This window comes from Pelodiscus sinensis, chromosome 29 (assembly GCF_052426305.1).
Source record: "Pelodiscus sinensis isolate ZL-2025 chromosome 29, ASM5242630v1, whole genome shotgun sequence".
NCBI classification, from domain to species: domain Eukaryota; kingdom Metazoa; phylum Chordata; order Testudines; family Trionychidae; genus Pelodiscus; species Pelodiscus sinensis.
Window position 1 is genome coordinate 9,641,305 of NC_143080.1, and position 1,153,059 is coordinate 10,794,363.

The 1,153,059-nt window shown below is 47.0% G+C and overlaps 6 protein-coding genes and 1 long non-coding RNA gene across 43 annotated transcripts; 2 read left to right on the top strand and 5 right to left on the bottom strand.

Annotated features, from left to right (window-relative positions):
* Positions 1 to 32,075: 32,075 nt before the first annotated feature.
* ACE (angiotensin I converting enzyme) lies at positions 32,076 to 89,036 on the bottom strand. Its single transcript, XM_075911171.2, has 25 exons — positions 88,513 to 89,036; positions 72,330 to 72,497; positions 64,875 to 64,968; positions 63,851 to 63,994; positions 62,743 to 62,934; positions 59,777 to 59,874; positions 58,225 to 58,397; positions 56,306 to 56,529; positions 53,545 to 53,689; positions 52,583 to 52,681; positions 48,796 to 48,918; positions 46,596 to 46,807; positions 45,846 to 45,982; positions 44,648 to 44,806; positions 43,417 to 43,504; positions 42,263 to 42,406; positions 41,255 to 41,446; positions 40,240 to 40,337; positions 38,822 to 38,994; positions 37,996 to 38,219; positions 37,370 to 37,514; positions 36,712 to 36,810; positions 36,098 to 36,220; positions 33,658 to 33,845; positions 32,076 to 33,142 (listed from the first exon to the last, which is right to left on the bottom strand). Exons 1-25 carry the CDS (start codon positions 88,723 to 88,725, stop codon positions 32,946 to 32,948), a joined length of 3,852 nt encoding a protein of 1,283 aa, XP_075767286.2. The 5' UTR covers positions 88,726 to 89,036; the 3' UTR covers positions 32,076 to 32,945.
* Positions 89,037 to 146,224: 57,188 nt separating this feature from the next.
* CYB561 (cytochrome b561) lies at positions 146,225 to 172,429 on the top strand. 5 transcript variants are annotated; one of them, XM_075911633.2, is made up of 7 exons: positions 146,230 to 146,381; positions 164,441 to 164,633; positions 165,776 to 166,021; positions 167,361 to 167,459; positions 167,769 to 167,872; positions 168,216 to 168,373; positions 169,727 to 172,429. In XM_075911633.2, exons 3-7 carry the CDS (start codon positions 165,817 to 165,819, stop codon positions 169,920 to 169,922), a joined length of 762 nt encoding a protein of 253 aa, XP_075767748.1. In that variant the 5' UTR covers positions 146,230 to 146,381; positions 164,441 to 164,633; positions 165,776 to 165,816; the 3' UTR covers positions 169,923 to 172,429. The 5 variants fall into 5 exon arrangements, with proteins under 5 accessions (XP_075767747.1, XP_075767748.1, XP_075767749.1 ...); XM_075911634.2 differs by having other exon boundaries at positions 164,441 to 164,629; XM_075911632.2 differs by lacking the exon at positions 164,441 to 164,633 and having other exon boundaries at positions 146,225 to 146,381.
* Positions 172,430 to 175,017: 2,588 nt separating this feature from the next.
* Positions 175,018 to 877,557, bottom strand: TANC2 (tetratricopeptide repeat, ankyrin repeat and coiled-coil containing 2). Of its 17 annotated transcripts, XM_089774006.1 has the most exons (31): positions 877,155 to 877,556; positions 842,693 to 842,747; positions 782,069 to 782,123; positions 777,173 to 777,236; positions 694,498 to 694,597; positions 521,330 to 521,401; positions 500,403 to 500,582; positions 414,102 to 414,212; positions 369,470 to 369,618; positions 360,206 to 360,392; positions 338,789 to 339,052; positions 313,635 to 313,760; positions 292,588 to 292,869; positions 289,289 to 289,422; positions 273,831 to 274,062; positions 267,264 to 267,430; positions 264,057 to 264,664; positions 227,786 to 227,894; positions 217,621 to 217,743; positions 216,689 to 216,925; positions 211,889 to 212,074; positions 209,396 to 209,489; positions 201,298 to 201,431; positions 199,652 to 199,775; positions 190,216 to 190,391; positions 189,812 to 189,944; positions 189,274 to 189,303; positions 188,304 to 188,395; positions 186,994 to 187,140; positions 183,328 to 183,428; positions 175,018 to 181,401 (listed from the first exon to the last, which is right to left on the bottom strand). In XM_089774006.1, exons 5-31 carry the CDS (start codon positions 694,562 to 694,564, stop codon positions 179,460 to 179,462), a joined length of 6,207 nt encoding a protein of 2,068 aa, XP_089630132.1. In that variant the 5' UTR covers positions 694,565 to 694,597; positions 777,173 to 777,236; positions 782,069 to 782,123; positions 842,693 to 842,747; positions 877,155 to 877,556; the 3' UTR covers positions 175,018 to 179,459. The 17 variants fall into 17 exon arrangements, with proteins under 17 accessions (XP_089630132.1, XP_089630136.1, XP_089630135.1 ...); XM_089774010.1 differs by lacking the exon at positions 782,069 to 782,123 and having other exon boundaries at positions 500,514 to 500,582; XM_089774009.1 differs by lacking the exon at positions 782,069 to 782,123 and having other exon boundaries at positions 175,018 to 181,398.
* LOC149521307 (uncharacterized) lies at positions 563,449 to 566,194 on the bottom strand. Its single transcript, XM_089773975.1, has one exon. The coding sequence runs from the start codon at positions 566,188 to 566,190 to the stop codon at positions 563,449 to 563,451; it is 2,742 nt and encodes a 913-aa protein (XP_089630101.1). The 5' UTR covers positions 566,191 to 566,194.
* A 23,035-nt stretch (positions 877,558 to 900,592) lies between the features above and the next one.
* Positions 900,593 to 915,117, bottom strand: LOC142820999 (uncharacterized). Its single transcript, XR_012898049.2, has 3 exons — positions 914,984 to 915,117; positions 905,529 to 905,621; positions 900,593 to 902,752 (listed from the first exon to the last, which is right to left on the bottom strand). It is a non-coding gene; the product is annotated as an uncharacterized LOC142820999 (long non-coding RNA).
* Positions 915,118 to 920,376: 5,259 nt separating this feature from the next.
* MARCHF10 (membrane associated ring-CH-type finger 10) lies at positions 920,377 to 1,034,402 on the top strand. Of its 16 annotated transcripts, XR_012898013.2 has the most exons (13): positions 922,774 to 922,959; positions 923,039 to 923,127; positions 933,569 to 933,674; positions 943,313 to 943,468; positions 967,274 to 967,409; positions 984,554 to 984,703; positions 991,117 to 992,494; positions 998,925 to 999,091; positions 1,001,259 to 1,001,368; positions 1,006,998 to 1,007,111; positions 1,016,707 to 1,016,789; positions 1,019,389 to 1,019,422; positions 1,033,347 to 1,034,402. XR_012898013.2 is itself a non-coding variant. In XM_089773924.1 (12 exons), exons 4-12 carry the CDS (start codon positions 933,588 to 933,590, stop codon positions 1,033,428 to 1,033,430), a joined length of 2,382 nt encoding a protein of 793 aa, XP_089630050.1. In that variant the 5' UTR covers positions 920,377 to 920,482; positions 923,039 to 923,127; positions 928,189 to 928,288; positions 933,569 to 933,587; the 3' UTR covers positions 1,033,431 to 1,034,402. The 16 variants fall into 16 exon arrangements, 15 of the variants coding, with proteins under 15 accessions (XP_089630050.1, XP_089630048.1, XP_075767419.2 ...); XM_089773924.1 differs by lacking the exons at positions 922,774 to 922,959; positions 1,016,707 to 1,016,789; positions 1,019,389 to 1,019,422 and adding exons at positions 920,377 to 920,482; positions 928,189 to 928,288; XM_089773923.1 differs by lacking the exons at positions 1,016,707 to 1,016,789; positions 1,019,389 to 1,019,422 and adding an exon at positions 928,189 to 928,288.
* A 16,175-nt stretch (positions 1,034,403 to 1,050,577) lies between these two features.
* Positions 1,050,578 to 1,135,994, bottom strand: MRC2 (mannose receptor C-type 2). 2 transcript variants are annotated; one of them, XM_075911591.2, is made up of 30 exons: positions 1,135,526 to 1,135,994; positions 1,102,098 to 1,102,505; positions 1,100,765 to 1,100,938; positions 1,098,744 to 1,098,908; positions 1,097,343 to 1,097,456; positions 1,094,806 to 1,094,949; positions 1,087,544 to 1,087,732; positions 1,086,459 to 1,086,613; positions 1,085,442 to 1,085,552; positions 1,077,949 to 1,078,064; positions 1,077,371 to 1,077,519; positions 1,076,381 to 1,076,598; positions 1,074,860 to 1,075,002; positions 1,072,726 to 1,072,828; positions 1,071,138 to 1,071,276; positions 1,069,680 to 1,069,715; positions 1,068,248 to 1,068,408; positions 1,067,531 to 1,067,598; positions 1,066,355 to 1,066,455; positions 1,065,089 to 1,065,231; positions 1,063,933 to 1,064,047; positions 1,063,537 to 1,063,700; positions 1,061,858 to 1,061,966; positions 1,060,521 to 1,060,756; positions 1,060,272 to 1,060,440; positions 1,059,504 to 1,059,653; positions 1,058,798 to 1,058,917; positions 1,057,792 to 1,057,971; positions 1,056,763 to 1,056,789; positions 1,050,578 to 1,056,173 (listed from the first exon to the last, which is right to left on the bottom strand). In XM_075911591.2, exons 1-30 carry the CDS (start codon positions 1,135,626 to 1,135,628, stop codon positions 1,055,953 to 1,055,955), a joined length of 4,431 nt encoding a protein of 1,476 aa, XP_075767706.1. In that variant the 5' UTR covers positions 1,135,629 to 1,135,994; the 3' UTR covers positions 1,050,578 to 1,055,952. The 2 variants fall into 2 exon arrangements, with proteins under 2 accessions (XP_075767706.1, XP_075767705.1); XM_075911590.2 differs by having other exon boundaries at positions 1,065,089 to 1,065,234; positions 1,135,526 to 1,135,993.
* Between the last annotated feature and the right edge of the window lie 17,065 nt (positions 1,135,995 to 1,153,059).

The following is a 1,153,059-nucleotide window of genomic DNA, read 5'->3' on the forward strand; positions in this document are numbered from 1 at the left end:
CATGGGGGGGTCCCTGGAGGGTGGGGCGAGACCCAGTATGGAGAAGGGGCTGCTCTGTGGGGAAGGCGGAGCCCCCCTGTGCCAGGCACTGCATTACCTGCCCTCCCCCATCATCACAGTCCCTGCCCCCCCTCACCCTGGCCAGTGGTTCTCTAGGAGGGGGGGGTGGCTGGCACAGAGCTGCTTTCACTGCAGGTCAGCCAGTCTCAGCACAGAAATACCCCCCCCCCCCGGCTCTGGATGTGCCAGAGATCTCTCCCCTCTCCCCCAAGAAGCCCACAGTGCTGGTCTCCTCCACAGTGACCTTCCTGGAGATGCCCCCCCAGAAGTGCACAGGACCATGGCCCCCGAGGGGGTCTGGCTTTCAATATGCACCATTTTCCATGCGTGACATTGGACTAAGAGGATCACAGGCCGCGGCCAGCAGCCTTGGTGTGGTGCGGGGGGGTCCAAGGAGCGGGCCCGCAGCACCGCCCCAGCAGGCACCGAGGGAAACAGACAAAGCCCTTCTCGCCAGCCTCAGGTGACAGCTCCTGCTACAAAGCAGCGACCAGGGAGCGGGGCCTGCCCATTGTGCGGCGGGAACCCGAGCCCGAGGAACGGAAGGAGATTGCAAAGCCGGTTTCAGAGGGTGGTTGCAGCTTTCATCTGTGGCGCCCGTGAAATCTGACCCCGCCCCTCCCCCGCGCAGAAAACTTTTCCATTGTTGAAAACTCATTTTCTCCCGTCCCCTTTCCGGTCCTGATTCACTGTGATTTATTGCGGAGGCGTAGCTCTGTGTGACATGGCTGCAGGCTTCCTAGTCTGAGTAGAAGCAGGGCAGCTGAGAGTCAGGACTTCTGGGATCTGTTTCAGCCCTGATGGGCTGGGAGACCGGAGGTGAATGTATCCGTGCCTCAGTTTCCCCATCTGCAAAACAGGGATAATAGTCACCAGTGTTTACAAAGGCATTTTGAGATTCCCAGCTGGAAGGTGAGTCATGAGACTGTTCAGTGTTCCTGTGTATGAATAGGGTCAGTAGACAGCATAGTGAAGACAGACTGAGTTTGTTGTCTCCCAGATTTTTTTTAAGGTCTTCTTTTTCTGCCAGCCAATGCTGGATAGTTAAAAATGAACCCAACCAACACGTGTTAGCTGTTATGACTGTGTTAGCACCGAGTGGCCACAATCAAACGTCATGGCCCCATTAGATTCTTAGATTCCAGTCTGGAAGGGACTGCTGTGATCAGCTAGCCCGGTGGCCTGGATAACAGGCCAGGGGATTTCTGTCAGTTAATTCCTGCCTCAGGTCAAACAGCTTGTGGTTGAACAAAAATGGATTTTTTTTTACCTGAGAACTCAAGAACATCCAAGCTGGGTCAGACCAAAGGTCCATCTAGCCCAGTGTCCTGTCTTCTGACAGTGGCCAATGCCAGGTGCCCCAAAGGGAGTGAACAGAACAGGGAATAATCAAGGGATCCCTCCCCTGGCAAACAGAGGCTAGGGACACCATTCCTACCCATCCTGATTGTGAGGGGGTCATTCACCACCGTAGCAGGGGTCCATCATCTGTCCCCGGAATCAGTCTATTCCGCCCGCACGGGCCTCCGCTCACGTGGCATTTCCCCTCTGGAATCCTCCGATCACGTCATTCTCTTCGCCACACTGCCCTCCGGCAGTGCCCAAGTCACTCGCTCTGAGCCCCCCTTCCGGGGGTTGGTGTCTTTCCAGCAGGCCTTGCCACAGGCCTAGCAGGCTGGCCGGTTGGCTGTCCAAGCGCCCTGGCCCAGCCTAGCTCTCTAGCCCTGCCCTAGCTCCAGGGAGCATCCTGCTCCCTCGGCAGCCAGGCTCACACTGCCTTTGCTGAAGCAGCCCTTCCCTTTTATAGCTCCCAGCTGGGCCTTAATTGGCCAACGCCGCCCAGCTGGGCTGAACTCCCCGGGCCTGCTCCAGGCTGGGGTTTGGCTCCTAAAGGGCCAGTACAGGGCAGCTGCCCTGCTACACTGATTAATAGCCATTGATGGACCCGTCCCCCATGTATTTATCTAGTTCTTTTTTGAATCCTGTTATTGTCTTGGCTTTCACAATATCCTCTGGCAAGGAGTTCCACAGGTTGGCTGTGTACTATGTGAAGAAATGCTTCCTTGTGTTTGTTTTAAACTTGCTGCCAATTAACTTCATTTGGTGACTCCTTCTTCTTGTGTTATGGGAAAGGTAATCAAGCCAGGATTTAAAGATTTCCAGTGTTGGAGATTCTACCTCAACCCTGATAAATTGTTCCATGTTTATTTACCCTTCGTACTGAGAATGCATGCCTTATTGCTAGCCTGAATTCATCTACCTTCAGCTTGCAGCCATTGGAGCTTGCTCTGCTTTTGCTAGATTATAAAAGGCCCCTAACTATCAAATGTATGATCCCAATATAGGTACTTCCAGAGGGATCAAGTCACCACTTAGGGTGACTTTCTCTTTGAGAAGCTAAATAGATGGAGTTCCTTGGGCAGGTTTTCCAACTCTTGAATCATTCTTGTGGTTCTGCTCTGAGCCCTCTCCAATTCTTCAACATCCATCTTGAAGCACAAACAATCACAACTGAGTACTGGGAACTTTACATACATTTAATGAAAAACCAGTTCCTGGCCAGAGGTTACAGCCTAAGGCTCCGATTCAGGAACGCAGTCAAACTCATGTCAAATTTCATCCCTGCTCCGGAAAGCCATGCTTAAATAAGTTCCATGGCCTTCCATGGGAATTCAGCATGTACGTGAAGTTAAACTTATTCTTAAATGGTGTCCAAATAGGGAATTGTGGCTAACGGGCTTGGTCCTGTTCCCATTCAAATCAATGGGAAAAATATCCCATTAACTTCAATTTTGGAGGACCATAAGTAACCGTTTTTCTAGATCTCCTTTTCCTGTCACGTGTTTTCGTTTTCTTTCTTTCTTTCTTTCTTTCTTTCTTTCTTTCTTTCTTTCTTTCTTTCTTTCTTTCTTTCTTTCTTTCTTTCTTTCTTTCTTTCTTTCTTTCTTTCTTTCTTTCTTCTGCTACTTCTCCACATCCTTCTGGAGAGGGAGAGCATAAGGAGGAACCAGTCTGATTTCCTGTGTAAACAAAATCGGAGAGGGGGGGCTTATCAGTGATCTCTTCCTATCTCTCTAGTAAATGAATAAAAAGCTATGTGTGTGGCTGTGAAAGCCAGTGCAAGCCAAGCACTGTTTAGTTTGGAAGGGATGTTAACAAAAGGGGTGGGGGGTCTTCTGTATCCACATAATAGAGGCCGGATGTCGAATATTTACATTTTGCCGGGAGTTATAGGCCACACTGAATATGGGATATGTGTTACCATATTTACGGCAGCTGTGATAGTCACTGAACAAGGCAATGCGCGGGAGGTGTATTGAGCTGTGATTACATGTATTTAAATAATAAGACCTAGATTTTTAAAGGCATTTCAGTGTCCCTTTGCTCAGCATTGTAGCAGCTGATGGATTTAGGAGCCTAAGACCCATTTTCGAAAGTGCCTTATGACAAGATATTCACTATGGCCCAGATCCTCAAAGGGATTTAGGGGCCCAACTTCCCTTAATTTCAATTAGGACCCTGAATACCTCTGAGGGTCTGAATCTCTGCCCCTTTTAAACTGTTGGCCGTTCAGGCTGATTCACACCCAGGCCACGTCTAGACTGGCATGATTTTCCGGAAATGCTTTTAACAGAAAAGTTTTCCGTTAAAAGCATTTTCGGAACAGAGCATCTAGATTGGCCCGGATGCTTTTCCACAAAAGCACTTTTTGCAGAAAAGTGTCCATGGCCAATCTAGATGCGCTTTTGCGCAAAAAAGCCCCAATCGCCATTTTCACGATCGGGGCTTTTTTGTGCAAAACAAATCTGAGCTGTCTACACTGGCTCTTTTGCGCAAAAGTTTTGTGCAAAAGCGACTTTTGCCCGAACAGGAGCAGCATAGTATTTCCGCAAGAAGCACTGATTTCAGACAGTAGGAAGTCAGTGCTTTTGCGGAAATTCAAGTGGCCAGTGTAGACAGCTGGCAAGTTTTTCCGGAAAAGCAGCTGATTTTCTGGAAAAACTGGCCAGTCTAGACACAGCCCCAGTGAAACTATGCTGACAGGGGTGTGATTTCTGTTACTGACAGTTACACTAGTACAATCCAAGGGATTGGTTCAAAGGTGTCTTGTTCTGGCAGAGCCTGTTTTGCTTCCCATACAGGAATGTCTTCCAGTATAACCCGTGTGATGGTCCACACTATGCAGGTGGTACCACGTTAACTATACGGGGCTATTTAATGCAGCACAGATCTGGGAGAAGCCCGGAGGATTCTCAGGCATTTCACACTAGGGTGCTCCTTTGAGATGTACAGGAAGGAAACAGATTTCCCCTCCCGCAAATGCTCGCCAGGATCTGGGACGTGTATCAATGATCACCCGCCGCACGTGGGAACCAGCCAGGTGGCTGATGCCAACTTTCCGAGCTCCACGAGCCTCCAGTCATTTCACGCCCCTCGTCCCCAGCTTCTGAGCTGACAAGTTTCCAGTGCAGGCATCGCTCCAGCAGGCCAAGGCCTTTGCGAGGAAGGCAGCTCCGCGGACGTAATCAGTGGGAAGAACTTCCCCGGCGGTGTTTTATCAGCCGCCTCTATTAGAGTCGAGTTTGGCCGCTCGCCCGGCTTGCAGACCCAACTGGCTCGCATGGGTTTTCCTGCCTTTCCCCCCCACCAGCTGTGTTTGGACAGTTGTGTGCAAGCAAACTCAAGTGGATCGACAGCCCTAAAGGCTGCAGGCCCCGCAACCTTCCCTCCCCCAGAAAACACTCACGTCCCACCGCCCCACGCTGTCCCAACAGACCTCGCTCCTGGGTTGGAGAGGTGAGTTCAGGTGCCAGCAACCCGGGTGGGTTACTTGGGGGGTGGTCCTTGGTAATAGACACAAGTGCCTGTAGAGTCAGGCAGCCCATTCCTCTTGAAAGTCAGCAGGAGTTGAACACATGTAGATAAATAATTTTGACTGCTCAGCCTCTTCCTCAGTCTAGCAGCTAGGGCAGTTGGGGGCTCACTCCGCGGCTAAGGTACCTGCCTTCAAAGCCATAGGGAAAGGGATCAAACCCCGTCCACAACCAATATCAACCTGGTACCCTTGGGACAGAGGAAAGACAAGGGGGGCCCTGAATATAAGGAACTTGGGGGGCTCCTCCAGGGCACAGTAGATAAGGGTTGGGGGGGCACACTCCCTAAGGCAGATGAGGGATTGTGGGGAAGGAGTCCCGGGGGGGGGGAGGATAGGGCCCTGTGGCATCCTTACCCGTGTCTGACAGCCGTGCACAAGAACTGCCTGCTGAAGGGCATCTAGTTGCTCTGTCACAACTGAATAAATTTTGAGCCCTCTCCACTGGGTAACACCCACCCTGCTGCTGCTTCCTCTGGAGAGGATTTAGTTAACTTAAAAAGATGTCTGCTAGAGCTATTAGCAGGACACTGAATCTGCGGAAGAGCCAAGTAAGGATGCCATTGGGGACCCCAGGTATGGACTGGCACAGTTTGTGAATGTGTGACGTTAGTTCACAGAACCTCAGTTTACAATTTGCTTTAAAGCTATTTCATTAGTGTGTTGCTGAGGATCATAAGAACGGCCACACTGGGTCAGACCAAAGGTCCATCCAGCTCAGGATCCCTGTCTGCCAACAGTGGCCAACACTAGAGGGAGTGAATGGAACAGGTGATGATCAAGCGATCTCTCTCCTGCCATCCATCTCCACCCTCTGACAAGCAGAGGCTGGGGACACCATTCCTTACCCATCCTGGCTAATAGCCATTAACAGGTGTCGCCAAACCATGACGAGCCCCGCTCGCCAGCCGTGCTGTCCGGCGATCTGCGCGTGCACAGATTGCCGAAACCCGGCTCTTCCGGGTTATAATCTACTCGCCATGGGCAAGTAGATTGCATTATTTGTCAAGCCCTGGCCATTAATGGACTTAACCTCCATGAATTTAGCTAGCTCTTTTTAAAACCCTGTTATAGTCCTAGCCTTCACAACCTCCTCTGGCAAGGAGTTCCACAGGTTGACTGTGAGGTGTGTGAAGAAAAACTTCCTTTTATTCGTTTTAAACCTGCTGCCCATCAAATCACATACAATCACATCTCTAAAAAATCATCAACCCCTCTGGTCAGGCACATGGGTACCAGTTTAAGAGACACTCCCTAACTCTTTAGGGTGGCCCTGCCTCTGTTATACTCCTCACCTGTGAATCCTCAGCATTAGCTGGAGAAACCCAGTCAGCTGATGATCCCCAGGATCTCTCTGCCAGGCTCTTCCCCAGAAAAGGGCTGGATACAGCTCAGCCTTCCAGGGCTTTGAACGGGCAGACTCAGCTGCATCCTCAGGAGTTTCTGAAGTCTGCTGGGAGTTAGGCTGAGACCAATCAAGTCATGTCATGTTGGCCACCACCCAGCTGCCTGTGGCTTTTGGTCACCGCTCACCTAGGTCTGGATTTGAAAGGGCATTTTCTTTCCTCCCACTGTTGAAGTTTGGCTTTCTCGGGCTGAAGATCATTTTCAAAGTGCTTTTAAAAATTGGGCCCTTTCTACTTTTTTTTTTTAAACTCTCCTTTATGACAAAGTCATGACAGTGGATGTGTTGATTTAAAGACTGTTTTTTGCTTAGCCTATTAACCCAGGTCTCTCCTGGCTTTTCTGGGGAACTGTCAGGAGGCCCCACAGATGTTTATGAGAGGCACTTGATCTCAGCTTGTGCTGAGCTTTTAACAAAGACCTCTTTACTCCAGAATGTTCAGGAGTTGTAGGAGTGAAATAAGTGTTATCTAGAGTTGGTTGGATTTTTCTGTCACAATCTTCTGACAATGCAATGCAAATTTTTTGAGCAATGCACGTTTTTTCACAGGAAATTTTCTTATTTTAATTCCAAGTCGATCCAAAACAAAAAGAATTTTTTTTCCTTTGTCCCCCTTTCTTCGCCTTTTTCACAGGCACAAAACAATCATAATGAAGTCTTAGCTCACAACAGCACTTTGTATTGGTAGATCTCTATGCGCTTGACAAAAAGGTCAGTATAATTAGCCTCATTTTACATATGGGGAAACTGAGGCACAGAGCAATGTGACTTGCCTAAGGTTGTCGAGCAGGCCTGTGGCAAACCCCAGACCAGTGCTCCAGCCATTAGACCTTAAGAAAGGGACAAAATTCAACTTTTCATTTCGATAAAGACGTTAGAAATGCCCTAGATCAGTGGTCTCCAACCTTTGTAACCACAAGATCACTTTTTCAGTGTAAGTGCAATTTAAGATCTACCTCAAACCCAACGACCCTTGCCTGGCTTCTTTCCCTTCCCTCCCCTTCTTTGAGTCCTCACTCCAGCTCCACCCCTTCTCTGAGGCCTCACCCTGCTCACTCCATCTGCCTTCCTCCCTGAACCTCATTCACTGTCACCAGGCTGGGGTAAGGGTGCAGGCTCTGGTCTTGGGCCAAGGGCTTCAGAGTGTGGGAGGAACTCTGGGCTTAGCCCAGGGCAGGGGGCTGGCACTTGATAGCTTCCAGGCCAAACCAGTCAGGATCACCTGTCAGAGGCTCTAAGATCTCCCGGTAGATCCCGATCGACTGGTTGGTGACCACTGCCCTAGACAAATTATGGGGAAACACAGTTGCTTTTAATTTTGTTTTAAAACACCCATTTCCAGCCATCCACAACAAACACACAACCTCCCACCCCCCCTTCTCTCAGCTGCTGCCCTTGCTTGCGCTTGACACTTCCAACATCATAATTTCATGAGCTCTCCAGTTGCGCTAGGATTTTCCAGGGCAGAGGAAACTGAAATTGCTAATGTAAAAAATAAGCAGGAAAAAAAAATCTTTACAAAAACCCAAACAAATCATCGGCCTCTTGGGGCATCTGCTCCAGCCTAGACATATGAAAAAAGCCTCTTTTTTAATATCTTCCCAAGTTGCTTTTAAATGAGCCCTCTAATTGCCCCGGGGTGTTTTTAGTGCAGTGTTATGGCTCCCCTGGGGACCGTACCGAGCCTGAGTCTGCTGCCACTTACACCAGGCCAAGCAGGAGTAATTCCATTGAAGCTGGGGGAGTCAGTCGGTGGAGTGGGGGCAGAGGGATTAAATAAAAGCCGGAGAGTTAGGCAGCCTGTTTCCGTTTGAGCCTCCTCCGTGGCTGAAGCAGGCTCCCATGAGCCCAGCGACTGCAGCTCTCGGCTGGGTGACTTATTGGTGTCTCTGGCCCGTCACCGGCACTCGGCGCAGCCTGTCAGGTGGTATGATGGAGGATGCCATCTCCCTGGAATAGTCTCCCAGCAGATGAACTCATCCTTCAAAGCCAGGAGCCCATCTGTCAGCAGGGAGCCGTGCAGAGGGGCTGACACTAGACTGGAGCACTGAGGACGGGCGCAAGAAAACAGCGCTTGCGGGATACAGGCCCAGCGGGGCAAAGGGGAGGGTTCCGGTCTCTATATTAGGGGAAGCGTGGCCACATGGTTAGAGCAGGAGATTTGGTGCCAGGACTCTTGGGTTCTCTTTCCATCTCTAGGAGCAGGCTCTGGTCCACCAGTGCAGCACCACCTGGCAATTAGGACTCCTGGCTTCTCATCTCTGCTCTGGGAAGTGTGGCCAGAACTAGGAGGCAGGAATCCTGGGTTCGCTTTGCACCTTTCAAGGGAAGGTGGCCTAGTGGTTAGAGAAGGGGGCCCCAGATCTCAAGGTTCAGGGGTGGGCTTTTGGGACCGATCCTGCAACACTTCCTCAGAAGAGCAACAGTGCTGTGATCAGTAGCGATGCCACGCTGGGCCAAGCTCAAGAGCCGTAGTAGCAGATCTTTGGCAAGTCAGCTCGCCTCCCGGCTCCCTCGTCTGCACCACGGGGAGGAGGCTACAGCCCCACCGAGATCTCGCTCGCTGGAAAGCACCGAGGCTGGATTCCCACGTGGGTCTGGAGTTATTAAATGGGGGGAGGTTGGTTCCTAGTCCAAGGCCATGAGCCCTTCATAGCTCGTCAGTAGCGACATGCCTAGGTGCAGAGAGCAGGTGCATGCCTGACCCCATTGCCCCGAGTTCTTGCTCGCAGCCCAGCAAGGGCTCGGCTCAGCTGGGGTCACTAGCGCGGCCACGCAAAGGACAAGCCGGGAAGCGTCAGCCCCTCCTCCAGGCTCACCGGGGCAGCTGCTAGTGCAGGTATGGGGGGGGCCCTCCAGCCAGACCCACGCCCCCTGCCCCCTCCTGGCCCACACAAGGCCGCCTCAGCTCACACCCCCTTGTGGCACAGCTTGGTGCTGCAGCCCCCCGATTCCTTTGGCTTCTCAAAACCCCTCGCTCACACCCCAGGCTGCTTAAGTCAGCCCCTCCCCCGGGGTACCGCCTTGGCCCCTCTTTCTCCCCCTCACTCCTTGGTCTCTCTTCCTCGCCTTGGCCCCGAGTCTCCTTCATGGGGCCAGGCCTGCCAGGCATTTTCCAGCCCTGTTTCTCAGGGCACCTCTTCCCCCATCCCCCGTCGGCAGGCCAGCTGTCTGAGGGGCCTGGCCCCCTTTTGCCTCCCCAGCTCGGGGGAAGCTTCTCTTTTATCTCCCCCTCTGGCCTGACTGAGCCACCTGACCTGCCGGGCACGGGACGGTGATTATTCTCCCCACTGGGGGAGAGAGTGAGTGTGTCACAGGTGGGGCAGGAGGAGGGGGGCCATGTTCCCCAAAGGACACCGACCGAGCCTGAGTCCTTCCCCTCCCCCACGCAGGGCTAGCAAAGCTGTTCGCCTTAGGCCCTCCCCGCCAATACAGGGCTGGTCGAGCCCCCTCCCCACACGACACTGGGGCTGGTGTACTGCTCACGGCGCCCTGCCTGCCTCCCGCCCAAACTCTGCCTTCCCTCCCATGCACGCCAGCCTTGGGCAACGGGGCTGTTTAGCTCGTTTGCTCTCCTACCTCACCCGCTTTTGCCAAAACAGTCGGGACAGGCCTTTAAAAAGGGGACTGTCCCAGCCAAAACAGGTTGTAAGGTCACCCTAGGCTGGAGCCATTATCCCTCACAGGAACCAGCCCCCCTGTGACCCGCCCACCACCCCAGGGTGCCATGAGGGTCCCTTCTTTCCTGGAGCTGTCTCCTGCCCATAAGGGAGGCCATATTGGAAAACATAATCCCAACTCTCTGTACAGAATGATGGGGACTAAATGAGCTGGTACCACTCGCGAGAGATCGTGGAGAGGACTTTGAAACCTTCCACCCAGTGTGCAGCAGCCGTCAAAAACACAAACAGGGTGTTAGGACTCATTAAAAAGGAGCTAGAGGATAAGACAGAGACCATCTTATTGCCTCTGTATAAATCCATGGGACGCCCACAGCTTGAATCCTGCATGCAGATGTGGTCGTCTCCTTTCTAAAAAGATCTCTTGGCATCGGAAAAGGTTCAGAAAAGGGCAACTCGATGATGAGGGGTTTGGAGCGGCTGCCGTATGAGGAGAGATTAACGAGACGGGGACTTTTCAGCTTAGAAAAGAGGCGACTAAGGGAGGCTATGACAACGGTCTATAAAACCATGACGGGTGTGGAGAAAGTGAAGAAGGAAAAGTTATTTACTTGTGCCCCTAATATAAGAACTAGGGGTCAGCAGATGAAATTAAGAGGGAGCAGGTTTAAAACAAACAAAAGGAAGTTTTTCTTCACTCAGCGCACAGTCAACCTGTGGAACTCCTTGCCAGAGGATGCGGTGAAGACCAGGCCTTTAATAGGGTTCAAAAAAGAACTAGATGCATGGAGGCTAGGTCCATCAATGGCTATTAGACAAGATGGGCAGAGACGGTGTCCCTGGCCTCTGTCAGAGGCTGGGAATGGGTGACAGGGAGAGATCCCTGGAGGATTCCCTGTTCTGTTCCCTCCCTCGGGGGCACCTGGCCTTGGCCACTGTGGGCAGATGGGACCCTGGGCTGGGTGGACCTTTGGTCTGACCCAGTGTGGCCGTTCTTCTGTTCTTATGCCGCAGCTCACAGAGACCACGCAGGGCCCCCCCAGGCCCTCCCTGTCGCCTGATCCCGAATCACTGGCTCCATTGTCTTGCGCGGCTTTGGCCCTCAGCATTGGGGGCTCAACCCCTTGCAGGCGGGTGGAGATCAGCTGCCTCTTAGGGCGCGTTTCTGCCCAGCTGGCGCCTGCTCCTGACGTGCAGGCTCTCCCCGGCCCGAGGCAGCTATTTCTTGGGCAAGGAGGCTCAGCTGCAGCCCTCAGTGGCAGAGTCTCGTTCCAATCAGCTGGCCCGCTTGGGGCCCTGCTTTGGTGGCCGTCACCCTTCTGTGTCCCCTGCCCTGCACGTTGGCAGGCTGCTGTCCCCACAGGGCAGTTTGGCTTGTGCCGAAAGAGCCCAGCTGGCCCTTTTTGACCAGACTCACCTCCGGGGCTAACCAAAAGAAAGACCCCAGCTGCGGGGAGATGGCTGTTAACCCCCTGCCTGCCAGGAGCAGGGCTCACCAATGTTTCTATTTTGCATAAGTGAGACCCTCCCTCTTAGACCCGTTCACGGCTCCCGCCGGCCACGGTGCCACTGACTCGTTCTCGGCCTGCCCAGGAAAAGCTGGGGTGGGGGAGGGAATCCGTACAGCCCAGCCACTGTCCCTGGACCAGGCAGGCCGTCAAGTGGCAAGATCTGCTGTGGGTGGAAGGTGTGTCCGGACCCACGTCAGTTGCAGGCCACGGGGGGCAGGAGCACATGGCCCGTCCTGCAGGGGCGGAGCATCTCTCGGAGATGATCCCGGCGCGAACGGCCTCCAGCAGCTGCCATGTGGCGCTTTCCATGGTTAGGAAGACAGGCTAGTCAGAATCAGATCCCCTCCCGGGGACATGAAGGAGAACCATGCTCGAAGAGTGGGACTCTATTTTGAACCCTCTGGCTCTGAATTTTCAGCCTTCCAAGCACTTTCCAGTCCCACATGAATTAAGCCACCCAACATCCCTGTGAAGCATTTTTCTGGTGGAGAAACTGAGGCACGGAGCAATGCGTTGGCTTCCCAGGGCTGGGAACAGAGGCCACAAATCCCGCCTCCTGCTCCAGCTACATTCCTGCCACAGCCCATGAAACGCTCCGCGGTGAAGGAAACACAAGCGGCAGCGTTATCTTTACCCGGCATGTTGACACGTCCCATGGCTGTTGCAGTAACGCCTAGAGGCCCAGGGGGCCCTGCCAAAGGATATGGCATGCGCCTCCCACAGGGGGGCTTTTCCAGGGCCCAGCAGGCGGGTGGGTGCGTGCCGGGACCATCCCATTTCACTCCACACGAAGCCGGGAGGAAAGCCAATGGCCCAGGCTGGGGAAAGGTCGCATCAGGGGCTTCGCGGCACGCTTCTCTGTCGAGCAGTAAACACGGAATCGCTTTGGACTCCAGAGCAACTGTCTCTTTCTTCCCTGCCACTTACAAGGCCGTGGCGCAGACAGCTCTTAGCAGCACAAATGAGAGTTCAGGGGCAGGCATTCCAGAGCCGCACGCCCATAGCTACGCCGTGACTCCACGCCTCCTGGCACGGGGCTCAGCTGACTCCTCGTGCGTCCCCAGCTTGTGCCGTGCTGCCCGCGATAGGCAGGGTCAGGGCCACAGGAGTATTTAGCGGACTAGCAGCTCTCTAGACCTGACTCCAGTACACACAGATGTTTGTAGCAAGGACAAGAGCCCGGATTCTGAGCGTGTGTTGCGTCAGTGGGATTTACATTGTCCGGATTTACACTGGCGGGAGTGAATTAGCCACACACACCCCCTCCCATACACACACACACACACACACACACACTTCCCTTTCACTCACTCTTCTCTCACACGCCCGTCTCTCTCAGGCACACGTCACACACATGAGCTTTGTCTATGTAACCCACATACCTGCTGGGTGTGGCGTATTGTGGCACTTAAGACCACTCACAGAGGCTGTGTCTAGACTGGCAAGTTTTTCCACAAAATCATCTGATTTTGCGGAAAAACTTGCCAGCTGTCTACACTGGCCGCTTGAATTTCCAGAAAAGCACTGACGATCTCATGTAAAATCATCAGTGCTTTTCCAGAAATACTATGCTGCTCCATTCGGGCAAAAGTCTTTTTCCGAAAGACTTTTGCGCAAAAGGGCCCTGTGGCGGGGTCCTCCCCGCCCCGTTCCCTTCTCCCCGAGATTACAGCAGTGGCAACAGGCCCGGAGGCCTAGTCCACGGTCACAGCAGGCCCCGAGGCATAGTCCCTCTCCCTCTCCACCGGACCCCAACCCAGGACCCTAATGGTGGTGGGTGGTTCCCACCACTGGCTCAGCAGGGTGGGGGGGGGGGGTCCTCCCCAAAACGCGCTGAGCCCACTGGGGTTTTCCCTGCCCCTTGCCCTGGGTTGCTTCCTACCCCAGCCTTGTGGCCGACGGAGGTCCCATCTGGCGATACTGGGCTGGCGGCGGCAACGTCAGCTGGTCCCATCTCTGGGGCAGCAGCGCAGGGGGTGTCCACTGCAGCGGGGCGGGCAGGCGGCCCCCCGGAGTCGGCGTTGGGGGCATGCTCGCCCCGGGGATGGTAGCAGCAATAGCGGCGGTCCCTCCGGCTCTGAATCCGGCGGCGGGCCTGCAGCTTGGGCCAGAGCTCCTACCTCCCCGGCGGTCTGCCCCAACTGAGCAGCCCGGCAGCCTTTTATAGTGAGGCTGCACTTCGAGCATGCCCAGTAGGGCTGTGGGGGAGGGGCACGCTCTACCCAATAAACGGGCTCCTCTCCCTCCTGCTCAGTGCGGGGCAGGTTAGCCCCGTCACAGGCCCGTGTAGACAGCACAGTAGTGTTTTCCACAAAAAAGCCCCGATGGCGAAAATGGTGATTGTGGCTTTTTGGCGGAAAACCGCGTCTAGATTGGCCACGGATGCTTTTCCGCAAAAAGTGCTTTTGCGGAAAAGCATCCTGCCAATCTAGACGTGATTTTTCCGAAAATGCTTTTAATGGAAAACTTTTCCGTTAAAAGCATTTCTGGAAAATCATGCCAGTGTAGACGTAGCCAGAGAGAGAATCATAGAACCCTGGAGAGGTCATCAAATCCAGTCCCCTGCCCCAAGGTAGCACCAAGCACCAGCTAGATCATCCCTGGTAGGTGTCTGTCCAACCTGCTCTTCAATATCTCCAGTGATGGAGGTTCCACAACCTCCCTGACAGCAAGGCGGTTTCCTAATGTCCAGCCTAAACCTCCCTTGCTGAAATGTAGAGTCATAGGATCCCAGGGCTGGCAGAGACCTCAGGAGTCATCAAGTCCAGCCCCCTGCTCAATGCAGGACCAACCCCAACTCAATCAACCCAGCCAGGGCTTTGTCAAGCTGGGACTTAAGGGATGGAGACTCCACTACTTCCCTAGGGAACCTCTCCCAGTGCTTCACCCCCCTCCTAGGGAAATGTAAGCCCATTGCTTCTTGTCCAAGCCTCAGCAGTTACATTGAGAGCGGACGAATCTCTGCTACAGTCTTAGCTGAGAGCCGGCTCTGTCAAGGCTCCTGTACTAAGCTCTAGAGGTCCCTGGTTCAGGGCTGCGTGTCGGGTGTTACTGGCACTGGCATTCCCAGCTTGTGTTGCTCATGAGTGCTTAGCGCTTCCCATCCCCCCACGACGAAAGCATTGCTGTGGCCAGCAAACAGCGCTTTAAGCAAATCTCACTCGTGGGGGGCAAAAGCTTTCGTCTGCAAGCGGGCAAACAGCTTTTCCCCGGCCTGCCTCTTAGCCACGCAGCAGTGTCGGCGCAGCCCTGGGCCTAAAAGCTGGGTGAGGGGGCTTGGTTAGATCCCAGCTTCCCTTCTGTCCCTCTGCTAAGTCATATCCAGGGGGTCCCTGGATCCATTCACAGCACAGGCAGCTGGGAGAGATGAGTGGGGACCTCTGCTGGCCGTGGGGAGAGTTACACCCCGTGACTCACCTACCCACTCCCAAACAGCTGGGGGGGGGGGTGTCGCATCCCCTCTCCTGTCCCCACATACCTATGGGAGTGCAGCTGCCCCGGCTCTGCTGGAAAAGCCCCCTTGTCCCATGAATGCGGCGTGTTCCTGGGGCCCCTTGCAAGCCACCCTTCCTTGTGCTGACGGACTCTTGTCCTGCCCCCCCCTTTTCCACTCAAGCGCTGCTCTGCCTGGCTTGGCAGTGAGGGGAACGCATGGGCGGTTAGTGCCAGCACTGCCCCCCCAGGGCCAGTGGGAGGAGGGGAATTCGCCCCCCTTGTGTTGGGGCAGCACCTCGCCAGAGGAGGCTGCGCGAGTGCAAATTGGCTCATGGAGCCACGAGCTAGAATCCTTCCCGCCTCTCTTCTCCACGCGGCGACCCCCGCCAGCAGTAAGTCCCATGCCAGAGACAGGAGGCAAAGCCCCAGGGACCCTGCTTAGGATCAAATCTGCCCCCCCGCTCCGGGTTCTCCGGTTCGCTCTGCACTTGGCTTCAGCCTCCCACGTGTGCTGCCCGCCCGGGTATCAGTGTCACTCAGGAATTTGATCACCGAGGAACGCGCGCCAGGGAACTGACTGATGAGAAAGGACATGAGGCAGCTGCTCAGGGCGGCGACGGAGCTGTCTGGAGCAGCGGCATGGCATTGCTCCGTGCACTGGGCTGTCGCCTGGCGTGCGGCGTTGTGTTGCACGATACTGCACTGTTCTGGTGCAGCGTTGCACGTGGGGCACGGTGGCCTTAAACGGGGCTTTGCCCTGGGAAACCGCCTGGTGAGGTAACACGGATGGAGCTTGGTTTAGATCCCAGCTTCCCTTCTGTTCCTCTGCTAAGTCATATCCGGGGGGGGGGGGGCCCTGATCCTAGCCCCATGGTGCCCTGGGTTCATTAACAGCACAGGCGCCTTCCTGGGTCGCTGTGTGACTAGCCCTGAGGAGCGGCTGGTCTTGCCCGGGGCCAGCAGCCTTTTTCCATGAGCTCCCTGTCCCTGTGGGAGGGAAAATGTGAGGAATGTAGCACGGCTCAGCCCTGTGCCGCCTCTCCCCCCCCCCCCGCCCGCCCGCCTGCCCGCCCTCTGCTCCTGCCTCAGCCAGGGGACCAGGGCCAGCCTCTCACCAGCCTAATACTAGAACACCCAAACCGGGGCAAACGGGCTGGGCCCTGGCTGGCCTCAGGGCTGGGACTGCAACGAACTCAGCCAGGGCTTTGCTCTCTGCCACAGGGGCAGAGGTGGATGGGCCTGGATTAGGGGTGGCAGGCCTGGGGGAGGGATTTGAGTAGCCCCCTACCCGCGCCGGACCCTCGCTAGCCAGTGCTGTGCCATTGGTGACCCTGGCTCCAGGAGAAGAGGACTCCTTAGAGTTTGAGCACGACGGCCTCCTCTGGGTGCAGAGGCCAAAGGCAGAGAAATGAGAGAAAATCCGGCTGGAAGGGACCTTGGGGAGTCATGAAGTCCAGCTCTACCCCCCCCCCCCCGGGAGGGGGGTTTCACAGCCCCCCTGGGGAGCCAGTTCCAGAGCTTAACCGCTGGGGGAGTTAGGAAGCTTTTCCTAATATCTAACCGAAATCTCCCTTGCGGCAGATTAAGCCCGTTCCTGTCAGCGGGCATGGAGATTAATTGATCTCAGGCCTCTTTCGAACAGCCCTTCACAGAGCGGCAGGCTGCTGTCACCTCCCCCACAGCCCCCCTTTCGCCAGAGGCCGGCTCCTAACTCTTTGAGGCTCTAGGTCGCTCTCCTGTGGGCACGCCCCAGTTTGTCCACATCCGCCTGGCACCCAGACCTGGACGCACCTCCAGCGGGGCCCCACTCGCAGGGCTAAGAAAAAATACTGGGCCCCCGGAAAAGGTGGGCGGCTGGCTATGGGCCATCCCAGAAGGGGCAAGGCCTGGGGAGATGGGGGAACTGGAGGCACACCTCTTCCCGCCAGCCCTTCTGCGCTGCCCCATCCGCCTGGCCATGGGCGCTGGCAGTGAGTTAAAAGGGCCCAGAGCTAGCGCAGCTGTGGTAGTAGCAGCTGGAAGCCCTGGGCCCTTTTAAGTGGCCCGGTCCTGGTCCGTGTTCCCTCTACATTTTTCCATCCATGCGTGGAATAAATGTTAGTTGCACCAAGGCAAATGCAGATGTGCACCACGAGTAGCCATGCTGTGGGCGCTCTGCAGATCAGATGGGCTGCACCGGAGTCGCGCCTGGGTGGCCACCTAAGGGCTCACAGGGGACACTGGTCCTGGGGCAGCTGCCCCTGTTCCCCCCTCCATTGGTAGTCCTGTTCCCCCCCCCCCCAGTTGGTGGCCCTGCTCACCAGTGCCACATAGAGCAGGCCCGTGAGTTCCCACGTCTTACCCCAACACGCCTGGCTGGCGTAGAAGGACAGCACGCCCAGCCGGCCCTTCCTGGCAGCTACCCCACCAGGCTGACTCCTGTTCAATTTGGGATCCGCTCTGAGCCCTTTTCAGCGGCACAGCCACCTGGCCAGGCAGTGCACTTTGCTTTTTGCCTTGCCTGGGCTGGATTTCCTCTTGGGCTTTCCTGGGGAGGAGCCATCTCACTGGAGCAGGGTGGGGAGAAGCACAAATCCCCCCTCTTCCTGCACAGAGAGCTGGGCTAGGAGCCATGGCTGAACCGGGCCACGGTACCACGCTCCTGTCATCGCCCACGGGAGCTGGCTGCGCTCAGCAGCGCCCTGAAGATCCTCTGTCATCCCCCTGCTGCCAGCCGGAGTCCTCCCTAAGGCAGACGTAACAACAGGCCAATGCATGGGCGGCAGGTGAAGGCCCAGATGGGGAAGGAAAGCTGAAGCCCTGCCCCTTCCACCCAAAGCCCTGCCCCTTTCCCAGACCACGCCCCTTCAACAACCTTCCCACCCAGCTAAGCCCCGCCCAACTCCAGCTGAGGACTGGGACTGCCATAGGGCATGGTCCTAGTCTTCCCATGCCGCCAGGGAGACGCACAGTGAGGCCCCAGCCCCGCCCCCGGTGGCTGAGCAGTGTAAGCCGTGAGAAGGCAATGACTTCCCTTGCCTACATCACTCACTGCCCATGGGCGCCACGTGACGGGCCCTGCAACATCAGGGTACCCCATAAACACCCAGCCTTCCCTACCCCTTCCTCCATAATCCCTGCTGCAAATTCCTCTCCCAGAGCGACAACACCCCCCCTGGGGAGAGGTAAAATCACTCCCCACAGAGAAGGAGAAGTGAGCCACGCCTATGAGCCCTTCGGGGCGTCCTTTGAGCCTGTCCCTGAGCCAGCACCAGCGTTCCCTGTAAGCTGAGCGCTTGGGCAGCCACCCAGGAGAGATTTAAATGCTGCCCAGATGATTAGCAGAGCACCCACCGTCGGCAGCCTGTGTTTCTTCTGGTGGTGCACATCCATACATGCCTCGGTGCACAGAATAAAATTTATTCTGCGCATGGATGGAAAAATTCAAGGGACCATTAGCCCCCGGATCCAAACAGATCCTTCTCCCTGCGCAGTTAGAACCAGGGCCTTCCGCAGCAAAGCCCTTTCCCAAGCCATATAACTGTGGCATCGGCTCGCACACCTGCTACCGCATCTGCTTTCCTGGCTCCGTCTGTGGGGATTCAGGCTGATAGCTGCAGCCACTTTATCCAGGCGGCCGACTGTGTCCTCCAAGGGATTGTGGGTTTCTTGGGGGAATGTAGCTGCTGAACAAAGCCGCCCGAGTTGCAGCCTTCCCAGGCTCTGCTCCTCCCGTGGCCCTCTCCCTCCACCCCTGCTCTCAGACCTAGGTCAGTACTTGGCCTTGATGGGCTCCCAGGCACAACTGGATCGCCTGGTTTAGGCCACCGTGCAAGAGGCAGATCCTTCCCAATACTGAGTCGCCCCCCTGCCAGCAGCAACCCGGCCCCGGCCCAGCCCTCCTCTCCTTTGGCTGGAAACAAAATGAAAAATACAGCTCCAGGCTGCCTGCCTGCATTGCAAGTGCCCGGGCCATGCGGCTTAACATGTGGCGCGTCATGTCTCCGTGCGTGGCTGCATTGCATGCGGGGCACAGTCGTAGCGCTGTTCAGCCTGTGACCTTGCCCTGTGATGTAACCCCGATGGCATCACTTTGCTGCAATCATCCATCTCGCATTGAAATGGCCATATGGCGGCACCCCTACAGCACCGTTAATCAGCAGACTCCTGAAAATAATTGTCTGCTTAATCCCCAGGCTTCCCATTCAGCCGCCTGGTCGTCAGACTCACGTTCTTTCAGGAGACAGAGGGCTGGAGGACTGGGCTGTGTCACCATCAGAAAAGGGATTGGAGTTATTGGGGTGCAGAAACCTGGATGGGTGGCAGATTGCCAGGTAGGCAATTCCCTCCAATCCTGTTGTCAGATTCTCTGCATCCATTTCCCTGAGATTGTGGTCCACAGCCTGTCAGATCAGGCAAGGAGTTGAAATGTACATGAGCTATGTCTGCAATATAGCTGTGGGAGGAATTTTTTGGTTCCCTGGCACTTTAAGAGAAAGATAATTGGGTTGGTTTGAACCAAAAAAGCAACATTTTAGCAAGTAAAAAAAAAAAAACATTTTAAGTCAAACAAACTGTTTTGTTTTGATTTCAAACTTTTAAAAACCCCTTTTAGATTTTATGTTTTAAATTAAAATTGAAGGAAATTTTGAAACAAAATCACATTTTGAACAAAAAAAATGCAGATTTACAGAATTTATACCAGGGGAAGGGGAAGTTTGACGTGAGTAATTCAGTGACACCAACTTGAATTCACAAAACTTTCTGCCAAAATAAAAAATCTTGTCCAAAATCCACTCCTCTCTCCCAGTTCTAATTGCCAACATTTATGAGTTCATTATGAATCTTGCTCTATTTGGTGGTTTCCATAAAGCTGCAGTGCCTGGAGTCCTGTGATTTCACGAGAATCTCAGTTTTCATTTAAGAGAGAGAGATTTTAGCTCAGCAGGTAGCCCAGAAAAGCTTGTCAATGGGACCCAAATGCTCAAAGGCCAGAAAGCAAATAAAAATAACCCACCAGTTATTCTTTTTTTTTTTTTTTTTTTTTAAATCACGATTTTTAAACCACTTTTGTAAGGCTCGGATGCTTTGGGTTGGCCATTCAACAAGAATCTTGCTCATAAGCTAGATACTGTGGAAGGACTGAACCAGACCATGCAGCTTGCTCTGCTGTTTTACCACCTCCCTTGATTTGATTGCAAGTCTTGCGATATTTGCTGTTCTTAAATTCCCAGCTCCTGGAGTCCCGTGATTATACTTGCTTTTGTTGTTGTTGTTGTTATTAAATACAATTTTCTAAGTTCCCCTTGGTGGCAGAGAAAGCTACAACGGGGATTGTACAGAAAGTCGCAGCAGGGACCAACTCTCTGAAGACAGTCAAACGTGCCTCAGCTTCAAGGTTTTCGTTAAGACTAGCTAAGCCCTCCCTCCCCTTATACAAAACCCCTTCAGCATGCGACCAGAGTGTCACTGAGGCAGGAACCTTGCGCTAGGCTGCAGTCGCTTATCTCATTGGTGCGATAGGTTCTGTCTATCTTTTAAGCTCCACCCCTTCCATTTTTATCTACATTTTCCATGTTAAGCTCCACCCCCTTCCATTTTTATCTACATTTTCCATGTTAAGCTCCACCCCCTTCCATTTTTACATTTTCACAGTGGCAAGAAATGATCATAGAATCATGGAATCCGAGGGCTGAAAGAGACTTCAGGATGGCGATTGAGTCCAGCCTCCGGGCATCAGGCAATAATGATTTAATGACAGCGGATGCTGAGATTCAACACGTCCAAGCTTTATAGCTGTTAAAATACAAGTTGTCAGCATCACACTCTCAATCTCTAGTGGACGCCCGTCTCTCAAACGGAGTCTCACGCAGCACCTTGCTAACGTTGCCTCGCTGTTAATGTTGATGAGCGATGGAAATATTTTCCCTCCTGTTTGTGCCTGTGCGGTGAAACTGATGTTTGCTGAGATTTACCAGTGAAAAGCGAAAGTTTGTAAGTAGAGCCCTTTGCAAATCCCGCGAGAGCCGCTTTGCATCCATGAGTAGCTGCATTCCCCCACGTGGATGCAGATTTCCGCAGATCCTTTTTGCGGATGCAGGTAGGAACACAAATTCTGTATCTAGAGCCCTGAACATTTGCAGATACCTGCTTTACAGCCGCGGGTCCCTGCCGCCGTGGATGCGGCTATCTGTGGACCATTTCTGCAGTTGCAGATGCATATTTCAGTTTCAGATCCAGGCAGGAAGCTATTTCTAAGCCTCATTCCACCTCTCTGGTGCCTCCTTGGAAAGGATGGGCGCTGCTCTCATCCCATCCACCCTTCCCTGGACAGTAGCGTTACTGTAGACGGGTTTCAGAGTCCACGCCAGCAGCCTGCCAGGGTGTAATGTACCCAAATGAATTAAAACAACCCTTCCTCAGCCACAAGGGGCAGGGCCCTGCAGGCCCACACAGTGTGAGGAAGCAGCAGTCCTTGGAAGGAGAGGCAGACGCTTAGCCCCTGTGCATCCAAATAACTGGTTCGGGTGGCCCAAGTTCTTAAGCAGTCTCCCCAGTATGGTACCTCAGCTCCCTAGAGAACAGGGAGCCTGTGTGTTCTAGTCCTGCCTGCTCTGGGTGTCACCTCTCACTGGCTGGGCTCCTCCCCCTTTTGCAGTCCCATCTTCCCCAAGCTTGTCAAGACTCACAGGTGTGTCAGGCTGGGGCTACATGTGATCAGAGGAGCACTCTTCTCCTGCCTGGCCAACGTGGGGAACTGCCCCAGCATGCATTGCTTTGTTAACTCTGGCCCCTAACAATGTCCATTCCTTTTAAAGCCAACAAGCTCCTTCCTGGCCAGTGTGGGGAACTGCCCCAGCATGCATTGATTTGTTAACTCTGGCCCCTAATGATGTCCCTTCCTTTTAGAGCCAACCAGCTCCTGCCTGGCCAGCATGGGGAACTGCCAAGTATACATTGCTTTGTTAACACTGACCCCCAACGATGTCCCTTCCTTTTAGAGCCAACAAGCTCCTGTCTGGCCAGCGTGGGGAACTGCCCAGTATACATTGCCTTGTTAACTCTGGCCCCTAACAATGGCTATTCCTGTTAGAGCCAACAAGCTGTTTACTGCTATAGCGCCCACTATGACATCCCATTGTAACAGCTTTTCCTTTGGTCACCCTATTTTTATAAGAAAGGGAAGAAAGAGCCCCTAGAAGTAGAGCAAGGAGCATTTGCACGTGTTTTGATTTCCATAAAAATGGGTTGCTCTTGCTTTGGCTAATGCCACATGTTTTACCCAAACCTATCAGAGACAGCTGAGAGTTTGGACCAGGATTCCAGCTGCACAGGTCACAGAAGGGGGCAAATACTGACTCCAGCTTGGAAACCTGGGCAATAAATGTTCAAAGCTCATTTCCCTTTAAAGCCTGGTGTTCTCTTTAAGGACTGAGATCTCACAAACTACCCCAGGCTGCCAATAAGTGCATCATCTTAGTGTCTGTGCATCCAAACACCACTATAGGAGAAATCAAACATTTCTAGCACTGGAGGGTTCTAGCCCTTACACTTGACCCCAGCCTAAGGTGAAATCTGGCACCTTGCTTTGGGGACTCAGGGAGGAACATTTTTGGTGTTTCACCAATTTTTTTCCATCCAGGTGCAGAATAAATTTTGTCATGGGCATCATGTACACCGAAGCATAGGTGGATGTGCACCACCAGTAGAAACACATGCTACTGGCTGAGGACATTGTGCTACTCAGCTGGGCTGCATTTGAATCTCCCCTGGGAGACTGCCCAAGTGCTCAGCTTACAGGGAACCCTGGCTGTGTAGCTGGAATGTCGGAAGTTGGAGTGGATAACAGCAGCTTGTCAGATGGTCTATCCCACATCCTAGCACAGAGCTATCACTCTTACCCCAAATGTGTGGCATAGGGCGTTGTCTTGCAGAGAGATGCGGGATTTAATGCAAGTTTGGCAGCCGGGATTCCTCAGCTCCATTCCCAACTCTGCCACAGCCTCGCTTTGGGGGAGGTGTGGCAGGCCTGTGCCTCAGTTTCCCTATCTGGAAGGGGCTTGATCCTTGGAAGGAAGATGCTCCGGCAACTCCCATCAGCTAACTCTGGAGGCTGTTTGAGGTCTTGACTGTTTAAGGCTGCAATAATCCCTGGTTCGGGATTAGTTTTGCACCTAATCACCAGAGAGTAAACACTGGTCTTGTTTCCAGAGGCAGGAGAAGAAATGGGGGGGGGGGAGCCTTAGTGTGGCTGATGCAGAGATAAAGGGGGGACGGAGGGGGAAGAATGACCGGGAGACATGCAGCTGACTGCTGACTCCAGTGCCCTTCTTGCTCTTACATAAACACATGGCAGCTGGGTAGCTGTAAACCTCAGGCAGAGCAGAGAGCTTGGATCAGCTAACCGGGGTACCACTTCCCTCCCTCCGCCTGGCCCACGCCTGGCAAGCGGAATTTTCCACTGGCTCCGAATGAGCACAGGCCCCCCACTACCGCCCATCCTCCCATCCTTCGCGCGGCTCCAAGCCTTTCGGACAGAGCAGCCTTCCGTCGGCCAACTCAGGCGCGTGGAAGTGGAACCGTTTCACAAGAAAGTGTCGCTGCCTCTGACGTTTTCTCGGGGAACGCGTCCGCACGAATCGCAGGGATTTTCTGGTCTTGATAAGGCAAAAATAGACCATTGACTAATTGGAATGGAAGAGATGCAAGTCAAACCCAGATAAAGCGATGTCAAATAAAGCAACGAAGCCTCTCGCCTTATGCTGAAAACAAAGCAATGAGATTTGTTTGGCGCTTTTCTCAGGAAAACGTCCAATACGATGTGTTATTGCTGAGGTCTGTGGGCCCCTGGGGATGTGCAGACCATGTCTAAGAGGGGCACAAAAGGGTGATGTTAGCATAGAATAATGTTTTGCAATCTGTGAGCCACTGCCCCGTGGGGGTCGGCAGAACACAGCTAAGATTTCCCAAAGGGGTCCAGCCTTCACCCGGCCATTTGAATTGTTTTAGGAGTCCACAAATGAAAACTGTTGAAAAGCATGTAATATAACTGGGAAATGTACCTTGCATTGCGTAGGTCTTTGACTCAAATGAGTTTTGTTTTTCTTCACTGAAATCGTTGCTCTGGGGTGGGGCCGGGGAGGAGGGCATCGAGATGCAGGCTTCCCTGGGAACAGAGGACAAACCCCAGCCCTCTCTCACTGTAGCAGCTTGGGAGCAAGTGAGAAGCGCCTCTCCATGGCTGCTGCGGTGGGCATAGCAGGGGGAGGGGTGCATGTCCCCCAGCTGGGGGGACAGACTGACACTCAGACAAATAGACACACAAACAAATGCTCTGAAATATATACAGGTTGAACTTCTCTCGTCCAGAACTCTCTGGTCCGAAAACATCCGTCGTCCAGAAAGATTTGAGTTAGCCGGATGTCCACTTTTCATGGGTGTGGCCAAGTTTCCCACGGTTCCATAAAGTTTGTTTACAGCCTCCAGTCCTGCCTTTCATTGTTCTGTACTGTTGTTCAGCTCTCATTTACCCCTAACAGCCCAGTAAGCAGCAGAAGTCTTGGTAATGCTGCTAGACAATATTGACTACCCATGGTCCAGAAAATTCCCTCGTTCAGAACTGTTGTTCCCAAGGGTTCTGGACTCGAGAGGTTCAACCTGTAGGAGATAGCTGTCCCTTTCTCCACCTTTGCTCTCTGCTGTCCCAATGGGGTTATATCTGCACTGGTCCCCATCTCCGGCTCCCTGTGGTCATTCTACAGTATAACTGTCCCTCCTACCAGACCCCTCCCTTTCCATTTTAAGAGAAACAATCACATTCCAGGCACATCCCATTGTCCTGGCACAAGCAAACCTGGACCTTGCTTTTAGTTATGATAAGAGGACACTGCATACTGAATTTGGTGGTCCTAGCTCTTAATGTTTAGGAGGAGTTCTTGGACAGACAGACTCACAGACAGACACACACACACACACACACATTTCTACAATATATAGCAAGAAGATATGTACTTAGGGTTCTAATTTAGGTTTTAACCAATGACCATCAATAAAACTCTCCTGATACAACTAAAATCACATAAAAAGAAACAAGTGTCTATTGCAGGGGTCGGCAACCTTTTCAAACCAAAGAGCCAAACGACATCACAATTCCGCACAAGTGCTCAACGAAGAGCCTGTATAAGAATGCCCATGGGCCTGACTGAAAATATCCAACTTAATATGACTAATAGCATCAATGAAACATTGTACTCAAGGACTTTATTTCATGGGACTTCTGCTGCTGCATCTTTTCACTCATTTCTTTGACGTTTACATCATAACTGGTCAAATGGAGCTTCATGCACCCATTCAAGCTGTCTTCTGTCAGTCTTGAGTGCAAATTACCTTTGATGTGATTCAAGTAAGGGCGAGTCTGCTCACACGTATAGATGCAGCCAAACAATGAAAGTGTGGCCAAGCTAACATTCTGCACGGGGTGGTATGTGACGGGAAGTTCTCTCCAAGTTGGCAGAATCAGATTATCATCATGCTCTAATTTCTCCACGTCAGCCCATTTGTGCAACTTTGCCAATTGTGCCTGTTGTCGAGCAAGGCGTTCCAAATCAGAATTCAGCGTGATGAATTTTTCCACCCAGACATCCAACTCCTTGAAATCCGCTATTTCCATTTCCAGCTTGCTGACTGAGATGGCTGGAATGACGGTCAAATCCAGTTCTTCAAGGGATGCTTTATATGGATGAATCAGAAACGTAAACAGAGCGCTGTGTTTGCAAAAGCCAACAAAGCGAGACTTGAATGCCATCAGGAGCTCAGAAACAAACCCAGCAAGCTGCTGCAAATCAAGACTGTTACTAGGATTCTCTCTCCGATACGAATCATGAAACATTCGTCATCTTTCAAACCGTGCCAGTCTGACTATCTCGATATCTCTGATGAAGACTGTCAAGTTTGACTCAAATCCAAACCCTGCCTGCTGCAGAGTGAGGACTGTATTTTTCTTGCCCTTGTAGCTTAAGGTTCAACTCATTCAAATGACCGGAAAGGTCAACAAGATAGTACAACTTGAGCAACCAGTCACAGTTTGAATGCTCAGTGTGTGTGACACCCTTCATATCCAAAAATAACTTAATCTCAATGCAGGCGACAAAGCAAGACAAAACTTGGCCTCAAGATAATCAGCGAACATGGTGCATTAGTAGATCAGGGTATTCGGTATTTCTTTCTCGTTTACAAAGTTCATTGCCATTTTAGGGATGTCTTTGCCCCTTCTTTGATTTTTCTTTGGTAATATCGCAATCATTTCTTCGTGTGCAGCATTCCCACAAATATATCACCCCAGAATACATCATTGATTAACGTCACGTGTCGGTTGCCTTGTCCAAAGCAAATGAAAAATAAGTAGCTGTACTCAGATTTTGCATTGGTTTCTTATTGACGTGTTGGGTCATTTTCACTGCTCTGTCATGAACTGGTTTTGCCGATAATGACATGTCTTGAATTTTCTGTAAGATGCTGTGTGACGGCGCGTTGGGGGTTCCCCGTCTCCTGCACCCCGAAATGGCACAAACAGACTGCACCAGCCAGTGGAATTGAGGGTGGTTTATTGCTCCTCCAGCACAGCGCAGCACAGATGTAATCTGGTTACAGGGACTGGGCTAGGATGCCTCAGGCCCCCTTGAGATGGGGGAGACTGGGCCCCTAAACTCCCGCCCCTTCCCCTAGGCTCTCCTCCATGCCCTCCGACAGCCAGCCACCAACTCACTAACTTCCAGCCCTGCCCCCCAGCCAGGGCAGCATCCACCTTCCTTTGTTCCTCTCCATGGGGGGTGTCTGGCCACTGGTTCAACAAGTTTGGCACTACCTTGGCCTAGTGAGGTTTTCCCTGCTGGGTCTTGCTCCAGACAGCAGGGGTCACCACAGCCCAGCAAGTACCCCCACTACGTCACATGCTGTCCTTGTGAAACTCATCAAATAATTCATGACCAATATTTGACAAGTATCTTAGCATGAAGCAATGGGCTTAAACTGCAGCAAGGGAGGTTTAGGTTGGACATTAGGAAAAAGTTCCTACCTGTCAGGGTGGTTAAACACTGGAATCAATTGCCCAGGGAGGTTGTGGAATCTCCATCTCTGGAGATATTTAAGAGTAGGTTAGATAAATATCTAGCAGGGATGGTCTAGACAGTATTTGGTCCTGCCATGAGGGCAGGGGACTGGACTCGATGACCTCTCGAGGTCCCTTCCAGTCCTAGTATTCTATGATCTTTTCATGTAATCCCCATGCTCCCTCTTTTTTTTGACCATGCCATCAGGCTATTTTGTCCAGTTTACATTTTTCACAGCAGCTCCTTATAGGCTTTTTTGCATGTGTCACCCTCGAGGTATTTTGTAGCAAATGCTACATGTTGTGTCATGAAATTCATTTTTTTTTGTTTGTTTCTTTGAGAACAGTCTCTCACTACAAATAAGAGACCCACAAGTGCATACATGTCCCTCCACTTCTTTTGAAAATTTTCGTACTCGTCTTCTCTTTTTCTCTTTGTCATATTTACTGTTAGGGTATGTCTAGACTGCGGGGGGGGGGGAGGGTTCGGGATACCAGTATCCCAAAAAAACTCCGCCACATCTAGGGAATGCGTTTGCTCTTCTGCTTTTTTTCGCAGAAGAGCAAACACACTGTTTCAGAAGCCCTGTCTTCCTCGTTCCACAAGGAAGAAGAGATCTTCTGAAAGAGGAGGGTTTTTTTCCCCAAAAATTTGGCCCAGTGTAGATGGGCCAAATTTCAGAAAAGCCTCTTCCCCCCCCCCAAAAAAAGGCGGAAAAAGGTACTCAAATTGCGGTGCGCATGTTGCGTACCTTTTTCTGAAAAAAGTTGTAGTCTAGACATAGCCTTAGGGGGTTACAGAGTTCACCAGCACATATAATGATGGAAAGATTTCTTGACCAAGCAAATAAAAAGAGAATATGCACAATCCCCAATGAGCGGCAAGGACGGATGGTTATTAAAATGAATAGTTAAAGGTGAAACAGACAAAAAAATCCCTTCCTGACATGAGGAATTACGTATCTTTAAATTTTTGAATGAATTTTTCATTTCTCATTTTAAAAGTTGTGTGTGTTTTGCGACAAAAGAGCCCTGTTTGGTTCTGTTCTGAGCCATATTTAAGCTTAGAGCAGTAGGTTGCAGACCCCCTGGTCTATTGGCTAAGAACTGGGACTGTTTTCATGTACAAGGATTTGTCTATGCTGCCTACAGCTACACTGCCGTTTTTTTGCGGAAGAGGCTATGCAAATTGCACTCTCATTTGCATATCTTCCGCTGATCCTTTTTGCGGAAGAGGTTTTGCTGCTAAAAAGCCCTGCGCAGACGGGGCCATTTGTCGGGAAAAAACCCTTTTTTGCAAGATCCCTTAATCCTCAAAAATCGAGGTTTACAGGATCTTGCGACAAAGGGGTTTTTCCCGACAAATGGCCCCGTCTACGCAGGGTTTTTATTGGCAAAACCTTTTCCGCAAAAAGAATCGGCGGAAATATGCTAATGAGAACACTATTTGCATAGCCTCTTCCGCAAAAAAACGGCAGTGTAGCTGTAGCCTGAGCAGCCAGCGATGCACCCAGGGAAGCCAACAGCTTCTGCAGGATGCTGGGCAGGGTGGGTGGGGCTGAGGCACTCCCACAACAACTTAAAGGGCCGGGATCCCCAGTCCCCTTTGAATTGCCCAGCTCTGGGGCAACTGCCCCCTTTGCCCCTCCCCCCGTTGGCAGGTTTGACTGCCCAGTATGGGGCTGTGATTGCTAAAGCGCATTCAGGCGTGGCACGTTCATTGGGTTGTGCAGAGCCTGCCGGTGCACCCCCACGGTTCCCTGTGAGTTTTAACGTGGGGCAGTTTGCAAAGCACCCTCGGGACCCGTGCAAGGAGATTTCATCTTGCCATAGAAAGCGAGAAATTCCCACCGCTCTGCCCCCCGTAGGTTTTGGGAAGCTACAGAAAACTCAACAATTGCTAAACAGAAACCCCACAAAAGAAACCTCCCCATAGCCCGTGCTCTCTATTCTCTTGCAACGGGCCGACCTTAGCAAAATGGCACGCCCAGGCTCCAACCGGGCCCTTGTCAGCATGTCTCCTTGGCGGGCCATTCCGACCCGAGTGTCTGAATGAAGCATCGACATTTCAGCGGGCGTGGAAATGCCATAAAAAAAATCAGAAATTTCTGTGTCTCGTTCAAACGCAGAATCAGCCCAAATTTCCCCGTCAGAATTCCCCCCACCCTGGAAATCCCATTGCCTGACCAGCTGGACATCAAAACTGGCTGACCAGGCTGCCTTTTCAGCTCCAGCTAATTGGCCTAGGTCGGGGGAGGAGGGGGATAATTTTTGATGCAGGGGCATTCCAAGAATTTGGTAAGTGGCCCATGATATCAATGGAAGAGATGTGGGGTCTGGGATGGGGGTCTGGGTGCTGAGGGGGGCTCGGGGTAGCGGACTGGGGTGCAGGAAGGGGTGTGGGGTCTGGAAGGGAGTTCGGGTGCAGAGGTTTGCATTGCAACCTAGGGCAGGCAGTGGGGAGGCAGGGTCTGGGAGGAGGTATGCGTGTAGGAGCAGGGACGCCGTGGGTTTGGCTTGTGACCCGGGGCAGGCAGGCAGTGGGGGTGCAGGAGTGGGGTGGATGCAGGAGCAGGCTCTGGCTGGGAGGCGCTCAGTAGCCCAGAGGGATCCTCAGGCAGGACCCTTGCCTTCCTCACCCCCCGCCCTCATGCCACCCAAAGTGGCAGGTTTCCAGCCAATGGGCAGCCCACAAACACCCGCCCCCAGGTGTGCACATGCCCCCCGTAGCAAGGGTGGACTTCCGGAGGGGGGGGGGGGAACAGCAGCCGTGCACACCGGGACACAACTTGCTTTTTGACCCGTTCCCTGGGCTACCAGGGACTGAGGGGAAAGTCCTTGAGTTCCACGCACGCCCCTCGCTCGTGGCTGGCGAAGGGAGGGGGGGCGCCCGGGCGCCCTCCCGAAACTCTGCCCTTGCCTGGCAGCTGGCTGCGTCGAGCAGTGTGCAGGGGCGCAGCGGGCAGGGAGTCTGTCTGAGGCTCTCGCTGGGCCCTGTCTAGGGGGTTCAGGGGCCTGTGAACCCCTTTCCCCCAAGGGAACTAGGGCTGCCGGCCTATCCGCTTATGCCTACATCGAGCATATGCTGTATCTCTGAGAAGCAAGAAACTCTATTCTATTGGCTGGCGGAGTCACATCTTGCTGTGGATGGGGATGCAGGGTTGGGGGTCCCCGACGCACCGTCACACTGACATCAGCACAAAATGGGTGGAGGGACTCCTGTGTCTGTCGCCCCCTCTTGCCGTGGTGGGAGTGACCGTCCAGCCCGCCGGGCAGTGTGAACAGGGCCCGCTTCATTAACACCGGTGCAAGCAGAACACGAGCAAAGGGGAATGTTCCATCCGTTACATTGGGTAGAAGCCTTCCGCACACACTGCCAATGTGCAACGGTGTGTGTGTGTGTGTGTGTGCCGTGCAACATGCAACATTGTGTGTGTGTGTGTGTGCGCGTGCGCATGTGCAACATGCAACAGTGTGTGTGTGCACGCGGGACATGCAACAGTGTGTGTGTGTGTCTGTGTGCACGTGCAACATGCAACAGTGTGTGAGTGCACGCGGGACATGCAACAGTGTGTGTGTGCCTGTGTGCACATGCAACAGAGTGTGTGTGCCTGTGTGTGTGTGTCTTTTCTGTGTTCTGCAAAGTGCAGTGTCAACTTCTAACTACCCAATAATGGGAGAGAGCTGTAGGAATGGGACTGGATTCTGGGGCCATACATTGAAAGAGTCAAACTGGAAATCAGTCTGAAGGCAGAGCTGGAAAACCACACAAAAAACCAAGGCCCCGCTTCAGCAAAGCACGAAGGCGCACACTTCACTTTAAGCACAAGAGGTCCCATTGACGACAGGGAGAACGTGTGAATTTAAGCACATTGCTGAATCCATGTCAAAAGGTCGAACCCATTCACTTCTGAGCAGTAAAACAATCAGCACATGGAAGGTTTGATGTGGCATCTCCCAGAAGTCAGCTTGGTCCACAGGGAAATGGGGATCGTTTGATGGGTTAGAGGCGGTTGACTTTGTTTCCTCATTAAAAAGACTTGGACTTTTCAGTTTAGAAAAGAGGAGACTAAGGGGGATATGATCGAGGTCTATAAAATCATGACTGGTGTGGAAAAAGTGAATAAGGAAAAATTATTTCCTTATTCCCACAATATAAGAACTAGGGGTCACTAAATGAAATGAATAGGCATCAGGTTTAAAACAAACAAAAGGAAGTTTTTCGTGACTCAGCACGCAGTCAATCTGTGGAACTTCTTGCCAGAGGATGTTGTGAAGACTGGGACTTTAATAGGTTTTGAAAAAGAGCTAGATAGATTCATGGAGGTTAAGTCCATCAATGGCTATTAGCCAGAGTGGGCAGGAATGGTGTCCCTAGCCTCTGTTTGCCTGGAAGTGGGTGACAGGGGAGGGATCACGTGAGGATTACCTGGTGTGTTCCCTTCCTCTGGGGCACCTGGCATTGGCCACTGTGGGCAGACAGGACACAGGGCTAGATGGATCTTTGGTTTAACCCAGTGTGGCTGTTCTTATGTTTCTAACCAGCTTTTTGGCCCTGTAGTGTCTAGAGATAAGAGTATTGAAAACTGTAATAAAGTTACACTTTAAATGGGCAGGGGTTTCCCAGTGCTGCTGGCAGACTGAAAGGCTCTGCAGGGAAGCATGTGCTCAGAAGCAGTTTGCAGAGAGCCAGCCACATGGGAGGCAGGGTAACAATAGAGAGAGACATGCCTATCTCATTGAGTCCAGTCAGCTACCCTCCAAGCAGGACCAAGTACCATCCCTGACAGATTTGCCCCAGGTCCCTAAATTGCCCCCTCAAAAACTGAACTCACAAACCTGGGATTAGCAGGCTAATACTCAAACCACTGAGCTATCCCTCTTCCCTTGTTTCCTTTGGGAGCAGCCAGTTTTCTCTCTCTGGTTTTGTGGCTGCATCTCAGGCTTCCAGAGGCTAAGAAATCCAGTCCTGTGCTATTGCAGGCATAAGCCGATTCACGTTTCAATCTGGCCTCTGTGCGGGCGCATGCTCTGGGTCTGACCGAAGCCTCCATCTTGCCCCCACTCGAAGAAAACAACAAAGACGTTTTAGTGGGGGGAAAACAGGATGGTTTTTATTTTTCATCTGTGCGTGCCTGGGGGCCGGGCTTGCCCTAAGGAGGGACGGCCCCTTTCCCACAAAAAGCTTCCCACGGCTAACATGAAGCCCTTGTGGTGTTCCCAACGGCGCAGCGGAGCTGCAGAAATCAGAGAGCGCTAGAACTGGAAGGGACCTCAAGAGGTCATCAGATGCCATCCCCCGGCCTCCCAGCTCCCAGGCACAGTGGATGGGATGCAAACCAGCCCCCCTGCCCAATTAATTAAACCTTTTCCAATCACTAGGGAATTGAACAATGTTACTTTGATTCAAACTGGCCAATCCGCACCGGGGTGGATAAGAAACAAACCCCACGGTCCCACTCCTCATCTCGGGGGTCTGGGAATTCAGACATTGGCAAATAAATAATTATTCTCTGCTCTGGCTCTTGCATAGTCAAAAAGTTTTGACCTGATTGGAAGGAAGAGTCCTATGCATCCGACTGCACTCCTGCCTCAGCGACACACGAGGCTCGCGAGCATGTCCCCGACACACACAGGCCCAGATGCGTGCGGGCACACGCTTATTAGGCCCATGTGCAAACATTCTCATGCATACACACACGGCCCATCCATACACGCACAGAGACACGTGGCCCATGCATGCATACACCTTGCACTCACACATCGCCATGTACACACTCATGCACACAGACACACGTGGCCTGTATATGCATACACTTGGCACTCACATCTCCCATGCATACACACACACACACACACCCCATGCATACACACACACACACACACACACACACACACACACTCCCCCGTGGCCCATGCGAGCACCCACAGCAAAGGAAAGGAGTGAGATGCAGCATTATTTCAGTTCCATTTCTGAGCTGGATTTGTGAGCCCTTCTCCTGGAGGAGTGGAATTTGACTCCGAGGACGATCGAGACAAGGAGCAGGAGAACGCCGAGGAACAGCAGGACCCACTGGCCTGCGACGGCTTGGCTGCTATCCAGCGACATCCCCAGGAAACTGGCTCTGGCACTGGCACTAGACGGCGCTTGACCTGCGTGAAAGCAAGAAGAAAACGGGGGCTGGTAGAGCAGGCCGAGCTGCTGCGGGCCAATGGAGCCCTCTGGACCCAGGGCCAGGGAAACCTCTTCCACAGCGGGCGGGCCCTTGGCAGGGCTCGAACGTTTGACCACAGGCCCCTGGCTCGTGGGGAAGCATCTGTGGCGAACGGTTTGCTGGGGCCGGTGTCCGCCCCACGGTGTCCTGCCAGCACCTTGCGATGCCTTGTGCTGGGCGAGCCAGCGTTCGCTGGCCTTGGCTGCTGCATCCCCCCTCCCCCGGTCTAAGACATTGCCGGGGGGTGGGGAGCCCTTCACAAACCCAGCAGCCTCCGTTGGATCCTTTCCAACCCCGCCCATGCATGGCTCTGGTCTTCAGGGGCGAGCATCATCCCGGGGATGACAGGCAGCCCTGGAGACTGTATCCCAGCAACGCACAGAAGCTCCACCCCCAGGACCCCGTTCGCCCGGTGGTTGGGACCGGCTAGGGACCCCGTGGGGGCTGGCATACCCGCATAGGGCGTCCAGTTGTACTCGGGCCAGCCCAGGCTCTCCCCGGTCTTGGTGTTCTCAGCAGCCAGCCAGTCCGTCAGCGGCTTGAAGTAGGTCATCAGGGCGTCGGCCGACATGTTGGGCTGCCCGGTGATGAGCTGCATGGCCTCCGGCCAGGGCTTGCTGAAGCCCAGCTTCATGGCGTTCCTGCGGGCGGGAGCGAGCGGCTGCAGACACACGCGCACCCGCTGCCTTTGCGGACGGCCCCGGCCTCCCAGCCCCGGGCCTGTCCCCTGCGGGCTGGCGACGCGGCTCGGCAGGGGCGGTGACTGCAGCATAGGTCGGCTTATCCCGGCTGGCTTTGGGTACCAAAGGCAGGGAAGCCGCAGCCTCAGGGACAAGCCGCCCAATGGAGGACCCCGGATTCGGGGGCACCGCAGCAGCTGCACCACCCGTGGAGTCCAGGTGAGTGGGGGAGCGTCACCCTGTGCCGACACCCCTGCACTCAGCACCCCTCCCCAAAAGGGCGACGCCGTCACCTGCCTGCAAGGCCAGCAGGGTACGGACGCGGAGGGCTGAGGCTGAGCCCTGGGCTGCAGCCGGGAGGGGGTGGAGAGGGAGGTAGGACTGGGCAGGGATGACACAGGGCACTCTACTCTCTTGCGATCTGTGCAGCAGTGAAAGGGTTAAGCTTTGCGGGGGGGGGGGGGCCTTAATCAGCCTTAATCCATGCAGGAACCGAGGTGCCACCTTGTGGCAGCTTCTTGTATTGCACCAGCTCGCTCTAGCGCAGGGGTCCCCAAACTTTTTCTGCCACCCCCTCCCCCAGCAGTTACGGAAACTCCCCCCAGCCCTGGGAGCTGCAGCTGGGAGCCAGCCAGGGCCGGGAGCGGAGCCACAGGCAAAAGCCAGGGGAGCCGGGACTGGAGCCATGGTTGGGGCAGGAAGAGGGGGCCCAGGCCCCTGGGTGGGGGGGCTGGCCCAGACCCCGCTGCGCCTCCTTGGACATTCCCTCCTGCCCCCTCGGAGGGTGCGCCCCACAGGCTGGAGACCTCTCTGTCCGCGGAAAGGCCAAGCCCCTTCCCACAGACCCGGCCACCTCCCTTCAAATAGCGACGGATACCGATGGCTCGAGTGCTTCCGTTGAGAGGACGAGGGGACCGCAGCTGCTCTCCCCAACACCGTCACCTGGCAGGGAAGGGCGCAGGCCCCGGCATTTCTGCCTGGAGCCCCCCGGGACTCCAGAGCGGCGTTAGAGCCAACCGTGCCCCCGGCAGGGCGGGGGGAGGAGAGTGCAGGGGGACTGGAGACCAGCCTGCTCACTGCGCGGCACGAGGCTCCCAAAGCACCTGACAGTCACTAGCGCGGCCCTCGGAGAAGCCGCTGGGGCTGCCGACGGGAGACAGGAGGGTTAATGGACTCTCCCGTTTGGGGAGCTGGGACCAATTCTGGCCCCCTCCCCCGTTACAGAAAGGATGCGGACGCATTGGAGAGGGCCCAGCGGACGGCAATGAAAATGATTCGGGGGCTGGAGCACGTGACCTACGAGGAGAGGCTGAGGGATTTGGGCTTGTTTAGTCTGCGGAAGAGAAGAGTGAGGGGGGATTTGAGAGCAGCCTGCAACCACCTGAAGGGAGGGTCCAAAGAGGATGGCGAGAGGCTGTTCTCAGTGGTGGCAGGTGGCAGAACAAGGAGCAATGGTCCCAAGTTGCAGTGGGGGAGGTCTTGGTTGGAGATTAGGAAGAACCATTGCTTGTTTTGTTTAAAAACAAGGTGCCAGTACTAGGGTTGCCAAATGGTTTCAAGAAAAAATGTGATAAAAATTTGTCATGGGGAAAGAAAAAAAAAAAAAAAAGTGCCGGGGAGTAACCAGGGAGACGTGGGAGGTCGGGGCCAAAATCCAATTGCGGCCCCTTTGATTTCTGCATGTCCCGAGCGGGCTTCCATCTGGCGCAGCGCTCGCGCTCCCCAGGCCGGCTGGGGGCTGTGCTGGGGGAAAGCGGCTCCCAAAAGAAGGTACCGTCCCAAGAAAAGCACTGGGAAGAACTATTTCCCTGGGGGGGGGAGGGGAAGCTCTGCGATGGGTTCCCTAGGGAGGGGGTGGAACCCCCCATCTCTAGAGGTTTTTAAGTCTCAGCTTGACAAAGCCCTGGCTGGGATGATTGAGTTGGGGTTGGTCCTGCCTTGGGCAGGGGGCTGGACTCGGTGACTCCTGAGGTCTCTGCCAGCCCTGGGGTTCTGAGAGTTTAACGGAAGGCAGGCGCCCCGCCACGCTCCCTCCCACCACCCCAGAGTTCAGAGGCTGCCAAAGTCCCGGGTCAAAGGAGAGATGGGACATGGCGCTAGGGACGGGAAAAGCTCATCCGGAGAATAACTCATCTGCCAGGCCTCCTGCCCTTCTTACTCCCAGCACCAGGCTCCGGAGGACCCCAGGCGCCTCTCCCCGATGTCCCACTCACCCCAGCAGGGCTCCGGCTTCCTTGGACTGGTAGATGTCACACTTGTGCAGGGGCCCGGTGTGGCCGGCCGCTTTGCAGAGGGCCTGATGGAACTGGAACTGGATCACAAAACTGACAAAGTACCTGGAGTGGGGAATGGAGGGAAGGCGACATTCTCGGGCCTGTCTGGACACCCAGGCGTGGAGAGCCGCTGCCGCTGTCAGGCCCACGACGACAGGCTACCGTTGGGACGGGCCCGCAAGGCCGGGGTTAGCTCCCCTGTCTGACGCCCGGCACCACGGAGCTGCAAATCGTTCCAAGCGCTCAGAGCGGCAGGTTAGCTCCGGCGGAAACGACCACGCGGTGAGCTTCGTGTGGCGGCATCACGGCTGCTGCCCGCAGCTCCCTGGTCTTCCCAGAGGCCTCGCCCCCCAAGCAGCAGGCACATCCGGCCCTGCTCCCGAGCTGCCGTGATCGGCTAGCCGACAGCACACACGGGCTCCATGGTTGGCACCACCGCCCGGCCCACCCACGCCCGTCTGTTGCCCCGCCCCTCGGTCTCTCTTCCCATCGCGGCCCTTGTCCCAGGCTGGGGCCCACGGCGCACACGGGTAACCCCGGCCCGGCCTGCCTACCTGACATAGGGAACGTTGGCTGGGATGTGAAACTTCGCCCCAGGATCAAAGTCGTCTTCCGACCTGGGCACGGGCGGGCACAGGCCTTGGTACTTCAGCCTGCAGCCGGCAGGGGAGAGTAGTGGTTAGGGACCCGCAGCTGGCATGGCCCCACGGCAGGTTTTTAAGTCGCGATGGATGGCAGAACAAGGAGCAATGGGCTCAAGTTGTGGTGGGAGAGATCCAGGTTGGATATCAGGAAAAACTATTTCTCTAGGAGGGTGGTGAAGCACTGGAATGGGTTACCTAGGGAAGTAGTGGAGTCTCCATCCCTAGAGGTGTTTAAGTCTCGGCTTGACAAAGCCCTGACTGGGTTGATTTACTTGGGATTGGTCCTGCCTTGGGCAGGGGGCTGGACTTGATGACTCCTGAGGTCTCTTCCAGCTCTATGAGTCTATGATTCTATGCCCTTGGGCAGGGGTGGGGGTGTAGCAATTAGCAGAGACCTTGTCAAGGGCAGGGAGGGGCCGGTGGGTCAGAGGGCTCGCAAGGGGAGCACGCTACAGGGAGACGGAAGGGCTGGCTGCGGGGGGGTGAAATCCCCAGACTGGACCGGGGCTGGACACCCTGGGGTGCAGTCCGACGCGCCTCCAGCGCCAGGCAGGAACATCTGACTGACCTGAGGTTCCACCACTGCTGGTTATATTCCTCCTCCTTAATGCGCCCGTCAAACACCTTCCAGCGCCACTGGTCCATCAGGTACCCGAAGGGCAGGAAGGCGATCTTGTCCAGGGCGATGCTCAGCAGGTAGTTAATGTCACTCTCTGCGAAGGAGGGGGAGGGGACGGGAGGTGAACAAAGACGCCTGGCTAGCCCCATTCCCTGTAGGCTGTGCGCAAGGGCGGCCACCCAGGAGAGAGTCAAGCACCACCCCAGCTGGTTAGCAGTGCACCCACAGCTGGCAGCATGGGGTGGTGCGCACTCCACACATGCCTCAGTGCATGCAACAAAATTCATTCCGCACATGGATGGGAAAAGTTCGAGGGAACACGGGGGCCCTCCAGCACTGGAAGGCGGGTAGGACACGGCCCCAGAGTTGTACTATCCACACCCCTTTCTTGCCACGCCCACTGGCCACCAGCCCATCCACATCACTGGCCACTGACAGGCCTCAGGAGGTTCCAAGTGCTGACAGCAGGCAGGCATCCCACAGGAATGTACACTGGATCCCGCCCCAACGCTATCTCCATCGCCAGCGGGCCCCTCGCTAGCAGCAGGGAGCGGCCCAGGCCCTGGCCAGCTCACCACTGTTGTCCTCCACCTGGTCCAGCAGGTTGATGCTGTGCAGGTGCTTGGGGGTGGAGACCGACAGGGCCATGACGTCGCCGATGGCCTCGTGGAAGCCGGGGTTGGCCCCGTCGCGGAAGGAGATGGGCTGGTCCTTGTACTGCAGGAAGTACTGCACGTGGCCCATCTCGTGGTGCACCGTGATCAGGTCGTCCATGTTCACCACCGTGCACTGCTTGATCCTGGAACGCAGTGGGGAGTTAAGGGGGGCAGGGAGAGAAAGACGGGCGGGCGGGCAGCCCACGCTCCCAGGCAGGCCCATGGCCGTGAGTCTCAGAGCTCGGGTCAGTTAACTCAGGCTCACACGGTGGGGCTAAAAACAGCAGGGTAGGTTGGGGGCTGGGCCCTGACACCAGGCAATACGGGAGGGTCGCGGAGCCTCAGCTGCTATTTCCAGCCCCCCAGCAGGAGGCCCTGGGCCGGGGCAGGCTGGCTGGCCAGGCAGACGTAGCCGCCGGGACGCAGGCCTGGCACCCCGGGGCAGAGGCGGCTCCGTGGGATATACCCTGCCTGCTGCCCTGGGCTGGTGCTCAAAACACTGGGCCGCGTCTTGCCCCAGCCTCCCTGCCACTGGGCTTGGCAAACCCCCCACACGAAAGCAGTGGGCACGTGGGCCTGCAGCCAGCCTGGGGCTCGCTGGGCTGGGTGTCCCAGGGTGGGGGACCAGCTCGGGGGCAGGACGGACTGTCCCTCTACGAAGGCCCCTCTGCTCTCTCCCAGCACTGGCAGTGCCGCAGGGCCCGGGGCCAGCCTGGGGGACGGCCCAGCCCGCTCCCGGAAGCACCTGAAGTCCTTGCGGTTGTAGAAGTCCCAGGCGGAGGCGTGGCACACCACCTCCCGCCCGTCCGACGGCTTCTCCAGCATGGACCTGGCCCAGAACTCGGGCGGCATGGGGATCAGGCCCAGCGAGGTGAAGAACTTATCCGACTGCTCGAACATCTTCTGCGGGGTCCAGCCCTGTGCAGCCAGCAGAGAGCACATGGGAGCCGGCGGCAGGAAGCCAGGCGCAGTGACACGGCAGCGCCTCTCAACTCTGAAACCCAGGGCACGAGCCGGCTCCCATCAGGGCCAGGCCACATTCTCACTGGTTGCAGCGGGCGCAGGGGGAGGAGCAGGGGAAGGAGTCCCGCTCTGGCGCTGTCCTGAGACAGCAACAACAGAGGTGAAGGAAGGACTCCGAGCGCATCCCCTCTGGGAACCAGCTGAGCTGCCTCACTCAGGGGGGTGAAAATCCAGCTCCGGCGACCTAGTGCAGCCTAGTGCGACCTAGTGAACCTTGGTGTGGGCAGCGCGAGGTCGAAGGAAGAATTCGTCCACCCGCCCAATTACGACCTCGGGGGCGGGGCTAACTACAGGAAGCAGGGGGGCTAACTATGGCCTTGGGGGTGGAGCTAACTATGCCAAGAGGAGGGACTAACTGTGCCGAGGGGAGGAGCTAACTGCGCCGAGGGGAGTCTCTCCCATCACTGCAGCGGGGGGCTACACTGAGGCACAGCAGCTGGGCTGCTGGAGTGTCTCAAGCATAGACAAGCCAGGATCTGGCTCCTTAGCCCAGGGGCAAAGAGGGAGAAATGCTAACAGAGGCCCCCTCCAGGGCCGGGAGGGGAGATTCAGGGATTAGCTCCTGGGCGGGGGACAGCCTGGGGAGCACTCAGAATCAGGCGGCTCTGGGCCAGCTCTAAGCAGGGGGGCTCTGACCGGCTCCCTGGCCCCCGCAGCAACACAAAACACAAACCTCCCTGCTTATTCCCCACAAGACTGGTCCCTGCAGGACCCCTCTGGCCTGTTTCCCCCGCCCCCAATCCGGACGAATGCTGCTCTGACCGGACCCAGTTCATGTTACACCCCCGGAGGAGCGGGGGGGGGGGAGCGATTTGACCCACGGCTGGGCATGGCGGAGCAGGGCACAAGGGGAAGGAGATTCAGCCCCTTTTCAGCCCAGGGTGGAGCTAACAGGACCCACCTGGCCTGGATCCCAAGCGGTGCCAGCAGCGGCACCGAGCACGTCCCTGTAAGGGGCTGGCTGGATTCTCTGCCGTTTTACCGCAGAGCGTCTCACGGGCTGCTGGCTGCATGAGGGCCTGGGGCCCCGGGCCCAGGGGTTGCCGGTTACTGTGTTTCTCAGGGGGCGGGGAGTCGGCATCTCCTGGAGAGCAAAGGGGTTCCCGAGGGGAGAGTCTCGGGGACTGTGGCGGCACTGACCTGTTTCTGCATGGCCGGGGTGGCATCCACTTTAGAGGCAGAAGGGAAGGGCATCACCAGGTCAAAAATGTTGGACCAGGACTGGGCCCACATGTTGCCTAGAGCCCGCAGGGGGTGGGGGCAGGAAGGGGAGGACAAAGGGAGAGCAGAACAAAACCGAAGTTAATCCCAGCCAGAAATGCCCCTTATGTCCTCAAATGCTCCCCGTTCTCAGGGTAACACGTGACAGAAGGAGTCCCCGTTTAGCCCTGATAGCCCTGACATAACCCAGCGTAACTCAGCTGCCAGCAGGGAGAGGAAGGATTGCCCAATGGTTAGAGCGTGAGCCTAGGATTTTCCAGACCTGGGTTCCAGTCTCCACTCTGGCTCTGATTTGCTGGGTGCACTCGGGCAAACCTCTTGCGTTCAGGGGCTCCTGCCTTCCCTGAGTTTCTACGGAGGTTTGGAGCTTACCTGCCTCAGTTTCCCCTCTGTACAAGGGGCAATGACCCCTCCTTCATATCAAAGCTCAGGAGGAGCCGTGATGGAGCCAGAGAGGTATCACAGAAAGGGAGTGGCCCTGGCTTTGAAACCTGGCTTCAGCTTGGGCCCAAGGGTACAGCGAGGCAGAGATCCCTGAGTATGTAGAGCTGCAGGGCGCGAGGCAGAGATCCTGCCTGGGTAGCCGGGACTCAGGGTAGATCCGGCACTCAGGGTAGATCCAGCTGGCTACAGGTCTCACCATTAAGTGCCTAACGTTTGGTGCCCAGAGCTGGACTTTCCAAAGAGCTCCAGGCAATTTCCCGTACACAGCACCCAATGTGCTGGGCTTTTCACAAGGCCGGACCTCCCCAGGCCAGGAAGTGTGGTCCCTGTTCACGAGCCCTCATTTTCACAGGACAGGGGCCCTTCCCCTGACTAGCACCGTCACCCCCACATTAACAGCCTGATTGCCAGCCCCGGGCCCAGCCGTAACACCCGCTGAGAGCATCCCACGGGAAACACAAGGGCCCCGCCGGGCCTGGCAGGGCCTTACCGAGCAGGTGGGCCGGGATGGGGCCCTTCAGGTTGACGTGCTCCGGGCCGTACTTGTTGTGGAGGGCGCGGCGCACGTAGGCGTGCAGGTTGAGGTACAGGGGCTGCAGCTGCTGGTAGATCCTCTCCAGGTCTGCTTCGAAGGTGGCCGTCTCGTAGAGGGATCTCCAGAAGGCCCCGTTGTCCGTGTGGCCTGCCCAGATGTGGGAGAGCGGGGAGGGTTGTTGGCACCCTGCCTCCCCTCCCTCGGTGCCCAGTAGCTGCACTGCCCCGGCCCAGGGACGTCCCGCCCTGCCCTGCCCCGCCCCCTTGTGCTGGGGGCGGAAGTGTGGGCCAACGGTGGCTGACTGGACCTCAGTTCTGCACCATCGTGCCTGGCTCCAGGCGGCCTCCTTTGTCCACTCAGCCAGCTCCCCTCACGTTGGGCTACCCCAGGACCTTACTGGCAGCTGCTGCTTTTTAGCCCATTTCCCTTCAGCCAAGTGTCCACAGCACCCCGAGGGGTTCACCTGGGGCTGCCGGGAGATTCGCCAGGCGCCTAAGGACACTCGAGGCCTGAATTCCCACTGGGCAAGCTGCTAACGGGCAGCTGCCTGAGTAGGCAGGGATTGAGCCCACGACCCTGTGCTCCTGATGCTCTCTCCCCTAGTCCACTCAAGGACCGCATACCACCTCCCACCTTCAACAGGTCTCTTCTCTTGCCTTCCTAATAAAGGGGTGGGTAGGACTTGAACCCACCACCCTGTGCACCCCAGGCTAATGCCCTACCCCTAAGCCTAAGCCACACTAGAACCCACAGAGTAAAAGGGAGGTCATGTCTCGAGCTCAGGGTTGGGCGCAGGAAGCTGAGGCCCATGAGAGATCTGCAGGGTAGGGGCGGGGCCAGGGGCGTGTCGACAGGGCGGGGCTAGGAGTGTAGCAGGATGGGGGCACAGCTGGGGTAAGGCTGTTTTAGGAAGTCGGGGCCCCCCTCCCCTTTGGGAAGGCCGCTCCATAGAGGGAACCTGACCATTGAGCCTGGCTGCCTTGTTGCTCAGCTCCACGTATCTCTTGAATTTGCTCCGGATTTTCTTCCCGGAGGCGTCCCGCCAGCCCTTCCAGAAGAAGAGGAGCTCGTCGTAGTCCCGCGACTTGGCCAGGGTGTCGGTGAGGTCTAAAGGGAGAGGAAACGATCAGGGGCTCCCTGCCGCGCCACGTAACATCGTGGCCCACGGGCGCCCCGGAGCGCGCTGCTGAACCCGTGGCCCCAGCTGCTGCTTCTCCCACCCACAGACCAGCCACCACTGAGCGGTTCCCATTGCTCGGCCTTCCTTCACCTGCCCAGGCTTTCTTAAAGCTCTGCTGCAACAGGCCCTGCTTGCTCGCCTGGCAGCGCCAACTTCCGTGACCCCGCTCGCTCGCTCACCCGCCCGGCAGCGCCAACTCCCGTGGCCCCGCTCGCTCGCTCGCTCGCCCGGCAGCGCTGACTCCCGCTCACTCGCTCGCTCGCCCGGCAGCGCTGACTCCCACGGCCCTGCTCACTTGCTTGCCCAGCACCACCAACTCCCATGGCCCCTCTCTCTTGCCCGGCGGCGCTGACTCCCGCGTGCCTGCTCACTCGTTTGGCAGCACCCATTCCCATGTCCTTGCTTGCTCGCCCAGCGGTACCGACTCCCACCTCCCCGCACGCTCACCCAGCAGGTCTGCTGCACCCTGCCATAGCTTGGACTCTGCTTTTCCCTCTAAGTCACCTTCTCCCAGAGCCCTCCTGGGAGAACCCTTGTGGGTCCCAATGTTCTCTACTGCCCCTGACGTAACCAGGCCTCCATATTTCCTGTGCTCTGGGGCGGGAGCGCCTCCTGCTGGGGACATCCAGTCCTAGCGAGCAGCGAAGCGCGCCTGATAAGGCACTGCTTCTAGACCGGGTTTGCTACTTGGCTCCTGTGGGTTCTACCCCCTCACAGCTGAGCTCAAACGACACCAGAGTTACGTGGGCATTTGGGCACCGTCACACACTTGCTGCTCAGTTTGCTGCACGCACGCGCGCACACACACACACACACACACACACACACACACACACACACACACACACAGATCTCAGCCACAATTGCGGAGCCGCTGTAGAGAACTCCTGGCGGTGCTGAGCACCGGCTGTTCGCTGGAGGCTGGGCTACATCTCACCTGGATCCAGGGAGTAGCATTTGTCCTGCCCCTTGCAGACCTTGGCTATGCTGTACGCGGTCTCCATGTCCGAGAGGAGGTTGTTGTACTGGGAAAGAAATCGTATCCACTTAGGTGCCTGCTCGCTGCTCTGCGCCCGGAGACAGGACAACGCCACCGCCTGTCCCATCCCCCTTTGCCGCCCTTCCACCCAGATCTCCAAGCGCTCTACAGACAAGAGTGAATTCACAGTTCCCGGGGAGGTGGTGGGGGGAGGCACAGAGAGAGGAGACTGGCCCACGCTCTATCCACGAGCCAGTGGCAGCCCCAGGGCCCTGAATCCCAAGCCCACAGGATGCAAATCCCTCTCCAGGGAGTTCCGTCTCTCCTGTAAGGGAGGCTGGAGCCTGGCGATTCGGAGTCCCAGCCCATCCTCCTCCCCGGCCCGCGCACACAAACACCCTCCATCTCTTCCAGCCCGAGGGAGACCATGGGAAACCAAGGGGTTTAATCATGGCACGCCCAGCACAGCTACGAACGGAGCCATTGAAAAATGAGCCATAGGTCAGGAGCCTCATGCTCCCATTCACTGTATAGGCTGAGCTCCCATGTTAGACTCCATCTCCCATGATGCACCAGGGCTTCCTTCCCCTTTTGCCAAGGGAGGTATTGCATCATGGGAAATTGAGTCCAACTGGGGAACCCGAGCATGGAGGCGTGAGGCAACAGAACTACAATTCCCACAAGGCACCACAGCAGCAGGTCTAAATTGAACAGTACTGATTCCATCCAACAGAGGGCAGTGGTGTGCAGGCAACACCTCCCTCCCCCTTGGTCTGCCCCAATAGCACAGACCACAAAAGATCCCTCTTAAAAACGGGCCAGTCACACTGGGAGTCGGGAGGAGCATTTCGATTGGGAGGAACTTCGTAAACTCTCTTTATTGTCACTAGGAATAATCCATGTTCTAATGGGGACGTTTGCCGCCTGCCCAAAGCCACTGGGAACCCACCATCCCATCCCTCCTGTGAAGTTGCATAGAAGATTGCAGGGCCCAGCATGCAATGCTCCAGCTGCATTTGAAGATCCATGCCACGCTGCACGCTGGGTCACGTGGCCTTTGGTTGGTGAACCCCGTGGGCCAGGGATGGTGCCTTCCTGCGTGGTTAGCACCCAGCGTGTGGTCTCAGACACAGGAGGACCAGGGCCTTCTCGGTGGTATCACAGAACTCTTTGCCCGCCCACATCTCACCTCCTTCAGCTCCTCCTCCGGCAGGGCGGCTCTCTCAATGTCGCTCAGTTTCTTCAGGATGCGCTTGACGCTCTGGTCCTGGAAGTCAGAGTAGTCGAACTGCCGGGCCTGCACGCCATGCTTCAGGGTGTGGGCCGACATCTCCAGGTTCTTCTCCAGCTGCAGGACCATGGGAGGACAGGGAAGGAATCACCTGGTTGAGGTCCCCCGTCAGGGGCAGATGACTGTTTTGCGGGGCTCAGGGCAGCATAACTTTGCGGGGCCCCCCTTTGCCACGGCGCATGCGCAGAGCCCGGGGCGGCCACCCCGCTCGCCCTGCCCTGTATCCACCCCTGTCCCCAGTGTTCCCTCTCACATTTTCTATCTTTGAGCAGGCTGAATTTTTTTTATATGCACCACCAATATTGAAGTAGTGTGTGGATGTACACCACCAATCACACACACACACGCGCACACACGCACGCACACACACGCACGCACTCTGCCTCTGTCGCTCTCTGTCTCTCTTATCTTAAGCCATTAACATCTATATGCAAACTGTTTGAAATGTAATCACGCAAACGTCCTCCCAGCGTATGCGCGCACGCACACGCACGCACACACACACACACACGCACACGCACACACACACAGGCTTTCCCGTCCTCCCTCCAAGCCAGCCTAACAGAGAGGATTGCAGAGAGTCAGACATCCCAAACAACCTGCCCTGACTCCACTCCACTTCACAGATGCCAGCTCTCAATCACTCCCTCTTCCCCCCACCTACCGCATGCAGTCAGCCCCTTTGCCTGCCCTTTCCCAGCCCAGGAGGATTGAAGAGACGGCTGGGTTTCTGCCTCTGCCCTACCCCCCCCTCTCTCCTCCAGCAGATGGGACTTTCCCCCAAGCCAATTAATTACATTCAGCCGCGCAGCTTAGGGGGAACTTTGGTGATCCCCCTCTGGGCACGTGATGGGCAGCCAGGGCGTGCGCTCACTGCAGGCTGCCCACAGACCTAGCTCGAGGTCTAAAGTACCAATCTAACAGTTCATTTAGGGATGCCAGGAGAAAAGCACCTCCCAGCGTACAAATGCTACCCTCTGGCTACCAGATGTGTCCCCCCCGGCAGCCACCCTGGTTTTCTGCACTCCCCTGCAATGGACTTTGGGTACAGCCTGCTTGGCTTTGCTGTCAGCATCACTGGCTGGGGGTCTCATACCATGATCTGCTTGTTGTGGTCGGTGATGTTGGTGTTGTACACCCAGGATGCCTCAGTGTAGGCGTTCCACACCACTTCAGCTGTGCTGTTGTACTCTGCCAAGAAGTCTCTGGCTTGTGCTTCATCGGCTATTTTATCTAGAAAGGCAGAAAGCCCAATGGGTAAAGCAGTCACACGAGTCCTTCCCCTGGTGCAAGCAGAACCTCCTCGGAAAATCCATGACTGAGCCTTTGCCGGCACCACAGTCTCTCCAGGAGCCTGAGCTGGCTCCCCTTCCAGCCCTGGTGCCCCCTGAGAAAGATGTGACAGGAGAAGCCAATAGGTAAGTGGCCGGTGAAACATCGACCGTTCTTCATCGGGGCTGGAGGAGGAGTACCGGTAACTGGGAGGAGCCTGGCATTCTAGACTCAACCAGCCAGCCAATCAGCAGGCAGCACAGAAAACCTCAGGGATTGTCTGTTCCCGAGGGAGCGCAGGAATTCTTATGCCGGAAGAGACCATTGGTCAATCCAGGTGTGGCTCAGCTGTGTGGCCATCGGGGAAGGCGCAGTGCCCTGAGACGCACGAGCGTGTGCGGCTATCCGGAGCCCCGCCGGGGCATGGTGCTGTGCTGTCTGGGACAAACCCACTGCACTGCCCTCTGGCAGAGACTTCACCCCTCGCCCATGTGCGTTCTGAGGAACCATGCCACGTGGCATCCGCCGGGGGACACCTCCCCCGCCTCCCCGAGACCCAGCGCTGAAGCGTTACCGATGCCGTCGGGGTAGCCCTCGGGGACAGGCGGGCGCCACTCGAAGTCCGGCCAGCCCAGAGTCTCATTGGTTTTGCGGTTCTCACTCTGAAGCCATTCGGTCACGGGGCTGAAGTACTCCAGGAGGGCCCCAGCGTCCATCTTCTCCGTGCCAGTCAAATTGAAGAGGATTTCTTGCCATGGCTTGGAAGAGCCGGCTTGCAGCACCTCCCTGCAGAGACCCGGGAAAGCAAATGCCAGCAAGAGGCAATCAGGTGGACGGCCCCGAGCACAACGTGTGGAGTTCTGCGCATCAAGACACGGCGTGACGCCGGCAGAGCGGGTGCCAGCGCCATTGAACGCTCACACACACACACACACACACACACACAGCTAGAATCCGCCTGGCACACCTGTGTGTTAGTACTAACGTCGATATGAGCATTAGAATAAAAACGTCTCGACTGTATTGAACGCTCGTGTGTTGCGGCGTGCATTAACGTCTCTGATGCTGTCGGTACCCAGAGTGTCATATCTGAGCAGTTATATTATGAGCCTCTGTGACAGTGGAACTCAGACGGAGAGAGACATTCATTACAAGTGCTGTATGCCCACCCCAGTCGGAAAAGTCCGTCATCGCCAGATTCTTTTGTCCTCTTTAACGTCCCACAATGCTTTGCTGTTCTGCCATTATAGGATGGAAGAGACCTCAGGAGTCGCCGAATCCAGCCCCCTGCCCAAAGCAGGACCGAACTCAACTCAATCATCCCAGCCAGGGCTTGGTCAAGCTGGGACCTAAACTTCTAGGGATGGAGACTCCACCCCCTCCCTAGGGAACCCATCCCAGGGCTTCACCACCCTCCTAGGGAAATAGTTTTTCCTAATATCCAACCTAGACCTTCCCCACTGCAACATGAGCCCATTGCTCCTTGTTCTGCCACCACTGAGAACAGCCTCTCTCCATCCTCTTTGGAACCCCCCTTGAGGTAGCTGAAGGCTGCTCTCACCACGTGAGCCAGGGACTCTGCTTCTCAGGCAGCCACGCTACCTCTGGCGCGAAAGGCGAACCCTCTCCAGCCGGTGTGAGACTGAGCTCCCCGGCCCTCCAGCCACACCGAGCCGCCTCATGAACCCACGCACTGGTCCCAAAGAGCAGCCACGCTGGCTCAGACCCGTGGTTCCTGTGGCCCAGGGCCCTGCCTTTGGACGCACGGGCGGCCACTTATCTTGGCCCGTGGTGCCCAGCACGAGGCATATTCCTGGCCCGGGGCTGAGCTCAACAAAGTCAGGTCTCTGCCCAGCCCCACCTGCCACCTCCATGTGTGTCCCCCTGTTCCTGCCTGCTGCCCCATGCACTCTCCCCCCAGGTGTCCATCAGCCCCTCCTGCTGCCCCCGGGCAATTTAATACTCCCTGGGGGCCCTGGTGGCAGCAGCAGCAGTGCAGCGGAGCTAAAGCGTCTTCCCGCCGCTCGCTCCCAGCCGGTCGTACATCCCTCTGGGCCAGGCAGGGGGCTCGTCTGCCAGCAACATGGAGACACCCCCGGGCTGCAGGGACGTGCACGCTGGCAGCCAAGAGGAGTGAGGGGCGGGAAGCCCCACGGCGCTCCCGGTGGTGTTTGAAATCGGGACCGGGAATGTATGTGGGGCTGGCAGGCAGCAGCGTGCGGAGACCCCCTGGGAAGTGAGGCTCCCCCCCGCCTCGCCTCATGCATCCCACTCCTTTGAAAGCCTGCACCTCCCTTCTGGCCCCCCATCCTGTCCCACTCCAGCCCCCAAACTTCCTCATAGAGCCCGGCACTCGCACCCCCTCCTGCATCTCTGCCCCGGTAAGAGCCTGCACCCACACTCCACCGCAGAGTCTGCCCCCCTCATTCCTCCTGCCCCCAAGGCCCCAATTCCCTCCAAGAGCCTGCACCCACCCTTGCTGCACCCCAATACCCCAGGTTCCTCCCAGAGCCTGCACCCCTCCCCGATCGAAACACCCTCCCAGATTCTTAGGCAGGTGGGGGAGGGGATTTGAGCGGGGGAGGGGTGCGGGCTCTGGATGTTCTGGGCACCACCAACATGTCTGCAAACCAGTTGCTTCAGAGGGAACAAGTGAGAGAGGCCGGGGGGGCATGAAGAACATCCCCCTCCCCCGGCCTTCCGGGCGCCCTGGTGGCCTCTCCCAAGCCCCCTGCTCGGGCCGGGCCCCTCCCCCTGCCTTCGGCGGCCCTCACCTGAGTTTGGCTCCGGCTTCTTTGGACATGTAGATGTCGCAGGTGTGCAGGGGGCCGGTGTGGTTGGCGGCTTGGCACAGGGCCTTGTGGAACTGGAACTGCAGGATAAAGCTCACAAAGTACCTGGGAAGAAAGCAAGGGCCACAGCCGCAGGCTCAGGGCTGGGTGATGGGAGCAAGGAGACAGCCGCCGATCTCCCCTGTGGGGACGTGCCCCCCCCCCGACCTTTTGTCCCCCCCGTCTCTTTGCCCCTCCCCCCGCTGTATATGTTCGGCGTATCCCTGGATGTGTTCTCGGGCCCGGCCATAATGTGCCCAGAGTCGGAGCTGGGTTTCTGTGCTGACAGAGGGGAAGGGAGGAGGGGAGCAGACGGAAGCACCAGCTGCATTTCACCTGCTCTCCCTGCACATCTGTCTGGTCTCCTGTCACTGCAATCCTGCCCCACAGCGCCCCCTGTCACTGCACAGCTGGGTCCTCAGGCTGCACCGTGCTCCAACCCTGCCCCACAGCGCCCCCTGTCACTGCACAGCTGGGTCCTCAGGCCGCACCGTGCTCCAATCCTGCCCCACAGCGCCCCCTGTCACTGCACAGCTGGGTCCTCAGGCCGCACCGTGCTCCAATCCTGCCCCACAGCGCCCCCTGTCACTGCACAGCTGGGTCCTCAGGCCGCACCGTGCTCCAATCCTGCCCCACAGCGCCCCCTGTCACTGCACAGCTGGGTCCTCAGGCCGCACCGTGCTCCAATCCTGCCCCACAGCGCCCCCTGTCACTGCACAGCTGGGTCCTCAGGCCGCACCTTGCTCCAATCCTGCCCCACAGCGCCCCCTGTCACTGCACAGCTGGGTCCCCAGGCCGCACCGTGCTCCAATCCTGCCCCACAGCGCCCCCTGTGACTGCACAGCTGGGTCCCCAGGCCGCACCGTGCTCCAATCCTGCCCCACAGCGCCCCCTGTGACTGCACAGCTGGGTCCTCAGGCCGCACCTTGCTCCAATCCTGCCCCACAGCGCCCCCTGTGACTGCACAGCTGGGTCCTCAGGCCGCACCTTGCTCCAATCCTGCCCCACAGCGCCCCCTGTCACTGCACAGCTGGGTCCCCAGGCCGCACCGTGCTCCAATCCTGCCCCACAGCGCCCCCTGTCACTGCACAGCTGGGTCCTCAGGCCGCACCGTGCTCCAACCCTGCCCCACAGCGCCCCCTGTGACTGCACAGCTGGGTCCTCAGGCCGCACCGTGCTCCAACCCTGCCCCACAGCGCCCCCTGTCACTGCACAGCTGGGTCCCCACGCCGCACCGTGCTCCAACCCTGCCCCACAGCGCCCCCTGTCACTGCACAGCTGGGTCCCCACGCCGCACCGTGCTCCAACCCTGCCCCACAGCGCCCCCTGTCACTGCACAGCTGGGTCCCCACGCCGCACCGTGCTCCAACCCTGCCCCACAGCGCCCCCTGTCACTGCACAGCTGGGTCCCCACGCCGCACCGTGCTCCAATCCTGCCCCACAGCGCCCCCTGTCACTGCACAGCTGGGTCCCCACGCCGCACCGTGCTCCAACCCTGCCCCACAGCGCCCCCTGTCACTGCACAGCTGGGTCCCCACGCCGCACCGTGCTCCAATCCTGCCCCACAGCGCCCCCTGTCACTGCACAGCTGGGTCCCCACGCCGCACCGTGCTCCAATCCTGCCCCACAGCGCCCCCTGTCACTGCACAGCTGGGTCCTCAGGCCGCACCGTGCTCCAATCCTGCCCCACAGCGCCCCCTGTCACTGCACAGCTGGGTTCCCACGCCGCACCGTGCTCCAATCCTGCCCCACAGCGCCCCCTGTCACTGCACAGCTGGGTCCTCAGGCCGCACCGTGCTCCAACCCTGCCCCACAGCGCCCCCTGTCACTGCACAGCTGGGTCCCCAGGCCGCACCGTGCTCCAATCCTGCCCCACAGCGCCCCCTGTCACTGCACAGCTGGGTCCTCAGGCCGCACCGTGCTCCAACCCTGCCCCACAGCGCCCCCTGTGACTGCACAGCTGGGTCCTCAGGCCGCACCGTGCTCCAATCCTGCCCCACAGCGCCCCCTGTCACTGCACAGCTGGGTCCCCACGCCGCACCGTGCTCCAACCCTGCCCCACAGCGCCCCCTGTCACTGCACAGCTGGGTCCCCACGCCGCACCGTGTTCCAACCCTGCCCCACAGCGCCCCCTGTCACTGCACAGCTGGGTCCCCACGCCGCACCGTGCTCCAACCCTGCCCCACAGCGCCCCCTGTCACTGCACAGCTGGGTCCCCACGCCGCACCGTGCTCCAATCCTGCCCCACAGCGCCCCCTGTCACTGCACAGCTGGGTCCCCACGCCGCACCGTGCTCCAACCCTGCCCCACAGCGCCCCCTGTCACTGCACAGCTGGGTCCCCACGCCGCACCGTGCTCCAACCCTGCCCCACAGCGCCCCCTGTCACTGCACAGCTGGGTCCTCAGGCCGCACCGTGCTCCAATCCTGCCCCACAGCGCCCCCTGTCACTGCACAGCTGGGTCCCCACGCCGCACCGTGCTCCAATCCTGCCCCACAGCGCCCCCTGTCACTGCACAGGTGGGTCCTCAGGCCGCACCGTGCTCCAATCCTGCCCCACAGCGCCCCCTGTCACTGCACAGCTGGGTCCCCACGCCGCACCGTGCTCCAATCCTGCCCCACAGCGCCCCCTGTCACTGCACAGCTGGGTTCCCACGCCGCACCGTGCTCCAATCCTGCCCCACAGCGCCCCCTGTCACTGCACAGCTGGGTCCTCAGGCCGCACCGTGCTCCAATCCTGCCCCACAGCGCCCCCTGTCACTGCACAGCTGGGTCCTCAGGCCGCACCGTGCTCCAACCCTGCCCCACAGCGCCCCCTGTCACTGCACAGCTGGGTCCCCACGCCGCACCGTGCTCCAACCCTGCCCCACAGCGCCCCCTGTCACTGCACAGCTGGGTCCCCACGCCGCACCGTGCTCCAACCCTGCCCCACAGCGCCCCCTGTCACTGCACAGCTGGGTCCCCACGCCGCACCGTGCTCCAATCCTGCTCCACAGCGCCCCCTGTCACTGCACAGCTGGGTCCCCACGCCGCACCGTGCTCCAATCCTGCCCCACAGCGCCCCCTGTCACTGCACAGCTGGGTCCCCACGCCGCACCGTGCTCCAATCCTGCCCCACAGCGCCCCCTGTCACTGCACAGCTGGGTCCCCAGGCCGCACCGTGCTCCAATCCTGCCCCACAGCGCCCCCTGTCACTGCACAGCTGGGTCCCCACGCCGCACCGTGCTCCAATCCTGCCCCACAGCGCTCCCTGTCACTGCACAGCTGGGTCCCCACACCTCTGCTGGTGACTGTGCTCTGCCATTACAAACATGGAACACCTTCAGGTTTCCTGGGCTCTTTACAAAAATCTCCAGGAGCTGTCACTAATTTTAAGGCTTTTAATTCTCACTAGGGCCCAGCCACATACACCTTAGCTAGTACACGGCAGGTTCACCCCTTATTATCCAGAGTGGGGCCCACCCAGCGTAGCCAGCGGGTCTCTCTCCTGGCCTGCAGAACTCCCGGCTGGAAAGGCAGCAAGGTACGCTGAGCTCTGCGCATACCCCTCGCTGTGGACCTGGGAGACCCTGCCTGATCCAGACAGCTCCCCAGAGCCACTCCCCGGGGCTTATGTGACACAGATAAACGTGCCCCACAGAACTTGACTTGAGCCTTGTCAAATTCAGGCCAGCGGACTGGCCCAACACGCCGCCCCGCACCAGTGGTCCAAGTCACAGACAGCTCCAGTACCTGATGTAGGGGGTGTTGCCAGGGATGTGAAACTTTGCACCAGGGTCGAAGTTGGTTTCGTTCCTTGCAATGGGAGGACAGATGCCCTGATATTTTGTTCTGTAAAACACAGGGTTTGGGTGGACGGACAAAATGAACGGCATTAGCAGGAGCATGAAAGAATCAGACAGAAGAGCCACACTTGGTGCATGAAGAGCAAATAGGGAGCAAGAAGGAAGAGGGGTGATGAGCAACCCTGAATGTGTCTGGGGCTTAATTCAAGATACTGCTGTACATCTAACCCCCCCCCCCCCCCCCGCCCACAAAGATACCCAACCATCCACATATCCATCCGCTTGCCCACACACACACCCATCCACCCGCCGGCCCACATACGTACCCATCCATCCAAGCATCTTCACCCAAACATACGCATGCAAGTATCCACATGTACACCTCCCTCCTCCATCTACCTACAGCTGTACCTGTCCGCCCATTCCACTACCAGAGTACTGGCCTGGTCCCAAGGCTAGGAACATGCTCCCTTGTGAGAGATCAGGTCTCTCCCCTCTCAGCAACATTACGGGAGATGCCTTTGTCACAAGGCTTCTCCCCTTCTGGTTCCATCAGCTGTACTGGCTGCTCAAAGGTATCTGACCCACCCACATCAAGGACAGATTTGGGTCTGGTGCTTGGTCAGTTTCTCCAGCCACAGCCCCAGTTCTCCAGGGTAAAATGCTAGTGACCCTGCTTCGGTTCACGTCAGCCCACTCTGGGACCGAGGGTGAACTAATCCAGCCCCCCCCCCAAGCGCTCGCCAGCTGTTTGCACGGTGCATCTGCCAAGCCAGAAGTAGCACACCACTCTTCACGCTTCCCACACGCATGTTCGCACATGCACACGCACACGTGTGGGAAGACACGGACCCGCCCACATTCATGGGCCCATGCACCCGTCTGCCTTCCCCCCAGCGAGCCCAGTACCTCAGATACCACCAGTCGTAGTTGTAGCGGCTGGGAGGGGTGCGGCCGCTGAAGACATTCCAGCGCCACTGGTCGATGAGGTAACCGAAGGGGAGGAAGGCGATCTTCTCCAGGGCCATTTTCAGCAGGTAGTTGATGTCACTCTCTGCAAGAATCAGAGCCGGAGGGAAGTGGGGCAGGAACCTGGGGGCTGCAGACATTAGCCCCAGGTCCCTGCAGGTGGGAGGTACGTGCAGGTAGCTCCTGGGCTGGGAGGAGTGGGGACTGAAATGGCCTCGTGACACAGGTGCAGGGCTTTTTCCCCCACCAAAAAACCCCGCATATTTGGACCCACGCGGGGGATAGAAGAAGTCTTCTGTCAGCCCGGGGGGTCTCCACCAGGGCACAGGCTGGCTTCGGAAGTCGGCAGGTCCCCGAGGGTACGTCTACACAGCAGCGTTATTCCGACACCGCACAGTGCGTGTCTACACTACACGCCGTTATTTCGAAATGGTGCCGAGTGGGAGGGCATCTTACTCCGATGCTATAGCCCTCGTCTCACGAGGAGTACAGGACGTCGGAGGGAGAGGGCTCTTCCCTCGACTTCCTGCTGTGCCGACAGCCGCACAAGGCTATTTCGACTTCAGCGACGCAACTGAGCCGAGCCGCTTCATTCGCCTTTAGCCCTGCTGTGTCGACGTGCCGGGAGAGACGTAAACAGACTGACCTACGTGGCAGGCACATGCCAGGCTAGAGACTCGGGCTGGCGGGTGCAGAAGCAGCCAAAGCAGGACACTGGGGACTTTCAGGGAACTTTCTACTGTTTTGATTGGACTCTCTCATCCCTGAGACTGGCTGATGGCTCCAACCTTCCCTCAGTCCTTTCTCTCCACACCCACCCTCTTCCCCCTCCCCTTTTCCCTCCAGTTCGCGGATCCTCTCCTACCAAGCCCACCCAACAAATGCAGAAGTAACGCCATTTGCTGCCACCATGGTTCCCTCGGTGGGCGAGTTCTACCCCTTCCCCCCGGCTCTGCCTGGCCCGTTTGGGTCACCAGCTCTTCAGGGCAGAGGCTCTCGGCTACTCTGTCCAGCATCGCTAGCCCAGCAGGCCCCATTATTGGCTGCTCGGACGCTATCCAGCTGTGCCGGGCTCAGAATCGCCAGCACAAATCGCATCCCAGGAATGTTCCTTCCTCTGCAGAGCAGCTGCCTACAGGGGCGACACTCTGGGGGGAAGGAGAAGGGCTTGCTTCAAGCCTGAGTCCTGGTTCCCCACTGGCCTGCGATGGAGCACCCTGAGGTGCTACTGTAGGAGTCCATCAGAGGCGCCGATACTGGCATCCCGATGTCTGGGCAGGGGGCCAGTTGGCTCCCTGCGCTTCCCGGAGCTTGCAACGCCAGGGGCTGCTTTGGGGCCCCTTTCAGAACGGGGCATCTGGCTCTGCACATGGTTTGGGACCCTCCCGCCCCCGGCTGGGGCAGCCCCACGAACCCTGCTTGGCATCAGAGTAAGCGAGGTCTGAGCGTTCCCGGGGCCGTGCCAGGCTTAAGGACAAACCCAGAATCCTTATTGTGGGGAAACGTCTCCTCGCGCCCCTGGGCTGAGCACACCAACCCCCACGGGAGCCAGAGGGCTCAGGCCCGGGGGCAGTTTTCCCTGGGTAAGGGCTGCCTAGGTCCCAGCGTTTGACCCACAGCGCACAGGGCCCGGACTAGACTCTCAGGCTCCGAGATCACAGGCAGCGAGGCCCCAGCGACCAACCCCCCACACAGCAAATCATCCGTGCTCATCAGAAGAACTTAATTGCCGGTGACCTTTGCTGGACCTAATCGCACCAGCTCTCCCACTCCTCCGCCTCCTCCCCGCAAAGACACTCCCTTCGCTGGGCAGCCTGGAGCTGCCTGGCTTATTGAACTGAGCTGTTTGTCCTGCTGGCCCCTCAGTGAGCAACTGCCAGGACTGCAGGGTGGGGGAGGGCCAGGCGAGCCCTGAATCTCCCCCCAACAGGCTGGAGTGGGATGGGGATGGGGATGGGGGCAGGAAAGGAGCATTCTTTGGAAGGGAAAGAGAACAGCTGCCCTGGAGGATGCCAGCCGGGTTCCTTAGATTCATGGCCCCTCCCTGCTGCACACATCTCTGGACTGCCAGGCCCAGATCCTCATCTGGTGTCAATGGAGTCAGGCCAAATGGCACCCGCTGAGGCTCTAGGCTATTACTTTTGGGTGCAGCCAGGGGAGGCAACATGAGCTAATTGTTAGCAGGAGGGGCCTGTCAGTCAGAACTGCCGGGGAGTCCTGTAAGCTCTGCCACAGACTTGCTGGGTGTCCTCGGTCACATCACTTATCCCCTCTACCCCCTTCATTTTTCCTTTTGTCAAAGGGCGGCAAAGGTGCTCATGCACCTCTGGGATGTGTGTGGAGATCTCTCCATTTAAGAATGCTGCACAAGTGCTGGGGTGGATGGAAAGAAAGGCACCGGTCTAGGATGTATGTGCTGCACCAGCCCGGAAAGCAGGAAATGAAGGTGGTTCGAAGCTCTCGGAGGCAAAAGGGGAAAATCCCACCAGAGCTACCTCTGGGCTCGGACACTCACACAGACCAGCCCACGTGCGACAGGCTTAGTGCACAAGAGCTGGCACGACAGGGCAGCTGGGAGCCCAGCCCCCTGCAGCCTAAAGACACCTGTGCATGAACGGGAGCTCTCTGCTCATGCTGCTGCCCCTGCCCGCCCTGCCCTCTCCCTGCCGCCTGCCCAGGGTATCCAGGTCCCCGCTAGTACCTGTGTCCTGGGTCACGTGGTTGAGGAGCTGAATCTTCTGGAGGTGGCCGGGGGTGGAGACCGACAGGCTCAGGACGTCGCCGATGGCCTCGTGGAAGCCGGGGTTGGCCCCGCTGCGGAAGGAGACCGGCTGGTCCTTGTACTGCAGGTAGTACTCGACGTGCCCCATCTCGTGGTGCACCGTGAAGAGCTGCTCCATGGTGACCGTGGTGCACTGCTTGATCCTGCAGGGCAAAGGGCAGAGTCCTGGCTGCAGGCACCCTTTGGAAAGGGCCTGAGCCGCCTGTCCCCACACACTCCCAGGATACACCCCGGGAGGGAGGGAGCCGGCTTTCCCAGCAGGGAGAGTCACCAACCTACACAGCCCCCACGCCCGCTGGGAATGCTGGCCTACGGAGGATGGAGAATACTCCATTGCTCTCCCGCACCCCCAGGGACCCTAGGGTGCTGGGAGGGGGGGGGGGTCACTGCAATGTGGAACCCAGGAGGGTGATGTGGGTGGAAAGGGGAGAACCTGGGTTTCTAAGCCAGATGGGAACACGACCTTCGTTGGCAGCTGCTGCGAAGGTGGCAGCTATGGGACAGCCCGGAGCGTAGGCACAGGACAGGGAGTTCTGCTGGGATGGGAACACGGGAGCCATGCAGACAGAAGCCCCCCCACCCCATAACTGCATCTGTTCTGGGGGCATTGCTGTCATGGTTATGTGGCTAGGAGATGTGGGGGGGGCCACTCATGGGGGTGTCCACCATGGTTATGTGGCTAGGAGATGTGTCACCCATGGGGGTTGCTGTCATGGTTACGTGGCTAGAAGGTGCAGGTGGGGGGTTATTCATGGGGGTTGCTGTCATGGTTACGTGGCTAGGAGGTGCAGGTGGGGGGTTATTCATGGGGGTTGCTGTCATGGTTATGTGGCTAGGAGCTGCAGGCAGTGGTTACTCATGGGGGTTGCTGTCATGGTTACGTGGCTAGGAGGTCTAAGTCGGGGGTTATTCATGGGGGTTGCTGTCATGGTTACGTGGCTAGGAGGTCTAAGTCGGGGGTTATTCATGAGGGTTGCTGTCATGGTTACGTGGCTAGGAGGTCTAAGGCGGGGGTTACTCATGGGGGTTGCTGTCATGGTTACGTGGCTAGGAGGTCTAAGTCGGGGGTTATTCATGAGGGTTGCTGTCATGGTTACGTGGCTAGGAGGTCTAAGGCGGGGGTTACTCATGGGGGTTGCTGTCATGGGTACATGGCTAGGAGGTCTAAGTCGGGGGTTATTCATGGGGGTTGCTGTCATGGGTACATGGCTAGGAGCCGCAGGTGTGGGGGTCACTAATGGGGGTTGTTGGCACGGTTACGTGGCTAGGAGGTACAGGGGGTCACACTCCTGACGGATGTAGCTATGCCAGTATGCGCTGACCAGGACTAACTCCTACCTCGGGAGCTGCTAGGAGGAGAGCACCCTGGGGCAGGACTGGGAAACTGAGGCCAGGCGTCCCCTGGCGGGTGGCATACCCAGCTCCCTCCCCCTACCAGATTCCTTGCAGAGCTGCACTATGGGTGGCAGGTGAAGGCCCAGCTGCGGAAGGGAAGCCCCAGCCCCACCTCTTCTGCCTGAGGCCCCGCCCCTGGACTCAAGCCCCGCCCACCCCTAGCCCCATCCTTCCTAGCCACCTGGAGGCCCGGGGTTGCCGTGCTGTGGCCTGGCTCCAGCCCTCCCTAGCAGCCAGGGAGCAGGGCTGCCACGCTGCAGCCCCAGCCCTCCCTGGTGGCTGGGATGCACATGCAATTTTGGGAAGGCTGTGCCTTCCTTTGCCCGCATTACCGGCCGCCCATGGAGCTAACGTGGCTCTTGTGCCCCTCCCCCAGCTGCGTGGGGGCTCAAATGGCCCCCTAGCTTCTCTCGCTGAGGGGCCTGGCCTCCCGCCTCCCGCACCTGAAGTCCTTGCGGTTGTAGAAGTCCCAGGCGGAGGCGTGGCACACCACCTCCCGCCCGTCCGACGGCTTCTCCAGCATGGACTTCTCCCAGAACTCGGGCGGCATGGGCATCAGGCCCAGCGAGGTGAAGAACTCCTCGGAGACCCGGAACATGTGCGTGGCGTTCCAGTTCTGGGCGGGCATGGCCAAGGAAGCAGCGTTACACGCGCTAGGAGGAGGCTGCCCGGGGGCCGGAGCTGGGGCTCTCCGGGACAGTCACCCTGCACCCGCCTCAGCAGCGGGAGGGTCTCCTGCTTCTCTTCCCCCCTTTCTCCGTTTTCTCGCTTGTTCCTCTGGCTTGGGCCATATTCCTCCCTGGGTCCGATCCCCGGAACGGCCCCACAGCTGCCCCCAGCAGGAGTTTGACCCAGTCTGTGCCCTCGCCGTGCACCGGACGTGACGTTCCCTCGCCTGGATCTGGCCTCAGAGTCTGGGCGGGCAGCCAATGAGGCCTGATCCTTGGCAGCCTTTTATCAGCCCCTCCCCAGAAGAGGAGATTTGCCCTGGGCTCCGCCACTGGGAACGGGTCACTGCTGGGCTTCTGGGAGCAGTGACCGCAGGAGGAAAGGCCCCCGGGGCACTGGCTTCCCGGGGCAGAGCCGCCAGGAAGGAGCCGCTGGCCGCTGATCGCCAGCCCCAGAGCACAGGCCCATTGCTCAGGGCGGCCCAGTGATAAACCGCGGCCGTGTCCTCAGACCCCTCCCCCGCCCCGCGCAGAACTGTTCCTCCCAGGGCCCGGCGAGGGCTGACAGCTCCCTTGGGGGTTGGGATCCCGCAGCCTTTGCCTCACTGCCTCCGCGGGCCAAGGGAGAGATTCCTTGCACCGCCCCTAACTGCACACTCCCCTTCCCCGCTTGCGCCTGCTTTCTCCTGGCCTTGGTCACTCCCCTGAGCCTTGGGCCAGGCTTACGGCTGGGCAAACGGGCCCATGCCCAGGGCGCTGTAGCCAGAGGGCGAGGGGCAACTGGGCGTGGGTGTTGCTGGCAAAGGGGGTGCAGGGCACTGGGCGGGGGGGCAGTGGAGCAGGGCTGGGGGCAGGTGGGAGGACAGTGCAAGGGTTGGGAGGAAGGGGGCGCTGCGCAGAGGTCGGGCAAAGGGGCACAGTGCAGGCACAAAGCAAGCACAGCCTGGGGGTGCCGGGTTGGGGGAGCCCATGGGTGCCCGGGACAATGGGGGGTGCTCTGCCCACAGCGGTCAGGGGCCACGCTGGATATGAAAAGACCAGCTCGGCTGCAGGGCGCCCTCCAGCCTGTGCGATGCAGGCCCTCGGCGATCACAGTGCTCCCTTCTGGCCTTGGAGTCGCTTGGAGGCCGCCGGGGAGTTGGCACGAGGCCGTCTAGGGAGCAAAACGCACCAGGCCTGGCCCGGCAACCCCGCGAGCAACGTGGCTCGTCCTCACTCCGGGCAGCAGGGGGGCCTCCTCCAGCCTGCCTGCCTCTACCTCCAGCCCCCGGCCAGGCCTTGGGGGCGACTGGCTAAGCCGCGGCCGCGAGGGGCAGCCAGGCCTTACTTGCTGCACCATGGTGCTGGTGACATCCAGGTTGGGCTTGTCCGGGAAGGGGACCATCATGTCGTAGATGTTGTTCCACTGCTGGGCCCACATGTTGCCTGGCGAGGGAACAGAACTGTTTAGGGGTTTGCTGCGGTAGCAGCCGGGCCAGGCCCTGGGAAGCAGAACAGAGCGGAGAGCGCACAGGGCCCCTCCGCACACTCACGGGCTGGGTGTGGCTGAAGCCAGCGGCCCAGAACAAGATAGCTGCCTGCACGGGCTGGGCGTGGCTGGAGTCAGCAGACCAGAACAAGATGGCTGCCTGCGTGGGCTGGGCGTGGCTGGAGCCAGCGGCCCAGAACAAGATGGCTGCCTGCGTGGGCTGGGCGTGGCTGGAGCCAGCGGCCCAGAACAAGATGGCTACCTGCACGGGCTGGGCGTGGCTGGAGTCAGCAGACCAGAACAAGATGGCTGCCTGCGTGGGCTGGGCGTGGCTGGAGCCAGCGGCCCAGAACAAGATGGCTGCCTGCGTGGGCTGGGCGTGGCTGGAGCCAGCGGCCCAGAACAAGATGGCTGCCTGCGTGGGCTGGGCTGGGCGTGGCTGGAGCCAGCGGCCCAGAACAAGATGGCTGCCTGCGTGGGCTGGGCGTGGCTGGAGCCAGCGGCCCAGAACAAGATGGCTGCCTGCGTGGGCTGGGCGTGGCTGGAGCCAGCAGACCAGAGCAAGGTGGTTGCCTGCGGGGGCTGGGCGTCGCTAGAGCCAGCAGACCAGAGCAAGGTGGCTGCCTGTGGGGGCTAGGCCCGGGGAAAGCGTGCTTGGGAGAGCAGCAGGAGCCCTTGGGATGGGACGTCTCCCTCAGGTTCCTCTCGCGTTGCCGCTCCTTTCGGCTTCGCTGCGGCAACCCGAGGGAGGGGAGGTTTCCTTCCTTGTCTCTGGGCAATGAAAAGGCAGGGGCTCAGCAGGGTGAGCCCCTGGTGGGCCGCTGCTGCTAAACGTACCTGGGCCTCCGAGGTACGGGGACTGCAGCTCCCATTGGCCGCGTGACAGCGTTTCTGGGTAACGGGAGCTGCGATCCCCCCGTCCCTGCGGAGGTGCAGGCAAATACGGCTGTTTGGGGACCCGCCAGGATGGACCAAAGCTGTTTGCCCAATCTGCTCTTGCAGCCGGACGAGGAAGCGCCGTCCAATGGTCAGAGCACGGCACAGGGAGTCTGGCTGGCCTGGGGTTGTGGCCTGCCCTGCCATGGACTCTCTGGGTGATCGCAGGCAAATCGCTTCCCGAGCCGTGTCAGGCCATCCCGGGTGTGCGGGTTCCTAGCGCCAGTGGGGGCGGGTGGAGATGGGCAGGGTGGCATGGTTGGCTTCCATCCTCTGAGCCAAGAGCTTTCCAATGGCCGGGCTTCCCGCCCCCGCCCCCCCTTTGGCCAGGCTGGGGTCATTCACTGCATCTGTGCAAGCCCGAGTGCAGAGCGGGGCTCCATGCATTTCCCCTCCCCCAGCCAATCGCATGGCCCGCAGCCAACACCCCAGCCGTGCAATTAGCACAATCAGGTGGGAGGGGGAATCTGCCCAGCGCGAAACAGCTGGGAATCCTTCCTCCGGCTGCAGCCCCAGTGCTGCCCGGTCAGACCCGGGGCTGGGGTTTGCGTGGGACGTCCCCCTGCTGTTTTCCTCTCTTGGGGGAGGCCTGGAACGGCTGTGAGCAGCTGCTCCCGGCTGATAACAAGCCGAGCACCGTGTGCTCCCCGCACGGCAGCTGCACCGCTCCTGTGGCCTGATTGCCACCAACACCAGGGAGTGGCCTGCAGCACCATCGGAGAAAACGAGGCCCCTTTAGCTCAGGCAGGGGAGGCGCCTGCCTATAGATCCAGAGGCCCTGAGGTCAATTCCGGCTGGTATCAACTCCCTCAGGGCAGGGCCAGGCCACCCTTACAATGTATGGAACCCCCCATCCTGCCCCCCGCCTTCTGCTGCAGCTCGGAGCTTCCCCTGTGCCCCTCCATCCCCACGTGGCTCTGGCTCGGGCTTGGGGCTTTCTGGAGGGTCGGCACGGAGTTGAGCCTACCCCTACCCCAGTGTGGCAGGAGGGAGCCCTCAGCTCAGCGCTGGCTGACCAACCCGTGGGTGGGGAGAGGGCAGCCCTGCTGCCGGCCAAGGGAGCAGCGCCGGGGTAGGGACTAGGGTTGCCAGATGGTTGAAACAAAAATACCGAACCCCCCCTTCCCCCCAAAAAAAAACACTGGGAAAAATTCTGTTGGGGAAAGGGGGCGGGGGGACCAAAGTTGTTGAGCAAAAAAAAAAAAAAACCAGCATGTCCCTTTAAGAGTGAGTGCAGGGATAGGAACAGGGGAGCAGTTGAGCACTAAGACCCCAGGGGAAGCCTAGGTCTTTTGGCTGTAGCCATTTTGTGCCAGCAGCTTTGGGGAAGCAGGTAAGCATGGGGGCTAGGGTTGGGGGGCTCAGGGGCCAGGTGCTGAGTGTTTGTAGGGTTGCCAGCTGCCCAGCATTTTCACCTCCTGGCTGGGGAAAAATTCAGAAAATACCGGCCATGTCCGGTGTCCAGAATTCTTTACATTTTTTTACTGGACAGGAGGTGAAAATACCGGACTGTCTGGGTGATACCGGACACCTGGCAGCCCTAGCAGGGGCTGGGCCAGACAGGGGCCTGTGGATGCGGTCAGCGCTATCCGGAGGTGCACCCGCACATGCACCTGGAGAGGGGCACCCCACGCTTTTCAGGCGGCCTACGCAGCTGCATGTGCTGCATACGCCTACGGATGGCCCTGTCCCAGGTGCAGCCTTCTTTGCACATGCAGTATCCAGAGTAGGACAAGCAGGCCTTCCCCACATCCTGCCTCCCCCTCCCCAAACACGTCTCGCTCCCCGCCCCCCCTCGCGTCTGCCCTGTTCCCTTAGCACACCGTCAGCCCCCCCAGATCTGCAGAGCCTCCCGAGACAGCTACTGCCCTCGCCTTTGGCCCACTTACCCAGTAAGTGAGCAGGGATGGGGCCCTGGAGGTTGATGAACTTGGGGCCGTAGCGTTCATACAGCTTCCTCCGGACGAAGGCATGCAGGTTCAGGTAGAGGGGCTCCAGCTGGTGGTACAGCTGCTCCAGATCGTCCTCGAAAGTGGGCGAGTCGTACCAGGAGCGCCAGTAAGCGCCGGTGTCCTTGAAACCTGGCAACGGAGAGCACGGCGCCCGCCGCGGTGAACTGCTGAGTCGGACCCAGGGACCGCCCCTCCTGGCCTTTCTACCCAGAATTATCCCGGGGGAGCAGGGATGCCTGCTGACCCAATGGGTAGAGACGCCCAGCCCTCCAGGTGAGATGCAAGGCTGGGGGCATGGGGGAAATCCTCAGCTGGTGCAGAGCCAGCACTGCATCCCTGCTCAGCCCCCATGTCCTACTGATCAGGGGCGTGGCCAGAGGGGAAAGGGGGCGTGGCCAGAGGGGAAGGGGGCGTGGCCATGACCCTGCTTGGCTGTGTTAGCACCATCCTCAAGTTCCCTTTGCTGTACACTCTCCAGCTCTGCTCCGAGCAGAGCCTGGCCAGACCCCAGGATCTCGCGCAGTGGGCCAGAGTCTGAGGTCACTTCTCTTTCCCTCGCTAGTCTTGTGCCACCCCGCAAATGTCTAGCGGAGCAGGAGGGCAGCAGGAATGAAGGAACGGAGCCCCGGCAAGCGCCCCAGGGCCGAGCGGTCGCCGTGCGGAAACGGACCGGGGGCCCACCGAGGCCGGCATCCTGCCGCCTGTGCCACCTGGTGTCAGCTGTGGCGTGGGAAGGGGCAACTCAGCGCTCTCCTCGCTTTCAGCAGCAGGGTGCCAGGGGCGCCGGTTGTGCACCCGGGCGAGAGGCGCCGCCCCTCAACGCATTCCCTGCAATGCAGCACCGCGGATGGGGGGGCGTGCAGGGAGGAGAAGTTCCTGACCCCCGATAGTGATCAGCTCATGCCCTGAAGCATGAGGGTGCTTGTCCCTCACTGGCGTGGCTACATTGGGGCTGCTTTGGGAAGCTTTTCCACACACAGCCCCGTCGCGACTGGGACACCTGCAATAGCAGGGGACCCGACTCGAGGCTCCAGGCCCCTCTTACCGTCCATCCTGTAGGCCTCGTTGCTCAGCGCCACAAACGCCTTGTACTTGGGCCTCAGGGGGTTCCCGGCGGCGCTGTGCCAGCCCTCCCAGGCGTAGAGCAGCTTTTGGTAGCTGCGGGAGGTGGCCATGATGTCGGTTATCTCTGAAGCGGGAAAGGGAAACACGTCAGAGGGCCAAGCCAGCTCTCACGGGGGGAGCGTCTTTCCACCCACAGCCGATCTCCCCAGCGTCCTACGGCTGGCAGGTCCCTGGCTGCTCAGGCACAGGGGGGAGGGGAAAGGGGGGAAGAACCCCCGTCAGGACCAAGCAGAGACGGGCCTGAGCTTAGAGCCCCACGCTCACGTGTCGGGGTGCCAGAAAGTCTCCCGGCTTCACAATGAGCCACAGCCCAGCCCCCGGGAATGGGGGGAGGGGTCTGCAGGCCGACCTCCAATGGCCCCTTTGACTGTGGCATGCTGAACAAACCCGCCAGATCCACACAGCCCCCCACATCGGGGGCGCTGGACGTCTGGAAGCGGAGCAGGAGCAGGCCGCTGTGGAGGGCGCCGAGGTTGGGATGCAGCCAGGTGTGTCGGCTCTAACACCCGCCAGGAGCAGCCCGACGCTCCCTTTCTCCTCCCTCACCCCATCTCCGGTGGGGCGCCACCTTCCAGCTCCCCCCCCAGCAGCTGGTCCCCCAAGGTGCGTTTGGGGCTCTCTAGTTAGACCTTGTCCTGCCCAGTGCCTGAGACGTCAATGGCCCACAACATACCCAGCCACCTGTGCACCCTGCAGCAAAGGGGGGCGATTCTGCCCTGCCCGCCTGGACCGAGGAGTCTGAGCCTCCACCGGGACGACGGGGCCAGCGAGCGGGAGGCAGCGCCGCCTCGAGGAAGGGCCTGAACCTGGGAGGCTCCCACTGGCTGCAGCGGAGCCCCATGCAGGTTCAAACCCCCTTCCTGAGCAAGGGGCCCCGAAGCTCAGAAAGCGACTGAGTCCCGGGCCGAGGGCTCCTACCCCGGTGGGACGGGACGGCGCCGTACCTGGATCCAGAGCCCAGCAGCTGGCGGTCTGGTTGGGAGGACACACCTTGGCAGTGGAATAGATGTTGTCCATCTCGCTCAGGATGGTGTTGTACTGGGGGGAGGAGGCAAAAGCGGATGTCAGGGGTGGAAGACGGCGGAACTGGGGCGTCCGTCGACACGCGGGTGGTCTGGTCAGAGTCAGCCACGAGGGGAGGAGGGAGGGTAGCGACAGCCCCCCTGCGGCTGTCAGCGGGGTACGCGGTTCTGGGAGCGCGTCCCTTCCGAAGGGAGGTTGTGTATGCTTGTACTGTGGTGCTGGTGGACTGGAGGGGGGCACCGTGCAGGAGGCCGTGGTGGTTAGGGATGTTAAATATCGGTTAACTGAACAGCCGATTAACCGCATGAATTCTTATCGGTTACTCGACTATTCTAGTGCGCTCCGGCCCCATCCCGAGTAGCCCCCTGCCATCCCACGCTGCTGCCTCTGTATCAGAGGCAGCAGCACGGGTGCCAGGTGGGAGCTGGTCTGCGAGGGGAGCCAGTTTAAAAACAAGCTTCCTGCACAGACCGGCTGCCTGTTGCCTCACACTGCTGCCTCTGATACTGAGGCAGCAGCGTGGGGTGGCAGCAGCCCCTGTCCAGGGAAGGGAGGGCTAAGCTCCTGGACCCAGCCCGAACCAGAACTGAGACAGACTGCTGGCCAGTCTGCTAAAAAATAAACTTGCAATGGTGTGTGTGTGTGTGGGGGGGGGTGACGTAGTGGGGGGTACCTTGCTGGTTGCTATGCTGGGCAGTGGGCGGTGGGTGACTCCCACTGGCTGCTGTCTGTAGTACGGCCCAGCAGGACAGGGGATGAGTCACTAGGCAAGGGTCTCTCAACCTGTCCGACCAGCTACCCCCCAGGGAGAGAAACAAAGGAAGGTGGAAAGCCGCCCCTGGCTGGGGGGCAGGGCTGGAAGAGAGATAGTTTCTGTCTGGGAGCATGGAGGAGACAGCCTAGGGAAAGGGGCTGGAATTTGGGGGCCCAGTCTCCCCCATCTCAAAGGGGGCTGAGGCATCCTAGGCCTGCCCTGGAACCAGATGACATCTGTGCTGTGCTGTATCCTGGAGAAGCAATAAACTCCCTCTATTCTACTGGCTGGTGGAGTCTGTCCGTGCCATTACGGGGGTGCAGGAGACGGGAAAACCCCAACGCGCCGTCACAGGGGGGAATGTGTGTATCTGTAGCATTAACTGGTTTTGCTTATTGGCTACTCGACTACACTATTGCATCCCTAGTGGTGGTGGGGAAAAAAACTGTACGTGCAGGTAGATTTGTCAGTGAGTTTGTGAGGGTGAACAGGAACGCAGGTGGGGGTGTCTGTGTGTGTGTATGTGAGTTTAATGTGTGTGTGGGGGGGAGGTTGGGCAGGCATGTGGTTTGGGGGGGATGGGAGCACATGACTTGGCAGAAAGGGGGCATGAAGGGGGCGTGTACGTTTGTGTGAGCACATTGTTATTGCACCTTAAAATAAGGGGCAAACGGGGGCGCCGACCTGGCTGGTTAGAAGGTGCCAGGCCACGTGTCCCTCAGCCTGCCTGGGCAAAACCCGGGTCAGCGCTCCACGGCGAGGGATGGTGATGCAGGAGGTTTCAGAGGACACAGAATTAGCTGCGTCAGCGTAACGCGCAGTGACCCTGGGCTCCTGACTCAGCAATCCTGCCCCGACAACCGGCCGCCATGGCGAGCCTAGGTCAGGCCGCAAACGAGGGCCGCCCACCACTAACCCTAGCCCCCCTCCCCCGGCACACACAGCTCTTCGCTAGCGCACCCGCGTCCCGATCAACAGCAACAACCCTCCTCGCCCACTTTTCACACCCACTCCCCATCTTCACAGATGCCTCTCCAGCACCCCGAGGACCCTGCCTCACACCGCTCTGCCAACGCACCTGTGTGGACACTCGCCCGTGGGCCAAGGAAAACCCCACGCCCCATAGTCCCTATCTCTCTTTGAGCAGGGAACCATTTGGCAGGCTGGCCAGTCTAGCTATTGCCTGGGACCGTGGCCCACGTAGCTACGCCCAGTGAACCCCCCCACCGTAGGGCTGACTTTAGCGGCACTCAGATGTCCAGGAACTGGATTGACCAGGAAGCTACGGGAGTTGCGTTCAGCAAGCAGGGGTCCATGCAGTCTAAGGATGAGACACTGAGTCCGAAAAGTTGGTCTGTATTCCTGGCCCTGCCAAGTTGTAGGTGACTGGCTCTTTAGAGCAGGGGGTGTCTCTCACCATGTGGACGTGCAACGCCTGGCACACTGATGGGACCCTGATCCCGGCTGGTCCTTCCTGCTGCTGCTGCTAAGGCCTGAGACCATTAAAGATCCCACAATGGTTTTTACAGGAGTAGAACTGTTAGTCTCATTGCTCTGGCCACATTCCAGTTTGGGAAATCCCACCCTGCTTGCTAAAATTCTCCTTAAGCTTTCAGTGGACTGGTCCTCATGGCGTCTGATCCTAAAGCACTGGGTGGTATCAGCTGCTGTGTCCCACCCCAGAGGGGGTTGCATTCCGGTGGTGGGTAAAATGATTTTCACTAGCCATGAAGCACTTGGCAGGACAGGCATGCTCTGCGAAGACACCATCTGAAAGTCCTTTGAAAAGAAGCTCTTCCGATAGCCTAGAGTGCGGCTATTTATAACATCATTCCCTCTTCGGCAGCAGCTGGCTCGGTTTCGTTAACGAGTGAAGATCAAAGTTTGGGGAGACGTTCACATTGGTTGTGGTCACTGCCAGCAATAGAAAATAGCAACGGGGCATTTTCTGCATCCCGCAAGCGACTGCAATTCCTAGAAGAGGAACTTGCCCGGGTTTGGCCCTTCCTTCAGCTGAGTGCAGACGGGCGGTGGGAAACCTTTGCATTCACTACAAGCCTTATCAGCTGGGAACCAATAAATACCGCCAGTCTGCAGGAAGGAGATGTCAACAGCTGTTGCCTCTGTTCCTCTTGCGGAATGTCTGAGGCTGCGGCTTCTCTCGCAGGGAGAGCTGTCGTGACTCTCAGGACTCCCGGCCTTCGGCTGGCGCACGGCTGCGGCACTAGCTCCGGTCTGTGGGATCACCGAGTCACTTCTACGCAGGATCGCTTCCTGGCGCTTCCCAATGCCCTCTGCAAACCGGACCCAGGTTCTTTGGGGAAGCTCAGCTCCCAGTCAGGCACCTAACCAAGCGGGCAGATTTTCAGCTCTCTGGGGGCACGTGGAGCTCTCCTCTAAACCACCCATGGTGGGCAGGGAGCCCATGAAAATCAGGCCCTGAGCTCCTTGGAAAATGTTGCCCGTTTGCAGAGGAAACCCATCCTGGGCCGTCACCAAAATGCGACTGTCTCTAGGGAGGGATGAAAGCAGCCGCAGCAGCGCACCACAGGGCATTTAAGAAGGGGACATTTTGCGGGTGTGAAACACTCTCACCAGTGCAAATAATTTCACTATGGCCCAAGCGAGCGTGTAAGGCTCTCCCCTGTCCCCGTGGGTGCGGGTTTTGGCTTTAAACCACTTTGCACCTGTGGGGCAGAGGAGGCTCAAATCCTTCCCATTCCTACCTGACAAGCCCCTGCGCAGTGCCCACCCCTCCCCCCCACTCCCGTCTGCCTCCCGTTCGGCCGTGCGTGGCGCTTGGCAGGGCAGGCAGCACTCCGTGTGAGCTGGCTCTGCCTGGCACGGGGAGAAGGGGGTGCCCTGGAGGTCGGGTCTCTCCTTAAATAGCCGGGGGCGACTCCGGATTCCACTTGTCTGCCTGGGTTGTGTTCTCCCCCTGCAGCAGTGAATGAACGGGTGCGGGCAGAGCGAGGGGATTAGCTGGGGTAACAGGGTAACAGGACCCTTTGGGGCCAGCCCTGGCTAGTAAACGCTTTTGCCAGGGCGTCGCTCCGTGGCAAGGGCTCCGCGGGGCAGCCACTCGCCCTGCCTCCAGTGTCAGAGCCCCGCGCTGCTCCCTTCACAGCCTCCCCCCAGCTCCACTACCCCCGGGGGCTCTTCCCCCTCCACAGCCCCGGCGCACCCAGCACCTGTGGACAGGCGGGAGGCAGCGCTCTTCTCGCCAAGTCATCGCTGACTAATTCCACCCGGAGCCCCCTCGCCCCTGCTGCCTGGGTGTGCCCCTCGCCGCGGCGTGGCAGACGTGGTCTGACGCCTGGCCTGGGAACCCGCCGAGCGCCTGAGGGTCCGATTCCCCAGTGCCGCCCACCTCGCGCCGCCGCTTACACCAAGGCAAAGGGCTGCCCGGTCAGCGCTGCGCCCTTGTGCGGCCACGCTGAGCCTCTGCGCGAACCCAAGGCCCAAGCGGCGGGGCCCGTGGGCTCGGGCCGGTGTTTCGGCAGCCCCTGAGGGAAGGGAGCGGCTGTTGTAGCTGCTCCAGCCTGGTCTCCCCCACTTGGCTGCCTGCCTTGCCAGCCAAGGGCAGGAGCAGCCATTTCAATAGAAGCCCCAGGAAAGGTGCAAGCTGAGGTAGAGGCCCCTTCTGGTGTGGCCACAGGGGCGCCATTTCAGGAAACAACCTTGGGGGACGAGGGGAAGGTGCATCAGCACCTCGACCATTAGCTGTAGTTCTCGGATACCCCAAAGGGGCATGCATAGACCTCAGGGAAGTCCAGGAGGGGGAGCTGCCCGCCTTGTCCCATAGCAAATTAAGGTCCCATTCAGCATCTGGACCAGGGTGAGCAATAATTTTTGCAAGGAGGGGCCACTTAATGAATTTTGGTACGTGGTCACAGGCTGGCTCCACCCCCTGGGAGGGGCGGGGCTTGGTGTGGACAGGGCGGGGCCTGGTGTGGACAGGGCGGGGCTGGGGACTAACTTCCCCCTAGAGTTGTCTGGGGCCAGAGGCTTTGCTTTAAAAACACAGCAAAGAGCTCGTAGCTCCCAGCCCTGCATTGCCTGGCAGCTGCCCGGGGTGGCTGCGGCTATTGAAATGGCTCGCAGCTCCGGCGCCTGCCGGGAGAACACCGTGACTGGGAGCCACGAGTCATTTAAATAGGGTCCTGCTGCCTGAGCCACCACGTGGAAATTCAGTGGCAGGGGCAGCAGGATATAAGCAGAAAGCGGCCAGATGCCGTCTGCGGGCCGGATCAAAGTGTTAGGAGGCCGGATCCGGCCCCCAGGCCACATCTTGCCCAGCCCTGGTCTGGATACTGCAGCTTTGTAAGAGAGTCAGGATGGCCCTGCTCTGCCACAGCCCTGCACAGCCTTAGGCAAGTCACTTAACTTCTCAGTGGGGAGAAGAGCCCTGCTCCCAGGGGGGCTGTGAGGCTGCCCCCACTAATGACAGTGACTGGCTCAGATGCGGTAGGTCTGCGGGGCAGAGAAGTACAGCAGGGGCCCTGCCTTCCTTGCCATGAGGCCTTAAAACTGGTTCTCAGGTGGGGGTCGCATCTCCCCTCTCCCCATCTACTCCCTGGCCCCACAGGCGGTCCTGGGCTGGTGCCACAAATGGCCATTCTCGGCTGGCTGAGCGGGGCTGGGGAGAAGGCCACGGAAAGCCGGCTGGTGCTGCAGGCCGGGACGCTGGGCCTGCGCCTCGTGGGGGTGCAGAATTCCAGACCCTAAATCAACCTTTCCTCTCCGGCCCCCTACTAAGCTCGAAGCCCAGGGCAGAGCCTGCTTGGGGGTGCCTTAAAGGGGCCTGACTCCCAGGCTCCACCGAGCACCTGCCCCCTGCAAACCAGGCCCCTTTAAGGCGGATCTCGGCTTGGGACCCTAGTGACTTTGGAAAACCTGGGCCTGGAGCCCGGCCTCCCTCTGGTCTTCCCAGTGTCTCGCGGCTCCCCGGCACTGGGATGCGTTGGTGTATTTCGGGCGCGCCTGGTTCTCCGCACACGCTTCCCTTGCAATGTCGGCTCCTTGCGAGCCGCTTCTCAGTCACGGCTGCCTCTGTGGCTCCTCAGGCGCTAACACGCCGCCTGGTCCAGAAGCATCTCTCGGCCTCTCTGGTCCGCTCACGCTCCCCCTGCCCCCAGAGCCAGTCCTCCATTTTAACATCAGCCTCCCTCCAGCTGCTGTGACACCCCTGGTCCTCGCTCCTAGAAAACGCCCCTCTGTCCCCCCCCCCCCCCACTGCTCTTGGATCGTCCCGTCACATCTGCTTTGGCCCAATTCTTATCGCACGGGGGGGGGGGGGGGGGTGTCCTGATGGCATCACACAAGCAGCCACTGACTTTAAAGGGCAACCACGGCGACGGGCGAAAAGGGCGTCTGCATGTTTCAAGGGTCGGGGCCTGACTGGCCGGCCAGCCCTGCTTGATTAACAAGCCCAGCTGCAAGAGGGCGGTTGGCTGACTCCCCGGCCTGGTCCCGAGGTGGAGACCCCTCTGGCCAGGGACACGCTGCGTCCGGGTCCCTTTGCAAGTTCGTTCCTGGCATTCCAAGCCGAGTATTGAGGAACGGGCCTGCCAGGAACCAGGGCTGGTGTTTGATCCTCCCCGGGCGGGAGAAACAGGCCCCCGCTGGCTATAAATAGCGACTATTTCCTAGCCGCGTGGGCTGGACAAGGGAGCTCAGCAGAACCCCCGACCTGCCAGGCCTGGACTCGGAGACCCGGCTCCCACCTGCCTGAGTTGTGCTACGGGGCAATGCGGGGACACCGAGTCCCTGGAGCACAAGTCCAGGAGAGCCGGGTCTCCTTCCCCTCCCCGCTCCACCCTGGCTGTAGGGGATCATGGCAGCCCTCCGGAGTGGCACCGCTCCCCTGCCTCTGCCCAAATTCTAACTGCTAAATGGGGTGCCCCCTCCCCGCCCCTCTGAGTGGCCCAGTCGCCCGCGGCCCCGGCCGACACCCGGCACACCTGAGCCTGACTCCCCAGCCACCAGGCTCCATGCACAAACAGAAAGATGGATTTTCAGCTGACCTGCGATGTCCCAAGAGCCTGCCGGAGACACCGCCCGCCCTGCCCCAAGAACCTGCCCAACCGCCCCCCCCCACACCCCCCCCCCGATCCTTTCTTGCTCTTTCCCCAAAGCTCAGTGACTTAGAGCCACGGGCGGTGGGGTAAGTAGGGCTGGGGCAGGCAAGCCCCCAAACCCTGCCCCAGTCCTGCCCCAGCTGCCCAAGCCCTGCCCCCCAGGATCACAGAGCGGGGCAGTGTGCAGCCCCAGCCTCCCCCGCCCCAGTAGGTGTTCTGGGGCAGAGCGTGGCCGTGGCCGTGGCCAGGCTGGCAGTTTGGCAAGGCAATGCCTTCCTCCGCCTAGCATACCCGCCGCCCACGTCAGGGGCGTGTCTGCATTCAGCCACACCCACGGCCGACTCGGTTTCATTGCCCTGTAGACCTTGAGGCTCAGCTCTGGGACCCTCCCACCTCACAGGGTCCTAGCGCCTGGGCTCCAGCCCAGACATCTACACTTAAAAAGCCCCACGCCCGCTGGTGTCTAAGCGCAGCGTGGACAGACCGTAGCATCACTGGGGGTCGCCTCCCCACCCGCTCAGACCAACCCCGCACGACGCTACCTGCTGCCGCTTGTCCAGGGGCAGGTTGGAAGGCCCCAGGGTCTGGATGGAGCCAATGATCTTCTTCAGCTGAGTGTCTGTGAAATTCTTCCAGATGGAGCCATAGAGTTCCTTGGCTTTCTTCCCCCAGGCCTCCGTGAAGTTCTGCTCCTCCAGGGAGGCCAAGATCTGGAAGGCAGGAGAAAAGACTCTTCTATGACAGCTATTCCCTTTCCCTGGATCACCACTTAGCCATCGCCCCTGGGGGCCGCCAGTCCTGCAGTCTCTGTACCCCGTCCGGGTGGGGCGCTAGGGAACGGGGCCCCGCCCCAGTGTGGGACACAGACTGGCAGACCTACACAGCTCCTACAAGACATCCAGCCCAGCAGCAAGACAGGCCCTCTATGCCCCCCTGCCTTGCCGCCACGCCTGTAAAATGAAGACAATGAGACACACCTGGCAACGTACAAGTGAGCCGTGGTGCAGCAGCATCAGAAGACAGCATGCACCGGCCAGGGCCCACCCCACCGTGCCCTAGTCATTTGCACTAGTGCACGGGAAGTGCTAAGAGCGTGTGAATTGTTACCACTTCGATTTGATGGCATTTTATACCCCTGGGGGACCAGTGTTCCCTGGAAGCTGAGCACGTGGGCGGCCACCCAGCTGATGAGCAGAGCACCCACGGCAGCTCACAGTGGACAGCATGTGTTTCTATTGGTGGTGCACACCTGCACATGCCCCCGTGCACATAACAAAATGTATTCCGCCCAAGGATGGAAAAACTTCAGGGAGAAGCCTGCCGGGGCTCCTATTCTCTCTTACACCACAGCCCCTTCACACCAGGCTGGCTGCGGGGAGCTTGGAGTCAGGGATGGCGACGTACTCCCACTTTACAGACAGTGAGAGCAGTGTCAAAGGCCTCAGGATAAGCGAGAACCGGGCCCATTCTGCACAGGTGTCTATGGGTGCGTGGGTGGGGGAGGAGGGGAACGCAGCATCAGCCACGCGTGGAGCTCACATCCATGGACGTGGTCAAAGCACAGGGCTGAATTCAGAGCTGAACCCCCAGCACGACGTTTGGAAATGTCTGAACCAGAATTCTGGGCAGTTGTGGAGACAATGAAAGGGGGAAGCATGAAGTTTGGAACCGGGTTCAGGTTCCAGCTGCCCAGGGTGTTGAAAGCCGGGGTCTGTGCAGACGGAGGGCAGGGAGGGGCAGCCGTCCACACTCAGCAAGGAGTGTCCACAGGTCCTCTCAAGCAGGATTGCTTTGTTCCCAGTTAGCAGCCGCCCCCCCCCATTATCCTGGGTTCCTGCAGCTCCCCCCGTTCATTCACTTGCTGCATCCCACTCACGTCTGGCCGCTGACCGCCTGGGCACCTTGCACAGACACGGCGGGTAACCCTGGCACCGCAGCCGTGCAGGTGAAAACCTCCCCCGGCCAGCGGCCCAGCAGCTCATGAGGAAGTCACCGTGTACCGACTGTGCTTCCCAGGCACGCTGGCTGGGGAGAGGCCACATAGGAATATCAGAGGTCAGGGTGTCCCTAAGCGGAGACACGTTTCCAGCCAAAGCGGAACTCGCTCCGAGCCCCACTCCCTGCCTGGAGATTCTCCAGCTGGCAAACAAACGCCAGGGAGGGCAGCCTGCGAGCTGCATGGAACCAGCAGGTGGATTATGAAGTGGCTCGGGGGTGTATCTGCAACAGCTGAGGCTGAATAAACCACACGCTTCCAGGGGGAATGTACGGGTCACACGAGGGCGAGGCTCCATTTATAAGTGGGCTATAAATGATTAATGGGAAATTATGAGACGTTTTCATACATGGCTAGAGTCCAACAAGTCAAACTTTTGCTGCTAACTGTCTCTGGCGGCTTCTACTCGTGCTTAAAATCATCAGGACACATACAGCTCATGCCCATAGAATCACGGGGCTGGGCGAGCTCTCAGGAGTCATTGAGTCCAACTCCCTGCCCAAAGCAGGAGCAGCCCCAATGAAATCATCCCAACCAGGGATAATATAATATATGGAGATTTACCATCTCATAGAACTGGAAGGGACCTTGAGAGGTCATTGAGTTCAGTCCCCTGTCCTCTCAGCAGGGCCAAGTACCAAGGATGTTACATTGTGATGAATCAGCTAATCGAGAAGTCGATGGAATTTCCATCGGCTACGCGATCTGTCGATAAGGAGGCACTCGCTATCCGGCTGCGCCTCTCTCTTTGAAATGTACAAGAGCCGTCCGCAGCTCCTGTATATTTCAAAGGGAGAGACCCAGCCGGTTCCTGCTGTCTCTTTCCCTGTGAAACGTACAAGAACCACAGGTGTGATAGAGGCAGCAAGCAGAGGGCAGGGAAGTGACTAGCCAAGTTCCTACTCAACTATCCAAGAAGCAGTTGCTCAACAGGTAGTCGACTGGTCACTTGCATCTCTATCATCAAGCCAGGACTTAAAATCCCCTAGGGATGAAGATTCCACCCCCTCTCCTAGGGAACCCATCCCAGAGCACAACCTCTTCCTTACATCGTCCATCTGTCCTGCGCTGCTAATCAGCAGGACATGCCATGCGCCCTCCAGGAGGGATCTTTCAAAGTGCAGCGCCTCAGCCCCGCTCCTACTGCCCTCCAGGAGCGCCAAGTTAGAGCCAGGCTGACAACTTTGGAAAAACCCCACCTTTGGTTCCAAGATGGCTGCATATTGTCCATGCTTGCGATTCTATCCCAAATCACCCAATATTTGGTGGTTTTCTGAAAGCACCAACTCCTGGAGTCATGGGATGATGCTAGAATTGTGGCTTTCATTTCATTTTTTTTAAACGAGCTTCTAGCCCTACTGGCTGCAGAGAAACACTTGAAACGAAGGCAAGTGACCCCTAAAAGCCAATGGGCGGTAAAGAAAAAAAGAACCCTAATGTTTATTTTTTTAAACTCTTGCTTTTGAACCCCATCTCCTGAATTTTGAAGCCTGATTTTGGAATGGCTAAAATTGCTACTAGTGAGACTTTTAATTTAGCCTAAGAAAAACAACCAGCACCACCAAAACCCCCAACCTCCAATGGAGAGAGCGGAGTGTGCGCATTTCACTTTGGAACAGGCTGCAGTAAATGTCTCCGCACGCCAGGAGAGCTCCGGGAAGTTGAAAGGCAGGGTGCACTGAAAACAAAAGGCAGCCGCCTTTCCTGGTTACATCTCCCCTCTAGCCATTTGTCTACCAGAGGTATTTCCAACCTGTCCATCACTCGTCTGGGCACCAGGAGCATCAGATGTATCAGGCAAAAATCCGTGGCATATAAAAAGATTCACGGACGTCAGCGCCACATGGATCTTTACAGTGTGTGTTGTCAGAGCAACACGCAGCCAGCAAACTCCCATTTGTATTCAGGAGCCAGCGTGGTCTAGAGCAGTGGTCACCAACCAGTCGATCGGGATCTACCGGGAGATCTTGGAACCTCTGACCGGTGATCCTGAGAGGTTTGGCCAGGAGGCTGTCAAGTGCCAGCACTTCATCTGCCCCTCTCAGCACTGCCATGCTGCTCCTGCCCTCTGCCTTGGAGGCACCCCTCATTCCTGGGAGCCTCCTGCTTGCTATGCGGGGCACAGGAAGAAGAGGAAGGGGGGTGCTGATGCCAGGGTGCCCCTCCCACCACTTTGTACCCCCTCTCCACAGAGCAGAGGGGGGCAGGGATGGAGAGAGTTTGCTGGCTGCTTTTGGGAGTGGTGCAGGGCCAGGGTAGGGGTGAGCCTGCCTTAGCCCCCTGCACCACCACCCAGAAGCCACCTGTGGTAAGTGGTGCCCAGCTGGAGACAACATTCTGAACCCTGGCCCCAGTCCCAAACCCCTGCCCCCAGCCTGATAAAAGTGAGCGAGGATGGGGGAGGGAGGGAGGACAGAGTGAGCAGGGGCGGGGCCTCAGAGAAAGGGCAGGAAGGAGGCGGGATCAAGGTGTTTGGGTGTCAGGTAGATCCTGGATTGCACTTAAATTCAAAACGTGATCTCGTGCTCAAAAAAGGCTGGGGACCACTGGTCTAGAGACCAGTGCATGGGCCCAGGAGACCTAGGTTCTAGTCCCATCTCTAGGGCTGACCAGCCAGGGGGCCTTGGGCAAGTCTTTTTGCCATCGTGTGCCTCGGTTTCCCCATCTCTAAAAGAAGAACAACGACACTGGCCTCTGGTAACGCATGATGGAAAGTGCTAGCTTAGAGCTTGGTATTAATGACAATAGTATTATTACTGAAGGGGGGGGATGTAACAGGTTGACAGGGGAGGGATCACGTGAGGATTCCCTGTTGTGTTCCCTCCCTCAGGGGCACCTGGCATTGGCCACTGTCGGCCGACAGGACACTGGGCCGGATGGACCTTTGTTCTGGCCCAGTCTGGCCGTTCTTATGTAGTGATGCAGGCACCTGCCTGCCGGGCAGTCCCACTCTGAGGTCACCCGGCCCCTCTCAAGTGGCAACGGCCTGCGAGTCTCTGGCTTCAATGGGGGAAGAGACCCGTAGATCCTTGCAAAGCCGGCATGAGCCCGGGAGGATTTTCGATGCTGCAAACGCGCCTGTCAGAGTCGCTTCACGCAGGGGGCCTGACGACGAGCAGAACGACACCCCTTTCGCCTCCATGAGCCTGGCTGCCAAAGCCGGCGCTTGGCGCGAGCTTCACACCCATGTGCCAAGCAAGGCAGTGGCCAGCCCCTCCCCTGGTCCCTTGCCTGGCGGTGTGGTGGGAGGGTCCAGCTGGCGCTGGAGTAGCTGCCAGGGGACAGGAGTCAGGGGGGGGGGGGGCTGGCAGCAGGATGGAAAGGAGCCGTCAGAATGGGCCGATTCCCACTCTTAGGGACAGGTCTGAGTCGGGCCTTTGGCTTGGGAGCTTCTGGGGGGCGGACGTGGCTTTGTATTCCTGTCGCTCCACGGGGCGCTAGTCACGACTCATTTCCCCCTTCCCTGGCCCTGCCCCGAGCCCAGCGAGGCCGCGGTTTGGCCCGGGAAGAGGAACGCGTCCTAGGAGCGCCAGCCCTGAAAGCACCAGGTTGTTCTGGGCCCGGGTAGAGAATCCGGAGCCTTTCGCCTTGGGTCCTGCAGGGCACATCCAGCCGGTGGCGCTACCCCTCGCGGCAGAGACTTGCGGGCGCATCTCCTTCGACCCTTTGGCGGCATCACGCACCGGCGGGCAGGGGCGGCCCATGAGGCTAGGCAAACTAGGCAGTTGCCTAGGGCACCGCCGGCCCGGATGCCCGACGATGACGTCATGGGGCGCCTCGTGATTACGTCACGGCCATTGACAGCTGTGCAGGCGGGGGCACCGATCGTGCCTTCTACCTCAGGCGCCAGCTGCTGCAGCCGGCCTCAAGCCACCCCTGCCCACAGGCAGCGTCAGCCTGTCAATACAGGCAAACTAGGCGGTCGCCTAGGGCGCCAAGAGAAACGGCCGTTGAGGGCTTTGGAGGCGGGGGCACCGATTGCGCGTTTCGCGTTGGGTGCCAGTTGCCGGCAGCTCGTCTAGGGCCGCTCCTGCCCGCAGGCAGGTGCCCACCTCCCTCGTACTGCTCTGGCACTGGGTGGTCCCTGGGCAGGCGATCCCAGGGGCTGGATGGGCCTCGGAGACAGGGAAGGGGCGAGCAGCGACGGGCAGCTCGCCCTGTTGGTGCCCTCGCTGCAGGAGAAAGAGAAGACTTTCGGTGCCAGCCTGACACGTTCCCCGGCGTCACGCCCACCTCAACGCCGACCGCGTCCGCCCTTCACGTTCCGGAGTCTCCCTGCTTTCACTTCTGGGGAGAGCCCCGTTCCGATCCCCTCGCCCTGCTCCGCCATCCGCAGAGGGGTCTCCTGCGTGCTCGGCGGCTGCAGGCAGAGAGGCAGAAATGGGGCGAGGCGAGCGGCTGCCTTTTATTTCTTGGCCAGATTCCTCTTCCCAGCGACCTGACACCGGGCCTAGGGAAGGTGCCCGGTGGAGAACAATCAAGGCCGTGTTATTGGCAGGCCTGAGCCACTCAGCAGCTCTTGGAACAGATGCAACCCGGAGCGTTCCCTGCTCAAAGCTGAGCTCTCAAAGCAGTGATGGGAGAAGCGGGGGGGTCTTTGCAGGGACTGAACCTGGCAGCTCACGCTCGAAAATCCGGGCCTGGCTGAGGTAAAGCAGCACGTTTGCTCATTAGAATCCGTACCAGGCTCAGAAAACCTCTCACCGGGTGCAGCTACGCAGAGAGCAACAAATGGGTTGTTTAAAAAACGGGAGGAGAATTTTGGAAGAGGTCTCAGGTCTTTTTACTTCCTCGAGTCCAGGGCCCTAAGGGACCACTGTGGTCACGTGGCCAGGCCTGCAGCAGGACACAGAACTGCCACTCAAGCACGTGGGCGGACCTTTTAAACCACATCTGACCTTGACTGACCAGTCGCCAGGCATGGAGCCTGCGCCGTGACCCTCGGTCAATGGTGCTAATGGGCAATTGCGAGGAATTCGCCGTCCGGTCTGTCGCGAGGGTCTCAGGGCCTGACTCGCTGACTTCACCTTGGTCTGAGTCAGGAGTCTGGGTTTTAGCCCAGTCAACGCCGGAGGCGCTTCACCCACAAGCGTAGCTGAGCAGAACGACCACGGTCACGGGCTGTCAAGGCGAAGGGTCTGAAAGGCGAAGCCGCTTCCTGGTGGCTGTGCTTGCGTTTGGTGGGGCCTGGGTATCTTGCTGGATGGGGCTGCTGACTTCACGGAGGCCCAAAGCTGACACCGTCGCGGCAGAGGAAGGTCCTGGCGCTAAAGGCCTGTTCTCTGTGCAGTCTCTGAGTTTCACTGATTGCTCGTTAGCAGCCGGCACAGGAACGGGGAGGGAACGGATGCTGCAGCACCCCAGGACTCCCTGCCGCCATCCCAAGCACCGGGTTCTTGGCTGCCGTCCCGTGTGCCGGGGCTCTGCTGCCAGCCCCCCTCGCTGGGGTCCTGGGTAGAGCCCCACGTGCCAGGGGGTAGCAGAACCCCGGGCCTGGGGCTTTGCTCTCAGCCTCAGCGGGGGTGGGGATGGACTGGGGGGGGAAGGGAGCTCCGCATCTCCCCTTTTAAAACACTCCCCTGCCTTGGCTGTTGCTGACGCCTCCTCCCAGGAGGCTGGGTGGTTCCTCCGAGGGACTCCTCACCTCCCGGCCAGCAGAGACGGGCGGGTGCGGCCGAGCCCAGGCAGGCGGAACTGCGCTTTGTGTCTGCCCCTTTGGAGCCGCACATCCAACTGGGGAACCCCGATTTCCTCCTCCCCTTCCCGACGACCGATCCCCGAGCAGAAAGGCGACCAAGCGGCTCAGGGGACCCACCACATAGCAAGGAGCTGACCCTGAGGGTGAAAGCTTAGGGCTACCAGGTGCCTTAAAAAAAAATACCGGACACACTTGATCTCAGATGGGGGGGGGGGAGTTGGGGGCAGCGGGGCTGGTCGGGGGGGGGGGCTGGGGGGGGGAGATTGGGGGCAGCGGGGCTGGTCGGGGGAGATGGGGGGAGGGGGGGAGACTGGCCGGCGGGAAGCGGGGCTGGGCGGGGGCGCGGGGCGGGGGCAGCGGGGCTGGCCGGGGGAGATGGGGGGGGGAGACTGGCCGGCGGGAAGCAGGGCTGGCCGGGGAGGGAACTGGCCAGCGGGAAGCAGGACTGGCTGGGAGAGAGTCGGGGGGAGCAGAGCTGGCTGGGGGAGATCAGGAGGACGACGGGGGGAGAACCAGCAGGCGGGAAGCCCCCCCATCACAGCTGCCTTTTGAAACGACCTGTTGAAACGACCTGTTACTCATCGCTGGCCTGGTTCAAAGTCTCACCAGCCCAGCCCCAGCGCTCAAGCCAAGAGTCTCGCAGCCCTGCCTGTGGCGAACGAAGCAAGGAGGGTAAAGGGGAGAGCGCCAGGCAGGGCGCTGCCCCTATGGACTGTCTGAGTCGCAGCTCTGCAGGCGTGGGGAAGTGGGTCCTTCTCCCAGCACAAGCCCTGCTCCTTCAGGTGGGACGCATGGGCCTTCCCAGCCGCGCTCCCTTAATCACAGAGGGCTAGTGCGGGAGGTACAGGCACTCCCTGCTGTCCCGACCCCCCCCCCCAATCTTTGCAGGACACCCCGCCCAGGAAGCTCTCAGAAAATAACTGCTCTTCCTCATGGGCTGTCCCTTGTAGTGGGGTGAGGGGGGCTCTAGTGTCACTAGCAACTGGGGTTCTACAGCTGTGAGTTTCCAAGAACGTCCATGGTGTCCCCGGGCACACATCTTGCACGAATGGCGGCACGATCCCCATCCCCAGGCAACCCCAAAGAGTTTCTGCTCAGCAGGTTTCCTGGGGATGGAGGGGCAAGAGCAGCTTCAGTGGAAATTATTTTTTTTATTATTATATGGAGCTATACCCATGTCAGAGTCAGAGCTGGAAGGGACCTTACAGGTCAAGTTCAGTCCCCTGCCCTCACAGCAGGACCAAGCACCATCCCTGACCCACGTGCCCCAGATCCCTAAATGGCCCCCTCAAGGATTGAACTCACAACCCCAGGTTTACCTAAGCCAATGCTCAAACCACTGAGCTATCCCTCCCCCTCACTGGCAACACTGGAGAAGAGCTGTCATTTAGCCAGAGCCCACAGACATGCAGATTAGATAGACAGATATGTATGGGGAGGGATGGATGGATGGATAGGGTGTATGAGGGTAGATAGATAGATAGATAGATAGATAGATAGATAGGGTGTATGAGGGTAGATAGATAGATAGATAGATAGATAGATAGGGTGTATGAGGGTAGATAGATAGATAGATCGGGTGTATGAGGGTAGATAGATAGATAGATAGATCGGGTGTATGAGGGTAGATAGATAGATAGATAGATAGATAGATAGATCGGGTGTATGAGGGTAGATAGATAGATAGATAGATAGATAAGGTGTATGAGGGTAGATAGATAGATAGATAAGGTGTATGAGGGTAGATAGATAGATAGATAGATAGATAAGGTGTATGAGGGTAGATAGATAGATAGATAGATAGATAGATAAGGTGTATGAGGGTAGATAGACAGGCTTAACACTGCTTTGTTACTGGGGAGTTGCTATTCAGTGCTGAAGACTGATTTTCTTGCTTTCTTGTAAAAAACGTATTATAGGATTTGCTTTGGAAAAATATATACACTGATCTGGGGCCCTGGATACGCTATTTGAAACAACACGTTAACCTGTTTGTCAGGCCAGATCTTACCAGCCTTCTCACTGGCTGCCCTCTGCATAGCTGATTTTGCATCAATGTCGCCGATTTGCTAATTACCAGGAAGAAAGGTAGGGGGGAGAATCTAAAGTGCTCTATTCCCCTCCCCCCACCCTGCCCAGACCACTATCAGCCAGGCCAATAGCACATGGGGTTAGACTCTCCCCTGCCCTGCTGCCATTTACATCTTTGCAAGTGGGGGGTCAAGTGGGGGGGGGGGGGAATGGCACTTTGCCGTGGTGCCAGGATAACGCAAGGCGGGGAGGGGAGGGAACCCAGCCCGGGGTGCACATATCAAAGCAGGAGGCACCACGCTCTCCCCAGGCCTGGGCCCATGGCTTTGTGGGGAAGGGGGGCATGAAAAATCCAACCAACGGACACACCTGTGAAGCTCTCGTGGCTGCTCCTCCATCAGTATTTCTGGCCCACTGATTGCTGGGTGGGGACTGCGGAAAGCAGATGCAGCTGGGAGACCCGCCTAACTCACTCCTGGGCGGCGCACGAGGCTGCCGTTGCGGCCCTTTCCAGCTCTGCCACTGCCTGCTGGGTGGCCTTGGGCAAAGCCCTTAGCCTCCCAGCCCTTGTCTTGGCTCCACTGTAAGCTCTTGCAGGCCGGCTCTGCCTCTTGCTTTTCATCCAGCACCGTGGGGCCCTGGCTCAGTCACAGCCTGTGGGGAATACCGTAATGCCCCGGCACTCAGGGAGCCCTTCCCACCCCGGCTGGGAACCTTCATACCACAGCAGTCTCGCCGCGTAGCTACGGCCTGTCCCACGTACCGATGGGGGTGGGGGGGCAAAGGGGAGAGGTGCCCTGGGGCCCTCTGCGCCAGGCCCCTTAAATCGCCGCCGGAGCGTCACGCCCCTCGCTTTGGGCGGCTCCGAGGGCTGGCTGCCCACCCCAGCCCCTTCCTCCTGAGGCCCCGCCCCTTCCAGGGACACAGCTGGGCCCCCCAGGCCGGCAGAGACCATTGGCCCCTCCCACTGGAGATTTTGCATCATCCCTCATGGCCCCTTTGCGCTGCTGTTCGGTGCAAACCTAGCTCCCCCGCCTGCCCCTTTAAGCCCCGTCGGCCCGCCCCCGTCCTGCACGTGGACGCAGACCACGGCTCAGCTCCATCCACAGACCCGGGCCAGAGTCCCTCCCCCCTGCGACGCTTCCAGGCCATGGGAGCAGCTTTAAACCCCAAGCCACTGCTGAGATGGCTGCCCTGGCAGACTAGCCCGGCCACAGCAGCCCACCTATTGGCTATTTTTGGTGTGGTTCCTCCCCCCAAGAGCCGCAGGGCCCTTCCAGTCTCCGGGAAGCATGCAGGGTCGGCCGCAGGCCAAGCTCCCTCGCCTCTTCTGTGTTGCATCTTTGGCGTGTGGGCAGCGGGGAACAGGGTCCTATTCATCCATCAGCCCCTGCCCGCTGCTGCCCTACACGTCTCTGCCCAAGCTGCCCCCCCCCCCGGCTAACGCTTTCCTGGCCAGGTCCCCCACGGGGGTAAATCAAACAGCAGCGCTCCCGGCGGGGTGTGCTGGAGAGGAGCCAGCTGTTGTCGGTGTTCCTGTTGTGCTGCGGGCAGGCACCAGTCGTGCGGAAACCCGGAGGGCGGGGGCAGAGGCCACTTGCTGCGAGCTGGGAGAAGGAAAGCGACGGGACAGTCTGGCGCGTCCGCTTCCGCGAGGCAGTTCAGACCCCAGAGGGAGCCGTGGGCTCTGGCAGGCTGGGGAGAGCCCCACTCGATGTGCCCCTCCCTTCTGCTGGCATGGCTGATAAGAAAAGGCACCTGCACGGCTCCGCCTTGTGTCACGGCTCCACGACAAGGGCTGTGGGGGGCGGGGGAACCCCCGCCTCCGTGTGAGAGAGCTGGCACCCCTCCCCACCACGCCCCCTGCCAGCCCCCTGGGCTAACCACTAGCCCACATGCCAAGAGCCTGCAAAGCCGTGTGGTGCCTGGTACACACGGATCTGAAACCATTGGGGCTCAGCTCGCCTGCCGGGTGGATGCCGCTGACATTCTCCCCCTCCGTGCATGAGATCGTGGGCCGAGGTCTTGACTGAGTCTCGTCCCCTTGTGCCTGACATCCCAGGGAGCCAGCGGGGCAGCCCCTCGGGAGGGCTCCCACCGGCTTAGGTCAGACCAGCCCTGGGGCGGCTCTCATATACACTGGGTGCAGAGCGAGCGCGCAGCTGCCCCCAGGATTAAGGGAGAGAGAAAAGTAACCGAGGGGCATCTTTGACCTCCCAGCTGGTCCAGGCTGGGCGTGATTTGGCTGGATCCAAGGTTTCTGACCCCGCCTTTCCTTTCGGCAGCTTGATTTCTCCACTGTATTGTGCATTTCCCCTGCAGAAGTAGCAGTGCCCAATGGTGAGAGCAGGGGAAAGCAAGTCACTTTCCCTTTCGTGTGCTATTTAAAGGGGCACGAGTGCTGTGGGCAGCGGGGTTTGGGAGCCTCGCGGGTGATAGATAGCTTCTTATTAGAAGCACTGCAGTGAGAGCATTTCACAGCTGCCGCTGGGCAGCTGTCAAGCAGTGGCATGACGTCCCTTGCACTGCCCCCAGCCCTGTCGGACTCGGAGAACGCCAATGGAGGAGGGATGTTAAATATCGGTTAATTGAACAGTCAATTAACCTCATTAATTCTTATCAGTTACTCAACTCTTCTATAGGCCCCAGGGGTGGGGCCGGCAGCCAGTGCGCTCCAACCCCCCTCCCAAGGAGCCCCCTCCCACTCTGCACTGCTGCCTCTGTATCAGAGGCAGCAGCGTGGGGTGCCAGGTGGGAGCTGGTCCGCGAGGGGAGCCAGTTTAAAAACTCTGATACAGAGGCAGCAACGCGGGGTGGCAGCAGCCCCCGTCTGGGGCGGGGGAGGGCGTAGGGCTGAGCCCCTGGCGCACGCCAGAACTGAGCCAGGCTGCCTGCCTGCCTGGCCCCTAATGCACTTGAAATGCAGAGCTGCAGTGTGGATAGGCTCCGGATCTGGCACAAGCCAGGACTGAGCCGGGCTGCTGGCCAACCTGCTGGCAGGAGCCGGGGGGGAACAACGTGTGTAGTCTAGGAGCATTATCCAATAAGCTTTTGCTTCTCGGTTCATCGACTCCACTATTCCACCCCTACAACGGCGTGCAGGATGGTCTCTGCGTGAAGAACTGCCCGTGGTCTCTTGATCGCTCTGGCAGGGCTGTACGTGGCCAAGCCACATCCCCAGCCGGGGACTTGGTCTGGTGATAGAGCTGACTCTGGACAGTCCCCTCTGACATACAGGAGGCCCCCGACTTGCGACGGGATTGGTTCCGGGGGAAGCGTCGCAAATCGGGGGCGTCGTAACTCGAACCCTCATTTACGATTGGCACCGTTGTAAATGGGGGCCAAGGATGCAAGTCGGGGAGTTTTGGGGGGTTACAAAAATGGTTGTAAGTGCGTGGGGGGGGGGTCGGAACTCGAGTGTTTGCAACTCAGGGGCCTCCTGTACAAACAGCTGCCTCACCCGCATGGAGACGAGACAGTCTATGCTTTGGCAGAGACGCAGATCTCTCCTGGCGGGAGAGGATCGCTGCCCGCCCCGGGCCAGCTGGAGAAGCCCTTCAGCCAGAGGACTGGAATCTGTGTGCCATGGTGGCTCTGGAAACACCCCCGGGCAGGCACTCCCTGCCATCTGCAACACCACACAGGAGACAGAGTGGCTCCCAGAGCCGGCCCCAGCACTGGCCTTATCAGCGCACAGCAGAGCCGGAAGAATTGCTCCCCACGTCTTGGTTACATCACACCTGATGCTCCAGCTCAGAACGTTTGCTTTTCTGCAACAATCGACTTGCGCTTGTGATGCGCCGTGCTCATTCCCACGCAGGCGTTTCCCGTTTCACACGGTGTGCAACTGACCGTTCCTTCCGAAGCGGAGATCTTGGCATTTGTCCATATTGAATTTCATTCTAGTTACTTCAGACCTTTTCTCCAGTTTGTCCAGACCATTTTGAATTTTAATCCTCCCCTCCCAAACATTTGCCCCCCCTTCCAGCTTGGTCTCAACCGCAGACTTCACAAGAGTACTCTCCATGCTGTTATCTAAATCACTGATGAAGATATTGAACAGAACCAGACTCAGAACTGATCCCTGCAGAACCCTCTTGATAAGTCCTTCCAGGATCACTGTGAACCACGGATAGCTACTCTCAGGGCTTGGCTATCCAACCCGCTATGCACACACATTACGTAAGAACATACAAATGGCCATACAGAGTCAAACCAAAGGTCCATCTAGCCCAGAGTCCTGTCTGCTGACAAAAGCGACGAGGAGTCCTGTGGCACCTTATAGACTAACTGAAGTGTAGGAGCATAAGCTTTCGTGGGCAAAGACCCACTTCGTCAGATGCATGTCTTTGCCCACGAAAGCTTATGCTCCTACACTTCAGTTAGTCTATAAGGTGCCACAGGACTCCTCGTCGCTTTTGCAGATTCAGACTAACACGGCTACCCCTCTGATACTGTCTGCTGACAGTGGCCCATGCTAGATGCCCCAGAGGGAGTGAACAGAACAGGGAATCTTCAAGCAATCCCTCTCCTGTCACCCATTCCCAGCCTCTGACAGATTTTATCTAGTTCTTTCTTGAACCCTGTTACAGTTCTGGTCTTCACAACCTCCTCTGGAAAGGAGTTCCACAGGTTGACCGTGCGCTACATGAAGAAAAATTTCCTTTTGTTTATTTTAAACTTGCTACATGAGATTACTATATGGTGACCCCTAGTTCTTATGTTATTATTGTAATTTTATCTAGGTCAGAGGTGGGGAACCGTTTTTCGGTCAGGGGCCAATGACCTATAGAAAAAATCAGTCAGGGGCCACACACATGTGAAAAGCAAAAAAACCCAACCCAAACCAAAACACGTCACTGACCTGGCCCCCAACTAAGAAGCAAGGAAAAAAGTTGCATCTGATGAAGTGGGTCTTTGCCCACAAAAGCTTATGCTCCAATAAATCTGTTAGTCTATAAGGTGTCACAAGACTCCTCGTTTAAGGAAAAAAAAGAGACACTCGCCTCACTCACAACTTGGGGGTGCCGGGGTTCCCCTTGTGCCAAGGCTCATGGCTTCCCCCAGGGCTGGATTAACTCTTCTGGAGGCCTGGGGCTAGAAGATTTTGTGGGGACCTCTTGGGCTCTATGATGGGACCAAAATGAGGGATTCAGTGTGGTGGAGGGGGCTGCTCAGAAGCTGGCTGGGTGTGAGGGTGCAGGGGCTGGGTGGGAGGTAGGGTGCAGGAGTGGATTGGGGGTGAGGGGGCTGGGTGGGAGGTTGGGTCTGGGTGGGGGATGGGGTCGCTTACCTAGCACAGCTCCCGTTTAGCTCCAGGGGGACACAGGTGGCTCCGTGCAGCCCTGCGCTTGCAGGCACTACCCCTGGCTGCTCCCATTGGCCACAATTCCCAGCCAATGGGAGCCACTGGGGCAGAGCCTGCAGGCAAGGGCAGGGACAGAGCTTCCTTGCACTGCCCTCCCCCCAGTTGCCTCCTCCCCCCCACCCCATGCTAGGCAAAGCTAGCCACACAGGGGCTTTCCTCCTGCAGCAGGGAGCCAGCATTTGCACTCCAGCTCTGGTGTGTGCCAAGTCCTGGAGATTCGCTGAGCCGCCAGCTCGCCCAGCCATGGGAGGAAGCCCCGAGCCTTGTCGTGGGCCAGATCAAGACCCGCAGGGCCTGGATCCAGCCCGTGGGCCAGAGGTTCCCCATCCCTGCTAGGCTGTATGTTCCTAGCTGGTTTACGAGACGGTCACGCGTGTCAGTACCAAACAGCCTTACTCAAGTCAAGACATCCACACATGCCGCTTGCCAGAGACTCCACGAGCACATGTATAACCTGGTCAAATATTGGAATAAATTGCCAAGGGAGGTGGTGGAATCTCCCTCTCTGGAGATATTTAAGAACGGTTAGATAGACATCTGTCAGGGATGGTGTAGACGGAGCTTGATCCTGCCTTGAGGGCGGGGGGCTGGACTCGATGACCTCTTGAGGTCCCTTCCAGTCCTATTATTCTATGATTCTATGATAACCGTTGACAGGAACAGAGTGACTGTACATGCAGGTCTCACCACCCGCACACTCACACTTAGATACACCACGATGGCCCGATCTATACGCTGCACACACACGTCCATCTGCACACGCATAGGTGCACACACACACACCTACATACACCACTAGCATTAGATTCTTCATCAACGTGCCTGGTGCAACCCAAGAGAAGCTGGAGGGACCACAGAAAGGTGGGCACCCTCGTGCCAAGTTCCAAGGTGTGCCCGTAGCCGCCCTTCCCAACACACCAGCCCACACGTTCAGGCATGCCATGGTACTCACGGGGACACCTGCATGCTAGACATGCCGGATCCTCAGCTGCCCAGCACACCCTCTCCTGCTGGGCAATGGGCCACCCCCAGGCACAGCGAGGGGCTTGGCACACGGGGCGCGGGAGCAGAAAGGAAACTTTTGTCTGCGGCAGACGCCAGGTGCAGGCTAGAGCAGCCTGAGGGCTTCTTGTGGCAGCCAGGAGTCCCCAGGGGACCCCACCCCCGGGGCAGCCAGGGGGGCAGATCCCCCTGCAGGGAGACACCTGGGGCCGGGGAGCCAGGGCAAGTCTCCTGAGCAGCCAGGCAGGGACACGCGGCTCCAGCGAGGGAAAGGGCTGCACCAGAGCGAGGGAAGAGCCGGGCGCTGCTCCCTGCCGCCCATCCCCGCCTCCTCCAGCCGCTCGCTCCGTCTAGTTTCCAGCCCCTCCCCCCCAAACCCGGCGGCTCGAGTCAGCGGTTTCACCCCCCCCACACACACACACCCTCCGCGGCAGCGTCTGCGCCCCCCGATCAGCTCCTAGGGGGGCTCCCCCCGGGCCAGCCCCAGGCAGGAGGGGCGCAGTCAGCTGGAGCCGGGCCGGGAGAGGGGGCCGGGTGGGGGTCCCCAGTGGCCGGTGGGGGGGTCCCAGCCCTACAGGCACCTGTCCCCCCGGGGGGGGGGCTGCCGCGGGGTGCCCCGGCCGGGCTCACCTGGCGCTGGGAGTTGGCCTGGGTGAGGTTGGTGTTGTAGTCCCAGCTGGCGGCCACGCTGCGGAACAGGACGCGCTCGGCGGAGCTGTTGTAGCCCTGCGCGAAGAGGGCAGCCCCGGGCTCGTCCGCGCTGGGGCTGGGGGGCAGCAGCCCGGCCTCCAAGGCGACGGCGGGGCCGAGGCAGAGCAGCAGCAGCCGCAGCGCCGGGGGCATCCTGGCAGGCTCCGAGCGCGTCTCCCGCCGGGCTCTGCCCCGAGAACCTGGCCGGGAGCCACCCGCCGCGGCCGCGGCTTATAAGCGCTGCCCAGACCCTGCCCACCGAGCCGGCCTCGCCCCGCGGCTCAGCGGCTCCATGTGGCTGGGGCGCGGGGAAGGACCCGGCGGCGGGGCCAAAGTCCTTCCGTGCGCCAAGCGGGGCGCACCGGGGTGGAGAGAGGGAGGCCGCCGTGGGCAGGGGCACCTGCTGGGCTGGGCGCCATGCGCTCCGCTCGGTCTCCAAGGGCAAGCCAGGCCTGCCCCCTCTCGCTCCCCATGTGGAGTCCAGCGTCTCCCCTGCCCCCTCCCACAGCTGCTCGGAGCTGCGGGGATCCCCAGCGGCCTGTTTGCCATCCCAGCAGGCACGTGGGGAGTCCCCCGCTGCAGCCTTTGCGGGCTGGTCTCACCCTGGAGAGCTGCAAACCCAGGGCTCCCACGGAATCCCACTGCTGCCAGCAAGAGACGCAACAGTCCCCAGCCAGAGGCTTCCCCACCCGGCCGGGGGAGTGGCTTTTTCCTGTGGATCCTCCAGGCTTGGCTAACCCCCTTTCCCTTCTCAGAGCGCTGAATGGAAGCGGAGTCTTGGCTGGATCCCAGCGAGGAGGGAGGAGAATGACGGGGAATATGGAAAAGCCTAGCCTGCCCGATCAGGCATGGGTGGGTTTCCCTAGCCAGGTAAGGCGCAGGTCGCCCTGGCAGGAAGGGGCTCACAAGCAGGAGCAGGGACCCCTTGGCTGAACCGTCTTTGAAATGGGCTGCAAGTTCTGCCGGGTCCCCCCACCCCGAGTTCTTCCCAGCTGCCCCTAGAGCAGCTGTGGCCAGGTGTGTTTCTGTCACTGGCCGGGCCTGGGCCTTGCCCATGCAGTGCTCGCTTAGGATCGCTGCGCCGTTCCACCCCGGCAGCTCTTTTGTTCCCACGTCTCCGCGCGCTGACAGCTGGCCGCGGTCACCTTGGCACCAGGCCGCCGACCACCAGCCACATCACACATCCTGGATTCGTCACGGGCCTTCCCCCGCGGGACAAAGGCTGCACAGCTGGGGAGAATGTAGCAACATAAGAACGGCCAGACCAAAGGTCCTTCTAGCCCAGTATCCTGTCTGCCAACAGTGGCCAACACTGGGTGCCCCAGGGGCAGGGAACACAACAGGTAATCCTCACGTGATCCCTCCCCTGTCACCCATTTCCAGACAAACATAGGCTAGGGACTCCATTCCTACCCATCCTGGCAAATAGCCATTGATGGACCTAACCTCCATGAATCTATCTAGCTTTTTTTTAACCCAGTTAAAGTCCTAGTCTTCACAACATCCTCTGGCAAGGAGTTCCACAGGTTAACTGTGTGTGCATACCCACACCCAGGAGCCAGGCTGTATCCAGCTTACCGCCCCCTCCACTGGCAGCAGGACATGGCCAGCACCCGTCTACACAGCCACCTCCTTCCACCCTGAAATGGGAACCAGGCTAGAGGTCCCTGTGCCGGGGCGGCTGGCTCTTTAAGGGGCTTCCCCTCCTGTGACACTATTGGCTCGCCTTCCAGTTGGGGAAGATGAAGAGGGTCACGGCACTGAGGGAGTCAGGCCGTGAATCTGCAGCTCAGTCAGGGAGGGCCTCCGGGGACTTGAAATAAGTAGGAGCAGGGAAGGAGAGGGGGGAGAAAAAGAAAAAAAAGGAGGGGGGGTGAGACACAGCATCACACGCCCCTTCCTTTTTCCTTTTTTTCTTTTTCTCCACCTCCTCCTTCCCCTCTCCTATTTATTTCGAGCTTTCATATCCCCTACTCATAACTCCAGTCATCTGAAGAAGTGGGCCATGCCCACGAAAGCTCATGATCCCATCCACATGTTCTGTTAGACTAAAAAGTGCTGCCAGACCATTTGTTGTTCTTGTCACCTGATTGGAAGATGCTCCACGAAAACAGGGTAGCAGATTATTGGCCTGCGCAGAGAATTAATGGCAAAGAAAAGAACATTTACATTGAGCCAAATGTTGGAAACGTGCTACCCCGCGTCTGTAGCAATCGTAGCTACTTTGAAGGCCCCTGTTGCCATAGTATCTGAGTGCCTCGCACACGGGAATGTGTTGGCCCCCTAGGAAGCAGAGCAGTTCTTCCCATTTGACAGATCAAGACTGAGGCAAGGGAGATTAAGTGACTTGCCTAAGGTCACACAAGCAGCAAGAGAACCCACATCTCCCCCAGTCTTATGCTGATACCCTACCTGTGAATGGATCCGCCCTCCACTACCAATCAGGCTGGCAGAATTGCCCGATCTAGCTCATTCTCCCAAGCTGGCTATGAAAGGGTTAACCTTGCTGCTTCCTCTTGAGTCAAGAGTTTGATGGGGTCTCCGGTTACCCCCCTTGATCACACCCAAGCCAGCCGCACAATGTTATGTGGGTATCCATAAGCCACCCACAGAGCTGTGAAAAGTCCTCTCATGGCAGACTGAGCTCTGGGTGGGTCAGTAGCACTAGGGGGGAATGACCGAAGCCCCTAGACCAGTGGTCACTAACCAGTCGATCGGGATCTACCGGGAGATCTTGGAGCCTCTGACAGATGATCCTGACTGGTTTGGCCAAGAGGCTATCAAGTGCCAGCACTTCAGCTGCCCCTCTCCCCACTGCTGCTCATCTCCTGCCCTTCGCCTTGGAGCTGCGCCTCCCCCTGGGAAGGCTTCTGCTTTCTGTGCAGGGCAGGGGAAGGGAGAGGAGAGGTGCTGATGTCAAGGTGCCCCCTTCTACTCTGTATCCTTTCTCCATAAAGCTAGGGGGCATAACAGGACTTGGAATGGAGTTTGCTGGCTGCTTTAGGGAGTGGTCCAGATCCAGGGCAGGGGTGAGCCTGCCTTAGCCCCACTGCATCACCAAGCAGAAGCCACCTTGAGTCGGAGCCCACATCCCAAACTCCTACCCCAATCATGAACCCCCTCCTATACCCCAAGCCCCTGCCCTAGCCCCGAGCAGCCCTGCATCCAAACACCCTCCCAGAGAGTGCACCTAGAACACCCTCCCGCACCCCAACTGCCTGCCCCAAGCTCAGCTCAGAGCCCCTCCTGCATTCCAGATCCCTCGATCCAAGGCCAGAGCCTGCAGCCCGACCCACTGCCCCAGCCTGGTGAAATTGAGTGAGGATGGACAAGAGAGGGAGGCCGGAGTGAGCAGGGGCGGGGCCTCAGAGAAGGGGTGGGAGGGAGGTGGCGCCAGGGTATTCATACTTGAGGTAGATCTCGGATTGCACTTAAATTCAAAAAGTGATCTTGTGCTTGAAAAGGCTGGAGACCCCTGCCCCAGGCTTTGTAGGCTCGGGGCAGTCTGCCAGGGGTGGGGCACTAGGCAAAGCCAAGGGAAGGGCTGTGAGGTGCGGAGGGAGTTAGGCGCCTTCCGCCCATGGATTTTCAATGCTGGGAGGCTTAATGAAATCGGACCGATTGGCTCCGTCTTGGGCAGGCTAGCGGGCAGGTTGCAGAGCTCATGAGATCTCCTGTGCGGTGCCACCTGGGACGAACCTCCCGCCACTTGCTCACCTGCGACAGCTTCCTCGACAAAGGCGGCGCCACTATGGTTATCCACTCCGCCCCCTGCCTAACCCGGGTGGAGGACGTCACTGCTTCTTGCCGCCAGCCCGTAACTTCTGCCAGCCATCGGGCAGGACAGCCAGGCTGGGCCTAACGGCCGGTGATGGGGACTCCACCAGCCCCCTAGTAGCAGCCCCTGCCTAGACTTAGGTTTTTCACTTGCCCTGGGGCATGTGCTGGCCCTGGCAACAAGCAGGTTGTTGTTTATCTACAGGGCTGCATGTCCTGGCAGAAGCCAAGGACGCGGCGTGGGAGAGCCTGATGTTCCGGTTAGGACAGGCGAGTGGGACCTTGGATGAGACCGGACACCGGCTCCTGCCAGGCCTCTGTACCATGGGACAGTCTTCTCCCTGCATCCTGGGCATTCTAGTGGGTAGTGGTGCAAGTGGGCCGGCACACGGTACCGGCCAGTTATTTTGGGCAAGTTATTTTTAGCCGGTACCGAGTACTGGAAAGACCCCCCCGCCCCCAGCTTTTCTCCTGAGCTGCTGTATCTCTGTGTACGGCTGAGGTCTGGGGGTGGGGCTGGGAGCACCATGGCCACCGGCATTCTGCTCCTTTCCCCCTGCCAGCCCCTCCCCCTGTCAGCCCCTCCTCTCTTCCACAGAGCTGCCACATCTGTGTACCGCAGCCGTAGGCAGCCGAGGCCTGTCGACGAGCCACGTGAGGCCTCCTCTCATCTCCGAGGGCCACAGGATCATCCCAACCAAGACGGTCTCCCGGGACGGGGCAGTTTTGCTCCCCGCGCTTGCGAGCCTAGAACTTGCAGGGGGCCGACTGAACCGTAGCAGCGCTGGGATTGGCTGCGGAGGGGGCGTGTGACTCTGGTAGACAATATTGGGTGCAAGCCACTTGCTCCTTGCTTCACGTGCCCTGGCTTTACCTGCCTGTCTCTTTAGTAACACCTGTGGGGGGGGGAACAACGTGGACAGAAACCAGCCACGGGCCACGTGTAGAACCCAGATGGGCCGCAAGTGGCCCGTGGGCCGCAGGTTGCCCATTACTGACGTATAGGGCTGGGGGGGAGGGGCGGGACTGGCAGCAGTTCTGCTCCTTTCTCCATTGGGAGGGGGAGCAGGATGCCATATTGCCCCTGCCCCTCCCACCCAGGCAATGTGGGATGAGGATGGAAGGGGAAGGGAGGGGAGGGGAAAAGCCTGGAGGTCCCAGGCTGGGGGCAGGTGGAGTCATGTTGGGGGGTCATATCCCCCCTGGCTGGTGTTCCTCCCCCTCTGGTGCTGGTAAGAACTGTGGTTTTCTTGCACCACGGACTGTGAGGCGCCACGGGGCCGAGTTTGCAAAGGGCCTTGAACGCCTCCAAGACTTGGTGCTGTGGACGTTTAGTGCAGCTCCCGGTGCAGCCTCTGGATGGCACCGGCACTTAGCCGTGCTGAGACACAGCTGCGGCTCCCGGGCAAGGCAGGCAGGCCTAGGGCAGCCCTGAAGTCCTGCTTTGCCTCGCCCGGCTGGTCCATTCCCTCCCATCACGGGGAGTCTTCCTTCCCCGCAAGGCTGCTGTGTCCGCTCAGCTTCTCCCCACTGCCAGTGGCTCCCTGCGGATCCATGGGGGCTGCTGGGGGCTGGCGGGCGGAGATGGCCCTCAAAGCGCTGCCTTCTCCGTGAGGGGATGAAGGTGGCGTTGTCCCAGGCGCTGGAGGAGATGCGCCGCAGGAGGCAGAGCTGGCCCACCAGCAGGGGGCGCTCTTCCCTATGGGTCCATACAAAGCCCATGGCGCTGCTGCTCGTGGAGTCCCGCCCACTCATGCGCCAGGAGGTGCCTGGGAGGCGTTTCCCAAGAGTGGAGGTGTTAACCGTGGGGTCCTACCCAAATTCTGTCCCCAGGAATCATGCGCTGCCTCCCAGAATCCCCCCCATGCCCTCAACAGGTTCAGCTTGGGGAAGGGGAGGGGGGCAACATCCGACGCTCGCCTCTGCCCTGCCTGGGAAGGGCTCTAGCCTAGAGGTAGGTGCATGCGGTGCTTGCAGCAATACATCACGGGACCTGAAATATGCTAGAGCAGGGGGTCTCAGACTTACTGCTCGACCCCAGCCTGAGCCTGCCCACATGGAGCCAAAGGCAAACTCTGAGCCCCCCTGCCCTGGGGCTGAGGCCCAGCCAGTCTAAGCCAGCCTCGGGAGACCCGCCGGTGGGGAGGGGCAAAGAGGGCAATTGCCCCAGGGCCTGGTGATTCAAAGGGGCCCAGGGCTCCCACCGCAGCTACTGCAGTAGTGGCAGCAGCCTGCGCCCCTTTCGATTGCCTCTGGAGCGCAGCGCCACGCTCCCCGCCTCCCTGAGGGCTGGAGGGGACCCAGTTCCTGGCAGCGCCGCCTGGCCTCTTCCACCCAAGACTCTCCCCCTTCCGGGGCACGCAGCCCCCCCACCTGGGGCCTGCTGCGACTGCCGGGAGCCCTGGCAACCCCATTAAAACAGGGTCCTGACCCCCGTTGGGATCCTGGCCCACAGAGCCACGGTGCTGAAGAAACGTCTGAGGTGGAGTAGTAGGAAGGGCACAGAACCCTCTCTCCTGGGCCTGACTGCGGTGCCGGGTGGCGGCCCATCCAGGGGACGCAGAAGACAGGAGCTTCCCAGGGCTGGGCGGAAGGAGTTGGTGGATTTGCCGTTTGGACCCAAGTGCCAAGACCCTGCTGTGCCCAGCAGATGGCAACGCTCAGAGCAGGCTCCTGCATCCCCGCTGGGGCCCTGTGCGCGCCTGGGAAAGCGGAAGCTCCCTGAGAAAGTCCCAGAGGCGGGAGACGCCTTTGGAAGCTGTAATTAATGAGGTAGGATTTGGGAGAGCTTGGGAGTGTTCTGGAAGCAGGGTTCTCTGGGGCCTTTAATCCAGGCTGGAGACGGGCCAGCTGAGGGGCGAGCCGCGCTCGTCGTCGTTTCCAGCCACGTCATGCTGTGGAACGCCACCAAAAGGCCAGGCCTGAATTCCGCGTCCGTTCTCAGCTGCTCTGGTGTCGGTCATTCCACGGACCCCAGGGCAGGACGCCGGCTGAGTGGGGTCTGGGTACACCCAGGCGTGGTGACATTTCCTGGGGGCTGCGAGCCCCGGGAAGCCCCTGGAGGCATCCATGGGAGTCAGACACTTTGGGAGGATACGGGCCCAAAGCCCTCTCTTGTTAAATTACAGCTTCCCCACAGGGCATTGCCAGAGCCGCGTCCAAGGCAACCTGAGCTTCTATGGTGTCTCTGCTAGCAAAGTGCCAGTCAGGGTGGAGCTCTCAGGGCCAGGGGCCTCTCTGCTTTCCGCAGCTTCACCTGGGACCTGGAAGAGACTCACTGAAATGCCATGAAACTGGGTTCCCAGTTCCCCTAGTCAAAAACAAGAAGCGGGTGAATCACTGGAGGAAGCTAGTTCCCGTTTGGTGTCCTGCCCAACTAAGGGGGGAGGGTAGGTCCATCACTGATGATTAACCAGGATGGGCAGAGATGCAAAACCATACTCGGAAGCTGGGAATAGGCAGCAGGGGATGGCTCACTTGATGATTGCCTGTTCGGTTCATTCCCTCCGAAGCGCCTGGCACTGGCCACTGTGGGCAGAGAGAACACTGGGCTAGATGGACCTTTGGCCTGACCCCGCGTGGCCGTTCTGTTCTTAAGACATCAGAGCTCCATTTGGAGAAATTTGCGAGATCCAAGCGCTGAGCTGCCTGAGGTTTGCCTGTCGCTGGTCTTAATGCTCAGACAGATACTTATGTGGATTGCGCATTGCTCTGTTCCCATGTCTGTTTATGCAGCATGGCAAAGTAAAGCCAAGCGGAGAGGGTGACACACATACAAGGATAATGCATCTGCATCAGGCAGACAATAGGGCAGACACAGATGGGATACTAGCGGTGTCTAAAGAGCGCTCAGCAGCACTAGCACTTGAGCGGAAGGGAGCCGTGCTGTAGCAGCACTCTTAATGGATCTTTTATCCTCTGTACCCAGTTGGGAAAGCGTCAGGGATTATTCATTCCTGCAAATCCAGACGGTGACAATTGGCTGGCTGGGTTTTGTGCCCATGCTGAATGTATCCTGAATTCCGCAGCTAGTCCCCCCTCCCAGCCCCCCACTGCAACCCCACGCCTTTGGGAGGAAGCTGATGTGCTGCCTCTCACCTTCCATTGAGAGTCTCAAAGCGTTGGGCAGAGATTAATGAATTACGCCAATTAATGGTCCCGGGATGTAGCTGATGTTCAGCTCCTCAGCAGTTCCCAGGCCTGGGTCAATGTCGTACAAGGTTGCATTGGGTGCAGGGCTGAATTCTGACGGGGGGTACCTGAGCCCCGCTGGACGGGACAGGACGGTGATGGCTTGGCTAGGCCGGGACTTAGCACAGTCCCCTCATCTGTCATAGGTGTCCCATAGGTAAGTCCCGCAGGTGCCTCTACACGGCATTGTGAGCCTGCAGGTGGCCTGTGGACTCAGTGAAACCTGCCCTGTGCTTGAGCATCCTCCCTGCATTGCAAGCCTGGGCCTATGGCCGCCACCCCTGAGTTTCACAGCTCTGCTGACGCGTCTGTAACTGCCCCGCGCAGACCTTCTGACTTGACATGCATCCACATTGCCCAGTGCCAGGGGGACCGACTGGCTAAGTAGCAGTTCTGCAGAAAAGGACCTGGGGATTACAGTGGATGAGAAGCTGGAGATGAGTCAACAGTGTGCCCTTGTAGCCAAGAAGGCTAATGGCATATTAGGGTGCATTAAGAGGAGCATTGTCAGCAGATCCAGAGAAGTGATTGGTCCCCTTTATTGGGCTCTGGTGAGGCCACATCTAGAGTATTGTGTCCAGTTCTGGGCCCCCCGCTACAGAAAGGATGTGGACGCATTGGAGAGGGTCCAGAGGAGAGCAACCAAAATGATGAGGGGGCTGGAGCACATGACCTACGAGGAGAGACTGAGGGATTTGGGTTTGTTTAGTCTGCAGAAGAGAAGAGTGAGGGGGGATTTGATAGCAGCCTTCAACTACCTGAAGGGGGGTTCCAAAGAGGATGGAGAGAGGCTGTTCTCAGTGATGGCAGAACAAGGAGCAATGGTCTCAAGTTACAGTAGGGGAGGTCTAGGTTGGATATTAGGAAAAATTATTTCCCTAGGAGGGTGGGGAAGCCCTGGGATGGGTTCCCTGGGGAGGGGGTGGAATCTCCATCCCTAGAGGTTTAAGTCCCGGCTTGACAAAGCCCTGGCTGGGATGATTGAGTTGGGGTTGGTCCTGCTTTGGGCAGGGGGCTGGACTCGATGACTCCTGAGGTCTCTTCCAGCCCTGGGATTCTATGATTCTGTGTTTCTAAGCCTGAGCCACATGCACACGGGCAGGGCCGGCCCGAGCCATTCGTGCGCCCCAGGTCCCAGGAGTGCAGCGCCGCCCCCGGGAATGCGACGTATGCACGGCCCCGCCCACGGGCGCACGGTGTCCCCCGCCCCTGGGTGCCCAGCACATGCGCAGCCCTGCCCCGCCCTGGGCACGTGGCACATGCGTGGCCCAACCCCCAGGTGCCGCCACCCTGGGAGTGCGGAGCATGCACAGTGCCGCCCCCGCCTGGCCCAGCAGCCCCGCATGGTGCCCCCTACAATGGGGCACCGCGGGATGTATCCCGGTCAGCCCGTAGCTTGGGCCGACTCTGCAGATGTGAGCTGCGACCCGCACCTCTAGCAGGATCCTAGGACTCTGGCAGTCCGGAGTCAGACTGATTTAAGTGTGGCCAGGAAGGGGCTTCAGGTGCCGACCTGCAGCATCGACAGACCCTCCGGGCATCGCTGCTCAGTAGCTGGAAGGTTACGCCCCAGGGTGGCTATTTCTTTTTGCCATAACACCTAAAAAGAGCCATGTGACCACAGCAGCCCTAGCTAGCTGGCCGGGCCCATGCCCAGAGAGCAAGACGGGCAACTTGCCCGAGCTCCAGACATCCTGCTCTTTCTAGTGTCACGTACGTGTGTCTACCCACTCTGGGAATGACATCTCCCCTCTGCTGCGCAGACATTGCCTGAGCTTCCGTGCCTCAGTTTTCCACCCACAAAGCAGAGCCGGTTGGACGGCTCGTGAGGATAAATGCACTGAAGATTGTCAGATGCTCTGGCAAAAGGGGCCAGGTAAGCACCTTTGATCTCTGCTTCCCTCTAAGCGATCAGAGATAAATTGCAGTGTTCGCCGGCCTTCTCATTTCATGACCTAGAGACCCCCTGTTCCACTAAAGAACTATCTGGCTCTAATGAAAAAGACCCCTCGGCGTGCTGGGCCGTAACAGCGAGTGAGTTAGGATGCTGGCATGAGAGCTGGTCCCCATCTGTGGGATCGCTGAATGAATCCCTTCCCTGCAAGAGAGATGCTGAACTGCTGCTGCAAATGGACACAAAGAAGCTGCCTCATATCGCAGTGACCCTCAGATCAAGACCTAATGAGATAAATGCACAAGTGATGTCAGGGCAAAGGGGTCGTCAGGTGTCTAACTCCCAGAGTAGGTGCCTAAATACCTTCAGTGCTTCTGTGTCCCCCGAAGAGATGAGCGCAGCAAGGGAAGGGGACTTGCCACGTGGTGAGTTGCTTGCAGGGGCAGAAAAAGAACCCCAGTGCCACGCGCTAACCACTAGATGCCACTCCCTTGAGCACCATGTGAAAGACCCATCCATGGGCTCCCCCAATGGCAGGCTGAGAACTTGCACGGATGGCGCCTTCCGAGGACGTGCTCAGAGCAGCTTATCCAGAGAGAGGCTCTTCCCATTGCCTTCTCTTCTCCTTTCCTCTTCGCTGCTACCAGAGCCCTCAACCAGGGGGCCTCAGTCCAGCTGCCTGGTCCCTGGAACAGCTTCGAGCTGCCCTCCTCTCCCGGCTAAGGGGGTCATGTCCCCACCTGCCAGAGCCGCGGGTGCCGAGGCCGCCGGGGTTCTGCTGTAGCTGCGCTCTGGGCCAAAGAGGCGCGAGGGGCCGGCGGTATTAAAGGACGTGAAAAATGTGTTGCCACGGAGACAGATGAGAGGCCGCTCCTTGGAGAGCCAGCCGGCAAGACAGAGAGAGGTAGCTGTGAGGTCCGTGTGTGCACCCACACGCAGGTGTGTTTACACTCCACACACACAGTTACACACTAGTGCAAACAGAGCCCCAGGAAGTCACGCAGAGGTGTGCACAGAGGTCCGTGTTTGCACGCACATGTGCCTGCCTTTGTGAGTGTGCACGCACACGCCCTGCCCTGACACAGGGCTAACCCCGAAGCCAGCGCGCACACAGAGATTCATTCCCCCGGTTCACACACTCGGCACTGTGTGCTGCACATTTGCTGGCTATTGTAGTCATTTACTGGGTCAAGCGGCATTTTGCAGATTGCTGCTGTGCTGTGGTGAAGCAGGGACGGAATATATTATTTCACCCCCTTACGGTTACGCTTTTGCTTTTGATTAATATCAAAATATGTCCCTGGTGCAGCCAATTTAGCCTGGTCACCTAGGGAGAGGGATAAGATCTATCACTCCCAAGTATAACGGGAAATGTAAAAGAATAACAAACCTCCTCACACACATATACCCACCCTCTCTCTCTCTCTCACACACACATGCGCACACACACACACACAAGCACCCATATGCAAACACTCACACACATGCATATACCCACTCTCTCTCTCACTCATGCACACAAGCACACACATGCATGCATGCACACATACACACACAGAAACACACACACATGTATGCGCACACACAAAAACACACACAAGCACATACATGCACACACGCACACATACGCACACACACATAAACATAAACACACATGCACGCACGTATGAACACATACACACACCCAAACGCACACGTGCACGCACGCACACATACACACACACACAAACACAATGCACAAATTCATTCTGAGACTTCTTGAAGTACACAAAGGTCTAGGCCAGACCATGCATGGCCCCTGAGATCCCCACTACCATCCTCTCCAGTGGCCAGGAGCTCAGCTTTCAGATGGAAAGTCCAGTCGAAAAGGGCACCTGACGTTGTCCAGCCCGATCCACTGACCGGACACCCTATGCCTGGTTACTGTGTTTGCAGGAGGTGTGGAGATGCAGAGGGTAGGAGGCAGAGCCTTGGAGAGAAGGGATGGGGTAGGGCAGGCCTTGGGGGAAGAGGTAGGACTGGGGAGGTTCTGGAACTCTTGGTGCTGTGTCCATTTTTTAAATATTACCAAGTTGCCAACCCTGTCACCATCCTCTTCCTCATCGTCATCATCAAGCATGTTTTTTACGGTAGCGCCTAAGTTACCGGCACAGTACAAACACATGGTGCTAGCAGGCAACACAGCCACAGCCTCTGTGAATCCTAGGGCAGGAGGATGAGGCGGGCGGGGGGGGTTGTGTCCTTGTGCGCCCAGGGAGGGCTCTCTCCCTGCTTACTGTCGTGCTGCTGAACCCACAGGACATCGGGAGGTGACTGTTGCCATGTTTGAGGTGCAGGAAAGCCGGAGCGGGGAGAAGGCTCATGGGCCCGGATGTCTGGAGAGGAGACTCGAAGGCGTCTGATCGTGGGAACCTGGGTGTTGTTTAGATAATCCTGTGTTTAAAGCACTTGGTGGAACCCTGGGGAAAGGAGCGTGTGTGTGTGTGTGTGTGTGTGTGTGTGTGTGTGTGTTGTTCTGCCAGGGAATTACTACGGCAACCTCAGGAAGCGTGACACTCTGCACACCCTGGCCCATTGTTTTCCAGGGGGGACTGACTGTGTGGGAGTGGAGAGGAGGCTGCCTGCTCTTTTTCAGAGTAAGATTGTTTCACGCTGGCTCCAACGTGAAAACCTTGGGCCCTGTGGAACGACGGGGACTTTGGCCATTAGCACCAATAAAGCCAGGATTTCCACCCTTGATATCTGTTTCCTTTGGGACCCCCTTTCCTGGTCCCAACACCTAAAGTAGGGCTACTTGACTTTGGAAGCCCTGGGGGCCACAAAGATACTCAAGGGTCATGGGCTGCAGCTTAAGTGTGGTCGCATATATATGCAAATATATGCAAATAGCTTCTTTCACACCGACGGGCATGAATACAAAGATTAAGGCAAGACTACCCAACACACAGCCCCATTTAAGTCAGTGATAGAAATGTAGCCGTGTTAGTCTGGTGCAACTGAAACAAAATACAGGACTATGTAGCACTTTAAAGACTAACAAGATGGTTTATTAGGTGATGAGCTTTCGTGGGCCAGACCCACTTCCTCAGATCAAATGGTGGAAGAAAATTGTCACAACCATATATACCAAAGGGATACAATTAAAAAAAATGAACACATATGAAAAGGACAAATCACATTTCAGAACAGAAGGAGGATGTGGGGGGAGGTAAATGTCTGTGAGCTAATGATATTAGAGGTGATAATTGGGAAAGCTATCTTTGTAATGGGTAAGATAATCAGATTCTTTATTCAGACCTAGGTGTAAAGTATCGAATTTAAGCATGAATGACAGTTCAGAGGATTCTCTTTCAAGTGCAGTCTTAAAAGGCTTTTGAAGCAGGATGCAGGTAATTAAGTCGCTGAGACAGTTATCCTTTCTGGTTGAAATGGCAAGAAACTGTTTTTTCTTTGTGATCCTGTCTAATATCTGTTTTGTGGGCATTGATCCTTTGGCGAAGTGTCTGAGACGTTTGTCCAATGTACATAGCTGACGGACACTTTCGGCACATGATAGCATAAATTATATTTCTGGATGCGCAGGAATATGTGTTCTTGATCTTATAACTCACTTGGTTAGGCCCAATAATGGTATCAGCAGATTGAATATGTGGACAAAGCTGGCAACGGGGTTTGTTGCAAGGGAAGGTTCCAGGGTTGGTATTAGTGTGGCATGTCCTGTGGTTGTTGGTAAGAATCATCTTGAGGTTAGGTGGTTGTCTATAGGAGACTATGGGTCTGTCTCCCAGAGCCTCTTGGAGTTTAGTGTCCTTTTCATATGTGTTCTTTTTTTTTTTAATTGTATCCTTTGGTATATATGGTTGTGACAATTTTCTTCCACTATTTGATCTGAGGAAGTGGGTCTGGCCCACGAAAGCTCATCACCTAATAAACCATCTTGTTAGTCTTTAAAGTGCTACATAGTCCTGTTTTTTGTTTCACCATTTAAGTCAGTTCTGCTGATATTAATAAAATTCAATATTCACTCGATTTCCACCCATATGACAGCAATTAATGAGCAATGACAGTCCGGGAGTTTAACTACTAAAATGCATCTCAACAGACGACCCTTATAGTGACTTTTTTTGTTCTGTCTCCCACCTGCGGGCTGTGTGTTGAGCCCCCCGGTCAGTAGACCTGACCTTAAGCAATCGCCTGGGAGCTCCATTGCTGCCGTTTGTGTCTGTGAAGAGCCTGGTGACCCGGAAGGGGCCTGGAAAACCACCAGACTCGGCGTGGAACATGCATCCCAGGGCCCACCATGTGCCAGGCCATCGAGCTGGGGAATACAATTTCCCAGCCGCCAGCTGAGTCGTCGAGTGGGCACGTTTTTAGTACCGCAGAGGGAAAACCCTCTCTGATTGGCAGATTTCCCCACTGGTTTGCCCATCCGTCAGGGAAGAGCAGCCAATCACAGCTGCTGCAGAAGTTGGCAGCGCTCTTTCCCCGCCCTTCAGGAGCTCCCACCATTTTCATGGGCGGGGGGAGTGTAGAGGGGAGGAGAAAGTGCCCAGCTGCTCAGAGAAGGGCTGTGAACATGGGGGTGGCTTCCCTTTGTCTTGCCCAGCTTCCTTCCCTCCACCCTTCAGGCCTGGGAAAGGGGAGGGAACCATTCTGCATTCCCACCCTCTGGCCCAGCAAGGGGGTGAAGGATCCACACCAGAGCAGAAATGAGACGAGGAGCAGAACAGCTGTCAGGCAGAACTGATGCTGGCACGGGGGGGGGGGGGGTAATGAATTGCTGGGCATAAGTGGGGGTGATGCGGGACCCCCCCCCCCGTTGCAGGATGGACCACTCCAGTCCACCTGAATCTCGTTCACAGCCTCCCCGGGGCCTGATAGAGGACAGGTCGGGAGGAGGAGGCTGCAGAGACTCTCCGATGGGAGAAGGGCGTGGGCCTGGCAGCCAGAGCCCGAGCGCCAGTGGGGAAGGGCTGGGGGTGGTGACTTTGGGAAGACCAGGTGGGTTCAGAGCTGCGTGTGCGAGCGACGACGGCAGAGAGGAGCGAGCCATTTTGGGGTGCGGAGGGGGACGATCGTCGGGGGCCTGGAGGATTGTTTGGAGCTGTTAAACCAGCCCCACGCAGGAACACAGGGTGAGGGGGTGAGGCAGGAGAATGGCTATGAAGCATTCTGAAGCTGGACCGGAAGAGGGCACACCAAGGGGTGCCGCAGTGGGAGGTGGCTGACCCTGTTACACACACACACTCCCCACCCACATGCACTTGGATCAGGTCACTTGAGGCAGGGCGCATTTGCCCACCGGCATCTCACACGCCACGAGTGAAAGTCTCCCCTAAGCACTGGGCCTAGAGGAGGGCACTGACCTGAGTCACAGAGTGTGAATTGAGGTCTCTGTTTTTCTAACAGCCACTATTATTATATCTGTGCCATTCGCAACCCTGGCTCCTAAACAAGTCTGCACGCTCCTCTGTAGCCAGCAGGCAAGCCCCTGGTTGCTCCCTGGTGTCCTCCATGATGACATTTCTGGCTATCAGCAAATAACTTGCCAATACACAAAGCAGTCCATTCCCTCACTGTCCGACATCACACACAACGTTTGCCAGCTAGGAGCAACAGCGAAAGAACAAATATCCAGTCCGTGGGCGAGGAGGTGAGCGTGTGTGTCTCTGTGTGTGCGTATGTGTGTGTCTGGGGCTACCTCTACACTGCAGGATTCTTGCGCAAGAAGCTTTTTGGCAAAAGAGATCTTCTGCAAAAACGTCTTGCACAAGAACACGTCCACGCTGCAAAAGCGCACTGGAAAAGCGATGCGCTTTTGCGCAAGAAAGCGTCCAGACTGCATGGGCGCTCTCTCGAAAGGACATTCTGATTGCTGTTTACAGAATGGCCACCAGGACACCTGTGCTTTTTTCGATTGCCTCTTTTTGCGCAAACCGCCCCCCTCCCGTTCCCCGTCCACACGCACATTTTTGCACGAGAAGGGGGAATATTTATACTGCAAAAACCCCTCTTCTGTCAATTCACTGTACATTTTCAGCGTGACTTGGAGGAAGAGCAGCCCAGAGGGACGGGCTGCAGAGAGGAGGGAGCTCTCTGCTGACATCTCTTGGTGAACATGGGGAAGTGATGGAATGGGCTGGGTCTCATTTGCATTTCAGGGATGTGATCTTTTGGGCCATTTTGCTTCAAATACCGTTAAGTTTTGAGGTTGGAGGCAGGGTAAAGCTATTACCCCTGGTGGGAAAGGAAAGAACCAAGCTATTGCTCCAAATATGCTTGAGGCAGGGGGCTCACCCTGACCATGCTCACAGTCAAGCACAGTTGTGTAAGGGAGCCTGGCACATGCCAAAGGAGAGAGAAAAGAGTTCCTGGGTTATTGCTTTGAGTCCCTTGTGGCAGTAAGGATGCTGATGCAGGTCCCTACTGCTGACCCTTTTCTGAAGATGTGGCTCAAGATAGTGGATGGTCCTGAGACAGTCCGTGGTGCTGAGGTCAACAGGGCTGAAGCTGCAGCAGCTTACCTGAGTTTCCCAGATGCCGCTCCCAAGGATTTCAGTGCAAGGTGCATTAGTGGGCTATATCTACACTCGTGGCTTCTTGTGCAAGTATGGCTGTTCTTGTGCAAGAATCCGCAGAGCATCCACACTGCCCGCCCACTCTTGTGCAAGGAAATTTACAGTATGATGTGGTAAGAGAGGGCTTCTTGAACAAGAGATACGCTCTTTTTTAACAGGTGTAAGCCCTCTTGCGCAGGAGCTCTTGCGCAAGACGGCAGTGTGGATATGTCATGATTATGAGGGTTAGCCAGCAGCCTGGGGATTAAGGGGTTAACTACACCTAGCCAGGTGGAGTGACCAATAGGAATGTAGGTGGGACTTTTCAAACTGGGACAAAGGAATTTGGTTTTTTTTTTCTTTGTCCTTTTGTCTCTCTGAGAGAGCTCTCTGCAGCTACAGAGAGGGACAAGCATGTCTCTCTCTCTCTCCAAGACATCATTCTTCAGTTTCTGTAAGTAGGGTAAAGTTTAGGTAGTTTCGTTAGGTTTTATTGTGTTATGGATTGGGTATGGGATCTGATGTCTGGCACTGCTTAAAAGATGTTTTGGCTTTTCTTTGTAACTAAGTTCTAGGCCCATGGAGTTTCTCCATGAGTATACTTTGTTACCTTCCTCTCTAGTCATTATACTTGCAACCAGAATATTGTTGTAATAATAAAAGTTCTTTCTTTTCTTTTATTAACCTGGCAGTGGTTAATGGTGTGCCCTGATTTTTGTTTTAGGGGGAAGATTTCCCAAATGGTCTTTCCCCTGGTTTCTTTAGCAACATTTGGGTGGTGGCAGCGGAAGTTTTATTCCCAAGATCTAGGTTTTTAAGAACTTGGGGGAAGTTTTATACCAAAGCCTGGTAGATAAGGCTTTGGGGTACACTTGCTGGCCCCCACTTCTGCATTTATCATGCCAGAGTGGGGAAGGAGCCATGACAGGATACTCGGCAGGGATTTCTTGCGCAAGTAAGCCCTACAGCTAAAATGGCAATCAGAGCTTTCTTGCGCAAGAGAGCCTCCACACTACCATGTGCACTCTTGCGCAAAAGCACATCTCACACATGGCAGTGTAGATGTTTTCTTGCACAAGATTTCTTGCACAAGAACCCTTGCGCAAGGTGTTCTTGCACAAGAAGCCACTAGTGTAGCCGTGCAATGTTTCTCAACCAGTGGTATGAGAGAAGTCTGGGGGGTACATCGACATAATTGAAATTCTGAGAAAACTGAATTTTTGTTGTAAGTTTTACAGTGCTTTATTATTTTGTACCTTTTACACTCAAAAATTTCATTGCCCACCCAACTATGATTAAGTTGTTTTACGAATATGTTGCAATGGTAGAAAAAAATGTTGTGTGTCTGAAAACTGTAGATACTGGGGGTACTTATAATTTTTTAAGGGGGTACTTTATAAAAAAAGGTTGCAAAACACTGCACTAGTGTCCTGGGAGCCAAAACTCAGCTGTGGATGAGAGGGTACCCACTGGGTACTTAGCACCTGCAAGCCTGGTCCTGAGCATTTCTGCCAAAGGAAGCGATGACGCTTCCCAGCTTTGCAAAGAGCGTTGTGATCCTTGGATGAAAAAGGGTTAATCCTGCTTGCCATTGTGGTGCTGCAGTTCTGCTCGTCAGGGCTGGGCTGGTTAACGATTTAGTTCTTCCCCAACACTGGGCAGGGCAGAGGTTTCCTCGCACACAGAGGCTAAGCAATAGCCCAGGGTGGGGCTGCCCAGTGTGGTTTTCTCATAGGCAGCCTGGAAGGAAGGACCCAAAGAGACTCTGGGCTTGATTCTCCTCTCACGTTCCCCCGTGCAATGGGGTTGCACCAGTGACAGGCGGCGGGCAGGCAGACGCACTGAATCTCGCTGAGCGTGATACAGACAGTGACAGTGACGTGTTGCCGTTTGTGTTGTGGGCCGACGATCCACAGGGCTGCCGGCATTGGGGTGTTAGTGTCAGGGTTACCCCACGCTGGCCCTGCTGCCAGAGCTTGCCTCACCCCCGTTCAGGAGCTGGCAGAGGTACATACATCTCCCACCTGTGCCCTTTGGAAGGAAAGGCGGGTGACATGATAGAAAGTACGTGGAGGCATTGGAGAGGGTCCAATGGAGGGCGACCAAATTGATGAGGGGGCTGGAGCACATGGCCTATAATGAGAGGCTGAGGGATTTGGGCTTGTTTAGTCTGCAGAAGAGAAGAGTGAGGGGGGGATTTGAGAGCAGCCTTCAGCTCCCTGAAGGGGGTTCCCAAGAGGATGGAGAGAGGCTGTTCTCAGTGGGGGCAGGTAGCAGAACAAGGAGCAATGGTCTCAAGTTGCAGTGGGGGAGGTCTAGGTTGGATATTAGGAAAAATTATTTCCCTAGGAGGGTGGGGAAGCCCTGGGATGGGTTCCCTAGGGAGGGGGTGGAATCTCCATCCCTAGAGGTTTTTCAGTCCCAGCTTGACAAAGCCCTGGCTGGGATGATTGAGTTGGGGTTGGTCCTGCTTTGGGCAGGGGGCTGGACTTGGTGCCTCCTGAGGTCTCTTCCAGTTCTGGGATTCTGGGATTCTATGAAAGTCAGCAGCGGAGAGGGGAATGTCGCTGCTTGGTCAAAGAATAGAAAGCCCCCTTATCCCAAATGCAGCCAATGCCTGGCGGGATTGCAGGGCTTTGGCCACTAGCGATAACCCAGCTTGAACAATTGATTGCGGCTGAATAAGGAATCCATAAGGCACAACCACTGACGCCGAGTAAAATGAGTCTTATGGGCGGACAGGAGTGACGGAGCCGCATCCTCACGAGTCTTCCCTTCGTGTGCCCTGTTGGGCTGGGTTTCAGAGGTGCTGAGTATCCCCATTAAGAGCTGCAGTCCCCTGTAGACGTGGGTGCCCAGTGCCCCTGAAACTTAAATTGGCCCAAAAACTGAAGCAAACACATGCTGGAAAATACTGACCATGCGCCATGTGGCCGTGACGTCAGGCACTGGTACAAATGGGGGGGAGGGGAGAGAGGGCAAGGCTGGAATAGCACGGAGATGCCAGGGTGGAGCTGGCAGGGAAGAAAGGCAGGCTTGGCAGAGCAGGCAGGCTGTAGCCAAGGAGAGAGGTGCAATGGCACAGCACAAGTTTGCAAAATAGACGCTGGGCTCCAGCCAGGTTTTGTTCCCCTCACTTTCCGCTTGCACTTTTTATTCATTGTTTTGCAAAGAACTCCCTGGGCTGGGCTCCCCACGGCCCTGCCCCGTTCCTCTGTGAGCACCCAGGCAGAGTGAGCGGAAAACACGAGCAGGCTCACTTTGCACGGGTGTCAGTGACGAGCACGGGGGCAGGAGAATGGAAGAGCAGGTCCCCAGTGTCTATAACCTTTTACACCCACCTGCCTCTGCTTCAGCCAGGACTCATAGAATCATAGAATCACAGAGCTGGAAGAAACCTCAGGAGGTCATCAAGTCCCGCCCCCTGCTCACGGCAGGACCAATCCCAACTAAATCAACCCAGCCAGGGCTTTATCAAGCTGGGACTTAAACACCTCTAGGGATGGAGATTCCACCCCCTCCCTAGGGAACCCGTCCCAGTGCTTCACCACCCTCCTAGGGAAATAGTTTTTCCTAATATCCAACTTAGACCTCCCCCACTGCAACTTGGGACCATTGCTCCTTGTTCTGCCATCCATCACTACTGAGAACAGCCTCTCTCCAGCCTCTTTGGAACCTCCCTTCAGGTAGTTGAAGGCTGCTCTCAAATCCCCCCTCACTCTTCTCTTCTGCAGACTAAACAGACCCAACTCCCTCAGCCTCTCCTCATAGGTCATGTGCTCCAGCCCCCTCATCATTTTGGTCACCCTCCGCTGGACCATCTCCAATGCATCCACATCCTTTCTATAGTGGGCAGGGGGCCTAGAACTGGACACAATACTCCAGATGTGGCCTCACCAGAGCCGAATAAAGGGGAATAATGACATCTCTGGATCTGCTGGAAATGCTCCTCCTAGTGCACCCTAATATGCCATTAGCCCTCTTGGCTACCAGGGCACACTATTGACTCATATCCAGCTTCTCATCCACTGTAACCCCCAGGTCCTTTTCTGCAGAACTGCTCCTTAGCCAGTCAGTCCCCAGCTTGTAACAATGCTTGGGATTCTTCCGTCCCAAGGGCAGGATTCTACACTTGTCCTTGTTGAACCTCATCAGATTTCTTTTGGCCCAATCCTCTAATCTGTCCAGATCACTCTGGACCCTATCCTTGCCTCGAGCGTATCTGCCTCTCCCCCTAGCTTAGTGTATTCTGCAAACTTGCTGAGGGTGCAATCCATCCCCTCATCCAGGTCATTAATAAAGATGTTGAACAAAATCGGTCCCAGAACTGAACCTTGGGGCACTCCGATAGAAACCGACTGCCAACCTGACATCGAGCCATTGGTCACTACCCGTTGGGCCCGACAGTTTAGCCGGCTTTCTATCCATCTTACTGTCCATTTATCCAATCCATACTCCCTTAACTTGCTGGCAAGAATATTGTGGGAGACAGTATCAAAAGCTTTGCTAAAGTCAAGGTATATCACATCCACTGACTTTCCCACGTCCACAGAGCCAGTTACCTGAAGCTAATCAGATTGGTCAGGCATAGAAGCTAATCAGATTGGTCAGGCACGACTTGCCCTTGGTGAATCCATGTTGGCTATTCCTGATCACCAGGGCTCGCCAAACGGCGGCGAGCCCCACTTGCCAGCCATGGGATTTTGTGCAGTTCTGCGCATGCACAGATCGCTCTGCACCGGCTTTTCCGGGTTGTAATCCACTCGTCACAGGCGAGTAGATTATATCATTTGTCGAGCCCTGCTGATCACTTTCCCCTCTTCCAAGTGCTTCAAAATGGATTCCTTGAGGATCCCCTTCATAATTTTTCTGGGGACTGAGAGTTCTCTGTAGTTCCCTGGATTGTCCTTCCCTTTTTTAAAGATGGGCACTACATTTGTGCAGTGTTTCCTGTAAGTTGTGCTTGGGTGGCCACCCAGGGGAGATTCACATGCCACTCAGCTGATTAGCAGAGCACCCACAGGTGGCAGCGTGTGATTCTAGTGGTGCACATCCACATATGCCTTGGTGTATGTAACAACATTTATTCTGCATGTGGAAGGAACACTGGTCAGGACTCACGGCACCAACTCTTCCCTGTATCAGAGTCTGGGGCTTTGCTCTCCTTTCCCTGCAAAGGCACCGCATGGGACTGTGCCAGCATCTGCCGCTCCCTAGCATGACGTTAATTGGGTTCAGCGACCAGAAAACAGAGGACACGTAAGAGCTGCTCCCTGCACGTCCGGGGGCAGGAAGCTGCCCAGTCTCCTTTCATCACCCGCCCGGGCAGAGCTTCATGGGCTTTGCCGTGAATCCGACCGACAGGGCTAAGCAGAGCAGGCAGCCGTGCTGGCTGCGGGTCCCTCCCCTTCCCCATGGACAGCCACAGGGACGCGAGGCTTAGAAGAACGCGGCAGGGCCAGGAGGGAGCATGTCAGAAGGAATCAACCTGACGCCTCTTATCGACTCGCCCCCAGCCAGGCAGCAGTGCCAGGGCGCCAGGAAGCTTGGGGCGGGAAGGGGAATCAGGCGGCAGGATGCGGGGCCACGTGCGGGCTCGGCTCGGCACCTTGCAGGGTGGCTTTGGTAGCCTGGCTTGGCCATGGTTGCTGGAAGGGGTCCAAGGTGCGGCCCTGTCCCAAAGACCCCACTGCTGCCCCCTCTCAGTACCGCAGCTCATGGACAGGTGGGCCACACAGACTGCCCCCCCCGCCTGGGGGGGTGCCTGCAAGTCAGGCCAGGTGCAGCCTGGGCACAGCTGGCATGGCCGGATCCCAGGCAGTACGTGGGCTGTGGGCAAAGAGCTCTCAGCAGCGGTGTGGGAACATTTCTAAGAGTGGGGGGTGCTCACCCCCCCTTACCACTATCCTCGCCCCACAGCCGAGCCTGGGAGCAAAGCCCTGGGGTGCAGGGCCAGCAGCTGGGAACTAGGGTATGGCACAGGCAGCAGAGTCCTGGGCGCATGGGGCAGCAGCTGGGACCCAGGGTGTGGAGCTGGCAGCAAAGCAGGGGAGGCAGTCGGGACCCTGAGTTATAGGCCGGGAGCCTGGGGGGGGGGGTGCTGCAGCACCCCTTACGCCCCTAGTTCTCTCACCTATGGCATTGAGGATCCTGGGCTGCGGCTCCGGGACCCTCCGGCAGCACCAGGGCCAGGGAGCAATTGGACAAGGAAAAGAAAATCTGTTTCTGGAAGGGACCTGTCAGGACCGTGGTGAATGGCTCCACGGTGCCCTGGCGAAGGGGAGCCTGGTGGCAAGATTGCAAGGGGGGACTGAAGATACCTGAGTCCAATTCCCTCGTCTGCCTCGGTGACCGGGGCACCTCGTTTCCGGGCAGGTTCCAACTCATTTCAGTGCCTACGGGTATTTTCAAAAGGGCCAAAGCCGGTTCGCTGCCCAATGGGCGTGAAGTGCCCGGGCAGCTCTGCCAATCCCACCCGGTGCCCATCGGCGCCTCTTGGGGCCCACACACCATTCCGTGGCTGTCTAGCCCAGAGCCTCAAGGCCACGACGCTCCCGCCTTCCCCCCGTTTGAATGGACTTTGAAACCAACGGAAGCCAAGCCGCCATGACAAGACACTTCCTCGCTTGCCCGGGGGGTAGGCCGAGGGCGTTCGGCTCCTGTGGGAACAGGGACCGGATCAGCTGCACAAGGGCCCTGCACGCTGGGGACGCGCTTTGGCGCGGAGCGCGCAGCTGAGTCATTCTCCCCTCGGCCCCTCGGTTTTCCCTGCCTGGACCACGGAGCGGATGACCCTCACACCCCCCACCGGCGCCTTGAGCGGGACGCTCAGAGACAGGGGCAGCTGTTACCACATTGATGTGCCCAAGTCCCGATCGTTTCCAGAGGAAGCTGGCGCTCACATCCCCCACGAGCTGGGCAGAGCCCCCCTCCCACGGTGCTCTGGTGGCACCGAGCAGTGACCCAGGTAAGAGACAGGGTGAAATGCCTCATTTTCCCTGGACTTGTTCCCACTGCCTCTGACCCTTTCCGGGGACACCAGCCCGTCCCCCCTGAGGGCAGTGGTTTCACTGTTCGGTCACAACGCCCCCCTCAGGACCTGGTCAAATCGGCGCCGGCTAGAGCGTTTTCCTCTCTCCGGACCCCGGTTTGAAACGAACCCTGTTTCTTTGCCTAGGAATGCAATCGATTACCCGGCCGCCTAATTCGCGAAGCTGCTTTCCCAGATGTTGGGATCTTGCTGGAAGGAGGAAAAAAGTCTATTCCTAATTTTTCATAAAAGCAGCCCTTTCCTGATCCTTTTAGCCCCCTGCCCACTCGCCCTTTCAGTGTTAATATTAGACCTGGGATTACTACAATGATTAGGGAACATGAGACTGACGTGCTGTACCCAGTGCAAGCAACACCCGTGAATTAAACAAATTCATCTGAGCATTCTGGCCGAAGCGTAGGACGAAGAAACAAACACACAATGCGGCCGCTGCTGTGCTGTCTCTCTAGGGCCGCGTGACGCCAATGTTCAAAGCGCTTCCTTCCCCGTTGCTGCTTTTACAGCCAGAGCCCGACTTTGTATGGGGAAGGGAGGTGTGAGTGTCCCATGGGGAGCGATGCTCCATGGGGATACAGGCTCTCTGGCACAGTCACACCTGGCCTGGCTTAGCCCACCAAGCCCACTACATGGCCATCTTTCAGCCCTGGGGCCCCAGCCCTGCCAGCAGGAGCGGGCGTGAGAATTGGGGCTGGCTGGCGAAGCGAAGCAGAGTCCTGACAGACAGGGCGCAGGGACGGGTTCTCCCTCGTCTCACAGCTGCTAAAGCCAGTGCCACTCTTCGTAGGCTTGGCTGCAAGCGCGCAGGGCTGCCGGGCTGCCAGCTGTGTCCCTGGGGGGCAGAGGCTGGCAAGGCCTAGGGGCCAGGGCATGGGAGGTGGGGGAAGGTAAGACTGGGGAAAGCCAGCCCACCAGCCCTGCCCTGACCCCGCCCCTTCTGCTAGGCCCCGCCCCTCCTGCACCACAGGCAGTCCCAGCCTCCCAGCCCCAGAGCATGCGGAGGGCAGGCGTTGGGGGCAGCAACGCTGCAGCCCAGTTTGCCTACAGCAGGTGTGCTGGGGGCAGAGTGTGGGTGGGGCCAAGCTTGGCGGGTTGGGAAGGCAGAGCCTTTCCCCGCCTTGCGTACCCTCCTCCCCTGGCCCAGGGCCTCCTGGTTGGAGCTTGTGCCATCAGCTGGCGCAGGGCCAGGACACTGTTCTGAGGGTGTAACCGATCTGGGACCAGCTCACCCCTTCGGGCGGGATGCCCCTACTGCAAAGCAGATGGTGTGTGCTAGGTTCAGGCCCGGGCCAGGAATCTCGTCTCCAGGGCTTCCTGGTTCCCATCTCCCTCCCCGTGCCGACTAGCATCTCTCGATTAGGGCTGTCAGAGTAAGCCTAGGCTTTTCGGTTAGTTGAGTCGACTACTCACATCCCCCCAACTTGCTGTCTCTAGATCAGAGGCAGCTTAAAAGCCGGTTCCCCGCAGCACCGTCTCTGCAGGGCGGGATGGGAGGGGACAGGGGAAACAGAGGCACAGCGGTCTGGACCTGGTGTGAGCCGGGACTGCTTCAGTCCTGGCTCTCACCAGATCCTGCCCTGCACCTCTGCCTTTTAAATGTAGCGAGAGCCAGGCGGCTCTTCCTACATTTAAAAGGCAGAGCCGCAGTGGTCCGGACCCACCTACCCCCGCTGCGGCTCGACAGTTTGAATATAGGAGCCAAGCTGCCTCCACGCCCAGCTTCTACTGCATTGAAATGGCAGAGCCACAGCTACTTAACATCCTCACGCTCGACCCGTCCTTGGTGTTTCACGAGCTGCGCCCACGTGCTGGCAGGAGTGTCCCAGCAGGGCTGAAAAGCCGCCGTCGCCAGATCGGCACTCGGAACAGCAGGCCGTGAAATTGCCAGCCCGTTCCATGGCCGGGGTCTCAGGACAGCCCCAGTTAGTTACACTGGCTTTCTGTGACTTCCCAGAAATAGCAGGCGTGGTAATTTGGTGCCAGCTTCTCTCCACTGAGGGAGAAATAAAATCTCATTAAAATACAGATTGAATTCCTTCTTTAAGAGCCATCGCTCACGACAGAGCTGCTTCCTGGGTGCCGTCTGTAGCTTAATGGGACAAGCTGGATTCCAGCTGGGGGGTTAGGGGCCGCAGGAGCAGAACTAATCTCAATCCTAGATGGGCGGGGAGGGGGTCTGGCCTCGCGTGAGTCAGGGGTCTCTGTGGCACGTGCCTCGTCTTGCTTCGGCGCGATTCTACTCCGGTGCATCCATCAGCGCGGCACCTGGGCCCCTCCCCATCTCCTCCAGGATGCCGCCTGCCGGGGGGAGAGGAACATGAGCGGGGCACAGAACCCAGCGCAGGGTGGGCATTGAGCAGAGCTGCCCCCTGAGCCAGGGTTCCCCAGGGGGTGGGGCCGCATCAGAGCCCCTCCCGCTCTAGGGATGTGGACAGCCAGCGGGGACAGGAGGTGGGTGCCCCTTTTGAGAGGGCAGCGGAAGCCAAGATGGGAGGGGATCAGCGGTGCCTTGACCTAAAAAGAAATGCTCTTCCCACCTCCAGCGATCGCTCCCCTCCATGTGCCAGACCAGCCACTGGCCCCGCCTGTCCTACCCTCCTGTAACCCCTCCCCTCCTGTACTCTCTTCGCCCAGCTGCAGCCCTGTGTACGCTGCTGTGTGCACCTGAGCGTGGGCCATCTAGGACTCCGGGTGCTGGCCAGACGCTGGGGCCGTTGTACTTGTGAACGTGCGAGGCAGGTGGCAGCAGGGTGGTGCGTACAGCCTGGTGTGCACAATGGCTTTGCACAGGGCGAGGAAGGTGCGTCCTTCGACCTCCCCTCCTGTGGCTTTAGGCAGATCCCCCTGGATCCACGTGGGTTTTGGTTCCATGGGGCTGTGAAACGGGCCCTTCCGCTCAATCCTGTGCCTCCGGACGTCCCTGGGTGAGTCCGGCTCTAGGTGCTGGCCTCCCCGGCTCCCCCCATCCAGAGGTGGCCGTGCGATGGAGGCAGAGCAGCACATGTTCATCTGATGGTGCCCTCGCTGTGGCAGAAGGCGGAGGACTGGAGGGTCTGCCAGGCGCCTTGTGTCGAAATGGAGGTGACCTGCTGCCAGTCTGATGCACCCTGCATGGGGCAGTCTGGCCCCCAAGTCAGAGTCTGCCTGGGGGACCCTGAAACTGGGATGGATCGGGTCCCATCTGGCCTTATTCCACCCCCTCCTGGCTCTCTCTCGAGCATATCACGCCCGCCTGCCTGCTGCGAGGGAGGTGTTGGTACCTGGGTGAGGGAGGAACTGGGAAGGATTTGGAACGGCCAGCATTGCCAGGCAGGCACATGGGCTGTGTCTAGACTGCATCCCTTTTCCGTAAAAGGGATGCAAATTAGACACATCGCAATTGCAAATAAAGCGGGGATTTAAATCCCCCCCACTTCATTTGCATAAACATGGCTGCCGCTTTTTTTAAGAGTAATAAGGGATCTTTCAGAAAAGGCTTTATTTTCCGAAAGATCCACGTCTAGACTGGCGCTTTTTTCCGGCAAAGCTCCGAGCCGGAAAAAAGCGGCAGCCATGTTTATGCAAATGAAGCGGGGGGAGGGGGGTTTAAATCCCCGCTTCATTTGCAATTGCGATGTGTCTAATTTGCATCCCTTTTACGGAAAAGGGATGCAGTCTAGCCACAGCCATGGAGGGCAGTCTGCCCTGTGCCAGCTGTGTGTTGCCCTTTGCTTTTCCATATACAAGGGCATAAGAGCATAAGAACAGCCAGACAGGGTCAGACCAAAGGTCCATCTAGCCCAGGATCCTGTCTGCCAACAGAGGCCAATGCCAGGTGCCCTAGAGGAAAGGAACAGAACAGGGAGTCAGCAAGTGATCCACCCTGCCACCCATTCCCAGCTTCTGACAAAGAAACACCATTCCTACCCATCCTGACTAATAAGTATTGGTGAACCTCTCCTCCAAGAATGTATCTAGTTCTTTTTTTAACCCTGTTAAAGTTCTGGTCTTCACAACATCCTCCGGCAAGGAGTTCCACAGGTTGACTGTGTGTGGCATGAAGAAAAATGTATCCTCTTCCATAGTGTGGTAAATCAATGCTATCACCAAAGCCCCCTGGGGTTTGGGCCAGTATTAGGAACAGAACCCAGGCATCGTGATGGCCAGTGCCCTGCCTGCCAATCAGGGTTGTCTCAATACAATGCTTATTGGTGCCCACTCCCACCTCTTCCTTTGTCACAGACTCTGGGAAGCACCAAGATCTGGCCGAGAGCTGGGTTACCTGCAGGTCACAGATATTAGAGCATGTTACACTGCAATTAAAACACCTGAACTGGCCTGGCCCAGCCAGCTCGGGCTGGAGGGACTGTTTAATTGCGGTGGTGTAGACCAGTGGTTCTCACCTAACAGTACATGTACCAGAGGGGTACTCAGGGGCCTTCCAGGGGTACATCAATCCCCAGATGGTTGCCTAGTTTTACAACAGGCCACATAAAGAGCAATAGGGAAGTCAAAGCAAATTAAAATGTCAGACAGCAGTGCTCTAAATACGACACGCTGAAACGTACGGACGCTATTTGTGTTCCAATTGATTTATTCTATAATTGTATGGTGGAAATAAGACATCAGCAGCTTGTCCGCCCTCGCCTGCTGTGGCACGGCTCTGTGCTTATAGCTGATGGTGAAAACAAATCGTTTGTTCGTGAGGGGAAACTCGGGGTTGCACAAGACACATCAGACTCCTGGAGGGGATCCAGGGGGCAGAATCCCTGGGGCAGATGTTTGGGACCCTCCCACCTTGCAGAGTTCAACTGCCCCCCCCCCATCCCCCGGTTTCAGCTGCTGTTGCAGAGGCTCGTGGCCTGAGCTCAAGTCAGCGAGCCCGGCCGGCGGTGGGTTTTGAATGGCAGGGCAGACAGAGGCCACGGTAATGGAACGTCTCCATCTCCTTCTGTTGCTGGGGGCAGAGAGGCCTTTCGGCTGCGGCTGAGATAGGGTTGCCAGGTATTGACCCGGACAATCCAGTATTTTCACCTCCTGTCCGGTAAAATAATTCGGAAAATACCAGACACCGAAAATGTCCAGTATTTTCCGATTTTTCCCCCAGACAGGGGGCGAAAACACCGTGTGCTTACTTGGTTCCCCAGGGGAGCTCTCTGGCCTGGAGCAGGGAGACAAGATGGCGGATGGCCTGTTAGGGCTGAAAAGCCTCAAAGTCATTTCTTAAAGGGGCCATGCTTGTTTTTTTTTTTTTTTTTAATGTTGGGGTTTTTTTTGCTTAATAAGTCTCAGGGTCCTTTGTTTTTTTGCTCAACAACTTTGATCTCCCCCCCTTTTCCCCAGTGGGTTTTGGGGGGGCTGTTTGGTATTTTTGATTAAACCATCTGGCAACCCTAGAGATGACTCATATATGCGGCGTATTGCCTCCCCTCACATCCTCCCTGCTCCCTTCCCGAGGGGAGACCTCACAGTCCCAAGCTGCAGCCACTTCCCTCATGGCTCTGTCTGTGAGGCCCCTTCCAGCCTCTGGCTGCTTTCCGGCCCAGCCGGCTTGCAGCGGTGTGGTGAGGAGACAGTCTCTGTTCCACGCCCGGCCCGGGGTACAGGGCTTCGGGGCCATGGGAGGTGCAAGGTCTGAGGCTCCCTTGGCGCTGCTGATTTCCACTGGGCATTTAAGGGTTGAGGTGCTGCAGGGTGCTGCCAGTGGGGGAAGGGAGCATGAGGGGAGGGGCTATGCTATGGGGGCGTCCCTGGCCTCTTGTGGCCCAGTGCCCCCCTCGTGCCCAGCTGGAGCAGCCTCTAAACGAGAGGGGGCAGAGCCTGAGCGACGGGAGCCAAGAGCCGGCTCTGAGCACAGGCCGGGGCGGTGGGAATGTGGTTTCCCCGCCCACCTCGGTGGGCTCTCGGCAGTACAGACGGTGCCCTCTGCTGGCGAGGGCTGCAGCGGAGCCCGGCCCTGCAGCACAGCTGGGCAAAGCCGAGCCAGGGGCCGAGCTGCGTCAGACTCCATGGCTCCCCAGCGTGGCTGTGCCCAGGTGCCCGGCGAAGGGCTGAGAATCGTTTTTCCTTTTCCAGAGTTCTGTGAAATGAAGCCGCTCCAATGGGGGGGAGGGGCGAGGCCTATTCGGAGGCTCCCTTCCAAGCCAAGTCTTCGCCCCAGCCTGCCCATCACCAGCCGGCTGAGCCGGGATTGGATCCCACCGTCTGCCTGAGCCGTTCTTCCGTCCAGGTACAGCTCCAGTGGACCCCACCTGCCCCGGGCTCAGGCCTTTCCCTACGCAGAGAGCAACTGCACAGCCCCAGACGGAGCAACCTTTGCATCTAGGAGCAGCCACCCAAGTGGGGACCAGAATGGTGTCTCCTCTGCACATCCTCTATCCATTGAGAGGCAGACGCCTCCTTTTAAAGGGGCGGTTCTCAGAGCCCAAGTCACTGGATGCTCCATCCCCAGCAAGAGCCACGGTCCTGCTACATCATACGATCCCACGGGGCTCGCTCTGCGTGTCACTCTGAACCCACGGCGGGGCGCTCTTTTGGGTCGGACCATCCCTGGCTCTTGCGGTTTGTTACCAGCCGGCGGGTAAGTTCTCAGCGGTTTTAGAATTAGATCTGTGTGGTGCCCGGGGCCTGGATCTACCCCCAAGGCTCAGGGCTCCCCTCCGGCATTGGGGAGCCTGAACTGGCACTCCAACCCCGCCCCCCGCCCCGCCACAGGGCTGGAGCACACACAATCTACTAGCCTGGGCCCTCCTAGACTCTGGTGTGTGGAGAGGGTTTTTCTGCTTCTCAGTCGGGGGCCATGTCAGTGAGGGTTGGTTTTTGGTTTTTTGCTTCTCGCTTGTGTGCAGCCCCCAACTGATTTTTCTGTGGGTCAGCAGCCCCCGACCCAAAAAAGGTCTCTCGCCCCCTCCCCCCCCGCTCTAGGCCATGCCACGACTCCTGTTAGCAGAGGAAACTCAACTGATCGCTGCCCTTATTGTACTGCTAATTTGCATGCAACAAACTCATTGGTTGTAAGAGCGAGCACACGGATGTGGGTTACTTGGCCCGGCTGCCACCCGACACAACTCGCCTCGCATAACCCCTCCCAACACAACTCTACTCAACACCCTGCGCTACCGAACCCAGACCCAAACAGCGCCTCCTGCAGCACGTACCATGCGTCCACCACCCGCCCAAATCAACACGACTCTCCTGGGACAAAACAACCCCCCACAAATCCACACAATTCTCCCAGCCCTACACACACTAGTCACCCACCTTCACTCATACTGAGCACGAAAACCTAGCGGTGGGTCATCACCAGGTTCAGTCATAGCTGGGATTTGCAATCTGCCGTCGTCCAGTTTTTAAGCTCTCGTCCGTTTGGGGCATTGCTGTGTAACTTTATAAACTGTACCCATGTGCCAGTCGGGGCTTTCAGGTACTAGTTGGTTATAATGTGAACAGTGGCAAGAAATGATCCCGCCCACAAACGATCTTATCTTTGGGGGAAGGGCGTGTAGAAAAGTGGTCATCAAGGGCTTAACTGGATTACTCAGAGTATTAGGGGTTGGAGATACGCTCTACCCCTCCAATACATCCCGTTTGTCAGTGGGTGTCCCCCCCCCCCTCCTGTTGTGACGCACTTTGAGAAAGCAGCAAGTTCCTGGCCAGCAGTCCTATGAGTCAGTGAATTTTACCAAGCGGGCCCTTTACACAAAGGGGATTTCCTTGGCACAGGGAAATTCCAAGCTATTCCCTGCAATCTCCAGTCCCCTGGGAACCCTGGTGCTGAACAGGTGGCGGGAGCAGCCGGGGAGGTGGAGCTAGCATCGGGAGAGCCTGCCAAACCGTGGCTCGGCACCCGCCGGCTTTCCCTGCGCCTGCTGCTCACTTGGCTGGCTCTGTGCGCGGCAGGCAGCGTGCGGCGGGGGCGGCGCTGGGTGGTTTGGCAGCTCATCGTTGTGACGCACTAACCTCGCGGAGGGCTTGTGCGCTGTCTGTCGGCACTAGGAGGCCCGGTGGTGAACAGCGAGGGAGCTGGCTTTCCTAGGCTGTCACAGCCACGGTCGATACGAGTTGTGCATAGAACAGTGGCCTTAGAAAACGCTCCTGTACCCTCAGGAGAGACGGAGACTGAACCGTTCCTTCTGGGAGCCCGCCCTGGCCTCTACACATCACTTGAGCGATGTACAGGGCACCACCGCCAGACTGGGGAAATTCCCCCCAGAGCAGACACGGCCCATCGACCAACACCCATCGCCCTCAGTGAGGTCCTGGGGACATGTTGGGGTAAGTGAGTGAATCCCCGTAATGCTGCACAGCAGCATTTCTGGCTTGTAGCCTGCACGAGAGTTGGCCAATCAAGTGGGGACAGCCACCTGCTTCCTGAAAGACCTGCGGTGAGTGCATCCCTCTTGCGCAAAAGTCTATGCAAATGAAGCACGGATTAGCGTATTGCCACGCTTCATTTACATAATTAATTAGAGGCTGTTTTTGCGCAAGAAACTTTTGCACAAAAAGGAGCCATTTACACAGCTCCCTTTTGCGCAAAAACTCCCTCTTGAGCAAGAGCCGTTCTTCCTCAGAGCTGTGTAGATGGTTCCTTCTTGTGCAAAAGCCTCTGGCGCAAAAACGGTCCCTAATTAATTATGCAAATGAAGCCTGGCAATATGCTAATCTGTGCTTCATTTGCATAGGCATTTATGCAAGCGGACGCAATGTAGACGTAGCCAGAGGTTAAAACAGTGTATGGCTCTGTAGGGCTGAAAAATGAAATTGCCCTTTTAATGAATTATATCTACCAATGTGACCTGGCCCCTGTGGAGACAAGACCCCCTCTTATCACTGAAACTTCGTTTTAAAGTGTTCATACATTGGAACTAGCGTGACTCCAGATTGTGACTGACTGCCTTAACTCTGTTTACACTTAGGGGTGTGTTTGGGGTGCGTCTGTCCCATGTAAATGTGTGTGGGGGGAAAGACAGGGGAGGTGGCCATGCCTGATGCCAGCCCGTCTAGGGCCATGTCTACACTAGGCGATTATTTCAAATTTACTAAATTCGACTTCTGGGCACCTGATTTTACAAATTCAAACTTGCGTGTCCTTACTACAGGGAAGAATTGGATGCAGTCTGAGGACTCTCTAGCACCCTTAGCTTGAAATAAGCTACGTAATTAGTGCTACGCAAATTGCGTAGCTTATTTCCATTCTATTTCGAAACAGCTTATTGCATAATTTGGCACTGTCTACACAGCACCGAAGTTTGAAATAACTCACTATTCCAAAATTCCCCGCAACATTACTGGAACGTCGGAATAAGCCACCCATAGAATTGTGTGTGTGTGTGTGTGTAGGCTGGTAATTATAACCCATCCATAGAATTGTGTGTGTGTGTGTGTGTGTGTGTGTGTGTGTATGTAGGCTGGTAGTTATAACCCATCCATAGAATTGTGTGTGTGTGTAGGCTGGTAGTTATAACCCATCCATAGAATTGTGTGTGTGTGTGTAGGCTGGTAATTATAACCCATCCATAGAATTGTGTGTGTGTGTGTGCATGTGTGTGTGTATGTAGGCTGGTAGTTATAACCCATCCATAGAATTGTGTGTGTGTGTGTAGGCTGGTAATTATAACCCATCCATAGAATTGTGTGTGTGTGTGTGTGTGTGTGTGTGTGTGTGTGTGTGTGTGTGCGTGTGTGTTTATGTAGGCTGGTAGTTATAACCCATGCATAGAATTGTGTGTGTGTGTGTGTGTGTGTAGGCTGGTAGTTATAACCCATCCATAGAATTGTGTGTGTGTGTGTGTGTGTGTGTGTGTGTAATAACCCATCCATAGAATTGAGTGTGTGTGTGTGTGTAGGCTGGTAGTAATAACCCATCCATAGAATTGTGTGTGTGTGTGGTAGATAATTGTAGTAGCTAGGGACAAGAAATGACTTCTGCTTTCACGATAAACGTGGCATTGCTGCCTTATCCCCTGAACAAGATTCTGCTACTTCTGTTTCTCGAAGTGCCACAGTACCTCTCAAACAGTGGCCGGCGAGCTCTGTGCTCAGAGTCAGGCCTGAGAGACCCAAGCTGCCGCTCCGCTCCGTGAATTGTCTCATTACGCGAAGAGGCTGCCAATTACTAACAGGAATCGCTGACTTATCACCTGAACTGCACGCTCAGCTGTTGCTGTGGGCTGAAGGCAGCAAAAACATTCCTTATCCTAGGGAACTTTTTCTATCCTCTCCTTTTCTTCCCCTGCAGCTCCTTTGAGCAAGCACCTGTCGCCGGCCACTGTTTACCTCACGCTCCTTGGTGGGTTCATCGTCCAGGGGAAGCAGAGGGCGCGTCCAGATCTAACACGGAGATCGCGGTGCTGTGGAGCGTGCCTTTGCCTCGCCTTCGCATCCCGTACCGCACGCTGGTGCGGGAATCCTGTGGTGCACATGGAATACTGCCCCGAGGCCCTTTCGGCAGGCTTGTGTGGGCCCACACGGCGGCTAGACACAGATGCCGCTTTGCATTTCTCCGGCGCCTCGGCTGGGACATGCCTCCCATGCGGGGCTGAGCTCATTCACCAAGCCTGGGAGACACAGAGGCCTGCTTCCTCCATCCGGCCTCTCATTTACCCCCTGCATCAGACACGAGGCAAAAGCATCCTCTGAACAGGGCAGTGGGCGTTGCAGGGTTCTTAGCCAATCCGTTCCTCCTTTCCAAGGCTGCAGGCGCTGATGGCCGCGCGCGGCTGTGTGTAAACACCAGATGCTGCACCATTCCGGAGACAGTGGTTTGGGCCGTAAAAGCCCTCCCGAGCCATTGCTGTCGAGGCCGGCCAAGTGGAAGCTGCAATCATAAATCCCGGTGTCAGATGCCTGACGCTGAGCCCATGCGGCTGGAGCTGGGTTTGTGCGCGGAGGCCTGTACGAAACGTCCTCTCTCTCTTCGGGCTTTTTCCTGCCGCGCCTGCCTGTGGTACCCGCGTACTTGCATGGAAAAAATCACCAGTGGCAGGGGAGTCCCTGTGGGCCCATCTGCTCTGCAATTAAGTGCCGTGGTGGCCTATGTCAGCTGCCTCAGGCTCGTGGGGCTCCGGCTATGGGGCTCTTTAACTGTGAGGTGGATGCTCAGGCTGGAGCCAGGACTCTGGGCCCATCCCCCCTCCCAGGGTCCCAGCTCCCAGCTTTCAACCCCTGGCTGCACAGACGCACTGCAATAAAGAGCCCTGACTCTAACTGGGGGCGGGGGAGAGAGAGCAGTGGCCAGCGGTGGGTGTTTAATTGTAGGGTAGGCAGAACTATTGTCCCTTTGCTTCAAGACGCCGGGGTCTGGTAGATTCCCTGGGAAGCCCGTTTTGCCCGGTGCCAATGATGCTAGTAACCTCCGAGGCTTGGGGGAGGCGTCCGGTGCAGCCTTCCTAGCCCCTGCAGCTGCCGTCATACGTGTGGGTCGCCGATAATGGGGGCGGGGGCCTGAAGCTGCAATGTTCAAAGCCCGATGTGGCGCGCAGGTCAGGAGCAGCAGATCCCGCCAGTGGGATTGGCCCTGCGGAAAGCCAACTCCCTTTGCCAAGTTTGAAGCAGGGCTTGGGGGTTCCTGGATCTCCCCCTCCCCCCCAGTAAGGGGTTGTCTGGTCCCCGCTTCTGTCTCAGCGCCGGGACTGTGCATTCAGGCAGCGTGGACAGATTCCCTTGTCCAGGGCCATGTGTTTCTAACTGATGGGTCACAACCCTGGGGGGAGTCACAGAGGCAATCAGGGTGGGGGTGGAGCATGAACTGAAAGTTTTATTGCAATCTCAAGCAAAGAAAACCTCCCGCTCTCGCCTCCCGCACACCCCAGCGCTTCAAGGTCACGTCTTCTCCATCAGCACCCGTGCCGATCCGTGAATATTGGCTGGGCGCAGTGGGTTTTACTCCTGTAGTTAATGGAAGGAGGCTGGGAATGTGTTTGCCTTTAAATAAGGGGGTGACCCAAACAACGTGAGCTTAGGTCAGGCATGTCCAAAGTCCGGCCCGCGGGCCAATTGCGGCCCGTGTTCCGGTTTAATACGGCCCCACAGGTAATTTGGCAATATCTATCTTTTATGGCCCCCAACGAATCCATATGTATTGAGATGAATACATTGTAAAATCTCAGTTAATGTCAGTTGGTCTAAATCAGTTATAAATATATTTGGACACAACATGTATACTTGGTGTTATGTTCCTGTTCATATTTTTTTTAACTTAAAAGTTGACAGACAACCTTTATTACCAATAATATGTCATGTACTTTACAATGTTCCTGACATATATTTCAGCTTCCTGGATTTTTTTTTCATCTGGCCTTCAGATATGAAAGGCAGAGTGATTTAACACCTGTTTAGATTTGCCATCCATGTGACGAAATGAAAAGTATGCCGTTTGCAATAAACTTTGCATAAAATAGTTAATTTGCGTTTAATTTTAATGGTTCAAAGAATGTCAGGCAAAATGGTCGGCCCTCACGCATATTCACTTCATCAAATCTGGCCCTCTTTGAAAAAAGTTTGGACACCCCTGGCTTAGGTAATCTCGGTCGTCAAAACGTCCCCTTGAGAAGTCATGCCATGCCATGGCAGCCTGTGGGCAGAACACCTCCCAAGATGCAGCTGCTGAATTCAGGGTGGTGTGGCACCGGCCGGGGGCGGGGCAGAGGAGCCCAGCAGAAGCAAAGCTACAAAACTTCAGGCTTCAAGCCCCATAAAGAGAGAGCCGGGCAACAGAAACAAACTCACGCAGAACGTGTGGGTCTGTGTTGCTGCTGGCAGGAATCCCAGCCATGAGGAGATGGCTGCTGGCCAAGCTGGCTGCTGCTTTGCCTTGGCCTGAAACAAGTTTTCTGTTCCCTCACCCTGGCCTGTGCTTCCGGTGACGGGAGTCGGCCAGATTTTGCACTGTGCCGGGAGTTTGGCTGAGCGTTATTGGATCCTGGGCCCGTTTAGTGGGAGGGTGGTTTCGAGTGTATTCGGGTCTGCATACGGGCATGGTGAATCCCAGCAGGCGCTTCTGCTGAATAACCAAGCCATAGGGGAGTTGGCTTACGTGGCAGAGTGCTCGCTTAGACATTTATCAGGGATAATAGATGGTGTGTGGTCCTGTCCTGAGGGCAGGGGACTGGACTCGATGACCTCTCAAGGTCCCTTCCAGTTTTAGGATTCTGTGATTCCATGTGTTCATAGAGCTGGAGGGGGTGGAAGGGACATGTCGAGAGCAGAGACACGCAGAGGGCAATAATTGGGGGAAAAACTCAGCCCCCCTGATTCCCGGTGGGACAGCTCCAGCAGCGCTGATGGGGACAGGAGTGGCAGAGGATGGAAGGTGCTGGAGTCTTTGCTGCCCAGCTCTGCATATGGACCCTTGCAGAAGCAGGCTGCAGTGCAGGGGTTCGCAAAGTGAGCTCTGCAGACCACTAGTGGTCCTCGACCGTCTTGCACGTGGCTCAGGGATCTGCCCCTCTCCACAGCAGGAAGCCTGCACTGGCGCTCCAGCCCTACGCCCCTCAAAAAGGTTGGGGCGCCAGTGCCAGTTGCCGGCTGAAGGACAGGCCTTGCGGACCGGATCCAGCTTGGCTACGTCTACACTGTGTGTTTTTTGCGAAAGAGAACATCCAAATGGAGTGCTCATTTGCATATCTCACACTCTCATTTGCATATCGTCTTCCGATCCTTTTTGCGGAAGAGTTTTTTATGATAAAAAGCCCCGTGTAGATGGAGCCATTTGTCAGAAAAAAAAAACCCTTTTGCGCAAGAGCCTGTAAACCTCATTTTTTGAGGAATAAGGGCTCTTGCGCAAAAGGGTTGGGGTTTTTGAAAAACGGCCCCATCTACACGGGGCTTCTTATCGCAAAAACCTCTTCCACAAAAAGGATCAGAAAAGATATGCAAATGAGAGTGTGAGATATGCAAATGAGCACTCCATTTGGATTTTCTCTTCCGCAGAAAACACACAGTGTGGACGTAGCTCTTGTGAGAAAATGGCAGCACAGGAAACCACTCACTGGAGGCTTTCCCTGCTGCTCCCATTGGCCAGAATCACAGCCAATGGGAGCAGCGTGGGGCAATGCCTGGAAGTAGTGGAGAGCGTGGAGCCAGGTATGTGCCCCCCCCATCCCTCTCATGCCCAGTCCCTGCATCCCCCTTGCCGTCACACACCTGACCACCAAAACCCTGCATCTCCACCCCTCTCCTGCACTCTACCTTCCTCCCTGGCTCCCCCCCAGCCCACTCTTGTACTCTACCTCCTGGCCAGACCCCCCCAACCTCAGCCCATTCTGTCATCATGGCGGTTGGCTGGTGCGTTGAGCAGGTGGGCCGTGAGCCAAAAAGTCTGGGAACCACTGAGCTAGAGTTATAAACTCGTCTCCCAAGAACTACTCTGAGTGCGTCGTCAGACTGTTGCTGCGAGGAGACCTGCAGGAGCGCTGAGAGGCCGCACTGGAGGTCAGGACATTGTACAATCCCAGCTGCTGCGTCAAACTGCTAAGGCCCAGGGTTTCCAAGGTATTTAGGCACCTAACTCTCAGTGCGTTTCGGGCTCAATGGGAAAGGAAGCAGAATTAGAGAGGGGCAAAGCGATCATAAGAACATAGGAATGGTCATACGGGGTCAGACCAATGGTCCATCTAGCCCAGTATCCTGTCCGCCAACAGTGGCCAATGTTGGGAGGGAACACAACAGGTAATCATCATGTGATCCCTCTCCTGTCATCCATCTCCAGACAAACGGAGGCAAGGGACACCATTCCTACCCATCCTGGGTATTCGCTATTGATGTACCTAACCTCCATTAATCTAGCTAGCTCTTTTTTGACCTTGTTAAAGTCCTAGTCTTCACCATATCCTCTGGCAGGGAGTTCCACAGGTTGCGCTGAGTGAAGAAAAACTTCCTTTTGTTTGTTTTAAATCTGCTGTCTGTTAATTTCATTTGGTGATCCCTAGTTCTTATATTGTGGGACTAAGTAAATATTTCCTTAGTCACTTTTTCCACACCAGTCATGATTGGATAGACCTCTATCATAGTCTCCTCTTTTCTAAACTGAAAAGTCCAAGTCTTTTAATCGCTCTTCATAGGGGACCCATTCCAAACCCCTCATCATTTTTGTTGCCCTTTCCTGAACTTTTTCCAGCCAAGAGATCTTTTTTCAGATGAGGCGACCACATCTGCACATAGTATTCAAGATGTGGGCGCACCACGGTTTTATATAAAGGCAAAAAGATATTCTCTGTCTTATTCTCTATCCCTTTTTTAATGATTCCTAGCATTCTGTTTGCTTTTTTGACTGCTGCTGTACACCAGGGGATATTTTCAGAGAACTTTCCACAATGACTCCAAGATCTCTCTCAAGTAGTTGTAGCTAAATGAGTCCCCATCATCTTGTGCGTATGGTTGGGATTGTTTTTTCCAATGTGCATTACTTTGCATTTATCAGCATTACATTTCATTTGCCATTTTGTTGCCCAATCGCTTAGACCAAAGATTGGTAGCAGGAACAGCACTCGAAACTCCCGCATCCTTATCTAGTGTTCTACCCACAGCCTCTCTGAGGCCTGCAGTGACAGCAAACTTCTGCAATAGCTAAACCCAGGTGGGACAGGTTAGTTAAAGCTGAGTGGGGAATCTTCCAAAGGCTATCAGCTTTATGAGCCTATAAAAGGTGACAAAGTTCGTTCTGGTATTTTCCATTTACAAAAAAATAATCACCTCCCAGGCTAATCAGCGTGACTGGTGCTAAAGCAATAATCATCTGTTCGAAAGCCCTGGGCACATGAGGGTGGTTGCCTAGCCGAGATTAAAGCCTCCTTAAATGGCACTTCAGTCCTGTTTTGCAACAGATTAAATATCGCATTAGCCGTGTGTATCTTATCTCTGACCCTTCCCGCAGAGGCTGAGACACATGCTGGAATCGATAATTGCCAGCAAGGTTCAAAAACACTTTCTAGTCATTCAAACGCAGCCTCCTGGGCAAAGCAGAAAATTTCCTGGATTTCCCCATTTCTCTTATGGGACATCCTCATTAGACAGCAGTCTTGTCAGGGCAATCATGGTGTTCTTAATGGGCCGAGCTGCATGGGAAGCTAAAGTTGACATGTCCCAGTAGAGAAGAGGTTAACTGAGCATGCCCCAGGCTTCCGGGATAACAGCTACTGTGGGCCAATCTGGCAATGAGAAGGAGCATGCGTTAAGACGCAGGACTCCAGTCCTGGCGTTTATTGGTGGCTCTGCCACCTAATCCCTGCACTGCCTTGGTACAGTCACTTCTCCTTTCCATGAAAGAGGGCGGGGGAAATGCCTGCTGGGGGACTGAGAGAATCCCATTGTTGTCTGTGGCTGAAAAGGCTGAAAAACGAGTTATCACTCTCTTCAAGAGGGAACAGCCAGCCTTGTGTCTGCACCGGGAGTTAGATCTGGCTGCAGTGCCCCGGCCAGAAATGGGCAAGGCTTTTCCTACCGTTGGAAGACAGGCCCCTGGGCCGGAAGGACCGTTAGCCTGGCCTTGTGTGGCTGTTGTCACATCGCTCCTAGTCACGGGAGCAGATCGCGCAAAGCCAATGACACCTACGCTCTCTCAGGCTCCCCTCCGTCACTCTCAAAGCATAGGTATCCATCCCTCCTCGACAGACAGAGAAACAGAGAGGTCACTTCCCCGGCAAATCTCCCAAGCTCTAAGCGGGTACCCCGTAACCTGGGCCACAACCCCGTCCATCAGAACATGGGAGACACGACTTGTTAACATGACTGGGCCGTGTCCAGTCGCCTCTGCGTGGCCGGTGTGCATTGTGACACTTCTGGACAGTAATAGATCTGAAAAAAATCCACTGACTTTCCTCTGATCTGCCTGAGAGCATGTGGGGGAACCTCCAGTCCCCCTGGGGTCACAACCAATGTTCCCTCTAATTTTTTTCATCTGCATGTGGAATCAATTTTGTTCAACGCACCAAGACATGTGCAGAGGCGCACCACCAGTAGAAACACATGCTGCCATCTGTGGGCTCTGTGCTAATCGGGGGGGGGCAGCATCTCTTTCCTGGGCAGCCACCCGAGCGCTCAGCTTACAGGGAACATTGGTCACAACAACCACTGCCCGGCAGTAAAAGAATACAACCCAGCAGGGCCAACCCATCCCAGGGCAAGACTAGTCAGTGCTGGCAGCCTAAGCGGATGGGGCTGATTTATGGGGAGACGTGGGTTCCGGCCTTGTCTGGATTTCTGACACCAGACTCTGCCTCCTGCAGCAAACTCCGAATATACCAGCCCTGTCATGTGAAATCAGGCATATGTGCCAATTCTGCACTGGGGCCAGGGAGAGGGGCCCGTTCTGCATTCGGCCTTCGTCCATGTGGCTGGTGAGGATCTCTGGAGCCAAGATAGAACGTCCCACCGGCTCTCATTGCCATGTGTTTTGGGTTAGGACTCAGAGGCCGAGGCCAAGTTTCTCAAAGGTTTCCTAACTTCCTAAATCCATGGGTGGATCTGGGCCCGCGTGTTTAATGGCGTCTCGCCTGTCCTGATGCGAGCGGCTCCATTGCCATCCAACGAGCTGATGGGCGTCGCGTCAGCCCCACTGCCCATCTGCCGCTCTCAGTGCCTGCTGCCGGGGGCTGGCTGGCCGTCAGCTCTGTCTGTCTGGCGCACCTGTCTCTGCAGAAGTGGGTGCAGAGGCTCCGGGGGAGGAGAAGCTGCCTGACGGTTTATAACCTGGCAGTAAATGCAGAGCTTGATGAGGGATTTTCTTACACTAATGTCACGTTACTGGATCTTGAGGGGAGCAGCCAGATCACTGATGCACCCACAGGTGGGGGTGTTGGCCCCAAAAATGGTATAGAAGGGGGCCATGTGAGGTATTGAATAGAAGATCACTGTCTGCTAATCCTATGTACGCAGTTCATGTGTTTGTATAATGTCTGTGTGTGCAATTATTAGCATGTACTTGTATGGATACTGAAGATTTCCCTGCATGGGGTTGAGCATTGGGCAGGGCAGGGCCTGTGGACATGCTAATTAGCGAGGCCCTGTGGGACAATGGCTCTCAATGGGCCAAGGACACACCTAAAGAATGGGGGCTGTCACCTGACAGCTGCCAGCAGGGAACACAGAGATTGGCCTCTGGCCAGGTGACCTGCTACAGCCAAGAAGGAACCAGGAAGGAGGGATAAATAGGCCATGTGGTCGACGCCATCTTGTTCTCAGCTCAGCACTTCATCCCAGAGGCAGCAGTGCAGGGATCGAAGAGCCGGAAAGACCTGTGAACCCATCCTGATTCTAGGATGTGCAACAAAGACTTTTAAACCAGCAGCTGTAACATCTCTGCTAGAGCCTGCATCGAGAACTGGGAGATTCGGTGCATGTAATGTACTATTCTTTAACAAGCTTACTCTCATGCTTTTCTTTCTTGTGATAATAAACCTTTAGATATAGATTCTAAAGGATTGGCCCAGCGTGATTTGGCCGGCTGGCTCAGGCTCGGGCTGCGGGGCGATAAAATTGCAGTGGTGAGGCCTGGAGCACAAAAGTCTGAACCGCAATTTTAAAGCCCCACAGCCCTTGCCAGCTGACCCAGGGCCTGAGTCTTGGTGCCATGGTTTTTTTTTATTGCAGTGTAGACATACCCTAGGCCCATGCTGGAGCTCGGTCTACACGCGCCATCTCCTCGGTCCCCCATCCGACCTTGCTCCTGCTTTTCCCTTCTGAAGGCCCCCGAGCAGCTGATGTGCTTGAGGGTGGTTTGCTTGGGTCAGTGATCTGAACTGGGACTCTGCTTGAGTTTTCATGAAATTTCTGCACAGCTTACTGGGTCCGGTTCAAGAGGAGGGTTTTCCCCTTCTTCCTCCACCCACTTTGAACTTCTCATCGTGATCAGCCCAGCTACCGCAGTAGTCCAACCTAATGCACCTTCTTCCACAGCATGAAGGCGTCCTCTCAGTGCAAGTGGTTTGGTTCGGAGCACTCAGGTGCCAGGGTCCTGACCCGTGTTCCCTGGAAGCTGAGGGCTTAGGCAGCCACCCAGGAGAGATTCAGGTGCCGCCTCGCTGATTGGCAGAGCGCCCACAGTGCCAACAGCCGGCAGCTTGTATTTCTATTGGTGGTGCACATCTGCATGTGTTGGTGCACAAAACAACATTTATTCTGCACATGGATGGAACTTATAGAGGGCCCATCCTGACCAATGTTCCCTCTAATGTTTCCATCCATGTGTGGAATAAATTTTGTTGTGTGCACTGCTGTGCTGGCTGTGGGCACTCTGCTAATCAGCTGGGTGGCATTTGACTCTCTCCTGGATGGCCACCCACATGCTCCGCTTACAGGGATCACTGGTCCTGATCCTGTTGCAGCCCCAGTGCTTTCCGAGTTTGCCTCCCAGAATCAGCTCCAGCTCAGCTTTGGAAGACTGACTAGCGAGAGGCTCACCCTGAATTGATTCATCACCTGTCAGGGAAGTGCAGCGAGAATTTCATTACCGCTTGGCGGAGAGTCATCAAGAGCCTTGGCAGATTTAATAAACTCATTACGCCCACGGCAGCCACTTGAGTTAAAGAGCTATTTGCAAGTCCCTCTGTAGTGCTAGTTGCGAAGCCATCGCTAGTTCAGGCTCCCTGTGCTGCGGAATCTGTTACTAACAAGTAACAATTCGGAGTTAATGCGCCTTTGCCTCGAAGGCTCAATCCATGTGCCCTTTGTCCTGCAGACGCGGGTACTGCCAAATGCTGCACTCAGAGGCAAACACAGCTCCAAGGACTGGCCCTAAAAACACATTGTCGAGAGCACGTCAATTTTTTTTTAAAATTACGTTTTGGGACAAAATTGCTGCATCTCATTATTATTATTTGTCTTACAGCCGTGGCGACAGTTCCCATTGGAAAGACGTGCCACATTGTGTTTGAGACTTTACTTACCAGTGAAAGCAGATTTTTAAAAGGCTCCGTTCCCATTTAGGTTCCCAAACATGCGCCAGGTTTTGAAAAGGGCTTAGTCCCCAATGTGCACAACGCTTTGGACAGTCCATCGACTTCTTTTGGGAACTGCTCACTTTGAAAATCGGCACTGAGAGCCAGTCCCTGGTCACAGAATCACAGAACCCCAGAACTGGACAGCACCTCGAGAGGCCATCATGACCAGCCCTCTGCCCTCATGGCAGGACCAAGCACCATCTAGATCAGTGTTTCTCAAGCAGTGGTATGAGTCCTCTTAGGGGCACTCGAGAGAAGTCGGGGGGTAGGTCAATACAACTGAAATTTGCAGAAAACTGATTTCTGGTTTTAAGTTTTACAGCGATTTATTATTTTTGTACTTTTTACACACAAAAATTTAATTGCCCACCCAGCTACAATTAAGTTGTTTAAACAAATGTGTTGCAATAGTCTGGGCTTGACAAATAATGCAATCTACTCGCCCGTGGCGAGTAGAAGGCAACCCAGAAGAGCGGGTTCAGGCGATCTGCGCATGCGCAGAACGATCTGCACATGCGCAGATCGCTGGACAGCATGGCTGGTGAGCGGGGCTCGCCGCAGTTTGGCGAGCCCTGGCAATGGTAGAAAAAAAATTGTGTGTCTGAAAACTGTAGGCACTGGAGATACTTATAATTTCTTTTTTTAAAGGGGTACTTTATAAAAAAAAAAGGTTGAGAAACACTGGTCAAGATCATTCCTGATAAATTGACGAAGAGTCCTGTAGCACCTTAGGGTATGTCTACACTGCCACCCTAGTTCGAACTAGGGTGGCTAATGTAGGCATTCAATCTTGCAAATGAAGCCTGGGATTTAAATATCCCGGGCTTTATTTGCATGTTCCTGGGGGCCGTCATTTTTAAATGCCCCGTAGTTCGAACTCCCTGCCCGTGGCTACACGCGGCACGGACTAGGTAGTTCGAATGAAAGCTCCTAATTCGAACTACCGTTACTCCTCATTGCATTCGGGATCTCGCCTTGGACTGACACCAAGGGATTAGAGTTGTGCTAACGGTAACCCATCTCCTGGGTGCAGGCTGGATTAATGGGGGGGCTAGTCGGGCAGCTGCCCGGGGCGCCAACCTATGGGTGGCGCCTGATGGCAGCTGTAAGGGGCGCCATGCATCCAGGGCTGGGAACCGCACAGCGCCCCTTAGAGCTGCCATCAGGTGCCGTGCACCCGATTGTAGCTGAAGGGAGCGCAGTGCGCCGGGGGGGCGGGGCTGCGCATGTGCCATGTGCCGGGGGGCGGAGCTGTGCTTGCGTCACGTGCCCGCTGCCCGGGGCACAGGAAGTCTCGAGCTGGCCCTGCCTGGGTGGGACAACCAGCAGCTCCTGCAGCCCAGCCCAGAACAGCCACGCAATGGTGCCAGCTTTCCAAGAACTTGCCCTGATTCGGAGCTGGACGAGTTGGATCCAGCTTCTGAATGCGTATTTGTGGAATCCTGGCTCATCCCGTTTCAAGCAGCCCGACTTTGTCACCTTCGCTCCTTATCCGAGCTAGAAGGAGACGGCCCTTCTCACAACACTGGCTCTGCCACGGGCTCCTGTTGCGCTTGAACAAACAGCTCACTTCCCTGAGAGCGCGAGCCACCTCTGAAGGGAGTCCCGGGATCTCTCAGCGGCGCCGGAAGGGGCAGAAGCAGCGTCTGGATGGAGTGCTCCTCCACCCCGCACCCTCGGACCATGCAGCACTGTCATAATCAAGCCCCAGATGTGTGCAGCTGTTACACCTCTTACCTCTGGCAGCCCGATCTCTGGCATTGCCATTCCAAAGGGGCAGCTACCAACCCGCCCTCAGGTGAACACAGTGCCCCAGAGGGTGGGAGACCCTGGTGCAAGAGGACTGACCCGCCCCTGTGTAAATACCAAGAGAGAAGAATTTCCTGGGGGTGAGGGATTGGACGTAAAGTCGAAGGGGTGTAGAGTCAGCCCCAGCAAAAGCTTCCAGACTGGGAGATTTCTTGGGCTGCAGAATAGGGAGATTAGACGTAAGCAAAGCCCTGGGGACAGGCCGGCAGGGACCCACATGGGACGCACCTGCTGGCGATCTTCCCCTTCCTTTGACCATTTTGGCTTCATTGTGGGAGAGCAGCGCAGCCAACCGTTTATGGAGCCCTCTCACCAAACACGGCCAGCAGCCCCCATCGAATTCCAAACACTAGAGACCAGGCAGGTTGAGCTGTGTCCGAGGGGGTGACCACTAGTGGCATGTGGATCTCTGCCTTCGTGGCTCTCCTGACTCACGTGCTGGGGGGAGGGATGAACGGCACCTGGGAGGGACTAGTGAATGCTAGTTTCCCGTAAGCCAAAAGTAGACAATGGAATAAACCTTTGAAGGAGAGAAATCCGCTCCCTGCATGTGCTGTGACCATACAGACTCTACGGGAAAGAATTCATGGACACAAATCAGATATCCAAAAAGGCAACGCACAAAAACCTGTTGGAGAACACTTGAATCTACCTGGATGCTCATTAATGTTTCTCCAAGTTGCTGTTTTGTTTCAGGCCAATTCCACAAGCCAAATACATAGAGAAGGGTTGGAAATTAACTTCATTCACAAGTTTAATTCTTATGCAAATGGTATGAGTAAAGACATCAGCTGTCTCGCACATTACCTTCCACATCCTATCACTTAACCTACCAACCAAACAATGGAGGTGCTAATTGTTTTTATCAGCCTGTTGTAACTATTTGAACCATCCACTCACTGTCTCTCTCTTTTTATTGAAGCAAAATGCAGGACAATGTAGCACTTTAAAGACTAACAAGATGGTTTATTAGGTGATGAGCTTTCATGGGCCAGACCCACTTCCTCAGATCAAATAGTGGAAGAAAATAGTCACAACCATATATACCAAAGGATAAAATTTAAAAAAACGAACACATATGAAAAGGACAAATCACATTTCAGAACAGGTAAGTGTCTGTGAATTGATGATAATAGAGGTGGGGAGAGTGGGATGTTTGTGAGCTAATGGTATTAGAGGTGATAATTGGGGATTTAAAAATGGCGACCGATTGGCAACATGCAAATCAAGCGCGGGATATTTAAATCCCGGGCTTCCTTTGCAAGTTCGAATGCCTACATTAGCCTCCCTAGTTCGAACTAGGGGGCTAGGCTAGACATACCCACTGAGAATAAAAGCACAGGCCCACAAGGGAGAATCTCTGTTAGTGGTTTGACAGGTGGGCAGGGAAGTCTATGAAACGCAGCCTGAGATGTCAGATGCTAGGAGCTCTTTGCCGTACTGGGCAGTGATGCTCTCCCAGCGGTTCCATGGGCCTGCCTCTGTAGCAACAGGGACGTCACTTAGGCCCAGCTCCAAAGTATTTAGGTGCCTAAAGGGTGTTGATTTAGGTAGGAGTCAGGCACCTAAATGCCTTGCAAGAGCCGAGCCTCAGGCTTCAGACAGTGGGGGGGAGGAGAGGTGTCCCTCTCTCTTCTGCAGCTCACAGTGGTCCTGGTCTGAGAGCTGGTTCCTTACCCAGCAATACAGCTCAGCCTCCTGGAAAAATCCTCTCCCGCCCCCAGCTCCCAGCCTATTAAACCATCCCTGCCCTTCGAACCCGGGTAGATGTTTGCTCAGCAACATTGCTTTTTGTATCAATTGCTTCTTTACACTGTATGGTGGCTTTTATCTTGCTGATTAGTACTAAGGATATGATTCCCAATAATCTGTCTATTAATGAGTCCCTATCTTGAGATGTGGGCAGATGGCAGGTTACACTCTGGACCTTAATTGCATTCCTGCTAGCGGTGTTGTTTGTCCTGAGCTTCTAGGGAAGAAGAGGGATTTGCATGATGTTCTAGTTGTCCAGCTTCCTCTTGCTTTAGGGCCCTAACTCTCTAACACAGGAATAAACTCTGGCTCCTAGCTAGTGATAAAGTTTGGTGAGTGGCATTTTTCAACCAAGGTTCGTCTGCCGACAGGGTTGATATGGCGACAGCTAAATTGCTTTTGCAACAGGTAGCGTTAAAGTGAGAAGAACATAAGAAGGGCCCTACGGGGTCAGACCAACGGTCCAGCCAGCCCAGTGTCCTGTCTGCCCTCAGTGGCCGATGCCAGATGCCCCAGAGGGAAGGAACACAACAGGGAATCCTCACAGGATCCCTCCCGTCACCCCAGACAAACAGAGGCGAGGGATACCTAGTGTGGACTAGGGATGTTAGATATTGGGTAACTGAATAGTCATGTAACTGCATGGAATCTTAGCGGTTACACGACTATTCGATAGGCCCTGGGGGTGGGGCCGGCAGCCTGTATCAGAGGCAGCAGCATAGGGTGCCAGGCGGGAGCTGGTCTGTGAGGGGAGCCAGTTTAAAAACCAGCTCCCCGTACAGACTGGCTGCCTGTCAACCTGTGCTGCTGCCTCTGATACAGCATAGGGTGGCAGCAGCCCCTGTGCGTAGTCTGAGCTCCCCAGCGACAGAGGCTGCTCACCGTGGACAGAGGCTACTCCATGGGATGTGGAGCAGCCTCTGTCCACGGGGAGCTCAGGCCTGCCATGGACAGAGGCTGCTTTGTGACAGCTTCCCCTGCCTCCCCGCCCCCGTCTCTAACAGAGGTAGCAGCATATGGGGGACAAGGTGGCACCACAGAGCTGGTGCTGCAAGGAGCCAGCTCCCCCCAGCACCTGCTCCAGCTCCCCCCTTGCTGCCTCTGATACAGAGGCAGCGGGGGGTGGGGGAGTAGGGGGAGACGCGTGTAGTTGACAAGAGTAATGATAAGCCCAGGCTTATGAGTTAATTGTATAGTTGACTACATGTTGACATAGTGTGGACATACTTATATCCTAATAAAGGTGTTTATATATACATACATTTGAGAGAGTCAGTCTGTCGGTCTGTCTGTCTGTCCATGAGTCTGTTTGTTCAAGAACTCCTCCTAAACGGTAAGAGGTAGGGCCACCCAATGTGGTATGCAGCTTCCTCTTATCATAACTGGAAGCAAGGTCAGGGTTAGGTTGTGCTAGGACAATGTGTGTGTGTGTGTTGGTCTTTAATTCAATTCAAGTTTTTCTTCAATTGAATCATCACTGGAGGGGTTTGGGATGCAGGCTGCCCGGGGACAGAGGACAACTCCAGCCCTCTCTCACCATGGCCGTGTCCAGACTCAGGGGTTTTTTCGGGAAAAGTAGCCTTTTCCTGAAAAAACTTCCCCTGCGTCCAGACTCAAGCCGCGTTCTTTCGAAATTATTTCGAAAGAACGCGGCTTTTCTTTCGATGGCGGTAAACCTCGTTTCACGAGGAAGAATGCCTTCCTTCAAAAGTTCCTCTTTCGAAGGAAGGCGTTCTTCAATGTAAAGAGGCCGTCTTCGAAAGAGAGCATCCAGACTCGCTGGGTGCTCTCTTTCGAAAAAGCGGATTTCTCTTTCGAAAGATCCACCTGCAGTCTAGACGCGATCTTTCGAAAGATGCTCTTTCGAAAGATGCTTTCAAAAGAGCATCTTTCGAAAGAAGCCTGCAGTCTAGACATAGCCCATGGCAAGTTGGGGCCAGGTGAGGATTGCCTCTCCATGGCTGCTGCAGCTCCAGTGGACACAGCTGGGAGAGGGATGGATGTGCCTCCAGGTTCATCTGCCTCCTGCACTCCCCAGCTAGAGTGAGGAATGCAGGGATCTGTGCACTTTCCCCTCACTTCCTAACAAAGGGGAACAGCTGGCAATGTTCCCGTACAAATTGCCCTCCCTAACGAGCACTTGGGGGTGGGGGCGTAGCGAAGGAGTTATGCACCCAAAAGCAAAGGCAAATTTTGTGCCCCCTCCCCCACTGTCGATACCATGTGGCGGGGCCCCAAACCTGGTGCATGGCTGAGCCCAACCCTGGGAAGGAAGAAGGGCGCATGTACCAAGTCTTCCCCCACCCCCTCCAGTTTGGGGTCGGGCCCCTGCATGCATTAATTCGCCGGCGGAGATGGAGGAGGCTTCAGCTGGTGGCAGCATGCAGAGGAGGAGCAGGCAAGCCGAGGGACGATGGGGGAGTGGAGGGAGACTAAATTGGCACCCCCTTGGCATGGCACCCAGGGGCAACTCCCCCCCCCCCTCGCTACGCCACTGCCTGGGGGATGGGAGGATCAGGGCTGGGGTAGTCACCTGCCTGGTGATTCCATCTCTTTTCTGTAAGGTTTTATGTATCCCTGTACATATTGGAGCCGGGGGAAGGGGAGAACTTCAGCTCTTCCCACCCCCACAGAACTAAACCCGGACCTTGCTTTAAATTATGATAAGAGGAAGCTGCATATCAAATTTGGTAGCCCTACCTCTTACCGTTTAGAAGGAATTCTTAAACAAGCAGACTCACAGACAGACTTGCTCACTCACTCACAAACAAACTCTCTCTCTTTCTCTTTCAAAAAATGTGTACACACACACACACACACACACACACACACACTAGCAAATGTATCCGGCATTTGTTTAGGTTCTTAACTTTTTTTACATAAAAGGAAACTGAACCTGTTTTATTGAAATCATTCTATTTTTCAAAAATACAGTATTATTTTTATGAAGTTAATTTTTACTTTGGATTTGTTAAAAAGGGGGATGTTAACATTTTTCTGTTTACTTTTTTTGCTAATTTTTTAAAAATGGGAAGTCCATCAAGTGTATTTTTAATTCATCCTATAAACTCTTACTATTTGCTTTTTTTTAAAACCAAAAAGCACTCTAGTCAATTTGGTTTCCAATAGCATTTTCTTCTAGTTTTCAAACCTTTAGCATTGATTTAGCTGTGCCAAAATAGAGCACTACTCCAAATTTCTCCATTTCCTCTCTTTTCTGTAAGGTTTATTGAGAAACAATCCTTAATCCTATTATTCTGGCTCATTTTAGTTCAGTCTCTTTCAACATTCGCTCAGTTATGTCAGGTGTGAGGACTGTACTTTATGGCTATGCCTAGACTACATCCCTTTTTCATAAAAGGGATGTAAATTAGACGTATCACAATTGCTAATGAAGCGGGCATTTAAATCTCTCCTGCTTCATTAGCATAAAAATGGCTGCCGCTTTTTTTCGGCACGGAGCTTTGCCGGAGAAAAGCACCAGTCTAGAAGCTGATCTTGCAGAAAATAAAGCCTTTTCCGAAAGATCCCTTATCCCTCTATGAAATTATCTATGAAATAAGATAACCCCTGAATGCACAAACCACTGAACTACTCCTCATCAAAGGGAGACACACAGAGCGAGAACTTATCTGAGTGAATTTAACACTCTGGTCGAGTCCTGCAAATCTTCACATGTTTACTTCATACCCATGTAGATTGGATGCATATACAAATTTTGTGTCCATGCCAGAGGTGAAAGCAAACGGGTGCACGCTGATGCACAGTCCCTACAAGAGCTAGCAGGGACCCGGGTTGCAATAGGACAGTACCTGTCAGAAATTTTGTTACTTTCACAGCTGGTGCATGCAGAACTCTGCACTGAGGATCCGCATTGCTTAAACTATGTCAGTTGTTAAACCAGTGGAGTCATCATGATACAGAATCTGTACAGAGCATCTCCAGCCCCCGATACAGAAACATGCCACACATTCACCTCTGGGAAGAGACACTGAGTGCCCAGTTTTATCACACCACGATGAATTATCACCAACGGAACTTTGCTATTACTTGGATCAGCAATTGTGTAGGAAAAAAGTACAGTTATCTTGCACGGGTTACTATCCTGCACCTTGCTCGTTAGTCATGTGCTTGGTGGCCATAAAACATTGCCACTTTGGTTTGGTAGCATTTGACATTCACGTTGCTCTCAGTTTTCACACGTGTAAATGGCCATACATGGTGCATGGCAGAAGTGAATCAGGCCCTGAGCTGGTTTCTGTCTCTGGGCTCTCTCGCTGGGAGCTGTGTTCGAAAACTTTGTAACAAGGGTTGAAAAGTGTAAAAACCAAGTTGGTGTTTTGAATGTGATTCCGGATTGTTACTTTAAAGGGCTGTTGTGGGAGGAAGGAAGGTCTGATTGGTCAGGGTGCTTGTCAATGTTACCTTTCATTTTTTCCATGAATGTGCGGAATAAATTTTGTTAGATGCACGGTGGGGTGATCTCAGCTCTGTGCCTTGGCTGGGGGGAGACCAGGTGAGGTGGCCTATCAAGAAGCCCCAGAGAGGTGGTGAGAAGCCCCAGAGAGGAAGGAGGCAAGTGTCAGTGGCTTTGTCAGCACACCGGGACGCCCCACAAGAGATCTTCTGTGACTGCCCCCCGTCCCAGTGTCAAGTTTTGATTGCATTCGCCTTACGTAGCACTTGAGATCAGCTGGCAGGATGTGCAGGAGACTGCACGTAAAGACACCAGGGTTGGAAACAACAGCTCATCCTGCACCCTGCCAGCTGCCCCTTTGAAGCACCTCACAGGCACTCACCGACAAAGGCCCCAGCTGGCCATGAGCTACCAATACCCAGAGCAGAGCGCAGCGCGAGCGAGGCAGCGTGGAGGCTGGAAGGCGGGTCTCCTCGCCCCGTCGATCACTCTGTTGTGCCTTACAAACACTCACCACGCTGCAGTCACCCGGAACGGTGGGGAGCCGAGAAAGCCAAGGTCTCTGGCACCTCCCCGTGATGGCAGGGGTGATTCTAGCCTCTTGCTCTTCATCCCCTTCTCATCCCGCATCCTGCAGGGAGAAGAGCCTGCTGCTTCACCCCAGTGGGGGGCTGGGGTTTGCTGGGCTCGCTCTGACACCTAGTGGCCTGCAGCCCTAAGGACACACGCACGAGGACGTCTCACAGAGACGGAGCGTGGGCACCAGTGGGAGTGGCTGGGTTTTTCTGCTCCCAGTTGCGGATGTTAAGGGCCAGATTTTCAAGCGCTCAACGGCCCCTATCCCAGCTCTATACTCAGGGGCGGCAGGTATCATAGGCAGGGGAAGGCTTTGCCTTCCCAAACCGCCAGGCATGGCTCTGCCCATTTCCGCTCCAGAACACCTACTGTTGCTGCCCCCAAGGCCCACCCTCCTGGGCTGGGGGTGGCCAGGGCCGCGCATCGCCCCAGCTCCCTGTGGTGCTGGGGGGCGGGGCCTGGGCAGAAGGGGTGGGACCTTGCTGCTCCTGGGGTCACTGTCTCGGGCCACTGCAGTGCTTCTACCCTAGTTGTGCAGGAAAATGGAGGTGTAAAGGAACTGGGACAAGGGGGTCTCTCCCACCGTGCCTTCCCACGGAGCAACGTGTGGGCTCTTCTGTCAGCAGAGTTTGGATTTTGTTCAGCAGGCAGCTGCTTTGTACCCTGGCTGGACAAGGGCAATGGGTTCAAACTATCCAAGGCGTTCCAGGAAAGGCCTTATTCGGCGCATCGTTGTAGGAGGATTTGGAACGCTGCAGGCCTGGCCTTGCAGGTTATTGCTGGGTATGTGGAGACTTTGGTAAATGTGATGCCATGCAGGGCAGTGCACTAGAATCCAGATCTGGATTTCTTCCTGCCACTGCCTTGCTGCATGAACACCCAAAACCACTAATCCAGACTGACCGATGACGTAGTTTACCTCCCGCTCCCCCAGTTTCCAACAGCTTCCCGTCTTTCCCCGGCTTTTACTTACTGTAATCTCAAACACACACCTGCTCTCACCATCCCTCATCTACAGATGTGCACCAAATCCATCTGAAACTACTCATAGAATAGCCTAGATTGTTATGACACCATTTACAAACCAGGCCCAAGCTTTGGACGGGTAACAAATGTCCCCTGGTTTTGTTATGCTATGGATAGTTTATTCAAAGGGAACGTGTATGTAACCCATGCACCTACTGGGTGTGGTTCACTGTCCCATGTAATGGTGCTTGCCCCACTTACAGAGAGAAAGAATGAGTTTCCTCTACAGTCTTAGCCCATGTTCACTCTATTTTTTGCATCCACATGCGGAATCAATTTTGTTGTGTGCACCAAGACATGTGTGGATGTGCACCACCTGTCGAAAAATAAACTGCTGGCTGTGGGCACACTACTAATTAGAAGGGTGGCTTTTGAATCTCTCTGGGGCAGCCACCCAAGTGCTCAGCTTACAGGGAACACTGGACTTAGCTGACAGCCAGCTGGCTTTTAGTTCAAGAGGTAGAGGCTCATGCACTAAGCTACAGAGGTCCCACATTTGGTTCCACTGGTCAGTGTTACAGTTAGGCTATGTCTACACTGGCATGATTTTCCGAAAATGCTTTTAACGGAAAAGTTTTCAGTTAAAAGCATTTTCGGAAAATCACATCTAGATTGGCAGGATGCTTTTCCGCAAAAGCACTTTTTTCAGAAAAGCATCCGTGGCCAATCTAGACGTGGTTTTCCACAAAAAAGCCCCGATCGCCATTTTCGGGATCGGGGCTTTTTTGTGGAAAACACTACTGTGCTGTTTACACTGGCCTTTTGCGCAAAAGTCTTTCGGAAAAAGTCTTTTGCCCAAACGGGAGCAGCATAGTATTTCTGGAAAATCACTGATGATCCTACATGAGATCGTCAGTGCTTTTCCGGAAATTCAAGCGGCCAGTGTAGACAGCTGGCAAGTTTTTCCGCAAAATCAGATGATTTTGTGGAAAAACTTGCCAGTCTAGACACAGCCTTAGATTCTAGGCAGCAGGATGATCTTCCCAAGGGGATGGAATGTTTTGGCTTTTATAAATTGCCTAGGGAGGTTGTCGAATCCCCATCTCTGGAGATATTTAAGAGCAGGTTAGATAAATGTCTATCAGGGATGGTCTGGACCAGTGGTTCTCAACCTTTTTTTAACTCATGGCCTCCTTCTGAGCCTCGTTTACCTCTGTGTCCCCCCTCATAGCTGCTGTTAGTTGGAAAAAAAGGTCCATAATTTACCAAATATTCTGTTTTTTCCATGTGGCCCCCTAGAGGTAGGGCGTGGCCCCTGGGGAGCCATATGGCCCACGGTTGAGAACCACTGGTCTAGACAGTACTGGGTCCTGCCACGAGGGAAGGAGACTGGACCTGATGACATTTCGAGGTCCCTTCCAGTTCTAGTGTTCTAGGCTTAGTTACATTCTGAGGACAAGAGAGTGAGAATTGATAGGGGCAGGTCTCCATTTTGATCACCAGGGGGCAGCAGATCTTCAGAAATAGCAGCTGGCCCTGCCCTTGGGTCCTCAACTTCCAGTGTAAACAGACACTACAAAGTGAACTCATGTATCAAATAGCAGTTGTAAATGAGAGCAACTCCAGCGTTTCCACCCAGGCTGGACTGAGCCGAGTAGCTCTGCCAGCAGAGCTTTCCTCATTTGTTGCATTGTGGTCATTTGTAGAGTCCTAGCCGAGATGAGCACACACAGACAGTCCTTTCTCCAAAGCACCTAGGCTGTGTCTACATTGGCACCCCTTTCCGGAAAAGGGATGCTAATGAGACACTTCGGAATTGCAAATTCCGCGGGGGATTTAAATATCCCCCGCGGCATTTGCATGAACATGGCTGCCGCTTTTTTCCGGCTCGGGGTTTTGCCGGAGAAAAGCGCCAGTCTAGACGGGATCTTGCGGAAAATAAGCCCTTTTCCGGAAGATCCCTTATTCCTACTTTCGAGCGCCAGTCTAGACGGGATCTTGCGGAAAATAAGCCCTTTTCCGGAAGATCCCTTATTCCTACTTGAAAGTAGGAATAAGGGATCTTGCGGAAAAGGGCTTATTTTCCGCAAGATCCCGTCTAGACTGGCGCTTTTCTCCGGCAAAACCCTGAGCCGGAAAAAAGCGGCAGCCATGTTCATGCAAATGCCATGGGGGATATTTAAATCCCCCGTGGCATTTGCAATTCCGAAGTGTCTCATTAGCATCCCTTTTACGGAAAAGGGTGCCAGTGTAGACACAGCCCTAGAGTCTAAACAGGCAAAAGGAGGGAGGGGAATGGATTTGAGCAAGATCTCGCAGTGGCTCAGTGGTAAAGCAGGAAATAGAAGCCATAATCCAGTCCGGAGTCCTACCTGTGAGCCCACGCAGCACCTGACCCCATCATTTAAATACTGGACCCAGGCACGTGGTTGCCTAGAGAAGGTTCTGACTAAGGAAACCGTTTCAGGGACACTTCCCCGTCTCTTCTCTGCGTTCCTTTGAGGCTCGTGCAGAGGCTGTTGCTTTCTGTGAGATTTGATTTGGTTGCGGTGAGCTTTTCCCCTGCTCTCTGTGCTCTGATCCCTTGCCAGAAACAACTCTTGGCCAATCGCTTCAGGGATAGCACAATGGGAAATCAATTTGAACAAAGGAACACATTTAAAAAGGGTTAATGGCCCTGCCGTTCGAGCGCAGGATCTTAGCCGGATACGCACATAGACCTTTGCAGTACAGCTTATTATTGGAAGGGCTAAGGCAGATACCTGAGCAGTTGATAGAGCTGAGGGTGGGTGGCCGGCATCCTGGTGGATTTATTCTCAGCTGGAAAAGGGGAAATGGGCCTATATCTACAGAGGTACTTAGATGCCTAAGTCTCAGGTGCCCAAGTGCCAGTTTTGATTCCAGTGATCTGCCAAACCCTGTAGGGGTCTAAATTCACTCAGCACCTACATTTTCAGGGTAGAATTTCCCACAGAACCCATGTTCTTGCTTCCAGGCATGCACACCATCCAGAAACCTATGTCCTGCTTAAGGCCCTAAGCAATTCACAGCCTGGTGTTGGTGGATGGATTGTGGGCACAGATCTAGTAGGTGGGCACTGAACATGGCACCCAGTCTGGGAGGTATGCATGGTGGAACAGACATTTGGAATGAAGAGTGGAGAGGAAAGGCTCTCTGTAGCCTCCTGGTTAGGTCTCCAACCTGGGACTCTGGGAGAGGCCACTCCATATATCCATATATTCAGTCACTCCATATATCCACAGTAAGGGAGCTCTGTGATACTCTGGGAGTTCACCAGACCAGTAAGGGGTTCCATCAACTGCCCTGAATTTCTCGGTGCTTTCCTGTATAGCTGTGGCTTAGAACCCTGTCACGTATATGCCTGCTCATAGCACTGTGGCCTGAGCTGACTTCCACCAGCTTGATTACTTCTTGTAGGGTGACACCATCAGCCCTTCCAGGCCTAAGGCTCTCCAAAGCTGTCTTCCTGGCAGTGTCCAGTTCCTCTCACTAGACTCGCTCAGAGGTTATTAGTTGGCTGCCTCTAAGCAAAGCATACAGCAGCCTGTTGTTCATTTAGCTGAGGATGTCACCTTTCGGTTTCATGCAGAACAGAGGTGGATGTGTAATCAAACAAGAATGATTGCTAATAAGAGAGATTTAAGTGATAAGAACACAGGACACAGGTAAAGCTAGAAGTAAAACAAAACACACGTTCTAGTGACTAGAAGCAAACTTCAGCAAGTTACGCTCTTTGTCTAAGTAGGTTTCTCACCTAAAGTCAGTTTCACCAACTCCTGATTTTCAGGCCAAGAGAATCCACTTTTCGGGAGCCCAAAGGGGGCTGCTCTCCCTTTGTCCCTTAGGTCAGTGTTTCTCAAACTGTGCTCTGCGGCGCCCCAGGGCTCCGTGAGACATCTCCAGGGGCTCCGCAGGGCTGACAAACTGGAAACATCGATAGGTACAACACACACAATCAGTGGACCGCTGGGGCTCCGCGTAAATTTTTACACATGTAAAGGGCCCCGGAGCTCAAAAAGTTTGAGAACTGCTGCCTTAGGTGAGGGATGCCACATGGCTTTTTCCTTTGGTTATATTGGTTACACACTCCCCTGCCCCGCCCCTTTCTGCTTTCACACTCTAGCCCCTCCCCCTACAGGTGCACACCCCACCCCTAGAACGTTACATATTCCCCAGCCCCGCCCCCTTCCTGCTTTCACACTCTAGCCCCTCCCCCTACACGTGCACCACCCCACCCCTAGAACGTTACATATTCCCCAGCCCCGCCCACTTCCTGCTTTCACACTCTAGCCCCTCCCCCTACAGGTGCACACCCCACCCCTAGAACGTTACATATTCCCCAGCCCCGCCCCCTTCCTACTTTCACACTCTAGCCCCTCCCCCTACAGGTGCACACCCCACCCCTAGAACGTTACATATTCCCCAGCCCCGCCCCCTTCCTGCTTTCACACTCTAGCCCCTCCCCCTACACGTGCACCACCCCACCCCTAGAACGTTACATATTCCCCAGCCCCGCCCCCTTCCTGCTTTCACACTCCAGCCCCTCCCCCTACAGGTGCACACCCCCACCCCTAGAACGTTACATATTCCCCAGCCCCGCCCCCTTCCTGCTTTCACACTCTAGCCCCTCCCCGTACAGGTGCACCCCCCCCCCAGAACGTTACACAATTCCCAGCCCCGCCCCCGCGCCCGTTGGCGTCACGGCCGGTACCTGCCCCCTCCCCGGCCGGCAGCCAGTCAGCGTGCCCGTTGCCGGGGCAACGCCGCGGCCCGGAGCGCGCCCGGCCCCTCCCGCCGGAGCCGCTCCCCGGGCACCGGCAGCAGGAAGGGCCGGGCCTGTCCGGCGGCGCCGACCCAGCCAGCGGCTCCTCGGGCCGCCCCCCCGCAGGTAGGAGCCCGGGCCCGGAGTGCGGGGCGCGCTGGGCTCTGACACTGCGCCCGTCGCCGCGGCGTCTGGGCGGCAGGGGCCGGGTGTGGGCGGAGATCCCGAGTGGCGCCCCCTCTGGGGTGGGGACTCCCCCTCCCCCCAGACTCGGTGCCTCTGAGCCCCAGATCCCCCCTCCCCCCGGACTCGGTGCCTCCGAGCCCCAGATCCCCCCTCCCCCCGGACTCGGTGCCTCTGAGCCCCAGATCCCCCCTCCCCCCGGACTCGGTGCCTCCGAGCCCCAGATCCCCCCTCCCCCCGGACTCGGTGCCTCCGAGCCCCAGATCCCCCCTCCCCCCGGACTCGGTGCCTCCGAGCCCCAGATCCCCCCTCCCCCCGGACTCGGTGCCTCTGAGCCCCAGATCCCCCCTCCCCCCGGACTCGGTGCCTCTGAGCCCCAGATCCCCCCTCCCCCCGGACTCGGTGCCTCTGAGCCCCAGATCCCCCCTCCCCCCGGACTCGGTGCCTCTGAGCCCCAGATCCCCCCTCTCCCCGGACTCGGTGCCTCTGAGCCCCAGATCCCCCCTCCCCCCGGACTCGGTGCCTCTGAGCCCCAAAGCCCCAGATCCCCCCTCCCCCCAGAATCGGTGCCTCTGAGCCCCAGATCCCCCTCCCCCCAGAATCGGTGCCTCTGAGCCCCAAAGCCCCAGATCCCTCCCCCCAGAATCGGTGCCTCTGAGCCCCAAAGCCCCAGATCCCGTCCCCCCCAGAATCGATGCCTCTGAGCCCAAAGGTCCTGATCCTCCCTTCATGCCCCTCCCCCCATGTCTCTGCGCCCCAGCAGAGCTCTCGGGGTGTTCCTGCTGCATCTCACCTGCTGAGCCTCAGCTTCTCAGGTCTACGTCCCACCTCTCCACACAGCACGCTGCATGCTCAGGCCCCATTGCCTGGGCCAAGGGGTGGCTCTCCCTGTGCCCTGGCTCTGAAGCGGTTTGTTTGCCTGGCATGGGGCTGGCACGTTGTGCTGGCAGAGCGCGCTGATCCATGCTGGCAGCATGCAGCGCTCTCGGGAATCCAGCTTTTCCTACACTGCACCCCGATTGACTCTCACTAGCTCTCAGTGGCTGGCACCGTCCCATGGCAGGCAGCCCTGAGGGGAAGCTTGGTTCTGGAAAGAGCAAATACCTGTGTGGTTTGTTTGACCCCCCAAGGGCTCAGGATGGGGTCTCCTGTGTAGGGGGGTAGCTGGAATGTCCATAATTAGGCCTCTAGGGGGCCAGGTGATTCCAGCTGGCATGCCCAGAAATGCTCCCACCCAAGAGAGGCGCATAGGCAGTCCCGACCCCATGTTTGCATTAGTGGGGGGGAGTGAATTCAGCTGCGTTAAGGCCGAAGCCACCGGTGGGGTGCAGTTCAGTGCCTGCTCCCAGCACACCTCACCTGGACAGGGCCACGGGAAAGAGCTCACCTCGGGGAGCTGGGTGAGACTCAGCCTTTCGTGGCCATCCCGGTGAAGCTGGGTTCTGCGCCTAGGCCCTATGGGATTGCAGTGCACCTCTTGTTCTGGTTTGGGGTTGAATGGGCTTCTCTTGGGAAGGCGGAGAACAGTGAGGACAGTGTTTTGGCAGAGAGGATCCACTCACTTGCCTTTCTCAAAGCCTGGTTGACTTTGTTGGGGCTGATCCTGCATCAAGCAGGCGGTTGGACTTCCTGAGGTCACTTTCAACCTAATCCATGACTCCGCTGTGCTTTTGCTGTCCTGTTACCTCCCAGTCCTCCCTCACTCCTGAGCGTATCTGGCTTTCTAAGTGCCAATCCTAAGCCAAAGAAAAAGTATTAGCAGAACAGATTGGTCTCTCAGTTAATTGATGCCAGGCCCTTTCTCCCTGCCGTATTTCCTCCTCAGCAGATGGACCTTTTTGTCAGTCAGTGCTGAAACAGTGTGATGGCTGAGAGGTGCATTTAGCCATGAGGTGGGACAAAAAGGCAGCGACCCTCAGAGAGGACCTTAAGCCAGGTTCTACTTGCCCTGCCCTTTGGCTGTGTCTATACTGGGCCACTTATTCCGGAAAATCAGCCGCTTTTCCGGAATAAGCTGCGAGCTGTCTACACTGGCCCTTGAATTTCCGGAAAAGCAACGATGCTCTACTGTACAAAATCAGCCGCTATTCCGGAAAAACTATTCTGCTCCTGCTCGGGCATAAGTCCTTATTCCGGAACACTGTTCTGGAAAAGGGCCAGTGTAGACAGCCCAGTAGTCTTTTCCGGAAAAGCGCATCTACATTGGCCACAGACGCTTTTCCGGAAAAAGGGCTTTTCCGGAAAAGCAGACTGCCAATGTAGACGCTCCTTTTCCGGAAATACTGAAAACGGAATAGTATTCCGTATTAATCAGTTCCGGAAATTCATGCCAGTGTAGACGTAGCCTTTGTGTTCTCCAATCCAGCTGCCTTACGCTTGCATTTGTTGCCAAGAATGTCGTTGTTACAGCACCAGCACTTGAAGAAATTGAAGAGGAGAACATTTTCCCCAGGGGGACTGGACTGTTTCTCTTTTTTTCCTGTTAAGATTCTACAAGCCTGTAGCAATTGCCCCACATCTGTTTACTTAGCCAACTTGAAATAACTTCCTTTTCTTTTAACCTGCCCTTGGGTTTGGTTGGGGGGTTATTGACACTTGGTTCTTGAAGAGATTCAGATCTGACACACATGTTTTTGATGCAAGAGAAATACCCAGGCAACAGTAATGACAAATTAGATCTAAGGGCAAGAGTGAGCAGCAAGTTAGACAGAACTTTGCAATGGGATGTGTAATCCTGGACTGCAGAGAGGAAGGATGGCCCAGTGGTTAAGGCACTAGTCTAAGACCCTGCTTGGTTACTTCTTCTGTGACCATGGTCATGTCATTGAGTCTCTCCATGACTCAGTTTCCCATCTGTAAGATGAATGTAGGAGCATTTCATCTGTAAGATGAATATAAGAGGATTAACTGCATTAAAAATGGTAAGATCTCATATGCTGTGGTAATGGGGGCCAGATAAATTCCTAAAACAGACATTGCATTTCCAGAGCAGGGAGATAAGAGTTCTTTGCAAGGAGCACCCACCTAGAATATTGCATTCCATTTTGGGCACTGAGTTACCAGAACATTATTGACACTGGAGGGAGTTCAGAGAACAAACAATTGACTTGACCCAGAGGATTTGATTTATAAGGAAATGTTAAGCCAAGGGCTTGAATTCCCAGGGCTTAGTATCCACAATCAGGACTTAATTTCCAGGAGAGCTGGTTCCACTTTTGCTTGCTTAGCTGTCAGATCTGTAAACATGTCCAGCAGCTGCCACTGTGACGCTTACATCTAGATTTTCACAACAGTTCAGCACCCAGCATGCATCTGATCTCTGAGCTCTCGCGAAAAGCTAGCCCTACAAATTCTAGCTGGGTGTTTTATAGTTTGATCAGTGATGACGAAGGAAGGATATAACACTCTGCAAATATTTGCAGACTGTTTAGGCCAAGAAGGAAGGGAATTGGTTTGTGTAGTAACCTGAGGTTTACCTAGAAGTAATGGGATGAAATAATGGAAAAGCTAGGCTGAATATTGGGATATAATCTCCAGTGTGAGAACTTTATTTAACTGTCCAACAGTGAGTAATGGAAAGGGTAAAACCCCATTACTGGGGACTGGACAAGGGTAGCAAATGCCAGACTGGATAGTTAGCTAGGGTTTTTCCACCTCTAGCCTGAATTTGTTAAATCACCAGCTGTAAAAACTCTTTTAGGGAGGCTGCATTGTTTGTTGTCAGTTGCTTTATTTCAAAGCCCCAGTGGGGTGTGAGTCTCCCCTGTTTCCTGGGCCTTTGGAGGGATTGCTTCAGTGCCTACATTATAGGAAGTAGAGGTGGCACTGAAGTGTTATGCCCCCTGCGTGCAGTGCCCAGGAGAACACAGATCTTTACAAGTGCTGGTTGCTTTACCCTTTCCTACAGTTGCCCTGCGAGGCGGAGGGGGTTAACTGCTTCTGGACCTCCATTTCCCAGCAAGCAGCAGGGATGTTAATTAGGCATCTTGCCTCAGGTTGTTACCAGGTTAGCTGAGGATGATTGTCAGGAGGTGATTAACTTAGCCTGAAATATCAGGTGCAGCTGAGAGCACTGGGTGAACAGCTTTCACTTGGCGGCTGACACGGAGCTGCAGAGAGGCTGCTTTCCCTGCTGTTGGAGACTGAAGGGTGTGGACGGACTTCCCCAGGAGCCCATGTGAGTCTTAGTCTGACTAGCTTAATGTGGAGGCGGTAGGCTTTAATTTTGGGAGTACCCTGACCAGCACCACTGATCAGCCCCCGTAGCAGGGCGCTTGCTGGATTCTTGCTACTGAGTGTTAGTGAGGTGGGACTTGTGTATTTTCCAGCAGAAGTTTATTATTTATTGGGGGCTGGGGGTGCATATGCCTGTTAGACCGTGGGTGGGAAGTAGCAGTTCTAGGGATGTGTCTTGTTTTTCTTTTTGCAGTTCTGATCCTCTCCTATTTCTCTTCTCCTTTCATGCCTTATGCTTCCCTGGGAGCTGCTGGAGATAGTCAGTGGAGGCAAAAGGGGTGGGGAACTGGGATGAGGGGTCCTTGGCTTGGACTGCACAGCTGGCAAAGAGGGTGAGGAAAGCTGAGGGAAATACGAGGCGCTGCAGTGCGCGGTCTCACATTGTGTGTTTCCATTGCTGATTAGGTGAGGGGAGGGAGAGTGACTCTCTTGATGCCATGAAGCAATAATTAAGGATAAGATTATGTCATGGATTTGTGACATTTTCCGCTTTGGCCCTGGGGCAGTGGGGCTGGAGCTGTTGCCAGCAGGGACTTGAGAGCCCCCAGGTATCTGCAGTGGGCTCTTCTCCCCTCCCTCCTGGGGCTCAGTCCTCCTGTCAGCTCCCTTTATTTTTAGTAGAAGTCACAGGCAGGTCACAGACTTCTGTGAATTTTTGTTTATTTTCCACAGCCTCTCCGAGACTTCCAGTAAAAATAATGGTAATGACAAAATCTTAACCTTAGTAACAAGATTTGTGAAGGTGTTTTCCCCTCCTCAATAGAAAATGGCCCCTGTGTGGTACCAGTTAGAGGGGACCCCGAACAGAAGGAGACACGGGTCTCTGTTCTCTCATACTATCAAGTTAGTCTTCATGCGAACTGTTCTGCTGCCTTGGCCCTGCCTCGTGTTACTTTTTTCCAGGCCCAAAGAGCAGCCATGAAGTTAAGTCAGAGTAACCTTTATTTTAGATTAAGAGAACAAAAATAACGTCAGCGTCAGAGCAGAGGATGAGGGTTTCCTTCCTCTGTGGCAGTCTGCCCTGAACACACAATAGCTGCCGTTCTCTGGCAACCAGGAATCCCTTAGAAGGTAAGACCCAGATTTCCAAGTATACAGCACCCACAGCTGGGACCAGGGCCTAAAAGGGCTCAGCTCTCAATGATACTGGCAGGGTGTTAGCAGCCAGCATGCTGAGGAGTCCTGTAAATGTAGCTACTCAGAATGGTACCTAGATAGGAGCTGAGATTTCTGGAAAATCTGGTGGTTAAAGGGGCAGTGTACAACCTATCAAGTCAAAACAGTTACAGCCGGATTCACTTCCAGACTGACTCCTTTTCACAGCGTTGCCGTGTGATTGTGGCTAGTTCCTGAACCAGCTGCACATGAGGCCTCTAAAGCTCATCTTACAAGCAGAGCGATGCAGGATTAAAGTCTGGTGGAGTTCTTCCTCCAGGCATCCGTAGGAGGTGTCAGGTCCCACACTGTGTGCTTTGCTGCTTCCCTAGTGCCTCTTTCTGTCTGCATCCATCTGTTTGCCTGCCTTGAACCTTTCTATGTTCCTGGGAGAGGGAGGCAGGTTGTAGCCAGGGCCATCTGTGTTCCATCGTGCTGGGGGGAATTTCTCTTGTCCCCACCACCATGTCCTGCTTTTTCCCAGCATGGCACCCACCCTCTGCTGGAGGCACCTGGATTCCACATTCTGTGCCCTAGAAATAGCTGCTGATGCCAGTTCTGGTGTCGGCTGCACTGGGGGTGAAGTCAGAGCCTGGCAGACGCCTTGTGTGGGGTGGGGGTTGGAGAGATGGCAGTTCAAGTGGTGTTTGTTCATGGCTTTCCAAGGCTTTTTGTTTCTCTTTGTGGGATGGGGGGGCTGACAACCCCCCAGCCATTGGTCCAGAGGAGGCTTAATTTAGGGCTAGGAATTTTGGGATCACCTGTGAGTAGGGATGTAACTATTTAACCAGTAAGCATCCCCCTTATTAGATGATGCTTATCAGTAACTGGTTAGCCATCAGTGTGCACAGGCAGGGGGCCGCTCCAGACTGGTCTGCCGCTCCACAGGGGATCCCAGTTAAGTGGTTAACTGGGACTTAACATCCCTACCTATTGGATGAGGGGGCTGCATCTCTTTTCTTTTCCCCCTTCTCTCTTGGGCAGGGGCAGGATTTCCCCTGATGAAGAACTCTCATCCCAGCCCTGCAGGTGCCTTGATGTGGCTGCTCTGTATTCACGAGGAAAGTGCTGTTCTCGGGTTTGTGAGTGTCTCATGTGCCTCCTGCCTCCATCATCCAAAGGCAGGCGCATCTGTTCTCTCCCATGACCCAGTCCTTTAATATTCCCAAAGGGACAGTGCCTGCTGCTCTCCTTGAGACTTTTTGGTTGCTGATGTTCCTTCCAGAGCCTCTTCTGCCCTCGGGCTGCAAGTGCCACACGCACACAGCTGGCATTTGCAGTGCAGTCTAATAGAATAAGCCAGTTGTCTTAATCCACTTATCGGTTATGATCCAATAAAGCCTGCAGCTCTGGCTGGGAGTGAAGTGTGTGTGTGCTTAATAAATCTCCCCTGTTTCAACTGCCCTCTTTAATCTGCCTCTGTCACTTGCATAGAAACCGCAAGGAGGAATTAAGGGAGCTGCCTGCTGCTCCCCGACCCTTTCAGACTGAGCGACTTTGAAGCCTCAAACCCCAGTGCTGGGAGCTAGGGCATAGTTAGATTTTCTCCAAAAGACGTTTGTGTGACATGAAAAGAAAGGCCACTCGTGCGGAGACACCGACACCTTGTCCTGTCTGCCTTCAGTAATGGGGAATACTTACCTACCTGGCAAGGAAACTAACTGCCGAAAATTGCTTTGTGCGTCTTTAGGCCTTTCCTTGTGCATGTGAAACTGGCCACACAAAGGAAAGGCAGCACAGTGTGAGCTGTCAACCCCCAGCAGCAACCTTCTCCCCCACCTGTGCTAGGGCTGCTGCTCAGACCCTGCCGAGAGTCCGGTTGGACTGTAAGGAGGGGTTCTGTCCCAATGGGGTTACAATGATTCTCCTTATCCGCTGAGGATAGGACAAGCAGCAATGGGCTTAAGTTTCAGCAAGGGAGGTTTTGGTTGGACTTTAGGAAAAACTTCCAAGGGATAAGGGATCTTTCAGAAAAGGCTTTATTTTCCGCAAGATCTGCGTCTAGACTGGCGCTTTTTTCCAGCAAAGCTCCGTACTGGAAAAAAGTGGCAGCCATTTTTATGCTAATGAAGCGGGGGAGATTTAAATCTCCGCTTCATTAGCAATTGCGATACGTCTAATTTGCATCCCTTTTACGAAAAAGGGATGCAGTCTAGACATAGCCAGGGTGTTTAAACGCTGGAATAAATTGCCTAGGGAGGTTGTGGAATCTCCATCTTGGAATGTTTTTAAGAACAGGTTAGACAAACATCTGTCAGGGATGGTCTAGATGGTGCTTGGTCCTGCCGTAAGTGTAGGGGACTCTCACCTCTCTGTCTTTACTGCCTTGTTTGATTTTTTTTTTTTTTTTTTTTTTTTAAATGGAGTTCTTGAGAGGAGTCAACTAGGTTTGAAACAAACTTAGCTGCAGCCTTAGCTGGAATTGAAGCTCTGTTTGTGGAAGCATGATGCCCCTCTCTAGAGTCAGCAGCAGGGGTAAACGGGGACCTTCACCTTTCTCTCTGGAATTAAGACCCTTTGCAAATGGCTTATCCAGCAAATAGGATTCCTGATTTTCACAGAGATGTGGTAAAGCAGCTGGTACAGAGGCAGCATGTAGCGTTCACATGCTTATCCATTCATTTGCGTAGCCTTTAGCAATGAGGCTGCAATATTGGAGTCTAATTAAAGTGACCTTGTGCAGTCTCCATTATCTTATCGGTAGCACAGGGAGATTGATAGTTGCCAGTCCCCGAGGCCGGGCTGGGTCAATAAAAACTGTTGCAATGTGTGCAAAAACATTAATAACAGCTGGGGGAAGACTGAATGAATGGTCTTCTCGCTCACAACCCCCTGCTCCTTCACCCAGCGATCTGGATACACGTGGGGGTGGAGTAAGCTTCCAGCAGAGCCATTCCCCTGGGATAAGTTCCATATGGATCCTGCTGGTATGTTCTTCCCCCTCTGGCTTTTTTTAAAAAAAGTTGAAATTCTACAATGGGGTTAGGGTGGGGGTGAGGGAAAGGGTCTATGAGATAATGATATTAGAGGTGATAACCGTCATTGGACCTAACCATGTCAGTTACAAGATCAAGAACACATGTTCCTGTTCATCCAGAAATATAATTTATGCCATCATGTGCCAAAAGTGTCCGTCTGCTATGTATACAAACTTTTCAGACACTTCGCCAAAGAATCAATGCACACACAATAGGCATCAGACCGTTTGACAAAGAAAAAACGGTTTCTTGCCATTTCAGCCAGACTGGTCATTGTCTCAATGACCTCACTACGTACATCCTGCTTCAAAGAGACTTTAACACCAGACTACAAAGGGAAGCCTCAGAACTGTTATTCATGCTTAAATTTAACACTATGAATGGGCCTTAACAGAGATGCTAATTATCTTACCCATTACAAAGATAGCTTCCCCAATTATCACCCCTAATATTATCTCATAGACACTAACCTCCCCCCTCACCCCTCCTCTGTTCTAAAATCTGATTTGTCAATTTTATATGTGTTCACTTTTTTTGATTGTATCTCTGGTATATATGGTCATGCCAATTTTCTTCCACAATTTGATCTGAGGAAGTGGGTCTGGCCCAGGAAAACTCATCACCTAATAAACCATCTTGTTAGTCTTTAACGTGCTGCATAGTCCTGTCTTTTCTAACTGTCAGGGTGGTTAAACACTGGAATAAATTGCCTAGGGAGGTTGTGGAATCTCCATCTGTGGAGATATTTAAGAGTAGGTTAGATAAATGTCTATCAGGGATGGTCTAGACTGTACTTGGTCCTGCCATAGAATCATAGAATCATAGAATAATAGGACTGGAAGGGACCTCGAGAGGTCATCGAGTCCAGCCCCCCGCCCTCAAGGCAGGACTAAGCTCCGTCTACACCATCCCTGACAGATGTCTATCTAACCTGTTCTTAAATATCTCCAGAGAGGGAGATTCCACCACCTCCCTTGGCAATTTATTCCAATATTTGACCACCCTGACAGTTAGGAATTTTTTCCTAATGTCCAATCTAAACCTCCCCTGCTGCACTTTAAGCCCATTACTCCTTGTCCTGTCCTCAGAAACCAAGAGGAACAAATTTTCGCCTTCCTCCTTGTGACACCCTTTTAGATATTTGAAAACCGCTATCATGTCCCCCCTTAATCTTCTTTTTTCCAAACTAAACAAGCCCAGTTCATGAAGCCTGGCTTCATAGGTCATGTTCTCTAGACCTTTAATCATTCTTGTCGCTCTTCTCTGTACCCTTTCCAATTTCTCCACATCTTTCTTGAAATGTGGCGCCCAGAACTGGACACAGTACTCCAGCTGAGGCCTAACTAGTGCAGAGTAGAGCGGCAGAATGACTTCACGAGTTTTGCTTACAACACACCTGTTGATACAACCTAGAATCATATTTGCTTTTTTTGCAACAGCATCACACTGTTGACTCATATTCAACTTGTGGTCCACTATGACCCCTAGATCCCTTTCCGCCATGCTCCTTCCTAGACAGTCGCTTCCCATCTTGTATGTATGGAACTGATTGTTCCTTCCTAAGTGGAGCACTTTGCATTTCTCTTTATTAAACCTCATCCTGTTTACCTCTGACCATTTCTCTAACTTGCTAAGGTCATTTTGAATTATGTCCCTATCCTCCAAAGAAGTCGCAACCCCACCCAGTTTGGTATCATCTGCAAACTTAATAAGAGTACTCTCTATCCCAATATCTACATCATTGATGAAGATATTGAATAGTACGGGTCCCAAAACAGACCCTTGAGGAACTCCACTTGTTATCCCTTTCCAGCAGGATTTAGAACCGTTAACAACAACTCTCTGACTACGGTTATCCAGCCAATTATGCACCCACCTTATCGTGGCCCTATCTAAGTTATATTTGCCTAGTTTATCAATAAGAATATCATGCGAGACCGTATCAAATGCCTTACTAAAGTCTAGGTATATGACATCCACCGCTTCTCCCTTATCCACAAGGCTCGTTATCTTATCAAAGAAAGCTATCAGATTAGTTTGGCATGACTTGTTCTTCACAAACCCATGCTGGCTATTCCCTATCACTTTATTACTTTCCAAGTGTTTGCATACGATTTCCTTAATTACCTGCTCCATTATCTTCCCTGGGACAGACGTTAAACTGACCGGTCTATAATTTCCTGGGTTGTTCTTATTCCCCTTTTTATAGATGGGCACAATATTTGCCCTTTTCCAGTCTTCTGGAATCTCCCCTGTCTGCCATGATTTTTCAAAGATCATAGCTAAAGGCTCAGATACCTCCTCTATCAGCTCCTTGAGTATCCTGGGATGCATTTCATCAGGACCTGGTGACACGAGGGCAGGGGACCTCAATGACCTCTCGAGGTCCTTCCAGTCCTGGTATTCTTGTTTTCAAGAAATGTAGAATCATAGACCACAGACTCCTAAGCTACTTTAAGGTGTCCTGCAGACTTGTAAAACTAGCACATCTTAGCCCCTCCTTCCTGCATTTTTATTCATAAGCTCGAAGAGAGAGAAGTTTTCCTGCTTTTTCAACTCCCAATCAGTTACTCAATTTTGACTGAATTAGTCCAAAGAAGAAATTATTTTTTGATAACTGCTGAAGAGTCTATTGCTATTGCTGTCAAAAGCTGGGCTAGCCCTTCAATAAACTCTGGTTCCAGGGTTTAGCATGTGATTTCCAGTAAGTTTGTGGTTTTGACTCTCTTTAGAACGTCATCAGCAAACACATACTGCTTGAGTGGTCACCTCTAGCTCTGATCTCTGTTATGGTTGTCACGGGTGATTAGTAGAGGCCCAGCAGCATCTTCTTCAGCACTTAGGTATCTACCCTGGCACTTTTGAGTTGAGAATATTGGCAACCAAATGAGGCGGAGTAAGTACTTAATCCACCTGCTTGTTGACTGACTGCAGCTTAACTTTGTTGTTGGGTTGTCTTCTCGAATGTCTTCTGAAGTTCTCTCCAAATTCCTGCAGCATCAGCTATGCTGCAGCAATCTTTGTGCAATTTGTCAAAGGCTAAGGCAATAGGTTTCAGTACGTTCAGCATGTCTCCAGGACTTCTCCTTCGTCCAGCAATGATTACTTTGGCTTTTTATCACAATTGTCTTCAGTAAGTGTTGTCAAAATAGCCCAATTCTTAATACATTGCTCAGAACAGCCAGCCCCTGAATTCCATCATCCACATGGGGAGAGAATTAGTTTGTCTGAGTGCCCCTCTCAAGCAAAGTAGAGTTGTACTTACATCTTTGACTACAAGAGGCATCAGATGAGAACTGCACCCAGGTTAAAAGTTTCAGCTTCCTTTCGTTATCTTCTAGATTTCTTCTCCTCCTTGCTGCATGTGCAGGATTGTGATACTTGACACTTGTTCAGTATGTTTATAGCTGTTTCAGTTAATACTTTTAAATAGTCTGCTCTATGGGCATTTCCTGGCATATTGTTTCTGTGAGGGAATACAATATGGGGTTGGCTGTCACACATGCACTGTGTACACTGCTCCACCCATCAAGACTCATATTAATGAATTTCCTGTCAGTGTTTTTTACACACTCTTCTATTTCCTTCTCGCTCACTGTACCCAGGATCCTTCTAGCAAAGTTGGCGCAGCCTGTAGCCTGCTCATACTGATTAGGGTTGCCAGATAGTTTCACAAAAAATACCGAATGTATACTGAAAGTTGTTGAGCACCAAAAAAAAAGTCACTGCGCCTTTTAAATCTCCCTACTCCCCCTGCCTCCATCAGATGCGCAGGGGAAGATTGTCCCCTGCGGCCTTCTGTCTGAGACAAACATTAAAATACCGGGCCAATACCAGACACCTGGCAACCCTAATACTGATTGAACCACGTCAATGTTCTGAGCACAATGACACACGATGGAGAATGCGTTGATTAAGTGAACTGAGAAGTCTCTTAGCCTATGGACTCTTGCTGGAATTGCTTGTCTTGATTCCAAACTCAGTTATGCATGTATTGAATGAAGTTTTGTTTTTTTAATAGCAGTAATTTTCTGTCTGACGTGTAGTTGCAGCAGCGTTGGAAGGACCACAGGTGACTCTGAAGTTGTATGCCTTGCAGATGGTGGATGTTCATAGCTCCTAATCTGTAAAGTGGACACTGAAGTGGTAAAAAAGTCACACTCATTCACAGAGTGTTATTCAGTGCATCACTTAAAAAAAAAATAGAGTATAAATGAAATATTCCTCCTATTGCTACTGTTTGTACTGCTGTTTCAATGAAAAAAATGATTCTAAAACTTTTTAATAGGGAAAATAATGATTTAAATTATTAAAACCTTTATCTGTGGCAGCATTCCATATGACTTATGGGGAAAATATTTTAAGTGTTAAAATTAAGTTTATTGGGCATTTTTTAATCTAAGGTGTTTGATTACACTGAGCAAGAGTCAGTTCAGAAATGTAGCATTAATAGTACAGATGTAACTGATAAGTACTCCCACAATAAGCTAACATGACATTTACAGTTTGAAATTCATAAGTAAATTTTCCACTCAGAACACGTTTTACGACTTGGGGCCACAACAGCCCTGCCTACAACAATCAAAGCTGTCAAGGGTGGTGGGGAAATGAGTTTACTAAGCAGCTGATCCAGATAGTTCAGACATGTCCATGTCATCATCAAATTCAGAATCCTGTGAAGAGTATTTTTTTTCATATGTCAGTTCATTCACGAAGCATTGGGCTTAAATTGCAGTAAGGGAGGGCTAGGTTGAACGTTAGGAAAAACTTCCTATCACTCAGGGTGGTTAAACACTGGAACAAATTGCCTAGGGGGGTTGTGGAATCTCCATCATTGGAGATATTTAAGAGCAGATTAGGCAGACAGCTGTTAGGGAGGGTGTAGGTGGTGCTTGTCCTGCTGTGAGGGCAGGGGACTGGAGTAGATGATCTCTTAGAATCATAGAACTGGAAGGGTCTTTGTTCTGACAACATGCCTTGGATCTCTTCTTTACACAGTTTACATTTGGCCCATGTTCCTTTTTTCCACCCAGAAGAACAAGATTTTCTTGAAAAATTCCCAAAGAGGATTTTATTTATAACCTGCAGCTATGAGAAGTTCCCCAGTGTAGGAGAGAGAAAGAGGCTGAAGCATGGGGCTGGTGCTTGAACCAAAGTAAGCAAGAGATATACAATGAGTAACAGACAGGCCATGTCAAAAGCAAATGTTTGCGGGCAAGACAGTGTGTCTCTGCACCGGAACTGCGAGCACTGATAAAAGTACATGAAATATGTACAAACATACCATCAGGACAGTACAGGACACCCAGCTGAGTACATGATAAAATAGTTTGAAACAACAAGAGTGAAAGCAGAACAATGAGCAGTGACTGCTTTGGAGGAAAGTCCAAGGGGAGGTACCACACATGTTATTAATGCATAAGATGCTACGTATGGTGGGTATCATAGATTGTTCATTTCTGTCTGTAAATGTTTGGGTACCTCACTTAATTCTTTGGCCGGCCTAGGGGGCGATAGTGAACTCCATACTATCGATTGAGCCATGCCTATTGTCCCGGGTACAAATATGTAGGGGCTCAGAGACTATCTGGCTACCGACAATAAACCTGACTCGGGTGCCTTCGTATCTTATCTGAGTCTGTGGCCTTTAGAGGCTCTTGTGAAGTCTATTGTGTTAGCTACCTGCGCAGAGTTGGCAGGATATACTGAGGGAGCATATGAAAACGCACACAGCCGAATGTTCAGGAGCAGGAGATGTGTCAGGGTGCCACACTAGTGAATCCTAAATTTACTGTATCGCTGTCCTGAACTGCTACATTGGTGACCACGACGTGACTTGGAAAGTAAGCGAGCGGTCCGCTGTAAGAATCGCCATCTAACATGGCAGAAAGCCACGAGTTTGGGAACCCCCTAATCCTCTCCCCTGAAAATCCCCGTGAGGTTGAGGAAGCATGGACCCACTGGTTTGCCAGTGAAGGGGGTTCATTTGAATTTAAAAAAGAAAGTGTGGGAACATGGACAGGCATTTGTAAAGCAATGGTAGAAACTGAAGCTCTAAAGAATACCGTAATTTAGCGAATGTATCCCACACCCGAATATACCCTGTAGTTTTTTCTATTTAAGTAAAAAAAATCTTGTATCCCCCAAGCACAAATATAACCCACGGGCTATACAAGACTTTTCTGTGCCAGGGGTATATTTGCTGGGGGGTATATTTACGGTGCAGCGGGGAGCGGGGATTAGCCACTCACCGCCCCAGGTTCCAGTACAGCCTCCAGCCTCTGGGGGAGAGGGAAAGGGGGGTGCAGGGTTTGTAAAAATGAATATAAGAGCAGGGTATATTCGCTAAATTACGGTAGTAATACAAGTAAAAGAGCTAGAACTTTGCAATTGATGTCTATGGCCGTAAGATGGCTTAAACAGCATTCCACTAGACTAGCTTCCCAGCTAAATGAAAAAATAGAGAAATAGAGGAAGCAACACAGGCTGTCGAGCATTGGAAGGTTCGGGCTCTGCTGGCAGGGCAACAGGCAGGCCAGACATGTGATTGCTCGAACAAGTAAAGCAGGAAAATATAACATCAGAAAAAGCAGTTCAGAAAAGGGCAACAAAAATGATGAGGGGTTTGGAACGGGTCCCATATGAAGAGAGATTAAAAAGACTTGGACTTTTCAGGTTAGAAAAGAGGAGACTAAGGGGGATATGATCGAGATCTATAAAATCATGACGGGTGTGGAAAAAGTGAATAAGGAAAAGTTATTTACTTATTCCCGCAATAAAAGACCCAGGGGTCACCAAATGAAATGAATAGGCAGCAGGTTTAAAACAAACAAAAGGAAATTTTTCTTCACTCAGTGCAGTCAACCTGTGGAACTCCTTGCCAGAGGATGTGGTGAAGGCTAGAACTTTAACAGGGTTCAAAAAAGAGCTAGATAGATTCATGGAGGTTAGGTCCACCAATGGCTATTAGCCAGGATAGGTAGGAATGGTGTCCCTAGCCTCTGTTTCTCTGGAAGTGGATGACAAGGGAGGGATCACGTGAAGATTGATTACCTGTTGTGATCCCTCTCTCTGGGGCATCTGGTATTGGTCACCGTGGGCAGACAGGACACTGGGCTAGATGGACCGTTATTCTGACCGAGTATGGCCATTCTTAAGCTGTTAAAAACCTGGAAAGCACCATCCCCTGTTGTTAAACACCAGATTGCAAGCACTTGTACAGTGCCTGAAGAATGGGAAGAAAAATGGACAAAGGTGGCCCTGGCAAATTTAAGATGAGACGGCATCCACTGCTTTGGAACCACAGTCGGATGAGGGGCAAGCCCAACGGGACAAAGCTTAGCATCTCCATTCGACCCTTGTTTAGGGTCTGAAGGGTACAAAGCAAATAAGAGTAAAAATGGCTATTAAAACCAAACGGGGCGCATGGGTGCGAAGATGCAGAAAGAGACCCCTCCTGGAAAGGAGAAGTAGTAAAGTACATCCTTAAAACAAATATTGCAAAAGTTTGGGCATAGCTCATGGTCTGAAGAAGCTTAGCTCATGTTTATACCATGCAGACCTTAAAAACAAATTGGCGAAATATTTACTGGTTTACAAGCCCTTAACCTCAATCAAGAGAGCTACTGCCTCAGTCTGGCTGTTCTAAAAAAAACCCTGTAAGGAGGTGTTTTTAAAAAAATAGCTGACTGCCGAAATGAACATTTGGATTTACCCAAGAAAAGGAAGCAGGAGGGGTGGGGGCTCGTTAAAGAGCCCACCCTGCTTGCTAAATTAGTAGTGGAAGAAGCCTGTGTCCATGGAAAGGGGCCATTCAGCAGGGAAAGCAGGATGTGGCCCAGATAAGCAGGCAAGTTTGGATCCCTAAGGACACAGTGGCAAAAACAAGGGAAAGCAGTGAGTACAGGCACTGGAAATTTAAATTCTTGGAACAATACTTAAAACGGTGATATCTAAGCTTTTCCTTTGAAGGAAAAATGAAGTGACTTAAGTGAGAAGTTAACTCGGCGGAGTCTGGAAGTAATTGGGCAATTAAAGTGTTGTAAAAATGCTAAAAAGGAAAAGTGGTATAAAAAAAATTCTAAGCCTTTCCAAAGAAGAAATGAACCTCTTCCAAAGGAATGTCTGTAAATAATCTAGCAAAGTGACAATCTAATAATCATTTAAGATGCATCCATCGTTCTGGGTACAAATATGTAGCGGCTCGGAGGCCATCTGGCTACCGACACCTATGAACGTGCTTCATTCAACAATAAACCTGACTCGGGTGCCTTCGTATCTTATCTGAGTCTGTGGTCTTCGGGGGCTCTCATGAAGTCTATTTTGTTAGCTACCTGTTCGGAGCTGGCACGATATACTAAGAAAGCATACAAAGGTGCACACCGCTGAATGGTTATCATTGCTGACGGAGCAGGAGACCTGTCAAAACACCACACCAGTGAGTCCTGAATTGATTGTATTGCTGTCCTGAACTACTACGCTCCCCACATCAGATCCCTGATGTTGAAATCGAAACGAAACACAAGACTCCGAAGGCACAACATTCTTCATCCCATTGTGTCAATGTTGCTCCTTTCTGGGTGCGTGTGTGGCTGCTTCTCCCTTGTTACATAACTCCCCAGGCTAACATCAGAAAGAGAACTAGCAGCAATCCAAGATGGCTGCTCACGTAACCCACATGCCTGTTGTGCTGCAGTATTTTATGTCTGCAGATGGAGCAAGGCAGTTGAGAAACAAAGGGTTTTCTCTCTCTTTGTGTATCTGTGTACACATGCGAAGAGGCAGAGTAAGGCTACTTACTTGAAGTGCAAGACCCGTCCAATCAAGGGCTGGTAGGCAGCGGGCCCGTCAGCGATTCTCCGTGATCCAGAGAGGAGTTCTGGGGTGGGTGGAGTCATAACTATTTGAGAACTGAGCCACGCAGACCTCAGGTTGGGAGAAGCTATCAACTAGGAGGATGTGACCACCCAGGCAGGCTCAGTGGCTGAACCTGAGATACACGACGGTATCTCTTGGTGTCCGAGGCCAGGTCCCAGTGCCCGGTGATGACTTTTCCTATTTCTACCACCCCTGGGCGCATCTTAGGAGCAAGCCTTTAATACAGAATATGATCTGTTGTGTCATGTTCATAACCCTTGACCTCCAAAGTTAGATATTTCCAGCCTGACTCCTCCTTTATATAGAAAATCAGCTTTTTCCTCTAAATCTTGGCTAGAGGTCCATGGTCCCAGTGTTCATTTTTATTCACGTTTTGCGTGATTATAATGTGTATTGTATCAAAATGGATTAAACTGAACCGATTGATTAAAAAAACCAAGAAATGTGGTGTTTAAATAACCACAAAAATCCAATATTCTCTTTTTCCCCCCCCCCTCCAAAAATGATTGTTTTATGCACCCTGGATTGGCTTAAATCTCCTCAGGTTACAGTTTTTATGTTTTGAAGCCTTTAGGATTCAGGTTTTCAAGCTTTTTCTCTGCATTTGTGTGCTATCAACTTGCTTTGTAAAAGAAAGCTGGGAGTCTCACCCCGAGACCAGGAGCTGGGCTTTAAGAAAATCACCAAATTGCCACCCCTGTGAGACCAATTCATGTTACGCTTTATAAGCCCAGTTGTATGAATGTTTCCCTGCAGTCCTACCTCAGAGTCCAGTCATGGCCCGGGACCCTGTCATAGCCAGCTGCTGTACAAACAGAACCAAAGAGTCCATGATATAAATAAGACAGACATGAGGCATCAGCTGGAGAGAAGGCACGAGCAAGCCCAGTGAGGACAAAAGGGAGCGATTGCTTGACGAGAGAAGGCTCTGGGCAGGATACAGCGGTGGGTAAGGAAAGGAAAGTTAGTTCAATTTCATAATCCTTAGCCGTGACTGTTACCACAGCTGGGCTGAGTCATGTAGCCAGACCTGCTGCACCAGGTGAGCATGTGAGCGATCAATTGATCCTCTTAACACCCCAAGCTAATCTGGCCTGGTTCTAGGCAAACCAGGAAGCTTTTGTGCATCTCCTGGCAGATCAGGGCTGGAGCAGGGTTGGCCAATGAGGGCTGATACTGAAAGCAGCTGCTAAGCTGGTCAAGAGAGACTCTTCTGCCAAGCCTGCCTGTCCTGTTCCTGGCCGCCTCCCTTCTCTCTCCAAAAGGAAAACCAGTGGTGGGGGATCCTGGCCAGGCATACGGTAAGAGCACAAGGAAACCCCCTGGCCTTGAGTCACTGAGCCTGGACAACTGATTCAGGCTTGTGCAGACGGGGCTGCCGCAGGGATAAAATGGCAGCGCAGATGTTCTGTTGTTATGTTTAGCCCAGCAGCCCAGGCCGGGTTTGGTTCCTGGTCAGAGAACGTGGCCTCGACGTTGTGAAAACCTACAAAGTCAGTTCTGCCCCAGTTCTGTGATGGGACAGAACCGGCCTGGGCCTTGGCACCGTGGGTTTGTCTTTGCAGTGTGGACATCACAGCCAGCCTGCCTCCCCCTGGGGCTGCGTCCTTCCCGTTAAATGTCGTACAAGGCCATCCACTCCAAGAGCTGGTGCTGCCTGTTGCCATGCCAACAATGCAGGGATGTGGCTGCGCATCGCTAGGCCCAGCTCGGAGCAGGACTGGCATTGCAAAGCTCAGTGGGTGAAGGCCTGGACCCAGGGCCTCTGGGCTGGCCAGCTCTGTGGGCACTGCTGGGGCTGTGAGCGGGTCGGGATTAGGGGTCCGAGGTCCTGCCTGAAGCAGTCGCAAGCTGCTCTGGGGAGACTTGTCTCTGAGTCCAGGTGGGCTGGGAACGAGGGATGGGCCTAGATAGCAGGTTTCTGATCCTGCCCCCTCTCGAAATGCAAATGGGCGCCAAGTCCAGGCTGGTTGAGCGGAGCCCGCAGCCCTGGAGAAGTGGCGTGAGCGATGTGTCTGGTGCCTGTGGGCAGCCCGGTGCTCCCAGCTGCTGGCGTTCTGCAGGCTCATCTCCGTCTCCATCTTCTTGCAGCCTGAGCTTCCATCCCAGGACGGCCACTGGCTCCACCCAGCATGGACGACAGTCTCTCCAGGCCTCCAACCCCAGCAGGGCTCTCCTGTTACCTGGCCATCTCTCAGCTCTTGGGTCTGACCGTGGTCGCCATGACAGGAGCCTGGATGGGCCAGTACCGGGGCGGGATTGCTTGGGAAAACTTGCTGCAGTTCAACGTCCACCCGCTCTGCATGGTCATTGGCATGGTCTTCCTCCAAGGGGACGGTAAGCGGGGCTCCGGATGCTGAGGTGCCGGAGGGCTAAGAGGAGAATGCGACCTGCCTCCACCAGGCTTCTCAGCCCCCTGCCACAGGCGCCTCCGGCTCCTTTGCTGGAAAGCCTGCGTGTGCCAAGCTTGAAACGTGGAGTTACTCCTGGTTCCCACGGCCTCTGGCTTTTGGCCTTCCCTTGCCCAGCTGTGGTTCGGCAGCAGCAGGGCTGTGGGGCTAAGAAGGGAACTGGGGCCAGGAGCAGCTGCCCGGCCCGGCCAAGGACAAAGCTGGCCCCCAGTGTTAGCAGCGGGGCCTGCAGCTGTGGTAACAGGTGCACCGATCCTGGCAGCACTGGGTCTGGACAGGTTCTTCTGGGGTGCTGGACTAGGGTGCTACCAGACAGGGCTGGGCAAACGGGCCCATGCCCAGAGGGCGAGGGGCAACTGGGCTTGGGTGTTGCTGGGCAAAGGGGGTGCAGGGCACTGGGCGGGGGGCAGTGCGGCAGGGCTGGGGGCACAGGTGGGAGCACAGTGCAGGGGCTGGGCGCTGTGCAGAGGTCGGGCAAAGGGGCACAGTGCAGGAGTTAGTGGTAAAGCAAGCACAGCTTGGGGGTGCCGTGGTTGGGGAGCCCGTGGGTGCCAGGGGAAATGGGTGGTGCTCAGGGCCGGCCCGAGCCATTCATGCACCTCAGGAGCGCAGCCCCACCTGGTCCGGCAGCCCCGGGCGGCGCCTCCTACAATGGGACGCCCGGGCGGTAGCCCAGTCAGCCCGTAGCTTGGCCCGGCTCTGGTGGTGCTCTGCCCACAGGGGCCGGGGCACCATTTTCCCTAAAGCCAGTCCTGCTGCCAGATCCCCCAGCCCCCTCTCTGGGGCCGGTGCTGTGACTCCGTTGGCGAGGTCTCTGCTCTCAGCGCTGTGGCTCGCGGAGCACTTCGGACTCGGGGCTGGAGGCCAACCTCATTCCCCGCCCTGTCACACGCTGATGTGATTGTGCAGAGCCGGGGGCGGTAATTGTCTCCCAGATGGCCGCTTGGGCTGCGTCTGGTCAGAGCCGGGCTGGGGAACGTGCATCAGCAGGTGCCCCCGGCCGGTCCCCGTGGCGCAATGAAAAGATGAATCCCAACAAATTCAATCTGGACACGGCAGCGGGGAGAGCAAGTGCTTACGCTCCCGCAGCACGAGCCAGCCGCCTCCTCCAGCGGCTCCGAGACATTCGTTGCTCGGCTCTCCCCGGCTTCCTGTGATGGGTGTAGCTTGCCTGGTCCGGCCGGTGCCCTTGGCTGGGGGCTGCAGAGCCGAGGAGGCTGGTCCCTGCCCGCCCACGCGCCCTCATGCCCCTTTCTCTCCGCCAGCTCTCCTGGTTTACCGGGTCTTCAGGAACGAGAGCAAGCGCTCTGCCAAGATCCTGCACGGGCTGCTCCACGCCTTCGCGCTGGTCATCGCCCTCGTGGGTGAGTCTCCGCGGAAGGTGGTCTGGCAGGACCGTCCCGGCTGCGTTGCCTGGAGGGGTCCCAGAGCTCAGCGGTTCCCGCATGGGGAAGCTTTTCTTGCTCCCCAGGCTCGGGGCCCGTGGCTGGGGCTCCGCTGCCCATGCTGGGGGCGGGGGATGTCATGCGACTGCGCCGATAACGAATTAGGCCAGTGACGTACCCACAGCTGACGGGGCCGTATCCTGCAACTGGCCTCGTTAGTCCTGAGGGAGGCGAGGGGCACATGGATAATGCACGGGGGCCCTTCTCTAACCAGAACCCCTTCCGCAGGTGTGATCGCCGTGTTCGATTACCACAGGAAGCAGGGCTTTGCGGACATGTACAGCCTGCACAGCTGGTGCGGGATCACCGCCTTCAGCCTCTACTTCCTCCAGGTGAGGAGGGGGAGGAGGTGAGCTCCATCCTGCCTCGCAGGGGGACCCGTTTGGGCCTGACTGGCAGCGCGCTCCAGTGGTTAGAGCAGAGGCTGAGGGGCAGGGCTCCTTGTTCAGTCATTGGGCACGTCACTCCCTGGTGGATTTGTTTTGAATCCCCTGGGCTGCCGGCAGGAGCTGGTGCCGGTGTCAGCCTGCGGCAGGGCGAGGCTGGACTGGCCCATGATCCCCGGGCCTTGTGTGGTTTGCTCTGCTACCCGAGGCCTGCTGTACTAGCACCTAATTCCAGTGGAGAACCCGGGGGAAGGTGCCCTCAGCCCCTCTGCACTTCTCCCCCCTCCAGTGGCTCTTGGGCTTCAGCTTCTTCCTGTTCCCTGGAGCATCCTTCTCGCTCCGCAGCAAGTACAAAGCCCAGCACGTCTTCTTCGGCGCCTTCCTCCTCGTCCTCTCCATCGCCGCCTGCCTGCTGGGCATCCTGGAGCTGCTGCTCTTCAGCATCAGGCAAGTGACAGACGCGTCAGGGCCGTGGCCCCTGCCTGTGGGAATTCACAACCCCCCCATGAGCTTGGAAAATGAACCCTGGGCACGTGCCGCTCTGGACCCAGACTTCAATCCACCCTCAGCGTTCGGGCCCTCACACCTCAAAGCCTTGGGGGGGGGGGGGGGTCCAGCCCCTGCCTGGTTCAGCCCCTTAGAGGCCATTTGCGGCAGATACACAGAGGAGACTGGCCAGCGCCAGCAGAGCCTGACTGGGGGGAGACCCACCGGCCCCTACTGACGGGAGCTACGTAAGAGCGGCCGGACTGGGTCAGATCAACGGTCCATCCAGCCCGGTGTCCTGTCTGCCGACAGCGGCCAATGCCAGATGCCCCAGAGGGAGGGATCACAACAGGGAATCCTCACGTGATCCTTCCCGTCTCCCACTTCCCGAGAAACAGAGGCGAGGGACACCATTCCTACCAGCCTGGCTAACAGCCACTGATGGGCTTAACCTCCCTGAATCTATCCAGCTCTTCTTGGACCCTGCAGCTGGAAGCCGACACGCGACAAGCGGCCGTCAGAAAATGCAGCTTGAAGTGTTCCAGGGTTGTTTGACGGACAGAACTGCCCTGGTCTCCTTTCTGCAGGCTGGCGCCAGGGGCCCCGGTTGCAATGTCTCTCTCTTGCCTGGGTTTAGTTTTCCTGGTTGGGATTCTCAGCCTGACTTGGAACAAAGCGATTTCCAAACGTTGCTGATTCCCCCAGACAGAAAACTCTGTTAGACCTTCTCTAGCCAGTGAGCTGAGCCCAGATTCTCTTCTCAGCTGGCATCCGCCAGCCCGTGGCAAAGCTGAGCCCAGATTCTCTTCTCAGCTGGCATCCGCTAGCCCGTGGCAAAGCTGGGGCTGTTTCCTGGTTTGCTCCCCCTCACAGGTGCAGGCTGGGTGGGGTCAGATCTCTGTTACCAGCAGCCCCGGAATGGTTGGGAGCTGCAAGAGCCCTTCAAAGCCCTTCTCACTGCAGGCCCCACCCCCCCAGCTCACCCCTCTGAGCTGGACCCAGCTGTAGGAAACCCTGCTGCAGTCCGGCTCCATGTGGCTCTGCTGCTCCCCCCATGCACACGCTGCCGCTGGGGTGGGAGCCGCCCGTGAGGACAGGCCCTGGCCATCTCACACCAGAGGGTGCCAGGAATTCCTGGCCCTGGCCCCTAGGATGTGCAGGAGAGAGGGAAACGCTCCCGTAAGTGGCTGGGGGCAGCCCGGTTGCTGTAGTGGGGGGAGGGTGGTACAGGGCAGCGCGGCCATTTTCCTCCTCTGCAAGTTGCCCGAGGGAGGGAACCTCTGTCCTCAGCGCCGCCCCTCTCTGCTCCTGCAGGACCACCTACAGCTCCTTCGTGCCTGAAGGGATCCTGGCCAACGTCCTGGGCCTGCTGCTCGTCGCCTTCGGGCTGGTGATCGGCTACATCCTGACGCGGGAGGAGTGGAAGCGGCCGCCCGCAGCTGAGGAGCTGGCCTTGTCCATGGACTTTAAGACCCTCACCAATGGGGAGAGCCCTAGCAGCAGCCAGTGACGGCTCCCTGAGCTGGGGCCCTGCCCACAATGGCAGGACTCAGCTCCCTCCTGCATGTACTAGCCCCACCGTGTCGCCGTTCCTGGTGTGTTGCTGTCGCTGTTACCTCTCTGCCGGGGGCCGGGGGCCAGCAGCTCGCTCAGCCCCGTCCTGGCACTCGGGGTTGTCATATTGTCCCCGGGCCCTTCTGCCAGGCCCCTCCGGCACAGGGCCAGGCTCGGTTTGGGGGTGCTCTGTGCAAGAGCCAGATGCGGGGCGTTCCCCTGGCGCTGGGGCTGGCCGGGGGGTGGGCCCTTCTCCACACCCTGCGGCCTGGCTCCCTCCACCACCAGGAGGGACGTGTTTCCACGTCCCAGCGTGCCTGGCCAGTGCGGGTCGTGCGTTTCCGCGTCCCAGCGTGCCTGGCCAGTGCGGGTCGTGCGCCGCACAAGCAGATCCCGTGTGGCTGAAGGCGGGTGCCTGGTGCCTGGTGGCTTCTTCCCCCCTCGTGCTTGTGACTGCAAAGCGGAGTGCTCAGCCACAGCCGGCCTGCGGCGCTTCGTGCCACGCGGCTGGACCCGCTCTCTAGGCCCGTGGCTGCCAACCCCGGAGCCCCTTTCCCTCTGGCCAATGCCGAAGCAGGGGTGGCTCCGGCCCTGGGCTGTGCAATGGTCGATGGGTGTTTGTCTAGCCCGCGGGGCGGTTAGACACAGGCCGGAGCCGTCCTGGGCCGATCCCGGCCGGCGCGTACACGTGCTGCTGCCCGCCCCGGTGGGATGACCCCTGCCCGCCCCTCCGCCCAGCCTCTGGTTTCCAAGGGAACCCCTCTCCCCCACCGCCTGGCAGCGCCGCGTGCCCGGCGGGGCAGAAATGCAGGTGGGGGCAGTGAATTGTGTTCCGGTCCCTCCCCCCCGCGGGGAGCCCGGCTCCCGTCTGCACCAGTGACCCTGCCTCCAGCTGCTCTTCCTGGCTGCCCCGCAGGTCGGTCCGTCCACCCGCCCGTGCTGGCTCTTCTGTGGGGCGCTGCTGCCGCTGGGCTGCAGGGGCTGAAAGGCTTTGCAGACGCCTCCTGTGGCAGCAGCACAACCCCCCCCCCCCCCCCGCCTGTGGGCCTGTCCAGTGAACACTCCCTGCCTAGCCCCACCCCTGCCTGCAACCGTGGGAGGAGGCCAGAGCAGACACCATGGCCCCGGGGGGCGGAGGAGCAAAGGAGCCGCAGCCTCGTTTCCTTTAGGCTGCCTGGAGCCTGCTAGCAAACCCCTGGAGCCCCCCTCCTGGTCCCACAGGGGCAGAGCGCACCCCACGGGCTGGCGAGGGGCGAGGGAAATCATCGCTCTGCTAGAGCTCCCCTTGCCCCATTGCAGGCCCTGTGGCAAACCGCCCTGCGAGGAGCATTGCTGCTGTGGCAGGGGCCGGGCAGACTCACCCCAAGCCCAAACTACGGCTGAGAAATCCAGGGGAGGGTTTGCTTGACAATACGAACCCAGGCACGTGTGGCCCCAGCAGGAGCAAGCGGGGGGGGGGGGGGGGGGAGGGACAGTTCCAGCCTTTCCCAGCCCCGCTGGTGGCGTAGGGGAGAAGGGGAGGGCAGACAGCAGGCAGCCCTGGTGGGGGTGGGGGTGGGGGCTAGGGCAGGTGCATGGCCCCAGCCTTCCCCAGAGCATGGGGCCGGCAGGTTCCCAGCCCCAGAGTGCAGGCTGTCTCCCTGCCCCCATCCTCCCCAATCCCAGGAGGGCGGGTGGCCCAGCCTCACAGCCCGGCCTTGGCAGGTTGAAGCCGACAGCCCCGGCAGGCCCAGAGGCTGAACAGTTTGTGACAGGGCCCGGCCTGGGGCCTGATGTTTAATTCTGCACTTTCTGCAAGGGGGTCGGGCCCATGCTGCTCCCTTGTGACCCCCCTTCGCTCATTTTACTTCTGCCAGGAGGGACGTCAAGGGCCGTTTGGAACGTCTGTAATGAGGGAAAGGTGGATGCAGCTTTGTCTAGCAATGCCAGAGGGTGTCGTCCCCCCCCCCAGGTTTTAAGCCTCGCTCTACGGCCGCCTTCCCTACATTAGAGCAGGGTGCACAGGATCCTGTCCAAGTTGGTGCAAAACTGTGAGCTGCGTGGATTGAAATCCCCTGCACCTGACAGGATTTCAACCTGTTGCCGGCCATGGGACAGCCCAGTGCACGGTGTCCTTACAGACAAATGCCCAACGCTGTAGTTTGTTCAAAACAGCAACCCTCTGCTAGCACCGGGGGGGGGGGCCCTCCCAGAGGCGCGTGCACCTCAAACTGCCAATAGACAAGCCTGTCACACACGCACGTCCCAGGCAAGCAGCGCGAATCTGCAGCCGAGTCTTGCCCTGCCAAAACCTTTCCTGCGCCAAAGGCAGGCACCTGACTCGCCCGTGGCTGAGCAATGCCCGGCTGGGTCTGTTTGGGGGGGGAGGCAAAGCCCTGTCAATGACCTGCTGACCTACCGGTCTGTGTGTAAGCTGTTGGCCTGTACTGTGCTGCACCTGAGTCAATAAATGGTGGGAACGAGCCTGGGCCACATGTTCTAGTTTTGCCAGGTGGGCAGAGCATCCTCGGGCCATCAGCCGGCCTAGCACGGCACGTGCTGTGCATGCACCCAGCAAGGGCTGCGCACCGGGGGTGGGGTGGGGAGCACTGCTGAGACACTGGATGCGACTATGTAGATTAGGGCCCCCGGTGCTTGGGTGTGAGTTTGGGCTCCAGTTTCGTTGGAGGCAGATTTTGAAAGGCCGCGAGGTGGCTGAACAGGGGCACACACCAGCTAGCTCCTGTTTACCACGCTGCCCCATGGAACGTGCTGGCCAGCACAGCACGCGCTAGAACTGGGCCCCGGGCTCAACCATGTCAGGGCCATACCGCCATGGGCGCTTGGCTAAGGGAGGGTGGGGCTGTTTGGTGCATATTGGCAGGTGATGCATTGTCCTTGAGTACCCTGCTCTGATTTGAGCTAACGTGCTGCTCCCGGAGAGCCGAGCAGGGGGCAGTCTGACGGCGGTTTGCTAAAGAGCAGTCAGTGCAGCCAGGCGCACCGTACCAGCCAAGGCGCTACACCCTGAGGCCGCAGGTGTCAAACTGGGTTATGCATCGTTCCCCCCGGTATAATGCACCCCATGATCGGGTGGCTTGGCAGGGCTGTGGGAAGCAGGCGTGGCCAACAGCAACCCCACAGTGTGGCTGACAGGCTTCGGCTGGGGCTCATTTGGTGAATGCCAACCCCCATAATGCCTCGGCCACCCCATTTTTCTCTTCGAGGCATGTTATTTATCACCAGCTCAAGGCGCTGGAACATGCCTTTTCCTCGTGGGGGCGCCTTGGTCGTGCTACAAGCAGACGAGAGGCAGCCTATGTGCTCCACAGACAAGCTGCTCTGTGGGGGAGAAAATTCTCCCAGGCAGCAGGCGGGTCCGGGCAGCGGACTGCTTAGGACAAGCCTGGTCCAGTCTCTTGCATCCCACACGAATGACAAGAGGGGGCAGACTCGCCCCAGCCCATCCACACAGGCTCCAGCAGTGAAACACCCAGTGTTGTACGGCTGGGCTAAGTCACCAGCCAATGCTCTTAATTTCAGGCTGCAGTGTGAGGAAAACACCAGGCCAGACTCTCTTTCCAAGTGTTAACCATTTATAAATAAGTACATTTTTTTCATACGTACAGGTCATTGTACAGATTAGAATCTGTATACATTGGGAGAAAAATGCATTCGTTTGAACTTTTCACATCTATCTCACAGCTCACATGTACAGACAAGAAAACTCTGCTCAAGCAAATACAGCAAAGGAAAAAAAATAGTTTTCTTTCCTTATACATCAGAGGCTGAGGGCCTCCACGGAGTGCAGGAGTTGCCTTCCCCCTACACAATATCACAACTGTGTCGTGTTCAATATATCAGTAGCGAGAACAGAACATGCATTGAGTAATATACTGTACAGAGAAAGTCCTTTACATCAGAATTATAGAAAAGCTAAAGGAAAATTAAGTGTCTTAAAGATCTTCCCAGCAAGTGTCTTGAAGGAGAGCAACTAGTACTATTTCTTTAGTACAAATCATCCACATGTATAGACTGTACATCTTTGTACTAATTCAAATCCTCTTGCATGTGGACCAGTCAGAACAGACGAACATGCTGTAATGCGAAGGAAAAGAAAAGGCTGGACAGACACGACACCATCACATTGGAATCTCTAGGTTACTGATGGATTGGCCAAAAGGACGTGCGCACGGAGCGTGGCTCCTAGTTTGGCAGGGCCCAGCAAGGCAGCCTGCGGCGAAAGTGCCCTACCGCTATAGCCATGGTGGCCAACCCGCTAGCCACATGGGGAGATTTGGCCGGTTGAGTGTGGCTAGTCACTACAGCAGTAGCCACACGGGTGGCTACTGCTTCAGAACTGGTTGGCCACCACAGCGCTAGGGGCTTGAAGCTTTCCCACCAACCCATAACAACCCTCTGTTCCAGCAATGGCCAATCCCCATCTCCTTTGTAACTGACCAGGGAGCCTGAAAGGGCAGGGCCAAGCTCCATTCCAGGCTGTTACCTGCTAAGTGGCATGAGCACAGCTGACTAGGAGGTAGAACTGAAAGGATACAGTGTATTGATCTGGTGTCCAGTCCCTCGATTGCGTTAGTTTTGTGGTCTCATGGGTGTGGTGTATTCCTCAGGAAGGTTCCAGTGTGATTCAGTGGTTGTCAGGCGTTGCACACAAATGACTCTTGCTAAATAATTCAGCCCTTAGTGGTTTATATTAGAAAAAGAGTTTGATTGAGTACAAGTCCATCAATTATTCAAGTAATTCTGAAAAAAGCAGATCCACCGTCGCCATTGTGCTTGTGTCCACATGCATTCCCACCCCCTTTTCCTTTGAGCAGCCAGAAGGGAGGAAAGGCATTTTGCTATGGAGGCCGCTGCAACATTGCACAGTAAATACAGTCGCTGGCACCCTCAGCCCTTGTTTAAAGATCAGTAATTGTGGTAGATGAATTGTCTGGAATGTCCAAAGGAAAAAATAACGACCACAGCCAAAGCGCTTGCAATTGATCAGTAAAGACCCACCTTAGCAATTAAGGTAAAACACTCACAGGCGTGCTGGGTGCTCTAAATAAGGCATAGCTGGCACTTCGGTTGTAGCTAGACTGCGTCTAGGTCACCCTGACTAGACCCTAATCCAGGGGTGGGGAACCTCCGGCCTCAGCACTGGGGAGCCCGCGCTGGCAATCCAGACCCCTCCGCCACCCGCCCAGAGCACACAAAAGCTACTAGCCTGGGCCCCACTAGACTCTGGTGTGTGAGGGGGATGTTGGGAGGGTCTTCCTCCTTCTCAGTCAGGGGCTTCTCTCTTTACTTCTCAATTGTGTGCAGCCCCGACTGAGTTTTCTGTGGGTCAGCGGCCCCCGACACAAAAATGGTTCACCGCCCTGCCCTAATCTTTGGACGAGGGGCCCGAGTCACTGGTTCTTGGCAGCCACCCTTCCCAGGACTTACCGCATCCAAGTGATGGTTTAGGTACATGCACAAACACGTCTACAGAAAGAAAATTCTAGGACCAGTCTTCAAGTCACCCTGCTCTAAGTTACTGGGCACGTGATTCCAGCAGACCAGGTCAGCCAGCAACTGGCCCAGGCTACCCCTACACAAGAGCAGCTTTCTGCACCCTGCAAGCAAAGGGGGTAAAGCTCTGGCCCTCCAAGTCTATTCTTTCTCCGACATGGGTTCCCAGGGCCTCACTCCTTGAACCCTTCCCTCCACTAAGCGCCATCCCTTCCCGTGCTGTTCCTAAACTGGCCGGTAGCAAGCACTTGGGAGCCCCGCACAAAGGTCGCGCGCTCTCCTGGGCTTGGGAAGCAAATGGTGACTCCTGCGCTTCACAACTGGGAAAGACATTTGCGCTCAGGGCGCTCTCCAGATGATTTTGAGCAGTCACAGTGACATCTAGTGGCTAGTTTAGTTGCAACGACTTCAGGAGTAGCCCACATTCCAAGGCATCAAGATGCTGTTTAATGTGGTGCACCTGACGGCTCCTACTCCCAATGGCAGTCTCTAATGCTTGAGGGGCAATGCTGGTAGTCTTAATGATTCCAACAGGAAAAAGGTACCGTATCGAGTCTACTTCGTCTGGACATCCTGAACCAGCTGGGGATACTGCCCTGCTGTCCTCAGCAGACAAGCTTCCAAGAGATGCAGCTAAGCTTAAGGAGTGAAGTGAAATTTCACTCTTGTGCTCTACTGAGTTGCCTTTAGACAGGGTCCTCTACAGCCCAGACACAATGTGACTGCAAATACAAACTGCTCTCCATTTTGTCCATGCCAGATACATTGCAGACACAAAAGATCGCTGCAATCAATATTGATTCTCAATTGAGAAGTGTGTTCCTTACCGATCCAGTAACGAAAAACTCACAAATATGCTTCAAGTGTCCTAAGAAAATTGCTGGGGAAGTGCTTTAAAAATCACTGCAAATATTTTTGTATTTAAAAATTACTCAATCTTTTGATGCTTATATACAACAGTTAGTTCTTGTGCTATAAATGTGATGATTCATTGCTTCATTTCTTTTTTCTTTTCTTTTTTTTTTAAAAATACACTGAGACAAGAGCTGTTATGCTATTTTTCTAATGAAGACGCTACTCACGCTTGAATATCCAGTATTTATCATAGTAACAAATTCAAACAGTAAAGTGCACCCATTTACAGAGAGAACAGATGGTAAACCATTAGTGCAAGAATCCTGTGAAAATGTAACACACGATATTGTGGCAAAAAAAACCCTGCACGCTACAGTATCTAAGCGTTGTTTCACTTTTGTATTAGTGTTAAAGTGTGAGCTGCTTTTTTTTCTCCTTAAAATATCTTCATAAACCCAAAGTTGTACATGTAAGTGCTTTTAGGGGACATTTCTAAAGTACAGTACTGGAATCACATGGCAGTGAATAGCAAAGCAAAGCACAGTCAGAGAAATTACAATGGCATTATTTTCAACAAGGATCGTTAGGATTCTCGTAGCAATCAGATGGGAGATGACTGACTGGTGGCAGCAGCATGTCTCACTTTACTGTATATGAAAAAGGGATGGGGTGAAATTTGATTACTTTTTCTTTTCAGAAGAAATGACGGAAGCTAGAAAGCCATTGGTTTGTTCAGGAAAGGCGGGGTTTGGAACAAAAACATGACGCTATTAAAAAAAAGATGAGTGGACACAATCTAGCTAGCTTGGTGCACTATAGGCAGATTCAAACAATCAGGTGCTCCTTATAAGGAATAACACGCTTAAAAAAAAAGGGAGAGAGAAACAATACTGGTCAGTATCCTTTTTATGACAGAAACAGTGCATGCAGCTTCCTTTCCTCGTGGCCCAGTTAAACGTGTCAGGAAGGAGGCCTAGGTAACTAAGAAAGCCACTGCTTTTATAACCTGTGTAGAGATCCCTGTAATAAAACAAAGGGAGAAAACTCTGAGATGCACCTTCTCGCCCGGGCGGAAGAGGGGGGCGGGACACAACCCTCCAGTATAAATACTGGCTGGAAGCAATATAAAAGTGTCCCACAAATATCCGAGTGGAAGAAACACAATCCCCAGAGAACACAGAGGCAAAACCAAGAGAGCTTTCCATCTGTCCGTGAGACACACGCCTGACCTGTCCCAAGCATGGTGCCTCTCAGTTTGGTCTAAGTAGTGAAATTACAACAAATGGCGCTGATCCACTTTACAACTTCACACAAGTGAAAAGCTAATTGAAACCGGGTTTGCTAAGAGTTTTAGGGCTGGATCCTCAACTGGTTTAAAATTGTAGTGATGCTAAAGAGCTGAGGAGGGTGCCCTCAATTTGGTTCGATGCATGTTTCCTTCTATGACTAGATTCATGTAGCCCTTTGGAAACAGCGTTAATTCTTTCTTAGGACCGATTCCCTTTTTAAGAGTTGATATGAGATTCACTATTGGGCAGCAGGCACTGTTTTGCTTTAAAACAAGCTACAATATTAATGCTCTTCCCATCCACCTGGCTGTTTGCGCTCAGTTACTGAAAAGGCAGATTAAAAACATAACCAACGCGAAATGAAAAATATGCAGAGAAAGCTCCTTCTATACAAACAACATTCCAGAAAAGGCCTGGAAAGTTCTGTAAAAATGTTTTTTGGAAATGTCCCCTTCTTTTCACACACTTGGTTGCATCTGATTTAAAAGAACGAAAGAAACCAGAATCAAACAAAAACATTTTCCTGAAATAGATCACATAAATTAATTATAAATATCTCTCTCTTAACTACAGGTCCTTAAAGAGCAAAACATTGTCTCTAACATTTACAGGCATGGAACACAGCAACCGCTTTCCAAAATCCCAGGAACAAATCTTGCAGCTCTAAGAAACACCCATTTACTCATTAATCCCTTGGAGGCGGGTGGCCCCTCACTCCAGCACACAGCTTCCAAAGAGCAAACACAAAGGAAACGGCCCGGCGAGCCGGTGTTTTCAGAAGGACTTCACTAATGTGACTCCTTGGACACTTTCTTTCTGGCTTGGAAACCTCCACGTCACGTTTGCATCATGATAAAAAAAAAAGATTTAAGGTTTCTTCCTCCATTACGGTTTTCCTATTCAAATATTCCTCGCAAGCAAAATGAAAACCCTTTCAACTGTCCTGGTGAAAACGGGGCGGTGTGTGTCAGACGCACTCATCGGCTGGAGAGGTGCAGAAAAACGTGGTTAATTCTGCTCACAAAATGCACAAGAAGTTGCTAGCCAATTCCTGTGGCCGATTAAAATTCGCAAAAGGGGACGGAGTTTGATTTCTTGCTAAATATTTTGAAAATGCCTCAGAGTAAATCGATACTGTGGCATTTGGACCGCAGCTGTCAACGCAGTAAAGCAGCGCATGGTCCTCGCGCATTGCAACAGGCTACGTTATTGAAAACAAACAACAAATCTAATTGAGATGAAAATGCTCTAAAACCAGCTCAAGCAGGATGGTTATTATGCATAGCTCCTTGTTATTAAAAGCAAATAACGCCCCACTTGGTGCAGATAACGAGCTCTTTTTGGACAAGAGACACCTGGGGAGAGGGAGGCGCAGGTTGTTTAGAGGAACACTGGACAATGCACATTTTGAAAAGGCGGCCAATTCCAACCAGTTTCCACTAGGAATTTTCCTCGTCATTTCCCATGAGAGCTCCTTTAGAACCAAAGAAAGCCAATCAGATTGCAATGTGCACTCTTGCAAAGAGCTGGTTACCTCCCACTGCACAGGGCACCTATCGGGGAGAACCCACTCCACGTGCTAACATCTCTCGATCGACAGCTGAAGCCTGTGAGGGAACTCAGTCCGAATTGGGCCAACGGTACTGGCTTGTTCGTGGTTGGCTTCCCCGTCGGCTGGGTACCCAAGGGTTCTGAGCGCGTGCATGGCTGTTTGATCACCACACAGAAATTACTGGAGAAACTTGCTCATGTAGCTACCAAAGAGAAATAATAGTAATAATAAAACTAGAGGTGGGACTCAAGCCTGGAAACGTGTGCTGAAAACAGAAGGGTCTCACTCCAACAACTGTCTTTTACACATTAGACTCCACAAACGGTCTCTTTGGTTTGATAGGGGATGTCTGCCCTTGTCTAGAGTCCCTGGAGAGCTGCCTGTACAGGTTGTCCTGGTAGGCCTGTGCAACAGGCAGTGTCCTAGCCACCTTAACATCTGGATATGAGGAGGGCTGGCTGACTCTTTCCAAGAGGTCTCCCCGGGACCCATTGGCTAGCATCCCATGGGGGCTGTAATAGTCTTCCTCTAGCAAATGGCCATTCTGTGCATTGTTGGTTTTGTTATAAAAGGCAATGTTGCTGATTGAAGAAGGTGGGCTAAACGATTCTGGCTGGGGGAGGTTGCCAGGAGATGTAGGACTAATAACAGTGTCCACTGAAGACACAGCCCAGGTCCGGGTCTGTTGGTGGAGATGGGGGTACTGCTGAGTCCGAGCAGTTTTATCTATAATTCCCATGAACGGCGTGGTCCGGGAACGGGCTGGTTCACTGGGGTAACTCCCCTGAGGTGGAGAGACTGGAGAAAGTTCATCACATGCTCTGTCATAAGCTGGCTTGAGAGGGATCTCCATTTGCTGAATTGAAGCCGAAGGGCGGAAGGTTTGCGTCAGGTTGGAGGTGGAGGAGATGCTATTGCTAGAAGGAGAGAATCGGAGGCCAACGCTTTGAGAATGAAGCAGCGGCCTTGGAGTTGGCGGGTGAGGCTTTATTTCGTTGGGGTTGATCGTAATGGGCCGTCGGATTAGGTGAGACACATCAGGAGAACCAAGCTGGCTGGAGGGAAGGGAAGAACGTTCCAGATCGAGCTTTGAGTGACAGACCGGATAATAGGAAGCTGACTGACTGCGCCCAATCTGAGGGGTCTGACTGTATCTCATTCCACCCCTGTATGCTGAGGAAGGCCGCTGAGGAAGATCTTCTTTCGTGAGTCCTCCGTGCTGGCAGATGGCTCCCGCACTGAGGCTGGCTTGGACATGCTGCACTGGTCTACCGTCGCCTATTATGCCGCTAATTGAACCCTGGTAGACCAGCCGACTCTGGCCAACTCCCATTTCCCCTGATGCAGACTGGTATTTGCTGGCCATCGAATGGGCGACTTGGCTGTACGCGCCAGTTGGAATCACAGTACTGGAATGCACCGCAGAGCTCGGCTGGTTGCTCCTCACAATCTGCGCCTTGGCTGGCTGTAGCCGGAGCCCTTGCTGGGGGACTGCAACAGGAAGCCGGGGGATCTGGAAGGACCGCTGTGTCATTTTTGATAACGGCGACTTGGGCCTCCCCGGGAGTTGACTAACGCTAGGTTCCTGCTGGTAGCGCACTGGGGAGCCAGACTGGGACCTATAGACACTTATGCTTTCGGCAGGAGGGCTGGCTCGGTACTGAGGCCCTCTACGGAGAGGTGAAGGTGGCGGACTCTGATATTCTTTGCCTTGCCCTCCAACGGGAGGTGGACTGAAGCGGTAAGAGGAGCCCTGGTGAGCAGGGGGAGTGTGCGGCGGACTAGGTCTGTAATGAGAGTTCTGGTGCGTTGGAGAGAGCGCAGGAGAGGTGGACTGGTACCCTTGTCTTGTGGGGGAACCCACAGAACTATTGGACCTGAAATCAAAACCTTGGTGGGACCCAAGAGGGGAGCCAGAAATGTAGGCTGAATCCCGGTGAGCGGGGGAAGGGGGTGGGCTCTGAATGATGGGGAGCCCTTGGCTCGGCCGCGACTCTGTCTGTAAGCCGATGGAAACGTTTTCTACATCCTGCTCAAGATACTCCTCTTCAAAGAGATCTTGCACAGAGTACAGTTCTTCCTGCTGGGCTTCAGGCTCCGGCTCTGCCGGGGGCTGCTGCTGCTGCTGCTGCATCTGTCTGCATTCTTCCTCCACTCTCATCAGCAGCCGCTGGATCTCACGATTGTTCGGACACAGCTTGATGGCCTCGTTCAGATCCTCCAGGGCTGCTGAAAACTGCCTGCTTGACAAGGGGACAGACACGAGAAGTGAAGTTACTCTGGAGTGGAAGGAAGCCTTTGGGGGAGTCTAGGGAGCGGAAGCAGCTTGTCTTGGCTTAGGAAGAGGCTGTGATCTCTCCTGTAAGTGCCTCTGGCGGGTTACTTTACACCACCCAAAGGAAGCCGCTGCTAGTCATTCTGGGGCGGAGGGAGACATGGGACTGGGGCAGCACAACCCAGCCCAGGAATTATCCTTTCACGGGGAAAGTGCTTTGCGTGTTCATTACCCCTCAAAGCACCCGGGCGCTTTGTCAGCCCACTGTCCCCTTTCTGAAGCACGGAGGTCGCCACTGGAGGAAGCAAGAGCAACTCGGTCCACATTGACGGAGCTGCAGCTGCTCATGCCAGCGGCCCAGGTCATATCCTGGCAGGGGCGTCTCTAGAATTCCCACAGGCCATGCCTCAGACAAGGCTGCCTCTCGGACTTTGCTGGGTCCTGGGTTTGTCTCCTCGGGATGATGGGAACAAGGCAGGGAGAGGTCCCAAGAGTCGCAAGCTCGCAAGGCCCCGTGGAAGCTGCTCGTTGGGTCTGACGCTGTAAAGGCGAGCCTAGGAGGAGTGAGGGGAGGGGGTACTCAGGGGAGGTGGGTTGTCATTTACAGGGACACTGTTAGCGTTTGAACCAAATTGGATCTATTTGAACACGACTGTGATCTGGCGGTGAACAGCCTCCAGAGTCAACGTGTGACTTTTTATCAAATGCTCCAGTTCACTGCTCCATCATAGAGACACAACCCTCCCCCCCATGCCTCCCAACACTAGTCAGCCCTGTGGTAAGACCCTCTCCAAAGCAGGGGAGGGCAGGGAAGAGACCTGAGCTCCCCAGACCTATGCTGACCTCAACGGTGATGCTGGCGCACAAACAAGGAAGGAACCCAAAAGAGCCATGCCGAGCCTGTTTCACGAGAGACGGGGCAATACGGGGAGGACTAACCCCTCTGCAAAAAGGCAGGGGAGGGATAATGCGCTGGAGCCTGCGGGCAGGAAGGCTACAAAATGTCAGTCTGGTTCAACTCGCAGGGCTCGGCTCTGGAGGAGAACGTCGGGGGTTGGCTCCCTCCGAAGACGGGAGCTCCCTGCCGTGCAGTGGCGGTGAAGCGTCGTCTTTGGGACGAGCGGTTAGGCGGCAGCGTCTTCTCCTCCGCTCTCAGATTTACACAAATGGACATTAAATGGCCTCCAGCTAGAGGGGAGGCTCCGCGCTGCCAGGCAGGCCAAAGTGGCGCTGCACGGCCCTGACTGGCGCAGTGACAATGTGCTCAAATGCAAACCCTTCCGCCAGCTCGGGGTGGGCACTGAGGGAGACGGAACGAGGGAGCCCTCAGAGCTGCATCTGACATAGGGGGAGAATTCCCAACATCGCACCTCTCAGCAGAGCTTCCCCTCGTGCCCAGCACGGAGCAAGAGCCACTGCTGAAGGCACCAGCGCCTGGCATTTGCCCACAAAGTCACTGCAGCAGCTGTAGCCAACTTTTTGCCCTGAAGAAGAATGCTTTAGGATGGACAGATTCATAGATTCCTAGGCCAGAAGGGACCATCCACAGGCCTTAGCAAGTCTATGAATAAGTCTCTGCTTCAAGTCCAACCCTTCAGTCGTGATCGGAAGCTTTCCAGGGATGGCAGGTGCTGAGCGTATTCCAACAACTTCAACTACAACGAACGTCTCAAAGGTTCACTTTAACGTGCTGCAGAGGGATTACGAAATACGAGAGGATGTTGATTTTGGGGCCTTTTCCAGGCGCCCTAATCAATGTTCCTTTGCGATTTGCTCGTACGGGAATACTCGTGTAGTTTTGCCCAGTCAGTTCCTACACCACTGTGCCCAGGCTTGCGGAGAATAGCCCCTCTCACTTCTCTCTCTCTCTCTCTCTCTCTCTCTCTCGCCTCACCTGCTGCTGCGTTTGGCCCTTGCTCTTGCATAGTAAGCTTCATAAGATTTCGGTTTCAGCTCCAGTGCTTTAGTGGCAAATTCCTCCGCCATTCCAAAATCCTGTCATTACAATAGGTGTGCAGATAAGTAATTGAATAGATAGAAATAAATAAATAAATAAAAATATATACAACTTGGGAACAACAAAAAATTATCTGGACAAGGTTTTTGCATGAAGAGTTGGAAAACCTGGTGGTACTTTTAACATGGATCAGACAGCATTGATCGCAAGAGAGCTACAACGGTGTCCGCAAGAGTCAAACCCATTTCATAATGTTAGACACTGTATGGCACCCACACTAACGCACAGGGACATTTTCTCTCATTCTACCTCTCCTTTCTCTACCGCTTGGATCCCAATCCGGCGCATGCAGTCCCTGCCCAGGAACCTACATCTGCTCTCACAGAGACAGGCAGGTCATCTCCGGAAAGGTTTTCCACAGTTGAAACCATTAGGAAGCCCTTCCCCCATCCTTCCACTGCCACGGTGACTTGTCTCTGACACACACGCTGACCCTCGGGCTTGTGAATAAAACTTCTTTGAGAGGAACGGGATATTGGTGCCTACATAGCTGTGGGCATCAGCGTATAGGGAGCACTGTGGGACCCATTCCACAGTTCACTCTCTCATGCCCCTCTTTTTGTCTCTTTGAGGGTACGACTACACTGCATGCTTAATTCGGAATAAGCTATTCCAGAGGAAATGCTCCGACATAGCTTATTTTGAAATAGTGCGTCGATACTACAGGGAAGCCTTAAAATGAGTCTGAGGCAGGCTCCCCTAATGTGGAGGTGCTACCTCGATTCAGAGCCCCATGATACACTGGGGAGTAATTGCTTTGAATGGCCCTGGGGAGGAGCTATTTCGAAATAGCAGCAGTGGCGCGTCTACGCTCCCACTATTTCGAAACAACTATTCCGGAAGAGACGGTCTTCCTCATGGAATGAGGTTTACAGAAGTCGGAATAAGCCATCAACTAGTTTGAAATTATTTCAAAATAACGGAATTGCTGGGTAGCCGCTCGCCCTGTTATTTCGGAATAAGGGCTGTTACGCCGAAATAACGCTGCAGTGTAGACGCACCCCTAGAAAACTTGGGATGAAGGGGAAGGGTGTGGAACAGAAGGTAGATCAGTGAAAATGCTTATGTAGGGCACTGCCATGAACAGCATATTAGTGGCTGTAATTCCCTTCGCTCGATCTCGCGCCAATAGGCCTGGCCACTGAGCTCAGATGTGAGCACCCAAGGGGGCCCACTCCCCATTGGGATGGCTTTGGCACAGCCCCTGCTTGGCCCTCATGCCTGGCAGTGGCTTTGAGCTGTACCAGTCAGCTGCTCTGGGATGCACTGGTTAAAACAATTCTGTTTTGCTTTAAAAAACAAGCCAGGCACACCCTGCTCGCCTGCACATGGAGTTTAGTGCACATTGCCGTCACGAAGGAGGGTCACTTGGAAACGCTTTTGGTCTCCTATACACGGGGAAGGATTTCTGCGACCCACGGCTGTGTGCTACTTCCCCACTCAATACAGCGTTCCCAAGGAAGGATGCACTGTCAACAGGACTTTCATTTTGACTGGGTTTGGCTCCTGCACTGCCAATCACAACGCACCAACCAGTCATCAAACTAGGGATGTTAACTGTCAGTTAACTGAATAGTCGATTAACCTTGTGAATGCTTCTCGGTTACTCGACTATTCTAGAGTCCCTAGGGCTGGGGCTGGCAGCCAATGAGCTCTGGGCCCATTCCCAAGGAGCCCTCTGGTACTCTGCGCTGCTGCAGTGTGGGGTACTAGGCGGGAGCTGGTCCACGAGAGGAGCCAGTTTAAAAACCTGCTCCCCTCACAGACCAACTGCCTGTGGACCTGTGCTGCTGCCTCTGTATCAGAGGCAGCAGTGCAGGGTGGCAGAAGCCCCTGTCTGAGCTACTAAACCCTGTGCAAGCTGGAACTCAGCCAGGCTGGCTGCCCGCATGGCTCCTAATACACATTAAATGCAGAGCCGCAGCAGGGGTAGGTCTGAGACCTGGTACAAGCCAGGGCCGAGCCAAGCTGCTGACCGGCCTGCTAAAAAATTTACTGGAGGGGGTAGGAAATGCGTGTAGTCTATAGCATTAACCTATAAGCTTTTTCTTATTGGTTAATCAACTAGACTTACATCCCTAATTCAAACAGAAGTTAGACAATTTGTATTTTATGAAAGCCATGTCTTCAGAAGAGAAAGCTGTTCAGGGAAGCTCACTGCATTTCAGTTCTATTCTCAGATACTTGCGGCCTTTTGTTCAAGTATCTTTTGTTTGATTTAAAACAGATCAGCTGTTCCTTGAACGTCTCAAGGCTTCTCATTAAGCAGATTTCTGTGGCCAAATACACAAAAATTGCTCAGAGTGGCTCTGCATGGGCTGATTTTAGTTTGCATCTGCAATTCCAGGCACTCAGCTAAGTCACTTATCTGAGGGTGCAATCTATGATTTAGACATTCATGTGAGCGAACTTTTGGGTGGCATTACATGCCCCTGCCATTTTGTGCCAAAAAAAAAAAAAAAAAAAGAGGCACTTTTAAGGCTTGGCTGAACATTTGGCCCTGAAAGGGCAGGCTTAGCAGAAAGTTGGCTTGTTTAAAGATGAGTTGAACATCTCTGTAGTGTTCTCTGATCATTGTGTTGTTTGCTAGCCAGCATTAAGATCCCTACCCACATCACCTTCATCTCTCTCCTTCAATAGCTTCAAGCAGGGCTACTGAACACGTGGCCTGTTTGTTTGCGGCCCGCGGTGGGGTTTGGGTTTCCGCGGGGCTCAACATATGGCCCGCGGGTGGGAGCCGAAACAAAAATGTAGTCAATATAATGGTCGTCTGTTGATATGCAACCATATGTTGAGGACCTCGGCATGTGCCGTGAGTATTATTGTGGCCCCAAGAGTTTCCAAAATTAAGTAGCTCTGGCTTAAAGAAAAGAAGGCAAAGTCCCTTCCCTTGCAATATAATCCTGGCCAACACTTGGATCTGATGCGGACTTTTCTCAAGTCTGTGGAAACTGGTCAGGTTGTGGAGATGTGTGGCTTTCAGAATCCACAGAAGGGGAGAGGTGGCAGGTGTCTCTTTTGGAAGAACAGAGAAACTCTGGAAGGTTATCCCTATGTACAGCTCAATTAGAGCAGGAGGAAGAACAGGGGCATGGTGTTCTGGGAGGAGGGAGAGTGTTTCTGGAGTGTTTCATGGCCTTGGGGAAGTGGGAGCTCTCTAAGCGTACGTTCCCCAATTTCAAATTCATTAGTATTCAAATGATCACATCTACCGACTCCATCCCTCACCACTGCCCTGGATCTCAGAGAAATCCTATCCTCTGTCTCCACCCTCACGTTCCTACTGTCAACAGGAGGGAGTCATAAAAAATTCAGAAAGCGCTAAACACGGCAATGAATTTTTAATAGTTCGAAATGAATCTTAAATCTCTACTTCACTTCTTCCGAATTGTAAATGCCAGTGCTCTGTGAAGGACAACCAGGTTACAAAGAGGAGAGATTTCAGAGGCCGTAGCAGAACTATGGGAGAGACACACTGTGTTATGCGCAGGCAGGAAGCTGGCAGCTTGCTCTAAAGGCACTTGAAGTGGGAGTGGAACTTACGTTCATTTTCCTTCGACAGCGGGAGAGGTTGAGGAGCAGAGACACTTTCAGCTCGCGGAAGGTTTTCAGGTCTTCTCCAAACCCTTCTCTGGGGAATTTCTTCAAGGCGTACTGGTAGCGCTGGGCGGCTTCCTTCACTTTACCTTTCTAATAGAAGGGGGAGAGGTCAAAATGCACCACTTGGTTGCGTTAAAAGCGGCAGCTGCGTGTTAACTGCTGAAAGGCAGCCCAGTGTCCATGTGGACAAGGGAATCCCGCTTAGGAGCCGATCTCCCCCCGGAAAGAGGAGCCAGCACGCATGATCACGGAAGCAGTTTCTAAAATGGGGACATGCTCTGCAAGAGCTGCTCTCCCAGCAAGCAGTGCTCTCCTGCGGCACCACAGGCCAGAGGAGGAATGCGCTGGCAAAAAGGATCCATGTGAGAGCGAAATTGAGTTTGGCTGCCACTGCCCTGGCTACGCCACCAGTCTTAGGTGTAGCCCTTCACTCAGGCCTGCAGCACCACATGGAAGCACGAATCACACAGCTTTCCAAAAGCATTACAGACGCTGTTGCACTGTGGCTGGAAAGCTGCTTCCCAGCCAACCTCTCCTTGGGACGGCAACTGCATCGATTTCTGAATTTCCTGGGCTAAGCAAGCAGGCCATCCTCTTTTGAAAACTCCTGGGAACTGTTAGAATCGAAGCACGTTTTGCAGGTGCAATGCTGTGCTCCTTGTGGGAGATGCAGCCTCAGATTAGCCCGTCATGGGCAAATAGAACTCTGGGCCCTTATCTTCGGCACAGGTGAGGCCACATCTGGAGGACTGCATCCAGTTCTGGGCCCCCCACAACAGAAAGGATTCTAAACACAGCCAACCCATGTCCTGACAATTTGCTTTTATTACATGGACATTTTTTCACCGTGTTTTCCCGTGACACCCGAATTGTCTTGTCTCCAGACTCTGCTTTGTAACAATGACCCTGCCGTGCAATTACATCAGTGCTATCAAATCCCTGGAACATGCTTGGGTTGCGGAGGTTTTAAAAGGGAAAACCAATGAAGTCTCATTTTGAATCCGCACAACACAGTCATATTTTGCGGAGTTTCAGCCCAGTTTAAATTTAGCAGTCGGAAGAAGGTAAAACTCTTCAGCGCTGCAAGAAATCCCGTAAGCATTCTTTCTGACAGAAGTTTTGCTATCTTGGATTAAGGGATCAAGTGTCCCCTTGCAAACAGACACCTGAAGAAGAACAAGCCCTCCCACAAAGTAACTCTGTAGCTCCCACATTCTCATCCCTTTGAAAAAATCTCTGCTCCCCCCTCTCACCTTATAGAACATGTCCCCCTCCTCCATCAGCTTGCTCAACAGGATGATCATGATGTCTGGCTTGGAAGTGGCCATCGCCCATGTTGCGGGACCTGTAGTATACAGGATGCATGATGGGTAAAAACTTATACAATGCAAGGGTGGTAGGAAGCTAGGTGGAAAAAATATCCTGGGGTTGGAATTTCTGCTGGAGAGAACAACTTGGCGTGGCCAAAGAGCAGATTGCTCCAAATGATAGGGCCGGCAGGTTACCTTGCATGTCTTAGCACCGTCTTCACCACAGTCTCTCCTTGGTATGCATTTAAAAAATAGCCCAGTCTTTCTGAGTGACCACAAGAGGGCAGTACTGTTCCAGAACAAGTTAGAAAAAGGTGCAGTTGAAAAAATCATGTTTAAAGAGGAAATCAAAGTGGTTACATAAAAAAGCACTTTAAGTAAAAATATTATAGAAATGTAACAGAACTGATCCATAATTCAGCCACCTAGATATTAGGCTGAGGGGTTGATTTAAAACTTCACATGCTGTGAAATATTAAAGAACAGAAATTTCAATAAACCGGAGAATAACACGGCATCTTTTAGGCAGAGCCCTCGATGAAGCAGTTCCTCCGCAGATCAAGTGATTCCTCGCAGGCAGAGACTGCACCAAGGCGGGGTCTCACTGACCTCAGTGAATGGAGAGTCAATTGACAGATCAAGGTCTAATACAGCTAGGGAGCAGTGGCAAAAATCTTAGCAGAGTGCATTAGTCTGGGTGAAGAATGAGTCAACCATCTTTTACAAGTGTAGTGTTCAGGTTAGGGTCTGAGTTCAAGTTATTCTCTGCAACAGTCATTAAAAAATATTTTAAGGAGAGGAAAATTAAATGATTAGAATTAAGGGGGAATGCGTGCAGGCAAAATCAACCAGGAGAAAGCAAAGCTGACAAAGCCATCAGATCAAGCCTGATGCTGAGAGCAGTGAAATATACCTCGAGGACGACTTGGTAACGTCTGACAACCTTCAAAGAAAGGAGAAAACAAAAAGTTGTGGGGGGCGGGGGGATGGATGAAGGTGAAAAAAAACAAAAACAAAAACAAAGAAAGGAAAAAGCAGCAGTGAGAGGCAGGCAGCGAAGAAGCCAATGCACCAGCAAAATCCCCTCCACGGGCAGGTAACGTGAGCGGCTGGGGAGCAGCGCAGTTAACGCTAGAATCTGAAAGCATATACAGAGCACGTGAAAGCAGCAGCTCACAGCAATGCATGAAGACGGCGCTCTAGAGAATGCGCCTAGCCTGATAGAAAAGCATCACTGTAGGAAAGGCCTCGCCAAAGAGACAGCGGCTCACTGCCTGAGGTTGCTAAGTCGCCCGGCAGTAAAAACACAGTTTACCAGACCGAACATGGCCGTCAGAACTCAAGAGCTGCCCTCCGCATTAACACTCACACCAAAGTTACGTTTCCGTTGCAGGAAGCCTGACCCACTCCCCAAACGTCCAGCACAAAGGGGGTTGCCCCCTTCTCCCTACCTATCTTTGCTCCTTTTTTCAGAAGAGTGACCACGACGGACGTGTTGCGGCATCCCACGGCCCTGTCAAGGGGCCGCATCCCACTGTAGTCCACATGCTCAATCATGGCGCCGTGGTCCACCAGAAACTGAACCTGCAATGACAAATGCCAGAGTCATAACTGCCCTGGTCCAGACCACCGGGACAGAATCCGATGCACCGGGTATGGAGCTCAGTTCTGGTCCATCCCGGGGCGCATCACCACGGTATCCCAGATAAAGCGACTCTCATGTTGCTCGAGTCTGCAAGTCAGGGGTGCTACGTGAATGCCGGCAACGTGCTTGTGATTAGCAAGGAGACGAGGGAGACGTTTGGTATTTCTGCTCATTTCTTCCTTGCTCTGCAATTATTGCCACGGCACTTACCACTTCTGCATCACCATAAAAAGCCGCCAGGTCCAGGGGGGTGCGGCCGTTTTTGTCAGCATGGTCAGTGGCGGCTCCATTCTCCACCAGGGAACGCACCACAGCAAGGTGGCCCTTCAGACAAGCCCAGCTCAAGGCAGTCAGCCCTTCTTTGTCCATCAGGGAAATGGACGCACCTGAAAGAGGAAGTGCAAGTCCAGGTAAGAGTTCTTTCTCGCTTGTGCAGCATAGGGAGTATGTCTAGACTACATGCCTCTGCCAACAGAGGCATGTAAAATAGGCTACCCGACACAGTCAATGACGCGGGGATTTAAATATCCTCGACTTCATTAAAATAAAAATGGCCACTATGCTGTGCCAGCTCAGCTTATTGTTGGCCCAGCGCGGCAGTCAAGACGTGGATCGGTCGACAGGGGACGCCTTTGTTGACCACTCCCTTATTCCTCGTGAAATGAAGTTTACAGGAGTGGGTGACAAAGGCTTCCCCTGTTGACCGATCCATGTCTTGACTACTGTGCTGTGCTGACAATCAGCTGAGCCGGCACAGCGCGGCGGCCGTTTTTATCTTGATGAGGCTGGGGATATTTAAATCCCTGCTTCATTGACTATGTTGGGTAGCCTATTTTACAAGCCTCTGTCGGCAGAGGCATGTAGTCTAGACCTACCCAGGGTGTGTAAATACTCAATACCACGTAATCACCCTTAGCATGGCCACACAGCACCTCTGGTTATTTGCAGAGAGACAGGTAAATATTAGCTGCTTCCCCCATTTTACCAGCCTGACGACCCCTGTTTTTCTGGTGAAGCAGTTAGCTGCCATGCTCAAGGTCCCAGAAGCCATCGGTGGCAGAGTCAGGAGAAGAACTCAAGGGCTACGTCTAGACGGGCATGATTTTCCGAAAATGCTTTTAACGGAAAACTTTTCCGTTAAAAGCATTTTCGGAAAAGCGTGTCTAGATTGGCAGGATGCTTTTCTGGAAAAGTACTTTTTGCAGAAAAGCGTCCGTGGCCAATCTAGACACGCTTTTCCGCAAAAAAGCCCTGATCGCCATTTTTGTGATCGGGGCTTTTTTGCGGAAAACACTACTGTGCTGTCTACACTGACCCTTTTGCGCAAAAGTCTTTTGGAAAAAGACTTTTGCCCGAACGGGAGCAGCATAGTATTTCTGGAAAAGCACTGATGATTTTACATGAGATCGTTAGTGCTTTTCCGGAAATTCAAGCGGCCAGTGTAGACAGCTGGCAAGTTTTTCCGGAAAAGCTGCTGATTTTCCGGAAAAACTTACCAGTCTAGACACAGCCAAGGAGAATTCTTCCTTTGGTCACTGGACTAACGCTGCCTGTGACGATCAACCAATCAAACCTGCTTTACACCCCGTCAGCACAATTAAAGGGGAACCCAATGGTGGTGTCAGCACGGCCCCCACCCACGAGTACTGAAGAAACGAACGACGTACAACTTCTTGAGGTCCCAAGTGATTGTGGGCCAAACCCTGAGAGGCCCAGGAAAGACTTGTGCCTGGCAGTGATGGGAGGGGTAAGCAGAGCAGCTGCTCACTGGAACCTGCTTCGGCACAGCAGCTGCAGCGCCCATGCAACCGCTGCAGCGGTGCCGCAACCAACACACTGGCTCCAATGCGTGTGCAAAGCTCACCAGCTGCACATGAACGGCCAGTCTCAGAAGACACAGGCCAAGCCGCTTGCCGACTGGGCAAGCCCTGGCTCGGGGCGTGGCATTTCCACAGGGGCGAAAGCAAACAACTGCAATAACGAAAGCAGAGTCCCCTGCTCTGGCCAGGGGCTGCAGGGGGGTAATGGACCCTGAAATCCCCACCGAACGGCAAACTCGAACAGTTGTTCCTCACTGAGCACCAGCAGCATCTACCACACAGTGAAGGACTCAGCCCCTGCCTCAAAGAGCTGGATAAATGCCGGGAAAGAGCTTTATTTTATAGCAGCAAACGTGGCGTCGGCCCTACTGAGACATTCTAGTGACGTGGGGCTAGACCGGGGAGGGGAGGGGGGCGGGAATAATCTTTGATAGGGAGCCACTGCGAGATTTTGGGAAGTGGTCAAGGGCTGCATTTTTCTGTGGAGGGGGTGCAGAGTCTGGGATGGAGGTTGAGTGCAGAAGGGAACTTGGGGCACAGGACTGGAGGGCAGGGGAGTGTGGGGTCTGGGAGGGAGTTGGGGTAAAGAGGGGGTAATAACCTGGGGTGGGGGTAGGGTCCTGGAGGAGGTGCAGGTCAGGATTTGGCCTGCGGGAAGAATGTTGGAGGGGGCAGAGGGTTTGCATAATGACCTGGGGCAGGGGATGGGGGCGCAGGAGAGGATTCTAGCTGGAGGAGGGGTGTAAGAGGGGCTGTAGGGGCTGGGAGGCAGTTGGGGTATGGGAGGGGATGGCATGCAGAGTCCTGGAGGGGGTGCAGGAGAGGTTTCTGGCCTGCAGGAAGAGGGGCTGCAGGGTCTGGGAGGGAGCTGGAGGAAGGGGATGGGGCGCAGGGTCCAGGAGAGGGTTCTGGCCTGCGGGAGGGGTCTAAGAGGGGCTGCAGGATCTGGGAGAGAGGTGGGGTACGGGAGGGGATGGGATGCTAGAGGCAGGCTCTGGCCAGGGGGCACTTACCTAAGCAGCTCCTGGCCCACAGCGCACTCAGACAGGCTTCCCTGCCTGCCAGCAGCCCCAGACTGTTCAAAGCAGCTGGTCAGTCTGGAGCAGCTGTTCCATGTGTCTCTCTGTACACTGGGGGAGGCTTTGTGTACTGCCCCGCTCCCCAGCAAAATCTTTCAGCTCCCATTGGCCGGTTTCTGAGGGTGGGGGCAGAGTGAGAAGCTCCCCCCCCCCCCCCCCGCAGAGAGCCACAGGGAGCAGCCAGCCGCTTTGAGCTGCGCTGCTCTGTGCCGTGCAGGGCCAGGTCACAAGCCCATGGACCGTATCATGCGGGCTAGACTCACCAAGCATTTACAGTCACTTGTAACCTAATGCAAGGTCATGGCAACTGAAACCTACCAGAGAGGCGCTGGAGCATGTTTGTCCCCACTTAGCTCTGGAGGTTTTTCTGCCAAACTCCTGAATAGCTGGTCAGATTTGAGATCCCTCCCCACAGACATCAAGAAGCCCATTCTCTCCCTCTTCGGAGCCACATGGACAGGGTCTTGAATAAAATGCAAAGGCATCCTGCAATAATCAGCCATAGTGGCTCTGTCTACACAGGAAAACCAGGTGCTTTTCCAGTTGAGTTAGCTTAATTTTATCAACCCAACCGCTCACCCTCCGCAGCGCTCACATAGTCACAGTTTAACACCTTGGAGACCCTCTGGGCCGGTGCTGCTGTAATTATGAAATTAAACTAACTCAACTGAGCTCACTTGATATTTACCTGGCAAAGAGACACGGACGAGAGAAAAAGGAAATGCATCGACCTCCCAAGAGAGATGCATGCTAGATAAACGGTAACATTTCTATTGAAAAATACGTCAGTACATGAGATAAGTAAGAGGGGCTCTAATTCAACTCTCAGCCAAACAGGCCAAGGATCAGCTCTAAGATCACCAGGCCTGGCAGAGTGACATGCAGGAACAGAGAACCGAAGGGTTACACACTATCTGTACACAGGAAGGAACCAAAGGGGCAGCTACAAACCAAAATGCCCAGGCAGGTGTGTGCCTCTGCCGAGGAAGGAGAGGTGGGTGATTTCCATAGCTTAGAACTCAGTGCTATGAAACAGAGAACATAAGAATATAAGAACGGTCACACTGGGTCAGACCAAAGGTCCATCTAGCCCAGTGTCCTGTCTGCCCACAGTGGCCAATGACAGGTACCCCAGAGGGAAAGAACAGAACAGGAAATCATCACGTGATCCCCCCGACACCCATTCCCAGCTTCAGAAAAACCGAGACTAGGGACACCCTTTTCTACCCAATCTGGCTAATAAGCCATTAAGGCCTTTTCTTTATGAATTTATCTTGTTCTTTTTTGAACCCTGTTAAAGTCCTGGTCTTCACAACATCCTCTGGCAAGGAGTTCCACAGGTTGATTGGGCACTGCATGACAAAGTACTTCCTTTTGCTTGTTTTAAACCTGCTACCTATTAATTTCTTTTGGTGACTTCTAGTTCTTATGGGATCAAGTAAACAACTTTTCTTTACTCACTTTCTCCACACCAGTCATGATTTTATAGACATCTATCATATCGCCCCTCAATCTCCTCTTTTCTAAGCTGAAAAGTCCCAGTCTTTTTAATCTCTCTTCACATGGCAGCTGCTCCAAACCCCTAATTATTTTTGTTGCCCTTTTCTGAATCTTTTCCAATGCCAATATATTTTTTGTGAGATGAGACAACCACATCTGTACGCAGTATTCAAGATGTGGGTGCACCATGGATTTACACTGAAGCAATAAGGTATTCTATTTCTAAGGGTGCGTCTAGACAGCACCCTTCAGTCGGAATAAACTATGCAATTTGCGCTACGCAACTCTGAACAAACTCAAAGGAAATTGTGTAGCCTATTCCGACTCTAAATTGAAATAGCTTATTTTGAAATTTGCGCTGTCTATACAACACCAAATTTCAAAATAAGGCACTATTCTGACAAACCTCTTAGCCTTCCTGGAACAGAGCAGAATAGTGCACTCACTATTTCAGGAAATAGCGGGTGCTTTTAAAGACGTGGCGTTGCTATTTCAGGATACTTCCGGTATTCCGAAAGAGCAATGCAGTTTGGCCTTCTCCCTATTTTATTTCCCTTTTTAATGATTCCTAGCATTCTGTTTGCTTTTCTGACTGCTGCTGCACACTGAGGCTATGTCTAGACTATGGCCATCCTGGAAAAACTCTGCTGTGTCCAGGGAACACGTTTGCTCTTCCGAAATTTTTTTCTGAAGAGCAGACGTGCTCATTTGGAAGCCCTGTATTCCTCATTTTATTAGGATGATGGGCTTCTCTGAAAGTGGAGGTTTTCCCAAAATTTGGTCTAGTCTAGACTGGGCCAAATTTCGGAAAAACCTCTTCTGAAAAAAGAATCAGAAAAAGGTCACAACTTGCGGCAGTCTAGACGTAGCCTGAGTGGATGTTTTCAGAGAACTATCCTCGACTCCAAGATCTCTCTCTTGACTGGTAATAGCTAATTTAGTCCCCATCATTTTGTATGAATTGAGCAGTGTTTCTTAAACTTTTTAAGACCGAGGAACACCAAAGAATAATTTTTTTTTATGGGGAACACCAATGATTTTTTTGGTTGAGAAAAAAAAAGAAGATCCCCGGGAAAAGTTGTTGAGCCAAAAAAAATAAATAAAACCAACCCATGAAAAACCAAAAAAAAAAAAACCCGAAAACAAAAAACACCACAATAAAAAAATGGAGGCTTGTCCCTTTGCAGGCGGTCATTTTGAATTCAGTTCTCTCCGTGGCACACCTGCGACTGCCTCACAGCACACCGGTTAAAAAATGCTGGTATAGCATTAGAACAAATAAAACTTGCACCCTTGGAAAAACAGTTATTATGAGGGATAGATTTTTGCAAATGGCTTTTAAACTAGTGTAGTATAACAGTTGTCTCTGCATTGCCAGACAGAGATCATGCCACTACCTGATTTGAAAGTGAAATTGAAACACACAACTTCTCCATGCTAATCCAAGCTGTAGTTTACCATGTGACCCCAAAGGCCTTGCCTCTGGAATCTTGGCATCAGTGGGACCCATGTGGATCAAAGCCAAGTTTTTCCAGATCTGGGTCTGCCAGCACTTCAGAGCTGAGGGAATGGAAGAGAAAGTTTATTCTGTTGGCTGGTAACTCTCTTACCATCCTGACACTTTACTGTCCCCTGAAGAGATGGGAAAACAAAAGCTGATCTACAAGTGAAAGATACATGGATGATTCAAGGTCCGGCCAGGAAGACACAGCGTTTAGAGATCTTTTGTGCCTGCTGAGACTATTCCAACAGCTGTTTGTATATAAAGGAAGCGGCTTCATTTCTATGCTAATGGTCCTCCAATGTACTGTGTTGGAAAGTAGAGATTGCCGGTAGCATAGGGATGGTGTCCCTAGCCTGTGTCTCTGGAGGTGGGTGACAGGGAAGGGATCATGTGAGGACTCCCTGTTCTGTTCCCTCCCTCTGGGGCATCTGGCACTGGCCACTGTCGGCAGACAGGACACTGGGCTAGATGGACCGTTGGTCTGACCCCATAGGGCTGTTCTTTTGTTCTAATTCTAAGCAAAGATCAGCCCAAACCACTGAGTTCTTCCTTCCCTCTAACTACCCTTTGCACCACGCATTATAAGATTGGTGACTGAAAGACGCAAGATGCGCTGTGTCTGCTGAAAAGTGTAACCTATGTCCGATATTTCAGATATCTCAAAAGAGATCTCAAAACTGAACGCTCATGTCTCTGTGTACCGCAGTTCCAGCCCACCATCCGACAGAATTTCAACCAGTGGCAGCCAGAGAATGTCAATGTAACATCCACATGCCCAGCAATTCTGGATAGTATTAAGAGCAGCAGGTAATTCTGGAAAGGGGAATTTCAAACTGATTGATGACAGTAACTCTGTTAATAAAAAGTGTTTGCAAATGTTGGCTCTTCTAATCAAGTTCAGTTAAATAAGATTTGCTTTGCAACATACTAATTACCATTTATGGTTTCTGATTCGCAGTTTGATTTTAATGAAATGTTAACAGAATTGTCAAAGCCATTTGAATTAAAATACACCGTCGAGTGTTGTATTTTACCTGAGCTTGGTTTAGGTTTTCAGCTGTATGTTTTATGCTCGTGAAAGCTAATTAAGCTATTGTACTGCAGAGTGAATGGACTTATGAACTCTTATGTAGCAACTCTTATGAACATTGATTTTCATGTTTTCAACCTCTCTACCTCGCCAGGGTCATGAAGCTCAGGGGCACATTATACATGGACTGGACTTTTCTGACCACTTTATATCCAGGAACAGATTAGCTGATTTGGCTCTTGCATATTTGCCTTGCTATGGAAAGCGTTCCCTCCCCTGCTCACCCAGGTTTAAACAATGTGCATCTCTCTCCTGTCTGGTAAATAATACTGATTTTAAGATGGAGAAAAGTGAAGGTCAGAGTTTTAACAGGGACAAAAAGAAAAACGTGATTAATATGAAAAATCTCACGAGCCCACATTTAACATGGCTCATTTCACTATGCAAGTCATAGCACTGAACAAGGGAGAGCCCTCTCAGAATGGACATGATGGGCAATGGAGAACTTGCACTCAAATATCTGGGAACCCTTCCATGCAAAATAATATTTTAAATGGCTCCGTCAATAATTCTATTCAAGAGTCTTGCAATTAATATTGTGGCCAGCTCCCATAACAGCCTCAGGCAGGCTCCCTGCCCCCGCTCAGCACTCAGAAAAGCCGGCTGCGGGGCCATGTGCGTTTTGTGATCGCTGCGAGCCCAGGGGAGGGGAAAGAGGCTTCTCATGCTGCTCCCATCCCCAGAAAAATCTTACAGCTCCCATTGTTGGTTTTCTCTCTACACCCTATCCCCTCCCAGACCCCGTATCCCAGTCCCCTGCCCCAGGTCACAACCCCAAACTCTGCACCCCCTCCTGGATCCCTACCCCAGGTCACAACCCTCTCCCAGCTTCTGTACCACCTCCTACAACCCTCCTCCAAGTCAGAATCGTCTCCTGCACCCACACCCTCTCATGGACCCTGCACTCCCTCCTGCACCCATAGCCCTTGCCCCAGGTCACAACCCCCTCCTTCACCCAAACTCCCTCCTTCCAACCTCCCCCCCCCCACACACTCCCAATTCCTTACTCCAAGCTCCTTTCTGCTCCCAGCCTCCTCCCCAGACTCCACACCACCTCCATTAGTATCACGGAAGAGTGTGGCCCTTGACTACTTCCCAAATTCTTGGTGTGGCTCCTCAACAAAATTATTACCCACCCTGAGAAAGACACAGCTATTTATGTCAATAGGGAAAATATTCCTCCCCAAATCACTTTTGGTTTAGAAATCAGATCTGAAAAGAAAAAATATCAGGACAGAAACTGGAGGAAAATTAAAAACGTCTGAGGCCTTTCTCCAGTGCTGGAGATTTTCCCTGCTCTGTGCCACAAGTGTGGATACAGCTTCCCTGTCAGTGTGTCATGTGGCTATGCCCATCCGACCCACCACTGCAAGGGCAGGCAAGTGTAGACAAGGTCTAAATCCTTGTCCGTGCTAGGAATTTCCCAGGTGCTCACACTGATGTGAGCAGGAGGAGCAGCTAAAATAGGGCAGAAATGGTTCAATTTCAATCGTTAAACCGTGTCCCAAACTATGTTCAAAACGGTTTCATCGCCATGATTGAGTCTCAAGATTTGGTCTTGCCAACACCTGCATTTACATGGTTTCCAGCTGTAGGTTAGCCGCATCCATTGTTGACACTCGTTATTATCAAGAAGTAAGTTTCCATTCCCCGCTCGAGTCGCACAACTCTCCCCCCCAAATTTGCGCAAATGGAATTCAGCCAGGGGAAAAAATTCCCTGCTTTAAGTTGCTTCGCTGTAAGTCTATGTTTTTTGGAACGTTTCACGGATTTATAGTGAGGACGGCTTGTAAAACTTGATGGCTAAAGTTTTCACTGTGTGGAGCTCATTAAGCGGCGAGGAAGTGGGTCTTTGCCCACGAAAGCTTATGCTCCTACACTTCAGTTAGTCTCTAAGGTGCCACAGGACTCCTCGCCGCTTTTGCAGATTCAGACTAACACGGCTACCCCTCTGATACTTGGAGCTCATTAAGGCTCTCAAATGAGCAAATGGCATTGAGGCTATATACATCCAAAACAAAACCAAAATTAACAGCCAAGACTAAGACCGGGACTACTCCAGCCTTATTTCCCTAAAATTACAAGCCATCACTTCCAACAGTGAAGATCCACTGATGGTAGCAACTTTGGGAGCCCTAGTGTAGATAGTGCCCCCAACCCGCAGCATCCCCTAGACTTGCTTCCAGCAGGCTTAGATGACACGATGGGTAAAATTCCAGCTCCCAATCTGCATTAACTTGCCAACCACTGTTACCTAAGGCGGAAGTGGACTGTTAGTAACAACAGTGAAGAACTTTAGGAACAACAGTCCAATGCAGAGACCCTCCAATTAAACTGGGCAGGACAACTCTGCCGTACCACAATGCATGCCATTTGACTAGAGGGTCACTCTACATCAGCTGCACTAACTCTTACTTTTTTAAATGTGAGCTTCAATGTCTTCAATGTACATTGGGGGAGGAAATTGGAGGAGTCCTGTGACTGCCAAACCCCGTTAGCACTTACGCTTTATCTCACCTTCGCCACCAGACAACAGACTATCAGGAGCCCCCATGATGTCATCAGACCAAATGATTGTTTCATTTATGCTGGCCAGTTTCACACACAAGCAGCTCGGCGCTGGCCTCTAACTCAGCCTCGGCTAAGATCTAACCTTGTGTCAGTAAGAATTCCACAGTGTCTAGATGTCCCTCTGAAGCAGCCATCATCAAAGGAGTCCGACCCTGCTTGTCGGCCATGTTTACATCGGCACCGTGGGTAAGTAAGAGATCCACAATCTGCAGACACATAAAACAAGGATACGGTTCATAAAAAGAGGGTCTGCTGGGATGAGATGACAGCTGAGATAAAACACAGCAGCCCCCGTTCCTTGGAACCTCTCACCTGACACAGAGGAAGAAATGACTTTTTTAGCTGTATGTTTTTTCCTGCTAACTACAGACTCATGAGTGTCCGGTACCTAACCCATTGCGTAGGCTTTATAGAATACTAGATCTGGAAGGGACCTTGAGAGGTCATAAAGTCCAGTCCCCTGCCCTCACAGCAGGACTAAGCACCTTCTAAACCATCCCTGATAGATGTCTGTCCAACCTGCTCTTAGATATCTCCAGAGATGGAGATTCTACAACCCCCCTAGGCAATTTACTCCAGTGTTTAACCACTCTGACAGTTAGGAAGTTTTTTCCTAATGTCCAACCTAAACCTCCCTTGCTGCAATTTAAGCCCATTGATTCTTGTCCTATCCTCAGAACACAAGGAAAACAATTTTTCTCCCTCCTCCTTGTGACACTCTTTTAGATACTTAAAAACTGCTATCATATCCCCCTCTCAGTCTTCTCTTTTCTAAACTAAACAAGCCCAATTCTTTCAGTATTCATTCACAGGTCATGTTTTCTAGACCTTTAATCATTTTTGTTGCTCTCCTCTGGACCTTCTCCAATTTCTCCACATCATTCTTGAAATGTGGTGCTCAGAACTGGACACAATACTCCACCTGGGGCCTAATCAGTGCAGAGCAGAGCGGAAGAATGACTTATTGTGTCTTGATCACAACGCTATCTGCCACCATCTTTTAAAGTGAGGTGTGAAAGGGTGTTGTATTGGATTGATCACTTAGAAGATATTATTGTTCTTAATCTAAACAAATGGAAATGCACCAAAATAACATGGTCCTAGCTGCATAAGAAAGAGTATAAAAATAACCACACAACAATCCAAATAATAATAGCTTAGTTTACATCAGCAGTTTCTGTCTTGCAGGTAGTGAGCAGAGAATGCACTGGGACAGCTACTGGTTCTTTTAAGACAGCCTTTCATTCTAACTCAGGTTACACTTTGATGCTCAAAGCCTTTTCTATTTAATCTTAAGTGTGAGAGTATCATACTTAAGAGAAACCACTCACATAGCATTCTGTTATTAGGGTGTGTCTACACTGCACTTTTATTTCAAAATAACGGACAGTTTATTCCAAAATCTGTAAACCTCATTCTACGAGGAAGAAGGCCTATTCTGAATGAGCTATTTCACAATAAGACGTGTGTAGATGCTCCACTGCTGCTATTTTGAAATAGTCCCTCACCAGGGCCATTCTAAGTTATTGTTCCCCAATGCCTCCTGGGGCTCTAAATCGAGATAACACGCCTGCATTAGGGAAGCCTGCTTTGGACTCATTTTGAGGCTTCCCTGCCGTGTAGATGTGCTATTTCGAAGTGAGTGTGCAGTGTAGACATAGCCTTACATATGACACACACACCTGCAACCCCAGTTAAATGAGAGGATGCTGCAGTCAACTCATTTACCTGCCAGTGCCCTTGTCTCACGGCACTGAACAACGGCACCACCCCACGCCGATTTGCTTGGGCCACGGCTGCGCCTTGCTCCAGAAGCAGACGACACACTTCCAGCTTGCCCCGTCCTGCAGCAGCTGTCAGAGCTGAAAGGGGGAGAAGAAGAGGGAGAGTGAGGGCCTTTTGAAACAGTGTAGTCAGTATCTGCTCTGCTGCCTTCAGGGATCAGAAAATAAAACGTGCTTTATGTGAAACGGATTTTCTTTCAATGTCACCGAGCAAAAGGAGTGGCTCAGCTGGCTTGAACATTATAGTAAACTAAATCATGATAAAAAATTCAAGAAAAACAAATGAAGAACCAGGAATAAAAAGCCAAGTTCACCAAAAACTCAGAGCCAGCAAAATTTGGTTGTTCTCATTCATGGCAACGTGTAAGGAGCTATTACCATGGTGATGATTTCTGTCAATAATTTCAAATCTCTGTCCTCCCTCCAAACATCTGCATTACGTTTTCCCCTGCCTCACCAGCTCTCCTTTAAAGTCTCACGATGAGCAGAACTAAGAACACAGTCCTGCTAGAATGACCCTGAAAGTTGCAGTTACTATATTTGGGGCCTAGATACTACATATCAACCCTCAAAGACAGGATTAAAAACAAACAAACAAAAAAAACAGAGAGACTATGATACTTTGCTTGTTCTAATTGTTACTAGTCATTTATATTTTGTTGTCAAAAGTTAGTTCTTTCTGTAAAAAGACTTGATAACATCCCGGAAAAAGAGCACTGGATGACAAAGACCTTTTCCCTGGTCCTCAAGTCGCAATGGAGCAGAAAACCCCACCCCCAGCTATGATAATCACCAAATAATCTACCGGCTTGTGTAACTATGAAGTTCAAGGCAGTGTCATTTGAAACCTTAAACATTTTCCCTTATGCCTTCTGCAGTTTTTCTGCTGCACAGTACAGCGTACAAGCCAGGAATTCTAAAACCAAATACATCATTGCATGGCTAGAACACACAAAATGGGTACATGCTTTCTTCCCTTTAAAGGCCTTCCACAAAAATTTAAAGTTGCATTTGTCTCATTTCACTAGGGAATCTGAATATGTGGGTTTCTTGAAGACAGAGAGAGAGATGTAGTGATTAAAAGATTATTGCCAGATAGCTGGAAGTTAGCAGAACTTGTGCTATTCACATAGGGTTGCCGGGTGTCCAGTTTTGAACCAGACAGTCCAGTATTTGAGCTTTCTGTTCGGGAAACAAATTGAAAAAATTTAAATGAGAAAATATCAATGTCCGGTATTTTCTAAATCAGCTGTCATGTAGATTGTGCTGTAATGTCAAGTGTGTCTGGTATTTTTGTTGAAACCATCTGGCAACCTTATTTCACATGGAAGAATTTTTTTAATTATCCCATTTTAGAGTGTAAGATTTTGAAACCCCATCAGGGAAACTACTGGAACACAATCCATACGATCAAGCAATATTCAATTTAAATGCTAATTCTGCCCTTTGTTTCCGGGCCAGGGCAGATCCCACCTGCAAATGCCTTTTTATGCAAAACCAAAATTATCTTTAATTTTCAATATTTCAAGTCCCCTGGTAACATGAAAGTCCCCCTCCCTGGCAAAATGTGCATTGTAAACTCTGACAACATGGCTTGGTTAGAAAAGAAACACAGAATCTGAAAATAGATCTAAGTGTAGGACTTGTCTTTTACTTGTCTTCAGTATTAATTTTAGACTTTTCAGCTCCTCCCTCTCCTCCTCAACTCCATGTGTATCTCAGCACAGCTTCACTGGCTCAGTGGTTTGCTCCTTTCAGTAGGAGTTTGAGCAGAAGGTGGGAGCCTATTTCTAACTGATGCCGCTTGTTTCTTCTTCTTTGAAGTTCATTTCTGTAGGATGGCTGATTTAGAGGTGTTGATGTGTTTTTAGCTGAAACTCTGTTAATATATTCAACTTCTCTCTGTTCCCAAGTGTAGTTCATTATCTTCTCTTGGGCTTGAGGGACATCAAGAGTTAAAACAGAAAAAAACTCTAAATGCCACAAACAGAACTGACTGTAAAACCTGTAATCATATAATTAAATCATAGAATACTAGAACTGGAAGGGATCTTATAAGAGGTCATTGAGTCCAGTCCCCTGCCCTCACAGCAGGACCAAGCACTGTCTAGATCATCCCTGATAGGTGTCTGTCTAGACTGCGCTTAAATATCGCCAGTGATGGAGATTCCACAACCTCCCTAGGCAATTTATTCCAGTGTTTAACCACCCTGACAATTAGGAAGTTTTTCCTAATGTCTAACCTAAACCTCCCTTGCTGCAATTTAAGCCCATTGCTCCTTGTCCTATCCTCAGAGGCCAAGGAGAACAATTTTTCTCTCTCCTCCTTGTAACACCCTTTTAGATACTTGGAAAACGCTATCATGTCCCCTTCTCAGTCTTCTCTTTTCTAAACTAAACAAGCCCAATTATTTCAGGTCACGTTCTCTAGACCTTTAATCATTTTTGTTGCTCTTCTCTGGACCTTCTCCAATTTCTCCTCATCATTCTTGAAATGCGGTGCCCAGAATTGGACAAAATACTCCAATTGAGGCCTAATCAATGCAGAGTGAAGCGAAAGAACAATTTCTTGGGTCTTGCTCCCAACACTCCCGTTAATGCATTCCAGAATCATGTTTGCTTTCTTTGCAACAGTGTCACACTGTTGACTCATGTTTAACTTGTGCACGATGACTCCTAAACCTCTTTCAGCAGTACTACTTCCTGGACAATCGCTTCTCATTCTGTATGTGTGTAAGTGGAGCACTTGCATTTGTTCTTATTAAATATCATCCTATTTACCCGTATCCATGTGGTTTTGTATGTAAGTTACAAATGTAGAAGACAGGGACTGTGTCTAGGGGTCACAGCAAGGAGGACTCAAAGCTTCAGGGTTTTACTCCTGGATTTTGCCTTCAATTCACGATGTGACATCTCTAACCTTAAGTCTTATGGAAAATACCATAACTGTCAATTACGTAACGTGCATCACTTTTGCATTCCCAGTGAGCTCAGTAACAATCTACCTTTAAATTCAACTGAGCTGTTTGCAAGGAAAAAGTCAACTTCTCTATCTGGAGAAAGAATCACCCTTTTAATGTGTTTTCGATCTTCTGTGTTGTACAATCATTTATTTCATACTCAGTACCAGGAGGATACATTTTGATGCATTTATCATCACTGTATTTGCACCTTCATCTCTGGCTGCATTATTACTGTTGACACAGACATTATCTGCTCGCTTTTGATATTAGTCTTGTATCAGAGGTAAATATTTCATCTGGAACTGGCTTTATTGCACTGTCACCATTACCTAGGTTATGATGTAGCTTGGCATGACAATTCAGATGACGGTAGGATAATCTCATTAATACAGGCAGTCAATTCTATTCCAGACAAGATCAGAGAGACAAGCAACAGGTATTGAAACAGAACAGTAGAGAATATGGAGTTTCAAAGCTGACTAGCAATTTTAGGTTCTGGCGTCACTTTCTGCTACACTTCTCTTTATTTTTCATCTAGAATTGCAAAGGAGCTTTTGGAAAATAAAACCAGACCAAGTAAAATGGAGTCTCACGAGCCACACAACAATCACATTCACTTGCAAAACGGGTAAAAAGTAGATACTGAGATTTTGTCAATTTACAATATTGCTGGCTGCTCATTTTTCCATCTTCCCCAAGGGCAATTTTAATCAGCTATTGGGTATTCCTTAACGATGACTTTTCTATCTGAGTGCAATTTAGCATGTGACTCGATGCCATTCCAAGCTATCTTGATGTACTCTAAGAGCTCTCCACAAACAGATAAAAATGTCTAATAGTCATGGCCATGCAAAAACTGGTTGTGTGAAGGGAACTTTTTGCCAGGAGCAGTAAGACACAGAAGGAATAAGGCAAATGCTGGAAGTCTCTTTTAGGTCGTGTCTACACTGCCCCATAACTCGAAATAAGCTACGCAATTTGAGCTATGCAAACTGTGGGTCTTATTTCAGTGCTATTTTGAAATAGCTTATTTCGTCATTTGGCACTGTCTACACAGCACCAAATTTTGAAATAAAGTGCTATTCCGAAACATCCCTTACTACTCGTAGAATGAGATTTATAGGGACGTCGGAATAGCGAGCCCAAAATAATGAGCTTGCTGTGAAGACACAGGATAGCTATTTCGGGATACTCCGGCATCCCGAAATAGCGTTGCAGAGTAGACGTACCCTCTGGGAATAGTGAAGGAAAGTTGCATGGGATGTATGGAAATGGGACCTGTTTGAGTAGAACTTGAAATGGCTGGAACCTGTCAGGAAAAGGTGCATGGATGCAGAGCCTCTAGGCGGCAGATGTTTGCACAGTGTCAGGGATATGAGAAAGCTGTCTGGATGTGACGGGAGACTGCACCGCAAAAGGGGAGAGAGTTAGACCCTAGTCCAGAAAATCTGTGTGGCTTAGTATCAGAAATCATCAGATTTATCCAGAAAGCAGTGAGCTATCTTAACTGGTATCCAATGACATCATGTAGTGTCTGATGCTGCTTACAAAGATGAATGGAACAGAGGGACATTTTAGTGTTTTTTGACCAAGCCTTGAAAATATTTTGGATTACCATCCTCGATGCCACAGTTTGTCTTCCAATCAGTAGCATAACATGTTATTTAGGCCTTATTTCTAAAGGAAAAGAGAAGAATCATAGAACCATAAAGCTGGAAGAGACCTCAGAAGGTCATCAAGTCCAGCCCCCTGCTCTAGGCAGGACCAATTCCAACTAAATCAACCCAGCCAGGGCTTTGTCAAGCCGAGACTTAAACACCTCTAGGGATGGAGACTCCACTACTTCCCTAGGTAACCCATTCCAGTGCTTTCCCACCCTCCTAGTGAAATAGTTTTTCCTAATAGCCAACTTAGACCTCTCCCACCACAACTTGAGACCATTGCTCCTTGTTCTGCCATTCATCACTACTAAGAACAGCCTTTCCCCAGCCTCTTTGGAACCTCCCTTCAGGAAGTTGAAGGCTGCTATCAAATCCCCCCTCACTCATCACTTCTGCAGACTAAACAGACCCAATTCCCTCAGCCTCTCCTCGTAGGTCATATGCTCCAGCCCCCTAATCATTTTGGTTGCCCTCTGCTAGACCCTCTCCAATACGTCCACATCCTTTTTGTAGTGGGGGGCCCAGAACTGGACACAATACTCCAGATGTGGCCTCACCAGAGCCGAATAAAGGGGAATAATCACGTCACTGGATCTGCTGGCAATGCTCCTCTTAATGCAATCTAATATGCCATTAGCCTTCTTGGCTACAAGGGCACACTGTTGATTCGTATCCAGCTTCTCATCCCCTGTAACCCCCAGGTCCCTTTCTGTACAACTACTACTTAGCTGGTTGGTCCCCAGCCTGTAACAATGCTTAGGACTGTTCCGTCCCAAGTGCAGGACTCTGCACTTGTCCTTGTTGAACCTCATCAGATTTCTTGTGGCCCAATCCTCCAATTTGTCTAAGTCACTCTGGACCCTATCTCTGCCCTCAAGCGTATCTACCTCTCCCCCTAGCTTAGTGTCATCCGCAAACTTGCTGAGGGTGCAATGCATCCCCTCATCCTGGTCATTAATAAAGATATTGAACAAAACCGGTCCTAGAACTGAACTTTGGAGCACTCCGATAGAAACCGACCGCCATCCTGACACCGAGCCATTGATCACTACCCACTGGGCCCGGCCTTCTATCCAGCTTTCTATCCATCTTACCGTCCATTTATCCAATCCACATTCCCTTAACTTGCTGGCAAGAATATTGTGGGAGACCGTATCAAAAGCTTTGTTAAAGTCAAGGTATATCGCATCCACTGACTTTCCCATGTCCACAGAGCCAGTTACCTCATCATAGAAGCTAATCAGATTGGTCAGGCACAACTTGTTCTTTGTGAATCCATGCTGACTATTCCTAATCACTTTCCTCTCTTCCAAGTGCCTCAAAATGGATTCCTTGAGGATCCCTTCCATGATTTTTCCAGGAACCGAGGTCAGACTGACCGGCCTATAGTTCCCTGGATTGTCCTTCTTCTCTTTTTTAAAGATGGGCACTACATTTGCCTTTTTCCAATCATCTGGGATCTCTCCCGATCTCCACGACTTTTCAAAGATAATGGCCAAAGGCTCCTCAATGACATTTGCCAACTCCCTCAGTACCCTCCGATGCATTAAGTCCGGACCCATGGATTTGTGTATGTTTAGCTTTTCTAAATAGTTCCTAACCTGTTCTTTACCCACCATGGGCTGTCCATCTTCATCCCATCTTGCGTCACTTAGCGCACTAGTCTGGGAGCCGATCTTGTCCATGAATACAGAGGCAAAGAAAGCATTGAGTACTTCAGCTTTCCCCACATCATCTGTCACTAGGTTACCTCCTTCATCCAGTAGGGGCCGCACACCCTCTCTGATCACCTTCTTCTTGTTAACATGCCTGTAGAAACCTTTCTTGTTATCCTTCACATCCTTTGCCAGTTGCAATTCCAATTGCGCTTTCGCTTTCCTGATCACCCCCCGGCATTCTCGAGCTATTAGATACACTAATAGCTAAGATATGTTAGAAATACTACCTCTGCACTGGGCAGCATACTGAACAAGAGCTCATCTGGAAAAATGATCAAAAGCTTCAGAGGGGGAGCCAAGTTAGTCTGTAACAGGAAAAACTTAAAAAACAACAAATAGTCTAGTAGCACCTTAAAGACTAACAAACATGTACATGGTATCATGAGCTTTCGAGGGCACAACCCAGTTCTTCAGATGACAGGAGTGTTAGAAGTCCAGATCCAAGAATTCTTGGACACTTCTGTCATCTGAAGAAGTGGGTTGTGCCCACCATCTACATATTTTGTTAGTGTTTAAGGTGCTACTAGACTATTGTTATATGATTGTAACAAATACTTTCTCAGTGTTCAGGGACAATATATAGGTAGCTATACACTCTATTCCTTTTCCTTCTCTCTCTAAAGTAACATTTACTAGTAGAAAAATTCAGTTAATATTATCATGACATCTTTCTTCGGTATTTAGGTTGCCTCTGATGATTCTGGGAGCTGCACCTTGCACCCTTTCCTGCTGTTACCCCACACCATTCTCGTTAACGCTTTCTATGCCAATTTTCATTTCCTTTTTTGTTCTTTACCAGCTGAGTATGTGCAGGGGAGGTTCTTCCTGGTAGGTTCAAATTTTGCTGTTGCCGTGGACATGAAAACTCTCAGAGGGTCGGTTACATGAGTACACATTCCAAACTATAAATCAGTTTGAGATGTATCCAAGCATACGTTCTGTTTACCAAAAACAATTTAACTGCACACAAAACTACACACCATCCAGTGTTTGCATCAGGGAGCGGCTTCCCAGACAGGAATATCCCGGTGGCAATGCCAGTGGTTTAAACTGAGCATAGACACTGCTGGTTCATCCAAGTTAAAAGCCAATGGGTCCATTTTGCAGATCTCTATTTGACGCAGCACAAATGCACATATAAAGTACATGGATTAAAATGCTGCCTTTTTCTAGTAGACACTGGGAAGGTGACACTTATAGATTTGCATCCATGATTGCCAGATGGACCACTCTCCCTCAAAGTACGTTTGTTTATTTGCCAGGCATGTTTCAAATACAATAAAGCAATTATCATCATGCAGAAAATCAAATGCGAATTTACTATTCAGGAGTTTAAGCTGCAGCGTTGAGTTACTTTGGGGTGGGCAAACATTCTCTTTGCAGCTTTGCCAAATATCAATGGAGAAAAGAATTCTGTGCTCATCTAGCTCAATACAGCAGCAGACCTCCCAGAAGAGACTGCTGGTCTGACTTTTAGAAGTCCTGCCCGCCTGACTATTTCAGGGGCTCAGCGACCCCAAAAATGAGGCCATGCGCTTTTTGGAAAAATAATAAAGCAGGTTGGCATTCGCCGGGAAGTTCCAATAAAAGCATAGATCGCCCTCAGTAACTCTTGACATGCGCAGGTCTAAAATGTATAGCAGATATTAATGGAATCCACAAACACGAAGGAGAGAAACTGCAGCAACTATTGAAATTACCTGTCTCTCCCCACAGGCTGTCAAAGCTGTTGATCTGTGCTCGCTCCACTTCCTCTTCATCTTTTTCTGGAAGATCGAGCAGGTAGGAGACAATCTAAACCAAAGAGACATGTCAGCTCATGAACCTCAGCATGTTATCTATAAACTGCTGACATCTTAACATAAGCCCTTCTGAATAAACACACGAAAATGAACAAAGTCTCGTCCTGGCACCTCAGTGTAGGTAAATATTCTTCCCGAGATCAGCAACTGAGCCCGCTGCCCTGTACAAGGGAAAAAACAAGTCTCTTGAGACGACTGCACATGAGGAGTCTTTATAGCGGTGCTACGTAACAACTCAGAAGCGGTGTATGTTTTGTATACAGAGCATACTATGCAGGCAGGGAATGTTCCACAGCTCCTGAGTTACCCAGAGCGATGGCTACCAGGGAAGAAATAGCGCTGTGGTGACTTTCATTGTTAGGTCTTGAAGGTGAGTGAACACGAACAACATTATCGAGGGGGACAAGTGATGTGAGTTTCCTATGGTTAAAAAGTGAGTCAAATGACTGTAGACCAGAACTCCAGTCTCCTGATTGTCTTGCGTTTCAGCCACTGGTCTGAGCTGCCTGTAGACACGGCCCCTTCCTAGCATGAATGACAGTTAATCAAACTGCTAGAAAGGTACCAACTTGGTTTCTCTGGCCAGTGTAGACTCACTGTCAGATAGGGATGCAAATATTATTTAAAACATTAACCAAAGTCACTAGGGTCTCTTGAGGGGAGGGTTCAATGTGGCTGGGGCAGTGATTCCTCCAGCCAGCCGGCTCAGAATGGCCCAGTTTACAGTCTCTCTGGCTGGCCCAGCGTGGCTGGGGCTGGAGTCTCTCCAGCAAGTGCAGGGCTGGAGCTGCTCTGGCTGGCCAGCCTGGGCTACGGTTCCTTTGGCCGGCCATCCCGGTGTGGGACGAAGGCCACTCCAGCCGGCGTGCAGGAGGCTAACGGTTCAGGTCAGGTAACAGTAAATCTAACACTAACCGGTTAACCTTTTATGCTTCTTTTACAAATAACTGAATTAATTTCCTCCAAGGGCAAATTTTTGAAACTGGCTCAAATCTCCACGTTGCTTGATAAGATGATACGAGAAAGCAAGAGATCAAGGAGACGACAGAGATAGAGACTAGAGATGGCTGGAGGTGCATTTTGTCATCCTAGGTGGGGGACGCTTACCAAGAGCGACGCTAAAAGCAAGGCTGGGGTAGCTGCACCCGTTGTACTTAGCACAGCAACCCGACAGCAGAGCCTGGCATACTATCCCTCTCTTGAACACAGCGCGCAAGGGGTTTTCAGTTACAATTGCCATTTCTAAGCTGCCTGCTGTGGCTGTCCATTACTGAAAAGCAACGGCACGAACAACATGGGCCCTGGGGAGCCTGAAGTCACAGACCAAACTAATTATCAATCCGCTTCAGTACTTGTTTAACCACTAAAATGGGTAATGCTTACTATGTCAGCCAACCGCTTAGTCAGTTGAAGTAACGTTCACCATACTTTATCATAATTGCAAATGATATACATTTTAATTATTGCATAATTATTAATTATAACACTGCTTCTCCTGGCTTTCCAGCCCTCTTTCAGAGCGCAGACTACACATCTTCAGCTTGTTTTGAAAGTACCCTGCCCATTTATAGCACTACATACACAGTACATTCAGAAACCACTTTTTAAAAAATTACAAATATATCAGGAAACTTCTGGGGACGTTTCCCATTCAAATACTAATCTGGGCTGTTTGGAATCACGTGACCAAGTTCTCTTGCTTCAAAGGCACATCTGTTCCTAAGTAATTCAACTTGTGTTCACATAGTGTGATTTACCCAGCCCCCTTTGATTAATTCCTCTGATCTGATCACACTACTTATGTTTTCATGGATTGAAGTTTCATGATTAATGAAATTAATGAGTGTGGTTTTATTTAAACAGAAACATTTTTTTCAGCCAAATATTACGTCCCAACTGAAAAATAAACAGTATTTTACATATCATCATCTCTGCGCATACAACCAACAACTGCCTGATCTCAGAGTCCCCTACTTTCACTGGGGAATTGGCGTAAACAGTACAATTAATCAGGGGCTCTTTACAAGTCCTCTGGTTGGAAGCCTGCACTCATTTTACCCAGGCCTCCAAGGTTGCCAAGAAATCAGTGGATCCTGCTGACTTGGGGGTAGGGGTGGGAGGAAGTTACTGGCTCCACCTCCTCCAATAGTGGATGAGCTGCGGCCCATAGGCTGCACGTGGCTCCTCAGAGTAAGCCGCTGGCGGGCTGCCAGACAGGTTGTCTGCCTTGCATCCACAATTCCCAGCCAATGGGAGCTGCGGGAAGTGGCAGGACGCAGGTTGCTCACCACTGTCTTAGGCCCTCTGTGCTCAGCCTCGTGATCAGGGAACGCAGCTAACCTATTATTTCGGTCACCCCCCGAGATCCAGAACCGTGTCGTAACGTCTTACCTCCGTGTAGCCCATGCTGGCTGCTGCAATCAGGGCCTGCTGTATGGCATGGCTCTTCTTAAACACGCCCTGCTGTTGCCCAGCCATTGTCCAGTCGCACTGAATCAAGAACTTCACTACCTCCAGGTGACCTCTGAGTGCCGCATGAACCAGGGCACACTGCCCGTTTTTGTCCAAATGATCCACCTTTAAGGGGAGCGGAAAGACAAACTAAAATCAAACCAAACTCCTGTCTGAAGAGCCCTGGCTTTCTCCGTGTTTCCAGCCCTGGTTTTGTAACAATGCCACATGTGCAGGATGTACATTCTCCGCATGCTTCTAAATAACCACCCATCCACAACCGGTCAAAGTTCATTCCCAAAGAAACAGTGCCCTGAGGACAGACAGCCTCTTGGCCACAGCTGGTTTCTTTGGGTCGGTCGCCGCTTGGCAGCTGCAGTTTTCTTCACACTGAAAGCGCCCTGGCTTTTTATTCCCGCCAAAGCACATTTCCACTGGGTTCGTAAGCACACTGCCTGCCGCTCCTTTTGCCCGGAAATTCTGCCCATTGACTCTGTCTCAGGGCAAAGAGTCAGTGAGTCGAAAGAGAAACAAGAACATCCTAACCCTACCAGTTCACAAATCTTCAGAATGAGCAAAAATACCTCATTACAAGCCCAGCCTAAAGGTTCGTCCACCCGTTTTATGCAGCTTTGCTTTAGTCTGCCTCACCAGAAGGGGGCAGCAGAGAAACATTAATTAAAGCAGAAATTTCAGGTCCTGGTGTTACAATCTGCTATCCTACTAGGGGTACATCTAGACTCTGTTTTATTTTCGAAAGAGGATATCTTCTTCGCTTTTTCTAAAGCAGGTCTTTTGAAAGTGAAAGCAGTCTGGACATGGCTTTTTTTTAGAAAAAAAGCCCCTTTTTCAAAAAACCACTCTTCCTTAAAAAAGGAGATTTACACGGTTTTTCGAAAAAGTTTTTTTTTCCCCAAAAAACCCCGGCGTCCAGACTACATTCACTTTCGAAAGACCCGCTTTCGAAAAAGCAATCGGAAGAAGGAATTTGCATATCCATGGAATTTGCATATCCTCTTTTGAAAATAAAACATAGTCTAGACATGCCCTAGGAATTGGGAGGGCTGCTTTCTATGTGTTTGTGCACAATGTCAGCTTTGCTTTTTAGGTCCCATCATTACACAAGTCATATTAGTAGCATAGGAAAACATTTCAACTAAACCATCTTGTTAGTCTTTAAAGTGCTACATAGTCCTGTCTTTTATTTCAACTGGATTCCTTCTACCCATTAACCACTTCACTGCTGAGTAGCATATCACTTTGTTCAGGAAATACATAGAAGCACTGCTATTTTATGTACCCACGACACAATCTAAACACAAAACAGCTGCTACTAGAACGCTGCATATAGTCTTGCAGGACTGGCAGGGGATCCTCATGAAAGCTAGTTTCTTTTTTTTCCATTTGGGATGCAGATTTTTTAAAACCACATTCAGGGCCCTGGGTTTCCCTCCCACTCCCCCTGCACATTGCACAGAGGAGATAATGGGACTCCATTGGAGGTTTATTAATACTACTTATCGGTCAGTGTTAGGGAATCATCCAGCTGATTTTTTTAAGCCTATTTTTTTCCTTTCTGTTGTTCTGACAACTCAGAAAGACCTAAAAGGGTCCCTTAGTCATCCGGACATTCATACTAAAGCCACACATGCTTTTCCTTGGCCTTCAAAACTGAGGAAAATATTTACAGAAACCACAAATTGTTTCCAGGAGGCTGCCATTTCATTTCTGAGAGACATTTTTCTAGTCAACAAAATGTTTGAAACTAGACTCATTACACACAATTAACCCTTGAAGCGCTCACCACAAAGCTAAACAAAGGGTATTCGCACTGGACAACTATTACCGACGTGTTCAGAGAATATTTCCAAATGCTTCATTGGGTGTTGCAAAACAATGTTGCTATTTAACACTGTGGAGGTTCAAGGACTCGTAGAGAAATGACTTCAGCAAGCCATTAGCAAGGCAGAATTCCACTGTTCCAACATCTGGCCTGAATTCCCAAACGCTAATTACAAACCCTGCAGATCTGTTATGCCTTTTGTGCCAATAACATGATTCAAAGCAGCACATTCTCAAAGAAAAGCAGGTCTAGCCGGCATCGCAGATTCACCTTTGAGCAACTACAAACAGGATTCTGATCTTTTTTCTCACAAGAACAAACAATGGCAATCACACATGCACACTGGGAGAAATGGAAAATGTGAGACTTGCCAATTAAGGCGTGCACAGTGCTATTTTTAGTACAATGCTTGAAATACCATGGAAATAGGTACCTTAGATAGAAAAGAGAGAGAGAGAGAGAGAGAGAGATTAAGACAGGATCCCAAATCCCATTGAATTCAGTGGAATTTGGGATTCTAACTCTCTTAGGGTATGTCTACGCTAGCCCCCTAGTTCGAACTAGGGAGGCTAATGTAGGCATTCAGAATTGCAAATCAAACCCGGGATTTAAATATCCCGCACTTGATTTGCATGTTCCCGTCCGGTCGCCATTTTTTGAAATTTACAAGCCTGGACTAACTGCCCATGTCTACACACAGCAGGGAAACGGGCATTCGAAATAAAGCCCCTAAATTGAACTACCTGTTAAACCTCCTTGCACTGCTCTAAACCTTGCAGGAGGTTTAACAGGTAGTTCGATTTAGGGGCTTTATTTAGAACGCCCGTTTCCCTGCCGCGTGTAGACACGGGCAGTTAGTCCGGGCTTGTAAATTTCAAAAAATGGCGACCGGACGGGAACATGCAAATCAAGCGTGGGATATTTAAATCCCGGGCTTGATTTGCAATTCCGAATGCCTACATTAGCTTCCCTAGTTCGAACTAGGGGGCTAGTGTAGACATACTCTTAGACTCTTGGAAATCTCAGCCTAAACAGACAGGTAAGACAGCTAGTATGTGTTGGTAGGAGAGAAATCCTCATAGGCACAAATGGGAGTTAGGCCAGGTCTACACTAGGGGGCAAAGTCAAACTAGCTCCAGCTATGTGAGTAGCTTCCCGCAGATCCCCCTGGCTGAAAATTGCGAACTGGAGCCAATGAGAGCTGTGTGGCTCCGTGGCTATAGACTTGGTAGGTAAACAACAGTAGGTACCTACCCCTAGTGGGTTTTCCAAAGTGGGCCCGCAGAACAACTGGAGAAACACTGCTCTAAACCAGTGGTTCTCAACCTATTTCCCAATGTGACATCCTCAGGGCCATACCAGTAGGGTGTGTGTATGTATGTATGTACGTTTATATATATATCTACACACACACACACACACACACACACACACACACCCTACTGCAGTGGTCCCCAACGCAGGGATTTCTGTGAGCCCGCTGAAACATCTGGGCTGGCCCCGTCCCCGGCGCGTGACACATGCATGGTGCCGGCTCCAAGCGCGGGACGCATGGGCAGCCCCTCCCCTGGGCGCGCGGCACATGCGCAGGGCCAGCCCAGGGCGCATAGGCGGCCCCAGCCCCGGCCCCAGGGCACATGTGCAGTGCCAGCCTGGGGCGCATGGCTCGTGGGCGGCCCCGGGCGCACGGCCCATGCGCGGTGCCGGCCCGGGGTGCGTTGCCGGCCCCTGCCCCGGGGGCGCGGCACATGCGCAGTGCTGACCCCGGGCGCATGGCTCGTGGGTGGCCCCGCCCCCGTGTGCCTGGCACGTGAGTGGCTCTGCCTCCGGGCACCCGGCAGCCACGCAATATTGGGGACCACTGCCCTACTGGTATGGCCCTGAAGATGTCACATGGGCCATATCTGGTAGTTAGTGGGCCACAAGCTGAGAACCACTGCTCTAGATAGAGACATAAGAGGGCAGAGCTGGCATCTCGGCAGATATTTTAAATTGCTGGTGCTGCACTTGTGGTTTACAAGAACCCAGGGTTTGACATACCCGATCATATCAGAGACTCCCCACATTAAAGCAATAATCAGTCCCTCCAGAAGGCGGAGAAACCTCACCACGACACAAATAGGCTACATCTACACTGCACAGTTATTTCGGAATAAGCTATTCTGGAATAGTTATGCTGAAATAGCTTATTTTGAAATAGCACATCTACACTGCAGGGAAGCGTCCAAACTAGTCTGAGTCAGGCTTCCCTAATGTAAACATACTAACTCGATTTAGAGCCCCAGGAGTAATAACTTACAATGGCCCTGGTAAGGGGCTATTTCGAAATAGCAGCAGTGGAGCATCTACACATGCCTTATTTCGAAACAGCTATTTCAGAAAAGACATTATTCTTCGTAGAATGAGGTTTACAGAAGTCGGAATAAGGTATCCGTTATTTCGAAATAATGGAATTGCTGGGTAGACGCATAGTGTCCAGTACTACGTGTGGTCCAGCAAACTCAGCTTCTAATGAGTTCACATGAGATGTCCAATCCCTTGCAGGATTGAGCATTTAATAAGGAAGGCTAACCGCAGGCTTGGTAAGAAAGATGCTAGAGTGCTGAAACTTCTATAGAATGAAAGCACATGGTAACTGTAGGGGTTGGTTTTCACTGTACAGAAAATATTGCAAGAGAGTTGACATGACAGTCCGTTTGTATCATGTAGCCTATTTTCATGTGCAAAAGGAAAGGGTGATGTTAAGAAATATTATATGGCAAAGGAAAAAGCAAAGAGTGGATCAATTTCTTTTCTAAGGTCTGCTATCTACTCTACATGCTACCTGCTTTCTCCTCCATGTAACGATGCAATTCCTGGCAAGTCAGAGTGCCATCAGATAAATACAGTCTCATTACCTGAGCCCGCTTCTTGCACAGCAGCATAACAATGCTCAGATATCCAGCCGCAGCAGCATAACCAAGAGGAGTCAGGCCACTTTCCGAAGCGGCATCGACGTTGGCTCCAAACTCCAGCAACAAAGCCACCATCTCTGCGTAACCAAGGTGAGACTGGACACATAAAATGGGGGCATTGTTCAGAACTTCCGTCCGGTAGTTCACGTTTGCACCTCCCAAAATTAGCAAACGACTGACCTACAGGGCAAAAGAGAAACACGTCACCACAATGTTTCACAAAAAGACAAGCCCCAATATGCTTTTATCTTAGGTGGAAGGCGAATGGTCAAATCTCTTTGATTTTCAGATTAGGCTTTGTTCTTGTTATTTGGCGTGGTGCTGGAGCAGGCTGGCTTTAGCCAGACTGCCAAACTTAGGGCCAAAGGGAGCCTCACCTGGGGAAAGACAGCGGGTAGTTTTGTAACTGATCATCCATCAAACAGGGGCCTTGCGAACCTCACTGGTCATTCAATTGGAGTTTTCTTCCCTGCTCCCTGCTTGGCTGTGCTCTCTCTACACTGGGCTGTAGCGCGGAAGAGAGAGCAGGTCCCTGACAGGGGCTATGTCTACACTGCTGGTTTTTTTCGGAAAAAGGTACGCAAATCGCAAACTGTAATTTTTCCGATTCTTGCTCTTAAGACATGGAATAGCTAGCTCCACTGTGTAGACGTAGCCTTAGAAACCAAGGTACCAGTTCAGCAAGTTACTTACATATCTGTGTAATTCAATGTGTGTGGAGACCCATGGACTTCAGTGAGACTACTCACACGCTTAACGTTACACACGAGTGAAGGACTTTGCTAAACTGGAGCCTTGGGAAATCTTTTGTACTTGGGATCACTGCAGACAGAAAGCACTGACCCAGCTCGCCTGGTGTCTTTTCTCGACAGTACCTTTATGTTAGGGGTGTAGAGGTTTCGTAGAGATGCCAATGCCATTGAAAGTCCCTCTGTGCTGTAGGAGATCCAAAGCCCTTGCAAGATAGACGAGGACACCCCTACTTTTTTACTCAGCCCCTAAGGAAAGAGATTGATCCATTTAGTTTTCGTACTCAAACTATTTGCTTTATGCTACACAGATGGAATTACTACATGTAATAGAAAATATTCATTAGCAAAAGAATTTCACAGATCACAGCCCGTAGAATCAGTATCCTGCGAACAGTAAAAAGCCAGCTAGCTGAGAATAACTTCAAGCATTTATAATAATCACACTCACTTACAAATGCAGCCTTTAGCCACAGAACGTTGGCAATACAAAAACCTTCTTTTAAAAAAACCACTAAGACGTGGCGGGGACAGATCCTCATTTGGTGTGAAACGTCCCAGGAATGAGCGGCTGACGACAAAATCATGCAGCTATAGCTCACTGGGAAAGGCTCGCATTCCCGCCGCAATGCAGCTTTCTTTAATGGAGAATGAGAATGCTAACCAAAGTACTCTTCCCTGCCCGCTCAGAATCATCTCTACAGACTAAGGTTACCATGAGGCCATCTGCATGTTAGACCTCTGCTGAGAATCAATAAACATGTAGCCCCACGAAAGAACTGCCAAGTTATCACTGACTGGTAGAACTGATTAAAGGATTCTAGTCATTCAGAGAGCTAACTCAACTTGTACTACAAACTCCATCACAGCAAGCCACATCAAAGGAAGTTTTCTCCAAAGAGATAAGACATTTTCCTATCTAATATTAGATTACCTCCAGCCTTCTTATAAGGTTAACAGAGTTATTTTATGCTTACTAGATACCAAATATTACAGTGGTTTTCAACAGCACTAAATTATAGTCACGTAATACACAAGTGAGCTTGCTTTGCTGATACGAGAATGATAATTTCTTCATAACAAACAGATTTTGATCAGTGGCCTGCTGATAGGCAGAAGAAGAAAAAAACCTTCTATATTGCTTTACAAATTATTTCTATTGTTGTCTCCATGGCATTGTACAGATGTCTTTAAGGATGTTAACTTTTATTACATTATTGTCCCTATTACCAAGGTGTTCAGCTGTATTCATCTCCTGGACCAGATGCTGTGCTCCATTTAGGACTAAATCAAGACATGCCTCTCGCCTTGTGAGTCCTAAGACAAGCTGCTCCAAGAAGCAGTCATCTCATGGGCTACGTCTATACTCCATCCCTCTTCTGCAAGAGGAAATGCAAATGAGTGCTCATTTGCATATGTCACGCTCTCATTTGCATTTCCTCTGTGGATTCCTTTTGCACACAAACCTCTTGCGTAAAAGGGATCCGAAGAGGAAATGCAAATGAGAGCGCGACATATGCAAATGAGCGCTCCATTTGCATTTCCTCTTGCGGAAGAAGCTTGTACTATAGACGTAGCCTAGGTGTCTGGAAACTTTCTCTCTGCATCCCGTCATGAGGGGACGTGTACCCAGTCAACTAAGGGAATGGCTGAAATCAGCCATTTGCATTGGATTTTCTGTTTTTGTAGCTTGTCTAATCTGCCCGAGCATTTCACAACCACCATCCTGGTCAGTGGATCAGTAACATAGCCCTATGGCTATACGCTTACTATTCAAGCTCGGGATTTCTATCCATAGAGATTCTGTGGTGCAGTTTGATCCATTTAAGATTTTTACTTTTTTTGACTCTGAGCTTATAGAAGAAAACTGTGTGTGTATTTGGGGGTAGGAATCTATCACCTCAGGATTTCTGGCAATTATCAGTCCTTGCTTTTTATATATCATACTACAAAACAATGACATGTCAACATTGATTTCAGTTCCTAATGGGAGAACTATATAATTGGGACTATTTAGAAGCAGCAATTTAAGAGAAATACTAAACACGCTAACTATATTATTACATTAATAAATAAGCTTCTAGAAGAGGGGCGAGCAAGAGGTGGCTAGCAGGCTGGATCCGGCCCGCCAAGCCACTGGATGTGACCCGTGGCTGCCTCATCGGCACCCTTACTACTGAGCAGCTCAGGCTGTGTTACACAGCTGGCTGCTAATTGCTCTGCAAGCTGGGGAGGGACGGGAGAATTTGCATGCTGTCTCTGCCCTCAGCAAAATCCCTCAGCTTCCATTGGCCATTTTCTGGCCAATAGGAGCTGAGAAATTTTGCTGCAGGCAGGAGCAGAGCGAACCTCCTTGCTTTCTCACTGTACTAGAGCAGACCCTCATAGAGCAGTCCTCCCAGCACACAGGCACAGAGCCTGTCTGAGATTCCCACAGAGCTGCTGGCTGGGAACTGCCTAGGAAAGTGCCTCCCAGCCACAGCCTGCCTTTGGCACCCTTCCTCTCCTGCAACTACCTGCTCCAGGTCATAAGAACATAAGAACGGCCGTACTGGGTCAGACCAAAGGTCCATGTAGCCCAGTATCCTGTCTACCGACAGTGGCCAGCACCAGGTGCCCCAGAGAGGGTGGACCGAAGACAATGATCAAGCGATTTGTCTCCTGCCATCCCTCTCCAGCTTCTGACAAACAGAGGCCAAGGACACCATTTTATCCCCTGGCTAATAGCCTTTTATGGACCTAACCTCCATGAATTTATCCAGCTTCTCTTTAAACTCTATTATAGTCCTAGCCTTCACAGCCTCCTCTGGCAAGGAGTTCCACAGGTTGACTACACGCTGTTTGAAGAAGAACTTTCTTTTATTAGTTTTAAACCTGATACCCATTAATTTCATTTGTGTCCTCTAGTTCTTCTATTATGGGAACTAATAAATAACTTTTCTTTAGCAGCCCTCTCCACACTACCACTCATGATTTTATAGACCTCTATCATATCCCCTCTCAGTCTCCTCTTTTCTAAACTGAAAAGTCCCAGTCGCTTTAACCTCTCCTCATATGGGACCCGTTCCAAACCCCTAATCATTTTAGTTGCCCTTTTCTGAACCCTTTCCAAGGCCAAAATATCTTTTATGAGGTGAGGAGACCACCTCTGTACACCGTATTCAAGATGTGGGCGTACCATAGTTTTATACAGGGGCAGTAAGATATTCTGGGTCTTATTTTCTATCCCTTTCCTAATAATTCCTAGCATCCTATTTGCTTTTTTGACCGCCGCTGCACTCTGTGAGGAAGTTTTCAGAGAACTGTCCACGATAACTCCAAGATCTCTTTCCTGATTTGTCGTAGCCAAATTAGCCCCCATCATACTGTACGTATAGTTGGGGTTATTTTTCCCGATGTGCATTACTTTACACTTATCCACATTAAATTTCATTTGCCATTTTGTTGCCCAATCACTGAGTTTGGTGAGATCTTCTTGGAGTCCCTCACAGTCTGCTTCTGTCTTGACTATCCTAAACAGTTTGGTATCATCTGCAAACTTTACTGCCTCACTGCTTACCCCTTTCTCCAGATCATTTATGAATAAGTTGAAAAGGATTGGTCCCAGGACTTATCCTTGGGGTACACCACTAGTTACCCCTCTCCAATCTGAAAATTTACCATTTATTCCTACCCTTTGTTTCCTGTCTTTTAACCAGTTCTCAATCCAAGAAAGGACCTTCCCTCTTATCCCATGGCCATGTAATTTACACAAGAGCCTTTGGTGAGGGACCTTGTCAAAGGCTTTCTGAAAATCCAAGTATACTATATCTACTGGATCCCCCTTGTCCTCATGTTTGTTAACCCCTTCAAAGAACTCTAACAGATTAGTAAGACAGGATTTCCCTTTACAGAAACCATGTTGACTTTTGTCCAACAAATTATGTTCTTCTACATGCTTCACAATTTTATTCTTTACTATTGTTTCGACTAATTTGCCCGGTACTGAAGTTAGACTTACCGGTCTGTAATTGCCAGGATCGCCTCTCGAGCCCTTTTTAAATATTGGTGTCACATTGGCTACCTTCCAGTCATTAGGTACGGAAGCCGATTTAAAGGATAGGTTATAAACCACAGATAATAGCTCAGCAATTTCCCAAAGCCTCTGTATCCCCTTTCCCCATCTCCTCAAGGTCATAACTCCCTCCCAGACCCTGAACCGCCTTTTTTACTCCTCCCCGAGGCTAGAATCCTCTCCTGCACCCATATCCCGTCCTGGACCCTGCACCCCAAGCCTCTGCTCCATATCATAATCTCCTTCTTCATACAAACTCTCTCTCAGGCCCCACAGCCCCTCCTGCACTCCAACCCTCTATCCCAAGTTCCCTCCTGCACTCCACTCACCGTCCCAGACCCCGGACCCTCTCCAGAGAAGTGCAGCTCTTGACAACTTACCAAAATCTTTGAGTTGCCCCCTATTAATAATTATTGCCCACCCCTGTTCTAGAATCCCTGTCACTTATGAGAAGAGAAAGCTTATATGCACCTTTCAAAATAGCCACCTGAAGATAAAATACTATAGCAAGCCTGGTTAGGAAACTGTCCCGAAACAAGTATCCTTGATTATGCAAGACAGTCTGATCAACCGAAGAGGGCGTTTGTTTTAGATAAAATAAATAGTATTGTGTCCAGTTCTGGGCACCACATTTCAAGAAAGATATGGAGAAACTGGAGAAGGTCCAGAGAAGTTCCACAAAAATGATTAAAGGTCTAGAAAACAGGAGCTATGAGGGAAGGCTGAAGGAACTGGGCTTGTTTAGTTTGGAAAGGAGAAGACTGAAGGGACATGATAGTGGTTTTCAGGTATCTAAAAGGGTGTCACAGAGAGGAGGGGGGAAATTGTTCTCCTTGGCCTCTGAGGATAGGACAATAAACAATGGGCTTAAACTGCAGCAAGGGAGGTTTAGGCTGGACATTAGGGCTACGTCTAGACTGCGAGGATCTATTGGAAAAAGATGCGGAGCACATTTTGCGTATTTTTTTCCAATACTTTTGTTGGAAGAGGCTTTTCCGAAATTTGACCTGTCTAGACTAGGCCAAATTTTGGAAAAAATCCTCTTTCGAAAGCCCCTTTCTTCCTTGTGAAATGAGGAATACAGGGGCTCTGAAAGAACGCGTTTATTCTTCTGGGGGGAAAAAAAAAGTGGAAGAGCAAACGTGTTCCCTGGATGCGGTGAAGGTTTTCAGGATACCAGAGGTATTCCAAACCCGCCCCCCGCAGTCTAGTCGTACCCTAGGAAAACTTCCTAACTGTCAGGGTGGTTAAATACTGGAATAAATTGGCTAGGGAAGTTGTGGAGTCTCCCTCACTGGAAGATATTTCAGAGCAGGTTAGACAGACACCTGTCAGGGATGAAATACATTCAACACAAAAAGAGTTCAGCAGAAGAAACCAAATTGTATTTCTCCTCAATTCATAGCAAGTGTCTGAGTCTTCCCTCTTCTTTTCAAGGCCTCAGTTGTAAAGTCTGTCAGCCACAAAGAATCCTACTTTCAGACAAGCTTACACTACTGAAGTAAGAGGAATGGGTTTAACCTCATTAGCAAGTTCATACACAGGAACAGGACTAGTAAAGCCTGATTTTGTGCAGCTTTTCCTTCAGGCAATGCCAACAAAGTACAGTTTTGGTATCAGGACCGCTGAGCAATGTTTCCTGTAAGCTGAGTGTTTGGGTTGCCACCCAGGAGAGATTCAAATGCTGCCCAATTAATTAGCAGCCAGCAACATGTGTTTCTACCGGTGGTGCACATAACAAAATTTATTCCGCACATGAATGGAAAAAAATTAGAGGGAACATTGCTGCTGAGCTAGTTCAGTTCTCCCTAAGCAGCTCTGCTAATGTGCCTCAATTCTCACCAGCTATAGTTTGAGCTGTTTCAGGCCAGGCTCATTCTTTGCCAAAGCATCTCAATCCTAACCTCTTACATCCCCGGGCAATTTCAAAACCAAATCATACTAGAGCTTATGGTGACTCTTTGATACAGAAAAATATCCACCAGAGAGCAGATGGAAATCAAATTATTTTTTTGTGACCCATGAAAAGATTAGAACTGAAATGCAGATGGAAAGGGCCTCTGCTCTAAGATATTTTGCCAGCTACGTTCAATATGATTATCTTTTGCATGCTGTTTCAATGCAACTTTTCGTTCTACTAGCAGGAGTAATGCGTTTTCATTGCCTGTGATTTTAATCAGTCTCTTAATTGAGGGAGAAGGGATGTTCATTTCTGCATCACTAACATTTTAGGCAGGAGAGTTCTTTCTGAAATTAAGGATGTCCCATTGCTTGATGTTTAAAACATACGTTACCTGGAAGTTTAGATTTGCTGGTGTTATTTTTGTAAGTTTCTCTTGATGCCTTTTCATTGTATGCCATGGTTTCCATGCTAGCGCCTATCTGTTAAGATCCCTTCTTAATGTTTTAAATCCATTTCCCAAGATGTTTATACTTTATTTTTAAAAAAACTGCACAAGTGTATTTGTGCTCATAAAAGTGAGGAGGCTAAGGCTACGTCTAGATTGCAAAGAGAAGTCAGAAAAAGATGCTTTTTTTTCGGAAGAGGGTTTTCTGAAATTTGGCCCGTCTACACGGGGCCAAATTTCAGAAAAACCTCCCCTTTCAGAATATCCCTTTTTCCTCATACAATGAGGGATACAGGGATGCTGAAAGAACGCATCCACTTTTTCAGAAACTGTTCCTTGGATGCGGCATAGCTTTTCTGGGATACTGGAGCTATCTCGGAAAAGCTCTGCAGTGTAAACATAGCCTAAAAAGACACTTGCTTGAGCCATGGTGCAAACAGGCGGTATGTCAGTATTCTTGCACAAATCTGTGAAAAAACCTCTATGTGATTGTTATTCAGTGATTTTGTGTATCACACGCTGAAATTCGAGACCTGGGACTCAAACAGAGACTTGAATGATAGGATCCTTTGGGGATGTGACAGGAATTAGTATTCGGACACACACAGTTTTTACCTTTTAGTTTATTTCCCAAAATACCATCTGTAAATAACCTTCAGCACCCCCAGTCTTAACGAGGGTATTGCAGATGGGTGGCATGTAATGGAAGCTAAGCCTCCCCTGACCTCGTGCCATGGGTGGGAGGACAGGCGGCCGTGGCAAATCATCGCAAGAGCCCACGGGGTCCCGGCCAGTTTGGGTCTCCTGGAAAAATCTCCTCCAGCTCCAGGGACAGGGCTGCTTGTCTGCTCTTGGGGTAGCAGTGGAAGGGGGTGAAGGGAGTGAGCGGGGGAGGGAAGGTCTTGAGGGAAGAGGCAGGGTGGGGGCAGAGCTGTAGGGTAAGAGGTTGGATGGGGGGCCCATGAGTATGGCTGGGGATGGAACAGGGAAGAGGCTCCAGGCTCAGAGCTCTGGAAAGGGCTGAATTCACCCCCAAATTCCAGCCTTGGGGGGAGGCTGAGAGCAGTGAGCAGGGGTTACTTGGCCAGAAAAGGCAGGGCTTCGGCTGGGAGAGGCAGAGGAGGGGCTAGCCTCCCCAAGGGGAAGCTTCCCCTGTTCCCATGATTTTGTACCCAATTCTCCTTACACAGCAGTGGAAAAGGACACTTCAATGGGATTATGCTGGCGTAAGACCAGCGTCAACTTAGAATCAGGGCCTTTGTGTTTCAACACAGCAGCTCTTCCAACACAAAACCGCTACGCTGACTTTATGATCTGCCATGCATCCCACTTGGCAGAAGGCTCATGCCATATTTAGAAGACAATGATTTCATCAGACGGCCGGGCAGAGTGAGATGCCATGATGGAGAAAGTATTTCCTCACAAACGTACAGTATCTACTATAACAAGAATTGAATACAGACACAAGATACTTCTTTTTCTCCTTGAAATGTTTCGGTTTGAAAGTCTCTTTCAAGAAACAGTGATGCTATGGTTCAGTTTGGTACAAATCACAAGCAGATCCTCTTAAACAACACCTACTGGAAATAGAGGAATAAAACCAAAACTGTTTAAGAAACACCAAAGGCTAATCTTTTACAGTGCTTTTCACACACACACACACACACACCCCGCCTCAAAACTTTGTAGTACTTCTCTCTAGACTGATGTTACACTGATCTGTCACTGAGGCAAATCCTTCTTACTAAAATCATACAAAAAGGACTTTTGCCAAGTAATTAGAAACAGAAAGCGATACTGACATCTTTCATATGTAAATAGACACTTTCAGGATGGTAAATATTTTTTAATTAAAGTTGGAATCTATTGGCAACGCATTCATTAATGAAAAGCGAGGTTTTGAAATCCTGCCATTTTCTTCATTATAAAATGTAAAATGACAAAGACTAGGATCCAAATTCAGCTTTGGCCTTGTCATCAACAGGAACTGGCCCCATTAATATCAGGGCTGAATCTTGCACTCCTTAAATGTGCTAACCTCTGAAAACGATATGCTGATTGGGATTCCTCAAACTGACCCAGTATATCTCCCGACATACTGCAGGCCTGCAGGGTCATTAATGCGGTGGATGCAATTAAATAAAGAGCTCTAGCAGGATGTTTATAAGGCTGGATGAGATACAGAAGCCACCCTGTTGCTCTCAAAATATTGGCAAACTGGGTGCCTACGTTTAAGTACCCGAATTTTCAGAAGTGCTAAGTACCCCCAGGTCCCATTAATTTTAAAAAATGATTGATTCTCGCTGTGTCAGTTACAGGGACCAAACCTAGTCATACGCTGGTCAGTGAACATTCTTCGGGTCTGAAGATGTGACTCAGTTTGTGGGTGATACTGTTCCTAAGCTCGAACTTGAATCTTAGCTAGCGACCGCTTGGCTACTTTGTGTGCAGGGTAGAAGCGGATCAGTCAGGAGCAACGACCAGATATTTTTTAAGCTCAGTTCTGGGAAAATGTACATTATCGCAGCTTTGGATCATAAACAGACAATACTTGGCTCTATACATTGTTCTTAATCTGTACCTCTCAAAGCACTTTACAAAAGGAGGGAACTCATCCTCATCACACTCAAGGCCCTGGTCTACGCAAGGGCGCTATTTCGAAATAACCCCCCTTAGGCTCTCTTAGGGAGCATCCACACTACTGAGCCTATTATTTTGAAATAAGGGGCTGCTTTCTTTCGCAATCTGTACTCCTGCTTTCCTCGGGGAATAATGCTAATGTCAAAATAGTTATTTCGAAATAGCGGTAATGTGGACACCCCGGTGAGGCTATTTCAAAATAACTACTCACCAAAGTCATTTGAACTAATTACTCCCCAGTGCTTCTTAGGGTGCTAAGTCGAGGTAACACATCCACATTAACAGAGCCTGCTTCAGACGAATTTCAAGGCTTCTCCTTAGTGCTATTTTGATTTTGTAAAATTGGGAGTTTTATCAGGAGTAAAATCTCCATCCCTAGAGATTTTTAAGTCCTGGCTTGACAAAGCCCTGGCTGGGATGATTTAGTTGGGTTGGTCCTGCTTTGAGCAGAGGGCTGGACTCAATAACCTCCTGAGGTCTCTTCCAGCCCTAGGATTCTATGATTCCATGAGTTTTTAAGTCAAATTTGGTTATTTTGAAATAATTTCCTAGCACAGACATGCCCCAGGAGACTGAGTCAGACAGAAGAAGAAATTTGTCCAAAGCTGGTGGCAGAGGCAGAAATAAAACCCAGGACTCTTGACAGCCTGTCCACTGCCCTGTCCATTTATGGTACCGTCAATCTGAACATTAGGAAAGTTTCAGGAGGAGCTGTGGGGGGCTGAAATAAAAACCCATGTAACAAGGACGACATTGCGTACTGTGAACAGAATTCCATCCCTTGTCTCTGGCAAAATGTTAAGGTCAATGAAAACTGTAATGTCATTTATATGTAAGTCAGGAGCAGAAGTACTTGGCAAGGAGCATTTTAATCTGTTGTCCAGTGTCCGGCAGTTTAACAAAACAAGACATGATGTCTGATTCTGATTTTTCCACCCTTAGAATCAAAGGAGATTTCCTCAACTTTCTGGTCTTTTAGAATTCCACGTGTCCTCTCCTCAAGAGCTAACTTTCTTCATGTGTTTTGGAAGCCTGAAGCAAAACCCCTTCTTACAGCCACACTGTAACAAGAACAGAGGGGACTGCCGTATGACTGTAGCTGTGTTGGTGCCAGGAAAGCATGTTTCTCTCACCAGCAGAACTTGTGCCTTAAAAGATACCACCTCCCCCACTGTGTCTCTAAAAACGAGTATCAGCATTGTCTGTTAGGGGAGAGGACAGTGGGAGCCTTTCCCTGACTTCTGATTACCTTAAAGATGTGTGCTTTGAGAATGTGATGTCCCAGCTCAATAGTCTGTTGTCGGTTTAGCTTCCCATCCTGACGAGAAAACCAGAAGGCAAGCAGCGTGTGGCCACTCCTAGGAACAAGGATAAAGAAAAAGTTAGTATTCTAAAAATGTCACTTCATTTTTAAATTCCAACTTGGTCTTCCTTTAGGTGGATGTCATTCAGCATCGCCCATCTAGATGTATCTTGAGGTAAAACAATATTACAAGTGGTTTTCAACTTCCCTGTTAAAATTTACAACAACAACAACGATGGTTTATCAAGGGAGAAGCTAATTAACTGTAGTTCGTGAACTTTTTTCAGTTGTAGTGATCTGTATATGAAGAGAGGTTAAAACGACTGGGACTTTTCAGTTTAGAAAAGAGGAGACTGAGAGGGGATATGATAGAGGTATATAAAATCATGAGTGGTAGTGTGGAGAGGGCGAATAAAGAAAAGTTATTTATTAGTTCCCATAATAGAAGAACTAGAGGACACCAAATGAAGTTAATCGGTAGCAGGTTTAAAACTAATAAAAGAAAGTTCTTCCTCACACAGCATATAGTCAACCCGTGGAACTCCTTGCCAGAGGAGGCTGTGAAAGCTAGGACTATAACAGAGTTTAAAGAGAAGCTAGATAATTTCATGGAGGTTAGATCTATAAAAGGCTATTAGCCAGGGGATAGAAATGGTGTCCTTAGCCTCTGTTTGTCAGAGGCTGGAGAAGGATGGTAGGAGACAAATCGCTTAATCATTGTCTTCGGTCCACCCTCTCTGGGGCACCTGGTGCTGGCCACTGTCGGTAGACAGGATACTGGGCTACATGGACCTTTGGTCTGACCCAGCACGGCCGTTCTTATGTTATCTTAGGTGTAATTTGTAACCATAACGCACACACATTTCCAGCTGAAAATGTTGGTATTTGAAATTGACAATGATTTAAGATTTAGGACCCGGTTCTCTCCTGCTTTGAGTCCGCTAGTCATTTAACACCCATGCAAAGCAGGTATAACGCACTACCCGACCAGAATGGAGATATTTTAAATTCACTTTGAATTGGTGAAAGTGACAGCACAAGATGTAAAAGGATCAGGCTCCAGAGAACATCTGATACTTGAACTTGCATGGCCTGAGCACAGTGTCTCCTGGGAAAAGAATTGTTTCTGCCAGATGCACTTCTCCTGAAAGCAACACCCCTCTCTCATTTCACATTTAAATATTCTGGATTTTAAAAGGAAAACCAACCAACCAACAGATCTTGCCTGGAACACTTTGAGATGCAGAGTTACGAAAAGCAGGGCCAGGATTAATGTCTGAGCAGCCCAGATACAGAGACCTCCCAGGCTGTTTGAGAGCCAGCTCGGCGAGATTCTACATTGCTCAAATAGATTAGAAAAAGAAATAAGACCGTTAGAACTGCTTTCTTTGTCATACTGTACAGTAAAAACCCATGTGAAAGGAGAGAATTGACTTTAACATCTCCTTGACGCTACAGATAAGGAACAAAGGCATGTGTGTTGCATTATTTTGATTTTCTAAAACCTTGGAAGCCTGAGGCACTTTTTAACCAATTTCTTTTCTGGAACTAATGTAGCTGCTCACCCCCCATCCTTAACAAGATTCAACTTGTAGTTTTTATAGGGTATTTCAGGACAGAGAACACCACTATCCCATTAGTACCTTATCAAATGGAAAAACAAATACACCAGTGGTTAGAATGATCTAAATGTAACTAAGTAATCTAGACTAGAGGATCTATGTTTCCACAGTGCTAGGGCTTATCAGCACATCTAACTCCAAAGAATGATCGTCCTTTGAGACAAAGCTTTCCAAAAAGGAAATCACGACCCGTCCTTTTGTTAAAGCGTAACACGAAAAGCGAAGGGTTTGTAAACTCATGGCCATGCGTGCAGCAAGCATCTTATACAAGCCCTGCCAATGAACCTTGATTCTGACTGGCAATACAGAGACGGATGATTTCGTTGCCAGACTGAAGAAAGGTTTTAGAATATGGACACATGGACATTAGATTAGGGGTGCAGCAACAATTTTTATGTGAGGGGAGAGGCTGAGAGCCATTGAACCAAACTGTAAACCCTGTATATACTGAAAACCCCTTCAACCAGGGGCTATGGCAGCTCCTAGCACCAATGCACTAGCAGAGCAAGGTGAGCAGCAAAACACAATTGGACTCAAAGCCTTTTTTTCACGTATCAAAGGCCCGAACACTAAACGTATGCAGAATTCTACTGAACCTCCCCCAAAACGCAATGAATGTAAAGGTACAACATCAACCGAAATCTCACACTGCCCTCCAAAATGTTTGTACCGACTGCTGTTACAAATAACCCTATAGATGATTAGAACTGAAAAAGATTCCAGAGAAAATATATTTAATCCTGTTTATTCCGTTTATGTATTTTGTTTATTTGGCAGCATTTTGCTTATGAGTCAGTTTCACCACTGTCCATGTGTACCCGTGTAGGTTAATCAGCACACTTCCTGTTCGTGTGAGTCTTTCAAACAGCAGTGATGGGCAGAAAATCAGGTGCAAAATACTGAAAAGCCATGAAAAATGGCAGCGTGTGCTGATGAGATTGTAGCACTTAAAGCCCATTTAAGCTTTTTTTTTTTTTTTTTTTTTTAAATGGAGTAGATTTTCAGACAGCGGTTTCCCTTTAAAGAAGATAATCTTGCAAATGTAATGCTCTCAGGAGCGGCGGTGTTCTGAAATACACTGACAAAAGCTGCAAAGCACGATCATTACTGAAGATTAACCTACAGAAACGCCCATGCAGAGACAGAGGAAAGAAAACGGATTCAAAGGAAACAGAGACCCTGTGATGTACTGCTTGAGTTTTGTAGGATGTAGCAGCTACGTACGCAGCACAGCAAATGCTTAGATTTTATCCATACCATTTCAGAGGACTATGAAAACACACAACCTGCTTACCACACCAAGTACATCTATTGGCTAACCTGATTACACTGTTTATCTGTTCTACATTTACCTCCATCATATAGTTGGAGGTTTGAGTCCACTCAGCCGTGGTCTACACTAGGGAGTTATTTCAAAATAATAAGTGGAGCGTTCACACTACCAAGCGGGCTGGTTATTTTGAAATCTGTACTCCTGCTTTCCTTGGGGAATAACGTTAATTTTAAAATTATTATTTCGAAAGAGCGTCAGGTGTGGACAATCCGGTGCTGCTAATTCGAAATTATTGGCCTCCAGAGGCCTCTGACAGCTGCACTTGTGGCTGCTCTGGCCATACCTGCCAGCTCTACTGCTCCTCTTCTGCAGAGCTTAAAACACAGGCTGCAGGAGAAGGGCTTGTGGCACATGGCCAACCTGGCAAGTCCCGTGTCACACTGCAGAGGCCGACGGAGCCATGGCAGGACCCAACGCTCCCTCTGAGCCCACCAAGGCTGCCATCACTCCTGCCACTGGACGCAGCTCTGGCCTGGTGTGGAGATCCTGGACCTCATCCAGGTCTGTGAGGAAGAGACCAATCTCCAGGAACTCCACACCAGAAAAAGGAATGCCGACATGTACAGCTGGATGGTCACCAGCCTGGCCGACAAAGGCCACATCTGGATACTCAATCAAGTCCGGATGAAGATTCAAGAGCTCTGGCGGGCCTACAACAAGGCCAGGGAGCAGAGTGGATGCTCTGGGGCAGCACTACACACGTGCTGCTACCACAAACAAGCTCAATGTGAGGCTGGTCACCTTCCCACCCCCATTATTGAGGCCAGCCAGGACATGCCTGGCATCAGCCTCCATGAGGGCATGGTGGCAGATAAGGAGGAGACGACGGCCAGCCAGGTGACCATCCCACCAGCCAAGACCTGCTCCTCATCCTGGTGCCAGTCCCCCTCCCAGGATGTCTCCCGGGCTTTGGAAGGCACTTCAGGTGAGTTCTATAACTTTCCTTATTTGCACATAAAGGCAGGCGATGGCTGCAAGGGGCTGCACATTCCTCGCACAGCCTACTCAGAGGTGATCACACAACAACTTGTGCACACGGAGTGTCAGTCCGGAGCACTCAGCCCCATGATGTTCTCACACGGGAACCCCTCAATCCTTCACACGAGGTTCCTGGAGATGCCTGCTTTACTCTGGCCTCCGTGGTGGGACATCTTCTTACGCCCCCTGTGGTTTCCCCTCCTAGCCCCCCCTCCCCCCACGGGGTCTTCTGGGGCCCAGAACACATGGTGGTGAGACCTCTCAGGCAGCTAAAACCTCCCCCAAGCTACCTGGTCCAGGTGCCAGTCCCAGCCCCATTCCTAACCCTCCCTCCCTCTTCCTTCCCTTTCCCTCAATCCTGGTTCTTTCTCCAGACCCTCCCCTGTTGCATATCCCCCAAAGAAACAGTCTTGGGATTTTTTCCACAAAAAAGGTGTTTTTATTTTCTCTGCAGGGGGGGAGGTGAGAAGGGAGAGCAGGAGAAGGGAGGGGTGGGGAAGGATAGGCATACAGAGGGAATGCAGGGGCCCCTTGTGGAGAGGCACAGCGGAGAGTCTTTAAGATGATCTTGGCTGAAACTCTCCCTCCTCACATCCCTGATGAGCACAACCCCTTCATGTGCTCGCCAAATGGCACTGGTGTCCAGCTGCTTGTATGTCCTGGTCAGCCAGTCAACCTGTGCCCCCACCCTGGAAGGAAAGTCTCTTCCTTGCTCTCACAGAGGTTGTGGAGCACACAGCTGGTCGCCATCATGAAGGGGATGTTACACTTGCTGAGGTCCAGGCGGGTGAGGAGACTCCTGAATCTCCCCTTTAATCAGCCAAATGCACATTCGGCCACCATGTGGCACTTGCTCAGCCTGGCACTGAAGTGCTCCCTGGAGGGGCCCAGGCTGCCTGTGTAGGACTTCATGAGCCAGGGGAGCAAGGGGTAGGTTGCATCACGAAGGATGCAGATGGGCGGTCAGGGAAAAAAGTACCAGCGTGCATCTTTGGGAACAAGCATGAGTTCTGGAAGATGAGAGCGTCTGCACCTTCTCCAACCAGCTGACTTTGATGTTGGTGTAGCACCCTTGTGATCCACGAGGACCTGCAGCAGTATGGAGAAATACCTCTTCCTGTTGCTGTAGCCTGAGGCATGGTTGTCGGGAGCCAATATGGGGATATGAGTGCCATCTATAGCCCCGCACCCCGCAGTTGGGAAAGCCCATGGCAGCAAAGCCATCAGCTAAGCTGTCCACATTCCCCAGAGTGACGGCCCTCTGCAGCAGCACGTGGTTGATGGCCTTGGCTACTTGCAGGAGCAAAGCCCCGACTGTGGATTTCCCCACACCCAACTGGTTCCTGACAAAGCGGTAGCTGTCCGGTGTGGCAAGCTTCCACAGGGTGACGGCGACTTGCTTCTGCACAGGGATTGTGGGTATCCTTGTCGCCTGAGGGCAGGGGAAAGCCACTTGCAGAGCTCGAGGAAGGTGGCCTTCCACATGCAGAAATTCTGGAGCCACTGCTAGTCATCCCATCGCTGCAGGACAATGTGGTCCTACCAGTCCAAGCTAGTCTCCCTCTGTCAGAAGCAGCATCTGTTTGGCATCCTGTGAGGGAGTAGGCAGTGGAGGAGTGGCATGTGAGATGTGGCCGTAGAGAGGAGTCGCTGAAAGAATGCGTCGCAGCTTGCCTGACCAAGCAGCCACAGGAAGTGTTCACCCTCCTGGTGCCCTCCCCGGAGTGCTTCTGGGGACTCTAAACCTGAGGCCGGCGTCAATCAGCGTGGACGTGCTATTTTGAAATAATTCTGATGAATTTCAATGCTCCCGCATAGCGGGGACACACTCTTTCGATTTTATTTCAGGAGTTATTTCAATGTTATTTATTTTGAAATTATTTCCTAGTGTAGACATGCCCACAGAGACCGCGGCTGCTGGGGTTCCTTGGGAAAGATGTCTGGTCTTTATGCACTGGACTGGAAATCAGGAACTCTGGACCTTAACTCTGGGCTCTGACACAGACTCCATACATGAGCCTGGTAGCTTCATGTGTCAGCCTCAAATTTCCCATCTGTGACACAAAGCTAATAACGCTCCCACTTGCCTGCTGTACAGAAATGACTGAAGAACAGTAGGAAAATCTTTGGAAAGAGCTTTGAACACAAAGCTCTCTCTGCTAGTGGTCATAGAATCATAGACTCCTAGGGCTGGAAGAGACCTCAGGAGTCATCGAGTCCAGGGCCCTGCCCAAAGCAGGACTAATCCCATTTAAATCAACCCAGCCAGGGCTTTGTCAAGCCGGGACTTGAAAACCTCTAGGGATGGAGATTCGACCACTTATCTAGGTAATCCATTCAAGTGCTTCACCACCCTCCTAGGGAAAGAGTTTTTCCTAATATACAACCTAGACCTCCTCCATTGCAATTTGAGACCATTGCTCCATGTTCTGCCATCCGTCACCACTGAGAACAGTCTCCCTCCATCCTCTTTGGAACCTCCCTTCAGGAAGCTGAAGGCTGCTCTCAAATCCCCCCTCACTCTTCTGTAGACTAAACAAGCCCAAAACCCTCAGCCTCTCCTCATAGGTCAGCCCCCTCCGCTGGTCCCTCTCTAATGCGTCCACACCCTTTCTGTAATGGGGGGCCTAGAATTAGATGCAATACTCCAGAATATTCATGGCAGTATCCAGGCACCTCTAAAGTGGGCTAGTTGCATGTAACAAAAGCCAGGGTACAATTCTTAACCCATGCTGCCCAAGGTACCAGTTAGTTCCTTATTGCTTTCCAGCTGTGGCTGGTAGAAAGTACGAGTGTGTGTAGTATAGCTGTATGCATGGTTCTGGCTGGTATGAATAAGACATGCATGCATTTCAGAATAAAGTATAGGACTCATGAGCAACACACGTTACCTTTGCAGTATTTCTTATACCCCAAAGCCCTGGCATTGGGCTTGTTGATAAATACCTGTAGTCCCTTGTTCTGTCAGTGGTAATTGCACACTAAACCCGACTCTAACAGCAATGTCTCTTTTAAAACCACAGCAGAGAATGACAGTAATGATTGCTACAACAGGGAGCCCAGTGAAATGATTTGCTTTGAATTCACCAAAGTAGGGCTTTATCCTTAGTGGTTTTCTATTTTTAATGTAAGATTTTTTGTGTGAACAATTAATAGCGCTGCTAGGCCTGTCATCCAAGCTTTTGTTCACTCTCCTTGGTGGTACGTGTCACCACATGCTAATGCTGCGGAGTTTATCACAGAATACTCCCATACTGAGAATGCATAGTCTAGAGAATATGGCCTTAGCTCTGCAAGCTCCGGTACAGTGTGCAGAATGCACAGCTGCTGCTAGGGCTAATACAAGTAAGGGTTACATGCAGACACTGGAAAAACTAAGTGTGATGCATAGATCTCCTGACTGACCAAAGTAACACCTGTTTGCCTCTTCCCTTACTGACCAAAATGCAGGATATGAAAGGACTGGAGCACGGGCAGAGAAAAGGAAATCCTTATCTGTATTCCACTGCATGTACTCATGTGCTCCAAGTGCCGGAGACTGGAGAATTCCTGCAATTGATGTCTATCAGTCTATGCCTACACCCTGATCTCCTCATGCTCCGTTAAAAGGTGGTATGGACTGACCTCTTCTCCAGTTCCTTTTGTGCCATCAGTCCAGATATAACCAAAGCAAAGGGGTAGGAGAAAATGTACCTGGATATAGATAGGAAACACCTTACTAACACTGGAGTTCTTTGAGGTGTAAGTCACTTCACTTTCTTTGAATACTGGTCCCTAAGGGTGCGACTACACAGCAGGGCTTAACTCGAAATAAGCTATGCAAATAGAGCTGCATCAATTGCATAGCTTATTTCAAAATTGGGAGTGTCTACACACCACTTATTTCGAAATAGAGCACTCTTCCTCTGACTTCCCTGACTCCTCGAACAATGAGGGTTACAGGAGTTGGAGCAAGGAAGTCCTCCAGCTTGACAGTATTTCGACATTATTATGAAATAACTGCCTGCTGTGTAGACGCGGGCTAAGTTATTTCAAAATGTTGCTGTGTAGACATACCCTAAGTGTATTTCATTATGGGTGACTGACAAGAACACTGTGACAAGAAGAGGGGGCGAGGATGCAGGTAGGATGGCTGCTTGTAGAACCTCTATCCCAAAAGATGTGTCAGTGGAGGATACTTGGACCAAGATATGATGTCTCGTGGATGTCTGGATGGAGCTCCATGTTGCTCCCTTGCACATCCGAAGCAGGGATACGATGTGAAGTGAGGCTACTGCAGTTCCTTGTGCTCTTGTAGAGTGATCTCATGTGGGAAAGCAGATGTGCCAACTGAAACAAAACAGGATATAGCGAGAGATCCACTTGGAGAGTATCTGGGAGGAAATAGCTTGCCCGCAGGCTGATTCTGTTAATGCAACAACCTACATGACTTTCTGATCTGTTTTGTTCTCTTCAGGTGAAATACCAATGCTCACCACACATTCGGCTCTTCACTGGGCGCATGGAGCTTTGGGAAGAATGCAGGCAAGTGGATAATTTGATTTTTGTGAAATCAGGGGTGAATTTTGGGTGGAATCATAGAGAGATTTTCTCTTTATGGAATAGTGGGTTTGGTTGGTACGCCATGAGGGCCCAAGGGTGGACATCCTTCACTGACAGTGAGACATCAAACCTGTAGCTATGAGATGGAAGGAGCCACATGATCTAAATTGAAGTCCTAGTGATGGGTTGGCTTTGTTACTGGTGGAAAGGTTCTGATACCTAAGGACAGAGTGGCTGTCCTTTGGGAAGTGACATGCACTGACTGTCGCCAAGTGGACTCATGGCAAGCTAAGGGAAAGACCCATCATCTTGAGGATAAGTAATTGAAGATACCAGGACTACATGCTGTTTCTGGAGACAGATGAATGCTGGCCCCTGATAGAGAATGCTTCTGCGATCCATAATTACATGGTGTGGTGCTCTGTCCCCCCGCTAGTGGTTCCTAACCCACCCAGAGATTAATGCTAGGGTCTTAATTAAGAGACTGATGCACTGTTAAGAGGTCCCAGGTTTAATCCTGCCAATTGATGACCGGAAGCTTGTCAGTGTTACATTTCCACTTGGCAAGACATTTTCTGGTGGACTCCTTGCTGCTATCATTAATAACTGCTTAGTTCCAGGATCCAGAGGTCCCCAAAGCATGAGGTACCGCCAGTTCCAAGGCAGGTGTCCAGGTTTGGGTGGATAAAAGCCTGGTTCTAGATAGCTCTAAATCTCTGGCATGGACTGGTCTCCCCATCTCTGCTCTGGTACTTCTAATTCCCCCAATGATATGAAAGTTGGATCTGGCTCAGTGGATGGTGTCATCAGTTTTGCTGAAGGAAAACCATAAGAGATGGGATGGAGGATGGACTTCTTTAAATCTCCTGGGGTGTATCTACACAGCAGGGCTTAACTCAAAAAAAGCCATGCAAATTGAGCTACATCAATTGTATAGCTTATTTCGAAATCGAGAGCAACTAAACAGCACTTATTTTGAAATAGGGCACTCTTCCTCCGACTTCCTTTACTCCTTGTACAATGAGGGTTACAGGAGTCGGAGAAAGAAGCCCTCCAGCTTGACAATATTTTAACATTATTTTCAAATAATGCTGGTTATTTCGAAATCATGTTGCTGTGTAGAAGTACCCCTGGTTCTGACAAAAGGGAAGACTCCAATTCAGGAGAACAAAGACATCCTCTAAAGTGGTGAATATCTCCATTCTTCCCAGGGTGCACAGGATTCTGTCTGCTTCTCCCTTCAGAGCTGATGTGGAAATGTTCTTGGCTGGTGAATCCATCTAGGGTCTGTGGCGATACTGCTGGTAAATTAGACTGTTCTTCATTGGTACCAGTGGTTCTCAGTCCTTTGACCTGGATGATAACACAGATCCCCTTTGCTGCTGCTGCAGAGTCTTGCTCTTTTGTGCCCTTTGTCATGGACCTGGGGCTAAGGATGTGCACATGCCTATGGCACAAAGCTTGGTCTGATTTGGAGAACAGAGTTAGGGAGGAATTTGTCCTCTTTGGCATGGACTTGATCCACTGTTGTGGAATACACATGGAGACCACAACTGGAAGAAACAAGGAGATATGAGGCACATGTTTGAGCTCCTCAGGCTATTAAGGTTCTTAACATCATGCTCCTCTCTCAAGTCTCCCTCCTGCCAGCAGGCGGGCGTGGCTTGGCTGTTGCGTAGTAGCATTCTTATTAATTCAGGACTGGGCTCCCTATCCTGCTCCTAATTATACTATATGAGGGGTCCTGCGGCACTTTAAAGACTAACAAATGTATTTCAGGAAAAGCTCGAGGGCTGGAGCCCACTCTCTCCACACTGCTCTGGACAGGGTCAAGCCCTGTGTGCACTGTTTTTCCGCAGAAAGCAGGTCTTTCCTTGGATCATTTAATCCAAGATTATGCCATCACCAAGTAGCACTGAATGGAGACTGTCACATTTAACTCTCTCAGGACAGCGTGGCTCAAGGTCTGATCCGGGGAGAAGAAACACGGTGCTCCCAGGGTTAGATATTTATAATATAAGGGAGATGGGAAGTGGCAAAGGAGAAAGTAAAGGAGATCGGAAATAGACAAAACAGGGGATATCCTGGCAAGGGACAAGTGCAGGGCAGAAACATTTGACCCAAAGGAAACACAATTAAATGGCTGGAATAAGTCTTCCTAAATGCTTTGCTTATGGTCCCCACCTTTATGGCACTTGACACTCTGACAGTCCACTCCAATGACAATGAAAACTCACAATCCTGTATTGGGTGTAACATGTCTGGTGTATTTTGCCCAATGTACTTGAGGTATTATTGCTAAATACACATTTGAATCCCTATTTATTTTGGTCGTCTGGTATTTTCCTTTGACTTCTTGATATTATATCAGTGCTTCATGAGAGATAAGGTATGGCAGGACTTCTGTATGGGACTGCTACTAACCACATTTCATCCTTTTGTTTTTAGTCTTGTCTTCTATTTTCGGCAGTAAGTTAAGCTGGTCTTGAAGAGTTTACATTGGAATTTCTGCATGCCTTAAAATGTTTGAATCTGTTTAACAGTGACACCTGTTGGCTGAGAAGAAAAATAGCAGAAGTGGAAAGGGGGGTTATTTCATTGTTATATAGGTGTGCAAACTGGAGAAATTACAGAAATTGCCAGGGCAAATGTAAAGGGGCCTTTATTTAAATGAGAATGAGGTCTGTATACACAGAGCAGAACATAACTTAAGGGGAAAGATAAGAATTAGATTCCTCTAGAAATGCTAAAATAAACACTTCTACAAATATTCATTACAAATAATAAGCATCAATTATGCATTTAGGCCCAGTAACTTTTGTGTAACTGATCTTGCTTGGAGCTTTGAAGGGTTTACAAATCAGTAGGAGGAATGCTCAGTGCCATGTTGTCTTATTTGCGCCATCTGATAGGGATGAGCTGGGATTGCGTCAAACATTCCTCGTCACAGTTCCATTTCAAGAGGAGGAGGGGAAACCCCTTTGAATTCCCATTATAATGATTTACCATAAGAGAAAACTACATATGAAAAAACATATCAGCTCGGGGTAGGTTGCCTCTCCAGACCCTGACCTTTGGTGACCAGAGTTCAAATACAGATTGAGGGCACCAATGAACATGAACTGGGGGTACGTCTACACTACAGCGCTAATTCGAACTAACTTAGTTTGAATTAGTTAATTCGAACTAAGCTAATTCGAACTAACGCGTCTAGAACTAAAAACTAGTTTGAATTAGCGTTTTGCTAATTCGAACTAGCGCGTCCACATTAAGTGGACCCTGAACTGGGCTTAAGGATGGCCAGAAGCAGTGCCGGCAGGGCATCAGAGGAGGGCTTAGAGCGTGGAGATGCTGTCTCAGGCTAGCCTAGGGCTGTGCTTAAAGGGTCCCGACCCACACCCCGGACAGACAGTTCTCAGGGGTGCCCCGCTTGAAAACCAGTCCTGGCTTGGAGTGCCCTGAGTGCCCATACTGGGCACATCACAGCACTCGGCCATCAGCCCGGCTGCACTTGCCACAGGCTGCCATCTGGGGAGAGGGGGCAAGTGGGGGGCTGCAGGAGAGCTTCCATCCCCAGAAGCCCGCAGAGCCAGCCCAGTCCTCCCCATCGGGGGCTCGTGCCCCATTCCTCCCTCACTTCCTTCCACTTACTCTTCCCTAGCCCCTCTTCTTGATATACAAAATAAAGATAACGTGTCTCACAAAATGGAATCTGTCTTTATTGAACAAAACTGGGGGAGACTGGGAAAAGGAGGTGGGAGAGGGGAAGAGAGAGGCTGGGAGAGGGGAGGGCAACTAAAATGATCAGGGGTTGGGAACAGGTCCCATATGAAGAGAGGCTAAAGAGACTGGGACTTTTCAGCTTAGAAAAGAGGAGACGGAGGGGGGGATAGAGGTCTCTAAAAGCAGGAGTTGGGTGGAGATGGTGCATACAGAAAAGTTCTTCCTTAGTTCCCATAAAGAAGGACTAGAGGACACCAAAGGAAAGGAATGGGTAGCAGGCTTCAAACTAGTAACAGAAAGTTGTTCTTCACAAAGCAAAGAGTCAACCTGTGGAACTCCTTGCTGCAGGAGGCTGTGAAGGCTACAACTAGAACAGAGTTTAAAGGGAAGTGAGATCAAGTCATGGAGGTTGGGTCCATGGAGTGGTATTAGCCAGGGGGTAGGAGTGGTGTCCCTGCCCAAGGTTTGTGGAAGGCTGGAGAGGGATGGCACGAGACAAATGGCTTGGTCACTATCTTCGGTCCATCCCCTCCAGGGTCCCTAGGGTTGGCCGCTGTCGGCAGACAGGTTACTGGGCTAGATGGACCTTTGGTCTGACCCAGGACGGCCATTGTAAGCTCAGGGCTCAGGGTCGGGGGTCTCAGTGGACCCCCTTGATTCTCTTGCACACCTGCTCCTGGGTGGCCAGGCTGGCAGCTCTCCTGCCCAAGCCGGCCACTTTCCTGTGCCTAGTGCGGAGATCGTGGACGAGGTCCACGATGTCCGCACTAGTCCAGGCGGGTGCCCGCCTCTTGCGGTCCCGGGCAAGCTCCCGGGAGCCGCCAGCCTGGTCCCGGGAAGAGGGGGAGGGCTGGGGGGCATCGGGTGGGTGGCTCGATCCGTGCCAGGTGCAGGGTCTGCTGGCTGGGTGCTGGCAGACTTGCACCTGGCACGGGCACCGTAGCCAGCCCATGCCCCTTTAAGGGGTCCGGGGCCGGGAGGGGGCCACCAGGGAAACCTGGGAAGGGCTAGCCTCCCACTAGTTCGAATTAAGGGGCTACACACCCCTTAATTCGAACTAGCTAGTTCGAACTAGGCTTAATCCTCGTGGAATGAGGATTATCTAGTTCGAACTAAGCGCTCCGAATTAAATTCGAACTAACGGAGCGCTAGTGTAGCGCCTATGAAAGTTAGTTCGAACTAACTTTGTAGTGTAGACATACCCTGGGTGTTTCTAGTTTAATCCCCAGAAAACAAAGAAGCATCACATAATTAATCCTGGGTGAGGCCCAAAAGTGAAAAGCGACGAGCACCGAATGTCAGAGCAGTGAATAGCACAATTCACATGCTCTTAGAAATCTGGGGTATGTCTACACTAGACACCCTAGTTCGGACTAGGGTGGCTAATGTAGTCATTTGAACTTGCAAATGATGCCCGGGATTTAAATATCCCGGGCTTCATTTGCATGTTCCCGGGCATCGCCATTTTTAAATGCCCGTAGTTCGAACTACCTGCCGGCAGCTGCACGCGGCACAGGCTAGGTAGTTTGAACTAAAGCTTCTAATTTGAACTACTGTTACTTCTCCTGCAATGAGGAGTAACGGTAGTTCGAATAAGGAGCTTCAGTTCGAACTACCTAGTGTAGCCGCGGGCAGGTAGTTCGAACTACGGGCATTTAAAAATGGTGGCGTCCTGGAACATGCAAATGAAGCCCGGGATATTTAAATCCCGGGCTTCATTTGCAAGTTCGAATGACTACATTAGCCACCCTAGTCCGAACTAGGGTGGCTAGTGTAGACATACCCTTGGTCTTCAAGCACATACACTCCAGGGATGTGATTGGTTAACCTTGGCGGGTGATGCTTACTGGTTACAGTTAACTTGGTGGGTGGGAGCAACTCCCCGCCTGCTGCGGGCAGGGGGCTGCTCTAGCCCGGCAGGACCAACCATGGACAGGGGTGCTCCAGCCCAGCCAGAGCAGCCCCCGCCTGCAGTGTGCCCTGCCCGACTGGAGCGCCTCACCCGCGTTGCTCCAGCCCAGCTAGAGAAGCCCATGCCTGTGGTGAGCCTGGCCTGGCTGGAGCATCACAAACAGGGGTGCTCCAGACTGGCCAAAGCAGCTCTATCTTGTGGCGGGGGAAAGACGGGGGAGCTAGCTCCTGCCCACCCCCATTTAATCGGTTAATTGGTTAACTAGGAATTTACACCCCATTTACATCCCTACTATTCCACTGTTCATTACCAAATATAAAAAGCAAACCAAGGTGATAATTTTGATCTACAAAGTCCTGGATATCTTAAAGATATCCACTCCGGTTATTCACTTTCCAGGCAGTTAAAATTCACTAACAAATTCTAGTTAGTACTGCCATGCTGGTCACAGTGTTTTCAGAATGAGGGAGAAAATTTATCTGCTGGTCCAAAAAAGCATAGATTTGGGAGATAGGATGCTTTTTTTTTGTTTATACTCTTTTGAGACAGAATCATAGAGGATTAGGGTTGGAAGTCATATGATCCAACCCCCTGCTCTAAGCAAATCCAGCCCTACCTAAAATCATGTCGGTCAGGGCTTTGTCAAGCCTGGCCTTAAAAATGTCTCCTATGGAACCCATTCCAGGGCTTCATCACCCTCCTAGTAAAATAGTTTTTCATAGAACCATAGGGTTAGACGAGACCTCAGGAGTCACTGAGTCGAACCCCCTGCCCAAAGCAGGATCAACCCGAACTAAATAATTCCAGCCAGGGCCTTGTCTAGCCTGGCCTTAAAGACTTCTAGGGATGGAGATTCCACCACCTCCCTAGGAAACCTAGTGCTTCACCGCTGTCCTAGGGAAATACTTCTTCCTAATATCCAACCTAGACATCTCCCACTGCAACTTGAGATCATTGCTAATATCTAAAGGCAGACCTAAACTACGTGGAATGGTCGAAAGTGGATAAGCAAATTCTGCGGGCATTTGCGTATCTTCTTCTGATCGCACTTTCGAAAGCAGAGCTTTTGAAAGTGAAAGTAGTTTAAACGTGGCTCGAAAGAAGTGAAAGAAGTTTAGATGTGGCTCGAAAGTGGTTTATGCGGCTTTTTGACAAAGGGGAGGTTTGCTAGAAAACGCTGGGTCTAAACTACTTTCACTTTTGAAAGCTCTGCTTTCGAAAGTGTGATCGGAAGAAGATATGCAAATTCCCGCTGAATTTGCATATCCTCTTTCGACGGTTCCACGTAGTCTAGATGAGCCCTAACTTAGACCATTTTTCCTAATATCTAACCTAGATCTCCTCTACTTCAAATTGAGACTGTTGTTCCTTTTTCTGCTATCAGCCACCACTGAGAACAGTCTGGCTCCATCCTCTTTGGAAGCCCCCTTCAGGTAGGTGAAGGCTGCTATCAAATTCCCCCTCACTCTTCTCTTCTGGAGACTAAATAAGCCCAAATCCCTCAGCCTCTCCTCGTAAGTCATGCATCCAAACCTGCTAATCATTTTCATTACCCTTTACTTGACTCTCTCCAAGTTTCCCACATCCTTTCTGTAGCGGAGCCCCCAAAACTGGATGCAATACTTTTCACCAGTGCTGAATAGAGGGGAATAATCTTGATCTGTTGGCAATGCTCCTAATAATGCAGCCCAATATGCCATTACGCAGCAAACCAGGTTTATTCAGCTATTTCTTGAACACATTGTCTGGACGGGGTGAGTCTCTCTTGTGGGTGGGGGAGACACTCCCCCCGCCCCCAATTGATTTGACAACCTCATTATGTTATGTGACAACACAAAAGAATTCTAGGAAGAACAGCTTTCTTCTAACACTGACCATCACTCAAGTAAGGAAATCTGTTTTATCCCTAAAGCAACTTCTCCCTCTCTTTTTCCCTGCTTTAGTAGAAATCGTCTGTCTACTATATTCTGTGCCCACTCACTTATCCTCACATTCAGAATTCCAGTTCTGTGATTTTTCAGTAATTCGAAATGTGCCCAAAGGTTATGATGGATGATGAAGATACAAAGCTAATGGGCCCGATTCTCTTTAAAACAAAGACACCTTTCCATCACTCTGGCAAAGTAAAGGGGATTCCAGATAGGTGTAAATTACATTTACTCTCGCTTTAAGGCACTGGTACCCCGAGTCCCCTTTACACAACTCTAGCAGTGTAAGTGAGAATCAGACACAATAGATTTTCTGCTCTATGTATTGTAAAATTCCAGGCTCTCTGATTTATAATCAAGTCCCCTTTCTTGTAGCTAATTTGATGACAATATACAAAAATCTGACAACTGAACTGGGCCCAGTCAATCCCAGGAGACTCGTGTTCATATTTGATTCAGAGCTGCAGAGCGCAAACAGTTCTTTCTGTTCCAGCAAAGACAAGTGTCTTTTCTACTAGCCTTCTTTGAAAAAAAGTCTCTCTTAAAAGGAACTCTGCCAAGTCAATATGCAAAAATGTCTCCTGAAAAAACCAAAAATGCTCTAAAGCCAATGTCCTGCCTAACAAACACAGCACAAAGGTTCGTAACTCATAGCATGCATTTTGGAAAAAATCAGCTGATAACTGAAGTTCATTGATTGAATTTTGCACCAATGATTTATCTCATATATCAGTTAGGAAGTGGAGCTTTGCTGTGTAAGTGTATGGTAAATGTGAGTGAGGGTGGGGAGGTGTGCATCTATCTGGTAATGGGGACTTTGTGCTGATTTGTATGTGGGGAGAATGAGGGGTGTCTACTGTGGTGAAGAACTATTTGTTTGGAGTTATTGTGTGTGTTAGTTGCATTGTGTCACAGGGGTCATCCTACTGAGTTATGATGGTGGTGAACAAAAGGCAGTTGTGTTGACTTGTGTTTGGGGAGGTTGTGCTTTGGGATTTTGTGTTGTACATTTTATAAAGTCAAAGTGGTTGAGAACTTAAAAGTCCATGTTCCCCAGAGTTTGTACATAGGGCGTCCCCTTGGCTAGAGGCACAACCACCTCTTTGTTCCCTTGCACAGCTGTTACTCCCACCTTCTGATCAGCTGCCACATTCCAACTACCACAGAACCTTGGGTACAGAACACTCCATCTGGTTCTTGCAGTCAGCAGGAAGGAGGTGGGCAAATGTGTGTGCGGGGCTGGGAGAGTGGTGCTGATTTGTGTGGGGGTTGTTCTGGGCTGGGAGATTTGCAATTTGTGCAGGTGGTGACTGACGGGTGGATGCTGTAGGGAGGTGCTGTGTGTGTTTGGGGATATTGTGTGCGCTGGTTGTTGTGTTAGGTGGGTGGTTTTGAAGAACTGTGGCAGCTGGGCCAAGTAATCCACCATCTGTGCAGTCTCCCTCACATAACCAATGAAATTGTTGCATGTAAATTAGCCATAGCCTAAGGGTATGGATTGACAATGCAGGACTTTAGGCATGGCATAGGTACAACCCTTGCTATGGCTGTACAATTCGTGGGTGTAATCTGTACATTAAAATGGTTAAAAACTGTATTGCTACCAACCACAAAGTCCTGTGATGGTTTAACTGAGTGATATTCTGCACAAGGACAACTTGTAGCTGTCCCATCACCTCAAACTGACTAAGCCGACATTGTAGGTTTCAGAACAATCATCCTTGGAATGTTATCATAGAGATTAACTGTGTGAACAAATACTGTGTGAGTCTGTTAAACTTAATGCAAGAAATAACACAGGCAAAACAGATATACCTAAACATGCAATATTGCACACTATAGAATAAAACACTGATCAGCTTAGGTTGTAAAGCAGGAGAATTCACAGCCGTAATTATATCCTATCTAATGTCACTACAGATGCTATGGATGTATTAATATCCTACATTTTTTTGGACTCTGTCTCTTTTGAAGCTAGATACTTCCGTAATACCCTGAAGCAGTAAAGTCTGAAGGCGAGAAAAACGGGTTTATCGATTATGCCATGCAGAGATGAACAAAGATAACCTCAACCACAGGAGTCACCTAGAAATCTAAAAGTAACTGAATATCCAGGAGAAGTGTGACAAGATTGCAAATGTCTTTGGAAAAGATAGGCACAGTCCTTAACTCTGGGGCAAGGTACCTACCGTGTCGTGTTCTATAGTTACTTTCCTCAGCCAACTAAAATCAGATCCCCTTATTGCCTTATCTAGACTGTCAGTCAGTCATAGGAACATAAGAACGGCCATACTGGGTCAGACCAAAGGTCCATCTAGCCCAGTATCCTGTCTGCCGACAGTGGCCAATACCAGATGCCCCCAAGGGAGGGAACACAACAGGTAATCTTCACGTGATCCCTCTCCTGTCCTCCATTTCCAGACAAATAGATGCTAGGGACACCATTCCTACCCATCCTGGCTAAAAGCCATTGATGCACCTAACTTCCATGAATCTATCTAGCTTCTTTTTGAACATTGTTAAAGTGCTATGATTATTATAATGATTTTGTTGTGTTGCAGTAGAGTCTAGGAATCCTAATCGTACACCAGGACCACACTGTGCTAGATATTAAACAAATCACCAAAAGTTAGTCCTTGAGACAAGGGATAGATGGGATCATTACGATAATCCACTTGGATCATCTGCACAATCTACACCAGTGAACTTCCCCCAGTGATTTCTGTATCAAGTTTAATTTGTGGTTTAACCCTGGAGCAGGTCTTTTAGAAGGACATCCAGGCTTACCTGCAAGCCTGAACCAAGGCCCTGTCTCAGCCGAACAGATATGTCACACCCTGGATACAAGTCACATGACAGCACATAACATCTATAGACTGGTGCTATAATAGCCCAGTCTGCTTTCACTATAACTCGGTGGCTTGACATGTATACTGAGCAGGAGAAATGGTGAAACAGAAAACTGTGGAATCCCATACAAGAGAGCGCAAGATGTGACTTAGTAAATGCTCAATGTCACACTCTGGGATTTCTTTTAGAGACCGGAATGGAATAATTCCGACGTAGCCTGGTCTATCTCTGCAAGGGTCTGCAGTCAAATCAGCAAAATCTGAATCAGAGAATCACAGAATACTAGAACTAGAAGACCTTGAGAGATCATCAAGTCTAGACCCCTGCACTCACGGCAGGACCAAGCACGGTCTATATTATCCCCGGCAGATGTCCTAATGTCCAACCTAAACCTCCCTTGCTGAAGTTTAAGCCCATTACTTCTTGTCCTATCATCAGAGGCCAAGTAGAACAATTTTCCTCACTTCTCCTGGTGACACGCTTTAAGATACCTGAAAACTTCTAACATGTCCCCACCCAGTCTTCTCTTTTCCAAACTAAACAAGCCCAATTCTTTTAGCCTTGCCTCATAGTTCATCTTGTGAGCAAAGATTTCCAGCAAGGTCATTTGACCCGTGTCTCTTGCGAGGAGGTGAACAACTACCATTAAAACCACCAAAGACTAATCCACATATAGGCTAAAATCTAGGTCAAATACAGAGACAGTATCAAAGAAATTTGACTCTCAAAGGCTATGTCTACACTGTGTTTGTTTTCTGGAAAAATCGCAAGTTGAGTACCTTATTCTGCTTGTTTTTTCGGAAGAGGCTTTTCTGACATTTTGCCCATCTACACGGGGCCAAATGTGGGGAAAACCTCCTCTTTCGGAAGATCCCTTATTCCTCATAAAATGAGCAATAGAAGGATGCCAAAAGAATGCGCCTACTTTTTTGGAAACTGTTCAGAAAAAGCGGACATGTTCCCTGGAAGCAGCAGAGTTTTTCTGGGATACCTCTGGTATCTCAGAAAAACTCTGCAGTCTAGACATACCCAAATTGTCCTGGAACCATATACTCCATCTTATTCAGAAAGGGAAGGAAAAGTAGTTAGCTAAATCTTCACACATTAAGAGATGTTTTACTGTGTATCTGTCTAATGACCCTCTCATTTGGTGAAAGTTGGCACCCTAATCTCCTTTAACAGGATTTGACAATCTCTACCGATGACATGATTCATAATAGAAAGTTACCAAGTTTCTTCTGTTTCTGCTGATTAAATCTATCAAAGTCATTTCATTATTAAAACATGCTGCTAATGATTCAGTTGTAATAATCAAATTTCTCAAGGTTTCTCTTTTAACCGTCTGTTTGCACCAGCAACATTGTGCCTGTATTTTACTACATAGTTCAAAGTACTTGCTTCAGATTATATTTATTATTTGGCTATCTCAGAAAAAACGGAACATCTCTAGTATACTCAGGATATTGTAGATAAATTCTCATCAAGAACTCATTCAAGTGAACTTCTGTAATGTACAGAAGCAGCCAAGGAAGGGAAGCATCATGGAGGGAACTGGGAAATCTCTGGACATCCAATAGACCTAAAGGCAACAAAAGTTATTAACTATGTTAAAAAAGGATTTACAGCCCCTGTTTTAATATGAGTTTTGACACGGTGAATCTCTGATAGCAAAGAAGAAATCCTTATGTCCTAGATTAATTTATAAGCATTTCAGCGGACTCACTGGCTAAGAATACATTACTGGTTAAGAATACATTACTTTGTATTTTAAGTAAATAAGTGTCGCCCTAAGAGAGTATGAAATCTCAGGAGTATTAAGAAATATATGTGATAGGTAAGTTAAGACAGGCAGAGTAAATAACCCTTCTCTAAATTAAGCACTCCAATGATCTTGGATTTAAAATAGATTTAAGCACCTTAACCTGCTGTTTGTTGTGCCTGATTCCTCACAGCACACCTGTTCTTCTTTGATCCCATGTAAAGTACAGAAGACAAAGATTCTGCTTTGAAAGTATTTGCATAAGGGTAAATTGTTGCAGAAGGTCGTAGGAGAATCAGGCCTTTTATTAAAGATAATTTTGGTCATTGTAGGTTTTTAGATTTGAGGCATGGTCATAACAAGGATGCTTTAAGAGGCATTTTTATGTATCACATTTTTGTTCTCTTTGATAAATTTGTGTTAAGATGCAGCTTTTTCCTGTGGCCAACAATACAAAATGGATCTTTTCAGTGTGCATTTTCAGTACTCAGATATGAAAATTATACCACATACAGAGGTGTTTAGTTCAGAGACTAAAGAATTATTTGATGGTAACTGAACTCAAGATACAGAGACACATGGTTATGCTTTTGTTCTTCAATGGTTTTGGAGGAGGAGTCTCCCTCTACAGAGACTCCACACACTTGCTCATTCCAATGTTGCTTGTCCCTTACTGTGATCAAGGTTTATTCAAGCAAATACACTCAGTAAAAGTAAAACTCAGGGTATGTCTACACTACCAAGTTTCGTTGCTAAAAACTGCTTTTTGGCAACAGAACAGTGAGATGTGACTTTTGCTGGGATAACACTAAGTTTCAATGACAAAAAACTTCTACCCCATGAAAGACTTTTTTCTTCCCCCCTTCCCTTACTGTCTTCAAAGAGCCAGTGTAGACACTGCTGTTTGTTTTGCTGAGCCGAACTGGCTTCTGCCAGTATCCCACAATGCCTACTCTGATGGCTCCACTCAGTGTTTCCGATCTCTGCTGCCCTGCAGACATGTGCCCCTCCCGGCATGTGCTGCTCCCTTTGCGGAACAAAAAGCAAATTATTGGAGTGCTCCTGTTCTTCCCTGCACTAGGAACATAGCCGCAGGCATGTAGCCGCGTCTCGGGAAGGGGCAGGCTGCTATGCTGCTTTGACATTTCTCAGCAGGGAGACCTCACAGATGATGCACTCATGATGCTCCCAGCAGCTGAAGAGGCTTGGGAGAACTCAAAGAGAACCAACAGATATGATTAGCTCTGTCTTCCCACAGCAATGCACTGTGGGATACACATCCCCACAGGCATCACTCACGCTGTCAATGATGGTGCCTCCAGAGTGGACAGGACTGTTGTGTAGATACAGATTTTGTTGTTATAGTAACTGAGTTAGGTCACTAGGGGTCAACCCATCCAGTTTGGGCTGGTTCTAGTTAGTTCTGTGTTATGAAATAAAAGAACACTTGCAACTGCTCAAGCTCTCTGTATTTCCAGTGATTTCTTTCAGAATTGTGGAACTCCAAACGATATAACAAAGATGTGTCGACAGTGGGAGCAAGTGTCTACACTAACAATTTCTGTTTTGGTGTTTTTTGCATGTCAATGTTAGTTTTGTCAACCAAACTTTGTTGTGTAGACACACCCAAAGTCCCAAAAATCTGCCCTAAGGCAAGGCTGGATGTGACAAGGGATTCTTCACAACATCCCTTTTTTAAATGAGTATTTAGGATGTGGCACAGGGGCATGAATTTGCAGCTGTCCCGATCTGAACTGACTCCAGGCAGAGTTCCCTGAATCAGCTTTCTCAAACTGCTTCCGCTCTCTTATACGAATCAGTTACTTGATGTTCCTTCCCTGTGTCGGATGTCTCTGGTCACCTCAATTAGCAAGCCTGCTCCTGGTTTCAAGTCTCCTGTAAGCAGCTCCCTGACACCCTCTGCTCTCTCACGCCAATTGCCTGATCAGTAAAACTAGCTGGAGTCAGTTATAATTCAGGACACAATAAAAAGCCCCAAACAGTTTTAGAATAACAAGAACATCTTGGAGACCGGTTGGCAGAGAACGTGGGTCAGGACAGAAGCCTGTTCTAAGCAAGACAGGAATTCAAAGGACTTACGAAAGCCCTGGTTCATCAGATATTTTGATATTAATGGATCTACTTCTGTACTTAACGTTAAGCACATGCTTAAATATTTTGCTGGACCAGGCCAGAGGGAGGAGGCTTGAGAGAAAACAGGGATGGTGTTGAAATGAGAAGCAGCAAATGAGAGGTGTACTTGAGATCATTAAAACAGGACCGTTACCATACACAAAATACACAAACAGCACCGGATCCATCAGTGTCTGGGCTGCAACTAACACAAGCCAGTTACAGTGAGCTACTTCATTCATGGTCAAGTCTTTTTGTGGTGGCAGCTATTATTCCAGCTCTCCAGGACATCAGTCACAGTGTAGAATCAGCCTGGGTGTTGATCCCCATCTTCTGTTCAGACTGACACCCTTTGTGTTCAAACATGCATTTCAGCACTTCATTAAAGAATAGACCAGCACCTGAGACCAAGTCAAACCATCATCTTTCTTCTGGCACATTTACCATCAATCCCACAAGTGTATCTAGTGCAACGCTTTCACTCTCTCTAATTATTATTACAATACCAACTTATCCTGCCCTCAACAGGCCCTGTCACATTTGCTACCCTGTTTAGCAGCATTTTTTTTTACTGTGTCTTGATTCTACATTTCTGAATGAAATTAAACAGAGTGACTCAAGTAACAGTAACATTTCTTTATGACTGTCCCTACTAGAGATGTAATAGGGTAGTCGATTAACCGATTAGCAAAAGTTTATAGGTTAATGCTATAGTCTACACGCATCGTGCGCCCCCCCCCCCTTGCCAGTAAACTTTTTAGCAGCCTGGCTCAGTCCTGGCTTGCACCGGATCCGGGACCTACCCCCGCTGTAGCTCTGCATTTAAAGTGTATTAGGAGCCAGGCAGGCAGCCTGGCTCAGTTCCGTCTTGTACTAGATCTGGGAGCTCAGACCCACTGCCCCAGACAGTGGCTGCTACCACCCCATGCTGCTGCCTGTGTATCAGAGGTAGCAGTGCAGGGCAACAGGCAGCCAGTCTGCGAGGGGTGCTGGTTTTTAAACCCTCTGATACGGAGGCAGCAGCATGGAGTGGCAAGAGGCTCCTTGGGAGTGGGACTGCAGTCCACCCCCGGGGACGACAGAATAGTCGAGTAACCACTAAGAAGTCATTAGTTTAACCGACTATTCATTACTGATATTTAACATCCCTAGGCCGCAAGGTTACTTGCACAAGGTAATGGCTCTCCGATGTTCATTTTGTTAAGCTGTGATAAATTCCCTCACTATTTTCATAGCAATTACACTGAAAGTAGTGGAGTTCATGACCTCTATTTATTCCAGGCACTCCACAAAACCTGACAGCACTATTCCCAATGACAGCAGCACACAAAACTGACTATGCTTCAATACAGGTAACATTTGTCAGTTTCATTAACTAAAAGACTGATAATGAACTGTCATATTTTGCAACCGAAGAACCTGGAGTTTATCATAATGAAGAAATGGGATTTTGCAATGAAAATATCTCAGATGATTACCTCGGTTACTGCAGGAGTACATCAGTGCCCCAAACGACCACTATTGTCCTTTGTCCCCACTTGGACCGACATTTTATCTGAGCAAAGTTGGTGTAATATGCTAGCATTCGGATTGCACAGCATTTTCTACCCACCTACTCTGGCTGTGTGCAGGTAAAAATGACTGCAGAGTGCTTGCTAGGGGAGAATCTGGCCTCATGTCTTTTTATCTGTGATGTACAGCATCCCTTCAGGCACTGTGAAATGACTATGCACAACACCATATCCCTGGGGTCTGCGTCCTAGTGAGCTGAGTGCCTTGGAGAACATGCGTCATTAGGCAGTGCTCAGAACAGATGAGTGCAGAAAGGGTTGGGCTAAAAGAAAATCCCAGAGATTTGATTTCCTGAGCTAAATCTGTGATTAATGTATTTGATTTCTTGTCTCAATGTGCTTTAACAAATGAGGTGGCAGCCACAAACCACAAAAAGAATAATGATGACAGGGAGTGGTACATTTTCTCTGTATCGATCAAAAAATAATTGGGGGTTCAAACAGAATGCGATATTGAGCATGGAGAGAGGGATGCATTGGAGAACTAATTTTCTTACTAGCAAATAGATAATTGGGGTGTGAAACAGAAATTGGGGTATTAAGCTAGGAAGGAGAGACCATTTTATAGATGAAAACAGAAAATGTCACAGCATGTAGCCCAGTAGTGGCCAGATTTTCCGAAGTGCTCAGTTCACATTTAGCTTCCTAAAGAAATGGCACTCAGCACCAAATTCAGCACTTAAATGGGAGCTTTTGGGTGTGAACTTTTAAAAAATCTGGATGTGTGTATATGTGTGAGAGAGAACGAAAATGTGTATATATGTATAGTATGTACATGTGTTATTTATACACACAAACATGCATGTGCACAAGGGATTTAAAAATTATTATTCAAACAAGAATTTTTCGCTTCCTCAAACTGAAATGGCATTTCTCCTTCCCTGAATAAAATCCATCAAACACACAAACAAAACCAAGGTTTGTCCCCATCTTTTATCAGAAATCTCTATCCCACCAGCTAATTATAAAGAAGAATATATTATTTAGAGACTTCAGGTGCTCTCAGGTTACTGAAATGCTATCAACAATTAAACTTATCTTCCCAATGACAAATCGAGAAATGCAATTTGAAGCTAAAATCAGACAATTAACAAAAGCCGATGTGTAACACAAGAAAGCAGCAGGATATTAAGAAGTTTGCAGTACTGAGATGTAACTGAATTTGTACACAAATCATTTACACTATCTTCTCTTTCTTGTCTCCAAACTTTCCACATCAGTTTCCTTTCCATTCTCAGAGAGACTAGGCTTTATATCAAAAACACAAACGTCATATTTTTGCTAATTTGCACAATCACACAAGTTTGCTGGGTAATATATAAAAATAGATACTTTCTGAACTGTGATTATCTAAGAGCTCCATCTGCAGCATGATTGTGTTGAGATGAAAGGAGAGAAAAAAGAAAGTAAGATACTTACACTGCATGATATTATAAGGTAATTCCCCCGGAAACCATAGCAACGCAACATACCATTTTTAAGTTTCAGGTATTCAGTTTAGATTGCTACTGCACACTGATTCTTGCAAGATGTTATTACCATGCTACCTTTACTTGAAGTTTTTAAGGCTGATATTAACTGACTTGATTCTGCAAAGGTGAAATAAAGACACTTGTATCTCTCATTAATTTTATAGAGCTATCCTGGAGCATTAGCCAGAAGTCTCCTATTAATTAATATTAATGGACAGAAGCTCTTTGCCTAATTCTCTGTGTACTGAAGGGAAAATTTACTGCAAAAGATTTATTCCTCTGCATTGTGTTCAAAATAAGTCTCCAGTGGCCTTATTTTCAAAGATACTGAGTGCCCATAGCCCCTTTTATCTTCAAATGCATAGCACCTCTGGGAACAGGACTGCAGAGGGCCTTAAGAGGATAGAAACGCATCCCTATTTAGTGAAAATGTACCGTGTACAGCGGGCCATTTCCCCTAAAAAATTTCAAATGAACAACATTCTGCTCCCTCGGATTAGTACCTGTCTTCTGTATTTCTTATTTAAGAAGGTGACATGAAAGTGCTTGTTCCTCCAGTGGACTTGCCACACACCTTTATAATTTTCAGTGTGGTGCAGCGTCTTTGTCAGGGGGATATTGGCTCATTTAGCTATGCCACTGCCTTGTTAATGTAGCTACAGAGCATTTCTCATGATTCGTATTCATGGGCCAGAATTAATGAATACAAATGCAGCTGAGATTTCCTACCTCTGCTTTGCCTATGCAACATAATAATTACTGGAAGGAGATAACGCTTCTGATCATACATCAATTCACTCCCTTCTGCGGATCACACTTTGCAGGCGCAAAGCTGTGACCTCTGTAATTTTCACTATTTAAATCTGAACAGATATACTATGAGAGCATTTATGAGGAGATGAAAGCAAGGCCAGGCTGATGTGCAGGCAAACCAGACATGGGCACAAAGCCTAAAGGCATGTGTGGGATGGCGTGGGGGAGGAGGGAAGGATTTTAGTTTAGTTTAACCGATGTATGAGCAGAAATAATGTCACTCACTTGAGTGAATGGTATTGGGACCCAGCACGTGTCATGATAGAGGGGCAGCTGGGCCAACTTTTAGTCCCGTTGTGACCCTATGTGCCAGGCTGCAACACCGCTCACTCAGGTGAGTGAAGTTCCTTCAATATCTGGACAAATTGCATCAGAGGCAGTTTTTACATCGGGGGTGGGCAATAATTTTTGGCTGGGGGCCACTTTGAAAACGTTTTTGAAGTGGCCCCGGGCTGCCTGTGAAGAGGCGGGACCTAAACTGAAAGGGGCGGGGCCAGGATGCTTCTGGGCTTCTCCATGCACAGGCCATGATTTGTCTGGGGGTGGGGGAGCCCCTTTGCCCCCACCCTTTCCCACTAGGTACTCATGCCCCCAGGCCAATCAGGGACTGGGGGTGGGGGAGTGGTGCAAAGCTTCCTTCACCCTGGCCCCGCCCTGTGTGAATGTACGGCACTTTGCAGGGGGGGAAGGGGAGGAAACTTCGCACAGTCCTCCCACCCCCAGGCCAATCAAGGCTTGGGAGCAGGGGATCTCATGACGTCTCCTCCTGCCCTGCGAGGAGCACGTGGCGCTTCAAATCACTGTGTGCTCCTAATTGGCCTGGGTGGCAGGGGAGCAGCAGGGCCTCTGTGGGCCAGATCCACCCACTTAGCGGGGCAGATCTGGCACATGGAGGCCCTTTTGCCCACCCTTGTTTTACACACAGCTGAAGCTCTCTTTGTGGTTCCCAACAGAGCCAAGAAGATAGGGGCTGCTGCTTAAGGAAACCACTTCCTAGAAGTGAACAGGCTGGAATGGGAATTTATTGCCATGGCATATAGTGAAATGTATTTCCCCATCTCCTATCTGTGGATCAGCTGTTATTCATATCTGAAGCCAGAGGCCCAGAAGTATATGTTTGCTTTGGGCCCAGCAATAGGCTAATCCAGTCCTGGGTGAAGGCCCAAATGCTCCCTTACCCTAAAAAAGGAATCTCTCTTACCCTGCATCTGACGAAGTGGGTCTTTGCCCATGAAAGCTTACGCTCCAATACACCTGTAACTCTATAAGGTGCTACAGGACTCCTTGTCGCTAAAAAAGGAAGTGACTCACCTTGTGCTGTAACAACGATTCTTCAAGCTGACAGTCCCTGTGGGTGTTCCACGGTAAGTGTCGGGTCACCCCAGTGCCGCAGAGCAGAGTATTTCTATAGCAGTAGCTGGCTGGGCTGCACATGTACTCCAGGGGCCTTGTGCTGTTCATGCCCTTTGTTTCATGCGCTCGGCCCAACCCCTCCTCAGTTCCTCATGGACGCTTGAGCATCTGAGAGAGGAAACGATAAACTCTCCGAAGTAGAGGGGTGGAAGGTGGGTAGCGGCGCACCCACGGGGACACACATCTCGAAGAACCATTGTTACTGCACAAGGTAACTTCCTTTTCTTCTTCAAGTGATGTCCCTGTGGGTGCTCCACTGTAGGTGACTTCACAGCAGTGGTCCACTGGAGCAAGAATGGTGGGCTTCGGAGTCACCTTTTATTAACTGGAAGGCACTGCGGTGACTACTGCAGCATCGCTGGAAAGGTGCTGGAAGATGGCATAATGTTTCATAAAAGTATGGTCCGAGGACCATGTAACTGCACAGCAAATGTCTCAGAGCGGAACCCTCGCAGGAAAGCCATGGATGTAGCTACTCCCCTAGGGGAGCGTGCCCAAGTTGAGCAAGATGAGGCTTATGACGTAGAGTGCAGCACCGTGTGATACAGGAGACGGTGATGTTAGCTATGAGTTGTGATGAAAGTGCATTGCCCTTATAGCGCTCTGTAGTTGTGACAAAGATGCTGTGAATTATGGAAGGGTCTTGTGAGGTCAATATAAAAGGAAAGGGCCCCCCTGAGCTCTAAAGTGTGGAGGAGCACTTCCTGTGCTGATGGTTTTGGGTAGAAAGTAGGTGTATGATTGGCTCATTGATATGGAAGTCTGAACACACCTTTGGTAAAAAAGATGGATGGAGGGGTGTAATATAATATTGTCCTTGGTAAAAAAAAAAAAAAAATGTACGGTGGTGATGCTGTGAGGGCTGCTAGGTCACTGACCTTGCGGGCAGATGTTATTCTTAAAAGGAAAGCCACTTTGGAGGTCATTAGAGACAACGAACATGTCACTAAGGGTTCAAATGGACGCTGAAATAATGTGTCCAACACCAACTCCAAACTCCACAATGGTGATGGAGGTCTACAATGTGGGATTAGGTTTTGGAGGCCCTTAAGAAAATGTCTAGTGACGGGGTGTCTGAACACAGAATGCCCATCCACCAAGGGATGAAATGCATTAGTGGACTTGAAGGGAAGGGAAAGGTAAGTTTTAGATCAAGGTTGTAGTCCAGGATCACGTGGAGTGAGGCTGCATGGGGGTCAGCAGACTTCTGCATGCTCCATTGTGAATATCTCATCAGTTTATACAGGTAAGTACCCCGTCTGGTTCTGAGTCTGCTGTGCAAGAGAACATGTTTTACCTTTTCTGAGCAGAACATTTCTGAGTCCTAAAAGCATCGAGAAGCTGTCAGATGCAACATTTGGGGATGGGGATGAAGCACGGTTCTCCCATTCTGGGTGCGTAGGTCTGGACAGCAGGGAAGGGGACAGGGAGGTTGAAGAGACATCTGAGAGAGATAGGGAAACCAGGTCTGTCTGGACCAGGAGAAGCTATGAGAATTACTAGGGCATAGTCTATTTTGATCTTGTCGAAGACTCTTGGAAGAAGTGGGCTCAGGGGAAAGGCATAAAACAGGTGAGCCTTCCAAGATATCAGGAAAGTGTCCCCTAGAAAACCATGTCCTGGACCTGCTCTGGAACAATACTCCGGACATTTGGCGTTGGTGTGAGTGGTGACAAGATCAATCTGGGGATACCTCCCGTTTTGAAATACGGTCCTGAGTACCTGTTGATCTATTTTCCATTAGTGGTTTATATTGAAAACCCTGCTTACAGTGCTGCCGCGGTGTTGTTGATTCCTGGCAGGTATGACACATCAGGGTTATTCTGTTAGCAATGCAACAGTTCCAGAAACGCAGTGCTTCGATGCATAACGAACGGGATTGAGCCCCACGTTGGTGGTTGATGGAGTACATAGTTGTTATGTTGTCTGTCAGTAACCTGACAGAAGAATTGGCTATGGTGACTGGAAGTGTTTGCATGCATTGGCAACAGCACGGAGCTTTAACAGATTTATGTGCAGAGATGTTTTGTGGTCACACCGCTGACCCTGGGTAAAAAGACCGTCAAGGTGAGTTCCCCATCCAATCATGGAGGTGACGGTTGTGATCTGGGCTGATGGTTGCTCGCGGTGGAATGGAACCCATCAAAGGATTGGACGGGATGGTCCATCATTATGATGTGGGGTGGGGGAGAGACTTGTTTGCAAACATGATGTTTCGAAGGAACACAGACCAACGCTAGCCAGTGCTGAAGGCAGCAGAGGTGTAGGCGAGCATGCTGCACTACATATGTCAGTGCTGAGGTAGTAAGCATGTTGGAGCTGCCATTGTCAGGCCTTCAGATCCACAGACTTAGTGGAATGGGTGGTCATGGTGCCGGAAGTGCCCGGTTTGTCACCGGTGCCGATTCAGGATGAAGAGGCCGGTAAGGAGCACGTTGGAGATCCTCTCTTCTTCATTACTTTCAGTGCGGGCGAACTGGCTCATCTTTCCTCTGGCCTAGGAAGCTCCATACGAGAGCCAGAGTCCCCAGTGTCAGGAGGTTGAAGAGCCTTGTCAAAGAGGAGCATGTGGAGCCGCATCTCCCTGTCGCAACGAGCCCGGGCAGTGAGTTTGGTGCAGTGAGGGCATTTTTGAGGGATTTGCGCCTCACCAAGACATCTAATGCATGAAGAGTGCCATCCGATGTGGGCACAGCTGTTGCACTTTTTAAAACCTGGTGATCCTAGCATGTTGAGGGTCCAGGTTAAGTGTCTTCATGTGTTTTCAGGGTTTTTTTTGAGACCGCAGCTGGTTGGGCTTTGCGACTCCATTAATTTATACGATATCTTTCTTCTTCTTCTTTTTTTGGCATTAATGAAAGAACTCCTATTGACTAAGATAAATACTAATTATTAACTGTACCCATTATAAAATTAACACTAACTAACTAAGTACGTCTCTCTGAGGTAAAAGCTCGGAGGAGCGAGATGAGTTTTGTCTGCAGGCAAGGGCAGCAACGAAGGAACTGAGGAGGGGTCAGGCTGCGCACATGAGGCAAAGGGCACAAACAGCGCAAGGCACCTGGAGCCCAACCCGCTACTGCTACAGGAAAACTCCGATCTGCGGCGCTGGGGCGACCTGACACCTGCGGTGGAGCACCCACGGGGACATCACTCAAAGAAGAACTGTTCAGATATTAGAGCAGCAGATAATGCCTAAGGAGACCTGGATTTTACATTTGATTCCTGATGTTTTATCCACATCATAAGAACATAAGAATGGACATACTGGGTCAGACTCAGGGTCCATTTAGCCCAGTATCCTGTCTGCTGACAGTGGCCAATGCCAGGTGCTTCAGAGGGAGGGAACACAACAGGGAATCCTCACATGATCCCTCACGTGATCACTTCAACGTTCTATGCCTCGGTTTCCCCATATACAACAGAGATAACAACACCCTCCTTTCTAATTATGTGAAACACTTTGGCTGTGTCTACACTGGGCCACTTATTCCGGAAAATCAGCCGCTTTTCCGGAATAAGCTGCGAGCTGTCTACACTGGCCCTTGAATTTCCGGAAAAGCAACGATGCTCTACTGTACAAAATCAGCCGCTATTCTGGAAAAACTATTCTGCTCCCGCTCGGGCATAAGTCCTTATTCCGGAACACTGTTCCAGAAAAGGGCCAGTGTAGACAGCCCAGTAGTCTTTTCCGGAAAAAAGCCCTGATCGCGAAAATGGCGATCGGGGCTCTTTTCCGGAAAAGCGCGTCTACATTGGCCACAGACGCTTTTCCGGAAAAAGGGCTTTTCTGGAAAAGCAGCCTGCCAATGTAGACGCTCCTTTTCCGGAAAAACTGAAAACGGAATAGTATTCCGTTTTAAGCATTTCCAGAAATTCATGCCAGTGTAGACACAGCCTTTGAAATCCTTGCACAAAAGGTTCTAAAATAAACGTCTATTTAAAAAATGCCATAGAATTATAGCAAGATTGAAGTCAAGCAGTGCAGAGGTAATAAGAAATGCACAGCGATAAGTTTGACCTCCCACCTTTGTGTGTGACCCTTAAAAATGGGCCCCCTGTATACAGTTTTGTATCATATGTCAAATAATACAATTGGATAAGTGCTACACTGACAGTCTGCAGAAGTCATTACTGGTTACAGTGCTAGTTAAAATATCAGGCTAGAGCTTTTCTTGTGTCCTATTATTAAACAGTCAGCACTGAGGGGCTCCGTTGTAGGAGCCTCTAGAATCACAGTATTTCCTTTCTATGCCAATTAGCCTTTGCGTTGCTTAGAAAACTCACGCGGCGCATTCAAGGAAGGCGGCGGCGAGTAAGTCAACAGGCTAAAACAAAAACCTAGAGGGCAGGTGGTTTGTTGCTTTACTGCATGTAGCTAGAAGAGCCGCTGTTCAATTTGAGACAATACTTGGCTTTGTTTGTTTGTTTGTTTTTCCTTTTCTGTACTGCTGAGAGGATGGGACAATGGATGTTCCAGTCTCATTAATGGAAGGAAAAAGACCAACCCAGCTGCTGACCCAGGGTCCATTATCTCAATTTCCTCCATAACATCCTCCAAATCTGTTCACTTCTCTCAGGGAAAGTCAATTAAGAGCTGTTTCACATGGTCACACTTCAGTTTCAAAGCTAGTCTCCAGAGAGAATCAGCAACCACTCTCTCTACAGTATCTTGGCAAAGTCAACAAGCCTAGGGTTAGCTGCTTGTTCCTGAAACTCAGCACTAGGGAGCTGAACGGTGCTTCACACCCTTTTCAGTTCCTGTTTTAATAGGGAAAAAACAAGCAAAATGCAAGCAAGTTCTTACAACTTGTCCCATTGTTAGTCAAAGCAGTGGTCAGCTGGCTCCTGCTAATGTAGTGAAAATACATCTTTTTTTTCATCTGAATCGTTGAGGAGGGCTTACAAGGCTCTGAGTTCAACATTCATGTCAGCTGTACTCTGACATCCCACGATAGTTAATTCCCAAGGACCTTGACGACTTATACATACCCTATTTTATTACCTGCCCTCTCCACTGACGACTAATACATACCCTATTTTATTACCTGCCAGGGATATAAGAACCTTTCCCAGACCTGAAGCAAAGTGCTGTGTAGCTCAGAAGCCTGTCTGTTTCATCAGCAGAAGCTGATCCAAGAAAACACATCACCTCACCCACGTTTTCTATCAGGATACCATATCTAGCATGGGATGCAATTAGCACACATAATGCCTTAGCACAGGCATGGACAATAACTTTTGATGGGGGCGGGGGCCACTTCAGAAATATTTGAAGTGGCCACGGGCTGCCCTGGAAGGGGCGGGGCTTCAGGCAGAAGGAGTGGAGCCAGGACAATTCCGTGCTTCCCCACCCATAGACTCTGATCGGCCTAGAGGTGAGGGAGCGTGCAAAGTCTTTGCCCCCCCCCCCAGAGAGAACCGCCAGCTGATCTGAACAGCTGGGGGTTCCCTCTAGGTACCCGTATCCCTGGCAGTGGGAGGCAGAAGTGATGTGCGCTCCTGGCAGGGCGGAAGGAGACTTTGTGCGCTTCCCCCCGCCCCCAGGCCCAGATTGGCCTGGAGGGGCGGGGGGGAGTGGCAGGGCCTCCATAGGCTGGATCAACTTGCTTGGTGGGCCGGATCTGGCCCGCGGAGGCCTTTTTGCCCACCCTTGCCTTAGCGGACTTTAGTAGTCCTTCGGTAGGAGCCAGCGCTACTGTTTCTGTCCCGTCCATCAGAGCGCTTCATCTTCGTTTTGTCTCTGGCAAAAAAAACCTGGAAGTGCGAGAAGCCTGGCTCACTCTGGTGTAGGATTTCATATTTACAAATGTCCTCCTGCCACCCTGCAGTGCTTTATCTGTTTAAAATGGTAAATGTGGGATTAAAGTGATGCCTGAAAACCCAGAGAAATGAACTCTGAGTATTACAGCATGTCTGAGCACGGAATAGCCGGTTCGGAGGTGCGGGAAGGTTGGATCAGCAGCCAATGGGTTTCATCTCACTATACGAGTAAGGATGAACTCAAGGTCAGGGAAAGTCCAATAACTAAAATTATCAACATCATTAGAGTCCAGGGATTCAGCCCGCCAGATGACATGTGCACATTGTGATGCCTGTGCAAAACATTCACGCTGGGCATAAAGGTCATGAAACAGCATGAAACCTGAACCTCAGCACAAACTGTTTGCCACCTTCGGAGTGAACCATAGCTGATGTACAATTTCATGCCAAAACCATGGGAAATGTCTGGCAGTGCATGGTTTCAATGCAAAGCCCGGCAAAAGAGCCGTTGTGACTGAGTTCTGCTGTGAGTTTGTGAGTTCATTCAAACTTGCAGCCGAAAGAAATATTCAAGAGGCATAAAACCATGTGGACCAAACCCAAGGAGAATCCAAACTGCTCAGATTTCCACAGCTTTACATAGCTGCCTATTTTCTAGAGCACCTACATAGTGTAAAAGAATAGTAGTCTAATCCACCAGATAAATCAAAATGCTCTGGTTAACTTTTATTTGGGTAGAGAAGGAAGAAAATACATTTGAATTTCATGCAAAATGTATGCTATGACTAAATTAACCACCACAAGTACCAAAGCTTGCACCTAAACCCACACTTTTGCCCGATCCGTGATAAAATAGTAAAATGACAGTTCTGCAAGAGCATTAGAGATTCACATCTGATGATGAAATTGTGTACATACACTCACAAATTACTATGGTCAGAAAGCAGCTGGGCTGAGCGAAAGTGGCTATTAGGGAGAATGTTTTCAGGACAGTAGGTTAGGATTAAAAATAAATGAGATACATGCATTTCAATGGCTTGGCAAATAGCAACCAAGGACGGTGAAAGCCAGGGTGGGAAAAGCAGTGCGTGGTGAGAAGTAGCTAATGTCTCTGAGGAAGCTATAATAGGTAAATAACTAACACTGATACAAAAATAACTCTGGTGAGGTGGAAAATGCACTGCCAGGGTTAAGCCACAGGAGAGCTGTGCAGAATTCTAATAAAGCAGACAGGGTTTCCACTTGGAGCAGCTGCATGTTGTTTTTCCTACTAAATTCTGTTTACCACAAAGCTCCATACCAGAGGTGGTAAATATATTCTTTACCTTGACGATGCTAAGAGCAACAACTTGCCTTAATGAGGTGAGTGGCTATCACTTCGGCTGACTATTCCGTTTCAGCACAGACTATATACTGGCTGTAGGTTCAAGGAGATGCATTGCAGGAGCTCAGAATATGAGTGACTTTCAACTGCTTATATACTCGGTTTAGGGAATGGACTAATAAAAGTGAAACTAGAAATGCTGGGATGAGCAACAAAAATGATGAAGACAACACCTGTGCCCAATCTGGAATTGAAAGATAGGAGATATCTTTTAATAGTGTAGTACAGGGCTACTCAACTTTGGAATCCCTGGGGGCCACAATAATACTCACAGCACATGTCAAGAGCCGCAACTTAAGTATGGTTGCATATATATATATATATATATATGCATATATATATGCAAATAGCTTCTTTCACACTGATGGGATATATACAAAGATTAAGTGTTAAGCCGCAGCGCCGGACCCAAACATGGCCAGTGTGAGCCAGTGAGAACCTCTCAAGCTCTGCCCATAAGGCTAAACAGCCAGCACTTCCCACAATGCCCCACTGCTCTCAGTACCTCCTCCTTGGGGGCTAAAAATGCCCAGACCCAGAGCCGGCCGAAGCTACGGGCTGACTGGGCTACCGCCCGGGGCACCCCATTGTAGGTGAGGGCGGGGCCACGCATGCGCTGCACTTCCGGGGGCAGTGCCACGCTCCCGATGTCCAGGTGCACGAAAGTCTCGGGCAAGCCCTGCCCAGACCCTGTATCCATCTATTCCCGCCAGCCCATCCGCTTGCGGCTTTCAATGCTCACCATGCCTGGGAGACACCTCTCCCTTGTGCAGCATGTTCCCAGTGGAGGCCATCTCCAAAGGATGTCACCCGTGGGCAGCATGTTGAGCCCACATAAACCCAAACCTTACCGTGGGCTGCAAACCAATGGGCCGTGGGCTATGTGTTGAGTAGCCCTGGTGTAGTATTATTCAATGCTATCAATGCATTTACATAGCCATCCATATGCAATCCCATGAAATCTGATTATGAGGATCAGCCAACATGCAATGCTGGAGAGATTTTTATGGCAACTACTTACCGAGGGTCACAGAGAAACTTGGTCTTTTCTCCTTCTTCTCGCCAAATAAGCCATTCTCGAAAAGACGGGTGAACAAACATTCGTGTCATGTCTCTGCGCTTGATAAGAAACATGGAGAGGTTCTCCATCCTCTGCTGAAAGTCATCCCATTCCAGTGTGCCCTCAATGCTACCAGCATTAATGGCCTGAAAAATATGTTCATCTGTTAATGGATGCAGAGATGCCACTGCCACATTCAAGAGAGGCATAACCCGATCAAAGGAAGATTGTGTTGGGAACTTCATATTGCATTGCAATAGGTAAACCTCTGAGAGCGAGACTGGGACTACTTTATAGCTGGAGCTCTTTAGTACCAGGTAGCCCTTCTCTATCAGATCAAAAGTGAGCTTTAAGTATAGATAGGACCCTTGGCTCAAGGTCTTGAGGTGAGAACTGAGTTTGCCAAATGTAGTGTTGTCCATTTTGCCATTAAGGGAGATGTTGTTCTGGATCTCAGAGCTGCTGTGTATTCGATGAAGGATGTATGCCTGGAGGTCCTGATCTATGGCTTCATTTTCTTCCAGTCTATCCAAAAAAATCCTATGGAAGGGCAACAACTTAATTATTTCCTAGGTAGAAAAGAAAAGAAATTATTCGTGTTGGAAGTGAGTATTCTTAATAAAAATAAACATTTGTATTTCAGCAGCACCCAGAGGTGCTGGGCAAACACCTTCAATGACACAGCCCATGCCCCCCAGACCTTGCAATCTAAGAAGCAACAGTAGTGGGTTTCTCTGTGAAACTAAGTGGCTACAATAAAATGGAGGAGGATTTTTCCTTGCAGAGAAAAGGGGCTAGGGTATTCACAACAAGCAGTACCCTTTGAATCCACAATTCCACCTCCACCAGCTATTGGACATGCCATCAGCTTTCTTCTATGTTATGCAGGTGCCCAGGTTAGGGAATGACTCGTGGACAGCCAATAGTGCACAGTGAACGCCATACCGACATACTATCTATGCCACTGATTTGCTCAGAGCCAGTAGTAGGTTCTCTCTTTTCTTAGCCGAAGGACTGGTTCTTAAAGTGCATTGAGTGGGATTGCACATCTACTATATATCACAAAGACACTGTGGGCTGGCATGTCTGATCTGGTAAGTTTAGTTCACACTGCTCATGCAGTACAAAATGAATGTAAATCAGATGGCAGTGTCCTCTAGAGCAGTGTTTCTCAACCTTTTTTTAATAAAGTATCCCCTAAAAAAAATTATAAGTACCCCCCAGTACCTATAGTTTTAATAAACAATTTTTTTTCTACTGTTGCAACACATTTGTTTAAACAACTTAATCGTAGCCGGGCAGGCGATGAAATTTTTGGGTGTAAAAGGACAAAAATAATAAAATGCTGTAAAACTTAAAACAAAAATTCAGTTTTCTCCAAATTTCAGTTGTGTTGACGTACTCCCCGGATGTCTCTTGAGTACCCCTAAGGGTACCTGTACCACTGGTTGAGAAACACTAGTCGAGAGAATTTGACTTTCTGCCAGTATAGTGCCAGGGTAAGCAATTCTGTTGCTTCTGCTGAAAATCCCACCCTGTGCCAAGGGAATGAGCCGATCCGTTAGGTGTACTGTGGTGGGGTGGGTACTGGGGGTGAATCTGGCATAAAGTCTGGGAGATGTTCATGTCAGCATGGTTTATGAAAGTTGCCCTTTGGAGCTGTGACTTGCACTGGAGCAGAGTAACTGAGAATCAAGGAGCAAATACAGTTTGGGCACAGAGGAGAATCAAATCTTACAATTTTTTTAAAAAATTAGGGCTACCAAAGACCTAATCAATTAAATAACTGAGAGGTTAAAACACCAGGCATGCGATTTAAAATATCTCACCGAAACAAATATTTACAGAATTCTTCCTTTCCAAAACAAAAGATTTGAATTACCCTAAAATAAAGGGGAAGTAAGAAAGTGTGGCACTGAAACAGAAAGACTGTGCAGCCAGCCATGGTAACAAATATGAAACTTGCTAGTGAGAACTGCAAGTCCCTGGAATTCTTGATTTACAATAAAGGGATCTGGCTAGCAGAAATAGATCGACTGGTATTTTCCTGTCCATTTTCACTACACTAGAGAAAAATACAGTACAGGTTCTGAACAGCAAAGATGTTTGTTAATTCATTGGAGAATGTTTACATATATTGTCTAAATTTCCTTCTGTGCATTCATTGAGTTGTGAGTCCAAAAGTCACTAGTATTATAACGTAAGTTAGCAATAGAAATTGAGCTGAAGTTGATATAACCTAAGATAAAAATATTCACTCAAAAACCTCAAACTGCCTAAAATCAAATGCTCTAATGGAGATAAAGAGCTTCTTGGACCTATGTTCCAACTCTTTCAGATTGTTTCAAATAAACACACAGACTATGATTCTGTCTGCCATGATTATATTCTTATACTGATGGGTCGTAAGTTATTAATGAAATCCCTCCCCCTGCTTCTTCCCGTTTAAGGGCGAATATACAGAGCAAAGCTCCCATTTCTTGACAGCCCAGCCTCACAGTCTTTGGGCCTGGGCTTCTAAACACTCAGCTGGGGTATGTCTACACTGCACGACTATTTTGGGATACCCGAGGTATCCTGAAATAGCTACCCCACATCTTAACAAGCTGCCCATTATTTTGAAATATTTTTCAAAATAATGGGCACGCTATTTCTGCATCCCTGTAACCCTTGTTCCATAAGGCTTAAGGATGTCTCAAAATAGCATGTTATTTCAAAATTTGGTACTGTGTAGATGCGCCAAATTTCAAAATAAGCTATTTTGAAATAGAATTGAATTAAGATACGCAATTTGCATAGCACAAATTGCGTATCTTATTCCGAGTTGAGGGTACCGTGTAGACACATCCCTGGGGAGTAACCCTCTCTTCTATGAATAGTCTTGCTGAAGTTAATGGAACTACTTGCTGAATAAGGATCACTGATATGAGTAAAAGTACAGGATCAGACTCTTGCACTGTATTAGTTTCCAGAGAAAAAGTCTGGGGGACATAAACCAATGTGACTCTATTACAAAAAGACTGGTGCACAAGAGGGCTAAAATGAGATAACTTCCAAAAAATCAATAATTAAATCAATATGACACTGGTTAAGATTTTTAATAAGAAAACCCATTACGACAAAACTCCTGCGTTTGTGTGTTTAATAGGACACGCAGTCTTTATATACCTGTAGACTTGTCCTGACGGTGACTATCAACTTTAGCCAGGATGGGAATTTTCCAATCATTTTGCTCAAGAATGATACTATAGTGTCCCCGTAATCTGGTTTGTGAAATTCAGCTTCATTTAAACCATCAATTAATATGATGTAATCTTCATCTGGAATCTTCCTCTCTGGGATTATAAGAAAGAGAAAAGGTTTCAGGCTACAGCATGGCTACAGCAACGGTACTCACCTCATTGTTTTAAATGGAAGATAAAATAAGATATGCAGAGAGGAGAAGAGATAAAATATCCGCACTCCTCGTTTGCATAAAGTGCCCAGTTGATTTACAATATCTGTACAATTGTGACAACTGTTCATTAAAATTATTAAGGCTATTAGACAAATTATCTTCTCCCCAAATTATAATACATTTGAGAAATGTGAATCAAGATCTCTCAGTAAATTTTGACATGAACTCTATTATACGTACTTTCATGGGTGATATCCTGTTGGCCAGGAATGGCAATCTGCGGCCAACGGGAGCTGCGATGGCTGGTACCTGGGGCCGTGTAGGTAAATTTAGTGTCGGTGGCCTGCCCAGAGCTAACCCTGGTGAACCGCTGCTGTGTTTTGCCCACCCCTGCTTAGCTCTCCGCCTGAAACCTCCTTGCTGTATCTTCCCTTCTCAGGGTCCCATATGAAGCAAACCAAATGGTTCACAGACAGCAAACAAGTTAAACAAAAATATGAAGAAAAAGGAAGAAAGGAAAACGTAGCTTCAGCTTTGGTCAGGATGTTGGCCTCTCTTACTTCAGAGGGCCATGGCAGTATCCCAAGCCCCTTTGGAGTCGCCTGGGTCTCCAGTCCAAGGGTACGTCTAGACTACAGGCTTTTGTCGACAGAGGTTTTGTCGACTGTATCTGTCGACAAAACTTCTGTCGACAAAGAGCGTCTAGACACATTCAGTTCTGTCGACAAAGCAAGTTGCTTTGTCGACAAAACCCTGTAGTCTAGACGCAACCCTACATGCAATAACACCTTCTGTCGACAGAACTCTGTCGACAAAAGGCGTTATGCCTTGTAAAATGAGGTTTACCAGCGTCGACAAAACTGCTGAGTTCTGTCGACATTATGTCGACAGAACTCAGCAGTAGTGTAGACGCAGGTATAGTTTTGTCGACAAAAGTCCTCTTTTGTCAATAAAACTCTGTAGTCTAGACACACCCTAAACCTCAGCCTCATTCCCCTTCTTAGCTCAAGGGATTCATGTCTTCTGCCGGCAAGAGCAGGGGATCCGCTGGCTCTCAGCCTCTCTGGAAGCTGCAAAGCACAACAGCCCACCCACACTCCAGAGTTGCCTCTAGGGCTGTGTCTAGACTACATGCCTCTGTCGTCAGAGGCATGTAGATTAGACACATAGGCAAAGGCAAATGAAGCCGTGATTTAAATGATCGCGACTTCATTTACATTTACATGGCTGCCGCTCTGAGCCGACAAACAGCTGATCAGCTGTTTGTCCGCTCAGCGCGCTAGTCTGGACGCTCCCCTGCCGACATCAAAGCCCTTTGTCGGCAGCCCCGTTATTCCTCATGGGATGAGGTTTACCGGGGCTGCCGACAAAGGGCTTTGATGTCGGCAGGGGAGCGTCCAGACTAGCGCGCTGAGCGGACAAACAGCTGATCAGTTGTTTGTCGGCTCAGCGCGGCAGCCATGTAAATTTAAATGAAGCCGCGATCATTTAAATCGCGGCTTCATTTGCCTTTGCCAAAACAACAAATCTACATGGCTCCGTCGACGGAGCCATGTAGTTTAGACGTACGCTAGGTGAGCAGAGCTTCTTCTTTTTATCTCCTCTCCAGGCCTGGGATCACTGCCGCCCAGAGCACTTCCTTAACCTGCTTCCATGCTGGTGTAGCATCACAAGGGGATGTCTGTGTCAAGTTGTTCTTTGCACCAGCCAAGGTAACTTCTGGAATCACAGACGTTGGAGACTTAGGACTTGTCTACACTTAAAATTTAGAGGTGACACAGCTTTAGTGCTTAGGGGCATGAACTCACAGCCTCAAGCCCCACGGATACGTCAGTGCAACTCTGCTGTGGACATAGCTAGACTACAAGGAGAATTGTTCCATCGCTCTAGCTACCGCCAGTCAGGGTGGCAGACTATGTCTAGTGATGGAAAAGTCCCGTCCACTCCTGTCCTATGAGTCTATTCTACAGCACTATAATAGCAGCTACAGGGTGGACCTGGTCTCTCACACACATCCTTTCCATCACTGACTCTTTTTAATGAGAATGCCACACCTATAAATCACACAATTTTTGTTTACTCCCAGCCAATGCATTCCACTGTCTGTGATGTTCACAGGAGTCAAAGAAAGTTGGGTACCCAAATATCACAGACATTCAAATGGCTTTGAAAACCCTACCCATTACAGCTCACTCTTGGAGCAAGAGAGACAGTCTTCCTACCACCAATTCCAACTGCTGGTGTTTCCTTTGGTGGCCACTTAAGACACATTTCACTGTATAATTTTGTCTAGTGAGACTATCAAACAATTCTGACCAGGAACATATTTAGGGCACTACTGTACATGTACAAAAGGTGTTGCATTTGTCCTCCAAAAGTAGACCCTGACTGCAGGACAAGACATCTTCAAACCATTAGCACATCAGATAGCAGCTCAGATTACTTTTTGTACTATAGTGCATTAAAGACAGCCAGTTTCTGTGGTCATCTTGCCACAGCTGACATTGGTAGACAAGAAACAGGCAGGCAAAGACGGTGTAATAGAGGTGGGACACAGGTGCTAAAAAGAAACCGTTGTATTTCCTGGCTTCAATTTTCAAACCTGCTTCAGAGCTACAAAATAACCACGGCACACAACAGTTTCCACTGACTTGTGGCTATTTCAAGAGCTGTGAACTGAGGGTACGGGTTATGACCATGGATCAGCTCAGTATGGGGCCACTTGAATGAGACAACTGAGGTATCCTCTTTGAAAATGGGGGCACACTAATTTTCTCTCCTCCAAAGGGAATGGACCTTCTTATACACCACAAAAGAAGAGAAGCATTAAATTTCTAACACTGTTGAGACTTGCATCAGCTCCTTATAAATCATTCTTTTTATTCTTAGCAGTAAATTAAATGGAAGTTTATATTTAATGAGCAGCCTTTTAAAAAATTGCTCCTTTTAATTAGATTATTTGCTGTTTTTAACACTTGATCGCCCATGTGAAATTGGTATCATGGCAGATAAAAATAAATGGCCCAAGATCAGTTCATTTCAGAGCAGGGCTGGGCAACAATTTTTTACTGGGGGCCACTTTTACTGGGGGCCACACCGGAAGGGGGGGAAAGCAGGACACTTTTCTGCTTCCCTACTCACAGACCAGGACTGGTCTAGTGGTGGGGAAGCGCATGAAGTTCCCCATAGGTGCCCATGCCCCTGCTGGTGGGAGGAGACTTCGCATGCTCCCCCTTCCCCCAGGCCCTGACTGGCCTGGAGGCGGGGGAGTGCACGAAGTCTCCTCCCATTCTGCCAGGAGCACATGGCACTTCTAAGCATCATGCACTTCTTGCAGGGTGGGGGCAGAGTTAGGGTTGCCAGGTGTCTGGTTTTGAACCAGACAGTCCAGTATTTGAGCTTTCTGTTTGGGAAACAAATTGAGAAAGTAGAAATGTCCGGCATTTTCTATATAAGACTAGCCAATTAGCCCGACGGGATTTTCAGGTCTCTCCTCCACGTTGGTTTTCTCTCCTAAGCCTCCAGTCTCTCACTCCGTCCGTCTCTCTCTCTCTCTTTCTCTCTCTCTCCTCCTCCTACTACCTCATCCTCTCTCTCTCTCAGCTCTCCTCCACCTCCTGCCTCTCTCTCCGTCTCTCTTTCTCTTCTCCTCCCCCTCCTGCCTCTCACTCGGGGGACCGCGGAGTCCAAATGGTCACTTGCACCACCTGCTCCCATGCAGCGGCCTGGCTGAGCGGTGCAGAAGTCAGCTGAGCGCCACGGCGGGAGGTGAAGGGGGGCAGTGACGTTCACAGCCAGGGGGCGGGGCCTGGAGCCGCTGTCATGCCACACGTCACTGCCCCCCCCTTCGCCTCCCATCGTGGCGCTCGGCTGACTTCTGCGCCGTTTAGCTGCGCTGCCGCGGGGCAGCATGCAGCTGTTTGGGCTTCCCCGTGGCGACCTGGCTGAGCGGCGCAGAAGTTAGCTAAGCGCCACGGCAGGAGGGGAAGGGGGGCGGGGCGGTGACGTACATGGGCAGGCCCTGCCCCCTGGTCATATACGTCACCACCCCTCTCCCCTTCCCCTCCCACTGTGGCCCTCGGCTGACTTCTGCATCGCTCAGCCGGGCTGCTGCGGGGGGAGCAAGCAACTGTTTGGGACCCGCACTCCCCATGCAGCACAGGCCGCCCAGAGGGAACAGCCAGCATTTCAGGCAATGGCGCCACCCAGAGGGAACAGCCAGCATTTCAGGCAATGGCGCCACCCAGAGGGAACAGCCAGCATTTCGGCGTTACAGACAGACATTGGGCTACTATATATATGATGTAATGTAGATTGGGATGTAATGTCAAGTGTGTTCGGTATTTTTGTTGAAACCATCTGGCAACCCTAGGCAGAGTGGAGGAAACTTTGTGCACTTCTCTCCACCCACAGGCCCTGATTGGCCTGGGGACGGGGGAACAGCAGGGCCTCCATGGGCCAGATCAACCCGCCATGTAGTTTAGACACATCCTGAGAGTCACACCCAAAACTCCCACCCCCAGCTGGACACCAGTGCAACGCCCAGGGAACTGAGGCAGTACATACATACACATACACACACACACACAGTTACAACAGAGCAGCACAGGACAGTAGGAAATAGGAATCACATACAACATAACAAGCGAACAGAGCGAACACAATCCCCACTACGTCACAACTGCTCTATGTTATGTCAGCTGGAGTGGCCTCCAAGGCGCCATTATAACAGCTGTAGATTACTTCTCTTCCTGACAGTCACATCTCCAACATGCCATTCATGCCAGGGGCGCTTGCCAAAGGTGGAGAGAATTCAGATTTTTCCCCAAGCCAGGGGAAATCAACAGCTGGACTGGTAAGCCAGCTTTATAGTCCTTTGTGTCCTCTAGTTTATAGGTACCACAGTCAGTACAAGAAAACTGCGAAATACGCCTGCAGTGCTGCTGCTATCACTTTGATCCATCTATTGCATTAGGGGTGAAACATACAATCCTGGTGAATGATTTCCGCAGCCAATAACACACAACTTAGTACAGGTCGAACCTCCCTTGTCCGGCACCCTCGGGACCCGAGAGCTCTAGAACCACAGAATTTGCTGGACAAGGGGAGGTCCAGGCTCCCGACCCGGGGGTAGGGTTCTGCTCCCAGCTGGGGCTGCACTTCACGCTGCTTGCCCCATTGTGTCCGGCCCATCCTTCCTACACACTGCACCAGCCCTAGATGGGGAAATCTCACTGCCTCCAGCCCCAGCTGGGGTGTGCCCTACATAGCGCCGGGCCAGGCTGCATGCCTAGGTGCTGACCTCACTGACTTCAGCCTTGGCTGGGACTGCCCTCCTGGCGGCCAGCTCTGCTGCCTCCAGCCCTGACCGGGGCTGCACCCCCAACATTGCACCAGCCCCAACCGTGGCTGCGCTCCCCACCTTGCCCTCCCCCAGCGGTGCTCCCTACCTCGCCAAACCTGGCTGGGGCTGCGTTTCTGAACCTGGCCAGGTGGGGATCTCTGGTCCAGAAATATCCGTGGTTGCCGGACCAGATAGTCCCAGATTTTAAAGGTTCAAGCTGTATTTGTATAAACACAGTTCCGAGAGGGACAGAGTTCTGATCTCTAGCCACACTTGAAGAGAGTCTCCGACTATGATGGTCAAAGGTCTTGCAGTTAGTCACTTGATTAAGAAAAACTAATCACATCTTACTTGTATACGAAAGAAAGAGGGAGTGAGTACAACTGACACGGTATGCGAGAAAATGTAAACCTCTGGAAGGGTTTTTGCAGTATCTCCAGAGTCAGTAATTAGGATATGGTCTGTTACCCAGTTGCCCAAAGCAGCAGTAAGTTATCTACTGACTTGTCAGCATTTCTGTTTGGAGGCTGAGAATTCCCAAGAGCAGATTAAATAATGAATTTCGGAGGGGTAATTGAGTGGAGGAAGAAGCTAGTGACCTAACAAATGAATGCAAATACACTATTCCAAGCAGCACTGTGCAAGGCAAATGTTGTCAGGATTCATTTTCAGATCTTTTGGTCCAAATTTTGAATAAAACCAAACGTGTTGAGGATCAAGTGTTCTCTAACAATAGCATCCCCTCCATGGCCTGGGAAAACACAACTGAAGGACAGGGTTGGAAGAGGAGTTACCACCAAAACAAGAGTCTTTTGGGTATTCTCAGCCTCCTGAAGTACTACTTGCTCTTCTGCAGCTCTTGAATTGTCCTGGTGCAGTAGGGAGTCGCACATGGAATCCGTCCACTCTTTCACTTGGTGGCCCACGCCCAAAGAAAAGCTAAGTTAAAACTTCTTAGGCTGATCGGAGTTAAAAAACGTCTCATTCATGGTACCTTTATGAAGATTTTCCAAGGGTTCTAGGACTCCCCTCCGGAAGGAGGCCATGGGATCCTGGACACAAGATCTCAAGCTGAGCATACTCTGTAAATGTGGTTCCCGCAGTAGTTGTTCTCTGTAGGCGACAAACTGTGGCGAGCGGCAGAGCAACGCTGCCACATTGTGTACAAATTCGGGCACTAGACAGGTGTAGGCATTATCAGCCTGGCAGTAGTGATAAGCAACAACCTATCACAGGGAAAAGAACAAAAATATATCTACATCAGACAACAGTCAGACAGATGTTAAAGTAGCAGCATTTCTGTGAATGTCACTTACTCCCTCAGGCCAGGACTTTACAAGACCCTGTACTAAAAACCTCCGACATTGATCCAGATGAATCTGATATAAAAGCAGGTACTGATCTTTAAAAATTATTAGATCTGCCACTTGTGGAACAAGTGAATTAAAGTGCAGCCATTCGCAAAAACAGGTAGTGACAACAACTAATTGATCTGGCTGACACACTGTTTGGTATACTGCATAAATAGACTTGTGCTTCACTTAAAAAAACAACAAGGAGTTCAGTGGCACTTCAAAGACTAACAAATTTATTAGGGAATTACAGGGTAAGCTTTCGTTTCAGGGCTCCATGTCAGCAATAAGCTGTGATTGTTTTTTGCTACCAGATTATTTGTTGTTTTTTTAATTTTATTTGGTGTTTTTAAAACATTATAAGCAGGGAAACATATGTACGGTACGCAGTGTTACATTCAAAAGTGACATTCACCTCTGCAAAACCTGCAAATTATAGATTGTTCTGAACAAAAGGGCTGCCAGATTGACTGTACCTTCCATATTCTTTTTCATAAAGGTCCTCCTGCAAAGAACTAACTAAAGAAAAATCTCCCATTCCCCATGACGTCCCCAAGTTCCAGCTCTTTGGTCTCACTGCTGCCAATCTTCTCAAACAAACAGTAGTGCAACCAGATCCTCCTTCCCCTTTCCATTAATTCTCCATTCCTCCAGGGTCAGATTAAAAATTCCTTCCTCCTTGAACTGATTTAGTTGGGATTGATCCTGCCTTGGACAGGATGCTGGACTTAACCTCCTGAGGTCTATTCCAGCTCTATGATTCTAACTGCGTGACTCTCTATGGAATTGTGAGACACTTTATATTATTGTTAATACTAATATTAAAAAATTGGAATGAAGATACACCACGCAAGGTATCAATGAAAATGATTTACTAGGTATAGTAATCTTGTTTATGTTTGTATCACCTTTGGATTGTGAATATATCTGTACTTCCATACTTGTGCTGTGTTTCAGGAGACATCCTGAGATATACTGCCATCAGCACTGTTTGATGGCCTATCAAGGAACATCAGCTGAACTATGGACCCACTGAAAGGAGCCGGGAATACATTTTATGAGTCAGCAAGGCATGTAGGAGTAGGCTGGTGGACAGAGAACTCTCAGGCTTTTCCATATCATGTGCTGTGGAGCTTGTGTTTGGGACACAGGTAGTACAAACCATGTGGCAAAAGGAACACAAAAGGCAGCTGCATCATCTCCATTTTGTCTTCAATCCTGCTTCTTACCTTTGAAGCAACTTTTCTACAAATGAACAAAGGATTGAACAACCAACCCATCCTCGCTTAAGATGTGTTGCAGAGGGACTTCCAAGTCAGCAAACTCACCAATACTGCTAGGAACCTGAAATATGGACTTTATAGTCTCTGTATGCTTTAGCATTTAACAACTCTCTTCTTGTTTTTTTTCCTTTCTAACAAACCTTTGGTTTTACATGTCAAAGGACTGGCTGACAGAGTGGCATTTTGGGTGAGATCTAGACTGATTCTGACCTGGTAATATGACTGTCTCTTTGGGGTCAAAAAAATATTTTGTATAGTGAGAAGAATTCTTGAACAATTTCTCACTTTTCTGGGCCTTTGTGCTAACTGGGAGGCTGAAAAAGGGAATGTAATAAAGGGGGCTGGGTGTTTTCTTTGTCTAGCTTCTTGGTAACCAGTGTGGGGGATCAGGAGCACAGTATGTGAGCCTAACTTCAGCAATAACCATCTGGTTAGGGAGGATTTGCTCTCTTTTTTCAGCCTGTCCTGATCTTTGCATATTCAGGGAGGGCTCCACTAGGCAACTATGCAAACTGCTTCATTTCTGTAGAGGGCAACTCTGGTCCCTCCACCCTCTCTCTTTCTCTACCACATCTGGCCACTGGAAGGTAAGTCTCCTCTTCCTTCCATTTCCAGTCATCTTGGTCAGCCTTTCCATAGCACACTTCTCCATACACTCTACTTATTTTAAAAATTCATTAACAACGTCCCTTTCCTGTAGTTCTTCATTTTAAATCTATTTATTTTATTCTACAGTGGATTTGGGGGCCCATTTTGTATAAAAGTCATGATATAGTGAGGTGAAGTTGTACTGAAATTCAGAATACAAGGCGCAGTTTTGATCATGGGGGTTAGGAGGGAGAAGCAGATGGAAATTTGAAAAGCTGATTTCTTCCCTATTCATCATGTAATGACCTTGACCCCAGTCATGGCCTATGCTGCTCCACTAGTGCAAAGTGTTCTTAATCCCAAAGGAGCTAGTCTCTTGGGATCTACAGGCTGATCCTTGGGGCCACATGAGCCTCTACTCAATATTGCTCATGGCTGCTTGTTGAGGGTTGGTATGATTTGGGCTTTAATGCCTCTGAACTGCCATATTGAGCCCTTGGTTGGCAACAGCCAGCTGGACAACTGAGATGTCTCAGTTCTGAGATGCTGTCAGGTGGGAACATTCATTTTCACCTGTACCAAGGAGATATGACTTTGTAAGGCATCATTTTTCTGATCCAAACTGTGCTTTAAGCCTTGGCATCAGGAAGTGAAAAGGGGGCTTTAACCACTACTATGGTGCATCTATACTGCACCAACTCAAAACAAGATATGCAGCTTGAAATACATAAATTGTGTATCTTATTTCAATTTTATTTCAAAATACAGCCGGTCCCCGAGTTAGGAATGCGCAATCCGTGCTTACGAACAGCGCGGCCACATTTTAAAAGCATGTATTCCAACTTACGAACAAATCAAGTTAACAACAGGTGTTTGGATCTTAACCCGTTTGTAAGTCAGGGACTACCTGTAGCTTACTTTGTAATTTGGCGCTAACCCGTTATTCTGAAACGTCAATTACTCCTCATGGAATGAGGTTTACAGGGACATCAGAAAAGTAAGCCAGTTATCTTTCAAAATAACGGGCTTGCTGTGAAGATGTGGGATACTCTGGTATCCTGAAACAGCGTTGCAGTATGGATGTAGCCCAAGAGATTTTTCACTTTACTTCTGTTCTTGTTTTTGGTGAATGTCACATCAATGCTGAAGGAAGCACTGAGAGTTCTCTGCAGAAGTTCAGTTTAGCCAGATTCAAATGCTTTCTTTCCAGCACCTTCTACACATTATGCTAAATCTCTAAATATAGATTACACAGAAGAGAAGAAAAGAATAAGCAAGCAATGCAAGTGAGTTTGGAATAAAAGATTCCATTAAAATGTATTTATATTATTTTCTTGAGGATGGAGCAAGTAATTACTATGTGAACTTTTTAAAATCAAAGTCAAGTCATTTCGTGTAAAATATGAAGGAGTCAAGACATTACACTCTTTACATTAAAGAGCAAATATCAATGGCTTTTCTTTGTAAAGACAGTTTCAAAGTAATTTAAACTTGTTTCATACATATTTTACTTCAGATGATTCCTCATGCTGGTGCAAGGGATCATGAAACCAATCAGCCATGACATACCATCTGTACAGTTCTGTGTACAGTAGAATTAGGGCTCTTAAGCAATTTGCAAGTTTCTATTTTGAAATTTGGAAAAAAACAGAAAATATTTCCGAGTGACTCGGTTCAAAATTTTGTGGATCCTGAAAGAGAGAGACCTCTCTCTCTCGCTCCTTCTCTGTAGCTCAGAAGTATGAACTCAGAGCTCTTCCTTCTACCTCTCATAGGGTATGTCTAGACTCAAGTTGTGGTGGGAGAGGTCCAGGTTGGATATTAGGAAAAACTATTTCACTAGGAGGGTTGGGAAGCACTGAAATGGGTTACCTAGGGAAGTGGTGGCGTCTCCATCCCTAGAGGTGTTTAAGTCTCGGCTTGACAAAGCCCTGGCCGGGTTGATTTAGTTGGGATTGGTCCTGCCTAGAGCAGGGGGCTGGACTTGTTGATCTTCTGAGGTCTCTTCCAGCTCTATGGTTCTATGATTCTACATGCCTCTACTGACAGAGGTGTATAAAATAGGCTACCCGACATAGTTAATGAAGCAGGGATTTAAATATCCCCGGTTTCATTAAAATAAAAATGGCCGCCGTGCTGTGCCGGCTCAGCTGATCGTCAGCACAGTGCATGAGTTAAGATGCGGATTGGTCGACAGAGGAAGCCTTTGTCAACCACTCCTGTAAGCCTCGTTTCACGAGGCATAAGGGAGCAGTCGACAGAGGCTTCCCCTGTCGACTGATCCTCGTCTTGACTCGCATGCTGTGTTGATGATCCGCTGAGCTGGCACAGTGCGGCGGCCATTTTTATTTTAATGAAGCCGGGGATATTTAAATCCCTGCTTCACTGACTATGTCGGGTAGTCTAATTTACATGCCTCTGTCGGCAGAGGCATGTAGTCTAGACATACCCATAGTGCTCAAAGTAGCTAAAACAAAGTGCTAAAACTCCTCATAGTGCACAGGTTGAATCTCTGTGGTCCGGGACTCTTTGGGCCAGCGACATCTGTGGACCAGAGAGCCCCAGGCGCAGAGGTTGCCAGTGGCTGCCAGCCCTCATGGCCAGTGGCCTGGGAGCATGGAGCTCAGCCAGTGTGCTGGTGAATTGGAGCAGGGAGTCCCGCCGGCCGGGGTGCAGCATCCCAGTGGCCAGAGTGAGGCCGGTGGCTGGAGAGAAGCCCCACTGGCTGGGGGTAGGGAGCCCTGCTGTCTGGAATGAGGCCAGCAGCTGTAAAGAAGCCCCACCAGCGGGGGTGTGGAGCCCTTCTGCGTGGTGGTGCAGAGCCTTGTTCGCTGGAGAGAAGTCTTGCCAGCTGGGCTCGAAGCCCTGCCATCCGGCAGCTGGCAGCTCTGCTGGCCAGAGTGAGGCTGGTAGCCAGAGAGAAGCCTCACCAGCCAGGGACAGGGATCCCCGCCTGGGGACAGCAGAGCCCCGAAGGTGGGTTGGGGGATACGCACTGGCCGGGCCTGCAGCCAGTAGGGGAACCCCGGGATAGGGTGAAGCCTGACCTCCCCTAGTCCGGCAAACTCTCTTGTTCAGGACCAGTCAGATACCAATGATGCCGGACCAGGGAGGTTCAACCTGGACTTGTAATTTAGTTTGTGCACCCCTTGAAAAGAGATTTTAGTAAGGATCATTTCATCAAATCAACCTGGCTCTTCAACTTGGCTGTATAACAAAGAAACATGGAGATCACAATTTTTGTAGCTTTTTTTTTAACACATTACAAGGCTGAAAAAAATACCTGATCTGTAGAAGCTAGAAAACTGACTCCAGTAGCCAAATGCCAATAGGAAAGGTGCTACCATTTCTGAAGTGGGGTAAAGGAGTGACTCATTTCTCAGTTAGTGACAGATGCTTTGTGCATCGTCTTTCTGGCTACCAAGAGTGCATGGTTTGGGCCTCCAATTAACATATTGCCATTGAATCTTACCCAGACTAATCACATTGCTCTAGGCTTGTAAGTGTCACAAAAATGAAGGTCTTCTGCTCTATTTTCCTATTCTGGCCTCTCAAACATCTTTGCTTTCCTCCCTAATCCTCTGCAATTGCTCTATTACGGATGTATGCAACTAGTCGAATAGTCAACTACGTAGTCGAGTAACTACTTGACTAGTTGCTCCTTCCCCATGCTGTATCAGAGGCACCATGGGGGGGGGGGGAGGCAGGAGCCGGTGCTGGGGGGAAGCCGGCTCCCCCCTGCACTCGTGGAAACGGGGTGAGCAGGGAAGATGGAGGTGCAGCAGAGAAACAGCGTGAGCAGGGACCGAAGCACTCACCGCTAACACGGGGTCCTGACTGCTGCGCTTCTCCCATTGATATGTACAAGAGATGCCGGCGGCTCTTGTACATTTCAAAGGGAGAGGTGCCACGGAATAGCGAGCGCCCCCTTATCGACAGATCGAGTAGTCAATGGAAATTCCATCAATTACTTGATTAGCTGATTAATAGAAATTTAACATGCCTACTCTCTATTGCGGCCCAACCTTTGTCAGTGTCTTTTTTAAGTCAACCTCAAACAAACACCACCACTCATCCTTTCAACATGCCATTCTTTTCCCTCTTCAATCATCCTTTTCCGGGTGTTTAGGTTTCAGCAGGAACATTCAATCCTGATCACTCAAGAGGAGACACAGATCTGTATTTCCCCCTGCAAAGAATGGGGTTTCCGAGCTCTGTATATATGTATATTACATGCACTACACCGCCAGGGTCAAGCCACTGATCTGATCAGACCTATACAGCATAGTGTAATAATTAAGTTTTACTTCACTTGAATTGGGTTTTGCATCTGATTAAATATGGTGGAGGGATTACAAAAGATTAGAAGAAGAAAGGAAGATTTCCTGGGATAGGTGGAATTTAAGGAAGCATTTGACAAAGGAAAGAGGATGGTTAGTAGACAAAAACAGGAAGATGATTCCAAACATATCAGGCAACAAGAGTAAAGGAACGAAGCTGAGAGAGGAAAGAGATGAATGCAACAATAAGGAGAAACAGGTTAGGAAGGTGCATATAGAGCAGGAAAGATGAGACCAGTAATGTACATAAGGGAAGATTATGAAGCACCTCGGAGGTGACAAGAAGTGAAAAAGGAGGCTGGGAAGTTAGGAGCATTAGTAGATAATGGTCACCAAGAGTAAAAGAAGAAAGAAGAGCTGGACCGAACAAACCTCCAAAGAGGAGTATGAAGAGAAGAAAGGAAGAGTTAGGGGATGTCGCATTTAAAAGCCATGTTTATGTAATAGGATGGGTAAATTTTAAGCAGTTCCTGGGCACTTTGTGTGAGATGTAACATCTTCTACTCAGGACAGAATTCTTTTGACATTGTGCCAATAGGCACGAATTTGTCTGTTTAATTTTGTAAAGAGCCTTAATTAACATGAGGAGGCTGTTCTGTCTTAGGTCTTCTTATACAGCAAAAAGATGTCAATATGGTGGGCCTGTCACCTCTGACACTCTCAGAAAAATGTTCAAATCCCTACAGGGCGTCCCTGCTTTTAGTACAAGGCTACAAACCTGGGTTTTAATCGCATCTTAGTATCTAACAGGATTTCTCTCTTTTTCAATCATATAAAATGGCTTGGAAGTAAACACAGGGTAATCCATTTATCTGCCAAAAGACCATTGGCCAAGTAATATTTTAGTGTTAATAATGGAAATCAGCATCACTGCATTTTAGTATTTCCTGACTGTGCATGTCTGTGAGGAAGCTGTTTACAGGGAAGGCTCTTTCATTACCTCTGCACAGCTGAGAATGCTCGGACATGCCTGCTGAAACACATCATTTACATGTGTTACGAGGCCTCAGGTCTCAGCAGCAGCAGATTTTCTTTCCATCCCTGCATCGGATGGCAATATTCCCATTCTCTTCAGGTGCCCCAGCAATCATAAACAGCTCTTATCTGTGGAGACGGACCCTTCAAGTCAACACTAATGCTGTGGCCAAGTGTATTAACACTATGGGGAAAGAAGGAACTGAAACCCAGTTCTATGTAGTGCCCCTTGGGCTGGTGCGAAGGGCTAGCCGGCTTAGTGATGTGTACAAAAGATGGGTTGGCCTATGAAAGGGAGACATGATTGGTTTCATTTTCCTGGTCCACTTTCTAAAGCTATGGTAACCTCTCTATAGAGCAAGGGCTTTCAACCGTTTTTGTTTTTTCATTTTCGAATGGTGGTGTGGCCCCCTTTGAAAATTTAACCTGTGGTCTGCAGATCCCTGCCACAGACTGAAAACAGACTGAACTACAAACACTGTAGCTCAGCATGTCATTTGATGCACTGGAGAAAGGACATTAAACTATGCTAATGACCCCACTTCTGGGTTTTGATGTCACGTACATCTGATTTATCAGAAAAACGGAATGCCTTTTCTGGGCTGTGAAATGTTATTTTCATAGTCACCCTTCACTAGCCCCTGTGGACTTCATGTGGCAAACAGGGTTGCCAACCCACAGAAATTTCATTTATGGACAAAATGGGAAACATTTATGGACAGACAAATTTTTTAACAGACATAATTTTTATGCTATATTAAGATGACATAAATGGCCAAAAGTGAAAAAAATCACAAGAACAATATGCTATTTCATTTAGTTAGTCATGGTCCTGGATCACATGATTCACATTATGTCACCTCAACCATTGAGCTAAATAAACAATTAAAACATCCGATTTCCGCTGCTCTGCAGTAAAATGGCTGAAGCAGCACAGAAGAAATTTAATTGCTATAGAATAATTGCTGTTTTTTGAAATTTTATTGCACTTTTACGAAATTTACGGACACCTACATTTTTTTACGGACTTCACGGACATGCTCAATTTTGGCTAATTTTTTATGGACTGTCTGTAAATTTACTGACGGTTGGCAACCCTGGTGGCAAACGACTGACAGAGGCCATGCACGTCCTATTCAGACTTTTGCAAAGCATTTGCTAGGAAAGCTGCATTGCCACTTCTCACTGAATTTTGGAAAATTGCTAAATATTAGTGTGATGGCTTGGTTATTGGGTGATTGTTGGTACAGGCCCCTTTTTGCCCAGCGGGTGTTAGAAGAAAAAAATACATACACAAAGCAAGGGAGGGTGTGTGGGGGGGGAGAATCTGCTGCACCAGCTTCTCCCTGGGGCCCGGCAGCCTGGGGCAGCAGGGGCTGCATGGTCTGCCTGCTCTCTGCTCCTTAGAAGTGGCCTCAGGCAGTGGCTGGCTGGCATGCTGGTGTGGTGGAAGCCATGCTGCCGGCCAGAGACTGCTCCCTGGGGCTGGAGTGCTTGCTGCCTCCTTGCAGTCACTCATGAGTATAACTGTCCCTGCTATCACGGGAGACCCTCTCTCTTTCTGTCTGCTGATAAATTCCAGGCACATCCCATTGTCCTGGTGCAACCAAACCCTGACTTTGCTTTAAGTTACGATAATAGGAAACTGCCTACCAAATTTGGTGGTCCTAGCTCTTACCATTTAAGAGGAGTTCTTGAACGGATGGAGTCACAAATGGATGGACACACAGACAGACGCACAGACTTTCTTAAATATATAGCAGATAAAACACAATCCCACATAATTTTCTAGGGATGGGGGAGTGTTCCTCCCCAAGTGTCAGAAAGCAGAACTGCTGGGTGTGTTCAGGTCCATGGAAGGTGGGAAGGAGACTGAGGAGGAAGCAGACAGGAGGGATGAGAAAAGGATTGGGAAGGTGGGGGACACATGGAGGACAAGAGGCTATGGAGAAGCACAAAGGGGACAGAACTGGCCCAGGATCAGAAAAGAGCAAGAGACTGAGAGGCGTATAGGACGAAGAGGGATGGGATGGAGTGGCAGCTCCATTGTCCTCCAGGAGCTTGGCGCAAGTAAATGGAATCCCTCAACCGGTAGCCAATGGTGAAGCTCCCATTTTTGTTTGTACAAAGTTGAATTTTGAGCCTGAAACAGTCATGGGAGTGGGCGGCATCCACCCAAAGGCTCAAAATCAGAAGGCTGATGAAGGAAAATATGTCTTTTTAAAAGGTCATGATGTTTCTAAGCTTGTCTCATGATTCTGAGCAGTCTGTTCCATGCTTTTGGAATGCCTATACAGAATCTTCTGTCTCTTTCTCTGCTAGCCTCATCTGTCTTTTCTTCCCACCTCCCAACATTTCACATCGCAGGAGGGTGGGGGAAGGAAGCAGCGAACAGGCAGCACTCTGAACTTCATTACCGAGACAGGCCTTGGGGTCTGACAAACCTCTCGAGAGAAAGGTCCCCTGCAGTTCACTGCTCTGAAGCCACCACTGGCTGTCAATGCCAGGCTGGTGAGGTGAAGGGGGAAAGAAGTAAGAAATGTTCTGATTTCCATGGAGGGGAGACATTTAATGCTACATTTAAAGAAAAGTAGGAAATTAATTCACAGAAATCTTTGTTGGGAGCTAAGGTTGCAACACACCTAACAAGCTTCTCTAAACTGCCACAGCAAGGTAATAGAAGTGGAGCAGTTTAACCTAGGAATGTTAGATATCGGGTAACGAAATAGTCATGTAACTGCAAGAATTCTTATCGGTTAAACGACTATTTGATAGTCCCCAGGGGCGGAACTGGCAGCCAGTGTATTCCAGCCCCAATCCTGGGGAGCCCCCTGCCACCCGCGCTGCTGCCTCTGTATCAGAGGGTATGTCTACACTACCCCGCTAGTTCGAACTAGCGGGGTAATGTATGCATACCGCACTTGCTAATGAAGCCCGGGATTTGAATTTCCCGGGCTTCATTAGCATAAGCGGGGAGCCGCCATTTTTAAATCCCCGCTGCTTCGAACCCCGTGCAGCGCGGCTACACGGGGCTCGAACTAGGTAGTTCGGACTAGGTTCCTATTCCGAACTACCGTTACTCCTCGTGAAACGAGGTGTACCGGTAGTTCGGAATAGGCACCCTAGTCCGAACTACCTAGTTCGAGCCCCGTGTAGCCGTGCTGCACGGGGTTCGAAGCAGCGGGGATTTAAAAATGGCGGCTCCCCGCTTATGCTAATGAAGCCCGGGAAATTCAAATCCCGGGCTTCATTAGCAAGTGCGGTATACATACATTACCCTCCTAGTTCGAACTAGGAGGGTAGTGTAGACATACCCAGAGGCAGCAGCGTGACATGGCAGGAGGGAGCTGGTCCCCTCATAGACCAGCTGCCTGTCACCCTGCACTGCTGTCTCTGACACAGAGGCAGTAGCGTGGGGTGGCAGCAACCCCTATCTGTGGAGGTCTGAGCTCCTTGCAGAGAGAGGCTGCTGTGGCGGGGGAGGAGGCAGGGAGATGCTGCCACAAAGGGAAGGGGAGGCTGCCATGGACAGGGGCTGCTACTGGGGTCCAGCCTCTGTCTGTGGCAGGTCCAGGCTCGCTGTGGACAGAGGCTGCTTCGCGGCAGAAGCCTCTCCCCCTCCCCACTGCTGCCTCTGATATTGGCAGCAATGCAGGAGGGGGGCAGGTAGCATCACGGAGCTTGTGCTGGAGGAACTGGCTTTAAGCCAGCTCCCCACGGCACCAGCTCTTGCTCTCCCCCTTGCTGCCTCTGATACAGAGGCAGTGCTGGGGGGAGGGGGATGTGTGGAGTCAGCAAGATTAACTTGCCTAGGCTTATCGGTTAATGGTATATTGGACTACATGCTGGCATCCCTAGTTTAACCCTCTATGTCACCATCCAAAGGAAGACAAAACCACAAACCACACACCCCAATCTTCCCTATTGTGGAAGAGATGTCAGCCTTCTAGCACTCTGTTTTCTAAAATATCTTTCCAAACACACCAAACACTGATAACTAATGGTGTGTAGGGGGCCACCGAATGCAATACTCCTAGAGAGGGTGTAACATGGATACCCCATGGCATTACATTTTCAGAATTGTTGTCCATGAACATTCCAGAGAGGTGATCTCACTGTTTCCTCTTGCAAAGACTTAGGTGAATTCAGTGAGCCTGTTTCAGAGAGGTTTTTAGAGCCAAACAAATACCTTTTGTAGTTTGCTATTTCTAATACTCTTTACACGTGGCTTTAGATCTTTGTTTCTCCTTAATTATTTCAGGGAATCACTGTAACCCTCAAAAGGAGCAACCTCTCCCTCCATGGTACTGTAGTCATTCCTATGCCAAAGTCTCAATTTTATGATCAAAGCATGGGATTGATGAATCAAAGACGTCAGTGGCAGTCTTGCCAGAACGCAAGGGGAAACAAGTTTATGCCCATTGCTTCTGATCATTTTTGTTTTTGATAACAGCATTGTAATGGGTGGAGTTAATTTCAAGTAACTTCTGTGTAAGTGCTGAGGGGAAAGAAGCCCTCAGAAGGCAATAACTCATTTTCTTCTGCAGTTTTCCATGGGAGATATTAGATCTGCTTGCTAGTTGTCTAAATTGGCTTATTTCTAAGGATTTTTCTTCTCCCTGATGACTGCTGAACTATAAATCATGAAAGACTTCAAGCCGTTCCCTCAGAGTACGGTAAAAAGCTGCTCCCTAATAGTATGGCAAAGCAATAAACTACAGGCTTACACAGACCTCTCACTGACAGCTTTTATTATTAATTTAACACTGAATGTGCTAAGCATTGGTACAAAGCCAAAGATAAAGGCAGCTGCTGCCCCAAAAAGTTCACAGTCTGAAAACAGCCATAGAGAAGACAGTGCACAGTGGCCTAGAGGAGGGAATCACAGACCTATTGCTTCTATTATTATAAACTCACAGTCTGTGAGCTCCAGGGGAGAAGTCGATTTGGAGAAGGGATTTGGAGGAGGTGAAGCTGTTGGCATATTTCAACTTCTGATATTTGTAGCCTACATCCACAATGACTTCAACCTTTACTCTTTACTCATGGACTTCCATAATGGGCAGGGGATTTTTCTTTATTGTTCTGTACACTGAAAACACCCTTCACACCCACCACCAGCAAAGAGACTAGGACTGGGGCTATTTAATCTCTCATCTCTTCTGTATATCTTTAAAAATTACTCAGTATAATGATACATACATAGTATATCACCAGAATTGTTTCATAAAAGATTTTCAAAGTTTTCCATGAAGCATGAGCTGGCTGCTGCCAAGATATAAAGGTTAACTAATCAATCTAAGCACTGGTCACTTCAGAGAGGACACAGGATGCTAGGGAATCCAGTGGTAGTTTTGGAATTAATCCATGTTTACAATAGTCAAGATAAGATTTATTGTCAGATTGCAAACTGATTGGGTGTTAAAAGTCCTTCCAAATGGGGCTATGGCCAATGTACTGCAGGTCAGAGTTTTGGGCATAAAACCATGACTTGTTTCCCTTTCTCCCTAATTGATCAGAAATGAAAAGTCACAGTCTTTGGATGTGAAAGGGGATGTCCCACACTGGTTGAAACAAAGCCACACCCTTTAGCTTTGGCTTTTTTTAAAGTTATGTTCTTTTTAAGGAAAGGAGCAGATTGGAGCTAAAAATATCCACATTTGTCAGATACACATCCAGCAGGGCTATAAAAAAAGGGATAGAGAATAAGACAGAGAATATCTTATTGCCTCTATATAAAACCATGGTACGCCCACATCTTGAATACTGAGTACAGATGTGGTTGTCTCAAATCAAAAAAGATATATGGGCATTGGAAAAGATTCAGAAAAGGGCAACAAACATGATGAGGGGTTTGGAACGGGTCCCATATGAAGAGAAACTAAAAAGACTTGGACTTTTAAGCTTAGAAAAGAGGAGACTAAGGGGGAATATGATAGTGGTCTAAAATCATGGACTGGTGTGGAAAAAGTGAATAAGGAAACGTTATTTACTTGTTCCCACAATATAAGAACTAGGGATCACCAAATGAAATTAATAAGCAGCAGGTTTAAAACAAACAAAAGGAATTTTTTCTTCACTCCACGCACAGTGAATCTGTGGAACTCCTTGCCAGAGGATGTTGTGAACACTAGAACTTTAACAGGTCAAAAAAGACCTAGATAGTTTCATGGAGGTTAGGTCTATCAATGGCTATTAGCCAGGATGGGTAGGACTAGAGTCCATAACCTCTGTTTGTTTGGAAATGGATGACAGGAGAGGGATCATGTGATGATTACCTGTTGTGTTCCCTCTCTCTGGAGCATCTGGTATTGGCCACTGTCGGCAGACAGGACACTGGGCTAAATAAACCTTTGGTCTGACCCAGTATGGCCATTCTTCTGTTCTTATTTGGGAACTCAGTCTTTTGATAAATGTGATATTTTAGGGAGAGATAGCACTCACTTACTAGCCATTTTGACGGAGTACGATATGTAAAATGTACAAGGAATGTACTGGCTAACGTGTACTGAACAATGCAGAGCTGGCAGTTGCATTCCTTTCCTAGGGTATGTCTACACTACCACCCTAGTTTGAACTAGGGTGGTTAATGCAGGCATTCGAAGTTGCAAATGAAGCCCGGGATTTAAATATCCCGGGCTTCATTTGCATCTTGCCGGGCGCCGCCATTTTTAAAGCCCCGGTAGTTCGGTCTCCGTGCCCGCGGCTACATGCGGCACAGAGTAGGTAGTTCGGATTAGGCTCTCTAATCCGAACTACTGGTACATCTCGTTCCTAATCTGTTCCTCGCTCCTAATTAGAGAGCCTAATCCGAACTACCTACTCCGTGCCACGTGTAGCCGTGGGCACGGAGTCCGAACTACCGGGGCTTTAAAAATGGCGGTGCCCGGTAAGATGCAAATGAAGCCTGGGATATTTAAATTCCGGGCTTCATTTGCAACTTCGAATGCCTACATTAACCACTCTAGTTCGAACTAGGGTGGTAGTGTAGACATACCCCAAGAGCCATACGTGGAAGAAGAGAACACTTGTTAAAAGTTCTAATATTTATTTATTTAGAAACTCATCACATACTCTTTGCCGTGCCATCTGGGTGCTACATAAAACAAATCTCAGGCAAAAGTATACCTGATACAAAAGCCAAGCAAAAGAAGTGTTGGCACTCATTTAGCACTAATTCTTTGCTGGACATTTTCCTCCCAAGCACTGGAGCAGGAAATAGGAAAGCCCAAACTGTGTGTATCCTTGAAAAATTGTAATAGCAGTAAAGTGCCTCAGATTTCTTAGCAGTACTGTGCCACTTTCACATATCACCAAAGCAAGTCTGTATCTTAAACTGTCAACCTATGGTAACGTGATATATAATCCTTTCCAGTTAATATAGCAATTGATTTGCAAATCACTTCATAAAAGAGTTATGATATCTTTATGTAGACTTTTCCCAAAAAGATGCAAGTGTCCCACAAAGCAGAACCATTTGCATATTACATCTTTATCCAATAGGTCATGCAACCCAAGCAATTATCTCTTATACAAGCAAGCACTAGACTCCTACTAAACAGTATCATCTGGAATTCACTCCCTTCTTCAAGAAAGAGGAATAATTACTGTGGTAACCATTTTGTATCATGGCATACTTTACAGCCTTCAATATGGTGTCTGGTGGCTGTGAAAGATGAACCCTTAGAATACACAATGAACTCTTGATGTGAAGGGAATTTTATTGTGAACAGAAATAGCTTTTCTGGGGTAATAAAACGGCTCTAGAAGGTCTTCCCCATACTCTCTCTCGTAAGTATTTGCACACTTACTATCTTCTGTCAATACACACATTATGTGATGTTTACTAAGACCATTTCAGTAATTAAACAGGACACATTCCCACACAAGGTCATCAAGACAGGGTTTCAATACCTGTGCGGCGAGTCTCCGCATGACCTCTTCTTGGCGTCTGCGCATTTCAGGTGTTCCAGGGCAGCTTCCACTTGTGATTGACGAGTGAGCAGAAGGTGGCTGGTTTAGGGATAGCTCTCTATTTGCATCCACATCTGTACGAAACAAAGAGGATAACAGATGACTACAGGCCAAGGATGGCTGAGATGTTACAAAGTACATGACAAGGTATCTTCTAACAATCCATTTGAGCAGTTAATACATCTTCTGTAAGTAGTCTAAGACATTGAGTATTACAGGGGTGCACGCAGGGGAAAATCTCCAGAACAAATTTCTACCAGATCTAACAGGGAAAAAACAGCAGAGATAAAGGATTAATCTCATCTTACTCATTTTCTTCATGGTAACATTAATTAATAAATGAACACAGGATTTAGTGCAATTGACACAGTGGTTTTTACCCATGAAAGCTTATGCCCAAATAAATCTATCAGGGTGTGTACACAGCACAGTTATTTCAAATTACTGACATTATTTCAAAATAACCATGTGAGTGTCTACCCAACAATTCCACCATATTTCAAAATATTGGGCGGCTTATTTAGAAATCTGTAACCCTCATTTCACGAGGAATAATGCCTATTCCGAAATAGCTATTTTGAAATAGTTGTAGCATAGACATTCCACTGCTGCTATTTTGAAATAGCTCCTCCCAAGGGCCATTCGAACTAATTACACTCCAGTGCCTCCTGGGGCTCTAAATCGAGGTAGCACGTCCACATTAGGGAAGCCTGCCTCAGACTCATTTTGTGGCTTCCCTGTACTGCAGATCTGCTATTTTGAAATAAGCTATTTCGGAAAAAAAAAATCCGAAATAGTTTATTTCGAACTAAGCATGCCGTGTAGACGTACCCTTGGTCTTTTAGGTGCCACAGGACTCCTCATAATTTTTGAAGAAATAGAGAAGTCAGAAGAGCATGAGGATATTGAGATGGATCTGCAAAAAAGTACAGGCTGCCCCTGACTTGTGACGCGATCAGCTCCGGGGATAGCGTTGCAAGTCGGGGGCGTCCTAACTCGAGACCACATTTACGACAGGCAACATACGCCATCAAAAATGCAGAGCTGAGGACGTAAGTTGGGGGATTTCGGCCCCTTCCACACTTACGGAAAAGATCATAAGTGAGGGGGTCAGAAATCGGGCCTCCTGTAATGATTTATACTGGAATCATTTTTAAAGCGTAACTAAATCTCAGTCTCATTTTAATCAGATTTGCTTGCCTGGGTAGGGAGACGCAGGATATATGGCATGTTTTTATTGTTAATTCTTTCAAACTACATTACTTTGCAACTGGAAGTTAATTTCATTTTTTTTTTTTACTAAAAATTTTACTTATCATAGCATAACCATTGATCCCAATGTGTTAAGAAGATTCTAACAGCAACAGCCTCTTCAAACATAGACTCTACTAGCACAGAATTTTCCTAAATGTACCCTTGACTATGGCTTGAAATCACAACTCAAACTATGATTCATTTGTGTGCTGGTAGAAACAATAAGAATGGTAGCCACTGTCTACCTACTTAATGCACACATTTGATTAACAAATTCATTTTTTGCACATATGAATGTATCAGCAACTCTATCTGCTTGAGTTATGAAAAAAAATGTATGGGGGTTACATTTACTTTCAGCTCACTAACATCAATAATATACTTCTTATAGGATTTGGGGGTCGCGCGATCAACACTTTAGGTATTAAAAATATTAATATGGTTTATTTTTGAATGTGTGTAAACAAAGACAGATACATGGCTTTTTTCAGGATAAATGTGCTATTTCATATCATGAGGAGCTGAGAGTTCCTTAGCAAACAAACAACCCCAGCCATAATTTCTAATTTGTTCATTGGGGCTCTATCCAATTTACTGCTACTTCAAGGAAGTGCTGGAGTAAGAACTGAAAGGCTCTGTGTTTGACTGGGACAAGGGTCTCTTTGCTGTGCTTTGCATTTGAAATTTATAGAACATTTGCCTATTCAGAGCTGCAAGTCTCTACTGCGTGTGCAGTTTTTAGTTTGAAAACATTTAAACTGTAGCTTCTTTAATCTCCCTCACAATCTCTCTAAATAGACGGAGAGACACACCCAGCAGGTGTGTTGCAGGCGTTTAGTTAAAATACATAAACAAACCCTGCTTTTCATTACATGTGGTCCATTGAGGTCTGTCAGGTGGTACTGCTCAGAATTTAAAAAACCAACATTCTGTCTCATTTCATATTTTTACGCGGATGGGAATATTCCATTCTAGCAAATGGCATTTGTCCAGCAAGAAGTTTATCTATAGTTTCAGTAGGACAGAGTGTTTCTGCATTTGTGTTTCGCTCTTTTAAGTGCCCTCTGGGTGCCATTAAGTTGCTGCTGCCTTCCACCTGCAAGGTGGCTGCGTTTCAGTGGTGGGTGAAGTGATTTCTGTTGCTGTGCAGGAGGAAAAGCAGGGTCAGTTCAAACCTATGGGAGGTACTAGTATGTGCACCCCGTTGTCAGGCACAAGATGCAGTGTATGACCCATGCCAAACCCTATACCAGAATAGATGGTGAGAGATCAATCATAGAGGAAGGAATTGGTAATGTTATAGAATCACAGAATCCCAGGGCTGGCAGAGACCTCAGGAGTCATCAAGTTTAGCCCCCTGCCCAAGGCAGGACCAATCCCAACTAAATCAACCCAGCCAGGGATTTGTCAAGCCAGGCCTTAAAAACCTCTAGGGATGGAGATTCTACTCCCTCCCTAGGGAACCCATCCCAGGGCTTCATCCTCCTCCTAGGGAAATGGTTTTTCCTAATACCCAACCTAGACCTCCCCCACTGCAACTTGAGCCCATTGCTCCTTGTTCTGCCATCTGTCACTACTGAGAACAGCCTCTCTCCATCCTCTTTGGCACCTCCCTTCAGGAAGTTGAAGGCTGCTATCAAATGTGTCCAGAACAAATGTGTGTGGCGGTAACAAGTTAGGGGAATGAAGGTTTGCCATTAAGGAGGCCAATGGGAGAAGCCAGGATATGTCCAAGCCATGGGGCAACAGAAGAAAAGACTGATTCCCGAGGGGGTCTCAGTTGGCATGAACCAATTCATGCTCCACATTGTTCGGGTCTGGCACATGAACAATAAAGTTTAATGGGGGCTCCATGAGGGCAGATTTGGCAAGAAGCTCTGGTCTATTGGGGGATGGGAAGAAGTTGTAATGGGATCCTTATGGGTGAAAGGTGCTAAGCATAAACCTATGAGATTCCCACATTTCAGGGCTCGCACTGTACTTACGTTTTGGGGAGGCATGTGGACTATCGGAAGCAATCTGTCTCATCCGGGTGCCATGGCAGCTGAGAGCAACCAGTCTAGAGATAATGGCAGTTTTACCAAACCCGATGTTCCCAACAATCACCACGCCTCTGTTCACACTGGCATTGGCGCTCTGCAACTGTGCATCTATCTCATGGAACACCCAATCCCGTCCAACGAACACAGACTCCGTGGTGATACTTGGCACCTCAAAGAGCAGTGGTTTCAGGGAGATGTCTGGAGGTCTATAAGGTGCAAAGCGTACTGTAAAGAAGAAACACAGGGAAAGAACATACAAGTTAGGACTGGATGGCAACACAGCTATAGTTATGAAATCACTTATAATTAATTAGAAGGCTAGCACGCTCACACCACTGGGCTTGCATTTATTCCTCAGCAACTTATTACAGATAAGACCCTGTCAACAAGAGCAAAAAGGTGTGTTTTTCAGTTGTTAGCTCAACTCCACAGAAAACCTCTTCACCCTCATGTGCATATAAGCCAGATAATCTGAGCCTGTCCTCTTGTACAGTGCAAAACCAAAACTGTCTTAAAGCAGTTAAACTGTGTTCACATGAATAGCAAAAAGGGGGGTTCATTCAGCTAAATGAAGTTCTTTGAGCCATTTCACATGGACAAAACACAACAAAATGTTTTGTTCTTCACGAAGAAAAATTCTAATGAAATCTCATGCAGAAAATGTGAATTCAGATAACTCCATTGTTCCCCATGAAAATGTTTTCTTCTTACTGTTCAGATCAGCTCCTGTATACAGATGTTACCAGCAGGCATTTGGAAAGGCTGCAATACCTCTTACTGGTGAAGCCAAAAGTTAGCAGAGCAGCTCATTGCTAGCGAATGCCAGGAAAGCCATTCTGCCACAGCTCTCTGCATGTGTTTTGTATATGGCACATCTGCCTACAGAACGATTTTGATAACATTCAGCATTTTTAACTGGCACTATCTTTACAATAATTTTGGGGGTAAGAAAAATAACCAAAATACCACAAAATAATGTTTTTCTGTCACTATATTAATATCAAATAATCCATAAAATACAAGGCATAAATCCTAATGTTTTATATTAACAGAAAAGAACAATTACCATCTCTCTCTCTCTCTCTCTCTCAATACTAACATTATACACACTTGTATCAATCAACAGATCAGCACATCTGACGGTTGCACTTTCCTAGTATTTGGGACAGTAATCTGCTCTAACATTGCCAAGGTTGCTATTAAGGTTTGATGAAGTTGGGTTATTTTTTACTATCTTGTGGCATGTCTACACTGGGGAGTTATTTCGAAATAACTCCCCTGATTTTGAAATAGCAAGGCGAGCGTCCACACTACCAAGCCTGTTATTTCGAAATAATAACTCCTGCTTTGGAAGAGGAATAAGCTTATTTAAAAAAAACTATTTCAAGAGTTATTATATTGAAATAACCTGGTAATGTAGACTTAGCCTTGGAGATGAACCTGAAAGTCTTATTGAGAGCTGGCACATGTCAACTGATAATACTGGACACAGTATAAAGGTGGCAAGGAATGCAGGAGACATTTCCCTTAATTTCTGATTTAAAGCTTTGGGTAGAAAAGGTGGGTTGTGATGTGAATTCTCTGTCATGAAATCTAGTATATATTTGTGTTAACTTCCTAGTTTTAATCGAGGGTTGGTGCCTCATCAGTGTTCTCTCTAATTTTTTTCCATCCACGTGTGGAATAAATGTTGTTATGTGCACTGATGCATGTGTGAATGTGCACCACCAATACAAACATATGCTGGCAGCTGCGGGCGCTCTGCTAATCAGCTGGGCAGGATTTAGAACATTATTAGGTGGCCGCCCACTCGCTCAGCTTACAGGGAACACTGGTCGCCATGGTCCCAGAAGGGAGACAGGAAGAAGTGGAAGTGCACCTGGCTGGAAATTAGAGGGAGAAACAGAGCTTCTGAAGCCACTCCTGGCTGCATCAGCTTTCCTGAAGGAAATGAGAGGCTGCCATGTCACTCAGTTCTTTATTTCTATAACATTTATCTCTATTTAAAGGTTACTGAGTAAGTAGTCAAACAGCAAATCACCATATTTTGTGTTAACCACAAACCTTGTCAGCTAGAGAGAACCTCCAAAAAAACCTGTGTTGTCACTCTTTCCTGAAACACAAGGGCTTCTGAAAATGGAGACAGCAAGGAGGAGCAGCAGCATCTGCCAGAAGGTTTGTTTACCATGCTCACCTTTCCTCTAGGTTCCCTGTCCCTGCCAGTGTGAAACCTACCTCCTCACCTTCAAACTTGCCAATAGATAACATCAGCAAAGCAAAACAAGTGACAAATCGATGAAATATCAAATACCGGTTTCTTGGTGATTCATACCATGATTTACAGATTGTCACAGTTTGTAAAGTATAAAACTTATTTTAAAGATCTCTTCTTACTGTGAGAATTACATAAAAAACCAACATCCCCCCTACCTAGGTCATCGGTAACAAGGTTTTCACACTAGCTCTTCAGAGCCCTGGTTCAGAACACTGCCAATTTTGCTACAACTTAAATTGCTAGGCTCTGTATAAAGCAGCCATTACAAAAGGACTCAATGCATATTTTCTCTTCATTTTTTATTAACAAACTACACCTTCTCCATTAAGAGAGATACCGAGGGATGTTTGCTTATTCATTGAATTCTGAACATTTAAATGTTTGCTTGCTGGTAATACAAGACTTATAGGGGAGCAGCACAAACCACTGTCTGCAGATTTACTGCATAGCTCCCTTGCTGTGGTTACAGCAGGATGCTGAAAGCCCATTTTTTCCACAAAGGGAATAAACTGTCACAATTTGCTTTTAAATGCACAAGATGCTCAGTTCAGTTCTCTAGGGGGAAAAAAAAATTAAAACATGTCTGTAGAGACACAGGCCCAAGGGTGACTGTTCTCATTTTAAAGAGCTAACATTAAAATCATTAGGCTTTACAATTAACTTGCCTTGACAATTTTATGTGTGGGTCACTCCCACTGGGTACATGATGTAACGCGGCAAGAGGGCACGGAATAAGCGCACTGGGCTTGGGCAGCACGTTACTAACCTTGCTCATTATGTACCCACCCACCTCCCAGCCCAAACTTGTCCCCGGATTCTCTATTCACTCCATAACTGTTAAACTTGTAACTCGAACTTGCTTTCAAACATGCGCTTCATAAAATTGGTCAATCTGTTACCTTTAATGATCGGAGAGACAGCCTCCTTCAAACCAAGCCCTGCTGCCCTTGAAAATACAAAATCTATACTGGAAATTTTGCTGCTGACGTGGAAGGCTTAGAATGTACCTTGACAGTTGCAGAGGATCTGATGCAGCTATAAGCTCCTCTACACCAGTGACTTTTACTGCACTTCTGTCTGGAGACTTCTTGGCCAAGGGTAGAGAGAGGGCAGCCCACCCTCAAACACCAAGAATTTACGGGCCATTGTGTTTGTTTTGTTGCTTCCCAACAGAGCAAGCAATGAATACAGAAATGTGAGTATCCACAATACAGCGTAAATAGATGGCTTTAATAAATTGGAACAATAAAACAGAAAACGCGGTACCTCAGGTATTATGCCATTAACAGAAAAGCATAGAGATGTTATTTTTTCTATGCTTACCAAAATAAATCTACCCCCCCCAGAACTGTAAAAGATTGAACTTATCTAGCTCACTCTCTTGCCTGACAATAAGCATAAAAATTCTAAACTTTATGTGCTTTGTATCCCTAACATTTTAGAGCGTATTTTTGCAACCATGAAGATTTTCTAAGCCCAGTATATGATTCGATTTAGAATAATACTGTAGAAAAGCAGACATTTAAACAACAAACACTGCCTTTTCAAAGAGCTCACAACACACACAGAATAAAACTGAATCCAGCCAGGCAATAAGATTTATGTCTCACTTTTACGCAGACCTCAGCAGACTTTAAATAGCAAACCAATGGCACTAAATGTAAGTAGCTCAAACTGCTAAGAAGCTGTAGATAGGAGGAAAAGGAATGTGGTATCTGATCCAATTAACTCAAGATATGAAGATTAGTCTCCTGTACTTTGGGTTCTTGAAAATGACCTCCACACCTTATACCCATTTTCCTCTGAGCCCTAATTTCAACTGTAGACTCAATGAGGCAGTGAAGGGTACAGAGGTGGGCTGGCAAGTCATTTTTCTCCCTAAACCATTTGTACTCAGAATTCCTCAGAATATTTAAGACCTTTGTTTTAAGACAAACAAAAGGAATTATAATTTTACACAGGAGAATATAGCAATAGTTAAAGGGCAAGTCTCTTTTTGTTGAAACTTAGCAGGGTGGAAAGATACAGAGACTGACATCTGTTATATCAGGGGTGGGCAAGAGACTGCCAGCAGGTTAGATCAGGCCTGCCAAACCACGGGGCCCGGCCTGCGGCCATCTTGCTAGAACCCTTAAGTAGAGAGCAGCTCATATTTTTTAAAGAGCCAGCTGGGGAGGGAGAAGGGAGTCTTTGCACGCTGCCCCCGCCTGCTCTCCCAGCAAAATTTCTCAGCTCCCATTGGCCAATTTCTGGCCAATAGGATCTGAGAAATTATGCTGGGGGTAGGCACAGTGTGGGAAGCCTCCCCCGCCATGCCCGGAGCGGAGCCATGTGGAGCAGCGAGTAGCCTGCAGCAGACAGTCTATCTCAGGTTTCTGCAGGGCTGCTGGCTGGGAGCTGCCTAGGTAAGCACTTCCCAGCCAGAGCCTGCCTCTGGCACCCCACTCCCCCTCACCCCTCTGACTACCTGCCCCAGGCCAGCACCCATACCCTCTGTAGTACCCCTTTTGCCCCTTCTCCCGGGTCACAACTCCCTCCCAGACCCTGTACCCTCTCCTACACCCTTCCCTCAGGCCAGAATCCTCTCCTGCACCCATAACCCATACCTGACCCTGAACCCCATTTCCTTGCTCGAAGTCACCACTCACTCTCGGCACCCCCTTCATCCAGGTCACAACTCCCTCTCAGACCTTACACCCCCTGCTAGAGACCCTGCCCCAGGCCAGAATCCACTCCTGCACCCATACCCCCTCCTGGACCATACACCCCAAGCCCCTCCCCCAGATCACAGCTCCCTCCTTCACTCAAACTCCCTCTCAGACCCCTCCCCCCTGTACCCCAGTCCCCAATCCCAAGCTCCCTTCTGCACCCAACCTCCGTCCCAGACCCTGCACCCCCTCCACAGAAGTGCAGCCCTTGACCACTTGCCAAAATCTTGTAGTGGCCCCTCCCATTCAAAATTATTGTCCACCCCTGTGCTAGATCCTCTCCTATAGGATGGTCTGCATGGAAATCAGCATTTGCTTGTACTCTGCTTGATGCTAATCAGTGCCAGGGTCCTGACTTTGACTAGAATCACTCCCCCATGAAAGATTGCGCCTCATGTCTGGATTCAGCTCATAGTTACATTTTATTCAGATCTAGAACAAGATCTAAACCAATAAACACTGGTTTCTAGACTGTTTAGAGGCACAGTCCAAATTTGGCCTTATTTATATTCAGGACAACATACACAGGAAGCACAGACCTAGAATGCACAATAATTGTATTCATACTTCATATTGAAAAAATTCCACCAGTGTAGTTAATACCATGTGTACAAGAGCTGCAGTTTGGAATGCTTCAAATAAACCTGCACAAATTTTGATCGACGCATACGCTGGCACTGACCTTCTTTGCATCTTCACAGGTTATTGCTAAAATGATCTCTTAAGTAAAACATTTCATAACGTGGCCACAAAGGCAGCAGGTAATTCTTCCTCCCCTCCCCCCTCAGAAAGGTTAGTCACACAGCATGACTCATGCTGCTGTAATCTTCATCTTCACACTACAGAATTATAACTCCAGTGGGGGAGGTTTTTAAAGATATATATGGTAAGCATCTAACTCCCAGTGAAAGCACCATTTGCATCTTTGAAAATATCCCAATCTGTGTTAAAATAAAGCGTTGTAAAAACTTTATAATGATTTCAGATTATGCAAATGTGTTAATAAATCCAAGAGCTGAGACTGCCTCTTTTATATCACACACACCATATTTATTAACACCTGTTTGATACTTATTTAACTGTGCTTTTTACATTTTGGTACCAATTCAAAACAAACATTTATATCTTCCCGTAAGGATGCCAAAATCCTCTCACTGAAGATTTCTCCAGAGGCATTGTATTAGGTTAATGACACCTTAATCCCCAACAAACCCACTTTAAACCACCACTACAAAATGTAACAGTGATGCAAATGTACTGTGTGGTCCAATCATAATACCTGGTACTGGGCTCTTATTCAGTTTACCTACAATAAAACAAGTGGCGTGACCATCAGTTGTCTGGACTCTGCTGTAAACTTCATTTATCAGATAAAAATCTTGCTTCCTTGGAAAATAATTTCCTGACCTTTAAGGGAGGGATATTATCATTTTATTATTATTATCACCACTTAGCAATGAATAATATTGCATTATTAGCTGGGGGAATCATCTTATTACTTAATTACACATGTATTATTATAACAGTAACAGCATGACTCCTCTGCTTTCTTCTACAATAATCTGAGTAGTTCGATCAGAGGCTAATCCGGGACAGGGATAGCACTACTTATTTACTGTATCAAACATTTAGGGTACATTTCAACTACGCTGTATTTTCGAAAGAGGACATGCAAATTTCCGCGGGAATTTGCATATCTTCTTCCAATTTCACTTTCGAAAGCGGAGCTTTTTAAAGTGAAAGTAGTCTGGACGTGTTTTTTTCTGGAAAAAGCCCTTTTTCGAAAAAAATCACTTAAAGTTCATTTTTTAAGGAAGAGCGGTTTTTTAGAAAAAGGGGTTTTTTCCCTGAAAAAAAATGCTTCCAGACTACTTTCACTTTCAAAAGCTCCGCTTTCCAAAGTGAGAGTGGAAGAAGATATGCAAATTCCCGCGGAAAAATACAGCGTAGTCTAGAGATAGCCTTACATTCTCTTTTTGTTATAGTGTTTTTAAATTTATAGTGGAAACCAATCACATGGAAACCAAGTTGCACTAAAATTGTCTTAAAAACATGACTTATTAAAGCAAGTCTGCATTCAAAAGGACAGTACTATTTTAAAGCCAAATTCCTTGTGTACACCCATCTAACTCCTATGCTCACACTTCTGCTATAAATGATGGGAGAGTTTGTCTTTTATGTATTACTCTTTATACAAAGAAAAAACCTGAAAATCCTGGATTTTTTGACTGCGACATGGAACGTAAAGATTGCTAAAAAATAAATCTTGGGGGAAAAAAAGTAAATTAATAATCCCAGACAAATCAAAGCTGTGACGGATTCCTTCTCTCCCTCCCCCCATGCTTTATGAACTGGACTCATGGACATGAATATACATATCTCAAAAGTGTTTTGAGCGAATCATTTTGTGTAACCCATCAATCTTCATGTCACGATCCACTGATTCTCTTTATCTTACACTGTTGTATGTATCATTAGTGTGTATAAAATTAGACACAGGGAGTGGGGAATAATTTGTGAGTTTCAAATGTATGAATGAGAGACATGGAGGGTGTTACCCTCAACTGTTAAATTATCTCTTTTGTCCTTCAGCCTGAGCAGTGGTTGGTAGGGAGGGACCTCAATCCTTTAACAAAAAGAATAGGAGAGGAGAGGTCTGAGTCTTTTGGCTGGGCTGCACCTGAAGAAAGGAACCTGGGACCCCAGGGTGAGGAGGAGAGCCCTGGTTTAGAGTGGCAGCTGGAAGAGAGGTTTTCGGGTGAGTTTTATTAAGTTGGTATTGAGGTTTCAATGTGACCTCACCGCCTCACAAAAGCCTTATGTATAATTAAATCACACAGCAAGCTGTAAAAAGATTGGAGCCGCTCAGTTTGACAGTTTGTTTGCCAAGATGCAAATGAAAATGGCCACGTGAACCTTATATGCCTGTATTGCATATTTTAAGGAAAAACATGAAGAGGTGCAGAGGAGGGCAGTTAGGGAAGCAGACTGAGGTAGAACTGGGGAGAATGTCTTAGAGGCAGAATCTATACTTCATTCGCATAAACTGTCTCCAGTTAAGATTGTTTTGTTTGTTTGAAAGGTTGTGGCTTCCAGATGCCTCAGCAATAGCCATTACACCAAATGCACACATAAATAACTGAACAGCAGCTTAGGTCAATAGGAAAAAAGCCCTTTGTAGCATTTCTTTAGATGCTTCCTCAAATGCTTCCCCTCCTATCTGGGAAAAGTAATAGCAATTCAGCCCCATGCAGATCTACTGTTAGCTCTTGAGGGCAAAGTATGATAGTGATAATGGTACGAACAAAGCCTTCTGCTGGGAAATGAAGTAAGAAAGTTAAATTAACTTTAAATAGTACATCAAATTACAACAGTACTGAATTTAATTACACCGAGCATTTTTTACGGTTATCCTACTGCTCGTAAACCCCTACAGCACGTCACTGACAATCCACAACCTATCTTGGAAAATGATCCCTCACTCTCATAGACCGTGGGTGACAGTCCAATCCTCCTCTACACGCAGCCTCCCAACCTTAAGCAAATACTTACCAGCGGCCTCACACCATACCTCGGACACACTCATCCAGGAACCTACCCCTACAACAAACTCCGTCGATACAAGCAACACCATCACAGGACCTAACTACATATGCCACAACATCAGGGGCTCATCTACCTGCACATCCTCTACTGTGATCCATGCCATCAACTACCAGCAATGCCCCTCTGCCATGTATAATGGCCAAACTGGACAGTCTCTATGCCAAATGGACACAAGTCAGACAACAGGAACGGTAACACATAAACCTGTAGAGGAACATTTTAACCTCTTCAATAATGGATTTAAAAGTAGCCATACTCCTATAAAGGAATTTTATCACCCACTTACAGAGGGAGACTGCTGAACTGGAATTCATTTACAAGTTTGACACTATCAATTTGGTCTTGAATAAAAATATTAATTGGTTAACACATTACATAGGCAATTTTCTCTGCCTTTGATATTTAAATGTACACATCAAAAGCTATGAAAGGGACACATCCACCCTGGCTCAATTTGCTTCATTAACACTGGTCTTACAGTTGAAAGGTAACTGCTTTTGCTGTTATATATACCCTGGATTTGTATTTTCCAACTCATCTGATGAAGTGGGTTTACCAACAAAAGTTTGTGATATAATAGATTTGTTAGTCTCTAAGGGTAGAGCTACACTGAGCTTATTTTGAAATAAACTATTCCAGAATAGTTATTCTGAAATAGCTTATTTTGAAATAGCACATTTTGAAATAGCACATCTATACTACAGGGAAGCCTCAAAATTAGTCTGAGGCAGGCTTCCCTTATGTAGATGTGCTATCTTGATTTAGAGCCCCAGGAGGCACAGGGGAGGAATAACTTTGAATGGCCCTGGTGGTGGGCGATTTCAAAATAGCAGAAGTGGAGCATCTACACATGCCTTATTTCGGAATAGGCGATATTCCTCGTGGAATGACGTTTACGGATTTTGGAATAAGCTGTCCATTATTTCAAATTTATTCCGAAATAACAGACTAGCTGTGCAGACACTTGCACTGTTATTTCGAAATAATGCTAGTTATCTTGAAATAACGGTGCAGTCTAGAGGCATCCTAAGGTGCCACATGACTGCTCGTTGTTTCTATCATTATATGATCACTTTCATGCAAGTTGCCTTCCACTTTCAAATTTTCAACCAGCTCGTCCTTAAAATTAAAACTAGAACTATATTCTTACACAGGGAACAAGTTGTGAGTAAGGACAGTTCCTACCACTGTTATGGAATCTACATTAAAATGTTTTTTATATGAGACAATGTTAAAGACCAAAACCTCCCTATAGAGGTAGATCCTGAAACAGGACTTTTCAACAGAGCACACAGCAATAGGATTTTGGGAGCTCTATGCACTGTTCACCTCCTTAGAATAAAACTTTCACCTTAACTGCTTCAGGAACATTACACTTTTTAACCCCTTTCATGTCTTTGAAAAAACTCTTCTCATAGTAGGAACACTTGTATGACACTTGTTATATTCAGGAGTGCTGACTAGGGGTTAACTAATGTCTCCTGTACCTAGCCAGGTATCTGGTGGTCAGCCAATAACAATGCAGGTCGGAATTTCAAACTGGAAGCGTTTTTTTTTCCTTTTTCTTCTTTGTTTGAAATTCAGAGCAGTTTCTTCCAAGTACTGAGGGAGATTGTTTTCCTTGTTTGGGGATGTGGAAATAATGTCTGAGCTTGTTAAGTGGTTTTTTCCCTTTTGTAACTAAGCTTTTAGCCCAGGACTTTCCCTGAGTATCTGTATCAATTGGTGGCTCTTTCCATCTAGCCACTTTAATATGCTTGCAACTGTAGTTTTGTTTTGATAATAAAGGATTGTTTTCTTTTGTAATTAACCAGGATTGGTTGATCATTGTGTCCTTAGGGCTCAGTGCCTAGTTACAAGGGCAATGTCCATTGTTGTCTGTGGATCCCCTCTGTTTTTCCCCACTCCAAGCAAAATGAAGGTTGGGGCAGGGGGAGAGTTTTACCTTAGGGAAGAGATTTCCCAAGTGATCTCTTCCCTGGTTTGCTTGGAATTACTTGGGTGTGGCAGCAGATTCCCCAAAATCTGGGTATCAGGATTTGGGGGGGGGGGGGGAGGGGGTTTGTACCAGAGCCTGTAGAGGTAAGGTTTTGGAGTGCTCTTGCGGGACCCCACTTCTGCATTCGTCGTGCCAGAGTGGGGAACAGCCTTGAGAGCACTAAATATGGACCCTGTGCTCACCAGTTCTCTTGAAAACAGTGAACATGTCTTTTCAAGGCTATAGCTATAAGCACACATGGAGGTTTATTATATTAAGGGGCAAGTAAAGTTACTGACTAATTACTCAGCTCTTTGACTGAGTAAACTGACTAAGGTGGTAAGACTGTCAAATACAAAGTCAATACATGTAAATAAAATATTCTAGAGATATACCTGATGAGACAATTAAAAAAAATTTTTTTTTTGCATTCAGGCAGCAATGCTGTTATGAAATAAAAGTTTCCATTTGGAAAGCATTAGAACAAGCTCTAAACTTTGCCAAGTTGCAGAGATTTATTATTTCTTCCCGTATATATATATATATATAACGGAATAAAAACACACTGTCACACTTTTTCCAAAGGCTGCAATGGGGCCTTTCCAAGTAGCAAACCAGAAATCTAACAAAGACAGTGAATGGTCACAAGACTCTAGTGCAGGGGTTCTCAAAGTGGTCCGCGAAACCACTCTGAGAAACCTGCTGACTGGCCGCTCTGGTGTGTTTATTCACCGGCTCTGCAGCCATGGAGCCTCATGGTTCCCATTGGCTCCGGTTTGCTGTTTGCAACCAAGGGGAGCGGCATGAGCCAGGCCGCTGCTTCCCGCAGTCCCCTGTGGCAGCAAATGGCAAACCTGAGGAGCTAGTAAATAAACACACTGGAGTGGCCAGTTAGTAGGTTTCTCAAAGTCGTTTCGCAGACTTTGAGAAACCCTGCTCTAGTGTATTAAAGACAAAGAATGACTAAATAGATGTTCTGTTTATTTACTAGGTGGTCCAGGAGGCTACTACAATAATTTTAGCCATTAGAGACCTAGGCTCAAATTGTGACTTTCTATCACAAGCAAGAACAGGTGATGTCAGGATGAGCAGCAATGGGCATTTGTCTACATTACCAAACAACCCTGGACTGGACGGGAGATGGAATAATGGAGAGCACCATAAAGCAGACCAAGAAAGCTCCTGGGGGTGGGAATCTCATCTATTTCTTTCCTGAACACTCCCCATACAGGTAAAACGTCCTAGATTATTTGAAAAGATGGTTGCAAAACTCAAAGTTTCTTATGGTTAATTCTCCACCACAAGCCTCACATCTTCCAAATCAAGGATACATTACTTGGATCATCTCCAACAGTCACAGCTACTGTGATATGCCATGAGGAGAGGTGGGATTTCATGCAGGCAGATGCCAAGACATTAAGGCTTCATACGTGAAAACCAACATCTTCAGTTCTACTTGGAAGAATACAATTGGCAGCCATCACAGTTCCTGGAGTCCTCAGATACACCACTTGTAAAGAAGGTGTTTTCTAGCATAAGTTGTCATGTTGACTTGAAGTGTAGCCGTATGGAGGAGAACCCATTGCGGTAAAATCCAACCTTGAGTTGACAAAGTCATATATCAGCTAAAAGAAATGTTATACCTTCCTAGCCAGATGTGGATGGTTAAATATGTTTTTAGGGTACGTCTACACTGCAAGCTTATTTCAAGATAAGCTATCCCATAAGAAATACTCCAAAATAGCTTATTTCGACCTAGCACGTCTACACTGCAGGGAAGCCTCAAAATTAGTCGGAGGAGGCTTCCCGTGTGTAGACATGCTATCTCAAGATAGAGCCCCAGGAGGCACTGGGGAGGAATAACTTAGAATGGCGTTGGGGAGGGACTATTTCGAAATAGCAGCAGTGGAGCGTCTACACACGCCTTATTTCAAAATAGCTATTTCAGAACAGGCTTTATTTCTCGTAGAATGAGGTTTACAGATTTCAGAATAAGCCGTGCGTTATTTTGAAATTATTTCAAAATAAAGCAATGGCTGTGTAGATACTCGCATTGTTATTTTGAAATAACCCTAGTTATCTTGAAATAACGGTACAGTGTAGACACACCCTTAGCATCTGCAGCCTATCTGACTGTCATAGCAGCTAGGATCCAATACAACCCCAGACTTGCAAACACATATCACAAATGAGAGATACCACTGTTCTCTCCAGCCTACTGATATCACTTCATGTTTTATACGTGCTAGCTCTCATGCGTGCCCAATCTCTTCTGAACACTGGGCCATGTGTTCAACAGCTCTGGTGAGATCAGGGGAGACAGAGTTAAACAGATCAAGAAGATCTGAAACATCTAAGTACTCAGAGTTGTCTCTCCACAACTTTGTCTATAATCTGTATAGTGATGTCAAATATTTAATCCTCAGCAGTTACATTGCAAAAGATACTGTACATCTAACTATACTTGTTCACAAGAGTTCAAGATTCAAGCTCAACCTTGAACACCCAAAGATCAAAGACAAAACTAAAACTTCTAAAAGGATACAGTATCTTCCATGGGACAACGTACCACCGAACTGACTAGCAGAATGTCATTAGTCACAGGCATTGCAATCTGTAGCTAGTTTTGATCATCTCAAACAAATTTACATGCCACAGTACAAACCAGCTGGTGAAAGGAAGCTGGAGAAAAGGTGTTAAAATGGCCAACGATAACAGAGATGGGCAAGAAGATAAACAACGACAAAGACATCTTGACTCCTATAGAAAATTCAACATCCAAGCAACAAATTCTAATGCAGAAGGCTCCAGCATTAAAATGTGTTACTTGTGTCTTGATGTAAATATGAATGTTCAGATGCCCCCTAGAGAATTGAATAGTCCAAATACAGCTAATTAAAGCAGCAACATCTGGTCAAAATGAGACAACTTTCCTGCACTCACCTACTAAATCTAAAAATAAAGTTTTTTTTCCCCTGTGGAGTGATGATAAATTTACAGACAATGGCTAATCCTGTCACATGCCCAGAACTCCCCTGTCTGCGTTACTATACAAACAGCAATATGATAGTGCTCACAGATCACATCTGTAAGCCTCATGAAAGCTGTGGTCATTGGGAAAGAGACGGATGGGCATATTTATATCTCAACAGCATAGAGTATACAGGTCTTTTTACTTAGGTAAATACATTTTCCTTTTGAGCATATAACTATTATATTTTGGTTTTAATTGATCTCACGCATTACCTTGTTTGGAATGGAGACTAGGAGACTAGTAGATCTTTTTCAAAGGCGTTAAAGGGAATTGGACACCAAATGGGAATACACTTTGCTGCATAAGGCACAGCATTGTAGGACGACATTTAATTGTCTAAATTTCTTAAGCATTGACTGTTTGACATTTGAAATAAATTCTGCATATACAGGCAGTCCCCGGGTTACATGGATCCGACTTACATCGGATCCCTACTTACAAACGAGGTGAGGCAACCCCGCACTAGTTGCTTCCCCCCAGCAGACCAGGGAGACGCGAAGCTAGCGCCCTCCTCCCCAGCAGATGAGGGAGACACAGAGCGGCTTTTCTCAGCAGACACCTCAGCTTGAGAATAAAGGGACTGAGGGAAGTGAGGTGTGGGAGAATAAAACTGAGCTCTGGAGAAATGTTTGGCTAGAGTTTCCCCTACAATATGTACCAGTTCCAACTTACATACAAATTCAACTTAAGAACAAACCTACAGTCCCTATCTTGTACGTAACCTGGGGACTGCCTGTAGTTGCTTTTTAAATGTAAAATAATAGTTATGATGACAGTAGTGGTTTATTGGTGTTCTATGGCCAAAAAAGTGAAGGTCATGGAAGGGAATCAGGGGGCATCTTTTCAACCAAATAGCTGGGCCAGTGTGCTAGGCAGCTTCACTGCTGTCCGAAACGCCTCATTCTGATGGATAATCCAGAATTGCATTAACCACATAGATTGCCTTCAATTCAAGATTACACTCTCACTTTCCAACTGTCGGGAATTATATACGGCCAATGCTGATAATCATGGGTAGTCTCTTCTGAGAATGCCTCAATTCACCCCAGGGACCAAAGACATGAGGGGCCCACACCTAGAAATTATGGCTTTCAAAACTAACATTAATAAAAACAAGGAAGGTTGACTACTGACAGCCATCCAGGCGTTTGTACACTATCTGCTGCTGATTTTTAGTTAATTTGTCAGCTGTTTTTGAGATAGAGTATTATTTTCTTAACAGAACAGGTTGCTATCCATCCCCCACTCATTTTATGATGGTTTTCTTTCCTTCCCCTTCCAGCATTTTACTAATCAGACATGAATTCCAAACTTTTACCCCAAATCCCTCCTCAGTGCCTAGTAGAAGTGTTTACCTGAGACCTCTCTATGAATCCTGTACCTATCAGGCAGAAACGCCTGACAAAGGCTACGTCTAGACTGCAGGCTCCTTTCGGAAGAACCTTTTTTCAGAAGAGATCTTCAGAAAAAAACTTATTCTGAAAGAGAGCGTCCACACACAAACGTGCATTGAAAAAAAGATCTGCTTTTTTTGAAAGATAGCGTCCACACTGAATGGACGCTATCTGGCATGTAAGCTATGATTACTATGGACGGAGTGGTCACCACGGTACCTGTGCTTTTTCCTCTTTCCTCTCCTTTTGAAAGAACTCCCTCTTTCCGTCCACACATGCCTTTTTCCAAAAGAGCTCCTCATAGATAGAAGCTTATCAACACTGGAAAAACCCCTCTGTTCTTTCAATTTACTTTCAGAAGAACGCAATTGCAGTGTGGATGTAACTCAGGTTTTGTCGGAAAAACAGCGGTTTTTCTGACAAAACTCTGTAGTATAGACATACCCTAAGAGAAGAACAAATTACGTGAAACCTTTCCCCTATAACTGGATGTAGTCTCAATGGTCTATTTACAGTATGCAACGTCGGTAAATACCTTGCCAGAAAGAAAATATTTAGTGCCACAGCCATTTGGACATCAGTGCTGAGGCTATGTTCTTTGTTTCATTAGTCACCAAAGTTATATTTGTACCAAATGCTAGAATATTAATTCCATGTGGTCCAAAGGAAAAGGCCCCAAATATTTCATTTTACTGTGCTGACTAAATTGAATCCGGTAGTGTTCTCACACCATTCCTCAGAACGAACTGGTTTGTACATTCTATTAAATTGATGCCTGGTCTATTTTAAACGACACTATAAGGCTAAAGCTGCATGTCTTCAGAGAAGAAAAGAGCACGGAGACGTTGCTAATACGGCTTTCAAAAACATTTAAAAATAATGTAAAGGGTCACCGACTAGTAATCAATGATACATGCCAGATACAGATTTAACCTTCTCAGTTCTTGATATTGGCTGATGAGCCTCTCAAAAGCCCCTATTAACATTTACAGTAAAACTCCAATAGTCCGGCATCCAATTGTATGGCACTCCTGATTGTCCGGCATCAAAATGGCAAGAGCTTAGTGAGTAAGCTTTGGCAAAAAAACGAGTCACAAGGCAACAGTGGCAGCAGCTGAACCGAGCGAAAAGGGTAAAAAAGGGTTAAAAAAACTAAAACATCACAGTATACTGTATACAGCATGTACAATAAAAAGGGTTAAGAACACTTTATATACAGTATATAATGTATACAGTATATATATAACCAGCTTATAGTACCTCCTGATAGTCCGGCATATCCGATAATCTGGCACCACCTCGGTCCCAAAGGTTCCGGATTATCGGAAGTCTACTGTATTTGCTAATTCTCAGCAGACAGCCCCCTCCAAGCACATCCAAGCAAATTACAGGACTATGGGAGTTATCAAGAGTCAGACACAAACGACTGTGCCACTGTCCACATCACAGAAGGACTTCAATGAATTCCCAACTGCAACCTTTGCATTCTAACTTTTGCAAGAGGACAATGATCCTTCATCTCTAGAGCCTATTAATAGCAAAGGAGAAGTATGGGGAATGAGAAAGTAGGGAAAAACAGATTAGGGCATTGAGACCAGGGAGACAGTATCATGGTCCTTCTGTTTTAGACTAATTCATTGGTGGACAGATGTTTGGGGAGGGCTCTGAAGGAAAAGGACAAAAATCTGAATAGTTAGCAGGCCACAGTGTGTGTGCACAATTTGGAGGGCTCTGGTTACTTGCTTGGCTTACTGAAATTCACAAAATGAATTAACAACTTGCATTTTTTATACCTGACAAGTTGTTAACCCTTCCCTAGTTTTTCTATTGACTGTTAATGAAGAATTTTACAGGATTCAGTCCCATGGTAATATCCTGAACTTGAGAGACAACTTGCTGAAGTAAATGTAAACAATATTTCTTTGGAAAGAAATAGGGGGGCAGATATAGCATCAACCTTTAGTTCTAAATGAGAGACTGACAACATTCTCTGGAGGATTCTCTGCATCTCGGGGTCTTTGAACCATCGTTACAAGGACTTCAATATCTGAGATATAGATGAGAGGATTATTCTAGCAGTGGGTGGGTGAGATTCTGTGGCCTGCGTTGTGCAGGGGGTCAGACTAGATGATCAAAAAGGTCCCTTCTGACCTTAAAGTCTATGAGTCTATGAGAACATATAAGGTTTGCAAACTTCGCCGATAGAGCCCTACAAACACATTTCAATCCTGATCTGAAACATGCTTATTATTCCAGTCCTGGGTCCCTCCAAAGCAGAACAAGTCAATCATACCAAAGTTAGGCTGATTAAATAATATGGACAAATGCACAAAAACTGCTCAGCTGAGAGTCAATCATTTATTTCACTTCTGAGCCTAACCTACAGGAGACACACTTCTATACTGTGCAGATCACTCTCCCCTATAAAAACTGAATTCTTAGCTGTAATTTAATTTTGTTGACATGCCCAGTAGGAAATTATTTGGCTTGCAAACTCCTTTCTCTTCAAAGAGCTACGCTGGCAGTAAGCATCTACAGTTCATTATTAGTATTAAGCTAGTTTCCATGTTAGTACCAGCAGCTAAAACACACAGATATCTTGCTGTCCAATATAAAGTCCCTACGGTACTAAGCCACATAACCAGAGTATTGCAAATATCAGGAGAGCAACACCTGGACAAGAGTGATTTTATACTTATTAAAACTGAAATGTAGCTCTGAAGAACACAATAATGTCAACTGTCATCTCCTACCTGATGTTAACAGCAGCATGCAAAGGTTGGCACATTAAACACTGGAGAATCGTGACCCTATCTTTTTTATTCCAATAAGCTTGCAAGCGCTTCAGAGAATTCTCCTGTTTTCTGTGAAGAACCTAGCATACATTTAGCAGTGTATCAATATCTATTTTTATTGATCACATCCTTGGAGATGACTGAACAATTTTTTATCAAGTTTTCAGAAAAATCAACGAAACATGGAAAACATACAAGCACATGAAAATGAGGAATTTGAATGGAAATTATTGGATTTAACAATAGGTGCTGTGGCAGTGCCTCTGAAGCTTTTGATGTATTAATCATGGTTAGGGTTGCCAGGTGTCTGGTGTGGTATTTTTGCCTCTTGTCTGGTAAAAAAATTCAGAAAATACTGGACACCTAAAATGTCCAGTATTTTCTGATTTTTTCCTGTCCAGGAGGCAAAAATCCCGGGTGCTTACTGGTTCCACAGCAAAGCTGTCCGGACTGGAGCAGGGAGACAAGATGGCTGATGGCCGCCAGCAGCCTGTTATGGCCAAAAAGCCTCAAACACATTTCTTAAAGGGGCCACACAGTTTTTTTTTTTTTATGCTTTGGCCCCCCCCTTTTTTTCCCCTCAACGGAATTTTTTGCTAGGTGTTCTTTTTTGGGGGACAGAAAGGAGGGGGGGGTTCAGTATTTTTGGTTAAATCATTTGGTTAATCATAGTATCCATACTTTAGTACTCTAAAGCAAGAGTTGCAGCACTCAGGAATTCTCCAGCCAATCCTTTTTCCCAAAAATATTTCCTAGAAGAGGACAACAAGAATTTTGTACATAGTAAATTACCATTGATTTTCCTTTATTTGGGATGGAAACATAATGGCAAATCTGGGAATGTTTTAATACTCAGTATTTAGTTCTCCAACAGACTTCTGCTTCAGGGTACCTTGTAACTATTACCTTGCAGGGGTTAAGCTATATTAAACTAAACTAGCCTTAAATTCCCCTGGCTCATGACAGTAAAATGAAAAGAGCACTTAGTATTCAGTTTAACACCTGCCACTTATACAAAATATTTTACCTACTTTTAGCCTTTAGTTTTAAGCTGGAGAAGAAATGCACTTCCCCTTTTCAAACAGGTTAGTTTAACAGACAAAATGAACAGACAGGAAAAATCCCTTGTTTAATTAGGCTTGCCAGATGCTTTCAACAAAAATCCTAAACATGGCAAACTTGGTTGGGGAGGGGCGAAGGTGCTGCACCATTAAAAAGCCCCACGCTCCTCACTCCCCTACCCTTGCCAGACGTGGCAGGGGAAAACTGTCCGTTTTTTTTAACTGGACGGGGGACCAGAATACCAAACTGTCCGGGCGAAAACTGGACACCTGGCAACCCTATGTTTAATGTCCACCTTTCGATGAAAAATTAAATTTTGGGCATGAGGAGTTAGTGGGTTAAACAGCAGTCATAATCCTTGGCTCTCAGAGCAGAAGCTGCTACTTGCTCCACTAGAGACTGGAACCATCTCTACAAATCCCCAAGATGTGTCATATTAAGATTGGGCCCAAGTTTAGGATTTCCAATTGGCACACCAGCTCAAAGACCTGCTCACTAGAACAGGCCAGTTCTATGCTGTTACACAGAAACATTTGGAACTTTTTAACTCTCAGAAACAATCAATCAGATATTCTAGGGAAAAAAGAGGCTTCCAAATAGTGGTATTATCTATAGTGCTTTCCCTCCCTCCCCTTTTCTTGGGTTAGCATGTCATTACAATTAGAACCAGAAAGAGACAAAAATATGGAGCGGTGCTGCTATTCACATGGAGGCCTAACTGCAAAAGAAAAGAAACTATGTGGTGCTGCATGCTTTTTAAAAAGTGTGTCTGGAAAACAATTTGATTCTGTTCCTACAATAAAGTTGAATGTTTTGGATGCAATCACTTCAAATTATGAAGGCTTGGCAAGCTGCTCAGTTTGAACATATGGAAATTCTGTCTGTCAAAGTTTGCTTTCTTCGCTTGCTGCCTGCCAATACATTTTTATAACTATCACCAGCCAATGTGATTTCAGTACAAACTGTGATCCGAGATGACACAAAATGACTTTTCTCTTTCAGTCAAGGGTTGTGTATTTTGTACAAATCCCCATCAGAATTAAAACTGGCCAAGCCTGCAGTGCCATAGGATTGCTACACAAGAAACCAGTCTTGCATGGACTGATGAACACATTCCAGACGACCTTACTTGAGACAGTAGGTCAGCTCCTCAAAGTAAAAATAAGCACATCACCCAGCGGAGAAGAGGAAAGACTTATGGACTCTTAATAAGCACCATGTGCCTTGCAGATACACAAACATAGGATGGCCCTGTGGCAAACCAACAGCAGAAAGCTGTCCCACACAGCTGAAACCAACAACCCATGACTCAAGCATCTTTTCAGCATATGCTCATTCAGATACTATGATTACACTATGTCTGAGGGCACAAAAAATAGTTAAAAAGACCACAACCCAAACTTTGAACCACAAGCAGTAACTGCTGAAACGCAAATGAACTGAAGTCTAATAAAATGGAAAATAATAGGTGTAAGAGGTTGCAATGCTGAACACATATGCATAACCTGCCAGCACATAGTTCTGTATATAGCACATTTACTTCTAATCAAACAGGACAGCTAAAGGAACTAGAAAGGATACTTCAGCAATACTCTATCTAGCTCCCTTTGCACTGCTGGATGGCCAAGCTACCGACAAACAATCGGTACTTGATTTCCATCACAGAAGTATGAATAAAGACATTGGCTGGCTAGCACACTACCTTCCACATCCTAATGACTTAACCAACTAAACAATGGGTACTTAGAGAAGGTGCACACTGTTCTTATCAGCTTCTTGTAACTTGAACACTCTAATTCACTTTTTATCCTCCCTTCCTTTCCCCCACTCCCTTCCCTTATTTATTCTTGGATCTGAACTTTAAAGGCTCCAGTCACCTGAAGAAATGGGTTGCACGAAAGCTCATGATCCCATCTACATGTTTTGTTAGTCTTTAAGGTGCTGCAAGACTATTTGTTGTTTTTTAAGTTTTTCCAGTTACAGAGTAACTCAGCTATCCCTCTGAAGTAGCAGTACTTGAGTATATTGCTACACCTTCTCTCAAGATTTCTTTCCCAGGAAGTCCCATATAAAGTCACAGCCATGTGGCCATTACCGATGGTATGAGGCAGCACAAAAATCCTTCAGCTGATCCTTACCTCTTAGGTCTTGTTGCATGCGGGCCCCTGCCATGCTCTGCCGAGGCATTCGAAGGGACGTACGTAGGGGAGTATGTCTCTGCTCATCCAGGTAAGCGAGATCCTCTAAGTGGGCTGAGCTAGTGGCTGCCAAGAAAAAGCAAATAATTATCAGACCTGACTCCAAGTCCTGGCATTCATATGCAGCTGAGATGAAGTAAATCTGTATGTTATGTGATATTATAGATGATGACTTTTGACCTTGAAGTGTCATAGATCCTATGGTGGACAAAAATGTAAATGTAAAATATTAGAGAAGCTGTATTCACATTGCTTAGACCTATATGAACAATGTATGTTTCCTTCCAGTTCTTTGGTTTCTTAAAGGTTGAAGTTACTAGAAATTTGAATAGATCATGCATGAAATGAAAGTTTGGAAAACACAGGGTGCAGTAATTGCACACAGCTAGAAACAATGAGGTGTTTTGGTAACACTTCTCTCATGCCTCAAAGACATTTGTACTAGTTTGGTTTCCTGCTGATGGTCAGAAACGATAAGAGGAATAGAAATGGAGATGCTTATAGATGCTTTTCCAATTGAAAGGATTATTTAATTGCTTGTACAAAAACTTCAGCAGATACAGTCAAAGACTCCAGCTATATAACTGGGATTTTAACAATGTATTTTAAGTGAATATTAACAGATCTCTTCTTCAATTATGTTAGATCTCCCTTATTTGGGCATTACCATCCATATATTCAGACAGTTAAAATTGCTTATAGAAAATTTAAATGTTCAGGCAAAAAGGATAAAGAGAAACAAGTCTCAGTTCTAAAGAAGATAACGTCACTAAAACAACATTATTTGTCCATGGCAGAAATTAGTTTGCATTATAACAATAGATTAAATCTGTGATGTCCAACACACCAGCCACTAGTGGCTATTTGGCCAGCTGAGTGTGGCTAGTTCACTATAGTAGTAGCCACTATATTGGCTACTTCTTCAGAACTGGTTGGGCACTACGGGATTAAATAGTCTACTTTTTTTGCACTCAGTTGAAGGTAGGTGACTCCACTGTATGTAAATATGTGGGTGCTAGAAAACATATCCCTACCCTTGTGGAAAGTAGTGATAGAGATGCAGCTGTGTTAGTCTGGTCTAGATGAAACAAAAGACTAGACTAACAACACCGTCCCTCAAGGAAAAGTCTGGGGAGTCTAGGGATCATCTCAGTCCTGATGTCTGTTTGGTTTGACTGAGTGGGCTAACCTCCCTCCTGATGATTAGACTCTGTTTCTTTGGCAATGTGATAATGTAACGTGCTGAGCTTGCCCTTCTGGCAGAAGGGGACTGTGCTGCGGTTCTGTTCTCGTTATGCTAGAATGAATGTAGTTTTTAATCATATGCACACATAGCATCTCATTTCCTGCACCATGCAGAGCAATGTATCTATGGTAACTTTAACACACATTGGCTTTTCCACTGTACAGTGAGCACGGGTCTTTCAAATGCAGCATTTATCAGTGCTTCAGTTTGGCTTTTAAATGTAATTTACTCATTGTTTAACATGAAGCACTTTCTGCAGAGATGGTTACCTGCAACCAACTGAAAAGTAGGACAAATAGAGCAATGTATGTAAGTAACAAACAATGAGACTGGATCACACTGCTATGAAGAAATTAGCCCATTTTGCTTGACAACCAATAAAGCGGGGCTTTAAAAGCGTGATGTGGTTACAAGACACTGAAAACACTTACAGTACATTTCATCTGGTCATGGGATAAATGGAGTAGCAAAGAATTTTCCTGGAAAAAGCCAGATCCCAAAATAGTTCTGTTCTTTGTAACAATAGAAACCAGAGCACACTTGTTTTTGATTACCAAGAAAAGCACTGGGAGGGATTACATTTAAAAATAATCCTGTTGGCTACACATTTCATTTGTTTCTCATTGTTAACCAATGAGTATGATCTGAAATTCATTTTTGGATAAACAAAAACAAGAGCTGACATGTCGCATAGTGAAAAGCTCAGAGCAGTTTGAAACAAAACTTCTGAGGAAAACAATTGTGGGATGGCATCCAGGAAAAGAGCTCTCACATTTTATTATCAAGTGCCCAGGACAGCATTCAAACACTCAACATGTTTTTTCCCCTGGAGTCTTTTCCCAGCTTTTTGCACCAAGATGTTACATTAGGGGAAGAAGAGTGATACTGGAATTGATGCCTTTTTGCTGAATGTTTACTGCAGACCAATCCAAATGGTTACAGTCTCACTTAAATGGTATTACAAGGCAGTTCCTTGATATCATCACACACTTTAAAACAGCTGGAGCATGTGGGTGGCATTTCAGCAAGAGGTGGAGCTATGTGAGATTATCCATCGTGTGTATTCCAAACGAGAGGGTCAGTTTTAAGGTTGCCAATTTTAATTGAACATATTCCCAGAGGTTTCATCACATGACATAATCTTTAATTAAAGATGAATCCTTAATTCCTGGAGACGCCAGGACAATTGTGGAGGATTGGCAATCCTTGTTTTGAACCATTTAGGGCTAGTCTGTACTCTCAGGGGGCATCTACACTGCACCCGTAGGTCGAAATAAGATATACAATTGAGCTACACAAATTGTGTATCTTATTTCAATCTAATTGTGAAATAGCTTATTCCGAAATGTGGCGCTGTCTAAACAGTGCCAAATTTTGAAATAAACCGCTATTCTGAAACGTCCCTTAACCCTCACGGAAAGAGGGTTACAGGGATGTTGGAACAGTGAGCCCGTTATTTCGAAATCTATTTTGAAATAATGGGCTGGTTCAAAAGATGTGGAATACCATTTTGGGATACTGGAGGTATCCTGAAATAGCACTACTGTCTAGCTGTACCCTCTAGGCTCTGGTGGTAAAGCTGTATTAGAAGAGACCTCTACTGGAGATGCTGCACAAACTAGGAGAAAGAACTCCTGCTGGTATAGTTAAACCAACTTGCTGAACATCACCAACTATTCTAACAAAAGGCTCTTTAGTAGATAAGAGCTACATCTACACGAGGGGTTTATACCCCTAGCCAACCAGCCTTTTTTCGCAAAATGCTGTACTGCAGACCTGGCCTCCGTTGTGGAGGTATATCCTCCTCTGCACTACAGGGGGCTCTCTAGCCCAAAAAGGTGTTTGTGCCACTATATCGTGACAAAGGCCTCTCTTACCTGGACCATAACCAACCCACTGACACTACTCCTGTGAAGATAAGCATTTGCATACTTTCTATTAATTACATATAAATGGAAATTACATTGCTTGCTATTCAGGATTTTGAATATTTAGTCTGACGTATTCAATGTGTTTATTATTTTAGTTGCTTAGCATCATGATGGTCTCAGTTGGAGAAGTAGCTGATAAACAAAATTATTACAGTCGAGCATTTTTATTCACTTAATATTAAGTGAATAAAAGTGCTATTTTTAATGTAATGTAATTAATTAAATAAACGTCTCCTCCATAGAGTTCCTGCATGGGCCTGTGCAAGTTCTTTCTGTCAACTGGACAAGTAAATGGACCCAGCTCAGCAGTGTGTTGAACGCAAGACTATTTCCCTTCTCGTCATCTTAGCACCCCAAAAACGGACATTAAATGAAATTAAATTGAAAGGTGGCAAATTCAGAATTTAGGAAGAAATACTTTTTCATACAGTGCATAGGTAGAATGCGTAGCTCATTACAATTGCATTGTGATCAAGAATTTAGAAAGTTTCAAAGACTAGATGCTATAGCTAATGTTGAAAGGGATGTCAAAACTCCTGCTATGGAGCTTAAATTCATCTCTCACTATTAGGCATAAGGATGAGACTGCCAAGGACGGAATGCAGATTAGTCCATATCTGCCTACTGCGGTGTTTCTTGCATCTTTCCCTGACACATCTGCTGATGGCCATGGTCAGAGACAGAGGCTATGTCTACACTATACTGATCTATCGGAAAAAGGTACACAAATAGTTTTTTCAGCTAGGCCAAATTTCAGAAAACCAAATTTCAGAAAAGCCTCCTCTTTTGGAAGAGCCCTTGTCCCTCATGAGAGGAGGAAGACAGGGCTTCAAAAAAACCGTGTCTGCTCTTCCGCAAAAAAATGTGGATGAGCAGACGTGTTTCCTGGATGTGGTGGAGTTTTCCCAGGATGCTGGAGGTATCCCAGAAAAAACTTATTGTGTAGACATAGCCAGAAACATGATGAGATGGCCATTCTAGATAGTCCTGTACTAAAGCCCTTCTTTAAACTTACCTATTTTTCTATAATTTCATTCTTGGAAGTGGCTGAATCATTTTCACTGTCACTTTCCAAAATATTTGAGGCAAAGAGCTAGCACGTACCATTTCAATCTGACTTTGACAAAGTTATAAGCAACTAAAAAAGGGAACTATTGTTTTCATGGTGAATATAAAATTTAGACAAAAGATAACCGGGGGGGGGGGGGGGGGGGAGGGAGGGAGAGAAAAAAGAGATGAAACAAAAAAGAAAATGTGATTTTGAATAAGTTTTTCTTAAATTCTGAAATATGCTCTTCATCCTTCGTGCTCCTCCATTCTTATAGTTGACCAAAATCAAACCTTTGCTGCCAGAAAGAAGAGGAATAGTTGTTGAGGTACTGTAATTAGAAAGAATTGAATTTACAATGAATGAAAGTTATTCACATTAAAAACCACTGAAATCTGCTCAAAATCCCTTAAAAACATGGGGCCTGATTCTCAGTTTCCTTATAGACTCTTTACACCACTCTGCAAGTGCAAAGTGGCCATTATGTGTGATAGTACATGCAATTAAAACTCACTTTACAGCCATGTAAATGAACACTGAAAAGGGACCTCTGTGCAAATGCTAAAAGCCCCTTAATCTGCAAATAAAATGTTTTTCCAACTTGTTTGCTCTGCAAGATGTAAGAAAAAAAAACAGACAAAATTTAATAGAATTTTAGTCTTTAAAGTATGCTATACAACCAAACAAGAAACTCATCCCTCAGAGCTCTTTAGAAAGTTTAACAAAGAAATATTCAAGCAAAGGAGATTGGTTATTTAAAAGTTTGAATGCTTCCTCCCTTTCAGATTTGTAAATTATACTTCAGGAGTTTATGCAGATCACATAATTAGGATAAGGATGATTATCCTTTCCAGGCATAGCTTTTACTTCAAAGGGAGCTATTAATGTTTTACACAGACAGCTCAATGGTTCTCCTGCACTGAAGAATTTAAGAAATACACAAACTTATTAGCTAAAAGAACTACTGTTTTTGTGACAGCGACATAGCAGATTTTGTGTGGAATTCCATTAAATCCTTTAGCACACTCATCTTTTCATTACCTGGTTTAAAAACGGCTCCTGTTTCTTAAGAAAATGGGCAGCTCTGAACATTATACAAGCAGAAGTGCAGACCCATATTATAGTAGAGTTGTTTATGAGCTTCATTGCTAACACTCTTACACTCTCACACACGACTGACAACAGCTGCTGCATAGCAAACATTTCTTAAATTCAATCCCCCTGTCTAAACTGCACAAATCTCATTTTAATTCTTCCAAGCACACACAGCCATCAAGGATGGCCACAAACATGAGTTTCCTTGGCAATGTAAATGGTTTATATAACCCTTTCACTGCCAGGCCAAATTGATAGACATTTCTTTTTAGTTCTATATATTCTCTCAGTTAAAAGACAAAACTGAATGAGTTCCTTTCGATTACTCATCCACCAAAACCAATGGGGAAAAACCTTGTTATGAAAACTGACATTAGTGCTCAAACAGATATCAGTCTTATGATGTTAGTAAATCCTTTTATCCTTCAGTCGAAGGGAAGATATGCTTATACAAGCTAAACTTGCAATCGAGACAGTAAGGACAATGAACTATAGTTGGGCCTCCCTTGTCCGGCCCTCTTGGGACCTGACTGGTCCCGAACAAGGGAATTTGCGGAATGAGGGGAGGCCCCTCCCAACATGGCCCGTGCTGCCCCCGACTAGGACTCCAGCTGAGCCCTGCTACTGCCTGCTCGGCCATGGCTCCCCAGGCTGGAGCTCCTGGGCTGCTGGTACTCCGTGGCTTCTAGGGCTGCCAGGGATCTGAGGCTGCCGTGGCTTCTGCGGCTGCTGGGACCGAGGCTCCATGGCTGTTGAGACTCTGTGGCCACTGCCAGCCCTCCGGTACCGCCCAGCAGCAGGGTCCAGAACTCTCTGCTGCGCCCCCTTCCCTCAACATGGGGCTCCTGGCTGAATCACGTCCTCTCTCCCCCACGGCCCGACCTCCTTATACCTGGACTCTGGCCAGGAACATCCATGGTCCTGCTGGACTACAGATGTTGCCAGAGCAGAGAGTCCAAGCTAAGGAAGGTATAACCTGTACTGAAGTGTACAGTTGTTGCATCCCTAGCTGTTTGGCCAAGCATCCTCTGAGGAGTAACAATTTTATGTTGTTAAGGTTTTATTTTATTAAGTATATTGGTATCAATTATTAGGAATTTTAGGTGTTAAATTGGTATTTTTCAGAGGCACACTTTTCTACATCTGTTTTTGTCAACAGTCCAGGTACAATGGTTTTGCCAGTAAGTGGCAGTTGGCATGAAAGGGTAAAAACATTTCTTTAAAATGGTGGTTGAAAATGCTTCTTCATCAATTGTGTCTTAATATTTAGTACTTGAGAATAGTTAGAATCTTTTTTTCCTTTTTCTTCTGAAGGAAGGAATAACTTTATTAACTTACAATCAGCTTTTTTTGGATTAATTTCAAATGACTGGAGAGATGTTTTATGTGATCTCTCAGATACCGGAGAATCTCTCAGCCACATTACACTTACCTCTACTCCAAACCCACATATTACAAGCAACAGAAAGGATTTGGAGAAGGAAGCTAAATTCACAGGCCTGAGGAACAAATTGTTGTTTGTCACTCAGGTAAGGGCAATGCAGGATTCTTGGAGGGCATCTTGCACCATGGCCTTTCGGCTCAGTCCGCATTACAATAGTTGATAGCTGCTGAGAAGGTTTCCAAGATGGATTCTTGGAAACCATTACAGGTCATGGAAGTTTGCCACTTTGTGATGACCCGTGTTATGGGAAGACACTTTTTAAATGGAGCTCTGAAAACCCTTTTAAATAGCCCTATCCTAAAGAATGAAGTGTAATGTGTGGGTTTCGCTTAAATGGCATGTAAGTCTGACACACACCAGTCATTCCCACCCAGGACCTGCGGCTAACAGTACCATATACAACACCGTAGTCAGTAATTTCCTATGAATATAGAAAAAAATCATCAATTCGGTCTGTTCCAAAAGAGTGGCTGGAAAGGGACAAAGAAGACCTGATTGTGATGATGTCTCTCAGGGCACGTCTCCACCGCAACTATGCCAGCTGACTCGGACTAGGGGACTGTTTAACTGCACTATGGATGTTTCTCTCCACCATGCAGGGTCCTAGAGCCCAGGCCCAAATAGCTACAGCACAATTAAACAGCCGCTCAGCTTGAGTCAGCTGTCACGGGCTAGACACAGGGATTTTAGCTGCAGTATAAACATGTCCTTAGTGTGTTGGTAACAGGGACTGGACAGAGGTATTTTGCTGGTCACTGCCATAGACAGCTGGGTTCTTCATTCAGCTCTTGATGTGCATCATGTGGCAATCATCAATCATGTTGCCAGATCGCTTTCAGAATCAGCATATAAAGTGCATACTATAAAGTGTATCATGCTTCTGTGATGGCTGTTCACCGCCCAGTGTTACAACAAAGCCTGCTGCAGATCTGAGAGGCGACAGGACCAGAACGCTGCCCAGAAAGCGACACCATGGGGGTTAGATAAGCTGGAGGGCCGGGATAGGGTCCAGAGTGACCTAGTCAGATTAGAGGTTGGGCCAAAAGAAATCTGATGAGGTTCAACAAGGACAAGTGCAGAGTCCTGCACTTGGGATGGAAGAATCTCAAGTATTGTTACAGGCTGGGGATCGACTGGCTAAGTAGCAGTTCTGCAGAAAAGGATCTGAGGATTACAGTGGATGAGAAGCTGGATATGAGTCAACAGTGTGTCCTTGTAGCCAAGAAGGCTAATGACATATTAGGTTGCATTAGGAGGAGCATTGCCAGCAGATCCAGACAAGTGATTATTCCCCTTTCTTGGCTCTGGTGAGGCCACATCTGGAGTATTGTGTCCAGTTCTGGGCCCCCCACTATAGAAAGGATGTGGACGCACTGGAGAGGGTCCAGCGAAGGGGAACCAAAATGATGAGGGGGCTGGAGCACATGACCTGCGAGGAGAGGCTGAGGGATTTGGGCTTGTTTAGTCTGCAGAAGAGAAGAGTGAGGAGGGATTTGAGAGCAGCCTTTAACTTCCTGAAGGGAGGTTCCAAAGAGGATGGAGAGAGGCTGTTCACAGTAGTGACGGATGACAGAACAAGGAGCAATGGGCTCAAGTTACAGTGGGGGAGGCCTAAGCTGGATATTAGGAATAACTATTTCACTAGGAGAGTGGTAAAGCACTGGAATGGGTTACCTCGGGAGGGGGTGGAATCTCCATCCCTAGAGGTTTTTAAGTCTCAGCTTGATAAAGCCCTGGCTGGGTTGATTTAGTTGGGATTGGTCCTGCCTAGAGGAGGGGAGTGGATTTGACGGCCTCCTGAGGTCTCTTCAGCTCTATGATTCTATGATTCCAAACTGGTAGCTACCTTGATTCAGACACTGAATGTAGTTACCCTCCCCCTTTAGCCTCGTATACACAGCTTCTAGAAATGGTGGGCATGCCTCAGCTACATAAACCAGGAACATCTGCACCTCCCTCTTCTCCCAAGGCCTCTGAATGTGGATTTACCACCCAGTTACACTAGCAATAAACTGAACCCAGCATACAAGCAACAGTATATACATCTTATATGCCCCAGTGGATTATTTCCCATGTCAATAAAATCACACTTTCCCCATTATACACCAATGAACTGAGGCATTTTTTCTAAATCAGACAGCTAAAATAGATGTAAGGAGAAAGAAACCATCAGAATTTTATACTAGAAATGTGTTCTAGTTCTTAAACTATGAAAATGTGGGGAAAAAAATTTCTTTGAACTGCAAACCTCATTCCACCCAACAGGATTCAGTGACCATGAGATAAAACACTAACACTGCCAAATCCCTTCCCGATAATAGCAATAGCTGCATATAGGAACCACTATTCATTTTCTGCAAATGCAAATAAAGGTTGGGGGGGGCGGGCACTTCAGCTTTAACGTGGCATTTGAAAAAAAAAATCCCCATTGTTCCATAGCCTACATTTTCCTTTTCATTCAAATCAACAAAGAACCAGAAATAAAAGAAGGGCATTAAAATTGCATAGGACATGGAGGAGAAAAGCAAGATAACTAAGGGTATAAGTCCGTCAAACACTTTTTCAACTCAGTATGCTTAGAAAAATTGTTATCCATACAAATGTTATAAGTTTCAACAGCATCCGAAATAATAAATGCAACTGTTTTCATTCTAGCAAACCACCTATACAAACAATAGTGCTTTTCTTTCAAACTGATTTAAAATCCAAAACTGTTTTTTCAAAATGGATCACATACTTTATTTTGAATGTAATCCAATTTTGCACAAAACAATTTAACTCAAGCGCATGATCACTTCACATAAAACACATTTATGTTAAAGCAAAACATGCCACTTACATGGCCAAGAGTCTGTTATGCATAAATCCAGCATATTACTGTATTACTAAAATGCTGGTTGACAGAGGAAAATATCTGGAAGTGCTGGCTAAAGGCCAGAGAGATGTCAATGTTCATTCCACAGAGAGGATACATCCATTGTCTATCAAAGACATCTGCACACTTATGGTCCTTTAGAGCATCCCTTGCTGTTCCTGGATTCTCAGGTATCTAGTGACACATAGCACCTTTGTTTCCTCTTTCCAAAGCTAAGTCTGGTTTTGTTCTTAGTCTAAACTTCCCATTAATGGATGAAAAACAGCGAAGAGTTGATGTATGAAAAGTTAAAAAAAAAAGTGAAAATGTAGACTAGTGTAAAACTGCACTGCCCAAAACAAATGATTTTCTATAGAAGATCAATTCAATACTCACGTGAACTGCACAGCGGGGTGATGAGTTAAGATGTAACGGTGGCATAAATGGATTAAATTACTATTGCCTGTCTTCCATTTAAACCATCCATTTAAACTATCTCTCTACAGGTAGTTTGGGGAAAAGGTATCGGGGAAGGCTAAAGAAAAGTTTTTTCCATGGATAACTGGATAGTACCGTGATAGAGATTTAAAACAGTACCCAGTTCCTAGTTGTGTTAACTCCTTTACATCCAAAGTCCTCTTCAGTGTACAGTACTTAAAAACAAGACTCTGGAAATATTCTTGTGTCATTATTTCATCATTCCTAAATGATGCAAGTGGCTCTTTCATTTTGCTTATTGGTATGTGGTAATAAAAGCCAGAACACCAACATCAGACGCCAATCTGTGACAAAGCAGCCAGACATGAAACATGTCTTCAAAGTTCCTTGTCAAATCTGTGAAGGCGGTGTTCAGTAATCAAAACAATCATATGTTAGTGCTACAAGCTTTTTATCTGCTTCTAGTGATGGTAGCAAGAGTGAAGCCTTCTGCTGAATCCTACTCGGTCCTGTTGTTATGATGTGGTGTTCAGTTTTTGGGACAGGTACTTGTAGAGGTTAGGCTAGATGGTTTATTTTGTGTATTTCACTATGAATTGACAATTATTTTAGTTGTTATTCCAGCATGTATTCTGTGAAAAGAAACTTTTGTTGAGCATGAAGTTGACACCAACATTAATAACAGCTCCCAGACATGGGCAGAAGGGATAGTAAGGAACATTTAGTCTTTGAGCTACCAGCTGATAAATCAAGGTAGAACAACATTTAGGAAACAGGACTATGTAGCACTTTAAAGACTAACAAGATGGTTTATTAGGTGATGAGCTTTCGTGGGCCAGACCCACTTCCTCAGATCAAGTAGTGGAAGAAAATTGTCACAATCACATATACCAAAGGATACAATTAAAAAAAATGAACACATATGAAAAGGACAAATCAAATTTCAGAACAGAAGGGGTATGGGGAGGGGAAGGTAAATGTATGTGAGCTAATGATATTAGAGGTGATAATTGGGGAATCTATCTTTGTAATGGGTAAGGTAATTATATTCTTTATTCAAACTCAAGCGTAAAGTGTCGAATTTAAGCATGAATGAGAGTTCAGAGGATTCTCTTTCAAGTGCAGTTTTAAAAGATCCTTGAAGCAGGATGCAGGTAATTAAGTCGTTGAGACAATGTCCGTTCTGGTTGAAATGGCAAGAAACTGTTTTTTCTTTGTAATCCTGTCTAATACATGCAGTCCCCGGGTTACGTACAAGATAGGGACTGTAGGTTTGTTCTTAAGTTGAATTTGTATGTAAGTCGGAACTGGTGTCCAGATTCAGCCGCTGGTAAAACTGACCAGCGGCTGACTACAGGAAGCCCGAGGCAGAATTGCTCTGCCCTGGGCTTCCTGGAATCAGCCGCTGATCAGTTTCAACAGCGGCTGAATCTGGACACCTGGACAGAGCAGCTGGGGTGCTGTTGGGTAGGTCCCCGCAGCGCCGCACCTCAGCGCTGCGAGGACCAACACGGCAGCACCCCAGCTGCTCTACCCCTGGTGTCACCAAGTCAGCTGCTGTTGAAACTGATCAGCGGCTGATTCCAGGAAGCCCGGGGCAGAGCAACTCTGCCTTGGGCTTCATGTAGTCAGCCGCTGGTCAGTTTCAGCAGCGGCTGACTTGGGGACGCCTGGGGCAGAGCAGCTGGGGTGCTGCCGGGTTGGTGCAGTAGCGCCCCTCCTCAGTGCTACTGGACCAACCCAGAAGCACCCCAGCTGCTCTGCCCCAGGCGTCCTGATTCAGCCGCTGCTGAAACTGACCAGCAGCAGCTGAATCAGGACGCCTGGGGCAGAGCAGCTGGGGTGCTGCTGGGTTGGTCCAGTAACGCCGAGGAGCGGCGCTGCGGGACCAACCGGGCAGTGCCCCAGCTGCTCTACCCCAGGCGTCGCGAGAAAAGCCTGGTCTGTTGGGGGCGGGGGGCACGGTCCCACCCGCATCCTCCGCGGCTTTGCTCCGTGTCTCCCTGGTCTGCTGGGGGGGCTCCCCCAGCTGACGCCGAGCAGCTTTTCTCGCCCCGGAGGACGCGGGCGGCGGGACCGGGGAGCGTCTGGGCGGTCCCGCCGCCTGCGTCCTCCGGGGTGAGAAAAGCCCCGTTCGTAACTACGGATCCGACATAAGTCGGATCAGCGTAAGTTGGGGACTGCCTGTATCTGTTTTGTGGGCATTGATCCTTTGGCGAAGCGTCTGAGACGTTTGTCCAATGTACATAGCAGATGGACACTTTCGGCACATGATAGCATAAATTATATTTCTGGATGCGCAGGAATGTGTGTTCTTGATCTTATAACTCACTTGGTTAGGTCCAATAATGGTATCAGCAGAGTGAATATGTGGACAAAGCTGGCAACAGGGTTTGTTGCAAGGGAAGGTACCAGGGTTGGTATTAGTGTGGTATGTTCTCTGGTTGTTGGTAAGAACAGGATACGAAACTCCAAGAGGCTGTGGGAGACAGACCCATAGTCTCTTAAAGACAACCACCTAACCTCAAGATGATTCCCCCCCTCATCTTCCTTCTGTTCTGAAATGTGATTTGTCCTTTTCATATGTGTTCATTTTTTTTTAATTGTATCCTTTGCTATATATGGTTGTGACAATTTTCTTCTGCTATTTGATCTGAGGAAGTAGGTCTGGTCCACGAAAGCTCATCACCTATTAAACCATCTTGTTAGTCTTTAAAGTGCTACATAGTCCTGTTTTTTGATTCAGCTTCACCAGACCAACACGGCTACATTTCTATCACTATTCAACATTTAGGAAAACATTCAGATTCTAGTAAATGGCTATCAGATGCGTAATGAGACCATTCAAACTTGTGTTACATGTGTTTGGTATTATTTTATATTTTAGGGGCAGTGGGTGCTTGCAACAGTAATCTAATAACTGTTTTGATCTTTTTTTTTTTTACTCTAAAGCTATGCTAGTTTTCAGCTATTTGTTAAATGTTGATAATAAATGGACTGAAAATACTTCCTTTGATTAACAAATTAAAACAATTTATCTCATTCTGCATTTGAATACATGGCTGTAGTCATGTTAATATTAAAACCTCTGCAGTATTAGGATTTTGGCTGCCAGTGATTTCTAGTGTCACTTTGATTCAGCTTTGGATTTTACTGATGATTTAAAGACCTTTTAGACTTCAACAGACTTGCTGAAGAGGTGACTGTGGGTCCCGTCATTTCTAAAAGTTTATATACTTATGCGGACGCGTGTCTCTCCCAAATATTATCCGGCTTCTTCTTTTGTTTTTGGCCACTCATCGTCCTTTAGCATCGCATCTCTTTCCTGTTTGCAACACTGCATACTTTGCATTCTTTCCCTTTGGGTTCCATGATTTTTTTTTCTTCTGACAGGAATCTTCAATGCAGCGCACAATTCTTGATGAAACCATAAATATTTCTACGTTTTGAAGTGCTCTGAACAGGAAAATTCAATCTTTTTTCACTCATGTTACTTTTTTGGCACAATTAGGTTCAAATCTTTTTTGTTTGGCGAAGTATGAGGTTGTGAGTCACAGAATAAAAGATAGTTTTTGTTCATTCTGATTGAGAGCTAGATACACAAATACTGGTAAGATTGTTATGGCCAACCACAGCATCACAATGAATTCAGAAGGATTTATTTTAAGCATCTTCCTAATGCAAGTTCATGGGATTGTGCAGTCTCAGTCCCTCAGTTAATTTTTATCCTGTTCACCTTAAAACCTGGCAGCCTTAACATCTAGTTTGCCTACCTGTTGTTGAATGGGAGGTGGGAGTCTCATCTGACTCAGTCGGATCAATATGATACTATTAACATTCCTGTCCCAAAAAGCATCACCTTGTTCTTTGCAAAGTGACTAGCCTAGGGGGATCCTGGTTAATGACTAGGGCTTATATCAAATATAGTAATACAAAGAATAGTAATAAAACCATAACAATATTATTCATACATAGAATCATAGAGTTATAAGGGACCACAAGAGCAATCCATTCTAATCCCCTGCCAAGATAGGGTATGTCTACAGTACAGCGCTAATTCGAACTAACTTAGTTCGAATTAGTTCATTCAAATTAAGCTAATTCGAACTAACTCATCTAGAACTAAAAACTAGTTCGAATTAGCGTTTTGCTAATTCGAACTAGCGCGTCCACACTGATTGGACGCAGGGGCGCATTTAAGGGCAGCTGAAACCGGTTCCGGCAGGGCATCAGGTCAGTAGTTGCGTTGTGTGGCTGCTGTCTGAGGCTATCTGAGGCTCGTGCTTAAAGGGACCCCCCCGGACAGCCGGTTCTCAGCTTTTCCTGCTTGCTTGCCAACCTCGCCGAGGGACAGCAAAGCGTTGGTCTCTGTGCCCGTCTGTGTCGGTGCTTCCCTTCGGGGCCACCGCCGCAGGTGGCAACATGGAGCCAGAGCTCGCCCTGCACCTTCTGGTGCACTTTCTGGACTTGCTGCTGCAAGCCTGCCAGCAATGGCTTGAGGCTCCCTGGATCCTTTCCAGCTTCTCTACCACCTCCTTTCTAGGGATGGGAACGACTAGTCGACTATACGATAAGCAATGCTTATTGGACAGTTGACGCACTAGTGAACTAGTCGCTCCCCCGCTTGCTGCCTCTATAAAAAAGAGGCATCAAGGGGGGGAACAGGAGGGAGTGCTTCAAAGTGGCAGCAAATTTAATTTGCCTTTTTTTTACCACAGCATCACCTGGCTGATTCATGTTGAGGTTGTGCTCTCCTAGATCCTTCTCAGTAGTGCTGTTGCAAAGTTAATTTTTTCTCCATTTGGTAGTTGAGTGTTTGGTTTTAATTCCCCAAGTGCAGCGCCTTAACATTTGTCTTTGCTGAATTTAATTTTGCTGTCTACAACCCAGTATCAAGATCCCTCTGATTTTTGCTCTATCCTCTAAGGTGTTGCCAATAAATATGCTACAGATATTGCAGAACCACCATCTATTAGATGCCTGATTGTGGGTGTGAGAATTGTCCCTCAAACTTACCCAGAAACATTGAAATTCTAATTCTTAAGCCTAAGTCCCTCATGGTTTCACCTATCTTTCCTGTACGACTCACGAGCAGAGTTATAGATATATTGGAGTTGAACTGGACCCAATTTTGAAAGTTTAAAAAAAAAGGAAGCCAGATTCTTGTAATGCTGCAGTGAAGTCCAAAGTCTGCAGAGCACAGAGGGTCTGTCTGGAAAAGTACAACTGAAGTAAACACAGTGTGTTTCCTTTAACTTTATATTTATCTTTCTAACCTCTGTATTTTTCTTCCGTTAGGGATGACTGACAAGAGATCTGAAAAGTGTTCAAAGTTTCTATCGTGCTCACTTCTGTCTCAGCTGATCTCAAGATTATTTCTGGGAATTTTTTCTGCAAGACTAGACCATCATTCTTTGTTGCCTGTGTGATAGTCCAGAAAATGGCTGCTGGGTTCCTTAGAGAAGAGTATGCAAGAAAAAGAACAGTGAACGTATTCCCACTTTAAGAACCCACTTTATTGGTGATCAGTCAAACACTGAATCTATCATCTAATTGCTTTTGCTCTGAAAAGCATTTTCTAGGGCTCAGTCACCTGGTAAAATGTCTCTTTTTAGCTCTCTATGTTGCCAATCTTTCATTGTCAGAAAGATTTTCTATTTTTAAAGGTCCCTGCTCTTACATCACATTTTAAAACCTTTCAGAAGGAGAAGATGCAAGGTGCCTAGCCAAACTTAGGGAAGTAACACTAGCAATCCTTGGGCTTGGGAGAGCACAGCAGCTATGCCCACCATGCTCCTTACTTGGGGTACATCACCTCAAAGTGGATGATGGGAGGCAAGGCCATGGACGGAGGGTATAGGCTGTAGTCTCTTCTTTACCCGCCTGAGGGCAGTAATACCTTTCCAATATCAGCTGTTGGGTTTAGAGTAGGGGTGATTATATAGTATTGGCGACCTACAATGTATGGGAGGTCAGAGTAGATGACCTGGGGGTCCCTTCTGGCTTTGCATTCTATGACTCTCCCCAGCACCAATAAGCTTGAATTGCATACCCATCCGGGTAGTGGCTAGATGGAAAAACTTAGCCTGTAGATTTCAAATTGCCAAAAGGGAAATGCAAAAGCTACTGCTTCAAACTGCATCTGTATTCCTTGTGCCCACAGGAAAGTCATTTGTATGTGCTCACACAAACACCGGCCATATCTTTAAAAATACACCTTTCACTGTTTAAAGAATTCAGAATTAATATTTCCTATATATTTTCATTTATGCTTATTTTATCCTTTGCAAAGGAGGAGAATGGGTCTTGAATTTGTCTGGAGGGTTTTTTTTAATTATTTTTATCGTGGATTTGTGCTTTTAACAGGCATCACTCAGCTATATACATGGCCGAAATAATACAAGATCTGGGATTTCATCTCATGCATGGTAGAGATATGGAAGAGAAAAACCCAGTTGTCAGATTTTTTTTACAACTTCAATGCAAGTTACCTGAGGCGATGAGCCTGAAAAGTACTACAGACTATAAAATAAAATGGATTATGTGCATAAATGGATGGGATGGGATAGGAAGAAAACATGTTTGAATGCACAGCTTTCAATTCTTCGGAACAATAAACTAGCAAACTAATAGGATTTCTATGGTTCTGAATTGTTAATCTATGCACAAAATATTTTTCAGAGGCCGAGGGACAATTTTAATAGTGGTCGATCTCAGATCATAACCTTTCCTTTGGTCAAAAATGGCAGACCTTTCATTTCCTACAATATAATGGAACTCATGCAATCTTTCCAAACAGGTGAAATAGTCTGCATGGTGACGGAGGAAAGGTCGCACATTTTTAGCAGTCCTCCCAAAACTGTAATTTGCTTGGGGACCAATGAGTAGAAGAGAAATGGAAATGTGCTTGTTTGATGGCTATTGGCATCTCTTTATGAAAAGGTCTTGGTCACAGTAAAATGACTATATTGTATCAGAGGAATAGGTCTGGTCCACACACAGATTTTGCACCAGCATAAATAGGGCTCTGATTTTTTGAACTCAGCACCCTCTCTTTTTGTGTGCTGCTGCTGTGAGGACTCTGCCTCAGTTTCCTTCAGCCTGTTAACAATCATTTGGCTTGTACCAAGTGACTTCCTCTTAGGACTCCTTTATCAAGAAGTCTCCTCTTTCAGGTGAATAGAGTCTGACATACAAGGAGTGCAGTGACTTTAGAGAAGGATCCATAATCCTAGGCCCCCACAGAGTCCTTGCCCCTTTGTACCAAGGGATTTGACTATTCTTTTTGTTGGGGTTGGCAGAAGGATCCTAGACCCACCCACTCTCCTGGGTTCTAGCTGAGGGATCCCATGTTAAGCAGCTCCGCACAATCTCTTGCTTCCTATATCACTTCTCCTGAAGGCCTTTTCCTGATTCATGTTCTCTGATTCTCCCTGTCTGGGGGTATGTCTACACTCCTGTTTTTCTGGAAAAACTACATTTACGTCCACACTGAGGTTTTTCCGACAGCGGTAAGCCCTTTTCCAAAATCTGTACTCCTGCTTTCCTTGGGCAATAATGCTTATTTTGGAACAGTTTTTTCGAAACAGCATTAGTGTGGATGCTCCGCTGCTGCTATTTCAAAATAACTACTCTCCAGAGTCATTTGAAGTATTTACTCCCCAGTGCTTCTTTGGGGTTCACAATAACCGAGCCTGCCATGGAAAAATTTTGAGGCTCCCTCATTGTGGGGACACGCTATTTCATTTTTGTTATTTTGGGAGTTATTATTTCAAATTTAGTTATTTTGAAATAATTTCCTAGTGTAGACATACCCTAAGAAAGGGGCAAGCTAAAGTGCCATGACACTAAAAGTGATTCTTACAGTAGACATCTGCAATGCATCTGTTTATCCAAAGAGGCTACTGAGCCAATTTTATTCCAAGTTCTGCTTAGGGAATAAGAGAAACTGAAGAGATTATTAAGAGAGGCCCACTATTCTTTATCTGCCAAAATATGATTGGGTTTGAGGGTTATTTTGGTTTCTGGGGAAAGACCTACACTGAGACCTCTTCTAAACTTAGCTCTCTGTTTATAATGTAACTTAATTGATGAAATATTGGATTTCTCATAATTTATTATACATTTAAACATTCTCTCAGAAGATAAAATAAATACATCTAGAGACATTTTTCAAGCAAGAGAAGAACCCCAAATCCGCCACGGCATCAAAGGACACCTACTGGAAAACTCTGTCAGGGCCTTTTAGAAAAAGAATTTTTAAGTGCACAAGCAGGATTGGGAAATTTGAAAATACAGCCAAAAGGCTTCAGAAAACTGCAAAGAGACTGGGAGTTCTGCAGAGGGAAAAGAAACCTGTGATCATGACTCAAAAAATGCAAAAAGCTCCATTAGTCTGCAAGAAAGAAGCGGAATGATGAGACAAAGGGTAATTTAATGAGGAAATCTGAAAAAGATTCCCCGAAGGATTTTGGGGATGAGAAATATCTTCTCCCATGTCAAAATAGGTTGGGTTTCTTTCTGCATTTATAAAGGCAGCTTGAAAACGGCCCTGTGCACTTTTTTTAGGCACTAAATTGGACTTTTAACTCTGCAAAGACTTGAGAAAATTCAGAGTGGACAGGTTTGATTGGCTGGCATGATGAACTGCTCTAATTCATCTCAAAGGACATGAAAGCTGAAGCATAATCTACTTGTCACTGTAAATGTTCAATACTGTTTTTAAGAAGAAAAAAATCAGCTAATTTGGTGGCAAATTTTGGATATTCTACCCTTTATAAAGCAAAATGTTAATATACAAATATTACATTCATGTGTTACATTCTTTCTTCAAACCCAGGAAAATGACACTAAGGAAGAGGAGATAATAGCACTCAGAAGTTGCTGGAATGGCACTGAAGGATCACAGCTCAGCTGAAACAACAATAATAAATCATCGTCAAAACTGTCCCACAGATGTCTCCATACTGCAAAAAAACAAAACAAAAAAAAATCCCATAACAGCAAATCTCAGAGCCCAGGTCTACAGACTGATTCATGCCATGAGAAGCACTGGTACTCCACCCAGGCTAAAGCCGGGTCTGAGGCCTGACTCCTTTGCCAGGTTCCAGAGACCCAGCTGGAGCAGGACTGCCTGTCTACTGGTAATTTTAGTACCCTAGCACAGGGCTGGGCAAAATGGCCTCCATGGGCCGCATCCAGCCTGCCAAGCGGGTTGATCCTGCCCATGGAGGCCCTGCCGCTCCCCTGCCTCCAGGCCAATTAGGGCCTGGGGGCAGGGGAAAGTGCAAGAAGTTCTCGCCACCCTTCAAGGAGTGCGTGGTGCTTAGAAGTGCCACATGCTCCTGGCAGGGCGGGAGGAGGCTTCACACGCTGCCCCACCCCCAAACCCTGATTGGTCTGAGGGCAGAAGGGGGAGCGTGCAAAGTCTCCTCCCACCGCCAGGTAGGGTTTTCTACCAGACAGTCCGGTATTTGCACCGTCTGTCCGGTAGAAAAATTCAGAAAATACCGGACATGTGCAATGTCTGGTGTTTTGTGAATTCCCGGCTGGACGCTGGACGGAAGCCTGGCAGGGGCAGCAGAGCGACTGGGAGGCGGAGCGCGATTGGCTTTGGGAGCCCTGTGGTCGCGTGCAAAAGCCGAGTGGAGCGGGGCAGGGGCTGGGACTCCCAGCCATCTGTCCCTCCCCCCCCCCCCGGCTTTTGCAGGGACCAGAGGCTCCCAGCGCCAATTGCGGCCCCGCCTCCCAGCTGGGAGCCTCTGGTTGCGAGCAGAAGCCAGATGGGGGGTGTGGCTCCCAGCCCTGCCCCGCCCCTGTCCCCCACCTGGCTTCTGCTGGCAAGTAAAGGGAGTGCCTGCTGGGGGCGCGGCCAGAAGAACTCCGACTGCGGCCAGTGGCTGCACCCCCCTACTCCCCCGAGCTGCTTCCTGCCCCCCTTCTTCCCCTCCAGCCCCACGGCCCCGATCCCCCCCCCAGCTCTGCTTCCTACCCCCCCTTCCTCTCCTCCAGCCCCACGGCCCCTGATCCTCCCCCAGCTCTGCTGCCCACCCCCTCTTCCTGCTGGACAGCCCTGCAGCCCCCGGACACCCTTCCCCGCCAGCTCTGCTTCCTGCCCCCCTTCTTCCGGGCCCCCCTTTCCTGCCGGCCAGCCCCCGGAGGCCCCCCGCCAGCTCTGCTTCCCCCCCCTTCCTCCGGACCCCCCATCCTCCCCTCCAGCCCCCGATCTCCCCCCAGCTCTGCTTCCTGATCCCTCTTCCTGCCGGCCAGCCCCGCAGCCCCCGGACACCCCCCCATCAGCTCTGCTTCCCACCCACCCCTTCTCCCATCTAGCCCCATGGCCCCTCCCCCCCAGCTCTGCTACCCGCCCCCCTCCCGGCCGGTCCTCCCTCCCGCCCCCCTGACAAGTGTGTCCGTTTTTTTACTAGGGTCTACCTGGCAACCCTACTGCCAGGGGCATGGGTGCCTAGGGGAAACCTCTGGGGGAGGGGGGGGCAAAGACTTCACACACTCCTCCACCCCCAGACCAATCATGGTCTGTGGGTGGGAAAGCAGGGAAGTATCCTGGCCCCGCCTCTTCCGCTTGAGGCTCAGCCCCTTCCAGTGTGGCCCAGGGCCACTTAAAACATTTCTGAAATGGCCCCCGGTAAAAAATTATTGCTCACCTCTGCCCTAGCCTGAGCTCCATGAACCCGAGTCTTGACCCAGGTTCTGCACACTTGTTGTCGCCTATGTTCTTTTGCAGTCTTGACATGTTCCCAGATGCTCTCCAGTGCATTCTGGTTTCAGTGATTTCTTGTTTATCTTCCCTTATTTTTTATTTGCTTATCAGTTTCCCTTTTAAAGCAAACAGTACCCTTTAATTATAAAGCCATATCCATTTAGATTGGGGATGTTATTTTTATTAACCAACAGTAGATGAAGAAACCATTTTTTGTCAATAAACTGAATCAAACCCCAATCGCTTTAGTGTCCTTCGCTCAACGAGATGACAAATATTTCTCCCTTTCCTTTCACTGCTCAACCTGGCTTGTTCTGCCTATTAATTATTTCTTAATGGTTACTGCATAGCAAAGCAGCAGCGCCCTTCACAGCTGCTTCTGTCTTACTGCCATAAAACTGCTTGTCAATGTTTATACTCCGTGCAGCGAGGCACCCATAATTGGTCACCATATATGCTCCTAGTGAGCTCATGTGAAAGAAGCCCTCTAAGTATTCCCACAACTGGACCTTTGAAAAAAATGTATATTATATGTACAATAACCCATTTATTTGAGTGATCTGCTAAAACACTGAATGTACAGCTCTACTGCATGTAACACTTTGAGCAGTGAATTATACACAGGAGCCTTCAGTGGTCTAGGTGATTATTTTTTATTCAAGTTTCCCTTCAGTAATTGTTTGAATAAGTAGCATTTCTGATCAAATACAAAGATGAGGTATACAAAGTACTGAAAGACGAGGGCGATGTTTTATTAAGAGAATTACTTTGCTTTCCTGAGTTGTTCCTTTTCATTTTGTGCTTTCCTGGCAGCATGAAGGATTCATTAAATGATGATAAATGCTGCTTGAAAACAAATGAAATCAGAGAATGCTTTCATGCAGAGTTTTGTAGACATGCAAAGGGAACTTTTTGAAAATATATTGTAACACCTCCTGAGACAAGGATTGCCACACACAATGCTCCTAGAACTACAGTGAAGTGCTTGCTTACAACATAAATCCAAAGCTTGTTCAAAGAAGACAAAAGGTGCCTGCTTTAGTTATTTAGGGAATCTAATGCTGAAATACTGTATTTAGGGTTGCCAGATGCTTTAACCAAAAATACCGAACACTCCCCTTCCCCCCAAAAAAACAAAAAACGAGGAAAAAACTCTGTTGAGGGAAAAAAAGGGGGGAGACCAAAGTTATTGAGAAGAGGGGAAAAAAAGGACCCCAAGAGTTATTAAGCAAATAAATAATTAAATAAATAATTAAATACATCAACAAAATAAAACAGCATGGCCCCTTTAAGTGTAAGCAGAGTCAGAATAGGGATAGGAAGAGAAGAGGTTGAGCACTAAGACCCAGGGAAGGCATTGCTTCCCCTTGTTCAGGTCTTTAGCTTTTTGCTGGTGGCCATCTTGTTTTCTTGGTCGAGCCAGAAGGGATCTTCCCTGTGGAACCAGATAAGCAGGGGGTCCAGGAGCAAGGGTGCGGGAGTCTGGGGGGTGGCGCAGGAGGGGGGGCAGTTGCTGAGTGTGTCGTAGGGTTGCCAGGTGTCCAGTATTTTCGCCTCCTGGCAGGGAACCCCCCCCCCCCCCAGAAAATACCAGACTTCTTAGGTGCCCGGTATTTTCTGAATATTTTGTACTGGACAGGAGGCGAAAATACCGGACTGTTTGGGTCAATACCGGACACCTGGCAACCCTAACAAATGCCTCCTCGCTTGGGCCAAAACTTTGAAAGGTCTCCATCCTCCAGCACAGCACTCCACCATCTCTGTGCATCTAGAGCAGAGAGAATACATATACACCCGCAGCAGACACAATTTTCTACACTGTGGGTCCCAGTGGCACCCCCCCCCCCAAGTCTGGCACCTGAGGCCATCTCAGTTCGCCTCATGGTAAGGCCAGGCCTGCAATCCTGGATCAAGGCCCGTTGTGCTAGGCACTTCTATGTACAAACAATGGCAACATGAAGGAGGAACTCAGGGAAGCAATGGGAGAACAAAATGCTTTTTAACTATCCTAGGTGATTCTTAATTGAAATGATCCCTGCCCACAACTCCACCAAGTAGGCCACGTACGCCATGGTATGACCTGTAGCCAAAGTAAATCATGCAACAGAGATGTTTAGATTTTATACGAACTAACCAATTTTTCTTTTTCTTTTCCTGAAGTGGGGAGATTTCGCATGTGAGAGATTAAACTTTTCCATGACAAACTTAGTTGTTAACCAGTCTCTAGTCATGTTCTTGCCACCCTGATGTACTCTGATATCCAACTTTAATTCCCAATTGGGCAGCAAGTTCTTTTGGCTGTAAGTAAACGGTGCTAGGTCATACCACACAACATTCACTGCCTCCATGTGTTAGCTGCTATAAATTCTTATGTCCACAGCTGCTTTTAATCTGTAGCATCCATTATACTCCACTACAAAGGAGTTTTAGGCCATAAATATTAGTCAGTTATACAGTACAGCCTGCATTGGCATGACATGTGGTTTTGATGCATGGTATCCCAGGTTCTATGCACTGCATGAGTCCCTCACTGACATTTTGCAAGCCATTTGAAAAATCCTGCAGGGATCACAAGACTGACAAAATATATATGTTTGCCACTTCAACACAAAACCTGTATGTATTGCATTGCCAATGGGTTTCCAACTCCAACATCTTTTCACTAGGATATGGCACAACATCCAGCAAATGAGGCGGAAAACTTATAAAAAAGCTTTTAAATTAGGTTAATATATTTTAAACAGTATCCTTTCTTTCCTTCATGTGTGTCAATGAGACAATTCTAAGGGGCTGAGAGGTTATTAAATGCCATTAAAATATTTTGTGACACCATTTAGGTATCTTTCTAACATAGATCTTTAAGAAAACAGAGATGATTCTGGTCTCTAATTTTCAATATTAAGACTCAGACATGCTTCAGCAGCACCCATATGTTCCAGGAAACATTAACAGGCAACATAAATATCCATGTATTGTGGGGTGAAATCCTGTGTAATTGTTTTACCAGTTAACCAATTAAATGGAGCTGCTCAAGCCCAGACTGCGTCGGCCTGAAGCAGCCCACTGCCTCAGGCAAACGCTGCTCCACGAGGCTCGAGCAGACCCCTGCCCCAGGCGAGCGGGGAGTTGCCCCAGCCCCCAGTGATTAACCGGCGCAGGTAAGCATCACTCATTAAGGGTGATGCTTACTGGTTAACAGGTCAAACTTTTACATCCCTACTGTATTGTTCAATGGTGTTTCATAGATTTTCAGGCTGAAATGACCCTCTTCATCCAGTCTCAACCTCTCCTGCACACTACAGTTCATTGCATTTTACCCCAGCGAAAAATCCAACCAGGAAAGCTAGGATAGTTATTTGTAGATGGAAACATTTATGGCAAGATGCTTGCTTCCCAAAATAGGACTGTAATGCACATGTTTATTAAATGCACAAAGTTGTGAAAACTGAAATTAGAAATGAAATGTAACTTGTTGTTTTTAATGAAGGTAATTAACCATTTAGGAAGTTTGATAAGTAATGTAAATCCATCAACACCAGAGAATTTAAGCTGTAGATGTTGGATGTTTTCTCAAAAGTTCTGTTCTGTTAGCCTTGAGTGAATCCATTTATGCACTAGGGAAAAATCACTGGACTATCCTGAACAGGAGAGGTCAGACTAGATGGTTGTCCCTTTATCTTTGAAATTTAAAGAAAACTATTAAGACATGCAATTTGTGTCCTAATTCTAATTTCTAATGGATACTTACACATCTTGCTGTATGCTCACTCCCACTGCAGCCAATATAGAGGAGAGACTAACATTTTCTAAAATGTATTCTTATATTATAATGCTTTGCTTTTTAAGTGCCAGCCCACATCTTTCCCAGCCTCCTATATAGAATTATGAATGACAGAAAAGACTCTCAATATTATTATTGATTATTAATTTGGAGTTGAAAAGTTACACCTTTTATGCATTATTTTAGAATGGAGGCCCATGTTAGTAATGGGATGCCACATAATCAAAAATAATAACTAGCCAGTTTTAAAGCAGGTATTTTTAAATTCTTTCAAATCATCTGATGGCTATGAACTTCCAGATTTTGGAAGCCAAGATTGATGGAAACTGTGTGGGAAACGTACTCCTTCTTTGGAGGTTTTCCCTTTACACATGATAGTTCAAACAGAAATGGAATGTTGTCACACCCAACAGCAGTTTCCTGATGTGGACAGGAAACTTCTCTTTGCACAAACACATTGTACGAAAACAGAAAATGAGAAGACTGTGTTGGTGGCTTATTTTAATCTGATTTAACAGTAAATAAATTGTTTCTTACCTGCTACTGAATTTGGCCGTGGCATAAGGTAAAGTGGAATAGACTGCACAGATTGCGATAAAACCGTTTCTAGGTTCCTTTCTGGGATCTTGTTTAAACTGTAGGTGGAGGCTGTCATATTTTCATCTACGCGATATAAACAGGAGTCCATGCTGGATTTCTGAGACTGCCATGGTTTCAGGTTTCCTCCAGATCCTAATTCTTTGCTGCTCTCCCCTCCATATTTAGTGCGCTCCATGTTTTCAGAATAGCTTGTCAAAGTAGCTTGAAGGAACAAATTAAAAAGATATGAATAACAAAGAAAGAAGTAGCTGCATACATAACAATATAAGATGATATGTACAATAAAAAATAAAATAAAGCTGATCATGTTTCCCAGCATTCTCACATAAATCAGAGATTATGGAACCTAGAGAAGCTGTCCTACTTACTGCTTTGAAACGTTTTGTTATTAAGTTTTGGCTGACATTACTAAAAGGCATTTGCAGTTAGCAATAGTATTAAAATGCTACATATAACAGTATTTGTTCAAATACACAATCTCACAGATTTACAGTAAAGGCAATTAATAATGAAAACAAAGTCAGTTTTGGTCTCACTGTCTCCATTTTCTTATAATATGCAACAAATCATAAACTGTATCAGTTTAAAGTTTATAAATATTTTTGTGATAATCAACTACAGAATATAATAAATGACAGTAGCATATTTGTTCTAGAAAATCAACTTGGAATAACACATCTGATTTTGAACAGAAATTATGAAGCTTCGAATGTAATAAAAAAATTCCCCTTTTTACCATTACAATCCTGGTGCTACACTGTTGGGGTTTATTTCATGGTCCCCCTCCTTTTTTTCTTTATGTCATGTCAAATTTAGGAATTACTTCCACTATGATACTGCCAATGCAATACTTTTCATCAACCCTTTCCTTTAAAAAAAAAAAAAAACAAAACCACACTTTGGTCAATATCAAGTGAATGGGACAAATTTAGATCTGATATAAATGCATGCTACTCCACTTACATAAGTGGAGAGGGAGGCATTTGCTTACACCAGGTCTAAACTGGCCCCAAACTGCTAACCTACTAATTGAGAAGCAGAGAAATTTCAGCCAAAATACATCACACTTTTCAACTCACCCTCCATCCTGCTTGTGCTGCCAGGAAACTAGATGTAGAAACTGATTGTGAACTTTCATTTGCCTCAAATGTATTCTAGGTCTACAAATATAACTAGTATATATTTCTAAACCATTCCTCCATTGAAATTCTAATGCTTTCATTTTCATTTAACCACTGTAATTAACTCTCCAACCTAATGTGTCTAAAATTCAACAAGCTATTTCCACATATCTTAGGACAACACAACATGAATTAATTACTCTCTGTTTACAGTGCAAGGATCACACATCTGTTTTCCAAAATAGTCTAATACAGTGGTCCCCAACACGGGGCATTTGCGTGCGCCCGCCAAGTGCTCAGGGCTGGCTGGCCCCGGGCACGTGGCGCATGCACGGTGCCGGAGCCGGCCCCGGGCGCATGGCGCACGGTGAGCGCCGTGGATAGGCTGCCCGCGCTCTGGGCGCGCGGCACATGGGGGGAGCGCTGGCCCTGGGCGCGCGGTGCTTGGGGGAGCGCCGGGCATGCAGCACTTGGGGAGGGAACGCCGGCCCCGACCTCGGGCGCGCGGTGCTTGGGGGAGCGCCGGGAGCATGGCGCTTGGGGGAGGGAACGCCGGCCCTGACCTCGGGTGCACGGTGCTTGGGGGCGGGCACTGGCTCCGGGTGTGCGGCCCTTGGAGGGGGCACTGGCCCCGGGCATGCGGCTATGGGGGGGCCCTACCCCCGGGTGCGCAAGTGTCCCTGGCGCCCGGCGGGTGAACGGCCACGCCTCCTGGTGCCCGGCAACCTCAAATGTTTGGGGACCACTGGTCTAATATAATGCTCTGTCTTCTGAAATAAGCCTTTCGCCTTGCATTCAAACAAAGAACCATTTCTAAAGCAAGAGATATGTACAGCCATAATGGCTTGGATTTGGTGTGGTCTCGTTAACAACCACAAGAGTGTTTTAATTTTTTTTTATAATGGTAAAAACAAACACAAAATTACTCCAAACAAGCATATGCTTTGTGGCTAAAACTCTTCCTTTGCCAAGTTTCAACTTAAAGCTCAGTTCATAAAGAGAACAGTTCACCTCACAAAATAGGATTTTAAGGAATTTTCCCACACAATTTGAACCACAGCATCCCAAATAATAGCATTTTGAGCATCCATTAGTTTCAGTGGAAGTACCCATGGATTAATCTGGCCCATTGTGTCTGCTGACATTTAATATTTGTAGTGAGATAATATGAAAACCAGGGCTTTATATTTTCATATATAAAGTCACAAGCTTCCTAATAAGGGGGAAAAAGACAACTGAAGGAATGCATAGGGAAGCTATTGTACTCTGAACAAGACAAGAGAGATGCCATCCCAGCAGTTACTGTGCCTGTTAGTTCACAAGAACTATTTGTGATTTGATTTTAGGTATTTCACTGATTTTTGAGAGTTTCTAGTGTTCTAAAACCAAAAGGAAACGTGCAAATGTAACTGCCACTGGGCAGATCTGAACCTGGGACCTCTAGAGCTTAGTATATGAGCCTCTACAACTTGAGCTATAAAGCCAGCAGGCTGTCAGCTTGCACTACAGACCTCCCTTGTTTTTATATCTCACTTTAAGTGGTCTAAGTGCCATTACATGAGCCAACAAACTACAATCAGAGTATGTCTATGCTACAGAGTTTTGTCGGGAAAACAGACATTTTTCCAACAAAACTTGAGGAATGTCCACACTGCAATTGCTTTCTTCCGCAAGAAAATCAAAAAATCAGAGGGGGTTTTCTGGCATTGGTAATCCTCATTCTATGAGGAAGAAGCCTTTTTGCGAAAGCTCTTTCGGAAAAAGGTGTGTGTGGACGGGGAAGAGGGAGTTCTTTTGGAAGAAGAGGAAAGAGGAAAAAGCACAGGTGCTCTGGTGGCCATTCCGTCCATAGCAATCACAGCTTACATGTGAGAGAGTGTCCATTCAGTCTGGACACTCTCTTTCGAAAAAGCAGATCACTTTTTCTATGTACTTTTGCAGTGTGGACGCTTCTCTTTCGAAAAAAGCTGCTTCTGAAAGCAGCCTGAAGTGACGACATAGCCTAGGTGCGTGGATTGCACAAGAAGACCATCTCATACATCTACAAGTGCAAAGAGGAGTTCAGTGCACCATGACATAGTAGAATGCCATTATTCTGCAGATTCCACTTGTCTTTGAACAGAAGAAGGACACAACAGCTGATCGTCTTTTTAACAAGGAGAGATTGAAGTCCTTTTACAAATAAACATACTGCAAAACGAGTGTACAAAATCCAAGAAAAATGCCAACCTGGTTTAAAGAACCACTGGATTATTTCAGAAGGAAACTGGAACTACTAAAAAGGTGTGGCCATGCAGTTTAAGCACAGGACAGCGTCAGAAACAGTTGAGTTCTAATCAAAGGTCTTTACTGGGATCCTTGGGCAAATCACTTTACTACTCAGTGCCTTTAGTATTTCCCTCTGTAAAATGGGATCAATACTTCCTTATCTCAGAGGTGCTGCAAGGATTAATGTTTGTAACACATTTTGAAATTTGAAACAACTACAAGAGAGCTGGCATTTATATATACATTATCTGTCAGGAAAACAATTTTATATGCTAAAATATGGGAAAATGAGATGAAGAAACAGGTGTTTTAACAGATCCCTTCTCCTAAACACTGCTTAATTATTGGGAAACATGTTTTCAAATGTCTTTTCTAGAATCTCCATCTCATAGTCTTAGTTTGTATTGTTAAGAAACACTGTGCTACATATTTGTGTAAAAATTAATTTGTGCCAAAGATGTATCTCAATGTATTTCCAATCAATCTTTGCAGAAACATCATCAATAAAAAGAAATAATCTCCAAATAGCACAAATTGTGGACTACAAAACATCTTTACAGAGAGGAACTTTAGCAATAATCTCGCTTTAAATGTGCCAGCAACAGAAAATGAAAAATAAATTCTGAAGGTCCCCTTCCTAACTGCTAATATGTATTTACTTGAAATGTAGTTTTTACTGATTTAAAATTAAGCTGTTTTTATGTGTAAATTCATCATTCACTCAGGTATTTGGGATTGTTCCCTGTGGGTTAATTTACCTTCTGAATGACCTTGGATGATCTAAGTACTACTATGCAGCCTAGAATCAGTTGCTCTGTGGCTTCAATCTATTCTGGGATCTGTTTTAAACCAAAACTGTTTTAATTTTATTTAAAAGGATAAAAAAAAACCTGCTAAAACTCAGCATTCTGAATTAGCATGCAGTGCAAGTCCCTGAGAAGAACTAAAACGTAAGTAATGGCACAATGAATGAGTTGTGCCTATTGCAGGCAATCAGAGCTATAAAATTACCACTTCTCAATAATCATTTTAGAGAACATGGGTCTGTCTACATTAAATGAGTCTGTCTCAATGTAATATTACATGGAGAAAAGTTAATAAAACTTGTATATGCAGGAAGGACAATGACTTCTTAATTATTTAGGTTTCAGGATATATTAAGGCAGTGTTTCTCAACCAGTAGTATGGGTACTTGAGAGAAGTCTGGGGGGTATTTCAACACAACTGAAATTTGGAGAAAATTGAATTTTTGTTGTAAGTTTTACAGTGCTTTATTATTTTTGTACTTTTTATACCCAAAAATTACATCACCTGCCCAGCTACGATTAAGTTGTTTAAACAAATGTGTTGCAATGGTAGAAAAAAAATTGTGTGTGTCTGAAAACTGTAGGTACTAGAGGTACTTCTAATTTTATTTTTTTTAAAGGGGGTACTTACAATTTTTTTTTAAAAAGGGATACTTTATAAAAAAAAAAAAAAGGTTGAGAAACACTGTATTAAGGCACTAGCTGAATACGTACAACCAAAAAGAGAAGCATTTGTGCCAACTCTTCCCCCAAAGCTGCCGAATTCAGTCTAAAATCTCATATGGGCAGGGCTTCTGAGCAAGGTCCTTCCAGGACAGATTCTATGTTTCGATGGTGTGTGTGTTTGAGCACGTACCCCCATGATCTCTTTACAGTCGTCCCTGCTGCAAATTAATTGTACTTTGTAGGAGTAATCTCCATATGCAGTTGTGTGGGGACTGGGTACCCAATGTTAGGCTTGATGTAATGCAGGCCCACTAAAGCTCTGCCTTTGCATCATTAAAATGCAAATATGTCCATGCTAAAAATACCAGGCCTGAATTTGGCCCAAGGTATTTATTTTTCTGTTTTGGGGAAAAGATACCTGGAAGCAGTTTGAAGAGGAACTGTACTACAGCAAACACAGAATGACAAAATGATCTTTATTTGTAGATCTTTATTTTTCTGCCAAATATTTTATACATATGTACACGGATATATAAATCCTGTAATAAAAGCATCTGATTATAGTTTAAATTATCCTCCAAATTATGCAAACAATTTTCCCTTGATAACATTACTTTGGTTAGATTCAATGAATCATAAACAAAGTAGTTAGTGTAAATCCCTAGAGATTTAGTTGCTCTGTAAGTCTGAACTGTGAATTCTATAACTCTAATAGTGGCAATAGCCAGTGAGTAGGAAGTCCTAATAATGAAGAATCTGCTTTCTCGAGGGACACATTTTTATATTAAATTGCCTGTGTTCGACATTTGATGGTGGCAGGAACAGCCATGTGTTCTAGGACCTACAAACTGGAAAATGGGATAATGGAGGAGCAGTGAATTTCACAAATATAACCAGAGAATTTACACCGCAAACGCCTTAGGACTGGAATCTTGTATTAAAAAATGTCTGTACAGAGCTGAGCAAACCGATGCTTTATGCCAAATCTATGTGCTTTGCTATACTGCTCGTAACTGCTGCTCTGGCCACTTGACAGCACTTCCCTTCAATAGCCAGGAAAAGAACTCAGGAATCCCGAGTTCTGGCATTCTATTGCTGTCTAGCATACAATTATGTGAACCACTCAGAAAATGTGTATCAATTTGCTTCTAATGCTGCTGCACATAGAAGACAACAGTAATGCCCGGAGCTCAACTGAGAAAGGTTTCAGCTAAGCATATACAGATGAAGGTTACAAATTCTGCTGGTGATCCACGCGAGTCCTTAGGGTTGCATACGATATAACTAGAAGATTTACTCAGAGTTGCTTGGGTCCTCAACTCAAATAAAGTTTGCTTTTCTTCATTTAAATCGTTGTTCTGGGGTGAGGTTAGGGAGGAGGGGTTCGGGATGCAGCCCTCTCTCACTATAGCAGCTTGGGGCCATGTGAGAATTGCCTGACCATGGCCTGGGCACCGCCAGGAGACTGGTGTATGTCCCCTGATGAGGGAAATGCAGTCAGACACACAGACAGACTCTCTCAAATACATAGTAGATAGCTGTCCCTTTCTCTATTCCTGCCCCCTTCTGGCCCAATGGGATTACAGCTGTCCGGGTCCCCATCTCTGGCCTCTTGCAGCCCACCTGTGCTCATTCTACAGTAGATGTCCCTCTTCCAGACCCCTCCCTTCCTATTTTATGCGCAATAATTGAATTCCAGGCACATCCAATTGTCCTGACACAACCAAACTCTGACCTTGCTTTAAGTTATGATAAGAGGAAGCGGTATACCTCTATTTAGTAGGATTTCTTGAATAAATGGACTCACAGACGGACGGACAGACAGGCAGATGCACATTTCTAAAATATAGAGTAAGACTTCTATTTTTCAGGTTTTCTTTTTTAAAAACGCAACAAGACACTGTCTTATTTAATTCAGACCCTAAATTAAAATCCATTAAAATCTGTCACTTATGGCCTGACATGCAACAAACCCGTTCAATACTTTGGTCATTCATAACACATTTCAATTGTGTGTCATCCATTGACAAGTTTGAATGGTGAGGAATTTAATGGCTTTAATAAGTAGCCTGTGGTGTCAGTACCATTGGAAACAATGGAAAATTAGACACACTTTCCAGGTCTACCCTAGGCTAAGATCTTGCCTAGAAGATTTCAGTCTCAATGTAGTTTAGAAACTTCAGAGCACAAGGAACTAGAAGCTTAACATGCAAAGTGGCATTCAAATACTATGGTGAGCATTACCAGCACTGGCTATAATAATGAAACTTACGCTGCTTCCTGAAAATGAAAAACTATTGTTGTTTTTTAAAGAAAAAGTGAACTCTCTCAAGGTACCTAAGCCTATGCGCTGCATTTCAATTTATGTTAAAACCATAGAGCCTAGGAGACCAAACCTATTTTAACATGTAAGTTGGTAGATGTGATCAAGTAAAATTTGCCTTGTGTCATGCTACAGTTTTAAAACATGTTCACTTGCACATTATGTCTGAGTTTAAGCAAGCCTTCAGTGGATCAGCCACAAAAGGATCCATTTAAGGGCATCAGTGTCACTGTCTCATGTGAACAAGGCTGCCGCATACAGAAGTTGGTAGATAGAATGTATGGCTGTACCCATGGGACAGGGGCAGTGTTGGGCAGCTACATGATGCACCCAGAGAAAGTGTTCTTCAGAACAGTAATGGCTTCCACAGCAATGCCACATAGAGCATTGTGAAGTGCTCACAGGACAGGACGTGCAAAGACTTCTCTCTGCTAAGCAAAGCCAAAGTTTAAACCAACATTAGTTAAGAGAGGGACTTAAAAGTTCCCATAAACTCTCTGTGTGTGTAATTTCCCCTAAAACAAGTGATGTAATGGTCATGTTGTTAAAATGAAATAAAATGGCTGTGGCTAATACAAAGAAGAAATCCCGTATGTGACAGCAAGTCCATGAGAGAGAGACAAGCAAACCAATTTCAGTTTCAAGTCGCAAGGCAAACTTATAAGCGGCAGGAAGTAAATAAAGGATTTTGAAATACAGGCAGTCCCCGACTTACGCGGATCCGACTTACGTCGGATCCGCACTTACGAACGGGGCTTTCTCGCCCCGGAAGTCGGGGCGAGAAAGCCCCGTTCGTAAGCTGCTCCGGTGCCCCTGGTCTGCTGGAGACCGTCTCCAGCAGACCAGGGGCACCGGGCGGGTTCCCGCGCTTCTGAGGCTTTGCCAGAGCAAAGCCTCAGAGGCGCGGGGAACCGCCGCTGCTGCCGCTTCAATCTGGGTGCCTGTGGTCTGCTGGGGACCGTCCCCAGCAGACCACAGGCTCCCGGACTGAAGCCGCAGCCGCGGCGGGGTCCCTCCCTCTGAGGCTTTGCCAGAGCAAAGCCTCAGAGGCTCTGCTCCCCGTGTCCCTGGTCTGCTGGGGGGGGGGGGGGGGTGCAGCTAGTGTGCTCCCCCCCCCCCAGCAGACCAGGCTTTTGTTTTGGACTCTGGGGCAGAGCAGCTGGGGCGCTGCCGATTGGTCCTGCAGCGCCCGCTCTGGGCACTACTGGACCAACCTGGCAGCACCCCAGCTGCTCTGCCCCAGGTCCTGATTCAGCCGCTGCTGGTCAGTTTCAGCAGCGGCTGAATCAGGACGCCTGGGGCAGAGCAGATGGGGTGCTGCTAGGTTGGTCCAGTAGCACCCAGGAGCGGCGCTACTGGAGCAACCCAGCAGCACCCAAGCTGCTCTGCCCCAGGCGTCCCCAAGTCAGCTTCTGCTGAAACTGACCAGCGCTGACTACAGGAAGCCCCAGGCAGAGTTGCTCTGCCCCGGGCTTCCTGGAATCAGCTGCTGATCAGTTTCAGCAGCAGCTGACTTGGGGACGCCTGGGGTTCTTAAGTTGATTCTGTATGTAAGTCAGAACTGGCGGTCAGTTTCAGCAGTGTCTGAATCTGGACGCCAGTTCCGACTTACATACAGATTCAACTTAAGAACAAACCTACAGTCCCTATCTTGTACGTAACCCGGGGACTGCCTGTATTACAAATACCTTCACAGTGGCATCATCATGACCCTTTACTTTGTCTGCTCTAAATTTTAAATTTACAAATGAATCAGTAGGTGAGCAGAAAACTTTTTATGCATCAAAGGCAGCAGGGATTCATGCTTGATATTGAGACTGGAAATATAAGGCCTGGCTAAAATAGCACTACTGCATGAAAGACACACCCATGCTTATATCCTAGATTACTTGCTGCAAATGTCATGGTAATGGCATAAAATAGTCCTTACTTTCTACTTGCATTTGTCTCATGAAAAAGCAAATACATAGGTTAAGCATTTTTTTATGTCTATTATATATTTTGAACAAATCTAGTACAAAAAGCCCAAACTTCAAGCAGGAGTCAGTGCTAATGGCAATTAAAGGGAATCTCTGGCAGAGTACAGCAAGTGAACAGGTAAGCCTGCATTCTGATGCCAATTAACCCCCCAGAGAAAGCTGGCTGAGGTAAACAGATAATCAGGCTGGTGGGCTGGCTGGGATATGGACCCAATTAGGAAGAAAGCGCTGGGGTGAAAGGGGAACAGGGCTAGTTGAGTCCAGTCACACAAAGGCTTCAGAGAAGGGAGACCTCTATTCCCCTCAGGTTCTGAAGAGAGGGCCAAAAGTACAGAAGATACTGTAAATAGACTGTTGCAAGGGTCTATGGTGGTATTAATGGGGAGAACTCAAAATAAACGGCACTGTGAAAGCACAACTAGGGCATGTCTATACTAGGAAATTATTTTGAAATAAATCCCAAAATAGCTATTTTGTAATAGCATGTCCACACTAAAGGGAAGCCTCAAAATAAGTCCAAGGAATTCTCCCTTAAAATGGGTGTGCTACCTCAACTTAGAGCCCCAGAAAATACTGGGGAGTAATTACTTTTAATGACTCTGGGGAGTAGTTATTTCAAAATAACAGCAGTGGTAACTATTTCAAAATAAGCATTATTCCTCGAGAAAAGCAGGAGTTATTATTCTGAAATAACCAACCTGTTATTTTGAAACAATGGGCTTGGTAGTGTGTACACTGCGCTTCTAATTTCAAAATAAGGGGAGTTATTTCAAAATAAATCAAGGGTTAATGCAGTACACACGATTTTTGCAGGGCAAGAAGGTAAAAGCAAAAATGTGCCTGGTTAGAGAAAAATTAAAATTAAATACCATATAAAATTAAAAAGCCTATGATTTAAACGTGTCCTTAATAAATACAAAATCTGAACCAAGGGCTGTATCAGAGCTAAATCTTCAGTACAGTAATTCACCATCAAATTATCCAGGGCACAGAGTTTGTTGCATTTGAAGAGGTGTGTTTGTGTCATGCACTACACGTCTACTCTCTGTCGACTTCACACCCTCTATTTATTATGGGTGGATGGGAATGTTGGACTCTAGCAAAGGGGCAGCCACCCTTTTAGAAGGATGACCACAGCTACAAGGGTCATTTAGACTAATATCATTCCACTGTGATTTAACCACATCACTCCCCTGATTTAATTTCTGCACCAGAGGAATTACTTACCCCTGTACCATCAATAATCCTCCTAATTTCTTCCTCTTTCAGAAATGTCAACCCCGAAATGTTCAACAATCGTGAGTCACATCCATTAAAATAATGAGTCTGTCTAACATTTCACAAGATTTTAAATAAATGTGACTAATTTTTATTTGCCAATTTGGTTTGGGACCTTCAGGGTTCAAGTGTTTCTTTGCAACCAGGAATGCTAGAAATTCAATTAAAGCTGAGTTGCCCATTTAATCACGTCCCTACCACTGGGACGTTAAGGAAAACATCAAACACTGCAATATTCAGGATAAAAACATCATTGCTGGCAGCATTGCTTCTGCCCAATCCACTCAATTTACTGCTTCATTCATAACCCTTTCCCCACTCATCTTTGTTCCTTCTATCATGCTTGTGCCTAGAATAATCTCCCCATGCTAACATGCTACCTGACCTATCCCTCTTCCTTGAATTCTACTCTTCATGCATTCTTCTTCCCTTCTCCTTATTAAAATAATCCTTCCAATTTCACTATGTTGATGTGTTGACACATTTGTTTTATTAATGACCCGATTCTGCCAGCCTTACTCATGATGAGTAATACCTCACTCCATAAGCAGTCCTGCTGACTACACACGAAGCAGGGCATTACTCAATGTTAGGAAGAGGCAGACACTGGCTCTTAGACTACAAACCCTTTGTAGGCTCTTCATCTATGTTTGGAAGCATTTTGTAACTGGACAGTATTATAGACATATTTTTCTTAATAAACGTTTTCGTTTTATAGTAGATTAATTGTTTAGGATGTTCACCTCTTGATAGTTCCCCCAAACGATGCCATACACACAAATTAAACACAGTTTTCTTTCCAGTCAATCTGTGCTTTTTAATTTAATAGAGAAAGAAATGAGTATCTTCAAGGGTGTGTCTAGACTACAGAGTTTTTTCAAAAAAAGTGGTCTTTTTTTGAAAAAAACTTCACCTGCATCTAGAATGCCATCACGTTCTTTCGAAATTAAATCAAAAGAACGCAACTTTTTTTCGAAATCGGTAAACTTACTTTTACCAGGGAGAATGCCTTTTTTCGAAAGAGCTCTTTCGAAAAAAGGCATTATTGTACACAAACAGGGCTTTTTCGAAAGAGAGCGTCCAGATTGGCTGGGTGCTCTCTTTCGAAGAAGTGGATCGCTTTTTCGAAACTCTTGTGTCTGTCTAGACGATCTCTTTCAAAAGAGATTTGTAGTCTAGATCTACCCCAAGTGATATGTGTTGTATTTAAGTCGATAGTAAATCCATTCGACCCTTTACATCTCCCCGTTTCCTTCATCGAGGTGCTCAAATTGATGGCACATTTACATAAGAACATAAGAACGGCCATACTGGGTCAGACCAAAGGTCCTTCGAGCCCAGTATCCTGTCTACCGACAGTGGCCAGCACCAGGTGCCCCAGAGAGGGTGGACCGAAGACAAAACAAGCGATTTGTCTCCTGCCATCCCTCTCCAGCCTCTGACAAACAAAGGCCAAGGACATCTTTTTATCCCCTGGCTAATAGCCTTTTATGGACCTAACCTCCATGAAATTATCTAGCTTCTCTTTAAACTCTATTATCGTCCTAGCCTTCACAGGCTCCTCTGGCAAGGAGTTCCACAGGTTGATTACATGATGTGTGAAGAACTTTCTTTTATTAGTTTTAAACCTGCTACCCATTTACCCATTAATTTACCCATTAATTTGATTAAAAGGATCTAGACTGTGCAGTGGTAGGAAATTTACTGACCATTAACAAACAGTAATCACAAAGCAAGAATTAAAGCATTTTTAGGGCTAGGACTACAAACACATTTAATATCTTTTGAGTGCCTCTTTAGTCCTTAAGGTATTTAATTATTTCCAAACAAAGCCAACTTTTTATACTGTCAGCATTATCTAACTTGATGCAGACTCTTTAGAAGAATTCATTAACATGCAACTAGATATAAAGAAGTCAGAGGACACAACGAAGCAAGCATGAAAACTGTTACATCAGAGTAACTTTTGGAGCAAGGGCCCTTCGCTTAGGCTATGTCTAGACTCCATAGAATTTTTGAAAAAGGATATCACTTTCAAAAGAGAATCTTTCGAAAGTGAAAGTAGTCTGGACGTGTTTTTTTCCTCCGAAAAATACTCCTTTTTAAAAAAAAAAAAACGCTCTTCCTTAAAAAATGAGGTTTATGCAGTTTTTTTTTCAAAAAAGGGTTTTTTCCAGAAAAAAAGCACGTCCAGACTACTTTCACTTTCGAAAGATCATCTTTTGAAAGTGAGATTGGAAGAAGATATGCAAATTCCTGCAGAATTTACATATCCTTTTTTAAACCTTCCCCCTCCCCGCCCCCGCCGTTCAAACATGCCCTTAGTGTTTAAGCTGATTGTTTAGACAGCACAGTCACAAAGGTTACTTCTCCCAGAAAGAGACAAAACACAAAACAACAGTTTTAAAAAATATTTAAGGAAACAGTGAGTTTGTACAATGCAATGTCCCTAGAAGACTACTACCAATTTGATAGGCTTTGCATGCCATTAAAGATGTTTTACATTTTATTTTGTAGTCTTGCATACTGTTTCATTGTAGTTAAGGTGTTAGTAGATGAACTTGCTGGAATGTGATGTACAAGGTTTCAAAAGCACATGATTCTGTTACCAGTAGCAGTCTTTGAAAATTAACATCTGACTGCTTTTATACTGTGAGAGCCAGAAAAACCGCTGGGAACTAGTCAGAGGTTAAAATCAGGTCAACATTTTCACCAGCTACTCTGTCACTTAATGAAAAGGGTTTAGTGGTTCACAGGAGAAAAAGATTACCTGTTCCTCTCACTGGTTTCTGCATTCCCTCCCATCATTCTGACCCCGATTCTCTCTTTTCTCTGCAACTTCATTGTTGTGTACTAGGTTTTGATGCTACTATAAAAAAATGCAACTGAAGGAAAACTGGGCATTGGATGGTAAGAGAAAGAAAGAAAGAAATCTTTCTCTGGAATTTTTCCTACAACTGCAGGACACAGTTATCTCTGGGTATGTCTACACTGTGGAGTTTTTTCGGGAAAATGAGTTTTTCTGAAAAAATTTCACTTATGTCCACACTGCAATTGCGTTCTTTTGAAAAAAAATAAAAAGAACAGAGGGGTTTTTCTGACATTGATAAACCTCTTTCTATGATGAAGAAGCCTTTTTACTGTATAGACGTTCTTTTTCAGAAGACTTTTTTCAGAAGATCTCTTCTGGAAAAGCTTCTTCCGAAAGAAGCCTTCAATCAAGATACAGTCTCTATCAGCTGTGGCTGTACTTAATGATGGTGAAAAATATATGTTTTGTTGTGCTCGTTCAAAGAAGGGGCACACGATTTTGCCATCCCAGTAAACCTTGTTGCACAAGGGTTAAGGGATGGCTCGAAATAGCGTGCAATTTCAAAATTTGGTGCTGTGTAGACACGCCAAATTTCAAAAGACGCTATTTCAAAATAGATGTGAAATAAAATACACAATTTGCATAGCATAAATTACGTATCTTTTTTTGAGTTGAGGGTGCAGTGTAGACGAATCCTAAATGAACATCTTATGCCCACTGAGCCCCTGAATAAATTGTATTGCTGGCATTAGAGTAAGTTACTTTGAACATATCTCCAGTGAATACAAGGTTCAGTCTGTTTAGTTTTTCAGTGTAATGAACCTTCTTTAAACTCAGAATCCTCCAAGCTCCAGCCCTCTGCTCATTTTCAAGACATATCCATTCCTCTAAATATCAGTTTTGAAAATGGAGCTCCCTCACCTTTTCATGTAGATAAGTAATGGTGGTAAGACTTGTAATAATTTCACTGTCAGTTGGAATGTTCCAGTCTCGTCGTATTTTGTATGAAGGGAAAGAATTCCTTTATCAGCAACCATATATATTTGAAACATGCCAAAAGAGCTACTGAGCTAGGAACATCCCATTTGATTTTACGTAGAAATTCTTTTTCCTCCAACTGTGTCTTTGCAGATGTTGAGTTGAAATAAAACATACATTTGTACTGTAAGTTCTTCTACATAAACAGGTACCAATATGCAGGTGGCACTGATGAAATAATTACTAAAAATAAGCTAGACCAGGGGTTCCCAACTTTTTTGAGCATCCAGACCTCTTTTCAATCTAGTAAAATTTCACGGAGAGAAAAAAAAAGAAAAGGAAAAGAAAAGCAAGGAAAGAAAAAGAAAAGTAAGGATCAGACTCTCAATCCTTATTTTTAAACTTTCCACGGATGCCCTGCAGTACTATCACAGACCACCAGGGATCCATGGACTACAGGTTGGGAGCCACTGTGCTAGACAGATACACACAATTATACAAACCTGTGTTAAATCCACCCTGGCTCTTCACTGAGATAAGTCTTGCCAACGGTGGAGCTAACGAAAACGAGACAGACTTTTGGGGGCACAAAGGGGAGCTTGCTCTCCTAAAGGTTCAGAAAAGTCACATGTATGTGCTACCCAGAGTCAGTCATAGGATATATAAACTCTGCAGCCCAAAGTACTATCCCATTGTTAACATTGTCCTTTCCATAACCAAACACTAGGGCTAGAGGCACTGAATATCAATTATTTCCTTTTAAAGCAGAAAGAGGATTTAAGTGAAAATAGCAGCAGCCTCATAGGAAGGCTCAGGCCTTGTCTACACTGGGAAGGTTTGGGGACAAACGTGCTGTCAACATGCAGAAAATCACCAAAAGCAAAAATTGGTCAAACCCGTTTTTCTGCTTCCTATTGTCCACATTTCACGGCCGCATTGCTAGCACACTAATGACACAAAAGAGCAAAGCATTATGGGGAAGCATCCCACAGTGCAGTGTTGTGGGAAGGCAGAGCTGATCCCTGTACTTCATGGGATTCCTTCCTAACTCTGAGCTCCCCGTGCTGAGGAATGTCAAAGCAGCATAGCAGTCTCTCCAGCCCTCCTTGATTCAGTCTGCCTGCTGCTGGTTTTTTAGTGCAGGGCAGAACAGAAGCATTTTAGTGATTCGTTCTTTGTTCCCCAAATGGAGCAGCTCACTTAGCTGTCAGATACTTCCCGGAGTTTTGAAAGGGGAGGGGCACATGCCTGCAGGGCAGCAAAGATCACAAGACACTGATCACAGCCATTGGGGCAGGCATTGTGGGATATTGGCGGAAGCCAGGTCTCCGGACAAAATAAACCACAGAGTCCACACTGGCTCTTTGTCTACAATAAAGAGAGGGGAAAAGACAAAAGACTCTCAAGAAGTGTAGGCTTTTGTGGACAAAACTTGGTGTTTTCTCTAACACAAGTTTCATTGTAGTGGGTGTGCTCTGTTTTGTCAACAAAAGGCAGTTTGTGGCAACAAAATGTGCCAGTGTAGACAAGGCCTCAGGCTGTTGTAGGGAGGAAAAGAGGCTGGCTTATGAAACCAGAACATCTCTGCCCCCAGGCAATTCTCATAATCCCTCTAAAATGTGAGACACAACACTGCTAGGCTAGGAATATTAATTCAACTCTGATGACTTGAGGAAGCTCTGTACAACTTAAATTCTGGCATATATTATGAAGTTATTATGCATTTATTACTATGGAAATTGCTATTTAACAAAAGTCTGTCTTTATATATTCACCATTGCTAACAAGCCTTTAAATATTTGGTACCAGGGACAACGGCAGGTCATTAGAACTCAATCACGGTCTATTTAGGTAGAAATAACTGAATGACAATGAGTAGGCTGCTGTCTAGAAGTTACTTCCTCCTACTTATCTCCAGGGTGGGGTAAGTGGAGAGCGTGCCCATGAAAGCTCATGATACCATCTACATGTTTTGTTAGTCTGTAAAATACTACCAGACCAGTTTTTGTTTTTTAAGTTTATCCTGTAGAGACTAACTCGGCTACCCCCTGAAGCTTCTAATCCAGTGGTCTCCAACCTTTTTACACCCAAGATCACTTTTTAAGTCTCAGAACAGGCGAAGATCTACTGCCCCGCCCCTTCCTTGAAGCCCCACCTACATTACATGAGGAAATCTAATGTAAATGTACTGCGCAGGTGCGCAGTTCAGAGAGGGCTCAGGAGCTACTCTTAGAGCCCCTGAGATCTACCGGTAGCTCGCGATCTACTGGTTGGTGACCACAGTTCTAATCAATGCACAGTCTGGCTCTCCCAGCCTGGATCTGATTGGGGTCTCATGGCTTTCTCTGTGAGGTGCTTCTTCAGTCAGAGCTTTCATCCCTCTCAGGTTCAGGTGGGAAAAAGTGAGACAGACAGCACTTGGTGGAGATACCCCTTCCCAAAGCACTGCTGGTGGCATAACTGACTAAGGAGGAACAAGGGGGCGGGAGCACATGACCTATGAGGAGAGGCTGAGGGATTTGGGCTTGTTTAGTCTACAGAAGAGTGAGAGGGGATTTGATAACAGCCTTCAACTTCCTCAAGGGAGATTCCAAAGAGCAGGGCCGGCTTTAGGAAGTGCAGGGCCCAGCTCGAACAGTTTTGTCGATTTACTTTTTAAATAGCAAAAATGGAGTCTTTGTTAAGAAAGTGTCAGTTCTGTGGTCAAATTCCAGTCCTTAGTAATTTCAGCACCAATGATTTCACTAGGTAATATGGTACCTCACCACCATTGCCTCCTTTGCACTGCCCTTCAACACATATTGCCTGCATGTTGAGTCCAAGGTCAGTCTACACAAGATTTTATCAATGATTTTTGCTCAAGCGATCACTGAGGCAAGACAAGGACTCTCGATTGATTCTAGTTAGCTCTGCCTTTAAACACTGGATGTAAAGTGTCAGATATAATTGAGGACTCCCAAATAGACTCTACACCACCAGAAATAAAACCTGTTTCCATCTTCTGTGACTTTCAGTTAGATGTGACACACTATCCTCTGCTTAGTGTTCAAGTTATGGTAGACTCTAAGCCAGGTCATATTAAGTTCAGGTCTTTTACCTTTTAATCATATAATATGGATTACAACATTTCATTCCCTCAGCTCCAAGTCTTAAGTGAATTTCAACCCAAAAGAGCCAAAATTGAGCACCTTGACACAGCAAGTATGTCTACTGATCTCTGTGGCAAAGTAGGTATGTCTAAATAAATAAGGTCTGATCATGAAGCCTTTTCCTACAGTTGATTAACAGATGGCAGTAGATAGCTCATTCAGACCACTGGCTGATAATAATCAGTCACCCCGACCAGTTATTAACCATAGTCATGGACTTACCCTACTCTCCATTGTCTCTATGATTCTCTGATGATCTGTGACAAAAAAGGAGGGTGGAAAGGAAAACTGAAGGGAGAGACCTCTCTAAATTCACCAATCAAAGAGCAGTATTGCCAACCCCAAAATCACAAGGAACACCTACACAAAGTTATGAGAATGGTCTACAAATCATAGGATATTTTAAAAATAAAACATGTTTATTGGCCTTTTGTTTCTTGAGTATTTAGGGTTCATGTTTTAAAGCTTTCCTCCTTAGCTGAAGGCCCAGTAGTATAGAGAACTTTTTTTAAATGAAAGCTGAGATTCCTACATAATCAATTGACTCCACACCTTTAGAAAAACACCAAATGTTTTGAGACTCGTGGTAAAACAATGGAGGAATTCTTGTGAGCCCATGCTTTGCACAAAGTATAAATAAATTAAAAAAAACCAATATCTTCTCCACTAAACATCCTAATGAGATACTGCAAATGGTAAACTGAATTCAACAGCTCCTGATATGAACAGGTATCAACCTAATTTTTCATATTTGAGATGGGTTACCAGGAATCATACATGACAATATGAAATCTTTCCATTCTCAAGTCAGCATATTCACAAAGCACCTATAATTTTGATCCATGCATTTACTGGGTAGTGAAAGAGAAAGGAGGGGAATTAGTGTAGATAAATGTTCAAATTAAAAAAAAAAATCTGAAGGAATTAGGACTGGGCTCCTACAGCTCACGTTCAGGAATGACTAGGACACTTATGACCAGATTTTCAAAGGTGTGTAAATCAGATACATATCTTTGAAGATCTGAGTTGGCAACTGTCTCTTTAGGAGCTTAATTACCTTTGAAAATCTGAGCTTAGTCATTTTCAAAAATGACTTTAGTCACTCAAGTGCCTTTGAAAATTGTAACCGGGGGCCTAAAGAGACTAAAATAGACAAAAGGCAGGAGATATGGTATTCCTTTTAAAGACATGACACATCTATTTTTAGCTAAATTTTATATTATTTTTCTCCCAGGGTCAACTGACCCCTCCGGCACCCTCACTATACCACTGCTCCCCCTTCTGCAGATCTATCATCTTACACATGTGCAAGATCCGAGAGAGCCGTCCCATGAATCTGCAGTTAGTGTCTGTGGCGCCTGCTTCTGGGTGGTGTCTCAATGCTGCCACATTCACCTCTAAAGGCTTCCCAATGCAGGCTCTTGCTGCTGACCCCCAAGGCATCCACATGTCCAGTCTCCTTTCAATGGGCCCACTGATCTTGGCTCTGGCTTCCATCCCCTCTCCAACCCCCATCAGAACTACTGTGCCCTCCTGGCTTAGGAAAAGAATAAACAGGAGAATTGGAAATTAACCTGCCCAGTCTCATGTCCCCTAGGCAGGGAATGAGCCATCTACATTAGGCCCCAGCTGGAGTATCATGTCCAGTTCTGGGCACCACATTTCAGGAAACATGGAGAAAATGGAGAAAGTCCAGAGAAGTTCAACACAAATGAGGAAAGATCTAGAGAACATGAGATATGAGGAAAGGCTGAAGAATTTGGCCTTGTTTACCTTGGAAAAGAGAAGACCAAAGAAGGACATGAAAGCACTTTCAAGTATCTAAAAAAGTATCATAAGGAGGAGGAAGAAAAATTGTTCTGCTTGGTCTCTGAGGTTAGGATGAGAAGCAATGGGCTAAAATTGCAGATATTTAAGACCATGTTAGACAGACACCTGTCAAGGATGAGCTAGGGCAACTCAACTTTGGAAGCACCAGGGGCCACACTGATACTTACAGAACATGCTGAGGGCCTCAACTTAAGTGTGGTTGCATATGCAAGCAAATATATACAAATAGCTTCCCTCACACTGACAAGCATGAACACAAAGATTAAGGCAGGACTACACAACACACAGGCCCCATTTAAGTCAGTTCTGATGATATTAATAAAATGCAATATTTACCCGATTTCTACCTGATTTTCTTTTTATGAGCAATGACAGTCCAAGAATTTAACTACTAAAACACATATCAACAGAGGATCGTTACACTGACTACTTTTTTGTTTTGGCTCCCACTCGCCGGCCATGTGTTGATCCCCACATAAACCCAAACTACACTGTGGGGTGCAAACAAACTGGCCGGGGGCAGCATACCACATTATTAATAAATATTTTATAAACTTTTACCTTTTCTCTCTGCTGCCATGTCTCTTCTCCTTGCTCCATCATCTCCCCTGGTGCCTGCTGCCCCCCAACTCCTCACCCTCCTCTGCTGTCCTGACTCCTGCCCTTCTCACTGCCCTCAGCGCTCCTGCAACCTGCCCCCCTCCATCAGCCTTTCTCTCCCCCTTGTGCCCACTCCTCCAGTAGCTCCACTCTGATCAAGTGAGCTACCCCTCCTCATCCCCTCTTCTAACACCTCCCTCTACACACCTGCCCTGCCTCTCTCCTCTGGTGCTAGTCCTTCCCCTGCAGATGTCTGCCCTTCTGCTTCACCCCAGTAGCCCCTGGCACCTGCACCTTCCCTTAGACCTACACCCTCCTGGTGCTCCCCATCCCCTCACTGCCCCTACCCCCTTTGCCCTCTTTTTCCCTGATGCCCATCCCCTCACCATTCTCCTCACACCTCTGTGCCCTCACACATGACTATCTCATGCCCACCCCTTCTTTCAAGCCTTCTCCTAGCACCTTCCCCTCTAGCCCCCAATGCCCTTCCCCTCTCCTCTCCTCTCCCAGCATCACCCAGTCCCCCCTCCCACTGACACCTCCCCTTCTGCCCTTTTCCTTGTTGTCTGTACTTGGCCCCTTGGCATTTGTCTCCCCTTCGGCCTGTCTCTTGGTACCTTCCCCTTTCTTCCTCCTCCCCCTCCGCACAAGCCTCTTCCTCTCCCCTCCTCTCCATACAAGCCCCTTCCACTCCCTCCCCGTCCAAGCCCCTGCCTCCGCTACCCCTCCCCTACCTTCTGCAGGGCCGGACTGCGAACCACGTGCACCGTGGTGGCAGTGTGGTACTTTTCAGTTTTAAAATCCAGGGCATGACCTTACGTCACGCCCGGGCGTCTCCCCGCCCACCTGCGAACGGCGCGCACGGCAGCAGCAGCAGCTGGCAGTGTGCGCAGGTAAAGGCGGGGGGGAGCCAAGCAAGCCAACTTCTGGGTGCAGTGGCACCTGAGGTCTCTTCCAGCCCTGGGATTCTCTGATTCTATAAGGACAACAGACACTGTTTTTAAATCCTGGAATTCTCCCAATCCTATTCTCAAAGGTGGGGGATGGGTCCCCCAGGACGAGGAAAACTAAGTTATACCAACTGAGTAAAATAAGACACTAACAAGCTATATGCAATTATATTGTCAGAGATGAAGACTATAGAAGGCTAAGCTTCAGAGAATTCTGACTCACATCATTTAGTGTTAAGAAGGAACTGGAGAGTGTCAGTCTGCACATCCCCATATACCCTTGGTGCTGAACAGAAGGAGATCCAGGGTGCAGGCAAAGAACCACGGACACTACTTGCAAGTCATAGGCATATACATATCTGCATGAGGAATTCCCATAGGAATCCGCACTCGAAAAAGAAACAATCCTTCCCGCCCGTTTAGATGGTATAAATGTGAATAATGCTAACATGTCTTGTTTAATAGCAAAAAGACATATATATAAAGACACTTCCAAAAAACTACTCTCAAGCAGCACCTGCTAGACAAATATGCAGAATCATCTCCTAGGTTAGTGCTGGAGCAGGGGAGAGAGAAAGGAAGAACATTACTCACCTATAATACCACTATCTCTACTTTCCAGAGTGGACGTAGGGCTGGTAACAGCCCCATAGTTGCAATCCTTGGCTGTAACATTTGTACTGACGGGAGGCAGGGTGGAGCAGGGACTACTGGCTGGTGGTGAGGCAGTGCTGCTGGTCAGCGTGGAGCAGGGACTTATCCGCTGTGTTACTGCTGAGGTCTGAAAAACCAAACCAGGAACACATCACTCATCACACTCAATTACCGTGAAAAAAATGTATCGATAGCTCACACTGGGGAATGTGCCCCGTACAATAAAGAACAACATATGCTGTACTGCAAAAATTGAAACTACCATGTTAATTTCTTTCTGCCCTGAAAAAATGAAAGATCCTAACCCTGAATTCAACAGGAAACCTGGTGAAGTTTGCACAACCTGAAATTTACTACAATGTAATTTTACTGTTTATATCAAAGTTTGTCAGGAAATTTGTAACATTGTGTTTCCAGTTTGTAATATGCTGTGATTAAGACTAAAAAAAAAAAAAAGTTACCTGGAAGGAATGCTGAGGTAAAACTTTTGCTTTTCCACACGATCAAAGAAATTCCTGGTGACAATTATAATGCATGATCTCACCTTTACTCAATGCTTATGGCAAGAAATAACACAAGCAGGAAATCTATGCCATTTCCAGCTGGCCAGAAATCTCAGCTGGATTGCAATTTTTGTTATGTGAATGTTTCTTCCATTCAAGAAAAATAACAATGCTATTACACAGGAAGAGGAAGTGCCAAGTCCCAAATGTAAATGAAATAAATTCTTTCCCTAGACGAAATACTTTCAACACAAGAGGCAGACTTCTCAGAATTTACAGTAGTGAAATGTTGGCTTTGCAAGGCAAAAATAAGGCAGTATGTAAAAGGCTGCATGTTACAAGTTATTTATGAAAGAATCAATAAGAAATGGTACAAATGAATGCCACTAAAGTTAATCCATTTAATACTATGCACAGAGATCACCTAGTTGTGATGAAGAGGAAATTTTCTGCCAGGTTACATATTGCAAAAGTGAGCTACATGCTTTCTTGACAAAGAAAGATCTCTTTTTCTCAAAATAAAAATTTACTCTGTCCCATCTCGTTTTAGATTGTCTGTACATAAATCAAGACATATTGCGCAGAATTATTGAGACTTGGGACAGAGCTCATTGACCATAATCAAGTTAATGTGGTCACAGCTACCAAATGTAAAGACTTATTAAATATTTAATAGTGCCAGCATAAAACCATGAACATACAACTTTATGATTTCTTGAAACAAATGCAACTGTAGCTAGCATATTTTCCACAATAAATGAAAAATCCAACTTTCAGATCTGTTCAGATCTTAACATTGATATTGATAAACACTGAACATTTTGCAAAATAAACAAACTTAATAGACTGAGCATCACTAAAGTGAGGTTTCATATTTCAAGTGCTAGTGGTGCTCATGGGCATTGTAGTCCATATGAGGCAGCTAGAATTTGTGTTACAGGACATAATTCTGCACCGAGACTCTCACATGCATCTCCCATCAACCTTGCTATGAATGTGTGCACCAATAAGCATCTATTTCCTGCGTCTATAAAACTTGCCTGCTCAAATCTGTTGGTCACAGGTGATGATAGCAGCAAACCCATGCCATTTGGGTTGTAGATTAGCCTTCAATCCTTGTCCGCAAGGTAAAGTTCCTGTATTATATCCACTAAGTCACTGAGCTCTCATTTAGCTTTTAGACACAAAGGAACATTTAGTTCCAGCTCAGAATAAGCCAACTGCACTCAGCAGTTCAGCACCGTCGATAGCCTCTGAACAGACTGATTCTCTCAAACCATGTCACTACAATAAGGGAAAGTGACTTCATTTCCTAATAGCTTACTAAGCAGTGCAGAAACGGTTACTTCTCTGCAATTGTCTCTGCTTTCTAATTGAAACATTTAGCCCCCTTGTACTAAAACATCTTGCTTTTAGGTAAAAATATTATTGGTGTGGAGGAAATCTCAATAGGAATTAACTTTAACGAACATTTGCTTATTTTACAATGGATACTTTTATAATAGATATAGAAAACTGTCCCTAACTTTCTAAAAATATCATTGATCACTGGGTAGAACTAAACATTGAAGCACAGTGCTTGCAAACTACAGAAGGCCTCTGAAGTCTAACTTTTTCTTTTCAAGCATGATATACTTGAAGCTTGAAAAAATGATTGAGACTGACTTTTATAAGTAGGACCTTGGAAAGATTCATTGTCTTCTAAATTAGAAGGCAGATCCCATGTGTAGCTAGAAGGGAGCTATCCAATTTGTCACAGAAATCCCACTGTGGCTTGTGAAAATGCTTGCTCACTCAGAAGGCAATCACCAGACATTTGATGAAAAATGGAGCACCGGGCACAAGAGGTGGGATTGCATAACTAAAAAGCATGAGGACCGATTCACCATTTCATTACTCTAATTCTATGCTCGTATAACTTCAATGATTTCATCAAAATCATATACCACCATAGAGCTGGAGTAATGCAGAGGATAATCAGGTAGATGGTGTTCATTCAGACAGACCCCCAGAAGCATGCTTTTATAATCATTCATGGAGACTGCTATGTAGTGGAAAGGAGGACTCTCCAGGCACTTCTAACCAGTTTATCACAAAAGGTAGTGGGGAGGTTCTCTGTTAGAAAATGTTGATTCATGGAAACAGAGACCACCCCCATCCTAGAAAAGCCTACAGGACACTCAACAGGGATATGAGAGCATGGCAGAGCAGAGACATGAACTTGGGTCCCCCACGCCCTAGTTGACTTTCCCCACCATTAGGATATTGGATATTCCAGTGTCTGTCTTGCTGGTTTTCTGGAAAAACTTTAAAAGGACTGTTTTCAAGTCCTTGTGAAAAAGGAGCGTTTCTGAAATCTTGACACATTTTGCAGAATGAGAACACCATCTCCCATACAGCTTTGCTTATGAATCACCTTATGATCTTCTGATTCCTTATAAAAGTAGTCGTTCACGGACGTTTATTAAATGTTTGCATTCTGTTGTTAGTCCTTTATCTTTTTAGGCTGCCACCCTCAAATTATCTTTTGAAGCATTAGGCACAACCCACTATGGCTCCCCTACTCTCCCTCTAAAAGGCACATGCACATTGTACTACAGAACCATGTAACTGGAAAGAACCTTGAGAGTTCATCAAGTCTAGTGTCCTCATGCCAGGACCAAATACCATATAGACTATCCCTGAGTGGTATTTGTCTAACATTTTCTCAAAATATGAGCTGTAGTTGGATATAATACTCCAAATGTTGCAAACTAAATACTTTACACTCTGGAAATAACAGTACTTGACTAATGTGTCAATTTTATTTATGTCTAAGGCCACTGGTCTTAAAATATTTAGTCTCCTAGAAACTACAGATTTAAGGTCTGGTCTACACTAGGACCATAGTCCGAAATTAGCCTCTAAGGTCAATTTCGCAAGCAATGTCTCCACACTACTAAGTCTGTTGTTCCAGAATAAGGGGCTATGGAATTCTAACTCAGTAGTCCCACTTTTCATGAGGAATAACGCTATTCCCGAACTATTAAGTCCGAAATAACTTTAGTTTGAACGCTCCAGGTGCCTCTAATTCGAACTAATTGGCTCCTGGAAGGCCTTCCGCAGCTCCCCAGAATGCTTCCTGGGGCTCTGAGTCTGAGGTAATTGGTCCACATTAACGGAGCCTGCCTTGGACTACATTTAATTCTTCCCCGTATTGAGGGCACTTTGAATTTGTAAAACTGGGTGCCCAGAAGATGAATTCAGTAAATTTGAAATAATCTCCTAGTGTAGACATGGCCTAAATCTCAGCAAGACTGAGATAGGTTATAAGAAGCACGTACACTCCATACCATAGTTTCCTATACTACCTTTCTGGATTACATTTTTAAAAACTAAGTGTATTTATTTTATGCCAATAGAAGACAGGCATTGCAAGTAGTCTATTTAAACTAATATCCTATCTCTAACAGTGATCAATAAAAGATGCTTCTAATCAAATCACCTAAGTGATTATGTAGCAACATGCTCACAAAGATAATTTTTTTTCTAACTGATATAGCTAACTGCTGAGCACAAAGATTTCTTTTACTTTCTCAATCCTAGTAAATTTATTCACATAAATGTTAAATCTTTGAGATCTATGGCTTTCTTTGCCTTAATATCCTGTGACAATGAGTTCCACATGTTAAATTATCCATTGTGAAGAAACATATTTTCCTGTAGTATCTTTTAATGGACCAACTGCTGCTGTGAGAAAGACAAGCTTTCAAGCTTATAGAGATCTGGGAAACATATTCAGTGTCACATCGAAACACAAGGTGGAACAGATTGTTAAGCATAAGTTGTTAATGCATATTCAATTGTAAGTGTCCAGTTAACACCCCTCCAGTCTCTGGGGGATGGGATATGCTATTGGGTTACAGATTGCTGTCATGAATCATAAACTCGGTGTCTCTATTCAGTTCATTATTATTACTATCTAAAAAAAGGTCTCAATTTAAGATCCCAGAATTATCTTTTGAAAGTGTGGTGCACATTTCCTTTGCATATGAGGAGTGATCACTTTGTGAAAGGTATTCACCCACAGGTGATAAAGGTACTTTACTCTTTTATTGATTCTCTGGGTTCACCCTCATCAATGTTATTGGGACATCTGGAGCACTGAATGAGGACTCTACCTCTTACTCGTCTGCTCTCTAAATGTTACTTTTCTTTTCAAGCTTTTCTCAAAAGGAAATACTTCCACACCTCAAAATATTTTAATTACTCTTCTCAGGATCTTTTTTGTTTCTGATAAATCCTTTTTGACATGAATGAATAAATCTGAATAATTTGATCTACTTAGATACATCTATTGCCCCTAGTCACACAATACCTGTATGTTAGCATTCAAGGGTAGGGCACAAAATGATTTTATACGACCTAATATCTGGCTCATGTTTTGGATCACTGTTCCATGTGACATTTTCTTTGAACTGTCCACAATATTGCTGTAGTGGGGCAGAGTAGCCACCCACTGACCTGGAGGAGGAGGAACCCCCGGCAGCCATGTTCGGCACAGCCTGACCCCCAGAAATCTGACAGGAAATCAGGAAGCAGGACCAGAACTATAAAAGCCCAACATGAGGGCTCAGTCAGGGCCCAGCCTGTGAAAGAACCAGAGGCCTGCTCAATGCTCCCTGCCTGGGAGGCTCAGGCTTGTCCCGGGCCTCTGACCACACCCGACCCAGAGGCCGGCTCTGCGCTCCCCGTCTGGGAGGCTGAGACTTGGCTTGGACTGTCAACCGCGACTAACCCAGAGGTCCAGTCTGGCTACCTGCCCTAGCCTGCACCCCGGAACTGGGAGAGATCGCTGCAGCTGCCAAGGCCTGAGGCTTGCTCTGGAACCCCTACTGTGCCTGACCCGGAGGACCAGCCTGGACGTCTGCACCAGCCTGCACCAGAGGACTGGTTGAGACCCCTGGACCTGCAAGCGGCTGAGGACTGGCCCAGACCACCTGGACCCCAGCTGGACGAGACCACCCGGAGCTCCTCGAATGACCAGCCAGAAACCCAGGTACTGGCTGAAGAGACTGAAGGATTTGGGTTGTAGTCTACAGAAGCGAAGAGTGAGGGGGGATTTGATAGCAGCTTTCAACTTCCTGAACAGAGGTTCCAAAGAGGATGGAGAAAGGCTGTTCACAGTAGTGATGGATAGCAGAACAAGGAGCAATGGTCTCAAGTGACAGTGGGAGAGGTCTAGGTTAGATATTAGGAAAACAACTATTTCACTAGGAGGGTGGTGAAGCACTAGAATGGGTTCCCGAGGGAGATGGTAGAATCTCCATCCCTAGAGGTTTTTAAGTCTTAACTTGACAAAGCCCTGGTTGGGTTGATTTAGTTGGGATTGGTCCTGCCTTGGGCAGGGGGCTGGACTTGATGACCTCCTGAGGTCTCTTCCAGCTCTATGATTCTACAAGGAATAGAAATGTTTCCTTGAAATGTGCAATACCTTGCCCTTACCTACAGTACTTTCTCTAGAGCATATGGCATTGGCCACAGTCGACAGACAGGATACTGGGTTAGATGGACTTTTGGCCTGACCCAGTGTGGCCGTTCTTATGCTCTTACTTGAATTGCATCTGCTACCATGTTTTTCAAGTGAATAGATGTGTTAGGGACTTTCTGAGTTCCAAATGGTTTTCTCTGTCCCTAATTAGATTAAATAAACAAAGTTTATGGGTGACACAATATTATCTCATCTTTAGGATCTTGCAGAATGAAAAGAGATATACAAATGTCAAGTGCATTAATTTGGTATATTTTCTCCAAAGTATAGGGTTTCTATGCCACTTTTTCAACTGTTATTTCCAGCAAATGTTTGCTGAAATTCTAACCATATAACTAAAAAAACCCTACTCAAACACCTTCATGTATAGGACCACATTTATATTTACAAGCAAATTAAAATGCAGCAAAATAATGGTACTTTCAGTTTTCCTCATCTGATTATCACATCACACTTGCATGAAGTGCTACAGCTTTTACCAGATAATATTCTTATTGATTCTTTGATTTATGTCATTACTACAGCCAGTTTGCAACAAAATGGTTGATTAATGGAAATATTCAAACTTAAAATATGCTACTTTGCATATGTAAGATTTTTGTATTGATAGACAAATATATGATGAATATATTTCTGTATGTCAATTTTAAATACAGTATACATCTCCATTTATAAGACAATTATGTGTTTTCAATGTTGCTACATTCACTGGTATATTTTTACTAAATCATGTGAAAAAGTAAACTTTCCCACACTGCTTTCGTATTCCTTTGGGCTTTACCGGAGGCAATAAAGCAAAAGAGAGGTTGTGAAGAGCAGGAGAAAAAGGCTTCACATTTCTCATCAAGGAAAACATGATCAGCTAAGGCACAGCATATAAAAAGCTGCAACTTCTTAGCAATTTGGATAAGAAAATGTGTCCCTTACTACAATCAAAATCAAGCACTTGAGTGGAAATGCAATGTGGTAGATTTATAGATTGGAACCGTTTTAGTGAAAGCAGCTCTATTCCTTATCTCCATTTTATTTCAACATTGGTGAGATCACAGATAATTATATTCTCACTTCAGAGGGTAAAGCATGGTCAGACTAGCAAGCAGCCACCTAGCCCTACCTTTTTACACAGACACACTTTCACTGCTCAGGCCACAAACTAATGAATTGAAATCTAGAGCAAGCCTTTCTTTTTTACAATTCAGATACATAATGGTAGTTAAAATTTCAATCAGATGCCAACATCTCTACAAATTAATCGTTGCAAACCCCAGTCACATCCCTACATTCTGATTTACACTGAAGAATTAACTCTCAGAAGGCTAGTTTAGTGGAATAATGGCAGCGGTGTGACAGGTGCTACTGTACCGAAAGTACTCCACTTTGTCGCTCAGGGATGTGAAAAATGCTCTCTTCTGCACAACACAGTTATCACGACAAAGCCTCTGAGTGGACAGCACTAGGTTGGGGAGAGTGGCACTGCTCACAAAAATGAAAAAATACAATAAATTTAACTTGGTGAATTAAGGTAACTGGGGAAATGAAGAGCCTGGGTTTTCTCTATCTTCACTAAGCACGTGTATGGTGTTCAAAGGGCCTCAAACTTTTCCAAGCAAACATTGGAGCAAAGCTCAAGATATCAATCTGCTTCCGAGTGCAACTGTCACTGCTGCCTCTGTAAAGATATTTTCTTTTACTTGTTCTTAAAAGGCGTACTTTCAGAAAAGATGGGTTTTTAATTAAAAAAAGCCTACAACCAAAGGAACCATTTATAGTGGGAATCTCTATTCTGCTTTGAAGTATTCAATTCAAATAAGTGCCTGTTAAAAATACACTTTCTAGCACAATGTATTATACAGTGCATTTCAAAGGCAGACAACAAAATTTACACAAAAAACTATGCGAAATCATAAAAATCTTAATAAACATGTTGCAGAATAACCATTTTACAAAACCCCATTTCCTTTGCTCCAAAGAGAAGAGCGTATTAGTCCTTTGTCTTACTGGTGCCACGGGCTACTGAAAAATACTCACAGAAGTCTATGAAAACAGAGTCAGCCCTCCACTCCTACACCAAATTCTCCATTTCTCCCGCAGACATGGGTGACTGGTGCCTGCAGGGCAAGAGGGTGCAGGGAGGGCCACCCCACCTAGCAGTTACAATTTTGGCAGAGCCACACCTCCCGGGTGCTAGCACAAGTCACATGGAGGCCAATTTCTTCACTCCCTTCTGGTGAGGGAATATAAAATCCGTCCTCTCGCAAGGTTCTATAGCTGCCTCTCTTCTTTGGACAGCCAGAACTCTGGCTACTAACTTTACCTCATTTACCTACCGCTTTCCATTGCTTCAGCTTTTCCCCCACCTGATGCAGTCAACCTCTCTTGCTGTGGCACCTACACTACTCACCTATCTGCAAGTAATAGCCTCCTATAATGCCGTACCAAAGTTCAGGATGAGTTAAATTGAATAGTGATTTTCACTGCTAAAAATGATAAGAGTATGTTTTTACAAATTCTGCTCAGGCAGCAGTGTAAGATCAAAGAGCAAAGAAGAGTGCTGAAAAATTCAGCCTGAACAAGATGAGCCTACCGGAATAACCTGTGGGCAGAGGCTGTTTCGCAGCAACCTCCTCTGTCCACACTGCACTGCTGCCTCTATCAGCCCAGTGGGGGTGGGGGAGCAGGCAGGACCATGGAGACTGTGCTTGGCGGGGAGAGGGAGAACCAATTTTTAAGCCAGTTCTCCCCATCACTGACTCCTGCTTCCTGGACACTTGCTGCCTCTGATACAGAGGCAGTGGGGGTGGGGGAGGAGGAATTGCAAGTAGCCGACGCAAGTAGCTGACTCAACTACTTGACTCCTTGCTTACATCCTTAGCATAGAATACAAATAATTTTGATCACTACTATCTAATATGATAAGAAAGGATATTATCCCTTGGGAAGTTTGCAGCTCAAGCAGGAAAATGGCAGAAACTATTACAAATGATATCAGCTGATCCCATAAATATGTATCGCTAATGTGTAATTATGACCCGCAGTTTAATAATGTGGCATTATTGTCTTGTTCCTCTTTGAAAATCATTCCATCTCTACCACACACACAGCTGTAATTTGCTATAACACAACCAAGCCAATTATTGTTGTACACTTGTAATGCTGAAGGAGATCTCATACCTGATTCTCATCCTGTACCTCCATGCTGTACTGGGGCCCCGACTGTACCTCTGTGACTTTCTCTCCAAGGAGGAAGCCCAGGCGAGTCATGAGTGTGTTTGCTGCCTCATCTACGGATGGAGGGGGTCCCAGCTCTTGCTCAGCTTCACCTGAACAACAAGAAAAACATAATTTATGATGGAAACTCTGAAAACCCACTGTTTTAATTGGTAAAATATAGCCAAATTTTCACACAACTCCAAAGTACAGGTTTTCAGGTCACACACATCATCTCGGTTTCACTCAATACTATTTGTTGGGCATTCATTGATTTAAATGGTCACTAGACATTTCTTTTAATACTACCCTTTACTCCTCCTCTCTAGGCTTATTAGCTGTTATGTGCGACATCTCATTTTAAACAAGATGTAGAGAGTTTGCCCTCTTCTCCTGAAGTTCATGACAAAGGCCTGTAGGAATAACCAAGAGAAGGGACTTTGCTAAAACCCAATTCTGAAACCAGGCTCCTCTCTCACATGCAAAACCAAAAGTGTCACCTCCATGTCACTTGCAAAAAACTCCCACGTATACATGAACCATATGATCTTCTGTTAGCAATGCACTTTTAGTAGCATCTGCACCAGTAGACTCACAATGTTAAGCAGTTGAAATTCATTATTTCACAACACAAAGGGTCTTGTGTAAAGATCTTCCACTGAAAATGCCCTCCCTTCCAGTCACCAAAGAGCTATGATGAATGGAGGGCTGTGTCTGAAGCAGAAGCAGTGTGATTCCATCTGCAGAGAGGGTGTGAACCCAGCTCTGTGTGTCACAGTACAATGGGGATTTCCCATCACACAGCCTAGGTACTCATGTGCTGCCTTCACTGATGAAAAAAGTCTGTCTTTAAACCCCGGGGGTAACTAACACATGACATGCGAGTTATCCTGAAGTAAAAACACAGTGAAAAACCAGGCATTTCAGTTTCACAAGCTAAACACAGTGGCTAAGTCTACACTGGCATGATTTTCCGGAAATGCTTTTAAAGGAAAAGCTTTCTGTTAAAAGCATTTTCAGAAAAGAGCATCTAGATTGGCACGGATGCTTTTCCGCAAAAGCACTTTTTGCGGAAAAGCGTCCGTGCTAATCTAGACACGCTTTTGCGCAAAAAAGCCCCGATCACCATTTTAGCCATCGGGGCTTTTTTGCGCAAAACAGTACTGTGCTGTCTACACTGGCCCTCTTGATTTACGCAAGAGGGCTTTTGCCCGAATGGGAGCAGCACAGTATTTCCGCAAGAACACTGACGATCTTACATGAGATCATCAGAGTTCTTGCGGAAATTCAAGCGGCCAGTGTAGACAGATGATTTTGCAGAAAAACTTGCCAGTCTAGACACAGCCAGTGAGGTCAACTTCTGGAGGGGGTATAGGATTGCTTACCTCAACAGTAAAACTAAACTGCCTGGTCTTAGTTGTGAGTGTACCTCTGAAAGATCATGCATGTATACTTCCAGGGGTAAATATGCATTGTACTGGAGTCTGGTTCGGGGTCTAAAAGTGCAAACGACCACCTCAGTTAATTTCACTCATTGAAGTGGTGTGTTGGGTATCAGTAGCAAAGTCTAGGGTATTAAGCTCTTTATAGATCAAACCAGTGCACCTTGAATTGCACTTGAAAGCAGTGGGAAACCAGTGCAGCTCACTACACACAGGTATAACATTTTCATGCCACTATGCAAGCAGATTGCTGTACTGGACTCCCTGAATGAAACAGGATTGAAATGTATCAGACTGAAGTGTACTATTCTGATTAGCTAGTTTCAGCAGTACCCCGAGTACACTAGTACTTTGTAGAGTTTGTGGCAGAACAGCTGGTTTAATCAGTTTCAAAGAGAAAATTGCTCGCTATACAGTCAGAGCAGCTTGCTTATTTGAGTCTGTCGGTTTAAACTTGCACACACTCTTCTGTTCAATATTGACTTTAAGAAGCCTGCAAGCCATATAAAATTGTCATGTACCTCTCAAATAAACAAACCGGTGACCTTAGTCTAGGTCACAGCACCCTGAACCTCATTATATGGAGGATAACAGATGGCTGCACACTGATTACATCACTGTAATTCACTTGAAAAGTTCTGCTGATGTCTCAAGACATGAAAAAGCACAATACGAGCCATTTATAAATAGCAGCCGAGACCTGAGCGTGTCAAATTTACCACATAGTCACCAAGTGTTACTTTATTATCACTTTTGAAAGCACAAAAAACTTGGAACTGAAACAAGATAGCATGGTATCAGGTTATTCTGCCTTTGGGGTTCATGGATTTTCAAAAAAGTTTGAAGGATCTAATTAATTTGATATCCCAGAAGAGACAAACCAGCTCCTGGACATTTATACAAGAGTAACAAAAAACAATCTGTAACTTCCCTATCACACAGGACAGTAAAATATAATGCCCATTCAATGAAAGAGCATAACCATTTTATTCACAATCATTATTTTTCTATCCATTGATAGGATGGACCAAATTTAGTAAGCAGTAACAAGATCTCTAGATCAGCTATATTCATGCAAAGCCAATGAAGTCAATGGGAATCCATGGCTACTGTTTAGACTGCATTGCTTTATGGGATACCGGAGGTATCCTGTAATAGGTTTTTTTTTTCTTCACTTCCCCTTTGCCCTCCCCCTCCCCTTAATGGAGTGTGTGCTGTGATTGGCAGGTGGAAACTGTTGGCTTCTAGGGGATTTTAATTCAAATTAAAATTTGAATTCTAGAAGCCTCTGCTGATTGGCTGAGCCTTGGTAGGGGGAGGGACTTTCAGGCACTCCAGGGCTTTATAAGGCAGTGGGCAAGCAACCAAGGAGCTTGCGAACAGGTGAGTGCTAACAGGGAGTTTAGAGAGGGAGTTAGGAAGGGGGTGAGGTTCGCTTGCCTTTCTTTTTAAATTCCTTCTCCAGGACAGCAGCGATGGATGGCGATAGGTCTGCTGTTGTTACCTGCACGGAGTGTGCTATGTTTGTCTTCCTCCCGGAAGAAAGAACAGATTTCATCTGCACTAAGTGCAAGCTAGTCGCCATTTTGGAAGAAAAAATTAGAGGACTGGAGGTCCAAGTCTCGACCCTATGCTCGATCAGAGAGGATGAAGACTTCCTCGATAGAAAGCAGTGTTTAATCCTTCAAGTACAGCAGGCGGAAGAGCCAGAGAGGGCAGTACGGGACCAGGAAGAGAACTGGCAGCATGTAACTTCTAGAAGGGGAAAAAGGCCAGCATGGGAATCCCCCAATGCTTTAGAGGTAAGTAATTGCTTTGAGGCTCTCTCCACAGGCTCTGCAGTGCTGAATGCTTTGGAAGGGACCTCACAAGGAAGAAACCGGAAGGGAATACCATCTACTGGAAGGCATGGGATGCGTAGTCCTAGGGATGGAGGTTCCACGGCCACTACCCCCAAAAGAAAACGACGGGTGATGGTGGTCGGGGACTCCCTCCTAAGAGGGACTGAGCCATCCATCTGCTGTCTGGACCTGGAATCTCGAGAGGTGTGCTGCTTACCAGGAGCTCGCATTCAGGATGTTACTGGGAGGCTTACCAAACTGATCAAACCTTCGGATCGCTACCCCTTCCTGCTTCTCCATTTGGGAACTAACGATACAGCCAAGAATGACCTTGAGCGGGTTACTGCAGATTATGTAGCACTGCAAAGAAGGATCCAAGAATTCGGAGTGCAAGTGGTGTTCTCGTCCATCCTCCCTGTTGAAGGGAAAGGACTGGGCAGGGATTGTCGAACTGAGGAAGTAAATACATGGTTGCGCAGGTGGTGTCGATGAGAGGGCTGTGGTTTCTTCAACCATGGGACTCTGTTCCAGGCACAAGGATTGTTAGGAAGAGATGCGATCCACCTAAGCAAGAGAAGATGGAGCATCTTCGCGGGCAGGCTTGCAAACCTAGCGAGGAGGGCTTTAAACTAGGTTCGTTGGGGGATAGTGACCAAAACCCTGAGGGGAGTGGGGAAGTCGGATACCGGGAAGCCGTGCGCAGCTTGACTTTCTGCTCACAAACAGGGAGGAACTAATAGGGGAAGTAGAGGTGGGTGACAACCTGGGAAGCAGTGATCATCAGATGGTAGATTTCAGGATCCTGACCAAAGGAAGAAAAGAGAGTAGTAAAATATACACCTTGGACTTCAAAAAAGCAGATTTTGACTCCCTCAGAGATCTGATGGGCAGAATCCCCTGGGATGCTAACATGAAGGGGAAAGGAGTCCAGGATAGCTGGCAGTATTTTAAAGAAGCCTTATTGAAGGTACAGAAAGAAACCATTCCGATGCGTAGCAAAGGAGGCAAACATGGTAGGAAACCGGATTGGCTTACGGGGGAAATCCTTGGTGAACTTAAGCACAAAAAGGAAGCTTACAAAAAGTGGAAACTTAGGATTTTGATACAATCTCCCACAATATTCTTGCCAGCAAGTGAAGGGAATGTGGATTGGATAAATGGACAGTAAGATGGATAGAAAGATGGCTAGAAGGCAGAGCCCAGCGGGTAGTGATCAATGGCTCGATGTCAGGATGGCGGTCGGTTTCTAGCAGAGTGCCCCAAAGTTCGGTTCTAGGTCCGGTTTTGTTCAATATCTTTATTAATGACCTGGATGAGGGGATGGATTGAACCCTCAGCAAGTTTGCGGATGACACTAAGCTAGGGGGAGAGGTAGATAAGCTAGAGGGCTGAGATAGGGTCCAGAGTGACTTAGACAAATTGGAGGATTGGGCCACAAGAAATCTGATGAGATTCAACAAGGACAAGTGCAGAGTCCTTCACTGGGGACGGAAGAATCCCAAGTATAGTTACAAGCTGGGGACCAACCAGCTAAGTAGCAGTTCTGCAGAAAAAGACCTGGGGGTTACAGTGGATGAGAAGCTGGATATGAGTCAACAGTGTGCCCTTGTAGCCAAGAAGGCTAATGGCATATTAGGTTGCATTAAGAGGAGCATTGCCAGCAGATCCAGAGATGTCATTATTCCCCTTTATTTGGCCTTGGTGAGGCCACATCTGGAGTATTGTGTCCAGTTCTGGGCCCCCCACTACAAAAAGGATGTGGGCGCATTGGAGAGGGTCCAGTGAAGGGCAACCAAAATGATTAGGGGGCTGGAGCACATGACCTATGAAAGAGGCTGAGGGATTTGGGTTTGTTTAGTCTGCAGAAGAGAAGAGTGAAGGGGGATCTCATAGCAGCCTTCAACTTCCTGAAGGGAGGTTCCAAAGAGGATGGAGAGAGGCTGTTCTCAGTGGTGACAGGTGGCAGAACAAGGAGCAATGGGCTCAAGTTGTGGTGGGAGAGGTCCAGGTTGGATATTAGGAAAAACTATTTCACTAGGAGGGTAGTGAAGCACTGGAATGGGTTACCTAGGGAAGTAGTGGAGTCTCCATCCCTAGAGGTGTTTAAGTCTCTGCTTGACAAAGCCCTGGCTGGGTTGATTTAGTTGGGATTGGTCCTGCCTAGAGCAGGGTGCTGGACTTGATGACATTCTGAGGTCTCTTCCAACTCTATGATTCTAATTCTAATAGCGATGCTGTGTTCAAGGACCACGTCCGCTTTTTCGAATTTTTTTTGAAAGAACAGAACGTGCTCTTTCACCATCCCCGTGAACCTTGTTCTATGAGGAATGAGGGATGGCTCAAAAGAACACTTCCTTTCATAATTTGGTGCCATGTAGATGCACTAAATTTTGAAAGAGCCTTTTTCAAAAGTAAATTGAAAAAAGATACACAATTTGCGTACCACAAATTGCATTTCTTTTTCCAATTTAACAGTGCAGTCTAGACGTAGCCCATGTGTGAGAGATCAGAATTTGGCTCAGAGATTGTGTGTCATATCAACTCACAGATTTCTACCTAATCTTTAAAGTAATACTATAGAGTTAGACAAAACCAAACCATCTCTCAGTAACTTAGTCTATGTCTACACAGCAGTGCTATTTTGTGATACTAAACATATTCCTCATCTTTTGAGTGCACCTGTTATTTTGAAATATACCGGGCTTGCCATTCTGACATCTCTGTAAACCTCATTCCATGAGGAGTAAGGGACATTTCAGAATAGTGATTTATTTCAGAGTGCTGGGTAGACAGTGCCAAATTTCGAAATAAGCTATGCAATTTGCGTAGCACAGATGCATAGTTTATGTTGAGCTCTGGGTGCAATGAAGACACACCCTTAGAAGGGAGTTGGAAGAGGGAGGTCTAGAAGATTATGTAATTTTTTGTCCCATATGCCATGGAGTATGTGTTCAAAAAGAGACAAACTAGAAAGAGATTCCCATCTCACTGTGTGGTTGGAAGGGGGTGTAAATTATGACACCATGCTAAAAAGGTAAACTTAATTTTTCCCCCAAATGCAGTACACTAGGCAATGTACTTGAGCAGTCTCAGTCTCTCCCCTAACACCAGCACTCTTTATAGACTCTGCCCTTTACATTTTGTGAATCAATTTTAGAGCAGCAGAGTATTTTGCAGATGGGTTTTCCTGTGTTTTTTGGAGTCATGGCCTCCAAAAAGTGCAATAAATCCAACTACAAAAAGCAACCATTAGCTGTGATCTGACAATGAAAATGTTATATTAACAATGGTGTCTGTGTCCTGCCATCGGACAAGCATAGTGTAGAAAGTGAATGGATGTGGAACAGTATATATGGTCTGGAAATGAAAAGACATTTGCAAAGACATGAACGGGAAGATGGGAATGAGCCGTGAACTTTCCGCACGCCGTTCTAGGAAGGCTGAAGAGAGGAGATGCTTTTTAGTCTCCTTGCCTCCTTTTATTTTCATCACTTTTTGAACCTTCCATCAATCCCCAATTTTCCAAAAACTCCAGGCACACACCCACCCACCTTAAAGTGGTAACCTGGCTTCTAAGTCACCAATGGTCCATCACCATTCTGTTTCTGTGATACTAGGAGACTCAGCCAGCATAACTTAGGTCTTTCAGGGCAGGGGGCTGGCGGTGTAGGGGTGCAGGAGGCAGGGCAGAGGGTAGGGCTGGAGGAATCAGGCCAGGGTGGTGGGAGGTATAGAGGAGCTCAGGGCAGGGCTGTGGGTGCATGAGTAAGGACAGGGGGTAGATGCTCAGGGCAGGAGGCTGAAAGTATGGAGGGGGCTCACTCCCCCTCCCGATGGGGAGGATGACACTACAGCCAAGCCCAACCTTGGCTGCCAGCTCCTCTGGGGGAGGGGCTGCCTCGCCTGGTTCCGGCCGCTGACGGGGCTCCTTGGGGGGAAAGGATGGCTGGGGGGCTGGAGCTGCGTGTCCCAGTCCTGGCTGCTGGAGGGGTTCTTCAGGGTGAGGGGAAGCCAGGGGGCCATTTGTAATTGAGAAGCTACCATAACAAATGCATTTATTTATTTCACAAACCTTTCTAGTATGATGGTAAAAATAATTTAATTTTTCCCTCACTCAAAGAAAAAAGGCAAAACTGGGCTGTGATAGTATTATGATTCAATATCTCAAAAATAGCTAAGATTTTTGTGCTCAACTGCCAATTCTGAAGAAAGGAGCTATTATTCAATATATAAAAATATAACCAAAAATGATCTTTCGGGAATAAAGAGCATTTATCTGAAAACAATGGAAAAATATATATGGTACAAGCAAAAAAATAGTTAATAACATGATGAAAAATGCCATCTGCCATTTCTATTTTGAAAAGCAAGGTTACTCATTTAGTACAGTCCTAGGGTTAAAAATTACATATCTAGCTCTAGAAGAATATGAGCTTCTAAAGCAGGACTAAACTATGGAAGCCTGGGGGCCACAACGATACCACAGGATATAATGAGGGCCACAACTTAAGTGTGGTTGCATGTACTTGGAAACATATATGCAAATATATGGAAATAGCTTCTTTCACACTAATAGGTATGAATACAAAGATTACAGCAAGACTATGCAACACGCAAGCCCCATGTAAGCCAGTTCTGCTGATATTAATAAAATGCAATATTTACCCAATTTCCACCCATATGACAGCACTTTTAAAGAGGAATTTAACTACTAAAATGCATATCAACCCAAACAGCACAGTAAACCCAAACTGCACTGCTGGCTGCAAACAAACAGGCCGCATGTGACCCAAGGGCCACGTGTTGAGTAGCCCTGTTCTAAAGAATGTCTCCAAACACTAGCACTGGTAAGTGTACTACAGGAATATTCACATAGTGAATTTCAAGCTACTCTTTCTTTTCTGCTATAGAAGCAGATTTTGCCCAGAAACATGAGAGCAGTAGATTTACTGAGTGGTTAGGGTTCAACTACTAGACCTAGAGATCTAGCCAGAAGTCTTCTGCAGTCTGTGGACATCGATTAGCTTTTCTGTGCCTTGGTTCCCCATGGAAGTATCTTAAATAGAAAGTTTCTGCATCTTTATAGAAGTAGGAGAAAGTGTTTTCTTCCTCCTTAAAAGTTACTAACTGAAGCAAAAGTAAAAAGGCCAGGGGTTGAGGAACAATTCTAAGCTTAGGAATTTCCATGCCCTGAGACAAAAGGTTCATCTAATTTGGTATACCATCTCTGAAGACAGTCAATTCTAGATGCTTCAAAAAAAGGAGTAACATCATCCACGTGTACATAATGTCTCGTACTGTGCAATACTCATTAAGCTCTGGGATGATTTTTCTTATTTCTGCTAGTTATTAGTACGTGCTCTAAGTCGGATGACTAATATCCCACTAGAGTTGTCCTAGCTTACATTGCTGCAGCTTCTATTAATATTTGCACAACAACTTAATCTTTCTTAAATTATTACTAAATTGTTTGTCTCCAAAATATTGTGTACTAATGTTTTGCCTAGATTAATAACTAAAGGTGGCATAAAATGACATTTCCTTTTATCCTCTTTGAATATGTTACCTTTCAATTTCAAAAATTAAAATGACTCAGACGTGGGGTCTTCCAGCTAGTGGATAAGGGCTCAGCACTGAGAGAGATTGCTATTGGTGTCTGTACTGCCAGCCCAAAGGCTTTGCTATTGATCAGGGTTTCTCAAAGTGGTCCCCAAAACCACCCTGAGAAACCTGCCAACTGGCCGCTCCAGTGTGTGTGTTTGTTTGTTTATTGGCTTCGCAGTCATGGAGCCTCACGGCTCCTATTGACTCCAGTTCGCCATTTGTCAAGGCTCCTTCCCATAGCTCCCCTTGGCTGCAAATAGTGAACTGGAGCAATTGGGAGCCATGAAGCTCCGTGGCTGCGGAGCTGCTAAATAAACACACCGGAGCGGCCTGTTAGCAGGTTCCTTGGAATGGTTTCACAGACCACTTTGAGAAACACTGCTATGGATGTAGGTGGGAGACTTGACATATGAAGCTGAGTTGCGGAGGGCTCTTATCTCTCACTGTGACAGTAAGACAAAAAAGCAGTCATGGAGCACTTTAAAGACTAACAAAATAGTTTATTAGGTGATGAGCTTTTGTGGGGCAGTAGGGTCGCCAGGTGTCCGGTATTGACCCAGACAGTCTGGTATTTTTGCCTCCTGTCTGGTAAAAAAATTCAGAAAATACCAGACACCTGAAATGTCCGGTATTTTCAGTTTTTTCCTGGCCAGGTGGCGAAAATCCTGGATACCTGGCAACCCTACAACACACTTGGCAACTGGGCCCAGCCCTCGTCCCCCCGGACTCCAGCCCTGGCCCCCCTGCTTACCTGGTTCTTCAGGGAAGCTCCCTTGTGGCTCGACCAAAAGAAAAAGGTGGCCACTGGCAAAAAACCTCAAGACCTGAGCAAGGGGAAGCAATGCCTTCCCTCGGTCTTAGTGCTCAACCTCTTCCTATCCCTAGTCTGACTGCATGCAATTAAAGGAGCCATACTGTTTTAATGCTGTTTTTATTTTTTTTAGCTTAATAACTCTTGGGGTCCTTTTTTTTTGCTCAACAACTTTGGTCTCCCTCCCTCTTCCCCTCCCAAACAGAATTTTTCCCCCGGTGTTTTTTTTGGGGGGGAGGGGAAGGGGTGTTCTGTATTTTTGTTGAAACCATCTGGCAACCCTATGGGGCAGACTCACTTCTTCAGATCAGTAAGAGTCATTAAGAATCCTCGCCGACTTGCAATCAGTCCCTCAAAGGGGAGGACTGTGGCTGGAGAGAGAAGAAAATTGTGCTAACTAGTATACTTAAGAAAAAAAAAAAAGGCAGGGAAAGGAAAACTAGCATTCCTGATTTTGTGCTGGAAGAACTTGACAACAATCTTTGGGATTCTCTGATACTGAATGTTCCCTTGTTACCATAATATTATAGTCAATTAGATGAGACCAGGCAGTATTCAAGAAGTTACAAAAGAAGCTTAGCCCAACTCTCACAGGATTGATGAACAAGAAAGACACATAAGAGGTTCTGGCTTTTGTCCTTAATCTCCAGAAGTGACAAGTATCTGTGCTCTGTACAACTCACACTGCTTTATGTAAGAGAAATAAACAACAGCTTTAACACAGATGTAAAACAGGTTGTTCCCGTGTAGATTAAAATACCACTCATGTTTAGACTAGCTGGTGTTTTACTGGCCAGGTCAGAAGACTCTTGGAAGAAATAAATCAGAGCACTGACGTCTTAACTTTGCTGAATCCACAGATGGAATTCAGGAGCAGAAAAAATAAAGTAATTTCAGAATACAGCATGGTACTAACATCCAGTTGTCTAGCATAGCAACATAAGGGCTCTGAGTGAAAGCCTTGCAGTACTAGCTACATAGACTTCTGTAGTCACAAGTGTCAAATTCTATCTTGCAGCTGCTCCTCTGCCTACCGAATTAAGTCATTGGGGTTGCACAGCTGGATCTGAGGGGGCAACAGCAACTAAGAAACCCTGTGAATGAAAAACAGATCTGCCCCCTCCCCCAAGTCTCTGCATCTGGTCACACTCCCTGTTTTGTTGCAGCAACATGGCAGTGCTCCTCCTAGCCACCTGCCAACAAGAGGGTTAGACATAGAGGAGAATGCAGCACCATGGCTATCCTCACTGGTTGGCTTTGAAAGCTTCAGAGAGCCTATGTGTTATTGAGAGGCTTATGGGGAAATTCTTAAAGCCCCTCATCCCCGAGTCAAGTAATTATGTGGGAACCTCAGTTTTCTTTAAAAAAAAGTAAGATTCTAGGGCTCATAGTGGTGGACAGGTGACTCCAATCTCCTCCCCATCGAGCCATCAAGCATTAATCTGGGAGGAGGAAGAAAGGAAATACTGGAAAGCTGGTGAAACATCTGCTGCTGTGTGGGAGGGATGCTGGGGTAGACTGAAGGCAGAGGTAAAGACGTGTCCAGGGAGTAAGAGAAGGTTAATTGGCTCAAGCATCTGGAAAACCTGAAAGTCAATTAGCTGGGGAGAGTCTGGGCTGCCTGAGTGAGGAAAAGGTCAATCGGATGGGATTGGTTATAGCAAAGAGGAACTGCTGGGTTTAGAGAAGCAATTTATTGATGGGGGTACCTAGAGGGCAGATGGATTGAATGGCAACTGCCGCAAGGTTCCATAGGACAGACTCTGGGGGAGCAGGCTCTGGGAAATGGAGGAAAAGGGAGCAGAAGCACAGGGAAGAGGCACATTTCAAAAGCATCAAAGCAACTTCGGAAACTTAAGCCCCATTAACTTAGGTACTTAGGAGTCAAAGCCCCATTCACTTAGAAGCCTAAGTCATCTGAAGTTGGCTGTGCCCACGAAAGCTCATGATGCCACCTACATGTTTTGTTAGTCTATAAAGTGCTACCAGACTATTCGTTTTTTTTTCAGTTTTTCCAGTTACAGACTAACACAGCTCCCCCTCTGAAGCTCTTGAAAATTGGTTAGGCTCCTTAGAAGTGTAGGTGATTTTGATGATTTTACCCTTTGGAGTTACACAAATACTGAAAAGGGAATCTATTTTTACACACTCGCCAACTTTCCCATTACTTTAAAACACAGAATATATATCACACAACTCAAGTGCAGCAGTATAATCCAGTATAACTCATCATCAGCAAGCCAACCAACTCGAAAGCCCACATCCCCTCTCCCTCCTCTTGCAGCAATTCATCCTATTTAAAATGTCTGGGGGAAAAAAAGATGAGCTTAGCAGCGTGTCCCAAAGGTCACTAGACTCAGGCTGAGAATTTACAGCCATAGACCCCTCCTGGAAAATGTCATGCCTGCAGCCTGTATACATTTGTAATGGTACCGGCATGACTTCAACTAAAGTGCCTTTGCTGATTTCAGCTGCGGCAGTATGACACAGGTGGAAAGGTGGTCTCTCAGGTCGGCAGGTCTTAAGACACATCAAACCCATCATCTTTACCCAGAAACCCACAGATCAGCGGGGATCATGGAATTCTGGCAGGAATTCTACTTTACTCTGCAGGGGAAAATACATTCTGCAACGGTTTCAGTTGCTGGATGGTTGCAAGGTCAAGCACTCAGAAATCTGAAAATGACAGAAATAAGGATGCCTGTGAAAACTTGTATCAGCCTCCTTGTGTATCTGTATTATGGCAGTTTTTTAAATTATATGATCACATCTTTTATTTAAGATACACCAAGATCCAACAAGCAGAAAGACCTCTGGAGAATCTCAGCTAGATCCTCAGGCAAAGTCCTCCTATTTTGTTACCTTGATTTTTGTTCCTGTCAGCTTCATCTCATTACGGATCCTTAATGTTCACCTGACTTGCTGTCAGCCTTGGGATCCTAAGTGATTTATCTAGGTCCACAGAAGCTCATGCAGACTTTAGACTTTGGGAGTAGGCATGAAGGGGCCCTCAATAACATGGGGAAAGAGAGGAAACCAGCTTTGCAGGCCCTCTTCTTGTAATCAAATGTGGACCTTGCCATGCCAGTTTGCAGCAGTTTCATCAGGAAAGAGCAGAACTTTCAGACCACCTCAAATCTCGTCAAAGGGCCATTTATTAACGGATGTGCGACATCTGTAGCTGCAGTGGCATGCAGGATCCTCTCACTGGTCTTAAGTGCAAAGGCTGGATGTATACAGACCCTGGCCATTCAAAGTCAGTTCATAAAGGACCCCTCCAGCAACTGGAAGGGGCAAGGCTAGAGCCAGAGAGGAAGGGATGAGGCTTAAGGCTCTTCCATCCATGTTGGTGTAACCAACTGGCACATCCCTTCCTGGTGCAGTGCAGCAGCTGCCTGGCAGAGCGCCTGGCACTGACGAGGACCTGCCTCACACCCAGGTTTGGCTTCCAGGGTCAGCGGCCAGACAACTTGGAGCCCTACCTCCCTGCAGGCATGTTTGGCCCCTGTCCCTGAAGTGGAGCCTGAGCAGGGAATGAGCTGCTGCCCCTCCCCCCGCTAGGCTTTCTCCTAGGCAGCTGGCAATGCTGGAGAGAGCAGCAACTAGGAGCAGCACTATCCTGGTCCATGGCCAGGCCTGAGGCAAGGAGGCAACTGGGAAGCCAGCACAGTGGGAGGACAGAGTCCCCACCCCTCTATAGGTTACACAGGGTGAGGGGAAAGTGCAGGACCCCGAGCCTGGGGGCAAGGAAGAGACATGTGGGGAGGTCAGATGTCCTCTCCTTTAGTTGGTGCCACCCCAAGGAAGCAAGGCCTACAGAGCAACTGAGCTCTCTGGTACTTCCCTTGACCCCAGCTTAGAGGGTCTGAAGAATGATCTGCAGAGATGTTGTCAGAAACCAGTCTCTTCTACCTGATCTTAGCATGGGTGTACCTTGGCCAAGAGGCTGATGTTTCAGAACATCAGACAGTATAAAAAAACTCTGCAATTAATGCAATAAAATGGTACACAAATACAATTTAATTTTAACAACAAGATGATACTGCTTTAGACACTTTTGCTAACGGAAGGGAGAAGGTGGTGAACTGTGAAAAATTAGCCGCAATATTCAAGAGCCATAATTACAATGTTTTCTGAAGTCTGGTTTGGTGGATTTTTTTTCCTGTATGCAGAAGGAACTCAGACAAGAACAATCTATCTTAGCTGTTTACTCATGAAGCCAATGGGCTTTAAAAAGATAGGAAAACAAAAAGCATGAAAAGAATACCACATGGGAGAAACCAGAAAACATGCCATTTTTTTGCTTCATCAACTATGCTATCATTTCACTGTTTGCATTTAATTCATTTAGGATATTATATAGAAAAATTAAAAGTTAGGTTCCTGGAGTAAAGCTCTTTTTAGGTTTTCTAGCAACCATCAATCTAAATTAGTATTTCAATCCACTGTGATCTCGTTACAAAGCTTTTCATGAGACACCTATTATGCGAAATGGAGTTAATTACTGCATTGGTTCAAAGTAACACCACCAATTAAACTAGTAACTGCAGACACTCCCCAAGTTTAGGCATTTACTGATGTTATTCGGGATGGGTACAAATGGTGTTGGATTTTCATTACATTAAAAACTGCTGAAAAGCAAAAGAGGTTATTTTTGTAACCTACACTTTGTACATCAGATCATTTCAAAAGAAGTCACTGTTAATACAAATTTATCCAACATAACTAGGGGTGTTTAGCTGTCTCCGTGGCTCATCCTTCTGCAGCATATAAACCAGAATGATAGGATGGAATATTCAACTAGAAGTAGCATGGCTCCAAAAGCACAACAGCAGGGCATCCTTCCTATCAAAACGAAAAAATGTTAAGAGAAATGCTGACAGAAAAAGAGATCTAATTTCCCAAAGCCCTCCATTTACTGTTTGCTGGGGAGAGAGGAACAAGTGCCCGGGGGGGGGGGGGGGGGGGGGGCGTTCCTCTCTCTGATGTGCAAAGTGTTCATGATCAGCAACAACCCACATTTAGGATAATAAATTTAACAATACAGTTTAGCATCCAAATATTTGGGTACATCACTCATGAAAAGTTACAGAGGGTGGATTTTAGAAAGCAAATATAGCAATGAGTGTAGATTGTCCCTCAGTAATTGAATATTTAAGGTAGATTAGACCAGTGGTCCCCAACCTTTTTGTGACCAATAGCACACTCATGTTTTCAGAAGAGTGTGGCGGGCGCCAACAAAAAAAAGGCGTCAAATGTGAAACTGAAGGCTATTTTCATATTAAATGTGAATTGGGTAAATTTGATAGAAACTTAATTTAATTGGATAATTTTTATTTTAATTATATTGTAATTCATTTTTAAACAAAATTCTGCATTAATAAAAAGGGGGGATGTCCAAATGTTGAGCAAAATAGCACCCTTCCTGCCCCCGAAAAAATCATGGCACCTTTAAATTTCTCACTCCCTTCCACATGGCAGGGGAAGAATGTCCTAACTGGCTTTCTAGCTGAGAAACTGAAAATACCAGATATTTTACTGGGGGGGGAGGAGGGGTTAGGCCAGGGGTTTGGATTGTGCCTCAGGGCAGGGGATTGGGGTGCAGGGTCTGGAGGGAGGAGAGTTCTGTGGGTGAAGATATCGGAGTGGGAGTAGCTGGGGGGCTGGACACTTACCAGCGAGATGTGCTACTCTCCTGTTTCTCCCACAAGACCTGCCTGGCCATGTGCTTGGGGATTGGTAGGTTCCCGCAGCTGCCATTGTCCAGGTCCGGCCAATGGGCTTGTGAGGGGGGGCAGAAGTGGTTATGAGGGACCCTCCTCTGCCGGCTTGCAGCTCCTGCACCACAAAGGGCCCCGCCGCAGCTGTTTTACGTTGGGGGAGAGGGGAGGAGGCTGTTGCTGCCTCGCAGGCGGACCCGACCAGCGTGGGATTTGCTCCGGCTACTGAAGCGCCTGCGCAGGCTGCCTACTGTGGTGGGGGCAGGGATCAAGCCTCCAAAGCACCGTGTCGGGCTCCCTCGCGGGCCCCAGGTTGCCGACCCTGCTCTAAGCAGGGGTGAATGTGAGTTGTTTTAAAACGCCGGCGCGGGCGCATATAAATGCCCCCGTGGGTGCCATGGCACCCGTGGGCACCATGTTGGGGACCACGGGATTAGACTGTTTACCAAGGGACATCAGAGAAGTCCCAGCCTGTAGCAGTGCATGGGATTCTTCTGTCCTAAGTTCACTTCTCCTTGTTGAAGCTCATCAGATTTCTTTTGGCCCAATCCTCCAATTTGTCCAGTCATCTGTCCAAGTTTCTACTTCTTGTCAGCTTCCTTTTTGTCTTTAAGTTTACTGAAGATTTCTCTGTTAAGCTAAGCTAGCTGCCTGTCATATTCGTTAATCCTTCTACACATTGGGATGGTCTGTTCTTGTTCTCTCAGAAAGGCTTCTTTAAAATACTGCCAGCTCTCTTGGACTCCTTTCCCCCTCATGTTAGCCCCACAAGGGATCCTACCCATCAATTCCCCAACAAAGTCAAAGTCCTCTTTTCTGAAATTCAAAGTCGTATTCTGCTCCTCTCCTTTCTTCCTTTTATCAGAATCAAGAACTCAACCATCTCTGGGTCACTGCTGCCCAGGCTGCCACCTATATCTACTTCTTCTACTAATTCCCTCTTGTTTGTGAGCAACAGATAGAAAGGAGCATGGCCCCTAGATGCTTCTTCCGGTATTTGCACCAGGAAGTTGTCATCAGCACTTTCCAAAAACTTTCTGGATTGTCTGTGCAGTACTGTAATGCTCTTCCTGCAGATGTCAGGGTGACTGAAGTCTCCCATGAGAACCTGGGCCTGGGATTTGGAAACTTCTGTTAGTTATCCAAAGAATGCCTCGTCTACCTGATTCTCCTGGTCTTGTGGTCTATAGCAGACACTCACCTTTCTTGTTGCTCTCGCCTTTAATCTTCACCTAAAGACTCTGAAAAAAGCTTTTCTCTAGGTTCATACTGCTCTTTTACATACATAAGGTGCAACTCCCCCATCTTTTCTCCTCTACTTGTCCTTCCTGAACAATTTATACCCATCCATGACAATGCCAGGACTTAGAATTCTTCCCACATAGCATTGCGGGCACAAGTCCAGGGAAAAGCAAAGTCTCCCCTGTGTCTTGCAAATTCATCTTCCAGAGAGCCACGCAGGTAGGTGGCAACATCTTGGTTGGCAGGAGTCCTGGCAATTCTTTTCCTGATGACATCATGCCTAGCACTCTCTGAGATGTTCTTTACATGGAAGCCAGGCACATCAGACAACAGAATGCGTAAGTGATCACTGCAACTTTGCACAGAGCGTCCATTTGAGGGACACTGGCACCGCCTTACCTATGTAAGATGTGCATCAGTTCATTGCCAGTCCTCTGAGGAAGAAACATCCACTTCTTCACTAACTGCCTTATAGAATCAACTTCCTGAAGGGAGGTTCCAAAGAGGATGGAGAGAGGCTGTTCTCAGTAGTGACGGATGGCAGAACAAGGAGCAATGGGCTCAAGTTGCAGTGGGGGAGGTCTAGGTTGCATATTAGGAAAAACTATTTCCCTAGGAGGATAGTGAAGTATTGGAATGGGTCACCTAGGGTATGTCTACACTACCACCCTAGTTCGAACTAGGGTGGTTAATGTAGGCAACCGAAGTTGCAAATAAAGCCCGGGATTTGAATTTCCCGGGCTTCATTTGCATCTTGCCGGGCGCCGCCATTTTTAAATCCCCGCTAGTTCGGACTCCGTGCCCGCGGCTACACGCGGCACATAGTAGGTAGTTTGGATTAGGCTTCCTATTCCGAACTACCGGTACACCTCGTTCCACGAGGAATAACAGTAGTTCGGAATAGGAAGCCTAATCCGAACTACCTACTCCGTGCTGTGTGTAGCCGTGGGCACGGAGTCCGAACTAGCGGGGATTTAAAAATAGCGGCACCCGGGAAGATGCAAATGAAGCCCGTGAAATTCAAATCCCGGGCTTCATTTGCAACTTCGGTTGCCTACATTAACCACCCTAGTTCGAACTAGGGTGGTAGTGTAGACATACCCCTAGGGAGGAGGTGGAATCTCCATCTCTAGAGGTTTTAAAGTCTCGGCTTGACAAAGCCCTGGCTGGGTTGATTTAGTTGGGATTGGTCCTGCTTGGGCAGGGGGCTGGACTTGATGACCTCCTCAGGTCTCGTCCAGCCCTATGATTCTATGATTCTATAATTCTAATCCTAGAACTGGAAGGGACCTCGACAGGTCACTGAGTCTAGTCACCTGCCGTCATGGCAGGACCAAGCACCATCTAGATCATACCTGACAGGTGTCTGTCTAACCTGCTCTTAAATAACTCCAGTGATGGAGATTCCACAACTCCCCTAGGCAATTTATTCCAGTGTTTAACCACTCTGACAGGTAGGAAGTTTTTCCTACTGTCCAACCTAAATCTCCCTTGCTGCAATCTAAGCCCATTGCTTCTTGTCCTATCATCAAAGGCCAAGGAGAACAATTTTTTCCCTCCAGCTTCTAACACCCTTTTAGATACTTGAAAACAGCTTTCATGTCCCCCCTTAGTATTCTCTTTTCTAAACTAAACAAGCCCAATTGTTTCAGTCTTCCCTTAGAGCTCATGTTTTCTAGATCTTTAATAATTTGCATCTGACGAAGTGGGTCTTTACCCACAAAAGCTGATGCTCTAATGAATCTCCTCGTCGCTTTTGCAGATTCAGACTAACACAACTACCACTCTGATACTTAATAATTTTTCTTGCTCTTCTCTGGACCTTCTCCAATTTCTCCATATCTTTCTTGAAATGTGGTGTCCAGAACTGGACACAATACTCCCAACTGAGGCCTAATTAGTGCAGAGTAAAACGGAAGAATGACTTATCGGGTCTTGCTCACAACACACCTGTTAATGCATCCCACAATCATGTTTGCTTTTTTTGCAGCAGCGTCACACTGTTGACCCATATTTAGCTTGTGGTCCACTATGACCCCTATATCCCTTTCTGCAGCACTCCTTCCTAGACAATCACTTCCCATTCCGTATGTGTAAAACAGATTGTTCCTTCCTAAGTGGAGTACTTTGCATTTGTCCTTAATAAACTTCATCCTATTTACCTCAGACCACTTCTCCAGTTTGTCCAGATCATTTTGAATTATGACCCTATCCTCCAAAGCAGTTCCAACTCCTCCCAGCTTGGTATCATCTGCAAACTTAATAAGCATCCTCTCTATGCCAACAGCTAAATCACTGATGAAGAAATTGAACAGAACTGGTCCCAAAACAAACCCCTGTTGAGCCTCACTTATTATGCCTTTCCAGCATGACTGCAAACCATTAACCTTGCCTTACAGTAGCCCCATCTAGGTTGTATTTCCATAGTTTATTGATAAGAAGGTCATGTGAGACCATTTCAAATGCTTTACTGAAGTTTAAGTATACCACATCCACTGCTTCTCCCTTATCCATAAGACTTGTTATCCTATCAAAGAAAGCTATCAGATTGGTTTGACATGATTTGTTCTTTACAAATCCATGCTGGCTGTTACCTATCACCTTTTCTTCTTCCAGATAATGCCACTGTCGGCCTTGTTAAGAGGTACCTTCACCACAGCAGAGATGGATGGTTTCTTGCCTATTTACTTCAGAAACTTAGCCCAGCTTCCTGTCCTGGCTGCAGGAAGATAGCACAGCATCATTTTGTCTGCCTGGCCCTTGCATAATGTTCCTGCTGTTCTTAGCTCCAATATGGATTCCCCCTGCTTCTCTTCTCTCTGGTGATAGCTACCTGCCTGTCCTCATCTGCCTCAAGTGGCCATGTAGAATCCTGTCATGATCTCTTGTCTATGGTGGTTACAAAGCTGCAGCCCTCCTCTCTGACTTCCTCTCTCTGATTCCTTGGTGGTCATCTCCATTCTTCCTTGAGTATGAGGTACTGGTATTTCCTGAATCTGGCTGTCTTAAAATGCCTCAGCATCTCTGATTCTTATAGCACTTACTCAAAATCAAGCAGCAACATATTGAGTCTGCTAAGAGTCTGCTATCCTACAGCTATTCTACATTTGTGACCGATGCTGAATGCAGATTCCACTCCTATTTCCAGATAAATTCTTGGAATATGAAAATGAATACAATAATATTTAGAAAAGATTTTCCCCACTAGAGACTGTGGCCCCAGCCCTCTAAACATGATATTTCAAGGGCCTGACTTTACTACAGTGAAGAACTCCACTGACTTTCATTCTGGGACAATCAGCAAGATGAAATATCTATTTATCTCATTGTGTAGTTTAATGTATGTTACATACAGCTCTGGCAAATTCATTATTTACAAAATAACCATTTGCTAATGAAACTATATCCAACCCAATACTGTCACTGCAAACTAATGATTCATTAGAGCTGACTGAAATTTTAGGTTTTGGTTGCAAAATGGCTTTTTTCAAATACCTTTTTATCCTGTAAAAATATTCACATTTTAAAAAGTTTGTTTTTCATAAAAAGTCAAATGCTTTTATACTTTATTGAAAACATTTTTCACTTTTCTTTGTTATCAGGACATAGCTTTTAAGGAAGAGAAAAAAATGATAATGATAAAAAATCATAGAAAGCATTTTTTAAAAGCCATGATAACACATCAGTGCTAGCTTAAATCTAGCTACTACAGGTACTAGTAGCAGGATGACACAGTGCCGAGCACAGGAACAACCAAAATATAGACCCAGTGTCTCTGTGGAGCTTAAACTAATTAGACTAGACCACACTGCCATGTTCTCACTACCCTAGATACCCACACCTGCTAGATTAAAGCCATCACGTGGCAATCACACCCTAATTTATGATGCCAGAGTACCTTAACAGGTGAAGGGGATGCTATTTGGGGGGAGGAGGAGATAGGGGAATTCATGAGAGAACCAATAAATATTTGCGTGAGCCACATATTATCTTTCACAAAACTAACCTCCCTTGAAATGTCTGACACTTGACAGCACTGCACAAAGATACCTCATATTTAGGCAGAATACACAGGGATTTGAGCCATCAACAGAACCCTCCCAAGAAATGTCTGACATTCAAGAAATGTCCAAAATTTAGAGCATTCACTATGTAAAATTCACACAGATGGTTGATGTTGAATCCCACGCTGTGATCTTAAGTAAATACAGAATCATTTTTGCAGCCTCCACACACCCTCAGCTAAAAAATTCTTGAAAGCCATTTATATTATATTGACAAGCTTAATAATGAACTACCTGTTTTCAAAGAGTTTCTAGTTCTAGGCTTGCTAGTCTGGTACCATACATGAAAGCAAATAACGCAATTCTGATTCCCTCGAATGACATGAGTAACTCCACGCTATTCCCTAAATAACACACATTTATTAATTTTCTCTTTTTTAAAGAACATAAAATGTACCGTCTTTCTAACACATAGTACAGTCTAAAAATCCTTTCTCTTAGCCTTATAGTCCTATATTAAAATTTGACCCACAGATTACAGCACTATTTACTTTGAAACCAAATGAGGATAATGATTTCTGATTAAGTTTTATGATTTAGTGTGAGGTTACAGTGTATCATTTCAGATGCAGAATAATGGCTAAAAAAGAGAGCAATGCTTACATTGCAACCTCATACCATAGAACAATTATTATTCCTTTAATGGTAAAATTCTTGCTTCTGAAGAAAGACTAAAACAAAATTTGAAATGTGAATCAATTAAAGTCTAACCTTGATGAATCAGGATATTGGTTTACGTCATGACATTCATCGTATATTTTTACTTTTGAAACACTGAATACTTAATTGAGTTATTGTAAATGGGAAAATTCTGGTTATTTCAGAAAATACAAAATAGCTGTTTCCTACCAGTGAACACACAAGTGACAGAAATAAATCTGAAAACTACATTGTCAGTAGTTCTGATTTCAGATGATGTTATTTGCTGGATTTCTGCACCAAGAATGGACCTGCATTCTTAATACATAAATCTTCTTTATTCTATTCTCTGTGTATTTGAGACATGACATCAAACAACATCTAATTCTGGTTTTGGCGCTGCACATTCCCAATCGTTTCAGTATTAATGGAATGCATTTTATTAATTTTGTTTCTGGCCAGCAGAATTTTTAAATTTTAACCCAATAATGTCATTAATTGAGTTGCTTACATGGCTTTGCATACTCTTACTGGAACATATTCTTTGGCTGTTCATCATTCTCAATGAAAATATTGTGTCAACATCACAATAGTGTAATTTGTGTGTAAAAGGCTTTAAGTGTCTAAACATGATAGAGGGCAATGGTGAATCAAACCCACTAACTTAAATTTTACACAAACAGACCAGGTACATTTCTAGAGCTTACCAACATCAAGCTCTGAAGACAATCCAAATATTTATGTAATGATCCTGGAGGCTGACTTTTGGTATGGGATTTGGGAGAGTTCTACAACTGGCAAGAGGAGATATTACCCCTGGTCTACACTAGGGCCTTAGCCCCCCAACGTCAATTTTATAAGCGATGTGTCCACACTACCAATCCCGTTATTCCGGAATAAGGGGCTGTGGAATTCAAACTCTGTAGTCTGACTTTTCATGAGGAATCACGCTATTCCCAAACTTGTAAGTCTGAAATCATGTTAGTGTGGATGCTCTGGTGCCACTAATTCAAACTAATTGGCCTCCGGGAGGCCTCCCATAGCTTCCTAGTGTGCTTCCTGGAGCTCTGAGTCTGACGTAGTGCGTCCACATTAACGGAGCCTGCCTTGGACTACATTCGATTCTTCCCCATAGTGAGGCCAGGGAACTTTGAATTTGTAAAATCGGGTGCCCAGAAGTCGAATTTAGTAAATTTGAAATAATCTCCTAGTGTAGACATGACCTAAATGACTTAAAAGCATAAAGACAAAAATCCTAAATCCAGCACTTAGTTTGAAAAGCAGAGCAGGAGTTCTACAGAGCAGAATGGAAGGAATTCTGTCTGACAGGACATGGGACTACTTTGTAACTTAAATTGCTTTGCTATCCATGGCTCATAGACATGCCAATCTAAAGGGGAGAATAGCCAGTGGATTCTCTGGCCCTACCCTCTTCCCTCACCTAAAGCCCCTCCATGGCTGGGCTGAAGGGGTCCTAGTATCCTATCCTATTTTCCAACCTCAAATCCCATACAGGATACACACCGGTTCCACTGCAATCAAGTCCCTCTCTTGTTGGGGGCTTGTATGAGCTATAAGACCATAGAGATGTTAGTTCAATAAAACACATTACTTAACCCACCTTTTCTCTCTCGTATTCTAGGACCAACATTGCTACAACAACACTGCAAAAATGGCTCTCACAAAGTTGTGTGCAATCAGCACGCACCTCCCTTTACATGTCCTTGCTTTAAGTGCATGTCACTTTAGTAATAACAGTAGGAAAAAAACTGCCAGCAGAATCTGGCAATCCTGTGTGTGGGCCATAGTAAACAAAATGTCAGAACCCCAATGGGTTGCAGCCGCAGACTGCCCACCACTGCACTAGACTGATGTTCCCCTCCAGTGTTCCTTCTTACACTGCCGCTGAAAGACAGTGAAGAAGTTGTTCAAAAACCTGAAAACAGATCAGATTGTTGATGTTATCACAAAAATCAACATCCACTGTGCTTTATGCTCAGTATTCAAAACGTTTAAACAGTTCTGGGGCTAGATTATCAAGAAAAATTAACTACCAATTAGGCACCAAGTATCACAAATGGGAGCAGCTGGCTGCTGTGCGCTTTTGAAACACAGGTCCTTTATGTAGATTCCTAAAATGGCAGCTGAACTCTTTGGAAAATCTTCTACATGTTGGATGAAGGCAGAGGTGGAGGAAGCCAAAGGACCTACTGGAACAGACTAGCTGATGTAAATCAGAACCATATGGTCTCCTATAGAGCATCACACTGAAGATTAAATTTGGGTCTATTCGCCCATCTTTGAACACACAACATCTCATCAGTATTAACGAGAGTTACACATGTTGATGGAAGAATTGACTATTTATAATGTAAGATAGGTTGGAGGATGTTATGTTAAATTGCTTTCAACACTCAGTGCTTCGTGGGGCTCCCAATCAAAGAAAGAACCCTCACTTTAAAATTAAATTGTTTGCTAAAAACCAAGCAGTAAGATTACCTTAAACAGTGCTTCACATATTAATTGTGCTATATTAGACTTGTCTCACGTAAGCCACCCCAAACACTTTTTAATTTCAACAATTGTTCTCCAAAATCTCTCCCACTCCCTCCTCTTTAAAGTTTCTCACATGTCAGGAATCTGATGCAAGTCTCACGATTGCATATTTTATAGCTCAGTTATGCATCACTATTACTGAGAACTGTGGAAAAAAATGAGCCCAGTAATACCTGATTTAGCTCAATGCTCTAGCAGCTCTAGTGGGAAGTTACAGCTGTTGACCAAATTTAATTCTGATGGTGCACTCTGCCACATGAAACAGAAACAAGACTAGAGGAAAGTCAGCTGGGTTCTATTTTCAGCTCTGCAACTGACCTACTGTGTGAGACAATGGGCAAATAACTACCTCTGTACTCATTTTCCCACATATATCATGATTCTTAACCTTCTTAGTAAAGAGCTTTGAGATCTATTCTTTGGCTGGGTGAGCTTGAAGGTGACCGTGGCTAATTTCTCTATGAACTTCTGTGGATATGGAAGCTTTGAGTGTATGTGATCACTAGGTCTGCTGCAGTTGGATGAGTTCAGTTAAACACTGACTGGACTGTTGCACATTAAAAAGGGAAGGGTAAGGCATTTTTGCTAATCAGAAAGGGCAAGGATCAGACACACAAATGTTGCTGAATTTTTTTAAGGAGGTATAAATATTTTGGTGTGAAAGGGCTAAACTGAAGGAACGATGGAAGACTAATGGTTTGCTGGCATGAAATCAGAACATTATAACCTGAGTATCCTTCCTAAATGCAGATGATCTTTTCACTGAAAGAGGATTGTTGATTGCATCTGTTGTGGGGCTGTGTTGGGGACTACAGCAGGCAGTATACATAAAGGCTACGTCTACACTGGCCCCTTTTCCAAAAGGGGCATGCTAATTTTCAACTTCAGAATAGGGAAATACGTGGGGGATTTAAATATCCCCCGCGGGATTTAAATAAAGATGTCCGCCGCTTTTTTCCGGCTTGGGGAAAAGCCGGAAAAAAGCGTTTAGACTGGCCCGATCCTCCGGAATAAAGCCCTATTCTGGAGGATCTCTTATTCCTACTTCAAAGGTCACCTTCAAGCTCATTCCTTTGAAGTAGGAATAAGAGATCCTCCGGAATAGGGCTTTATTCCGGAGGATCGGGCCAGTCTAAACGCTTTTTTCCGGCTTTTCCCCAAGCCGGAAAAAAGCGTCGGACATCTTTATTTAAATCCCGCGGGGGATATTTAAATCCCCCACGGATTTCCCTATTCTGAAGTTGAAAATTAGCATGCCCCTTTTGGAAAAGGGGCCAGTGTAGACGTAGCCAAAGGGGATTACCACACTCAACAGTTCCCCAAAGCATGTTTTGATGTTCTGTGGAGACAGAAAGGGAAATTGTCTTGGCCTGTAATACAATTTCAGCTTTGGTTTGGAAAAAAAATTCTTTTTCTTAGATAAATTAGCCAGATTTCCACCTGCAGTTTGGGGGGAGGGGACGGACCTCAAATTGCAGCAAGAATTGTGTATTCTTTTGCTAGATGCAGAATGTCCTCCCTGTTGGTGACAAGGTATACAGAGGGTCAAAAGGCTGGGCTACTTATCATCCTCTTTGCCTTCCTCTTATTCCGAATGGGAAAACTAACTCTCTTCATTAAATTACCTGATCAGAGTATCTGCATTTTCCCGCCACACACCCTAGCCCTGTACAGGTGAACAAAGGTTGATGCAGGTCTTTGTGCATGAGTCTGATCACTGGGAACACAAATCCATGAATCAGCCTTGTTTTCAGTTCAGACTATCTACTCATATGTTTAATGTACACTTTTACACAGTTAACAGTTAAAGGCCAGATTTTGCTCAGCCCAGAGTGGCAGCAACATTAGACGGAATCCTTCCTCCTTGTACATCTATGTAGCACTCAGCTAGAATTCCAGCAAAAGATGCACCAAGTGATTGTATAGCAAAAGATGACCCCTAAGAGTAAATGGAAGCAAGGGCAAACATGTTGAGCCAAATCCTTAGCTAATAAACAACAGGCATAAACTCCTGTAATAAAAATGGAACTGTGTCACTTTACATCTGCAGCGGCTGTGGCTCATACAATTATGTGAGTTAATGATGCAAGACATTGAATTGCATAAGGAAGACAAATAGGCAGAATTTTTACTCCACCTGATAATACACAGACAAGTTTACAGATCTAATGAAATTACAGATCAACACACAGAATAGATTCCTACTACAGAAATGTGTACACCTTGGATAATCAACTCTTAAAACATGCTGTTATTGAAATAAACACCTTAGGGTACGTCTACACTACAACGTTAATTTGAACTAACTTAGTTCGAAGTAGTTAATTTGAACTAAGCTAATTCGAACTAACGGATCCAGACTAAAAAACTAGTTGGAATTAGCGTTTTGCTAATTCAAACTAGCATGTCCACACAGAGTGGACCCTGAACAGAGGTTAAGGATGGCCGGAAGCACTGCCGGCAGGGCATCAGATGAGGACTTAGAGCGTGGAGCTGTTGTCTCAGGCTAGCCGAGGGCTGTGCTTAAAGGGACCCGACCCCCACCCCGGACAGACAGTTCTCAGGGTTCCCCGCTTGCAAAGCAGTCCTGGCTTGGAGTGCCCTGAGTGCCCACACTAGGCACATCACTACACTCGGCCATCAGACCGGCTGCACTTGCCACAGGCTGCTATCCAGGGGGAGGGGGCAATCGGGGGGCTGCAGGAGAACTTCCACCCCGAGAAGCCCGCAGAGCCAGCCCAGTCCTCCCCATCAGGGGCTCGTACCCCATTCCTCCCTCACCTCCTTCCACTTACCCTTCCCTAGCCCCCCTTCCTGATGTACAAAATAAAGAAAACGTGTGTTCAAAAATAGAAACTCTCTTTATTGAACAAAACTGGGGGAGACTGGGAAAAGGAGGTAGGAGAGGGGAAGAGAGAGGCTGGGAGAGGGGAGGGCAACTAAAATGATCAGGGGTTGGGAACAGGTCCCATATGAAGAGAGGCTAAAGAGACTGGGACTTTTCAGCGCTTAGAGAAGAGGAGACGGCGGGGGGATATGATAGAGGTCTATAAAAGCAAGAGTGGTGTGAAGAGGGTGCATCAAGAAAAGTTCTTCATTAGTTCCCATAATAGAAGGACTAGAGGACACCAAAGGAAAGGAATGGGTAGCAGGCTTCAAACTAGTAACAGAAAGTTCTTCTTCACAAAGCAAAGAGTCAACCTGTGGAACTCCTTGCTGCAGGAGGCTGTGAAGGCTAGAACTAGAACAGAGTTTAAAGAGAAGTGAGATAAATTCATGGAGGTTGGGTCCATGGAGTGGTATTAGCCAGGGGGTAGGAGTGGTGTCCCTGCCCAAAGTTTGTGGAAGGCTGGAGAGGGATGGCACGAGACAAATGGCTTGGTCACTGTCTTCGGTCCATCCCCTCCAGGGTCCCTAGGGTTGGCTGCTGTCAGCAGACAGGATACTGGGCTAGATGGACTTTTGATCTGACCCAGGATGGCCATTGTAAGCTCAGGGCTCAGGGTCGGGGGTCTCAGTGGACCCCCTTGATTCTCTTGCACACCTGCTCCTGGGTGGCCAGGCTGGCAGCTCTCCTGCCCAAGCCGGCCACTTTCCTGTGCCTAGTGCGGAGATCGTGGACGAGGTCCACGATGTCCGCACTAGCCCAGGCGGGTGCCCGCCTCTTGCGGTCCCGGGTAAGCTCCCGGGAGCCGCCAGCCTGGTCCCGGGAAGAGGGGGAGGGCTGGGGGGCATCGGGTGGGTGGCTCGATCCGTGCCAGGTGCAGGGTCTGCTGGCTGGGTGCTGGCAGGCTTGCACCTAGCATGGGCACTGTAGCCAGCCCGCGCCCCTTTAAGGGGTCCGGGGCCGGAAGGGGGGCAGTAGAGTTTCCTTGGTATTGGCCAGAGTGGCCACCAGGGAAACCTGGGGAGGGCTAGCCTCCCACTAGTTCGAATTAAGGGGCTACACACCCCTTAATTCCAACTAGCTAGTTGGAACTAGGCTTAATCCTCGTGGAATGAGGATTACCTAGTTTGAACTAAGCGCTCCGCTAGTTCGAATTAAATTCGAACTAACGGCGCGCTAGTGTAGCGCCTATGAAAGTTAGTTCGAACTAACATCCGTTAGTTCGAACTAACTTTGTAGTGTAGACATACCCTTAGAGACAAAACCAATTATATCCATATTTGAAAATCATCACCATCTATAATTATACTTGCTAGAATATATATTATAAGAGCCATTATTCTTTATGTTTCAGACCATAAGATTGTAGTCAAGAAAAAAAAATACCTTCCATCCTGCACAATTGTCCAGGTGCATGATGGGTTATTTGCCTTCCTTTAAAGAATCCAGCCTAGGTCACAGTCAGAAACTGTCTAATGGTCTACAAGAATCATCACAAAATCATTTTAAACCACTAAAGCATTTGATGTACACAAATGTAACAAAGTAAAAGTTCTGAAACCAAAATATCTCTATTTTAAATCTTGAAAATATGGTTTATACACCTCCTGAAGTGTAATGATGCAAGCGGTATCTCTGTAATAGTTGTTTAGATTTTTATTCAATAATGCCATATTCATTTTATCATAAGCATCATATTTGTGAAGTGGAACAATACAGATATAATGCAATAGCCCAATATGGTCATCTTTAAATTCTTTTGTTTTTCTAATACGTCTAATAAGTCCGCCAAACACATTCTTCCTTCAACTTCAGCAAACATGAATGAATGAATGAAGCACATAGCCATATACTTCACAGTATGTGCATACATTATAGTATTCATCATGAGTAAATGATGGATCACAAAGCTTATTACAGGCAGTCCCCGGGTTACGTACAAGATAGGGACTGTAGGTTTGTTCTTAAGTTGAATTTGTATGTAAGTCGGAACTGGCGTCCAGATTCAGCCGCTGCTGAAACTGACCAGCGGCTGACTATAGGAAGCCGGAGGCAGAGTTGTTCTGCCCTGGGCTTCCTGGAATCAGCCGCTGATCAGTTTCAAGAGAGGCTGATTTTGGACGCCTGGGACAGAGCAGCTGGGGCGCTGCCGGGTAGGTCCCTGCAGCGCCGCACCTCAGCGCTGCGGAGACCAACCTGGCAGGACTCCAGCTGCTCTACCCTAGGTGTCCCCAAGTCAGCCGCTGCTGAAACTGATCAGCGGCTGATTCCAAGAAGCCTGGGGCAGAACAACTCTGCCTCCGGCTTCCTGTAGTCAGCCGCTGGTCAGTTTCAGCAGCGGCTGACTTGGGGACTCCTGGGGCAGAGCAGCTGGGGTGCTGCCAGGTTGGTCCAGTAGTGCCGAGGAGCAGCGCTGTGGGACCAACCCGGCAGTGCCCCAGCTGCTCTACCCCAGGCATTGTCGGTGAGAAAAGCGGGTGGCGGGAGACGAGGAGACCAGGGAGACGCGGGTGGCAGGACCGCTGAGATGCACCACGGTCCCGCCCGCATCCTCCGCGGCTTTGCTCCATGTCTCCCTGGTCTGCTGGGGGGGGCTCCCCCCCAGCACACCAGGGAGACACGGAGCAAAGCCGCGGAGGACGCGGCCAGCGGGATAGCCCAGATGCGCCGCGGCTGTCCCACGGCCGGCGTCCTCCGAGGCTTTGCTCCCCGTCTCCCTGGTCTGCTGGGAGCCCCCCCCCCCCCAGCAGACCAGGGAGACGGGGAGCAAAGCCTAGGAGGACGCCGGCAGCGGGACAGCCGCGGCGCATCTGGGCTGTCCCACTGCCCGAGTACTCCGCGCCTTTGCTCCGCGTCTCCCTGGTCTGCTGGGGGGGGGGCTTCCCCCCTCAGCAGACCAGGGAGACACAGAGCAGCTTTTCTCGCCCCGGAGGACGCGGTCGGCGGGACCGCGGCGCATCTGGGCGTCCCACCGCTCCCGTACTCCAGGGTGAGAAAAGCCCCATTTGTAACTGCGGATCCGACTTAAGTCGGATCCGCATAACTCGGGGACTGGCTGTACTCTGCTCCCACCCCCTACTGGCAGATCCGGCTCCTGGCAGCTCCAGGCAGGCTGAGGGGGCAGGAGATGCCTGTCAGAAGTCCCACAATGTCTGACTGGACACATGGGAATCAGGTGCGCATGCTGGAAGGTACGGCGGTATTGTGGCTGGAGGCAATGGGGATTAACGAAGTTTTCTGGTTAACAGCATGCTGCATAACAAAGCTTCCACTGTGTAAATAGATGGAAAAATACTAACAATCCCTGAAACTTCGTCTTGTCAAAACCCTGAAATGTTATGACTTTTTCTAAGGAAGGATCTTGCTTTCAAGTAAGATTTAGACTAACAGGCTCTAGGTTGGCAAAGGCCAAACACATAGCAGATATAATATACTACACTTAGTATTTGGAATAGGAGGACAGCTTCTTGAAAGCGCCACACTGAGTTGTCAGGGAAGTGCACAGGTGATGACTATGTTGGTAACCGTGCACAGTCACTTCTCATCGGGGAGCAAACAGTATGCCAAGAATAGAAGAGGATACAGTGGAACCACACACGCACGCAAAGCACAATATGTGTTTTCAGATCTATACAGCTGGACAGTTAACAAAATAGAGATACAGTCAAACTGTTCCAGACACAAACAGCTGCAGAGGAGAGAACTGTTGCACTAGGATGGATTGTGAAGCTGGACAAAAGGTCAGGGCCAAAATGAGTGAAGAGAGTACAGTAAAAAAGCAGAGAGCGAAGGGAAGCGTTTGTGTGGTGATCTGACACAAACCCATTGAATGTTTTAAGAGGGCAATTTTTAAACTGGGCCTGGAAACTGATAAGGAGCCAGTGGAGGCTTTTGAAGATGGGGTGATACAGTCATGCTTCCTAGCAGGTTGTAACAAAATTCAGCCTCAAATACAGGGCTGTGCAAAATTCCACAACTTGCCTGTGGACACTAGTCCTGCAGTGCTCATTGATCAATAATGGAGAACCACGGCCAGTAGAGGCTGTGGGGTTGGGGCCTGTAGATGAGGGACAGCACAAGCAGTGCCTGCCAGCTGCTTTGGGAGTGCTGAGGGGCTAGGGTAGGAGTAAGCCTGCCTTAACCCTGCTGCTCCAGTGTTGGCTGTCCCACTGCGGGCGGGGCTTGAACCCACCAACCACCCTGTGCTCCCCAGGCAAATACCATATCCTGTAGGCCACTCCCGAATCCTCCCGACTTTCAGCAGGTCCCTTATCCTGTGCTGGCTGTCTGGTCACTCCTAGGGTGAGTGGGTGGGACTTGGGCTGCCCAGGGAGAGTGGGAGGGGGACTCCAACCCATGACCCTGTGCTCCCCAGCAAATGCACCATCCCCTAAGCCATTCCAGAACCCACCCCACCTCCCTTCAGAAGGCACCTTATCCTGCTTTCTTAATGCAAGAGCCAGGTCCATCTCTGGGGCAACTGGTATTGGCTGCCAGGCTGCTGTCTGGGTGGGGAGTCAGGGGGTACTCGAATCCACCACCCTGTGCTCCAGATGTTGAGGCCCTATCCCCTAGACCACTACAGCACCCAACCCACCTCTTTATCTTCAGCTGCAGACCTGTATCCTGCTTTCCAAATGGTGAGAGCCAATGCCATCCCTGGGGCAGACCACATTGGCTGTTTGGCTGCTTCCAGGGTGGGTAGAGTGGGGACAGGACTCGAACCCACCACTTGTGGTCCCCAGGCGCATGCTGTAGCAACTAGCCACTCCAGAACCCGCCCTACCTTCAGCTGGTCCCTTGTTCTGCTTTCCAAATGCGGGATTCAGGTCTATCCCTGGGGCAGCTGGTGTTGGTTGCCTGAGTGGGTGGAGGAATGTGTGCTCCAGAGACTGATGCCCTATCCCCTAGTCCATTCCAGAACTATCCTACCTCCAGCGGGTCTCTTATGCAGCCTTCCTAATACAGGAGCCAGGCCCATCCCTGAGGCAGGCTGTGTTGGCTGTCCAGGCCACTCCCCAAGTAGGCAGAGAGGAGTCGGGACTCAAACCCTCCATCCCATGCTCCCCCGGTGAATGCCCTATCCCCCAGTCCATCTAAAAATGACACATTGCCAATGGAAAAAGATCAGAAAAGGGCAACAAATATTATTAGGGGTGTGGAATGGCTGCCTTATGAGGAAAGATCAATAAGACTGGGGCTTTTCAGCTTGGAAAAAGGAATGACTAAGAGGGGTTACTATAGAGATCTATAAAATCAAGACTGGTATGGAGAAAGTGAATAAAGAAGAGTTTACTCCTTCCCATAACACAAGAACTAGGGGTCACCAAATGAAATTAATAGATAGCAGGTTTAAAACAAACACAAGGAAGTACTTCTTCACATAATACACAGTAAACCTGTGGGGAATTCCTTGCTAGAGGATGTCATGAAGGCCAAGATTATAACAGGGTTCAAAAAAGAGCTAGATAAATCTATTGGCTACAATGGGCAGGGATGGTGTCTCCCTAGCCTCTGTTTGTCAGGCCTGCAAATGGGTGATGTGGGATGAATCGCTTAATAATTATCTGTTCTATTCATTCTCTCTGGGGCACCTGGCATTGGACACTGCCAGAAGACAAGATACTGGGCTAGATGGACCTTTGATCCTACCCAGTGTGGCTGTTCTTATGATATGATGTAGCTCCAATCTTTTCCTATCCCTCTGTGATACTCGTCACCTCTGTCCTCTGGCTAAATTTGATCAGGCAATCTGCAGGCCTGAATGGTTCTTCTCCTAGGAAAGCTGGTGGCCTCATTCCTCACTCACTTCTGCAGTGTTTTCAAACTAGTATTTTGTTATTAACAATGAGGTTTCCTAAAGAGAGGCAGAGATAAACGTACCCATATAGACTTAATTACAGCCATAACCTTCTGGGTCAACAGTTCTGCAAAAGATCATTAAGAGAAAGATCTTTATGCTTTCCAGAGTGCTTAGTCTGCACCGTACTTTAAAGCACACCCCACTTTTTTTAAAAACACATTTAATTGCCAATATATCTTCATAGAAAATGGTAGAAAAACCTTTAATTATTAATAGGATATTGAAGCAGAAATGTCAGGACATCTGCTTAATAAAAACTAGATGGTCTGTCAGCAGTAATATGCCACCACGTATTAGGATAACAAAAGTAAGGGTACGTCTACACTGCATCCCTAGTTCAGACTAGGGATACAAATGGAGACAACCAAAGTAGTTAATGAAGCGGGGATTTAAATATCCCACTCTTCATTAACATGATCGCGCCGGCGCGCTAGTTCGAATCACAGCTGATTCGAACCAGGAAGTGCGCGCCGGGATGCGTTAGTTCGGACTAAAGCCCTTAGTCCGAACTAACGTTATTCCTCAAAAAATGACCCCATTCGAACTAGTGCGCCGGCGAGATCATGTTAATGAAACGCGGGATATTTAAATCCCCGCTTCATTAACTACTTCGGTCGTCTCCATTTACATCCCTAGTCTGAACTAGGGATGCAGTGTAGACGAACCCATAGACATTAACCACACAAAATAGGGAAGGTGATATCGAACTAATGATATGCTTTGTGAGGTTATGAGTCTAACTTGGTTTTTTACTAATATATTCTTACAATATATGAACAGATATGTTACATGTGACTGACTAATTTCTATTTAATTTTTCTCATATTTCACCATTCCAAAAATTAGATATTCAGTACAACCCACCTGTTTAATTCATGTGTGGGTAGCTGTATTTTGGAGACTTGGACTTAGGACTAATTGAGGAATGATATGCAGGTTGAAAGGCAGAAGAGAAAGTCATGGATAAATGTGAGGGGGTGGACTGGCTCCTTTCAGGCCCCCTGCTGGAAGCCTTGCAGTCCTACCCCACCTCAGAAAAGGAGCACGGAAGGTGGGTCTTCCTAAAGAGGCTGCAGAAAAGTAGCCAATGACAGTGCAGCAGATCCAGTTAAAAGAAGCTGCAGGGCCTGAGCAGATTAGTTCTTGGCTGGAACCAGAAGAGAGAGGAAGACTTGGAAGGCTGTGAAACTCGCCAGGTGAGGAGGCCTGGGACAGACCCTCCGGAAGCCAGGACTGGACAGAGAACGTCAGCCCTGGGGTCAGAGTGAAGTGGAAGGGGCCTCATAGGAAGTGGCTCAGGAACACCAGTAACTATTGCTACTTATAGGTTGCGTGCGATTGCTATTTATAGGTTGCTTGGTCAGGACCCAGAATAGTGGGCAGCTCCAGGTCCCCCCTTCACCCCAGCCCATTGGCTCAGTGGCCACAGCACTGAGAAGTGGGCAAGTTTCATTCAGAAGTCCAAGGTTGGGGCGCCAGTGTCATCTTCCCCCTGCGATGGGGGAAGCCCCGAACTTCACTGGATCTGACTTGCAGGGAAGAAGTGGAGCCAGAAGCAGCTACGCACACTGCTGCTCCCTCTCCCCCAGCTGGGGGAACAGCAGCACATGGCCACACTGCCTGGAGGCTTTCCTCACTCCTGCTGGCTGGCTGGCTGGCGGGCGGGCGGGCGGGAGAGACACCACATCCCCATTCTCCTTGCATTGCTCCACCATTGAGACCCCACACCCTCAGCCTGCTCCTCCTGCTGCCCTCCCTTCCCGGCTCCTGTCCAGACACCCTCCCACCTCAACCTGCTCCTGCACCCTCCCTGCTGGTCAGACACCCTCCTCCCTAGCCAGACACTCTATCCACCCCCCTTGTGCTCCTGCATCCTCCTGCTGGCCTGACACCCTACCCTCAGCCTTCTCTTGCACCCTCTCTCGCATCCAGGACCTTGTACCCTAACCCGCTCCAACACCCCATCTCCCGCCCAGATTATGCACCCCCTATCTCACTCATTGGCAACCCTGTCCTGCACATTGAACCCCTCATTTTTGTCCGCACCCCAGAGCCTATGGGGAGGGGTTCACAAAATCCACTAACCCTGGAACGCTAGAAAAGTTAATCTGATGTATGGGAAGCCCTGAACCTCAATCCTTCCTAACCCTCCCCCCACCATGGAGTTGGACCGCCAGGGGAGTGAGGTGTCTCAACTGGGGGGCCACATCAGTGAGGGTTGGGGGTTTTGAAAGAGGGGTTTTTTTTGGCTTCTCACTTCTCACTGATTTTTCTGTGGGTCAGTGGCCCCTGACCGACAAAAGATTCCCTACCCCTGCCTTAAATAAAGACAAATGTTGAAACCTTCTGTGCTGGACATAAATTAATATTCTATTTTATTTAAAAATGAAGTTTGGTAAACCAATATGAGAAAGTTAAAGTGCTTGTTTAATTTTGATTAATATTTTCTTATTTACTGGTTAAATTAAGCAAGGGTATGTCTACACTGCCACCCTAGTTCGAACTAGGGGGCTAAGGTAGGCATTCGAACTTGCAAATGAAGCTCGGGATTTAAATATCCCGGGCTTTATTTGCATGTTCCCAGGCGCCGCCATTTTTAAATGCCCCGTAGTTCGAACTCCCTGCCCGCGGCTACATGGACTAGGCAGTTCGAATTAAAGCTCCTAATTCGAACTACCATTACTCCAGGTTTGCTTGTATTTCTTTTGCTGCATTGCTTGTATTTCTTTTGTTTTATTGCATTTTTAAAGAAAAATTGAAGAATTTGTTTTGAAAACCTAACCTGAGATCCAGATATGAAGAATTATATGAACTTTATATATTGAAAATTAAGAGGCAGAGCAGGCAGAAATCTTAGTTCTAATGTTTCTTTAAATTAAAGAGAAGAAAAAATTATCTCATAGTAGGTTCAACATGAACAAAACAGTGATGGTGCATTGCCTTTCACTGTTAATGGAAGAAATACCCATTGGGATATCTAATTCAGTTATAAATCTGAACAGATGACTTTGATCTTACTGTGAGGCAAGCAAGTCATCCACTGACCAAGCATTTAAGATTTGTGTCCCAAAATTTCTGAAGAATGAATTAAATTAAAAGATAATGCTATAACATGGTTAGCCTTTGAAAGGCAATGACAAGATAATAAATCATGCCAAATGCAACTGAAAACACTGATCTAGCACAAAAGGCAAGACCTTGAAAGCACTATCCATCTCAGACATCTAATAGGTTTCCTGAGCATTTACAAATAAAAGAGGGAGCATGTTTTAGATGCAAAGATCAAAACAAAAAGTAATCTAAAGACTGAAGTCCTTAAAAACACCAGGTGGAACCAAGTGATCAGCACTCCATACACCAAATAAACAAAGCTACATCTAAATGTCAGTTTTAGGGAGACACAATCAAAACAAATAACTTCTACTTTCCATCATTAGCTGTTGAGTCACAAATGCCAAAGTCAATATCAAAATAATTCATACTTGAACAACAGAGGCCTGAAGATAAAATCTTGCTGGGGCTGTGCAAGGTGGGGAAGAGGAGAAATGCTGGCTGTCCACTGGGTCCCTTTAGTGATCCTGCCTGTGCAGCACAGAATGGCTTAGGAAGGTTGAGGCAACGCTTTTGAGTTCACCGATGATTTGACCGAGATTATCACACAAACCCAGCTATCAGTTGATGAGCGTAGCATACAAATGGCATTCTGGCAAGGCAGAGGACTGGTTATACTGAGTGTATCCTGCCTATGGAGATACTGGCAAGAAGGTAAAGTTAAATCCTCTTGCTACAAAAAATGCATATTTTTTTTCTCTCTCTCTCTCTCTCTCTCACTCACACTCACACTCACACACAGAAAAATCTTCTTGCTACAAAAAATGCACACACACATACAAACAAAACAAACAAGGCAATATTTAACTCTAAATTAATAACATTATCATAAATGTGATACTACCATTTGGGGGAATATTTGCTTTCCAAAAATTCTGAACAACTCACTCACTGTCATACTTTTGATTGGATAATTTTGAAATATTGTGATATCGCTTTTTACAAACTGGACCAAATTCCACTCTCACTTATAATGCTAACTTCAGAGTAGTAGCCATGTTAGTCTGTATCTGCACAAACAATGACAAGTCCTATGGCACCTAAATGATCACAGGATTTTATTTGGGAATTAGCTTTATGGTCAAAAACCCATGTCAGATGCATCTAAGAAAGTGGGGTTTTGCCCACAAAAGCTTATGCCCAGGTAAATCTGTTAAGTCTTTAAGGTGCCACAGGACTCCTCAATGTTAACTTTGCTACTTCTTAAAGAAGGTAAATATATAGGACAGAATGCTCAGATTATAAAATCTTTAAATAGACAGTGAACGTTTGTAGCCAGACATGAACCCCAGCTTGGTTTCCGCCTCTCCCCCCCCCCCCCCCCCAGAGAGCAAGAGAAAGGTAGTCAGCCTTTGATGCTCTGGGAACGCAGGTGTGCTGCCTGTCCCTGACTACCATAAACAGAAACCAGACAGTAAATGGGCTAGCTGACGACCTGGGGCCTCCCGTCGCCCTGATGGCTAGTATCAGTAATTGACACGCCTGCACTGTCCCAGGAGAGGAATCTTCGCCCATCACATACCAGAGGTGCCCATTGTCTGCATCTTCCCAGGTGTGAATTATGCTTTGCACCCTTCATGGGAAACTTAGTGTTCAAAGCCATTTTTCCTTTGAAAATGGGACCTTGGACCAGGAAGAAGCCTACGTGACCCAAGGGGTATAAAAAGGGGTTTAGTAGCTCACCCCATTTGAGCTCCAATCATCTACACCTGCTGGCAGGTATTGATTGTCTCCCGAGGCCTGTGGGACGCCCAACCTCGCCCTACTTCTTTCCGAGGGATTGAGAGAAAGACACTGGCCACGCCAAGTCTGGAACGCAGGGGTGAGAATATATACCTGCTAGGTGTCTATTTTGCATGCATTTAATAAGAGCTCAGAGAACCAAAAGGGTTTCATGGTACCTGTAAGTGACTTCTTAGTGTAATTTCTGTCCTGTCCTTTGTAGTGGCTGTGTTATCTGTAACACAGTAGTAGCATTTAACAGCTAAGTTTACCTTGTAACAATAAAATAGTAACTGTTTAAGCTTTAACCTGACTCCATCAGTTGCTGTAACAGAAGCAAGCACAATTTTAAAAAAGAACTTCAGCCGGTCATAAGGGAGAGCTTGGGCGTTTTGGATCGTGTCACTCCCAGGTGACAGATCCGTTGGGGCGTCTCTCAGTCTTCCCTAGACTGCCCGCTGTGAAGGGATCCAGTATTCTAGCAGCTAAAATCTGAGGTGTAATAAGCTCTCCCTGTAAACTTCTTGGAGCACCCGTCAACCTTCTCCAGGTTGCCCGCTGCGAAGGGACCCCGGTCTCAGCAGTTGAAGTCTCGGGTGTATAACACACACACACACACACACACACACACCACTCACTGCCCTGACCATTGACTGACAACGTTTTCGCTACAACAGCCCAATTCCTCCCCTACTAATAGAAACACATCTTCCTTCAGGGGTTCCTTATTACCACTTCCCCCCTTGCTCCTTTCAAAAATTTAACATTCTACAATGATCCATAATGCAACATACCAGAAGAAATACTTCATGATACAAGCACAAAAAGCAAACCACATGACAACAGTTACTCAGGAAACCACTTCCTAGTAATGTGCCGAAACTGCCTGATGTTTAAAAATAAACATTTTAAGCATGGAACAAAATTCCATCTCTAGGCACCACAAATCAAAATGAGTATCTGTATATGCAGAGTAGGCAATGTTCTCCTTTCATCTCTATTTACCATTTTAAACCTCCTTTTAAGTGAAATATTAATTAGATTACCTGTTGCAGATCACATTACAAATTATTTCTACCCCTACTCAAATGTCTCTATCATATTTCTTAATTTTCTTAATCTTTTTCTTTACTCTTCAGGGTTATCTATGTTTTAGCAGCATCTGGTAGAGTCCTTCAGAGAACAAAGGCATATTAGAGGATGGCTAAAACAGGTCAAATATTAATAAATGGTTTTAAATGCCTTTGAAAGTATATTGTGCATGAAAACTGCTTGTATTCTTATGGGGGCTGAGCTATCTCTTAAATGTACCTTTCTGTACCACCCCCTATAACTCTGGCTTTGGTCAATCATTTTCACTATATATTCTAACCATCCCCGAGATGATGTACCAACTTTCATATCTCAAAAAAGGGAGGACATGTCAAAATTAAGGTTGCCACAACTAGGGTTGCTAGATACTTTCACAAAAAATCCCGAACATGGCGGGGGAAAAAATTGGTCAAAGAAAAAAATGGGGGGGGGAGACCAAAGTTGTTGAGCAAAAAACCCACCAAAACCCAAAAATACCAGGAGCCTTTAAATCCCCGCACTCCAGCTCCCCCCACTCTTGGGGGTTTGTGGCTATGTGTAAGGCTGCTACACTGAGGGTACGTCTACAATAGCCCCCTAGTTCGAACTAGGGAGGCTAATGAGGGTGACCAAAATTGCAAATGAAACGCGGGATTTTTGGAAACTGACTAGCCTGGAATAACTGCCCGTGTCTACATGAGGCAGAGAAGCGCAATTCTGAGATAAACCCCTTAGTTCGAATTAACAGTTAAACCTCAGCCCGGAATAACTGCCCGCGTCTACACGCGGCAGAGAAGTACGATTCCGAGATAAGCCTCATGGAATGAGGTTTAACTATTAATTCGAACTAAGGGGTTTATCTCGGAATCGCGCTTCTCTGCCGCATGTAGACGTGGGCAGTTATTCCGGGCTGAGGTTTAACTGTTGGGGTTTATCTTGGAATCACGCTTCTCTGCTGCATGTAGACGCGGGCAGTTATTCCGGGCTAGTCAGTTTCCAAAATGGCGACCGCCCAGGAACATGCTAATGAAGCACGGGATATTTAAATCTCGCGCTTCATTTGCAAGTTTGGTCACCCTCATTAGCCTCCCTAGTTTGAACTAGGGGGCTAGTGTAGACGTACCCTAAGCTCCAGAGGTCCCAGGTTCAAATCTGCCTGGTGACAGATACACCTGCATTATGACATATACACTCCCATATGATATAGGGCAGGGGTTCCCAAACTTTTTGACACAAGCTTTTGGAGGACCGGTAACATTCATTTGCATATTTGCATATTCATTAAGCAAATATGAATATGCAAATAAGTTGTTTCTGGTCCTCCCAAAGCCCCCAGTGCCAGCTTTAGCAAAGCTTTTGATATGGTCACCCACAATATTCTTTCCAGCAAGTTAAGGGAATATGGATTGGATAAATGGACTGTAAGATGGATAGAAAGCTGGCTAGACCAGGACTTCTCAAACTTTTTACTTTAGTTGGGACCCGGTTTTTTTTCAGTACTGTTTTTTGCAGCCCAAAAATATAAACGCATAAAAAAACGAATGAAAAATGAATAAATTTTCACTGTTTCACCCGGCTGCATCCTCCGCCCAGCCCGGGTCAGGAGTTGGGGGACCTGGCGCCGCATGGGCACTCCAGGAGGTGGGAGCAGGAGCAGACTGAGGGTAGAGTATCTGGCTAGGAGGGAGGGTGGTAAGAGGGGGCTTGGGTAGGAGTTGGACCTCCCTGGTCTGGCACCCTCTGGACCTGACTGGTCCCAGATGAGGAATTTTTTGGACCAGGGGAGGTCATTTCAGGGCTTCTGGTTCCCCCCCTCCCCACTAGGCTTCTTTGTACCTCCCTCCCCTGCAACCCAACTGAGCTGCCCACCACTGCTGGTTCCCTGCACCTCCCCCAAAACCATCCCTCACAATTCAAGGGAGTGCAGCATCAGTTCCCTGCAGCCCCTTACAGCCCAGCTGAGCTGCCCTTCTGTTCCCTATGCCTTCCCCCATCCACCTTAGCCCAGTTGAGCCCCGCACTGGTTCCCTGCATGCCTCCCCCACCGGGCCGCAGCCCATAGTTTGGGAATCGCTGATATAGGGCAAGACTCAGAACAGTTTGCAAACTGCCTCTGGACTTCTGCAACCCCGCTCCTGCTTGGAGATAAGGGGCATCTCTCTCATTGACCTGCTCCCAGCCCTGTCAGTCTTTGTGTAGACTTCCGCCTCTCTAGAACTCCTTAACTTTCCACTTAAACATTTTGCAAAGCACTTTCTCCAGCCATCAACTCCTTCACAAGGTTTTATCTCTCAGGTTCTCTACTCCAGCCAAGCTTTTTCCAGAACCAATGAAAGGTCCTGCCCGCTTCCTAATCTCTTACTACAGTGAGCTCATCTTCCATCTTTCCCAGTATTCCTTGCGATAGCCTTTAATCTCGGCTACCCCTGAAATGCAATCTCAGAAGTCCTTGCTTCTTTAAGAGAATCAGAGTTGAACTGAACCATAAGCTTGCCTTAAAGGGCCCAGAACACTGACTTACAGTTTCAAGGATTTGCCTGTGGTTTTCTGAGGGGCAGAACTAATAAGGAGGAATAAAATATCCAATATTAGCCTTACTCAGTGTGTGCCTGAGAGGGGGGAAGAATGAGGTCTAGCTAGTTGAAACTCAGTCCGCATAAGAACTGTGGTGATCCTGGTTGACAAAGGCAGGCAGCCATAGGGTCTGAGCAGGATAATATCTGTCCCATAACTTAGACTGTGTGTGTTCATCTCTTGTTGTACAGGGTTGAACTATATGGAATATTGTTAGATGATCAGGTTTCTGCCAGATACAGGATGGCTTTTTATCATTTATACGCCATCAGGAGTCTGTCACTGTTACTTACAATTGCAGACATTGTGACGGTCAGCCATGCCTTTGTCAGCTCAAGATTACATCATTATAACATGCTTGATGTACAGCTACCTCGTATAAAACCTGAAACTGAGTCTGGTGCGGGGTTCAGATGTCTGTTTCTTATATGGGAGTGTCATGCAGTGAGTCTATTTACTGGTATTCCATGATCTGCACTAGTTGATCACAGGTTTTCAGGTGAGATTTCAAACGGTATTTTTGACTTCGAAATTTCTACATGTCTGCTGACCTTCTTACCAGGAAGACATCATCTCTGAGCTTCAAAGCTTGTGCTGGAGACAGTTTAGATGGATTGCAGACACCAGCATTGAGTCATAGTGACAGGGCTTTTTGATTATTTTAAGTTCTGTCAAGGGCACCTAGAATGAAGGAACTGGTGCTCCTTTTACTTGGTATAAATCTACAGACAAAATAAAACACACCAGCTCACCCTGTTATTACATATGTATACCTCTATGCCAATGCCAGGCTCTGTGATTTTTATGTTCCTAACTGCAAACTAATATCTACTTTAATACAGGTATTTTCTAAGAGTCTATATTTGGGGCTTTCCACCCTCAATTCCTATGTTCCCAGCACACAGAAATTTAGGGTTGCCAAGTGTCTGGTTTTGAACTGGACAGCAAAGTATTGAGCTTTCTGTTAGGGAAACAAATTGAGAAAATAGAAATGTCCGGTATTTTCTAAATAAGATGTAATGTAGATTATGATGTAATGTCAAGTGTGTTCGGTATTTTTGTTGAAACCATCTGGCAACCCTATGAGAAATTTCACTAGAGCATGGGACAGAACAGAATCAGAAAGTTTACAAATGCTTTAGAGGGCTTTTCAGTTCCTCTCCTGCAGTACTGTATTTGTTAGGCATATAATAGAGTGGGCTAATTACAACGCCCCAGTACAAGCAAGGGTTCTATTCTATCAAGAAGAAACTCAGGGAGAATGAAGAGTTTTTACAAATTTATTGGGCAAGAGCTCCAGCCTTCAGGTAACTGCTGCTTTTATAGCAGGAACTCTGGATCCAGATAGTTAAAGCATAACCCAGTTCTACCACAAAAGAAAAGAGCAAATACCCAGGAAGTACTGTTTGCATGTACATACTTCGCTTTAATGTTCTAAGACATGGGGGGTGGGAGAGGGAGAAAACAGTGAATCACACTATACCAACTCCCTATTCTCTGGGAATGGCTGCCTCAGTCTCAGAAGTCCTTCCTCAATAGATTGTTCTATTCCTAGTCATAAGGATTTTTCATATTGACTGCAAATAAACCTAAGGAACTACTCATTTCAAGTCTGCATAGCCATTCAAACTCTGCATTCTCTGGGATCCAGGGAAATGCAGTTCTTCTGCTAAAGGAGCTGCTGGATGCCAAATGTGCAACCAAGCAGCAGGGGGTCAGGGACCCCTGACGGATACTGTATCTTGACATGTGGATTTACACACAAAACATCTTTTGGGCCTCCCATAATCTACTTGCTCTGTCTTTACCCCAAACCAGAGCCTCCCATCGACCTCCCCAGAGGCTTGCCTTTGTTGTTTGTTTATAGTTGAAGTACACTTTACTGTTGTTGAGGTGCTGAGAACTGTCCCACGTTTGTAACATTAATCCACACTATCAATGAGCTACAGAAGCAGAACAGAGGGCAAAACAGACTCTACTGTCAAAGCAGTATTTCTTGACTGTTTCCTGCTAGGCCTCTGTGAGAATCTGCATCTTCCAAAGGTTGTGTAATATTAAATTTGAGAAATTGGGGGGGGGGGAGGGGGGAGGAGAGAGTAGTCCTTAATTTTTAGACAGTTCAATTACAGTTCTTTATAAATATTGCCATGACAGTATTTTTTCCAGTTGGGATGATCAGAGTAGAAGATACAAGTTTCACAGAAGGGGCACAAGTTATATCAGTAAAATCCTGTTTGTAATACATGACTGAAACGTTTAGAAAGAATGATTATATTTCACGGGAAATACAGTCTCAAAGAAGGCATTCTCTGAGCATACGGATCCATATGCTAAACATCTTTCTCTTGAGAATTTTATTCTGTTTCAAACATACTGCAGTAAAGAAAGTTGCTCTGTGCAATATAAGGCTTTTCACCAAATCATTCTTTTGCTTTTAAACACGGCTTAGTCAATGGACTTTGATACTGATTCAAGGATTGGCACCTTCTCTACCATGACATGATTCTAAAGACAAGATTCCATGGTCACATACTATTTGGAAGCATTTGATATCATTTTACTCTGTCATAAGAATATGTCAATTATGTGACTGTAATTTATAAACTAACAGACCACCCAGAAGAGAAAACAGTAGAATTCAGCAAAGGTCTGAATACAAATACTTCCTGCTCCTTTAAGCTGTGATCTGCAGCCTACTGTAACTGTAACATCTCTGACATAGTTTTTGGAGCTATCTTCTCAACCTTAATGAGGTTGCCAAGCAACCAGTCCAAGTTCAGAAGAATCTTGGAAATGAAACTGAGTCCTCAGCAGCTATATAAAGATTTAACGGAATTCACACATCTGTATGCAGTCAGTGCTTGAATACATTTACCAAAGGAACTGACCAAGACATCAGGAAAATACAGCTTTCATTCAGGGAAATAAAAATACTTCAGTTAACCTGAGTACGACAGAGGCCTCTAACAAGATGCATACACTTGGAGTTCTTACATTCTGCAGTGAACATACATTAATGGCAACCTCTGAAATAAATGTGATGCTGTTAATAGCAGATATACAAGAATTTGTGCTTATGTATGAAATTATTTAATAATGGAACACACGAGAAGTATGTTTTATACTGGCATTGCTGAAGATACGTGAATAACAAAAATCAGCCTCAAGCTAGTATGTCTGCTTGATCAGCTGTTATTCACTTAAATTCAATGCTATAGACACTTTTTTGTATTTTTAGGGGGAAATGTGCACACAACCACGAGTGACAAATAAAGTACAGATTATCAATCAGAGACTGCCACCCAGCCAAATGGACACATTCTTAAAACTAGGTTGGCGAAGAGCCAACCAATCATTCAGAAAAAAGGTGGCACAATGAATATGAAACTGCTGTGCTGGAAGGGTCTGTCCTCCCTCTTCTAAGGCAGAGGTTTTGCATGCATGCTTACCAGGGCAGTATGCATCAACGTCCAGTTTCTGTGCTGAAGTGAGCGTTGGTGAGCCAAGCTCAGACTCTGGGATTCGAGGGCTCTCAACAAACTTTGCCTTCCTCAGGGGGGCTAAGGAGAAGGAGGGGGAAGAAAGAAAGAGAGGTCAAAAGTAAGGGAAACAGCAGGCAACAGATGGAAGCACTTAACTAAACGACACACTGTGTCAGACTCATATCAAGTTACCCCTTTTCTTTGTGCCAGAAAAAAAATTATCTGCATTCCTCACAAAAGAGATGGGCTTGTTCAAAAACTACAACAAACTGCAAAGTCTTACTTTAAAGTGCATAAGCAATGAGGCACAGTTCTTGGTTGTCCAAACACTGGCTCTCTCTCTCTCCTCTAAAATTAATCTTTTTATGAGGAACAAATGAATTTGGATTAAACAACTACAGAAAGACTAAGATCACAAAGGAAAACAGAGCCTATATATTTAAAGTAATTTAAATAAGAACGGTTAGATAATTATAATGCTTCCTTTGAGCAAAAAACTTCAACTTTAAAATATCATTGTCACACAGTGTCTTCTGCTCTGGATATTCAGTATTAAATATAAGTTAACTGACTACAAAGCTTAAGAAGGAAATTGATCACCTCACTTCTTAGCTGTAAAAGCCCAGGAGGTTCTTCAAGAGAATTAAAAGAAAAAAAGAGGCTAAGATACAACCAATGCTGATATAGTAAAGAAACACTGACTTCTACGGTAATGTGACTGTAGGTAGAAATTTGAGCTGCAAGCATTGAGCAAGACATTAAGCTCTAGGACATTTGTGTGTAATGAAATTCAATTTATAAAAACACTTTCAAGACTGAAATTCTTGCCAGCCATGGCAAAGAAATCTAGGAAAATAGTTAATATATGCAGAAAATATTTTATAAATATTTCATATTGTATAAAGTTATACAATGTGGAAACAAAATGGAACTGTTATGAAACAGAACGGAACTTTCCCATATGCACTGAAGTATGAGAGTAATCTGAAAAATTACTTTAAAAATAATCTCATGGGTCACCAGGAAAAACATCTCTCAGAAATTCAAAATACCATCAATTTACAAGTTAAAAGATTGTTTATACCTTTTAAACAAATTTTAAATCTGGGAATTAAAAGTCAAGTTGGGTTCTTTCCTTGTCATGCACATCACCCATATTACAGGTTCTATAGGTCACATTATATCTTCAATGGCAGTTATGAATCCCATTGTTGCTAATACATATAACTGTAGGCTTAACTGACTTGTCACGTGACTGTAAATTAATTAATGGTTCTGCTGATGCAAAAAAAGGAATACAATCCAGCTCACTTTCTCTAGCTGAGCTGTTTCTACAGTACTAATAGAAATAAAAGAGATAAACTGCATTAGTCACAAAAGCAAAGAGCTATGAGATTGGATACATGCAGGGGACCAAATTCTGCGCTCTCCTACTTTGCTGTAAATGCTGAGCAACTCCAGTGACATCAGTACAATTACTCAGAATTTACACTGGTGTAACTGAGAATAGTGTGTGTTCCAGGGGAGTTGATCTGATGACTAAGAAGGTGCCATTTCTATAGTGTCACTTTTCTGAAAACAACCACACATTAGGTGATACTGAATATATGTACTACAGTCATTCTGGGCTGTTAAGAGTATGCTGTGCAACACAGCCCACACCATGAGCTATGAACGTTTAAAATTCCAGTTTATTAGTATGGAAATGATAAAAATGTCTTCAGTTAGCCAAATGCTTGAAAAAAAACCCAGCCAGCAATACATACAATATTCCCAGAATTCTGATACGGTGATAGAAGAGAGATTTTGAGAAAATGGTAACTATAAGGAGAATATTATTGTAACATTCAGAACAACCCAGATAATCATCCCACACCAACAATTTTACTAAAATTACAGTTGTAGTTGTACTTTTACAAAGGCATGTACTGAAAATGTAGATTTAATCCTACCGAGAAGAGTCAAGGGGTATGTCTACACTACCCTCCTAGTTCGAACTAGGAGGGTAGTGATGTAGGCATACCGCACTTGCAAATGAAGCCCGGGATTTGAATTTCCCGGGCTTCATTTGCAAGTGCGGTATGCCTACATTACCCCGCTAGTTCGAACTAGGGGGCTAGTGTAGACATACCCCAAGAATGTTATTCTTCCTATTCACTAAGATTTTGTATGGCATGCAACACATCTTTAGATGAGATAAAGAATATAAGCATCATCTTGACACTGTTTAAGTAAACACTGGAAGGATTTTATTAATACAGCTTATAAATAGGTAATAGCTTGTCTGCCTCCTTGTAATAGTTCCTGGCTAACCTATTTTAGAGCCATGAGTTATATAAAACTACATTTCCATGACACTGAATCAACAGGAGTTATTACAGTATTACATATATAGCATCCTCATATGAAGACAAATAATGTACCTCAACTGCACATTTATCAAGGAATTTAGGTAGCACCATAACTCATAAGATTGAGTCTTACATGATTAGTTTGTGTCATAAGGACCACAACATGGAATAGCTGATTTAGTTCCTGTACATTTGTGGGAGGCAGAAGTAAAATATACAAATCACATGCATTCTTTTTCTCCATCATTCACTGGGTACTCCTTACCAGCCTTACATCTGCTTTCTGTAGCTCAGAGGTCCTTTTTCTTTTATTAATATATTTATTTAGAGTTTAGTTTTACATACATTCCACAAAAACAGAAGCACATGTAAAAGTGTGTGATGACCTTGATATGCAATTTTTTTAAAAAGTTTTGCCTTCTTCCCAAGTCTAACATTCTGATCTGCTTCGTTTTAACTTCCCAATCTTCAGGTGCTTACTTATTCCCAGTTCTGCCTTCCTGTTTTTCCCTTTGATATTTCCATACCCCCTGCTCCTTGTTTCCCTCCCCCTCTTTGTTTCCTTCCGTCCCCCTTCCTTTTCCCCTATTTATTTTGGGTCTGCACATCCTAAACTCAAAACTCCGGTCAGCTGAAGAAGTGGATTGTTCCCACAAAAGCTCATGATGCCATCTACATGCTTTGTTAGTCTATAAAGTGCTACCAGACCATTTGTTGTTTTTGAAGTTTACTCTGCTTCTTGTCCATTTTTCATCTTCCCCGCTTCCTCATTTAGGAGAAAGCCGGGAAAACATATTAGTACATGTATTAGTCAATGCCTGTTCTGAACAACACTTATGCATATATATGCCACTGACTTCAATGGGATTTAAGCACTGTAGTGCCCATCTTTAAAAAAGGTTAGAAGGACAATCCAGGGAACTACAGATTGCTCAGCAAATTGCTCAGCAAATTGCTCAGCCATTGATCTCCCAAAAAATCATGGAGCGGATCCTCAAGGAATCCATTTTGAAGCAGTTGGAAGACAGGAAAGTTATCAGGAATTGTCAACATGGATTCACCAAGGGCAAGTCATGCCTGACCAACCTGATTGCCTTGTATGACACTATGTGGTCTAGAGGAAGGCAGTGGGACATGATTTACCTTGACTTTAGCAAAGCTTTTGATACATTCTCCCACAGTATCCTTGCCAGCTAGTGAAGGAAGTATGGATTGGATAAATGGACTGTAAGGTGGATAGAAATCTGTCTAGATTGTTGGGCTCAATGGGTAATGATGAATAGCATGATGTCTTGTTGGCAGTCAGTTTCAAGCGTAGTGCCCCAAGGATTGGTTCTAGTGCCGATTTTGTTCAACATCTTCATAAATAACCTGGATGAGGGGACGGATTGCATCCTCAGCAAGTTCACAGCTAGGGGAAGAGGTAGATATGTTGGCAGGTAGGGATAGGATCCAGAGTTACCTAGACAAATTGAAGGACTGGGCCAAAATAAATCTGATGGGGTTCAACAAGGACAAGTGCAGAGTCCTGCACTTGGGATGGAAGAATCCCAAGCACTGCTACAGGCTGGGGACAGACTGTCTAAGCAGTATTCAGCAGAAAAGGACCTGGGGGTTACAGTGGATGAGAAGCTGGAGATGCACCCTTGTAGCCAAGAAGGCTAATGGCATATTAGGGTGCATTAAGAGGAGCATTGCCAGCACAGAATCATAGAATACAAGAATTGGAAGGGATCTCCAGAGGTCATCATGTCCAGTCCCCTGCCCTCATGGCAGGACCAAGCAACATCTAAATCAGTGTTCTCAGTCCAGCAAACAGCAGATCTAAAGAAGTGATTATTCCCCTTCATTCAGCACTGGCGAGGCCACATCTGGAGTACTATGTCCAATTCTGGGCCCCCCATTAAAGAAAGGATGTGAACGCATTGGTGAAAGTCCAGTGGAAGGCAAAACAAAACAAAACAAAAAAAACGATTAGGGAGCTGGAGCACATGACCTACGAAGAGAGGCTGAAGGATATGGGCTTGTTTATTCTACCGAAGAGTGAGGGTAGATTTGATAGCAGCTTTTAACTACCTGAAGGGAAGTTCCAAAAGGACAGAGAGAGAGGCTATTCTCGTAATGGCAGATGGCTGAATGAGGAGCAAAGGTGGGTATCAAGTTGGATCTAAGTTGGATATCAAGAAAAACTAATTCAGTTGGGGGGTGGGGAAGCACTGGAATGTGTTTCTTAGGGAGATGATGTAATCTCCATCCCTAGAGGTTTTTAAGCCCCAGCTTGACAAAGCCCTGGCTGGGATGATTGAGTTGGGGTTGGTCCTGCTTTGGGCAGGGGGTTGGACTCGATGACTTCCTGAGGTCTCTCCCAGCCCTAGGATTCTATGATTCTAAGTGTTGTCAGAAAAAAGGAATTCTTTCCTGAATCAGGGCCCAATGAAGTACATTTTAAAATACGTTCCATGCAGCATACACAACTGTTTGCATTTTGTCCTGTTCTTGACACCTTATGTTTATCATAACTAGTACAAGTCCCTATATTGCTAGCAACAGCTGTGTGGATACCATGGATTAAATATATATATAAAATCATGTGAAGCAAACAAAGGGAGAAAGGTGAACCATTATAATGACTATATCTCTCTTGCTTATTTTGAAATGAACTTGGTGAAAATTGCTGGACTGAAAACAATGCAGCCTGAAGGCCTTTATTTGTCTGAAAAAAAAAAAAAAAAAAAAAAAGCATAGCAGATGTGTATGTTTCTCTCCCTTCCCACTCAGGAGCATTCTGCCACAGTACTTCAGCCTTGTCCTGGAGATACTACTAATGGAGAAAAGAGAGCTGTACGGTCTCTGATTTTACTCAATTCAATGCTGATTTTACTGATGTGAATCTCAGTAAGGAAACAGACTGAGAACACGAAGTGCTGTCAGATCACTTTAGGTCACTGCTACCCTGGATTGGATTTGTTTCAGTGACAATAAATGAAAGGCTTTTTACTCCATTCCCAGTTCCCTGAGCCATCTGGTTTCTATGATTCACTTTTTGTAGGGAAGAAAATATTAGTCATAACTTTGTATAATGTACACACCAAATATAATGTTCAGTCAGAAAAACTGTAATATGTATGAAATAGGCAGCCACAATCAGACAGATAAATATGAAAGTTCTGGAGTCATTTTAAATTCAATTTCTTCAGCTCCACATCTTGAAACTTTTTTGATTTTAAAACTACATGTAACCTGCCTATACCTCAAGGTGCTGAACAGTAAACAGGGAGAAGAAAAGAAGGGACATGGGAGGATGAAAGGGTGCCGCAGATGGAAGACTACCTGAACTGAACTCTTTCATTACAAACATGTGAAATACCATAACAGACCAAACTTGTGCAAGGTAGCCCCTGAGGGGATGCAGTAAAATTCTCTCTGACATGCAGACAACATAACTTATACCAGGACATAAGAATTTGGTCAAGCACCTGTTCTGAACCCTAGCTCTCTGCCATGACCTAAGTGCCCTCTGCTATTCTTAGTGTAGTTAAGTTGAGTCTTTCATCACAAGTATGTTCCTTCATGTACAACTTAACAGACATGTACTTGCCTCTAGGCACCCTTTATTGGAAAAGTTAGTGCCTTTCGTGCAGATATAGTTACAGCTGTAAAGACATCTCTGCCCAAAATGAAGTAGCCAACTGTAAAGAACTTTCTTTAACAACTTTCAATGACTTCCAAGTTTTAAAAAAATTGCTTCTGAAAGATTATGTCCTAGCCTTGAAAATCCTTGCTAACTTAATTCAGCTTTAAGGAACATTACAAGGGATTATTTTCTCTAAAGGAGTCACACAGTCTTTAATGAGCTCCTGTTCATTTCTTAGCTAATGTTACACACTTGGGATACTAATTTCTCTCCTTTTCCATTTGATACCTAGTACTGGTGTATTGTAATATGTTGGGTAAGAGAAAAAATGCAATAACACTAATTAAAAATTATCTATTGTTGTTATAGCATGGATAAAAATAACACGCTTATGTCACTGACCACATAAACTTGCTTAAAGTTTGTATACATACAATCACAAGTAATTCTTTGATGCTTGCCTATGGTTTTAAACAATAAAATGTGTACATATAGTAAAAAAGAAAAGATTTCGCATACTTAAAGAAATCATAAAATCTTCAGTGAAATCTGAATGGAGCACTTCTGCTTAAAAAGGTTTAAAAAAGAAAGCACCCAAATAGTCCAGCTTAAAAATTAACCTAGTAGGACAAGGGAACACAGCAGGAAAAAGAACAATTTCGTAATAATGAGAATAATTTGCTACTGTAAATTCCTAACACTATAGCACTAAAAACCAGAGAAGAGCGAGTTACTCACGTTGTGCAGTAATGGAGGTTCTTCTAGATGGTTGTCCATAAGGGTGCTCCATTTTAGGTGTCTGGCGCATTGCTGCGTTTCTAGTTGGAGAATTTAGGTAGCAGTGATCTTGGTAGGCTGCGCATGTGGGGAGGCTGGAACATACCAGTGTGGTAACTCAGCATGTGCAGTCAACCGTCCCTTCAGTTCTTTCTCTGCCCCAGAAGCAGAGGGGAGGAAGGGCAGGTGGTGGAGTACCCACAGGGGCAACCATCTTGAAGAACCTACATTACTGCACAAGATAAGTACTCTTTCTTCCTCTTCAAGGAGTGTCCCTGTGGGTGATCCATCTTAGGTGACTATGAAGCAGTACTCGTGCTCGGAGGAGGGAGCTTTGGTTGATCACTAGTATGCACAGTAGCTAATACTATCTGGCCAAACCAAATGTCATGAGATAAGTATGTTTCAAGAACATAGTGCTTTGTAAAGGTATGAACGTGGCAGAGAACCACGTAGCAGATCTGCAAATGTCCATGAGAGGTAAGCTGTTGACTTCACCATTGCTCCTGCAGAATGGACACATAGCTTTAGCAGAGGGTAGTGCCTGAAAATACAGTAAGCCAGTCTAATATAGTCCCCCTGGACAGTCTCTGTTTGGAAACTGGCAGGCCCATGGATCTTTCCAGAGTTGACACAAATAATCTTGGGCTATGTCTACATTGCAGGCTTCTTGCGCAAGAAAACTTTCGCGCAAGAGTTTTTGCGGAAAAACTTTGTGCGCAAGAGCACGTCCACGCCTCAAAGCGCATTGCAAAAGTGATGTGCTTTTGCGCAAGAGAGCACCCACACTGCATGGACACTCTTGTGCAAGAAAGCTCTGAGCACCTGTGCTTTTTTCCTATAGGGGTTTCTTGCACAAGAAAGCCCTCTAGAGCATCCACACTTGCCTTTCTGCACAATAGCTGTAGTGCAAAAGGGAGTTATGCTTTGTAGAAGGAGGTTTACCTACACCAGCAAAAGCCCTCTGTTCTGCCATTTTACTGCTGATTTACTTGTGCAAAAGAGCATTTGATTCTCCACAGGTTTTTTCACAAAAACTTTGCAGTATAGATGTAGCCTTGGTGATTTGCATTAAATCGCTTCCTCTGGCCTCCTCCGTCCTTCCTTCAGCTCAGAAAACAGAATCCATTTTGGGAGGCGCTGATCAGACATCCAGACCACGTGACCAGTCCAGCAAAGTTGTTGGTAAATGATGATAGTTTCAGTGCTGGTCATATTCAACTCTTCCAGGACACTAGTGTTTGTGTGCCTGTCCTCCCAAGGGATATTTAGGATTCTCCTCAGGCAGCATTGATAGAACAGGCAGCGAGTGGGTCAAAGGGCTTGGGGGTGAGTGCCCTAAGTATTAAATTGAGATCCCAAGGTGGAGTTGGGCTCCTTGTGGGTAAGTGTTCTGAATTCCATTTAAAAAGCGTTTAGTGATAGGGTGGGTAAAAACAGATTTGATGAAATGCAGTTGGGAGATGAAATGCAGTTGGGAGATGAAATGCAGTTACTTAGGTAACTCATTAGGGAGACCTCTAGCATGTCAATCACCCTCTTGTAAAGTTCCTGAAACGACTTAAAGTCGTCTCCTGATGTGGGTGGACGAGGCATTATAGTGTCATCAAATGATGAGGATGAAATATGGGTGGGAGATGGCAAGGAAGCAGAAATCTCCTCCTCACTTGAAGCCAACTCCTCCTCCTCTGGAATGCAGACTTGTCGAGGGAACGCAGAGATGGAGCCTGAGATGTACCAGAGGGCAGCAGCTGTGGCTGTTGTTGTTGCTGCTGCATGCTATATATAAAGCCCAGGAATCTCAACGGGGCCCGTTGGTGGGCAGTGGTACAGGAGGAGGCAGCCACTGAGGTGGTTGCCATTTAGGAGGTTGTCGGGATTGCTTGGAGGTATGAGCACCCACTACAGGTTCTTCGTCTTCGTCACTGGAGAGCAGTGGTGCCGAGCTTGCTGGCATGGAGAGGCTAAGTCTGGCCAAGGTCAGTGTACCAAAGAGTGAGGTTGCCGGTGCCAAGGTGACTCGCAGCTTCTCTGAAGTCAAAAAAGGCTGTAGTGCCATAACTGTCAGTGCCAAAGGTGGTGTGATGGTCGGTGGCAGCGGGATCTGTGGTGCTGTCGGTGCCACGTGGTTATGTTTCTTTACTGCCGGGGGCGGCATGGACATGATCAATGCTAAAGAGGGGCCTGGTTTCTTCAGTGCCAGTGGCGAGTCGGATGGCTTTGGTGGTGCTGACTTAGATTTAGACTTGCTTGGTGCATTGGAGTTAGTCTTAGGGAGGTCCTTAGATTCTGGGGACCCATGGGTACCTGACAGTCCCTGCACCTCTGTCTCCAGTGCCTTACCTGCAGCATTATATGAGGTGATGTCTGTTTCTTTGAAGGGGATTCACCTCTAGCTGCCGAATGGGCTCACTTCCTGGACAGCTGGTCTGAGGCAGAGTCCTTGGTGCCAAAGCCTAAAGGGGCAGCTTTGTCAGACATTGCCACTGGGGCCAGTTGTCTCGGTGGTGCTGAATACTCAGGGTCCAATGCTAGATGGTATTTTCTAGTAATAGCAACATCAGTTGAAGTTCTCTAACCTTTCTCGTGCATGTCGTAAGTTGTTAGCAGTGCTGGCACTGGGAGGTAGCGTGAGCTTACTCTAGGCACCGAATGTATGCGAATGTCCATTGGACATTGGAATTGAAAGCTGACAATACAGGCAGTGCTTAAAACCTGGGGAACCAGGCATCCCAGGAAGAAAAAAATGGCCAAATAGGGGCCTCAACAGGAGAAAAGGAAAAACAATTTTTTTAAACTAACTACAACTATTTAATGCCTAACAGCAATAACTATAAAAGCTATCAACACTAACCAACGAGATTTACAAAACTATTGGGAGGGCAGCTCTCGGTTCTGACGGAAGCTGGTGGTGGCAGAGAAGGAACTAAAGGCTGTACATGCAGAGTAGCTGCACCGGCACATGCCAGCTGCCCCATATATGCAGCCTACCAAGGGCACTGCTATCTAAATTCTCTGACTAGAGGTGCAGCAATGCCTTAGACACCTAAGGTGGAGCACCCAAAGGGCCACTCCTGAAAGAGGAACCAGCTAACGCAGCTGCAAATGTGAGCAATCAAGTACAAAAATCATTCTCTTAAGAGCCAGTTATTATAGTGGCTACAATATAACCAGTGTTTATATGATAGTTCCCAAAAAATATGTTAGAATTCTATCAATTACAGCCTGTAAAACCTACTAAAATGAGTAAGCTGAAGGAACCAGTCCTAAGCAAAATCAAACAAATAGTAATAGTTGTTCCTGGGAATTATTTGTTGTGTCTGTACTGTTAGTTTTCATGGATAGCCATAAACATGAACTTTGAAGACTCACCCACAATATCACTGTATAAAGTCACAGCAGAAGTATGTCAATATCCTTAAATGAACTCCATGCGGACCAAACCACAAAAATACTGCTTTACAAATGTACCAAAGAACCACGTGTTGAGAACAACATGAAAACAGCAATCCCTGGACTTTTGTTGGGTTTTACAGCGAACCGTATCATTACTTAAGATCTAATAATATAATATAATTTGTTTACTAGAAAGATGTAATCTTCATAATTACTCCATCAAACACTAAATGTTATTTTTAAATCGTGTCTATTGATAGTACCGTTGTTGCCTATCATTATCATTTGAACCACATGTTAATCACTGCCAGTTTTTGACATTTTTGATCAGGAATGAGAGTGACAGTGTTTTAATTTGGACATCAGAAAGGTGATATATCACACTCTCTGATAACTTTACCGAGCTTTATAAGCCAGACTTTATATTTTTGGTTCAGAATCTCTGATATCATCCCTTTAACTGAGGGAAAGCAGAAATAATTCTAGGACTGCTTCTGGTAGCAATACAGATAACACAGCTTTGTACAACAAACAGCAATGAAGCAGTTTCAGATTCACTATTCTGTTATTACTACTATGGAACAAAACAAATCAACAGTCGTATTATGCACATATGAAGTGCTATGAAAGGGGCTTCATAGAAAATTTTGTGTGAAGAAAACAAAATACAAACTTAGTGCCCTCTTGACACAATTGATCTCTCAACTCTGTTAATAGCCCAGAAAATAGCTTTGCCAAACATAACATCTTCTCAGTACCCATGTATTCAAACTGGAAGATCTATATTTAAGAGAAGAGTTAGATATAAAGACTTAAAATTGCTATTTCCTTTAATACTAAGTTGGAAATCGAAACATTTTTAACAACTTGTTGCTTCACAGATTTTGTTTGGATCCTCAAAGGATCTTTTTTTACCCAAAATGTGCCTCTTCTATACTTAGTTTATTAATGATCATTGTAGTCTAAATTTTTGAGCAGGTCTGTTATGGCCTGCTTCTGCTTCTCCAAATGCGGAGTGTTCGTCAATAACTTCAATGAGAGCAGCCAGAAGCTTACAAACGGTATTGAGTGAGATAACGTTTAAAACACCTTAGCACTTCTAGCCCTCTGATGTTTCAATTGCTAGAGCCTCACACTTTGAAATTATTTCCATAACAATGGCTTGCTCCATTGCAGTTAGACATCAAAGAAAGATTTCTGCTCGTTTTAATTTGAAGTTGCAAGATATTTTTGTTAAATACAATAAAAAAAATGCACCAAGGCTCATTTTATTGGGATGGGGGGAATGCACTAAACAAAGCTACAGTCTGAACCTCTTTGGTCCAGGACTTTCTGGTCCGGCAACATCCAAAGTCTGGGAAGCCCACGGATGTTGCTGGATGAGAGAGTCCCAGCCACAGAGGTTGCAGGTTGGGAATGGAGCCGATCTGGCAGTGGGAAGCCCATGGGGCCAGTGGCCTGAAACAGAGCCCAGCCAGCGGGCTGGCAGCTGAATCCTGCAGGCCGGGGGTAGGGAGTGCCACACTTGACAGCTGGCTGGCAGCAGGGAGCCCCATGCAGGCAGCGGAGCTCCACCAGTTGGGGGCAAGGAACCCCATCTCGGCAGCTGGAGCCGACTGGTGGCCAGGAAAAACCAAGCCCAGCAGACAGGACAGGGGCTACATGCTGGCCAGGGCCGGGAGGTAGGAGGGAAGCCTCAGAGAGCCCAGAAGCCTGATCTCCCCTAGGCTAGCAAACTCTTCTTTGGGATTTCTCAGGTCCTGAGGGTGCCAGACCAGGAACATCCTACCTGTGCTATTTCAGTTTGGGTTTTATTTGTATTTATCCATCTGATTTTATTCCCTCACATTCCAGCTGGCTGACAAGATTAAACATCTCCTGACAGCCTCTACTATACAAATCTACAACCATTAAAACAGCTTTTCCTGTTTACCCGTCTCTGACAATTATTTGATCAGGTAATAATTTTTCATTCATGCTTGGTACAATCCTTATAACTGTAAAATTTGGCCAAGAGAACTGATATTTGCAGTAACCCATTACGGCAAGGTGGCAGACTCTAAGGCTATGTCCACACGGTATCCCGGAAAAATTCCGCCGCATCCAGGGAATGCCTCTGCTCTTCTGAATTTTTTTTCAGAAGAGCAGATGCGCTGTTTTGGAAGCCCTGTATTCCTCTTTTTATGAGGAGTAAGGTCTCTTCCAAAAGGAGAGGTTTTTCCAATATTTGGCCCAGTGTAGATGGGCAAAATGTCAGAAGCCACTTCCGAAAAAAGAATCGAAAAAATAAACAAACACAGCAGCACAGCCAGTTAGCAGCTTCACTGCATTAGCAAGAATTTAGAGGAGAAATTTCAAGGATTAATTATCTGGAGGTGCACACAGTTCCCACCCCAAACAAGATATAGGTCTCTATGTTGAAGGAGGAAAGAGTAACTTTATCATCTAATGTGTTAGTTGTGTGTGGATTTGTACTCTTAAAAATGTAGTTAGAATTTATATATATATAAACATTTAGGAAAATACTGTAAAAACAAACAGTAGTAAAAATATGTTAGAACATGCAAAAAAACCAGAGCCAGTGTGATTACTAGAGCTCTTTAAGAGCATAAAGATCCATGGTATTACAAATGAAAACCCCTCTGAAGATTAGAAGCTGTCAACCCAAATTTATAGTATTTTTCTAAGGCACAGACTGGGGATCTCTGTTCTTTAAGCATGTGAGTTATTTCTGAAGATCTGCTCATTGAATCACAAAGACAAGGATAAAATGAATGGAATGGAATGGTATGGTCTGTGACAGCCACCCATTCATTTTCACTGCTGTGCTATCAACACATTCCAATCAGGCATAGAAAACATTTAGAAATTAAGGTGCCACTGAGGGTTCATCCTGTATTTTTGTGAACTGAATGCTAGGATCTATATTGTTTGTGAGTGCTTAATTCCAGGATTCCAATCTAATATAAAATAAAATTTGAACAAAACCATAAGAAATTATCTTTTCTTTTAGAGCAATCGCATTTTCTTTGTCTCCTATTATTAGCATCTATTGCGGCTTAGCATGAGGTAATTATTATCTGTGCAGCTCACTAATTCCATTGCATTTGCTATTTATGTCATTATATCTCTGTCATGTAGTTTATGACTGAGCTAGCGTTTAATTAGGAAAGTTTTTCATCAGAATAAAGGAAAGGCTGTGATTAAAGGGCACTGTAATGGATTAGTGCAGGACTTACAAATTCAGTTTCAGCTCTCTAACTCAATGTTTAGTTTTGGTTCAAAGGAGAATTAAAGCTGAATTACTTTCTTGTGGTGTTTTGCGTAAGGTGTGCTGTGCATCTGCTTCCCACCGATATGAACATATCCTGTACATTTTGTATGTATATATCCAAGGCATTTGATATGGCCTTGCATGACCTTATCAATAAACTAGGCAAATACAACATAGATGGGGCTACTATAAGGTGGGTGCATAACTGGCTGGATAACCATTCTTAGAAAGTAGTTATTAATAGTTCACAATCACGCTGGAAGGGCATAATAAATGGGGTTCCACGTAGGTCTGTTCTGGGACCAGTTCTGTTCAATATCTTCATCAACAATTTAGATAGTGGCATAGACAGTATGCTTAATAAGTTTACAGATGATACCAAGCTAGGCAGGGTTGCAACTGCTTTGGAGGAAAGGGTCATACTTCAAAACAATCTGGACAAACCAGAGAAATGGTCTGAAGTAAATAGGATGAAGTTTAATAAGGACAAACACCAAGTGCTCCACTTAGGAAGGAACAATCCATTTCACACATACAGAAAGGGAAGTCTAGGAAGGAGTACTGCAGAAAGGGATCTAGGGGTCATAGTGGACCACAAGTTAAATATGAGTCAACAGTGTGACACTGTTGCAAAAAAAAGCAAACATGATTCTGGGCTGCATTAACAGGAGTGTTGTGAACAAGCCACGAGAAGTCATTCTTCCATTCTACTATGCACCGATTAGGCCACAACTGAAGTACGGAATCCAGTTCTGGACACCACATTTCAAGAAAGATGTGCATAAATTGGAGATGGTCCAGATAAGAAAAATGATTAAAGGTCTGGAAAACATGATCTATGAGGGAAGACTGAAATAATTGGGCTTGCTTAGTTTAGAAAAGAGAAGGCTGAGAGGGGACATGATAGCAGTTTTCAGCTATCTAAAAAGGTGTCACAGGGAGGACGGGTGAAAAACTGTCCCATCATCACAGGCCAAGGAGAACAAGAAGCAATGGGCTTAAACTGCAGCAAGGGAGGTTTAGATTGGACATTAGGAAAAACTTCCTAACTGTCAGGGTGGTTAAACACAATTGCCTAGGGAGGTTGTGGAATCTCCATCACTGGAGATATTGAAGAGCAGGTTAGACAGACATCCATCAGGGATGGTGTTTGATCCTGCCATGAGGGCAGGGGACTGGACTTGATGATCTTTCGAGGTCCCTTCCAGTTCTATGATTCTATAGATGCACACCCGTACGAACAAAAATGGACCTGAAGACAAGGAAAAATACAGGAAGAAATACTGAATTCATTTCCAGACTATATTGATAAAATAGAGAATTTGGGATCTTTAACAATCTGTTTTGCATCAATTATTTATTTCAGGAAAATAAAATAAACTATTATGCTCCATCTTCATATGCAGTCAGTTGCTAATCAATTTATTTCAGATGCTCCCATGACCAGAAGAATGCCACAATATTTAGGTTCAGAAGTTCATGTCTGCTTAAAAATGGTTTTGTTTCAATTGGAATTAAAAAACAACAGAATAGGATCATTTCCATTCCCTTTCCCAAAGTCCTTAATATACAAGTTAGCATGAGAGTTGGAATCCTCACATCCAACCAGAGACAAAATAAAATATAAGCCATCATGTGCCACCCTAGAAATCTTTTAAACAGATGCACACAATTCATATAACCATTGGTCACACACACACTTGAATTGCCTGGATCAATTAACCCCAAGGAAGCTTAGTTCAAAGTATCCTTGAGTGATCCATACTTTCTGGCTGCATTATGTATAAAAGAACTGCTGAATTTCTACTGTGTTTTGGCTCATCCAAAGTCACAAGAGGAAGAACCAAAGCTTAAAATCTGCATCTTTCTGAATGATGTCAAGGTATTGTTATTTCCCACTAGAGGGAAATAATACCACTGTACATGCTAGGAATATCCCTTAACAGCTATCTATCTTTAATTGCCCACTAACTTTTTATATAAACCTTTCAGATACGCTTGAGCTGCATTTCAAAACAGCTCAAGATTAGACTCAGATGGGAAAAACCAGAGTATGAGCTTAAAATGGAAACTTGGTAAATCCACTTTTTGAAGATAGCCACTGTGGCAATTCTGCATTGTGCTTTTTGCACATCATATATTCTCCATCTTTCAGTTAACAATGAAACTAGCCCTGCCAGAGGCTCATTCATGTGTTGGACGCTGCCCAATGACTATGTAATGCTGAGCAGCCTTTCTTGATGTTCCCTAGTGGTAAAATGTTTTAAGTGCTGCAGCGTTATTGATCCACAGAACTCCTGAAATAAATAACTATCAGTTTCAAAAGTAGCTGGATCACACCCAATAAAGCTGTGGCTATAGCTTTCAGTCGCCTCTGAAGTCTCAAATGAGTCTACACTGCTGAAGTCAAAGCCATATAAATACTACAATACAGAACACATGGTTGTGACTTCTATGGCACTAATATGATTTAAATAATAAATAAGAATAATAATTTATAGAAGGGATTTTTGCATGATTAAAACCATGATTAAAATGGGAAAATATTTGTAAAGGTCAATAAATAATTTTTCTTAGAGCACCTATTACAAGAAAGAGACATGCCAATGCTTCTTTTTTTAAGAAGATTTTCTTGTGCAACAGCAATGGATTGTTACTAGCGAGCATGAAAGCATTCTTCAGTTGTTTGTAAATGCAAAACATCAGTGGGTACCTAAAAATTTATTAAGTGAACCTGCCTCCTTTTGTAACAAATGTAATCACATTTTCAATCCTGACAAGACAAAATTTTGCATGGAAGTTGATTTCAACCAAAATAATATAGGTTGAAGGTACAGATAGCAATATACAGAAAAAAATAATACTTTCAATGCTGCTCAACATAGAATCACATTAGTTCAATACATAAAGAGCTATATGACTTGTTTATCTTTGGCTGTACCTCATTCCCTTCAACCACTGCACCTCTAAAAATCCCCTACAAAACAAAAGAAAAGGGAGGCACAAATTAAAATAAGCCACAACAGTAACATGTTATATAAAAATCCTGAATGACAGAGAAAAGTAAAAGCAATGTGTCTCTCAGAAAAGCAATTTATTAAATCAAATTATAATCATCCCACTTAGAGACATGATTACAATCTCCTTCAAATCATAACAAACTGATCAAAATCTCTTCCTCTATAAACAGGCAGCACTAATTAATTTCCAAGGCAGAAAGTGACTCAGTCAATTTGAAGAAGGTTTGTAAGTATGAGAACGGCTACTAAACAAGAAAAAAGGTAACTAAGTACAGCAAAATGTATATAGCACATGTGTAAAACAAGTGTTTAATAATTATTATTTTAACCTTTCTAAAAAATGGTTTACATCAAATGTGTGCTCAGGAAGAAAAGGACTCCTCCTAAAAATCCTAATCTATATCTTCCTGTACTTCCAATAGGAATAATAGCTCCATTCCAATTTTGCTTACAACAATAAGGCTATTTACAGTTAATTATAGCAAATTAAATGACAAGTCTGATGCTTAATTACTACTACTGGAACCAATAGGCAGAAAACTGATCCTCCCGTTGATCAGGATAACTGCCTTTAGTTTAGATAATACAAGATTGGGAATCCCACCAGGAACGTATTGAACAGCTGTTGTCTATAATACTCTGGCAAGCCTTTGAGAAGAAAGATGTTGTAACAAAGGCCCCAGGAAAAACTCCTGGTTTCAACATGCACACGTTCATTTTCAATGTGGATTGCCAGAAGGTCTCCAATATATACGATGGAACAGATTTTGAGAAGTGAAGCTAATTAAAACAAATTTATGCAAGTGAAGATATGTTGTTGTGATCTTCCCTTCAAAATTACTACATTTCTTTAATGCTTGACTGCCTAAAGGTATGGTGAAAATTCTTCAGAAAAAGTCACAGGAACCGATTTCCAAGATCATTCCATTCTAAAATCCATGTTTTCAGCTCTGGATAAAGCTTTTCAAAAACCATCTCTTTTGGCAGACACTTCTCACAATTGGTTGCAACCCAGAAGCAATTGTGTGTGGGGAGGGCAGAGGGTGAGAGGAGAGTCAACACTGTCAACTGAGTGATCTAGTTTTGACAATAAGTAATTTGCCAGTTGATATTTTTCACAAATTTTCATCCTTGTAAGATTACTTTCAAAACTCCAGAGGTAGCATATGATAGGCTCTGTTGAAGAAGGACTTGTGTCACACAGGATATACTGGACTTCCAAGTTATAAGCAAAACTCTCTGAAAATGGATGAGTACCTTCCTAACTCTTGAGAAGAGTCCTGGAGGCCAGGGCTGTGGTGAGGTGCACTTCCAGTTCTTGTCCCCCAACAGTTTCGCTGGCATTATTTAATGTTAAATTTCAGTTGGATGAGTGGGAGACATCACATAATGTGAGTGCTGAGTAGGATGCATCTTGTTGCAGCCCCGTTGCGTACCATACAATAATCCCTATTTTCAGCAATTCAAGAAGTTACAAATACTGCACAGGCACGGAAAGTAAAAATAAATAAAGGTTGTTATGTTGTGTCTGTCGCTCAATGGTGTGGATTTGATATGGACTTTTCATACTGTTGAGCAATGTAATTATACCGATGTAAGTTCATAGTGTAGACTTGGCTTAAGAGGAGAAACAGAAGTATCCAAATTAACAGGGCTTGACAATCCGCGGTGAAATCTACTCGCCAGCCCCGCACTGTGCATGCGCCAGACCCGCATTGCACATGCGTGTGCTGCCAGTGATTTGTCGAGCCCTGCAAATTAAAGTACAGCATACTGATTCTGTGTGTATTAATTAACCTTACCACAACAAACCAAAACTTGTAGGTATGATCTGAGCTGGACTTTGGATTCCATGGCTGAATCTAGACAGAAAAAGAACTAATTGTGGGAATGCCAAATTCCATAGCAACAAAACCTACAGAGTCCTAATCTATTTTTAATAGAGCTCCTAAATTCTGTACCTAAACAAACAATGTAACAATTTAAAAGGCCCAAATTAAACTGTAAAAGACACTCTTAATATCCGAAGTTCAAACTAAACTAAGCAGATGAAATACATGTAGACACACATATGTGTGCACGCGCGTGCGCACACACACACACACGGAAATAGAGTCTTTCCACCATAGCTTTTGTCTCAAAGTAAGATCAAATCATTTCGCAGAGGAAGAGATTAGCTGATGGGGAAAAATGTAGTTTACACGACAGAGTTTGTTTTCCTAAGTACTTAATCTTCACATAAGAACTTAAGAGCGGCCATAATGGGTCAGACGAAAGGTTCATCTAGCCCAGTGTCCTGCCTTCCAACAGTAGCCAATGCCAGATATCTGTGACGGCGTAAACAGAACAGGTTATCACCAAGTGATCCCTCTCCCAGTCTTTTTAATCTCTCTTCATATGAGACCCATTCCAAACCCCTTGTGATTTTTGTTGCCCTTTTCTGAACTTTTTCCAATGCCAATATATCTTTATAGAGATGAGGTGAGTGACCACATCTGTACGCAGTATTCAAGAATGGGCGTACCATGGATTTACAGAGAGGTAACAAAATATTCTCTGTTTCATTCTCTGCCACTGCAGAGAACTATCCACAATGACTCCAAGATCTCTCTCTTGAGTGGTTATAGCTAAATTAGTCCCACCTTGAGCATACAAACTTTGTATCTTGTTACTCTTGCTGATATTCTAGAACAGTATCATTTGTTTTCAGGTCCTCTGGTATAACCTACATGGGTAGAAATATTGTTTATATGTTCTTGGTGAAACCTTTTCCCCACTGTTTCTCCAGACTGCTAGTCTGTACTGTCAGCTCTTGGTGGGCAAAACTGGGAGGCAAATCATGATCTTAGATGCATATATACAAATGCGAGAAGTATGGGAAATAAGCAGGAAGAACTGGAAGTGCTAATAATAAGTACAATTATGACACTGTTGGCATCACAGAAACTTGATGGGATAATACACGATTGGAATGTTTGTATACAAGGGTACAGCTTGCTCAGGAAGAATAGACGGGGAAAAAAGGGCGGAGGTGTTGCCTTATACATTAAAAATGAACACACTTGAAGTGAGGTGGAGATGGACATAGGAGATGGAATTGTTGAGAGTCGCTGGGTTAGGCTAAAAGGGGTTAAAAACAAGGGTGATGTCATGCTAGGAGTCTACTACAGGCCACCTACCCAGATGGAAGAAGTGGATGAGGCTTTTTTTAAACAACTAACAAAATCATCCAAAGCCCAAGATTTGGTGGTGATGGGGACCTCAACTATCTAGATATATGTTGGGAAAATAACACTGCAGGGCACAGACTATCCAATAAGTTCTTGGACTGCATTGGAGACAACTTTTTATTTCAGAAGGTTGAAAAAGCTACTGGGGGAAAGCTGTTCTAGATTTGATCCTAACAAACAGGATGGAACTGGTTGAGAATTTGAAAGTGGAAGGCAGTTTGGGTGAAAGTGATCATGAAATCACAGAGTTCACAATTCTAAGGAAGGGTAGAAGGGAGAACAGCAAAATAGAGACAATGGATTTTAGGAAGGCGGATTTTGATACGGTCTCACATGATATTCTTATCAATAAACTAGGTAAATACAACTTAGATGGGGCTACTATAAGGTGGGTGCATAATTGGCTGGATAACAGTACTCAGAGAGTAGTTATTAATGATTCACAATCCTGCTGGAAAGGCATAACAAATGGGATTCCGCAGGGGTCTGTTCCGGGACCGGCTCTGTTCAATATCTTCATCAACGATTTAGATATTGGTATAGAAAGTACGCTTATTAAATTTGCAGATGATATCAAGCTGGGAGGGATTGGGACTAATCTGGAGCATAGGGTCATAATTCAAAATGACCTGGACAAGTTGGAGAAATGGTCTGAGGTAAATAGGATGAAGTTTAATAAAGACAAATGCAAAGTGCTCCACTTAGGAAGGAACAATCAGCTTCATACATGCAGAATGGAAAGCGACTGTCTGGGAATGAGTACGGCAGAAAGGGATCCAGGGGTTATAATGGACCACAAGTTGAATATGAGTCAGCAGTGTGATGCTGTTGCAAAGAAAGCAAACATGATTCTGGAATACATTAACAGGTGTGTCGTGAGCAAGACACGAGAAGTCATTCTTCCGCTCTACTCTGCGCTGGTTAGGCCTCAGTTGGAGTATTGTGTCCAGTTCTGGGCACCGCATTTCAAGAAAGATGTGGAGAAATTGGAGAGGGTCCAGAGAAGAGCAACGAGAATGATTAAAGGTCTAGAGAACATGACCTATGAGGAAAGACTGAAGGAATTGAGTTTGTTTAGTTTAGAAAAGAGAAGATTGAGGGGGGACATGATAGCAGTTTTCAGATATCTAAAAGGGTGTCATCAGGAGGAGGGAGAAAACTTGTTCATCTTGGCCTCTGGGGATAGAACAAGAAGCAATGGGCTTAAACTGCAGCAAGGGAGGTTTAGGTTGGACATTAGGAAAAAGTTCCTAACTGTCAGGGTAGTCAAACACTAGAATAAATTGTCCAGGGAGGTTGTGGAATCTCCATCTCTGGAGATATTTAAGAGTAGCTTAGATAAATGTCTATCAGGGATGGTCTAGACAGTATTTGGTCCTGCCATGAGGGCAGGGGACTGGACTCGATGACCTTTCGCGGTCCTTTCCAGCCCTAGTATTCTATGATTCTATAACAGTAAAATAAATGATATTGTCTGTTTAAGGTGCCTTTGAAGCTCTTTGATTGGTTATAACTGAGGGCAAATAGCTCTTCAATACCCTGTGTGTTCTCTTGAATATATAGCCAACTGGAGCACAAGTTTTAAATCTTTAAAAAAACAGATCCTAGAGGATTTTTCAATTTAAGATTGTACTAGAATGAAAATACTTGGCTGGCAAACCAAAAGGTACTAAGGGGTTGAAAGCATGGAGAGAAGAGAACAAATGACTATAAATAACAAGACAGGTGAAGAGAACACGCCACACACATTTTAAACATAAATGATGTCTCTGAGATGAAATAGAAAAGAAACTAGCATTAATAGCTGATGAGGAGTGATTTACTCTGTCCACAGGTTAGAACTAGCCTGCATATCCCTGGTCTTCAGCTATGCATTAGCTTTAATGCCAAAGTGAGAAGAGCTCCCTATATTTCATAATAGATATAGCCAGATACTAGCCAAAAAGGGACACTTCATAGACCACCATAATCTAAATCCTACAACACATGAGATTTCTCAAGTGAAATATTTATTATGTGAAGAGGTAGTAGCACAAGCACATATATCCCTTCTTATCATCTTCCGGAATTAAAAACAAGCAAGATGAAACTAAAGACAGTGTATAGTTTACAGCCTTCATTACTAGTTTAAAGGTCTCTTGCTCTAATAGTGCTTCATTGGTTCATTTGTACAGAAGAAAAGCTAAAATCTGTTTACTCTCTTAGCTATGAATATCTCTAATAAGGTCTTGAGAGACGGGCAAAGCCAGTGGTGGTATCATGCTCTCTGTCTCAGGAGATAAGTGGCCAAGATGAGCATTTCCAAGTGAAATAACTGTGGAGCACATTTCCACGAAGGTAGAGGTACCGCACATATATTCAGCTTAGCTACCCAGCAAACTGAAAAGTGCAAACAATAAAAAATGAGGTTAGCAACCAACCTTGACCTTTGTCCTTCCCCTACACAGACTGGATAATGTCCTCACAATACACACCTACATTTCTATTCAGCCTGTTTTTCTGAAATCTGAGTCTCCATTATGATTGTTAATTCAGCCTGCACTCTGATGCAGCACTAATTGCATTTCTGTTGTTATTAGGCTGTCGCAGTTAGAGAAATAAATTTGTCAGTACAGTGGCACCTGATTAAGTAAACTGTCCTGTAGACTGGAAGCAAAATTTGTACAAAGAGATTAAGATAGGACTCACTCTGCATTATTATGTGCCAAATAAATGGAACAGGACTATTCGGTCGTCCATGAAAAAACAATAGGATATACCTGTGTGAATTCTTTTCATGGTAACATCCCTTCCTAGCTGTCTAAATCTGCTCCCACTGAAGTGAACGGGAATTTAACCATTGACTTCAGCGAAAGCAGAGTTAGGCCAATGCTGAATGTATTAGAAAATCCCACTGAGAACGTACAGTATATACCATCCTTATATGTACTTATTCCCAGACAAAATCTAAGTTGAGTTAAAGTGAGAATACATATACATAATTTAGAATAAAAACATTACAGGGTAGTCATTATTTCAGAAATAAGCAAAAAATCAGGAACGATTTAGTGATTCTACGCAATAAAGACAAACAGTTGGGAGCATAACTAATTTTGTTACTTTGTGCATAATACCTAGCACAATTCATTTTCTGATGATTTACAAAATAAAGAATCGAAGAGCATTGAGGTTGGAAGAACTCGGTACATTAAGCTTAATATTATTTGTAACAGGAAACACGCCCACTTTCAGCAGCAGTCTCTCTCAGAACATGGAGCATGTGAGCATTTTAAAGCAATCAGCTAAGGAAGTGTCAAACCCTTTTCAGTCATAAGAAACTGACAATTCAAATAAGACAGAGGGTATGTCTACACTACCCCGCTAGTTCGAACTAGCGGGGTAGTGTAGACATACCCAGAAAGTGAAGTTAGAACTGATTTATAAGCTAACGACTTCTGCCACTGCTGTATATTTGGTTAAAGTGTTCAAAGAGCCTACAGTAATTGTGAAACACCAGAAAAATTAGAATAGCTTTAAAATGAACAATCTGCATAATATATTTGGGACTTGAAGTGCAATATCACATGGTAAAGGAAAAAAATGTGTCTAGAAATTTCACCTGGGCAAGGTAATTTTGAATTGAATTAACTTAACATTTCTAATCATCACAAAACTACGTTTGTAAATCTGAACTTCAGGGGTCAATAACATACATATACATCCATGTACTCTCCTGCTTTTAAAAAAATTGGTTTCATTTTTCAATAAAACACATCAAAACTGTATTATATTACTTAAATATGCAGTGTGTACAGATGGTACTTTACAATGTCATTTCCAAGGAGTATCCAAATATTGTTGTTTTTCCCTATAAAAGATGGCATTAGCACTTTGATACTAATTAGACAAATGTGAGCAATTTCTACTCTTGTAAAAGTCACTCTAGCAGCAAAATCACTGGTATTTCTCAGGTGAGCAAAGCCATCATCGATTGTGGCACGAATGGCAGACAATAGGGAAATTCATTCTTCGATAGAAAGAAACTGGGCAATCTGGTCTCTTTTCTTAAGCTATGCTTATACTCCAGCCCATGTCAGTGAAACTTCTGTTGCTCAGGGGTGTGACTATTCCACCCCTTTGAGTGATACAAGTTACACTGATATAAGCACTTGTGTGCACAGAGCTATGTCAGTAAGAAAGCTTCTCGTTGACAACACAGCTTCCTCTCCTGCTGACATAGTTTCTGCTGATCTTGGAAGCTGTTTCTTATGTCAGCCGGAGAGCTCTCTCCAGTCACCATAAATCGTCTTCACTTGATGTGACACTGCAGTGCTGCACATACAGATATACCCTTAAAGAACTGTGTATTCTTGCAATATAGCAATTAGCAATCGGGAAGGGAGAGAACAGGAGAGAGCAGGACAGGAGGAGCACATCTATAAAAAGGGAATAAGGACAACCCAGGGAATTACAGACCAGTCAGCTTAACCTCTTTATCAGGAAAGATAATGGAGCAATTAAGGAATCCATTTGCAAACGTCTAGAATGTTATAAGGTAATAAGAAATAGCATGGATTTGTCAAGAACAAATCATATCAAACCAACCTGAGAACTTTCTTTGACAGGGTAACAAGCCTTATAGTTAGGAGAGGGAAGTTGTAGATGTGGCATACCTAGACTTCAGTAAGGTTTTTGATACAGTCTCGAGGGACAATCTCATTAATAAAACAGGGAAATACAACCTAGATGGAGCTACTATAAGGGTGCATAACTGGTTGGATAACTGTTCCCAGAGTGTACTATGGATCACAGTGATGCTAGAAGGGCATGAATGAGTGCAGTTCTGCAGGGAGTTAGTTCTGGGTCTGGTTCTGTTTAACATTTCATCAATGATATAGACATTGGCACAAAGAATACACTTATAAAGTTTGTGGCTGATGCCAAGCGGGGAGGGTTTGCGAGTACTTTGGAGGCTAGAATTGTAATTCAAAATCATCTGGACAACTGGAGAAATGGTCTCAGGTAAGTAGGAGGAAATTCAATAAGGAAAAATGCAAAGTACTCCGCTTAGAAAGGAACAATCAAACAAAATATTGCAGACATACAAAATGGTAAATGAATAGCCTGGGAAGGAGTTTTGCAGAAAGGGATCTGGAGGTCATATTGGACCACAAACTAAATATGAGTCAACAGCATGACAATGTTGCAAAAAAGGTAAATGTCATTCTGGAGTGTTGTAAGTAAGAAACAAGAAGTAATTTTCCCCCTCTATTCTGCACTGGTTAGACCTAAACTCTAGTACTGTAAAAAAACCAACAAATGGTCCGGTAGCACTTTATAGACTAATAAAACATGTAGATGGTATCATGAGCTTTCGTGGGCACAGCTCACTTCTTCAGATGACCAGAGTTATGAGTTTAGGATTTGTACAATTCAAATAAATAGGAGAGGGGAAGGGGAGGGAAGAAAAAGAAAGGGGGGTGGGAGACAAAGAGCATCTCTGTCTCCCATCCCCCTCCCCTCCCTTCCCTTCCCTTCCTTTTCTTCCCTCCCTCCTGTCCTTCCCCTCTCCTATTTATTTTGGGTGTACACATCCTAAACTCATAACTCCGGTCATCTGAAGAAGTGGGCTGTGCCCATGAAAGCTCATGATACCATCTACATGTTTTGTTAGTCTACAAAGTGCTACCAGACCATTTGTTGTTTTTTTCTGTAACAGACTAACTCAGCTACCCCCTGGAGCTCTAGTACTGTGTTCGCCTGCTGGCCACAGAGCAGATCCTGTTGTGAGCTTGATGCCAGTCTCTAAACAGTTAAACAAAGATCACATAACTCAAAATTTGGCTGGCTTTGCCTTTAAAGAAACAAAGAAACTAAACAAACAAAAATTCAAATCCAGTGACTGAAAGAACACCCCTGACTTGGCCCTAAGGTACTGAGCTAGCACTGAGGAGCACCTCCCATCTCCTAGTCTCACTGCCCTGGGCTTGGAGAAGAAACAAGCAAGTCTTACTAACTGGCCTGTTGGCTCCTGATTGGTCAGTGTCATCTCCTGGACCTTGAAGCATCTAGATGACTTAAGTTTTATTGGTGGTGGCCTGATCTGAATTGCGCTTCCTGAAGAGGGAGAGGGAGGGCAAGCACTTTCAGCAGGGGTCTGATGGGGTCTATCACTTCTACCCATCATAGAAATTTTGAAGTGGGACCTTGCTGTAAACAGGCAAGAGAAAGTTATATCTGATGTGTATGTTTAAAAATACCAAGCATTTTAGCTGAAGAAATGCTTGGCTCACTAAAACAGAGACACCAGCCGAAGTTAGTTCAATAAAAGTTATTACCTCATCCACTTTGTCTCCCTGAAACACACATACACACACACACACACTAAAATCCACACCACTGTCTTCCAACATGTGTTATAGAAAAACTAATTTAGAAATATTCTAGAGTTTCAAAAAACATTATTGATTCAAATTTTCACACCTTTATGCCCATACAACTACACAGACTTTGTAACATGAATCCATTTGTACAGGTCACAGAAAGTGTAAGAGAATTTAAAACTAAACATTTTGGAAATCTCTAAAATTACTGGAGTTGTGAACTGGGATAATGAGTTATAGATAGGAGTAGCAAAATCAGTTTCAATGTCTTTTTACAATATATACATGTCCACAGCAAGCATTGCAGAAGTAAAACATATAGTGATAGTGTATTGTATATCATTAATTATATGTAAATGTGTCTGTTCGGTTACTATAAGCTCAGAGGACAATGCTCCCAATTAAATTAATAAGACAAGTGAATTTTTCCATGTGTACATCCTCTATTTGGAAGACGCTACATTACATAGTAACAATAATTCTATCAAAGTAATGATTAGTCTTTTAAATGATGTAGTACTTTGATGGTGAGTTTCCCTTTTACCAAGTACAACACAAAGAGATGTATAATACTGGTGGTGAGACAACAGACCACCACAACAAAGACTATTTCTCTGCTGTAATTAAGAACATGCAGCTGGCCTGTGCCAGCTGACTCAGGCTTATGGGGCTGTTTTATTTCAGTGTAGACTTCTGGACTAGGGCTGAATCTCAAGCTCTCAGGCTTCCCATGTTGCAGAGTCATAGAGCCTAGGCTCCTGCTGAAATTCCAGAGCCTACATTGCAATAAAACAGCCCTGCCACCCAAGCCCTATGAGCCCAATTCAGCTCCAGCCGGGGGTGTCTAGTTGTGGTGTAGGTATAAACAAGAGTCTAATCTGCTACACAGTGATCAAACATGCACATAAATGGACTAAAAAAGAGAGAATAAAGCAGTAGAGATCCTCTATTAGATACCTTTGTGATGAGACCAATCTCAGTGCAACCTGCAACAGCTGCTAGAGACCAGTAACAAACTGCTAGGAAACTGGGTCCACTTGAAATTAGGAAGTCATTTGAAAGACATTCATTTGACAATGTTGACCTAGATTGCCGTCCACATCTAATCAGATGTTTCCATGTCTGTAAGGCACAAAATGCTAAATACAGTATGTGGAATGGCACTGAGGCAGACATCACAAGCCCCTGCCAATCTCACACAGCTCTGACAGGAACCAGTGTCCAGAAATCATATCAGAGGCAATGAGGGAGCTTACAAGGAGAATATTAGCAAATTGTCATAAAGGGCATTCATTGTGCTGTGTCACTTTTCATCTTTCTGAAACATTTCATCACTCTGAGTAGCTGGATTTTTTTTTAAATAGCAAACTACTTCTCAAAATAAGAGTTAAAGTGGCAAATACTGTGATATGCTGGATACAGGAGAAAATGCTGATGTTGGGGCATGCTAATTCTTACAAAAATCAAAATATTGGTATAAATTAGCTAGGATAATATACTTATTATTACTCAGTAAAATATCTTTACTTGGAGGCAGGAAAGGTTTTGCTCTTTATTCTCCTTTCATCTAGTTGTGTGATGTCCATTCTGTGCTGATTCAGAGAAATGCAAAATGCAGCATATGCACATATAAATATTTCAAGGCAATAAGAAATAACAATATTTCCACAATAATACACCTACAAATATCTAGTTTATTAAACCATTAATATTAATGTTGAAATAAGAAAGCATCTGGTAAAGAAACATGCATGTACAGTGGTTGCCATGAAAAAAAAATCAGGATTTACCACATCTTGGCACCAGATAATATTTAATGAGACAACATTTAGAATAGGAATTAAATATGGTACCTCAGATTCCATGGTGTGATAACGACAGGTAAATGTCGGTTTCTGACAAAATGTGTGGGCATGAACATAAATAAATTATATCCTGGGTCAAATATCTTTGATGTAATTCCATTCACATTAGTGTGACTATATCATATTACATCTGACCCTTTATATGTGTTTTACACACATCACACCACACACACGGTACGTCTACTCTACAGCAGAAGATCAAAGCGGCCACTATTGATTTTTCAGGGTTTGAATTAGCAGTCTAGTGAAGATAGCCAATTGGAAGTGAGAGGGGCACTCCTGTCGATGTCAGTAACCCTTCTTCCATGAGGAGTAAGGGATGTTGAAGGAAGAGTTCTTCCTTCAACTTCCTGCTGTGTATACAGCACCATAAACCAAGTTAAACTTTGGGCAGTGGGCTGGACTTGATTACCTCCTAAGGTCTCTTCCAGCCCTATGATTCTATTATAAGCTACTTCGACTTCAGCTATAGAATTAACGTAGCTGAAGTTGCATATCTTAATTCGACTTTGCCCTGTAGTGTAGATGTACCCTTAAATAGGCTGAAAGGTCAAGCACTCAAAAGGTAGGCAATAATGGAAGAATAATGGTTGTCAGTGCAAACTTTATTTTACCCCCTTGTGTGTCCAATCTTATGCCCTGAATGAGGGAGGAATCCCATGAAAACAACATATGATTATGTAAATTAAAATGTTTTGTAGTGTATAAGCACAAAGGGCTAACATTCCACAAGGAACAGGAAACCTGACATTTCCTAATTTCAGAGAGCTTGACTTTACGATCTTAACATTCTTTCAGTGAAATGTTTAATTTTCCAAGGAATTTTTCTTAAAAGGAAAAACAAATTCTTTTAAGTGAGACTAACTCCCGCCCCACCTCCAAATCAAGCATCTGTAGCAGGGTTTATATATATATATATATATATATTCTAAATATCCTGCACAGGAGTACAGATTTCTATCACTACATTAGCTAGCGGCAGGAGAAGAATGCTATCCTAGAGGCCATGCTGAGTCCAGGGGATGAGTTCTGTTGGAAGTCTGTCTTGGGTGCGTTTCCCCCATCTTTCTCTTTTCCCATGTAGTTTTCCTAGAGGGCGGGGAGAGCATAGTGGAATGCTGGGGCTATATAGCTAGGGGAAGCCCGGCCTGGTTCTCTCCCCATTCCCCAAATCTACAGCTGGCCATGGCAGCTCCTAGGCATTTCTAGTCCAGTGTGTGCTGCGGCTGTGGCAGCCATGGTGCAAACCCTGCTCTTTAGAATGCTTGTGTTCAGTTATTCTTTTGGCACGATGACAACATTTTTTCCTGATGACTGCAAATCACAAGAGGATAATGACCAGTTCTGGTTTATCACTCAGCTAAACCTGAGCAGACTTACATGGAACAAAGAAAAGGCGCGTCTGCAGCTACAGGATAGCGATAGTCTATTTTTTTCACAAGTTCCAAATTTCATGGTCAAAGTATAGTCAAGGTCTAAGCTCCAAATAAATTTAATGAAACAGCATCTGTCAGTCTGGATTTGGCTTGTGGTCCACTTATGGACTACCCTCCCCCAGGATTTTCTCCCTCCAAATTTCAAAGGCTTATTGCAAACAACAGAGGTTTGCATCATTACAGCTTCTTCAAAAAATTCAAAGAAATCTTTTATAATGGAAAGTTCTAGGCATCCTTTAAATAATTTAAAATCAAATGCACAACTACAAAGTGGTGAATAATTGTCTAGGAGATAGTACTGCTGAAAAAGATCTGTGGATTAGAGTATATCACAAATTAAATACGAGTTGTCAGTGCAATGCAGCTGCATACAATTCTGGGGTGTATTTACAGGTGTGCAGTATGTAAGATACAGGAGGTAAATGTTCCACTCCACTGAGCACTAGAGTACCATGTCCAGTTCTGGACTCCACAATTCAGGAAAGATGCAGACAACTTGAAAAGAGTCAAGAAGACAGCTGCAAATATGATGAAAAGTTTAGAAAACCTGACCTATGAAGAAAGGTTGACAGAACTGGGAATGTTTCACCCTGAAACAAGCAGACCAAGGGGGAACCTGATAACAATTTTCCAATATTAATTCCTCCTGAGGAAACTCAGAGCCAAAAAAAATCTGTGCACAATATTTTAAAATTCTGAACATTTTGTCAATAAATACATGGGGAGGCTCCAGCATGGCAGCAGGGAGCACAGGCTACTGCAGCCCCCAGCCTCCACTGGAACTTGAAAGGGAGACTGCACCTGATCCAAGCACAGCACAAGGGCTGGGCCTGCCCCCAAAATCACACTGAGGCACTGCCTTCCACACCATATGCATCAGGAGGGAGTAGGCAGGCTCAGCCCAGCATTCCTGAAAATGGTAATTCTATAGCCCCTAAGGGGGTTGTGGAAGGAGGGAGGAAATGCCTGTTAATATTTAGTATGAAGTAGATACAAATCAGGGTATATTGTTCTTTTTAATATCCTGGGTCATATAGTACAATACACACCCATAGAAAGTTATCATTGTGCTTCTTCACATAAGTTCTTCTTGTTCCCATAATATAAAAACTAGAGGACACCAAATGAAATTAATGGGCAGCAGGTTTAAAACTAATAAAAGAAAGTTCTTCTTCACACAGCGCACAGTCAACCTGTGGAACTCCTTGCCAGAGGAGGCTGTGAAGGCTAGGACTATAACAGAGTTTAAAAAAGAGCTAGATAAATTCATGGAGGTTAGATCCATAAAAGGCTATTAGCCAGGGGGTAAGGAATGGTGCCCCTAGCCTCTGTTTTTCAAAGGCAGGAGAAGGATGGCAGGAGACAAATCGCTTGATCATTGTCTTCGGTCCACCACCTCTGGGGCACCTGGCACTGGCCACTGTTGGCAGATAGGATACTGGGCTAGATGGACCTTTGGTCTGACCCAGTATGGCCGTTCTTATGTTCTTAATATAACTAGACCAGGATTAGGCAAAATATGGCCCACCAAACCCCTGGCCTGTCCCATGACCCAGAGGGAGCCTCAGGCCGGCTCCCTGCCTGCCATGTCCCTACACACCACTCCAAGGGGCTGGCTGTGGGGGCCATATGCTCCCTGCACACTGCACACCCCTGGGGGGGCTTTGTGCAGTGCCCCCACCCCCAGTACAATCTCACAGCTCCCTTTGGATGGAAAGCAGACAATGAGAGCTGTCTGGGCCGTGCCTGCAACACAGGCAGCATGAGGAGGGCCTCCCCAAAGGGGCGCATGGTGCATACAGAGCACATGGTTTTCACAGCTGGCTGCTTTGAGCAGCGTGCAGGGGCATGGCAGACAGGGAGCCTGCCTCGGGGTCCTGCTGGGCTTCTGGCCAGGATTCACCTAAGGTAAGCATCTCTCAACCACAACCTGCACCTGCATCCTCCCCGCCCGGCACTCCAACTCCATGCCCCAAGTCACAAACCAAGCCCTTTGCACTCTTTTCCCAGGTCATAATCTCCTCCCAGACCCACTCCTGCACCCCAGTCTCCTACCCTGTGCTCCCTTATGCACCCAACCTCCATCCCAGACCCCACACTCCTCCGTTAATATCATAGACGAGTACAGTCTTTGACTACTCACCAAATTCTTAAGAGTGGCCTCCCCATCAAAAATTAATGCCCATCCCTGAATTAGACATTTCTAGGAAGCAAAACAATGTGTGTCCTTGAAGGCTATGCATTGAGTATAACCCCAAAATACAAGCATATGCAATAAAGATACAGAAAACCCACATCAATGTTATACTGTAAGCAAGAGAAAAAATGCAACACATTACCAGAACATTTAGCACATCACATATAAGGTGGTAATACTATGAGTTGTGTGAGAACAAAGTTTCCTAAATGACTTGAGGCAAATGGATACTAATCACAGTGAAGATTAAACATGTAGTTGCAATGGTAATTGCCAGTTGGGGGGACATATAATTCCCAGCACCCTGATACAGAGAGACGAGAAAAAGAAATCAGGAGCAAGGACTAAAATCAGGGTCAAACTCTAATATGGAAGAAGAGGAGACAAAGAAAACGAATGAAGCAGTTTGACTTGAAACAATCATTTACACAATATAGCTGTATTATGAAATCCTCTTCCCCTCATGAAGGAACAGAGCAATGAAGCATTTTTAAGAGGTCACTCCAGGAGCATGAGGAGGAGTGACGTATCAGAAGAGAGAATTGATGGCATGGTATAACAACATTCCATGCTAAGTCTCACACCTCCACTTTCTTGTATTTGAGAAAGTACTTCAATTGTGTCCAGGAAATATAACAAACTAAACACAAACTGTAATCTTTACATACTGATATTATGCATCAATACCTTGCTAGAACAGAGTAAATGAAGACATATGTTCAGACTTAAACCACTAAAAACTAAGGAACTGTAATATTTACTTGTTACCTGAATTACAGATTTAGTATCTTTGGTATTCTTTTTCTTAGTATTATTATTAAAAAAAAAACAGATCTGAAAAATAAATCTGGTATCAATCTTTTTCAGGGATTCTCTAGGATTCTGTTATTCCATTTGCTGGGATTTTGAACAGCTACACAGTATATAAGCAAAATCCTGGCAAAGAGTTGACTCCGAAGGCTCTAAAGGACTGTCAGACTGTTAATCTTACTATGCAAACACCCATAAAAATCATGAGGGATTTTGTACTAATCTCTGTTATGGGGCCCTATTCTGTCAATATGCTGGGCAAAAATGTCTACATATGAGAGAAGAGTAGCATCTTTAGTTGGAAAAACATTTTGAAATAATGTATTAAAATTGTAAAATATTTTAAATCAAACTCGGCATTTACATTTTTCCTTTTTTAAATTATAAAGTTTCACTCACATTGTGGTTTACAGGCTTGCTAAATAGAACATTACTTCTAAAATAAACTGAAATGTTATGAGTTTGGTACATGTTTATTATTAAAGAAAAATCGAGTTGATTTAAGTAATTAGCTGAAAAAATGTCTGGTTTTACAAATGGAGTGGTCCATTTCAGAATGCTGAAAATTTAGACAAGTAATTTATGAACCCCTCCAAAATGGAGAAGAATACAAGCATGCTAAAACATCTGCTGTGGTTCTAAACATTTTCACTATCTGTTGATTTACACATCTGGTGAATCAAATCAGGAGATACATTAAAATAGATAAAAACATTAGAAATCAAACTGTAAAAAATGGCACCATACAAAAATAACCAACAGAATTATGTAAATGAAAAATTATTCATCTCAGCAACCTGCATTCTTGGAAACAACATGAAATTAAATAACAGCAGTTCAACTCAGGAATAGGGCCTACTGCGAAAATGTGGGTGCCAAAGCTCAGAAAAAAATATTTTTTTAAAAATGGGAGATCATAGTTCAAGTCTCTTTATTTGGTAAAAAAGCAAGTTTATAATTTATATTCAATCTCAGGATAATTATGGCTTACAATATAGCAGAAAAATTAAATGGAAAATAAATTAGTCCCAATGGAAATTATGTATTTTTAGAAAATAAAATCTAATGAGACACTTTTCAGAAAATCCAATTCTTGTAATTATGTAGTTTAGAAAACAAGAGAGATTGGGCCTCTAATCCTATCTCCACTCCCACATGTCACTTGCAAAATGGGAATATTTAAACAATTTTAAAAAGAAAAACAATTTAAAATGTTATTTAAAACATCCATGTTACATTTGTGTGACAAATGCCTAAAACGACATTACAGATTTTAACCAAGACCCACCCCCCATAAATTGTATGTCATATCATGTCCCAGAATGACATTTCTTTGTATTTTTATATTTAAAACATATTCAGTAAATACAGCTATCTTTTGCCAGTGGCACTGACTTAAAATTCCCATTTTACTCATGAGAAGCACATTCATTAGTAAAATCACAAAATATATGTAGTTGAAGCTTCCACAATCCACATACAAACATCAGATTTTGAAGGATTTTGCAATGTACTATTTTGCTATCATGGTCTGATTAAGGTAAGTGTTATGACCTTCAATGGTTGTACTATTTTTTTAAACACAGTTACTTATAACTCTTCTGCATAATAAATATACATATTAAAACAGTGGATTTTTTTCATTGCAATACATATTATGTAAGAAGTACTGCATATTTTTTCAAGGAAAAAGAAACCACATTATGTAAGTTTCATAACAGGCAACCAAAGGAATAATAATTAAAACAGAACACATCTGATTTATTATCAGAGCAGTGTTCTAATGGCTTCTCTGTATAATACAAGTGTCAGCATCCCTTACTCTGCATTGATTTTTCTATAGAGTTTAAATTAGGCATGAAAAGGCTTATATAATTTTAATTCAGAGTCCATGCAAGACACAGAATTGTCCACTGCACATACTCACAGTGTTTCGGTTTTCCTCTCCATCAGTCGGTAGCATGCAATCTTTGTATCATTAAGTCAAAATGCCTGTTAATTCATAGGTAATGTTGCCATGAGAGCAGCACTTCAGTAAAAATCCTCCTCTAGCCCACACCTCACACTTTTCCTAGAGCTAGCTCCATATTTCTGCTCAGAGCGTCAGTGTGATGTTACAGGTGACACCTCCTGCAGCTGATGTCAAGCTTGGTCGCAAAAGCACCACAGCAACCTCCCTACGGCACTTGCAGTCCCTAACAAACATCACTTTTGCATCTTCTGGGTCCCCAAGGGAGCTGATTCAAGGATGATTTCAGAAAAGCTTACACAGACCCTGAGCTCTCTCTTCATTAAGTCTCTCAGCATTAAACAGCTTTTCTTTCCAGAATACCGCAGCATATGTAGACTGCATCCCTCCTTTGGGGAAAAAACGAAGTATTTTTACACAATCTCTCTCTGTGGCGCAGTTAAATTTGCCTTTTTGGTACAGCACATTGCTGAAGGAACAGGTAACTAATGGCGCAGTATACCAGAGTGAATGATTCACTATGTTCTCCTTAACATTCAGGAGTAACACCAAAGGCTAGCAATGCAGCCCAGGTCCAGAGCTGATGAATGGTGCAGTGCTGCTGTTGTCATGGCAACTAAGAGGAAAAAAGCAACACCATATAAGGAGTTGTGACATGGATTCCGGGAACAATTTCTACTAAAACGCTGTGAGCCCTTCAATGCTTTAAAGCGGCAGCATCCACTCTCACAAGCTTGTGTAGAGTTTGCATTGTTTATATTTGAGCAGTCATAACAAATAGTCACATACACAATCACATCAACCGAGGAAACATTTGTATTGGGAATACTACACCAAAGCACAATGCAAGTGAATGTGCTTTTGCTCTTATTTCTAAGGTTCTGCTTGAGACGGTTAAGCAAAACATGTGACAGCATTTGGGCTAGAACCTGGGTTCCTGTCAGTCAAGAACCGCAGGGAAGGATGCGACCCTCAGGAAATGATGGAGCTTCATGCAAAGTAGCCTTTACAAAAGCAGGAACTGGAATAACCAAACTGCAGCACCATCAGCTGGCTGACTGACAGAGCAACAGTGGTAATGGTTAGAGATAACAGCCACTCCTTCCAGAGACAGAAAAGATCCCGAGGACAACCTGTAAATCAGTCACTGCTGTGCAATGAAGGCTGGCAGCACTATAAAGTACCCCGAGGCAGGTTCCAATCAGACATGGACACTGCAGCAAAAGCCAAGCCATATGTACAGTTATATAATAAACCGTATACTGGAAAAAAAGGTTACACTCCATATGGACACTAGTAATGCAACAGTAAAAAAATTCCTTTCACACTTCTACATGTCCCCTAATATGTAAACACCATAACCACAAAGAAACAAGCAAATATGAAAATTGTACCTCTTTAAACACTATTCTGCTTGTGCATGGGCGACGAGTGGGTGGAACAGTGCCTCTATAATTATAAAATCTTCAAGTGTTTCTATTATTAACTCTGTTGTATTTTATTGACCACTAATTTGCGAGCTCTCATTCTCCCACAGTAGGGCTTGAGATGAGACACTAGCCTATGAGGAAACAGCATCTTAAACTTGTTCCAGCATGTTTGGGGAATTTCTGTTTCCTTGTTCCATACACTAACACACCACCTCATTCCTCTCACCCTAAATAGCCAGAGGAATGATCAGTTTTTCAAAATATCAAACTCAAAAGTGTTTGTGGTCCCTCAGGTGTTCCACTATGAGGCTGTTTTCCTGCATCTGGGGATATAGGGAAGTCATTGCTGAGGTAGGCTCTCAACAGCATCTGGATATTGCCCATTATATAAACAGTTCCGTCTTTCTCTGCTTCTCCAGTTCAGCTCTCTGGCCTCAAGATGCTGTAAAGAAGGAATTTTAGAAAGCGTTTTGTTTTTTTGGTTGTTGTTGGTAAGGGTGTAACCGCTGAAATTTTCAGCAATTACACGCTTACACATGGGGGTGGGGGAAGAGGTGGCTCTGCGGAAGCTGGAGGTTATGGGGAACTGGCCCCTCATTCTGTGTGCTGCTGCCTCTATATCAGCAGCTGCAAAAGTGGGGAGAGGGGCAGGCAGGAGCCGATGCTTGTAGGAAGCCTGCTTAAAAGCCAGCTCTCCACGTGCACTGGCTCCTGCCTGCTCCCCACACGCTGGGAGGGGGTCCTTATGTGTAACCACAAAGGTTAACAGATGAGCCCAGGCTCATCCATTAACTATTACTCACGTATGCTGACACATCCCTCCTTCACAGTCTTCATGCCCCGTAACCTGTTTGTATGGGGTACACAGTGCTGTCACTTGATCACAAGGCAAGTAACCATACATTTTGCACTCTCAGCAATTAATTGCATAGCACCCACTCTGATTACTTTGCTGCTCATCTTCTCTCTCCATCATTAGACTGGAGATAGAAGATCACTTAGATGGTTTTGTGTGCTAGATTAGGTTAAATCTATTTTATTATTTGGGATGAGGATTTAACTACTTAGGCTAGTCAATTTACAATTAAATGTAGACATCTACTGCACCTCTATGCTGATCTGCGACTTAGTATGAGTGCAGGAACATACAGACTATCTGTTGTCTTCTGACTTGGCCTGGGGTCTCTTCTTCTTCCAGTTTCTGACAAGCAGTCTCTTTTAAGGGTTAACCCACTTCACAGATGGCAGAGGTACTCTAGGCCATGATTAAAGAGCATCAGTAGAACTGTGTACAGAAGATGGCACAAGTCTTCTCTGCACTTTAAGGTCATGAGAAATTCTTGAAGAAGATCTGAGAGAATTCAGATAGTGCTACTCATTCATAGGGGTGAGTATATTGATTTGTTGTTGAATTCCTCTATACATGAAATTTAGTTCCTCATCTGTAAATTTGTGGCTACCTGGAAGATTTACAGCCCTGAAACTGATCCAATTTCAGCCAAGAAATTGACAAGCCTCAGGCTAACTGAGCTCTGACTCCTGAGGGATACAGAAACCCTGCAGCAAAATATGCCTCTTTAATACAGACATAGATCCACTTAGCCAGGATACATAGAAAAAATATGTCACTGGCAAACAGCAACAATTACCATGGTAAGGAACTTGAAGATGACTCAAAACACCAATAAAAAGCATCAGGGCAAAGATGAGTAATGGTCACAATTTGGTTACATGAAAAAGTTCACATCTGTCTTCTCTAAGGTTATCTATACTACTCCCTCTTGCACAAAAAATATGCAGATGAGGCAAAGCGTGGAATATTGCCATGCCTCATTTGCATAATTAATGTGGCTCCGTTTTTGCACAAGAGGCTTTTGTGCAAAAAGGAGCCATCTACAGAGCTCCTTTTTGCACAAAACCCTCCTCTTGCGCAAGAGCCAGTCTTCCTCCTTTTTTCAGGAAGAACAGCTCATGCGAGGGGGGGGGGTGTTTGTGCAAAAACGGACCCACATTAATTATGCAAATGAGGCATGGCAATATTCCACGCTTCGCCTCATCTGCATATTTTTTATGCAAGAGCAGGCAGTGTAGCCATAGCCTAAAGGTGTTTGGAGAGAGCCATCTTTAAGATCAGTGCAAATGAGAAAACTATCTGCTTCCCCACTGCTTTGATACTTTTCGTGATTTCTCACTTGAATTCCATGCAGGCTATGAAAATCTTGACATTTGGGCATTCTCCTAACCTTTACTGGACAGAAGACTGGTATTTTGGCATTTTTCTGTATCAGCTTTGCTGTTGAAACACATCACAGGTGCTGCAGAGCTGCCATTAACACCTTATTTTTTTCTTGGATCTGATAAGATGAAGAAAGGGAAGAAATACTTCACAGATGGAGTTAGTTTAAATTATTTGTGATACCTGCTTTAGTCAACAGTCAGCACCTACTGATGGTTTGTGATTTCATGGGCTAGATCGTTTAATTCCTTCCCCTTTGGGACAGAAGGCTCATTTGCCTCCCAATGGCTTGAGTAAGCAGAACTATGTGAAACAGATCTGAATCTGGACCAGCTGCTAGAAAAATCGCATTTACCAGAGGAACCCCATGATACGTCACAGACTGGCTACTTCTGCAACTCCTCCTATTACAATGAAGTATGGAGGGAGAGGAAACCCTGACCAAAAAAGCCCAATCCCACCAGGCATCCTATTAAAGGACCTCACTGTAATGGTTTGGGATGCCTGGGATGACAACTGAGGAACTGAGATACCACTGTGTCATTCTATTCTGCCACCCTGGGCCTGCCTTAAACTCTGCTTGCTGAACCAGACAATAAGGCCTGCTCTAGCAAAGCACATAGGAAGGGCCACCCTCAGGTACAGAAAATACAGAAACTCTGGAAAGACACACTGCTTAAGGGATTTACAATAGTATCCAGATGTTCATCTCCCTCTTGGAGTACAAAGTTCATCTTCTTCTTCAGTGTGAAGTAAAGTGGTTCCAGGTTGCCTCTGAGTTTGAAATTACATAAACTGAGTTATATTATAAACCAAACATATATTTATTAACTATGAAAAGGTGTATTTGAGTGGTCAAAGAGGTAGCATACAGAACAAAGCAGATTATGATGAAAATAATACAAAGAACTCAATCTAAGGTAGATTCATTAAAACTGGCTACAAATAACAATTTATCACCCTAGATACTAGTTAGGAAGAGTCTACCATAGGCCAGATATATTTTTAGTCTGGGTTCAGCAGTTCATCTTGACCCTCAATTACAACCTTTAGTTTCTAGATATTTTCACGTATCTCATTGTAGCGGGAAGGCAGAGATAAGGTAAGCTGAAGACAATCATTATTTTCCTCCCATGCCTTATAAAGAATTTCCATAGGGTGGGAAACCTTTGTTCCATTTCTCCAAGACCTTTGTGGAACATTTCATCAGACCAAGGAGTTGGCTAACATGGGGTGACCAAATCTACTGAATCCATCATGTATGAGTGAGTACCAATATGGAATGTCCCCAGCAAAGCCAAGCTTATTCATAATCTATTGTACTAGCTGATGGGCCATCAACCCCTGGCTTTTGCATTGTTGTACCTGATGGTGTCAGCAGTGGGGGTTACACAAAGCTACAAATACGAAAAACAGATACACTTCTAACTTCATCTACATGTACAAACAAAAGGGCTAATCATATTTAGTAAATCATAACCTTTCCAATGACATCTTACATGAGCCATCTTGCATAAATCATACATCATTTATATACCACTTTTTCACAAAGCATATGGAATATCATGTCACACTCATCACAATTAATCCAGAGATTCCACAAAGATTACCACCGTGCCTTGTTTGAAGGCCCAGAACTTGAAGAAGAAAAGATCTTTCCAGAGTGGGAAAGATCTGCACCATGTTGGAGGCACAATCTTCCTGACTTTCTATGCTCTGAAAAGACACATGATCATCAGACGGCCCAGAAGGAATATCTGGTCTAATAATATCAGGAGAATTTGGAGCTCTAAGTGACACTAAGCTCTGAGGGTGGTCCAAGGAGCAGAATTATCTTCAGATACTCATGTAGGGAAGAGCGCACTAACTGTGGATCCAAGAAGTTTCAAGCAAATGCAGAATTTGTGTCCCCTGCAGATTTCTTTCCTTCCCCACAGAACTGACTTTCTGACAAGCAATTAACAGGAAGCTGAAAAAGCAGCCATGTGCCCCTCCCCAGAAGCATGGACACACCATTTTGAAGGAAATCTTTGGGTGGCGGAAGGGGCTAAGGATGTCCCAATCCATGGTTCCTATCCTGCAATGGGCTCAGCTGCTAGTAAAGGTTTTGGCTTATTGGATCATTTTGAAGTGTTCTCTACTGAAAACCAAAAATTTCTGTTTGTTCTTTTCAAATATACAGTAAACACATATTAAAACCTGGAAATATTCTAATGGACTGTCATAGGATGAGGTCACATTTCATGTAGATTTAACTCTTAATTTTGGCCTGTAACTGATTTTGTATCAAGTCAAGGGAATTACGGAATTTATAATTCAGGTTCCATTGATGTTACAGAAGTGAGAACAAGGCCTTCTGGGGAAGCAAAGCTATATAGAGGCAAACTACTTTTCTCAATAAATGGAGATAAGACCTACTATCGATGGGCCTCTGCAGTGACCAAAGTTTGGGCATGATCTCTGGTGAGTGCCCAACTCAGAAACAGCTGACAAGGTGCCTGAAAGGGGCTGTGCTAAGGAATGTCTGGCAAGGAGGCCTTAGAGGTCAGCCAGTCTGGGAAGCAGTTCTAAAGAAATGGTAAAGAGACTGTATGAGGTGGCAGTGGGTAGCTGCTTCATACCTGAGGGCCTCTGGGCCAAAGCAGATGGGCAATATTTGTCCATTATCCAATATACTGATTTTTCCCCCAAAATTTTAAAGACTTTCAACTAATTAAGTACCCAGGTCAAGTATTTTAAGTACCTGACTAATTTCATGGTTCAATCATATCTATGTCAGTATTTTTATCCGTGAAAATCAATGAACCAACCTCAACTATATTATTACATGAGACCCTCATTTGTTTTGGAGAAGGTAGTTTTTAGCTTGCTAGCCTCACCTTTCTTTACAATAGCTTACAAAGATTCTAAGGCTTTGTCTATACTACAGTTTTGCCAGCAAAAGACAGCTTTTGCTGACAAAACAAAGGAGACATACACACTACAATACTACTTTTGTCAGGAAAACTCTCCTATTCTGCTGATGAAATAAGACCATCTTGACAAGAGGCATAAAGCTTTTTTCATCTAAGTTAAAGCTACAGAGCATCAGTGTAGATGCTGCTGGTGGTTATTACAATAACTGGCATGCCCCGATATCCTACATTGCCCATTGGGACTGCTCACGGTTTTGAGCTCAGGCCAGGTCTATACTTGACCTGGAAGGTCGGCTTAAGGTACGCAACTCCCGCTATGTAAATAAGGGTTTGTCTACACTACAGCACTAATTCGAACTAACTTAGTTAATTCGAACTAAGCTAATTTGAATTAGTGCATCTAGACTTAAAAACTAGTTCGAATTAGCGTTTTGCTAATTCGAACTAGCATGTCCACACTGAGTGGACCCTGAACTGAGGTTAAGGCTGGCCGGAAGCAGTGCCGGCAGGGCATCAGATTAGGACTTAAGAGTGTGGAGCTGCTGCCTCAGGCTAGCTGAGGGCTGTGCTTAAAGGGACCCGACCCCCACCCCGGACAGACAGTTCTCAGGGGTTCCCCGCTTGCAAAGCAGTCCTGGCTTGGAGTGCCCTGAGTGCCCACACTCGGCACATCACAGCACTCGGCCATCAGCCCGGCTGCACTTGCCACAGGCTGCCATCCAGAGGGGGGGAGGGGTCAATCAAGGGGCTTCAGGAGAGCTTCCACCCCGAGAATCCCACAGAGCCACCTCAGTCCTCCCCATCGGGGGCTCGTACCCCATTCCTCCCTCACCTCCTTCCACTGACCCCTCCCTAGCCCCCCTTCCTGATGTACAAAATAAAGGACACGTGTGTTCAAAAATAGAAACTCTCTTTATTGAACAAAACTCGGGGAGACTGGGAAAAGGAGGTGGGAGAGGGAAAGAGAGAAGGTGGGAGAGGAGAGGGCAACTAAAATGATCAGGGGTTTGGAACAGGTCCCATATGAAGAGAGGCTAAAGAGACTGGGACTTTTCAGCTTAGAAAAGAGGAGACTGAGGGGGATATGATAGAGGTCTATAAAATCATGAGTGGTGTGGAGAGGGTGCATAAAGAAAAGTTCTTCATTAGTTCCCATAATAGAAGGATTAGAGGACACCAAATGAAATGAATGGGTAGCAGGCTTCAAACTAATAACAGAAAGTTCTTCTTCACAAAGCAAATAATCAACCTGTGGAACTCCTTACTGCAGGAGGCTGTGAAGGCTAGAACTAGAACAGAGTTTAAAGGGAAGTGAGATCAAGTCATGGAGGTTGGGTCCATGGAGTGGTATTAGCCAGGGGGTAGAAATGGTGTCCCTGGCCTCCGTTTGTGGAAGACTGGAGATGGATGGCACGAGACAAATGGCTTGGTCAGTGTCTTCGGTCCATCCCCTCCAAGGTCCCTAGTGTTGGCCACTGTCGGCAGACAGCCTACTGGGCTAGATGGACCTTTGGTCTGACCTAGTACGGACATTTTAAGCTCAGGGCTCAGGGGCGGGGGTCTCAGTGGACCACCTTGATTTTCATGCAAACCTGCTCCCGGGTGGCCAGGCTGGCAGCTATCCTGCCCTAGACGGCCACTTTCCTGTGCCTAGTGCGGAGGTCGTGGATGAGGTCCACGATCTCCGCACTAGACCAGGCGGACGCCTGCCTCTTGCGGACCCAGGCAGGCTCCCGCGAGCCGCCAGCCTGGTCCTGGGAAGAGGCAGAGGGCTGGGTGGCAGCGGGTGGCTGCCTCGAGCCGTGCCAGGTGCAGGGTCTTCTGGCTGGCTGCTGGCAGGCTTGCACCTGGCACGGGCACTGTAGCCAGCCCGTGCCCCTTTAAAGCTCAGGGGCCGGGAGGGGGGCAGACGAGTTTCCCTGGTGGTGCCCAGAGTGGCCACCAGGGAAAGCTGGGGAGGGCTAGCCTCCCACTAGTTCGAATTAAGTGGCTACACAGCCCTTAATTCGAACTAGTTAATTCCAACTAGGTGTTAGTCCTCGTAAAATGAGGTTTACCTAGTTCGAATTAAGCGCTCCGCTAGTTCGAATTAAGTTCGAACTAGCGGAGCGCTAGTGTAGCGCCTATCAAAGTTAATTAGTTAGCTGTTAATTAGTTAGTTGGCTGTTAGTTCGAATTAACTTTGTAGTGTAGACATACCCTAACATAGCTGTAGTTGACATAAAAACATAAGAATGGCCATACAGAGTCAGACCAACAGTCCATCTAGCCCTGTTTCCTGTCTAATTAGCTATTACGACTCAAGAGAGAGATCATGGAGTCATGGATAGTTCTCTGAAAACATCCACACAGTATGCAGCGGCAGTCAAAAAAGCAAACAGAATGTTAGGAAATCGTTTAAAAAGGGATTGAGAATAAGACAGAGAAAATCTTATAGCCTCTGTATAAATCTGCCACCAAGCTTGGCATTATCTTCCCATCAGGAAGTCAAAGGGAAGAAATGCTCCTGTAGGCTTCCCTTACTCCTCACGACTGTGAGCTGCACTGTATACAGCTATGCAGACATGCACTCCTCCGTGTTCAAAGCTCTGGGAAGTTCTGACAACACAGTTCTCACTAAGGTGCATGCCTGCGCCGCTGCACACAAAAAATTCTCCGCCCACCCATCTACTTTGTAGAGCTGCGCAGCAGCAGTCACCTTCCTGCTGGTGAGGAGGTGTGCGTGTGGGGGGTCGCTGGGGAGACGGCTGAAGTGGCACGGTGTTGGAGCCACTGGGAGAGTGTGTCTGAGAGTGCAGTGCGGGGGGTTGGGGCTAGGACCTGCCACATGGTGACCGAGGCCGTGTCCTACTGCTTGGAGGGGGTGGGGCCTGCTCCAGTGACCAGGTCCTGCAAAGTTGTAGTGGTGGGGGGGGGCTGCTTCAGTGGCCAGGGCCGGGACCTGTCATGTGTTAGGGGGTGTCAGGATGTGCTCAGGGTACTGGGCCCAGCTTAGGAGGAGGGAGATTGCTTGGGGGGGAGGGAAGGGACCTTTTTGGGGAAACGGGGCTGGCTTAGGGGGCTGGGGGCCTGCTTGGGGAGCCAGCTAGGGGGGGCTGGCATCCTGTTTGACAGGATTTGCTGGCTCAGGGGGCCTACTCGGGGGGCTAGGGCAAATCAAGAGCCTGCTTGGGGGGCTGGGGCCGCTCTGGCAGCTGGGGCCACGCACACAGGCTACACAGGGAGCAGCACTCCCCGAGAGGGGGCAATGTCTCACCTTCTTCCCAAGAGGTGGGGGGGCTGCTACCCTGGGAGAGTCCCTTAGGGTATGTCTACACTTGCCCCCTAGTTCGAACTAGGGAGGTTAATGTAGGCATTCGAAGTTGCAAATGAAGCCCGGGATTTAAATATCCCGGGCTTTATTTGCATTTTCTCGTCCTGGCGCTATTTTTAAATCCCCCTAGTCCAAACTAACTGCCCGCGGCTACATGCAGCAGTCAAACGTTTACTCAAACTAAGTCTTTAGTTCGAGTTAACTGTTACACCTCATTCCATGAGGTTACAACTCATTGCACGTCATTCCACGAGGTGTAACAGTTAACTCGAACTAAGGAATTAGTTCGAGTTAACATTTGACTGCTGCGTGTAGCCGCGGGCAGTTAGTTCGGACTAGGGGGATTTAAAAAAGGCGCCCAGATGGGAAGATGCAAATAAAGCCTGGGATATTTAAATCCCGGGCTTCATTTGCAACTTCGAATGCCTATATTAGCCTCCCTAGTTCGAACTAGGGGGCTAGTGTAGACATACCCGTGGAGACCAGCACCACTGGTGGGTGCCACAGTGGCACCCTTCCGAACAAGTGCACGTGACCTCATTGTTGGCACATAAGGCAGCTCACTCTGCCCAGGGATGGAAGATCTTGGAGGGAATACTGTCTGACAGCTGAGCATGAGGGTTTGCACCAACAGCAAACAGCAAATCATTAATTCAGAAGCCTCCTCTCTACCCCACACCAGGAATGCAGGAGCAGGAAGACTCCAGCTGCAGGGGGGAGGAAGGAGGAGGCTCCGCTGAGCTGAACAGAGCCAGGGAGGGAGGTGGTGGATGAGAGACAGAGGAAGGGTCCTGCTCCCTCTGCCTCAGAGCTGTTTGCTTCTGGCTGCTGTCCAAACTTAAATGGACCAACAGCTAACACACCCTCTTCCGCAAAACGCAGGCTGTCTCTCGTACACACTCCCCCAACCTGCACTGGTTTCTAGCTCTCCCCCCTGCACACGCACACACTTTCACACACTCTCCTCCCTCCTCCCCACACTTCAATTGAAAAGCAGCTGGAAATCTACTAGGATGCCCAGGGACCAATGGGTTTGCCTGCACCACGCGGCACTGTGCCTAGCCCATGAGCAGTGCGCTGCCAAGTTCACAGCAGTGAAAAATGTGGCATGGACTAGGGATGTGAACGACTAGTCAACAATCCAATAAGCAAATGCTTAGTGGACAGTCAGTAACAGAGGGGTAGCCGTGTTAGTCTGATCTTGGTAAAACAAAAAAAGTAGACCCATTTCTTCTGCCCCACAAAAGCTCATCAACTAATAAACCATCTTGTTAGTCTTTAAAGTGCTACATGACTGCTTATTTTGTTTTAGTAGATAGTCGACAGACTAGTCGACTAGTCACTTCCCCTCTCCCCTTGCTGTCTCTATCAGATAGAGGCAGCGGGGGGGGGGGGAGGGCGGGGAGGAGGGAGGGAGTGCTTCAAAGCAGCAGCAACGCGAGGAGCCTGGGGTCAGTTGGTGACTCAGTGTCCCCAGATGACTCCAGGCTCCATTCAGCAGTGCCGCTTTGAAATGCTGAGGGGAGCATAGGGCCAGTGGGGGACTGCTTGAGTTTCTCGCTGGTCCCATGCTCCTCGCAGCGCTTTCGCTTTTGAACTGTAGCAACAGACCCAGGGCTGTTGTTACATTTCAAAGGCAGAGGCGCCGTCATCGACTAATCGAATATTCGATGCAAATTCATAGTGATCAATGGCTCGATGTCAGGTTGACGGTCGGTTTCTAGCGGAGTGCCCCAAGGATCGGTTCTAGGACAGGTTTTGTTCAACTTCTTTATTAATGACCTGGATGAGGAGATGGATTGCACCCTCAGCAAGTTTGCAGATGACACTAAGCTAGGGGAAGAGATAGATATGCTGGAGGGCAGGGATAGGGACCAGAGTGACCTAGACAGATTAGAGGATTGGGCCTAAAGAAATCCAATGAGGTTCAGCAAGGACAAGTGCAGAGTTCTGCACTTGGGACAGAAGAATCCCAAGCATTGTTACAGGCTGGGGAGTGACTGGCTAAGTAGCAGTTCTGCAGACTGGGATTACAGTGGGTGAGAAGCCGGATATGAGTCAACCGTGTGCCCTTGTAGCCAAGAAGGGTGCATTAGGGTGCATTAGGCGAATCATTGCCAGAAGGTCTAGAGGAGTGATTATTCCCCTTTATTCGACTCTGGTGAGGCCACAATTTGAGTATTGCGTCCAGTTCTGCCCCCCCCCCCCCCCTCACTACAGAAAGGATGTGGACGCATTGGAGAGGGTCCAGTGAAGGGCAACCAAAATGATTAGGGGGCTGGAGCACATGACCTATGAAAGAGGCTGAGGGATTTGGGTTTGTTTAGTCTGCAGAAGAGAAGAGTGAAGGGGGATCTCATAGCAGCCTTCAACTTCCTGAAGGGAGGTTCCAAAGAGGATGGAGAGAGGCTGTTCACAGTAGTGACAGGTGGCAGAACAAGGAGCAATGGTCTCAAGTTACAGTGGGGAAGTCTAGGTTGGAAATTAGGAAAAACTATTTCCCTAGGAGGGTGGGGAAGCACTGGGATGGGTTACCTAGGGAGAGGGTGGAATCTCAATCCCTAGAGGTTTTTAAGTCTCAGACTGACAGAGCCCTGGCTGGGTTGATTTAGTTGGGATTGGTCCTGCCTTGGGCAGGGGGCTGGACTTGATGACTCCTGAGGTCTCTTCCATGATTCTATGACTATACAATTAGACAATTAATCAAAATTTAACATCCCTAGTATGGACTATGAAATCTCGTCTCTCCATGAAATGTAGCTACAGTGGCAGAGTTGCAATATTATCACCCTTACTTCTGTGCTCCCCTCAGAGCTAGATGTTGGGAGAGCGGAGGCTGCTGGAGTGTCCAGCTTTGAAGGCAGTACCACTAATAGTAGAAAGGCAGAAATAAGGAGCGGTTGTCACTTTTGTGGGAGGTTGGGCTGGCCTTATGGCTGGGTACTGTTGGCAACTGCCCAGGATACCAGTCAGGAGAATACCATGATCACAGCCCCCTTGCAATTCCCACACACGACACACAAAGTCAGACTTTAACCCAGAGCACTAGGTCCAGAGCTGGGGAGGAGCAGGACAGGGGGTGCCCTGACCGGAGGCTCTTGCTGCTACTCCTGGCTGGGCTGGGGAGGAATGAGACTCTCTTTTGCAGCTTGGCTGCTCCCAGGGGTGGGTCAGACCCATCCCAAGGAACCTCTCCTGGCTTCAGAGAGCTCTGTGGATGCTGGCTGGGAATCCAGCTCTGAAGGCAGTGCCACTGCCAACAGCAATCTAGGGGTAAGGGTGGTAATATTGCCACCCCGCCACAATAGCTTTGCAATCCTCCCACAGCCCACTTTGGGGTTGAGATCCCTACAATTACAATACTGTGAAATTTCAGATTTAAATATATGAAGCTGTGAAATTTAAGATTTTTAAAATCTTATGACTCTGAAATTTACCAAAAAGGACTATGAATTTGGTAGGGCCCTTCCCATGAGGCATTGCAAACCCTTCCCAAAGCACCCTGAAGCCTGTTACACAGTGGGATAGCTACCCACAGTGCACTGTTCTCTGTGTCATTCAAAAGCTGCTAGCGTGGATGCACTCTGACAACACAAGAAAGCATAGTGTGTATATGCAACATCAGTTTAATTAAAAGTTTAGTTAAAGAATCATAACTTTCATCAGTAAAACTCTGTAGTGTGTATAGTCTACATTGTCAGTCTTAAATTACTGCAATAGCATGCTATTTTTTTCAAAATATATATTGAAAAAGATATTGTGCCTGAGTACAAGGCAAATATCAAATGTTAACAATTCTAGCCTGACAGGCAACATTTTGCCAAAGTTATATGCAACCAGCAATGGACCTGAATGAAAAGTATTAAACTTAACAGATATTGTTCATACACTGTAACTGGTGTATATTAGACTAGGGAAACCTCACTAAAATAAATGAATTTACTTAATTGTAACAGATTAAAATCTGGTCAATAAACCAATTTGTAACTTTTTCACTGTTGACAGTATGGCTGAATAGGGCAAATCATATCATAGCAAGGTCTTTATAAAATAAATAAATACAAACAGCTTTGTGTCAGACAGTGCTAGATAAGAATGACTTGCCACTCACCATCAGTATAAAACAAGAGAATGAAAAATTATTCAATAGAAGAAGGCACAAATAGCTTATGTAATAAATGGGCAATGTACAAACAAAACAAATAGGCTGCAAAAGGCTTCAGTGACATGTGATGCTAGACAGGTCAAACCAATCAATTTCATGTATCAGACCTTGTTCTTACAATTATGATTTATCCTCCCATATTCTGCCTCACCTGTACATGGAAATATGCAATTATCCCATGCAAAAAGCCCATTTCAGAATATAACTAGTATTTTCATCAGTACTGTCTCAGTCTCACAGGACAGCTTCCTGCCATTTGATTTAGTAATTATAGCTAATTAGAAAATATAACATTCTTTAGAAAATGGGGCAATACTAATTGTCTATTCATTATTACATCATATGACGCACAGAAATGCCAGGAACATGAAAGTGTTAATATAAATGGCTATATTCCTTACAGCACTTGTGAAATGCATTGACAGAGACAATGAATACATTCCTAAAAGATGGTAAACGTTTCAAATGCACATTGATTTTCAGTCAGATTTAGGATCCTAAGTCCTTACATTCCTAAGTCACTTGAGTGTTTCTAAAAATGTTACCTATAGGCCTTCAACAAACTGGTAAGTTTGTAGTCTCTGAGTTGAATTAAAACAATATAACAAAAATTATTAGCTATCCTATATTCAATAGGCAGATTCTAGCAGCTAATGTTCAGCCACATTTCCCAGGCTATTTGTCTCATGCCTTTTCTCAGAAGTCAAAGAACTTTAGAAATCAGAGTTGGAGAAAGCCTACTAAGCCACTTAAATCATTTTGTCTCCCATTGTAGGTACTGTCGCTGTGTTACATTTAGTAGCACAGTCTCCAGTCTCATATTTATTCCTTAAAGCACACACTTCAAAATACAGTTTTTCACAGTTAAGACAAAGTGATCTGTGGTTCCATCTGGAAAATCTGACCTTATCTTTCCCCGCACCTGATTTAGTCTCAGTTATAATTTTAATTTTTAGGGGGGATGAACTAACAATATACAATAGGGATGAGTACAAGGAGCCTTACCAAAGTCCATTTTTATTCATTTCTTTACCCAGGTAAATGTTCTTTGAATTAATTAGTAATTTGTATGAGTGCGGTACCTAACTAATAAGTAAAATCTAAGTACAGACCTCAGAGTTTAGCCTCATGGCGGAAGAGAGAGCATACTGGGTTTATTGTTTAACTGAGAGTCATGCATTGGATGTTTGTTAAAAATTACAGTGAGGGGAACATTGATTAGAAATAAATGCAGCTTTAGATTCCAGACTGTATGATCTTCTAAATAGATATATACGCAAGAATATGTCAGGGTTAGACCACAGGATCAGGAGTCAGCATTCGTAGGCTCTTTTCTGGCTATGATTTGCTGTGACAACTTGGCCCTGGCACAAATTCTGACTCAATTCACCTATCTCTAAAATAGGAACAACATGACCTTCTCATGGTGGCTATTAGGCCCAATTAAATCATTCTGGTAGGGTTACCAGATGGTTTAAAAAAATACCGGAAACACTTGTTCTCAGATCCCGGGGGGGGGGGGGGGGGGGAGGAGGCAGCGGGAACCAGAGCTGGCTGGGAGGGGGTTGGAGGGAACGGAGCTGGCCAGGGGAGATCGGGGGGGGGGGGGGGGGAAGAGGGAGAACTGGCCAGAGGGAAGCAGGCCTGGGTGGGAGAGGGTCAGGGGGAGCAAGGCTGGCTGGAGGAGATCGGGAGCAGGGGGACCAGCTGGCAAGAAGCAGGGTTGACTGGGAGGGGATTGGGGGGAGCGAGGCTGGCCGGGAGGGAGTGGGGGAATAAGGGGGTAACCAGCCGGCAGGGAACGGGGCTGGCCCGGACACACGCAGATCCCAGGGTGCTGCCCGTCCCACGCACGGTCCCGGCGGGGCACATGGGAGAGACCAGCCCCGGGGATTCCATCCCGCCCCAGTCCTATCTACATAGTTGTGTATTGCCTGTCTGGTAGACACGCCCACACACTGTGAGGTGTGTCTATCAGCCAGGCAGTACGCAACTACATACTGATACTCATGATAATAATAAAAGCTTAATTAGAAAATACCGGACATTTATATATCTGGTATTTTCTCAATTTGTTTCCCAGACAGAAAGCTCAAATACCAGCCTGTCCAGTTCAAAACCGGACACCTGGCAACCCTATGTTCAGGTAAAAATGAGATACTTGTATGGAAGATCATTCAGAGATGCAACATTTTATACAGGTTGAACCTCTAAATTCTGGGACTCTCTGGTTCAGCAACATTCGTGATCCTTCTGGACCACAAATGTTGCTGGACCAGAAAGCCCTGGCTGGCCAGAGTCAGAAATGCAGTACAGCCCAGGCCAGGCTGGTTGTGGGGAATGCAGCCTAGCAAGGCTGCCAGTGGAGAGCACAGCCTAGGCTGGGGCTGGAGGCAGTGGGGCTGGCAGCCAGGAATGCAGCCCAGGCCAGAGCTGTGTGGGACGCAGCCCTGGCTGAAGCTGGCAGCAGAGAGAGCAGTCCCAGCTGCGGCTGGAGGCAGTGGGGCCAGCCCTAATCCGGGCTGGCACAGTGGGGGCCTGGAAATAGCAGGGCCAGCAGCAGGGAGTACAGCCCCAGCAGGGCCTGGAGCAGAACCCAGTGGCAGGGCTTGTACCCAGGAGCAGGGCAGACAGCTGGGCAGGGAGCCTTAACCTCCCCTGGTCCAGCACACTCAGTGATTTGGGAGCAATCAGGTCTCGAGGGTGCTGGACTAGGGAGGTCCCATCTGAACATAACATCTACACATACTGTATATATTTACTTCATTCTTACCCACTATTTTTGGAATAACATTTTTCTTTTTAAAAACAAACGATTTCTTATTATTTTTCCATATAGAATCCTCAAATGATGTAAAAATGCATAGCAGTAACAGACGTTTAAAATTCAACTCTCACTTAGTAGACTATTTTTCAGAAAATGGTCAGGATTCCTAAACAGATTTCTTTCAGAGGTACAATCCTGAAGGACTTCTTGGAAATGAACTGAACATTGCAAATACTGTAGTATTGTAAGAAAAGGGAATAAAGATACTGTTTCCTTTTCAACACAGACACACTACAACTCTTTTAGCAATTTCAGGACTCACTTGCACATAAGCAGCACTAAGGTTTATGTATTCAAAGCACAGCTATGCAGTATACATAATAAAAACATCAGCAACTGTATTACTGAAGATTTCTCAAGATCTTTCCTGAACAAAAAACCATTTCAAGTATGTGCTTATGCAAACATCAGTCTCAATAATCAAAGCTCAGAAAACCAGGATGATGAGAGCAATACAAGAATCTGGACAGATTAGTTAGATTAGACATTAAAGGACAAACAATCACTTTTGAATTTTGCCACAAAAGGAATGAAACAAAGGGAAAACCCTGCACAGATGAATTTGGGACGGGTCAAATTAGGTGTTGAGCCTGAGAACAGTCACATCACTCCTCTCTCAAACACACAGGATACTCCCTGACATAAGCTATGAATGTTTTTAGGTTATGTAACTGCTTGGTAAATATAAAGGGAAATACATATGAAAACTCATATGGATCCCATCAGCTGTCCCACTCTTGTGACATCCATGAAGAGAGGATTTTTGACCCAAGAACAGGCACAGAGTCCATAGTAATGAGGCTTCTGATGGATTGATTGGAAATTCTTGACACTAATACTGTTACTTAGTTTTAATTGCCAAGGTAACACACACAAATAATTTACCCCTTTCTAAGGCTTCACTGGAGTCTTTCAGTTTGACTTCAGAGAGTTTGGGTCATGCCCTAGTAGAGAACTATACATGGTCAGAATAATTACACGGGTAATTGTTTAGGTCTCAACTAGGACTAATTACCATGCAACCACTATGTAGCTACTGCATTATACCTGAATATATTCCGATTACCACAGTAACTTAAATATTGTTAAATTGGAAAGGTCTATGGTTCCATGATGAGAATAGTGTTTTGGGGTCCAGAGACCCAACTTAAATAATTTTTAATACAACAGCCATGAAGTTAATTCACATAGCTCAGTAACTGCTTAAAAATTACAACCTACTTGTTGTAGGTATATTATATATGTAATATACTTACCAACACCTAACAAATTTTTCTCATAATTATTATAAGATGTTAAATAATGGTTAGTATATAAATGAATTACTGTAAGTATCAGACTTTACTAAGCTTGTTTTTAAAATCATCATGTCCCCCACCCTGATGTATTTTTCCTATGCCCTTCCTGGTGCCTGTCCAGTCACCTGGCATGGTCCCTTAGCATATGTTCTAATCCTTTATACTAAACTATCTGTTTGATCTAGAACTTAGCTGTGATACTCTTAGTAGCCTCCCCAGACTAGACAAGGAGCTTTGTCTAGCATAAAAACTTCTCTGTCACCAACAGAAGTTGGTCCAGTGAAAGATATTACTTGAGCCACCTGGGACTGAGATGGCTACAATGCTGCCTGTATGTTTTTATGACAGTTGTTCTCTGTGTGCTAAAGGTATTTAAAATATGCTCCTTTCATAGATAAAGTAAAAGAATTCCAGGTACAGCTGAGGTGTATATAGAGAGGTAAGCATTAGCAGTTATTCCTGTACATTCATGCCATGCTATTGCCTTTTTCTCACAACCCCCTTCATAAAACATTCTCCTTATTTGGATACTGCTCACCTATCTGTACTCCACCCACAGCAGACTATTTCTGTGATTTACGTCTCCCTCTTTTCCCACCCTCACCAATCTACTGCAGACTCTGAGTTACTTGGCAAAGGAACTGGCTTCAATCCAGTCTTTTACAGAAACAGCAAAAACACCCTCAAGTGCTTTTCTCAAGGACAGTTTTGAACTTTGAGGAATCTTCTTTACCAAAAAGAAAAAAGTCTCCAGTCCATTTCCAGTGTAAATATTGGTATTAGACATGTTAGTGTCAATCTGATAAAACTCTAATCTACAAATTGTATATCTAATCTAATCTTTATATTTACAAAGTATATAAATATAAAATGTAAAGCAATCTAAGAACTAGATAGGCTGTTGAACTAAAACACAGCTTTTTCAGTTACAGAAATCTGCATTACAAATCCTTCTTTAGACATGAAAATTGATTTGGTGGTCTCATTCCTAATTCACATCTCACAAAACCTACCTTTTGTCACAAATGACACTCTAGTTAATGAGGGCCCAAAACTGAAATCACAGCTGAGTGCTTTCAGTCACAATTGCAATTCAATGGCTAGTTTGTTTTATGAAGCCTGAAAAATACTTACCAGCACAAGTGCTGTACTTGTAGCAGACAGCATTAGAAATGCTTCACTTTCATCATTCCCAAATTCACATAATTAAAGCACAGAAATGAGCAAGAGATTATCTGCTACAGTAACTACAAAATGGCACATGTGCACGCACACACCCCTGCACACACGCTTATACAAAGCTCTGTGCATGTATGTTGGGCGGTTGTGTTTGTGGTGTTCGCTACTATCATCTCCCTTCCCTTAATATCCTTCTACTTGTCTCTGTCCTTAGGTTTGCTCTGTCTACATCAGAAAGTTTTACTGGTTATACAAGTATATTTATACTATACTTGTATATACTATATTTATACTACTGCAAGGTACTCAGGACTGAGAATCACCTTGTCAAACCCAGCCTCCAGAATGAGGAGTCTTGTTTAATACAAACAAATTATTCCTCAAACATGACCAGTACAAGTAACTGGGGCTATGTCTAGACTGCCCACTCTTGCACAAAAAATATGCAAATGAGGCAAAGCGTGGACTATCGCTATGCCTCATTTGCATAATTAATTAGGCCCTGTTTTTGTGCAAACCCTCCCTCTTGAGCAAGAGCTGTTCTTCCTGGGGGGAAAAAAGAACAGCTCTTGCGCAAGAGGGGGGTTTTGCGCAAAAATAAAGCCTAATTAATTATGCAAATGAGGTGCAGTGATATTCCACACTTTGCCTCATTTGCATATTTCTTGCACAAAACAGCACAGTGTAGACTTGGTGTTAAGTCCTTTCAGTCACTTAAGAACTATTCTCTTGTGTATGCCACCACTGTATTTTCCAGGCCGGAATAGGTGCACCCCAGTCCCTAGCCCCTTGGAATTGTTCCTGTGTGACAGCCAACCTCTGACACTGACTATTAAGAGAAATCTCAGCTGATCTGCCCCCAGTGGAGCAGTATATTCCAGTTAAGTAGTTTTACCTTAAATCACCTCTTCTGTTAAATCACATAGTACTTGCAAGCACTTATAAGACAACTAAAGTAGGTTTATTCACATGGAATAGAGAGTTAACTAGTAACAAGAGTGTGTGGTGGAAACAAATGGTTACAATAAAAAAGCAAAATCATGAAATATGATCCTAGCTCTACATGTATTAATAGTTCAGTCCTGGGGCAATTCTGCAATTTTACTATGGCTCCAAATGCAACAACTGCAGAATTCCCCCTAGGATAACAGTTACTCTTTCCGATCTAATAATGTTGGGGTTCCCCATCCCCAAGTTCAGTCTATTATAGACCTGGCTGATTTCTTAGGAACAAGGATCCAAATTTTTATGAGAACTCCGCTCCTTCAGATGTCTTCTCAGTGAAAGGATACATACAATCTTTCTCCCTTCTGTCATATAGTGAATCAGGTCTTTTGCCCTTAGTCACAGACAGGCCAATCTCTGTCTTTTGTAATCTTCCTTTTTTATCTCCAAGTGATTTAGACTGTTTGCAATTGTCTTTGATGGTTTTCAGTTAATAGTCTTGCGATGGAGGAAGGGTAGACAACTGAGCCTTACATTACACCACCAGTTAATGTGGACAGGCTGGAATCCCCGGAAGCCTGAATTGGGCATCATCTAAATATCTTGTCCCTTGGTGACTAACTTTAAGTTCAAGTCCATAAAGCATGCTTACAATACAAATACATTATTCCTCAAACTTTACTAGTACAAACATCTCTGAGTGTGAATCTTGGCAAGTTACATGACATGTATTTAGTGTAGAGAGTTTGTCTGGTCTGAGATGAGTTGTAACAAGGAACAGGATCCGTTGCTAAGGATCTTTGCCACAAATTGCCATGTCGACATTTATTCTGGTATACAAGTTGTTTTAGTGACATAAGCTGCACTAAAAAAAGGCCCTCAGATCTGGCTGTCAACCTAAAAATGTTGAGAAGCATTCATATGGTACCAACATGTACTTAATTATTTTTTCTAGTTTGAGAGCCACAGATGGGGTAATGGCTCTATTCTTCCCCCTCGGCCCCTGAACTCTCTGGCTGACTCCCGGGTCAGGTCCTCTGGGATTTGATAGCACAGGCAGAAGTTTGTGGGGGAAACTGGCAGGATCAACATTAATTTGCATCAATATTTTTCCATGGTTTGAAACAGAATGATTTCCCCTCCCACAAACCAACCAACCAACCCACTCACCCACCCATCATATAGAATTCCAATCCCAAGAGATTTCTGCAGAGTCAGAGGGAACAAGGATGGTGCCACTTAAGATCAATTCCTATCCCCTACTCTGATTTAGAGCCCTTTTAAAAAGAATTGTTCTTCTACTTTCTTTCCCTTCATGGCACAAACAGGAGGGGACGCTCTTGCCCCCAGACTCCCCATCCTGGCGAAGAGATACAAGGCTCAGTTAGGTAATTATAAAGTAAGGTAATTATAAAGTAATAAATATACTGATAAATGTGCAGGTCACGCTATACATTTGTGCTGCTGCTTTAGCACATTCTGAAAAATGCTATTCATTTCATTTCCCTTTAGTTAATATTTTTCTTTGTGAAAACTGACGAGATGAAGTCATGAGAACAGAAATCTTTAAAATAGACCACATAAGGTTTGGCAAGCTGCAGTGCCAGGTTCTTCAAGCTGCCAAGGCAATAAACTCAAGTCTACCTGTCGAGAGCACATGCTCCAGGAAATCAGCACTATTTCAATTTTTGTATTAGCCGCTGCCTGGAATTAACAAACAAAGACTGGCAAAGTTGTTCAAATTGTGCATTGTGTTTTTTGAAGAATACTGAAGTTATCGAACACTGCATTGCAGGGACATAATGTGCTATGGTGCGGGGAGGCACATGTCTCCCCAATCTTGGTTTCCCTCCTTCTGCCTCCCTCTGAATTTTGTCTTCCACTCCTACCCCATCCCCTCACCTTTGCAGGACCCAATATAAGCGCATATCACATTCTATATGCTGATACAACTACCCTTGCATTGGACTTTTCTGAAACGATGCCTCTGCTGCAATGCTTTCTTCCAAGCTTCATCCACAACACTTGAAAAACATAAAAAAATCCAACCCAGAGGTCTTTTGCCAGACCAGCACAGCCATCACCTGCTTCAAAAGTTACACCTCGAGATACTAAAAAACGTTTACGGTACTGTCACCTAAACACTGATCAAAACAGTAGAATCAAAATCACTGAGGCTACGTCTACACTGGCAGCTTCTTGCGGAACAGCCATTCTTCCGCAAAAACTTGCTGGCTGTCTACCCTGCACGAGCGTTCTTCCAGAAGTAAATTTACAGTATAGTGCTGTAAAACAGGGCTTCTTCTGGAAGAGTTATTCCTCTCCCCAGGAGGAATAAGCCCTCTTGCGCAAGAGCTCTTCCAGAAGAGGGCAGTGTAGACTGGCAACATGAATTTCTTGCACAAGAAGCCCCGATGGTTAAAATGGCAATCAGAGCCAGGAGCCACAGCAGACCAGACAGAGAGTACTGAGTAGTCAGGACCCCCGGAGCAGTCAGGACAGCAGACCTGTCGCTGGTGTCATCTGAGGCCAGGGAGGCAACAACAGGTGAGTGTCAGCACTGTCCCCTTATGTGGGGGAAGGGAAGGAGAGGGGAAAGAAACCAGGGACTGCGTGTGTGGGCCTTGCTGTCCATGGATCATGCAGCAACCTGTGCATGTGCGAGCATGTGCCATGCCACCCCTGAGCATGCGGCCCCAGCTGGCTGCCACATAGGGGCCTTACCCTCTTAGCCAAATGCGTGTGTGAAGAGGCATGACATTCTCCTGACTCCGGGGTGGGACACAGCAGGACGCCCTCCCTCCGCAAGGCCACTCTACACAGAGGCAGGGGACATCTCACTCCCACCCCACCCACACTATATATAGCACAGGGGCATGGGTGCAGTCTCGGGGCAGCTCCCAATCCCAGGGATAGCAAGACATTACGAACATGGCCTCTGTGCAAGCACATGAGCTCTCATGGTGCAGGGAACAGTCATCCTCACCTTGCGGGGGAGAGGGGGGCTGGGCTTCACCCACTGTGTCTCCAGGGATAACTGACCACTTCTCTTGTTTCTCCACAGCTGTACCAGCTGTGCATGCAGGGTACAACACACCACCCGGGACATGCTCCCGCACCCGAGGGCTCCGCAGGACCACCCGTGCAGTGGAGGGGGTACCAACAGCAGCACTTGGGGGCACTGCAAGCCCTGCACGGCACCCTCCAGCACTGAGTGCAAGAAGACCTGTAGCTCCAGCGGGAGCAGCTTGCTCAGGGCCGTGCCATCTGCCAGACCCTGCAGACCCTGGTGCGGAACATACTGCCTCCTGCCGCTCCAGCGGCTGCTGCTTCCCCAGCTACCGCTCCTCCTCCCACTCCTTCTTCCCCTCCCACTTCTCCCTCCATCCCCTCCCCATCCCCCTGGGGACACTGAGGCCCCTGCACCCGCGGTGCTGAGAAACAGTTGGCCCAGTGAGACCCCTAACCCTGAGCCCTGAACTTCCCCTCCCCCTTGTTCCCCTTGCTTCCCCCTTCCAGCTCCCTCCTCCCAGATTTCCCCCTCCCTTCTCTTGGCTCCTTTCCCCAGTCTCACCAGAGTTTCATTCCCCCCTTCCCATTCCCACAGTGTTGTTAAATAAAGAGTGTTTGTGTTCATGAAAAGACGTGTATTTTATCTGACATCAGGAAGGGGAGTTACGGAGGGGTAAGAGGAAGGACGTGAGGGAGGAAGGAGGCACAAGCCCCCAGTGGGGCACACCAGGGAAACTTTTAGTGCTCCTCAGGGTAAAAGCTCTCCTGCAGGGCCTCCTGGATAATGACAGCCCCCCGATGGACCTCCCGGATGGCAGCCTGCAGAAAGTGCAGCCAGGCTTGCAGCAACACATCCAAGAGAAGCACCAGAGTGCCCTGGGGCAGCTCCGGCTCCATGGCACAGAGTGCTGTAGTGTCCTGAGCGAGGGCAACCAGAGCACGCTGAGACAAACATGCTTTGCTGTCCCTCATCAAGGTAGGCAAGCAAGCAGGGAAACCTGAGAACTGGCTGTCCGGGGGGAAAGAGGAGGAGGGGTCCCTTTAAGCACAGGCCTAAGATAGCCTCAGGCAGCAGCCACACAAAGTAACTCCTGATCTCATGCCCTGCCTGAACTGGTTCTGGCCGGCCTTAAATGCAATTCTCGGTCCACTCAGTGTGGACGCGCTATTTCGAAATAGCATTTTGTGTGTAGACGCATTATTTCAAAATATCTTATTTCGAATTAACTATTTCAAAATTAGATATTTTGAAATAACGCTGTAGTGTAGACATACCCTTATTAAGTCACTGCTTTTGCTGTTATATATACCCTGGATTCTGTACTTTCCAATCCAACTCATAGACTTAGACTTTAAGATCAGAAGGGACCATTACGATCATCTAGCCTTACCCCCAGCACAAACTCATCTGATGAAGTGGGTTTTACCCACGAACGCTCATGATATAATATTTTTGTTAATCTCCATGCCCTGGTCTACATCCCCTTATTTGAAAATAACAAGCAGAACATCCACCCTACGAAGCCCATTATTTTGAAATAATGGGCTGGCTGTTTCAAAATAACTCCTGCTTTCCACAACGAATAATTCTTATTTTGAAATTTTTATCTTGAAATAGCAGTAGTGTGGACACTCAGCTGCTGCTATTTTGAAATAATTGGCCTCCAGAGGCCTCTCATAGCTGCACTTGTGGCTGCTCTGACCACATCTGACATCTTCAGTGCTCCCCTTCTCTTGCAGCGCTTAAAGCAGCAGGCTAAAGGAAAAGGGCTTGTGGCATGTATGGACCTTTCACACCCCTGTGGCACACAGCATCCATCCAGGAGTCATGTCCAACCCCAGTGCTCCCTCTGAGCCCCCCATAGCTGCCAGCACTTCAGCAGCACCCTCGGCTGCCACTGGCTAGGGATGCAGGAGAGCCGCAGCTTGGACTGGCGCAGAGACCCTGAACCTCATTGAGGTCTGGGGCAAGGAGACCATCCTCCAGGATCTCCACCCAAGGAGGAATGCCGATGTCTACGGCTGGATGGCCACCAGCCAGGCCGAAAAAGGACATATGCGGACCCATGACCAGGTCCACATGAAAACAAAAGAGCTCCAGCAGGCCTACAAGAAGGCCAGGGAACAAAGCAGACACTCTGGGGTGGCTCCTCACACCTGTGTGAGACGCAGCTGTAGAGAGAGCTGTAAGTACGTGTCTCAGCTAGCCTTAGCAAACAGCCACAGGAAGTGTCTACCCTTCTGGTGCCCTCCCCAGAATGCTTCCAGCAGCTTTAAATCCTATGCAGGCTCCAATCAGAGTGGATGCGCTATTTCAAAATAATTCTGAGCTATTTCGATGCGGTCTTGTAGTGTGGACATGCTATTTCAAAATAATTTCTTAGTGCAGACATGCCCCGGGGTGCCACAGGATTGCTCATTGCTTTTTGAAGTTACAGACTAACATGGCTGCCCCTCTGAGACCTTTTACAACAAATAGGAATAGTGAAAAATAAAATGGTGGACAGTAGGAAACAGTGAAGCATAGGACCAGAGATTCTGTCCAGATTCATCTGTGTGGAATTGCATCACTGAGCAGCTAAGTTCACCTTTCACACAGCACAACCATCATCTGCCTAGCTATTTTAGCCCCCCCACTCCTCTTCACTCCATGGCAATGACTATTTTAACTTGAGCAGACTGCTCTAGAGCTCCAGTATCCCTTCATTCTATTAATGCAATTCCTAAAGTTTTGAGTTTAGTTTTGTATTTTGTTTGCTGAAGCAGCTGAGGTTATGGCATTCTCCACATATAAGGCCAATTTCCCAGATTTGCTCACCCAATCTGCATAGGAAGATAGCTATCTGGGTCAGACATATCACTGAGGTTCAAATTAAGGGATTACCCCTTGTACTGTATGTAGTTTGGATACTTTCCATTGATGTCCCTACAAAGTGGTTTGTTTTGCTTAATAAATGTATCACTAATTTTATCTGGGTGGGGAACGAGACAACTTTAAAGTTACTACATCTCTTTCACATGGTGGACCCTTTGTGTGACAGAAAAGCTTAATGTCAATATTGCCCACTTTAAGGTGATACTTCTTTGGGAAACTGGGTTTTACGGACAGTCATTGGGAAGAAATGGAATGTGGTTTCCTAGATGTAGGAAATGTCATACAACTTTTTTAGACCAACATGCATAAACCTGTATTGTTTTGCTTGAACATCAGCATTGACAGGTTTCTCAAATGTGCCAAATTTTACATAATGTATCATCTTTTACCTTCATTTGATCTAAGTCTCACTTTCCCCTCCTAATTTATATGTCTGCAAAAAGAGAATGAAGTTTAATTAAGGGGAATACTTTGGGGGGGTTTATTTTTCCAATAGAAATAAATTATTTAGAGAACTTAGACACAAATAGATCGTGTTTCATATGGTCTTGCAATGCCAGCTACAAAACTGCCATGACCAGGGCTCGACAAACCGTGGCGAAATCCACTCGCCAGCCCCGCACCGTGCATGCGCCAGACCTGCACTGCGCATGCATGCACCACTGGTGAACGGGGCGACCAGATGAAATCTACTCGCCACGGGCAAGTAGATAAACGGATATGTTGAGCCCTGGCCATGACAATCTGTTCTCATGGGGGAAGCACTCTAACCTCCCTGGACTCACAGTTTTGGACTTGCAATTTGGCAATCTCAGGTAAAAAAAATTTCAAAAATAGACTGCAAGGGGGAACTGCTGAGCTGGAATTCATATGCAAATTTGACACTCTAAACAAAGGTTTACATTGACATATTGTGTGGTTCTTGCATTACAATGGGTAATTTCCCAATCAGGTACTCTCACCTTCTCATCGCTGTTGGAGATGAGCCACAACAGCTCTGATTTAATTAGCACAGATGTCACAAAGCCTTATCTGTATCTTTCTTTCTTTCTTTCTCATCTGATGAAGTGAGTTATAGCTCATGAATGCTTAGGCTCTAATACTCTCTCATATCCTGACATTCATTCGTCTTTTAAAGTGCCACTGGACTGGTATTTTTCTTGAACCAGACTAATACGGCTACTTATTTTAGGTGACATTTTAAATAAGAGGTGGGCAAAATAATCTTCCATAAATGTAAACAAACGTAGCTCTCTAAAGGTATGTCTATATCGCATGCTTATTTCGAAATAAGCTATTCTGGAAGAAATATTCCAAAATAGCTTATTTTGAAATAAAACGTCTACACGACAGGGAAGCCTCAAAATTAGTCTGAGGCAGGCTTCCCTGATGAGGATTTAGAGCCCCAGAAGGCACTGGGGAGTAATTACTTTGAATGGCCCTGGGAAGGAGCTATTTGGAAATAACAGCAGTAGAGCGTCCATACTACTACTATTCCGAAATAGCTATTTCGGAAGAGGCGTTATTCCTTATGGAATGAGGTTCACAGAAGTCAGAATAAGTCATCTGTTATTTCAAAAATATTTCAAAATAAAGGAATTGTTGTGTAGAAGCTTGCATTGTTATTTCGGAATAACGGCCGTTATTCCAAAACAACATTGTTGTGTAGATGCACCCTTAGGTTATGTCTATACTTCATTCCTCTCTCGAGAGAGGAATGCAAATGCAGATACCCGAAATTGCAAATGAATCTGGGATTTAAATATCCCGCGCTACATTTGCATAATTGCGTCATGGCACTATTTCGAAATAGCGCTATTTTGAAATAGTGCCATAACACAATTATGCAAATGAAATGCAGGATATTTAAATCCCAGCTTCATCTGCAATTTTGGATGTCTGCATTTGCATTCCTCTCTCTCTCTCAAGAGGAATGAAGTGTAGACATACCCTAACTGATTGCCTAAACAAGAAGTAGGATTGAGTAGATTTGTAGGCTCTAACGTTTTCCATTGTTTTGTTTGAGAATGCAGTTATGTAACAAAAAAAAATCAACATTTGTAAGTTGCACTTTCATGATAAAGATGTTGCACTACAATACTTGAATGAGGTAAACTGAGAAATACTATTTCTTTTATCATTTTTACACTGCAAATATGTGTAATAAAATAACAAAGTGATCACTGTACTGTGTGAATTCTGTGTCATAATTTAAATCAATATGTTTTAAAATGTTGGAAAACGTCCACAATATTTAACAAATTTCAACTGATAGTCTATTTTTAATAATGTGATTAAAACTGCAAGTAATCGTGATTTATTTTCTTAACCAGGGCTACTCAACTTTGGAAGCCCTGGGGGCCACAATCATGCAGCACACGACGAGAGCCACAATTTAAGTGTGGTTGCATATATATGCAAATATATGCAAATAGCTTCTTTCACACCGACGGGCATTAATACAAAGATTAAGGCAAGACTACCCAAGACACAGGCCCCATTTAAGACAGTTCTGCTGATATTAATAAAATGCAATATTTATCCGATTTACACCCCCATATGACAGCACTTTTAATGAGAAATGACAGTCCAGGACTTTAACTACTAAATACATATCAACAGAAGACCATTATTATTGACTACTACTTCTTTTGGCTCCCACATGTTTCGCGTGTTGAATAGCCCTGTTCTTAATCAAAATTCTTTTTTTTTTTTAGTTAAGAGCATGAGTTACTACAATTAATCAACAATTCTAGTTGCTTTCTGTCTTAATGACTAAAGTACTTGGCCATTCACTGCTTATCCTCTATCTTGAGTATTGAAATCTTCTGCTCGGATACTGATGACCTACTGATGAGATGTTCTTTGTATCTATTCTTCGAAGGATTTAATTTAATTTATATTTTTCTTAATTTTAATAAATATCACTATTTTCCATATAATTTACTTTTCTATTTTTAGCAACCTGAATTTCTACACAAGTAGGGCATTTAGAAAATAAACATTCTTTAAATACAAATTGTTCTGATTGTGGAAATCAATATTCTTAAGAGATTCAGAAATAACATGATATATTTGACAATATTAATTTATTAACTCAGTGGAAGACAGAACTGCTGACAAAAAACTACAATAGCCATCTAGAAGTGTAATGTATCTATTAGCTCTCTTCATACTGTGATTAGCAAACAGATTATTTTTTCATTAGCTTTTGGGGGAAGGAAAAATATATGATTGCTGACTTACACAGATTAAAATTGAGTAATTCCAAACTATCAATAGCTATTACCAATTCCATAGTCAATCCAGTACAACAACCTTTAAGTTAAAAACTATTTACTTACCATACATGAAAATGTCCTGACATCAATAATATCAGTAGAAGAATCTATAGTGTTTCAAGAAAGCAAATAAGGGCTTTATAATACAAACTAATCATGTTTCTTAGTTCCTACCACAATATCCATGTGTGCATAATTTAATGAATACATGATTAATTTACTTGTTTCATTTGTCAGCATGTTTTCCTTTTATAAACAGGGTTTCTATTAAGATCATGTTTGAATGTGAAGTTGGAAAGCCAATAATGAAAAAGTCTGTACAAAAGCAAAAAGTTCTAAATTTCCCCAGTTGGAGTCAGCACAAGGCCCTGCCTATTAATTAAATCCCTTAAGCCCTCGATACTTGGCAACTTTTACCAGAAGAAAATGAAGTTTCAGTGGCTGACATTGGGTGGAAAGTATCTCATATTTTTAGTTTAGTCTTGGCCTGTTACTATCTATGGCCCTGACTCTGGAAAGCCCTTAAATACACATACAAATCCATTTGCTCAAGTGCTGTCCAGAACAGTGAGGCTCTCCTGAATCAGCGCCAGCACAACTTTTTTTTCCAAATGTGGTTCTGAGTCACTAATATACTTTAGGCACATAATGAATATTTTAATGAAATGTATTTGGAAAGAATGTGCATGTGCAGCAACTATTCTAACTTTTTAATGATAACATTTTCTCCAAGCAGCAACCAAACTTTCCACGTGTCATCCAACCAATCCCTGTTGTATTTCTATGGATATTTATCCAGTTTTTTTACATTATGTTTCTTAACACAAACACTTGTTTATAACACAATCTCAACAAATGTACCGCCCGTTGTGATTAGATATGTTCATCTAAAACTCACTCACAATAACTATGGAAACTATGTTCATTTGAAAGAAAACAGTGGGGGAAAATGCCTATTACCAATAGGGATGTTAGATGTTGTTTAATTGAATAATCATGTAACAGCACAAAAAGTCTTATTGGTTACATGATTATGCAATAGTCCCTGGAGGTGGGGCTGGCAGTCAGTGCGCTCCTGGCTCCACTCCCAGGGAGTCCCCAGCCACCCCATGCTGCTCCTCCCCTCCTAAGCACCAGTTCCTGCCTGCCCTCCCCAACCCTCACTGCCTCTGTGGAATGCAGCAATGGGGGGGAGGCGGCTCCATGGAGTTGACGTGCGCTGAGAGCCAGCTTAAAATATGGCTCACCAGGTGTATCAGCTCCCACCTGCCCCCCTAACCTTCGGTGCTGCTGCTTCTGATAGAGAGGCATCAGCAGAGGAGGGGGGAGGGCGGCTTTGTGGAATACGGTGGAATCCATCTTCTGTCCCAGACTGAAGTGTCATTAGAGGAGGTTTTGGAACAAATAGAAAAACTTAATGTTAACAAATCTCCGGGACCGGATGGCATTCATCCAAGGGTTCTAAAAGAACTCAAATGGGAAATTGCTGAACTATTATCTGTGGTTTGTAACCTATCCTTTAAATCGGCTTCCGTACCTAATGACTGGAAGGTAACCAACGTGACACCAATATTTAAAAAGGGCTCTAGAGGCGATCCTGGCAATTACAGACCGGTAAGTCTAACTTCAGTACCGGGCAAATTAGTTGAAACAATAGTAAAGAATAAAATTGTAAGGCATATAGAAGAACATAATTTGTTAGACAAAAGTCAACATGGTTTCTGTAAAGGGAAATCATGTCTTACTAATCTATTAGAATTCTTTGCAGGGGTTAATAAACATGAGGACAAGGGGGATCCAGTAGATATAGTATACTTAGATTTTCAGAAAGCCTTTGACAAGGTCCCTCACCAAAGGCTCTTGTGTAAATTACATGGCCATGGGATAAGAGGGAAGGTCCTTTCTTGGGTTGAGAACTGGTTAAAAGACAGGAAGCAAAGGGTAGGAATAAATGGTAAATTTTCAGATTGGAGAGGGGTAACTAGTGGTGTACCCCAAGGGTCAGTCCTGGGACCAATCCTTTTCAACTTATTCATAAATGATCTGGAGAAAGGGGTAAGCAATGAGGTGGTAAAGTTTGCGGATGATACCAAACTGTTTAGGATAGTCAAGACAGAAGCAGACTGTGCGGAACTCCAAAAAGATCTCACCAAACTGAGGTATTGGGTAACAAAATGACAAATGAAATTTAATGTGGATAAGTATACACATCGGGAAAAATAACCCCAACTATATGTACAGTATGATGGGGGCTAATTTGACTACGGCAAATCAGGAAAGAGATCTTGGAGTTATAGTGAATAGTTCTCTGAAAACTTCCACGTAGTGTGCACCGGCGGTCAAAAAGGCAAATAGGATGCTAGGAATTATTAAGAAAGGGATAGAAAATAAGACACGGAATATCTTACTGGCCCTGTATAAAACTATGGTTCACCCACATCTTGAATATTGTGTACAGATGTGGTTTCCTCACCTCAAAAAGATATTTTGGCCTTGGAAAGGGTTCAGAAAAGGGCAACTAAAATGATTAGGGGTTTGGAACTGGTCCCATATGAGGAGAGGTTAAAGCGACTGGGACTTTTCAGTTTAGAAAAGAAGAGACTGAGGGGGGATATGATAGAGGTATATAAGATCATGAGTGGTGTGGAGAGGGCAGATAAAGAAAAGTTATTTATTAGTTCCCATAACAGAAGAACTAGAGGACACCAAATGAAATTAATGGGTAACTAATAAAAGAAAGTTCTTCTTTACACAACCTGTAGTCTACCTGTGGAACTCCTTGCCAGAGGAGGCTGTGAATGCTAGGACTATAACAGAGTTCAAAGAGAAGCTAGATAATTTCATGGAGGTTAGGTCCATAAAAGGCTATTAGCCACGGGACAGAAATGGTGTCTCTGGCCTCTGTTTGTCAGAGGCTGGAGAAGAATGGCAGGAGACAAATCGCTTGATCATTGTCTTCGGTCCACCCTCTCTGGGGCACCTAGTGCTGGCCACTGTCGGCAGACAGGCTACTGGGCTAGATGGACCTTTGGTCTGACCCAGTACAGCCGTTCTTATGTTCATCTTAAAAGCCAGCTTCCCACCGGCACCGTCTCTTGTCTCTTCCCACCCGCCCTTTACTGCCTCTGATACAGAGGTAGCAAGTAGGGGTGAGTGTGTGTAGTTGTTAGAATTAACTGATAAACCCAGTTTATCGGTTAATCATTTCCAAGACTATACACTGACACCCTTAATTATTGATAAGTTTTAGTTTCTCAGGGCCAGAATAATCTTAGTCTTTTTAATCCCTCATGTTATTCAGCAGAATGAAAATTGTGTCTCTTTTGATTATTTATGGGCTTTCCTGAATTTGGCAGCTTTAGAGTACACAAGACAGAAAAATCAAAGAGTTTCCTCCTCCTTTCCCCCTCCCCCCCGAGAAACTGAGGACAAACTACCACCATAATGCCATGTGATCCTATGGCCCCACACCAGAAATGACTGGAGATTTATTCACTGTATCACTGACAGATAACAGACTTTTGTTGATAAAGATGATTCAGACAAGTTAATTATAAAAGTTCAGTTTCTGAAAACAAGAACATTATAACATTTAATTCTTTCCTCTACTGGCTCTGGCTTGAACCCAGCCGCGAACTGTCCCAATGAGTTCTATGCAATAACTTCCTTGTTTGTCAACAGACCCAGATCATGACAGGTAGAGAGACAGATTGAAGTGCTCTTGCACCTTGCCCCAGGTTTGGCCCTTGATGAGCCAGTTGTTGAGGTCTGGATAAATCCAGACACCCCAACTCCCCTGGTACCATGTGCTTTGTAAACACCCTCAGGACTGATGAGACACCAAAGGACAGTGCCGTGAAAAGGAAATGATGCTGATCCAGCACAAAATAGAAGAACTGTCTGTTTCCTTGGAATATGGACTTCAGGACAAGGATGGTATACCAGTCTGCTGGAAGCAGTGAGGAATAATGGAGACCAGGGACACCACAAAGAACTTCACCTTTTTGTGATGGCTCTTTAGACATGGCAGGTCTAGATGGGTCACAGGCCTCCTTTCTCTTTCTGGATTAGAAAATATTGGGAGTAGAACTCTTTCCGTCTCGTTGTCCAAGGGAACTCATCTACAGCCCTCAGACACAAGAGGGACTCTGCTTCTTCAGTGAGGAATTGCTCATGAATGCATCCCTGAAGAGGGATGGGAAAGAGAACTGGAAGGGAGGGACAGCTGAGAACCGTAGGATGAAGGCCAAAGATGAATTGTTGAGCACCCTACGAGCTGAGGTTATTCTCAACTATGCCAACTGGAAGGGGAGCAGGGAATTAAGAGAAAAAAAGGAGGGAGGATCCTGAAATTTGATTGGTCCTTGAGCACACCCTCAAAATTCCTGTCTCTGGCCCCCCTTGTGTCCTGAAGGGTGGAGTTGAACAGGCAGATGGGAGGACAAGGGAAAGTTTACTTTAAACCCCGTCTCTGTCCTTTTTCTTGTCGGTGACATGTGAGGAAGGCCCCCAGGATCTAAGAGGAGTAGGTCGGGGTCAAAATGGCTTTTTAACCCATTATGGAGTGTGAAAGTCCAGAGACTGCAGGGTGACATGGGAGTCTTTCAGGGCATGTAGTCTAGCATCCATAAGCTCAGAAAAGAGCCCTGCTCCCTAAGGTCCTGAGTAGTGGATAAACCCAAGAAATGATGCCAAGAGTTGCACCTTATCACCACCACAGAGGCCATAACCCTGGCTTCAGAATCTACAGAGACCCAGGTCACGGGAAGGTTGTCTTTTGCCACTGCTTTTCCCAGCTCTATTATTTTGCGAACCTCCTGGGCACAGTCCTGAAGAAGGGCCTCCTTGAACTTGCCAAGGGAGACCCACTGGTTAAAATTGTACCTGCCTGTCACAGGGCGGACTCACCACCACGGCGCCTCCTGCCGGTTGCACTGGGAATTAGCTCTTGCCAGCCTGCAGGGCCCTTCCCTCTGGCTGATGTCTCTCTGTCACTCCGTTCTCCAGTGCTGGACCCTCAACTTTCCCAGACCGCGGTTTCCTCTTCAGAACACTTCCCTCTGGCAGTGCCCACACTTGCTGTCTCTCATTCCCCTTATGGGGGTGGGGAGATGTTTATCAGTCTCCGCATTCTGGGGTCCTCTCCTCCAAGGCAAACCCCAATTCCCCTTGAGTCATCTTGCCTCTGTGATCCACAGCCAATCTTCATCTTGCCCTTGCCACAGGGGCAAACTGCAGTCTGTAATGGGTCACTAATCATTGGCAAGGGGGTGTGGACCTCCTGCCTTTGTCTACCCTGGCTAGCTCTCTGCAGCCCTCCTGCACTCAGGTCTGGCGTCAGGCCCTGCAGCCTGGGAGTGAGGTCTGGCCAGAGCTCCCCAGCCTTGCCTGCCTTTCCCATTACTGCTCTGTCTTCGGAAGCCTTCAAGCTTCCTTAACAGCCAAGTCCTTCCTGCTCCCCAGCGAGAGCAAGTGTGTTTCCCCTCCTCCCTCCAGGAGCCCTTATTATATAGCCCCCTGCTGGGCCCTAATTGGCACTACCTGCCTCAGCTGCAGACTTTGCTCTCAGCTCTCTCCCAGGGTTGGGTTTTACCCTTAAGGGGCCAGTGCGGGTCAGATACCCGGTCAGAGTGCACAATAGGGCCTGATGATTAGATACCTGAAACTGCTGGCTGACCATCAAACATAACTGTCCGTCAAAAAGCTCCTGCTCCTCTTACACCTCACTTTCCAAGTCTAAGTTGGCAAGCATGCTCTTAAGGCAAGCATGATGGGGCTATCAGTTTGGGAAGGTCTTGGGAAGTTTGCCTTGCTTGGTCCAGCAACAAGGATATTGACAGCATTGCAGGAGGAGGACCGGGTTCCCTTCTGGGAATGGCTGCCTAGGCATCAGGACCTGACGTACTACTCTGTCCCATGATCCAGTGTTGGTGGTAGTGTAACCGCCACCAGACAGATTTGAACCCGGGACCTCTGGAGCTGAGTATAGTAGCCTCTACCCTCTGAGCTAAAAGCCAGCTCGCTCCCAGCCCATACTGTAGAGGTCTCTTAGTCTTAACTGTTGCTGTGGTCTAGGTACCACTTGTGTTGCTCAGTAACCACACTAGGTGTGTGGGTTACAGTAGCTCGTTCAAGGCTGCCAGGAAGAAGCAGTGAGAATATGGAATCGGCATCATCAGCATTACTTCCGGGTTCCTACAATCCCATTGAGCAGATGATTGGCCCTGCTGCCACATCAGTGCCACGGACGTCATGCCAGTTTCCAGGGTCAATAGAGATCAATGCACTTTTGGTGAGGAGCTGAACTCCTGCTCTGACTTAGACTCTTCCAGTGACCAAGGTGAAGCTATGGAAGCCTGGGTCTGCTGGTTGACCCTTGTCAGAAATTGCTGCCTAGAGATCAACATCTCTCCATTGAGTGGTACCAGGGAGGTGGAGACCAGTAACATGATGGCAAGCAGTTCCATGCCAGTGGGGACCAATACCTGGAAGACTGTCTAGGCGATTAGGACCTGTGCCAAGGTGTTCAAGAGTTTGGGGCCTTGATTATGTTATTTCAAATCTTGTGGAAAGACAGTGTGGTGCTGGAGACCTGGGTCTTCTGGATGGTGACAGACATCATGTTCTTGGGGTCATAAGTTGTGGGGTCAGGGACATAAATCTTTAAGGTGCCACAGGGCTCCTTGAGGCTTTTCTTAAAACAGACTAACACACACGACTATTCCTTTGAAACATTGTTTTTCACCTATATAATTCCAGAATTCCAGAACATTCCAAGTTATTTAAATAAAGCTGTGCTTGTAACGTAAGCATAATTATGTCATTAAGATGCTGAAAGTCCATTCATATTTCAGTTTTCCTTAGTGAAGAGTCCTTTCAAATTTAAATCTTCTTTTGGATACACTTATATTTTGCTGACAGCAGTCTTAAGAAATGAAAGCCTCCTCAAAGGTACCTATGTAATTACATAAGACAGTGGTACCACTACTGCTATCTGGTCACCGCACAGATATGGAAATCATTTCACGAATGGGTTAGCCTCATACAAATGTATACAGGATCCAAAGAGTATGAAATAGCACCCTGCAACTGGTTAATTTGAAATTATTAATTTCTTAACAATTTGCTCTGCTCTGAAGGTCACATTAACAAATCCACGTGGCAACTGTCAGCCGAACAAGAGCCTCTCTTTGTAATACTTCAGTTTTCCAGAGATAACCTCCCACCTCTTTTCCAAAAGAATCACACTTTTATAGGGTGGTATTAACACCTGGAAGTAAAATATCAGACAAAAAAAGAGGGCAAACTGAGACGCACAGCAAGGCAAGATTGGTGAAAAAAATTATTGGGATTCTGGTAACTATGCAAAATGTCCCCCTACATTTACTGTCACGTTATTGGCATCGGGATGCAAGCTTGCCAACCACTGGGAGATTTTGAAACAAGTTGTTTATCAACACTGATATACATTGCACTATTATACAGCAGCGTTTAAAAGACATCTATAAAACTAGAATAAATTTGCATTTATATACTGTATGTTAAGAAAAGAAAAGGTGCAACACTGTGAACTGTTCCTCATGAATCTAGGGCTAACCCAACAAGTAATAAATAACATTTACCTTTTCTTTAATGAGACAACACATTTGACAGAATAATGAGCAAGAAGGATGAGGATCTCCACGCATGAGTTCACATAATGCACCCCATAGGACAATCCCTTTATTTTTAAATATAAGTGAGTTGTCATTCAACAGACACCTCTTTTTTTCTGAGGGATTCTTTTGCTCTGTAAATTCTATGCACCATAGTGTGGTATGGTGTTTTATGGAATGTTTGCTATGGACGTCAGCTACATATGATAGAAGTTATGGATAAAATATGGAAGAAAACATTCTTCTAATCATTATCTTAATAAATAGAAAAGAATATAAGGTTGTTCTTACAACAAAGATTGGATTAGATTTGAGAAAAATACCTCCTGCCTAATAGCTATAGTAAATCGTGGGTAAAAACACCATCACACTGGACCAGCAAAGCACTTAACACATACATAAGTTTAAGCATGTGAAATGAAGTCAGTATTCATGTGCTGAAAGCTGGTACCTATTTATAGGCATGAATCAAGACCTGCAGGAACAGGAAATCTGAACAACTAGAAATTGCAAGATAAGCAAGTATAAAGACAAATTTATCCACCTCCTCAACTGATATTCAATATCAGCCATTAACATTTATGTGCCCAAAATATAACTCTGACCTGACAGAGGATGCCATGTTTTCTTAATTATTACTGCATTAAAATTATCAGTGTTAGTTGACAGCTTAATCATACTACAGGGTACTTACAAAAGTGACTTAAATATCACCTGGTTTCTTCCTGTACTTTAGAATTTAAAATATCTACCCAAGCTACTCTTTGACTTTTTAAGCGAATGTGTCAAGGGCTCTTACAGTTAAAGTAAGTTTGCTAGTATATATTCTAAAGTAAACGAAATGTTACTAACTTAGCTCTTAATCAGTGGAAGAGAGTCCAGCTGCTCTCTAACTAATACATTCTGAAGCTTCCTATACATTCTGAAGTTTCTATTATTCAAATGGAAAGAAACATTCCTTAATCCTCAAAATAGCTTTCTGAATATAAAATCATTCCTACTAATTACTATTTTTACATATTTTTAGACCTTACCTCCATAACAAAAGATGTCATCCATCCATCCATCCATCCATCCATCCATCCATCCATCCATCCATCCATCCAAGTGTATCTGTCTCCAAGTGTGTTTGTTCAAGAACTCCTCTTAAATGGTAAGAGCTAGGGTCACCAATTTGGTATGCAGCTTCCTCTTCTAACTTAAAGCAAGGTCAGGGTTTGGTTGTGCCAAGACCAACAGAAGCTCCAGGAAATGGACCATTTTCCATACCAAGTGTTCTGTCGACAGAAGGCATTATTGCATCTACACTGTCCTTTGCGTCTACACTCTCATGTCGACAAAGTGGCTTGCTTTGTCGACAGAACTGGATGTGGTCTAGACGCTCTTTGTTAACAGAAGCTTTGTCAACAGTATCTGTCGACAAAGCCTCTGTCAACAAAAGCCTGTAGTCTAGAAGTATCCGAAGATATGCAAATGAGGTGTAGCAATGAATATTCCTGTGCTTCATTTGCATACTTAATGAGCCGCCATTTTTTGCGGAAGGGGCTTTTGCGCAAGAAGGAGCTGTCTACTCTGCTCATCTTGCACAAAAAAACCCTCTTGCGCAGGAGCCATTCTTCCTGAAAATAAGCAGCAGAATGGCTCCTGCACAAGAGGGTTTTTTTTGCACAAGGAGCAGTGTAGACAGCTCCTTCTTGCGCAAAAGCCCCTTCCGCAAAAAATGGCAGCTCATTAGGTATGCAAATGAAGCGTGGCAATGATTTGCATATCTTCTTGCACAACAATGCGCAGTGTAGACATAGTCAGGGAGAAGCCACACACCACATCTAAAGTACACTTAGCCAGGAATTTACCCCTGCACCAAACCCGGTTGCCAACTCTGCTCACATATCTATCCAAGCGACACCATCACAGGACTTAACCAAATAAGCCACAATATTAGGGGCATCCTCTAATGTGATATATGCCATCAAGTACCAGCAATGCCCCTCTACCTTGTGTAATGGCCAAACTGGACAGTCTCAGCAACAAAGGACAAATGGACGCAGCTCAGACATCAGGAATGGTAACACATAAATTTTAGGGGAACATTTTAACTTAACTGGATGTTCATTATTGGATTTAAAAGTAGCTATTCTTCTACAAAGGAATTTTATCACCCAATTACAGAGAGAGATTACAGAACTGGAATTCATTTACAAATTTGACACTGTCAGTCTGGGCTTGAATAATTATTAACTGGTTAATGCACTAAAAAGACAATTTTCCCTGCCTTTGACATTCACATTTCACATCAAAAGCTATGAATGGGACACATCCAGCTTACTTAATTAGCTTCATTAACACAGGTCCTACAATTGGCAGGTAACTGCTTCTGCTGTTATATATACCTTGGATTCTGTTATTTCCAGTCCAACTCATCTGATGAAGTGGGTTTTAACTACCAAAACTCATGATCTTATTATATTTGTTAGTCTGTAAAGTGCCACAGGACTACACATTGTTTTTAAAGTTACAGACTAACATGGCTACACTTCTGAGATTCGTGCTCTATAAATAAATAGAAAAGTTACCCAGCTTTGCCTGGTTCCACCTGGGGACAGGGCAGAGGCCACACAGGTCTCCCATTGGGCTATGGAGGCCACCTGCTGATGTTTCCAGGACCCAGCCCAGTGGTGGAGAATTGGGATGGCTGTGCAGGCTGGCCAAGGTTGGTTGTGCTAGGCAGCCTGGCGGTGCTGGGGCGCAGGCTGTGGCTCCTGCTGGAGGGGCAGGTCCGTGCGACCCTGGCAGTGCTCCCAGACGGGCAGGAGGGGTGCTGTAGCAGTGGGGTTAGCAAAGCTTCCTCTCCATCCTAGCACTGCAGCTGAGGGCTGGGGATGAGGGAGGGAATTTGGGGCGGGGGGGGGGGGGTGCTTACCTGGGTTGGTGGCTGGTAAGACGGTGAGCCTTGTCCCCAGTTGGCCACTCCTTTCCTGTTCCAGCTGTCCCCAGTGGTCACACTGCAGTATCATGTCCCTCCTATCAACTCCCTCCTTTTCCATGTCATAGAAAGCAGTCCCATTCCAAGCAATTCCCATTTTCCTGGCACAACCAAACCCTGACCTTGCTTTAAGTTAGGATAAGAGGAAGCTGTGTACCAAATTTGTTGGTGCTAGCACTCACCATTTTGGAAGAATTCTTGGACAAACAGATTCACAGACAGACAGATGCACTCTAAAATATGCACACTAATATATATATTACTAATTCATTAGAAACACACAGTGTTAACCATTGATAACTGGAAACCAATCATAATAAGTATCAGAGGGGTAGCCATGTTAATCTGAATCTTCAAAAGAAACGAGGAGTCCTATGGCACCTTATAGACTAACAGATTTATTAGAGCATAAGCTTTCGTGGGCAAAGTCCAAGTATTGCATCTGACGAAGTGAGTCTTTGCCCACAAAAGCTTATGCTCCAATAAATCTGTTAGTTTATAAGGTGCCACAGGACTCCTCGTCAATCATAATAAACAGACTAAGCTAAAATGAAATACATTCTAAGATTGTTTTTATATTTTCTATAACACTTCTTGGCTCTAAAATTAATACTTTAAACTAACCTTATTTTTAGTATGTTACTTTACTGTAGAAAGTCATATCTGCATTTGAAGACTTTTTAACATGGAATAGAAAACCTCACAAGACTACAGAATAACAGTTCTAAGCATCTCAGCAGAGTCGGAGGGAGGCAGTTGAACAACAGTGCAGGGTATTTTTGAAGGAAAAACAAATATTTCCAGGAGGAATGGGAGACAATTCCTTTCAGGTAAAGCCTAATCCTCTCACAATCTTTTTTCCAGAAGAACATGCATATGATAGTTAACTCTTCTTAACATGAGGCAGTTTAAAGATTCCTCCAAAAGACTGAATTTGTCATTGCTCTAATGCTTTCTTTTTCAGAAAGAATTGTGTCTTTATTCCCCTGCTACTGTACTTTGTTGCTCAGCTAAAAGGTGCTTTTCAGAGCCCAGAATAATTCACATGTTGAATGTGAACCTTTGGTTCAGTCCTATAGTCTTCATTCATGCAGAATTCACATTCAAAACAATAGGATAATAAAGTTGACTGCATTCCCGTCTATTCTTTCAAACCTTGCCATTGTCTGTTTCTCTTTTCGACTACAGTTCAATCATCCTTCTCCCCTTCAACTCAATACTCACTGACGAGATGCCTCTAAACATGGTGTTTACCTTCTCAACTCAAAACTTACTACTGGAATCAATGGTTATCAGTGTCTACCTACTTGGACCAAATTCTGCTTTAAGTTATACTAATGAAAATACCAAGTTATTCTGAATATAGCTCAGTGTAAATTACAGGAGAATTTGGCCCTATCTGTGTTATAATACCCTCACAGCATACCATAAGTGTGAATTAAATATTTGGGGTGGCCTGAACTCAGAGATTTTCATGTTTTATTTACTGTTAGCCCATGCTTTACTTTCAATTACAAAATCAAATCCAAATTAACTTTTCTAATGAAGGTCATTGGTTTTGTCTGTAATGTCATATGATCTAAATATGGCCTACACTTATATAATGTTCTCAAACTGAGGTTCATGGATTTGATTCCATTACTCTCAGTTTACTGTCTTCTCCTCAATACGGAGCAACTCCCTGGAACGTCGTTATGCCTCTGGGTAGCTTTGTGGCAAAAAAAAAAAAAAAAAAAAAAAGTTTGTGAAGCTTGGTACAAGCCACATTTCTTCAGACTTCATAAGTGATTGGTAATTAAAAATAAATCCTCGCATCCGGAGTTTACAACTTGCATATCAATTTGCAGGTTGCGTCATTTTTAAAAATCAGAGATATTAAACACTGAAAACCAGGATATTCAGTGGAATTTATAACACAACTTAAGCAAGTTCAATATTTCTGATGGCCATTTATTAGAACTCAGAAAACAGTATATATACACAACTGAAGAATTCTGCCAAACACGGATATTTATATGTTTAGTACCTTTTTATGTGATTTGTCTTTGTAGAACTAATGTTCATATGAAAATACTGAATAAATAGAAGCATTTCTTACGTACCAACTATTGCTACTATTATCTGCTGCACAATTAAGGAACAGGTTCATTTAACACAAACTCTTCCTTATTTCTGCAAACATGTCAGATCACAAAAATGCTTAAGCTCACAATCTTCACACGTGACAGGAACACACCAGTAGGTAGGCCTATGCATTTTACAAAGCAACTACTATGTCACGCTCTACATCAGGGCTGGGCAAAATATGATCTGTGGGCCACATTCGACCCACCACACCACCAGATCCATGCCGAGAGAGCCTCAGATGGCTCCCTGCCTGTCCCCGCTTGGCACTCAGAAAATTCAGCTGCAGGAACATGTGCTTCTGTGAATGCTGAAAGCCTGTAGAGAAGGGGCAGAGGCTTCTCACACTGCTCCCACCCCCAGTAGCTCCCATTGGCCAATTTCAACCAATAGCAGTTGCCTGTTTCCATGACAGGCAGCATGTGAAGTGCCCTAGGCTCTCCGCTGGGCTCATAGCAGCAAACATGGCCACTGTAGCTTCTGTGAGCAGTACAGGGGCATGGAAGGCAGGGACCCTGATTAAGTAACCTTCTGGGGTGATGGCTGAGAGCCACCCACGTAAGGTCTTCCAGACGGAGCCTATCTCTGGCACCCCATCCACTCTCTCTCCCAACTCTCTACCCCCCTCCTGCATACCTACTCCACATAACCCAAACCTTCTGCACCCCCGCTCCAGACATCTTCCCAGACACTGTATCCCCTCCTACACCTCTCCTCAGGTCACAGCCTCCTCCCAGACCTTGCACCACACTCCGCTATCCCTGGTCACAGTCCAAATCCCTGCACCCCCTCTTCCACTCCTGCCCCAGGTTACAACCCTCTCCCAAATTCCGCATTCCCTTCTGCACTCCTGCCCCAGGTTACAACCCTCTCCCAAATTCCGCACTCCCTCCTGCACTCCTACCCCAGGTTACAACACTCTCCCAAATTCCGCACTCCCTCCTGCACTCCTACCCCAGGTTACAACCCTCTCCCAAATTCCGCACTCCCTTCTGCACTCCTGCCCCAGGTTACAACCCCTCCTAGACCCTACACTCCTGCATGCACTTCTGCCCCAGGTTACAACCCCCTCCCAGACTCTGCAGCCCCTTTCTCCTACACCTCTCCCCCAGGCCAGAATCCTCTCCTGCATTATATCCCTCCCAGACCCTGCACCCCAATCTCCTACCCCAGGTCACACCCACTTCCAGACCCTGCACCCTCTCCTGTACCCCAGTTCACTGCCCCAGGTCACAATCTCCTCCTTCACCCAAACTCCTTCCCAGATCTCACACCCCAATCTTCCTTCTGCACCCAACCACCATCCCAGTCTCCTGCGCCTCCTTCATTAATATAATGAAAGAATGTGGCCTCTGACCACTTACCAAATTCTTGGAGTGGCCCTCCCATCAAAAATTATTGCCCACCCCTAATCTACATGATTCAGGACTTTGTTCTTGGTATATAAAAGGGATGTTAGATAGCATGTAATTGAATAGTCGTGTAACCGAGGAGCCTGCAATCAAATGTTAACTCCCATGTGCAACCAACAAGGCATATTTGTCTTTATAATCTCATTCCTGAAAGCAAGGTGTCTAGAAAGACTAATAATTCCATTACCATCACTCCTTGACTCATTAGAAATGCTCATTTGGGAGTATTCTTTATTCATTCTCCTGAAAACAAGGCAGGTAGACTAGATTTCAGTTACAGAATTACAGGGCTTCCTCATTAAAATTATATCCTTCTTTGTAATATGATTTTCCTGAACATAAGGCCGCTTGTAATCTTACTCTCAGTTCTAATGTGGATTATATATCATAAACTGCCTATATAACTTGTAAAATACTGTTCTAAAAGAAGCTTCAAATAAAGTAGAATCCCAATACATTAAAAATGAGACTAGTTAGCTATGAAAAATGAACAACTGGTATAGTATAAAGGGGGGAGGGGAACAACTGAATTATCTGCCTCAAATTGTACATTTCAGCGTGTGAGGTGCTGAACATGATCTACTCCTTTCAGTGAGCATAGAGGGTACTTAATATGGATCAGAAAACTGACTCAAGTTTTCTTTATTAGATATCACATATTGCTTCTAACAAATTCGAAAGCAATTCACTTGTAGCAGCTCAGTAACTCCTAACAGCAAGAACTGAAAGAAGTTGGTGAATTCATGCACTGTGTAGTTACCAATTTAATCAGTACTTTCAGATTAAGTTTGTAGCCAACAGTGACATAGTATCAATATTTAGACAATGAAAATACTGTAGCCACTACAGTATTTGTATTTCACAAGATATTTGTCAATATGTTGGTAAGTTCTAATGTTTAGTTCACTGTCCTTTCCTTTCCCCTGTGAAAAAAAACTACATTAAATGCAAATCTTGAGTCTGTTTGGGGGACTTTGCCAATAAAGGCTTTGAATAAGCTATAGTGCCTGTTTTAAAAAGGATTAACTTTTTACTGTATACCTCCTCAAATGATGTAATACAGTGCAAGATTTATGGCTATAATTAAAGAAAAATTATACTGATGGTAACCTTTATATTTCAACTGAAGTCCCTGCACAAAATCATAAATTTAGATAATACTGACATTTATCTATATGCAGAGATATTGTCTTGGTAACCACTGTACTCACCCTGAGAAGCAGAGGATAAGTGTTTGGGAGAACAATTATATTTATCTATCATGATATTAAAATTTACTTTATTAAAAGAACAAGGGAGTAGCATACAGACAAACTACTATATGAATTTTACAAAAAAGACATTGTATGTTCCTCATTGTGTCCTTACAAATTCAAACCCCTGTGAGTGAAATCTACCCAAGTATGCCAAATCCTGTGCCAAATCCCACTTTCATTTTCCATGGGGGAAAGAGATAGGCAGTGCAGACATTTTAAGGACGTGGAAAGACAGCGACTGATATTTTCAGCCTATAAGCAAGGACAAAGGCCATGCACACTAAAGGCTTGCTGTGATTTGTGATAGTAAATTCTGTCTTTCCATCTCCATGGAGCTGCACACAAAGACCAGAGAGTTATTCCAGTTTTGTAAAGGTTGAAACGTCTTAAACCCTGAGCAACTTGGTCATTGCGGCACTCTCTGAAGGTCGATAGCCTTGGGCCACATCTAGATCAGAAAAATGTATCTTTAAAAATGTTAGCTAACACATATTAACTAATCTCACTTTTAAAAACACTAACATAGATAGGGCTTAACACACATCCAGTGTGTCATCTGATCAATTTTTGATTCCCTTTGGGGATGACTATGAGCAGCTAGCATGTTTTAATGAGCATTAAATTGTGCATGAGGTAGGTGAGGCCAGGGTTGGGTGGGGTGAGGCATGCATGGCTAGTGTTAGCAAGTGGAAGAGTGCAAGGGGATTTGGGGGGGGGGGCAGTGGATAAGCAGGTATGTGGTGAGGGCAGGAAAACATTGGGAAGTTGTAGATGTATATGGTATCTGGGGGAGAACAGGGCCATGTGCAGGGAGTCCCTGTGATGGTGACACCACAGGAGTAGATTGGCCATGAGTTTGGTGTGGGGAATTCAGTCTCTACATCAAGACACTACCACCTGAAAGGCTTCTTCTGGAACTGCTGTCTCAGCTCCACCCTGTACCAAGGCAGTTCCATGCAGGAAGCTGAGGCAGGAGCAGGAGTTCCCAGAAAAGGAGATACATCAACACTTGGGGACTGATCTCTTTCCCCAATCCCCATGTTGAGCCCCTTTTGAATACCACAGGTCTCCCTAACACAATTCCCCTCCTGTACACACAGTCTTCCTCAGCTCATGTCCATCCACCTGTCCCACCAGCATCCCCACTTCCCCCAACATCAGAAAGCACCATGGTGAGGAGCAGGAAAGTGTCTGCATGTGAGAAGCGTATCTAGTTGAGCAGTTAGGGAATTAGGGACAGAGACAGCATCTTTAGTTTGACCTTTAATTTGCTCTCTGGTTCGGGACCACCGTATTATGCGTTCCGAATTCATTCCACCACAGAAAATATTGTTGGGTTGTAAAGAGGGTCATTACTTGAGGATGTAGGAGACTGTCCCTGAGCTACTTCCAGACTCCCTCTCCAGGCATACCTGACTCCAATGCAGATCCTCTGGGGCACTGAGGGATGAAACCTCTGGCAGCGTTCACAGTTCCTCTACAATCAAAGTCTGTCTGCAGGCCCGGCACTCCTGGCCCACCTTGGCTTCTTTTAGGTCCACAGCCAGGCATCTGGCTTCTCTGACTGGCCTCCCAAGCTGGCCTTTTGTAGCTCTAGCCCTTCCTCCTGGATTCCAGTTAGGTGATGGGATGGGACCAATCTCCACCCACCAGGGCTCTTGAAGGGCTCCTTCCTCTCCAGGTCAGTGAGTGGCCACTCCACCTCACTTCATTGCTGTTTTTTAATTACTATACTTTTTGCTGCTTTTCTAGTTTCAAGTAGACCTTCATGATTATCTGCTAGATATTCGAGAGAAAACAACAAGGAGTCCGGTGGCACTTTAAATACTAACAAATTTAAAGTGCCACCAGACTCATTTTTGTTTTTGCTGAAATAGATTAACCTGGCTACATCTCTGATATGTGAGAGTTTGTCTGTCTATTCAAGAACTCCTCCTAAACAGTAAGAGCTAGGACCACCAAATTTGGTATGTAGCTTCCTGTTATCATAAATTAAAGTAAGGTATGGGTTTAGTTGTGTCAGGAAAATGGGATGTGCCTGGAATGGGATTGTTTCTCATAAAACAGAAAGGGTGGGCTGTGCTATATAACAACCACACGGGGGCAGCAGAGGATATGGGATGGAAAGCAGGGATAGTTATATTGTATGATGATCACTTGGGAGCAGCAAGGGGCCAGAGACAGCTAAAACCTCATTGGGGTAGAGAAAGGTTCAGCTATCTACAATATACTTGAGAGGGTTTGTCATCCTGCGTGTGTGTCTGTCCCCCAGTCGGGGTCCATGTACCCCTCTCCCCAGCTGTGTCCACTGGAGCTGCAGCAGCCATAATGAGGCACTTCTCACCTGGCTCCAACCTGCTGCAGTGAGAGAGGGCTGGGATAATCCACTCTTCCCTGGGCAGCCTGTGTACCATATACTCCTCATCCCCAGCTCTACCCCAAAGCAATGATTTAAATGAAGCATGTACATTTTAATTTTATTTTCCAAAAAAATACAATTTAATTGAGTTAAGGACTTAAGCAACACTGGGTAAATCATCTACTTATTAATAAAAGTAATGTACAAAGGACAGTAAATTTACACAGAAGTGTTCAGAGTAAGAAATGCAAAAGCGACGAGGAGTCCTGTGGCACCTTATAGACTAACTGAAGTGTAGGAGCATAAGTTTTCGTGGGCAAAGACCCACTTCGTCAGATGCATGTCTGAGTAAGAAATATTATCTCTCTCAAAAAACCAGCATATTAATTTGTACCCACCCAAGATGATTATATCCTGTATGCTGCCATAAATGAGATATAGTTTAGCCCCAATTTTTCTCTGCCTCGATGACCTCCTGAGGTCTCTTCCAACCCTATGATTCTATTATATGATCTCTAAGTTGGTCTGTAACTCTGCATCTATCTGTTTTCAAAATGTAGTCATATGGAGATAAACCTTTAGGGGTATAACAGAGAAAGAGCATATTTTATACTGATATGAGATGTTGAGTACTTTTCAACACGGTTATTACTCAAGGACCTAAAAACCTTTAATATGGAGATTCTTACTGAATCCTCTGCCTCAGCAGTTCTCAAACTGTGGGTCAGGAGCCCAAAGTGGGTTGCAACGCCACTTCAGAGGGGTCACCAGGGTTGGCTTAGACTTTCTGGAGATGAAGGCCAGAGAGTCCCAACACCCAAAGGCCAAAGTCTGAGGTTAAGATGACTGAAGGAAGAGAAATTCAGGCCCAACTGAAGTCAAGAGAAGTTTTGTCACAGTCATCAAAGCAGCCATGATTTCACCCAAATGGAGATACTGCCAGAACTGCACAGAATTTCTGCTCCGAGTATCTTTGTCAAAATTTGGCATATGAAATAGGAAAAAGCCAGCTCTCAATTGACTCTAAAATGGCTAATGCTGCCTAAGCCTAACCCTAACCCTAACCCCCCAAAATGAGGAGTTCATGATCTTTTGAAAAAGGCTTTTCTTTTCGAAAGAACCGCATCTAGACCACGGTTTCACTTTCAAAATATCAGTTTTTGAAAGAGCGCCATGACGCAATTATGCAAATGAAGCACGGGAAATTCAAATCCCGGCTTCATTTGCAATTTCCATATGTCTAATTTACATCCCTCTTTCAAAAAGAGGGATGCAGTTTAGAAATACCCTAAGATTAATAATCTTCTGGGACTAGTGTCCTATATGCTGAATGTTAGTCCAAAGAAGAGTAGCTCCTTGAGTGTAATAATTTTAATATTCACCCGCAACAAAAAATCATTATTTTAAGCATTTCTTTGTTTTCAGTCTTGTGCAAGCAAATATCAGTAATATGGTAACAGCTTTGAAGTACCTGAACTGGTGTTACTGGAGGGATAAAAAATATGCTCCTTAACCTCTGATGACAGGATAAGAATGAATGGGCTTAAAATGTAGCATAGAAGCTTTAGGTTGGACATTAGGAAAAACTTACTGTCACAGCGTAGTTAAGCGCTGGAATAAACTGCCCAGGAATCTCTATCACTGGAGATTTGTAAGAACAGGTTAGACAAACACCTGTCACAGATGATCTAGGTCATGAGTTCCTAAACTGGGGAGCATGCCTCCTGGGAGGGGGGAGGAAGGGAGCGTGAGAAAATTCCAGGGGCAACCTGGACACACACACACACCCCCGTCAATCCTACCCCAAAGTTTTGCTGCTATTTTTTTGAGAGCAGGGGCATGAGGGTTTCTCAAAAATCAAAAAGAGGGGCGTGATGCCGAAAAGTTTGGGAACCACTGATCTAGGTGCTTAGTGCTGCCATGTACTGTACTGTCAATCAGCGACGCAGAAAGGAAAGTTACTCATCTGCAGTGGAGTTCTCAAGATATATTGCCCGGGAAGACCCACACTCACTCATCTTAGTTTCCTGTCTCTGTGGAGTCCTCATTTGATATTCTCAATTGCTGCAAAAGAACTAAGGGAAGAGGAGAGATGGCCCCTCACATGTCTTCACACAACTCAGCAAAGGCAATATACACTCACTGCTCTGATAACAGGTATGGAATTGCTCTTTTTTCTTGCGTGTATCTATCTCTGTGGCAGCAAGGATTTTTAAATAGTCCTATAGTAAAACGGAAATGGGGAAGAGGGGTGGAAACCAAACTGAAGGACGGGATGACTTTTAATTTGCTTCATTTTTTTGTTGACCACAAGGGGCATAGCTATCAGTGAAAAACCACATACCTAATTTAGAGAAGCAGTCTTCAGTTTTGCACTCACAATTAAGTATATATATAAGCAGGGCTTGACGAACGGCGGCGAAAGCCACTCACCAGCCCCGCACTGCGTATGCGCAAGACCCGCATTGCGCATGTGCTCGCCGCAAATGAACGGTGTGCCCGGCTGAATTCTACTCACCACGGGCGAGTAGATTCAATACTTTGTCGAGCCCTGTATATAAGAGTGAGGAACCTAAGGCCTGGGGGCCGGATCCCGCTCCCAAGGCTCAGGGCTCCTGCCCAGCTACCCTCCCTCAGGACTGGAGCACACAAAATCTACTAGCCTGGGTCACCCTAGGTTCTGGTGTGAATGCAGAACACGGGCAGTGTCAGTGCCTTTCAGCTTCTCAGTCCGGGAGTCAGGGGCCACATCAGTGAGGGGTTTAAGTTTTTTTAGGTTATTTTGTTTTGTGCTGCTCACTTGTGTGCAGCCCCCATCTGATTTTTCTGTGGCTCAGCACAAAAAGGGTTTCCCACCCCTGGTATTCATGCTGTGCTGCAATACAAAGATAGCTGTCCTTGAAGATAATGGAGAACTGCATGCTGCTTACCAGAGCTTACAACTAAACTGAACCCACAGTTCCAAGGGATCAAGTCAGCACTGATATTACAGCAGTATACACTATAGTACATAGTTTCAAATACGGGAAAGTTACATTACTATACAGAGGACCAGTGATAACAAGGCCAATTCAGTCAAGGTGGATGTGGCCCACTCCCAACAGCTGATAAGAAGGTGAGAATACCGAAAGAGAGAAAACTACTTTTTGTAGTGAGCTAGCCTTTCTAGGTCTCTATTCAGGCCCAGTTTGATGGTGTCAAGTTTGCATGTGAATGCCAGCTCTGCAGTTTCATGCTGCAGTCTGTTTTTGAAGGTTTTTTGCTCAAATATGGCAACTTTCAAATCTGTTGCCAAGTGAGTGCTCTCCCTCTCAATATACATGACAGAGGGGCAATGCTGGCATTTGATGGCATAGATCACATTGTTGATGTGCAGGTATACAACCCCCTGATGGTATGACTGATATGCTTAGGTCCTATGATGGTGTCCCTAGGCTAGTTATAAAGACTGAGGCTATGTCTACACTACAGGGTTTTGCCAGCAGAAAGTATGGCTCATTAGCATTTGTCGCACTGTCATTAGCGTATTCTCCACCCAAGGCTTTTTGCGCAAGAGGTTTGTATGCAAAAACAAGCAGTGTAGACCGATCCTAGAGCAGATCTTTTAGAAAAAACATCTACTCTTGATTTAAAAGTTGTCTCCAGGACACTTGGTAAGTTGGTCCAATGGATAATTATTCTGATTGTTAAATATTAACACCTAACTTCCAGCCACTGGATCATGTTATACATTTCTCTGCTAGACTGAAGAACACTTTATTAAATATTTTTTCTCCATATAGGTACTTCTAGTCCAGGGTTCTTCAATTAGCATCCTACAAGCCAGATGTGGCCTAAAAGGGCCTTTGGTTTGGTCTGCCAGGAATGAGTGGCTCCTGCTTCCTGCCTGCTGCTCTGCTCCAGGATCCCTGGTGGCTTCAGCCCTTGCATTTCTCCGGGCTGGATTTGGTTCACCAAGGTTAGCCCCCCGAGGGCTTCCGCCACTATATTTATGTGTGTCTCCACAGGTAAGGGTGTTTGCAGCTCCCATTGGCTGTGGATGGCCATTCCCTGCCAATGGGAACTGCAGGAAGCAGCATCCTGGTCCGCTGCCATTTTATTGCCCATCCCTGACTTAGGTACTTTTGAAACCCCATGAGGTGCCTATCTGCATCTTTAAGCACCAAAATACATTTACAAATCTGGTCCATAGAAACCAAATACATCACTTAAAATAAACTTGTTTAAAAACATACATGAAAAGTCACTCTATGTACTGCAACACATAATGTACAGTTTGCTGAAGTCTCTTTCTCTCAGCATGCAAAAATTTATCATAATATTACTTAAACGGCTTCATCTTTTGGCCTGCCTTGAACAATCCAATTCATGAGGAGACTGGAATTATACCATATTCTGGCACTACTAAAAATTCTCTGAAAAATCAGAATGTGTGTAAGCCAGTTGATTATTTAAAGGCTAGATAGACTGTGCTGTAAAAACTGAAATCCAACATATTTCCCAATGGTAATTTAATATTGCAAACATGGGTGCATATTCCATCTGAAAAAAATTTATGACTCTAGCAGGCCATGTAGTTAACTAATGAAGATTTGTGCAAAGAAACTTGTTTGGCGAGTTTTATCTAAAATGTTGCACTGACCAATTTTTAAAGCCCCACTGAACTTATTTAAAGTCCTTACCAGTTAATTTCTTCATAGGTTGGAGCCGAACACTGATAGACTGATGTGTGAGTAAGGGGGAGGATGGAAGAGAGCGAGACATGCCCTCCATAATCCGAATGTGCTGCATACCTTCGGTCACTGGGAGTGGTGGAATAGCGTAGTCTGGTTCAAAAGCACAGTCGTTCTCTGTGGAGGTGCCTGATAGGAATGCAAAAATAAAACAGAACAGCCTGTAAAAAAAAAGGCAGCCTACTGTTTTTATCATTTCCTAGGCTCAGGAATTTGCTGCATTAGGTACTAGATGCCTCCTAATATTTCCAAACGACTTCTCACAAAAATCACACAAACTTTTTAGTGTTGGACTGCTCTTCCTGATCATATTACAAAAGGTTTATGCTTCCCATGAAGAAATTAAATTTATACAATAGCAAATAGGTGAATGTCTGATACTGAGTAACAAACAACATCAGTAGATTTAAAATTATATCATTTTGCTTTGTTAAGCATTCTAGAATCATCAGCTTTAATGTAATTACTACACCTGGACAAGTTTTTTTTCAGACAGCAAACCAAAAAAATCAAAACAAATATTCATTTTGGTTCTGAAAATGTTTGGAATTTGTCAGCAAATTGAAAAAGTCCACTCAGCTTGAAAAACCTTTGTATCCGTGTGCACATGTGCATGGATAGCCCAGTTGTTAGTACCGTATTTTCCGGCGTATAAGGCGACTGGGCGTATAAGACAACCCCCTAATTTTTTAGTTAAAAGATAGGGTTTCGTCTTATACCCCAGCGCCCCTCCGCCTCCTTTGCTCCCGGTGTTCCTGGTCTGCTGGAGACGGTCCCCAGCAGACCAGAGGCACCGGGAGCAAAGCCGCAGCAGCGGCGGGGTCCCGCGCCTCTGAGGCTTTGCCAGAGCAAAGCCTCAGAAGCGCGGCACCCCGCCACCGCTTCGGCTTTGCTCCCGGTGCCTCTGGTCTGCTGGGGACCATCTCCAGCAGACCAGGGACACCGGGAGCAAAGCCTCTGAGGACGCCCCGGCAGCGGGACAGCCCCGGCATGCCTGGGCTGCCCCGCCGCTGGAGCCCCTCCGCGGCTTTGCAAAGCCTCGGGGGAAGCCGGCGGCGGGGCATCCCAGGCGCGCCTGAGCTGCCCCGCCGCCGGCTTCCCCCGAGGCTTTGCAAAGCCGCATACCCGGCATATAAGACGATCCCCGATTTTGGGGGGATGTTTTTTAACATCAAAAGTCGTCTTATACGCCGGAAAATACGGTATGTCACTTGCTAACATGGGGAGATACATGTTTTAGGGATGTTAGCATATTGTTGTTTAAAGAATTAACCAATAAGCCTAGGTTTATCGATTAATCCAAACAACTACACACGCGCACACCCCGCTGCCTCTGTATCAGTGTAACCCTCACACCTCAGCTATGTCTACACTGGCAGCTTCTTGCGCAAGAAAATCTTGTGCAAGAACTCTTGTGCAAGAAAACGTCCACACTGCCATGTGCGAGATGTGCTTTTGCGCAAGAGCATCCATGGCAGTGTGGACGCTCTCTTGCGTAAGAAAGCTACGATGGCCATTTTAGCCATAGGGCTTTCTTGCGCAAGAAATCCCTGCCGAGCGTCCACACTGCCCTCTTGTGCAAGAGCTCCTGTGCAAGAGGGCTTACACCTGTTAAAAAAGAGCATAGCTCTTGCACAAGAAGCCCTCTCTTACCACTCCATACTGTAAGTTTCCTTGCGCAAGAGCAGGCAGGCAGTGTGGACGCTCTGCAGATTCTTGCGCAAGAATGGTCATACTTGCGCAAGAAGCCGCCAATGTAGACATAGCCCTAGCGTGGTTACTGAGCAAAGCAAGTGGGACCTAGACCACAGCGACAGTTAAGACCATAGACCTCGACAGCATGGGCTGTGAGCCAGCTGTCTTTTAGCTCAGCGGGTAGAGGCTCCTATACTCAGCTCCTGAGGTCCCAGGTTCAAATTTGTCTGGTGGCAGTTACACCAGCAGCAGAAAGGGAGAGGGGAGGTGGAAGCCAAGCTTTTAAACCTGCATGCGTTGCTTCCTGTAGAGCCACCTTGCCCTCCCCCTTCGCTGCCTCCCACAGAGGCAGCAACACGGGGGTCAGGTGGCAGTTGGTGCTTGAAGGGAACCGGCTTAAAAGCTGGCTCCCCACAAGCACTGGTATCTGTCCCGCTCCCCACACGGCTGCCTCTGATACAGCGGGGTGCAGGATGCTGGAGCAGCTTCTGTCCATGGCGAGCTCAGGCCCCCCCGTGGACAGTGGCTGCTGCCCAGGCAGCAGGCCGGAAGCAGTCTGCACGGGGAGCTGATTTTGAACAGAGGCAGCAGCATGAGCCGCATGAGGCAGAGACAGCAGCACAGATACAGAGGCAGCTGTGTGAGATGGCAGGGGCCTCTCTGTAAGTGGGGCTGGGAGCCGGGAGGGAACTGGCTGCCAGCCCCACCCCAGGGAAAGGATTTTAGTAACCGTGTAACAGCTAAAAATTGCTGTGGATACACGATTACTAAAATAAGCGATCTCTAACGTCCCTACCATGTTTCAGTCCTCGCTCTGGAGCAAGTACTAGAACTCAGAGCCATCTCCTTGTCAGGTGAGCATTCTAATCACCAGGTTTACAGGTTACTTTGGGATTGGTCTTCTCAGTGTCTCCTTTTGAAGCTGTTCTACATTGCCCAAGTATTGAACTAGCCATTGGAGGAGGGGCTTGAATTCAGATCTCTCTTCTACCAGGCAAGTGTCTTTACCACTGGCCTGTGGGTTATTCTGCAGTCAGTCTTTCTGGTTGAAGCTGTTCCACTTTCTTTAAACACTTAGGCTATGTCTACACTGGCGGGTTGTTGCACCAGATGTATGCAAATGAGGCTAAGCGTAGAATATCGCCGAGCCTCATTTGCATATCTAATGAGCCACCATTTTGCGGAAGAGGCTCTTGTGCCAGAAGGAGCTGTCTACACTGCCCCTTTTTGCGCAAGAAAAACACTCTTGCACAATTCTGTTATGCTGATTATTTTCAGGAATAACGGCATTGCGCAAGAGGGTTTTTCTTGCACAAGAAGGGGCAGTGTAGACAGCTCCTTCTGGCGCAAGAGCCTCTTCCGCAAAAACGGTGGCTCATTAGATATGCAAATGAGGCTCAGCGATATTCCACACTTAGCCTCATTTGCATACTTCTGGCACAAGATTGCACCAGTGGAGACATAGCCTCAGAGTGTGTCTAGACTGCTTCCCTCTGTCGACAGAGGGATGCAAATGAAGCATATCAAAATTGCTAATGAAGCTAGGATTTAAATATCCCATGCTTCATTAGCATAAACATGGCCACGGCTTTTTCCCCGATAGGGAGTTTTGTCACCTAAAAGCGGCAGTCTAGACACGGATCTATCAATAATAAACCCTTTTTCAACAGATCCTGTAAACCTCATTTTTTGAGGAATACAGGATCTGTTGAAAAAGGGTTAACTGTCGACAGATCCGCATCTAGACTGCTGCTTTTTGTCGACAAAATTCCATGTTGGAAATAAAAGTGGCGGCCATGTTTATGCTAATGAAGCATGGGATATTTAAATCCCGGCTTCATTAGAAATTTCGATGTGGTTCATTTGCATCCCTCTGTTGACAGAGGGATGCAGTCTAGACGTAGCCTTAAGTATTAATTGGGCCAAAGAGCAAGAAAGTGTGTGACATCTCAGCCTATTCAGAAATCCTTTGCTTCTAAAAACTAAAGCATTTTCAGATCTTACTGTGTATTTCATACAATTCTATAGTACCACACAGAAACAGATCCCTTATATTTCTATTTGTCCATTGATGCTACCTTTTGCTCTTTTCACTTCTCCACTCTTTATTTATTATTGATAGTGGAGCTGTGAAATATGGAGTCTGCTATCTTACTACTTCTTTGATTAACATTCTTGTAGAACAGAAAATGTGAGCTAAATTGCTATCTTACAGATGAGAAGTTATTCTTACAAGGTTATCTAATAATGGATAGACTCGATTCACTCAGAGCAAGTACTAGGTCAGAGTCTCAAATGCTGTAAATCAGCATAGTGGAGCTATGCTAACATTCAGCATCTGAGAATTTTCTCTGACTCAAACACTTTATTAAGATAGAGATCTTCTCTAATTTTTCTGCAGTCTTATCTCTAGACAGTAAAGAATCTTTGGGCTTAGAAAAACAGCTTTACCCAATAGAATTGTTGCCTTATTTGAACTCAGGTGATAATTTTAGAATCTATTTGAAACTCCTCAAGGAACAGTACAGTACAGTCAAATGCCTCATTTTATTTGTCCTTGTTCTATTTTCAAGTTCTAAGTTTATTCTGTATCTCACTGCCACGCATTTCTGCAATTGCTCTTGAACCCTTTTTAAGAACATAAGAACAGCCATGCGGGATCAGACTAAAAGTCCATCTAGCCCAGTATCCTGTTTGCCAACAGTGGCCCATACCAGATGCCCCAGAGGGAGGGAACAGAACAGGGAATCATCACATGATCCCTCTTTCATCATCCATTTCCAGCCTCGGACAAACGGAGGCTAGGGACACCATTCCTACCCATCCTAATAGCCATTGATGGACCTAACCTCCATGAATCTATCTAGCTTTTTCTTGAACCCTGTTAAAGTCAAACCTTGTTAACCACAAACCCTACCAAACAAAAACAAGCAAACAAATCAAGAGGAAATTAATAAAAGCTTTCGAAGAAACTCACATCTAAGTCAAGGAGAGGGTTAACCCTAAAAGGGGGAAGTGAGAGAGAAGCCCCACTGAAGTCCATTGCAGACTTTGCTATTGATTGTCTGAGAAAGGCAGTTTGATATGAAGGTAGGGGTGCCAGTAACTCAGTTATTGCAAATAAGAAAACTGAAAACTGATGGGGATTATTTATTATTATTATATAGACAACATCTGGAGGCAGAATTAATTTCTCCCTGCAACATATGAAATAAGCAGATCTTTCCCTCTGATCAGGGTTATTTGATGCTTCTTCTCCAGTTATTAACTTGACCAGAATTTGTAACCTATTTTTCTGCCTATTCAATAAATTGGGACAAATTACTAACAATTCTACTGAGAAATTTGAATTATATTACAGATATGTATATTTATCATACCGTATGCAGAGATGCAAAAATATCTGGACACTGAGTATTACAGAAAATGATGATGTATTCATTAAGAGTCTCTTAGTTTTGCTGCATGATGGTCAGGCTCTTAATTAAACAGTAGAAGAAAAATCAGAAATGATGCATGTGAATGTCACCCATTTCTTTTACCTTTATGGGCATTACAAGTGCTGGGAAGGCTCAAGGGATCTTGAAAAGCCTTGAATCGAGCTGGGGGAGGAGGCAGGTAGAATTTCCTCAAGTATAAGAATTAAGAGAAATTACTTCAGGACTCCCTCACAAACTCTAACCCAGGGGTATGCTTGGGATAGGAAGAGCACAGTACACAGAACACTTCAGAGACTCTTAGAAGCACATCTGCCCATAAGGCAGCCTGCTGTAACTTCAACTATGGCTGTGAAAATTACATCACTCTGCCGTCCCACAGCACAACTGGGTAGGCATGAAGGTGAATCGTCTTAAGAACGTAAGAACATAAGAATGGCCATACTGTGTCAGACCAAAGGTCCATCCAGCCCAGTACCCTGTCTGCCGACAGTGGCCAGTGTCCCAGAAGGAGTGAATCAAACAGGTAATGATCAAGCAATCTCTCTCCTGCCATCCATCTCCACCCTCTGAGAAACAGAGGCTAGGGACACCATTCCTTACCCATCCTGGCTAAGAGCCATTTATGGACTTAACCTCCATGAATTTATCTAGTTCTCTTTTAAACCCTGTTATAGTCCTAGCCTTCACAACCTTCTCAGGCAAGGAGTTCCACAGATTGACTATACGCTGTGTGAAGAAGAACTTCCTTTCATTTGTTTTAAACCTGCTGCCCACTAGTTTCATTTGGTGGCCCCTAATTCTTATATTATGGGAACAAGTAAATAACTTTTCCTTATTCACTTTCTCTGCACCACTCATGATTTTATAGACCTCTCTCACATCCCCCCCTGAGTCTCCTCTTTTCCAAGCTGAAAAGTCCCAGTCTCTTTAATCTCTCCTCATATGGGACCCGTTCCAAACCCCTAATCATTTTAGTTGCCCTTTTCTGAACCTTTTCTAATGCCAGTATATACTTTTTGAGATGAAGAGACCACATCTGTATGCAGTAGTCAAGATGTGGGTGTACCATGGATTTATATAAGGTCAAAAAGATATTCTCCAACTTATTCTCTATTCCTTTTTTAATGATTCCTAACATCGTTTGCTTTTTTGACTGCCGCTGCACACTGCGTGGACATCTTCAGAGAACTATCCACAATGATTCCAAGATCTCTTTCCTGATTGTAGCTAAATTAGCCCCATCATATTATATGTATAGTTAGGGTTATTTTTTCCAATGTGCATTACTTTACATTTATCCACATTAAATTTCATTTGCTATTTTGTTGCTCAATCACTTAGTTTTGTGAGATCTTTTTGAAGTTCTTCACAGTCTGCTTTGGTCTTAACTACCTTGACCAGTTTAGTATCGTCTGCAAACTTTGCCACCCAACTGTTTACCCCTTTCTACAGATCATTTATGAATAAGTTGAATAGAATTGGTCCTAGGACTAATCCTTGGGGAACACCACTAGTCACCCCTCTCCATTCTGAAAATTTACCATTTATTCCTACCCTTTGTTTCCTGTCTTTTAACCAGTTCTCAGTCCAAGAAAGGATCTTCCCTCTTATCCCATGACAACTTAATTTACGTAAGAGCCTTTGGTGAGGAACCTTGTCAAAGGCTTTCTGGAAATCTAAGTATACTATATCTACTGGATCCCCCTTGTCCATGTGTTTGTTGACCCCTTCAAAGAACTCTAATAGATTAATAAGACATGATTTCCCTCTACAGAAACCATGTTGACTTTTGCCCTACAAATTATGTTCTTCTATGTGTTTGACAAGTTTATTCTTTACTATTGTTTCAACTAATTTGCCCGGTACTGACGTTAGACTTATCCGTCTGTAATTGCCAGGATCGCCTCTAGAGCCCTTTTAAAATATTGGCGTTACATTAGCTATCTTCCAGTCACTGGGTTCAGAAGCTGATTTAAAGGATAGGTTACAAACTATAGTTAATAGTTCCGCAATTTCACATTTGAGTTCTTTCAGAACTCTTGGTTGAACACCATCTGGTCCTGGTGACTTGTTACTGTTAAGGTTTATCAATTAATTCCAAAACCTCCTCTAATGACACTTCAATCTGTGACAAGTCCTCAGATTTCTCACCTACAAAGGAGGGGTCAGCCACGAAGACTGAAGCAAAGAATTCATTTAGTTTCTCCGCAATGACTTTATTGTCTTTAAGTGCTCCTTTTGTATCGATCGTCCAGGGGCCCCATTGGTTGTTTAGCAGGCTTCCTGCTTCTGATGTACTTAAAAAACATTTTGTTATTACCTTTTGAGTTTTTGGCTTGCTGTTCTTCAAACTCCTTTTTGGCTTTTCTTATTTCAGTTTTACACTTAATTTGGCAGTGTTTATGCTCCTTTCTATTTAACTAACTAGGATTTGACTTCCACTTTTTAAAAGATGTCTTTTTATCTCTCACTGCTTCTTTGACATGGTTGTTAAGCCACGGTGGCTCTTTTTTAGTTCTTCTATGTTTTTTAATTTGGGGTATACATTTAAGTTGGGCCTCTATTATGGTGTCTTTGAAAAGTGTCCATGAAGTTTGCAGAGATTTTACTTTAGACACTGTACCTTTTAATTTCTGTTTAACTAACCTCCTCATTTTTGCATAGTTCCCCTTTTTGAAATGAAATGCCACAGTGTTAGGCTGCTGAGGTGTTCTTCCCACCACAGGAATCTTAAATGTTATTATATTATGGTCACTATTTCCAAGAAGTCCTGTTATAGTTACCTCTTGGACCAGCTCCTTCGCGCCATTCAGGACTAAATCAAGAATTGCCTCTCACCTTGTGGGTTCCTGTACCAGCTGCTCCAAGAAGCAGTCGTTTAAGGTATCAAGAAATTTTGTCTCTGTATCTCGTCCTGAGGGGACATGTACCCAGTCAATATGGGGACAGTTGAAATCCCCCACTGTTATTGAGTTCTTTGTTTTGATAGCTTCTCTAATCTCCCTTAGCATTTCATAGTCACTATTATTGTCCTGGTCAGATGGTTGATAATAGAGCCCTACTGTTATATTCTTATTAGAGCAGGGAATTACTATTAATAGCAATTCTATGGAACATGTTGATTCATTTAAAACTTTTACTTCATTTGATTCCAAATTTTCTTTCACATATAGTGCCACTCCCCCACCTGCATGACCTGTTCTGTGCTCCGATATATTTTGTACCCCGGAATGATTGTGTCCCATTGATTGTCCTCGCTCCACCAGGTTTCTGTGATGCCTACTGTATCAGTATCCTCTTTTAACACAAGGCACTCTAGTTCACCCATCTTATTTTTTAGACTTCTAGCTTTTGTGTACAAGCACTTTAAAAACTTGTCACTGTTTGTCTGTCCTTTCCTGATGTGTCAGATTCTTTTTTATGTGAATGTGTTTTGTCTGATCTGGCCCATACCTTATCCTCTTCTGTCCTCTCCTCCTGACTAAAACCTAGAGAATCTCTAACAATAGACTATCCTCTAAGAGACATCTCTGTCTGATGCACATGCTCCTCTGCACCAATCGGCTTTCCCGCATCTCTTAGTTTAAAAACTGCTCTGCGACATTTTTAATGTTGAAGTGCCAGCAGTCTGGATCCACTTTGGTTTAGGTAGAGCCCATCCTTCCTGTATAGGCTCCCCCTATCCCAAAAGTTTCCCCAGTTCCTTATAAATTTAAACCTCTCCTCCCTACACCATCGTCTCATCCACACACTGAAACTCTGAAGCTCTGCCTGCCTACCTGGCCCTGCGTGTAGAACTGAAGCATTTCTGAGAATGCCACCATAGAGGTCCTGGATTTCAGTCTCTTTCCTAGCAGCCTAAATTTGGCCTCCAGGACATCTCTGCTACCCTTCCCTATGTCATTGGTACCTACATGTACCACAACCACCGGCTCCTCCCCAGCACTACACATAAGTCTATCTAGATGCCTCAAGAGATCTGAAACCTTCGTCCAAGACAGGCAAGTCACCATATGGTTCTCCCAGTCATCGCAAACCCAGCTATCTACACTTCTAATGATCAGATCTCCCATTACTAACATTTGCCTTTGCCTACTGACTAGAGTTCCTTCCCCCGGTGAAGTAACCTCAGTGCAAGAGGATACCCCAACATTTGGAAGGAAGGTCCCAACTATGGGAAGGTTTCCCTCTGCTCCCATTGACTGCTCTCCTTCCCTGAGCCTTTCATCCTCCTTAACAGCACAGGGGTTGTCTGACTGGAGGTGGGACAATTCTACAGTGTCCCGGAAAGCCTCATCTATGTACCTCTCTGCCTCCCTCAGCTCCTCCAGTTCAGCCACCCTGGCCTCCAAAGTCCATATGCGGTCTCTGAGGGCCAGGAGCTCCTTGCACCGAATGCACACATACGCCATCCACCCATAGGGCAGGAAATCATACATGCTACACTGAGTGCAATAAACAGGATAGCCCCCACGCTGCTGCTGGGCTTCTGCCTGCATTCTCTCCTACAGCTACCTAGGTTATTGATAGGCTTTCTAGTTAAATCAGGAAGTTTTGATTAAAACTCTTAAACTAATCTATAAAGAATGGCACGTGTACCTTGGCCCCTTCCCAACTCCTACTCAAAACTCGCTGTTTGCTGCTCCTGTTCTCAAAGCTCCCTGGTCGCTGACTCACTGCTTTATAAAACCCTGGCCTTCCTGATAGCCCTGCCCCCGACTAAGGCTCAGCCAATTAACAGAGGCTTCTAGATTTCAAACCTTTAGAAGCTCACAGCTTCCAACTGCCAGCCACAGCACAAGCTCCTCAAGGGTCCTGTATTTGCTCCTCCTTTACCTGGAGAACTCCCTCTCAAAACTCTGTTTGCTGCTCCTGTTCGTACCTTAAGACCAAGTCTACACTAGACCTGGAAGTTCGGCTTAAGGTACACAACTACATAAAATAGGTAGCTGGAGTTGGCTTACCTTAAGCTGAGCTTGGCAGTATCCACACAGCGTGAGGCCAACAGGAGCAAACACTCCTTACAGACATCATCCAGAGCTGCCTTCAGCTTTCGATTTACGGGTCTATAGTAGACCTGCTTAACTGAATGCCAGAAGATTGACCCCTGGAGTGCTGATCCACCAGTAAATATAGCCCTGGCCTTCATGATTAGAATTTGGGGCAACAGAAAACAATTTGTCAAAATCTGTGCTAGCCTCTGCTACATGAAAGTTGCAAAAGACTACATCAACCTTTAATTTTACAGTGAAAAACTTCCACATATTAAATGCCACATTCTCTCTCTCCCAAGTAATGATGCCATCTGAGAATTGTTCCAAAATTAACTGTTTGGCAACATGTGCTCAAAGGACCATGGGTTTTTGAGGCTTCATAGTTCACTTTCTTAAATTACTGGCTTGTGCAAAGGAATCTCAACTTCCCTACGTGCAAAATGAAACATCAGATAAAAAGTACAATTCATTGAGTTGCTGTTTTTCCACAAAGCAATGGAGTTACAAAGACATAAATCAGGGTATAACTTGGGTCAGTACAGGCAGTCCCCGGGTTACGTACAAGATAGGGACTGTAGGTTTGTTCTTAAGTTGAATTTGTATGTAAGTCAGAACTGGTACATATTGTAGGGGAAACTCTAGCCAAACATTTTTTTTAGTTTTGGATAGCATAGGGAAAGGTTAACTCCCCTCTAATGTTTGTTTTGCTGTCTGTTCCCCTGTTCAGAAGATTTCACATCTATTTCTGTCCCTGTGACAAACTCAGGACTAAAGGAGTAACTCATCAAATACCAAACAGCTCTGCACCATGCTTTGAGCTAATAGCTTTATTTCCACACACCACCCAGGGTTCTAGGAGGAGGGTCCTTTTTTTGCTAACACAATGAGGCCAGCACTTTGTTTGTTTTGGTGGAGTCTTTGTTTGCCCAGGGAGCCCAGCATGTATAGGGGGAGGAGGGGCGGAGAGGCTGCTTTTGTCTGCTGTTCGGCAGCCTGTTGCTCAGGGGAGGGGGCAGCCTGTTGCTGGCAGGGGGGGAGGGGGAAGGCGTGCAGGATGCGATGCCGCGGGGGTGGGTAGGCAGCGGGCGTGGGGAGGCACTTTTCCTCTGCCCGTCAGCTCTGCGGGATCCCTGTCCCTGTGGCCAGCTGCTGCAGGCAGAGGCCAGTTGGAGCCGGCCGAAGAGGAGGAGGTGGATTCTAGGACCCAGGTGAGCGAGCCCCGGGGACGCTGCTGCGCTCCGGGAGCCCGGCATGTATAGGGGGGAGGAGGGGCAGAGAGGCTGCTTTTGTCTGTTTGGCAGCCTGTTGCTCGGGGAGGGGGCAGCCTGTTGCTGGCAGGGGGGTGGGGGGGGGGCAGCGGGCGTGGGGAGGCACTTTTCCTCTGCCCGGCAGCTCTGCGGGACCCCAGTCGGAGCCGGCCCGAGGAGGAGGAGGATCCTAGGACCCAGGTGAGCGAGCCCCGGGAATGCTGCTGCGCATGTGCGGGAGTTGCCTCACCCCGTTCGTATCTAGGGATCCGACGTAAGTCGGATCCACGTAAGTCGGGGACTGCCTGTATCTTCACATTTTTAACTAGCTTCTTGAGGGGTCAGTTTTGAGATCAGGAATGGATTAACTGGTTTCTTTAAAATAAAAATGGATCTAAACTGTCAAATATCACTTGCAACAAATCAGTTAAAACATTGGAAAAGAATTACTTAAGGACCCTCTGTTTCCAGAGCTATCTAGAGTACACTGGGGTTCACTGATAACAGCTGTAAATTTGGAGACAAGTTATCTTTTATATTTTACTGAAAATATATATTACTTTATATACGATGTATAAACTGTACTTACTGAGCAGAGAATTATGATAGGTGCATCTAAATGTCTCCCAGATTATCTCATTTTTTGATATTGCAAAAAATCTGCTAGATTTAGCCCTGAGCTCTGATCACCTTTGCCCCTATGTTATAGTTTTCTTCCCTGAAAGCAATTATTTGATTTCCACTTGATAACATTGTGTGACATTCAGTAATTTATGTAACTAAATGTAGGTTTATAAAATCTCATTAATAGAGGATGGATAACAGAGCTGAAATGTGGATAAGGCAGAAAAGATAAATGCCTTCAATACATTATATTTGAGAAGAGACAACATCCTACATTTATTGTAGCTGTCCAAAAAAGGCTATATGAACAGTGTAAAATAGTCAAGTGCACACATTATTCATTCCCATAGCAGGAAACAAATTTAAATTATGCTGAAGCTCTCAAAACACCCTTATCAGAAAACTGATAAGAAAGTGATACATTTTACAGCTAAAATAGAAGAAGCCATGCCCAATCTCACAGTCATGAATACTTCACAATATAAGTATCATTTTATAATGAAAAACAAAACAAAAATTAACTATTATTATATCTGCATACACAAGTATAGCACTGGATGGTTACATGCAGGATTCTTAACATCCATCTGACAACTAACATCCATCTTATTTTACTGTGCCCATGTACTGAAGATTTAATCCTAAACTGATTTTTTTTGGGTGGGGGTGGGGGTATTTTTTCCTTTTTAGACTTTAATAACCTCCAAGTCGTTATACAGTACTACAGTTTCTTTGATATACGAATTTCCAATTAATTCATAATGGATATTGATTTTTGCCATGATTGCTAAAAATATTTTGAGCTGGATTCTTTGGTCTGCTCTTTTCACTTCATGCTGCTAAATGTTAAGTGTCTGCTTAAATGCTTTGCTGGATTGGGACCAGAGCATTTTACAGCTTACAGGACGATGTCCCTGGAGGAGATAGGTTAGACTGCTATGCACAGGTTTAAAATCCCCAGAAAACACAGGTTTAATGTCCAGCATTTTTAGACAGCTTTAGTAAGTATAATATAGTTTACTGCAGGTGGTTCTCTGGAAGAATTGTATATGCTTTGCATCTCTGCTTGGCTCCATTATTATAGGTCTATAACAGAATCGGTGGCCATATCTGGTAGCTGTCTAAAGCTGAAGAAAACCTAGAGTCCAGTATATTTCTATACAAAATGAACAATTAAGTAAAAAAATATATAATTGACTTTTTCTAAAGTCGCACAGAACAAGTAATTGGAAGAGCTGGAAAGAAAATCTAGAACCACTGGATTCAGGTCTCTTGTTCTAAACACACTTCGTTTTTTAAAAAAGTAATCTAATAAAACTTAAATTAAATTGCTTTATATAAGGGTTACCAACCAGACTTTAATTTTAACAAGAAATGACTCTGAATTCAATAAAAGCAAAGAAATAAGTTTGGGGTGGAACAAAGGGAGAAATCATAAGTTATCTTTTTACAACTGCAAAAGTCAAAATGATTTGAACAGATTATTCTGAAATGTGCTTCAGTCAAAGGGAATATCTTTGTACAGGTTGCACCTCCCAAAATCAAAATTCTCTAGTCCAGCAACATCAGACCATGGATGTTCCTGCATCAGAGAACCCCAGTAGCCTAGTGGCAGGAGGGCAATCCAGGAGGGGCCGGGCTGATGCAGCAGGGTGGGGCAGAGGATAGGGCTGGCAGCAGTCCCCAGCAGCCTGCAGCAGAGGGGCTGGAACCGGCAGCAGCCTCCAGCAGCCCCAGCAGCCTGCGGCACTGGAACCGGATCAGAACAGTGCCTGACAGCACAGGATTGGGCTGGTGCCCCTGATAGCTTGCTGAAGTGGGGTCAGAGCCTGTAGGCTGCTTGGGGCAGAAGCCCGAGCCCTCAGCAGCCCACAGCAGTAGAACCAGGGCCAGGCCTAGCGGCAGCTCCAACAACCCATGGAGCGTGGGGCTGGAGCCCCGGACAGCCTGCAGAAGTGGGGTCAGAGCCCGTGGGATGCTGTGGGGCTAGGACTGGAGCCCGAGCCCTCAGCAGCCCCTGCCAGCCCAATGAAGGCCAAAGCTAGCCCCTAGAAGCCTGTAGCAGCGTGGGACTGCCCATGACAGTGCAGGCTGTTGGAGCACTGCAGGCAGTCTGGCCAGGACAGCAGCAGTAGGGCCAGGAACCCAGCAGGCAGATCAGCAGAGGCTGGAGGTAGTCCCCCCACTTTACCCCTACACCCGGAGCTGGCAGAGTCCACAGCTGGGAGCTGTGCCAGGGAACATTCTCTAGTCCGGCAAAATAGCTGGTTAGTTCCTGAGTGTGCCGGATAAGAGATCTCTAACCTGTACTGGTTTATAAATGCCTGAAACAAAGGATTTATTGTGACCGACCCACAACTTCAACAGTATTGCTACAATGTATATTAAATTGACTTATTGACTAATTTCAATCTGATAAAATGCCATAATGGATACAATTTTGTGATATTCCAAACTGTATTTTGATTTACACTGCAAGAGTCTGATGTGCTCATTAAATTCTATGCAAAACAAAATCTCTAAGCTCCTGTGGTATACTATGTCTATGATGTTAGCAAACTCTTATGTACTTATCTACACATGTTTATGGAACAAACATGGGTTACGGTTAATGATAATAATCACATGAAGCTGCAACACCCTTCATTTTTCCCTATACAGAAGTCTCCTCTCCTGGACATCTCTGAACCAATCTATTTTCATCTTCAGAACTCAATGCCAACATGATGATGCTTCTCCTGTCGGTAGCAACCCACATATTTGGCCTGCAGCCATACTTAGATTGTGCTCATGCCAGCTGAGAGTTAGGGTAAGTGGTATTTTGATACTTTTTCTGTTTGGTTTCTCTCCCTTTCCTGTTAATTGTGACTATTCAAAAGGCCACACTCATAAGAGCTCATTTCAAGGATAAAAAATAACAATTTTGATGTTTACAGATAGAACATGAACTGGTGCTGGCTCTGCTGTGTTTCACCTAAGGAACGAGAGGAGGGACGTGAGTCTTGGAGCTACAAATGGGGGCATACACTAGATAAGGGGGGCAGGAGGAGCAGTCACACACTTTCGGCATTGCCAACTCCTAATTTTTTTCATGAGTGAGGAGGTTTCAGAGAGGGCTGAAGCTTATCTTGTGATGCCATGGAAGCTCTAGCCCTGTCACGAAGTTCAACCCTGCAGGATGCAGGTAGATTCTTTCCCTTCTGCTCACTGTTTTAAGCGGAGGGGACGCAGGAGGAAACAAAGTACCCATCAGCTCAGCAGGCCTCTGCTCCTTCCTCCCCTCCTATGAGCAACTGAAATTGCTCTCCCTCTTCTCTATGCAATAACCAGATTGGGAGTAGGGGAGGAGGCTATGGGCTTTGGTTCAGCCTCCCAAGCCAGTGATGGTGTGGAGTGAAAAACTCCACGAGCTGTAATAGGGCTGGGGGAACTGATGAGGGAGATTGGGATGGCTGGGCAGATGAGAGGGCAGCCCTGATATATGGGATAAAGACTGAAACCGGCACTAGTATGAGGGCTGTCTGCAGAAGCCCTGGAGTGAAGTCAGATCAAGCGTGCAGCCTGTGTGACAGGCAGATGTGGTGTCAACATGGGTGTAGGAACTGTGCTTTACCACAGGTGGCCAGATCTAATAGTAACAGCTAGAGTTGGCGGGGTCAGGATACCATGAAGGTAGAAGCAAGAGGCAAACCGGAGATCAGAATCACCTCAGGAACTAGAATCCACCCCGGTCAAAGGCAGGGACATGAGAACTACAAGCCAGATGCCAGGAAATCAAGCTGCAGGAACACAAGCAGTACCATGAGGCGCATATTCCAGAGCAAGGTGGGGCCCAGTTGTTCATGCAGCTTCCTGTTCCTACTGGTGACTTAAGTAGGGCCAGCAGGTCAATCAAACACCCTGAGACTGCACCAACAGGCCATCAGGGCAGAGCCTCACACTGTGGGGATGTCTACACTGACAGTTGGATCAATAGGCAGCAATGGATCCGTGATCTATCAAGTTTAGTTTAGACTTTTTGAATCGATGGCTGATTGCTCTTGTGTAGACTTTGGTATTCCACGAGAACAAGACGCATATGGGCAGTTCATGAGAGAACATCTCCTGCTGACACACCGTTGTAAGTGGATCTAAGTACATCAAGCCCAGCTATGCTATTCATTAAGCTGAAGTTGCATAACTTAAATCAATCTCTCCTCTCTTCCCCAGACCCCCGCCAATGTACACCAGCCCTGTGGCTCATCTTCATGGGACCCAGACAACACAGACTGTCAGAAAGTTGCCAGCTGAAGGGTTCCAAGGAACTCTGTGGGCCTGGGCTTGAGACCAATGAATCACAACAAATTAGGATGACAAGACTGCTTGTGTGTTGGGTGTTACAGTTCCTGCCTCAGGTTTAAATCCATCTTTTCAATACATATTAGAAAAAGGGGGCAATACTCATTGTCACCCACACACACTGGGGCTGTGTCTCCATTGGCACCCTTTTCCAGAAAAGGGATGCTAATGAGACCAGTCGGAATTGCAAATGCCCCGGGGATTTAAATTTTGCCCACAGCATTTGCATGAACATGGCTGCCGCTTTTTTCCAGCTCGGGGCTTTGCCAGAGAAAAGCGCCAGTCTAGACAGGGATCTTGCGGAAAATAAACCTTTTTCCGGAAGATCCCTTATTCCTACTTAAAATCAGGAATAAGGGATCTTCCGGAAAAGGGTTTATTTTCCGCAAGATCCCTGTATAGACTGGCACTTTTCTCCGGCAAAGCCCCGAGCTGGAAAAAAGCGGCAGCCATGTTCATGCAAATGCTGCGGGGAAAATTTAAATCCCCGGGGCATTTGCAATTCCGACTGGTCTTATTAGCATCCCGTTTCCGGAAAAGGGTGCCAATGTAGACACAGCTGGGAATTGGCAGAGGAGTTCAAAAATCATAAGACAGAATCCAAAACACAATACAGTCTTTCATAAAAATAATTCTCATTATTTTGGGGCCATATTTCATTATTATTGGGGATGTGATTCACGATTTTTGATCTGAGGTTTGCAATGCTGCACTTTCCAATTATTCCTCATTTCAAAGGACATCACTCCTTTCAGTCTCAAAGCTATCTTAACTTCCACACAAATGTGGTGTACCCTTCATACGTGTAGTTTCAAAATTATGTACTTGAGAAACAGAATCATGATACTGAGGCTATGTAAGAAAGAACCATTTACACTAATGGCATCTTAAGCTTACGGTATAATTAACTTATGTGTGTCTTTCATTTGGGGTTTTTGTGACACTGAATTGGACTCTGAGCCTCAGCAGGCTGGAAAGTATTGAAAAGTGGAATGAATAGACACCACTTGGATTTGGAGAGAGAGAGCTTCTAATAGAGGCAGAAGGAGGGACAAGAGATGGGAAGTTCACGAGACAAAGGGGAACGGAGAGGTTGTGTCCCATAGAGGAGAGGGATGAAAGTGAGGCAAGGAACAATGGAAGCATGGGTACGTCTACACTACAGCGCTAGCTTGAACTAAGCTAATTCGAACTAACGCGTCTAGAACTAAAAACTAGTTCGAATTAGCGTTTTGCTAATTCGAACTAGCAAGTCCACATTGAGTGGACTCTGAACAGGGCTTAAGGATGGCCGGAAGCAGTGCCGGCAGGGCATAAGAGGAGGACTTAGAACGTGGAGATGCTGTCTCAGGCTAGCCGAGGGCTGCGCTTAAAGGGTCCCGACCCCCACCCCGGACACACAGTTCTCAGGGGTGCCCCGCTTGCAAAGAAGTTCTGGCTTGGAGTGCCCAGAGTACCCACACTGGGCACATCACACCACTCGGCCATCAGCCCGGCTGCACTTGCTGCAGGCTGCCATCTGGAGAGAGGGGGCAATTGGGGAGCTGCAGGAGAGCTTCCACCCCCAGAAGCCCACAGAGCCAGCCCAGTCCTCCCCATCGGGGGCTCGTACCCCATTCCTCCCTCACCTCCTTCCACTTACCCTTCCCTAGCCCCCCTTCTTATTGATGTACAAAATAAAGATAACGTTTCTTCCAACATTGACTCTGTCTTTATTGAACAAAACTGGGGGAGACTGGGAAAAGGAGGTGGGGAGAGGGGAAGAGAAAGGCTGGGAGAGGGGAGAGCAACTAACATGATCAGGGGTTGGGAACAGGTCCCAGATGAAGAGAGGCTACAGAGACTGGGACTGTTCAGCTTAGACAAGAGGAGACGGAGGGGGGACAGGATAGAGGTCTCTAAAAGCAGGGGTTGGGTGGAGAGGGTGCATTCATAAAAGTTCTTCCTGAGTTCCCATAGAGAAGGACTAGAGGACACCAAAGGAAAGGAATGGGTAGCAGGCTTGAAACTAGTAAGAGAAAGTTGTTGTTCTTCCCAAAGCAAATAGTTAACCTGCGGAACTCCTTGCTGCAGGAGGCTGTGAAGGCTACAACTAGAACAGAGTTGAAAGGGAAGTGAGATCAAGTCATGGAGGTTGGGTCCATGGAGTAGTCTTAGCCAGGGGGTAGGAGTGGTGTCCCTGCCCAAAGTTTGTGGAAGGCTGGAGAGGGATGGCACGAGACAAATGGCTTGGTCACTGTCTTCGGTCCATCCCCTCCAGGGTCCCTAGGGTTGGCCGCTATCGGCAGACAGGCTACTGGGCTAGATGGACCTTTGGTCTGACCCAAGACGGCCATTGTAAGCTCAGGGCTCAGGGTCGGGGGTCTCAGTGGACCCCCTTGATTTTCATGCACACCTGCTCCTGGGTGGCCAGGCTGGCAGCTCTCCTGCCCTAGACGGCCACTTTCCTGTGCCTAGTGCGGAGATCGTGGACGGGCGCCTCTTGCGGTCCAGGGCAAGCTCCCGGGAGCCGCCAGCCTGGTCCCGGGAAGAGGGGGTGGGCTGGGGGACATCGGGTGGGTGGCTCGAGCTGTGCCAGGTGCAGGGTCTGCTGGTTGGGTGCTGGCAGGCTTGCACCTGGCACGGGCACCGTAGCCAGCCCATGCCCCTTTAAGGGCTCCGGGGCCGGGAGGGGGGCATAGAGTTTCCCTGGTGTTGGCCAGAGTGGCCACCAGGGAAACCTGGGGAGGGCTAGCCTCCCACTAGTTCGAATTAAGGGGCTACACGCCCCTTAATTCGAACTAGCTAGTTCGAACTAGGCTTAATCCTCGTAAAATGAGGTTTACCTTGTTCGAACTAAGCGCTCCCCTAGTTCGATTCAAATTCGAACTAGCGGAGCGCTAGTGTAGCGCCTATTAAAGTTAGTTCGAACTAACATCCGTTAGTTCGAACTAACTTTGTAGTGTAGACATACCCCATGAAAGTGAAGTGAGGAAGGAAGGGATTCCAGTTTATAAAAGAGGCTTGGACCCTTCAAACACAACCTTTGAGTAACTGCATGTGAATGGGGAGAGACAGGAAATACGCACTTAAATTATTGGGATATTTTTACAATATTCATCTCCTTTCTGATGTATTTAGAGGACTTTATGTGCTTCGTCTCATGGCTAGAATTATACAATAATCAATGTGTACAGTTTACAAAGAACAAAGAAAAACATTTTAAATCTAAAAAAATTAAGGCAACCACATCAGAGGGCACACTCAAAGAAAAAGGACTAGCTACTCCTTTACAATATTACCAATAATAATTTCTGTATATTAAATGGATGATTGAAAAGAACAGGGTATAATTTACTATTGTTAATACCCTAGCAAAACTCCAGAAAAGCAAAATGGCTCTGGGAAGGGATACAGTCATTGGAATCAATCAATCAATCAATCAATCAATCAATCTCTTTCTTTCTTTCTTTCTTTCTTTCTTTCTTTCTTTCTTTCTTTCTTTATCAAGCCACAATTCTTATTATTTAAAATTCCAAATAAAATAAATCTATGAAAGGCAGTAAATGTTTATCAACAGATGTCATTTCTGGAGGTTCTATAGTTTGAATTCTAAACATCATCCCCCTAAATTTGTCTGCAGACATCAATCACTCAGAATACTTTTGCCAATACAATATTCTGCTGGCAACATTGGAACACAGCCAAAGAACAGAACAATTGCTCGAAGTCAATGTCACTTCAATAAATTATTTGGATTTGACAACAACAGATTTGGGGAGGGAAAAAAAAACTGAAAGAACTACTCCGGGAATCTGGTGCAGAAAACCACAAAGTGAATGAGCAAACACACTATCTATTGTAGTGACGTATGTTTTAATGGAATCCCTTCTTAGTAGGCTGGTGAGCTGCATTTAAAACTCCAAACATCAGGACTTTCATGGCCCCAGATAATGACCTAGAATGTTATTTAACGGATCCACATTCTCTTTTCTACTCTTACTGTATTTACTGCTCTCCACAAATAAAACATGGGCCTCCCACTTTATTTTCAAATGATAGAGAAACCTGCCCAAAGAAAATGGTGTTCTGTTCCATTCCAGAAAAGGACAGGCCCAGAGCCAAACTAGATGCTGCGCACTTTTCCTGCTTCTACCCAGGCATTCCTCTCCAGAACTGGGCACGGAGGACAAGGTGCCCACAGAGCGCCTCTGCCTCTGCACAGAGGAATAATAGAACTCCTTCAATCCCAGCTTCCAAGAGCATCCCTGGTTCACAGCATGAGGAACCGAAGATGTGAAACCCATTTATGTAAATTAAGAGAGATTACAGTATTGGTTTGAAAGGCTTCCACAAAAATATTGTACACCATACATGATTCCAGCTTCATTTCAAATTTAAAATGGATCATTTTGTACTTTTCTGATTGTTAGTAAATTCGTGAATGTCCAAATTACAATAAAAGCTCCCAAAACTCAAAGAGAGGGACATTTTACTAAGATAGAAAAATGGTGCACAGAGTCTTAACATAAGAGAAGTAAGCCCTTGCCAAGCCTTACCTTGCCCAGATCGGCTCTGGCGGGAGTCTACACTTGCCTGTCTTCGGTCTGGTGGCTCCTCGCTCCCTCCATCTGCATGAGAACCAAAACAGCATAAGTAAATCAGCATAGCGGATAGGTCAGGTAGATGCAACTTTTCCTCAAAGACCATCACTTATCTTCTAGGAACACCAGAAAAAACCATCAATCTTGTTGTATGTGTGACAGAATTCAAAAAGAGGAAAAACAATTGATTATATCCTTTCTGGTATTTTTTTTATTTCCCACCGTAGCCATAATACATGAGGGCCTTGAAGATGAACAGACTAAAAAAATTAAATAGCTCTGCATTTAATTTTCTTCTGCTGTTCCCAGACTTCTTAATAAATCAGAATCAAACTTGTGCTTTTTCCATGAGTCAATTAATTCTTTTGTCTTGAACGGTTTTGTAAAAATACAAAAAAATTTAATATATGTGAAACAAGTCCATAGTCAGCAATAAATTGGAATACTGTGTTACATGTTCCTTTCCTTTGGAAATTATTCTTGAAACAGATCAGCAAAAAAAAAATGTTTTTTAAGTTATCGCCTCCTGAAACTGTTTAGTAAAGCTGCAGCAGTAAATAATAACAAGTAAATCTTGCTAGACAGATGCTGAGAGGAACATGTATATATTTTACAGTTAATTACATGCCACTCTTCATTGATCAACTGACCAGATTAGCAACAATAGATGAGCACATCAATAGAGATGTTTCAGTACATGTAGCAAACACATGCTGAAAGCAAAAACACGGAAGTAGGAATTAAATGAATCATAGTCTGAGAATTATTTTAGCCCAGCTGTACAAAATATTGAAGACAATAACAACATTAGTCCTTACTCAGGCCAAACTTCTAATGAAGAATTATAAAATGATGAAACATCTTAAATAGGACGTTTTCATCAATAGGTACTTCAGGACTGGGTCAATAGCTTTGAGTGTACAGAAAGGTAAAACATACGATTGAAATAAAAGCATAGTATTATATCAACACAAAATTGTTATGGAGAAATCAAGTGAAGTTTGTCACAACCTGCTCAGTTATCATATGCAAAAATGGATGTTTTTCCGGTAAAACTACACTTACACCCACACGAGGAAGAAGCCTTTTCCCGAAAGAGCTCTTTCAGAAAAAGGCATGTGTGGATAGGGAACAGGGTATTTTTTTTTCAAAAGAAGAGGAAAGAAGAAAAAGCACAGATGCCTTGATGGCCACTCCATCCATAGTAATCACAACTTAAATGCGAGATAGCGTTCAATCAATACGCAGTGTGGACACTCTTTCAGAAGAAGCTTTTCCAGAAGAGATCTTCTGGAAAAACTTCTTCTGAAAGAAGCCTGCAGTCTAGACATAGTCCAAGGTGCATACGGGAACTCCAGCCATGACAGCTTCCCCAGTCACATTTCTATTCTGGCTGCAAGGAAGTGGTGTCATAGTAGCCATTCTAGCAGCTCTATATCCCTGAATTCCACTATTCTGGGTTACCCTCCTGGCTTCCTGGGGTTGAATACAGTGGCTACGTCTACATTGGCCCCTTCTCCGGAAGAGGCATGTTAATTTCAAACTTCAGAATAGGGAAATCTGCGGGGGATTTAAATATCCCCCGCGGGATTTAAATAAACATGGCCGCCGCTTTTTTTCCGGATTGGGGAAAAGCCGGAAAAAAGCGTCTCGACTGGCCCGATCCTCCGGAATAAAGCCCTATTCCGGAGGATCTCTTATTCCTACTTTGAAGTAGGAATGTAGGTATATGCACTATGAAGTAGAAATGTAGGTATATGCAAGTAGGAATAAGAGATCCTCCGGAATAGGGCTTTATTCCAGAGGATCGGGCCAGTCTAGATGCTTTTTTCCGGCTTTTCCGCAAGCCGGAAAAAAAGCGGCGGCCATGTTTATTTAAATCCCGCGGGGGATATTTAAAACCCCCGCAGATTTCTCTATTCCCACTTTCAAAATTAACATGCCCCTTCCGAAGAAGGGGCCAGTGTAGACGTAGCCAGTGAGTTTAGGGCTGTATTGTACCACTGAAGTGGCACACGGCAGCACTAATACAACTGAGAACAAGGGATGCATATATCTACATTTTTCACTATAGTATAAACTTCTTATTGGAAAATTCCTTCCCCTAGTTTTCGAAAAAACTGTTGTACATGAAGACAGAATGAAAATCACCAACAGCCCCCAGGCAACAAGCCCAGATTGACAACCTCTAAATTAGTGGTTCCCAACATTTTCTACACTGGGGGCTGGCAAACCCATTCACAAACTTTTGGCGGACCAGTAACATTTATTTGCAGATTTTCATATTAATTATGCAAATACTGAATATGCAAATAAAATGTTACCAGTCCGCCAACAGCCCCAACTCCCACAGACCCCCACTGCCAGCCCTAACCCCTAAAGCCCCCCACCCCTCCACCTACCCCCCCAGTGCTAGCCACTGACCCCAGTGTCCCCCTGCATCCAACCCCCTTAGTCCCAGCCTCCCGCCCTCAGAGCCCCCCAGTACCATCCCTGCCCCCAGAGCCTCCAGACTACTAGCCCCACCCCCAGAGCTCCCCAACCCAGACACCCCAGTGATCTCCAGTGTTAACCCCCTGCCTCTTAGAGCCCCCCAACCCCCAAACCACCCAGCACGAGCCCCACCCACCTCACCTAGCCCTGCACTGCCTCCCAGCTGCTGCCTAGGTCACAGCTGCTCTAAGGCTGCCGAGCCAGGCAAAGCGCTCTTCCATGTCCAGGAAGACACCCTGCCTCGGCCTAGCGCTGGTTGGCTAAGAAGAGGAGCAGGACATACCTCTCCCAACAGCTGCGGTGGGAGCGGTGTACCCTAGCCCCAGCCCCCAGAGCCACTGTGGTCCAGTCACCAGATGTCTGTGGCCCAGCAGTGGGCTGCAGACTGGCAATTGGGAACTGCTGCTGTAAGTCATGGAAGTTTCAAAAGACCGCTTACATTCACAGCATGAAAATACAATTCAAGATGATTATTTACTTAACTTGTTTTTTTATAATGGCCTCTAAAGAAAAAGGAAAAAACTGTATGGGTGAGAAAGGGCACACATTATTAAAAAAGTCAAAAAAGGTCCACTTATTTTACTTTTATGGCCTGTACTCCATCATGTAGAGCATGCAAATAAAACTCAAAATCTTATTACAGTTCTTTAAAAAACTGCATTAAAAGGAATAGATTAAATATTTGATGTGATTAAATTGGTTTTTAGGTTTTTGGAATATCAGCTAGTACCTCTTTATACACTTCATCTCTACAAGCATTTAGGTAACAGTGATATTAGTCAGTTTGTTTACATTTGAGTTAGCTTATTGTGTTGATCAAAAGTGCTTAATATGAGTTGTAGTAAGTGTACATTTTCACTGGCTAGCACAGAAAAACATAATAAATTATCTTTAAAATGCATCCCTCTATAATTTAATTTAAATTAAAGCATTGCATAATCCTTAAATACCCTAAACTATGCCTATAAAACACTATTTTAAAGGGTACTGAAAATCTGAACTAAAATATGGGACCCCCCGGCATGAGCTGGAACTAAGCAAGTGCAGCTCAGTCCTGGCTCGCGCTAGTTTGGGACCATGGTGGCTCTGCATTTTAAATATAATAAGAGCCAGGCAGCTTTACCTCATTTAAAATGCAGAGCCGCAGCAATCCTGGCTCTGTCCCAGCGTGCGCCGGTTGGGGACCTACCCCCGCTGCAGTTGAAATGCAGTTTAATCGTTTCAACTTCACAATTATTCAGTTACTCTCGTCTTAACATCTTTACCTCTGATCAATACCAGTGTTTTCACAAACTAACAGAAATCTCCACTAACAAACGTATTTAGTGTATACTGAGACAAAGAAAAATCTTGTTAATCTTTAACTCATTAAAATAAAAAACAGATGAGAGAAAGGAAAGGATGAAGAGGAAAAGGAAAACATGAAAACTGTTCATTCCTTCTGAGTCACCTGGCACTGACCACTGTCAGAAGACAGGATACTGGGCTACATGAACCATTGGTCTGACCCAGTATGGCTGTCCTTACGTTTATGTTATTCAAAACTTTTACACACCATATACTATATGTAAAGGTACGGTACACAGCAACATTATTTTGAAATAACTACAGGCAGTCCCCGGGTTACGTACAAGATAGGGACTGTAGGTTTGTTCTTAAGTTGAATCTGTATGTAAGTCGGAACTGGCATCCAGATTCAGCCGCTGAATCTGGACACCAGTTCTGACTTACATACAGATTCAACTTAAGAACCCCAGGCGTCCCCAAGTCAGCTGCTGCTGAAACTGATCAGCAGCTGATTCCAGGAAGCCGGGGGCAGAGCAACTCTGCCTCGGGCTCCCTGTAGTCAGCCGCTGGTCAGTTTCAGCAGCGGCTAACTTGGGGACGCCTGGGGCAGAGCAGCTCGGGTGCTGCTGGGTTGGTCCAGTAGCGCGGCCGCTCCTCGGCGCTACTGGACCAACCCAGCAGCACCCTAGCTGCTCTGCCCCAGGCGTCCTGATTCAGCCACTGATCAGCTGGAAGCGCCAGGGGTCCGGCCCTGGGTCCTGCGCGGCTTTGTTCAGCGTCTCCCTGGTCTGCAGACCATAGAGACGCTGAGCAAAGCGGCGCAGGACCCAGGGCCGGACCCGCGGCGCTTCCAGATCAGCTGGAAGCGCCGGGGGTCCGGCCCCGGGTCCTGCGCGGCTTTGTTCAGCGTCTCCCTGGTCTGCAGACCAGAGAGACGCTGAGCAAAGCAGCGCAGGACCCGGGGCCGGACCCGCGGCGCTTCCAGATCAGCTTTAAATATCCCGCGCTTGATTTGCATCTTCCCAGCCGCGCACCATTTTTTTTTTAAATTTACAAGCCCGGAATAACTGCCCGCGTATACATGCGGCAGTGAAACGGGCGTTCAAAATAAAGCCCTATTTTGAATTACTTGTGATTCCTCCTGCAATGAGGTTTAACAGGTAGTTAGAAATAGGGCTTTATTTCGAACACCCGTTTCACTGCCGTGTGTAGAGGCGGGCAGTTATTCCAGGCTTGTAAATTTAAAAAAAAAAAAAAAGGCGCCTGGCGGAGAAGATGTAAATCAAGCGCAGGATATTTAAATCCCGGGCTTGATTTGCAATTCCGAATGCCTACATTTTCAGCCCTATTCCGAAACAGGCTGCAAGTGTACACATACCCGAACTGGAAAAGCTTTTAAAAAATGAATAGTCTTGCAGCACCTTAGAGACTAACAAAATATGTATATGGTATCATGAGCTTACATGGGCACAACCCTGTTCTTAAGAAGAAAAAAGTGGGTTGTGCCCATGAAAGCTCATGATACCATCTACATTTAATGTTAATCTCTAAGGTTCTACAAGACTATTCATTGTTTTTCAAGTTTTTCCATATACCCAAATGTTTGAGCACACTCTATACTAAGCCCCTGTGTTATATTCCTGGGAAATCCCTAGCCCAAGGCTCCCCTCCAACCCTATAATCTCCAAAATGAACAGAACCCTCCTTTTGTGCAATTACTCTGCAATACAAATGAAGCACAGAAAAGTCTAACTTCCCAGACAACAAACAATGCTTTTGCATACTCAATAACCCCAATGACGCTTTCAGGGCATTTACTTCAATATTTTACAGTATCTACTTTTGTGACACAATAGTTCAGATCGGGACGTACACAACTCGATGTTGCAGCCCTGTAACAGGGACTTACTTCAGACAAAGTAAGATCCTGCCACAGCTGTGGTGGAAAGCAATTGGCACAGGAACTTCTGCTAACATGTAATATTCAACAATAAATTGTTGAATCCATCTAGAATTGGTTTGGAAAGACAGGGTATGATTCATGCTATTTTAGCATAAAACATGAACAACATACATGGATTTATGAAAACTTTTAGTTCTATTTTAATAACAGGAAAGCTCTGCTTATACCAGGATTCTGTACCGGAACCAGTTGGGTTCAACTTATTCATAAATAATCCATATATTTGTATATTCATAAATAATCTGAAGAAATGGAGTGGCATAGCTTGCAGACAATAGAAAATTCACTCAAGATCATTAACTCCAAAGCTATCTGCCAAGAGTTAAAAAGGGATCTCATGAAACTGGGTGACTGGGCAACTAAATGGCCGATGAATTTCAATCTTGATAAGTGCAAAGTAACACACAGTGGAAAACAATCTCAACTATACATACAAAATGATGGGTTTCAATTAGCTATTAGCACTAAAAAAATGTTGGAGTCATCATTCAGAGTTCTCGAAAAACATCCGCTTAATGTACAATGGCAGTCAAAAAAGCTAAAAGAATGTCAGGAACCATTAGGAAAAAGATAGTACAACATTATAATGGCATTATATAAGTCCAGGAACATACACAACTTCAATACTGGTTGCAGTACAGATCCTGGTATAAGCAGAGCTTTTCTGTGTTATTAAAACAGAACTAAAAGTTTTCATTAATCCATGAATGTTGTTCACGTTTCATGCAAAAATAGCATTAATCACAAACCGATTCTAGATGGATTCAACAATTCTGGTGGCTATATCTCTAACAGTATAAGTTAGAAATGGAAAAGGTACAGTGAAGGACAACAAAAATGAATTAAAGATACTGAACAGATTCCATGTGGGGAGAGATTAAAAAGCTAGGATTGATCGGTTTTGAAAAGAGACCACTAAGGCAAGGTATGACAAATGTTTATAAAATCATTCATGGTGCGAGAAGAGTGTGAATCATGAAGTATTATTTTTCCCGTAACATAACCTAAGAACTAAGGGTCACTTAATGAAGTTCATAGGCAACAAGAAAAAAAACAAACTAAAGGAAGTATTTCTTCGCTTAATGCGCATTCAACCTGTGGTCAGATGATGTTGTGAAAAACCAAGCCACGCTGAGCCCCTCACCAGTTAACCAAGTAAACATGCTGGTATGGGGCATACTTACCAGTTAACCTTTTACATCCCCCTACTCACCAACAGTGTCATAAATGATAAGATCCATTGATCGATGGCTCAGTCATAAGGCAGAGATCAAACAAAAATAACAATAAACTGCCATAAGCCTGACACTGCTATTCCTTTATTTAATTGCAACAGTCCTTAAAGCACACATGGTGCCTATTATTTTTTTTTATAATACTTTATCTCCTTTTTATCTGACAAAGCAATCATTACTAGCAGGAAAACACAAGGGTGGGTCACGTTTCTCAATGGATGCTGGGAAAACTGCTGCAAGAACAAACTGCATTATATATGCCAGAGCTCTATAAAGCTGTTAACAAAGAACACTCCAGCATAATAGCTTGAGTCAATATTTGTAAAAGTCTTAACTATACAGTGTACTACACGGTATACAGACTGTTAGAAAAACACAGCACACCCACAATAAACCAATCCAGTAGTTAGAAACTGATTTTATTCCACCCCAGTCTGTCATGCCTTCCAAAATAAAAGTATAGTTTGGGGATACTATATCTGATGCAATATGTCTCAAAAGGCTCAACAACTGTAAAGTCAAATTACAAATTGGATCAAAGCACGTTGATTACAACACGGGACTGTAGCAGGATCAATCGCAAGGCCTTAGGGCACTGTTGCCATGTGAATGACCAGCCCAGTTCCCTTTCTAGACTGCCTGTGTCTCTCTCATATCAAGGGCTTGCAAGTACCATGGAGATTCAGCATCCTAGAGAATTCAGGTCAGGCTAATGACATTCTCTATACGTAGTGTGACCCGGCTGGACAGTAAAACAGACATTAGGAAAGACTGGACCAGAATAGCACAAATGCATCACTAAAAAAGGATACTTTTTTATATTAGTAGACAAAATTTCTTCCTAATAACAAGGCTTACATAGAATTCAACAACACTTCGAGTCTTAAATAAGCATGTTCCTTACAAAATAACTGTATTTTCTAATAAGTGAATATTGCTATTGAAATCACTCAATAAAGGAATGTAATAAAAAAGAAGACAATATCATCGGAAACAATTCAATCCCTCCATGCAGGAGCTGCTGTACTGAAACTGTGTGTGATGGAACCCGGCTTATACAGCTCATATACAGAGAACTGAAAACTTTAATACTGCTAGTATCCTGACTCCTTTGTAAATACTACTTTCACCATTTAAATAAGAAAGCCATTAAGGAAAAAATCTTCTATTTCCATTCACCATCACTCCTATCTATTACCGTAATTTTAGAAAGTATTTTTATTTTGTTTCAGATGCACTAATTTATACTTTATTCTGTTCTTTATAGTAGAGTAACAGATGGATGCCTAGGCTCACATAACACAGCAAGAAACGAAACTAAACATAAAATGGCAACAACAAACTTTACAGTAGTAAGTCAATGGAGTGCAAAAGCACAAAATCAAAAAAAGAGTATCAATACCCCAACTATAATATTATTGCCTTAATGTGAAAAGCAATCGAATAATAGCTTTCAAACTGTGGAAAATTTATTATGCAAAGTAATGGGGAGTTATAAATAATAGCAGTGTGTTCATGAACAAGCTACTACATTTGATAATTTCTAATATATTGGTTTCCAACAGTCAGAGAGTCAAGGCATGTTAGCAACACAAAAATGTTAATAATTCAGAAAATATAATCAATAGAGATACTGCTTGATCTCATGTTTGAAATGAGTTTAGAAAAGCAGAGAATTCATATTCAGTTAATATGGATAGTGTTTTCTCCCTATTATAGTTTTAAATAATAAACACATTGGATATATGACCAGTGAGAGAGAGGAAGATCATTTGATTGAAGTATGGTACTTATGGTGTTATTGTTCTAGGGATAACTTTCTATATAATAAAATCTGAAGCATCATGAATGAGAAATTATTTATGGAATTATGGTTATAATGAGAAAAGTTACCATCCAATATTTAAGAATTAGCACTGATTAATATACCCTACAGACTCAGAGTGGGTAACTTTTAAGTATCTCTATTTATATTCCTGTGATGGATAGGAAGAGTGCTGGTCAGCACCCAGGGTGTGTCTAGACTACATGCCTCCTTCGACGGAGGCATGTAGATTAGCGAGATCGGAAGAGGGAAATGAAGCCGCGATTAAAATAATCGCGGCTTCATTTAAATTTAAATGGCTGCCCCGATCTGCCGATCAGCTGTTTGTCGGCAGATCGGGGGAGTCTGGACGCGATGCCCCGACAAAGAAGCCTTTCTTCATCGACACAGGTAAGCCTCGTGAAACCAGGCTTACCTGTGTCGATGAAGAAAGGCTTCTTTGTCGGGGCATCGCGTCCAGACTCCCCCGATCTGCCGACAAACAGCTGATCGGCAGATCGGGGCAGCCATTTAAATTTAAATGATTATTTTAATCGCGGCTTCATTTCCCTTTTCCGATCTGGCTAATCTACATGCCTCCGTCGAAGGAGGCATGTAGTCTAGACACACCCCCAGTGATTAAAGAGTTAGGGTACGTCTAGACTACATGTAGATTAGGCTACCAGGCATAGGAAAATGAAGCGGCGACTTAAATAATCGCCGCTTCATTTAAATTTACATGGCTGCTGCGCTGAGCCGATCAGCTGTTTGTCGGCTCAGCGCAGTAGTCTGCACATGCAGGTGTCGACATCAAAGACATTTGTCGACCACCCAGGTATGCCTCCTGGGATGAGGTTTACCTGGGTGGTCGACAAATGTCTTTGATGTCGACACCCGCGCATCCAGACTACCGCGCTGAGCCAACAAACAGCTGATCGGCTCAGCGTGGCAGCCATGTAAATTTAAAAGAAGCGGTGATTATTTAAATCGCCGCTTCATTTTCCTGTGCCTGGTAGCCTAATCTACATGCCTCTGGCGACAGAGGCATGTAGTCTAGATGTACCCTTAAAGTCAGGTAGGCTAGCGGGAATGTTGGCAGAAAGCCAGGAAAACCAACGGGAAAGACTGTTCAAATTTGATACCTTGCCTGCTCTCTTTGGCTACGTCTACACTACGAGTTTTGCTGGAAGAGGCATACTCTCTTCTAATCCATTTTTGTGCTAGGGGGTTTTGTGCTAAAACACGCAGTGCGGACTTTTCTTTTTTGCGCAAAAACACCTTTTTGCGCAAGATATTTATACCTCAAAAAAGGACCAAGGGCTTCTGACAACCGCTACTGCAGAAATGGTGGCAGCTAGAGCCCTGGGCCCTTTAAATTGCTCTTAGGGCTCGCTGGAGAGTAATGGGGCCAATGTGGTACACTCTGAGCAGTGCTGAGGGCTGGATACCACCAGCTCTGCTTCTTCTGCCCAAGGCCCTACCACATCAAAGTATGTATTCACTTTACAGTTATATAAAGTTTTGCAAATTAAGAGCGGTTGAATGACTTGCTCACCATTTGCTGGTCTCATGAGAAACACCTATAGAGTCATGATTTACTTTCATTTCAGATGTGGAATCTGATTCCATATTCAGTAAGGTTAATGATATTTACCTCCTTTGTAAAGTATTTCGAGATAATTTGATGAAAAGTGTTATATAAGAGCTACATATTATTATCTACTATATATTTGAGAGAGTTTGTCTGTCTGTTCAAGAACTCCTCCTAAATGGTAAATGCTAGGACCACCAAACTGGGGTAAATAGTTTCCTCTAATCATAACTTAAAGTGTAAGGGTTTGGCTGTGCAGGAAAATGGGTGTGCCTGGAATAGGACTGCTTCTAATAAAACCATACAGAAAATCAGAATCACCAGGCAGGTAAAAACGGGCTGGCAGGGGGTGCCCCCCCCCAATCTGGGACTGCCCCAGCCCCGAACCTTCCACTCCCTAGGCACCCTTTCGGGGCGGGGGGGAGGGAAGGGCAGAAAGAGCTCAAGTCCGAGTTTGGATGCCTGTGATCCTTATCCTGTGGAGAGTCCTCAGAAACCATGGAGAAATGTTATGAAACTGCTGTAGCCAAGGTGGGTGCTTGGCTCATGGAAACAGCTCTGGACTGTAATAATAGGCCCAAGGTGTCCAAATGGCCATTGTACAGGATCCTACCACTGGGGTGGTCAGGATAACATCAATACAGATGAGTCCTCTCCTGTGCAGTGCCGAGACCAGTACCAGGAACATGAATTTTACCAGCTGTGTGGAGAAACAAAAGACTCAGCCTCTGACTTGGAGGTGTAGTCTGAGCCCAACTGCGCTGGCGGTGACCACACCAAAGCAGGGGAGAGGCATGACAAAAATGAAGCAAGAGAGCACATCATTGTGGTCTTGCCCCAGTGCTGAAAGAGGACTAGGGCTGCAGACAGTGCTACCATTGGTGCCAGAGATCATGCCACCATCGATGTTGTAGCTGGTATTGGGATTTGCACCAATGCTGGAACAAGTGCCAGTGCTTGAGACTGTGGGGCGAGGGACCATATCATCCTGCACAGCTCCAAAAGCAGATCAAGATCTTCGTCCAATTCCTCCTTTGATGGGGAAGCCACTGGCACCAGACTCAATGGATTCCCCTTGAGGCCAGAATCAATGGTGTCAGAACCAGAGAGGCAGGCCTTGCATGTGCTGTCGGGGATGAACCCTGCTGATACTGCCTCACTGCTTCTTGCTGAGGCAATAACTCCCCTTTGCCTTTTTCTTCTCTGTGGCACTGGGCATTACCATCAATGGCACATGCTGAAGCTGGCTTCCTGAGCTAGGGACTGGTGCAGTGTCCTGAACAAGCTGAGAGCAAAGGTCCAATTCCAGTAAGAGGAACTTCAAGCAATAATCCCACTCCCTCTTAGTCCTGGTGTGACGGGGTGAAGCAACCCCGCCATTCACCAGCTGCGCAAGGCACGGGTCAGGGCGAAGGGTCCGCAGCCGCAGCTCGAGTGGCGCCAGAAATGCCGGGCGCCGGGGGAGAGGCGCGTCATCAGCATGCGCCCGAGAGTGATGCAGATGTCACGGGCGCGCGCGGACAGGGCCAGGAGGAAAACCCGGAAGTGGGGAGAGCCTGGGAACGACGGGGGGAGGGAGGACGGTATAAAGGGGGGACGGGACACCAAGGAAGGGGGAAGATACGAACGAGGACTCCGGAAGGAGAGGGAGTACGGAGCACGGGACAGTAGGAGGGGAGGAGAAGAGAGACGCCGGGTCGTAACGCCGGCGGAGTGGAAGCGGCCCAGGGAGGGCCGTGAAACCCGGGAGCAGGTGTGTTTGGGGTACACACACCCCTGCTACTGCCAAGAGTCACGCTCTTGGCATTAGGGCCCTGGGTCAGGGTCCGGAGAGAGGGTGGGCCCTATAAATCAAGCACTTGTCTGCCTAATATCGCTCTCCCAAGCACTTAAAACATGTGAATCTCCTCTGGGCACAGGTTTTCCACACCTATTGCATGACTTATGTCCTGGTTATTGGGAAAAAACAAGGCGGGGACTCCCCCTGCCACATAAACTTACTAACAACTAAACTACTAAAACAACAAGAAAAGACGGTTACTTACCTCGTAACTGTTGTTCTTCGAGACGTGTTGCATGTCCATTCCGTCTAGATGTATGCGCGCCCCGTGCACAAGTTCCGGAAGCTTTTTTGCCCTTAGTAGTACCTGCTGGGCCAGCAGGGAGGCCCCCTGGAGTAGCACCGGCATATCCTAGCATATCACTGCTCGCCCTCCACCCCCTCAGTTCCTTCTTGCCAGAGATTCCAATGAAGGTGGAGGTGGGAGTGTTCGGAATGGACATAAGCAACACATCTTGAAGAACAACAGTTACGAGGTAAGTAACCATCTTTTCTTCTTCGAGTGCTTGCTTATGTCCATTCCATCTAGGTGATTCCAAGCAAACCCCTAAGTATGTGGGGTTGGAACAGAGTGAAATGGACTGCAGCACAGCCTGACCTACTGCTGCATCCTGACTAGCCTGCTGTGTGATGGCATTATGTTTGGCGAAGGTATGGACTGAGGACCAGGTAGCTGCCCTACATATGTCCACGACTGGCACCTGGGCCAGGAAGGCCATGGAGGATGCTTGAGCCCTGGTCAAGTGGGCCGTGAGAGGCAGAGCTATTTTCCCTCTAAGGTTGTAATAGGTCCTGATACATGATGTGATCCATGACAAAAGGCATTGAGCCGATATCGGGGAACCCTTCATCCTGTCTGCTATGGAAAGAAATAGCTGAGTGGATTTGCAAAACGACCGTGTCCTGTCTAAATAAAAGGTGAGAGCCCTCCTAATATCCAGCGAGTGTAGCGCTCGCTCTCTCATCCACATGCAGCTTAGGGTAAAACACTGATAGGAAAATCTCCTGCAATATGTGGAACAGGGAAACTACCTTAGGGAGGAAAGCCTGGTGGGGGCGCATCGTCACCTTGTCCCTAGAAATCACCGTGTACGGTAGTTCCGAGGAGAGGGCCCGTAGCTCGGAGACCCTTCTTGCTGAAGTAACGGCTACCAGAAATGCCACCTTCTACGAGAGGTGGGAGAGAGAACAGGTGGCCAGTGGCTTGAATGGCGGGTGTGTAAGTCCCCACCGCACCAGGTTCAAATCCCACTGTGGTATAGGCTGCCGGACATGGGGGAATAACCTAACCCCTTCAGGAAGCGCTTTACCACGTCATGTACAAAGACTTACCTGCCACCCTCTCCCTGGTGGAAGGCCTCAATGGCCACCAGGTGGATAACCCCTGGCTCCAGAGGTCGAGGAAGTAGTTCAAAATAAGGGGGACTGTGGCCCCTTTTGGGGCTTCCCTTGTCCGGCCGACCGAAATAGAAAAACTTTTCCATTTGGCTAGGTAGGAGGATCTAGTAGAGGGTTTCCTATTTTCTGTGAGCACCCTGCTTACCAGGTCAGAGCAAAGAAGCTCTCCCCCCGCCCAGCCACTGATCCTCCAAGCCTTGAGGTGGAGGGACTGTAGGTTCGGATAGCACAACCGACCCTGGTCAAGCTCCTGCATTAGGAGGTCCATGACCATCGGGAGGGGGATGGGCTCCTCCACCAACAGTGACACCACAGCCGTGTACCAATGTTGCCTGGGCCAGTCCGGGGCTATGAGAATGAGCGAGGCCCTGTACCTCCTGACCCTCATGAGCACCTCGTGGACCGGGGGGGGGGGGCGGGAAGGCAGGCATATAGAAGGCCTGTCGGACAAGGCGTCCCCTATGGAACCCCTATCCTGATCCCTGTAAGAGAAGAACCAGGGGCATTTCCTGTTGGCCTGGGACATGAATAGGTCTATCAGGGGAGTGCCCCACTTGTGGAAGAGAGAGGAAACCACCTCCCCTTTGACAGACCACCCGTGACAGACCACTGCAAGAGCCTGGCAGGTACGTGTCCCCTGTGCAATACACAGATCCCAGAGGGCTATCACCTCCTGTCACAGGGGAGAAGAATGAGCACCACCTTGACGGTTGATATAATACATCGTCGTCGTGTTGTCTGTGAGAATGGACACGCGTGTCCCCCTCAGCTGGGGCATAAACGCCTGGCAAGCCAGCCGAACTGCCCTCAGTCCCATGACATTGATATGCAGGTTTCTCTGTCTCCGACCACGTACCTTGGGTTCGGAGATCCGCCAGGTGGGCACCCCATCCTGTGTCGGACGCATAGGTCACCAGTTGGGCTGTGGGGAAGGGCTCATGGAATGGAACCCCCCGCACACTTCTGCGTCCTTCAACCACCAATCCAGGGTCGTGAGGATCGCTGGTGGGACCGTAACTACCATATTGATACAGTCACGGGTTGGCCTGTACACTGTTGCCAGCCAGTTCTGGAGGGATCTGAGATGCAGTCTGGAGTAGCGAACCATGTATGTGCATGCTGCCATGTGACCCAGAAGCCTCGTGCAGTCCCGTGCCATGGTCATGGGAGCAACCTGGAGGCCACATATGATGTCGTTCAGGGTCAGGAACCGTGCCTGGGGCAGGGACACCCTGCCACTCACTGCGTGCAAGTGAGCTCCTACAAACTCTATCTCTTGGGTGGGGATAAAGGTGGATTTCTCTTCATTCAGTATGAGTCCCAGTCATAGGAACACCTCCCTGGCCAGCCTGACGTGGAACAGCAGTTTGTCCCTGGACGAGGTCTGATCAGCCAGTCGTCCAGGTAAGGGTAAATATGTAGCCCCTGCCTTTGGAGGAATGCTGCTACTACGGCCATGCACTTGGTGAACACCCTGGGTGACATGGAAAGACCAACGGGCAGCACCACAAACTGGTAATGATCCTCCTCCACCATGAACCGGGAAGGTACTTCCTGTGGTTCACACAGCGTGTAGTCAACCTGTAGAACTCCTTGCCAGAGGAGGCTGTGAAGGCTAGGACTATAATAGAGTTTAAAGAGAAGCTAGATAATTTCATGGAGGTTAGGTCCATAAAAGGCTATTAGCCAGGGGATAAAATAGTGTCCTTGGCCTCTGTTTGTCAGAGGCTGGAGAGAGATGGCAGGAGACAAATCGCTTGATCATTGTCTTCGGTCCACCCTCTCTGGGGCACCTGGTGCTGGCCACTGTCGGCAGACAGGATACTGGGCTAGAAGGACCTTTGGTCTGACCCAGTACGGCCGTTTTTATGTTCTTATGAAATATGGAAGTACGCGTCCTTCAAATTAAGGGCGGCGTACCAGTCTCCTGGATCAAGGGAAGGAATGATGGAGGCTAAGGTCACCATCCTGAACTCTGACTTTCTGATGAAGGTGTTGAGCCCCCTGAGGTCCAGGATGGGGCAAAGGCCCCCTTCAGATTTTGGGATCAGGAAGTAGCGGGAATAGAAACCCTTTCCCCTGAGGGATGGGGGAACCTCTTGCACCACCCCTAGGGATAATAGCACCAAGACTTCCTGCCTTAGCAGGGTCTCATTAGAGGGGTTCCTGAAGAGGGACAGGAAAGGGGGGTGGGAGAGTGGGGGCGTAAGGAATGGAATAGAATATCCCGAGTACCATGTCTAGCACTCAGAACTTTGTGGTGATAGAGCACCAGGCCTGGTAAAAAGGGGATAATCTGTGGCAAAAGGGGTGATCTAGGGAAACGCCTGGAATGCCATTCTCAGGCATAACCGCAAAACCCTGGCCTGGGGCCCTGGGACTTACTGGAGGGCCCAGGGTTTTGCTCCGAGGGTCCCTGAGACCTCTTCCTATTTTCGCTGGCGGAGGGAGTCCTAGGCCTTCTCCTACTGTCAAACCTCGGCCCTTGATAACCCCTCTGAGGTCTCTGGTAAAGGGGGCAATGCCGTGGGGCTAAGGTGTGTATGCCCAGGGACTTTAAGGAGGCCCTGGAGTCTTTCAGGCTATGTAGTTTGCCATCGGTTTGCTCTGAGAACAGCCCAGAACCCTCAAACGGGAGGTCCTGCAGCATCACTTGAACCTCCTGCGGTATACCAGAGACCTGTGGCCATGAGCACCTCCGCATAACTATGCCCGTGACCATGGCTCGAGCTGCCAAGTCCATGGCATCTAGGGCAACCTGCAACACCATTCTGGAGACTATTTTCCCTTCCTCCAGAAAGGTGGCGAATTCCTGCTGCGAGGCCTGAGGGAGCAGGACTTGAACTTGTCCGCCACCACCCAAGAGTTATACGCATAATGGCTGAGCATCACCTGCTGGTTTGCGATCCTCAGCTATAGGCCTGCTGAAGCGTATGCCTACCTTCCTCCCCAAGAGGTCCAATTTCTTTGGCTCTTTATTCTTCGGGGTAGGGCCCCACTGCCCCTGCCTCTCTTTCTGGCAAGCCGCTTGGACCACCGCGGAACCCAGCGGTGGGTGTGCGAAGAGGTGCTCGTTCCCAGCCTGAGGCACGAAATACCTCCTCTCCACCCCTTTCTGTGTTGGGGGAATGGAGGCCGGGTGTCTGCCATAAGGTTTTAGTTATCTTCGCGACCGTCTTATTAAGCGGGAGGGCAATTCTAGTTGGGGTATCTGCTGTGAGAATGTCCACCATCGGGTCCTCCTCCTCAACCTCTTCTGCCTGAACCCCCAGGTTCTGCGCAAGGCATCTGAGAAGGTCTTGGTGGGTTCACATGTCCATGGTGGGCATGCCCAGAGAAGGGTCTGCCAGGGCCTCATCCAGTGACGAGGACGACGATTCCTCTGGCTGAGGCTGGACTGCAATCGTGACGGCCAGCTCAGCCCTGGGGCCCAGGCTCTACACAGTGCCTACTGTCGGAGGCTGATGTAGTGCTGATTCACCTCTTGACCCCAGAGGGCTAGGCCTAGTCTCTGAACCTGGCTCCCTGGTCAGAGGGGTGGCCGAAGGGGAAGACCTATGGCTCGAAAGTATTGAGGCCGCCCTGGGCCCTGATCTCGACGGTTCATGCCTTGCACCTGATGATAGGCCTAAAGTGTCCAAAAGGGCCACTGCATAGGCGCCTGGAACTGTGGGGGACACATCTGGACCATAGGTGGGCTGCGACGCTCAGAGCGGTGCTGAGACTAGAAGCGGTGACCCGATCTGGAGCAGTGCACCAACCTTCTACAGAAGTGAGAGACCCTGGAGGTAACAGACTGTCGTTAGGAGAGTAATGAGGCGAAAGACTCCACGTCAGACGCGGAAGAAAGCTCCGACGCTGACCACAGTGGTGCCAAAGACCCTTGTTCTCCCCGCGCCGCACGGTGAGCCATGGCAGCTGGTTTCCCCCTATGGGGTACAGGCGGTGCCAGTGGGGGCGGCATGGCATGTGCTGCCGGTGCCAGTGGAGGCGGTGTCAGTTCCATGAGGACAGGCGTCCTCCTCCATGAAGTCTCTCGTACCAGAGACTCCGGTACTGGTGGTGCCGTGCCCAACTCCTGCCTGGGTGATGGCCTAGGAGGTACCTATTGAGGTGCCGGGGTCGACTTGGCCACCTGGCTCTCGTGCCCCACGTGGTCTTCCGTGCTCTGCGGTACTGGGCCTGAGGAGGCTGTGAGCTCTATCAGCTCCCTTGCCACAGAGAATGTCTCCAGCGTGGATGGCCTTCAGACGTCTGCCAGGGACAGGTCTTGGCCCCCTGGGGATCCCGAACTCACAGGCTTTTCCCCTGACGTCCCGGCTCCCAGGGCCAAGTGCTCCAGTCCTGCTTCCCAAGTGTTCATCGACGGCACCGGAGATTGAGATTGGTGCCTTGGTGCTGACCGGTGCCAAGATGCTCCAGTGTGCTTAGATGCCTGCTCCATGTCCCTGGATGACGCCGGTGCGCTCCGTAACAAGGGTGCCGGCTCCGGTACCGGGGGTTGGAGTGCTGACTCCATTAGCAGGAGTTTTAGCCAGGAGTCTCTCTCCCTCTGCGTATGTAGCTTGAAGGAACTGCAGATCTTGCAGGTATCTGTCAAATGTCCTTCACCTAGGAACTTTAGACAGTCTTTATGCGGATCCCCACAGGGCATGGGTTTAAAGCCCTGGGGCCCTGGAATGCCCCCCTCCCATGGAGGGAAGTGGGGAACCAACTGCTACATTATCTATTTACACTATCTACTAACTAACAACTGCTATGCTAAGTACTTCTAAACAGAGTTGTTGACTCGAGTCCCTCGACTTGAACTCGAGTCCGACTTAAATTGCCTAGGTGACTCAACTTGAGACTTGACTTGGGTTCATTGTTTGTGACTTGAGACTTGACTTGAGAATTGCTAATTTTGTTAAATCGACTTGGTGAAAAAATTGTCCGAAAATGCTGATATTAATGGCTTCTACAAAAGTGACTTGACATTTTTTAAATTAAGACTTGAGACTTTACTTCGGACTTGACTCGAAAGTGACTTTAGGGACTCGAGACTTGACTTGAGACTTCATAGAATCATACAATACTAGGACTGAAAGGGACCTCGAGAGGTCATCGAGTCCAGTCCTCTGCCCTCATGGCAGGACCAAATACTGTCTAGACCATCCCTGATAGACATTTATCTAACCTACTCTTAAATATCTCCACAGACGGAGATTACACAACCTCCCTGGGCAATTGACTTGAACTGTAGTGACTTGAGACTCAAATTGGACTTGACAATTGAAGACAACACAGCTTCTAAAAATCAACTATCTACACAAGAAAGGCTAAGGGCTCACTTGCAAAGGCAAGCAGAGCGTTCCAGCAACCTCACGGGCGGAAAGAAGGAACTGAGGGGGTGGAGAACCAGCAGGGGTATATGCTAGGATATGCCGGCACCACTCCAGGGGGCTCCTTTGCTGGCCCAATGGCTACTGCTAAGGGCAAAAAAGCTTCTGGAGCTTGTGCACAGGGCGCGCACACACCTAGACGGAATGGACATAAGCAACCACTTGAAGAACTATTTCCGACTGATTAAAGAGAACAGCTAGGGAGGCATCTCTGAACACAAGAGACTGAGCTGTTCCAACAACTGTCACTGGTGATAAGAATGAACTGAACAGGCGGCCAGCCACTAGGGATTTATATGCTCAAAGAGGTTCCACCACCAACCTGACGAGTATTGCTAGGAGAAAAGTCTTCTGACAGTTGTGATGCGGTGTATGTGCACACATCGACTGCAATGTACGAAGTGCAAGCTGGTCGACATTTTGGAAGAAAAAATTAGAGGACTGGAGGCCCAAGTGTCGACCCTACGCTCAATCAGAGAGGATGAAGACTTCCTCAATAGAAGGCAGCGTTTAATCCTTCAAGCACGGCAGGCGGAAGAGCCAGAGAGGGCAGTACGGGACCAGGAAGAGAATTGGCAACATATAACTTCTAGAAGGGGAAAAAGGCCAGCATGGGAATCCCCCAATGCTATAGAGGTAAGTAATTGCTTTGAGGCTCTCTCCACATGCTCTGCAGTGCTGAATGCTTTGGAAGGGACCTCACATGGAAGAAACCGGAAGGGAACACCATCTACTGGAAGGCATGAGATGCGTAGTCCTAGGGATGGGGGTTCCACGGCCACCATCTCCAAAAGAAAACGACGGTGGTGGTTGGGGACTCCCTCCTAAGAGGAACTGAGCCATCCATCTGCTGTCCGGACCTGGAATCTCAAGAGGTGTGCTGCTTACCAGGAGCTCGCATTCAGGATGTGACTGAGAGGCTTACCAAACTGATCAAACCTTCGGATCGCTACCCCTTCCTGCTTCTCCATGTGGGAACTAACGATACAGCCAAGAATGACCTTGAGCGGGTTACTGCAGATTATGTAGCGCTGGGAAGAAGGATCCAAGAATTCGGAGTGCAAGTGGTGTTCTCGTCCATCCTCCCCATTGAAGGGAAAGGACTGGGTAGGGATCGTCGAATTGAGGATGTAAATGCATGGTTGCGCAGGTGGTGTCACAGAGAGGGCTTTGGTTTCTTCGACCATGGGAGTCTGTTCTGGGCACAAGGATTGTTAGGAAGAGATGGGATCCACCTAACCAAGAGAGGATGGAGCATCTTTGCGGGCAGGCTTGCAAACCTAGTGAGGAGGGCTTTGAACTAGGTTAGTTGGGGGACGGTGACCAAAACCCTGAGGGGAGTGGAAAAGTTGGATACCAGGAAGAAACGCAGAGAGGAACGAGCAAGAAAGGAGGATCCCTGGTTCGAATGGAGAAGATAGGGCGATCAACTGGGTACCTGAGATGTTTGTACACTAATGCGAGAAGCCTGGGCAACAAACAGGAAGAACTGGAGGCCTTGGCCCAGTCCAAGAAATATGATTTAACTGGGATAACAGAGACTTGGTGGGATGACTCGCATGACTGAAGCGCTGTCATGGAAGGGTATAGACTGTTCAGGAAGAACAGGCAGGGGAGAAAAGGAGAAGGAGTTGCACTATATGTAAGAGAGCACTACGACTGCTCTGAACTCCAGTATAAAGAGGGAGAAAAACCTGTTGAGAGTCTATGGGTTAAGTTTAAAGGAGCAAACAACAGCAGTGATGTTGTGGTTGGTGTCTGCTACAGGACACTGAATCAGGTGGAAGAGGTAGATGAGGCTTTCTTCGGACAACTGAGAGAAGCTTCCGGATCGCAGGCCCTGGTTCTCGTGGGGGTCTTTAATCACCCTGACATCTGTTGGGAAACCAATACGGCAGTACACAAGCAATCCAGGAAGTTTTTGGAGAATGTTGAGGATAACTTCTTGACACAAGTGCTGAAGGATCCGACCAGGGGCCATGCGCCGCTTGACCTTCTGCTCACAAACAGGGAGGAACTAATAGGGGAAGCAGAGGTGGGTGACAACCTGGGAAGCAGTGATCATGAGATGGTAGATTTCTTCATCCTGACCAAAGGAAGAAAAGAGAGTAGTATAATATACACCTTGGACTTCAAAAAAGCAGATTTTGACTCCCTCAGAGACCTGATGGGCAGAATCCCCTGGGATGCTAACATGAAGGGGAAAGGAGTCCAGGACAGCTGGCAGTATTTTAAAGAAGCCTTATTGAAGCCACAGAAAGAAACCATCCCGACGCGTAGCAAGAGAGGCAAACATGGTAGGAGACCGGATTGGCTTACAGGGGAAATCCTTGAGGAACTTAAGCACAAAAAGGAAGCTTACAGAAAGTGGAAACTTGGACAAATGACCAGGGAGGGATCTAAATGTATAGCTCGAGAATGTCGGGGGGTTATCAGGAAAGCGAAAGTGCAAATGGAATTGCGACTGGCTACGGATGTGAAGGATAACAAGAAAAGTTTCTACAGGCATGTTAACAAGAAGAAGGTGATCAGAGAGGGTGTGTGGCCCCTACTGGATGAAGGACGTAACCTAGTGACAGAGGATGAGGGGAAAGCTGAAGTACTCAATGCTTTCTTTGCCTCTGTATTCACGGACAAGGTGGGCTCCCAGACTAATGCACTAAGTGGTGCAAGATGGGATGAAGATGAACAGCACTTGATGAGTAAATAACAGGTTAGGAACTATTTAGAAAAGTTAAACGTACACAAATCCATGGGTCCGGACTTAATGCATCCGAGGGTACTAAGGGAGTTGGCAAATGTCATTGCGGAGCCTTTGGCCATTATCTTTGAAAAGTCGTGGAGATCGGGAGAGATCCCGGATGATTGGAAAAAGGCAAATGTAGTACCCATCTGCAAAAAACGGAAGAAGGACGATCCAGAGAACTATAGGCCGGTCAGTTTTACCTTGGTTCCTGGAAAAATCATGGAAGGGATCCTTAAGGAATCCATTATGAGGCACTTGGAAGAAAGGACAGTGATCAGGAATAGTCAGCATGGATTCACAAAGGGAAAGTCATGCCTGACCAATCTGATTAGCTTCTATGATGAGGTAACTGCCTCTGTGGATGTGGGAAAGTAAGTGGATGTGATATACCTTGACTTTAGCAAGGCTTTTGATACAGTCTCCCACAATACTCTTGCCAGCAAGTTAAGAGAATGTGGATTGGATAAATGGACGGTAAGATGGATAGAAAGATGGCTAGAAGGCCGGGTCCAGCGGGTAGTGATCAATGGCTCGATGTCAGGATGGCGGTTGGTTTCTAGCGGAGTGCCTCAAGGTTCGGTTCTAGGACCAATTTTGTTCAATATCTTTATTAATGAACTGGATGAGGGGGTGGATTGCACCCTCAGCAAGTTTGCAGATGACACGAAGCTAGGGAAAGAGGTAGATATGCTTGAGAGCAGAGATAAGGTCCAGAGTGACTTCGACAAATTGGAGGATTGGGCCACAAGAAATCTGATGAGGTTCAACAAGGACAAGTGCAGAGTCCTGCACTTGGGACAGAAGAATCCCAAGCATAGTTACAAGCTGGGGACCAACCACTTAAGTAGTAGTTCTGCAGAAAAGGACCTTAGGGTTACAGTGGATGAGAAGCTGAATATGAGTCAACAGTGTGCCCTTGTAGCTAAGAAGGCTAATGGCATATTAGGTTGCATTAAGAGGAGCATTGCCAGCAGATCCAGAGATGTTTATTCGGCCTTGGTGAGGCCACATCTGGAGTATTGTGTCCAGTTCTGGGCCCCCCACTACAAAAAGAATGTGGACGCATTGGAGAGGGTCCAGAAGAGGGCAACCAAAATGATTAGGGGGCTGGAGCATATGACTTATGAGGAGAGGCTGAGGGACTTGGGTCTGTTTAGTCTGCAGAAGCGAAGAGTGAGGGGGGATTTGATAGCAGCCTTCAACTTTCTGAAGGGAGGTTCCAAAGAGGATGGAGAGAGGCTGTTCTCAGTAGTGACAGATGACAGAACAAGGAGCAATGGTCTCAAGATGTGGTGGGAGAGGTCCAGGTTGGATATTAGGAAAAACTATTTCACTAGGAGGGTAGTGAAGCACTGGAATGGGTTACCTAGGGAAGTAGTGGAGTCTCCATCCCTAGAGATGTTTACGTCTCGGCTTGACAAAGCCCGGGCTGGGTTGATTTAGTTGGGACTGGTCCTGCCTAGAGCAGGGTGCTGGACTTGATGACCTCCTGAGGTCTCTTCCAGCTCTATGGTTCTATGATTCTATGATTCTAAGTATTCAAGGAAGAACCTGAGTTTCATGAACTTTCAATAGGATACAGGATCCTAAATCAGTTAGTAGTTAGTAGTTTTAAAAAAACATTTATCCATCATGCACAGTTCCACAGTTCACTGGAAGAATCTTTTATACAATATTTAGCATCACCTTAACAGTGATATTTGTTTTTGAAATGTATTTTGATGAATTATCTTCATATGGAATTATGGACAAGGCAAGAAGATATCCTAAAATGATCATTTATTATCTGAATCATTTAAATAAATGTGATATTGGTCTTTGTGGAAACACAAAGTTAATGGGGCAGTGTGGGAAGTAATCAGCTGAACATAATGTTTACTGTCACTAAATTAGAAAGGTACTAATTTGCTGTAATCCAAGAGCATGAACTTACAATTATTTTTATGAGTTTAAATTTCAAGCTGTTTTAAAGAAATACAGGATCATCCAATACAAACTGAAGATCATCTACAGAGAAGAGGGAGGGGCAAAGCCAGCATCTTCGGTACGTACATGGGTACCCTATCAGCCAAGAAAGCGGAGCTAGAATTTTTCTCTCTCATTATGTTGAGGATGAGTTATCACAATTGGTGGTTTGGAACCCTACTCTCAGTGCATCAAATTCAGTAATAATTTTCCTGAAAGTGAAAAAATTTGAAAAATTAAATATTGATTATTGTGATATCAGAACTAAAGTCCTAGACAAATTTAATTAACTGGAAATTGAATTGCTTTTGGGGATGGTAGGCAATGTTGGGGATGGTAGGCAATGTTTTTCACAAGTATTTAGTGACAAATAAATTACAAAATTACCATCTATTGCTCAAGGAACTTGGAACAAACATCTTTAGATCACACTCTTGCTTTGAAGTTTGCAGTAGAAGATGGAAATATTTTCCCTCCCACATTATGAAACCTGCTATGCCATCAAAATTGGAAGAAACCAGAAAGTAAATGGTTTGTACCAGATTACCGTTGTATCACTCAATTCCAACTAACAAATTATAATTAATGGCTAATTTTAGCATCTAGTTCTAATTTTCATTTTTATTCTTGATAAACTTATGCTAAAGCTCTACTATTAACTGTATCATAGAACACTAGAAGATAAATGTATAACTATTGGCATGACAGAGAGACTCTCACCTGGAGTTTCCTTCCCTTGCATATTTTTGAAGACTATCAAATCTTATTGAAAAAAACCAGAAGATTTTTCCTAAACATTTCTCTCTCAGAAACCACCATCTGCAGAACAGCAGTGTGGTAAGCAAAGCAAAAAGGATTTAGGGTTATGGAATGGGCTTACATCCTAGGCATCAAAATATCTGAAACTTAAAAAATGCATGCTAAAAGACCCAACTCGCATGTCAAAACAAGTGTAGCTAATCCGTCCTTAAGTATCAACTCTATTGTCAACTCAGGAAGCACTTATGATCACCCACTATGTGAGTTAAAGGAGATTAAAACTAAGGGGGCAAGGGCATTCTACTCCAGCTATGTCTGTACTACTCATATCACTCATAGGTTGCATGGCCTGTGAGAACTTTGGTAGGTTTTAGAACTAAGAAGCAATCTGAAATTCTAATAGGGAAGCCAATTTAATAGCTGTAGGTAAGTTGAAGCAATATTACAAAAGGGAAGCAAAGCCACCTGTTACAGGGTGATTAGCCAAAACATTTGCACAGCAAAAAAAAAAACAAAAAAAACCACCACTCTTCTCCAGGCAATGAGCCAAACAATTCCGAAATAATTGTCAGCACTGTGTCCTGTTGCTATGCAAGCACATCTGGGAGGATAAGAAAAAAACCAAGCCTTCCCGCTCTCCCTTTACCAAAGAATCTGCAGAGCTAGTGCTGCTATTGCTCCTAGCTTTCTCAGACAGGCAATGGGAGCTTGTCTCAAGGATTACAAATGCAATCAAACACCAGACGAATCTCCAAATGCTCATATTTAGCATCCTGAGCAGATAGAACATTTCTACCAATGGATGCGGATATCCACAGATAGAAATCAGTATGACAGTCTATTTCATATTCTTTATGGAAATATGCTTAGCAATAAGAATATGCTTAACTCAAATATGCATTACACAAATTACTGCATGTGACCTATCACTGTAAAGCTTTAATCCTCTCTGTTTGTATATTTTATTTGTATGTATATACCATTCCTGTATCTGAAACTGACAATACTGACTGCAGATTTAGTGTCAATGTGTACATGTAGAGAAAAGCCTAATTTACAACCCATTCACAGAATCATTCACAGAGCCAAAAGCCCATTAGCAAGAGATAACTGTATGGGGGAGAACTATCTCCCTGGAGGCCTATTACAAAGACATGTCTCCTTGTCACCTGATGCTAGAGCTGGTCTTGAAATTTGTACTTTCCCACAGAGGTTTTAGGAAATCAAAGGCTATTCTATTCTATAGAAGGCAAGGGAAGTAAACTATAATGGCCTTCAGCCAGATTTACAGATTGCCTCCCTACCTCAAGAAGATACATGAAAGCACCTGGACTATAAACAAATGGACTGTAACAACAGTGGTGGAGGAGAACTTCTGGACCTAGGTCCTTTAGGGTATGTCTACACTACAATGTTAGTTCGAACTAACGGACGTTAGTTCGAACTAACATTCATAGCCGCTACACTAGCGCTCCGCTAGTTCGAATTTGAATCGAACTAGCGGAGCGCTTAGTTCGAACTAGGAAAACCTCATTTTACGAGGATTAAGCCTAGTTCGAACTTACTAGTTCGAATTAAGGGGTGTGTAGCCCCTTAATTCGAACTAGTGGGAGGCTAGCCCTCCCCAGGTTTCCCTGGTGGCCACTCTGGCCAACACCAGGGAAACTCTATGCCCCCCTCCCGGCCCCGGAGCCCTTAAAGGGGCACCTTGCTGGCTACGGTGCCCGTGCCAGGTGCAAGCCTGCCAGCACCCAGCCAGCAGACCCTGCACCTGGCACGGCACAGAGCCACCCACCCGATGTCCCCCAGCCCACCCCCTCTTCCCGGGACCAGGCTGGCGGCTCCCGGGAGCTTGCCCTGGACCGCAAGAGGCGCCCGTCCACGATCTCCGCACTAGGCACAGGAAAGTGGCCGTCTAGGGCAGGAGAGCTGCCAGCCTGGCCACCCAGGAGCAGGTGTGCATGAAAATCAAGGGGGTCCACTGAGACCCCCGACCCTGAGCCCTGAGCTTACAATGGCCGTCTTGGGTCAGACCAAAGGTCCATCTAGCCCAGTAGCCTGTCTGCCGATAGCGGCCAACCCTAGGGACCCTGGAGGGGATGGACCGAAGACAGTGACCAAGCCATTTGTCTCGTGCCATCCCTCTCCAGCCTTCCACAAACTTTGGGCAGGGACACCACTCCTACCCCCTGGCTAAGACTACTCCATGGACCCAACCTCCATGACTTGATCTCACTTCCCTTTAAACTCTGTTCTAGTTCCAGCCTTCACAGCCTCCTGCAGCAAGGAGTTCCGCAGGTTAACTATTTGCTTTGGGAAGAACAACAACTTTCTCTTACTAGTTTCAAGCCTGCTACCCATTCCTTTCCTTTGGTGTCCTCTAGTCCTTCTCTATGGGAACTCAGGAAGAACTTTTATGAATGCACCCTCTCCACCCAACCCCTGCTTTTAGAGACCTCTATCCTGTCCCCGCTCCGTCTCCTCTTTTCTAACCTGAACAGTCCCAGTCTCTGTAGCCTCTCTTCATCTGGGACCTGTTCCCAACCCCTGATCATGCTAGTTGCCCTCCCCTCTCCCAGCCTTTCTCTTCCCCTCTCCCCACCTCCTTTTCCCAGTCTCCCCCAGTTTTGTTCAATAAAGACAGAGTCAATGTTGGAAGAAACGTTATCTTTATTTTGTACATCAATAAGAAGGGGGGCTAGGGAAGGGTAAGTGGAAGGAGGTGAGGGAGGAATGGGGTATGAGCCCCCGATGGGGAGGACTGGGCTGGCTCTGTGGGCTTCTGGGGGTGGAAGCTCTCCTGCAGCCCCCCAATTGCCCCCTCTCCCCAGATCGCAGCCTGTAGCAAGTGCAGCCAGGCTGATGGCCGAGTGGTGTGATGTGCCCAGTGTGGGTACTCCGGCCAATCCAAGCCAGGACTGCTTTGCAAGCGGGGCACCCCTTAGAACTGTGTGTCCGGGGTGGGGGTCGGGACCCTTTAAGCGCAGCCCTCGGCTAGCCTGAGACAGCATCTCCACGCTCTAAGTCCTCCTCTGATGCTCTGCCGGCACTGCTTCCGGCCATCCTTAAGCCCTGTTCAGGGTCCACTCAATGTGGACTTGCTAGTTCGAATTAGCAAAACGCTAATTCGAACTAGTTTTTAGTTAGTTCAAATTAGCTTAGTTCGAATTAACTAATTCGAACTAAGTTAGTTCGAATTAACGTTGTAGTGTAGACGTACCCTTAAAGAGAAGCTTTTGAGCTGCACAGAGTTCTTCTACAGGTTTGTACAGCTCAAAAGCCTAGCTCTTACCAACAGAAGTTGGTGCAACAGAAGACACTCCCACACCCACCTTGTCTTTCTAATATCACAGCTACAAAAACAATAGAAGGCTAAAAAAACACTGCAAACATTGATGTCAGTCAGTTTGAATGACAGTCTCCTATATTTTCCAATGTAGAAACTGGCTTTTCCATTACCTCCTGGTTTTCCCTCAATTAGCACATAAATATTTGTGGTATAAGCTACACAAACAAAATGACTCTTAGGTTGTCACACATCTTATAAAGTATTTAGGTGCATGGTGTATTTATTCATTAGGAAGGGACTGAAAGGCAAGAGAAGTTGAGAAAGAAACAATACGTTTCCTAGCTTTACAGAGGCAGCCAAGAACAGCTTAATAACCAGAACAGACTCATTCACATTTTACATACCCTTTATAAGTAAGGAAGTCATTTTATTGTCATTATGAGAGAGTTTCTAGTATGATAAGGAAGCTGAATTGGGAAAGGGAGTGAGGGCCAAAATGACAACAAAGAAGGATTATTGAGTTTTTACTTCTGTCATTAACTCAATCTATGACAGTAGGTAGGTCCTGTCTATAAAAGAGAGTTACTTGTTCTCATAACTAATGATCTTTGAGATGTGTTGTGCAAGTCTATTCCAATTCAGGTGTATGTGCGCCAAATGCACGAACATCGGAAACTTTCTCTCTAGCAGAGGGTTGGCTGTGGAGATCCCTACAGTGGCGCTGCTATATCAGTGCATATAAACCACTGCTGACCCTATCCTCCCTTGGTTCCTTCTTGCTGGTTACTCCGACAGACGGGAAGGCAGGTGGATATTGGACGTGAACAACACATCTCCAAGAACACTAGTTACGAGAACAGGTAACTGTCTTTTCTTTTTCGAGTGCTTGTTCATGTTGATTCCAATTCAGGTGACTCCCAAGCTGCTGTCCCAAGGAGGTGGGGTTGGAGTTCGGAATCACAGACTGCAGGACTGCTCTGCCAACTGCTGTGCCCTCCCTGGAGGACTTATCAATTGTGTAATGGACCGTAAACATGTGAACTGAAGACAACTTTGTAGCTGCCCTGCAGTTTTCCTGCAAGTGGACATGTGCCACAAAGGCTGCAGACAAAGCCCGGACCCTGGTTAAGTGGCATATAACTGGTGGGGGAGGGACCCCAGCTAGGTCATAGTACTGTGCGGACACAGATCTCCCCTTAACTGTTCTGCTATAGCCATAAACAGCTGTGCGGACTGTCTAAAGGGCCTAGTGCAGTCTATGTAGAAAACTAAGGCCCTCCTTACATCTAGTGTATGAAATACGCTCTATCACTAGTATAAGGCTTAGGATACAAAACCAAAAGGAAGAGCTCTTGTGACAGGTGGAAATCGGATACCACTTTTGGCAGGAAAGCTGGGTGCAGCCTAAGCTGCACTTTGTCCTTGTGGAAGACCGTGTACAGTGGATCTGAGAATAGGGCCCTTAACTTAGACATGACCTAACCCTGACGTGACCGCTACCAGGAAAGCTACCTTTATAGACACATGTAGCAAAGAACACTGAGCCATCAGTTCAAAGGGTGGACCCAAAAGATTACTGAGCACCAGTTTCATGTCCCAAGCGGGTATAGGTGGACAACAATACGGGTGCATCCTGTCCGACTCCTTCCTGAATCACATCACCATGGGGTAGCCAAACAGGAAATGCTGGGAACAACCTGGTTGGAAAGCAGACAACGCCACCAAGTACATCCTGACTGAGGAGGGCACCAGCCCCTGAGATTGCAGGTGCAACTGGTACTCCGATAGGTGCCTGTCTCAGGGACACATCCCACTCCTCACACCAGTTAGAAAACCTTTTCCATTTTGCCAATTATGCCACTCTGGTAAAGGGCTTTCTGCTGCCCAATAGAACCTCCTGTATCTCGGCTGAGCACTGAAGCTCTAACAAATTGAACTGTCCAGCTTCCAAGCTGTTAGATGGAAGGAGCACAGAACTGGGTGCCTGAGGCATCCCCAAATGCTATGTAAGAAGGTCTGAGCACAGGAGAAGGACTATTGGGGTTTCCACCAACAGGCTGATCAGGGTGGAGAACAAATGCTGACACAGCCACGCTGGTGCCAACATGATTAGATGGGCCCTGTTCCTCCAAGCTTTCAGTAGGATCCAATGTACCAGGGGAAAATTGGGGGGAAAGCGTATAGGAGAGGTGCCGTCCTCCAGGGGAGAACGAACACATCTCCTCATAGACTTTAAGGTCAGAAGGGACCATTATGATCATCTAGTCTGACCCCCTGCACAGTGCAGGCCACAGAATCTCACCCACCCCTCCCAGAATAATCCTCTCACCTATATCTCAGATATTGAAGCCTTCAAATACTTTGAAGACCCCAAGATGCAGAGACTCCTCTAGCTGTGATCTCCTGTGGAACCCTGATAGTGATTCTGGAATGAACAAAAGGCTAGGCATTTTTTTTTGTTTTCTGGGGGGGGAGGGGCAAAACCAGGGACTTTTTTGTTTTTGGGGAGGAGAGAGCAAAAACTGGGGAGTCCCCGACCTGCAGAAGATTGATCTTATCACATCTTCCCTCACCAACCACTCATGGACCATAAATGTCCTGCTATGGGCATCTGTCAACGCGTTCTACAGGCCACGGAGGTACTGGTCTTCAAGATGGAGTCTGTGTTAGACACAATTCAGCACCACCCTGTGCAGCAACTCTTAATATGCTCTGTGGTCCACAGGCAGGGGCCCTGACATCGAGATGCCCACCACTACTTCATCTGAGGAAGACAATGAATAGGCCTGCACCTGGGCAGTGTACTCCACAGGTAACTGGCTCTGTCCTCGGGGCCCACCCAATGGGCTTTCCCTGGTGGCTGTTCCCAAGCCCCAGGATGTGGACTGTTCACTCCAGGTGGATGGGATTCCGCCACGGACAGCATCTTCGAGCTGCGCCTATCCTGAGGGAAACGGGATCTACAACTCATGGACACCAATGACCAAAAAGCGCCCTGAGACTAATGGTGCACCCAGGAGGTCCAAAAGGGCCATTGCGCTGGCGGTGGCCAATGCTTCTGCCACTGTTCCGGCCGGTCTCTTGTGCTGTGTGAAAACCGGTTGATCGAGACCTGTCCGACACCGCATCCAACTCCAATTACGACTGGGATGACCATGGCAGTGCTGATGATGGCTGTGCCGGTGCTGAGAGTCGGGACTTTGTTTATCATGAGAAAACAAAGTGAGACTAGGAAAACGAGAGCTATCATTAGGGATTAGTCACTTACTAAGACGCCACAGACGGTAAGAATAAACTGAGGGAGGGTAGGGTCAGTAGTGGTATATATGCGCTGATATAGCAGCGCCATTCTAGGAATCTCCACAGATTACTACACAGGAGCTACTAGGGGAAAAGTTCCCGATGTTTGTGCACACAGAGTGCATACACCTGAATTGGAATTGACATCAACAAGCACTCAAAGAAGAACCATTATGTCCCTCTGTATGGAATTGTGAGTCTCAAGGTTTCCAAAGAAATCTGAGATTCTCAAATGAAAAGCATTATTAATTTGCAAAGCATTATGATTGGGGAATCTGTCAATACATAATTCACTGAAAGTAACTAACATTTATGAACACAATTGAAAATAATTTTTCTTTCGCAAATATCTAGACAGAATATATTTCTTTCAGGCTTCTGTCTTAAGGCCAAATTCTGCACTGTGATACATGTTCCAATTCAACGGGGGCATTCAAACAGCATTTTAAGAAAGCCCAAGGGTACACAAAGGTTGTTCTGGTACTTAACAGTTAGTTGAGCAAGTGGCACAATTAAACAAGGAGATGCCAAGCCTAGGTGATTAAAGGAGAAACAACTCCCCATGGAATGTTCTGCAGCCTTAGCACTGTTAAACTAGAAAGCACTGGGAGTGAGACCCCACACAGGAGAGAGATTTACTGTGGGTTCTCAGCATTGCAATATGGAAGGGAGCTTTCAAAAATTTCAGTTAAGGGATCCTCAGTCAACCTGGACATAATCTAACCCTACACATCAATTTCTCAGGTGAATTGCTGGTGAATTGTCCCAATAAGATACAAGTGCAGGATGCATAATTGTAAAACATTTAATTTAAATAATTATCTTTAAAATTAAAAAAATTAATTCAAATAATATTTCTTATTTATGTGTTTCTCTTTACTGTCTTCTTATTCTAAAGTCTTAAATGGCAATGGTGGATGCTTTTGCTTGTCTCTTTAATTAGTTACGTACATTATTAGTTACTGTTAGCAGAATTTCAGATTTTACACTTCTAATAATTCCTCTCTAAATTATTTCCCCAAGGTCACACAGGGTATGTTTATACAGCAGGGCTAAAGTTGAATTAAGATACGCAACTTCAGCTATGTCAATTGCGTAGCTTAAATCGAAATAGCTTAATTCGGCTTTTGGTGCTGTGTACACAGCAAGAAGTCAAAGGAAGAAAATTTTTCCTTTGACTTCCCTTGATTCCTTGCTGTGGTTGAATAAAGGTTCATAATATGTGATGAGAAATTGACTTTTTCTGTAGTTCACAAACATTTTTGTGCTACGTACTTTCAGGGTATTTTGTCACTATTACTGCATATGCAGTTCAGAATTAAAACCTTGACTAAACAATAAGCACATAAAGCAGAGAGGGTAGGTATGTTCTCCAAATATCTCACTATTGAAAAATTCAAGGAGACCCAATTATGTTACTGTTGGGGTTATTTAACTATCCTCTGGGTAGAAATCTGCTACCAGAAAAAGGTAACTAAGGAATAACAACAAATGGAGAAATATAGAAACCTGTCTGAAAATCTTGCCTTTGTCAACATTTTGCTATTTCTAAAAGATATATCACATTAGGCAGTGTTTTCCAGCGTCAGATGATGTGGCATTCTGCCCTCATATAATGCTGCTGAAAATCGTCTTTTGACTGCTAATCATTCACTCTGCATTCATTATACATGTTTTTAGAAAAGCATTACTTTGTAATGGGACAAGGGGTTTGTCTAAACTACACCCCTCTTTCGAAAGAGGGATGCAAATTAGACTGATCGAAATTGCAAATAAAGCCAGGATTTGAATTTCCTGCGCTTCATTTGCATAATGGCAGCCTCATTTTTTTAAGGAGTACAGGATCTTTTGAAAAAGGTTTTTTTTTTCCTCGAAAGAACTCCATCTAGATGGTGGTTTTACTTTCGAAAAGCCCTTTTTCGAAAGACCGCGTGGCAGCCATTATGCAAATGAAGCACAGGAAATTCAAATCCCGGCTTCATTTGCAATTTTGATCTGTCTAATTTACATCCCTCTTTCAAAAGAGGGGTGTAGTTTAGACATACCCAAGGTCTGAACTAACAAAGCTGATTCACACTGTAACTATCTCTGACGACAAAGAAGGTAAATACCTTAATTTCAAAAGGCTATGCCTGAGCATTAAAATAGTAATAACAAAGTCCTTGATGCTCCAGTGCTATTTCTGTTATAACCCTGGAGGTTCTAAACAATAAAGGAAATTTGCCAGCAGATTTATATAGTTACTCCTTATAGGATTTTCAGTGGCCTTTGTCAACATGTCAAATTCTTAAAAGCAATTATGTAGTAACAAAATAAAAAGTGATTCAGTATAACTGGGAATAATGAATAAATAACTGTGAAGGTTCAGTTGCTAAGTACTACTCTACCACTCAAAAATTAATGGTCAATAAAGACCTTACAAACAGAAATCAAGCTAGCCAGAGGCAGATTTACAATGAAACACATGGTGCCCTGGCACGGGGCCCCCTCAATGACATGGGGCCTCCAGGACCGAGCAGTCCAGCACTGGGTCTGGCACCTCCTCTCACCCAGGGGGCGGATGCTCTGAGGGGTGGGGGAGAAGTCCCTCTGTAGAGAGAGCTGGAAGGAAGGGGAGAGGGAGCAGAAAAGCAGAGAGGATCACCTACAGGAGAGCCGGCAGAAGGTGGCAAACTGTGTGAGCACAGGCTGGAAGGCTTCAAAGAAGCATGGGGAAGCCGCACAGCCAGCCAAAGAAAAGCAGCGCTTTGAAGCTGGAAAACACCTCTTCTCTCCGGCCGCCAGCTGAGCAGCTACCCATTACAGCTCGGAATCCTTCCAGCCAGTTCGTGAAACTAGCCGCAACATGGTAAGTAGCAGTTGCCCATGAGTGAGGAGGAGAGGGGCCAGGGGATGAAGAGCCTGAGGCGCTCAGGTGGCCAGTGGAACTGTGCCCCCTCACCTGTAGGTAGAGCACATGTGGATCTCAGCCCACATCTTTGGGTAAGCTAGCACAGGGCCACTGTCCTCCACAGCCATGAAGATTATGGTGTTGTTGTTTTTAATAAAGCACCCTTATCCAAAGCACTTTACAATAGTTAGCTAATGGTACAAACTATTTTTGGAAAGATCTTTAAGTGATCCACTGAGACCCTCAGCAATTTTCAAGTGGTCTGTGGAAAAAAAAGCTATACTACAAAAACAATCAAGGCACCTCACTTTTTTCATTTACTTTTTATTACTTACAATCTAGAAGGCGGATGAAGAAAAAAAGAATGAAAAAAGGGAGGGGCAGGAAGAGAATGTTCTTTTTCTTGGCTGGGTCCCTGGGGCGAGGGGGGGGGGCAAAAAGGACCCCACTAATGCTAAATCGGCCATTGATGCCAGCATTTTAAAACAAGAATTTTGCATATAAGAAATTCCCAACTTCACAGGTGATTAATCATCCCAGCCTGGTCAGTCAGCTCTATGCACAGAGCCCTAAGCTTCTGACTGGGAGGGGCTGATTAATCACCTGTGAAGCTGTGCTGCTGTGCAGTTTAGAGGGAGAACAGGTCCCCGGAGGTGGGCCAGCAGTGAGTGTATTCCCACCCCCATGGAGCCTCCTGCCACCCCAAGCCACTGCTTCTCTATCAGTAAGAGGAACCCCGAGGGAAACCTGAGCCTGATAGATAGAAGCAGCAGCGGGATGGGGTGGGGAAGCAGCACCACGGAGCCAGTGCTGGGGGGAAAAGAACGGTTACTTACCTGTAACTGTTGTTCTTTGAGATGTGTTGCTCATGACCATTCGAAGTAGGTGTGCACGCCGTGTGCACCACATCTTCCGGAGCGTTTTCCCTAGCGGTACCCGTAGCGCTGGCGGGGCGCCCTCTGGAGTGGCGCCGCCATGGCGGGGCATAACTACCCCTGCCGGCGCTGCTCCACCTCAGTTCCTTCTTGCTGGATACTCCGACGAAGGGGAGGTAGGGTGGGAGTTGAATGGACTTGAGCAACACATCTCGAAGAAGAAGAAGTTACTCACCTTCGTGCAGTAACGATGGTTCTTCGAGGTGTGTCCCCGTGGGTGCTCCACGTCTGGTGTCGGGCTGGTCCCGGCGCCACAAATCGGAGCTTTCCAGAGCTGTATTCAGCCAGACCGCGCGCACGAGCCGGTTTCGTGCCTTTCATCTGCCGCGCGCAGTCCGGCGCCCGCCAGTTCCTCTCACCGCCTATCTGCAAGACAGAAAAGACAAGATTCCGAAGCGGGGAGGAGGGCAGGTCGTGGAGCACCCATGGGGACACACCTCGAAGAACCATCGTTACTGCACGAAGGTGAGTAACTTCTTCTTCTTCGGGTAGTCCCCGTGGGTGCTCCACGTCTGGTGACTCCGAAGCAGTAATCCCAATTAGACATGGGCTTCGGAATCACGATTCTGATGACCAGGCAGTACTGCTAGAGCTACCGCCGAATCGGAGGCGAGATGCTGCACGATTGCGTAATGCTTTGAAAAGGTGGTGCTAGAAGACCAGGTCGCCGCCCGGAAAATGTCACGTAAAGGGACTCCTTTCACGACGGCCACTGACGCAGCAACTGCTCGTGTCGAATGAGCCCTAGGGTGCGATAAGAGCGGCTTTTTACGAATAGTATAACAAGTCGTGATACAAGAGACAACGAGTTTGGAAATACGTTTGGCCGATAGGGGCTGACCCTTGGAAGGCCCTGATGTGGAAACAATGAGGCGATCCGTCTTGCGAAGAGTGCGGGTTCTATCTATATAGAATGCCAAGGCTCGACGGACATCCAGAGTATGTAGGAGAGCATCACGGTGCGAAGCATGAAGTTTTGGATAGAAACATGATAAAACGATTGGCTCATTTATATGAAATTCTGTGCAGACTTTAGGCAGAAAGGCTGGATGGGATCTTAATATTACGGATTCCTTATTAAAGACTGTATAGGGGGGCGTAGACATCAATGCAGCTAACTCGCTCACCCTACGTGCCAATGTTACCGCAAGGAGGAAGATTACTTTCATTGTAAGCATTGGCATAGGCACCGTAGCCAGTGGTTCAAACGGTGGCCTAGTTAGGACATTGAGAACCAGGTCAAGACTCCATGTAGGTGGCGGAGGCCTACATGGTGGGTTAAGGTTAGCCAGGCCTTTAAGAAATCTAGTCATCATGGGATGGGAGATAACCGACCAGCCTTCGATGGGGTAGTGAAAAGCAGTAATCGCTACCACATGGACTTTAAGTGATGACATGGAGAGTCCAGTCGCCTGTAGATGGAGTACATAGTCCAGTAAAATATGTAGTGGTGAAATAACAGGATCTAGGTGCTTAGGAGCGCACCACGAGCAAATCTGGAGCACTTGGACTGGTAGGTTTTTCTGGTGGAGTCCTTTCTGCTGTGTAGCAGGACGCGCTTCACCTGGTCTGAGCAAAGATTCTCAGATGTGCTGAACCATCTATCATCCACGCTGTTAGGTGCAGAGTGTCCAGCTTCAGATGAATAAGGGAGCCTTTCTGTTGTGTCAGCAAGTCTGGCAGGTAAGGAAATCGGTACGGTGCTCGGACAGAAAACTGTAGGAGAGTTGAGTACCATGGCTGTCTGGGCCACGCTGGGGCTATGAGTATCACTCGTGCCTTGTCCATCACGATCTTCTCGAGTACTCTGGGAATGAGCACAACAGGGGGAAATGCATACAGAAGTGATGTCCCCCAGTGGAGGAAAAATGCATCTCCCAGGGAGTTACTGCCCACTCCTGCTCTGGAGCAGTAAGCTCTGCATTTCGCATTGGTACGTGTGGCGAACAGATCTATCGCCGGACGACCCCACCGATGGAAGAGAGGTAAGAGGATGTCTGTGCGAATTACCCACTCGTGGTCCTGATGAAAATGTCTGCTCAGCGCATCCGCAATGGTATTGTTCACACCGGGTAAGTATGATGCGACTATAAAAATGTCATTTCGAATGCACCACATCCAAAGGCGGATCGCTTCTGCGCAAAGGGAGCGAGAGCAGGTGCCTCCCTGCCTGTTCACATAATACATCGCCACGATGTGGTCGGTGAGAATCCTGGTGACAGTGCCCCTTATATGCAACTTGAAGTGTCTGCAGGCCTGAAACACCGCTCGGAGTTCGAGAAGGTTGATATGGAGCATCATCTCCGTCGTGGACCAACAGCCTTGGACTGTTTCTACGCCCATGTGGGCACCCCAGCCGATGAGAGAAGTGTCTGTGGTAATGTCCCTTGACGGCTGTGGTGTACAGAAGCGGACTCCTGACAGCATGTTGTTGGGGTTGGTCCACCAATGCAGGGAGTCCTTGACATGTACGGGTAGCGCTACGGTTTTGCTGATGCTGTGCTTGGCAGGATTGTATACTGTGCTCAACCAGTGTTGCAGGCACTGCAGATGTAACCTTGCGTGGCGCACAATGATTGTAGTCGCCGCCATATGACCCAAGAGCTGTAGGCATTCACGCACTGGGAGCATCAGAGACTGCAAGACCGTTCTTACCAAGTCTTGTATGATTTGAAAGCGCTTGGCTGGCAGGTGAACTCTCTCTGACCGGGAGTCGAGCCGTGCTCCTATGAAGGTTAGGGTTTGTGGGGGTTGCGGACGTGATTTTTGAATGTTTACAATTGTCAAAGTCAGACAGGACTCACAGATTTGTCAGACCGCTCTGTTTATTCAGCAAAGCTCTGCTAAAATGCATCCAGAAAATGTGAGCACCATACAAGGTTCAAACCCCTTGATTTATACAGTCAAAAAAAGTCAAGTTAACAGGATCAAAAGGAGGGGCAAAACTTCACGTGATTAGTGTGAGACTTAGTCAAGTATCTTCATTTCCACATCAAGCACACAGCAATCTCCTGTCCATATCCACTTGGTTCTCAATTGCTTTCTCCCTAACACCTAATGTTCCTTTTCCTATTAACTCTGGCTAGCACATTGATCTGCATACCTACAAACAACATTAACATATTTTTCTTCTTCCTGTTCAGAGACAAACAGTATTCCTTTCAACTTATTCAATTATTACAGCACAATTCATCTTTCTCTTACATTATAATTCTTTCTACTTTCACACAATGAAGCCGAAGGAGCCGAACAGATGTAGAGTTGCAGCTACCTTGTGATGAGTCTCCGACTGAGTGCGGCCCTTGATGAGGCAGTCGTCGAGATAGGGGAAAATTCAGACCCCTGTTCTGCGCAGATGAGCAACCACTACCGCCAGCGTTTTGGAGAATACTCTTGGGGCTGAGACAAGACCAAACGGAAGTACCCTGTACTGAAAGTGGTCGTCCCCCACTACGAATCGCAGAAATCGTCTGTGAGCTATGTGTATTGTCACATGAAAATATGCGTCTTGTAAATCTAGGACTGTGAACCAGTCTCCTCTGTTTAGTGCTGGTATGATCTTGGCCAGCGTGGTCATTTTGAAGCGCTGCTTCCGTATGAAACGATTTAGGCCTCTCAGATCGAGGATAGGTCTCCACCCCCGGACTTCTTGGGAACTAGGAAATACCTGGAGTAGAAACCTTTCCCCCGGAACTCTGCAGGTACTCGTTCTATGGCTCCGATCTCTAGGAGGTGAAGAACTTCTCCTTGAAGAGCGGCCCCGTGAGATGGGTCCCTGAGCAGAGACGGGGTGGGAGGGGTAGTGGGAGGAACTGAGGTGAAGGGGATCGTTAGGCCTGATGATATGACCTCTAGGACCCATCGGTCCGAAGTAATGGTGGCCCATTGGTGAAAATATGGCCTCAGCCGGTGATAGAAGAGGCCGTCGGCAGGCTTTTGTGTGTTGACCACTGAAGACGTGTTTGAGTCCTTCACACAGAAGTCAAACCTGCTGTTTCTGAACAGGGCGAGCTGATGGGCGATTCTGTTGCTGGCGTTTGCGTTGAGGACGCTGCCTAAACCTAGATTGGTCAGGTCCGTATTGCTGTTGCTGCTTGTAGGATGAATAATCATATCTCCTCTGAAAGCGGTAATACCGCCTGCATTTGAAAGGCAGCGTGTACATCCCTAGAGTTCGGAGGGTAGTACGAGAGTCCTTTCCAGAATGAAGAATGTCATCTGTAGTGGAGGCAAACAGCTTTTGGCGGTCAAAGGGCAAATCTTCCACTTTAGACTGCAACTCCTTAGGGGCTCCTGCCGACAGTAGCCAAGAGGCTCTACACATCGCAATACCTGTTGCCATGGCCCGTGCGGCTGTATCCGCGACATCAGCGGTGATTTGAAGCAATGTTCTGCATGCCGTGAACCCCTCTTGGACGACTGCCCTAAGAAGAGGTCTCTTGTTCTCGGGAAGGTGCTGCATAAGTTCCAGAAGCTTGGAATAATTGTCAAAATTATGATTTGACAACAGGGCAGCATAATTGGCAATTCGGAGGAGCAAGGTTGAGGAAGAATAAACCTTACGCCCAAAAAGGTCTAATTTCTTAGTATCCCTATCCGGTAGGGCGTTCTTGAAGTGGGGCATCTTACTCTTGTGGCGAACCGTGTCCACTATCAATGAATTAGGCTGTGGGTGATTGAAAAGGAAGTCTAAACCCTTGGATGGAACAAAATACTTATCTGCTTTTTTGTTGGTAGGCGGTATTGATGTTGGGGTTTGCCAGATTTCCTCTGCTACCTCCAAAATAGCATCATCTATTGGGAGGGCAATCCTTCGCTGCTGTTTAGGGTGTAAGTTCTTGAACAGCTTATGTTGTTTCACCTGGTCCTTGATAAGTTGTACTTCCTGAGATTGCGCGACTCGTTTAAAGAGATCTTGAAATTCCTTCAGGTCGTCAGGAGGTGTCGTCTCCACCGGAGTTACCGGTTCATCCTTGGCCGGCACAGATGAGCGGGCATCAGGAGAAAAGTCTGGGTCAGTTTCTGAGAGTTGCCCTTCCTCAAGGTCTGACATTTGAGATCTAGGGAGCGGAGAACGTGGAGGTAGCGTATCCCGGAGCGGAGACTGCTTCCGAAGCTCGGAATGTACGGAGCGTGGGCTGAACGACTGACAGGAGCAAGGCGATCTGTGGTGAGATCGAGAGTGCCTGTGATGAGATGACTCAGCGTAGTAAGGTCCATGATAGTGCAAATAACGTCGGTCAGAGCCTGCAGGTGATGGCCGCCTGGGAGACCTAATGCTGCTATGCTTGTCATAATAAGCACCCCGCGGTGAACGGATCGGTGAGCGCGAACGAGATCTAGAGCATCTGTGGAGTGAGCAGCTGCGGTCCCTATAATAATGACGGCGAGATGACACGCTTCGTCCATGGTATTCCTTCTGAGCCCTTCTATGGTATGTGGACGTAGAAGGGTGAGGGGACGGTTCAGGAGGAAAAACCGGGGAGGGAGAAAGAGAGACCTCCTGGATATTTGATATAGGTGCTGCTGAACGCTGCTCTGAGCATGCAGAGTGATCTGCTGGCTGCAATGGAGGCACCTGGGCAGCAGCATGCTCCTTCGGTGCTGGTGCTGTGGACAGCTCCTTGTGAGGAGGAGTGACTGCAGGGATCCCCGAGGCAGATGCGGAAGTCCTCGGTGCCATTGCAACTGGCCCTTTAAGAGGCTCTGCTGAAGGCTTCTGTGCCGAGGGCTGTCGGCACTGGGAGGAGCCAGCTGGCTTTTTTGAAGTAGGTGCACGGATCAATCTGGAGCCCGAGGTGCCCGGCTTATCACCTGCGCTGACCCGCGATTGCGGAGCCATTGGCAGGGAACGAGCAGGAGAAGCTCTCTTCCTTTCAGGGGACAGCACAGCTGGGGAAGGAGCTCTCCGCTTTTCTGGTGTGGGGTCCTAGGCAGACGAGCCTGTTACGTTTGCAGGCATGAGAGCCTTATTAAAGAAGACCTCTTTCAGACGTCGCTCCCGCTACTTGCGGGCTCTCATCGTCAGGCTGGCACAGTGTGTGCACTTTTGGGGGATATGAGCCTCCCCCAGGCAGCGGACACAAGCAGAGTGCCCGTCAGAGACCGGCATTGGCTCTCCGCACGTAGAACATTTTTTAAACCCAGGGGAGCCCGGCAATTTAGCACCGCAGAGGAGTGTGCGTTCGCGGCTCCTATGTGCTGCCGCTTGAATCTGCCGTTTTTTTTTTTAAACTACTAAGTTAAACCGCAACAGTAATGAAACAAAACAGCGTAAACTCAAACTGAGAGGAAACATCTGTCTTCCCTCCGTCTGTTAGATGTTTCAGGTTCTCTCTATTTTTTTTTTTTTTGAAGAGCCCGCGACTAAGGGCTAAACAAGAAATGGGATAAGCAAAGAAATACTAATTAAATGGTTCTAAACTTCCCCTCAGGTAGCTGCCTGAGGAGACAGGGGGAGCTCCATGTGCGACCCAAGGCGGATGAGACGAAACTGGCGGGTGCCGGACCGCACGCGGCAGATGAAAGGCGCGAAACCGGCTCGTGCGCGCGGTCCGGCTGAATACAGCTGTGGAAAGCTCCGATTTGCGGCACCGGGACCAGCTCGACACCAGACATGGAGCACCCACGGGGACTACCCGAAGAAGAACAACAGTTACAGGTAAGTAACCGTTCTTTTCTTCCTCGAGTGGTTGCTCATGTCCATTCAAAGTAGGTGACTACCAAGCTAACCCCATGGAGGAGGGGTCGGAACAGTCATAGCACCAGAGTCATAAAGGAAGGTGAACAATAACCGATTTATTGAACAATTACACAGTGACAAGTCACCAACCCAGAACAAAGACAACCGGATACATATATTTACATCACAGATTCGAGGACTGCAGAGCCCACCCTTGCATCCTCCCTGGCCTGTTGAGGTAGCGCATAGTGTGTTGCAAACGTGTGAAGGGAAGACCAGGTGGCTGCCCTGCAAATTTCTGTGATAGGTACCTGGGCACCAAAGGCTACCGAGGACACCTGCGCCCTGGTAGAGTGTGCCTTCACCCAGGGTGGGGTTTTCCCAGCCAGTTGATAACACTCTGCTATACATTGCACCACCCATCTTGATAACCTTTGCGTAGAAATAGGTGAACCTTTCCTCCTATCCCCAAACGCAACGAACAATTGTTGGGATTTACGGAAGGGCTTGGTTCGGTCAACATAGAATGCCAGCGCTCCCTTGGCGTCTAGGGAGTGTAGAACACGCTCCTGGTTTAGGGAAAAACACCGGTAGATAAATCTCCTGAGACAGGTGAAAAGTAGAAACCACTTTCGGGAGGAAGGTCGGATGAGGCCGTAGCCTTACATTATTATGCGAAAAAACGAGGTAGGGCGGTTCTATAGTCAGCGCCCTTAGCTCTGATACCCTTCTAGCAGACATAATGGCTATGAAAGCAACCTTAAATGAAAGGTGCTTCAACGAACATGTAGCCAATGGCTCAAAAGGAGGGGACATAAGCCTGTGAAGGACCAGGTTGAGGTTCCAGGCAGGGTATGGAGCCCTCATCAAGGGGTACAATTTCTCCAAACCAGTAAGAAACCTTTTAACTACCTGGTTAGAAAAAAGAGAGGCTCCTGCCGTACCAACATGGAAGGCGGAGAGAGATGCCACATGGACTTTAATAGAAGAGAAGGACAGGCCACTAGAACGGAGTTGAAAGAGATAGTCGAGAATAGTTGGAATAGGGGCCGAAGACGGTTGTACTCCTCTCCGGGACGCCCAAGACGAGAAGCGCCGCCACTTGGCAGCGTACGACCGTCTAGTAGAGGGCTTCCTGCTGCTAAGGAGCACCATGTGTACTTGTCGGGAACATTCCCTTTCTGGTTGGTTCAACCACGGATAAACCAGGCCGTTAGGTGAAGAGACCAGAGATCTCCCCCCGTCCCAAGGTAGGGTTAGCAGATCCCGAACTGGAGGGAGTGCTATAGCGTCTTGGGTCAGCATGTCCACCAGGAGAGGGAACCAGAACTGTCTGGGCCACCTGGGGGCTATGAGGATGATCGAGGACCTGAAAGTTCTCGCTCTGGTCAATACCCTGGAAATTAGTGGAAATGGGGGAAAAGCATAGAGAACGCCCTTTAGCCACGTGGTCGTTAGGGCGTCTCCCTTGGAAAATTTCCCCAGCCCCAGCAGGGAACAGTAGTTCCTGCACTTGGCATTGCGTGCCGAAGCAAACAGGTCTAGGTGGGGATAGCCCCACCTGCAGAAAACCTGACTGAGGACAGAGTCCTTGAGCGACCACTCGTGGGCTCCAAAGGATCTGCTCAGTGTATCTGCAAGTAGGTTTTTGCACCCGGGGAGGTACTCTGCCTGAGGTGTGATATTGTGCGTGACACACAGGTGCCAGAGACACAAGTCCTCCTTGCATAGGGGTGGCGAACGCGCCCCACCCTGCTTGTTGAGGTAAAAAACCGCTGCAGTGTTGTCCATACGCACCAGGATGGAGCGGTGGGAGAGCCTCGGCAGGAATGTTTTGCAGGCCCTCCTCACCGCCCGCAGTTCCCGGACGTTGATGTGCAGAGACCGTTCGGAAAGGGACCAGAGGCCCTGAGTTCTGTGGCACCCAAGGTGTGCACCCCATCCCAGGTCGGACGCATCGGTGACCAGCATCAGCGAGGGGGGAGGGGCATTGAAGGGAACCCCGCTGCGCACCACGGATTCCTGGGTCCACCAGAGTAGGGAGTCCAGAATGTCCGGGGGCACTGTGACTATGGAGTCCAATAGACCCTTGGACTGGCAGAAGACCTTCGCCAACCACGCCTGCAGAGGTCTCATCCTCATCCTGGCATGTCGCACCGTGTAAGTGCATGCCGCCATATGGCCCAGGAGCCTGCAGCAGACCTGAGGTGTCGTGATGGGGGACCGAATTAGCCCTGAGATCAGCTCCACTATGGAGAGGAACCTGCTGTGGGGCAGGAACGCTCTTGCCACCTTCGCATCGAGGAGGGCTCCCACAAACTCTGTGCTCTGGGATGGGGTCAGGGATGACTTCTCGACATTTGTCATGAGCCCTAACCTTAGGAAGAGAGCTCTTATGAGTGATACGTGAGCTTCTACCTGCTCGTACGAGCGACCTCGGATTAGCCAATCGTCGAGGTACGGGAACACGTGTATCTCTCGATTGCGCAGAAAGGCGGCAACCACAGCCATACATTTTGTGAATACCCTTGGTGCAGTACATAACCCAAAGGGGAGTACCGTAAACTGAAAATGGTAATGGCCCACTATAAAGCGGAGGAACCTCCTGTGACTGGGCCTGATAGCCACATGGAAGTAGGCGTCCTTTAGATCGAGAGTCGCGTACCAGTCGCCCAGTTGTAGCACTGGGATGACCGAGGCCAACGTCACCATTCTGAACTTGTGTTTTACAACCGCCTTGTTTAAGTATCGAAGGTCCAGGATAGGACGAACTCCCCCTTTTGGTTTTGGAACAACAAAATAACGGGAGTAAAACCCCTTGCCCCGCAGATGCGGGGGGACCCTTTCTATTGCTCCTTTTTCGAGGAGCACCACCACTTCCTGAAACAGGATGTTTTCATGAGGGGTGTCCCTTACTAGGGACAAGGTAGGGGGTTTTGAAGGCGGTGGGCCCAGGAATGGGATAGAATAGCCCGTATGTACAATGTCCAGGACCCAGACATCTGATGTTATCAGGGCCCATGCCTGGGCAAAACGGGATATCCAGGCCCCAATCGGGGGGCCAGGGTGGCAGACTGGTACAGGACTCTCGAATACCATGTCAAAACTGGGGCTTGCCCTGATTGGAAGGGCCGTGGGGACCTGCCCGCTGGGGATCTGACCTGGGGAGACGACGTCGACCCCTAGTTCCCTGAGGGTGCGCAGCCACCCCAGAACCTCCACCGGAGGCCCGGGAGCGGCGCCTCCAGAAATCCCCATGGGGGACCTGGGGTTGCGCTCTACCCTGCTGCCTATACGGCAGTTGTCGCCGCTGCGTGTCCGGCGTATGTATGCCTAAGGACTTCAAAGTTGACCTAGTGTCCTTTAGGGTATAGAGCCTGGAATCGGTGTGCTCCGAGAACAAGGCCTTCCCTTCAAAAGGCAAGTCCTGGATGGTATGCTGCAAGTCCGAGGGAATCCCCGAGATGTGGAGCCACGCCCCGCGGCGCATAACGACGCCAGTCGCCATGGTGCGGGCTGCCAAGTCCACAGTGTCCAATGACACTTGGAGGGCAGTTCGTGTAATGACTTTACCCTCGGAAGCCATAGCCGCAAACTCCTGGCGGTCCTCCATCGGGAGTCGGTCTCTAAATTTTTCGACCGCCTGCCAGGTGTTAAAAGCATACCTGCTCAGCATCGCCTGCTGGTTAGCGATACGGAGCTGTAGAGCACCCGTAGCGTAGACCTTATGGCCCAACAAGTCCAGCTTCTTTGGCTCCCTTGCCTTTGGAGAAGGCCCGGGCTGGGGAAGCCTTTCTTTTTGGGCTATGGCCTGTACGACCAATGATCCCGGGATGGGCTGGGAGTAAAGGAATTCGTGACCCAACTGCGGGACGAAATAATGCCTCTCTACCCCTTTTAGGGTAGGGATCAGGGTTGCTGGCGTTTGCCACAGGGCATTAGTAATCTTTGAAACGGTTTTATTGAGCGGTAGAGCGAAACGCGTAGGGGTGTCCTCAGTGAGGATGTCTACCATTGGATCGGTATCCTCAATTATGGGCTCAACCGGAACAGCCAGGTTGGAAGCCATGTGCTGCAGGAGGTCCTGATGTGCTCTGGTATCCATTGATGGTAGCCCAGGCTCTGGGTCCGCCAGTGCCTCATCGGGGGAGGACGACGACAACGACTCCTGAATCAACACGGGAGCGGTCGTGACCAACTTTGGGGCCGGTTGGACGGTCTGAGCCTCCGGAGGGCCTGTCTCCAGTACCGGTGGTTGCGGTGCCGCAGGATCTTGTTGCGGCACTCTAAGGGGGGAGGGAGGCGCCCTAGACAGGGATGCAGACGGACGGGAATGGTGCCCTGAAGCCTCCGACCCCATAGATGGTGGCGGTTGGCCCTGCCACTGCTGATAGGCCCTGGGAGTCCAAAAAGGCCACTGCGGATGAGGGGGCCACATCTGCTGGTTGTGGTCCCTCCAGTGTCTGGATCTGGACCTGTGGGTCGAGGATGCTCCTGAAGACCCTGACCAAACCGACACCGCGTCCGAGTCTGAAGAGTAATCGGACTCCGGCCAAGGCGGAGCTGACAAGGAGTATGGTGCAAACTTGGCCATCAACTCAGGTTTGCCCGCATGTGCACGGCGAGGATGTGCCGTCTGCGGCACCGGGGGACCCATGCCCGGTGCGGCGAACTCTGCCGAGGGCGAAGCAGTCAACTGTGGCACCGAGGTGCCCAGGCCCGGTGCCGGTTGCGACGCCACCATCTGCGGCACCGAGGTGCTCAGGCTTGGTGCCGGTTGCTATGTTTGCGGCACCGGGGTACCCAGGCCCGGTGCCGACTGTGTTGCGTGAAGTTGCGGCACCGGGGTGCCTAGGCCCGGTGCCGGCTGCATCGCCAGTTGCTGTGGCACCGAGGTGCTCAGGCTCAGTGTCGGTTGCGATGCCTGGAGTTGTGGCACCAGGGTGCCTAGGCCCGGTGCCGAGTGCGATGTGTGAAGCTGCGGTACCGGGGTGCCCATGCCCGGTACCGATTGCGTCGACTGGAGCTGTGGCACCGGGGTGCCCAGGCCTGGTGCCGATAGTGTGGCCAGCAGCTGCGGCACCAAGGTGCTCAGGCTCGATGCCGACTGAGTTGCCGACTGAAACGGTACCGGGGTGCCCAGGCCCGGTGCCGGGGTAGACCACTGGGTCAATGCCGGTGCCGATGACGGCACGGAGACGGACACCGACTCCTGTGAGGCCACATGGCCATGGGGGTACGGCACCGGTATGGCCAAGCGGGGCCCTGGCAAAGTGGAGAGCAGCGATCTGCCATGGCTGGAAGCTCCCTGAGACTGATGGCTCGGCACCGTAAAGGGTGCCGTAGTAGCAGCGGGAGCCGACCCCACCAGGGGTGGTCCCGACGCATAAGCCACCATAGCATGCCAATCCGGGCCATGCATGGGCGACGGCAATGCCCTCCGAGCCTCCAACGGGGGCGACCTCGACCCGTCCGAGTCGACCGACGACGGCGGGGAGGTCGTAAGACTGATTAGGTCCTGCGCTGCTTCAAAAGTGTCCGGCGTAGATGGACGATGAGAGGGCAGGTGACCAGGGCTCACCAGGCCCCCTCGGTGCTGACGGTGCACCGGGGGGGAAACACGCACCGGTGAACTGCCGGTGCGGTGTCCAGCCGACGTTGGCTTTTTAGACGGAGACCTGCCCTGGGACTTCTTCACCCTCTTAAATGGCGGAGAGTGAGACTGGTGCCGGGATCTTGACGTCGATGCCCGGTGCCGGTGTGCGGCCTCGTTCATGGAGGCCGGTGCGCTGTGCACCGCAGGCTGGTCCGGCGGTACCGGTTGAAGCGCCGTCTCCATCAGGAGAAGCTTCAAGCGGGAAACTCTTTCTTTCCTCGTACAGGGCTTGAAAGACTTGCAGATTTTGCAGGCAATTGCCAGATGGGCCCCACCCAGACACTTAAGGCAGCTGTCGTGTGGGTTGCCCCTGGGCACAAACTTCCTGCAGTCAGCGCACGCCTTGAAGCCTTGCGGTCTTGGCATTCCTTACCCCCGAAGGGGGAAGGGGCAAAACCAAAAAACCTAACTATCTAACTACACAAACTATTTACAATGTGAGAAACGGGAACCATTAACTATCTAATCCTAACAGACAGAGAGAGAGAGATGCTCCAACGACCGACACGGCGGTAAGAAGGAACTGAGATGGGGCAGCGCCGGCAGGGGTACTTATGCCCCGCCATGGCGGCGCCACTCCAGGGGGCGCCCCGCCGGCGCTACGGGTACTGCTAGGGAAAACGCTCCGGAAGACGTGGTGCACGCGGCGTGCACACCTACTTCGAATGGACATGAGCAACCACTCGAAGAAGAACCAGCTTTTATGCCAGCTCCCCCCAGCACCGGTTCCTTCCTGTCGCCCCCTCCCCTCACACTGTCTCTGTAGGAGGCTGCAAAGGGGGGGGGAGGGAGTAGGCAGGACTGTGGAGCTGGCACAAAAGCTGGCTCCCCGCGCATATCGCCTCCTGCCTACCTCTGTATCACAGGCAGCAGCATGGGGAGGGGAGAGGCAGATCTGGTGCTCGTGGGGAGCCAGCTTTAAGCTGGCATCCCACGGGCACCGGCTCCCACCTCCCCCACCCCCAACTGCTTCTGATACAGAGGCAGCAAGGGTGGGGGATGTGTACAGTCCACACATTAACTGTTATTAACAGATAACCTCAGGCTTATTGATTAATTGTGTAGTCATCTACAAACTGACATCCCCAATACTCCAATTCAATAATACAGTACAACATGTGCAATCTAAGAATATGTGGTTATCACTGTGGCTTAAGACATAGTAAAGCAAGTTTTTTACATCAGGCATTTGGAAATGGTCATTCTAGGCCTAAAATTATTGAAGTAAAATAAATGTATTTTGTATTATGCAGTAATAAGTTTACAATATAGCAGAGCAGATAGAATATACACACACAAAACTACAGCTAGCATTATATATCAATAAAAAGATGAAGATGCTGGCTTTTAGCCAGAGAAATATAATTAAATTTTGTAAATAATAACTGTCTCCGTATAAATTTCCTACTCAGTTTAAGTCTGGTTCACAGAACTGCTGAACACTCATCTTCAATTAACATCAATGGGAAGGGTGAGTGCAGTAACAAATAAACCCCCTTGCACTTTAACACAGGAAGACATTCCCAGCAATACATCAATACAATGCATTCATAAAGATGTAAAAAATTGGTTACAAATATGTATCTTCTTGGATGCTAGAAAAATCCAAGGTATGCCTTTACACCTAGGGTTGCCAGGTGTCCGGTTTTGAACTGGACAGTCCAGTATTTGAGCTTTCTGTTCACGGGAAAAAAAATTGAGAAAATATAAATGTCCAGTATTCTCTACATAAGATGCAATGTAGATTGTGATGCAATGCCAAGTGTGTCCGGTATTTTTGTTGAAACCACCTGGAAACCCTATTTACACCTGCTTAACAACATGAGTGGGATAAATATTCTCATTGTGCAATATTCAACATCTCCTGCTCCTTTAATCAAAGCTAAGAAAGCCCCAACACCAGATCTTTAGTCTTTCAAGGAGAATGCCAACAAAATAGGGAAAACAAACTTTGTTGTTCCTGATGTTACTGTGGTGAGAAACAAGCAGAAACATTTAAAAAAATATATAAGTAACCTGTGGGGCCTCCTTAATAAGTCACAATGCAATAGAAAAAGGGGACAAACGTTTTTTTTTTTTTTTTTTTTGTAGGTCAACTTTAACAATTGTAGATTTGTATTTTTGGAAATTGATTATTTTGAAAGAGTTGCCCCATTTTTACCAACTCAACAACTGTTCCCATGGAAACAGAAGCAAAGGGGGGAAGCTAACAGCAGAGAGGTTTCAACTTATTAGCTATTAAAATATCTCTTGAACAGTTCACGTGTGTTGACTTTTATTTGTCTCTCTTGTCTTATTCATAGATACTTTATGGCACAAAATGCTTATTAAATTAAGGGTGCTACATATATTTTAGAACAATACTGAAACTCCCTCCCCCCCCCCCTCCCCAAACAGTACTAGATAAGTTTAGCAACTCAACAGTCTCCTAGAACAGGGGTGGGTAACCTTTTCTGGGTCACGTGGCTATTGACCCACAGAAAAATCGATCGGGGCCACCCCGATCAATTGACACAAGTGAGAAGAAAAATAAAACCCCTCACTGACCTGGCCCCAAAATGGGGGGAGCCCTAACACATGAGACCCCCAACTGAGAAGCAAGGAAAAAAATAAACTCCCCTCACTCACCTCAAACTCCAGCTCTATGGAGGGAGAATGGGGAAGGGGATTTATTTCCAGGATTTATCTCCTGGCCCAGATTAACTCTTCTAGGGGACCCCCCAGGGCTCTTGAGTGGGGCAAAAAATAAGGGGCTCAGTGTGCTGCCAAGGGAGCATGCTGGGAGTAGGGGTTTGGGGTCTGGGCAGGAGACAGAAAACAGAAGTGGGCTGGGGGTGTAAAAATTTAAAATTGTGAATTTAAATAGATAACTTATCAGATGAAATCCAAGCAACAAACAAAACAAAAGTTAAACCATCATTACAAAGCAAACAGTATGCATAATATATTAGCTTTAGCTACTAAAAAACTCAGATTACAGCAGGCCATGAAGAAGAGAGAAAAAATAATATTCTGGTCAGTCTTGGAGATTTTAACATCAACAACCATTATTTAAACCATCCCAGTTGACAGCTACTGTGACAAGACCTAGTTGGTGGTTTCTGAGAAAACCAGTCTTCACAATGTTCAAGGATTTTTTTTTTACATGTTTCATGTGACAAGATATATAATATTCATGCATTACTTTTTTTTGGACACTTCTAACAAATGCTAATGTCTGCTATTTAGAGTATATTGTAATGTGTTACAATTACCACAGAGCTAACAGAGAAAGTGTTTTCATGCAAGGGTCCTCTAATTAACCATAATAATTAATATCCAACTTTTATATATTGATTTTCATCCACGGACCTCAAGCCACCTTACAAAAAAGAAGTCATTATCATTAACACCATTCTGTTAATGGGAAAATGGAAGCACGAAAAGTGAAGTATTTGCCAATGGGCAACTAGCCGGTCAATGGCAAAACTAGGAATAAAACTAGATCTCCTGACTTCAGTCCAGTGCTTTAGCCACTAGAGCACACTACCTCTGGCTTGTCCCTCACTAATATATTCTCCCTGGAGTGGATGGTGTACACAGATGACATCTACTTTTCATAGTGATCATGATGATCTAATTTTCATAATGATTTTAAATGATCTCTTAACTGAATTTCCTTTGCTCTTCATGATCATAATAATCCAGGGATTTTTTTAAATTTGTTAATTAATTTATATAATGGTGCCATTAAAATGGCTCTAGAGGCATGAGAAATATTTTGTTCACAAACATCAGCAAAAGTAATTAAATCCCACACTTACTCCCTCAAGTAAAAATATGAGATAACCTTCACATGTGCCTTGAAAGCTAAATGATTAGACTTCATTGGACCACTGAAGGATAACAAATCCACAGTAGAGAAGCCTCCACTAAGAATCCTGTCGTTTGGATTTGGAGAGAGAAGAGAGATATCAAAGGATGGGGACTCAGCCCCAGCCATTCCTCCCCTGAAAAATAAATTAATGTTGTTCCCCATAAATGAAAATTTCTGAAGCTACCTCTAAAACCTCACTCTGTCTCAAACCACTATATGTCACAAAGCACTTGACAGAGACCACACATAAATCTTTTCAATTAATGCAATTATTGAGGTTCTTTTTTGTACAGTTTCTCACTGTATAAGTAAGGAGATGCCATTAACTAATACCACTGTATTATATATGATTGGCAAAAATGTTTTAAGCTCTCTAAGGCTATGGATCAAATTATTGGCAAAAGAAGGTAAAAGCAGACGTCCCTCTCAATTATGTTTGTAAAAGAGAAACACCACCCACATTTCCTGCCCAAATAAGAAGCTGTTGGAGTTATTTTAACTTAAACATTTTTTCTAAAATTGGAAAACAGCAGAGAACATTACTTTTCACTCACCACTCCAATAGATTTCTGTTACATAAGGCTAACTGTGCAAAAGAAAGCTCTGCATGGTAACTCAGTAAAAACCTCCTAATATGCATGGCCCAGAATATCTTAAATAAGTTGTTTCACTACATTTTATTCAAACAATGACAAGATAGAGCATGGAGCAGTGTAACCACTTTGGCATCCAAATAACCCACAGGTTTACCGGGGACCAGACAATGCTATTCATATATTCAATGATGTTATTTATATGTCTCCACTATTCAGCAGAATCTAAAAACTACCTTTCCTGAGGGTAGATACTTTAATAATGCCTGAAACATTTCACAAGACTATATGTTTTATTTTTGGTTCATCTTTCATCAAACATACAGTCAAATCAGGCTCAGAATATCAAAACAATAAGATTATTACACAGTAGAACTATCAAACAGACAAGGTCACTCAAAGTACACCCCGATATTTCTTTCTTTATAAAAATCTAATAGAAAATCATTTTAATGGCAGAAAATACAAATTAAAATCCTGCAAATATTTTTTCTTTAAAAGCCAGCAAAACATACAGAATGCCTTGTTTTATCTCTCAATTATTTAAGCTTACCTTCAATGTACTGTTACAGAAGCATGAGACTGAAGGTTATCATCATAAAGATGGTGCAAAATTCAAAACAAGAAATAATGTAGCAAGTTTAGATGAAACCTTACAATGTCAGAAAGCTTCTCAAGGAAGAGCCAGAGGAAGAGATCACATGGTTTGGATGCTTCAGAAGGAGGTAAAAGAGTTAACGAACTATGATCAAATTCTGTGTTCTGTAAAAAGTGTTAAATTACCTGACAAATATAAGAAACAAGAGAAAAAAATGCATTAACTTTCTAAAAGATAGGCTGACTTTCTTCCATATCTGAAGCAGACTTAGAAATAAAAGATGCATCCACATCATCAAGAGCTATCAGTCACTTGAAATATTTGCCACGTTTGTTTCCTCTCCAGGCAAATAACCTTATTTGTTGAAAAGGACTAGATTCTGAATATATCTACACTATTAAAACTACTGCTGTTTCTACCAGTTGAGTTAGGTTATGTCAGCAAAGCCCCATAGCCTTAGAATAGTGATAGATCCTTTATGCCTCCTGCAAGGAGGTTTACAGGATCTGTCGAAAAAGGCTTTTTTTCTCGATAGATCCCCCTCTAGATTGCCAATTTTTGCCGACAAAGTGCAAAGTGAGTTTGCAAAATGCAGTGTCCATTTTTATGCAAATTAGGCGCGGGATATTTAAATCCCTGCCTCATTTCCAATGTCGACCTGCCTAATCTTCATCCCTCTGCCAACAGAGGGATGCAGTCTAGACATACCCTTTGACATAGACCTCTTATGCCAAAAGAAACAAAGGGAAGTATTTTTTCCACACAAAGCACAGTCAACCTGTGGAACTCCCTGCCAGAGAATGACGTGGAGGTCAAGATTTTAACAGGACTCAAAAAAGAACTAGATAAATTCATGGAAATACAACAATGGCTAGTAGACAGGACAGTGTCCCTAGCCTCTGTTTGCCAGCTGGGAATGGGTGGCAGGGAATAGATCACTTGATGATCACCTGTTCTGTTCATTCCCTCTGGGGCACATGTCACTGGCCACCGCTGGAAGACATGATACTGAGTTAGATGGACATTTGGTCTAATCCAGTATGGTTATTCTTATGCAATATAGCTGTATCTTATCTTCAGAGTTTTGTCAGCAGAGTTTTGCAAGTCAGGGGGATGGTGATACAATTTTTCAGGCCCAACAACATCATTGTGCAGATTATTACCTTCTAGAAAACCATGGACATGACTCAGATGCTTGGGCACTTGAAGAGTCTACGTAAGAAATTACCCCATTTTTGCTGTACTGCAAATGCAACACCATAGTGAGCTGTGCAGGACACTGGCATTTTTACCACTAAGTATCTTAGATCTGCGTCGAGCAAGGCCAGATAAGAAATCACACAAAATGTCCTGATTCCTGAGGAGGGATCCTTTGTCCCAGAACAGGGGGATGATGGTGCAACCTTCTAAGTGAAAGGAGGCTAAAGAGGAGGACTTGGCTGCTTTCGAAGGTGATGCTGGAGAGGGGGACCAACATCAGATGGAAGATTTTGGTGACCGAGAGTGCAGGGAGTCCTTTTACAGTGCTAGACATGGGACTGAAGGTGGTGCACTATGTCCTGAAGCATGGGTGCCACGTTTTGTCATTGTGTCCACAAGGCAAACTTTATGAGGAGCTGCCTAAGAGGAAAGTCCTGCTTCTTTGTGATCTGAGGCTTCAGGGCCTGGCAAATTTTACACTCATCTGCTTGGTGAATTTCCCCCAGGCATCGGAGACAGGAGTTGTGGGAGCTGCTCATCAGCATAGATGTCTGGAAAAAGCTGCAGGACTTGAATCCCTGGGACCTTAGCATACCCCAGGTCCCAGAGGGAATATAGGGGAAAAGGGAAAATCCCTTTGCTTCCCCTGCTACAAATTAACTGCTAACCATTAACTGTCAAACTAACATTAAACACTAGGAACATGTGGCATTTGCAATGCAAGAGAGCCACAGTTCCAACAACTGTCATTGGGGGTAGGAAGGACTGGAGGGGCATTTGGGTCAATGGAGTCATATAAAGGGTGTCGCACTGGCGCCACTTCATTTACCAAACACTAGTGAAACCATTATAATCCACATTGAAATTAACTTTCTATCTGACACGGGTACAACTATTGCTGGAATACTATGTCTTGTTCTGGTGCCCATAATTAAAAATGATGTTGATAAAGTGGAGAGGATGCAGAGAAGAGCAACAAAAATTATTAAAGGATTAGAAAACATGGCTTATACTGATAAAAATCAAGAAGTGCAATCTATTAAACTGAACCAATAGAAAGTTGGGGTGACTTGAAAAATGAGTACAAAGGCATAACAAGATCCATCGGTTTGAAGTTAAAACTGGAAAAATTCAGACTGAAAATAAGGCACAATTTTTTAACTGTTAGGGCAATTAACCACTAGATCAATTTACCAAGTTCTGTGGTGGATTAGCCATCACTAGGGATGTTAAATATTGGTTAACTGAATAGGCGATTAACCAGATGCATTCTAATCGGTTACTCGACTATTCTATAGACCCCAGGGCAGCTAGTATGCGCCGGACCCATTCCCCAAGGAGCCCCCTGCCACCCCGCACTGCTCCTCTATATCAGCAGGCAAGAGCTGGTCTGCAAGGGGAGCCTGTTTCAAAACCAGCTCCCCTTGCAGACCAGCTGCCTGTTGCCCCGCAATGCTGCTCCTGTATCAACATGGGGTGGCAGCAGCCCCTGACCAGAGAGTGGGGGGCTGAGCTCCCACACCTGGTGTGAGCCGGAACAGACAAGCCGCTGGCCAGCCTGCTAAAAAAATTGTGGTGGGGGAAGGGAGAATGTGTGTAGTCTATAGCATTAACCTGTAAGCTTTTGCTAATCGGTTCATTAGTTAATCGACTAATTACATCCCTAGCCATCACTGGACATTTTAAAATCAAGACTGGATTTCTTTTTTTTTTAAATGGTTCCCTTCTTTGTGATGTGTTGTTCATGTCCATTCCAATCAGGAGTGTGCATGTGCAAGAGCATGGTAGCCAAAACAATTTTCCTTAGCAGGGTCAGCTTGCACATTCATTAGCCTAGAAAGGACCAAGTTAAGGTCCCAATTGGGAACAAGTTGATGGAGGTCAGGGTACAGTCTGTTGAATTCTTTTAAGAACCAATTGACCAGATGGTTTGCAAACAGACAGCGGCTCTCCATTCCCTGAGTAGAATGCTGCTATAACAGCTAGCCAACCCTTACCGATGAGACTGAAATCTCCTGCTACTTCAGATGGAGGAGTTAGTCCAGAATAATCAGCAGTGAGGGGATGAGTAGTGCTGTACCTACCAGATTGAAAATCTCTTCCACTTGCCCATGTAAATACCTCTTAGAGGGTTTCTTGCTGCCAATGAGAAGTTGTTTGACCTGAGCCAGGATGTACACCATTAGATCTGCATCCTCCATTATCTCATCCACCTGGATGCCCATTCCCTGGGAAACACACTACAGAAATTGTCCTCTACGGCTAGAGCAGTGGTCTTGCCTGCCAGTGCCTCATCTGGTAAAGAGAAGGAAGAGAGCCCCTCTCCCCTCTCCCCCGCCCCCCCGGGGTGGCTGCTCTCTTCCTTCCACACCCAACGGGTCCTGCAGTACCTGGGGTTCTTGGGCTGGTACCCCATCAGATGGTATCATGTCTCTCGGTGCCAGAAGTGTATACACCGATTCAAGTCCCACCATTGCCAAGAAAATGATCAACATCAGAGCTGCCACTGGTGCTGAAATGAACAGGGCTGAGCCTCACTGTACTGGTATCGGAGGTGTCAGTATGCTGGCAACAAGTGGCTATGGTACTACCCCAGATCCCCTCGCTGCTTGAAGAGTGTATAAACATGGGAAACTCCATCTATGTTGCCCTGAAATGAGGCCTTTGGTTATAACTTTGCCTTTGATGTAAAGCCCGGGGAAGGAGAGGGGAGCAAAAGGGGCAATCAACTGTGGGCTGTCATTGAGCAGGCCATGCTACTAGGTAAGCACTTCGGTCCTGAGTCAATGAAGACCTTCTGCTTGTAACTGTAGTGGTCTTGAACCAAAGAGACATTATGGACAGATTGTACAGGAGGGGTGTTGTAGTACTACCAGCTTGACTTTGGTGCTGCTGTTGATGGCAGCACAGCCTCCATAGCTGGGCGGCTGGAGAGCTGCTGGTGCTAGCCAAGATCCCACTTCTAAAGGCAGAGTTGCCACCAGCAGCAGTGCAGAAGTAATAGTGGCATGCTATGTTATGCTATGCTATGCTCAGTTAGCAGTCGCCATTCTCTGTGCCGACACCCTGTGCCGAAGGCAGTCGTACATGGTAGGAAATTGCCATCCATACTTCTGCACTGCTGCTGGCATAGTATTGCCTTCAGAGCTGGGTGCCCAGCCAACAGTAGCTGCTCTCTGGCTGCCCAATTCTGAAAGCAGCACAGAGGGAAGGATGGTAATACCACAGCCCTCCTAAAATATCTTTGCAATGCCCTTGCAATTCCCATTTGAATTAGGACCCCCAAGTCTTCCCCATGAAATCTGTATAGTTTACTGTAAAAACACACACAAAAATCAGATCTGACAGGGGAAGACCAGAATTTGCTGCCTGTGACTCATTTTCATAGCCATGAATTTGGTAGGGCCCTGCAGATATATATGTTTAAAGAACTGATTTGGAAAACTGATTTCTGCTCTAAATTAAGTTTTTTCTTCAGGACCTTGCAGTTATCTTGATTTTGATTCAAACGTCAAATTAAAATGAAAACAAGAAGATCACAAACCTGAAAGCTAATATTCTCTACAGAAAAACAAAATAATTACTCATAAAACTAGCCACTTATAGTCTCCAACAATACTACTGCTCTCCAAAAGGGTTGCACATTTTATTAAAATTAATTAATCAGTGGAGAGCTTACTGAAAGGTCACGGACAATATTAACAATATGATGTCCTGAACAGATTCTAAATTCGGACAATAGGAAAAGCATAGCCAAAGTGGACCTTAGGAGCTTATTACATAAAAGTATTTCTCTGATCATACGGACCTCCGTAAGACCTGTGCAGATAAGATAGCTTGGTACATCTCTGAACTCCCCAGATCATCAAGTCCCACAATTTGGCATTTAAATATAATCTGGCAACAAAACAAAACAAATGGGCTCAGATGGTTGAGAGAGGAGAAGAAAGCCTAGCTGTGAACTTTTCATTTCAGTGACGAGTAAATTAATATTATATATTATAATATTATAGTATATATTATAATATATATATTTACACATGATACACATGGGTAAGCCTATAAAAACAACCAGCAGTCCTGTGGCACCTTAGAGGCTAACAAAAATAAATAGTACCATGAATGGGCAAAACCTACTTCATCAGATGATGAGCTGGAGTAGAAATAACAGAAACCAAGTTATTTATAACAGGGGAAAAAAAGGTACCTGTCAATTGTAGGACAGGTACTAATGAGGCTAATTAAGTGGGCTGGAAGTGTCCCATACTTAGCTTTGATGTAAAAATGGAGTGTTAAAGGCAAGGGAGATCGGCTTTATGAGTAAGACTGTGTGTGTGAGACAACGTATGTCACTTCCTTCTGGACTGATGGCCCTTTGTGAACTATCCTTTACAAGGAGCAATTAATTGTTGAGGACAGAACACTTTGTGCCCCTGAAATATTTCTGCAAGCCACCTCTCCTCCACTCAACAAAAGAGTATGATGTTTCCAGCTCAGCTGAACTATGCTTTCCTGCATAGTAACATGCCACTCTACCTACCCACCCATCAGGCTGGCTATCCTATGTAATCTCTCATATGAGTGAAACCGTGTTCAGAGTAAATAAAGATGGACAACAAAGACCCAATGGGAAAACTGTCAGTTGGCTAGTTGTCAGCAACTGAAAAAAAGAGCTGGCTACTATGCCACAGAGGGAGTATTATTTTTCTAATGCATTTATTAGGTTGTGGTGTATGCTTACTTTTAAGACATTCATTCTTCAAACCACCTGGTATCTTTACCTACTGTTTCATTTGCTTTGTCAGGGTAAAATCTTTTTAATGCTTTTCTTTTAATTAAAAAAATGTTCACACAAAACCCCCAATTTTGCTTATTAATTGTTAACGGGCTGTGCTCCACTGAATTAGAGTAAAAGTTAAGCAATCGGAACTAAAATATCTCATGTAGTAAAATATAGTACTTTAAACACATCAACTTTCTTGCCCTTAAAATGTAAAACTTACCCATTCTGTCACCTTCCAAGAAGTTGGGCAAACCTCAAGTAAACAACATAAGCTCAAATAATGGTGAAGCTGTTGCTATCCTAAAAAGCGAGAGAAAAACCCAACTCCATTTAACTTTAATGGAGTTAAACTGCTTATAAAGTGTACATGTTCAGTAATCCGACTGCACTACTATAGTGTTGTGGTCCAACTGCTTGCCTGAGAGACAATTCAGTTCCGAGCAGATAAGACCTCCCACACTTAATCCCTGCATCTACATTTATGGACAAAACAGAAGACAGTCTGTTGTCAGGCAAGTTAAACTATTTGCATAAGAGTGATTACCTCATTCACTTTAGGGTGCAGAATGTATACCTAGTCTGTTTTCATTATTGCGTGTCCTTTAGGAAACAGCAGCTAGAGGAGTACATGCACCATGGCCTTTAGGGTTTGTTGTTATTTTTTTAAGCCACTGCATTAAAATATATTTGTACTGATGAAAGCAAGTGATATGACAGATAGGAGAAATCAAAGAGAGAGAGGTGACCTTGGCCTTTTCTCTCAATTGCCACTTGTCAGAATGTGAATGAACTATTTTCTGTCAGAACTTGAGATCCCAGGATTTAAATGTAGCAGACTAGTCATAGCATAACACCTTTAATTATAACTATGCCAAATTACAAATGGCCTCCTCATGCTTATACCACTGTGAAATGCATAAATGAACCGAAATATACAGAAGTCTCCCTCACATACACCTTTTGAAACAACAGCACAACAGAACTTTGAGCAACTAATACAGACAGAAAAATAAAATCAAGTAATGGGGTGGGGAGTTTAAAGGGGGGCCCCCCAAGTCAGCATGAGGGGGCTCCGTGGCCACCTTCCTGGTGGTCGGTGGCTTGAGCCCCACAAGCAGGGAGCCTGCACTGGTGCTGCAGCCTCGCCCTCCCTCCCCTCCCATCACACGGTTGGAGCGCCAGCACCAGCTTCCCATTTGCTGGGGAGGACAAAGCCCCGAGCCTCACTGCATGATCCAGCTCACAGGGAAGAAGTGCTCCCCTTCTTCTGGCTGGGGGTGGGGAAAGAAAAAGGGGAGCACTTCTTCCCTACAAGCTGCAGCAGGAAGCCTGCATTCCGACGGAATCAGGACAATGGAAGCAGCAGGACAGTGCCTGGTACCGGAGAGCAAAGGCAAGTAAGTGCCCCCTACCCCCTCATGCCCATCCCCCACATCCTCAGCCCCCCTCACACACAATCACCCCGATGACACCCCACAACCCTAGCCTGCTCCTGCACCCTCCCTCCTGGCCAGACACCCCCCGCACACCCTGCTCCTGCATTCTTCCTTGCTCCTACCTGCCCCTCTCCCAGGCCAGACACCCTACCCCCAGCCTACTCTTGCTCCCACTCTTGCTCCTGCATCCTCTCTCCTGGCCACACAATGCACCTTCCCTTGCTCTTGCTCCATCCCCCAGCTAGACACCCTACTACCAGCCCACTCCTGTACACTTCCTCCCATCCAGAATCTGCACCCCACCTCCCACCCAGACCTTGCACCCTCATCCTCTCTTGCCTCCCATTTCACTCGCTGGCAGACCTGTCCCGCACACTGAACCCTCCCCCCCATTTTTGTCCCAATCCCAGAGCCTAGAGAAAGGGTTCACAAAATCCACTAAGCCCAGAATACCAGAGGAGTAAATGTGGCCTACTGGAAGCCTTGAACCTCAGTCTTCCCTGTCCCGGTCCCTCCCCCTCCCCCGGTAGAGCTGGCACACCAGAGGAATGAAGTGTCTCAGTTGGCAGCCACATCAGTCGGGGGGGAAGGAGGGGTGTTGGAGAGGGTTTTTTTTTCTTCTCACTTGTGTGGTCCCCAACTGATTTTTCTGTAGGTCAATGGCCCCTCAAGTCCAAAAAAGGTTCCCCACCCCTGCCAGAAATAAAGAAAACATGGGAATCTTTTGTGTTTGATATAAATTAATATTTTATTTTATTTATAATGAAGTTTGATAAACTAATATGAGAAAGTTAAACCACTTAGTCTGTTTAATAAATTAAATTAATATTTCCTTTCTTACTGGTTAAATTAAACCTTTCTCCCTAGCTGCAGCACTAGCAAAACGGCTTAGGTGCAATTATGTAATTAACAGTGAGTTTCCATTAGCAACTGGTGGTCCGCGGGAAGGTTTGCTTTGAGCCAGGTGTGTCAGGCCAAAATGTTTGAGAACCACTGCGTTAGGGGCATGGGAGAACTTTGTGCTACGGGGGAGATGGGCAGGCAGGGCTGGTGGCAGCACAGCAGGGCCAGGGGAATGGTATAAAAATGTACTACTGTATAAATGTTTAGTATGGTATAACAAAATCATTTCACCAATCACTGTTTCCACTCAAATTTTTCATTAATCTCTCTTATGTACACTCATTGCATGACTATTTTGAACTCTTTTATATTTATAAAAATTGTGGTCCACATTTACAAGAAAAGCACCTCCCCCCCACACAGAAATTCCTGCATATGGGCCTGAGTAAACATTAAGTCCCAGATTTAATATGTAAAAGAAATGATTTAAGACTTTTCTCTGGCTATTTAAAATCTGTTTTTATTTTATGTAGAAATTTGTTTTTCTGTTTTCTTTAAAATACGCAATAATGTTTCTCTGAAGGGGCACACAGTTGCAACAAGAAGTCACTAATTTTAGTACTGTTCTTGAGTACCAGACACAAAGGAGGAACTTAAAGAACGTGTATTCCTAGGCCAGAGTTGGGGAATCTAAGGCCCAGGGGCCAGATGCAGTCCCCGGCTTCCCTGGATCCAGCCCCTGAGACTTGGGGCTCCCTCCCAGCATTGGAAGGCCATGGGGCTGGAGGACACAGAAACTACTAGCATGGGTCCCCGTAGGCTCTGGTGTGTGAGGGGAACACAAGGAATGTCTCTCTCCTTCTTGGTCCAGGACCAGATCAGTGAGGGTTGGGTTTTTTTGTTCTGTTTTTTACTTCTCACTTACGTGTGGTCCCTGACTGATTTTTCTGTAGGTCAATGGCCCCTGACTCAAAAAGGTTTTCCCACCCCTGTTCTAGGCAATGAACTCCTAAAGGGGATATTGCATAATATCTTTGAAGTGGACTGCTTGTTAGTACTTCCAGGCAGTAAATAAAGATTTGGAAATATGTGACAAAAAGATTAGAGAAAGATTAGAGAAATCTCAGCTCCAAGAAGAAATTAATGGAAGAGGGATCAGCTAGACTGTTTTACAGTTATAAATCTCAAGATAACCCTATTTACAAGTAAATAATTCTTTGTTCTCCAGTGCACCCTCATTCTTATAGATTAAATTTATGAAACTTTAGTAAAAATATTGGGGCCTAAATACAAAGTGAACATACCTTGATAAAAATAAATATACAGTTCAAAATTACATTTATTTTGATTTCTAAAGAAAGCAATCATCTGGACATAGCTATAAAAGGTCTGGCATCAACTTAAATTATGTTATATAGTATATTGTACCATGGCAAAGATCTCTTTCAAAACCATTAATATCCAATTATATTGTTTGCTGAATTGCATTTCTACTCTGAACAGAGATTTTGTAAAAATAGCATCTTCTGATTCTAACATACTTTTGAATTTTTCAGTTTTGATGCTTACTTCTATCTGAACTAGATTCCATCCCTTCTGCATCACCAGAATTATCAGGCCAATAATTAGACTTGCACAGCACCAGAGCAATGGGACTGTCTTTTTGTCACAGAGGCTATGTCTAGACTGCAGGCTTCTTTTGGAAGAAGCTTTTCCAGAAGAGACCTGCTGAAAAAACTTCTTCTGGAAGACAGCATACACACTGAATGGATGCATTTAAGCTGTGATTACTAAGGACAGAGCACCTGTGCTTTCTCCTCTTTCCTCTTCTTTTCAAAGACGTCCCTCTTCTCCGTCCACACACGCCTTTTTCTGAAAGAGCTCTTTCGGAAAAAGGCTTCTTTCTTGTAGAAAAAGGTTTACCAATGTCAGAAAAACTCCTCTGTTCTTTCGATTTTTTGTTGTTGAAAGAACACAATTGCAGTGTGGACATAAGTGAAGGTTTTTTGGAAACACCTGTGTAGACATAGCCAGAGAGCGTAACTTGGCCTGCAACAACCTTATTACTAAAGACAATGTACAAGAAGGAAAGAATTAGGACCCTACAATACCATTTTTTACACTTCCATTATTTTCCTTCTGATTCTTTTTTGGTACAATTTACAACATGCTCTCTGTCTTAGAACATTCCAAAGAAAAATTAATAATGGGTGCCACTACTTGTTGATATGGCTTAGTGTTTTATGGTCTTTACAGAATAAATGAGTTTTGAAGAAATATTTGAAAAAGGGAGACTGAGTTCCTGCATTCAGGACCACATGTTCAAATTTAGCATCATCTCTAGAGTGCTGAGAGATAACATATTGAGAAGACACAATGATCAGGTTGCCGCTTTGCAAATGTCCAATATGAAAATGTTATCAAGAAAAAAACCACGGGTTGCTTGGCACTTAGTCAAATGACTCAATCTGGTAGTTCACATTATCTGAGAGGTGACAAGGGAAGGACAGGGATGGGAAGATGGGCATGTCAACAGGGGAAAGTAAGACTAGTATACATTACTGAGTGAATTTAAATTGATATAGTTATACTGTGTGAACTGTCTTATTCCACTATAAGCAGGTCTTTTTTCCAATTTAGCTTATGTCAGTTAGGAAAGGGATTAAGCTAAACCAAAACCAGGCTTTTTATAGCAAAACAAGCTTGTTCATATAGTGATTTATATTTGTATAACTATATCATTTTAATTATGCCTGGATAATTCTTTCTGGTAGACAAGTCATTAATCTGTATACAGGCTGTGAAACATCAATAAACCAAATCTTTGTTTTCATCTTGTAAAGGACTCCAAGATGTTTCATTAACATGCATAGAGAACACCATGTGGTTGTACCTGAACTGAAATTGAACAAATGTTGCTAGACTTTGTGAACTGAAAGCTACAGCTTGTAACAAAGCAATCTGAGAAACATTCAAACATATTTCCCGTGGAGACTGCAAAAGAAAAGATTACTAACCTTTCTGTAACTATTTTTCTTAGAGATGTGTGGCAAAAGTCCATTCCACTCTAGGGCTACATCTAGATTGCATCCCTTTTTCGTAAAAGGGATGCAAATTAGACGTATCGCAATTGTTAATGAAGCAGGGATTTAAATCTCCCCCGCTTCATTAGCATAAAAATGGCTGCCGCTTTTTTTTCGGCACGGAGCTATGCCGGAAAAAAGCGCCACTCTAGACGTGGATCTTTCAGAAAATAAAGCCTTTTCCGAAAGATCCCTTATCCCTTATTTTAATATGCAGGCATAGAAGACAGAGCTACCCCACTTCCCTTGGTTCCTTACTGGATATTAGGAAAAACTATTTCACTAGGAGGGTAGTGAAGCACTGGAATGGGTTACCTAGGCAAGTAGTGGAGTCTCCATCCCTAGAGGTGTTTAAGTCTCGGCTTGACAAAGCCCTGGCCGGGTTGATTTAGTTGGGATTGGTCCTGCCTAGAGCAGGGGGCTGGACTTGATGACCTTCTGAGGTCTCTTCCAATTCAATGGTTCTATGATTCTATGATACTACTGGAACACAGATAAAGAAGGGAAGGTGGGCTAGCAGGGAGGGAAGAATAATTAGCTACATGGAGCTGAAGGATTGAGGACAAATACATTGCTCTGCCAAATAGATCCATGCACTTAGATTGTTTATCCTGGGAAACATTTCTGTTTTGATCTGTGTTGCGCCGCATCCACTACTAATGAATTGGTTTGTGGGTGAGTGAACAGAAAGTCTAATCCTTTGGCAGGAATAAAGTACTTCTTGTCCATGCATTTGTTGGTGGAAGGGGCAGAAGGATCTGCCATATCTCATCTGCAGTTTCCATAATCACTTCAACAATGGGTGGTGGAATCTTGGCTCTCTAAGTTGGTTGGAGATTCTTTAAGAGACGATGATGCTTCTCCTGAACCTCCGTGAGCTGCACATCCAGACTGGAGGCTATTCTCTTGAACAGTTCCTGGAACTGTTTCAAGTCATCTACCAGGTACAGGTCCCCAGAGATGACTGCCTCATCTGGAGAAGACGAAGACTGGCCACACTAGAAGAGGCGTCCTGGTGTTGAGGCTCGATCTCTTGTATTATTTGACCCTCTTCTGTGTCAGGTTGTTCAGGAGGAAGTGGGCTATTCTTCTGGAATGAGGATGGTGGTTGCCTGGTAAGCGCTGTGGATGGGGCACTGGATTGGTGCCTGGAGACTGAACAATGACAACATGGTGACATAGCCTAACCAATGTTGTTGACCACCAACTGTAAATCTCAGAAATATTCTGAAGTCCTGATGATTTGCCATGTAAAACTAAGTGTCTTTTCAGCTGAGAGCAGCACATCAGTGCCCTGGTTCCAAGGAAGGAATAATGGTAGCTAGAGCAACCATCCAGAAGTTTGATTTTTTAAAAAATTTGTTTAAATCTCTTCAATCTAAAAATAGGCCTAAGAATTTCTTTTGTTTTCAGGATCAGGAAGTGTCAGAAGTAGAAGCCTTTTCTTCTGAGCAAAGGAGAGGCTTCTCCTTAAAAAGGCTTAAGCACTGGAATAAACTGCCTAGGGAGGTTGTGGAAGCCCCATCATAGGAGCTATTTAAGAGTGGACTAGGCAATCATCTCTCAGGAATGACCTAAATGGTGCTTGGACCTTCTGTGAATGCAAGGGAATGGACCTGATGACGTCTCAAGATCCCTTCCAGGTCTAGTGTTCTACAATTTTACAGCTCCTACAAGAAATGATTGCATCTCTTGACGTTACACTGACTTATGAGAAAGGTCCCTGGAAAGGCACAGGGAAAAGTGGAAACAGAATGAATTGGAGCATGTGCTTACAAAAACTTCCCTTGGATCCAACCACAGGGGAAATGGGACAAATGATTTGCAAAAACTGGAGAATAAAAAGATGGTACTTTTAGAACTGATAGTCTGTATGACCATTTGGGACCCCTGGGATGCCAACTGAGTCTATGTATACACTTAAGACAAAAGACACATACAGGTACAATTTTTACCCCCTTCTGTGCCTCTCGACTCCAGCGTATCAGGCCAGGGCCGGTCCCTCAATTCCTAGGAAAGACAAATACGAGGTGGGCGTCCCCATGGAACCCTGGGAGGCCATCACCTAACCCGACCAGCAGATAGATGGTAGATTGCCGCTCAGAGTAAGTGTGCTGCTGGACCCATCTTTATCCTCATAGGGGCCCGTATCCTCTTTCTTACCTAAGATTGCAAATTGTATTGGTCCGTCTTTGTGACGCCAGTTCTTACAAGGGAGTTTCAACTTAATTTACACTTGCAAGAGAGATAACTAAACTGTGAATACTGGACATTCTATACTGAGCGGGAGATTCCTTCCCCCCCGGACGAGTGTGTGTTGGTATCAATATGGGTTTCAGTCAAGGGCACTACTCGGCAGCCTCTAGGTCAACAATTGGCGTATCTGTTTACAACCATCCAGGGTCACAGCAGCCAACATATCCGGGCCTTCTGTCAAGGCTTCAAAGACTATGCTGATTTTACTGCTCTGTGTGCCCTGTATGCTTCCAGGCAAGCAAAGATGGATGTTACAGGGGGGGTTCCTGTCTGGCTACAGCCTGGTGATGAGAGAAGGCCATGTTGCAAGCTGCAGAATCTGCTTCATCCAGGCACTCATGGAGAACTGTTTTGGCAACCAACTTGCCTTCCTTGACTGGTATCTGGAACTCTTGGTTTGCATCAACCAGAAGCTTCCCTCTGAACTCTGAAATTGTATCCCATCGGGTAAAATTGTAGCATCCCAACCAAGCTTTCTGGTTTGCAATACAAAGTTATAACCTGCCTGTTGAATAAAGCTTCTTCCCAAATAAATCCAGATTATTGAACTCTGTTCTTCAAGGTTAGTGCTTGGTGGCCTGATTTGTCTTCTCTCACTGGCTGTTGACACAACCAAGGACCCTCAAGGGAGAGGACTACAGCGGGTACATAGTACTTCCTCGCCACTCATTTTGCAGTCGGTGGCAGGGAAGTTAAGGTCTAGGGAAGTTATCACAGAAGGACTTAGTTTAGGGAGGATCAGTCACAAATGACTCAAGCTCACTCACTCTATAAGATGAAGTACCGTCAGCCAGCTAAGCTCACAAATATCAGGTGGCTTAAAGGGGCTAGCAGATTTTATGTATAGATGTTGTTCCCTGACAGACACATTTTCCATGTAGGCTCTATCATGTTTAATGAAAAATAAAGATTCTTTCCTCATTGCATATCATCTCATGCCTGATACCAAGTTAATAAAAAGCGTCAATGATAGCACAGCAAATTTCAACCCCAAATGAGGCAAGTCTATTGGTGCAGATACCAGGACTCAATACTTCAAAAATCAAGATACTTTTCAATTCTAATGTACCCACAAGTGCTCAGAGGACACTTGGCTTTGGCCAGCCGAAAGCAGCTAATACATACCTAATTTAACAGCAAAAGAGATGTAGCCGTGCTATTCTGGTCTAGTTGAAACAAAAGACAGGACTATGTAGCACTTTAAAGACTAACAAGATGGTTTATTAGGTAATGAGCTTCGTGCTTCGTGTGTTGAGCAATTTGATCTGAGGAAGTGGGTCTGGCCCACGAAAGCTCATCACCTAATAAACCATCTTGTTAGTCTTTAAAGTGCTACATAGTCCTGTCTTTTGTTTTAATTTAACAGCAGTGTCTCAAACCCAAGGTGACTCATTATCTAAGGTAACTCATCATGTAAGACTGAAGTCACTGGAGGCATCAACTACTTGCTTCTAGGAGAGGGGAATAGGAGGTAGACATATTGGGAATGAAGACTGATTCTTTCAAAGCAAACCCTGCTATACAACTGAAAGGAGGTGAGGCAGCCTACATTGCTGGGGAAATACATCAAGGTATTCATACCATTGACATTTCAATGCAGCCCGTCAACACCAGTGTAATGGGATTGCCTGGATATTTCAAGCAAATCAAAATAAAATGGGGTTTTAGTCACTGGATTTTTATACCGAACAGCATGAGATTTCTGCCTTTTATGCAGTTTTACTGTTTTTACTTTATATATTTTCAGGTGTGATAAGATGATGCTGTCACTTACAAAACTCTATTTACAAGTGATTTGAGTGACAAAGAGTAGCTATGAGCAAGATAGTTTTCGCTTTGTCTTAATGCTTCAGGTGAAAGACCAAGAGCAAGTGAATAAGCAGCTTTCTGAACACAGATGTTAACACCACAGCCTTGGTTCCTGTACGTTACCACCCTATCCAAAGGCAACAAGTTCCTGAGGCTTTGTGTAAGCTAGTTTCCTTCTCAGATCAAGCAGAAAAAAAATATGTCATTCAAATTGTTCTGATAAAGAGATAAACAGCATTGGAAAGAGAATATAAAATAGTATATAGATTACCAACCACTTTTCCACAGAATTTTAAATTTATATTCAGATTTTATTTATGGATTATATTTTAATCATTTATTGGTCTATCATTCACTGAACACTCATTTTAATCAGTTCCTAATAATTCAGATAATGTTATTTTCAACATCACCAAGATATTTTTTAATATAAATAAAAATTCAGCTGCTTATTTCTTAGATGTCTTATGATGATTATTATTGGCTTTCTATTATAAGGTTACTCAAGAATGAATATCTATTGGAATTTTCCCTTTCCAGAAAAAGAGCACTGAAGCATTTTCTGGGAGCAAAAACATTCTCCAAAGAGAATTCACTAACTTTGTAAACCAGAAGGAAATCTCAAACAAAAACCAACCAACCAAACAAAAATAGATCATATTCTGAGTCTACAAAACTTATCTACACTGTTAAAAATGTTGAGCTCCACAAAATGCTTTCAAGAAGAACCTATCAAGGAAGAATTCACTTACCAGTATAGTATAATATTATCTTCACCCTAGAAACTTAAGGGGAAACGTTTTCTGGTCATTAAAATGTTAAGACTGAACTGTCGTGATAAAAAGTATAAAATGATTATTTTCCTTTGAGCTTCCAAATGAAAGCCCTTCTATTGTTAAAAACATTCTAAAGCCCAGTATCCCTATTGGGGGCCCATTCTCCTTCTAATATTAATATTAAGTTTGCAACCATTAATTGCAACAACCCCACACAAACTTATTAAACTTCTTAGGCCTATACCACTCCCTCTTAGGTCCTTTACAATCTAACCAGAAAGGTAAAACTGATGGAAATATGCATGTTTTCACAAAAACAGAAGTACAGGCAGTCCCCGGGTTACGTACAAGATAGGGACTGTAGGTTTGTTCTTAAGTTGAATCTGTATGTAAGTCGGAACTGGCATCCAGATTCAGCCGCTGAATCTGGACACCAGTTCTGACTTACATACAGATTCAACTTAAGAACCCCAGGCGTCCCCAAGTCAGCTGCTGCTGAAACTGATCAGCAGCTGATTCCAGGAAGCCTGGGGCAGAGCAACTCTGCCTCGGGCTTCCTGTAGTCAGCCGCTGGTCAGTTTCAGCAGCGGCTGACTTGGGGACGCCTGGGGTAGAGCAGCTTGGGTGCTGCTGGGTTGGTCCAGTAGCGCGGCCGCTCCTCGGCGCTACTGGACCAACCCAGCAACACCCCATCTGCTCTGCCCCAGGCGTCCTGATTCAGCCACTGCTGAAACTGATCAGCAGCGGCTGAATCAGGACGCCTGGGGCTGAGCAGCTGGGGTGCTGCTGGGTTGGTCCAGTAGCGCCAAGGAGCGGTGCTGCGGGACCAACCGGCAGCGCCCCACCTGCTCTACCACAGGCCCCGGGCTTTGCTCCACATCTCCTTGGTCTGCTGGGGGGGGGGCACTAGCTGCGCCCCCCCCCCCCCCCAGCAGACCAGGGAGACACGGAGCAAAGCGGCACAGGACCCGGGGCCGGACCCGCGGCCGTTTCCAGATCTGCAGACCAGGGAGACACTGAGCAAAGCTGCGCAGGACCCGTCCCGACCCGCGGCGCTTCCAGCTGATCTGGAAGCGGCCGCGGGTCCGGCCCCGGGTCCTGCGCCGCTTTGCTCCCCGTCTCCATGGTCTGCTGGCTCCCGCAGCAGACCAGGGAGACGGGGAGCAGCTTTTCTCGCCCGGGAGGAGGCGGGCGGCGGGACCAGGCGTAAGTCGGATCCGCGTAACTCGGGGACCCCCTGTATATAAAACAAAAACAGGAAAATGAACTGTCGTATGGTAAAATTATAATCTGCATTAGCTAACCAAAAGTCATCACATAGATACAGATGAAACGATCTATATCCTAACAAAACCTTTAGATCTTTTGATCAACTGAGGGCAAAGGAGGCCATCACCCATCCCTTTGGAATGGCACTCATCTATCTCTCAGGACCGACTGCCCCATGTCCAACTACTGTTCACATAGAACCCTTTTCCAATTCAGCCTCCCACATTCTCATTTGAATATTTGCTACTACCACCAAGATGAACACCTGCAGTGGCTACACCTGAGCTTGTGCCCTAGATTTCAAGGTGCACCACAGAGGCCCTCCCACTCATTGTGGCATAAGCCCTGTGGCTCTCGTTGCTGGTGACAAGCTTCCCAAGAAATGTTTTGGTTCCCATGGTGTAACTATGTGTCACTGCTAATGACTAATATCAGGAATAAAGGTAAGTTACTTGTTAATTGCACATGTAGCAAGCATCTATAGTCAGGCTTACATTAAAAAGGTGATAATGCATCTTTCAAAAAGAGATAAATGAAGTGTCAAGCGCAGCGCTGAGTCAGATCAACACATTGTACCTCTTACTGATCACATTTAATGGCTAAATTTTACATCTGTTTCTGTCTTCATTATTTTAAAGAGCAATATATATAGAGAGAGATCTACAAATCTTTTTTAAGGTATAAGAATATAATAATCTGAATGGTGAGTGAATGTTTCCTTACTAATGAAGCCTCAAACCAGGAGATAGCATAAAGTGGTCTGACTTCAAAAAAAAACAAGTACATTTGGCTACAGTAAATATGACTCTTGATTGAAGTGGTGTGCATATAATGCAGTTAACTATAGAATTAAGGCATTTATTCTGTAGTGGAAAACCTGCCAGCATGGACCTAAGCTTCTGAACTGGTTTAAACTGCAACTTTCTTCTGCAGAAACAACTGCTGACACCCATTGTCATCAATCAGTAGTTCTTGTATCAGGCTTTGAGAGAGAACTTTGAGACAGGCTTTGTGTTTTTTAAAGTTTGCTCTTAATAATGAAGTTCAGCCACACTCACTCCAATCTGAGGCAGATTTTGAGTGAAATTTTTTGCTTTTTGGAAAACACACTTTGAATTCCTATTTCTAAATGTAAGAGTGTTTTCATGAACACTTTATATATAGGGGTAGTTATTTCCAAAGCAAGTAAACATTCTGTCTGTAAAACACACTAGTTTCCTTATAAACAATTCTTTGATATAGTACTTTATGTATTTTATACATAGTGTTATCAAAGTGAAAGGTTTAACTATGTTTACAGAAATGAACAGTGATAATACTTTATTTTTGTCCATTCTTGCAGTTGAACTGTGTCCAGCAGACAAAACCAAAACTTTACAATCACCTAATTTTTCATATAAAAAAAATATGTCAATTAATACATCCACAGGTTATTAAAAAAAGTTTTGCCACATGAAGCATAAATTTCAGTTTTATATATTAATATAGGTTGAGCTGGTAGCACAGCGCATAGTTAAAGTTGCCTGATATTTTCCCTTTACATTATCCTGTTTTCACTTGCTTATAATTTTGACATACTTAAATTGCTTGGGCTGAAATTTTCACTGCCAACTATCTGCCTCAGGCTGAATTTTTTTGGACAGTTTCAGCATAAGTTGCTCAGCAGAGATTTTTATAAGAACATCCATGAAAAATTGTTTTTGGTTTCTCTATGTTAAATTCCCACAAACTTTTAGGTGAGAGTGCCTCTATGCTCTAGAGCTGGGAATTGAGGTTTGGAAATAGGGTTGCTTTGAATCAGGGAAATCCATTAAAATTTGCTCATATTTATAAGTCTCTAAAAAAAAATCTGTTGACATATGCTTAGGAGAGACCTGTTAGGGATACACAACTGAAAACTCAGCAGATTCCGTCCTCAGACAGTTCTATCACACTTTTCACATCTGACATGTGACTGGATCACATATGTGCCATCGCCACAGAATAACTGTGAATAGTCCAACCCAGGGCTACCGCTCAGCCAGACTTTCTTTGCAATTAGAATCATAGAATCCTAGGGTTGGAAGAAACCACAGGAGGTCATCAAGTCCAGCCTCCTGCCCAATGCAGGACCAAACCCCAACTAAATCATCCCAGACAGGACTTTGTCAAGTCAGGACTTCAAAACTTCTAGGAAAGGACATTCCACTATCTCCCTAAGTAACCTATTGCAGTGCTTCACCATCCTACTTGGGAAACAAGTTTTCCTAATATCCAACCTAGACCTCCCCCATTGCAACTTGAGACCATTGTGCCTCGTTCTGTCATCTGTCACCACTGAAAACAGCCTCTCTCCATCCTCTTTGGAAGCCCACTTCAGGTAGTTAAAGGCTGCTATCAAATCTCCCGCGTTCCCCTCCCCCCTTCACTTTTCCCATTTGTAGACTAAATAAGCCCAAATCCCTCAGCATCTCCTCATAAGTCATATGCTCCAGACCTCCCCTCCCCCATCATTTTTATTGCCCTCCACTAGACATTCTGCAATACGTCCACATACTTTCTGTAATAAGGGGCCCCAGACTTGGACGCCAGACATGGTCTCACCAGTGCTGAATAAAGGGGAATAATAACTTCTCTAGATCTGCTGGCAAAGCTCCTCCTAATGCAGCCCAATATGCCATTAGCCTTCTTGGCTACACGGGCACACTGTTGACTCATATCCAGCTTCTTATCCACTGTAATTAAGGTTGCCAGATAGTTGAAACAAAAAATACTGAACACCGCCCCCCGCCCCACACACACACACAAAAACACCCGGGAAAAAACTCTGTTGAAGGGGAAAAAAAAGGAAAGAGACCAAAGTTGTTGAGCAAAAAAATTTAAATAAAACAGCATTAAACATGAATGTACCCTTTAAGACTTAGTGCAGGGATAGGAACAGGGGCGCGGTTGAGCACTAAGACCCAGGGGAGGCAGAGCTTCCCCTAGGTCTGTTGGCCGGCAGCCATTTTGTGCCAGCAGCCTTGGGGAACCAGGTAAGCATGGGGGCTGGGGTCGGGGGGCTGGGAGCCAGAGAGGGTTCGGGGGGGAGGCCGGGCACTGAGTGTTTGTAGGGTTGCCAGGTGCCCGGCATTTTCGCCTCCTAGCCGGGGGAAAATTCAGAAAATACCGGACATTTTAGGTGTCCGGTATTCTCTGAATTTTTTAACCGGACAGGAGCCGAAAATACCAGACTGTCCGGGTGAATACCAGACACCTGGCAACCCTAACTGTAATTCCCAGGTCTTTTTCTGCTGAACTGCTCCCTAGCCAGTCAGTTCTCAGCCTGTAAAAGTGCTTGGGATTCTTCTATCCCAAGTGCAGGACTCTACACTTGTCCTTGTTGAACCTCAACAGATTTCTTTTGGCCCAATCTTCCAATTTGTGTAGGTCACTCCGGACCCTATCCTGACCCTCCAATCTATCTACCTCTCTCCCTACCTTAGTGTCATCTGTGAACTCGCTGAAGCATCCCCTCATCGAGGTCATTAATAAAGATGTTGAAGAAAACCAGCCACAGAACCAACCCCTGAGACACTCCACTTGACACTGACTGCCAACCAGACATTGAGCCATTGATCACTACCGGTTGAGTTCAACAATCTAGCCAGTTTTCTATCCACCTTAGAGTCCATTTATCCAAGCCATACTTCCTTAACTTGTTGGCAAGAATACTGTGGGAGTCCATATCAAAAGCTTTGCTAAAGTCAAGGTATATCACGTCCACCACCTTCCCAATTTCTACAAAGCCAGTTACCTTGTCATACAAGGCGATCAGGTTGATGTGGCATGATTTGCCCTTGGTCAATCCATGTTGACTATTTCTGATCACTTTCCCCTCTTTCAACTGCTTCAAAATGGATTCCATGAGGATCCCCTCCATGATTTTTCCATTAACTTGAGTTGAGGCTGACCTTCCTATAGTTCCCTGGATTGTCCTTCTTCCCTGTTTTAATGATGGGCACTACGTTTGCCTTTTTCCAATCGTCCGTGACTTCCCCCAATCACCACGAGTTTTCAAGGATAATGGCCAAAAGCTCTGCAATTACATTTGACAACTCCCTCAGCACCCTCAGTTGCATGAAGTCCGGCCCCATGGATTTGTGTATGTCCAACTTTTCTAAAAGTTCTTACCCTGTTCATTCTATACTGTGGGCTGCCCACCTCCTTCCCATACTGTGTTGCCTAGTGCTGTAGACTAGGAGCTGACCTTGTCTGTGAAGACAGAGGGGGGGAAATTGAGTTTTCCCACATCATCTGTCACTAGGTTACCTTCCTCATCCAGTAAAGGTCCCACGCCCTTCCTGACCACCCTCCCTGACCACCCTCTAATTGCTAAGATCCCTTTAGAAACCTTTTTGTTTGCCTTCGCATCCCTTGCTGGCTGCAATTCCAGTTGCATTTTGGCCTTCCTGATCACACCCCTGCATTCTTGAGCAATATATTTATCCTCCTCCGTAGTCATGTATCCAAGTTTCCACTTCTTGTCAGATTCCTTCCTGTGTTAAATCTCACCAGGAAATTTACTGTTAAGCCAAGCTGATCACCTACCATATTTGCTTTTCTTACTGTGCATCGGGATGGTTTGTTCCTGTGCCTGCAATAAGCCTTCTTTAATACAGCCAGTTCTCCTGATTCCTTTCCACTTCATGTTAGCATCCGAGAGGACCCTGCCCATCAGTTCCCTGAGGGAGTCAAAGTCTGCTTTTTTAAAGTCCAGGGTATTTTGCTGCTCTCCTGCTAACATAGTACTTCTATTAGTTGCTTCATTAGCTCAAGTGGCAAAGGTTTATGCACTGGATCTAGAGGTTTTCTCGACCAAACGCGGTGGCAGGAGCTTTTTTGCTCCACCACTATTTTGGCTCTTTATCTGTAACAGGTTGGCCACCCCTGACCTAGAGGATTCAAACCTGCTGATGTACCATGTGCACGTCAATATGATGCCACAATTTTTTTTCAGTTTTCTTTTCTAAAAACTAAGAAATTATATACAAAAAATGTTAAATTATTATGGTTCCACAGTCAAGAAATCAAACATTAGGAAATACCAGTTAGTTAAGGTTGCCAGTCCAACCTTCACTCACCTCCTTTTTGCATATATCCTATCCTACAGTGTATAATTAATCTCTACTAAAAGTTCCCATAAGATGTGATGCAAGTCACTTAAGTAATATTTTTCAAGGTGGTCACTAACAATATGTTCAACAACTTCTGAAGGCCCAAAATGAGACCCTGGGGTCTAACTTACAGGACTGCTGAGCCCTCACAAACAACTGCAACTGAAGTCAACAAGAGATTGCTTTGAACTATAATGTTAGTACAGTACTCTGAAAAATCAGGTCCCAGACATCTCAGATTGGACACCCACAATTAGAGGACTCTATTGTATACTGATTCTTTGTGTCTTCAGCTGTAAAATGGAAATACTATTATATTATCTCACAGGTGGATTCTGAAAAGAATGTTTGTGAATCACTCAATTATTATAATCATGTGTGCCACAGAAACACCTATTAGGAAATTAAGCAAAGCATTTGACTGATGTAGAGTAAATACAGCCTGGGGCCACATATTGCACAATGAGGGGGAAAAGTATTTTAATAGCTATTTATTCAGTGAGCACTGTCCATCATTGTACTGAATGAGACAGGGATCTTGTGGAAAAAATAGCATGTGATCATGTAATAATAGACTGTATCATAATTCATATCCATGAGAGAGAGTATATTAAAAGTGGACAAACTCCCCTAATTTTGGGATTTCCTAACTTTTGTACACTTGAATTTGCAATGTTAATACTTCATTAATATACATTTGTATGGGCAAATATGAAAAAGATTTTCATTCTTATGGACAAGTTATAGCACAAAAATAAGGTATACAATTGTCTGAAGGATAGAAAGGAAACTTAAAATATAACTTGATAACAACACATTGTATAATAAGAAATTATTAGTTATATTTGGCAATTAAACAGTTGAATGTTGGAGCCATCAATATTAAAATAAACACTTCTCGTTATCGATTTGTGACGTTTTAAACAAAGAATGAATACAGAAAATAGTTCAACATCACATTTATTCCAAAACTCGTTAGATGTGACCCACTATAAATGGTCTAGAAATAATTTTATTGCCTTCAATAATTCTTAAATTATCTTACTGAGATGTTTAAATATTGAAATACATCAAATATTGATGTCTGACCGTCTTGGTAAACCCTTACCCCCAATTACTCTAGTACTCTAACCAATGCGCTTTTTAATTTGCAGATAAAAACTGTGTTAAAATGTAATTAAGCTCGGCTCTTCTCAAAATTGGGGGTAAGAGGACATCTGCAGCAGACCCTTGATTATCCAAGCAACTCCCTCAGGCAGTCACCCTAGTATGGGCGACCTGGCCCAAAACCCTGAAAAGGGTATCCGTGGGCTCCTCCACTTCCTCCTCTTGGAGGTCCAAGTTTGCTGCCACCCTCTTTAAAAAGCGTTATTGGGCCCTTGTGTAATCCTGTGGCATCAATGAAGGGGTTGCCACAATGGCCTCATCCAGGATGAGGTGACTTGACATGACTGTCATTTCTCTATCACTGGGGTTGGCCCCTTCTTCTCCATAGCAAAGGTGGCTGGTCTGACTGACTCTGGTGTGGGGGGCTGTGTATGGTGTGTGTGGGGGGAAGAGAGTAGACGGTGCCTCTGATGCCTCTGCCACCAAGCAACTGATCTGGGGATGGACCAGAAAACTCCCAGTGGTTCACAGGCACTTCTGGAGGCTACTGTGCTATCGCAGAACCATCTCCAGATCTGGCTAGGACGCGGTGACAAGGATTGTGCCAGAGGGAGAGAAAACAGTCCTGACACGGCACTAAACAACCTCACATTGGCTGATGCCCCAGATGGTGTACGGGCACTTTACTTTGGTACCAAGAGCTCTCTGATGAGGGCAATCTTGGAGGCCTGAGGGAACAGACACATTAGCAGGTGGGGAACCAACAATGATCTCTTAACCCATGCCAGGGAGACAGAGACTGGCTCCGAGAGGAAGATGCTCAGTGCCCTAATGACAACTGGGACCTGGAGACTGCACTCACATCCTGAGTAGTGAAGAGCTGGTGAGTATTGGCAGAGTGTGGATGGGAATCTGTCCCTTGAGAGATGGCATGCACGTGGTAAGCAGTTGGTTCTCTCGTGCCTAAGCTGCTGAGGGGAGCACGCCTCTGAAAGTTTATGCCCAGCCTCTGGAGACACGTGGCCCAAAGCATCAGACCACGACTTTTCCTTCAAAGGTGCCAGACTGAGGGAAGGTCTTCTCGTTGATCTCACAGGAGAAAGTGAACGCCGGACGCTAGGTGACTAAGGAGCTAACAGAGAATTCCCCCTGTGGTGGGGACCGGCTACCATTAGCAGTACCTATTTTGACACAATAGCCTACGCAGCCTTGAATGCCTCTGGTGTGGAAGGCACCTGAATGTCTAGAGACAGTGGCAGCAAACTAGGAGAACTAGCCTGCTCAGCCCACACTTGTGCCTTATCCGCTCTGCAGTCTCTCCCCAGATACCCCATTTGTTTGTGCTTCTCTTTACGAAGCCAGGGGACTTGTCAGTACCGTCAATTAAGACCTATTTGGTGGGACCACTGAGGACTCCCAGTGCCAGCTGGTTGACAGCGATGGAGGGAGACTATGCACTGAAGCACCGGTGCTTGGCACCAAGTCAGTGTGCTGGTCTTCTGGAACCAAGGCAGACTCCATTAACAGCGCTTTTAGACAGATAAACATGTCTTTAATACTTCTAGGACAGAAAGATCTGCAGATCCAATAATTCTCCTTGATGTGAGATGCTCCTAGGCAGCAAACATAGTCCCTGTGGGGTCACTAACAGTCATGGGCCTACGTAGTTAGCACATGATTTAAAGCCAGGGGAGTGGGGCATTCCTGATCCCCAGGCTAGGTCTCTGAAGGGGACTTATTACTACTATAACTAACATACAGAAGGAACCATTTACAATTGAAAGAAACTATTAACACTAGTTGAAAAGCTGCAGCTAGAGGTTGGAGCAAGCAATTCCAAGCACTGTCACTGGTGGCAAGAAAGAACTGAAGAAGGGAGAGGCCAGGCAGTACTCTATATATTGTGGCATATGCACGTCACTCTAGGAGGTGCTGGAGCCAATTCACTACAGACACTGCTGGGGAAAATTTTTCTGGCACCGGTGCATGTGGCGAGTAAACACACCTACTCTGAATGGACATGAGCAAGTAAGAAGAATTCTCCATTAGAATCAAGACAAAGATTCAGAGAATCATAGAACTGGAAGGGACCTCAAGAGGTCATCAAGTCCAGTCCCCTGTCCTCACAAAAGGACTTAGCACCATCAGGATAATCCCTGATAGACGTATATCCAAACTGCTCTTAAATATCTCCAGAGATGGAGATTCCACAACCTCCCTAGGCAATTTATTCCAGTGTTTAACCATCCTGACAGGAAGTTTTTCCTAATGTCCAACCTAAACCTCTCTTGATGCAATTTAAGCCCAATAACTCTTGTCCTATCATCAAAGATCAAGGAGAACAATTTTTATGCCTCCTCCTTGCAACACCCTTTTAGATACTTGAAAACTGCTATTATGTCCCCTTTCAGTCTTCTCTTTTCTAAACTAAACAAGCCCAGTTCTTTGAGCCTTCCCTCATAGGTCATGGTTTCTAGACCTTTCATCATTTTTGTTCTCCAAGTTTTCCACATCTTTCTTGAAATGTGGTGCCCAGAACTGAACACAAAACTGCAACTGAGGCCTAATCAGTATAGAGTAGAGCAGAAGAATCACTTCTCGTGTCTTGCTCACAACACTTCTGTTAATGCATCCCAGAACCATGTTTGCTTTTTTTGCAACAGTGCCACACTATTGACCTACATTCCACTTCTGCTCTACTATTACATCTAGATCTATTTCTACAGTACTCCTTCCTAGACAGTCGCTTCTCATTCTGTATGTGTGAAACAGATTGTTCCTTTTTAAGTGGAGTACTTCGCATTTGTCCTTATTAAATTTCATCTTACTTGCCTCATACCACTTCTCTAGTTTGTCCAGATCATTTTGAATTATGACCCTGCATTCCAAAGCACTTTAAACACCTCCCAGATTGGCATCATCTGCAAACTTAGGAAGCGTACTATCTAAACCAATATCTAAATCATTGATGAAGACATTGAACAGATCTGATCCCAAAACAGACCCCTGTGGAACTTCACTTGTTATGCCTTTCCAACATGACTGTGGACCATTAATATCTACTCTCTGAGAATGGTTATCCAGTGAGTTGCACACCCAACCTTATAGTAGCTCCATTTAGGTTCTATTTGCCTACTTTACTTATATGAAGCTCATGCTAGACTGTATCAAATGCTCTAAAGTCTAGGTATATCGCATCCACTGCTTCTCCCTTATCCATAAGACTTGTTATCCTATCAAAGAAAGCTATCAGATTGGTTTGACATGATTTGTTCTTTACAAATCCATGCTGGCTGTTACCTATCACTGTATTACCTTCCAGATGCTTGCAGATAGATTCCTTAATTATTTGCTCCATTATCTTTCCTGGCACAGAAGCTGACTGACTGGTCTGTAGTTTCCTGGATTGTTCTTATTTCCTTTTTTACAGATGGGCACTAAATTAGCCATTTTCCAGTCTTCTGGAATCTCTCCCGACTTCCATGACTTCTCAAAGATGATAGCTAAAGGCTCAGATACCTGCTCTATCAGCTCCTTGAGCATTCTAGGGTGTGTTTCATCAGTCCCTGCTGAGTAGAAGACATCTAACTTTTCTAAGAAATTTTTAACTTGTTCTTTTTTTATTTTAACTTCCAAACCTGCCCCATTTCCACTAGCCTTCACCATGTTAGGCATCCCGTCAACATCAACCTTCTTGGCAAAAACCAAAACAAAGAAGTCATTAAGCACCTCTGCCATTTCCAAGCTTCCTGTTTTGTTTCCCACTCTTCACTAAGCAATGGGCCTACCTTGTCCTTGGTCATCCTCTTGCACTTCTAATATATTTATAAAATGTTTTCTTGTTACCCATTATATCTCTAGCTAAACTAAGCTCATTTTGTGCCTTTGCCTTTCTAACATTGCTTATATTCATCCTTTTTAATTTGACCTAGTTTCCACTTTTTATATGACTCATTTTTCATTTTTAGATCATGTAAGATCTCATGGTTAAGTCAAGGCAGTCTCTTGCCATTCTTTCTGTCTTTCCTGCGCAGTGGAATAGCTTGCTTTTGGGCCTTTAAAAACATCCCTTTGAAAAACTGCCAACCATCTTCAGTTGTTTTTCCTCTTAATCTTGCTTCCCATGGGACCTTACCTACCAGCTCTCTGAGTTTACTAAAATCCACCTTCCTGAAATCCATTATAAATGCATTTCCAATACAGTAAGCCATTAAATAACTATCAAATAGAAATCACTTTTGATCTCAGACAAATTTGGTTAGACTGATAAACATAAAGGAATTCATATGCAGTTACTAATCTACTGAGTCAACTAGTCCTCCCAATATTGCAATAAATTTTTATTATCCAGTTCACAATGGCAGAAAGGTCTGTTCTTTAAGTGAAAGCAGATACTCTAAAATGTATCTTATTGGAGCATGGTCCAGGAGGAAGACAAACCTATGTGTGTGTAAACTCATAGGTACATTCTGAACTGTAACTTTAAAAAGATACAATTTATTCCATGGAGTGCTCCCTTCTTCCTTAATAAATAAAATCTTTGGTAGGCTTTAAACTGAAATTTATATCCTGATCCAAACAGCTTTTCTTGTAACACATACAACACTTTCTGATTGAAAAGGCTCTTATGTGTGCCAACTTGCTTTTTTCTAAAAAGCACTGAAGCATTTACTTCAAAGAATTGCGTACGGCATGCTGCACATTTGCAAAGAGACATACCACTAAAGTCTGGGTCAACTATTCTTAACAAAATTCCTTCAAGGAACACTAATAGTAGTCCCTAGATGCATAGCTACAAATTTATCCAGTATTTAATTCTAAATTAAAAACTTTGTTTTTAAGGAGCAATTGAAGATTTGTTTGTACATTTTCTTTAATAAAAATTGTTTTCCTTTCTGCAATCTCAATAACATCTGGCCCAACAGCTTTCAAATAATTGTATTTAGTTTAATTCCCTTTCAATTAAAAATAATCTTAATTGCAGCCAACTCCTCATCTGCAATTTTGCAGCACAAATATCCACCAGCCATTTTGTTTTCAGCATGTAACACTAGCAACCAGCTGTCTCCTGACTGCCTCTCTATTAGCATATCAGATAATTTAGAAAAATCAGCTCCAAAACAGACTGTACCAGTAATGGCTGATTTTTATCTTGGGGAATATATCTATACATATGCTGTTGATACCTGATTTTTTCCATTTTTTTCCTGGTTCTGTTCTTCCAGCCTTTACTTAGCAAGATTTCTTATCTTTTCTTTTTAAATCTTAACCACTAATTTACCTACAACATTTTCACATATTCACTGTAACTTCACTCTCAATTGCATAAAACAAAGGTTGAATTACTCTGGTCTCATTACATAGTTTCAGAGTATAGCTGACCTTTTAAATATTTTAAAGGGAAGAATGCATACATTTGGTTAGGTAATTATAACTGTATTTCACTAGACTAGCTATCCATGAATAATAAATATGTAAAGGTTAGCATGAATTATTCTCCTCTCTCAAGGGTGTCCCTAATAAGTATCAGACAGAAGACAATTCTCCACCTGTTTTGACTGCAACACCCTGCTGTATGAATGCCAATTACATTTTCTCATAGAAAATGTCACTGAAGTCCAACATGACAAGTTTCTACAGCCTTAATGTACTTTTGAGTGAGGTTGCCAATGCTTTTTTCAACTCATCTTCTGTCTTCAATGTAAAGCTCCTCACCACCACATATTTCCAAAATCTCAAGGAGTTGTGATTCTCTTTGTTCTAATTAGAGAAAATTTAAGCTTTTCCTTTAAGAGCAATTTTAAAACTTTTACCTTCATTTTAAATATACCTATACATGGAAATCCTTTATCTAATATACTTTGCTACTGTACAATATGTTAGAATCAGTGCTTAATTTGTAATGAAAGAGGCTCAAGCATTTTTTTTTCTTAACTCACCTGGCAAGCCCAGAGCTGCTGAGGCTATTAACTGCCAAACCTAGAGATGACAGGGCTCAGCCCTGCCAAGCCTGGACACAAATTAAGAACTGGTTACAATGCTATGGGTATGTTACTAAGCAGCAACAAGCAACTTACAGATCACTTCCTTAATTAGAGAATAATGACTGGCTGCGAAATATATCAATCTAAAGGAAATATCTAACAGCTGTCATCAATATAATACAAAACTCATTTTAGAATGCTTCCACTCTTATTGTTTCTCCACACTGACATGGGAGCACACAGGTTGAATGGCTCTCACTAGTGCTGTACCTTGTAAAAAACCCAATCAGATTCTTTTGTTTCATCTGCAAAGCTCCGTCAGAGTTATGTAACATTCTAGAGACATAAAGAGGCAGAAGACTATTGTATAGCAGATCTGTTACAACTACTAGAGTACATACTGAAGCATAGTGTTACTCTTTTAACATCTATAGATCTCAGACATTTTTTCTGAATATCATGTTAGTTAGGAGAGATTAGCATCTGTGAAGAGCAATCCAAGGTAAACTAGGCATAAGAGGAAAACGGGGATGTGCTCCTTCTTCCCAGAAAATGTTACAAAACATATAAAACAAAGTAGACGTTACTATTACTTCAAGACTGACGTTGCTTGTGCCTTGTACTAAGTTTTTCTGCTACCATAAAAAGGGTGTGGGAATTGTGCACATAAAAGAACAAAACAGAAGAATACATTACTAAACAAATAAAACAAATAGTAAAACTGAAGTCAAATGTGAAACTGTTCATGCTCAACCCTTAAAAAAATCAGTTGTATCTTTCACAATATATTATTTCAACTTCCTGGTTAGACACTATTTTCTTACCCAACAAAAACAGTGTAAGTGATAGAATTCAATTTCTAAAAACATGCAAACACAAAAAAGCCCGAAAAGCTAAGCAATAACAGCATAGGTGGCTATGTATTTTATGTACATACTTAAGTTCTATTTGTTAAAGTATAAGTCCACGGTATCTCTCTTATCTTATTAAGTTTACTAACACACCTTCCTGTCCTCTCTCTCTCTCCCCCTAATGATAATGCACCACTGCTGAAAATTTTGCTCTGTGAATGATTTTTTTTTTCTTTTTTTTGTGAGGGGAGGGAAGGAATGGTGTACCATTACATTAACACATTTCAGCCCAAGCTATCAAGAGCACACTCAGCTGTGACTGGTGAATCCAGACTCTTCGCTACACTCTAAAATCGGCAGCATCCCATTACCAAAGCTTGTGAATCAGCAGTATGTTAACACAGATATTTCATACATCAGAAGCTAAATAGAAATCTAGGTGAATTTTTAAAAAATGAAAAGTTCTAAATCTCCAGCAATGTAACAATGATAAGATTATAAAGTATAATTACAAGATCTAGTCTGATCAAGCTGTATTAAAACTACAATTTTTGTTAATATGTTTTTAATAGTAACATACTTCTGATTGATTTAACGGTCTTCACTTTTAAATAGGCTTAAAAATAAGAAAGCTATAAATGAAGATCATTAAAATATAGGGGTTTTTTTAAACACTCGCATTTGTATCCTTGGTTTCTTAATGACTCTGATCCCAATTTCCTATCCTCTTTCACACTGTGTGCAACATGGCTGATTTTTACAAACATTTCAGTTTTTAAAAAGGTAGTTATTTAAAGCTTAGTTATTTGCAATATGAACTTAACAGTGTATTACGGTCATCAACAAAAATGAAATGACAACTCTCATATTCAATCCCCTGATTTTTTAAGTCAGCTCAAATTCCTCTACTAATGCTCTAGAATATCAAAAAAACAAAAACTAGAAAAAACTGACAGAAGAAGTTGTGGTACAGTTTAAAAAAGGAAAAAACATATTTGCTTACTACATCAAATTATTCAGATGGCACATCTATAATATTAAAATGAAAATAAATATTTATTTAAAACTGCTACAAATTAAATATTTTAGCATATACATGGAGACACATGCATGTGTGTGTGTCTACACACACACACACACACACACACACACACACACACACACACACACACACACACCAAACATAATCCATATGTACCACATATCACTATTCAAATGCCCACAACTGCATTAAGAAACAGATAGGGAAGCATAATGCATCCCGATTTCTATCCAATCCCTTAATCTTGCAAACAATCTCTTCTCCCACTCTATGTTACAAACCCACCTCTGGATCATATTGAAGATTTTTCTTTTCTAAATCCAGAATACACTGCACCATTTTATTCATCTTCTGGACAGCAAGACACCGGCAGAACAGCAATGAAGGAGTGTACTGGAATCAGCAGAGTCAGTGCCTGCCTCATACTGCAGTCTGTATGTTGAACGCAATGAAACCCACAGGTGCCTACGTAAAACACTCCAGCTGCAGACAGCAACTTAATGCTTCCTCAGCAGCATGTCTGTGCTCTACTTTCACTTTTCATTAACTCATCGCCTGCTCAGAATACCACTTCTTAAAATGTTCATGCAAATATACATCTCCATACACATGAAAAAATCTTGACTTAAGCAGACAGGTTTTAGATCAAGCAGCTTAATATAAACTGCATTTTCTTAAATCAAAGTACATTCAGAAGGTTGTATTCAAACCGAAAATGAGAATTTCAAAAAGAATACAGCCAGTATATCTTACTATAAAAATAATTGCATGGCATATTAATATTATGCATGCTCACCTTGCTTTTCTTAATTACTAGTATTTAAAATAATCAAACTTTAAAAAGCTTTCCATTTTACGTTTTTTGTATTTCATTATGATGTTTTGTATATGCATACATACACACGCAGTATAAGCAATAATGTGCATTAAGGTGGCTGAATAGTTATTTAGTACTTCTGCATGTTTTCTATACTAAAGTTCCCTATAGGGAAAGCCATCTGCCTAGAAGAGAACCCACCACTGTTTGCAATATGCAGACATTCTAATTAGTGAAGAAAAAATCAAAATTTGGCATACACAACGGCAAAAATAAACAAAGTTAACTCCACCCATTTATCATAAATTCTTCCTTAGCAAAGAAAGGTCACTCAAAATACAAACAGAATCAATGAGGTTCTTTTGCAGTTTTTTTGTTTTTTAAAGAAAACTGCAGGAGAAAGTTAACTTGCACATTAATCTAAATATTGTCAGCTTAATAACTTAGTGGCTCTTCCTACTGTTTAAAAAGTCCTCTATTGTCTCTTCCACTAGACTTCTTGTGACAATCTCATCTATTCTCTCAAATATACCCATTAGTAACTTACTATAATTAACTTGTCTTATGAATATATTTCAACAATTAAAGTCTCACTAGGAAAAGAAATAAAGTAGAATTCTGAATTTTTCAAAGAAAAAGTTTAGTGCAACTGGGATAAAGGCAGCACAATTTATTTTGCAAGTATGTATAAAGCCATCTCAAAAGATGTAAAATCTTATCCCTGCTGCAGCCACTAATAATAGTATTCATATCTTATGGACTTATCTCCAAATTTAATAGGACTTGGGTTGAATAGAGGAAATCCTAGTTAAGGTAATATTATGGTTTATTATGAGATACAATATTAAAAAATGTGCAGCTACAATAAATGAGAAAAGCAAACAGTGGAAAATCAATGACTGCAGGGAGAATAAACAGTACAAAAAATGTCATTTGTCCCCACTCAGATTTTTTTGTGAATATTTATTATTTCTATTATGGCAAGGCCTAAAGGTCACAACTGAGATCATAGCTTCTTTGTACTTGGCAGTGTTCATAAGAAGAAAAAGTACCTTTCCAAAGAGATCATAGTCCAGGCCCCAAACCTTCATGAAAAAATACCATTGATATCTTACTACATATTTTAGAAAAACTTAACAACCAATAGTCTAGCAGCACCTTAAAAACTAACAAAACATGTACATGGTATCATGAGCTTTTGTGGGCACAACCCACTTCTTCAGATGACTGGAGTATTAAAAGTCCAGATCCAAGAATAAATAAGGGAAGGTGGGAGGAAATTTAAAAAAAGGAAAAACAACACTGAATTAATTTGTTCAAGGTATAAGAGGCTAATTGACAGGTCCTTCTCCCCTCACCCCAAAATGCTAAGGTGAGAGGGGGCTGGAGCTGTCTTCCCTTACTGGGGCAGCCTGCATACTCAACCTTTCATCCCCAATCCCACCCCAGAACAATGATTTAAACAAAGAGTTAAGGACCCAAGCAATGTCGGGTAAATCTTCTAGTATGTTAAATCTACAAATGTTTTACGCACACTTGTGTGTTTGTGTAAGTGGGGTATGTATGTGCACACTTTTTTTCAAAAATAATTACATAATTTAATTCATAAGATAAGCCTTATTGGGGTGCTTAATTACTTTGGGGCTGGGGGTTGTGGGAAAAAGATGGAATGAGATGAAAAATGGAGAAGGTAGAGAGAACACATATATTATAACATGGATATAGCACCTTTTATTAATGAATCTGAAAGCACTTTACAAACGTGTTATCCCCAAAACATGCACAGAAACACACCACACACATATCCCCCAAGATGACAAAACTAAGGAAGGCAGAAGCTAAGTTTTTCAAATAAGCACTTTTGTGCTTTCTCTGACACTACTCTCACTGTTCTTCAAATCCAGTATCAAAACTCTCCTTTGCTGTAATGCCTACAAAAAAAACTTGACAGTAGTTAGGCAGGTGTATACACAGACTACTGCCTGTCATGTTGACCAATGCTGTGTCATTGTTTATTTGTACTTCCTCGCCTGTCTCTCTCCATCTGTTGTTTCTTGTTCTACAGTTAGACTGTTGGCTCCCCGGGGGGTATGGGCTGTACTTTTTGTTCTGTTTGTACAATGCCAAGTACAGGTAGCCTTCCGGTCCATCAGTAGGGCTCATAAACACTATGTTAATACAAACAGTAATAAATAATAATAAATGACTTCCAACATCAGACAAGGAAAAGCCACAACTATGAGAACAGACTTTAGGTTCCAATATTCAACCCAGTATTCCATCCATTAGATTGCAATTTATCTGAGGCAAGAGTTTAATCTGCAACAAAAGATTCAGTTATTTATTTCACACAATAGTTCCGTTACAAAAAGAATAATAATTTAAAAAATGAAAAATCAAATCAGTGTCTATGCTGGATCACTGGTAAATTAGGATGACACATATAGATAGCTCACACATAAAATAGAAGATTACCACAATTTAAAGCACCATGAAAGAACTATGGGGGGGGGGGGGTATAAAGAGACTACAAATTTACATGACATGACAGTAAGTAGTGGTCACACGTCAGGAGACAGCTTAGATAAGAATACTTTGAACTCATACAGCAATATTCATCTTCAAAACACTTCACACATGTTAATCAATCCTCAAAACACCTGTGTGATGACAAGTTACCTGTCTTAGATGGTTAGACCAGAGATGGGTAAAACACAGCCCACAGGCCAGATTTGGCCTGCCAAACATTTGGATGCAGCCCACTATGATCCTCCAGGCTACTAATGTCCCGCAACTCTGCAGGGCGATCAGGCAGACTGCCTGCCTGCTGTGACCTCTCACACTAGTAAGAGCGGGCAACTGAGTGTCTCTACATGCGTGCCCCTGGGGGGAGGGAGCAGTGGGTCTCTGTCCACCGTCCCCACTCCCAGCACCATCTTCACAGCTCACATTGATTGGAAACCTATGGTAAGTGCCTCCCGAACAGAGTATGAACCTGTCACCTCCTCCTAAACACCACCCCCGTCTCAAGTCAGAACCTCCTCCCTGCACGTAAACTCCTCCCCAGCCTCCACATTCCTTCCTGCACCCCAATCCTTGGCCCTGAACTTGCTCCTACACCCAAACTCCATCCCAGACTCTGCACTCCCCATTAATATAGCAGAAAAGTGTGCCCGACATCACCTACCAAATTATTGGCTCGCCGCCCGCCCCACAAAAATTACTGTTCACCCCTGGTTTAGACAACTAATCCTGCATCTTGGCAGTAGTTGGACTAGATAACCCTTGCTGTCCCTTCTAACTGTTTTTATGACGGACAGTAGTATCCTAATTTCACAGAACAGGAAACTGAGCCAAGGGGAGATTAAATGACTTGCATAAAATAACAGGAGACGTCAGTGTCAATGACAGATTCTTCCATTTGGTCCACCATTTCTTTATGACATTTCTCATAGGAACTGAGCGCACCTTTTCAATGTCATTGATATTTTAATCAATTTTTACTGTTGTTTTAACAGACTCTATGCAGGCATTTGCTAAATGGGAGGGAGGGAGTAATGCATCTGAAAGGGTTTCAGCATATCATTTTCTATTTCATTTTGAATTCAAGGAGAAATAGTGTAGCTAATACCTTTTAAAATGTTCTTTTGGAGATTGTTAACCAAAGGAAAGAGTGTGAGGGGAAACAATTAAAATGTTTCCATATACTGCACAAAAACAAGTTTCATATTGTGATTGAAGGTGGAGGAGCAGAGAAGGGGAAGGAAGTCTGTGGGTATGTGTGTCTATCGTATGGTAGAGTTGTAAAGTCTAATGTATAACATTTTGGGATTACTTTACCCTTTAGGCAGAGGGACAAACAACATACATTTTTGTTTAGAAATGAAAAGCCATCTTGGGCCCCAGAGATCAGAGCAGTGTGACTGTATCTCCCTATCATCCATTAATAGTTGTCCCTAAGGTCAACACCCAGGTGTCCAGGTTCCATTAACAGTTCTCTTTCACAGAATGGACCTGGCCCTTCTTTAAAAATATGATTAATATAATGTAAGCCTCAGACAAGAAGCTGAATTAGTTCCTTGGCAATAATAAAACTTGCTGAATTCCAGAAGTTGGACTACTAGCTTAAGGCAATGCAAGTTTCTGACAGAAATGAAGACCTATTGATTTTCTAATAAAGCTACAGTCAAATATAGTATGAGGAGAAATATCCAATAATAGTACAATTTCTACAAACGGGGACAATAATAAGAACATAAAATGTACTAAACCACTGCCTGCCAGTATCTGACAGATTCAACTGATGAGGCTTGATTTATTTATATTGTAGTTAATATACACAGGGGGAGTACAAAACATACTAAATTCTAGAGAAACTGTGTCACATGACTTTTGTTCTAACTTTTCTGAGCACAGGGGATGAGACTCAGCCAGTTATCCTGTAACTACCATTCACTAATCCAATACAAAACTTAAAGTGCAAAGTAAAAACTTTAGTCAAATGTTGACAAATATCCACTTGGTACAGAAAACATTGTCCAATGCTGAAACAAGTTTAATGGACGCAAAACTATTGCTAACCCAGCAGTGCAACTATGCTGTGTTCCACAAGATTTGAACAGGACAACTGAGAAAGCATTAGTTGATTCTTACATTTATTCATATGAATGAACTTTCTTTTTTTAAACACAATTTATTTTTTCCATCAATAGGCACCTATTTTGTGCTTTAAGCATACACAGAACAATAACCTCTTAATTATCAAATATAATAAACAGGCTGCTCATGACTGCTACAATGTAACATATATATATTTTAGAGAGTTGTGAGTCTGTCTGTGAGTCCGTTTGCTCAAGAATTCTTCCTAAATGGTAAGACCACCTCTTTTCTTAACTTAAAGCAAGGTCAGGGTTTGGTTGTGTGAGGACAACAGAAAATACTGGGAAAGGGAGTGTCTTCCATAACATGGAAAGGGAGGGGGGCTGCTGTTCAGAGGCAAGTGATACTGAAAGCAAGCCCACAGGGGAGAGCTATCCTCCAGTGTCCACTGAGGGCAGCCATACCACCAAGGGAGTAGCCAGTAGGGGGTGCAGCTCCACTATTTTGTCAGCCAGAACACCAGGTAAATAGACCCTCTGTCCTTTCCCCCGCCTGATCATTGGCAGCAGTCCTGGGGAGGGAGAGCTGGTATCTGGAAAGGAGAGGACTGGGGGGGGGGGAAGGCCCCTGGTGGTCTTTGGGGGGCTAGAGGCGGCCAGAAAAGGTCCCTGGAAGTGGGGGGGAGGAGATGGAGGGGAAGAGAAAAGGAGCCTGGCAGCCGGGGGAAGCTGAGGAGGAGCAATAAGATCTCTGGCAGCCGGGGAGAGGTGAGGAGCAGAGGAGAGAGAAAAAGCCCTTAGTGGCCAGGAGAGGGATGGGGGGAGAAAAAAGGCCCCTGGCAACCAGGGGAGGCTGGGGGGAGAGGAAAGGTCTATGCAGGATGGGACACTCCACCCTGATCCCCTCATCACCCCCTAATCCTCACTCTCACCGTCCCCATCCCTAGCCTCCTGCACTGCCCCCCAACCCCAATGCCCTGCCATGACTCCTGCACCCCTACACCGCCAGCTCCCTGCCATGAAGAATCTGGGCATTGCCAGTTAAGTCTTCTAGTAGTTGATAGTTTAGCAAGCAAATCAGCTGATGGGCAGTTTTTTCTGTGGACTGGTTGCTGGCAGATCAAATTAGACAAAGAAAGTTCACAATGTTCACTGCTAGCCATGTTTAATACCACACAGCTTCACATGTTTATCCTTTGGTACTTATTCCCACTAATAAGTGTTTTAAAAGTAGACACAACTTTTGCCAAACTTTAAGGAGTTGCAGAGCCATTGCAGATGACACACTGGTGTCAGGATCTACAATGTATCAACATGCCAGTCTGTGTTCCATTCCCCACAAATCTAGATATAAGGAGCTCAACAATTAAATTCAAAAATTCGTTTTCAGAGTAACTGAATTGTAGCCACATTCTCTAAGGGTGTGTCTAGACTACCTAGTTTTGTCGACAAAAGTGGACTTTTGTCGACAAAACAATACCAGCGTCTACACTACCGCGGAGTTCTGTCGACATAACGTCGACAGAACTCCGCGGTTTTGTCGACGCTGGTATACCTCATTTTACGAGGCATAACACTTTCTGTCGACAGAACTCTGTTGACAGAAGGTGTTATTGCCTGTAACACTGCGTCCAGACTACGGAGTTCTGTCGACAAAGCGGCTTGCTTTGTCGACAGAACTCCATGTGTCTGGACGCAAATTGTCGACGGAAGTTTTGTCGACAGTATCTGTCGACAAAACTTCCGTCGACAAAACGCGGTAGTCTAGACGTACCCTAAGACTGTCGAGCCGAACTCTACAAAAGTGAGATCAATGACTGCTTTTCAGTCACCAGCAAATCATGATGAACTAGAAAAAATATTCAAGATGTGAGAGTTTGTTACATTTAAACAGCTAAACAATCACTTACAGCAATACAAATAAACAGATTACTCCACTGCCTCATCAGTATGCATATGGTAGCCAAGCCAAACTGCTCTATGTTTTTTGGAGACGAACATAGGGAAAATGCATGCTGCAACACTGCCAAAGCTACTGTGAATGGTATTGCACCGGCATTAATTTCAGTGCAGTGGTTAAACCCAAGTCAGGAAAGAGTACAATACCTGCTGACAGCTCAAACACAGGGTCTAGTGGTAATATTTCACTTATTTGTGTCCTGTTTAGTTATAACAGACAAGAAAATGACAGAAATAACGTACGCAGCTAAGATCCTTAGCATTTCAGGTTGATGGAAATGCTTATTGATGGTTGTGGCGGGGCAGCCCCGCCACTCCCGGAGACGGCCGTGGCCCGGGGGCGCCTCGAACCCGGAAAGACGCTGTTAGGGCCGGCCGGCCCGAGCGCCAGGGAGAATCGGCACCCGCCCAGCCCCGCACCGAGCGTGACGTCACCAGCTCGACGGAGGGACGTGGCGCCTGCGGATGACGCAGGGCGAGACGTCATCGGCCTGCGTCGAGCGGGGGATTTAAAAGTAGCCGCCGCCCGCCCTGGGGGGGAGGAGGCGAGCGGAGAGACGGAGCAGCCCCGGAGGAGCCAGGGGAGACCGGGTACTGGCGGCCCTGGGTGCGGTTAAGCCCAGGGGGCCGAGGATAAGGGAAGGACGGACTGGGGAGAGAAAGAAGTAGCCCAGGGCGGGGCCGCGGAACCCGTGAGCGGGGGAGGTTAGGGTTCGCAGACCCCCCCCCCCGTTGTGAGTGAGGACCAGCGTCCTGACTCTAGGGCCCTGGGTTGGGGTCCGGAGCGAGGGCGGGCCCGGACCCCCTTCCTCTCCCCCTTTCCCAAGTGTGTGGCCGCTGAATAGGCGGCGGGGTAATCCGTGTGTGGCATAGCACGGTGAGACTAGCGAGGAGTACAAAACCCTTGAGCGATAGGAGGGGCGCGCCCGGCAATAGGACGGTTAAAAGGGGGGGGGGGTTTCCCCCTCCCCCCTCTCCTTCCGGGACGGGGCGCCTTACAATGGTTTTAAAAAAACGTGCATCTGCTATATGGCAGAGAATATTGGTCATTACCACAAGGAAATACCAATTATAGATGATCCAATTTTAATGTGAAAAACCTCTGATAACATGATCACCAAGACCTGAAATAACAACAGAGTATGAATTCAAGATTCATGGGAACACAGAAACATAAGCATAGAGCAGAGATTTGCTGCTGTCTTGAAGAGGCTCTGTAAAATGCAGTTTCTTCACAGCATCTTATATATTGTAAGCTCATGATACTTCATATGTCACCCATGGCAGAAAGCTAGATAGTTAAAATTATGTACATATAGTGGATTATTTCACTTGCTGAGACTAATTCTATCCCTTTATTAAAATTATGTACATATAGTGGATTATTTCACTTGGTGAGACTAATTCTATCCCTTTATCTCATCCCTATGAGTTACATAAGAACTAAGAAAAGAAGCAATAATGGGAAGGGGTGGGAGATATCTCTAATATAGAAGCAGCCTGGACTTATGTAAGTGTACCTGTGCTGTCCCCTTCTTGGCAGGTCCCAATGTACCGAATACATTAGGGATGTTAAATTTTGATTAATAACTAATGAAATAGTTGATGGGATTTCCATCGACCATTCGATTAGTTGATAAGGACTACTGTTTTCTGCCTTTGAAATGCTGTGTAGAGCCCAGGGCCAGCGGGGAGTCCCACTGACCCCAGGCTCCATGTGGCGCTTCCTCTTTAAAATTCACAAGAGCCCCCACTGGAAATCTTGTACATCTCAGAGTTGGCATGTCACATGGAGCCTGGGACCAGCAGGGAGTCCCCTACTGGCCCCAGGCTCCTTTCGGAACTTCTGCTTTGAAACGTACAAGAGCCCCAGCAGGGACTCTTGTACATTTAAAAGTTGGCCACCACTACACCACGCCCCCTCCTACGGAGCTGGAGCTAGGGGAAACCAGCTTTTAAACCGGCTCCCTCCAGCATCCCCTCTTCTTGCCCCCCTTGCTGCCTCTTTGTAATAGAAGCAGAAAAGGAGGGGGGGGAGTGACTTGTCAACTAGTGTGTCAACTATCTGATAAGCTTTTGCTTACATCCCTAGAACACATCAGGACCAGGAGTGGAAGGAGCCAGGCTATAATGCTTAGTGCCATAGTGATTCTGGGCTTCAGTGCAGCCCACAGACAGCCAGGGGGAAGCTATGAGCCCCTTCCAGGGTTGTTCTAATTTATGCCAGGGAGATGTTTTGGCCCCTGTAACAAAATCAAGGCAAAAGAAAGATGGCCACCTTTACCACCGACCCTGCCCTGCATCTTATGCAGTTGCTTTATTCTGAGCAAGAGAGACTGAGAAACACAAACACTGGCACCTATTGCTAAGCATAAAGGAATTCTACTTGACACAAAATACCGAAGGAGATGGTGTCAAGCAATGAACCCCAGTAAAATTTGCACAGAGGTATGATTTTGTTTTATGACATTAAGTCTTATAATTTAAAGTCAAATGGGCAAAGAGAAAAAAGAGAGTATAGCCAGAAAATGCCAGTTAGTAAAATCCAAGCAGACTGCAGAAAGATTGACACTCATACCTTGCCACCTGGAGGAACAGGATAAGACCAAATGATAGCAGAGGACTGATCACCTCCAGTAATGAATCATGCTGATATTTCATTTTGCCTTCCAAAAATCAGCAGCAGAATCCAAAAATCATCAACATAGGAAAACACAAGGCTGATCTGCTAATCCACATATTACAAGAACACTGTACCTATTTAAGGACAGAAAGTAGACATGCAATACAAAATCACGATGGTCAGCGATAGCCTAACCCTATTTAAAGCCAAGTTACAACACACTGAAATACTCTCTGGTACAGACAGAACAGAGGAATGTAGACATTGTAGACAGAGAACATAGACATTTGCTAAAACTGCAGAAGGTACATTTCAATCCAAATAGTGGTGCCTACAATTCAAGAAATTCTATTTCCAGGCAATAAGTCAGTTTTGTTTACCAAGAAAACTTACGCCACTTTGGTCACACCAAAAGACTCAAAAGAGGCAAAAACACAGACATGTTACTCATGCTGGCCATGGCATAAAGCCTTCTGAGACAGCATGTATACAGTATTTGTTATTAAATTCATATTTTAATTTAGTTTGAACTTAAATACCAATTTTATGAAACATGTAATTAGGACATTTCTAGTCCATATTAATTATAAAATTTACATTTACTTTTTTTTTTCTAAAAATTCATTGTTGGTAGTCACCAAATGGCACACTCACTGGTTGCTTAAGCAGAACCTGTAAAATTAACATAAAATAGTGATATCCCAAAAAACACTGTTAGTAGTAATGACATTTTTTTCTTTTTATGCATATCTCCAGTTACAGCTGTCTAATGCCTAAGCCTCGATAACTGGAAATGTTAGTTACAGAGCTATTGCCTACAACCAATACACAAACAAAAATTGTACATAGTGTCAAAATTACAATTGACAACATCCCTAAAAACATTTACTAGGTTGCACACAATTCTTTGTTGAAAAATCCCCAAAAGAATCATATTCAGCTATTAAATCAATTTATATTAAATCAGTATTATGCTACTTTACATATATTTTTATTAAGAGTACATTATTATTAAAACATACAGAGTATGTATAAAAGAGAAGTGGTGATAGCCAAGGGAAATGGGTAACAAATGAAACCTAAAAATGCAAGCATTCAGTGCATACGCAAAACATCAATGAAAAATAGGTTGCCCCAGATTCAATCTTTTCTAACCTCTGACAAGTTTTCTTAGAAAAGAAGGCAAGACAAGGCATATTTGGCCACAAGATTTGAAATACAAATAATTTACTTGACACGCCATACACATGAGTACCTCCTCTCTAGCCCACTAAAAGAGATTAAACAAATTTACATCTTTTTCATACAGGTTTTATAATTAATATAATGAAATGATTCCACATTTTGTATTTAAAAATCCCTTCAGACAGACAGATCTGACCGCCATTAAGGAAAATGAAAGGTGGTAAAATCATCAATCATTATATCCAATTAAATTACCTCACCCACCTTGTCTCTCCTGCATTAGGAAAGTATACTGATTTGATGAAGGTCAGCTGTAAGGAACATGGAAAATAACCTAAGAGGTATCCATGCAGTTGAATCAATCATCTTCTAATTTTTATTAAAAGATCCTAAAGACAAAATAGGAATAAGAGTGGTGTGGGAAAACTAGGCAGGAGCTAGGTAACAAGGCAGTTAAGGTTGGTAAACACATGCTCACATTCCTCTTCGTATCTTGGAACAGAACCCAGAATTCTCAAGTCGCAACACTCCTCTGCCACCTAGCAAATAGCTTCAAAACCCACTGGCAAAGTGTTTATGACTTCTGTCATCCCCTTCTAGTGTCTGGTCCACAGAAGCACAGCCACGTTAACTCTTCTTTTACTATGCAAGGTATTATGTATGCATGGTGGTACTTTTTTCCCTTTTTCATTAACATCTGGTCAAGAGAAAAATGGTGCCACCCAGAGCATCCACTTTCCTGCATGTTGTTAAGCAAAGCTGTAATCAAAAGAGGGGGGCAAAGAAAAAATCCTAGATACTGATTGCTCATCTTCCTGTCAGAGCAAGTAATGAGAATGGCCCTGTTACAAAACCAAGAATCAGACTACTCATAACCTAAGTAAGAAGAAGTTTTGAAGCTCAGCACAAAAACGTACATTATGCCTGGACACCAGTGCCTAGAAATCCTGCCAAAAAAGTCAGCCAAAACCAAAGGGAATCCAAAAAACAAGCCTAAATCTCAGCAATCCATGGCTCCTTTCAGGAGCCATCCAGTTCCTCCTCTTTCCCACCAGACTGCAGGACTCTTAACGTCACTGACTAGAAAAACAAAAGGAATTCAGTTAAAACTGTCTACTCTGGAAGGTACACTTGATACTATCTACACAAAAATAAATTTCCTGGATGGTCATGTAACTATAGTATAGCAGCAACTTAAAGGAGTAGCACAGCATCTACAGTAAGTAGAAGGGATTTAAATCTTCTTAAACCGTTGCACTCTGAGTGGAGCATAGGTCATCTACAAATCTCCTCCACTTCACTCTGTCTTGAGACAAAACTTCTAGCTGACTCCAGGAGTACCCCAGTTGTTGTCCTTGAATCTCAGTAGATCTTCTCCACGTTGTCCGAGGTCTTTCTCTTTTGCATTTTCCTTGCAGGTTCCATGTGAGAGCTTGACGGACTATGCTGGATGATGATTTTCTGAGAGTGTTGCCTAGCCATCCCCACTTTCTTCTCTTGATTTGAACATCAAGTGGTTCTTGTCCTGCTCTGTTCCAAAGCTCCTCATTTGTGATGAAGTCTTGCCATTTGATGTGAAGGATATACCTCAAGCATCTGTTTATGAATGTCTGTAGCTTGTGATTTGAAGACTTTTTAGTATGCCAGGTCTTGCAACCATACAGGAGCACACTCTTCACATTTGTGTTGAAGATTCGCAGTTTTATCTTCACAGATATTATTTGTGAACTCCATATGGGACTAAGAGTATTTGGTAAATATAGAACAGGATCACACAAGTAGATAAACACAAGTTGATAATAATATCCAAATTTGTGGGGTGGCTGCTAGAATGAAAAAAATCCTGATTATTCAACTTCTTTAAAGCAAAAAAGTCTCTACACATAAGATTCTGAAATTCAAGAGTTATATTAAATATTAGATATTTTCAAAAATGCCCAAGTGACTTAGAAACATAAATCCCATTTAAAGTCAACAGAATTTATTGAGCCTCACTCACTAAGGCCTGGTCTACACTAGTTTAGGTAAAACTTGGCTGCATTCCGTAGATTTTCTAAACAATGAGTTCACAACCAAGCTCATTCCACCAACTTTAAGAGCTGTTAAAGCCTATTTCATTACTCCTGCTTTTCACAAGGAGTAATGGTAAATTCTACCTGACACAGTTGACTTTAGGGTTGTGCAGATGCCGTGCAGTCAAAGTCTACATGTTTAGCTACTTCTGGGAGGTGTCCCACAGTGCTCCAATGTGACTGCTGTGGCCAGGACTTTCAACTCTGCTGCTCTCCAGGTGCATGGGAAAAGCCCAGAGAAATTTTGAATTTCATGTCCTGTTTGGCCAGTGTGGCACCAGAAGCAAGATGCACAACTATCATATCACAATCTGGCCATTCACAAAGCTGTTTTTCAAAGACTCTGATTTGCAGTGCTCCTCTAGGTGTTCTCCTTACTGCCCAGATGTCTGGCTATTCATGATTAGCCACTATGCCCTTGATGCCCCAGCCTGGCATAAAATATTGTCTCTTACTTCCACAGATATTATGGAGCACATAACAGGCTGCCACAAAAATGGGAATGCTGCTTTTGCTGAGGTCTAACCTAGCCAATAAATTGTGAAACTTTCCCTTTAAACATCCAAAAGCACATTCTACCACCATTCTGCACTTGCTTAGCCTGTAGTAAAACTGTTCCTTAGTATGGTCCAGGCTGCCTGCATATGGCTTCAAGAAACATTCGATCAAGGTGCAGGCTGAATCTCCAAGGATCACCGTTGGAATTCCAGTGTCTCTGAAAGTAATTTTCTGGTCTGGGAAGAAAGTTCCATCTTGCAATTTTTTGAAGAGTTCCTTTCTCCACCAGGCCACACTGATGCTGGTGAAACAGTCATTGTGATCCACCAGCATCTGCAACATAATCAAGAATTACCCCTTCATGTGATGGGGTTCCATCAATTAGGGAACCCCATCGCAGCAAAGCACTCTACTATGCCCTGAACATTTCCCAGAATCATCAAATCATAGGTTTGGAAGAGAGCTCTGAAGGTCATCGAGTGCAACCCCCTGCTAAAAGCAGGACCAATCCCAACCAAATCATCCCGGCTTTGTGAAGCTGAGACATAAAAACCTCTAGGGATGGAGATTCTATCACCTCCCTATGTAACCCATTCCAGTGTTTCACCACCCTCCTAGTGAAATAGTTTTTCCTAATGGTCAACCTATACCTCCCTCACTACAACTTGAGACCACTGCTTCTTGTTCTGTCATCTGTCACCACTGAACAGCCTCTCTCTATAGAAGAAGGGTATTGATTGCCTCGGATACTTGGATCACAGTAGTCCCCACTCCAAATTGATTCCCAACTGACTGATAGCTGTCTGGCATTGCAAGCTTCCATAGGGCTATTGCCCCTTGCTTCTCCACTGTCAGCTGCTCATTCTGGTATTGCTGTGCTTCAGGGCAGCGGAAAGCAATTTGCAAACATCGAATGAAAGTGGCTTTATGCATACATAAGTTTTGCAGCCACTGCATAACTGCATAGCTATGCAGTCCCACCAGTCTGTGCGTATCACTCAGCACCAGAACTGGTGTTCCACTGTGTCAAGAGGCTCGATTGCTGTCACCATCTGCCAATTACTCCACTCAAGTGCTTCGTACATGTGTCTGTCCATGGCCTCCTCACATTCTTTGTCGCTCCATCAACTTCTGCTAGGCTCTGGACATACTGCAGCATAAGGTGTGAGATGTTTACTATGATTGTCATCGCACTTTGCTTCAGAATGGGGTTCATGCACAGATAAACGGGAAAAAAGGCACAAAAAGATTGTTTGCCATTACTTTCAAGTGTGTGGGGGGGGGGGGGAAGAGATGACTGCATTATGGGATGCTGATGACATGTACCCAGAAACACCCACTGCACTGCCTTTGTTCCATCAAGCACTGGGAGCCTAACCCTGAATACAAAGGAGTGGCAGAAACTATAGGATAGCTACCCACTGTGCACTGTCGTTAAAGTTCATAGAAGCCACTATATTGGGGATGCACAACATCAGACTCTTGTACCCAGTAGGGACATGAACTCTAACTTTACAAATTCAGGTGCTAAAAAAATCAACCTTAATAATTTCAACCTTATCTTGTAGTATAGACAAGGCCTTAGGTGCTATTGAAAATGTTACCCCTCAAACTCCTGCCAAATAGGAAAAACAGAACTTTAGCACGAGGTAGGGAAAGAGAAACAACATTTAAAGAAAATTTCCTGGACTGTGCCCCAAGCAGACTTGTTGGATAGGAGGAGCACATTCAGAGATCAAACAACACTTGCAATTCTGAATCCTCCAAAATTCAGAATGGTATAAGTGAAGCTCACATTATTGGAAACTCAATATTGACTAGATGCCATTAAAATTATTCAAAAGCTTCCAAAGAATAACATTTGCAGGCATAAAAATGAGTTCAACTAAGAGTTCTATTGTTATGTTTTTATAATGCACCTATTACCTTTGGTGTCTAGGTGCCCACAAATTTAATAAGCCGAATCCAACACTATGTCTGAATCTCTCTCTATCTTTCCCCTATTCTGTATAGAGTATGGGTAATTTGCCTCTTTTAGAATATATGATGTATTTGTATTAAATGTTGATGAGGTGACTGAAGGCAGACAGCAGCAGATTAGACACTGGGCCAACAGAACCCAGCTAATTGAGGGCCATGGAAAAATGGGCACTCCATTCATGTGGCACTCCTGCTGAGGAGGAGAGAAAGCCCACACAATGTAATTATGTTCGTTCTGTCTGGAGCACTGGATGGGGAGGGGAAGACACCTGTACCACTAATCTGGCCCCTGGCAGGAGCAAAAGGGAGGGGAATGGGGCGATGACTACAGATGGAAGGGGTGAGGAAAGGGCCCCCACTTGCTCTGGCCCAGGGCCCCCACCTCCCGAACAGTAATCTGCCTCTGAAGCAGACTATCTTGAAGAAATGGGCTTTTATATGTTGTCCTAGGTAGACACAGTTAGTCCCAAGTTCTATTTGCATGTCTTAATGCATAGCTCTGTAGAGCCTTTTGTCACCTGAAATAAAGCCTACAATGCTATTGTTACTCAAAGTGTGGCCGTTCAGTCATTTATCCTTTCAAAGACCTTGAATAATTGGTGAGAACATTAGTTCTTCTTAATACATTTATCTGACCAACTAACCACTTTACCAGAAGTGCTTTCTCTTCTCACCTACACACACACACGCTTTGCCCCATCCCCTGCCCCCAGTTCCCATTACAAATATTTGTCTGATATGAATATGCTTATAATCTAATACAAATGCCCCTTCAAAGACAGATATCACACTATACTCTTTTTTAAGCTTCCTCCATTACTTCTCTCCTAAGTCCCATGTGCTGTGTGCTAATTTTTCACACAATTAAAAATATATAGGGCTAAAACTTAACATGGTTCTGTTTCATCCATCTCACCTAACAAATATACTAGGATTTCTATCTCTGAAGGTCATTTGCAAAAATGCTGGTTTTAATGCTAATGGAAGTGTGCAATATCTTTTCTGTTAAACCACCATTAAAAATAATTTCATAATAAAGGGCTTCTCTTTTTACTGATCTTGACTTTGTTTCTCACCAAAGCTAAGGATTAGTTTTATTATACATGTTTTACTTCACTTGTACAGAACTATGGGCGTGACCCTGCAAGGAACCATATATACTTAACTGAAAGATAATGGATAATCAAACACAGTAAGGCCAGGACATAGAGTCATCCAAAAATTTACCTTCTCCCCAGAATTTCTTAATCACCTACCTCTAAAGCTTCATTTGTGACCTTCTCACATGATTCTTCCCACAGCCTCTCTCAGGATCCTTCCTTGCCTTCTCTTCTGAGATGGCATTATCACCCGCCTTACACAGACATGAGATCTCAAAGAAGAAAATTCAAATGCACAAGTTCCTCACCCAAGTTCTCCTCCACACTTGGGAAGAGAATGTGCCTTTTATATCCTGTATTCTACTTTCCAAAAGGTTTCTGTTATTGTCTACAGTCACAGAATTCCTGGGACTTCTGAGTCTCAGAACACCTACTTGTTTGAACGAGGTTTGAACGAGGTTGAACCAAGTCATAAACCTGCCTCTAAAAGTCCTACCAATTTTGTTACAGCAGTTCTTCTTTAAGATTTATAATTTTACCTGTTAGCAGCATTTGAATAATTAGACACGGGAAGAAGGGGGAAAAAATCTAACATACCATGCAGAAACAAGTAATCCAGAATAATCGTGTAGATAATCAAGCATTAATCATTAGAAACAATCATTCTAGACAGGGTCCCTTTAAAAGAAAATCAAAAGGAACTAACCCATAGGAACATATGCTTGGCATACAAAAAAATCCTTTACAGAAATTTGAAAGCCTTTGACAAAGTCCCTCACAAACGGCTTTTAAGTAAAGTAAGTTGTCATAAAATGGTCCTCTCATGAATTGATAACTAGTCTGTACTGGGACCAGTCCTAATCAACACATTTCTAAATCATCTGGAAAAAGGGGTAAACAGCTAGGTGGCAAAATTTGCAGATGATACTAAACTGTTCAAGATAATTATGAACAAAGCAGACTGTGAAGAGCTTCAAAAGGATCTCACAAAACTAAGTGATTGAGCAACAAAATGGCAAATGAATTTTAATGTTGATAAATGCAAAGTAATGCACACTGGAAAATATAATCCCAACTATACATACAAAATGATGGTGACTAATTTAGCTATAACCACTCAAGAGAGAGCTCTTGGAGTCACTGTGGACAGTTCTCTGAAAACATCCATTCAGTTGTCAGCAGCAGTCAAAAAAAAGCAAACAGAATGTTAGGAATCATTTAAAAAGGGATAGAGAATAAGACAGAGAATATCTTATTGCCTGTATATAAATCCATGGTATGCCCACATCTTGAACACTGCTTACAGATGTGGTCACCTCATCTCAAAAAAAGATATATTGGCATTGGAAAAAATTCAGAAAAGGGCAACAAAAATTATTAGGGATTTGGAATAGATGCCATATGAAGAAAGATTTAAAAGACTGGGACTTTAACAGGGTTCAAAAAAGAACTAGATAAATTCATGGAGGGTAGGTCCATCAATGGCTATTAGCCAGGATGGGTAGCAATGGTGTCCCTAGCCTCTGTCAGAGGCTGGAAATGGATGACATGATCCAATCACATGATGATTACCCATTTCATTCACTCCCTCTGGGGCACCTGGCATTGACCACTGCTGGAAGACAGGATACTGAGCTAGATGGACATTTGGTCTGACCCAGTATGGCTGTTCTGTACACTATTCAGAATCATATGAAAAGTGTAAAAAAACCCTCACGGTGGAAAGCCACTAAGTAAAAAGTTTGAAATAATAAATATTAAACTCCACAGCACTTTTTGTTTCTCCCGAGAAGACCTCTGTGATTTCTTCCACGTGTTCCATGAAAAGGCAACACTTTCCAAGCTAATTCACAAAACATTACTGTTTTCAAGATTCCCTGTTAGCGTGTCGCTTCATTTTTTGTCAGTCAATATGAACATAAGAATGGCCATCCAGACTCAGATCAATGGTCCAGCTTGCCCAGCATCTTCCCTTCGACAGTACCAAGTACCAGATTTTAGAATGAGCCGAACCGGGCAATTTATTGAGTCATATATTTTCTCTTGGCAAGCAAATTCCAGCTTCTAGCAGCCAGAGATTTAGTGACACACACAGCATGGGTTTGAGACCTTGATCATATTGACTAATAGCCATTGATGGACCTAGCTTCCATGAACTTATCCATTTTTTTAATCCAATTATACTTTTGGCCTCTACAATGTCTCCTGGCAACATTTTCCACAGATTAATTGTGTACTGTGTGAAATAGTACTCCTGTTTGTTTTAAACCTGCTGCCTGTTAATTTCATTGGGTCAGTTCCTATGGTGTAAGAAAGAGTAAATAACATTCCCAATTCACTTTCTCCATACCATTCATGATTTTATAGCTCTCTATCATAAACTCTTACTCGTCTTTTTCCTAAGCTCTACAGTCCCTGTCTTTTGAATCTCTCCTAACATAAAAGCTGTTCCATACCCTCATCCTTCTTATTGCCTTCTCTGAACTTTTTTCAATTTGAACATCTTTTTTTAAATGAGGCAACCAGAACTGTATGCAATATTCAGGGTGTGGGTGTATTGTTGATTTATATATTATATCTAAAATATTATATTTTCTTTTCTTTGTTATTTTAATATTTTATTATATTATGTTTATAATAATAAATATAATGATATTTTCTGTCTTGTTTTTCCCCTTTTCTAATGTTTTATTACATTATGTTAAGTTTGTGGACTGCCACTGTATACTGATCAGATATTTTTGGAGAACTGTCCAGGATGTCTCAAAAATTCCTTTCTTGAGCAGTTACAATTAATTTAATCCCCATCATTTTGTACGTATAGTAGTGACCATGTTTTCTCAAGCATACTATTCTGCTTTTATCAACACTGAATTTCATTTGTCACTTTCTTGCCAAGTCACTGACTTTACTGAGATCCCTTTGTAATTCTTCAAAGCCAGCGTTGTGCTTAACTATGTTAAGAAATTTTGTATCATTTGGCAACTTTGCCACCACACTGTTTACTCTTTTTTCTCAGACTGTTTATGGGCATGTTGAACAGAAGTGGTCCCCTTACAGATCCTTGGAGTCCCCCACCATTTCTCTCTCTCCACTGTAAAAACTATTTATTTTATGCTTTGTTTCGTATCTTATGACCAGGAAACCACTGACCAATAAAGGTGTTTTCCTTTTATCTCTTGACTATCTAGTTTCCTTTAGAGTGTGTCTGCACAGCAAAGTTATTTCGGAATAACGGCCATTATTCTGAAATAACTATGTGAGCGTCTACACAGCAATTCTGTTATTTCAAAATAATTTCAAAATAATGGATGGCTTATTCCAACTTCTGTAAACCTCATTCTATGAAGAATAACGCCTATTCCAAAATAGCTGTTTTGAAATAAGGTATATGTAGACACTCCACTACTGCTATTTCAAAATAGCCCCGCACCAGGGCGATTCTAATTTATTCCTCCTGGAACTTTAAATCAAGATAGCACGCCTACATTAGGGAAGCCTGTATTGGACTAACTTTGAGGCTTCCCTGCAGTGTAGACGTACTATTTTGAAATAAGCTATTTCGGAATAACTATTCCAGAATAGCTTATTCTGAAATAACTGTGCAGTTTAGATGTAGCCTAAGAGCCTTTGGTAATGAACCACCATCAAAGGCATTCTGAAACTCCACATATTCTATATAAATTGGATCGCCCTTGTTCACGTGCTTCTTGACATCTTCTAAAGAATTCTAATAGACTGGTGAGGCATGATTTCCATTTATAGAAGACATGTTGACACTTCCTCAACATATAATGCTCACCTATGCATCTGAAAATTCTGTTCTTTACTGTAGTTTCAACCAGTTTGTCTTGTATTGAAGTTAGGCTTACCAGTCTGTAATTGCCAGGATCACTTCTGAAGCTTTTGTTTTGAAATCAGTGTTACAATTTTCCTGTCATCTGATGCAGAAACTGATATAAAAGTGACAGGTTACACACCATAGTTCTGCAATTTTTAATTTGAATTCCTTCATAACTCTGGGGTGAAACCTTCTAGTCCTAGTGACTAATTACTGTAGAATTTATCAATGTGTTTAAAAAACTTCTCTACTGACTCCTCAATGTAGGACACTGCCTAAGATCTGCCATCTAAAAAGATGGGAATCTCCCTCACAGCATATGCAGTGAAGACTTATGCAAAGAATTCACTTTGCTTCTCCACAAAGGCCTTATCAACCTTGCATGCTTCTTTAGTACCTCAATCATTCAGTGGCCCCGCTTTCTTCCTTTGATGTACTGTAAAATTTTTTGCAGTTCATTTTTTTATCTTTTACCAGTTGCTTTCAGATTCTTTTCTGGCTTGCCTAATTATATTTTTACACTTGACTTGTCGGAATTTATGCTTCTTCCTATTTTCCTCAATTGGATTTGACTGCCAGTTTCTAAAGGATGTCTTTTAATTTCCATTTAACTAGTCTCCTCATTTTTGTGTAGTTCCCATTTTGGAAGTTAATACTACTAAGATGGATTTCTTTGGTACTTCCTCCTCCCCATTATGTTACATATAATTACATTATGGTTGCTGTTACTCAGGAGTTTAGTTATATTCACATCTTGGCCCATGATTAAGTCAAGACTTGGCTCTCTACATGGTAGTTCCAGGACAAGAAGCAGTCATTAATGGCATCTACAAATTTTCTCTCTGCATCCCATCCTCAGGTGACATGTACCTAGTCAATATAAGGACAATTAAAATCCCTTAAAAGCTATTATTACTGTGTTTTCTCTTTTTGTACCTTGCTAATCTCCTTCTGTATTAAACACTCACAGCCACCAACCTGGTCTAGTGGTTGATAATGTATTTCTATTGTTATCCTCATATTATTCAAGCACAGAATTTCTACACACAGAAATTCTATCCAATTTACTAACTGCAATTGTTCAAATCAACATAAACCCAAGTGTAAATATTTCTAATATTTTATTTCCCCTTTACTATTATCTAGATCCGTGGTCCCCAACCCGGTGCCCGCAGGCGCCATGGCGCCCGCCGGGCTCTTTACATGCGCCCGCGGAGCCGTGGTCCCCAACCCGGGTGCGCCGCGCGTGCCCTGGCCCCGGCGCCGGCCCCAGCCTTGGCTCTGCCCCCGGGGGCACTGTGCGTGCCCCTTGCCGGCTCCGGCCTTGGCCCCGCCCCCGGGGGCGCTGCACGTGCCCTGGCCCTGGCGCTGGCCCCGCCCCTGGGTGTGCTGCGCTTACGGGGGGGAGCGCCGGCACCGGGCGCGCGGCGCTTACGGGTGGGGCGCCGGCCCCGGGCGCGCGGCGCTTACGGGGGGGGTCGCCGGCCCCGGGCGCGTGGCTATGGGGGGGGCCCCGGCCCCGGGCATGCGGCTGGGGGGGCCGCCCCCGGGCGGGCAAGTGTCCCCACCCCCTGGCGCCCGGCGGGCGAACGGCCACGCCCCCTGGCGCCCGACAACCTGAAAAGGTTGGGGACCACTGATCTAGATGTTCCTAATAACAGGGATCTCCCCACACAGAGGTATCCTCAGTGCAAGAGGATACCATGACATCTTCTGGAGAGAGGATCCCAACTGTGGGACTGTTTCTCTCTGCTCCAGTCACTCTCAACTCTCTGAAGCCACCATGAATAGAAATAACCATACAGCGGTTTTCTGCCCAAGCCATAGCCTCAAAGGAATGAATCCAGAAGTGGTTCATTTGCATTCTCCTCCTTCCAAGAATTTCTTGAGAATCCCCATGATTTCTTAATCCAGCACATTGTTTCCACAAGCTTTTTGAAGTGCATACATATCATAGGATTTACATCAGCCATGCCTTCTCTTTACAGAAGTTGCATACAATCGCACAACATAAAACATTTGCACTGTTGTCTCCAGGATGCCACAGGACTCCTCGTTGTTAATTCAGCAAGGTTCAACTAATATTTTACAGGTATTATCATATCTGTCACAGATGGCACTTCCATTTTTAATTTGTATTTAAAATACATTGTACTAATTTCTAACAGGAATCTAAAAACTCGTTTTAAAATATAACTATGTAACCACTAAAAATCTTAGCGGTTATATGCGCAGCAGGTTCTTCGGTATATATATTGCACCTATTAAGGATGAGGCTTACCGGTTAATCCAGTGGTATAGCGAGGGGAAGGCAAGGGCACAGTTGCCCCCAGGTGCCACGCTGGGGGGGGGCATCAATTTAGTCCCCTCTGCTTCCCCTGTCATCCCTCCGCTCGCCTGCTCCTCCTTCACCCACTGCTGCCAGCTGGAGCCTCATCCCTGCCTCTTCACCTCCATCGCCGACGGCGGATTTGTACGTGCGGGGGCCCAACCACAAACTGCAGGGGACACGGGAACACGTGGTATAAGCTCACCGCTCCTCCCAGGGTTGGACTTAGCCATGTGTCAGGTTTGGGGACCCGCCGTGCAGCAGTTGCAGCAGTGGGGGGGAGGGTGTACAAATTTTGCCTTTACCCCCAGGTGCATAACACCCTCGCTGCGCCTCTGGATTAATCAGTTAATTATTTATATCCCTAGTTTCTAAAGGCTTTGAGAAATATTTTATATCCCAGACTCACAATCTACAAGAATTCATTTGAAAACAAACTTTGGAAATTTGTACAAAATTGTTAAAGAACTATGTTGATTATGACTACACAAAGAGTGCAGAAAGCATGGGAGCTGGCAATCCCATGTCAATTGTGTATATTATTTTAAAAGAAAAAGGGAAAAATCATAAGTTAATGAAGTATGACTACCCCATACCTCCTCTGGTTATTTGCTGTATTCAATCAAAATTAAATACACATGCTTACTCCTAGCAGGAGTGACTCGTGCACATTAGTGGTAGAATAGAGACACATTTTCATGAAGATGTTGTCTTAGTTATAGCTCTTATGACATAAAATCTAAAAATTATTGCTAAACTTACCTGCAAACACATGTGAGTTAAAGTATAATCACAAAGCAGCTGAGTTTGATAATCAAATCCTTGAACAAGTCCTTGACGAAATACACAATCACGATTTATAGATCTCTCCAAAAGAATCCAGTACTTCACCTCTGCACGAAGAAGCCTATTTATATTAATCAATAAAGCTTTTTTATCATCAAATAGGTAAAATGCAGGAGCACTTTCCTGATGTTCTTATGTTATTTTGTTGCTTCCATGATCAACTCTGCTACCCAGGCATTCCTTTCTGTACTCAGCCTAATACTTATCCACATCATATGCCAATGCAACAGCAACAGCATGAAGCAGAAAGCTGGCTAGTAGTTAGCCAAACTGAGTCCTCAAATAGTCTCCTTCCCCTTTCTGGCTCCTCCTCTTCAAGTCTCTAAATAATTCCATTCACAGGAGAGCAATAGGGATCTCTAGCCCTGAGCCGTTATGCTATTAATCCTCTATGTTGCAGAAGTTGAACAAAGTCCAGCAGCTTGGATTTCTATCATGCATAGTATCCAATAAAGAGACATTTGGAATAAAAACTGTGATAAATCACTCCTGTTGCCAACTGTCATTACAGAATACTAACAGACCCAGTCTCTTTTTAATCAAAGCTCATATTAACCTTTTCTAAACTGCAATTCTATACAAAGCTTTCTGTCAAAAGACATAAAAACAAATGTAAAACATTGTCATAGAATCCTAGAACTGGAAGGGACCTCAACAGGTCATTGAGTCCAGTCCCCTGCACTCATGGCAGGAACAAGCATTGTTTAGATCATCCCTGATAAACGTCTCTCTAACCTGCCCTTAAATATCTCCAGTGATGGAAATTCCACAACTCCCCTAGGCAATTTATTCCAGTGTTTAACCTCCCTGACAGAAACTTTTTCCTAATGTCCAACCTAAACCTCCCTAGATGCAATTTAAGCCCATTGCTTCTTGTTCTGTTCTCAGAGGCCAAGGAGAACAATTTTTCTCCCTCCTTCTTGTAACACCTTTCTAGATACTTGAAAACTACTATCATGTCCCCTCTCGGTCTTCTCTTTTCTTAACTAAACAAGATCAATTCTTTCAGTCTTCCCTTATAGGTCATCTTTTCTAGACCTTTAATCACTTTTGTTGCTCTTATGTGGACCTTCTCCAGTTTCTCCACATCTTTCTTGACATGTGGTGCCAAGAACTGGACACAATATTCCAATTGAGCCCTAAACAGGGTAGAGTAGAACAGAAGAATGACTTCTTGTGTCTTGCTCACAACACTCCTGTTAATGCATCACAGAATTATGTTTGCTTTTCTTGCAACAGTCTCACACTGTTGACTCACATTTAGCTTGTGCTCCACTATGACCCTCAAATCCCTTTCAGCCGTACTCCTTCCTAGACAGTCATTTCTCATTCTGTATGAGTGAAACTGATTGTTCCCTCCTAAGTGAAGTACTTTCCATTTGTGCTCATTAAATTTCATGTTATTTACCTAAGACAATTTCTCCAGTTAGTCCAGATCATTTTGAATTATGACCCTATCCTCCAAAGCACTTGCAACCTCTCCCAGGTTGGTATCATCTGTAAACTTAATAAGTGTACTCTTTATGCCAGTATTTAAATAGTTGATGAAGATACTGAATGAAACCAGTCCCAAAACTGATCCCTGTGGAACCCCACTTATTACGCCTTTATAGCATTACTGTGAACCATAACTATTCCCTGAGGGTATGTCTATGCTGCATTCATCTTTCAAGAGAAGAATGCAAATGCAGACAAAAGAAATTGCAAACGAAGCACGGATTTGAATTTCCCGTGCTTCATTTGCATAATCGCAGCAGGCCACTTTTTCGAAATACCCTATTTCGGATACAAAATGCTGTTGAGACGCAGTTAGTTTGAGAAAAAACCCTTCTTGTGAAATATCCCTTACTCCTTATAAAATGAGGTTCACTCAGAGTACAGTCAACCTGTAGAACTCCTTGCCAGAGGATGTGAAGACTAGGACTTTAAAAGGGTTCAAAGGAGAGCTAGATAGATTCCAGGAGGTTATGTCCATCAATGGCTATTAGCCAGGATGGGTAGGAATGGTGTCCCTAGCCTCTGTTTGTCTAGAAATGGATGAAAGTAGAGGAATCACATGATGATTACCTACTCTGTTCCCTCCCTCTGGGGCATTTGGTACTGGCCACTGTCGGCAGGCAGGATACTGGGATAGATGTACCTTTGGTCTGACCCAGTATGGCTGTTCTTATGTTATTGTTTATATTCATCCTAGTACTTTTATCTAGTTTCCATGTTTCATAAGACTCTTATTTTTAGATAATTCAAGATCTCCTAGTTAAGTCTCTTTTTATCTTTGCTATGAAATTAAATGCTGTGCTCTTGCACTCTTAATAATGTTCATTTGAAAAAATGCCACCTGTCTGTGTTGTTCCTTAGTCTTGCTTCCCATCGGCGCTTACCTACCACCTCCCTGAGTTTAGTGAAGTCTGCCTTCTTGAAGTTTACTGGCCTTTATTTTGCTGTTGTCCCTTCTACCATTCCATAAAATCATGAACTCTGTCATTTCATGATCACTTTCACTTATCCTACTTTCCACTTTCAAATACTGAACCAGTTCTTCCTTATTTGTTAAAAACAAATCTAGGACCATTTCCCCCCTACTAGCTTTCTCACCCTTCATATAATCATAGAACCACAGAGCTGAAAGAAACCTCAGGAGGTCATCAAGTCCAGCCCCCTGCTCTAGGCAGGACCAATCCCAACTAGATTAACCTGGCCAGGGCTTTGTCAAGCTGAGACTTAAACACCTCTAGGGATGGAGACTCCACTACTTCCCTAGGTAACCCATTCCAGTGCTTCACCACTCTCCTAGTGAAATAGTTTTTCCTAATATCCAACCTGGACCTCTCCCACCACAACTTGAGACCATTGCTCCTTGTTCTGCCATCACTACTGAGAACAGCCTTTCTCCATCCTCTTTGGAACCTCCCTTCAGGAAGTTGAAGGCTGCTATCAAATCCCCCCTCACTCTTCACTTCTGCAGACTAAACAGACCCAACTCCCTCAGCCTCTCCTCATATGCCATATGCTCCAGCCCCCTAATCATTTTGATTGCCCTTCAGATATAAAAAATTATCGCCAATACACTCCATGAATTTGTTGGATAATTTGCGCCCTGCTGTGTAATTTTCCCAACGGATGTCGGGAAGGATGAAGTCCCCACTCACCAGTGCTTTGATGATTTTGTTTTAAAACAATCATCCAGCTCTTCTGTATTGTTTAAAGTCTGGTCTAATGAACATCAATCTTCTCAAAGTTTTACATTTGGGTAATATTATAAGTAGTTTCTTATTTCTGAATGTGTATCTTCATAGATTCTTTAAAAAGAAGCAGTGTCTCTGGACATGAATTTCTGACCTACAAAGTCAGCAACAATGCATACCATGCTTTCCATTGTCTTATCATTTCATTAAACAAAAGATGACAAACCACAATCATTGAATCATAGAACCATAGAACTGGAAGAAACCTCTGAAGCCCATCAAGTCCAGTCCCCTACCCAAGGCAGGACCAATCCCAATTAAATCAATCAACCCAAGGTTTTGTCAAGCCGAAACCTAAACACCTCTAGGGATGGAGACTCCACTACTTCCCTAGGTAACCCATTCCAGTGTTTCAGCATCCTCTTACTGAAATAGTTTTTCCTAATATCCAACCTGGACCTCTCCCACCACAACTTGGGACCATTGCTCCTTGTTCTGCCATCCATCACTACTGTGAAGAGCCTTTCTCCATCCTCTTTGGAACCTCCTTTCAGTAAATTGAAGGCTGCTATTAAATCCCCCCTCCCTTTTCTCTTCTGCAGTCTAAATAGACCCAACTCCCGCAGCCTCTCCTCATACGCCTTGTGCTCCAGCCCTCTAATCATTTTGGTCACCCTCCGCTGGACCCTCTTTAATACATCCACATCCTTCCTGTAATTGGGGGCCCAGAACTGGACACAATACTCCAGATGTGGCCTCACCAGAGCCGAATAAAGAGGAATAATCACATCTCTGGATCTACTGGCAATGATCCTCTTAATGCAACCTAATACGCCATTAGCCTTCTTGGCTACAAGGGCACACTGTTGACTCCTATCCAGCTTCTAATCCACTGTAATCCCCAGCTCCTTTTCTGCAGAACTGCTACTTAGACAGTTGGTCCCCAGCCTGTAACAATGCTTAGGATTCTTCCGTCCCAAGTGCAGGACTCTACATTTGTCCTTCTTGAACCTCATCAGATTCCTTGTGGCCCAATCCTTCAATTTGTCTATGTCACTCTGGAATCTATTCCTACCCTCCAGCATATCTACCTCTCCCCCTAGCTTAGCGTCATCCGCAAACTTGCTGAGGGTGCAATCAATCCCCTCATCCAGGTCATTAATAAAGATGTTGAACAAAACCAGTCCCAGAACCGAACCTTGGGGCACTCTGCTAGAAACCAACTGCCATCCTGACATCGAGCCATTGATGAATACCTGCTGGGCTCAATCTTCCAGCTAGCTTTCTATCCATATTACCATCCATTTATCTAATCCACATTCCCTTAACTTGCTGGCAAGAATATTGTGGTAGACCGTATCAAAAGCCTTGCTAAAGTCAAGGTATATCACATCCACTGACTTTCCCATATCCACAGAGCCAGCTACCTCATCATAGAAGCTAATCAGATTGGCCAGGCATGACTTGCCCTTCATGAATCCATGCTGACTATTCCTGATCACCTTCCCCTCTTCCAAGTGCTTCAAAATGGATTCCTTGAGGATTCCCTCCATGATTTTTCCAGGGACTAAGGTAAGACTGATTGACCTATAGTTCCCTGGATCGTCCGTCTTCCCTTTCTTAAAGATGGGCACTACATTTGCCTTTTTCCAATCATCCAGGATCTCTCCTTATCTCCACGACTTTTCACAGATAATGGCCAAAGACTCCTCAATGACATTTGCCAACTCCCTCAGTAACCTCGGATGTATTAAGTCCAGACCCATGGATTTATGTACATTTAGCTTTTTTCAGTAGTTCCTAACCTGTTCTTTCCCCACCAAGGGCTGTCTACCTTCGTCCCATATTGCGTCACTTAGCACATTAGTCTGGGAACTGACCTCGTCCGTGAAGACAGAGGCAAAAAAAGCATTAAGTACTTCAGCCTTCACCACATCATCTGTCACTAGGTTACCGCCCGCATCCAGTAGGGGCTCCCTACCCTCTCTGATCACCTTCTTCTTGCTAACATGCCTGAATGAGAAATTTTACTGTGAAAAATGTAAGTAGATTTAAGATCTTTTATATGATCAAGTGAGTCATTCACTTACTTTTTCAGACAAGAACAAAAAGATTAAATCAAATAATCTAAGTTCATATTATATTACTTCTTAATGTAGCAAGGGAACAAAGTATTTTAATTCAAGTTAAAAACAGACATTAACATTCAGTACAGTAGTATATCTAGTTATAACTTTTTGTTGCCAATTATAAGAAATACAATTGTAACAAATTAATTAAACTTCCTTGCTTAGAGAAATGTTTGAACCATGAGCTCATCTTTTATCTTTATTTCAGCAAACCTTAAAATAGAAAAGAATCTATAAAATATACATTATAGAATCCATAAATATACAAACTGTCAAAAGAGATCAAACCAACTGTCCACCTGATTTACCTTATGTCCAGAAATAGTCGATACATTGTTCTTCAGAAGAAAATAAATGTCCCTTTCCCCTATGTTGGGCAATTTACAGCAGAACTTTCTTCCTGATCTCAGACTCAGAGATTGGCTTCTGCCCAGAAGCATAAGGGATCTTGTGAGGGATGTAAGCAAGTAGTTCAGTCGACTACTCGAACACATGCATTCCCCTCCCCTTGCTGCCTCTGCATCAGAGGCAACAGGGGAGAGGGGAAGCAGGAGATGGTGGTGGGGGAACCGGCATAAAAGCTGCTAATGGAACAGATAGTGTTTGCGGCCAGCCCAGGCCACAGCAGATAGATGCTGCTGCTGCAAAGCAGAGCCAGAGCGGTGGATCGTACCGCATGAGCATTTTAAATGAAGCAGACCCTATTCGTGGTGGCTGGGGCTGGCTCCGAACACAAGCTGCTGGACCCAGCGCTAGCCGGAACTGAGTAAGCCCGGCATAGTCCTGGCTTGCACTGTGTCTGGGAGCTACCCCCACTGCAGCTCTGCATTTTAAATGTAGTAAGAGCCCTATCTCAGCTCTCTAGCTGACAAATCTAAAACAAACATGGAAAACCGGAAACAAGCATTATTGCACAACTAGAATTCAAACCAATAGTTTTCCAACAGGGTGGGATTAACTCTTCTGGGGCCTGGGGCCAATGGGACGGAGCCTCCAGGTGTGGGCAGTACAGGGACAGAGTCCTACCAGGTGCTTCCAGTGATGTGGCTCCCATCTGGGGTGAAGTGGGGTAGATGGTGGGAGGAGGAACAGAATTCCTTATGTCTGATTTGTGTCCATTCATCCTTTGGTGAAGAGACTGTCTAGTTTGGCCAATTTACATAGCAGAAGGGCATTGCTGGCACTCATCTATACCTACAACAAATCCCATTGCCAAGCCTCTTCATATATCTATACAAGAGACACCATCAGAGGACCTAACCACATAAGCCACAACATCAGGGGCTCATCTACTTGTACATCCATTAACATGATATATACCAGTAAGTGCCAGCAATGCCCCTGTGCCATGGATATTGGCCAAACCAGACAGGCACCTAGGCACCCAGTCTTTATTCCTCAAGCTCTATCCAGCAATTAAGTTTTTCTACTCTGGTGCTTCTCTTATATAGGACTCTTCTGGCACCAGACTGGGTGCTCTGTAAGCCCCCTCTGCGGCCACTCTAGCCTGCCTGAAAGATTTCTATCTGCTCTGTTATAAGGGAAGGGTGAGGTAGGGCCACAAGGCCTCCAGCAGAGGGCCTCCAAACCTAATCCACCCTGCCACAGGTAGGTTTAATTTCTAAAACATATGCTGTATGAAGATTTAAGTGCTAGAAAAAAAAATCAATGATCAACTCTAAAAATACTTCCCAAATTATAAGAAAAAGAGGAGTTTAGCTTCGCTGTAATCATTCGTAAGGAGAGTATGTTCTGCAAGAGCAAAAGTGTATAAAGAACTGATTAATTTCAGATGAATGCATTTGCACAGCAAAGATATTAAGTTCTCCAGTGGAAGAATTAACTTAACTCCCCAACACTTTTACTTTTCTATATGGGAGAAGTATACGGAAAAGCATGTCAAAAATATAAGCTTTGTCATGAATCATTTAATAACTGACTTATAGACCACAGTTTCTGAACCAGAAACACTTGTTCAGGTGCTTAACTTTATACATATGATTAATTCATTAATATTAAGAGACTACTTACATGAATAAAGGTAAGCACATACTTGTTTGTTATATGTCGAGGTAAAATTTGTTTATAAATATTGAAATAATTCTTGTAATTAAACACACCAGCTAACCTCCTACCAAATGAAATTTAAAGTTGATATAGCTAACAAAATTGTTAAATATTTATATAATACCACAACTTTTCATTGTGGGTAAAAGAAATGTAAAAAAAACAACCCTCCATTACTTTAAAAATGTATTCGCTAACTTTGACAGAGTGCAAAGCAAGTAGGGAAAGAATGAATAAAAATAAAGAATATAAAATAATCAAAGTCATATTACACAGCAAGCAAATCATAAATCCTGGTAATTTTTAAATAAATGGAGTTGGCAAGTATCATTGCGGAGCCTTTGGTCATTATCTTTGAAAACTCGTGGAGATCGGGAGAGATCCCAGATGATTGGAAAAAGAGAAATGTAGTGCCCATCTTTAAAAAAGGGAAGGACAATCCAAGGAACTACAGCAAAATGCAGGACAATGTAGCACTTTAAAGACTAACAAGATGGTTTATTAGATGATGAGCTTTCATAGGCCAGACCCACTTCCTCAGATCAAATAGTGGAAGAAAGTAGTCACAACCATATATACCAAAGGATACAATTAAAAAAAATGAACAAATATGAAAAGGACAAATCACATTGCAGAACAGGAGGTGGATGCGGGGGGGGGGGGGGAGAGGAAGGAAGGTAAGTGTCTGTGAATTGATGATATTAGAGGTAGGGAGAGTGGGATGTTTGTGAGTTAATGGTATTAGAGGTGATAATTGGGGAAACTATCTTGGTAATGGGTGAGATAGTTCAAATGTTTGTTGAGTCCTTTTTGGAAAATGTCGAATTTTAACATGAATGACAGTTCAGAGGATTCCCTTTCAAGTGCAGATGTAAAAGGTCTGCCGGACCATCAGGAGTCCCGGAGCATTGGATGCTGGACTAATGGAGTTTTACTGTACTTGGATCATGAAAAGAGGAATAGCATTCCAGGTGTAGGGAGTACTGTATGAAAAAAATACTGAATGAAAATGCAGGAGGAGGAGATAAATGGAGTTATAAGCCAAGAAGAATGAACAGTGTTTAGGGACCCAGTTAGGAAATAACAGGAGAGAACTGAGGTTCTATAGTCACTGCACAGCATGAGAGGTAAAGGTGGGGAGCAACCAAAGAGATGCTTCAAAAACAGTACCCAATACATGCAGCTCTTCTGTTTACTCTTTGTAATTAAGAGTTTTGTTTTTCCCCACTCTGACCCAATCATTAAATAATTGTTTTCAAATGGAAAAACACTTATTTTATAAGAAAAATGAATATTATGATTTGTTTGGGGCAACTAACATTGATGTCATTGATTTCAATAAACCTACTTTCATAGGGTATGTCTACAGTAGCCCCCAAGTTTGAAGTAGGGAGGCTAATGTAGGCATTCAAAGTTTCAAATCAAGCCCAGGATTTAAATATCCCGTGCTTGATTTGCATCTTCCCGGCCGGTCGCCATTTTTGAAATGTACAAGTCCACACTAACTGCCTGCATCTACACGCGGCAGGGATCTGGTAGTTTGAAATAAAGCCCTAGTTTGAACTACATGTTATTCCTCCTGGAATGAGGTTTAAAAGGAGTACCAACTAGTGGTATTGCTGTCAAAAGTCCCTGATTGGAGTGCATTGAGCATACAGGTACTAGCAACAGAAATGGTATGTGCACAATCATTTGAAAAAAGATGTGTCTCCGCCTTAGATACTGTTGAATAGTGCTCACAGAAGTACTGAAATGAGCTCTAACTTTCTTCTCCTGTATAGTATTTATTGCTATTAAATGCAAACATAGAAACAGAATTAACAAAGAGTTTGCAGAACATAGCCAAAGAAACAGAGAAGCAAAATTACAGGGTCCTCAATGTTTCTGTGTTTGCAGTTCCCTAATCTGATCCTAAAGCAACTTCTTCTCAGATTTTTAATGTGTTTCGAAACATTTATAATTAGTGATGCCATTTATAATCAGTGATGTCACCAGGCAAAACTGAACTCTGCTAAAAATCTCAATAGATGCCACTAAGCATCCTCAGAAATTATTTCTAATTCTTAGAAAAATGTAATTTCCCTTCCAAACTCAGCAAAACCATAAATCCTTAATTAAGACACTAGCTTCGTGACAAGTTTCAAAACATCACCCACCTTGCTGAAAAAGTATGCTTAGATTTTTGCTGTCGTTTTTAAACACTGAGTTATGGAGTATGAGGAAAAACTTTTCTAAAACATATCTGAAGGAATTGCACTCAGATTGTCCAGTGGGTCTTTAATTTGGCTTTTCTCTGAACTTCAGTAAATTTCAGACAAACAGGTGATTGCTTCAAAGAGAGAAAACAGATATATTACAAAAGAAATCGCTTTAAAGGCTTAACTATAGAGGATGCTACAGTGATCTGTTTTAATGATTTTATTTTAGTTAATTTCTCTATATATTAATAATTTGCCTCTGTTCAGATTCCTCATGACTTTCATCAGTACAACCAAAGTTGTATATATTAGTTTGCTGTATTTTACAAAGAGATTGCATATTTGGCAGGAGTAGGGAAAGCATATGCCATTCAAAACTTCAGCTTTCAGAACTTCTTGAAGCAACTGCTAAATGAAATCCACAAAATATTTGTTCTATATTATTCTATATAAAACTCCACAACACAGTAGTTATAAAAATAGGTCTACATATCTCTGCCAAAATCATCATCTACAACAAATGGGAAAACTGCATAGCAAAGTAAAAAATTATTACTAGTCACTATCATTATCCCTCCACCTTCCCGCACACCATTTTTTTAACTACCTTGTCAGGAACTTACAATAACATTTCTTTTCTCATGTAATCCCAAGCATTGCATATAGGAACATAACCAGGTGCTGTAAAAACCGACTATGAGTGGCATAATTTGAGGATGGAACCTAAATTTGACATGATTGTGCGGTCTGAAGTCAGTTTCTTCATATTCTAGTTTATATCTGCAAACAATATTTCAACAAATATTATGTCCTAATATAAATTAATGGCATGCCCTCCCTGAACAATACATTCAGTTCTGGTCACCCCTTAAAGACCATTATAGAAACAGAAAAAGATCCAGAGATGAACAGTAAAAATGAAGTAACTACAAAGTTTAAAAGTCAAACATACTGAAAGTCAAAGTTAATAGTCACAATCTACTCATCTTCTTTCCCATCCAGCCTTTGGCAGATGTCATCTAACAGTTTCACCCCTAAGTTTAGATGCTTAAATATGAAAATAATATGAAATAATGAGAACATTTATATTACATTTATAAGGCCTTACAAAATAATAAGTGGAAAAGAATAACTTTGCAGAACTTTTATCATATCCTTCTTGATGATTTATGATTCTCTCATCTGCCCAATTTCGTGACATTCACAAGCACATAAAAGAGGACGAACATCTTCTCACCTGATATTACCAAGTTATAATATTCCTTGTTTTGTTTATTAAATATCTATTGTAATATTCTTCATTTTGTTTATTAAATATCTATAAACCTGGAAACTGTAGACATGAGCCAGGGAGATATTGAGCAGGTGTAATTCAGTAAAATGAGAACTACAGGTGCTTAGTACCTCTCAGGATCAGGCCATGTGTTTGAAAGGATGAGAAGTGACACATTTTGACTGCACATTAGTCTGAAAGCTCACATGACTCACCAGTCATAAACTGCAAACACACTTACAAATATACAACACTGTGAAGCAACTAGGTCTTCAGTGACAACTTGTTAGCAAACTAAAAGGGCAGCATCTAATCTCCATGTTGTTTGCAAAACTTCTATAATGAAAATGATAAAAAACCCAAAGGCTACATCTACATTGCTCTCTCTTGCACAAGAACATATGCAAATGAGGAGTGGTGATGAATATTGCCGCACCTCATTTTCATACTTAACGAGCCACCATTTTGCACAAGGGGCTTCTGTGCAAGAAGGAGCAGTCTACACTGCTCCTTCTTGCGCAAAAGGCAGTCTGTCACTTATTTTCAGGCTTATTTTCATCGCCGCGCCTCATTTGCATATGTTCTTGCGCAAGAGAGCACAATGTAGATGTAGCCAAAGTGTTCTACGTAAAACTGCAGGATTTTTAATACTTGTTCAGTCATGGGCTGCTTTTGTGTTATATTCTTCATATTATCTTTATTATGTGAGATATTGAGTACTGCTACAAATATAGACATTTTGGGGACATATCATCCATATTATGAATATTAGCAGAGTGGGTCACAGTTCCTGGAGATATGATATGTTCTAGATACCGCAAAACATTTTCTGATGCAACAGCCATCCCAGTACTGCTGAATGCAGGCTTCCTTAATCAGTTCTCATGGAACGCCCATCAATCTAAACTCCGAGAGGCTACTAAACTCCGAGGCTCTGGAAGACAGACCCATAGTCTCCTATAGACAACCACCTAACCTCAAGATGATTCTTACCAACAACCACAGGACATGCCACACTAATACCAGCCCTGGAACCTTCCCTTGCAACAAACCCCGTTGCCAGCTTTGTCCACATATTCACTCTGCTGACACCATTATTGGACCTAACCAATTGAGTTATGAGATCAAGAACACATATTCCTGCTCATCCAGAAATATAATTTATGCTATCATGTGCCAAAAGTGTCCATCTGTTATGTACATTGGACAAACGTCTCAGACACTTCGCCAAAGAATCAATGCCCACAAAACAGATATTAGACAGGATCACAAAGAAAAAACAGTTTCTTGCCATTTCAACCAGAAAGGGCATTGTCTCAATGACTTGATTACCTGCATCCTGCTTCAAAGACCTTTTAACACCAGACTTGAAAGAGAATCCTCTGAACTGTCATTCATGCTTAAATTCGACACTTTACACTTAGGTTTAAACAAAGACATTAATTACTTACCCATTACAAAGATAGCTTCCCCAATTATCACCTCTAATATCATTAGCTCACAGACATTTACCTCTCCCCCCCCACACACTCCTTCTGTTCTGAAATTTGATTTGTCCTTTTCATATGTGTTCATTTTTTTGATTGTATCCTTTGGTATATATGGTTATGCCAATTTTCTTCCACTATTTGATCTGAGGAAGTGGGTCTGGCCTACGAAAGCTCATCACCTAATAAACCATCTTGTTAGTCTTTAAAGTGCTACATAGTCCTGTTTTTTGCATCAAGCTATTAGTGCAACTTACTTAGGGATCTTTTTCCTTTGGTGCTCATGAGACTTCTAAAGTCATTGAAGAAGGAGTTGGAAAACTGTCTGTTAGACAGTAATGAGCTGGAAACATCAATTTTTTCTGCTACTGGTTGGGAAACTGCTATTATTAAGAATGAGTAACTAGGAAACTTGTAATGCCCCTCCCTTTAGTTGAAGAAAAACACTTTAGTCTCCATTTAAACAGGAAAGCTGTCCACTTCCTTTTCTTGGATTTCTTCTTAACAGGCTTACTGACCTATAACAGGTTGGCTTCTTCCACTCCTCCCTGCAGCTTGCCATTTTTGCATCTCCGCACAGAGTTCACAGAATCACAGACAATTATGGCTGGAAGAGCTCTCAGTCCAACCCCGCTGGTTGAAGAACGACCAACCTCAACGAGATCAGTACTGACCCTCCAAACTCTTCCTGGAGGCTAGGTTCTACCCAAGCCACTGACCCACTTCTGGTTCTCTTATTCTCAGTCTACCTTCAGGTAGTCTGCGTGGGAGTTGTCCTTCTCCCAGACCTGCCACAGGCACCACTTTCTTCCTGACACCCTCTCCATTCAAGCCCCATCTCTTGCTCAAATGAGAGCACACCAGTTTAATTGCCATTTGGGGGTTTAGGACAGACCGAACTTCTATAACGCCTGGGAGAATATAATCCATGAGACTTGAGTAAAAAAAATATTCCTCCTGGGCAAGAGAAAACAGGCTGCTCATCAGGATAGAGGGGGAAAGAGAACTCGATTTGGGTAATTATGATAAAGAGGTTTGGCGGTTATCTTCCTGGCAGATTGTCAAGGAAGCCCATAATTGGGCAAATATGAATGTAAGTATTGCCATTTTCGCACTGGGGTTTTTGTGCAAAAACAAGCAGTGTGAACATTTTCTTTTTGTGCAAAACCCCCTTTTTCCACAAGATCCGTAATCTTTTCCTTAATCTTGCAGACATAGCCCTAGAGACTGCTGCCATGAAATGAAGACAAGCAGACACCTGGGGCTAGTGAATAATTTGCCTTAGAAAGCAAGCTATTAAACACCTGCAGCCAATTAAAGCCTGGTGGGGCTACTTTAAAAGATTTCCCCCAGGTAAGGAGAGAGGGAAGACAAAGAGTGATGTACTGGAAGGAGGAAGTATGGTACAGAAGAAGTTGTGTGAGAGAGCTGGGGACTGGCTAGCAAATAAGAGGGAAAGGCACTTGGATTGATTGCTTGGGGATTTGTTCCAGGGAAAGAGCTGCCAAATTGGAAGCAGAGTCTCTTTCAAGTCTGGTGTTAAAAGGTCTTTGAAGCAGTATGCAGGTAATTACTGATTACCTGCACCCTGATTACCTGCATCCTGCTTCAAAGACCTTTTAACACCAGACTTGAAAGAGAATCCTCTGAACTGTCATTCATGCTTAAATTTGACACTTTACAACTAGGTCTTAACAAGGACGCTAATTACCTTACCCATTACAAAGATAGCTTCCCCAATTATCACCTATAATATCATTAGCTCACAGACATTTACCTCTCCCCTCATCCCCGTTCTGTTCTGAAATTTGATTTGTCCTTTTCATATGTGTTCATTTTTTTTTATTGTATCCTTTGTTATATATGGTCGTGCCAATTTTCTTTCACAATTTGATCTGAGGAAGTGGGTGTGGCCTACAAAAGCTCATCACCTAATAAACCATCTTGTTAGTCTTTAAAGTGCTACATAGTCCTGTTTTTTCTTTCCTATGTTGAGTACTTTGCATTTGTCCCTATTAAACTTCATTCTGTTTACCTTAGACCATTTCTCTAATTTGTTCAGATCATTTTTTGAATTTTGACCCTATCCTCCAAAGTACTTGCAATCCCAGCTTGGTAACATCTGCAAACTTAATAAGTGTACTCTCTACGCCAATACCTAAATCATTGGTGAAGATATTGAACAAACCAAACCCAAAACAAGCCCCTGTGGAGCCCCACTTGTTATGCCCTTCTAGCATGATTGTGAACCATTAATAACTACTCTCTGAGTACGGTTATCCATCCAGTTATGCTCCCACCTTATAGTAGCCCCATCTAGGTTGCATTTCCCTAGTTTATTGAAAAAAAGGTCATGAGAAACCGTGTCAAATGCCTTACTAAAGTCTAGGAATACCACATCCCCTGCTTCTCCCTTATCCACAAGGCTTGATATCCTATCAAAGAAAGCTATCAGATTAGTTTGACATGATTTGTTCTTTAGAAATCCATGCTGGCTGCTACCTATGACCTTATTATCTACCAGATGTTTGCAAATAGTTTCCTTAATTACTTGCTCCATTACCTACCCTAGCACAGAAGTTAGACTGACTTCTCCTCAAGTACACAGTACAATAGCATTTGTACATAACAGAAATAAGGGGAAAACAAGAGAAAGTTACTCACCTTGTGCAGTAACGTCTGTTCTTCGAGATGTGTGTCCCCATGAGGTGCTGGGCTCGTCCCGGTGCCGCAAACCGGAGGATCTTCAGTAGCAGTAGCCCCCCCACCGGACCGCGCATGCGCGACTGCTGTTTCACGCCTCTCAGCTGAGCGCGGTCCAGCTAGTCAGTTTCCTGCCAACTGGAAGCATCTGAAAAATATAGAAATATAACTTTGAAGCAGGGAGGAGGGTGGGACGTGGAGCACCCATGGGGACACACATCTCGAAGAACAGACGTTACTGCACAAGGTGAGTAACTCTCTCTTCTTCATCGAGTACTGTCCCCAATGGGTGCTCCACTCAAGGTGAGTCCACAGCAGTGGTCCGATGACAAATGCGTGCTTCGGAATCATCGGTTCTGCGCTGCAGACAAGACCGCGTGAGCTACTTCTGAGTCGGTGTGATGGCCCGTGTGGGTGCGAGCGCCCCCTTCCGGCGGGGGAAGGGGGATTCAGCGGACCCGCCGTCTGGCTGTTTGAGTGTGATCACCCGGCCGCGAGTCCGGACCGGGGATCAGCGAACTCGGGGTTCCTTTTCCTCAGGGCTGGTCCGGGGTACCAGTCCGCCTGGGGTCCCGGCGAGGGGACGGGGTCACCTCCGGCGGCCTACCCGTAAGTCGGGTCCCCGTCGGGACAGTCAAAGTGACGGGGTCCTTGCCCTTTTATCTAGTCACCCCAGAGGGGTTCTGTGGGTTGGGGGTCTCGTGGTAGGGAGGGGGGACGTGGGGGACCCGGGCCCACCCTCTCCACCGGGTCCCAGCCTGGGGCCCTAAGTGGGGGGAGAACGAAGTGGACGTTCCTCCCACGACAGGCGGGGTTTATCCCCGTAACGCGCCTGTCCACGGGCGCCAGAAGGCCCCCGCCCCAGGCTGCTTCCACTCCCCGCTACCCTCCTCCCTGACGGGGGGGGGTCCCGCAGTCACTTACCCCGCCCGAGGCGCCGGTCTCGTCCCGCGACCGTCGTGAGGGTTCGGGGTCGTTCCCTCTCCTCCTCCAACGCGGGGGGGCGGGGGTTCCCCTTGGCGCCTGGGGCGGCGGTGGTGGCAGCAGCTCCCCTGAGTGCCGCCTCGTCCTGCTCCCCCAGGCCGCTTTTCAAACGGCCCGGGTGATGACGTCAGGGGCGCCCGTTCCGTCCCCCGGGCGTCCTGGCGTCCGCTGACGTCACGGCCGGGGCGTCCCGGCCTGACGTTGGTTCCGCGCGGCTCTGGCCGAGCGGAACGCCGTTCGGGCTCCTCGCCCGTCAGCTGGGGCTGTCCCTGGCCCCTCCTTCCCCGCCGGGGAGTTAGCCGCCCCTCCCCCTGCGGGGTTTCCTCCCTGGCCCGCTCTCCCCTGCTCCCAGGGCTGCCTGCCGGTCCGTCCGGCGGCCTCCAGGGGGCGTCGGCGGCCCTCGCTCTAGTGCGGACCTGCGGCGGTCCGTCACAGTCGGTCTTCAGAGAGTTTACAAGAGCGTAATGTTTAGCAAAGCTAAGATTAGAGGACCAGGTAGCTGCTCGGCATATGTCCTGTAATGGTACTCCGCGAAGATAGGCAGTGGATGCTGCCATGCCCCTAGTAGAGTGAGCTCGAGTTTGGTCAGGCAGGGGTTTGTTCCGTAAAGCGTAACAACGTCTAATGCAGGAGATAATCAAGCCTGATATGCGCTGTGCAGAGAGCTTTTTGCCCTTGCAACATTCAGCTGTAGACAGGAATAGTCGTTGAGATTTTCGAAAACTATGCATCCTTTCGAGATAAAAAGCCAGCGCTCGTCTAACATCTAGAGTATGCAGACAGGACTCCTCCGGAGAAGAATGAGGCTTTGGAAAGAAAACTGTGTGTACAGCAGGTCTGCCGAGAGAGCTGCTAATTCACTCACTCGCCGCGCGCGGATGTAATAGCCAGGAGGAACACCACTTTCATTGTAAGCATCTGTAAATCAGTCGATGCTAACGGTTCGAAAGGAGGGTGAGTGATAGTGTCCAATACTAACGCCAAGTCCCATGGCTCCGGAGGAATCCTATGAGCTAGATATAGGTTGTCCAGGCCCTTAAAAAAACCTCTTGGTGAGGGGGTGTGCACACAGTGAATAACCGCCGATGGGCAGAAGGAAAGCGGAGATTGCCGCTAAATGCACTCTGAGGGTACGTCTAGACTACAGGGTTTTGTCGATAGAAGTTTTGTCGACAGATACTGTCGACAAAACTTCTGTCGACATAGAGCGTCTAGACTACATTCAGTTCTGTCGACAAAGCAAGCTGCTTTGTCGACAAAACCCTGTAGTCTAGACACAATCCTACATGCAATAACACCTTCTGTCGACAGAAGTCTGTCGACAAAAGGCGTTATGCCTCGTAAAATGAGGTTTACCAGCGTCGACGAAACTGCTGAGTTCTGTCGACGTTATGTCGACAGAACTCAGCGGTAGTGTAGACGCAGGTATAGTTTTGTCGACAAAAGTCCACTTTTGTCGACAAAACTCTGTAGTCTAGACACACCCTAAGAGAAGAACATGCCAACCCTGTCATCTTCAGGTACAAAATATAATCCAATACCTGCTGGATAGGCAGCGAGAGAGGGTCGAGATCCTGTGCCGCACACCAAGCTTGAAAGCGACACCATTTCTGCAGGTAAGTCTTGCGTGTGGTGTGGCGTCTGCTGTTAATTAGTACATATCTTACTTCGTGAGAACACATGAACTCCAACCCTTGGAGCCAGCTAGGAGCCACGCCATCAGGTGCATGCGGTCAATGCACGGGTGGATCATCGTGCCGTGCTGTTGAGATAGCAAATTGAACAGTACCGGTAGCCGTATCGGTTCGACGACTGACATCCTTGACAACTGAGTTAGCCATGTCTGCCGGGGCCAGAAGTGTGCTATTAAAATTATTGTTGCCTGGTCTGCCGCTACCTTCTCCAGGACCCTCGGGATAAGCGGGAGAGGGGGAAATGCGTACAACAACTGGTGACGACTCCAGTCCAGCAGGAAGGCATCCCCCAAGGAGCCTGCTCCGGCGCCCACCCGAGAACAGTACTGATGACATTTCCTGTTGCTGCAAGTGGCGAAGAGATCTATCTTTGGGAATCCCCATCGTTGGAAGAGGTTGCGGGTGACCTCCGTGTGTAGCTCCCATTCGTGCTGGGAGAAGAAATTCCTGCTGAGAGCGTCGGCCCGGACGTTGTCCTTGCCAGGAAGGTAAGCTGCCGTCAGGGTGACACCATGACGGATTGCCCAATTCCAGAGGCGGACTGCCTCTGCACAGAGGGAGCGGGAACGCGCACCCCCTTGCCGATTGATGTAATACACCGTGCAGATGTTGTCGGTGAGGATCTGTACTGATTGACCGCGAATGACGTGGACAAAATTCCTGCAAGTGTTGAAGACCGCTCGAAGCTCAAGAAAGTTAATGTGTTGCAGTGATTCTTGGGGAGTCCAAAGGCCTTGCGCTTAGCTGTCCTGTAAATGAGCACCCCAGCCGAGCAGAGATGCGTCTGTTGTGATTTGCAGGGATGGTCTCTGAGCATGGAAGGGAACTCCTAGCAACATGTTCTTGGAGTCACCCCACCATAACAGTGAGGTCCTGATCTGGTTTGGGATAGAGACTGCCCTGTTTGTGCTGTGTATACCGGGGGTGTACACTGTGAATAGCCAATGTTGGAGACCACGGAGATGAAGCCTTGCTTGAGGAACTACAGACGTGGTAGCTGCCATATGCCCTAGGAGCTGCAGGCAGGTAAGTATTCGAGATTTGGGGGAAATTGAAATAGTCTGTACCAAATCTCGAATCAGTTGTAACCTTTTCATGGGTAAGTATGCTCTTGCAGTTGAGGAATTGAGCCTCGCCCCAATGAACTCCAGATCTTGATTTGGAATGAGAAAAGACTTCTCGGCGTTGATTATGAGACCGAGAGCTTTGAATATCATGGTAGTAGTGGTGACCGCCCACATAGCTTCGTCGAAGGTGGGGGCCTTTAGTAGACAGTCGTCCAGGTACGGGAAGATGGTAATGTTGAGATGGCAAAGATAAGCAGCCACCACTGCAAGGGTCTTGGAAAAAACTCGTGGAGCCACCGAGAGGCTGAAGGGTAGTACTCGGTATTGGTAGTGATCGACTCCTACCACAAACCGAAGGAATTGCCTGTGAGCCAGATGAATTGTTATGTGGAAATAGGCATCCTGGAGGTCGAGGGAAGCCAACCAATCCCCCTGTTCGAGAGCCAGAATGATGGAAGACGTGACCATTTTGAATCTCTGCTTGCGCAGGTAACGATTGAGGTGACGTAGGTCCAGGACTTCCGGGTGTGGAAATAACGGGAGTAAAACCCTCTCCCGCGAAACTGGGCTGGTACCCTCTCCACCGCACCTAACGAGAGCAGATGGAAAACCTCCTGTCATAACAGGTTCTCGTCAGAGGGGTCCCTGAAAAGGGAGGGGGGGGAAGGCGGGGGCAGAGAGTTGAAGGGAATGAGGTATCCTATGGCAACTATGTCGAGGACCCACCGGTCGGTGGATATACGAGATCAACGATGTTGATAAGGTCTGAGGCGGTGATGGAACAAGCCTTGCACATTGTGTGGAGTCTCTATCAAGGGGATGGTGCAGAGTCCCTCGACCCACACATCAAACTTGCTGCCGACCTTGTTGCTGAACAGGCACCTTGTTAAAGCGTTGTCAACGCTTTTGTGGGTGCTGTCTAGGTCTTTGTTGTTGTTGCTGTTCAAAAGGTCTGGACTGAGGTGTAGCATAAGAAAACGGTCTTTGCTTGTTATAGGGCGTGTATCTCTTGCGTTTATAAGGAGGCATGTACATGTCCAACGTTCTCAAAGTCGTGCTTGCCTGAGTGGAAGACCTGATCGGTGGATTGAGCGAAAAGTGACTGCCAATCAAATGGTAGGTCCTCCACCTTAGACTGCATGTCTTTTGGGACCACAGCCTGGTGCAACCATGACGCTCGGCGCATGACTATGGCTGTAGCCGTAGCTTGAGAAGCTGCATCAGCCGTGTCAAGCGCTATCTGCAACGCCGTCCTGGCAATGGTGTAACCCTCTTGTAACACTGCCTTCAAAATCTGGCGTTTAGAGTCCGGCAAATATTCAAATAGGGGGACCAGTTTAGCATAATTGTCGAAGTCGTGATTTGCCAGTTGCGCTGCATAATTGCACATTCTTAAGGATGCAGTGGCTGAAGAGTAAACCTTCTTGCCTAGGAGATCAAGGCGCTTAGCTTCTTTGTCAGTTGCTGCATTTTTGGCTTGAGAAGTCTTTGCCCTCTGTTGTGCCACGTCCACCACGAGGGAGTTGGGCTCAGGGTGCGTAAATAAAAAGTCCGTCCCCTTTTGGTTTATAAAGTACTTCTTGTCTGATTTCTTATTAGTCACCAAGGATGTAGCTGGGGTCTGCCAGACGTCATCGGCAATCTCTAGAATGGCTTCATCAAAGGGAAATGCCATCTTTGACTTCTGGGACGGTTGCAGGTTCTTCAACAGCCGATGCTGCTTTTGTTGCACGTCCGTTGTCTGGATCTCTTGGGACTGGGCTACTCTCTTGAAAAGCTCCTGGATCTGTCTATGGTCCTCCGCAGGAGACAAGTCCCCAGGGACCACAGCATCATCAGGTGATAAAGGTGAGTTGGGAGCCGGTGAAACAAGGCTTTGATGGTCCTGGTGTGCGTGGTCATCCTGATAGACGGATGCTGAGTCCTCCGCCGGAGCCGGTGGAGCAGCCGAAGTTGAAGATTGTACTGGCGGCTGTGGAGATAGAGTCCGGCTGGATCGCGGTGAGTGCGAGCGGAGACGTCGTCTATCCCGAGGACAGTGGTGGTCATAATAACGTCGGTCGTAATGATGTCTGTGGTATGGACTCAGAGAGCGCCTGGAAGAGTATCTTCCATGAGTGTCATAACGGCGAGAACATTCTAGGGTTCTTGGGGACCCTGGAGAAAAAGATCTCCGGGAGTAGTGAGGAGATCGGGAGTAACGCTCTCGGCGATATCGGCTTGACGGTGAGTGGTGGGATAACCGGTAGTAGTAGTCTGGGGCCGATGAGTAATGATAATGATGATGAGGAGCATGATGATGCGCAGAGTAAGATGACCTAGGAGACACCGGTCCCGGTGAAAACATTGCACAGTCGGGTGTCAAAGACGGTGTCCAGAGCTGCGCTGACTTGTGTTGTGCTTTTGTCTGCACCACGGAGTTGGAAGCAGGCAGCGGTGCAGAGTATAAGGGACTAGGGGATGATGAAGCGATCCGCACAGCCTGGTTGTTTATTAGCCGACCCGGTGCTGTAGGCTGCAGGTCCGGTGCGGGTAACGCCGGTGCCACCGGATGTGAGGCAGAGGCACCCTCCTGCGGTGCCAATCCCAGTGCCGCTGATTCCGGCACCGGGAGAGAAGCCGCAGCAACAGCTGGGGAAGACGCCAGCACAGCCGCTTCTGCGGCTACAGTCATCTGCGCATGCGCAGGAAAAGCCGGTGCCGGGGCGTCCGCCGGTGGTTTTAGAGCAGCGGTTTTATACGTTGCCGGCACCGACTCCACTTTTGAGCCCCCCACCGGTGCCGGAACCAGTTCCTTGCGGTGGGCTCTGACAGGAACGGAGGAGCTTTGGCCCTTGCCCGTTCTATCCACAGGAAGCCTCAGCAAATGGCCAGAGGTTCCTGGTCTGTCCCCACTGCTTACTCTGCTCGCCATGCTGTGGGGACTGTCCTGAGCCATCCGGTCATCAAGCTGCCCAGTTGGGCGCGGGGCTGATGTGTCCGGAGCCTGGAGGGCTTTGTTGAAGAGAACTCTAAGTCGGAGCTCTCGATCCCTCCTGGCGCGAGCTGTCAATTTGGCACAGTGACTGCACTTCAGGGGAACATGTCCATCCCTGAGACATTTTATGCAGCGAGAGTGTCCATCTGATACCGGCATGGCATCTTGGTACACTTTTTAAAGCCAGGTGATCCTGGCATCCTTATTGCGACCTGAAGCTTGACAGACAAGTACAGGCAAAAACTTCTTTTTTTTTTTTTTTTAAACTAAGAACTACTACTACCACTATGCTAATATTAACAATTTATAACAGAACAGAAGAAAAGGCTAAACTAACTAATTTTCCTCACTCCTCAGAGAGGAGGGGGAGCCTAGGGTAACTCTATCTGCGGCTGCGGACAGTTGAAAGGAAACTGACTAGCCGGACCGCGCTCAGCTGAGAGGTGCGAAACAGCGGTCGCGCATGCGCGGTCCGGTGGGGGGGGGGGGCTACTGCTACTGAAGATCCTCCAGTTTGCGGCGCGGGGACGAGCCCAGCACCTCGAGTGGAGCACCTATTGGGGACACTACTCGATGAACAATTTAGACATACATTTGTTAGTTCTACAACCACTTCACATCTGTGAATGTCATGCATTTTTTGGAAAACCTAACTGAAACGATGCCAAACCATGTGATATGAAAGTTCACTAGTTAACTAACTACTATGGCAGGGGTGGGCAATAAGAATCCCATGGATTGGACATGATATTCAAGAGTTACCCCCTGCAATGCCACCAGACATTGTATTTACCTGCGCATCCACAGGTACACTGCTTGCAGCGCCTACTGGCTGTGATTCACTGTTCCTGGCCAATGGAAGCTGCAATAAGCTGTGGCCTGGCCCATACCGCTTCCTGCAGCTCCCATTGGCCAGGAAAGGTGAACCGCGCCAATAGGTGCTGTAAATGCAAGATAAATAAAGAATCTGGCAAACCACCAGGGACTAGCCCAGGTGGTCCAAGTCCCTAGGAAACTTATTACCCACCCTGTACAAAGGGATTGACTTCTATTAGTATGTGTTCCTTGTGGGCAGAAGTTGGATGCAGCCTAACTCAGCAGTTTCATCTTTCAAAACTTGCATGAAAACAAAGCCTAATGCAGTATTTGAGTTCATTTACAGATTTTTTTAAGGCAAGCCATGCTTTTGCTGCATATCGGGATCTGCTCACAATTAAATATGCCTTGCATTACACAAATTCAGTTACAGGACCTGAAAAAGGCTCAATAATTATATATTAGTTTAAAATTAGGCTAACACTTCTATTTATTTGTTCAGAAAAAAAATGAATTTTACTGCTTATTCACAAGTTCCACCACTATAAAAAAGCAATGTTCATTCAGTAGCTCATACACAAATCAATGAACCATTTTTACAGCATAGATTATAATAGACTTCATTTTTTTTAAAACATGGTTTCAGATTACAGAATCAAAATTTGTTTGTTAAACAAGAACAAAAGACAAGACTATGTAAAATATAAAGCTAAACATTATACACTGTGTATATCTATGCTTTTATTGATTTTTACAGATGAAATAGCTGAATAAGTAGACATAATCCTCTCTCAGCTAATTTTAACTTTTAAAAATGTTTTATGGATGGTTAAAAATGCACTAAATCTTCTTGATATCTTAAAGGGAGACATGGTTTGTAATAGGCAGTTTTGAAGCAAATATATATTTACTTTCCTCTCCATTTCTTGTGGTACATAAGAATAGTAACACATTTTACCCTTCTGTTCTGTAATGTGATTTGTCCTTTTCATGTGTGTTCATTTTTTTTTTAAATTGTATCCTTTGGTATATATGGTTATGACTGTTTTCTTCCATTATTTGATCTGAGGAAGTGGGTCTGGCCCACGAAAGCTCATCATCTAATAAACCATCTTGTTAGTCTTTAAAGTGCTACATTGTCCTGCATTTTGCTTCAGCCACCCCAGACTAACACGGCTACATCTCTACCACTATTTTAGGAATAAGAAGAGATCATATAAAGGCAAAAATTGGAGTTTGCCATCTCCTTTGCATACCACCATCATGAATATTAGCATGACCTCAAGTACATCATTTGTTAGGCAACTTGTACTCCCTCTTCTGGTACTTCAATAGTAAAACATAAAATTAAATTAAAATTGAAATATAATTTAAACATTTGATACATGCTTGTAAAACATATAAAAATGAAAAACTACATTAAAATATCATTATTCAAGTTAAAAGTTAAGCTCTCAAAATTTAGGAAAAGCCAGAATTAAGATTACCTATGCAATCTTTATTTGTTTCATCTTTATTTGTGTGTATGCATCATGATATAGTTTTTTATTTTAATTTTAGTCTGTTTTTTCCACAAGATTCCTGTCACATTCAATGATAGGACAAACAGTGCTCATTTGAAACTGCAAACCCAATAGCAAGGATTAAATTTGGGGTGATAACTTTTTCTCCCCTTTCTTAAATATAGGAACTATATTTGCAGTTTTCAAATCATAGGTTATCTGAGAAACTACAGACCCATTATTTTTACCTCAACCATATGCAATGTCTTTTTTTTTTTTAAGAGTACTTAAGGTCATAGAGTTAAATGGAATAATATGGTTTTAGAAAAGATGGATTATGACTGACCCATCTCAAAAGATAACCATTTTTCTAGACAAAGAAAGTGTGGTAGATCTAATTAATCAAGATTTCAGTAAAGCATCTGATACAGTTCCATATGGGAAATTATTAGTTAAATCAGAGAAGACGGAGATCAATATGACAACTGAAAAATAAGGGACTGTTTAAAAGGGAAACTATAACAAGTCATGATGAAAGGTGAACTGGGTGAAAGGAGGTTACTACTGTAATTGGATGACCAGGAAATTTGGTGTAATAGAAATGGGATGAAATGTAACAGTACAAAGTGCCAGGACAAACAACAAGGATTTTGGAATATGCTGGGATGTATAAGCTGGAAGCAACAGAGGAGGAGAAAGTCAACCTGTGATTATCCAATATACCCAGGGCTATGAGCCGTAAGGTGATGCGGTCACGAAAAAAGCTAATGCAATCCTCATATGTATAAATAAGATATTGCCAGTAAGAGATAGGGAACTGATAAGGACCATTACAAAAGGTATGGTGAGACCTCATTGGACTAGTGGTCTTCCATATTTAAGAAAGAAAAATTCCACCTGGAACATGCGCAGAGAAGGGCTGCTAGGATGATCAAAGGAACAGAAAACCTACTTTACAAGAGGAAACTTAAGAGTAAACAAGTCAATCTCCTTAACAAAACAAAGGCTAAGGGAAGATATAATTGCTTTTTACAGATACATCACAGGGATCAACACCAGGGAAGGAGAGAAGTTATTTACATTAAGATCCAAAGTTGGCACTAGAACACATCAATATATAAACTACCAATTAGTTTAGGCTTGAAATTAGACAAAGGTTTCGAAGGAGGAGCAATGTTCTGAAACAGCTTTCCAAAGGCAGCAATGTGAGGGGGTGCAAAATCATAACATTTTTCCTGACCATGCATGATAAGTGTATAGAAGCAAGGGTATGATGAGATTGACTATATTTCATGGTAGGCAATCCATGACTACTATTAATACATTTCTCCAATAGTTGGAGTTTAGAGCACTCCCCCTCTAGTAATCTGTATTATTACAGGGGATTCTTTCCTAGGTGTCTGGCTGGTGGGACTTGCCAACAAGCTCAGAGTCTAATTAATGGATATATTTGGACTAAGAAGGAACTTTCCCCCATGTTAGATTGGCAGAGACCAGGAATGGGAATCACCTTCCCCTGCTGCATGCATATCATTTGATGATTTGAACTAAAATAAATGGTGGATTCTCTGTAACTGAAAGTCTTTAAATCAAGATTAGAGGACTTCAATAATTTAGCAAGCAGTTATATACCTACTACAGCAGTGGGTGGATGAAATGGTAAAATGTGCATGTCAGTCTAGATGATCTGGCATTAAAGTCTCATTGAATGAGCACTTATTCAATATTTTCAATTAATTCTTCAGTATGTGGCCCTATGTCTTAATTACTGCACACTATTCAAACCCTCCTCTGAAGACGGAATTATTAATTTCCTCATGGGTTTTTCTATGGTTCTCATCATTACAGAATCTGAGTGCTACAAAACAGTTAATTTATCTTCACATGAGCTCTGAAAAGTAAGAAGGTGGTATTATCTCTATTTTAAACACAAGGAGCTGAGGCACTGAGATTAAGAACAAAAATATCCACTATTTTTGGATGTCCAAATCAACACACCTAGAATTGATTTTTCAGACTATAGAGCATCATGAGTGGCAGATATAAAAGGCAGGGGAAGGCAATGCCTTCCCAAACTGCCAGCCCAGTCCGGCCCCCAGCCTCTACCCCTCTACCCTCTTGAGTCTGTCTCCCCCAGCTGTCTGGGATTCAGCCCTATGAAGACTGAGGCTGTGCCACCAGTTCTCAGAGGACTAGAGAGTTGAGCTGGGCACAGCCCCTCTCCCCCATTCCCATAGTCTGGCTGGGGAAAGCTGGGGTCACATACCACCTGTTCTTCCCACCCCCATGTTCATGCTGGGGCCATGAGCTCTTTCCCTCCCCTCATGCTCTTAGGTTGGGGGAGAAGGCTGGAACCATGCACCGCTGCTGGGAGAAAGGTGCCCTGCCCCTCCAGTGAGGGGAAGGGGCTTGGCTTACGCAGGGCCCTGGGCAGCAGGAGTAGGCCCTTGGGCAGCAGGAGCAGTGCTGGGTACATACCTCCCTCAGCCCTAAGTTCACCCAGTACCCATGTATAGCATTATATGATAATAGGGGCAGTGCACCCAGTCACTACGCTCGCCTACCTACCTCTGTCTGGCCATCCTGGTGGCTCTCTCCCCCTAGCCACCAGGATGGCCACTGTACCAGACCCAGCTCTTCCCATCCCCACAGCCAACCAGTCCAGGCTGCACCAGCCCCGGCTCTCCCCCCACCCTAGCCTGGGGAGCAGGGGGAAGAGCTGGTTCCTGGAGCTGCATGGCCCACAGCCCACCCCAAATCTCCATCCTTCATTCCTATAGTCCCACCCCCCGGCCTCCGTTCCTACACACATCCATCCTCCCTAAACCCTCTCACTCCCCACATTGCCTATCACTACCCCCACCTCTTTCCTCCATTCCTATACCCCATTCTTCTCTAACCCCTCCCCCTCCGCACTGCCACACTGCCCATCCCTCTGCCTCCATTCCTATATTCCCTACAACCCCACCATGCCACCTTACTGCACCACCCATCCTCACATATACCTAATCCCCCTTCCTCACTCCCTAAGCACACCCTGCCCCCTCCCACAACTGGGGAGCCTAACCAGCAAGGAAACAGCACCAGCAGGTTGGCAGCTGCTCAGAACGCTGCTGGGTCAGGGGTTGCTGGGCTGCACTGGCAGGTTCCACCAGGGCAGCTCAGCAATGAACTCTGGATGCAGCCACTTGGGACATGGTGGAGGATGGGGTTGTGGGCAGCTGGGGACTCAGGTTGACAATAAAATAATTCTTGTCTACAAACCTATTTCAACAGCAACATTTAACACAGTCACTGGAATTATCAAAGAAGCCAAGGGAATTAAACACCCAGCCATTTTAATAGGATCTGAACGCCTAATTAGTGTTCTTTGAAAATTTCAGCCATAGCAAAACTGAAATCAGACTAACATCTAAAGCACAATCCACTTCTTTTTTGGGCACAACCCTTTTCTTCAGATGACAAACACAGAGTAAGAGGCACAGAGGGTCAAATATAAAGCAGAAAAAGAGGGGCAATGGGGAGCAGGGGGAAAAAACATTATTGTGAGCTCCACTTCCAGTAACAATGTCCTAGCACAGTTAGTCCCAGCTCCCTGATCTTGGCTCCTAAATCAGATGCGTCTCCCTCCTTCCACCTCCTGTTCTCCCCTCCCCTCCAACCACTGCCCATCCCTAGTGGTTTCCAAACTCCTGGTCAATTTTAGCGCCCTTCTAAGCTTGTTGTCCAGTCAATCCCAGTTCTCCCTCTGCACCTGGGTTCTTCAATGGTTCTGTCTTCTTGCCTCCCAACTTTCCTTTCACCCACCACACTGTTCTTCAGTCCTAGGATCCTTGTCCCACCAGCCCCAGTCTCTGCAACCATTCTCAATTGTTCTCCCACCTATTGGCTCCCAGCCTCCTCCACTCTATGTCCCTTTCCTGTTCCAATTCCCAGTCCCAATTCCCTTGCCCAACCTGTCTCAGTCTCCATCAACTCTGATCCTAATTTCCTATCACACTTTTCTATGATCTCTGAGTCTCAGTTTCCCTTTGTTCTACTGTAGTCCCCACCCCACACATAGGGCCAGGTCTTGTTCCCTCCACATTGAAATCAGGCAGTTCCGTCCTCCATGATGTAGGGGACTCATTGTGAGCTCAGAAAAGGCAGGCTCCCTGTTTTCAGTTTAGGAGTCTGGATCCAGCACCGCACGCAGCAGCCCTGAGCTCCAACTGCAGAGAAAATCCTACTCAGTCCCAGAGAAGGGCATGCCCAAGTACAGGAGGAATCTTCAGTGAATTTGTTTGCTACAATTTATTTAGCATGTTCATGTTCTGATTTTTCAAAGGCTTATAGCTTGATTAAATTTGGACAGAGTTTCATTGGGATGGCAAAGAGCACATGCTTGACACAAAGGCCATCCCTGCCAAATTTTAAGCCCCTGTTCCAAAGCATAGGGCCACTATAGCTTTTCAAATAAAAGGTCACCATTTCTCAATATGTGCAAAGCTTTGTCAGAAGTGGCTGTACAGTTTTCCAAAGAAATTCATCCAGGCGGTGATACACAGCATGGAAAAATTCAGCCCAAAAGTAAAGTTTAGCAAAGTGGTAAGCAACTGAAAAACAGGATTGTATAAAGGGAAGAGTTAGGCAACCTTAACAAAAGGCTGTGCTGTTATCTCTTCCTATAATTAGGGCCCTCAAATGCATAACCATTAAAATTATGCTACAGACTGTGCAATGTGGTCTCCCTTGATGAAATCTGGTTGTTGCGTGCTTTTTCCCCTATAGTACACAGATTTCACAGGGAAGATGAGCATTTCTCAAAGTGGTGGCCGTGTCCAAAAAAGGAATTGCAGCGGAGGTGTAACAAACTTATTTTAGAAAGTTCACAGTATTGCTACCCTTATTTCCAGTGTCTTCAGAGCTGGGTGGGGGCCTGAGAGCAGCAGCTATAGGACAGGTACCCAGTGCTTTAGGCAGGACCCTACCAGCAACAGCACAGAAGTAAGAGTGGCAATACTATACCATGCTATCTTTACTTCCACAATGCTGCTGGCAGTGGCTCTTCCTTCAGAGCTAGTCTCCCAGCAAGCAGATGCTGCTTTCCAGCTGCCCAGCTCTAAAGGCAGTGCCACCAATAGCAGCAGTGCAGCGTTAAGAGTAGAACTACCGCAATCCCCTCTCCCTACAATAATCTTGGGGGCTGATCCCCACAACTCCTTTCTGAGTCAGGACATCTACAAATACAACACTGTGAAATTTCAGTTTTCAGCTGAAATAATCTAATTTATAATTTTTTAAATTCTACAGCAGTGAAATTGACCAAGTGAACCATGAATTTGGTAGGGACCTATCGATAATATGTTTGCATTACACTGGTTATCTTCCCAATGTAGAAAAGGAAGCTTTGTTCACCTAAAATGCAGAAGAACCTCCAAAGTCCCCTACATTTCAGAGCTCTGGAGCTTCCCCCCTCTCTTCACTCACTCCTTCCTGGTCTTTCACTGATATTTGGGTTTTCTTTGTTTTAAAGAAACAAGGGGGGGAGAGAAAGTAATTGGTAATGTTTAATATGGTGATATACCCATCTTGCAGAACTGAAAGGAACCTTGAAAGGTCATTGAGTCCAGTCCCCTGCCTTCATGGGTGGACCAAGTACCATTACTGACAGATTTGCCCCAGATCCCTAAATGGCCCCCTCAAGGACTGAACTCACAACCCTGGGTTTAGCAGGCCAATGCTCAAACCACTGAGCTATCCTCCCCCCTCTGGTGGGCAGACAGAATTAAACTCCCAAAGATCCTTATTTACAGGGTTGGTTTTATTAAAACAGAAGATAATTGTCACTGTCAGACGACAGGATACTGGATTAGATGGACCTTTGGTCTGACCCATTATGACTGTTCTTATGTTCATATAAAAGTCAGGATTTAATAAACTATAAATATTAATCACCTGAGGCTTTCCCAGCCTCCACCAAGAAGGTGGGCAGGGGATACACCTTTCCCCTTTAGTAACCTTCCTGACTGCTACTCACATTCTTTACAGTCCTCTTTCAGAGCTTCAAAGTCCTCCCCAGCTAAAGTTTCTTCCCAGCTGGCTCCTACTCCTTAGATCAGTGTTTCCCAATTGGTGCTCCGGGGACACAGCCAAGGGGAGGGAGGAAGGCAGGGGCAGGGAATGAGCACTGGCTCAGCATGTCTACATGGTTTGGGGGAAGGTGCAGGGAAATTGAGCTCAGCTGGGTTGCAGAGTGAGGAGGTGTGGGGAGCTGGGCTGGGCTGGGCTGTGGGGTGTGTGTGTGGAGCTCAGAGCTCAGTTTGACTGCAGGAGGAGGGAGGTGCCGGGAACCAGGGCTAGACTCAAGGGGAGGGAGGGACAGGGAATCGGCTCTTGCCTCAGCAGTTTTGTGGGGCTTGGAGGAGGTGCAGGGAAACGGGGCTCAGCTGTGCTGTGGGGTAGGCATGCAGGGAACCAGTGCAGGGCTCAGCTGGGCTGAGGTGGATGGGGGAGGGCATACAGAACAGACGGGCAGCTCAGCTGGGCTGTGAGGAGCTGCAGGGAACTGGTGCTGCACTCCCTTGGATTGTGAGGGATGGTTTTGGGGGACATGCAGGGAATCAGCAGGGGTGGGCAGCTTAGTTCGGTTGCAGGGGACAGAGGTGCAAAGAAGCCTAGTGGGGAAGGGGGGGAGGAACCAGGAGCCCTGAAATTACCCCCTCTGGTCCAAAAATTCCTCATCTGGGACCAGTCAGGTCTAGAGGGTGCCAGAGCAGGGAGGTCCAACTCCTACCCAAGTCCCCTCCTCGCACCCTCCCTCGTAGCCAGACACCCTACATCCAGCCTGCTTCTGCACCCTACCTACCACCCAGACCTTGTCCCCTTCTGCCCCCAGCTTCCTCCCAGATACTGCACCCCATCCCTATCCTGCTCCTTGGCAGCCCTGCCATCCACCCTAGCACCGCCCTGGCCCCAGCATCTTGCCTCACACCCCAGGACTCAGCACCACCCTGTTCCTTGTCCCAGCACTCTGCCAGTCACCCTAGTGCCCAGCAGGACCATGTCCCTGACCCCAGCAATCTGCCACCTGCCCGTCCCAGCACATTGCCCCAGCACCTTGCCACCTGAGCCAGCATCCTTCCACCCAGCAGCACCCTCTCCCCAGCCCCAGCACCCACTAGCACTCTGTCCGCTACCCCCACCAGCACATTTGGACCACATTAGTGAGGCTTGGGGGTTTTTGGAGGAGCTTTTTTTTGCTTTTTTTTTGCATCTCACTTGTGTGGCCCCAACTGACTTTTCTGTGGGTCAGTGACCTTTGACTCAAAACAGGTTCCTCACCCTTCATATATAAAGACAATGCTAAAACCTTTTGAGTTTGACATAATATTTTATTTAAAAATGAAGCCAGGCCAACAAGCCCCCAATTGGGACCAAACCCCCATTTCACTGCAGCATCATAACACTCCTGCACCACCTGACCCCAAATCTAAGCCTATCATACACTGGAACCCTCTGTCCTGAGCCTCTTACAACCCCAAACTCCTGCATCCCCACATCCTCAGTCTTCTGCCATAACATTCCTCCACCATCCACACATCACAAATCTGTGTCCTGAGCCCATCATACTCACAATCTTCTTGCCCTGAGTCACTCACATATCCAGCCCAAACTCCTGCACCCTCACATCCATAAGCCCTGGCTTGCTCAGCACCCCAACCTTCCACCTGAGCCCAACACTCCCCAGCCTAGAGTCCCCTCCCTGAGTCAACATCCCTTCTCCTGCATCCAAATTCCCTCCCAGAGCTTGTACTTCTCACCCCTTCCCACACCCAAATCCCTCATTCCCACCCCACACCTCACTCTCACTAGGTTGAGACAGGGGGGTCTTGGGGAAGGAATGTGATTTTCATGAATTGGTGGGCCCCCGCCCCCCCCCCTTTTTTTTGCTTGACAAACCTAGGGGTTCCTTGAAATTCTGAAAAGCTGAAAAGGGTGGTGGAAAATGTGGCCACACTAGCCCTTTTTTTTTTGTGGCAAAAAAGGAGAAAACTTGACTATCCACCAAACTTGACAGTCCAGAGGTCATAGAAAATTGGCCCATGGAACTGTGAAATTCTTCCAGTAGACTCTCATTGGGGCTACCTCTACACTGAAAAGGAACAGGGCTTGAACCATTGATCCTGGCTACACTCAGACTCTCACACTCCACTTCCATGAGTTCCCTGAGCTCAAACCCGGGATTAGCACCATTTATGTGTAGATGGAATTGGGGGTTATGCTTGAGCCTAAGTTTGAACCCTGGACTTATAATGTAGAGTAGACATATCCTAAGAGACAAGAGGCCCTATATGTGATTTTTATAGGCTATATACTTAGGAACAAGTGCATGACCTACTACTAAAGCTCCTCGTTTTAAACAACTGAAACAAATAACACAAGATACACATACATCACAAGGCCCAGCGTTCCCTTAGCATCTCATTAGCCCCATCACTGCACTAACAACAACATTTGTGTATCTCTACGAAAAGTAAATAATGGTAACCAAGAATTAAGTGTGCAGGAAACCCCCACCTTATGACAGCCCGAGTTGCGACCCGCCCTCCCATACTTATGACCATTTTTGTAAGTGCGGAAGGGTCCGAAAACTCCCGACTTACATCCTCAGCCTGCATTTACAACAGCGCACGGCACCTATCGTAAATGCGGGTTCAAGTTACAATGCCCACGACTTGCGATGCTTCCCCAGGAACTGATTGCGTTGCAAGTCAGTGGCCGCCTGTATTATAAAATAGCTCAGAATCAGGTCATCTTTAGATTACATTCTTTGGTGAGCAAAAGACGCTCAGTGAGCCACTCACAAAAACCTACTCTAAAATTGAAGAATTTGTCAATAAAATTTAATTTGTTTTTTCCCCAATATGTATTCCTTTCAAAGTTCCATAGATATATGGTGTCTGTTTCCAGAGCAACACAAATGAAAATCTGTACTAATTCACCCAAAAACTAGCTCATTCCAATTCTTGCTTATCTCCCAAATATGCTACCTTTCTTCCTTCTAGATTGAGTAACAATTCCTGTGAACTAGAGATGTACAAGAGTAGTCGAATAGTCAACTATTCGCATCACCCCCACACCTTGCTGCCTCTGTATCAGAGGTAGTGGTAGGAAGGGAGAAGCAGGAGCCCGTGATGGGATCTCCAAGCCAAATCTGAAATATTAGTACTTAAAATGAGGAGCCCTGTGGCACCTTAGAGACTAACAGATGTATTAGAAGAAAGAGTTACTCACCTTGTGCAGTAACGGTTGTTCTTCGAGATGTGTCCCTGTGGGTGCTCCACTCTGGGTGCTGGTGCGTCCTCGCGCCGGCGACCGGAGACTTTTTCTAGCTGTTTCTGCCGCGGCGCGCAGGCGCCGTGGCGCCCTCTAGTGTTGTTCGAACTGAAGGGTGCCTGCGCGCGGCTCCTCCATTCCTTCTCTACCCACCAGAGCATCAGGCTCCAAGCAGGGGAAGGAGGGAGGGTAGTGGAGCACCCACGGGGACACATCTCGAAGAACAACCGTTACTGCACAAGGTGAGTAACTCTTTCTTCTCCTTCGAGTGGTCCCCGTGGGTGCTCCACTCTGGGTGACTACACAGCAGTTGTCGGCTCGCGGAGGTGGGTTTGGAGCCGTGTGGTAGTAACTGTAGACAGCACTGCTTGTCCAACCGCCATAGAAGATGCTATCGAGGTGGAGAGAGCATAGTGTTGTGCAAAGGAATGGTCGGATGACCAGGTAGCGGCGTTGCAAATGTCTTGTAATGGCACATTATGGAGAAAAGCGGTCGTGAAAGCCACTGCTCTAGTCGAATGAGCTGTGATAAGTCCAGGTAAGTCTTTGTTATATAAAGTATAAGAGGTCTTGATGCAGGATGTAATCCATTTAGAGATTCTTTGAGATGAGACTGCTTGTCCCTTGGATCTATCCGCGTATGAAGAGTCTAGGCGAGGCCCGCCATGGTCTCGTACGATCTATGTAAAACGCCAAAGCTCGTCGGACGTCGAGTGTGCACCACACGGCGTGGGTCGGTTCAGTGTGTGGTTTAGGAAAGAATGCAGGTAAGTATATGGGTTCATTCACGTGGAAGGGAGAGAGTACTTTAGGTAGGAACTTAGGGTGGGGTCTAAGTACCACCCTGTCCTGTAAAAACACAGTATATGGGGGGTCAGCCATCAGAGCTGCAAGCTCACTCACCCTCCTACTGGAGGTAATGGCGACCAGGAAAGCCACCTTCATCGACAAATGAGAGAACGAGCAGGTTGCTATTGGCTCGAACGGGGGTTTTGTGAGGCTCTTGAGGACATTTTTCAGGTCCCAAATGGGGACCGGTGGACGAACCGGAGGAAAGGTGTTCTGCAGGCCTTTGAAGAAGCGCTTGGTTATTGGGTCAGCGAGGAAAGAAGAGCTTGGAGGGTGATGGTGGAAAGCTGCTATGGCCGCGGCATGGACCTTAATAGTACTAAGTGCTAAGCCGGAATGTTTCAGAGAGAGTAAGTAGTCCAATAAGTTATGTATTGGAGCAAGGTGTGGTGGGTCTGCATGGGTCTGAGCATACCATTGGGAGAAACGCGTCCACTTGTAGCGGTAGGTCTTCCTAGTAGAGCGTCTGTGACTATTAATTAGTATGTGTCTTACTTGTTCTGAGCAGGCAGTTTCGGCATCATGGAGCCATGAAGGAGCCAAGCGTGGAGCTTCAGCCTGGTGATGTCCGGGTGAAGGGTTTGACTGTGATCTTGTGAGAGGAGGTCGCAGCGTGGAGGGAAGGGATACGGTTCTGCTATCATCATCTTGAGGAGGTAAGGATACCATGTTCGTCTGGGCCAAGCAGGTGCCACCAAAATCACGCGTGCCTGGCTCAATCTGATCTTGTCCAGGACTCTGTGCAGGAGTGGGAGGGGGGGGAAAGGCGTAGAGGAGGGAGGCGTTCCATGCGATGGAAAGGACGTCTCCGAGGGAATTCCTGCCCAGGGCTCCCCTGGAGCAGTAGAGGTGGCACTTCCGATTGTTCTTTGTGGCGAAAAGGTCCACTTCCGGTTGGCCCCAAAGACGGAAGATCGGTGTGAGGGCGCGTCTGTCGATCTCCCACTCGTGCTGGTCCATGAATGTGCGACTTAAGGTGTCTGCTGTGACGTTGAGTATTCCGGGAAGGTATACTGCAGAGGGGGTGACCCCATGGGAGAGGCACCAGGTCCAAAATTTGGTGGCTTCCGAGCATAGAGAAGGGGAGCGAGCGCCACCCTGATGGTTGATGTAATACATGCATGTGGTATTGTCCGTCATAATGGTGATGGTCTTGTGAGCTATGTGCTGAATGAAATGTTGGCATGCGTATCTGACTGCCCGTAGCTCGAGAATGTTGATGTGGAGTGCTTGCTCTACGAATGACCATTTGCCTTGGGCTGTGATGGTTCCCAGTTGAGCTCCCCATCCCATGAGTGATGCGTCTGTTATGAGTTTTAGAGTAGACGCTGGACGTTGAAAGGGGACACCGTGTAGCATGTTTCAAGGGGTTGTCCACCAGAGAATGGAATTGATAACGCGAGGTGGAATCGCAACATGCTTGCTCATTTGGTCCCTGAAGGGTTTGTATACCGTAGCGAGCCAGGACTGAAGGGGTCTCATGTGGAGTCTGGCGAGATTGACGACGTAAGTCGTAGAGGCCATGTGCCCGAGGATTTTGAGGCAATGGCTGACCGTGACAGTAGGTGCCGCCTGTGTTGCTTGGACAAGGTCGCATATCGTCGCGAACGTGTGATCGGGAAGAGTGGCCCTTGCTGTGATCGTATCGAGGAGGGCGCCTATGAATTCCAGTTTCTGTGTGGGACGCAAAGTGGATTTTGCGTAATTTACGTGAAACCCGAGACTGAGTAGGAGGGCTACTGTGGTGTCTGTCATGGCCTTTGCTTCGTGGAAAGACGCAGCTTTTATGAGGCAATCGTCCAGGTATGGAAATATTATGATGCCTTGGCGTCGGAGAAAGGCCATTACGACTGATAGAGTCTTGGAGAATACCCTGGGAGCCGTAGAAAGGCCAAACGGGAGTACTCTGTATTGGTAGTGCTGGGTACCCACTATAAATCGTAGAAAGCATCTGTGAGCAGGATGAATTGTAATATGGAAGTACGCGTCTTGAAGGTCGAGAGCCGAAAGCCAATCGTGTTGGTCGAGAGAGGGAATGATAGTTGAAAGGGTAACCATCTTGAAACGGTGGTATGCAATGTATTTGTTGAGGCGCCTGAGATCTAAAATGGGGCGCCAGCCTCCTGTCTTCTTCTGGGTTAGGAAGTACGTCGAGTAGAATCCCCGGCCGCGGAATTGTGTTGGTACGTGTTCTACTGCGCCCAGTTGAATGAGGCGTGAGACTTCCTGTAGGAGTGCGGTTTCGTGAGAGGGGTCCCTGAAAGGGGATAGGGTAGGAGGGTGGTTGGGCGGGGTAGACGTAAAGGGGATGATGTAGCCAGACTGGACTAAATTCAAAACCCACTTGTCCGAGGTAATGAGGGACCATTGGTGGAAAAAAGCTCGGAGGGGGTAGTGAAATTGTAGGGTAGCTGTCGGGAGGGTCGGCGGATTGGCTTCCTGGCTCTCGACCAGGCCTTCAAACCTGCTGCTTGCCAGCAGGGGGATGAGGTGTGACATGTTGCTGTTGACGTTGAGGTCTACGACGATGTGGTCTTTGTTTACGGAAATCGTATTTGGGCTGTTGACGGAATGGTTCCCTGGGTCGTTGGTAAGGCTGATATCTATTCCTTCTAAAAGGCGGAGTATACATTCCTAGAGTTCTAAGGGTTGTACGGGAGTCTTTCATAGAATGTAGCACCTCATCGGTCTTGGATGCAAATAGATTGGTGCGATCAAAGGGTAAATCCTCGACCTTTTGCTGAAGGTCCCTAGGAACGCCAGAGGGTTGTAGCCATGACATTCGGCGTAGGACTATTGCGGAGGCTGTAATTCGAGCCGCAGTGTCTGCCACGTCCATAACTGACTGTAAAGCTGTGCGTGAAATGGCCAGGCCCTCCTGCATAATGCTACGCAGGGCTGGGCGTTTATGCTCCGGGAGATGTTGAAGAAGGTCCTGGAGCTTCGAGTAATTGGCATTATTATAGTCTGCCAGCATAGCGGTATAATTGGCCGCTCTAAGGAGTAGTGTGGAAGAAGAATAGACCTTTCGGCCCATAATGTCCACCTTTTTGTGATCCCTGTCCTGTGGGGTTGATCTTAAATTAGGCTGTTTACCCTTGTGTCGGATCGAATCCACTACCAGGGAGTTAGGGGGTGGATGGGTGAACAGAAAGTCCATATCCTTGGGAGCGATGAAATATTTGCGGTCTACTCTCTTGTTTGTTGGTGTAATGGACGCTGGCGTTTGCCAAATGTTGTTGGCTGGGTCCATAATAGCCTCATCCATCGGGATGGCGATTCTAGTAGCTGTTGGGGGTTGAAGTGAGCGGAGAAGTCAATATTGTTTGACCTGGACCTCCTGAAGATCTTTTTCTTGAGCTAGTGCTACTCGTTTAAAGAGCTCTTGAAACTTTTTAGTGTCGTCTCCCGAAGGTGGGGCATCAGTGGTGACCGCTTCGTCTGGAGAGGAAGAGGAGTTGTGCATCGGAGATCTGGTTTCGCCATCAGAAAGTGAATCATGGCCATCCGAAGGAGCAGGAGAGTTTGGCTCTGTAGCTGATGTGGTAGCAGGGGGAGAGGCTGGAGGTGGCCTAGAGACTGTAGATGAGGGCCGGTGGTGAGACCTCTTTGGGTGTGGACTCCACGGTTGCCATTGTGTGGCGTATGGCGGTGGTGGATAGGGGTATTGGTGTGGATACCATTGGTGCGGAGGGGGAGGGTATGCGTACTGAACCGCAGGCATTTGCCAAGATGGAGGTCTTTGAGACGGGCTGGAATGCTGTGATGAGAATCTGCTTCTAGGTTCAGTTCCGATGCCACTAGCTGAAGAATGGTGTGATCTGGTAGAATGGATGGAGGAAGCCGGGGATGGCGGTGCCGACGAGGTGTGACTCCGCACCGGGGATCGGTACCGGCTTCGGCTTTGAGAGGGTGCCGAGCGGTGCGGTTTCGGCGGTGATGTCGGTGCCGACGTACATCTCGGCACCGAGGTTCTACTGGATAGGCTTTCGGTGCGGGCTTTCTTCGGTGCAGGGCCCGGTGCCGTTAGGTGTTGTTTCGGTACCGAGCGCTCCATAGACGGCGCCGTCGGTGCCGATGACGGCTTAGGTGCCGAAGCGGCCAGTGCCGTTGCCTTTTGTTTCGGCTCAGAATGAGCTCTCTTGTGCGGTGCCTGCGCACCGGAGGTTCCCGGCATGTCCTGAGGACATAGCTGAGGCCGGAGGGAGAGCTGATTTTTATGTCGCGGAGGAAGAATGGGTAGGAGGCTGATCTTTCTCCATACCCTTAGCTTGCTGAGTCGAATCGTCTGAGGAGGGACGGAGCGACTTCTCATATAAGAGAGTCGTGAGTCTGTTGGCTCTGTCACGTCGCGCTCTGGCTGTTAGCTTAGAGCAGTGCTGGCACTTCTGCGTCTGGTGTGCCTCCCCCAGACACTTAATGCACGCAGAGTGTCCGTCGGACGCGGGCATGGCATCCCGACATGATTCGCAGAGCTTAAAGCCCGGCGAGCCGGGCATGAAGGGCTGGGGAACAAGCGGCGAACCGCAACCGGAGAAAAAACTTTTGTTTTTTGGGTTTTTTTGTTTTAACTGGTTGGGGGGGGGGTTAAGAACTTGGATAATGAGGGAAGGGGGGGGTAAAAACAACAATTTTAACTGTTTTTCTCTGACAGATTTGGCAGAGAGAGAGAGAGCTCCGTCTGCTGCCGAGGACGGTAGAGAAGGAACTGAGGAGCCGCGCGCGCGCAGGCGCCCTTCAGTTCGAACAACACTAGAGGGCGCCACGGCGCCTGCGCGCCGCGGCAGAAACAGCTAGAAAAAGTCTCCGGTCGCCGGCGCGAGGACGCACCAGCACCCAGAGTGGAGCACCCACGGGGACCACTTGAAGGAGAATATAAGCTTTTGTGCGTAAAATCCACTTCATTAGATGAAATGGAGTGGAGTTTACAGAGCCATGGATATATACAAGAATTCACAGAATTGCAGGGCTGGAAGAGACCTTAGGAAGCCATCAAATCCAGCCCTCTGTCCAAAGCAGGACCAACCCCAACTAAATCATCCCAGCCAGGACTTAGTCAGCTGGGACCTCTAGGGATGGAGAGTCTAAGGACAACAAAAGAAAGAGGGTACCTGTGTAACTGAGGCCAATTAAGTCAGGGTAGCTCATTCACTGCAGTTGATGTGGAAATGTGGATAATCAAGAGAGGAGAAATTGTTTTGGGTGCTACTGCTATTGTTTGACAATTCTTTGCAATGTCTTCTTTATATTTATCCTTGAAGTAAGATGGCAGTTATTTCCTATCCATAACAGTATTATCTGTGGTAGAACATTATTCTTCCACCTCCCCTGAAGAAACTTGCAGAACGATTAAAGGCAACGACAAAAAATACTAGGTACTAATTCTAAAATAAATAAACACAGAGAGAGAAATGTATCCTTTACTAAGATTTCCGTGTACTCTAAGGTAAGTTTGTTAAAATCAGGGACCAACAATATGCAGAAGCCAAATGTGAAATTTCTTGAAGATTTCTTGAAGGACTCTTTATAAAATCAATTTTAACTCACGAGATGATTAATGGATTTACTTGTAAAGTCCCCGAAAATTTGTTCTATATACAAAGAGTAAATGCTGTGAATGCCAGGAAGACATACTTTTTCACTTAAAAAGTTCATCAATCTGAAGAACAGACAGATAAGTATGAAGGCACTTAAAGAGGTATGACAGAGATATGGGGCTGGAAATGGAAGGGAGATATAATAGAAAAATGGCCTGGCAAAATGCCCAAGACAGAAAGAAAGAGAAGTAGCATGTACTGCTGCAGAAGCAAAGCTGTGGAAGTAGCATACTGGAAGTGAGCTGAGGTATCCCCTGTCCTTTTAGGCTAAGTATTTGACTGTAAAGAATCCAAGAATCTAGAGACATCCCACTGTCACAACCACCATGAACTGAAATTCCCAGCATCACCATGACTGACTCAGTCACAGAGATCCCTTTAAGACTGGTACCTGATGTGTTAAAATACCACCATCTACTTGCCCTCTAGGTTACCCTATTATCCCGTTCCACTGAGTCAGAACCCCTGGTATCCTCCAGCGCCAGCACAGAGTTGGGGTCACAACCCACAGCAGAGCAACACAGACAGTGAGATCCACTCAGCTCTGAGAAGGCTCATTCATAGGATAAAAATCAATATTTTTTATTTAAATCATTTTAAGTCATCGATAAAATACTAAATTTCTCATTTTAAACTAGCAGTTACAATTAAATCTCATTACTAATATGCTACACTTACAGTCTCGAAAAAATGAATTAATTGCTCTAGACAGAGAATAAGAGAATCCTAGGGCTGGAAGAAACCTCAGAAGTCATCGAGTTCAGCTCCCTGCCCAAAGCAGGACCAATCAGTGGCCTCATCAGTGACAAATAAAGGGGAATAATCACTTTTCTAGATCTGCTGGAAATGCTTCTCTTAACACATGCTAATTTTCCAATAGCCCTCTTGGCTACAAGGGCACACTGTTGACTTAGGTCCAACTTCTCAACTACTGTAATCCCCAGGTCCTTTACTGCTGAACTGCTACTTAGCCAGTCGGTCCCCAGCCTGTAACTGTGCTTGGGATTTTTCCATCCCAATTGCAGAACTCTGCATTTGTCCTTGTTGAACCTCATCAGATTTATTTTGGCCCAATCCTCCACTTTGTGTAGATCACTCTGGACCCTATCCCTGCCTTCCAATGTATCTGCCTCTCCCCCTAGCTTAGTGTCATTCACAAACTTGCTGAGGGTGCAATCTATCCCCTCATCCAGGTCATTAATAAAGATGTTGAACAAACCCATTTTAAGTCTGTCAAGCCAACTACAAGCCCATGCTTCTTGAAAGTTCTAAAGCTTCAGAGGGGGAGCCGAGTTAGTCTGTAACAAGAAAAACTTAAACAACAAATAGTCTAGTAGCACCTTTAAAACTAACAAAATATGTAGTTGGTATCACGAGCTTTTGTGGACACAACCCACTTCTTCAGATGACTTCTTCCAACATTACGGTCATCTTCCAACACTCTGGTCATCCGAAGAAGTGGGTTGTGCCCACAAAAGCTCATGATACCATCTACATGTGTTGTTAGTCTTTCAGGTGCAACTAGACTGTTGTTTTTTTAAGGGTTTTTTTTTTAAGTTCTAGTCTTTCAATTTCTGTTTCTCAGCAGAATAAAGCAATATGCAAAGAAAGACACAAGCTGAATATTATTGTTTTTGTTCTGTGCTTATATGGCGGTGGACCTGGGTCAAGCACAGCAGAGGAATTAGTTAAGACACGGCCTTAAACACAGAGACACAAAATATAGGAAAGGACGAAGGCAGCACAGAAAGAAATAGTGAAGCAGATTGGAAAGAAAAATGGAAGGTATTATTCATCAGATACAGTTTTCTATATTCTCCCAGACTTTTGAGACAGAAAAATTGTCATGGTTTCTGCTCATAAGAAAGACTCTATCTGGGAATATTTTGACAAAATCTATTCCCTGAGTAAAAAGGAAAATGTGTCAAGTGTAAGCAGTGCAAAAAGACAATGCAGGGGCTAGTTGAAAGAATGAAATCTAATAAGGAAAACTGCTTAGTGGGTGTGATGATGTGGATGAAGATGTGAATTATACATCATTTTTCAAGATTTTCTACATGCCTTTTACCATAAGTGCGATTTAACAAGTATAGTGCCAAGCTGTTTGGGTATGTTGGATGTTACTAAAAAACACCAAAAAACGTTTAGCTTAGCTAAACCCTATGGCTTGTTTAATTAGTTAACTAGGTTTACAATGTATCAGGTATGTATACAGTACAGAAACTTGCAGGAAGAGAAATCTAGAGTTACCAGTCACCAGTGATTGTCATTTTCTTACTTTATATTATATAAGGCATGCCCCTCGTTTTGGAATAGGATAGCCACAGACCATAAGGATGATGTGATTATTCTCTATTTTACTTCAGCATAACTCAGCGTTTCCAAGGGAACCCCATCCTATATTTGTTTTATCAAAAAACAGAGGTGCCTGTGAGTTCAATGGGACTTACTCCAAAATTAAGTGCACTCTAAGCTAGGGATGTTAGTGTGAAATTGAAAAGTTGTGTAACCACATGAAATTTTAACAGTTACACAACTATTCAATAGTCCTTAGAGGCAGAGCCACCACCCAGTGCACTCCCAGCCCAACTCCCAGGGAGCCCCCAGCCACCTTGCGGGGCAGCAGGTAGGAGGTGATTTTCAAAAGGAGTTGATTTGAAAAACTGGCTCCCGCCTGCTGCCTCTGTTACAGAGGCAGCAGCTCCTGTCTGTGGGGAGCTTAGCAGATAGGGGCTGCTGCCATGCTATCTAACTCCCCTCTGACTTTTTAACCGGCTTCCTCTCAGTACCAGCTCCTGCCTTTCCCCCTCCTCCCGCCTCTGTAGGAGACAGCAAGGGGGGATGACAGGTCAGTCTGCAGAGCCAGCACGTGCAGGAAGCCTGCTCAAAAGCCCGTCCCCCTCACCCTCCACACTACTGTCTCTATTAGAGGCAGCTGCGCCGTGGGCGGGGGGAGAAGAGGTGGATCCGGTAAGCCAGCTCCTCATGAGCACCAGCTCCTGCTCCTCCCCTTGCAGAAAGGGGGGGGTACGTGTAGTCGAGAAGATTAACCAATAAGATGGGGCTTATTGGTTAATTGTGTAGTTGTCTTCATGTTGACATCCGTACTCTAAACACAGTCTTTGCTTTTTTGGGAATTTGGAATCAGATCTGCATCCTTGCTGAAAAAAAATGTAAATGATAAACTGAATAATAGAGTGAGGAACTGAGAAGAACAGCTATTCTAAATCATTTTTTAATTTTGTTTCAGGATCCCTTTAAGCATAAGAGACTTAAACTGTTTCTCTGGATCATCTGTTGGTACTTTTTGCAGCATTGCTGCAACTAAAACACATTTCAGACAAAAACTAAATATTATTAGCAAGCAAAAGACTTCAATTATATAGTAAAACCACCACCATGGACCAGCAAATACCAACAAGACACCATAGATAAAAAGATTACTAAGTTCATTTATGCCACAAATTCTCCTTTTCACATTGTTAACATCATCTTCACTGACATGGTTGTGTCCATATAGCCAGGATACACACCACCTGGTAGAGCAGACATTGGGGGAAGGTTGCTAGATACACTATACGACAGTAGTCTCCAACCTTTTTAAACACAAGATCACTTTTTGAATTTAAGTGCAATCCAAGATCTACCTCAAACCCAAATACCCTGGCCCCGCCTTGTTTGTGCCCCTTATTTGAGGCGCCGTCCCTGCTCACTTTGTACTCCCTCCCTCCCTTCTCCAACCTCACTCACTTTCACTAGGCTGGGGCAGAGCGTTGAGGTGCAGGCTCCGGTCTTGGACTAAGGGATCTGCAGAGTGAGAGGGGTTCTGAGATGACCTTAGGGAAGGCACCTTAGTTCTAGGTGCAGGCTCTGGGATGGCGTTCAGATGCAGGGATGCGCAGAGTTAGGGCAGGGGCTTTGGGTGTAGAAGGGGGTTCATGACTGGGGCAGAAGTTCAGGATGTGGGCTCCAGCAGGACACCGCTTACCTCTGGTGGCTCCTGGGTTGTGGTACAGTGGGGATAAGGCAGGATCACCCCTGCCCTGGCCATGCATCACTCCCAAAAGCAGCCAGCAAACTCCATCCCAAGTCCTGTTGTGACCCCTCTCTGCTCTGTGGAGACAGGATGCAGAGTGGGAGGAGGGCACCTTGACATCAGCACCCTCCTCTCCCTTCCCTGCTCTGCACAGCAAGCAGGACACTCCCTGGAGATGCTAGGGGACAGCTCCAAGGCAAAGGGCAGGAGATGCGCAGCAGTGGGGGGAGGAGCAGCTGAAGTGCCCACACTTGATAGCTTCTTGGCCAAACCAGTTAGGAACAGCTGTCAGAGGCTCCAAAATCCACCAGTAGATCCTGATCTATTGGTTGGTGACCACTGCTGTATGAGAAGTAATTTGAACAGTGTGGAAGAAATACTGAAGTGAAATTTGCTAGTTTAAGCCTTGAAGGGTGGGGAAATGTACACAATAATCACATAATATATGCCTATGTGACAACAGAAGATGGGGTTGCATATCTTTCAGAAACAAATACATCGGGAAATGCACACACAACAGAATATTTAAAAGAAGTGGCAGAGACAGATATAATAAACTGTGAATAAAAATTCAGCTAAGACATGCACAGTTTTGTCATGGACACTACTGCAAACATGGCAAAGATGGGAAAATACCTAGAAGAAGAAACAGAAGTGTGCTCCTTAGTAACATTTAATATATCTATCTTTTATTCAATGACTAAAGTACATCTTCTCTGGGTATAAAATAAAATGCTGTTGAAGTCACAAAATACCTCCATAACAACCATTTTGATTCAACTTCACTGAAGAAAGTGGGAGGATCCAAATTAACTTGCTCTCAAAATGTTCGATCAAATTCTATGGTTGTTTTGAACAATTTGTTAAGAATTGGCCTGTTCTCATAAAACATTGTAAAGAAAACCATGATTAAATATTGATAGAAATGTAGCCGTGTTAGTCTGGGGTAGTTGAAGCAAAATGCAGGACAATGTAGCACTTTAAAGACTAACAAGATGGTTTATTAGATGATGAGCTTTCGTGGGCCAGACCCACTTCCTCAGATCAAATAGTGGAAGAAAGTAGTCACAACCATATATACCAAAGGATACAATTTAAAAAAATGAACAAATATGAAAAGGACAAATCACATTGCAGAACAGAAGGAGGATGCGGGGGGGTGGGAAGGGGGAGGAAGGAAGGTAAGTGTCTGTGAATTGCTGATATTAAAGGTAGGGAGAGTGGGATGTTTGTGAGTTAATGGTATTACAGGTGATAATTGGGGAAACTGTCTTGATAATGGGTGAGAAAGTTCAAAGACTTGTTAAGTCCCTGGTGGTAAGTGTCGAATTTTAACATGAATGACAGTTCAGAGGATTCCCTTTCAAGTGCAGATGTAAAAGGTCTTTGTAGCAGAATGCAGGTGGCTAAGTCATTTAGAGAGTGTCCTTTCTGGTTAAAGTGGCAAGAAACTGTTTTCTCTTTGTGATCTTGTCTAATATCTGTTTTGTGGGCATTAATCCTTTGGCGAAGTGTCTGAGATGTTTGTCCAATGTACATAGCAGACGGACACTTTCGGCACATGATAGCGTAGATTATATTTCTGGATGCGCAGGAATATGTGTTCTTGATCTTATAACTCACTTGGTTAGGTCCAATAATGGTATCAGCAGAATGAATATGTGGACAAAGCTGGCAACGGGGTTTGTTGCAAGGGAAGGTACCAGGGTTGGTATTAGTGTGGTATGTCCTGTGGTGGTTGGTAAGAATCATCTTGAGGTTAGGTGGTTGTCTATAGGAGACTATGGGTCTGTCTCCCAGAGCCTCTTTGAGTATGGTATCCTGTTCCAATATAGGCTGTAGTTTCTTGATAATGTGTTGGACAGGTTTAAGTTGGGGGTTGTAGGTGATGACAAGTGGTGTTCTATTGTTGGTTTTCTTGGGTCTGTCTTGAAGTAGATGGTTTCTAGGTATTCGTCTGGCTCTTTCAATTTGCTTTTTTGTTTCTCTGGGTGGGTAGTTGAGATTTATAAATGCTTGGTAGAGATCCTGAAGCTTCTGGTCTCTGTCAGTGGGGTTAGAGCAGATGCGGTTGTATCGAAGGGCTTGGCTATAGACGATGGATCGTGTGGTGTGTTCTGGATGGGAGCTGGATGCATGTAGGTAACTGTATGAGTCAGTGGGTTTTCTGTAGAGAGTGGTGTCTAATTTTCCATTGTTGATTTGTACGGTGGTGTCCAGGAAGTGGATCTCTCGTGTAGAATGGTCCAGGCTGAGGTTGATGGTGGGGTGTAGGTTGTTGAAATCTCTGTGGAATATCTCCAGTGTTTCTTGGCCATGTGTCCAGATCATAAAGATGTCATCGATGTACCGTAGGTAGAGGAGGGGTGAAAGGGGACGGGAGTTGAGGAAACGTTGTTCTAGGTCAGCCATAAAGATGTTAGCATACTGTGGGGCCATGCGTGTACCCATGGCTGTGCCGCTGATCTGGAGGTATAAGTTGTTCTCAAACCGGAAATAATTGTGGGTGAGAACAAAGTTACATAGGTCTGCTATCAGGTTGGCAGTAGTGTCCTCTGGGATAGTGTTTCTAATTGCTTGTAATCCGTCTTCATGTGGGATGTTGGTATATAGAGCTTCTACATCCACTCTTCTCAAACCCTTCGTAACCAATACCCCCAGCTATCTCCGAGACACTACTGACTTCCTAAGGAAATTACAAAACATCGATAACCTCCCCAATAATACCATCCTTGCCACCATGGATGTAGAAGCTCTATATACCAACATCCCACATGAAGACGGATTACAAGCAATTAGAAACACTATCCCAGAGGACACTACTGCCAACCTGATAGCAGACCTATGTAACTTTGTTCTCACCCACAATTATTTCCGGTTTGAGAACAACTTATACCTCCAGATCAGCGGCACAGCCATGGGTACACGCATGGCCCCACAGTATGCTAACATCTTTATGGCTGACCTAGAACAACGTTTCCTCAACTCCCGTCCCCTTTCACCCCTCCTCTACCTACGGTACATCGATGACATCTTTATGATCTGGACACATGGCCAAGAAACACTGGAGATATTCCACAGAGATTTCAACAACCTACACCCCACCATCAACCTCAGCCTGGACCATTCTACACGAGAGATCCACTTCCTGGACACCACCGTACAAATCAACAATGGAAAATTAGACACCACTCTCTACAGAAAACCCACTGACTCATACAGTTACCTACATGCATCCAGCTCCCATCCAGAACACACCACACGATCCATCGTCTATAGCCAAGCCCTTCGATACAACCGCATCTGCTCTAACCCCACTGACAGAGACCAGAAGCTTCAGGATCTCTACCAAGCATTTATAAATCTCAACTACCCACCCAGAGAAACAAAAAAGCAAATTGAAAGAGCCAGACGAATACCTAGAAACCATCTACTTCAAGACAGACCCAAGAAAACCAACAATAGAACACCACTTGTCATCACCTACAACCCCCAACTTAAACCTGTCCAACACATTATCAAGAAACTACAGCCTATATTGGAACAGGATACCATACTCAAAGAGGCTCTGGGAGACAGACCCATAGTCTCCTATAGACAACCACCTAACCTCAAGATGATTCTTACCAACCACCACAGGACATACCACACTAATACCAACCCTGGTACCTTCCCTTGCAACAAACCCCGTTGCCAGCTTTGTCCACATATTCATTCTGCTGATACCATTATTGGACCTAACCAAGTGAGTTATAAGATCAAGAACACATATTCCTGCGCATCCAGAAATATAATCTACGCTATCATGTGCCGAAAGTGTCCGTCTGCTATGTACATTGGACAAACATCTCAGACACTTCGCCAAAGGATTAATGCCCACAAAACAGATATTAGACAAGATCACAAAGAGAAAACAGTTTCTTGCCACTTTAACCAGAAAGGACACTCTCTAAATGACTTAGCCACCTGCATTCTGCTACAAAGACCTTTTACATCTGCACTTGAAAGGGAATCCTCTGAACTGTCATTCATGTTAAAATTCGACACTTACCACCAGGGACTTAACAAGTCTTTGAACTTTCTCACCCATTATCAAGACAGTTTCCCCAATTATCACCTGTAATACCATTAACTCACAAACATCCCACTCTCCCTACCTTTAATATCAGCAATTCACAGACACTTACCTTCCTTCCTCCCCCTTCCCACCCCCCCGCATCCTCCTTCTGTTCTGCAATGTGATTTGTCCTTTTCATATTTGTTCATTTTTTTAAATTGTATCCTTTGGTATATATGGTTGTGACTACTTTCTTCCACTATTTGATCTGAGGAAGTGGGTCTGGCCCACGAAAGCTCATAATAAACCATCTTGTTAGTCTTTAAAGTGCTACATTGTCCTGCATTTTGCTTCATGATTAAATATATGGAAGTAACTCAACCAAAGTATCTAATATTGGATTGAAGAGGAATGTAGAGGTTATGGTCAATATACTGAAGCCTATTATCCATAGCTTTAAACAAACTTCAGAGAAATTGCTTCTGCATTGCTGACGCTGTAGAAATTTGGAAGGCACTTCAAGAGACATTGATGAAAGAAATACCTCACCAGAAAGTTAAACTGCAAGCAATAAAGAAGCAAATGGATCAAATACCAACTCCACCTCATTTTCTTGCGAACATTCTTAATCCCAAATATAAAGGTAGATGCCTAATTTCTAAAGATGCTGCTGCTGCCATGGCATGGGCACTTGAAATCCACTCCTTGGTTATGCCAGCCATAATAAGTTGCAGGGCTGGAGCAAAATCATTTAATCAGTACAAGTTTACTAATGATGTTTTGAACAAAGTCTCTCCCCTGAACTGGTGGGAATAATTAGCCAGGCACATGAGACTGAGTTCCTTCAGTTGCTAAGCCAACTTTTCACAGCAGTAGCTTCCTCTGCAGGCACAGAGAGAATATTTTTATTGTTTGGTACAGGCAGTCCCCGGGTTACATGGATCTGACTTACATCGGATCCCTACTTACAAATGGGGTAAGGCAACCCCGCACCAGCTGCTTCCCCCCAGCAGACCAGGGAGGCGCGAAGCTAGCACTCCCCCCCTCTCCCCCCAGCAGACCAGGGAGACGTGGAGCGGCTTTTCTCAGCAGACACCTCAGCTTGAGAATAAAGGACTGAGGGAAGTGAGGTGTGGGAGAATAAAACTGAGCTCTGGAGAAATGTTTGGCTCGAGTTTCCCCTACAATATGTACCAGTTCCGACTTACATACAAATTCAACTTAAGAACAAACCTACAGTCCCTATCTTGTACGTAACCCGGGGACTGCCTGTATTACTCACTCAAAGCTAAAAAACTAACTGGGAGTTGAAAAAGCCGGAAAACTCATATTTCTGTTTCAGTTTATGAATCAAAATGACAGTGGGAATGGGGAAGATGAGAGCTGGTTGCACAAGTTTTAAGGATACCATATATTTAGTGTTCTGAGGACTTGTTAGAGTTATTAATCTCAAGAAACTGTTGCAATTGCAAATGTGAAACATTTATGTAACACTTAAGTTTTAATTTAATAAAATGTAAATGCTATTGAATTTGTGTGTGAGAGTTTTTACCATTTATAATGTATTGCTACTGCACCTGCAGCTTGACACGAGTAATGAGTATTATGTTCTAATCCAGCAATATAAAAAAATTACACAAAGTATGCACTCTTAGATGTTGTAAAATGCTGTACTGAGTTGTAAATGAACATGTTTTAGTAATCACATTTGCACCACTGTTTAAGAAATATGGGAAGAAATATCAGTAGGAAACTTGATTGAAATCAGCGATTTAAACTGCGTCGATTTAAATCATTTCACCTTGGACAGGGACTTGACACAGCACCCAGGTGCCTACCTCCAATGGGATCAAAACCATAGATAAATCTGTCTTACTCTGCATAATAGTTTTACACAGATCAAGTTCATAGGTTCGTCCCCTTTATCAATGAAAGAGATATGCACAACTGTTGTTCCTTCTCAGGTAACAATTATTTATACTGGGTATGATAATAAGCAAAAGTGATGTTATTAAATACAAAAAGTAGGATTTAAGTGATTGTAAGCGAGGACAGATCAAAGTAAGTTATTTAGCCAAATAAAACAAACATGACAGCTAAGCTTAATACTCAAAGGGCATGTTAACATTAGGAAATTATTTCAAAATAACTTACTTCGAAATAACAACTCCCAAAATAACTATTTTGAAATAGCGTGTCCACACTACATGGAAGCCTCGAAATTAATCCAAGACAGGCTCCCTTAATGTGGACACGCTACCTTGACTTAGCACTGGGGAAGTACTGGGGAGTAATTATTTTGAATTACTCTGTGGAGTACTTATTTCAAAAAAGCAGCAGTGGAGCTTCCACACTACTACTATTTCAAAATAAGTGTTATTCCTCGTGGAAAGCAGGAGTTATTATTTCGAATTAAGCAGCCTGTTATTTTCAAACAACAGGCTTGGTACTGTGGGTGCTTCACCTGTTATTTCGAAACAAGTAGACCAGGGCTAAGAGACTTGTTACATGCAATCTCTTACCCAAACAATAGTTCTAATCAGCTTTTGTCACAAGCTGGGAAACCTCCAGCCTGATCTTTCCCTCTGTTCAATCTTAGATGTTTCCAGCAGTCATTGTAGATTGGAAATCAAGAGTGTTCTGTGTTTGGTTTCGTGTCTTTACATCCCTTTTGCCAAAGGCAGGCACCTTTTGTGATGTTTACATTTTTTACATTTCCAGTGGAAAAGCGCAGTATCCAAAATGTGTTCCAGCATCAGGAGACCTGGCCCCTTGTGTTGGCAGAGCCAACCATAGTTCAGGATTACAAGAAGAACGAGTGTAATTTGCATAAATAATCTTCCAGTTATGCATATTCATATTCACAAGTATATTTCCATAAATAATCTAGGGTGCAATATCAAACTGCGCGTCAAAACTACATACTGTCGCCAAGATTCAGCTGCATCTACTACTGCTAGGGTGCACCTAGACAGCATCCTTATCTTGGAATAAGCTATGCAATTTGTGCTATGCAAATTGTGTAGCTTATTTCAAATGTATTTCTAAATTGCTTATTTTGAAATTTGACGCTGTCTACCCAGTGCCAAATTTCAAAATAACGCACTATTTCAAGACATCACTTAGCCCTCATGGAATGAGGGTTACAGGGATGCCGGAATAGCGCGCCCATCATTTCGAAATCTATTTGAAATCTATTTCAAAATAACAGGCACATGTAAAAGACATGGAATAGCTATTTTGGGATACCTCTTGTATCCCAAAATAGCTCCACTGTGTAGACATACCTCTATTCTTCAGATAAGATAGTGACACACTTGTATCACTATCACCATGCTACTTGTGCAGTTCTTAAACAGAAATGTAGATTCTTTCAGATGTGAGTTATTGTGACTGTTTAATCCACAATTATTTGAATTACACATCTGGTTTTAATTTTATCTTCATAGAACAGAAACAGGAGAATAAAAATGTATTTTAAAGCTGCTCACTAAGATGTATATCCAACACATCAAAAAAAACCCAGAAAGGACTGCCAGGTTTCAAAGAGAATATAGCAAAATATAGATATGAATCTGACATCAAATAGAACTAAATATGCAGCGTTTACATTAACATTCCTTAGAATGTCTCAGAAATAACTTTCTTTTTGTGTTTTTTAAAATAAAAAGAATACTTTGTTCTTTATCATCTGCTTTCAACTCTAATAATACTCAATCAATAACAGGGTCACATTCCATATTTTAAGATTAGAGGATTGTTAGTTGCAGTGGAAGAATAGTTTACTGACAAAAAACCCATGTCCAAACTAAAATATTGTGTAAGCTACATAAAAACAAGTATTGCTATAAAACATTTTGACAGTATCGTTTCTACTGCACAAGAACTTCGGGGACCCACAAGACTGGAAAAGATAGATTAAACACCAACAAACACGCAAAGAGAAAATTTTACTGTATACATACTACTGCTAAAATCTCAACAACACTATTTTGAAAGCAGCAAAAGATAACCATAAGACCCTGCAGAATCCAGGCTCCTATGGTTATCTTTTGGTGCTTTCAAAATAGTATTGATGAGATTTTTGCAGTAGTTTGATTACAACAAAATTCTCTCTATGTGTTTCTGTTGGTGAGACAGATATAAATAAAACTGTTTATCCTAGTTTAGTAAGATTCTGAATTATAAGTGTTTGTGAACCACAGTACCATAAAACATAGAAAAAAAAACTAATGAAAGCTGAGTCAAAATAAACAAACCATATTTCTTTAAAATTATTGCTCAGCGTTTTTTGGAAGTGACGACTAATGAGAAGGCATTATAATGTTACAACTACTAGTGTTTTTCTAATTAACCAGAATTACCAACACCACATCAGAACACAGAGACATCTTTAACTTGATTTACTGACTCTGTTGGCTGAGTATAAATACTTCATATGAAAAAGACTGAAAAGAATTATAATTTCAAAACTCACTGTATTCTTTGAGATACCACATGAAAAGAGCCACAGCACTTTTAGCCATGTTTGAGTTGCTTACTCTTGAACTTATATACAGAATGATTTGTATCCAAGAAATCCAAAATGCAACTCTGTCAAAAACATTGGGCTATTGTTGCAAGGTGCCATCCCAGAAAATGCCTCCTTATGGCATAGTATTGCATTCTCTTCTTAGTCTCACAGTAACAAAGTGACAGTCTCAAGTCCTGAAAGAAACATTCCCCTTCTTGGGATCTAATCAACTGAGTATGAAGCAGACTTTGGTCACTCAAGACCGCACCTGTCCTTCTGGGGGCTTACAATTCACCTGTGTTCGAAGGGGCCAGGTTTCTGCTTCTCCCTGACGCAAAGTGCTCTGCCAATACAACTGCAGCCACTAGCCTGTCGGGTGAGTCTTTCCCACAGGTCTCCTCCAGCCCTGGTCCCTGCAATTTCAAACTCTTCCTTAAGGGATTCCACAGTCCTCATGGGACTGTATGGCATTTCAAGCTGGCATCCTCAGCTCACCAATATCTGGTTTCATCCCCATTCCACAGAGTCTCCCTTAATCATAGGACTTGTGGCCTTCTTCCCCTTAGTTCAGAGCCTTCAAACCCTCCTTCTTGGTGTTACATTTAGTTCAGGCAGGCTTCCTTCCTTATGCCATTTTCCTCCCCAAGCTGTCTGCCCTCTTTCTCCCTCAAGACTGGGCTTTAACTGTTCACTAACACATCATTAACACATGATTCCAAACTACCAGATTGTCTGCCACTCTCCTGAACCCTTGTTTCCTTAAAGCCCGTGTCATGAAACAGGGTTGGCTGGCCCCCATACTCCCTAAGGGGAGAGACCACCTTTACAGCTGTACGCTATATATGTATTTTTAAAAATGACTAAAGACCTCATTATGTAGAAAATGAATAGACAGTTACATTCAGGGGTGGCGCATCCATATAGGCGAACTAGGCAGTCAACTAGGGCGCCAATTTAAATGGGGCGCCAAATGGTGGTGCAATATCATTGAGGGGTTTGGAGGTTGGGGGAGCCAATTGCATGGTTAGCCTAGGGCACCAGTTGCTGGCAGATAGTCTAGGGTCGCCCCTGGCTAAAACCAAGCAATAAATAACATGAAGCCTGTGGCTGCAGTCAAAATTCTCAACTAAAACTGTATCTCATTCTACCTTGTTTTTAAATAACCAAAATCAGAAAAAGTAAAGAAAAACTGCATAGAAAAGGGAAAGTCAAGGAAGCAACACTTACAATTTAAAATGTAGCGCCGCAGCGATCCCAGACCCAGCACGAGCTAAGATTGAGCCAGACTTGCTCAGTCCCAGTTCACGCCTGGTCCAGCAGTCACTGTCCACGGGGGCCGCTCCACAGGACGCAGAGCAGCTGATAGAAGCAGCAGCGCAGGGAGGGCAGGCAGCATCGTAGAGATAGTGATAAGGGAACCAGCTTTTAAGCCGGCTCCCCCGAGCACCAGCTCCTACATCCCCCTCCCGTTGCTGCCCCTGATACAAAGGCAGCAAAGGGGGGGAGGGAATACAAGTAGTCAATTCAACTACTTGCTTACACCCCTAGCCTGGATCTGGCCTCCAAGCTCTCCCAATCCCCCATCCCTGAAGAGCCCATGCTGATGCTCCAGCTCTCTGGCCATCCCCTGCCCTCCCGCCCTGGTGCTTGAGCACACAATCTACTAGCCTGCCCCTCCCCCAGACTCTGGTGTTTAAGGGGAATGTAAGGAGTCTCTCTCCTCAGTTGGGAGCTGTCTCAGTTAGCAGGGTTTTTTTCCTCTTCTCACTTGTGTGCGGCCCTGACTGTTTTTAACTTGGATCAGCAGCCTCTGACCCAAAAAAGGTTCCCCGCCCTTGCTGTAACTAATTTTAAACAAGGTAGTGGGAGCAGCAACAGCAGATGTGCAAACTAGCCACCCCAGTAGAAGCCTGCCAGGCACCCTATACATGTAGTTGGGTAGCTAGCTCACAGCAGAGTCCATGCCATCCCATCTTCACTGCTATTGTTATTCGTGCTAGCCTGCCAAACCTGCAATTATAGCTTTAAGTGGAGACATACCCTAAGACATTTGTTTTGGAAGGCAGGCAAGCTATCATAATAACTGCAGCTCCCAATGGTATTTACTTTGAAAATGTTCTGCAATATCAATGTAACATGTGAACAACACTGATAAAGCACAGTTAAAGAGCTTTACAGATAATATTTAGAGCCCCAACCAGGTTTTTCGCAAGCAGAATTCCTGCTTAGGCTTCACTCAAGTATACAGGGTGGTGCAATATAAAACCTTGAGGACACAGGAAACCATATTTTTTTTAATTAACAACAATGAAGGACACTGACATGAGAGCCCAGATTGGGAGATGGGGTGACAGAGTGGTTGTATTTTTTTCTCATTTTTGCTTTCCTCATTATAGCAAAAACACTGAGAAACAAACAAAAAAAACCCCTAACCTAACAGATCCTCACTAAACATTGCTAAACTATCAAATCCTCATTACCAGTTTCAAGTCCTATAACACAGACCAATTCTTGCCAGTATAGGTTTCCCAATTGAAATGATTTTAAAGCTCCCCTCTTTAACCTATGGTAAAATTCAAATGGATAAACACCTGGAATGAGATTAACAATACAATAATATTTGGGGATACTATTATATTCCAAAACTCAAAACTTTCATTATTTGTACCATACAGGCAAATGAGGGCTGGATTACACCAACAGGAATCATGCCTACCAAGGGGAAACCCTATTCAAGTTCCACACCTACATAATTCTGTTAAATTCCTTTGTCTTCACTTCCAACTAGTGTGCTATTGTAGAGCTCTAGTTTTCTCGAACAGAAATCCACATAATGTTCAATCATTGCTTCATTTTTAATTAAAGATAAGTTTATGCCCAGACTAATAGTATTGTAATAAATGTTGAAATCAAGCTGAAATGTTTGTTTTAGAAGTGGCAGACAAATATTGCAGTAAAAGCAGGAAGTCAATAAACATATTCCTGTTAAATTTTAAAATGTTGAGATAAATGAGTAAAGAAGTACTTTTACAATCAACATACAGCTGAGATCTCTAAATAGTAAACTTTATTATTTGTATTAACTACATATTTAACGAGCAATTTCAAATAATTTTAATATAAGGTAATTTAAATAAGAATCTGTGTTTTTTTTTAATTTCACAAGACTCAGAAGTCTGACAAGAATAAACATTGGTTGAGTCAGACGACAGATTTTGATTTTCCTGGACAGTATTTCTCCATCAAAACAGAAACAAGCAACATTATTATGTCATGAAAGCAACTTTGTGGCTGGTTACTTCTTGAGATTTCTACTTTCAATTTTTATCACCACTGGATTCTGATTAACTGTCTAGTAATCTGACAGGGTGACAAATTCCTTCCACATTACATCAGACAAACAAAACCCTTTTATTATTGACTTAGCCCATCCTATTTCATTTCACCAGAAATTAAAAGCTAGTAAATAACCCTATGCCAAGCTCCTAAAATTATTCTTTATAAAGAAAACAGCCTGAAAAATTGAGTCTTTTCTTGTTTGCATAGCAAAGAATCAGTATTAAATATATTTATAAAGATACAGATTCAGCAATGAATTCATATACTATAGTAATAGAAATGTAGCCGTGTTAGTCTGGGGTAGTTGAAGCAAAATGCAGGACAATGTAGCACTTTAAAGACTAACAAGATGGTTTATTAGATGATGAGCTTTCGTGGGCCAGACCCACTTCCTCAGATCAAATAGTGGAAGAAAGTAGTCACAACCATATATACCAAAGGATACAATTAAAAAAATGAACAAATATGAAAAGGACAAATCACATTGCAGAACAGAAGGGGGATGCGGGGGGGGAGGGAGGGGACTATGAAAAGGACAAATCACATTGCAGAACAGAAGGGGGACCCTCCCCCCCCCCCCCCCGCATCCCCCTTCTGTTCTGCAATGTGATTTGTCCTTTTCATATTTGTTCATTTTTTTAATTGTATCCTTTGGTATATATGGTTGTGACTACTTTCTTCCACTATTTGATCTGAGGAAGTGGGTCTGGCCCACGAAAGCTCATCATCTAATAAACCATCTTGTTAGTCTTTAAAGTGCTACATTGTCCTGCATTTTGCTTCATATACTATGTTACAGTTTGGCCAACACTCGTTATTTGAAATATATTATTTTTCAGTGTAGTTACACTTGTTCCTCTTTACAGTCTCTTTTTTTCATCCTTCTCCAAGCATCCAATCACCCTTTCTAATAAAACAACTTATTTCATCAAAGACCGATTTGAAACATGTGGTGTTAAATCAATAGTACAGCGGATGTGTACTATTACAAATTACACCTTTTCATAAATCTGGTCATATATTTAATCACCAAAACATTTTCCTTCACTTGTCAGTCCCCATCTGCCTGGAATAAGCAAGCCAAATAAAAATGGTTTTGCTTCAGATCTAACTTCTCATTCACATTTTCTAAAATTAAAAATGTCCATATTTAGAAGGTTATGCATCCATACTACAAGACTGAGAAGATGACTGAACTGGAGTATTTGAACATAAGAGACCTATACAGGCAGTCCCCGGGTTACGTACAAGATAGGGACTGTAGGTTTGTTCTTAAGTTGAATTTGTATGTAAGTCGGAACTGGTACATATTGTAGGGGAAACTCGAGCCAAACATTTCTCCAGAGCTCAGTTTTATTCTCCCACACCTCACTTCCCTCAGTCCTTTATTCTCAAGCTGAGGTGTCTGCTGAGAAAAGCCGCTCCGCATCTCCCTGATCTGCTGGGGGGGGGGGGGGGGGCTAGCTTCGCGTCTCCCTGCTCTGCTGGGGGGGAAGCAGCTAGTGCGGGGTTGCCTCACCCCGTTTGTAAGTAGGGATCCGATGTAAGTCGGATCCATGTAACCCGGGGTCTGCCTGTATCAAATGTAGAAATCACAATACAAGTTTACTTGTCTACTATTCAATTTTCAGGAAGATCAGGAACATGAATGAAAAGGAACCGATACTCTCATAGGCCTTTAAAAATATATTTCATTATTATATATTACTTAATTTTATGAAACTGCCTCAAACTCTATACATCTATTAATATGGACAGGTAACTTTAATGTCATAAGACTCAGAACAACAAACAACCTCACAGGTTCCAGCTACAGAGGATAACATTAGGAGGAGCCATTCACCACAGAAGTACAGTATAAATATCTCACTGTAGTATAAATATGAAATATAAGAATATATATAGTACTGTCACCAAAATGGCAACCATTTTGGAAATTAACAAAGCAAATGCTTTTTCAGCCAAGAACAAGGTTCTAAATGAATTGCTGATGTCTAAAAATTGATATGGCAGAAAATTTACATAACAATGCGATCAACTGTCCTACGGAATGCTGTAAGCTTTCATTATTAAAAAACACACAGCAAAAGCAAAGACAATAAGAGGGAGAGATTTTTTCATCTCTATCTGAGAAACACTACCAAATACTACTTCAACGAATAAAGAGAGAGATCCATTCTATGTCAGATGGACTCCTATACTATACTGGGTACTTGATAACAAACTGGTTTCAAACTGGCATATACTTGATACCAAACTGGGCGGGGTTGCAACTTCTTTGGAGGATAGGGACATAATTCAAAATGACCTTAGCAAGTTAGAGAAATGGTCAGAGGTAAACAGGATGAGGTTTAATAAAGAGAAATGCAAAGTGCTCCACTTAGGAAGGAACAATCAGTTCCATACATACAAGATGGGAAGCGACTGTCTAGGAAAGAGCATGGCAGAAAGGGATCTAGGGGTCATAGTGGACCACAAGTTGAATATGAGTCAACAGTGTGATGCTGTTGCAAAAAAAGCAAATATGATTCAAGGTTGTATCAACAGGTGTGTTGTAAGCAAAACTCGTGAAGTCATTCTGCCGCTCTACTCTGCACTAGTTAGGCCTCAGCTGGAGTCCTGTGTCCAGTTCTGGGCGCCACATTTCAAGAAAGATGTGGAGAAATTGGAAAGGGTACAGAGAAGAGTGACAAGAATGATTAAAGGTTTAGAGAACATGACCTATGAAGCCAGGCTTCATGAACTGGGCTTGTTTAGTTTGGAAAAAAGAAGATTAAGGGGGGACATGATAGCGGTTTTCAAATATCTAAAAGGGTGTCACAAGGAGGAAGGAGAAAATTTGTTCCTCTTGGTTTCTGAGGACAGGACAAGGAGTAATGGGCTTAAAGTGCAGCAGGGGAGGTTTAGATTGGACATTAGGAAAAAATTCCTAACTGTCAGGGTGGTCAAATATTGGAATAAATTGCCAAGGGAGGTGGTGGAATCTCCCTCTCTGGAGATATTTAAGAACAGGTTAGATAGACATCTGTCAGGGATGGTGTAGACGGAGCTGGGTCCTGCCTTGAGGGCGGGGGGCTGGACTCGATGACCTCTCGAGGTCCCTTCCAGTCCTATTATTCTATGATTCTATGACTCATCAATATAGTATCAGAATAACTTCCAGTAGTGCATTATGTAATGTCACTATCATCTGTCACATTTGTTTTTGTATCCACTTGGGGAAAGGCATGTGTGAAGTAGTACCTTAGTTTCTGTACCTTAACTTTTGTACCAAAGTTTCTGTAGGAAGTTTAATATTACTCTTCCATTCTGGAGTATTTACACCATTTCTAACAAACTCTCTCTCTCATTGGCAAGGACATTTGCTCAGCCTTATTCCACCCACCCACCCACCCACCCTCAGTAGTGATCATGGAAACAGGGGTACCATTTACAGGGGGTCTAGGAGATCTGTAGCCCCTGAAGTTTGAACCCCTGAATTTAATACTTGAGGTCTGCTTAAAGCACATGCTCTAATCCCAAATATAGCTCTTAACTGCAATAGAGTCTGTGCTGCTCTCAGCTTTGCCTTTGGGGCAGGAAGTTTTTTTATAAACAGAGGAAGGCAGGGTGGTTAAGACAGCAAGAGGCTTGTCATTCAAGTTACTGAAAGATCCTTAGAAGATCATAAAAACACTGCTAGGTATTTCGCTTAAAAGATAAAAAACAAGCAGTAAAAATAAACACTTATGTGCTCTGGGAGTCTTTAATGGAACCAATACAGTTCAACTTATTCATAAATGACCTTGAAAAGATGTAAACAGTGAGGTGGCAAAATTTGCAAATGATGTAAAATTACTCAAAATATTTAAGTCCAAAGTTGACTACAAAGAGTTACAAAGGGATCTCACAAATCTGGGTGATTGGGCAACAAAATGGCAGATGGAATTTGATGTTGATAAATGCAAAGTAATACACATGGAAAAATATAATCCAATTATACATACCGAATGGTGGGGTTTAAACTAGTTGTTACCACTCAAGAAAGAGATCTCGGAATCACTGCGGATAATTCCCTGAAAACATCTATTCAAGGCTAATCAATACACAGTGGCAATCCAAAAAGCTAACAAAATACCGGGACAGTGTTCTTCTTGTAAACAAAAAAGGTGCCGGTACTCCAGGGGAAAAGTTGTTGAGCTCTGACTGGAGGTGCTGGTATTGCATCTGGAGGTGCTGGTACTGCGAACCAGGCAGTACCGTCTCAAAAAAAACACTGACTGTGAACCATTAGTAAAGGAATAGATAAAAAGACAGAACATATCATATTGCCTCCTGTGGCCAGGTCTCCCAAGCAGCAGGATGGCCTAGTGGTTAGGTCTCGGTGTTAGCAGGTGGTCCGGGGTGTAGGACTTTCGGCCACTTATCAGAGTCTGTTCCTTCAATTTGGAGCATGGTCCCAAGAGTTCAATTTCCCCCTTCTCAGAGGGGTTTTCCTTCTGGTTCTTCCCCTCTGCCCCAGAGGAAGGGGTTGCAGGCTTGCATCCTCCTACGGCCAACCCAGCAGATAGCTCTGGCTCAGGTCCTCCAGACAGCAGAATCAGCTCCTGCCTCTTCATTGGTCAGCCCCTAACTGAACTAGGTTCCCTCCTTTTAGTCTCTCTCCAAGTCTGGCATCGGCTGCAGGTAAAATGGGGTGGGGCGAATTGGGCAAAAAGGCTTTGTTTAGCCCCTGCACTGCCAGGCCCTCCTCTCACTCCCTCACATACACACGCCCATGACTCCCATTGGGGCCTGCCCCTACCCCAACTGCGTTCCATCCCTCCTGGAAAAAAAAGTCTGCATTTGCATGGGCCTTCCCAACACAATGTTGAATCCGGAAGGAGGATTGAAGGGACAGGTACCACCTCATAATTCTGGGGTTTGTCTCTTTCACTGCATGTAGCCAGTGAGGTGCATGGTCTGTGATGAAGGTAAAGTGCCTGTGCAGGAGGTAATATTGGAGTGAGTCCACTTCCCATTTCACTGCTAGCACCTCCTTTTTTATTACAGAGCAGGCTTTCTCTTTGGGAAATAGCTTCCTACTAATGTAGAAGTGCTCATTCCCTCTCATGACCTGGGAGAGAACAGCTCCTATGCCCACATCAGAGGCATGTGTCTGAGAAGTTGGGGCTGTACAAGATGGGTTTTCGACAGAGCTGGGCCTTATAGGCTTGGAAAGCTTCCTCACAAGCTTGGGTCCACTGCTTTCTGTTTGGACTCTCCTTCTTGAGGAGGTCGGTAAGTGGGGCTGCAATGGAGAAGCCTGGGATGAAGCAGTGATAGTAACCTGCTAAACTTAAGAAGTGGCGTACATGCCTTTTTGGTGATGGAGGGGCATACCGCTGGAGGGCTTGGATCTTTCTCACTAGAGGACATACAATGCCTTTCCCCAAGGGGAAGCCCAGAGAGGTGGTCTAATCCCTTCTGAGGTGGCATTTTGCAGGGTTTGCTGTCAGGCCGCCTTCCCTGAAGGACTGCAATATGGCCACCACATGTAAGTGGACCTGCCAATCACAGCTATAAATCACTATGTCATCCAAATAAGCAGCCATGTACTGACCATGGGGACACAAAATACGGTCCATCAGCCACTGGAATATGGCAGGGGCACCATGCAACCCGAAGGGCATGGTTTGGAATTGGAAGAGTCCAAAGGAGGTGGAGAAAGCTGTTTTCTCCTTGGACTCGGGTGTAAGGGGGATCTGTCAGCAGCCTTTTGTTAAGTCCAGCATGGCAAAGTACTCTGCCTCGCCTCCCCAAGCCAATCCAGCAGCTCATCCACCCAGAGCATGGGATGTGCATCAAATTTGGACACAGCATTCACCTTCCAGAAATCAATGCAAAACCAGGTGCTCCCATCATGTTTAGGGACTAAGACTATAGGGCTCTTCCAATCACTGCAGGACTCCTCAATTATCCCCAACGCTAGCATCAACTGAAGTTCTTGTTTCACCACGTCCCTCAATTTTTGGGGAAGGGCCTGGGGGTTCTCCCGGGTTCCATCTGGATGTGATGGATGGCCAGGTGAGTTCAATCTGGTTTCACCAAGAAAACAGGAGAATTTGGTGACTAACTGCTGGGCCTGAAGCTTCTGTTCAGGGGTGAGGTTGAACCCAATCTGGTCTTCTCCTGGTTTTGATGTATCCTGATCTCCTGGTTTTGATGTATCCTCCGCCTGGGGCCCCAGTTCCAGGTCTGGCGGGTAGGGTGTTATTAGTAACCCTTCCCGGGCTTTCCAGGGTTTTAAGAGATTCACATGGTAAATTTGTCACACTTTGCGCTTGTCAAGCTCATGCACCTCATAGCTTACTGGGCCCACTCGCCAAACCACCTCATGTGGTCCCTGCCAGCAGGTGAAGATTCTGGAGTCTGTACTGGGCAGCAGCAGTAGTACCTGATTCCCTGGTTGGAACTCGTGGAGTCTTGCCTGTTTGTTAGAAGTTGCCTCCTGGGCCTTTTGGGGCTGGAGGAGGTTCTCCTGAGCAAATGTACCTAGCGTTTCAAGCCTCTCTTGGAGGTTAAGCACATATTACACTATGTTATTATATTGGGAGGGTTGTTCCTCCCATGTCTCCCAAACTATGTGCAAAATCCCACAGAGCTGCCTTCCATACAAGAGTTCAAAAAGCGAAAACTCTGTGGAGGCCTGAGGAACCTCCCAGACTGCAAACGTGAGAGCCGGGAGTAGCTGGTCCCGGTGGCGCACATTCATTAGAGCATAGCCTTCAGGGTCAGGCTGAAACTACTACTAGTCTGTCCGTTTGGGGTGGGAGACAAATGCCCGGAGTGTCTTCATTTTTAATAACCAGCACAGCTGCTGTGCTGTCTGGGACATAAGGTCTGTCCCCTGATCCGTTAGGATTTCCTGAGGGACTCCCGAGCAAAGATGTTCATGAGCTCAGTCACCACTTTCTTGGCACTAACGGAGCATTACGGCACAGCTTTGGGGTACCGGGTCGTGTAGTCAACTATGATGAGGATGAACTGTATCCAGCAGCACTCTTCTCCAGTGGGCCAACTATGTCCACTCCAATCTGCTCAAAGGGTACACTCATGAGCGGGAGGGGAATTATCGGGGCTTTCTCCGCTGGCCGGGGTGCCATGAGCTGACACTCTGGGCAGGAGGCACAAAAATCTGCCACCTCCCGCTGGATCCCGGGCCAAAAGAAGCAGACCAGGATCCAAGCCTGCGTCCTTTCTCTCCCCAGGTGTCCCATCATGGGGATGGCATGGGCAAGCTGCATGACCTCCCTCCGATACAGCTGAAGCATCAGGAGCTGGTGGTGCACTTCTTCTGTTTACAGGTCCTTATCTACCCAGTATAGACAGTCTCCCTGAATTTCAAAATGAGGGAAACTGTCCCACTTGATGGAGCCCCATGGTTTCCCCATTTACTTCAGCCACCTGGTCTTATGCTCTGCTCAGGGTCTCCCACAAAATCCGAGGGGCACATTAGGACTGACGATTTGGGTAACGGGGCTAGCTCCTTCTCAAATTTGCTAGAGCCTGGGTTCGCTGGGTTTGTGTTGGGCCATAGGAGGTCCCCTGCCCCAGATCCGCCACTTCCCCTACTCAGGCAAGAGTCGTGGTTTCCACTCAATTGGCTCTCAAAGACTGGGGTTGCCGTTCCATAGCAGAAGGTTTCACAACTTCTGACAGCACTTCCCTAAAACATCCCCAGTCTGCCCAGTATCAGTGGATAGGCGAGGGTTGAGGCCAGGCAAACCATTAAAGGCTCTTCACGCCTTCCTACTCGTACGGTCAGCTGGGTGCGGGGGTAGGTTTTCATGTCTCCATGGATGCACTGCAGCCTGATGGTGCTTCGAGATGGTGCAGTCTGATGGTTAGGCACATACCAGGGTCAGGGCACAACCGGAGTCAATCAGCCCGATTGCCTCTGTCCCATTTATCCATAGGGGGATGGTCAGCTTGGCAGAGTCTTGATGATGTGTACGTATTTGTGGGGTCCACAGCTTCCCGAACACTCCATGTACGGGCAGTCCCTGTATCAGTGCCCAAAGCCCCCACATGTAAAACAGGCATACTGCTCCTGGGTGGACTTTGTGAGGGGGGGATCTCCTCGAGGCACCCGGGATGATGGGCGTGGACGAGCTTCCCCAAGCCTGGGGTTGAGTAGGGGTCCTGGCTCCATGTCTGGTGGGTGCCTGGTCTCCCAAAGGGGGAGCTGGTGGGCTGGTCCAGTGCACGAGAGTTGGAATATATGGGCACCCCTGAATCCATGAGATTCCCCCCAGCCCTGTAACCCCTGGCTACTTTCAGCCATCTGTGTTGGGGTGCCCTTGGCTGCTCTGAGGCCCAAAGAAGGTGTCGTCCCTGCGGACTTGGCCACTAGATAGTTCTCCATCAGTTGAACAGCTGTGGTTGTGCTATCAGGGTGTAGGTATGTAAATACACTTCACTCAGATTGCTCAGGTCTGCTGGATGTTCAACTGTTAGAAGGTGCTTTGTCCATTGTAACTAATTTGACTGTTGTAGGGGTCACAAACTTCGTCAAAACTAAATACCAGAATTGTAAGATATGACCACCGTAGCTTGCAGTTACCATGGGAATGAACAATGCAGAAAGTCAGACTGTTTAATTCAGTTAAAAGAAGAGACCCTATCAGTGCAAATACACTTGAATGGAAGGAGGCTGGTCTTTCAAAGACCTATAGACTTAGCTGGGGCGGGAGGTGAGTCATCAGGCTGCATGCCCTCCAAGTGTGAGCTGGAGAGCATGCAATGACAGAGCTAAAGAAAGGCTCCCTAAGGAGTCCCTCCGCATGTAAATTTACTCCCAGGGATGCTGGAATCTCTTGTGGCTGGACCGTGCTTTGGGCCAAGAGCTGAAATCACTAGGTTTGGCCTAAAGCCAAATCCGCCACAAGCCAGTGGAAGATGCAATGAGCAGTCAGCAGGGTAGTGATGGAGAGGCATTAGGAGTCACCAGCAAAGGGGCAGCAGCGAGGGGCAATGGATGGCCATCAGAGTGGTGCCAGAGAGCAGCGAGCATGTGGATGGCGAGTGACCAGCGGAGTGGGTGAGATGACTCCTACCCCCCCAAACACACACACACTCAGGATGGGAGGTGAACTCTGCAGATCACCTCTGAACTCTGGTCTGCCCTGACCAAGGGCAGAGACTGAGTGGGGTGCAGAGAAGAACTGGGCATATAAATGGGACACTTACAGTGCTTGAGAGCTTGAGAGGAAAAGGACGAGCTGGGACGTTTACTCGTAGGTTTTGTTTGAACTGTGTTTGTGGTGGTTTCCTATGAACTCTGTTTGTGATATTTTCCCAAATTTACTTCTTTCCCCTTTTATTAAAAGTTTCTCTTCTACACTCTTACTCTGTGCTTGCGAGTTGGGAAGCATTGCCACCCGGGGTTTTGTGTGAATTTCCCAGGTTACTGGGTGGGGGCTAGAGACAGTTCTGTGTTGGATGGATGGAGAGGAATCCCTAGATATTGAACCTGTTGCTGGTGCTACCTGGTAGATGGGTTACATACAGTACATATATAGCAGTACAAATAATTAAGAGCAATGCTTAAAATGCTTAAAATACAGTGTAATGTTTAACCAAAGTTACAGATAAAAAAGTACACGAGAAGGATTCTTCATTTACTTACCACTGGACCTGTTTTTGCGGTTTGATTTCCCACCTGTAAGAAGCATCTTGAGACTGTTTCGAAACATGGCTGCTCTATACTGCTATGTGCACCCCAAAACCTGTATAAAATAAAACAGATATAATTTGGCTTTCACTTATCAATATGGAAATATTTTGAAAAAACAGTGAGAGAAGCTAAAAATAAAAACTTCAAAGCACTACACACTGACAGCAAAAAATGGAACATAAAACATTAAGGCTTTCTATATTCCCTAAAAATTTAAATCACCACTCCTAAAATCTAACATTTCAAATACCTTTATTCATCGAGACTGACCATGCTCAGTACAATACAGAATTTCTTCAGCACTGTTTGACGTGGGCACTGGCAGTTGATCACTAGGCCAGCTTGGTTTTAATGGGTTGGGAAGGATATGACAGTCAGGCAAGTCATTCTCCAACTATGGCAGGGACTGTGGCTCTGCTCAAACCTATCAATCTTGTTGACACTGACCTACAGACTACAAGGTGCTGTCTATAATTTCAGGGGCCATTAAATATCACATACTTCAGTAAGCTGACATAGTTATTAAACGTACAAAAGGAAAAACAGTAGACTCCAAACTCATAAAAACTTAAGATGACTGATGTTAATAATTAGTATGTTTTCCTCTAAGACAGAGGTCTCCAAATTGTGGGACATTCCCTGAATGTTTGGGGAAGGGCCTTAGCCAGCCCAAATGGGAGGACAAGGAGAGGGAGTGCCACCCAGTCCTGTTCTGTTTCCATCTCCACTCTGGCCATGGCTCTGCTCCTGGCCCCGGTAATCCTCCCGGTCCCAGCCCCAGTCTTCACCAGCAGCTGCAGCTCTGCTCCCAGCCCCAGCCCTTCCCTCAAGTGCGGCTCCTATCCCCAGCCCCCAGCCACATCACTGGCCATGGCTCCATTCCTAACTCTTCCCACACCCCAAGGAGCAGCCCAACATTGGACCTCTATACCTCTCTACCCCCCACAAGACCCAGGACCCTGCTTCCATTCTTTTCAGAGCAGGCAATTCCATTTTAAAACTAGATTAACTCCGATCCATTCTGTATTCATTAGTATAGTCTTCAATTACGTAATCACTTATTAGTGCTCAATTAATGCAATATATAATACAATTCTTTTACAACCTTGTGTTATACTTCTTGTAGGGTGAGTAAGAAATGAGATAGATTGTACAAAAGTGACTTTTTTTCAAGTACACTCAGTAGCATTCAGAATTCAAAATGTTATATATGTGCATCTAAAGTTGTGAAAAGTCACTGTAATCTGTACTCAGTTACTGGAGAAAAATTATAATTTAAATTAGAGACAGCATTAAAAATGCATACTCACAAGGGAAAGAGTTAAACTTGTGTGGCTGACCTTAATTTTAGCATTTCCTGACTTTGAAGTACCTTCCCCATATGACCGCAAGAATCTTGGAACATGCTTTTATTTTACTTTTAAACAGAGTACAGTGTATGCACTTGTTATGTGTATACGGGTCAGTAACGTCATTTTACATTACTTTTGATGTCCTACATAATATTAGAACTGAAAAGACACCAGTGTTTAGGCTTCCCCTATAACTCCAAAATAAATAATACATCTTTTTAAGAGCAGGTTGTCAGACAATCAGCCATTATGTAAAGCTTCCTATTTGGCAAGCAAATTGAAGATCTTGAACTTTTCTGCTTGGCCACATACACAACAGTCTTAAACAAGAGTTCTGTTGTTACTTTCTACAGATTTGTCATTTCCTAGTTCACTGGCTCTCAACCAGGGAGCCAGAGCCCTCTGGGGTCCAGGTTTCAGGGGGTCTGCCAAGCAGGGCTGGCACTGGACTTGCTTGGGCCCAGTGCCAAAAGCTGAAGCCCCACCACATGGAACTGAAGCCTGGGGCCCTGACCTCTGCCACCTTAGTCTGAAGCTAAACCTACCTTAGGAACTTAGCTTCACAAAGCCCCTTGTGGCATTTGGCCCTGGACATCTGGCCAGCTTGCTATTAAAGTGAACCCTGGCTTTTATATGCAGAAAAAAAATTGTTGTGGGACATGGAGTTTTTATAGCATATTTGGGGATGGGATGAGGGAAAGAAAGAAAAAAAGTCGAGGACTCCTGGTCTAGTTTACTATACAAAAAGCAAAGTTCTGGACTTGGCAAAATCCTCCTCTGATTTCAATACAGTATCAATAACACTATTCCTTTTAATAAATAGAGCATTTCATTATGGATTTAAGATACTCACATACATACACAATAATCTGTGAAATATCAGGAAGATTAAAAAATCAAAATTACCTGTAAACAGAAGGCAAAAGAGATGCCTGAACATTTTATAGGAGTAATAATCCCAAACCAATTAATCATACAAAAATGAAACAGTCAAAAAATTTAGGCTGATAAAATATGCAATGCTCTATCATTATGAACACAGCACAGCCGAAAGAGTGTCTCAAAGAGGTCACTAACAAAAAGGTCTCTTGGTCCACTAATCCAAATATACTTATCTGGGCTTTAAAACTAGAAGGCAGTACATTTCTCACTCCACCAAGTGCATGTTTACACCACCAATTGAGACTTTGCTGTATCTGAAATTGCAATTAACTCTTAACTTTTCTACAGGTTTACAGCTAAAGAGGCCAAACTGCTATATACTGTAAATCCTCACCTGCTGAAAAAAAGTGTTGTGAAGAGAGAAGTGTTATAGGAAGAGTTAACAGAATGTTCTATCAAGCAAATATAATGATATTTTTTGAGACAGGATTATTCATCAATTTTTGCACCTGTTTTTTCCTTAACTTCTTATACCAAAAGAACATTTTTAAATAAAACATTTATGAGAGCATATGTTTGACCACATGAATACTACCAGGATCCCAATTATTTTATGTCTCCAAAACTACATCATTTCTTAGGGTACATCTAGACTACAGGGTTTTGTCGACAGAAGTTTTGTCGACAGATACTGTCGACAAAGCTTCTGTCGACAAAGAGCGTCTAGACTACATTCAGTTCTGTCGACAAAGCAAGCTGCTTTGTCAACAAAACCCTGTAGTCTAGACACAACCCTACATGCAATAACACCTTCTGTCGACAGAACTCTGTCGACAGAAGGCGTTATGCCTCGTAAAATGAGGTTTACCAGCGTCGACAAAACTGCTGAGTTCTGTCGACGTTATGTCGACAGAACTCAGCGGTAGTGTAGACGCAGGTATAGTTTTGTCGACAAAAGTGGACTTTTGTCGACAAAACTCTGTAGTCTAGACACACCCTTAGACTGCTGCCTGCCTCTCTCTAATGATGCCATTGTTACATGACATGGTTACATGACTATTCGATAGTCCCAGGAGACAGGGCTGCCAGCCAGTGCGCTCCCAGCCCCACTCCTGGGGAACTCCCAGCCACCAGCTCATGCCTCCCTCTCCCCTTACTGCCTCTGTATCTGAGGCAGCAAGGGCGGGAGGGAAATGCATGTAGTTGACAGGATTAACCAACAAGCCCAGGCTTATCAGCTAATCGTCTAATCAACTACACATCGACATCCCTACTGTATATTACCAAAATTCATGAATAACATTCAAATATCCACTTAGATCAGGGGTGGGAAATCTAAGGCCTAGGGGCTGAATCTGGCCCCCAGCTTGTCTGGATCCAGCCCCCAAGGCTTAGGGCTCCCCTTCTCCAGCATTAGAGAGCTGGTGCTCTAACTCTACAGCCCATCTAAAGACACCCCCGAGAGATCAGAGTGCCAGCACCCACTCCTCACTGCGGAGGGGGAGCCCTGAGCCTCACAGGCCGGAATCAGGCAAGCCAGATCCAGATCCAACCCACAGGCTTTGCCTGAACAGCTCCTGCACCCCCCTTCCATCCTTACTTTACTCCTGCATCCTACCTCCTATCCAGCCCTCCCACCTCCAGCACCCTACAACCCTCCCAGATGCACCAACCCCCAACCCACTCCTGTACTTTCTCTCCTGCTACCCTATACCCCAAGCCTGCTTCGCAGCAGCCCCCTCCCACACAGTGAACCCCTCATTTCTAGCCCCACCGCAGAACCTAGGGGGTCCCACAAATTCTACTAGCCTTGGCTCCCTTAGGCTCTGGTGTGCAAGGAGAAGAGAAGGGACAATCTGTGCAAACAGATGGGAGAGGCAAGGCCATCATTAAAAAGGCAAAACATTCTCAGAGGAACCACTCCTAAAAGTAACATAGCTCAGATGTTCTGCCTGCTGATGGGTTCAACCAGTCACACTTCTCAATCAGGAGCCCTGTCAGTGAGTATTTTGGTTTTTTGCTTCTCGATTTTGTGCGGGCCCCCGACTGGTTTTCCTGAGGGTCAGTGGCCATCAACCCAAACAAGGATTCCCATCCTTGACTACCCAGCCTGCTTCTTGTACAAGATCATTCCTGCATCAGTGGTTGTACACTACTCTGAACTTTCCCACATGGAGCTCTGTAAGAGGCTCATACAACTGCACATCCTCTAATGTGATATGCCAGCAACACCCATTAATGGACTTAGAAGTAGCCATTCCTCTATAAAGGAATTTCATAAGCAAACTAGAGAGTGTGTGGAATTCACCTTCATATGTAAATGTCTCTCTTGGTCTAAATAAAGACTTGAATTGGTTAACATATAAAATCAGCTTCCCTTACATTCAATACCATATTGCCATCAAAAGCTAGGAAAGGGACACTTCCAATCTGCTCAATTAGCCTCATTAGAACCAGGATTACAATTGACAGGTACTTATTTTTATTTCTCTCTCTCTCTCCCTCTCTCTCTCCCTCTCCCTCCCTCCCTCCCTTCTTATTCTGAGGATCCATCTTTTTTTCTCCACTCAAGATCATGTCATCTGAAGAAGTGGGTTTTGCCCACAAAAGCTCATGATGATTGATTAGTCCTTAAGGTGCCACAGGACTACTTGAATTTTTTTAAATGGAAAAAGGGGAAGAAGTAAAAGGAGCCCATCAGAAAACTTAACTAAAATTAAGTATTTTACATACCATGAAAATAGTTGAGGCTCTGCCAATGTCGATAGGAAAGCAAGAGAAACAAGATGCTGTAATGGGATTAGGTGTCAAGGGAGTTGTTATTTAAGGTTTAAAAAAAAATCAGAACAAAACCAAGAAAACTCCCATGCACCCCAAGATACAATCACCCTGTGGGCCTGCCAGTGCATTTTGTGTTTTCTATCAATTTAGATCACTAAATCCTCAGGGCAGTCTGTTTCTTCGTCTGAGCCTTGTACAGTGATGACCACACTTGTAGCATGCAAAAAGTTCATTTTATCAGTTCAGTTGCTGAATGAAGTTTCAGGTTGGTTCTCATTTAAATCAAACCAATTTGTTCAGCCCTAATATAGTTAATTTTTTGTTAAATCACCCCAACACCTTCACCTATTTGTGAAGAATGTCAAAGTCTACAATGATTCAACACCATTTTATCACAAGGAAGAAACAAAACAGCTAGTGAGAAGCCGATATAAATAAAAGTTGTTAATGTCACAGAGCAAAGAAAGATTAATGTAGAGTGAAGAAAAGAAAGAATCAGTTTTGTCAATCATCACAGTTAATAACGATCCACAATGGATGATAATCTGTGATAGATGAGACAAGAACTGTTATGTGTTTCAAGAGAACTTCAGAGTTATGGAACACCTCAAGAATGGAAGTTGTTTATAATGCTGAAATATTTGTAACATTATGACTATTCTTTCAGAAGTTTGCAACTGAACAACTTAATGCAGCTTTAAAAATTTACTGGCATATAGGGTACAATATCAGGAGCAGAACTAGGGCAGTGACTGTTCCCCTTTACTTGGCACTTTTAAGGCCACATCTGGAGTACTGCATCCAATTCCGGGCATGCCCATTGAAAAAACAATCTGGACACATTGGAGTAAGTCCAATGGAGGACAACAAAAATGATTAGGGGTCTGGAGCACATCACTTACAAGGAGAGGCTGAGGGATTTGGACTTACGTAGTCTACAGAAGAGAAGAGTGAGGGAGGATTTGATAGCAGTGTTCAATTACCTGAAAGGGAGTTCCAAAGAGGATGGTAAGAGGCTCTCAGTAGTGACAGATGACAGAAAGAGGAGAAATGGTCTCAAGTTGCAGTGGGGAAGGTCTAGGTTGGATATTAGAAAAACTCTTTCCCTTGGAGGGTGGTAAAGCACTGGAATAGGTTACCTAGGGATGTGGTAGAATCTCCATCTCTCAAGGTTTTTAAGTCCCAGTTTGACAAAGCCCTCACTGGGATGATTTAGTTGGTGTTGGTCCTGCTTTTAGCAGGAGATTGGACTCAATTACCTTCTCGGGTATCTTACAACTCTATGATTCCTTGTCAATTCCACGTTAGGTGTGTGCGTGCCCACATGCACAGCTGCCAGACATTTTTTTCCACCTACTAGTATCTGGAGGGTCGGCAATAGAGCCTTCTGGAGTTTTACGCTCGTGAGCTGGTATATGCCTTACAGCGTCTCAGTTCCTTCTTGACACCATCTCTGACAACAGGGAAGGGGGCAGGTCATGGAATGAACATGACCAATGCCTCTCAAAGAGCAACAGTTGCAAAAAGGTAAATAATTGTTTTTTCTTCTTTGACTGCTTTAACATGTCAATTCCATGTTAGATGATTCAAACAGTAGGAGTAGGTTAGAAGTTCATAGTTGTGCTCTTTGCAACACTTCTTTGCCGAGGTTGGCATCATCCCAGACCTGTTTCTACAGGCATGTTAACAAGAAGAAGGTGATCAGAGAGGATGTGCGGCACCTATTGGATAAAGGAGGTAACCTAGTGACTGATGATGTGGAGAAAGCTGAAGTACTCTTTGCCTCTGTATTCACAGACAAGGTGGGCTCCTGGACTAATGCGCTAAGTGACGCAAGATGGGATGAAGATGGACAGACCTTGATGGGTAAGGAACAGGTTAGGAACTATTTAGAAAAGCTAAACATACACAAATCCATGGGTCCGGACTTAATGCATCCGAGAGTACCGAGGGAGTTGGCAAATCTCATTGAGGAGCCTTTGGCCATTATCTTTGAAAAGTCGTGGAGATCGGGAGAGATCCTGGATGATTGGAAAAAGGCAAATGCAGTGCCCATCTTCAAAAAAGGCAAAAAGGAGGATCCAGGGATCTATAGGCTGGTCAGTCTTACCTCGGTTCCTGGAAAAATCATGGAAGGAATACTTAAGGAATCCATTTTGAGGCACTTGGAGGAGAGGAAAGTGATTAGGAATAGTCAGCATGGATTCACAAAGGGCAAGTCGTGCATGACCAATCTGATTAGCTTCTATGATGAGGTAACTGCCTCTGTAGACATGGGAAAGTCAGCTGATGTGATATACCTTGACTTTAGCAAGGCTTTTGATATGGTCTCCCACAATATTCTTGCCAGCAAGTTAAGGGAATGCGGATTGGATAAATGGACGGTAAGATGGATACAAAGATGGCTAGAAGGCCGGGCCCAACGGGTAGTGATCAATGACTCGATGTCAGGATGGCGGTCGGTTTCTAGCGGAGTGCCCCAAGGTTTGGTTCTAGGAAAGGTTTTGTTCAATATCTTTATTAATGACCTAGATGAGGGGATGGATTGCACCCTTGGCAAGTTTGCAGATGACAATAAGCTAGGGGGAGAGGTAGATATGCTGGAGGGCAGGGATAGAGTCCAGAGTGACTTAGACAAATTGGAGGATTGGGTCAAAAGAAATCTGATTGGGTTCAACAAGGACAAGTGCAGAGTCCTGCACTTGGGACAGAAGAATCCCAAGCATTGTTACAGGCTGGGGACCAACCGGCTAAGTAGTAGTTCTGCAGAAAAGGACCTGGGGGTTACAGTGGATGAGAAGCTGGATACGAGTCAACAGTGTGCCCTGGTAGCCAAGAAGGCTAATGGCATATTAGGTTGTATTAAGAGGAGCATTGCCAGCAGATCCAGAGATGTCATTATTCCCCTTTATTCGGCTCTGGTGAGGCCACATCTGGAGTATTGTGTCCAGTTCTGGGCCCCCCACTACAAAAAGGATTTGGACGCAGTGGAGAGGGTACAGCGGAAAGCAACCAAAATGATTAGGGGGCTGGAGCATATGACCTATGAGGAGAGGCTGAGGGAGTTGGGTCTGTTTAGTCTGCAGAAGCGAAGAGTGAGGGGGGATTTGACAGCAGCCTTCAAATTCCTAAAGGGAGGTTCCAAAGAGAATGGAGAAAGGCTGTTCTCAGTAGTGACGGATGGCAGAACAAGGAGCAATGGTCTCAAGTTGTGGTGGGAGAGGTCCAGGTTGGATATTAGGAAAAACAATTTTACTAAGAGAGTGGTGAAACACTGGAATGGGTTACCTAGGGAAGTGGTGGAGTCTCCATCCCTAGGGGCGTTTAAGTCTCAGCTTGACAAAGTCCTGGCTGGGTTGATCTAGTTGGGATTGGTCCTGCCTAGAGCAGGGGGCTGGACTTGATGACCTCCTCAGGTCTCTTTCAGCTCTATGGATCTATGTTGGGTGATGACATAATGGGACTCAAAGATATGACTAGATGACCATGCACCAGCTCCGCAGCATGTGGCAGTGCACTCCATATTCTTTATGAAAATATGCTTAAGATATGGCTATGACATCACTGAGATGTACTTTTTGCAAGATCGCTCATGGAAGATCATTGGCAAGATTATGATTAACTGAATGCGATTATACAATTTGTATGCCTGTATCATTTCTGAATCTGAAGTTAGAAATATTGACCACACATCTAAATTTCCAATGTGCTACTTTGGGTATCAATCTCAGCTAGCCCTTCTTGTACAACAATGAAAAAGCCAGACAATGCTGATGGCCCATTGGCCAAGATAATGGACTCCAAAAGAATTTAGTCTTCCTGTACATGCTCCACAGAGCATGTGAGTTACGGCTGTCACAGCCTTATAGAGACATGGGTCAGGGTTACCTGATACTGGACCTCCCCTCTCCCTTTTTGGAATACCACTGTTTTTCCACTGGAAGACAAAGGTTGCCCACCTTACACAAAATTTCTATAAGGCAGGGGACCGACAACTTTGTGGTTCTTTTCTACCTCTCCACCCAAAGAAACACTGAAAAACATCTACAAGAGAGAATTAAACTGGACAGGGAGATTTGCACCCAAGCTGGAAGAGCATCCAGCTTGTGAGTAATAATACCTGAAGTTACATATTGCAGGCCATTGAAGCTGGTTTTCAATACTCTCTGTGATTTCCCTGTGACATCTGGTAAGAGAAATTACTATTTGTAGACAATTTCATTAGGCAAGGAAGATATCCTGTGTTTTTTCCTTAAAAATCTGCTTTATTCTGTTTTATATACCTTATATTCACTAAAAGCCACCTTTTGTAGTTAATAAAGGTATTTCTTATTTATAACATAACCTAGTTTCTACAGGTCATACCAGGGGGAGAGTGGGAGGAGAGAGAAAGGTTGTGCATATCTTCCTCCGCATTCAGGGAAGAGGCAAATTTCATATAACTTTGGGTCTGTACTACACGGGAGACGGAAACCTCCATGTTTTGGCAAGTCCCTTAAGCTGAACTGATTTCAGTATCTGTGTTGTTCTGTAGTTGGGTGTGGCCATGCCTGTGTGTGTGCTAAAGGAGGCTTAATGACCTGACTCACCAAGACAGAGTAAAAAGGTACCCAGACTAGTGGAACAGACAGACTCAGTGGTATCTGAGAACCTCAGGTAGCATCCCAAAAGGGACAACCTGTCACAATGGCATACTTCAGCAGGACAGTGAACACAGGAACAGCTTATTGCCCTGAAACACTGATGGTGATTTTGAATGACTTTTAAGTGTATTGGCTAGGACAGACAATATGGTTTACTGGTTTATTATTTTCTGTTTGTTTAATTCATGTAATGGAAGTAGAGGCAGTTAAGCAAAAAGATGAGTGAAAATAGTGAAACAGTTGCAAAGCTGGAGCTCCTCAGATTCCAGACAGAGAAAAGGTAGATGAACACCATAGACAGGTGGAATTAAGTAAATTGCAGATAACAGAACAGGAAGTGAAAGAACCCAGACAGAAAGTAGGCCACAAGAGAACCAAGTAAGCTCAGAAGCAAGCTATGGAGCTATAAGCCAAAGAAATGGAGGAGAGAGGTGGCAGATCCACAGGTACAGGGCATCCCCACTGTAAGTTGCTCTGGTATACATCTGTTCCTCACTAAAGTCGTTGATGCTTGTAGGAACAGATACATTGTAAGTCCTCCCATTCCCCACTCTTAAGTTGAGCAAATCGATAGATAGATAGATAGATAGATAGATAGATAGATAGATAGATAGATAGATAGATAGATAGATAGATAGATAGATAGATAGATAGATAGATAGATAGATAGATAGATAGATAGATAGATAGATATGCAAATGGAAGTCAGCAGTAGAAAAAAAATTCCCCACTTTAAGTTGTTCAAGTTTTTTGGAATATATCTTGGATTTATAGCGAGCACAGTCTGTATTTTAAATCCATACTTATGTGAAGAAGGCTATGCTTTGGTGGAATAGCCCATCATGACAGCCAGAGGTAACACTCATAGTTAATCACAGCAGAACTTAATACAGGCCGATATCCACAAAGAGATGATCCTCAGACGAAACCAGTGGGCATTTCATCCTGTTTTCCACAACAACGAAGCGCTGAGTCAACTTATGGAAGGATTTAGTTAGTCCTTTCAAACACATCATCACAGAATCAAAGAATACTAGAACTGGAAGGGACTTCGAAAGATCATCAAGTCTATTCCCTTGCCCTCATGGCAGGACCAAGCACTGTCTAGATCAGGGCTACTCAACATGCAGTCCACAGCATGTTTGTTTGCGGCCTGCGGTGAAGCTTGGGTTTACACAGGGCTCAACATGCAGCCTGCAGGTGGGAGCCAAAACAAAAAAGTAATCAATATAATGGTCTTCTATTGATATGCAATTTAGTAGTTAAATTCCTGGACTGTCATTGCTCATTGAAAGTGCTGTCATATGGGTGGAAATTGAGTAAATATTGCATTTTATTAATATCAGCAGAACTGACTTAAATGGGGCCTGTGTGTTGTATACTCCTGCCTTAACCTTTGTATTCATGCCTGTCAGTGTGAAAGAAGCTATTTGAATATATCCTTGCATGTATATGCAACTACACGTAAGTTGTGGCTCTCGGCATGTGCTTGTGAGTATCATTGTGGCCCCCTGGGCTTCCAAAGTTGAGTAGCCCTGGTCTAGAACATCCCTAATAGATGTCTATTCAGCCTGCTCTTAAATATCTCCAGGGATTGAGATTCCACAATCTCCCTGGACAATTTATTCAAGTGTTTAACCACCCTGACCATTAGAAAGTTTTTCCTAATGTCCAACCTAAACTTTCCTTGCTGCAATTTAAGCCTTTTGCTTCTTGTCCTATCATCAGAGGTAAAAGAGAACAATTTTTCTCCCTCCTCCTTGTAACACCCTTTTAGATACTGGAAAACTACTAACATGTCCCCTCTTAGTCTTCTCTTTTCTAAACTAAACAAGCCCAATGCTTTCAGTCTTCCTTCACAAGGCATGTTTTCTATATTTTTAATCATTTTTGTTGCTCTTCTCTGGATCTTCTCCAATTTCTCCACGTCTTTCTTGAAATGTGATGCTCAGAACTGGACACAATACTCCATATAGAAATGTAGAAACCTAAGGCCCATCTATCAACTAAAGAGTGCAGCCTGCATTCCTCGTTAAATGGGTAGGTCTTTGGGAGGAAGATGTCCTGATTACAGAAGAACTGCGAGACCCTCTTTGGTAAGAATGCCAGATGGGTACACAGCGAGACCTTATCCTTATAGAAAATCATGTAAAGGGGTTCTGATGTAAATGCTCTGATCTTAGACACTGATCAGGCTGAAATTATCACCATCAGGAAGGTGGCATTCAGTGAGAGGCGCAGCAGGGAGCATGATGCCAATGTCTCAAAGGGTGGACTCTTTAACCAAGAGAGAACTAGATTTAAGTCCCTCAGAGGGATTGGGTAGTGGAATTGAGGGTAGAGACTTTCCAAGGCTTTTGGGAACCTGAGCCTCGTTTCCTAAGAAAACAACGTATCTGCCCTGGATCAGAGGATGAAAGGGCAAGATAGCAGCCAAGTGCACCTTTACTGATGAAATGGCCAAGCCTTGGAGTTTCACATAAAGAAGTCCAAAACTGATTGATCCGAAGCCCAACAGATAAAGCATTTCCAGTTGGCCAGGTAGGTTGCCCAGGTACAGGACTTCCTGTTATCCACCAGGATGTGCTGGATAAGTGCCAAGCAGATATGTTCCTTTAGCATTCAGTCACACAGAATTTATGCTGGCAGATGAAGGGACACTAGGGTTGGGTGAAGGAGATGACCTTAGTTCCATGAGAGTAAGTTAGGCCAAATGTAAACTGAGGCACAAGTCTGACACTGAACAAACTGCTTAGAATGACTAACTACACAGTCAAGAATTAAACCCTTTACTCTCTGACCCTTGTTGTAAATCTATATACCACTTTGCCGCCTCAGTTTTAGACTCCACATGTTCTGGAGCATTGGACATTCCTTCCTAAAAACTCTAGGCTCCATTTTCAGAGATACAGAACTCTAGGAAGTGAGTAAAAATTGCACATGCCAAACACCTCTGAAAAATCAAGTTTGGAAGTCTTCCACATACCACAAAAGAGGAATCCATATTAGACAAATTTCTTCTCCAACCCATCATTATTTCTGTTGTGATGTAAGCACACAAACGTGTATATGATAATTTACATTAGGATAGTATATGTACAGAATTTCTATACTCAGTGAAATATGTATTTTTGCTCTGATAGGTACCCTAATTACTATATACCTCCAACGGATTTCATTGTTTACAGTCTTCACATATATGTAAACTGGCTCCCAAAAACAAAGGTGAAAGATTTTTTCTTTTAATTTCTGCGTTCACTCACTTTCAAGGCTATGATTTTGGAAAGAGGGAATGTCTTACCAGTGTCTTTAAAAAAAACTATGAAACCAGGGGATAGGAACAGAGAATAACTATCCTTCAGAGTATTTTTTAAATTATATACTAATTAGAAGCAGAAGCAGTTTAAATTTCTTTTGAGTATTTAATTAATGTACTAATTAGAAAGCAAAAACAGTTTAAGCAAAGTACTGCAACCCTTAGGGCGGGTGAGAGGAAGGGGGATAGGGCCTAGTCAAGGATACCCTGCCTCCACCAGCTCCCCTTGAATCCAGAATTGTGCAAGGGAGATGCAAACACCCCTCTGGGGACACTATGATCTTTGTTACATCCTCCTAGGTGGTCAATCGGAAAAAAGTGAAGGGTGAAGACAGTCAGAGAATGCAGAGCAGTAACACAAAAAAGCAGAGAACATCAGATACTGACAAAGTTTTCTATGGTTTCCAGTCTGTCCTCTCCCTCAGTCTCTTCATCTCAGCCTTGTCCTTCCTTTCCTCCTTCTCACCAGCATATTTCTTATATGTCCTCCCACCATTCCTAGTTTTCCTGCCTAGCTTCCCCACTCCTCACTAAATCACATTCAAATGATTTAGAAGCCAAACGGGAGCATTGACAGTTTACTTGAAAACCATCCCACTTTAGCAAAGCTTTTGATACAGTTTCTCACAATATTCTTGCCAGCAAGTTAAGGGAGTATGGGTTGGATAAATAGACTGTAAGATGGATAGAAAGCTGGCTAGACTGTTGGACCCAACTGGTAGTGATCAACGGCTCGATGTCAGGTTGGCAGTTGGTTTCTAGCAGAGTACCCCAAAGATCTGTTCTTGGACCAGTTTTGTTCAACATTTTTATTAATGACCTGAATGAGGGGATGGATTGCACCCTCAGCAAGTTTGCAGATGACACTAAGCTAGGGGGAGAGGTAGATACACTGGAGGGCAGGGATAGGGTCCAGAGTGACCTAGACAGATTAGAGCAGTGGTCTCCAACCTTTTTACACCCAAGATCACTTTTTAAGTGGCAGAGCAAGCCAAGATCTACCTTTCCTCCCATTTCTTAAAGCTCCACCCCTTCCTTGAAGCCCTGCCCTCTCTGTTCACCTCCTCTCTATCACTTGCTAGCCCCAACCCTTACACTGCTGCTTTTCCCCCCCCAATTCTTCTGTAGGAAGAAGTTTTTCCAACATTTGGCCTGTCTAGACTTGACCAAATGTCAGAAAAAACCCTTCTTTCGAAGCCCCCTTATTCCTCGTGGAAAGAAGAATATAGGGGTGACCGAAAGATCATGTTTGCTCTTCCACTAAAAGAAGTGGAAGAACAAACGCATCCCTGGATGCAGAAGAGTTTTTCTGGGGTAGGTCCGGAATCCTGAAAAACTCCTGCAGTGTAGCCGTACCCTCACTGGGTTGAGACAGGATGTGTAGGCTCCAGGGTGGGAATGAGGGATTTGGGTGCGGGAAGAGATGAGAGGTGCAAGCTCTGGGAGGAAATCTGGATGCAGGAGGAAGTGGATAAGGGAATGCTGGCTTGGGGAGGGAGTTCCACGCCGGGCAGTGTTGGGGTCAGATGTAGGGTTAGGGTACTAAGTAAGCCACAGACCTCTACCTTTGACAGGAAGGACTGAAGAGAATACCACCTGTGCTCTGAACTCCTTCACCTGTACTCCCAGAGCCCTAGTCACTCTTGATCTGCTCAAGGGCACACCTTGCAGTATCATTAGAACCCAATGGATGAGTAGCATATTGTGGTAGTCAGAGGGCTGGATAATCATCGGCAATACCTCTGTAATGTCTCAGATAAGGGACCCTGCCAGGCAGCATACCTCCCAAGATATGTCAGGGCGACAGATGGGTGCCTCCATCCCGCTCAGAAAAGAGTCTCCAGCCACCACTAACCTATGCTTCCTCCTCACAGTGATGACTGCAGACCTTCCTCAGCCTCAGCTCTCTCTTCTCATGAATACTCTCAAGGAATTCCTTATGGACTTGGATGCTCCTCAGCCTACCCACCTCCTCCTGTAGCTCTCCCACCTGCTTCCTGGGAGACTCCACCAGCAGGCACCTTTCACATAGGATGGTCTCCCCAGCCTGGATTTCAGTAAGTGGGAATTGCAAGCCACAGCCCTGCAAAACTACACCAGGATCTGAAGTAAAGGCATCCATCATCAGGTCTGTCTGGCTACGGGTACAGGCAGAGGAGACAGGAGCAGTACTAGCACAGGTGTTGTGGGGCTTCCTAACCATATTGGGACTCCCTCTCAAACTCCTCTGTCTGCAGCCCCCTATCCACTGCCCCCTGTCCACTTCACTCCCCTAGTCACTCTGCCTCTGGCTTTTAAAGCCTCCTCATCTAGGTCAGGACTACTCCCTTGTTAGCCTCACAGAGGAGTCTGATCACAAGGCTGAGTGAGGCTGTTCAAAGGGAATAAAGGGAACAAAGGATCAAACACTCCGGCTACATCTACACTGGCATGATTTTCCGGAAATGCTTTTAACGGAAAAGTTTTCCGTTAAAAGCATTTTCGGAAAAGCGCGTCTAGATTGGCAGGACACTTTTCCGGAAAAGCACTTTTTCCGGAAAAGCGTCCGTGGCCAATCTAGACACGCTTTTCCGCAAAAAAGCCCCGATCGTCATTTTCGCGATCGGGGCTTTTTTGCGGAAAACAGTACTGTGCTGTCTACACTGGCCCTTTTCCGGAACAGTTTTCTGGGAAAAGACTTTTGCCCGAACGGGAGCAGCATCGTTTTTCCGGAAAAGCACTGATGATTTTACATTAGCTCATCAGTGCTTTTACGGAAATTCAAGCGGCCAGTATAGACAGCTGGCAAGTTTTTCCGGAAAAGCGGCTGATTTTCTGGAATAACTTGTCAGTGTAGACACAGCCTCCGAGACACCCAATTCCAACTGCCACACTAAATGAAATCACTTGCAACAGAAACAGAGACAGAAACAAACTGCAAACAGTCAAGCAAACTCACTCACACACCAAAGCTAGTAAACTCTCCTGGTGGCCTGTTCAGCAGTGGGATCTGCGCTCCCTCTTATACTCCCCTGTCTCCATGTCTGCAGCCCCCTCCCGCCCCCCCATCAACTTCAGTTCGATGACTCTGGACCATTGATAAGTACTCTCTGGAAATGGTTATCTGATCAGTTATGCCCTATCTAGGTTGTATTTCTCTAGTTTATTTATGAGAAAAGTCACGAGAGACTGTATCAAATGCTTTATTAAAAATCTAGGTATACCATATCTACCGCTTCCCCCTTATCCAACAAGGCTTGTTATCCTATCAAAAGAAACTATCGGGTTGGTTTGACAAGATTTGTTTGTTATAAATCTATGCGGCTACTTAGCACCTTAGCTTCCAGATGTTTGCAAATGAATTCCTTATTAATTTCCTCCATTATTTTTCACATGCCTGACCCTGACCCTGACTGCAGGGAGAAAGAACCCAATGAATCACAAACTTCTGCTACATTTCTTTACAAATCTCAGGTGTTGCAGTAAATAGATGAACAATCCTCTTATGAAAAGACTGACGCTCATGTTGCTCCTAAAATAGAGTGTTTTTTATCCTTAATCTGGCTCATATGTAGTTGAGAAGCAAAGTCTGAAAGTGTCTCTGGAGGAAAGAAACACTGCCTGCAGAATAAAAAAAGAATAGATGACATCTAAGTAACAGAGACTCAGATGCTGAAAGTTAGAAAAGACCTTCAAAAAATACATCCGTATTAGACAGAGCAGAAATTTTCATTCAGTTAAATGACTAAAACAATGAAAATGCTGCATCATGACTTAATTGTCAATCTAGTTATGATACACTATGGTAATTTTAAAGAAATGCAATTATGATATGCTATAGGAGGAATTACTATGAGGCGACAAAAGATGGCCCTTTTCTTAGCTCAGATAGACTTATCTAATTTTTCTCACAACGCAGATACAAGACAAGCACTGAAAGGCTGGAAAACAAATGATGGCAATGACACCATCAGCATATTGATAAGTCTCCATAGAATAAAAGTTCTCTCTTACAATTGAAAACCACAATCTAATTTATTTCAAGACCAACACTATATGTTTCTTACTAAGCTAAGTTTCATTTACCTATACATTAAAAAACATTAAACATAACAAAAAGTTCATGTAACTTTCTCTTTTGATCTACCCTAATTTATAGAAATACCCGGGGCACACACTGTTATGTTAGAAAAACAAAGTAAAGAAAGTTTTGAAAAATAAGTAAGGACATATGATGTTGAGATTTACCCTTCTGTTCATAATTATCTCTTGTGCTTGATGGGTGGAAGTTTTCAACCTAAATTTTTCATAGAACACATAGTTTTAACAGAATTAGCTGTTTTTTCTTTGCCTTTTGTTTAAAAAAAACTCTTATACTCTCTATCACGAATCTCTGGAGTTAAATCTCTTGCAAAAACTTTAAAATAAAGATAAAAGCTTTGTCTTTGAAAGGTACCTTATAAATCAGCATGTTTCCATTTAGCTCAATTAGTGATGCCAAGGTACTCCAAGTGAAAATTAGGCTCAAACACAATCTCTAAAAATCCTTTTCAAAGGTCAATTGAGTAAATTCATTTTACAATTTTCATGCAAATCTTAGGAGCAACATATTGTGCTATAATGAAAATAAGTATGTTATGCTGAATATAAGACCATATGGTAGTTCACATGTGCTTTATCTACACTGTTAATCTTTTCCTTATGAAGCTTGTTAAAAAAGCTTAAATGTATTATGTGTTTCCAAGTTTTCTTGTAAGACATTTTTATCAGTTCCTAAATTCAAATGACCGTCTATTAAAACATGGGTGCTTCTTTTAATGACACACGGCACTTAACTCATATATTGACAAAAAGAACTTCTCTAATGTGCAAAGATCACTCTCAGAGAGCTGTAAGTTCTCCAAATTTTTCTTATAACTTAGTTTTAGAATAAGGTTTCCAATCACTCTTCACTATGTATTATTATAAATGTGTCACATCTATAGCAAAAGTATATACATAGGAATATGTCAGCTGGCTTAGAATGCCTATAAATAAAGCTTTTCTGGTGCAAAAATAACCCTCTCAACTGAAATGTATCTATATTAGCAATTTAGAAGAAAAATTATTTGTTAATGACAAAAGTTTGAGTTTTCCATTTTAAACTTACTTTAAATAATCTAGTTTAGTAACAACACCCTAAATTTGAAATAAGATACACAATTTATGTAGTGCAAACTGTGTATCTTATTTCGAAACTATTTCAAAATAGCTTTGTGACGGGGTGAGGCAACCCCGCACTAAGGGTGCCCCCCCTCCCAGCGAGGCAGGGAGAAGCGGCGCAGCTTTTCCCACCGCTGCCAAGGACACGGTCGGCGGGGCAGCCTGGATGCGCCGCTCGGCAGGCGGCTTAGCCGGCGCGGACCCGAACACCACAGGGGTTGATGGGGTGAGGCAACCCCACACGGAGGGTGCCCCCCCCCCAGCGAGGCAGGGAGAAGTGGCGTAGCTTTTCCTGCTGCCGCCGAGGACGCGGTCGGCGGGGCAGCCGGGACACACCACTCGGCAGGCGGCTTGACTGGCGCGGCCCCGAGCACCGCGGGGGAAGTGCTCCCCATGCCGGGAGAGACGGTGGCAACAGGGGAGGAACGCCACCCCACCAGCCTCGGAGCAGGCGGCCCCCGCAGAGGCCCCCGGACAGCCCTCTTCCCCACTGATGCCGGCGGCAAGGAGGACGCCGGGGGTGAGTAACGACAGCAGGGGAGAAGAGGGTGGAGCCGCGGGCGAACGCAGGTGCAGGCGTTCTGGAAGGGACGGGGCGGCACCCTCCCCAGGTATAAAACCCGCACAGTCAGGACGGGAAGGGCAGGCGAGGAGGAGGACGCCGGATGAAGGGACTGAGAGGCACGAGGAAGCAGTGGGACAAGCCGACTGGTGAGCGGACGAGCGAGGGCGTGAGGAAGCAGCCCAGGGTGGGTGCATACTGGAGCCCGCGGGCTGATGTGTTGAGGCTCCGTGCCCCATCAGCCAGGTCGGGGGAGAGAGGTTAGTCTCCCCCGCCTTAGGGCCCTGGGCTGGGGTCTGGAGAGAGGGAGGGCCCGGACCCCCCTCACCTCCTTGCTCGAGGGATCGTCTGGGTGACCGAAGGAAGGGTGACCGGGCACCATTTAATGAAGACCGGGAGTGACTGAGACAGCGAACAGGATGGCGGGACTGCCTGGGACGGGGTGAGCCCCTGTACCCTGTAACAAGCTTATTTTGAAATTTGGCACATCTACAAAGCACCACATTTCGAAATAATGCACTATTTTGAGCCATCCCTTATCCCCTCATCCAACGAGGTTTACCGGGATGGCAAAATAACATTTTTCAAACTAAGAAGTGACTCATTCCCACAAGACCTCAAGGTAGGTGAAATTTTGTAAATATAATTATATCAGAAATAACATCTGATTGTGAAGGTCCCTAAAAGCAAACCAATCAACAGAAGGTACCTGATTTTAAATACATTCACAATTTACTAAGAATTATGATCTTGTCTTCCTGGTGACACATTACCCATAAATTTAACTTGAAGAAATACAGTAAAATCATTTTTGAGGAACAAATGGCCAAGTTACTTTATTTTTCTTGGCATCATCAAATGGAAATATTACACAGAGGTTACAAGGACTAAACATCAGTTGAATTCCTAGGCAGAGAAACTCAAAAATTCAATTGGAAGGCTTTTCCCTACAGGAAAGATATTTTTGAAATTTACTGGTGTTTTCATTTCTTGCATATGTGCATATCTATATGCATGCATTATGCACTGTTCCAAGATTTATGATAGCAGTATGTGTTACTAGCGGATTGTAATTCTAGAATTGAAATAAACAGAAAGTAGACACATTGCAGAAGGTAGTTTTTAAACTCTTTATAATTCATACAAAACTTTCTATATTTAAAACAGAAATGGAAGCCATGTTGATTTTAATACTAGGAACACTACCCGGGGCATGCAAGGGAGAGAGAGAGGTACTTTTTTTTTTTAAATCAGGGTCCATGGCAGCTAACTTTGAATTGTTGATCAAAGCGGTCAGGCTGGGCATTATGGGACATTTCCTGGAAACCAACTAAAGTGATTAAGGCAAACATGGTGTTTAAGGAAAAGAGAAAGGTCTCTCTTACGGGTGGAAGTATTGAAATCAGGCATTTTCCCCAACAAAACTCGTTTCACCTGTGCATACACTCATGGCTGTATTACCAATAGGCAATTTTTGGTGGAAAAATTGGTAGTGTAGACCAAGCCTGTGCTAGCAAACAAAACATTTGTGTTTAGGTTAAACTGCTATTTCTTTCTTTCAAAAGAGTAAAGAAATAAATACTCATCCAGGATAGGTCATAAAAAAACCTATTTGTGCTGAAGACATGGGAAACTTAGGTGATATATATATATATATATTAGTTCTTAAATATTAGTTGATCTCTTAATTTTCTCTTAATTTCCATAGCTTACTGAGACTAAATGTCCTTCAACATCCAGTGACCTTGTCAGATCAAAGTTCCAGGTAACCCTCTTACTTCCAAACTCAGAAATCCTGGCACCAATTCAGGGTCTAACACCAAATAAGTCCTGTTAGAAGACTTGTAGACCGTTTGAAGGCAACAGAAGACAACTACTAACCCTGTCCTTAATTTAACTACTGCTTGCAAAACACGGAACTTTGTTGTATTTCACATATTACTTCAATTTGTCATATAACCTCTCTTCCTTTCTACAATGTCAGGCAGGAGTGAGAACTGAAAGTCAAGTTTTCTGATAACTCTACTACAGTGGTCTCCAACCTTTTTAAGCATGAGATCACTTTTTGAATTTAAGTGCAATCTAAGATCTACTCCAAATCCAAATACCCTTGCCCCGCCTTGGATTGCAAGAGGGGCTCTGAGTTGGGCTTGGGGCAGGCAGTTGGGATGCTGGAGGGGGCTCTAGGTGCAGGCTCTGGGAAGGATTCAGGGATGCTTGGGATAGGGCAAGGGCTTGGTATGCAGGGGGGTACGTGACTGGGGTAGGATTTCAGGATGTGGGCTCCAGCTGGGCACTGCTTACCTCAAGCAGCTCCTGGGTGGTAGTGCAATGGGGCTACGGCCAGTTCATCCCTGTCCTGGCCCTGCACCACTCCCAAAAGTAGCCAGCAAACTCCATCCCAAGTCCTGTTGGGCCCCCCTGCCCTGCTCTATGGAGATAGGATACGGAGTGAGAGAGGGGGCACCTTGACATCAGTGCCCCTCTTATCTCTCCCCTGCCCTGCACAGCAAGTGGGAGGTTCCTGGGAATGGGGGAAGGCAGCTCCAAGGCAAAGGGCAGGAGGTGCACAGCAGTAAGGGGAGGAGCAGCTGAAGTGCCGGCACGTGATAGCCTCTTGGCCAAACCAGTCAGGATCACCTGTCAGAGGCTTCAAGATCTACCAGTAGCTCCCGATCTACTGGTTGGTGACCACTTCTCTAATAGCTTGTTTCCCATTGTATTATTAAGTTAGATGGGAACTAGGGCTGCCTACAGAATTGCTGGACCCTGGGCAACTGGGAGGAGTGAAGGGGGGAAGTAAGGGAGGAGCTCTGGGCCCCTAGAAGAAGTGTGGTCTGGAGTGGAAGGGGACATGGCCTGGGGGCTAGTTGTTCACTTTTTAGACTGAAAGTGACCATACTTGCAATTCTGTCCACCTATATTAACGGTGTTTGTGCAAGGACACACGACAACTTAGGACATCAAATAACATGTTTATCTTTGTTTGCCTGATTCTGTTGAGAGCTTATATGCCAGATGGAGAGGTCTGAGGCAATGCCTTCCTGGACGTGTCTTCTTGTAAAGAGCCTGCATAGTAAAGATTTTTCTGACAGTTGAGGAGGACATCCTGATATCTTCCCAGTCTTTTAGGTGAGGCATAATAAACTGGAGAGAACTTAGAGAGGTAGGATTTATACCTACTGACAATGACTGGCTCTGCTCCTAATCTGCAAGGAGAATGCAATAATAGTTATGTGGATCTCACGATTAAGAAAAAACAAGTTTCTTTTAGAACAATTTTCTGTGATGGGAAATAACAATAGAGAAATATCAAGCCTTTGTCATCTAATATTTAAAGAAGTGGTAGTCAATACTGATCACATAATATATGACCGATTAGAAGGGACCACAAATAGGTCATCTAGTCCAGTCCCCTGAACTGAGACTGAACTAAGTATTATCTATACCATCCCTAAAAAGAAGTTACTCACCTTGTGAAGTAACGATTGTTCTTCGAGATGTGCCCCGTGGGTGCTCCACTCTAGGTGTCGGGTCCCGTCCCGGCGCCGCGGCTCGGAGACTTTTCATAGCCGTGTTCCGCCGGCTCGCGCATGCGTGGTTCCCCAGGATAGGGTTCGCGCCTTTGATCAGCCGCGCACGAGACGGCAACCGTCAGTTCCTCTCATCCGCTCATCTGTAAGAAACATTAAGAAGAAATTTCCGGAGCGGGGAGGAAGGGCGGGTCGTGGAGCACCCACGGGGCACATCTCGAAGAACAATCGTTACTTCACAGGATGAGTAACTTCTTTTTCTTCTTCGAGTGGCACCATGGGTGCTCCACTCTAGGTGACTCCGGAGCAGTACACAGAACAGAATTAAAGCGCTCTGGAATCAAGACTACCAGCACGATTCAGTACTGCTGTAGCCACAGAATAATCTGAAGTAAACTGATCGACTATGGCGTAGTGCTTCACAAAAGTCGCATACGAGGACCATGTTGCTGCTCTGCAAATGTCACGAAAGGACACCCCACTGAGACAGGCCGTAGTAGCAGCAACTGCCCTAGTTGAATGAGCTTTGGGACGAGAGGGGAGAGGCTTCCCTCGCAGCGAATGGCACATGGATATACACAACACTATGAGCTTGGAAATACGCTGAGAAGTTAAAGGCTGTCCTTTTGAGTGACTCGCCACTGACACTAGCAAACGGTCTGTTTTCCTAAAACCCCATGTTCTGTCGATGTAAAACGCCAACGCTCTTCTCACATCCAACGTATGTTGGATGCTTGCTGCTTGCGTTGAGGTATGGGGTTTTGGGAAGAAGCATGGTAAAACCACCGGTTAGTTTATGTGGAATTCAGAAGACACCTTTGGAATAAACGCTGGATGGGTCCTCAACGTTACCGATTCTTTCGAAAAAACTTTATAGGGCGGCGAAGCCATAAAAGCTGCTATCTCACTCACTCTGCGAGCTGAAGTGAGGGCTAGGAGAAATACCAACTTGACCGTAAGTAAGTGCAATGTTACCGTCGCTAAAGGCTCAAAAGGGGGACGAGTCAAAGTTTGTAGGACCAGATCCAAGTTCCATGAGGGAGGAGGAGGCCTCAGGGGAGGGTGGAGATTTGAAAGTCCCTTCAGGAACCTTTTTGTAGTAGGATGAGCGAACAAGGAAATATCGTCATCCCTATGGTGGAATGCATTGATTGCTGCCAAGTGTACCCATAGCGATGCAATTGCCAAGCCATTGTCGTGTAGTTGTAAAAGATAATCCAATATACAAGGTAAGGATGCAAACCGCGAGTCCACATTATTGTCCGCACACCATGCTTCGAACTTTGCCCACTTAGCTGTATAAGCGGTGTAGATTGTTTTCGACTGTGCATCAACACTTGCTTGACTCGCTGAGAGCAGGATTGCTCAGAGTCGGTAAACCAGCCAGCATCCACACAGTGAGGTGTAGAACCTCTGGTCGCGGATGACTGATGGATCCGTTGTCCTGGGTCAACAGATTCGGAAGAGAAGGTAGAGGATATGGCGTTTTCACTGACATCTGGTGGAGCATTGAAAACCAAGGCTGACGAGCCCATGCTGGCGCTAGAAGGATTACCCGAGCTTTGTCTACATTGATCTTTTCGAGAACCCTGGGAATTAATACTGTCGGTGGGAAAGCGTACAGTAGTGCCGCTCCCCCGTGGAGAAGGAAGGCGTCCCCCAGCGAGTGGTGTCCTATCCCAGCTCTCGAACAATAATTGGGACATTTCAAATTGAGTTCTGTCGCAAACAGATCTATCGTCGGAAATCCCCATCGAGCGAAAATACGATTGAGAACGTCCGTGCGAATCTCCCACTCGTGGTCGTGTGGAAGACGCCTGCTGAGAGAGTCTGCTATTAAATTGTCGACACCCGGCAAGTAGGAAGCTGTTAGAACAGTGTTGTTGGCAATACACCAATTCCATAAACGGATGCTTTCTGCACAAAGAGAGCGGGATCAGGCACCTCCTTGCTTGTTTATATAAAACATAGTCGCCATGTTGTCCGTTAAAATCCTGGTCGTTGTATTTTGAACGTGTGACTGAAAATGCTTGCAGGCATGCCGCACTGCTCTCAAGCAGATTGATGTGCAGTAGCATTTCTCGTGGCGACCAACGTCCCTGGACCGTGGAATTGCCCATGTGAGCTCCCCAGCGTATGAGGGAGGCATCTGTAGTTATTTGTGTAGTAGGTTGAGGGCGACGAAATGGGACGCCCGTGAGAAGATTGGTCGGGTTGGTCCACCACTGCAGGGATTCCCGGACATACTGTGGTACCACTACCGGTCTGTGGACACTGTGCCTTGACGGGATGTAAACCGTGGCTAACCAGTGCTGGAGGCAACGAAAACGTAACCTTGCGTTGCACGCTACGATGGTGGCAGCAGCCATATGCCCCAACAGCTGTAGACAGACGCGTGTGGGAATTGTTGGAGCGTGGACCACTGTGTGTATCAATTCTTTGATTATTATAAAACGTTCCATTGGTAAATATGCACGCGCCATAGCTGAATCGAGGCGCGCACCTATGAACATGAGAGTTTGGGATGGAACTAGTGTTGACTTCTTCAAGTTTATGAGAAGACCCAGACTAGCAAATTCGTCGGATACTGTCCGAACAATATGACATGTTTCCATATAGGTCGTACCCCTGAGAAGGCAATCGTCTAAGGAGGGGAATATTGTCACCCCTAGTCTGCGTAGGTGGGCCGCGACTATTGCTAACGTCTTGGTGAAAACCCTGGGAGCACATGCCAGGCCAAATGGCAGGACCCTGTACTGGTAATGCTTGCTCCCCAATCGGAAACGAAGGAAACGTCTGTGTGCCACGTGAATTTCTACGTGGAAATAAGCGTCTTGCAAGTCGGGGACTGCAAACCAATCCTTCTTGTTCAATGATGGAAGAATGGTTGATAAGGTTACCATCTTGAAACGCTGCCTCCGAAGATGCCGGTTTAGCTTTCGAAGGTCCAGGAAGGGTCTCCATCCTCCCGACTTCTTCGGTATGAGGAAATATCGGGAGTAAAAACCTTTTCCCCAAAACTGCTTGGGAACTCTCTCTATCGCCCAGATGGTGAGCAAACGTTGAACTTCTTGTTCCAACAGTTTCTCATGAGAGGGGTCCCTGAAGAGGGACGGGGAGGGGGGAGTGGTAGAGGGAATAGAGAGAAAAGGGATGGAGAGGCCGGATTGAACTACCTCTAGCACCCATCTGTCTGTGATGATCGTAGACCAGTGGTGGTAAAAAGAGCGTAGACGATGGTGAAAAAGATGATGAGCTTCCGTATTGAGTATGGGCAATTGGTTTGCATCCTCGACAAGCAAGTCAAATCTGTTGCTTAGTCGACTGCCGATTACCCGAACGGTTGTGCTGTGGTCGTTTATGCTGGGGGCGTTGTCTAGGACGCTGGTTGTCAAAAGGACGTGATTGCTGTCTAGCAAAATTGAAGTCATATCTCCGTTGGTAAGGGAAATAACGCCTACGTTTGAAGGAAGGTGTGTACATCCCCAGTGTATGTAGCGTGTTGCGTGAGTCTTTTCCCGAGTGGAGGACCTCATCAGTGTTTTCCGCAAAAAGTTTAAATTTGTCAAAGGGCAGATCCTCAACCTTGCTTTGCAACTCCTTCGGCGCCCCTGCTGACGAAAGCCAAGATGATCTCCTCATGGCGATACCAGTCGCAGCGGCCCGAGCTGCTGTGTCAGCCACATCCATAGCAATCTGAAGTGCAGCGCTACATGACGCGTACCCCTCCTGTACTATTGCTTTCAGGAGTGGTTTCTTGGTGTCTGGGAGATGGTGCAACAAATCTGCTAGTTTGGAGTAATTATCGAAGTTATGGTTCGACAAATGTGCTGAGTAATTTGCAGTGCGAAGTAAAAGTGTAGCTGAGGAATAGACTTTCCTCCCAAAAATATCCAATTTTTTATTGTCCTTGTCCGAAAGGGTATTTCTGTATTGTGGCACCTTACCCCTACGTTGCGCTGAGTCTACTACCAGTGAATTGGGTTGGGGGTGATTGAATAAAAAGTCCAACCCCTTTGCTGGAACAAAATATTTTCTATCAGCTTTTTTACTTGTAGGTTCAACCGATGTTGGGGTTTGCCATATTTCGTCCGCCACTTCCATAATCGCCTCATCAATTGGTAACGTGACTTTTGCACGTTGTTGAGGGCGGAGGTTCTTCAAAAGGCGATGTTTCTTAACAGACACATCTGCTAGCTGTATGTCCTGCGTGTCTGCCACTCGTTTGAAGAGATCCTGAAAATGTTTCAGGTCATCCGGTGGGGAGATTTCAACTGGGCAAATCGCTTCATCCGGGGAAGACGATGGGCAATCCGCAGGGGAAGCTTCCATCTTAGGGTCCTCTGTTTCCGATAACTGACCCTCCTCTGGTTCAGATTGGTCTAACTGGATTGTTGGGCTCTTATTTGGAGAAGGTGAGCGCAGTGGTTGTGATCGATGAGGTAAGTATTCCGCTAACGGTGATTGGCAGATGTGAGAAGATCCCCTATGCGATGGTGGTGAATGGTGACGCTGGGGACGATCGACATAGGATCTATGATAGCGCTCACAGTAACGTTCAGAGCGTGACGGAGAGGGGTATCGAGAAGAACGTGCGCTACCATGCTGGATATAATAGACGCGGCATGGAGAGCGCCTCACCGATCCGTACCTCGAGAGACGGGAGGGCGACCGGGATCGCAAACGGGACTGATGTGCATCTAAATACACCACGTCCCTATAATCGTGCCGGCTGTACCTACTCCTCAAGGGGGAAAAGTAGCCGTGATAGCGACTTCGTCTTTTTGGTGACACAGACGGGGAAAGAAATCTGTCCCTATAACGGGTCTTTGACAATGACTTTCTATATGTTGAAGTCTCATCCCTAGCCCGAAGCACAGGGGAACCAGGCACCGAGTGAAGGTGAGACGGTGCCGGAGAGGTCAGCTACTGCTGATCTGGTGTCGGTGCCGGCAGGGCCCCTGGTGCCGGGGTTAACAATGGTGCCGAGTCTGAGGCACTGGCATGTCCCGCCTCAGGTCTCGGTGCTGGAGGAGACGGTGCCAACGTCACCACCGGGGCCAGCGAAATAGGCGCCGATCTGCTGGGTGCTGCAGAAGCCATTGAAGCCGGTGCCGGGAGGCTGGTCAATTGCGGCGCCGGCACGCTCGTCAATTTCAAGGAGCGTGCGGCTGAAGCCGGTGCAGGCTTGCTGGTCAGCTGCGGCGCCGCTCCCGGTATCGGCGCTGAAGCATTCTTCCTCCGGATGGTGGGGGCTCACTTATGCCAGCCCCAGCAAGTTGTCCGGACCCCTTGGGGTTCACTTTAGAAGCCACTGCCGGGCTTGAGACTGCCGCAGGGAGGGAGCGCGTCGGGGACGGCTTTGACGCTCTGGAGCCAGCCGGTCCCGGAGAAGCTGCTCTCCTCTTGTGATGGGAGCTTTTGTGGCTGCTGGAGGGATAGGTACAGGCTGCAACGCCTTGCCAAACATCAGCATCCTTATCTTCATTTCCCGCTCCCTCCAGGCTCTTGAAGTTAACTTACGGCAATGGGTGCACTTGTCAGGGACATGAGTCTCCTCCAGGCACCTAATACACGTGTCATGGCCGTCAGCCGTTGGCATGGCTTCACGGCACACTGAACATTTTTTAAAACCAGTTGATCCTGGCATTGTCAGTAGAGTTAAACGAAAAACTGATCCCAGCTGTAACCCCCGCTGTGGGTAGTCAGTTTCACAGTCTAGCGCTTCACCGCACCGCTTCTGAGTGAAAAGCGGGTTTGAAAGAAAAACTTTTTTTTTTTTTTAAAACAAGAGAATACATAACAGGAACACAGCTAACACTAAAATTTTTAACTATTTACAGGTAAGCAACTATCTAAAACCATAACTGAAGAAGAGATCAGGGAGCTCCGACCGCGACCTGAGGCGGTTGAGAGGAACTGACGGTTGCCGGCTCACGCGCGGCTGATCAAAGGCGCGAACGCTATCCTGGGGAACCACGCATGCGCAAGCCGGTGGAGCACGGCTATGAAAAGTCTCCGAGCCGCGGCGCCGGGACGGGACCCGACACCTAGAGTGGAGCACCCATGGGGCCACTCGAAGAAGAACAAGTATTTAGCTAACCTTTTATTTAAAACCGCCAATTACAGAGATTCCACAGCCTCCCAAAGAAATATGTCCCAGTGCTTAACTTCTTACAGTTAGAAAACTATTCCTAACGTATAACCCAAATCTCCCTTGCTGCAATTTAACTTTAATTCTTGTCCTATCACCTAATTAAACAAACCCAAGTTTTTCAATCTTTCCTCACAAGTCATGTTTTTTAGACTTTTATTTATTTCTGTTCCTCTTCTTTGGTCATTCTCCAAATTGTCCACACCATTCCTGAAGTGTGGTGCCCAAAACTGCATACAAAACTCCAGTTGATGTCTTATCTGTGTTGAACAGAGTAGAAGGATTCCATCAAAAACTACAAACTGGATTTTCACATGTAGTTCCACTGCCTTTTAGAATGCAGAGGAACTACATGTGAAACAGTTCAAGAAGCAGGTCATAAGACTTACAATGGGAAGTTGATGCTGGTGGAACTCAGTGTGCCAGAAGCTGAAAAGAAGCGGAGGGGAGAAGAATATTTTTCATTTACAAATCTTTGGAGGCAGGCACAAAGCTCATTTCCCTTCTGGCACATTCAGGAGTTACTCATTCTCATCCCTAAAGGCTGACTCTCTCCTAATTCTTCCCTTTTGCTCCCAAGACTCCATAAACATATTACACCCTTCTATAGGCTTGAACTAGGACTGCTACGCATGCTAATATGCATTTTTTACATCAGTGGTCGGCAAACTGCAGCCCAACGGCCACAGTTGGGGTTCTATGTAGGGCCCGCTAGGCATTTTGTTTACTCGCAAGGTTGGGCTATGGTTCAATTGGCACACCCCACAAATACTAGGTACACAAGTGCAGCTAACAAAACTACCCTATCCTGAAAGTCCATCTTGGTTACAACAAATCTTGAGGCCCACTGAGATGAAGGAAAGCCACTCGTGCAGCCTACTCACTAGCCTCAGTTGCCCTTCACTGTTTTATACCTTTACTTCCCAACTCCAGCTGCTAACTATGTCAACTTTCCCTTCCTCCTCCTGCTACTCCTTCCATATTCCAAATCCACTTTCTCATTACTGCGTGTTTGTTCCCATTCCCATTTCTTGACTCCTTGCAGCTTCTACTACCACCACGCCCTTACCCCAAATCCCTTCTCCTCCAGTGCACCTTTTCCAGGACCCCTTCTTCACCTGAGGAGGGAAAAACACACGGCACATTCAAATATCTGTAAGTGTTACTACCCAGCATATCTGCCGCCCCTGTCCAAAAACATATTGTCACAGATATGGTCAAGCACTCCCTATTGGCCACTCACCATATTACTACAAGGGGAATTCAGCCTCTGCATCCCATGTTTTAAGACTCTGCGCTGGAGTAGAACCCATACACAGTTCCCGTTGTGGAGTCCCAACTTGCACTCTCTGGGCTCGTCTACATTGGCCCCTTTTCCGAAAGGGGTATGTTAATTTCAGAGATTGTAATAGGGAAATCCGTGGGGGATTTAAATATCCCCCGCGGCATTTAAATAAAAATGTCCGCCGCTTTTTTCCGGCTTTTAGAAAAGCCGGAAAAGAGCGTCTACACTGGCCCCGATCCTCCAGAAAAAGCGCCCTTTTCCGGAGGATCTTATTCCTACTTTGAAAAGGGCGCTTTTTCCGGAGGATCGGGGCCAGTGTAGACGCTCTTTTCCGGCTTTTCTAAAAGCCGGAAAAAAGCGGCAGACATTTTTATTTAAATGCCGCGGGGGATATTTAAATCCCCCACGGATTTACCTATTACGATCTCTGAAATTAACATGCCCCTTTCGGAAAAGGGACCAGCGTAGACGTAGCCTCAGAGTGTGGATGTCCTGGCCAGCATCCACTCCTGAGAGCTGTAGCCAAGAAGCCCAGTTGCTTAGCTCCTGGAAGCTGTGCTGACTCTTCAGATTCCACAACAGATTAAACACATCTTCTCCTAGAACTCCATCTAGAGATGAGAGCCTTCTGGTATATTTCTTTAAAGGGCTGTGTGATAGGTGCAGTATATCATAGACTTTAAGGTCAGAAGGGACCATTCTGATCTTCTAGTCTGACCCCCTGCACAACGCAGGCCACAGAATCTCACCCACCCACTGCTAGAATAATCCTCTCACCTATATCTCAGATATTGAAGTCCTTGAAATGATGGTTCAAAGACCCCAAGATTCAGAGAATCCTCCTGCTAGTGACCTGTGCCCCATGCTACAGAGGAAGGTGAAAAACCTCCAGAGCCTCTGCCAATCTACCCTGGAGGAAAATTCCTTCCCGAACCCAAATATGGCGATCAGCTGAACCTTGAGCATGTGGGCAAAACTCATGAGCCAGATACCCAGAAAAAAGTTCTCTATAGCAACTCCTATCTTCCCACCATTGGCCTATTTACCACCGATAGTGAAAGGTCAATTAATTGCCAAGATCATGTTACCTCATCAAACCATCCCCTTCATAAACCCATCTAGCTTTATCTTGAAGCCAGATAGGTCTTTTGCCCCCACTACTTCCCTTGGAAGGCTGTTCCAGAACTTCACTACTCTGATGGTTAGAAACCTTCGCCTAATTTCGAGTCTAAACTTCCTAATAGCCAGCTTATATCCATTCATTCTTATGTCCACATTGGTATTGAGCTTAAATAATTCCTCTCCCTCCCTGGCATTTATCCCTCTAATATATTTAAAGAGAGCAATCATATCTCCCCTCAGCCTTCTTTTGGTTAAGGTAAACAAGCCAAGTTCCTTGAGTCTCCTTACATAAAACAGGTTTTCCATTTCTCGGATCATCCTACTGGCCCTTCTTTGTACCTGTTCCAGTTTGAATTCATCCTTCTTAAACATGGGAGACCAGACCTGCACACAGTATTCCAAATGAGGTCTCACCAATGCCTTGTATAACGGCACTAACACCTCCTTATCCCTACTGGAAATACCTCGCCTAATGCATTCCAAGATCGTATTAGCCTTTTTCACAGCCATGTCACAATGATGGCTCATAGTCATCTGGTGATCAGCCAGGACTCCGAGGTCCTTCTCCTCTTCGTTACTTCCAACTGATGTGTCCCCAGCTTATAACTAAAATTCTTGTTATTAATCCCTAAGTTCATAACCTTACACTTCTCACTACAGTAGACTTCCAATAATCCGGAACCTATGGGACCTAGGTGGTGCTGGATTGTCAGATATGCTGGACTATCAGGAGGTACTATAAGATGGTTATATATATACTGTATACATTATATACTGTATATAAAGTGTTCTTAACCCTTTTTATTGTACATACTGTATACAGTATATTGTAATGTTTTAGGGTTTTTTAAGCCTTTTTTACCCTTTTTGCTCAGTTCAGCTGCTGCCGCTGTTACCTTGCGACTCATTTTTTGCCGAAGCTCACTCACTGGGCTCTTGCCATTTTGATGCCAGACTATCAGGAGTGCCAGACTATTGGAGTTTTACTGTATTAAATTTCATCCTATTACTATTACTCCAATTTACAAGATCATCCAGATCTTCCTGTAAGATTTCCCGATCTTTTTCTGAATTGGCAATTCCTCCCAACTTTGTGTCATCCGCAAACTTTATTAGCACACTCCCACTTTTAGTGCCAAGGTCAGTAATAAAAAGATTAAATAATAATGGTCCCAGAGCTGATCCCTGAGGAACTCCGCTGTAACCTCTCTCCAGCCTGACAGTTCACTTTTCAGTATGACTCGCTGTAGTCTCCCCTTTAACCAGTTCCTTATCCACCTCTCAATTTTCATACTGATCCTTTTCCAATTTAACCAATAATTCCCCATGTGGTACTGTATCATATGCAGATATATACATAATAGAGATACTTTGCCCATAAGTCTAGCACATTATACAAATATACTAAGAGAATATAGATAATTTAGAAAACAAATATGCTGAATGCCTCCCCTCATGACACTATCAAGCCTATCCCCAGGAGTCTTTGGGTAATCATGTGTATTTAATTGAGCAGACCCCCTCCCCACTACGCACCCTCACCTAGTTCCTTCTTTTTAAACTGGTGAACAATGTCCTATAAAGCTATTTCTAAGTAGAGACACTCAAGTAAGTTATTCCTATTAGGGCTGTTAATTATTATTAATTACTTACACAATTAACTAAGAAATTAATCACAATTTAAAAAATTAATCGTGATTAATCAGAGTTTTAATCACACTGTTGAACAGAATACCAACAGAAATTATTCCATATTTTGGAGGGTTTTCTACATTTTTCAAATATATTGATTTCTATTACAACACAGAATACAATGTGTACAGTGCTCACTTGACACTTTTCTTACAAATATTTGCAATGTAAAACTTACTAAGAAAAAGTATTTTTCAATTCACTTCATACAAGTAAAACTCTAGTGCAATCTCTTTATGGTGAAAGTGCAATTTACAAATGTAGGTTTTTTTTAATTGCACTCAAAAACAAAACAATGTAAAACTTCAGAGCCTACAAGTACATTCAGTCCTACTTCTTGTTCAACCAATTGCCAAGAAAAACAAGTTTATTTACCTCTGTGGGAGATGATGCTGCCCGCTTATATACAATGTAACCTGAAAGTGAGAACAGACATTCGCATGGCACTGCTGTAGCCGACACTGCAAGATATTCGTGCACCAGATATGCTAAACATTCACATGACCCTTCATATTTCGGCCCCCATTCCAGAGGTTATGCTTGCATGCTGATGACGCATTAAAAATTCTATGGTTACCAGCACGATTATTTTTTTTAATTGCATGATTAAGCACAATTAATTTGACTGAATTTTTCGGGGGAAAGTTGCATGTTTTCTGCTCTGTTTTACCTGCATTCCGCCATATATTTCATATTATAGCAGTCTTAGATGACGACCCAGAACATGATGTTCATTTTAAGAACACTTTCACTGCAGATTTGAAAAACCACAAAAAAAGGTACCAATGTGAGATTTCTAAAGATAACTGCACTACTCACCCCAAGGTTTAAAGATCTGAAGTGCCTACTAAAATCTCAGTGGGACATGGTGTGGTGTATGCTTTCAGAAGTTTTCCAAAAGCAACGATCAACCTACTGTTGGTGGCACTTGACTCAGATGAGGAAAATGAACATGCATCAAGTCTGCACTGCTTTGGATTGTTATCAAACAGAACCTGTCATGAGTATGGACACACGTCTTCTGGAATGGTGACTGAAGCATGAAGGGACATATGAATCTTTAGTATATCCGGCACATAAATACCACGCAACGCCAGCTACAACAATGTCATGTGAACACCAGTTCTCACTTTCAGGTAATATTATAGATAAGAAATGGAGAGGACTGTTTCTTGCAAAGGTAAACAAAATTTGTTTGTCTGACCAATTGGCCGAAAAAATAGGACAAAGTAGACTTATAGGTTCTACAGCTTTACATTGTTTCATTTTTAATGCAGGTTTTTTGTACCCAATTCTACATTTGTAAGTTCAACTTTCACGATGAAGAGAAAGCACTACAGTACTTGTATAAGGTGAACTGAAAAATACTATTTTGTTTCTTTTTTACAGTGTTAATATTTGTAATAAAAAAATCAATATAAAGGGAGCACTGTGCAGTTTGCATTTTGAGTTGTAACTGAAATAAATGTATTTGAAAATGCAGAAATCATCCAAAATATTTCAATGGTATTCTATGGTTAACAGCACGATTATTTTTTTTAATTGCACGATTAAGCACAATTAATTTTTTAACCACATGACAGCCCTAAGTCCTATCCCTGGTAGCCTTCCACTCTCCATCAGGTGATTAACTGGTCAGTCTCAATAGGTGATCACATATCTGCCAAGTGACTTCATTGCCTGGTGACTATTCTCCTGACGAACCAGTTCTAAAAGGTAGAAACCTGACTTTTATCTAGTGAGCTTGCTATTTGAATGGAGAACCAACTCTCTGTTAGGCCTTTGCAGTCTGGTACACGTACATATAGCGTTCGCATAATCTCACACAGAATTCACAAACTATGCAGACAGATTTCCCATATTGGCACAACTCACCCTGCATACATTAACTGCATTTAGGGTTGCCAGGTGTCCAGTACAGAGTTACGAACGCATTACGGACCAAACACTTGGCCGTAACTCAGAATGGTCATAACTCGGAACCCATTGAGTTACATTGCAACCGCGCTATTCGTAAGCACGGATTGCGTTCATAACTCAGAGCCCGCATTTACGACCACTTTGATCGTAAGTGCGGGTGGTCATAAATCGAGATGGCTGTAAGTTGGGGACTGGCTGTATTGACAGTTTAGTATTTTCACCTCTTGTCCGGTAAAAAAATTCAGAAAATACCGGACACCTAAAATGTCTCGTATTTTCTGATTTTTTCCCAGCCAGGAGGCAAAAATCCTGGGCTGTCCAGCTCAATATAGAGGCAACCTGGCAACCCTAGTACTTACCAGGTTCCACAGGGGAGTTGTCTGGCCCCATGCAGGAAGGCAAGATGGCAGGCAGCCTCCGGCAGCCTGTTAGGGCCAAAAAGCCACACGTTTTTTAAAGTGGCCAAACTGGGTTTTTTTCTTTTGCTTAGCAACTCTCAGTGTCAGTGTCTGTTTGGTATTTTTTCAGAAACCATCTGGCAACCCTAACTGCTTTCTCAATTCACCTTTTCTTCCTTCCTGAAATCCATACACTGAATGTTCTTCTTCCCCCTAAGTCTGGCTCCAAGCACGCTACTGCTGCTGAAGCAATTACTGCAATTTCCCTTTCTTCCAGTTAGTCAGTTCCTTCCTGTCACTTCCTGAATGAAGGTGAGTGGAGGAGAGGTGCTGGCTGGCTGGCTGGAAGATTCAGGCATTAGCCTGATGCATGACGACAGCTGCCCAGATAAAGTCCCACTCCTACCCCCAAAAAACCCCCACACCACCTCCTGGAGGTTAGGTAACGGTTGCATGCTGCTCAATGTTTGCCAATCCTCCTATATCTCTCAAGAGTATTTCACTATTTCTTCTGCACTGAAAGGATACATCTACATAGTCGCACACAGTGCCAGATTTCAAAATAGAGTGCTATTCCAGCATCTTCCTTATTCCTCATGCAACGAGGTTTACAGGAAGCTGGAATAAGATGCCTGTTATTTCGAATCTATTTCAAAATGAAGGGCGTGCTGTTAAGAGGTGCACAATGCTATTTCGGGATAACGGATGTTATCCCAAAATAGCGCCACTGTGTAGATGTACCCAGACAGAATTTGCAGACTGTCAGTGTAATTTCGGGTGCTGCAAAGGCAAGTACAGATTACATGGGACTAGAGATCACTACAGACCACTGAGGGCATACTACACATTTTCCTTGTTTCAGGTTCTCTCCTCAGACTGTTACAGATGTTGCATCACTGAAGGCACATACTAAGGTCAAGGAGCCACTCATAAGCAAGAGAAGACATCCTCAAGAAATCTCCATAGAGCACCTCCATCTGCTGTCAGGAGAATCTATACTAGACATCTAGAATGGTGTCTAATCCCAAAGAAAGGAAAAGTTTTTTTCCTAATTGTATGCTCTGCAAATTCAGAAACAGATCTAAAAAACCAACATGAGTTCTTTTTGCCTCAGATACCACTGTAACCAGTCAGACACAAACCCCCTGCCTCCTCTATACAGACCCATAGTCTCCTATAGACAACCACCTACCCTCAAGATGATTCTTACCAACAACCACAGGACATACCACACTAATACCAACCCTGGTACCTTCCCTTGCAACAAACCCCGTTGTCAGTTTTGTCCACATATTCACTCTGCTGATACCATTATTGGACCCAACCAAGTGAGTTATAAGATCAAGAACACATATTCCTGCGCATCCAGAAATATAGTTTATGCAATCATGTGCCGAAAGTGTCCGTCTGCTATGTACATTGGACAAACGTCTCAGCTACTTCAATGGATCAATGCCCACAAAACAGATATCAGGCAGGATCACAAGGAAAAAAGTTTCTTGCCATTTCAACCAAAAAGGACATTGTCTCAACGACTTGATTACCTGCATCCTGCTTCAAAGACCTTTTAAGACTTCACTTCAAAGAGAATCCTCTGAACTGTCATTCATGCTTAAATTCGACACTTTACACTCAAATTTGAATAAAGACGCTAATTATCTTACCCATTACAAAGACAGCTTCCCCAATTATCACCTCTAATATCATTAGCTCACAGACATTTACCTCCCCCCCCTTCCCCATCCTCCAACCTCCTTCTGTTCTGAAATTTGATTTGTCCTTTTCATATGTGTTCATTTTTTTTTTATTGTATCCTTTGGTATATATGGTTGTGACAATTTTCTTCCACTATTTGATCTGAGGAAGTGGGTCTGGCCCACGAAAGCTCATCACCTAATAAACATCTTGTTAGTCTTTAAAGTGCTACACAGTCCTGTTTTTTGTTTCAGCTGCACCAGACTAACATGGCTACATTTCTTCCCTGACCTTGGTTTTCTTAGTTATAATTTATGTTAAGCTTTTTATCATGCTTTTGTTGGTGTGTTATCTTTAGTACAATGCAATTTCTTGTACTCAAGGCCATGAGGCCCAATTTTGCCTAGAAACCATGTTACTTAAGAATATGTATGTAACCTGTGGAATGTGTGTGAGGTGTGAATGAGGAATCAAAGGCAGTTTAGGATCTGTCACCTTTTAAGGCAGACAAAGAACCCTGCAACCAGATAAACTGAGAAGTGGCCAGAAAATATCTCTCTCTCTCTGACAAAATGTAACATCACAGTAGAAACCTGGGACCAGCCCAGAGAAAGTAAAACCTCCTGCAGATCTGAACGAATCTCTCAAGGGACATCATGGTCGAGTCTCCAGGAAGCTGACTCCTCACTCCAGCCACCAGTGAAATCAAAAATAATCTACACCACACTTACAGTCTGCCTCTAAACTGCCAGCATGAATGTGATGTATGTGTGTGAGTATCTTAAAAATCTGTACTAATAAAAAAACCCAAAGGCAATACTGTTCCAGCCCATCCTTTGTCCAGGTTTGTTCCTCAGCAGGTCTGAGAAAGTGCAACAGCCACAACCAGTAAGTTGGTCCCTAACAAATTCATGGATAGGAAAAACATGCCATACACTAGGAATTCTGGTTCCAGATTTCTTCCACGTAAAATCTGTTCTTCTGTGTGCTTTTCCACAGTGTTTCTTAAAGTGAGGACTATGACCCAAAATGGAATTGGGGGTGGGAGGAGGAGGAAATCACAAGATTATTTTAGGGGGAATCATGGTATTGTCACTCTTATTTCGGCACTGGCTTCAGAGCTGGCACCTGGGGGTATGTCTACACTACCTTCCTAGTTCAAACTAGGGGGGTAATGTAGGCATACCGCACTTGCAAATGAAGCCCGGGATTTGAATTTCCCGGGCTTCATTTGCATAAGCGGGGAGCCGCCTTTTTAAAACCCCGCTGGTTCGAACCTCATGCAGCGCGGCTACATGGGGTTCGAACTAGGTAGTTCGGACTAGGCTTCCTATTCCGAACTACCGATACACCTCGTGGAAGCCTAGTCCGAACTACCTAGTTCGAGCCCGTGTAGCCGCGCTACACGGGGTTCGAACCAGCGGGGTTTTAAAAAGGCGGCTCCCTGCTTATGCAAATTCAAATTCCGGGCTTCATTTGCAAGTGCGGTATGCCTACATTACCCTCCTAGTTCGAACTAGGAGGGTAGTGTAGACAAACCCTGGGAGAGCAGTGGCTGTTAGCCAGGTGCCCAGCACTGAAGGCAGCATTCCACCAGCAGCACAGAAGTAAGGGTGGCAATCATACCATGCTGCTGTGTTCTGAGCAGGAGAATAGTGGCTACTGGCCAAAGGCCAAGCTCTGAAGGCAGTGCCACCACCAGATTAAAAGCCAGCTCCCTGCACACACAGGTTCTCAGGGAGCCGCCTGTCTATCTCCAACCCCATGCTGCCTCTGTATCAGAGGCAACAGCGGGATGGGGGACAGCAGGAGGGAGCTGGTATGCATAGGGAGCAGCCACACACCAGCTCCCAGACTGCTTGCTGCATGCCCCCAGCGTGCAACTGCTGACATTTTCAGCAGCTACATTTACTTGATTAAATGTATTTTTAATATCCCTAGTCGGGGCCCCTATAATTATAACAGTGCGAAATTTCAAATTTAAATAGCTGAAATAATGAAATAGACAATTTTAAAAATCCCTTGACTGTGACATTAACCAAAATGGATCCCAAATTTCATAGAACCCTACCAATAAGATACTGCAAATAAATATCTGCCTCATTTATGGAAGTACAACTCTAACTTTTTCAATGGGATTTAATTGGTGTAAAAGAGGAAAGAATCTGGCTTTTCATTTCAAAGCTACCTAAAAATTCTCTTGCAGATGTGCAAGATGAATTGAAATCCCTTTCCCAAAACCATATTGGTTGTAAGTACCAGTAAGTAGTAGCAAAAAAGTATTTTAGTCATTACAGTAAGTAGATTTTATCCTCATGAAACATGGGCAATGGATATTGAGTAAAAGTATTATTTTAAATAATACTATTTCATAGTAGAACAGCACTTTAATTTTTGTGTGAAATATTTTATAGACTTCACTGCATAAACATAAGAACTACATATATAAAAAAACTGAAGTAAAATGTGTTCATACTATGTAAAATACATTATGAAGCCAACGTGCTGGCTTCCTCATGGACCCAGCAGCACTCAAGTCCCCACTCTGCAAACCTCAACCTAATCCTTTTGCCCAAATTCTCATCCCACCTCCTCCCACCCCTGCCCCAGCTCCACCCCTTCTCCTAAGTCCCCACTCCAGCTCTTTGTGCCCAGTTCCACCCCCTCTCCCAAGTGCTCAGTTCCCACTCCTCCCCGTCTTCTGCCAGCACGTCTTGCATAGCATGGAACAGCTGATCATGGCAAGCGTGAGATACTGGCATATGGGAGGTACTGGGAAGAAGTATTTTTTCTGCAGGGGTTCCAGCCCTAGCGCACCTATAAAGTTGGTGCTTATGATTTGAAGAGTTTTATTTCCACTTAAGTTTTTAGTTTGTTTCTAATTGTTAACCTGTGGGATGAAAATATCTACATAAAACTGAAAGAATATTTCAAAAAAAATGCTTCTGGCGAGCATCATTACTGTGGAACATTTTGGTCTTTGAAAGCTGTAAATGTAACAGATAGTGTTCTAATAGTCACAGTTTTACTTGTGAATTTAATTTTGAATTAGAGACTTCTTGAATTCAGTTCTAATATATCTATACATTTTAGAGATTTGTGCATCTGTCTGTGTCTGTCTGTCTGTGAGTCCTTTTATTCAAGAACTCCTCCTAAACGGTAAGCGCTAGAGCCACCAAATTTGATACACAGCTTTCTCTTCTCCTTATTTAAAGCAGGGTCAGGGTTTGGTTGTGCCAGGACAACCTGAAGCGTGGAAAGGGAAGAGCTGATCAGAAGGATTCAATACTGAGAGTGGCCACTGGGGGTAGTGAGCCTGCAGGGCTAAGCTTTTCTGCCGCATGTTCTATGGGAGCAGCTGTACCACCAAGGGAGTGGCCAGCAGAACTGAAGCTCCACTATCTTGCCTTGCCAGTACACGGGGTAAGTAGCTCCCTGCCCCAAACTGTTTACCCCCTCCCAGCCACTGCCCTCAGTGCCAGGGGGTGGGAGGGGGGGGTTGAGAAAAAAACCCTAGTGGCCAGAGGCAGCTGGGGGGAGAGAAGGCACATGCCAAATGGGATCCCTGAGCCCCTCCTGAACCCCAATCTTCACTCTCACATTCCCCTGTCCCCAGCCTCCTACACTACCTGCCTCCCACACACACATCACCAAGGACCTGCTCTGATTCCTGTACCCCCCACACTGCCAGCTTCCGGCCCTAAAGCCAGGTAAGTCTTCTGGTATTTGTGTATGGATGGATGGATGCTTAATTAGACAGAGTTAGACAGAGTAACCACTATAGTCAGAGAAAATATTGCATGTCCAAGGCTACTATTGAGCATATAAAAAGGTTAACATTAAAATTCTCCTTGAGCATTGCTTCCAAATTGGAAAAATATTAGCAATTCTGTGGACTGCCTTTTTGTATATTTATCTTTACCGAAAAAGGAAATGGAGTAGAAGCATGTAAATAGAAACACCTCAGCAATAAACAAATGGTCCTGTTAACTTAATGTTCTTTTCAGGTTGAAGTAGTTTATATTGTACTTTACAATGAAGACAAAATGTATTCCTAGAATCTAATTTATCCAGTCAATATCTATTAACATAGCTTGAAAGTCCTAGTCAGAAAAGGCAATGATAAAAAATGTTAACATATGCAGTAAGAGGAAATATCTGCAAACATAAAAAGTTATTTATTAGTTCCCATAATAGAATAACTAGAGGACACCAAATGAAATTAATGGGTAGCAGGTTTAAAACTAATAAGAGAAAGTTCTTCTTCACACAGCATGTAGTCAACCTGTGGAACTCCTTGCCAGAGGAGGCTGTGAAGGCTAGGACTATAACAGAGTTTAAAGAGAAGCTAGATAATTTCATGGAGGTTAGGTTCATAAAAGGCTATTAGCCAGGGGATAGAATTGGTGTCCCTGGCCTCTGTTTGTCAGAGGCTGGAGAAGGATGGCAGAAGACAAATCACTTAATCATTGTCTTTAGTCCACCCTCTCTGGGGCACCTGGTGCTGGCCACTGTCGACGGACAGGATACTGGGCTGGATGGACCTTTGGTCTGACCCAGTACGGCCATTCTTATGTTCTAAGTCACACTCATTTCAAAAGCGATCTCAAAAATAAATGAAGTATTTCTTCAAAGTGAAGTTTTCCTAAGATACAAAACATGTTTCCAGACAGCAAACGACACCATTACAGCACTGGTCACCAGTGGATTACTCTCCAAATCTGGACATGGGAGTACTTCTAAACATTCTACTTAAGGCCCTCAAAGTTCTTCACTTCTACGAGTAAAGCTTTAGTCCTCAATTATCATTCCTATTAGTCATCACAGATGCATTCAATCAGGGACATGAGAAACCTCTTTCCAGGAACTGATAATATGCAGTCAATCAAATGAGGGAAAGTAGTAAAGATGTAGATTAAAGTTATTAAATAAGAGATTTGATATACTGTATTCCAAGTGCTGTCAGACAACATCAGAGCAATGTTCTGCATTAATAAACGGGACAGTGCTTGCTCCCAACATACTGATAGCCCTGAGTCCATGCACAAGCTCATCTCTACCTGCACAGGGCTATTACACAGATTACTATTGGAATCTTCCCATACAACATCTTGGCTTCTTCTGTTGTTCCCAAGATCAGTGAAGATTAACATTTTAAAAAGCTTCCGTACCTAATGATTGGAAGATAGTTAACCTGATGCTAATATTTAAAAAGGGCTCTACAGATGAGCCTGGAACTTACAGACCAGTAAGTCTAACATCACCGTATGGCACATTAGTTGAAACTATACTTAAGAATAGAATTCTCAGACACACAGATTAGCATAATTTGTAGAGGAAAAATCAACACAAATTATGTAAAGGGAAATCATGCCTTACTAATCTACTAGAGTTGTTTGAGGGGGATCAACAAGCATGTGGACAAGGGAGGGGGGGTCCAGTGGACATAGTGTTCTTAGACATCCAGAAAGATTTTGACAAGTCCCCTCACCAAACTTTTAAGTAAAGTTAGTTGTCATGGGATAAGAGGAAGGTCCTCTCATGGACTGACAACCGGTTAAAAGACAGGAAACAAACAGTAGGAATAAATGGTCAGTTTTCAGATTGGAGAGAGGTAACTAGTGGTGTCCCACAAAGGTCTGTCCTGGGACCAATCCTATTCCAACTATTTATAAATGATCTGGAGAAAGAGGTAAACAGCAAGGTGGCAAAATTTGTAGATGATACTGAATACTCAAGATAGTTAAGAGCAAAGCAGACTGTGAAGAGCTTCAAAAGGATCTCTCAAAACTAGGTGATTGGGCAACAAAATGGTGAATGAATTTTAATGTTGATAAATGCAAAGTAATGCACATTGGAAAACATAATCCCAACTACACATACAAAATGATGGGGACTAATTTAGCTATAACTACTCAAGAGAGCAAGATCTTCGAGTTATTGTGGATAGCTCTCTGAAAACATCCACTCAGTGTTCAGTAGCAGTGAAAAAAAGCAAAAAGAATGTTAGGAATAATTAAAAAGAGGATAGAGAATAAGACAGAGAATATCTTCTTGCCTTTATAAATCCCTGGTACACCCACATCTTGAATATTGCATACAGGTGTGGTGGCCTCATCTCAAAAAAGATGTATTGGCATTGAAAATGGTTCATTCTCTGGGACATCTTAGCCTTACTCAACGGTGTAATTGAAGCAGAAACAGGCCTCAACTCCCTAGTGTAGACCAGGGCTATTTCAAAATAACTCTCCTTATTTCAAAATAACAAGCTGAGTGTCCACACTACCAAGCCCGTTATTTTGAAACAACAGGCTGGTTATTTTGAAAAAATAGCTCCAGTTTTCCCACAAGGAATTTCACTTATTTTGAAATAGTTATTTTAAATAGCAGTAGCATGGATGGTTCACTGCTGCTATTTCAAAATAACTACTCCCCAGAATCATTCAAAGTTATTAGCCCCCAGTACTTCCTTGGACTGTAAGTCAAGGTAGTGTGTCCACATTAAGGGGGCCTGTCTTTAGACTAATTTCAAGGCTTCCCTGTAATGTGGACATGCTATTTCATAATAGTTATTTTGGGAGTTATTTAATACATTATTTCTAAATAATTTCTTAGTGCAGACATGCCCAAAAAGTATACCTGCAGGAACTTCCTTAAGCAGAACCACCTCGCACCCCCTTATGGTTTGAAGATCCAACAGACATCCACAAGGACTGACCCTCCTCAAGGCACTTAGGAAACTTCACATGATGCTGAGAACACTGGGCAGAGGAAGCACTTCTCTTGAAGCCCACTTTCTTCTTTTGATCTCACTGAACCTAACCTAAAAATTATAAGAGACCCTTGAAGAATTTCACAGGGATTTCAACAACTTCCACCACACCACCAACCTTAGCCTGAATCAGTACACAAGAGAGATCCACTTCCTTGACACTACAGTACGATTACATGACGGATACATTTCCACCACCTTATACAGGAAACCTACCAACCGCTACACTTACCTTCACACCTCTAGATTCCATCCCAGACACATTTCTCAATCTACTGTTTATAACTAAGCCCAGTTCAACAGACAAAGACAAACACCCACCAGATCTACATAGAGCATTCTTAAAAATGAAATACCTATCCAGAAAACTGAAAAAACAGATCGACAGAGCCAGAAGAGTAGCCAGACATGAACTACTTCAAGACAGGCCAAGAAGAGAAAACAACAGAATTTCACTTTGTCGTCGTTACCTATAGTCCACAACTTAAACCCCTCCAACGCATTATCAACAATCTACAACCTATCCTGGAAAATGACCCCTCACTCTCATTGGCCTTGGGGGAGGAAGGCCAATCCTCGCCTATAGACAACCCCCTAACCTCAAACAAATTCTTTCCAGTAACCATGCAACACACCTCCATCATAATCATCCAGGAACTCACCTCTGCAATCAGCTCCGGTGTCATCTCTATCCACACATCTACATAAGCAATTTCACCACTGGACCCAACAACATCAGCACTGCATCAGGGGCTCATTTAACTGCACATCCACTAATGTGATCTATGCCATCAAATGCCAGCAATAGTCTTCAACTTCTCCTCGGTGAAGTCTGCCAACAACATTGAGTATACACAGTGTATTCATCTACTGAATAAGAGGTATCACCTGTTGAGATCTAAGTTAACATCCCAACAATTATTTAGACTGCTAAATAAATTCGGCTAGTACAGTGAAGATCACATACCTATGCTTTCTCTCCTACACTACTGTTACTGTAATCCTCAAACAACTAAGGCTGTGTCTACAGTGGCATGATTTTGCGCAAATACTTTTAAAGGAAGACTTTTTCCGTTAAAAGTATTTGTGCAAGAGAGCACCTATACTGGCACTTTGCGCAAAAGATTTGCTTTTGCGCAAAACCATCCGTGCCAGTGTAGACGCTCTCTTGAGCAAGAAAGCTCCGATGGCCATTTTAGCCATCTGGCTTTCTTGCGCAAGAAATAGATGTTACCTGTCTACACTGGCCTCTTGCGCAAGAACACCTGCGCAAGAGGACTTATCCCTGATCGGGAGCGTCAGAGTATTTGCACAAGAAGCACTTGTACATTACAACGTCAGTGTACTTGCGCAAATACTCGTGGCCAGTGTAGACAGGCAGCAAGATTTTGCGCAAAAGCGGCCGCTTCTGCGCAAAATCTTGCCAATGTGTAGACAGCCTAATTGTGTTAGGAATGAGTGAATTAATTTCTAAATCTTAAGAAATCAAATGTTTCCATTTTGTAAAATAAATGTAAGACTGCTGAAGGAAACTGACTTTGTAAGTAAAAAGATTACTTCTGATTTTCTAGATTACACACATTTTTCCTTTTACAATTTATGCTAGCTAGTTGCCATACTTCATACAATTGAAACTGGTATTAATGTTAGCTCAATCAAAGCTGTGCAGATATTCTTAATTTTGTTTTCTTTTTGCTGTTTCCGCTGAAGTCAGACCCTCTCTTTTGTTTAATTTTAGAACTTCTGACAAAACAAGAGTCCGGATCAATGGTAATTCCATCATTAAATACAAATTTAGAAAGTTGTGGTTTACAACCTGCGGTTCTCCCAGCAAATTCCTGTAAGTCAAAAACCACCACCAAATAACAAAAGTAGAATAATGTCTGCTGAACTTCTCTGCTGTGACTATATGTTATCTGATGCTGAGGTAGAGGAGACAAAAGACATTCTTATGAATTAAAAATACATTTGGTGCTTTGCTTATTCTTTCCTATAACTTAAAACCAAGTATTAAATTAATGAATCTTTAGAATGCAACACACACATTATAGCAATACTGCATACATTATTCAGATTTCTCAGACACCGACAGAAAATACAAATTTGACTGCAAAGATTAAAAACCGCTGCTCCAACAATTACATTCTTATATGTATGAAATAATACCTTTCTTAAATGTGTATAATATAAAAATTTAACTTGTTCCACAAGTAAGTCATTTAGAAGCTAAATCAGCATGGCAATAGAGTTGGTTCAACGTCTGTTATGCCAACACCATTACTGGGCCTAACCAAGTGAGTTATAAGATCAAGAATACATATTCCTGCGCCTCCAGAAATATAATCTATGCTATCATGTGCCGAAAGTGTCCGTCTGCTATGTACATTGGACAAACGTCTCAGACACTTCGCCAAAGAATCAATGCCCACAAAACAGACATTAGACAGGATCACAAAGAAAAAACAGTTGCTTGCCATTTCAACCAAAAAGGACACTGTCTCAAAGACCTACTCACCTGCATCCTACTTCAGAAGACATTCAAATCTGCACTTGAAAGAGAATCCTCTGAACTGGCGTTCATGCTAAAATTCGACACTCTCCGCGGGGGCATGAACAAAGACTCCAGCTATCTTACCCATTACAAAGATAGCTTCCCTAATTATCACCTCTAACACTATTAACTCTCAGACATCTACCCTTCCCCACCTCTAATATCATTAACTCACAGGCATTCACCTTCCTTCCCCCCCCACCCCCCCACATCCCCCTTCTGTTCTGAAATGTAATTTGGTTTGCTTTATCACACAGGCTGTGTCCAGACTCAGGGGTTTTTTCGAAAAAAGTAGCCTTTTTCGAAAAAAACTTCACCTGCATCTAGACTGCAGCCGCGTTCTTTCGAAATTAAATCGAAAGAACGCGGCTTTTCTTTCTACGGCGGTAAACCTCATTGCACGAGGAAGAACGCCTTTTTCGACAGAGAGCCGTCGAAAATAAATGAGTGTGGATGCGGGAAGGCCATTTTTTTCGAAAATAATGGCCTCCAGGAAGAAGCCCTGGTGGACAATCTGGGGCATGCCTTGCATGTCTCTGGTTCCTGTCTGCAGCCATTTCTTAAAGGGACAGGCACCCTCACAGCCACTTGTGGCAGCAAAGCAGCCAGAGCACACGGCTATTTAAGTGCAGCATGTCCCAGCCCCAAGATCCTCCTGGCCTTCTAGCGAGCCTTCTGGGGACCCAACCAGGGGTTCCAAACGCCGGGCACCGTCATGGTCTGGGCCAGAGCTCAAGACCCTTCTCAAGCTCTGGGGAGAGGAGGAGGCCTTACAAGCCCTAAAAACCAGGCGGCGAAATGCGGACATTTATGACCGCATGGCAGAGGCCCTGGCCCAGAAAGGTCACTACCCCCGCACCCAGGACCAGGTGCGCTCCAAAGTTAAGGAGCTGCGCCAAGGATATGTGAAGGCCAGAGAGGATAGCTCCCGTTCTGGGGCAGCCCCCCACTCCTGCCCCTATTATACTGAGTTGGACCAGATCCTGGGTGGTGGTGAAGCATGCACACCATGGCATCTCGTGCAGTCAGGCTTGGTGGACCCTGTGGTGGACGCGCCAGAGCAGGACCCAGAGCAGTCTGGATTCGGGGACATGGTGCCAGAGGAGGACAGTGAGGAGACGGCGACCCTCACCCTGGAGCCAGTCATACAGACCCCAGAGGCCTCCCAGGTGTCATCTGACGCCAGAGATGAAGCAGCAGGTGAGTGCAGTGAGGTTGTGTAACACCCGGGGGAGGGGAGCGGGTAGGTGGGTGCACAGTGGGTGATGCGCAAGGGAAACCTCTAATGCTCAGGCTGATGTCCAGGTCACACACGGTGTTACCTTCAGAATGTCTGATTCCCCTGTCTCAAGGAGAGGGCATGCCCTTTTGAACAGCTGTTGCACACATGACTGATTGTGATAGAAATGTAGCCGTGTTACTCTGATCTGAGGAAGTGGGTCTGGACCACGAAAGCTCATCCCCTAATAAACCATCCTGTTAGTATTTTAAGTGCTACATAGTCCAGTTTTTTATGACTGATTGTGTCTTCCTCTTTTCCTCCACAGCCAGACCAACCGTACAAGAGGGCCTTAGCACCCCAGCCCCACCTCCATCTCGGGGACATGGGAGCCGCAGACACAGGAGTGTGTATGCGGACATCCTGAGGCAGCATGTGGAGGCCGTGCAGGAGCTCAACACCATCCTGCGAGAGAGGGCGGAGGCAGAAGATCGGTGGCATGACCGGCTGATGGAGGAGCTGGTCCAGCAGCGCACGTCCCTGAGTGCCACTCTCAGGGAGGTCTGCGGCTTGCCTGCTCCTGTGCCTGGTCCTGCTCCTCCAGCACCCCATGACCCTGCCCCACCAAACCCCCCTTCCACAGCAGCATCCCTTTCCCCTCTTGGATCTCCCTCTACCCCAGCCCACCCAGTTCCCCAGCCCCTCTCTCCCCCTGGCCCTCCTCTCCCCCAGGACTCCCAGTCCCAAGAACACCTACCCGCTGTAATCCAGCCAACAGACAGGCGCACCACCCGATCCCATGGCCCAAGCAAGAGACTGAGATCAGGCAAGCACCGTGCAACCTGATCCCCTTCCCCCCTCCAGGTTTCAAGTCCCCTTCCCCCCTTCAGGTTTCAAGCACCCCCATCACCCCAGTTAAATGACAAAGAAAGTGTTCAACAAAATGTTTATTGTACATAGTTTGGCATGAAAGTATATTTTCTACATCAAAAATGAACAAAAGCTTTTTTATGTTTGCAACAGTTATACTATTTTCCAGTGAGTGATATTTAAAAAAATAAAACAGAACTTATTATTTTGAGACAAACCCTGGTGTTTATTATTTCTCCAAACAGAGTCAGGAGATGGGTTGTGGAGGGAAGCTTCTATTGGGCCAGGGCTCAGTCCCCAGGTAGAAGCCCCTCAGTAGAGTCAGTGGCCTCCAATTGAGAATTGCTCCCATAGGGCCTCCCGTATGCAAACAGCAGACCGGTGAGCCTGGCGGGTAGCAGCTGTCCGGGGCTGGGCAAAGTGCCTCTCCTGGCCATCAGCACCTATACCCCACCCTGGTAGGAAGGCCTCCCCTTTCCTCTCCACCAGGTTATGGAGAACGCAACACGCGGCCACCACCTCAGGGATGTTGCTCTCCCCTATGTCTAGGCGTGTGAGCAAGCACCGGAATCTGCCTTTTAAACGTCCGAACGCACATTCCACCTGGTTGCGAGCCCAGTTAAGGTGAGCATTAAACTGCTCCTTGCTCGCATCCAGGTGGCCGGTGTAGGGCTTCATCAGCCACGGCATCAGGGGGTAGGCGGCATCAGCCACTATGCACACCGGCATGTGCACATCCCCAACCGCAAAGTCGTGATGCGGGAAAAATGTTCCTGCCTGAAGCCTCTGGTAGAGGTACGAGTTCCTGAAGATCCACCCAACACAAATGTCAGAAAACTGGCCACGATGGACGACCAGGGCCTGGAGGACCATAGAAAAGTAGCCCTTTTTGTTAATGAATTGGGCTGCTCGATGGGGTGGTGTACGGATTGGAATGTGTGTCCCATCGAGCGCTCCTCCACAATTCGGGAAGCCAAGGGCAGCAAAGCTGGCCATGACGCTGTCCAGATCTGCTAGACAGACGAGCCTGTTGAGCAGCTCCAAATTGATGGCCCTCACCACCTGCAGAAAGAGACAGACAACAAAATGTTAGAAGGGGTGCCTTATCTCTTAGGAGGAGAACCCACCACCCACCTTCCCTCTCAAACACTCCGGGAATCCCCTCCTCAGAACTCCCCACCAACAATTCAGGGTGAGTGGAGGAGCTCCCTCCCACTCACACTCCACTTTGCCCTTCCTGACAGTCTCCCTTCCCCCCACCCCAAACTGTGACTGCCCCCAGACCATGACTTACCTCCATCAGGATGTATCCAACAGTAGACCTGCCCACTACAAATTGGTGTCCCACAGAGCGGTAGCTATCGGGGGTTGCCAGCTTCCAGAGGGCAATGGCGACCCTCTTTTCCACAGGGATAGCGGGCCGCAGGTGGGTGTCTTGCTGTTGCAGAGCAGGGGCGAGCCAGGGACACAGCTCCTGGAAAGTGGTCTTTCGCATCCGGAAGTTGTGTAGCCACTCTTGGTCATCCCAGAGCTGCATAATGAGCCGGTCCCACCAGTCAGAGCTGGTGTCAAGCCTCCAAACACGCCTGTCCACAAAGAAGTATGGAGGCCAGGGCAGTGGGGCTGCATGACGGACGATCCCTTCGTACCTCTAGTCTGGGTCCAGATGGGGAAGTAGCCTCATGACTGTGTCATGCAGATGCAGCAACACTTGCAATATGATGGCATGGGGCCATCACCTGCCCAGGGGCAGCTCTGGCTCCATGCTGAAAAAACGGGTCTAAAACAGAAAAACCTCTAAACAAAAAACCTGCTGGGGTGTCCCAGGAAGCTGAGCACTCCAAACCAGCACTGCAATGCCTTGCTTACCTCCTAGAGGGACAGCAAAGGCAGCTGCAGAAGCAGAGCAACGGGTGTTCAGGGGCGTCCCTTTAACCACGCGTCTCTGCAAAGGGCAGGCAGCAGCACCCGGAAGGAAATGCTGCCCCCATGCCCTGGCAGAAGCGGTTCCGGGTGGCTTTTAATTTCGAAAGAGCGTCCAGCAGTCAGGACGCTCTTTTTCGATCCGCGTATTGTAGTCTAGACGCACTTTTTCGAAAGAGGCTTTTTCGAAAGATACTTTCGAAAAAGCCTCTTTCGAAAGAGGCTTGCAGTCTAGACATAGCCACTGTGAAACTGAGCGCAAAGGATTCCCGCTGTGGGCATAATCTATTTATAGACAAGAAGCCAAACAAAGGCTGTTGCCAGACACCAGTACACCCCTTGTTTACCACCCAGATGACTGCTGGAAACATCGAGAACTAACAGGTGAAAGGATCAGGCCCAAACAAGGAGTTTGTCAAGTTTACAAGAAAAGATTATTAGAACTACGGTTAGGGTAAGAGATTACATATAACAAGTTTTTTAGAGTAGTAAGTTTAGCTGGCATGTTTTGTTTTATTTAGATCAGTAATTTACTTTGATCTGTTTATTATCACTTGCAACCATTTAAATCCTACTTTTTATATGTAATAAAATAATTTTGTTCATTATTAAACCCAATGTAAATAAGTGTTATATGGGGGGGAGGAAACAGCTTTGAATCTCTCTCTTTCATTGATAAAGGAAGTGAACAAGGTATGAGCTGGTTCAGTATAAAACTTTTATGCAGAGTAAGATGGATTTATTGGAGGTTCTAGTCCCAGTGGGCTGTGCACCTGGGTGCGGTGTCAAGTCCCAATGACAGAGCAGCTTAGCTCTGGGAAAACTTGAAGTGTCTGTGTTGCTCTGCTATGGGCTGTGACTCCAAATCTGTGCCTTTGCCGGAGAAGGGGGAGGAAGATCAGAGGTTCTGGCTCAGCAGGAAAGGGTTTTTGGGTGACCCCAGGTCCAAGGGGATCTCTGTGACTGAACCTGCTAAACATATTTTCTGTTTTGTTTTTTAACTATCTTATAAGAAAATTATTCATCCTTTAAACTGAAAAGTTTACATTTTTAATTTAATATTTTTTGACAGAGACTTGTCCTGGAATAACTCAACGATATGAACAGTAAACTGCTCCAAGAAAATAACCATGACTGATTTAAACTCTGTTTTCTCACAAATTACAGCAGAATCCTAATTTTGCTTGAGATCTACCTCATACACCATCGGTTAGCATTGTGCACTATCGTCTCAAAATAAAATGGACCCCCAGCCTTACAATCACTAGCAGCTTCTTGGTTATACTCAGTAATAAAACCACTTGCAGGTGTCTATTTTGTCTCTCCCAACATCAATAATCAGTATTTTTGAAACGGTATAAAGTAACATTTTAAATGAAACATACTAGGACATATAACCTAGTTAGGTCTAGAATGTCCTTCAGATGGCTCAGTTATACAGCCATACACTTAGGGTACGTCTAGACTACCGCGTTTTGTCGACAGAAGTTTTGTCGACAATTTGCGTCCAGACACATGGAGTTCTGTCGACAAAGCAAGCCGCTTTGTCGGCAGAACTCCGTAGTCTGGACGCAGTGTTACAGGCAATAACACCTTCTGTCGACAGAGTTCTGTCGACAGAAAGTGTTATGCCTCATAAAATGAGGTATACCAGCGTCGACAAAACCGTGGAGTTCTGTCGACGTTATGTTGACAGAACTCCGCGGTAGTGTAGACGCTGGTATTGTTTTGTCGACAAAAGTCCACTTTTGTCGACAAAACTAGGTAGTCTAGACACACCCTTAGTGAAATCACAGGACAAATCAATGAACTGAATACCATAAGAAGACAGTTACATTATTACCTGCTTCATTAGGTAAGTAGTCTGGCCACCACACACCATTAATGGACAATCAAAAGTAGAATTTTCAAAGGCTATTACCATATATAACCCTTAAAAACTAACTTCAGATTTTTAATCAAACTTCCTCATTTGTTACATTTATTCAGAATAACACATGGTGACATTATCTGGCTGCACATATTCTCGTTATGTAAAGGAGACACTATTTATAAGTAAACAGTAGACATAACATTTCCAGGTGAGGAAAGGAAATATAGTAGACATTAGAATTTCAAAACAAATCAGCATGGAAGTTTAAAAAAAATACTAGAGCAGATGCTAGCTTATTTTGGAGGAAATAACATTTTCCACCTCAGCCATAACCATCAGAAATGTTAACATGTCTTCTAGTATGGTATGTACTTGGCCTGCTAGTTTAGAGATAGTATTTAGATATAAATATTTAACTAGATTTTGTAATTAACAACAATCTAGCCAATCACAATTAGCAGACTATTTTTAATGAGCAAAGTAATGGAAATGATAAACAACAAAACCTTTTTAAATAAATTATGGATTTATAATTCTAATTCTCTCAAGATAAGACAAACAGAACAGTGAAAGGACAGAAAAAATACAGCCCATGAATAGTTTAAACCAAGTGTATTCAAGCATTTATGAATGCCATCTATAATACATATAAGTATATAGAACTTGCTTTCAACAGCTGCCAGATTGAAATTTTCCATGTTCGTAAATTATTCAAAATTTTAGCCTACACTCTTTTTTGTTTAAAACTGTGTCCACAACCAAGTAAATGTTAAGGGAGATTACGTAATTACATGAGGCATAGTTGATTATCTCTACAAAATATGTTCACTACCACCATTTTTTAGCACTCTTCCTACACTTTGATACTTTCACCAAACTAACAAATTTATACAGTTAGGAGAGTAACCATGATGAGGATGGTTTACCATATTGGCAGTATTAGGGTAGAGTGCACATCTCTGAAGTTTCATGAAATTTATAGTAACAGCAGTTTTAAAATTAAACATGTTTTGCACCCTGTAACATCTTTTGCCTACAGCATGAGAGTGGAAAAACCTGAAAGTCTAAAACATGTATTAGAAACTCTCACTAGTCCATTCAATGAAACAAAATAAAACAGAATTTAAAAATGAAATATTCAGGAACTCTGAGAATGGGAAAGGCAATGTATGCAATACAGAGCATTGAGGAAGCCAAGAACCTTGTATTATAGCTTGAAAAAATGAAAATAAAATATAGGAAACTTAAAGATCTAAAAGTAGAATAATATATTTGAAATAGAAACAAAGTACATCATTTTTTAAAATCTTATTGTCTGACAGCCCTTAGAATTTCCTAAAATGCATTAGAAAATGGCTTTGGACACTGAGATATCAAAAGAACAAACTAAGAGCTAGACTGGAGCAAAAATGAACATTATCCTATACAGATTTTTGCTCCTCTCTGTGGCCAAAGAGAAAATTACCTCTCCTATCAATCATTTCCAGACAAACAAAGAGTAGGGTCACCATTCCTATGCATCCTGGCTAATAGCCATTGATTAACCTAACCTCCATGAATCTAGCTAGCTCTTTTTTGAACCCTGTTAAAGTCCTAGCCTTCACCACATCCTCTGGCAAGGAGTTACAGAGGTTCACTGTGCGCTGAGTGAAGAAAAACTTCCTTTTGTTTGTTTTGAACCTGTTACCTAGTAATTTGAAGTGGTGACCCCTAATTCTTTTATTGTTAGAATAAGTAAATAACTTTTCCTTATTCACTTTTTCCACACCAGCCATGATTTTATAGACCTCTATCATAGTCCGCTTTAGTTTCCTCTTTTCTAAGCAGAAAAATCAAAATCTTCTAATCTCTCTTTATATGGGACCCATTAAAAAAACCCTAATAATTGTTTTTGCCCTTTTCTGAACATTTTCCAATGCCAAGTTATCTTTTTTGAAATGAGGCGACTGCATTTGTATGCAGTATACAAGATGTGGGCATACCATGAATTTATACAGAGTTTATAAGATACTCTCTGTCTTATTCTCTATTCCCTTTTTAATGATTCCTAACATTCTATTTGCTTTTTTGACTGCCGCTGAACACTGAATGGATGTTTTCAGAAAACTATTCACAATGATTCCAAGATCTCTCTCTTGAGTAGCTATAGCTAAATTAGTCCCCACCTTATTGTATGGGATTATTTTTTCTCATGCGCATTACACTTTACATTTATCAACATTAAATTTCACTTGCCATTTTGTTGCCCAATCACTTAGATTGGTGAGATCTTTTTAAAGCTCTTCAGTGTCTGCTTTGGTCCTAACTATCTTGAGCAATTTGGTATCCTCTGTAAATTTTCTCACCTCACTAATTACCCCTTTCTCTAGATCACTTATAAATACATTCAACAGGATTGGTCCCAGACAGACCCTTTGGGGACTTCACTAGTTACCACTCTCTACTCGAAAAACATACCATTTATTCCTACTCTTTGTTTCCTGTCTTTTAACCAGTGATAAATCCATGAAAGGACCTTCCCTCTTATCTCATGACAACATACTTTACTTAAGAGACTTTGGTGAGGGACCTTGTCAAAGGCTTTATGAAAATCTAAGCATAATATATCCACTGGATCTGCCATGTCCACATTTGTTGACTCCCTCAAATAACTCTAGTAGATTAGTAAGGCATGATTTCCCTCCTTTACAAAAGCCATGTTGACTTTCCCTCAACAAATTATGATCATCTACGTGTCTAGCAATTTTGTTCCTTACTATAGTTTCAATAAATTTGCCTAGCACCAACGTCAGACTCACCGGTCTGTAATTGCCAGGATCACCTCTAGAGCCCTTTTTAAATACTGGCATCACATTAACTTAGCTATCTTCCAGTCATTAGGTACAGAAACCAATTTAAAGGATAGGTTACAAACCACGGTTAATAGTTCCAGAACTATAGTTCCGGGAAGACTGAAGCAAAGAATTCATTTAGCTTCTCTGCAATGACTTATCTTTGAGTGCTCCTTTAGCATCTCAATCATCCAAGGGCCCCACTGCTTGTAAAACATTTTGCTATTACTTTTTTACTATTTGGCTAGCTTGTTCTTCAAACTCCCTTTTGGCTTTTCTTATTGTATTTTTACACTTAATTTGACAAAGTTTATGCTCCTTTCTATATTCTTCACTACGATTTGACTTCCACTTTTAAAAAGATTTTTTTTTCTCTCTCATTGCTTCTTTCACTTGGTTATCAAGCCATGGTGGCACTTTTTTGGTTCTCTTACGCTGTTTTTTAATTTGAAGTATATATTTAAGTCGGGCCTCTAGTATGGTGTCTTTGAAAAGTTTCCATGCAGATCGAAGAGATTTTACCTTTGACACTGTACCTTTTAAATTTCTGTTTAACTAACCACCTTATTTTTGTATAGTTCCCCTTTCTAAAATTAAATGCCACGGTGTTGGGTTGCTGAGTTGTTTTTCCTACCACACGGATGTTAAATTTTATTACATTATTGTCATTATTTTCAAGTGGTCCAGTTATATTTACCTCTTGGACCAAATCCTGTGCTCCATTTAGGACTAAATCAAGAATTCTCCCCGCTCCCCCCTTGTTGGTTCCAGAACTAGCCTCTCCAAGAAGCAGTCATTTAAGGTATCAAGAAGTTTTATCTCTGCATCCAAGCGATAGTTGCCGTAGGAGGCCTAAACTAGATTCTGATTTCAGTCACTGTTCACTGGTATAAATCCCATACTCCAAATTTAGACAAGTTCACATTAACTGAGACTGAAATCAGGTTCCATGATTTGGGATTTTTGAGCCACTTTATATTTATTGTCTCACTTTAAGTCATTACAATGTATCCTGTGCCAACGAACTGGTTAAAAATCATGCACTGTTTAAAAACACTTAAGAACAAGAAGGTATACTTAAGAAAAAGAAAGTACTGAGATATGAGTACAGACCCATAATGAAACAATAGGTCAGAGCCTCAGCTTGTGTAAATTGATATAACTATACTGTCTTCAATGAAGATACACTGATTTACACCATCTGGTCATTTGATCCATATCTTTAAGCAAAAGATAAAAGATATCCAGGATAATTATATATTTTAATCACTCTGAAATCAACATATACCATTTACATACATCACTTTCCAAAAAGAAATATTTTTGAGAAATCTAATTTTAGCCAAACACATTATGAAATTTAAATACTATACCAACTTACATGTAAATATTATATTTATATATGGGGGAGTTAAAACACCAATGTAGCTTTCTGTATTTAAAACAGTTTTTACATCTAATTTTTAGAAAAATAAAATTCACCAGATAAAAGAAAGCAAAAAATGTTAAATAGTGAAATACTCAAAGCTGGTTGAACATCTCTATCCCAATCATGTTGCATAGTGCCTCATAACTACTGTTACCTGCAGAACTACTCTTACCTATTCTTAGTCTGATCCATTCTAAGTACCTGAACATTAAGAAAATATTTTTAGCTTCAACAAAAGGAAGTGACAAAGTAATCCTCCACTGCAGATAGCTCTTGGGATGAGCCACTGAAAGAGAAGATAGAAAATGCTTACTTGCTGAAATGAAAGGATTAATTTCTTCCCCTTATCTCACCTCACAATCTCTTTAACCTACAGTTCCAACTCAAAATGTGTACTATGACACATTCCAGTACTTTAAAAAGCAATTTATGCCCCCTTCAAGATATCCTGTATTGTTAGCAATCTCAATGTGTACAACCTCACTTTTCTTTGGACTACTATATCCTAAATTGAAATGCTTATGAGATATTCTATGAAAATTAGACATATGAAATTTAAACATGTTCCCTGTTTAAAACCACCATATACATATTTTAAAACATGACACACATCTTGATCACAGCAACAGGCCAAATGGTCCAACAAAGCTGCAGCCACAGGGGAAAGGGCTTATGGCAAGAAGCTGGCCCTCTCAGCCTTCAGCCACACCGTGGCTGCCACAGTACATCACCGGGCCAACATGAGTGTCCCTCAAGCTCCCCAAGATCACTCCCTCACTCCCAGGGAGCAATCTAATGGCTCTCAGGAACCTGCCAGGCGCCACAAGAGGCTCACGCCGTCCTGGTCTGGGGCAGAGATACTGTCCCTCAGTGAGGTTTAGGGTGAGGAGGAAAACCTTCAGGATCTCTGCACCAGACAGCACAATGAAAAATCTACAGCTACGTGGCAGGCAGCCTGACCACAAAGGGCCACATCCGGACCCAGGAGCAGGTCCAGATGAAAGTTAAAGAGCTCCAATACGCATGTGCCAGGGCCAGAGGGGGCCCCGCACCTAAGGAGGCCCATGCCCTGCACCCAGAAGTCGGCTCCCTCGGCTCGGCTCTCCATTACCTGCGCTGCACACTCTGCCGGCTGCTGCTGCCGTGCGTGCTGTTTCCAGGTGGGCGGGGAGACGCCCAGGCGTGACATTACGTCACACCCGGGATTTTAAAACTGAAAAGTGCTTTGCCGCCGCCGCCACACACACGGTTCGCAGCCCGGCCCTGCAGAAGGTAGGGGAGCGGGAGTGGGAGCAGTGGGAGAGGCAAGGGCTTGGACGAGGGGTGGGGAGGAGAGAGGAAGAGGCTTGTGCTGAAGGGGAGGGTACCAAGAGACAGGCTGGAGGAGAGACAAATGCCAAGGGGCCAAGTACAGACAATGAGGAAAAGGTCAGGAGGAGAGGTGTCAGTGGGAGGGGGGACAGGGTGATGCAGGGAGAGGAGAGGAGAGGAGAGGGGAGGGGAAGGGCATTGGGGGCTGGAGGAGAAGGTGCTGGGAGAAGTCTTGAACGAAAGGGTGGGCATGAGAGGTGGGGATGGAGCAAGGCATTTGTGAGGGCACAGGGGCGTGAGTGGTGAGGGTATGGGCAACAAGGAAAAGGGGGGCGGGGCAGTGAGGGAAAGGGGAGGCACGAAGAGGGTGCAGGGCTAAAGGAAGGTGCAGGTGCCAGGGGATTCTGGGCGTGAAGCAGAAGGGCAGACACCTCCAGAGAGGTATTAGAAGAGGAGTAGCTCACATGATCAGAGTGGGTGCTACTGGAGGAGTGGGCACAGGGGGAAGAGAAAGGCTGATGGAGAGGGGCAGGTTGCAGGAGCGCTGAGGGCAGTGAGAAGGGCAGGAGTCAGGACAGTAGAGGAGGGTGAGGAGTTGGGGGGCAGCAGGCACCAGGGGAGATGATGGAGCAAGGAGAGGAGACATGGCAGCAGAAAGAAAAGGTAAAGGTTTATAAAATATTTATTAATAACGTGGTATGCTGCCCACGGCCAGTTTGTTTGCGCCCCATGCTGCAGTTTGGGTTTATGTGGGGATCAACATGTGGCCGGCGAGTGGGAGCCAAAACAAAAAAGTAGTCAGTGTAATGATCTTCTGTTGATATGTGTTTTAGTAGTTAAATTCTTGGACTGTCATTGCTCATGAAAAGTGCTGTCACATGGGTAGAAATCGGGTAAATATTGCACTTTATTAATATCAGCAGAACTGACTTAAATGGGGCCTGTGTGTTGTGCAGTCCTGCCTTAATCTTTGTGTTCATGCTTGTCAGTGTGAGAGAAGCTATTTGTATATATTTGCTTGCATCTGCAACCACACTTAAGTTGAGGCCCTCAGCATGTTCTGTAAGTATCAGTGTGGCCCCTGGTGCTTCCAAAGTTGAGTTGCCCTAGCTCATCCCTGACAGGTGTGTGTCCAACCTGGTCTTAAATATCTGCAATTTTAGACCATTGCTTCTCATCCTAACCTCAGAGACCAAGCAGAACAATTTTTCTTCCTCCTCCTTATGATACTCTTTTAGATACTTGAAAGTGCTCTCATGTCCCTTTTTGGTCTTCTCTTTTCCAAGGTAAACAAGGCCAATTTCTTCAGCCTTGCCTCATATCTCTCGTTCTCTAGATCTTTCCTCATTTGTGTTGATCTTCTCTGGACTTTCTTCAGTTTCTCCACATTTCCTGAAATGTGGCGCCCAGAACTGGACATGATACTCCAGCTGGGGCCTAATGTAGATGGCTCATTCCCTGCCTAGGGGACATGAGACTGCACAGTTTAATTTCCAATCCTCCTGTTTATTCCTTTTCTAAGTCAGGAGGGCACAGTAGCTCTGATGGGGGCTGGAGAGGGGATGGAAGCCAGATCCAAGATCAATGAGCCCTGGGAAGTGGGCCCATTGAAAGGAGACTGGACCTGTGGATGCCTTAGAGGTCAGCAGCAAGGGCCTGCTTTAGGAAGCCCCCTCTTTAGAGGTGAATGGGGCAGCATTGAGACACCACCCAGAAGCAGGCGCCACAGACACTAACTTCAGATTCATGGGACATCTCTCACAGATCTTGCACACGCATAAGATGATAGATCTGCAGGAAGGGGAGCAGTGGCGTAGTGAGGGGGCCAGTGGCATCAGAGGCATCAGATGCCCCTGGGAGAAAAATAATATAAAATTTAGCTAAAAATAGATGTCACACATTTTTAAAAGGAATACCATATCTCCTGCCTTTTGTCTCTTTAGGTCCCCAGTTAAAATTTTCAAAAGCACATGAGTGACTAAAGTCATTTTTTATAACTGGACTTGGAAATCTAAGATCAGATTTTGAAAGGTAATTAAGCTCCTAAAGAGACAGTTCCCAACTCAGATCTTCAAAGATATCTATCTGATCTTTACACACCTTTGAAAATCTGGTCATAAGTGTCCTAGTCAGTTCTGAACGTGAGATGTAGGAGCTCAGTCCTAATTCCTTCAGGATTTTTTTTTTTAATTTGAACATTTATCTACACTAATTCCCCCTCCTTTCTCTTTCACTATCCAATAAATGCATGGATCAAAATTATAGGTGCTTTGTGAATATGCTGACTTGAGAGTGGAAAGATTTCATATGGTCATGTATGATTCCTAGTAACCCATCTCAAATATGAAAAACTAGGTTGATACTTGTTCATATCAGGAGCTGCTGAATTCAGTTTACCATTTGCAGTATCTCATTAGGATGTTTAGGGGAGAAAATATTTTTTATTTATTTATTTATACTGTGGGCAAAGCATGGGCTCACAAGAATTCTTCCATTGTTTTACCATGAGTCTCAAAACATCCTAATTCGAACTACTTACTCCGTGCCGCGTGTAGCCACGGGTACAGAGTTCGGACTAAGGGGGATTTTAAAATGGCGGTGCCCGGGAACATGCAAATGAAGGGCGGGATATTTAAATCCCGGGCTTTCTTTGCAACTCCAGCTGCCGTCATTTGCCTACCTAGCTCAAACTAATGAGCTAGTGTAACCATACCCCTTCTAATGTGATATTTGTGTGTGGTTGTGGTTTTTTGTGTGGGTGCTTTTTTTTTTTTTTGCTCAACAAAAAACCCTGGGTGGTTTGGGGCCCACCAAAACTGTTCGAATTGGGCCCCGCACTTCCTAAAGCCGGCCCTGCTCCTACCCCTATTACTAAGGCCTGCACCGCATCCTTGGGACAGGGCAGTCCCTTCCCCGCCCCTGGTGGCTGATTCAGGGCTGGTGATGCCCATCATCTACCAAGAGGGCAGAGCCAGTCATGGGGAGGAAGAGGAGGAGCAGGACCCTGACATGGCCAGCACCATCACCACACTGACCCTGGTGCTTAGTTATCGGACACAGACAGAACAGAGGTGGCAGGCAGTGAGGGGTGGGGTGCGCTCCTTGCTCAGCCTTCTCTGCCTGCATGTGCAGCGCCAGTCATCCATACAGCCACAGGAGGCTACACCAGAGCAACCCCAGGCTCTTGCTTACAGGGTCTGGGAAGATCGGCCACACTGAGACTAGGGACATAACCGCACGCACGCACGTACGTACACGCACACACACTCAGGAGTGCCGCATATGGCACATAGGTATGCCTGCACGCTCGAGGCAGCACTCGCTCCCGGGGACAGCGTTGCCGGGTGCAGGAGTGTTTGCCACACACATCTCCCCCTACATCCTGACCCCATCTTCTCCAGTAGCCAGGGATACAAGTCCTCTCCCCTCAGGATGCCACCATTGCCAGACCAGGCACCAAGGCAAGTGTGGCCAGCAACTTCCCATGCCTGCTTGTCGCCAAGATGTGGGGGTTATGAGGCTCTCCACCATGGGGGACATCTGGGCTTCTGTAAGAAAGGGCCTGCTGTCCAGACCACAGATGGCCATGTTCCCATTACATCACCTTCATCTGACCCGAGAACTATTGGTCTCAGCTCACAGATGTGGGCAAGGCTTCAGGGACAGGGTCTCCAGGGATGATTGACTCTCTCTATTCTCCACAGCTCAACCAGCTGCGAGAGGGTGGTGGGCGACACCACCCGGGGCAGCTGCCCAACACTGGGGGACTCACAGGTGCTGGAGACTGCAGGAGGAACTACTGCGGGAGCACATCCCCGTGCTCTGGGCCCTCCATGAGACACTGGAAGGACATGCAATTGTGGAGAGAATTGCTGCAGCAGGGCCGCACCATGTGCACCTCCTTCCAGTCTCTCCTCACCAGCACGGAGGCAGCTCCTGCTGCTGCTCCTACCCAGGCTCCAGCTCCTGCCCCGGCTCCCATGCCAGCCTCTGCTCTACCTCCCATGCCTGACCCTGTTCCAGCTCCAGCTTCAGCTCCTGCTTCTCCCCCTAGCTTCCTCCTACCCGTGGTGGCCAAGGTCCCCACACACAAGGTGGTGGAACCAACTAAGCCAGATGCCAATCCCACTCCCAGCCCTGAGCCTCTCCTCACCCCTCCTTCACCCTTGAAGGTTCTCATCCCTCTGCTTTCCCTACCCCCACTCTCTTCTTCCAGGTACTTTCCCCTGTCCTCTCCTACCCTCAGTTACTTTAACCCCAAGTTAAAACCACACCCAGTTTATGGTTTCCAAAAAAAGAAGTTACTCAACCTGTGACATAATGATGATTCTTCGAGATGTGTCCCCATGGGTGCTCCACTCCTTGTGTTGGGTCCCATCCCGGCATTGGGAGTCGGAGAACCGCCATAGCCGTGCTCCGCCGGACTGCGCATGTGTGGCTTCTCTGTAGCGCTGTTTGCGCCTTTGATCCGTCACGTGCAGTCCGGCCCTGCTTAGTTCCTCGCACCCGCTTATCTGAAACAAGAAAACAATTCCGGAGCAGGGAGGAGGGCGGGTTGTGGAGCACCCACGGGGACACATCTCGAAGAACCATCATTACATCACAGGGTGAGTAACTTCTTCTTCTTCTTCGAGTAGTCCCCATGGGTGCTCCACGCCCGGTGACTTTGGAGCAGTACCCAACTGCTGGAGGGCTCCAGAAATAATGTTTGTGGGAGCAAGAGAGTACTGCCGTAGCTATCGAGGAGTCTGAAGCAAATTGATCAACTACAGCATAATGTTTCATAAAGGTGACGTCAGACAACCAGGTCGCTGCCCAGCAGATGTCACGAAATGATACTCCTCTTACAAAGTCTGTAGTAGCGGCCACTGCTCTGGCGGAATGGGCCTTAGGTGGGTATAGAAGGGGTTTGTTCCGTATGGAATAACACATAGTAATGCAGGAGACTCAGTCTCGCAATGCGCTGGGAAGTCAAGGGTTGACCCTTGGAACGATCCGCCAGTGACACTATCAGATGATCCGTTTTGCTAAACTCCCGCGTTCTGTCGATGTAAAATGCCAATGCTCTCCTTACATCAAGTGTGTGCAATGTTGCGTCTTGCATCGAAGTATGAGGTTTAGGGTAGAAGCATGGGAGGACAACCGGTTCATTGATCTGGAATTCAGAACAGACCTTTGGGACAAACACCGGGTGGGATCTCAGCGTCACTGATTCTTTAGTAAATAAAGTATATGGTGGCGATACCATGAAGGCTGCTATCTTACCTACTCTATGAGCTGAAGTGAAGGCTAGCAGAAACAAAAGCTTGATGGTAAGTATGTGTAGTGATGTTGTGGCTAAGGGTTCAAAAGGAGGGCGGGTCAAAGTTTCCAAAACGAGGTCAGGGTCCCACGAGGACGGAGGCTGCCTTCATGGTGGGTTGAGATTTGTGAGCCCTTTCAGAACCCTCTTTGTAGTGGGGTGAGCGAATAAGGAGAAACCCTCCTCCATATGGCGAAAAGCACTAATTGCTGCTAGATGCACTCGCAAGGAGGCTATTGCAAGGCCGTTGTCATGGAGGTGTAGTATATAATCAAGTACGTGGGATAAAGTTGCCGTGTGAAGATCCAGGTTATTATCCCCAAACCACACCTGGAATCTGGCCACTTAGCTAAATATGTTGCCTGTGTAGAATCCTTTCTGCTGTGCATTAATACCTGTTTGATTCGCTGTGAGCAGAGGTGTTCGGAAGCGTTGAACCAACTAACATCCATGTCGTGACGTGCAGGATTTCGGGCCTTGAGTGACACAGTAATCCGTTGTCTTGGGTCAGGAGATCTAGAAGAGGAGGCAGGGTGTACGGTGCCCTCACCGACATCTGGTGAAGAATTGAGTACCAAGGCTGGCGAGCCCACGCTGGGGCTATGAGAATTACTCAAGCTGCTTACATGTTGATTTTTTCCAGGATTCTGGGCACTAGAACGACTGGGGGAAAGACATATAGCAGTGGCGTCCCCCCAATGGTAGAGAAAGGCATCTCCCAATGAGTGACGTCCTATTCCCACCCTGGAACAACAGTTGGAACACTTCATGTTGTTTGAAGTTGCGAACAGATCTATTGTCGGGAATCCCCATTGGGTGAATATACGATTCAGAATGTCCATGCAGATCTCCCATTCATGATTGTGGAAAAATCGCCTGCTGAGTGAGTCTGCAATAGAGTTGTTGGCCCCTGGTAAATAGGAGGCTATGAGTACAGTGTCATTGTGGATACACCAATTCCACAAGTGAATACTTTCTGCACAGAGAGATCGGGATCAGGCACCCCCGTCTGTTGATATAATACATGGTTGCAATATTGTCTGTGAGGACTCTAGTCATCGTATTTCTTATATGGGACTGGAAAGATTTGCATGCATGTCATACTGCCCTTAGTTCGAGTACATGGATATGCAACAGCATCTCGTCTGGACCAGCAATCTTGGACCGTTAGGTTGTCCTCTTACCAACTGGTAAGAGAAGCATCTATAGTTATTTGCTTTGAGGGTTGCGAGCGGTGGAACGGAATGCCCACCATGAGATTGTTTGGCTCGGTCCACCACTGGAGAGATTCTCGCACATGCAGCGGTACTGCTACCAGTCTGTGGATGCTGTGGTTTGCAGGGATGTAAATCGTGGCCAGCCAATGTTGGAGGCAGCGAAAATGTAACCTTACATTTTGAACCACAATGGTGGAAGCAGCCATGTGGCCCATCAGTTGTAAGCAAACGCATGTGAGTTTCGTGGGAGCATGCATCAGTGTGTGTATAAGGTCCTGGATCGCCCCGAAGTGTTCCCTTGGTAAGTAAGCACATGCTGCATTTGAGTTGAGTCGTGCTCCTATAAAAATCAGGTCCTGAGTCGGCTCTGGTGATGATTTTTGTGCATTTATGAGAAGGCCCAGGGACACAAATATTCAGGATGCTGTTGTCACCATTTGGCTCACCTCTATATATGTGTGCCCTCTGACAAGGCAATCGTCCAAGCAGGAAAATATTTTCACCCCTGTTCTGCGTAAATGGGCCGCCACTACCGCTAGGGTTTTGGAGAAAAACCTGGGAGCACATGCCAAACCGAAGGGCAGTACCCTGTACTGAAAATACTCATCTCCTAGCTGGAATCTGAGAAAACGTCTGTGTGCCACATACATTGCAATGTGGAAATAAGCGTCCTGCAAGTCGAGGACTGTAAACCAGTCTCCCTTGTTCAATGATGGAATGACAGTAGTTAGGGTCACCATCTTGAAGCGATGCTTTCAAAAGTAGCAATTTAACTTGCATAGGTCCAAAATAGGTCTCCATCCTTCTGTCTTCTTCAGAGTAAGGAAGTATACAGAATAAAATCCTTTTCCCCAAAAACTGCCTGGGCACCCTCTCTAGTGCACCAGTGGTGAGTAGGTGTTGGACTTCCTGTTTCAGCAATTGCCTGTGAGAGGGGTCCCTGAAAATGGACAGAGTTGGTGGGGTAGTTGGGGGAATGGAGACAAACGGGATGGAGAGACCGGACGCTACAACTTCTAACACCCACTTGTCTGAGGTGATGTTGGACCAGTGGTGGTAGTATGGCTTCAGACGATGGTGAAAAAGATGGGGAGAATTGTGTTCCACGTTGATTATGGGAGTCATGTTTACATTCTTAACAGGAAAGTCAAATCTGCTGCTTTGTCAAAGGTTGATTGGACGAGCGGTTTGGTTGAGGCCACTTGCATTGAGGATGTTGTCGGAAGTGCTGGTGCTCTAAGGCACAAGGTTGTTGTCTTTGAAAAGTGTAGTCATACCTACGTTTATAGGTATAGTTGCGCTTACGCCTAAAGGGAGGCATGTACATCCCTAGTGTACGTAGGTTGGTCTGAGAGTCTTTGCCCGAATGAAGAACTTCATCGGTATTGGCAGCGAAGAGCTTATGCTTGTCAAACAGTAGATCTTTGACCTTACTCTGAAGGTCTCTCGGGGCTCCTTCAGAAGAAAGCCATGAAGATCTTCTCATGGCAATACCCGTAGCAGTGGCCCGTGTGGCTGTATCCACTACATCCATGGTCACCAACCCGTCGATCGAGAGGCGCTCGGGCACCCCCACCCTCCATTTTCCCCCACCCCCAAGAAGCCCCACTACCTACCTCTAGTGTAGTGCCGGCTTCCCGCGGGGCGAACGGAAGTCCTGAGTGAAGCCTGCGTCACTTCCGGGGGCTCTGGAAGTTCGCTGCCTGCTCCCCTCTCACAACTCTGTCACGTGCTGGGGGAGGGGGCGTCGGCCCCGGAGGACGAGTGCAGCAGCTTCCCTGGGAGGGATGAGTTTCCCTGCACTGTGGGAACGGGGGTTGACCCCAGGGTTTGGCCCGGAGAGGCTCCCGCAGGGGTTTGTCCGCGCAGCGGGAGGGGCATTTGGACCCACCGCAGGGATTTGGATCCGCCGCAGGAGAGGCAGCTTGGCCCCGGGACAGGCTCCCATGGGGGTTTGACCTCGCCGGGGGAGTTTGGCCCCGAGGGGGGGAGGCGGCTTGGTCCCGGGGCAGGCACTCGTGCGGGTTTGGCCCCACTGCGGGGGGTTGGCTTTAGGGCAGGCGCCTGCAGAGATTTGGCTGTGCTGCGGGAGGTACGCGCCGGCTTCCCTCGGGAGGGGAGGCAAACAGGGAGGGCGGGGCTTCAAGGAAGGGGCAGGGCGGTAGATCTAGGCTTGTTCTGTCATTTAAAAAGTGATCTTGGGTGTAAAAATGTTGGAGACCACTGCACTACATCCATGGCAATCTGCAGTGCAGTACTACATGAAACATAACCTTCCTGTACTATGGCCTTCAATAATGGTTTCTTAATACCCAGGAGATGTAATAACGCCGCTAATTTTGAGTAATTGTCGAAGTTATGGTTCAAGAGGTGGGCCGAATAATTTGCAATACATAGCAGTAACGTGGCCGAGGAGTACATTTTTCTACCAAAAATATCCAATTTTTTATTGTCTTTATCTGGAAGTGTGTTTCTGTACTGCAGTGTTTTAGCTCTGCGTTGCGCCGCGTCAACTACAAGTGAATTGGGTTGGGGATGATTGAAGAGAAAATCCAACCCTTTAGCCGGCACGAAGTATTTTCTATCGGCCTTACTTGTTGGCGTAACCAATGTCGGGGTCTGCCATATTTCATCCACTACTTCCATAATCGCCTCGTCAAAAGGGAGAGTGATCTTTGCACGCTGTTGTGATCAGAGATTTTTTAGGAGACGGTGCTTTTTAATCGCGATGTCTCCCAACTATATCTCTTGCGTGTCTGCTACTCTCGAACAGGTCCTGGAATTGCTTCAGGTCATCCGGTGGAGAGGTGTCGCCTGGAATCACCGTCTTGTCTGGTGATGAAGAGGAGTGATCACTTGGGGAAGTTTCTGGCTGAGGGTCTTCTGGTTCAGAAAGCTGCCTTTCCTCCGGTTCCGATTGGTCGTGCTGGATGGCTAGACTCTTCGATAGAGGAGGTGAGCGCAACCGGTGTGGCTGTTGAGGTAAGTATTGAACACTGGGTGATCAACAGGCGCAGGAAGATCCTCTATAGAACAGTGAAATGCGGTCATGGTGGGAGCGATCATCGTACAATCTATGAGAGTGCCCATAGCATCTTTCTGAGCGCATCGGGGAGGAGTGTCGCGAAGACAGAGTGTTACCGTGACGTATACAGTAAGCGCGACGTGGTGATCATCTAGGTGATCTGTGACTTGGTGACCATCTGGGTGAGTGAGAACGCGATGGAGACTGTAGTATTTCTACATATACAGTGTCCCTATAGTTGTGTCGCCTGTATGCCACATGGATAGGAGAGATACTATACCCTCGATATTGCCGGTGCCTTGGCAGTGAGGGACACGGTCCCGGAGAAAAAATTGGTGAAGGAGACAGCTCTTTTGTATTTGAAGCATCACTGGTTGCCATGGGAACTGGGGAGGTCAGTGCCGACTGAGGGCGGCTCGGTGCCGAGGAGGTCAGCTCCGGAGGTGGTGTTGCCGGTGCCGATGCCGATGCCGTGCACGGTACCGATGTTGCAGCCGGTGCTGGCGGAGCCAAGGCCGGTGCATCAGCATTTGGTGCCGCAGGGTTTGGCGCCGCTGAAACCAGTGCCGCTTGACTGGTCAGTTGCGGAGCCAGCGCAGTAACCGGTGCCGCTGCAGATTGCGCTCTCGGCACCAGTGAAGGCAATTTCTTTGTTCTAGGGTCAGCTGAGTGTCAGGATCCTGAGGTGGTCACCCCAGAGGTTCCTGGCCTCTCTGCATAACCCGCTCTGCTAGCATATTTTGTTTCCACTGTTCCATCAGCATGGAAGAGGGATATAAGCAGTTTGTATATAGTAATTAAGAACAGTCACTATTGAAATATCACCTCTGTATCTTACTAAAAACAAGGCTCTGCAGAAAACAAATTCTGAAATGATAGCTTTTGTGATTATCCCTTCCTTGTCAGACTTTAATTCGGTCGTCTTGGCCATTTCAGCAAGTATTTTGAGCCAGATTTCTTGACTGTGCTGTAGAAGCTATGTAGTCCCATCAGAATCAAGTGGACCTCTTACAAAAATCACCCATATATTCTTCACCAGCATCTGCTATTTTCCTTGGAGACACTTGTTCATTCAATATTATATGCAGTTTAACAGCTGTGTTGAGAAGCACCTTTAGATATGATTCAGAGTTAAATGATTTTGTTATATTGTTAGTGGCATGGCTGGTAATAGCTGTAACTTTCTATTCATACCTCTTCAGTGCAACGGCAAGAACTTGATGGCAGACTTTGTCTAACTTCTGTTAGGCCACTCCTTTCTTTCATATTTTTTGCATATTCATAAAACAAAGTTGTGTATTGCCATCTCTATCACTTATACTGATCTATGCATTAGTCTCAGTGAATTAAACTGGCTAGTACTGCATGTACAAGCAAGGTCTTAATTTGTAATTCAGCCATGCAGAATAAATGCCACATTGTATATATAAAACCTAATTAAATGGAGAAATGTTACATTAGGAATTCAAGTACATTTCTACCCATCATTATATAGCACAAACTATGTACATGTATCTGACAAAGTGGGTTTTTGCTCACCAAAACTTATGCCTACATGAATCTGTTAAACTTTAAGGTGCCACAGGACTCCCTGTTGTATGTGCATGCTACCAGTGCACAATCTGTAGTGGGACTCTGCTTAGCAAATTTCAACTGAAAATATAGAAAACTATTTAATCACTTCTGAGACACCTTGACAACTAAGCATGTGATGTGAAAGTATATTGCAAAACGTTGACATTCACCATATTTGCACCATGCTAAACAGTTTGATCATTTCTGAAAAATAAGTTATTTGCCCATGCAAAACCAATAAAATCATTTAATATATTGCAGTTTGGTAGCTTTGACCAATAAACATCATATTAAGAGTTATTTTTCAACTTACAGTAGAACTTTAATCAATCATATTGCAGTGTTTCTGAAGCTGCTTCAAAAAACAACATCACTTTTTCTGATTTTGGGTACCATTGTTTCACCTTGCCTACAGACTTCTGGCACCACTTGACAGATTCACATTATCCCTCCCTTAAACTTACATAAAATAAGCTTTCAAATGATGTGTGATGTGGGTGTGTATAGTGCAGACCCATTAAAATTGCAGCAATAAGGCTCTTTTTGGAGAACTGCGACACCCATTTTCCCATTGGAAAAAGAAGCTGAGTCAGTGCTGCACACAGACTCAACTTCATTTTCCAATGGGAAAGTTCCACTTCTGAAACAGTCACAAGGTCTTTCTGTGACATGCTGTTCCCTTTTTAGGGACATAGTAGACCTAGCACTACCTGTACAAAATGGGCACTAATTAATGAAGCTAATAGTACTCAACGTGCTCAGCATCTGCCATGACCTTTTGTTGTAGAGCTCATTCTTCCTCATTTGTGTGACAAACTGAGAAAGACTCATAATGGCCACAGGGTCCAAAAGCAAATATCTGTGATGATAACCTGCCAATGAAGAAAGGAAATGTCCACCAGGCTGAAAAGCTCCCCTCCTATTATCAGTCAATTGGACAGAGCTCTGCTTCTAGGGTGCTTTCTCATCAAACAAAATCAGAATTGGGAAAGATTCTTACGCCACCAATAATGGATATATTGGTATACATTTTGCTGAAATTTTTCAGTTTAATTTCCCTTCTCACACCCGCAGAACTGACCATGAAGTAAAATATAGCCTTAGTACTTTAACTTCCATGGTCCATATGATGTCAATAAATGAGAGGCAATAAACTATGAATGGAAAAAAGTAAAGTATTGATGAGATGTGAGAAACAAAATTGTCTGTATTCCTTGACACCTGAAAATTCAAGGTTTTTTTTTTTTTTTAATTTCTATTGTAAACACCATTTCAATAACTCAGACAGGTATGCATCCAGCTTATATGTCCCAGACAACTGCCTCTTGGATTAGACCCCTTGAATTTGGATCTGGATCTTTCAGGTTATATATACAGAAGTCTTACTGAAATCAGTGAGATTCATATTTTCCATACAGAGGATAAAATCGTGTCCATATAGTTTAAATTTTAATTTTTAAAAATCTGTTGTTTCTGATATCCTCTTTAAAGCCTGAAAGCATTTTCACCTTGCAGTATTTTAATTTCACACTCTGTCCTCTATCGTCCTTCCCTCACACACGTATTTTATTAACCTTATTGCTTTTCTATGGAATTGCTAAATTTTGTCTCTCCTCTCGATCTCTACTGACAAAAATCCTCTTTCCCCAAATCCCTTGTCTGAACTATATTTTCCTTATAATAATTAGCATAAGATTAATGCTACTAAGGTAAGTGGGCCTACTATCCAGCTTAATGTTAGGCACATACTTAAGTAATTTGTTCAATTGGGTCTTAACTCCCCATTCTACCCAACATTCAAGTAATATATTCCTTTCTTGGCTCTCTGGCAATTTTTCACACATATACACAACATTTATTCACTAACTCTCCGTAACGGAGAAAGAAAATGTGAACTGAAGAGGTTTTTATGTGGTGATACAAGGTATGTTTTAAATAAATAATTGTAGATTATGCTTTTTCTTCTTTTATCCCCCAATACCACACATTTATCATGGGACTTTCAAAGTTGTATACGGAGAAATGTTGATATTTATGAAGGTTTGGAGGCGGTTTATAATTATTCACCAATATTTGTAGTTTTTCATGACTTGACCATTTAGGGTTACAACTGAGGATAAGTATACACCACTGGTATTACGTCCGAGCCCCACTGGCACTGAAATGCCTCCATGACCCCTTGTCGATCTGGTACCCAATTGGGCATGGGACACAATGCACATTGTTTAGGCAGGCAATCTCATCCTATGCTTTTAATATACATCTAAAACAGTGATGGGTAACCAAGGCTAGCGAGTAGTCTTCCTGAGTGGCCCTCCTCCATCTCTGTGGGCCGCAAGATTGAAATCATACAAGTGCACTAAACGTGATCCCAAGAATAAGATTAAATTCTGCACTCGATTCTCCTTCTTTATCATGCCTTTTCAACACAAAGTATCCATTATTATTGGCAAATTAAATTGCTGGCAAAAATAACAAAGCAGAGAGAGCACACAGCTCTCACAATGTTGTGTGCAAACTACCTGCACCACAGATGTGCCCTTGTTTTAAATATGTGTCTTTTCATTTTTCCAATGGCTGCTTGACCTTCCCCCTCCATTGCAGGACCCATCCCCCACTGCATCCCATTCCTCAAACACCCACCCAGCCTCTTCCCTCGAGCATGCCCCATCCCTTCTTTCCACCTCTCCTTTCTAGCATTTCTGGCTCATTTGTGCCACTCTGGAAATACTAGGATGCTGTGACTCATGTGATTCATGATGTTCAAGCTCTGGGAAGAAGAGGGAGGAGTAGGGATAGGGTGTGAATCAGCTGATTTGCAGCATTCCAGAAGTTCTGGGAGAGAGGAGAAGGTAAGTGAAGGGCACACAGCACATAAGAGGCAGAGGCAAACTGAGCAAGCCACAGGCAGAATACCACAAATTCCCTACCACTGATCTAAGAGCTTCCTTCAATCCCACTGATCATGAGATGTTGATTAACATGCAGACTGCAGCAAGAGTGGCTAGTAGTCTTCATACATAGCTCTGTTCTCTCCTTGATGGGTGTTTATAGAGAATGGTGTGGAACAATTGCCCTCCTCACTGAGGGCACTGCCATGGAATTCCACAAGGTTCAAACTTTGTCTCTCCCAATGTTCAAAATAAATAAAGTGCCAAGATATTTGTAAGGTGATGTGTGCTGCAGCTCTTTCAGTATGCTGTATGTCCTATGTTTTGCCTCATGCAATGAACGCTGCTGAACACTAGGAAGCTGTTTTGTGGAGAGATTAGGCCATAGATGAGAACTAGATGGCTGAAGCTCAATCCAGTTAAAACTACAGTGATGCTGTTAGATTGGAAATAATAATTTAATTGCCGTTCTATATTGTCTATTGTGTTCCTATCATAATCTGTGGATTGTGCTGGATCCCCAGGCTACAATTATATGATCAAACAAGCAGCAGTGTACTGAAATACTTTTTTCCAGCTTTCTCAGCTAGGAAACTGTACCAGCTTCTTTCATGCGTGGACCTTGCTACCATTTATACTAGACATACAAACATACCTTCTGCTTCAGGCTTTCTTCTGCACCAGACTTCTTTGCTTTTGTCTTTTCTTGCTGAGCTAAAGACATATACAGCTCACAAACTACAAAACTCTGCAGCTCAGCATCCCAAAACCTCTTTCAAGGTTCTTGTTGTTCTGAAGGTCAGTTTTCATCAGAGGAAAATTAAGTATGCCTCCAGATGCTAGAGTGGCAAAGAAATCCTAAAAAGTGTGACGTGAATAGAGCCAATATCTTCCTGAGTTTGAGGAAGACCTGAAACAACTGCTTGTAAAGGTATAAATTGTCCCATTCATCTCAGAATCAACACTTTCATGCCCATTATTATAACTATTTGATAACTTATTGATAACTATTCCATTTTTTGTTAACTCCATTTTTCATCATAGAACTTTTGGTAATCTTCTAGATAACTTCAAGGTACTTACTGGCTTGGGCCCAGGGTAAGGACCAATATCATGAACTTAATTTGGTTTCTATAGGAAACCAGCATAGGGAGCAGAGGACAAGTTTGATGTATTGGTAGTAGCCAGTTTTGCTGCAGTTATCTATACCAGCCGGAGTTTCCTAATCCCTGAAGATATAGTTTACTGCTCTATTCGAGGTGAATAACTGAAGCCACTCATCATTTGCAAGTTTGGGACAGAGTCACCTAACCAATGAGAGATAGCAGAAAGTTACTCATTGGTCCTGCTACGTGATGAATCCAAGAACAGTATTAAGGTGAAAACTGAACAATCGTGGGACCATACCATCTAATAAGACTGGAACATGGCTGCAAACTCTTCAGAATACCGTGTTTTCTGAACTGCCCTCACCCCCTTCATAACCTGTCTTGTCTGTGTTCAGTTTCTCTCAGATGTTGTTCTGTGAGTAAATGATATACAGTGTCTGTCACCCTATATAACTACTACATCTCAACCAAAATAGCAGCATACTGTGATAAATAGCATTGAATGCTGCAGAGAGATACAGGTGATGGAGTCACCTCTATCTACTGACTCCAGGAAATATTCCACCGCTGCTATTAAAACAGCTTCAGTTCCAAGTCCTGGCCTGAACCCAGATTATGTCAAGTCTAGGGCCATGTCTACATTGTGACCTTTTTACAGAAAAACATATGTAAGTGAGGCGAAGCATGGATATCGCCATGCCTCATCTGCATAATTAATGAGTGCCTGTTTTTTCCTAAGAGGCTTTTGCACAAAAAGGAGCCATCAACACAGTTCCTTATTGCGCAAAAAACACCTCTTACGCAAGAGCTGTTCTTCCACATTTTTTTTCCGGAAGAACGGCTCTTGTGCAAGAGGTGGTTTTTGAGCAAAAATGGGGCCTCGTTAATTATGCAAATGAAGTGCAGCAATATTCCACGCTTTGTCTCATTTCCATATGTTTTTGCAGAAAAGGCTATAGTGTAGACATAGCCTAGGATATTAACTTCAATTATATAAGCTTGTAGTTGGCCTGTGGCTAGCTCCTCTATGTGTTGCTAGAAACTGGACAGTAGTTGGCCACACTCATATATACACAATGGATTTCTTAAGCACTGAGCAGACAATTGCATGTCTGAAAAGTGAAGAGACGATTCCTTTCATGAATGAGTATTGAACGAGTAGCACCAGTTGCTCATGAACAGGGCTCGCCGAACTGCAGTGAGCCCCGCTCGCCAGTCGCGCTGTCCGGAGATCTGCACATGCGCAGATCACCCGAACCCAACTCTTCCAAGTTGAAATCTACTTGCCACAGGCCAGGAAGGGTATGGATCAGCTTCACAAGTCTTTGGTTGAGACTCTATGGTGTACAGAATTTCATCATGAATGAATGTTCTGAATGCCAAGAATGCAAGCAGACTACTGATCGGTGACTACAAGCAGAATGAACACGGTATTGCAGGCAAAAAACTCCCTTAACAACCATCACAAAATCTCCTTAAATTTTTTTTTTTTTAAAGACTATCTTTTTCACTGCATGTCAAAGACATGCGTGGGTACAGCCATGGATCTGTGCAGCAAAATGGAGACTGGGAAATAACCACAAAAGGGACAGAAGCATATCCACCATCTCATATAAGCTGAACCTCCCTAGTCTAGAACTCTTATGTGTTGTCTGACATGATTTTTAGTTAGCTGGATGTCCATTTTTCATGGGTGGGGCTAAATTTCTTGCAGCCCCATGAAGTTTGTTTACAGCCCCCAGTCCTAGCTCTCAGTGTTCTGTGCTCTAATTTACCCCTAAATGTTCTCTAACAGCCTAATAAGGAGTAGGTTTTGATAATACTGCTAGACAATATTGACCTCCCATAGTCTAGAAAATTCTCTGGTTCGGAACCAGTCAGGTCCCAAGGGTGCTGGACTAGAAAGGTTCAACTTGTATTTACAGATTTGGATCGATAAGTAGAAAATTGCTTCTCCTTTATACAGGCAGTCCCCCAGTTACGAACGGGGTTCCTCTCCCTGGTCTCCAGCAGACCAGGGAGAGGAAGCAAAGCGGCGGAACACGTGGGCAGCGGACAGGGCTGTCCGCTGCCCACGCGCTCCGAGGCTTGGCTCTGCTTTGCCCCCCCTCCTCCCCCTGGTCTGCAGACCAGGGGGAAGGGGGAAGGGGGGGGCAAACCAGAGCCAAGCCGGAGCGCCCGGCCAGCTGACAGCCCAGAGCGTCTGGGCTGTCAGCTGATCGCGCGCTCCGCGGCTTGGCTCTGCTTGGCTCTGCTTTGCCCCCCCCCCTCCCCGTCCCCCTGGTCTGCAGACCGGGGGGGGGGAGGAGCAAAGCAGAGCAAAGCCGCGGAGCACGCGGGCAGCGGACAGCCATGGCGCGTCTGGGCTGTCCCGCTGCCCCCGTGCTCCGTGGCTTTGCTCCAGACACCTGTGGTACAGCAGCTGGGGCGCTGCCAGTTGGTCCCGTAGCGCCGCTCTGGGCGCTACTGGACCAACCGGGCACCACCCCAGCTGTTCTGCCCCAGGCTCCTAATTCAGCCACCGCTGGTCAGATTCAGCAGCGGCTGAATCAGGACGCCTGGGGCAGAGCAGCTTGGGTGCTGCTGGGTTGGTCCAGTAGCACCGAGGAGTGGCGGCGCTACTGGACCAACCCAGCAGCACCCCAGCTGCTCTGCCCCAGGCATCCCCAAGTCAGCCGCTGCTGAAACTGACCAGTGGCTGACTACAAGAAGCCCCTGCCCCGGGCTTCCTGGAATCAGCCGCTGATCAGTTTCAGCAGCAGCTGACTTGGGGATGCCTGGGGTTCTTAAGTTGAATCTGTATGTAAGTCAGAACTGGCGTCCAGATTCAGCCGCTGTTGAAACTGATCAGTTTCAGCAGCGGCTGAATCTGGACGCCAGTTCCGACTTACATACAGATTCAACTTAAGAACAAACCTACAGTCCCTATCTTGTACGTAACCCGGGGACTGCCTGTACTGAAACTTCATAGTCATGTTTTCCCAAATGCACATCCATTTCTAGTCCCACACTAACACAAGTTTACTAGCTGCAAAGTATTTACTCCTATATGCTGCAGCCCTAAAATTAAAATGGGCTTTATGTTTCTTAGTATGAACCTGTCATTCTGAAAAGGGTTTTTTTCTCCAGTCATTTAAAGTACTTACTACTGAGATGCTGGGGCTTATATTAGGGAAAACTATTCAACCTAATGTAAAGATACAATAGTAGGGTTGAGGCATTGGTAGGAGAAGCTAATAATGATCTAAAACAGAAACAAGTCAAGCCTCTGAATATTTTTCAATGAAAGTAAATACACTGATCCAGAAACTGAGATTTAATTGTAAACAAGGATTTACTGTTCTGCACAATTTGATTTCCATTTCTGTATTAGTGACTATATAGTATGGTCAGACTCTCTAACACTTTCTAGAAGAATGTCCTGTACACCTTGACAATATATTTTGCTTTTCCCAGTCCAGGAATTACAGTCTATTTACTTTACACACCAATGAATCAGCTTATTTATTCTACATTTTAGCTGTCTCCCTAGGGAATGAATGGGGAAAGGGCATGCAGCTTCTTTCATTACTTAACTTCTATTAAAAAAATATGACATCATAACTTGGATAGCAACTGGTCAGTTAAAATGTTCAACAGACAACAATCTATGCATGCAAAATAGCAGGTGTTGGTATTGGAAAGAGACCAGTAATCCAAGCCAGGGATACTTCCACTTAATAATTTATCTGTTAGGGGGGACTATAACTAAATTGCAAGTTACATAAAAAAAACCCTATCTCATACACATTTTAAAATTAAGTACTTATTTTATCAATTGAACCTGAGCTGTGCATTTACATGCAGACACATCCTATGGATTACACTATGGAACTTTTTCTAAAAAAGCTCTTACTAAAATCAACGCAGCCTACATTAAAATACTCTACACTCTCCCCTTAACACAACCTATTTCAGAAACCTAGCCTTTTAGATTAAACTGTAACATACAAAGACATACAAACTTTGTGAAGCAATTAGGATTACTTGCTAGAAACATACCTGACTCAAGTTAACAAGAGGAAGCAAATGAAAAATTAAACATTTTCTCCTTCACCCACATATATGTTACCATTAACACAATCACTATTAGGGGCACAAAAATCTGTTTAGAAAGATAACCGTGTAACTGCTAAAAATCCTAGCAGTTGCACACTGTAGGCTCAAATAAGCTTTATATTGCAGAGCCCTTAACCAGGAGCAGGGAAGTGGCATGGCCTGGGCCGCTGCTTCTCACAGCTCCCTTTGGCTGGAAAGGCGATCTGGAGCCAATGGGAGTCACGAGACTCTGTGGCTGCAGACCCTTTGAGTAAACAAAGTGGTGCAGGCCCACTAGCTGTTTTCCCAAAGTGTCCTGTGGGAAACACTGCTGTAGAACTGTCTGTGCCATGAACGATCTTTCTCATAGATTTGCTCTGTAATTCTCCTTACTATCTATCATCTTGCAACTGATCAATAAAAAGGTCTCATTTTCTCAAATAAGCTGTAAGTGTATTTTGCCAGTATGGTGGCGTAGTTCACCATACAGAACTGCAAGGAGGCAAAAGAGTATGATTTCCTGCCAAAAAGGTCTAATTTCTTCCAGTCTTTGTCATAGGCAGTTGCTTTGTATTGGGTCTGTTTGCCATTATGATATCCTGCATCTACCACTAATAAATTTGGGGCAAGATGGGAAGTGTGGAATTTGGCTCCCTTGGCCAACACATAGTACTTTCAACCTGACCTCTTGGAAGAGGGTGGGATGATACAGGAGTTTTCCAAATTACTCTTGCAGGCTCCATTATGGCATCATTTATTGGCAAGGCTATCTTTGCTAAAGGGGAGGCCTGTAGGATATCAGCCCATTCATGCTGTGTTTCAAGTAACTCTTCAAGAGAGCTATCCAATGCATCTATCACCTTTTCAAAAAGGCCTTGGAATGATTTAAAATAGTCTCCAGTCTTCGTGGATGGGGGTATGATAGTCTCATCCAATGATGATGATGACAGGAGTGGAGGAGGCATGATGTCATCCTCCTGAGCCTCCTCTATACTCTCCGTATCATCTTGAGGTATGTCCAAGTGAGGTGAGTGGGAGGTTCCTGCTTCTGTGATGCAACTGCCTGTGTTCCCGAAGGAGCAGATTGTTGAGTTCTAGGGGGCCCATGGATCCCATCCTGCTCAAGTCGCAGGGAGAGGAATGGGTGACAGCCATGGAAATGGTTGTCAAGTCTATCAATGGGGGGAGACGGGGGAGAAGCAGAGGTAGTTGGTGTAATTAGTCTGCTAGGCCCCTGGTGCACAGGAATAGTGTTAGAGACATAGCCGTGTTAGTCTGATCTTGGTAAAACAAAAGGAAAAACTATGTAGCACTTTAAAGACTAACAAGATGGTTTAATAGGTGATGAGCTTTCGTGGGCCAGATCCACTTCCTCAGATCACATTCTGAAAGAGAATTGGCATGACCATATATACCAAAGGAATACTGTAAATTGGAGTGATCGGTATTGAATATAAAGCCAGGTCTGAATGAGAAGCGAGTGGGTGACGTACAGTGAAGATCGGTGCCAATGACAGTACGGGGTTGGTCGCCCTCTGTACCAAAGGTGCAGCTGAGAGGAGGCTGCAGAGTGGGTTCCTTCAGTGCTAGCAGTAGGGTCACTGGCAGTACCTTTGGTGCTAGAATGGCTATTTTGCTCTTGAATTTTGAGCCTGATGGAGGGCATGGCTGCTTAGCAAACATAGACCCTTGGGACTTGTCCATACAAAACACACACAGTGCCTGTTGGTTCAATAAGGATGGTGCCATCAGTACAGAGGTGAACTTTGCTATGGGAGACTGCTTTTTTGAAGGGAAATCATCCCCTGGTAAGGGCTGTCTTTTTTTATTTGATGAGTTTCTTAGTTGGAGGATTCTGAGAAGGTGAAGGACAGAGACCATGATCTGAGGTCACTTTGGATAAACCAGTCTTAGTGATTTCTCCAGGAAGAAAATTTTTAACTGGAGGTAACCTTAAGTGACATCACTGATAGCTGCGTGCAATTGGGGTATTTTTGGGGAACATGAGTGTCCCCAAGACATCTGATACACTGAGCATAGCCATCGAAAATGGGTATGGAGAACAGTGTTCCCTATAAGATTCCATCCATGGGTAGCTTGAATCTTCTTTTGGGCGGATTGAAATTTCTTATTTTTACCACCGATATTGAGGTAGTATATGGATGTGCACCCACCAACAAAAATTGTAGATATAAATATATATTTTAAGTAGTCCATGGGGTGGAAGATAAATAACAAGGAGCATTCCTTATGATTATTTAATATTAAATTAAATAAAAAGAAAATTAACACTACCCTTGGCAGAAGAAGTGCGTTGTGTCCACAAAAGCTCATGATACTATTTATACATTTTTGTGAGTCTAAGGTGCTACAGGCCCATTTTTTTAAAAGTTTTTTTAGTTACAGACCAACACAGATACCCGTCAGACCCAGATGAAGGGGGGGGGTAGCCAGGCAACCGCCCGGGGCGCCAACCTATGGGGGGCACCAGATGGCAGCTGGAAGGGGCGCCGCGTGCCCGACTGCAGCTGGAAGGTATGCAGCGCGCCAGGGGGCGGGGCTGCGCATACGCCGTGCACCTGGGGGCGGAGCTGCGCATGCATCCCACGCCCGCTGCCCAGGGCTCAGGAATGGCTCGAGCCGGCCCTGCTCAGACCTTAGAGTACATGTATCATCACCTTTTCTAACAGACAGATGCATGTTTCAAAGATCTTGCAAATAAGGTTTCATCCTACAAAATAGCTAGCACCACACTTGCTGCTTCTGACTCTCAAGAACCAGAATTCTACCAGATACTAAAGATCTGGCCTTAATTCAATACAGTATACAATGTATTAATTAGTAAGACAGGATTTTAAAAAAATCACTAAGGTCAGTGTTTAAGATATCTGCAACACTCAAAACAATTCTGTTAAAATAATCTTTCTCTTTTTTACCTTAAGCCATTAATACAGGGGTAGGCAATACTTTTGATGGGGGGGCACTCCAAGAATTTGGTAAGTAGTCAAGGGCCGCACTCTTCCATTATATTATGGAGGAGGTGTGGGGCTCTGGGATGGTGGTTGGGTGCAAGCAGCTTGGGGTAAAGGACTGGATTTAGGGATCTGGGAGAGAGTTTGAGTGAAGCAGGCAATCGTGATCTGTGGCAACAGTCTGGAGTGAGGAAGGGGTGCAGGGCCTGAGAGGGGATTGTGACCTGGGACAGGGATGCAGGAGGGGGTGCACGGATTTGGACTGAGACCAGGGATAGTGGATTAGGCTGCAAGGTCTGAGAGGGGGTTGTGACCTGGGATAGGGGTGCAGGGATTTGGGCTGTGACCAGGGATAGAGGATTGAGGTGAAATACCTGAAAGGGGGTTGTGATCTGAGGAAGGTGCAGGAAGGAATGCACTGTCTGGGAAGGTGTATGGAGGCTAGAGCAGGAGTGCAGAAGGTTTAGGTTACATAGGGTAGGAGAGCAGAAGGGGGGCAGAGGGTTAGAGGAACCAGGGAAAGAAGGTCTGGGGTGCCAGCTGGGGCTCCAAGCCAGCATGTTCCTTAGCCTGGGTCCCTGCCTTCCAGCCCCTGTACATGCTCGGAAGAGTTGTAGGAGCCACGTGTATTGCTCTAAACTGAATGCTGTAAGCCCAGGGGATGAGGGAGGAGAGGCACTACACATGCTGCCTGGCCTGCAAACATGGAAACTGGCCACTGGGGGCTACTGGATAGCAGGGGCAGCATGAGAAACTTGTCTCCCCTCCCTCCAGGCGCTCAGCATTCACAAACACACAAACGTGGCCCTGCATCCGGCTTCCCTGAATGCTGGGCGGGGGAGAGGTAGGCAAGAAGCCAGCTGAAGCTCTTGCAGCCAGATCCAACCCACAGATCATCTTTTGCCCAGCCCTGGAGTAGAGGGTTGAGCCAGCTTCTCCAGATGCTGCTGCTTCTGCTCCTCTAAAAGGGCAAGTGCCCCACCTCCCCTCCCACAGATGATCAGTTGAGCTGCGTGCCTGAATGGGGAGCTCTGGACTCTGTGCAGGGCTCAGAAAAGGGCTGCACTCTCACACGGTGCACACCTTACAAAGAACCTTGATGGCAAACCTGCAAGTCAGACATCTTTTGAAACTGGTGAAGCCCAGCATGATGGAAGGTGAGGGTGAGGATACAGAGGAAGGGATTTTTTTTTTCAAATATTAGGTTAATAAAGATGAGGTTAGAGGGGATATCTCTTCTGGAAAATATTATGAGAGGAGAGCTGCTATGCTCTGACCTAAGCTTTGGGCAGTAGAGAAGGAACAGAGCTGTCGGTGTGCATCGGTTGCACACTCGCAGTATCAAGACGCAGCACTGCATGCTCATTTCCACCCAGAGAATTGCTGCTGTAAATCTCCAGCTATAAGCGCAGGGCACTGAAACATCTACAGTGGCCACTAGGGATGTTAGATAGCAGACTAGTCGACTAACCACATGAATTCTTAGAGGTTAGTCGACTATTCTACAATCCCCAGGGCAGAGGCGGCAGCCAGTGCAATCCAGTCCTACTCCTGCGGAGTCACATGCCACTCCATGCTGCTGCCTCTGTACCAGAGGCAGCAGTGCGGGGTGCCAAGCAGGAGCTGCCTGCCGCCACACACGACTGCCTCTGCTACAGACGCAGCAGCACAGGGTAGCAGCAGCCCTGTCCACAAGGGGTGTAAGCTCCCTGCCAACAGAGGCTGCTGAGGGAGGTTGCTGGGGTAGACTACAGCATGGGAGTGGGGCAAGTGGCACTGCAGAGCTGGTGCTGGGGGGGAACTGACTTTTAAGCCAGCTCCCCCCAGCACCGGCTCCTGCTTCCCCTGCCTTACTGCCTCTGATGCAGAAGCAGCCGGGAGGGGGGGGCGGGGAGAGAAATGTAAGCAATCCACTAGATTAACCAATAAGCCTAGGTGCATTGGTTAATCAACTAGTCGACTACTCGCTCACACTCCTCAAAGAAGCAGCTGGGTTTATCCTTCTCCCCTCTCCCACATGGACCTCTTCTGGCTCACTCAAGGAAGCTACTGGCCTGTAGCTCATGACATTAACACAAGGTACAAGCTGGACTGATGAACAGTTGTGTTCCCTCAATGCTTTTTATGTTGCTTTGCTGTGAGAGGTACTACTGCTGGGCTGCTCACACACAGCTGCCAGCATGTAAATTATTCCCAGTTACATTGCATGAGTACTATAGGCAGACATTTGTGAATTACATCACAGAGCAACCCCAGCAAATTCCCAGCCTCAGTCTTTCCCCAGAAATATATATTTTGTACTGCTCAGCTCTCACTTGGCAGTACAAACTTTCAAGGTCCTTCATTTTATTAACAGAAAATAAGATTCATATGCACAAATCCTGTAACTTGCTGCTCTCAGGAGAGAATTTTTTGTTTATTAGAATTAATTATATCATTCTCCTTTAATTTGTTACTAATTGAATCCAGTATCAACTGTTTTGCCCTTGACTTTTCACATCTTATGTCTCTCTCAAACCTGTAGGAGAGCCAGTCACCACAAACATTTCAGAAAAGAAAGCAGAACTGAGAGGAAAAATCTCTCCAAAACATTAAATGCAGTCCTGAGACATGGCTGAGAATTAAACAGACAAATTATTAAGCCAATATGTTAACCTAACATTCTGTAATAAAGATTGGAATTTTTTTCAGGAAAGCCAGGCTTGGCTGGCTGCTGCTATGGAGGCAAAACACACTGAAGGAAGCTTTTAGTATATATGGAAAAGTTTTATACTATTTTTTATAAGTGTTATAAAATTAATCTTAAAATTACATTATCAGTAATTAAAAACAAACATGTTGATGTTTACAAGCACAGGAAGAAGTTAGAATACTGCATGAATATATTTTTATTCTACTCAGTTTTTATTCCACTCTCTCTAATAAAAAAGATGAATGAAGCTTACACATTAGTTAGGAAGATAGATTTGGGAAAGTGGCATAGAACTATGAAACTAAAAAAAGTCAGAACTATAAAATGAATAAAGGAAGATTGTATCACCTACTCCATTACACCTCTTCAATAATCAAACAACAACATATACTTGAATATAAAAACCACAGGTATTGAAGGAACCGTCTCACTGTTTCAATAAATAAGAGGGGGGAAACGGAGGCCCTCTTACCTTGAAATCTGGAATTGAGTTAAATTTCTACGAGATAAGTGCCTTCTTCCATATACCAAAAATCCTGCAAGAAACAAAAAATCAACAAAATTTAGTACTAAGCTGCTTGAAATATTGCATTTAACTATCTGGCACACTACATCTCACATTTTGGAATTCAAATTAAATCCCACTGAAGAAAGTGTACATAAAAGTCATAGCTCACATTAATATCCCAGGAAAAGCTGCATCAGTTATCATCTATTAGTCCTCCTCACCATTAAAATTCCATACCTGTAAAACTTTGACCCATCAAAATTAACTTTGATCAGCTAAAGCACTCCTCTTCCCCCAAAGATTTTCACATGAGGAATGAAAGAAGTATAATGTAGTCTTTCTTCCAATATAAACTAGAGATGTAAAATCACGTTTAATTAGTTAATGGGTTAAACATTAAGTTTAACTGGTTAACTGATTAAACGGGGGCAGGCAGGGTGGCCATTCCAGCCTTGCTGCTGTCAGCCCTGCATGGGACTGCCAGCTCCCAGCCCGTGCGGGGCCTAAGTGGCAGACCCATGAAAGGCCAGTAGAGTTGACAGCCCCACTTCCAGCCACACAAGAGGGACCAGAAGAGCTAGAGCAGCCCTCCAACCATGGCCCAGTTGTTCCCTGAGAGCTAGTTAACCATTACCTAGTAAGCATCACCCATTAAGAGTGATGTTTACCGAGTAACTTATTCACTGGCTATTCACTAAGGGTATGTCTACACTACAAAGTTAATTCGAACTAACAGATGTTAGTTCGAATTAACTTTGATAGGCGCTACACAGGCAAACCGCTAGTTCGAACTCAATTCGAACTAGAGGAGCGCTTAATTCGAATTAGGTAAGCCTCATTCTACAAGGCCTGACGCCTAGTTGGAATTAACTAGTTCGAATTAAGGGCTGTGTAGCCACTTAATTCGAACTAGTGGGAGGCTAGCCCTCCCCAGCTTTCCCTGGTGGCCACTCTGGGTACCACCAGGGAAACTCTTCTGCCCCCCTCCCGGCCCCGGAGCCCTTAAAGGGGCATGGGCTGGCTACGGTGCCCGTGCCAGATGCAAGCCTGCCAGCACCCAGCCAGCAGACCCTGTACCTAGCACTGCACGAGCCAGCCACCCGCTGCCACCCAGCCCTCCGCCTCTTCCCGGGACCAGGCTGGTGGCTCCCAGGAACCTGCCCGGGGCTGCAAGAGGCGGGCGCCCGGCTGGTCTAGCGCGGACCTCATCCACGACCTCCGCACTAGGCACAGGAAAGTGGCCGTCTAGGGCAGGAGAGCTGCCAGCCTGGCCACCCAGGAGCAGGTGTGCATGAAAATCAAGGTGGTCCAGTGAGACCCCCGACCCTGAGCTTAGAACGGCCATACTGGGACAGACCAAAGGTCCATCTAGCCCAGTAGCCTGTCTGCCGACAGCGGCCAACACCAGCTACCCCGGAGGGGATGGACCGAAGACAATGACCAAGCCATTTGTCTCGTGCCATCCATCTCCAGCCTTCCAAAACAGAGGCCAGGGACACCATTTCTATCCCCTGGCTAATACCACTCCATGGACCCAGCCTCCATGAATTTATCTAACTTCTCTTTAAATTCTGTTATAGTTCTAGCCTTCACAGCCTCCTGCAGCAAGGAGTTCCACATGCTGACTATTTGCTTTGGGAAGAAGAACTTTCTGTTATTAGTTTGAAGCCTGCTACCCATTCATTTGGTGTCTTCTAGTCCTTCTATTATGGGAACTAATGAAGAACTTTTCTTTATGCACCCTCTCCACACCACTCGTGCTTTTATAGATCTCTATCATATGCCCCCTCAGTCTCCTCTTTTCTAAGCTGAAATGTCCCAGTCTCTTTAGCCTCTCTTCATATGGGACCTGTTCCAAACCCCTGATCATTTTAGTTGCCCTCCCCTCTCCCAGCCTCTCTCTTCCCCTCTCCCACCTACTTTTCCCAGTCTCCCAAGTTTTGTTAAATAAAGAGAGTTTCTATTTTTGAACACACGTGTCCTTTATTTTGTACATCAGGAAGAGGGGCTAGGGAGGGGTAAGTGGAAAGAGGCGAGGGAGGAATGGGGTACGAGCCCCCGATGGGGAGGACTGGGGTGGCTCTGCGGGCTCCTCAGGATGGAAGCTCTCCTGCAGCCCCCCGATTAACACCCCTCCCCCGGATGGCAGCCTGCGGCAAGTACAGCTGGGCTGATGGCCGAGTGCTGTGATGTGCCGAGTGTAGGCATTCAGGGCACTCCAAGGGTATGTCTACACTACCCCCCTAGTTCAAACTAGGGGGGGGTAATGTAGTCATACGGAGTTGCAAATGAAGCCCGGGAGTTGCAAATGAAGCCCGGGATTTGAATTTCCTGGGCTTCATTTGCATAAAGCTGGCTGGCGCCATTTTTAAATGCTGGCTACTTCGGACCCCGTGCCGTGCGGCTACACGCGGCACGGACTAGCTAGTTCGGATTAGGCTGTACGCCTCGTGTAGCCGCGGTCCGAACTAGCCGGCATTTAAAAATGGTGCCAGCCGGCTTTATGCAAATGAAGCCCGGGAAATTCAAATCCCGGGCTTCATTTGCAACTCCGTATGACTACATTACCCCCCCTAGTTCGAACTAGGGGGGGTAGTGTAGACATACCCCAAGACAGGACTGCTTTGCTGTCCCTCATCGAGTTAGACAAGCGAGCGGGGAACCCCTGAGAACTGTCTGTCCGGGGTGGAGGTCGGGACCCTTTAAGCACAGCCCTCAGCTAGCCTGAGACAGCAGCTCCACGCTCTAAGTCCTAATCTGATGCCCTGCCGGCACTGCTTCCAGCCATCCTTAACCTCGGTTCAAGGTCCACTCAATGTGGACATGCTAGTTCGAATTAGGAAAACGCTAATTCGAACTAGTTTTTAGGTCTAGATGCACTAGTTCAAATTAGCTTAGTTCGAATTAACTAATTCGAATTAAGTTAGTTCGAATTAGTGCTGTAGTGTAGACATACCCTAACATCCCTAACATATACACTCCAATGTGATATGTAAAAAGAAAGCACTATATTATTTTTTCAACTTCTTTCAAGTGTTTTTTTCTGTACACTACTCAGCTTTTTGAGTCAACTCCTAAAGGTATTATTTAGTTTTTACTAGAAGATTTACCTGGTGTTGCTTAGGTAATTAACTCAAATAAGTTTTTTCTTCATTTAAATCATTGTTCTGAGATGGTGCTGGGAATGAGGGGTTCAATATGAAGGCTGCACAAGGAGAGAGGACTACCCCAGATTCCTCTTGCCGCAGCAGCGTGGGGTCAGGTGAGAAGCACCTGTCCATGGCCACTACAGAATGCTCAGCTGGGAGACAGGTGCATGTTCCCAGCTGGGGAACAGAAACAGAACTCTGACTGAAGGGGAGCTAAAATTAAGTCAAGATTTCAGGAGTTAGCTTTGTTCTTGTACCAAGTAGCTATTTAATGAGCTCAGCAGGTGGCATCACCTGGTACCTTTGAAAAGGTCATTTATTAATACTGTATTGTACTATATTTTGATTACAGTTTGGTGGAGTAAGATGGTAGCTGTAATGATGGGTGAGTAGACCCTCTTCTTTTGCTTTGAAGCTTGTTCAGGAGGAATCGAACTGCTGTAACCATTAAAAGCTAATTTGTTCTTCATCTTGTAAGTGAATTTTTCCATCTCTAGTTCCAGTCAGAAAATCCAGAATTTTTTTCTTTGATCATATTCACCCTGCCACTCAAGGTCCCTAGACTTTCCCCAGGTAGAGAAGGAAGTAACTTCATGAAAAATACAGCATATCCTCCCCTCAATTACAGCATGCAACACATTCAGAAAATAAATCCTTTGACCTATTTATGAGTTAAAAATAAATAAAACTATGTCCTTTTCAGAAATAAACCTTCTATTGGTACAAGTGCTGAAGGAACTGACCAGAGGCCATGCGCAGCTTGACCTGCTGCTCACAAACAGAGAGGAACTAGTAGGGGAAGTAGAGGTGGGTGACAACCTGGAAAGCAGTGATCATGAGATGGTAGATTTCAGGATCCTGACCAAAGGAAGCAAGGAAAGTAGCAAAATACACACCTTGGACTTCAGAAGACCAGACCTTGACTCCCTCAGAGAGTTGATAGGCAGGATTCCCTGGGATGCTTACATGAAGGAGAAAGGAGTCCAGGAGAGCTGGTAGTATTTTAAAGAAGCCTTACTGAAGGCACAGGAAGAAACCATCCCAATGCGCAACAAGAAAAGCAAATATAGTACAGGACCAGATTGGTTTACCAAGGACATCCTTGGTGAGCTTAAACACAAAAAGGAAGCTTACAAGAAGTGGAAACTTGGACAAATGACTAGGCAGGAGTATAAATATATTGTTCAAGAATGCAGGGGAATTATCAGGAAGGCGAAAGCCTAATTGGAATTGCAGCTAGCAAGGGATGTGAAGGGTAACAAGAAAGGTTTCTACAGGCATGTTAGCAATAAGAGGGTCATCAGAGAGGGTGTAGGGCCCTTACTGGATGAGGGAGATAACCTAGTGACAGATGATGTAGGAAAAGCTGAAGTATTCAATGCTTTCTTTACCTCTATCTTCACGGACAAGATCAGCTCCCAGACAAATGCACTAGGCAACGCAGTATGGGAAGGAAGTAGACAGCCCTTGGTGGGGAAAGATCAAGTTAGGAACTATTTAGAAAAGCTAAACATACACAAATCCATGGGCCTGGATTTAATGCATCCAAGAGTACTGAGGGAGTTGGCAAGTGCCATTGCGGAGCTTTTGGCCATTATCATTGAAAACTCATGGAGATCGGGAGAGATGATTGGAAAAAGGCAAAGGTACTGCCCATCTTTCAAAAAGGGAAGAAGGACAATCCAGGGAACTACAGACCAGTCAGCCTTACCTCAGTCCCCGGAAAAATCATAGAGGGGAGCCTCCAGGAATCCATTTTGAAGCACCTGGAAGAGGGGAAAGTGATCAGGAATAGTCAACATGGATTCACCAAGGACAAGTCATGCCTGAGCAATCTGATTAGCTTCTATGATGAGGTAAACTGGCTCTGTAGATATGAGAAAGTCAGTGGATGTGATATGCCTTAACTTTAGGGAAGCTTTTGATACAGTCTCCCACAATATTCTTGCCAGCAAGTTAAGGGAGTATGGATTGGATAAATGGACTGTAAGATGAATAGAATGCTGGCTAGACTGTCGGGACCAACACGTAGGGATCAACAGCTTGATGTAAGGTTGGCGGTCGGTTTCTAGCTGAGTGCCCCAAAGATCTATTCTAGGACCAGTTTTGTTCCACATCTTTATTAATGACCTGGATGAGGGGATGGATTGCACCCTTAGCAAGTTCTCAGATGACACTAAGCTAGAGGGAGAAGTAGATATGCTGGAGGGCAGGGATAGGGTCCAGAGTGACCTGGACAGATTAGAGGATTGGGCCAAAATAAATCCGATGAAGTTCAACAAGGACAAATGCAGAGTCCTGCACTTGGGACAGAAGAATCCCAGCATTTTTACAGGATGGGGACTGAATGGCTAAGTATCAGTTCTGCAGAAAAGGACCTGGGGATTACAGTGGATGAGAAGCTGGATATGAGTCAACAGTGTGCCCTGGTAGCCAAGAAGGAGAATGGCATATTAGGGTGCATTAGGATGAGCATTGCCAGCAGATCTAGAGAAGTGATTATTCCCCTTTATTCAGCTCTGGTGGGGCCACATCTAGAATACTGTGTCCAGTTCTGGGCCCCCCATTATAGAAAAGATGTGGACGCATTACAGAGGGTCCAGCAGGCGGTAACCAAAATTATTAGGGGGCTGGAGCGCATGACCTATGAGGAGAGACTGAAGGATTTGGGTTTGTTTAGTCTGCAGAAGCGAAGAGTGATGGGGAATTTGTTAGCAGTCTTCAACTTCCTCAAGGGAGGTTCCAAAGAGGATGGAGAGAGGCTGTTCACAGTAGTGATGGATGGCAGAACAAGGAGCAATGGTCTCAAGTTACAGTGGGGAAAGTCTAGGCTGGATATTAGGGAAAACTATTTCCCTAAGAGGGTGGGGAAGCATTGGGATGGGTTCCCAAGGGAGGTGGTGGAATCTCCATCCCTAGAGGTTTTTAAGTCTCACCTGGCAAGGTCTAGGTAGGATATGAGGAAAAACTATTTCACTAGGAGGGTGGTGAAGCACTGGAATGGGTTTGCTAGGGAGATGGTGGAATCTCTATCCCTAGAGGTTTTTAAGTCTCAGCTTGACAAAGCCTGGCAGGGTTGATTTAGTTGGGATTGGTCCTGCCTTGGGCAGGGGGCTGGACTTGAACTCCTGAGGTCTCTTCCAGCTCTATGATTCTGTGTCAGTGTTTTAATTGTCCTGAATTATCTTAATAATGGGATAATGCAGGCACTTTCAAATTTTCAATGTAGTTAAAGAGAACTGAATGATAAATGTGAAGAAATGAATTCATAATAAAGTTATTAAAATGGCATCTAATTTATGCTTATATCAGGAACAGTCAGGCTTAGGTCCACAGTAAAGGTACATAAATGCAGCTATTGTGACATGAGAGTTACTCAACCAATCACCATTCTTTGTTTAGAGCTAAATTTCATGCAGTAATTCAATTGGTTGGAATTACTCAGCAGTATGAGGAAGACTGGGCACGTCACACATTCCCATTGACAGATTAGTTGGTTCAACTGTCATTACTCATTAAACACTCTGTGGCTCCATGCCAGCTTGTACATCAGTACCTGAAATGCTTGTTAAGTCATTGCTGCCCCACTGTGCATTGAGGCAACACTACCATGGGAAGTGAAGCAGTTGCCCTCTTAAGCACAGACATTGGGACTGAGAGGCAGAGTTTTCCTGCCCCCTTAACACTGTAAACCAGTAAGGCAGCATCTTCATTGACAAAAAAGCTGCATTTGTACTGTTCATTAGCTGTCACTCTGTAAAAATACAGTGGAAACAAAGCACTTTAGAGTTACAGCAAAACAGCTAACCGAGGTCAGTCTTGGACAGACGATAGACTGCTGACCTCATCTCACTATCTTTATGGTAAAACTTACAAATGCCCTGTCTCCATTTAAGATTCCCAAGCAAGAAAACTACTGCACATTAAATTATCTCTCTGTAAAAAACCTACCTTTGTGTCACTGATGACAAATCCAAAGGGGTCCTCTATGCTAACAGTGCTGCACCTTCCTAAGAGGCAATAGCTATGTCAGCAGAAGCCCTCTCATCAGCAATGAGCTCTCTTATACTGTGAGTTGGGATGGGATAAATGTGTCATTTATATGTGTAGGTTTTCCACATTCCTGAACAACTTAGTTATAGGGTCATAAACTGGAAGAGTAAACCAAGCCTAAGACTACTGCAAATTAACCAAACTTACGAGTACATCTCATTGGTTTTGTGATACAAAGCAACTATAACATGAGCACAATTAGCTGGCATGCACTGGCTGTTTTGATGACACTGATTCTTGCCTTGCATTTTTAAATATTATTTAAGGTTAATAATATATATTCAAATCTTCAGAAATACCATATGATAGCAGTCTCATTTAGTTTCCTATTTAGTGTTCAAAGATAACGTTTTGTCATCCTTAATTCCATCCAAAAAACAGCATATACATCAGTAACTTCAGAGGAAATAAACATTGCAAGAATGTTGTAATTATCCCAAAATCAAGCACGTGAAAATCCAAGAAATTTAGTTATGGTACCCTATTTTGTGGCTATATACACACCTAAAAGGAAACTTGGAAGTGGCAGAGGTGCTTAATGATTTCATTTCAGTTTTCATCAAGAAAACTGCTGGTGACAGGATGCCTAAACATGGTGAATGCTAGTGGAAATGAAGTAGGTTTAGAAGTTAAAATTAAAAAAAAACAAGTTAAAAGTTACTTAGAAAAGTTAAATGCCTTCAGGTCCTCAGGGCCTGATGAACTGCATACTAGAATACTCAAGGCACTGATAGAGGAGGCATCTGAGCTTTTACCTATCAACTTTGAAAAGTCATAGAAGTGGGGAGAGATTCACTCCATGCACTGCACCTGCCCAGAGCTCTAAGCTCTGCATTCCCATTGGCTGGGAATCTGCTGCTGGTTGCTTCTGTGGCACAGCATTGTCTGCAGTGCCAGGAAAGGCAGGGACCCTGCCTTAGCATCCCTGCTGCACCACTTATCAGGAGCCACTCAATATAAGCCTCCCTGCCCCAGCCCTGCCCCTCCCACACCCCAAAGCTCTCACCCTGTGGCTCACACTCTAGTCAAATTATGTTAGATTGCAGGTGTGATGAGGTGTGGTCACAGAAGACCACTTGGGGTGCTTCCTGGTGTGCTGACAAAGCCAGTGACACTCTCCTTCTTGCTTTCTGAGGCTTCTCACTAACCAATCCTTCTGGGCCAGCTCAACTGATCTTCCCAGCTAAGGCACAGAACTGAAATCATCCCCCTAAGTACCAATATAGACACAGAAATTCTTCAGGCCTGAGGAAAATGCAGTTTTGGGCCCAGAAACCCAAATAAATTATTTAGAAAAGCCCCCCTTAACAACGAAAGGAGGCTGTACACATGGATTGCTCCCCCAGGTAACAATCATGTAACTTGATGGCAAATAAGTAGTTTTATTAAGTACAAACAGTAGAATTTAAGTGGTTGCAAGTGAAAACAGGACAGGCAGAGCAAAGTGAATCACAAACTTAAAATAACAAAAACCACATAGCTAGTTCTAACACTTACAACAAACTTACCTTAAAACTGTTCTTATTCCACCTCCAAAACAGAAAAGTTCCTTTTGCCCCCTGGAGTCTTTGGTTCATTCTCTTGGGAGTGGCAGGCCGTCAAAGACAAAGACTGAAAAACTTTGCATCTTAAATAGCTTCCCTTTCAGGTGGGAATTCTCTACTGTATATTCTCCCCTTCCATGGAAAATTATTTGGTCCGTCCCTACCAGTTAGGGAGATCACATGACTTCCTAAGACCAACCACTGCTGAGATTTAGAGGACAAAAGAGTCTGTTTACAGGTAATCACCCAGACATTGAGGGAAACACCCTTGATGTTCATTTGCACATTTAAAATCATGAACCATTCCATGCTCCATGTCTAACTTTGCATACAAGAGTGATATATACAGGCAGTCCCCGGGTTACGTACAAGATAGGGACTGTAGGTTTGTTCTTAAGTTGAATCTGTATGTAAGTAGGAACTGGCATCCAGATTCAGCCGCTGCTGAAACTGATCAGATCAGCGCCACGGGTCCGGCCCGGGTCCTCTGCCAATTTGCTCCCCGTCTCCCTGGTCTGCTGGCTCCCACAGCAGACCAGGGAGACGGGGAGAAGCTTTTCTTGCCCCGGAGGAGGCGGGCGGCGGGACCAGGCGTCCCGCCCACTCCTCCGGGGCGAGAAAATCCCCGTTCGTAACTGCGGATCCGACATAAGTCGTATCCGCGTAACTCAGGGACTGCCTGTACACCAAAATAAGAAGTAGAAATCCAGCAGACTGAAACAATAACATTGATAGGTTACATGAGATATATTGTCCAAAACATCTTGGAGTTATGCATGATATTGGTATGCAAACGCAATTTTATAAAGCTTTGAAAGGGGACCGTCACAACGATTTGCTTCAACAGGGTCATGAGAAAAAAAAAAGTTTGAAAAGCACTGTCTTAGACACTAATATGTATTAGTGAATGTTATAAAAAATAGCTATGCTTGTAGTAATTTTAATGTATAATTCATGTTCTAATAACCCAGGGATCTCTTAAATCAGGGAAATAGAAGTCTGTCTATTTTAAAATAGACCAAGAAAGCACCTTTTATATCTTCTTAATAACTGTTCACCACCACTTAGACAGTAAGGTAATAGGAGGTAGATATACTAAAATAGAGGCAAACTTTTTTTTTTTTTTTTTAGGTAGCAGACAGTTCACAATTTGATTCCTGAAAATCTTAACAATTTGTAACATTTTTTGAATAAAGATACTCCTTTAAAAATATTTCAGCAACATAGTGCCATTGATCTGCTTAACATTTAATAACACAGTAAGGCATTTTCTGCTTTGTATTTTACAATACTAGTTTATCTATTGTTTATACTTCATATAATGAGCACTGCCTACCCATAATTTGCTTGATTATATTCCATCTGCATTCACAGTGCAGTACATGAATGCTTTCCGCAGTGTCTCTCTCCCCAGTGAACTTCCATCCCCTCAAAATTACAGTACAAATCTTTGTGAATGCAGCAACTCAGAGAGCTGTCAATAAAATCTACACACTGCTAAAATGCCTTTATTCTTTAAATATCTATCTAATTATACTTGTAAATTCTGCACTTTAATTAATGGTGTGAGACATAATATTTCTCAGAATTTCTCTCTAATATTCTGTAGGCAGACTTTTGAAACAAACATAATTATGAACAACTCCCTCTCTACCCCTTCTTCGCTCTTAAAAAAAAAACCAACACCAGTCACATTGTTTTACAGTATAAACAGTGGGTAGGCAATAAGCCACATGCAGTTCACCAGGGTTAGCCCCTGCAGGCCATCTGCACTTTACCTGCGCATCCTTAGGTATGGCCACTTAGAGCTCCCATTGGCTTTGGATCATCATTCCTGGCCAACAGAAGTGGCGTGGACAAGGACACTGCTTCCCACAGTTCCCGTTGCCTAAGGGTAATCTGCAGCCAACAGGAGTTGCAAGCAACAGTAAGTGCGGATGCACAAGTAAATAAAGAAGCTTCAGGGGGTAGCCGAGTTTGTTCTTTACAGGTCATCTGAAGAACCCCGGTCATCTGAAGAAGGGGGCTGTGCCCACAAAAGCTCTTGATACCATCTACGTGTTTTGTTAGTCTATAAAGTGCTACCAGACCATTTTATTGTTTTTACGTAAATAAAGCACCTGCAGCTTGCCAGTGGCTAACCTTAGCAAACTGTGATCAGACCACAAGCCATTTACTGCCCATCCCTGATCTAAACCATGCTACCAAGTTACAAAGCATGAGTCAGGTGTATGCTAACATCCTAAAGCGGGAGGGATTTTCCAGTTCACAGCATATGAAAACATTTTCTGGTAACTGAACAAAAACCAGGCCCTATTTCTGGCTCATTTTTCCAAGAAAATCCTTTTAGTTCAAGTAGGCAACAAGATAGCAGCCCAAATTCTGATTACTTCAATGGCTCTTCATAAGTCTCCAAATCCAATTTTAAAAAACTGCTTCTTGACTTAAAAGCTCTCCACAAAATTACTTTGCCCCCTTTCAATGAGCTTCTATCCATGGGTCCGGATTTAATGCATCCGAGGGTAGTGAGGGAGTTGGCAAATGTAACTGTAGAGCCTTTGGCCATTAACTTTGAAAACTCATGGAGATTGAGAGAAATCCCAGATAACTGACAAAAAGCAAATGTTGTGCCCATCTTTAAAAAAGGGAAAAAGGACAATCCAGGGAACTACAGACCAGTCAGCCTTACCTCAGTCCCCGGAAAAATCATGGAGGGGATCCTCAAGGAATCCATTCTGAAGGACTTGGAAGAGGGGAAAGTGATCAGGAATAGTCAACATGGATTCACAAAGGGCAAGTCATGCCTGACCAATCTGATTAGCTTCTATGATGAGGTAACTGGCCCTGTGGATATGGGAAAGTTGGTGAATGTGATATACCTTGACTTCCGCAAAGCTTTTTATACTGTCTCCCACAATATTCTTGCAGGCAAGTTAAGGAAGTATGGATTGGATAAATGGACTGTAAGTTAGATAGAAAGCTGGCTAGACTGTCGGGCACAACGGGTAGTGATTAACGGCTCAATGTCAGGTTAGCGGTCAGTTTCTAGTGGAGTGCCCCAAGGTTCGGACCGGTTTTGGATTCCTTAAGGATCCCTTCCATGATTTTTCCAGGAACCGAGGTAAGTCTGACCGGCCTATAGTTTCCTGGATCGTCCTCCTTCCCTTTTTTGAAGATGGGCACTATATTTGCCTTTTTCCAATCATCCGGGATTTCTTCCAATCTCCACAACTTTTCAAAGATAATGGCCAAAGGTTCCTTAATGACATTTGCCAACTCCCTCAGTACCCTGGGATGCATTAAGTCCGGACTCATGGATGTGTGTACGTTTAGCTTTTCTAAATAGTTCCTAACCTGTTCTTTACCCACCAAGGGCTGTCCATCTTCATCCTATCTTGCGTCACTTAGCATATTAGTCCAAGAACCCACCTTGTCCGTGAATACAGAGGCAATGAAAGCATTGAGTACTTCAGCTTTCCCCACATCATCTGTCACTAGGTTACCTCCTTCATCCAGTAGGGGCCGCAAACCCTTTCTGATCACCACCTTCTTGTTAACATGTCTGCAGAAACCTTAGTTATCCTTCATATCCTTAGACAGTTGCAATTCCATTTACGCTTTCGCCTTCCTGATAACCCCTCAGCATTCTCGAGCTATACATTTAAACCCCTCCCTGGTCATTTGTCCAAGTTTCCACTTTTTGTAAGCTTCCTTTTTGTGCTTAAGTTCCTCAAGGATTTCCCCCGTAAGCCAATCCGGTCTCCTATCATGTTTGCCTCTCTTGCTACCCATCAGGATGGTTTCTTTCTGTGCCTTCAATAAGGCTTCTTTAAAATACTGCCCGCTGTCCTGGACTCCTTTCGCCTTCATGTTAGCATCCCAAGAGATTCTGCCCATCAGATCTCTGAGGGAGTCAAAATCTGCTTTTTTGAAGTCCAAGGTGTGTATTTTACTACTCTCTTTTCTTCCTTTGGTCAGGATCCTGAAATCTACCATCTCATGATCACTGCTTCCCAGGTTGTCACCCACCTCTGCTTCGCCTATTAGTTCCTCCCTGTTTGTGAGTAGCAGGTCAAGCTGCGCACAGCCCCTGGTCGGATCCTTCAGTACTTGTACCAAGAAGTTATCCCCAACATTCTCCAAAAACTTCCTCGATTGCCTGTGTACTGCCGTATTGGTTTCCCAACAGATGTCAGGGTGATTAAAGACCCCTACAAGAACCACGGCCTGCGATCTGGAAGCTTCTCTCAGTTGTTGGAAGAAAGCCTTGTCTACCTCATCCACCTGATTCAGTGTCCTGTAGCAGACACCAACCACAACATCACTGCTGTTGTTTGCTCCTTTAAACTTAACCCATAGACTCTCAACAGGTTTTTCTCCCTCTTTATACTGGAGTTCAGAGCAATCATAGTGCTCTCTTTCATATAGTGCAACTCCTCCTCCTTTTCTCCCCTGTGGCACCTTATAGACTAACAGATTTATTAGAGTATAAGCTTTCGTGGGCAAAGACCCCCTTCCTCAGATGCATGTAGTGGAAATTCCAGAGGCAGGTATAAATATACACGCATAAGAAAAGAGTTCCAATCAAGAGTAAGGCTAGAGATAAAGAGGTCAATTCAGTCAGGGAGGATGAAGCCCACTTCTAGCAGCTGATGTGGAGGTGTGAACACCAAGAGAGGAGAAACTGTTTTTGTAGTTGGCTAGCCATTTTCTTTGTTTAATCCTAAACTGATGAATTGTAGCTCTGCAGTTTCTCTCTGAAGTCTGTTCTTAAAGTTTTTTTAGTAAAAGAATAAATGGACACAAATCAGATATCAGGAATGGCAATACACAAAAACCTGTAGAAGAACACTTCAATCTCCCTGGACACACAGTAGCAGATTAAAAGTAGCCATTCTGCAACAAAAAAACTGCACGATTGTTTTAGTTTATACAGAATCATAAAAACGTAGGGCTGGAAGGGAACTCAAATCATCTAGTCCAGCCCTGTTCACGACTGTCTAGCCAGTTCTAAAAGCTTCCATGATGTAGCTTTTATAAAATTTTCCCTAGACACGTTCTAGTACTTAGCAGGAAAAACCTTTCTAATGATATCTAACCTAAATAGCCCTTGCTGCAGATTTAGACTCACTTCTTAGACTGGATAAAAATCAATTATTTGTTTCTAAATAAAAAACGCTGATATTTTCATTTAAAATTAGATTGTTTTAAAATCACTAAAATACTAAATTTTTCGTTTAAAAATAAGTAACATTTAAATTTCACCGCAAACATATTACACCTACACTTGCTGTCTCATAAAAATGAATTAATGGCTCTAGCCTCTCCAGCCTAACTACTAGCTTTTGCTTCTTGAAAGTTCTCAGCTTTCAGTTTGTTTCTCAGCAGACTAAAGTCAAATGTGCAAAGAATGACACAGGCTAGATAAGATTGTTTTTGTTCTGTGCTTATGTGGTGGTGGACCTGGATCAAGAAAAGCAGAGGAGTTTGCCTTAAGACACTGTTAACAGAGAGACTGAGTCCTCTGTTGGTACTTTTAGCAGCAGTGCTACAACTAAAAATATTTCAGTAGCAAACGCAGCAAGCAAAACATTTCAGTCATTCAGTAAAACCATCAACATGGATAGATTTGTAGTAAGCAACCAGCAAATACCAACATGAAACCATACATGAAAAGATGGCTCAGTTCATGTATGCCACAAATTGTCCTTTTTGTATTAACAATAAACACCTTAATTGACATAGCTGAGTCCCTATCACCAGGCTACACTCTCTCCCGTGTTGCTGACTCGGATACAGAGGCAGCAACATGGGCAGGGGCTTGCATGTCATCAGGAAGGTTAAGCGACGACCCCAGGCTCATCAGTTAACCATTTACACAAGCACACTATCGCATCCCTAGGCCACACAAGTGGCAGATAAACCTGAATATTCAACTGGCAAGGGTGCAGTTTTGTCACAGACAATGCTGCAAACCTGGAGAAGATTAGAACACACTTAGAAGAAGAAAAGGTAGGATGATCCTTAATAACATAAGGCTGTAATGCCTATTTAATGCCTCTTTTAGCCAAAGACTTAAGTGTGTCCTCTTCAGGAATAAAAGAAAACGCTGGTGAAGTCACAAAATACTTCTGTAACAATCATTTTGATTCAGCCTCATTGAAGAGAGCAGGAAGATCCAAACTAAGTCTCCCTCAAAATGCTTGACTGAATTTTGTGGTTGATTGTTTTGAACAATTTGTTAAGAGTTGGCCTGTTCTCATAAAACTTTGTGAAGAAAGCCGTGACGGAAGTATCTCATCCAAAATATATAATGTTGGATTAAAGAGGAACGTACAAGATATGCTATGTACACTGACACTTATTATCCATAGCCTTAAACTTCAGAGAAATTGCTGCTTCATTGCTGATGCTGTCGAAATCTGGAAGGCACTTCAAGAGACATTGACAAAAGAATTCTCGCACAAGAAAGTTAAAACTGCAGGCAATAAAGAACCAAATGGATAATTACTAACTCCACCTTATTTTCTTACTAACATCCTTAACACCAATTATAAAAGGTAGATGCCTAACTTTTGAAGGTGATGCTGCTGCCATGGCATGGGCATTTCAAAATCATTCCTTTATGCCAGAGGTCATAAATTTCAGAGCTGGAGCAAAACCATTTAATCAGTACATGTTTACTGAAGATGTTTTGAACATCACTCCCCTAATTTGGTGGAAATCATTAGTCAGCCAGGCACTTGAAACCGAGTTCCTTTAGTTGCTAAGCCAACTTTTCACAGCAGTAGCTTCCTTTGCAGGCACAGAGAGTATATTTTCATCCTTTGGTATTATTCATTCAAAGCTAAGAAAAGACTGGGAGTTGAAAAAGATGGAAAACTCGTATTTCTGTTTTAACCTATGAATCAAAATGACAGTAGAACTGGAGAAGATGAGAGCTAGTTGCAGACGTTTTAAGGACACCATACAGTTATGTTGTGAGGACTTGTTAGAGTTAATAAAATGAGGAAAAAAAATTAAGAACAGCCTTCAGCCAGCAATTTAGGAGACTACTGCAATTGCAAATATGAAATATTTATGTAATATTTAAGATTTAGTTTAATAAAATATTAGTGTTACTATGTTTGTGTGTGTTTTAGTGTGCTGCTACTGCATCTGCAGCATGGCAGGTAATGAGTATTATGTACAATTTCCTAAATTAATAAAAACCTGTGAATGCAGAGTGATATGATGATGTCACTCTGTCGTCCCACAGGAAAAACTGTTCTATACACAGAGAGAGAGAGAGAGAGAGAGAGAGAGAGAGAGAGAGAGAACTCAAAATAGCAGTTTAAAGCACAAATGAAAAACTCCATTCAGTGCATAAGTTTAAAGTTAACAGATTCATACAAAATAGTGTGTAACTACCAAGAAATACAAATTAAACCTATGCCTGTACTACTAAACGTATTACTTTTAAAGGTTTTTTTGAAAATAACTAAGCATAATATGATGAAACAGGATCAATTTATCACCACAGGATATTGCACAGATTTATTATTCTGATGAGAAAAGAAAGAACTGTATAACATTGCTATCAAGCTGGCTCCTGCATACTATAAAATTCAATCTTATCACATCTCTACTGGGATAACAGAAGTGTCTGAATACCTTTGAGGTGACATTTTCATTTAAGTTACATCAGTAGGAGGAATTCAGTGTGACCAAGTGCAGCACTAAGAATTTTACAAATCTAACCATTCTTCAATAATTACATTTGTTTATAACACTATGCAAGAAAAGGCACATTCAAAGACAAGCTTACCTTAGAAAGAGGGATACACTAGGTCTGTCTGGTTGTTCTTTTATTTTCATATAAAACACTGAATAATAATATATTTATCAAAAAATCCTGCAGATACTTCTAGGTTTTCATTTCTGTTTACGAACAAATGTTCAATAACTTCCTCCTTTATTGGTCTTTACCCTTAACACATTACCACCACCAGTGGAGGAAAAATTACACCACGCATGCACACACAGACATGCACGCACGAACGATTCTGGAAATGCTATGCATTTGGTTGTTCGTAGAAAAAAAAAAAGCTTATTACTGCTCCAGTCCTTAACTCAAATTTTGTTTTTCTTCATTTAAATCATTGCCCTCTGGTGGGGTAATGCTCAATATAGAGTGTGTATTTTGCGAGCATCATGGTGTAGTTTGATATGCAGAGTTGGACAAATGCAGAACAGTTGGACTTCCTCCCCATGAGATCAAGGTGTTTCCACTCCTTATTGTAAGGCAGTGTCCTAGCCACACTGTTTTCCCCTCTGATTAACACTGTCTAACACTAAGGAGTTAGGAGACAAGTGGGAGAACAAAAAAAGTCACCCCCTGTGGTGTGACAAAATATTTATGGTCTGACCTCTTGCTAACCAGTGAAATTGTTGCTGGCATCTGCCAGATCACCCTGGCAAGGTCCATGAGGGTTGAATGCATAGATAAGGCCAGTTTAGTGGACAGAGAGGCATGCAGGAGGCTGGTCAATTTATGCTGAGTCTTAGGACATCAGCTACCCTCTTGTAAAGTTCTTGGAACGATTTAAAATAGTCTCAGTGCGTCATTGGGAGAAGACGATGAGATGTGTGTCGGTGGGTGTGAAGAGAAAGAAGACTCTTCAGTTGCTTAAAACTGGCTCTTCCTCCTGGTACACCACTCTATCCAATGAGGTGTGGATGGAGTTGGCTGAGGCTGCACTTGTTGTGCCTGCTTGGCTCTGAAGGGTGCCATGGGGTCCCTAAAGGGCCAGTTGGCTGGCATTGGTACTGGAGGAGACAGCCATTGAGGTGGCTGCCATTGAAGCAGAGCTTGTTGCTGCTGCTTGTGTTGTGGCTGATTTGGGGAGGAATGCCTTGGTGTATGGGTACCAGCCAAGGACTCCTCATCCTATTCACTCCAGCCTTAAGTCATTCCCCTCCTTCCCCAGTTTCACCAGGCCCAGCTCTGTCCCCATGACTGCCAAGGGCGTTGGGGCAGGCCGAGGCCTCGCCATGGCCAGGCCTGGCTCTCTCCCCCCGGCCGCCAGTGGGTGGGCTGTCCCTCTTCTTACCGCCCCCCAAGCACGAGGGAGGTGGCAAGGCTGCATGGTTCGTAGCTCCTGTGGATCCCCCAAGCACAGGCGCGGGGGTCGCATAGCTGGTGACCCCACGGGGGAGGGAGGAGGCTAGGCGTCTGAGGGCAAAGTTGCAGGATGCAGAGTGATGCATGACATCAACTCTGTTGTCCCACAGGAAACATCTTTTTATATAGATATAGATATAGATATAGATATAGATATAGATATAGATATAGATATAGATATAGATATAGATATAGATATATATATAGAGAGAGAGAGAGAGAGAGAGCGCCATTATAAAATTAAGGTCTGGGAAAGAGATTGGAAGAAAATTCTAGGAACTGACTAGCTTGGAAGAGAAAACAAATTGAGCTATAGGTCACTTGTTTCCAAATGTCATTAAAAGAACATAGGAATAATGGCGATGGATGGCACTACCTCAGAAAGTATGTGTTCCACACTTCAGTGAGGCTAGTATTCTGCCTGCTCAGAAGGAAAGCACAACAGTAGTATAATATCACTTTCTACAATTTTTTATGCCCATTCCTCCATATCTACTTTAAACAAATGCAGCTTGGGAGAAAGAAAACCAGAGTAATTTATTTCGGATTTCAGCAGAAATGCATATGAAACTCTCAGACCACATGCTGAGTCATGAAACTAATTATTATGATTACAACAAGCATGTTACAAAATAAGCAGATGATATACCATGAAACCTGAGAGTCTCAATTTGTGGTGCAGTGGAAATTATCAACCTCAGCATCACCTTTTCTACAATACTGGTGGTAGAAAAAACTAAGAGAACCTAAGAACTGTCTTAATATATGGACAAAGGTTGGCAAAGCAATCGGTGCAGAAATATTTCCAAATCATGTACTGAGACAGACTGTACCCTCCCAGTTTCTTTTCTTGCTTTCTTCACTATCCCTGTAAACACACATGCTGCACAGAGGTGCCAATGGATTTCTCCCTCCCATCATGGCACATTTGGTAAATGTTTATACCAGAGATGAGGAACCTGAGACCCAGGTCTTGCCCTGATTTGGCCCAGGAGGCTCAGGGTTCCCCTGACCAGCAGGGTGAGCCCAGCGCTAGAGGTCCAGCCAAACAGAGGAATGCCAAACCTCAGTACCCTCCTTCACTCCCACATGGCAGGCACATGAACACTGGCTCCCTGCTGCACACGGGGGAGAGCCCTGAGCCTTGAAGGCAAGCCGCAGACTGCAGCTGGGCCATGCACTCTGCCTGGCACTGGGAAGGAAACAGCTCTGCATGCTGCTGCTCCCACAGCAGCACAGGGAAACTCTGTCCCTGCACACACCTGCAAGTTCCATGCCCATCCCTCGCAATGGTCAGGAATCACAGCCAAGGAGAGCAGCAGGAGGTAAGCGCAGGGTAGTGCAGAGCCTACAAGCACAGAGTGGTGCAGAAACATATGTGCCCCATCCCAGGAGCTGAACCAGGTAGGCACGTCAATACCCACCTCCTCCCTGCACCTCCTCAAGCCTATGCCCCATGCTGCCATCCCCAACCCCGCTCATGCACTCTACCTCCCACCCAAACCTTAGTGACCACACCCCTTATGCTAATCCTGTACCCTACCTTTTACCCAGACACATGTTCCCACCCTCAGTCTACTCCCCAGCAGCCCCCTCCTGCACACTGAACCTCATTTTTACCCCATCCCTAAGTTTGGGGGGGGAGCCACAAAATCTACTAGCCCTGGGCACCCAGAAGAGTTCATCTGGCCTCAACGGGAAGCCCTGAGCCTCAGTGCCCCCGCCCTCATGGGGCTGGAGCACAAGATAAATATCTCTTTTCCTTCTTTTCACTTGAGGGCCAGGTCAGAGAGGGTGTGGGGGTTTTTGTGTTTGTTTTTCCTTTGCTTCTCACTTGTGTGTGGCCCCTGATTTTTTCCTGAGGTCAGTAGTCCCCAACCCAAAAAAGGTTTCCCATCCCAGTTTTATGCATTCAGGTTGGGAAATGTAAAAAAGGAAGTTATGAAGAGGAAACAAACTGGCAGGGAAAGGAGAAAAAACACAGGAAAAGACAGAAGGGAGGAAACCCAGATAAAGGAAGAAGGAATTATGAGGAAGAAAATTAAGTGGGAGGAGAGGAATTATAAGAAGGGACAAGGGAGGATATAGTAAAGACCAGATAATAAAGTAACAAAAATTGGAGGGTAAATCCAGCAAGAATACAGAGAAAAAGATTAGAGAGAAAGAGCAAAGCTAGCTATAAATCACAAAAAGAGACTGATATTCACAAATTGCTTGATGAAAAGTGAGCTAGGGACAAACAAGCAAAAGGCAAAAATCTATATTCAAACAAAAATATTTAAACTAGATATAGCATGTTATTTCTTCAAATCCTATATGTATTGCATTACAGCTAATAGACTCTTCCCTCGCGTCTTCAAATGATCTAATTACAACTCTGCAATTCAGTACTCAAGGCTACAGAAAGAAGGAACACATTATGATGACCACACTAACGAAAAGTCCAACAGAGATGCTGAAAAAAAACCAGTGATAAAAAGAGGATTTTAAAAAAAAATCTACCACACAGAAGTAGCATAGTTAAACAATTCTCTTGAATTTGATTACGGATGACACAGTTATCTTTACTTGCATGGAACCATAATAACATTCAATGGACAAGTTGGCTTTAAGATATGTATCCCTGAGGACACCCAGGCCCTCAGATGTATTCAGTCTTCACACTGGGTTTCAAGCAACTCTCGTCCCCAGCATATAAATAATTTTAAAATTGTAATGTTCCAAAAATAGATTCTTTGGGTAAACTGGAGGAGAAAAAGGAAGCAGTAGAAATGAACAGACACTATCCAAACTTCAGAGGAATTATCAACTCTCCACTTCACTACGGTTTTCCTTAGCAAGGCAAATGACAATACAGATCATGTTTTAGGGATTGAAATCATTGTATGACTGGAGAAAGGAATTTAAATGACATTTTGTGTCATTTTCCTTCATTTTTCATCTGACAGGCATTACAAAAAACATATATGCTTTACTAGTAGAGGAAATTTATTTTTCAGCAACTTGCCTGTAACAGGATGGCATCTGGAGGGCCTAGGACTAGCCAACCCTGATTAGTAAAGGTACACGCCTGGAAACTCCAGAAACTACAGTGAGTGAGAAAGACTCCTATCGAAAAGACTCAGAAGAGAGGAATTTGGAAGCCAGAGCTAGAAAGCTGAATGTTCCAGCCAGTAAAGCCTGAGAGTGGGAGTTGAAGCAGAGGAGAGAAGAAAGGCCCCTCAAAGCAGGGACTAAGCTGGGCCCAGTTTAATATAAAGATTCTGTGCTTCAAACTACCAGAGAAAGAGAAACCACTGAGTTCTGGCTGACAAGTCTGTTGCCAGCTTGAGAGGAATTGGCAAACAGAAAATCAACCAGTCCAGGTTCTACAAACTGAATACAGGCAGTCCCCGGGTTACATGGATCCGACTTACATCGGATCCCTACTTACAAACGGGGTGAGGCAACCCCGCACTAGCTGCTTCCCCCCAGCAGACCAGGGAGACGCGAAGCTAGCGTCCCCCCCAGCAGACCAGGGAGACGCGGAGCAGCTTTTCTCAGCAGACACATCAGCTTGAGAATAAAGGACTGAGGGAAGTGAGGTGTGGGAGAATAAAACTGAGCTCTGAAGAAATGTTTGGCTAGAGTTTCCCCTACAATATGTACCAGTTCCGACTTACATACAAATTCAACTTAAGAACAAACCTACAGTCCCTATCTTGTACGTAACCCGGGGACTGCCTGTATATCTAACTTCTGTTGATGAGGGAAGTAGAACAGAACCCAGCTTGCTGTCCTGTCCCATGATTCTATTAGCTTTGCAGTGATGACATGATCTAAAACTTAGTTTTGTCAGTATTATAAAATGAGCTAGGACTAAAAGAAACAATGAAAAGATTTCCTGAATAAGGTTTTGATTGAGTAGTTAATGTTTTTAACTCTCGTATCTGCAAACTTTTCACAGTTCACCAATGTAAAATTACATTCCTTTATTGTTACCCCCTTTTCCTCTGTCTCAGCCTCTTCACCATCTGCTATACCCACCTGTTGGATCTTGTTTTAACCTAATTTGTAAAGTTCTTCATAAGGAAAATGGGGAGGCTCACACCTTGACCGAGGCCACAAAATACTAGCTTCCATAGTACAAAGAATAAATAAGATGAGCAGCTGACTGTACTGACTAAAATAAGTTCTTACTACTATTAATTCTTGAGACAAGTTAGCGGAGGTAGTATTTTTGAGGCTTTGTCTATACTTCCAAAAGTGCTTTCAAGGATGGCCATAGCCATACCAATATTAGGAGAGCAGCTAAGAAATATAGCCCAGGTTACACTGGCACTTTACAGCACTGTAATTTGCTGCACTTGAGGGGGGAGTGTTTTTTCACAACCCTTAGTCAGAAAGTTGCAGTGCAGTTAAGTTTCAGTTTAGACAGTCTGAGAGACCCAAACTTTGTGAACATCTGAAGAGTTCTGTGTAAGTTCGAAAGCTTGTCTCACACACTAACAGAAGAGGTCCAATATAAGATATTACCTCACTTGTCTAATAACCTGGGACCAACACTGTGCACTGCTATTTATTCTTGTTATTTCTGCGGAACCAACATAAGAATGAAAAGGCCGGACTCAAATCAACAGAACTGTTTAATGCTTTCTAATAAAGACAAAGACATGACATGGAAGATAATGAGGTTATACAGGTACATAATTTGCCCTACAGAACCTTTATTCCTGAGAAATGCGCAAGAAAAAAAAAAAAACATAGCTCACTTTACTTTCAGTTCCAAGATCAAGTTTCCAGATCTAGCAATTAGAGGAGTTAAAAAAGAACCCCTCGATCCCAAATTTTCAGACTTGCCCTTCAGAACAGACCCACATTTTATGGATTCTAAGCCACTGTTAACTCAGCCATGTTGCATATCCTGTAAATTTTTTGGTTTACATTTAATTACATCAATAGAAATATATTAAGCTGCAGTTATATAAAGAAATTCAGTGCAGTTGCTGCTGTGGAAATAGACAATAACCAGGCAGGATTTAATTCTAAAACTGGATCATCTTTCTTCAATGCCCTACAACTGCAGTGTTTAAGTCTTTATTCTCTGATGTGGTGTACATTAGTCTCCTTTTGAAACGTGATTATGAACATTAGACAAAAATATTCTTGTAGGTGCTAAAATCACGTATCTATGTATCAAAGCATGTATATGGTTCTACAAGTAACAGACGTTGGTAGCGAATGCTGCTTTAAAGTAAATCCATCTTTGACAATGAACTGGAGAGTAATATGACCAAAGCCAACACTAGGTCCCAGCCTGCAGCCACCATGGAAGTGGTGCACCACAAGATTGGGAATCAGCCCGAAACACATCAACTGCTGCCAGGACTTTGGCTAGTCCCTTCCTGGATTGCTTCCTACCGTGACTCCTATAATTGAAGTCAGGGTACCTCTGGAGTCTTGTGGCTCCGCAGGTACTTGCTGCAATCTTCTTAGGGCATCCACAAGTGCCTGATTTAGGATCTCCTGCTCCTTGAGTCGAGGTACCTAGCAGCTCCTCAGAGTCAGCAAGGTATGTCCTTTCTCCTTGGCTGTCAGCCCAGATTGAGCTAGGCTTCTCCTTTTTATACTGCAGCAGCAGTTGGAGCATGCCAAGCAAGCATGCCCCTTTCTAAACTACAAAGAAAAGTCGGAAAAAGATACACAGATTGCGAACTGCAGTTTGCTTATCTTTTTCCGCTTTTCTTTTGAAAGAAGCTTTTCCGAAATATGGTGTATCTACACAGTGCCAAATTTAGGATAAACCTTCTCTTTCGAGCCATCCCTTCTTCCTTGTGAAACAAGATTTACAGTGATGGCAAAAGAATGCATCCACTTTTATGAATTTTTTTTCAGAAAAGCGGACACATTCCTTGGAAGGAAAAGCAAGGCTTTTCCAGAATACTTTGGATATCCCAAAAAAGAGCTACAGTCAAGACACAGATTTTCTTGCGCAAGAAGGGGCAGTGTAGACGCTCCTTGTGCAAGAGCCTCTTCTGGAAAAAAAATGGTGGCTCATTAGGTATACAAATGAGGCTCGGCAATATTCCACGTTTAGCCTCATTTGCTTATTACTCGCTCAAGAAGCCATGAGTGTAGACATAGCCTAGGTGTTGGACCTCCAGCCCTTCGCCCAAGCAGGGCTTGGGATCTGTTCTCCCTTGCTTGAGCATCAGTCATCCCCATTAGCCCATCCCCATTATTTTTAGTAAATATCACAGCATGATCATGGGCTTCCATGAATGTTTGTTTATTGCTTGTCCATGACTTAATAGAAATAACCCTGATAAATCTTCACCTTACAACTGGCAGACATGCTTGAATGAATGATTAACATATGTTCTATACATGAAATTATGTTTATGTTGCTTATAATGACATAATGGTGGCCACTAAGTAATTAAATTACATATAAAGTGCTACCCTGGACAAAGTGTCAATTGACTAATGAAGGGGAAAGGATGGACGTGATAGTGAAATAAAGGTGGCAGTCCGCATCAACGTAAACTACAAGATCAACCTGATAGAATAAGGTTAAATTGTGAAGGGTCTTTAAGTTACAAACTAATCCCACAAACCAAATCTATGCAAATATGTAGAAAGCAAGAAATGTGCTAGACGAGGCTTATGAGAAACACAAAGTACAGCAAAACTCCAATTGCCCAGCATCCTGTGGTCCTGCACTAACTGGAACCAGGAAGTGCTCCAGCCAGACAGACAATTGGAGCTTCTGTGAGCTCCATGCGCACTCATGGGCCGGGAAAGGGAAGGGGAGGAGAGAGGAAGGGGATTATGCCCCTGTGACGGGTCTCCCAGACCACACTGCGTCTGGCCGGGAGGAGGGGTGGGTGGGGAACGGCCCGGCAAGGGACAAACCTTCCACCGATTTGCAGGGAAGTAGGGGAATCTCCACACAGCCACCAGCGACAGGCCAGCTGGGGCTGCAAGCGGCAGTGGCGGACTTGGGGAAGTGGTGGGGCAGAGCAGCTGGTGGGGCGGCACTGCGGGACCAACCCGGCAGCACCCCAGCTGCTCTGCTCAGCTGCTTCCCCAAGTCCACCGCTGCCACTTGTTACCCTAGCTGGCCTGTCGCTGGTGGCTGCATGGGGCTACCCCCGCCTTCCTGCAAAAACGGCGGATGGTTTGCCCCTCGCCACTCCGTTCCCAGCTGACCTTTCCCCCGCCCCCTTCCGGCCGGTCGCAGTGTGGTCCTGGCAGACCCGTCACAGCCCTTTCCCACCAGAGTACCTCCTGAGGTGTATGGGGTGATCAGGGAGGGGTAGCACCTCTGATGTACGGGCATGTCGTGTCCTTTTAGGGCAGCTCGTCCACCTTTGGTCCCCACTTGTCACTCAACTCTCACCTGTGGCTCCTAGTAGCTGTAGCATGTGCAGCAGCCACACCCCGGGCAACAGCTTCGACAGGCTGGCTAAACCAGGTTGAGAGTAGCCGTCGGGTCATCGACCTTCGGTGAGATAGGGACTTCTCTATCCCGAGCATGTGAAGACAGACTCCGGCGGATCGAGCGGATGAGACCTACTAGAATAGGACCAACGGTCATGAAGGTGGTTTCTGCAAGCGATGTGGTACGCTAAGAGCACGGCAAGACATGAAAGATGCCCTGGTCAACCACTGCGCCCAGCCCATCTCCAACCGTCTTGACATTAGTCCTGCCATTGGAGCAAGATGGAATCTGGGAAGAGAGAGTGAGGCTGACTATGCGCACCTCTCCCTCACTTTAATCCAATTCACGCGCAAGTCTTGACATCTCGACATCCCCTAATTCCCGTAAACCTTAAAGTCCTGTGGCGACGGGCGAGCGACGAAGCAGCAGGTGTGGATACACTGGGAGCTGTAGCCGCGGACCTGCACACAGGCGGCTCAGGTCTAATGGTCGTCTTCTTGCTGGCTGAAGCAACAGCTGGATTCGGCATCTACCTGAGTGACTGAGCAGCCCTCTTTAGGATTGCACTGCTCACCTCCGTAGTAAGAGGAAGGGGCTAGAAAAGGTGCCCTAAACATTGTTTGCTTCATAGAACCCTGGCCAGCTTACCGCGGCTGGAGGGGATCCCATCTCATGCGGTCGAATAATAAAATTTCAAACAAAATGCAAGGTGACACCACTCACTATTGGCACATGGAACGTACGCACGCTTCAAGACAACCCTTCAGCAGACCGACCAGAAAGAAGAACAGCCCTGGTCGCCAGAGAGCTCACAAGATTTAACATCGATATTGCGGCACTGTGTGAAACTCGTCTAGCAAATGAAGGTCAGCTCATGGAAACAGGAGGTGGTTACACATTCTTCTGGCGTGGACGCAGCAGTGACGAACGTCGTGAATCTGGAGTTGGCTTTGCGGTTAAGAATCATCTTGTCCGCAAACTTGCCAGTCTTCCCAAGGGCGTGAATGACCGACTCATGACACTGCATCTTCCACTACTGAGAGGAAAGCAAGCCACACTGATCAGCGCTTACACGCCCACAATGACGAATCCGGATGAAGTAAAGGACAAGTTTTATGAAGAGCTCAATGCCCTACTCTCATCTGTGAAGCGCACTGACAGGCTGATTCTACTTGGCGATTTCAACGCGAGAGTAGGATCTGATCACACTGCCTGGGATGGCGTCATTGGAAAAAATGGAATCGGTAAATGTAACAGCAATTGCCTACTATTACTGAAGACATGTGCGGCTCACGATTTGATCATCACCCATACCATCTTCCGCCTGCCCACTCGCAAAAAGACGTCCTGGATGCACCCACGCTCTAAGCACTGGCATCTCATTGATTATGTCATTGTGCAGAAGAAAGACAGACAGGATGTAAGGGTGACCAAGGCCATGCCGAGTGCTGACTGTTGGACTGACCACAGACTTATCTCCAAATTAAGCTTTCACATCAAGCCAAAGAGACGTCCGCAGGGAAACAAAGCTGTGATGAAAAAGATCAATGTCAGTAGACTGAGGAACCCCAACACAGCAACTTTACTAGCAGAAGATCTTGGCAACCAACTTTTAGAGCTGCAATTAGAGGAAAATGCTGAGAAGGACTGGGAACGCTTCCGGGATATTGTGCACTCTTCTGCACTAAAGGTTCTTGGACCCTCACACAGGAAACAGCAGGACTGGTTTGATGAAAACGATGAAGAGATCAAGGCCATACTTGCTGAAAAGCATCGCCTTCACCGTGCTCACCAGAATGACCCATCGTCAACAGCTAAGAAAAATGCCTTCAACAACATTCGCAGGATCGTACAGAGCAAGCTTCGCAAGATGCAGGAATCCTGGTTGAGTGCCAAAGCAGATGAAATCCAGAAGTTTTCTGATAGAAACGATGCCAAACGGTTCTACGAAGCCCTTAGATCCTTGTATGGACCTCAGCCCTCAGGGAGTTCCCCTCTACTGGACTCAGATGGTGCAACTCTCATTACTGAGAAGGCTCTGATTTTACAGCGTTGGGCTGAGCACTTCCAATCCGTACTGAACCGCCCATCTTCCATCAATAACGAGGCGATTGATAGAATGCCCCAGGCGGATATCAACCACAGCCTGGATGTCTCACCATCAGAGACTGAAACCTTACAGGCCATCAGCCAGCTGTCCAGTGGCAAGGCCCCAGGATCTGATGCGATCCCAGCAGAAGTCTATAAGGGTGGTGGTGCAGTGCTTGTCGACAAACTCACTCAGCTGTTCCAGTCCTTCTGGAATCAAGGATCTATTCCTCAGGAACTGAAAGACGCGTCCATCGTACACCTCTACAAGAGGAAAGGAAATCGACAAGTTTGCGATAATCATAGAGGAATATCGCTGCTTTCCATCACAGGTAAGATCCTTGCACGAGTGTTGCTGAATCGTCTGATTGACCACCTGGAACAGGGTTTATTACCCGAGACACAGTGCGGCTTCCGCAAAGAGCGTGGCACGGTGGATATGATCTTCGCAGCCCGACAGCTTCAAGAGAAGTGTCAAGAGCAGAATCGTGAACTGTACACCACCTTCGTGGATCTCACCAAGGCTTTTGACACTGTCAGTCGCGAAGGTTTGTGGCGCATCATGTCGAAGTTTGGGTGCCCTGACAGATTCATCTTGATGGTACGTCAGTTCCACGACGGCATGACGGCTCGTGTTCTGGATGATGGAGAAGCTTCAGAGGCCTTTCCCGTCACAAATGGCGTCAAGCAAGGGTGTGTGCTGGCACCGACCCTGTTCAGCATAATGTTTTCAGCCATGCTGTCAGACGCCTTTCAGAACAGTTCCTTGGGAATCAGACTGAGATACAGGACCGATGGGAAACTGTTTAACCTGCGAAGACTCCAGGCTGTCACCAAGATAAAGGAGACTGTGCTACGAGATCTCCTTTTTGCTGATGACTGCGCCCTGAATGCTGGATCAGAGCAGGAAATGCAAGCCAGCATGGACAAATTTGCAGCAGCATGCAACAACTTCGGCCTTCTCATCAACACAAAGAAAACCGAAGTGATGCACCAGCCAGCTCCGAAAGCTCAACATCAAGTGCCCACCATCACAGTGAAGGGACAAAAGCTGCAAGCAGTGGACCAATTTACATATCTTGGCAGCACCCTCTCCCGCTCAGTGACAATTGACATCGAGGTCAACTGCAGAGTCGCCAAGGCAAGCTCTGCATTCGGCAGACTGTTGACCAAAGTGTGGGACCACCGTGGAATAAGCCTTGCTACAAAGCTTAAAGTCTATCGAGCAGTAGTGTTAACTACCCTGATGTACGCCAGTGAGACTTGGACTGTATACAGGAGGCACGCTGGGCAACTGAACCACTTCCACACGATTTGCCTCCGCAGACTTCTGAGGATCCGGTGGCAGGATAAGGTGCCAGACACAGAAGTCCTTTCTAGAGCAGGTCTGCCGTCAGTTTACACCCTGCTGATGAAAGCTCAGACACGCTGGGCAGGCCATGTTGCAAGGATGCCAGATCATCGCATCCCTAAACAGCTCTTCTATGGTGAGCTGTTTCGAGGGAAGCGATGGCACGGGGGACAAAAGAAGCGATACAAAGATACGCTTAAAGCCTCTCTCAAGTCCCTGGATATTGACACCACCTCCTGGGAGACCCTGGCACAAGACCGATCAACATGGCACACGTTGATCTACCAAGGCTGTCAAACATCTGAAGCCAGAAGGACAACCATAGCACAAGAGAAGCGAGCACTCCGTAAAACCAGAGTTGCAAAAGCTGCAACAGTGGTGCCCACACGTCTGCCTGACATGTGGCAGAACATTCCGTGCCCGTATCGGCCTTATCAGCCATTTGCGGACACACCATGGACAGTACATAACCCGTTAGATGTCAAGGTCCTCTTCAAATACGATGGACGAACAACAACCTCCTGATACTCTGGCATATCTGATAATCCGGCACCCCCTGGGTCCCAAAGGTGCCAGATTATCAGAAGTCTACTGTATTAACCTGGGGGGAGGGAAAGGGTAAAAGCAGGATAAGGGGGGGAAGCAGAATGGAGGGGAAAGTTGCTTCATTTTTAAGTAGGTAAACTTCATTCTTTCCAAAGCCTTTTTCTTTGACGTACACAGTCAGCTACAATCTAAATATACAACTCCTCTCCTTTTATAAATCTCTGGAGGAGTATAATGCTGACTACATTTATCTTTTGCATACACAGACTCCCCTTACAGTGGAAGGCTCTTCCAAATCAGTTTCACAATATGAACACTGACTTGAAAATAAAATGAGGTTAGACTGTGGGACTGGGTTGCATTATTTAAGATGAGGTCATCTAAGATAAAGAGACGTCTGAAGTACTACACATAGGAAGGAAAAAATCAAATGCACAAGTAACAAATAATTGGCTAGAGCAGTACCACTGAAAAGCACTGAATATGAGGAACTTTCTGTTGCTCTTATCAGGGCTTTGGAGCGGAGCCCGGAGCTGGAGCTGCAGCAGGTTTTTGCCCAGAGCTAGAGCGGAGCAGGAGCACAGAAAATCTTGACTGCTCCACTGCTCGGGTTTCTTTTTTTCATTTTCAATCCAAAATTGAATTGTCGTTACTGCCCAACAATTAACGATGTAGAACAGCGATAGCATGTACTAACGCTAAGGCACATAGCAAATTTCATTGATATATCTATATTAAAGTGTTTTTGAGATATTAATTAAAAACTTGGAAAATATTTTGAATATTTTACTACAAAATTTCATAAGAAAAATTAACTTGCAATTTATAAATAAAAATTTGTATTAATTATGTACACTAAACATTTATAGTTAAAAATTAATTTGAGTCGGAGCAGAGCTGGAGCAGTCACTATTGGTGCCGGAGCAGAGCTGGAGAGGAGCAATTCAAAAATTTGACTGCTCCAAATCCCTGGTTCTTCTTGTAAAACTACAGAAAATTGGAAGGACGAAGCAACTGAGTAGAACTTCAATTAAATTGTATTTATTTTTAAGCTATAAAGTGGTCTCAAATGGTTTCCAAAACTACATCAGAACTTCAAGATATGTGACAAGTGAGTTTTTTTTAATAAATGCAGCTTTTTTTTGGTATTTTCTTAGATGAAGGTAAAGATGTGGGGTAAAACTTTTCAAATGTTAAGGACAAAAATGTATGATAAAAACAGAGAAAGGAGCCAGCTACCCTTTCATGCTTGATAACAAAATACTGTTTATTCAGATGGGTTTACTACTTACAGTATTGTTTTGGATTTGCATTCCCCCTCAGATCTGTAATGACTGAAAGCATTACTGAATGCAGTGAAACTGTTGCCATGTCAGTCCCAGCATATTAGAAACACAAAGTAGAAATAGAATACAATTTAATTGGACCAACATCCAATGATGTGAGAGACTCATTTTTGAGACACACAGGGCTCCCTCTTCAGGTCTGGGAAAGGGTAATTTTCCTTCAGAAGTAGACTGGGTATAGTCCAGATGGTTTCACCCAGACTGTTAGCAGCCAAGAAAGAGTAATGGGCATACAAGTTCATGGAGAAGCTGAATTTGATCCGGATAGTCTTCTTCTGACCAAAGCATGCTTCCAACTTTCAATTACGTCAGTTAAAAATTAATCCAAGTCAACCAAAAGCTCTCATTACAGCCGAACTAGCAGATGGATTTCTATTCAAAACTGTTCAATGCTGTTGAAGTACATGTCACTGTCTCTCATTGAGTCACAGCTAAGAAAAACAGATTCATGCTGAACTGCTGAGAAACCGGACAGAAACACTGATGGCATATATTATGGAAGAATAACTAAGCCAGTAACAAAAATAAACTCTCTCGCCATACTAGTTAAGAAGTAGTCCAAACTGCAGTGTCCTTAGGCATCCCAGCTCTTGTTTCACCACCCAGGCACTAGCCTTTATGATGAGCAGTAGCCAGGTCAATATACAACTCAGAACTTACCCAATAGTCATGCTGATCCTTTAGTGTCTAATATTTAAAGGTTTATTTTATAAGAGAAAAGAAGAAGAGTGTTAAAACAATTAAGGAAATCAAATACATACAAACATTACTGCTTCAAACCTAATACAAGAACTCTGCAATGGAATAAACTGCTGGCTTATAAAGTCTCTGATGAGGTGCGAAAGATTGGAAGGTCTCCAGTCAGAAGTCCATAGTCCAGAAATCAGAGCAGGAAAGAGGAAAAATGGAGATGCTTCCAGAGTCTTGTATATCTCCACCCATGTGAAGGGGATATTTTGGTCTTAGTTTGTGGGAAATACTGACACAAGAATTGGAGTCCAAAGTAACATAAGATAGTCACATGTCCTTGTATAATTTGATAACTCAAAGGAACACACACTACCCATATTTTTGCTAAGGCAACCACAAGAAGGTTCATCAATTGCAGACAAACTTCTTTTATGGCTCATTGTGAGAAGCATTTTTTAACTAGGCCATCAAAACTTGAATAGTACAATTACAATGTGTTGGTTAGCCTGTATGAAAACTACCTTCTGGGTGATACTCAAGGAGCCAACACACTTGAAATACAGGTACAGTAAAACTCCAATGGTCCGGCATCTGACGGTCCGGCACCGTCAGGAACCCGGAAGTGCTCCGGGCAGCCGGACCATTGGAGCTGCTCTGCCCCCAGCTTCCCCGGTTCAGTCGCTGCTAAAACTGACCAGCGCTGAATCCGGGAAGCAGGGGGCAGAACAGCTGGAGTGCTGCCGGGTAGGTCCAGTAACGCTGCCCCTCGGGGCAGTGGGACCAACCCAGCAGCACCCCAGCTGTCCCGGATTCAGCCGCTGCTGAAATTGACCAGCGGCTGACTCCAGGAAGCCCGAGACAGAGCTGCTCTGCCCCGGCTTCCTGGAATCAGCCGCTGGTCAGTTTCAGCAGCAGCTGACTTGGGTACACCTGGGACAGAGCAGCTGGGGAGCTGGGTTGGTCCCCGCAGCGCCGAGGTTTGGCGCTACCAGACCAACCCAGCAGCACCCCAGCTGCTCTGTCCCAGGCGTCCCGATTCAGCCACTGCTGAAACTGACCAGGGCTGACACCAGGAAGCCCGGGGCAGAGCAGCTCTGCCTCTGGCTTTCTGGAGTCAGCCGCTGATCAGTTTCTGCAGCAGCTGACTTGGGGACACCTGGGGCAGAGCAGCTGGGGTGCTGCTGGGTTGGTCCAGTAGCGCCAAGGAGCGGCGCTGCTGGACCAACCCATCAGCACCCCAGCTGCTCTGCCCCAGGCGTCCCCAAGAGCAGCTGGGGTGCTGACGGGTTGGTCTCGCGGCGCCAAGGGTCGGCGCTACCGGACCAACCCGGCAGCACTCCAGCTGCTCTGCTGCAGGCGTCCCCAATTCAGCCGCTGCTGAAACTGACCAGCAACGGCTGAATCGGGGACTCCTGGGGCAAAGCCGGACTATCAGAAGGGAGGGCTATGAGGGGGTCTGGGGTAGCATCCCTGCACCCCAGACCTCTCATAGCCCCCCCTTCTGATAGTCTGGCATATCTGATAATCCGACACCCCCTGGGTCCTAAAGGTGCCGGATTATCGGAAGTTTTACTGTACAAAGTGAATTATAGAGAAGATTAGATTTTGACAAGACCTCAGAAAGTCACCTAGTCCAACACCCTCCTCAAAGCAGGACCAACCCCAGCTAAATAATCCCAGCCAGGACTTTAAGCTTCACCTTAAAAACCTGTAGTGGAGACCCCACCACCACTCTAGGTAACCCATTCCAGTGCTTCACCACCCTCCTACTGAATTAGTTTTTCCTAATATCCAACCTCAACCTCCCCCACTTCAACATGAAACCATTGCTTCTTGTCCTGTCATCTGCCACCACTGAGAATAGCCTAGCTCCATCTTGTCTGGAATCTCCCCTCGGGTAATTGAAGGCACAGCTATCAAAAAGGATATCTAAAGGATATCAAAAAGGAAAGAAGGAGCTATCCCTCCTCATTCTTCTCTTCTGCAGATTGAGTAAGCCCAATTCCCTCAGCCTCTTCCCATAAGTCATATGCCCCAGCCCCTTAATTTGCATTGCCCTCTGCTAGACTCTCTCCAATGTGTCTGTAGTGGGGGACCCAAAACTGGACGCAATACTCCAGATGTGGGGAATAATTACTTCCATCAATCTGCTGGTAATTCTCCTACTAATGCAGCCCCATGTGCCATTAGCTTTCTGAGAGAAGCATTGGCCATTATCTTTAAAAACTCATGACGATCAGGGGAGGTACTGGACCATTAAAAAAAACAAGCAAACCATCAATCAGTGAGACAGAATTTATAGCAGTTGGAGCCAAGGAAAAAGTAGGGCTACAATTCAAGACTTCAAAGACATACATCAAAAAACAAAGGCTGAAAAGGTTTGACTTTAGAATATTGCCAAAATCATAGTGTAAGTAAGGAACTTGGTGGCTGACTCAAGCTTCTTTGGCTTTCTGGCTTTGGGGGGGTGTGCCCAGGCTCTCCCATCTCTCCCTTTGGTTTGCCACTTGTATAACAATGGTCCCAGGAGGAGGATGGGAAAACAGATGCTCATAATCATGCTGTAGTACGAAGTACTGCTATTCAGCCCGCTTCACTGTTGGCAGGATAGAAGCTGGGGTTTGCCATAACTCCACAGCAGTATTACCCATGGCCTTAATGAGCAGTAATGCCATTCTAGAGAGACCCTTGGATGTGAGGAAGTCAACTATAGGGCCACAGTCCTCTGTAATTTCTTCAGTCTGGATGCTAAGATTCCAGGCTACCCTCCACAACAGGTCCTGATGCATCCTTGCATCCATGGCCAATATGGAGACAGATATGCCCACTACCATCTCATCAGGTGATGAGAACGAGGACTCCTTAGGGAGAGACCAGATCATCAGCATCACCCATGCCTCACACTGAGCTGCTTTCAGACCCACCTGGAGCTGCGTGGTCATAATGGTCTCACCCTTGAGTGGAGGTCAGGGACTGACATGTGGATGGCTGTGCCAAGATTTAGACAGATACCTTGCCCCTAGCAATAGGTACAGCCGATGGGGTACCATGGGTTGCCAAATAAACTGAAGCAGCCTGGGATTGTGGTGGCCCCTGGTGCTCAAAACTGCCAGACTGCGGAAGGTAGCAGCACTGGTGCCGACACTGGTGCCACTGCAGCGGATGGCATGTGAGTCAGTGCCAAGACTTTCTCCCAAGAGAAAGATGAGAACGACAAGGACATCGAGAGAACAGTGTTGCTGCCTGTGCAGAAGTTTGGCCATCTGAGCAATGTGCTATTTTTAATGCCACATCCAAGGATTAAGTCAATTTAGTGAGGTCTCCACAACATCCACCACATTGTCCTTCAAAATCACGGAGTTCACCTGTACCAAGCTCAATGGCTCCCTAGTGGCAGCCAGAGCCAACTGAGACATCACCAGTGCAGAAGGTTTAGCATATCCTGACTGGGGATGCACTTATGCTGCATGCCAGGAAGGAAAGAAGCTCCTCTCCGCTCTTTCTCTTGTGTGACACCAAAGACTGGGATTGGTGCCTCGCACAGGCACTACATTTTGGTGCCAGGGCCGATCAATGTTCTCAGGCATGGCTCTGTGATGCCAAGAGTTCACACTATGGACTAAAGCCACTGGTACTAGCTCTGTTGCAGGTGAAGAGTGGCCTCCATTACAATGATTTTTAACTGTGTGTGTGTGTGTCTCTACCTGTTCGTGTGGGATCTAAACTGCTTGCAGATTTTACGCATCTGCCTAGTGACCCTCTCCCAAACACTTTACACAGAAGTTGTGAGGATCACCACATGTTATGGGCTTCAAAAACTTAGCACAAGGCTGGAAACCCTGGGACTGAGGCATGCCCCAATCTGGGGAAACTAAGAGTGGGGAGGTTCTCCTCCACCTAACTATTTACAATTTAACTATCTAACCAGGGAAGGCACTTGTTAAGACACAAGGACCAGAACACTCCAACAGCCGTCTCAGGCAGTAAGAAGGAACTGAGGGGACAGAGGGCTGGCAGGCATATATGCACACTGCCATGGAGGTATACAGTCTAAATTTCCCATTCGGAGTATATTTAGCTGCCAAACAAAACAAAAACATCCTTGAAAAGTTAAGTGAAATCTAATGTTTTATCCACAGTTAATTTATTTTATGCAGATTTATGACTTAAAAGGCGATAAACCTCAGCATATGCCACTGCTAGTTACCATATCCAAAACTTTGAGAATGTATTTAATTTAAGACTGACAGAGAAAATTAATGTTGTAATTTACAGAATTTCCACATGTACTCTTAGCTTAATTTCAATAACATTGTACACAGATATGAAATTAAATACAATAAAATGACATTATCAATATAGTTGTATGCCTCTTCTCTGCATAGCTATGTTGTCCTCCACACTGTAATGTCAGACCTACACAAGATCATGAAATCACATCACCCTGTAGAGGTGCAATCTAGAAAATAAAAGGCCTAATACTACTACATAAATTGTATAGGTTGTCACCCATAAAGTAGAATAATTATCATTATTTAGACTTCTAGCACTGATAATAAGATAAATGAAATAGAGTGCCTCATATTGACACAACAGGCATCACAGAAACTTGGTGGAATGAGGGTAATGATTAGTACACAGTAATACCAGGGTACAAAAAATATAAGGATGGAACAGGTCATGCTAGTGGGGGAGTGGCAATACAGGTGAAAGAGAGCATAAAAATCAAATGAAGTAAAAATCTTAAATGAACCAAAGTGTTCCATAGAATCTTTATGGATAGTACTTCCATGGTAAGGCTATATTACCTGACCAAGATAGTGATAGCAACTTTGAATGCTAAGGGAGATTACAGAAGCTACACAAATAAAAAAACTCAATAATAATGGGGGATTTTATCTTTCTGCAAATTGACTCAATATGTCACTTCAGGACAGGATACAGAGATAAAGTTTTTCAACACCTTCAATGACTGCTTTTTCGAGCAGTTGGTTCTAGAACCCACAAAAGGAGAAGCAATTTTTTATTTACTCCTAAGTGGAACACAAGATATGGTCCAATAGGTGAATAAAGGTAGACCCCTTGCAAATAGTGACAATATAATTAAATTTAACACCCATGTGGTGGGAAAAACACCACAGCAGCCCAACACTGTGACACATAATTTCACAAAGGAGAACTACATAAAAATGAAGAAGTTACTTCAACAGAAGTTAAAAGGTACAGTGCTAAACTTTGCAAAGACATCTTAATAGAGGCACAACTTAGATGAATACCTCAAGTTAAAAAAACACAGTAAAAAAGTGCCACCGTGGCTTAAAGTAAAAGAAGCAGCGATATATATAAGACACTGTTTTTAAAAAGTGGAAATTAAACCCTAGTAAGGAAAACAGAAAGGAGCATAAACTACCAAATGAAGTTTAAAAATTTAATTAGGAAGGCTAAAAAGGAATCTGAACAACAGCTAGTCAAAAATTCAAAAAGGTAACAGCAAAATGTTTTTCAAGTATGTCAGAAGAAAGAAGCCTGCTAAAAAACCAGTACGGCCGCTGGATGATCAAGATGCTAGAGGAGTGCTCTAGAATGATAAGGTTATTACAGAGAAACAAAATGAACTTTCTGCATCGGTCTTCATAGCTAAGGATGTGAGCGAGATTCCCAAAACTAAGCCATTCTTTTTAGATGACAAATCTGAGGAATTATCCCAAATTATGGTGTTATTAGAGAAGGTTTTGGAACAAACTAATAATCTAAATAGTAACGAGTCACCAGGACCAGATGGCATTCACCAAAGACATCTGAAAGAACTCAAATGTGGAATTCTGGAACTTACTAACTGTGGTTTATTAACCTATCCTTTAAGTCATCTTCTGTAGCAAATGACTGGAAGATGGTTAATGTGACACCAATTTTCCAAAAAGTTTCTAGAAGTGATCCTGCCAGTTACAGACCAGTGAGTCTAACTTCATTAACAGGCAAATTGGTTGAAACTATAATAAAGAACAGAACTATAAGACACATAGATGAACATAATTTGTTGGGGAAAATTAACATGGTCCACGTTTCAAGTTAGTTTCAAGTTCATCACATGAATGACACTACCCCTAGAAAGCCATACTCCAGTTGTCCTTTCCTAAGGAACACAAAACATGGCTTGAGTGTTTCAAGTAGCCTGTAGAAGGGAAATTCAAATTTTATCCATAAAGTTTAGTGAAACTAAATTCATCAGTGATGCATTCCTTTTGGATACTGCCCCAGTAAAGTGCTATGGATGAAGCATGAGGATTAAAGTGTAGATTGGCTGGCTGCCATTAACCTCACACTGCTCCTCCTGCTGCTTTCACTTAAGTTCAGCCATGTTTTATGTTCCTTAGAAAGGATTAATTGGATATGGCTTTTTTGGGGTGGTGTCCCTCATGTTTAAGCATGATGAATTTGAAACCAGGAAGCTTGGCTTTGGTTTCTCAAAAATCTCTGCCATATTGTCATCTCTGGGCTGGTAGCTGACTTGAGGAAAGACTATCCAGGAAGCATTCAAGATTGTCCAGGTGGTGAATGCATGGGCAATAAACTGATCTGAACGATGACTGCAGGTACCGCTTGACATGAGGGTCACACATCAAAGCCATCTGGTTCCAAGGAAAAATCCTCCAGCACCATGACATTTTCAGAGGAGGAGGAAGATGCAAGAAGGGAAAGCAAGGAAGGAAGATCTCAAGGCCAGTCCTGCACAGACTGCAGTTCCAGAACAGGTTGACAAGTCCTATAACTGAGAAGTCCTGTCATTGTGAATGTGTTGTTTGATTGGTATTGACTATCAAATGCCTCTTGGGACCCCCTTTTGAGGCAGTGCCAATACTGATCTGGATCCTAGGGACAAACCCCAGAGTATCCAATGTGGCCAACAAGGAAGTCTGATTCAGTTCAATGCACCAGCTATGTCAGCTCCAAGTGTCCCAATCTCTGGCTCTACTCTTCTCAGGTTCATATCAACATATACAAAAACAGGATCCGGATGAAGCCCTGGACTCTCAGTAGTATGAAACTCAAACAGCCCACCTGTGAGTCCAACAAAGAGTCGAAATACTCCACAAAGATGGTGAAGGACCAGAAGCCCTTTTATATCTAAACCAAATATTCTGGCCTCCCTGGTCAATTGTAGGATTAGGAGACTCTTATACTTGGAGACAAAATGATAAGCTGATTCTAAGAGAATCTCAAGACATCAGTCAGACACTTGCAATGTAAACTTAAAGATCAATTTAACCTTACAAAACCAAAGTTTCATAAAGAGGTTCTATAAAGCAGTTCTGCCGTTTATCTCAGACTTTAAGAAGATCTCACTAACACCACATCCTCCAAAAACAGATAATCATTATCAAGAGTATATCACTTCATGACCCAAGAAAATGGGATGGTTCGTGGAAAGACCTGAAACCATTTTTTTCAGAAATCTTGAGAGTGGGATGTCAGAATACCAAAAAGATTTTTGGACATGGATATAAGTCCAGTCCAAGTTTAACTCAAAACCACATTGGATTAAAGTCAATATGTTGTAGTTAAAATACAGTAACTCACCCAGAATGGCACAAAACATATTTGTCTTATCACTTTCCTTCTAAAGTGATCAAAGGAGAATTAGTTTCAATTTTGCTGGAGATGTTTCAGTTGCAGATTATTTGTAGGTTTCCAACAGAAGTTGCATGGCCAGAGAAGAAAACCTAATTTAATTAAGGTTTCACAATGTAAGTAGCCAGCCACAAACACTTTGGATATAAAGAGAGAGGGGAAATAAGGAAGCACAAAGAGTTTAAATGGAGGTCTCTTAGCCCAAAGTGAGAAATACATGATTGACTTCTCAGTTGATACAGTAATTAACAAAAAACTTTAGCCTTTGTCCTGTTACGTTTTCCCTATTGCTTTTGAAAAGAGTCAGTCCAATCTAGGAGAAAGGACATCTGTCAGGGACTCTGAATTTTTTTTCCCTCTCTACAACAGAGGTGCTATTATTTGGACTTCTTTCATTGCAAAGACATCTACTTAGAGCACTCCCATATGTAAAAATTTGTTTCTAATAGTATGTCCTTCAATGATCATTTATGATGGATACTCTCCTGCTTTGATAGTCTACCAGAATATTCTCCATCCCTGGAACACGGACAGCAACAAGTGTGACAATATAACCAGTGCAACCCAGTGACACTAACTTCAGCATCCACATACTGCCAGCTTCTGCTGCCTGTTTCCCTGGGCCACTTCCCTGTGGCCCCAGCATCTCCTTTGCCCTTCGTATCAGGGCCACTGCCAGCAGCCAGTTAGGCTGGAGATCCGTGTTGCTCCTGGACCCTGCCCAGGACTACTCTGCCAAGTCCTCCCTTGCACTCCTGGAAGAGCACTCCTGGTGAGCAGCCCTTCTTATGTGGCTCTCCGTGGCCCTGACTGGCTACTCTAACAAGCCTTCCCCCATTGGTTGGCTCTACAAGCCCTCTTCTCATTGGTTGGGATTCTGTGAACCCTTTCTCCTTCCTGTGTGAGGCAGCCAAACCACCACAGTACTGTATGGAATGAAAACAGGTTCACTTTTTCATTTCCTGACTATTAAGACGGACCCTATTGCTTTTATGGACCAGTAGCCATAATCCACTTGCACATTGCGTTTTCCACCTAGATGCAGAGCTGAATATCAGTTTTCTTGCCTCTTGTCTAGGCCAAGGATTAGAGAGTATGCTACTCCTTGTTTATGTATTGCAAGGCTGTAGCATTGTCTGACAAGACTGTACTATTTGATGTTGTAATTATCAGATGAAAGCCTCATGGGCCCAGCAAACTGTCCTGAGTTCCAACACATTTATGCTTATCTGTGACTCCCAGGTGTTCCAGTACTGTGTGTAGATTTTTTTAAAGATATTAGATAATAAAAGAAGAGCTTCCAAAGAAAATTTTTATCTAGAATCCAAATTCAAAAAGACTATTAAAAAAACAACAAAAACTACTTGGAAAAATTAAAAGGGCACAAAAATTAACTCAAATTTCATGCTGATTGGTTACCTACTTCTAGTGAAAAATCATAAATTTATGTGCATTTTAAGCCTGTTCTATAACATAATCGTAACTATGGACCTGCTAACAAACAAACTTTAGGAACAAAAGGGTGAATTAGAGAGAGACTTAAAATCACTTATATTTAAGCACTCATGTCTTAGCACATATGGTAAGAGACCATTCAAAGTAGAGTGCCCATTAACACCTCTGCAGTTTTAGGACAAAAAAGGGGGTTAACAATTGTTGTAATAAGATTAAATCCAGTGTCTCTCTTCAGTCCAAGGTTTTTTTCGTTTCTAGCACAGTAATAAATTTAAGTTTCTAGGCACATCTTTACTTTAAGGATGAGAACTGACATTCAGTGATCGCTTCGTGAAAAGTGTTCTTTGCATAAGTAATAAGGTTACACAATTACACCACATCCCATTGTTAAGGGCCCAAAAGCAAGGTATTCCACTGCGTCAGAAAGATAGAAAATATGGCAAAAGACTGCCTTGACTTAACCACGAGATCTTGCATGATCTAAAAATAAAAAAGGTTTCCTATAAAATATGAAAAGTAGGACAAATTACAAAGAATGAATATAGGCAAACAACAAAGGAATGCAGGGGTAAGATTAGAAAGGCAAAGACACAACATGAGCTCAAACTAGCTACGGGAATAAAGGAAAACAAGAAGACTTTTTATAAATACATTAGAAGCAAAAGGAAGACCAAGGACAGGGTAGGCCCACTGGTCAGTGAAGAGGGAGAAACAGTAACAGGAAACTTGGAAATGGCAGAGATGTTTAATGACTTCTTTGTTTCGGACTTCACCTAGAAGTCTGAAAGAATGACTAACATAGTGAATGCTAGTGGGAAGGGGGTAGTTTTAGAAGGTAAAATAAAAAAAGAACAAGTTGAAAATCACCTGGAAAAGTTAGATGCCTGCAAGTCACCAGGGCCTGATGAAATGCATCCTAGAATACTGAAGGAGCTGATAGAGGAGGTATCTGAGCCTCTAGCTATCATCTTTGGAAAATCATGGGAGACAGGAGAGATTCCAGAGGACAAGAAAAGGGCAAATATAGTGCCCATCTATAAAAAGGGAAATAAGAACAACCCAGGAAACTACAGACCTGTTAGTTTAACTTCTGTGCCAGGGAAGATAATTGAGAAAGTAATTAAGGAAATCATCTGTAAACACTTGGAAGATGGCAAGGTGATAGGGAACAGCCAGCATGGATTTGTAAAGAATAAATCATGTCAAACCAATCTGATAGCTTTCTTTGATAGAATAACGAATCTTGTGGATAAAGGAGAAGCGGTGGATGCTGTACCTCGACTTTAGTAAGGCATTTGATACGGTCTCGCATGATATTCTTATCAATAAACTAGGCAAATACAACTTAGATGGGGCTACTATAAGGTGGGTGCATAATTGGCTGGATAACCGTACTCAGAGAGTAGTTATTAATGGTTCACAATCCTGCTGGAAAGGTATAACAAGTGGGGTTCCGCAGGGGTCTGTTTTGGGACCAGTTCTGTTCAATATCTTCATCAACGATTTAGATATTGGCATAGAAAGAACGCTTATTAAGTTTGCAGAAGATACCAAGCTGGGAGGGGTTGGGACTGCTCTGGAGGATAGGGTCATAATTCAAAATGATCTGGACAAATTGGAGAAATAGTCTGAGGTAAACAGGATGAAGTTTAATAAAGACAAATGTAAAGTGCTCCACTTAGGAAGAAACAATCAGTTTAACACATACAGAATGGGAAGCGACTGTCTAGGAAGGAGTACGGCAGAAAGAGATCTAGGGGTTGTAGTGGACCACAAGCTGAATATGAGTCAGCAGTGTGATGCTGTTGCAAAAAAAGCAAACACGATTCTGGGATGTGTTGTGAGCAAGACACGAGAAGTCATTCTTCTGCTCTACTCTGCACTGGTTAGGCCTCAGTTGGAGTATTGTGTCCAGTTCTGGGCACTGCATTTCAAGAAATATGTGGAGAAATAGGAGAGGGTCCAGAGAAGAGCAACAAGAATGATTAAAGGTCTAGAGAACAGGATCTATGAAGGAAGGCTGAAAGAATTGGGTTTGTTTAGTTTAGAAAAGAGAAGATTGAAGGGGGACATGATAGCCATTTTCAGTTATCTAAAAGGGTGTCATAAGGAGGAGAGAGAAAACTTGTTCATCTTGGCCTCTGAGGATAGAACAAGAAGCAATGGGCTTAAACTGCAGCAAGCGGGGTTTAGGTTGGACATTAGGAAAAAGTTCCTAATTGTCGGGGTGGTCAAACACTGGAATAAATTGCCTGGGGAGGTTGTGGAATCCCCATCACTGGAGATATTTAAGAGTAGGTTAGATAAATGTCTATCAGGGATGGTCTAGACAGTATTTGGTCCTGCCATGGGGACAGGGGACTGGACTCGACCTCTCGAGGTCCCTTCCAGTCCTAAGTATTCTATGATTCAAAAATATGATAAACTGAAGTCTGAAAAAATAACCCATAGTTCTTCCAGTTTGCTTACTTTATCTGACAGCACTCTAACTCCACTGTATCCCCTGTGTAGTCAGTTACCTACGTTGTTTTAGCAGTCAGTCAAAAGAGGTTTTCAAATCACAGCAAAGAAAAGGAAAATACTTTATACTGCAAAACCATGTCACAGTAAGGGTGAGAGACAGGTGCAATACCTAAAACAATTTAAACCCCCCCACCCCCTCAAAGTATAGGTTTCAATTTGAGTGAGTCAATTTAAGTAACCATTTTGAAACACTTTGATATAACTTTTAAGACGCTGAGTATAAGCAGAAATATTGATTTCATGGTAGCCAACTATACGCAGCTTTCTTGTATGGATAACTCTTCTATCCTCCTATTCCTCCCACACTCACACTAAGAGGCTGACTTACCTGACTACAATACATTTGATCATTCCAATCTGCAACATTAATGGTTAGGACTGAACAACATTAACTGTTAGACAAATACTCAGTCTAACAAGTCATTGAAGCACACGGACAAACCACAATTATTCTGAGCTACTAGAATCTAACTCTCAGTCCAAAAATTACCAATCCTCATTAAACTATTACATTTGTTAACAGTCAGTAGCATATCAGTTTACAATTCCTTTACAGCAAAGACATCATTTATGTGCTAAATCAAAAATTCCACACCACCATGCAAATTCTTATTAGCAAAAAAAAAAAAAAAAGGACTTATCTAGGTAAAATCCCAAATGATATCTGTTTCAAATAAAGGAAAATTAACAATTCTTACACCAGAATTTAATACTGCGACCACTTTTCATTACATCTTAATAAACATTTATCTGGTTACAATGTGTGGTTACCTGAAATTTCTGAACACATGATTGGTGATAGCCATCCTGTTTTTAAAAGTGACACAGTTAGAGCTTTTAAAAAAAAAAAAAAAAAAAAAAAAGCTAAGGTATCATGCTGACAAAGTTTATCAATACTTCAAAAAATTATTTACTAAACACCATAAATTGTATGGGAGGCCAGCGGGATTAACTAATAATATGGGAATGCAATTTACAGTTGCTTCCAACTTGCATGTAATTTATGCTGATTAAATAAAGCTGAAGCAGGAGAAAAGGAGGCCAAAGAATTCTTACTTTTCAGCAAAGGAAGAAATTACAAATGTGGCTGTATTGAACTAATTCTGATACAGTAACTGGTTTTATTTCTGAATTCCATCTATCACTTCTTTATATAATGCTTACAAATATTGGGCCATTTATTACTTGGAAAGTTTACATAAACCTTCAGCACACAATATGATCAAAAAAATAAACCAAAATTTTAGAGGTCCACACATTTTTTTGTAAAAAAAAAAAAAAAATGTATCTTCTCAGCTTATACCAAAACCAAAGCTTCATAAAACTTGAGACAAGATAGAAAATGATTATATTAATACTAGCCTAAGATGTAAACATTTTCATCACAAAGCAGCAAATATACACAGCGGATTATGCTTTAATCACACTTCACTGCCTGGAGAAGGTAAAAAACTATCCAGATACTCTTTTGCTTCATCTCTGAGCAAGGGACAGAAGTTATAAATGAGACAAACTTCCCCAAGGAATTTGCTTCATCAAGAGGAGTGACTTCACTGAGTTTTCACCTTTTCTGTTTTAATTATGATAGCTACTTCATGAATCTCCAATCACTTATTTATTTTTACCTGATGCTTTAATCCCATAGCAGAGGTGGGAAACAGCTCCCTTTGTATCCGCAATTCCTACCAGGCAGATTGAATTTTTTAAGAATGCATTGGGCCTCAATGATTCCTTCAGGGCTCTGTTGATCTAAGAAACAGATGTCTTGCTCCTAAACAGAGGCTTGCATATTCTATTGCAATGTGCTTTCAATGCTGCCACAGCAACAACTTAGAAAATAGATTATATATATTTAATCTTTCTCAACTAGCGGGTAAAAAGAAAGAGTCAAAGTTAGACAGATTTTACACATGGCTATTTCTTCCCTTTTTGGGGAGAGTGGGGGTCCAGATAACAGTGACTTAACAGGCACAGCTAAGAAACATGGGGCCAATCTTGGATTAAACTAATGGACCTGCAACTATACTAGTTGTATGCACTTTTTAAAAACATTTAACCCACTTTCCTTTTTCCTTTTGACATGGCAAAGGCACTGTCCGAGTGCTAAGAAAAGCATTTTTTAAAGGACTGTGCTGGTGCCAGAGGAGCACATTTCTTCCCCAGCCACACCTCGGTGTTGGGGGAAGAGGCATGTGTTTGGCAGCCCTGAGCCCCTGCATGGGGCTTGTTAAGCAGATACACTGCTGTACAGTTGCACAGCTTTCAGGGAACCTTAAAGGGATTTGATTCAAGAGGATATGTTCTGGGAGGAATGTTTTGTGAATCCTGTCATCCCGTCCACCTCTTTGACAAACCTCTGGCTTGACAGAACATTAAATATAAAAAGCCAAAGCCTGCTGAACATCCAGGAGATAAAGTCTCTGCTCACAGTTGTTAGCATGAGGCTCTGGGAAAAAGACTGGGAAAAAATATCTTGGTTGGCATAGAATTTTGAAACCACCATTGGGAAGAACACTGGGTCTGGTCAGAGCCGCACCTTTTCCTTGTAAAAAATGGTTTAAGGAGGGTCAGATGGGAGTCAGGCACCCTTGTGGTTGAAGTTATCATGACCAAGAAAACTATTTAATGCGATAAAGTAGTAAGCATGTCACTTACTTGAATGGAGGTTCCATCAGCCTCGAGGTTAAGGTCCCAGACCAGGGTTGGCCACCAGATCTGAGGATATAATCTATGTGGTTTTAAGAAAATGCCGCACCATGGGATTAGCAAAGATGCAGTTGTCAGCCTTTCCTGAGTATAAAGCCAAGATGGCAGCCAGGTGAATCTTTATTAATGAGTATGACAGACCACGATGTTTTTGCTTAAGGAGGCAGTCCAAGCTAAATGGAACTGAAGACTGAGTCAGAGGAATAGGCTCTGCAAACACCAAACTGAGAATCACTTCCAGTTGGCTGAGTAGATACCTCTAGCTGAAGGTTTTCTAGTACCATGAAGAACATCTCTAATGGTGCCCAAAGAAATTGTTACTCACCTTGTGCAGTAACATCTGTTCTTCGAGATGTGTGTCCCCGTGGGTGCTCCACTACAGGTGTTGGGCTCGTCCCGGCACCGCAAACCGGAAAGTTCTTGCTAGCAGTAGCCCCCTCCGGAGGACCGCGCATGTGCAGAGCGTCCCGCGGCGTTCGCACCTTTTCTGCATCGCGCAGTCCGACTCGCCAGTTCCTCCTAGCCGGAACATCTGAAAGAGACAAGACAGAGCTCCGAAGCAGGGAGGAGGGCGGGTTGTGGAGCACCCACGGGGACACACATCTCGAAGAACAGATGTTACTGCACAAGGTGAGTAACAATTTCTTCTTCTTCGAGTGATGTCCCCGTGGGTGCTCCACTACAGGTGAGTATGAAGCAGTCATCTAACCGCTGGTCGTGCTTCGGAATTACTTGTGCACAGAAGAAAGAACTGCCTGAGCGACTGCTATGTCTGCCGCTTTGAGACGGTCAAGGGCATAATGTCGAGCAAACGTGGATGAGGACGACCATGTAGCTGCACGGCATATGTCCCGTAGCGAGACGTTCTTCATGAATGCCGTGGAGGCAGCCATACTCCTGGCTTAATGCACGGTTGGTGGACAGGGTAGAGACCTGCCCCTGAGGGTGTAGCAACGAGTGATGCAGTTAACGATATGTGCCGAAATACGTTGTGACGACAGTTGATGACCTTTAGAGCGATTCGCCAGTGACAATAGTAATCGTGGAGACTTCCGGAAGGGACGCGTTCTGTCTAAATAGAATGCCAACTCCCTTCTGACGTCTCATGTGTGCCAGCGGGCTTCCTCAGGTGTAGCATGTGGCTCGGGGTAGAAGGTAGGAAAGACTATAGGCTCATTGACGTGGAATGACGAATTAACCTTTGGCAGGAAAGCTGGATGACATCTCAGTGAGACTCCCTGCTGAGTGAATACTGTGTAGGGAGGATCGGCGGAGAGTGCCGCGAGCTCGGAGACTCGTCGAGCTGAGGCGATTGCAAGGAGAAAGGCAACTTTAATAGTGAGAGTCTGTAAATCACAAGTTGCAAGTGGTTCAAATGGTGGGCGGGTAAGAGTGTCCAGCACGAGGGTAAAGTCCCATGGTTGTGAGATAGGTCTATGCGGTGGGTAGAGATTGAAAATACCCTTGAGGAACTTCTTCGTAAGTGGATGAGAGAAGACGGAAAAACCCTCTATTGGAGCGTGAAAAGCCGAAATTGCTGCCAAGTGTATTTTTAGGGAAGCAACTGCCAAGCCTTGCGAATGTAAATGAAGTACATAGTCTAGGATGCACTGAATATGTGCTTTGAGGGGATCGATGGTTTGTGATTGGCACCAAGCGAAGAAGCGACGCCACTTGTAGAGGTAAGATCGTTGAGTGCTGTGGCATCTGCTTTGTACTAGTACGTCCCTGACTGCTTGGGAGCAGGTTAGCTCTAGGCCTTGGAGCCAGTTAGGAGCCAAGCTGTCGGGTGCAAACGGTCGACGTCCGGATGGAGAAGATTGCCGTTTTGCTGCGAGATCAAGTTGCTGAGCCATGGAAGCCGTTGAGGTCTGGATACCGACATCTGCATGAGTTGCGTGAGCCATGTCTGGCGAGGCCAGAAGGGGGCCACCAGGATTACTGTCGCTGAGTCGGATAGTATTTTCTCTGTTACTCGGGGTATCAGTGGAATTGGGGGAAAGGCGTATAAGAGATGGTATGTCCCCCACCTGACCAGGATGGCATCCCCCATCGATTGGGTGCCTATGCCCGCTCTTGAGCAGTAACCGCGACATTTCTTGTTGTCGCGAGTAGCAAAGAGGTCGATCTCTGGGTAGCCCCATAGCTGGAACAGACTGCGGGCTACGGAGTGAAGGAGTTCCCATTCGTGTTGGGATTGGAAGGATCTGCTGAGTGCATCCGCAATTGTATTGGTTTTGCCGGGGAGATAGGAGGCTGTGAGCGTGACATTGTGACGAATCGCCCAGTTCCAAAGGCGCACTGATTCCGCACACAAGGTCCTGGACCTGGCTCCGCCCTGTCGATTGATGTAGTATACAGTGCATATATTGTCCGTAAGGACCTGTAGAGTGGTTCCCTGTATCTGGTGGACGAAGTGGTGACAAGCGTTGAAAACTGCCCTGAGTTCCAGGAAGTTTATGTGAAATAGGGATTCTTGGTGGGACCATAATCCTTGGACCCGATAGTGTAGCATATGTGCCCCCCAGCCTACAAGGGACGCATCCGTGGTAAGTTGAATTGACGGGGATTGGATCCGGAAGGGAACACCCGCCAGAGTACTGGCCGGTTGGAGCCACCATGCGAGCGATTCCTTGACACAGGCAGGGACAGGTGTGAAACTGTTGATATTGGTAATGCCCAGTTTGTAGGCTACGAGAAGCCAATGTTGCAGACATCGCATGCGGAGGCGAGCATAGGTTATGACATACGTGGTGGAGGCCATGTGGCCTAACAGCTTCAGGCAGGTAAGGTATGAGACTGTCGGGGCCGTAAGCAGGACGCTCGATAGGTCTCGGATGGCGTCGGCTGTCTGTAGGTAGATACGCCATAGCGGTGGTAGAGTCTAGTTTGGCCCCAATGAAAACGATGGACTGGGCGGGGATCAGAGTAGATTTTGGAAGATTGATAAATAGTCCAAGAGTCTCGAAGATACCTTTTGTAGTGGTAACTGCGGTCTCGGCCTCTTGTCTCGAAGGGGCCGTGAGGAGGTAGTCGTCGAGATAGGGAAAGATGGTGATGCCGGCTCGACGGAGGTACGCAGCTACGACTGCCATGGTCTTTGAAAACACTCTTGGGGCTGTGGATAGGCCAAAGGAGAGCAACGTGTATTGGTAATGATCATCTCCCACGGTAAAGAGTAGAAATCTCCTGTGAGCTAGGTGGATGGCAATATGGAAGTATGCGTCCTGTAAATCGAGGGACGCGAACCAATCCCCTCTGTGTAGTGCTGGGATGATGGAACCCAGAGTAACCATCTTGAATCTGTGTCTTCGCAGGTGGCGGTTGAGGCCGCGAAGATCTAGGATCGGTCTCCATCCCCCAGACTTCTTCTCGGTGAGGAAGTACCGGGAATAGAAACCTCTGTCTCGGAACTCGGGAGGAACTACTTCCACCGCACCTGTGGTAAGCAGGTGCATGACCTCCTGACGTAACAGGGATTCGTGAGAGGGGTCCCTGAAAAGGGACAGGGATGGGAGGTTGGTGGGAGGTAAAGTGGAGAATGGAATGGTGAGCCCAGAGGTTACGATCTCCCTAACCCAACGGTCCGTGGTGATGGCGAACCAACGAAGGCAATAAGGGTTCAGACGGCGGTGGAAGAGCTTGGTTACTCGCGGTGGGGATTCCAGTAGGGGGATGGTACGCAGACCCTCGACAAGTCCGTCAAACTTGCTGCCGAGGTTGTTGCTGGTTGTGATTTTTGTTAGGCTGCTGGGGGCGACGTTGGGGGCGCTGCCTTTGTCTATGTTGGTCGTAAGGCCTAAAGCGTTGGTTGGAATAAAAAGAAGAAGAAGGAGGAGGAGACCTTTGTCTGTTATACGGCCAAGCTCTCCTGCGCCTGAAAGGCGGAGTGTACATCCCGAGGGTTCTTAACGTGGTTCGGGAGTCTTTTCCGGAGTGAAACACTTGATCCGTGTTTTGGGCAAACAGGGATGCTCGGTCGAATGGAAGGTCTTCCACCTTAGGCTGTAGATCTTTTGGCACAGAAGCCAGGTGGAGCCAAGAGTCACGAAGCATGACGATCGATGTCGCCGTAGTGCGGGAAGCTGAGTCGGCAATATCCAGAGATATCTGGAGTGCATTACAGGCCACTGTGTAACCCTCCTCCACAATGGATTCCAGTACGTCCCTTTTGGAATGTGGAAGATGTTGTATCAACGGCACCAACTTCGAGTAGTTATCGAAGTCATAGTTGGCAAGATGGGCGGAGTAGTTTGCCATCCTTAATGTGGCTGTTGCCGACGAATATACCTTTCTGCCGAGCAAGTCCAGACGCTTGGCTTCTTCGTCCGCGGTGGAATTTCTCGCTTGTTCAGACCTTGCCTTTTGTTGTGCTGCGTCGACAACGATGGAATTTGGCACAGGGTGAGTAAAAAGAAATTCTGCGTCTTTGGCATCAATAAAGTATTTCCTGTCCGTGCGTTTATTGGTAGGGGGCATAGATGCCGGGGTTTGCCAGATGTCATTAGCTACTTCCAGGATAGCGGCATCGAAAGGGAGAGCTAGTTTTGATTTGTTGGATTGCTGTAAGTTTCTAAGGAGGGCATGGTGCTTTGGTGGTGCCCCCGAGGTACGTAAGTTTTGTGAATGTGCTACCCGTTTGAAAAGTTCATGAAATTGCTTGTAGTCATCCGCAAGAGGAGGTTCGTCGTTAAACACCGCGTCGTCCGGGGAAGAGGAAGCGGCATCTGTCGGAGAGGCCACGGGCTGGTGCTCTGCCACCGGCGACTGAGTGATATCGTCATGCGGGGCAGAGGTTGTTGACGCATCCCCGGTAGGCGTTGGTGGGCGTTGAGCCGGCGGAATAGAGTCCTGGGTAGTCGGCCGTGGTGAATATAATTGTTGCCGGTCTGGGGACAAGGGTGAGCGCCTTGTGACTGAACGCGAACGATCAGAATGAGGCGAGGTGTGCATACGATGGCGAGAACAACGGTGTGAATATTGCGGAGAGTAAGAAGCGACGCTCCTGTGGCGATAGTAACGGGAGCGAGGAGGAGATCGCGGGGATCGTGAGCGGTATGAGTAATGATATGGAGATCTCGAGTAGTATGTGCGGTGATAGCGAGGCGGTGTAATGGATCGCCTTGGGGATCTGTAATAGCGATGCGTAGGGGAATAATCGTAATGGTGATCCCGCCATCTTTGAGGGGGTGAGAGCGATGGTCCAGGGGAGAAAGTCGCCCTATCGGAACCTGGAGAAGGTGTGCAAGAATGGTGGGTCTTCCTTTGCGCCTTAGTCGGCACCGCCGTGGATGGTAGAGCCTGGGGGACTGGGCTACCCGGAATGGAGGCAACTGAGGCAACGTCAGAGACTTCTCCCGGAAGGTGTGGTGACGGAGGTGCAGAAGATGGGGATGGTGGAGCTGTATCAATCCCAGAGACGTGGGGTTGTAGGGCCGTAGGGGCCGGTGCCGAAACAACAGACGGAGCCGGCTCAGCCGCGCACAATGGTTGGTCGGTGCGGGCTGGTGCAGACGTGCCCTGTGTGTGTGGGGTAGCTGAATCACTAGGTCTTGAATGGGATGACCTAGGTACTGAGTGTTTTCTCAGTGCCGTATCCGGTGCCTTAGGAGTCTTCGGTGCCTGCTTAGGCTTCGGTGCCGGGTCGACTCCCAGTGCTGGCTTAGCGTTCATGAGGCAACGGTGCCGAGTGCCTCGGTGCCGAGGACCGCACCGTATCTGGCTGCGGTGCCGCTCGGAGACTTGGTGCCACCGATGATGGTGCCGATTCCGGGCGGCCTGGTGGGACCGATAGCACTGAGAGTGCGGGGCTCGGCGCTAATGTGCTGCGGGCTTTCGATAACTTGTCCGCTCCCTGTGTGGGAGGGTGGCCCGACGAGCCTCGTGCGTCTGCTGCACTTAGACTCTTGGACGGAGCGGAGCCTCTTCCGTCCTTGGACTTATGCGCGCCCGGAGCCTCTCGTTCTGTTGCAGACAGGGTCCTGGAGAGCCTTATTGAAAAGCAGCATTTTCAGGCGCATTTCCCTGTCGCGCCTTGTGCAGTCAGCTTGGCACAGTGACATTTCTGGGGGATGTGGCCTTCTCCTAGGCAGCGAATGCAACGGGAGTGGCCATCAGAGACAGGCATGGCCTCACCGCACGAAGCATATTTCTTAAATCCCGGAGAGCCGGGCATGTCTACTGAGGAGGTCTCCGGGGAAAGACCAACTTGAGGGGCTCGCCGGAGTGTCCCTCAGGGGTTATAACGGGAAAAGAAAAAAAATTTTTTTAAACTATTAACTACTAACTAACTAATCTAAGACAATAACTGACTAACACTATGTAGGAAGGGGCTAACTGGGAAAGAATACAGAAATAACAATGCGATTTCTCCTCAGGAGAGGAGCGTGTTCCAAATCCGTCTGCGGCCGTGGACAGTTAAGAGGAACTGGCGAGTCGGACCGCGCGACGCAGAAAAGGCGCGAACACCGCGGGACGCTCTGCACATGCGCGGTCCTCCGGAGGGGGCTACTGCTAGCAAGAACTTTCCGGTTTGCGGCGCCGGGACGAGCCACTTCAAAGCTGTGAGGTGAAGACACTCAAAACAGGGATACTGGAGCCATCTGTGAAGTTGAGTAATGAGATCTCAAACTAATAGCAGAATAATTGGAATCTCCACAGAGTTCCAGCACCATGGGAACTTTGGAGTTGTGTGCATTGTAGCTGGGGATAGGACAGTAAGGCTGGTACCAACAGCTGGTACCAACAGCTCCAAATCTTGGGAAGGAGCTTGTGGATGAGTGGGACTGCTCAGTGAGGAGGGAGAAGCAGTAACAGGAAACTTGGAAATGGCAGAGATGCTCAATGACTTCTTTGTTTCGGTCTTCACCGAGAAGTCTGGAGGTGTTCCTAACGTTGTGAATACAAGCAGAGAGAGGGTAAGTTTAGAAGATAGGATACACAAAGAACAAGTTAAAAATCACTTAGGAAAGTTAGATGTCAGCAAGTCACCAGGTCCTGATGAAATGCATCCCAGGATACTCAAGGAGCTGATAGAGGAGGTATCTGAGCCTTTAGCTATGATCTTTGAAAAATCATGGCAGACAGGGGAGATTCCAGAAGACTGGAAAAGGGCAAATATTGTGCCCATCTATAAAAAGGAGAATAAGAACAACCCAGGAAACTACAGACCGGTCAGTTTAACGTCTGTCCCAGGGAAAATAATGGAGCAGGTAATTAAGGAAATCATATGCAAACACTTGGAAGGTAATAAAGTGATAGGGAATAGCCAGCATGGGTTTATGAAGAACAAGTCATGCCAAACTAATCTCATAGCTTTCTTTGATAGGATAACGAGCCTTGTGGATAAGGGAGAAGCGGTGGATGTCATATACCTAGACTTTAGTAAGGCATTTGATACGGTCTCGCATGATATTCTTGTTGATAAACTAGGCAAATATAACTTAGATAGGGCCACGATGAGGTGGGTGCATAATTGGCTGGATAACCGTAGTCAGAGAGTTGTTGTTAACGGTGCTAAATCCTGCTGGAAAGGGATAACAAGTGGAGTTCCTCAAGGGTCTGTTTTGGGACCCGTACTGTTCAATATCTTCATCAATGATGTAGATATTGGGATAGAGAGTACGCTTATTAAGTTTGCAGATGATACCAAACTGGGTGGGGTTGCAACTTCTTTGGAGGATAGGGACATAATTCTAAATGACCTTAACAAGTTAGAGAAATGGTCAGAGGTAAACAGGATGAGGTTTAATAAAGAGAAATGCAAAGTGCTCCACTTAGGAAGGAACAATCAGTTCCATACATACAAGATGGGAAGCGACTGTCTAGGAAGGAGCATGGCGGAAAGGGATCTAGGGGTCATAGTGGACCACAAGTTGAATATGAGTCAACAGTGTGATGCTGTTGCAAAAAAAGCAAATATGATTCTAGGTTGTATCAACAGGTGTGTTGTAAGCAAAACTCGTGAAGTCATTCTGCTGCTCTACTCTGCACTAGTTAGGCCTCAGCTGGAGTACTGTGTCCAGTTCTGGGCGCCACATTTCAAGAAAGATGTGGAGAAATTGGAAAGGGTACAGAGAAGAGCGACAAGAATGATTAAAGGTTTAGAGAACATGACCTATGAAGCCAGGCTTCATGAACTGGGCTTGTTTAGTTTGGAAAAAAGAAGATTAAAGAGGGACATGATAGCAGTTTTCAAATATCTAAAAGGGTGTCACAAGGAGGAAGGAGAAAATTTGTTCCTCTTGGTTTCTGAGGACAGGACAAGGAGTAATGGGCTTACAGTGCAGCAGGGGAGGTTTAGATTGGACATTAGGAAAAAATTCCTAACTGTCAGGGTGGTCAAATATTGGAATAAATTGCCAAGGGAGGTGGTGGAATCTCCCTCTGGAGATATTTAAGAACAGGTTAGATAGACATCTGTCAGGGATGGTGTAGACGGAGCTTGGTCCTGCCTTGAGGACGGGGGGCTGGACTCGATGACCTCTCGAGGTCCCTTCCAGTCCTATGATTCTATGAAATGCAGGCTGTGGCTCAGAAAGAAACAGAATTACAGGCACTTCTGCTTCCTCCTTGAGGTGAACCAGTGACTTAGAGAAATCCTCACCATTAGAAGATATTGTTTATTATGTCTGGGCCAATCTCAAAGAGTGGTCCAGAAAAGATCTGCTGAAATAGTCTGCTAACTGGTTTTGAGCTCCCAAGCAGGGGGGAGGTGAATGAGTAGTGGAGCACCCACAGAGACACACATCTCAAAGAACTGTTACTGCACAAGATGAGTAACGCTCTTTCTTCTTGGCGTGCTAACCTTGTGGATGCTCCACTCCAACTGAACGTGGAGTAGTACCCACTATGAATGGGGGAAAGATTGGAGTTATGTGCAACTTAGTATGGGAAAGGACAAAAAGGTATACTATGCACCTATCCTGACATCCTGTGAGATGGCATGGTGTTTGGCAAAAGTGTGATCTGACACTCACATGGCAGCTTTGCAAATGTCCAGAATGGATATGTTGTATAGCCATATCTGTTGACACAGCTCAAGTAGAGTGGGACCTAACCCCAGAATGGGATTCTCATGTTCTGAGTCTGGTAGCATGATTGAACTCTACCCAATATCCATTTGGAAATCGCTGCTTGGATAGACCAGCACAGTTCAATCATTCAATTGAGGAAACTAAGGGTACGTCTACACTGCATCCCTAGTTCGGACTAGGGATGCAAAAGGAGACAACTGAAGTAGTTAATGAAGCGGGGATTTAAATATTCCGCGCTTCATTAACATGATCTCGCCGGCACGCTAGTTCGAATCACAGCTGATTCGAACCAGGAAGTGCGCGCGGAACATGTTAGTTCGGACTAAAGCCCTTAGTCCAAACTAACGCGTCCCAGCACACACTTTCTGGTTCGAATCAGCTGTGATTCGAACTAGCGTCCCAGCGAGATCATGTTAATGAAGCGCGGAATATTTAAATCCCCGCTTCATTAACTACTTCAGTCGTCTCCTTTTGCATACCTAGTCCGAACTATCGATGCAGTGTAGACGTACCCTAAGAGTCTAGCAAGGGTGTGTATTGCGGCCTTCTGTGAGGGTTGGGGTAGAATGTGGGGAGGCACATCAGCTGGTTGATGTGAAATTTGGACACGCTTTTGGGAGGAATTTAGGTGAAGTTGCACTGTGACCTTGTCCTAAAGAAAATTGTATAAGGAGGACTGAAATAAATACACTAATGGCCACTCACCTTTCTAGCAGATATGATGGCAACAAGGAATGCTTCCTTCATTTACATGTGTAGTACAGAGCAGGTAGCTGCAGGTTTAAAGGGAGATCTCATGAGTCCCTGAAGAGGCTAGGTTTAGATCCCACGTGGGAGGAGTGAGAAACAATAACAGATAATGTGGAAATTGCAGAGATGCTTAATGACTTGCTTTGATTTTTTCCAAGAAGATTGGTAGTGATCGTGCACTAGACATAATGAATGCCAGTGAAAATGTAGTAGGTACAGAAGTTTACAAAGGGAAAGAACAAGTAAAAAATTATTTAGACAAGTTAGATGTCTTCAAGTCACTGGGCCCTGATGAAATACATCTTAGAATACTCAAGGAGCTGAGTAAAAAGGTATCTGATCAATTAGCGATTATCTTTGAAAAGACATGGAACATGGGAAAGATTCCAGAAGACTGGAAAAGGGCACTTTTTGTGCCCATCTATAAAAACAAAAATAAGGGCAACCCTGGGAATTACAGACCAGTCAGCTTAACTTCTGAACCAGGAAAGATAAAAGACTACTTAATTAAGGAATCAGTTTGCAAATATCTGGAAGGTGATAAGTAACAGTCAACATAGATTTGTCAAAAACAATCATGTCAAACCAATCTGAAAGCTTTTTCTGACAAGGTAACAAGCATTATGGATGGGGGGCAAGCAGTGGGTGTGGTATATTTAGACTTTAGTAAAGATTTTAATACAGTAAGTGGTTCACAGTCATGCTGGCAGAGTTTTCAAGGGATCAGTTCTGGGACAAGTTCTGTTCAATAATTTAAATAATGACATACAGAATACTCTTTAAATTTTGCAAATGATACAAAGCTGGGAGGGGTTGCAAGTGCTTTGGAGAACAGGATGAAAATTCAAAATGACCTGGACAAACTGGAGAAATGGTACATGAAATTCAATGAGGACAAATGTAAATTACTTTCATCTCTGTTTCTTCCAAAATGGAGTAACTTCAATTTCTTACAGGTACTGTCAGATTGTGTCCCCTCCAGAAGAATGGGATACAGGGCAGGGAGGCTGAGAATGGGAAATTGCAATGAAGTGGGGATTTTATTCACATTGTTATGTTACATGTGAGAGCTCTACTATCCTATAGCAATCCTGTATGTGTGCCTCACTTTCCTTGAGCACTGTACTAATACCTAGATGGTGATGGAAATTTCAGTGTGATATCCTCCCACATATACAGAATGACCACTGCCCTTCATAATCTGAGCCTGGAAGGGGGTGGCACCTTTTCCCCAAAAAGCAAGACAAAGGTTCAATGAGGAAACTGGGTTGGGACCAGAAGCTGGGGGTGGATCAGTCTCAGCCGTCTTGCAAACAGGTGGGGGAGGAGGCCAGGGCTCTGGCTCTGGGCCTCCTCTTCCAAGGTTGGATTGTACTAATGCTTCTGGTCTCTGTGCTAATACATTTTTCTATGCTCTGTTCTCATCATAGAATCCTAGGGCTGGCAGAGACCTCAGAAAGTCGAGTCCAGCCACCTGCCCAAGGCAGGACCAATCCCAAATTAATCAACCCAGCCATGGCTTTGTCAAGCCGGGACTTAAAAACCTCTAGGGATGGAGATTCTACCACCTCCCGAGGTAACCCGTTCCAGTGCTTCCACCCTCCTAGTGAAATAGTTTTTCCTAATATCCAATCTAGACCTCCCCACTTTAACTTGAGACCATTGCTCTTTGTTCTGCCATCCGTCACCACTGAGAACAGCCTTTCCCCGTCCTCTTTAGAATATCCCTTCAGGAAGCTGAAGGCTGCTATCAAATTCCGCCTCTAAATAAGCCCAAATCCCTCAGCCTCTCCTCTTAGGTAAAGTGCTCCAGCCCCCCAATCATTTTGATTGCCCTCCGCTGGACCCTCTCCAATGCGTCCACATCCTTTCTATAGTGGGGGGTCCAGAAGTGGACACAATATTAGAGATGTGCCAAATAAAGGGGAATAATCATTTCTCTAGATCTGCCGGCAATGCTCCCCCAATGCACCCTAATATGCCATTAGCCTTCTGGGCTACAAGGGCACACTGTTGAGTCGTATCCAGATTCTTATCCACTGTAATCCCCAGGTCCTTTTCTGCTGAACTGCTACTTAGCCATTCGGTCCCCAGCCTGTAACAATGCTTTGCATTTTTCCATCTCAAGTGCAGGACTCCGCACTAGTCCTTGTTAAACCGCATCAGATTTCTTTTGGCCCAATCCTCTAATCTGTCTAGGTCACTCTGGTCCCTATCCCTGCCCTCCAATGCATTTACCTTAGTGTCATCCGCAAACTTGCTGAGGGCACAATGCATCCCCTCATCCAGGTCATTAATGAAGATGCTGAATAAAACTGGCTTTAGAACCGATCCTTGGGGCACTCCACTTGAAACCGACCGCCAACCAGACATCGAGCCATTGACCACTACCCATGGGGCCCGACAATCTAGCCAGCTTTCTATCCACCTTACAGTCCATATTTCCTTAACTTGCTGGCAAGAATATTGTGGAAGACCATATCAAAAGCTTTGCTGAAAGCTATGCTTTTGTCACCTGATAAACCTGTTCTGCCTGCCTGCTAGCTGTCAGTCACATCTGACTGCAGATAGGGGAACAGGACCCGATAACTCCTCTGCACTTTGATGACAGCACTGCAATACCATGTTCGTGTAAGAAATTGAAATGTGAGGTGGAGTGCCGGGGGCTTAGGGCAGGGGCTTGTGGTGTGTATAGATGTGATTGTGGATGTGGGGACTCAGAGCGGGGGCTGGAGGTGTGGGGAGTACAGGAGTCAGGGTTGGGAAGTATATGAAGCAGCTCAGGTCAAAGAGTTGAGGAAGAGCTTAGGACTTGAGTATATGTGTGTAGGGGATACAGGAGAGCAAGTGCGCTTTTAGGAAGGACATGAGGGCTGAGCCCCCCCACCTAGGTTCATACCAGAAGGCTGCTTACTGTTCCCCCTCATCACTGTCAGGGAGTGAGAGAAAAGCACACAGCATGAGTCACTCACTCCTCAGCCCCCTCCTATTTGGAGTCAAGGGGGAGAAGAATGCATGCAACACTGTTTTCCTCTTGCTCCCTGATAGGCAAGTAAGAATCTCAAGAGGGAACGGGGGGACGGGGGGCGAGAAGTTCAGCCCCCCACCCTCTCTAAATGGTGCCTGGTGGAAGGGCTCAGAGCTGAAGCAGTCCTGGACCAGTGCAGGGGGCACTCCCCATTAACCTACTTGGCTGCCTTCTGCTTAGCGTGGCAGCCTGCAGGAGAGCCTTGGGACTGGAAGCATGCCTTGATTTCTTCTGCAGCTGAGCACCCCAGCCCTGCAAGAAGGAGCTGGCTGAACAACATACAGGCTTACATTCACTTATAGAAAGAAACAATCCATTACACATGCAAAAATGGGAAATGACTGCCTAGGAAGGAATATTGTGGAAAGGGATCTAGACGTTATAGTGAAATTACAAGCTAAATGAGTCAACAGTGTAAGACTGCTGCAAAGAAAGAACCACAATCATTCTGGGGTGAATGAGCTGGAATGTTGTAAGCAAGACATGATACATTTATTATTCTGCTCTACTCTATGCACAACGCCTCTCCTCGGGATTTGGACTTATTTACTCAGCAGAAGAGAAGAGTGAGGGGGGATTTGATAGCAGCCTTCAACTTCCTCAAGGGAGGCTGTTCTCAGTAGTGATGGATGGCAGAACCATGAGCAATAGTCTCAAATTACAGTGGGGGAGGTCTAGGTTGAATATTAGAAGACACAGGACAACAGCCCAGCTCTACCCTGGGTACCTCATGAATCTTGGTATTGTTCCAAACCCTCTTTGAGGGGGAGGACAGGCCTCTTGGGAGTTCAACCGGATCATATCAGGAAAGGAATATCAACCTCTCCTTCAAAAGAAGTTGGAACCCCAAGGACCTGCCCAAAGTCTCCAGTGTAGTAACAATAGACTTTGTGTGAACAGTGTGCCAATGCCAAAACAGACACTGTGGTCTGTTCCAGAAGATATTGAGAGAGGAATCTTCACCTCATGCAAGCTATTTAGTTCCATGCAATGAGGAGCAATGATAGTTCGAATTAGGAGTTTTAGTTCGAACTACCTAGCCCGTGTCGCGTGCAGGTAGTTCGAACTACCAGGCATTTAAAAATGGCGGCGCCCAGGAACTTCATTTGTACGTTCGAATGACTACATTAGCCACCCTAGTCCGAACTAGGGTGGCTAGTGTAGACATACCCTTTAAGATAATTTGTCTTTTATGTTCTGCCTCCTCCTCTGCTGCTTGAACTCTGTAAAGCTCCAGCTTCATCTGAACCTCACTCACTCATTTTGCTGCTTTTCCTGCCTATTTCTCTTACCCAAAATAAGCAAACAGAAAACAACAAACCAGTAACCATTTTGTCTGTTGTTTAAATATCATGCTTAGAACACACTTAAAATTACTACCAGCATCCAGAGCACCCAGCTGTGCACATTTACCCTGCTCACTGCACCACTGGGACAGATGACTCCTTGGGGAAGTTTGCTGGGGTTATGATTATGCCACTAGCACTCGCCTCCTTGCTCTCTGGGGTCCCCACCACCCTATCCTGCTGGGGCAGATTCTCTGGTCTCCCCTAGACAATGCACTGAGTTGGGGTAACTGCCCCTCCTGAAGAGCAATGCAGCACTGAACCACTTCAACTCTGGGAGAATGCAGTTCTGAGGCACAGCACCCAGAAATCCCACCTCCAATCTTCTTTATCAATGAAAGAAAACATGCACACTGATTGCTCCTTTCAAGTAACAATTATTTACACCGGGCTTGTTAACAAAAGTGACTTTATTAAGTACCTACAACAGCATTTAAGTTGTTGCAAGTGAAAATGGACAGAGCAAAGTAAATTACAGAATTAAAATGAAAAGAAAACACATAGCTAGTTCTAATCCACTAGAAACTTATTACAAACAGTCTCTTACCCTAAAGGGCTTGCTCTTATTTCAGTAGTCTTCAAGTAAAAAGATGATCTTTTACTCTGACTTGCGTCTCCAGTGGTTCCCTTTGTATTTACACTATAAGGTTATTTCAAAATAAGTTATTTGAAAATAGTAAGTCCGGAAATAATGCGTCCATGCTAGAAATCCCTATCGAAATAGTGCAGAGCTATATAGAAATAGCATTTCCACATTCATTGGCACCTGAATTGCACTTAAGGCCCCCTAGAACCACTCCAGCCAGGATAGCAGTCACTTCCTGTAGCTGCTGCCTGAAGCTATCTGAGGATTCTGCTTAAAGGGGCTCCCCTTTATAGCTGTGTCTCAGTCTTCACTTTTGGCTAAGTCCTTGAAGAACAGCACGTGCTCTGGTTGCCCTTGCAACCTCCACAGCACTTCCAGCATGGAGCCAGACCTGCTCCAAAGTACTCACCGGCTCTTAGACCTGCTGCTGCAACTTATGGCACAGATTATGCAGGCTGCCCTCATGCTACTGCTTAAGGACAACAATCAGCCTGGAATGGGTTGCTCCTTCACGCATGCCCGGATGCTTCTCATGCACCACATTTGCTTTCATCCTACCATGCAACACCGTTTCTGGTGCCAGGAAACCAGTGCCGACTGGATCGTCATGCAGTGGCTCCAGAACTTCCGAATGTGGAAGGACACCTTCCTGGAATTGTGCAAGTGGCTTGCCTCTGCCCTCCAATGGACACCCAGGAGTGACCTGCCAGCCTTCCTCTCTCCCCCCCCCCCCCCCCCCTCCCCAAAGTGTGTTACCATCTCTATTTGGAAGCTCACTATGCTGGTCAGATAACACTCCACCGGGAACCAGTTTGACATGGGGAGATCAACCACAGGGGCTGCGCTCATGCAGGTATAACTCTCTTGCTATTGTCCCAGGAGGGTGGAAAGGCACTGCAATGGCTTCCCTAAGGAAGGGGGGAGGTGGAATCTTCCTCCCTGGAGGTTTTTCAGTCCTGCCTTGACAGAGTCCTACCGGAGATGGAACACTTGGGGTTGGTCCTGCAGTAGGAAGGCCTTGAGCTCGGAGAACTCCCGAGGGCTCTGGCAACCCTGTGATTCTATGACTATCATTCTACAGGTGGTGAGGGCCATGAATGCCATCCTGCTGCGCAGGGTCATCATCCAGGGTGACATGGACCGCATCGTCACTAGCTTTGCCACTATGGGCTTCGCCAACTGCAGGGGGTCATTGACAGCACCCACATCCCCATCCGGGCCCCCAACCACCGGGTCTCCGAATATGTCAATCGGAAGGGGTACTTTTCAATGGTCTTGCAGGCTGTTGTGGACCACTGGGGCCACTTTACCAACATTAACATTGAATGGTCGAGGAAGGTGCATGACACCCGCATCTTTAGGAACTCCAGCCTGTTCCAGAGGATACACACCAGCACTTTTTTCCCCAACCACACCCTCAGGATCAGGGAAATGGGCATGCCTATGTGCAGCGTGGGTGACGCAGCCTACCCCTTGCTCCCTTGGCTAATGAAGCCCTACCCAGGACACCTAGACCCCACCAAGTAACAATTCAATGCCAAGCTTAGCACTTGGCGCATCACAGTAGAGGGCGCCTTCAGCTGCCTCTAAGGGAGGTTCTGGCATCTCCTCACCCGCCTGGACCTTGGCGACCAGAACATCCCCCAGATGGTGGCAGCCTGCTGCATGCTCCACAACCACTTTGAAAATAAGAGGGAGACTTTTTTGCCAGGGTGGGGGGCAGAAGCTCAGCAGCTCGCAAGGGCTTTGGAGCAGCCACATACTGCTCCCATCCAGCAAGCCCATGAGTGGGTTGTGCGCATCCAGGAGGCCTTGAAGGAGACTTTCATACAAGGCCCACTGTGACACTCTTCTTTGGGCCTTTCCTCAAGGGGCCTCGGCACTTCCCCTTTGTGCCTTTCCTCCCACACCCCTCCCTTCCCACTCCACCCCAAAGACCAAATAAAAAAGACTTTTTGTTTCAAACAATGAACTCTTTTCCATTTATTTGGGGAACATATAACAGGGGAGGAACTGGTGAATGAACCTGGGAGGGGAAAGTGATGGGGCTAGGAATGGCACCTGCCTCACGTGATTCCACTGCCTCATGTGCAGGGCCTTGGCATCCCTGGGGGATGCTAGGAGGAGAAACCGGGGACGCAAGGGAAGGGATGGTTACTGGAGGAACTCCATGGCAGCGACCATGTGCTCGACAGCGCTGATGTACGCTGTGCACATCACTTCCTGATGCCAGGACAGTTGTTGCCAAATGTTGTGCCCCAGCTCCCGGTCAATACAGCACTCCTGGCAGACCTCCTCAAAGTTCCTGTTCATGGAACAGAGGCACTCCAGATGTTCCCACTCCAGGTCATCGCAGGGTCACCGGTGCTTGTGGCTCTCGTGGGGTACAGAGGATAAAGCGGAAGGTGGTGGACCATGCTCACAACTGGTCTAGCTATGAAGAAAAATGCAAAAGGCAGTCAGCCCAGGAAGCAGTATGCATGAAGCCTAGCCCTAATGTCTGAGTTGAAACCAAAGTTCTTGGTTCAAACAATGGCAATGTGTTTCAAGTAAAGCCACTTGTGGCCTAGACACTGTCCTGCAGGGGCAAGGACATTGCAGATGACCCTTGCTACCCCCACATCCAGGAGACAAGCAGGCATGAGACTGCAGGAGGGAGGAGAGGGAACAGGGCAGCTTGACTTCCCTCTGTGCCACGCACATCCTGGGTCTGGCAGTGGCGGCATCCTGCAGAGAGAAGCCTTCTATCCCTGCTTGCTGGAGAAGGGGATGGGTGTTGGGGTAGGTGTGTTTGAGTGGCAGACACTGGTTGCCAGGAAGGATGGTACTGGGGTCCCTCCACTTCCCCCCAGCAGGCTCCCCTGCAGGGGATCAGTGTCCTCCACATCACCATGCGTCACTGAGAGTGGATGCTGCCCCAAAAGTGCAGGCATGAGCTTGCATGGTGTGCAGCACTGCTGTGTGTTTCCCTGACCCCAGCCTCCTTAGTGGTGGCTCATGGTGGGAAACTGAGTCAGGAGTTATGCAGGCCTGTCCAGGAACCTTGTGAGGAGCAACAGGTTCCTATGTGGCAGCCTCATGGGGCTGTCTGTTCTGGGATGGCAATACACGTGCAGCCACATGCACAGGCTGTCGTGTGATTCCCAGGTCGAGAAGACAGAGCGAGGAGTGCACAGCGCCTCAAAGCCCATCCCTCACATGCAGATAGGAAAAGTAATGGAACTCACCTGATATGCCTTCCTTGGCCTCGTCAGAGCCCTGGGAGACATCCCAGGGGGAAGAGTGGGGAGGGGACATTTCCAGGCGGAGGATGAGCTCCTGGATGGCATGCATGGTGTCAACGTGGGCCTCCTGTTCCTCCTCCTCCACAGCCCCGTCCTCCTCAAGGCTGAGGATGGGCGTGGCCAAGGTGGAGTCCACAAAACGGGAGGAGGGGGGGGCTGGGCCCCCTTCCGGGATGCCATCAAACTTAGTGTAAAAACAGGTTTAGGGTGCCACCCCTGAGCAGAAACTTTGTTCCCTGGCCTTGGGGTAGGCCTGGCGGAGTTTTCACCTTCATCCACACCTGGCCCTGGGTGCAGCAGTGCCCCTTTTGGGCTAGGCTGGCAGCCATTTGGCCACAGACATTGGCATTCCTGTGCCTTGTGCAGAGATCCTGGAGATTCAACTTCTTACCTCAGACTGGGACCTTCCTCTTCTGCCCAACCAGGCGCTTCAGAAGTGGCTGCAGGCTTGCTTGCAGCTGTGGGGGGGCTCAGAGGGAGCACTGGGGTCTGTCATGGCAGCAGGCAAGAGCAGTGAAGGCTGCTGGTGTGTGGCATGGGACTGGCAGGGTGCCACAAGCCCTTGCCCTCCTGCCTGTACCTTTAAAGGCTCTTACCCAGGCCCTTTCCCAGACCAGCCAAAGACAAAAGGACAGATAGCTTCCCACTGATAATATAGATTCCACCCTGGACGGGAATCTTTTGTTCTCTATCCCTACCTTCCATGGAAAATTACCTGGTCAAACTGGTATCCCCTCTACCAGATGGTAAGGTCACAAGTCTTCCGAGTACTAATCACTGCTTAGACTTAAAGGATACACAATGTTGTTCTCAAGTCATTAAGTTCATCATCCAGTCATTAAGGTTTCCGGGCACCCCATTAAGGCTTCCGGGTGCCCCATTAATGGCTCACATTTGCATATTTAAAACTATTTAAAAAAACCTCATACATTCTATTTCTAACTTTACATACAAGAAGGATACAAGTACCCAAATAAGATATACAGATCCAGCAATTTGTAACATTAAAATTGATAGGTAACAGAATGTATTTTGTCCAAACCATCTGTGAGTTATGCATACTTATATTCATAAGCCATTTTCATAAAGTATGGGGGTGGAATCGTCAAAAGAACCATATGGAGAGTTCCAACTCAGGCCATGCACAGTAAAAAGGAACTGAGAGGGATCACGGCCATGCAGCGCCGACATAACCTTGGGAGGGGCCCTAAAAAGATGCAAGGCACATATGCTGCCTGGACAAGACCTTCTGTGAACATCTTTTCAAGCTCCAGCAAGTAGAAGTGATTATACATAAGCATAAGCTTTCGTGGGCAAAGACCCACTTCGTCAGATGCATGTAGTGGAAATTTCCAGAGGCAGGAATAAATATGCAGGCCAGGATCAGGCTGGAGATGACCAGGTGGATCCAATCAAGGAGGATGAGGCCCACTTCTAGCAGCTGATCTGGAGGTGTGAATTCCAAGAGAGCAGAAGCTGCTTTTGTAGTTAGCAAGCCATTCACAGTCTGATCCTGGCCTGCATATTTATTCCTGCCTCTGGAAATTTCCACTACATGCATCTGACGAAGTGGGTCTTTGCCCACGAAAGCTTATGCTCCTACACTTCAGTTAGTCTATAAGGTGCCACAGGACTCCTCGTCGCTTTTGCAGATTCAGACTAACACGGCTACCCCTCTGATACTTGACATACATAAGCACACAGTCTATTTGACAAAACAATACTAATGAAGGAGAATAATCAGTGTGTTGATGCTATTTTCCATTCATACCAGCCAGTACAGAATTACCTGATGGAGCTGGAAAAAAGTCAGCAGAGGCCTTTCTTCAATTAATCGTCCCCACCTAAAAAATAAATAAATAATTTAAAAAACTGAGAAAAATAAACAAAGTTCAGAATCTGGTATCTGAAAAGAAGAAACAACATATACTTGTGTGTTCACTTTATAATTTTTGGAGGCACCATAAAATAAAATAAACAAAGGAGGAAGAGGATGGAAGTCACCTAATACTACAGATTTCATTCAGGGAATTGTACTTAAAGTCACCCATCAATTAACAGAATAAAAATGAATCAATGAAAATCTGTAGAATATACTCAGTCCAAAGGTTTATGTTCTGGAGGATAGTATATAGATCACTCTGCACTTGAGACACAAGAGATCAATTTTTGGCCCTGCTGGTTAAATCCAGTAACATTGCAAAGATAAGGCAACATCAGGCTATCATCCAAACAACAGGAGGAAAGTGGAAACAAACAAAAGAAGGTAAATCAATTGCTGTTTCTGTAATGCTGAATAAGAAACCAATGCTTGCAATCTAAAACATCTATACTAGCAGTAAACCTAACCCCATTAAATAAAAGAAATCTTTAAAAAAAAAATCAGTATTTGCCTCTAATTTTCTGATATTCTCTTTCCGGCATGTTTTAGATTTCACGGTCTCTTACATAAAACTACTTCTATAAATGCCGTGGTAAATCTATGTTGGCAACAGCCTCTGACCAGTCAGAATTAACAGTCTCAAGAAGGAAACAATATACTAACACAGAGTCAGATTTAGTGTTCTTTGTGTCTCAGATACTACAGGTTGGACCTCTATAGTCAAGACTTTCATTGTCCAGCAACATCTGTGGTCTAGGATCTCTGTAGGTTTATGGATAGCTGGGTTAAAATTATCTTTTATCCTTGAAGCATATTAGTTTCCCTCCCCTCCCGCCCCGGGAATTCCTATCTTAAGGATATTTACCCACTTGTTGGTGACTACTTTTGTTAATCTCCCCTTAGCACATACTGCTGGATAAAAATTGTTTTCTCCCCTAATTATTACACTTTTTCTTTGATCTAGTTCAGGGGTCTCCAAACTTTTCAGCCCGAGGGCCGCATTAACTATCAAACAGCAGTTCGGGGGCCGACTACACACTTGAGGTCCAAATAAAAAACAATCAAAACATGGATGTTGTTTTTAATTATTTATTTAATATTATTTTATTCAGTTATTATTTAATAACACATTCATACACTACACATGAACACCTGTATTAGTGTGAATGGTGAAATTGTTTCCTGGATGCCAAAATAGCAGACATTTCTGGCTTTAGATTTGTTGTCCCTAACATCAACAGTGACCTGAGATTATCATCGGACAAGTTTGTTCTCAAATTGTTCTTCACGTATTTCATTCTTGAAAATGTTTGTTCACACAGGTATGTTGTTCCAAAGATTGAAAGGTACCTTGATGCAAAAGTTTTGACATTAGGAAAGTCTTCCTTGGGCAAAAACTGGTAAAAACCCACCAGTCCTATTTTGAACTTATCCCTAAGGAGGTCATTTGCTTGCAACTCAATGACTTCCAGCTGCAGTTCATCTGGGCAACTGGCCACATCTGCTTCAAATGCGTTTTGAAACAATCTCACTTCTTCTGCCTTTGAATCCAAAAAGGTCTCCACGGGCCGGATGAGAGGGCCTCGCGGGCCGCATCCGGCCCCCGGGCCGTAGTTTGGAGACCCCTGATCTAGTTTGTCTTGCAAAGTGGCTTTTTAGGTCTAATAGATTATATAGCTTGTGCATACCTTTTCATGCATTAAGGAACATGAATTAGATGACTATCGGGTTGCACACAGCTCATGCAGAGTCCTCATTTGGGGATCTCTACAGTAATAAGTAATAGTAGCATCTATAATATGAAGGGGCAGTGACAGTTGACAAAATCTGCATTACTTTACCTGGGGAAATCTTGTATGCTTCAAATGAGGGGGAAATAAAATGTCTCTGACAGTTAAACCCTTCTACCCTGTCCCCCACCCTTTTCCATGTTGTGAAGCCAAATACATATTAGGGCAGAGAATAATACTGTGGACATGGTTTCCTCCTTTCCATGCCCTACCCCCTGCAGGCTTTGACAGTCTTCAACCACCATTGCAAATACAAGAGTATAGCCCTTCAACTGATACATATTATGCCCCGGACATAAAATTCATAATTTAACATGGGAAACTAATTGCAATGGAGAACACTCAAAAGTATTGTGGTGACAAAATATTTGCATTTAAGATGTTGAAAACTTAACAATGAAAACTTTTGCAAATATAGCTGTTAGCCATTTTTAATGGCTTCAATTTTCCAAATACAGTAAACTTCCGATAATCCGGCACCTTTAGGACCCAGGGGGTGCCGGATTATCAGATATGCCAGACTATCAGAAGGGGGGGCTATGAGGGGTCTGGGGTGGGGTGGGGGGATGCTACCCCAGACCCCCTCATAGCCCTCCCTTCTGATAGTCCGGCTCTGCCCCAGGAGTCCCCGATTCAGCCGCTGCTGGTCAGATTCAGCAGCGGCTGAATCGGGGACGCCTGCAGCAGAGCAGCTGGGGTGCTGCTGGGTTGGTCCGGTAGCCCCGACCCTTGGCGCCGCAAGACCAACCCGTCAGCACCCCAGCTGCTCTTGGGGACGCCTGGGGCAGAGCAACTGCGGTGCTGACGGGTTGGTCCCACAGCGCCGCTCCTCGGCGCTACTGGACCAACCCAGCAGCACCCCAGGTGACCCAAGTCAGCCACTGCTGATACTGATCAGCGGCTGCCTCCAGAAAGCCAGAGGCAGAGCTGCTCTGCCCCGGGCTTTCTGGAGTCAGCCCTGGTCAGTTTCAGCAGCGGCTGAATCGGGACGCCTGGGACAGAGCAGCTGGGGCGCTGCTGGGTTGGTCTGGTAGCGCCAAACCTCGGCGCTGCGGGGACCAACCCAGCAGCACCCCAGCTGCTCTGTCCCAGGTGTATCCAAGTCAGCTGCTGCTGAAACTGACCAGCGGCTGATTCCAGGAAGCTGGGGCAGAGCAGCTCTGCCTCTGGCTTTCTGGAGTCAGCCGCTGATCAGTATCAGCAGTGGCTGAATCCGGGACAGCTGGGGTGCTGCTGGGTTGGTCCCGCAGCCCCGAGGGGCAGCGCTACTGGACCTACCCGGCAGCACTCCAGCTGTTCTGCCCCCTGCTTCCTGGATTCAGCGCTGGTCAGTTTTAGCAGCGGCTGAACCGGAGAAGCTGGGGGCAGAGCAGCTCCAATGGTCCGGCTGCCCGGAGCACTTCCGGGTTCCTGATGGTGCCGGACCATCAGGAGTGCCGGACCGTCAGATGCCGGACCATCGGAGTTTTACTGTATTTTCTTTACAGTCTAACACTAGACATTTGAATATAGGAGTGGAACGGTTTTCCATAACATGGAAAGGGAGGGGCACAGACAGGAGACACCTGATACTGAGAGTAGCCACTTGGGGCAGCAAGCACAGAGGAGAGCCATACTGCAGAGGGGCAACTGGAGGCAGCCACACCAAGAGAGTAGACAGCAGGGATGGGGCTCTGCCATCTTGGCTGACATCAGACAGAGCCTCCTTACGCCCAATCCCCCACACCATCAGACCCTTGCCCTGAAGTATCCGGGCAACGCTGGGTACGTCTTCTAATTTTATTAATAAGAAGAAAGGAAGGAAGTTGTGAGCTATTCATGACTTCCTATTGGGTCACACCAAAAGCTCAGTCTGCTGTCTTCTGACAGTGGTCAATGCCAGGTGCCCCAGAGGGAATGAACAGAACAGGTAATCATCAAGTGATCCCTCCCCTATCACGTATTCTCAGCTTCTGACAAACAGAGGCAATGGACATCATTCATAGAATCATAGGGTTGGAAGAGACCTCAGGAGGTCGGGGTCGGGAAGGAATTTTCCTCCAGGGTAGATTGGCAGAGGCCCTGGAGGTTTTTCGCCTTCCTCTGTAGCATGGGGTACAGATCACAGCTAGAGGATTCTCTGCATCTTGGGGTCTTCAAAGTATTTGAAGGCTTCAATATCTGAGATATAGGTGAGAGGATTATTCTAGGAGGGATGGGTGAGATTCTGTGGCCTGCACTGTGCAGGGGGTCAGACTAGATGATCATAATGGTCCCTTCTGACCTTAAGGTCTATAAGTCCAACCCCCTGCAATAAAGCAGTACCAATCCCAACTAAATCATCCCATCCAGAGCCTCCACTTCCCTAGATAACCCATTCCAGTACTTTACCCAGCCTTCTAGTGAAATAGGTTTTTCTAATGTAACATTTTCTAATCTAATTTAGACCTCCCTCACTACAACTTGAGAGCACTGCACCTTCTTCTGTCATCTGTCACCACTGAGAACAGCTTCTCTCCATCCTCTTTGGAAACTCCCTTCAGATAGTTGAAGGCTTCTATCAAATCCCCCATCACCCTTCCCTTCTTTAGACTAAATAAGCTCAAATCCCTCAGCCTCACCTCAGTCATGTGTTCCAGCCCCTTAATCATTTTAGGAGAAAGTCCAGGGGAGGGCAACAATGTAGCCATACACTTTTTGTAATGGGATGTCCAGAATTGGACACAATACTTCAGATGTGGCCTCACCTGCTGGGAATAAAGGGGAATAACCACTTCTCTAGATCTGCTTTCAATGTTCCTACTAATGCACCACAATATGCCATTAAGCCTTCCACACTGACTCGTATCCAGCTTCTCATCCACTGTAATCCCTCACATCCTTTCCTGACAAACTGCTGCTTAACCAATCGGTCTCCATCCTGTAAGAGTGCTTGGGATTTTTCCATCCTAAGTGCAGAACTCTGAATTTCTTGTTGAATCTCATCAGATTTTTTTTGGCCCAATCCTCCTATTTATCTACCCATCCTGGCTAAATCCTCCATGAATTTATCTAGTTATTTTTTTAACCCTGTTCAACTCCTGGTCTTCACAATGTCCTCTGACAAGGAGCTCCATGTATTGAACCTGCCTTATGCAAAGAAATACTTCCTTTTGTTTTAAATCTGCTATCAACTAATGTCATGTGATGAACCCTAGTTCCTGTATTATGAGAGCAAGTAAATAACTTCTCCTTTTTCCATTCTGGTCATGATTTTATAGACCTCTTCATATCCCCCTCTATTCTAAGCTGAAAAGATTCCTTTATTCTATGCTGAAAAGTCCCAGTTCTATTAATCTCTGCTCATGTGGCAGTAGTTCCAAACCCCTAATCATTTTTGTTGTCCTTTTCTGAAATTGTTCCAATGCCAAGATTTTTGAGATGAGACCACCACAACTGCACACAGTATTCAAGATGTGGCCATACCATGAATTTATATAGACAAAATAAGATATTCTCTGCCTTATTCTCTATCCCTTTTTTAATTATTCCTAACATTGTTAGCTTTTTTTACTGCTGCTGCACATTGAGTAGATGTTTCCAGAGAACTATCCACAATGACTCCAAGATCTCTAAGTGGAAATAGCTAATGTAGTCCCCAACATTTTATACCTATAGATGGGATTATGTTTTCCAATATGCATTACTTTGCATTCCCCAAAATTTAAAATTCACCTGCCAATTTGTTGTCTAGTCACACTTACTTCGGTGTGATCCTTTCGACGTTCTTCAGCATCTGCTTTGGACTTCACTATCTTGATCAGTTTAGTGTCATCGGCAAATTTTGCCACCTCACTGTTTACCCCATTCTACAAATCATTTATGAATATGTGGAATAGGATTCATCCCAGTACAGAATCCTGCGGGACACCACTAGTTACCGCTCTCCATTCTGGAAACTGACCATTTAGTCCTCTTTGTTTATCATCTTTTAACTAGTGATCACTCCATGAGAGGACCTTCCCTCTTGACCCATGACAGCTTACTTTGCTAAAGAGTCTTTGGTGAGGGACCCTGTCAAAGGCTTTCCGGCAATCTAAGAACACTATGTCCACTGGATCTCCCCCTTGCTCGCATGCTTACTGACCCCCTGAAAGGATTCTAGTAGATTGGTGAAGCATGATTTCCCTTTAGAAAACCCATGTTCATTCTTCCCCAATAAATTATGTTCATCTATGCGTCTGACAATTTTGTTGTTTACTACAGTTTCAACCAATCTGTCCATTACTGTAGTTAGACTTACTGCTCTGTAACTGCCAGGATCACCGTTAGAACTCTTTCTGAAAATTGGTATCACATTAGCCATCTTCCAGTCATTTGCTACAGAAGATGATTTAAAGGATAGGTTAATAAACCACAGTTACTGAGTTCTGCAATTCCACATTTGAGTTTTCAGATCTCTCTGGTGAATGCCATCTGGTCTTGGTGACTTGTTACTGTTTAGATTATTGATTTGTTCCAAAACCTCCTCTAATGACACCATAATTTGGAACTATTCCTCAGATTTGTCACCTAAAAAGAATGGCTCAGCTTTGGGAATCTCCCTCACATCCTCAGCTGTGAGGGCTGATGCAAAGAATTCATGAAGTTTCATTGCAACGAGCTTAGAGTCTTTGAGCACTCCTTTAGTATCTCAATCGTCTACTGGCACCACTGTTTGTTTAGCAGGCTTCCTGCTTTTGATGTGCTTAAAAATAACCTTTTGCTTTTTTGCTTTTTTTTTTAGTTTTTGGATAGCTATTCTTCAAATTACTTTTTGCCCTCCCTAATAATATTTTACACTTCATTTGATAGTTTAAAATCCTATTTTCTTTGCTAAGATTTAACTTCCACTTTTTAAAATGATGCCTTTATATACATTTCACTGGTTCTTTTACTTGGTTGCTAAGTCATGGTTGCAAATTTTTTGTTCTCTCGCTGCATTTTAACTTGGGATATACATTAGAGAAGAGCTTCTATTATGGTGTCTTTGAAAAGTTGCCATGCAGCTTTCAGGAATTTTACTTTTGGCACTGTACCTTTTATCTTCTGTTTAAGTAACTTTCTCACTTCTTAAATATAGTAGGATGATTAAATGCAAGACCAAAGCTACTAGATATATGGGATGATAAATATAGATGGAGCAGACCCTGCATTGGCTTACAGACTATGATGGCCTCAGTATGTGAGAATATAGTATTTAAAATAGCCTTTCATAAAGTCTCCCTTTACAGGTCAAAATAACTTTCCATTTTGCATTTGAATTAGCCTGCGATCTTTGAGCACCTGCGCTTTGAAGCATGCTAGTTTTATTTTCCCCCAAGGGAAAAAAAGATAATTTCAGCACAGCTATCCATAACACCCAAGAGCATGCTGGACCACAGATGTTGATGGACTATTAAGGGTTCAACCTGTAATAACAAAAGAGTCAAATCTAGTGTCCTGCTATCTTAATACAGATTTGAGTGTCATCGATATACATTTTCTCAATGAGTCCTGGAGGTACATGCAAGTGTTTATACAGCAAACGTGTTTGTACAGTTGTTACAATTTATCACTTCTGTTCACTATATCTGTAGTAAACTAGATTTACCTGGCATTGCTCAAGTCAGTAGTGTCCCCATACAAACTGGGAGGGGAAGCTTCAGTACCCTCCCCTCCCCATCCTCTCTAAAGAGTACTGAGGAGGTAGGCTCAGATGGAGCTGGGGAGGAGGAGGTCAGTATGCAAACTGTCCCAATGAAAGAGGACTACCCCAGCGATCTCTCACCACAGCAGCATGGGGCACATGAAAAGCACCCTCCTCCATGGTTGCTGCAGCTTCAGCAAGCATAGCAAGGGGAAAGGGTACATGTCCTCCAGTTGGGGGACAGATACATACACAAAACAGAATAACTCACTCATATATAGTACATAGTCCCTTTCTCTGCCTCTGCTCCAATGGGATTAGTGTTCTCTGAGTCCCCATCTTTGGCCCCTTGCTGCCACCCTGTGGTCATTATACAGTATAACTGTCTCTACTTTCCATCCTATATCCCCTACTGTCCCATTTGGTCATTATATAGTACAGCCCTCCCTTTTTCTTTTATGAGAAGCAATCCCATTCCAGGCACATCCCATTTTCCTGGCACAACCAAATCCTTAGCTTTTTTTAAGTTGTGCTAAGAGGAAGCTGCATAGTGAATTTAGTGGTCCTAGCTCTTACTGTTTAGGAAGAGTTCTTCAACAAAACAGATACCCACAAACTTTCAAATATATACTAGATCATTAGCAGATGCTTAGATTTCAACACAAAAGCCACAACTTCTTTCAAATGTTCATTAGGAACAATATTTTAAAGAAACTATTCAAAAGCATTCATGCTCTGAAAACAAAACACTCATAGAATCTTAAGGTGTGTCTTGACTACAGGGTTTGGTTGACAAAAATAGACTTTTGTCGACAAAACTAAACCTCCGTCTACACTATCACCGAGTTCTGTCAACAGTAAGTCAACAGAACGTGGCAGTTTTGTCGATGGCGGTAAACCTCATTCTAAGAGGAATAACACCTTTTTTCGACACGTCGAAAAAAGGCACTATTGCATCCACACTGTGCTTTTTCAAAAGAGAGTGTCTAGACTCTGTCAAAAAAGCGGCTTGCTTTGTCGACAGAACTGGCTGTAGTCTAGACGCTCTTTTTCAACAGAGGCCTGTAGTCTAGACGTACCCATAGAGTTGGAAGAGAGCTCAGGAAGTCATCGAGTCCAACCCACTGCCCAAAGCAGGACCAACACCAAGTAAATCATCCCAGCCAGGGCTGTGTCAAGCCAGGACTTAAAAACTTCTAAGGCTGGACATTCCACCACTTCCCTAGGGAACCCATTCAAGTGCTTCACCACCCTCCTAGTAAAACAGTTTTTCTAATATCCAAACTAGACTTCCCCCACTGCAACTTGACAGCATTGCTTCTCATTCTGTTATCTGTCACCACTGAGAACAGCCTCTCTCCATCCTCTTTGGAAGCCCCCTTTCAGGCAGTTAAAGACTGCTATCAAATCCCCTCACACTTGTCTTCTGCAGACTAAATAAGCCCAAATTCCTCAGCCTCGCCTCATAAGTCATGTGCTTCAGCACCCTCATCATTTTTGTTGTCTTCTGCTGTATTTTCTCGAATGCGTCTACATCCTTTCTATAACAGTGGGACCCAGAATTTGATGCAACACTCCTGATGTGGCCTCACCAGCACCAAATAAAGGGGAATAATCACTTCTCTAGATCTGCTGGAAATGCTCCTTCTAATACGCAGTTAGCTTTCTTGGCTACAAGGGCATACTGTTGACTCGTATCCAGCTTCTCATCCACTAATCCCAAGGTCTTTTTCTGACTAACTGCTGCTTAGCCCTGCGGTCCCCAGCCTGTAACTATGCTTGGGATTCGTCTGTCCCAAGTGCAGGACTCGGCACTTGCCCTTGTTGAACCTCAGATTTCTTTTCGCCCAACCCTCCAATTTGTCTAAGTCTCTCTGGACCTTATCCCTACTCTCCAACATATCTACCTCTCCCCCAGTTTAGTATCATTTGTGAAATTGCTGAAGGTGCAATCCATCACTTCATCCAGCTCCATTAATAAAGATGTTGAACAAAATTGGCCCTAGAACCAATCCTTGGGATAGGTTCGTCAGATACACAGGCTGCCCCCAACTTGGGCCATAGCAAGGAGAGGGTTTCCTGTACAGAGATTCTGTATTCAACAGATATACAGAAATACTTTCTAGTCCCTGTTTGCCATCAAATTTTATACATCAGCTAAGTACTTTCAATTCTACAGATATATTCTCTTTTTAAAGGTTACTAATGATAAAATAAAACTGCTTAAGAGATTCAGGAAAGTACAGTATTTTAATTAAACAAGATTGCCAATGCCAAATTAAAAAAAAAAATCAATGTTTAGGGTTTGGTTTTTTTTATTCTTTTTGTGTTTGTGAAGTAACTCAAAGAGATGGTCAGTCTGATAATACACTGATTACATATACACTGCCAAAGAAGGATCCACTCCCTGAGTCTCAAATTATTAAGAATCAAGTAAGAAACTCTTTCTTTAGTACACCAGCACTATACACAATTAAGAAGGTAGTAGATCATAGAGCACCAAAATAGCTTACAAAAAATTGAGAAATTTTTTAAAAGGGCACTGTCAATTTAAATAAATAATAATACTTTTGTCTGAAATTCTATTTACCTGCTTTTGTTACAAGTAGTTCTTAAATGCCTAAAATTGAAATGTGGAACTGGTTTTTTCCTTCAATTTTTTCAGTGTCTTTGCTTTGTGTATTTAACAGCACATTGAAGACTGTTCCATTTGGTTCCAGGTCTGACACATGGTAACAATGGAGGGAAAATTACTTTAAAAAGCTGTAAAAATTGATTACATAATGCAGTAGTAAGCATCAAGGGGCAGAAGAAAGATTAAAAATTAGCTAACGGTTAACAAGAGGAAACTGCTCATGCAGATTTTAACCAATCTCTAGCATTCTCAGAGCTGATCTACAGTACAAAGTTAGGTTATTTAAACCACACTGGCTTAATTACATTGCACAGGAGAAGAATTAAGTGATTTAAACCCAAAATGTAGACACTGCTAGGTTGACAAAAGAATTCTTCCAATTCCTAACTCGTCTACAGCAAAAGAAGGATAGGGGCAATTTGTTTAGGGTGTCCTCTGGACTGCAGCAAGTGAGTCAGGATTGCAGTCCTCTGTCTGGGTTGAGGGAGAAGCAGGCTGCATGGGGTTGGTGTGCGTCAGGACAGTTGCGTGATTACATTTCAAACGAAGTTTACATAGGTGTTAATGGCTTAAAGTAAGAAAGAAAAAAAGATTATTTAAACAGAATTTTTTTGGAGTATTGCAGATATTTAAAACTCTGCTCTTAATTTGTTTTAAATCATATGTTACTAATTAATACACAGTCAACTGTATTGCATTACAGCCAGATCTTTGCTATGTAGTAGAGTTCTGGCTCTTATGAGTCAGAAGTAGCAAGTACTAGGCGTAATGCTAGTTGTTTTGTTAGATGAAACCGTACTGGCAAGCTCTTTGAAACCTTCATCAGTCTATAAACCCTGAAGCCATGTGTAAATTTGCTCTGGGGTTTCTACTCTTTGAACTGGTGACACACACACAAGGTGTAAATTTCAAACCAGGAGAACTTTTATCTGTTTTTATAGGTCTCTGTTTCACTTGTTCTTATGTAGCGGATCTAAACATTCCCCAGAGAAACCGTATAAGCCTGAGTGAATACCTTTTACTCTCTTTCCAGTGTCAGTAAATATGGTATTAGTATTTGCAAGGTGAGCATGACTATTTCTAGTTGACTCAGATTTGTTTCACATCTTAAAGCTCTGTGGATAATATGCATTTTGGTGTGTTTACTAGCTTGAGTTGTTAGAAAGGATGATACACTTACTTTTCTTTTTATTTAATTTCATATTAAATATTGTAGGCATTGTTCTGTGTGAACATATTTTCTTCTACACCTATGGACTGTTTTTAAAAATAGGTTTTTTGTTTGTATTAGTGGTGCACATCCACACACCACCTCAACAATGGTATTGCACACGAGAAATTTCAAGCCGCCCAAGGACAGAAATGTCAGAGGGAACAATGCCTACTAAATGTCTACATCACAGCACTGTGGCAGCAGCATTTTTAATGCCAACATACCCATATACTAGTAAAGCTAGGTTTCTCAAACAAAATCATGTTTCAAAAAGTAAGATGGCAGATTCCAGCATCTTAAGGAAAACACTTAAAATTCTCTATTAATAAATACCCTATTAAATCAGAAGTCTGGACAGATGTCCCCCCAAACTTTCTAATATTACTATCCCCTATGATCAAAAGAACATTTTAAATGAAAGATATTACAATGCTGAACCTCCGAAATCCAGGACTCTCTGATCCAGCAACAAACCATGGATGTTACTGGATCAAAGTGCCAACGAGCCAGAAATGCTAACCGGCTGGGAACCCCAGCCCCAGGGAGTCCCAGCGAGCAGGGCAGAAGTGGGACTGGCGAGCCCCATCACCAGAGAGACCAGGCTAAGCAAGGCAGCAGCACGACCAACAAGCCCCATCCCTGGGGATCTCAGAGGAGCATCACAGAAGTGGGTCCGCAGCAGCTGAGGAGCTCTAACTCTGGGAGCCCCAGCAGGCTGGAGACCAAAGTCCAAACCCTGCAGGCTAGATTCCAGTGGCAGTGTGGCAGAGCAGAGCCAGCCACAGAGAGGGGGAGTGTCCTGGGAGGCTGGTGGCTGGGGACCTCCCCATATCCAGCAAATTCCCTCATTTGGGATAGGTCAAGTCCTGAGGGTCCTGGACAAGCGAGGTCCAATCTGTAACAAAAAGTGCATTAGACCCCAATTTGAAAATATGAACATTAGACTGTCCATCTCTTTAAAAATTTGTAGTGCATTTTCTAATCAGCATGACATAGATATATGCGTAACTACATGTGTCATAACATTCTGTATATATACCTAACAGGAAAGGCATACCACAAGACTCATGTTAGGCTAATCCAATGGAACTGCAAAGGCTGTGAATCAATAAAGACAGATGCACATTTTGATAATATCAGTTTCAGAAGAGTGGTGTCCTACAATAGAGATGTAGGGAACAAACAATATAATTATCATTCAGACTATAAAATGGAAAACCAAGGAGCATCCCAACTATATTTACCAAACTTGCAAAAACAGAGAATTTACAAATTATTATTTTTCAGATGTTGAGAACTTCTGCACAAATAGCCACACAACCCAATACCTTCTGGACAACAAAAATAAGATGAATGTTTAAGAGTATTAGTATCAACTAATAGAATTAGCTTAAAGTTTGATGTAATTCCAAAGACCCTACATTAAATAGTTCTACAGCATGAAACCTTAGCATGCTGAAGAAAACTGGTTGGAAATTCCCATAGAAGTGTAAGACTTCAAGAATCATTACTATTGTAGCTCTACCCATATATTAAGCACCAAAAAACAAAAACATAAAAGAGAAACATAATCTCATGTTCTCCTTTTAGTAGCAAATGTGGTTGCAATGACAAGATCTGGTCTGTTTTAAATTAATCCAGAGCACAAGTGTGCAGTGGAGGCCAGTGCTGAGGCCAAGGAACTGCTACTCCTGTGGGCGTGAAGGACATTGGAAAGAGTGCCCTTACTAGGATGGGGCAAGGTGGCTCCACCCAGTTAAAGAGTGAGTGATGGGAGAGTACCCTCTATGAGGATAACAGAGGGGCCACAAATATGTTGGGCCTGTGAGGATAACAGAGGGGCCACAAATATGTTGGGCCTGTGAGGACTCAGGGCACATAAGAAGAGAATGTCACAATGGAACTTTCAAGGCTCAGGCTAGCCCTGAAGGAAGAGCTAAGCCAAACATCAATTATGGGAAGCTTGTGACCAGTGGAAGGCACAAGAAGTGCTTCCATTGCCACCAGAAGGGCTGTATAAAGAGACACATCCCAGAGAAAGCATAAGGGGGTGCCAAAGGGGAGGACTCAGTCTAATACTACCCTAAGGGAGGGACTAGTGAAGACTGGGACCCATGCAGAGAGGGAAAATGAGACAAGGAAGCCCCAGGTACTGGAGAAAACTTATCCAGAAGGTAAGAGAGCTATGGCAGAAACCCAGAGAGAGACCTGGGCTCATCTGGTTACCAAAGAGACCCAGACAGGTCAAGGGCCAACAAAAGGTTGTGGGAATGCAAGTTTAAAAAAAACTTAGTATTCTAGTTAATAGGGAGCCCCAGACATATTCACCTCAATTGGGAGAGGAAAGAGAAGGAGTAGGGTAGGAAACAGGACCGTAGGACAGAGCATGGAGTAGCACAGATAGTTTCTGCAAGCTCCGTCCACAGAGAAGATAACTTGCTGATATGACGACAGGCAGCAAGAAAGGAACAGGAAGACCTCCAGTTCACAAAGCAAGAAAAAAAGAAGTGTTTACTTCAGGCAGCGTAAGATTGTTAGACACAGTTAGAATCTCTGCACATAGACACCCTAGCATCCAGGAGGCAAAGGTGAGCCACAGGACTGTGAATATTCTCTAGGTAGAGACACCTGAGAGGAAAACCCTGGAAAACCAGGAACAAGAACTACTAAGGGTAGAGATTACTTTAAGTAACTCTGCAGGCGCCTGACAGAGAACACTGGGAAAAAAATCAGTGCACAAACTGTTAAAGCTTCATAGATGAGGTAGGCCCAGGAGAGAGAAATCAGAGGACAGGGCAGCCATTGTTTCAGGCAGACACCACACTTGCTTGTCGGACGGGATGATCCAGCCACACCCCACCTCAAAGAAACCATAAAGAGGTCCTCCAAGAAGTGTGGCACCAGAGGAACCAACCAATCAAGGACCAGGAAGGCCTACAAAGGGCACTGCCAAACAGAGCAGCAATCAATGCAGTGCAGAGCTTAAGGACAGCAGACCACGAGGCCAGCTGCGGAAGTTGTCTCCAGGAGGGAAATCCCTGGAGGTACCACACTCAGAGGGAAACAGACTTGGAGACGCTAGCAGAGGGCACAGGGATAGGCTCCTGTAAAGTGCGTACCCCGTAAGGAGGTTGATTATTTCACCCAGAGTGTGACTTGGCCAGAAGGCCAAGTAGCAAAAAAGACTCTTTAAAGAGACAGTGCAAGAACAAGAACTTGACCAGATGGGGGTCAGCATGGGAGGTCAGTGCTGTCCCATTAAAACATGCAATAAACTTTTCATCTTTGTATTCAATAAAGGATACTGCAACAACAAAAATATAATGTGTCAATGTATTTCTCCCTATGCTGGAGTGGTCTCCCTCCCAAAACATATTTCTGCATTGCCAACATATCCTCCTGAAAATGTCACTGTTTGAACTAAACATAGCGAAAACTAAATACTTTATTTTCCTCTCGAATATTTCTTATGTTTTCTGTCACTTCCAACACAGACACCATCCTTGCAGCAACCCAGGTCCTTTATGTGAGAATTAATGATACCTCATTTGCAGGGCTCGCCAAGCGGCGGTGAGTCCTGCTCGCCAGCCGTGCGGTTCTGCGCTCTCCGCATGCGCAGATTGTTCTGCACATGCACAGATCGCTCTGCACCGGCTCTTCCGGGTTGTAATCTACTCGCCACGAGCGAGTAGATTACATTATTTGTCGAGCCCTGCTCATTTGCCTCATATACCCATATCCCACCCACTTCTTATTGTTTTGTTTTAGGCTACATCTACACTACCACGTTTTGTCACCAAAAAAGTGACTTTTGGTGACAAAACTGAGATAGCACACATAATGCAACACAGCATTTTGCAAAAAATGCCCAGTTTCAGCATCAATAATCTTCCACCTCCGTGAGGGAATTTTTTTCTTTGCCCTCCTTTTACTGTCATCTAACATGCATATATTGCCTTCCAGAAAGCTCCCCACAAATGCCCCCAAGCAGCCAGAGGTACACAACAAACAGTCCCTCCCCCTGCAAGCCCTGGCAACTTTAAATTCTATGTCCTTCTCGCTGGCTGAGCATGGAGTGGTTTCATGGCGTCTTCCCAGCTAATCATGGCTAGCTATTGCTCAAACGCTCTCCAGGTTGAGATCACTAAGGAGCCTTTCAGAATGGATCAGTGTGTGGGGAGGAGTCTGAAGTCCCAAATACAAGGGACATACAGGAATTGGGACACTTCTGGGAACATTTCACAAAGCTTGTGTGAAAAGGGCTATAAGCAGGTCACACTGCATTGCAGAGTGAAAACAGAAAAGCTCAGGCAGTCATATCACACAGTGAGGGAGGCAAACCACTGCTCTGATTTAATAAGGAGCTGGACACCATTCTGGGAGGTGACCCATCTCCACTGTCAAGAGTCCTGTGGATTCTTCAGAGGGCACAGAGTCAGCAGAACAAGGGCTCAACCTGGAGGATGAAGTAATACATGAAGTGATAGATTAGAGTTAGATAAGGAAGTGGGATGCCCAGCAGGGTCACCCAGTGGGGCAGGCAGTCTCAGCAGCTACTACAGAGAGAGAGGAAGCAGGAGATCAGATGCAAGATAAGTGGCTTTGGCCTGAGGAGTGCAGACGTGGGTGGACAGCCCAGAAAAGTGGGAGGTTGGCTGTATTTCTGTAATGTATGCATAGCTAATCATTATGACTAAACAGGGTGTTGATGCACACCAAGATGTCAATGGAATCCTACTGAAAGATGCTCTGGAAACTTTACCTGAGATACTTGTTAATTTTCTCACATAGGTTCCAAGGCGGTGCAGCCATGTGTCTTTCCCGATTGTAGGACACCCTTCCATACCATTGTGCAATCAGTGGTCCAGGAACCAAAGTGGCACATAGATGAGATGCATATAGAGCAAGGCAAAAGCCACTAGCATCCAGAAGTTGAGCCCTGGTTTCCCTCCTTAACCTCAGGAGTGATTTCCCTGCAAAGCTGCTCCACAACTCACAACTACATTTGCTTTTGCCCCTATGCACACCCCTCAGCTCTGCCTTCCCCAAAAACTCAACATGCTTGCAATACCTGCATAGGTGTGCATCTTTGCAAAGATTGATGGGAAAGTGATTGCATATGTTGCAAAAGGTACCTATAAGTGAAATTTTTCAATGCTGAGGTAGAATTTAACAATCCCTCCTTTGTACATTCTATTTTACAGAGGAGACCTTGAGGACACAGAGCCTTTCCCCTACTGACAAGACTGCATCAGATAAGAAAGAGGCCCAAACGCAAAGGGAGCATTTGGTGAAAGAAGTCATAAAGCATTTCTCCATAAAGGCTAAGAAGCGGGAGGAGTGATGGGTAATGAAAAGGCAGGATAGGAAAGATGCCACTGACCGCATGATCTAGGTCATGCAGGAACACACCAAGATGCCTGAGTGTTTAATCAAGCTGCAGAGTGAGCAGATCTGGCCTCAATCTCCCCTGCAGCACATACACAAATCTTTGTCCAGCAATCCCCACTCTATTCCCACACATTCCTTTTCACTCACTGGAAATCCTCACTTTCCCTTGCTTTCCAACACCTCTCACAAGTTTGATTATGACAGCGGAACAGTTGTGAGGTTTTACCTTTTCCAAGATCCTCCCTTACATGGGTGCTATGCTGTGCTGCAAATACTTTTTCTTGATCAATAAAGGCAAAACATTTTAATGGTACAATTATTTTATTTTCTGTTTCACAATCCATAGCAACAACTTCAGTTCCAGGTACAAGTTGTTCAAGCATTTTCTTTGCACTTATGTGTTACACATAGGGTGTTAATGGGATGCAGTACATTTTAGTGTCCCTCATTGTCAAAGTACTTCCTCAATGGCTCCCTGATGTTAATAGCAGCCCTTTGAGCTCCTCTGACTGCTGCCAAATGCAGTGCCTCAATGCTCCACCCGCAAGCAAACATGTCACCTTTAAATTCACACCGATTATGCAAAATGCAGTATGCGGCTATGACCACAGGAATATTCTCTATAAAGTCTAGCTTGTCAGAGACACCTCCATTTCCCCTTCAATCCGTCAAAGGCACATTCTACTATAATGCAGCATCAACTCAGCCTATTCTTGAAGCGTTTCTTACTGCTGTCCAGATGCCCTGTGTGTGGTTTAATGAGCCAGGACCATAAGGGGTAAAATGAGTCTCCCAAGATTACTCTAATCTTATGGTTTTGAAAGAAAGTCCACACCTGCTGTTTTCTGTACAGCATTCCTGAAGTTGTGTGTGTCATGCACCTTTCCAGACTGCCTTGCGTTGATGTCCGAAATGCTTACAGCGATATACAAGCACCTGCAGCACCACCGAGAACATCCTGTTGATGTACTGTGTGACAAGGTAGTCTGGTGCAAGCGTGCATGCACGCGCACACAGTTAGGAAAGCCCATCTCTGAAAAGCTATCCAGTGTGCCGGGGTGGTGAGCCTAAAGCCTGGAATGCAGGTCCCTCCCATCTTCCACTCACTACTGAGGAAGCGACTGGACGATGATACTGGAAACTTGGAATATGGGACAACCAGAAGGGCTGTGTCATGAAGACAACACCAGAGTCTTCGAAGTGATGTGGGTCCTTGGAGCAGACATGATGATAGCAACACATCACAAAAAGAGGGTATACTGGCATATACAGCTAATCCCCAGACAGCCAGAAGGAGTGGCCACAGTGGTGAGTCATACTCCCATTACAAAATCCAGTTTTACTTTTGGCCATCACAACATCCTCTGACAAAAGTTGCACAAGCAGACAATGCATTATGTGAAGAAGTAGTTCCTTTTGTTTGAAACCTGCTGCCTATTAATTTAATGGGGGACCCGGATTGTGTTACACAAAATCAAAGGATTGGAAGAGATCTCGGGACATCGAGTCCAACCCCCTGCTAAAAGCAGGATCAATCCCAACTAAATCATCCCAGCCAGGCTTTTGTCATGCCAGAATTTAAAAACCTCGAGTGGAATCTCCATCCCCACCTCCTTAGGCAACCCATCCCAGTGCTTCATCACCCTCCTAGTGAAACAGTTTTTCCTAATATCCAACCTAGACCTTCCCCACTGCAACTTGAAATCATTGCTCCTCATTCTATCATTTGTAACAATTGAGAACAGCTTCTCTCCATCCTTTTTAGAATTCCTCTTCAGGTAGCTGAAGTCAAATCCCCCCTCACTCTTCTCTTCTTTAGACTAAATAAGCCAAACCTCTCAGCCTCTCCTTGTAAGTCATGCACTCCAGCCCCTTTATCGTTTTTGTTGCCCGCTGCTGGACTTTTTCAATGCGTCCACAACCTTTTCTTTATTACGGGGCCCAGAATTGGATGCGATTCTCCAGATGCAGCCTCACTAGTGCTAAAGTAAGGGGAATAATTACTTATCTAGATCTGCTACCAAAGCACCCAGAGATGCCATTAGCCTTTTTGGCAATAAGGGCACACTTCTGACTCATATCCAGCTTCTCATCCATTGTAATCCCCAGCTAAGTTTCCTGTAAACTGAGCATCCTTGCAGCTGTTTTCTGACCTCTGCTCAAAAGTTCAAAGCTCTCACACAGGCAGGGAGCTCAGCTGACCAGCAGGGAGGGAGGGAGTGGGTATCATCTCGCTAAGCAAGTAGCTAAACTGAGCTGCTCTGTGTTTCAAACTGAGCAGCTCCCAGAGCAGGTAAACAAGGGAGACAATAAATGGCGGGGGGAAGGAAGTGATCGGCTGAGGTGGAGTAAAAGGGGAGGGGCGTTTGGAGAGTCCTATCTGCATGAGAAGAAGCAGGAACTCAGCATTCTTGAGCCTCCTGGGGAGATAAGGAGCTGACTGCATGGAGTAAGTGGGGAAAGACGAGGTGGCTGGGTGCTAGCATTCAGGTGAGTTGGGGGGGGTTGTGTTGTGCAGTGGGAAAGGTGTGGATAATTTGTTTGTGCTTTAGCTGGGAGTTAGAACAGGACAGACTGCTGGTGCCTGCTAATCTGAGAAGCAGGATTATATCCTAGCCCCCACCTGGGCTAGTGGGGACAGATTGTACAGGGATAGGTGGGGGAAAGGAGGTGTGTGGGTGCTGGCATCTGTGCAGTGAAGTGGAGATGGGGAGAGAGAGTTTGTTAGGGTGTCCCTAACTCACTTGCTGCAGTCCTCTCTCTACGGCTGAGTTGGGGGCAGAGGAGAAGAGAAGGCAGGCTGCATGGGGTGAGTGTGTGCAAGGACATATACAAGATTACATTTCAAACAAAATTTAAGTAGGTGTTAATGGCTTAAGGTGGTCCACAATGGAGTACTGTAGGGGGTCTGTGGAGAGTTTAAAAGTAAGGATTGGGCCCACTGCGGGACTGGGACTTTCCACCAGATGATTCTTGCCCAGGGCTCGCCATTCGCGACCATCCATCCTCCCACCACCAGCTGTGCTGCAGTTTATGCTCCAGCCCAGTCCCATGGTGGGCCCATCATTATTTTTCTTTTCCTTTTTTCCCCCCCTCCCCCAAGGCTCTCTAACCAGCCAAGGGAAGAGTGCCAGGGCAGGCTCTTGGCCACTAGAGCCCTTCACCATATCCTCTGTGAATAGGCAGGGGACGGAAGCTGAGGAAGCAGAGCAGGCCAAGGGACATGCTGGCCACCACTTTCTGCTGCTCCCCCTGACCCAGAACGACAAAAGGCAGGGACTGGGAGCTGATAGGCTCCAAGCCTGCAGACGCTCCACATGGATAAAAAAATCCCAGCGTGCCAGTGGTTTGCCCTGCTGGGCTGGGAAGTGACCTTGGGAAGTGCTGCAGACTCTGTTGTACTCTGCTAGGACATTTGTTTGCTTGCAGGCACAGAGCCTCTCAGCTCCCGTTGGTAGTGAACAGCAGCTAACGGGAGCTCAGAGGTTCTGTGCGCCTTGCGGTCTGCCCATCTCTCAGCCTGCGCTGAAGCTGACAAGCTGCAACTATACTCTGGCTTATAAATGGGTCAGTCACTTTTTACCATTTTTTTCTCTTTTTCTGAAACAATCATGTTACAGGAATACGTCACCCTGTTCTAACCATTCAACATCTATTAGAGTGGCCGATAGAGTTTAGTTGGGCCACTAGCAAAAATGGATGGGTAGATCCAATAAAATTGTATTTTAAAAAAAAAAAAAAAGTATATGGCACCCCAAAGTTGTTACATTTAAATGTGGACATCCCTGTATTCTCTCTCAATACTACTACATTTGTTTAGATAATCATTGAAAATGTTATCAAATATTGTTTGGAGGGAGGCATAAAATTTTAATAGATTGAAAAGGAATCGACATGTTCAAAAAGGTTGGGAACCACTGGCTGAAGGTAAGAGAGAGATTCATTTAACAGATTTTTTTTTGAGTGTTGCAGATCTCATCTTAATGATTTTTTAATATCTTGTGTTACTAATTAATACATAGCATATGTGATTTCATATTAAATATCATAGGTATTGCTCCTTGTTAACTATCGCTTGTTTTAATAGGTTTTCTTCCACATATATGGGCTGTCAAAAGTAAGTGTGTGTGTGTTGGTGTTCACATCCATACACTACCTCAATATTGGTGTTACACAAGAAATTTCAACCCGCCCAAGGATAGAAAATTCCACCTGCCCAAGGATAGAAAATGTTAGCGGGAACGCTCATCCCCAGGTCTTTTTCTGCCAAACTGCTGCTTAGCCAGTCGGTCCTGAGGGTCTGTAGCAGTGCTTGAGATTGTGTCCTTGTAGAACCCCCATCCGATTTCTTTTGGACCAATCCTCCAATTTGTCCGAGTCTCTCTGGACCCTATCCCTACCCTTCAACCTCTCCACGTAAAATTGTTTTACCTGCGAACTTGCTGAGGGTGCAAGCCATCCCCTTACCCAGGTCATTAATAAAGGTGATGAACAAAACTGGCCCCAGAACCGACCACCGGGGTACACTGCTTGGTACCAAATGCCAACCAGATGTCGAGCCGTTGATCACTACCCGATGAGTCCCACAATCTAAGCTTCTAGCCACCTTACAGTTCATTTATCCAATCCATACTTCCTATCAAAAGCTTTGCTAGAATCAAGGTATATCCCGTCCACCACAGAGCCAGTTACTTCATCATAAAAGGCAATCAGGTTGGTCAGGCATGACTTGTTGTACATGGTGAATCCATGTTGATTGTTTCTGATCACTTTTCTGTCTTCCAAGTGCTTCAAAATAGATTCCTTGAAGATCCCATCCATGATTTTTCTGGGGACTGAGGTGATGCTGACAGGTCTGTAGTTCCCTGGATTGTCCTTCTTCCCTTTTTAAAAAAAAAAAAAAGATGGGCACTACATTTGCCTTGTTCTAATCATCCAGGACCTCCCCCGATCACCACAAGCTTTCAGAGATAATGGCCAATGGCTCTGCAATCACATCAGCCAAATCCTTTAGAACCCTCAGATATGTCCCCATGAATTTGTGTATGTCCAGCTTTTCTAAATAGTTCTTAACCTGTTCTTTCTCCACCAAGGGCTTTCCACCTCTTTCTCATACTGTGCTCTCTAGAGCAGTAGTCTGGGAGCGGATCTTGTCTGTCAAAACAGAGGTAAAAAAAAAGTATTGAGTACTTCAGCTTTTCCCACATCATCTGTCACTAGTTTACCTCCATCATTAAGTGAGGGAAGCTGTGGGACCCTAATGTCCCTATTATTGCTAACATGCGTGTAGAAACCTTTCTTGTTGCCCTTCACATCCTTTGCTAGCTGCAATTCCAGTCGCGATTTGGCCTTCCTGATTACACCCCTGTGTGCTCAAGCAATATATTTATACTCCTCCCTATTCATCTGTCCAAGTTTCCACTTCTTATAAATTTTCTTTTTATGTTTAAGCTCACCAAAGATTTTGCTGTTAAGCCAAGCTGGTCGCCTACCATATTTGCTTTTCTTAATGCACATCAGGATGGTTTGTTCCTGCACCTTCAATAAAGCTTCTTTAAAATACAGCCAGCTCTCCTGGATGCCTTTCCCCTTGATGTTAGCATCCCAGAGGATCCTGCCCATCAGTTCCTTGAGGGAGTCAAAGTCTGCTTTTCTGAAGTCCAGGATCTGTATTTTGCTGTTTTCCTTCCTTCCTTTGATCAGGATCCTGAATGCAACCATCTCATGATCACTGCTTCCCAGGTTTCCACCCACAGCTACTTTCCCTATTAATTCTTCCCTGTTTGTGAGCAACAGATTAAGCGGAGCATAGCCCCTGATGGATTCCTTCAGCACTTGTACCAGGAAATTATCTCCAACATTCCCCCAAAACTTCCTGTATTGTCTGTGTACTGCTATATTGGTCTCCCAACAGATGTCTGGGTGATTGAAGTCCCCAATGAGAACCAAAGCCTGTGATCTGGAAGCTTCTGTTAGTGGCCTGAAGAAAACCTTGTCTACCCCTACCACCTGAGCTGGTGGTCTATAGCAGACACCCACCACCACTTCACCCTTGTTGCTCCCACCTCTAAACTTAACCCGAAGACTCTCTACAGACTTTTCTCCCTCTTTATACTGGAGCTCTGAGCAATCATGCTGCTTTCTTACATATAGTGCAACTCCTCTACCTTTTTCTCACCCTTATTCAGTTTCTCCATATCAGTCATGATTTTACAGACATTTATCATATCCCCCTTTAATCTTGTGTTTTCCAAGCTGAACGGTCCCAGCCTTTTGAATCTCTCCTCATATGTAAGCGGTTCACTTTTCATAGAATCATAAGGTTAGAAGGGGCCACAAGGGTCATCTAGTCTAACCCCTGCCAAGAGGCATGATTTGGTGTGTAAAAACATTCAAAACATATGGATATTCTGTCTCTTTTTGAAAATTTTCAATGAAGAAGCTTCCACAACCTCCTGAGGCACTATGTTCCATTCTCTTACTGTTTGTACAGCTAGGAAGTTTTTCCTGAAATTTAACCTTTATCTGCTATGCTGTAGTTTGAACCCACTGCTTCTTATCCTGCCCTCTGTGGCAAAAAGAGAACTTTTCCATTTCTTTTATAGCAGCCTTTCATATATCTGAAGATGGCTTTTATATCCCCCCCTTACTCTCTTTTCCAAACTAAGCATACTCATTTCCTTCAGCCTTTGCTCATATGGCTTGCATTCCATCCCTTTGATCATCTTCATTGCTCGCCTCTGGATCCTTTCCAGTTTCTCTACCTCCTTTCTAGAATGGTCAAAATCATACACAGCACTTCAACTTAAGCTTAACTAGCACTGAGTAGAGCAGTACTATCACCTCCTGTGACTTCATGCTATGTCTTAATACAATCTAAAACTACATTTACTTTTTTTGCAACAGCAACACATTGCTGATTCATGCTCAGATTGTGATCCACTGCAAACTCCCAGATCCTTCTCACCAATGCTTCTTCTAAGCCAGTTTTCCCTCATTCTGTTTTTATTCATTCACTTTTTCTTCCCCAAGTGCAGAACCTTACATTTGTCTTTGCTGAATTTCATTTTATTGTCTGTAGCCCTGTTTTCCAATGTATCAAGATCCCTCTGAATTTTAGCTATAGTCTCCAAAGTACCAGCAACCCCTCCCTGCCCCCAGCTTTAAGTCATCTGCAAACTTGGCAAGTATGCTCTATCTACATTCAGGTCAGCATTAAAGATGTTAAACACTGCCACAATAAGAACAGATTCCTATGACACCCCTCAATTAATCATCATTCCATTAATAGTTACTCTTCGTTTGCAGTTGCTTTAACCAACTGCGTATTCACTTAATGGTAGGTCTGTTAAGACCACATTTTCCAGAATGGCATGTGGGACTGTGTTAAAACAACTCAAAGTTCAGGTATGATATACAGATGACATTCCCTCCCCTGCACCAAATCAGTCACCCTGTCAAAGAAAGAATCAAGTCAAACCGGCTTGATTGCCATGACTCTGGCCCAGAGGAGACTTTGCCCTAGGAGCAGCTACAGCCAGGAGCTTTGAGATGCCACCCCTGAGGAACAGCTCACTGTAGAAATGGCAGCAGAAATGGCAAAGGTAGAAGCCACCCCACAATCTAGTAAGTTTCAGGCTCCAAATTAATATTTATTAGTATAGGAGTAGAAGAGAGTTGTTGTCTATGAAGTAATGCAAAAGTTATTATAAGCCCTGGGTATCCACCAATGGCAGAGATATACCAGCACCAGTGTTCCCTCTAGCTGTGGGACAGCACAGCTTTACAGATGATTAATCAGCCCCTCTCAGTCAGTCAGCTCTGTGCAGGGAGCCTTGAGCCTCTGACTAGGCAGAGCTGATTACTCACCTGTGAAGCTGTGCTGCTGAGGGAACACTACCCAGCAGGATGGTGTTGCTGTACCTTCCCCCTACTGGAAGTGAAAATGACAACTGGGAAATACAAACAGGTGCACATTTTTGTTCTGACATTCCTCTTTGTTAAACAAAAAAACAAAAACAAAAAACTTTATAATGCCATCCCTGTAACTACACTACACAGAAACCACTCAATAGTTTAAAAAGCTGCCCGAAAACATTGAAGTGGCAGCCTAAATCTAAGTTGTTACCAAAAAAAGGGGGGGGGATGGGGTGGAGGGGAAGATCAGCTGTGATTTTTAACTTACCATTGTATCTGCACTTTTTTTCCACTGCAACTAACCTGGTTGTGTACAGGGAATTTGCCCCGGCAGTTATAAAGTGTCATGAACAGAGAGAGCAAATATATCTAGCTCTACTATGGCCCATCATTGTGCGATCAAAAATCCCAATCAAATGGTTCTTTGATAGTTCATGTGAAATTAGTTTACAACAATGGGACTACTTGTGTTACAAAATAAGGACTATTCTCCTAAACCAGAACTTGCAGGATGGGACCCTAGTTTTGGATTTATGCCATTTTAGCTAATTAATCCTTATTAAATATGAATAGAATAGCAGTGTGTAACAAATTACTCCCAAACTTAAAAAATATGAATATGGGATTGTACCATAAAACATGCCTTCAATTCAACATTGACTCAATTTTAACTTTAGCCCTGACACAACAATACCACTAGTCTATTCTAAACCACAATTGTTCAGCCAAAAATGTGTTCTTCCCATAAACAGTGAATAAGTGATAACTACTGGTAATAACTGGAATGTCAACAAGCATGATTCATCTGATTTTTTTCATTACTTTTATCAATTTGAAAAAGTATACTGCTCTATTATATAATTCCCCAGCCATTAGTTCACATAATGCCTTTCCTATATAGAACTACACTCCCAAGATGCATGCATGTGTATAACTTTATGCACACGAATATAGTCCCACTACACTCACCAAGATTACTCATGTCCTTTAAAAGTTAAGTAGATGCATAAATCTTTGCAAGATCAGGGCCTATGGGTTACTGTTTACAATTGCTTCTTATTTGGTAAGCAATGCTTTTGAATTTTCAGAACCTTGCTAACTAAAAGGAGGAGAATTAAGGAAGCATGCAATTACAGCTGATCTAGTAAGAAATCCCTGGCAGGAAAGCCAAAATATATTTTTTAATATCAAACATTTTACTATGGTGGCATATTTAAAGACATGCTGTGTATAGATAATATACAAAGCCAATAAAATGTGCTCAATCTATAATAGTCAACTATATTTCTATGAGTGGAATACTGATTCCATTGAAATTATGTACTCTCTCAGATGTGGCACAAAAACCAAGTAGCTTCCAAGTTAGAGATATTTATTTTATTTTTATATAATTATTGATAAGCATGTACAAAACTATGCAGTCTGTTTTCTTAAAGATTCATAAATTAAAATTTGATTTTAAAAAGTCACTATTTTCAGGGCTATAGGTTTGTCTACCAGTATAAAAAGAAACATTTTTATTTCAAGCTGAATTAGAAACATACAATAATAAATTCTGTCTAAACAGAAGGCCAAAGTAGCTAACGAAGTATTTTAAACTGAAAGTCTTCTAACTTTATATTACTGTTTTAACACACAGAAATGTATCACAAAACCAGTTTTGCTCTTCCATTAGAGTTATATACCTAATATAGCTTTAGAAGAACAACTTGGATTCTGTTGTGCATCAGTTACTCCTGGGGGAGTTCTGTACTACTCCACGTGCACAGACTGCATGTCCTGCACAGATTTTTTTTTTCCTTCAGCAAAAAACACATTCACCCAGAGAAGCGGTGCAGTTATGCATTTTACCAACCACAGGCCACTGTGGCACCAGAACAAAGAGCAGACACTCCTGGGAAGAAGCAGCCCCAACTTAGGAGAGGGAGAAGAAGAGGCTGTGTTTCTCACAGCCCCATACCCATGAGGCCAGGTAGTGTGCCATGGGATATAGGGGGACTCACTACACAAGATACATGAAATTGCTACAGTGGGGGAGGAGGGATGGTAGTGAGACTGGGACAGAGGCTAAATGGGAGTGAAGTACAGGGACAAATGATAACATGGGAAGGGACACATGAGGGTGGGGGCCAGATGTGATTAACTCAATGGAAGACTAGGGGTCAGCCAGGGTCACCAGGAGGAGGCTCCCTAACAGTCAGTGGATGTTATATACCTTGACTTTAGCAAGGCTTTTGATACGGTCTCCCACAATATTCTTGCCAGAAAGTTAAGGGAATGTGGATTGGATAAACAGGGAATGTGGATTGGACGGTAAGATGGATAGAAAGATGGCTAGAAGGCCGGGCCCGGCGAGTAGCGATCAACGGTTTGATGTCAGGATGGCGGTCGGTTTCTAGCGGAGTGCCCCAAGGTTCGGTTCTAGGGTTGGTTTTGTTCAATATCTTTATTAATGACCTGGATGAGGGGATGCATTGCACCCTCAGCAAGTTTGCGGATGACACTAAGCTGGGGGGAGAGGTAGATACGCTTGAGGGCAGAGAGAGGGTCCAGAGTGACTTAGACAAATTGGAGGATTGGGCCACTAGAAATCTCATGAGGTTCAACAAGGACAAGTGTAGAGTCCTGCACTTGGGACAGAAGAATCCCAAGCAAAGTTACAAGCTGGGGACCAACCAGTTAAGTAGTAGTTCTGCAGAAAAGGACCTGGGGGTTACAGTGGATGAGAAGCTGGATATGAGTCAACAGTGTGCCCTTGTAGTCAAGAAGGCTAATGGCATATTAGGTTGCATTAAGAGGAGCATTGCCAGCAGATCCAGAGATGTCATTATTCCCCTTTATTCGGCTTTGGTGAGGCCACATCTGGAGTATTGTGTCCAGTTCTGGGCCCCCCACTACAAAAAGGATGCGGACGCATTGGAGAGGGTCCAGCGGAGGGCAACCAAAATGATTAGGGGGCTAGAGCACATGACTTATGAGGAGAGGCTGAGGGACTTGGATCTGTTTAGTCTGCATAAGCGAAGAGTGAGGGGGATTTGATAGCAGCCTTCAACTTCCTGAAGGGAGGTTCCAAAGAGGATGGAGAGAGGCTGTTCTCAGTAGTGACAGATGGCAGAACAAGGAGCAATGGTCTCAAGTTGTGGTGGGAGAGGTCCAGGTTGGATATTAGGAAAAACTATTTCACTAGGAGGGTGATGAAGCACTGGAATGGGTTACCTAGGGAAATAGTGGAGTCTCCATCCCTAGAGGTGTTTAAGTCTCGGCTTGACAAAGCCCTGGCCGGGTTGATTTAGTTGGATTTGGTCCTGCCTAGAGCAGGGGGCTGGACTTGATGACCTTCTGAGGTCTCTTCCAGTTCTATGATTGTATGAATTCCCCCCCCTCCCCCTCCAAAAAAAACCCACACAATTCCTTATTTCTCACACCCAATAACCCTTCGTGTTCAGCCAGGTTCCTTCACAGCAATTACTTTCCTTTCCCTCAGCGTCTCCATTATGCCTGATTCCCCCAACCCTTTTACACTGCTTCTGAGGAGTACAGGAAATACATTTCTGTATAATAATTTAAATGAATTATTGCCCAGAGTTCTGTATTAATAAGACCAGTAAAGAAAATGTCAAAAAGCATTTCCTGTATTTTTTTGTTTTCTGTATTGTTACAGATATACCTGCTGACACGTATTTTGAAATACAGGCAGTCCCCGGGTTACATACAAGATAGGTTCTGTAGGTTTGTTCTTAAGTTGAATCTGTATGTAAGTCGGAACTGGCATCCAGATTCAGCTGCTGCTGAAACTGATCAGCAGCTGATTCCAGGAAGCCCGGGGCAGAGCAACTCTGCCTCGGGACCAACCGGCAGCATCCCACCTGCTCCACCACAGGCCCCAGGGTTTGCTCCACGTCTCCCTGGTCTGCTGGGGCGGGGGGCACTAGCTGCGTCCCCCCCCAGCAGACAAGGGAGACGCGGAGCAAAGCGGCGGAGGACCCGGGCCGGACCACGGCGCTTCCAGATCAGCTGGAAGCGGCTGCGGGTCTGGCTCCGGGTCCTCCGCCGCTTTGCTCAGCGTCTCCCTGGTCTGCAGACCAGGGAGACGCTGAGCAAAGCGGCGGAGGACCCAGAGCCGGACCCGCGGCCGCTTCCAGATCAGCGCCGGACCCGCGGCGCTTCCAGCTGATCTGGAAGCGGCCGCGATCCGGCCCCGGGTCCTCTGCCGCTTTGCTCCCTGTCTCCCTGGTCTGCTGGCTCCCCCAGCAGACCAGGGAGACGGGGAGCAGCTTTTCTCGCCCCAGAGGAGGCAGGCGGCGGGACCAGGCGTCCCGCCGCTCCACTCCTCCGGGGCGAGAAAATCCCCGTTCGTAACTGCGGATCCGACATAAGTCCGATCCGCGTAACTCGGGGACTGCCTGTACATTATCAACATCATTGAAACTTGCATGACTATGTTGTGTTATTTTGATAAAATATGTAGAATTTTAAAAATACTGTGCTCATAATTTTTTTGTGCAAAAAATAATCAGGAATAATCAACAAAATTGAGAAATAAAATCCTGGTCCTGAAATCAAATAATTGTGTAAGACTGCACACACAGAGTCCCACTGAATTAAATGGGGTTCTGCACGGGCATGTGGGTCCTCTCTGAAGGAGAGGATAGCATGATCTGTGGCCTAATTTCCGATTTCTCCCACTTTTCAAATAAATCTAATGTAGATTTCATGTTTAAAGAGGCTGGGTTTTTTTTAAACCAAAAAAATAAAACAAATGTTATTAGAAAGTCATAAAAGGAAAAAGACTAGGATAGATCCACAATGCAATTATTTTATAAACTTTTTAAAACAAGGTCTAACAAGTTCATAATAGGATATAGCTTTAAGATCTATTTTACAAAGCCCCTATCCTGCAAACATTTATACAGATAATTGATTTTACATATTGACTTCACTGAGTCTACACACATATACGAAGTTAAACATTTCCATCTTTGCATGATGGAGACCTATCAATCCACAAAAAATAGAACATAGTTCTGTGGTCTCAATCTTGCTTTCTCTTACTTCAGTGACTCAACACCTGGCAATGCATCACTACCTTGCTTTTAGACCCTTAAACAGCACTTCTAAAGAAGTTTTTGTGCATTCCTGTTTAAAAAATATAAAAACATCAAAAGATTATTGGAGACAATCTAAGGACTAATGATAAAAATCTATCATAATGGTTATAAACCTCTGTATCAGCGACTGTGGAGTTTGAATATTCTGGACACTGCACTTAACATAAGGAATACACACGGTCATGAAAATGCAGTTATCACACACATTATATGCTAGAATATATTTTCAAAGCTATGGAAATAGATTTAGTCACTCAGCTCCTGTTGATGTTAAATAATAAGAGTCACACAAGTTCACCTCCTCTGAAAATGCAAACCTAAAACTTGATTTTAAAATCTTTTTGTTATTCATCATAAAGAAGTAAAAACTGAAAAAGGTATAATTGAGAAATTTAAAAGGAGGTAAAAGATTAAAAAAAACCTAGACAAGAGAACTAGAAAGGAAACTAACTTACCCATTAACTAACCACTCGTTCTCCAATTCCTCAAGAAAGCAAAATAAGGAATTTGTCATTCATTTTATTTTACATGACACAAAAAACACTAGGTTTGTCACCAATACAGAAAATGCCCTGCAATTTAAAAAACAAACCAGTTACATAAATGTAACAAAACTATAATAGGTACACATAGGGTACGTCTACATTGCACACGTATTTTGAAATTAGCTATTTCAGAATAGTTATTCCAAAATAGCTTATTTCAAAACAGCACGTCAACACTGTAGAGAAGCCTCAAAATTAGTCTGAAGCTTCCTTAATGTAGACTGGCTATCTCGATTTAGATCCCCAGGAAGCACTGGGGAGGAATAACTTAGAATGGCCCTGGTGAGGGGCTATTTCGAAATAGCAAAAGTGGAGCGTCTACACACACACCTTACTTTAAAATAACTATTTCGGAATAGGCATTATTCCTCGTAGAATGACGTTTACAGAATTCAGAAAAATCCATCCATTATTTTGAAATTATTTTGAAATAATGGAATGGCTGTGTAGATGCTCGCATTGTTATTTCAAAATAATGCTAATTATCTCGAAATAATGGTACAGTATAGATACACCCATAGAAAGATCTGTAGATACAGGACTCTGCAGAAGAGACCCAAAGTAATTTAAATCTAAAAGTTAGCTGTTGGTAAGCACAATATTCCACATGACTCAAGAAATGGATTTTGCCTACAACAGCTCACAATACTATATACATTTTGTTATTCGCTAAAGGCTTGTCTACACTGAAGAGTTATTTTGAAATAACTCCTCTTATTTCAAAAGAACAAGGTGAGTATCCACACTACCAAACCTGTTATTTCAAAATAATGGGCTTCTTATTTTGAAATAACTCCTGCTTGTGAAGAGGAATAAGCTTATTTCAAAATAGTTACTTTGGGAGTTATTTCGAAATAACCTGGTAGTGTAGACATAGCCTAAAGTGCCACATGATTAACCATTGTTTTTAAGTTACAGACTGACACAACTACTACTCTGAGACTGGCAAGTTTTTACTGTTCTCTTAGGATCCAAACCTGCCTACTCTTATGCAGATGTTTAACTTTAAACCAGTGGTTTGCAACCTTTTTTCTTTTGCAGATCCCTAAAAAATTTCAAATGCACATGCAAAACCTTTTGGAAATCTTAGGCTACGTCTAGACTGCATTGCTATGTCAGTATACCGGAAGTACCCCAAAATAGTAATGCCACGTACAAGGAACGTGTCCGCTATTTCAGAAAATTTTCGAAATAGTGGACACGCTTTCATCATCCCTGTAAACCTCATTCTATAAGGAATAAGAGATGGCTCAAAAGAGCACTTTATTTCAAATTTTGGCACCAGGTAGACATGCCAAATTTCAAAATAGCCTCTTTCTAAATTAAATTTAAAAAAAAATACGCAATTTGCAATTTTACAGTGCAGTCTAGACATAGCCTTACACCAAGTCTGTGGACCCACAGAGGTTCTCAAATCACAGGTTGAAAACTGCTGCTGTAAACACAAGAAGTCCCATTGACTTCAATGGGCACACTTGCATACACAAAGTTAAGTATGTTTGTAAATATATGCAGAATAGAAACATTACTTTAGAAAAACTTCATTGAATAGAGTGGACATACTGATGGACCTTAACCCACAGTAATGACTCTGGCTCATTATTCAGAAGTTGTATACACTTATTTCCTAGTAATCTGAAACTTCAATAGGCCCTAACTGGATATATTTAATAATCATTTACAGAAACATGAGATCCACTGTAACCTGTACAGCAATCACTTTAAAAGACAGTATTATGAGTTCTAGTGATAGAAAATGCAAAATATGGATGGCAAAAAGGCAGGTGGGAATGGCTATTGAAGGAAAACTAGGCAATCACTAAAAGTATTGAGTTTAAAAAATGAATATCATATGAATTCAACTTCATTATATACAGACAAGTTGTAATAATCAATTTAAATTGTTATGGGCAAAATTCAAACCTTCCTTGCACATATCCTAAATCAGAGCAGGCTATAGCACTCTTTTGAGCGCTACATGAAGTATGAATGGTGAGTTTGGAGAGCGTGCATAGCCTTGTCCACATGTTTGTGTCTTGCAGTAAGAGAAGCAAATGCAGTACTATTTACTAAGGCTCTTTTAGAAGCAGCAATAAAGAGCAGAGTACTGCATAGTGCACTGTTTGCCAGCCCTCAAGACACCCTACCTACACAAAGTAAGGTTGCTCAAGGACTCAAAAATTACCATCCATTCTTTCCAGAAAACCTGATTCCCCGGGCCAAAAAAGTCACCATATATTGTGATTCGTATTAGGCCAAAGCACAACAGTCAATATAAAATAGCCTTATAATTCACTTTCCTTTAATCTTATGTTACATTATATACACAACACAGCATAATGGTAATGTGTCTTTGGTCATTCCAGTGTGGATGTAGCTGTCAATTCTCCTAAAAACAGATATTTTTGTCAAGATGTACTCATTTTATTCAAAAAATTCTCCTAATGTGAAGGCAAGTGAAGGTTTATGATTGTCTTTTCATTTTTCATCTAATTGCTATCATCATAATTCCAAGCTCCACCTGGAATATGTTGCAAGCAGTATTCTATAGACATCTTTCCATGTTGTTTTCCATAGTATATCCTATTCTCCCCCTCACTCAAATTCATCCGTGTACAATACACTGAACGGACAAATCTATGTTCCCCTTGTCAAAGAGTATTAATTAACCACTTCAGCTCCTATTACTCAAATCGAACAATTCAATTGTGTTTCATTTTTCTTACACTTGTTATTTTCACCTTTGTAAAAAGACACACGGGTACTATTCCCTCTCAGCTGGTTTACCATCTTAAATTTCTTTCTGAACTTCCTCTCAGAAATGGGTGTGAACACCTACCTTTCTTTCCCTGGTAAAATACATGCAATAGATCTGTTTCATATCTCCTTTTTATATTTTATCCTCCAATAATCAACCCAAGAATATCAGTATAAAAAATCCTGCTGTCTTTCTCAATTTGCTGCATATTTTGTATCTGTATTCCCACTATTAGAAGAGTAGGAAAGGAAGATATGTAATCCTAGTTTTCCTTGCACTCCACACAAACAACAGCTTTTGTGTGTTTCTTTCATGTGAATTCTCTCTGCAGCAACAAAGTCTCTGGAAATAAAATACACCATCTTCTAACAACCACTTTTCCCCCTCTCTATTTTCCCTCATTCCTTAAAAGGTTTGTTTCACTCTTTTTGTTAAACCTATCAGCCTTTGCAATACAGAATTTATGAAAAACTATTCAGCATAAATGCATACTATTAAAGACCAACCGTATGTCCATTCAATCTGTTTCTTAAGAACATTTAGTTGAACTTTTTAATTGGAAAAACAGCTTTTATTGATACTATTTTAGTAAATTAATCTTATCGAGCCCAACATTTACTGCATCACTATAATATTCGTGGTTAGAGTTATATATTTATGTGAGTTTCAAAGTACAGACTGTAAATTGATCTCACTAATCCAGTAGACCTCTGTTTGACAGCACTGGTATTCCTGGTCCTTACATTCTACTCTACTGAGCCAGTGTCCATGCAAGAGGCTCAACAGACAATCCCTCTCTTTATATTGGCGGAAGGGATCCAGCCTCCACGTGATCAATTCGCAGTCCATACACCATCAAGGTATTTTTGAACCGGTCCCTATATCTACCCACCCCCATTAGCATGGCTCGCGGATGTCTCTGGTCCCCAGCAGCGTCACTCCCGTAGGTGCGAACAATGCGGTCCTTACGGACAGGATTCCAGCCCAGCTCGCAGTGCGCTGCAGCCCGGCTGGCGAGGATGAGACCGGGCCAATCCCCTGGCTGCGCTCTCCGCGGGGCGCCGGTCCCCCCCCCCCCGCCCCGAAAAGCGCTGGGGCCGCCTCCCCTCCCCCGCGTGCTGCACCGTCTCCCCCACACCCACCCGTGGGGGCGGGGGGGGGGACTGGCGCGATTTCCAGCATCGACCGCGCTATCGCCCCTCACCCCGACAGCTCCCGGAACGTCGCGACACACGCCCCCCCCCTCACTCCCCGCCGCCTCATCGCTGCGCCGCCAACTCCCCGCCGCGCCCCTCCCCGCACACCTCTCCCCCTCCCATCGACACACGCCGCCTAACCCCGCACCCGCCTGGCCCCAGCGCCTCCCCCTCAGGAGCGCTGCCTTACCTGGGGCGGCCGAGTCCGGGCTCCGACGGGCGCCTCCCTCTCTCAGCACATCGCGGCGGCCGAGGGGCGGGGGGAGGGGGCCTGTTCTTGCCCCTCAGCGGCGCTCGCGCTCCACCGCGGCGGTTACCTCAGACCTCACCCACCCCCCCCACCTAAAAATAATAAAGACGCCCCCCCCCCCAGGCTCGGCCCCTCCGGATCCCCTCCCCGCAGAGCGCGAGGAGGCGGGCGGGCGCGCGCGCGCGCGATGTTCCAACGGGAGGGAGCAAGCAGCCCCCTTCGCGCCCCGCGCCTCCTTGGCCTCGCGCCCGCCCGGCGCGCGCCCGCGCAGCCAAGCTCCCTCCTGGGCGCGCGCGCGCTCCGGCCTGGGGAGGGAGGGAGGAAGCTCAGGCTACGCCTCTTCTTCCCTCGCTCTCCCGTGCGCGAGCGGGGGGGGGGGGGGGCGCACGCGCTCGCCCCGCCTCCCTGTGTGTCTTGTGCGCTGCTGGAGGTGAACCGCGCACACCGCCCGCGAGGGGTCTGGTTAATTATTCAGGAGGGCGTGGCTATGCAAATCGCAGCGCCGCCGCTGGCCCTGGCACCCCCCCCGCACAACGTGTACAGGAGGACTGTGCGATTCTTCATGGGGGGCGGGGTTATGCAAAATGTGCAAATCAGGTCGGTCTTCCCCTCCCCCTACTCTGGGCGTTGCTTTTGCACCTAGTTTCTGATCCATAGCAGGATGGGGGGGGGAGGAGTGATTTTTAATTAGTTATTAATTACCTCTGTAATTACTGCAGATATTGGATCAAGATCTCTACGCGTCTGGTGGGGGCTGGATGGAAGAAGCAGGGAAGACATATGCAGGAACATGCGTACAGTGCGAGGCATGAAAGGAGCAGGCAGCCAGCTCTGGGCAATCCTGCTCATCAGGCGGCCTTCTGATTGTAGCGTTGCAACGTTTGTGATGTTCATGTTACATCGGCAGGAAAAGTTTTCCAAGGAGTTGGTAGGTCTCTGGACAAAGCTAAGACTTGCACTCGCGTTGGAGACAGTTCCTACTTTGGAGAGTTTCTTTTATGAAGAATTTGGGATTCTAGAAGAACAGTCTATCATGAAATCCAAATTCGTGTTACAATAATGCATTTACTCCTTTGTCTCTCCAAAGGGCTTCTCTGTGCAAAAATGCATGTGCAATGCCTTGTGCACGTAATGCATGTTTTCTGCAAGGTGGTGTTTCTTTTGTGGAATGTATCAAGGATCTGTATGATTTTTCCTACATTGGCTGCAACTAATACCGATGCTGTCAAAAATAAACTGCTACTGAACCAACAAAAGGAAAGGATGTGACTGAGGGGAAAGGTTCCAGCTTCAGCAGAGGAGAGGGATTTCATAGCTACAGGAGTTTTCGGTGAATTGTGTTTCTGGGGATAAAGATCCAAGAGCTTATGTGTCCTTCAGCTCCTCCAAGAGGACAAACAGCGTTAAAACTTTTTTTAATTTTAAAAGCTGATTTCTGGAAAGAAGTAGAGATACATAGAGGATTTTTTCAGTGATAGCACTGCTAGGCAATGGAAATAAAATAATTTCAACAGCTAAAATTTCAGCTATGTACAAATCGCTGAGAGGATCCTTCCTTCTACCATATGTGGGGTGCTACCTGTTCATATAAAACAGTTATCCTGAAAACATCACATTTTATTGAGTAGCTGTTATTGTACAGTCTTTTTTTTTTAAATCTTTAAAATGTAAGGAATATAACAGGGATGCTCATCTGGCCCTAAATTTAAGATTTGTAAAACAAACAATAATTCACCTAATACAAATATTTTTATCAAATTATTTTCCTGATCCAATTAAAACACTTAGCAAAATATTACAACCAAAATGCTGGAAAGCATGAGCTATATCATGGAATCCAAAGAGTTAATTTGCATTATTATTTTATTGGCCAGGCTGAGTTAAATGCAAATACCAAAGAATTAGCATAACTAGTGAAAGGTAAACTAGACGTTTAACAGTTCTCCGTGGTTTAATACTAACATATTATCTAGAGAACGGACAGTTTTATTAGATTTTTCATCTGACCATGACTCTCTAAATTAATCAGAAAAAGTTTAAACTTATTTATCAGGAAAACCTTTCTAGTCCCCGTCTAAACCATGTTCCCCTTAATTAAATTAATTGTAAATGTAGTATACTCTCTTGAGATGTTGTGTCAAAGCTTGTAGGTGCCGATTACTTGCCTTCGTCTAACTGCAGAAAGGTTAAGAGCTTTACATCACATCTGTCCCTGGTGCCAAAGTTAATGACCAAATAAATTAAGCAACAGAGTGAACTGCAGTTATGAGCTGAATGAATTATTTGCACAAAAGATAATTAATTACTGTAGAAACAATCCCAGTTAATTGGAAACTGTTAAAAAAAACTGAGGTAGCTATACCGTTTTTATCAGTACATGAGAACTCCTGGCCAGTAACGTTAGAGCCCACATCCTCTTATTTCTGGAATAAAGGAGCTGTCAGATTGGATGAACATGCATTCAAGTCTCTTTTTCATTAGACTTGATCTTTTTCATTAACTAATAATAGTATAAAACAGCACAACACCAGCATCTTTTAAAAACATAAGGGAAATCTCCCAAAAATCCTTGCCTGATTCTACAGCAAAAGTACCGGTACATTATCTAATTGTTTTTATATAATTGTGTCTCATGTTACATTATAGTCTTTTGAGTCCACACATATTAGAAGGGAATAACTAGCCATAATTAGTCTTCTTTTTTTTCCCTTATACAATATACTTGAATGCAAATACACACTTTGCATACTATTGTAGTCATAGTATCCAGGAGTAATAATACTTCCACATATGAGAAAATATTCTCAGATGTAGAGCTAAAAAAATAAAAGCATGTTTCATGACGTAGGCGTTGTTGAAGAAATGGATGCCTTCAGACTAGCTCCTGCTCCCACACAGAGCTGAACCTTGAATACCGGGGTGACAGTAGTGGATCTCACATTGGGTGACATCCAGAAAGACATCAGCAGGGTTTCCACTTGAAAACTGGCTCTGTTGCTCAGGGCTGTAAAAAATTTGAACCGTGGGCACTGTAGTTATGTCAACTTAAGCGTCTCAGTTCCACTTCACCACTGTGTGCCCACGTACACACAGCAGAGTTGGAGGGACAGGCTGACAAGGAATGGCTGCGGTGTAGGATTACACCAGAATCTAGCATAGACATGACTAGGTCAACAGAAGAATTCTTCTGTCAATGTAGCTATTCTCAGAGAGGTAGACAACCCATAAGAAAAAAAAACAAAACCTCTGTGGATACTGCTGTAGCACAGACAATTGCAATAGGAATCTAAACCTCAGACATAGGTACGTAGTCTAATTCCCAGGTTTGGCTCCACCACAATCCACAAAACACCCACTGAATTCTGTAGGTGCCTAAATTCACTCTGTGCCTATGTTTTCAAGGTAAAAATTCCCTAGGCATCCCTGTTTCAGCCTCTGGGCATGCACACTACTGCCCCCCTCTATGCACTGAAATGCCTGCTTACTGCCTGCACCCCAGAGTGATCCACATACCTGGGAAGGTGAGCATTCAGACACCTAAGTCATATGCAGGGTCTTGTTCTTGGATCAGGTACCCCATTCAAAATGTGGTTAGAGGAGGCAGTATCATCCACTTTGTAGCTCTGGAGACTTGGCTTCAATTCCCCTAGCTCTGCAAGAGTGTTCATAGAATCATAGAGCTGGAAGAGGGTTGGGGGAGGGAGCCTTTGGTTCAAGTCCTGCCTCTCCAGAGAGTACTCTGACCACTGAGATGGAGATGACCTGTGCCTGCTGATGGGAGTGTGGGGCAGAGTGAAGGCACCTAGCTTCAGCAGTGTTACTGGACACGTTCAGTGCATGTGAGCATACTCAGCACAAGCCAAGCAGCAAATCAGGTTGGAGGGGGGCATATCACACATATCTGCAGCACACACACACCTAGAAGATATTCTGTTGTGGGGCTCCAGCAGTCTCTGCTATTTCTATTTAAGATAAATAAAGAGGGACTGGACTGGAGGTCCTCCATCTCCTGGGTGGGTGCCCCAAACACTGACCTACAGTGTTATTGTCTATGTCACTTTGGTCCAGGAAAGATGTTGCTGCTTAGATATTTGAAATCCCTACATCAAGATGCAAAGATTGTTTTAAACAACATATGTCATTGGAGCATCCCTCCATATCTGACTCTAGGAAGTGTGAGTAACTAAAATAGGTAAGAAAATACACATTTTGCTTCTACTATCTACCCACCTACAAAAGATATAACCCAGTTGTAGTAAACATTTAAGGAAGAAAAAATTATTTCAGATCAATTCTAATATTGAACAAGGTATTCTTAAATACCAGAATACAAACTTCTCTCCCACCTTCACCAGTTCAAAATGGGACCAGTCTGTTGACCTGCAAGGCACATCTGTTTGTAGAGACTGCTATGGAAAAGGGGTTTTAGAGAAATTATTTTACATTCATATTTTTTCTGGACTCAAATGTAAGATTGCTATCTATTGAATTATCACTGGTTCCTCCAGCCCCAAAACTTTCTAAATGCTAGTCTAGCATGACCCTGTTCAGCTTATGAGAGCTCTTAGGATCATAGCACAAGCAGAATGGCTGGAGGCCTGTACATGTACAAGCATGGCAGTTAATTTTCTGTGACTCTATTGAGTATTAATGCATGCCAAACCATCTTGTGTCGTGGTACCATCAAATGAGATCTGTATTAATATAAACAGATCTCAATAAGAACGGTATTTAATTTTGACACTGTCTTTGGATGGAACTTAGAAATAAACAGAATTGTTAAAATGTTTGAATATAAAGAGGAAAGACCACTCCATCTTTCCTAAAAAGAAAACATTCTGTGTAACTGATTTTGCAGGCCCTAGTGTTACGCAAAAGTGCAAGTACACTCCTATTTAACAATGTCCGTTGGGTTAAGTAGGAAAAAGATTAATTTTCAATGCCTTTTTAAAATGGAATAAACAACATTTATATTCCCTTGGGAGAAAAAACAAAGTGTGATCCTGCCAGTTGGTCTTTAATATGAGAGAAAGTTTTACATGATGTATTTTCACAGCTGTTTTATTAGTTTCCTAAAATGAATAAGGGTGGAGTTGCATAGTTTAGGAATGCCATGAAACGTGGCTCAGGAGCTTTGCTGTGGCTTAATGATAGTGATTCCTTCCTAACTTAGCATATTAGCCAAGAGATCTGGGTGGGAGATAGGAACAGTGCCTCTGAAATGTTCTCACACAAAACTAGGTAACTATTAGATTTAAAACCAGGACTGAAGAGTTCATGGAAAAAATACTGTGGAATCTTCTATGAAATTTTACTCTGAAAAGTGGTTTCCAAAAACAATGTACTTCCATATGTCCTGCTGCAAGGCCCAGTACTGCAAGGCGCCAAGTCTTTCTGATTCCTATTCATTTCAATGGGAGTTGAGGGATTATAAAACCATGCAGAAGGAGCAAAGCATTTTTTGAGTTTGGGCACTTAATATGTTTTACTACTGTTTGGCTTGCTTCTTTAAATTGTTCTCTCCAAAGGCCAGAACTGTGGCAAAACTCCCATTGATTTCAGGAGGTGCGAGATTAATCTACAAATTATGGACACTGGGGAAATAGTCTTTCAGTACTCTTATTTTCAGTAGGAATAACTGTGCTGTTCAGGGGCAGATGAGGATTTTGCAGGGCCCAGGGCAGCACAATTTCGCGGGGCCCTCCCTTTGACACGGCGCATGCGCGGGGCTTCTTGAAGCGCGGGGCCCGGGGCGGCCGCCCCATTCGCCATGCCCTATATCCGCCACTGGTGCTGTTTCTGCTTCTGACATGAGTCCACAATTTACCAGGGGAGTGCCACTGTTCAGTTAACAAAGATTAATTTATTATAGGATTTGAACGGGTCTGGTGGCATAGAGTTTGACATGTTCTCTTCACATAGTTATAGGCTCATGGAATATGGCCAGAGCCTGAAAGTACTGACCTCCAGAATATAGTGCAAGGATGATCTTTTGGCCAAATATTTTATTTAACTTGAGTTAAGAATATGTGTCGCTTTTGTTTTTTTCCACCCTCCATCTGTTGGGTTGTGGAAATGGGAATGGCTATTATTTGCTTTATATTGTGGACATGATTGCTTGATATTGCACGTTTAATATATGGATATGGCAGGCATTACCGGCTGGTGCTGTTATATATAGTATCCCCACATTCTTTTTCTTAGCATGCAAGTAGGTTTTTAGTCTTTGACTTAACAAGGATTGGGGGAAATAAACCTTCTGTGAAAACAGAAGTTTATTCTTTCATAGGTCTCCAAATACAGTCAATTCTGGAAGCAGAGTTGCTATCTGGGAACTAGATTACCAGATATTAGTGCTGGGCTGATTCCTGAAAGAAGGTACTGCACTGTATCCTATTTCATCATCTTATTCTAGAAACAGGCGGATTTGTGTTAATAAATCTAGTTACACTGAAAATGAATCAAGCTTCCATGTCACTGATTTCTCTGCCAATGGAAAGCTAACATGCAAGACCCCAACATCTGCTATCACTCAGCAACGGGGTACTCCTGTTGTCAGAAGATGACATTGTTGGAACAAGAGACATAATATGCCAATTTATTTACATAATTTAATCTTGAAACAATTTGCATTATTTAAATATATATATAACAATAAAGAGGCACATATCCAAGCCTCCAGGTGTTACTGCCAAAAAACAAAAATTAAACAGCTATCAGAATACAAATCTATGCTCTCTTCACAAATATCATTCCATCTATTGTTCCTTGTCATATACTTAGATTGTAAATTTTGGGACAGGGATTATTGTCTTGTCCTTTGGCTGTACAGCACTTGGCACAATGCGGACCTATCTGTGATTGAGGCTCTTGGGTGCTATATTACCTCCATATGGGTTTAAATAAACTCTGTTCTCCTGCAACTGAAGTTACAACATTTTTTGAAAATTTGGCCTGCCTAAAAATGTCGTGGCAATTTTTGCAGTTAGGGTTGTCTTAACCAAAAATTTCATTTTCAATACATTCTATTTTTATATTCCTCCTGTCGTTTTATCGGGATCGGAAGATTCTTCTACAGCTCCTATCTTATATTCTTGTATAAAGCACTTTGAAAATTAAAATCTTTTGGGTGAACAGTGTTATAGAAATATAAGTTTATATTATGCTACTCTAAGTTAAATTGGCGAAGTTAAAAGTTATGCCATTGATTCTATATTTGTAATTTTCTTTTAATTGTCTTCTTGCTCCGATTGATCCTAAATGTCTGTTAGCAGTTATCTCAGCTCTTACATCATATCCTTGCCTTCTTTTCACTGACAATTAACAAGGGCACATACATGAAATAGCAGTTTCCTCCCCCAAATTCAGATGTAATACCTGTAGCCTTTATTGGACCTGTAACTGAGAAACAAAGTTTGATGATGGTTTCACTACTTACAAGGACAGCTTTGAAAAGCAACATTGCATCTGCTGCTAGTGGGCTAGTTATGTGAGAGCTATCTGGGGTTTTTACAGATGTACATAATCCTTTGTAAGTCTGTAAGAACCCCAGATATCTCTTGGTACTATTTGCATTTAAACATTTATGCAGATAGATGGATCAGGTTGGAAGGAGCTTATGCCACAGTTTTGATCCCTTTTAAGTTATTACAGTTTCAGCCAAAAGCGCTGTTACTAAGCCAAAACATTTGTTACTACCTGCCTCTTAACATGAGCCTATCTCTTGAGGTACAGAAGTAAAGAGTGTTGCATATGCAGTACCTCCTCAGAAAGGAGCCCCACAGATTTGGGGGGACAAGTTTAGGGTAAAAGAGGGTGGTACTAGACACTAGTGGTTCTCCACAGCTCTGTCCCCTTGCTCAGAGTAGGGATTTCCATTAATTAATCCCACTGGAAGCATTCTTACTTCCTGCAGAGTCCCCTCCAGAGCTACTTCAGAGAAACTACAGCAGGTCTCAGCCAAAGGTAGTGTAACTCTTCCATGGTTTATGTGCTGTTCTGTATCAGACAGAGACCTCTGTTCTCGCACTACAGCTCCTCCCACTAATGATCTGAGGGTTTCTTCCTCTGGATTCCCTACATCTGAGAAACATCATCTTCTGCAAACTCCATGCCACTCCCACACTTCTTACCTGAGGGGATACTTCCAGACAAACTCCACGAGTGGAGCTTTGCTGAGTTGTCTTGGTCATGTGGGTCTTTTTTCTGGCAGTAGGTGATCTGGTGCAGAGTTTTCACTGTTTTTTTCAGTTTATGTATGAACTCCGTCAAAGAGATGAATAACACTTTTCAGCTTCGAAGAGTTAATTAAGAGAGATATGAAAGAGGTCTATAAAATCAAGACTGGTGTGGAGAAAATAAATAAGTTACTTACTTGTTCCCACAACACATGAGCGAACGGTCACCAAAGGAAATTAATAGGTAGCAGATTTTTTTTAATGGAATTTTTTCTTCACACGGCGCATTATCTGTGGAACTCTTTGCCAGAGGATGTTGTGAAGGCTAGGATTTTAACAGTGTTCAAAAAATAATTAAATATATTCATAGAGGATAGGCCCTTCAAAGGCTATTAGCCAGGATGGGCAGAGATGGTGTCCTTAACCTCTGTTTGCCAGAAGCTGGGAATGAGCAATAGGGGATGGATTACTTGATGATTGCCTGTTCTGTTCATTCCTTCTGGAATACGTGGCATTGCCCACTGTTCAAAGACAAGAGACTAGGCTAGATGGACTTTTGATCTGACCCGTTATGCTTGTTACTATGTTCTTATGATTGAGCTCAGGATAATTCAGGAATTTATCACTTAACTTGAGCCTACTGGCCAATGCAAATATGTTCATCCATCCTAGGTTTTCCTTCTGGGACAATTTTTCTCTATAACATACATTATTTTAACTGCAAAGCATTTTAGAGAAAAAATTAGCTGAACAGAATAAAAAAATAAGCAAGTGCTAAGATATCTGCAGTGTTGGGGAGATGCCAAAACTCCCACATATACAGTAACAACCAGTATTCAAATTGTTGTTCAAGCAGCTCCACACATATTTATTCTAGACACTTACTTTTATGCCCTACAGAGAGTTGTTCTGATGAGCCAAGTAAATTACAGCAGTCAAAGCAGTTCCAAATAGTGCAAATGTTAAAGTGAAGATAAAGCCTACTTTAAGAATTTAGTGTGCTGCTACTACTGCTCTGATCTCATGTAAAGATCGTGTGTAGTTGTGGGAATGACATGAGTCCAGAAAGAGAGCTTTGGAACAACTTACAGCATAGTTAAAAACCACAAGGTGACTAAAATTGTGGGAGATCAGGTAACTACTTGTGCTGTTAAATGAGAGAAGTTTGTAAGCTGGTTCGCAACTGCTACCCCTGCTAGGCAATTCCTCAATATCAATACTCAAAATCAATGGAGGTAGAGAGTAGGAGGAGTTGGTGTTTGTCCAATAGAATAAAATAGGAAATAGAGCTGCAACATAAGTACTTGTATGTTGGGGGAATAAAGAAACTGCTTTTGTGCATATTAAAGGAAATGGATGGTTCAGCAGAAGGTTGATGATACAACCTGTTTCCAAGCAAAAAAAAAAAAAAAAAAGACAGTTCAACACATCTCTGATGTCAGGGAAGTTCACTTTCCTAGGACAAGCATCACCTTCTCTGAACTGAATGCTGCTGTAAGCAACTAAAATAAGGAACTGTAAGAGGAGGCTGGAAATATGATGGAAAAACCTCATGGCAAGAGAACACGAATACACAATGAAACCACTATATCAGATGGATGTCTTTGCAGTTATAGCTGTGGGAACCTGCTGTTATTCCAGCAGGAGCTGCTGTCTTGCTAGGGATCTTCTTAATGATCTTTATCTCTGTACTGCAGTAAGCCAGTCTAAATTCACTACAGTAGGGAAATGCAATATACTCATATAATATCCTTAATACACTGTTTCATGTGTATTAAGTTTTGCCCAGAGATTCATTCACCAACCAAAGAAAAGATGGACAGGGTGCCTTATCCCTACCTGTTCACTGTGAAGCAATGGGTTAATTTCAGCCAGACCTTCAGTTCTCCTTGAACAGCTGTAAAGGAGAAGACTGAAAACCCACAGCCTCCCCAGCTGAAACTCTAAGAACAACTGTTTGAGAGATGGATGCAGCAGCTCTGAAATAAGAAGAATTCCACATACAGTCACTCTAGCCCAGACTTTGTTGTTGTTGTTTTAATTTCTAGCTGTATAAGACCAATTTGTTTTGGTGTAAAAAGTGCATTTTGAAGAGGCTGAGAACCTAAAACCACAAGAGGAATAGTAGGACCCTAAAAGAATGGTGTATTTTGTTTTTGATTATTTGTCCTGTTGATTTAGTCTGCTGGTTTACAGAAAGTTTTAAAGGTAAGACTTACATACAGGAATTTAGTCCATGACTTTTAAGTAAATGGATGACGGGGAAAGAAGATATTGAACAACTGAGTTAGCACAGTTCAAACAATAGACCCTCACAACTGCCGATAGTCACAGAAAGAGGCCAAAGCTGGAGGACTTAAGGGGCTAGTTTTGGCTAGAGGTGCCAAACACGAACTTCTCCAGCAGAAAACAGTAAATCTCCATTAGAAATGGAGGTAAGTGCCTAGGAAATTTAAAATACCATAAAAACAAGCTAGCTGCCACCTAGGAATCATACTGGAGAGTGGCTTCTTGTATTGCCATTTTTATAGTTATTAAAATAGCACCTAGACCAGGAACTCCCACCACTGTCAGTACTGCAGGCAAGAAGACAAGCTATGAAGTGGTGTGTGGAGTTAGTGCAAAAAAATTAGCCAGGATGGATAGGAATGGTGTCCTAGCCTTTGTTGGGTAGAGCTGGGAATGGGTGACAGGAGAGGGATCACTTGATGATTACGTGTTCTGTTCACTCCCTCTGGGGCACCTGTCATTGGTTACTGTCAAGAAGACAGGACACTGCTTGAACCTCTAAAATCCAGGACTCTCTGGTCCAACAACATTTGTGGTCTGGCAGGACCATGGATATTGCTGGACCAGAGAGCCCCAGCTGGCCTGGCTCAGAAGTGAAGCCCAGGCTGGGCTGGGAGTGGGGAGCACATCCTAAGCGGGGCTGGCGCTGTGGGGAGCACAGCTCTGGTAAGGGCTGACTGCAAGGAGCACAGCCCTGGCCAGTGTTGGAGGCAGCAGGGGCAGCAGCCAGCAGCGTAGCCCTGTCCGAGGCTGGTGCGGTGGGGAACAGACTCAGTCAGGGCTAGTGCAATGGGGGTGGCACAGCCCCAGCAGAGACGCAAGGCAGCAGGGCCGGCAGTCAGGAGCATAGTTCTGGCCAGAGCTGAAGTCAGTGGGACTGGTCCCTGGCCAGGGCTGGTGCAATGGGGGACACAGCCCCAGTCACAGCTGGCAGAGGATATATCTAGACTGCAGGCTTCTTTCAGAAGAAGCTTTTCTGGAAGATTCTTTCGGGAAAAACTTTTTTTGAAAGACAGTGTCCACACTGCAAAAGCACAATGAAAAAACGATCTGCTTTTTCGAAATATAGCGTCCACATTGATTGGACGCTATCTTGCATTTCAGTTGTACTTGCTGTGGATGGAGTGGCCACCAGGGCACCTGTGCTTTTTCCTGGAGGCCTCGTCTTTCGAAAAAATACTCTCTTCCGTGTCCACACGTGCCTTTTTCTGAAAAGTGATAGAAATGTAGCCATGTTAGTCTGGTGTAGCTGAATGAAAAAACAGGACTACAGGCAGTCCCCGAGTTACGCGGATCCAACTTATGTCGGATCCGCACTTACGAACGGGGCTTTCTCGCCCCGGAGCTCACAGGCAGCGGGACCGCCCAGAGCGCAGCGGTCCTGCCACCTCGACCTCTGGGGCGAGAAAAGCTGCTCCGGGTGCCCCTGGTCTGCTGGGGACCATCTCCAGCAGACCAGGGACACCTAGAGCGAAGCCGGGGAGGCGGAGGGGTCCCGCGCCTCTGAGGCTTTGCCAGAGGAAAGCCTCAGAGGCGCGGCATCCTGCCGCCGCTGCGGCTTTGCTCCCCGTGTCCCTGGTCTGCTGGGGGGGAGGGGGCGCAGCTAGTGGCCCAGCAGACCAGGGAGACGTGGAGCAAAGCCCCGGGCCTGTGGTAGAGCAGGTGGGGCGCTTCCGGTTGGTCCCGCAGCACCGCTCCTTGGCGCTACTGGACCAACCCGGCAGCACCCCAGCTGCTCTGCCCCAGGAGTCCTGATTCAGCCGCTGCTGATCAGTTTCAGCAGCGGCTGAATCAGGATACCTGGGGCAGAGCAGCTGGGGTGCTGCTGGGTTGGTCCAGTAGCGCCGAGGAGCGGCGGGGCTACTGGACCAACCCAGCAGCACCCCAGCTGCTCTGCCCCAGGCGTCCCCAAGTCAGCCACTGCTGAAACTGACCAGTGGCTGACTACAGGAAGCCCCTGCCCCGGGCTTCCTGGAATCGGCCGCTGATCAGTTTCAGCAGCAGCTGACTTGGGGATGCCTGGGGTTCTTAAGTTGAATCTGTATGTAAGTCCAAACTGGCGTCCAGATTCAGCCACTGTTGAATCTGGATGCCAGTTCCGACTTACATACAGATTCAACTTAAGAACAAACCTACAGTCCCTATCTTGTACGTAACCCAGGGACTGCCTGTATGTAGCACTTTAAAGACTAACAAGATGGTTTATTAGATGATGAGCTTTCGTGGGCCAGACCCACTTCCTCAGATCAAATAGTGGAAGAAAGTAGTCACAACCATATATACCAAAGGATACAATTAAAAAAATGAACACATATGAAAAGGACAAAATGTGTTCATATGTGTTCATTTTTTAAATTGTATCCTTTGGTATATATGGTTATGCCAATTTTCTTCCACTATTTGATCTGAGGAAGTGGGTCTGGCCCACGAAAGCTCATCATCTAATAAACCATCTTGTTAGTCTTTAAAGTGCTACATAGTCCTGTTTTTTTATTCAGCTTTTTCTGAAAAAGCTTTTTTGGAAAAAGGCTTCTTCCTTGTAGAAAGAGGTTTACCAATGTCAGAAAAACCCCTCCGTTCTTTCGACTTGCTGTCGAAAGAACACAATAGCAGTGTGGACATAAGTGTAGTTTTTCCGGAAAAAACAACTGTTTTTCTGGAAAAACTCTGCTGTGTAGACATACCCGCACTGTGGGGGCTAGAGGTGGCAGCAGGCAACGTAGCCCCAGCCAGGAGCAAAGCCTACCACCGGGTAGGGAGCCTTGACCTCCCCTTTAGGCAAACCCCTTGGTTCAGGACCACTCAGGTCCCGAGGGTGCTGGACAAGGGAGGTTCGATGGACCTTTTGTCTGACCCAGTATGGCCATTCTTATATTCTAATGACAAAGAAAATAAATAGTAACAGAAATATATCTGGGTAACTCATCCTCTAAACACCCTTTGGGGAATCTACAAAGAGAGAAGCATTGTAACATACAGACAAGGGCATAAATGTTATAAACGTATATCCTTTCATCCCATATTCTATTACAGAAGTTCTAATAAACACAGTTAGGAAGCCTAACACTGCAATACTTGAAAATTATCTCACCTTGGAAGAGAGAAACGACAGTAACAAGCATATTTGGAAAAAAACTTAAGGTTGAACATTGGACAAGGAATATGGAGCCACGGGTTTTGCCATGGAAAGGGAGGGCGGTGTCTCTACACCTTCCCCTGTTTGTGGGCCAGTAAAAATGGCTACTCATTGTCAAAGCAAAAACAATGCTTTTGAACTTTGAAAATAATTTGTATTATAGCAAAGAACAGAGTGATAAGGGCCATGTCCTTATATTTATTGTTAATTAACTTTTTTCTGAACTTGTACAGCTCTGGCGAAATTAGATTGGTACGGTATAGCCCTCTTTGGGCCTCAGCACAGGAAAAAAAATTAAAAATAAGAAAAAGTTGTGTAACCACTGAAATTAGAGTCCATCTGAGCTATACCCTGTATTTTGCAAGAGCTCAGATGACATGCTAGAGATAATCCTCATGGCTTATTCTGGCCTGATAAAAATCTATATATGAAATCCCAGACCCATTGAAATAAATGAGAAAATACCTGTTGACTTCTACAGGGCCAGGATTCCAAATTATGCATCACAGGGCACATCTACAGTACCCTGCAGTTCGGACTACATAGATGCAAGTAGCAGGGCACACCAAAGTGCTGTGCTGTAACTCAGGGGTCTCCAACCTTTTTAACCACAAGATCACTTTTTCAATTTAAGTGAAATGTAAGATCTACCTCAAACCCAAATACCCTTGCCCGGCTTCCTTCCCACCCCTTCTTTGAGGCCCCGCCCCTGCTCCAGCCCTTCTCCGAGACCTCACCCTGCTCACTCACTCCCCCATCCTCATTCATTTTAACCAGGCTGGGGTAGGGGGTTGGGGCGCAGGCTCTGGTCTTGAGCCCAGGGGTTTGGAATGTGGGAGGGGCCCTGGGCATAGCCTAGGTTGGGGGATTGGGGTCCATGAGGTGTTTCAGGGTGCAAAGTCAGGGAAGGAGTTTGGCTGCAGGGGGACTCATGTCTGGGGCAGGAGGTTGGGTGTAGGAGGAGGCTCAGGGCAGGGACAGGGGTTCAGGAAGGGCACTGTTTAACTCAAATAGCTTCTGGGTGTTGGAGCAGTGGGGTTAAGGCAGGCTTTCTCCTGCCCTAGCTCTGCACCAATCCTGAAAGCAGCTGGCATGTACAGCAATGGCTCCCTGGAGCCATAAGCTGCTTTTCATCCACTGAGCCCATAGCTTCTACTGGCCATGGTGCCTCATTATTGATCAATGGGAGCTGCAGGAGCGGTGTCGGCAGGCAAGGACAGCATGCTCTGCCTTTCTTAGGGTCTGCTGGAACATGCCAGCCACTTCCAGGAGCAAGCAATTTCCACAGGGAGAATGACTCCAGCCGTGATAGGTTAGGCATTTTAGAACTCACTACTCAAAAGAATTAAATTTAAGCATAAGAGAGAAATGAAAATTACGAAATGCACAGACCAGTCAAAATGCAAAAATACCACACTTTGCAAGCAGTAACAGAAATAACAACAACCCCCCACATGAGTGTTGGGTCGAGAGATGCGAGGGAAGGACAGTGTGTTTGTGAGAACGACAGACACGCATGCGCACACACACAGTGTGAGAGTGACAGAGATTTGCATTGCCACGCTCCCTCCATGCCCTTCTCTCTGTGTGGAGACAGGGTACAGGAGTGGCAGGGAGGAGGGACACCCTGACATCAGCACATACCACCTTCTCCCTCTTACACCCTGGACAGCAAGTAGAAGGCTCCCAGGGGGGCAGCTCCAAGGCAGAGGACAGTGGGTTGAGAGGCAACTGAAGTGCCAGCGCTTAATAGCTTCCTGGCCAAACTGGTCAAGATCACCTGTCAGAGGCTTCAAGATCTACTGGTAGATCCCGATCTACTGGTTGGTGACCACTGCTGTAACTCCTCCATGGGGAAACTGTATGTGTGATCTGGCGGGTTCTTAGTTCACTTTAACATAGTCCAAACTACAGGGAAGTGTAGCCTTGCCCTAGGAATCAGTTGAGGAACTGCCCTTTTTGACTTAGTCAAGTAGTTTGACTGTTGTTGCTGTATCCATCTATGCCAGATTCCTTGGATATTTGGCGTCTGATTTGTTCTAATTAGCTAATTAGCTTTTTAATATATCTGTTGAACAGTGTGTAGGTGTTCTGTGATATTTCACGTATTTATAGGATACCTTTTTCTCCCTACAGGCAAGCTCTAGAATTTAGGGATACTTTCCCCTAAATTGGAATACTAATCAGGTTAACAGACCTAAAACCTTGCAGGTTTAAAAAAAAATCTTGCATCCCCTTTCTTCCCCATTATGTTCCTTTTGCATTACAAAAAAATGCACAAATTACAGGAAAATCTGATAGATGTTGATATTATCCTGTTAAACAAGTCTTATTTACCAGACTGGAGAGTAATTAGTATTGACAGGACCATTTTCCTGTGGGTGCCATTAGATTAGGCATTTATTCAGCCAGATATGGTTTCAACAGAGCTTGTTTATTCAGCAGCTGTTTTGTTCCCCATTACATTCCCACTGTTCCTGCTGAAATCTTTTACAATTCATTTAATTCCTGCAGTGACACCTACAGGTGAAGGTGGAGGAAATTAACTTGCCTTTGAATCAGAAATTAGCTGTCAAAGTCACCAAGAGCTCCTGTGGCTATTTGTGTTTGTTTATAATAAAATGAATTGTTTTATGATATTCTCTGCTTTGCCTCTCCCTCTCTTCTGAAAATAAAGACTAAACCTACTGGGGATTAGGCCAACAGCTCACTGTTCATTATCCTGAGCCATATATTGACCCCATCAGCAAAGTACAGGCATTAAAATCAGTAGTTTCTGGAACAGAACGCCAAACAGATGAGTGTAGCTGAGTTATTGGGACAGTTTCAAGGGTAGGAGTTGCCAATCTAATATAATTTTTGCCTTGTAGCTAACAATTTTATTCAAATGCAATAAACGTCCCTCTCCCTCTTTGCTTCCAAATGACCTTCCAGCTGCTATTTTTATTAAGTGTTCATGACAAATACATTCACTACTGTAAAAATGCCAAATGTTCTTAACACCAGTAATTTAGCCACGTCTGCTGTGGCTTCATTGAATGCAACTTAACTCCGCTGCTAGAATCTCTGTAAGAACCATGCAAACATGCAACTGTAGGCAAATGTGTTATAGCTATAATAAAAGATAACAATCAGAACACATGGGTCACAGTTCTCTATTCCCCTTACATCTTTGCTAGTTATTTGCATCATTGTAGACTGAGTAAAATGTTCCTTGTTTAGAACAGTGCCATTTTTCACTCATTTACACCCGTGTAAATACCTACAGAAAATGAAATGCAAGAGAGACCTGGGCCCAAGAAATAGATGGTTTATGCAGAGCTAGTGAATACAATTATGGGAAGCCTTAATTCTGTCATTTCCTGATTGCCAAGTGCTCAATTTTGCAACTTTAATCAACATTCTTTCTCTTTTTTAAGATGTATACATTTCATAGGGATATTATTAAAAATAAGTACAATTGGTATGCAGTTGGATGGACAGACTGTCGAGCTGGTAGATCAATATGTATATCTTGGACAAGTGTTGCAGATGGACAATGAGTTGGGCCCAGAGTTGAGCAGGAGGAGGAGGCCGGGCTGGATTGCATTTGAGAATCTGCACAGAGTTTTTAATCGATCCTAAACTTTCCCCCACCATGAAAGCCCATCTCTTTAACACCAGTATTCTTCTGGTAATGCTTTATGGCTAAGAAACCTAGAACACAACACTTACAGAAGAATTAAAGCTGCAAATCACCCAAAGAGCAACAGAAAGATGCATGATAGGTGTAAGTAGGCTACAGCATGTTACTATTGATCTGCATGCAAGAAGCGATGTCATTGGTATCATCCAAGTTATGTATGATTGGAAAAGGAGATGGGCTGGCCATGTAGCAAGACTGAGAGACAACAGATGGACAGCGCGTATACTCCATTGGTATCCACGAGACATAAAAAGAACAAGAGGAAGGCCTCCAGAACGTTGGGTGGATCCTTTATGGAAGATTTATAGAAGGACATGGATGAGAGCTGCACAAACAGGACAGTGTGGAAAAGTTGTGATCTGCATCAATGGCGAGACTATTCGCATTGATGAAATCACGGCTCTTCAAAGTATTCCAAGTATGTACAATTGCACCACCTTCTTCTCATGCTTTGTAAGAGTCTGAACTAGAGCTAGGTGAGAAAAACTTCAATGACAATTTCTAGTAAAAAATATTGTGGAAATTGATATTTTTCATGGGAAAAATGTTGAGATCCAGGAGACTTTCAACTCACCATTTTTTTCACGTCTTTATTTCAAGTCCCCTCTCCCCCCCCCCCCCCAACTTTTAAACATTTTCTAACTTCTATCATTTGGAAAAGCACTAGAAGTGTAGAAAATACTGCAAGCTTTGGAACACTCGCAAAGATAAAGAATAATTTCACTTGGGAAAAAAATTATCCTAAAAGTAATACTTTCAATTAGGTCTTCAATGAAAAAAAGGATACATTTTTGCATGAACATAGCTATAAAATACCTTAGGATACATCTACACAGCAGGGCAAAATTCAAATTAAGATATGCAACTTCAACTACATCAGTTACATAGCTGAGATTGAAAAAGCTTAACTCGGGTTTTGGCGCTGTCTACACAGCAGGAAGTCAAATGAAGAATACTCTTCGACTTCCTTGCTCCTCATAAAACGAGTGTTACGGAGTCGGAGTAAGAAGTCCTCCATCTCAGCATTATTTCGAAATAATGGCTTGCTGTGTAGACATGTATTTTGTTATTTCGAAATAACATCAGTTATTCCAAAATAACGCTGCTGTGTAGACGTACTCTTAGAGATTTATATTCTATTCCTCGCTTATGTATGTTCCTAGTAAGGTCTGAGGCCTTGCTTAATATTAGGAGTTGTGAAGGGCACAGAATTATCAATTGCATTCAGTAGAAATCTAGAACTCATAATCTTCCGATTTAAACCTGGTGCTTTTCCCCTAAGCAAGAGGGGTAGGAGAATCTATTTTGCCTGTGTCCTGTCTAGAGGTTCTGCTTTTAATCCAGATAAAATGAAGTCCCTGGCCATCACCATCAAACAGATTCCAGTTCCAGATTACAATCAAATCAATGTTAACCACTGGCCATTTGGCATTGTCATAGACAGTGTTGGAGGATGCTTAGAAGATGTACAGCAGCAGCTAACGTTTCAGGCCCTTCAGCAGCTTCTGTGGGGACCTACAAAAGCAGCAAGGAGTCCTGTGGCACCTTATAGACTAACTGAAGTGTAGGAGCATAAGCTTTCGTGGGCAAAGACCCACTTAGTCAGATGCATGTAGTGGAAATATCCAGAGGCAGGTATAAATATACAGGCCAGAATCAGGCTGGAGATGACGAGGTGGATCCAATCAAGGAGGATGAGGCCCACTTCTAGTAGCTGATCTGGAGGTGTGAATTCCAAGAGAGGAGAAGCTGCTTTTGTAGTTAGCAAGCCATTCACAGTCTTTGTTTAATCCAGAGTTGATTGTGTCAAACTTGAAGATGACCTGTAGCTCAGCAGTTTCTCTTTGAAGTCTGGTCCTGAAGTTTTTTTGCTGCAGGATGGCTACCTTTAGAATCATAGAACCATAGACTCATAGGGAGGTCATCAAGTCCAAACCCCTCCTAGAAGCAGGACCATCATGGGCTTTGTCAAGCCAGGACTTACAAACCTCTAGGGATGGAAATTCCACCACCTCCCTCGGGATTAATGGTATCAAGTTTGCTGTGACGCTGCAGATATACAGAACAGTTATAGAAGTGAAACATGGACACTGAAGACTGAAAAGCACTGCAGTGACACTTTCAATTCTTGTTGTCTTTGTCACCTGCTCCACGTCAGGTGGCAGGACAAGATTGGAAACAAAGATATTCAGAGACAAACCCAGCAGCTGCCTCTATCAGCGCAGGTTTTCTTTTCAATGGATTTCCTGGTATGAACATAATATAAGAAAGAAAGACCAACAAATTCCAAAGAATGTGTATCGAGGAATGCAGCTACACAACCATCAATCTCGTGGGCACCAAAAGCTTAGATGGCACAAAAAGATTGCCAGTGATGGACATAAACTGACTGTTACAGTCAAACTGCCTTAAACTCCTTGGCAGTGACTGATCTGTGGCACATGATTTACAAGGAGGCCACATCCCATTGGGAACTGCCATGGCGATTTTTAACCATATATTATTCAGCCAAATCTGACTGAATTTTCACTGGGGTAACAAAGTATCCTTCCTTCTCTAGTGTTCTTCAGATAACCAGTTGGGCATTTTTATAACTGCAATAAGCAACTGAATTTAGAAGTTGCTGCTACTACTTCTATAATGGTCCAGGCATGCAGGTCATACTTACGTGAGTGGTTGGTTCTAAGGTGCGTAAAGGGCTTCATGACTGAGTCCTTAATTATCTTATTAAAAATATTCAGCTTATTGTTATTCATATTCTGAACTATCTTTAGAAATGGAGGTAAACACCAGAACATAAACATTGAAAAAGGCAGGTAATGCGGCAATTCTTTTCTTGCTTAATTGTCTATTAAGTACGCGCAGAAGCACACGTGACAAGTAGAAGACAAAAAAAAAAAGTTCTGTCACATCTGCAAATTATCCAGTAATCCTAAAACCCAGAATAATAAAAAAGGAAATTCAGTGGTCACTTTGTAAACTATGAGTAGCTTTCCAAACATAACCTGTAAACATCTGTACAGGAAGTAGAATCCTTGAAAAACAATGGGTCATAAATCTTTTTTTTCTGTGCCTTACATGTAGTGCATAAATATGGCTAACATGGATAGTAGCTAGGAGTATTTTTATCTTGCTATGATTTATTCATGTCTGAGGAAGGCCTGTCTAAACCACAGAGAAAAGGAATCATCTATCAAAACACCACAAATATGTGTCCTGTTTTTCTTAGATGAAGGGCTCTTGTTTCCAGTGACTTGTTCCCTGTAGGTCTTGACTTTTAATGTCGTGTTTCTTTCACTCACAATTCATTAAATCAGCATTCCTCCAAGTAGACATTCCTACAGATGTAGGTTTGCATTCAGAGTACCCAAAGGAAAAAGGGACTGAAGCGTAAATTAATCAAATGAGTGAATTCTCACAACATTGAGGGCTGGATTATACCATCCTTGTTCATACTGAAGAGCACCTTATTCTGCACAAAGATCTATTTAAACTAATGGGATGATTTTCATAGTAAATGAGGGTCACATGTTTCCACAGCACTCAGCACCTGACAGCTCATAGTGTGGCACTTATGGACAGTTTTTCAGAAGAGCACAGTTCCTAAAGTGCACCTGGTGTGCTGCCGTCTGAAATCTGGCCCCAATTTTGTGCGCTGAGGAAGTCTGAAAAACTGCCTCTTTACTGCTCCATGTGCATGAGTGAGTGGCTGAATCTGTCTTTGAGAAGTCCTTCACTAGTTGATATGTATATACTGACAGTAAGTCCCACTCAGCAAGCATTAAACTCATTTTATAAACATAGTGAGCATCATAAGTAACATTGCATCTAACATCCAGAGGGCCACTTGAATGCAGAATTTGTTTGCACACATTAGCTTTGTCTGTTCATACACATGCATGAATTAGAGCTGACATGGGATAAAATATAAGGGATCTGATCCTGTGAGTGGCAGATGAGTGCACTCAGCATACCACCAAAGGCACTCAGCATATTGCCACAGGCCACAAGATTGCAACGAGGTTGTAACAAAAGGTTAGACATGGTTTGTCAATCAGATTCATCTGGTTCCATTTCATCCTATGACAGAGTGCTTCAGATCACACACAAAGGCGGGGAGGAGGGTGCTTTAAAACTGGATTACAAACACTTACTGCGTGGGCATGTTCTTCATAACTCATCATATCATTAAACCAGATGGCACCATTCTGAACTGCCCATTGCTTCAGTTTATGCCTCATCCCAATTACTTTGGATCTTTACCAGCAAAGTGGTGCTCGTCTGTCTCCCAGTTACTTTCTGTCATCTGGTGTCTTGTTTCCTTTTCCTAGAGTTCAATCAATGCTGGATTTTTAGGCATGAACATGTAGTATATGTAGTGACAATCTTCTTGAAAAATGTAAAGACAAATGTTAGTCTCACTGTTTTCATCTGATCCAATAAGACTAAAATAGCCTGTAGGATAGCATAATGAAGTTGTAGCCATCTGTCATGTTAGTACTTGAAGCCCTAGTCTTACTCTGATCATGTATTTAAAATGCAACCTAAGAAATTGAATTTATCCTTTAACTCACTGCCACACTATTTTTAGCATCTGTAAGAAGTTATATAGAAAGAATCCTCTTGAAAGTACGGAAAAGGATAGACTTTAAGTTGGACTGACAGGAATGGTTGTTCATGAGCAGTAAATATCCACTCACACAATACCTGAACAGTGGATAAATAGAAAATTGTTATCTTCAGAAATGTTAGCCCCTCATCTAACCATTGCAAGAGATTAAAAGAACCAGTTGCAGTCGACAGCCTGCTTAGTGGACTGAAACCATATGAAGGCACCCACAAAGATTTATAGAATCTTGTTTACTTCAACTAAGATTGGGATATAGACACCCAGTGAAGAGAACTAGGGTCATTTATTTCTAAGGCAATGAAGTTAGCCCTCTCATACCAGTAATAAAGAACAAAGCTCTATTTTCACAGCTTCATCATTAAACTCGTGTGAAATTATTTCTATTGACAATAAGCATTCCCAAAGGACATTGTAAATTCATGGCACAGCATCACAGAAAATTATAAAATAACAAAAGGCATATGGGCGATTTGTTAGTGTCATCTTATGCTAATGATGACACATGCGACTAATGTGAAGTAAAATTAGTGTTGATGTAAAGTTTGTTATTTCTGCAAGGATTGGGCTGATGTGACATGTTCTTTAAAAATAAATAGTGTAAGACACGAATGGCCAGATTCTTTGGTGGTATACATCAGTGTGCCCCCACTAAAGTCTAGAGAGCTGGCAAGTTGCACCAGCTGAAAATACGTATCCAAATGAACCCTCAGGCTTCAGGACCAAAATAAGATTTATAGACAAAATCCCTCCTGTTTCCATTGAAGTCAATGGCAGTTTGGCCATAGAATTTCATGAGTCCAAGAATTCACCATATGTGTTTTGGGAAGCTATATCTGGGACAATCTCCTTAACAAAACTCAACAGTTCACAGTATAGTGGTCTCCAAACTGGACTATTACAGGAAGACTCTCTTGATTTCAAAAGTGAACAGATAACCTCATGCCCAAAAATATTTGTTCAACCAAATGTGTGTATAAATGAATCTCTGCTTTGTAACATAAAATGATTACAATAAGAGTCAGGAAGGATTTCATCCATGTGTATTCTACAGAGCAGGTGCATGGTTTTGGCTTTTTTCCCCCCCTACTTTTTCTGCAGCACACCATAGTAGATGGCATGGTTTGGAGTTTTTTCCATCTTTTTCTGAAGCATACCAACATAAACGGTTCCAATAGCAAACCCAATGTTTCTTTGAAAACGAGAGTTGATCCTTATTAAACAATACCAGAGGCCGTGTCCAGACTCAGGGTTTTTTCGGGAAAAGTAGCCTTTTCCCGAAAAAACTTCCTCTGCGTCCAGACTCAAGCCGCGTTCTTTCGAAATTATTTCGAAAGAACGCGGCTTTTCTTTCGATGGCGGTAAACCTCATTTCACGAGGAAGAACGCCTTCTTTCGAAAGGAACTTTCGAAAGAAGGCATTCTTCAATGTAAAGAGGCCGTCTTCGAAAGAGAGCATCCAGACTCGCTGGGTGCTCTCTTTCGAAAAAGCGGATTTCTCTTTCGAAAGATCCGCCTGCAGTCTAGACGCGATCTTTCGAAAGAGGCTCTTTCGAAAGATGCTTTCGAAAGAGCCTCTTTCGAAAGAAGCCTGCAGTCTAGACATAGCCTTATAGGGCCCAAATTTTATCACCATGTTCAATATGTTTTCCTTTTATTTTCCTATGTTGATTTCCAAAATACATTAGAGGGAGAGAGACAGGGGACAGGAAATTAGGAATTCTGGGTTTTATTTCTGGATCTGCCACTGATTTTGTGTGCGCCGTTTGGGCAAATTACTGGACTTTCCCACATCTTTCTTTCTTCATTGTAAAAATGGCCAAAATACCTGCCTCACAAGAAAGGGAAGGGCTAAACCTTAATTAATTGTTTAGAATATACTTTCAAATACTTAGACAAAAGAGTTATTGATGTAAAGAGCAATTCTTGACAAAGCCTCTAGCAAGATTTATTCTATTCTCTAACAGTCCATGCAATGTATAGGGAGCAAAGGGAAGACTGGTTACCTCTCTACTGCCTGATGAGTCTCAGAGGGCCACAGGAGAAAGGCTCCTTTTCCTGAAGCAGAGGTCAGGGCTCATAAGCTCTCGACTGTGTCACAGCAATACCTTCTTTTAAAGTGTGATTAGGCAAGGGAATTTGCTGAGAGCAATGTGTTAGTAATATCTCTATTGCTAGCAGGTTGCTTCATTGTTAGTACGAGTGTTGGGATATTCACCCCACACCAGCCCTGAATGGGCAAAGGACCAGTTAGTGAAATAGACCATATTTGAGGGGATTAGGCTGGCCAAGCGATCCCTACTCTGAAGCTCAGCTGAGCAGGTACGGGCTAGGCTAGTATAAAGCCAGGAAGCTGGCAACAGAAAATAAGGAAGATTACAGTCACCATCTGTGCTTTAGAATGGGAGGGTGGCTCCCAGAGAGCCGGTCCCACAGGGAAGGGTGTACCAGAAAGCCTGTGGGAGGCAGAGTAGGAAGCAGCCCAGGGAGAGAACAGCAAGGCTAGAGATCGAATAGACTTTGCTGTGAGTTGTGAGCTCTCTTGGGTGGGTTCTGCAATAGTGGGGAGACCCAAATTCTCCTACAAGCCACTAACAGAGAGGCACTGCCTGGACAGCAAGTCTATTGAGACTCAATATGCAAGCAGATGAAACCACATAAGGACCAGGCAGGAGAGCTGAGTTACACAAAGAAAGCTGCAGTTGTGAGAGAAGACAAGAAGCTGAGGCAAGGGGAGAATCAGACCAGGAAGAGAACTATTCCCAAGAGCAGCCAGGAAGAGACTCCACCCATGCCAATGGGACTTTGTGACAGCATGGCATGCTTAATGATGTAACTGAATAAATATGGGGTCTTCTCTAATGGCTTGAATTAAACCATGCCTTTGCCTCCCCATGCACGTGTGCTTGGAGCCCCATATAAGGGATCTTTAATCTGGTTCCTGCTCTTGGGATGCACATTGGAGCAGAGGGGAGGGGAGCTAGCTACTGCTACTAGTAGTGCTAACAGCCCCAGAAACAGGCAAATCCAGAGGAAGGTAAGGGCCTGGCTTCCCCTTTCCATCTGGCAGAATGCTAGAGACTGCTTTGTACGCACACGTAGAAATGCCTGCTTGCCAACTTGCTCCTCTCAGGAACCAGGAGGCATTATGACAAACCCTGTCAGGGATGATCTAGATGGTGCATGGTCCTTGCATGAGTGCAGGAGACTAGACATAGTGACTTCTTAAGGTCCCTTCCAATCCTATGATTCTATGCCTTTGATAGTCACGATGTGTCTAGCGACAGACGCTGGAACAGAGTGTCCTTTTCATCTCTCTAGCGTAGCTCAGCCTTGCAAAGAGCCTAACCAAGTCCTCTCCTCTCATGTTCTATTGTTAAAACATACCTCCTGTGTATCTCTTTTCTTACTCCTAGGATGCTCTGAGTCACGTAACATGGTTCTTCTCTCTATGAAGTGTTAGGGGTGCACATGATGAGAAGGAAACCAATATTCCACGTAGGAAAGAGGATGAGAAGTGTTCTCTTGATGAGATTTGGGCTCGGCTCAAGATGAGAGGCTGCCAGGCTGCCCCAGTGGTGATGGTGGACCATTTTCTCTCTTCTACCATTGGTTGCAGAAGCTCTACAAGGAGAATTTTCATTAAAAATTCACAAGCAGTGTCAGTGCGACTCAAGTTCCAACTCAAAATGTCCTGCTTATGCCTCTTTGTATTCTGTGTATGAACAATGGTATGTTGTGTGCATTTCAAAGAAGCTGGGGTCCAACCTCCTTAACTGACAGATTTCAGGGGATATGCTACTTCACACAATCATAGAAGATTAGGGTGCATAGAGACCTCAGGAGGTCATCTAGTCCACCCCCCTGCCCAAAGCAGGACCAACCCCAAATAAATCCTACCAGCCAGGGCTTTATCAACCCCCCCTTAAAATGTCGAAGAGTGGAGATTCCACCACCACCTTAGGCAACCCATTCCAATGCTTTACTTCCCTCCTAGGGAAATAATTGTTCCTAATACCCAACCTAAATTTCCCCTACTGCAACTTGAAACCATTGCTCCTCATTCTGTCATCTGTCACCACTGAGAACAGCCTGGTTCCATCCACTTTGGAAGCCCGCCCCCGCTTCCCATTCAGGAAGACTGCTATCAAATCCTCTTCTATTTCTACCTATAAGGCCCTGATCCAGCCAAGTTAACCTTAGGCATGTCAGTAAGCCTGTTTGGTTTGTTGGGGGAACTCATTTGCTTAAACACATGCTTAAGCAATTTCCTGATTAGTTCTGGTTTTGTAACATCAGCATAATTGTTTGTAATCTCTCAGGGAGACTGACTAAATCTTCATACGTATTTATACAGAACTTACTGTGGCAGGATCCTGACTGGTGGATGACATGGCTGCAGTATAAATACATATTTTATTTAATGGAACAGCATTTTTTTTTGTTTACTAGGTTTAACTGGTGTCCCTGCCACTTTGTTGGAGTTATCCTAATTTCTACCATACAGGTCAGTAAACTGAGGAAGAGGGAGGATACTTCCATAGATTGGGAGTTAGGATCAGAGCAAGAATTAGACAAGTTGTTAAGATGAGGTTGGACACCTGCTTTTCAGAAGGCTTACCCTGAAACACCAAGTCTGATCAGCTGCAAACCTGAGAAGCCAACAACGTGTTTCTTTTCACACTGTGCAGATGGCACCATTTTAATTATTGGTAGGCATCACATGCTAAACAGAGCACTCTTTTTTTAGATATATGGACTATTGTCTCTGCCTTCCTTTCCTGGCTTCACCAAACAGTCAATGTGAGAAGAGGCAGAGACAATAAAAACAACAGTGGCCTTTCTGCAGTGTTATCACATACTAATTATTTAATACTAAAAAGACAAAGTTGACAGAATGGAACATATGACCATGATGACAGGCTCTATTAAAAAACACTTTGCACTGGCTGCATTTCCTAGTTACCACAGCATAGAAACAGGTTGCTAGGTAACAGTCTGCAGGCTCCAGTTCCGGCCATCCTGGATTCGGAAGTCAGCCATAAAAGGAATTCCCATACCACTGCATGGTTGCCATAGGGACCATACATAAGTGATGGATCCCAAGTTAGAGGCACAGCTTAAACAACATTGTTTCTCTCTCATTTTAACACTTTCTAGACCTTAAAGGAAATCAGGAATTCTAAAAGCCAGTTTTTAAACAGAAAAAGATACTGTTGTAACCAATTAGTCAGCAATCATAATCTAGGGGTATGGTCTCAAAGCTTCTACAAAACCAACTTTTTTAAATATTCAGGTTTTCTGAGACTTTGCAGACATATACATTAGCAAGGACAAATATCTGCAGTATCAAACTGAAATCAGATGTTAAGCAACAACATAAAGTGCATGAAGCTTCAGGAGGTAGCTGAGTTAGTCTGTAAAGGATAAACTTAAAGTTCATTGTACATATTTAACTGTATTTGTGCAAGGAGTTAAATAGTAAGAAGAGTGGAAAACTGATGCAGAATTTCACTATCATAGCCTGAGATAATCAGAGGATGTTTGGAGAGGCAGATTTAGCTTATTGATGACTTGAAAAAAGCCAAGCTCCTGGATTTTATTGGTGGACCTGCTACTGACCCACTGCACAATCACGGGCAAGTCACTAAACCTCTCTGTGCCTCAATTTACAGCACTGTGCAGGTATAACTATTTGGGTGCAATTGAGCTTGCCTCTCACACAGACTGTGGTAACATTTTGAGCTCCTTAGATCACAGATGCCATAGAAAGATGAAGTCATTAATTTGGGGAAGTTTACTGGAATGACACGCAAGAGTAAATTTGTGAGATCAGCTCAATCATTCAGGGGGTATCTGGGGCTATGTCTAGACTGCATCCCTTTGTTGACAGAGGGATGCAAATCAAGCACATCAAAATTGCTAATGAAGCCAGGATTTAAATATCCCGTGCCTCATTAGCATAAACATGGCCTCCACTTTTTTCTAAACTGCGTTTTTTTGGAAAAAACGGCAGTCTAGATGCAGATCTGTCGAAAATAAAGCCTTTTTGACAGATTCTGTATTCCTCAAAAAAATGAGGTTTATAGGATCTGTCGAAAAAGGCTTTATTTTCGACAGATCTGCGTCTAGACTGCCGTTTTTTTTCCAAAAAGACTACGTTTAGAAAAAAAGTAGTGGCCGTGTTTATGCAAATGAGGTATTTAAATCCCAGCTTCATTAGCAATTTTGACATGCCTAATCTACATCTCTTTGTCGAGAGAGCGGTGTAGTCTAAACATACCCTGGAGGTGCCAGTTTTAACCACCTCACGGTATGCCCAGGGTCTTCCTTCCCATCAGCTTCCTTCCTCCACCTCTTATTTATACATAGCTATTGTGCTGTTAAACCAGACCCATACCTTGACTGAGGATTTCACTCAGCAGAGCCAATGAATGCCAGCTTTTAACGATGTCAAGTCATTCATCTCACTGTGCTGGACAGTTGCAGGATCCTGAAAAACATGCCATGTGCAAGAGTTGAGAGGAGACAAAGAGCACCCTTTGCATTTGCAGTGACATCCCTCTGAAGGGCAGCTGAATGAGGGCAGTTGGCAGCACACGAGCTCTTTTTCCCCCTGTAAGAACTGTCTAAAATGGCCTTCTGAGCCAAAATTATAAAGCAATTATACTCAGCCTTGAACTGAATACAAAAAGGGTTATTCACTACAAAAGCCCTAGCAACCATGCTGACCTGAAAGAAAAAGAATACAGACTATCACAAGCAGTAATGAAAATGACACACAACTATTAATTTCATGTCTGTCTTTCAAAAGTCTCTAATAAGTAATTTTTTTCAAAGTATCCATTATTGTGCCATATTAAAGGACTTTGCTGTTCTCTAGCCATGCCTTTTATCAGGATAATGTCCACTTTATTCCTTAATAAAAAATACTCATTCTTTTTAGGAATATACCTGCATTCAGAAAGGAGCTATAAAAACATCAAAGCCAATCTGAAGGATTTAGTACGTCACATCTGACCATACAGATGAATCACTTATGTTTCCTACATTAATTGGTGGCCTCACATCATAGTCACCTTGTGCAGTTAATATGGTTCTGTCAGAGCCAGACATGAGCTAGATCAGGTCCTTATGGAATAAATCAGGATTAAAATTGTGAGGATTTGCATCATAACTAGCAGGAGCCCAACAGTGAATTTCACATTTTCCCTGCCCTGCTACAGAAGCAGTGATTGTTAGCATGTAGATAAAGACCAGACACTAATAACAGAAGCAGATAGAATTGGGAGTAGTAATTTTATTGCAATATAATATTACAGCAGTGAAAAAAAAAGGAATTAAATCCCAGAAGCAGGAATTGCTTTGTATTCAGCATGATGAGCCCCTAGGATACAGTACTGTCTAGTCACTCATTGATTTTGCTGAGTCAAGATTTGGCTGGGTTTGCTAGTCTCAATCAGCCTTCAGGTTAGGGGCTACCATGCACGTGAGAGACTATGCTGAATTAAAACAAGGGAATTTGTAGAATTAAAGAACCACACAACATCCCCCCCAAAAGTGTATGCAGAACCTACTCTGCTGAAGTATAGATGAACAATACTTCATGCTCTTAGCACCTTCTGTTGGAGGTGCCAGGGCTCTTCACAGCCATGAAAATGTGAAATATCATCATGTCACAGAGCAAGCCAATGGCATGGACGGGAAGAGAAGCTGGAGCCAGGCCATCCCCATTCCCATACCAGGGGGAATGTAGAGTTGTGGGGAAAGCTCATCTACATGCAGGCTGGCTATCCCAGCGCATGTAGAGGAAGGGGAGGTAAACTGCCCTGTGAACAGCTCAGAAGAGACTAGGAACAGGGAGGGGGTGCATCTGTGTGTAAACAGAAATGCCTGAGTAGCGTGTAGCACTCTCCTCTAGGCACTTGACAGGGGTATTCACTCTTAAGCCACCTTGGAGCTGGTGTAAGTCGCCTCCCCTGTTTGTTACCTGGCCATGTGAATATATGTAAAACATGGCATGTTGCGTCTTCCCTTCTGCGCCCAATTCACAGAGACTGTGAGTCTGTGGCAAGCCCCAGCTACGCAGCCTGGAGCTTTAGCTCAAGCTGGAGAGACTCACGCTTTGAGAACTGGCAATTCAATCCCCAGAGTCAGCCACCACACAGTGACTGACACTTCAGCCTTGAGACACTGCAACAAAAGGACTGGTTTCAACCATCTCTTTGCTCTTCTGTCGCATGGCCCGCCAACTGGGAATACCGAGTTTTTACAAAGCACTGCCTGTGTTTGGAGTCAGCCACTGCAAGTTGCACATGACTTATCAACCATTGCCTATTCGACGGAGTCCAGGGATGAAAGCTTGGTCTAATGAAGTCAATGGCAAAACTTCCATTGCTTTCAGGGGGTCAGGGCTTTCATCTGAGGGCTTTATGGCTCTACATTCCATTGTCTTCCTTCTGTGACACACATCGGAAAAATACAGCCATCGTAAGGGTTTTCTTACCAAGAATGGAACATTACTTGATAGGTTTGCCTCACCACATTTAGAATGTGTCTGCTGCATACAATGTGCTCCGTATATATTCTAAACCTATCTTAAATGTGGTTACATCCACATGCACAACATTGCCCAGGGTACTATTAAATGCAATGCAAAATAAAGCAAAGCAATACTTACTGTATGGCAAACTCACTGGGTTACCATGGAGAGACCCAAGACATCCTCATTTTGTAATCTTAGGCCCTTTTCCTACTGCTGTCTGCACACACTGCTTGTCATGTGCTGATTAGTAGGGGGTGGGATGATACAATGCAGATAGCTCTTTGCCATCGTTATTCTGCAATTTCAGTCTCTGTGGATCAAGTGGATCACAACACCTCTGCACTCACTAGACCATATTGTTTCCCAATAATAATATGAAAGAATTCCCTTGACAGACTGGAATATGGATACAAGTTATGATTGTAATCTACAGCATGATAGTTAAATACACTTTTTTCTGTTACCACATGCTGTTCTAATAAGAAATTCAGTAAGCAATTTTTTTTTTCTTTCTCACTAAGAACCTTTTGTCACAGTGGAATAATTCTGGACAGCCTATGCTTAAATATATAAAACAGTCCCTTATTTCACTAATGAACGATTGTAGGTGGCAACATTAGTCTCATTCCAAACTTAGTTACATTTTTCAAGCAAGAACATTTTAGACAAATAATTTGTATACAAAAAAGCAAAGACAAAATTCAAGACTCACTTCCAACCTGTGAGGCAGGTTTATTGAGGTAGTACCTTCAGAAAAAAGGTACTACCTGACATAAAAATGATTCAGGCAGGCAAAGTCTCAGGACACTTGTTGCTCATGACTATGTCTTAACCACTTTTTCTGTGAAGGGGTCTCTAACTCAGTCCCCACTTTCACATCCAATCTTGCTTTATATCTGTATGTTATAACTACCATTCTTCTGGTTACGGAGAACCAGTTGGGTATCCTATAGGGCTTCATGAAGGCTGCCTGCCTCGTGCTCAAAAACAAAGATGCTCTGCAGATTTTAGGCACAGCATTTCTGCTAAAGAAGGGTGTGGAAGGGTGGCACTCACCTCAAGTATCTCCAAGCAGCTGGGTGTGGTAATACAATCTTTTCTCCCACTCCTGGCACCCCTGTCAGTTAGCGGTCTTTTCAGACAGGTCTTCAATGATTCAGTCCTCCAGTCAACTCCCACCATCAATGTGAACCCCTTCCAAGTTTGAACTTTTTGCAAACCATCTGTCCCCTCAGGTTCTTCAGACCCCTCTGGGCTTTTAGAAACCAGCATTTTGCTTGGGCCTCTAAAGGAGCTTTGCTCCCTACTCATGTATTTGGCCATTTTGCCAACAGCAGGTAGAGGGAAGCTCAGGGCCACCAATGGGGGGAGGGGACAAAAGGGACAGATACCCTGGTGCCCAGCAATTTGCAACAGTGGCAGGAGCCTTGGGTGGTACAGGGCAGGCTGTGCTGAAAGGCTAGCTGGGGGAGGCTAGTCCCCAGCCACACCTCTTCCACCCGAGGCTCCATCCCTTCTAAGGACCCAGAGCTGGGGTACCCCTGCCTTGCCCGGGACCCAGCAATTCTGGCAGGAGCGCTGGGGAAGATGGACTAGTCTATTCATTGAGATCCGAACCCAGGTACCCTATCCACAGCAGCCATGTACTGCCACCTTTAATTAGTCACTGATGTTTTCCCTGGGCCTCTCCCTGCTTAGTCCCTTTGTTTCAAGTATTGTCTCCCCCAGGTCCAGTAAATGCAGCACATCGAGCGCCTTTGGCCAGAGAGGAGCTACTTTCCTCACCTCTCTGGTCCCAGACAGGAAGGGTATGTCTACACTACAGAGTTTTGTCGGAGAAACTTGAGGAATGTCCACACAACACTTGCGTTCTTCCACAAGAAAAGCGAAAGAACAGAGGGTATGTCTACACTACCCTCCTAGTTCGAACTAGGAGGGTAATGTAGGCATACCGCACTTGCAAATGAAGCCCGGGATTTGAATTTCCCGGGCTTCATTTGCATAAGCGGGGAGCCGCCATTTTTAAAACCCCGCTGGTTCGAACCCCGTGCAGCGCGGCTACACGGGGCACGAACTAGGTAGTTCGAACTAGGCTTCCTAGTTCGAACTACCGTTATTCCTCATTCCATGAGATAAATGTAAGCTACTTCAAAATAGAGACTGGCAGAATCAAACTAGGGATCTCTGGAACTTGGTGCACGAGCCTCTAGTGCATGCTAAAGTCAGCTGGCTAGCAGCTAACTGTAGAACAGACTCATTGTTGTCTCTGTAGTGGTCTCACGGCCACTAGGATAATACACCACACCCAGAAAGCATGTGAATTTCAAAAGCAGCAGTTTTCAAAGCTGTATAAAAATCAATGATCAGTTGTAACCATAACCGTTTGTTCAACGTTATGAACAACATTCATTCCCAAAGTGTGCATAACTGAGGTTCTGCTGTAGTTGTGCTCCACAAAGAGCTTTGTCCTGCTCTTGATGTTTGCTAGAGGAGTCTCAAGGCTGAAACCCAGGTTAAAAATCTTATAGTCAAAACACTTACACAACGGATACACACAAATAAAAACAAACCTAAAGCAAAGCTCAAAAGCAGAACTTCAGGAAACGAATCTCTCTACTGGCTTGTACCAGCAGGGTGTTTATTTCCACTGTTTACATAGTGCTTTAGGTGTGCAAAGCAGAATACAAAGGGTTAAATGTGCTGAATAAATAAAATCTGCTTCAAAGATTTACTGACTAAATAAATAAATAAATAAATGGAGACTGCCTATCTCCTAGAACTGGAAGGGACCTTGAAAGGTCATTGAGTCCAGTCCCCTGCCTTCACAGCAGGACCAAGTACCATCCCTAATGGCATCAGAGCAATACAGACCATACATAGAGTAGAGTGTGGTGTTTAATGGCTGGAATGCATTTTTTTTTTAAATAAAGGAAAGGCGAGGGTTTTGTGAAAACTGCTTGGACGGCTGCTCCTAGCATATGGAACAGCACAAATGCAAGTCAGTTGTGGGTCAGGAAGAGAAAGGCAGGTGTCAGTTCAAAGAACTGTGCAGAGTTTGGGAAATTGGGGAAAATATGCAAAAGGAGGGTAGAGTTGCGTAGCGCATTGAGGGCTGGAATGAGGAGTTTGAACTTCAAGCACAAGGTATTGTGATAAATTTTAATTTTAGTAGATATCAAATCAAAATCAACATATGGCTTTTGCTTTTTAAACCTTATTATGGAGGTGCCTATCAGTGACTCCACAGTTAAGGTTGTAGTCATATGCGTAACATTAATTTTATGCCCATTTCCTTTATCAAAATAGGTGTCAGGTGTGAAATTTCACATTGGGTTGGCTGTCATGCCCTTTGAAATTTTTTTGTGTAAGTCTCTCCCTGTCCTTTTCATAAAGTTTTTAAAGAATGTATTTGCATTCTGGCTGAAATTTGTCTTGGCAGTGCTGCTTTTCCAGTGTTGACAAATATCTCACTGAAAGGATTCTTTCTCTATAGAACACTGAATAGAAAAGAGGAACCTGACTAGGTCTGTTGCAACAAGAAGGGTGTGTGTTTGTTTAAATAATGTTGGCTTTGGGGTCATTCTTAGCCCCCATTCTATTACATTAGAATAGAAGTTTATGTGCTGTCCATATGTAACCCACACACATTCTGGGTGTGCTGTATTGTCCTGTCTAGTGGCATCGAGACCACTTACAGAGACAATGAGTCTGCTTTACAGCCTGAGCCAATAGTCAGCTGGCTTTTACCTCAAGTAGTAAAGGCTTATGCACTAAGCTCCATAGGTCCCAGGTTTGATTCTGCCTGTTAGCATTACACATACAAACCTGATTAATGGATGCCTGGCACACACAGGTATAACTGATGCAGACAATTCATTACATAAAAATATATTAAATCAATTGATTTAGCAATCAAGCACTAACTTCATATAAAGCCAACAACTTTTGGGGCCAGTAACTCCAGTGGTTTTGCCATAGTGCACACAGTGCAAGTTTGTGTATGAGCACCATACCAGATCTCCAGTTTCCCAGGATGCCACAAAGTGAGGTGGCAGTAGCGGTATTTTGCATTATGAAATAGGCACATCATTCTTTAGTGAGATCCCTTTCCCAAGCCACTGAAGGAACTATGTGCACAGGCTCCAAACAGGGGTATACCAGTCCTCCTCACTAAGTACTTATGGCATGGGGAACAATTTTAGAGAGCAAAATAGGTGAGCCAGAGGATCACCAGAAAAAAACCCATAGTATTGTAATGGAAAAAATATTAATGTTAAACCTTGCATTAACTTCCATGTGAGCAGGAATTATTACTGGCCTAAATTGGAGCAGAACTGAGTTGGACAAAATATCACACCTGGAACTAGTAAATATTCTGCTTCCTTGTTTTCCCACTCACTGACTGATGCACATTTATAATGTATGAGGCTATAAAAAAAAGATACTGCCAATTATCAAGCAATTAATATACAATCCCAGTAGTTAAGATTGCTCGTGTAATCCTTGTATGGAAGATATTTGTGTCCAGTGTTCACACCACACAATGTTTACTGACAGCCAGAACCTTCCATTACTCACAGTGATTTCAGAGAACCAGGCCATAATTCTGAATAGTGGTAAAGTTGATATTTGCTTTCCCTCAACATATTTGGACTGAGGGACTTTTAATTTTAAAGCAACAACCATTCATTATACAGCTACTGCATCTGCCAGAAATCAGAATACAGTAATGAGGACAGATCATTAAAAGGTACAAATACATAAGCTCTAATATGAGATTTTTTAAATAAGCTTTGAGCTTGCTAGATAGGCATTAATATGACTTTCCATTAGGATCAAATTCTGGACTGCCTTTTTAGATGAGACATAGGTTCACTTTCTGCAGAGGCTCTACATTTCATAGACTCCTAAAATCCTAGGGCTGGAAGAGATCTCAGGAGTCATCGAGTCCAGCCCCCTGCCCAAAGCAGGACCAACCCCAACTAAATAATCCCAGCCAGGGCTTTGTCAAGCCAGGACTTAAAAACCTCTAGGGATGGAGATTCCACCACCTCCCTATCCGCTGTGCGGGTTAGTAGAAGGATTCAACATCGCAGTCCCACATATCCACCCATATAGGCCTGGGATGGGTATTTTCCCCTTGTAGCTGCGGAAAGACCAGTAGTCAGACTGTTTGATTCCTGCTCTGTTATAGCGCCAGCAAAACAGTTTGGTGTCCCATTCACGGGGATTATGGCAAGACCACGATTTAGTCCTTTTAAAGTAAACATCAACCTGCATAGCAGAACCCAGGAAGAACAAAGGCCAACTCCCTACCTCCGTAAAGGGGGCCTCCATAGCATACCATATTTCTGAAAGCGTAATGTATTGTGGCTTTCAGTGTAAAAATATAGTTTACACCAAACTTTGTAAAATTAGATGTTTTGCCTAGTGAAAGACAGTTACAGACAAAAGACAATTGCTAGTCCATCTCTAGGAAGCCAAATCCTGGCATTTCTCAACAAGCTGGGTGTTTGTTTGTTTAAATAAAGTTGGCTTTGGGGTCATTCTTAGCCCCCATTCTATTACATTAGAACAGAAGTTTATGTGCACAATGAAGACCTGCCTACTGTCACACATTCACAATAAAACAGTGGTTCTCAACCAGTGTCCAGGGTCCCCTGGGTGGACCATGAGCAGGTTTCAGGAGGGTCACCAAACAGGGCCAGCATTAGACTTGCTGGAGCCCAGGGTAGAAAGCCGTAGCCCCATCACATGGGGCTGAAGCCCAGGCTCTGTACCCTACCACCTGGGACTGAAAAAAAAGCCTGCCCTGCTTGCTACCTCCTAATTCCAGCTCTGCTTTTTATGTGCAGAAAGCCAGTTATTGTGGCACAAGTGGGGTGTGGAATTTTTATATCATATTGAAGGGAGGGAGGCCTTGAAAAGAAAAAGGTCAAGAACTCCTGCATTAAAAAAGCATACACATTTTTGGCTTTCATTTAATAAAAAAAATACCCAAACAACACTTTTGGTGCCACAATCCTAAAACTGCAATTAAGGCAGCTTAATCATATCACTAGTTTCACTTAATATTAAATCTCACAACACAAATGAAGGCTACTTACCAATAAATCAAGCACATTGAGAAACACACCTGTGGGGTAAGAGACCAATGGAATCTTTCAGAATCAGTGCCTCTACTGCAGACCCCAAATATTCAAAAGTTATAGACTGGCACCCTTAAAATTATGATTAGCTTTGAACATCATGGTTAATATTACATTTGGGCTTTATTTACCTGAATTCAGGGGTTTGAGCCTTCAGGGTAAACTCCAGTCACATTTTTATGTTTTTCTGTGTAATCATAGGGGTTAGAAGCATGCTTTAAAATAAATTAATAAAAGAAAAAGAAAGCAGAGATTCTCCCATGATCTCCAGGATATGGAGCTTTAAGTAAAATATCAAATATTACAAGATTCATGATAAAGGTCACAAGAGTTTGGCAACACTGCCAGATTCCTGGTCAGCAAATGCACTTCACAATTGACAGCAAATCTATAGCTAAGATGTGATACAGATACCTGAACTGGGCCCAGTTTTCATTTGCAGTGAGCTCCCTTTAAGAGCCTTTCACAGTGATGTAGAAGCATAAAGTGAGTGCTAGTGTAACCCACCCACCTTCTGGGTGTGGTGTACTAGTGGCACCAAGACTAGTTACAAAGAGAATAACAAGACTGCTATTAGCCAGCTGGCATTTAGCTCATGCAGTAGATTCTGCCCACAGATGGCTGGGATCTGCCATTGTTACAAGTGGGGACTCATTTGAGATTTCAAATGGAATGTCTCTGAAGCTCAGAATGTATTTCCTCAGCTAGGGGAAGTATGTAATCCACACACCTACTGGTGTGGAGAACTGGCCCATGTAATAGCACCTAGACCACTTATAGAGAGAAGAATGGCTCTTCTCTGCAGCTAAGTTAGTTGCCTTTTTAGCTTATGTAATAGAGGCTCATACACTAAGCTCCAGAGGTTTCAGGTTTGACTCCACCCACAGATCACTGGGGTCTGCCAGCGTTACAATAGCATAAATATATTTTACAAACATCGTAAGGCTCTTTCACACTGCCAGAGTACACAGACCGTAGTATAAATGAAAATCAGGCCCAACTAAAAATAAATACTAGCATAGGCAAAAGTAAGAACAAAGGTGAAGCTCATACAAACGTATTAAACACAAATGTATATGAGGAGGAAACAGTGACAGTAAAACTGGTCTTTGTGTTTCAGGGTGGAAGAAGGATCCATGAGAGCTGGTTAGTCCTGCTTACCTGGGTAATACAATCGATCCTCCACAGCTGGAGCTTTATTCTGCTTCTCCATGTAACAAAGTCCAAGGAGTGAACCCTTAGATGTATAAAAACAATTCAAAACTAGTGGAAGAGAAGTCAAATGGATCCTGTTCTACACATGTATGGATCTTATTCATTTTGGCCCTTAGTCATCCAGATGGTGTCAATTTAGGTACTTGCAGGATTTTTAGGTCCTAAAGATAGGTTGGAAGCAAGTAAAATATGGCCTCTTTGGGTCCTGGATGGAACATGAGGACTTAGCTGATAAAGTCTCTTGTAGGAATAGGCATTTAATAAGGCTGTGAAAATGTAAAGACACAAATTCCAGGATATTCAGGTTAACTCAAATATTGCTATTTTCAGCTTTCAAGTGCCTGTGGCTCCTACACTGTAATATAAATAAATAGGAGATTAAATATTTTGTTTCAGATAAGTTTAATGAGGCTATTCAATGAACCTGATTATGTCTGTTGCTGTGAGGACACAACACTTGTATTGGATTTATAATGGGTTGGGATTAAAGGATGTAACTTTTACTCATGGCATTGTTTGCTGTGGCACTGGCCCACCTTGAAACAAGGTCCTGAATCTAATAATCATTATCCTGACATGACATTTTAAATAAGTCCATCCAAAAGCTGGATTTTTCAGTATTTACTCCTAAAGTAAAACTGCACAAAAGAAAAATAATCCCAAATGTTGAAAATAATTTGAAACTGCTCTTACAGAGTATGTGGGGGATATTTTACTACAGAAGAGTTTCACAGACATCTAAGGCAGGCAAAAGCTTTCTCTAAGGGCACATTCACTATACCATTATAAAATGCTGCATTGTATTGAATATTATCTGTGACTTGCACAGGCATTTGCTTTACAGTATTAAACCACAATTAAAAGAAAGATAAATACAGAACACACAAATTGACATGAAAATCTAGGGATTCATTGATGAGATGGTGTAAAAAGCAGCTCTTTTAATTTGTACAGTGAAATAAGCAACTTTAAATCATGTGGATAAAACACGTTGGTTGTCATTTTGGTTCTTTTCCTTCATTATTTGCCCCAGAGAACTGCTACATTCACATGCCACCACATAATAAAAAGTGACTATTGAAACGATACAGAAAGAGGGGGAGAAGGAAGATCAAACAAATATTCCTAAATAGCCAATTTAACAAAACAAAACCACAAAAAACAAGCTGACCAGCAATGAGATGGAAACTGCTCCCAGTGAAGTCCTTAGCTTTGACTTCATTGGGAACAAATGGAGCTCTATATCAGCACCATAATGGACTAAGATGTATTCTGTGGACAGGCCTTGAGCAGATGCATATACAAAAGAGGGTGTGAGTGCAGAAATTCCTTCCTTCCCCTCTGTGCGCCTGTTCAAGGGGCAGCCCACCCTTCAGATTATGGGCCAGATGTACACATGTTTAGGCTGTTAGCAATTACATGATATTCGATAATTAGGAAATAAGATTTCCAATGATAAAGACAGACTGAACATAGAATAACAGAATCATAGAACTGGAAGGGAACTCAAAAGGTCATCAAGGCCAGTCCCCTGCACTTATGGCAGGACAAAGCACCACCTAGATCATCCCTGGCAGACGTCTATATAACCTACTCTTAGGCTATGTCTACACTATAAAGATAAATCGGAAACAGAAATGCAATTTGCAGTACACAAATTGCGTATCTTTTTCCAATTTACTTCCTAAAGAGGCTTTTCTGAAATTTGTCCCATCTACAAGGGGCCAAATTTTGGGGAAAAAACCCTCTTTCAGAACATCCCTTCTTCCTCGTAAAATAAGGTTTACAGGGATGCAGAAAAAACCCGTCCACTTTTCTGACATTTTTTTCAGAAAAGCGGACACATTCCTTGGACGCAGCAGAGCTTTTCCGGGATACCTCCAGTATCCCGGAAAAGCTCTGCAGTCTAGACATAGCCTTAAATATCTCTAATGATGGAGATTTCACAACCTCCCTAGACAATTTATTCCAGTGTTTAACCACCCTGACAGTTAGGAAGCTTTCCCTAATGTCCAACCTAAACCACCCTTGCTGCAATTTAAGCCCATTGATTCTTGTCCTAGCATAAGATATTAAGAAGAACAATTTTTCTTCCTCCTTGTAACACCTTTTTAGTTATTTGAAAACTTCTATCATATCTCCTCTCTTTTCCAAACTAAACAAATCCAGTTCTTTCAGTCTTCCCTCATAGGTCATGTTTTCTAGACTATTCATAGTTTTTGTTGCTCTTCTCTGGACCTTCTCCAATTTCTCCACACCTTTCCTGAAGTGTGGTGCCCAGAACTAGACACAATACTTCAGCTCAGGCCTAATCAGTACAGAGTAGAGCAAAAGAATTTCTCATGTCTTGCTCACAACTCTTCTCTTAATGCACTGCAGATAGGCTCATTTCTGGGGGAGGGGAATGGGGACAATTACTCCCTGGGCCCGGAGATTCTAACAGGCCTGTAACCCTCCATGTCACATATTGACATGAGAAGAGTACTTTGGGATACACCCGTCCATCCCAGAGGCCCAGCCAAGCATGTAGGGTAGAAAGCACTGGTTGAACTGGGTGTGTGTGTGTGTGTGTCACCTCTTCCAATGCAAATCATGATAAGAAGTATTTTGTTTTGACAGGGGCTCAGTCAACTTGATATTAATTTGAAAGTTTGTACTGCATATTTCTGATTGATTGCCATTGAACTCACTTTAATACAAGTAATTTTACCATTATCAGTATAGGAAATATGATCATTCACCCACTCATGCTTTGTACTACTACATTCTCTCCCTAAATCCCCTGACCCCAAATAGGACAAGAGCAATGGTATACAGGAGTGAGGCATTATAGATTTGTTTGAATCATCTGTATCTATTGTCTCCTTTGGGTTTTTGAACATGATAGCACAGGAATTTGCTTCTGTGTAAGGCTTTCTGAAAAATTCAGAAAAGAGAAACTTCGTGTTGTGTTCTAGAAGAGTTCACCTGAAATACAGGAAAGGGAAGTATAATAGTAGTTGTATATAATTTAGCCCATTACTGGTTACATGCGTGATTAAACTTAAGCAAGTGCTTTGCTGAATCAATGTCTACATAACCCACTTGAAATAGTGAAGTTATATTAAGCCCATTTTACATACAGTTAACTATAGGCAAATGTAAACTGACTTTATACAAGGTCCCACAGCAAACCAGGGGAAAAGCTGGGGACAGAATATAGGAGTTGTAACTTATACTTGAATTACTCTGTGCCTTTCTGAGAGCGAAATGACAGAAGGGACCTTTACTCTGCTAAGAATTCACACTAGCTTGATTTTTTCTAGTGTCAGTGTTCAAGCACTGGATCATGTTATGCCTTTGTTTGGTAAATGTATGAACCCTCTGGTATCAGACGTCTTCTTTTTTATTCTTTTGTATTTTTATAGACTGAACAAGTTGCTTTTTTACCTTCTCTCTGGTATAGTAAATAGCAATGGGCTCCTCAAAATCTATTATTAAGTTGTATTTTCAAGACCTTGAATCATTCTTGTACTGCTTTACTAAACACTTCTCTCCCTGCTGCTATTCTATATTCCCCTGTTTATACACCTAAGGACTAGGACTAGCCTTCTCAGTCACTGTGTAACACTGGGAATTCAGTTGGTTTTCTACAATGACCACTTTCAGATGCCTGAATGACCTATATTGTCATCTCAGAGTTAAAGATTACCAGGATATAGTTCCACATTCTGTAAATATGACCTACATTCTTTGTTCCAAGATATGCATAGTTCATGATTGTGCATATGGTAAGATGATTCCACATGGTTTGAATGAGTTCACCTTACCAAATGTGTATGCTGTCATTCAGGGCTGGCCCACAACATTTTGGCACCTGAGGCGGGGAGCTCAAATGACACCCCCCATACCCCCTCGCTTGGGCCAAAACTTTGAAAGGTCTCAATTCTGCCTTCTCCTTGTTCTACTCCTCTCACGGCACTCCACCATCTCTGTGCATCTAGAGCAGAGACAATCCATATGCACCAGCAGCAAACACAATTTTCTACACTCTGGGTCCTAGTGGCGCCTCCCCCCCACAGTATGGCACCTGAGGCGGCCACCTCAGTTCGCCTCATGGTAAGGCCAGCCCTGCTATCATTCACCACCAAGTCAATATTTGTATCATCTCCACCTGTTACCAGGAGACCTAACACCTTTGTACCATAGTCTTGTGTCTGATCTGACACAACCTGTCAATGTTTCGCAGGAGGGATCCTGAAGGGAAATTTGGAAACCTCGTGAATTACAACCAGAGTTTTAGACACACTCCAAGAGGGTAAATCTTATCTGCCTCAGTGTGAGTCCTTTGCGCTGATAACAGGACTCACATACAAGAGATGACAGGGCTAGAGTCATTGGACAAAAATTGACTCAAAACTCCCTTTCCCAACCACCGCCAGAAAAAAGCAGTCAGACAAAAAGCATTTCATGAATTTGTGTCAATGTCAGCAAATTGTTTTGGTTCAAATAAACATTTAGATGGGGGGGGGGGGGGGAGAGAAGAAGTGCTTCACTAAATGACCAGAGGAAGTGGTCAACCACCATCACCCTCATCAGGATGTGGAAAAGCAGGGTTTGAATATACATTTGGCAACTGGGACTTAAACCCACATCTTCACTTCACCCAAGTGACTTCCCCAAGCACCTGGCTATTCGGGGCGGGGGTCTTGCTTAATCTTTTTTGTTGAAGCTTGCCTCCTTGGTACAAAGTTCTTGAAAGGACACTGGGACAGAGAAGGAGTCTAGCCTGCTACTCAGAGCACTGTAGAAGGGACGCCGGGCTACCAGTCTCTGTTCTGGAGAGGAAATTCAAACCTGGGTCTCCCACATCCTGTGTGAGCACTCTATCTACCGGACTAATAGAGGAGGGAGGGCATTGCCATCCCCAGGTTTGTGACTCTAGCCCCTCGTTTCCTTTTACTGAGGGACCCTAACATGACAATTCTCCAGCTTTTGGATGAAGATTCCCAGACACTCTCACTTGTAGTTGAACCAGAAGGGGATTTTTATTTTGATTTTTTATTGCAGAGCTGCCAGCCAAGCAGTTACCAGGCTCTCCCCCCCCCCCGTTTCTCATGGTGGCACCCCAGGCTCTTGTGCCAGGTCATGATCCCCCCCCCCAGATGCTCCCCCTTCAACACCCTGGCGCCTGTTCCCCTCACAGCCCCGCCTACGGCCTGTATTTGCTCCCTCCTCCTCCTCTGCCCCCTCCCCCTTCTCGCTGCCCCTCCTCCTCTTCCCCCTCCCTTCCCGCGCCTTGTTCCCCGCCTAGCCCCAGCTGATTGGCCACAGGCGCGCGCTCGCGGCTCCCGCCCCGCCCCCCCCAATCGGCGCGCGCTGCAGGCGGGCGGGCGGCGCGGTTGCCTGGGGAACAGCCTGACGCCCGGCCTGGCCGAGGGAACGAGCCTGGGAAGCCCTCGCGAGGTGAGCAGCGTCCCCTAGTGGGGAGAGCCCGTGTTCCCTCCTGACCCGAGCACCCCCGGCGGGGAGACCCCGCCCTTCCCCTCCCCAACTCCCCCCTCCCCTTGGGGAAACCCCCCCCATCTCCAGCGCTTGGGGGAGCCTCCTTAACGCATCCCTTGGGCCCCAGCGTCCCGTCAGGGGGGGCCCTGCCTGTACTTCCAGCGGGAACGGCTTCCCCCAGCGGGGCCATAAAGAAGACACGTTGGACACAGGCCCTCCCTTGCCCCACAGCAGCTCTTCCCTCAGTGCCTCAGAGAGGCGCCCCCTTGTGGGCAGACCCCCCCCCCACCTCCTCCCAAAGCGCCCCTTTTTGAGCAGGGCTCTCCATCAGCATCCCTGCCCCGCGTTCCCAGTATTCCAGATACACTCCTTGGGAGAAGTCCAGGGAATCTCTAAGACAGGAGAGTGTGAGCTCATCCGAGGAGGCAGTCACAGCAGTCACCCACCCCGTGATCCAGCCTAGAAGAGGGGTGTTTGATTTGGGCTTTTTATGGAAGGTGCGATGTTCGCGGCTGAGCGGGCAGGAGGACGTGGGATGTTCTGAAACAGTTTTCCAGGAGCAGCAGTGGCAAACCAACCTGAGTACTTTTAAAGTGGAACTTTATGAATGGGATTGTACAAGCAGCGGAGTGGGCTCAGTGATGACCGTGGAGATTTACAGTTATATGTTGGCATAAATGTTGCCAAGAGCACTTATCATCTTGGAAGGCTGGAGCTATGGTCTCATTTGTGTCTGTTCAAGCCTGACACTGGTTCTAAGTGTTAAATAATTTTCTTGTGAATTTGCCTCCTACTTTTCTCTACCCAGTGTATGTTTCTGCTTCTTTATCATTAACTGAGTTTTCTATTGAAGTGAAGACTATTTTTACTGTCCCTCACAATGGTCCGCTACGTTTCTGGGTGTTGTAACAGATGGCTCCATAATAGAGAGTGATTAATATGGAGGAACTTCTGCAGAGATTTGGCATTAGGACAGGTTATGATTAGCACAGATTTCACAATATTTTAATTTCTTTTAGTGCAGCATCCCAATTGCAGAACCAAAGCACACTACAAACCTTATTCATCCTAATAGTTCATACTGATGTGTGTAGTTCCATTCACTCCCATGTAAGGGTATGTCTACACAGAATCATTATTTTGGAATAACTAATATTATTCCAGAATAACATAGTGCGCATCTACACTACAGGCCTTTATTTCGAAATAATGTCAAGCTGGAGGACTTGTTACTCAGACTCCTGTAACTCTCATTTCCTGAGGAGTAAGGGAAGTTGAAGGAAGAGTGTTCTTCCTTCATCTTCCTGCTATGTAGACAGAACCAAAAGACGAGTTAAGCTATGCAATTGATGTATCTGAAGTTAAGTATCTTAATTCAAGTTTAGCCCAGCTGTGTAGATGTACCCTAAGGGATTTGAGGCTTAGAATGTATAGGAAATGAAATGAATAAAGATAGTCAAACAACCCTCCCAACATAATACAGTGTACTGTTTATGTCAGTATACAGCTATCAAACTGTGTGGTTTCCCTCCTCCTTACAGAAATATTAATACCCAGCACGATTACCTCCAAAATCATATTAATATCCAAAGCCTGTAAGATTGGCTTAAATTTATAAAATTAAACTAAAACAGTGATATTCTTTCTATTTGCCTTACAGTTTCTGAGCATTTAGGGTGTTCTTTTGCCATTTTTTTCAATCTCTTTCATCCACAACTGTAAAGCTAAAAAAGTGGTGTTGATTTTTTAATAATGAAAGCTGAAATTCTCACTTAGTTACAGGCCTCCAGAAGGTGGTTCTTTAGCAATATTTGGGTTTTTTTTAGACTCTTGCTGAAATTAAGATGTTGACAACTCCGAGAACCACAAAAAGATAATGATCAATTTATTTGAAAGAAAAGGTACTTGACTCCACTGCTATTACTCTTGAGTCAAAGAGTAAGACAAATCCTAAATATATAAGTAAAGTTTCCTTTGTCTTTAGGATCAGGCCCCAAATGCAGACAAAGAAATACGTCAGATAACTTCTGGTCTCATTACAATTGTAATCCAGACTAACTTTTGCAGAGTGGCTGGTTTTATCATGGTATAAAAGCTGAATTTGCCCTTAGAGAATAACTTCAGAAAATGTACCTGAATTATGTAACAGAAAAATATTCTGTTTGTGTCAGAGTTCTTAGAATATTAAGTAATTGAAAATGCCTAGGTAAACGGAATGTTTATAGGAGAGAACCATGGTTTCTAACTTTGCATTCCCTTTCCCATTTTTCTTTCTTCTTTAATAATCTTCCCATGCCCCTTCTTTTTCTCTTCCCTTCCCTCCCCTCTTTCCTTGTCCCTTCCCTTCTGTTATTAATTGTGAACACGATTTGCCTTCAGCGAATCAATACAGTCCACTATACTAGCATTCAGGACAAGGGGCTGCAGTGAATACAGCAGTAGGTGCATTTTAAATTGAGAGAGAATTCTGAAGGTGGGAAGCTATATAAGTTAAAATGTCATGTGTAATAATTACAGGTTGAACCTCTCTAGTCCGACACCCTCAGGACCTGACTGATGCTGGACCTGACTGATGCTGGACCAGAGAATTTGTGAAACCATGGGAGGTCAGTATTGGCTAGTAGCATTACCAACACTTCCCCTGCTTACTGGGCTCTTAAAAGACATTTAGGGATAAATTAGAGCTAAATAACAACACACAACACTGAGAGCCAGGACTGGTGTCTGTAAACAGACTTTATGAGACTGTGGGAAACTTGGGAATACCCATAACAAGTGAACATTTGGCTAACTAAAATCATGCTGAACTATGGATGTTGCTGGACCAGAGAGTGCTGGACTAGAGAGGTTCAACCTGCATGAGCATATGAAGTTTATTTAAAGGTAGCAAGTATATTCTTATTTCTGATAATTTCACCATTAAAATAAATCCCTGTATCCTCTTTATAGTTCTGAAAAATCATCACTACTTCGTGTGGGAGAAATAATATAATACTCTGAACATCTCTTTTTAATTACTGAAGAGATATGGCCCGAGCAGCATTGGTTTAAATTCTCTACTCTGTCCTTTCAATATATTTCAGCCTTGATCTATAGGAATAAAAAGATAGCTCTGTTCCTTGTAGTTCACATACAGCTTCTCTACACAGAGGACTTCTCATAGGGAATGAGAAGTCCTGTGGAACCTTATAGATTAACAAATTTATTGGAGCATAAGCTTTCGTGGGCAAAGACCCACTTCATCAGATGCATGTAATAGGAATTCCAGAGGCAGGTATAAATATACAGGCACATGAAAATAAGGGAGTACAAATCAAGAGAAAGACCAGAGATAATGAGGTCAATACAGTCAGGGAGGATGTGGCCCACTTCTAGCAGCTGATGTGGAGGTGTGACCACCAAAGAGAAGAAACTGCTTTTGTAGTTGGCTAGCCATTCACAGTCTTTATTCAATCCTAACTAGATAGTGTCAAATTTGCAAATGAATTGTAGCTCTGCAGTTTCTCTTTGGAGTCTGTTTTTGAAGGTTTTTTTTTGTTGCAGGATGGCTATTTTTAAATCTGCTACTGTGTGTCCAGGGAGACTGAAGTTTTCTCCTACAGGTTTTTGTATGTTACCATTACTGATTCTGGATTTGTGACTGTTCATTTTACGTAGGGACTATCCGGTGGGCCAATGTATATGGCAGAGGGGCATTGCTGGCACATGATGGCATATATTACATTGGTAGATGTGCAGGTGAATGAACTTGTGATGTTGTAGCTGATGTGGTTAGGTCCTGTGATGGTGTCGCTGGTGTAGATATGTGGACAGAGTTGGCACCGAGGTTTGTTGCAGGAATTGGTTCCTGAGTTAGAGTTACTGTGGTGTGGTGTATAATTGCTAGAGAGAATTTCTCATTGTTTATGCAGATTCAGACTAACACGGCTACCCCTCAGCTACACTTCTGATACTTGTTAACATTATTCTTGAATAGCTATTTTGGATTCACTCCATGTGTGCATTCTTATTCTGGATTTATTTAATGGATTACAGTTAATTCAGAATAAAGCACTTGTATTCCACAATGAAAGCCCATCCACACATGGAGTGAATCAGAAATAGCTGTTCTGCCTTAAATTCTTATTCTGGATTAAGTTTTGTGCAGAGAAGCATGTCTACGCTAGCAAATTATTTCAAAATAATAACTTCTGAAACAATAATTTTGAAATAGTGTATCCATACTACAAGGCAGCATCGAAATAGCTCAGAATTATTTTGAAATAGCGCATCCACGCTGATTGAAGCCTGATTGGATTTAAATCCCCCGGAAGCACTCCGGGGAGGACACCAGGAGGGTGAACACTTCCTGTGGCTGAGGCTAACTGAAACACGTACCTGAAATGCTCCTGTCTACAGCCATGTCTCACACGCCACTCCTCCACTGCCTGCCCCCTCGTGGGACACCAAACTCATGCCATGTGCTCTGGTTGCCCATGAGGATGCCACAGCACTTCCAACATGGAGCTGGAGCTGCTGTAAGGCATCCAAACTGCCCACTTGCTGCTTCAGCACGATGACAACCAGTCCCAACTAGAGGACCTCTTCACCTAGGCCCTGGTGCTCCTGCTGCAGCAAATGATGCTCAATCCCCTGCTCACTGTGGAATGCCGCTTCTGGAGGACGGAGACCAGTACTGCCTGCGTCGTCCTGCAGTGATGGGATGATTAGCAGTGGCTCCAGAACTTCTGCATGTGGAAGGCCACCTTCCTCGAGCTCTGCAAATGGCTCACCCCTGCCCTTAGGAGACACCCAGCTGAGACCTGCCATCCCTCTGCAGAGCGTTGCGATTGCCCTTTGGAAACTCACCATGCTGGGCAGCTACTGCTCCATCGGGAACCAGTTCGTTGTGGGGAAATACACGGTCGGGGCTGGGCTCCTGCAGGTAGTCAAGGCCATCAGCAACATTTTGCTGCGGAGTGTCATCACTCTGGGCAACGTTGACCCCATCAAGGATGACTTTACTGCCATGGGCTTCCCCAACTGTGTTTGTGGGGGGGGGGGCTAGACAGCACTTACATCCCCATCCTGGCCCTCAACCATCATGCCTGGGACTATATCAACAGAAAGGGGTACTTTTCTATGGTGCTGCAAGTCCTGGTGGACCACAAGGGACGGTTCACAGACATTAATTTCGGCTGGTCAGAGAAGGTGCATGATGCCTACATCTTCCAGAACTCCTGCCTCTTCCAAAAGATGCACACAGGCTTGGGAAACATCGTGAGAGGTGGAGACTAGCTCCAGGATAAGGAGCAACTCCTGGCTGGCAGGCGTGGTGTTCTGGCTGGCCTCCTCCTTCTCCTTCTTGTTGTCATCCTCCTCCACAACCCCGCCCTTGTAGAGGCTGACGCCGGTCATGTCCTGGCCAGAATCAATGACAACGGGAGGGGTTATGAACAGCCCCTCCTCTCCCAGGATGGCATCCCGCTGCTGCTAGTAGCAGTAGGTATGAGGAGCCGTCCCAGAGCATGTATTTTGCTCCCTGGCCTTGTTGTAGGCCTGCCAGAGTTGTTTGATTTTCATGCAGACCTGATTGAGGGTCCACATATGTCCTTTTTTCAGCTAGACTGGCAGCCATCCGGGTATAAACATCTGCATTCCTCCTCCTGGTGCGGGCATCCTGGAGGTTGGTCTCCTCCTTCCAGACCTTGATGAGGTCCAAGATCGCTGCCCTCTTTCGTCTCTGGCCAGGGATGTCTGAGGGTGCTGCCGGAGTGCTGGTAGCCGTGGGGGTGCAGAGGAGTGCTGGGATCACTTGTGGCTCCAGCAATGAGTGCTGTGTGGCACGGGGCTGGGCAAAGTTCTCTTCATGCCACCACCTTTCCCCTTCTGCCTGCTGCTTTAAACTCTGCAGGAGAAGGGGAGCACTGGAGTTGTCAGATGTGGCCAGAGTGGCCACCAGTGCAGCTGTGAGAGGCCTCTGGAGGTCAATTATTTCAAAATAGCAGCAGCTTAGCATCCAGGCTTTTTCGAGCAACTCACACTATTTCGAAATAACAATTTTGAAATAAGCGTTATTCCTCATGAAAAGCTGGAGTTATTATTTCAAAATATTTTGAAATTAAGGATTTCGTAGGGTGGACACTTTGCTTGTTATTTTCAAATAAGGGAAGTTGTTTCAAAATAACTGCTTAGCGTAGATCAGGGCTAGATGAGCGTTGGAGGTTTGGTTCCTTTTCTGAGATTGCCAACAGAAAACTAGTTGGTGCTGTACATTGTGATGGTTCTTGTCTAGGTCCTAGCATACAGACAGAGACATTTAGGGTGTGTCTAGACTACATGGCTCTGTCGACGGAGCCATGTAGATGAGGCAGGACGACAAAGGGAAATGAAGCAGCGATTTAAATAATCGCCGCTTCATTTAAATAAAAATGGCCACCACGCTGTGCCGATCAGCTGTTTGTTGGCACAGCGTGGCAGTCTAGACGGGGATCTACCGACCCCAGAACCCTTCGTCGACAGATCCTTTATGCCTTAGAATCAGAGACCTGGAAGAGACCTCGGGAGGTCATCAAGTCCAGGCCCCTTCCCAAGGCAGGACCAATCTCAACTAAATCAACCCATCCAGGCCTTTGTCAAGCCGAGACTTAAAAGCTTCTAAGGATGGAGATTCTACCCCCTCCCTAAGTAACCCATTCCAGTGCTTCACCACCCTCCTAGTGAAATAGTTTTTCCTAATATCCAACCTAGACCTCCCCCACTGAGACCATTGCTCCTTGTTCTGCCATCCGTCACTACTATGAACAGCTTTTCTCTATCCTCTTTGGAACCTCCCTTCAGGAAGTTGAAGGCTGCTATCAAATCCCCCGTCACTCTTCTCTTCTGCAGACTAAACAAACCCAAATCCCTCAGCCTCTCCTCATAGGTCATGCGCACAAGCCCCCTAATAATTTTGGTCGTCTGCTGGCCCCTCTGTAATGTGTCCATATCCTTTCTATAATGGGGGCCCAGAACTGGACACAATATACCAGAGCCGAATAATGGGGAATAATTACTTCTCTAGATCTGCTGGCAATGCTCCTCCTAATGCACCCTAATATGCCATTAGCCTTCTTGGCTACAAGGGCACACTGTTGACTCGTATCCAGCTTCTCATCCACTATAATCCCCAGGTCCTTTTCTGCACAACTTCTACTTAGCCATTCAGTCCCCAGCCTGTAACAATGCTTGAGATTCATTTGTTTTCATTTTGCCTGGCTACTTTACAGTTTATCAATTATACAGAGGGAAACAATGTATATATGCACATTATGAGGTTTTATGACATCATGGGAAACTTGAGAGTGAAACTGTTTTATCTAAGATGTTCTCACAGATTGCCTGTGTTTATTGTATGTGATGGACCACACAAAACATTAACAAGAATACATTATACCTGTCACAGAACAAGATTTACAGGTATATAATTTATTGTCTGGACTCCACACATTCTTTGCCTGCCTTATTTGATGACATCTGTCAACTCTTCTGAAAGAAGTAGCATTTCTTTCAATTAATGTAATATGCATCTTCAAAACCTTTTGGACCTGTTGTCATGTTTCTCAGATATTTTCAAACATCGAATAATTGTATGTCATCCATCTTGTTAGCTGAATCTGGCTAATGTTATTTTTCTTTTCTCTTAACAGATGTGAAATGGGTTAGGTCAGAAGACAGCAGATTCACAATGGTTGCTGCCTGACCCACAGTTGTTAGAGTTCTTGATGTCCTTGATTATCTCTGCACTGAGTATTTGAACTTCATTTTATTTCTATTTTCAGAGCATCCATTTTCTATTTGAGGACCCTTGTTTGCCTTTGTCATTGCCTTTGTCATTTTAAGAAAACTTTAGAGGAATAGTTGAGTTAGTCTGTAACAGGAAAAACTTAAACAGCAGTCTAGTAGCACTTTAAAGACTAAGAAAACATGTAGGTGGTATCATGAGATTTCATGGACACAACGCTCTTTTTCAGATGACAGCATTGTTAGAAGTCCAGATCCAAGAATAAATAAGGGAAAGGGGGGGGGGGTGGGGGAAGGAGAGGAGGGAGAAGGAAAAAAGGAGGGGAGGAAGAAAAAACTCACAGTTTTTCTTTTTTTTCTTCCTCCCCTCCTTTTTTTTCTCTTTTTTTCCTTCTCTTCCTCCCCCCCTCCCCCTTATCTGGACTTCTAACACTCCTGTCATCTAGGCTGTGTCCAGACTCAGGTTTTTTTTCGAAAAATGTAGCCTTTTTTCAAAAAAAACTTCACCTGCGTCTAGACTGCAGCCGCGTTCAATTGAAAGAACGCGGCTTTTCTTTTGACAGCGGTAAACCTAATTTCACGAGGAAGAATGCCTTTTTTCGAAAGTGCTCTTTCGAAAAAAGGCGTTCTTGAATGCAAACGGGTTTTTCGAAAGAGAGCATCCAGACTGCCTGGGTGCTCTTTCGAAAAAGCGGCTTGCTTTTTCGAAAGTTCCGCTTGCAGTCTAGACGCTCTTTTTCGAAAGAGGCTTTTTCGAAAGCATCTTTCGAAAAAGCCTCTTTCGAAAGAGGCTTGCAGTCTAGACATAGCCCTAAAGAAGAGGGTTGTGCCCATGAAAGCTCATGATACCATCTACATGTTTTGTTAGTCTTTAAGGTGCTACTAGACTATTTGTTGTTTTTTAAGAAAACTTTGTCTCACACATTTTCTGCAGTAGATGGCTACATCATTTTTAATAGTTTGTGAGCTTTTACTATCACTAGTGATTTCTCTCAATAATTCTCCATTAATTTACCTCATATAATTTACACTGATGTCTTGAATGCAGCTCTCTGTACAGGGTGATCAGCTTACATGCCCTCCAGAAATCTGTACATGCTGATTTAGACCTAGTCAGTATGACTTTCTTGTACATTACTGTGCTGCTGCTTCTTTTTTTATTTAGTTTGAAGTAATCTAAGTTTTTGAATACATTTTGGGGGTAGTATGGTCCAGTGGGTAGGAAACTAAGCTGGAAATCTTGTTTAATGTCCTGTCTTGGTAATACTTGCTATGTGACCTTGGACAAAGCACTTCATCTTTTTGTGTGTCTGTTTCCCTCCCACTATATAGTGTAAATAAGCTCTTTGATACAGGGTCTCTTTCTCATTAAGTGTCTGAATAGCAACTAGCACAATGGAGCACCAGTGTGAATTAAGAAGTTAACCGATGTTAGGGTATGTCTACACAGCAAAGTTATTTCAAAATAACAGCTGTTATTTCAAAATAACTTTACTAGTGTCTATACAAGCCAACTGCTATTTTGAAATTAATTCAAAATAGCGGAGGGTTTATTTCAAAATTGGTAAACCTCATTCCGTGTGGAATAATGTCAATTTTGAAATTTCTATTTCGAAATAAGCTCTATGTAGATGCTTATTTTGAGATAGAGGGCCTCCAGCCCTTCCCAGGGTGCCCTGCTGGCTACTCTGGCCTCAACCAAGAAAACTCTTCTCCCTCCCCCCCCGGAGCCCTTTAAGGGGTCGTGTCTGGCCACAGTGCCCGTGCCAGCTCCAAGCCTGCCAGCCCAACAAACAGTCAGTCCTGCCCCTGACCCAGTGGCCCCAATATGAGCCATCAAGCCACCTGCAGTCAGCTCTCCACCGCTCCCCAGGACTAGTCTGCCAGCTTCCAGGAGCCTGCCAGGGGCCAGAAAAGGCGGGCACCTTCCTGTTCCAGTGCGGAGATCATGGACCTCATTCAGGTTTAGAGGGAATCCTCCAACGTCCATGATCTCTGCACTAGATGGAAGAATGCAGCTATCTATGGCAGGATAGCTGCCAGCATGACTAGCAAAGGCCGCATCCGCACCCAGGAACAGGGGACAGCTCCCAACCAGGGGCACACACACCAAGCTGCCCCTATTTCAACACCCTGGACAACATCCTGGGGGGCGGGACAGTCCATGCCCTCCAGGTGGTCATCAACCCTGGGGCAGAGGGCCTTGACCAGGGCATCAAGGAGGAGGAAGAGAGCCAGGAGCCTCAGCAGACCAGACAGAGCATGCTGATCAGCCAGGACCTCCGAGCCTTCCCAGAGGACATGTCACCATCCGAGGCCAGGGAGGCAACCGGTGAGTGCCATCACTGAACCCTTATGCGGGAGGGAGGGGAGAGAATGGAAACCAGGGACTGCACGCGTGGGCCTTGCTGTCCACAGATCACGCAGCAACCTGTGCATGTGCGAGCATGTGCCATGCCACCCCAGCTGGTTGCTACACAGGGGCATTACGCTGTTAGCCACATGCGTGTGTGAAGAGGCATGACATTCTCCTGATTCCAGGGTGGGACACAGCAGGACGCCCTCCCTCCACAAGACTACTCTACACAGAAGCAGGGGACATCTCCCCCCACTCTACCCACACTATATACAACACAGGGGCATGGGTGCGGTCTTGGGGCAGCTCCCATTCCTGGGGATAGCAGGACATTCCAAACATGGCCTCTGTGCAACCACATCGTCTCTGATGGTGCAGGAAACAGTCATCCTCACCTTGCGGGGGACAGGGGGGGACTGGGTTTCACCCACTGTGTCCCCAGGGATAACTGACCACTTCTCTTGTTGCTCCACAGCCGCACCAGCTGTGCATGCAGGGCACTCCATACCACCTGGGACATGCTCCCGCACCTAAGGGCTCCCGTGCAGTGGAGGGGGTACCAACAGCAGCAGCTGGGGGCACTGTGAGCCCTGCACCGCACCCTCCAGCACTGGGTGCAAGAAGACCTGCAGCTCCGGTAGGAGCAGCTTGCCCAGGGCCGTGCCATCTGCTAACACCTGCAGACCCTGGTGCAGAGCGTGCTACCTCCTGCTGCTCCAGCGCCTGCTGCTTCCCCAGCTACCACTCCTTCTCCCTCTCCCGCTTCTCCCTTCACACCCTCCCCACTCTCCATTCCCTCCCCATCCCCCTGGGGATGCTGAGGCCCCTTCACCCGCGTTGCTGGGAGACAGTTGGCCCAGCGAGAACCCCAACCCTGAGCACTAAGCTTCCCTTTCCCCTTGTTCCCCTTGCTTCCCCCTTCCAGCTCCCTCCTCCCAGGTTTCCTCCTTCCCTTTCCTACCCTCTCTCTTCCCTTCTTCCGCCTCCTTTCCCCAGTCTCACCAGAGTTTCATTTCCCCCTCCCCCAGTGTTGTTAAATAAAGAGAGTTTGTGCTCAGGAAAACACGTGTATTTTATTTGACATCAGGAAAGTGGGTTAGGGAGGGGAGAGTGGATATCTTATTTTGAGTTTAGGATGCTGTGTAGGCTCACCCTTTATAATACAGACTTAAATATAGTGTGAGGTGGGACAGAGCTAAGATGGCCAACAGTGTGCCCTTGTAGCCAAGAAGGCTAATGGAATATTGGGATGCATTAGGAGCATTGCCAGCAGATTTAGGGAAGTGATTATTCCCCTTTATTTGGCACTGGTGAGGCCACATCTGGAGAATTGTGTCCCATTCTGGGTCCCCCGTTACAGAAAGGATGTGGATACATTGGAGAAGGTCCAGCAGAGGGCAACAAAAATGATTATGGGTTGGAGCGCATGACGTGCAAGGAGAGGCTGAGGGATTTGGGCTTACAGTAAAACCTGTGTTGTCTCAGGGACTAGGGCGTTCTGGGGATTAGGGCATTCCGGTTGTCTAAAAATTCCGGTTATCTGAGGGTCCCTTTATGGAGCTGCAACCCTCGTGCCGCAGGGGCCACCAGCTGCCCAGCCCAGTTCCTGGCTGGCTGGATCAAAGCCCCTTGGAAATTTGCCAGTTTCTAAAGTTTTCTGGATAGTTAAGTGTTGGATAACACAGGTTTTACTATATTTAGTCTGCAGAAGAGAAGAGAGGGAGGGGATTTGATAGCAGCCTTCAACTACTTGAAGTGAGCTCTATTTTTCCTGTTTTCCATATAGCAATAATCCAGTTATATACAGAGGCAAATCTAAAAGTTATAGAAAATTTCTACAATGGCAAATTTATTATAGTTTAAGGTAAAATGAGGACCATAACCATGAGCAAAAATTCTATCAGGTTACATGCCAAACCAAGGCAGGATGATGATTATGAAAAGTATAGGAGTCTCTTCTAGTGACTTCTTAACTCTATTTATCAGGTTCACATTTAGTTTTTTCTCATATAGGCTCCATCTAGACTACGGAGAAGATTAAAGCTGCAGTGGTCGATCCGGCATTCAATTTAGTGAGTCTAGTAAAGACCCGCTAAAGACCCACTAAATTGAATGCTGAGGGTGCTCCCGTTGATGTTGGAATTCACCTGGACACCAGAATTCCTATTCTTCACAAGGAGTAAGGGAAGTCAACGGGAGCATTTCTCCCATTGACCTCCCATTGTGAGCATGGCACCAAAGCTTGGTTTAAGGTACTGTGACTCCAGCTACATCTTTTATCTTAGCTGGAACTATGTAACTTAAGCTGACATGCAGCTGTATTGTAGACCTGGCCATAGTCATAGAAATCCATGTACCTTTGTACTTTGCTGCCAGAGCTTGGACTGGTGGATGGGAAAGTGAAAATGTCCTACAAGGTGCTAATAACCTCCTATGTGGTGTTGAACACACTGACAGTTACAAATTGCAGAATCAGGCTCCAGTAGAGATTTGAGAAATAATCATTCAGTACAGATTTGAGAAATAATCATTAGATTCTAGTAATTGCACAGAGACAACTAATTTAAGCTTTCCATTCTTAATATGTTTTGATTGATACAATCCTACATTAATATATAATTTACCTTTATCAACTTGCTTGTTGCTTTCTATAGAATTACTGCTGTACCAGATCATAGTGTAGCAAGTTTGGAGCAATTTCCTGCTAATGTCCAGAACCAGTTTGTTCAAGGTGGTTGGTTACTCTATAATTAGTAAGGAAAGGCTATAAGAAAGCCAGCCCTAACATGTCAGTGGTTTCTTTAGACAGGAGCATCTCTCTACTACCAGACAATAATTAACACATAGAGAAAAGACAATTAAAGCATAGCAAAACTGAAGTAGTGAGACAAAAATTGGTCTTTAAGAAGACATATTTGCTTTATGTGCAGGTTCTGGTTAACTACTGTAATGTATGACTCAAGAGAAAGACAGAAGTTCATCAGTGATGCTCAGTATGTGAGGGAAATGCAACACAAGATGGATTCAGAGTATCAGGTATGCCCAGAAAACAAGAGACTTTGGTCAGCTGTTTCACTATTTGTTGAAAGTCACATTCAGTCAGGTAGTACATTAGGTGGTGATTAAAAAGCTGAATGCAATGTTTTGATATATATTTCTATTTAGGGAACTTACATTTTAGGGAACTTAATTTAATTACCTTATAGTCTAGTCTAATATTAGTAGAAAGTTGTGCAGTAAGATTGAATTAATATATATTTTCAGGCCATACAAATGATGTTTTCTTATACTGTTGGTTCTCCTGCACAAGAATTCTCTCTGTACCTCTGGCAGTGTACTCTCTCTAATTTAGCAGGAATATTTCTGCTCCTTTGACATGCCTCCTCCAACCGATAGAATCCTGGGCAAAAACCACTTCCTCTTACTTTCTTCCACAACCATTTTGGGCTGCCTGTTGCAGGCAGGGCTGCTGGCCTACCTATCTAACTTCAGGGAGGCTTTGTCTATTAGCAATCTAGATCACCTGGCTAGAATGATGGCAGTTTCTCTCACTCAGGAAGAGATTTGCTCTCCTTCTTAATCAGCCTTCACCAATGCTGAGTTCATTAACAGGAGTGTTGTGAGCAAGACATGAGAAGTAATTCTTCTCCTCTGCTCTGTACTGATTAGGCCTCAATTGGAGTATTGTGTCCAGTTTTGGGCACCACATTTCAAGAAAGATGTGGAGAAATTGGAGAAGGTCCAGAGAAGAGCAACAAAAATGATTAAAGGTCTAGAAAACATGAGCTATGAGGCAAGGCTGAAGGAATTGGGTTTGTTTAGTTTGGAAAAGAGACGACTGAGAGGGGACATGATAGCGGTTTTCAGGTATCTAAAAGGGTGTCACCGGGAGGGAGGTGGAAAATTTTTCTCCTTCACCTCTGATGATAGGACAAGAAGTAATGGACTTAAACTGCAGCAAAGGAGGTTTAGGTTGGACATTAGGAAAAACTTCCTTAACTGTCAGAGTGGTTAAACACTGGAATAAATTGCCTAGGGAGGTTGTATATTTTCCATCACTGGAGATATTTAAGAGCAGGTTATACAGAATTATATAGACCAGGGGCAGGCAATAATTTTTGATGGGGGGGGGCCACTCCCAAGATTTTGGAAAGTGGTAGAAGGCCACACTCTTCCATGCTATTAATGGAGGAGGTGCGGGGTCTGGTATGGAGTTTGGGTGCAGAAGGGAGCTTGGATTAAGGGATTGGGGTGCAGCAGGGAGAATGGAGTATGGAGGCAGTTGTGACCTAGGGCAGGGAACTGGGGTGCAGGGTTTTGTGACATGACCTAGGGTAGGAGGGGATTGCAATCCTGGGCAGGAGATTGGGGTGCCACATCTGGAGCAGGTATGGGTTCATGTAGAGTAGCGGGGCAGGAGTGTGGGGAAAAGGGTTGGGGAAAGGAGGGGCTGAGGTGCCAGAGGCAGGTTCTCACCAGGCGTCTTACCAGACAACAGCCAAAGCAGCCTGCCTGTAGAGCTAAAGGTTTGCAGAGCTTAAAATGTTTCTGCCTACTTGGCCATGTGCTTGAGTAAGTAACTGAGCAGGAGGGTTGTGCTTCGTGGCTGCCTGTTATTCAAACAGGCAGCTCCCATTGGCCAGTGTCTGTCCAGAAACCGACCAATGGGATTGTGTTGGAGGCAGGAGCAGCATCTGAATCTTCCCCCTCTCCTCTGGACTCAAAGAGAAAGCTCCCCGCAGCAGTGATTCTGAGCAGCATGTGGGGCTGCGGGGCAAGCAGGGGAGCCTGCCTTGGGCTCCCCACTATCTCCGCAAGCTGAATCCAGTAGCTTGGTGGGCTGGATGTGGCCCGCAGGCCGTATTTTGCCTAGGCCTGAGATAGATCATGCTTGATTCTGCCATAAGGGCAGGGGACTTGACTTGATTATCTTTTGAGGTTCCTTCCAGTTCTAGTATTCGATGATTCTGTGATTCAGCCTTTTTCTACTCACCCTTTCCAGGCTGAAGACATACTGCAGGTGTAGCAAGGTGGGCTGATTGAGAGCACACACCCTTATTAGCCCCTTCTGGCTCAGTGCCTAACATGTGAGTAGTTTCATTGAAGTCAATGGAATTACTCTATTCACATACTTCAAGTGAGGCTTTCTTCCAGATCCTCAGTGGAAGTTCGGCACCTAAACACATTTGAGATCTGAACCTTTGTTTGTGATGTGCTGAATACCTTCAGTTCTCACTGATGTCAGTGGTAGTCAGGTTGTGCTCAGCATCTTGAAGAACGGGATTTATAATTTTCATTTATCTGTTCGGATTAATGTAATATTTTTAGGATTTAGCAATATCACTATCAGGACATGCCCCAAAAAGAAAATAATAGAACACCACTGGATAACCACTGGTTATCACCTAAAGCCCCCAGCTAAAACCCCTCCAGTCTACAGCTTATCCTGGAAAACAATCCTTCACTCTCACAAACTTTGAGAAGACAGGCCAGTCCTTGCCTACAGACAGTCCCCCAATCTAAAGCAAATACTCACCAGCAGCCACACATTACACCACAAAAACTCCTACCCAGGAACCTATCCCTGTCACAAACCCTCTTGCCAAATCTGTACACATGGCTACACATACAACATCATCACAGGATCTAACCACATAAGCCACACCATCAATGGCTTATCCACCTGCACATTCACTAATGTGATATATGTCATCAAGTACCAGCAATGCCCCTCTGCCGTAGATATTGGCCAGATCAGACAGTCTCTATGCCAAAGGACAAATGGACACAAATCAGACATCAGGAATGATAACATACATAATCCTGTAGAGACGTGGTCACCAACCAGTCGATCGCGATTGACTGGTCGATCCCGAGGCCTCGACCAGTCAATCGTGCGGCGTTCTGGGCCCCCCATTTTCCTCCACCCCCAAGAAGCCCTACTGCCTAGCTCAAGCAACAATGGAGGTAGTGGCAACTTCCTGTGGGGTGGATGGAAGTCACTTCTGGGGTTCCGGAAATGCGCTAGCTGCTTCCTTGCCCCAGCTCCCTGGCATTCTGGGAACTTACCGCGCAAGTCCCTGGAGGCACGCGCTGGGACTTTCCTTCTCTGCGGGAGAGGGGAGCCAGGCCCAGACGGTGCGCACAACGGAGGCTTCCCTGCTCTGCGGGGGGGGGAGGGGTCGGCCCTGAGGGGTCATGTGTGCAGGCTTCCCTGCTGCATGGGGGGGGGGAGAGAGGAGTCAGGTCTGGCGGAGGTGCGCGACGGGGCTTCCTTCCTCCATGGGAGGGGGGGGTCAGTCCCGGAGGGAGAGCGTAATGAAGGCTTCCCTGCTCCGTGGGGGAGGGAGGGGGTCGGCCATGAGGGGTCGCGTGTGTGGGCTTCTCTGCTCCGCAGGGGGGTGGGGGAGAGTCAGGTCTGGTGGAGGCATGCGATGGGGCTTCCTTCCTCCGCGGGGGGGGGGGGGGCAGGGTCAGCCCCAGAGGGAGCACGCAATGGAGGCGTCCCTCCGAGGCTGGTGTAGGGGACTCCCTGTCCCCACTGGCACCCTGCCCCTGAACCCTGTTCCCTCTCCCCTGCCCCCGAACCTTGTCCCATGCTGCAGAACCTTGTCCCCGCCCTTCTGCCCCCCCTGTTCCCTCTCCCCTGCCCCCAGCCACAGAACTCTGGCCCCCCCTGCCTCCCTGCTGAAGAAACCTGTCCCCCCTGCAGAAACCTGCCCCCTGGCACCCTACCCCCTACTGCAGAAACCTGCCCCCCCAGCAGAAACCTGCCTCCCCAGCACCCTGCCCCCCGCTGAAGAAACCTTTTGCCTGCCGGCATTCTGTCCCCCGCTACAGAAACCTGTCCTCCGCTGCAGAAACCTGTCCCCCACTGGCACTCTGCCCCTTGCTGCAGAAACCTGTCCCCTGCTGCAGAAACCTGTCCCTTGCCCTTCCGGCACCCTGTTCCCTCTCCCCTGCCCCCAGCCGCAGAACCCTACCCCCACTGGCACCCTGTTCCCTGCCCCAGCACCCACTAGCACCCTTCCCCAGTACCATATTCCCTGCTCCCAACTGATTTTTCTGTGGGTCAGTGACCTCTGACTCAAGACAGGTTCCTTGCCCCTATCATAAATAAAGACAATGCAGAAACTTTTTGTGTTTGACATAGTATTTTATTTAAAAATGAAGCCTGGCCAACAAACCCCCAATTGGGGCCAAGCCCCCATCTGGCCACAACCACTCCTGCACTCCCCCTTCCCCCAGACCTTAGATCTGAGCCTATCATACACTGGAACCCCCTACCCTGAGCCCCTTACATACCCCAACCCAAATTCCTGCACCCTCACATCCACAAGCCTGTGGCTTGCCTAGTACCCCAACACTGCCCAGCCTGGAGCCCCCTTCCCGAGCCAGCGTCCCCTTCTCCACCTCCTCCTGCGTCCCGATTTCCTCCCAGAGCTTGCATCTTTCACCCCTTCCCACGCCCAAATCCCTCATTCCCACCTCAGAGCCTACACATCCTGTCTCAACCCAGCGAGGATACGGCTAGACTGCAGGAGTTTTTCAGGAGTCTGGAGATATCCCAGAAACAATCTTCTGCATCCAGGGATGTGTTTGTTCTTCCGCTTTTTTTAGTGGAAGAGCAAACATGCTCTTTCTGTCACCCCTATATTCCTCTTTCCACGAGGAATAAGGGGGCTTCCAAAAGAAGGGGGTTTTCTGATATTTGGTCCAGTCTAGACAGGCCAAATGTTGGAAAAACCTCTTCCTACAGAAGAATTGAAAAAAAAAAGCAGCAGTATAAATATCGGGTATAGCAAGTGATTGAGAGAAGAAGAATAGAGAGGGCAGGGCTTCAAGGAAGGGGTGGGGCTTCAAGGAAGGGGCGGAGCGGTAGATCTTGGCTTGGTCTGTCATTTAAAAAGTGATCTTGGGTGTAAAAAGGTTGGAGACCACTGCTGTAGGGGAACACTTTAACCTCCCTGGACATTCAGTAATGGATTTAAAAGTAGCCATCCTTCTACGAAAGAATTTCAATGCCCAATTATAAAGGGAGACAGCTGAACTGGAGTTCATTTGCCCTCTGTTTAGGATTGAATAAGGATCTTAACTGGTGGTGCTACAAAGGCAATTTCCCCTCTCTTGATATCCACATTTCCACATGAACTGCCACATCAACTGTGAATGAATCCACATTTCCACATCAACTGTGAATGAGCCACTTCCACTCTGACTTGATTAGCCTCATTTACACAAGTACCTTCTTTCTTTTGTTGTCCTTATATCTACCCAGACCTCTATAAACTCCACTCCAATTCATCTGATGAAGTGGGTTTTACCAATGAAAGCTTATGCCCTAATACAGGAGTGGCCAACATGCTGCTGTTGAGCTGCATGTGGCTCTTTGCTTAAAGAAATGCTGCTCTTGCTAGTTCTGAGCCGCGCGCTTAGACTGCTCATGGCCAGCGGCTCTGCACATGTGCCCAAGCACCTGCTCACGGTCGGCCGCGCTGCACACATGCCCCAGCGTCTTTAAAGAAAATTCAAAGGCTATTGTTTGCCAGGCTGAAGCAATTAATCAGATATATGAGTCTCTCCCTTATTGTTTTTGAACCTGTCATAGTTGCAGTCTCAGACCTGAATTTTTAGAACTATAAAAAAGCCATAATCTTAATAAGTAAAAGAAAATGTAGAAACCATACCAGAGATCAACAAGCTGGAATGAAACAGGCACTTCAAATTGTGCTAATTTACTTCTCAGTTCAGCTTAATTTTAAGTAACTCACAGGACATAGGGCAGTAGTGTTACACTTAAAATACATGGTGGGGATGGTTTTTGTTTTAGTGTGAGAATTTTACTGTATTTTTAAAGGTTTTTTTAAATTTGTTGTTTGTTCCCTGTCAAGTTCATAGAATCATAGAATACTAGGACTGGAAGGGACCTCAAGAGGTCATCGAGTCCAGTCCCCTGCCCTCATGGCAGGACCAAATACGGTCTAGACCATCCCTGATAGACATTTATCTAACCTACTCTTAAATATCTCCAGAGATGGGGATTCCACAACCTCCCTGGGCAATTTATTCCAGTATTTGATTACCCTGACAGTTAGGAACTTTTTCGAACCTAAACCTCTCTTGCTGCAGTTTAAGCCCATTGCTTCTTGTTCTATCCTCAGAGGCCAAGATGAACAAGTTTTCTCCCTCCTCCTTATGACACCCTTTTAGATACCTGAAAACCACTATCTTGTCCCCCTTCAATCTTCTCTTTTCTAAACTAAACAAACCCAATTCTTTCAGCCTTCCTTCATAGATCCTGTTCTCTAGACCTTTAATCATTCTTGTTGCTCTTCTCTGGACCCTCTCCTATTTCTCCACATATTTCTTGAAATGCAGTGCCCAGAACTGGACACAGTACTCCAACTGAGGCCTAACCAGTGGAGAGTAGAGCAGAAGAATGACTTCTCGTCATATAGGCAAGCAACACGGGAATGCAGGGGCAAGATTAGAAAGGCAAAGGCACAAAATGAGATCAAACTAGCTACAGGCATAAAGGGAAACAAGAAGACCTTTTATAAATACATTAAAAGCAAGAGGAAGACCAAGGACAGGGTAGGCCCACTGCTCAGTGAGGAGAGAGAAGCAGTAACAGGGAACTTGGAAATGGCGGAGATGCTCAATGGCTTCTTTGTTTCGGTCTTCACCGAGAAGTCTGGAGGTGTGCCTAACGTAGTGAATACAAGCAGAGAGAGGGTAAGTTTAGAAGATAGGATACACAAAGAACAAGTTAAAAATCACTTAGGAAAGTTAGATGTCAGCAAGTCACCAGGTCCTGATGAAATGCATCCCAGGATACTCAAGGAGCTGATAGAGGAGGTATCTGAGCCTTTAGCTATGATCTTTGAAAAATCATGGCAGACAGGGGAGATTCCAGAAGATTGGAAAAGGGCAAATATTGTGCCCATCTATAAAAAGGGGAATAAGAACAACCCAGGAAACTACAGACCGGTCAGTTTAACGTCTGTCCCAGGGAAGATAATGGAGCAGGTAATTAAGGAAATCATATGCAAACACTTGGAAGGTAATAAAGTGATAGGGAATAGCCAGCATGGGTTTGTGAAGAACAAGTCATGCCAAACTAATCTGATAGCTTTCTTTGATAAGATAACGAGCCTTGTGGATAAGGGAGAAGCGGTGGATGTCATATACCTAGACTTTAGTAAGGCATTTGATACGGTCTCGCATGATATTCTTATTGATAAACTAGGCAAATATAACTTAGATAGGGCCACGATAAGGTGGGTGCATAATTGGCTGGATAACCGTAGTCAGAGAGTTGTTGTTAACGGTTCTAAATCCTGCTGGAAAGGGATAACAAGTGGAGTTCCTCAAGGGTCTGTTTTGGGACCCGTACTGTTCAATATCTTCATCAATGATGTAGATATTGGGATAGAGAGTACGCTTATTAAGTTTGCAGATGATACCAAACTGGGTGGGGTTGCAACTTCTTTGGAGGATAGGGACATAATTCAAAATGACCTTAGCAAGTTAGAGAAATGGTCAGAGGTAAACAGGATGAGGTTTAATAAAGAGAAATGCAAAGTGCTCCACTTAGGAAGGAACAATCAGTTCCATACATACAAGATGGGAAGCAACTGTCTAGGAAGGAGCATGGCGGAAAGGGATCTAGGGGTCATAGTGGACCACAAGTTGAATATGAGTCAACAGTGTGATGCTGTTGCAAAAAAAGCAAATATGATTCTAGGTTGTATCAACAGGTGTGTTGTAAGCAAAACTCGTGAAGTCATTCTGCCGCTCTACTCTGCACTAGTTAGGCCTCAGCTGGAGTACTGTGTCCAGTTCTGGGCGCCACATTTCAAGAAAGATGTGGAGAAACTGGAAAGGGTACAGAGAAGAGCGACAAGAATGATTAAAGGTTTAGAGAACATGACCTATGAAGCTAGGCTTCATGAACTGGGCTTGTTTAGTTTGGAAAAAAGAAGATTAAGGGGGGACATGATAGCAGTTTTCAAATATCTAAAAGGGTGTCACAAGGAGGAAGGAGAAAATTTGTTCCTCTTGGTTTCTGAGGACAGGACAAGGAGTAATGGGCTTAAAGTGCAGCAGGGGAGGTTTAGATTGGACATTAGGAAAAAATTCCTAACTGTCAGGGTGGTCAAATATTGGAATAAATTGCCAAGGGAGGTGGTGGAATCTCCCTCTCTGGAAATATTTAAGAACAGGTTAGGGATGGTGTAGACGGAGCTTGGTCCTGCCTTGAGGACGGGGGGCTGGACTCGATGACCTCTCGAGGTCCCTTCCAGTCCTATTATTCTATGATTCTCGTGTCTTGCTCACAACACATCCCAGAATCGTGTTTGCTTTTTTTGCAACAGCATCACACTGCTGACTCATATTCAGCTTGTGGTCCACTATAACCCCATGATCCCTTCCTAGACAGTCGTTTCCCATTCTGTATGTGTGAAAGTGATTGTTCCTTCCTAAGTGGAGCACTTTGCATTTGTCTTTATTAAACTTCATCCTGTTTACCTCAGACCATTTCTCCAATTTGTCCAGATCATTTTGAATTATGATCCTGTTCTCCAGAGCAGTCGCAAGCCCTCCCAGCTTGGTATCATCTGCAAACTTAATAAGTGTACTTTCTATGCCAATATCTAAATCGTTGATGAAGATGTGAAACAAAGCCGATCCGAAAACAGACTCCTGGGGCGTCCGGAGCAAAGCCGCGGAGCACGGGGGCAGCGGGACAGCCCAGACGCGCCGTAGCTCTCCAGCAGACCAGCAGACCAGGGAGACGGGGAGCAAAGCCTCTGAGGATGCCGGCTGCGGGATAGCCGCGGCGCGTCTGGGCTGTCCGCTGCTCGCGTGCGCCGCAGTTACGAACGGGGTTTGCTCCGTGTCTCCCTGGTCTGCTGGAGACCAGCAGACCAGGGAGACGGGGAGCAAAGCCTCTGAGGACGCCAGCAGCGGACAGCCCAGACGCACCATGGCTGTCCCGCTGCCGGCGTCCTCAGAGGCTTTGCTCCCCGTCTCCCTGGTCTGCTGATCTCCAGCAGACCAGGGAGACGCGGAGCAAACCCCGTTCGTAACTCGGGGACTGCCTGTACCTCATCTTGCACATTTTATTTAATTGGAAAATACTTTGATTCAGTGGTGATACATGGTATTGTAACTGCCACCAGGCAGATTTGAACCTGGGATCTCAATGTAGGAGCCTCTAAAGCTTGAACTATAAAGCCAGGTGGCCCTCAGCCTAGGCCATAGAGGTCTCTTGCTGTTATCTGTTGCTGTGGTCTAAGTGTCACTGCATGGGACAGTGAACCACAATAGGTGTGTGAGTTACACTATAAAAAATCCTAAAATAGATGAGTGCATGTGTGTGGGGGGGGGGGCATATGTACACATACACCCATGGAGTTTAGTGAGTTGTTTACATTTACCAGCATTTATTGAAGCGCCAGGTTAGATAATTATTCTAATGAGTATTAGGCTTAAACTTTCAGTAGGTTAATTTTTTCATCCTAAGATGTGTTTTGTGACAGGTATGAGTACAGCACAATTGGAAATGAGATTGTCTTGTCTGCATGCACTGTGCTAGAATTAAGAAGCAAGTTATTTGGAAGGTAATCTGTCTCTCTCATTCCAGACAAAGAATGTATTTTTCCCCTTAGGCATGCCTGAGAAGACAGGAACAAAATAGAGAACAGACTGAGAGGAAACGAGAGCAACATGCCAGACAAGAACAGAGACAGAAAACTCTATCTTCCATCTATGCTACACGCAGTTATGAAAGACCATGGATATCAGGCATACCAGCTACCAGACAGGTACTTAAACCATAGGTCACGCACGCTTGATAACTTAAAAGATAAAGTCAAGTAGAACAGAATATTGTTAGAGAGTAATGGTCTGCCGCTGCATAAAATTCCAGGGAGAAGGGGAAGCAGTTAATAAAAAATGATCGGTGAGGAACAGCCAAAATATTTACTTTTACATTGAGCCTTTGAGTGTTGCATTCCAGTGACTTTATTTTTTCCTGTCAAATTATGGACATGTTATCATTTTTAAGGGGGATACTGGATAGGATAAGTAGCATTTGCTCATTGTTCGATTATAGAATAGCTACATAGTTTTAAAATGTGATAGTGAATTTAATGGCAGTTTTCAGGAGATTTGCCAGTCTACTATATATTTTAGAGAGTTTGTTTGTCTGTCTGTCTGTGTTTTCTCCTTGAATTCCTGGTAAATGGTAAGAGTTAGGACTGTCAAATTAAGTATGCAGCTTCCTCTTATCATAACTTAAAAGCAAGATAAGTGTTTGGTTGTACCATGAAAACAGGATGTGCCTGGAATGGGATTGCTTCTCATAAAATCAAACAGAAAAGAGACAGAGTTACCAGGCAGGTGAAAGGGGCTGGCTGAAGCTCTCCCCAACCCTGATTTGTATGGGAACATTGCTTACTGTTTCCCTTGTCAGGGAGCAAGGGGAAAGTGCACTGTTTGCTGCTTTCCTCACTCTGGCTAGGGAGCAGAGGGGGCAGATGAACGTGGATCTGCCCCAGCTGAGGGACATTCACCCCTCCCTCAGCTGTGCCCCTGAAGCCGCAGTGGCCATAGAGAGGCATTTTTCACCTGGCCCCAAGTTGCTGCGGAGAGAGTGCCTTCTCTCCCTGGGGCAGCCTGCATACTAAACCTCTCATCTTCAGCTCCACTCCAGAGCAATGATTTAAATGAAGTATGTAGATTTTCATTTTATTTCCCAAAAAATGAAAATTAATTGAGTTAAGGATCTGAGCAACATCAGAAAAATCTTCTAGCAAACTGAATATTAAATTCTTCCATATCTGTGGAATCTTTCCATATGTCAAACAGTGAGCCAGATCATTGGTCCTACTAAAGCAGTTTTGTGTAAATATGGCAGCACAAAGGACCCTCAAAGCTGGTCTAATAGGCAGCTACATATGATCTCAGTGCAGGGTATCTCCAGCACCCTCAGAGTTCTCTTAGAGCAGTCCTGCAGCTGCTTTTAACTGGGGTCAGAATTGGATCCCTCCAACCTTCAGGCACTGAGAAGAGCAAATAAAGCTGCCTTTACCACCCTCGAGGGGCCTGCAACGTGCATTGTTCTCCTCAAGCCAATATTCAGAATCAGTGTTTCTGTTATTTCTGCAGTATAGGTTTGGAACTAACTGATCACCAGAGGGGATATGATTATGATCTGGCTTCAGCATGTTGTTTCTAGCATGACACACTTAAAATCTGAAATCTAATATAAGTTTAAATTGTGGCCAGTTTAGGTGCAAAAAATATGTCAATATTCAGTGTACTGCGTCCTCCTCGCATGTGGAGCTAGTGACTCAACAGATGGATAATTACCAGGGAAAGAATAAATACTTTAAGTGGATTCAGTTTTTTCCCCAAATATATTCACATTTTAAGTGCTGAAATATACAGACCTATTTGACAATATGTACACATTTTGACTTGTGTATAAATTGTTTGTCTTGTTGTGATGGGGTGGACTAGGCCTGAAGCCTCCTGCTGAAAGGCTGATGGCCTTGCCACACCCACCCAGGGAGAAGGGCAGAAAAGAGGTCCACCAGGCAGACTAAAGTGGTGGCTTCTGCTGCAGCCAGTCAGGACCCAGCAAGCTGATCTAAAAGAAGCTGCTGGGCCAGGGCCTGGCACTTCCTTAGTGAAGCTCCACCCAGGCAGACCTAGGGACTGACTGGGAGGATAGCAGCACTTTGGACAGCTCCAAGTGGGAACTGGACTTCAGACCTGGTAGGCATCCAAGTCCAGGGGCTGAAGACTATCTGTTAACAGACTAAAACAACGTGTAGAACCCAGGACAGGGGGCAGGAAGAACTTCACCGCAAAGCCCTGAGAGAAAGGGCTGAACAAGGCAGCTTCCTGGGGAAGTGGCCCAAGGAATGAGAAAGCAGTGGACCACAGTGATACTCTGCAGGCAACTGCTACTTACAGGGTCCCTGAGCTGGGACCCAGAGAAGCAGGAGGGCCTGGGTCCCCCCCAAACCCTCAAAAGTTACAAAAGGGGGATAAGAAAAAGCCTGGTCTCTGGGATACCTCCATTCCCAGAGCGAGTCAGGTAAAGAAGTTGCAGACACACCCTCGAGTATATAACGCTTGCAAGAGGGTAAACCCCTTCACACTAGTACACAAATATATTCAGTAATTGCTATGGTTACTGTGAAGCTAAAAGATATCTTGTCCCTTGACAGTAGAAGAGGAGCTGCTGAAGAGCCAGGGAGCTGCAGATAAATGCCATGCAAGAGATAGAATATGGATTTGCCAATTCTTGATTTAAACATTTTCAAAATATATCAACATGGAATAGACATTAAAAAGAGATAGGTACATAGGAATGACAACCCGGATCTGACCCAGATACTAGTTCAGTATCTGTCTCTGAGGTCAGATCTATACTAAACCAGAAGGTTGGTTTAAGATATGCAATTCCAGCTATGTAAATAATGTAGCTGTAGTTAATGTATCTTAAGATGAATTTCTCCAGTGCCCCCACAGTGAGAAGTTCTGGAGTCAACTGTTTGCCCTCAGTGTTCTATTTAGTGTTAAAATGAACTCCAGAAGTTTGACCTCTGCGACATTGATCCTCTGTTTAGTATAGGCATGGCCTGACACTGCTTAGACTTAGCTTCTTTGGAGGAAGGTACAAGAAACTCTGCAGTAGGCAAATATGGAATACATGCTCCCAAGAAAGTTTCTTCCAGCTCTGAAAGTGGATGGCTTATATCTGTTCCAAAATTATTGTTTTGGTTTCATGTTTTGTGACATTAAAAAACCATATGTACTATGTGGTCTCATTATAAACAATGCACAACTGCTCACAGGATTTGGCACTACATACTATAGCTTTTTCAAAATGTATTGTATGCAGAACTATTACTAACAGTTTCCCAGATTTTCTTGTGTCTCAGACTAAATCTCTAATTAAAGTGGGGGTAAGTGAATTTGTCATGGAAACACCAGGTTCCTTTCACACACAATCATTATGGGTTTCCTTCAAGATCATGGGGAGAGTATATGTCTCCATGTTATGTCCTGCTTGAACCCCACCTGCCTGTGCTTATTGTTGATAGTAGCCCTGCAGACACTCTCATAGCTCAATTAATCTCTTCAGTAGTAACCCCCATGACAGACAGGAGATAGAACCTGGGCAATTGTGTCTGAATAGGGAGGTATTCAAAAGCATTGCCCAGATCTCTGGAGCTCTGAAGATAGCTTTATTTGACTAAGTCAAAGAGAAAAAAAATATTTTTCTTCATCAGATTGAGAGATTCAGTGCCTTTCCTTCCATTTTATTATTGGCAAAGACAAAAGATCGCTATGGAATGGGTCACAGTGATAATAGTTGTTTCTGACAGATGATGCTGTCTGTCTTGAACTTAAGACAAACACAGATAACATTTGTGGTGGTGCTGTCTCAAGTCAAAGACTTTTTCTGATGCAGGACAAATTGCTAACTTGCTAACCCTAAGTCCAACTTGCTATGTCTAGCAGCCTGGAAGTTGAGAAGGAAAAATTAATATCCCTGGGAGAGTCTCAAAAAAAGTCAATGAAATGCTCCTGTCTCCCAGGAAGAAGTCAACAAACTCAGCAGATAGACGATATTGGCAAAAATTGCATATTAGTGTAATAAATAACATGGATTACCTCAATCAGCAAAAATTAACTCCATGATGACTTTTCTGCAAATCACCTTGCTTATGAGTAGTAGATTGAATACTCACAAAAACATCTTTCAGCCATCTCAATCATGATCATCTGCAAAAGACTTTGACTGATCACTGGACCACAACACATATCACAAAATAAGTATGTATGGGCAAAAGTAGAAAGGCCATTGCCTCTTGTCCTGCCCTCTGTGGCAAAAGAGAATGACTTTTCTTCATCTTTTTTGTGGCAGTCATTCAAGTGTCAGAAGACTGCTATCCTATCTCCATTTACTCTCCTTTCCAAACTAAACATACCCAATTCCTTCAGCCTTTGCTTATATTGCATTCTATGCTTTTGATCATCCTTGTTGCTCTCCTCTGGATCCTTTCTGATTTCTGTACATACTTTCTATATATTGGTCACCAAAATTGGATACAGTATTCTAGATGAGGATTAATTAACACTGAGTAGAGCAATACTATAACCTATCATGACTTTCATGCTATGCCTTGTTAATGCTACCTAAAACTGTATTTGCTTTTTTGAAACAGCATCGTATTGTTGGTTCCTATTAAGGCCGTGATCCATTACAATTCCCAGATCTTTCTCAACAGTGCTCCTGCCAAGCGATTTGTCCCTCATTTTGTGTTTGTGCATTTAGTTTTGCAATTTACCAAGCTCCCTCTGACTTTCAGCTCTATTCTCCAAAGTATTGGCAACTACTTCTAGTTTTGTGTCATCTGCAAAATTGATCTATCTGTTTAAATCTGTAAAGATGTATATTAACACTGTATCCAGAACAGATACCTGTGGAACCCCTCTTGAGACTTCCTTCCAATCCATCATCATATATATAGTAGACCAATGTCTGAGACTCTGTAACGCTGAAATGCTGGCTGTTGCCTCTGGGTGGTGCTGTTGCCTGAGTCACGTCCTTTGCCTCCTGCCATGGTGCTTGGTTGACTTCTGTGCTGCTCAGCCAGCACCCCCATGCTGCATGTGGAGCGTGGGGCCCAGACGGCCGCTTGCACTGCTTACTCCCCCGTGGCTGCCCGGCTGAGCAGCGCAGAAGTCAGCCATGCTCCATGGCGGGAGGGGAAGGAGGGTGGGGCAGTGATGTACACGGCCGGAGGTGGGGCCTGGCCATGTACGTCACCGTCCCACCCCCCTTCACCTTCCACCATGGCGCTTGGCTTCTGTGCTGCTCAGCCAGGCCGCTGCAGGGGAGCCCAAACGGCTGCTTGCTTCGCTTGCTCCCCCACAGCGGCCCAACTGAGCAGTGCAGAAGTGAGCCAAGCGCTATGGCAGGAGGCGAAGGGGGGCAGGGGGTGACATGCAGTGTGACAGTGGCTCCAAGCCCCTCCCCCTGGCCGTGAACATCACCGCTCCGCCCCCCTTTGCCTCCCGCTGTGGGGCTTGGCTGACTTCTGCGATGCTCAGCCAGGCTGCTGCAGGGGAGCAAGCGAAACAAGCAGCCATTTGGGCTCCCCTGTAGCGGCCCGGCAGAGTGGCACAGAAGTCAGCCGAGCACCACAGCAGGAGGCGAAAGGGGGCGTGAAAGGGGGTGGAGCGGTGACGTACATGGCCAGGCCCCGTCCCCTGGCCATGTACATCACCGCCCCGCCCCCCCTTCACCTCCTGCTGTGGCACTCGGATGACTTCTGCGCCGCTTAGCAGGGCTGCCGTGTTGGAGCAAGTGGCGCAAGTGACCATTTGGGCTCCACAGTCCCCCAAGTGAGAGGCAAGAGCAGAAGGAGAAGAGAAAGAGAGAGATGGAGAGAGAAGCAGGAGGCGGAGGAGAGCTGAGAGGGGGGGGGGAGGCAGTAGGAGGCGGGAGAGAGAGATGTGGAGGAGAGACCCAAAAATCCCATCTTATGACAGACTATTGGCTAGTTTCATTAATAGTTATTCTTTGTTTGAAGTTGTTTAAATAGTTATGTATTCACTTAATGGTAGTTCTGTCAAGCTTGCATTTCTTCAGCTTATTTATCAGAATGTCATGTGCAACAGTGTGAAAAGCATTAATGACATAATGACATCCAGGTATATTATGTCCATCCCATTCCTCTATCCACAAAATCAGTTACCTGTTAAAGAGGAAATCAAGCTGCACATGATTATCCCTTCATCCTCCAGGTATTTCATAAATGGATGGTTTATACAATGCTGTATTAGCTCCCCAGGTATCAGGATCAGGGTGACTGGTCTATAGTTTCCCAGGACCTCCTTTTCCAAAATTGGCATTCCAGAACCTCTCCTATCATCTTTGAATTTGTAAATATTATTGTCAGTGGTGCTAAGATTTTTTTTAGCTGACTGCTTTAGTACCCTCGGGTGAATAGCATCCAGCCTCACTTTGTCAGAAGATCTCTGATGCGTTCTTTACTTATCCCGATCTGCATCCCTTTCCCTTTATTATCTATAGTAACTTCAGAAACAGTCACAGTTACATGCTATTTTTTATGAGACGACTGAAGCAAAGGATGCTCCCTATCATGTTCCATTACCAGCATATCTTCTCCACTGAGCAGCGGACCCACAATGTACTTGATCTTTTTTTTTGACCTTTTTACCCATAGTTATCTGTTCAGCACAAGTTATATGCCCCAGGGATGGTTCTCCAATCATGATGGCTGTCCCACCAAGTTTCTGTGATGCCAGTTAAATCAATTGTTTCCATGTACCATGACTTGCAGTTCATACTGCTTGTTCCACATACTCTTGGCATTTATATACAGTCATTGACGATACTTTGTAGGTGGTCCTATTCCTTTTCTTTTTGCCTTTTTACTGCAGTTGTAATTTCGTTAACTTCTGTAGAAGTTAACCTTCTTTACTTGTTTGTATTACCTGAGCCCAAATGTACATTGGCTGGATTTTTGTCACCATTCCCCTCAGGGGCTAGTTTAAAGCTCTCCTTATCTGGTTAACCAGATTATATCCATACTCTGGCCTTTTCCTTTAACAAGGAGGATGGACTAAAACACCACTTATGCCCCCAAATTCTTTTACCCTTCTCCCAGACCCATATAGTCCTCAGAGATCCACTCAGGGTCATATGTCACAGTATCCTTGGTGCCCACATGGATAAATAGTAAGGAGTAGTGGGCTGGGGGGAGGGGTAGCTCAGTGACTTGAGCATTGGCCTGCTAAACCCAGGGCAGTGAGTTCAGTCCTTGAGGTGGCCATTTAGGAATCTCAGGCATATCCATCAGGGACTTAGTCTTGCCCTGAGGGCAGCAGACTGGACTCAATGACCTCTCAAGGTCTCTTCTAGTTCCATGAGATAGGTACATCTCCATAAATAAAGAGAATTTGATGAATCTGAGCAGATTCATTCACATCCTGAATTCTAGCTCTAGGCAAGCAGCATGCTTCTCAGGATTTCTGGTCCAGACAGTTGATGGAGGATTTTGTCCTCCTTTGTAGGGGGTGACCACTGCCACCTTTTGTCTCCCCTTGGGAGTGGTGGTCATGGAACCTCTATCTCTAGGACAATGCATCCAATGTTTTCCAGTCAAGGGGTCTCCTGATCACTCAGACTCAGATGACTCTTTCTCCAAGGTATACTCAGCAGTAGTGAATGGGCAGTTGCTTACCTCTATCTGCATTCGGGGTATGTGATGGTTCTCCCCATGCTTTATGAAAATTGGCTTATGAAAGGAAATATGCACAACTTGGTGATGCTTTGAACAAAATACCTCATGTAATTATATCAATTTTAATGATACAATCTGCTGGATCTGTTCATCCTATTTTGGTGCCTGTACCATTCTTCTATGTTTGGGATTTGATAGCAGCCTTCAACTTCCTGAAGGGAGGTTCCAAAGAGGATGGAGAAAGGCTGTTCACAGTAGTGACAGATGGCAGAACAAGGAGCAATGGTCTCAAGTTCCAGTGGGGGAGGTCTAGGTTGGATATTAGGAAAAACTATTTCACTAGAAGGGTGGTGAAGCACTGGAATGGGTTTCCTAGGGAGGTGGTGGAATCTCCATCCCTAGAGGTTTTTAAGTCTCAGCTTGACAAAACCCTGGCTGGGTTGATTTAGTTGGGATTGGTCCTGCCTTGGGAAGGGGCCTGGACTTGGTGACCTCCTGAGGTCTATTCCAGCTCTATGATTCTATGTTTCTATGAAGCTTCAGGGGGTAGCCGAGTTAGTCTGTAGAAAAAACAACTGGGCTGGTAGCACTTTATAGACTAACAAAACATGTAGATGGTATCATGAGCTTTCATGGGCACACCCCACTTCTTCAGATGACCGGAGGGTTTTTTTTGGGGGGGGGGAGGGGCTGTGCCCACGAAAGCTCATGATACCATCTACATGTTTTGTTAGTCTATAAAGTGCTACCAGACCATTTTTTGCTTCTTCTATGTGAAGTTAGAAATACGAAGTATGAGACTGCTTTTAGTTTCAAATGTGCTAATGAGAGCCATTTTGGGTGCCCAGAAGCCTTAATGACTTTGCGATCAACTTAATTTGTAAATAGACTTGTTTGTCCTTTAAGTCCAAAAGGAGGTTGAGATGTAAGTGAGTAGTCGATTAACCAATAAGTCTAGGCTTATTGGTTAGTTGAGTTGACTACTAACAATTCCCCCCCCATTGCTGCCTCTGGATCAGAGGAAGCAAGGGCGGGAAGCAGGAGTTGGTACTTGTGAGGGAGCCAGCTTAAAATCTGGTTCCCCCCAGCACTGCAGTGCTGCCTGCCACCCCATGCTGCTGTTTCTGTCAGGGTGAGGGGAGGCTGCTGCAAATCTGCCTCTGCCTGTGGGGGAGTCCCAGCTGCCATGAAGCAGCCCCTGTCCACAACGGCCTAGTCTAACCGTGGGCAGAGGCTGCTCTGACAGCCTCTTACTACAGTTAAACTGCAGAGCTGCAGTGGGGATAGGTCCTAGCATGAGCCTAGACTGAGCTGGGCTTGCTCAGTTGCATCTCACACTGGGTCTGGGACCTACCCCTGCTACAGCTCTGCAGTTTAAATGTAGTGGGAGCCAGGCTGCCTTCCTGCCTGGCTCCTACTATATTTAAACTGCGGAGCTGCAGCGGGGGTAGCTCCCAGACCCAGCACGAGCCAGGACTGAGCATCTTCCTTTATCGACCAATCATGTAGTAGATAAAAATTCTGTTGACTACACGATTAGTGAAATACCCACTTCTTAACATCCCTAGTCCTAGGAAAACGTGACTATAACATCTGGTACTGGGATCCATTTCTGAACCTGGTATTTTTCTGTGGAAGGGAGGATTTAAAACAAAAGATTCCTGCCCTGGAGGAGAGTCTGTTTAAGCATTTGGAAGCTATCAGCTCTTTGTCTTCAGCTGGAGGCCCAAGTCAGAGTAAAAGAGTTTGTCTCTGACTTGAACATTATGCCTGGAATAAGAACAGCTCTTTAGGGTAAGAATCTGCATGCAATGTTTCTTAGTTGATTAGAACTAGCCATGCATTCTATTCATTTTAATTTAGTAATTTACTTTGATCTGTCTGTTTTCACTTGCAACCACTTAAATCCTACTGTTTGTACTTAATAAAAACACTTGTATTTACTATCAGGCTCAGTGTAAATATTTTAACCTGGGGGGAGCAACTATTGTGCTTCTCGATCTTTCGTTGATAAAGAGGGCAAACATCCTTGAGCTTTCCCTATGTAAAACTTTTACACAAAGACAGATTTATTTGATGTTTTGTTCCTTTTTGGGGTTTGGTTTCCTGGGTGCTGTACCATAGAACTGCATCCTCACAGAGCTGAAGTGGTTCAGTGTCTTCATTGCTGTGCAGGAGGGAGGTTACCTCAACTCTGTGCCTTGTCTGGGGGAGACCAATCATTCTCGTGCAGCAGGACAGGGAGGTGGGAAGTCCCAAAGAGCAAGAAGACAGATGTCAGTGGCATGATCAGCACACTGGGGAATAATCCCAAGGGCACTCCATCACAATACTCAGCAGTAGTACATGTGCAGAGATCCTGAAAGCAGTTGCTTATCTCTATCTACATTGGGGATGTAGTGTTTATCCTCTTCCTTCTGGTGGACGCATGCTGCCAACTTTATTACTTGCTTTTCAGCCCTCCTGTAGTGCCCACTCCAATTTTTCAGCATGCTGTGCCCATAGTACCAAATTCTGAATTCTAGCTAAGAAGTCTACATTTTATCTTATGCAATGCAGGGCTTTACTTTTGTCTCTAGTCCTTTGTCCATTTCTTCCAGCAATGGAAGTCAGTGTCTCTGTGCTTTCTCACATTCAATCTCATTTGCTGTCAACATCAGGAGAGTTTCAGAAATAGGTGTTATACAGGAAGCTGCAATAATGTACTTTTCATCAAAATGAGATCATTCGTAGAACTGATGCTTTTCATAGCAAATGTTCATTTGTGCTCCATAACACAGTTTAATGGTACTGCTGAGTACCATTCTGTCTGAATCCCAACCACCCAAGGAGGTCATGTACTATATTCTAGACATTAATAGGGCAATCAAAATGTATCAGCATTGCACTGAAGTCTACAGAAAAGTTACATGCTTTATGAGCCAGCAATCCAGAGCAGGGGAAAAAAGTAATCAGAAGCTCTAATAAGAAAGATTTGCAAAGCTAATGGGACAACCCCACTTGTTGATATCACTACACACAACCAGAAGAACAGCATCTTTGTAGACAGAAAGGTTGAATGCATCATAAAAGAAAAGGTATGTGAGCAAATTGGTCTTCAGTACACCTACTCAAGACATTGCAAAGCTGAAACCCTGCTCTCTGCATATTCAAGCTTTGGTAAGAAAGCTCTACAAACATTATCTCAGTAATGCCTTATACTTCTGAGGTTTGCAATAAATGTGTTAGTTATCTAGTTAGTATACATGCTTTATGAGCCAGCAATCCAGAGCAGGGGAAAAAAGTAATCAGAAGCTCTAAGAAGAAAGATTTGCAAAGCTAATGGGACAACCCCACTTGTTGATATCACTACACACAACCAGAAGAACAGCATCTCTTTGGGTATATCTGTACTGCAATGTAAACCCAGGGTTAATACAAGTCAAGTTATCAGACATTGTTACCCTAGGGCTATAATGTCTACACATGTTTGTAAACCCAGGTTAGAGATTATTATTGAACCCTTTGTCCCAACCCTGGGATCATCATCTACTCTGGATTATGTATATCTAATTCCCACCACCCATATCCCAGATTTCCTAATGCCCCCTCTCCAAAATATGTGGCCACTCTCATTCTTTGTTCTTGTTGCAGCATGGGAAAAGCTGGCTGCCCATTAAAATCGATAGTCCAGAGGACAAAGAAAATCAGCTCATAGGATTGTGGGATACTTTTGATGAACTCCCAAAACATGAGTCTGAAAGGGCTGCATCTACACAACAACAGGGCTTGGACACAGACCCAGTTTAATTTAGGCTTAAAACTTCCACCTACTTGGGGTCCTGGGACCAAGCCCTGAGTTAATGCAATTTGTGTGTAGATTGAAGAAGAGTTAAGCTTGGTTCTGAGTTCAGAAACTGGGCTTATGCTTCAGGGTAGACAAATCCTTTAGGATAGTGGAAGGCAAGATGCGGCCCTTGGGCTGAATCCAGCCCACCATGCCGCTGGATCCGGCCCATGGGCCACCCTGCCAGGACCCTCAGGCACAGAAGCAGCCCCATACCACTTTAAGTGGCTGCCTGCTGTCTGTGGGTCTCTGCTCTGGGCACTGGTGGGAGTGGGAGGCTTTGCACACTGCCTCCACCCACAGCACAGTTTTTCAGCTCCTGTGGGCTAGAATCATATTCTCTTCTGGGCTTGATTCCATTCTCAAATCATATCATTATATTCACATCCTGGTCACTCCCTGATAAATGCAGAGAGAAGTAGATGCTATTATTCTGAGCTGGGCATCTTTCAGACTTTCCTGTGAGCAAAGTATTCTGACTTTTGGACTCAACAAGAGTTCAGACTTTGCAATCAAGGTATGTTTTGTCTGGGTATGACTGACTGACTCCCTCCCTTCCTATTCTTTTAAGATGACAAAAAATTTTTGTACTGTCAGTTTTATGTCCAGGATACATATTTCTAGTGTGATATGAGCATACTATGTACTCACCAAGCTCTGTTCTACGGAGGTTGTTATATTGCCTCATCTCTATATTATATATGTGCACTTTCCAATATGTGCACTTTCCAATATGTGCATTGAGCAAAATGGCCACTATTTGTCACATGTGGCTCATTCTTTTTCTCATCCTCTCCCCATGGGGGAGAACTGTGCGCGTGTGTGTGCAGTCTAATGTGTTGAATTTTCAAATGTCCATGCTACTATGTGTTTATATTGGAGAAGACAAAGTCAAAGAAGCATGCCTTGCCCTTGGAGTGGAAGGTGGCAAGAACCTGCGGTGGTCCTTAGTTACTGCTGTGCTCCTGAAGTTAACTTTGAAAGTTGCACTTTGTGCTTTTTTTGTTGTGTGAACCTCTGGGTAATAGTCCTGCACATTTTTCCTGAATTTATCCTCTCAGAGGCTACGTCTACACTGCAAGGTTCTTCTGGAAAAGCTTATTTCGAAAGAGAGGGTCCACACACAAAAAGCGCAACGAAATAGCAATTTGCTATTTTGAAACATAGCGTCCACACTGATTGGACACTATCTCGCATGTAAGGCCACCCGGAACCAGTTTAGGCTGGTCATTAGGTCAGCAGTTGCTTCTGGGTGATGCTGCCTGAGGCTATCTGAGACGTGTGCTTAAAGGGACACCTCTGGACAGCTGTTTCTCAGCTTCTTCTGCTTGCTTGCCTATCTCTTTGTGGGTCAGCAAAGCATTTGCAGTGCGTGCTTTGGTTGCCCTTTGTTTGGACACCACAGCACTCTTTGCCATGGTGCCAGATCTGCCTCTGGGCATGCGATGGCCCCACACTGCTATGCTGCAGTTTCTGCAGGCTGCCTTCCTGTCCTGCATGAGCTCAACTCTGAGCTCATCCTTGAGAACCTCATCCTTGAGAACCTTGCAACCACAACCCACAGTGGAGAGACACTTTTGGAGGCTGGACACCAGTTCAAACTGGTGGGACCAACTAGTGATGGAGCGGTAGGATGACCAGCAGTTGTTCCACAACTTCAGAATGAAGAAGATGACATTCATGGAGAAGACGACATTCCTTCTGGGGTGGAGGATAGAGGCCGGCTGGGAGGGATGGGCCTTCGAGCAGCAGCGCACATTTTTTTTGGTTTGGAAGAAAATATGCAAATGAGAGCACGAGATTTATAAATGAGCTGCAAAAATGCTGTGCTTTTCTGGAAGAGGATATGCAAATGGTGCGCTCATTTGCATATCTTCTTCCAATTCTTTTTGCTGAAGAGGTTTTTGCGCAAAAAAGCCCTGTGTAGACGGTGCCTTTTTGCTCAAAACAACCCTTTTGTGCAAGATCCTGTACACCTCTTCCGCAGTGTAGCCGTAGCCTCTGAGTATACTTGCAAGAGTGTTTTTATACACTGTAAAAGATTAACTGATTTATTTATTATTCCTCACATGTAATCCTCTCTATTGGTTGAACACTCAGTATCTGCCTGAGGGCACAAATCTTGATAAAGACTATTTTGATAATACTGTAGCTTGTTTGGCTATTTCAGATTTTATTTGAAAACCTAATTTCTTTTAGTTAAACATTCAAATTTCCCCTTTTTATTTTGTATAATTTTGCAGTACAAAGTGAGGGAATCATTGCATTAGGTGAACTTCGTGATCATGAAAGTGAAGGAACTGGACTTCTGTATGGGCCAACTCGATATCCTGAATATCACAGGGTTCTTATTTCAGAGATAAGCCCTAAGTCCTTTGTATTTTTATTTGAACATACCGGAATTTTTGAGGTATTTTAGTTATTCTGTTGCATATTTCCATTACATTTATGCAGCAGTTCATTGTGTAAATATCTAAAAATCAAAGTTTACACTATAGATTTGTTTTATTGATGTTGAACAGGTTGGTGATTACACAGTAGTTTGCATTATTTAATACACAGGTCCATGAGAAAAATTTCATGTGTATTTAATGAGCTTTTCTCTGGTTCTGAATTGATTAACCACCAGCATGCATATGAACAAAGCTGTTTACTGATTTATCTTCTTTACAGTATGTGAGGTTTTTTTTATTATTATTTTTCTTACATACAGTATTTGTCCGTGGATTTATTGTGCTACTTTGAAAGTGAAATAAGCCTGCTTTTATGTATTAGTTTTATCAAAAGTTTATAATGATATCCATCTCCTGCCAAAAGAATCAATGTTAATACATTTGTATTTCAGAACCACAGGGCAGATTGTGCTCATGCTCTCGCTGGTTCTTATAATTGCCTTCTTTCCTGTCTCCCATATGTAATAACTTAAAAAAAACAAATAGTTTTGCAGTACCTTAGAGACTAACAAAACATGTAAATGGTATCATGAGCTTTCATGGGCACAACCCACTTCTTCAGATGAATGGAGTAAGGGTCCAGGGTAAAGACTAACAAAGCTACCCCTTAAGGGTGTGTCTAGACTACAGGGTTTTGTTGACAAAAGTGGACTTTCGTTGACAAAACTATACTTGCGTCTACATTGCCGCTGAGTTCTGTCGACATAATGTCGACAGAACTCAGCAGTTCTGTTGAAGGCTGTAAATCTCATTCTATGAGGAATAACGCCTTTTGTTGACAGTTCTGTCAACAGAAGGCGTTATTGCATCTACACTGTCCTTTGCGTCTACACTGTCATGTCGACAAAGTGGCTTGCTTTGTCAACAGAACTAGATGTAATCTAGATGCTCTTCGTCGACAGAAGCTTTGTCGACAGTATCTGACAAAACTTTGTCGACAAAAGCCTATAGTCTAGACGTAACCTGAGACTTATGTAATGTGTGTTTCCATGAAATCATATATTTGATATCTGTCTATATAATCTCTATATATGATGAAACAGTGGGAAGGCTATACAGATTTTTTCCTATTCAGAAGAATAATTGTCTAATTTCTATTAGAATACAATTGAGAAAATCAACTGAGATTTAGGGTTTATTTACAAACAGCAGCATTTTTTCTTTATGTTTGATTTTATTTGCCGTTGAAATTATAAAACCTTCCTCTAAACCAGTGGTCCCCAACCTTTGGAGGTTGCCGGGCACCAGGGGGCGTGGCCGTTCGCCTGCCTGGTGCCAGGGGGCAGGGCCCCCCATAGCCACGTGCCCAGAGGCGGGGGCCCCCCCAAGCGCCGTGTGCCCGGCACCCCCCCCCAGCACCGAACGCCTGGGGCCAGCGCCCCCCCCTCCAAGTGCCGCACGCCCGGGGCCGGAGCTCCTCCTCAAGTGCTGCGCGCCCGGGGCCGGTGCCTCCTCCAAGCGCCGTGCGCACAGAGCACGGGCGGCTAATTCGCGGCACTCCCGGGGCCAGCACTCACCATGCACCATGCGCCCGGGGCCGGCTTCAGCACCATGCATGCGCCACGTGCCCAGGGCCAGGCAAGCCCCGAGCACTTGGCGGGCGCACACGAATGCCCACGTGGGCGCTATGGCACCCGTGGGCACCGTGTTGGGGACCACTGCTCTAAACAGAGCACTAAAATTAAAATAAATCTCTTCAGGAGACAGACTGTTTTTGGTGTTCTAGTACTAGATTTTTGAAAATTGTGTTTATGCTCTCCATCCCAGATTGAAAGCCCAGTGGAGTTAAAAGAGTGAAACTAAGTATGTTAAAATAGACAATAAGATTAGAAGATTAAACATTTTATGGTCTCAGTTTGTACAAACATACAAAAATTATGAAGGTAAAAGAAAAATTACAATGCTTGGGAGAAATAAAGTCACTTCAAAGCTGAATATTGAGGATAAAAAAAGATAACTTTCCTCCCTCTAGTGTTCCAAACTTGCATTCTATGTTGAAATAGTTTGGACTGAACTTCTCTAACCATTCAAAGAGAGCTGTAATGCATGTTGTTAGTAGAGCCCTGCAAATCTGCAGGGATCCACATCTGCAGATGTAGATATCCATGGCTCATTTTTGTGGATGCCGATACAAATTTTGTATCCACACAGGGCTCTATACAGGCAGTCCCCGGGTTACGTACAAGATAGGGACTGTAGGTTTGTTCTTAAGTTGAATCTGTATGTAAGTCTGAACTGGCGTCCAGATTCAGCCGCTGCTGAAACTGACCGCCAGTTTCTGACTTACATACAGAATCAACTTAAGAACCCCAGGCGTCCCCAAGTCAGCTGCTGCTGAAACTGATCAGCAGCTGATTCCAGGAATCCCGGGGCAGAGCAACTCTGCCTCGGGCTTCCTGTAGGCAGCGCTGGTCAGTTTCAGCAGAAGCTGACTTGGGGCCGCCTGGGGCAGAGCAGCTGGGGTGCTGCTGGGTTGCTCCAGTAGCGCCGCTCCTCGGTGCTACTGGACCAACCAGGCAGCACCCCATCTGCTCTGCCCCAGGCGTCCTGATTCAGCCGCTGCTGAAACTGACCAGCAGCGGCTGAATCAGGACCTGGTGCAGAGCAGCTGGGGTGCTGCCGGGTTGGTCCATTAGTGCCCAGAGCGGCGCTGCAGGACCAATCGGCAGCGCCCCAGCTGCTCTGCCCCAGGGTCCAAAACAAAAGCCTGGTCTGCTGGGGGGGGCGCACACTAGCTGCGCCCCCCCTCCCCAGCAGACCAGGGACATAGGGAGCTTTGCTCTGGGACCCCGCCGTGGCTGCAGCTTCAGTCCCGGTGCCTGTGGTCTGCTGGGGACGGTCCCCAGCAGACCACAGGCACCCGGACTGAAGCGGCAGCAGCGGGTTCCCGCGCTTCTGAGGCTTTGCCTGAGCAAAGCCTCAGAGGGAACCCGCCCGGTGCCCCTGGTCTGCTGGAGACGGTCTCCAGCAGACCAGGGGCACCGGAGCAGCTTACGAACGGGGCTCTCTCGCCCCGGAGCTCGCAGGTAGCAATCCGCCACCTCGACCTCCGGGGCGAGAAAGCCCCGTTCTTAAGTGCGGATCCGACATAAGTCGGATCCGCGTAAGTCGGGGACTGCCTGTATATTACATTGTAACAGTACTTCTGTTTTGAAAGCAGCCTTCCCAAAAATAGTTGTGGCCTTCCACATAAGTACTGTCTTCTGATAAGTGTGTTTAACAGTAAGATTTTTCCTAGGATGCCTAAATCCAGAAGTGATGGGTCAGACTGAGAACAGTGAAAGGACATGGAAGCTAAAAATTCAAATTTGAAATAAGGTGCAAATGTTTAATGGTGAGGATAATTAACCACTGGAGCAGCTTGCTAACAATATGGTAAATGTTCCATCACTCTAAGGGTACATCTACTCAGTAGTGTTATTTCAGAATAACTGACATTATTCCAAAACAACATAGTCCGTGTCTACACTACAAGCAGTATTTCAACATAATGTTGAAATAATGTTGAGCTGGAGGGACTTCTTGCTGCAACTCTTGTAACCCTCCAGTAAGGGAAGTCAGAGAAAGAGTGCTCTCTCAGACTTCCTGCTGTGTAGATAGCGTCAAAAGCCGAAATAAGCTATTTCAACTTAAGCTACGCAATTGACGTAGCTCAAGTTGTGTAGCTTATTTCGGCTTTAGCCCTGCTGTGTAGACATGCCCTAAGTCTTTAAAACAAGGTTGGATGCCTTTGTGAAAGATACATAATTTATTGAGTTCAGTGTAGAAATCTGTGTGAATTTCTATGGCCCTGGGGGCATGCCTCCCTGCTGTAGCACTCTCTACTGAGGTAGAACAGAACTGCACATACTTCCTGTTTCAATTTCCCTTTCCTGGAAACCCATAATTCTGTTTCAGGCTATCTGGACATTTGTTTCAATAGTATCCTTTGCTTATTACAAAATCACTTACGGAGATTCACAAACAAAATGCACTTCTGTTTTTATGGGTTTATCTGAAACCTGCCTTCGATGTTCAGCATTCTCTCTCAACCCTGGTCTACGCTAGGACTTTATTTTGAAATAACTCCTTCCCTGTCGAATTTATAAGCAGAGCGTCCACACTACCAAGCCCATTATTTTGAAATAATGGGCCGTGAAATTCAAAATCTGTAATCCTGCTTTTCATCAGGAGTAATGCTAATTCTTAAATAGTTATTTCAAAATAACGGTAGTGTGGACACTCCAATGCCACTATTTTGAACTAAGTACTCCCCAGAATAATTAGAACTGCTTACTCCCCAGTGCTTCTTGGGGCTCTAAGTTTGAGGTAGTGTGTCCATACATCTGACTAATTTTGAGACTTCCCCATAATGTGGGCACACCAGTTTGATTTTGTTAAATTGGGAGTTTTAAGTCACATTTAGTAATTTTGAAATATTTTCCTAGTGTAGACAGTCTCTCTTTATGGCAGGAGGTCCAGCTCTTCTCCTGGAGCTAGATTGCAATTCATCTCCCTTCGCTGGCCTCACTTAGGCTTTAGGCTCAGACTGGCAGCCTTCTGCTGGTGTCTGGTCCCTGCTAACTCAGGAGCCTGCAAGAGTCATCTTATGCCTGTCAGTGTCTGCAGGCATCTATCCGGTGATGAAGGAGACAATATTTATGGTTGTCCCCTTCTCTCAACTCGTTTTCAACCAATTAGGGGAGAAAGGAGTTTTGCCCCATGCTCTCTGCAATGCTCCTGGCCCCAGGCCCTTAAAGAAATAGTAACTGTTTTCCCCCCAAACCCTGTGTTTTCACAGCAGTGCTTCATCTCTCCCAGATATCTGTAACTGGAACTTTCAACCCTTTTGAGATATACTGAATGGACTGAACAGTAGGCATTAGTGTCTTTCAGAGGCAGTCTACGCAGGCAGAGGCCTACATTATACATAGGCTTGTCAGGATTTGATTTAAGGTGATTGGTGTCAGTAAAAATTAATTTCATCTGACACTGAAATTGACAAAAAAGACATTGGTCAGTGACAGTCATTGGGAGTGCAGACTCTTGTGCTTGCAAGGATTGAGGGTCATCAGCCCTTAGCAACATAGAGAGCCCTCTGCAGTCCCACTGGCTCAGATCCACTCCCGAGGGCCTCACTCTTATGACACTGCAGTGACAGAGGGTGTCCTGCAGATTTAGACCTAAGGTAAAACGATGCCATTTAAAAACAGCTCTTCTTTATTTCAAGGTGGGCTTCCAAGAGCTAGATTTGTAATTCCCCGAAAGTATATCACATTTTTGTTACACTTTGGTTCTGTGATGTGATGGGAGCCTCAAGGGTTAAAGCCAATTACCCAGTGAAAACTACTGGATGATGGTGAAACAAATGATTTTTATTAAGTGGTCAAAACCTGCTGGTGGAGTTAGTCATTGATTTTTTTTACTGGTACAAGTTGACAACTCCTGGGTTTTTCTTCTAACACTTATACCTGGGCTAAAACTTAACCCTTTCACATAGCACAAAATCACACTATCTATACAATACAATTAATATGACTTACTTATACTTCACAGGATTATAGGATGTAATTAATACAGCTTAACTATTAACTAAACCACCAATTAATAATTTTAAGTAATACTTACAAATCCTGCAATGATAACAACACAAAGACACACTAGAACTCGGAGCATGCTCAGGACTCGTGCACCCCTATATTTGATTCGAAGGGTGGGGAGGCAGCCTCAGGGTGATCAATCCTTTAGCCGGGCAAAAATAAAAAAAAAAAAAAGACACGTGCCCTCAATACACGGAACCTCCGTCGGACAAAGGTGTAGAGGGTCTATACAAAAATTCGGTGTCTAATGCCATGCTAGGGTCTGCATTTGGCAGGGCCTGATAGGCTAGTGATGAAGTAGTATGACAATACTGTCCTATAGGAATTCTCGTGATGTATGCGTGATCCCCTCGTGGACAGGACCAGATGGGGCATAGTTAGTATGAGACAGTTGTGTTTTATTACCCTATGTTTACTTTTTCCCTTGCCCCTAAGACCGGTCAAGCTACGCTCAAATGAGGCTTATCTGTAAGTGCAGCTAGGCACTATCTAGTCATGCTCACCTCCCTATTTTATGATGCCTGTGAGTCTCAGGATGCCTGTAAGGTCAAATTCCATTCACAAAACCTTCATTGTGCGCTTACAAGTTATGCTTTCTCAAAGTGTGACAGAGGCCTACATTTTCTGTGAGCTGCTTTGTGCGGCTGGATGGGCTATATGCGAAGGCTGTGGTCAGAAGAAGCCTGCTTTCCAACAATTTTCTTCTAACATTTGAGAAAAGTCATTTGCATGGACAACATGCAGAGAGAGTCTGTATCAATATGTGTAACCATTCAGTCACTTAGTAATGGCAACCAATGTTAAAAATATTCTTTATTAAAGTAAAATTATAACATTGAGATCAAAATATCTAAAAATCAAGCAAACAGGGCTTAAAGTATTGGTCCAGTGTACTCAGGGTCAAAAGACAGACTGAAATCCTGGTCCAGTTGAAATCAATGACAAAACACCCTTTGATGTCAATGATGTTAGGGTTTCACCCCCAGTTTCTATTCCTAGCTCTGTCACTGGTTTGCAGGGTGACCTTGGACAAATCTCTTAAACTCTGGCTCACTTTATCTCCGTTTTACAAATGGGAAATGACATTATCCTACTTATTAGAATGCTTTGAAATTTATGAATGAAGTGTGCTGTACATAGGGTTGCCAGGTGTCCGGTACTGACCCGGACAGTCCGGTATTTTCGCCTCCTGTCCAGTAAAAAAATTCAGAAAATACCAGACACCTAAAATGTCCGGTACTTTCTGATTTTTTCCCGGCCAGAGGGCGAAAATACTGGACTGTCTGGGACAATACCAGACACCTGGCAGCCTTAAGCAATGGGGTCCAGCCCGACTGCCCACCCGCTTCCTCCCCCCTTAACTTGGTTCTGCAGGGGAGCTGTCTGGTCCGGAGCAGGGAGAGAAGGCAGAGATGGCTGCCTGCGTCGCAAACAGCTGCCTCTCAGAAAGTCATACCTAGGGTGAACTGAGCATGCTTAGTAGGAGCTGCTGTTGCCCTTACTCTGTTGCAACACCTGTAGCCTGTTAAGAGTGGCAGAGCCAAGCCCCTGCTCTTAACAGGGCCATGCTTTTTTTATTTCTTTATTTTTTTCCTTAACTCGGGGTCCTTCCCCCCCCCCCCCCAGAATTTTTTTCCCTGGTTTTTTTTGGGGGGGGCGGGGGGAGTAGACAGATACTGTCGACAAACCTTCTGTCAACAAAGAGCGTCTAGACTACATCCAGTTCTGTCGACAAAGCAAGCTGCTTTGTCAACATGACAGTATAGATGCAAAGGACAGTGTAGATGCAATAACGCCTTCTGTCAACAGAACTGTCGACAAAAGGTGTTATTCCTTGTAGAATGAGGTTTACAGCCATCAACAAAACTGCTGAGTTCTGTCGACATGTCGATAGAACTCAACAGTAGTGTAGACGCAGGTATAGTTTTGTCAACAAAAGACCACTTTTGTCGACAAAACCCTGTAGTCTAGACACACCCAGGGTATGTCTATACTACAGCACTAATTCGAACTAAGCTAATTCGAATTAATGCATCTAGACTTAAAAACTAGTTTGAATTAGTGTTTTGCTGATTCGAACTAGCATGTCCACACTGAGTGGACCCTGAACTGAGGTGCCGGCCGAGGGCGGGGAAGTAGGAGCAGGTGGCAGCCCCTGCTGCGGCACCGCCCCTGGTGGCTCTGGCGTACCCCTGCCACAGTTGCTTTATTTTCAGGCGCACCTGCTCCTGGGTGCACCTGTGTCCCTTTCGGGCCATGGCGGCCGCTATGCGCCCGTAGACAGCCGCATTCCTCCTCCTAGTGCGGAGATCATGGACATTGGGGGCCTGCCCCCGAACCTCAATGAGGTCCATGACCTCCGCACTAGTCCAGGAGGGCGCACGCCGTCTACGGCCCCTGGGTGCTGGGGGACTGGGCAGGGGACAGCTCGCTGGCACTGGCTCCCTGGCTCATTCTGGGGCCACTGGTTCGGGGCACAGACTGCTGGCAGGGCTGGCTGTGTCAAGTGCCGTCTGGCCACAGTCTACCCCTTTAAGGGCCCAGGGCTGGAGGAGAGGAGAGGAGTTTTCCTGGTTGTGCCCAGAGTGGCCACCAGGGGAACCTGGGAAGGGCTCGCCTCCCACTAGTTCGAATTAAGTGGCTACACAGCCCTTAGTTCGAACTAGGCGTTAGTCCTCGTAGAATGAGGTTTACCTAGTTCGAATTAAGCGCTCCGCTAGTTCGAATTAAGTTCGAGCTAGCAGATCGCGTGTGTAGCGCCTATCAAAGTTAATTCAAACTAACGGCCGTTAGTTCGAATTAACTTTGTAGTGTAGACATACCCCCAGAGAGGCAACAAGGGGAGTAACAGAAACTGGTGCTGGGGGGAGCTGGCTTAAAAGTTGATTTCTCCCCAACACCATCTCTGCAGGGGGCAGGAAGAGCAGAGGTGTAGGAGTGGACCAGGCACAAGCCAGGAATCATCTGATTCCTAGCTCATGCCCGGTTCTCTCCACTATGCTTGTGTTTTTTAAAAATGTATTAAGAGTGGCTCTTACTACATTTAAAAAGCACAAGCATAGTGAGGGGGACTGGTTGTGAGCTGGGAATTAGCTGTCCCAGCTTGTGCCTGGTTCTCCCCGCTGAGCTTTAGCCTTTGAAAGGTTTTGAGAGCCTGATGGCTCTTAATACATTTAAAAGGCAGAGTTGCAGTGACTCTGCAGTTTTCCCCCTTATTATCAACTAATCGACTAGTTGATGGAATTTGTCGATTAGCTGATTAAATGCCATTTAACATCCCTCATATGTAGTGGTCTGTGAATATCTAATATGTATTGCTCTTGACTCCACTACATTACTTCCTGAGCTGTTTCTCTATAATTTGTTAGAAGAACTAGGGCTGTTAAATTGCATTTAATCAGCTAATCGAGTAGTCTATGGAATTTCCATCGACTATTTGATTAGTTGATAAGGAGGGAAACTGCAGAGCTGCAGGGGCTTAGCTCTTGGCCCTGGTAGCTAACCCCACTACGACTCTGCTTTTAAATGGACTGGTGGCACTTGATACATTTAAAAAGCAGGGGCGTAGCGTCTGGGACCAGTTGATTCCTGGCTCATGCCCAGTCCCCCCACTATTTCTCTGCCTTCCCTGCCCTCCCGTGGAGACTGTGCTGCGGGGGGACTGGCTTTTAAGCTGGCTCCCTCTCGCAGAACCGGCCCCTGCTCCACCACCCCTCACTGCCTCTGGTGATGCAGTGATGCAGCTGGTGGGGGGAATGACTAATTGAGTAGTTGCTTACATCCCTAACAAGAACCTCTACTAAATAATCTGCTCTTTTATTTCTTAATAAAATTAGGTGTTTATGCCTCTGCATGGAAAAATAGAGCTGTGAGGCTTTATGGCTATGGACACTTTAAGTAAACTAAGCAGGGAGAGCCCGTCAGTGGCTTAACTGAGCAGGTCTGCATCCCGCTTTGAGAACTGCTGCTCTAAGCAAATGATTCATATGTCTAGATAAGTAAAACAGTTTTACACTGCATATTTCTAACTTAAATTATAGGAATGGTACATGCACACAAATTGAATGTACACATTCAGCAGATTTTAACTTTTCTAATGTTTCAAGAAGTATTTTGCATAAAACATATTCAAGTTGTATCATACTCATAAGCATATTTCCAAGCAGTGCCCCGTCACACTCGCCCATCATTTTAATCCAAGCATAGCTACTGAATTCTCTGGAAATATCTATTTCAGTGTATACTTTGTAGTACTCTTAGATTTTTGTTCCTCCAGCTTTGTGTGGCTTTGAATATAAAAGGATATGGGAAGGAAGAATCTTCGTAAAAATGGATGGTGTCTTCCTGTCGTTACTGGCTAGTACTAGAAATTTTGCTGGAATATTGCTTATTTCAGAGTACAACATTTCTCAAATTCTCACTCAGACAGTAGAAGTTAGTTGTTCAGCCATTGGTATTTTTCTTTTTACCCTTCTAGACTTCTGTAGATGAGGGTTCTGGCTCTTCCATCAAGTCTTATGCAAACAGACCTGATTCAAAGTTTCCTGCTATAGAAAAATCATCAGGCAAGGAAAAGCAAAAGCCTCCCATGAGCTCCAGCAAAGTAACTCCAGGTGAGCTAAAATGGAACTACTTATCATGGTATTTGGAATTAGCAAGTAGATAGAAGATGCCTTGTGGAACAGAGTCATTATGGTACTGCCATGCACCAATGAATATTGGCCTGATTCTCATTTACGCTTAAGTCACTTTACACTCCTTTGGCTGGTAGAGTGATCTTAAGTGAGTACGTATGAAATTTAGAACTGTTTTAAGGCCACTTTTCAACGCCAAAGAAGTGTGAAGTGATTTAAGTGCAAATGAGAATCAGGTTCATATAACAATACATATTCTCACTGAATTAAGTGAAATGATTTTACAATAGTTTAGTGTGTTTAGTTTCCTTAACAGAGATTCATGTTGGAATAGTAAAAAGGCACTGCAGGGCATGTCTGTGTGTATTTGGTCTTCGATCTCATGTTTACACAGAACAAGTTTTATACTCACCTGATTGCTTCGGGGCCCTGAGAGATTTGATTGACTTCACTAGGACGCTAGTGGAAGCAGACACAAACTAATATCTAGAATCCAGGAATGAGCATTAAAATAGCAACTGAAAATGTGGGATTTGTGCTTAAAACATAAACAGATTATCAGAATTAAGGGTGGTTTTCCTATCAGAAATAAAGTTAAAATCAAAACAAAGAAAGACTTCATAATTCTTAATAAAGTGGAGTCCTGTGGCACCTTAAAGATTAATATGCCCATGAAAGCCTATGCCCAATAAGTTTATTAGTCTTTAAGCCTGAAAGGCCTTCTCATTGTTTTTGCAGATACAGACTAATACAGCTGCCCCTCTAATCATTCTAAATAGCTGCTGTTCATCCAAAAAAGTGTATTAATAAATTCTTAAAAATGGTATAGTTTAGCTAGGATTAATCAATCAGCCTGTTGCTTTAAAGAAATCAGTTTCCACCCGACAGCTAAAATTCCACTCAATTTTTAAAATGGTATTCCATTTGAGTAAATTGCTTTAAATATTTATGCCGTAAAGGTTATCCACTAAATATAATAGAATGTACCTTTCCTTTGCTATAGGGAGATTGTGGAAACATGGTGTGACGGTGCGTTGGGGTTTCCCCATCTCCTGCACCCCCATAATGGCACGGACAGACTCCACCAACCAGTAGAATAGAGGGTGTTTATTGCTTCTCCAGGATACAGTACAGCACAGATGTAATCTGGTTACAGGGCAGGCCTAGGATGCCTCAGCCCCCTTAAAATGGGAGAGACTGGGCCCCTAAAATCCAGCCCCTTTCCCTAGGCTGTCTCCTCCATGCTCCTAGACAGAAACTCACTTACTCACTTCCAGCCCTGCTCCCAGCCAGGGCTCCACTCCCCTTCTTCCCATTGTTCGGCTCCCTCCGAGATAACTCACCAGACAGGTTTGAAGCTCCATTGCATAATGACTCATCCCCTGCCCCGCTGGGCCGTGCTGCAGACAGCAGCCAGTGGAGGTCACTCACAACCCAAGCCTAGCAACCAGCAAGGTACCCACACTACGTCACACATGGCTACATCTCCAAAGACAAAATAAAACAAAACTGGCCCCAAAGACCCAATCTGAGACAAGACTTGTGTAGGAATGATTTCTCACTATCCATGCATGCCCATGTCATTATATAAAGAGCCTGCAAAGACAAAAGGCTATTTCAGTATATTCATGAAAGGATTAATTACTTCAGGGCTATCTATGTTGTCAAAGTTAAAGATGCTTCAGTGTTTACATTATAAATCACTAGCAGTTAAAGATAAATACATCAGACACTCTGAGCTGAAATATTACATAAATTAGTTTACTAAATTTGGGGAGGGAGAGGGGAAGAATCAAGTTGATAATTTTAAATCTAGTTTAAAATTAAAATCTGGGTCTTTATTGTATGCTGGCATCCCACTAATTAAAAAATAATTTAATTTATCAAAATGAAATTTTTGCAGGTAATAAGACCCTAGATAGACTCTCATTTGCATTAGTGTGAATCTGTATTAATTCTGTTGCCATCCGAATAATTTGTAGTGTAACTAGAAGGCTTACCCAGTATTGCCCAGGAGCTTCAGTGCAAGGAGATGGTCATGTGGGGGGAGTGCAGGAGTCAGGTTAGGTCCCCCTCCCAGCCACTTGGGTCCTTTTTCTACCCCCCCAAGCCTCTCCAGCCACCAGAGGATTTGTCTGCCCCTTTCCCAATCCCTTCCTGGCCACCAGGGGCCTTTTTGTCTCCCCCCCTCCACTTATTCCTCAGAGGCATTTTCTCTCATCCCCTCATCTGGTGCTATGGCCAAGGGCTGGTGGGGGAAGGGTTTGAGGCAGGGGCCTGCTTACTTGGTGTGCTGGCAGGCAAGATGACCTCTGGCCACTCTCTTGGTGGCACAGCTGCCCCCAGTGAGCAATCTCATACCTGGGAGGTATGAATTATTCCCAATTTAATGATGGGATGCTGAGGCATACAGAGACAGAATGATTTGCCTGTGGTCACAAATAAAGTCTAGACAGCGGGGCTATTTCAGGATACTGGAAGTATCCCGAAACATCAATACCATGTCTTTAAACATACTCGTTATTTTGAAATATATTTTGAAATAACGGGATCGCTATTCCATTATCTCTGTAATGCTCATTCCACAAGGGTAAAAGGATTTGTTGGAATAGCACTTTATTTCAAAATTTGGTGTAGAAAGTGCCAAATTTTGAAATAAGCGATTACAAAGTTACCTAGAAATAAGCTATGCAATTTGCATAGTGTAGATGCACTCTGATAGAGCAGAAAATTAAACTCAGCTTTCTGGGATCCCAGACTGGCATCCTACCCACAGGATCATCCTCTCTGCGCCAGATTTGTATCTAGTACTGTTCCATGTTCTTTGTGAACACAGGCAATGTGCCGTGTCTGTGTGCAATTATAGAGCACGTGCTCTTTATCTTCTTTGATCCCATAAATATAATTTTGGAATTAGCACTTTCACTAACTAGCAGTTTTCTGTGACATAGTAAATGGTTTGGTTTGAAGTGGAGAACTGATCAGGTAGTCAGGTACTCTTGGCAGGGCTGGGCAAGATGCAGCCCACAGCATGCCTAACATTTTGATCTAGCCCTGGATTGTATCTGGCTGTTTTCTATTTATAGCCTACTGTCTGTGGCACCGAACTTCCAGGCAATGTCTCAGGCAGCCAGATCCTACTTAAATGGCTTCCAGCTCCTGGTCACGACAGTATCCCTGTAGGGTCCAGAGCCACAAGCCCTTTAAATAACCGCAGCAACCCCAACCAAACATGCCCTTTGCTGTGTTTTTAAGACAAAGCCTCTGGCCCCAGACAACTTTGGGAGGAAGCTAGTTCCCAGCCCTGCCCCTTCCCAGCCTGTGATTATCTACCAAAATTCATGAAGAGGCCCCCCCTGCGAAAATTGTCCACCCCTGCTCTTGATGAACAACCTAAGAGCCCAGAGCTATTTAGACTCCTTAGACCTAAAGCCGTCTCTGTGGGCTGTATTCTCATTTGCACTAATGTCTCATTGCTACATTGAAATAGATGGGACTATAATTTATTTTCATTTTAGGGCCCATTTACACTGACCAAGTGGCATAAAGAAGCCTTGGGCTACGTCTAGACTGGCATGATTTTGTGCGCAAAATCTTGTCACCTGTCTACACTGGCCGTGAGTATTTGTGCAAGAACACTGACTTTATAATGTACAAAATCAGTGGTTCTTGCGCAAATACTCTGATGCTCCCGCTCAGGGATAAGCCCTCTTGCGCAAATATTCTTGCCCAGGAGGGCCAGTGTAGACAGCCACATTAATTTCTTGCCCAAGAAAGCCCGATGGCTAAAATGGCCATCAGAGCTTTCTTGCGCAAGAGAGCATCTACACTGGCACGGATGCTTTTGTGCAAAAGCAAATCTTTTGCGCAAAGGCACATGCCAGTATAGACGCTCTCTTGCGCAAATACTTTTAAGGGAAAAACTTTTCTGTTAAAAGTATTTGTGCAAAATCATGCCAGTCTAGACACAGCCTTAGTGTATGAAAATCCTGTCCTGTGTGTAGATTAGGATGCTTTCTTGAGATGGTTCACTGAAGTTAAAGCTGAGATACTTATTTATATTAAGGATTTATTCTAATATATGCACATGCAGACACATACATGCTAGACCAAAAAAGATGTAAGAAAAATTAAGTAGATGGGAAAATGGTGCAAGCTGCACCATATCCATTGCATTTGTATATTGATTTGAATGCAGAGATGCTTTCTTAGCATTAGCTGGTCATGCATGGCACACAGAAAGATGTAGTCATAGTAAAATGTGGAATGCTAGCTCCAGATAGTGCATATATTTTAAAAAAATGTATTGCATATATGTATTTAATACACAGAAATAAATATATATCCCCTTTAAGGGCACTCATGTAGCAAGAATGAAAGAGTAGCATATGTTCAGATAGCCCCAGGCAATTTTAAGATAAGCTGCATGAATTAATAAGTGGCACAAGCAGAACATTAAGGCCAGATACCACCTCAGAAGAAACACAGTTAGGACATGAAACACAGCCCCATTAGACTTTCATTGGCTATATCTTCAAGTTCTGCTGCACCAACATTGCCATAGTTAGGGTCATATGAAATTCTGGTTCATTTTGGTGAATTTCATGGTGATAGGATTTTAAAAATTGTAAATTTTCATTTCAACGATTTGATTCTGAAATGTCACAGGGTTGTAATTTTAAGGACCATGACCAAAAAAAAGGGGGGAGGAATTGCAAAATTACTGTAGGGGGGATTCATAGAACTGGAAGGAACCTTGAGAGGTCATAAAGTCCAATCCACTGCTCTCACTGTAGGACCAAGCAGCATCTTGATCATCCTTGATAGATGTCTGTCTAACCTGCTCTTAAATATCTCCAGTGTTGGACATTCTACGAAGCTTTCCCTAATGTCCAACCTAAACCTCCTCCACTGCAATTTAAACCCATTGCTTCTTATCCTAACTTCAGAGGTCAAGGAGAACATTTTTCCCCCACCTCCTTGTAACCCCCTTTTAGGTACTTGAAAAATGCTATCATGTGCTGTGGCTTCTGGCTGGGAGACCAAATTTGAAGGCAGTCCAGCCATTGGCAACAGCATGGAAATTAGGGTGGCAAGATATGGTAATACCCCCATTCTTTCTGCATTGGTGCCTACAGAGCTGGGTCCTCAGTCTGCAGCCACCACTTTCTGGCAGTCAGGCTCCAAAGGCAGCACAGAAGTAAGAGTGACAACACCGCAACCATCCTGAAATAACCTTGTGACCCTACTTCAACTACCTTTTGGATCAGAAACTCCAATTTGAGAAACACTGGTCTCTCCCATCAAATATGTATAGGGTTGCCAGAAAGTTTCACAAAAAATCCCGAACATTGCGGGGGGAAAAAAAAAAAAAGTGGCGGAGACCAAACTTGTTCAGGGGGCAAAAAAAAAAAAAAAAAAAAAAAAAAAAAGATCGCTGCACCTTTAAATTCTTGCACTCCCTGCTTCCCCTGACAGACACAGCAGGGGAAAAATGTCCCCACCAGCCTTCTGTCCAAGAAAAACAGAAAATACCGTATTTTCTGGGGTTTTTTTTACCAGACATAAGACGCAATTACCAGACTGTCCGGGTGAAAACCAGACACCTGGCAACCCTAAATCTGTATGGTATAGGGTAAAAGCACAAGCAAGACCAAATTTCACTGAAGGAGATCAGATTTCATGCTCTATGATGCATTTTTCAGGGCCATGAATTTGGTAGGGCCCTAACTATAATAAAAATCCACAGGAATAAGCTTGATTGATAGACACAGTGATGTTAGATGAACTGCCAGTGGGACATGTGCTCTGTGTCTTCCTCTGCACTGCTTTTTTTCCTTGCCATGATTTGGAGAGGAGAGGGTTCTAGGAGATTACTAGCAAAGCAATTCCTGACTACGCTTTTGTCTATCGATGCAAGACATATACAATATGTGTGCGTTTAATTGTGTGTCCGATATCAGTGTCATCCCGACAGGGCAAGGCCTCTTCAAGTGCTTGGACAAACCCGCATACTTTTAAAGGGTCACGAGTCTGACCTGTGTCAATGTGCGGCCTCCCTTCCTTTCTGGAGCGAAAAAATCTTTGCGGCTGAATGCACACCTTACTACACACGAGCAAATGGTCAGTATCACAGTCTACGCTGTGGTAGCTGCGTGTCACCCTGACACTACCTAAACGGCTGCGTTTGGTGAGGACAGGGTCAAGCTGGTGCCAATGTTTTGATCTTGGGTGTCGCCACGAAACTTTGTGCTGGGGTTTGACATTGAAAAAGGTATTGGTTACGCAGAGATCATGTTGGGAGCAGAGTTCAAGGAGGCACTGTCCGTTTTCATTCATCTTCCCTGTTCCAAACTGTCCCAGACAGGATAGCCAGTTGTGATGGTCGCTGCCAACTCTGGCATTGAAGTCGCCTAGGATGAATAGCAGCTCATGGGAAGATACCTCACTGATGGCAATACTAAGTTCATCATAGAACTTGTCCTTATCTTCCTGGGCATAAGTTAAAGTAGGCTCATAAACACTGAAGATGTTGGCCATGCCCACTGATGTTTGAAGTTGGATTTTCAGCATTCTCTCAGGGTGTGTCTAGACTTCAGGGTTTTGTCGACAAAAGTGGACTTTTGTCGACAAAACTATACCTGCGTCTACACTACCGCTGAGTTCTGTCGACATAACGTCAACAGAACTCAGCAGTTTTGTCGACGCTGGTAAACCTCATTTTACGAGGCATAACGCCTTTTGTCGACAGAGTTCTGTCGACAGAAGGTGTTATTGCATCTAGGGTTGTGTCTAGACTACAGGGTTTTGTTGACAAAGCAGCTTGCTTTGTCGACAGAACTGAATGTAGTCTAAACGCTCTTTGTCGACAGAAGCTTTGTCGACAGTATCTGTCGACAAAACTTCTGTTGACAAAAGCCTGTAGTCTAGACGTACCTTCAGTTCCCATATTTGGTGGTATGACTGAGCCAACTAGGTTGTTTCTAATTGCGAAGCCAACACCGTGTTCCCTGGTCTCTTCTGGAGGATTCCCGTGCCAGAAAAAGGAAAAATCCTTCTCCCAGAGACATCCAGAGGACAATAGCCTTGTTTCCTGGAGGGCCACAATGTCCATCCGCAGTCTTCTCAGCTTGTTATAATGACTGCTGTCTTCCAGGGGATACTAATGTTCTGTAGGTCTTCTGTAAGGCCCAGAATCATGGTCCTTATATTCCATGTGCCCAGCCTGAAGGCTGGATTACTTTGTCGCTTGTTTGTTTCGCCTGGTGTAAGGTTAACGATCCAGCTGTTGATTATTCCCTAAGCCCCACACACTCAGTGGAGCAAGTGGACTGTGGTGAGGCAGCACTTATTTGGCTGGGGGCTTCCCAGCTTGAGGTGGGCAGTAGCTGCCCAATGAGATCCAAAGACCTCTCCCACCGTCGGAAGCAACCCTTGGTGCCTCATTCTACACCAATCAAGTGCTATGGCTTAATACCGGTAACTGCTGCTTCCCGTGTTGTGTCACCGCTCAGAAAGTGATGCCGGAGTGTCCTCTCCAGGGCGCAGGCCTGGGCAAGTAAGTTGAGAACCGGCTGATGCCCAGCAGCAGGATCCCCCTCTCCATGCCACTGATGTAATCCAAGGGAAAGGCAAAAGCCAGTATAGCATGGCACCAATGTCATCGCAAGAGCTACCAGAGTGAGGTCGAGTACAACCTCAAACTGCCTTAGGAGCTCCATCTCTGGATTTATCCTTGGGATTTACTCCCAAAGCCTTTCCCATAACTAGGTATCGCCGCAAGGCAGCGGAGGTTTTAATTCCAGCAAGAGATGTGAACAACTACAAGACGCTATCTATGATACTGCGATATCTGTGAGAAGACGACAGTCAAGTCTGCTGATTGGTTTGAAGCCCACACTGAAGTGCTGACGCCCCTGATTGAGAAGAGAGAGGCACTGGCTTCATACAGGTCCTCTCCCAGTGAGGAGAACCTGCAGGCGCTCCGGTTTGCTCGGAGTCAAGTGCAGCAGGTTGCTCGGTGGTGTGCCAACTATTACTGGCTCCAACTCTGCTCCAAGATTCAGCAGGCCGCAGACACTGGTAACATGCGAGGAATGTACGATGGGATCAAGCAGATCATTGGTCCATTACAAAGGAAGACTTCCCCACTTAAGTCGGCCACAGGCGAGGTTTTGAAGGACAGAACCAAGCAGATGGAACGCTGGGTGGAATACTATTCACAGCTGTACGCCAGAGAGACCATAGGTATAGAGAGCCCTGAATGCCATCAAACCTCTGCCCACCATGACTGAACTTGATGCTGAACCCACCATGGAAGAACTTAATGACGTGCTAAAAGCACTCTTCTGGAAAAGCCCCAGGGAAAGATGGTATTCCCTCGGAAATCCTTAAATGCGCTAATGGTACCCTAGTCTCAGAGCTGTATGGAATACTCTGCCAATGCTGGAGAGAAGGCAGTGTACCGCAAGATATGAGGGATGCTAATATTGTTACTGTCTACAAGAACAAGAGTGACAAAAGTGATTGCAACAACTATCACGGCATCTCCCTTATTAGCACCGTGGGGAAGCTATTTGCATGTGTTGTCTTGAAGAAGCTCCATGTTCTTGCAGAGAGAGTCTGGGTTCAGAGCTGAACGGTTCACCATAGACATGGTTTTCTCTTTTAGGCAACTACAAGAAAAGTGCAGGGAACAGAACAAACCTTTGTATATTGCTTTCATCGATCTGACCAAGGCATTTGACCTTGTCAGTAGAAAAGGTCTGTTCATGATTCTGGCTAAGATCAGCTGTCCTCCAACTCTGCTCAGCATTATTAGGGCCTTCCATGATGGCATGAGGGGGATCATTGTATACGATGGATCCACATTGGAACCCTTCGAGATTCTCAGTGGAGTGAAGCAGGGGTGCATGCTGGCTCCAACACTGTTTGGCATCATCTTTGCAGTTTTGCTCAAATATGCCTTTGGAACTGCTACAGAGGGCATCTTTCTCCGCACGAGAACAGACGGCAACCTCTTCAAACTGTTGAGGCTTAGAGCAAAGACCAGGGTGCTTAGGAAGCATCTAAGAGTTCCTTTTTGCTGACAATGCAGCTATTGCTGCTCACACTCAGCAGGAACTGCAGTCACTCATAACTCGCTTTGCAGACACATGTATGGAATTCGGCCTCACAATCTGCTTAAAGAAGACCCAGATGATGGGCCAAAGCGTGGGTAATGAGCCACTTATCAGTGTGTTAAATTACGAACTGGAAGTCATCCATGAGTTCGTATACCTAGGCTCTACGATCTCGGACAACTTGTCATTTGATGGCGAGATTAAAAAGCGCATTGGAAAAGCCGCCACAACGTTCTCCAGGCTGACAAAGAGTATGGGCCAGTAAAAAGCTCACTGTACACACCAAGGTGCAGGTCTACACAGCCTGTGTTTTGAGCACACTGTTATACGCCAGTGAAACATGGACTTTGTGCTCAAAACAAGAGCAGCGGCTCAACACATTCCATATGTGCTGCCTTAGGCATATACTCGGTATCTCATGGCAGGACAAGATCCCCAATAGCGTAGTGCTTAAGAGGGTGGACACCCTCTCCATGTTCACCCTTCTCAAGCAGAGGCGTATGCGCTGGCTTAGCCATGTCTCACGCATCTTGGATGGCCGAATACTGAAGGACCTTCTCTTTGGTGAACTGGCATCTGGAAAGAGGCTGAAAGGGTGACCTAAATTGAGCTATAAGGACACGTGCAAGCGTGACCTTAGCGCTCTGTGTGAGCACCCGGCATTCGCTCGCCTTAGACAAGTATGCCTGGAAACAGGGAGTGAAGGAAGCTCTTGATATGTATGAAACTACCTAGGTGAAGGAAGCAGAAGACAAGAGAGCCCTCAGGAAGATCCATGCTCGTGATACCAGAGTGACATCTGCCTACTGCTGCTCACAGTGCAGAAAGGACTACCAATCCCGGATTGGATTGCACAGCCACAGAAGACGCTGCTCGAATCAGTCCAACAGGGGCGCAAACCCATGATCCTTCGGGATCGAAGGATGCCTAAAATATAATTGTGTGGCCTGTGCAATGATTTGTGGGATGAATTATAGTCAAGCAACATCACAGCAACATTCTTGGTGTTGTTTTATGTCACTTTGTTATTGTCCTGCCACAGGTTGATACTTTCTAGGTCTGCACCCTCCAGACCTGACTGGTGCTGAACCAGAGAATTTTCCGAACCACAGGAGATCAATATTATCTAGCAGCATTACCAACACTTCCCCTGCTTATTGGGCTTTTAGGGGTCAATTAGAGCTAAATAACAGTACAGAACACTGAGAGCCAGGACTGGTGGCTATAAACAAACTTCATGGGATTGTGGAAATCTTGGTCACACCCATGATAAGAGGACATCCTGCTAACTAAATTCATGCTGGACCATGAACGTTGCCAGACCAGAGAGTGCCAGGTTAGAGAGGTCCAACCTGTACAAGACCTTCAGAAGTGCATTGTACGAGTCTTCCCCTGAGCAATGAATCAAGTGGAGTTTATTATATGCTGCCTGTTGATCACTTACCAGTTTCTCATGGACAACTCTTTTTCCAGGACTGGTTGTTATCATAGAATCCTAGGGTTGGAAGAGACCTCAGGAGTCTCTGAGTCCAGCCCCCTAAAGCAGGACCAACCCCAACTAAATCATCCCAGCCAGGGCTTTGTCAAGCCAGGACTTAAAAACCTCTAGGAATAGAGATTCCACCACCTCCCTAAGTAACACATTCCAGTGCTTCACCACCCTCCTAGTGAAATAGTTTTTCCTAATATCCAATCTAGGCTTCCCCCCACTGCAACTTGAGACCATTGCTCCTCATTCTGCCATTTGTCACTACTGACAACAGCTTCTCTCCAGCCTCTTTGGAACTCCCTTCAGGTAATTGGAGGCTGCTATCAAATCCCCCCCTCACTCTTTTCTTCTGCAGTCTAAGTTAGCCCACATCCCTAAGCCTCTCCTCATAGGTCATGTGCTCCAGCCCCCAATCATTTTCATTGCCCTCCACGGGACCCTCTTCAGTGCATCCACATCCTAGCTATAGGGGCCCAGAATAGGATGCAATACACCAGTTGTTAGAATTATAGAATCAGAGCTGGAAGAGACCTCAGGAGGTCATCAAGTCCAGACTCCTGCCCAAGTCAGGTCCAATCCCAACTAAATCAACCCAACCAGAGCTGTGTCAAGCAGAGACTTAAACACCTCTAGGGATGGAGATTCCACCACCTCCCTAAGGAACCCATTCCAGTGCTTCACAACCTCCTAGTGAAATAGTTTTTTCTAATATCCAACCTAGACCTCCCCCCACTGTAACTTGAGACCATTGCTCCTTGTTCTGCCATCTGTCACTACTGTGAACAGCCTCGCTCCATCCTCTTTTGAACCTGCCTTCAGAAGTTGAAGGCTGCTATCAAATCCCCCTTACTCTTCTCTTCTACAGACTAAACAAACCCAAATTCCTCAGTCTTTCCTCATACCCAAATTCCTCAGTCTTTCCTCATAGGTCATGTGCTCCAGCCCCCTAATCATTTTGGTCGCCCTCCTCTGGACTCTCTCCAATACATCCACATTCTTTCTATAGTGGAGGGCCCAGAACTGGACACAATATTCCAGATGTGGCCTTACCAGAGCCGAATAAAGGGGAATAATCACTTCCCTGCATCTGTTGGCAATGTTCCTCCTAATGCACCCTAATATGCCATTAGCCTTCTTGGCTACAAGGGAACAGTGTTGACTCGTATCCAGCTTCTCATCCACTGTAATCCCCAGGTCCTTTTCTGCTGAACTGCTATTTAGCCACTTGGTCGCCAGCCTGTAACAATGTTTGGGATTCTTCTGTCCTTGATGAATCTCAGATTTCTTTTGGCCCAATCCGCTAATCTGTCCAGGTCACTCTGGACCCTATCTCTGCCCTCCAGCGTATCTACCTCTCCCCCTAGTTTAGTGTCATCTGCAAACTTGCTGAGGGTGCAATCCATCCCCTCATCCAGGTCATTAATAAAGATGTTGAAAAAAACTGGTCCAATAACTGGTCCCTAGGGGACTCTGCCAGAAACCGACCGCCAACCTGACATTGAGCCATTGATCACTACCTGTTGAGCCTGACAGTCTAGACATTTTTATATCCATCTTAACAGTCCATTTATCCAATCCATATTCCCTTAACTTGCTGGCAAGAATATTGTGGGACACCATATCAAAAGCTTTGCAGAAGTCAAGGTATATCACATCCACTGACTTTCCCATATCCACAGAGCCAGTTACCTCATCGTAGGAGCTAATCAGATTGGTCAGGCATGACTTGACCTTCTTGAATCCATGTTGACTATTCCTGATCACTTTCCACTCTTCCAAGTGCTTCAAAATGGATTCCTTGAGGATCCCCTCCATGATTTTTCCAGGGACTGAAGTAAGGCTGACCAGTCTGTAGTTTCCTGGATTGTCCTTCTTCCCTTTTTAAAAGATGGGCACTACATTTGCCTTTTTCCACTCATCCGGGATCTCTCCTGATCTCCGAGTTTTCAAAGATAATGGCCAAAGTCTCCGCAATGACATTTGCCAACTCCCTCAGTACCCTCAGATGCATTAAATCCAGGCCCATGGATTTGTGTATGTTTAGCTTTTCTAAATAGTTCCTAACTTGTTCTTTCCCCACTCAGGGCTGTCCACCTCCTTCCCATACTGCGTTGCCTAGTGCATTTGTCTGGGAGCTGGCCTTGTGCATGAAGACAGAGGCAAATAAAGCATTGAGTACTTCACCTTTTCCCACATCATCTGTCACTGGGTTACCTCTCTTATCTAGTAAGGGCCCCACACCCTCTCTGATCACCCTCTTATTTCTAACATGCCTGTAGAAACCTATCTTGTTATCCTTCGTAGCCCTTGCCAGCTGCGATTCCTTAGCCACCACTGGTGCTGGTGTGGCCATACTGCTTTTTCATTATGTTTTTACTCACTTGGCCTTGGGTAGCTCAAGTGGAGTAACCAGAATTTACTACTCTGTTGCAGTGAAGATGAGTATTTATAATGGGCTCATTACAATTTTTTTTGTTGTAAATGTGTAATCTACCTGCATGTTGTCCAGCTGTTAAGAGCACCTGGAACCTCCTTCCTTTTTTCCTCAGTGTGCAGCTGACAGCATGATGCTGAGGGAAGGATACAGTGAAAGCTTTGTGCAGTGATTTCAACCTGCCTTTCCTTGTTTTGCACTGAATTATATTAATTACATTTCTTAATTTGTTGTTTCATAACAGTAACTGGAGAAATCATTCCAAGAGGCACTTTCTGTATTTTGTCAACATGCACTTTTGTGTATCAATGTGAACATACAGAGAATTCTATTGGCGAGTGCCCAGGAGTGTTGTCACAAGCAGCAGGCCTTCCCCAAAGTACACACTGAAAATCAATTCCGCTTCACATTAAAACTGGGGCAAATTAAAAAGCTCAGTAAATGTTTACATTACTCTCTCACTTATTAGACATTAAAGTTCTTAACACTAAAATTCCCACCTCTTGTGTTCCAAAATAAAAATATATTTGTACGTAATCAAACCTTAATTAAGAGCTCCTCTGTATATATGAAACCATAAACATCTCCAGCAGAGTCAACAACGTGAACAGTCTAAATCTGTGATGTCCAACTGGTTCTGAAGAAGTAGCTGCTATAATGGCTATTGCTATAGTGAACTAGCCACACTCAACTGGCCAAATAACCACATGTGGCTAGTGTGTTGGATACCACGGGTAATTTTAGATATTCATCAGGAGCTGCCTATTACACTGAGGCAATATCAATCATTTCTGTTATGCTACAAATCTTTCTCCAATTTGAAAAGAAATGTCTGTTAATTATCTTTTGGATCTAACCTTTGCACTTTTTGGCACTGCAGTTATAGGGGAAAACAACATTTCGTAAGAGAGGAAGAAGGTATATTGTTCATTGACTGAACTCCAAATTTTCCTGTCTCCTATCACCTCTTGATCACAGCCCAAAGTTGATTAAATCTTCCTTCATGTTGCCCCTCTCAGCCAACAAGCCTCTTGAAACTTACTGAAGAATTGTCATCACATTTAATTTCCCCTCCCCCCGCAAGGGCAAGTGAAAAGTAGAATCATCTCTCTCATAGGTGGAAATAAATTGTTTAGTGAACTACAAGAGCCAGGGTTCCTGGAAGTACCTTATGAATTGAAAATAGATTTATTTACTTTGGAGACAGCCTCACTTCCTAAGTAGAAACACACAGAAGGGGAGCATTTGCATGAAGAGAGCTGCATCCATGAATATGCAACATACATACATATATATATACATATACACATACATACACACACATACATACACACACATATATATATACACATACATACACACACATACATACACACACATATATATATACACATACATACACACACATACATACACACACATATATATATACACATACATACACACACACACACACACCTTACCTACATGGTATCTGTACAAAGAGCAGGAATATAGGCTATCAAATATGGAGAGGTCAGCGATCGATAGACTAGGGCCTGACCCTTCAGACTCTGGCTATGCATCCTCTTCCACATCTCGATAGGTAGCAGCAGTTTGGCTTCTCTGTAGCTGCACTTCTGACTCCCTGAAAGGGGTCACAGAACATGTGGGAGGAGGTAATGTTAGTCTTGGCATCAATTAAGATACTGTTCATGTCCACGTGTTTGTATGGGGAAAATGCTGAATTGAACAACTTTTCCTCATCCCTCCCTTCTTCCTGGTCACATTATCTGACAACAGTGCCAAAAAGTCACTGTCTTTATTTGGACTGGAATTGTGAATGTTCTCTAAAGTTTGGAGGTGTTCACAGATGGACCTGAAACACAAAAATCATGTGAATACAATACTTTCAGACCAGAGATGCTTATCTTTGGCCTTCATCTTTCAGAAGAGGGGGAATCCAACTGCATGATATTAATAAAAAAGAGTTAAAAATAGTGACAGCTCAGTCCACTTAGGATCTAACTCATTTTAAAGTGGATGCCTGTTTATCAGAGAGAAACTAATAATTCAAGTTTCCTAATGCTTTTCTGGCAAATCCTGTTAAAAACCACTATGGGCAGGAAGCTCATTTACGGCCAAATTTTCAGGGAGGTCAGTACCCACAATCAGCTGGATTTTCAGAAGAGTTGCACTCATTTCTCCAACTAAAAGAGCAGGGGTGGGCAATAATTTTAAGTGGGAGGGGCACTCCAAGAATTTGGTAAGTGGTCAATGGCCACACTCTTCCGTAATATTAACAGAGGAGGTGCAGGGTCTGAGATAGAGGTTGAGTGCAGAAAGGAGCTTGTGATAGGGGATTGAGGTGCAGGAGAGGTGTGGGGTCTGAGATGGAATTTGGGTGAAGGGGTATATGGCCTGGGGCAGGAGACTGATGGGTGCAGGAGAGGATTCAGACCTGGTGTAGGGGTATAGGAAGGGGTACAAGATTTGGAAGGGAGTTGTGACCTGGGGCAGGGATTCAGGCAGGAGTGCAGAGGTTTGGGTTGTGACCTGGGACAGGGGCTTGGAGTGGAGGGTCCAGGAGTGAGTATGGGTGCAGGGGAGGATTCTGACATGAAAGAGGGGTGCAGGAGGGAGTGCAGGGTCTGGGAGAGGGTTGTGATTGGGGGCAGGAGTGCAGAAGAGGATGCAGGAGATTGTGGTGCAGAGTCTGGGAAGGAGTATGGGTGCAGGAGTGGGAGTGCAAAGGTTTGGGTTATGTGGGGCAAGGGAGGGCAGAGGATTGGGAGAAGGGAAGGGCTAAGGTGCCAGAGGCAGAGTCTAGCTGGGAGGTACTTACTTGGGTGGCTCCTGGCCAGTAGCCTGGCAGGCTCCACCAAGCTCCCTGCGTGCCCTGCCCGCACCCACCTCCATCTCTCAGCATTGCAAGCCTGGGAAGGAGGGGCACTTTGTATGCTGCTTCCCTTTGGCTGGGGAGCTGTGAGATTGTGCTGAGGGTGGGGACAGCATGCAAAGCTTCTTCCCCCACACCCAAGGCTTGCAGCATTTAGAAAAGCACATGGCCCCCACTGCCGGCTGCTCCGCATGGCAAGCAGGAATGGGGAAGGAAGAGTGCCAGGTTGATGCTCCTGCTGGGCTGGATCTAGTAGTTTGGCAGGGAAGATTCAGCCTGCAGGCTATATTTTTCCTGCTCCTGTGTAAGTGGGTAGTATGAAAGAGTTTGGTGCATTAGGCATGCATTGGGCAATGAGCTCTTTTGAGAATCTAGTAGTTGTTTAGGTGCATAAACGGCAGCTGAGCTTTTTTTGACAATTTGGTCCCCACTGTGCATGTTTAGCAATTGAAGAATTGACTCAGATTTTGAAAACTGGAACCTTAATTTCTAAGCTTAAGTGAATCTTTAGTTTGTCTTTGGAAGCTGACATTTACCCTATGGATATGGAGGTAGGTTGACCACACATGAGGCTGATCTCCAAACTGGACTGTTGGTCAGTAGGTAATGCAGTGAGACCAGCTGCTAGGGCTCCTAATAGAACTCTAGCTGTGACTCATTACTGAAGAGGACAGGTCTTTGCTTCAGCTTTCAGAGACTTACGGAATTTCCAATTGCTTTGAACATACGCATTTAATTAGAGTTGTTCAGAAAAAATTCCTTGATAAAAGGTTGAAATTTAAAAACAGTTTGACAAAATGCAGATGTTTCTTTATGGCTTTCATGATGAAAAGAGATTGCTGTTTCGATATTGCAATGCTAAATATGAGTTTGGATAGCCCCAACCCTCACTGAAATCTCTATTCACTGAATGGGATTAACTGAATGAGATTCTGTATATACAAAAAATGCTAACGTTATACACATTTTGCAGAATTAAATTGTTTGGCATTTTTTCTTTGAAATACAATTTTTTCTTTATATTTTCAATTGAGTATAAAATTAGAGATTTGGCAAAGGAGAAATTAGTGCTGATGTAGTCTCTTGCTCTGCAGAGGCAGACCTTGGAGGAACTTATCTTCTAGGTCTCTTAAATATTTTAATGGACGATGTTTCCCTGAAAATATAATAAAGTTACTGAAAAGGTTTTATACTTACCAGTTGCCCAGAAGCAGTCATTATTAAGGAGGAAGAGAATGAACCAGGGAAGATTGTTGGGAAGCACAGACACACAGAATATGAGAAAATTGGACGACAGAGACAGACAGGCCTTGTTGCTGCAGGCAAAGGCACAAGTTGCCAGGGCACCTGGTAAGAAAAATCTCCTTTACAATTCCTTTGATTTGTAGAGATAAAATTGTCTATTTCTTGACTGCTGAACTTGTATAGATTCATTTCTCATTTCCACCATAATGTCCCCACTCCAGAAGCATAAGAGGGGCCTTCAACTATCATTTCCATTTACTTTAAGGTCCATTTACACTTCCAGTATAAAAGGGGCTGAGAGTAAATTAGAAAAAAAGCCTTAATTAATTAATTCGGCTTTGAGGAGATATGCTGGTGGGCAGCCTGTGACACATGGGCTGCATGTGGCCCAGTGGGGTTCTATATGTGGCCCGCAAGACATTTTGTTTATGATTCCCTGATTCCACTGGTTTCTGGCTGCATAGTTTTTTTCCCCTACCAATATTACTGGCAATATGATTGAACACCATTGACTGAGAACCATGCACTCCCTCTGCATCCAATCAACACACTGCTATGGTACAGTTGGCACACTCTGCAAATTCTAAGTATGCAAATGCAGTTAGCAAAAGCGCCCTATCCTGGGACACAATATTGGTTATAACAGTCTTGCGGTCCACTCACTGAGATGAGGAGGGCCACTCATGCAACCCACTCACTAGCCTATGTTGCCCATCTCTGCATAAAAGCATTTCACTAAATAAAAGAGAGGTCTTTATAAATGTATAGCTTTAGAAAAATGTATCCATGCCCTATATTCCATGCAGCTTATTATCTAAATTCAATAGCTGATCCAATTGAATGAAGACGGTATTAAAATTCTTAAAATTAGTTTAGATAACATACTGAATAAAGTCACATTAGTGTATTTTATGTCAGTCTTCGATAACTTTTTTATATGATAAATACCTTGGAAATTCTAATTAACACATGGCTATGCACAAATTCATGCCTTGGAACTGGTTAAAGAGGTTGCCATTGACTGAATATTCTGTTCCAGTAAAGCAGCAGTCATACAATCAGGGACCTTCCTTATCCAAATCATTAATGACAAGTATCAGACCTGTGGGACCTCACTAGATACATCCCCCAAATTTGACAGCATGACATTAATAACTATTCTGAGTACTCTCCTTCAACCAGTTGTGCTCCCCATCTTATAGAATAGATCATATTTCTGTTCATTGCTTATGAGAATGTCATATGGGACTGTGTCAAAGGCCTTACTTTAAAAGCATCAAGATATATCATGTCTACACCTTCCCCACACTCTCTGCAATAACTCTATCAAAGTAGGAAATTAGGTTGGCTTGGCATGATTAGTTATTAACAAATTCACACTGGCTTTATGTATAATCCTATTACCCTCAAGGTGCTTATAACTTGATTTAATAATTTTTCCAAGTATCAAAATTAGGCTGAGTGAGCTATAATTTCCCACATCCTCTTTGTTCTCCTTTTAAAGATAGGTGCTAGGAATGTAAGCGACTAGTCTACTATCCGATAAGCAAGGGGGGAGGGAGCAGGAGCTGGTGCTGGGGGGAGCCAGCTTAAAAGCCACTTCCTCCAGCACTGTCTGTGAGGCCAGGAGGACAGCAGGGACCAGACATGAGCTAGGAATTTGCTGATTCCTCTCAGCTCTTAATACATTTAAAAGGCTGATGCGTAGCAGGGTGGGACCCTGCATGAGCCAGGAATCAACTGTCCCAGCTTGCGCTGGGTCCCTCCTGCTGCGCGTTAGCCTTTTAAATGTATTAAAAGTTGACAGGATCTTAATACATTTAAAAGGCAGAACTGCAGAGGGGTTAGCTCCCGGCCCAGGAGCTAACCCTGCTGTGGCTCCCCCACTTACTGACTAATTGATGGAAAATCCATCAATTAGTCGATTAGTTGATTAAACTACATTTAACATCCCTAATAGGTGCTATGTTTGTTCTTTGGGACCTTACCCATCCTCCAGGAGTTCACAAAGATAATTGCTAATGCTTCCCAGATTGCTACAGCTAGTTCCTTAAGTACCCTAGGACAAGTTGGCTGGGATCGATGAAACTCGAGTACTGCTAAATATTCTTTAAACTGTTCTTTCCCTGTTTTTGATTTGTATATGGCCCCCTTGTTGTTAACATTAACTTTGTTAAATAGTTTGGTCATCATGAATCTTTTAAGGTCTATTGAAGCAAAACAAACCTTCAGCTCCTCAGCTTTCTTGTTGTCATTAGTTATTAGCTCTCTTTCTTCCCTAAGTAGGGGACTTAAACTTTCCTTCATCTTGTCCTTATGTATTTAAAGAACCTCTTCTTATTGCCTTTTATATCCCTTGCTAGGTGTAACTCATTTTATGCTTTAGCCTTTGTGAGTTAGTCATTGAATGCTGTATTATTCTTTTATACTCCTCCTTGGCAATTACTACATAGTCACTTTTTGCAGGATTTCTTTTAGATTTTTAGGTAATCAACAAACTCCTGATGGAGCAATATTGGCCTTTTCCTAGTCTTTCCTTTGCATCAGGATCATTTGCTGTTGTGCCTTCAATATTGTCTCTAAGAAACTGCCGACTCTCCTGAATCTTTTCCCTTGAATTTCCAAAACCTACCAGCTTTCTGAGTTTGTTAATGTCTGCGTGTTTGAAGTCTATTGTCTTTCTCTGCTGCTCAATTTCTTCCTTTTCTTAGAATTACGAAATTTTTTATTTCATGATCCCTTTCAACCAAAATTGCCTTCAGTCTTCAGAGTTGCAACCAAATCCTTTCTGGTGGTTAGAATAAAATTTAAAATGACAGCCCCCAGATTACTTTTGATACCTTTTGAAACAAGACGTCCCTAATACATTCCAAGAACTTACTGGACATTTTGTATTTTGCCACATTATTTTTCCAGTCGGTGGCTGGGTAAAGTTCCTCATTACTGTACTACCAAGTCTTAAGTTTGGATGTGTCTGTTATTTGTTGTAGAAATGCCTCAACCACTTCCTCCTTTGATTTGGTAGTCTATAACAGACTTCTACCATGACATTGTACCATTCCACTCCATTTTTATATTCACCTACAGACTTCCAACTAATCTGCCTCTTATTTCCATCTGGGCCTCACAACAGCTATTTATATTCTTGGCGTATAATGTATCAATCATAGAATCATATAATACTAGGAGTGGAAGGGACCTCAAGAGGTCATCGAGTCCAGTCCCCTGCCCCCATGGCAGGACCCAATATCAGCTAGATCATCCCTAATAGACATTTATCTAACCTACTCTTAAATATCTCCAGAGATGGGGATTCCACAACCTCCCTTGGCAATTTATTCCAATATTTGACCACCCTGACAGTTAGGAACTTTTTCCTAATGTCCAACCTAAACCTCCCTTGCTGCAGTTTAAGCTTCTTGTTCTATCCTCAGAGGCCAAGATGAACAAGTTTTCTCCCTCCACCTTATGATACCCTTTTAGATACCTGAAAACGGCTATCATGTCCCCCCTCAGTCTTCTCTTTTCTAAACTAAACAAACCCGATTCTTTCAGCCTTCCTTCATAGGTCACGTTGTCTAGACCTTTAATCATTCTTGTTGCTCTTCTCTGGACCCTCTCCAATTTCTCCACATCTTTCTTGAAATGGGGTGCCCAGACCTGGACAAAATATTCCAACTGAGGCCTAACCAGCGCAGAGTAGAGCAGAAGAATGACTTCTCATGTCTTGCTCACAACACACCTGTTAATGCAATGCAATGTTTCTCTTTGTCTCTGCCTGATCTTCCTAAACAAGCTATGCTTCTGTATACCAATAGTCCAGTCATGAGATTTATCCCACCAAGTTTGTGATGCTAGTTCAATCATAATTTAATGTATGTAGTATAGTTACATTTCTCTATAAACATGTAAGACATTTACCAGCTTCTCCCACTGTTATCCTGCTTGTTGTGCCCATGACTATTGTAATTTGCCATTCTTCCTCATCTTGAACATAAAGGTCACCGTTTTTTAAACCTACTTATGGACTTTTGCCCCCTTTGAACCAATTAAAGGCCCCCCTCATTCTTTGGGCCTAGTTTTTTTAACTTGACCCAGTCCCGAACCCAACTGACCTGCGTCTGAGAAAGCAGAGTCATTTTTTAGCCTGTCCCATCCCCTCTTTTGAGGCAGCGCCAATGTTTCTTCCTGCCTATGAGATTGGCTTGGTTCAGCAGCAGCTACATGCCCTATTGCTATGCACTATTGCAGTATAAGAGTCACTGACTTCTCAGTACATGCACTCCACTGTACACACAGTGAAGAAAGATGGCCGCAGCTGGCAAGAGCAGGGCACAAAGCCAGTGCTGCTCCAGTCTCATGGGCAGGAGAAAGAGCTGACCTGAACTGAGCCTGAGAGCATCCGATTGGTTGTCCATCGGACCTAGAAATGACACTTGTAGTAGGATCTTCTCAGATTTGGACCAGGTTGTAGTGCTCTACTCACTATGTTGGTGTGTTGTGTGAAGATGCACTTCTTCTTAAATAAGGTGGCCCCATAATTTCCCAGAAGTCTTTCCTCCTGAAACATCCTGTGGCTAAGGAAGACAAAGCCCTCCTGTTGACACCATCTGTATAGTGACACATTCATCTTGCTGTCCATATGGGAAAATATCCCAGTAAAGCGGTGTATATTCTGTACTGTTTATTATACACTTGGGTATAATAAACAAATACATGCCCTATTGCTATGCACTGTGGGTAATAAACAAAATCTGTTCAGTAAAAGACAGAGAATTGACTATTTACATTCAAATATTTAAATCTCTATTTTTAATCTACAATTAAAAAAGACTAAAACAACAACAAAAGTAAAATACATAGTAGAATGTATCCGTAATGCTTATCAAAGTACTTACACATTTTAAATTGATTAATCCTCGCAATTCCCTATATCCCTAGGAAATTGGGTAAATATAAAGACAGCTATGTTAATGTCCACATTTTCAGACGTGTATTATTGTGTGTGCATTTGGACTGTAGTGTGGCTTGTAACCTTTTCTTGCCATGTTATTCTTCTTAATTGTAAAATAATATGGTAAGAAGCAGCAGACAGCCCAGTGATTTGTAAAAAGTATGAGGTGAACACAAATCTGATTTTCCTCCTCTAAAAGCAATTATTCTCCCCGAGTCATCTTGTGTTAACACAAACAAAAAACATATGGTCTTGGATAAAATGTAAAATCTTTTACAAAAATATAGGACTAAACCCTTTCTTACATGCATCTATGTTCTCTTATTGAAGTCAATGGGAATTGTAGGAGCACCTCCGAGGAAGAAGTTGCTTGTAATTCAGAGAGAGAAAGCAGTTGTAAGCCTATGCACTTTTGTTAGACTGTGCCCTTAATACTTGTTCTTTGCTTCTTCCCCAACACTCTCAAAGTGAGAAGGGCCGGTTCTGTTTTCTTACTCATTTTTTATTCACACTTGGAAAGTTTTGACCGAGAGAGCCCTCCCACTATGACTGATGGTCTTCCAGCCAAACTAAATTGGCTCTTTTGGATATTGCAATGGCAGAAAGGCTATATCGGAAATCTTTCAGTCCTGGTCCTTGATTTTCATTCATACAAGGTTAATGGTAACTAAAAAGTGATTTATTGCTGTTCAGTGATCTTTGTGAAATCAGCATGTCTCAGTCCTGTTTCTAGGCATCCATTTTAGAAACAATTGCTATGACCACAGCTGGCATTTTTTTGTTGCTCTTAGCAGAGACCAAGAATTAGATGGGTCTTGGAGAATGAACTATTCTTAACTCCCTACAAGTGGATGATCCTCTCTGGTACAGTCCCTAATGAGTACAGAGGATTTCAGGGATGTCATTCTGATCCCTTTCACCAACAGTACAAGTCACTTGGGAAGGAGCTTTATTTGGTGGCTAGAATGGGTGCCTGAGAGTCTGGAGACCAAGATTCTGTTTGCATATCTTCTGCTGATAAGCTATATGACTTTGGGCCTGTCGTTTCACCTCTGGATAATACTCAATTTGTAAAAAGTTTTGGAACCCCGATACACAAGTGCTATGTGCAAATTATAATTGTTAGCTTTTTTTGTGTTCAAAATTAGTAGTAACACAATGTGACAGTTTCTGTTGATCATAAAAACATAGTTCCTTCTTGAACTATACATTGCATACAAGTAGTAGGTGGGACAAGTATTTATGCTGGGAACAGACAAGGGTTAATTGGACCTCTGGAAGTGCTAGTGCACCATTTAGCATGATTTTTGAAATTTCCTTTATGTGGTCTTACAGGTGTCCAGATAGCAAAGTAATATTGATTTCTTGTCTGAACCCTAGAAGAGTTCATGAATAAAAGTCTACTAATTGTGTTAAAGTGCACTAGAACTGCAGTTACAGGTAACCAAATGTGTCATAACATCAATACCAGAACAGCAGTGGTAAGAAATAGCCACTTAAAGCATGTGTTAGGCACTAGAAACAAGAAGCATCAAATGCTGAAAGTTGATTTTTTTCACTGCAGATCTTGGAGTGACAAATGAAACTACGCTCACAAACAGGAAGAGATCTCAAGAGAGAAGGAATTTAATGCAGTCTTCTAAGCTAAATCTTGATCGTAAAGGTCTAAACAAAGACAGCAAAATAGGAAGTGTCCTTTCACAGGCTCAGCAGTCTCCAACTTGGTCATCAGCACCTACCTTGCAGGGAGCTCATAGTTCTCTCTCAAATGAGTCACATAGTCCATCCCTTACACCCACCAAAATGGCCCCTTTGAGGTTTAGAGGTGAAAACTTATATTCTATGTTTTGCTTAAACATGGAAGATTCCTGTGAAGAAAATGATGCTACAGATGATGTATTAGAGAAAGAATTCCTTTCTTTCAATCTAAATCACTCTCTTACACCTCGAGGACAAATTAGCAAATTCAGTGGATCATCCTTGGCACAAGATGAACAATGTAGCTCTGTAGAAACTGGAGATGACAGAAGCACTTCAGCAAGAACAGTTGAATCTTCTCATCAACCATTAAGACAACATAATGTAATGGATACAGCTATGGAACAGTCTTCATTAAGACGAAGAAACTCTAGGGACCACGTAAAGGCTTACACTTCAGATGGGAATTCTTCTGAAGGTGCTGATTGCAATAAAAATGAAGTTCCATTATTTAGTTCAAGAAGCCCACGAGCTGAGAGCAGACCAGGCAGTGCACCTGTTGAGGAGACTCTTAACAACATTAGCGCTATAGATAAGCCTAGTGTCAGTGTTTATAACAGAGACCTGCAAGCCTATGAAAGCAGTCAGAGGCGTTATACTGATCTCCTTACTTCTGCAAGGTCAACAGTTCATAGGCCATCATTATATTCTGCATACAATACTCCAAGATCATTAATTCAGTCTACACACAGAGCTGAGGTCCCAACAAATTTGAGCTCAACAACCTCTCAAGTAGCGGATTTGGATGGAAGTTCAAGGTTTAATGTTCGTAGGCCTTTAACTCCTATAAGAAGTAGAGATTCATTATCGGCTACAGAAAGTTATGAATCTTCAACACCTATAGTCAGTGTACCCGAAGACAATAGCCTACTGGAGGATAATATAGATAATGGTTTAAAGAGTACATCTCCAAATGCTCCCTTACATGATGAAGAGAGCTTACTAAATTCACATAGTTCTTTTTTATCTATAGATTCTTCCAACCCATCTTTGTTTCAAACTAATTTCACAGCCCACCTTCACATGGCTGGTGCACTACATGATCAATTACCACTTGCTTTAATTGCAGTGTCTGATTTACAAAATCCAAGTAATGCTATGAGTAATATTGAAGCATATGATACTACAAGTACAAAGGAAAACAAAAATGCAGACCCAGAAAAGCTTAAGAAACTACAGGAGAGGTGAGAAATATGTATTGTTACCCTTTTCACATAAGCAATTAGCCCGTTTGAGACCTGGTGGGTCATGTCCATTGGAGGAGAAATTGATGGAGGTAGATATGTCTGAAGCAAACCTTTTTATTTCCAAAATACATACAAAGTCCTGTTTCCCTGAACACAGAAGGAAACAAACAGCTGGAGATATTTTCTTTGCTCACAGCTCCAGGCCCATTCAGACTAAAAACTATTGCTATAGATTTTTCTCAGAGCCAGACTGCGTGGGGTTGTTTAGGCTGTGCTTGGCTTTCTTCATCTTCTGTGGGGTTTCTCCTGCCCCTCTGAGACATACACCACTACTAAAACAGTATCTGGGAAGCTCCCCTTTGCCCAGTTTGCTCAGTAAATGGAACTACCTCACACGTGCTTATGACAGTGTTTTGGGTAGTGAGGTGTGCTTGTGTTTGTGGCTGAGACTTACGGTTTCATGAAAGGATTTGTTTCTTAGGACGTCTACACTACTCAGATCAACGCTGTTGCAGTCAATCTTCCTGCTAACTCAAACTCAGAGCATGCTCCCATTGGCACCAGTACTGTTGCTCCTCAAGAGGAGTAAGGGAAACCAATAAGAGTGTTTGGTCTTGTCAGCCTCCCACTTTGTGGACAGGGTGAAAACACAGTTTAAGATATACAACTCCAGCTATGTATACTGTTTAGCTGGAGTTGATGTATCTTCAGCCTTCTGCTGTAGTGTCGACGAGGCCTTAGTGCTATCTTAAATGAAAGCTGGCAGTTATATACCCCAGTTTTAATGAAGCTTACTTTAACTTATAGCAGTTTAATCATACCAATCACACATCCATGATTTCATGGTAACATGCAGTTCTATATAGCTAAACTTAACCGGCATTGCCCGGATCCTTCATTGCAGGGGATTGGCATTGATGAGCAGCAGCAGTTAGGGCAGATCCTTGATGATGTGGGGAGCTCAAAGCAGGAGGCTGGGAGTGTGGTTGGATGCAGGATTAAAGGTTGGGGGGGGTGAGAAGGAGCTCAGGTCACACAGTGCTAGGAGGTGGGCTGTGGCTCCTTTGAGGGGGATTGGGGCTGCACTGTCCAGTCCTGATGGTGCTCATGAGAGACAGGGCCATGGTGACGCAGCTAGTGAGGCTTCCCACCCCAGTCCCGGGATGCGAGGGGGGGAGCAGGGCAAGAGAGCGTGCAGGGAGGCCACTTACTTGGGCCAGTGGCCAGCAAGATGGTGAGCCCTGGCCCCAGCTGACCACTGTCTTCCTCATGTGGCTGTCTCTGCAGTATAGTTGTCCCCCATGCTCACTACCCCCAGTGAACACTGCAATATAGCTGTCCTGATCAGCCCCCTCCCTTTCCACATTATGGAAAACAAATTCTAGGCACATCCCATTTTCCTGATGCAATCAAACATTGGCCTTTGTTTTAAGAGGAAGTTGTATACCAAATTTGGTGGTCCTAGCTCTTACGCTTTAGGAGGACTTTTTGAACAAATGGACATGCAAACAGATGAATGAACTCCGACAGACACAAATCAAATGTGTATTTATTTATTTTATATATATATATATATACACACACACACACACAGAGAACTGTGGAATTTAATATAGAATACTAGAACATGCCTTACATTGAGCTAAGCCCATTGCTTCTTATCCTATCAGGGGCCCAAGAGAACAATTTTCCCTCCCTCCTCCTTGTAACACCCTTTTAGCTACTCGAAAACTTCTATCATGTCCTCTCTCAGGGTATGTCTACACTACAGCACTAATTCAAACTAACTTAATTCAAATTAGTTAATTTGAACTAGTGCATCTAGACCTAAAAACTAGTTCAAATTAGCATGTCCATTGAGTGGACCCTGAACCAAAGTTAAGGCTAGCCGGAAGCAGTACCGGCAGGGCATCAGGTTAGGACTTAGAGCATGGAGCTGCTGTCTCAGGCTAGCCGAGGGCTGTGCTTAAAGGGACCTGACCCCCACCCCAGACAGTTCTCAGGGGTTCCCTGCTCGCTGGTCTACCTCGATGAGGGAAAGCAAAGCAGTCCTGGCTTGGAGTGCTGAGTGTGAGCATTCAGGGCACATCACAGCACTCTGCCATCAGCCTGACTGCACTTGCCGCAGGCTGCCATCCGGGGGGCTGCAGGAGAGCTTCCACCCCAAGGAGCCCACAGAGCCACCCCAGTCCTCCCCAGCAGGGGCTCATACCCCATTCCTTCCTCACCTCCTTCCACTTACCCCTCCCTAGTCCCCCTTCCTGATGTGTCCTTTATTTTGTACATGTGTTCAAAATTAGAAACTCTTTATTTAACAAAACTCAGGGAGACTAGGAAAAGGAAGTGTGAGAGGGGAGGGCAACTAAAATGATCAGGGGTTTGGAACAGGTCCCATATGAAGAGAGGCTAAAGAGACTGGGACTTTTCAGCTTAGAAAAGAGGAGACTGAGGGGGATATGATAGAGGTCTATAAAATCATGAGTGGTGTGGAGAGGGTGCATAAAGAAGAGTTCTTCATTAGTTCCCATAATAGAAGGACTAGGAGGACACCAAATGAAATGAATAGGTAGCAGGCTTCAAACTAACAAAGTTCTTCTTCCCAAAGCAAGTAGTCAACCTGTGGAACTCCTTGCTGCAGGAGGCTGTGAAGGCTAGAACTAGAACAGAGTTTAAAGAGAAGTGAGATCAATTCATGGAAGTTGGGTCCATGGAGTGGTATTAGCCAGGGAGTAGAAATGGTGTCTCTGGCCTCTGTTTGTGGAAGTCCGGAGATGGATGGCATGGTCATTGTCTTCAGTCCATCCCCTCCAGGGTACCTAGTGTGGGCCGCTGTCAGCAGACAGGCTACTTGGCTAGATGGACCTTTGGTCTGACCCAGTACAGCCGTTCTTGTGTTCTAAGCTCAGGGTCAGGGGTCACTGGACTACCTTGATTTTCATGCAAACCTGCTCCTGGGTGGCCAGGCTGGTAGCTATCCTGCCCTAGACGGCCACTTTCCCATGCCTAGTGCAGAGGTTGTGGACGTTGGAGGCTTCCCCCCAAACCTCGATGAGGTCCACAATCTCTGCACTAGATCAAGCGGGTGCCTGCCTCTTGCGGCCCCGGGCAGGCTCCTGGGAGCCACCAGCCTGGTCCTGGAAAGAGGCGGAGGGCTGGGTGGCAGCAGGTGGCTGGCTCGTGTTGTGCCAGGTGCAGGGTCTGCTGGCTGGGTGCTGGCAGGCTTGCATGTGACATGGGCACCGTAGTCAGACTATGCCCCTTTAAGGGCTTTGGGGCCAGGAGGGGGGCAGAAGAGTTTCCCTGGTGGTGCCCAGAGTGGCCACCAGGGAAAGCTGGGGAGGGCTAGCCTCCCACTAGTTCGAATTAAGTGGCCACACAGCCCTTAATTCGAACTACTTAATTTGAACTAGGTGTTAGTCCTCAGAATGAGGTTTACCTAGTTTGAATTAAGTGGTTTGTATGTGTAGCGCCTATTAAAAGTTAATTCGAACTAACGTCTGTTAGTTCAAATTAACTTTGTAATGTAGACATACCCTCAGGCTACTGTTTTCCAAACTAAATAAACCCAGTTCTTTCAGTCTTCCCTCATAGGCCATGTTTTCTAGATCTTTAATCATTTGTTACTCACTCTTCAATTTCTCCACATCTTTCCTTAAGTGTGGTGCCCAGAACTGGAGAGAGTACTCCAACTGAGGCCTAATCAGCACACAGAGCGGAAGAATTACTTCTCATGTCTTACTCACAACCCTCCTGTTAATGCATCCTAGAATCATGTCTGCTTTTTTTGCAACACTGTCAGACTGTTGACTCATTTAGCTTGTGGTCCACTATGACCCCTAGAGATCCTTTTCTACAATACTCCTTCCTAGACAGTCACTGCATATTCTGTATCTGTGAAATGGATTGTTCTTTCCTAAGTGGAATACTTTGGATTTGTCCTTATTAAGTTTCATTCTATTTACCTCAGACCATTTTTCCAGTTTGTCCAGATCGTTTTTAATTATGACCCAATCCTTCAAAGCACTTTTAACTCCTCCCAGCTTGATATTATCTGCAAACTTAGTAAGCATACTCTCTATGCCAATATCTAAATGGTTGATGAAGATATTGAAAAAACCAGTCCCAAAACTGACACCTGCAGAGCCTCATTTGTTATGCCCTTCCAGCATAACTGTGCACCATTAATTGCTACTCTGAGAACAGTTATCCAGCCAGTCATGCACCCACTTTATGGTAGCTCCATCTAGGTTGTATTTCCCTAGTTTATTGATAAGATCATGAGACCCCATATCAAATGCTTTACTAAGGTCTATGTATGCCATGTCCACTGCTTCTCCCTTATCCACAAGACTTGTTATCCTATCAAAGAGATATCAGATTAGTTTGACATGATTTGTTCGACATGATTTGTTCTTTACAAATCCATGCTGGCTGTAATCTATCACCTTATCTCAGATGTTTGCAGATAAATTTCTTAATTATTTGCTTCATTATCTTTCCTGGCACAGAAGTTAAGCTGACTGGTCTGTAGTTTCTTGGGTTGCTCTTATTTCCCTTTTTATAGATGAGCACTAGATTTGCCCTTCTCCAGTCTTCTAGAATCTATCACAACTTCCAAGACTTTTAAGAGATGATAGCTAGTGGCTCAGATACCTCCTCCAGTATTCTAGGATGCATTTCATCAGGCCCTGGTGACTGGAAAACGTCTAAGTAGTTTAATTTGTTGTTTTCCTATTTTAACTTCTAAACCTACCCCATATCCACTAGTGTTCGCTGTGTTAGGCATCCTGTCATCACCAAGTGAAAACCGAAACAAGTCATTAAGCACCTCTGTCATTTCCAAGTTGTTATTGTTTCTCCTTCACTGAGCAATTTATTTATATTAAAGTTGCCTAGTGTTTGTTACCAAAGGGAACCCAAAAGATCAAGTGTCAAATGGCTGGACTTTGTCTTTCAAGCTTTTCATATGGTTAAGACTCATTACTAGCTACCTTTGTGTACACAGATTAAGCATAGATAGTAACCCCTTCTCTCCCTCCCCTTAGAATGCCCATTAGTTACAATTTTCCTTTACTCAGATGCTTGCTCTTTCATAACTTACAATGAGACCTAAGCTGCTTATACGATCGTTTTAAATAGGGCATGTGGGCATGCACATGCATATGCCCCTCTAGTAAAAATGGCTGCAGTTCTCAATTTCTAGTGGAACATAAGCTGTGGAAAAATGACTGCAATTTCACTGCAGCAAAACAGATTGCATCCTGATGCTTCTCCCACTGACACACACTTACCTTGTGTCAACACTGACTGTGTAGCTGAGGTTGTAATTCAGGTTTGTGTAACACTGAAGGAGACAAATGTTTTCTTTGCAGTATGTTTGTCAGTTGAAGGCAGAAGTAAATTCCTTTGGATGATCTGGAGTTTGTCACTGTCAGTGGAAGTGTGCTGTTTGGACATTAGGACACAGTTAAAAGGTGGCTCAGCTTGTTATTTTCTTGCTTTTTAGGATGTTGTAGTCATCCTTAATCTTTCAGGCCAAGGTTTTGGATATAGATGTTAAGGAAGTTAAAAGTTGTCTGTTCTAAAAACCTGTTAGCGGACCCAGTTTCTTCACTACAACTATAATTTCCTTGACTGCAAAGACTTTGATAAAAGCATTGGGTTTCCTGCTGCTGACTGTAAGCAGCAAGCTGCTCTTTCCTCAAGCAGTTGTTTCAACAATTAAGAACAAAGATGTTTATGAAAATGTGTCTCTCCACTATCCCAGAACATAAACCAACTGTTTGCATACTCACTTTTGGCACTTAACAGAAGTGACATTGAGTTATACAGTGGTACCAGAATGTAAACTGGATCCTTAAAAAAATAAAGATGCTTTATATCTAAGGGTATGTCTACACTACCACCCTAGTTCGAACTAGGGTGGTTAATGTAGTCAATCGAAGTTGCAAATGAAGCCCGGGATTTAAATATCCCAGGCTTCATTTGCATCTTGCCGGGCGCTGCCATTTTTAAATCCCCAGTAGTTCGGACTCTGTGCCTGCGGCTACACGCGGCATGGAGTAGGTAGTTCGAATTAGACTAATTTAAACTGTTACTCCTCGTGGAATGAGGTGTAACGATAAGTTAGAATTAGAAAGCCTAATTCGAACTACCTACTCCGTGCTGCGTGTAGCCGCGGGCACAGAGTCCGAACTACTGGGGATTTAAAAATGGCAGCACCCGGCAAGATGCAAATGAAGCCTGGGATATTTAAATCCCGGGCTTCATTTGCAACTTCGATTGACTACATTAACCACCCTAGTTTGAACTAGGGTGGTAGTGTAGACATACCCTAGGAGTGTTAATTATAATACAACTTAAATCTAATATTGGACTGAAGAGTTTGGTGAAAGAATACTTATGATTTGTTCAATTGTCTCTTTAGTCTACTAGCAGAAGACTCAGAAGAGGAAGGAGACCAATGTCGTATATGTCAGATTGCTGGGGGCTCCTTAACCAATCCACTGGTAGAACCATGCGGCTGTGTAGGAACTCTACAGTTTGTTCATCAGGAATGTCTAAAAACATGGCTGAAAGCCAAAATAAAGTCAGGTAGGAGAAAGAGTACTACAAGTGCAGTAGCATGTTAATTTCAGAAACTTCATCATTTGAGGGCAAAATCCACTTTTGGAATCATCCCCTGACATAAGTGGAGCTATACCAGATAATAGCAGTGGAATTACACCAGGGATGAATTTATCCCATAGTTTTGTCAACATTACAATAGTTTTCCAAAAATGCAAAAAGTTCAAATAAGTGCTTAGACTACTAGCCATTAGTCAATGAGTCCAACTAAGATTCTAGTTTCCAGAGTTTGCAGTTAAAAATAAGCAAAAATATATATAAAATCCTGAGGGATTTACAAAGTACCAGCAATATCGTGTGATCAAATTTTGTAGGATTGATAAACTTCACATGTAAGACTAATAGTGAGTAAAGAAAGCATGCTGAATGACATCCATAAAGATATTTAAGAAAGGGGGAAAGGATCCTACATAGGATGAATTTTAGTGTTCATGAAAGTAACTGATAGAGAAAGATACACTGCAAATAATAGCTATGCATGTAGTCTTCCCTCATCTTCATCAATACTACAAATACTAAATTGAAACATTCCTGGCATTCTATTTATCCTGAATGAAAAGTCAGCATTATATTGCTATACATGTGAATTGCACAGTAGGGTTTTCCTAGGTATTCTGTAACATGGAAGACATTTTAACACAGATTGTGTGAATACTCCCCCTTCCATCTAATATCACATCAATTAAGCCATTGCTTACATAGAAAGGGAATACTGAGCATGCAGTTATGTGTTTTAACTGTAATTTAGCAGCTAGAAATGAAGGGGAAGTGTCAGTCATACAGGAGCCAGAGAATCAGCTCTCAGCCTCCAGATATAATAAGCAAGTTTATAATTTAATTCCATGTATTGTGAGTACCTACTGTTTAGATGTCAAAAATTCATTTTAGATTAAAAGACAGGGATCCACACCAACCTACTTTTATTCTCTACCAGCAGAAGATATAGCAGATTAAATGTAGATTCTTAATCCTTAGTCAAATCCCTGACTGATCCAAGAATCAAGGGGTGAGCTACATTTCCCTCATCTTCCCCAGATCCTGCCCTGGATTCAGGGAAATTTCAGCCAGCCAGCTTGGAAGCCAGAGTGAAAAAACACTAGAACTAGGAGCAATACAATACAGTGGGCCTGAAAGCAATTTGAACCCATTGTTGTATCTTAGTTTTATACAGGCAATGTCTGAGTGCCTTCCACCAACAATGGCAATAGCAAAATTCCAAGAGGATTTCATGGGGTCTCACATGTCTCCCATTTTGGGGTGAAAATCTGCATGCAGTTCTTGAGCTGAATGATTTCCTCTGAGGTTTGTCTCAGTTTTATGGTGGAAAGTATCTGGAGCCTGTTGCTCCTTTTTGTTGTTTGAAGGAGATAAGGGGGAGGAAAGACATCTAGTGAAAAAAAAAAAAACTTAGGCAGCACACTGGACCTTTATTTAGTTGGTATAGGCCACACCTTGAGTATAGAGTGGATGCTATTTATATTTTACTTGAGACTCAAGTGACATTTTCCTGCACTTCTACATTCACTGAACTGCTGAAGATAATGAGAGTGTGTTGTAGAAAGTATAAGACTCACTCTGTGGTCAAAGAGAGAATAGACAAAGTGTCCAGTCTCACTGACTAGAGTCAGTGGCAAAATTCCTGCGAACTTCAATGGAAAGAAGCCCAAAATATTTAAAGCAAATACAAATAGTGTTCTGCTTATTATCTGGAGGTGTTAGAGGATTTGAGAATCTGGCTTTTATTTCAGAACCTAAAATTGGGAACTGACCTCTGAAAGCCTGGTCCCAGTTGTGGGTGTTGACCCTTTGAAAAAATCTGGCCCTGAAATATTGTGAAAAACTGGACCTGAATGGCCACTTAAATATTGATCAAGGTCTGGATCTCATAGCTCCTGCCTTTGTAACCCATATTATATGGAGAAAGATACAGCTAGTATTTTAAACTATTATACAAAGCTCACATAATAGGTATTAGAATGCAGTTCAGTGGAATTGAGATTCAAAACTTAGCAACCTTGAGTAAAAATTCAGCTTTAAATAAAGGTTCCGTGTAGTAGTGATTTTGTAATTTACAGAGACACTGTGCTCAATATGGACTTACAAGTTCAATATTTAATTCTTCATTTAATTTTAGGTGCTGAGTTGGGGGCAGTGAAAACCTGTGAACTGTGTAAGCAGGGTCTGATAACTGATCTGGATGATTTTGATGTGAATGACTATTACAGAAATCACCAACAGTCTCGGGTAAGAAACAGACTTTCCAGATGAGAGCCTGTAATCCTATTTTGGTACTGCTGTCTTGCAATACTCTTGAGTGTAATGATCTTCCTCATGTGCTGAAGCCAACTAAACTGTTAGGAAGAGATAGGCTTTTACATTTCTTTAAATCTGAGTAAGAAAGCCCATGAATAATAAGAATATGTGAATAATAATTGCAGTTTGGGTCACTAAACTGCCCACTATCATAAGGCTTTGAGTGAAGGAAGTTTGTAATTACATTTGAAGATGGGTATAACATTGTTTGCTTGGTAGAAGTTTAAATTTAAACAGACAAGCAGGAATTCAGGTAATTTTTTTAATTTCAAGGAATTGAACATCATCCCATTAGCATGTTATTTGTGAAACAAGTTAAACATTTTAAATAGAAAAATGTAGGGGTAAGATTTAGAGCTATAAGAAAACAAACCTAGTACCACAATAGACTTTGTTCTTTGGCAGGCATACAGCTAAAAATATTATCTGCTTAATTTTCCAGAAGTATCCCAAACCTGCAGTTTAATTTTTAACTATAAGTTTTACTGTAAGCCATGGGGGTCAATTTGTTCATAAACAAAGTAAATGTTTATCATAAAGGGAGACAAGAATGGTAGGGTAGGTTGTGCTAGTGGTGAAGTGGCAAAATGTGTGAAGGAAAGCATAAAGTCAAATATTAGGGTCTCTACACTCTGGAATGTTGAACCATAAATAGACTAAAGTGATAAGCATTCACATGTTTTCCTCAAATTTTAAAGTGTTTACAGAATTACTGGCAATACCTATATTTGGTACAGTTTGACAACTGAACACATCGAATTTACACATGTAAGGACATGCTGCAAAGCTCTCTTTTCCTAGCCATTTGAAAATGGAAGGAAGTATAAGGAGGAGTAATTGTTGGAGAGAGAAAGAAAGGGAATTAAGCTAGTGGGAGGTCTTGATTGCTGGGTGTGATTTATATCTGTTTGTATTGATGCACTTTTAAGTATTATTTGTGATGTATTTTAATTATGCCAAAAGCACCTAAAGCATATGGATTGATACGCTATTTAGCATTTATAGAAATAAAAATAAATACTGCAATGTGCCAGAGTCTTTCCCACTTACTTGTAGAAGATAGACAATCTGTTAGAAGTCTCAAATTATTTGCAGTAAACAGTGTATATTTCCCCATCTGCATCCCTCTAGGCCTTTAGTCATTAAAAAGTAAATGATTTCCCAGCATGCTTTAGCAGAAGTGATACCATCAAGCTATTTTCTAGCTGATTGATTTGCCATTGTGCTGTGTATGAATATAAACATTCGCTTGGAAAGAAATTGTCTATAGATACCCTCCTCTAGGCTTTCAGTGGGTATCGTGGCTTGGAATATAATTTCCTGTCTGAATGGGACAAAAAACCTGCAACCATAAATACTGTAAAAACTAAAGATAGTTTACAAAAAAATCTTAAAATTATTTTGCTGGACATGCTAGATTACAGCATTCATCTGGGCTAAGTACATTTCCAGATTAATGAATATCTTAGCATATTTTACTGGTAGCACTGACAGAGGATGCTGTTGAAAAAGTTTTGACCAGTTGATTTAGAATCATAGAACTGTAGAGCTGGAAGAGACCTCAGAAGGTCATCAAGTCCAGCCCCCTGCTCTAGGCAGGGCCAATCCCAACTAAATCAACCCAGCCAGAGCTTTGTCAAGCCGAGACTTAAACACCTCTAGGGATGGAGACGCCACTACTTCCCTAGGTAACCCATTCTAGTGCTTCACTACCCTCCTAGTGAAATAGTTTTTCCTAATATCCAACCTGGACCTCTCCCACCACAACTTGAGCCCATTGCTCCTTGTTCTGCCATCTGTCACTACTGAGAACATCCTCTCTCCATTGTCTTTGGAACCTCCCTTCAGGAAGTAGAAGGCTGCAATCAAATCCCCCCCTCAGTCTTCTCTTCTGCAGACTAAAACTCAAATCCCTCCATCTCTACTTATAGGGCATGTGCTCCAGCCCCCTAATAATTTTGGTCACCTTCCACTGGACTTTCCCCAATATGTCCACATCATTTCAGTAGTGGGGGGCCCAGAACCAGACAATATTCTGGATGTGGCCTTACCAGAGCTGAATAAAGGGGAATAATCACTTCTCTGGATCTACTGGCAATGCTCTTCCTAATGCACCATTAGCCATCTTGACTACAAGGGCATACTGTTGACTCATATCCAGCTACTTAGCCTTCAGTCCCCAGCCTGTAACAGTGCTTGGGATTCTTCTGTCCCAAGTGCAGGACTCTACACTTGACCTTGTTGAACCTCAGATTTCTTGTGGCCCAATCCTCTAATCTGTCCAGGTCACTCTGGACCCTATCCCTGCCCTCCAGCGTATCTACCTTTCCCCCTATCTTAGGGTCATCTGCTAACTTGCTGAGGGTGCAATGCATCCCTTCATCCAGGTCATTAAGATGTTGAACAAAACCGGTCATAGAACCAATCCTTGGGGCACTCTGCTAGAAACTGATCACCAACCCTACATAGAGCCATTGATCACTACCTGTTGGGCCCAACAGTCTAGCCAGCTCTCTCTCCATCTTACAGTTCATTTATCCAATCCATATTCCCTTAACTTGCTGACAAGAACATTGTGGGAGGCCATATCAAAAGCTTTGCTAAAGTCAAGGTATATCACATCCACTGACTTTCCCATTTCCACAGAGCCCATTACCTCATCATAGAAGCTAATCAGATTGGTCAGGCACAACTTGCCCTTTGTCAATCCATGTTGACAATTCCTGATCACTTCCCCTCTTCCAAGTGCCTCAAAATGGATTCCTTGAGGATCCCCTCCATGATTTTCATGGTCTGTACAGGCAGTCCCTGGGTTACATGGATCCGATTTACATCGGATCCCTACTTACAAACAGGGTGAGGCAACCCTGCACTAGCTGCTTCCCCCCAGCAGACCAGGGAGATGTGGAGCGGCTTCTCAGCAGACATCTCAGCTTGAGAATAAAGGACTGAGGAAGTGAGGTGCGGGAGAATAAAACTGAGCTCTGGAGAAATGTTTGGCTAGAGTTTCCCCTACAATATGTACCAGTTCCGACTTACATACAAATTCAACTTAAGAACAAACCTACAGTCCCTATCTTGTATGTAACCCGGGGACTGCCTGTAGTTCCCTGGATTGTCCTTCCCTCTTTTAAAGATGGGCACTACATTTGCCTTTTTCCAATCTCCCGATCTCCACAAGTTTTCAAAGATAAATGTCATTGCGGAGCCCTTGGCCATTACCAACTCCCTCAGGACCCTCGGATGCATTATATTCAGGCCCATGGATGTGTGTATTCTTAGTTTTTCTAAATAGTTCCTAACTTGTTCTTTCCCCACCAAGGGCTGTTCACCTCTATCCCATACTGTGTTGCCTAGTGCATTTGTCTGGGAGCTGACCTTGTCCGTGAAGATAGAGGCAAAGAAAGCATTGAATCCTTCAGCTTTTCCCACATCTGTCACTAGGTTACCTCCCTCATCTAGCAAGGGCCCCACTCTCACTCTGATCACCCTCTTATTTCTAATATGCCTGTAGAAACCTCTCGTTACTCTTCATATCCCTTACTAGCTGCAATTCCAATTTAATTTCGTCTCCCTGATAACTGGGGTTGAGGGGTGGGGGAGTAAATATATTGCTCGAATATAGGGGAGTTCTGTCCAAATTTCCACTTCTTGTAAGCTTCCTTTGTGTTTAAGCTCACCAAGGATGTCCCCAGTAAGCCAATCTGGTCACCTACCATATTTGCTTTTCTTGCTGTGCATCGAGTGGTTTCTTCCCGTACCTTTAATAAGGCTTTTAAAAACTGCCAGCTCTCCTGGACTCCTTTCCCCTTCATGTAAGCATCCCAGGGAATCCCGCCCATCAGTTCATTTAGTATTCAGTATGCATGTTTAAAAAAGTCAGTGCTCATTTAAATTTATTGCTTTATTTAAATCTGCTTCAACAGTGAAATGTAATGACTTCTGGGCTGGGAAGATGGTTGCTGTTCCGAACTAGCAATATGATAGTGTATTTGGAGGGGAAATTGAAACTAACAACAACAACAACGATTCTTTTCACCATTGGCAGTTTAATGCACTAATTACTGTATAGAATAACAAATACCACATTAGTCAAAAGCCAGGCAAAATAATTCTTACATTTTGTTCTGCAGATTGATTAGATTCATAATTAACAACCTTCAGCTAGAAAGGGAGAGTTTGGGGGGGGGGGGGGCAGAATGACTTACTTACCCCAGAGTGTGGCCAAAACACTGGGTTTTCCACATCACTATGACTGCTAAAAAAGTGCTGTGAGATCTTTAAGTCTACAGATGGTCAGGACCTCCAATTTTCATCTTATCAGAAAGCTGAAACATCCAGCATCATAGCATATTCTACCACACCATGGTATAGAACTGAAAGGAAGGGCTTCCCTGGAGAGCTTCCAACTAATTATGGAAAGGCCTAACAAGCAAAGGCAGAATAGATCTGACTATCTGTATTGTATTTATGTGCCAAGATACCCAGCAGTTTAAGATGGTATAGCTTACTTTTTGTTAATTAGCAGCTGAGATTTGCCATTGCCTGTGCCAAGGAAATAACTTACTTGTTTTTTTCCTGTTGGGCTGTTTTGTGCTCTAGGAATCCCAACTGCTGATTTTCTCTGCTTTTACATGTTCTTCTTGTGAGAGCCCAGATTACATTCTATAGTCTGTTTTATGCCAGAAATCATACTAGATGATCATAGCCAGTCCCTTCTGACCTTAACAAATTTAGCAAGCTATAGGGAGCATTAGACAGGACTCTTTAGAATCTTTTGCTCCTTTAATTGCCTGCCAAAAGTCAATGTTGAGTCTCTCATCCAACCCATGTCCTTTGTGTTTTGTTTCAGGAATGCTGGCAGTCCCTGCTGGCTATGGTGTACAGCAGTGGTCCCCAACCTTTAGAGGCTCCCAGGGGGCAGGGCCACTCACACGCCGGGCACCTGGGGGTGGGGCCACGTGTCCTGGAACACTTCAGGGGCGGGGATGCCCTTGCACCCAGCGCCGGCATGTGCCCCAGGGCTGGGGCCGGGGCCATCCAAGTGCCTTGTGCTGTGGGCTCAGGGCCGGTGCTGCCGCCTGAGCCATGTGCCTGGGGCCAGCACTGGTGCCGCGCACCCGCATGTGCCCCAGGGCTGGGGCACCTGAGCGCCGTGCACCAGGCGCCGTGCGTGTTGTGCGCTGGGGCCGGCGCCTCCAGTGCGTCGGGGCGGGGCCAGCCCAGGTTGTCAGCAGGCGCACACAAATGCCCCGGCGAGCATCATGGTGCCCACGGGCACCGTGTTGGGGACCACTGGTGTACAGCAAACTGGACCAGGCAGTTAAGCCAGGTCACTTATTGTAGGCCATTGTATGCGATAGTCACAGTAATAAAGAAATGAAATACAATCTATGAAGATAGTTCAGTTCAGAGTTAATAAATGAGTTTGGTAGATAATAGAGCCCCATCTGAAGAAAGAAAACCTGAGTATTTCATAGTACTGGTTCTAGCCTCCTGGTCTTCAAAAACCAGAGTTACAAGTAACAGTGAACACATTGGATTTCTTTTCTGCACACAGGCACAAAGCGAGCTAATGAATTCAGGTCTCTACCTTGTGCTGCTTCTTCACCTTTATGAACAGAGGTTTGCAGAACTCATGCGACTAAACTACAACCAAGCCAATAGCGACAGGGTAAGAGGAGTGAAAATGATAATGCTTCAAGTAACACCACTAATATATACTGTCTTTTTACTTACTTGACTCTTTATCAAGCTAAAGTTGCCTCCCTAGTTTTCAAGCCTAGAGAAGGCCTACAATCCACTTAAACTGTGGCAATCTCTCTTCAAGATCAGCCGCATTAAGTTTTATTAAGCTACCCAAGCTTTCCTCAGGAGTACAAGTTACAATCCTGACTGACTCTCTCAGTGCAGGATTTTGCCCACTGATTGCCAATAAGTTACACATGCTCTATACCCCTTCTGGCAGTTGCACAGATACTGTTATGCAATAGGGAGTTGTGTGTTTTCTTGCACAGCCACAGTAAAAGAAAAGTTAAAAATCTGAGATTGATTAGTATATGCACATGAGAATGCAATCTGAACTAAAGAATGAGGGTATGTCTACACTACCCTCCTAGTTCGAACTAGCAGGGTAATGTAGGCATACCGCACTTGCAAATGAAGCCCGGGATTTGAATTTCCCAGGCTTCATTCGCGTAAGCGGGGAGCCGCCATTTTTAAAACCCTGCTGGTTCGAACCCCGTGCAGCGCGGCTACACGGGGCACGGACTAGGTAGTTCGAACTAGGAGGGTAGTGTAGACATAGCCTGAGAGCCCTAAAAATCTTGTCTACAGAGCAGAGTTGTAGTCCTGTGAGACAGGGTGTGATTCACCAGTGCAGCACCTCCTGCTGGCTGTCTTGGAAATTAGCTCTGCACCCTCTGATGTCTCACCCAGTGTCACCTCTTCTTGTGTCATCCCAAAGACCACAGTGTCCTCTAGCTTTACCATACTCAGTGCGCTGCTGTTCCCCTGGAAAGTAGGAGAACTATCTAGCCACCTCCTTCAGCGGCCACCACAGCCAGTTGTCTGGCTACTCCCTCAGTGGTGAGGAAGGGCAGTGCCTGGGCTCCCCTGCTACTCCAGGTTCCAGCTCAGGGATTCTGTAGTTGGTAGCCACATTGTGTGTCCCTTCTAACCTCTGTACTTTTTCCCTGAGCCACTTCCCTGTGGCCCTAGGACCTTCTTTCCTTTATTTCAGGGCTTCAGCCTGCTAGTCTTAGTAGCCAGCTAGGAGCTCTGGCTAGCTTCCGTGGTTGCTGCTGGCAGCACTGTTCTGTCCAGGTGCTACTGCTAGGTCCGGGAGGTTCGTCTTCTCCCCTCAGGCTCCAATCAGCTACTAAATTCTGCTCTGCAGCTCTTTTTACATGAGCTGGCTGGGTCGTGATTGGCTACTTCTCACCCCTTTGTAATTGGCTGCCTCCAGTGCTTTTAAAAAAGCATCCCACTGTAGGGATGCTTTTAGCCCCTTTTCTGCCAGAGAGGGGGCAGTTGCTCCATCAGACCCTGTAATTTGTATTAGTGCAATGTGTTCACAATCTGTCTTATCTGGTTAACAAACCTATTTACAGTGATCTCACAGGAATTCCCTTTAGCTTTCAGTACCATTTTATTCCCAGACAAATCCCTGAAATGGGGTTTGTGGAAGTAGAGCTCCACAGTTGCTGTACCCATTTTTTTTTTTAAATTGCAGCCTATATAAAAGATGATTTATATGATTTCATTAAAATATTCCTTTTTAAAATAAAAATTCTTGAGTCTGCTGTAGTGCACCATGTAAACAAAAAATGCTTATGCATAAAATTAGAAGGACTGCCGATCCTGCACAGGATACATGCAAGAAGAGTTGTAGAAACATTATAAAAGTGTGTCAGGAAACATGCCAAATGCAGTGCGCAGTTACCACACCAGTGCTTTCTTCTATCAGCACTAGCATAGTGATGGTGAAGACTGATCTGATGCAGGCTATAACAGAAGCAAGCCATTCTTGATGCCAATGCAGTTGCACGAGTATGGCAACAAATGTGCACACTTAAAAGCACTTTTGAATGGAGACTGAGTGGGCCTAATTGTCAGTTACCTGCAGTTGAGTCATGATTAAGGTGGTTCAGAGCTACTCTAGTTTTCACTCTGCTTCACGTGGCCACGTAACGGCTCTGAGAAGGAAAGAATAGCTGAAGGTTGGAATTTGCATAGGGCACTGATGAGAAGGGAAGCAGACGCCATTGTAAAGCTAGCACTTTGCTGGACGATGGAAATGTGGGAGGCTCAAGACAACATGGCAGCGTACTGTTGAGGCAGACATGGAGAATGAATTACAACTGGACACACTGGAGAAAATGTCACATAACTAACTATGTGACATAGGAGAACAAGTTTCAGCAACTGTCATTGAGACTTGTGATCCAAAAATCACAGATACTTTTGAGAATCCAGTAGTGCAGTGCATGCTAACCTTGTCCCTGATCCAGTCCCTGGGAACAGGTCATTTTAGGATCCTCATGCCAGTGCTACATCATCCAGTCATGGCCCCCAGTGCAAGTGATATAGTCTGGGGACTCTTTCCACCCAATTTAAAGATGCTATATGATTTCAAAACAGTGTAAGGGAGTGTTCCAAGGAAATACACAAGACTTCAGGAGGGTTCAGAATGTCACTGTGGTGCTGGCACCTGTTACCATATTTCACAATACAAAATTGGCATGATGCAGCTTGTTGGCATCATGAATGTATTTCAGATCAAGACCTATCTCTGTTTAGAGCACTTCTTATGAGTTGCAAAGCTTCTGCAGAGGTTTTTCAGTCAGTTGGCAGGAAAAGTGCATCTGAAGTTGAAACTGTTCTTTACCCTATGGATAGAGCCTGCACAGATACAAAAATGTGGATTCACATCTGATCTGAATCCACCAAGCTCAACTCATCATCTGATCCACAATCTGTGATAGGGATTTTACTTGCATCTGCACAGCAAGCCATCTGGAGGGTAGGGGAGAGGGAGCACAGATGAGCAAGGAAGCAGCAGGGTTGTGCAGGGATGAGACAGGCAGCACAAAAGCAGGGACTGAGGGTAGGCAGCAGAGACTTGCGGCAGGGCTCTGCAGGTGAGTGTTCAGTAGGAAGGTGGGTCAGCCCCTTCTGCAGGGGAATTTAAGACAGAGTGTCGCATTCTTTCCCTGCCAGCAGTAAAAGGGCCTGCCTTGGCAGCCCCCCATGCACCTGGTGGTTGGATGGGGGAGTGGGAGGTAGAGCCCTGCATGGCTATCTGCATCTGAGGATGTGGATATTCATGGGTATGAAGCAGATATCTGTAGATATGCAGGGCTCTACTTCTGGAGCTCTTTGGAATCACATTTTTAGTTCAAATTCACAGAACACTGCTTTACTGGAGTGTTATAAATTATGGTTGAGCTGGTCTGAAAAGGTCACACATATTGATCCAGTGGCTTTGGTGCTTGTAGCTAATCTCTGGTCTCTCCTTGATACTGATGGGAACTGAGGCTTTCAATCCTGACTGTCTCAAAGCTGGAAAGGGTTTTAATTAGAACATGACCTATAGAATATTGGATTCTCTTGATTCCTTTTATATTCTGTTTTGAAAAATGGACCATAAAATAATCTAGACTTTGCTTTTAGTACAACAGTCCTCATGATATCTAGGGATGTTAAAAAGCAGTTAGATAACCATGTAACTGTTACAAATCTTAGCAGTTACACGCTGCAGTCTCCAGTATAAAGCTTATAGTGTAGAACCCGCAGCAAAGCCAGCTCCTTGGGAGCAGGGCTGGCAGTCGGTGTGCTCCAGGAACTTTATACTGCAGAGCCTGCAGCACACACGGTAGCCGGATACCCCAAGAGCACATGCCAGAATCTAGCTTTTAAGTTGGCTCTCAGATTATGTCTACACTATGATTCTTGCCACAAGAGGCAATGCAAATGAAGCGCAGATTAGCATTTTCTCGCACTTCATTTGCATACTCTTTCATTCCGTTTGTGTGTAAAAGGCAGCGTGGCCATGGCTGTTTTGCACAAAACCCCCTTTTTCTGCAAGATCCTTATGCCTCTCCGGGACAGGCATAAGGATCTTGCAGAAAAAGGGGTTTTTGCGCAAAAAGGCCACAGCCACACTGCCTGTTTTTGCGCAAAAACGGAATGAAAGAGTATGCAAATGAAGTGCGAGAAAATGCTAATCTGCGCTTCATTTGCATTGCCTCTTGTGGCAAGAATCATAGTGTAGACATAGCCTTAGGGCACATTGGCTCCCACCTGCTGCCCCACTCCTGGGATGGTGGCTGCCACCCCATGATGCAGGCTCTGTATCAGAGCTCTCATCCCGGGGTGGCAGCTGGCTCCCTCGGAACTGGTGGCTGACAGGAGCGGCTTTTAAGCCAGCTCTCTGCCCTACTCCCAACCCTGCTCCAAGGTGTCGGCTGCAACCCTGAGCTGAGAGCTTTCAACATGGGGTGGCAGCCAGCATTCTGGGAGTGGGGCTGGAAGCCAGCATATAACCATTACAGTAATCTATGAGTTCATGCTTATCGGTTAACCATTTAAACGGTTATGCTATTACATCTCCAGTGACATTCCTATATCTTTGTCTTGATATGTGGTTTTTTTTTTTTTTTTTTTTTTTTACAATTAATAGTTTTCTAGCCTCAATATACCTTTTACATTTCCAAGGCCCATCTCCTACAATTAATTTAAGGCTGAGTGCTGTAGAAAAATATTTAACACTCACAACTTACTCATGGCACTTTTAGCTGGAGTAAACAAGTCAGACCACATCCCTTTTTAAATACATTTTTTAAATATTAAAAAGCTGATGAGTTTGGGTACAGAGAGGATAACCTTTTCAAGAGTGGCCTGTTTGGGTACCTATTTTTGGTAGCTTAGCTGAAAAAACCTTATTTTGAGTTTCAGAGATGTTAAGTACCCCTGAGGTACCTGAAGTCAATCACTTAGTACACATCTGCTAGTCAGCCACAAGGTGTCTCATGCTGACCTCCGGAGAACAGAGACACCCTATAGCAGAGGCTATGTTTGAAAACTTGAGCTTAAGTGACAGGTTCAAGATTACTTGTATAGATCTAGTGAGACAGCTAGGAATAAAATCCTAGTGTCAGTAAGGTCCCTGCTCTTCACACTGAGCAAACTTGTCTGATATATATACACACACACTACATAATGAGACACACAAATTATTTCAGGAAGCTTAAAAATAATTTTGTTTAACAATGTTTTCTGTAACCTTGAGATTCAGTATGTGAGGTTACACTTCACAGCATTTTCAGTATAAAAGAATATATCATTGCTGTAGTCTCAAGGTTAGCGATAGTCTTGTCACTAAAGACTGTTATATAACAGTCTGTCAAAGCATGAAGAACCTTTAACAAACACTTCAAACAAAACCAAACTAAGATTTAGATCCAGGGCTCTTGTTCATGAAGCCTTTCTATTAGTCATTGAGTAGTAATGAGTATGTTGTGATACAGTGAGTCATCTAGTTCCACAGTGAGTCATCTAGTTTCACTTCAAAAAACACATGCCTTCTCAGACATGATTCAGCACTTCTTATGTAAACATAAGCAATAAAAGAGAGAACAGCCAACAAAGGTGGCTGGGAAGTAAAACTGTGATTACAGTTATGTCTACTCTTGCAAGTTTTGGTGACAAAAGTGCTGTTGACAGGCAAAAGTCACTGTGAGGGGGTTCACTCACCACCGTAGCAGGGGTCTGCCATCTGTCTCCAGAATCAGCTCCTTCTGCTGGTAGGGTACCTTCCCTCTGGTGGGGTTTCCCCTCCTTTCTCCAGGCTGCAGCATCCTCTTCACAACCACACTGCCCTCCGGCAGTGCCCAAGTCAGTCTCTGAACCCCCCTTCCGGGGGCAGTTGTTTCTCCACCAGGCCGTTATGCAGGCCCTGCAGTCTGGGAGTTGGTTTGGCTAGAGCTCCACTCTGCCTCCAGGGAGCCTCCTACTTCCCCAACAGCCAGGCTTTCACTAGCCTCCCCTAGGAGCAGCCACCCATGCTCTTATATAGCTCCCAGCTGGGCCTTAATCCACTAAGGCAGCCCCAGCTGGGGCTAAACTCCCCCGCCCTGCTTCCGGCTGGGGTTTGCCCTTAAAGGGCCAGTGCAGGGCGAACGCCCTGTCACAGTCACCAAAACTGGAAACTTGTTAAACCGTTTTTTTTTCTGGTTCCCACTGTACACAACTCATGCCCCCCCCCCTGCAGCTCCCTTGTCAACAGAGTAAAGCATTAAGGGTATGCATCCCATAGTGCCTTGTGTCACCTTCACCCACTAATCATTGTGAGACAGCGCAATGTAGCAGGAGGCATATTGGGAGCATGAAAAACACCCTATCAGCCATCTCTTTTTTTCCCAAATGCCTCTGGGTTTCCAGCTGACTTTTGTGCCAGATCCAGCCTCTGCACTGAGAAAACATGGATCCCAGCCTTCTGGCCCTTATTATGAGCAGTGTGCAGAAGGCATCACACATTGCAGCATACCTAAATATGGACCTTCAAGCGCCTAGTGAATGATTATAACTCATCATATTCATATTCATCAGAATTGTATTCATATTCATCAGCTTCAGAGGGTGATGAATTTCTATATCATTTAACTATGGTAGACCTGATATACTCAGTGGATCGTCGCTTTTGGGTTAGGAACACTAGCTCTGAGTTATGGGATCGCATTGTCAGGGCTCGACAAATAATACAATCTACTCGCCACAGGCGAGTAGATTGTAACCCGGAAGAGCCGGGTTCAGGCGATCTGCGCTTGCGCAGAATGATCTGCGCATGTGCAGATCGCTGGCCAGCGCGGCTGGCGAGCGGGGCTCACCGCAGTTTGGTGAGCCCTGCGCGTTGCCATGTAGGTGTGGAATGAAGAGCAGTGGCTACAGAACTTTCAGATGCGTAAAGCAACCTTCCTGGAGCTGTGTGCTGAGCTAGCCCCTGAATGTAGTGCAAGGACACCCAAATGAGAGTTGCTTTCTCAGCAGAGAAGCATGTGGCCATTGCTTTGTGGAAGCTGGCCACTCCATAGTGCTACTGTCCAGTTGTGAATCAGTTTGGAGTGGGGAAGGCTACCGTCGGTGCAGTACTTCTGCAAGTGTGCATAGCAATAAATCACATTTTGATGGACAGGACTGTGACTCTGGGAAATGTGGGTGACATAGTGGCTGGCTTTGCTGAAAAGGGCTTTCCTAACTGTGGCGGGGCAATAGATGGGGGACACATCTCCATTAAGCACCACTCAGAGCCGGACGGAGGCACTGGCAAGCCGGGCAGCTGCCCAGGGTGCCAACTGCTGGGGGGCTCCTGATGGCAGCTGTAAGGGGTGTGCTAGCGGGCATAGCTGGGCCGTGCATGCACCATGCGCCCTGGGGGCGGGCCCAGGCTGCGCACCAGCAGCTGTAGCCGGGCCACGCATGCACCATGTGCCCCAGGGGCGGACCCGCACACCCTAAGGGGGCGGGCCCGCTCCCCACGGGCGGGCCCGCTCATGCGCCATGCGCCTGGGGGCAATGCCACGCACCTATGCCTGGGGCGCCGGAATACCTCAGGTCGGCCCTGGCACCACCTCACAATACATCAATCATCAGGGGTATTTCAGGTACTTCAGGCTCTTGTGGCTCACCATGGGCATTTCACAGACATAAAAGTTGGGTGGTTTGGAAAGGTGCATGATGCACACATCTTCAGGAACAGTGGCCTGTACAGGCGGTTGCATGCTGGAACTTTCTTTCCAGATCAGAAATGTAGTGAGGAATTGGAAATGCCTATAGGCTACGTCTACACTGGCATGAATTTCCAAAAATGCTTTTAATGGAAAAGTTTTCCGTTAAAAGCATTTTCGGAAAAGCGCGTCAAGATTGGCAGGATGCTTTTCCGCAAAAGCACTTTTTGCAGAAAAGCGTCCATGGCCAATCTAGACGTGGTTTTCCGCAAAAAAGCCCCGATCGCCTTTTTTGCGATCGGGGCTTTTTTTGCGGAAAACAGTACTATGCTGTCTACACTGGCCCTTTTGCGCAAAAGTCTTTCGGAAAAAGACTTTTGCCCAAACGGGAGCAGCATAGTTTTTCCGGAAAAGCACTGATGATTTTACATGTGATCGTCAGTGCTTTTCTGGAAATTCAAGCGGCCAGTGTAGACAGCTGGCAAGTTTTTCAGAAAAGCAGATGGTTTTCCGGAAAAACTTGCCAGTCTAGACACAGCCAAATAGTGTTCCTAGGTGATGCATCCTAACCCTTGCAGCCCAGGCTCATGAAGCTTACATGGGGGAACCTGGACAGCAGTAAGAAGCAGTTCAACAATATTCTAATCCACTGTTGAATGGTTGTTGAATGTGCCTCTGGCAGATTGAATTTAAAAGCGGGTTAGAGAGACATCTATCAGGGATGAGCTAGATCAGTGTTTCTCAAAGCAGTCCACAGACCCACTCTGAGAAAGCGGCTAACTGGCCACTCCCGTTTGTTTATTTACTGGCTCCGCAGCCACGGAATCTCGTGGCTTCCATTGGCTGCGGTTCACTCTTTGCAGCCAAGGGGAACTGTGGGAAGTGGCGTGGACTGGACTGCCACTTCCTGTTGCTCCCCTTGGCAGCAAACGGTGAACCACAGTCAATGGAACCCGTTAGAATTCATGGCTGCAGACCCGGTAAATAAACAAACAGGAGCTGTTTTCTCAAAGCGAGCCCTCAGATTACTTTGAGAAAGAGTGATCTAGATGGTAACTGGTCCTGCCATGAGGGCAGGGGACTGGACTTGATGACCTTTCAAGGTCCCTTCCAGTTCTAGTGTTCTATGATTTTATGGCAGGCTGAACCTTTTGGAGAATCATATCCCCAAGGTGGTGCCTGCATGCTGTTGCTTACATAGTTTCTGTGAGAGTAAGGGTGAAGTGTTTCCCCACAGTAAGGTGTGATGCTTGCACTCACACTGCGAACAGCCAGACACTTGAGCTGTCAGAGGAATGCATAGATTGACCATCAATATCAAGAAGGCTCTGAGGAACCTCTTTGACAGTGAGGGGGCCTGAGATTTCTGTGTTTTGGGATTGTATATGAGGCATTCCCATGATTCCAAAGGATTCAGGCTACAGCGTTTGTTGTGGTTTGTTTAACACAAAATAAAAACTCATGGAAACATGCATGATATATGTATTTTTTTTCTTTGAAAACCTCACAGCTGGACTAACATCCAGCTGTCACTTGTTGCTTTCACAGGGAGTGGAGCGTAATGGGAAGAAACCATTGCTGGATTGTGATGGGTGTGGATTTTGATGAGTATGTAGGTGAAGGGTTGCTAAATGCAGAACTGCACCTTTGCAACCATGCATGTTGATGAGGGGGGTAGAGGCGCAGCTGCTAGGAAAAGAGTTCTTCACGAGAGACCATAGGTTATGGTCTCTATTATCATTCATGAGTATTATACTCCTCAGGATGTCATTTTGGTCCTGCATGGTCTCCTGTCTCTGATCCCTGACCCTAAATCTTTGCTCCCTCTCTGTAACTCATCTCTGCTCTTTTCTCTGACTGACTTGTTGCATGACCCAACAAATCCTTCCCCAGATGATCATGCATCCTTGGCTTCTTTTTCCTCAGTTGCTGTAGTCTGATGGTGTACAAGATGTCTGGGTCCTCAAGGTCTGGTCTGTAAAAGTAACCATTAACAATAGAGTAACTGTACTTTTCATGATAAAGATTGTTACATTTTACTAGCATGCATACCCCTGAAGAAAACTTCCCAGTTTGTTGGATTAGCCTGGAAGCAAGCACAGATCACTGCAGACCCTGTGATCATGGTGAGTTTTAAAAGTGTGGGGAAAGTGGGGAAGGAGGAGTGTTGCTTATGACTCCCCAAAAAAGTACAGACCATGGTTGTACAGCACTTGTACAAGTAAACAATTTTTGATAATCCTACACTTGTCGGCAGGCTGTAATCACTCTTACCGACATTTCCCTGCTGAAGGTTAACAAGCAAACCTGGGCTAAGTGTTTGGAGGCGAATGGGGGTGCTCCCCGGTCCTTATGTAGCCAAACTGTGTGCTGCCTTGATTCTGACAGCACACATTGAAGACTGGTTTGAGAAAGTGTTGTAGCATGGGGATGGGGCAAAGGCAGCCCTGCTGTGGATTCTCCATAACAAAATTAATAAATACATCAGGCGAATCTTCAACGCTATTTACCAGGAAGATTCTACTGCTATCTGTGCGCACATTGATGCTGTGTTTGGCCATAGTGCAGACCCATAGAGTGAAGTACAGCCTCTGGTCATCCCATGCTACTGCCCCCCACCCTAACTGCATAGAGCAACTTACTCTATTGCATGGCTGCCAATGGTTACCACCCGCTCAGCTCCCAATCCCACCTGCCTGCACAGCAACTACTCGCTGGGACACCACTTCCATACTGCCCTTCATGACTTCCATACTGCCCCTCAGGGTGCTGAGCTCTCAACCCCACTTACCTGCACAGCAACTACTTGCCGGGGCACCACCTCTCTAATTGCTTTGCCCCCAACCCTGTCCACCAGTACACCAACATACTCTGTGTCCCTTCTGTTGCTTCAACATGCAGCATCTCTTCAGCATCCTTTGAGAAACAATTTCTCGCTGCTGTGCACACTGGATTGATCCTCACCTCTTGGCCGTCTTCAGTCTCTTCATCAACTTGTGTCTATTGTGTATCTGGGACAAGTATTTCAGGCTCTTTTCTCTTCTGAGAACTATCCATGGTGTCCAGGCAGCTTGGTTATGGGGTCCCCACTCAGAATTCTGCCAAGTTCTTTATAAAAACAGCATGTTTTGAGTGCAGCACCAGACTGGCTGTTTGCCTCCTTTGCCTTGTGGTAGGCCTGCCAGAGTTCTTTGATCTTGGCTCTGCATTGTTGGGTATCTTGCTCAGACCTCTTGTCACACAGGGCTTTGAGAAATGCAATCGTACATGTCCAAGTTCTTTCGAGTCACTTGCAACTCCAGTTGCATGAAATCTTCACTCCCCACACCAATTAGATTCAAAAGCTATGCATTGCTCCAAGCAGGAGAGCATTTGGATCGACAGCCATCACCCCTGTTTCCTTGCAAAGATGCCATGAAGATCACCACACTATGTGCCACAGACACAGGAGACAGATTTAAATTTCTCTGGATTTGCAGGTGGGAAGGGAGCATCTTTTTACCTGTAAACATTACATAGCTGAAGGGTAGCTGAGTTCAAGGTGATGTCCAGAGTGACTAAACTGGGCATTGTGGGATACATGCTTGAGTCCAATAAACTCACCAAAAAAACCTACCTGGTATACACTGTGTCATTGTAGACAGCACAGAGACAAAAGTCCCTCGTGTATCTGTTGCCAAAAACGTCTGTATGTCGCAAAACTTGTCACATTGTAATGTGGACACTTGGAGGTTTTTGTCATCAAAAGACAGTTTTGGGTGACAAAATGTGCCAGTGCAGACAAGACCTGTAAATGAGAAACAGTTGAGAAATACTCTGCTCCCCTGTTCTGAGCTAACTACACACACCTGCCATTTGGCTGCCCTTGTTGTTTAACCTTTCCTTCCAAAGAGCTACACATTACATTGAGTGAGGCTCTGCCAGTGAAGAACATGTATCTCTGGCAGGGGGAGAATTTTGTGCTTCTATAGAAACTTCTCTCCCTCCCACCCATGACAGTCACTACCAGTGAACAGTAACTACTGTAATTATATATGTGACCCCTGTACTCCTTTGCTTTATGTGACATCTTGCCACGAAGTAACAAAAGCTCACCTGCTAAAACAACCATACAGGTTGTCACATTTGCAGGTCAAATCATTGCCTCTTTTAAAATCTTTTCATGTCTGATTAGTTCTGTAGGTGAAAGTTATCAAACCCAGACTATATACTTGTTGCACCTGGGTTTGATTCTGTCCTCATTCTTCTAACATGTGAACAGCTAGTGTGAAATCACTGTGAAGGCAATATAAATCTATGTAAGTTCAAAAACTCTAAATCCAAAGTTTGATACATGGAGGAAAATTTCATTGGTACAAAAAAAGTCCCAAACAAAGTTGAAACCTTACATCTTATTAATATTATCAACACTGACAAAATTCAATATTGATCCTGGGATGAATTGCTTAAAAGAAAAGTCTTTCAACATAGCTAAATATAGCTATGTCTAATAACAAACCATGGCTGTTTATAACAAACAGTTGTGACATTGAGAATAATCCTTCATTTTTTGCATCTTAACAGTGCTGTGATTTCCTCATTTATCTTGCTTTTTAATAATTTGCATGCCTTCTTCCAGTGTTTTCAAAACATTTCCATAGCAGTCTCTCTAGACATATTAAATTTTATGTCTGATAAGTGGTTAATGTGGAAATTTTTTATTAATCCTTGTCTCCTTTCTCATAGCTCTCAAGACAACCTAGAGCAGAGGAAAATGAAAGTAGGTTTTTGGAATTCAGAATCACTTCCCAGAGATTCTTGCTTATTAGTTCTTACACATGCTGTTCACCCTCACACCATGGTACTAAGACCAATACAGATGTATAAGTTAACAAATCAGAAACAAAGATATCTGGAAATTTAAGTTGAAGAAAACAGTTATTTGCATCACACCAATGTTTTTGAATTGGTGAATTTTTGTTGAAGTTTTCCACAAAAGCAATAAAGAGAGAAAATAAATAAGGAAATGCTAGTTTTTTAGGCTTTTCCCTTCACCCATCTCTTCTAGAAAGAGAGAGAACAGAGCTGCATTAAATCACTGAGGCTACATCTACATTGGCAATTGCTTTTGCGCAAAATCTTGCCACCTGTCTACACTGCCCGCGAGTACTTGCACAAGAACACTGACGTTCTAATGTATAAAATCAGTGCTTCTTGCGCAAATACTCTGATGCTCCCGCTCAGGGATAAGCTCTCTTGCACAACTGTTCTTGCACAAGAGGCCATTGTAGACAGGCAACATCAATTTCTTGCGCAAGAAAGCCTGATGTTTAAAATAGCCATCAGAGCTTTTTTGCGCACGAGAGCGTCTACACTGGCACAGATGCTCTTGCACAAAAGCACGTCTTTTGCGCAGAGGCACATGCCGATGTAGACACTCTCTTACACAAATACTCTAGCGCAAAAACTCTTGAGTTAAAGAGTATTTGCGCAAAATCTTGCCAATATAGACGTAGCCTGATTGTTCTACAGTTGGTATGCTAGAATTCTTCATGATTATTTGCTGCAGTAAATTTTTGTACTATTTTTATCAGCATTTATGAGCTCTTTTTAGAACACCCAGAAGGAAGGTTGGTTACTCATTTGTTGAAGCTTTTTTCCATTTAATAAGGCTTTTTGTTTTATCTATTGTTTTTAAGTGCTGACATTTAGCTTTTCTCCTTTGGATTGATCAGGGAATTTTAGTTGTCCGTTCAAGCTCAGAAAGAAACACTAATGATGAGTCTTTGCCAGATGTAAAACAAGGCAAATAGTGAGATTATTTTTATGGGGCTAATCACTATCTGTAAGAAAATATTTTGGTTTTACTTACAGAAGAATCTTAGTCTCTGTGAGCTAGAATGTGGAGCTCTTACTTAATCAAGAGAGCATTTATTCATGCAAATAGACCTTTTGAAGCTGCGTGAGTAAATGCTCACCCACATGCTCCATAATGTAGTCCACTGAGAAAATTTACTATGTTCCTTTTAGTGTTTCAGGTAAAAAATCTAGGACCATGTCATGCTATTGTTACAATATAAGCCTTAGAACACACTAAATGTTTCCTAGTGTGTTCTAGCAAGGTCCTGTTTCGGACAGCGTTCCACTAATTCACACTAGAAGGGTCTACATCAGGGGTCATCAACAGGCAGACTGTGGGACAAATCCAGAAAGCCAAGTGTTTTTATTTGTCATTATGATTGTTATTGAGGTATGAAAAATGTTTCTCTGGGTCTGGACCTTGACTATACTGTGACAAAAAATAATTTGTCTACACTTGAGCTACATGGACCAATTATAATCCAACACAACACTGTGCTTCAGAAATCACACCCCTGCAGAATGTACTACCCCGCTATGTAAACAAGTCCCCAGATTTCAATTTTGCTTTGTAGTTTCGTTTTAAAACCTCCTTCCTGTAAATTTTCTAGCTTCATCCTTGGGATTGACCATCATGTTATATAATATCATATATCACAAAGACTTTTCTGTCCCACAGTTGAGAGTTGCAAAGAGCATTTAAACAAAGCAAGGTTTAGATTTAGAGCTGTTGTCTAGAAAATGGTTACTTTCTCATACAGGAAGAGATTAACCCATCATTTCTGAGGGCAAATTCTTGACAAGTTACACTACAGTGTAGGGAATCTTATCCTTCTATTAAATGAAGGACTTGTATCCTCATCTCTGAAGTAGAGTGAAACAAAGTGGAGAGAAAACTTTGTGGCAAATGAATTGTAAATCCATAGAATGTTAACATTCCCCAAAGACATGCCATTGCCATCCTGTGGCCAAAGCCACTTCTACTTTCACCTGTTTTAACTCCTTGTTTACAGTGGTATCACTAGAGAAAAAACAGAAAGAGCAAATGAGAATTAGTATTTTAAATACAACCAACAAATCTCTCCATGGTCTTCCCGTGCTAATTTCTCAAAGTTATCATTGTGTTATATGAAAACATCCTCTGTCCCTCAAATATCACTCTTACCGGATAAGATGGGGTGGTCAAAAGGGCCTCCGCAGGCTGGATTCGGCCCACCAAGCGGGTAGATCCGGTCCACGGAGGCCCTGCTGCTCCTCCACCCCCAGGCCAATTAGGGCCTAGGAGCAGGGGGAGCACGTGAAGTTTCCTCTGCCCTGCCAGGAGCACCAGGCGCTCCTGACAGGGCTGGAGGAGGCTTCATGCACTCCCCCACCCCCAGGACAATTAGGGCCTGGGGGCGGAGGGGAGCATGAAGTTTCCTCCTCCTTGGCCCCACCCTGTGAGGAGCAGGCAGCACTTAGAAGTGCTGGGCGCTCCTGGCAGGGTGGGAGAAGACTTAGCGCGCTCACCCACTCCCAGGCCTTGATTGGTCTGGGGGCAAGGGAGCACACAAAGCTTCCCCCTGCCCTGCCAGGAGTGCGTGGTGCTTTTAAGCGCCATGCAGGGTGGGGACAGAGTGGAGGAAACTTCGCACACTCCCCCACCCTCAGGCCCTGATTGGCCGGAGGGCAGGGGAGCGTGGGAAGTCTCCTCCCAGCCAGGGGCATGGGCACCTAGGGGCAAGGGGGGGACAGACAGGCCAAGGCGCTCCCCTACCCCCAAACCAATCATGGACTGGGGGCGGGAAACCCGGAAGTATCCCGCCCTGCCCCTCCTGCTCGAGGCCCTGCCCTTCTGCTTGAGGCCTCGCCCCTTCCAGAGCAGCCTGGGGCCACTTCAGAAATTTTTGAAGTGGCCCCTGGCAAAAAATTATTGCCCATCCCTGGGATAAGAGCTCTTACTCTGAACCCATTTCAGACACATCAGCTTCAGAGAAAAATATCAAATATTATAAACATATAAAAGAGAATGTAAAACTAGTCACGAAGAATACCAACTGCCCAGCTTGTTATTCCAACCCATACACAGACTCCAGATATTGTACCTAATAGTGTATGGCAAGTGTGCTCACAGCCAACCTCTTTTAGTAGGCATCATGTTAGATTCTAGCAGATTAAAGTCTGCTTGTTTTTGTCAAATAGTGATAGAAATGTAGCCATGTTAGTCTGGTGTAGCTGAATCAAAAAACAGGACTAAAAAGTTCTACATAGTCCTGTTTTTTGTTTTTGTCAAGACGCACTGTTTCAGATTTATCATGTGATGCTACAGTGACACCTAGTTTCTAGTTAGGTTAATTACACCCGATTCCCCTTCTCAATGTCCTGCAATGAATATAACTAGAGCCTATTCTCTACTGGGGCATTGACTGCATCACTCAAAAATTCCTGGTTCTAATCAAAACCTGCATTTTACATGAGCACTTATTGCCTCTAAGCCTCAGTAATTGAACCAGGAGCTAGCATGTAATAGTCTAAAAAATTATAGCAAAATGCTATCTACTCATTTAAGTTCATCTATAAATACTGGGAATATAAAAGAGATTCAATTCATGCCCATGGTCATCTTTTTTAATTTATTGGTGACATACCATCAAGCTCGAATCTTGGTGGCTCCACGCTCATTGTTTTCTAGTCCTTTCTGTCTTGCCACTTAGCCATCTACATTTTTCCATATCTCGCATATGCTGCTAATGCAGCAGCTCATTGCTGAGGTAGAACTCAGCCCAGAAGAGTACATTCCTAATTGTCAAACTGTGATACTATAATATGGATAAATTTCTCAGCATCCCCTTCCAGTTCAACCTGAGAGATTCCCATTACACTTTCTCTGGGATAAAGTAACTTGTGATTAATCTTAAAGCTTTTCCATGCTGAACACCTCCTTCTCTCAGATCAAAGAGGCTGATAAAGGAGGTGCTGTTGCCATCATGAATAAGTCAGGCTACCAAAAAGGGGCTGCCAGACAACCCTCCAATACCACATTCTACAGGACACTATCCTCTGATCCCACTGAGGAGTACACAAAGAAACTACACCATCTGCTCAAGACACTCCCTACAAAAGCACTGGAACAAGTCTACACAGACACACCCCTAGAGCCCCAACCAGGGTTATTCTATCTACTACCCAAGATCCATAAACCTGGACGCCCCACCATCTCGGGCATTGGCACTCTTGCTGCAGGACTGTCTGGATATGTGGACTCTCTACTCAGACCCTACGCCACCAGTACTCCCAGCTATCTTCGAGACACCACTGACTTCCTGAGAAAACATACAATGCATTGGTGATCTTCCAGAAAACACCATCCTAGCCACCATGGATGTAGAGGCTCTCTACACCAAGGCTACGTCTACACTGGCCCCTTTTCCGGAAGGGGCATGTTAATTTCAGAGATCGCAATAGGGAAATCCGCGGGGGATTTAAATATCCCCCGCGGCATTTAAATAAAAATGTCCGCCGCTTTTTTCCGGCTTTTAGAAAAGCCGGAAAAGAGCGTCTACACTGGCCCCGATCCTCCGGAAAAAGCGCCCTTTTCCAGAGGATCTTATTCCTACTTCAAGGTAGGAATAAGATCCTCCGGAAAAGGGCGCTTTTTCCGGAGGATCGGGGCCAGTGTAGACGCTCTTTTCCGGCTTTTCTAAAAGCCGGAAAAAAGCGGCGGACATTTTTATTTAAATGCCGCGGGGGATATTTAAATCCCCCGCGGATTTCCCTATTGCGATCTCTGAAATTAACATGCCCCTTCCGGAAAAGGGGCCAGTGTAGACGTAGCCCAACATCCTACATGTAGATGAAATACAAGCTGTCAGGAACTGTATCCCTGATGATGCCATAGCACAACTGGTGGCCGAGCTCTGTGACTTTATCCTCATACACAACTATTTCAGATTTGGGGACAATTTATACCTTCAAACCAGTGGACCGCTATGGGCACCTGCATGTCCCCACAATATGCCAACATTTTTATGGCTGACCTGGAACAGTGCTTCCTCAGCTCTCATCCACTAATGCCCCTCTTCTACTTATGCTACATTGATGACATCTTCATCATCTGGACCCATGGGAAGGAGGCTCTGGAAGAATTCCACTGTGATTTCAACAGTTTCCACCCCACCATCAACCTCAGCCTGGACCAATCTACACAAGAGATCCATTTTCTGGACACTACCATGCAAATAAGTGATGGTCACATAAACACAACCCTATACCAAAAACCTACTGACTGCTATGCCTACTTCCGTGCCTTCAGCTTCCATCCCAGACACATCACACAATCCATTGTCTACAGCCAAACACTAAGGTACAACCGCATTTGCTCCAACCCCTCAGACGGAGACAAACACCTACAAGATCTTCACCAAGCATTCTTAAAATGACAATATCCACCCAAGGAAGTGAGGAAACAGACTGACAGAGCCAGACATGTACCCAGAAGCCTCCTACTACAAGACAGGCCCAACAAAGAAAATAACATAACACCACTGGCCATCATCTGCATTCCCTAGCTAAAACCTCTCCAATGCCTCATCAGTGATCTACAACACATCCTGGACTACGATCGCTGTCTCACATAGATGCTGGATAGCAGGCCAGTCCTTGCCTACAGAGAGGCAATTCTCGTTTTAGTCCTGAGTGGAGCACAGGATCAGGTCCAGGATATAACCGTTACAGGACCACTTGGGAATAGTGACCATAATATAATAACATTTAACATTCCTGTGGTGGGAAGAACATCTCAGCAGTCCAGCACCCTGACATTTAATTTCAAAAAGGGGAATTACACAAAAATGAGGAGGTTAGTTAAACAGAAATTAAAAGGCACAGTGACTAGAGCCAAATCCCTGAAAGCTGCATGGAAACTTTTTAAAGACACCATAATAGAGGCCCAACTTAAATGTATACCCCAAATCTGCACCGTCCTTTGTGGGTGATGAATCTGAGGAACTGTCCCGGATTGAAGTGTCATTAGAGGAGGTTTTGGAACAAATAGAAAAACTTAATGTTAACAAACCTCCGGGACCGGATGGCATTCATCCAAGGGTTCTAAAAGAACTCAAATGGGAAATTGCTGAGCTATTATCTGTGGTTTGTAACCTATCCCTTAAATCGGCTTCTGTACCTAATGACTGGAAGGTAGCCAACGTGACACCAATATTTAAAAAGGGCTCTAGAGGCGATCCTGGCAATTACACACCGGTAAGTCTAACTTCAGTACCGGGCAAATTAGTCAAAACAATAGTAAAGAATAAAATTGTGAAGCATGTAGAAGAACATAATTTGTTGGACAAAAGTCAACATGGTTTCTGTAAAGGGAAATCCTGTCTTACTAATCTATTAGAGTTCTTTGAAGGGGTTAACAAACATGAGGACAAGGGGGATCCAGTAGATATAGTATACTTAGATTTTCAGAAAGCCTTTGACAAGGTCCCTCACCAAAGGCTCTTGTGTAAATTACATGGCCATGGGATAAGAGGGAAGGTCCTTTCTTGGATTGAGAACTGTTTAAAAGACAGGAAACAAAGGGTAGGAATAAACGGTAAATTTTCAGATTGGAGAGGGGTAACTAGTGGTGTCCCCCGAGGGTCACTCCTGGGACCAATCCTTCTCAACTTATTCATAAATGGTCTGGAGAAAGAGGTAAGCAGTGCAAAGTTTGCAGATGATACCAAACTGTTTAGGATAGTCAAGACAGAAGCAGACTGTGAGGGACTCCAAGAAGATCTCACCAAACTGAGTGATTGGGAAACAAAATGGCAAATGAAATGTAATGTGGATAAGTGTAAAGTAATGCACATCGGGAAAAATAACCCCAACTATACGTACAGTATGATGGGGGCTAATTTGGCTACGACAAATCAGGAAAGAGATCTTGGAGTTATCGTGGACAGTTCTCTGAAAACTTCCATACAGTGTGCAGCGGTGGTCAAAAAGGCAAATAGAATGCTAGGAATTATTAAGAAAGGGATAGAAAATAAGACCCAGAATATCTTACTGCCCCTGTATAAAACTATGGTATGCCCACATCTTGAATACTGTGTACAGATGTGGTCTCCTCACCTCAAAAAAGATATTTTGGCCTTGGAAAGGGTTCAGAAAAGGGCAACTAAAATGATTAGGGGTTTGGAACGGGTCCCATATGAGGAGAGGTTAAAGAGACTGGGACTTTTCAGTTTAGAAAAGAGGAGACTGAGGGGGGATATGGTAGAAGTATATAAAATCATGAGTGGTATGGAGAGGGCTGATAAAGAAAAGTTATTTATTAGTTCCCTAAATAGAAGAACTAGAGGACACCAAATGAAATTAATGGGTAGCAGGTTTAAAACTAATAAAAGAAAGTTCTTCTTCACACAGTGTGTAGTCAACCTGTGGAACTCCTTTCCAGAGGAGGCTGTGAAGGCTAGGACTATAATAGAGTTTAAAGAGAAGCTAGATAATTTCATGGAGGTTAGGTCCATAAAAGGCTATTAGTCAGGGGATAAAATGGTGTCCTTGAACTCTGTTTGTCAGAGGCTGGAGAGGGATGGCAGGAGACAAATCGCTTGATCGTTGTCTTCGGTCCATCCTCTCTGGGGCACCTGGGGCTGGCCACTGTCGGCAGACAGGATACTGGGCTAGATGGACCTTTGGTCTGACCCAGTATGGCTGTTCTTATGTTGTAACTTGAAGCAAATTCTCACCACACCACAGTAACTCTAACTCAGGAACCAATCCCTGCAACAAACCTCAGTGCCAACTCTGCCACATAACACCAATGACACCATCACAGGACCTAACCATATCAGCCACACCATCACTGGCTCATTCATCTTCACGTCTACCAATGTAATATATGCCATCCTGTGCCAGCAATGCCCCTCTGCCATATACATTGGCCAAACTGGACAGTCCTAACGTAAAAGAATAAACAGACACAAATCAGATATCAGGAATGGTAACATACAAAAACATGTGGGAAAACACTTCAATCTCCTGGACATAGTGGCAGATTTAAAAGTAGCCATCCTGCAACAGAAAAACTTCAAAAACCGACTTCAAAGAGAAACTGCAGAGCTACAATTCATTTGCAAATTTGACACTATCAAGTTAGGATTAAACAAAGACTGAATGGCTAGCCAACTACAAAGGCAGTTTCTCCTCTCTTGGTGTTCACATCTCCACATCAGGTGCTAGAAGTGGGACATATCCTCCCTGACTGAATTGACCTCGTTATTTCTGGCCTTCCTCTTGATTGGTCCTCCTTTCTGTTCATGTGTCTGTATATTTATACCTGCCTCTGGAATTTCCACTACATGCATCTGACGAAGTAGGTCTTTGCCCACAAAAGCTTATACTCCAATAAATGTTAGTCATAGAATCATAGAATATTAGGACTGGAAGGGACCTCGAGAGGTCATCGAGTCCAGTCCCCTGCCCTCATGGCAGGACCAAATACTGTCTAGACGATCCCTGATAGACATTTATCTAACCTACTCTTAAATATCTCCAGAGATGGGGATTCCACAACCTCCCTGGGCAATTTATTCCAGTGTTTGACTACCCTGACAGTTAGGAACTTTTTCCTAATGTCCAACCTAAACCTCCCTTTCTGCAGTTTAAGCCCATTGCTTCTTGTTCTGTCCTCAGAGGCCAAGATGAACAAGTTTTCTCTCCTCCTTATGACACCCTGCTGTCCAGGGGAGTCCCTTTAAGCACGAGGCTCAGATAGCCTCAGACAGCAGCCACACAAAGCAACTACTGACCTGATGCCATGCCGGAACCGGTTTCAGCTGCCCTTAAATGCGACCCAGCGTCCAATTAGTGTGGACGCACTAGTTCGAATTAGCAAAACGCTAATTCGAATTAGTTTTTGAGTCTAGATGCGCTAATTCGAATTAGCTTAGTTCGAATTAAGTAAGTTCGATTTAGTGCTGTAGTCGTAGACATACCCCCTTTTAGATACCTGAAAACTGCTATCATGTCCCCCCTCAATCTTCTCTTTTCTAAACTAAACAAGCCCAATTTTTTCAGCCTTCCTTCATAGGTCATGTTCTCTAACCCTTTAATCATTCTTGTTGCTCTTCTCTGGATCCTCTCCAATTTCTCCACATATTTCTTGAAATGCAGTGCCCAGAACTGGACACAATACTCCAACTGAGGCCTAACCAATGCAGAGTAGAGCAGAAGAATGACTTCTCGTGTCTTGCTCACAACACACCTGTTAATGCATCCCAGAATCATGTTTGCTTTTTTTGCAACAGCATCACACTGCTGACTCATATTCAGCTTGTGGTCCGCTATAACCCCTAGATCCCTTTCTGCCTTTCTAGACAGTCGCTTCCCATTCTGTATGTGTGAAACTGATTGTTCCTTCCTAAATGGAGCACTTTGCATATGTCTTTATTAAACTTCATCGGCTCCGTCTAGACTGGCATGATTTTCCGGAAATGCTTTTAGTGGAAAAGTTTTCCATTAAAAGCATTTTCAGAACAGAGCGTCTAGATTGGCACAGACACTTTTCCGCAAAAGCACTTTTTGCGGAAAAGCGTCTGTGCCAATTTAGATGCACTTTTCCGCAAAAAAGCCCCTATTGCCATTTTTGCAATCGGGGCTTTTTTGTGGAAAACAAATCTGAGCTTTCTACACTGACTTTTGCCTGAATGGGAGCAGAATAGTATTTCCGCAAGAAGCACTGATTTCTTATAGTAGGAAGTCAGTGCTTTTGCAGAAATTCAGGCGGATAGTGTAGATAGCTGGCAAGTTTTTCCGGAAAAGCGGCTGATTTTCTGGAAAAACTGGCCAGTCTAGACACAGCCATCCTGTTTACCTCAGACCATTTCTCCAATTTGTCCAGATCATTTTGAATTATGACCCTATCCTCCAGATTAGTTGCAACCCCTCCCAGCTTGGTATCATCTGCAAACTTAATAAGCGTACTTTCTATGCCAATATCTAAATCGTTGATGAAGATATTGAACAGAGCCAGTCTCAAAACAGACCCCTGTGGAACCCCACTTGTTATACCTTTCCAGCAAGGTCTGCAAGGTGCCACGGAACTTGTTGCTCCTTCTCTGAGCAAACTTACTCTGACATTTTTCCAAGTAGTCTTATGGCATTTTCTTGTTTTTAAAATTATTCCATATTTCTCTTTCTTTTGCTTTGACCCTGAGACTACATTGAATTTCATAGTCAACTAAGTCATTGCAAATAGAAAGCAATTCTCATTTATTATTTAGCAGCTCTTATGAACCATTTGTTCCATTGTGGTCAACAAGTTAACCTAACCTAGCTGGTCACTTGCTGTCCATCATTAGCATCACAGAGACATCTAAAAGGTCAGTTTTTATTCCTGGTTTTTATATGGGTAAGTAACTCATGTATTCCAAATAAATACATTTTTGTGTTAGTATTTGGATACCTGAATCTCAGCACTTGAGTTTTAAAGTGCCATTTGTAAGGCTGTTGAACATTTTTAGCAGGCATTGTGCAATATGTTTGTTTTCTTGCAGAATGACAACCAACAGAGACGTGCTAATGTTGGACATTTGCAGATGCAGTCCAACAGAACACACACTGCATTGCTATTGAACTGGCTTAAGTGCCAAGAAAAGAAAACAATGTGCTTTCCTATACATACCTGATCTGCTCACAGGGCTTTACCTGTGTTGAATCATAGAATCATAGGGCTGAAAGAGACCTCAGGAGTCATCGAGTCCAACCCCCTGCCCAAAGCAGGACCAACCCCAACTCAATCATCCCATCCAGGGCTTTGTCAAGCCGGGACTTAAAACCCTCTAGGGATGGAGATTCCACCCCCTCCCTAAGGAACCCATTCCAGTGCTTCACAACCTCCGAGTGAAATTGTTTTTCCTAATATCCAACCTAAACCTCTCCCACTGTAACTTGAGACCATTGCTCCTCATTCTGCCATCTGTCACTGCTGTGAACAGCCTCGCTCCATCCTCTTTGGAACCTCCCTTCAGGCAGTTAAAGGCTGCTATCAACCCCCCCCCCACTCTTCTCTTCTGCAGACTAAACAAACCCAAATTCCTCTGCCTCTCCTCATAAGTCATGTGCTCCAGCCCCCTAATAATTTTTGTTGCCCTCCACTGGACCCTGTCCAATGCGTCCACATCCTTTATGTAAAGGCGTGCCCAGAATTGGACACAATACTCCAGATGTGGCCTCACCAGTGCTGAATAAAGGGGAATAATCATTTCTCTAAATCTGCTAACAGTGCTCCTCCTAATGCACCCCAATATGTCATTAGCCTTCTTGGCTACAAGGGCACACTGTTGACTCAAATCCAGCTTCTCGTCCACTGTAATTGCCAGGTCTTTTTCTACTGAACTGCTGCTTAGCCAGTTGGTCCCCAGCCTGTAACAATGCTTGGGATTCTTCCGTCCCAAGTTCAGGACCCTGCACTTCCCCTTGTTGAACCTCAGATTTCTTTTGGCCCAATCCTCCAATTTGTCTAGGTCACTCTGGATGCTGTCCCTACCCTCCAACATGTCTACCTCTCTCCCTAGCTTAGTGTCATCTGCGAACTTGCTGAAGGTGCAATCCATCCCCTCATCCAGGTCATTAATAAAGATGTTGAACAAAACTGGCTCTAGAACAGGTGCAGGAGAGGACTCTGGCCTGGGGGAGGGGTGTAGGACAGGGTCTGGGAGGGAGTTGTAACCTGGGGCAAGGGTGTCAGAGGATTTGGATGGTGACCTGGGGGAAGGAGTTGGGGTGCAGAATGGGCAGGGGTGCCAGAGGCAGGCTAAGTATCTCCTCGCCAGCAGCCCTACAGCACCTCCAAGGCAGGCTGGACTCTCTGCCTGCTGCAGCCTCAGATCGCTTGAAACTACAGACTGTTCCCTCCTTGTGACTCTCAGTTCCGGGAGGAGGAAGAGTCTGGTGTTGCCCCCATCCCTCGGGCCAATCTCTTAGCCAATAGAAGCTGAGGATTGGGCTGGGTGCCGGGAGATCAAACAAAGCCTCCTCCTGCCTGCAGAGCAGAAAGCCTCTAAACTGTGGCAGCTGCATGCTTGAGGGTACCAGCAGGGTGGTCCGCAAGCCAGAACTAGTGGCTTGGCAGGCTGGATCTGGCCCCCAGGCCCTATTTTGCCCAGCTCTGCCCTAGAACCAATCCTTGGGGTACTCCACTTGAAACCACCAACCAGACATCGAGCCATTGATCACTACCCATTGAGCCCTACAATCTAGTCAACTTTCTGTCCATCTTACAAACCATTTATCCAATCCATACTTCCTTCACTTGCTGGCAAGAATTATGTGGGAGACCATATCAAAAGCTTTTCCAAGTCAAGTCAAGATATATCACATCCACCAACCTCCCCATGTCCACAGTTACTTTGTCATAGAAGGCAATCAGGTTGGTCATGCATGACTTGCCCTTGATGAATCCATGTTTAATGTTCCTGATCACTTTCCTGTCTTCCAAGTTCTAGAGTGAATGGTTTGTTACTCTGTAAGCAGCTCAACTTATGGGGCTTTCAGACTGAAGCACAGCTAAATGGCTCTCCAATGATGCTTGAACTGAAAATGAACCATTCAAAAACCAATAGATGGGTGCAAAGTCTATATTTTTTGAATATTCCATATTTTTTACACAATTTATAAAGGCCAATTTCTTTTCTAATTTATAACTCCAATGACATTAAACCAATGTAACAGCAGAATTTGTTTTTTTAATATTCCTTCCCACAATGAAACAGCCCTTTTTCATGTCCCACTGCATGCATCCCACATGTTCATAAGCAGTGAGTGTAGAATATTCAGCCAAACACTACTAATATAATGTCAGAGTTGACTAATATTTCAGAATCCTTGGGTTTGCTAGTTACCTGAGAGGAACCCAGACTTGTAGCCGTATGTCTAAGGAGTAATTAATAAGGCCATTTAGGATGATGCTTTGCATTTCTTTTACATCATCAACCCAATGATCTCAAAATGTTTTACAAATATTATCAAATGAGGTTTTGCAACATTCCTGTGAGATATGCATTATTGTCCCTTTTTTATAGTTAAGAAAACTGAGGCACCGGGATTAAATGACTTCCTCAAGGCATCACAGACTTCCTGTGAAACATTTGGGAATACAACACCTTATCTGTTGCCACAAGCCCATGTTTTCCCACAGTAATTCAAACTGTTCTGGTTCCAAAGCAGTCTCAAGTAATATGCTCATTTTGCACTTTGGGGAACCAACTCTGCCCTCAGATAGGCATGCATGACTCCATTTGACTTCAGGAGCTGTCTAGGCATGTCTGATAGCAGGACTGTGCTCCTGGTAGTGCTGAGATGTGACATTGAGTGTGTCTAGATTACTGAGTTTTGTCGACAAAAGTGGACTTTTGTCGACAAAACTATACCTGCGTCTACACTACCGCTGAGTTCTGTCGACATAACGTCGACAGAACTCAGCAGTTTTGTCGACGCTGGTAAACCTCATTTTACGAGGCATAACACCTTCTGTCGACAGAGTTCTGTCGACAGAAGGTGTTATTGCCTGTAGGATTGCGTCTAGACTACAGGGTTTTGTCGACAAAGCAGCTTGCTTTGTCGACAGAACTGAATGTGTCTAGACACTCTTTTGTCGACAGAAGTTTTGTCGACAGTATCTGTCGACAAAACTTCTGTCGACAAAACCCTGTAGTCTAGATGTACCCATTGAGAGTTTGCCTAGTTCTTTTTCCTATTTGTTCATTGCTGTGTGCGTTTAAAAGAAACATTTTTTAGGTTGTTGAATGTATTGAATGTGTTTCCTCTTTATGTAGGGAGGAATTCTAAGTAGTCTTTTTTTCTCCATTTTACAGATTCAGAGTCGGGGAACAATGGATAAAAGAATGCTTACCAGATTGTCCAGTGAATTTGGAATATGGCAGAGGCTTTTATATTGAATACCTTTCTCTGTGTGTTTTAAACTTTTTTTTTTTTTAGTCTTGCTCTACAACAAACTAAAACAAGCGTGTACATGTTAAACTGGCCGTTTCAGGGGTCTTTTACTGTCTTTAAAAGTAGAAACACCAATTGATAATTACTTTAAAATAACATGAAACAAAGCAGCTAGTAGTGAAGAAACCATGCTGGTTCAACTGATTATATCCTAAAACTGCTGTCCATAACAGAAAACAGCTGTAGGCACTTTGTGTTTTTGCCTGACCTTCTGTAACCTTTAGAATAAGAAGTTACAGAAATGCATGTTGTGCTTCGTTGTGTACTCTGGACCACATATTACATATTCATTTTATGATTCAGAGTCTGGTGGGTTTGTACAGTAAATTTAAAAGATCATTATATATAGCTTACACTGGAATCGTCTCTAGCGCACTTGTACATTTACTGATTTACTGTATGTGATGACAAACCTATTAGTGTATTGCTTCCAGCTTGAGTGGGACAAACTTTTAGTAAAATTATTTTATTCACCCCTTATTCTTGTTTTTTAAAAATTAGTGTACACTAAAGCCATGAGGAGTTTGTTTGAGTGGGGAGAAGTAAAGATGCTGGAACAAGAGATACTGCAGGTCCTGCAGCATCCTTGACTTGAAGTGGTTTCCATTACATACAGGATTTACAGTTTGATTCACTGGCTCTTAGCACCAGGAGAGAAGAGAAACGAGGTCACAATTCTAACTTTAACCAGAAGAAAATAATTATGTATTAAGAAACTGATCATCAGTTATAGCCACAAAAAGCATTTAGAACACTTATCCATCCATTTGGTGTATTGCTGTCTGTTGGTAATAAATGGCACATGAAGTGGGAATGGAAATTGAATGCTTCAGAGTTAGATGCTGTGTAATCAGCCTGGATTTTACACAACTTTGAACTGATCAATACAGATTTGCTGTAGCTTTCTTTTCAGACAATGTTCAGATCTGTAAAGAAATAATTTCTCTTTGATGGTTATGGAGGGGTCTCCTCTTGCCCGCAGGGTGCGTGTGGCCCATGGAGCAGTCCCTCCTCTAGCACCCACAGAGGCTAATCTTTTGGTCTGGGGGCTACACCAGGGAAAGGGGCAGACAGTTACACTGCTTCCACCCCTCACCCCAGACTCTGGCCTCACAGGCCTTAGCCAAACAGATAACACATATAGACTACATTTTATTTTTGGTGAAGCCTCACTAATCCCATACAGGTCCTTGGAGTGGTAGATGCTGGGGCTGAGGTCCCAGGCTATGAAGGTGTTGGAGGGGGTACAGGATCTGGGAGGAAATTGTGACCTGGGGCAATGGAGTGCAGAGGGTTTGGATGGTGACTTGGAGGAAGGAGTTGGGGTACATGATGAGCAGGGGTGCCCTGATCTAAACCATCTTGGGTGGCAACTGTCCCTACTGACACCGAATGTCAGCAACAAGTAATTTTCTAGTACAGGTTGTTTATTAGTCACAGAACATCACATAGCTTGTGGTTTGAATAAAGCATACCTTAGAAGAATTGTCATGGTCTATGAGTAAAATCACTTATTAAGCACTTATTAAGCATTCACTATATCCACTGAATATTGTGTTCCTTCATTATCCTGCTCAGACAGTGACTCTTGAGTCAGATTCATGGCTGGATTCTGGGAATTGGAAACAAAGATCTTGTGGTTACTTGTTTTGTACAAACCAGTTCTATTCATAGGAGTGGTTTTCACCACTGGATGAAATGAAAATTGCCATCAATTGTTGATTTTTAAAGCAAAGCACAGTAATTGCAATCCATATGGCACTTTATAAAATTCCATGGAAACCAGAGCTACCAGTAACTGGCTGGCAAAACCAATAGTTTTATTAAGTTGTTTATTTGGCCAGATGAATGGGATAATTCTTCTTCGAGTGATTGCACATGTGCATTCCAATATAGGTGTGTGCGCACAGCTTGCATGCACTGTTGGAAGTTTTTCCCTCAGCAGTACCCTTAGGGCCAGTAGGGAGCATACCATGTATACCATGCCCGGCCCACAAGGCTTTAAGCCCTGCAAAAAGTGCAATAGGCCTATGCCATGTGGTGACCCGCACTCATCGTGCCTAAAGTGTCTGGGAGAAGCACACCTTACAGAAGGCTGTAAAATCTGTAAGGCCTTCAAGCCCAGGACGAAATGTGAGAGGGAATTGCACCTTAAGATCCTCCTCATGGAAGTGGCTCTCCGACCGGCACTGGCACCGAACTATTCTGCCTCGGAATATTCGTCCGACTCTGAGGCGGAATTTGTCTGGTCCTTGAGGGTCTCCAGGTCTTGCTCGCGATGCTGCTCCCGTTCTCGGCACCGTTCCCAGCACCATAGTTCTCCGCTCCCATACCAGCAACAATGGGCTCAGCCTCCAGGGCAATGGCCCTTCTGGACTCCCTAGGCTTATCACAAGAGCCAAGGCGCGGACCCCCCCCCCCGCCACCCCCCAGACTGGCTTCTGTCTCCTTGAGGCCACGAGTTCCTCCATCGGCAACTCCTCTGGTCTGGTCCCCTACCTTGGAATGTTCTCTACCTCTGGGCCAGTCGTCCCCAGGTCCAGGGGGGAGCACGGCTCCGGTGAGCCAACCACCCCCCTCTTCGTCCATGGACACCTTGGATGATCCAGGTCGCGAGGATGCCCCTCTGGGTGAGGTCCAAAAGGGGTCATCGTCCTCCTCCCCAGATGAGGCATTAGCCGACTCCACCCCGTCCATGCCCTCCGTGAATGCTAGAGCACATCAGGACCTTCTCCGCCTCCTGGCCCAAAGTTTGGGGGTTCAAGCGGAGAAGGTTTCCGACAACTCGGATTCTACTGTTGACATTCTGCATGCTGACACTCCCTCTAGAGTGGCTCTACCGGTCAACAAAACAGTGGCCAAAATCTCCAATGCCTTGTGGCAAACCTCTGCCTCCATTCCTCCAGTGGATAAGCATGCGGAAAGGAGGTACTTTGTCCCCCAAGAGGGTAACGAACACCTCTCCTCTCACCCTCCCCCAGGTTCGTTGGTGGTGCAAGCTGTTAATCAAAGGGAGAGACAAGGGCGGCCAGCAGCCACCCCTAAAAACAGGGAGGCCAAAAAGTCTGACCTGCTGGGACGGAAGGTCTACATGTCTGGGAGAATCCAATATCACATTGCCAACCAGCAAGTCCTCTTGTCCCATTATGCATACAACACCTGGGCATCCATGGACAAGTTTATGGACATGCTCCCTAGGGACTCCCGCTCGGAATACAAGGCTCTTCAAGAAGGGGGGAGAGCAATCTCCAGAGCAGCTCTCAACATGGCAGACGCCGCAGCTCGAGTGATGGTCACCTGGGTGGTTCTGCGCCTTAGTTCATGGCTCCAGGGTTCTGGGGTGCTGCTGGAGCTCCAAAACACCATCCAGTATCTCCTGTTTGAGGGCCCCTTGCTCGTTTCAGAGCAGACCAACTAGAGGCTTCATGGCCTCAGGGATACCATGGCACATTAAAGTCCGTGGGCCTGCACACTCCTGCTACCCAGAGGCGTACCTACTCAAATAAAAATGTTCCTAGAGTGCTTCCCTAGGGCCCACGCCCCGACTTCACTCGTTGTGGGAGCAGGAGTGGCAACAGCAGGAACGACAGGCTCCGCCCGCACCCAGCCCCCAACAATAACCAGGGGCCCCCTAATAAGCCCCCGGGGCTGCACGCACACACCTATATTGGAATGGACATGAGCCAGCATGGATTTGTAAAGAACAAATCATGTCAAACCAATCTGATAACTTTCTTTAATAGGATAACGAGTCTTGTGGATAAGGGAGAAGCGGCGGATGTGGTATACCTAGACTTTAGGAAGGCGCTTAATACGGTCTTGCATGATATTCTTAACAATAAACTAGGTAAATACAACTTAGATGGGGCTACTATAAGGTGGGTGCATAACTGGCTGGATAACCGTACTCAGAGAGTAGTTATTAATGGTTCTCAATCCTGCTGGGAAGGTATAACAAGTGGGGTTCCACAGGGGTCTGTTTTGGGACTGGCTCTGTTCAATATCTTCATCAAGGATTTAGATATTGGCATAGAAAGTACGCTTATTAAGTTTGCAGATGATACCAAGCTGGGAGGGGTTGCGACTAATCTGGAGGATAGGGTCATAATTCAAAATGACCTGGACAAATTGGAGAAATGGTCTGAGATAAATAGGATGAAGTTTAATAAAGACAAATGCAAAGTGCTCCACTTAGGAAGGAACAATCAGTCTCACCCATACAGAATGGGAAGCGACTGTCTGGGAAGGAGTACGGCAGAAAGGGATCTAGGGGTTATAGTGGACCACAAGTTAAATATGAGTCAGCAGAGTGATGCTGTTGCAAAGAAAGCAAACATGATACTGGGATGTATTAACAGGTGTGTTGTGAGCAAGACACAAGAAGTCATTCTTCCACTCTACGCTGCGCTGATTAGGCCGCAATTGGAGTATTGTGTCCATGTCAGTGGGTACGCTCCTGACATGGGTTGCGGGCCCCTTCTACTGGCCCGTGCCTCGGTCTAGGCCCTTCTTTCAGAGCATATACAGTACCCAAAATCCCAAAAGTCCCAGCCCTGCTCTCAGGGCATATACGGTACCCAAAGTCTCAAAAAGTCCCAGCCCTTCTCTCAGAGCATATACGGTACCCCAAAGTCTCAAAAAGTCCCAGCCCCGCTCTCAGGGCATATACGGTACCCAAAGTCTCAAAAAGTCCCAGCCCCGCTCTCAGGGCATATACGGTACCCAAAGTCTCAAAAAGTCCCAGCCCCGCTCTCAGGGCATATACGGTACCCAAAGTCTCAAAAAATCCCAGCCCCGCTCTCAGGGCATATACGGTACCCAAAGTCTCAAAAAGTCCCAGCCCCGCTCTCAGGGCATATACGGTACCCAAGGCCTAGTTCTGGGGAAAAAGCCTCTCCTGGCCCGAGTGATTCCCCCAGTGCAGCAAGAGATGGTAGGGGGCCCCGGGCCCTCCCTCTCCACCGGGTCCCAGCCCAGGACCCTGAAGGCAGGGACTCTAGGTCCTGCCAGCTTGGTGGGGAATCCAGCCGCTACGCACCAAGCTGGATTAGGAAACCTCCGCCCTGGGCCGCTTCCTACCACCCTGGCACCCCCCCAGTCTGTCTGTTGGGGCGGCGGTCCTTACCGGGGCTGGGTAGACCGGGTAGGTGTGCCCGTTACTCTGAGGGTTTGGGGCCGGCTTCCCTCCCGGGGTCCAACACGCCTTCAGTTGGGTCCGAGTTGTCACAGGAACACCGGCTTTGCAGCCTGGTTCCTCCTAACCTCTAGTTGCCCTCCCTTCTGCTGGGCCGCTGCCTGCTTTATATACTGGCCCTGCTGGGAGCATGCCCAGCAGGGCTGTAAGGGCGGGGCTCTTTCAGCCAGCTGGGCCTGGGCTACTCCCAGTCCTTTAGTGTGGGGCTTGTTCACCCCATCACAGTCCAGTTCTGGGCACCACATTTCAAGAAAGATGTGGAAAAACTGGAGAGGGTCCAGAGAAGAGCAACGAGAATGATTAAAGGTCTAGAGAACATGACCTATGAGGGAAGGCTGAAGGAACTGGGTTTGTTTAGTTTAGAAAAGAGAAGATTGAGAGGGGACATGATAGCAGTTTTCAGATATCTAAAAAGAATGTTGTTAGGTATAATTTTAAGAGAATAAGACTGAGAATATTTTATTGCCGTTATATAAATCCATGGTACACCCACGTCTTCAATACTGTGTATAGATGTGGTTTCTTCATCTCAAAAAGAGCTATCTTGGTGTTGGAAAATTTAGAAAAAAGTAACAAATGATTAGGGGTTTGAAACAGCTCCCAAATGAGATGATTAATAAAACTGGGACTTTTCAGCTGAAGGCAGGGTATGATAGAGAGCTATAAAATTATGACTGATGTTGAGAAAATAGATAAGAAAAAATGATTTACTTTCTCCCATAGCACAACTAGGGGTCGCCAAATGAAATTAATAGGTAGCAGATTTAAAACAAACAATAGGAGGTATTTCTTTACACAATGCACAGTCAACCTTCGGCACTCCTTGCCAGAAGATGTTGTGAAGTCTAGAAATTTAACAGGGTTCAAAAAGGAACCATGATAAATTCATGGAGGACAGGCTCATCAATAGCTATTTTCCAGGATGGGTAGGAATGGTGCCCATAGTCTCTGCTTGTCAGAAGCTGGGAATGGGTGATAGAGGATTCGCTTCATGATTATCTGTTCTAGTCACTCCCTCTGGGGCACCTGGCATTGGCCAGTGTTGGAAGGCAGGATACTGGACTAGATGGACCTTTGGTCTGACCCAGTTCAACCTTTTTTTGTGTTCTTTCCCACTTGCCTGAGTGCACTGAGTGAAAAAACAATGAGGGGCTGCTTTTCAAACACTTAGCTTTTCTGCTTTCAAGCTCCTGCTCTGTGGTTTTGGGTTTTTTTTAAAATCATCAATGAGCAAAGCCTCAGTAGGACAGCATCACAGGGCGGACTCACTGCCATGGCACCTCCTGCTGGTAGCCCTGGGAATTAGCTCTTGTCGGGTCATGGGATGCCTCCCTCTGTCTGGTGTCTCCCCGTGTCCTCACTTCCCTCTCCAGTCCGGAGCCGTGTCACTCTTGGACCATGGTGTTATCTTCAGGACAGTGCCCTCTGGCAGTGCCCACTCCAGTGTCTCTTGGCCCCCTTCTGGGGGAGAGGTGTTTATCATTCCCTGTACTCTGGGGTCCTCCCCTCCCAGGGAGCACCCAGTTCCCCTGTATTCTCCTTGCCTCAGTGACCCACTGCTAGTCTTCATCTAGCCCCTGCCCCAGGGCAAATTGCAGTCTGTAATGGCCACTCATCATCAGCAAAGGAGTGTGGACCTGCTGCCTTTTCCTATCCTGGCTCCTTTCCTGCAGCCCTAGTACTCTCAGGCCTTGCCTCAGGCCTTGCAGCCTAGGGGTGGGCTGAGGTCAGGCCAGAGCTCCCCAGCTCTATATTCCTTCCCCGGCACTGCTCTACCACCAGGAAGCCTCCTGCTTCCCAGGCAGTCAGGTCCATCCTGCTCTCCAGCCAGAATCCTCCTCTACCCCTCTGGGAACCCTTCTTTATATAGCCCCCAGCTGGACCCTCATTAGCAATAACTGCCTCAGCTGGGGCTTTGCTGGTGTGGAAGAAAACAAGCCTTCGCTCTGGGTTGTGTTTAAGCAACAAGTAGCTAGAGGCAGTTTTATTACGAGCTGCAGCAAGGGAAAACTGGTTCGGACAGGGGTGGAGCCCTGCCCCCTCCGCCCCCCAGGCAGATCTTCAAATACAAGCAATTATGAAGCCGTTTATATACTGTCTATTAAATATAATAACAATAACAATTAGTCTCCTTCCCATTAGAAACACTAATAGCTAACAGTTATTTAGTTCCACTCAGATGCTCCTTATCTCAAGGTCCCTGTCAGAGTCAGCATTCTGTCCCTATCTCTGTATAGAGGAGAGAGGCAAAGGCAGCGTCTAATTATAGATCTTGCGTTGTCAGGCCACAGACTTAGCCTGACTCTTGCTCTCTTGTTAACAAGACCAAGATGGCTGCACACAAATTCCCTTATTCCCTTTTCCTGCCTCTACACTGGTATTGCTCATGTCCATTTTGCACTCGTTGTGCATGCTCGACACATTCACCTGTGCTGGAAGGTTTTTCCCCTAGCAGGACCCAGAGAGGAGGGGCTCTGCCAAGCGCTGGAATGACACATCAATGATGCGGTGGAATGGGCACTGCATGCTGCCCCCACCCTCAGTTCCTTCTGGTCAGAGACTCCAACGGTGGAGAAGGAGGGTGGGATGTGGAAAGGACGAGTAACACATCTCGAAGAACAGTTACAGAAAGAGGGAACAGTCTTGTCGTCTTTGAGCAACTGCACTTGTTCATCCACAGCAAGTGACTCTCAAGCAATGACCCTTGGAGGTAGGTAAGTTCATGGACAAGCAGATTGCGGCACAGCTCTGCTGAACCCAGCATTATTCCTAGTCTGGCTGACAGTGGCATAGTGCTTGGCCAATGTGTGCTCTGATGAGCATGTTGTGGCCCAACAGATGTCCTGGTTTGGGATACGCGCACTGGTCAGATGAGCTCTCACAATCAGTGCTGAGGGGCTCCTGACATCATAGCAGGTGTGGATGCACCGGGTGATCCAGCTCAACATCCTCTTCATGGAGACAAGCTGGCCACTCATCCACTCAGCCAAAGAAACAAACAGCTCGGTGGATCTCTAGACTGGCTTAAGCTAGTTCAGGTAAAAAGCCACGGTCCTTCTCACATCCAGGGTGTGTCTAGACTACAGGGTTTTGTCGACAAAAGTGGACTTTTGTCAACAAAACTATACCTGCGTCCACACTGCCTTTGAGTTATGTCGACGTATGTAAACCTCATTCTACGAGGAATAACGCCTTTTGTTGACAGAGTTCTGTCGATAGAAGGCATTATTGCATCTACATTGTCCTTTGCGTCCATACTGTTATGTCGACAAAGCGGCTTGCTTTGTCGACAGAACTGGATGTAGTTTAGACACTCTTTGTCGACAGAAGCTTTGTCGACAGTATCTGTCAACAAAACTTCTGTCAACAAAACCCTGTAGTCTAGACATACCCCCAGTGTGTGGGCCTTGGACAGAGTACCGGCAGGAAGATGTCCTGGCTCATGTGAAAAGTAGACACCATCTTGGGAAGGAATGCTGGGCAAAGGCTGGAAGCTTGGAAACCCATCTGGCCCATGTTATAGCCATGAGGAAGGTAACTTTCCATGACAGATGTGACAAGGAACATGTGGCCAAAGGGTGGCCTCAGGAACCTGGCTAGGACCAAGTTAAGGTCCCACTGCGGGACTGCTAACCTGAGGGAGCAGTTGTTCCAGGCTCCTGAGGAACCTGCCTGTCATGTCATCGGAGAAGATTGTGGGATCTTGGACTGGTGGCAATGGCTGCCAGATGCACTTTGATCTAGGAATGTGCTACACCCTGGTTATTCAGGTGGCACAGATAGTCCAGGATAAGCATATCTGACAGGGAAATGCCACGATTGGCAGCCCAATGTGAGCCCCTCGTCCATTTTGTCAAGTGGGTCTGGTTGGTTGCAGGTTTTCTGTTCTTGAGAAGGACTTGGAGGATGCTCTTCCGTTCCGCAGGTTTCAGCCATGCAGCATTCACACTGTGAGCTGGAGGGGCATGAGGTTGGGGTGCAGAAAGGCCTAGGATGAGAGGCTGTGTTGTCCGTGAGAACTCTGACCACTGCCAGACCAGAGCAAAAGGCCCTGCGCACGAGATTGAAGGGAGGTAAGTACTATCAGGAACAATGAAAACCTTGTACAACTGATCTCAGGACTGGGAGAAGCCCAAAGCCAGCCATAGCTGTAGAGGACGCATATGGAGTCTGGCATGGCGTACAATGTAAGTGCATGCCACCCCATGTCCCATGAGATGTTGAGTATGATGGAAACCAGAGACATCATGCAGAGCTTTCGCTTTGCTAAGTACTGGTTCAGATCTCGCCGGTCCAGGATAGGCCTGAGCCCCCTTTGGCTTTAGGGACACAACCCCCTGTTCCTGTGTTCCGGGGGGGCCACTGCCACTGCCCCTACTCGTAGGAGCCCTTGCCCCTCCTGTTTAAGAAGCTGTTCCACCTGCAAGCTGGAAGCCCCCATCTTCAATAGCTCCTGATGAGCTGGTGTGTCGTCCTGAGGGACAGCCAAAGGGGATGTCATAAAGGCCTCACCTGGTGATGATGATGATGAGGGCAAGGCAATTGGTGCCTCCGTAGGTACTGGAGGCTCTGGCACGTGCTCCTTCTCACCTTGCAGGGCTTGAGGAGATGCCTCTACCAAGGCTTTTCTGTGGGGTGGAGAGGGAGACGTGGTCGGTCTCCAAGGCCCTGGCCATCGAATGAGTGGTCTGGAAAGGCTGAGTGAACCCCCACAAGTCCCACTAGTACCATGGTACCATGGCTCCGGTACCATCAGTATGGTGGGCTCCACTGTAAAGGGCTGGTCCACTGCACTTTGGGAGTCCTAGACTATGGCAGCGCTGGGGCATGGTCCACCATTACACAGTAACAAGGATCCCGCGTAGCTGCAAAATGGGCAGTGCTAGGCTTGTGACCCCCGAGTCCAAAGTCAAGGACCCCTGATTATCACCTGGAAAAGTTGCCCTGGGAGCAGTTATAGCTGGTGGATCTGCAACGGCCAGTGGCCAGCGACCTGTGCCGCACACTGTACGAATGGCACGGTGATGGTGACCGTGACCATGAGGTGGAGCAAGTCTAGTGCAGGACGATGCTCGCGGTGGGGACCGCATCTATGTGGGGGTGACAGGCATCCATCCGGGGAGCCAGGCCATTCTCGTAGGGGGTTTGCATGAGTGGTTCTGTGAACTCTGGGATCTTTGGTGTCCCTGGTCATGGTGGGGACTGGGTGCCTCTGAAGGTCTGCACTCCCATGCTGAGCCACGAACCCCTGTCTGGGCTCCCGACCTGACAGTCACAGGAGGTCAGCAGGGTTTGCATCTCGTGGGCTGACTCGTGGCGGCTGCATGCAGGAGAGCACTGCCTGGACCCTGCTTTGATGGGCGCTGGTGCCACTGGGGCGAGGACCTAGAAGCCTTGAGTGCAAGCTTGCCCTGTGACCAGGGAGCTGCAGGAGCCTGGGTGGCTGGCTCTGGCAGAGCCATTATCAGTTGTGTTGCTTGCAGGGCCTCCGGTGTGGAGGACTCCTGGATCTGGCTAAGAGTCCTGCTAATGCCCAGGGAGGCCGGCATGCACTGAGCTGGGGCCCAGACGCCTGAGGGGCACCGAGAGCTGCCTGACACGGGTCTTTGCCTGCCCTCAGATTTACCCCACAATTTATGGGCAGGCTGTGAATGGCCCACAGTGGCCTCTTTAGCTTCTTCACCGGAGCTACCAGTGGTCTCCAACCTGTTTACACCCAAGATCACTTTTTAAATGACAGAACGAGCCAAGATCTACTGCCGCTTCCTTCCCCCAAGACACCAGCCCTTTCTTGAAGCCTCACCCCTTCCTTGAAGCCCCGCCCCGCCCTCTCCATTCTCCACCTCTCCATCACTTGCTATCCCCAACCCTTATACTGATGCTTTTTTCCCTCCAATTCTTAAAAACCCTTCTTTTGGAAGCCCCCTTATTCCTTGTGGAAAGAGGCATACAGAGGTTACTGAAAGAGCATGTTTGCTCTCTAACTAAAAAAAGTGGAAGAACAAACACATCCCTGGATGTAGAAGAGTTTTTCTGAGAGATCTCTGGAATCCTGAAGAACTCCTATAATCTAGCCGAACCCTTGCTGAGTTGAGACAGGATGTGTGGGCTCCGGGGTGGGAATGAGGGATTTGGGTGTGGGAAGGGGTGAGAGATGCAAGCTCTGGGAGGAAATCTGGATGCAGAAAGAGGTGGAGAAAGGGATGCTGGCTCAGGGAGGGGTCTCCAGGCCGGGCAGTGTTGGGGTTAGATGGAGGGTTGGGGTACTAAGCAAGCCACAGGATGTGAGGGTGCAGGAATTTGGGTTGGGGTATGTGAGGGGCTCAGGGCAGGGGGTTCCAGTGTATGATAAGCTCAGATCTAGGGTCTGGGGGAAAGGGAGTGCAGGAGTATTATGATGCTGTGGCCAGATGGAGGCTTGGCCCCAATTGGGGGTTTGCTGGTCAGGCTTCATTTTGAACTAAAATACCGTGTCAAACACAAAAAGTTTCTGCATTGTCTTTATTTCTGAGAAGGGCAGGGAACCTGTTTTGAATCGGGGTCACTGACCCACAGAAAAGTCAGTTGGGGGCCACACAAGTGAGATGCAAAACGATAACTCCTCCAAAACTCCCCAAGCTTCACTAATGAGGCTCCAACTGTGCTGGTGGGAGCAGGGGACATGGTATTGGCGAAGGGTGCTAGTGGGTGCTAGGGTAGGGGACAGGGTGCCAGTGGGGGCAGGGTTCTGCAGCAGGAGACAGGGTGCCAGTGAGGACAGGGTTTTATGGCTGGGGGCAGGAGAGAGGGAACAGGGTGCCAGGGGGGCAGGGTTCTGCAGCAGGAGGCAGGGGACAGGGTGCCAGTGGGGACAGGGCTCTGTGGCAGGGGACAGGGTTCTGCAGTAGGGGATAGGGTGCCAGTGAGGACAGAGTCCCCTGCACCCACCTCCTCCCCCCAGACCCCACAGAGCAGGGAAGCCCACACACATGCCCCCTCCGGTGCCGACTTCCCCCCTCTCACAGAGAAGGGAAGTCCCAGCACGTGCCTCTGGGGACTCCCCTGGATAAGCTCCTGGCACGCCACAGACCTGAGGCAAGGAAGCAGCCAGCGCATTTCTGGAACCCCTGGAAGTGATGGGTAGCTCAGGACTTCCGTCCTCCCAGCGGGAAGCCGCCACTACCTCCATTGTCGCTGGAGGTAGGTGGTGGGGCTTCTTGAGGGTGGGGGAAAATGGGGGGGCCCAGAACACCTCGTGATTGACTGGTTGAGGCCTCGCAATCGACCAGTCGATCATGAACAATGGGTTGGTGACCACAGCACTAGACAGTACCGCTGGAGCGCTACACACTGTGGCCACTGTGCTTGGTGCTGAGTTGGATCAATGCACCCGTGCTGGAGTTAGGGTCAACTCCATAAGGAGGGCACAGAGCTGAATGTCCTGCTCCTTTTCAGTCCTTTGGCCAAAGGACTTGCAAATCTCGCACTTGTCATTATGTGATCTTCACCCAGGCAGCACAAGCAACTCTTGTGTGGGTCCCCATTGGCATAGGACATGTGCAGGTGTTTCAGGATTCAAAGCCTGGGGATTGGAGCATACCCCAACCAGGGCGAAGTCCCACAAGGGACAAGGTCTTTAACTAGCTATGGCATTACACTACTAGGGAACTAGATACATGCAAGCTATGAAACACTAATGTACGAACAAACAGCTACAGCGGTTAGCTGGAGCAAAAGCGGTTCTGTGCACCATCACTGGTGGCAAGAAAGAACTGAGGGAGGAAGGAAAGCACAATGCCCCTTTTACCATGCCATGGAAGCACCATTCCAAGGGTACGTCTAGACTACAGGCTTTTGTTGAGAGAAGTTTTGTCGACAAAGAGTGTCTAGACTACATCCAGCTCTGTCGACAAAGCAAGCCACTTTGTTGACATGACAGTTTAGACGCAAAGGACAGTGTAGATGCAATAACGCCTTCTGTTGACAGAACTCTGTTGACAAAAGGCATTATTCCTCGTAGAATGAGGTTTACAGCCGTTGACAAAACTGCTGAGTTCTGTCAACGTTATGTCGACAGAACTCAGCGGCAGTGTAGACGCAGGTATAGTTTTGGTGACCCTGTAGTCTAGACATGCCCCAAGAGTTGCTAGAGGTGCTCCTTTACTGGTACCGCTAGGGAAAAAAACCTCCAGCACCAGTACATATGGCAAGCAGGCACATCTGCTGTGGACATGCACAGCCACTCAAAGAAGAAACCTGCCGTCCAGTGAGCTACCTAAGGAGCTCAACCTATTTACCCTAATAAAGAGAAGGTTAAGGGGTGACAGGGTTATCATCTGTAAGTACCTGCGTGAGAAACAAATATTAAATAATAGGTTTTTCAATCTAGCAGAGAACGTTATAACATGGTCCCATGTCTAGGCGTTCAAGCTAGACATATTCTCATGGAAACAAGGCATATATATATTATTATTATTATTTTTAACAGTGGAAGTAATTAACCATTGGAACACCTTACCAAGGGTCATGGTGGATTCTCTATCAGTAACAATTGTAAACTCGAGTTTGGATATTCTTCTGAAAGATTTGTTCTAGGAATTGTTTGGGGGAAGTTCTATGGCCCATGTTATTCAAGCAGTCCAATTAGATGGAATCTATGAAGCACATGCTCATACATTAGCAAAATTTAATCTGGGTCCTGAAAAAGGCTGCTTCCCTGAATCAGGGCCAGAAAACCAAGTTTTAAAATTGATAAATATTCTAGACTCAGCTGGTCAGATTCAGCCCTCCTGAATTCCAGCCCCTGAATCCTAGAATCCTAGAGCTGGAAGGGACCTTGAGCGGTTATCGAGTCCAGTCCCCTGGCCTCACGGCAGGACCAAGCACCTTCTAGCTCATCCCTAACAGGTGTCTGTCTAACCTGCTCTTGAATGGATGGCGATTCCACAACCTCCCTAGGAAATGTAGTCCAGTGTTTAACCACCCTGACAATTAGGAATTTTTTCCTAATGTCCAACCTAAACTTCCCTTACTGCAATTTCAGCCCATGGCTTCTTTTCCTATCCTCTAAGGCCAAGGAGAACAATTTTTCTCCCGCCTCCTTGTAACACACTTTTAGATACTTGAAAACTGCTACCATGTCCTCTCTCAGTCTTTTTCTTTCCAAACTAAACAAGCCCTGTTCTTTCAGCCTTCCTTCATAGGTCATGTTCTCTAGACCTTTAATCGTTCTTGTTGCTCTTCTCTGGACCTTCTCCAATGTCTCCACATCTTTTTTGAACGGTGGTGCCCAGAACTGGACACAATACTCCAATTGGGGCCTAATCAGCGCAGAGTAGAGCAGAAGAATGACTTCTTGTGTCTCTCTCACAACATGTTAATGCAGCCCAGAATCATGTTTCCCTTTTTTTTGCAACAGTGTCACACTGTTGACTCATATTTAGCTTGTGGTTCACTATGACCCCTACATCCCTTTCTGCAGTACTCCTTCCTAGACAGTCGCTTCCCATTCTGTATGTGTGAAACTGATTGGTCCTTCCTAAGTGGAGCACTTTGCATTTGTCCTTATTAAACTTCATCCTATTTACCTCAGACCATTTCTCCAGTTTGTCCAGATCATTTTGAATTATGACCCTGTCCTCCAGAGCACTTGCAACCCCTCTCAGCTTGGTATCATCTGCAAACTTAATAAGCATCCTCTCTATGCCGATATCTAAATTGTTGATGAAGATATTGAACAGAACCAGTCCCAAAACAGACTCCTGCGGAACCCCACTTGTTATACCTTCCCAGCAGGATTGTGAACCATTAATAACTACTCTCTCAGAACAGTTATCCAGCCAGTTATGCACCCACCTTATAGTAGCCCCATCTAGGTTGTATTTGCCTAGTTTATTGATAAGAAGATCATGTGAGACCGTATCAAATGCCTTACTTGGTATACCGCGTCCACCGCTTCTTCCCTTATCCACAAGCTCCCTTATTATCAGATTGGTTTGACATGATTTGTTCTTTACAAATGCATGTTGGTTGTTACCTGTCACCTTATTATTTTCCAGATGCTTGAGGATAAATTCCTTAAATCTTCCAACCCTTGTTGAGGAAACCCCAGAATATTGATTCAAAACCCAGGGCTGAATTAAGAAGGGGGATATAGGGGGTTGCAGACCAGGGTTCCATGCTAAGGGACACCCCACAAAAATATCTCCACACCACCAATAGTGCAGATCTTTTTGCAAGGCTCCCATAGCCCCAGCCCTGGCTGCGGGCACTAAAGCCCAAGAGTATTATCCTGTCCTGCCTGGTGGGGGGAGGCAAAGGCAGTTCCATGTGCTGCTGCTCTTCCCCCCCACCTTGCGGGGCTGGTGTTGTGTCTTTTTGAACGCCAACCTCCTGTCCTGAGCCCCTTTCCACAGTCCAAACCTCTTGGTGTCAGTCTAGAGTCCCCTACTGCACCCGAAACGCCTCATCTCCAGTCCCACCCCAGAACCTGCATCCCCAGTAGGGTTGTTAGATGCTGGGTAATTGAATAATCACGTAAGCACACAAAATATTGTTGGTTACACGAATAGTTAATAGTCCCTAGGGCAGGGCCAGCAGCCAGTGCACTCCCAGCCCATCCCGGGCAGCCCCCTGCTATCCTACGCTGCTGCCTCTGTATCTGATAGAGGGAGCAGCATGGGGGGGGAGGGGCAGGCTTTTAAGCTGGCTCCTTTCAGACCCAGCTCCTGCCTGTCCCGTTTCCTCTGTAGAAGACAGCAACGGGGGGCCAGATGCAGAGTCATTATGTGCAGGGAGCTGGCTTCCCTTGCGTATTGGCTCCAGTCTACCCTCGCTCAGCTTCTGTGTTGCTGCCTCTCTATCAGAGGCAGTAGCACAGGGGCAGGGTGGGAAAAGGATCTGGTGCTTGTGGGGAGCTGTCATTTAAGCTAGAGATACATTGATACAGAGACAGCGGGCGGGGGGAAGGTGGGAGAAATGCATATAGTAGGCAAGATTAATTGATAAGCCTAGGTTTATCAGTTAATTGTATAGTTGACTACATGTGACATCCCTAACCCACAGTCAGAGCCCATGTCCCCTCCTGTACCCACCTTCCTGCCTCAACCCACAGCCCCCTCCTGCACTCTGAACCCCTCATTTTTGGTCCCACCCTGGAATCTAGAGGGCCCCACAAAAATCTAATGGCCCCAGGCCCCCAGAAGAGTTAACTCAGTCCTGTCCAAGTCTAACATAGCTCATGAACTTGTGGAACTGGCTGTCAAAATGTAAATACAAGGGCTGTTAAAATGTGTTTATTTTGGTGAACATGTAACCGCGGAAAATTTCATTTACATGCTGAGGGCACGGGTGAGTCAGCTCCATGGGAACCAGTGCATGCTGGGAACCAACTTTTAAATCCCCTCACTGCTGCCTCTGATCCAGAAGCAGCAGGAGAGCAGGGGCAGGTAGGCCACGGGAGCCGGTATGCACAAGGAGCCGGCTTAAAAGCCCATGAGCACTGGCTCCCTCCAGCCCCCTCTGCCCTGTTGCCTCTGATACAGGGGGAAAGGGGGCTGTGTGTAATCGTGAAGGTTTACCGATGAGTCCAGACTCATCAGTTAACTGTTCACACGTTTACACTATCACATCCCTAGTAAATACCCCATTTGAAAAAACAATGAACTGGTCACTGAGATTTAAAGTGAACAAACAAAAGCTGCCTCAATTCTAGGGGCAGCAAAAATCAACCTGAAAGATCCCTCAACTATCTGCAGAGCAGCCACTCACAGACATACGCAACTCCATCAACTGGGTGACAGCAGAGGTGCTGGGACAGCCACAAGCAGAGGAAAGCTTAATCTGAGCTCCAGCGCCTCAGGACCATTAGGGACCCAAAGAAAGAAAAAACTTCCATTTGCCAAAGGGGAGGGGGAAAAATTGGTGGGGAAAGGACTTTTATTTCCAAGTTTCGAGAAGGATCTTACAAAACATGAGTTTAAAAAAAAGGCAAAACATACATTGACAGGGTCCTTGTAAGCACCTCTTCACATTATTCTAATGGTGGTAGGAAATTCCATTTAGCTGTGTATGAATTAGTCCAGTAATCCTGATCTTTGTCAATTAATGACATGCATCTTTCCGCAGAGAATTTCCCCTACGCTGTGCAGTTCTGAGTTTGTTATTTCACCTTGAAAGAGAAAGAATTGATCAGAAACATAAAAAACCCTTTTTAAAAAAGGGCTGTAATCCCCTGCTGTTTCAGTACATGGACCCCTGCGAGTTCTTCAGTCCCGCCCAGCAGCACTGCCTTGCTTTTCCAGCTAGGCCAGCAGACGTCTATTTACACCAAGCAACCCTCCTGCTAGTTACGTTCTGGAGATCCCTGGGGAAGAGGCTGCCAGTGCGAACGGTGTTGTTTTGTGTGTGTGTGATGGAGCTAAATGCCCACTGGGGATTGGGATGAGATCAGCAAATTCATTTTCATCCTCATCAAGTTTTTCTACCCAAATCTTCAAAGCTGAAAGGCTAGTGCATTCATCCACAACAGCCCCCTGTGTCTGGGTATGCAAACAAACCGCTCTAGAAAAATCCTCAGGAAATAAACACAGAGAAAGCCATGGCAAGGAAATGGAAGTGGGGCAGTTCCGTTGTCTGCAAGTTGCCCCTCACTTCAGACTATTGTGACAGATTGTAGACACCACCCAAAATAAACAAAATCCATCATGCAACAAAACCCCGAGCAAGCCAAAAACAAACATCCCTCCCCAGCAAAACTGTTTTATATACACTTAATTTCCAGCTTAAGTGTAATCAACACATTTTAAAGTTCATACAGATGCCATAATAATTAGAGTAACAAAATTAGCTATTTCCCATTGTCTTTAGAACAACCAAAATTCAAGCCGTGGAGGCAGAGGGCTAAAACCTAGTGTCTCTTGCAGGGGCATGCGGTCCCACTCCAGAGAGGCTGAAGGCCTCCTTCACGTCCTATTCCAACCAGAGATCACCCCTCAAGGGCTGAATGTCTCTCGCTGTTTCCAGTCATCTGGAGTCTGACTCTGGCAAAGTGTTTGTCACGGGAGCCAGAGGATGAAGTGGAGAAGCTGAGCTCCATTCCGGGCTTCTTCTCCAGGAAACCCAGGTGTCTCTTATTGCACAGCTCCAAAGCACGAAAGAAGGGTACGAGCCATGCATTGCCTTCCTAGCTACCCTGATCACATGAAACAAGCAACCATAAACTTCCCAGCCATCGGCGTGAAAGAGGGTATATATATTCAGCACGCATTCAATACAGTATAGCAAGCAGCTATCATTTCCCTTTAAAAAAACCCCAAATATCCAAAATCAAGCCCCCTCTCCCACCCTTTTATCACAGTCCAAGTGAGGCAACCAATTCCAAACACAACACAAAACAAACTCAACGCTCAGGGTTGTTTCTCCCAAGAAACACCATTGATCTGAGAGTCAGCAGAGTTTAACAGCAGAATGACCAGTATGGAATGGGGTGTGCTGGAGGATGGAGTGTGACAGAGACAAAGAGAGGGAAAGAACATCTGTCTGGCAGCTGTGCAGCTGGGAACTAGAAGAGTGTAATGCAGGGGTTCACAACTTTTTTAAGGCATCCGGACCCCTTTTCAGTCTGTTAAAATGTCATGAACCCCCCTCCCTGGAGGAGAAAAGAAAAGAAAAGAAAAGAAAAGAAAAGAAAAGAAAAGAAAAGAAAAGGATTGAGCCCACCGCAGTAGTACCATCACGGACCACCAGGGGCCCACGGACCACGGATTGGGAGCCACCAGGGTAATGGAATGCTAAACTGTGTTTTACAGTTCAGCCACTAGGTGCCTATGTGGAAAATACCTTATTTAAATTAACCTCAGTCAGACTTGCAGAGCATTAAAGGAGCTTCTGATGAACACATCTGGTATATATAAGCAAACTCTACAGCCAGTCCACATCTGGGACAGAAGAACATAACCTGGTGACAGGAGCAAACTAAGAATAGAAACAGAAAACAGCAAAAAGGTTTCAAACAGAAGGAACAAAGCAACAGAGATTGCAGGATCTCAATGCAATGAAGAACTTCAGCTTTGACAAACTTTCACAATGGACAGACTGGAAACAATATATTCCAAGATTTCACATTGCTACCAAGTTCTACAAGGAAACTGGTGAAATACAGGTTCCTTAATTTATGCTGTGTGGAAACTTTACTGAAGACAAAGATGACTATGAAAGTGTTCTGGCTATGGCTAAAGCTTTCTTTACACCCCAGATGAGATGTGATTTATGAAAGAGAATGTTTTCTCCAGAGAATTCAAGAACCAGGGGAAAATGTTGAATGTTTTATCAGAGCGCTGTATACAATGCCTGAAAACTGTGGTTTTGGAAATGCAAAACATGAAAATAGCAGAGACAGTATGCTATTGGATTTACCAATACAAACTTTTCACAGCAGCTACAATTGAAGAGAGATTTAACCCTAGCCACAGATTAACACAGAGCAAAGCATTCTGAGCTGGTGAAATAGAAAAACCTAACACTGACTTAGAAACAGGTAAAGACACTTGGGTGTTTAAAGTCATTATCACAAAACACCCGAGGCAAAGAGAAAGAACAAAGTCTTGGACAAAGTCTTATCCCGAGAGATAAGGCATACAGTGTAATAAATGCATGAAACGTGGACATTCTCCAGTTATTTGCTCTACCAAAAGCAGTCAGGGAATTGACTCATATTAGAAACAATCAAGAGCCATTATTTCTGGGATCTACCTCGTGTGATGACACAGAACCTACCTGGAAAGTGAAATTGAACATTCATAGCAAGACTTGACTCAGGTACGGATGCCACAGTCATCTCAGAAGAGACATACAATAACCTTCAATATCTCCCAGAGCTCAAGCCATCTCACACAGCTCCAACTAGCCTTGGCAATACTCTGCACTGCATGGACCAGTTCATCACAGAAACAATTTATAAGACAAAGTCTTTGCATTCAGAATGCATAGGATCAAAGACCAACAACCTTCTCAGCTGTAGCACGGCAGCCAAGAGAGGCCTAGTGAGAAAGGTGGAAGAACTCCACATACTGGACTTTTGAGAGGCAGTCCAGGACAAATCGACTTTCTTAAGTTGAGCCCTAGAGTGTACAAACATCTCTACCAGACAAACCTGGCAGGAAACTAGCAGCAGTTTGAATGCTTTCAGAGGACACCGTTAGCTGATCATTGTGGACTATTTGCCAGGTACAGTATATACAATTAATGTACTTGAAAAACATAACATGTTGCAGTGTTATCAAGGAAGTGCCCTTTTGCTCACTTTGCTATTGCAGTGCAACTAGTGATGGACAATGGACCATAATTCACTGCAGCAGAGTTTAAGTCATTCCAAATGAAATATGATCATGATATTACTAGCATCCCACTTTACCCACAGGCGAATGGAGAAGAGAGAGAGCTCTACAGACAGCCAGGAAAACCTACAGCAGGAAGAGCTATTCATTGCTTTTTTGAATTACAGATCAACAGCAACAACAGCTACTGGATACAGACTAGCACGACTCCTGATGGGAAGACAACTCACAACTCCTGTTTCAGCTTCGGAAAAGAATGTATTTCCAAAGTGGCCACGTGAGAAGAGAGGAGACAAATTGGAAGAAAAGGTTAAAAAAAAAAAGCTTGTAAGCACTTTTCAAAGAGATGTCACTCAGAAAACCGCCAGGTCTAGACTGTTCCTGTTAAATTGGATGGAGAAAAAAGCGGGCAACTCCGGCTGTCGTACAGAAAAAGAATTCAGCACCCAGATTGTGTGTGACCTAGACCAACAGAGGAAAGTTCTACAGAAATTGTTGACATCCACAGTTTGCTCCGTCAGTTCTTTCTGAGGAACAAACGCCACACAGGGTAGATGCAAAGTGATTCCTTAAAGATTCCAAACCTACAACCGATGGCCAGATGGCCTAGTGCTACCCGTTGGGGTTGGGTAATTAGAACAGTATCACTCAGAGGCACTTAACAGTCTGATACGTGCTGAACTTCAAAGACAATGGGTGACTCTTGTGAAGGGCAGGAATGTAGAACTTCACAGAGATGGAATGGGAAGGATAAACTTGTGTTTTGCTGCTCAGCCACCGTGGCAGTGTGTGTACCACACCGGATGTAAAGGCATGTCATGTCTGGCAAAGCATGACAGGAACGTATGGTGAACACAGGCGCTGTGTGTACGATGCACGCTCAGCGCCCGGTCCGTGTCTGGCACAGGAATGTGACAATGTGCAAACTTTCGTGGTGCCAGGGGCCTTTCATTCCTTACTCTGAGCTTCCTGTCAGAAATCTGCAATGAGACCGAGACTGACCAGACTGCTTAGCAGCACGAGTTGCATTGTAGCTTGCAGCTTTAGATACAAACCCCCTGTCGGCACAAGAGACAAAGCGGGAGAGCTCCGTTTTCCAGTTCTTGGCATCATTCAGGCGCGGAGGACGTGGACTGTTTGAGTCCACGGAAGAGGAGACGCAGGGGCGGGGATGGGCAAAGGATTCTGTCTCTAACACCCTACGGAATAAATACCTTTGCACCATGACATGCCCTGCTGTTGCAGGAAAAACAGCAAGGTGGGGAGGAAGGCAGGGCGGAGAGCAACCCCCCCACAGATCAGACACAGCACTAGAAGATGGGGGAGTGCTCACGCCTTCGTATCTGGTGGGGGGTGGGGGGAACAGAAGAGCTCTGATCTGATCCTGAGGGATTTAGTGGGACAGCCACTTGTGGGAGGGAAGATGGGCGGTGGCCGTGCTCTGCGACTGGGAGAGGGATGGAGGAAGGGTCTGGGCAGCAGTGACCCAGCAAGGCATGATGGATACACAGACGCTAGGAGAGGAGGGGAACCCTCCCCCCTGGATACGTGGAGGGGGAAGGCTGGTTTAGAGACCTCTCACCTAGACGGAAGGTCTCTCAGGGGAGGCAGTCCAGGGGGCCACATTCTGGCCCTGAATGCTTCCGGCTGTTGATACCTCAGGGTAGCGGGTGCCTCGGCTCCTGGGCAGCTCTAACTGGGCGATGCTCTGCCCTCCCCCTGTGGCCCAGAAACTGCCATCCCCTAAACTCCCATGGGGCTGGGACCGCAGAGCAGACAGGGCAGGTTTGTGTCTCTCGGGACGTGAGAGGGAGACGCTGCCGCCAGGCCCTCATGGTGCCCCCGCCCCTTCGGCGCCTCTTCCCTGTCCCGGCCGCGGCCATTCTGCTGTTGCCCTTTGCTGACCGTGCGTGTCTGGTGTGGTGCTCTCGGTCCCTCCCCCTCCCCCCGGCTCCCCCATTAGTCTTGCTGCTCGTTCATCTCCATGTCCGACACCAGGATGTTCTTCTCGGCGGATTCGCTGGGGTTGGAGGTGGTGCGGCTGTAGCGGGCGCTCTCGAAGGCCCCGCGCTCCGCGCTCCGCCGGCGCTTGTACAGGTAGACGGTGAGGGCAATCAGAGCGCACAGCGCTAGGGCGGAGAGGACGACCACGGCGATGGCTGTCGTGTTCTCGGGGAGAGCTGAGGGAGACAGGAAAATGCCCATGAAGCTCCCAGCTCGGCTGAGGGAAGGCTGGAGCACAGCGAGAGGGGTGAACTGGCCAAGGCCCGGCCGACTCAGGCCTGTAACTCTGCCCCGGCCCTTTCCCAAACATGCGGGCTGGGCTCCTCTCGCTCTATGCGGGATAAGGCCGGTCCCTGCACCAGCTCCCGGGGCTCAGAGGTTGGGAACTAGGCCCCCTAAGCAAAGGTGGCTCCCCAAAGGGCTGGGGGGTTTCTGTTTCCTTGGTCACCAAGGGGGCATCTCTTCTGCCTGGTGCCTCTCAACGTGCCAACCTGCAGCACATGGGCCTCTGGCTCCCAGCAGCTGATGCCCCTCCTGTCTTGGACACACAGAGCCCAGCCGTAGAATCAAATGTGGCTCCTGCCCTGGGGATTCACAGGGAAATCTCTGGCCCCTGCCAGGAGACGGGTGCTACAGACATTCCCCTTGGAATTCACGGGAAACAGGCTGCCGGACCCAGGGACTCCCTCTGGGCCGCACAAGCCCTACAGCTGGGGCTGGACAGCGCGTGCCCATGCTGGTCTGTGACCCTGCTGTGCCACTCACCGGATCGGGAGAAGCTGCTCTCCTCAGCTGCAAGGGAAACGGAGAGAGGAAGGGATCAGTAGCCTGCCAGGGTCCTTCCTCCCAGAGCCATGGCTGCCAGTGGGGAAAGGCATTCCTCCCCGCCACCCAACCCAGACTGCTACACCGGGCTGCTGCAATGCACAGTATGTGCCCAGTCTGGGCAGTGCCTCCTCCCTCCGCCTGGACTGCCTGGTCCCACCAAGCCTGTGGCGCACTCGTGGAGGGCCCTGGCCCTTGCTAAAGGGGCCCCTCACCCGCCGAGTCCCTGGCACCCCCGAGCCAGACCCTCACCCGCTGAGTACCTGGTACCCCCGAGCCAGTCCCTCACCCACTGAGTACCTGGCACCCCCGAGCCAGACCCTCACCTGCCGAGCACCTGGAGCTCCCTGAGCCAGACCCTCACCCGCCGAGTCCCTGGCACCCCCGAGCCAGACCCTCACCCACTGAGTACCTGGTACCCCCGAGCCAGTCCCTCACCCACTGAGTACCTGGTACCCCCGAGCCAGTCCCTCACCTGCTGAGTACCTGGCACCCCTGAGCCAGACCCTCACCCACCGAGTCCCTGGCACCCCGGAGCCAGACCCTCACCTGCCGAGTCCCTGGCTCCCCTGAGCTGGCCCCTTACCTGCCGAGTCCATGGCACTCCCCGAGCCGGCCCCCACCCAGTGAGTCCCAGCCCTGTGCTCCTCTCACAGCTCCACTGATGCACTTCACTGATGATCTGCTACTTGCCCCCCACAGCTCGGCTATTGCAATTCAATCCGACCCGCCACAGCTCTCACCGTGTCAGCCCTGCCCTTGCCCGGAGCACGGGGAGCCAAGGGCACTGAGCTGTACTCTGGGTGCTGTGCACAAGGGGCTGTGATGAACCTCGCCCCTTCCCTCCCCAAACGCCCCTCTCCGGGCCTGAGGCCAGGACACTGGACTGCTCTGAGCCAGCTGGGGGTTCTCTGGTTCTCCAAGTGGGAGGCCCCGAGCCACCTCAGCCACCCCCCTGGGGCCTCTTACCTCGGGGGATCTTACAAATGACCCCCATGGTGACATTGGAGCAGGAGCCCAGGTGCCACACCCCGGTACTGCCCTGGATCCAGTAGCAGCTGTTCTGGCTGAGCATGCTGGGCCCAGTGTCGTGCTGGCCCCAGTTGGAGTAGTTCATGGCTGTGTTGTCGTGCCAAACCAAGGTGCCTCCTAGGAGAAGGCGAGAAACCGTCACACAGCGCTGCCGGGGAGCCAGGGCCCTGCCCAGCTGAGAGCAGGGGCTGGTGCTTTGCCAGGGCCCCTCCCTGGCATCACACGGGAGCTGCCCTCGCGCTCAGCCTGCAGGAGCCGCCTGCGGATGTGTCAGTTCCCAGCATGCAAAGCTCTGTTCTGACGTCAGCAGCCGTCGCCAGAGTCTCTCGGTTCCAGCAAGGACAACGACCCGGGGGCTGCCCGTGGCCGCCCCTAGAAAATGGCTGAATCCCTGGGAGGTCCCCTTAGATCAGCCCTTGGGGTGATCCAGGCATGTAGGAGACACTGTCACAGACCAAGCTCACCGTTGGGGGAGATCCAGCCTCTCCTCTGTCTCCTCGTCGTCTTCCACTCACCCTGCCAGCCCCAGGCGCCTAGAGCTACACGGGCCCCGCATGCCCAGGACACACCTTCGCCCGGGGAGACGGGACACCGTGCCTGAGAGTGCCTGACTTCCACACCCGCCGGCTCCTCGGTGCGAGTCCCCACGGCTCCCGGGTGCAGCGCGTCAGTGGGGACAGTCACACTGAGCCCTTATCACGCGGCTCCCCAGTACATCACCACGCACTGTAGCGCTGGCGGGACGGTGCCAGCATCCCCATTTGTGCAGGCCGGGGAACCGAGGCAAACAGCAGCATTGAGCTGTCCTGACTCTGCCCACTGGGCCATGCTGTCCCCTGACACCAACCATCTGCAGAGATCTGGAGGCGCTGTGCCAAACGCTGCAGTTTCTAGGACCACTGGAGCCAGACAAATCCCTCCCAGGACAACGTGTTTCTTTTACCTTTGGGGTTAAACGCCATCCCCAGCCAGGCGCCCTTGGACTGGCTCTCGTAGGCCTGGAGATGCTCCCAAACGAAGATGTTCTCCGTCTCGTCCTGGATGGATAGCACGGTGCCGCCAGCTGCCGAGGAAAAGGCACCTCAGCCAGGACCGTGATGGGGCCAGCCATAGGCACTGAATTCCCCTGTAGCTGGGGGTGCTCGACCCCCGCAGCCCCACCCCTGCCTTTTCCGGCCTCTGCTTCACCTCCACCCCTTCCCCAGCTCCCCCCTCTGCTCCCCGAGCATCCCCATGCTGTTTGGGGCTGGGCAGAGGGAGGAGTCAGTCAGTGGACCTGCCGTCAGGTGAGAGTGCTGGGGGGGTGCCCCGTGGGCCTGGAGAGGAAGTGACACGTGACGATCAGTTGATCGTACACCGAACGCGGAAGAGATTCGGCTGGACTGAGCGTGACGGAAGCGGGGAAGCCCCCGGGCATCAGGCTGGGAGAAGGGGGGGTGACGGTTAATTTACACTGGCCGCGAGGGAGACGTGGGACTGGCCCCGCACAGGAAGGGGCGGCAGCTGCACTGCTGGGGTTGTTGAAACCAACCAGAGAAGCCACCTGCAGGCACGTTAGGGGAACAACCCTGCCTGGGCAGCGGGGCCCCGGGATCTCACCGCTCCCGCTCGTGTTCTGAGGCTCCGGCTTCTGGCGCCTCCCCCCGTACCTTTCTGGCACCTCCTCATGGCGTCCTTCTGCCCCAGGGTGACCTCCATGTGGAACGCGTAGCAGTGATCCCTGAAGGGGATCCAGGAGGAGTCCTCCACCGACTTGGGGCAGCTCCCGTTGTAACTCCACTTGTGTGACGGGGGGGACCCTGCCAAGGAGACAACGCAGGGCACTGAGATTTTCTTTCCGCTGAGGGGAGGGGGCCTCCCCCCCGCCCCAAGGCCCCATCGCCACCGTGCCTCTTCCCCGGCCCCAAGGTCCTGCCCCTCGCTCTGCCTCCGCGCCGCCCCCTCGCTCAGGGCTCTCCCCCAGGAGTCACAACCATGTGGTGACTCCTCCAAGCAGCTGATCGAAGGCGCCACCAAACAGCTGGTGGGGGCTGAGCCCCCCGTGTTTTCTGGAGCAGCCGTGGAGTCGGCACCTATGAGGCGAAGCCAAAGACCAGCTCAGGAGGGAGCAACCCAAGGGGGAGGGTGGAGGAGACCAAGCGGCTCCTTCCAGGGAAATGCTGCAAGCAGGCGCACTGCTGCAGGCCCCCAGTTTAGGTCCTGCCTTGCAAGGATGGGCGGGCGGGGGCATATCTGGGACACCTGCCTGCCTGGCCAGCCCCTGCTAGGGAGCACCCCCTAGCTCAGCCTGCGGCCTGCTCGGCCAGGGCCTCCGAAGCTCCAGCCAGCGCATGGGAGCGCCCGACGTGCAAGCCCCGCTCCCTGGACCTGCCCCATATGCCTCTTCCCCCCGCGCCCCGGTAGGCTGGCGCACACACCTGAATTGACCCTGCAGACAGCCCCTTGCAATTTGGTGTCGCAGCCGGCTGTCCGCCACGTCCCATCCACGTCCATGTAGGAGCAGCCCGTGACCTGCTGAGGCTCCCCGTCCTGCCAGTTGGCGTAGGAAAGGCTCTCTTCCGTGAACCACGAATAGCTCCGGCCTCCCTGCAAACCAGGGGAAGGCTCAGGGGCAGAGCATAACCCCGCCCCTCCTGCCAGCTGAGGGACAAGCCCCTCCCTCCTACCTCCTCCTTGGCCAGGCCAATCCAGAGAGGGGCCCGCAGGCTGCTGATGGCCAGGCTGAGGTACGCCTGGGTGTAGGGGTCCAGCACGCTGGCCAGCGTGGCATTGCGGGTCTCGCACAGCAGCACGGCCTCCTGCCACTTGAGCGGCTTCTGCAGGATGCGGTAGGTGCTGTTGAGGTAGGACAGCAGGGAGGTCGGGGACGGGGGGGAGCTGGTCCGGGAGCTCAGAGCTGGGTCTGAGGGAGGAAAGGGGCAAGGTCAGATCTCCGCTCAGAGCCCATTGGCACAGCAGCGACGCCCTCGGCACGGCGCCAGCTGGCCCAGCATGTGGGCACGAACGGGACCCCGGGAAAACGCCTCGTGGTACGGTCACCCCGGCCTCCCACGGGGAAAAGTGCTGCTGAACGGTCGGGGACACGCCCGCCCCAGCAGGCCACAGCCAGCCCCGGGGGAGAAAGCGGAAACCGGATGCAGGTTTCTCTTTAAACCTGGAGCCAGACTGAGAGCGCGCCTGGGCACCCCGGACCAGCCTGACTCTCAGCGCTGCGACTGATCAGCACATGGGGATCCGGGCTCCAGGGAGCTTGGTGCTGCCCGTGTGCAGAGCGAGCCAGGCTGACTTGCAGATGCAGACGGGGCCGGGTCAGCGGCCAGCTCAGCCCGGGTGGGGCAGGAGATCCTGTGCAGCATGGGCCAAAGGGCGGGCGCGTGGAGCGCAGAGGCAGGCTGCTACGACGTGGAGGAGGGCGCGGGTGTTCGATGCAGAGCGGCTCAGCGCCGTTTCAGAGACAGACTTGACGCGTCCCAGACCCACACGCTTGGCCAGGATCTGAAAGCGAGCCGGCCCTCCGGGCCATGGTGGCCTACTTGGAGCCTGCATTGGGGCCCTAGCCCGGGCCTGCCTCAAGCAATGCAGGCTCAGGCCTGGCAGCCCAGACACCCCGGGGAGGGGCGTTCTAGAAATGGTGGCGGTGTTTCTTTGCAGCCAGTTGCTGGATGCTCTCAGCTTGCACACGGACAGCAAGGTGTCTGGGTGGTGCACGGGCACTAGTGCTTTCTGCAGCCACGTGGGTTGTGTTACACGAGAACTTGGACCTTCAGCCTCATGAGTGTGCCTGGTGCCAGAGAACCCAGGGAGCACACGTTGCCCAGAGACTGTGGGATGCTCAGGGCCCGGGGCAGGGCCAATCTGGCAGCAGCAAAGCCCAGCTGCAGCCCACGACCCAGGCAGGTGCACACATGGAGCCGTGTGCCTCATTCACCAGGCGATGGTTACACTCCCTGCAGGAGCTGCCCTGGGCAAGGCACCGCCCCCCGGGGCTCCCAGCCCCCCGTACCTATGCTCCGCTGGCAGATGTAGCCGTGCTTCTCCTCCAGGCAGTTCCTGTCGTCCCAGCGGCCAGTGAAGTGGGGCGGGGAGCCGTGCCAAACCACCGCGCAGTTAGTCTGCGGAACAGAAGCCGGCAAGGTCACCGCTGCCGCTGCGAGCCCTGCCCGGGGGAGGGGTCCAGCCACCGGGGCAGCCCCGCACGCTGGCCCAGGCTGGTCTGAAGCATCCAGTGGCTTGAGGTTCCACAGAAAGCAGCCCCCTTCCCAGGCATTCTCGGGCTGCAGCTGCAGCGGGTCCCACGACAACCAGCCGCCTCGGGTCCCGGGTGTGTCTGGAGGGTTGGTCCTGACGCGTGGCCGCCCCCGAGCCCAGCCCTGGGGGTGAAAAGACTCCTGGCCCTCCCTCCTGGCAGTCAAAGCAGGGGCAGAGATCTGGCTGCTCGAGGGATTGCCCTGCCCAGCCGTGGCGCTGGAGCACTGCCGAGTCTCCGCACCCTCCCAGGTGCGGCAACCGCCTGAAGCTGCTCTAAGTGGCGCTGGGACCCAGAGCTGGCTGCTGCCGGCCTCTGGACTGGGGTGGGGAGAGGGCGAGGGAGAACAAAGGGGGCACAGAGCCCGTAAATCCCACCCCCTCCTCTGGGGCGCCGAATGGAGCCAGGGATCCGGCCTGGAGAGTGACACTCGGCACCAACCCAACTCCATCAGCTCAGCCAGGGGCTTGTCAAGCCGGGCTTAAAACCTCCAGGGATGGAGATTCCACCCCCTCCCTAGGGAACCCATCCCAGCACTTCCCACCCTCTAGGGAAACAGCTTTTCTTCAGATCCAACCTAGACCTCCCCCACTGCAACTCGAGCCCATTGCTCCTTGTTCTGCCACCTGCCACCACTGAGAACAGCCTCTCTCCTTCCTCTCTGGAACCTCCCTTCAGGGAGTTGAAGGCTGCTATCAAATCCCCCCTCACTCTTCTCTTTTGCAGACTAAATTAGCCCAGAACTGGACACAATACTCCACACGTGGCCTCACCAGAGCCGAATAAAAGGGAATCATCACTCCTCTGGATCTGCTGGCAATGCTCCTAATGCACCTTACTACGCCATTAGCCCTCTAGGCTACAAGGACACTCTGCTGACTCTTATCCAGGTTCTCATCCTCTGCATCTCCGGGTCCTTTTCTGCCCAATTGCTGCTTAGCCAGGCGGTCCCCAGCCTGTAACTATGCTTGGGATTCTTCCGTCCCAAGTGCAGGACTCTGCATGTGATCTTGTTGAACCTCATCAGATTTCTGTTGGCCCAATCCCTCCAGCACACTCCCTCTGTCCAGTCTGTTTCTAAACCTGCCGAGGGGCAGGGCTCCCTCTCCAGCCCCTTGGGAGGTTCTTGCACAGCCAGGGAGCGTCCAGTCCCACCCACGTTTCCCGTTGCCCGTTGTTCATGCCAGACTCCTAGGTACCCATCCCCCTCCTGCCTCCACTGGGCTGCTGCCACAGGCTCCTTTCCTGGCCCGGGGGTTCACACCCTTCAGAACCTTGCCCCGGCCTCCTGTCCCCGTGAAGCCAGTTGCAGAACTGGACAGCCAGTGCCGGGAAGAGAAAACCTCAGGGCTTCAGCAAATCCCTCTCCGGGATCAGGAAGCCATTGGGCGGCGGTGGGGGGGGGAGGGAAGGGAAGGGCCCACCGAGTCGCTTACCGGTTTGTCGCTAGCTGTGGAGGTGCCGTAGCCGGAGGGCTCCCCCGGCGCCCAGTTGACGTAGCGGACGGGCTCCGATTCCACCCACTGAAACTCCTTCTTGGCATCGTGGAGGCCGAGCCAAAGGTCAAAGGTCACGTTGGGCAGGACGGATGTTACAAAAGCTGAGAGGCGGGAACACAGAGGCGGGAGGGACCCAGCTGACCAATGGCGGCAGCGCGGGTTCCCGCTGAAAGCACATGCTCCCGACGCCTCGGCCTTCAGCCCCATGGAGGTAGGTTCTGCGCCGGGCGGCTCTCGGACCCACAGGCTCCTCGCATGTAGCCCTCAGGGCCCTGGGATCCCCTAGCCATGCCCAGCCACGGCAGCAGCAGAGGCCTCTGGCGGGTGCCCTACCTTGCTCCAGGTGGTTGGAAATGGTGGCCAGCACGGCGCCCTGACTCTCACAGGCCTGCTTCGCTTCCTGCCACTTCACCTGCTCCGCCTTGTCGTGGCCCTTGATGCTGAAGCACTAGGCAAGGCCCGAGGGCAGATGGGAGAGAGGTTCAGGAGGCATTTCCCACCCGCCCGCCTGCCCGCCCCTCGCCGCCATGCTCTCCCTCCCTCCCTGTGCTCCCCGGAGCTTGGCTCAGCTTCCAAGTGGGCTCACGCAGCCCTGGGGAGCCCAGTCACGGAGCAGAGCCCCGACGCGCTAGGCGCTGTACAAACAGAACAACCAATGACCTCTGCTATTTTACCCCCTGACAAACACCCCCACATGCACCTGTTCCCCACCCACATACTCCCCTCCCCTGGCTGGCCACAAGCACACCTTGTACCCGACCCACTAACCCACACACACGTACCCGCGATCCCTTCACACATCCACACAAAACCTTCTCTCTCTCTCACACACACACACACACACACACACACACACACACACACACACACACGGAATGTCTACACTTGCACCCTCTTTCGAGAGAAGGATGCAAATGAAGACATTCGAAATTGCAAATGAAGCCGGGATTTAAATATCCGTGCTTCATTTGCATATTTGCATTATGGCGCTAATTCGAAATAACAGACGCTGTGCAGACACAGTTATTTCGAGAGAAAACCCTTCTCTCGAAATAACCGGTAAACCTAATTGTACGAGGAATAAGGGTTATTTTGAGAGAAGGGTTTTCTCTCGAAATAACCGCGTCTACACAGCATCTGTTATTTCGAAATAACGCCATAACGCGATTATGCAAATGAAGAGCGGGATATTTAACTCCCGGCTTCATTTGCAGTTTTGAATGTCGTCATTTGCATCCCTCTCTCCAAAGAGGGTGCAAGTGTAGACATACCCACAGCCCCTCACCTCCCACATACTCAATGTGCCAGTTCACTTTCCTCGGGCCCTCAGGCAGCTAGTGGAAAGCCCCAGGAATCCTGCCCCTTGGGGGCCCTAACCACCACTGGGAGCTCAGAACCGCACCAGGGCTCTCTGTCCACGCACAGGAGCGTCACTGGACACGTGTGGGGGGGAGGAGCAGATGTGGCGCCTGCCTGCCTGCTGGGATACCTTGTTGAGGAACGGGATCCAGCCCCATGCACAGCCGCCAGGAACAGGAGCGGGCACTGGGGGCAGCGAGGGCTTCAGGGCCGTGGTGTTACTCCGTTTGCAGATATACGGCAGCGCCGTGAGACACTTCTGGTCCCCCCAGTCTTCTTCAGAGAGAGAGAGAGAGAGGGGGGGGGTATGTCTAGACTATGGGGTTTTTTTTCGAAAGGAGATATGCAGATTTGGTGCTAATTTGCATATCTTCTTCCAATCGCTTTTTCGAAAGTGAAAGTAGTCTGGATGCACTTTTTCCTGAAAAAAACCCTTTTTTCGGAAAAAAAACTTCCCAAAACCAAAAACCTACAAAAAGGAAGTTTACGCGGTTTTTCAAAAGAGGGTTTTTTTCTCAGAAAAAAACGTGTCCAGACTACTTTCACTTTCAAAAAACCCACTTTCGAAAAAGCGATTGGATGAAGATATGCAAATTAACACCAAATTTGCATATCTCCTTTCAAAAAAAATGTAGTCTAGACATACCCAGACGGCGCATGCGATTTTCCTCTGTACCACGCAGGCAGCCAGCGGACTGTAACATCCCCGACTCCAAGGCACTGTGCTATTGCAATGGCTGGTGCACACCAGCCAGCGCTCCCTGTAAGCTGGGCACTTGTGCGGCCACTCGGGAGAGATCCCAATGCCGCCCAGCTGATTAGCAGAGCCCACAGCGAGGTTTGGTTTCTATGGGTGGTGCACATTCACACATGCCTCGGTACACATAACAATTTATTCCGCACATGGATGGAAAAAATCTGCATGTGGATGGGAAAAGTTACAGGGAACATCGAATCAGTGACCTCAAATATTCACCTCACCGTTTGTCATGCCGGTGCCAGGCATGTTCGGCCAGCATAATGGGTGTGTGGGGGGGTCTGACATGCACATCCCTGGTGGGTGCATGGGATACTGGTTGTCTTAGTCAGAGCAAGGACTTGGAATCAGGACTTAATTCCCAGCTCTGCCGGCAACCAGCTGGGCAGGCCACTTAGTGCCCTCCTGCTAAGACCTCCCAGGGCTGCTGCTCACAGCCACCGAGCACCTGCGGCGCCCACTGACTTCACTTGGGGTGCTCAGCACCTCCGAGCATCAGGCCGCTTACGATGATTCCTCCATCTCCGTGCCATGGCTCCCCCGACCAGGATGCTGGGACTGAGCTGCCTGGCTGGGGGGGGCTGCCAACGGGCCTGGGGGGCTCTGAGGCCAGTCTCCTGACACGTACAAACCTCTCACCTCTGCTGGCCGTCACATACACGCACTTCTTCTCCTTGCTGATTGGCCGCGGCTTGCCCGGCGCCCACGAGATGAAGTTGAGGAGGGAGCCGTCGGACCACCTGGGGAAGGCGATGATGGGACGTGTCAGTAGCGGCACACGGAAAGGGGGCGGAGCCAGTGGGGGGTGGAGCCAGCGGGGGGTATGGCTACTGATCAGGCAGACAAGTTCTTGCACAGTCGGAGCAGGAAAGCCCAGAGCTGGGGGCAACGCGATTCCTGCAGGGCAGGCTCTGGGCTGGGCAATTCTCCCTGCACCTGCAGCTGCTACCCACCAGCTGGGTGCTCTCGCCCGGCTTGGGCTGCCTCTAACCGAGGGGGACTTCAGAGCAGCCAGTGTGGGGCTGAGGAGTAATTCTGCTCCCATCCAAGCTCAGGGGAGCCTCGCCACTGGCTGCTGTGGAATGGGACCAAGGCTCCCTGTGGGCGGCATGGGCAGACATGTGGCTGGGGCACCTATTCCCCTCCCCAAAGGGCAGGCCCGGCACCAGCCAGGACAGAGCGCCCAGGGGAGCTCCCAGGCGAAGGTCAGATGGGAGGTTTCTGGGGGGAAGGACGGGGGGGGGGGGCTGGCTTGTGTGGTTACACTGGGCAGGCTCATGCCTCGCAGCACAGACTGTACCCGACTCCTGAGGCGGGTTTAACACTCTGTCAATACACAGAGGGCAGCCCACACCCACGGTGCCCGGCCCGCTGGCCCTCTTCTCACAGCAGAGAGGGTGATGAGCCAGCCTGAGCCAAGGGGCTGGCTGTTCCGCTGCAGCAGCAGAGGCTCGGGCTCCGAGACCCAGCTGCCAACGGCCCACCCGGACGTGGCCGGAACGGAACTCGGGGCTGGAGAGGCTCCGGGCTCAGCCCGCAGACAGTGAGCAAGGAGACACCCTGCCCGGCTCCTGCAGCTCTGGGCAGGCGTGTATCGGAGGGCAGAATGCCGACTCTCCCCAGCAAAGGCGTTTCCAGCCAGGGGAGCGGAGGAGTCCGGAACCCTGCCCCCGGCGCCCTCTCCCCGCCCCCCATAGCTGGAATGTAAGGTGGGGTTCCTGCTTGGGCTTGCACGGCAAGGCAGCCCTCTTCAGACCGGGGTGGGGGTAGGATGGAGGGCGGCGAGCGGGCTGCAGGGGGAGCGAGGGCACTCACTTGAATCGTCCGTCGTTTTCGTAGCTGTGCAGCCCGATCCACCAGTGCTGCTCCTGACCCCGGGAGAACTGGGAAACCCAAGCACGGGACGCGTCAGCGTGACAGGCAGAGCCCAGCCAATCCGACAGGCCCCACTCAGCTCCTGCCTCCTCCTCCAGGGCCTCCCGGGGCCGTCCGGGCTGCGTCCAGCAGTTTCTTCAGGCTTCCCCAAGGTCACAAACCCGACAGAGGTGCCCCCTCCCTCCCAATCCTGACGCGCCGTCCTCCAAAGGTAGAGCGGTCAGTGCCCATCCTCCTCCTGTCAGGAGCAGTGAGCTGCGTTCGCTGGTGCCAGTCAGCCCTAAGGCCAAGCCAGAGCCAATGTCTGCTCCCAGTTACATGGGTATGAATCCAGGGGGTCTGCTAGGGATGTGACGGTTTAACCAGTGGGGCTGGAGCACCCCCTGCTGTGGCAGTGAGGGTGGCGGCTGGGGGAGGGCCAGTTAACGACTAGCCAGTTAAACGGGATTTTACGAGCCCCGTATCTGCTGGTGCTGGCTTGTGCACGCTGGACTTAGATCACTGCCACCCTGCTCGGCTCTCGTGCGGGGAATCCAGCGTGGGAGGGAGCCGGTTCCCTGCCTGCGCAAACCCGCATCCAGCTAGCGGCAGCGCTGAGCGACACGCGGGGACCAGACACGCCCCCAGGGTGCCCTCTGCTGGGCTACATTCTCCTACCTTCTTCAGGCTCTGCCCCAGAAAGTCCAGCTCGGCTTGGCTGTGAACCGACACCAGCTCGGCTTGAAACCAGGTGCAGATGCGCTGAGCCTGCACCCAGGTCGAGTGATGCTCAAAGAATTTGTATTCGGCATCCTGGTACGGCAGCCACTCTTTGCTGCCTGCGGACACAGAGAGCAGAGGAGAGGAGGGTCAGCAGCAGCCCCTCTGCGGCTTCCTTGGCGTCTGTCACGCTTGCCACAGGTGCGGGGGAGCAAGAGACATTTTGTGCTGTGAGACAGTGACAGCTCCAGGGCAGCACCTGCTGTGCTAGCAGCCCCTTGGCAACTCGACCTCCTGCCTGATCCGTAGCCCCTCCGGCCAATCTCCCCGCAGCTCTGCTCATGCCCCCAGTATTGGATATCCAGCTCTGCCCCTCTAGTTTCCTCAGCTCTGCCTCTCCAACTCCCTCAGCTCCGCCCCTCCAGCTCCCTCAGATCCCTCAGCTCCGCCCCTCCGGCTCCCTCAGCTCCACCCCTCCAGCTCCCTCAGCTCTGCCTCTCCAGCTCCCTCAGCTCCGCCCCTCCAGCTCCCTCAGATCCCCCAGCTCCGCCCCTCCGGCTCCCTCAGCTCCACCCCTCCAGCTCCCTCAGCTCTGCCTCTCCAGCTCCCTCAGCTCTGCCCCTCCAGCTCCCTCAGATCCCTCAGCTCCGCCCCTCCGGCTCCCTCAGCTCCACCCCTCCAGCTCCCTCAGCTCTGCCTCTCCAGCTCCCTCAGCTCCGCCCCTCCAGCTCCCTCAGATCCCCCAGCTCCGCCCCTCCGGCTCCCTCAGCTCCGCCCCTCCAGCTCCCTCAGCTCTGCCTCTCCAACTCCCTCAGCTCCGCCCCTCCGGCTCCCTCAGGTCCCTCAGCTCCGCCCCTCTGGCTCCCTCAGCTCCACCCCTCCAGCTCCCTCAGCTCCGCCCCTCCAGCTCCCTCAGGTCCCCCAGCTCCGCCCCTCCAGCTCCCTCAGCTCCACCCCTCCAGCTCCCTCAGCTCTGCCTCTCCAGCTCCCTCAGCTCCCTCAACTCCGCCCCTCCGGCTCCCTCAGCTCCGCCCCTCCGGCTCCCTCAGCTCCGCCCCTCCGGCTCCCTGCCTCAGTTTCCCCCTATGTAAAACAGGGCCAGTGATGCTGCCTGAGCTCTGGAGGGGTTTCTGAGGGTTTGCTCATTAATGCTGTTAAGGCCTGGAAGGGGAGCTGCCGTTGGAAGGACACAGGGCCCACATAGCGGACGCAAACACCTCATGGGTCAGGCACTCGGTTCCACGAGGTGGACGCCAACGGGGAGATACGCACGAGAGGCAGAGTCTTCCCAGGGACGCGCACACACAACACAGGCCTCGGGGTGTGGGCACGCTCGGCAGGGGAGACAGACAGCGAGGGACACGCAGACTCCCACGTGCCCGGGACACACCTTGGGTGGTGACCTCTGGCTGCTTCACGTCAGCACCTGTTCAAACACAGAGAAGGGGGATGAGCAAAGCACCTGGATGTCGCTCGGCTCCTGCCCGCGAGCCGCAGCGGCTCCGATTCCTGCACGGGAGTCGCCTGCCCCCTTTCAGCCCAGGGCTGCGAAGCCAATCAGACAGATGGCAATTAGCTGGAAGTGGCCTCCCACGCCACGTGGCTTCGGCCGGCGGCAGCGTCCTGGGGCTTTCAAACCGCTTCTGACGGATGGATCCCGAGCCCGCAGGCATTCTTGATCAGCCGTCCGGGGCCGGGGGGGTGGTGATTTCAGAGGGATCCCAGAGAGCCCGGCACCAGCTGCTGGCACCTCGCAGAAGGAGGACTAGCGCTTGCACAAAAAGCCCTCTCTTCTCACGATCTACTGTACTTTTTCTTGTGCAAAAATGCGCTTGTAGTGTGGACACTCTGAGTTTTTGCACAAAAACTCTGCAGTATAGATGTAGCCTCTGTGTGGGCAGGGCAGTGTTTCGGGAGGGTTGATTTGTGGTTTTTTCTCTCCTCAGTCTGGGGCATTTCCTCCTCAGATGGATCTAGAGAGGCTCCCCAGAGAGGGTTCAGATCTGGCTAGGACGGCTTAGTTTTGTCTACACTGCACAAAAGGGGGTTTTTGACTCAGGTTAACTCACCTGGGTTACAACAGCAGCGAAGACGCAGGAACTCAGCTTTTACGTGGACTGGTGTGTGAGTTCACCCCAGACTCCTATCTAGGCTTGAAGTTGAGGGGCTAAGTTACCCTTCTTCACGGTTACTGTCACTCAAGTTAAGAACATGCTTATTTGTGCAACGAGGACACAGCCTGTTATAACCATGGAGGGGGCGGCTCCAGCCTCCAACAGGGAAAACTCCCTGGGGGCGTCTAGACTGGCAAGATTTTGCACAAAAGCGACTGCCTGTCTACACTGGCTGCGAGAATTTGCGCAAGAGCACTGACGTTCTAATGTAAGAATTCAGTGCTTCTTGCGCAAATACTTTGACGCTCCCGCTCAGGGATAAGCCCTCTTGTGCAAGAGGGCCGGTGTAGACAGGCACCTTAAGTTTTAGCGCAAGAAAGCCCGATGGCTAAAATGGCCATCAGAGCTTTCTTGCACAAAAGCGCGTCTATACTGGGCACGGATGCTTTTGCGCAAAAGCATCCGTGCCAATCTAGACGTTCCTTTGCGGAAATACTTTTAACGGAAAAACTTTTCCATTATAAGTATTTCCGCAAAATCATGCCAGTCTAGACACAGCCCCTGTGCCCACAAGCAGCCCCAAGAGAGCCCATGCCAGTGAGCCCTACAGACCCCTTTCCTACCACCGGGGCGTGGGAGACGTGCTTTGAGGTTGGCAGATGGGAGGCGTTGCAATCTCCCTGCAGGCCCTGCCTCAGCCCTGTGCCGCCTGGAGAGCCCGCGCTCCCTCTTACCTTTGGGCAGTTTGCAGATCCAGTCCAGCTGCGAGTCACACTGCATAGGCATCCACTGCAAGGAGGCCAGGTCCAACACGGCGCAGTTCCGGATGTCATCGTCGTCATGGTTACTGCGGTCAAAGTTGTGGTAGAAAAACTGGGAGCCAAGAAAGAAGGGCCGAGTTAGAGCCTGCAAACCCTTGGGAACTGGAGTCGCCCCTCTGGTCTGGTCTCCTGGAGCGACGGATCGGCGTGCCGGCCCATCTACAGCCACTCTGGCACTCAGATGCTTCCGTTGCGAGCAAACCCCTCCCATAATGCACCTGGCCAGTTGTGCAGCGCTGCACCCCCCCCCCCACAAGTGCCCAGATAATCCCAGCAGTGCAACAACTGACTGCCCAGCTCCGCCTCCTTCCCCACTGCCCTATGCGTCTGGGGCAGGACAGCTGTGCGTTCTAAGGCGCAGGGCATCGGAGTTGGGATACCAAGGGCCACCACGGCTCACAACATTATCCAGCCCTGTGTCTCACACACAGTCCCAGCAGCTGTTCCATGGTGGGATCAGGTTGAGGTGGGAACTAGGGATGTAAGCGACTAAGTGACTAGTCAACTATCCAATAAGGAAGAGCTTATTGGACAGTTGACACCTTAGTTGACTAGTCGCCCCCTCCCCTTGCTGCCTCTATCACAAAGAGGCAACAAGGGATGGAAGAGGAGGGGTGCTGGGGGGAGCAGGCTCAAAAGCCAGTCCCCCCAGCTCCAGCTCCAGCTTGGTGGGACGGGGCAAGGGTGCAGCGGCGGCGTTTCCTCTTTGAAACACTGCGTGGAGCCCAGGACACCCCACTGGGCCTGGGCTTCATGCGGTTCCAACTTTGAAAAGTCAAGAGCCCCTGCTGAGGCTCTTGTACATTTCAAAGGTGGAACAAGCACTTATTTAACATCCCTAGTGGGAACTGGAACTTTGTGTCTGCATCTCTTGCAAAGCCCACACTGTGCAGCAGAAGGATCAGGTATGAAGGAATAGGCCAGTGGTTTTCAACTGTGGTCCAGGAACTCGGGGGATCCACAGACTATGGCTGAGATTTCCAAAGGGGTCCCCCACGTCCGTTCAAAACTGCCTAGAAGCTTGCAAATGAAAACAGGTTGAAAACCACTGGATTAGGTAAAAGGGAAGCCCAGCCTCCATGGTTCGAACTAGGGTGGCTAATGTAGTCATTCGAACTTGCAAATGAAGCCCGAGATTTAAATATCTCCATTAACGGCACTAGAGTGACGCCTGCCTGCACCAGCCCTGAGCAAATTCCAGATCACTAACAGTCCCCTTGGCCTCCTTACAATGCCCCTTGCGGACTCCACTTCCTGGCCTGAACTACCGCACTGCACTGCCGAACAGCTGCTCTCCTCCACCCCAGAGGTGGCTGCATTTCAGCAACGGGCGAAGTGGCTCCTGCAGAGCTATCTCTGTCAATAGTGTGCAGCCAGCCTGTCCAGCACTTTGAGGTCTTTGGAGGCCAATCTGCCATCCCTGCAGCAGCCCTGCTGGCTTCGGTGCTCACGGCACGGCTGGGCCAGCACCCATCATGGAGCACAGTGCGTCCGTACTCACCCCAAGGCCGTCGCTCCACTGCCAGCTCCTCTCTGCTCCAGGATCCCGCCGGTTCAAGCCGATCCAGAACCAGTGCTGCTCATGGATCTCCGGTTCCGATTCACTGGAAGAAACCACGAGGAGCTGGTGAAGTGGGGGGAGGGGAAAACACTCTTGCCGTCTCTTTCCTTTAGCATGGAGCTGGAGGGGAGTGACCAGGAAGAATCCCTGGGCCAGTTCTAATGCTCTAGGGATGCCCAGCAGTGAGAACAGGCAGAACACAGTCGGTACAGCCCACAAGGCATCTGCAACCGCCATTTTATCCCCATCCCTGGGAATATCACTGACAAAAATCACGTGCACTTCCAAGTCGGGCACTCGTGTGTGCACGCTTTGCTGACCGTGCACACAGGCCCATCTGTGCGCGTGCACACAGACACGGGGCATAAGGAAGTAGGGATGGAAGAGTTGAAACAATTAACCCGTTAACTGATAAGCTGTTAACAGTTAACTCTGCTAGGGAGCGCAGGGCCAGTAGCCGTGGGGCTGGCAGCCCCAGGGCCTGTTTAACTGAGCAACTGATGGAATTTTGATTGGTGACACGGCAAGTATTTTTTAACCCTTTTTACATCCCTTTAAGAAATGCCACACGAGCTCAGCCCAAAGGGCAGCCAGCCCCAGTGCCCTGTCCGAGCGTCTTCAGCGAAAGGCGCAGGATCCCCAGCTGAGGATTGTGGAATAATCTACTCAAGGTAGGAGCTCCTCAGATGAGGCTTGTGACGGAATTTCGTCCTGTGGCAGGAAGCGTCACGCTCCTTGGTTTAAATCTTTACTGTGTAACTCTGGATATTCTCATTAGCCATGTAAATGCCTGGAGTCCTGCTAGGATGCAGGCCTCCGCACGATCTTGCGGCAATGAGTTCCACTGGCCAATCATCCCTTAGGTTAAAAAAAATGGGGTTTCCTTATTTCCCAGCTTGCTCCCTATAATGTCACTGAGCAGCTCCTTCTTCTGACAAGGCAGGGTACACAGCTCTGTGTTTCTCACTCGTCCACTTGGCATTTTATATTCTTACAAGCTTATCCATCGCCTGGGGCTCCGGGCACCCACTCGAGCCTAAACAGTGGGCATCTGTTTCACACCCGTGTTGCCTCCCCAAAGGTAAACAGCTCGTCTTTTCAGCCTCGTGGACAACGCACACTCAGTTACACTCCCACTCAGGCCAGTGCACACACTCTGCCTACGAAGCCGCACATGCACCAAGACACCCGCATGCATCCTGGCCCGCGAGCACACGTGGAGTCTTGTACGCATGGCCAGTCGCCGGGGTGCAAGAGAGCGTGGGCACGCCCACCACCACCAGCATTCGCACGCGCCCTCGCCGCCTGTATTCGCACGCGCCCTCACCGCCTGCATTCGCACGCGCCCACCACCACCAGCATTCGCACGGCCCTCGCCGCCTACATTCGCATGCGCCCTCACCGCCTGCATTCGCACGCGCCCTCACCGCCTGCATTCGCACGCGCCCACCACCACCAGCATTCGCACGGCCCTCGCCGCCTACATTCGCACGGCCCTCGCCGCCTACATTCGCACGCGCCCTCGCCGCCTGCATTCGCACGCGCCCTCACCGCCTGCATTCGCACGCGCCCTCGCTGCCTACATTCGCACGCGCCCTCGCCGCCTGCATTCGCACGCGCCCTCACCGCCTGCATTCGCACGCGCCCACCACCACCAGCATTCGCACGGCCCTCGCCGCCTACATTCGCACGCGCCCTCACCGCCTGCATTCGCACGCGCCCTCACCGCCTGTATTCGCACGCGCCCACCACCACCAGCATTCGCACGGCCCTCGCCGCCTACATTCGCACGCGCCCTCGCCGCCTGCATTCGCACGCGCCCTCGCCGCCTGCATTCGCACGCGCCCTCGCCGCCTGCATTCGCACGCGCCCTCGCTGCCTACATTCGCACGCGCCCTCGCCGCCTGCATTCGCACGCGCCCTCGCCGCCTGCATTCGCACGCGCCCTCGCCGCCTGCATTCGCACGCGCCCTCGCCGCCTGCATTCGCACGCGCCTTCGCCGCCTGCATTCGCACGCGCCCTCGCCGCCTGCATTCACACGCGCCCTCGCTGCCTTCACACCCCACTACTCACCCGAAGATCTTGTTCAGCGTGTTGGCTACAAAATGCTCCTCCTCGTAGCTGGCCAGGCTGAGCAGCTGGGCCCCCAGCTCACGGCAGAACAGCTGGGCCAGAATCCAGGTCTTCTTGTCCTGCAGCTTGTCGTAGTTAAACACCTAGCGGGGGAGGGAGGGGCGACAGGAGGGCTCTTTGACCTGATCCCTGCCCAGGAGACGCTGAGTCCCCTCCCGCCTGGGCTCTAGTGCATCTGGCGAGGTCGGCCTGGTCCCCAGGTTCCCAGCGGCACAACCGGCACCTGCCACCGCACTCAGAGCCCTGGGCCACATTCTGTGTTTCAAAGAGCCTCAGGTGCCGGCAGGTGCCACTCACCGCTTGGCGACACCCAGGGCCAGCCCCATAGCACCGGCTGGCCCGGGCGGGCCTGTGAGGGCCATGAGCAAGGGGAGGGGAGGGCGGCTGGCTCCCCAGAGCAAGCAGGATTCACCTGCCACCCCATAATGCTTAGCGCAAGGAGGACTGCTCAGCCAGCCCCACAGCAGTCCGGGGCCGAGGGACTGGGGCGGGGGGGTGGCTTGCCTTCCAAACTCCGCCAGGCCAGCAGCAAAGGGGGAGGGGGAGACATGCCCAGCGTGGCGAACCTGCCCCCTGCCTCCGGCCCCACACTGCTCTGCAGCTCCCCACACACGGAGGCCAACACGCTGCCCGGAGAGTCCAGCACCCTCAGCAGCGCTGGGCTCCCAAGGTGTGTGGGGAGAGCAAGCCCATCGCTCTCTCCTCACCCACGCAAAAAGGAGGGTGTGCCGGGCTGCTGGGCCTCTGCATCCCGCCTCGGGGCAGGGCCGGGGCTTAGGGCAGGCTCCTGGGGAGGGCCCGCGTGGGACAGCCTCAGCCTCTCTTGCTCCCAGAAGCGGAGAGCGGCTCTGTTCGCACCCTCCCTCCGGTCCCTGCTCGTCAGGCTAGGGGTGTTCAAATGAGGTTAATTAACTCGTTGAGTAGTCGATGGAATTGTTATCGACTAATCAACGGGGGAAGGCTGCCTGCCCCCCGGCTCCTTCTGCGTTTCACAGCAGGGTTCGGTCCCGGCCCTGTGGCAATCCTAGACTGGCACTGCGGGGCGGGATGCAGGACACAGAGCGTGTCTATACTGCACGCCAAGCCTGGGTCCATTCCCCCCCCAGTGGGCCCGGTGCTTCCAAGGCAGGGCTGGTGGTGAACCGGGGTTACAGCAGCTGGGCCCGGGGCTCTCGGCCGGGCCAGCGTGTCCGCACCGCACTACACCAAGCGTCCGACGCGGGTCTGCAGCCTGAGCTGAGTCCACACGGCAACACGATGGGGCTTGGCTCGGTGCCTCAACAGGGCTTGGGCTCACCCCCACCTCCCACAGCGGCCTAGGGCCCGGAGCCTGAGTGCTTGCTGGCCAGGGGCCTCCTGGCTTCCACGTGCACGGAGGGGAGCCCGGCCTCACACCCAGCGTGGGGCGCAGACAAACCCGGAGAACTCTGCTGTCTTCCCTGGGGCCTGCTGACCCCTTACCTTGTAGCAGTGCCGGAGCTTGGGGTCCGAGCTCCACCCCTGGGGGCAGGAGCCCGTGAGGCTGGGCGTGGGGTACGGGGCTGGTAACTCAGGGTTCACCGGGGTGCCCAGGTTCTGCCTGCAGATGTATTTGGCCTTGAACGTGTTGCAGTTCTTCACGTCCCACAGCCCCATGGAGCTCCCTGTGGCCAGGGCCACGCAGCCGCCTCTGCTGTAACCTGGAACGCTCGAGGGAAGGGGGCAGACGGGCCGTGAGCCGACAGCAGACCCCCGCCACCCGCCCATCCCCAGCCCACCCTCCTGCGGCCCCGGTGGTGCCACCCTCCAGGGGTAGGAAGGAGAAATGGAAGGGAGCCGCCAGGTGCACGCTGGAGCATCCCCCTGCCGACTGGCTGCGGGGCCGGGCTGCCGTGGGAGATGGCCCCAGCGCCCAAGAGACTGGCCTGCGATGGCGTTTTGCTTTGCCCAGCCCTTTGGGATCCTGCCTGTGCTCTCCCCTCCTGGGTCAGGGTCTGCTCTCCTCACACGCAGGACAGGGAGGTGGAGAGCCGCTGTCCTCCTCGGGTTACTGCCTGGGTCTAGCTGGGAGGAGAGCCATGGGAAACGAGGGGAGCATGGGCAGCCGGTATGCTAGCCGCCAGGCGTGGCCCCGCCCACGCTCCGCCCCCAGAACACCTGCTGTCGGCATTCCGGGGGCGGAGTGTTGCTGCCCCCAGCACCCACCCTCCCCGTGCTCTGGGGCTGGGCCTTGCAGCACGCTCTCCTCCCGTCCCCCACTGCTCCGGGGCTGGGGTGAGTGCATGTCTACCCACTAGCCCTCTCCCCGTGGCCTCTTTCCTATGGGGGAAGGGCGGGGCCTTGGCAGAAGGGGCGGGGCTGGAGGTGTGGCTGGGGCCTTGCCTCCCCCAGCCCTACCTTCCCCAACCGCCCATGTAGGGGAGGCAACAGACACGCATGTGGCACGCTCCCCCCTCTCCCAGCTGGCGTTACCGGGCTGGTTGCGGTTCCAGTGGGTGTACATGACCTCGTCGCCGCTCAGCCAGCGGAACGAGCCGGTCTCATTGATGTCCTGCAGCGCTGTCCAGAAATACTCGCTGTCCCAGCCGTAGATCAGGCTGCTGACATACGCCTGCTCAAACCTGACACGGGCGAGAGAAGTGGGATGCCCACGGTGAGTCTGGGGCTGTGGAGCTGTTCCGGGTCCCACACGGCCCAGGCTGTAGACTCGGGTTTTCAGCTCTGGAGATCCCCAGTTCAGCCCCCAGCAGCTGTCACACAAGCAGGACAGTCGCCAGCGCTTCCAGCTGTTGCCCCGCTAATTAACTTTACCTCCTGCGGGACGTACCCGGCTCCCCGTTACGCAGCTGGAGGAATGGGGCATGACTTGCCACAAGGGCACAGCCAGGCACTCCGTGGCAATAGAAACCAGGGGTCCTGCCCCCCAGACCATGTTCAGACCCACAGGAATGTTGAGCACCAAGCGGGGGGACGGGAGACTCTGGGCGTGTCCCCGAGGGAATGGAACCTGAACCCCCTGACTGCAGAGCTAATCCCCAGAGCGCCCCCACCTGTTGGTGATGGTGACGAGGGTGGCCCCAAAATCGACGCACATCTTCCGTGCATCACTGTAGGTCACACGGTCTTCTCCTAGCCAATAGCAAGAGGGGCTGTGCCATTTCCAGCCCTGGGACAAGAGAAGACAATGAAGGAAAGACATCTCACAGACTTCAGTGCCAGCTGAGCGATGTGCTTTCCCAGTGCCCTTAACCCACAATGCAAAATTGTCCAGTGGAACTCCCTGCTACAAGATGTTACTGAGCCCAGGAGTCTAGTAGGATTCACAAAGGGGATGAGACATTTACATGAATAAGAATCTCTGCAGTTCCACTAGTTAGGACAAAACAATCCTGCTCCAGCACATAATCAGAAGGAGCTTCCCCCAAAGACACGTTATTGAAGAAGAGTCTGAATTTTCCTCCTCAAGCAGCTGATGGTGGCTACGTTAGAGCCAGGAGACCGGTCCAAGATAACCCCTGGGTCTGTTCCGGCCTGGCGATCTCTATGCAACTAACTAGAGTTACTTAGGAAAGCAGTATTGTGTCTCATCCATAATCCACCGCAGAGCCCCCTGCTCCCCTGGGCTCAGCACAGTGTCAAGGCCTGGCTCACCAACATGCTTCCTGAAACACCCTGGGTTTTCCTTGGGAGGTCTCCCATCCCCTCGCTAACCCGGCTCGACCCGCGTTCTCTTGTGAGATCCAACAAGCTTGCAGCAAGAGGCGAGGGCGCAGGAAAAACAGCCAGGCAGCTTCAAAGCCACAGAAAGTTCCTGCCTTGCCAACAGCCCACCCTGGAGGGGCGGCTCCGAGAGGGGAAGACAATCCGCTGCTTATGCAGGAAGGCTGAGCAAACAGCAGTCCCACCGCAGTCGCTTTAATAGCCCTGGTGTGCGGATGCCGGAGCCTCTGTGGAGCTGAGGGCACAAGAGGGTCTATTCTCTGCCAGCGCGGCGTAAGCAGTGTGGGCTGACGGGCAGGAGGGACTCCGCAGCCCGCTCCAGCAGCCCTCGGCAAAGGCAGCAGCAGCCCCTCTGCACAGAGGGCTCGGCCACTGCAGGACAAGGGAGGACGAGAGAAGAGTCAGAACCAAAGAGCCAGGAGGGGGTGAGCCTGAGGCCGGGCGTGTGGGGAGGGAGCTAGTGGAGGTGCACAATGTCCAGCACCAAGTCACCTTGCTGCAGTAGGGTGCTGCCTTCACCCCCCCGCTGGCAATAAGCCCGAGCCCAACCACGAGCATGAACCCCCAGCCCAGAGGCCCCCCTGAATCCGGAGCCCCGTCCTGCACCCCAGACCCGTCATTCCTGGCCCCCACTCCAGAGCCTGCCAGAAGATATAACCATGTTGGGTCGCAAGCATCAAGTTTTCTTCAACTGGGTCACGAGAAAAGAAGTTTGCAAACGGCCGAGCCAGAGCACGGGCTGCTCGACACGGCGAATCCAGAGAGTCTGACGGAGGGAACCAGGGGGGCTGGATGGCTGTATCCCTGAGACCGGCCGGCCGGGCATGAATTCAGCTGCCTCCCATTACTCACAAGCTGCCTTCACTCCCCCTTGGTACTTCTCTGGGAAGCGGGGCTGTTGTCCCTTCTTGCCCAGGCTGTGCAGCACCGGTGCGGAGTACCCAGTCAGCCCCCGAGCCCTGTTTTCCTCGCCGTGGGCAGTGTGTGTGCGAGGGGGGCCGGCGTGTGACACGGGCTGCGTAGCGCGGGCTGGAACAAGGCTGCAGAGAGGTACAGGCCGGCCCTCAGCGGGGCTCTGCGTTCCATATTGCAAACGGCAAAGAGCTGGGGCCAGGGGAGCAAAGGAGTCGATTTCTCTTCGTTACAATCTGCAGTCCCCGGATCTCAGTCCCTGCTCCCTTGGCAATCCAGGGGCGACGGCCTGCACACAGAGGGTGTGTCTAGACTACAGAGTTTTGTCGACAAAAGTCCACTTTTGTCGACAAAACTATACCTGCGTCTACACTACCGCTGAGGTCTGTCGACATAACGTCGACAGAACTCAGCAGTTTTGTCGACGCTGGTAAACCTCATTTTACGAGGCATAACGCCTTCTGTCGACAGAGTTCTGTCGACAGAAGGTGTTATTGCATGTAGGGTTGTGTCTAGACTACAGGGTTTTGTCGACAAAGCAGCTTGGCCCTTGCTCCAGGCAGCAGCTTGCTTTGTCGACAGAACTGAATGTGTCTGGACGCTCTTTGTCGACAGAAGCTTTGTCGACAGTATCTGTCGACAAAACTTCTGTCGACAAAAGCCTGTAGTCTAGACGTACCCAGAGGCATGTTCTCTGAGCGAACTCACTCTGCTGCTCTCTAGCTCCGCACGTCGACCGGCCGAGCTGGGATGGGAAATCACAAGAACTGGTGGGGGAGGATGATCCGCCGCCTGGCGTGCTCCAAGTCAGGGCTGAGCCCAGTGCTCCGGTTGGGTGGGCAGCAGGGAACACTGCCCTATGTGGCACCTTTCGGCAGATCAGCCGAGGTCTGGAGCACAGATGGTTGCGGAAGATCAAATGGCACTTTTCCCTGGGAGGGAGGCGTTCTGTCTCTGTCGTTATTTAGGCTGGTACGAACAGTTTGCCCGGAGGCTGGATTCTTCGCCCCGTCCTCTCCTAAGCAGTTTGTAGCACTCCTGAGAGATGTTAAACCCGCCGATGAGACCCGCCTTAGAGGTGTCTGAGTCGGGTGGGAGAAGCGATCCCCAGAGAAATGCAGTTTGAGTTCCTTGAGGATGGAGGATGCTACCGTAATTGCTGGTCACCAGGGCCTTATTGTAATTTGCATCAGGCTTTTCATCTGGGGGGTGAAACTCATGAATAACTATCACCTGTTGCAGCCTTCGTGGGCATCAGGTGAGTGAGTACTGTCCTCGTTTCATGAGATGGGGAAACTGAGGCAGGGAGCAACTTGGCAACGGTGATGCAGTGTGACTGCGCCGAGCCAGGAACTGAGCCCAGAAGTCTTAAACACAAGCACTGACAAAGAGGGCAGGCAGCAGGAAGCTCCTCTGGGATGCAGGGCAGCATCGGGGTCCCCTCCGGAGACAACGGGTTCCCAGAAAGAAAATCACGCAGGTGCAAAGAGCCCAGTGCGATCAGATCGTGGCCCTTGCTCCAGGCGGCAGACAGCAACACCACAGGGACGGGGTGAGGAGCGTGGACAAAACAAGGGGTCTTAACCTCAGTGGGACCCCTCCAATGCAGGGCACCTCACAAGCTTCCACCCTGGGCTGCCCTGCTCCATCTATGCCCAGCTAGGGCTCCCTGCAACACCACTGGCCGGAGGGCATCGAGGACCTGCTGGCCACAGGCAAAACAATCCCCCGGCAGAGATGCTTCTGTTTCCGATTCCGGCTGAAGGAATCTGGCTGGGAGGAGAGCGGCCGCACAGCGAACCCCCCTCCCGCATGCGCGCACACCGCACCCCCCTGCCGGCTAACAGGCCGGCAGTCAAGCTTGTCAAAACCTCAACTCCGGGGACGTTCCTCATCTCACCAGAGTCTCAGCGCACCAAGGGGCCCCGCCGGAGCCAAGAGTGTCGCTGCTGACCTCCGGCAGACTCCGGGCGTCCCCCCACCGCCTGCCAAAGCCAGCGGCATGCAGGGGAGGCGGGAGGGAAGAAAGGGGAGCAACAGGAAAGACAAGAAAGCCTGCGGGCGGCTGCTAATTGCTCTAGAACAAATGCTGCCCTAGCAACTGCTTTAATCCTCCATGCCAGGCTTTTTATACGAAGCGGCTGTTTCATCAGCCCGTTTGCTCCCCACTCCCTCCGGCAGGCGGATCAAACACACTTACAGGAGAGCAGGAGGGAACCCAAACCTGCAGGCTCATTCACTGATTATGGCCCATGGAGCCATCCTGGGCCCAGCCTTCCCCTGGCAGGGAACCGTGTACTGCAGCCTCGACTGCTCCCCTGCTGACAGGTCAGAGAGGCCAGGCAATGCTGCAGCTGGATGGGGCTGCTGTGAACCCAGCGTCTGCCAGCTCCGCAGAATCTTTCCAACCAGCTGATCGAGAAGCATGGAACTCCCAGCCCTACCAGGCCACAACCATCCCCCTGGGCTGGCGCCAGCTTGTTCCCTGCATCACCGTTCTCAAAAGCGCCGCACGGTTTGGCGCCAAACGTCTCCACGCAGGAGAGACTGGGTAGGGGGCGGTCGAGACCAATGTCCAGCAGGAGCACACGCCCACACTGCACGACCCGTCAGAGCTGCGCACTGGGCCTCAGATGGATGGGAGAGCGTGCCACGTGCCGGCATGAGCCAAACTCCGTGGGACCCATGTCTGCCCTTCCTGCAAAGACCACCCAATGAGGCTCTCTGCCTATTTACAAACGTTAACCCCGAAAGGCCCTGGAACCTAGGGTTGCCAGATGGTTTCAACACACTTGACATTACATCACAATCGACATTACATCTTATATAGAAAATACCAGACGTTGATATTTTCTCATTTCTATTTTCTCAATTTGTTTCCTGAACAGAAAGCTCAAATACTGGACTGTCCGGTTCAAAACCGGACTCCTGGCAACCCTACTGGAACCGGACTCGCGGAGGCTAGTGGCAATGCGGGGGGGCTGGCAGATGGCCACAGCTGGGTGGTACACAGACCCGCGTCAGTGAGGGTCCACTGTTAGCAGCCTTAGTACTGAAAAAGAGAGGGGAGTGTGATATAATTATACCTAGCTCCTATGTGGCACTTTTTACCTGCAGCTTTATAAAGGCAGCCAGTGTCATTATCCATAGATGACAGGTGGGGGGAACAGGCACACCCAAAGCCTCCCAGCGGGCCAGTGGTGGAGCCGGGAACAAACCCCTGGTCTCCCGAAGCTCAGACCAGTGCACTATCCACTAGGCAACATTGCCACCTCCAAGTTCCCAAGCGTGTATCCAAGACACAGAGTCCATCTGAGCTAAGCAAGGTGCTTCTCTTCTGCAAATCTGGCCTGTTTTGGTGCAGACCCGGGCCTCAGTGTGCGCCTGAAAATCGGGCCCCTGGCAGGGCGGCGAGTGGATGCTGCAGGAGAGCCCGCAGGAAGGAGGCCTCGCTTTGGACAACATCCCCATGGCAGCGGCGCCGGTCTCTGAGGCAAAGAAGCTTCCGGCACTTTGGCCTCAAGCACCCGTGCTCTGGAGCAACCGGACCCACTCGAAGCTCACATGCCGCCCCCTTTGCGGCTAGTCCCGCGTGCGCTTCATCCCACTGCGGGGCAGGCGCGCGACCTCCTTTCAACGCGTGGGCCCCCCGGCTCCTTTGCAACGTATCAAGGCACCTTCCCATAGCCCACAGGAGCTGCTTTTCCCTTGCTTCAAACCCAGTACTCCTGGCTCTCGGGCCCTCTTGGGGCTGCCACGCAGAGCAAGATGCTCAGCAGAAGAACAGTACAAGTTTTTTTCTGGCAGAAAATTTGCTAATGAGGGACTCATTAGCATAAGTCACATTATTAGCATATTTTCTGCTGTTTCTTTTTGTGCAAGGGGTTTTTGCATAAAAAGAAGCAGCATGGATGGGGTTTTTGCACAAAAACCCGGTTTTGTGCAAGATCCTTATGCTTATCCGGGGGTTTTGCACACACAAAAAAGTCCTCACTGCTTTTTTTGATGCAAAAACCCCTTGCGCAAAAAGAAACAGCAGAAAATATGCTAATGATGTCACGACTTATGCTAATGAGTCCCTCGTTAGCATATTTTCTGCCAGAAAAATCTTGTAGTGTAGACGTAGCCCTGGGGAACTGGGTTGGGGAGGGGACAAACACAGACCAGTTTCAGGGTGAGACCAGGGCACCTGTCCTATTCCCACCGGTTTGCCTGTCACTTGCCTACCAAGGGCCCACACACAACAGCAGGGGAACAGGCTTTGCCTGTTCACACTGGTGCTTCACAGCGCTGGTGCTTGCTGTGCTAGGAGAGGCCTTTTCACACCCTGGAGCCAGAAAGTGGCAGCGCAGTGAAGTGCTGGTGCAGACTAGCCTGAGGGGGAACAGATGGAAGATGGGAATTTTCCAGCTGCACTCAGAACCGCCCGCCCACCCCGCTGTGTTCGCACGAGCTGCCCCGCCCTGCGCTCTCGTGGCTGGGAGAAGAGGGTGCACACGGCTGGTCCCTATCCACTGTACCCCTCAGTGAGAGCAGTGGGGCTGGTATTTCAGAGCTCCACCCCCTCCTGCCAGCGAGTGGCCACGCTCGTCCTCTCAGCACCCTGTATCGCACCAGACCCGGGCCAGCATGCAGTTAGACAGGGAGGGGGAGGCAGCCGGGCATTGCGTAGCTGGCCTGAGGCAAGGGCGGCTGCACGTCGGGACACCATGCAGCTGGACAGTGTGAGATAGCACACAGCTGTCACGAGCCACCTCCCCACAGGCCTTCGGCACGCTGTCCGGGATCCAGGCGCTCAGAGGGGGCTGTGTGGGGTGGTTTGTCTTCCCTCCTCGTTGCTCAACTTTAACTTTCTCCTCCCAAATCCCCTTTTCTATTTCCCGCCAGGTGAAGGGCCCAGGGATCTATCAGAGACACGTGAGGGCAACAGCTCTCCTACCCCCTCCCCCCAATCCCATCCTGCAGTCAGACAGGAATTGGAGCAAAGCTGAGCCAGACAACACCAGTGGCCGGACTGAAGGTGCCCAGGAGGCAACCATCTTTCTGAGCTTGACATCAGTGGCTGGACTCGAGTGGCAGCCATCTTGCTCCCGGCATCCAGCTGTTCACACCTCACTAGCTAAGTCTCCCTAGAAGTTGGGCCCTTAGCCGGCCACAGAGGGCAGTGGCTGGTGCCGGAGGGCTCATGGGCTATGAGCTGACACACCACGGTGCCACTGCTGTGCCCACAGTCCCCACAGCACAGTAGTGGGGTGGTGACAAAGGGAGAGACCCAGGGTGTGTCTACACTACATGGCTCCGTCGACGGAGTCTAGAGACATCCCCAGTGTTTCACTGGCCTTCACCGACGAATTCAGGTTTCCTAAGTCCCTCTCTGGTCACAAGAAGCAGAGACATGCCCCCTCCAAAGCACAAGGGCACCACCATTGGCAAAGGCCCACTCAAATACCCCGCCACGGCCTGGTTCCTCTGGGACGGCACGGGTAGGCAGGATCCCGCTTCATTCGGAGCCTGCCTGACCTAACACACTGAAGCGACAGCTCCTTTGCTAGGTACTTCCAGCACCACCCAGGGCTCCTCCCTCTGGCAGCGGGTCCCCGGTGAGGGAGTAGCCGGCAGGGCGATTAGCTTTATGGGCCCCCCTGGGGTGAGGGCCCCCGGAAAAGTTACATGCTATTTACAGAGTCACGGCGGGTGAATGTAATGTGAGTGTGACGCTCATTTCACCTCGACACGTGGAGCTAAAACACACTAAAGCAGAGGTTTCCAAACCGCAGGGTGTATGGGGGGAGAACAAGAGATGAGGCAAGGGGGTGCAGGCCTCAGCCCCAGTCTGTGGGGCTCACACTGGTGCCTTAGTTTCTGCCCTGGACCCAGCGAGGCTAACGCCGGCCCAGCCTGGCCCTCTTACCTTCCTGCAGCCGTGGTCGTCCTCCTCTTCTCCCCGCTGGCTCACCCGGCCGGGCTTCTTACAGATGGAGGGCAGCGTCTGGTTACACGGGCTGTCGTTCCATCTCCCTTCCTGGATTGAACCGCCAAGAGCAGGTCAAGCAAAGGGTCGATCCCAGCAGACACAACTCTCAAAGGACCCGAGACGGGGTATGTTCAGTGGCAAGCATGGGTCTATGCTGCTCTGCACTACACCATCCTGATGGGTCCCCTCTTCTCTTTCCCGGCCCCCGTTAGGGGGCTGATCTTGCGGAGAACCTCTGGCTGGTCCTAATCCAGCTTAGAAGGCCAGGGACTGAAAGTGGCTGTCGGATGCCTGAATGATATGAGTTTGGGGCACGTGGTCCAGTTCTCAGAGGGCTGCCAACCCACACGTTACAACCACCCCCGGAAACGAGCAGCATCTGCAGGGGAAGGCAAGGACCTGGGTTGTCATGGAGACCACCCACAGGGGCAGGTTTTGGGGGCATTGGTGGCACAGCGCTGGGAAAGGTTCCCCAGAACGGTCTGTGCTGGGCCTGGATGATGGACACAGAGCGTGCCGGTCTCCGAGGCTCTCTGTGCCACGTTCACACCCATCAACCTGGCCGTGGCAGGAATCAGTAAACACTGAATTCACCGTGCACGCACTGAAAACCACTTCCATCGGTAGCACGTGACATTTACCCACAGGCAAAGTCAGAAACGCTCATGAGAACTTACTAGGGCTCAACTGAAGGATACACAGACATGTGGGAGTGACGAGTTGTGTGTTGATGGTTAGAGTTTAACTCTGAATTTCAATGTCTATTGTCATTACATAATTATTGCCTGCCCCCAGGTCATTTCCTGCAGCTCTAAAAATACTTTGAAATAAATATCGATCTCCGGTGAGATTAAAAATAGAAATCGAATTCTGCCAAGCCTGAATTACCTCCCGGCCTTGCAAACTGGGCAGGAAAGGTCCCACACCCCTTCCCACTCCACAATCAGTCCTCACCGGTCCCCAGATGGTCACACAGTCCTCCATGCTGTCTCGGAAGTTGTTGGGCTCAAAGGGGTGCCAGTACGTGAACCTCACCGGCGTCCCATCCGACCACTCAAAATTCATCTGCAGCTTGAGGTCGTTAAGGCCAATCCAGAGCTCCTCAACATCTGCCAGGTAGAGAGAGGAAGAGCAGCTCAGAGTCCAGCTCTGGCATCCGGGGTGAACCATGAACTTGACCGAGTGCTGTGGTGCTCAAGAGAAAAGTCTGCCCTCTCCGAGCAGTTGTGGGACGAGGCGAGCTTTTCGTAAGTTACGAGGTGTGTTGGCTGCGATCCGCCTGGGGCAGGGACTGGCTTCCTTGCTATCTATTTGCAGGGTGCCTAGCGCCTCCGCTGGAGTGCTCAGGGGTTACAGATAAATAATAATTTGGAATTTTTTTTTGGAATAATTTGGGAATTTTTGGAGACATCCACGGGATCAGTTTCCAGATCTCACACACTTTGGGCCCCTTTGCAAATCTGAGCCAGCATGAGAACTGGGAATAGAGCCTAGTATGAATGAGATCGCGATACCTTTACTCACTCTAGGTAGTATCTCCCTCTCCTTGTAGCCTCGTTGGGGGCATCCACGCCGTATGGCATTTTACAGAGAGGAAAGACTGCCCAGGAGTTAGGCACTCCACATGGGACTCAGCAAACACAGCTTCAAATCCCCACTGCGTGACCTGGGCAAGTTGTTTAGCCTCTGGGCCTCGGTTCTCCATCTGAACAATGGGGACAACAGCCCTTCCCTGCCCCACTAGGGGGTTGGGGGATGAACACATCCTGAGGGGCTCAGCTGTAGTCCTGGGGGCTGCACACGTACATCTAGTAGCTGTCCCCCCTGAATGCACAGCGGTAAATGTCATGAGGGAGGTGACCATTTTCCTACAAGCCACCTGTATAGACAAGAACGTGTCTGTGCCGCACGGAGCCATGCGGGGTAGGCACCATGCCGGTGAAGACAGGGGCTCCCCCAAAGGTCCGATTCCCCCCGCGCTGACCTGGGCCCCCAGCCTGCCCCACGTGCAAAGCATGCAGACCGGCTTTAACCCTTACCTTGCTTGATCTGCTTGGTGACAAACTCCAGCTCGGAGAGCGTGTGGATGCTCACCAGGTCCCCGCCGCCGCGCAAGCAGGTCTTCTTGGCGTCTTGCCAGCTCTTCTTTTCGCCAACCAGCCGGTAGCAGCTGGACTGGAAGGGCTGCCAGCTAGGCTCACAATCCACCTTCACCTCCGACCAGGAGTCTGCAGGGACACGGAGCAGACTGCTGAGGTCACTGACTCCTGGCACGGCTCCTTCTGTACCCTGGCTCCTCCCCAGTGCAGGTGTCTGTGGCAGGAGAGGCAGAGCCCCCAGGCAGAAGAAATAAACCAGACCGGAGTTACTGAGCCCAGTGATTCTGCTGTTGAGTGACGGGGGCAGGGAACATCGCAGAGGTGACTTATTCTGAACTCCCCCAGCCGTGGCCAGATTCCATCTCCATGTGGCACGTTCTCTGCCATTCCCTCCTCCGCAGGCCCACTGCCAGCCTCCACACGAGGAGTCGCCTGCTCCAGGAGTTCCCCTGGGGCTGCCCCGCTCCCCATGTGGCATCCGAATACCAGCCTCTGGGTCAGCTGACTTCACAAGGCTTTCAAGGGTCTTCTTGCAGTTTGAGAAGAGCACTTAGAAGGTCCCTTTTTAGACCTCTTCTTCCTACCCCCACCATGGAGCGTGCACATCAGTCAGGCCAGCTCACAGCCTATGGGCCAGGAGCGCCTAAACACCGTGGCCACGTGGCAGCTGGTGGCTGGACTTTACGTGGGGCCCTACCAGATTTCATGCTCTGTGATTTGTGTTTCATGGCCGTGAATTCATGAATTTAGGCAACGAGCACTGTAAGCCGCAGTCTAATTCTCGGCAGATGAACGTCCACATGGCATGAACTGTCGCCATCACAATCAGCCTTGTAACGTAGGTTGCTCTGTGTGGGTACGTCTACACTACATGCCTCTGTCGGCAGAGGCGTGTAGATTTGTTTGTTCGGCAAAGGTAAATGAAGCCGTGATTTAAATGATCGCGGCTTCATTTACATTTACATGGCTGCCGCGCTGAGCCAACAAACAGCTGATCAGCTGTTTGTCGGCTCAGCGCGGCAGCCATGTAAATGTAAATGAAGCCGCGATCATTTAAATCGTGGCTTCATTTACCTTTGCCTACAACCCTAATCTACATGCCTCTGCCGACAGAGGCATGTAGTCTAGACACAGCCTGTTTGTACAGCACCTAGCGCAACGAGGGGCTGGTGCAGGACTGGGACTCATAGGGGCACACTGCCACACTACAAACAGTACCACTGAAATGGCAACACAACAAGCACACGCTGACAGCCCCAGCAGGCACAGCCAAAGAACGTTCACACTAGGGATGTTAAATATCGGTTAACTGAATAGTCAAGTAACCTCATGAATTCTTATCAGTTAGTCAACTATTCTATAGTCCCCAGGGGCGGGGTTGGCAGCCACTGTATCAGAGGCAGCAGTGTAGGGTGCCAGGCAGGAGCTGGTCCACAGGGGAGCCAGTTTAAAAACCAGCTCCCCTTCTGGACCAGCTGCCTGTCACCTAGTTGTGGGTGTCTAAGGAGCGTCTAAGCTCCTGGACCCGGCACAAGCCAGAACTGAGCCAGGCTGCTGGCCAGTCTGCTAAAAAATTGATTGGAAAGGGTGGGGGGAGGGAAATGCGTGTAGTCTGTAACATTAACTTGTACGGCTCTGCTTATCAGTTAATCAGCTACAGTATTACATCCCTTGTTCACACCGGAGTCTAGGCCCAGGCTGACAGAGACCAGTGTGGGGGATGGTCCAGTTTTAGCCAGGAGCGCCCTTCTGAGCCATGCAGCTGGCTTGGCTTAGCTCGCCTCGCCTCTCAGCAGGCCTACCCAGAATGCCTTGCACTCACCCGAAGGCAGAGGAGAGGCTGACGTGCTTTAGCGGCTGGGAGACCTGGCCCACGTGGGGCTGAGGACTGGCGCATTCGAGATAACAATCAGCTACGAAGCAGAGCAGCTAGTTCAAGGATTTAGTGCATCAGACACCAAGGAAGGCTTCGGATTGGGTGGCAGTGATGTAACACCCAGAGAGGTGCCGCCTCCCTTTCCCTCTGGAAAAGGATGGCAGCTCCCGTTTTGCCTCCTCCCATTTCCATTCCATAATTGCACCGAGCGTCTCGAGGCTGCGTCGTCTGGGGGGGAATAGTTCTCGTCTCATGTGGCTGTGTTGCCTGATCTAAGATTACGTGTTAATTTCTAATTACCACCTCTATGGCTGACAGGGTCTTTGTCCCAGGCCCAGTATTCAATTATTCTGTGGTTGGGAGCCCTGATGTGCACAGTTGCAACACTCACACTATAGAAACTCTCGTCTATTTACAAATATCGTTTATTAACCCAGTGAGCACAGTCACGAATATCCCAATTTCATAAGATAGACAGGGAATGTCCATCAACATTTCCATACCACGTAATCACACCATTCCTTCTAGAACAACCTTGGGTGTTAGCCCATCACCTCTCTCATTACCTTCACCTTCTCCATCATCACCAGGGGCCATAATTCCAAGGGTGACATCTTCTTCTCCTCATCGCCCCTAGGCCAGGGTCCCATTTTTATAATACGTGATGCTGACATGTTTGATGCATATTCAGTAGGGGACGTGTTCAATGTTGAAGTGTCCTTTTCCTATAGGTCAATGTATCACTGCTCTCGTCTTACTATCCTATACGTCAATTTGTTACCATGGCCTTCGTTGTCATCCATCACATGCTGTGTCCTGATTATTCAGCTCAGCCTGAACCAGTTATTTTGGGACTTTTTATATTAATGATGCATCTGCTGAGTCTGAGGGCATTTTGCCTAACACCATCCTAGTTGGGTGAAAAGTCCGAGACATAAGTTCCCCTTTACAGTCTAGGGAAGCTATAAATAAGCTATGGCCTGTGTCTGGGTGAGACCCGGGGCTCAACCACAGAAATTTGCTAACCTTAGCTTCTGCTGATCTTGCAAATGGCCTGTTACAGCCTTTAGAAGATTTCTTGCATTACTGTTACCTCTGTACTAAATCTACCCATTCATATATTAATGAGTGAATCCAAATCAACACAACCATAGTGGTAGCATGATAGGCAAGCAACTTAATAGGCTACAGCTGAAAGGCAGGAGGCACACCCACCTGGGCCCTGTAGTCCCCACCTGGCAGACACAAGGCAGTGGAGTTGAAAGGGGCCCGGAGGAGGGAAGGGAGTAGCATTTCCACGGCGCACACTAGAATTCTGGCAGCTCCCCCCACAGGGAAATGAGCTGAACCTGTAAAGTGATCAGCCCCCTCAAACATCCTCCTAGACCTTAAGAAGACAGATTCTCTGCCGCTTTGCACTATGGGTAGTCACTGTGCAGAGCAGTTCCAATGAGGGCAAAACCAGAGGGGTGACATTTAACCCCCCGTTTTACACAAAGATGAATGACTAGCCTAAGGAAAGGCTGGGGACAATTAGGCCACGTCTACACTAGGGATGTAAGTGACTAGTCGACTATCTGATAAGCAAAAGCTTATCCGACAGTTGACTAGTCCCTCGACTAGCAGGGTGCGTCTAGATTACATTTTTCTTTCAAAAGAAGATATGCAAATTCCACATTAATTTGCATATCTTCTTCTGATCGTTTTTTCGAAAAAGCAAGCAGTCTGGACATAGATCTTTCGGAAAAAAACCCCTTTTTCGAAAGAATGCTGTAAAACTCATTTTTTGATGAAGAAGTGTTCTTTCGAAAAAGTGGGTTTTTTTCTGAAAGAACCGTGTCTAGACTGCTTGCTTTTTCGAAAAAGCGATAGGAAGAAGATATGCAAATTCACGCTGAATTCGCATATCTTCTTTTGAAAGAAAAACATAGTCTAGACGCACCCTCAGAGGCAGCAAGGGGGGAGGAGGAGCCAGTGATGGGGGAAGCCAACAGGCTCTTAATACATTTAAAACGCAGAAGCGCAGCAGGGAGGACCTGGCATGAGCCGGGACAGCTGATTCCTGGCTCGCATTGGGTTCCCCCCACTGCGCGTTAGCCTTTTAAATGTATTAAGAGCTGATAGACTCTTAATATTTTCAAAAGGCAGAGCTACAGTGGGGTTAGCTGCTGGACTGGGAGCTAACCCCGCTGCGGCTCCCCCACTTATCGACTTGTAGATGGAAAATCCATCCACTAGTCAATTAGTTGATTAAACTAAATTTAACATCCCTACTCTACACTGCAGAGCCAATATCACCTCAGCCAGTGCGGCACAGAGGCAGCATCCACCAGCAGGAATTCTGCCGACAGAGCCACACCACTCCGAGAACAGCATTAGAGATGCTGACCTACGCGCTCCTCTCTCGGCATGGCTGCGACCACACGGCGGGTTTTGCTGGCACAGCTGTCAGGGGAGTGAGAGTTTTTTACGCTCCCAGTTGACATAGCTACGTGGCCTGACTTTATAGCACAGAATCACAGAACTGGGAGGAAACTTGAGAGGTCCTTGTAGTAAGATGAGGGCCTGAAGTGTGAGCCCACATATCACAGGCTGGGTCAGAGGCCTGAGGCCTACCCGGCAACTGTCAACACTTTGCTAACATAAAGCAGAGTGAAGCTGTGAGCAAGAGGCATGCCCTGCTCACAGAACTTGGCAAGAACAGGGCTGATATTACAGTCATCAAGTCCAGTCCCCGGCACTCATGGCAGGAAAAGCACCATCTAGAGTCTAGACCATCCCTGACAGCTGTGTGTTAACCTGTTCTTAAAAATCTCCAAAGATTGAAATTCTGCAACCTCCCTAGGCAATTTATTCCAGTGCTCAACCACCCTGTCATGGCCATGAGGGGTGGTCAGCAGCCTGGGGACTAAAGGGTTAACTATGTCCCTTGTACCTAGCCAGGTAGCAGTCAGCCAATAGAAATGCAGGTAGGGATTTTTGGGTTTTCCCTCCTTTGTCTCTGGGCCAGTTTGCTCTCTAGATACTGAGGGAGACAGAAGACATGTCTCTCTCCAAGAAAAATACTCTTCATAATACGTAAGTAGTTGTTTTCTGGTTTGGGAATTTGGATCTGATGTCTGTGCTGTTAGAAATAGATTTTCCTCTCTTTTGTAATTAAATTTTGGCCTATGGGAGAATCCTCCATGAGTATATTAATTGGTGGCTCTTACCACCTAGCCATTCCAACTATGCTTGCAATTGCGGTATTGTTTTGATAATAAAAGTTCTTTTTTATTTAACCTGGTATTGGTTAATTTGTGTGTCCTGGTTTTACTTTAGGGCTGAGATTTCCCAAGTGATCTCTTCCCTGGTTTTCTTACCATTACTTGGGTGGTGGCAGAGGTTTTTATTCTCCAAAGTCCAGGAATTAGGATTTGAGGGGGAGTTTTTGTACCAAAGCCTGTTGAGATCAGGTTTTGGGGTGCTTTTGCGAGCCCCCACTTCTGCGTTCATCATGCCAGAGTGGGGAACAGCCATGACACACCCTGATAGAGAGGTCTAATTTAAACCTCCCTTCCTGCAATTTAAGCCCATTGCTTCTTGTTCTGTCCTCAGAGGCCAAGGAGAACAATTTTTCTCCCACCTCCTCATAACACCCTTTTAAATACTTGAAAACGGCTGTCATGTCCCCTCTCAGTCTTCTCTTTCCTAAACTAAACAAGCCCAGTTCTTTCAGTCTTCCCTCACAGGCCATGTTTTCTAGGCCTTTAACAATTTTTGTTGGTCTTTGCACCTGCTCCAATTTCTCCACGTGCTGCCTGAAACATGGAGAAATCACCACAGAGCACAGCAGAAGACTCACTTCCCGTATCTCGCTTCCAACACCCCGGTTAACATGTCCCAGGATGACGACTGCTTTCTGTCACTGTCACACTGTTGACTCATATTTAGCTTGTGGTCCACTCTGGCCTCCAGATCCCTTTCTGCAGGACTCCTTCCTAGGCAGGCATTGGCTTGAGTTTGGAGGAGAACCTCTCAACTTCCAACTTCTTGCCCAAACCACTGGGTACAAACTCCAGCCTGCAAGCCTCCCACCAGCAGCCTGGCATGGGATGTTTTAATACATCCCAACTGGCAGTGCAGAGGCTGTGGAAGAGGTGGACAGCAATCAAAAGAAACCAGTGTGGCAACCTCAGAGAGCTGTCTGCTTTGCAGGATGGGCAGGGGTGCCTGGTGAGGGAGCACCTGGGGGGCTACCAACCATGACCTCTCCCCCCCCCCCGCACCTGGGGAAGGGCTGGGAAAATCCCTCTCCATCCCAGGCACCCGTCTCTGCCCCAGACTAGGCCCCCAGGGGAACAGTGGAGCCATGGGCCTGGCACAGGCAGCAAAAGCCTGCCCTCAATGGCAGCAGTGGGGGAAGCAGAGCAAGGTGGCCACCAGTCCCCCCGCTATGTTGCTCCGCCTCCTGCCGGTGAGCATGTGGACAGCCCTGCCTCTCCCGCAAGCAGCATTGCCCCACCTTCCCTGCCACTGCATGGGGGAGGGGGAAGACGGACTCCTTCCGGGCCTCCTCGCTAATCCCCTGGATGCCCGGGGACTCTGGCCTGGCTGGCTGCTGGCCGGCCCTTTGCCCCTCCTGCCCACGGTGTTTGGAGAGCCTGTGCCCCCTTGTGCACTCCCTGGCCAAAGGTTTCCCCTGGCTACTGGGCAAGGGTGGAGTCCTTGTTCCCTCTGCAGAAGATACACCCATCTCCAGGAACGGGCAGGGACCATGAGAGGTCGAGTTCAGTCCCCTGCCCTCACAGCAGCAGGACCAAGCACCATCCCTGACAGATTTGCCCCAGATCCCTAAATGGCCCCTCCAGGATTGAATTCCCAACGCTGGGTTGAGCAGGCCAATGCTCACACCTCTGAGCTGTCCCTCCCCCTAGAAGGGGACTGCTCAGCCCTAGCCACTGGAATAAAACCCCAGCTGCAGTGAGGACAGACAACAAGTCTGCCCCGAGGGAGGCGGGGAAGCTGCCCTTGGAAGGGACGTGCGTGATCAGCCTGCCCCCAGCCCAAGTGCAAGGTGGGGCAGAGGCAGGCCCCCAGCTGTAACCCAGAGACCCTGAGCACCCTCATTTTCATTCCCCTCTTCCCTTACCCCTAAGAAAACCAACCCAATATCGACAACCAAAATACACCAATACTGACAGAGTGCGGCCGGGGAGGGGCGAGCGGGGTTGTTTTGTTATCCAAAGAAAGAAAAAGGAAGGCGGGGGAAGAAGAAAAGGAGAGAGATGCCTGGCTGCAGGGGCTGGGGTGGAGCGCTGCGTGGCCGGCAGTCCCTCCAGCTCACCTGTCGTGAACGGGTCGGAGGTGGCATTGGGTTTCTTCTTGCAGACGTAGGGCAGTGCGATGCTGCAGTCCCTGTTCTGCCAGCCCCCCGAGGACTCCGTCCGGATCACCCCACAGTTTTCTTCACTGGGATTGTCAGGCTGGTCTACATGGAGGAGGTTGGGGGTGAGGCGAAGGGAGGAAGAGGAGGATGGGTAGGGAAAATACAAGCATTAGAGCCCATCGCCAGGACTACAACAGAGTTAAATCACAGCACAGGAGTTTCCCATCTAATGCACACTGCCAGATGCATCAGCAAAAGGCGTGACATCCTGCAATCCTGCTTTTGGGGCACTACTATACAGCAGGGGAAATTTCGTCCTGACCCCGAAACTGGCAATCAGCATATGCCTGGAAGCATAAAGGTCTGGGGCCTCTAAAACTTCAGCTAGGGTATGTCTACACTAGCTCGTTAATTAGAGCTAGGTAGGCAAATGAGGGCAACCGGGGTTGCAAATGAAGCCTGGGATTTAAATATCCCGGGCTTCATTTGCATGTTCCCAGGCGCCGCCATCTTTAAATCCCCCTTAGTCCAAACTAACTGCCCGCAGCCAGACGCGGCAGTTAAACGTTAATTCAAACTAACTCCTTAGTCTGAATTAACTGTTACTCCTCATTCCACGACCTCGAGGAGTAACAGTTAATTCGAACTAAAGAGTTAATTCGAATTAACGTTTAACTGCCGCGTCTACCCACAGGCAGTTAGTTCGGACTAAGGGGGATTTAAAAATGGTGGCGCCCGGGAACATGCAAATGAAGCCCGGGATATTTAAATCCCAGGCTTCATTTGCAACCCTGGTTGCCCTCATTTGCCTACCTAGCTCGAATTAACGAGCTAGTGTAGACATACCCCTAGTGTCCTGGCAGGTGCTGTTCCATTCAGGTCAATATGTAATCCTAAAACTTCCTAGGGTCCAATTTTCTGAGTTGTTGAGCATCCACATCTACCTTTGAATCCAGCCCCCTAAACTAGCTCCCCCCAATAACATCCTGCCCTAGCACTCGCCAATGGTTACACACGCACAGAGAAACGAAAGCAGTGGCTTTAAGATGTTGCCTTTAAAATTAACTGCATGCCCCCGAGGGCTTGTATCATGGAATGCATTAAACAAGGACAGCCAGCTGGCCTTTTATTACACAGGACCTTCGTTATTTCGTATTCCACGGCAAAAAGTTACATCAAGATGGAGTTTAGATTGAGAGTAACTATGCTACTAACTTAGGCTAGGTCTACACTACCAGGTTATTTCGAAATTACTTATTTCGAAATAAGAACTCCCGAAATAACTATTTTGAAATAGCACGTCCATGCAACAGGGAAGCCTCGAAATGAGTCTGAGACAGGCTCCCTTAATGTGGACGCGCTACCTCGACTTACAGCCCAAGGAAGCACTGAGGAGTAATTACTGGGAGTCGTTATTTCAAAACAACAGCAGCTGAGCGACCACCCTACCGCTATTTCAAAATAGCAATTTTGAAATAGGCGTTATTCCTCGCAGAACGAGGGGGTTATTATTTCAAAATAACAAGCTCGCCATTTCAAAACAATTTCGAAATAACAGGCTTGCTGGACGCTCACCTTGTTATTTCGAAATAACTCTGTAGTGTAGACATGCCCTTAGGGATCAAGACCATTACAGGGATGCTGGAATTATCCACAAAGCAAGCCCTGTAAACTGAGGAAATTCAGAGTTAAAGTGACATTTCAGATGAATCCAGACAGGATGAGAGATGGAAATTCACAGTTAAGGCACCCAACCCTTAACTCAGCCCTGCTGTGAAATAACCACAGCATTACAATTAAGACACTTTAGTGTCTGTAGTTCCAGATTACAGTAAATTAAAGTTTAAGATATTCACTTTCTAGCATAGTTTTTCCCCCCTTCCCAGCACCAGGGTGAAATTCTGAGCCAACTGCAGACCATGGCAAAACTCCCATCGAAGTCAATGGAGCCAGGATCTCACCCCAGGAATACTGCAGTCTGAACAGTCACCTCCCACATCAGGTTTCATGTGGCCTGGAGTTCCATGGATCCATGGAGTCTCTTACATGGCCCAGATTTCTCTGGTGTCAAGCGGCACACAGTTCCATGACAACTCCTGTTCCATGCACACTATTCCCTGGCATCCGGCACCTCTGAGACTCAGTGCCGATGTCCTTATTCCCACTTGGACCCATGCATCATGCAGAGCAAAGAGAGATGATGTAATTCCACCGATGGCAAAGTGCTGCTGTCAACTGGCACGGTCTCTCTTGCCAGTGTGCCAGCTACGTACCAGCAAGTAAACCTACTGGTTAAATCCTGCAGCAGCCTGGACCATCTGTTTTTAGGCTTCTGGGACAGGATGCTGGGCTTTGCCACAGCCACCCACCAAAGGATCTCTACCACCCTGGCTCCTCCGCCAGGCTGCCTACAGACAGCATCTACGTCTGCCTTTGTGTCTCTCCTGCTGCGAGCTGGCCAGGACCTCGCCCTGCTGCGTCACCCTCGGCCTTACCGCTTTCCCAGTTGAGGTACTTCAGAGGTGAGTTGTCGGACCACTGCCAGCCCCCGTTCATATCCAGGTCATTGAGCCCAATCCAGAGGGTGGAGCTGTATCCTGTCAGCAGCCCTGGACAGAGAGAGGGGGACAGCATCATGCATCTCCTGTTCCCGGAAAGCCTCATCAGCAACGCAGCTCATGTCCAGCGGACACAACAAGGCCCCCGGAGCAGCTTCGGCAAACATGGCTTCCTCCGGGCCCGGCTCCGCGGTTCACGAACTGCCACAGCGCCGGGGGCTGCTGGCCCACCCACCCCAAACACCAGACTGAGCCCTCCTGCCAGCCTAAGGCCCGGGAGGGTGAAACCTGCCCTCCTCACGCTGTCTCTCTTCTGTGGCTAACTTGCGGCCATCGCTCACCAGGCTGCTAAGCCAGAGACTTTCAGGAAAAAACAAACCAAAAAAATCATCACACGCGCAGCAAAGCGCCAGCTACGGCCCACGCATTCGCTGCAGCCTGTCGGTGCGCATCACCGCCCCCACCCGGACGGCAGCGGGAGGGACCCGCGCACCACGGCAGGCAAAAGCGTTCCGGGGGGCATCAGAGATACACCTCCCGTGGGATAACAGGGCCTGCTCCTAAATCTGGGCAGCAGGCTGGAAACTCGCTGGTCAGACAGAACCGCTGGGGGAACCCGCCTGCCTCCCCTTCAGACCGGCTGCTAAACCCCCGTATGGCTCTGAGGCTGCCGCACCCCGTTAGTCACCTGGGCGGCGCTACCGGGTCCTCAGCAGCGTGAACGGCTGGAGAGCCTGCCTCTGCCAAGCTCCAGCCGGCCGGCGCGGTCCTGCCGCCCCACAGGTCTCTCCCCTTGCAGGACACAGGCTCTCACCCCAGAAGGGGTTAACACACGAGGCTTCAGAGAAGTGTCTACGAACCCAGGGAGCTGCTAGCCAAGAGCTCAAAGGCAGGTTTATACAGCGGCTTCCATCCAGGCTTCCCGACGCAGCCGAGCCCAGCTCGCCCCTCCCAGCCCCGATCCATCGGGATAACAGGCACACGCCCACCCAGCGCCTGCTCCGCCCACGCAGGGCAGTGAGAACTCACAAAAACCTACTCCAGCTCGGCGTGCAAGGGGCTGATTTGCTGTACAGCTCCGAGCACCTCTGTGCAGCCACGCCTGCTGCGGGTATGTGGACGTGTCCCAAGCAGCCGGGGTGCTCAGAAGCAGCAGAGCAGAGGCGAAAAGGAGAGCAGGACAGCTGCCCCCGTTCAGACCTCTCCCCGGGGCCACGCTCGACTAAAAGCCATGCTGGAGGCCAAGTGCAGGCACTCCGTGGTACCGTGTCCCCTGCCCAGGGAACCGGGGCCCCCATCCAAGGGCCCCTTACCCAGGCTGGCGCTGGGCACACTCACCGTTGATGTAGGTCTGCTCGTGGATCTCCGTGATGCTCAGCAGGTTGGCCCCTTGCTGCTCGCAGCTGCTCCACGCCTCCCGCCAGGACAGGGTGGACTGGAAGTTGAACTGGTAGCAGCTGTTGGTCAGGTGATCCTTGTCCCAGAAGGTCTCGCAGTCATTGCCTGGGGAGGGGGGGTTGCGGGGCAGGGAGAGCCGGGGGTTACCGCTGATGCCGCCGCACAGCCAGCAGGAGACGGATAGTCCCTGTTCGGCTTCTTACAGAGGCTGCAGTTTCCTTTCAGGGATACCCCAAAGGCAGGCCGCGCCCACTGGAGCCCCGACGGGCGGGGGTAGCCTCTGGCCAGGTGTGAGACCGCGGCAAATGCAGCGTAGCAGGCAGAAAACCGGCCTTTTCTGACCAGGGCAGGACTACGGCACACGAGTAACCCTGGGCAGCACCTTCCTCGGCCCGGCCTCCCTCTGCCCGCCAGGGACATGGGGAGTTCAGGGCCGGCCCGAGGAAGGATCGCAGAACCCAGCCCGCAGAGGGTGAAGCCAGCGTGGGGCGGGGGCCTGGCTCTCTCCACTCGTGCTGCTCTTGGAGTCGCCCATGGAGGAGATGCTGAGAACGTCCACCAGGGCCTCAGGGCCCAGGCGCTAACAAGGCAAGCTCTGAAAGAAGGGCTGGGGATGCACCCAACGGCAAAGCACCCTCCCACCCTGAATTAAATGTCAGGCCATGTGGCTGGAGGATAAGGGACGCTGGGGCCTTTGCTGCCTTCGCCTTGGTGCTGGGAGGTGACTTTATAGCTTCCTCCCCGGTCAGCACTGTCAAGCGCCTTTGAGAGGAAAAGCTGCATTGCCCTGTGTCAACAGCATGGAGCCCCCACCAGATACCAGGCTGGTATCCCCCACACCCTAGCTAGAGCCAGGCTGGTATCCCCCACGCCCTCACTAGAGCCAGGCTGGTATCCCCCACGCCCTCACTAGAGCCAGGCTGGTATCCCCCACGCCCTAGCTAGAGCCAGGCTGGTGTCCCCCACGCCCTCACTAGAGCCAGGCTGGTATCCCCCACGCCCTCACTAGAGCCAGGCTGGTATCCCCCACGCCCTCACTGGAGCCAGGCTGGTATCCCCCACGCCCTCACTAGAGCCAGGCTGGTATCCCCCACACCCTAGCTAGAGCCAGACTGGTATCCCCCACTCTCACTGGATCCAGGCTTGTATCCCCCACGCCCTCACTAGAGCCAGGCTGGTATCCCCCACGCCCTCACTAGAGCCAGGCTGGTATCCCCCACGCCCTCACTGGAGCCAGGCTGGTATCCCCCACGCCCTCACTAGAGCCAGGCTGGTATCCCCCACACCCTAGCTAGAGCCAGACTGGTATCCCCCACTCTCACTGGATCCAGGCTTGTATCCCCCACACCCTAGCTAGAGCCAGGCTGGTATTCCCCACGACCTCACTAGAGCCAGGCTGGTATCCCCCACACCCTAGCTAGAGCCAGGCTGGTATCCCCCACACCCTAGCTAGAGCCAGACTGGTATCTCCCACGCCCTCACTAGAGCCAGACTGGTATCCCCCACACCCTAGCTAGAGCCAGACTGGTGTCCCCCACGCCCTCACTAGAGCCAGGCTGGTATCCCCCACACCCTAGCTAGAGCCAGACTGGTATCCCCCACACCCTCACTAGAGCCAGGCTGGTATCCCCCACACCCTAGCTAGAGCCAGACTGGTATCCCCCACACCCTAGCTAGAGCCAGGCTGGTATCCCCCACACCCTAGCTAGAGCCAGACTGGTATCCCCCACTCTCACTGGATCCAGGCTTGTATCCCCCACGCCCTCACTAGAGCCAGGCTGGTATCCCCCATGCCCTCACTAGAGCCAGGCTGGTATCCCCCACATGTCTGCAGCTTCCAACCCCTCACCAGTGCTCGGCTGGTATCCCTGACACAATCCTCTCTGCCCCATGCAATGCCCAGCTGGCATCACCTCCCTCCCCCATTGTTTAAGCTTCCGGCCAGGCCAACCGCCACTCACTCTTAATGGGGCAGAAGCCCCATCGTTCATCCTTGCCGTAATCCTGCGTGGTGGCGCACCAGAGATGGCCGTCCTCCCGCCCCGTGCTGGTGCAGCCGTGGAACCACTGGTTGTCGTACTTGAAGGGGATGGTGCAGGGCTTCCCGTGGGAATTGCCCTGGATGGTGTAAATTTCTGCAGCGGGAAAGAGTGAGAGAGTCGAACCCTCCCTCGGGCTCCCTTCCCCGGAACAGAGCAGCCGAGGGAGCCTGCCCTGCCGAGCCCGCCGGGACAGCGGGGCCAGAGGGTGCAGCACTGAACGCCGGCTCAGCCCCTTCTTCCCCCGACGTACGCAGAATGGACTCGGCCAGCCCTAGATTTATTATTCCCCCCACCCCAGATCTTCCGTCATTAGTCTGAGCTTTCAGAACCCGGTTGGCCCGACTCTCCATTGCCCGGCGTCTGGGGGAGTCACATCAGCAGCGCAAAGCTGCTGCAAAATGCTGTTCCTGATTCATGCCCACTCCACACTGGCAGAGAGCCAGGCCCCTCGACCACGTCTACACTAGCACGTGTGTCAGTCAGGGGCAGGCCTCCCTGGAAGCTGAGCGCTTGTGCGGCCATGGGGGAGAGATTCCAGTGCTGCCCAGCTGAGGAGCCGAGTGCCCGTGGCTAGGTTTGCATTTCTCCAGGTGGTGCACATTTGCACACGCCACGGGGCACATAAAAATGTATTCCGCACATGGATGGAACAGATCAAAGGGAACAGTGGCCCGGGGTGGCATCAGTACACAAGAGAGGCGCCAGCGTGGACAGTACCATGGCTACATGGGAGACCTTCCAGCGGTGCAGCTGTGGCAGTACAGCTGTGCCCCTGTAAGGTCGCCAGCGTGGACACAGCTGAAGAAGCTGGGTTGAATGAGCCAACCAGAAGGGCGGGGCCTCAAACGGAATGGGCGGGGCCAGGACACTTCCAGGCTCCCCCCCCCCCCCGATCATAACTGGGCTGGAGGTGGGGGAGCGCCTTAGTCCCCCTCCCCGATGTTCTCCCTAGGCGCCCACGCCCCTGGCGGTGGGAGGAGACTTCACTCGCTGCCTGGAGCATGTGGCACTTCTAAGCACTGCGCACTCCTTGCAGGGCAGGCACAGGGTGGAGGAAACTTCGTGCGCTTCCCCCCCGCCTCCCAAGCCCTGATTGGCAGGGCCTCTGCGGGCTGGATCAACCCGCTTGGCGGTCCAGATCCGGCCACAGAGGCCCTTTTGCCCAGCCCTGCTGTAGGTTCTACTCCGATCACAGAAACCACCAGAGACCATGGGGACCACGCAGAAGCCCAGAGCCCTCCCCAGGTGTTACCAGAATAGGGGTTGGAGCACAAATCTTCCTGGGTGTTATAGATGCTCCACTGCCCGCCGCGGGCCTGATCCCCTCTCTCGGCCGGCGCCAGCGAGAGGTTCCCTGCCTTGGCATTCAGATAGTGAGAGAGATGCTCCCCCAGGTTCCGGCAGTTCCACCTCATGTTGACGGACTCGCGGTCGCACTCGTAGGTGGCCAGAGACTGCCCCGCCGCGGTGGAGTTGCTGCCCTGCCAGGAGACCCCGAGGCACTGCATGGTCCCAAGGTTGAAGAGTCGGTTCCGGGAGACCCATTTCCACTTCTGGGCTGGGGCGCTGGCGTTGCAGGCTTTGGAGATCCTCACCAGGGCGTCCTTGGTCTCCAAGCAGCCCTGCAGCCTGCTATTGTAGATCAGGAACACCTTGGAATCTGGAAAGCAAAGAGAGCAAAGGCAGGGACACAGGATTAGGGCCTCTTGTGAAACTGAGCAGCTGCTGCAGCGGCATCTGCATGGAGAACAATTACCAGGGTCGATCAATTTCCCTGGTGCAGGGCATGACCTGACCACTAGAGAAACACGAGATCTAACTAGATCAGACCAGTGGCCCCTCAAAATCCAGACTCCTGCCCCATGCACCATCTGGCCACAGGAGTGGAGGGGGTTGGAGGACATTGCTTCCTGACCCGAGTGCTCAGCTTACACCCAGAAACATGCGATTGAATCCCCTTCGTCCCAGCCTGCCCAGCTTATAAATGTGGATGTGGCTCATGACATCGCTCGCTCCGTGATGTAACTGTCGCTTAATCGGGTGGGGTACAGCTGGGTTCATGCCTCCCTTTGAAGCATCCTGCTTGGGACTCCAGGCGAGCTGTGAAGTTTTGATCAGAGCAACCCTGGACATTTTGTTGCCGCAGGTGCAAAATCTGTTTGCCCCTTCCTGCCCCCAAGTGGCCAACAGCACAGCAGTCTACTGCCCGGCTCACTTGCCCCTAGTCCTGGACCAACCTAGAGGGTGGGACACTAGGGTGGGAGTCAGGGCACCAAGAGTCTACTCACAGCCCTGCTGCATGACCTCTTTGGCTTGCCTATCCTTGGAGACTGGGACTATTGCTTTTTTTGTGGGCTGGTACAGCACCTAGCGTAGCAGGGCCCTGCGCTTGGCAGCTCTTTATTCCTTAGCCTCTGCCTCTAAACAGCATCATAAGGAGGTGCAGTTTTCCATCGATGCGCTGGAAAAGATCTCCAAGTGCTTGGAAACAGTACTTAAGCTTCCCAGCATGCCATCCGGGGCATTTGGGGTATTGGCAAAGGCATGAAGGCATTTCTTTGCTAGAGAAATTAAAGTGCCATCAAAGCCTGAGCTTCCACGGATTGCTCTGAGCTCACTGACCGGCCCCAGCAATTCAGCTGTCCTGTTAAAAGGATGCTAGGCAGCCTTGCAACAGCAGTTTTTAAAGTAACCCTCCACACTGCAAGCGGAGCCCACGCTTACGGCTCAGCTGGAGGCTGTCTTCTTTAGCCAGTGCATTCAAGTCTGTAAAAACACAGCTATGCGGGGGAATAAAATGGTGTTCATCACATTTATGCACATCTGGGGCCCTGTTAAAAAAAATGTTGGAACACACACGGTACAGAGAAGGTCTCACCCCACATGACTCATGAGTTCGGCTCGGCTGATGGAAAACACTCTCCGAAGGCAAAGCCAACGGCTCAGGACACGTGGGGTTGGCTTTTCTTCCCTTCTCCTTGCGCTTTGGTCTTTTTATGCCTCACTTATGGGTCTACGGGGTACATTTTTCACCCCCATTCAGTGATTTTCAATGGTTGTAGGGACTCAATTGAATGGGAGACGAGCACCTAACTCACTAAATGGCTTTGATCATTTTTCCATTGGGAGAATATTGGAAGTTCCGAGTAAAGTGAGTTGCTCGAGACCACACAAACAACAGCGACTGGGTGTGATTGCATCTTACATAGCCGTACACCGGAGCGCGTCTTCATCTGGCTAGTCCAGATATCAGAGCAGTGAAATCGTGGCAGGATGAGTGTGAGCGCAGATTAGCGCTCCGAGTAATTACCCAGAGCTCCCGGTAGGTATGTCCAGCCTAACAGCCTGTGCCTAAGCTTCAGGTACGGCTGCGAAAGTTGCAAGCAGGCCCTGTAACAGATGGACTTCAAGTCAGCGGCTGCTCCAGGAAGAGAACCCAGGAATACTGACCCTGCAAACGCTTACTTGACGTGACACTTTTAGATCGCTGCAGCTTGAAACATGACCAGCCTTAGAACTCTCACCTCTAACAGGAACCAAAACTAACTTTAGTCAGCGCTCAAGTTGCATCAAAGTAAATCTTACCCACCCCCAACCCTGAAAGCATGGAAATTAACTTGGGGAGAAGCCTTCCGCACCCCCTGCCTCTTCCCCATTGGCTACAATGCCACTACAACCCTCCGCAAGGCCCTCACTTTCACCCCAACAGACACTCAGAAGCACGATTTACCACGCCTTCACTGAACTGTCACTCGACCGGCAACTTCATACCACGGCGCATCCACAGGCCAGCATGCCCTGCTGTCACTGGATCATTCACATGGGACATTAATCTGCCGAAAAGAATCTGCTGAGGTCACCATTACGGTTTGCGTTAGACTGTGGCTTTCCAGAACTGTGTGAGAATCAGTGAAAACATATGTGTCTCTCCAGCTGATGTGTTAGGGAATCTCTGTCAAATGCGGCAGGTTCATCTGGGTGCCTTTTTTCTCCCCCATTATAAAGGGAAATGTGGCAAAGTGATATTGTATTAACTTGCACGTGAGGGGCGATATGTGGCATAGAGCGTGGAACAGAGCATTTCAGAGGTCTTGCAAAACGGACTGAAAAAAACGAGACATTCCAGTAAAACCTTCACAAAGGGGTGATTTTTGGAACACTCCGTTCTATTTTTATCAACCTATTTTTTATCCTTTAAAAACTGAATTCTATTCAAAGTTTACCCTCTATAGTTATTGGCGGGCGAGGGGGGGGGGTTTGCAGGGGAGGGGATTTCTTACCATTTTAAAACATTAGTAACATGCCTTTAAACTATTAAACTGAAGTTTCCTCCCCAAATTAATTATGCCATTGCTACCAGTGCCCTAGCGTAATGAAGTTGACAAAAGCTCACAGATTTTAAATAACGTATTTTTAAACTGACTTGCTGTTGCGATTTTTTAAAAATTGTTTCTGTTTTTGTAGGACTGACATATAAACAATGTTTTACGCTCCTCGAGCTCGCGTTGAAACAGAAGTTATCTAACGGGCCAGCTCCCAAGTAGCAGTAACATCATGCATGATAGAGAACCAGAGCCAAATCTACACTGAGGTGTCATTTGGACCAGAAGGGTGTGAATGGCAGAGCGCACCGAAAAGCTGCGCTGTATCTGCCATGCGTGTACACTGCCAGTGCCAAATGAAAGCAGCATCCACACCAGGCAGGGCAGAAGGCAGCTCTTTGGTGGGCAGTGCGAACCAGATCCATGTGGCACTGCTGCTTTGAAACACCACGTGCAGCCTAGGGCCGGCTGGGGACCGGGCTGACCGCGGCGTTTCAAAGTGGCAGCGCCACATGGAGCCCAGGGTCCGGCCCTTAGGCACCACGCAGATTCAGGCATTCTGAGTTTTTAGATACTCACCGTGACACTGGCAGACTTGGTGACAGCTCATGACAAGGCCCGTGGGCCTCCCGCATTGACAGATGCATAGCTGGACCATCAGTCTGGCTCACCTGCATGTTAGCGCTTGTCTCCACTATGCCGGGGATCAACGCTTCAGCGATCGATCCACTGGATATGATAAACCGATCTCTGAGCACTCTGCCATCCATGCTGAATACTTTACTGAACACAAGATGCCGCAATAAGCAATGTTCCTTCTCATTTTTTCCACCCGTGGGTAGAATAAATTTTGTTCTGTGCACCAAGGCATGTGTGGGAGTGCACCACCTGTAGGAACACACGCTGCTGGCTGTGAGCACTCTGCTAATCTGCTGGGTGGCTTTTGAATCTCTCTGGGGTGGCCGCCCATGTGCTCAGTGTATAGGGGATGCTGGTCATAAGCGTGTCACCTTCAGCTATACTTGCAAAGCTGAAGTGATAAAGATTCGCTCGACGGCGAGGATTAGCATAGACAAGGCCTTGGTCTTTGTTAAAATAGATGTTCGTGTTTAGACTTGATGAAGAGTTGAATGGGGGTCTGGAACGGACAGTGATGTGAGCGCGAACCGCACAGAAATGTTCTCTGCAGGGAGCCTGGATGCAGGGCCGACCAGATTGACGGGAGCACAAATTCATCCCAGCTCTGTGCCTCGACAGGCAACAGAGGGGCCAGAGTCAGCATCATGGAACCTCTCCCAGTGGAGCACTTGCCCTTTTCACAGGGATGACCCAGGAGCAGGACAGGCGGATGTCACGTGTCCACACTGCAACATTGCAAACCATCCCAGCTGATCCTCTGTATGGGGCAGCTGGCTGTAGAACATGTCCCTCTTGGACCATGGGGTTTTGTCATTACAGCAGCTCTTTGGGGGATGGGTCAGAAGCTTCCGAGTATTAATGCTTCCACATGGAGCCCACGTGACCCAGGGAGGAGGGGAGATGAAGCATAAGAACATAAGAACAGCCATACTGGGTCAGACCAAAGGTCCATCCAGCCCAGAGTCCTGTCTGCCAACAGTGGTCAATACCAGATGCCCCAGAGGGAGGGAACACAACAGGTAATTCTCACGTGATCCCTCTCCTGTCATCCATTTCCATACAAACAGAGGCTAGGGACACCATTCCTGGCTAATAGCCACTGATGAACCTAACCTACATGAATCTATCTAGCTCTTCTTTGAACCCTGTTAAAGTCCTAGTCTTCACAACATCCTCTGGCAAGGAGTTCCACAGGTTGACTGTGCACTATGTGAAGAAAAACTTCCTTTAGTTTGTTTTAAACCTGCTGCCTATTAATTTCATTTGGTGACCTCTTAGTTCTTATGTTATGGGAACAAGTACATTTCCTTATTCACTTTTTCCACACCAGTCATGATTGTATAGACCTCTATTATATCCCTCCTTAGTCTTCTCTTTTCTAAGATGAAAAGTCTTCATATGGGACTCATTTGAAACCCCTAATCATTTCTGTTGCCCTTTTCTGAACCTTTTCCAATGCTAATATATCTTTTTTGAGAAAAGGTGACCACATCTGCACTCAGTATTCAAGATGTGGGTGCACCATGGTTTTATATAGAGGCAATAAGATATTCTCTGTCTCTTTTTTAATGATTCCTAATATTCTGATTACTTTTTTGACTGCCGCTGCACATGGAGTGGATGTTTTCAGAGAACAATCTGCAATGACTCCAAGATCTCTCTTGAGTAGTTGTAGCTAAATGAGTCCCCATCATACCGTATGTGTAGCTGGGATTATGTTTTCCAATGTGCATTACTTTGCATTGATCAGGGTTTCCCCAGAGTGTTAGAGGGAGGGGCTCATACCCACCCCCCGGTCAGTAACAGATGGAGATATACCTACCTCATAGGACGGGAAGGAACCTTGATAGGTCATCAAGCCCAGTCCCCCACCCTCACTGCAGGGCCATGCACCATCCCTGACAGATTTGCCCCAGATCCCTAAATGGCCCCCTTAAGGATTGAATTCCCATCCTTGGGTTTAGCAGGCTACTGCTCAAATCACGGAGCTACCTCTCCCCCCAGCCTGCTGGGCCCATCCTGGAGGAAACTGAGCAGCTCTCAGTGGTGCATTAAGCAATAGGACTAGCACCGGTCGCCTCCTCAGGGGAAAACTGGGCATGGATTTCTTAATGGTTTATAGTTTTTAATTCAGAATAATGAGGGCTGTGCAGAGAAATGGGCAGACCCCCTTCCACACACAGCAACTAACCACTGGCTCCCTCACAGCCCAGTTGGGCTCTGCCACTCCGGGGACTAGGGTCCACACATGCCCTGCCTCCCTGGGGACTGCCACTGTGGGCCCATCCTGAGAGGTGTTAAGTGCCCCCAGTTCCCGCTGACTCCAACATGGGCAGAGACCGGCCCCATCTCCATTCTCCTGGCCACGGCCTGTTCAGAGGAGCTGCTCTGCTCTCACACGGCCTCCCCGGCTGAGGTTAACAAACACCCAGTCCCCGTTAAAATTAACGGGTGTCCAAATCTACCAGGCGTCTTTTGGGAAGCTCAGCCTCCAGTTGCGAGCCCCAGCCACAGGTCAGCTCACGGTCAAAGGAAGCTGCCCAGACTGGAGAGGAGTGCCTGGGCCCAGAAAGGCAGCAAATAACATCTTACTCTAAAAAGAGACCCAGGCTGGAAGTAGAAAATTATAGCCTGAGGCGTGGGACCCGCCAGCTACAGAGACTCTCCCTGAAAAGAAACAATGGAAAGTTACCTTCGGGCAGCCAATTCCCTTCCAGGCTGCACTGCTCGGGCTTCTGGAGAGACGCCGCCGCCAGAGCAGGGGGCTGGCTGGACATACCCAGCAATTTTAGCCCCAGTGATTGACAGCCCCAGAGACAGAAGGCCAAGGAAGCGCAGGCAGAGCACGCTTCCCTTTTGCTGTTCCAGCACCCCCGGCTTCCGGCCTGCCTTGGAGACACCACTTCCAGGGGTGGGAGTCCAGCTTCCATGGCCCCTTCACACACTGGTGTCTCCCCCCGGATGCTCGTAAGCAGAATCCAGGAGCACGCACTGGGGTGGCAGGTAGGGATGTTAGACAGCGTGTAACTGAATTCTCATGTGACTGCGTCAAATGTTAGCGGTTACGCGACTATTCGATAGTCCACGGGGGCAGGGCCGGCAGCCAAGTGCGCTCCTGGCCGCACTCCCAGGGAGCCCCCTGCCACTCCGCGCTGCTGCCTCTCTATCAGAGGCAGCAGCCCGGGATGGCAGGCGGGAGCCAGTACGTGAGGGGAGCCGGGTTAAAAAATGGCTTCCCACACAGACTGGCTCCAGCCTGCCGCAGAGGCAGCAGTGCAGGGTGGCAGCAGCCCCTGTCCTCGGGGGGCCCAAGGTCCACACAGACAGAGGCTGCGCTGGAATCCATGGAGCAGTCTGGTCCCCGCTGCTCCTCCACTCCGTTCTGATGCCTCTGTCCGCGAAGCAGCCCCTGTCCATGGGCAGAGGCTGCTCCAGCAGCAGCCCCTCTTTGCGGGAGGTCCCAGCTCCCTCCAGGGACAGGAGCTGCTGGACCCATTGTGAGCTGGGACTGAGCAAGCCCAGCTCAGTCCTGGCTTGCGCCCGTCCGGGATTGCTGTGGCTCTGACTTCCGCCTTCCCCCCACCAGAGGCAGAAAGTGGGGAGGATGCAGGAGCCAGTGCTGTGGGGAGCTGGCTTAAAAGATGATCCCCCCCCTCCAGCACTGGCTCTGTCGTGCCGCCTGCCATCCTCCCACTGCCTCTGTCAGAGGCAGCACCATGGCGGGGCGCAGAGGCTGGTGGCAGCAGCCCCTATCTGCAGAGGATCCAAGCTCCCCATAGACAGAGGCTGTTCTGCCTCCACTGTCCATGGGGAGCTGGGACCCCCGGTGCACAGGGGCTGCTGCCACCCTACACTGCTGCCTCTGTATCAAAGGCAACAGCACAAGGCAGCAGGCAGCCGGTCTGTGCAGGGAGCTGGTTTCAAAACAGGCTCCCCTCGCAGACCAGCTCCTGGCTGGCACCCTGCGCTGCTGCCTCTGATACAGAGGCAGCAGCGGTGAAGCAAGAGGCTCCCTGGGAGTGGGGCCAGAGCGCACTGGCTGCCGGCCCCGCTCCCAGGGACTATAGAATAGTCACTAAGAATTCATGCGGTTACTCAACTATTCAATTACCCGACAGCTAAAATCCCTCGTCCCCATGACACTACATTGGCACTGATGTCTGTATCACCTCCGGCCAGCGCGGGAGGTTCTAAGAACAAATGCCAGTGTGGAGTAGAGCAAGGAGTGAAAGAGACGGCAGCAAAGCACGGGAGCATATGCGCAACTTCAAGCACATGCTGAAGTCCAGTTGACTTTATGGGACTTTGGCATGTGCTTTGCTGCACAGGGATGGCCTGAAGCATGTTCACTGAGTTAAGCCCCTGCCTAAGTGATGTGCTGCACAGGGGGCAACGCTGGCAGAAAACAGCGTCTTGCTGATACCTAGACGTTAAGACGTTACACTCCTCGAATCCGACCACCTGCCTCACACAGGCCGGAAATGATCTTGAGACCCACTTCCAGTCTCAGCATAAGGACGCCAAGTGACAGAGAACCCCCCACAGCCCTTAGTGAGCTGCTCCAATGGATAGTTCTCCACCCTCTGAACATTTTGCATCTTATTTTTAGTCAGAAAGTCTCTAGCTGCACTCCCAGCCACTCTCACTGCACCTTGGTCAGCTAGGCTGAAGAGCCCATTAATACGACACTGTTTCCCCACATACGCACTTCCCTGGCTGATGACATTGTCTTTGCATTAGGGATGTGACGGAGGAGTCAACTAGTCACTTCCCCCGTCCCTTGCTGCTCTATCAGAAAGTGGAGGGGATACTTCAAAGCGGCAGCGCCACTTGAAGCCTGGGGCCAAACCCCGGGCTCCACCTGGTGTTGCCACTTTGAAACGCCACGTGCAGCCTGGGGCCAGTTGGGGTCGGCGTTTCAAACAGAAGCATCGTGTGGAGCCTGGGATCAGTGGGGGGAGGAGGGGACTCTCCCTCTGATCCTGGGCTCCATGGGGTGCTGCTGCTTTGAAATGCCGCAAGGGGCCTGACGCCAGGATCCCCAGGGTGTTTCAAAGCGGCAGTGCCGCATGGAGACCCTGGGCTCCATGCGGTGCTTTCACCTTTGAAGTGTAGCAACAGCCTGAGGGGAGGTGCCCTATCGAGCAATCTAATAGTCGATGGAAAATGCATCAACTATTCGGTTAGTAAATTACCCGCAATTTACATTTACAACACCCCTACTTTACATCAGACCCTCCAACTGCTCACATTCCAGAGGCATCAGCGTGGGATAGGGGGTGAAACCATGAGGGTTAACCAATGATTCTGGGCTCATCAGTTAACCATGTACATGGGTTACGTGTTCACATCCCTGGAATTAATATCCCTCAGCAGGGTGAATATTACTTCACCCTACCCCATAAACAAATTCTAAGCAAACAATCTGTTTTGGTTGTTTACACTAACGTTTTTCAAGTTTCCATTCTTATTTATTCATTTACTAGCAATTTACCTGGTGTTGCTAGGATCCTTAACTCAATTTTTTTTTTAAATAAAAGAAAAATGCACATGCATTATTGAAGTGATTGAAATTTTCTAAATTACAGTGCTAAGTGCTTATTAAGTTAATTTTAGTACACTTTTTAATGGGAATTACATCATGGCTACCTCTACACTGGCATGATCTTGCGCAAAAACTCTTTAGTGCAAGAGTTCTTGCGTTAAAGTAGTTTGTGCAAGAGAGCGTCTACACTGGCATGTGCTTTTGCGCAAGAGATGTGCTTTTGTGCAAGAGAGTGAAGACACTCTCTTGCGCAAGAAAGCTCTGATGGCCATTTTAACCATAGGGCTTTCTTGCGCAAGAAATTCATGTTGCCTGTCTACACTGGCCTCTTGCGCACGAACAGTTGTGCAAAAGATCTTATTCCTGAGTGGGAGCATCATGGTTCTTGCGCAAGAAGCCCTGATTTTATACAGTAGAACGTCAGTTTACTTGCGCAAGAACACACGGCCAGTGTAGACAGGCAGCAAGTTTTTGCGCAAGAGTGGCCGCTTTGGTGCAAGATCGCATCAGTGTAGACACAGCCCATGTGTATTTTTTTCTTCATCCCTATAAACTCTTATCTTTCACTGTGTTTTAACAGAAAAGGACTATAGCCTCAGGACAGGATGAAGATGTGGATAAATCTCCGTAACATTTCCATATAACCATGTATCATTCTCATATAACTTTGTATTAAGAGAAACTTTATAAGTCCTTTTATATCTATATATATATCTTGTCCTTTTAGATATATCTTTATGTTAAGCCTTCTTATAGAATCCCTTGTATTAAGAGAAACCTTGTACCCAGTCTTTTCCATAGAAACTTTGTATCAAGCTCTTTATGCTATAGGTCTTAGGAATAGTTAAGGTAAAGAAAAATGTCTTTTGCTAGGAGTAGAATAGATCTCTCCCCTTTCATTGATTGTCCTCTTCGAAGCAGCATTAAGAAAGGCCAGGTGATGACTAACTGGCTGCATGAGAGGAATAAATATGAGGCATCTTGCAGAGGGACCCCGAGTTTTTGTCTTGTCAACATCGGAGCATCAATCGGGATTGGCAGAAGCCCGGCTCCACCCCTCCTCCATCTAACTCACCTGGCCAGTGTAGCTAGGGGGAGCAACTATTGGTAACAACAAGATGTGTGTGGGGGGGGGCGGGGGGGGGTCAATAAATGTGGCATGTTGCCTTATCCCCCTGAAAAAGATCCCGGGTGCTTCTTTTAAGCACAACACAGAGATTAAATTTCTTGATACCTTAAATGACTGCTTCTTGGACAGCTAGTTCTGGACCCCACAAAGGAAGAGGCAATTCCTGATTTAGTTCTAAGTGGACTGCAGGATTTGGTTCAAGGGGTAAATATAACTGGATCTCTTGGAAATAGTGACCATAATGTAATAAAATGTAATATCCCTGTGGTGGGAAAAACACCTCAGCAACCCAACACTGTGGCATTTAATTTCAGGAAGGGAAACTACACAAAAATGAGGAAGTTAGTTAAACAGAAATTAAAAGGTGCAATGACAAAAGTAAAATCCCTGCAAGCTACATGGAAACTTTTCAGATACCATAATAGAGGCTCAACTTAAATGTGTACCCCAAATTAAAAAACACAGTAAGAGAACCAAAAAAGTGCCACCATGGCTTATCAACCATAAAAGAAGCAGTGAGAAATGAAAAGGCATTGTTTAAAAAGTGGAAGTTAAATCTTTGCGAGGAAAATAGAAAGGAGCATAAACTCTGCCAAATTAAGTGTAAAAATATAATAAGAAAAGCTCGAAAGGAGTTTGAAGAACAGCTAGCCAAAAATTCAAAAAGTAATAGCAAAATATTTGTTAAGTACATCAGAAGTAGGAAGGCTGTTAAACAACCAGTGGGGCCCCAGGACAATTGCGATACAGTCATTGTGGAGAAACTAAATCAGTGCTCACCAACCAGTAGATCGGAATCTACCTGTAAATCTTGCAGCTTCTGCAGATGGTTTCACAAAAAAAATAAAAAATACTGACACCCCCCCTCCACCAAAATGCTGGGGAAAAATTCTGTTGAGAAAAAAAAAAAGGCCACGCATGTCCCAAGCAGCCTTCAATACCTGGCAACCCTAGCCTCTGACAGGTGATCCTGACTGGTTTGGCCAGGAAACTCAAATGCTGGCACTTCATCCACTGTCATGCTGCTCCTGCCCTCTGACTTGGAGATGCCCTCCGGGAGCCTCCTGCTTGCTGTGCAAGGTGTGGGAGGGAGACGAGCAGGGGCGCTGATGTCAGAATTCACCTCTGCCCCTCACTCCTGTACCCCATCTCCACACAGAGAGAAGGGGATGGAGGGAGCTTAGCAGTGCAAATCTCTGTCACTCTCACACAGTGTGTGTGCGTGTGTCTGTCCTTCTCACAAACACACACTGTCCTTCCCTCTCCTCTCCCGACCCAACACACACATGGGGGGTTGTTGTTACTACTTGCAAAGTGGGTTATTTTGGGTTTCTGTCTGGTCCTTCCCAGGGCTTGCACCCTGAAAGTCAGAGTCCCCAGCTGACCCCGGGCTCCATGCGGTGCTGCTGCTTTGAAATGCCATGTGCAGCCTGGGGCCAGCTGGAGACTGTCAGCTGGTCCTGGGGTTACACGCAGCATTTCAAAGCAACAGCAAGGGGGGGAAGCGACTAGTCAACTAGTGTGTCGAGTATCCGATTAGCATGTGTTTATCGGATAGTTGACTAATCATTCACATCCCTAATGGGGACTAATTTAGCTATAACTACTGAGGAGAGATCTTGGAGTCATTGCGGATAGTTTGCTGAAAACATTCCCTCGGTGGGCAGCAGAAGTCAAAAAAGCAAACAGAATGTTTTCACTCATTAAAAAAGGGACAGAGAATAAGACAGAATATTTTATTGCCTCTACATAAAACCATGGTGCACCCACATCTTGAATACTGTATGCAGATGTGGTTGCCTCGTCTCAAAAAAGATATACTGGCATTGGAAAAGGTTCAGAAAAGGGCAACAAAATGATGAGGGGTTTGGAACGGATCCCATATGAAGAGGGATTAAAAAGACTGGGACTTTTCAGCTTAGAAAAGAGGAGACTAAGGGAGGATATGACAGAGCAGTGTTTTTCAACCAGTGGTACAAGTACCCTTAGGGGTACTCAAGAGAAGTCTGGGGGGTACATTAACACAACTGAAAATTGGAGAAAACTGAATTTTTGTTTTAAGATTTACAGCGCTTTATTATTTTTGTACTTTTTACACCCAAGAGAGCGCCGCATTCAAAAGGGGAGCAGAGGAGAAAGGAAGAGAGGAGGGAGGAGAAGGAGGAGAGTAACGGAGGGAGAGGGGAGAACAGAGGAGTGAGCGGCAGTGGGCGGAGGAGTGAAGGGGGAGAGCAGAGGAGAGTGGAGGAGGAGGAGGTCAGAGAAGGCAGGAGGGAGACGGGGAGTGGAGCGTGGGGGCAGAGGACGTGAAAGGAGAAGCGGAGGTAGGAAGCAGCCCAGAGCGAAGACACTAAGGAGCCCCGCCCTGGGCTGCTTCCTACCTCTGCTTCTCCTTTCATGTCCTCTGCCCCCACGCTCTGCTCTCTGTTCCACTCCCCGTCTCCCTCCTCTGACCTCCTCCGTCTCCCGTCCCCCTCTGCTCTCCCCCTTCACTCCTCCGCCCACCACTGTCTTCTAGCTCACTCCTCTGTTCTCCCCTCTCCCTCTGTTACTCTCCTCCATCTCCTCTTCCTTCTTCCGCTGCTCTCCTTTTGAATGCGGCGCTCTCTTGCACCAGCGCCTCTCCCCCTGATGTCAGGGACTCACACACACTCTGGCCCCGCCCTATGCCAGCATGCGGCCCTGCCCCCGCTTCCGGCTCCCGTCCCAGGACTCGGCCCCCCTGCACGCCACTCAGCTGGGCGGCCACATGGAGACAAGCGGCGCAGACCGCTGTCAGAACGCCACGCTGCCCGTGCAGCACGGGGGTCGGCAACGTTGAAGTGCAGGGCGGGTCGCCTTCGCCGCCGTGGGGCGGCTCCACCCCGTCACAGCTTGTCAGCTGCCAAAATCTACTTGCCACGGGCGAGTGGGCGAGCGGATTTGTCGAGCCTGCTTATTAGCTGGGATGGAGACTTCTCTCTTCTTGGAAAAGGCCTGAAACTACCGGGTTATTTGGCAGCATAGCCTAGAGGCTAGTGAACTGGGCGGGGAATCAGGAAGCATGGGTTCTATTCTCAGTTCTGGGCCCCCCACTACAAAAAGGATGTGGACGCATTGGAGAGGGTCCAACGGAGGGCAACCAAAATGATTAGGGGGCTGGAGCATATGACTTTCAAGGAGAGTCTGAAGGAGTTGGGTCTGTTTAGTCTGCAGAAGAGAAGAGTGAGGGGGGATTTGAGAGCAGCCTTCAACTTCCTGAAGGGTGTCTACACTGCCACTCTAGTTCGAGCTAGGGTGGCTAATGTAGGCATTCGAACTTGCAAATGAAGCTTGGGATTTAAATATCCCAGGCTTTATTTGCTTGTTCCTGGGCGCCGCCATTTTTAAATGCCCCGTAGTTCGAACTCCCTGCCCGCCGCTACATGTGGCACGGACTAGGTACTTTGAATTAAAGCTCCTAATATGAACTACCGTTACTCCTAAAGCCCTCCCCCGCCTTATGTACCCATGGAACCCAGGCCAGCCAGACAGCTGGACGCCTGACTGAGTCACTGAGAAGGCCAGTCAGGCAGCCAAACCCGTACGCGGCTTGGGAACAGGCGATGGCAGCTGCAGGTCTGAACCCAGTGGGATGGGACCACAAATGTTTCTCCGCTGGTGCCTGTTCTGTGGCCCACCTGAAATGCATCCGAGGTCTCAGGTGAAACACGTGTCCCCCTCACCAGATCCATCGAGTAGCACCTATGCTTGCTCTCAGCAAGGACCAAACCAGGAGTGGGGCAACATTATTTGGGTCAGGGGCTGCTGACCCACAGAAGAATCAGTCGGGAGCCATACAGAAGTGAGAAAAAAACCCAACCCTCACTGACGTGGCCCCCAACGAAGAAGGAGAAAGACACTCCTCACATTCCCCTTACACGCCAGAGCTTAGAGGGGCCGAGACTAGTAGATTTTATGTGCTCCAGCCCCAGAGCGGGGTGAGGGGGCAGGGGACTGGAGTGCCAGCGTGAGCTCCCCAGAGTATGTCTAGACTACATCCCTCTGTCGCCAGAGGGATGTAAATTAGACATACCGACATTGTAAATGAAGCGGGGATTTAAATCTCCTGTGCTTCATTTGAATAAAAATGGCTGCCGTGTTTTGCCAAGTCAGCAGTTTGTCAGCAAAAAGTGGCTGTCAAGACGGGGATCGGGCGACAAAGAAAGCCTTTGTCAGCCGATCCTGTAAACCTCATTTTATGAGGCATAAGGGATCGGGCGACAGAGGCTTTCTTTGTCGCCTGATCCCCGTCTTGAAAGCCGCTTTTTGCCGACAAACTGCTGACTCGGCAAAACGCGGCGGCCATTTCCATTCAAATGAAGCATGGGAGATTTAAATCCCCACTTCATTTGCAATGTCGGTATGTCTAATTTACATCCCTCTGGCGACAGAGGGATGTAGTCTAGACATACAGTGCTGGGAGAGTCGGATTCAGGCAAGCTGGGGGCCAGATCCAGGCGACCCGGGGCCACATTCGGCCCCCAGTCCTTAGGTTCCCTATCCCTGGTAAACTCTTCTCTCACCTCAGAAGGGATCCCTCTTTGGCAGCTCTCCCGACAGTCCATGTTTTACTTCCAGCCCAAGCTCCCAGAGTCACGTGATCGTGTGAGAATCGCAGCGTTCAATGACAAAACACGGCACATTTTTAGTCCTTGCAGGTGTGGGGGAAAGCTTGAAATCTTCACACATAAAGGCACAAAGACTCAAAGGCAAACAATGGTGATCACAGTTTGAAAAAACCTCCTCATTGGTTTTAAGTCGACCAGAGACACCCCCTGACGGCGCGCACTGCACAGAGTTGCACATGCTGGCCCCAACAACGGGCTACTTTGGACAGTGTGTGGGGGTGTGGCAGCCATGGAGCCTGCCTGAGGGTCTTGCTGGGCTGCTGGCTGGGAGCCACCTACGCTAAGGGCCTCCTGGCCAGAGCCTGCACCTGGCATGCCTCCCACACCCCAACTCACAACCTAACCCCATGAACCCCCTCCTGCACCTCTGCCCCAGGTCACAACCCAAACTCTCTGCACCCCCTTTCCTGGTCACAACTCCCTCCCAGGCCCTGCACCCCTACATTCTCCCAGGTCAGAATCCTTTCTTGCACCCAAACGCCCTCCCAGACCCTGCACCCCGTTCCCCTGCCCCAGATCACAACCCCCTCCTTCACCCAAACCCCCAGACCCCACACCACCTCCTGAAACCCAATCGCCTACCCACAGCTCTCTCCTGTACCCAGCTTCCACCCCAAACCCCGTACTACCTCCATAGAAAAGTGCAGCAGCCCTTGATCACTTACCAAATCCTTGGAGTGCCTCCCCCATCAAAAATTACTGCCCACCCCTGCCCTACAGCCAGGGTCATGGCCAAAAGCGGAAGCAGGAGGGAAAGTCTCGGAAGCGCAGATGGATTCAGGGCTGGTCTGAACCGTGGTGAAGTCCACTGACAGCCGTCAGCCACAATTTAGAGCCGTGGTCCCCAACACGGTGCCCGCGGGTGCCATGGTGCCCGTGGGGGCATTTGTATGCGCCTGCCAAGTGCTCGGGGCTAGCCTGGCCCCGGGCACGTGGCGCATGCGCGGTGCCGGAGCCGGCCCCGGGAGCGCCGCGGATTGGCCGCCCGTGCTCTGGGCGCGTGGCGCTTGGGGGGGGAGCGCTGGCCCCGGGCGCGCGGCGTTTGCAGGGGGCACCGGCCCCGGGTGCACGGCACTTGGCGGGGGGAGACCGCCAGCCCCGGGCGCGTGGTGCTTGGAGGGGGCGCTGGCCCCAGGCACGTGGCTATGGGGGGGCCCCGGCCCTGGGTACGTGGCTATGGGGGGGCCCTGCCCCCGGGCATGCGGCTATGGGGGGGCCGCCCCCAGGCGTGCAAGTGTCCCTGCCCCCTGGCACCCGGCGGGCGAACAGCCACACCCCCTGGCACCCGGCAACCTCTAATGGAAGGGCCACTGATTTAGAGCATCCCAAAGGTATCTAGGACCATTTTGGCTCTTGCAGCGGCCAAGAATCCCAAAAGTACACAACGCTCCCCCCACCAACCAGAGGCAGGAGCCAAAGAGCATCATGGAATGCCAATACTCTGCTACGTTCCAAAGCATCATGGAATGCCATGAGCGCTACATTCCAAAGAAAGCCCAGGCTCTGCTTTGGGCAGGGGGCTGGACTCGATGACTCCTGAGGTCTCTTTTTGCCCTGGGATTCTAGGATTCTGGAAAAGGGGCACAGGCTGGATTCTGGCCTCAGGCAATTCTACATGTAGCCCAGGTATTGATGTCTCAATGGGCCAAAAAACTTTTTTTTTTTAATTTTGAAATCAGAATTTGAAAATGAAGTAACTTCCTGGACTCCAGCTTGAGTTACTCCAGCTTTGCAGCACAACAACAGATCAAAATGCGGCCCGTGTATCTTCAGCATGATGCAGTCTCCGGCAATATTAAAAATGCCCTCTCCTCCCTGGCACTACACCCAAGATGGCAGGCAGGCTCCCGGGGATGGTGTGGAAGTTTCAAACCTTTTTCAGTCATAAGAAACTGATAACTCAAATAAAATAGAAGTTAGATGCTTAAAGATGCTCTTTCTTTAAACAGATGCTTAAAGAAGTGCGTGCTACAGCAATTACCAATCAGGGCAGGGCAGAGGAGGAGAGAGAGGAGAGGAGGAGCACATCTATAAAAAGGGAATAAGGACAACCCAGAGAATTACAGACCAGTCAGCTTAACTTCCGTATCAGGGAAGATAATGGAGCAATTAAGGAATCCATTTGCAAATGTCTAGAATATAATAAGGTAATAAGAAATAGCATGGATTTGTCAAGAACAAATCATATCAAAGCAACCTGAGAACTTTCTTTGACAGGGTAACAAGCCTTATGGTTGGGGGAGGGAAGTTGTAGACGTAGCATATGTAGACTTTAGTAAGGCTTTTGATACAGTCTCGAGGAATAATCTCATTAATAAAACAGGGAAATACAACCTAGATGGAGCTACTATTAGGTGGGTGCATAACTGGTTCCCAGAGAGTAGTTATCAATGGAACACAGTGATGCTAGAAGGGCATAATGAGTGAAATTCTGCAGGGTTCTGGTCTGGTTCTGTTCAACATTTCATCAATGATATAGACAACGGCACAAAGAGTACGCTTACAAAGTTTGCGACTGATGCCAAACTGGGAGAGGTTGTGAGTACTTTAGAGGCAGAATTATAATTCAAAATGATCTGGACAAACTGGAGAACTAGTCTGAGGGTAAGAAGGAAGAAATTCAATAAAGGCAAATGAAAAGTACTCCTCTTAGAAAGGAACAATCAAACAAAATGTTGCAGACATACAAAATAGTAAATGAATAGCCAAGGAAGGAGTTCTGCAGAAAGGGATCTGGAGGTCATATTGGACCACAAACTAAATACAAGTCAACAGCATGACAATGTTGCAAAAAAGGTAAATGTCATTCTGTGAGTGTTGTAAGTAAGGAAAGAGAAGTAATTCTTCCCCTCTACTCTGCACTGATTAGTCCTGAACTCTAGTACTGTGTCCTCTTGCGGACACCATATTTCAGGAAAGATGTGGACAAACTGGAGAAGGTGCAGAGAAGAGCAACAAAAATTATTAAAGGTCCAGAAAACAAGACCTCTGAGGGAAGATTGAAAGAATCGGGTTTGTTTAGTCTAGAAGAGAGAAGACTGGCAGGTGATATGTTAACAATATTCAAGTACCTAAAAAGTTGTTACAAGGAGGAGGGAGAAAAATTATTCTCCTTAAGCGCCGATGACAGGACAAGAAGCAATGGGCATAAACTGCAGCAAGGGAGGTTTAGGTTGGACATTAGGAAAAACTTCCAATCAGGGTGATTAATCACTGGAATAAACTGCCTAGGGAAGTTGTGGAATCTCCATTGCTGGAGATTTTTAAGAGCAGTTTGAATAGACAGCTATCAGGGATGATCCTTATGATGCTTAGACAAGAGGGACTAGACCCGATGCTCTCTCAATTTCCCTTCTAGTCCTAGGAGTTAAAATAAACTAAATAAAATAAAGTCTGCCCAAATCTAAACTTTCCAGAAGATAATTCTGCTGTAAACCTTGTTGAATTTCATAACAAACTTTCGTGCAGCATTTGAGTTTTCCACACTCTGCAGAAGCAGAAAGCTTTGGAACCAATTTTAATCTCAGATATACAGGGATCTCTCTGTGGGTATGTCTACACTAGAAAGTTAGTTCGAACTAACGGACGTTAGTTCGAACTAACTTTCCTATGCGCTACACTAGCGCTCCGCTAGTTCGAATTTGAATCGAACTAGCGGAGCGCTTAGTTCGAACTAGGAAAACCTCATTTTACGAGGACTAACGCCTAGTTCGAACTAGCTAGTTCGAACTAAGGGCTGTGTAGCCCTTTAGTTCGAACTAGTGGGAGGCTAGCCCTCCCCAGGTTTCCCTGGTGGCCACTCTGGCCAACACCAGGGAAACTCTATGCCCCCCTCCCGGCCCCGGACCCCTTAAAGGGGCACGGGCTGGCTACGGTGCCCGTGCCAGGTGCAAGCCTGCCAGCACCCAGCTAGCAGACCCTGCACCTGGCACGGCACAGAGCCACCCACCCGATGCCTCCCAGCCCACCCCCTCTTGCCGGGACCAGGCTGGCGGCTCCCGGGAGCTTGCCCTGGACCGCAAGAGGCGGGCACCTTCCTGGGCTAGTGCGGACATCGTGGACCTCGTCCACGATCTCCGCACTAGGCACAGGAAAGTGGCCGGCTAGGGCAGGAGAGCTGCCAGCCTGGCCACCCAGGAGCAGGTGTGCATGAAAATCAAGGGGGTCCACTGAGACCCCCGACCCTGAGCCCTGAGCTTACAATGGCCGTCCTGGGTCAGACCAAAGGTCCATCTAGCCCAGTAGCCTCTCTGCCAACAGCGGCCAACCCTAGGGACCCTGGAGGGGATGGACCGAAGACAATGACCAAGCCATTTGTCTCGTGCCATCCCTCTCCAGCCTTCCACAAACTTTGGGCAGGGACACCACTCCTACCCTCTGGCTAATAGGACTCCATGGACCCAACCTCCATGACTTGATCTCACTTCCCTTTCAACTCTGTTCTAGTTGTAGCCTTCACAGCCTCCTGCAGCAAGGAGTTCCACAGGTTAACTATTTGCTTTGTCAACAACAACAACTTTCTCTTACTAGTTTCAAGCCTGCTACCCAGTCCTTTCCTTTAGTGTCCTCTAGTCCTTCTTTATGGGAACTCATGAAGAACTTTTCTGAATGCACCCTCTCCACCCAACCCCTGCTTTTAGAGACCTCTATCCTGTCCCCCCTCCGTCTCCTCTTTTCTAAGCTGAACAGTCCCAGTCTCTGTAGCCTCTCTTCATCTGGGACCTGTTCCCAACCCCTGATCATGTTAGTTGCCCTCCCCTCTCCCAGCCTTTCTCTTCCCCTCTCCCACCTCCTTTTCCCAGTCTCCCCCAGTTTTTTTCAATAAAGACAGAGTCAATGTTGGAAGAAACGTTTTATTTTGTACATCAATAAGAAGGGGGGCTAGGGAAGGGCAAGTGGAAGAAGGTGAGGGAGGAATGGGGCACGAGCCCCCGATGGGGAGGACTGGGCTGGCTCTGCGGGCTTCTGGGGGTGGAAGCTCTCCTGCAGCCCCCCAATTACTCCCTCTCCCCAGATGGCAGCCTGCGGCAAGTGCAGCCGGGCTGATGGCCAAGTGGTGTGATGTGCCCAGTGTGGGCACTCAGGGCACTCCAAGCCAGAACTTCTTTGCAAGCGGGGCACCCCTTAGAACTGTGTGTCCGGGGTGGGGGTCGGGACCCTTTAAGCGCAGCCCTCGGCTAGTCTGAGACAGTATCTCCACGCTCTAAGTCCTCCTTTTATGCCCTGCCGGCACTGCTTCCGGCCATCATTAAGCCCTGTTCAGAGTCCACTCAATGTGGACTTACTAGTTCGAACTAGCAAAACGCTAGTTCGAACTAGTTTTTAGTTCTAGATGCGTTAGTTCGAACTAGCTTAGTTCGAATTAACTAATTCGAACTAAGTTAGTTCGAACTAGCGCTGTAGTGTAGACGTACCCTGTGTTACATAATCAGTCACTGTACTTAAACATGGATACGGGCTGGTTGACTTTTACACACAGTCATATGTGTGTTAAAGATGATCCACAACACAACTCTCACTCTGCAACTGAGAGCTCTTCTTACAGCATGCAGAGAGCCAGTAACACACCTTGTACCTTCTGCGAGGATTGGAGGGCCCATCAATATTTACCCTGAGGTCATCCATTCCATTAATGAGGGACCGACCAAAAGGAATACAGCAGCACATGTTTTGGCCCAGATCCTGTCGGGCGAACAGGAAAACCTTCTCTGAGGCATGTCTGTGCTGGGAACATACGCCGGCTGTTTGCGGAGACACACCCAGCAATCCCCAGAAGTCACAGCTGTGGCCAGAGCTGCATCCCTGTCTGGGTTATTGCTCAGTTAGGCTCTGGCACACAGGAAGGGCAAGCCCAGCGTCAGAGCCAGCCCCCACTCCAAGGCTGGGAGATCACAAGGTGTCTGCATTTTTCACAGCATTCTTACGCTTACAGAAACGCTCTTTGGCAGAGCCCGATTTGCCGTTTATTTACACCAGGGATGTAAAATCCTGATTAACCGGTTCAGTGTTAGGTTAACCGAATGCTTAACCAACTAAGTGGGATCTCAGCCCTGGGGCTGCTGCTACTGCCGCCAACGGCAGGAGGCCCCTGGCCCTACGGCTGGCGCGGCCACCAGATCCCGACCCCGTGGGAGCAGCCCTCTTCCCGGGGTAGGCCACGGGCAGGAGACCTCCTCCTGGGCACCAGTTACCAGTACAAGGTAAGCATCACCCAGTAGGGTTAACTGGTGACCCCAGTCTATATAGGAGTAATTCCACTTCACGACTGAGTCCCACGAGCATCGACTCATAGTCAGGCCCCAAAGACAGTTGATCTTACAACTAAAGTGCCCTTCTACCCGGCATTCTCGCCAGGAATTGTTTTCACTTGCATGCCAGTGGTGCCCAGAGGACCTCAGTGTTCTGTTCACGGCACACAGACAGGGAAGCGAGAGAAAAAAGTCACCCAATGCTCTTTCGGGAAGGCTGCGACGTCACACTACACTGCTCAGCGTCCGAACCCACACACAGCACCCAAATCAGAGAGAGGCAACGCAGGCTGCTCTCTCAGGCAGAGCGCCACAAGTCACTCCAACCTTTTTAACCACAAGACACTTTCTCAATGTAAGTGCAATGAAAGATCTACCTCAAACCCAAATACCCTTCCCCGGCTTCCTCCCCGCCCCTGCTCCACCCCTTCGCCAAGGCCTCACCCTGCCCACTCCATCCTCCTTCCTTCCCTTGCACCAGGCTGGGGTAGGGAGTTGGGATGCAGGCTCTGGTCTTGGGCCAACAGGTTTGGAGTGTAGGAAGGGCTCCAGGTTTAGCCCAGGGTAGGGGATTCGGGTTCAGGAGGGGGTTCAGGGTGCAAGCCCTGGGAAGGAGTTTGGGTGCAGGGGGACTCAAGTCTGGGGCAGGAGGCTGGGTGCAGGAGCGGGCTCAGGGCTGGGACAGGGATTCAAGCAGCAGGCTCTGGCTGGGCACCGTTTAACTGAGACGGCTTCCGGCTGGCGGAGCAGTGGGGCTAAGGCAGCTTGCTCCTGCCCTGGCCCTGCACAGCTCCTGAAAGCAGCTGGCATGTACAGCGATGGCTCCCTGGTGCCATGTGCTGCCCCCATCTACAGGCACTGAGCCCACAGCTTCTCCTGGTCACAGTTCCCCGTGACTGATCAATGGGAGCTGCAGGAGCGCTGTCCGCCAGCAAGGGCGGCATGTGGAGACCCCCTGCTCTGCCTTTCTCAGGGGCTGCAAGGACATGCCAGCCATGTCCAGGAGCAGCAATTAGCACGGGGAAAATGACTCCAGCCACGTTAGACATGTTAGAACTCACCACTCAAAGAATTAAATTGAAGCGTAAGAGAGAAATGAAAATGATGAAATGCACAGACCAGGCAGAAAACAAAAATAAACCACTTTGCAAGCAGTAACAGGAGTAACAACAACCCCCCACGTGTGTGTTGGGTCGGGTCGGGGGAGGACAGGGAAGGACAGTGCGTGTTTGTGAGAAGGACAGACACACACACACTGCGTGAGAGTGACAGAGATTTGCATTGCTAAGCTCCCTCCATCCCCTTCTCTCTGTGTGGAGATGGGGTACAGGAGTGGGGGAAGGGAAGGCACCCTGACAAGCAGCCCCCCGCTGGCCCCATGCTCCCCGTGGCAGGGCTGTTGTAACCTTTCAAAGGCGGAGGTGCCCTTATCGACGAATAATTTGCATCGACTATTCGATTTGCTGATTAATCTTCATTTAACATCCTTATTTTGCACTTTCAATTTTATTAACTAATAGTAAGTAGCAATCATGAGACTTAAACTGTGGCAAGGGAGGTTTAGGTTGGACATGAACGAAAACTTCCCAGCTGTCAGGATGGTTAGGCATTGGAATAAATTGCCTACGGAGGTTGCGGACTCTCCATTATCGGAGATTTTTAAGAGCAGGTGAGACAGACATCTGTCAGGGATGGTCTAGATCAGGGCTACTCAACGTTGGAAGCCCAGAGCGCCATAATGATACTCATAGCACATGCTGAGGGCTGCCACGTAAGTGTGGTTGCAGATACAAGCATATATATGCAAATATATGCAAATAGCTTCTTTCACACTGACAGGCATGAATACAAAGATTAAGGCAAAAGTACACAGCACACAGGCTCCACAATTTACCCAATTTCCATCCATATGACAGCACTTTTCATGAGCAATGACAGTCCAGGAATGTAACTACTAGAGCGTGTATCAACAGAAGACCATTCTATTGACTCGCCATTGTGGAGCATGTTCCCAGGGGAGGCCATGTTCAAAGGACCCCACCCGTGTTGAGCCCCGTTTAAACCCAAACTGCACCGCGGGCCGCAAACACACGGGCTGCGTGTTGAGTAGCCCTGGTCTAGATGGAGCTTGGTCCTGCCAGGAGTGCAGGGAACTGGTCTTGATGACCGTTTGAGGTTCCTTCCAGTTCTATGACTCCACGTCAGGTTTTCTGGTTCACGGCCTGCAGGGAGAAGTCTTCCATGTGCTACATTCCCCTCTTCAAAAAACCCTACAAAACATCTTTTTCTAAAGGAGAAGACATAAAACTGTTCTGGGCAGAGCTCTGGTCTGATTTTCCCATCCGCGCTCCGCCTTCATTCCAGCATCCTTCCCGAGCACAAGCCCTCCCATCAGAGAAACACCGTGGCTCAGGCCAGGCCCTGACTCAGCAGGAAGTGGATCTGCACACTCAAGCCAAGAAGTCAAATAAAAGAGGTTTTTTACTAAACCTCAGGGAAAAATAAACAGATCTCTCGCTGCAGGGAATGCACAGGACTCTCGCGAGGGGCAGGATTGCTGCATAAAATGCCACGAAGCCTCGCTCAAGTCCGCACAGAGCCAGCAAACCCATTGCAGCCAACCCAGTGCATGTAGCAAAGCTGCTTGCTTGGTGGAGGAGTTACTCGAACCCCTGCTTCTTTGCGGTCGCTGCTCTCACCTCCTGGGAGACTGGACCTCTTGGTTCTGCTAGGACCTGATTCTAAGTTCACTGAGGTCAATGGGAATCTTTCTCCTGGGCATCAGTGGGCTTTGGAGCAGGCACAGAGCACATTTTAGCTCAGCCTCTCAGGGCATTATGCAAACATTCCCTCTGCTACCCTGCCTGGAATGGAAGCAAACGTTACTTAGAGCCATGAGACAGAGGTGAAACCAGCACACAGCCAGGTTAAATGAGTTGCCCATTTAACCACACAGCGATTCAGAAGCAGTCAAGAGCAGAATCCAGGGGTCCTGGCTTCCAATACCACAGTCCCACTGCCACGGGCCGAGGGAGGTCCGGGAGGCCAGAGACGCCGGCACCCGTGCTGAGCGGGAAGTGGCGGGGCCGGCTTCAGAAGCCCCGAACGTGGAAGGGGGAGGGGCCCCACGGGGAGCGCGGACCTCACAAGAAGCCGCAGACACGGCGCAGGGGAATGACATCACACGCCCGAGGGGCATGATGTCACCCGGACACCAGGAAACTCCCAGGGGGGAGGAGGCAAGGATGGAGGGGAGCCTGACGTCACCCGCCGGGCCCAAGGACGCGGGTAAAAGGGAGGTGACCCGGGCAGAAAGGAAAAGAGAGATGAAGGGAGGAACAGATACAGGGGAACGTTGTGATGGGGACGCGATTGGAGTGTCTTGTCTCTTTGGGTAAAGACCCGGACGGCGGAGTTAGGAAGTGGCCCAGGGCGGGGTTGCGGAGCCCGCGAGCAGACGTGTTTAGGGGCAACACCCCCGTTTGCTTAGCTCCCTGCGTTAGGGCCCTGGGCTGGGGCCCGGGAGAGTGGGTGGGCCCGGGCCCCCCTTCGCTGCTGCTGGAAGGCAATCCTAGAAGCTCCAGCCGAGGCGATTATTCGTCACATGCAGCGATCTACCCGCATTTGCTTGCAAAATAGATGGTAACTGGGGAATAGGGGACGCACAATTAAATAAAAGGGTGGAATTTGCATAAGCTACGAGTGTGGACTCGTGACACCCATGATTAGACCTCACTTGTACCTCCTGGTTCAGCCCCTCCTGCCTTCCCACAGGCTAAGCCTCAGTTTACATCAGACAGAGCCAATTGCAGGATCAGGGCCTTCGAGTTTGCCTGCCTGATACCAGCACCTGCGTTCTGTCCACAAGCATCACCGAATAATCTCCAAGAGCAGAATGCTGCTTGCGGGTGTAGGTGACTTCTACTGTACCCAAGCAGAGAACTGTACATGCAGCAAAGGGCAGAAATCAGCTGAGAAAGTCACTACTCCCCTGCACTGGCTGCCATGGGCTTTTTCATTCCCAGTTACCAGAAGCGAGGTCTCAGAAGAGTAGGCCCTGCCCAGGTTTCAGGTGGACGGCAGTGTGACAAGGAAGACCGGGACTGGACTAGACAACCTCTTGAGGCCCCTTTCAGTCTTACGAGTCTATTATTATTGTTTGCTGTGTGTATTGTTGTTGTGTCTAGGAGCCCCAGGTGCTGACCAGTGTGCTAGGCGTTATACAAACACTGACTTAAAAGATGGCACCTGCCCCAAAGATTGTATCTACGTGCAGATATTGTGATCACTAGCAATAAAGGACAAAGTATTTTACCATATAGGTGATAATTTAATGAGGCTTTAATAAAGTTTGCGGGCCTGTGGTAAAATATTAATAGCTCTGCATCCTCACATACGTACAAAGACTGTATTTGCATAATTCGCTGCTGGTCTTTGAATGCCTGTTTCCGGGCACCTCACGTGGCCTCAGTTTCAGAGGTGCTAAGCTCATGCAGCCACCATTAGAGCCCTTTCTAGTTACAGGTAAATCCATTGATTAGTTGAGGAACTAAAAATAAGTTAAAAACTGGGCTCTTTAAAAACCAGAAGCGCATCCGTGTCAGCCTCTTCCCTGTCCCAAAAGACCCTCGCATTGGAATAATGCAGAACACTTCACACTTTCCGTATGGACCCAGATAACTGGAATCCTGGGCACAGACTTACATGGCAATTAAACTCAATTCTTAATGACTGTTATATGTAATTGTTACAATAGCAGAGGCAGCCGAGTGGGTCAGACCAGCCCCACTCAATCAATGGCCTCTTCCTCTCAGGCTAATTTGCACGCCACAGTTCTACCCTTTGCTATGAGTTAGGGTTACGTGGTGCACGTCTCAAGGGCTCTCATCACTGCAGGAGCGGGCTGTTTGTGTAGGTGCATTATGGCTCTCTTCTGTGAGTCATGTATGGAGTTAAGTATCGCCGTAGCAGTGAATTCCTTGGCTTTGCAGTGCTTGATTCTGGGATATTACAACAGCCAGATGATGATTGGCACCCCTCGGTTACGGAGATGTAGTCTCAGCTTTCATTCCATCTTACAGAGCTTTTTCTCTTGCAATTCACATTAGGGTTCTTAAAACTCTTTCAAACCAAACCTACATCTAGGGCCCATTCCCCAGACCAGGGTGTTCCCCAACAGCCCATCCCACCCAACAGCCACCCAGCTCCTTTTTCACGAGGTACAACAGTAACCCCAGTATTATTTCTTATTTACGAGGCCAGGCAGGCAACAGCTAAATAACATCCTGCCTTTAATCCCGGAGCAGACACCCCTTCCCACTCCTTGCCAACATGCCCCACCCATGGTGGAGACTGTCTTGTCGATTAACTGATTAACCGATCAGCAAAAGTAGGTTTGCCGAATCTGAATGTTCAAAACAGAGGACACTCCTGAGAGGAGTTAACAGATCAACTCATTAATACAACGTGACCCTATACAATGCACGCCAAGCTCGGGGCTCTGGCCGCCGTCTTGCTGCTGCCGGGGCTGCCGCTGCCCCCGCTGGCTCGCATGGTGCGAGGGGACGCTGCATGCCAGGCTCCCGCTTCCCCACTGCACCGCCCCGAGATGCGCGGCAGCGCGGGCTCCAGCGGCACCACTCACCAGCCGGCAGCCCGGGCTGCTGCGGGGCGAGGAGGAGAGAGTGAGGGGCCAGAGAGGCTGGTGGCTCGGGCCCATCCTGGGGCATGAAGTTAAAGGCACCAAGGGGAGAAGTGACGTGGCTAGAAAAGGAATCCAGGAATGCTTCCCAGAATCCCGTCCTTTCCCCTGCCCGCCCCATCAAGCACCCGCTCCCACAGTCCTCCCAGAGCTGAGACTGGAACCCCCAAATCTAACCACTGTCCACCGACAGGAAAGGAAAGAAGCCAGAAATGCTAACGCCCAGTTCCCTGCTCTAACCCAATGAACCCACCACTCCCCCAGAGTCAGGCACCCCCAGCCCCCCTGCTCTAACCCAATGTGCCCACCCCTCCCCCAGAGCCAGGAACCCCCAGTCCCTCTGCTCTAACCCAATGTGCCCACCCCTCCCCCAGAGCCAGGAACCCCCAGTACCCCGCTCTAACCCAATGCCCTTCCCCTACCAGAGAGGGACATAATCTAGGGGGGCGGAGAGTAATGCTGTGACTCCGTGGGAGGAGCCTCCCTCCCCCCCATCTGACCTGGCCTGGGTTTCATCGGTGCCACTGCCACACGCTTTTCCCACCAGGTGCTGGGGCGCGTGCACAGAGCAGTTGTGAACAGTCTGGGCACAAGGCTCCGAACGTTTGATTCGACAGGCACATGCTGCCACCCTCTCCCTGATCCCCTTTGCAGGGCAAAATCCCAGACATTTTTTGCCATTTAAAAAATCCGGCAGGCCGGAGATTTAACAAGTGAAAAGGAGAACATGTCCAGGAAAAACCGGACACATGGTAATCCTAATAAAAGTGTATAGGTTAATGCTATAGACTACACGCATTCTCCCCACCTCCACCAGTACATTTTCAGAAGCCGGGCTCGGTCCTGGCTTGCACCAGGTCCGGGACCTACTCCCACTGCAGCTCTGCATTTAAAGTATACTAAGAGCCAGGCAGGCGGACAGCCCGGCTCAGTTCCAGCTCATGCCAGGTCTAGGAGCTCAGCCCCCCCACTTACCCCCAGACAGGGGCTGCTGCCATCCTGTGCTGCTGCATCTATATTAGAATCAGCAGTGTGGGGCAACAGGCAGCCGGTCTGCAAGGGGAGCTGGTTTTTAAACTAGCTCCCCTCGCGGAGCAGGTCCCATCTGGCACTCCGTGGCAAAGGGCTCCTTGGAAGCAGGACTGGAGCACACTGGCTGCCTGCCCCTCCCCCGGGGACTACAGAATAGTTGAGTAACCAATAAGAATTCATGAGGTTAATCGACTATCCAATTAACCGATATTTAACATCCCTACTCCATGGCCCATTCTAAACTTGGCAGCTTTTCTTTCCTTTCTGTTATCCCCTCGAGCTGCCATTTCTAATGGTGGTGCACATAGGCTCATGCCTCAGTGCGCACAATCAAATGTATTCCACACCTGGATAGAAAAACCGAGTGGGAACATTGGTGGTGGGCATCCTGCAGCCCTGCGAGACACTGTGTTGACGGTTGCCCACGTGCAGGGTTGCAAGATTCCGTGGCTTTCCATCCGCTAAGGTTTTACTCCGCCTCATACTACTAAAGTGACGCACACATAAAGCCAGGGCACATGAAGTAAAGTGCATCCTGATTGCTCACAGCTCGGACTGAGAGAGTCGGGCGCGCCCTCTGCAGCCAATCAACCCGCTGCCACGGTTAGGGATGTTCTATTTAGTTGAGTCAACTAATCGACAAGTCAATGGAATTTCTAGTGGATTCGTTGATAAGTGGAGGAGCTGCAGCAGGAGGGACCCTTCCCGGCTCACACCCGGTCCGGTAGCTCTTAAAAAGCAGAGATGCAGCATCTGGGACTGGGCACAAGCTGGGAATCAGCTGATTCCCAGTTAGCATCTGGGCCCCGTCACCCCCTGACTCCCCTGCCCCCCGTGGAGATGGTGCTGGGGGGGAAATCGGCTTTTAAGCCAGCTTCCCCCAGCACCAGCTCCTGCTCCCCCCCTTTCCTGCCTCTAATAGACTAGTCGCTTACATCCCTAGCCATGGTCCTGTCAGCGCACCCCACAAATTCTAGGCGCACAAGCACAGTCAGCAAAACTATCCTGCCCCAGGAGACTGTCTTGCTTAGGACAATCTTGGGGGCCACTGAGATGAGGGAGGCCGCTCGTGCAGCCCCCTGACTGGCCTAGGCTGCGCACTGCCGGTTTAGGGAAGTTATATTCACTTCCCCAATGTTACATTTGCTTAGGTCACATTAGCTCGTGCGTTCCCTTGGTAAATGCCATACAAATGCCATCCCAGCAGCCAGGCCAAGCAACTCCCAGGCCACGGACCCTGCCCTGCTCCGCACTCTCCCTGCACTGACCCTGGAAAGCATAAAGCCTTGAACCAACGAGGAGAGGAGACTGTTTCCATGGCACCCTGCTCCCCAGAAGAGCCTGCAGTCCCACCTAGTCCTGTGGGTGCACAGCAAAGCAATGGCCACTCTGCCCCTCTGCCCCCCCAGAGACCTGAAGATGCACAAGCAGCCTTGACTCCCTCTGAGCTTTTTAAGGGGTGCCCCAGACCCCTGAGGTGCTGTGGAGAGAGCCCAGGAAATAGCAGCCCGACTTCCCCTTAGGGGTGTAAGTGAGAAGTCAAGTACTCGACTACCCGATAAGCCTAAGCTTAATGGGGAGTCGAGTCGAGTCCTCCACTACTCATTTCCCCCCTCCCCTTGCTGCCTCTGTGTCAGAGGCAGCAAGGGGGGGGAACAGGAGCTGGCGCTGGGAGCTGGCTTAAAAGCTGGTTCCCCCCAGCACCGTCTCTGTGGTGCTGCCAGCCTACTTCCCACCGTGCTGCCTCTATTCGGGGGAAGGTAGGAGAGGCAACCTCTGTTGGTGGCAGCTGAGGCTGGCCACATACAGGGGGTGCTGCTGGAACAGCTTCTGCCTGCAGCCAGCCCGGGCCACCACGAACAGGGGCTGCTGGACCCGGCCTGAGCCGGGACTGAGCAATCCTGGCTCACGCAAGTCCGGGACTGCTGTGGCTCTGCATTTTAAATGTAGTAAGAGCTGCCTGGCTATTATTACATTTAAAATGCAGAGCTGCAGCGGTCACAGACCCAGCTCACCCTAGGGGTGTTAAATTTTGAGTAGTCGACAAGAGCACCTCTGCCTGGAAGTGTAGAAACAGCCCCAGGACTGTTGCTACACGTCAAAGGTGGAAGCGCTGCGGGAAGCTCGGGGCCAGAGGGGCAGTCCCCCATTGGCCCCGTGCTTCCCACCCCATTTCAAAGCGGCAGATCCACGTGTGACCCTGGGTCAGCTGGAGACTCCCTCATTGACCCCAGGCTTTGGGCCACCTCCCCTGCTAATGCAGGCCCCGCTAGCTCCACCCACGTGCATGGACCAGCTGGGCTGCCTCCCCTGCTAATGCAGGCCCCGCTAGCTCCGCCCACGTGCATGGACCAGCTGGGCTGCCTCCCCTGCTAATGCAGGCCCCGCTAGCTCCGCCCACGTGCATGGACCAGCTGGGCTGCCTCCCCTGCTAATGCAGGCCCCGCTAGCTCCGCCCACGTGCATGGACCAGCTGGGCTGCCTCCCCTGCTAATGCAGGCCCCGCTAGCTCCGCCCACGTGCATGGGCCAGCTGGGCTGCCTCCCCTGCTAATGCAGGCCCCGCTAGCTCTGCCCATGTGCATGGACCAGCTGGGCCACCTCCCCAGCTCCACTAACACTGGAGAGCAGCAAAAGCAGGACGGGCTAGAGAAGGTGGTGGATGGGGGTCGGGAAGCGCCCCAGTGAAAATGAAGCAAAGGAGAGGATGGAGAAATCAACAGAGACAAGGCCTGCGAGAGAGGCAGGAGTGAGAGGAGAAGAGCGAACACAGACCACGTGCTGTGCGTAGCTCAGCTGCTTATGCCCAGGAAGCTTGAGAGAGCAAATGGGAAGAGGGGCTTTGTGCCCGGATTCTGTGCACAGGCCTCCCTTGGGGCGGGGTTGCCTTCCCATTTAATTTTTCTTGCCCTAGATCACTAGGGTTTCAGTGATGGGGAGGGAGGTTTGGGAACTCAAAGCAGTTTTGCAAACACCACAGATAGTTGGAGAAATTCATGCAATCGGGCTCTTGCCCTGAGCCAAAGCCCTCCCTATAAACCCAGCCCTCCATACAGCGCTGCACACAGCCCTCCCCCCTTCCTCACAGCTGCAGCTAAAGGTGCACTGGAGCGCAAGGACATCTCTGGCCACCCCAATTTCAGCCATCAGCATTAAGATCAATGTGAAGAGCAGCACCGGGTGACCGGCTTTACACAGGGCGGCCTTCTGGGACCTACTTAGTGTAGGCTTGGTCTTTTGGTTACACATAGACGGCAGGTATCATAGGCAGGGGCAGGCAACTCCCTGGCTGGCCCTGCCCCCAGCCACCTCCCATTCAGCACAGATCCTTCAGCCTCCTGCCTGGGCTTCAGCTCTGCACTGCCAGCCTCCCCTGGGGCCGCCCGTGTTCTGGAGGGAGCGGGAGCATAGGCCACAAGTGCTCAGGTGTGGGGAGGGGGGCAGGGCATCTCAGCAGAAGGCATCTCCCCCAGCCCTAGGTTCACCCACTGCCCACGTGGGATCAAAGTGGGGAACTGAGTTCCGTTCCTGGCTCTGCCACAGACTTCCTGTATGTCCTTAGGCAAGTCACCTAGGCTGTGTCTAGACTGCATCCCTTTTCCATAAAAGGGATGCAAATTAGACACATCGCAATTGCAAATGAAGCAGGGATTTAAATCCCCCCCACTTCATTTGCATAAAAATGGCTGCCGCTTTTTTCTAACTCGGAGCTTTGCCGGAAAAAAGCACCAGTCTAGACGCGGATCTTTCGGAAAATAAAGCCTTTTCCGAAAGATCCCTTATTCCTCGTCGCCCCAAGTATGCTATTAAAAGTTAACCAGTTAAACAATATGATTAACCAGGGAGGGCTGGGGTTCCATAGTTGGGGGGGTTGCTCTGGCTGGGTCCAGCCCTCTGGTTAACTGGTTACCAGATAAGCAAGCTGGTAAGGCTAATGCTTACCAGGTAACCTTTTACATCCCTATTCCCGAGTACACTCCAATACATTAAATTAAAGGCTTACGTTTGTTTAGACCAGTGTTTCTCAAACTGTGCTCCGTGGAGCCCCAGGGCTGCGTGAGACATCTCCAGGAGCTCTGCGAGGCTGACAAACTGGAACCATCGATAGGTACAACACACACAATCAGTGGACCCCTGGGGCTCCACATACATTTTTACGCATGTAAAGGGCTCCAGAGCCCAAAAAGTTTGAGAACTGCTGGTTTAGACCAATAAACCCTATTATTTTTTAATAAAGCCAAATTAAAGTAAGCAACTAAATGGACATCAATCACGCTCACGTAAATAGTCACATCCTCAGTCACCAAACAGTGGAAATGGCTATTCCATGGGAGGCCTTGAACGCCGCAGGCCATCTGGCCGGTCATGTCTTTACCAAGATAAACAATAATCATTTTATCATGAGAAATTACAACAAACATCACAGCCTCCAAGTCTCCAGCAAGGCCCCAGTGCTGCAGAGCTACCCAAGGGAGCCTGAGTCTGCACTAGTGTGCTTGGCTGAATGGGGGTGACTGGTTGAACTGGGGCCTAAAAGTATCAACTCCTTTCAGAACAAAGCATCTCCCGTTCAGGAGACAGAAGGGTTCCAGTCCCAGAGCGGCTCTGACTCCCATCCACTCTGACCTGGGGATCTTTGCCCCAAACTGCCCCCGGCCCCTCTGCTGCTCCCCCCATGTCCCTGGCAATTCCTCAGCCTCTGCCGACTTGTTGCATTTCAGAGCTTGTGTCTTTAAAATATGAGCTGGAAAAGCCACGTTTTTCCCCAGTCTTTCTGCCTGGTACAAACCAGGAGTTGCCCACCCTCTTGGGTGGACTTGGGCCAACTTGGAGAAGAACTGTGAATCCAAGGCATAAGCCCCAAGCCGCCTAGGCAGGCGGAGTCCGCCAGGGCATGATGGGCTCCCTAGGTCCAGCGAGGTCCTGATGCCTGGCCAGCGAGTGGCACGTGCCAAATCACTGTCACCCACACGGCAGAGGGGCCCCAGGCGCCCCAGAGAGGGGACTGGCCGAGCCACTCTGCCCGCTGGAGAACTCTGCGCGCCGCGCCTCGCGGGGCCCTGGTGTGCGGTCGCGGGGGCGCAGGAGCAGCGAGGCGCTACCCTGCGAGGATGGGCATTTGTCTGGGGTGGGGGCTCGTGGTTTTAATGCGCCGCGCGGCTGCTTCGTTCCCGTTCCCCCCACCCCCCCTTCTAGCCATGCCCGGGCGCCCTCCACATCTGGTTTCACTCAGCGCGCCCGCCCTTCCCCGCAGAGCCCAGCGCTCCCCGCCGCCGGCTCCTTCTCCTCTTGGCTTTCAAAAAACTGGGGAAGGGGGGGGGGAGGAGGACTCGACCTGGAGCCGCCGAGGCACAAAGAACCCGGCCCCCCTCCCCCCGCCGCGCGTAGGAGTTTGAAAAACTTTCGCCAACTCTACCTGAGCGGGCGGCGCCGAGCCCCGGGGCGAGGCTGAGGACGCAGAAGAAAGCGCAGGGCAGCAGCAGTGGCCATGGAGAGCAGGCGAGCGCCGGGAGTTTCATGCCCGGGGAGAGGTTTGCTGAAGGGTTTTTTTGGATGGAGGCTGGATCCCCCCTCCCCCCTCTCTCGCTCCTCGCAGAGCTCCTTGCGCTGGCTAATTGCGCTCTCCCGCTGCCCTCCTCTTGCTCCGGAGGGGAGGGCGCTGGAGGGGCTGGGGCGAGGGGGGCGGAAAGGCGGCGGAGGACACAGGAAAGTGGGTTTCTGCCTGTCTGCGGAGGATTCAAAGAGCCCCAGACACTGCGTCACCGGAGAGCCGGGCAGCCCGTCACTTGTGGGCTGATCCCAAAAAAGCAGGGAAGGGGGAAAAGCGTTTGAGGCTCAGCGCGCTGGAAGCAAACTTGGGCGGCGCTGGGCAGGGCGGCCGCCACCCTGGGCCGTGGGGAGCTGGAGGGCGCAGCCTTGCTCCGCTGGGGCTCGGCTCGGGGCGGGGAGTGGAGCGAAGCGCGTGGGAGCCCAGCCGGGCGTCCCGGATTCCTCCCTCCCCGCGGCCGCCCCACGCCCCCTCTGCAGTGGGAGCTCTGGGCCGGGGCGCTGGCTTGGGTCAGCCAAGTGGACAGGCGAGGGAGCCGTGGGGAGAGGCAGTGACATTCCGTCCAGGTTTTCCAAATACAGGGCGAGCAAATGCACTTGGCTCACTCATCCCTTGCACGTTAATCAGGCAGGTTGCAGAATCGGTCTCCTCCCCCATTGCCCGGGAGGAATAAATGCCCCAAGTCCTCCTCCTGGGGGTACCATGGTGCGACGGTAACACAAGGTGCTCTGCAGTGCTGCGCTCAAACCTACACGCTGGGCCTGCACCTAGCTCGGGAGAGCGACTCCACCCCCAGCCCAGAGTCTGGAGAGGCCTGCCCCGAGGCTGACACGTTGTGTGAACTGACTCCAGCCGTAGCCTGTTCCCCCTGCTGGGCCAGCCAACTCCAGTGCAAAGCACCAGGCAGCTCCAGGGGCTTGGGGTGTGGATGGGACCAGACTCAAGTCCTAACGGGGTTGTGCCCCCCTCCCCGTCCAGCTATGAAACACCCTCTAATGTTGCTTCCCTGCCCTGGAGGGACAGTCCTAGAGTCCAGCCAGTGGCCTCCCAAGTAGGGTGGATGGAAATAAGGGAAGGGCGCGGGGAGCCCAAGGGCTCAGACTTTAGGGAACCCATGGATTACCCCCTCATGGATGTCTCTCCCCCCCCCCCCCCCCCCATGGAACCCAATTAGCAGGAACTTCAGTTTGGGGTTTGAAAGTTTAGGGTTTCCTGGTGTGAACACATTTCAGTACTAGGGATATTAAGGGAGCAGTCGACTACCCAATGAGCCTGTGTGTATCTGGTCATCAAGCTGACTACTCGCATACCCCCCCGCCCCTTTGCTGCCTCTGTATCTGAAGCAGCAAGGGGCAGGGAAAGTGGGAGCTAGTGCTGGGGGGAGCCTTATAAGCTGGCTCCCTCCAGCATCGTCTCCACAGTGCCGCCTGTCCTTTCTCCCCTCCCCCGTTGCTGCCGTGAAGCAGCCCCTGTCTGCAGAGGGTCCCAACTCCTCACTGGGACCCCCCCCCCAGACAGAGGCTGCTGCTGGCTGGGCAGGCAGCCTGGCTCAGTCCCAGCTCACGCTGGGTGTGGGACCAAACCCCACTGTGGCTTTGCAATTTAAAAGGCAATAGGAGCCAGGCAGCCCGCCCCCGGGCACCTACTGCATTTTCAATTGCAGAACCACAGCGGGGTTTGACCCCAAGGCTGGGACGGAGCCAGGCTGCCTATCGACTAGTCGATAAAAAGTCGATCGACTACTCAGTTAGTTAAATACCCACCCTTTAATATCCCTATTCAGTACGGCTCCCGGTAAAGGACGGGGGTCGCCCTGAGGAACAAAGCGATGGAAGACGGTTCGCTCTGCCTGAGGCCACACAAGACGACCCAATGAGTCCTTCTGGCCTTACGTCTAGGAATGGGGCAGCCCCAGGATGTTTTCCTCCAGTTCAACTGGCCTCTTCTAACTAGGCTGGCCCACCAGCGCTGGGGTAGGCATCCGGGGGGGGGGGGGGGGGGCTGCAGGTGGTTTGGCTGTCAATGGTGCTGGGATATTTTTAATAGTGGGGGTGCTGAAAGCCAGCCCCCCTATCTCTGTCCAGCCCCGCTCCAGAGCTGGGGCTGGGAGCAGAGCTGTGCCTCTGGGAAAGGGGAGTCAGACAGAGGTAAAAGGGCCAAGGGGGGCTACCCTGGGCGTGGGGCAGCAGCCAAGACCCCACGTCAATCATGTGAGTGCTGCAGCACCCCCAGCCTCCTTGTTCCCACACCGGTGTTGGCTGGAGGAGATGAGGAGGGAGCAAACTGGGCAGGCATGGGCCATCTGTGTCTCTCCTGCCCCCTTTGCCCAGGGCTGCCCCTATGGGCTCATCAGCACTATGTGGGGTGCACCCATAGCAGGCTGGGCGAGCGTGTTACCGGGACTGATAATTCACTGGGGGCAAGAGAGTCAAGTCAGGCTGCTTCCCCCGGGCCCTGCTCACCTGCACTAGGCCAGCAGTTCCTCCGCCACCTCCCGCTCCCCCTTCCAGAGAGGAGGTGCCCAAAGCAGGAGGGAGAAAACTAATGAACTAGGGCTAGAAGCAGGGTCTCCGGAGGGAGAGGGACACAGAGACGGGGGAAGCTGCACACGGGGATGAGAAGAGCCCTGGGGAGGTGGGGAAAATGCTGGTGCAGGGTTAGGGTCAGAACAAGGGAAACGGGCAGTGCTGGGGAAAGAAGTGATGGAGGGGTAAACGGAGGTCACTGAGGTGCTGAGCACAGAGAGAGCAGCGGGGATGTGTCAGTACGGGGCATGTGACACATAAGAATGACCATACTGCGTCAGACCAAAGGTCCTATATCCTATTTTCTGACAGCAGCCAATGCCAGGTGCCCGAGAGGAAGTGAACAGAACAGGGAATCATCAAGTGATCCATCTCCTGTCACCCATTTCCAGCCTCTGGCAACCAGAGGCTAGGGCCACCATTCCAGTTCATCCTGGCTAATAGCCATTGATGGACCTAACCACCATGAACGTATCTAGCCCTGTTTTAAACTCTGTTAAAATCCTGGTCTTCACAGCATCCTCTGGCAAGGAGTTCCACAAGTTGACTGTGTGCTGAGTGAAGAAAGACTTCCTTTCGTTTGTTTTAAACCTGCTGCCTATTCATTTCATTTGGTGACCCCTCGTTCTTATGCTATGTGAGCAAGTAAATAACTTTTCCTTATTCACTTTCTCCACACCAGTCATGATTTCATAAACCTCGATCATATCTCCCCTTAATCTCCTCTTTTCTAAGCTGAAAAGCCCCAGTCTTTGTTCATACGGGACCCATTCCAAACCCCTCATCATTTTTGTTGCCCTTTTCTGAACTTTTTCCAATGCCAAGAGATCTTTTTTGAGACGAGGCAACCACACCTGTAGGCAGTATTCAAGATGTGGGCGCACCATGGATTGATACAGAGGTTATAAGATATTTTCTGTCCTATTCTCCATCCCTTTTGAAATGATTCCTAACACACAGCAAAGCAGTTCTGATTACTAGCCCCTCTCTTCCCCGGCGCTGGGTGAAGCGATCCCTGTAGTTTGGCTGCCTGCCTTTGGCCTCGTAAAGGCTTTTGGACACTTTTTCTTTGGGACTCTCCTCCTCCCCCCCATCCCTCCACCGTTTGCAGCAAATCTCGGAGAGGCTCCTCTGGGTTCCCTACTGTCAGGAACCTGCGGCCCTGCATTGGGGATCTATCCCCAAAAGCACCATGTACTGGCGCTGACACGCGGCTCCATCATCCCGTGACCTAATTGAGCTCTGCCCCCCAATCCCAAGTGAACCCCCCTGGGTGTCAAAGGGACCCTAGGGTGCAGGAAGAGCTGGGGAAGGTCCCCGAAGCTAGGGGCATGCAATACTAAGGTGGAACAATGCAGGGATAGTACAGGTGGACTGGAGTCTGGACATGGGCTGGGGTTCAGGATGCAGAGAGACAGGCAGATAGCATGGCAGGGGGCTAGGATTGGGGGCAGATGGGTGTGGGACCCAGGAAAAGAGGGAGCTGGGAGCAGATCCTGAGGCAGATGAAGTGAGGGGACAGGAAATGGGGCCATAAGGTGCAAGCCACTAGACAAGGAGACCAATGGCATGCGGGGAGGACCCCAGGGGCAGATGGGGTGGGGGCAGGTTGTGGTGGGACAGGAGGATGGGGAAGGGCAGAGTCCAGGCAGGCAGATAAAGTAGGAGGTAGATGGGGGTGGGGGAGCCTGGCTAGCAGCCGAGCTAGGATAGAGGGAGAGGGGGATGCAGGAAGGGTAGGCCAGACCTAGGGGACTTAGAACCCTGAGAGAGCAGGAGGGCTCCGACAGGGAGCAGATGAGAAACAGGAGGAACCATCAATCTGGTCACCACCCAAGTCCGGGAGCACCCTCCTCGGGGACTCATCCTGGGAGAGGCGCCAGTGGCTGGGCCCCATGAGCTGCGCAGAGGCCTCAGTGTGCGTTCGTGTAGGCCGGGTGCCTGTCTTTCGACCATGTGCTTCGCTCACATCCCCTTTCAGAGCTCAGAGCACCCAAAAACGGGTTAACAGGCACAGGGTGAACCCGGGCAGTACCCGGCGCAGCCACCTCGCCACCACCGCTCCTGCCTGCGCCTGCAGCAGCTCCTGTGCGTGCCATGCTGGAGAAGCCTGCTGGGGTGGGGAGAGACGCGGTCACCCCCCAACCTCCCCCTTAGCTCTGCCACTGCTCCCCAGGCTGCCGTGAGGGGACTCTGTTTTAAGCCTCCAAAGCCTGAATGGCGCTCAGCTACTTCCCCAGACTTTGGGCCCCTAGGCCTCCTGCAGGGCATAGATCCTCCATCCAGCATTCCCTCCTGAGAGCTGGGACACACCATCCAGGTGTTTGGCCTGGGGGCTCAGTGCTGATCCTTCCAGAACAGCAGCCGCTTCTGGCTTGCGGTAGCTCTCCCAGGAGTCTCATGGTATGTGCCAAGCCTATAAACATGCGCGTTGCACGGGATGTCACCTTTGCTCTTTCGCTTACCCCAGACTGCACAAAGAAGCACAGCCCGCCCCCACGAGGACACACGTAAGCCCAGCACTTGCTCACCCTTTCCTTAGGCACCCGCTGTATGTCTAGATTAAAATAGGCTATCCGACAGTCAATGAAGCAGGGATTTAAATATCCCCGGCTTCATGAAAATAAAAATAGCCGCCGCGCTGTGCCGGCTCAGCTGATGGTTAACACAGCGCGCGAGTCAAGACGCGGATCGGTTGACAGGGAACACCTTTGTCGACCGCTCCCTGATGCCTCGTGAAACAAGGTTTACGGGAGCGGTCGACAAAGGCGTTCCCTGTCAACTGATCCGCGTCTTGACTCGTGTGCTGTGCCGACAATCAGCTGAGCCGGCACAGCATGGTGGCCATTTTTATTTTAACGAAGCTGGGGCTATTTAAATCCCTGCTTCATTGACTATGTTGGGTAGCCTATTTTACATGCCTCTGTCGGCAGAGACATGTAATCTAGACGCATCCTCTGTGTTCAGGAAGGATCTTCCATGCTAGGTTTCTTCTCCCTATTCTTGTCTGGAGTTGGGAGAAAAGGACCCTGGGCTAGATCAGCTCCCCCTTTTTAAAAAAAAACTTTGCAGTCTCCTCTGGGAGATGATCAGAAAGCAGAGAAATCACTCCATGATTTCATAGGCAAGCAATCTTTCCCCAGCTAAACCAGTTCTCCTAGGTGGGAGCCCATCTATTTTTTTAGAGTTCTTCCATGTCAATGCACTTCCATATCAGAGCACTTCATGTCAATGACCCACTTTGTTATACTTTGCCACCAGCCTTTGTAGTTGCAGTCCAACATGGCAGCAGACAGCTGACAGAAAGGAAAAGGGTTGCACTTTCAAAATGGAGTTTGCAGCTCGGTAAAGACATGTACAAGGAGTTCAGAATCTCACCCAAAAGATCATCTCGTCTCAAGAAGGGGGTTTTGCCCACGAAAGCTCATGCTACTGCATATTTTTGTTAGTCTCTTAGGATACGTCTGCACAGTGGGGCTATTTTGGGATACCGGAAGTATCCCGAAATAGCTACCCCCGTCTTTTGAATGCATCCTCTATTTCGAGATAAGTCTCGAAATAGCAGACACACTATTTCGGCATCCCTGTAACCCTCATTCCACGAGGGTTAAGGGATATCTCAAAATAGCGTGTTATTTTGAAATTTGGCATGTGTAGACATGCCAATTTTGAAATACACTATTTCGAGCGTAGGGTGCTGTGTAGACGCACCCTAAGGTGCCACAGGACCACTCATTTTTAAAGTTCTAGACTAACACAACGACTTTACAGCAATTTTGCAGACGTTCAGTAAATTGCACGCCTGCCTCGTTCCGTGCACAGGAGGGATGCACAAGTGGGCAGAATTAGAGGTGCACACACCATGGTGAATCTGGCACTTCCTGCGTAGCCACCTGAATCACATTTCCCAGTTTGCGTGAGAGACGGAGAGCACAAGGCTGGCAGAACGCAGGGCTTGAGCTGGAGGTCTGAGCCAGTTCTGTGGAGAGAAGATTCTGGTTGCATCAGCTTTCCCCCGCACTCAGCACGTATGAAACCACCCAGACCAGTCACTCCCCCTCACCCCCTCGGGAGTTTTCATGTTCTTGGGTCTGTCCTCCCAGACGCTGCCTGAGCTGGGAGCAGCAAGTTGGACCAAGGGACTGTCGGGGACGATGTTTGTGTGGATTTTTCCAGAGCTAACGGAAGGAGGAAGCAGCAGAAATCTTAGAGGGGAAAAAAAACGCACATTCTTCTCTCAAGATTTCTGGCCAGTTTTGCAGCCCCATGCAGCTGAGTAGAACAAGGATAACATCCCTAGCCACGCTGCTGGAAACCGGCCTGTCACTCATCCCCCCAGGAGGCAGGGCTGCCCAGAGCAAAGTATCAGTGAGTTACAGGCAAGTCCAGCACATGCTTTGCACACAGATGCCCTCGTGATGTCTGATCTGAAGCCCGGCAGATGGAAAGAGTCTGCCAGGGATGGGGTGTGCTCTGGGATATGTGGCAGCATTTCAAGCCTGGGCGAAACTGGTGTAGGCAGGCGGACAGCTATCTTCACGATGCCGCTAGCAGGAAGCAAGTTGGGAAGCAGCATGGTCCGTTGCAGAGAGCACTGGTGTCAGGATAGTCGGCTCTGCTATTGACCTGCTGGGTGCCCTTGAGCAAGTCACTCCCCTGCGGTGCCTCAGTTTCCCTAATTGTAAAATGCAGTAACGATCCTTCCCTCCTTTGCAGGGTGCTTTGAGATCCCAGGCAGAAAAATTCTATCTAAGAACTTGCCCCTGAAAAGTGCTGTTTAGGACATGGGAGTTGGGCTGCCTGGGTTTTGTTAACGTCTCTGCCAGCCACTATTACTGTGGGCAAGTCGCATTAGCTCTCTGTGTATCCATCCATCCAGTGGGTGTGATCATGCTGCCCTCAGTCGCTGGGCCATGAAAACACATCACGTTTCTAGAGAGCAGTGGGAGCCTTAATCAGCCACTCGTGGGCGTGGGAACTGGGCTACACTAGAGAGACCTTGCTCCCATCGGCCCCATGTCACATGCCGAGCTGCTTACAGCCGGGGATGGCAGCTTTGGAAGACTAACATGCTGACGTCTCCATCCACTGACCGCCCTGTGCCTAGGGCGCATGTACTGTTCCAAACCTCGGACTGCCCTGAGGACCGTCTCACAGGCCTGTCAGCGAGGTTTCCCTCCACCCCACTGTCCCGTCTCACAGGCTCAGACTGTGTCTTGTACGGCTCAGAGCGGGTACTGCCCATGGCGTTATCGGCATTCCTCCAGCCGGGGAGAGGGTCGGCTTGGAATGCTGGGAGCTACTGGGGCTCAGGGAGCACCCAGCTCCCCGGACCCTTCCCCTCTCCTCTCCTGAGAGCAGCAAACCTCTCGGATTGTAAGGAACCAAATACACAAACAGCCAAGATTCCAGGTCTCACCGTCTCCGCTCGCATTGGGAGAGCTCATCCCCCAGCCTGTCTGTGCGCTCAAACGCACTTCTACTTCCTAGGGTTGCCAACTGGATTCAACAAAAATACCGGACACACTTGACCTTCCATCCTAATCTACGTGACATCTTATTTAGAAAATGCCGGACATTTCTATTGTCTCATTTCTATTGTCTCAGTTTGTTTCCCCAACAGAAAGCTCAAATACTGGACAGTCCGGTTCACAACGGGACACCTGGCAACCCTAACACTTCTGAATCTGCTACTAGCCCTTGCCCGGCTCTTTGGCCTCATTTCACGAGGAGTAACGGTAGTTCGAATTAGGATCTTTAATTCGAACTACCTACTCCGTGCCATGTGTAGCTGCAGGCACGGAGTTCAGACTAAGGGGGATTTAAAAATGGCGGCGCCCGGGAACATGCAAATGAAGCCCGGGATATTTAAATCCTGGGCTTCATTTGCAACTTTGCCTGCCCTCATTACCCTACCTCACTCGAACTAACGAGCTAGTGTAGACGTACCCTGACTATCTCCCTTTGAGTTTCCATCTTTCCACAAGGGCGGGATACGCTAGCCAACAATCTGCCCGCACCCAGGTTTCCCCACGTTGGCAGTTCTCCCATAGCGTTAAAACTCTTTTCTTGTCTGGATCTTCTTTTAGCCACTAGGCTATTAGGAGTAGACCCTGATCTCGTGACTAGTGCAGCAACCTGCATGGGACGTGCAGGGAGGCCCAGAAGGCTGCAGAGAGAAAGGGCCCCACAAGACAGTCAGTCTGGGTATGTCTACACTACCACCCTGGTTCGAACTAGGGTGGTTAATGTAGTCATACGAACTTGCAAATGAAGCCCGGGATTTGAATTTCCTGGGCTTCATTTGCATGTTGCCGGCTGCCGCCATTTTTAAATGTCCGCTAGTTCGGACTCTGTGCCCACGGCTACACGCAGCACGGACTAGATCGGGGTGTCCAAACTTTTTTCAAAGAGGGCCAGATTTGAAGAAGTGAACATGCGTGAGGGCTGTCCCCGCACTCTCAGCACCAAGGCGGAGGGCCCGCGGGGTCGGAGGCGGGCGGAGAGCGCAGGGCACGCCGGCCTCACGGTGGCCCAGGTGGCAGGGCGAACCCGCAGCCGAGCAGGGGAGCGGGGCTGCGGACGTGCCCTACAGGGCAGGCTCTAGGACCGCGGAGGCCATGGGCAGCGGCGGCGGCGTGGCCGGAAGCGGCGTGCTGGGCGTGCCAGTTCAAAAGAGCGCCGGGGAGCCAGGAGAGGGGGAGGAAGCGGGGGCCGTATTAAACCGGAACACGGGCCGCAACTGGCCCGCGGGCCAGACTTTGGACATGCCTGCACTAGATAGTGCGGACTAGGATTCCTTTTCCGAACTATCATTACACCTCGTGGAACTAGGGTGGTAGTGTAGACATACCCTCTGTGTGCACGACTGGAATGCCAGCTGCAGCTGCAATGCCTTTGTAACTAAGCCAGTTTCATGTTCTGAGCATGGGGTTTTCACGTTATTACCCAGAACCCTCTGCTTAATACAACTGGCACAGGACAGCTTCTGCCTCGGCGCTTCCCTTTTCAGCATGGCTTTGGGGTTGCAGCTGTACGAGTGGCACAGTCTCTACTGCAGACACGACCTCACACTGGAGTGATTCTGGCATCGTGCCCCTGCATTTTAGGGGGCTGCCTCCTCTTGAGGAAAAAGAAGCTTATGGACACAGTCGTTTCTGCCTGAGAGTTTGCACAACTTAGCGGAGACGTTAAGGCCCATGCTGGTGAATGCTTTGCAGTGGAACCACGCGTGTCGTTCGTTTCAGGAAGGGTGCATGCCGACGTAGTGCTGGCGAAAGGCTTTGGATCCACAGTCCCTTTAAACAAAACTCTGGTTTGCTACAGGGCAAGCTCTCCTCCCCCTTCCTGCTGCCCTGAGCCTTCACTTGTCCCTGGAGTCAGTGCATACATGTGGCGAAGGGAGCAGCGCCTAGAAAAGGAACCCAGGGACAGTACTGAATAGTGCAGCTTGAGCTTGTGGTGTTTCCTCCTCTGGGCTATGCCTACACTAGGAGTTTTCTTGGCAACAAATATGCAAATTAGGGGCTCATTTGCATGAGTCGCACTCTCATTTGCATAGTTTCTGCCGATCTGTTTTTGCACTAGGGTTTTTTGCGCAAAAACAAGCAGCGTGGACATTTTCTTTTTGCGCAAAACCCCCTTTTTCCACAAGATTCATTTGGGACATAAGGATCTTGTGGGAAAAGGGGGTTTTATGCAAAACGAAAACGTCCACGCTGCTTATTTCTGCGCAAAAAAGGATCGGCAGCAAATATGCAAATGAGATCACATTTTTTTGCGGAGAAAACTCCTAGTGTAGACGTAGCCCTGCTGTTTGAACCCAGCCCTTGTTGCTGCTGCCGACAGGGTGGACTGTTTGCATAGCTAGGAGGTGTACAGAGCCCCCGGCTGTATCTGAGGGTGAGGGTTCATGCTGGGAGCTGTGCCTTGCAGTGAGACGCATCCCAGTGACCAGCAGCTTTTAAGTGCCTAGAAGATCCCAAGGGCAACGCTGCAAGTGGCAAAGCCGGAGCGAGGCACCCAGGCGCCCTATGCAAGGAGCGAGAGCCGGTGGAGATGCTGCTCCTAACAGGGGAAAGTCCTTCAACAGCTGCTGGGAGAAGGGGGCTTCCCCAGCAAGGCGCCGCGGGCACGGTCAGGTCGGATTCCTGCCGGCGCTGCAGAGCACCATCGCTGGTTGCTCACTCAGTCTCAGGTCTCTTTGGGATCCCTCTCATTGAAGCGTTGCCAAATGGTGGGGGTGGTTTAAAAACAGAAGAGCGGCCAGGCTGGGTCAGACCAAAGGTGCATCCAGCCCAGTGTCCTGTCTGCCGACACTGGCCAATGCCAGGTGCCCCCGAGGGAGAGAACACAACAGGGGATCCCTCCCCGTCACCCACCTCCAGACAAACAGGCTAACACAGAGGGTTATGGCAGTTCAGTAGCTGCCGCCCCACATCAGCGGCTTGTAGCAGAAAACAGCGGCAGCCTCCGCGCCGGCAAACCCCCGTCCGCATGCGAGAGAGTCTTCAAGCCCGTTAGACAAAATGCCCGAGAGCTTCTGCCTTCTTCACAAACCGGGCAGTTTTCAGACCAAGTCCCGGGCTCCGGGCTCTGACCACGAAGAGAAGCTGGTTGCAGCCTTAAATGTGGAGAAACTGCAGCCTCCACATGCCGATTCTCTGCTCAGACCCAGCTGGATTTTTCCCCTTCTGGATGTTACTGCACAGGAGCCGATTCATCATGCCTTGGACACCCCTGCGCTCTGTTGGCAGGGGAGCGCAAAGGAATGCAGAATCAGGGCCCGGCCAGCTTGCCTGCGTCGTGGCTGAATGTGCAAACTCCGGTTTCCTGCTGGACGGTTCTGGCCAAGCAGAGGCGCACAAGGGGGAGCTGGCAAGGGAGCGACGGCTGATGGATTTCTGAACGTGCTCGATACGTCGCGTCGTCGTTCACCTATTTTTTTGGCCACTTCCCTGAGCTGGAATTCCTCTTTGCCAGAGCCGGAGCTCGAGTCATGCTCCCGTTTCCAGAAGTTACGGAGCCTGGGCTGCGAGAAGGTCAGCGCTGATGAAGTTTTCCAGCCTGCCCCTTTTCCAGTGGGCACGGCCGCAGTTGCTAACAGGACTCAGAGCAAGAAAACTAGCCCAGGATCTTTGCCCCGTGGGGCTGTTCCAGCCCATGCAGCGCTCTTGTTGCTCTCATGCATTAAGCATGTTTGCGCTTGGGGTGACCTTCCCAGGATGCCCCCGGTGCTGCAGGAGGTTTGGGCGATGACTGCGCCGCAAGCGAGCTGGGGAACGCACAGTCTAGAGCCCATCTCGGAGCTGTCAGGGGACTGTTCTTTGGGCTGAAGTGGAAGAACAGAGACAACGGGGGGTCATGAAAGAGGCCCTGAGCCGTTGCCCGGAGGCTGGGTGGTGATGTTTCACCTCTGGGTGGAGGGTGCCGCTGGCATTCCAGCACTGCTCAACCCTTCCAACCCTCGCGGGGCATCTTTGAATCCAGGTGGGATGTTTTCCAAAAAGCTCTTCTCTCGTTAAAAGTGGAATTATTTCGGGGCTTTCTCCGGCCTGTGCATGGGCTCACCGGGGGCTCCTCTGGCCTTAGCAGCTCGGCACATTCTCCTAGAGGAGTGTTTCTCAAGCCGCGGTACAGGCACCCACGGGGGTACTCGAGAGACGTCTGGGGGCACGTCAACACAACTGAAATGTGGAGAAAACTGAAGTTTTGTTGTAAGTTTTACAGCGCTTTATTATTTTTGTACTTTTTACACCCAAAAATTTCATCGCCTGCCCGGCTTCAATTCCGTTGTTTAAACAAATGTGTTGCAATGGTGGAAAAGAAGGTTGTGTGTTTGAAAACTGTATGTACTGAGGGGAATTATAATTATACTTTTTTTTTCTTTTTTTTTTGGAAAAAGGGGTACTTAAAAAAAAAAAAAAAAAAGTTGAGAAACACTGTCCTAGATGGCTCTCTGTGAGCTGTCCTCATTGAACAGTTGGAGGATTTGGTTTGCCAGGACACCCCTGCTCCCGGACCAGGGCCCCATTGCGTTTGGCGCTGTACAGACACAAAGCAAAGAACTTCTGGTGTCAATAAATTCCCACTGGCTCCATGTCCTTGTGCAAGGGCTGTCAGCTGGAGTTCTACTGCGTGATTTGTTCCTTGGCTTTTTTCACATTCCCAAGAAGGCTTGGCTGTTACCCACTCGCCCCCCTCTCCTCTCAGCAGTGTCCAGTGCTTACACGATTTGGTCCTTGGCTTGTGTGTGATCTCATGAGTTGAAGCCAATAAAACCAGGCCTCAGGGTGGGGCAGATGGGAAAGTTCTCCAATGCTGCACTGGCTTCAGCCTGGGACGTGACCATATCTCCGGGAGAGTCTCTTCAGGGATGGATTGCAGACGGATTATGACACGGCTACCCCAGCTGAGCCTTTTCTGTCCTGCCCTTCACCCATCAGAGTTGGGATGCTCATCAGCTGAGCCAGGCGGGGAAGGATGGGGGTTGAGTGAGGAGGGGTGAAGCATTATCCTACCACTCGTGAAGACATGGGTGTAGGTCCTACCTCTGCCACAGACTTCTTATGAGACCTTGGGCAAGACGTTTATTCTCTGAGCCTCAGTTCCCCATTTTCACCCAGCTGTAAAAGGAGGAGGATATTTTGCTGTCTCACCGGAGCACATGAAGTTGATAGTCATAGAAGGGGGCTGAAAGTGGGTTTTCCCATAAAGCTGCAAAGGTCTTGTCCAGGGCTCTCCTTTGATGTTAGCATTCACTCTGCCATGAATTGAATTTCCCGGGCAGGGTCTGTGTGGCGGGTATGTCTGCAAGCACCCAGAATCCTTCCTTATGGCAGAGGAGAGGCAACCAGGCAGCGCTGCTGGCATATTCCTTCCGAAGCGCCACGCGCAGCCGAGACGCTTGTGAGCCCGGCCCAGCGCTCCCGAGACGCAGCTCCTGGCCCTGCTTTGTGTTTCAAGCCGTAGCATTAAACCCAGCGGAGGGAAGGCTTGTGCTGAGTCACCGGCTGCAGCATGCTACTGGAAAACAGGAGCACCTGTCAGGCTCGGAGCTCAGCGCTCTCTTCGCACCAACCTGACTTCATTTCTGGCCCCCCACTGGAGCGGAGCGAGCCAAGATCAACACCCACCAGCAGGCAGCGACTGCGCTGAGGTCACCCTTTTGAAAGGGAAGGGGAAAAAGTGAGGCTGTCTGACGGGCGGCTGGAGATTACCCTGCCCAGGCGCAGTGCGGTGCTGGAGGGGAGGGGGCCAGGCAGGCTGGTCCATCAGCCAGAAATGTGTGTCCTCCATGGGGATGACGCGGGAGGGGAGTCACAGATATTACCAGGCATTGTGGCATCCTGGATGAGGGGCTAGGAGAGCAGGCTGACGCTCCGGGCCACTGAGCACTCAAGTCACAGGAAGCAGAATGCTAACAATCACTGCCTCTTGTGGGAAGCAGCGCAGTCTAATGGTTAGAACAGTGGTCTCCAACCTTTTTACACCCAAGATTACTTTTTAAGTCTCAGAACAGGCGAAGATCTACTGCTCCGCCCCTTCCTTGAAGCCCCGCCCTCTCTATTCTCCTGTCCATCACTTGCTATCCCCAGACCTTATACACTCTGTTAAACAGTTTATTTTTAAATTATGCAATATATAACATTAAAATCACATGTTTATAGTTATGAAATAAAGGGTCTGTTTTTAATTCATGCTATTTAAATGTCAAATGAAGCATTTACAATTATACATTTTGTTCTCTGCTTATTTTGTAAATCTAAAATCAAGTATTGATAATTCTATATTTTTTCTTCCAATAACAAAGTCTCAGTGTGACACCTGTGACTGAACAGTATCTGCCAGTGTCTTGAAGTCTGGGTTGTAGTCTGAGATTGCTAGTCGTATACAGTCCATCAGATGGGCATCTGTGATCCTGCGCTCAGCCTGGGAAGCTTGCTCCAGCACAGCCGGAGCTAGACGCAGCCTCCCTGGGCTGAGCACAGGGCAGCCGGGCTGGAGGGAAGAGAAGTGGCTGCCCGGCCAGCTGGCCATGGCGCTCAGCCAGGGTGCACCAAGCTCCACGTGGGCAGGTGCAGAGGAGAAGCCGCCGATCAGCTGGAACGCGGGGCAGCCTCTTTCAGCTGAAAGCCACAGTCAGCTGGCTGGGGTGTTTCAGCCCTCTCGACCTCCCAGCTCCCACCATTCCTCGCAGCTACTCACCTGTGTTGTTGCTCGGTGAGTAGCTGCTCCTCAAATGAGGAAATCTAATGTAAATGTTCTGCGCAGGTGCACAGTTCAGAGAGGGCTCAAGAGCTACCCTTAGAGCCCCTGAGATCTACTGGTAGATCGCGATCTACTGGTTGGTGACCACGGGGTTAGAAACAGGGATGTTCTGGATTCCCTTGTGAGTTCTGCCACTACACTCAGCCAAGATACTCCCCCAAATCTGTTCCTTGTTTTACCCAGCAGCAGGGCAGGGACAGTCAGCCCATGAGGTTTGAGAGGAAAGTGTTTCCCAATCAATGTTTATAAAGGGCTTTGAGATCCTTGAATGGAAGGGGCACCGGGTTACTATACGCCATGTTACCAAATCTGTAGGCATTATATATCTGCACAGAACAACTATGCGATACAACAGACAGGCCAGAAAGCTGTGTTCCATAGAGTATACAACCAGCGCCGTAACTAGGTATTTTTGCGCCGGAGGCAAGGTATTACTGATGTTCTCTCTCTCCTTAGGTGAGCACACGCCGTGCTCTTTACTTGGGCAGGTTATTATTTTTACTCATTGCGTCTTTGCGCCCCTGATTATGATGCACCCGGGGCGAGCGCCCCGCCCTTGTTACGGCCCAGTGTATAACAGGTGGAATATAAATACTGTGGCAGATTCACCCAGTGACTTTGGGCCTCCCTGTTCCATGGAAAAGACAGTTATCCTGTCTCCGTAACTGGTGTTCTTCGAGACGTGCTGCTTGTATCCATTCCGCAGGGGGGCGGTGCTCATAATCTGTAGGGGACGTGCTCCAGCGCCCCCTGGAGTGGCACACACATAAAGGGCATCACTGGGCCGCTCTCTTCCCAGTTCCTTCTTGCCGGAAAACTCCAGCAGAGGGGAGGAGGCTGGGAAGTTGAATGGACACGAGCAACACATCTCGAAGAACACCAGTTATGGAAACCGGTAACCCACTGCCTTTTCTTCTTCCAGCAATCGCTCATGTCCACTCAACTTCGGAGACCCCAAGCAATACCTGCAGAGGTGGAGAGAAGTTTAAGGACATGCAGAATTCAGTCCGGCTCTGTCGAACACCACATCCTCTCTGGCCTGCTGCATAATGGGATGTGAACGTGTGTACCGAAGACTGGCTTTGCAGAGGTCCGCGATCAGGACATTGGCTAAGAAAGTGGCCAAGGAGGTTCGGGCCCTGGTGGAAAGCGCCCTCACAGTTGAACGCCTGCCAGTGATGCAGGAGGCGTGATGCAGGAGGTGATCCGTTTGGAAATCCTTTGCGAGGACACTGGAAGACCCTTCACGCGCTTGGCGTAAGCCACAGAGAGCTGGAAGGACGTACAGACGGGTCTAGTGTGGTCCAGGAAGAAAGTGAGTGCCCTCCTGATGTCCAAAGCCTGGAGGCACCTCTTCTTACCGGTCTGAGACAGTTTTGGATAGAAAACAGGAAGAAAAATATCCCGACCCATGTGGAAGGTGGATACACAACCTAGGGAAGAAAGGCCAGATGAGGCCTAATCTGCCCCTATTCTAGCCGAAGATCGTGTAAGGGGGTTCTGAGATCGTGTAAGGGGGCTCTGACGTTAGGGCACAGAGTTCAGACACCCTTTTGGTTGATGTCTTTCCCACTTTGATGTTTATGTGGAGGTTTGTCTCACTGAGACTCCATTCTCCCTGCAGCCATAATGTGCTGAGATGGGCTCTCCATCCCAGACCTTTTAGTCCACGACAGATGGCAGAACAAGGAGCAATGGTCTCAGGTTGCAATGGGGGAGGTCTAGGATATGAGGAAAAACTATTTCCCTAGGCGGGTGGAGAAGCACTGGGATGGGTTCCCTAGAGAGGTGGTGGAATCTCCATCCCTAGAGGTTTTTAAATCCCAGCTTGACAAAACCCTGGCTGGGATGATTTAGTTGGGGCTGGTTCTGCTTTGGGTAAGGAGTTGGACTTGACCTCCTGAAGTCTCTTCCAACCCTACAATTCTATGATCTGAAGCATCCAAACCCAACTCCAGGGAGTGCCGCGGCTGCCGGAATGGTATGCTTGCCATGATGTTGTCCGACACGGTCCACCACATTAGCGACTGGAGGACATGGGTGGATGGGCACCACCTTGTCCAGCGGATGCCTGGCCGGCGAGTAGACCGAAACTAACCACATCTGCAGAGGCCGCGTCCTGAGTCTGGCAAGGCGCACCACATAGGTGCATGCTGCCATATGACCCGCTAAGCATAGACAAACCCTGGCCATGGTCAACGGTGCAGCAGAAACTTGATGTACAAGTGTTGCGAGAGACTGCAACCTGTCTGGAGGAAGCAAAGCTCGAGCTACAACTGAATCCAGCACCTACTGATGAACTCAATACTTTGAGCTGGAACTAATGTTGACCTTTTCTCGTTCACCAGGAGGCCCAGATGCTGGCATGCATCCCACAGAAGAGCAACATCCCGTTGGACTTTAGCCTCAGAGGATCTCCTGACGAGCCAATCAGCGAGGTAGAGATAGACCTGGATCCCCGTGCGTCTCGGGTAAACCACCACCACCGACATGCATTTGGTAAAAACCTTTGGGACCATGACAAGCTCAAAGGCGAGAACCTGATATTCACCTCTTGTGAAACGAAAGAAACGCCTGTGTCCCTCCAAGGTCGTGATGTGGAAATAC

Bases quoted from the DNA above. Each gene is read 5' to 3' on its own strand.
- MRC2 (XM_075911590.2), bottom strand. From the start codon at position 1,135,628: ATGAAACTCCCGGCGCTCGCCTGCTCTCCATGGCCACTGCTGCTGCCC. The intron at 1,065,235-1,066,354 runs GTGAGAGGTTTG...CTCTCTCTGAAG, and splicing joins GTATGTGACGGCCAGCAGAG to AAGACTGGGGGGACCAGAAG. The intron at 1,056,790-1,057,791 runs GTAAGAGGCCCC...TTTCCCTTGCAG, and splicing joins CATTTGTAAGATCCCCCGAG to CTGAGGAGAGCAGCTTCTCC.
- LOC149521307 (XM_089773975.1), bottom strand. From the start codon at position 566,190: ATGGGGATTTCTGGAGGCGCCGCTCCCGGGCCTCCGGTGGAGGTTCTG.
- MARCHF10 (XM_089773924.1), top strand. From the start codon at position 933,588: ATGTATGACTCAAGAGAAAGACAGAAGTTCATCAGTGATGCTCAGTAT. The intron at 943,469-967,273 runs GTACTTAAACCA...TTACCCTTCTAG, and splicing joins GCATACCAGCTACCAGACAG to ACTTCTGTAGATGAGGGTTC. The intron at 967,410-984,553 runs GTGAGCTAAAAT...TATACTTACCAG, and splicing joins CTCCAGCAAAGTAACTCCAG to TTGCCCAGAAGCAGTCATTA.
- ACE (XM_075911171.2), bottom strand. From the start codon at position 88,725: ATGCCCCCGGCGCTGCGGCTGCTGCTGCTCTGCCTCGGCCCCGCCGTC. The intron at 59,875-62,742 runs GTAAGTGGGCCA...TTCCCTCGCCAG, and splicing joins CATCCCTGCTCACTTACTGG to GCAACATGTGGGCCCAGCAG. The intron at 53,690-56,305 runs GTACTAGCGGGG...TGATTCTTGCAG, and splicing joins CCACGTGACCCAGGACACAG to AGAGTGACATCAACTACCTG.
- CYB561 (XM_075911632.2), top strand. From the start codon at position 165,817: ATGGACGACAGTCTCTCCAGGCCTCCAACCCCAGCAGGGCTCTCCTGT. The intron at 167,460-167,768 runs GTGAGTCTCCGC...CCCCTTCCGCAG, and splicing joins GCTGGTCATCGCCCTCGTGG to GTGTGATCGCCGTGTTCGAT. The intron at 167,873-168,215 runs GTGAGGAGGGGG...TCCCCCCTCCAG, and splicing joins TCAGCCTCTACTTCCTCCAG to TGGCTCTTGGGCTTCAGCTT.
- TANC2 (XM_089774007.1), bottom strand. From the start codon at position 694,564: ATGTTTCGAAACAGTCTCAAGATGCTTCTTACAGGTGGGAAATCAAAC. The intron at 360,393-369,469 runs GTATGAGATCTC...TTGGTTTTTCAG, and splicing joins AGGTACAGGATGAGAATCAG to ACCTCAGCAGTAACACAGCG. The intron at 212,075-216,688 runs GTAATGAGACTG...CTCCCCTTAAAG, and splicing joins TGTGCAAGAAGCGGGCTCAG to GTGGATCATTTGGACAAAAA.